The sequence below is a fragment of the Melopsittacus undulatus genome, chromosome 5 (genome assembly GCF_012275295.1).
Source record: "Melopsittacus undulatus isolate bMelUnd1 chromosome 5, bMelUnd1.mat.Z, whole genome shotgun sequence".
Taxonomy (NCBI): domain Eukaryota; kingdom Metazoa; phylum Chordata; class Aves; order Psittaciformes; family Psittaculidae; genus Melopsittacus; species Melopsittacus undulatus.
The window spans coordinates 76,438,661-77,469,168 of record NC_047531.1 but is presented as its reverse complement, the minus strand read 5'-3'; the positions used below and the strand labels follow the sequence as shown (position 1 = coordinate 77,469,168).

The window sequence follows — 1,030,508 nt, the reverse complement described above, 5'->3', positions numbered from 1 at the left end:
TTGGTGGGGTCTCACACGCACCACGCTGTCACCGGGGGGGACACACGGCCGCAGCCCCCGGCCCCCCGCTGCCGGCGCCAGGACTGCCCCTGGGAGGAGCCGGGGCCGCGGAGCGATCCAACCGGGCCGCGGTCCTGCTGTGTTGTTCGGCCGGCCGGGAGGCAGGCCCCGCCTGCCCTGCCCTCACTGCCCGGCCCCGGCCATCGCCTCTCCCGTGCTCTGGCCGCAGAGGCCGCCTCGTTTTAGCGGCCCCGTCCCGCGGAGACGCAGCCTGCGCTGTTGAGCGGACCCAGCCGGGTTGTTCTCGGTGCTACAGCGAGCGCTCCAGGTGACTCTATGAATGTTGGCCCTGCCTTTTAAAGTAGCGTTGTGTTACCTGGTGCAGAGATGTTGCAGCTGTAGCGTGTCAGGTCCTCCCGTGGTGGTGGTGTGGGCAGAGAAGCCTGTGGGGTGCATTGCACATTTTGGATCTTCAGGCTTCCATGGAATCACACACTGGTTGGGTTAGAAGGAACCTTGGAGACCATCTCTTCCAAACCCCTGCCACAGGCAGGGACACCTTCTACTAGGCCTGGACGGGGCTTGTCCAGCCTGGCCTTGAGCACTGCCAGGGATGGGGCAGCCACAGCTTCTCTGGGCAACCTGTGCCAGTGCCTCACCACCCTCACAGTGAAGAATTTCTTCCTAATGTCTAATCTAAATCTCCCCTCTGTCAGGTTAAATCCATTCCCCCTTGTCCTGTCACCACATGCCCTTGTAAAAAGTTCCCCTCCAAATTTCTTGTAGGCCCCTTTAGGTACTGGAAGGCTGCTATGCTATAAGGCCTTTAAATAACCTTGTTAAATAAAATAGTTTAAAAAATCTGAAACCACTAACTTGAGGAAAGTGCAAGTTAAATCTAAACAGACAGGAACATAATTATTTTTACCTAACACCTATCTTTTCTGGCTAGTACCAGTGTTAACTAGTGAGGTGCATCCTTCAGGGGTTTGGTGGGTCCTGCCTTTCTTACACATCCCTCTTCCAGGTACACCAGAATATTCTGCAGCCTTTCTCCCACAGAGACATCGCTGTCACTACAGGGAGCCTGCCAGCACTGCTGACTATGCAGGATGTCTTACATGGCTGAATTCAAACTCCAGCCAGTCATCTCTGCTGGCTTTTGAATCCCTGTAATGCAAACCCTTGGAAGACAGCATGCGAAAGAGGATTAACTTCATGGCTCCTTACACTCATGGTGGCTGTCTCTTAAAACTAAGTGCTTTGGGAAAGTCATGCAGCTATCACCCACAGTAAAATGGCTTTTGTGGTTGGTATGTCAGAAAGCAGGCGGCTCTGAACAAATTTTACACTGGTGGGCTCTGTTCTGGCAAAATTGACCACCTTGATGAAGGGCCTGGTGCTAAGGAGTTGCGAGTTGTCTCCCATGAGGAAACCTTGCTGGCATTTCAGAACAGTCACATCCTCTGCAAGGGAGTGCAGAATGTGCAGGGGAGAAAGAATACCTAAGAGAAGCCCAGCCTCCCTAAGGCAATGAAGAAAGAAAGACCAAAAGCAGTGACGAAAGTGTGGTAATGCAACTCATGTTAGTATGTTCGCTGTTTTGCACATCTGCCTTGTAGAAGGTAAAAAGCAGTTTTGCCTTTCAGTTTCAGTTAACCAGCTGCCCTGAAGAAACCTTCTGCAGATCCCCAAAGTGCCCAGAGTATTGAAAGTGTGCACAGTCAACTGCTGGTTAGCGGAACTACAACTGACCCATTTCGATGAAGGGGATCAGAGGAGAGCGTGCCAGAGAAACTCAAGGTGACAGCCAGTGCCCTAGCTTATTCAGACCAAAGAAGTGCAGGAACAAATAGTTCCAGCATGGTTATCCTCACAAAGGGAAGTGGGGAGCAGTGGGAAGGGCACGTGGTGAGAAGGAAAGACATTTGAGTTCTCTCTTCCCTTTTGTCACCTCAACTCAGTAACACCTTATGTAACTTTTCTTATTTTTTTTTTTCAATTGGGACACTGAAAAGTTTCTTCACTGTAGAACTGTAGGAATAAAAAACAGTTGTGACCATTTTGGGATATTTTGGGTTTTAGCTGAAGAAAGTTATACACAAAAAAGTCTAGGAGAGCAACTTAAAGCCTTTTTAACATTAGAGTGTCCTGTAAACTGTCTGGGCTTAAACCACAACAAAGAGTCAGGGGATTTCTTTTTCCTAATGTAATAAAAGGTGCGACTAAACCCCTGTGATTCCACAATTGACTCCTGCAGGCTGAAGTTATTACTAAGAATAACTTTATATATTCAGCTTGAGCTTGAGCTGGGAGTCTGATCCAGGAGAGCGTTGCAGGGTGAAACTGCACAAGTTTGTTGCTAACCTGAAGACACAAACAGAAGGAGCCTGGAGGACTCAAACACAGCAGCATCTGACCTTGCTTCACTGAGATTAGTGTCTGTGTCCTTTACCTCCTGTTCGCAATGGGCAAGGCGTGCGTGTGTTGGCAGCTGACATGCCTCAGCTGGCAGGTGGTCACTCATCAAGGAGCAGTAACTCGTCTGCGTGTCAGAGTCTAACTCCAGCTTAATTTTTTTCCTTGAAAGCCTTTCGTTCCTCCCTACCATTTGCACAGCAGGCTCCTGGAAATTATCTGAACTACATGCACAAAACAGGGAGAGAGTCAGGCTTTAGTTTGAACTCCTGAACCATCTAGGAGAGGGGCTGCCTGGCTTTGTGGGTGTCCCTGGCTGCTGACCTTTACTCCCCAGGTTCCCAAAGGTCTGTCAATGCTATGAAATATATCTTGCTACATTTCTGCCCAGTGATTCTTCTTTTTTATTTTTCCTCAGTGCTCACTGCCCCTTTTCGCCAAAACAGTACTGAAAGAGTTAATGTTAGCCTCCCTTTCTTGTGCCTCCTTATCAAGCTCATGAGATAAGACCTGAAGTGTCTATATGGGGTAAAACAAGGGCAAAAGACATTGTGGTGTCTATCCAGCAGGCTATGCAACAGCGCTCGAACTTTAACATGCTCCCATGTCCTGCCAGTACACATACTGCTTCTGCCGGGAGCGGCTGTGTGTCACCCCTCACTGTCCCTATTGCTGGAGGGCTGGGGAGAGGGAATAGGTGGTTACTTTCAAGAACTGGAGGTCATACACCTTGTTTACAAAGGTTTCTCTATTCATAAAAGCTAGCAGAGCTTTCTGTTCCTTTTCCAACTAGTGGATTTGGTGGCACTTCACTTGGTTAATCAGTTAGCAGTGATTAAACAGGGGAAAGATGAATGGTAGCCTGAGTAACGTCATCATGTTTTCTGTACAGTGGAAAGGAGTGGTTTGCCTTGGGAACATCTTGCGAAATCAGTGAGAACTGAACTTAAAGAACAGAATTTACCATGATTTAAAATCCCCTTGTGGGTGCTCACTTCCACCATGGGCTGAAGTGGGCTTGTTGAAGAGGTTACCATTCCCAGACAGCTCTCAGTCACTGTCACAGCTGTCTTCTGCCAAAGGTTACCGCCTATTCTACCTACACACAAGGTGCTCATGCAATCCATCTCCAATTTGTTTTGGCCAAAGTCAACCGGAGTAGCTTAAGAAGTTTAAATACTAGATGTCAGCTGAACTGGTTTGTGTTGGATGGCTGAAATGGATTAGGGGAAACCCAAGTCAGCAGATGGGAAATGAGGGGATGACCTTTTTTTCATGGACAGCTTCAGGGGCAGTGGGTAGTTTGGCCTAATCTGCTTTCAGAGCAGACTGCTGTACCAGACATAACTGCTACTGACAGCTCTTCAGGGTATTTAAAAATAGAAGGGTTGCCGAGGCACCCACATTCAAACATTCATAGCATTTTTAGATACTACTAGCTTTGTTGGCATAGATAGCAGGGTACGGCAGGAGTAGCAGTGCAGGTTTGTGGGAGAGCAGCAATGGGAACATGAGGATTTGGAAACTGGTAGGAACAGAAGATGTAGGACTGAGGGTTGAGAAAGAGCAGAAGAGAGAAAAGTTTGCAGATGGAAATCACAGAGTAGTGGGAGATCACAGAGTTCAGGCTGGAGAGGGAATTTGAGTGGTGAGAAATGCAGGCATCAGAGACACAGGCTACAGAGTAGCAATGCTCGAGGAAAAACAGTTGAGAACAATCACTATCTCCCCATTCTTCTCTTCTTGTGTGTATCAGACCTTGGGAATTTTTACTCCTCTGGAAAATGCTGAAATGAGAATAGTTATCATACCTCTACTTCCCTGTAGCTTCTCCAACACTGTCATATTCATCACATGTCAAACAGGCCAGAGTTAGTATGCAAGCAAAGAAGTCTAGGTTCAGTGCAGACAGAGGTTCTTATGCCAGGAGAAATGTAAAACAAGATGGACCAATATTCCTGCTCTCTGTAAGACAACAGTGAATGATTTGGGGCAGTGGAAAAGAAAGGGAGAATTACAGGAACTGGAGTAGCAGAAAGTACAGAGAAAAGAGAAGGAGATTGTCAGTTGTCTGCTTTCCTTAAATCATAAATCCTGTATCCATTACTCAACAAGAATTTACATGATCCCTGTCTCTATAGTTTCTGAGAACCCATTACTTTTGTAAGTCTTTCATGGGACAGAGGATACCATGTTTTATGGGTGTAAGACTGAGTTACTGAGATAAAGTAGCTCATTCAAGTTAGTATAGCAAGACAGCTGCAGATCCGAGAACTGAACCAAGTTCCCTTAAATTCTGAATCTAACCACTAAGCCATCCTTCTCCCTCTCACCATCTCTTGAAAGAAATAGTAACTTTTTCTAGTTAACCTGAGCAGGGACATTTAATAAAATTAAGCACTTGTGCAGAAGTTTGTTGGCTTTAGTTTGCAATTAGACACACATACACACAAAAGCCTGTAAGTGAGATAGACAACAGAAGAAAATGATAAAACACAAAGGAAGAAGTAATAAAAATTTCTGGTTCTACAGATGGACTTTATGAAGCTTAGGGGCTTTTGATCAATCAGAATCATCTTCAACAGAAAAAAAAGCGACTATTTTGATAGTCAAACCACTTCAGTGGGAAGCAGCAAGATTAAGTTTTGAGAAGGCATTTGAAATTGGAGATCATAATAAGTATTATTTACAGAAAAGTAGCATAATAACATGTTGTCATCAAGAAACAGAATAATGAAATACTGTTCTCAAGAAACAGCAAGTTCAGACAAATCTACAGCAACTGAGAAACTTAACTAGTAACTTTTCTCACTTTTCTCTATATCTAAAGAAAAAAAATATTTAATTAACAACAACCCCCCAGTACATTAAAAAACAAAATCACAAACACATTCCAGAAATTAAGTTAATTGTCACAGTAAACTCCCCCCCCCCCTTACCTTCTTTCTTTTAGTTCTTACTCACTGCTAGTCATTTGTCTGGAGGCTGGTGTATTGAAATCAACTTGTAATGGGCTGTAAGCACAGATGGTGTAAATCATCATTGCTCAACTAACACTTAAGTTGCTATGCCAATTTATAGTATCTGAAGAGTAGCTTTGTATGTTCATGTTTTGTTTGTGGCCCATGATGAATCAGAACTAAAATGTATTTGTGTTTATTATGAGGGCAACATAAAATGTATGAGGTCTTTGACTATTCATAACCTTCTTTTTAACTACTTGAGTACTTTAGATGATGTGAGAGTGTAGTAATTACCAACCTTAAATACATTTTAGACTTTTTGTTTCTGGTAATGAAACATTTTCTTAAAAGTACATAGGATACAATGAAGAAGGGCAGCATCCATAAAATGCTCTAAAGTTGTGATATATGAAATGTAATCTGGGTCAATATAATCTATTAAGTACAAAATTACTGTCTTGATAGCATGTTAAATTTAGCTGACAGTCAGGAAATTTGACTAAAAGGTGAATGTAGAAACTGAATGGACAACCTGTGTTGTTAGAGACCAATTTATATTCTATTTATATTTAGTTATTAAAAAATATATTTTCAATATGTACGCAAGAGAGGAAATCTTCTGACAATTTTAGAGTCTTCCCCATTTCTCCTAATTAATTTTGTTGTTTCTGCCTACCTTTAACAGCTCCTGATACCTACAGATATCGTGAGCCTTGTGGATTTGATAAGTTAATGTTCTTTGTATTTCTATTTCTAAAGTGCTGTTTGGGTCTTGCAGTAATATGCAAGTGAAACTGTTCTGTTATTCAAACAGAATGTGAAAGATTTCTCTTCGGTGGAATCATTAAAATTCACTTAATATATGGAAAGACCCTCATATCAAAAAAAGAAGTACAGGAAAAACTTTAATGGAAATGAAAAAACTTGAGTTCTAAAAGGAAAAGAAAACTGAGTTAGTGACTGTTTATTTGTTGTTCCTGTGGGAAAGAAAGGCATGAGCACCACAATGACCTGCATTTATAAGCTTTCGTTCATAGGAATCTTTAAGTGAATAACACTCAGAACATCAATATTTTGGCCTCACAGTAAAAATACTCATAGGAAGAAAAGCCCTGTTAACTTTGAAGAGTGTCTTGTTTTGTTGAATGCACTGGTCAGAATATTGTCAGTCTGGTACTGACCCAATTGTCAACAACAGACAGCAGTTTGTTGAGAAGGACAGGTGAAAGTATCAGGTTACAGGGAAAAGAAGCATGTGAAAATTTCAGAGCGTGTCATTTTTATTTTTTTTGTCAGGATGCAAGGTTAGAATATGTCTATTTTAGTAGCAATCTGAGTTCAAAACTCTAAGGTGGAGGTGAGGTGAAGGACTGCTTGTTTTTTTATATATAGCCTTTTTGTGTACCCTTCCGATGCTCAGCAACAAACTGGTTTCTGTATACGGGGTATGGGTACAACTCTTTGAGCTCTAGGGGGGGATGGGGGTGTTGAAAATTTTGCAGGAATGTTTTTGCTTCAAAGCAGTTTGCCACTTATTCTCCTTGTTGCTGGGGTGAAGAATCATTCATATATTAAAAATGTTTAAAACCCTGGTTTATGTTCAGCCTGCAGATAGAAGGGGAGAAGACCAGTGAGGATAAAACACAGGGCTTCAAATCCAATGTTTTACTTTCTGTGTGAAGGCCTGCCTCAGACTTCTCATGACTTGCTTGAAACTGCACCCTCTTACCTCAGATATAAATCTGGCTTGTTGACTCTGGTCATTAAAAAATTGTTTCAAGTCACTGATCAAATGATGATGAGTTCCAGATAAACTTATGCTGAAGAATGTGCATCTTCATGATCATTTGAAATCTAAATGAGATATGAAATCAAATGGGACAGAAGGTTTTTGAAGAGGAGGAATTTCAAGTAAAGGACATGACTTTCCAAGTCATTATTTCTTGGCAACTGTGTAAGCTCAGAAGAACTTCCTAGACAGGAACATGTGTACAGATTATTTTGTGAGCCAGTCAGTGGAGACATGGGAAAATGGGAGATGCAATTTGTGTCCCAGAATATAAAAGGAAAAAGAAGTCCTTGTTAGAAGGGCTTGTCTAATTACTAAGTTGCAGAAATTGTATGTTTATTCATCTGTTATTTTGTACTAGGACTTACAATTAAATGATGTCAGCTACAGTTTAAGAAAAATGGTTATTATAACTGATGATTCATTTAAAGTACCTTCTTACCATATAGTGTCGGCAGGAGATTAGGATGAAGTTGCACAAACACTGTAAGCCGGATGTCACTAAAAGAAGAGCTTGGTCTTCCATTTGTTTTACAGCATGTGAATGAACAAAGGCTTGAACCACTACAGAGGACACACTGTTCAGGAACAGGGATGCACAGCAACCAGTAGGGAAAGAGTGAACCAGCATGTGGCAGTGGCAGTCCTGACTCACAGCGGGAGAGAAAATGCAGGCAGATGACTTGGTTAAGATCGTTTAACAGGCTGCTGATGACAAAAGAAGATGCTGTACCTCACAGTTTCCTACCCTCTACTATCTCTGAGCTCCTGCCACTTCCTTTGCTGTGGATCTGGCATTGTTATAATGTGACGTAAGTCAATTCAGTTTGCTAATCCAGCAGAAGTAGAGTGAACTACTCTTTTGACAGTCATTAGGTTGACATTTACCATCCAATGATATTAGTAAAGAGAGTGGTCAAACACTGCAACAGGTGCCTAGAGAGGCTGTGGCTTTTCCATCCTTGGACATGGCCAATGCTTGAAAGGCCTCAAGCAACCTGCTCTTTCTTTGGAGTTGGATTTAATGTTGAAGTTGGCTCTGTTGTGTACAGGGAGTTAGATTAGCTAGCCTCCAGTGGTCCCTTCCAACCTAAATTATTATATGGCATAGAGGGGGCAGTATCTTGTATCCATATTTAGTATCCTTATATCCTTTTCTTGTATCCTATATCTTGTATCCTTATTTTACACTGAAAAATCTCAGTGCATCAGCACCCCTGGCTGAAAATCTCTCTCTCAAATACTAAGGTAGTCTTATCACTATTATGAAATTTCAGTGTATAAATTTCTAGGTACAAATGTCTATGAGCAAAGTTCTTTGAGGAGGACATTTGGTTAGATGGTAAAAGTCACTACTTAAAGTCACTATAGATATTGCAGGGCTGATCTCATTATTGCTAAACCAAATATCATAAAGCCAGGTTATTAAATATGAATGTACACTGTAAAAATACCAAACATGTACACAGTTAAAGTTTACAAACAAGCTTAAATTTATGTTGAAGAGAGTACCATAATCCTACGATAATACATAATGCATTTTAACCGATCCAGATTAATCTCAGTGGATGTTAAAAACATGCTCAGGTTCTCCCTACTTTGTCTCTGTGGCATGCCTGCAATGCAGCATGGCTTCTGGATTTTATTGGACCAATAAAAGTTGTTGTTGTGCTTAGCAATTGGACTTTTTTATGGTAGCAAATTACTTTTACATCCATATAGAGGCCGTTTCACATTGGTAGGGGTGTGAATAAAGGTCCTGGAATAAAATGAGTCAAGGCTGTATGTAAGTAATTGAAGCAATGAAGGTATGAAATCCTTCAGTAACAACAACAAAATCCCTACTAATAAATGCATATGAAAATATATCTTTTAAAAATCCCAGGGTCTTATTCTCAATTACATACCTCCCTCTCTCCGTAGCTGTTCATAAACTGGTAACCTAGCTGCATAGGGTATATTTACTTCCAGCTAAATGTTCCTCAGCATTTCTCGAGTGGTGCAAAAGGGCTGTATTGTACCATTCTCTTATTTCTTCTCAGTTGTGCAGCCAGATTATGACCTTTATAAGCCAAAACCATACAAAGACAAAGCAACCAAGTCATCTAGATTGTTTATGAGTTATTGTAATGTCAAAGAGCTTTATAATTAATTTTTTAATGTATTTCCATTTATACAGGCTCTCAGCACTATGGATTCAGGGGCACCTGTCTTTTCTGCATTTGAGGACAAGTCAGTACAACCTTCGCCTGATCACCTATCTTGTTTTCAGTGGTTTATGCAGGTACACTCATACACACATTCAGACTCTAGCCTTTCAATCAGACTTATAAATAGGTATGTGCTTCCTATAGCATTTCAGTGTATTTTGATGGGAACACAGACATAGACTCCACATTGTGTCAAGAGAGGGGTGCAGGCACAAATGTAACCACACTGCAAATTGTCTGGCACCGGGGGGGGTTTGGACCTGCAGTGTGCTGAAGAGATCACGCATACATTGCCCTTCAGTGCCCACCAGATAAATGTGTTGCAAATAAATTTGCCTCAGGGTGGTTGCCTGTGCAAGTGTCTATGCAGTGGGAATCTGTAGTACACTCAGTGACTGTAACCTGTCTGGAACTGTATGTTCTTTTGCAGAGATTTTTTTTTCTGTACCAGATGTTAAGTGGGTTGCACCAGGTACATACACAGCAACACTCTTCTAGATTCCTGGATGTCCTGTGACACATCCATCAAAAGTAGCAGTCTGCTGCCAAAACTGATGCAAGAAAATAATGAATGGAGCCATGCGAAACCACCAGCGTAACTCACAAATTCCAGTTTCATTCTTTGAATTGATGTGTAGGACACCAGTCACAAACTTAAGCAGTGAATCAACCATTCTTTCCTGAAACTAGGAGTTCAAAAATTATTTGTTTTGTTTGGACCTCATTTTTAAAATCCCAGTTGTCTCTAAAACATGTTGGGTCTGATTGCTGGTTTAGAGCAGCTAAAGATCTCATTCTTCAGCAGTGTATCTGCGCTGCCTCATAGCTTCTATACTCAGTTGAAAATTATGTCTAAGTGGGAGTCAAATGCTGACACCAGAAAGCAGACAATTGCAGCTTGGTGGTATTCTGCATTTGTGAATCTCTCTGGCCAAAGCACGTATGGAAGAGGCGTGAACTTGTAAGAGATTCTGCCCTTAAATCTCCACATGGAGCCAAGCCAATAAGAATCAGGCTTGCTCTCTCTATACATCTATCTGCAAATAGCTACAGTATAGTATAAACAGACATAATAATCCAGTTTATTTTGGATGATTGATTAATGGGAACATTACTCATATACTCAGTGCATGACATTTCCTATTACTTGTTCGTATCATTTGAGAGTTAAAGGATATAAATACATAGGAATTTGCCACCAGTTGGGTCGCCACCTGTCTGCTGAACACATTAAAGGGGGAAAAGGGTGAGTTGTATTCCATTTAAGAATGCTGTAGCTATCTGAGGGACTCTGAATAACATTTCTGACACTGTCGGGGGAAAATTTTCCATAGCAGTCTCAACACAGACTCAGCAATAGGGTCTTTTCTCCCTGACATAGCTAGGCATTTAAAGGACTAAAAAGAAAGATGGAGGTAAAGGAAATGGAATCATTTAACTGAAGCAAATTTACAGTGCTCTGGAGCTGACACTTCTTTCAATAAAACAAGTCAGTAGACAGCTAAGGACTATATATATATATGCAATCAAAGTGAACATTTAGCAAACAGCTGTCGATCTGCATATGGATTCACTGCTTCCTTGGTTAATGTTTATACCTGATATTGTAACAGTTGGTTAATAAATAGCTCATTTGCGTGAAGAACTGGAGATGGTAAAAAACAACAACAAAAAAATCTAGAACAAACACATGCAAATCCCCACCTGCATTTCTTTATGTAAAATACCTATCAAACTGATGGCAAGCTATTCTGTAGCATGACATCACTTGGCCCTATGAAATGACCACTGACAGGTCTATTCATGGTATCTATAATTAGCTACTTACCTCTAAGTTTCAGTGATTTCAAGCAGCAGACTGATGTAAATGCTTTAAATCAGTTTCTAGAGATGCCTTTGAAACCGAGCAGACTAATGCCTAACATGGGCATCAACACTACATACGAATGTCAAGCTTTCTCCAGCAGCTTAACCTTGGTCTTAAAATCATGGCAACACATTGAGAAAACTCATCTATGTCCTGTTTTGAAACAGATAGCTGTGCATTTGGAAACAGATAGCTGTGCATCTCCAGGGATGCTGAGGAGGATGAAAGCTCCTCTTGCTATAGGTTTACTGCTCTTAAATTACCTCATTTATATTTTTTCTAGAGATATGTCCCAATAGACAGAAACCATTAATGGTCCCTTGTAGAACACTATAGAGGGAACCCATTCAAGAATTAATACAGCTTTAATGTATGCTGTTCCTGGGTCTGACAGCAAAACTGCCAGAGTGTGCAGGAAAGGGGCACAGTGCCACAGCGAGCTTCTCCTACATGTACAACTGCACATTCTAACTGTGAATGGTTTATAACACAAAACAGCAGAGATGTAAATGGAGTAAGCTATTTCATATAGTTTTCTGAAATTGTAGTGTCAGTCCCTAATTCTGCGGGGACAATAGTTCCCACTCCCAAATTCCTAAGGGAAATCCCGTGGTAGATGTTAAAACCAGACCACTTCCTTAAAAAGCAGCTTGATTCCAGTGAGTACTAGTGTTTCACACGTCCTTCTTCCCTTGGATCAGTCTTGTCTGAAATTTGTTTAACAGTACTCTAACATTCAAAAGAAAAAATACAAATCCACAGTGTGTTTTTTGATTTAAAATACAATCCTTTCAGACACAGGGACACCCCCCCCCACGTGCCATCCCCCAGTCTTGTACTTAAATGCTTTTTGCAAACTAGGCAGTATTTTCTAATTTTGATTTTATAATTGCAATTAATACTCCAAATCTTCAAACAGTCACCATAACTCAATTATTCTTTCAAGTTAGACATAGTATGGAGCTTACAATTATAACATGTATTTTTATGTGTGAATGAGAAAATTACTAGGCATTTATATGCATTTTAGTCAACAATTTTCTTCATTGTTATATTTTTCATATGATAATTTGAGAACTAGCAGTCTGACTGACAAATTTAAATGCCACTTCTTTCAGTGAAATCAAGACTGAAATGAGCAGAGTCAGAGTAGCAAAAGGCTAAACATGCACTAAATCCTCTAATGTATCATGTTGTATCTCTGGGGGTATGCTGATGTCTACACTTGGGCAAATCCTGGTCCAGCATCACAAAGCAGGGCACCTGAGTATGACATAGCTTCCATCAGGAGCATGCATTTAGGTTCCCCTTGAACAGAACCTGGAGAGGAGAGAAAGGAGCTGGCTCTTAACCTAGATCTCACCCAGATACTGGATGTTATCAGCGTATATGCTTAACAGAGCTTCTGGATCTGTCATTTTAGTTATAACTTATTTTACTCCAAATACCTGAGAAGCCATTCTAATTTTCTGTGAATTACTAAGAGAGAAGCATGGGAGTATTTTCCAGGTTTCTCCAAGCCCCATCCAACCTGGCCTTGAACACTTCCAGGGTTGGGTAAGCCTGTGTCTGTGTTGCACTACACTCATAGTGAAGGATTTCTCCCTTCTGTCTAATCTAAATCTACCCTCTTTCAGTTCAAAGCCATTTTCCCCTTGTCCTGTCCCTACATGCCCTTGTAATTCTTCTTGGCTCCCTTTAGGTACTAAAAGACTGCTCTAAGGTCTCCCAAGAGCTCTCTCTTCTCCAGGCTGAACAACCGCAACTCTCTAAGGTTGTCTTCATAGGAGAGGTGCTCCAGCCCTCTGAGCATCTTCATGTAGATCTCTTTGCAAGGGAAGAGAAAGCTTGAGTTTTCAGATACTGGTGGTTTGGGAGCTCTGGGACAAATGAGGAAGATTTTGAGAGCCAGAGAAAAAGGAGCTGATTACAGGTTAAGAGTCTCTATGCTTTGTTCTGTATCTTTCTGAAACAGCACATTTTTATTTCCCGTGTATGGGTGCGCAAGGCAGGCAGCCTGCCAGCTCCCAATAACATTCTGCTTCTTTTGCCTGTTGCCTTGAAAATGAGTTTGTGTTATACAGGAGTGTGTACTTGGTTTATATCCAGTTAATAGAACACTTCTCATGGTGCAGCCTTTGATCCTGAAAGTAACTTTTGTTCACATGAGCAGCCTCATTAAATACAAATCCCATTAAATGCAAATACAAGGCTCATCAGCAGTTACGACAATACTAGGAAATCTAATATGCTTAAACACAGTTGCAAATCACGAGTTAGGTAATATAATGCTGCCTTAAGATGGAGTGAGCAGTGCAAATGAGGGGAAGCACTGTATGTGGTGACCTGACCCTTCACATGAAACAGTGATATTTCTGAACGTAGTCAATGTCATTATGGATGTCCTCCGACCCAGTTACAGCACAGATCCAGCTTGCTGTATAAGTCCTTCATTTTGCACTTGAGCTATACAGAAACCTTGTCTGTGTCCTTGAACAAGAAGTATTAGACTTAGATTAGTACATGTTTTGAGTGTGAGCACAGCCCATCCCATAGTACCAGTGTCTGGACAGAACTGTTTAAAATCATTTTAAGTGCTGAGGAAAGCAACCAGAAATACTCTTACCAGAATGGTCAGCTACAGGGAGCAGTTTGGGGCTGGCTCTAATAGGTATGCATATGCAGGCATATTTGTTTGCGTAGGCCAGAGGGGAGAAGCACATTGCAAAATATCTTAAGAACAAGCAATGACACTGAGCTGAAGTAGATTTTTAAAGCTGTTGAGAATGAACAATATGCTTTTTTACTAAACCAGTTGCACATAGCGATCAATGTACACCACTAAAAGAAGACTAATCCTGCTGTAAGTTCACCTCAAGTATTTCATGAATTTCACATGATCCACCCACTTTTTTCTGTACCTCTGCAATTACCATATCAGCAGCAATAATTCTCTGTTGTTCAAGTGCCAGATACAACATGGCTTTCACATTCCTGAACGTGGCATATTGTGCTGCTCTGTTTGTTTGTTGTTTCAGAACAAGATTAAATTTTATTCACTTGCGCACCGCACTGAACTTTAACCCACTCTTCGTCATCTTCTTAATCAGTGATTTGTTTGTCTTGTTCTTCAGTTCTCAGTTTTTTATATTTACTTTAAATTATGCATGAAATCCATCTTATTCAAATGCCTTTTTGAACCATTCCTGTTTTTCCTCTTGTATCTTATTTGGAACTATCAATCATATACATAAAGTGTAGGAGCATCTGATGTTTTTTCTCTCCTTTCTACTAACTGAAAAATGAAATAGCTCCTTTCCAGCTGCAGCATGAGCATTTTCATGCAATGTTTCAATTGACAAATAGTCCATCCATTGAGCAATACAAATGCTTCATGAATACTTTCATGATTTTGCTTACATGGGAAAGTTAGTTTGGCTCGATAAAACTGTAACTTTTCTCTGTGTGTGTATGCATAAGACAAGAGCTAATTATTCCAAATTAATTTATGTTGAATCCATTTTTCTTGAGAACTTAATTTGCAATAGCTAAACAGAAAGAATTCACCTTGTAGATGAGACTTGAAGGATTTGTAACTACAGAAGGTGCTCATCTTGTCACAGAGTGGAATATTTGGCAAATATAAGAGAAAACCCCTTATCAACATTTGATTATACAGTGTAGGGCCAGTAGTCACAGATCAGGTTCCCAATGTGCTGTGCTTTGTTTAAACACTGATTATATTTTAAAAATCAGCTTTCAGGGAATTTTCATTTGGAATAGAATTTTCTTTTACCCATACCAACAAGGTGATCAATCACTACTTGTTAGCATGTGCTGTTCATGCATTTACCAGGTTGTTCAGAGCTTTAGCATACACAGCTTATTTCTCTAATGCAAAAAAGCACCACTAGTATACTTTTATCATAGTTATATAAGCAACAATAAGATACAGAATATGTAAATAAACATCTTTGGCTATTTCCTCGTGACAAATAATTTAGCTGAGGGATACAAATGACAAGTGGAGGGTGTTCTCTGTCCCAGTATCAACAGTCTAAAAACTGAAAGACAGAGTTTCTGTTTGTATTTCCAGAAATGTTTCTTGGGTATCAGATTAAAGGCTATAGGAATATGCCATTTCTTTATTATTAAAAAAAAAAAAAGAAGGGATTGAAAAAGTGGCTGTAGTTGCACAGTCCTTTCCTAAAGATGCTAAGAATAGAGTTAGCATCTCTATTAAAGCAACTGGTACCTCGGTGCATTTGAAAACACACAAGAAAATATCTTAACTGCATCCTTGTTTTCTCATCCATGAATGAACTGATTTCAAAGGCTCTGAGTCTGCAATTACTCCATGAATGGACAATGGAGCAATTTCATCAAAATTCTGAGTCATGATACCAACAGGTTGCAAGATTTATTCTTATTTCAAGCAGGCTCTCAGAGGAACAGATTTCCATTTGCCTGAATTATAACATTTACAGTTCCAGTAAATTCATTTGAGCAGGGAACTGACAATAGTTATTGCATAAGACACTTTGTGACATTGGGTAGTGTAAAAGGTAGTGTTTCCTTGGTGTGCATCACTATGGTTTAGCAATAAAACCATCAGGACATCTTGGAGAATCACTTAGGAATCGTCACATACTAGGAAAAACAGTAACCTGGCATTTTGCCTGGTAAGTAATTATGGCAATTAGTCAGGTTAGCTGGTCTAGTACATAGCCTTTACTTTAACCAATTAAGTTTTACTTAAAAATCTTAATTCAGTTGTGAGTCTTTGGGGGTCAAAATGGTGACTTATGAGGCAACATGAAAGAAAGAAAGGCCCGGTGTGCCAGACCATGGTTCCATTTAGTTCATTATTGTCTCAGAAGGACAGGAGGAGGTGCTTCTTAGGGAGGATATGTGAACTTGGCCTTTTTCCATGCTTTGCTCCTCTCATACATCCCCATATCCTACACTGTTAGATTAGGGATGGTGGAGAATACATCCCTTTAGTAGCTCTTTATGAAACATAAATCTCTCTAATCCTTTTTTGAACTTGCTGCAGTTTCTGCCTTACAGTTTCCCGTGGCAGTAAACTCCAAGAGTTCTCTGCTGTGTAAAGAAGTACTTTCTTCTAGCTGGCAAATCAGTTTAAAGCATCATAAGCTTATGTGCTATATATATGGGTTTATATATATTATTCAGCTCTATTCACAACTGTTCATTGTGACAGACTTCCACTCAACACACATGTTCATATTCATCCAGGAGGACAGTACAGCCATAGTGGAAAAAGCAGACAGAAATGCATATTTTGAGTTGTTCTGTGCTAAAATAAGGAAGTTCTTAAGTGTTTAGGCAGAGAACTTGTTCTTATCCTGGTCACAAGCTGAGAACTCTGCTTCTTAAGTAACACTAAGTAGAATGGGTAGTGTGGGGTAATCTAGTGGAAGGCAAAGATGCAGCTGTAACTTTAATTTGCTGGTTAAAAGGATTCTGCCCTTTCTGAATCAGCATCAGGGCTCTGTCTAATCTCCTTCCTCCACTCATGTTGCAACAGAGGGTTGCCTAAGTGAGCTATGTTGGCTCTTTGCCACTCAATATTTCCCTTCACCAGGGAAACCCCCAACTGGCTTTTAAAGCCAGCTTTATGGCCCCAGGATAGTGCCAAAGGCAGTATGAGGCACCTCACCACCTTCTTCAAGAATCTGAAGGCAAAGGTGGGGGAGGGTGTTACAGGAGACAACCTAAGCAAGCTCATAGAGAGCTGTTCCTTACACTTTATTAGCTGATGCTGCCTGTTTAAAATACAGATCATCCCTGCTTCTTTATGATTGTTACATCAGGGGCAGAGTTACAAGAACTGATTCATCGGGTTTGGACAGGCAAATAGGAAGCAGCGTGCAAACTGCCTGGTCTTCAACAACTGAAAAGCATACAAACTTATAGGAAAAAACCCCCCACCTTCTTAAAGTGCTTTGTCTCTGCCATCCAGAAAGCATACCCCTCCAAGAGGAAGGTCTGTGATTCAGGGAAAATCCCATGACAAAGACTTTAGCCCTAACAATTGCATGTAAGAGAGATTAAGTCATGGGAAACTCTTGTGAATAGGGTTGCAGGAATAAAAAGGAACATGCAGCAACATGAAACATGCCTAGCTTCAGGTTTCACCACCATCTCGAAACACAGGCTGAGTTTACAGAATTGTTCACTGGGGTACATGCATCTTTTCAGTAAGCAGGGGCCTCATTTCAAGAGACCTGGGGGGACAGCGAGGGGGACACTACGTTGTGCAGCGTGGTTTCACATCTTCAACATTAACCTTCTCTGCTGTGTGTCAACATGAAAAGGAGGGGAAACCCGATGTTTCTCCAAGGATTAGAGGGACTGCTTCTCCAGGTTTTGGGTGGCCCTGGATCACAGGCTCAGTATACCACGCAGCATCCGAATGACCAGAAAGCCTCATTTCAGACTTCAGGAACTCAGGGGACAAAGCGAGGCAAACAATAGCAAAAAAACTTAATTTATTGAATTGGGGTTTTTTTTGTTTCGTTATTTTAATGCTCAAGCCATTAAACGGCTGCTCAGCTGGAATCCTAGTTGCTCTGTAGCAGATCACCGCAGCAGTCAGGTACACCAGCGAGCTTGGACTCGAGGAGCAGGCACCACTTTAACTGGGGTTACAATTAGGGCTCAGCGCTTGGGACAGACCGTGAACTGGGTCAGAGCCTACAGCTGCCCTCACTGCCGCCCGCAGGCAGGGCAGCCTGGGCTGCTCACCAGCCGGCCCGGCGGGGCGTGCGGAAGAAGCCCGACACCGCCGGAGGTAGGCGTGCCACGGCCCGTCGGGAAGTGTAGTCCTCCTCACCCCGAGGCGGAGACAGATGGCGGCACCGCCCCCCCACCTCCCCGCGGGGGCCGCTGGGAATTGTAGTTCTTTCCGTCGCACAGCTCAGCAGCTGCGGGCTGACAAAGACTACATTTCCCATCACACCCCGCGCCGCAGCTGTTGCGCCTGCCCGCCCAGCGCCGGGCGGAGCGGCGGCTGTAAACAAACCGGGCGGCGGGTGATGGCGGTGGTTGTGGGTTTTGGTGTGGGGTTGTGAGTGGCAGTGTGTGCTGGGGCCGGCAGCTCCACGGTGCTCCCCGGGCAGGGCTGCGGCGGGACGGGGTCGGGGCTGGCGGCACACATGGATGACAGCAAGGTAAGGGGCGGCTCGGCAGTGCAGGGAGTCCGGGTGGCCCTCCTGCGCCTGGCTTGGGCGGGTTCAAGCTCCAAGCGGTGTGCAAGTGTGCGATGTGAGCCCCGCAACAGTGAACAGACAGGGAACTGCGCTTGAGGGGAGTGCTCACGATAAAGGCTTCTGAAGTGAACTTGTCAGAAGCCTTCTCTTGAAGGCCTCTGATTGCTGTTGGTAGGAAGGAGGGGTTGTCCCCTTCGTTCTCCTTGCTTGCTGCCTGCAATGGAGTACAGCGCTTGAATGTTGCTTCTGGCTTTTCCTCAGAGCTCCAGAAATGGGCCAAAAGCTAGTGGCCTGGTGGGATGGATTATGTCTCTGTAGCACCTCTGTAGGAGTTTTGGCTGCAGCCTTGTAATGTGTACTGGTGCTTTGATTCTTCCTGTATCTGCACATGAGAGCAGCACAGCAGCATCCTTGAAGGTGCAGGTCTTCCATTTAAGCAGAGCAAAACATCAGAAGATGAGCAATGAATACCTCTTTCACCTGCTTGCACCAGGGTGCCCCTAGAGCAGGACCTGTAAGGCCCGTATGAGGACTGAGAAAATAACTGCTGTGTCCACTCACTGCAACAATTGACAACTGAAGCTCCCTGTTGAGTTTTCCAGATCACTAGAGTGGTTATCGTAGTATCCTGGGGTTTGTGTCGGAGACAGCTTGCTTCTGGGGACCTAAGCTAGGTGAAACCATGCTTGAGATAAGTCATCTTCTGACTTGGAATAAACTCTCAGCTTGGCTTGAATGTTAAAACTGGTTATGTGGTAGTCATGAGCCTGTGGTACCTTATCTGTTCTCAAGCTACCTGGTTTTCTTCCCACTTGAATGTTAGTAGAGCAAAATTACAGTGCCTGTGCTGATCTGCCTTAATTCAAAGGAGTTAAAAATACTTGATGTGATTTCTTAGGGAGTACATTAAGGAAACTTAGGTGTGATCAATAAACTGACAGTATAGAAAATCCACAGAATGGACTGTAGGTATTTGAAGATTCATAATAATTTGCCAATTTAACATGTATACCATTTGGTTTTATTGACCCTTTGTCTGAAAGCTGCAAAGGAGGGTGGGAGGAATCAGCATCACTAAAGTCAACCAAATGCAAGAACTGCAGGAAAGTTACATAATAAGAGCAGTAGTTTAGTGTGCTCTTTTTTTTCCATAGAAAAACTGATGTCAAGTGAAGCTGGGGAAAAAAGAAAAGGCAAGCAGAGTGGAGTATCTACTCCTATTTTCAGTCTCAGCTACAGTTTCCTAGTATGATGTTTTGACTTAAAACTTACTGCCCAGATACTTGAGAGGACAGTGGTCCTGAAAAGGGTACAGCCCAGAACCACTGAGTATGGCTATACCTAAGCAAAGCTTTGAATATCTTTCTTACCTCAGCAGGTTTTTCATTAAGTGATAACCTCAGGGGATATTGGATCCTCATATCTTCTATTGAAACTAGCTGTTGTTAGCCAGTGAGTGCTCACTGCTCTGAAAGGCTTCACTGTAGTTGTTTTGAAACACTGTGGTTCCTTTCAGAACAAGTTCATAAGGGTTTGGTGGCTCCATTCAAGAGATCCCATTTCTCTTGGGAGACCTCTTCCCACTGCATATTGCTGTGTCAGGATGAGGCAAGCACTATTTATACTTCATCTTATAGCCAGTGCGGTCTTACAGCTTGAGCCAGCTTGTCCTTGATATCTTCTAAAATTTCACTGAGTCATGTTTTCTTCCTTACTTGAGAGGGTTGGTCTGCCTGTTCAGAGAGCCTTACCTGTGAACTGAACAAATGTGACTGTGAAGGGAATTTCCCTCTAGAAACTGAGATAACTAGGTTACATTAGTAGTGAGGTAACCATTTTATAGCTGCATCCACTCGGGTTCAGTGTTTTGCTTCATCTAAATTTCATAAAGAATTTGGAATTAGGCTTGCAGGCTGTTATGTTTTCCTGAATTCTTAGTGCGGTATAATTTAGCCTTACCTGGTTTAAAAGCATGAGAAAAATGGTTTGTTGTAACACATTCCTCAAAATGGGAAAGAAATAGTAAGAAATAAAGGGAGAGGTAGAATATCTGAATGTCAGATCTAGAAAACTTCTATGTTTCAGTTTTATAGCATGTTGTTAATTATTCACAAGAAAAAAACAACCCAGCCAAACCCAGAATACAACCTTTAATTTCTCTCATAGAGCTACTTTGAAACTAGGGCTTGTTCAGATACTGGTCTCACTTCTCATTGCTGTGGTTTGAACTACTGGTTGTGAAAGGGAAAGAGAGTAGTGACGTAGGTGTTCTTGGCAAATAATCTCTGTTAAAATAACACTTATGCACCTCTGAAGTATTTGGACACAGGAAAAAAGAGAAATTTTGTCAGTTGTTTCTACCCATGAGAAATTAATTACTCATGTAAATATTGCCAGAGTGTACCCTACATCCAACAGCTTCTTAAAATGCTTTGCTAGATCAAGGCAGTTACTTACAATTGGATACACAAAGGAATGTAAAAAAGTAGACTTAGGAAGACATCTTGTTACCTGGTTCTGATGACAATAAAGCTGTCCACTCTTCAGATTTTTTTAAGAGTAGATCTCAATCCCTTTGACTTGTTTTAATTCCTCTATATGAACTGAGCCAAAATATGAATGAGCAGATGGAGTGTTAATAAGTGATTTTTTTGAGGTAAATGCTTTACTTATAAACATCTTTTTTAATTTATTTTTTAAGTTAAAGTGTCACTCTGATTTCAGCCTTAATAGCTGAGGTTATCATCGGCTTTATGCTAAGTTAAATTCTTCAGACCTTCAGCTAGCAATGCAACCAAGACTCTGCTGAAGATGCTTCCTTGAGCTGGATCTCAAGTGCCAGTTGATGGAACACTTAAGAACATCTTATTTATCAGCAAATGAATGAAGAGCTGTTGGAAGGTGCTGAACTAATCAATGCTATCAGCATTGCTGATCAGTAGTGCTGAACAAAATGCTTCAAAAGTATTGTTTTAATCTGACAAATTGTTGCAAACCTGCAGATGTCATGGTGAGGTCAGCTTTATCACAATCTTCTGTTGCAGTGGCTTGGTTCCTGTGTGCTTGTGAATGTTAGTAGCCATATTATGTATGTATCTCCTTCCTAGAGAGAACCTCTTCCTTATGCAATCTGGCAGTGCTTCTGTAGAGATCTGCTGAATCCCTCTAATAAAAAAAAATCCAGTAATCTGAGATATTTTTCTTTACTGGGACAAGTAATTGCAGCTATTTCCAATTCCAGGTCAAATGATTTTGTACCTGAACCCTGATGCCAAGCAAGAATGATGTTATGATCCAAGTACTGTATTAAAGTATTACTATTTTCTCAAGTCTGAGTGAACTGAAATAGGAGGTTGGTCAGATTTCTGACAAATGCATGCCATTATGAATATTTCTATGACAGATGTTTTATGATTAATGTTGTTCTGGGTCTTAATTGCACATAGCTCCCTGAAAAGAACTCCAAATGTTGACTGCTGAATGCTAATAGATCACATCCTTTTGTAAACTCTAGAGGAATACAAAGGGAATAAAAAATGTTTACTTGCTTGTTTTTTCTTGGTCTGTTGCCACATTCAAGCTAGTGCTTCTGCTTTGTCTTCTTTCTGTCACATTAGCATGGCAGCTGAGCAGACAAACATGACTAGAAGCTGGGGACATGGGATGGTGGCAAAAGATTTGTCAGGCCTATTTTTTTTCCCCATCTGGGTTGCTTAAGGTTACAGGATGACCTTCTAAATATTGGTGAGTAAAAACTGTTTAGGATTCAGGGTTTGATTAAATTGCTTACCAAACTAGTTGTGCAGGAGGATGCATAAGTGTATGGGGAACTCCAGTTCAGCAGCCATGAAGACAGCATGAGTCTTTCAGGGTGGCGTGAAGACAGATTATTAGGGCTTTACTGCTTAAAGTCAGAGTTAAAAGGGAAGGAAGCTTTTAATTATTTCCATAGTCCTAGTGGTTAGAGCATTGGCAAGGAGTGACCCAAGAGGTACAAGCCTTCTTCCTCTCTTGAGAGATCTTGTGTAGTGCTGCAGTGGTAAAAGATCTTGGGGGAGAGAGAGCAGTTAGTGTACCTATCTGTAGAAAGCTCTCCAGAGTGGTAGCAACTATTGCCCTGCCTGAAGTTCTGGTGAAAGAGCGTGGCTGTGAGACACTTCTGTGTGGGACTAAGGGTTGATGCAGTGTTTTGTTGGTATGGCAGTATGTGGTGCTCTGGGGCTCTGACCTTGAATGTTAGCTCACTCTTCTAGAGGTTCAGAACTCCAGGGTGACAAAAGCTTTTTAGGAGAGCTAGAGTGTATGTGTCTACCAGACCTTATCTACCTCTCGAATTCAAAGATTTGCTTGAAACTACGTTGCATTGACACAAAAACCCCTCAGGTACTAAAAGTGTTTGAGGACTGAAGTACTTTGGCTGTAGCATATAAAGTAATAGCAAGAAATCTTTAAAGTGCAAGTTATAATAGATGGCAAATGTTGAGTGCCTACAGCCCCTTCTGGGAAGACTATGCATATTTCTAACTGCTGCTGAGCAAGGACTATAAAACACACCATGCGTAAATATGATTGTGGTTCCATGAGAGGACAGAGCTGTGCTTGTCATGCCCAAAAGGGGACAAACACTTTCCTTTCTTGAAGCTTCTTTCCTCCTTGGCCATGGCTGGTCAGTTTTGTCCAGTGTTGGTGAATATAGTCTCTGAACTAGGTGATCTTAAGGAGAACACCTTGTCGGAGTGAATGGATTGTTCAAACTGTATTCAGCAGCTCAGATGTTAAAGAGCTTGACTGTTTTTTTTCTTTGCTTTTCTGAATGTATTGTGTTTGTTTCATTATCACTAGATGTCCATTAAATACTTTCTGTTCCTCCGTTTGCTTATGGTGGGCAGCTACTCCTGAATAAATTAGGAGAGGCTACATAGAGAGAATAGAATTCTGTTGGCATGTGATTGTTGACTCACTTTCCAAAGAGAATAGGCTCAATTGTATAATCCTTCTTTTCCTCCATTCTAACACATCAGTTCACTATGTTTTTGTTTTTATTGCAGCCTGCTAAGTTTGTAGAACAAGTGACTTCTTTGACAGTCAAAGCTGACTTGTTTTGTAGTATTGCACAGTTAAAAGTGCCTTTTTTTATTATGAACTCTGGTATTTTGTACACTGCCTGTTAGAAAAAGTCTTTTCTATATACAGTGTGGTGAAACACGAAGCCAGCAGTGAAATTCTTGTATGTAGGTGTGTGTTAGGTGTGTTTCTCCACACCCCCTCCATTCAAACAGTGTGGTCAGAATGCAAATAAAGAGAAATCCTCACTTCAGAGGGTAGGTAGGGACTGTAGGTAACATAATGCTTTTACAGGGCAATACTATCTGATGGCCAGTGTACTAAGTTTCAGGCAATATATAAGACTTTAACTCTTGTGTCATGCTGTCATGTTAAGGGTAGAATATTTGGGTGGGGAAGCATAGAGTAAGCATTGAGGGAACTATTCCCTTTTTTGTTATTTGTAGCAAGAGAAGCTTTCAGGCCTCTAAAAGGGAGCCACAAAGAAGGTTGGGGAAAATGATGCCAAATCTGCACTCCATAGGACAAGGAACTATGAAGTTAGATTTCCAAAAGGAAGATCTAAATTAAGCACTGGGGGGAGTTGAACACTGGGTTAGGTTGGACGAAGAGGTGTGAGGAGATAATTTGCCAGGCTGTGTAGTAATGTTTTGAAGGTAAACATGGGCAGAGTGATAGGTACAACTGGAACAGAGGCAGGACTCGGTGTTACTGAGTTCCCTGTTTAGCAGAATTCCTCAGAATATTCTTTTGAAAGAAATTGGGGCTGGGGAAGCTTAGATGGCTAATGAATAATTCTGACAAGTTTCATCTTTAAAATAGGCTGAAACTGTAGTCACTTCATTGCAACAAAGCTAAGTTTTGGGTTATGTTGATATAAATAAATATTTCTTCTTTTCTTCCAAGTTAAACTGTTAAACTCCATAATTAGTATTTCTGGAGCTGGCAAGTAGACTGAGACATGCTCTCTTGAGTGGTACCAGGTGTCAGGATGACTGAGCACTTCAGAGGTGACCAGAGGGCTTCAGAGAATGCCTTTGAAGATACTCAAAGGCCATTTGGACACTGTCCTGTGCGGCCAGTTCTAGGTGGCCCTGCTTGAGCTGGGGGGAGTTTGAACCACATGATGTCCAGAGGTCCCTGCCACCCTCAACCATTCTGTGGAGCACCTGCAGATCAGCTTAATAGCATTTACAATAGGGCTTCTTAAGCACTGACTTCACGATGAAATTATCTCTCACTTTTTTTTGATGTTGCCACTGAAAACTTAATACATCAGCTCCCTTACTTTTTCTGTTGCTCCAGAATTGGTGGAAACATATGGAAGATCTTCTGCTTGAGACATCTTGTAGGCATAGTGACATGGTTACAGTATTACCTTTGCAGAACAGGATCTTTACTGTACCCTTCGTTTCCAGGTGGTTGGAGGCAAGGTAAAGAAACCAGGCAAGCGAGGTCGTAAACCAGCCAAGATAGACTTGAAGGCAAAACTTGAAAGAAGTCGCCAGAGTGCAAGAGAGTGCAGAGCCAGGAAGAAGCTGAGGTACCAGTACCTGGAGGAGCTGGTTTCAAGCAGAGAGCGAGCCATCTGCGCACTCAGAGAAGAGCTTGAGATGGTAAGGAACTGTCGTTTAACCTAACCCTTAATATTATTTGGGACGTGTCCTCATGGGCTCTTGTTCTCAGAATCACTGTGACTGAGAGTGGGATTTGGCTAGCCATAATGTATCAAAACATCAGTAACAGATGCATTCAGCTGTTTGTCTACATGTTAAAAGAAAACTCATGTCATAAGTTATCTGCTGATTTTGAACTGGAAGCAAGCAAAGAAAGTGCCATTGCATATGACTCTGTTGTCTTTGGAATGTTTGTTCTGGAAAGCCTCTGACAGAGGTAGAGAGAGGTAGAGGATGGAAAGAGATGTGTTAATATATCAAGGGGGGAACATATATCCACAGTGAGTCATTGCTTCCCACAGATGGTTGTCTCTGTTGGGGAGGTTGATTCTTGCAGCATACTCTCTGTGTAGTTGATTGCACAGCTGTCCTGTGTTCTAGCACGTATAAGATGGGTGTCTTGGCCAAATAAGCTGCATTAACCCAAGAGAATGTTTCATCTGGAAACAAAAACTCTGCTCCTTAGTGATATTGAAATGCCATTGAAATTCCACTGGAGCCGAGGCTATTGCCTTGACCTTGCACTAGGTTTGTTTGAACATGCAGGGCTAATCGCAAGTGAATAGGGTTAGGATGGGGTGGAAAGTCAGCCAGCTGACCACAGATTGTTTTCAGTGTGCTTTAGGGTTTATCAATGAAGAATTCAAGATGAGGGAACTAGGAATAAGGCCCATGTGCTGTAACTGTGCCTTACACAGTCAGAAAGGCCCTCAATAGTCAATCAGCCCCAGAGTCATGTGAAATATTTTTTTTAATAGGCCATGAACTGGAACGGTATTCTGGCATGGCAGCAGCGAGAGAATGCACAAAGTGTTCCATGTTGTTTAATAATTACAGTGGTCTGTCTAGTACTGCCACCAAGTAGCAGTTTATTGCTGGAAACTGGATTTACTGAGGACGGATATGCACCCATGGACACGTGCTTAGCTCATTAGTCCTCTGCAGTTTTGTAAGAGGCTTCAGCCCAGTAAATTCAAACCTTACATGAATATACCGGAAGGTAAAGATTACAGTTCTGTTTTGTCTGCTAATGTGATCCTGGCAGTTTGCTAATGCCTAATGTGTTTGCATATTTCAGTATAAGCAGTGGTGCATGGCGATGGACCAAGGGAAAATCCCCTCTGAAATAAAAGCCCTGCTAACTGGAGAGGAGCAAGGCAAAGCACAGCAGAACTCAACAAAATTAGCCAAGGCTGGGAAGACAGAAGCAAACAGCAGCAATCCCTGTAAGTATGCAGCCTATGATTAATTCCTATTTTGTTACATCTTTTGTGGTGTAGGAGGGTGGCTGTGGTGTAGGAAGAAACATAAGGATGTGCTTTTGGGCACAAATAGTTGATTGAAGCAAAGAGCTTAGTGGGTGGTACAAAGACTCTGTGTAATGTTTACATGAACAACATAGAAATTACACTAGCTAGGAAGCTGGGCAGTTAATTTTAAAAGAAGACTCAGTCTTTGTGTTTCACCAAGGCCTGTGGAGACCTGTGAAGACCTGAGAGCTTCATCTTTTACAGCATTTTCTGTTTTCCTAATGTAGAGTAAATGGAGCACATAAAACATAGTTGAATTCTAAAAACTCCATAAAAAATGTTATTCTAGCTGCAAGCACTCAGAAATGAGAAATGCTGGACTTGGGATTTTCTTTGGAGTCTTCTTTGTGCCTCATTTGTTCTTGTCCAGGGAATGAAATTAGGTTCTTCTGGGTATTGAAAGGTGAAAAGATCATGTGAGATAAAGTCATATTTCTGATCTGTACATGCAGAGGAACAGTTAAAGTGTAGCATGGGCAATTCTATATCTCACATCTTCCAATTTTGTAATGTTTCATGTGAAAGGTTAAATTACACTTTACTGCACATTTTTGAAAGTAGGAATTCCTACCTTTATGTTTTTAAGAAATGTGAAAACCACATCTGTAACTGTAACAATCTTCCCCCATGGTACATCATTCGCAGGAGGCCAATGCAGAACCTTCAGCACTGCAGCAGATATAGCTTGGTAGCTAGCAGAAGAATGCTGTTGTGAGAGAAGTGGATGAATCCCGAGATGCAGGGGGAAGGATCCCAGTCTCCTGTCTTCTCTTTGCTCCTCCCCACATGCAACTCCTTGATTATGGTGTTCCTAAGCCTGTGCGGAATGGGGCTTCTGGGTATTTGTGTAAGCGGAGCTTTGTACTTCCTTTCTCTACACCATCCTCCCCAAATACAGCTATGGCAGCTTTTGGGCATTCCCATTAAGAGATGGGGGTTGCTTTTGTGTCAGAGCCCAGAATTAGACTGTCTCTGTGGTTGTAGTTATGTGGTTGGTAACTGTTACGGGAATCTGAGAGGTTCTGTAAAATAAAAACAAGAGGAGGATCTCATAACAACTTTGCTAAAGCCAAATACAGTATTGTAGGTCGAGGAGAAGGAACAGGATCAAAAGCTTTCAGCAGTAAGGTTTACAATAATGTAATTTGTAACCTACATAAAGATGTTGCTCTCAGCATCCTTTTATAATGCAGCATGGCTTTTATGTGATTGAGGAGAGGCACTAGATATATTCTCTGCCCATACTTCTTTCACAGGATGTATTTCCCACCCCATGTGCTCCTGGTGAGATAGTCAAATCATGTCCTTCAACCTTGCTTCTAGCAGTGGAACAGCCTCAGTCTCCTCCCACCCATCATGCCCTGCTATCTTTCTGTATCTATCTACACTTTCAGCCCTAGTATCTTTCTAGACTGCAACTTAATATGAATTTTGCTATGCTGTCCTTGTTTCCCAGCCAAAGATAATGCCAGGAATTTGGAAGCAAGGAAAACAAGTTGCATCAGTTTGGTTTTGTAGTAAGAGAGGTGATGGCAAATTCTTGCAGGTTGGTTTGCTCATCTTAGGCATTGGCAGATAACCTGCCACTTTCTTTAGACTGCTCTTTCTTCTGCATATGCTTTTTGCATTGATGAGATGCAGTGTGGAGAGTGTAGCTCTTAGGATTTTCAAGTGGAGGTTTTGCTTTCTTATTCTTTTGTTTGTGACAATGTCTGTCTCTGTATTATATGAAGTGCATGGAACATTTTTTAATCTCATATTTTCTTCTTTGTTTCATAGAATAAATATTATAATGAATGACTTTGCTAGACTGATTGTTGTCTTCTTTTTACTGAAATAATTTGGTCTGTTTAGCATTATCTCAATTCAGAATTAGTCAACAGCACTGAAAATAATAAAGTGCTGTATTTCACAGTTATTTTCAGAATTCCATTCTAAGAACTCATATATTAATCCTTAAAGCATAGTTTTAAGTTTATTCTCTAGACCTTCCACATATGTCCTTAGTTATCAATTGCTAGAAATATTGCATAAATATAGAAAGCTATCATGAAAGGATAAGTAACACTGAAGCAGAGATGGGGAGGATATGAGAGTTGTATTGTGTCCTTGTGCTCTGTATTTTAAGCTCTGAACTGCAGTTTGTCCTGAAAAACAGCAAGAAACCCAACTTGTAAGTTTGGGGATTTTTGTCTGTGTTGAGTGCTTGCCTGTCCTTTTTCTGGATTCTCTGGAGGAAAAAAAACCAAACAAAACCAAACCCTAGGTTAGATGTCCAGAAGCATACTCTGTGAACTTTGCAGCTGGATTTTGTAACAGGATCGTGCCAAAAGTATATGTTAGAATTAGACTTACACAGTCTAGTTTCATATGTAAACTGTGTCTTGTAATTAAACACGTATTTCAAATATTATGTGTCTATTTAAGTGTCTTTCTGAATCAGGGTTGTAAAAAACATGCAGAAGAGTTATGGTATGCATGACCAGAACAGCTCCACTCAACACTAGGTAATGTGACAAATGCAGCTCTGATCTCACCAGAAATGCCCTACTTGCTCTCTTCCCTTCAGTTTTTCTTTGTCACTTTCTGTGATAGCAAACAAAAAACTTCTTTGGAATTTTTATTTATGGAGGAAACAGATGGAATTTCTCATTGTGATGAGCAACAGTTTTAATCTGTTTCCCCATCATGGTGGCTCCTGCTTCATGGCTTAGCCAGCAGTTGGCATTACAGGATTGTGATTGGCAAGCCTGGGCCCAGCTCTGTTGCATGAACAGTGGCATCCATGTTCTAACAGATTCTTTGTGCTTCATGCTAATGGAACAGGAGATGTGTTACAGCCTACATCATCTTAAACCATTTCCTTGCTTGTCCTGCAAGCCAAAATACATGTGATATGTAGAGGCTCTAACTGCAATTTTCAAACCTGCTCTAGATGCTGTGGTTCATTACTAATGTAGGATTCCCTGCAACAATCATTAATTAGATAAAGTTCTGTGGCTTCCATCACATGGCAGATTGTGCTATGTTATAAATGTTCTGGCCTTATATGGATCTTCAGGAGTCCTTTATTTTGGAGTTTAAAGTTTAGCAGCTCCCCTTGAAACCTAACAAATAATTGTGGTTCATGCTCATTTGATACTTACAGTCTTCATCCATATTGAAGTGTCTCCTAGAAGTGGTATAATCAGGACTGACTAGGAATCTCATATGGTACCCTAAATAAAGGAGAATGGTTTAGTCTTACCCTCTTTTTGTGTGAGATGGGTGCAGCCTTCCACCCATGTCTCCTGCAGTGAGTGTGTGCAGCTGTTTCTCTCTCACAAACATTGAAGAAAGGAAATAAACCTGGAAATGCTTCATTTTTCCACTTGCCATGGAAATCTGATGGTCATCTAGAACTATTTGCCCAGCTAAAGGTGGGTATCTTTTGGAAACTATCCACGGTCTTCAGAAGATGCTGTCTGTAGAATTTGGTGTTCACAACAATGCTGGAACTCTGCTACAGTTAAGGTAGTAAGACTGAACTCAGTCCATGCTGATGGAGTAAGCAGCGCACAGTTACACAATCCTTTTGGAGAATGTAACCTAAAGATTTACCAGATAGTAGTTTCTACTATCATAAAAAGCCCCATGCAGTAAGTCTTGCCTTTTCATATGCTGTATATGTGCTTTGTGCATAGACTCCTAAAAAGTGGATACATTTAATTGACTTGTCACTTACCTGAGAACATTTTGTATTCATATGTGAAAAAAAATCTGTCTGCTTTTATACCTGATAATAATAAATGTTTATCAAAGAATCTGTATTCTAATAAGTGCTCTTCAAAAGACATGTATCAGAGGTGTTCAGTTTTTAATGGATGAGATAAATTTCAAAAACCTTTTCTCCTCCTTGACAGCTGACACCTGATTAGCTTTGTGAGAGTGCCTGTGACTTATTTTTCCTTCTTTCTCTTTTTTAGGGTAAAGATAAATCTGCATAAATAATGAGTCTAGTTCTTCCTGGCATCCCATGAAGAGATGGAGGAGACTTGGCATCATATTTCCATTTCCTACTTTCCAATAAATTATAATCTCTATAATTAGCTATGAAATTACTGTTAATATAAGGACCAAATGTATGAGACTACTCTAAGAATGCAGAGAAATCAAAGGAAAAGCTGAAATAAGAACCCTGGTCCTTCTCATTACGCTTATGAGATACAGCATGAGTGACAGATGATCATCTGATGTAGAAATACCTTTTGTAGGTAAGCAAGGCAAAACACCAGCTTGTGAATGTCCTGCTCTTAGTGCTGCTGAGCATTAATGTCTGTGTAAGTTATGTCAATAACAGAATTTCTTGTATGACTCTTGTGAATTTGTATGGGAAAACAGAAGCTTCTAATCCTCAGTGAAATCAGGTATTGTGTACTGAATAGCGCATCAGTGGATTAAAATTCAACTGATGCTGTACCTATGGAATGTATAGATTTGTATAGGTGGGTATAGAAGTAGAATTTGTAGTGTCAGTCACAGCAATTGTCTTAGGCAATTTCTGCAAAGACTGTTGCTTGATATTATTGATAACTATTATTTGTATTTTATCTTTACATTTTAACTAAAAAATATCATTGTTCAGCTAATGATTTTCAGCAACACCTCATTAAAACAAAAACCAAACCCAAATCCCTAAACAGCTGACTTTGTTTCTTTGTTTCCTCCATTAAAAGCACTTGGGGGGTAGAAGTTTTGCTTCCATAACTAGTACAAGACTTGCCTTGCTTTTTGTGTGTCTGCCTGTAACTCAAAACTGCCCTGATCAATGCTACTAACTGCTGCTTCAAGCTATTCTGTATGACCTTTATATATTAGAGTGAGCAATGGTGACATTCTTAACTATGCTGCAGCTGATAGGTATTCTAGCGATGAAGGATTTGTGAGTAAAAGACTACAAGTGGATTAAGTGTGTATTTTCATGAGACAGGGTGTTCCATGTGAATAGAAGTAGCTTGCTGTGAAAGGTGACTTTTTTCCATATCTTCTTTCTCATGGCAACTTTCAGAATACATTTTGATCAAATCATACAGTGCTGGCGACAGCAATGCTGTGTGTTCCTCTAGTAAAGCATACCAGCAGTGTCCTCCAACTTCACCATCTCCTTATGTGGCATGCTCCGAATGCCTGCTGCTGTAAGAACAATTCTTTCCTATTCCCTATCAAACATAGATCCTGCTGTGTTGCTAGGTCAGTGTTTTCTGTTTTGCATTTCTGGGCTTTTTCTTTCCCCTTTGAAATCTACTTCTCAGTATGCATTCCTCTTTCCCTGCAGAAAAATAGTGTTCTGTAAATCTCCTTTCTTCCCCAAGTGGCCTGGCAGCATTTCTCAAAAGCCGTCAAGGGTTTCTTCTCCAGAGGACTACATAAAACCAGGGGTTATTCTCCTGTTTCTCTCTGCCTCTGCAACATGCTCTGTCACACTTACCAACTCACCCTGAATACCCCTTCTGCATTTTAAGCTCTTGGTAACATCAGCATAAATACTTTTTCTGCACTACAAGCTCTTAATAATATTATCATCCTTGGTAGCTCTGGACCTGCTTCTTGTTTTGCAGCCTAGCAGAAGTAGTGCTGATACCAGCTCACCACAGAATGCTTGTTCAAGCATTCTTACTGCTCAGGGATCCCCAGTACCAGAGAGACATGGACCTACTTGAGCATGTCCAGAGGAAGCCAAAAGATGCTGCAAGGGCTGGAGCACCTCTGCTATGGAGACAGACTGAGAAATCTGGGCTTGTTCAGACTGGAGAAGAGAAGGCTCTGGGGGGACCTCAGGGCAGCTTCCAGTATCTAAAGGTGGCCTACAAGAACAGGACAAGGTTTTAAACTGAAAGAGAGTAGATTCAGATTAAACATTAGGAAGAAATTCTTCACTATGAGGCTGCTGAGGCACTGGCACAGGTTGCCCAGAGAAGCTGTGGCTGCCCCATCCCTGGCAGTGCTCATGGCCAGGTTGGATGGGGCTTGGAGCAGTCTGGTCTAGTGGAAGGTGTCCTGCTTGTGGCAACGAGTTGGAACCACATGATCTTTAAGGCCCTTTCCAGCCCAAACCATTCTGTGGTTCTGTTTAGCTGTCTAATTAGGAGGAAAGTGACACTGTTAGCAGACAGCAGCAGCAGACAGCAATGACAACACTGGGCAGCTGTAGATGTTGGGCATGTGTTGAAACAGTTGCACTACTTACAAAGCTGTATGTCTTCTTTCATTTGAAACACTGAGATTTAGATCATTCTGTTACTTGTATTTCTGTATAATTGCAGGTTGCCCAGCATTTTGCCCAGTGACAATGTTCTTAAACAAAAGGGTGAATTCAGCTTTATATTTACGTACCTGAAGCACTCCATGGAGATAGAGGATAATTTGTTTGCAAGAGAGAAAATCTTAGCCCCAAGGCCTTTACCTCATGAACATCAGCCAGAAAAGGTTTCATCAAACATAGTAGTAGCTTTAGTTTTCCATTTAAACCTAAGATCTTGTCTGGTATCTCCTAGATTCCTGCTCAGCTAATTACTCTTGCAACCAGTATCTGTGTAAACCTTCACAGGGCAATAGCTCATTCATACTGCAGGGGACCACTGATGAGAACCAAGAGCATTTCCATTCTCACTTCAGCAAGCTGCATTTCTCATTACTTTATTCTTAGGGCTTCTTGCCTTCTGAAATAAAATAGTAATTAGCTTTTTAATGACTAATATACCAATGGAACCAAAGTGGATTACTGCAGGTGTTTGAGAAACAGCCAATTAACTACTACAGCTTTCTGGATTTACGTAATCTTGTGTCTTTTCGCAGTAGCTGCTTAGTGTTGTCATCGTTGTCATCACCACACTAAAGGAGTGGCATTGTTAATGGAGCTGATATTGTCTACACATGCTAGCAGATAAAAAAGGCTGACTGACAGCTGGAGAATGATTATAAAGGCTGTCTGTTTTAATCCCTCTGCCATGAACTGCTTGTGGAATGAGCACAATTGCAGTTCTGTGGATGTATTAATAAAAAACGGTAGGCACAATGATGAATGGCCTCTCGGGGTTGTTTCCATTCACCTTGCAGTTTTTTTCTGAATCATGCTCCTTGCATGAAATAAGTCATATAAACTGAAAAAAAAATGCCTGTTATTAACACTGCTTTGCCTTGGTCTATCAGAAATACAGTCATCAGCTGTAACTTTAAATATTACCTGTTAATATTGACTTAAAGTTATTTTGTCACTGAAAAATCTGTTTTCCTGTCTTCATGAGTATGTCTCTACCCATGGTTGGGGCAGGAACTGGATGATCTTAAGGTCCTTTCCAACCCAATCCATTCTATGGTATAAGTTAAAAAAATTGAGAAATAAAGTGTGCTTTCAGGGAAATTTAGAAGAAAGTAATCCTGAGAACTAGAGTGAGAACGCTACTGGTTTTGCAATAGCAGGGGAAAAAATCCCTTATGTAAGTAACGACTTACAGAGTGCACTGTAAAGTCTGAGGAACGCTCATTTCTAGATCAGTGTGGCAGGTGGGTAGTTGGGCTCTGCAAGGAGTTTTTACTGTACAGATCATTGTTCCTCCCTTCACTAAGCTGGAAGTTAGCTGGGAAGACTAAAGAGCAAGATCCCAGCAAGATTTATGCATGCTAATGATGAGGTTGCACTGAATTTGATTCTGTGTATGTGCAGGGCGAGCTGGAACTGTGCAAGGCTGATGCTATTGTGCATCCTGTGCACATTCTCCTCGTGCTACAAAAGCCGCTGCAATAAGTCCTTCCTTTTACACTCTTCCAGCTGTGCTAGATCTGTGAAGAGTCTCGGTAGACTGCTGAAAGTGTCATTTTCAATCAAAGACATTCCTCCTGTGTCCTTTCTCAAGCAAAGAGCCCACAATAACATCAAATACCTGAAATGTGAAATGTACATTTAAAAATGTTTACTAGTATGAATAGATTTTTAGTGGAGGAGAGAGATTATTATTTCCCTTGAAGACAGAACTTCAAATGTTTTGTTACCTTGATAGGAATTTCTCATTACGGTTAATGCTATCAACAAGCAGGAAGTGGTCTTTTAAGATACAACTAGGTAGCTTTACCATCAAAACCATTGTATGGCTCTCAGGACCTGGCTATTAATAGTGTCAGGATACACAGGTGGCAGCCACTGTGTGGGGGCAGTGAACAGTAGTGTGGTGGTGGAAAGGCAGTGTGTCATTGCACCCAGGAGTGGAGCTCTTGGGTGGGAGTTATGGGTGCTGTTGACAGTTCAAGAGCAATTTATGGAAAGACACCTTGTGCTGCATCACCCTCCCTTGAAATATTTTGAGATAACCCTTTATATGTCTATCTGACTTCTTGCTGGCCTCTTCTGAAGTGATGGCTGCCTTCTGCTGGTGTTCTAAGATTATGGATGGGTTAGCTCTTGAAAACTTGATGCTTTCTGCCATAGACTGACGCTGACAGTGCAGCTCCTGGTGAAAGGGCCAAGGGTCACATCTAACATCCCTCCCCTTCAGGAAAAAAATATACACCCTCAAGACTTCATTCTGAGGAAGATGCTCTGGATCAATATAAAAGACTAAGTCAATAATGTGGCAAGAGGTGTTTCAGAGTCTGCAAAAAGCCTGACAGCAGCTCAGCTCCCAGCAATGCTGTGAGTTAATAAGAAAATTGGGGCTACTCCTACAGCAGTTACAGCTAACTGGTAAATAATCTGAAATCTTTCTGGCTTTGACTGTCACTTAATCATTTTCCTTCCTCTATTTGGATCAGTATGGAGAGGGGCTCTGCAGACTGTGTATGGCAGTGGAGAGTGAATCTCCAGGGATAAACAGCACTGCTGTAGTACCTTTGGAAACAAGATGGGTAATTACACCTATGCATATGTTGCCTCTGCTGTCTAATTCTACATGCCCTCAATGAAATTAAAGGCCTTGATCCGTCCTTCCTTCCCGAACCATGGAAACAAAAGCACCTCTTGCTTTTACTTGTACGTGAGATGAAATGTGTCTGGCCAGGTATAAGATGAGGACAAATTATTTGGTCATGCAGTCTTTTCTGTTCCTCACAAATGTAGGACCAAATCAAGAGCTGGCCTAAAATGGTTGAGATGCTGAGCACAAAGGAATTACTGCTGTCTATACCACTTCCAAATTATATGCAGGAGATGAACTGAAAGATGACTTTGTGTGTGTTAGCAGTAATGTAGAATAAATCTGTGATTTAGGCCAGGCTGCTCACCAGAAGGTGACATTTATAGAACAATCTTCCAGTAGGTGTGCTATGTTTTACTAGAAGCCAGTTTAAATAAAGCTCATGTAATTCGTAATGGCCTATTCCACAACACTTGCTAGGTTGAAAAAAGCCAACTAATAAAGACGTATTAACTTACAAAATCACTTAGGGGGCTAATAACCCTTCCTTTGAGTGTATGGGTCTGGCTCTAATAAACTTCAAATCTGCTTTTTGTTCTTTTAAACAAGAAGGATCTGATACTGAGAAAGGCTGAGCACTCAGAATTTCAGCTAAAATCGATGGCGTGCATTCAACACCTTGGAGAACCCACTCCTAAATCAATGTCAATTAATTCTGAAGTCAAACTGGTTGAGTTGAGGAGACTTAGAAAACTCAGGGGATTCTTAACTGGCCATATGGAAACTCTTAAGTCTAATTGTGAGTGATAGCCACCTCGCTATCACCTCCAGGAGGCTGGCTGAAAAATAGGTTCAAGTGGTGTGTGTCTGCTTCTCACTAGCCCTCACCCCTCAACTGGAAATTTGTAAAGTATGTTTAGCCAAAAATCCAGCTTTCTGATGAAAGAAAAACGGGACACACACACACACACACGTAATTTGATGATTTGTCATAGTAATTCCCAAGTACAAGCCACTTGATACCAAAAGTAAACGGCAGTGATGGAATTTCCACTTAATGGATGTCCACTTAATGGAAAAAAGATATTTAATAGTTGGCACTGTGTCATGTTCTTACACAGAAAACATTTAAAACTAAGGGGTGAATGGGCTAGAGACCCAGGAGTCCTCTCTCCCAGAACTGCTCATTTGCAGATGGGGCTGAGATGTGTTTGTGAACTGGGAGGTTTTGTTTGCTCAGTGCCAAACGTGCCCTTATAGCTCTGCCAGCTTCAGCCCATGTCTGCTGGTTTCCTCCTTGCTTAGATGCGTGCTCACGAATACACACACGTACCCACGCAGGAGCAGTGGCTGGCATTCTGGGCACCTAACCAACCTTTCAGGGGAACAGTGTCTCGAGAACTGTGTGAAGCTCCAGGGACCATCACTGACTATTCCCACATTGAAGAGTGGATTCTTCAAGATGTCTTTATCTGAGGAGTGGTGCTTGGTTTATTCCTGAAGTTTCCATGCCTCTCTGTATGAGCCGGCGCAGGCAGGATGCTCCCAAAGGAGCACTCAGCAGAGGCACACAAGCATGGATGCAGGTACCATGATTCTCGGTCCATGCTGGAGGATCACTGAACCTGCTGGTTTCACCTGTGTTTCAGGGCAGGCATAGTGTAGCACAGTGCCTTGGTTTCTCCTACAGCAGGGCAGGAATCTCAAGCTGCCTCTATCACAGGCTCATGTTACCGAAACACAGATGTTCTACCTGTCTGACAGACAAGGCTAAACAACAATTAGTATGATATATGTGTTCTACACAGGTGCAGGTCACTTGAGTGTATTTATAATCCTCCTTGCCAATCTTCCTTTTTAACCGACACCTCATTAACCTTATTGTTGCTTTAGATGCATCACTGAAACAGTATGTTGGCAATGAGGAGTTGTGAGGGAGTGTGGAGAGATTTGTTTATATTGATCAGGCAAATCCTGCATCATTTTCCATTTCTTGCTTAGATAATACATGATCTTCCTTCTCAGTCTCTGGCATCTCTGGGGCCTTGGCAGACCAGAAGGACCAGAAGGACCTGGATGGGTGCTATCAAACCTATCCATTACCTGTCCTAAAATGATGGAAGGAATGAAAAGTTTGGCACAAGGTCAGCACTTGTCAGTGTCCATCCATTTCATGACAGGTTTCCAAAGTCAACACTAAGCATGGAGTAGCTGCCATTTCAAAAGTCAAGCTGCCGGATATTTTCCATCTTCGCCACCGCTGTACTATGGTGTTTTCTTCAGCTCTAACAGTGGCAGCACCAAACTGTCAGTGGCTGGAGCTGCTGGGGTGGCTCAGGCAGCCTTTCCTTAGGCACCTCTCCCAGAAGCACAGTGTTCACTGGGGCATGAGCCTTGTCAGCAGCCACGGCCAATGGGATAATGGATAGAGATGCCTGGCAGAACTTGGAAAAAAACAAAAGGAAAGAGATGGGAGTGAGCACGTATATATGCACCCAACATACAGGCACATCACTGCTCCTTTTGCTTGTGCTGTGTGGTGAAGGCTGGCTTTTCAGACTGAGGATCTGTCAGCAATTGAAGCAATGGGGTTTATTTGATTGCTGTGGATAATCTTTCACTGATGGCTGCAGGGCCAGTTAAGCCCATGATTTCAGGGCAGAACTGCCAGCTCCTCAACCTGGGGACACAACAGCTTGTGTAGTGCTACAGTTTCCGGGGGGGTGGAGGAACATGGTTGAGTTCAGAAGAGGGAAGGCTGCACAGAAGCCTGTGGTTTCACACCTGCCAGTGTGTTCTTTGGGCTTTCTATGTGAAATGGCTTCTGGAAAGCTGTGGGTCTGCAGCATGGCGCTGGCACATTAGGGGTTGACTGCCTCTGTCCTGTCCTTTTCAGCAGTGGAGCAGGTGTGAGAGCAGCAGCCCTGCATGTGGTGGCTGCAGCAGTATTTTCCTTTGGGATCTATAATGGTCTGAGGACTGCCCCTCATCTGTGGGCTGGAATTGCACAGGCAACATCCACTGGAACATCTTTGGGGTGGGACTGTTCAAGGACTCACCCCTTACAGTACCTCTTGTTGCACCTTGACAGGACAGTGACTGTCATGGCCTGGCTTGTCCATTATGTCCAGATAGAAAGGCTGCCTCACGCACTCCTATTCACGTCAACTTGAAGAACAAGTGTCCTGGGCCCCTCTGGAATCAGACCTAGCAGGAGGTGGGCAACCACGACCCTGTGGTCTTCTGCAATCTCAGGACTTATTCTGTTCAGTCCCATTTCTCTAATAAAGCTACTAACAGAAATAACAACTGTTGGGTTTCAGTCTCACAACCCAACATTAAAAATAACATTGCAGGGTTGACCTGGCCTGCTTACTGTAGGTCTGATTTTACTGTGACAGAGGTAATCAAGTGGCAAAGACAAACTAAGCATATGGTGATGTTTAAGGGAGAAGCAACCTGCTCAGAACATGAACCACACAGAAAATACTGGTCTCAGTTACAAGATCCTCTCTCCTCCCTGTTCATGGGAGGTTTTGCTAATGACTTCAATGAGAAATACCAGATCCTCATTTAATGGGTATTTCTCAACTTGTGAAATAGATACTGGAAGTGTTCCTGCAGTCCGTGAGGGTTCTCACAACCATACTTTGTATGGTAGAGGAGGAAGAAGGAAGCTTTCTACCATACGTACAGGATTGTTTCTCAACAAAGGAGCTTCCCCACCCATATCATCAGCATGAGAGTCTTTTCAGAGGATGTCAGCTTGGAGCTCCACCACATGTGTGTTTCTGCTCCCTGCTGACATGAAAGGGAGGTACCCAAGTGTGTTTAATACACCCTCAGTACTTGCTGCTCTTGGTCTATTAACTTTCATTAATGCAGCACTTCCAGTCCCCAGGCATGAGCAGGAACCCAGCTGTGCCACATTTGCTCTGAAAGCAGAAGATAATCCTTCTCGGAGGAGTCTGTGGTTAGGGGATGTCTCTTTTAGATATACAGTGGGGAGCTAGAGATTTTGAGATAGAATTGTAGAGTCATAGAATCATAGAACCACAGAATGGGTTGGATTGGGAAGGACCATAAAAGCATCCAGTTCCAACCCCTGCCATGGCCAGGGACACCTTCCACTAGACCAGGTTGCTCCAAGCCCCGTCCAGCCTGGCCTTGAGCACTGCCAAGGATGGGGCAGCCACAGCTTCTCTGGGCAACCTGTGCCAGTGCCTCACCACCCTTATAGTAAAGAACTTCTTCCTAAGATCTAACCCAAATCTCCACTGTTGAAGTTTGAATCCAAGAGTATGTGGAGGGGTAACTGTCACCTGCATACTGTCTTCCAGTTTGACACCTGCAATCAAAGCTTCCACAACGCTGTTAGGATGACTGGAGCGTGAAATGCCTGCTGGTACTCTGAATCTGAGGATGCTTGGCCAAGCCCTGGCTGCTACATTAGGCTGCTCCAAGGAGAGCCTGGTCTGGAGCCAGTTCTGTGCAAGAAATTACTGAGTAGGATGAAATTCTTGAGTACAGAAAAGAAATAACTGGGAGAATACATGATAGATGTTTACAAAGGCAAGAATGGCACAGAGAGTGTGGGTGAGGAGCAGCTATTCACCAGGTACTGACTTTGTCAGAGCTAGTTGAGAAGGAAATAGAGAATAGGAAAAAAAGCGCTGGAGATTCTCAACTGAAGAGAGATCAAACCCTTGATTGTCAGGCAAAACTCTCTTGAAATCCACTCAGATGGGGCCTGAAAAGCAGGGGGGGTTCTTTCCCACCTGTGGAATTTTATGACTAAGCCCATTCTGGACCTGCTCTGTATTTACTGAATGGCACTGCCTTTTGGCAGCTACCCTGTGAGAGGTGTTAGTTCTTAGCAGTGACTGCCAGAGACTAGAATGTCAGGAGACCGCTCTGTAGCTTCCCTAATACCTATGCTCTATCTTCAAGTACCTGCTGATGGCTGCAGTAGACAGTAAGATGCTGGCACGGACGGATGTCTGGTCTGAACCCTGTGGGACTCTCTCCTGTAGACACTGCAAGAAAGCAAAAAGGAAACGTCCCAGGTGAATGCTAGAGCAGCCTGGCCTGGCCTGGACCTTCCACATGGCCAGCTCATGGGAGAACATTCATTGGGCAGAGGGAAGGGAATTTACCAACCAGACATGTTATCTGGGTTTTCTGAGGGTGAACTACTTTACTTCTGGGAAATACTGTGAGAATTAGGAGAATAAATCAATTTTCATCTCACAGATTCAGCCCGTTTCTTATTAATGAGGTCAATAACTGACAACACCCCCCCAATAAAACCCAGCCTGTCTGTTCCAGTAAGTGCAGATGGCACAGGGGGTGCCCACTGGCAGGGGTTCCTGCACTGGTGGGAAGCTGAAGCCCTGACTGGTGCTGTTGGGTTGTTATCTCCCTGTGCTGGCAGATAAAGAGCAGCAGGAGTCAGCTCCGCCTGCAGCCACAGCTGTCTGCCAGCTCATCTCCTCTGGGATGGCTGTGAGGGACCATTCAATGGTGCTCCCATGGAGGAGGATGCTGCCAGGAAAGTGTGTGAGTGCAGAAAACCTCAGCAGAAGGGACTTAGGCCAGGAGACACACCAAACTGAAGCTGTGAGGAGTCCCTGTGTGCCTGGCACTGCTTTGACCTCTCAGGCTGTGCCCAGCCCCATCTTCTGTGTGGATTCACTAGGGTGGGTGTAGAAGCAGCTTGAGAGGAGGTGGTTTGGACCACGAGACCTCTGGAGAGGTGCAACAACAAAGGTGCAAAAGCATTCAGTGCTGGACTGATGCTGACCCTGTGGGGCTGTGGAAATTTCACCACTGATGTCAGGAGTTAGCCTGACTGCCCACCTGTGTGCCCATGGGGTCTGGACAAGAAGGGGAACCACAGTGCGCTGGTATTTGCAGGGACACAGCAGACAGAAGTATAGATGGCCTTGGGTGGATATATGCATTGATACACAGTGGCCAGTGTACAGGGATTCAGAAAAGCAGTGTTTCTTCCTTACCCTTTTTTTCCTGTCTAGAGAGAGTCTAAGAACTTTCCTGTTCTGTAGAAGAGGAATGCTTGTGACTCAGGGAGAGTATTCCCAGGAAGCAGAAGGTAATGGGAATTAAATAAACTGGACACATCAAAATCACAGCATTTAATAAAATAAAACATCTTATTTTCTTCCCCAAAACTGTGTTAAAAACATGTAAATATACATCAATATTCAGAAAGGATATAAAGCTCCTTGTTCTGTGGGTACATAGTGGTTTCTTCAAAGCAATGCAGCCAACTAGACAAATGTATTGGGGGGATTGGACTGAATAGGCCAGGCAACCCTTTTTTCCTTTTCTTCTCTGTTAAAGGCCTCATAGATGGAGTCTTTCATGACAGTTTTGGCTGGAGCTGGGATATCTGCGATCCCAACATGATTCTTTTTGGCTATTCTGGAACTGCTGGTGATGGTGTATGCATTGCTTCTGTAACATTTCATGGCAGACATGCAGAAAGTTTCTTTCATCCCTCTTCTGAAGTTTGCATTATACACGGAGTAGATGGTTGGCTTAGCGGCTGAGGAACTGAAGGATATCCAGGTGATGAACAGGAAAACCAGGGAGCTCTTTCTGTAGTTGGTTTCCTGTGGGTGCCACAGCTGTACCATGTAGAAAGGGAGCCAGGAGAGGAGAAAGACCAAGTTTAACATTAAGAACATTTTGATGGTTTTCACTTTTGCTCTTGGGACAGTATTCGTTGTCCTCCTGACAGTCCTGCCATCGGTGCCTATTCTCCAAATGTACTTGATGACCCTCTGGTAGAAGAAGACAATGAGGGTAGATGGCATCAAAAACACCACCAAGAGGCGGATGATGCCGTAGGTAACTCCTTCCCAAGATCTGGGGAGAAAAAAGTTGCAGTGGTCGTCACTGTTGGAGCTGTAGAAAAGGAAAGCCGGAGATGCAAATGCAGCCTCAAAGAGCCAAGAGGCCAGAATCATTTTCTTTGCTTTCTCCCTGGACACTTTGAAGCTCAGGGGGTAGACAATAGTGTAGAATCGATCCACACATATAGAGAGGAGCACATATATCTGGACTCCAGGGGTGATGTGCTGGATGTACCTTACCAGCTTGCACATCGAGTTCCCCAGTGTCCACCTGCCATAGGTGAACTGAAGCAGCACGAAGGGCACGCTTGTGACACTAGTCAGCAGGTCTGCACAAGCCATGGAGACAACGAAATAGTTGGTGGTGGATTGTGTCCTCCTGCTCCGATGGATCACTAAGCAAACGAGGGAGTTTCCAACAAGGGACACCAGCCACAGCGCTCCCAAAATGATGCTGGCTGCTGTAATTTCCCCCCTCTGCAGGTCATAGAGCAAGGCAGTGTGGTTCCTGCTTGAGCTGGGTCCTGTGGGTGATGCTGTCATCCCATAGCCAGCAGGAGGGATGGGGCTGTCTGGGTAGCTCTCGCTCTGCAGCAGGAGCAGGAAGGTAGGGAGAACAACAGTACCGCTGTTGTTATCCATGCTGTGAGCAATCATGGCTACATCTTTTGCTCAGGCTGCATAAAAAAGAGAAGAAGCAAGGTTCTATTTAACAGGTCTGTGGGAAAAACCTACCTTAAGCAATGAAAGATAATTTTAAGTAAGCTACATACTGCTTAACATAGTAGATGTCAGAGAAACAGTCAGAAATATACGGTGAGTCTCTCTGTTACAGCAGAGGCCATTCAGTTTTGTGTTGAGTTTTATTAACAGCCTGACTGTTTAAGGGCATGCACCTCTGTCCTCTGAAAGATAAATGTTCCTTTCACAGAACAGAGACTGAGGTGCCCTTTCACCCATGCTGGTGACCTGCAAACTGAGTGAGTGAGAGGAATACGCTGGCTACACCACCACCACCACCCTAAGGCAAACACAATCACTACTATGTCTTCTTTTAGATGGTGTTTTTCAGCTGCCAGGATGCTCTAATGACTTCTGTATTTCCAAGCTGTCACTGTAATATAGCTCCTTGGATCAAACTGTAGCCTGTCCTTTGTGGCAGATATGGGACACACCATGGTATGACATATATATGACTTCCTGTTTTAAGAGGTGAGATGGGAATGAATATATTACTAAACAGAGTTTGCAATCTGGAATTTAGTCTGTTGTGTTGGTCCTAGCCTATCATAGGGTTAAAATGTAAAAGTGATAAATATAAGTGGCTGTGTGTATACAAACACCTTGCCTGGGCCCAATGATCCTAAAGTGTCCTTTCAAATGATAGTGTTTAGATGCAAATTCTTATTCATTAGAAACAGAAAGTCTGTTTCTGTGAATATGTTGTGTGAATGCATAAGTCAGAGTCTTGATATCACAAAAGATAAATCTGTCTTCAGTTAATAATCAGAAGCTCAAGTGTCCATCCCAGAAACCAAATGGAAAAGTTCAAAAAGCCACCAGCATCCTTCTCAGCTTTCCAATCAATACAAATTCACAACTTTCTTTTCTGGGTATTTTTTTCTCAGTGTTTTCCTGATGCTTTTTGCTGTGCCTACTCCAGGTCTGCATCTATCACCAATTATATTCTCCTTGTCTCCCTATTCAGATCGGAGCCCCACGGTGCAAAGCCACTGGATGACCATGGTATCTTTGTGCTGCTTGGCATGTCATGTTCAGTAATGCAATGCAAAACATAGTCAGATGTGGAAGAAAAAAAGATGTATTGATTGCTTCATGTGGCTAAAGGAGGTTTTGTTTCCTCTAGCTGTATTCATTAGCTGCACTTACAGAATGTACAATATGCATGCTTCATATGAACAGGCTTGATGTACAATCAGCTGCACAGCACACGCATGAATTTAACATACCTGAAAATGCAGAGTGTGCTTGGAGTGTGACACAGCTGCATGGGCACTGCCAGTCTGTAGCTGCAGCCACAGTGCTTCTGGACCCCCCTGTACCTCTCTATGCCCTGCACCATGCCCAGCTACCTACTCTGCATCAGCAGAAAATGGGCCAATATATGACACCAATGCTGCTGCCAATGTAGCTAGCTTTATTTCGCAGCTTTTGCATGCAGGTAGTGTCTGGGAGCTGACAGCATGACTCAGGTTAAGTTGGACTCGTAGCTGAAGCACTTTGGGCTAGTAACAGCTGGGCTTGTTTCAGTGGGGTGTGTTAAACAAGGAGTTTCACATGCTGTCCTCCTGTCAAAACAGCACTCAGGACATCAGCAGTGAGACCCAGTGTGTTGCTGGTGACTGAGTTGCCAACTCAGAAAGGGGCGCCATCTGAGGTGATACATTGCCCCTCATCCTGTCTTCCTCTGGAGGGCTGTGGGTGCTGCCTGGGGTGGCCTTCTCTTTCCCTCATCCCTTCTCTCATTGTTTGCTTGCTAGCTTTGCCTGTGAGATGATTCCTGGTTTCTCAAACAGCTCCTGCTTGCCTTTCCTCACTCTCTGTCAGGTGGATCTGCGCCCCTGGAGATACCTTGCCATCATCAGCTGTCAGCACGGTATTTGAGCTGCTGTCTCTGGCAGAATGGCAGGATGTACTGACAGTACAACCCACTAAATGACATGTTAGAATTATCTGTAATAGAATAATACATGTGGAGCCTATTAACCAGATAGAAAAGAACATTATGGGCTATTTTGCTTCCTTAATTTCCCTTCTTGCTATGCAGAAGCATGTGTTATTTAAAAATAACCAGCTGCACAGATTACACATCATAGAAGAATAACCAGATGAAATTTTCTTGACCAATATTGAAGAACAGTGGAAGTCGGGCACAAAACCAAAATGACCTTCCTAAAGCTGTTAAAATATGCATACTCTCTAGCACTGTTCTCACGATTATTCTCCTGGCTAGCCAAATTTGCTGTCTGTGTCAGTTCAGACCTGAGACATTTAGTTATGCAGGTTGTAACACTCAGATAGTACTTCTGTTTCATTTTGACTAAAAGTTAGCCCAGACACTCTTTAATGGAGAGCTCCAGTTACCTGCCAGCACCTCTAAGAAGCTGGGAATTCAGCAGCCTCACCACTGAACAGTATGTGTCATCCTCAGAGGTGTGTGAGGCAAGCTAGCTAGTGGGTGCCTACGGAGGAAGGAGAATGGCAAGAGCTGTATCCAGCTGTCTTGTGTTGGAGCTTTGCTAACAGAAGAAGCAACACCTCAACGGCAGAAACCTTCCTTGTGCCACCCTTCACCAGATACCATGTGTTTGCATTGAGAGGTAAAGTATTTGGTTATGTGTCTGTGGTGGTGCTGGTTTCTCCACTGTGAGTGTAACAGAAGAGACACCAAGCAAGTGGTGCTTTGTTTTGTGATTCTTTCTTCCTTGGGAAAATCCAAAGTCATCCAGCACACTGCCTACAAGGTCCAGTTGAATGTGTAAGTGCAATATAGGGACTTTAACTACCCTGATCATTCGATTGCTCTGGTTGAACATCTATTACTTGTTCTATTTTCTGAAAAGTAAATGCTATCTGATTAACCAGCAGTGAGATTCCTAGTCAGAAACATTTTTTCTTTCAAATGGACCAGAAGCTGATTTTCTTTTATATCAAAGGATTTCTATTCAACCCTATTTTCCATAGGTGGCACCGAGATCAAAATCATGCCTTGATTTAGCAGGAAGAACCCTTGTGTCTATGGCCCAGCATGTCTTCTTCGGTGGACAAGTCTCTTTTATAGTCTAGACAAACTTCTACATAATGAATAAAGCTCCTGCTGGCAACATGAGCAAGAAAAGCTCAGCGTATGCATTGTTCTGTATGAGTCTAGGATGCAAATAATCACAGATTCTCTATCTTGCTACATTAGGTATCCCACATCCCTGACTGCTGTATCATTACTGAAATACAGTTTAAGTGTCAGTGAACTGCTCAGCTTGCAAATACCAGATCCATAAGAAAACAGGAATGAGCTCTTTAGTCTCCCCCTGCTTGCAGGTCAATAAGGAAGTATTAGAAATACAGAAAGTAAAAATTACTAGAGACCTAATTACATTTTTGCTTAACAAAAATGCTTTTGTTTGATTTTCCTTTAAACCTGTGTAATACTGTGCTGAGTGAAAGGCTACTTTCTAGTGACTGAGTCTGCATGGATGCAGCAGTGCCAAAAATCTCACTTTTTTTGAACATTATAGAGTGGGAATCCTTTTAAAACTGGTATAAGGACTTCCTGTGTTTCTGTATAAAACCCCAAAGTTTTCGCATTTGCTTGGGAAAATAAGGGGCATGTGAAATGACTCATAATTATCAGAGGGATTTCCTGGTGCCACAGTTCCTATTTTATGGACCTTAATTTGCAGTTTGAAGGCACAAACATCCCATTTTCAGGATTGTGCTGATAGCAAGTTAAATATATTCTTGCTAACTCTCCAAAACTGATCTGTTTCTTAGAGATTAAGTCTTTGAGCCACCAGAACTTCATAAAATCACTGCCACGTCTACTTTGCTGTTGCATAAAGCCCATATGGCACAGTTACTGTGTGTTTTCATGTTTAGTGTCCTGTCAACAAAGTAAGTGTTCACTGCCATTTGGAAGAGTAAAACTTAACAAGATTTGCAAAGGAATGCATTAAATGGCTTTTAAAATGTTTAATCAAAATAATATACATTTTGTTTCCCAGCCATAGTTTTTCTGGATTAAAAAGGTAGCTAAAGAAATAGATAGTTGTACATTATTTAACCTCGCACTAGCAGAAGGGGCTTTTTTAGTCAACATATTTTACCTTTCTGTATCCTAACTTCAAAATACCAGGCAAGCTTTGGCCCAGCAAATTATTTGAAAAGCATTAAGCTGGTCATTTACTCCATAAACTTCCCTTTCTGAAGAATATCTTAGCAATAGCTGACAGACTGGAAGAGAAATGCTTCATCTAGCTGAATTTAATCAACATTAGAAATGGGAGTAAATCGAATCAGAATGGGGGGGGAGGGGGGCTTTTGTCTGTCTGTAAGGTGCTAGAAGGTAACATTCATCCTTGCCTAAATTCAAGTTAACTACCCCGTGTGCGCATCATCTCAATGTAATAATCCTTTTATAGAAGAACACAGACTCTTAACTTCTGTTTCTTGCTATGTGGAGATAACTGTGCGCATATTGAGGCCATCCAGTACTTCTGCTTACAGTGGAGGAATGCAGATACACATGCTTTTGTAAGCACACAGATTCCCTGCCAGCTCTTTTCTCTGGTCTAGTGCTCATAAAAATGCTCAGCTATTTTGTCCTTACGAAGGCTTTTCTATTCTTCAAGCAGCTTTGTGGAGCAAAGCCTGAAAATCTCTTGAAGTGTGTTCTTCCTCACTCTCTGCATTCCAGTATATGGGGATAGAAAACATCTGCCTCTATTTTATCAGGAAAATAACATGGTTTGGACACAAGGAAATTTTTGAGATCCATAGTCATTTCTCATACACCTCTGCCTGCTCCAAGCTCTACCCCACTGGTGGAGATTGCTGTTCTGCACCCTACATAGCTAAAGATGACATGACTAGAAGTGTGGATGGGCTATTTCATGGATGAAGCTTTCAGTATCAGTGTGGTCACAGCTCAGCTTACAGTAAAAGCTTCTGTATTGCTGGTGTAAGTCAATACACGTTGTTGCATCTTTTATCAGCATCTGAGAGACTAGCCTGTATTGCAGGATGAGGTCATGGGAGCAGGAAATACAGATGGAATCAAATAAAGGAAGGAAATGTACTTAATTTCCAGCACATCTAAAGATGTAAAGATGCTGTTTTACTCAGCTACTGCATGAGCATGAATCTAAGCAAGATTTTTCTACTGTATGCTTGAGGAAAGTAAAGGCAAGTAGACAGTCTCTTTGCCATCAACCTTCATCAACTTTGTGTTCTTTCCTGACTATTTTAACAAGGTATTAAAGCTGAGAACAAGGATATAATATACTACAACACTTGCTGGGATTGGAGCAAATTTATATTTCTTGTACTGGTTGCCTAAGGAATAATGATTTTTCAGCCTTATTCTTTTAACTGAGCTTAATAAGTGGTGAGCCATGCAGTAGCTAAATAGTCCAAGAACAGGGTCCATCTACTGCTTCTGGATCTATAAGCTCAAATCTGCAGTTAACTACTCTGACTGCATACCTGTAGCATGAAGGCCTGGCCCGGGGCAAATCCATGGGGCATGATTTTGATGAACATTCAGGGTTCAAAACCATACATAGGTCAAAAGGTCATATTGGCTGAGTCTACTTAAGAGACAGTGCCATCTTTTGAAGCTCATTGTGGTACTAAAGGTTGTGAGAGCAGTAGCTTTTTCCTGCATCTGGAGTCAATGACTTTTTCTCATGTGTTTACTATGGGTTAAGACTGACACACAGGCAGTCGCTATAGGTCTGTTAACTTGAGGTGAGTTGCTAAGACCCAGTAATTTATTCATGCACCTAACCCTAAGAGCATGTTTATTCTTTGGTGGTGGTGGGAAGGAGACCTTGTGGTAACTGCAGATTCCACTTATACCAAACATCATTCTTTGGTTCAGGGACAGATAGTGGTAAAATATGAGCCATATTTGCACTCAACACTGCCTAGTTACCCTCACCTCATGCATCTGCAGAGTGAGGGACAGAGATGTAACTCTCTTCAAGCAGGACTATGCTGAAGCACAGGTGGAGGTTGCAACCTCCAGGTCTGTAGAAAGGAAGACATAGGCAGGATCACATGCAGTGGGAAGTTAGTCATCCAGTAGCTGTAAGGTGGGGTCATGTGCAAGGCCCAGGGAGGACACAGCCTTTCTTCCACAGACCTTGGCTATGCCAAAGAAATTATTGGGTTTGTAATGACCTTTGGACTGCCTGTTTCTTCAATCTGCCTCCTTTGCTCTTGCCCACAGCATGGTCAAACAGATGCACAGTGGATATAGGCTTCTGGTAGATGTAGCTTTTCTGACACAAAGGAAAGACCCACAGAGTTTTAAGTGTGTCAGACTTTTATCATGTCTCAGGCTTTATTCCATCATCCTAGTAGTTACTATTAATATTACTACTAGTGACTAGGAGTAAAACTCTAGATTAGGACTGTTCTAAAAATTATAGCAAAACCCAGCTCTCTGCCAAGTGTGTCTGTGGGGGCATGAAAAAGTGGGAACAAGGAGAAGAGGGACTGACCTAATTACCAACTCTGCTGTCAAGGTAGATTCTCACCCATTGGTGTTGTCCAAGGAGAGTGTGGAGAAGCTTGAAATATACCTGTGCAGATTGCTTGCCTCCTTAATAGGGATTGAGTCTGCCCTTGGACACAGCTGGCTTGGACCTTATCTGATTCAGAGGTAAAAAAATAGATGCTCTCTCCCACACACTTACATTATTTTTTGGCAACACCAGGTCCTGCCCACAGCACAGCAGGCTCTTCTGCTTGGTGTGAGGAACACAGTGCTTACCAGGGCTGGTTTGCCATGGTGGGTGTTGACAGATAAGCTGTGGTGAATCTCACACTTGGCTGATTTCTCTGCCCATCTCTTGGCAATTCTCACCCCCTCCCTGCTGAGTGTCCTCTCCCCCACAGGAAAACATGCCAGCAGCTTCAGTGAGGACTCTAGCAGCTTAGCTCACCCTCTCAATAGCAATGAGCACAAGTTGTCATCCTAGGAGAACATTAAGTGTTGGGGTTTTTAGTTCTTTCTATATGAAGATGTCATGTAACAGTTAATTCCTGATATTAAATCTTGTGAAAACTGTTTTTTTTCAGCACACGAGAAGTTAATATGGTAACAGAATTTTTGCACTGGTGCAAGAAACTGTGCTGGGGTCTAAGAGTCCCTGTCATATGGTTCATGACCTTCCTCAGTAACCTGGATCTGGTGCTCACACAACACATGTCACCTGTGCAAGACATAGTGACAGAAAGTGGGGTAGCACTGGTGACTAATAATCATACTAGGGATAGAGTTGCCAGAGATTTTAAGATGCTTCCAGGAAGACTTATCTGATAGGAATAAGAGGAGGAGACCTCAATGAGCAGTAAAAGAATGTTCCCATGTCAGAGGATATGGCCATTAGTGAGAGCATTCCATAGCTTTCCTATATTAACTTTCCTGGAGAAGCCACAGGGGCTGAGGGCCATGCAAAAGCCATAGTTAGGTTGGAAATGCCTGATGCAGAGATGTTTGTTGGAATGGATGTTTCAGCTGAGTTAGCCTCAGGGTGGACAAAACCAAGGTAGGAGAAGCCACTGAGGCAAGGTTCTGGCCTGCTGACAACTGCTGAACTGGAAATGTCTTCTTGCAAAGGGTGCCAGTGGCAAGAACTATTTTGACTGCCTGTCAAAGAGGAGGTATAGGGAATGATGGAAGCTGCTGAAATGGAGAAATCCCAAACACATAAGCTCTGTTTCAGGTTTGGTGGTGAGAACTGTGTTTGTAGTGGAGAGGGGGAGCAGACTGGGGATGTTAGGGGCTATTCTGCATCATCTGGTTGAAATTGCTCCATAGATTTGTGAGCACCTGAGGAGGGGTGACTGGCAGGGCTGCAAAGGAAAATGCAGATGGAGATCATATGGTGTGACCCAGATGGGGGAATTGCATTGCACAGCTTTGCAAATAGAGGCTTCACAGGAGAACTGCGGGGGAGTAAGAGTCTGCAAGCTCTTACTTTAAGCTAAGGAGCAGAACTCCCCGAATGTGCCTGAGGTATAGAAATTCCTCCCCTTACTGACTCATCCAAGACCAGAATGTTTAAAATAAACACACAAACCAAGCTTCTAAAAATCCAAAGACACCCAAATAAAGATCAGCTTTTAAGGATGCCTCTGGGTTGGCACCCAATTTTCCTGCAAATGAAGCCACTTGTTTAAGCCATTAACAGTGGCTTTAACAGCAAATCTTCAAGAACCACATATAAAACCTTTGCCAGAAAGAACCGGCTGTGAATCCTGCCTCAGACACACAAATGGCTTTCTGAGAGCAGAAGGCAGTTTTCCTTCTCCGTTACTCATGGAGCCAACATACTGTTTGACGTGCTGGAAGCCAGCTGGGTGAATGAAAAATATTGCAATGCATTCTTAGAGAGTATGTGCCTGAATTAGCAAAACCAGAATCGCCTTCTTGCCTCTGCGGGCTACAGATAAGCAAAGATTACTATGCCTGTGGTGTTGCTCTAAGTAGCCGCATCCAGGCACCCCCACAGAAAAAAAGGGATGACTTCAAATTAATGACTGAAAAACACAAAAACAGATGTTTTAGTGCAGCAACACCAGGAAGGAAGAAGCTGTTTGAATGTATCTAGAGACAGGGAAAAAACAGATGGGTAGATTGGTCTGCTCCATCTCAGTTAAAGTAATTTTCTGCTTTCAGCAAACTGATCATGTCAGGAGACTTATTTAAGATAAATAAGTGGCATAATTTAAAAATCATGAATATAGATGCACACAGTGTAGATTTTTACAGAAAATATGGACATTTATTCTTCAGTAATTCTACACACTTCCCTGCTTTCAGCAGAATCAGCTTAATATTCAAGCCCTGCAGGGCATTTGATCGTGAGGAATGAGTCCTCTTTGCTAAACCCCAAGGATTTTATATGCAAGTAAGTAAATATAAGAAGGTAAATTACTGGAAAAGATCACCTCGGTAAAGAGAGCTATCCCTTTAGCTACAGCACTCTTCATCACAGTACCTATCCATCCACATACCTGCTCCAAAGCATAATCCCAGGGGCACCGGTTTCATCCTTTCTCTGCTTGTTGTCCCAAGTGGAGGCACCTCTGGGCAGGTGCCAATCATACTGGAAACCACGCAGTGTATTCACATCTGTGCCTGCCTCTTCCTGAATAGCTGTGACTCTGGCTGATGGGTAGGGATGGGGTAACCTGCCCCTCTTCTTTGAGGGAGGAAAAAATGACGTTTTGCAGGGCTGGCTGGTTGCTTTCTGTGTCATGTGGGATGTGGATCATGTGGCAGTCCTTCCTCAGCACCCAGACGCCCCAGGACCTCCCCACAAGCCCGCCTCCTCCTCTCTCCTCTCCCCTCTCCCTGCGGGGTGCCCACCCTCCGTCCCGTCGGTGCCCGGCGGCGCTGGGCCCGTCAGCACCACGGACAGCGGCGCGCCGCCCGGACCCCGACGGGGCGGGCACCGGGACCTGTCGTGTTCCGCCCCCACCACCCCATAGCGGTGGGGCTCTCTGTAGCCCCCCGTTCCCTTTACGGTCCCCGTTCTCCCCGCCGCAAGGCCCCAAGGGGCAGGGGAGGGCAGCCCCGGGGGCAGGGCTGCCCCTCGGCCCGCCGCCGGGTTTGGCTGCCGGCGCTGACGTGACGGTTGCTATGGAGAGATGCGGCTGCTGAAGAGGATGCTTGTCTTCCACGATGGTCGCCATGGGACCCTGCCCATTGAAAGAAACGGAGCGAATGAATAAGGAGGAGGAGGTGAAGAGAATATTTAATTAGATGCCTCTGGGAATTTATGGTTTTTTTTTTTTTTTGTTTTAGTTTTTTTTGTTTGTTTTTTAAATTCCCACATAGACACTGAAACTCTTTACGGAAAAAAAAAAAGGAGAAATCAAATTGTCCAGTCCCCCCATTTCAGCATTGGCCACCTTCTTTTTTGCATTTTATGGGGCATGACACTGACACCATTTCTTTATGTTCTCTGCCACATACACTTTATTAAGCAAGGTGGAATAATAACAACCATCCCCAAATCAAACTGAGCAGTCTCTCACCAGCGAACTGATCACTTCTGTGTTTGTCCCACAGAAGTACAACAGACCCATGAATTACATTGCACTATCAGTTTAAGGCAGGAATAGATCATTATAGTCTTGACAAACTTTCTGCCTGTGAGTTAACCAAGAAACTTGTTTGGGAGATAGATTTCTGCTGTTCCAGGATGTCTCATTAGGTACATGGGTAAGCTGAACCAACAAAGGCTGACTCAAAGGCAGGGGGTTTTCCCTTGTTTGCCCTCATTTTTCAGCAGAGAACCCCAAGTATATTTGTATGGTTTTTACTAGATGTCTTTAGGGCACTGAAGGAGCAGTACAGTTGCTTTCTGAAAGTTACTTTCAAGGAAGAACACTGAAATACAGTGTTCCTCCCCCAACCCCCCTGAGTAATTACTGCAGGATAGTTTATTTGCCTGGATTTTGTATTTTCATAGTGCATTACCTGCAGTGGAGCAGGTACCCTGGGAATCAAGTCAGAAATATGGGATAGCTTCTGTACAAGGAATGGTTCAATTAGACTAGGACTGTGTTTCCCAGTTAGAAATGGGTAAAATGTGAACAGACTTGATTGATAGAGTGAATTACATTAAGAGTATGCACAGGGACTTTCTGTTCATCTTCCAACTTGAAGAACTTGGAAGGAGACATCAGATAAAGGAACCTGGTTGAGAACACACAGATGGGGGGTTTCCCCAAAGTGTTGGTGTAGCTCTATGGGGCTCCTTGCCAAACGATATTGTGGGTACACAACTGCATGTGAGTGTGAAGGGAGATTGAATGAATGTTTGGAAAAGGTCTCAACAGACCTAAACTCTGAGCTCAGAACAGTTGTAAGTTGGGAGAACTCCTAGAGAAAGTATTGTACTGAGGCTCGGTGAAAGGTATCGTTATAATCAAGCCAATAATGTTATAAAGCCTGGGGAGGGAGTGTGACTTTCCAAATACATCTACAATATATCCTTGCCCAGCTAGAGAATGGCAATAGTAATGGCAGCTTGACCATCCACCAGCTCATTTCCAGATATTTCACACTCCTTATTGCAAACTGCTGATTTTCCTGAGCAAGTTTCTGTTTTGACTCTTTTCTTCCCTGTGATTTTCAGTATCAAAGAAACATAATCTTATTTTTCTCATTCTTTCAAACACACTTTTACTGACAGTGAAGGAAGATGAAGAAAGGTTATCTGACACTGTTGGTGATGGAGTACTGCACAGGGATATGGAAACCTCTGGACTGACACACATGATTGTTCCTCTAGTTTAGGGTTGCAGCCTTTGGCAGTGGTAAACGCATGATGTTTTGAGAGAAAGCATAAGAACTTGACAGTTGTTTTGTGGGTTCACTTTCTCTTTCTTGCTACATCGACATAAGGATTAGGGCCTGAAATACAGTGATATTGGTTTCTCATGAGCTTAGCTTACATTATCTATTCTAGTCACTGCTGAATTAACCAAGCTTTTACAAAATCTAAGTACCTTATTGCAGTATTGATAAACTGGAAGAGAGGTGATGATGTGCACCTCATTCATCACAGCTGCTGCTATTTAGACATCTGTTTCTCTGACAAGATCTTAGTGTTTTCGTAAGTTTGTCCCAAATGACCCAGGTTATCCCAAGTCTGATGTCAATTGTTGCCAGTGTCACAGTTGTTGTTGATTATCTTGGAATTATTTTTGCGGGACAAATATATTTTCTCTCAGTATTGGTCTGTCTTGAGTTGTGCATTTGTCTGACCAAAGCTGGAAGTAAACCTCAAGTTTATTTTTTGGCACCTGTCACCTTCCTGGTATTAAAGAAGTTTTTATTCCTGTTGATGAATACAGCAACAAACCCAGACAGAGATATCAGGTCCCCCAGCTGACACCTGACCAGAGACAAAAGGGCATTCAGTGACAGAAAGTTTGCTTAGGGGGTAGAAGGGAAGAAGCAGAAAACCAAATTATACTAAGAGATATGGGATAATAGGTGCAGATAAAAACATATGGTATGTTGTGCCTTCTGTGTAGTGGGACCATTATGCCTGAGGTACTCCACAAGGTGCATACCTCTGTATTGCAGGGTCAGAGAGTGGGAAAGCAGCTATGATTTAATCATGGGGCCAAATTCTGAGCTGAACTTCGTTCAGGGCTTTGAGAACTGGGACCAGTTCATGAATGACTCCATGTTCTCTAAGAACGCTGCATTTCAGCCTGGTTTCATTTGAGGGATGGGCAGGTGACTTGCTATATACCTCAGCAAGATCTCTTGGGACTTTAAGTCTGGTATGAATTGTGCCCCTAATGGACAGCCCATTAAGGGTTGGGGTTTTTTTGGTTTTGCCTGTTGGTTTCACCTGTTTAAATCCCAGCAGTAGTTCAGAGAGTAGTGAGAAATGTTCCCCTGATGAGAGAAAGCCATAGCTTTGCATAGCTGTGCTTAGACCCCTGTAAGGTCTGAGCACAGACCCCTGAAAAGGAAGTGAAATTCTGGGATAATAAACTCTGGGGTCATGTCATATCTTCTTGGTGTGGGAAATAGTAAGTTGCTTTGAAGAAATATGACTCTTTCTTATTTGTGTTCAGAGAAGTGGGGGAATGTCTAGGTTTGTCTTTAATCAAAGCTTAATGTGAACTTGTTTTCTTTGCCTCCTCCCCACGCATCGCATGCGAAGCAGCATTCACTTGCCCTTGAAGTTAATATAGTGTATTGTGCACTCTAACAGATGACATTTCATGTGACCTACATGCACAGACTGCAGCTGGGATGAGTCAGATTTCTGTGGCTGCCACATCTACATTCTTAAATCAATGCATATATTTAAAATGGGGGGAAGGACTGACACTGAAGCATTCATTCAGAAGCAGCAGTAAGATCTGTACCTGCTTTAAAGAGGAGCTCATTTCCCCAGAAACTCTGATCCTGTGCCTCTTACTTGGATACAGTTTCCAATCACGCAATGATGTCAAAGTCAGGTCACCAGGATCAGGACAGAAAGGATTGGCAATGCCAATCAGGGAATCCTAAACAGGAAGAGGAGTGCTGTAAAGGGTGCTATGGCAAGTACGGGAAGCATGGAGGCACCCAGTGCAAAGGAAAAAGGAGTCACAATTTATTGTTTTAATCTGATGCATGCTCCTGATTGAACATGACTGAATAGATCTTCTTTGGATTGTAGCTTCTACTTTACAGACCAAAAAAGGAGCTTTTCCTTTCCTGATGAAGAGCTGTATGGTTTTCTTCAGGTTAGTGTGGGAGCAGTGACAGAAATGATCCATTGTAGTGAGTCAGCTGAGTTTGAGGGCCTTGTGTAGACCAGAACTGGTGATGTGAGCTTGCCTTAAGCCAAATCAAATCAAAACAACCCCCACATAATTCCAAATCTATCAATTGCTTTGATCTGCTGACCTTCAGGTAAGAAGACTGGCCCACTGTAGGCTTCCATGAAGAACTATCCCCATTATAAGTTTAACATGCTTATCAATAGGGAGGATTGGCTTCCCACAATGTTAACCTTGCTTTACAGCAATGTTTAAATATATTTCTACTATCTGGGTCAAATTCTGATGAGCTCTGTCTTATGCTTGGAGAAACAGGAGAAAAAAGAAGTAAAATGCTAGATATTGGTAGAACTGTGAACTGAGCCTTTATCCACAGAGAAAGCATGCTCCTCACTTGGCCTAGGGAAATAAAGAAATAGGACATTTTAATTTTTTATCACTAATATGGACTTCTTGGGTTTTCCTAGGAAGTAATCTAAACTGGAAGGAATCCTCATATAAATGCTCCAATAAGCAGTTTTACATGTTCGCACTTAGTGCAATGGCAATTTTCAGATACCCTTCATAAAAACTTGCCTTGTTATACTTGGTCTCTGTTTCAGTGAAGGAGAGCCAGGGACCTTCCTACACAGCCTGAGCCCACAGGAGGCCTCAGTGACCTTCTCATGTTACATACTTCCTTTCTCATGCTGCCTTTTTAAACATGTAGCTACTCGACTGTTCTATGATGGAGTGCATTCAGCAAATATGGCATAGGGCTTAGGAGTCTTACATGTTCTGATTATCCTTGTTCACAGCCTTCTGGTCAAGCCTGGCTGACGAAGATGGCTGGAAAATCAGGTCCCTCCAAAAGATGCAATCAATGCAATTTCCTTGCTGTAGCAAGGAAAATGCACCCAAGGAGTGCTACAGGCATGGTTGCTTTCAGCCTGATGGCAGTATCATTAAAATCAATAAAAAGACTCATACTGACTTCAATATGGAAATAATTTCCTACCCTGGAACTGTCTGCTTGAGTTACACAAGGAAGCAAGGTCAGGCTTTGTCTTATAGCTACTTATATAAATAACTTATTACAGGGTTAACAACTGATGGCTCAGCTCTTACAGAGACCAGAGGTCAAAGGGCTGCTTACAGCAACTGATAAAACACTCCTGCCTGATGTTCTCACAGCACCCATGATAAATGCTGCTGATAGGCATATCATGCTTATCCATCAGTCTTTTATGAACTACTTATAAGTGCCATATTGTTAGAAATCTTGACTAACAAAGCAAGTAACTTCTGTGTCAGAAAGTTGTGCACGAATTTTGGGAACCCAAGTCACTATTGATGCCTACAGAACACCCGGTTGGTAAACTGAATGTTACTCCAGTTGTGAAATATATTTCTGGGAGAATATGAGATAGAAAACATTGTGCATAATGTGCTGTTAGAAGGGCAACTTGTTTTCTGGCTTAGCTTTACCATTGTAAAAGAGAAAAGGGAAATGATTTCAAACAAAAATATAACAAACGATGGACAAGCCCTGCAAATAGACACCAGGTTTTGCCACATATTGGCTCTTGTTTCCCCTAAGCTCTGAATTTGCTCTTAAAAATGAGTGTGAGGCTATTATGTGTGTCTATTATAAAAATAACCACCAACTAACTGTCACTCACTAGGGACACCAGATTTTCTTGCTTGAACAGATATGGTAATTTCTTTTCCCCCACTGTGCAATAAACTTTGAGGTCATCTGTGAAGCACTCCAGTCCTTAGCTTGAATCCTGCCTCACTGGGAAGAGCCTAAATGGAGTCAGCCCTTTGAAGTGTTGACAGTGGTGCTGCCGGGTCCAGCTCCTTTGTCTTCCCTGGGGGAAGCAGTAGCTGCATACTAAATCCCAGCATCAAATCCCAGGGACTCTGCTGATGCAGGAAGATGGGGGTGACCATGGGATCATCGGCTCTGACTGTGCACCAAGGGTGGGGGGGGCACAGCAAGGGATTGGGAGGTGGTGGTAACCAGGATGACCTCTTCTGCTTGCAGAGCACCTGAGATGGCTTTGGTAGGGAGGTGCTTGAGTCAGGATGTAAATTCCTCTCTGGAGCATCAGCTCAGCACCCAGGTCATTAATCCTTCTTAAGACAGACTCAGGCTTTACTCCTTGAGCCTGAAGGCTGCTAGGAGCTGGGAGAGCTTACATAAGTGTGCACCTCTTAGGAACTGCTCTAGCAGTGCCCTGGAAGCTCTTAGCATGGCTTCTCCTTGGACAGAGAAGGATGCACATTACAAGGGCTTCCATCTCCTCCCTACCTCCCCAACAGATTTGCATATAAAATAGAAAATTCTCATTGCATAAAACTGTACAAGAGAGAAATATACTCCAAAGAGATACACAAAGCAGTGGCCATAGGTGGTTGTTGCTATTTACTATCTATAGTCAGCATGCTTTTAGGACAGCGATGTTCCTTGTCCCAGCCAAGAAGGCTCTACCATTGAGAATCTTACTTGAATAGCTTATAACCCAGAAAAGAGGTGCTGCCTTTGTGCACCAGTGATCTGCCAAGGCCGCACTTATACTTCTTAGTGACATTCCATTGCAACTTTTCACACTTGCACCGAGACAAAGACTCACAATAGTTTCACATAATTTCTCTTGTAAAAGCTTCGTCCCCCCCGAAGAATGGATTTATCTGAGCCCATACACGGCTCTTCGAAAGAAAACCAATGCTGCCCTCCTGCGGCCTCGGGATCTCCTTGCCAGGAGGGAACTGCAGGTGTCCATCAACCTCTGCCTGGGTTTTCTGCTCTGGAGGAAGAAGGGAGAGCCACCAGGCAGTGGGATTCCCACCCCGGGGCTTTTCACACTTCTTTCCATTCTGGCAGCTCAGTTAGGTGCCTGAGTCTGAATCCCCACCTGGTAAATCAAAGAATGATAACAGCTTAACTGAGTTGTTCCTCATTGCCTGTTGGAGGAAATTGCCCTTTTCCCTGGAGTGGGTGGTGAACTCTAGGCCACCAGTGCAGACTCAGGAGCCTGAACAGCCATTGGTGCCTGCACAGCCTCTGGGCAATGACAATGCTGATCACAACCAGGCTTCCCTGAATCCTGTTTTTTTATCTGCATTGCCTGTTTAGGACTTCTCAATGACTGGATGGAGAAGGTGGTGGCTCTTCAAGAGGCTGTGCTGTCTTGTCTATCTTCCCTATTTCACACAAATACACCATTCCTCGTACTAAGAAATATCCAGGACACTTCTGATGACTTGTGTCTGCTGGCATCAAGGGCCAGAGATGTCTGCACTGCTATAATGGGACTTCAGTGAGGGAGGGGTTTTGGTGAAGGAATGTCAAGACAACAGCGGTTGTAGATTAAACAAATGTGCTATGCTGGCTGACAGCTGGCAAGCTGGGGAGGTGGTGATGTGTTAAACAGGACTAAATTCTGTACTAAGTTTAAATCTGTACCAAGTTTAAGTCTAAGTTTAAATTCTGTACTAAGTTTAAATCAGGAGTAACTACCCTGAAATAAGTAAAGTAACTGGACTGAGTCCATCGTATGGAGAGCAGAAGTTGGCCTTGTGATTACGGGAAAAAGTGCAGCAGATGAAGAGTTTCAGGAAAAGTTAGATCAAGACAGAATGAAATCCAACAGCTCTGACCAACTCTGTCTCCTCTTTTCTAATAGCATTTCTGGGGCTAGCTTCTTATACCACATCACTCTGTTTTTAGAGGGGTTAATGGATAAAAGAAGCCTAGACTCTGGTCTCATTTACATCATCATACACCTGCATGTTTCAATGTAGTTCCCCTCTACTTGAGCTTCGATAAGCAAGATAAAGAACAACACACCTGTGCTTATTATAGCTGAGCAGCGGGTGAACCAAAAGGCATACCTGTTTCAACAGAGACACTTTGAATGCCGTGAACAGAAAGACACTGGGATGACTTCTCATATGCAAATCCTGCTAACATCAGCATCTGAGGGTATGCACATCTGAGGGGAAAATTTGGCATCTCTTGAGTGTTCCCATCCCCCAGCTCCATATTTGGGAAGGGGAGCCAAGAGTCAGGAGGAATCGCTCCAGAGGGCAAGACTGCTCTTGCAGAAGCAGATTTTCTATTTTTTGACTGGATTTTAATGCTTATCAGATGTGAAGTTCATAGGAGGAATAATGAAGCCCAGGTGAGGTATTACTTATGCTGAGAAATGGCTGGGCATGTAAGTATGTTGGTGCTGAGGGACCATACTTGTAGCAGATTAAAATGCATTATATATAATTAGGGTTGTAGTTATGGCTGGTTTAGGGTTGCCACCTTTGAAGTAAAAGGGCACATTAGCCACATGGTTGATGTGCATGCACTGTATGTGCATACTGGCTTTAAGAGCAGTGGTCAAATCTGTAATGTCCCAGTTTGCTGCTGGAAACCTTCTGCTGGTGCCATGAAATGAATTATTTGCCTCACCTCAGCAAGCCAGGTCTCATGCTACCTCTTCCCCCAGGACCTACATAGTCTGGTGAAATTCAGCGTGTGTTTCACTATGATAATGCTATTTCTCTTCTTCCAAACCAACACCATTCAGAAAAACATCTGCTGATACCAGTGTCCCCAGCCTTGGATTGCAAATGAACCCAAGTTTGGCTGAAATTGATGGCACTGTGCTGGTTTGTGCTAGCTGGTGCTAGCTATGGGAATTCTGAAATTCTCAGGAAAGGAAAATTGAGACAGATGTCTCCCCAGTTGTTATTCATACTGTCTGACCTTTTTCCCTGTACTTTCTCCAGTGTATCATTTAGCATGTGAGCACTTCAGGGAAGAGGAGAGGAAGGAAGTGTCCTTAATGGGCTCTTGCGTGAAATGAGGTAGATTAGGTGACTAGAGGATATTTCCTTTTTTGCTGTAGAAGTCTGCAGATTTAGCACTGCAGACTTTACTCTTTTAAAGTGTTTAGCCCTTCCTTAAACCATGAATTTGGCTTAGAAAGGATTAAAAAGTAAGTATCAATTTATACGTTTTTCTCTTTCCCCTGGCATAGTCTAAATGCCTGGATCAGGCTTTTACTGCAACCTGAGAATGCTAAAACCTCTCTTTCTCTCTTCTAAAATGAAAGCAGCCACAAGATATCAGTAACATGATGATAGGAAAACCGCCAGGTATTGTGAGACCCAAGTTAATGCAGTGAGAGCTGGCAAAGCTGTTCTCTTGCGCGTGGGGCACTGGCTTGCTAACAAAAGCACACCATACTATGGCACATACTGGTGCACAGCAGCCTCTTGGGATGACAGGGGTTATGTTTCCTAAGAGTTGTCTCTGGGTTCTAGTGCTTATATTTGAGGGAGCTTTCTGTTCATTTAAGGTTAAATCTTACTTTTCTGCTTGAACTGGATGGTATATGGCACCTGAAATTCATGTAGATGGACATGGCCTGCTAGGTATGAGTATCTGTGTATGGGAATGATAAATAATCTTATTGGAAGGGGTTGAAACTGGTTTGTCTTTGGTGTTTCTGACATGACATAGATTGGTCTCAAGACAGCAAAGGGCTGGGCTATCAAAATGTTGGGAATCAAGGGGAGAAGGGCTCCTGGGTGCTAATGGAAAGACATGATCAACACTGGATGCTACAATGTGTGTCAGCCATTATGTGTAAAGTATAGCAGCACTTTTCTTATCTCACAGGGATGCTGAATCAGGCCATGTAGGCACTGACTGCCAAGGGCTTGTGGAAGATATCTTTGGCCTGCAGTGCTTGAGAGGAGGGCATGGCTCCTGCAAGGCAAATAACCAGTGGTGGGGCATGGTGTGAAAGGAGCAGGACTTGTAACAGAGGTGCCTAAGGGGTCTTCCGGAGGTGGAGAGCAGGCATGGACGCTCTGCAGTTACAGAAGAGCAAGGCCCTGGGTGTACATCAGCACGTCAGCCTGTTGTGGCTGAATTTGGACCCTGTGAGGCTGCACATGTGAGGCGCTCATTAGTTCAGAGGTGGGAAGTGCCTCGTTGACAGTGTTTGGCTGTTCTTGGTCCTTTGGCAGCTAAAAACCATTTCCTTTCGTTCCTTCTCTCCATTCTCTGCATAGAAACGAATGGCTGGAGTTGGCAGGGACCCCTGAAAGCCGTGTGGTCCAACCTCCTGCTCAAGCAGGAACACCTCGAGCAGGCTGTCCAGGGCCATGTCCAGTCAGGTTTTCCATATCTGCAGGGATGGAGACTCTAGACACCACTGGACAGTCTGTCCTTGCCTCCTGCCCTGCTTCCCAGCCCCTGTGCACTCCTTGCTTCAGTCAGTAGGTGTCAGCGAGCTCCAGCCAACGCTCCCAGCGCCACCAGCCCATCTCCCGAGCATCCTGCACAGAGACAGTATGTGTCAAATAAATGATTGGAGGCTGGAGTGCGAGGACAGCAATGTCACAGAGACAAGGGATGTTTGGGGAGTTTCTCCTCGGTGAATTAGGGTAAACTCCCCACTGTCGGCTGCTCACTGCGGAAAACTGCAGGCAGGAGCTTTGTGACCGGTTAAAACATGCTCCTAACTTTTTTTTAGCACTCTAGACAAGTCCCCCACTATGTTTTAGACAGATTTACCCCTGCCTGACTTTGCTGGTGCAGTTCTGTTGGGCAGATGGCCTCATCTCACAGGACTTGGTTTGCCCATCTGTAAAACAAAGCTGGTAAAAATCACCCACTGGTGTGCCAGGACTACAGCACACATCACTTGTTTCACACCTGACACAAGCAATTACAGTGTGTTAGGAACAGAGGTGCTACGCCCTGGGATGGGGACGTTTGTACAGTGTTTCTGTTCTTGCCATCTTTGGACTGATCTGCAAAAGTGACAACTTTGCTGGTTTGTAAAGACAGCTGGTAAGTGTAGCTTGGGAACAATGCTGCTTTTTATAAGTGAGCTGTGAAGCCCATGGCGACTATCTTTTGAGATCTAGACTAAGTAATTGGATGGGTGCAGGTATAATCAAATTGCCTTTCATCGCTGCTCTGCTCTGTGCTGGAGGTGGCTGCACACAGCAGAGTGATTGACACGATTCTCTTGTACAAAACCCAGTTGCTGAGGTGGTGAGTTAATGAAATGTCAGTGGCAGTAACAGGTTGAGTTAGATGTAGATGGGATTTTCTATCTGGCCCTCCCAGTGCTGTCCACGTTACCTATGGGGAATCATACCCAGCTGTGGCTGCCAGAAGATAAGCTCTGGGGTTTGGGCTAAAAGGAGCAAGGACAGGTTCTCAGCTCTTACCCCACAGTGAGGAGACAACTTTCTTATATAGTGAGCGAGGTGTTGTATTGTGACACAAACATTTGAGCTAAGTTACCCGGAGAAAGGAACTGAATGCAACTCGTTTTTAATGACTTGCAGGGAGCCAAGGGCTGGCAGCCCTGGGAACAGGAGGTCTAAACACTCCTTCAGTTTTCTGAATTAGGTATCACAGAAATGTAAGTCTCTTACAGATGCCACAGTAGGTGGTCTATCTATAGCCTTTAATCCTCCTGTGCCTCAGCTCCCTGTTTTTTAGGATATAGATAGGGATACTTTGCAGCCATGCTGGCAGTATAAATATATCAGGGATGTGTATTTTCTTCTGTCTTGTTACTGTGGTGGCAAAACATATAGGCAGAACATTACTATTTACTATTCAATTTACAGAGATAGCTTTATAAACAAGAGAGGGTATGTTTTGGAAACAGAGTGAGGGAGGGTTAGAGACGGACTTGCTCAGCCTGGCTATGGGACAGGGAATGAGGAAAGAGGCTGTTCCCAATCTGCCTCTCTGGTTATGGAGCATGTTGGTAGATTCTGGGATGAAACTCATCCAGCTTACAGACAGGCTGCTGCTACATCACCGAGCTCCAAAGTTCTGGAGCTGAGGAACTGAAGCTTATAAAAAAATACCAGGAATCCTTTGTCTGCTCAAATACACTTCATAAAATAATAACAAAACACAGTATCTTCTGGAGATGTATTTGGCATTTCTGAGCATGAGGGACGAGTGCAGGTGACAGAAACTCTGAGGTCCTGCAGCAATGTTCTTATGGGCAACAGCACTTCAGAGCTTTACTGTACTGTACCCTATAGAAGGCATGTGATTAATCCACTTAACTTGTGGGCACCAAATGCTTGACTTAAGGAAAGAAAGGATCTAATATGGGTCTTAATGCCTCAAATGGATTTCCTGGCAACCCTAAGCATGAGATTTTTCTTACAGAGATTAGTTAGATTACTTGGTAGAAATGGAAATCAGAAGACCTGGACATAGTTAAAGGAGGAAACAGGGAAGGGATTGTGTAGCTGCAAGGTTTTTCATGAGCTGTGGGAAGATAAGAATGTATTTTGAGAGGTGGAAGGCAGTAATTTTTTTGCAATGAGGAAAAAGGCCTGTGCTTTGAAAAGCCCTGATATGAGAGGGTTGGAAATGGTGGGTGTGTAGAAATGTAAGGCTCTGAGAACAAGAGAGTACAGTTATGAAGATGTGTAGTTAAGTGAGGAGTAATGTAGCAGTGATGAAAATTACCTGTGCATGGACAATAGGTGATTCTCACCTTTTACTTAACATTTTATTGGTATGACATGGACAAAACACAAATGTAATCCAAAGTAAAATTGCCTGTTCATACCGTATTTCAGCTTCCAGCTGAGACAACACTTGGTTTGCCCTGTATCTGATACAGAAGCCTCCAAAATCTGGTTTGAATCTGAGGGATTGTTTTACCCCTATCTTGGTAATAGCATCTCTCCAGTTAACCAGATTGAGTGGTTGCTGGTAGCTCTTCAGCCCAGACCCTGAGGCTGGCTGAGCTACTGTCCTTCAGTGAAACTGCAACAATGATCTTTAACAAGACTTTGGAGACGTCTAAGTGTTCATGGGGGTGTTGATTCATGAGAAACTCAACACGAGCCAGCTTCAGTGTGCGCTCGCAGCCCAAAAAGCCAACTGTATCCTGGGCTGCTTCAATAGGAGCATGACCAGCAGGTCGAAGGAGGTGATCCTGCCCCTCTACTCTGCTCTCATGAGACCTCACTTGGAGTATTGTGTGCAGTTCTGGTGTCCTCAACATAAAAAGGACATGGAACTGTTAGAACAAGTCCAGAGGACGCCACGAGGATGATCAGGGGACTGGAGCACCTCCTGTATGAAGACAGTCTGAGAAAGTTGGGGGTGTTCAGCCTGGAGAAGAGAAGGCTGCATGGAGACCTCATAGCAGCCTTCCAGTATCTGAAGGGGGCCTACAGGGATGTTGGTGAGGGACTATTCATTAGGGACTGTAGTGATTGGACAAGGGGTAACGGGTTGAAACTTAAACAGGGGAAGTTTAGATTGGATATAAGGAAGAAATTCTTTACTGTTAGGGTGGTGAGGTACTGGAATGGGTTGTCCAAGAAAGTTGTGAATGCTCCATCCCTGTCAGTGTTCAAGGCCAGGTTGGACAGAGCCTTGGGTGACATGGTTTAGTGCAAAGCATCCCTGCCCATGGCAAGGGGGTTAGAACTAGATGATCTTAAGATCCTTCTCAACCCAAACCTTTCTATGAATCTAGGATTCTATGTATACATGCACATTTATCTGAGAAAAGTTCTCCCCTGGAGCTGATGCTGTCCTGTTCTGCGCCTCCAGCTCTTTCTTCTGCAATGGTGGAGCAGGGAGAGAGGTCCTTCTCTGGCTTCTCCATGGCTTGTTATCTGCCTAGAAGATGAGATGAAAGTGCAGGAGATGGCAAGGCTTTGGAAACCACCTTCATACGCTGCGTCCAGCAGACAACAGTTGTATGGCATGCTCAGCAGAGGGAGCTTTGTGCTCAGTCCTGAAGCTGAGGAAGAGAGCAGACTTAATGCAGCCCAGAAAGAAAAGGTTGCTTTCCTTTTCCTCCCGCCCCTCGGACCCTAAGCTTGCTGCCTGGGCTAGGAATGGCTAGGCAACATCACACGATTCCCCCGTGTTTGAGTATTTTATGCCGCCCATGCAGTTTAGGAAGCACTTAGAGCCTGCCCGTGTGACACTGCTATAAAACTCAGCTCTCCCACCACGTCCCCGGGCAGCTGTCATTCCTCTGGCAGAAGGAGTATTGCTCCATATAGAGTCTGTCTGTGTTGTCCAAACTTGTTTGCTATTCAGTGTAGTTATAGTACTTGAAACTGTCCAAACATCCTGCTGCCTGGCTTTGCCACCAAAGAGCTGGTGTGTGCTGGCTGGGGAAGGAGGTGCTCCTTTTAAACAGCAGCTCCCCAACAGCCTCCCTGTGTTAAATATTAACCTATTGCTGCTGATCTTACAGGTCGTTTTACTCCATCTCCAGCTCTCTTGACAAACAAGGAGACTATCTGGAGTGTAATGTGAATTTTTTATGCCTGGCTGTTTCACTGTTAATTTTTTGATTGAAAACTCAGGCTTTAGCTAAATGACTGTTTTTAGCAAATGCCTGCTTTTCCTCATCACATTTTTTTTTGGGTCAAAACCTAACATTTCCAAACTTTCGTCGGAAAGGTTTTCATTTCCTTGACAGTCATTGTGTGAAAACGTTGGCTCCTCCAGTTAACAGATTTTTCTTTTCAACAACAATTAGGATTTTATTTTGGAAACTTCCTGTTTTCCAGCAAGTTTTGTGCTTGAGAAGCCCATTTGCCCAGCCCTGGTTCAACAAAAGCTGTTCATGTGCCAGACCAAGGAGCAGAGGAGAAGATGGATAGCAGTGGTGCCTTTATGGCTGCTTATTGTTCAGGTGAATAACAGTTAAACAACAATGGCTTTAAAACAAAACCATCAAAGAACCTTCTGGTCACAATTGAAAAGCTTTTCCTGATTCTTCATCCCACAACGTTAAGGTCTGAAACATCTGCAGGTGGGTCTTTTTGTTTGTTTATGTGTCCATGACTTAACTGAGATGAAGAAGTTAATAAAAAGCTGTGTCAATATTGGGCAGGATGTGAAGCCCCAGCCCAAGGCTTCAGACATGATGTTTCTATGAGCTCCCTTTCTGTTTTGCTCACTTCTTCCCTTTTTCTCTTTGCAGTGAATGAGGAGCGCATCCCCTGTGGGGTCTCAAATGGGGTTTTGATGCAATAACCCTGCAACCGAAGCTAGAACTGGTTTGCCTGTTCCAGCAGGTACGAGCGAAGAAAACAAGCCTATTAGAAAATGTATTGGCCTGCCTATGATTTTAAACAAAATTTGGCATGTAATTTGATTCTTTTTAAAACATGCCAGCTGGTAAAAGACTAGCTCTGACAGGAGGCCTTGAGATGAAGTTAACACGCTTTTAACACATCCTGCTCCATGGTTTATAAAGACCCATTGGAAAACAAGCAGTTGTGCTCTCCGATGGTGCTGCCCAATCTGCTGGAGCACATGGGACACTTCCCAGTCTCTGTTACCATTCCCTCTTGCAGAAACATAAAGTAATAAACCCAAGAAGCAGCCATCTCTCATAGACATACAGATATGGCCTAATAGAACAGGGCAGAGCTTCCACCCTTAAGGAATAGCATCTGTGCAAGTGTGGCTGCTTTGATTGATAGATCTCCTTGAAGATGTTACATCTTCGATCAGAGTAAGTTACAGGCATGACCATCTTGGACAACTGCTGTTCTAAGAGGACAGTAAGTACTCCAAAATGCCAGTGGGAGAAAAGAGGGTCCTTGAAGCCCCTGCCTGGTTCCCTCTAAAGTAATCCAGTTTGATTTTCCTTGCAAGCACATCAGATCTCACCTGACCATGGCAGCTCTGAACTTGAACTGGCTGAGCCCATGGGCTAAAACCTACATGGACACTCTTATCTGGGATGGCAGGCGGGTCATCCCCTAGACAGAGACAACTTCATGGTGTTCTTCCTGAGTAAGGAGAACTACCCCCCTGAATTTCTTCCACATAACGTGTAAAGTTGGCACACCAAGCCAGGCTGTGTGAGAAACAGAAATGCAGAGGGGTTGTTGAGATAAACAGGAGTGAACGGTATCTTTCTGATGTGCTGTGCTGTGCTCCTTCAGCAGAGGAGTTGGCTGTGGCAGCCCTTCTGCTCTTCTACCAACCCAGTTGATGTGCAGCACAGGAACACCTTTGAATTTCACCCATGTGAGTCCAAAAATAAAGTGCTGTATGACTGACCTGGACAAATGTGCACCTTTGCCTTGCACATCCCCTCATATGCCTGCATGGATGAGCAGGCTGCCCAGGGCACTGTTGGAGTGCTGGCTGGCAGCACAGAGGCATCTGCTTACGAGCTTGGCACAGATGTATCATAGTTTATTTCTTGCAGCAAACAACCACAGACCTGCGTAGCATTTAATTAAGGCACACTAACAAATCCTTCAAGCAAAGGGGGCCCCTACAGGCAATGCCTGTTGCAGACAGTGCTCAGCATTTCTGAGGGGACCAGGCTTTAACCAGATTTGGCACAGAAGCCACATAGCCCTACTGCTATGTGTGAAGAGCTCAGCAAGTGATGGCAGTTTGCATCCAGGGCTACAGTAGTATGGTTAAACCACTCGCTGACTCACAGAAAGCTTGAAGATGTGACCAACAATTCTAGGAGAAAGACAGGAGCATTTCCAGGTGAACAGCAGTGCATACCACCAGTCCAGATTAGTGTCTTCAGCCATGCTGACTACCAAGGGTGAAGAGGATGGGCTTGAACCAGGAAAATCAATATCCTCAGCTGCTTGCAGCAAGAGCAGCCCCACTGGACACCCTTTTCAGCTCCCTACCTCAGGAGAGGGCTAATGCTTGGAGGATGTTTGTGGTGCCTGAGTCCTGAGTATGGTGTAGGAGTATTTCACAGCATCAGTAAGGGAAAGGGGAGCAGCTGGGAGGTGGATGCTACCTATTGAGAGTGGTGGTGGTAAGTTGTGAGCCATTGAGAGCATCTGGCCAAGAGCCTGGTGGCTGTGTTAAGTGTAGCCATTGGTAGGCCATTTATCATACGCTTTGCAACCAGGCACTGATCAACAGCAATTACTGGGGTTTTTTTTACAGCTTCCAAACAATGTTAGCTGCAAGCTGTGTTTGCTGTCATAATGTCAAGACCAGATCATTATAGGATGAAGAAAAAAAACAGAAGAAAAGGTTTTTCAGGGATTTTGTGCTTTTCTTTTAGAGTTAACAGGTGTTTCTGGTCACCCTGCAAAATCACAGTGAAAATATCTGCATACCACTGAAATGAAGCAACTCCAAACCAACCCCTGTGAAGAAAATCCCATCCTTTGTTTTTGTTTTGTAGAAATGAATGGGCAAGAAAAAAAACCAACTTCAACTATGGGTTTTCATAATGATAGAGTGGGAGCTTTCACCACCACCCCAGTTTTGGACTGCATCTCATGCAGGCTTGTGGAGACAGGGGACTGTTATTAGAGCTGTGTGAATAATCTACAGCAAGTAACTGAATGGAAGTGTTTGGCCTTTTTTCTGTTTGCAAACTATCTGTGAGCCTGCCTGCATGTTCTTGAATGTGTTTGTTGTTTGAAAGAATACTGCCCATGATTTCTGTGAATAATCATGTATTTGTAGCTTGCCTATGAGCATTTAGATGGTCAAAATGTCATTTCTGTTCCACGGTTGCATGAGTGCAACCCTGAGATTTCCACCAAGAGTACCCACAGTCAGCAGGGGTAAGTTCACTTTCTGTCAAAACCTATTGAAATCTTTCTGAGAAATGTATGTTCTTCTGCAATATTCATGGGGGGAAGGGGGGGAGGATACAGTTAAGTAACAGTTCTTTATAAAGCCTTGAAAGTTATTTCCTATGATTTTTTCTATGGCTAAATGGATGATTTAGGTTTTTATGGTTTGCAACCTGGAACCACTCAATCAGAAGTAAGTTTGCTTAGAAGATTTCTACCTGGGCCAGACACAGTTCCCTGGCCCTATGACTCTGAAAAGGTATCTGCGTGCTCTGAGCTACTTCCAGCCTCCAGAAGGTACATACTGAAATAAGCAGGACTCTGAGTGCTGAAGGACTGCTCAAAGGTGAAAAGGAGAGCTCACCACATGATTTCTGAGCTGGACTATCCCTGGCATAAAGAGTCACCATGCCTGGCAGTGTGATGGTGTCCTGCGCAGAGACTGCTGCTTCAGTCCTTCCCCTAGCCATACATCTGGGCACCAGTAGTGCTGGCATGTCACTCAGCACAAATGGCTGCAGCTCACCACCTCCTCTTGCCAAGCTTTCAGGAAAAGAGAACATACCCTTTCCAGGAGGAACTCGGTGTACCAGGGACATTCACCATGTGCTTACATGGCCAAGGCAAAAACAATGCAAACGTCTCACCCACGTGCCCCACAAACCACCAGAGCTTGTAGGGACACACCTGCATCACCTGGGCAGCCAAGCAGCAGTGGGCTTCTCCAACCTCCTTGCCCACCAAAATCAAGTACATGCTCAATGCTTAAAGTGTCCCAAGCTCTTCCCTGTTACAGCCACCCTGCCAATAGCATCCAAGCCAGGTCTTTGACACCCAGTGAGCTCTGCTAGCAGCTCTGGAAGGAGTTTCTCAGTGTCAGGCTGATGCCCATCTGCTCAGTCAAGACTGCAGAGAAGGGCATGGGTGAGGCACAGCTCTTGTGTTTGTTTTCATCCGTAGTCCTTTGGTTACCTGACATGGTTGGATGGTTCTGTGATAAGCACACCTTGAGGGGTAAATTGCATGGGCATATTATAAGGAAGAAACAGTCAATACCGTACACAGGCTAAGCACGTCCATCCTGATTTGACATTTGTTTTCAAGCGAAGAAGTAATATTTTGCAAACAAAACAATGCATGAATCCATTTTGTGTCTCTGAAAGGTTTTCTTATTCAATTTCTTTAATATGGGCTTGTTTACCCACTGCATTCTGAAACAAATGTACTACAGAAAATCATTATTTTTTCCCTGCAAATATTTCCCAGCTCCTGATCCCTCTGTGTCCAAACAGCTCTCCTCTGAACTATGGATGTGGGTAGGCATTTTCAACACGCTAGCTGTCTCTTGGCACACCAAAGAGCAGTGTGAGCTGCCAGCTTTCTGTATCTGTGTCATGAAAATGCTAGGCAGATAAGTTCTCAGAACTGAGGCTGTCCTCTTGTCTTGCATGCCAGAAATCCCCAGGGCAATGTATTTTGTAGCATTTTAAAGCAATATTTTCTGACATAACTTTCTCAAATGCTGCAGTGTTAAATCAGTTTCACTTAAAATGTTCATTGCCATCTTGTTATCTATGGGCTGCTTAGGAATGTAATGAACAGCAGATCAGTAAATGTCAGTTAGATCTGAAGCAGTGTGGACAAAGGTGTGGACCTGGATTCAGCTGGTGAAACAGGCCGTGACCTTGTAAAACTTGCTTTGCTCTGTTTCCCCTCCCAGCCTTTGTCTTTACCACTTAGATCAGAAACACGTTGGGTTTCCTGCAACACCTGAAGAAAATCAAGCTTATTGAAATGGGAAGTGGGGAAAAACATATCCCTGTGCTTTCTTTCACACTTCCTGCTGTTGTTTTTCACACTTCCTGGTATTTTGCTGGGAACTTTCATCCTCTTTTCTTCTCTCGTATCCCTCACTGTGATTCCTTTACTGCTCTTCCTCCCATTTCTTTCTCTTGTTTTCCCTTCCCCAGGAAAGTTTTAGTGGCCAGAAGCCATCTGCCCGTGGAGCCTATGATGGGTAGAGACTGAAATGAGAGTTGTACTCTCACGGACTCTTCTTTTTTTGTTGTTCGGAAAACTAAAACAAAAATAACTTTTTCTCTTGTTATTGACATTTTTCAGAAGGTTTTGTCATTTGCACAGTGAAATGAAGCCAACATTTAGGCTTTGGCTATTGAAATGTTTTGACAAAAATTTGCCAATCTCTTTTTTTTTCTTAAATTCTCCAATTAGGATTTTTTTAAAAAAAAAAAGTTTATTTAAAAGAATGTTTCCCACACAGCTCCCCCCTCCCCCTGCTTTTTCCTTTTTGGTCTAAGAACCAATTTTCCACTTGCACTAATTCAATACAATCTTTTTTGCTTCAGAAGCCACATTGCAATAATGTTGAGAAAGGAGCCCAGAACTGACTGATTTAATGCTTCACTCATGGCTGCCTGTACCCTTCTCATTTTCCTTTATAGTTTTTTTTAAGATGTGTTTGCTGGGAAGGCTTCTGTATGCTAAACTGTCCCAGGCACTCTACAATTGTGCTTTAATGCTGTGCTGAGCAGTAGCTAGCTGGGGTACATCACCCCATTTCACAGCCGGCTTATAGCTGATGGTGGAGGTTCTGGTATACAGCTGCTGTGTGGTCTGGGCTGGCGGAGGAATCACAGTCTGCCATTTCAGGCTCTATATGTTGTGTATTTGGAGGGTAACAGAGGGTTTAGATCGATTTAGGCCTGAAAACAACATATCGTGGAAGGGTGGTAGCAACATCTCAGACCACAAGACCAGTGCTTAAGTTGTGGGCAGATTCCCCAGACTTCATCCCTTCCCTTCCCCCAAAGGAGATTTATTAGTGTCATTTGCTTAAAAGCCCTCAAGTTCTGTCTTTTAAATAATAAGAAGGTTTGGGGCCGTGTTTAGAAGTGCACACTGTTAAGAAGAGTGGTAGTGGGATGTCTCTCATGAAGTTGTTGAAAAGGGCAGCAGAGTGCCCTTGGATACAGCATTTCTTAGCCTTAAAATACAGAGATGATACATTCCTCAAGAAACATAAAAGACATTGGTTTTGTGGAAGGTGGGGATCAGCTTTCTTGGTTGTAATTCTAAGGGATTTAGGAGAGGAGACTTGAGGTGGTGCACAGTCTGAATCTTGGAAGCACAAGGATGCTGCAAGGACGGAGCAGGGGCTCACTAGCAGCATGTTTTTGACAGTTGTTTTGTTGAACTGGACTGAACTACCTCCAGCACACTGTTCTTTACCCCAGTGGGTTAGGAATAGGGCTTGAATGGAGCTGGAGAGGTTACAGAGATTTACCCAGTAAATCTCATAAGTCTTAAGGCATTATTAAGTCACCTCAGTTTCCAGCAAGGACAATTGTGCCAGTGTCTTTTTATGAAGAAATAAAACACAAAGGAAGAGCTGGCTAGTGGGCTTTAGTGCCCTGTGGCACTAGGTTATAAGACCTCGTTTGTGATGATGCCACAATTAGGTCATCAGGAAGGTTATATTCTACTTCTTGGGTGTGACAGAGACTTGGCCCAAGACTTGTGCATGGTCTGGCAGCACCCATAAAAAGAACTTAATGATGGAGCTGGCAAAGTATGTATCTTCCTGCTTCCTTTTCATTAATTAAGGGCAGTTGTTCACAGCAGGGCAACTCAGGCTAGGCTAGGAGTGTTAGCTACAGGAAAAGGTTTGACTCTAATCCCTGACAACAACAACTGTGTTTCTTTCACAAGGGATATACAAGACCAAAGCATATTTTGCATGTATTCTGAAAATGTTCTCCATCCTCCTAAACTCAGGGTTTTGTGGCATGATCTAGAAATATAATAAAAGGAGGCTGTGGATGGCTCTGCTCTCCCATGACTCTGAAGCAGCATTTAAACCCCACATGATTCCAGTGCACTGTCACTGGCTCTTGCAACATCTTGAGTTTTCTTAATATAAACCTAAAAATCGCAAACTTGTGTCTTAAATTGTCACTGATTAGTTAGAGGGACAGTCCTGGAGCAGAGTTTGAACAGATGGATAGGATGGCCAAACCCAACATACTCAATAGTCCTTGTGGCTCTGCCTCCAGACTTTCTCTTCACAGCCTGTCCCAGCATGGGTGTTCATCAAGTGAGCACTTAGGAAGTGCCCAACATGGGAAAAACCCGGCTTAATTGCTCATGTTGTAATCTTCACATTGGATGTATTTACACCTGGACAACAAGCTTTGCTGTCCTTCTGGTCAAGACAAATATCACATTAGTGTCTGATGAGTGAAAGTGAGGAATTCAGGAGGAAAAATGTCTCTATACAACCCCAAAAGTCAAGGCTGTGTTTAGCTAAATGTGATCGGTTGCTTAGTGTTTGTTATGACTGAGCAACCAAAACAAAGGAGGTGTGTGTTTTAACTTGTCCCTTCCCCCTGAGGCCAGGTTTAGAGTTAAATCAGCATACTGGATGTGGTGACAAACCAGAGGGCCAAGAAAGTGGTGATGATCTAACACTTGTTTATACAGCAAAGGAAGAGGTGCAATTTCCACGTGTGCCAGCCTGAGCAATGAGTGCAGGGAAGGGATGGGCACTGGCTTTGGTGCGTGTTTGGGATGGGAGCCAGCAGTCCTTCAAAGTATTGTGCTCTGTGATGTTGTCTGAACTGAAGGCTGCATGGCTCACCTTCACTCTTAGGGTTAACTGTATAGCTAGGTTAGGCTATACAGACAAGCTGTTATGTGCCTGCAGCTATATCTCCTGTACCATCAGTTTTCAAATGCAGAGACAAAAATCAATTGCTGGAATGCTCTTCTTGAAGACTCTCTGGATCTTGTGCATTGGCATTTTGTGATCCTAGAAACACCGTCAAGCTTGGCAGGACTGGCTTAAAATAGGCAGTGCCTAAGGCCAGGATGAAGGTTCATTGACCAAACAGTGTGGAGGGAACCTTGTCTGTGCTTTAATTTATTGTTTTGCATTGCCAGTAAAGCTAGATGCATAAATCATACTGATTAATAAGTCTGTTATGCCCTCCTTTTTTCCTATTTGCATTCTGTCTGAGCAATTTTCTCAGCTGCATTTGTTATTCAGACTTTTTCACTGAGTATTCTTGTGTTTTATCTGGTCTGGGAAGCTATGATGTATCTGACACTAGAGCTGTTTTCGTTAGAGACATAAATCTTTCCTTTGTTGTTTCAGAGTCACATTTCCCATGCTACCATTTGCAATTACAGCTATGAAACTTGCTTTCTTTGACTGCTCTTCAACATCCATTTATCATTGGCTGTTTCAGCTGCCGTTGAAATGCTAGTAAACTGTATCACCCTTGCATTTGGGACTAAACACTATACACAGAAGCATGAATATACTTGCACAGAAATTAAGAGAGACTAAGCATATGTGAAATTTCCTTTTATTTTATGGATTTGCTATAATTTGTGCATATAATCCATATTTTGTGTAAGTACCAAACTGATGTATAACAGAATGGTGAGGTCTTCCATGGGCTATGTATGCTGATGGCATGTGTGGAAGCATATAACTTTACCATTACCCTTGCTATTTGCTCACTAGAGCAAATAGTGTGACTCACTAATGTGCCAACCCCTAATCAAAATGGCCTGTACAGGCACAGAGTAGACCTGAGAGGCTTCTCCACTGACTAGAAAAGGCAGAGAGAAATCATTCATTGTGGCAGTGATCCTTCTAATGGGGCATATGTGATACAGTCCTTTGAGCAATGCTGGCCTAGGTTCAGCAGGAGTGGTGAGGAATGAGGCTAGATGGGGCATCTGGTCCCCATATGGGTGGCAGATGCTCTTAAGGGCATCCCAGGAGACTGAGTCCTTGCAGATAGAGAGAAGGGAAAGTGGGTACCCACCTTTCTATGCCAGTGCTCTAACAAACAGGGGTGTAAAGAAAAAGGAAGATGGCAGGAAGATGAATGTGGATCACTGCTTCATTCAATACCGTAATAGAATGTGTTGGCCACCACAGCCTTTTGGAAGGAGGAGAATCCTGAAAATATGTTCTGAGGATAGTTATTAGGTCAAGAGCCTCAGGGAAAAGAGGAGGAGAAATGTTTTGTTCCTTGATCATGGCTCGGCTTAGACACTAAGCTGCTCAGACATCTTCGGGCATGCAGAAATGGAGATTACTTGTCTCCGGGATCAGGCTTCAGCTGAGGAAATGTTTCTCCAGGACACAGTTTTTGGAACTGGGTACCCAAATTCCCCCGAGGTCTCACTGGCTACAGACTTGACCTCGTCTGATGTAAGTGTGAGGCTTTGGGGCATACTGCTCCAATGTGACCAGAGTGGTCTCTATCATGAAAGGAGAGGCTGGGTCAGAGAGACTGGTTGCAGGAAAACATCCCAGTGGAGGAGTTTTACCACTGCTGCTGGGATAATGTATTTTAGTGGGGTAGTAAAGGGGAAACCTTCTGACAAGACTGAAGTCTGTAGCATTCACCTTGAATTAAGCAAAGGGGGGTAGCTGGTGGAATAAGTATATCTGAACTCAAAAGCAAGCCAATGCATGCATGCAAAAACATTTGGCAATTGTTTAGTGGAACAACGACAGCCTTAATAGCGCAGCATTAGGCAGAGGGCCAAAAGGCAAAAATATTTGTAAATAGGGTTTGCTAATTTTTTCCACTGGCAAACATAGCAAAAGGAGGGGGGAGTTAGTGCTCTGAAGAGGCAGGCTGGGAAGCACAGGTCCCTCTAGCTTTATGAGCAGAATCCCTCTGTAATCCATGCCCCAAAACCAAAAAAGATGTCTGTATGTGTGTGCATAGCAGAGGGATATAAAGAAGACATGGTAAGGAGGCACTCCTGCAGTTCAGAAAAGGATCTGTAGGATAATGAGAAATATGAAAGGATCTATTTCTTCTATACTGATATATTCCTATATAGAATCCTTCTCCCAGAAGGATGCCAAGGACTAATTGTGAAACCAGTGTTGGCAGGTGATGCTGAATATTTCTGCTAATGGAATTGTCCTTTTGAAGGCTTTCTCACGGTGTTGATGTTTGGGAGCTGATGGGATGGGTGCATCTGTACCCCAGCTCTTTTCCTTCCCCTTTATGGCTGTATGAAGTAGTTATCATCTGAAGGATGAACTCTGAAGCACGCTGTGATAGGATGATCTGGGGGATCCATAGCAGAACCAGGAACCGGGTTTGGATTTACTGTCTTTCTTTGACACGTTACTCAGAGTTGTCTCTTCCACAGACCCTTTTCATTTAGGAAGAAAATCTCCTGAGCAGATCTTGTCTATTCTGTGGCCGTCACTGCTGTTCATACCTATATGGTGAACCTGGACTATGCGTTACTGACTGTGGAACACATGGAAGTTGTCAGGGATGTAATATCTGTAGAAATCTAGTTAGCAACCAGTCTTTGATTACAAAATAACAGAGCTGTTCCAGTTTGTTTCTGGTAACAAACAAAAGTGCTTTGCACAGGAGTGTTAATGTATGGGCTGAAATTTTGGAAGAGCACTCATTTGTCTCCTTTCTGACATTTGTTCCTCAGATGATAAGATGTACTTTTGAGCCCACCTTTTGCTCCTTGCCATGGTAAGAATAAGCTTGACTGAAATACAACCTCACTGCAGAAAAGCGCAGCCTATAAGGATTTGGTTTTGAACTGATGGAACGGATGAATTGAATGATCTCAAATCCAGCATCACATTTAGTGTTTCTTCTTGACCCTGAAGCACAATAACTCCTTTCTCTGATTTGCACTCTTTTCAGTATCTAAGTAGGTGATACTTGTATTGTAACTGAACTCAAACTGAGTTTTTTTGAGGTTCCTTTTTGAGTCAAAGCTTATCTATTTCAGTTTGGCTTCAGCTTAGCCAAAACTCAAGCTCTTGATAATTTTTATCTAAATAGTGAAAAAAGGAGTCTTGCAACACACATTGTTCATGTGAATAATATAAACTCTTATAAAAACCCAAAGGTGGTTAATGATAAACCTCCTGTTAACATTTACCTGAAAAAAGGAAGAAATAAAATGGCATCTTAAAGGTGACAAGAAGGAACTAATGGGTGTTTTACACAAATAATGCTGCTATTTCAGTGCTATTCTCTAAATCAGTCTGCCATTCTTCTTCCCTCTGTAATAATGAATAAAGAAAAAAGAGAAAAGAAGTGTCCAAGCTTGCACACCTAGAAGCACTGTCAGAAGGGACTTGGAGGAGAGTAAACACAAAATGTGTTAAGCTAAAACTATCACATGATGGGTAATAACTTCCTACTGGCATATTCAGTTTTTCTACAGAATGCTTTGCACCACAAAGTTCCTACTTGCATGAAAGATAAGAAAATGAGTGTGTAGAAAAGCTTTGGGTGTCCCTTCCATTTAAAACCACTGTGCTGCATCCTCCCTGATGTACACAAGTGAGGAACGAGCTCTTAGGACAATCAGACAGTTTGGTCAAAGTCCAAACGTAGATTTTTACATCTCCTTTTTGACTCCTCTGCTGTATGCTTGAAGACTTCATGTTTTGCCTAACTAGTTGTGGAAGGCAGGGGCAAATTCAGTTTGCAGATCCTGTACTGCAGCTGGCTACTTAGGTGAGCATGCAGCATCTTTGCACCTTCCCAGTTTTGGAGGGGATCTGGGAACCATGCAGGAGCTAGGTTAGATAGCTGAAACACCTTTGGCCTCCACCAAACTCCTCCCATTACTCCTTTAGCATGTACTAGCCCTGGGTCAGTGAGGCGGTGATGTGGAATCAGTAGCAAACCATCCAGTTTGACCTGGGGACTCCGCAGCTCATGTTTGCCTGCAGATCTGGGTTGCAGGAACCTAGAACTTGGTCCTGGAAGTTCAAGAAATTGTACGTATTCATTAATGCATTTTAAACATATTGAAAGTGGAGGAGGTCATGGGCTGACCCTCATGCAAAAGTTTTGCTCTTTGTAGAGAGTGCAGAAGGTTGCTTACAAGGAAGACTGAGAAGCAAGCCCCCCAGCTCACTGCTTTTGTGGCTTGTGACTGAATCCCACTAAGAACAACTGGTGATTTATTTCAGCTGCATAATAATATTACAAAGTAATAAAAATAAAGGCATATTTAATGATGTCCTTCCATTAAATGGTTTGCCCTGGCTGTCTACCAATGGCTTTACAGACCTACTGGCGCCTGTGTCAAGACTTTTTCTTTCAGCATAGGGAAAGACATTAAATACCATGATAGAGTCCTATGTACCACCAGGTTATGCTGCACAATTCATTTCTATTAGGCAAGTCATTTTTTTCCTTTCCTTGGCCATTACAAATTTGTTATGCTAATAAATACACTTGTGTAGTGGGACCCAATTTAAACAAAGACTTGACAGAGTAACTTTGCTGGACACATCCAGAATGGGACATCTGGGTCTCATCACAGCCAAAGGTCTCTTCTCTCACCCTCTCATCTTCACAGCATATCTGTGCTCTCAAGTACAGCTCTCTTCAAGTCTCCAGTATGCATTTGTTATTTTCATTATTAACTGGAAAAAAAAAATACAGTGAAATCAGGCAACCCCTGCTCAGAAGAGGAGAGGAAGAAGGGGTTTCAATTGTACAGGGAACTGCAGAAAAATGAGGGAGGGAGGGATGAATTACAGTGGTGGGATAGAAATCATTTACCAACATCCTCTTTCTAAAAAAATTCAGGAGCATTTTATGATCTGGATACAGATCACTTCTCAAGAAAACCAAACTGCTCGCATCTATCTCTTGAGCAAAAGTACAGTGGCCGTGCTTGCACAGTGCAATGTATGTGGAGAGTACTACCCCAAATAGCAGTTCAGCATGGGAGGGCTGAGCAGCCAGTATGCATAGTTCAGTCTCAAAAGCCTGTTTCTGTGATAAGTGCAATGGCATGTGCTTGTTGGGGTCTCCATTTTCTGTCCTTGCTGAACAATACCTGGGATAGGGTGGAAGTTGCCCTCAAGCAGCCAAAGTGAAGCAATGAGCTTTTTTTCCTCTATGTACTACCACATGCTGATTTGCTGTAGAAAAAGACCTGGAACTGCATGTGGTTTCACCTCACATTATCACATCAGAGCTGCTGTGTCCACCTTGGATAACACCCAGAAACCTGCACTACATCAGACCACGCTGTGGGGTCACTTGCTTAACCAGCCTGTTATGTTCCTATCTATGTGCAGCTCAAGCAGATAGGGAGACGCTGGAGTGCCTGGAGGTCAGAAACAGCATCTGAGGGTGGCGATGCTGGGCTTCCCGTGCTTGAACAAACCTCAGACTCACAGAGGAGGGAGGCAACGAAGGGGCAGGTGAGACAGCTGGCTTCAGACACAAAACCTCAGACAAGTTTCCAAGGCCTGGAGCTGCCGTCAGAGGCTTGCGGTGTGGATGTTGTGCAGTGTGAGATTAAAGCTAACAACCAGGAACGATACTGCCACAAAGGTTCTTAGTGCTATGTAAAGGGCTCAGTTCATCTCTTGCTCAGGGATGGTTTCCCACATGCCGACTTACCAGCAGCACTTTCTGTAGTACTTATATTTTCGTTGACAGTTTCCCATCCAAGGATCCAGCAACATTGACCTTGGCTAATTATTCCCAGAGGGAATGTATAAGCACAGCATCCTCCCACATGAAGCTGCGCTGCCAGATGAATCCCAACATGTTCCAGAGGTAGAAGAAAAGGAGCCTGGGGGCAGGGAAAGCAGCTCTGCTCACCTGCTGCTCTATCTGACCAACCCCCTTGTTCTATCTTCTTGGTTTCCCCCTTCCTTAGATCAGACCTCAAGCTATTTATGCTTTTAGGCTGAAGGGCCAAGTGGGTTTGGCACCTGCTACTCTTCCCTTTACAGATCAGTAGCCAGTGCTGAATGTGTTTTATCTATTTTTTGTCATCTTCCTATAAGATATTGTTTATTTAGTCATAGAAATGAAGAATAAATGATCACAGCAAGGATTCTGCCAAGCATTTTTATGCACTCCAGAGAGGGCCCCTTCTCATGCCATGATTGGATTCAGTCATCAGTAGTGGAGCTCCTTTTTGAGATGGGAAAATATAAATGCTTCAAAGTGCTACTGTCTGCTAGCTCTTCTGCTCCTCAGTGATGGTTCTGAGGGACAGGTTTTGTACCTTGGCTAGGGCAGGAAGCAAAGCCTCACAGCATGGAGCCTGGGCTGCCTCTTCTGACAAACCCAGTGTTTACCAAGTCTCTGGGCTTAACTGAGACCTCAGGCTCTCTTACTTTATTTCTCATGACAGCCTGCTATTAAACTCACCCAGTGTATTAGCACAATGGGAATTTATTAATGTATTATACAATTATCACATATTCTATAAAATGCAATGTGATGGACATACTATGTTACATAGAATTAACATACTGTTTCAGAGCAGCTTCCTTTGCAGTCATTCCCCAGTCACAATGGTCTTGGTAAAAGAATAAAATGGTAATAATGAACACATGCTGAAGCAAAACATTTAGTAGCTGATGTTTCCTTTATAACGCATACATAAGGAAGGAGAAGAAGGAGAAAGAAGGAGAAGAGCCCAGCACTTTTCCCTTCCCACTCTGCATTTTACTGAAATTGCAGGTCTAGCCAGTCCTGTGATAAAAACGCAAACAAACTGCAGAGAGCTGGGGAGTGTGTGTGACTCAAGGAGATTGGCTGGCTAGGTGCAGGGACTAACCTTTAATCTGCCTTTATCGCTGCTCCAGGATCTCTTTCAAAAGCACTTTTTCTGCACTCTAATGTTCTGCCAATCATAATTTGTATTTCTGAGCACATGAAAGGACTGTTTCCTGTCTCCAGTGGAAAAAGGGAGGAAAAAAGAGAAAGTATTTAAAGTCGAAATGATTTTTTTTCTTTTAAAGCCTACGGGAAAACAAAAGCTGTTTCCATTACGGGCACAGTTCAGGCCTCTCTTTAAAAGTGATCACACACGGGAGGTGTTAACAAGCCATGTGCATGGGGTTACATTCTCGTTTCCATTCAAGTGTCAGCTTTGCTAGCTTGAAATCAGGGAGGCAAATCAGTGATCCATGGCTGAGCACATCAGAAAGGTATGATGTAATGGGCCCTGTGCTTAATCCATCCTTCATGTGGGGGCTCAGAGCCCCCTTCCCATCTAGTTAATCATTGACACGGAAGAGTGGCCTGGGCACTGATGTGGGAGGGGATGGGGAGCACAACAAGTAAACCCCCCTGAGCTGAAGTGATGGTGGAAATCTTTCTCTCTTACCCAGCCACCCAAGTCCTGAGGAGGTGCTTGGCACCTCTGGGTTAAAGGCTCTTTGGTGGGTGTTGGATGCCAGCTCCCTGTTTGGAGGTGCTGGTTTATGCATAGCAGCTCCCCACCACCACTCAGCTAATCTCTATTACATATCTACAGACAAAACAGCTACTTGGCATTGTGTTGCGGATGTCTGCAACTTTTGCCAGGAGTTGAACAGGGGCCAGGAACTTGGGTGGAGACAGGAGCCAGGAGGTCATCTGGGGTTGCTGCTCTTTGTTAGAGCTAAATAACGTGTGAATGCATTAAACCCCTTTCCACGCACTGATTTTATTTTCTTTTTTTTTCAATGCCTTCAATAGGTTTTCCCTTTTCCTTTTTTTCCACTGGGCTGGATTCGTGTACAAATATGCAAGTCAGAGCAGCCTGATCGGTTGCACTTAGCATGAAACCCTGAGTTTGAGGGTTTCTTCAGAAAACCAAAGCAGCATACTCACTGCAAAGGTTTGCTCTGCAAGAACAAGAACTTGGGTGCTTTGTCATTTCCTCTCTTTCAGACACCCATCGGACACCTTCACCAAACTATCAGACAATCTCATTATTGTTCCCTAAGAGGGGCAGCTCTTAAAAAAAAAGGAACAACAAAAACTGAAGCTGGAAGTGGGCTGAAGCAAACTGTGGCATCTGGAATTGCAAAGTTGTTGTGGGATTCTATGGCCCTGCTAAGCACAGGCACAGTGCTGGAACTGGTGAGGGCTGAAAAATAGCATGAGTAAGATTTGCGTTTTATGCAATCAGTGTTATTGAATGAGTTCTGTGGCTTCATGGCTGTACCTGCTCATTCTGACCCATGAGATGTCAAAGTTTACATGTATATTATAGAGTCATTAGCATGGATCTTCATTAAACAGGCTGCAGATGAAAGGAGGTTGCTACCCCGGCAATCCACATTACAGTTTCTTCCCATGTCAAATTACAACAAAATATTTCCAGACTGACATGGAGTCAGTAAACACAGTCCTTTTCCTCACAAGTAGCACACAGTAAGATAAGAATAGCCCAGCATGGCTCTAAAACATCTCAGGTATTCTCTGCAGTCACCTCTGCTGAGCCTGGTATGATTCCTGTTTTGGATGGGATGCAAACAAATGCCACTGACTACCAGAAAATCTCACATTCCCTCAGGTGTTTCAGAAATCCTGTTCTGGGATGGATGCCCTCCTGGTCCTTGGCAATCCCAGGAGAGATTGTGACTTATTGTTTTGCAAGGCCCATCACTCAGGAAGAGCTTTGTGTTATTTCCTTGTTACATGACAAGCAACAGGAGTGTTATGAGTGAGTTACCCATCTGCTACTGCAGTTCATCCCTGGAATAAGATTGCTTTGTATTGGGCAAAAAAGTCCCTGTGTCTAAGATGCAAATACACCTGTATCTCTATATATTCATACAGCAATATATGGATACATATAGACAATGAATTATAATATATATAAACATTTTATTATTTATTAAATAATAAATCTGTGCTTTCATATATATTTTTCCCCTGGAGTCTTGTTGGATGAAAGGTGTCGTAACACAAAATATATTATTCATGACTATGTTTATCCAGACCAAGGCTCTATCTTCCAGAGACATTATCTAACTCTAACATCTGAGAGAACCTCAGAATGGGATTTCATTGTAACCGCAAATAGCAAAGGGAGAAAGATTGTGGAAAGGTAAAAAGGCTGATCTTGATTTGCAGCAGGCAATCTCAGTCTCTCAGTCTTGCATCCCAGCCTCTTTGTGCTGCTTTGCTGTTTAATATGGCTTCTTTCTTTTTTTTTTTAAGGACAAGACAAATTGTCTAGCCACAAGTATTTGAACAATGCTTTTAATCTGAGGGAAGAAATGTGCTGTACTGCTTGGCTGCCTTTAAAGTCTACTATTGCAACATCTCAGCAATAGGTATACTCGGAGAAGGGGGAGCTGTAGCTTAATGTAGCTGTGCCATAAAGCTTATTTATCCCCACTGGGGTTGATTTAAAGCTCTCAGTAACTCCCTTGCTATGCTTTTGGCCAAGAAACCTTTAGAGGTGGTGCTTGCCATAGAGGCAAGGGGATGTACACTGCTCCACTGGCACTGCCCTTGTCTGAGGGGCTCTGCCCCCATCATCCTGCAGCCAGGCAAGCCAGAGGGTCACTGATGCAGGTTTTTAAACAACCTATGCTGTAAGAAAAGGAAAACTTCAATGCAGTTTTTTGTTCTGAAACTACAGGGAAATGCACTAACAGCACAATTTCTTCTTGAACAGAAATTAACTTTTGCTCCCCAAGGGCTGGTGACATTCTGATGCTCTTTTTACATGGCTGAAGTGCCTGACATGAGCCTCTCCATCCCTCTTCTCCAGCTCTATCCTTCCTCTCTTAGCCCAACTTACTGTTTCACAGGGTCCTGATTCTGCTGGTGAGATTTTGTGTGCAGGCATTTATATGGCCACAAGGGTCACATATGAGTGGGTTGTACAGAAGACTGCATAAACCCCTATAAAAGGACAGAGATTCATATAATGTCACTCATTTCCCATTAGGGGAGGCAGTGCCAGATGCTGCTGCTGAAAACATCATCCCTGTGCTGTTCCAGGACCCAACCCAGGCCTGTGCACTGACAGACTGGTGGGTGCAGAGGGGAGTCACTGGCACTTCCCATTAATTCCTCAAGTTCCTCACTTTTCCTCAACACACCAAAATGTGCATCTTGTGGTTCTTAGCCACATGAAGAATTTAATGTGTGGTTTATAAGGTCAGAAGAGCTGGGCATCCCTGGGGACAAGCATTTTCTTAACACACATTTGGAGGGGGTCAGAGGACTATGTCAGTGCAAACAGCTCTGCACACAGATATAAGTCCATATATTGGAAAGAAGGGAGACAGATGGTCTCTATTACCCCCTGTAACCAAACACAGGATGCAGATGATCCGAAACAATTAGAATGGGAGTTTTCCTATCACAGAGTTTTAAAGAGATTTAATTCACTTTATCCTTAGTGGCATGGCTCTGGCTCCAGCTCCAGAGATGCGTCTGAGGCAGGAATTTAAAAATATCCATAATAAAGTTTTTCTGCTAACTATAACATTATGATTTTGCAGTGTAAAAATGTTTGACTCTTTAAAACCAGGAGCAAGTGCTATGTATTTCCTGAATACGGTGATTTTCCCTTTCCAGGGGAACCATGAGAGTGCTTCTTCTTTTTCTTCAGGTCTCACCTAAATTTGTAGGACAATGAGTCAGCAGATATGGATCCTCTCCTGAAGTTTCAGGGACCACTAGAGGTCCCCAGCCAGTGCAGCAAAAAGCTTGTGTGGGGCAACTCCTTTCCAATTGCCAGCTTATCTTGGCTCCTTGGCATTGCAGTGGGACAAACTACTGTCTTTGGCCTCTTTGGCTGATGTAACTGTGCAGGAAGGAATATCATGTTCGTACCAAGACGGGGAAAATATTTATTTAGCAGGTGCGTACGTGTTGGTTTTACCCCAGGCCACTGGGGCTGCTCAGCACTTTGGAATGCTCCTTGCCTTTATGGAGGGGATTAATGGCCAGGGTGAAGGTTATTATCCTATAAACACAGCTGATCACATGAACCAGCCACTTTGCAGTGCCTCCTTATAAGAAAAAGGGATGGGATTGGAAAAGATCATCTGAAAGAGGGACATAGAGAATCAGACCTTTAGTTCCTGAGATTGTTTTTTCTCAGAAGTGCTGCTCCCAAGTAACTCCTCCAGCTCAGTAGAAGTCATTGTAATAAACTCTGTGCGTACGCATGCCATATATTACAAATCACTTCATCTCCTGTTGAAGCACAACCACTTCTGGGTAGAAACATGGCAGATGTTTAACACGTCATGTCACAGCAGCTCTCTGTAGCAGATTGCAGCGGGACAGGAAAAATGCCATGGAGCTGCAAGAAGGATTTAGTTAGGCGAGACATAATTACCAGAGTTGGACTATGTCCAGGACACTGGGGCAAACCCTCCTGCCTTTGCAAATTTGATTTTAACAACTTTAATTTTAAACACCTGATAGTCATATTTCTTGCCAAGGCAACAGATTGCTGAAAGCAAGAGAAAGCATTTCCTAAGAAGAAAAATCTCAGAAAATAGAGAAAGGGGGGAAAAAGTTCCTTCCTAGATGGTTTGTGACACCTCGGTGGGAAACCATGAAATATCCACTGCAGAAACGTATTTTCTGGGCTGTAGGTCAGCTTAGCTTATAATACCTCACAGCCCAAGCCAATGTTTTGTGTGTGAAAGTGATGAATTGTAGGCAGTGGAACAGCACAGGAGGATTAGTGTAGGGAGACCAAGTCAGAGCAGTGCAGAAACAAAACAAGAAGAACCTGCCTAAAAAGAAGAAAAATAAACTTCTTTTGCTATTATAACATATTTATGCACCCGCATTTATTGATGACATTGCAAATATACACATCTGACAACCAAATGGTTCAACACACCAGCTTATGTGGGTTCAACTGAGTCTAAAGCGTTGCAACAAAACAAGCAAAGCAAAATGAATACCTGAAAGAAAACATCTTGTATAACATGGACCCTCTGAATCTCGGGAGGAACACTGTTGATCTTGGCTATCCCTGAGATTTGCATGTGAGCTGAGCAAATAATTTCTCACAGCAGTTTGCAGGCTTTGGAATAAGCCAGTCTTGATCCTGCTTTAGTGAGGGAGGGATGGAATAGGTGACTTTCTATGTTCCCTTCCAGCCAAACAGTTCTGTGATATTAAGGCCCACCCCTAAAGCCTGTTAACAGGAATCTAAAAGATAATGGTAAAATAATCAAGCATCTACCAGAGCAAGTTGATAGCTTCTCCAGAAAACCAGTACCACCACACAGAATGGTACTGCAGAAGAGTTTGCAGAGGTGTTGCTTTAAGTAGAAGAAAGCTGTACTTGCATCACTCTGAAAATAACTAGAAGCATGTGGAGAATCTCTTTTCCTGGCTTTTTCACCCAAGTGAAACAACCTTCTCCAGTTGCTGCTGAAAGGAATTTAATGAAATAATCCATACCCAAGAGATTATTTCCATGTTTGTACAAAGCATAAAACAAGTGTTCTGGACTTCCTCTGTCCCATTTTCATCTCAGGTTGTGTGGCACATGGGACACATTTATCTCAGATGGAAAAATCTCAACTGCTGATTTCCCTAATGTATGCACTGGTCACACCATGGTATCAGCGGAAGCTACGCTGTGGCTGCTGAGTAACAAGTGGCCCTGAGTCATACACTTAGCTTATAGTCAAGAGAAGGGAAGGAGGAGGGCTCAGGTAGACACAGTTGTACTCACTTTTCAGCATGCCAAGGCTACAGTATGCTGTGGGCTCCTGCTGTAGTGTTCCTTTTCCTGTGCAATCCTCACATAGCTATACAAGGCTTTACACCAGTGCTGCTATTCTGTCTACTAATGCTCAAAGTCTGAACACATCCTCTTGCTTCTCATTGAAAAGAGTGGGGTTAGATGGACAGCCATAGTCACCTGCAGCCCATCAAAGCCACAGGTCAGCAAATAAACCCTCAGCAGCTTTGTTACAGGATTAGGCTTGGTATGTTCAATGCACTGTTTATGCCTAGGGAGCAAAGCAGATCAAAGCTTCAGTGTATTGCTTTTCCCATCAGGTCTGCTGCCTTGTTTTAAAGAATGGTTTAGACCCACCTATTATTAAACAAATATTATGATTACAGCTTTGCTACATGTGGGCTACATGTGGACTACATGGACTACAGCTATATGCTGACATATCCCCTTGTGCATACTGTGTTAAACAAAAAAGTGCAATTCACAATTGAAGAATATAATTAAACATTCCATGTTTCACTGTTTCTTCATCAGCATGGTAATGAAACACAGATATACTTTATCTACACTCTTGATGATGACGCTCAGACACTAATCAGAGGTTTGTTGTTATTTTTGGCTGTCACACAGAAAAACTATAGCAGAAACCATTTTTATTTTCTTTTAAAATCCATGTATGTGGAAAGGAGGCAGTGGCTTTGCAGAGCTAGCTGCTTGTCCATTTATTTGGTAGAGTAACTAAAAGGACTAGTGCAAAACATCTTCAACATGATCTAGTTGAAGATATCCCCGCTCATTTCAGGGGGTTGAACTAGGTGACCTTTGAAGGTCCACTCCAACCCAAACTGTTGTATAATTCTATGAAAACATCTCAACCTCAGTTCTTGTCTGGTGTAAGTTCCACCACAGTTCAGTGGAGCTGCAATATAGTGTACACCAGGGGAGGATTAGGCCCTCTGGTACAAGTATGAAATCCTCTAATTGCAAACACTGGCATGAAACCATTATCCCCCTAATATTTTTTTAGTTTTCTCATTCCCAATATTCTGTAATTTCAAAAACAATTGATAAAGGTATGATCAGCAAGCAGAAAGGCAATCAGCAGAAAACTCTTTCCTACCCTAGCCCTGTGCTCCCAGTCACAATCACAGCTAATTGAGATGCTATAAACAAGGACAGGACAAATGTTCAACCATGGTCTCCACCTTTTAGTCTGAATTTATTGAAATTCCACTCTAAGGCCATTGGTATTCAAACCTGTATTACTGACAGTTTAAACAGTTGTTTTATGAGTTCCTATGACCTTATAGTGTCCTGATTATGAGGCATAAAAATAATCCTTTCTTGTTTCTTAGGGACAGCAGCACATTGACCATCATTATTTTTCTAATGAAGAGAATCATCCCTTTTCCTCAGAAGAAAAAGACTCAGATAGAAGAAAAAGACTCAGATAGTTCATGATAACCTTGTGCAAGGCTGACGTTAGAGCTTTTATGCACAGGTCATGCCATCCCGGTCCAAAAGTAATTCTTCAAATAACCTTGCTGCAAACCAAAAAGGTGCACAGTGTCATTGGTCCGGTTTAAAATCACAAACACTTGGAGAAACAGTTGTGCAATTTTTCTTAATTAGAGAAAATCACCAGATTTTAAAAAGAAAAATAGACCATTCCATTTACAAGCAAAGTTTAAAATAAAACCAAATACACAAAATCCCAGTCCCACACCTTTCTGCTCTAACAGGCTGTCCTCGCCCACAAACATGCGGAAGGCCCTGTAAGCAGCAGTTGCCAGGCAGGTCCTCATTCTGCTTCATTTGGGTAAAACTCCCTTTGACATCAGCTAGAATAAGGTTTGCTTCTCACTAAATCAAAAGTTGAAGAGGGAAAAATCGCAACTCATGACTCTTACACGTAGCTGGAAATGGGCTCTGACACTGAATATCTTTATCTCAGCATACAGAAGCAGACTGGAATCACTGTCTTTTGCCTTTTGGGAGAAAACCAACTACTATTTATGTCTAAACACTTGTAGCTCTTAATGGGAAAAGAAACATGCTAAAACCCTCCTGATGTTGCATGCAATGCAGGGTGTATGATTTTTTACGTGACTGCTGCATACACCTGATGCACACACAAGAGCACGTTAATTTTTACTGCCCAAGAGAAACATTTGTTTAGATTTGAGACAAGAACCAGCAGCCCATCATCTGATATTGTTCTAAACTCCTGACATTTACAGAGCTCTTTCCAAACGAGTTCACTAAACACTGCATGCATCTTAAGGCCATATGCAGCAGTATAATTTAGAGTGTATATTTTATAGGTTCCTTTTGCTGGTTTACCCGCTGATTATTATGTGCTGTAAAATTTCAATTATCCCAACTAGTCAGGGGAATAAAAAAGGGAAATAAAAAGTAGGTGATGGAAAAGTATATGTTAACAAATGCCATAGAAAAGCAGTGCATGTAACACCCAGATTGCTGCACGTGTAACATTTCAGCGTTATTAATGTCCTTTCTCTTCTTATAGAAAGATTAGTATTATGAATAAACCCCACAAAGTGGCAACTGTCTTGCTTGTTCTTACTTCTTCTTACAAGCAGCAGGCATTTTAAAATGCCATGGACAAATACACAGCAAATTTTATCTTTGTTTTCACTGTGCAGACTCATAGACATACATGGAACAGCACAACGCAAATTAACGACTGGATCTGGCCCAGCTAAAACAGGAATGACTTGAAAGATACAGGAATGTATCTGCAAAATTCTCCCCATAAGTTTAACAATCTAATTCTTGTGTGTGGGGCAGACCCACAGGGCTAAAATGGCTGCTGATATAAATGGAAATGTTTCAAAGTAATTCCAGCTTTCTCCATTTACATCCCAGTGTTTGGCACCCAAGTGCTGCTAACTTATACCCTGAATAGCTGCTAGCACTAAAGTCTGTACCTGAAAACAACAAAACCAGAGAAAAGGCTGGGAATCTTTTCTGGTGTATCAAACCTGTAAAGCTGAGATGATATCTAGTAAGCTGGCCCTGCTAAAACCAATACAGAGAGTATGTGAAGACATGATAAAGTGCACTGTACAGTGACTTGTCCAAGCACATGATTACACATGCACTGTTGTTTTAACCATATACCGCTTTCGCATGTACAGTCATTTTTAATGCACTTTAAACTGCTCGCCTTAGATGTAGTGTCCAGACTTGCTAAGCAGCAGTTTTTAAGGCCAATAATTTCTCATCAAAGTGATTGCAGTTGATTTGATCTGACCTCATCCCAATGAAGGTATTTTCTGCTTTCACTGCTACTTTCAGAAATACATCTGTCTCTGTGTGATGCCCTTATTGTCTACAGCCTGTGCACATGGTTTCTGAAGGTTGAAGGAGCTTGGCAGATGTTTCCAACCTCTCTGGTGAAGAGCAATCCTCTCCTTGCTTTCAAGAAGCTGACTTCTTTGCAGCAGCTTGTATATTTGTTCTGACTTGCTTCTTTGCCGAGTAGTATTCTGGAGAACACCACATACACAGAGTTAGAGCTACAACACTGGTAATGGCCGCTTTCAAGAAACCTCTCAAACCTCGTTTTCACATTAAAGAAGACATTTAGACTTCTCTACGGCTCATGAATGAACAAAACTAATACCTTTAGCATGTTCCACATAAAGTTGTGTAATACCAAGCCAAACAAAGGAAATGTGCTGGCTTTCATCCAGTTGAGATCAAAAGACTTTGGACCTTCTTAGGCAAGCTGAGCAATGCGACATTTCACCCCAACTTTTAGATCCACTGCCTTGCAAACAGAAACAGTTTGGGTTTTTTTCCTTCCTTAAAAGTAATAAAAATACTCTGTAAAATAACATCAGAAGAACTATATATATGGGACATGTTATTTCTGTTTATTAGATCAAACTGCAGATTCAACGACGGCATAAAATCTTGTACAATGACTGAATTGTAGCTAATTCTTTGCTCAGAGAGAAAGCACTGTGGAACACGGGAGAACACCCATTACATTTTTATACATGCATGTGGTTAAATCTTTGTTTCAGGTACAAGTACAACCTTAACTACAGAACCATGATTACCATGCAGGAGTTTCCCTATGAATTCCTTCCCTGTCTCCCACCCTTGCAAAAGTATCCATACTTTTTCTCAGTTCATAGGGCAGAATTAGCTGAAATGGGAGCTAGATGATTATTTGTCTTTAATGCTCATGGGATTTACCTGGTATAATTTTTTTGTATTCATAGCAATTAATTTGCTCCAATTTCAGTTGAGGATGTGGGCTCCATAATATTTAAACCTGAGCTTTCTATACGGTCAAACTGACAACAACTATCAAGTCCTCGCAGCATAAAGTCTTACACTGATTTCAATGTAGAACATTACTGGCAGAATGGCTGGAATTCTGTAGGCTTTCACAGCCAAGTTTTTGCAATGAGATTCCTGCAGCCAGCTTCCTTAAGGATGCATCCGAATGTCACAGTTCAGTGGAGTACAGTGGTACCTGAGCTAGACCTAAGTTAGATTCCTGGAGCAGGACATGACCCCAAAGAGACTGTATTCTCCCAGGCAGAAGCATGCATTACTAACTCAGTAGAAAAGCAAATCTTGTTATTGCTAAAACCTGCTCTACTCTTTCAGTGGAACAGCCAAGGAAAGGAATAGCAGTAAGAAAAAAAACCTACATTACCAAAGGTAATCCTTACTACTTATTTCTTCCATTTAAAAGACTTCTATATAGGTGTCCATTTTATTCTGGGAAAAGAAATGCATTAGGAATTATGCCTAGTAGACAAAATTCAGAAAAGACATAAATAGTCAGTGTTCCCATTTCTGTCTGTGAAGAATTTTATCAAGAGCTCAGCTGCTCAGGTGCCCACATAATGGTGCTTCATTTCAAAACTGGCATAGGTGCTTTTAAGAGACAGAGGAATGCAAATTTCCCAGAGCCATATTTAGATGGTCTAGCCTCCATCTAAGATGCTAAATAGGGTCCATAGAAATTGGCTGGTTTGCCAAAGGGACTCTAAAGAGCACCTGTACTGGCATAAGTAAGATACTGACAAGGATGCTGCCTACAGCCTGCCAGTAGGAAAGCACAGGGGCATGTGAGGGAAAGATTTCTGTTGTTTAAATATAACTACCTAAATACCTGCTTTTCTTTACTGTTTTCTCCGCAGCCATCGTGCATGAACTATCTGCTTCAGAAGTAAGACCAGCTAGTAAAAACACAGGATTTTTACCAATTTTCTCTCTTTGACATTTTAGCAATTGAGGCCTGGATTTGTGAATGTCTCCCCAGAAAGCCAAGGTCTAAGTGTATCGGATTGAGGCAAGCTGAAAAGTTTGGAAGAGAAGGTGTTTAAAGAGCTGGTATGGTTCACTAACCTTGATTAGTGAATTTAGAATGAAACAAACAATAAGAAGAGAAAGAAATTGAAAGCTTATAGCCTGCATTGGAGCTGCTTTTTGATTTTGATCCCATAAAATAGATCAGAACCATCCAGGGTCTGCAATGAAAAAGAGAGAATGGAGATGGAGTATGTTTACATAAAAGGATTGATATATAAAAGGAAAAACCTACTTTCATACTGGTTTGCTCTCTGCATGTCTGAGAAGTCAAATGCAGCAGGAAAACCACTGCTCCTTCCACTCCGGAGGTGCCAATGTCCACAAAACCCCATAGCTGGTTTTTAATATATTGATATTTATTTAATGTACCACAGCTGTCTTTGAAAGTCTGCATTAAACGCACATTGTTGGATCTTCATGTAAAGCATTACAGTGATCTTGTTGACCAAAGCAGAACAAGATAACTAGGTTTAAATCCAACCTCAGATCCTAATCGTAAACTAACTTTTCATTAAGGGATGGCAAAGATGAGCGAAGGGGCAGAAGTGTGAGGTCAGACCATACCAGTAGATATAACTTTCCCTGGCCCAGCTTTGCCTGAGTTACTTCAATTGTGCCCAAAGGGACAAGGTTCCTGCAGGTAGAGGGAAACTTCTAATGTATCCTGGCCAAGAGGGGTTTGTGTGCATGTACCTCTGAGAGAAGCACTGAGAGAGGGACTGATCTCCAAGCCTCACTGAAAGAGAAGATTGCAAATTATTTTCCTGGCCCATCCTTACACCCAGAGTCCTTGGGGAAAAGGGCACTGGTTGTTAGGCTAAAGTGTTTTCCCTTATGAAAGACATGTGGGAAGGTGTTAAACTGTGCAGCGTGGTATTTTGGTTTCCACATCCCCTGATGAAATGCTTCTTGCCTGGGGAAAACAAAGCGGAAGAAAAATATCCCCTGGAAATATCTGCATAATTTACTCCCACACACCTAGTGAGAGATTTACAATTGAACAGCAGTTCCCTCAAACCATCACCACATTGTGCTCTGAATTACACTTCTGTACTCCTACCTGTAAATTATACTGTTAATTAGTTAATGGCTGTAAAGTGCTTTGGAGAAGAAAAGAGCACTCATTAAATAACATTGTTCTGTACTCCAGTGTGTAATGTTCCACTCTTCATTAATCTTCAACCTCTTCCTGAACATCTCGCTAGCAATTAATTTTCATACCCTCAAATAGCAAATTAGTCTATTGTCTGACTTAACTGAGATCAACATCACTGTGCAGAAATTGTTTCCTGAAACTGTAGCTTCAATTATCTTCTAGGCAATTTCAAGCTGGTGTCTCACATCAAATTCCCAACAGAAAATCCTTGGACTATGTCTTGAAAATCTCAGTCTTAGATAAACCAAACCCCCGATATGGACATGGGAGATCTAATATATGGGATTAGATAATTCAAACAAGCTCAAATCCCACTGAGAGGAGAAAATGAGATGCCAGATGTTCAGAAGACCTTAGCATGCAAGATACTGAGGACCTTATGCTGTATTTGCATATAGGATTACCTGAATAAGCTTTACTGCAAGAGATATCTGTACCATTTCCTGATGGAGCCAAGAAAGCACCAGAGCTTTGATTTTTCTCCATTGCTAACTGCTGGGGAACAGTGTGACTGTTCCCTGCCTCGCTACCTAATGAGTCAATAAAACTATGTGTTTTCATTGCTCATAGATTTTTTGAGACAAAAATTGCAGAATAAGAGATCTCTTCCTTGAATGGCAGGTAGGTCTGCAACTGTTTGCATATTTGGTGTCAACAGCAAGGGGTGGTCTTTTATGACTATGGGATCTTCTTTGGGGATCAAAGGTGCCTACAAAGCAAGGTGATCTTCCTGATCAAGTGGGGCAAAACCATCACAGGAATGACAGGGGAGGGCAGTGAGGAACCACAGCAGGTTTTGCACATAATGTGAGGGAACTTTGCCTTGGGACCAAACAATGAGCTGGCTGGAGCTGCTAGGTCATACTCAGAGAGCAGACCAATGGAGGTGATGCTGTGGTGGGTGTACACCACAGACCACCAGATCAGAAAGAAGGAGATGGCTCCTTCTTCAGACAATGGGAAGAAGCCATCCCAGAGGAGACAAGGCTCAGGGGATTTTATCCATGTGTATAAATATCTGATGGCAGGATACAGAGCCAGAGCCAGACTTCTTTGTGGTATCCAGTGAAAGGGCAAGAGGATATGGGCACAAGTTGAAATTTAGGAAATGCCATTAATAGAACCCCCAAAATGCACAGCTTTTCACAATGTGGGTGTGTGAAAACTGGCACTGACTGCCCAGAGAGGTTGTGGCCTCTCCATCCTCACAGCTATTCAATCCTTGCTGGTCATGGCCCTGCACAACATGCTCTAGCTGACCTTGCTTTGAGCTGAGGTTGGACTAGGTGATCCTCAGAGGTACCTACCAGCATCAGTGGTGCTGCAGCTCCGTGGGAAGCCACAGTCCTTCTTTTCCTTTACATCAGTGAGGAACAAAGTACCTGATTTCTGGTGATGTGCATGGAGTTTATGTGGAGACAAAAAACGGGAATGATTTGCAGCACAGCTTTCCCAAGGCATATTTGCTTTTTGTGAGTGAAATAATCTACTTTGAATTGCTTAATTATTGGCAATAAAAGAAACCACAAGGGAAATGATGGACAGGGGTGGAGCAGTTGATGTCATCTACCTGGACTTGTGCAAAGCATTAGACACTGTCCCACACGACATCCTTGTCTCTAAATTGGAGAGACATCAATTTGATAGGTGGACCACTCAGTGGATAAAGAACTGACTGGATGGCCGCACACAAAGAGTTGTGGTCAACGGTTCAATGTCCGGCTGGAGACCAGTAAGGAGGGGTGTCCCTCAGGGATCAGCGTTGGGACCGGTCTTGTTTAATAGTTTTGTCGCTGACATGGACAGTGGGATTGAGTGCGCCCTCAGCAAGTTTGCCAATGACACCAAGCTGTGTGGTTCTGTTGATACGCTGAAGGGAAGGAATGCCATCCAGAGGGACCTTGACACACTTGTGAGGTGGACTGATGCCAACCTCATGAAGTTTAACCATGCCAAGTGCAAGGTCCTACACCTGGGTCAGGGCAATCCCAGGCACAGCTACAGGAAATTCAGTGCAGCCCTGTGGAGAAGGACTTGGGGGTGTTAGTCAATGAGAAACTCAAAATGAGACAGCTTCCGTGTGTGTTTGCAGCCCAGAAAGCCAACCACATTCTGGGCTGCATCAAGAGGAGTGTGACCAGAAGGTCAAAGGAGGTGATCCTGCCCCTCTACTCTGCTCTTGTGAGACCTCACTTGGAGTATTGTGTGTAGTTCTGGTGTCCTCAACATAAAAAGGACATGGAACTGTTGGAACAAGTCCAGAGGAGGCCACGAGGATGATCAGGGGACTGGAGCACCTCCCGTATGAAGACAGGCTGAGAAAGTTGGGGCTGTTCAGCCTGGAGAAGAGAAGGCTGCGTGGAGACCTCATAGCAGCCTTCCAGTATCTGAAGGGGGCCTACAGGGATGCTAGTGAGGTACTCTTCATTAGGGACTGTGGTGATAGGACAAGGGGTAACAGGTTCAGACTTAAACAGGGGAAGTTTAGATTACATATAAGGAAGAAGTTCTTTACTGTTAGGGTTTTGAGGCACTAGAATGGGTTGCCCAGGGAATTTGTGAATGCTCCATCCCTGGCAGTGTTCAAGACCAGGTTGGATGAAGCCTTGGGTGATATGGTTTAGTGGGAGGTGTTCCCACCCATGGCAGGGGGGTTGGAACTGGATGATCTTGAGGTCCTTTCCAACCCTATCTATTCTATGATACTATGATTCTATGAGTTTCAAAAACCTAAAGCTCTTTTATGGGTGCTGAAACCCACTCCTGGCAGCAAGTCCTGGTGAGCAGCATTTGAAAACTTAACTCTGTCTGCCACCTGGCCAAGTTTAAGATTGATTTGCCCTTAAAATTCCTGGATGCCTTCACTGAGTATAATATCCAAGCTGAAGTTAGCAGGAGACCTGGCTGCTTTCTCTGGTTTCTGATCTTTCTCCAGCTTAGCTGGCTGAAAGATGTTCCTTAAGGCACTTGGGAAAGGGTGTCCACAGCCAAACCTATAAGGAAGCAAAACCCCCAAAACTCCCATCTGATGAACAACCCTGTTTTGATTGAGAAATCACCTCACTACTTGTCTTAGACTACCTTTTTAAACATCCCAACTCTCCTCCTGCACGAAGCAGTTGGTATCTTATTGCTCTGTAACAAGTCCTAAGCAGACCCCTGGAGCCAGGAGGGGGGTTATGGCACAGCATGTTTTTAAAACACAAGCCCCATGCCCATTGATTCATAGTGTCTCTTCCTCGTCTTACACGTGCTTCTTTGAAGGACTGCACTTTCTTAAAGCAAAATTGGCTTATGGACCCACTGGAGAGTTTCTAAGCAGCTACAGGGACTGGGTTTGTTCATCCGAGCCACAACAGGGTCTCACACATCTATCAAAGATGCATGTCTTCTTTTCTTCCCTTCTGAGAGACTCTTGCTACTGTTTCCTTGGAAGTTTTGGGTTTCCCAGGCAGTGCCACCTGGGCAAATTGGTGACTCTGGTCCTCCCTGCCCAAGGAGTTCGAGTGCTGCAATCATCCCCACGCATCTCCCACCACACAGCTGTGGTGGAAGGGGGGCACCTTGTGGCCTTCAGGCTCTTCCGTGCAGGGGACTGTCCTCTGGCATGTCCTGAGGGAAACAGAAGTTCCACTTCTGCTAGGCGCCTTCAATGCTGTTCTGCAACATATGCTGGAAGTCCTGGGCCAAAGAGGTTCCTGCAAGCAGCAGTCATCTTGCCTGGCCTCCTCTCCATCTTTTACCCCTGGTGCCACTCTCCACTGATTCCCTGCCAAGGACAGAAAGACCATCAGCCACCCTTTGCACACTCAGTTTAGTAGGCACTGCATACTCCACAGGGTGTGTGTCCTAGGTACTTTTGGTCCTACTACAGGGAATCTTGGTTTATTTTGAAATAAATTCATTCTGGTCTTCAGTCCAGAATGGGAATTCCCATCTATGGGTCTTAGTTATAGAAGGCTGGGGAAGGATGAAAAGCCCTCATCTCTTTTGTGCTTCCTCATTTCAGTGTACATTGAGTAAGTTTTGCCCTAGGGGACCAGAGACACATGAGGAAGTGGACAACATCCCTTGGGGCAGTGCAGCAAAAGACAGAAAGCACAGAGGCGGTACCTGGGGGAAACAACAAGTATCCCTTAAACAAGGAAGGGGCCTGAAAAGGAAGACTTCCAAGGCAGCAAAGGCTGAGGGAAACCGGTAAAACAGAAGACATGCTTAATTTTACAATGGAGGTGGTATCTCCTGACTACTCTTACCAGCATTTGTTTTGCAGTGACAGCCAAGTTGGAAGATAAAGATGATCAGAGCAATTGTCTGATTCTTGACTGACATTTTAATTCACTTTTCTTGAAGCAATTGCCTGAGAAATGGTCCCAGTCGCAGTCATAAACACCGTCTTTCCTACAATGGCAAATCCCATACAAACACAAGTAGGTGGATTTTCCACTTGGTAGGTTGGTATGGGGACAGAAGGGATGGGGTGTGCACCCTCCTCTGGCAAGTAAGGTGGGGACACAGCAAGGCAGAGAAGAGATAGCAGGCATTTTGCAGATATTATAGGCCAGAAGGGCATAAATGTAACCTTCACCTACTAACTCCTGAACGAGGTCTTTAATTTTTGGGAGAGCTTAAAAGTACATCTCAGAGGTCATTCCATTCTTTCTTTCTTGATTCACAAAACTCAGCCCCTCTCACAAGCTGTTATGCATTGCAGTTAACAGGCTAAAAGGAAACCTCAGAGTGACATTAGCAAAGAGCCACATTGTGGATTTGTTGTGCTACTGAATTCCGAAGGACAGAAAGAGTTTGGGAACCAAGTTGAGATAGGTCAACTTGTGATTTGTCTACAGACCACGCAGGCATAACAGCAGAAGAACTCCTGCAGCACCTCAAGCTCTGGGCTTCTCCAGCATCCCAAAGGGTGCTTCAGTCACAGCAGACACAAAACTAGACGCAACTAGCATAATCAGCCCCCACATACTATCTTTGCAAGGTTCTATCTAATCCACCTGAATTCTGAGCATCCCAAGTACCTACTCTGGGAACGTCACTTGGTGGCTTCAGTATTAAGAGCTTGTCAGCATTGGGTCAGTGTTATCACTTAGATGGTTCTGCACATAGTTTGCCACAGAAAACTTACATACTGAGGGATGTGGCTACCTCCTCCTAGGAGGAAGCCGAGTGTCAGTTCTGCCACTGATAACACACCTGAGCAGCAGAGGTCCAAAGAGATGGACTGGCTCCTGCATCCATATACAATCTTATTTCCTGCCCTTAGCTCTCTGAACTAGTGTCCTGCAAACCATGGCCCACAGCCACAGGAAATTAAACCAGAGAGTGCCAAGTTTAGGTTGCCCTTCTGGTGCATGGATTGATTTCCTCCTCTGGAACCTGATGTCTTCCATGGACCTCCAGGACAGGAAACAGGGTAGCTCGTCTGTAACACCATCTGGGTCTGATCACTAAGTCTGAATGGGACAGCAATGTCTCCGGGGCCCCAGCCAGGTTTCACTGATGGTACTGCACTGAGCTGCGTGGTTAATCCAGCTCATTCAGTGTGAGCCTTCAGCATTCAGCTGCAGTGGGTACAAGGCTGGCAGGTGCCCACCAGAAGCTCCTCAATCGCTGCAGGGCCCAGGGAAGTTGGAAAAACACTTTTCCTGACAAAAGGCAGCCAAGAGCACAAGAGCAAGGATAATCCTCTAGGTGGCATCCAAAATCCCCAAACTTCACACAGAGCTTTTCCAGGGGTGTGCACAGCCTTGCCCTTTGCCATCAGGATGCATGGAGCTGGCTGTCACCATAGCTAATAACCATCACACTTCCGCAGCTCCTTCGTTTGGTGCCAAGCTCCTGGCAGTTTAAACAGAGTTCATTTAAAGGCAATTGGGTCTTAGGAAAAGGCAAATGTTTAAGGAAAAGATACGTAGTATTTTGCAGGAATACTTCTCTGTGTTAGGAACTTTTCTCATGTATGTTAGGAACTGTTTGGTATCAGTGACTCAGGGTTAGGAAACAAGAAAGTATTTGTCAAACAACTCTCCTAATAGCACAAAAGAATGAAGTAGCAAATGCTCTGCTTTGCTCTGTTAATGATTATGGCTATTCCAGACCAGCCTGTGAATCCAGTGCCTTAAGACTGTCTAATTCCAGGTATTTCAAAGGGAGATAAAAAGCCCACAGAGAGGATAATTATAGAATAACCTTTCCCTATGCTAAGTTTCCTCCTAATGTGCTTAATTATGTCATGAATCATAAATGCTTCCAACTCTTCTAAATTTTCATTGTGTATATATACTGCCTGTTATCATTTCCATTATTCACGTTTTCATCCTGGCCCTGCAGAAGTCAGTGCAAGTTCACCACGGCAGAACCAGGATGCGGCTCCTTGCTTTTGTCAGGACTCTTTCCAGCTCTTGGCTCCAAAGCTGCACCGTCACTATTCCCACAGCTCAGTCTGAGTTGTGTGGGTGTGTTAAAACACCCGTTAAATGAGACAGAAATGTTTCTGAAATGCAAAAACATCACTGGTAAGGTCCATCCTTTCTTAACGCACAATTTCTATACCACCTAAGAGCTCACAAACTGTTAGCCCCACTCCATCCAACCATACCTGTCCATACATGCACCCTTACTGAGCCAAGATGCAGGACAAATGCTGAGGGCTGGAACTATGCAATAACAGTGGCCACTTCTGTTTTCTCTCTGGTTCTGTTCTAGCTTGAATGAGCTGGAAACAGACGCTGACTTCCTAGGCAGTTCAATGCTTGCTCCTTGCATCGAACTTCAGAGCATCAGAGGAAAGTTGCCTTGCATTTCTGAACTTCCTATTTATGTACATGTTAAAGAGACAGTTGACAACAATCAAGAGAATTAATGCTGTGGATATTTAATTTCCATTCTTTCAGTGAAGGTCTGCTTCCTTAATAATTTTGAGACTGAAAGTTGATAACTGAGACTGAAAGTAACTAACTAAAGGGGTCTTTATCTTTCAGGTTATGATATACAGGCAGAGTGGGCAGGGCTTTCGTTACAGTTAGGGAAGTCCATCTCTGGAGTTTCCATTTCTGAATCTGAAAGGCCTGCTTGTTTCTATTTTTCTGGGTTTCTATACTGATGTTCAAGAGCATGAAAAGAGGGAAGAATGGGAGAAAGGCTACATTTTTTTTTAGTTTATTTACAAACCAGTCAGAAAAATATAATTAATGATCAGAAAGGTGAAGATTTCAGCTGAGAGAAGGATGAAAATACTAATTCTATGAGAACATGACTTGTTAAATTCAAGCAGCAGGGTCCTTTTCCCATCTTACTCCACCACAACATATAAGATTCACACTGTACTTTCATATTCCACTCCTGAGCATTGCAAAGTGTTTTTTGATTGTCCTTCATCTTTTAAGCCTCATGTTTTAGGCTCTTTTTTTCTTGAGATTGTTCCTTTGTCAAATCACAGACTGTGAAACCATGTGTTTTGCTGGTGACATTTGTTTTTATTGTGGTTTAGGTAAAGTAATTTCCTGTGGAATTAGAAATGCCATTTATGTGAAGGCTTAGTTTGTTCCACAGAAAACTGAACTCTTTGGAAACAGAATTCCGCTTTTTATCACTGGATTTCTTTTGGGGTGAAGCTCAGATTAATAATACAGTTTCTGTCATAGCTATGTGTCATCACGTGCCTTATCTAGGCACATGAGTATGTTTGTGCCAAATGTTGTGAATCATCTTTTTAGCCATTTCCAGTCATGATCTGAGGTTTTATATGATTACAAAGGCAATTAATGTTTAAGCATCACCTCATCCTCAAAGTTTTGCTTTTTGTTTTGCAGTGTGCTTTTCACAGAGGATTACTCTGCAAGGGATTATCCTCCGAGTTAGGTTTGCCATCCATACTGAATGTCTGAGATCACTTGTGCTTTGATGTCTCTTGCTCTCAACTCGATACACAGCTACTGCCTTACAGTTCACTGACAACAGGAGAGGACAACAGGATGATGGAAAGGCTTGCAGCAGAACGAAAGCTATATGAATGTGTTTCTCTTCCAGCTGTGTTCTGGTTGCATCCTCTATATCCTGTATTCCTGGACATCATGTGACCAAAATGATGAAGAATAATGAAGGACAATGGTGGGTTTGGTGAGAAAAGGCAAGTGGGATAAATGTGAAGAGTGATAGCTACCCCTTATCATTATATCAGTTCTGGACTCAGTGCAAACCTAGGGGCTTGTATTTTCTGTAACTTGTAGCCTTTATGAAGTGCCAGTGAACCAAAAGACAAATTGCTGCAAGATGACAGTGCTCTCTAATAGTGTGTGCCTTGAAAGGCATTACTGAGTAAGTTCCTATTTTCAATTAATTGTGTTAGTGAAAAGATAAATGGAGGCAGAAGAATCACTGCTCCATTATCTATTCACCTGTTCACTGGAGATTCATTTTCAAATAGGCTTAGGGTATTGACCATAACATAAACCCCAGACATAAACACAAGAAAAATGAAAGGCTAGACAATCTTTCACACTCATTTATCCTCTTACACTGCTTTTAAAGTTCAGTCACAGAAACTAAACTCTGTAAGATTTTGAGGGCATAGGAAAGCTTTTTCTTCTTCCTCTGCTCCAGAAAACAAGTATTCCTTTAGTTTTCATATCCGCAATGTCTCTCACCTACTGAAAACAAAACTAGTCTTACTTTCTGAAGAGCGAGAAAAATGTTCTGTGTAATTTAGTTAGTGTATACACAATACAGCTATAGAATATTTTTTAGCAAGTATACCCCGTGTTAGGAATGTAACAGTTTCATGGCCTTTTGCCTGTTGACATATCCCTCAGAAAGGAGAGCAAGAACAAATACTGGAAAAGAAAGCATATGTCTAAAACAAAGAGGAAGGCTACTGCTATAAATATTTAAAGTACTTATGCAGATATAACATAGATGCTAGTGCAGGGAAAGCCAATGCTGAATGGAGGAAAGGGAAAATGGTCTGTTGTATGACGAGACAGTAAATGCAAAACCATTTTCCATTTTTCGCCCTGCGGGGAGGAAGAACACGTTGGTTACTTTGGGCGTTTGTGAAGACAAGTGGCGCTCCCACTTAGGGATGTCACAGGAGTAAGCAGGAGATGGAAACAACACTCCTGAGGCTTTGCTTTTCTTCTTTCTCTGTTTGGACAGCAGGCACTGATCCAGATCTAGGCACTACCTCTTGGGTGTACGGTGTAAAGGAGTGTGTAACATCTTAGCCATTGTCAGACCCAAAAGCAGGCAGATCAGGAATGTATAGGGTATCCAGGGAAGCCTGGGCACTGGCATGACCTGTTGTTCCTCAAAGCTAGTGGATGCTGAGCCATGTACTTAAAAGTGATTAGGAGAGAACTGCCAGACCAAGAGCCTGATCACTTAGGCCTTGCTTCCTCAGGAGACATCCACATTTTTCCAGACAAGCTGTGTCTGCCCCATCCCTGGCAGTGTTCAAGGCCAGGCTGGACGGGGCTTTGAGCACCCTGGTCTAGTGGAAGGTGCCCCTGCCCCTGGCAGGGGGTTGGGACTGGGTGATCTTTAAGGTCCCTTCCAACCCCAACCATTTTGTGGTTCTAAGTTTGACAGTATTTTTTCCCCTCTTTTTTTCCTATCTCACAAAGCTGGTAAGAGCCTGAAAGACATGGGAAGACCAAAAGGTTTCAGTCATTTTTTCTCAGATGGACACCAGTGTAACCAATGCTCTCTAAGTGCCAGAAGTGATAAACCTGCTTCTTAAGGACTTGAGTCCTTTGCCCACTCTCTTTCCCAGTGAGCTGAGATGCACATGACCTGTGGTGAGGCTCAAACTATGTATGCCTTGCCTGGCCAGCTGGATGCCACCAGATTAGGGTACATGACTGAGCTCTGTTTGTCTTCTGCACTGGCACTTTGAGTGCACTTCCTTTACTCAGCTGCCAGTTTCCACAAGACTTGTGAAAACACCATTTTCTTTGATATTTCTTCCCTTCTGCAAAATGAGCCAACAGATTATGAAGCTGCCAGGGAAGGTTTGACAGCAGGGTGGATGAGGACAAATCTCATTCTCTTTAGAGGGCAGACAAAAATGGCAGCTGATTAAGCATGGAACAAATGAAGCATGTTATGGCTGTTATCTGCTCCCCATGCCTCCTTTTTCTGATTCATCCTGTATATATATATATATGGGCATGAATTCATGAAAAATAGGATGTAAGTTAGAGCATTTTGATGTCTCTAGTATTCATCCAGGAGGTCTGTGAGATCTGAGGAGCACAAGGTGGCAAAGGTCTCACTAATGAGGACAACATATGGTCATGGTTATCCTTGATCTTCTGCTGCTTACTCTCACAAAGTGATATATGAACTTCTAGTTATCAGTTGGTCCTGATCACCCTCAGTTTGTAGGCATTAGCTTGCTTCCTAGCTTGGAAGCATGGGCCAGATTGCATGTTCTGAGGTGGTGCCCTGCATGGTTTGGAGGACCACCTGCCAAGGACCATTTCTGATTGGCACTGTGAATGGGAGTGTGTGAACTTTGGTGCCATCCATGCAACATGTTTTTTCAGCCCTACTTCAGTGGGTTTTGTACCCTCAAACACATATACATGCTTTCATGGTGTGCTCCAGGATGTGCAGTACTTACTACATTGAACTGAGAAATAAATGAATCAGACCTTAAGAGTAGCATACACAATGGGCTCAATGGCTAAAAGCTACATTGCAGGGATGTAGGCAGCGTGTGCTGCTTAGCCTTGCAGTCAAAGAATGGTCCCTTGACCCTGTTTCACTTACCATTGCAAATTCTGCCTGTGTCTCTCTACCTCTGTTTTGTTAGCACTAAGGATAGGTTGCACATACAATCATAGATTTGTAAGGCCAAAGCTTGCTTGAACAAAGCTGCCTGTAATAGCACAAAAAGGGTCCATCTATATGTAAATCTGATTTATTTCTTTTTTACAACCTCAACAGCTAAATATTTTTTCAGTGAAATAATAATTACGATGCTGCATAAGGCAATTTAGGCCAGCACTAATTTCAATGAGATTTTAAACCCTTGGTGATAAGGGTGCTTGGTGTGCGTGCTGCCAGTGCCCTTTGGGGAGAAGTTGACTCATCATGAGGAAGGTGTGCTGGGCTGCAAGGTGCCTCTGAAAAATCATTTACTTAGGTAGGTCTCCATGGTAGGCCAACATGAGAGCCCTTGCATGGGCTCTGTCTAAGTCAGATGTGAGCTTTGTATGCATGTTAGCAAGGCACAGTGCAGACCAAAGGTGGTGGACCCTGTCTTGCACAGTGGCCTGGCACAGGAGGTCTTTCATGGCTGTATGAAAACTATAGTGAACAACTCGAGTTTTTAAGTATGGTGCAACTTCCTGAAGAGGAAATTAACTTGATAGAGTGGTGAACCTGGCCTACTCCAACCTCTCCCCTGACCTAAAACTCTGCAAAATGTTCTTATTGTAGTTATTATCCAGTAGTTGCATGTTTTCCTACTTAATACACATAATGCCCAAAAGGCAAGGATCGGTGTTTGTCACACTGTGGAAAACATTCATTAAAAACAGGGTATCTTCCCCAGCATGAGATCTGGGTTCAAGGTTGTTGGTCAGTGTTTGCACCTCTGTCATTATGTCTGCAGTTAGAAACTGGCCCTATTTTAGCAGAGCAGATGTGGTATCTCTCACCTGCTGAGTTTCTACTAAAAGGGCTGTTTAGTATGTGAGACGGAGCAAGATGCACCATACAAAACATAGGAGACAGCCTAAACCTGAGAAAGGCTCTAGATCATACTGCACTCTACTGTTCACCATGACTTGGATTAGGCCTTTGAGTGACCTGGGAATGAAAATGAATTCATGAAAGCTGCTGTGGATAGGATGGGTCATCATGAAAGGGACAGGAGGGGGAAAAGTCCATGGTGAAGAGGTGACCTGTAGTTTCATACAAGACAGGCACTGAGGGAGACAGGAGAGACTGGCAGGAGCAGGTCTGGATGGTCATTTAGCACCACCTGAGGTTTCACAGCAAGGGAGGGAGCTCACAGTGCAGAGATTCATTTTATTTTGTGATTTTGTAATTATTTTTCCTAGCGAAGATGCTTGTTTTTAGTGAAACAGAAGAGCAAAGGCTTCAAGGCCAGGTTAGATGGGGCTTTGAGCAACCTGTTCAGTCTAGGGTGAGGTGTCTGTGCCCACAGCAGGGTGGTTGGAACTAGGTGAGCTTTAAGGTCCCTTCCAGCTCTAGCCATACTATGATTCTGTGATTCTGTAACCTTTTGTTACCTTCAGATTAGCCCCCGGTCTGTCAGGTCTTTGAAGAGATGCATCTGGGCTCCTTTTGGGGCCAGTGCCACCATCACTGGGGGAGCCTCAGCTCAGTTTTGACCTTTTCACACCCGGGGCTAGGGTTGGTCTGCTTTTGGTCCCGAGCTGCATCTGTGTCTATGCTGGCTAGAGGGAGATCACAAAGGCTTGAATCCCTAGCGCGGTGCCTCGTGGGCAGCAGGTGAAAGAGTGGAGCTTTCTTCCTTGCATAATACTATACAATTAGGTGTGCAGTGGGTGTTTTATGCCTTCCTCTGGAGCATCTGGTGCCGGTCACTGTCTGAGACAGGAGGCTGAGTTGGATGAAGCATTGGCCTGCCCCAGTGTTGCAATGCTGACATTGCTGTCTCCCTGGTGGGCTAGCGTCCTGTGATTTCTTTCCAGCTGGTAATGTGCCCAGGACACAGTTTTAGCTCGAGCTGCTCGCAGCCTTGGTGTGGCATTACCAAAAATAAAGCCGTTCGAATGAAACAAGTGTTTGCAAATGAGCTGTCTCTCTCCAGCTCTCTTTCTGTGTCCCCCCGAGGGTGGCAGGGCATACAAGAGCAAAGGGAGGAGCTTGGCAAAGGCTGACCAGAGCACGAGCCCTCCCTCTTTTCCCTCCTCCTCCTCCTGGGGGAAACACAAATGAACGTTCACCCTGCACAGAAAATGCTCACCAAAAAATCTGCCCTAATGGTTTCATCTGCAAAAAGAGCTCTCGGGATCAATTTCCCACCCCTTAACCCATCATCTGACATGTTGACAGAGAAGAAGAGAATCAGGAGCCAAACACAACATTAATCAGATTAGGATCTTTCTTGGGACTCCTTTATTTTTACTCCAGTTTCCCCGTTTCAGTTACTTACCTCATTTCTCCTGAACACCAGAGGCAATAGCCCAGACAATGGCCTGTAACATCCTTCACAGGGTAGATTTTCTAATCTCCAGCCCAAATGTTTACTCCTAGTTCTGGCCGGTCCCCAGCTGAAGCAGTTAGCCAGTTGGCTGGACATCCCTTTGTACAGCTTATACTTTCATCAGGGGCTGAACTGAGCCTGCACCGTGGAGGGAGACGGCAGATTTTTTTATCCTGTTTTCACATTATGCGCTCTGAAACAGCTCAGCTGGGACAAGTTAAGTCTCAGGGGCATGTGCATTTCTGCAGTAGTGTCAAGGAAGATTAAAAACAGGCACATAAGTATGACTGCTAGACTAACCCCCAGAAAATGCTGGGAGGGGAGCTTTTTGTCTCTGTGCTAGGTGGAAGGAGGTTAGAAACTGTGAGCAAAGACACTCTCTGCTGCTGTTTCATTCCAGCAGTGTGTCTGGAGGTTATCGCCTGTATACATGCTCTGTACTAAGAGAGAGAAGCATAGGCAAACTTTTCTCTGTAACTGAAAAACAAGGCATGACATCGAGCTAACTGTTCAGGCTAGAAAACGTCACGGCAGCAGTGTTGGTATCAGTTCATCAGCACAGGTATGCAATGGGAATACCATACTGATACTTCTTCCAGTGTTGTCCCTGAGGTCCCTGTCTGACTGAGCAGAAGAGATGGATGTGAAATGACATCAGCATCATTTGGTTGAAAGCTGATGGGCGGGAGAAGGGAGTAAAGGGGAGGTTAGAGTAGCCTGCTAGCATTTCAAGAGGCAAAGCAGGGAGTGTTTCACATGGCACATTGTAAGTAATGAGGAGCCAAAGACTGGGATATAGGATATACAAAAGCAAAGTTTAGTCTCAGTTTCAGGAAAGATGTTCTGTCAGCTGTTATATTGTTGACTAGTTTCCCAGGGGAAAACACGAGGACAGGATTTTTTAAAACCAAATGGGGCAAAGAATGAGAAAATGAACAAACAAAACCAGTCCCAAACTGGTCCTGCATGAGCAGCCTGAGCAGCCCTTCTTTTCTGCCCTCTGTTGTTCTTGCTCCCCAGTTAATTCCTGCCCATTAACCCTTGTTTATACAAGCAGCCACAGTGTCTCAGGTGCCAGTTAACATGACATGTCCCTCTTTCTGCCCAGCTTTCCTTCTTCTCTGTACTTTCCATTCTCCTTCCTACACTTGCTCTCTTGTCCTTTCCCACCCACTACCTGCCCCTAGGGACTGAGCTGGATCTACTCCTGATTCTGGTTCCAACTTTCCCTCAATTTTCTGTGGGTTTCTTACTCACAAAAGGCTGGCAGTGTGCTGTGTTCACACAGTAGTGGGTCACTAACCAGGAGACGCAGTTTTTCATCCCTACAGCTCCATGCACCTGGCAAAGAGCAGGGAAGACTGTTATCCATATTTTGCTCATATGAGGAAGCTGAGAGGCAGCCAAGAGAAGAGGTTTACTTGAAGTGGCACGCTCTGTCCAGGAATGGGCTGACTCACTTCTCTGGTATCCTATCCCAAATCCTTTCCACTGGCCTGCGGTTCCTGTACTCCTGTCTGACCTATCCATCAGAAAAGTCTGTAATGCGAGAACACTTCCAGCATGTTAGGCAGTACAGAGGAAAAAACATGATACAGAGGGAGACTGGACTTAGGTGTGATGCTGGAAACTTCCCACTTCCCTCTGGTTTAAACATTTAAACCATTTTTGCCATTTCTTTTAACAAATAAACAAGGCAGATGTAGAATCATTTACCAAGTAAGGAAGTGTCCATAAAACATTCCCCAGATTGGAAGTAATTATGTTTTTCAACAGAATATGTAAAAAACCCATAAATTGGCACACATCATCTTTTCTTAAGTCTAAGCAAGAGGCACACGTTTATTTCCAGTAGCTGCACACAGCGTACTGACTGTAACTAGGTGAGAATGCTAAACAGACCCAGTTTCCCTGCTGGCGTCTGAAAACAGGGATAAATTCCTCCACAGACAAAAGACAGATGGTGCAGGCATTGCTAAAACTTTGGCTTCCTGGAGTCAGAAAGCTATGCAAATTCAAAGGTTCGGAGTGTGAAAGATTGTTAATTAATTATTACCTTTATTGGGATGTTGTCATGCTTTGCCAGTGGCACTGAGGTCTGGCAGAGAGCTTAGCCCTACGGGCAGGCAGAGTATTTTTGTGATGGTCTTAATTTGTCCTTCACTGAATGAATAATGTGCTATTTCTCATGCAGAGGAAGGGAAATTAAGCTGTTGTTGTTACAGAGGTAGGGATGCAGGAAAAAAAGATGGAGATGGGAGCAGGGCTTCTGACAGCTATTTTCTCCTGATGCACTTGACTCATCATTTGGGCCCAGGTAGCCATCTCTAGGCCCACATTTTGTTGTGGTCTTTGAGCTCTTCACATTCATCCTATGAGTGCTGCTTCATCACTGTATGGAATGAACTCTGATGTTTCCTTCTTGACATGGTGGCAATCCCTACCAAGAAATGGATGCTGAGCGACAGGCAAGGGGACACCCACAGCTTCTCTTGGGGACCTGGCTTTTGTGCATCAGTGCTGCATTGTCAGAGCACAGATCAAGCAGTGTGAAGGGGCCAGGGTGGTGAATATGAGCAGGTTGTTAAAAACGAATCTGGATCAGTGGAGGTCTGACTGGTGGCCAAGGTGGGGAACACAGCAGGCTGGAGGAGGACCAGTAAAAGCAGGAGAACAGAAGGAGAGTGAGAGTAGAGATTGAAGGTTTGGCTGTTTTGCTGGAAAACAGAGATGAGTGGTGTGCCTTGGCTAACTGGGAAAGAGAGGCCTGGAGCAGGAAACCAGAAACACTGAGGAGATAAAGCAGGACAGTGCAGGAAAGGACTCATCTGCAACAGTTTGTAAGAAGTATCTGTCCAAGCAGCACAGCCTCCTCAAACCAAAGGGAACCAGGATTTCTGATCCTCCCCTGCTGACCAGGCTCAGTGAAACCTCAGGGCATCATGTCCCATTTGGCTGTAGTATAAGGATATCTTTTCAATGATCTGATGCTTAGCTCAGGTGACAAAGGGCATCAGTCTCGCTGATGAGCCAATATGGTTTTGTTCAACCTTACCCTACTCCCCACTTCAGACAGTTATTCACCTCTTAACTTTGCCAGCCATGGTGTGCTGGCAAGGAACCTTGTGAGGTTCAACAATGGGAAGTGCAAAGTATCGGGACAGAAACAACCCCGTGCACTCATAGATGCTGGGCACTGCACAGCTGGAAAGCAGCTTTGCAGACAAGGACCTGGGGGTCCTGGTGAACAGTAAGTTGAATATGAGCAGACAATGTACCTTTAGCAGCTAAGAGGGCAAATGGTATCCTGGGCTGCATTAGACGAAGTATTGCCATCAGGTTGAAGGAGGTGATCCTTTTGCATTATTGAGACCTGGTGAGACAGCTCTGGAGTTCTGTGTCCAGCTTGGGCTCCCCAGTACAAAACACGAACGTGTGGGAGACAGTCTAGCAAAGGGCAACTACAGTGTTGAAAGGGACTGCGGTATCTCTCCAACAAAGAAAGGTTGGAGAGGAGAAGGCTGAGGGGGGATCTTACCAATGTAATAGCTGAAGTTAAGGCACAAAGAGGATCCTGGCTCCATCCAGGACCAGAGGCAATGGGCACAACCTGCAACACAGGGGGGTCTATCTGAACATCAGTAAATAGTTTTTCAGTGTGAGAGTGACTGAACACTGGCACAGGTTGCCCTGAGGGTTGTGGCATCTCTCTTCTTGGAAATACTCAAAAGCAGTCTGGACACAATGCTGGGTAACCAGTTTTAGCTGTCTGTGCTTGAGCAGGGGGATTGGACAAGATGACTTCCAGAGGTCCCTGCCAACCTCAACCAGTCTGAGTTTCTGTGGTTTCTGGGGCTCTTCTCTCTTTGCACAGTGCCCTTCTGCCCTTTAGATTCATGGCTTCTCTCCATAGCATGACCTGCTGGCCCTCTCATCCCCTCTCTTCTACAGGTAGACATGGCCAACTGAACTACTGGAGAAGCCCTGGGTACTGAGGAAGACTCTTCAGAGGTCTGTAGTGCAGATGGTCAAGCACCAATCAGTGCAAGTGGATGTTTCCAGTTGTTCCTTTGTGTGGTCAGCAGTGTTTCTGGAAAAGCATGTTTTATTTCTGTGTGCATTGATAGAACAGCATCCAGTCCTGGTAACAGGTATATCTGGAAAGAACATTAATCAAGCCAGCCAGATGGCCAGTTTCAGTGACTAACAACGGCTTCCCAAAAGGCTTTTAAGTGCATGTTTTTAGTATCATGAGGGTGACATAAATATTCCTTTGATCCTCCCAGAAATTGGTTTGTGATTTCTCCCTTACTTGATTTTAAATGAGCCTTTCTCTCATTCCTCATTAGTTCAGGTTTCTGCTAGCACTGGTGTGTTGTTCTACAGCACATCAAAGTGCTGAAAATTTATTTGTGGCTCACAAAATTTGTACAGATTACAGGATGGATAAGGTGGTGGAAGAAGAAAATACAGTCTTTCACTACTACTGCTTCTGAGACTGGAGGTTTCTTTCCAGCCAAAACAAAACAATGTCAGGTTTACTTATCTTGGGGATCTTAAAAGCATTGTGCTTCAACAGCCAGAAGGCAAGAGACCTCACCTTTTGGTGCTGCAATGAACAGAGGCTACAGTCTGCTGACATTCTTGGAGCCTGATGACTTGCTCCACTTGAGAGCCTTTACAGTCTCAAAACATTGGCTCATTTGCCACCTGCTCCCTCCCAGCCTCTAAAGGAGGATTTCGGGCTATTGCTATGCATCAGTTACGTGCAATGTGACTGCTGTGTCACATGTCACTGTTGTTTTCTTAGTTCTTTCACTCGGTGTCCTGAAAGCTTTTCATTAGTCATCTGGAGGGGGGAGGAAACCACAGCCCTCTGTTCACATTCTCATGGTGAATTTTCCAGCCTGGATTTTTCTGAGATGCAAACTTTGGATCCACACTCGGATTTTTTTGCAGTCATGAACAACCAGGTCAGGAAACCATGATCTGTGAAAAAGAAATGGGTCATTTGGGCTTCCAGGTCCGTGGCTCACTTCGGTTTGCTGGCAGACTGTATAGCTGCTCTGCCTCAGCTCTGCTGTGTGAGCCACGGCTGCTCAGCACTTATGGAAATTTGGGTCACTTACTGTTAGGGGATCAAGAAACAGATTTAGATTCCTGATTTCTAAGCATCTAAACTTAAAGAAGGTCTCTTTGGTTTTTGTGCAGGGTCCCTGACTCCAAAAAGTCCCTTCTATTTGTAGTAGAATCAGAAGTATATGTTAAGAACCTGGAGGTTCTTTGGAAAATACAGGACATCTAACCTGAATTCTTATCTCTCTCAAAGGGATCTGTAAGTGGTCTTTTGCATGAAACCACTGAAGATTAAACTCCATCCTATTCTGCATTTAACTCTTACAATCTAAATACCTAATGGTATCTTAAGAGTCAGTGCTTGACATGGCATTGTTAGCCAAAGACCACCAGTTTTCCTCCCAGGCCACAGTGGCTATTATGCTGGACAAGCTGATATGCAAGGATAGATGTACAGCCCTGGGGCAGGTCCTAAACCCTGCCCAGATCCTTGTTCATGTCTCCAGTAGGCTGGTTCCAGACCTTTACAGGTGGCTGGTCATCCAAAATACTAAGTGTAGTGCATAAGGGGAGGTTGGTCAGGACAAATCAGGCACTTGATAGTTGCTGGTTCAGTAGAGTGTGGGTGTCCAACTCACTTAGGCTCCTTTTGGTAGTCCAAGCTATTTAGCTCAAGGCAGCTGGAGATCCTTCTCCTTATAAGGTCCTGTTTGCACTTGCTGTAATATTAGGCTATTCTGGTTATTGCTATTATTAGTGCCGTGGCCATCACACAAGGTGATCAGCTCACATCTGAGTCCAAGCAGTTGCCTGGCAAGACCCTTGGAGGTAGCTTGGTTTCCCACAGGGCCTTCCAAAGGGGTCCACTCTATGTAAGGGCATAGATCTGGGGTCAAGCAAAGAAAGCAGATTCTCAGCCTCCTTAGTTGACTCTGACTTGGGTGTCATAACACTGAAGTTCAACTCTGTGGCCAAAGCTAACGGGGATTTTGTTCTTGTTGCTGTTCTGAACCTACTTTTTCACTAAAGGTACCCTGTGTCTCTGTTTTCCTGTCATTCCTTACATGTTATTCCTCAGCCTCTCTTACAACCCTCCTGTCTTGTTGAGATCAACCCTGACTTGGTCTTTTCTTCACAAACACTATAATCAAGGCTGCTGAGATTTCAAAATTAACATTCCTATGTTCACACTGCACTGTTCCTCTGGGACAGCTTGTTTGGCCTGGTGTTAGCTAATGGAATCCCTGCAGATCACTGCTGGGGTGTCTGAGTCCTTTTGTTTTTTCATTGCCCCCTCCCTGAATCACAGATCACATAGGCTTGGTATAACTATGGCTTCCCTTGCTCCATGTTTTTATTTAGGGAATGATTTTGTAAAGTGGTTCAACCCCCTTGGTGTGACACATGCTCTTTGTCATAGGATGATGATGACCCCACGGTGAAGGTGTTTCCCTTCAGCCTCACCACTGCACCGTGTTAGCAGCACAGCACCCTTTCATTGACCATATGATTGAGTGGGGACTGTGTTGCAGGGATTAAGGTGCTCATTTTCTCTTAAAATGAGGCATATTGTAAGGGACAAGAAGGAAAGAAAACCAGAAGTACTTACCTCCTCACCCTGCTAAGCCATAGCATCACAAAATACTCACCAGGAAAGTCCCCATTAAACACTTGAGATCATGCAGGGATTTAAGTATCTGGTTCAGGAAATGAATGGGAGAAGAGCATGTTTCAGCAAGAAACCTGGCTGGTTGGTATAATGTAATGACAGAACACAAAGAGGAGTCCCAGCCCGCACTGATTTCTCCTGAGAAATATGCCCAGGAGGGAAAACCAGCCATCCCCATGGCACAGCTTTCTTGCTGTAGATGAATTCCTTTCTCCTTCTTTGAGGTAACTGCTTAGAAATCACAGTATGTTTGAGCATACTCAGTATTTCCAAACCAAGACTCCTGCGTTAGGCTCTGAAATCTGGCCCTGAACATCCATGTAAAAAAATTACCTCTTTTCTGCTTGCAGTCTGAGACCAGATAGGGCAGGGGTGGAAAGAGAGATAATACAATGCTCCAATAAGCTTTTTTTCATTATTATTTTGGGCAGGGTTTGGTTGTTTTTGTTGGTTTGTTGCTTTTTTTCAAGGTATTTAAAAACTGTTTTTAAAATTCAGATTTCTAAGTCCTTGCACCTATGGCTTTGCCCAGTTTTGGCTCCCCCATGCTCTGCTGGTTAGCTGTGCTTGTGGTACCTGGCATCCCCCCTGTGCCCTGCATGCACTGAGGGATTCTCCCCATGTTCTGGGGTACAGCCCTTTCTACTTGTGGGAACTGCTCAAGGACAGGCTTGTCTGCTTGACCTTCCCCTTCCTTGGCCTAGGAGAGGTTGTCTCAGGCTGCTGCAGGTGATGGAGTACTTTGGAGGCACAACAGTTGCCCAGGCAGACAGGGAGCTGTGCCTGGACCCTGTCCACATTATGCTGAGCAGAACAGGCAAGTGTGGCAGCACACAACTAGCTGATGTGCCAGCCTGCATGCCCACTGCCATGTGCCAGCTCCAGATCCTTCCTGTGCCTAACCAGTTCCTCACCAATGACACTGAACTGCTGCTGGATCCCCTCATCTCCTGTTCTCCAACCCAGGACAAGGCTTTGTGTCAGGTAGGGGACTTGTAGAAAGTCCCTCTCCAGCTTTCTTGTAGTCCCCTTTTAGTCACTGGCAGCTTCTCTAAGGTCTCCCCAGAGCCTTCTCTTCTCCAGGCTGAACAAGCCCAGCTCTCTCAGCCTGTCTTGTCCAGCAGAAATTATCTTTCCTGTGTGGAAGTACATTGAGTTGAACACTTTTACATCTGCTGACTTTCTGACCATCTAAATTGACTAGCACAGAATTAAATAAAAACCATACATTAGAATACTTAAGCAGATACTCAGCTATACTTTAATTACTGGTAGAAATCTGTGGTGGAAAGGAGCCTAGAACAAGACCCCACGGTCTGCAACTGGTATTGCAGCTGTGGTTGCCAACAAGTTTCTTGAGAGTTAGGCTGTAATTCGGTGAGGTCTGCAACACCAGATCCATGGCTTTGTAGACTTTAAACATTTAATGTGTTATGTTGTGAAGCTATAGCAGCATTTGAATTCTAAGGACTACACTTCAATAGCCAGCAGCAAGTACAATAATAGCAGTGGTAATTGCATATACCTGCAAACATAAGTGCATATTTTTCACTAGAGACACATTATACATGGATGTAATATTTTATACATGGATGTAATATTTTATACATGGATGTAATATTTTACTGCTATGGGGATTTAAAAAAAAGATATATTGGCATAACTTTTCCACTGGAGTCCAGAGACTGTTTTTTGGGGGCTTAGAAGGGAACAGCTTTTGGCCAGTGCCAATTGCTGTTAAAAATCCCACCAAAGGGAAAACAGTTGTGTGCCTTCAGCCACACATCATCATATGGGGTACTGATGGCTTTGCCCCGCAAGGGGCTGTTGCACCTGAAGCAAGGTTGTATTAAATACCACTCTTACAGAAGTTAATGGGGGATTGGCATCACCATCCACATGGCCACAGTTGTGTCCATGAGCTTAAAAAGCATTGAGGAGCTTTAGAGTTGCAGGAACTGACTTTTTATGTTGCATGGTGGGGTTTTTTTCACACTGAGTGGAAAAAGAGAGTGCAGTGGGTAGATGCACACAGGCTACTGTCCTCTTCATTCCTGATTTTGAGAAAATCTATTTTCTTCTAGAAATCAGGCTGTCTTATTCAGTATATCAGATTGTTTCATAGTGCCTGGTAACTGTTCTGTGCTAAGGGTTGAGCTATGCTTACCATTTAACAATTTAGTTCTTTCTGAGAACTATCCTTGAGTAGTCTGAGTTTGTGTTTTCAGCTCAGCTACATAAACAGTGAGCTTTGCAGGGAGCAACAGAAGGTCTAAAGTTGCTGCAGAGGCTGGTGGGAAGCCCATGGAGGAAGACACTGTGGGTTATATTCTCTCAGATCTAAAGAAAAGGGACCAGGTTAGGCAGCTGTGTTAGTGATGCTGGAGGAAGCGATGCGTAGATGTCGGATCAACATGCTCTTTATACTGGCACAGAAGATAATGGCTTGGGCATTTCTGCTGCTGAACAAGGACAAGGCTGAATTTTGTAAGTACTATGGAAAAGTAATTTTGATAAATGGGGGAAAAGCAGGGAGGAGGAATGTTAGCTCCTGGATGATGAGTTCACATGACAGAGAGAGGGTTAAGGCGGTCAGCTACAATGGAGAGTGGAGGGAGAGAGGTGAGGAAAGACAGGAGGGGTTTGGAGGAAGGAAAATGTGTTTGGTCTTAGCTATTAAATTTGATTTGTCAAGAAGAAGCATACAAGGGACAGGTAGAGACATGGGGGTGGCACTGAGAGATGGATGTAGGGTGAGGAGACCTGTGCATCTGTGGCCTGTCAGCTCTGGGAAGGCAGCTAAAGCTGGGAGAGTGAGGGGGGTGACCCTGTGGGACACTGCGGAGCTGACAGCAGGGCTGTGCTTCTCCAGCTATCCTCCTCCGGCCCCCATCTCTCTACCCCTGAGTCTATCCCCTCCAGCCCAGGGGGTCACTCCTGGTGTCCCCTCCACAGTGTGTGGCTTGGTCTCCACCACCAATGCAGCAAACACCTCCAGCCCCAGGCAGTGGTGCTTTTCAGGGGGCTCTGCTATGGCATGGGGGCTCAGATCCTGGAAGCAGTCAAGAGCCTAATTCCTGGGGGATGTCAGGAGCTCAAATCACTTTGGGGGTGATAGGCCTCCCTTTTTGGATGCGCTGCAGGTAAAGGGGAACTACTTAGAGCTGCCTGAGTGATTTGTTCAGAATCTCTCTCAGTCTGAAACTGAACTAGAAGGAGATCTGCATTTTGTTTTGGTTCCTAAGTAGAAACAGATGGGGTGAAAGGATAGGGGGGAATAAAAAGAAGCTGCTTAATCAGCCTTACTTTCAGGCAACTGCTTAGAGATCTCCCCACAGGGGTGGGTTCCTGCTTGCCATACGAGCATGTCTTCCCAGAGTTTTTGTTTTCCAGTTTGGAAATGTAGGTCAGTGATAGAGCGTAAGTCACAGCACACTGGGATATGTAGGTCAGGCAAACTGTACCAAAAGAAGGGGAAAAATTAAAATGAAAGAATTTTTACAACTGCTTCCAGCAGGAAAAGGCCACGCTGGGAATAGGGCTTTTGAATGGGATACCTCTCCCGATCCAAGTGCCCTGGTTGGGACGCCCAGCAGTTTGTGGCCAAAAATAACAGGAGGATCAGAGAAGGGGAAGGGGGGAGGAGGGGAGGGCAGGGGGTCTGACCAGCTCATATGACCCCCCATTAGAGACTTATAAAAAGGGCTGGTACAAGCTCATTTTTCATGAGTTTTAATCCCTCCTGCTTATGATGCTGAGCCAAGGTTTTTTTCTGGAGGATCTGAGTCACAAGGCTTGCAGCTGGAAGCAGAGGGTTGATAGCGGCTCTCAGCAGGCACAACCATGTCTGGAGAGCTGGGAGGGGAGCAGCAAAGCCACCGGTTTTCAACAGCACCACAGCTGTCTTTGAAGGAATGGGGAAGAGTGGGAGGAACACACCAAAAATGTTAGGACGGGGAGGACAGTGGTTGTCCTTATATCACTGTTTCCTCTGCTGCCACTCTAAGGAGCTCTCAGAGTGGAGGAATGTTTTACATAGGGTTGTGCATGTGTTGTGTGTATGTAGGGGAAGTCTGCTTTGTGATTTCACAGGAGGCTTGGCAGGAGGCATGTTTGAGAGCAAGATGCCTTATGAAGTTTGGTGTCCCAGCTTGCATTTGCCTGTCTTTGGTTTTCATTTGAAATGGAAGGAAATAAGAGGTTTGTTCATTTGGTTGTTCTTTCTTAATGTGTTTTCCGTCTTATTTCCTTTATATATATGTATATTTATGAAGGGTGGAATAAAGAAAGAGATTTGGGGGATAAAAGGACTTGCCAGCCACAAACTTCTCACCTCACCTCCAGACCAAGCAGTATTTTATAGAGAGAGGGATTTTTGTTGGAGCTTGAGTGTAGTCCTGTCCCTTGTGCTGCCAAGTCTGATATCTGAGCAGGAGAAGGGAGGAGCAGGAGCGATGCTTTTGCTCTGGCTCAGCCTCAGTGCATTCCCTCACGGTATGGGCTGGGCTTCCTTTCGGCAGGGGAGCTATCAAAGCTGTTTGGTATAATACACAAGGCTCTTTCCCAGGTCCAGTTGGGTTTTTCTGTCTGTCAGTCAGTGCTTCATTAGCATGTGTTGTAGCAGATGCTGTTGAGGGACAAGACATGCCTATGCCCTGTTAAACCCCTGCTCTTTCTGTCTAACAGTTCAGAGCCTTGTTTTCTAATATTGTTTTTCCCAAGATAGGTGGCAAGCAAAGGCTTTTGGCATATATAGATCTTGTTAACTCTAACAGGAATTGCCTGCATGGCTTCACTATGTGAATAACAAGAACTTTTCCTTGGGTGTTAATCAGAACATGTTTCTCCTCAATCCTCACTGCAGATTGATGTGTGCAGCTGGTTCCTTTCTAATTAATTTTTAATTGATGAGGGATATCTCATGCTATGCTGGCTGGGGAAAGAGCTGTTATACACACCACCAGAGACCTTTCTAAAGCACTGCTTACAGTAAATGAGCCCCTGACAGATAGAGCACTTGGCTTCCCTGGTCATGGTTACATTACTGTCACCCAGCAGAGGAATACACCCAGTTAAGACAGAAACAGGAAAGCACTGGCTCCAGCTCTGTTCAGACATTTTTTAATTGCTTCAGTCTTTTCTGCCACTTGAAGGAATTTTAGTTCATATGGAGAAAGGAATTTAACTGCAGGCCTGGAGCAACCTGGTCTAGTGGAAGGTGTTCCTGCCTATGACAGAGGGGTGGAACTGGAGCTTTAAGGTCCTTCCTGACCGAAACCATTCTGTGATTCTATGATTCTAATTGTCTATGCCACTGTTGCTGGTTAAACAAGGTAAACCCTAGGCTGCAGCTGCCTTCATTTCTGGGCAGGACCTGGGAATGCCTCTCTTCTCTCTTTCTGCAACCTGCTATCCAGGCAAAGGATGCCTGAGCTGAGAGAGTGCTGCCGCCTCCTCCATCAGGTCTGGGCTATCTGGACACCTGAAGGACCAGGACTATGAAAAGGGTGAACATTTGTGCTCAAACATTTGCGCTGCAGTGTAGACACAGTCATAATGGCTGGACTATGCACAACAGTCTATTGGCTTTTCCCAAGAACCTGGCTCATGCCCCTCAGCTCTTTGCCATCTCGTGCCAGCACAAGGGACAAATTCTCCAATGTACCCTCTGTCCTTCAATTCAGCTGGGGTGCTGCTCTTATCCTGGATTTTCCTCCACATCCATACCTGTTACCTCTGAGCCTCCCCTGCAACACCCCCAACTCTGCCCTGTAGCCCCCCCCGCCCATCCTGCCTCCTTTCCTGGGCTTTACCTGCTCTCGTCTCTCCTTCCTACTCTTTTCTTCCAGACATCCCAGTCCTGGGTGCTTCCCACAGGTTGGTCCATAACCCCAGGCCAAGACCTGTGCTGCTCTCCTTCCCACGCTCTCCCAGTCCTGAACTCCTATGGAGCTCTGTGTGACCCTGTAGCCTCTTAAACTCCCTGTTTCAGTCCCCACCACCATCACCACCACTGCTATCCCCCCTCATTCCTCACCTGCATGACATCCCTCTTGCTGTTCCCACTGGAGCTTCCATTATGACTTGTTTAGCATGTCCTGTTCACTGTTCCTGCCTCTTGGTTAGGTTGACACAGGGACAGTATAGTTTGCCTCTCTGGCAGTGTTTTGTGGGGTAAGGAAACAGGTAGTGTTCAGATGAAGAGCATTTTCCAGGGAGGGGACTAGCCAGTGTGCTCCATCTAGAGCTGCTGGAGTGTTACTTGGGCTTTCCCACTCTTTGGTTGGCCTGCAGGTCCCAGCACTGCGAAGGATAAAGTAGTATTTTTGCCAGTCTTGGGGCCTTTGAAAGGTTCAATTGTATCCCACTCAGAATCCTGAACCAGCAGTCTGGTTCCTTTGCTCTTGGGTCCTCCTGAACAAGCAGCAAAGGCAGCTGTGGCTGTGGAGCTTATTGACAGATGTTTTGGACTGGCTGTCCCAAATGTCAAGTCTCAAGAGCTCAAAACACATCTTTTACTCTTAGTTGCTATCTTACACAATTGAGTCCCTTTAAAATGTAGACACAAATCACTTCTGAAGGTAGCACACAGGCACCTAAATCACTGAGAGATTGTTCGGAAATATTTACTTGTCTTTTTAGGAGTCTGGGGCTGAATGAATTTGTCCCAAGATACGCAGAGCTGATTTGCCTCTGAAGGCTTGTTTTGCGAGTCAGGGAAGAAAAGTTAACTGAATGTGGTGGACTGATGATGGTGTAAATCAGAAGCAAAATGAAATGAACATCCAAGTCTGCATCAATTTGCTTTGAGTTCCTGGTATTGCATTAAAAAATATAACAAACAGAAATATCATGGAGAAAAGAAATGTAGATTCTTAAACTTTGAAGAAGCTAAAGGCAACTTGACAACTTGTGGAAACAAATAGTATTATCTGGGTATCTTTAAAGTACAGTAACATTGAAGCCACAGCCATCAAATAGTTTGGTGGTGTGCATATACATTTGTACATTCACCTGCAAATACCCATATTTTCCATCACTGAGTATGAAATGGTGTTTCATGGAGGCTGGACTGTCATGATACACCAGCCACTTTACTGGCAGATCATCCTGAAAGGCCCAGTTTTGAACTCTGAGTTTTACCCAAGTGTCTTATGAATTTCAGTGGAACCAATGACGTGCTTATAAATTAACCACAAATATATGTAAGTGTTGGCAAGCTTGGAGCCTAGTCATTTACCATAAGAAATTAAATTGGCCAGGGGAATCACATTCAAACCAGAATTAATAACAAGGGACAGCTATTTTACATCTGTTTCCTATGAAGGTGGAAGAGACCTACAATGCTAAGCTGTGGAGAATCGAACTGACTTGATTTTCCTGTGTTTCACTAAATAAGACTTCTCAGGTATCTTCAAGACCAGCAAGGAAATACCTTAAGATCATGTGGCAGGACATGTCTGATGCTTCCAGCTGTATGATACAGGCTGTGATGTATCAGCAGTGGGTAGCTGTGAATCTTGCCTTCTGGTATGGCTTTTTCCAGCATTATCTATAGTACCACCTATGTGTAGTGCCATTGTCATCCGTAGTTCATAGATGGTGTAACAATATGGAAAGCCCTTCTGCTACACTGCCTAAATGCACAAGCCATATCCCTGGCTGTCGGGGAATGCGTGCCAACGTGTGAATGTCATGTCTGGGATCCTGTGCGCTCAAGCTCCTATCCTTCAAGTGTAGTAAATACTGATTTATGCCACTGTAAAAGTGTGAAGACTTGCTTCACTCATCTAAGGGCTGAAAATAACATGGTAATTACAGCCAGCCTGGAAACACCATGATACAAACTTTCCTATGGCATTCTAGCATTTATAAAGCAAGTTTCCAGTTTATCAGTGCACATGGCTCTAACCTCTCTGGGTTTAAAAACAGCTTCGTTTAGCAAAGTTTAGATCAGAAGTCTTGCGATTTTACATCAAGTGCCGAGGTAACTGTAAAAGTGGTAGCTTTTTTTCCCCAAATGCCTAAAACATTCAGGTTTGGTCAGAGTCCTAAACAAAGCTTTGAGTTGATTTGACATAAACCAGGTTAATTGAAATGATCAAAGGAGTGAGACTTTCCTGGTCCCTCTCCTTTAGGCTGGAATGCGTTTAGAGCTGCTCATGCCAACAGATAATCAGGCAGACCTGGGGGGGCTGGCAGCTTTGGCAGGGGACTGAAGAGCAGCTGTGGACAGGCTGTCGTAATCTCTTTAACAAGCATGGCTGCAGCTACAAGAGAATGTGCGTGCACAGCCTAAGGGCTGCAGTTATTTAAGTATCCAAATACGTAAATGGCAACTTTGCCATAAATCTAGTTGGCCTCTTCAGATGACAAATATTGTCAGAAAAGCAGTCTGAAATTACTCTTGACGTCCATAGGTAGGGTGCAGGTCATGCTTATTTCTGCACACTGTTGGACTCCTTGGGAGGTGTTTGTGAGTGTGTGAATGTCAAGTGAAGAGAAACTTCTCCTGTGGTTTGCAACATGGTAGTTTGCAAGCCTTTACCAAGAGGTCATGTGGAACCAAACCTCTGCCAAACACTGATTTTACAGCCATGAGATGCTCTCAAAAGGCCAAAGGAGAGTCAAAAGAGAGCCCACTTCCATTTTTTTTGCATGCTAAGATAGGGGAAAACTCAAAATAACAATTATTCCTCAAAGCAGAAGCCCACCACTTCCCTCTCTGCCCAGCCAGGCATCCTCTTTCTCTTAAACCTCTGCTGAAACTGTCAAAGAGACCTTAAAGCTCAGCGCTTTCCTGATCCAGACATGAATTGTTCAATGGTGGGAATATCCTAATCCCTTTTACAGTTCTGGGGGCTCTCCATGCCCTTCCCTCCTGACTTCCCCAGGTGTCCTGTCACCATGGGTTGGCTCTGCCCTTGGGGTAATGGTTAATGAAAGTGGCTTTGTATCTCTGTGTGAAGGCCTTTGCAGAGCTTGGGGGGTGCACAATGCTGCTTAGGCTAATGTGAGACCCAGGTCTGCAAAATCAACAATGCCATACAATGGGAAAGATACAAAAGTGTCCTGTTCTAATCCCTTACCCTCCTCCTTCTCTTGTCTTCACTATGTGAAGCTGTTGCACAGCTAAAGTGAACAGATAATGTGAGGTGTGTGACAGCAGCTGCCTCCTGGCATCTGTGAATGCTTGGGTGATAGAAACCAGCACCCACCAGCCAGTGGTGCTATCCTTCTTTACATTGTCTGCATCGGCCTCAGCTGGATTCTTCTGTTTTGGTCAGTGCTGACTCTTTCCTCACCAGGAGCTCCTGGGGAAAACTTCCATCAGCAGCTGGAAAAGAGATAGACAGTCTGTTAGCACAGGATGCAAAGCAAAGAATGATATCCTCAACAATGGTAGCAGTGGTGTAAGTAAAAACACTTACTTTAGGCTCCTCATCCTGCAGTGAGCTCCATAGAGTCTGTCTCTGAAAACACTCCTTTTTCTGACAACAGCAAGACACGAGAATTCAAATTCACTTGTCCTCAGCTCCCAAGCAAGGTATTTCTTTCTTTCCTTTAATTTTCCCAACTCTGAAAGGAGTGAACTTGCCAAGAAGATACAGACTCAGCTGTCTGCAGTGGAACAGGGCTGCAGAATAGGGGAGAATGGCCTGAAGCAATCTGCATGACTTCAGCTTGCATTTCTGTCCAGGGAGGTGGGGTAGTATCTCCTTTCATGTTATTGCAATGAGATCAGTGGAGATGCAAGGTGTTCGTTAACAGCCACCTTAAACAATTTCAACATTTTTCCTTTATAAGGCAATTCAAATTTTCATTGGAAGTGAATTCAGGCTGTTCTGCACGAGGTTTTTCAGTACAGTTCTATGGGAAACAGGCTAACCCTATTTCAGGGAGAATGGGACAGTAAGGTGGTAATGAAAAGATGTCACCAGCAAAGATGCTAGTGCTTAGGGAAGCTCGGAAATGAATCTTTGGACTAGGCAATTTGCCTAAAGGAGCTTGCAGAAAGATCTTGCCTTTCCATGTTATGTGTAAATTCAGGAACTGGCAGCTTGTCTGGAAGCTGAAGGGTTTTGGTACCAATGAAGAGAGTGATTACATGGTATTTTGTATTTCCAGAAGAGTTACCCATCCTCTTTGCACCCACAATTTGCAATGTATATTGCACTGTTTACAGCTCATCACCCAAAAGAGGGAAGTCCCTGAGGGATGGAAGTAAAGGGGGAAGGAAAGAGGTGAACAATGTAAATAACTAAGCATCTTCTTATTCCAAGTACCTAAAAGGCTAATCCTGAACTACTTGGGGTAGGGATTCTGTGAAGGAAGGCAGAGTTTTGTTTCAGCAAAGAAAACAGAGTTTGGATCTTTGATTTTGTGTAGCTATACATACAGGGGAACTTCCAGGATCAGCAGTAGCAGGCATTGTGGAGCTGAGCAATTTTCTGTTAGGAAGATAATATCTAAATGGTCTAATTATAGCTACAGCTCAGCATGCAAGGGAAATCCCCACCATTAGTCTTAGTAGCTGCTGCTGTGAATTTTCAGGGTCTGGACCATGACCTGCTTGTTAATTTGTGTTTACTACAAGTCTGTCAAACTACAAACTTCTCTCCTGGTGAAAAAACTCCTTCTTACTGACCCATCCCTTCTCTGTGGCTTACTGGAAAAAGCCTACATTAGGAGCAGAGTGAAGCTGTCCATTTCCATGAGCACACCAGTGGCCTCAAGAAGCTAATCAGCACCGAAATGCTAGTAATTTTGTTCATCCATGTGACACACAGAAACTCTTGAGTTTCCTGAGGCACACAGACCTCTAGGCCATGGGTATGGCAGGACATTCAACGCCTCCATTAAGTTTTTCTTGCCTTCCTCAACTCTTCTTGCATGGGTGGATCACTTCAGTGGTAGTGCCTGGGAGTTTCCAAAGTGGGGTTGGCCACCTTACAAAGATGCTGAACTGCATCTTTCCTTCTATTACAAAAGAGTGAATAGAAGCTGGGACATAGCGCGGCACGAGAGCAGCCAAGACAGTGTATTGACCCTTTGGAGGGGCTGTGGCTCTGTGTGGGTGCATAACCCTTCTGAAACCATGACCTGGGAGATGCAGTTCAGCACATCTTCCCCCTTCCCTGCATCTGGACATCACCAGGTCTTTATAATCATTTTATGCTGCTCTTCAGGATCTGCCATGTTGTTTTTGGCATCTGAGCTGGAGGTGACTGACTCACTGTTGAAAAAGAGCCTTAGTTTCAGATAACTTGGAGATAGCTGACTTCAGTGAAGCGCTGCTCATTTGCGGAAGGTTAATTCTCTTCTTTATGTTGCTGCTCCTGTTTGGTGTGTACTGCAATGCTGGAGTTAGAGCACTGTAAAGGAAGCTATGTGAGGCATCAGGAGGAAGGGGTCCCTTGCTGAGCCATGCCAGCCTCTCTGGGCACAGTGGTAGAGGACATTTAGCTAGATGCAGCAGTGCATGTGGGAGGACCTTGAATTGACATGAAAGTGATAGCAATATGAGCACAGTTGCTGATACTGCTGCAGTATCCCTGATAAGGAACAGGGCTGTGCTCTGCAATGTACACATCAGGGCAACATGCTGCCAGCTCTTCTGCACCTTTTCCTCCAGGCCTGCCCCTTCTCCACAGGTGCCAGCTCTCCACAGCTATTCTCTTGTGTCAGCACTCAGGGGGCTAAGACTGGAGGCAGGTCATGATCTCCTTGCTATCCCATTGCCTGACAATAGTCTTCTCTTCCTCTTTTAATAGTGAGGTGCCAAAGCCAGGCAGAGCTGTTGGACCAAAGTGCTAAGGGTTCAGGGCTGGAGTAGGGGGTGTTGTGGGGCTGATGAAATACCAGTTTGTCTGAGATAAGACTCAAGAGCCCTGCTTATGCACAAAGGTGCAGCTTCCACCATGAAATGAAGATCCTGGTCTCACAGAGAGTAGACTAAGTGGGGAGCAGAGGCTTAACTGAGAGAGGGGGGAAGACACTGTGCCTTTCTAACTCCTCCCAGAGCCCATTGACATTTCCTGCAGAAATTCTAACAATATTCCTGTCTGTTGGGATCAAAAAGCTTTCTGAGTATTCCTGTCCTGAAGAATTTGAACACCATGGACTGGTTTTCACTGCTCAGCTTTACCAAGTAATGCGATATTCACTCTGTGTTCAAAGATGTGTTACTAATTTCACTGGTTAAATAGTTCAGGACTGAGCAGAATGCCTCCTCAGTAGCTGATAATGTGCTCAGTATTGCTTAACTATATCTTGTTTTCATCTCACTTATTACAATCAACCTTTTTACATGCTTGTTATAGGGTGTTTTAGGAGCGCAAGAGGAAGATGTAGCCCTCAGCTGTGTGTAGGTAGCTCAAGCATACACAGTCCCTGATACCTGCCTGCAGCGAGCTGCTCTTGCACAGCCAATGTGCAGCTGTGCACAGCTCTGCTGCCAACATGCAGCAGCACTGCTTAGGGTGTCGTAAGCAAAGGGTCTTAAAGTAGTCAGGGTGTTGGACGTGCTTAGCACTGATGGATTAAGAAATAATGGTTGAATTTGTTACCTGTGAGCTCACAGCTCTGCTAAAATGCCTTTCTCCTGGGCTGCCTGTGGCTAGCAGCTGCTCCAGGCAGAAACTAAATCTCTCTTGTTGCCAAATACCTTTGTGTGACCCTTGTTTTATACCTTCTATTTTGTGATCCTGACAGTTCACTGGGATCCCTTAGGAGCAGGAATCACAGTAATAATAAAGGCAAATCCAGAAGAACCTTTTGGCAAGGCCCAAGTTCTCAAACAAGTCATCTCTCTTCAGGAAGGCTGGTTTTACACTGCTCAGTGCCTCAGCCTGCACACAGCACTGTACTTTGCCCTTGTTTAGTGTAGAATGGAAGCCTAAAACCTCAGTGAGATACATGGTGGTAACAGAGGCAGCATGCAGTCCTGTATGAACTGGTTGATATAAAGAATCAGTATCTACACTGGGAATTCTCTCTGGTAGCCATTGAGGTCCTTCTGCTTGTATGGTTATACAAGAGAAACCTCGCTGCTTGTCTGAATTTGAAACTAGTCCTAATGCAGCTGCAGTGGCCTGGGGAGGTGCGGGTACAAATCTCTTCTGTAGGCAAGTAGAAGGAAGGCTTAGTTGTAAGAGCATTAGACCTGGAGAGTCACTGGATGACCTTGGACAAGTCACTTGGGCATATGAGTTTCTGTTCCCCTTGAGTTAATGTGTAAACAGGACTGCCCTGCTTCACGGGAGTGTTGTCAGGATAAATATGGCAGAGATGTGGCACAGCATGCCACTGAAAGGCCTAAAATCCAGTTGGCACACAAACCCTGAGTGCATCACAGTGTTAGCTTTCCTACAGCACCTTTCTTGAGTGAATTCCAAATGACCTACCAGGCATCACTTACTTTAACCTTCAAAATATTTCTGAGAGTTAGTTATTAGACCCGTCATGTAGAGAAGTTAACAGTGGGGCTGTGACTTTCCAAGGAAAACAGGAGTGGATTCAGTTTTCCTGACTCTCAGTGGTGTCCCTCAAACACAGGAATTGCCTTTCTTAAGCTTCAAACTCTGGCGTTTGAAGTTGGAAGGCATCTCGAGATCATCTGGTTCAACCACCCTGCTCAGAGCACAGTCAGCTGGAGCAGGTTGCTCAGGACCACAACCAGTTGTGTTTAGAATACCTCAAAAGGATAAAGACTTCTGACTGTTTTGGGGGGAAGTTTAAACTTCCATGCCTGAGCAAAACCAAATCAGATTACTTGAGCTGTTTTTGCAGTGAAGCACTATCTTGATTTAAATACAGCACAACATGATAGTGGGCAAAATAGTTTTGATACCTGCTAGCTGTTAGAAGACTACTGGGTGAATGTTGTTTGACCTAATCTGGTCTCCAATTGATAACTGACTATATAGGATGACAATACATGGACTAGCTGGGGAGTGAAAATAAGATGTATCTTCTTCCTAGATTCAGAGAGGATGGCAGGTGGGATTGTGAGGTGAGCATTGCATCCTGCCTGGATACCCACCTGAGGAAAGCAGAGCAGACCCTAATGATTGTCCTCACTGGCAGCTCTCTCTCCAGGACTGCAGTTACACAACATGTCACAAGGAGAAGAAAAACAAATGCTTTTTATATCTCCTCACCCATCTGCACTTCCTCCTTCTGGACCAGGACTGCAAACAAAATTATCAAAACCATCATGTTGGCAGTATTTTTAGTAAACAGCAAGAGACCCATGTGAACTTGTTCCTCCTTCCCCTTGTCCTTGTCCCCTGTGCACACAACAGACTGGAGGAGTTTTCTGAGCAGAACCTTTTAAGGTTCCCCTATTTCTGCCTTCCAGACAAAATAGCTTGACTATAACACTGCAGGGCTAGAGCTGACTGAAAAGACAACTGCTCTCTACGTCAAGGGATTCATTTCCCCCCTCCTTGCTAAGTGCTTCACCAGGTTAGGATTCCTGGAGTTCCAGGGACTGCCTTGCTATTGGGTCATGAATGTCTCGCTACACAATAACTGGCAAAGGAAGATGAGGAAATTCACAGGAGAATGCAGAAAAAAAAATAGAAAGTGAGTTTATAATAAGGAATGTTCCCAAAGGTTTCCAAATTGTCCAAAAATAGGCACACACATTCCTAAGGACAGTGCAAATGTGGGTGGCAAGATCCTCCTGCTACTGTTTGGGGAGAAATGGAGAGGGAGGTGAAAAATAAATTGGAAAAAGGTATTTTCATTCAGTTCTTTGGCTTGGCTTAAGCAAGGAAACAACATTGACTTTTAGCCCACATTGTCCCTAGAGTGTTGCTGCTGACATCTGCATTTAGAGACTGGTTTGCACATTGCCATCAGCTGAGATCTTCCCCTCAGCCCATGGAAGGGAATAGCTGGCTAGGCCAGTTCCTGCCTGATGCTTCAAGAATACAGACAGTCACAGTAACCTCTCTCCAGTATTCCCTAAAACCACTTTTTTTTTCCCCTGTTTGAGTTGCCACCTGAACAGCATCTCTGGATTTATAATTGCATCTGCACATCCCAGTCATAAAGCTCCTGATGTAGTGTGTTGCTGCTCACCTCCATCCCACCTCTGCGATCAGAAATGTTGCCTTCGTGGTCTTCCCTCTTACTGTCCCTTTCCCATTCCCCCACACTCCAGGGTGACACCTAGTGCCTGGGACAACTCCTGCAGGGCTTTGCTCCTCCTCTCTCAAGACACAGACACATGCTTTATATATAAAACAGTCATGTTTTGACCCAGAAATATGGTACCCGGACAGGGCAAAACATTGGCCTGGAGGAATTTATCAAGAGAGGTTGAAAGAGGACTTCAGCTTGTAGATCATTCTCATCTGCTGTTCAACATCCATCTCCCTTTGAAGATAATGGAGAGCTTTCCCTGATTTTAATGAGTGTCAGGCTAGTGCTTAAATAAAACATGGTTTCCTCTCTCTTTTGGTCATAGTTTTCAAGGTACATCTTCCTGCATTTCACCAGAGATGTTTTCTGGCATGGAATCTGTCAGGTTTGTTTTACGGAGGTAGTAGGTTCATAAACAAGGAGCGTAGTCCAGGCTAAGTTCATTATTGCTGTTTACTGTATGCTTTTGCTTCATGTTTCATGTTCCCTTGTTTAGTTGTTGTGGATAAAGCAAAACAAAAACCCCAAAAGTAATTACCGAGTATTCCTCCACAATTCACAAACTTCCTTTTTGAGTCATTGTTTGTGTACCCTCCCTGGGAACTTGGTTCTGAGCTCTTCTGCTTTCCTGCTGATGTGGTCTGGAATATTTTGAAATCTTCAGGATAATTTAACCAAGGTACATTTCTAGCCCAGCCTTGCACATGGTATCATAATAACTTTTACAACACACTATTGGTGACTCTCTTGGGTAAATTAATGTTCAATTACCTTCATCTGTGAAGCCCAGAAATTAGCACAGATGTTTCAGGAAGGGACTATTTTTCATTCATTTGAGATGTTCTTCATGTATGCTAATTCATTGTAAAAGAAGTAAAGGCAGGGGTGTCAGGGAGAGTTGTTCAGACACTGCTGTTCTTCATGATTTTAATCTCAGAATTCTTGAAAGTGTTGTGCACTATGGCCCTATGCCTTGTTTGTTATTCTAATGGCCATCCTCATATCAAGGGGTTGTGCAAAGGGTTCTTCAAAGAACAATTATGAGTTTAGGATCATAGAATCACAGAAACATTTTAGTTGCAAAAGAGATTTAAGATCATCAAGTCTAACCACTAACCTAAAACTGCCAAGTTCACCACTGAACCATGTCCCTAAGGACCACATCTAAATGTCTGTTAAGCACCTCCAGGAATGGTGACTCAACTGCTTCCCTGGGCAGCCTGTTCCAATGATTGACAACCCTTTTGTGAAGACACTTTTCCTATTATCCAATCCAAAACCAGTGCCGTGTGTTGGACACTGCTCTGCTTCATGCTGTCCTCTGGGTAAGGTCTTCGGTGGCCATGTTGAGTGACCAGTGAGCCTCTGGAGGGCTTCACCTCTTCCTAAAGACTTCTGACTCAGCAGTTCCCTCTCATATATGTGGTTATGCTTCTGGGCCACTAAGTGTTTCTTGGTTTCTTATGTTAGTTTTCTGTCATTTGAACCCATTTAGCACTCTGTTACATGAGTGCCTTCAACAGATATTATCAGCACTGTGCTAGCAATCAACCAAAAGACCACTGCTCATGACTTTTTGCTTTTCACAAAACTTGACCAGCCTAAGTTATTGCAAGTCACATTCTGTCACCTTTTACTGATCTCTCATCCCATATGAAATTTCTCATAGTAAAGCACATCCAAACTTGTATGAGAAAGGCAATCTAAGAATCTTTATGAACAGCCAAATTTTATCGCCTTATTTTTAATCCCCATCCTTCAGACTGATAATAAATGCATGATGAAGTGTGGATTCTAGTAATATAAATAGACAAAAATTAGGCTAGCTTATTTTACTCCTCTTTTTTGTTGTATGTGTTATAGATAACACAGCCCATGACATGCAAGCATAAAGTGATTTATATTCTTCTCCCAAATTCCTTGGCATTAACCTATGAATCTTTAAGAAACAAGAATGGTATTTGCTCCTAGTGAAGTCAATGAGAGCAACTGCTTTTTTTCTTTTATCCTGCAGTTTTTCAATAAGCTGATGTTCCAAGCTTACATTTTTTCCCCAAATCATTTTAATGACTTCATGAGTAGGGGTGGAAGGAGTAGTGGGGGCCCTTTAATTTAATACAGATCTGTGTTCTGTTTGTCTTTTATCAGATTCTCTTTGAAATGCTACAGATGAAATACCTTACAATATCTGGGGTTTCTTTCATTAATCATTATTACATTCACATAAAAATGGATCTTGTACCAAGTAGTTCATGTTTATGTGCACTGTAAAATTAAGTTAGTAGTCACTCCAAGCATAAATAAAGCATGTGCCTATGACACAAGTAAAAAGCCCAAACAACAGAATACTTCAGGTCCTATTTTAGTACCTCTTTTCGGCATCTCTAATCATAAAAATCTTTCTAAACGTGTTAGATTTGCTGTATGTCTGGTTACAGTGCTGGTTTCTCTATAGAAACCTTGTTATCTAGCTGGGTTGTGGGGTGCGGATTATGCTTCAGATGTCTTTGGCTCCTCAGCTGCTCTGGACCACATCTGAGGAACCAAAGGCTAGTCAAAGGCATGCCATGCCATACCATGCCCTACCTGGGTCTTCCTCTTGATAGACAGAGGACCCTGTGCATCTGTCCTTTTGTCCAGTGACCAGAGGTATGCTCCTAACACTTGGGAGCAGGGGAAAGAAAACCAGCTCCTTCTTTAAACCAGAACCACAGAGCTGGGGCTGTATATGTGTGCTTAAAGAGTACAGCAATACCTGGGCAGTGCTGAGCAGGGGTTATAGAAGCCCACCCAGGAGCTGGGTGGTCTCTTGTGTGGTTAGTCTGATTTTAAAGGATTTGCCATTTGACCCAAGGAAACAACAAGGAGTGCAAATGGCAAGAAAAATTATGAGTGTGTAATAAGAATCATTTAAGTATGACCCAAACAGGCAGAGTAATGGGACAAAGGTTGGAATATTAGGTTTCTAACCACTGTTGTTTGTTTCTTTCAGAATGTGTCAGGGAGGAGAAAAGAGTCCATGAGCTGTCAGTTGTCTTTACAATTAGGAGTACAGTCTGTGGCCAGAAGTTCTCTGTGGCTTGGCCGTGAGGTGTAGGGATATGTGTAAAGAGGCAGGTAAGCAGCTATCTGAGCCTGATGGTCTGCCTATACTTGACAGTTATGCCCACTGTTATCCCTGCAGGACTGGGCATATTGCCTCCTGGCCTCTGGCTCAATACCTAGATGAAAGCCAGCCCTACAAGTTACAAGTCTATTACATGTTCTGTGGCCAAAAAGTGAGCTGTGCGGAGGCACTGGGCTATGAGGAGGTATGTCAAAGCTGAGGAGCAGCAAGGAACAGCTTAGCCTGAATGTGCAGTGCAGATACATTGTTAATGTCACTGTGGATAAACACAGAGTGATACATATGGGATAAAGCAGTCTTGCTTCACATGGAAAACAAAGGGCTAAATGCTCACTGCCGTCACTGAGGAATGCAGTTATGGGCTGTAATACAGGAAGCCACCTGGAGATCAGCATAGGTCAAAGACCTCATCTCATTTTAGGGAGCAAATCAGAAATCTTGACTCTGCCCCTGTACAAATCTGTGGTGTGCCCACATCCATGAGCAGTTCTGCTCTTCTCACCTGGAAAAAGAAGTGTGGAAATGGAAAATGTTGAGAGAAGGATAACAAAGGTGATCTAACACTTAGTATTGTTTGCTTATAAGGAACAACTAATTAAACCAGCTCTTTTAAGCTTCCCTCATTCTTCAGCCTGTGAGTGGATTGATTGAGGACATCCATGGTAGAAGCCTATCAACTCATATATGTCTTGGAGGGGGTGATTGTTCACTGTCTCTCCCAGTACAAAGCAAAGTTGTCAAGGTGACAGTTCAGAAAAACAAAGGGTGAGCAGTTCTTCCCATCAGGCACAGTGAAGCTCTGGGTCTCATCATCAGCAGATGTAGGTATTAAGAGTTTACATAGGCTCAAGTGGTGATTGAACAACCTTGCAGAAGGGAAATTCATCCTGGACTATTAAACACAAAACCACCAGGAAATTCCTGACTATCAAACCATTAGAGTTTGGGAGAATACTCTTGGGAAATAGCATTTATAGGCTACATTCTTCACTAGGCATTTGCTTTTAGACAATGTCAGAGACAGGAAATTGGGGTAGATGGGCCTCTCATGTGACTGGTACTCTTAGCGTCACTACAGTCATCAGAAGCATGCTAGTGTATAAATGTTTGTTAGGAATAGGAACACTCATAATCAAAAGCTTTACCATGATTTAAAAAACAGAGTGCCCTGTGACTCTGGTGTAGATGGTCTCTGCAGTCTTCACCACCCGGTGCTGGAAGGGTACAGCATATTCTAGTGTTTAACCTAAGTCGAATGATGGCAGAAGTTGGCAGGTGGGCATTGAAACAAATGGTCAATTATTACTTTGCACATTTAGTTTGTTTTGTTGGGCTTTTTCTTTAACTGGTTCCTCTTAACATACAATGGGGATTGGTGGTATGATCTCAGGACACAAACTTACATGTTCTCAGTTGAATTTTCTCTGATAAACACACTAATTTATCTGAGGTAGAGGTTGAGAGAGTGCAACTGTTTACAGCAGAGCTGCAAAATCATCTGCATTATTCTTCCCTCACAATCTTTTCCTGTTTTTTTTTCTTACTTTTCACTTTCATTTTAAAGACCTTGCTTAAAGACAAAAAAAATAAAAAAAAACATAAAAAAACCCTAAGCTAAACCAAACAAAACCCCAACAAAACTCAAAACCATAAAGAGAGTAAAATATGGCATGGAAGGTGATTTCTCAGGTCCAAGTGAATCATCTTCCCTTAGAAAAGCTTTCTGCTATTAGACTTATAATCAACACATTTGGTCAATTTGAATGAGTTCAGAACCACATGAGTTCAGACTCATCCTTTCCAAGTGAGGGCTTTTCATCTGCCCTGGCAAATCCTATTGGAAAGCAGGGAAATCTAATCACCCTATAGCAACAGCCATATTCCTTGTGACTCTTTCTGATGGATCTTTAGCTAGATACTCCTAGCTCCTAAAAGTGGAGATGCAAAAGATCTAATAGGTGAGTTAAGTTTTCCTGATGTGCAGTGTCCAAGAAGATGGCCGCATCTGTTCCACACTGATACCAACAATGGTCCCAATTTTTCCCCATTGCCACAGTTTCTCTTTCACTCTTTTAAGCTTTCTGAAGGCAGTGCTCAACACATGCATCCTTCAAACATAATATCACAAGTCTACTTGCTGTCAGTGGAAAGCTGAGCATACGAACCATTGTTTTTTCTTGATACAGAATTGCAGGCTTTTATTCTGGACAAAAGTCTGGGTCATAACCCACTAAATAGCTTCTCAGGAGCAGAAATTTACTTTCCTTCCTTTACAGGAGTTTTAACCTGCATAAAAGTGCTGAATACTTATAAATGGAGAAAGCTGTGAGCTTGGTCCAACACCCTTAACCCTTGGCAAAGCTTTTATTTCATAATGGCACTCGGAGGATAAATTACTCTCATAGGAGGTAGGAAGGTGAATTAAAATAGGGATGTTAATTTGGAGTGGGTGTAAATGGGTGTGACTCTTTTGAAATGGGTGAAACTCTCACCATGTCTGGATTTGCTCCCATCTCCCTCCCCATGCCTGTGGAAGAGCAGGTGCCTTGCTCAGCTCAGGGTGGGAGCTGGTGTGTATGTCCTCAGCTGTCAGTCCTGCCCTTACCCTTGCTTTTTACCAAAACAGAAACAAGGCCAGAGGAATTTAAACCTGCTCGGTTTGTTCTGTTAGCAAATACAGGCTTCAAACCTGTTTTTCTTGCTCTCCCAGTGGAGAGGGAAAGACAGTATAAGGACAGGGAACTGAGGATGATGGGCCACATCAATTGATGTTTGTGCTTGTGGAGGGGTGGAAGAGGGGTCGAAAGGGTTAAACAGGCCTGGTTTTGAAAGCAGTGGAGAAAACGAGCATGACAGCAAAAAAATATTAAAAATAAAACCAAAACATAAAAACCTGGCTGCAAAGATGGACTTAGGCAAAAGCATTTCATGTGAAGACTCATGCACACATATGGGATAAATTACCGAGAAAGGGCATGGAAACAAAACATCTTAAATGTATATTTAAAAGAAAAAGAACCAGGGGGAGAAGAAGAGACATGGGATGTTGCTAAAGAAACACGATGAGAGAGATGGCATAGGAGCCAGCAGGAAATGGTAGCAAAATAGCTGCCAGGAAAAGGGCCAGTGGGACTGATGGCGTTCCGCTCCTCCCTTTTGTCAAAGATGTCTGTAGTACCTTTCCTGCTTGATTTAACATGGATGCACAGTATGGTGCACAGGGAGTATGCATTTGAGGACTCAGGGAGGAGAACTGTGGGGTAAATGAAGTTGAGGAAATGGTAAAGAGAAGCAAAACACTCAGTCCCTTGTTGAGGAAATCCCTGTGGACTGCAAGGCAGGAGGAAGAAGTAAGAGGAAGGCAATGAGTACTCTGCAAGATATTCCCCTTGGCTACCACCCAAGAGCTCCCATGGCAACCTAAGGTACTTTTGGCATGTGTGGTGCTAAAACAAACCTTATCTACACCACAAAAATTAGAGCTGCTTTGGTTATCTACACACAGAGACTAGAGTAGCTGTACTCGGGACTGTTCTAGTGCATATCTGTTCTGCTCCTCACATTCCTCCATGCTTCCAGCGAGGTCTTCATCATGGCTGCAGAAACAAGTGCTGAACTTAGTTTGTCCTTGTCTACACTTGCAGTTAATTCACATTCAGCCCTGGTTCAGCTGCTTCTGTTGCTGACACCTGTTGTCAGCAGTCGGTAATTTCTTTTTTAGGACAAGCCTACGTTGCCCTGGAGCTCAGAAAGGGCCTTAAATTAGACTTAATTCTATTCAGATGTAGTTAGCAGTATTTAATTAGCACAGTCCTGAAGCAAAAGTCAGTCTATTCCTTGGATCACTGGAGTGCATTCTGGATACTTTCCATATTGCTTCAGGAGCCTGACCTTTACTTTTTTTATCTTTAGCCCAAGAAATGTGCTGGGGCTTTTCAAGCACTTTTGGAGTAGGGGCCACATCTTAATAGACAGATTCCTTTGCTGATGGCTTCCTGCTTGTTTGCAATTGCAAAACTTCACTGAGGCAATTACTGTGATTGCAGACATGGGAATGCGACATTAGGAAAGCATTTAATGTATTCTCAGCATCTGTTACAATATTTGCAAATGGAAACCATGGGGAGATTGCCAGCACTATGGGTAGGACTCAACTTGCTTAACTTTGGCTGATGAGAAGTTTGCGTCCAGTCTGAACTAGACATGTAGGTACTCTCTGTAGACAGCAAATAGACACAGGCATGTCCAGAGAGTGATTCATATCTTGAGTGGGTCTCCAAGGGAAGAAGTATGACTTGTCCTCTGATGGTGCTGTTTTATGGGGAGGTAAGTAGTTTAGAATAGCAAGCCCATATCAGGCAGCTAAAAATAGGTTACTTGAATCCGGTCCTTTGTGACCATTGTGATCGTCACAGATCACTAGAAACTGCCCCAGAAATGATGAGCCAATGCTAATTGCACCTCTACAGACTGTTAGCTGACAAACTGTGAGATCTTTTGCTTGCCAGAAGAGTTCAGCTCATTCCCAGAAAGTGATGCAGGAACTGGCAAGAAGATCCTCTACAGGAATAAGAAGAAGGGGGTAGCGGTGGTGTATCAGCAGCAATAGAGACAAATCCCAGCCCTCAGATTAATAAGCCTTAACAGTGTAAACCAAATAGAGAAGGATGCTCTAGGAGCTATTTGTTTTAACTTTTCTGCTTTTTCATTCAGTTTCTTGCCCATTTTCTCCCTTGTTTCTGTGGAGATGCTTACACCACATGGCTAGAACACCATCCTCCTTGAATCCATTTTTAAACGGCAGATCAGACAAGATGACTGAACTGCTTAACTGAGTCTGTTAGTTCTCCTCTGGTGAAATATTTTCATTTTGCCTGACATAACTGAATATGAGAACAAATAAACAGACAAAGAGAATAACATCTATATCCTTTAAAAAATACCTAAATTTCAGGCCCTGAAGATGAAACAGCCCCAAAAGACAATGAGGAAGCCCCAGGCTGGGTGACTCAGCAGAGCTTGTTGGGTGGGTTGCAGGTGGGATAGGAAATGAAGGTGCTGTATGAGCTCCATACTATGGGAGATGATGCAGCCATTATTTGAGAGAATCATTCCTCCTTGTTTCTGGGAAGGAAAAGTTCGGGCACCTTCATGGCTGTGGGTTGTGACACGAAATGAGCACCTATCTCCTCTGCAGCCCAGAGCCAAAATGGCACAGCCTCACCTGGGTGAGCTGGGTATCCCAAATAGACTGGCTACTACCACGTAGTGAGGTTTTACCTCTCTCATCTCCTCCTCCAACAGGTTTCTAGGTTTTCGCAGAGCTTGGTGTTTGTTGCAGTTCTGTGGTTTCCAGCAGAGCCTGCAGCAACCATGGGTAGCAATGACTAAGACAGGCCTTGAGAGCAGCAGCTCTCAGGCCAGAGCTTGTCATCTCAGGCTTTCCCATTAACCACCTAGTTGGACCCTTGCTCAGACTGCTGGCTCCAGTAGACCTCCTCCTTACATATCCATCCACATCTTGGGGGGCAGTGGGATCCAGCAACCTCGCAGCTAGTGGAAACATCTCATTTGTGGAACATGAGCCACGAGGTATTTGGATCCCACTGCCCTCCACAATACCCAGGAGTACGGTCTGTGGGTCAGGGATCCATTGAGGCCAGTCAAGGACTGAGAGTCCCCTGCACAGCTGGGCACTTAGTGCCATGTGTGGATGCCACACTGGCAGAAAGAGTCAGTGTCTTTCCCTGCTCTACCCTCTATTAACCTGTGGGTCCTGCTAACACAGCATAGGTTGTGTTGTGAACCAGACCTGGGAGCTGCACTGATTATCGAAAACCCTCTATCCCTCCTTTTTTAATTTAACCTGGGGCACTTCAATGAGCTCAAATCATGGATACCAAACAGCAGCATCCACTCCACAGAGGGGGAAGGTGAAATCAGGGGGAGAATGAGCAGATGGAAATAGTGATGGTGGAGAGAACATAACATTGAAGCAGATCCTAAGAGTTTTGTGGGGTTTTTTAAAATAATGTAGGCCTAGGTTTTAAGACGTTATCCTGAAGCTTGAATTAATGTGATTTGTTTCAGATCAGCTGTTAGGGGAAAACCATCCTCCTCCTTCGAATTTTAAGTATCTTTGAGTACTCTAAGTAGTAAGTACTCAAAGTACTTTAAGTACTTTTGAGCCTTTGAGTACTTCAGACTGTCCCACAGCAGAAGTCAGACGCCTATAAACACTCTGATGGGGAGGTGGCACAGGAATCATTCTGCTCACCTTCCCTCTTCCCTCTTCTCCAAACCCTTGTTCCCCTTTGCTATCACATTAGTGGAAATGTATGCTGAAACAGCTTAGGGAAATAGTCCTGGGGCTACTCCTGAGTTTAGTATCTTCTTTCCTTCCTTAGGAAAGGACACATTTTGGCCTCCGCTTCTCTCTTCCTTGGTCAAGAAAGTGTAACTATTTGCAGCAGAGCTGAAAAATCATGTGGATTATTCCTCCCTCACAGTCTTTTCATTCTTTTTTTCTTTTCTATCTTTTCAGTTTCATTTTAAATACCTTGCTTAAAGTTGAGGTGGGAACCAGTGGCCAAGGGTGGCAAAGGGTGGAAACCTCTTAAACTGTCTTTGTGACATTGTAGAGAAGTTGCGAAGGGGATCGCACAACAAATTGTAATGTTTAACCATGCCCTACCAGGGCCAGGAGCTCAGCTGTGTGTCATGGGGCTTCTGGGGTGGGAGACCGTCCATTTGCAGTCCCCCTGAAGCTGAGGAGCAGTGTATGCCCATCTTCAGACCACACCATGATGTCCACTTCTCCAGGTTTTTGGGGAGCTCTCTCAGGCTACGGGGCATGCTGGCTTGTGACAACTCCCTTATGCAATATAGGCTGTATCTGCTTGCTGCTGTCAGATTGTGGAAATCTGCAAGTAATTGTGAAGTCTGCTGGTTTAATTGGCTTGTAGTGTATTTGCACAGATGGGTGAAGTCTTCCAGGCCAATATTTTCCAGAGTGACTTAGCAGTCTCTCAGCTTTAAGATGCCCAGTATGAGACACCTTAAAAGTGATGGGTTTCTGCAAGGTTTTAAGAGAAGCACCCCCAAACTGAAGTAATGCGAACAACCAATTACTCAGAAACCTCTTGCCCCCGAGACCCTGAGTTGAGGGAATCTTTTACAGTAGCTTGATGAAAGCCAAACTAAATTCATAAAAACAACACAAAACATCTTAACACATTATCAGTTCAGCAGAAAAACGCAGTGTGAATGTGTGTGTGTGTGTGCAGGCTTCCCTACAGAAACTATAATGAATAAATGCATATTTGTGTGCTAAGGGAAGGAGGAGAAGACAGACATTTCATTTCATGTGAGAGTCAGATGTTGTGGCTGTTGTTATGTTTTAATAAGGTACAAAATGTTACTGTGGAGCAGTGTCCCTGTGTGCTCTGGCCCTTTTCCAGGCCTAGAGCTAAGTGCTTACTAGGGAAAAGAAAGCATCGTACTTGACTTTTTGAAGTATAGGCTGTTATCGCTTGTTAGAAGCTGAAAAGGAAAAGAATCAAATTACCTCATATTTGAATGTACAAAAGAAATACAGTTTATTAGCATTATCATCAGCTTTTTCTACCAATAATTTGCAGGGAGACAAGAGAGCTGCTGTTCTTACTGAAAGATTCCACCAAATCACCCTTACAAAATTAACAATTTATAAGGTATAAATTACTGTTGTAAAATGTTTTTAGGAGCATCCACAGAAGGGATAGCACTGACCTAAAACCAGTTCAGTTAAAACAGTTTTCACAAGCAGAAAAATGGTGTAGTTACATGATCTTGCTGTAATTATTACTGAGAATATGACCTTGGAAGCCTGCAGGATTGTAATGAAGTTGAGGTGCCCTGGTGCTGAAGTCATTCACATTGAACCAAAGCTAGTTTCCTTTGTAAAGTCTTCCTTCCCAAATGGTTGTTCGGATCATATGCTCAGATCTGGATTCAGCCCTTCACTGGTGTAGCCAAAATTGACCTCGGTTTCCAGTGTGAGAACTTCTCACTCTTTTTCTGTGACAATTAGTTTTTGTCTTAAAGCTCATGTTCCTGAAGCCATGCTACTGCTTCTTTAGAGAGTTTTGAACCTTCCCAGTAGAACAACTTCCTGGTACCTGTGGATAAGGTGGAAGTCTCAAAAAGCAGAAGACATTACAAAGAACCCCAACGCTTACTCTTTTGGAAACCTCAGCATTATTAAAACCCTGAAGCGACCTCGCACCCTCACAGCCACGCACTCATTAAAGCCCAACCTCCACTTTCCCACTAGGCACCATGAGAAAGCTTATTGCCAACCATCTTCTAGAGCATTAGAGACAGGTCTTCAAAGGTATTTAGACACCTGCATGCCTTTGAGGAGTTGGCCCTGAGTTCTCAGCAGGCTTAATTTGGCCTGGTGGGTGGCTGACTAGCCTCTTTTGATTGCTGAGTGCTGAGAGTTGGGGTTTTTGTTTCTAACTCTGGGGCTGAGCAAACCAACCACAGCAGAATGAGGCAACCTGAAGGAAGGGTCTAGCAAGGTCTAATAGTTTGCTCTGAAGAGTAGCAAGGAGCATGTTAGAAAGGGCTCTTCACTGGCCTGAGAAGTTTTGTCTGCTCACGGATTCTTAAGGCTAATTGACGTGACGGTTGCTGTAGGCTCAAAAGGTGTTCAGACACTCACAAGGCCAGATGAGAGGCTGGGTTATTTTTTGGCAGTTTTCATTGTTTGAGAAGGGCAAAGCATTTCTGAGAGGTTGCATATGGCTTGTGAGTAATGGAGACCACCAGGAACAGCATTTATTTTAGGACTTTGTTATTGAGATCTGAAGAGCAGTTATTGAGTCAGTTATTGCTATTGCTGCTTCTGTGATTTGCCACCTGTTTGTTGCTGACTTGGGGTGAAGGGGCAACAGCAAAGAATTGCCTCTCACAGTACCAGCTATGTTTTGTCATTGCCATTCAAGTAAGCTGTTAAGTATAAACTAACTTTGTCCTTTGCAAACTGTTTTGAGTGAAAGTTGTTCTCCAAAAGCCTTTCAGATAGAGATAACAAGGTGTCAAATCCTTCAAAGTAATGCTTTCAGGTGCTTGTCTTGGAATAGATGTTCCAGTTTAGCTGCTGGCAGTCAGAACAAAGGGAGTAACCAGGCAGCTTGTTAGAGTCAAAACCCAGAGCAGACTAAGCCTTTGCTCTGAGAAATGTTTAGCTCCTTATGAGGGAAACCCAGAATACATGCTGGTAAATACAAGGGTTCTCTTTTCTTGTCTTTCTCATGAGCAACTGAAATCATGGCCCCAGTGAATTTTGCAGGAGACTGGCTTCAGTGACACCATTTTTGCCCTTTGGCTTGCCAGCTTATAGTTTAGGCATGGCTGGTTCAGAACAGCCTTGGATGGGGTTAGGAGCACTGATGGCAGCCCATAGTTGGGTTCAGCTGGCTCTTGCCCTGGCAGGACCACCACTGGTGGTAGAGCACTTCTGGTGAGGAGCAAGGAGTTGTAAATCTGGCTACTGGCAACTGGGCTGCCAGTTCTTAGAAAGATGAGAAAAGGGGGGAGGGATCCTTATGAACCTCATATGCAGGTTGCTTATGAGAAGATTAACTTAAAGACAGTTCTTGGGTTATTTGGGTGTTTTTCCTAAGTGCTATATCCCCCAAAAGTCCGTGTTTGGTTTCAGTGTGGGGTCACTTGGATGACAAGGTTTCTTTAGTCTTGCAGTGTCTGTCACCTACCTCATAATGATTTTCTTGTTACCAGAGGCTTGCAGAATCCACTTCCAATTTTTCTCTGAAATAATATCACATTGCTGTAGGTTAATGCCCTGGCTTTGGCATCCTGGAGCTGTACAATTCCCTTACTGGGTTGATTAACACAACCAACCTGTAGTAAGCTTGAAATGTGATGGGAACGGTTATAGTTGTAATTACCCTAGCACCTAGAGACCTTGACTGAGATTGAAGCCCCATTTTTCCCAGTACTGGTCAAAGTGTTTTGAACAGCATGAAGCCTAAACAGATTAGGAAAAGCGTGAGGGGAGAAATGTAGGTGCCAAGAGTTGCAGCAATGTGCACAACATGACCCAAAGAAGCCATAACCAGAACTCAGGTCCCAGGCCCTCATAGGAACCAGTTAGTTAGTGCCATCATTTTGCTACGAGATGGGTCATCTCCCTTAAAGGATTTAGAAAGTAGCCAGACCAGTTCCCCTGTTTATATGAGGAAGATGTTTGTAGACCTCTTGATCCTAAGGCAATTAATACAGCTTATTGGGGCATTAAAGAAATAATAATAAGAATAATAGCAGCTGGGCTACATTCTCACATAAATGGCACCCAGAATGCCCAAAATTCTTACAGATGCAGATGTTTTTGTGTTATTTTTTTGGTGAGTGGCTTCTTTGTGTTCAGTTGTAAGCATCACGTTTACATAGCTCTGTATTTCTGAAAAAGCCTATTGCATAAAGTTGAGACCCTACCAAATGAAAACAATGCAACACTACTGAAAAATAACCACCCCTTCCAACAGTGTTCAGTAACTGAGTTAGAGTTTAGTGCTGCATCCTGGAAAAGAAATGAAAAAAATACCCAGGCACCATATAATTTCATGCACTAAAACCTTTAAACATTTAAACATATGACATAGAGTGTTTTTTACTTAATGAATGGCTTTAAGAAACAGGGCCAGTGTCCCTTCTCACAGCTGAACGCCTTGTGCCAAGAGCGTTGCTGTACAATGTGTCATCACTTGGGAACCTAAAGAATTGTACTTGAGAAAACATTGCTACAAAATATCGTCCCCTTCCCAGAAAGGTTCACTTCAGGCTTTATACAAAAACAGGACAACTCATTTCCACTGAATATAATTCATCTGTTGAGAAACTTTCTTAAAGGCGTAGGGCGCAGAGCAAGTGGCTGGAAAGCTGGTTAATCTCGAGGTAACAATAACAGTTCATCATTATTACTGCTACTTAGCTCTTGCATCATACTTTCTGTGTGGGGCAGCCTTTGCAAGCAAGAAGCAGTTAATCCTCCCCATACCCAGCAGAGGGGACAAAGTGCTGCTGGATGCTTTATGGGGTCTGTGCAGGAGTGCACTCCTGGAGCTGGACCGCATGCATCCCTTGAACAGGGCTTGTCTTCAGCCTGCGGTACAGCTGCTGCAAAGGCAAGGGCCCTTTGTTTGGCTGTAAAGTTCAACCACACAGTGAACTACAGGGCTTTGCCTGACTCATCTGTACCTGAGAGTATCCTATGTAGTTTACATTGGGACTGGGGGGGAGAGAGAAAGGAAAAGAATTGGAGGTGAGGGCATGGGGGAGAAGAGAGGAGAGGGAAAAGGTCTGTTTAGCTGCCATGAGAAACTTCTAGTTAAGCTTCTTATGCCAAAAAAATAGCTACTCTAACAAAATGGCAAGGGATATGAGATATATTAAATGAGATGGAGTATACTGACCTGAAAATGCTTTTGTTCATATGGTGTGTTTTGTTTGGGGATATTAGGCCAGTAATTATTTTTACTGATATAAGCCTTACCTCTACTATAGTGTTTGCTGGGGTAGTTCAGTATAAGTGTGTGTGTTTCTTTTTAGGGACTGCATATGAGCATTCTCTTCCTTGACATCCCTGGTGTGAAAATGAAAGCTCCACCTGCTTCTCTCTCTTATTTTACACTTGAAGCAAAATGAAAACCAGAAAGTGGCCTGAGCCATACCATGAGGTTCTTCCCTGAGATAAGATCAGGGTCATTTGGAAGGATTGCTCCTTTAGCAAGTCAAGGGAAGGGTGGTGACAACCAGAAAGCTTCAGAGAGAAAAGAATTAGTAACTTCCAGTGCTAATAATTTAACTTGTGTCTTATATGGGCATAACTGTTTGTACAACCTGCCCTACGGCACGGTGAGACCAACCCCTTCACTAGTGCAGAGAAGGCATTTCTGATTTTTAAACTAAACCCCATTAAGGACAACCCTAAGATGCACCCCCTGCCAGCACCCTCTCAAGTGCTCAAAATCCCCTGGACTGGTCCCATCCAAGGCTTCTGCAGGTGTGTGACAGGGCCCAAACCTGCTCTCCACCTGCAGCAAGGGAAACAGCGAGCAGAGTTGTTGTGTGAATGTGCAGGCCTGCCGGGATGAGAGCGGGGACCCTGCCTGGGGGATGCTGTCAGGACAGAGGCCGGGTCCTGGCGCTGGCCTCATCTCTGTCCTTAGGCTCCCTCTAGAGTTTACATCAAATGAACTAAAGGTCTTAAACTCCGCCTGGCTTCTGCCCGCGCTGAGTGCAGCTGCCTGCACCGCGGGGCTTGCGAGCAGCAGCTCCCTGGCAGCTCCGGGCCTCGGCACTGCTCCCGTCCTGGGATGATGTCCCAGCGCCTTTCTAAGCTAAAATGGCTCTTTCCTCCCCGGCGGTCTCTGCTGCTGAACCTCACAGAGCTCTTACCCTGCCCAGAAGGGAAGGGCTCCAGTTAAGCACGTTACAAACACCCCCAGGGCACACAGGTAAATTCTCAGGACCTGCACCTCGAATCTCACAGTGGTCTCACCTCACATCCCTCGAGAAAATTAGCTTTTTGCCCAGAAAACTGGAGGAGTGTGGAAACAGCTTCAGGTCAGTGACAGCAAGGGTGGTGAGAAGCAAAATTCCTCAAGCCTCTGGCTTTCAAAAGTCACACCATGCCCGTGCCATCTTCATTCTCAACACTGGAAGATGCAGCCCATGGCAGAGCGCAGATGTTATTCACAGTTTCCTCACTGTTTGCAAGAATCACAGAATCAGCTGGGTTGGAGAAGATCTTTAACATTACCATGTCCAGCCGTCACCCCAGCACTGCCAAGTCCACCACTAAACCATGTCACTGAGGGCCTCATCTACACAGTTTTGTAACAGTTCCAGGGATGGTGATTCCACCGCTGGCCTGGGCAGCCTGTTCCAATGCCTGAGCATCCTCTTGGTGAAGAAATTGTTCCTAATATCCATTTCCTAATTCCTAATATTCCTAATATCTTCCCTGGCACAGCTTGACACCATTTCCTCTTGTTTTAACACTTGTTACTTGGGAGAAGAGACCACCCACCTCCTCACTCCATCCTCCTTTCAGGTAGTTTTAGAGGGAATACTGAAAATCCCAAACAACCCTGATGCTTTATGTGTGCGGTTTAGATGTGCTTTGCCGGTTCACTTGACAACCTTATAAAGTGCTGGGGAAGGAGGGTGGCCAAAATGAGGGCGGGAAGCTTGCCTAAGCATTTCTGGAGGAAAGAAAAACAGCGAGCAGCTCTGCCAGTGGAAAAGCCCAAACAAGAGAGAGGCACGGGGTACTGGGAAGAGAGGGGACAGGGTGTTCAGAGCCTGCTGGAGGAGCCAGGACATTCTTCGCACAGCCCTCCCTATAAACACTCCTCCCTCCCTCCTGGTTCACTCCTCCAAGTGTTGGTTGGGCTTTGGGGGTGTTTTTCTGCAGTTGTTTTCCTTTCTTTCTCTACTATCTTCTTCCGATCTTCGTCTGGCTGCATCTTCAGCAGAAACGGCAACAGAGCGAGATAAAACCTGGCTTTTGGAGGCGGCAGCTCTGAGGACGCTCCGCGACCTTACCCCCTCCTCACCCGAATCTCACTGCGCGACCGCGCAAAGCCGCGCACCCTCCCCTCCTCCTCCCCGCTGCTGTGCCCCTCTCTTGCAAGACGATGGCGCTCTGATCTTTCCAGTTCTTTACTCCGGGGCTTTCTAGGGTTTGCTTGCTTTGGGTTGGGGTTTTTTTCCTGTATTTTTTTTCTTCACGCTTCGCTGCTACTACGGGCGGGCGCCTGCCTCTCTCACGATTTGCTGCAGCCATCGGGGGGGCCTGACTGTAAACAAAACACTTTAGATCATGGCAAGGTCGCTGCAGACACAGCCTTTTTTCTCCTTTGCAGCCGCAGCGATTTAAGGTGGATTGGCGAGACTGCACTTGGATGGGGTGGGGGGGAGCCGAAACGGCCGCGATGCTCCAGCCGCTTTCTCCCCCCACGGGGGTCCGCTCTGCTGTGTCGTGTGTGTGTCGTCCCCGTCCCGTCCCCCCCCCCCCATTAATTTATCCCCTTTCCTGATCATTTTGTCCCATCGCGTCCCAAACGTTTTAGAGGGTGGCTGCCCGCGTTAACGACCCAAACGTTTTCGAGGACGCGCAGCCCACGTTAAGGCGAGGGGCTACCGCGGCTGCGGGGGTACAGGCCCTGTCTCCCCCCAGCCCCTCGGAGAGCAAGGGGAGAGGTGTGGAGGAGAAGGAATAGAAGGATAAGCCAAAGCGCAGAGCGTTCCTCTCGCATTTTCTCTTTTGATTCCATCAGTGCTTAAATTATTCCCTCCCCCCGCCCCTTTGGCTTTAATTAGTCGTTTTCAATATAGTTGTACAGCATCCAGGGGCTCAGTCCCGGGCCCTTGTGCCAGGGGAGGTTAAACAGAAAACAAGAAAGAAGGTTCTTTCCTACAGTAACTTGTTTCTTTCGCAAAAGCTGCAGATAAATCAGTGCTCCTTTGCACTGCAGTCGTGTTCCCGGTTGTTACCCGCGGGGCACGCAGTCTTTCCAACATTTCGACCCCATTATTATTCTCTCTCCCCCCCCCCCCCCCCCCCCCATCCCCCCCCGTAAGTGTTCCTACTCTTATACAATGTTGTAATCCAAATGACAAGGGTTTTGCCTCTCCTTCGTGGACTCAGGAGACAAGCAGTGACTTCCAGGGATCAGGGACTGGGAACTCCTCATCTAAGGAGGGACGTTCCGGTGGGACATTCATCAGCTTCCCAGCAGGCAGGCCCCCATCAGCAGGGCGAATCTTCAGGGAGCCCCCGGGCATATTTTGCGGATCACTTTCTTAGCCTACAACGACTCTCTTGTGTAGAACAATAGAACAAGCCAATTGTCCCATACCTGACAGAGAAAGTGAAATTTGAAATGGCACTTCCTTGCTGGTGGCTATGGAAGTCAAAGACAGGAAAGCCTGGAGAAACGAAGACGAAATCCTGCAAATCAAGCAGCTGAACAGGCCCCGTTTTGCCACCTGATGAAGTTTGATCATGGCCCTGAAACTCCAAAAAAGTCTCGGCACCTGCAGACATGAGAATGTCAGCTTTAATTTTCTGCAAGTGAGTTGCTAGAACTTGCAGTTGTTGAGAGGAATTGGAAAACAACTCCTGAGTGCTGAAAAACCTGGCAAACAAAGGAAAATAACATGTTTAATACTTTATTTCAGCCTTGTGCTTTTTAAACCAATCTCATTTGTGTTCTTCCTTTTTTCATTGCCTGTGCACATCATGTTTTTGAGCTTGGGTCTGGCAATGCTGAGATTACTCAGGTCAGTGGTGTTAGCAGGGGCCAGGGGCTACTACCTTGGGGCTGTTGAAGACAAGCAGGCTGATGTGGCCTGGGCTTGAGCACTGAGTAATGGTTTTGTCCCCACATCAGTGTGTGCAGAGTCTAGTGTAATCAGGTCACAAGAGCAAAGGTTTCAGTGGCCCATCAAAGCTGTAGACCCTAAACTGTAGTGAGTAAAGTAAATGTAAAGTAAAGCTCAGGGTAAATAAAAGCTCCATGTTTTCAAGGCCAAATCAGTTGACTCTTCTCTCAGCCAGTTAAACCCAGTTGTGTTGACCCCTGCCTTGTTGAGGTAGACAGCCTATCACTAGTACAGTGCCCCCAGAAACAAAATTTGGAGTGGGATGCTCTGCTTGCAGAGGACACCTGGCCAGATGGATTGGTGTGAAAAGCCTCCAACTCTCCAAAGATTCAAGCCCTGGATTTGGGCCTCTGGAAAAAACAAAATCTTCAGCACTTAAGAGGACCTGCAGTGACCTGCAAGGTATTGAGGGGGCTGCCCTGCCTGGAGGGGGGAACCTGGCTGTGGAAGGGGCTGGAGGTATAGAAGGTAGTGAGGAGGACTCTTGTGTTGCTCTTATCTCCACCATACCTGCTGTGGCTATCTGAGGAAGTTGCTTAGAAAATCCCTGGCTGTGACTCTTGGCTCACCTAATCCTTCCAGCACACAAACAGGACAAAACCGAATTCTTTTGTTTTCTTTTCCCTGCTTGCCGAGATCTGAAATCCCTGCAGAGGCTTCTTTAAAGCCATTTCTTCACCTCGTCGTTTTTCTGCTGAGAAGGCAGCAAGAGGTGATTCCTTCCACCCCGGGAGCCAGTATCAGCCCGTGGGGTCTGGGTGCTGTGGAGTCAGGGTGATACTCTCCCCTGTATATCCCGAGAGGAGGAGGACAGGCTCCCGGTAGCCCCGAGCTTGCCTCCAGGTCCGGATCTCGGAAGGAGGAAGAGGAGGGGGCTGCATCCCAAGAGCTCAACCTGGGATAACCAGAGCGGGTCTCAAGACCGAGTCAAAACGTACCCAGCTGCTACCACTAGACAAGCCTGTCGGGCAACACACGGGGTGCGGTGAGGTTTTCTGGGGAGTGGGGGGCACAAATCCCACCGCTCCCGGGGTTGGCAGAGGTAAGGAGGCAGTAAGCCCTCTCGCCTTTATCGCTCCTGCTCCCTGTCCCCATCACGGCTCGGCCAACCTCAGCTAAGCGCAGCCCAGCACAGTCAGGCTCAGCCCAGCCCACCTTTAGAGTCAGCGGCGGCGGCGAGGTAGGGCCGGGCTGACGGGGCGGCGCCCGCTGCTGTAACCAATGGCTCGGCCGGGCTGTTTAAATAGACTCGTCCTGTCAATCACTTTCTTCTTCGTCAGCCTCCCTTCAATCGCCATATTGGGCAACCGAGAAAAGGGCTCGTCTCCTCTTGTTTTTTTCCGTCTTGCTTTTACTACGAGGCGGCGGCTGTGCGAGCGGCGGGGACATCGCCACCAACCACCGGCGGGGCAGCGCAGAGCCGGAGCCGAGGAGGGCCGCGCACCGCTCCGCTTCTCCACCCGCCCGGGGCTCCCCGCCGGCGGCTCCGGCGGCGGCTCTCGGGGCTCCCCCCCGGGCCGGCGCTTATGCAAGGGCTCCTCCTCGCCCCTTCTCCGCGGGCCGAGGGCGAGCGGGGCCGAGGCGGGGCCGGTGAGCGGGGCAGCGAGGAGAGGAGGCGCGGAGGAGACTCGCAGAGCAGTGCCCGGGAATAAAAGGCAGAGAGGAGGAGAAGGAGGCGGCGGCTGGAGAGGGGGGAGAGCAGCGAGCAAAACAACCGCCGCCAGAAGAAAGAGGGTGTGGGGAGATGTCAAACGTCCGTATTTCTAATGGGAGCCCTACGCTGGAGCGCATGGAAGCCAGGCAATCGGAGTACCCGAAGCCGTCAGCTTGCAGGAACCTCTTCGGGCCGGTGAATCACGAAGAGTTAAACAGGGACTTGAAGAAGCATCGGCAGGAGATGGAGGAGGCATGCCAGAGGAAGTGGAATTTCGATTTCCAGAATCACAAGCCGCTGGAAGGCAGGTACGAGTGGCAAGCCGTGGAGAAGGGGAGCTCGCCCGACTTCTACTTCAGACCCCCCAGGCTACTGAAAGCTGTCTGCAAGTCCGCCGGCCGCCAGAGCTTGGATGTAAACGGGAATTGCCAGACCGTGGTTTTTGTCGGTTCTCAGGGAATCTCAGAGGACACTCACTGTGTAGGTCAAAAGACTGATGTTTCTGAAAATCAGACGGACTTTGCAGAGCAGTGCACTGGGCAGAGGAAAAGACCTGCCACCGATGGTAACGTACCCCTCCCTGCGAGAGCGCCACCGCTTTTCTCCGCCTGCCCGGCTGCTGTCAGCGCCGGGGCTCCCGGCCCCCTCGCCCGTGCCACGCGTGGTCTGGACCGCCGTGGGCTGTGTCCCGCTGGGCACCGGCTTCGTGAGCCCCCATGTCCCCCGCCTCCTCTCGCCTGTGAAAGCCCAGGTGCTGCTCGCAGTCCCGGGATTGGGGGAGCGGGGGTGTCCGCGTTAAGTGGGAGCCGGTACATGATTTGGAAGGAAAAGCCTTTAGACGGGGACCCCCTCGTTCCTCGTCCGTCCCTCGGGGGGGGACTCGGCCTCCTGCCCAGACAGGAGGAGGTTCGGAGCGCTCGGGTGAAGCGAAAGACGGACAGGGATTTTAGCCGAAAACAGGGAACTTGGATCCCTTACCTAGAGAGGAGCCCATCTCCCCTCCCCCTGTTCGAGTTCACGTAGCCGATAGCTGACATGGGGGTGGGGGGATATTACCCTTTGGCCCCACCTATCCCCCCCTTCCCTGGTGCCGAGCAAACAGCTGGAAGGAAAATATCTTAATATCGCTTCCCCCCCCCTTTGTTTTTAATTTTCCCCCTCTTAGATTCCTCTCCTCAAAATAAAAGAGCCAACACAACAGAAGAAGGGGTTTCAAAAGCCTCCCCCAGTGCCAATTCAGTGGAGCAAACACCCAAGAAATCAACCCCGAGAAGACATCAAACGTAAACCGTTTAGGTGGGTGCCCTGTAGGCGCTTGCCTTACGATGCAAACGATGCAAATAAGGGGAAGAAAGAGTGACCGAGCGGGTGTCCTCCCCCTCTGCAAAGGAGGGGGGGGGCTTCGGGGCCCCTTTGGGCTAGCTGCGGGGTCGTCCCTCCGAGGGAGGATGGCTTTCCCCAAGCTCTTGGGGACGAGGGTGTTTGGAGGAGGGGTGGAACGCGCAGGGCTTTAAGAGAACAAAAAACAAGGGGCGAAGCGCAGTGCCGGGCTACGCGATTTAGCCCGGGCTGGGGCTGGGATCGACCGGCGCTGCCTTTCTCCTTCCCTCCTTCCTTCGGGACCGGGACCGCCCTTTCCCGAGGGACGGAGTTTCAAACTCGGCTGGTGTATAATGTCAGATGACAAGGGATTTCGGGGGGCTTCCCGTGTCGTGTCCGTGTCCCGTTACTCCCCCCCCCCCCCCCGCGGTGAAGCTTTTTCACCTACAATGTTCGCGTTGCCGTTGAACGTCGCGGCGACCTCCCACCCCTGGAGAAATGGGTCAAGAAGTTGGGTCTAAGGGGAGAAATGGGTCATGAAGTTGCGTCTGAGAGGGAATCCGGGCACTTTCGTTAAAAACTCAAGCTAGGCTAGATGTTGGGGTTTTTTCCTCCCCCTTTTTTACTTCTCCCCCTCCCCCCCTTGTTTTGGGTTGTTTTTAGTCGCTGGCAGAGGGAAGAGAGCGGGTTAACTGGACCTAGTTTCTATGTTTTTTCCCTTTTTCTTCTTTTTTTTTTCCTTCCTCCCTTGTTGTTGTTGTTTTGTTTTAAGGCGAGGGCAGGGGCGGGGGGGAGGGAGGGGAAGGAGGGAGTTAGTTGGTAAATTGCGCCGGCGGGTTTGGGAGCTGAAGTTAGGAGCGAGGTTTACAAACAACGGGTTGCGATTGTGCAGAAAGAGATTATTAAGCTATAAAAGCAGAAGTTGCAACCAATTAGTCCTGCTGGGGCGAGCCGTGCCCGGAGCGCTGCCCTGTGCGCGGCCGTGCCAATGCCGCTACTACCGACCGCTTGTTCGGGGCCGGGAATGGGGGTACCCGGGACACGACGACGACGGACACGAGCCCTGGGCTGGAGAGGGGGATCCTGCCGAAGGATCCAGGGGCGGCGGGAGCGCAGCCCCGGGAAGGGGGGGGGGGGGGGGGGGGGGGGGGGGGTGGCGGGGCAGGGCCAGCCCAGCCCGCCCCGGGGATGCCGTGTCGGTTTGAACCGGTTGCACCCCGGATAGCGTTTCTTTTCGGTGTTTTCTAACCGCTTTTTTCTTTCCCTCCCCGTCATCTTCTCTTCTTCCCTTCTCTGTCCCGTTGCAGAGCGGAGGATGTGCGTGTCCTCGTTCGTCGGGTACGGCGATGAAGCGAGGGAGATGTAAAGGCGTAGTTGGAAATGAAAATACATATCGCTGATCTCAATGGGATGGAGGTCCTGTACAAGCACTGAAAAGAAAAAAAAGTAACAAAAATACAAAAAACCAACCAAGAACAGCAACAAAACAAAACCGACAACATCAGCAACAAAAAAAAAGCAAACAATAACACTAAAATTTTAGGCACTCTTAAAAGACCTGCCTCTAAAAGCATTGGATGTAGCATTGTGCAATTAGGTGTTTCCTTATTTGCTTCATTGTACTACCTGTGTATATAGTTGTTACCTTATGTAGCACATAAACCTTGTTGGGAGGGGGGAGGGAGTGGAAGAGGGTGACCGATCTGAACTTGCTTTCACAATCTAGCAAGCAAAGAAATGTATGAAGAGAAGCAGTGTAGGTTTTGGGTTGTTTTTTTTTTTTAATTACTTAAAGATGTATTGTCCCTTTAAGTGGGTCTGCCCTATTTTTGTCTTTTTTCCCCCCCTTTTTTTTAATGGACCATCGTGGTAACCCTGCTCAGAGCCTATTACTACAGGCCTCTTGTGAAATACCTTCCTATTCCATTAAGCCTAAGAGGTGGGAGCTATGATGATTCCGTTATGTAGTAGCAAACGTTTTTCACCCCCGCCCAAATCCATGCAGCAAATTTGAATGCCTGTAAAAGTTGTGCAACATCATCCCGTTGTTACATTGCCTGATTTCCTGGGTTGTTTTTTTTGGGGGGGGGGGGAGACTGGATGTTTTTGGGTTGTTTCGATGTGTGTGGGTTTTGTGCCTTTTTTTTTTGTTTGTTTGGTTTGCGTTTTTGGTTTTTTTTGTGTTTTTTTTTAAACCTAATCTGGAGGGCTTTACCTCTGAATCCTGAACATTGTTGTTTTCTGATCTGACCCACTTCCCAAAGTGTTTGTGTGTGAGGGAAAAGGGATACTACATCTTTAAACAGTATTTCTACATTGCCTGTGTACCTGTATGTAAAAATAAAACAAAAAAAGTTTGAAGTGTACCTGTGTACATAACTCTGTAAAGACACTGAGAAATTATACTAACTTATTTATGTTAAAAGATTTTTTTTTTAATCTAGAAGACAATATTTTTCCCCATAAAGCCAAAGTGGCATGTTTTTGTGCATTTGTAAATGCTCTATTTGGTAGACTTTTAGGGTTTTTTTTTGTTTATTTTTTGGGGGGGGATCCTTTTTCTGATACAGAATATGGCTGTGCTTAAAGGATTGCAGACTGAGCCAATTTAATTCCTTTTTTCTTTTTTTTTTTTGTAATGTGTGGGAAAAAAATCCAGATTGATACTGTTTCACATCAAGCAATCAATAAAGAAAACTGCCATATATAAGAAATATGGTCTTCGTTAGTGTGTGTTTCAACCTCCCTCGGCCTGGCACAGGAAGAAATAAGGCTCCTTCAGCAAATAACAGCAAGTTTTCTCTGCGTATCTATCTCTTCCCGTGTCTGCAGCGCAGGTGGAAGTAAGGAACGCAGCTCGCTCTCTTCACTCTTAGTGCCACGCTATCGTTTCTTCACCGAAAGGGTCGTCAAGCACTGGAACAGGCTGCCCAGGGAAGCGGTGGAGCCACCGTCCATGGAGGCATTTGAAAGATGTGTGGATGTGGCGCTTAGGAACGTGGTTTAGTTGTGGACTTCGCAGTGCTGGGTTTATGGTTGGACTTGATGATCTTAAAGGTCTTTTCCTATCTGAACAGTTCTGTGATTCCCCTCTGATAACTGGGTGTAATGTGCAGAAGGTTGGCGTTTCCTTGTCACAATTCTTTTTGACAAACACGTAGCTCGAGGTATCTCTTGCATTCGGTCGTTCCGATTGCTAAGGCTTAAAATTCGACCGCAAATTCGCACCGTCCTAGGCCGGACCGCTGCCAGATCTGGACGAGAGACACCATATCTCCGTTTCCTGTTTTCCCGGGGGATCCCGTTTCCCCGGGGGATCTCCCGGTAACACACACACACATCCCGCTCTCCGCCGCCGTTTCGCACGCAAACACTGTGCCTCTCCTCCGTTTATTGCTAACAAAGATGGCGCCTCCCACACCCCTGTCCCGGCAGATGCTGGTGCAGGCACCGGCAAGGCAGCCACCTCCCCTCCTCCTCCCTCGAGCCCGCTTGCTCCGACCGGCCCCGCCACCGGGGTCCAGCACCATCGACGTGTTACCCCCCCCTCCCCGCCCCATTGAGCAGCGCCGGGGGGGACGGTCACGGCCAGAGACAGGGGATGGCACCTGGGGAAGTGATCCCCGCGGTGTGGAGATACATAAACACGTAAATGAGTAAAACGGGGGGAAAGGGAGGCGGACATGACCCTGTGCGAGTCTCACCCAGCGCTCGCCCGGGTCTCGTTTCCCCCCGCCCTTCCCGATGCAACGCGATCCTGTTGTTTATCCCGGCCGCGCCCGGGTTCGCCCGCTCTCGCTCTGAAACCGCCCCGAAAACACGGGGTTGTGCCGGCCTTGCGCTGGGGAGGGACGGAGAAGGGCAGCGACCACCCCTCGCCCACCAGCCCCGCTTCAGCCTCGGCCCCCAGCCCCGGCTTGGGCAGATGGCACCCGGGAACAGGCAGTGTTTGGGGTGGACTTCTCCTCCGGCTGCAAAGGATCGCTGAGCACCCTGCGCGCCCTCCCCCCCGCTCCCGGTTTGACTCCAGGCCTCTCCATGATGGGCGGGAATACCGGGACGTGTGTGTGTGAAACTGGGGCCGGTGAACGTGGAAACCCTTCTGGAGAATTAAAAACAATTAAAAAGTGTGGGTTTGTTCCCCCCCCACAACACGAACAAAGTGATCCTGACGGAAAATAAACAGCAGCGCCTCCTCGAGCCGGCCTATCCCCGCGGCCGCCGCAAGCCAACCCTCCCTCCGCTCCCGACGCCGGCGGGCGGGGGGGGGGACACGGCCGGTGCCGGCGCGCCTACGCTGGGCCGGGGCAGGGGGGTGTGCGTGAGGGCGGCGGCCACGTTCCACCCGCTGCTCCACCGTGCGGGGTTAGGTGCTGCCCTCCGAGGCTCCCCGTTCCCCGCCCAGCCATAGAGGCTGCGGCAACAACCATGTTGTTGTCTTTAGTCGTCGTTTTTTGTTGTTGTTTTCGCTCCTTCCTTCACCTGAGGCCGCACCCTCCGCGATCGCACCACCCCGGGGGAGCGGCACCGCCCGCCCCAAGCCTCCTCTCGCTAGCGATGGCCGGGGGTACACGGGAAGAGGGGGGGAACAATACCGTCAGACCCACCCCGGGGCGGCGGAGAGGTGCGGGGAGGCCGAGCCTCGCCATCGCGTCCCCCAGAGGAAGCGGCCCGCACTGGGGGTGAGGAGGATTTAAGATGGCGCGGGGCGGGGCCGAGCCGGGCCTCCCGCCTGCGCGGCGGGACGCGGCGTTTGAATTCTGCTCCCCCGCCCTTCCTCCTCCTCCTCCTCTCCTCGTTGCTCTTCGGCCGGCCTGAAGCCAACCGTGCCCCGCCGCTTCCCTCCGCCGTTCCCCGCGCCCGGCCGGGAGGGGGAAAGAAAACACGGGAGGGGGAAAGAAAACACGGGAGGGTGGGAGGACGGCGAAGAGAATGGAGAAACGGTCGAATTCTGCGCAGTGAACGGCTCGTGTGGGGAGTTGTCCCGGGCCCGCCCCGGCGCTGACGATGGGGCCCGCCCCGACTGATGCAATAGGCGCGGGCAGCCTCCTCCTTGCTTCCCTGCTCCTCTCCCTCCTTCCCTCCGCAGCCTTCCCGCCGCCGGTCACGCGTGCGCGCATCCAGCAGGCCCGCGGGGAAGGATGGGGGCAGCCCCACAGGGAAGGAAGGGGGGACAGGGACATGGAGGTCGCAGGCCGGGTTATACGTGCCCACAGTGGAGGGAGGGGATTTGCTTTCCCTGATGCAACGGTGCGCGTTCCCGAGCCAGGGGAGGGATACGGCCCGTTCCTTATCTGGGATGCTTTGGACGTGGATCTGAGCGGGTTTCGCTCGAGGCGTTTGGCTGCAAGGGGTGTGTGTGTGTCCTTGGGAGTCAGCGCTGACACCCGCTGCGCGTCAGATACGGACCTGGCCCGGGCTTCCTTCAGTAAGGAAATTAACTGGAAAACGAAGTTTTCCGACATCCATACCCTGCCGCACATCCAAGTAGCTTCAGCTGGAAAAAACACCAGCCCTGAAGAAACACTGAGTTTCCTTTGCAGAAGAAAACATTCCACTTTAGAAATGTCAACATGTTTTGTTTCACCATCTCCGGGTGGCATTTTGGTGCTTTCAATTTTTCATTTTAAGTTTTCTTAAAATTTATTCTAAAAGTGATTCCTACTGTCTTCTTTTTAACTTCTATTAAAGTTACAAAGAAAAAACACTTATTAAAGTTACAAAGAATATGTTTACAGTGTAAACGATTTGAACAAAACGTGTCATTGCAGCAAAATAATTAGATTATATTGCATGAACTGTTTTGCTCTCTCCCCTATTAGGTTTTTCTTACCCTGATTTTAGTGGAAGAACCTTTAACACTTTCTGTTCTTTTTTCAGTATTGATTTTATTTCCTTCTCCCACCTCCCATCTTTCGTTTACTTACTGAGCTGAAGAAAGGGCATTTTTCACACTAGGTGGGTAGTATCCTTGTGCTTGTGGTTTGCCATGTTTCATCTGGGCTCAGCCACCTCCACTATCCAGGAGCCTGTCCTCTCCCTGCCCGCTTTCCATCTTGCCCACATCACTCATTGCAAGACTCAAAAATGAGGCACAAAATAGAGGGGAATGTGGTTTTCTGCTGTGTTTGCTTTTTGTCTTTATTTTTTTTAACAGAAAAGAATCCTAATACACTTTACTTAAAGAGCAAATAAATGCATCTTCCTATAATACAAAAATTAATAATTATGATATAATATGTTCATATACAATGATAACATTGAAAGAGCAACTGCCTAAAAACAAACCAACATCAGGCCATCCACTCTTTAACCTGCTTCTGCCCGAAGAAAACAAGCCCAAACCGACAGCAGCTACAAAAATCCCCTGAACGGAGGTTACTCATGGTGCTAGATGAACCCTGACAGGAATGGTGAAGCGCCCACTCCTCTTCCCACTCCCTGTTCCCTGCTCTTTTGGTTCTGCAGCACAGCAGCAGCAGCCCAGGTGTGGCGAGGTGCTTGGGCATCCTGGGGGGGCAAAAGCAAGAGGGACAGAAAATTGTGTCCAAGCAGAATTACCGGCCTGAGGAGAAGGACTTGGGGGTGTTGGTCGATCAGAAACTGAACATGAGCTGGTTTCAGTGTGTGCTTGCAGCCCAGAAAGCCAACCATATCCTGGGCTGCATCAAAAGGAGCGTGAGCAGCAGGTCAAAGGAGGAGATTCTCCCTCTGCTCTGCTTTCGTGAGATCCCACTTGGAGTATTGCGTGCAGCTCTGGGGACCCAACACAAGAGGGATGAAGACCTGTTGGAGTGAGTCCAGAGGAGGCCATGAGGATGTCCAGAGGGCTGAAGCACTTCTGATATGGAGACAGGCTGAGAGTTGGGGTTGTACAGCCTGTGGAAGAGAAGGCTGCAGGGAGACCTTACAGGAGCCTTCTGGTGCCTATAGGGGCCTACAAGAAAACTGGAGATGGACCTTTTACAAGGGTATGTAGGGACAGGACAAAGGTAAAAATGGTTTTAAACTGTAAGAGGGGAGATTTAGATTAGACATTAAGAACAAATCCTTCCCTGTGAGGGTGGTGAGGCACTGGCACAGGGTGTCCAGAGAAGCTGTGGCTGCCCCATCCCTGGCAGTGTTCAAGGCCAAGTTGGACAGGGCTTTGAGCAACCTGGTCTACTGGGAGGTGTCTGCCTGTGGCAGGGGGTTGGAACTGGATGAGCTTTAAGGGCCCTTCCAACACAAATCATGCTGTGATTATATGATTCTGAGGTCAGAAGCTGGCATGCTCCCAGGTCTGCCATGATGGACAAGGACCTGTGTGACTCTGCATTATTGGGTTGGTTTCCATCACCAGACTGCCATTCCAGCAAGTGATGTGTGCCCTGGCCTCAGGTTTAAAGCCTGCAGCTCCCTGCAAAGAAGCAGTAAGCTTGAAGTAATGGATGGGTGCAGAGGACCAGGGCAAAATACAGGTGTTGTCCCACAGCTGGCATGCTTCCTAAAACGGCTTACTTTTTGCAGGACACCTTCAGCTTCTCTAGGCCTCATCGCAGTCAAGATGTGATCTAACGGAAGTTGCCTACTATCGCAAAGAGCTAACACATGTTCATGTATGCCTGTGTTCAATTGAGATGCACTCGAGTTAAATGCATACAGCTGGTTTGGCCATTTCTTGGCTCCCCCCATACCTGAGGTACAGCTGTGCACCAGCAGAGTGTGGCCACCCTGTGCATTACTGCACTCTGCCATCACTGGAGCGGGGTTTGGGGCAACCCTTCTGGAATCCCCTCATTCCCTATCTGGGCCTGGCTGCGTGCATCCTTCCCATCTTAGTAAACCTCACTAAAACTTGATTCTCCAAGTGCAAAGGGCACAAGCGGTGTGTTTGCTGTTGAGGTGTTGTGGGGGAGTTCTCTGGCTCTGGGTTTTGGAAAAGGGAGTGTTGCAGCTGCAGGTAGTACATGATGTGGTGTGTTGCTGTGATTGGTGACACCCATAGTGTATCACAGTTATGCAGTCCATGGCCCAGTGAAGCCAGGCTGTCCTGTCAGCGGGGTGTCCTGCTGCCTCTCAGCATCTTGGCACCTGCCAGCTGGCTCTGGGTGGAAGCACAGAGCAACACACCTTGTGGTTTAGCATTCCCTATCCACAAAGACAGGCTGTGCCAGTTCAGGCTTTTATACCTGGCCGTTCTACTGCGCCTGCAGCTGTTTGGAGGAGCCAGCAGGCAGGAACATAAGTTTCATTCCAATTTTATCCTTGGCCTCACATCTGAGACTTCAAGCAAGGATTCCAGTCGTGGGCAGACGCCCCATTTCGTGTGCTTCAGACGCTACTCCCACAAAAACCAAGCAGCCCTTTACATGGAGGCCAAAAAACCAACCGTTGCCTGATAAAGCCTTTCTGTCATGACTGGCTCTACCCAGATTGAAACCAGGGACCTACAAGTGCAGAAAAGGCTCCCTATTCCCCTGCTACCTGGGCTGGCTGGAAGAGCTTTGCAAGCAGACAGCTGTTCCCCAGGCAGCACAGTCATAACTGTGCTTTTCACTTTCTTTGGGGAATGAAGCTGGAGGTCTAGGGCTGACCATAGCATCTATTTTTTCCTGCCAGATGCAGAGCCTGGAGTTGATGCCATAAGCTTGGGAACTGGGTAGACCACAGGTTTTCGTTGTTTTCTCTTTTCTGGAGCAAAGAGATAAATTGCTCCCACCCAGGAACGTTTAGGACAGGGGATCAGAAAGGAAGGCACATGCTCACGGAGACAACTATAGATATTTATTCCTTTTTATTAGTGGATTAGTGGAACAGAGACCTCTACTGGCCCAGCGTGAAGAGCTGCTGCCATACCTCCGCTGTGCATCCGGCCGCCGCCGAGGTCTGCTGCCGGTGGGATTTCTCACTCACCTTCACTTCATCTGCTTTGGAAGTTTCCTCCTGGGTGACAGGCATTTGCCAAGCAAGCTAGGAAGCAGCCTTTCACCGTTTTCCCTTCTGTTTAAGAAACCCAGCATGTAGGGAGTCACTCGGTTATGATAACTAGCATGTGAGTTTGGGGCAGTGCTCAATGAAGTAAATAAAGTAGCTTATTTCCTTTAGGGGTGGATGAACCTTGGGCACTCAAGCATGGCAGAGAATTAGAGGCTTATAGGTGCTGGAGGACAAGTCAGCAGGGTGTTTTCATCCACTCCAGTGATTTCAGTTGCCTTTTACTCTCTTTCCGTTCTTTGTCCCAGCTGGTTGTGTAGTACTGCAGTGAGGATGGCTTCAGAAACCATCTCTCTTGGGTTGGTGCTCTTTAGCATCTTGCCTCTGCTGTCGGGCAGTTGGATAGATGTTGACTTCTGTCCAGGCCATATCTGGGGTCACTGGATCAGTGGATGCTCATCTTCCTGGGTTGGGGAAAAGCTGATACATAGGTGGTCTTTTCCTAGCAAAGCTGTCTTTATCTCAGCACATGTAATACAGAAAAGGGATTGGTGTTTAGAAACAGCTAGAGTTGGGTGAGCCATGGTTATTCATGGAACATAAGGCCTTTAAGTCCTGAGCTGCCAGTCTCGGGGCAAGCAGCAGAGGCAGTAGTTTCACAGCACTGTCTGTACTGCTGAGACAGTAGCTTAGGCATCCCCTTCCTTCCTTATCCAGCCCACTCATTCCTGCCTCTGGCATTGCTGGTAAATTTACTGGAGGAACTGCATTGGGGAATGGATCTTGCAGAGATTTCCCACCTTCCCTTCTTTGTTGTTGGTTTCAATGTAGTTTTTCTTCCCCAGCTGGATCAGTTTCTGGTCTAGTTCATCACACGGCTGCACTAAGAACCCGAACAGCACAGTGGGTGGGAATGAGCAAGCTGGCAGCACTACCATGAAATTGCAGCCTGCGAGCCAGTAGAATCATAGAATCAAGGAATGGTTTGGGTTGGAAGGGCCTTTTAAAGGTCATCTTACCCACCCTCCCTGCAGTGAGCAGGGACAACCTTATTTAACTAAATAAGGTTACTTCACGGCCTGTCCAACCTGGCCTTGAACATTGCCGGGGATGGGGCAGCCACAGCTTCCCTGGGCACCCTGTGCCAGTGCCTCACCACCCTCACAGTGAAAACTTTCAGATCCAGGGGAATTTGTAAGCTAGTGTGTCCAGGGGCGTTTCACAAGGCTCAGTCTGAAACCAGGTGGCAGAAATTTCCCCAAGGAGAACCCCAGACTTAATTCTTTTTTTTCTCTCCATTTAAAGTGTGCTTCCTGGTGCTGATGTCTCCAGCAGACATCCAGGAGCACCTTAAAAATAAAACGTCAAAGTAAAACAAGCCACTGAACACACAGACCTTCCCTGGGCAGGAGGATGAGAGTGAGCGAGCAAACCACATGTGACAGATGTTAGGCATGTTGAATGCAATCCTGGAAGCTGCTCAGATGCTGTGGTCAGGTGGGTGGTATTACAAACCTATCTGGGCTAGAAAAGAGAAACATTTTTCTAGTAAATGAAACATATCTTCTAGAGACAGCACTAAGGGGTAATAAACATGCAGCAGAGAACTGCCTTTTGGGGAAATGCTTTTTGGGGTGAAGCTGCGTCATTGTAGTGCTTTATAAGTAAGTGCCCCATCACTTCAGGGTTAGGAAGGACAAGATGTGCTTGTGGCAGGAAATGGGCATGTGAAAGAGACCTGCGGGGTTCCTCAGAGTACAATCTGAGTCCTATTATCACAACAGTCCATTTTTAGCTGAACAGCAAGATACTTCTGAGCAATCCTCTTTTCCTAGCTCCTGGATGTTCTGCATCCAGGGGTTTTGCATGAAGCCCTGAGTGGGTGTTGTGGGTACTCACTTTGAGTAAGAGTGCTTTTTGCTTGTTCTTCACTTCGTCTCCTCATCAGCTAAACTGTTCAATGCACTGAATTCCTCTGCATTCTTAAATGGAATAAAAAAATGGTTTCATGAACCAATATTTTGTAACTTTGGAGAAATTGTGGGGCACAGAACTGGTACACAAACTAGTATTTTGTCTGATGAAATGAAGAACTGTGATGTTCCGAAAATCGTTTGGTCATTAACCCTTCCCTGGTACAATCTGAGTGCTGAGATGATGTGATGCTCTTTGGGAAAGCTCTGTAAACCAAAAATGGATTTTGCTCCCCTTGGCCTACTGAGAGCATGAACACAGGATTTCAAACTGAGCCTATGGACCTCCATGGCAATGAGGTTCTTCATTAGGACATTAATTTGTAGAACACAAATCCTAGGTAACCATATGGGAATGCAGTTGCTGTTCTAGGTACACTGCAAGAAAGGGTAGGAGAGTGCAGGAAGAGAGATGATGGGATCTTGTGAATATGAAATCTTTGATCAAATGCAAAACATTCTGGAGGGACAGTGAACAAAAGCAGGACAGGGAAGTTACAGAAAACCCCATATGAAATGTAAATAGATTTTTTTTTGCTTGCATTGTTTTTGAAGCCTGATAAATGTAGAGTTTTCTTATATATGACAAACCCTTTTTCAGTCATTTAAGACAGCACATGGGATGATGGAATTTTTCCAGGCTGCCAGAGTGTCTCTCTGTCTGGAAATAGATAATTTATTGTCACATATGACCTTTCAGTAGCACATGATGGTAACCCAGGGTTGCAATCTCAAAAGACCAAAAGAAACTGAGGACACTTGGATTATGCTGAAGAGTCTGAACATTGCTGCTTTTTTACCCCAGCCACAAAGACTTACAGCATTTCTTGGGTCAGATGAAGGGCAAAAGAGCAATTTTCACTTTTTCATTAGTGCCCCACCAGAGGCTGGATGCCTGTAATTTTACAGGGGTGCTCAGATAGATAACAGCCCATCGTTAATCTATACTGAATTGGTTACAAGTGATAAATGGGTTTTTCCAAAGCAAGGGAAAAGGTTTTCCTTCTTTAAAAAGATTTACAAACAACCAGCCCTCCTGACCCCGCCTTCCTTCAAATTTGGGTTGCTTATCTCTGCAGGCTGGGCCAGGGCCCCTCCAAAGACTTGCTGGAGCTCTGGCCAAGGATGGGGAGGTCACTGATTCTCCACTTCACTGCAATTTGTTGCCTCTTTGAAGAGCAGCTGTTGCCTTTGAAGTCAACTTTTCTGGGCAAATGAGTATCAGCGGATAGGGTGAGACTTTGTCTGCAGATGGGCAGCAGCAAATTCCCTTCACAGAGGAGACTGCTGGCAGAAGGCTTGCAAGATGGAGGTTCAGCTGCTCCACCAGCCACTTCTCACTGAGAATACACAACAAGTGGGGATGAAACAGAGGCATAACAGAGCTACTTTGTGTTAACTTCCTCCTGGCCTGATGTCCTTGGGAAGGGTTGACCTTGCTACCCTGCCTGGCACCTACCCCTCAGTGGTTTTGCTATCTCTCTGAGCTCATCTGGAGTCCAGGTAAAGGCAGAGTTTCAAGTCCAGGCTAATCTGCCTCCAGTATAGGATGGGGTGGTGGTTTTGTTTGTGTTACAGAGAACTTATTGGGCAGGGCTGAGTCATTCCAGAGAGTCCTGCAAATGCTCAAGTATCTGTGCATTACCCTTCTGCCACCTTTTGTTCCTAGTGCTTTTTTCCCCTTCATCCATTATGTCTTTTTATTCTCTGTAATATGTCCCTATTTTTTGTATGTTTTTCATCCAGCCTCCAACTGACCTCTGAATCCTTGCTGGCCAGTTGTGCTGATATTCAGGGCTATTCCCTGTTGCTCCTCAGGATCTGGCCTGCATCCCCTCTGTACCTGAGTGTCTGCCTTTGGGTGGGAGGGAGCTGGCACCAGCACTGCAGGTAAATTCACTAGAGACTGGGAGCCAGAGCCTCACTTGTCATGTTAGGTGGCTAAATCCCAGGTGTCTGTCTTTAAAACTCTGGGTCATGTGTCCCCCTGACATCTGAAGGTGCTTAAGTTCCTCAGTACCTACTTTACATGTGATGGTGCTGAGGTATCAAGGGCTGCCCCAGAAGTACTGTGCATGACTGACTGGTTCCCATGAGATCCTCTTGTAAGCATCCCTCTGTGTCACTCCTGGGAGATGCTGGGCCACATGGGCATGCTGTCTGCACTGAGCTATTTGAGACTCATAGGTGCTGCCACTGCTGGCCTCCTCCTCAAAGAGAGCATGCAGGGCTGGGTGTTAGAGGATGTCTTTCTATGGGCCTAGATGCTGAAGCAGTCAGGGTGACAGGTGTACCTTTCTTATGAGGATTTCTCTTTTGCCTGACTCAGGCAGCTTCATCCTCCCTGTATTCAGGCTTTGCAGTTGCCACCGTAGGCATGTAATTCCTCTTATCAATTGACGTGAGAGTCTAAGTACCTGGTTCATGCACTGCAAGTACTACTAGGGGGCAAAAAATAAGAACTCAGACACTCAGAAATAGAGAGGATCACTCTATTATTCAGTTTGGTAGGATCTTAAATTACTGAAGCCATGGCTCTATAACATACACTTTCAGTCAGGTTTGGACATGGATGTGTATGTCTGTATATGGTACACTTTGCTGCATAAGACAGCCCTTTGGAAAGTGACACCTGGGACCTTGCCAGGTGGCTTTACAGATTTTTGGCCTTGCTTTGTACAGGGTGGTTGCAAAAACAGACTTGTTTATGGATGTCAGGTGGTTCACACTACTGTGTTTTCATGCAGCGTTTCACAAGCACTGGACTAACTGAGAAACAGAGCAGTTTTCATGACCACTCAATCTGTCTTGACTCAGCACACCATTGCTGAATAAAGTATATATGTATTGTTTTCAGACAGCTGCAATCCCTCTGCAGGCTTTAGGGTAATTTAATCTCTTGACATGACTGTGCAACTCCTGTTATTTTTAGGCACACACATAAAGAGAAGAAAGGGTCCATTTAATCTGAAAACATATTAGCAAGTTTTCCTGCTTTCACAAATCTGAACCAGGTACCACAGGGAATAAACTGAAAGACATTAACATATGATTGCTATTTGATGGTCAGAACGAAGCAGCCTCATACTTACTCCTCACCAGCAGATACTGCAAAGCCAGTTGCTACTCTTGAAGATTGTACTGACAAAGATTAAAAACTCATTGCAAATTGTGCAAAATTATGCCCAGATCCTTTGCTGGTATATATGCATTCTCTATGTTCAGTGGACTGCTGGGCACGTAGGTGAGCTGGTGGGGATGAAGGAAAGGCCTGAAGTCATCTCACATAGATGATAAAGATGGTGTGTCAGTGCCCTCTCTGATGTTGCCTGAGGTTGCTGAACTCCTCTCCATCCACGGTGTTGCATCCCAGAGGACTGTCACTGCCTGCTCTCTTCTCCTGTCTCTCTTCATCCTCCTTCCAGCCTCCTGACTCACTCCAGACAAGTGACAGTGGAGCCTGCCAGCATACAGGATGGCTAGCTACTGGTGGCTGTGAACATAGCCCAGATGCTGGAGCTTGGGCTCTAAGCCTCCTCTTTTGCACAGCCATGGAACTCCTGTATTGCTCATGGTCCCTGTGCAAAGCTGTTTCCCTCCCCACCTCTAAAGGAGACGTGGTTACTAATATCAATCCTGAAGGAGGCTAGGATTTAGTTTCCTTCTGAATATTCCTGTGATGTTATCCAACAGTCACTGGGACATGTGATGAAAACCAAGAAGGATGTTCAAGCCTCCACAGACTCTTCCAGGCTTAGCTTGAGTGGAAATGTGAAGTTACACATGGCCTTGACCGTCCTCTTTGAGGATGAATGGGGGAAGGCAAAGGCAAAGGACAGTGAGAAAAAAACCTTTTACTTCTGTGTTTCATGGCGTAGACTGTTGCAACTAGCAGGAGATTGTTAATTGTTTGTTGAAAAGCCTTGCAAGCCGTGTTTGCTTTGGATACCACAAGTCACTGGGTCATGATGGGGACTGTGAGTCATGTTCCTTCTCGCAGTGGAAAACACAGATTCATCACTGTGGTGTTGCACTCCTTACTCAGGAGCACAGCAGGGTGGGCTGCCCTTTGGGAAAACAGGAAGGTGGCACAAGGCAGGAAGTGTGGGGGCCTTCCTCTCCAAAGAGTGTAGGACAGTGATTCTGAAGTGCCTTTTGCTTTTCAGGCACCCATCCTTGGTTCTGGGGAGAGCTTTGCTGGAGCCTTGAAAAAGTGGCACACTGGAATTCTCGACTTCTTTGTGCTTGTGTTGCCATGGATACAGGGCTCTATTTTTGTGCCTCTTGCCTAAGTTTTGCTTGCATCTTACAGTGCCTTGAATGCATGTTTGGGATCTGGGATCATGGGTACCCAAAACATTGAAGTCTCACCTTCTGTGGTCTCAGCAGGAATTTAAAGCAAATTGGTTGTGATGATGTTCCCATCCACTGCCTCTTCCTTTGGCAGAATGAAACCAGGTGGTGGTTTCATTCAGTTGATAGAGGAGTGATGACGTTGTCAGCGAGAGATATCACGGCTCCCTTTCTTTGGCTCTTGGTAGAAGAGAATAATGCCAATAGCCATCTGAGGCACTGGAGGTCATGCAGGTCAGCATGGACCTACACTGCCAGGACGCTAGACCTGGTTTTGCCCCTGAATGCACAGAGCACAAAACCTGCTTTTGTCTCTCACTTTTCCTCGGACCACTCCAGGTTAAGCCCTTTTTCTTTCTGCTGGAAGCATAGACCTTCAATGGCTCCAAACACGAGCATGGGTATAAGCTGTCACTGGGCATACCTTGCAGGGGAGAAGGTCCTCTGCGTTAGATGTTGGTAAGCCATTAACTCCTTCCTTTACATCAGGGGCAAGAAATTCTTTCCTTGCTGAGGGACAAATAAGTCTTTTGAGCTCCTTTGGTCTGCCGCACATTAACACATGCCTTAGTGTTACCCAGTAAATGGTGGAATAATATTAATGTGGTTACAGGCCATCTGAAATGAAGTTGTGGGCTGAGCCTGTCCCCATGGACTGCAGGCTCCTGCCTCCTGTGAAAGAGCATGGGGCTAGTAAAGAGGCTGTGTGTGGTAAGAGAATAGGTGTATTTAAGGAAATGGGGACTAAATGAGAATTTAATTACTCATTTTTGGCCTCATATCTGAGCAAGAATAACATGAAAACCTGAAATTAAGCACTTGTTGCATTCCAATACAGAGAAGAATGCCTCCAGTATTTGAAAATAATTCGAAGATAAATAGAATTAATACTTAACATATAAAAGAGGCAGCTAATGTTTTGACAGACAAGCCGCCTCCTCCTCAGAGCCAAGAACACGCATTACCTAAAGGAGGAAAATCCTCATTTGTACTGAAGGTTGCCAGGAGTCATAATTAAAGAACAAAATTAGTCGAGGTGAGGATGGAATGAAGAGTAAAAAGATTGTTGCTTCTTAGATAACTGTGCAGGCACTGCAGAAAGAGCACACACAGTTTTGGTGATTTATTCTTTTCCTTTCTTGATCTGTCCCTGTGTCCATCAGAACATTCACTGCAAGTTCCTTTATGTTGAAGATAAAAATGCCACACTGGGCAAGTTGTTCTGCCATAGGTGAAATAAACCTGCTTGCCCTCTGTCATGTAGTATCTCTGATGTCTCCTTAGGGGTGAGGTGGAGTTTTGCTATTTTAGTAAGTCCATCACTGAGAACATCATCAAAATTTCTTTTCTCTCCTTTACCACCCACTTGCAGTAAGTGCAAGGGTTCGAACGAACTTGGATACAACTGCCCCTCTGTCACACTTGGTGGAAATTTCCTAAGCAGTTGAAAGGCTCGTGGGAGGGTGAAGGGAAAGGGCAGATAACTGGAGACATACAGACCCCCCCACGTGCTGTATGCTTGCATAAAGCTCATTCCTGCAGGATACTAGCCTGAAATGTTGTGGAGGATTGGACCCGTTTGTGGGAGGTTTGTTATTCTGATATTATTAATGCAGCATGCTGGCAATGCTTAACCAGATGTTCCCAAAAGGCAGGGAAGAGTAGATAACAGCAGTGCCATGGCCAGAGAAACAGTTAACTAGAAAGGAAAAACTGAGGTATTTTTCTGTTGGAGAAAAGCAGTGTCTCACTTGGCTATATAAAACACGCAGCCCTCTCCACCTTATGTGCCTTTCATAGCAGCAAATGTGTAAATCTTTTCTTCCAGAAAGGAATCCAGATGCTCACTTACTTTAATGCAAGTGAAGATAAAACAGTCATATTTTCTCTAACTGGAACATCTGCAGAAATGCCACTGAGGGATTTTAGCTTGTTGTTTTAGATTGAAAATTGCAGAAGTCCTCCCATTTTTTCCTTTTTTGAGGTTTGATCAAAAATACATCCAGCAGTTGAAAGCTGTGGCATGTTAACAGAAAAAAAAATCTCTATAAAATGTCCACTATTTCTAGAGTCAGATTTATGCTATATAATCACCATTTCAAAGGCTAAGGTCACCACCAAACATGTCAAGCCACCAGGATATCATAACACATAAATTACATAATCAATAGCACATGTTTTCATCCTTTCTTTACCAATTAATGGATTTTTAAAGTAAGAGAGCTTGGCTTAGATTGTTCCAATCATGTTGGGTGGGGAAACCCATCAGAAGGAATATTAAACAAAAAACCATTTCTTAAATAGTCAGTAGAAGTCTGGTGTTTAAGATGCTCACGTCAATTCTTTCTTGTGCAGCGTTCAGCAAGTGCACAGGAGCATCAGCTGCATTTCCAGTTCTGCTTCACACCCTCTGTGAATTTTATTAGTTCTTTAGTGAAATGAATGTATTCACTACCAGAAGATACTACAGCTTTTTCCTTTTTTACTTCATCTCAGAGTGATAACATGTTTCTGTGCCAATGTACTTCTCATACAAACCATTTCATTATCCTATACCTCCTCCGCTCTTCTTGCAGATTCTGATTAGAGCTTTCTAATTTTGAATGGGATTAGGGCCAGGGGATGAGATAGTGAGTGATTTATATCAGTTGATGGGATATTTCCTGCTCCTACTGTGATGTTTTCATATAAGTTAGGTATTTCTTTGTCAAGGTAATGGGAGTTTGCACCTGGCTCAGCTCTTTACACTAATTATTCTTCCTATCTATTTACTTACTAAATTATAGGTATTTTGGGCTGAATTATGAAACTCAGTGGTCACTTGTAAGGATAGTCCCATTTAATTAGTAGGCATACATACTTAAATAGGTGCTTATCAGTGCAACTTGGCTTAATTTCTGTTTGCTTGCAATGAATACCCAGAGCAGCATAAGCACTGTTCCATGGTGTTGATACCTAATCACATCACATGAAGACTTGTTTTTGAAAGTGCATAGGAAAGAGAGTCAAACATAAGCTTGTTTTCACTCTGGATTTCTTAACTGCTGCAGGCTTTGGTTTGTCACCTTCACTTTCTGCTTAGGATTTCTCGGATATGAAGTTAATGTTCTTAAATGAGAAAAAGCGAAAGAGAAACCAAACTCCCCAGAGCAAACCATTTCTGGGTTTGTGTTATAGGAAGGACCTTCCTGAGTCCCATGATAGTTCATCAGCAAGTTTCCAGAATGTATTTCCTAAGGTGGCCAGAGTGACCTCAGGCACAGATTTCTCCAGACTAGCTTCTCTGGAGTGATCCCTTGAAGAGACCTACACCCTGGTAGGTTTTACTGTCAGCAGAGGTGAGACTTAAAGACCCAGTTCCTGTTCCAGGGGGACGTATATTCTTAAGGAATAGTATGTTCCTTTTGTGCTCTTCTCGCAGTGGTTGGCCACTGCTAATGGAAGATATGCTGTAGAGTGCTTGACAAAGGCAAGGCTAAGCATATGAGGTTAGTGGGTTTGGAGGCATTGCTTCTCTAGCTGGTTGGTTGGTTGTTTGGCAGCTACTAACCTTTTGTGAACTAGAAACTTTGGAGAGCAGAGAGCTTGGGAAGACAGTCCCCTCATAGTTTGTCCATTTTTCCCCCTACCTCTGATTCCAATGAGACTTCTTTCTTTCCATCATAGTCCAAGCTCATGGATGAAGGACACAGGTGGAGTTTTCAAACCCTAAAAAGTCTCCCCTGAGCCTGCACAGTCTCAACTTATAACATGGCTGATTTGGACAAAATCACACAGGGGCAGCAGGAAGGCCAGTTTTGACTGCACAAGTGCCATATTCCTTTTCCAGTGTGCGGACCCATCACATGATATCCCCCCCCCCACTGCTCTTTTCATATGTGTAGTCTGTAACAGGGCAAAATGTGTTTTTCCCCTAGCCTTGTGCTGTGAAGCGACTGAACCATTTTGCTGAAGCCTTCCCAAAAACCACTTAGCCTGGGGCAGACAGCATACATGGAAAAAATCCAGGCCAAACAGCTGAAATCTGGCAAAGTTGAACTCAAACTGAAACACATTCTTCTCATGGAAAAGTGTTGGATGACCTCTGATAGGCAGAGTCCTCCACTCCACCTAGCTGAGACACACAGGCAAAGTATACATACTGCTTACCAGGTGCACTCATCAGCTTGGGTGTATGTACTCCAAACAGCAAATTTTAGGTATAAAAACATACCCCCTTCTCTATATACATGCTGCATAGCTCCCCGCTACACAGGATTCCTGGCCGCAGATCAGTTGCATCACTCCCCTGATGTCATCCTGGCATGTACCACCTCCAGCATTCTTCTCTGCCTGGGCAAACAGTATAGTCCAAGACTGTTTTTTCTTTCTTTTTTTTTTTCCCCTGGTTGGTTGCTGCCACTGCAGAAAATCAAAGGCAGCCTCACACATTTGTCTCTGCTTTTCATTTTGTTTTGCTACAGAAGTTAAAACGAAAAGCTTTGGAAGGACTTTCTTCAGCACAAGTGAGGAAGCAGCTGTTTACCATGAAAAAAAAGCCCATAAGTTTGTGCTTCCTGAGCTAGGAAATAGCTGCCATCGCCACCACTGCAGTTTCTGTAGACATTTCTTGTGGCTTGGGAGATGACTTGCTCTGACACTGTGGCACACAAGGCTGGGGGCTGACACCGGGGTGAGGATGGGAGACTGGGTAAAGTCATGTGGCTGTGACTCACTGAGAGTTATTTTTCAAAGCGTTTACTGAGACCGTATGTCCAACAGCTCGTGCCAAGCCCTGTACGGAATCTACCCTGTGTTATAGTTTCCTTGAAAGAAGGGTGGAAGGAGCAAGTGCTGTGGGTACGTTGGTCAGCACAGCCTGTGGAACGGGTGGCTGTACCACAAGGATGGGACGTTTTGCTTTTGTGCAGGTCAAGAAGGCAGAACTGCTGTTGTCCATCATCAGTGTTAGCACACAGTTAAAAAGTGTTCTAGATAAATGGTACTTGGTGCCACAGGTGACCCTTGTGCTGCATGTGCACAGGCAGAAGGTTCCTGCAGGAGGTTTGGCAGGGCCTCCTCCAGTCAGGGCCAAGTCATTCTGGGAAATGGGCTTTACAAACATTTCCTCCTCTTTGCACAAGCACAAACACAGCAACATAGGAAGGGTTGCTCTCGTTTCCCAATTTATGCCCACTTACTTCCCCATGTGGGCATCAATGCTGATGGGCTCCCACGCCTCTCTGCCAGCACTCAGTGGGGCTGTGGTGTCATTACATGGGGTTGAGCAGACACTGACACACAGTGTAAGTAAGAAGGTTCATCATGGCAAAACCTGGATCTCTCAGTGTTATCCTGTGATAATGAGAGACAAGCACATTGGTTATGACAGACAAATCAGACCTTTTTGGTGCCTGAGGCATTCACTTGCTGTGATTTCACAGCAGGCATTGCTTAGCTTCGTGCGCTTGTCCTCATGATAATCCTTTGAAGTCTTTATTTATAGTGCAGGAGTACCACAAAACATAACCATTTGCCACAGGTGGCTGGGAGCCAGTTGCCTTCAATACTTCCTGGTCTGGGGAGTAAAATTGTCCCTTTCCCCTCACCATGGTCAGAGTGTGGCTCTGCAGTGTGGCCTCTCCACAGCTGCTCAGGCTGGTCCCATCAGCTTTGCCTAGGATGATATGGCCTCTTTCCTTGTCTTGATCCTGCGCTGCTGCTGAAGTGTGACTGTAGAGGAAGACTGGTCAGGGAGACTGGGGCAGGAGGTACATACCCTGTTTGTGGCATGTATGGCCTAATGTCATGGATCTCCAAGTGTGTGTGCGGCTGTGAAACCCATGTCGAGAGCTATGTAGTTATTTAAGGTATCTCCATATATTATGTTGAGTGTGTGACCTCCATTCAGTGATGCTTTGTGGCCCTATATGGCAATAAGGCCATAGCGATGTGGGACCTGCTCTGAGGCCCAAAGATTTGTTGCCTGTGAGTTATTTTTGAGGCTATGAAAGCAGTGTGCTGCTGGACAACACTTTGAGGGCCAGTTCTCACTTGCCCTAGGCTGGTGTTTTACCTGTAGCCTATTCTCTTTCTTACAAGCAGGAAGAATCTGCGTGCAGTAGGGTATGATCGAAAAGGGGATATAAGCACAAGTCTCAGAAACATGATTTGGTGTAGTGCGATTTAATAACTCCACCACTGCCACACCTGGAAGCAGGAAAGCAAAGAGGATCAGCTGTTATCATGTCTCACTTTATTTCTGCTCTGCCCATGGGACCTGACTTTCTTCAGAAGATGCTCCCTGCAAGCCAGGCTCAGCAGGTTCTTTTCACTTTGAGGTTCCGTGATCCACCTGGTGGAAAAATCTCCATTTTCCATGGCATTTCTGGTGCTAGACAGTGACTGCCACAAAAGTGCTATTAAAGGGCTTGGATTGGCTGTCCTTTCTGCACTAGGGTAGCATGCAGCAGTGATGATCACCTGAGCAGTGGTGTACATCAGCCAGGCCCACGTAAGCGATACAGCTTACATGTCAGCACAAAGTCTAGCCTAGAAGCACCACACACACACACATTTAACATCCTTCCAGCTGTCGCTTGCCCAGGACACCAAGGCATGCTATGTGAGGACCACCACTGCCAGCATGACCCTTTTTTTCACCTTCTACCTTATTTCCCTCTTAGCAAGGAAATCTTTCTCTTGAAACTGTAGTTTCACAATGAATGTACATTTGCTGTGATAAGGTTTGTGGGAGAATTTTGTTTCATATACCGCTGAATACACAGCTGAGCATATTTCTGAATGTTTCTTTTCTCTCTTTGGTGGGGGCAAGGAGCTGAAGTGTTATGCTGTGGAAAAGAGACATAATGTAGTTCCTTTATTCCTCCCAGAAGGTCCTGGTGACAAGTCCTTGAAGGATGCAGAAGTAACTGCATGCCAAAGGAACCCAGGAGCCCAGGTTTGGGAAACCTAACCCAGGAGTCTTTTCTGGAGAATGGGGAGAATGCAGAAAGAAAAAGCTTTCACATAGGAAGTAACACATTAGCAGGACCAGAAGACTGTCTGGAGGAAAGAAGGAAGCTGAGGGGTTGCCAGTGCATTTACAAGCTGTTCTGAACAAGGTGCTGAACTTCTCAGAAAGCCATTTGGGGCTAGCCAGTGATCCAGTTGCAGCCCTGCTTCTGGGTCCGAGACAGCCTGAATGGGCAAGGGACGATGCCCTTTCCCTGTGGATTCCCATGCTCCCTCTCTGGCTGCCCAGTTTATATTGCTGGCTAATTGGAAAGGAAAGTAATTTCCTCCTTAGTTTCCCCTCCCCACATGCTTACAGTGAGTGTGGAAGTAGGATGCTGGAGTCCTTCCTTTCTTTTAGGGGCTGGGATCCTGGACCCATGTACTCAGGCTGAGCAACTATGGCCCTGAATGGAGAAGTAGCTGGGGACAAATGAGGAAGTAGTGGGTTGAGCAAAAACCTTGCGCTACAGAAATCTTTTTTACAGAAAATGGGGGAAGGAGGTGTGTGTGTGTGTGTGTGTGTAGGCAGGTTACCAGCTGCCCCATTGCAGCAGACAGCGTGTTTTCATTGTGATGCAAATACCTTCATGTAATTTGGGTCAGGTTCACCCAGTTCTTGTGGTGAGAACTGAAACCAGGATGTCTTCACTTTTGCTCACAGCTCTCAATGCTGTCTTCTTTTGCTGCAATCCCAGAGCTTGTTTAGTGACTGGGCTGCTTCTGTGTCTCTAGAGAGGGGCCGTCTGGTGGGGCACATCACCGACCTTACTCAGTGAGGAAGTTGTTGTGCTCCTCTCCACCTCTCTGGAGGTCTTTTAGCTCCTACCTGCTTTTTCTTTCCTCCAGAAAAGGTTGGTGGTATGCTCCTGTGTGCTTCCACATGATGCTATGAGGTTTTGAAACCTGGTTTTGTTCAATCAGAGTTGCTCACACTAAAATTAGGCTCACACTGTCTGTGGCACCTGCAAATGTAGAAACCAGCCCCATAATACCAGAGCGCAATTGCTGAGACTCTGCACTGAACACCAGTCTTGGTGGCTTTGAAAATAGTGTCTTTGCTTCTGAGAAACACAATATACAGATTTGAACAGGAAATTTGCTGCCTTCTTACTCAAAACTTGATTCCTCCTCACCCCCTGCTTGCAGTGAGCCTGTAAATGTTTAGGTCACCTCACTGTTATCCTGTGTGGGGTCTTTGTTCCTTGTCTCTCCCACTTATGTTGACCTAGCCCCACTTCTCTCCCTACACAGCTGGCATTAAACTCTGGGGGCACAGGGCAAAGGCAGAGCCTGGTCACCTCTTGCCTGCCCCCCTTTGGAAGGGCTGACTTTTGCTGCTGTCTAATGTGGATTAGTGGGGCTCCCTTCCAGTTTTGGGCCTTGAGCAGTCACCTTAGTTGCTCTCTCCTAAATCTAATTCTGTTCTGCTTTGTCCAGATCATAATGCTCCCTGGAATTCATTTTAAATGCAGAGCAGGGTCAGGGGAGGCTTCAGGGACAGCTTGGATGCTGTTAGGGCTAGGGCTATGCTGAAGGCACTTCAGGCCCATAGAGTAGAATTGGCTGCTAAAATCATAGTGGTTTCCTGAGCTGGCTGTTAAAAAATTACCTTCAGCAAGCTCAACTCCCTCTGGTCTCTGCTGTCCCTCCTAGTACCCAGGATCCCAGGCTGGGCTTTGTCCATGACTGCTCCTCCCATGCCAGCTCAGACCTAAAAATGTCCATCCCCATCAGTGGAGGGGCCCAGCCCTTGCTATTTCTTCATCCTGGCCCTTTCCCTCGTGGTTTCTGGCCCTGGCCCTGACACAGCTGGCAGCTCAACCTGCTTGGGTTCAACACTCATCGAGCCTTTTTGGTACATTGGGTGGGGATGGAGCATGGAGGAAGGGGTGCAGATTTCAATCAGCTCTTTCTTTGAAGGATCTATTCCTGCTTTATGGACTCATGGTCCTGTAAGGCAATTTGGTTTCCTTGCACTTAAATGCAGCTACTTCTAGTGCAAAGTATGGCAGCTGTTTTACACTGCACAGGAGAGCACTTTGGCAAAGGAGACCTAATGATTGTGCTTGGCTGAATCTGAGAAGGGAATTTAGGTGGAGGGAATGTAATTATTGGAGTTTGGCCAGGACACTGTGAGAAAACACCTGTATTCATGACATGTGCTGTGAGATAGTCATTTGCAGCAAAGGAAAGTGTACATAGTTAAGCAGTCAGAGTTAGGTAGGTCACTATGCTGAATGTGCAGTGTCGTGAATAAAGTTCCGCTTTCTCTATCCATGGGGAATGGGGTTTTAATTCTTCGTACATGACAAATCCATGAGCCAACCATTTCCTTTAATAGGCACTCAAAGAAAGAGGTAGTGGTCTACTCTAATTTCGTAGGGTCCTTGGGGAAGCTGTTGGTAAGCTCTTCTGAAATACCTCTGGTTTCCTGGGCTTTGGTTTCACATATAGTTAGAGAAAAAAGCAAAACTGAAATCTTGGCTCTGTACAGCCTGAAACAGTAGGGATGGAGGAATTAGTGTTTCTTCATTAGGACTGGCTCTCTTCCACCCCCCCAAGAAGGTAAGGGGCTGAGTTTGGGTTTTGAGGTGGCAGTGCTCAAGATGCTGAGGTTCTCAGGGATGAGGTGCTAGGCGAGCTGGTCCCCTGGCCAACCTGAGGCTGAAGTCATGACAACAGCTTCTTTGTTTTTTCAGTTGTTTTGTACCGTCCCTAGCCCTTAAGCAGCTCCAAACCCAACTGAAGTTCCAATTCTACCATCTTTGTTGACCATCGTTTGCCCTGCACAGTTATTTTAAAGTTTGTTAGATACCAGGGTTCAAAGCTTATCAGAGAGGAAGAAAAAACATTTTCATGTTGTGTTTTCTCAGTGGCCAGTCTGAGAAGTGGTGAGATCTGTAACCTAACTCATATGGATATGACTCATATGACACTACCAATGAAAAATGAGTGTAGTTGATACTGATCCTAAATTTGACATCTCTTTGATCAGCTTCAGGATTAGCTTTGCCTGACAGCTTGATTCTTGGAGCTGGGCTCCTTCTCAGGGTGAACAATAGCATGAAATGATCTCCTAATAAATTAAAAAAAAGGAAGAAAAATTCCTACAGGCTCACTGCTATCACTAAGAATGCAATTGACTTTTGGACTGGACAGCAGAATTGCTGTGAGAATGAGGGACTGACTTTTTCTTATGGAGAAGGAAGTGCTGTGTTACTCAGAGGGCATGAGGAGGCTACAAAAACTGGCCCTAGCTCTTGGAAACAGCACTGCTGATTTGGTTTTATTTTTTTCCCCAACAAATCCAGGAATATTTAGGGGGATTTCCAAAGAGGAGAATTGTGGCTGTAAAGAACGGAGGCTGTTCCAAACAGATAAATCAGTCTCCAAACACAGAGATCCTCAAGAGGAATGGTGTTGTTTTCTCCCAGCTGTTAGTGAGATAACAATTAACCCTAACGAGAATGGTAAGAGGAAGTTCTTATGATGAAATGTTTACAAACAGGAAAACACTATGGCCTATCTTCTTAGCACCTAAAGCAAAGTCTGATTTTGCCTGGGGAAGGTTCTTATCCCAAGTTTGGTCTTTTTGTTTCTTTCATATCTTGGGACCTCCAAGGTTTAGGTGAATAGGGGCATCAGGAAACCCCCCCTCAGCCAGGGAGTTGGGGTGCAGAATCCCTGATGCACATGGAGACATTGCTCTGTGCTGTCAGCTCACAGCTGGTTGATTTTTTATCTTTGTTCCCTTTTGGGAGAACTGTGCCTGATACGTGCCATGAGGGGCAAGAAAACAAGTGTGGTGCTTCCATGTTTGCCCAGTAAATGCTGAGCAATAGCAGCTTGGACCTTCACCATTTCTTGGAAGCTGTTTCAGTTTCCAAGACTGCTTGTTCTTGGTGATCTGCTGCGTATCTCTGAGGCACACATCTCCTGTGCTGTATGTAAATCTGCAGCAATACATCCTAGATTCCTGTAAGTTTATACCCCCCATTCGATTAATAGAAACCCCGAGTTCCTTTTTTAGCTTCCTCTACTGACCACAACTCACGTCATGAGTGAAGTCCTGCCTGCCATGCTGCCTGCCAGCATGTGTGCATATGGTCTGCAGAACATGAATGCAGCAAACCACTTCACAGCATTGTTGTTTTCTTTTGCCTCTTTTTTCCCCCCTCTTCTCTCAGTGGAAACTATTAAAGACCGAAAGCCTTTGCTAATAAAATTCACACAGCTGCTGTTGCTGCAGCTGAAATCCTAACACTACAATAGGGATTTCCAGACGTGGCTGCCCCCCTTGCAAAGTGCACTGAAGAGGGCAACGTGTGGAAAACCATCGCAAAGACATGTCACTGTGTGTTAGCCACCAAACCTGTAAATGAACTAGCCTGTGAGGCTGTTCTCTGCAATCCCTGCAGGCTTGACGTTTCCTCCCTCACTCCTGTGCTGCCCTTCCCCCAGGCAGAGCTATGGCTTGGAGAAGCCAGACTCAGATGCCAGTTCTGTCCTGAAGGTGGGGATAATAGAGTTCACCGGAGGCTCACATTTGGCCTGTCAACAGCTGGCCATTTGTCTTCTAAGCTTCCAGTTGCCTGATAATGAGATACTGTAATGAGAGTGCTGACACTACAGTGAGGTTCTGCTGCAGGGCAAAGGCAAGGGGTAGAAGACCTCCACTCTTGCTTTCCCTCTTCTCCCAGACAAAGTTCAGAATGCTTGAAAAGCCACATGTACATAAAAATTAATTTGCAGGTTCAAGATTCGATCAATCCAGAATGAGTGCTTGGGAGGAGCTGCTGGCTGTCCTACAGATACAACATTTTCTGTTGGATCCAGCCATGCCAGGCTGGATAGTCTTTGCAGAGTGGCAGGCACCTCATCTTGGGCAGGAGTGTTTAAAGGACAAAAGAAAGGTTGATTTCTGTGAGAGTCTCAGTTTCTGGGTTTCCTCCCCCTTTTCAGTACAGGCCAGCATTTATCTGTAGGTTTCCAGAGGAAAAGTAACTTCTGAACTAGTACCTTTGATGCAAATACAGCTTGAGTAGTGGTAGTAGAAAATTCATGTTATTCTGTCAGGATACTCAAGCCACCAATGCGCAGACATACATGTAAGACTTCCAAGCCACAAGACTTTGAGTTCTTGTATGTGATAATTTGTGCCAATTGCAGTAGGAGTTGCTCTAGTTGGCTGCTTGTACTAATAGTTTGAGCAGGAAGATCACTGTGGGAATATAGAGAAGCTGTTGCCCTGTTTCAGGGCCACCGGAGCTTTTGTAGAGCCTTCTTGAATGCTGTGGCCGATAGCCTGCTTTTTGCCCCAGGTATGAGATGTGGTCTTGCTGACCCATGGGGCAGGTCTGGATTTATGCCAGGTGTCCTCTGCTTCTTGTGGCACACAGTTTACTTTATCCTGGTGCCCAAAGCCTCATTTCACCTGCCAGTGGTGGAGCAAGAATGAGCAAAGGCCATTTGTAGCAATAACCTGATATTGGCAAATCAAGATAAATGTGCTATTTTGGTCTAACATTTACCTGTGCCCAGTAAGAGGTATGAAAGTGCAAGACAGTGCTGTCTTTCCTGATATTTTGTCTGCTTTTAGTGTTCTGCGACTAAGAGCCTTCCCACTCACCCTCTAGAGAGAGCACCTGCCAGAGACGCTGTAAGCACTGCTGAGCCACTCAAACCCCTTCAGAGCTGTCTCCTGGTCTATCCCCCTATAGTTTAATGCAAGTGGTTTAAACACCTCATTTTGTCACAGGTGCCTGTTTGTAAGAACAGTTAGTGGTTTAGAGCACATTCGTGATTTTCTGACATGGTGCCCCCTTTCAGAAGAATGCAGCAATCTGATGCAGCCAATGGAGTGTGTCATGGTGTCACTTAGAGGAGGGAGTAGTCTTCAAAATATATCCCTGGCCCTGATGATTTGTGTTCTTATAAAATAAATAACTCTAGGGAAAAAAAAGAAGGTAAATGTCCCCTCCTTCTCCTCAGTAGTGCTTCTAATTATTGCCAAATCTTGCCTCTGAGCATTTTGCTTTGGTTGTTAGGAACCACACGTTCAGCAAGATACTCCTGCAAGGCTTAAGGCTTCTGCTCCTGAAACTCAGAAATGGGATGTGCTGGCTGGGGCCTGAGGGCTCGATCCTGCAGCTCTTGTTCCCATGGAGATTTTAGTCTTGCACCTGTACTGGGTGCAGTGAAAACTCCCTTCTCAAAGCATGATTTGAACAGGGCCTTATTCAATGCTTGGCCTGTCACTGGGTTTATGGGTAAAGGGAAAAGAGAACTAAGTGAAAAGAGGTATCCATTGACTTCTGCAGGAGTAGGCTTCCTTGCTTGGCTATAGACTACTTGTTCCCCTGATGATCGCCTCCCGACTTGTGAAGTTCGTTGCATGAGTTTGAGCTGGTTCTGACAGATCCTGTCACCATCTTCCATCCCTAGCACAAAAACCTCACGTACAACTTCAGAGCAGCTGGTACTTATTCACTTATTTATTTATGAGCGTGTTGGCTTGATTCAATAAAATTTGTTATTAAAAATTATAGCTGACTCCGGGGTTGCCTGTTCAGATTTGCTGCCTGCGGGCCCTGCTCCCTGCCACTGCTGCTTTGTCACCAGAGAGATGGGCCATGCTTTCTTGTCTTGACAAATGGTGCCTCTGCTCCCGCAGCCTGCACCAGCCTGGGTACAGAAATTTCTCCTCCAGCCCCAGCTCCATGTTTCTGGGCCCATTGCAGGTCACTATCCCTGCCTGCTCATGCCCTAGCCCATGACAGCCCCAGACATTTTGATTCCCGGGGCCAGTTTCTGTTTTCTCGGGAGCAGAGGGCTGCTCAGGTCAAAACATCTGAGCTGAATGGAGAGATCTGTCACCTCTTTAGGCCTCGCTCTCCTATTGAAGGAGAGGGCAGAGGTTTATTGCATCTTCTTTTCAGCCTTTTAGGCACAAGCTTCAGGCTTCTGACAAAGTGCTATTTGGCTTACTGCTAATCTGGCAGAGAGCGAGCCCTGTATCTCTTATTTACAGCTGCGCTCCTAATTAGTTAGCAACAAAAATACATAATAAAATACAGCTTGTACTCAGACGGGTTCTGGCTAAGGCTAAGATGAGATATGGTAAGGTAAAAAACCTCAAGACTCTGAGCCATGCTGAAGGTAAATCCCACAGAATGCAGAAAATTACCTCCACCCTGGGAAAATCAGACATTTTAGGGTGTTCTCCATGCAGAAAGCTGTGAAGGTAACACATCAGAGCCAAGACTAGGCAAACACTCATAATGTACACATAATGAAGCCTCTGGATATTGAGCAGGCTGGAGCTTGAATCTTTCCCACTGTGGCAACTCATGCCTAAAATGTACAGATGTGATGATGAAGCCAGAGGATTCTCTATTTTTAAAATATTACTTTAAGACAAGATTGACATCTTTTCCCATGTATATAAATAAATGCATGTGATATACCTCCCTTGGATTTACCGTTCTTCTGTCTGTTCTGCTGGGTGTTTGCTAGGAGGATAATTTTGAATGCAGAAGGACCAAAACATTCATGCTTTTAACCTCACACATCTGCTCTGCTTGGAGACCCACAGTAGGTTTGTGCTGATAACATCCCAGACATGTTCTATGGCTACATAGGCGCAATACTCTTGGCACAGGGCTGTAAATATTCCTACTCTTTTCTACTAAATCAGCCTTCTCCCATCTTGCTTGCTGTGACTTGGTTTTCAGGACATCTCAGTCCTTGTTTTTTGCCATCATGAAGTGCCCTTCTGAGTTTTATCCTATTGTCTTGGTGGGACAGTGTTCATGGTGACTGGCAGCATTATGGTGTGGAGTCCTAATGCTGAATCCTACTTCTGTCTCAGGGGACTTTGGCCCATTTCTGTCAGGTGAGTATGGCTTTTGGGCACTCAAAGCTGGTTTTTCTCAGCCCCAGAAACTGAAGGACTTGTGTTTCAGCCTTAGGTAGTCTTTAGATTGGGAATTGGGTGCTAGTTGTCTCATTTCTGGATGAGTGCTCAATATACAAAACTGCTTTTGCACTAGATTTCTTCTCTCACGTTCTCCACTCTTTCTCTACCCCTGCAAGCAGTGGGGACCCAGTAAAGTCCATAACTCAGTGCTGTGAATCCCATTAGTCAGCAAACTTTCTGCTGAGTTTTGCAGTTTGCTGGAGTGTGCTGGCCTGCCTCGTGAATCTGGGCTGCCTTGCTGAGTCCAGCTCACCAGCTCAAGAACAAAGACCTTATTTCTTCTTGAGGCCCTGCAGAACGTGGTCTAGGAGTCTGTGGGATGCGGTGATGTGTTGTGGTCTCTTTTTTTCTTGATTTTTAACAAAATTATTATTTTTTTTATTCAAGCATTTTCCAAAGCACAAGCTAAACAACCTTTTTCAGTTTTTTCTTAGTTCTTTGGTGTGCCTGGGTGAGTCTCGCTCAAGGCCAGTGCTGTGCCAGATACTTGCCCTCAGCATGTACTGCATGTAGAGGGTCCTTGTCACTGCGAATGAGACATATCTGCCCTTACAGGTGAGCCAGAAAAAAACTGATCATGGATATTCAGAAAAGAAGAAAAATAATTAAAAGTCTTCCACTAGCTATATTTTTCCTGTAGCTGTAAAGTGCAAGAATTCCCTTTTCATTAAAAGTAACTCTATTTCCCGAGCAGTGCCTCCAGGCATCTCCCCCATACAGATAATCGTGCAGAGAGCTGGTCTGGTCTGAGGTCTCCGGATGGGAGAGTCTTTTGCTTGGAACATGCTGGGCCCAGAGCAGTCCAGCTAGACAGCAAGCAGAGGTCATTTCCACCTGATGGCAAGTTTTGCAAGCTGGTCTGAAATAGCTTGGTTCTTCCACAGGTTGTTTTCTGTAGATTCAGGTTTCTACACTGTGAAAGCTACAGTCAGTAATAGCAGTGTTTAGCACAGTTTGGGTTCTGGCTGAGCCTGAAAGCAGGGCTTTGGTACCCTGCCTAAACCAGGGGGAGCTGAATGTGGAGGCAGCGTCTTTAGGGATGGGGCTTCTGGATAGGGCTTTGAGTAATCTGGTCTAATGAAGGGTGTCCTTGCCCATGGTATGGGGGTTGGAAGTGGATAATCTTTAAGGTGACTTCCAAACCAAATCATTCTGTGATTCTGTGCAGAAGACAGCAGTAGTGCCAGACCAGAATCAGGCCATGCACTTGTGTCTGCCACAGTTTGACTCCAGCATGCTCCAGCAGAGCAGTCTCAAGGGATTCCTGTGTTCCCTGCTTTAACTTCACAGGAAAAAAAGGACAGGATTCTCTGTGAGAAGTCTGATGAAGCTGGCTGCTTTAGGACCAGAGAAATGCTGTTCCCCTTGTCCCCTGTTGAGCTTTAGCAGCCGCTGTGGCTAGGGCAGAGATTTCATCCCTAACCCGGAGAGGTGCTGTGTAGGTATGAACACTGACAGAGTGTAATTCACCTTCCTCTGGATGAGGCCCAAGGGAGCAGGTGTGCTGTAAGGATGAGGAGGTCTCTGAGGGGAAAAATCCCCTAACAATTACAGAGGAAATATACCTGGAAAAATTACAAAGAGAGCAAGAGATTAATTAAATTACCAGAAACTTAGAAAAAATAGGAAAAAAAATAAAACAATTGGAGTATTTTTCCCTCCTTCTTTACAACAGCTGTGTCAGTATCTCTGCTTTCCTTCCTCACAGCAGTGTGGCCTCCTCCATGAGAGCTTCAGCATGAGGCATTACACTTGAGACAAAGAGAGCCATCAGTGAGACAACCTAGAAATAGCCACTGCAGACTATAAGGTTTCAAAGGAAACAGAGAAAAGGTGGTCCCCAGACAGGGCAGTCAGGCATGGCTGGGCCAGGCCACCCAGGGAGGACATCCATCCCCCTGCAGCCACTCCAGGGCTGCCTCCAGTGGCTGCCTCCAAGGAGATGGATGAAAGAGGTAAAGACCTGATGTACCCATACCACAGAATGACTGCTTAACTTAATAGGGCTGCTCCTTGCGAGGCATGGCTTTCCCCACTAGTGCAGAGAAGCAGCAGCAGCTGGGCAAAGACATTTCTGCCTTTAGTCAGCCTTGGGCAGAAGCTGCCTCTGAAGGACTCATCCTACAAGCTGGTGGTAACGTGGGCTTGATTAGAAATGGGAGGCTTTAAGGAAGGATATGTTAAAAAACCCACAAACATAACCAAAATGGAGAAAACTAAAAATCCTAGTGGGAAAGGTTGCAGGAAAAAGCAGGGGCTTGCCTTGGGGAAACTTGTTTTGGTCTTTATAGTGTAAGACACATGAGCATGTCTCTTCTGCTACAGCCCAGTGGCTGACTGAAGAAAATGCCCCTGTCCTGCAGGACAATGTGTTCGTCCTCCTCGTAGCCCTCCTGCAGGACCCCACTCACGTAGGGCAAGTCTTCTGCATGGTGTTGGCCATTTTCCTTTCTACTACTTATCCCTGAACGTCTCCTTCTGCTGACTGCTACTCCCACTGCCTCACATCTTTCTTTGCAGGAGGGGCCTGTAGCAGCCGGCAAGAGCATCTACAAACCAATAGCCCTTTCTTATCCTCATCTGCCCTGGGACATGTGGGGTGGTAGTGGCATGTTCCTGGGATGTTACCCATTGCTCTGTGTGCAAGACAGGGCACAGGGTGACCGAGGAAATGAGGGGGCACTGAGCTGGGACACCATCCATCTGGAGTGTTTGCACAGGTCCCCAGCTTTTGCATGAGTTCCAGCTGCCAAAGCCTTGCCACAATGCTGTCTTCCCATCCCCTTCTGCATCAGCTAATGTCGTGGGGCTTAGAAATCTGCGTTGGTTATTGAATACTGTTCCTGCTACAGCTGCTACTCCCTCCCGTTCTCCAGTCTTTTATTTCTTCTTCCTGGCATGAGCTTAGGTGGGCATGCATGACTTACAAGTTTTAATTTCCTGTGGGAAACATTTCTTGTGGCCTGCAGGTAGGTGCTTTGTTATTTTTCCTTCCCTACCCTGCCTTCCCCATTTGGTCTTTCCTTAGCTTTAGAGCTTTTCTGTGCTACTGACTGGCCCTTTGAAGATCCTGAGCCCCTTTGAATCTCATTTATTCTGGGATGTAACTTAACTGCTTTCAGTGGTGTTAGTGCTTGTTAACATCTTGGCTAAATGAGAGGAAAATCAAGAGTCTGTTTGCTGTGTTCTCCTTGGTGAGTGTAAAATAGGCTGTCCATGCTGGGTTTTGCAATTGGGAAACATGCAGAACCACTGCATCGTTGCACATGGCTGTGCATTTAAAGGGAACTTTTGGATGGAGGGAAGAAGGTGAAATAGTCTGGCCAGTGAAAACTTCTAAATTATTATCTCTTGCTGAAGAATGAAGTAGGCTATTGCTCATGTCCAGTGATGCCCCTGCCAGCTGTGAGCAGGGCAACGCAGACATGGTGAGCACAGAGAGGGGTGAGAGCACTTTGGGACTGCAGTCTCCCAGCTTTACACCAAGCCTGGAGGCTCAGGGATCAACAGGAGTGGAAACTAGCTGTAAAAACAGCCCTATGGTGTTTTGCAGTCTCTACTTTCATTTCATCCACATATTTGTAGTCTGCTTTTAATTGGCTTGGACACTGATTTTCCCAACAGGCCGAGACTTGACCTTCCAGGGCGGTCAGGGGCAGCAAGCTGCAATGTCACTGGCTGCACTTACCAAAGGGGCAATGGACACATAGGCATGTGTGTGTATGCGTGTGCATTGCGTGGTTTTGTATCTCTGTGATTAAAAGAGAGGCGTATGTGTACACATACATACATATACATCTATAAATATATATACATAGCTTGGGCTTTGAAATACATCACGTCCCCACCCGAATTTTTCCATCTGGGATCCCAAATGATACATTTTTTTCATTTCACTCCAACCAACAGATTCCCTTGGCCCTTAGGATGTAAGGTAGGACTTCATGAAGTCATCCTTACCCACGACTCTCATGGTCCACAGGGCCTTTAAATATCAGTTGTAAAGTGAATGTGTAATCATGGCCATCTTCAACATGTGTCCTGCTGCACTCAGGGTCCTTTCCAAATGTTAGAGATGAGTGTGTGGTACTCACCCTGAAATACCATGTATTTAGCTGGGGATTTCTGAGAACAGTTTGAAAACACTTGATCTAGGTTGAGTAAAAGGCTTAAATGGCTGAGATTTCTATCCACTCACAGAACTCAGTGTGTTGCATTGGGAAGAAATTTGGGGGGTTTGCTGAAAACCAAAGCTTTTCCTTTTCTTCACAGTTCTTCCTTGCTCATTTATTAGCTGCCTCTACTTGGCTACTGCACAGTGCCACGTCGCGCTGCACAGATGCTCTCTGCTCAGCAGCCCCATAAAATCCTCATTTTCAAATGAGCCGAGCGTCTGGACAGGTTCCACTGGCTTTCACCTTATTATCACAGGGCTCCTGCTCCAGCCTACCAGCCAGACCCACCAACATCAAAGGCATTGTGTAGATTCACACTAGATAAAAGCCTGGCCCACCCCTCTTGGGATACACCCATTCCCTACCCACATAATGCTTCTTTCCCACCTGGCTGGCTGTGGGGTAGGGGTAGGGTGGGACCATTGCTCAGCATGGCAGCCTCTGCCCACATTCCCTCTCTGCTGGAGGCCCCCAGATGCTGCCTTGGCCCCAGGCCGTGTCTGCAGAGGGAACTTCACTTGCTGCCTTCTCTGCAGGCAGCAGCTGCTGATGCTGCCATGGGTGCAGAGGAGCAGGCACATTTGGCTGCTGTCACAGGCTCTCTGGGCAAGAAATACCACATGCTGCAGACAAGGCATAGTGGGGTCTTTCCCTGCACCCATCAGGGACCTTTTGGACAGTAGCATTTTGCCTATGGATTCATGGGAATCCAGCATGAAGCATCTGAAGTCTTCTTTGGGCCCATTTTTTAACCTGTGGGTAGGAAAATTCCAGCAGCCCCATTCTCCAGCCTGCTTTGTATCACCTTCATCTCCCAGGGTAAGGTGACTCGCTCTGCTGCCAGCTGGGCTACAGCTGTTTTGGGGAAAACTGAGAGCTCTCCTCTCCAGGTCTCTTTTCCTGGGTACAGGGCTTGCCTGGATACAGCCTCCTGATGTTATTGAACTGGTCTGAAAAGGCTGGACTCCAATGGGTTTCCTGTGAAATGAGATCCTGAAAAAAACAGTGGCTGCACCTTTTCCAGAAAGGCCCTGCTGTCAGCAAAATGCAGCTTGGAGTAGTGGGGCAGCATCTCTGTGTGGTATAACAGGCTGCCTACATGCTGGAAAGGTATGAGTTTGCACAGCTTAGCTTATATAAACTGAACAGCAAGTGCCAGCAAACTGCAGTCATACGAGAGAGCCCAAAAGGTTTGAAGTGTTGCAGAACAAAGCTACTTTTATGATTTATACACTTGCCAGACAACCATCAAATTCTTTGCTGAAACTGGAGCTTCCCTGGTAGCACCACAAGGGCTGGCCAGCCTGCGAGGAATTCTTGGCATTGGAGCAGCTGTCCCAGAGTGGTACAAAGGGCTTTGCCAGTGTGAGATGGAGCTATCAATAGGATGTCTATCAGGGCAGGCAACAAATGGGCTGCTGCTCTTGGCTTCCTCCACCTCACCAGCCCCAGTGTGTGTGACACACAGTGGTAGCAGCCTCCTAGACAACTGTCATAACATGTCTGTGCAAGGTGTGGTAGCCACTGAGCAGGCCCTGTGCTTTGTAATGAGCTCTTGATCATCTGCTGCACAGAGCTGAGTGGCTGCAACAAGGGGAGAAGCCTATGGGGTGTGATGTCCCTGTGTGTGTAGGCTTTGGGCTGTCCACGGGGCATGGTGTGCTCAGGAAGAGGGCAGGAACTGACCCCATGTTGCAGGACAATGGTGGCCACTGTTGGTCCTTCCTGGAAGGGCAGAGGCAGCTGGCATGTAGGCAGTTGGTAGCAGGAGGGCATCCCTATGGTCTGTTATCCAAGGGAATGGTGTGGAAGTCAGGCTTATAAAGGGTTTGCTCATGTTGGGTGTCATGCCAGACTCTCAACTTGGCTGCACTTTTTTTCTGTGTGCCCAGTGAGGAGATTCTTAGGTGTAACCTTTCTGAGGTACCATTTGCTCCTGCATAAGCTACTATTTCATTACTTTATAGCCAGTGAAGCACCTTTATAAAGGCAACAGGAGAGGTGAGGACTCCTGAACTTTTGCCTGTTGAGTGAACTTTGGCCACTGTGCCCACCTGGGTGCATGGCTTAATGGTAGGGGCTTGTGCGTCAGTGTTTTCCTGGAGGTGGGTGAGAAACACTAGTTAGAGCCTTCAGTCCAAAGTCTCTTTGCTAGTGCTAAGCTTCTATGCACTGAGACATTATTTATTTGGAGAACAGCTCTTATTGCTGCTGTTTTGCCAGAAAACATCCTCTGGTTTCCGCTGGTCTCTGAGCCTGCGGCATTAGAGATTATTTTCCACATTTGTTTGCACATTGCTCTCATTAATGCTTCCAGCAGAAGCCTGTGGGCACTAAAGCAAGGAGACAGGGCACAAAATCAATGGCAGGCAGGCAGAAGGATGTGGCATGTGAAAGCCCTGCAGGAATGTGTTTGAATATCGCCATAGAAAAGGTTTTGGAGGTTTTGCAATGGCTGTAATGGTACCCAGACATGGTGAGGACTATCCCATTAGTTACTGTGGGTTGACTGTTCAGATGAAGGTATTTCACCTAAATGAAGGAGGCTGTATCTGCTTGAAAAGTTTTACAGGGTAGGACTGCAGTTTCAGGCTCACGGTACCTGGGGATCTCCTGTACTCAACAGACTATCACTTGAGAGCACTGAACAATTGCACAATGATACATAAATAGCTAATTTTACCTTGGTCATTGGCTTTGGTCAGCCTGGCCAGTTCCTTCCTCTAGGTTTTCCTTACAAAGTGCACGTCATCTGGTATTTCTGTGTCAGCTGGAATGACTTATTTTATAGGAGTATGTTGGTGATGATGCTCTGTAGTAGCATAGGGGAGAGTAGATAGGGGAGAGGGAGAAACCTGTGCCAGAACAGAAACATGTCAGGTTATTTTAATATGGGTTGAAGTGGGGAACTGGTTGCACTGAAGAATGGATTTTTGCTCAGACTCCAAGTGCATCTACTTTTCAAGGTAAGACAAAGAGGGAGGCCAGTTAACACATAATGAAACAACTGGTCCTTCCTATTGGAAGCTGTTGGTTTTGTCCTGCTCCCCCTGTTTATTCACAGGCAGGAGATTGTCTTCTTGGCTTTTTCTTCCCCCAGCTAATGTGGACTGGCCATCTCTTCCATTTAAACAGAATCCAGCAACATTTTGATGCCAGGGAAAATACCAAAATGTTGCTCTGAAAGCCACAAAGGGTTCAATTATTTCCTGGAGACGATATGAAGCCTATTGAATTGCAAGAGATGGTTATCGGCTCTTGTGGAGGAAAAGGGCTGGGAGTGAGTGGAATAGAAATCATTGTGCAGGCAGCTTTTGCCTATGAAAGTCACCCAGCTCAGTTCATAAACTTAGGTTAAGCATAGAGTGTGGGAAGAGAAAAAGGGGACCGAAAATCTTGGCACTTTCTTATCCTGACCTCTTCTACTCTGCACTGGGCCTGGGCTCCAGGGACTGATGGCTGTGTAAAACAGAAGCACACTCAGCTCTGGAGAGTGGGAGAAGGAGGGATCTATCCTGTAGCCCTCCTCCCCAGTGTTCGTCCTGGAAACCAGCAGCCTCTCTGTAGGGCAAAATGTGTTGACTGCAAGGGATGAGAGGGAGCTAATTAGCTGTCTGGGTGTTTTATTAGGTGGAGGAGAAATGGCTGTTCTGGGAGAACAGGAGATGAGGGCACCAAGAAGTCTTTTTATGCCAGTTATTTTAGACCATTTGGTTGTTTTCCACAAGAGCTGTCATTTTCTGATGATGCAAAACAGGAGATGTACTGGGACACCATCAGGGAACAAGTTTATATAGAATGGGTTATACTGGTGTGCCTTGTAGTAAACAGGAGGCATGTGGAAGCATGTGTGCATAATGCCTGTTGTACTGGGCTGTCTTTGTGTGGGATTTCAAAATAGTTCAGAGACTTAATTGTGGTGAAAGCCAGTAATCTTCAGTGTGTGGTATGGAGAAGCTGGGAGAAAGTGCGATCTGCTCTTTGAGACAGCCTCCTTAGCAAAGGCTGGGGAAGGAGAGTTGCATTTATTTCTCCAGTTAAAACACCTGCATTTTGGCTATTCAGTGACAAAGTGGCTTCTCTCCTAGAAACGCAGGTTTTATATATGGCATTTGTACTGTCAGCCAAAAATAGCATTTGTTGGGTAGCCCAGTAACAGAGTCTGGTACAAAGAGATCTAGCTTCTACAAAGGAGGCCAGATAAGAAACAGCTGATTCCAGAAGCATTGGCTGAGATATAGCCCTTAATCCTATTACAGCAGGCAGTGGCCTCTCCAGGTCTCTTTCAGTTTGCTGCTGTTTTGTATTTTAAGTGGACAGGATTTTCAGCTTGCTGCATGGGAAGAGACCTTTCCTTTCTAAAGGAAGGAGGGGGAAAACAGACATACGTGCTATGAACACGTAGGTACCTCTGCGTTGTAGCAGCTGTTGTGGTCACAGCAGGGTTAAGGAGAAAGAGGAAGGTTCCTTTGTGTGCCAATAGGTGGGGATTGGAGCTCATTTTTCACATTAAGAGTAACTAAAGAGACAAAGCAATACCCTGATAAAGAGTCCAATATGGTGGGAGAGTCCAAGAACAAGAGTTGTTGGCTTGGCTCGGCCTCAAGGTGTTGTTTTGGCAGAGAAATGTATGCAGGGATGGAAAACAAAGCATGCCTCCACTCCCAGCATGGCTCCGAGGTGCAGAGAACCACCCAGATCAGTCAGTGTCCTGGCCCAGAGGGGACGAACCACTGATGCTTAAAGGGCTGGCTGCCATGCTTACCCTCTGTCACATGGCCCCAGTCCTGCAGAGAAGCTCTGAGCTTTACTACTTAGAAACCAGTGGCATCAGATAATCCCCATGATGTCAGCCCAGAATGGGAGCGTTTTACCCCAAACAGACATGTGTGTCCTAGTCTGGCCCTTGGTGAATATTCTAAGATAGTATTTTTCTTGCCATACTCCCAGTGCAGTGTGTGTGGGGAAGCAATATAATGTCCATGCAGGCTCCCTGTTGGGCTTGGCCAGCAGACCGTAAATCCATTGAGGTGTCCATGGTTACAGTGAATCAGACCAGGTCCCAACCCTATGGTGTCAGGCTGAGACCTTCCTGCCAGTCCAGAGTGATCTGGTAAGATCACTTCATGTGTTATTTTGACCATCCACTGGACTTGGATCTCCAGAAGCAGCCCTGGAGTTCTGGAGCAGCCCTCCAGGTTCTGGAGATAGCTTCAAGCTAGCTGTAGTCCCACCAAAACCAGTAGACTCTTCTGGCTGTGTGGATGCACGTGCTTCTCTGTCTTGAAGGTTTATAACATAAAATCTTGAATTATGAGCATATATGTAAAGCCAGTATCTTGACTTGATCCATCACTATGTTTTAGATTAGCTAGAGCTAGCTCTAAGCACAAGCTTTCCTCCCCATTCAGGCATGGTCTCATGGATGTTTTGGTGTGAGAGGCCACGACAAGTGTCTGGAGCAGTACTGTGGATTCTTAGTGGCAGTCTTAGGCTTGGGATATAATTTTAAGCATTTTGTTGTTCAACAAAGCAATCAGGACGTTTCTTGATTATGGAGATGTCTATTCTTCATTTATCCTACTTCAAGGTTTAATACAGCAAATGCTGAAAATGTATCAGTTGGTCTTCCCGCTGCCTACCTCCCCACCCTCACTTCCTCCAGCTATTTGCTTTGAGTTATTTGCTCAGGATTTGTTTTCCCTCTGACTTTACAAGTTTGCCTTGCACAGCAAAAAACCTGCTATTTTGTTCTCTCCAGTATTTGGCAGGAAAACAAAAAGAACACAAAGAAGAAAAGTATAATCGTTGAGGTTTTTTTTCCTGATGATTTAACACACAAGTGTTCTTTTTAGTGCTACTGTTGCTGCTGTGTTAAAGCATCTTCTTTTCTTAGGCATGCCAAGAGCTACTGTGGAGAGAAGAAAACAGGGTGTCTCTTAGCAGTGTTTTCCTGGGGCTGGCTGTGGGCTCTAAGCTGAGACCTGCCCATCTGCCTGGTGCTTGCTAGCAAGGCTCCCTCGCATGTTATTTTGATCCAGGTGATGGAACTGGACAGAGCAGCTTTTGTGCAGGGATTTGCAAAACTTGTCTCTGCTGTTCTGCTCCAGTAGGAGCAGAAACAGGTGTGCTGGAGCCATCGTACTCACTGCATTTTTGTCTTTCTTGTGGTTCATCTTCCCATGCGTTATTGTGTTTTATGACAGTCCTTATTTCAGGCTGGGGTAAACGTCCTCTCCTCAGGATGAAACTGTTGGTGAAAGATCACCAGTGACTTCTTCCAGATAACTGGGGAAGGACTGGGTTGACAGCAGGGTTGGTAGTTGCATTAGGAGAGGATCTGAGCAGTTTGAGCCTCCCATTTGGGATGCATATCTTTTGGTTTAGGCTGCGAGGGTAGCCTCTTTCATAATGTTTTTGTTTTCTTCTTCCATCACCAGCTGAGAACAGGTGATGCAGAGAACACACTGAAAGAGAAGGCAATCCAGCAAGAGCAGTGAGATGAACTAAGGGACTCTTCTGAGGGCTAGAAGAAAGAAGCTTGGGAGTACAGGCCATATTCTCTCCTTTCCCTAAAGCTCTCAGTCATTCCTACCCCTTCCTGCTTGCATGATAGAAGCCAAAGAGTCCCTCACCTTCCTCTTGCTGCACAGTGGGTGGAAGAGGCTCTCTCACAGAATGAAAGAAGAAGCAGGAAGAGGAAAACAAACATCTGAGTCATTACTGAAAAAGAAATCCCAATCCAGCCTTCAGGAACAGGGAGGACTGGAAGGGGCTGGCCTGAAACCACAGACGTGGTGGTAGACCTTTACAAAGGCAGTCCCTCTCCATCTGGCTTCCACAGAGGATACGGAGGATACCAGGCAGCCCTTGCCCAGGGACAGTGGCAGCATTCAGTGGGTTCCAGCTACTGGGAAATATGTGGAAATTACACGCTGTAAGTCAGCTAAATAAACAAGGTGGAAAAATGGCTGAGTCAGAAAAAGTGGACTATTAAGTTCAAATGCATTATTAATTGGAAAACTGCTTAACACAGCTGGAGATCCTATGGGCATGGGTAAACAAAAATGTGATGAGGAGAGAACCAATTAAAACACTAATTAGTTCTTTTAGGAAGTCGTTCAGGTCTATTAATGATAACCCTTAGTTGTAAGCCAAGGAAGAGACAACTTAGCTGTATTGTTGCTGCTGCCTTGAACATCAGTCCTGTGTGTTTGTTGCTTTTTTGTGTTTATATACAAATCACCAATTTAAGAAACTACATACTTACCAGTGGGTGCAGGTTAATGAAAAGAGAGTTGGTCTTCCAACTATCCCATGGGTAGTTTACCAACAAGTTATACACTGGGATAGAATGTATGCAGGTTCATTTTGTGCAGGGAAGAACTACCATGTTTTCCCTCTCATTCTCACAGCAGCAGAAATAAAGCAGCAGCACTGGAGCTGAAACTGTTTGCAAGAGCTAAGCATTAAATATTAATAACTAAGTAATTATAGTACCAATAATGATGAAAAACACAAGGTAGTTTTTCCAGAAGTTTATGCTTTGCAGAGATGGAAAGAGGTTTCATGCAGTCAGTTGCCCTGCCTGTACAAAATACAGTTTCTAAGTTGAGGAATTCAGCCGTTACTGAACTGAATGTTCAATTGATCTTGGCCCTTGCAGCTCTGCCTTCACCAATAAAAGCAACTGTGGAATGAGCAGGGTGCGGGAAAACACCCATGTGCTTGCAAATAAGAACACCAGCCTCCTCAATTTCTATGTGGAGCTGTTTTTCTGTTCAAGTGCATCTAAAAGAAACCTTCTTATGTTTGTGTTTTGGACTGTAAGCCCCTCCTGAAAATAATAGTTTTTCAAAGTATAGTAAATCTGACTATGTGCAAAGGATCGTTGCTCCTTCTGCTCAGAAGCGATAAAACATCTACAACAAGCAGAAACATTAGGAGGTCACCAGAAGTGAAAATGATCCCAGACCATCATGTTGACCTTCTATCTTTTCCAAAATCTCAGATTCCTAAATTTTCTCTTAAAACTTAGCTTTGTACTCCAGAAAAAAATACAGCTTCAGGTTGCCAGGCAAGTTGCTGGGCAGGTTTTCATTAGTGCATGAACTGTATGTGGACCTTCGCAGACACCTGTTTAGTTTGCAAACTCTAGGACAGGCAAGCAGCACCTTGCTTCATATAACTATACTGGCTGGGGGCCTGTTGTGAGGAAGTGAAAGGAATGGTCTGTTCAGCCAGTGCCTCTTTCCATGACTGTACAGTTGGACTTCTACATCCTCCTGACGTGTAAGCCCCAGCTAAATTGCACCACATGTGCGTCAGTAGTTTAGTTGGCCACTCAAAATGTAAAGTCTAGAGATGTGGTTCAGATCAGTTTTCTCATGTTTTGAATTTTGTATAAAGTTCTGTGGAGTCTGTCAGGATGAGAATTTTAGCCTAGATCTCACTGCTCTTTTGAGAACTTCTTTGAATACACCTTTGCATTAATGCATTTGAAAAATCCTTATGATAAAAATGTCTCAAATTTTGAAGCAGAGCTATGAAGATGCTTTTTTTTTTACTATGAATTGAGCAAAAATACTGAATACTCAGACTTTCCTCATATCTGAATTTTTACTGCTTCTTTGATGTCTCATCTGTAATACACCCTTCAGCTGGAATGGCCATTACTGAGTAGAGCAGTCCTGATGAGGTTGTGATAGTGAGCATGTCTGGAAACAGCAGCTCCTCTTTTTGCTTTGCTCTGCATCCATGTGCAAGGGTGCTAGATTCCCTGTTCTAAACTTCCACTTGAAAGCAGGTGGGATAAGTCATCTCAAGAAGCATCTGTCTGTCACTGGTGACTAAGACTCCTTAATTTAGAGCAGATCCCTAGCTTTTAAATAGATGGCTCAAATTAGGTGAGGCAAATCCCACCCACAGGGAAAGATTCTGATCAGTTGAAGCTTGTGCAGGGCTATGTGAATTTTTCCATTGTTGAGATTAGAAAAAAATGTTGGAAAAATGAAATACCAAATAACTGTGTAATTTATAATAGCCTAAAACAACCTTGCAAACCACTGGCTTATTGAACAAAACATCGTCTTGAAGCTTTTGTGTGGTGGAGATTCCTCTATTTGCTTTCCTTTCAAGATGCAGCTGCAATAACAAGGCATATGTGATTTTAATGTGACACCATAATCTGTCAACCCTGAGAACTAGGGAGCAGGCCCATATAAGATAACTAGCTCAACCTCACAATGATAAACATGTCAAGATACAAAATCAGTTCTTCCCTTACAAATGAGAGAAAGATGTCATGTAATTGGAGATGTCATGCTATGCTGGGATGAGCAACATTCCCACAATTAATCATACCAAATACATTATGTAGTAGTTGCTGCTTGAAGACAAAGGAGGAATAAATACTCATGTAAACATGCCAAATGTGAACTCTCCACAGATGTTGATTGCTGTTCCATATTTAGCATGCAGCACATTGGTACGGGGAAGATGTGCTCTACATCCAAGCAGAATGATAGCTTGGGAAAGCGCTTATGGCTCTGTGTGGAGACTGCAGGTAATGTGTCTGGTGTCTTTTCTAAGGTCCTTAGGAAACTGGATATTAGGAGCTCCCCTATTGACAGCAAAGGAAAAATCGACATTTTCTTGAATTAAGACTGCATCGGAGCCCTGGTGAACAAGAGATGCTTGGCTGACGGTACAGTGGCTTAGAAACCAAAGGCGAGTTCAAAAGTTCCTAACAACACTTCCAAACAAGAACTTTGTGAACACAATGCAAAAGCGACCATGCATATTTACTGGAATAAAAAACCAAATTAGCTTCAAGCTGGGTTTGTGATTCCTCCCTGACTTGTATGTTTACTTTTCATTATTATTGATTCCTTCTGACCTTCAAGTGCCTCTTCTTCATTGTACATGCTCCACATTGAATAGCTTACTGGCAGTAATATTAACAGCAATGGAAAATGTTGACAATAGAGACTACTTGCATGGAGAGATGTCACCTTGCAAAAAAATGTATTTTTTCATAAGAAAAAATCATTTGGAGACCAAAAATAATACACTGTATGACCTTGTATATGGTGAAACTGGCTGGTATTGCATGAATTTTGATATAATAACAAATGGCTGACAAGCAGTGCAGAGACATATGATCCATCCTGAAAACAGCTCAGACATGAGATCGATACATAAGATTAGGAAGCCATAACCTCTAGATGACCCATATGGAAATGAGAGCAAGGCTGAATTCAATAAGCAAAATGCTTGCTTCAGCCAAAATGAAGAAGTTTTGCATTGATTTAATTTTTGCCTTTGACTTTTTTACCACTGCTCTTTGATTTCCTTGTCAGCAGCCAAGTTTCCATTCTCGTAACCAGCAGTGATTTGGAAGCGTGGTTGGAGAGTGCTTCTGAAGATGCGTCTCCCTTGGCATCTGCCAGGGTTCCTGTAGCTGTGTTGGTACCTTCTAACTCTTGGCCTGGGTTTACTTCAGCTGCCTCCCTCTGTCCTCATGGGAGAGACAGTGAGGCAATGGCAAAAGTTTCTTCGTCCTCTATTTCTCAAGTATCTATTACATGAAGGGGTGCATTGCTTTTGGGAGCCGACATTCTCCCCTAGGTGCAATCAGAGCCTAGAGATCCAGCCTGCTGCACTAGACACACTGCATACCTACAGTTACATGTAATATATCCAGGCCATGATGTTCCTTTGCTAATTGATTTCTTCATCATGGGCTAGCCTGTTTAGTAAGCAAAATTCTCCTAGAAGGCAAAAATGCCTTTTGATCTGTGTTTTCCATGGGGAGCTGTTGTAGAATAAGGACTATGGAATAGCTTACTTTGAAATAGCTGTTCCAGGAGTCCTTCTGCCCTTCTTCCCAGGGTGAAATTTGTTTTTGTTTTTGTTTTAGTACTATGGAAAAAATCCTCTTTCCATAAGAAGCAGCTAAACACAAAAACCTTTTACAGTCCCCTCATAAAGCTGTAATAAAATTTGCATGAGAGAAGAATTTGTGCTTGTTTATTTGGTGCCCTTTGTACCGCCTATTGCCTAGAGCTAGCACATCTGACAGCAATGATGGGCTGTGGATATGGGAATAACAGTGCTGTGAAATCTTCCCCATAACGACAGTACTTGTGGTCTGATTTGCAGATAGTGATGCCATGGAGTGGCATCCATGGCAGAGAAGCTGACTCCAGGATTTTAAAAAATAGAGGCTTAAGGTTAGACTCATGTTGAACATGAAAATCCATATTAGGTGTGATTTTCTGGGAAGTGTCAGGCCAGGAGGCAAAATGTGATGGATGCCCCACTTCCTCGGGGTCCTTGGAAGAATCCTTGCTCTCAGCTGCAACAGCAGCTACTGTGAGCTCAGAGCATTTAGAAATCATATGGCTAGAGATGTGGATGGAGGGCTGAGATTTTCCAGAGCCTTTAAGAAGTGTTCTACCAGGCACTTAGATTCCTGTGTTATTAAGATGCTTTTGAAGCTTTTAGCCAGGAGAGACTAGCTTTAGGCACCCACTTTTGAGAATCTTAGCCAGAGGGAAAACAAACCACTGATAAAAGTTAGGCAGGGACTGTGTTTTGGAGATCTTCCCACAGTTATTTACACATCTGTGTATTATCTTGTATTGGTCACTGGTTTTTGTATGCGTATGTGTGGTTTGTTTGGGTTTTTTTACAGTGCACCTACCACAAACCTCAATTCAAATACAACCCAACCAACAAGGCAGTCACTAGCATGTTGGGACCCTATCCAGTGTGCATGTTCTGTAGAGGATGAGCACATACATTTTAAGCAATAGCCTCTTGCTGCGCAGGTGCACAATAGACTGTCAGACGTTACCTGGCTCAGTCCTCATTGCCTGGCTAGTTCACAGCTGCTCTTTGAGTACTGGAGATGACATGGTGAGTGCCCGGTAACAGAGACACTGAAGCCAGTGAAGAAATCTGCTGCTGCAGAAAAACTTGACTTTGACCTTTCCCCATAACTTATCTTTTTTTTTTCCTTCCTTTTCATTCCTTCAAGAATTGTGAGGCCCCAGAGACTTGAGGGAGAATTCGTACAGCTCAGGTCATTTTACCAGTCTCTGCAGTCATTCAGTCAGTAATAAACACTCTAGCAGGGCAATGATTATTGGAATAGTAGGGGGCATTCTAGCCAGCAAGCCACATGAAAATGATGGACAGTTGCTGAAATCAAGAGAACTACAAAGCAAAGGAACAAAAGCATAAGTAAGTGAATCATTAGGCTGGGCTCAGAGACGTGACATACCAAGTGCTGTGCCTCCTATAAATTTGGTGAGTTGATGATTTACCATAGCGGGGCTTTTCAGTAAAGAAAATGAAAACTTCAGGAGGGCTCTTCAGTTCCAAGAAACAGCACCAAGAGAAACATACCCTTTGTGTCACAACAGCTGACTTGGTATTAAAAGCATTGATACCAATGAATGAGGCTGGAAGAGGCTTCAGACTCTCTCATTCCTATTAGGGTTTAAAAGCACTAGTGCCAGATCCTGCAGTTCTTACTCAAGCAAAGCTCCCATTGATGTGTTCTTAATCTGGAAAAAGTCAACATGGATATTTATGGAGCTGTAGTGCCGAGGGGCTCTAATAAAAACTCTGCTAGACATTGTACCTATATTTAGTAGCAGCCAGTTCATGTCTCATAGAACTTGTGGTCTGCATAGACAAGACTGATAAAACAAATATGGGGTAGGAATTGCTGTTATTCCTGCTTTATGGATGGGAAGTGAGGGTTAAAGATTGCAGAAGCATTTTCAAAGTCACATAGTGATATTGGATATTTATTTCCCATGCATTTTAAAGGGAACTGGACGTACAGATGCCTTAGTTGTGTTGAAAGGCTCAGCCAAACACAGGCATCCCAGTTTTGGCGGGATGTTGGGAAGTCTGTGATGGATGTGTAATTAGTTTAGATCTAGACATTCCAGGCCAGTCTGCTATGCCAAGAACATCCATTTTTGGAGAGAGTTTGCCTCAAGTTAAGGCTGCAGATTTCTGACCTATGGACAATTGTTGTTGTCAATGTATGGATATAAAAACAAACAGGTTGAACACAGAGTGAGGGGGAAATGGGAACCCACAGAACCTTGATTACTTTGCAACTTCCTTTGTCTTTGGTGTATGTGGCTGCCCCTTCTTTTCTTTTATGGAAGCCACTTGAAACCCACCATGGCTTGACTGCATTGCAACTGGATACCTAAGCTGGTTAGCTGTACAGAATGCTTCTAAGTGAAGTTTGGCAGCTGTGCACGGAGCATCCAGGGCCATAGAAACCTAACCTGTCACAGAAATTTCCAGGCCAATGACAACCACCATGTCTTGGAAAGAGACCAACAAAGCAGAGAAAAGAGCTTGGAAAATTTGAAAGGGTTCAGAAAAAAGGCTCACCAACCGATCTGAAGTCTAGGAAATGTGTCTTACATTCAGTCATCAGGAGCTCCATGTGTTTGCTCAAGGGAAGATTGAGAAGTGATTTAGTAGAAACTTCTACATGGGCAGTGACTTTTGAAAAGCAATGGTGATTGTCTGACCGCTCCCTGGAAGTTTTTGTGACTGAAAATTGCCCCTGGACAAATTTGTGCACAAAATTTGTTTTGAGAAAGAATAATGTCACTGCTAGGACAGCAGATTCACCACCACTGAAAGGTTTGAAAGCAAACATGAAGCTTTCCTCAAAGCTGTGGCTTTAGCCAGGCAGAAGTGTTCAGTTTGATCCAGGAGTTACTTTGTGAGGAGCAAAGGACAGTGCTGTGTAAGAGTCAGGCAAAATGGTCACTGCACTTTTTAAACTCACAAGCTGGGAGAGTCAAACAGAAAAAGAACTTTATCAGATACTGCTTTAAAAATTCCTGTAGTATTTCTTTAAGGTTGCATATTTCTTGTCTTCATACAGAAGGCTCCTTGGATTGGAGCGCTTGCAGTATCCTGCAAATTTATTAGCCAGACATTTCAGGCTAATGAAATCAGTCAACGTAATGGATACAACACATACCTAAATATAATCAAATTAAGAATGCAGACTCTCTCCTAACTTTGGATGAGATCTGGAGAGGCCTCAAACAGGATTGTCTAATGTATTCGAGGTCACCGCAGGGCCCGATTGTCAGAAGCACTTAATGTGTGGCCATTGCTCTTGTACTATTTGTGTCCCAGCACAGGTCAACACTCCCTGTACTGTGCTGTTTGGGAAAGGTGCCCTCATTCTTGCTCTTGAGCCCTCAAAAAAACAGTCCCGTGATTTGCAGGTGCTCTTTCCCAATGGGATTCAGCACAAGTTTTACAACTTAAATCTGCCAGTACTGAGCTTGCTTTTACTTGCAATTCCACATTTGAAATACTAGGTATTTAAAGACTCAACTGATTTCTAGTTCTAGCTTGAATGGAAGTTTGTTTATATATGAATATTAACACCCCCTCCCAAACAGACATAAATAACCACGTAATAATAATAATAATAATAACAAAAGTCTAAGGTAGCAAAAATAGGGGATCAGATGCACTAGCAAAAATAATTAATTACACTGATTTGTGAATACAGAGCAACTGAACTGCTCTTTTACCCTGCATTTCACTGCTCAAAATGCTCTCTGTCTTTAGTGGACAACCCCTCAATCCTATACAAACAAAAAAGACTGTAACTTGTCCTCTTAATGCCTTTATTTGGGGTCATCTGGAAGATAGGAGCACAGAGGTTTACTGCAGCGGGAGCGGGAGAAGAGCCCCAGCATCCCTCAGAATAGCCATTCAGCCCCCATGAGTATCGCAGGACAAGCAGGGATGCTGTGTGCCGTCAGCTGCTGGGTTCCCCTCCACTTGCCTCCTCCCCACCTGTTCCCAGGCCCCAATGCAAGTGTGAGATGGGATTTCAGTGAGTGGAGCACTGGGGGGGAGGGGGGGTGAGCTGGGAGGAAGGGGGGTCTGACACATCCAGGATGAAATGTCCAGGTGCAGGGTTAGGGAACAAAGAAATAAGCAACAAAGAAGGAAAAGGAGAGGAAAGGCTGGCGCGCGCACGCACGCGGGTCAATAAAAAGTGTAATGCATCTTTCTTTAATTAAATCCCACCCTTGGATCCACTGGGCAGCCCCGACCTCTGCTCCTCTCGGGTTTGTTGACTGGCACAGCTGTTAGTAAATCACCTGCTGGTGCGGCTCTCCGGGGCTTTAAAGGTCATCTGTCAGCGGCTGCTGGGCAGAGATAAAGAAGAAAAACAGAACCAAAAGTCTAAAAACAACAGAAAAAAAGCACTTTTTGAAAGCAAAGCCGCTCGAGCACTCTGCGTCCAGACTTCCCACTGTTTACCTGGGGGTGAGGGGCTTTTTATTCATCCAGTTCCCCCCCTACTCTTTTGTATGTGTTTTTCCAATATAATCCTTTTGTTTCAAGCTTTTCTTTCCCGCAGGAGAATCTGTAACCCTGTTGCAACAGCACTGCTGAGTCCCTGCTGTGGGAGGGGGTGATGCCGCTTGGGCTGGGAGGGAGCAGGGGATCCCCTGCCCTCACACCCCTGTCCCCACTGCTCTGCTCCTGGCACTCAGCAGCGTGCCACAGCATGGCTGGGTGTGCAGGATGGTGGTGGTGGGAAGGACACTGCGCATTTCCCCCTCTTCCTGGGGTTTGACTGCTAAAAGCTGCAGTCAGGAAAGGCACAGAGGATGCCCCCATGTCTCCCACTTCACTTGCAAGTTGTTTTTAAGCTGAGGGGCTCTCCCTTGTTGATGCCCACCTGAGGTATGCTGAAGCTGTATTGGAGCCATGACCATGTCATATCCCCCACTGGATCCTGCCCCATGCCTTGACTTTCCAGCTTGACCTCCCTCCTTCTTCACCACTGTGGACTTGGCAGGTGATCGGGACTCTTGGTTGAACCTGCTCTGCTGGTCTTGCTTGAGCCCTGTGGGGCTGGGTCCTTGTTAGTGAGACCATGGGCTTTGCTGGCCTTGTTATCACCCTAAGCATCTCCCCTTCTCACATAGAGCAGCCAGCCCTCATACCCCCTGACTCCCTCCTCCAGGTTACTTTAGGAGAAGCCAGAAGAAGCTATGCAACCTCATTCTGCTGTTTCATTTCTAGCAATCCATGGCTCCAGGGCTGCAGTGCTTCTCCAAACTAGTCATGTAGATAAGGACTGCCTATTGAAGGCCAAACAAATGACCTCACCCAAATTGGAGAGAGGGTCGGGTGGAGGGGGAGCACATGGAGCAGCTCTGTTGCAGGACATGAAAGAGCATGATTGTCATAGGCAATTCCTTGCCACAAACCACTCCTTCAGCTGTCTATGCTTGAAAGGATAAGCTGTTTTTATGGCTGTTCAACAGTTCCACTGTCACCTTAATTCTCAGCTCTTGCAAAATGTTGTCAGTGAAAATTATGTTATTTTTTTACAAAGTGGGCAAGGTGCAGATAATTTGGGAGCTTTTTTCCCACCAGATAATTGCTGTCATATTTTCAATAACTTACCATTTTAATTCAGCACTGAGCACACAACAACCTTCTCAGACTTTGATCCCAAGTCAGGCAGAATGTGCAGGTTCTGTTGCAATTTCAATTTGTTTGCTTTGGGTTCATTAAACTCAAAGGGAAGCTTAGGGATCTGAGAACCCACTCAGAGACATGCCCTTTGCAAAACAGATCACAGTCACTGGGCACCTCCCATCATGTCTGTGTGTATTTCCAAACACATGCTTTTTCCATGGAATAAAAACTACTATCTGCCATTGTAATATATGGGTTTTGCAAGCCATTGGAAAATTTTTACACTAATTTAGAGCTCCAGCAAGGTTAGTGAAATTATGTCAATAACCTACCAACTGTTTATTCAGACACATGATAAGAGAGATAAAGCCAAATTAATCTGTTGTGCTAGTCCATTGACTCCTTTAGATTCACACCTGCACTGGATTTAGCCTGCTTTGACCACAGACCCATCAACTACATAACATGGTGGTCTATTGTGGTCTACATCTCTGCAGCAGTTTTCATTGTTGTCCCTAATACTCTTCCCTGTAAACCCCATGGAGAGGAATGACTGTAGGCTGTCAGCTTCAGCCCTTTCTAGACCTTGTTTGATGCTGAAATTTATTGCTATTTCTTTTCTAATGCAATAACTTTCCAAACTGGAACACTGGCTTAACTGGACTGTTGTGCAGGGAATAGCATAACACGCATGATAACAAAGAGGAGAAAAAGCATCAAGACAGTAGAAGGGATATACGTGGCTCTGAGGATGGAGACTGTGTTGGCCACTTACCGCACTCTGCTAGTCTCTGACCAAAGTAGTAGCCTCCTAGGAGTTGGCCAGTGGTGCTGGTGGAATCCAAGAGCGATGACACTCATGGTGTAGCCAAACTGAAGGATTTGGCGCAGTACTGATGTGTCACGGGAGCTTTCTCTAGCTCTTCTTGGCCTCCTGACCTGCTATCAAACAAAGGGAAACTTGTACTTACAATACCAACCATTTCAAGTAGAAAGGAGAAGAAAAATCAGTAGTTGGCAGAATCATTTGTTTAGCTTGGAAGAAATGAGCTGTTTAGTATTTCAGAAAGGGGAAAATTCGCAGCAAAGAAAACAAAAGGAAAGAGGACACTTCATCAGGCAACTGTTCTTCTGCTGTAGTAATAGTGCACAGATGATTTCCCTTTCCCCCATCAGCCCCTCCACCATATACACTAAGCTACTTGAAGCGCCTTACTAACTAGGTGTGGGATGGATCTATCTCTGCATCAGAAATGGTGAGAATTTCTCTCCATAAGATTGGACAGGTAGTTTTGAAAGGTGAATTTTGTTTCCCCCCTAAGGGTGAGGTAAGTCTCAGGGAAATGCACTGTTCTTGAGAATTCAGGTTCTTTGGTTAAACAAAGACAGACCTTTGTCAGTCTGATCAGACAGCCGAGCTACAGCAGCTACACTAATCACAGAGTCCAAAAACCCCCTTTCCTTCAGTGCTCACATCAAGCTGGTCCCTTCCATGCAGCTCCACCCACCCCAGGGGGGGATCAAGTAACATCATGAAGATGAGTTAAAATTCTGTTCACAGACCCACATGTACCAAATCCAAACCCTGAGACAAAAGAGTGCTCAGCCAGGAATCTGAGCAGAGACATTGTACTTTCATGGAGTCATTTGGGAGCCACTGTAAACCATAATAAGGGCTAACAAAACATAGTAAGTATTTTAGCAAAACAGCTCGTTGTAGGGAAGATGCTCTCTGCTGTTTTACTCTTTCATGTCTGACAGACAATGTTTACTGTATGATAGGGAGAGAGCATGTTCACATCCCCAGCATCAACTACATAGAATCCTAGAATAGTTAGGGTTGGAAAGGACCTTAAGATCATCTAGTTCCAACCCCCCTGCCACTAAACCATATCACCCAATATTCCAGAGCTTGGGGCACTCTGGAAGTCAGAAAAGCATGTGGTGTGCAGTGGGAAAAAGGATAATGACCATTAAAAGGAGATTCAAAAAGTTAGACTTTCTCTTTCTTTCAGTGTTTAATAATTCCAGCTACTTTTGACTGTCCTTGGCTCAGAAAAGGCATTGCTTTAACTAATAAAAGAGGTTCCTCTTCAGGCAGACTGAGAGGAATTCAAACTTTTTGTTATCATGGAGATAGAACAGTATCATCTTGTTTAATTTTGCTGGCTAGGCTCTGCTTGAACTAGAAATGATGCCTGAGGGAGATCTCCACCTAGACCCCTCACCAGGCTTTTCCTGGGCCATTACAATAATTTTGGCCTGTACTCCTTTGGGATACTAAATAATACAGTTTTGATGATAGAGATTCCTCACCTGATGGTATTTTAGTCCTTAAAACATGCTTTTCATTTTATACATGTTATTCAGACTGTTCAGAAGAATGCTGAATAAGACCTGCCATTTAGGGCTCCATGAGGTACAGCACATCCTAAATATATTTGAGTACAGACCCTTCAAGGCTTAGGTGTGAAACATCAGAAAGAAGAGAAAAGCTCTTGAGCTACTGTGAAAAGGCACCAGAAGAATCCCACTCATTCTCTGTAGCTAGTGAGCTGGGAACTGAGTCATGGCCATACAGAGGTGAAAGGGACATTCAGCACAGGCTCTGGTGATGCCAGGGCAAGGCCTTTTAGGGCCACTAAGTGGACCCACTTCTGACATGGACAGCTGTGGATGGGGAGTTTTTCTCACTTCTTACTCTCCAGAGACAGAGTGATCTAGATGAAGGAGCAGATTTCTGCTCTGTGACCTGTATTGGCTGTTTTGGGGGCACAGTTACCTTTTCTCAGGAATGAAAGCCCCCAGCTGATGAAAGCTGAACTTTTTATCTCCCTCATTGCTGCAGCCTTATCATATGTGGAACTTTAATCCCACACATCACTTCAGAAATATCATCATTAAAGATCTGGGTACACATTTTGAGATAAGATTTGTTCTTGATAATATTACTGACTGTGTAATTATGGAAATGAGAAAATAATCCCCTTAGGCTTTGTTGTAATGACTTCTGGGCATCTTGCATCATCACAGGCAGACAGCAGGCTTGAGGATAGCATGCATTATTAAAAGGAATGTGGAAAATCTTGTTTTGGTTGGTGTTGATGTCTCTAGTGAGGGAGGACACTATGTATCCTTACTGTGAAATTGGATCAGGTAGGAAAACATGCAAACTTTTTGAAAATAAATACCTAATCTTTACTTCATCTTCTGCACTCTTCTCTTTTGATGCATTGGCAAACTGCATTCCTGATGGCCACCCCTGCTGATACTGTGGCCTTGAGAGACCTTGGCTGCCTGGTCTGCCTCTGTTCTGAATCAAAAGACAGTGTGGGACCATTGCAGACCTGGCTGCACAGTGCAGATAACTTAATTGGACCATGTTAATTCATGGTGTTATTACTATTTTACTGATGCAAAAACTGTTGCTATAGGCATGAACTTACTCAATGTACTCTGGGCAGCATCTGGGTGTGTGATGTGTATGCTAAACTCCCATCATGGAGAAACTGATAGGATGAACATCAGTGCACTAATGTTAGTAGAAATGGAGATGAAAACACACAAATGGACTTCCCTGGGAATACTTTCTGTGATTTTGCCTCACATTAGAGCCACTGCTGAGAGGAACGCTTGAAATTACACCCTTTTTTACAAAAGATAGTAAGGATGATGCTGGATTCTGCTGACCACCTTACTGCTGAGTAAGATCATGAAACAGATCCCCCTGGAAGTTATGCTGAAGTATATATGGAAGACAAAGAGGTGATTAGATGCAGCCAACATGCCTTCACCATGGGCAAGTCATGCCTGGTTAATTTAATAGTTTTCTACAACAGAGTCACTTCATTACCTGGGAAAAAGCAACTGATGTCATCTATCTGGACTTCTGTAAAGCCTTTGATAGGCTCCCTCATAACATTCTTATCTCTAGCTTAGAGAGATATAGTTGGAATATTAGATGGATAAGGAACTGGCTGGGTGGCTGCATTCAAAGTGTTTCAGTTTAACAGTTCAATGTCAAGATGGAAACAAGTGACAAGTGATGTCCCTCAGGAGTCTTTCAATATATAAACGGGGCTTATAAGAAAGATAGGGACAGACTTTTTACCAGGGCCTGTAGTGATAGGGCAAGGATCAATGGTTTTAAGATGAAAGAGAATAGGTTTAGGTTGCATATAAGGAAGTTGTGGCTGTCTCATCCCTGGAAGCGTTCAAGGCTGGGTTAGACAGGGCTTTGAGCAACCTGGTCAAATGTAAGGTGTCCCTGCCCATGGCAGGGGATTGAAACTAGCTCATCTTTAAGGTCCTTTCCAACTCAAATCATCCTATGCTTCCATGATACTCACAATTTTCAGGAAGATAATGCACAGGCAGAAATCTTCAGGTAAATCCATGTAAAATTCTGCTCTTGTCTTTTTAATGAACCTAAAGACATCAGAGTTTTGGATGAAATGTCTGCTAACAATCTTCCAACCAGGATTCCACATAACTACTTAAATAAAAGCACATGTAAGAGTCAAACTTCCCTCTGCAGCTATGCTGCATTTTTATTCCCTGGAAGACTCCAGCCTGTCAGAGTAATCTCAGGCAAGTCAGGCAGTTGTGTCAAGGAAGTAAACTGTGGGAGCATATAATGTTAATGAAAAAATTAATTTCTTTCCAATCACATCCGAGAATTACGACAAGTTTCTCTTAGAAGGACTCTTCCAGAAGACGCTTTTCGTGGTATTTCATCCAACAAATCCATACTGCAGTTAACAAAGTTAGCAAAACCTGTTGTGGTTCCCCCAATGGTCTTTTGGTTCTGTTCCTTGACAGACTAGATAATCTCACGACTTCACAGGACTTGAGATTGCAAAGAGGACTCTTCAGGGTTTTGTATTTTCCTACAGCTCATCCCTATGCTTCTTCCTTGCTCTTTCCGTTTCGGTTTTGCTACATAAACAGTGACCTAGATCTGATGCTGTTACTGCCTGCTTAGTGGATCGACAGGCCTGACAAAACCACATTGAGTAAAAGTGAGTTCTTGTCTTGGGAAATCATACCTTGCTGATAGTGTGTGTTGGTAGGGAGGCACTCAAAACACTCATGATGTGCAAATGTATTAATATGCAGTTTGTTCACGATGTAAAACCATTGCTGCTCAGAAGAAGAGTCACATAGTATTACCAGATGGTTGCATCAATGCTATTCCTGGACACTTTCACCCCATGGCAATCAGAAAGATTTTACTAGATGAAAACTCTTGTCCTACCTGTAGCTGTGGAGATTTGCTTAACTAATGTGAAGCTGTGTTGCTTTCATTTTTTTTACCATTACTGCCATAGTGAAGATGGGTGTCTCACAGCAGTCCTCTTTCTTCCTCATTGCAATTTGCTTAGGCCACATCCTTATCTCTCCACTGTGGCAATAGCGATGCTTGTGGTCATGGGTTGATGGTGCTGCCTGGACACGCTGTATCACATTGCAGTGTTCCCAGTGGCCACCTGTAAAGCGGATGGATGGCCAACCCTGCTGGAGTTTCAAACCCTTGTGGCCTCACTGAAGACTTGCTGGGAAAACTTTGGCTTGTGTTTAAAAAGGACAAGTTCACACTCACACACACACTGGCACACATCCTTTTATCTAAAGGGACTTCTGCCTCTTTATCCTTTCCTCTCACCCACTCATTCGTTCTGACACTCTTCATAGCTGAGATCACTTGTGATTTATTTAACTGAATTTTCCGGGGAAGGGTGTTTTCCAGGCACTTCAGAATAGTAGGTGTTACTGTATGCGTAGTGCCTTAACACTTCTATAGAGACTCATCAGTAAGTAAAATACTGTTGCATTCTTCAGTTCACCAAACAGTGACTGTTCATACCCCTCACACAAGTATCTGCAGTGTACCAGAAGGAAGTTTCACCTAGTGTCAGCCACAGAAGTCCCTGAGCCCTTCTGCTGAAAGCAGTACTCCTCATCTGAACCTCTGTGGCAAAAGGATATCCAGGGAGATCTTTTACCTGAGGCTGATGAAGCTGTACCTTCCTTTGCTGTCCAGTTTCCCATTTAGCTCTCAGTGGCTGGAGTCAGTGAGGTTATATGAAGGACCACTGCAGAAGCTCAAGACCCTGACTGAAAGTGAGGAGCAGCTCAATGCTCTCTCAGGGATTATTTACCATTTTCCCATGTTACATGCTGTATTTGGTCATGTTCAGTAACTCTGTAGTAATCAGACAAGATGGAACGGTGGCTTGTCAGCTGATTTAATTAAAACCACACTGCTGGGTTGTTTTTTTTTTTTATTGCCTCTCACACATCATTACTATTCTGTCTAAGACGCGCCTGCAATCTAAAGATTGGAATCAGTCTCATTGTGCTCTTTCCAAGCTTGAATTCCCAGACACACAAACCTGGGAAAGAGTTTTAAAGGGACAGGTAGTAGTTAGAAACTAACTTGATTACATTGAAATGGACCACTTATTGGTCCAAAGAAATGCTTATTAAGGGACCAGTCTTTCAGGTTGCTTTTAAATGCAGTGCAGGCTTTGCTTCCATGGATATGAGTGGGAATAGAATATATTTAGGATTTCCCAGGCAGCAGGTCTTTGCTCTGCAGACTTATTTTCATTCAAATGGTTTGGTATGCAAATATATTAAAAAGACTTGAGTAAATAACACTACACCCTTTTTAGCTTGGTTTATTATTTACATATTTAGCAACAGTGTTGTATCATTCCTTTTCTGGAGTGGCAGGTAAGATCCATTTCACATATAGAGTGACAGTATATCAGCCAGCATCTGCACCCGACTTACAACCAGATTAAGAGGAAAAAAAGAGTATCTAGCATTTAAGATTATATACAGCAGTTTATTTAAACAGCTATTAACTTTCATCAACAGTGTGTGCATGTCTGTTTTCTTTAAGAAACCCTGCCATGCTCCGTCCCAGCTGCAGCCCTCCTGCAGAACCCTATTACTCAGTGACTTGAACGGAGCTTTACAGATATTTCACAGCCAATTTTCATACAGGTTTCTTTTGTTAGAATTAAGGTAACTGGAGTCAACAACTGCTGCTGAATGAAGGTAAAAGCTTGAGAACATTTTGCATAACAGTCATCAAAGTAGCTGATAGCTATTACAGTGTTCTTGTGCAGTAAGCCTACGCAGATACTATCTCCCTTGCCTGTCTGTTCCAACATGCATCTCATCTCATTTGCAACCCTTTGCTTTAATTAGCTGAAGTCTTTGCTTCAGTCTTTCATATGTCAACCAGCCTGTGTACACTTCCATATTTTTAATCAGTAGCCTGTTGTCTTTACTTTGTCATTCGCACTAGCATATAAATCTCCCCTCACTGCTTGGTAGAAGTCAAAACATGCTGCTTAATTTTCCTGTTCACTGATTTCCATTTGTTTCATCTTCAGATGCTGGCTCTTTTCCCCCTTTTGGGCATGCTGTGAGCATTAAACTTAGTGATTAAATGCCAAAAACAGTCCTTTTCCCCTTCTGAGACCAGGAATGGGTCATCCTAACACTTGGATGCTTACCTCAATAGCGTGCCCTGTGTGTGTGCAGTCAGCCTAAATGGGGCTGGCTGTGTGGGACCACTGTAGGCTGACAGGGGTTAGCTAAAGATGGCTAATAAAACAGGTGCAAAACTTATGTGGTGTCCTAGGGTCATGACTGGCTTCTCGCTGCTGCTTCTCTTTGCTTTATTTAATCTACTACAGCAGAATATTTCATTTCACCCATGACACAGCTGAATCCTGAGACACCAAGGCTTGAAAATAACTGGACATCGAAGAGCGAGAGGGTGACCTGTGGTTGTCCTCTGGCTTTCAGATATTCTGGCTTGCTGGGGGGGAAGATGAGGTTGTCTGCTGTAGCTGTCTGACAGGTGGGGTGGCTTGCCCTGACATCTGTGCCTGTGGTTGATCCCCCAGCTGAGCTTGGAGCGTGTTCAGGATATCATCCAGCTTCTGGTCCATCTGCAAGACCTGTTAAGGAATCAAAAAGCAGAAGAGCTGTCAAATGGCTGCACATGCTTCTGGTGAAAGGCATTCACTGTCCAGAAGCTCTGGATGGGTAAAATCTGGCAGGGAACACAGGCATCTGAAAACCAGCAGCTTCTCCCAGTGTTTTCTAGCCTGTTGCTCTAGAAAGATGGAAAGACACTATGCTGTCACAGGGAAGGGTACAAAGCCATGTGAAGTGGCTCATCTTGACAGGGCATTGGTGGCCTGAGGACTTGACCACTTGAGCCTGCTGTTTTGTCTCTCAGCTTTTTCCCAGGGTTGCCAGCTTCTTATGGTGATGACGCATCCTGCAAATGTCTGCCCTGAAACTCTCTTTCACTCTTTGGTTTATCGTGAGTGTTTTTTCCCACTACCTCTCCCAGTTCTTCACCACCCTTAGTTACAGGACATCATGCTTTCCACTTCTGTCTTGGGAAATGAAGCAGCTCCCCTCCCTTCACACTGTAAACAGTGCCTCAGTGATACATGTTACAGTCAGAGATTCTACCAGATATGGTGTTTATTCCCATGCATTGTTAGGAGGATAGCCTACTAAAAACCACATAATAATACCAATGACTACATTAAAAAACAAGAACAACCGTTCTATAGGAAGCTTGACATGCTAATCCCTCCTCTCAATTCTTTGTTTTCCAAATGAAATTTCTCAGGCACAGTCTCTAGGCAGAATTCTTTTCTAGTTATTATTTATTTAGCAGGGAAAGGCAAATCTGTATTTTTAAAGGGATGCTGCCCTCATACTTCCCTCTTTTGAAATTCTGGCCTTTTCTAAAAGTGCCAAACAGGCATTATCCTACTGCACTGTAGGCTTGCCTTCACTGCAAATGGCATCCCGCTCAGCTTAGCAACAGTCAGTGGGACAGGCTGGGGACTGTTGACTGCTCTAGTTTGCTCTAAAGGCAAAACTGTGGCCAGCATCTTGTAATCAACTGGGATCGCTTCTAATGATGCTTGAATACAATGCAGCTTTGTGTAATAGATGAGCCCAAAAAAAGTGAGCATTTTGAAGAACATTGGATGGTTCACTTTACAGTTATCTGCTGTGAAACTCTGAGCCTCTGAAAACTGTGATCTGTCCCAGTGGGTCTAATAAACTTTGATAGCAAACCTTTTAGAGTAGTATCAGATCTAAACTGAGCTTTCATTAAAAAGGGAAACAGAGAGAAAGGGAGAGAGAAGGATTCCAGCCTTTTTCTGTGCAAAGATAACTGGAAATAGCCATTGGCAGCAGTGACTGAAAGCTTAGCAGGCTGAGACTGCTTTAAAAACCAAGGCAAAGAAAATCACCTTATCCCCTTTCCCCTTTTCTCACTCCAAGTGTCGGCTTCCCTGGGGCCCCCTCAAACCTCAAGGTATCAGGAGCTTATTCACGTTATATCATTTTGGCAACCACTATTTTCTCCTGTATGCAACCTCTCTTACTTCATGGAGGGAGAGATGTGCTTGTCTCTCTTTCATTTCTATTTTCATGACTACTATCTTCTAGTAGAAAAGTCCCTCTCCCTGCCAGCCTGATCCCATGCTGCCAGTGGCAATTCTACCTTTTCCCATATATAGTGAGCTGCTGGGAGACAGTGGTTGATGCTGCTGTGGATGGTCTTTCTCTCTGGTATGGTCACCGACAGAAGCACTGATCGTGCTTTCATTCAGGCACCACAGCTACATGTTCTGCTCAGCATTAACTTGGTTGGGAGTCTGGAAGTCACTAGTGGTTTAAGGGTTAAGCAGCATTGAACTAATTTGAAAACCACAGCCTTTATTTTCTCCTTCATTCTTGAAAAGCCTGTTTGGCTATGCTGGTAATGACTCAACAGAATCTTTCTGAAGCAGAAAGGTAGCACAGAGCAGAAACTAAAGCAGAACTAATACATTTACAGTAGGGTAAAAAGAGGTGTAGGCAGGGAAATGGGATCAGGAAGATGAAAGATCTTTTGGGGCTTTCTTTTGTGAGGCTTTGTTGATTTTGATCTGCACGCTTGATGGTAGATAAGCTATGCCTGCATATTCCATATCATTTAAACTTGCTGCATTTCTCTGGATTTTGCCAACTCAGTGAAAGAATGTGACGGGGAATAATTTTATGCACTTTTCTTTCCAGGAGAAAAGGAGGGTGGAGAATGTAAATATTCATTTGTAAGGAGGGAAAATGAGAAATTCATACACAAGGGAGTACATTGCACTGTGCTTCTGTCACACCTTCCACATGAGGATCTGCAAATATTTCCTGAGCCTTAACAAATGAAGCTGCTCAGTTCTCTTGTGCCAACCATATACATGGGGAGGTTTTAATAATCATTTATGAGATTAGAAGCAGGACACTGCAAAATTAAGCAACCCATAAGAAGATGTGGTCAGTGGCAGATCTCTTCTAATCCTTAGCTTTGTATTTTATACACAGGCTTAAGCTACCACTTTCTGATTTTAGATGCTTTAAAATATGCCTTACTTTGAACATATAACCAGACTGGCAAAACTTTAGTCAGAAAGACAAATTCTTAAGTACCTTGTCAAATTGGAGCCTAGTAAAAAGGGGTCAAATTTGGAGGCTGGTTAACTGTGATTAAGGAGTGACAAAAGGCCTTCACCTTCTTGACTGAAGCCCATAGAATAACTTGCAGGGCTAGAAGACTTTTCACAGGGGTGAAGGGTTTTCAGAGCCCTGGTTTTGGGTTTCTCCAAAACCACCTTGCAGCTATTACTTTCCTTGAGCTGCTGGTTTTGGGTAACACACCCAGGCAAGCTCGTGGGCAAAGGGTTAAATTGTGCAGTGTGTTTTCCAGCTGAGTAAAGTGAGAAGCCATCCAGGGCTGGCCACAGAGCTTCCAGAGAGATGCGATACGGCCCTCGGTGGAGACAGGTGAGTTTGGCAGCTGTCCACGGGCAAACAGCAACAAAACGTCTGTTCTCCCTCATCACAAAGGCACTCCGGAGACGAGCTATAAAATTGTTAAAATGCCTTTATATCCTTTCAACTGCCCTGTAGAAAGGGGACTTGCAAAGGCAGTTTAAAATGTTACGCTGTTGTTATTGGGGCTATGAGGTGAGCTGAAGGAGTGTTGAAATGTGTGTTCATTTTAACATCTCCCTGTGAAAGGGGGCTGGACTCCATGGTGACATGCAGGGCTGTTAGACAAAGAACATGCCTTGCAGCCAACTCCAGGGAATTACAGCAAGCCATGAACTGGGTCACCCAACCTGTGGGACGCAGGGTGTCCCTTGCTCTTCACCTTGAGCACCAGGTTGGCTTTCAATACCTATGCACTGGTTGAGGCTGCTTTTGAGCCTCTGTTTCTGAAAGCTGGTGTCTCTAAATGCCTCTTTCTACCTCGGTGGGCTCCTGCTGCAGAAGTACCTTGTGGAGAAGGGGACCCTGGGAATGGCAGCAGTATGGAGGATGAGAGCTATTTTAGAGATCTGGGTTTTGATTATCAGAAATATACTTGCCTTGTGCATTTAAGAATTCATTACAGCTGGGGAGGAATAATACCATTTTGCTAGTGCCACAATGTTTCATTTTTGAGGAAGAAGAAATATTTTGGAAACATGATTTTAGGTCATTTAAATCCATTAAAGCCATTCCCCTTACTCCCCATTTTTAAAACTGAAGAGACTCCCTTTAACACTAGTTGAGGTGACCTGTCTAAGGCAAGCATTTAGATTGGGATATACTTTCTTCCTTGAGGAGACTGACACTAATATGCTGACACATGACTAAAGCAGTATAGATGTGGCGCTTAGGGATGTGGTTTAGTGGTGGACTTGATAGTGCTGCGTTTAATGGCTGGACTTGATGATCTTAAAGGTCTTTTCTAACCTATGTGATTTTATGATTCTGTGATTCTATGCTGTGGATTTGCCACATGCTGGACAGATTCCCAACTCCCCTGACAGCTTTTTCCGTGACATGTTTTGCACATGCACACCATAAACAAAATGCATGTGTGGAAAACTCAGTTGGAGTAGCCACATGGTCTCCCCCAAATCCTCTCACTTTAAGCCAGAAAAATCCTTCCTCGCAGGTTTTGCCTATCTTTTTGATATGAATTCTGGAGGCTGGGAAAGCCAGTGTCAATTATATGCACAACACACTGAGGTGAACTAGTTCCAGAGGAGTAGCAGAAGGGGAAGCTGGTCTGCTGGGGCACTGAAGTAAATCTGTAAACCCACAAACACGCTCATATGTTGCTAAGTGAGTGGAGCTTTGTATCAAAAGCTAAACCTCATAAATCATATCATGTTGCTGTCACCTCCTAAAGGCTCTGTGCTCTGTCTGCCTGTAGCTGTCCCATATGAACTCATCAAAATAGCTAAGCTGTACAGCCTTCATGCAGTTGTCTGCAACATATCTGGGCTGCTGGTACTGGGGATGCAGCGCAAAATGGAGGAAGGAGAAAAGACAGCCCCATTTGTGTTACCAATCATGGAGCAACAGCAAGTTCTGCTTTTGGTTAAGCTGGATTGACTTTGGCTTCCTCTTTGCATCACTCAAGTGGCGAAAACCATGAAGCTGTGCCCAGGATGTGGGCTCAGGGGTGGAGGACTGGAAGAGACACTGCACTGTTGAGCCTCATCCCCAGCTATCGGAACTGCTGTGTGATGGGTACTTTGGTTCTGAAAGCTCCACAAGGTATCCAGGCTTCATCTCCTCAACATGCAGCCCTCATCCCACAACAAACTGCAAACCTAGCACAGAAGACCAAGCGCCACCAACGCACAGTTGGCCACAGGAGGTGAGTAAGGTCATTACCAGAAGTCCCTTCTGCAAGGTGTTATGTGAGGTTTCCCATCTGACACTGCGAAGTCAACCACATCTGGGGCCAGAGTGCCATGATCATGCAAACATCCCAGTGCAGGGTTTCCAAACCACTAGAGTCTTCAGGACACCCCTTCTCTAGCAATAGCCCAACTCTGGGATCAAAGGCTTTCCATCATGTAGACATGTTCCCTGCCAAGACTCTACCATTTCCTCTGATTCCAGCCTTTGCTGCAGCTCCTGTCTCCTAAAGTAGCTAAAATGAAGAAGGAACCACTCACTGCAGCTCTAACTTATTTGAGGGCTCTAACACCAGCTGCTTGGAAAACTGTTTTCTGATGGATAGGATTTATTTTGTATGGAGAGAAAAGTCTGTGAACCTTTGCTTGCCCTGAGCTATTCTACTTTAATATACTTCTTTCTGAATATCCCCAACTTGTTATTTGTGATAGGTCACCTAAGGTCTAGTTCACAGGAGAAATTGGTATTAATTTAGTAAAATCAGATGTGATATAGTTGAACCAGTGCAATCCATTTTATGGATGCTTCCATTTCTGACTTGTGTAACATATTGATTTAGCTTAAGCTCGTTATCCAGAAATTCATGCCATTTTTTCATGTTGACCAGGTCTGTCACACGATTTTTCTTCTCATACCAGATGGTGGACTGATTTGATTAGATTCTGTAAAGCCTGTGTTTAGCTTTATACGCACATCTGGTCTTGTAGCTTCTCTCTGCCTACAGTTGCACCCAATTATTCAAACATACTAATTGCCTATAGTACAGTTTGAAGTCTGAATTGTTGATTTTAGGAATTGCTTTATTTTCTAGCACGTCCCTGTGTGGATTTAAAGCTGTTCAGAGGCTGCTGATTCTGGGAAGGGAAACGTTTTCTCCACAGCACAGAATGCAAAACTGCCTCCCTCTCACCTTGCTTATACCCTGTTAGAGAAATTTCACTGAGGTGAAATGCTGAAGCCACTAAAACTGGTTCTTTTTTCCTTTTCAGCATGGCCAGACTATGCTAATGTTGATGTAGCCTGCTGGCCACACCACTACAGAGACCACGACTAGCTTGGGGAAATCTCTCTTGTGCAAGGTGCAGCTCTATTGCAGCCTCTGTGAACCTGGTGCAATAAAGTGCTTATGGATGTGTTTGCTTGAAGCATGTGAAGAGTCTTGCTGAGTCCACCAAATATTTAAGTGCTCTGCTGGGCTGGAGCCAGAATGGTCGACAGTTTGCAAGGCTATACCTTTAGGATAAGCTTTTGGAGTCTTCTAAAGTACTCATATGTACATTTGCACAGAAATATATCTACACCACCATTTTTCAAATCTCTAAGGAGTGATAATTGGCTTCTGCCATAGTATCCTGCATGAAATGACTTTGGTGTTTATATTAGCAGAGAACTAGCAGTATGTATCTCCTCTTAAAAAGCCAACAACAACTACAAGAGGGCTTTGATGAACAGGCTCCCATTAACTGGCTGTTTTGGGGATGAGCTGTAACAGATCTGGAATTGGCCTCAATCCTAAAGCAATGCTGTATCCCAAAGAAAGGTTGCCAGGTGGCACGTACGCAGGGAAACATCTCATTGTGGTATGTCATGTCTCATAGCCAACTGCCAGCACTCCCTGCCCTAATGATGAACTGTGCAGCATCTTGCTTCATTCTGCTGAGGGTGCAAACACCATAGAAAGACCAGCTTCAGTCAGTGTGAGACTTTGCCACTAACCTCAAAGGTCAGGTAAACAGGTACATGAGTAGAAGTTACACAAAGCCCACCTCCGTGACAGCTTGCTGTTCTGTCAGACCCAGTTCTCCATGAACACCAAAAATACATAAACCGCCAGACTGTCTTGTTTGACTTATTCCATATACCCCTTAGCAGATATCGGTTGTTTGTTTTTGTTCCATGAAACTTATCTAGATAAGTCCACAATTTTCCAGGCCTTCCTTCCTTTACCCCAAACATCCCCACCCATTCTTAGGTCAGGTGTTACAACCTTTGATGGCCTAGAATACAGTAATATTTATTTTAAGTATAGGTTCATTTATTTTGTTTTCCATCTACCTTTCCTGTTAAAATGAAAACACAAAGGTCTATCCCTCTGCACTTTGTTCCTGGGGTATTTCCTGTTGGTACCATTTTGGTGAGCATTATATTTTTATATTTCCTATGTTGTACTAATGAAGCTCTGCAGTAAGACCCGTGCCTGTGATTGCTGCTTCTGGTGTAAGGAAGATATCATTTGCTTAACTGCTAAGCAACCCTCAAGAGTTCAGCCCTGGGTTTCTAAAGCAGGCCTGGTCAGCACACAGGTTATGTTATCAGTGTTACAGCTTCAGAGAAAGTGTGACTTTATTTTGTATTTAAAAAAATGAATTCCTAAGCTGATGATGTATCTGTGTATATTTTCCCACAGCAGCTTTGAAGTAAGCTGTCCAGTTTCAGACACATTTGCCAAAGAGACAAAGTCATTACAGATTTCTGAGAGTCCGGCACTTGTGCAGAAGACAGACTAAGATGAGATTAATGCCTCATTGAAGGAAGGGCAGAAGAGGAAGGTGAATTGTATTATTAGGCCCCGGAGAATCCACACAGGATGCCCTGACCACAGGAAAAGCTTTATTCAGTTCTTGCCCCTTATTAGCCTCGGATAATCAACCACAAAATATAGAGCCACAGGAAGCCAGGCAGTGTAATTTCTAGGGCTCCCAGAAGTACTTGTTTCTAGTTGAAGAAATTCAAGTGGTGCCACTCTTTGAGTGTTTAATTGCAATAGTACCTGTCCACAGATCCCATTATGCAGCAGCACTGGGCTATGTTGTAACTAGCATGGGAGTTTGTATCATTTTGGCTATTTGCACATGCACCTGTGTGTCTGTTTGCAGCCAGTGCTTTGGAACATTAACTTTTTTCCCCTTGATTTTCCCCCTGTACGTAAATGAGACTTTGCAGAACCATTTTTTCCCCTGATTTACATACATAAATGGCTATTTTTGTTGTTGCAGGACATTTCATTCTTCACCTTCCTTCTCCAGATCCTGCCCAGATCCTCCCTGTAATCTTGCCATCTCTCTTTGCGACATCGCTCTTCAGGCACACCCTGGATGACGCACTGCCATTTCTCAGCTCATTACATTGTGTGGCTACAAGTCCTGCTGCAAAACCAGCATGGAAAGAAACAACACGCAAGAATAACAAAGCTCGTCCAGCATCAGAGGTGGATATGCAGCTACTGTGAGTCACGCCTTAATTTCACAATAAAGCAACCTTGGATCTCACGCTCCAAGATGCTGATTAATTTAGTTTTTAAATCTCTAAACAATACTGGACAGAGAGAAACAAGACAAAGTAATTGCAGCACTGAGACTTCTGTGCTCGCATTGTTTTGCCCTTATTTTTGACTTTTGAGCTCTATTATATCTCTTCCATGAGAACAAAACCTAACCTCACCAGTCTCGTGGCTAGATAGGCTTTACCAGTTGTAATGGGGTGGATACTTTGGACTGTGCTGCGGCTGGTTTGTTTCCTTTCAGCTTAGTTGCAAGAATTACTTACCTGTACTGAAATCTCATAGTCCAGGCCTAATGACCTGACATCTAGCTAAGGCAGCATTTAGTTAGCACAGCCAATGGTCTGTGTATGACAAGGTAGCATGTTTAACTTTAACATGTTTAACTCTATTACAAATATTGATATACAACTGCCCTCCATTGACACTCGCATACACAAAGCTTTACTTCAAGTTATCAGTCCATCTTTTCTTATAGATTGGCAAGAAAAGCAAAGAGAGAGGGAGAGAGGGAGTGTTATTACTGGGAGGAGCACAGGCATTACGGTGATGGTGATCTAGATAGCAAGACATGTAGCTACTAGAAAAGTTCCAGGCAGCTCTTGTAGGACAAAACCAGGACTTTATAAACTCAAGCTCTGGTCTAATGACCAGCACAGCCTTCTTGCACTGAGGACAAGACACTTCTTGGGTGCGCCTTATCAATATTTATAAGGTTTGTATCAGGTTGCCCAGAGGAGCTGTGGCTGCTCCATCCTTGGCAGTGTTCAGGCCAGGTTGGACTGGGCTATGGGCACACTGGTTTAGTGGAAGGTGTCTCTGACTGTGGCAGGAGCTTGGAACTAGGTGAGCTTTAAGGTCCCTTCCAAACCAAACCATTCTGTGATTCTATAATGTTTGTTGACCACGTGGATCAAATAATCTGCCGTTTCTTATCTTTCTGACATGAAAACACATGAAATTAGGTAACTTTATGTCTTGGTAAAACCCAGAAGACTGACCTACAAAAGATAAGAGTAATCTAAAATGAGGACTGAAATTATGGCTGTGGGAAGAAAGGAAGTTGTACTGGAAAATGGTAAATCAGTCCCTGTTGGAAGAGGACAGGAGGACAGAAGATGGTGGTGCTCTTTTGTCTTTCCTACCATTGGTTCTTTGGGATTGAAATGGACATTACAGAGCAAAACTGGAAGTGTGGCACAGTGTTCTTGCTAGGAAAAAAAAATTAACCTGGATGCAAAAGGATGATTGTCTGCGGATCAGAGGGTGTCAGTGGGAGGGCATTGTCTGGGCTTCTGTTTTCAGCTCTGAGAAAGAATCATTGTACCATTATAGCCAAACCCTGTAGCAAAACTAAGGGCTAGTCTGTGCACTGATTTGTGCTGATGTCAGGAAATCAAGCCTATAACATGCCTTTCATTGCTCCCAGCAAACCAGCGCCTGGACACTCATTTTGGTGCACCCTATTTCAGTGAAAGCGATGAAGAAAGCTTGATAGGAGCTAATGCATAAGGGTCTTGGAAAGTGAAGACTGTACCTTTGTACTATGCACTGTTGAAAAGAGTGGATGAATTCTCCCCTTATTTCTTTACTTGGCATGGGACAAGTCTCTAGAGTCACCTTGATGTAATAAGTTCACTGAAACTCTCACACCCTTTGAAGGATGCCGCAAGCCTTGCTTAATACACACAAAGCAATTTGAAGAAGAAGCTACAGAAGCACAACTTGGTGTTATGTATTTAAATCATGAGGATTACAAAACACCACTGTTAGCTCATTAAAACACAGAAACCCAAAACAACTAAAATATTATCAGACAGTGCTGATTGAGGGTGTAACTATTTTTGATTCTTACTGATTCAAATGTGCTTTGCTGAAACCTTTGGTTTTAGCCTGCCTGGTTTATCTTCATTTGATGTATTTTACAAGCTCGCTTGTGTGTAACAAGCCTGATTAACTGCACTGACTGCCACACACATATTCTCAATGAATTCTGGAAGAAGTCATGGTGAATGGGTGTACTCTGGACTGTCTGATCCAGTTTTGCAGCCACAGTGACCCAACGCTGAGGGTGTCTGTCTGACAGACATATCAAGCCACAGTATTTGGTCCCAGATGAACAAAAGCCACAGGCATAAACTGCGCAGGAAAAACAACTATGCAGCAAGAAACGGTTTATCACTTGAGCTGAGATTGCTCAGCACCTGGAAGGGTCTGAGCAATAAGTGGGGTGTGACAGCATAAATCAGTGCATGAACTGCCTATAGCTACAGTAAGTGGATAGAGAATGTCATAAGAGATTGCAGGGAGAATTAATTTGACTGGATTTGTCTTTTTCTCCTTCTCAAGCTAGAGAATTAATTGCATAATATGTTCTGTGGCTGAAGATATACCCATGTGCATTTAAAACACTGGCTGAGAATAGGAGACTAAGTAAAGGAGATTTTTCACATCCAGAATCTCAGTGGTGAATATTTTCCATTTCTTTTGTGCTTGAAAAATAACAGAGTTGTGAAAAATCAGTGTGGCTACATCCCCAGGGGAGACTCAAAAAAGGCATTAATTAAAGCAAAGAAAGGGAGGTGTCTTTTGTGAGCTCTGCTGAGCTAGATGGATTACCTATGAAAGCTGGCATTGACAGGACAGCTGTATGAAGAAGCCTGTGGCAGAAGTACCGGTGTCTTATACAAACAACAAGAGACAGGGCGGGAGACGCAAAGCCATAATTGCCAGATAGATTTCTTCCTCATGAGGCATATGCTAAGTCAGCAGAAACCTGCTTCAGTTTTCTGTTGCAAGGCACTGCACTGTTAATTAAGGGGAAACAAAGTCAGTTAGACTTATTATTCCTCTTAGAGCTCTTTTGCCTTATACTGCAGGCAATACTGCTGGGGAGAAGAACATTATAGATCTTGCTTGGAGAAACAATCATTTTTCTCCTGCATGTCTCTTCTTTTTCGTATATCATTGCAGAGAAGAAAGCACAGCAATAAAAAGGGACATGTATTAACATGAACATTGAGGTGCAGGAATATGGGAATGGTCTGGTGAGATTTCACTGTCCCAGAATTTAATAAAATAGTTTAAACTGGTGCTGCAGTTTAATTAAGATTTTGGGTTACTGGCACTTTTGGGAGATCTTTACACAACTTTCTGCTTCAAGGGTAAAAAGACCTTTTTTCAGGTCAGTAAGTGAAAATTCATTAATAAAAATAGGTACCTGTTGGGACTACTGAAACCTTACATATTATCTACTCTTTTATTACTTTTACACACCGTGAACTATGACTTTGATCTACTAACTCAATATAATCTATATCTAAGCCATATTTAAAAATGCCTGAGTTATTTGTTGTTCTGCAGTGCTCCTCTACCCGCCAGAGCAAGCTTGTTTAATTCCACTTATCAGTGAGAAGGAAAATAAGATATCTATCTTTTAGCTAATTAATATTTCAGAAGGTTTTCACTGTCATGTTTAAATACATATTAAAAATCCTAGCCGTGCCTGGGTTCTTGTCTTTCTACACCAGCACAGTGTAAAACAAAACTGACCATCACCATGAATCTGAGACATTGAGGCTCTGGTTTTCCCGCCTGACCACTGTGCTTGGCTCCCTTCACTGCAGGCCCAGCCCTGAAACCAGGATGAAAGAGTATGCTTAAGCCCTGCTGCTTCTGAAAGGCATGGCACTGCCCTCCCTGGCTGCACCCTCCTGCCCTCCCTGTGCTATAAAGGTCTGTGGTTCAGCTTTGGCTGGACTCAATAGAAAGCACAAGAGAGCTGTGTAGAACAGCAAAGACTACCCATGTAGGAGAGCTGTCTCCAGCCTGGATCATCAAGCCATGGATACCTCTTCCTCTGTGTTTAAATGACTCTTTTACTGCTTGCAGGTTACACAGGAGCAGAGGGGAAAAGCAAAAGCTGTAAGTGAAGAGGGTTATACGCTGTGCTCCAGCTGAGACACTGCACACCCCATCAAAAAAGCTGGGATCTTCATCCTGCTTTCCCTCACCTCTGGTATAATCAGATGAAATGTCCATAGTAAGGTACAAACCTGCTTATTTCTAGGAATCTGAGCTTAGGTTTTAATTACTGTTAATAAGGAAGTGGATTTTCTTATCTGCAAACAGATTTGAGGAAAAAATAAAATCTTTCAGACCCCAGATAATGCCAAACCTGAGTAAAACCAGATAATTTATATACTATGTAATCTAACCTTTTCACTTTATTATTTGCAACTAATTTTCATAAGGCAAAATCACTGCAAAATGCATGCCCTCACAACTTCTCAGTTTGAAAACACTTTCATGTCTCCATTCAAATCTTCACTTGTTTTTTTGTTCCTAAAATGTTCATCAAAATCAATGTGATTTTCTGTACTGCAGTAGATCCTGCAAATTTTGCCAGGAAAGACACATTTTGATGTAAAAGCTCCTGCCAGCTCTAGTTCAATCACTTGTGACTTAGCATATGCCAATGCACATGTGGTCCTGCCCAGTCAGACAGTGGGGGAGCCACAGGAGTCACCTGTGTACATCCCCTGGGTGCAGGTCTTCCCCCAGTCTGGGGAGGCTGTTACTTTTCTTCTTTCCTTGATTTCAGTTCTTGTGCACAGTGGTGTTCCACTTACCACTCCTGCATGAGCATCGTCATTATTCTGGGGCTGAAGCCCTTCACCTCTATACCCAGCCCTTAAAAAGAGGCACAGGGAGCAGAAACCATATACACAAGAGGATAACAGTAATGGCTTGCACATCCATGGTACTAGCCAAAACACAGTGCCTCCCCTCAGTCCCTTCTCATTGTTTCCCTCCCGATGGCCTCTCCTGGGGACTCCCTGGGAGCAAGGTGAGGGATTATTCAGCTGAAGGCGATTCAGTGCTATAGTCCAGGGCAGAGCAAATGCCTTGGTACAGGATTTTGGACATGGTTCTATTTACCTACAGCAGTTGGACACCACCAGCAAATGCGACAATCTGAAATATGGTTTTAAAGCCAGTTGTGGCACTCATAACTGGGTCTGCACTTGCAGCCGGGGAAGATTAAATCCTGTTGTTAGCCACAGGGCAGTGTGGTGTGGCAATTAGTATGTTAAGCAGAGCTGAGAGAGACTTTTGTAATGAAACCAACAAGTTGGCTGGCCCCCAGAATCTGCAAAGGTTCAAGAACCTTTCAGTAAACCTGGACTGAGCCTTGGCAGATTTATAATTTCAAGGAGGAACTGTTAAAAGCACCCTGGTTTGTGCACAATTTTGAGCCCAGACCCAGCCACACTTGGCACTTCGGGAGTTTTGCTTTGGGTTTTTTGCATACAAATCCAAAACACAATGTAGACTCAGCAGGGAGGAACCGATGCAAACCAAAACTGCTGAGTTTTGCACAGCTCTAATTATAATCTCTTCACAGTCCTGGTTTTATTTATTATTGTTTGTACTGTGGTAGCAGCGCAGGGCTCCAACCAGCTTCGGGGCCGCGCTGTGGTAGGTGTTGTAAAGGCAGAAAAAGGAGGCAGGATCCCCAGCCTGAAGAGTTTATAATCTAAATAAACAAAAAAGATAAAGAATGAGGGAAAGACATAAAACACGTAAGCAAAGTGATTAGGCGGTGTTGGCAAGACAACTGCTCTACTTAGCGTCTTTCTCACCCACATCAAATCATGTCTATTTACCCTGTAAACCCTTTAGGATCAGGGCTGTGTTTTCCAATATGTGAAGCTATACGGGATGCAAGAATTGAGTGGAGAAATGAAAGTGCTTGGGGGGACAACAGCAGGATTCCCAGCCCACAGGGTGTCCCCACCAGATTTTGGCAGCGAGGGTGGGAGCAGGAGGCAGGTGATGGAGAGAGCAGTAAACGGGATGGAGGAGACGGACAACACTCCCTAGCTTGGGTCACATCAGAAAACCTGTTGTATGAACCACAACAACCTGGGACAAGTCACTGGACTGCTTCATGGTGCAGTTTCCTCAAGGGTTGAGTGGGGCTGAAAGTATTTCCCTATATGGCATAATTCCTCCTCCATGCAAACTGCTTTGAGATACTCAGGTGAAAGGTGCTAGAGGAATGCAAAGATTTATTTTTCATAAAGTTCCTTACATATTCTTTTCACTGCCAAGTCAAGGCCAGAAGCCAGGAATTTTAGAGTTGCATACATCCCTCTCACTATATATAGATATTTATATGAATTAGAAACTATATTTATGAAAGAAGCCAAGGTATGTTTTTTAGAAATAAAACCTTAAGTAAGATTTCCTAAATCTATATATAGGAGCTTAAATGAACAGTTGGATTTACAATCAGGACACTTCTTTAAAAAGCTGGGTTGAGTAGTCTAGTTATAAGTTCCTACTTGAAAATGTTTAGCCACAAGCAAGCTGGAAATGTTATATCTTAAAAGAAGTTTTTAACGTCTGGATCGCTTTTTTTCTTTTCCCTTTTTGTCTTTTAGGATTTAGGTGAAGGTTTGAGCCAGTTGTTTTATCCCAATTATTCACCATTCTGCAACTATTAATTAAAACAAACAGTTCTCTGAAGCTATTTCTCACAATGGGGAAGATTTATATCTTGAAACTGAAGCCTATTTTCTCACTGCGTCTATTTTCTACACTGCACAAGCATCCAAGTTTGTTATTGCAGCAATCACCAGTGCGAGCTCTCAGAGCTCCTTGCCAGGCTTGTGATATTTATTGTTTGCTAAGCACCAGCTCCTGGAGTGAAGTGATTAGATGAGAACCTCAGCTTGCAGTTAAAAAAATGATGTAACTTTGCGCTGGACCACAAGGGCGGTGAGAGAAACGGGAAAACATGAGCAGAATGCAGAGTCAAGGGTCCAGCATCAGAAAGATGGGCAAAAAGGAAAACCCCACATGTATTATTATTTTTAAAGCCTAAGGACTCTTAAGCCAACCTCCCCCTTATAATTTGGAATGGGGGGGAGGCGGGGAAAATGACTCACAGCTTCTGACTGCCAAGGCATGGCCATGATGAGGTTACTCATCGCTGCCCAAAGGTTTCTCTCTGAGGGGCTGCTCACCCCTCTGCTGAGCTGCATGTGTTTGTTATCACCAGGTGCTGAGCTCCAGCCACTTTCATTTATTTACTTGTTTTCCTTTGTCCTGTTAAAATAACTTCCCTGGGGCATTTGTTTATGAACATGTCCCACACAAGGGGGACATGGCCTTGGCAAATAGAGACAATGGGTCAATCCCTGGCCCTTCTAACTCCGACAGGATCCCTTTGGCTTTCAGGAAAAGAAAAAAACCAGAACTATCGAAAGGTCTCAGCTGCCAAAGAGTCAGTAAGTCTGTAATAATGTAAAGCAAATGTAAACATTATATGATGAAATGCATTTTTTTAAAAGCCCCCTTTTCTCAGCAGTAAGATGGGCATTATATACAATGGGAAGATTCATTCCTGAGGGTAGCTCCAGCATATGAAGCAAACCCCTATGTATCACAGTCTAAAATACCTATTTCACATGAAACAGAAACAGAGGCATTGCCTTTACTTTGGGAAAAGCTTGTTCAGCCTCCTGATTTACGAAGGCTGTACTTCTCACTGCTCTGCTTCCCTCCTCACTGTGGCCACAAACCCTCTAGGGAGAGGAGGAAAATACGTCTGCAGGGAAGGAACCTAGCTATTACCAGTGTAACTAAAGGACATTAATAATGGAAAACCAATGTGAAGAGCACAACAAAAACACAAGCAGGAAAAATGAGAATGTTTGTGTGTGGAAAAATAGCTATACAAGGCCATAGCTTAAGACATACGGAGGTCTGGCATGCATTGTTCACCAAGCTATGGATGGGAGCTGGGGACATAATTGGGTATCAGTAGCCAGCCCTGGCTGGACCCTGCAGGCATGGGAGAGAGCATGGAGAGCAATCGCTTCTGCTTTTCCACTGTTACAGCCCTGTTGACGCCCAGGGTAATGCCATGGTGGTTTCTAGTCAGTTTCTTCTCCACATGGTGGGATCTGGGCTGGACACACTGGTATTTGTTCTGAATTAATCACCTTCTTACAGGGGATTGTGTGCTTGGAAGGATGGGAAGATGATGCCAAAGCTTTACACATAGCCTCACAATAGTAGTCACAGGTGAACTGTGCTGCTCACATTTCTCTCCAAAAGGAAAGCAGAGGAAAGAGCAAATAACCCTAGGCTTTCGGGCTCCCCTTGAACAGGTCTCTGATGAGGAAAGTGCACTTGCCAGATGTCTGCAATAGATCTGCAAAACAGCATAATATTCAGATTATTGCTGCAGGAAGTTCTCCTTCCCTTGCCACCATGGATGCAATATGCAGCATGTGGCAATAAACTTCACACACAAAAGGTAGAATGAATCCCAGGAAAGGTAGTAGGGAGGAACACGTTTTCAGCTGGCTGAATGTACTATCTATAGCCATGTTGCAATTTATATGGTTTACATTTATTAATTTACATAGGTACAGGTCATACCTCCCTTTAGGGTGCAGTTTTAACCCGACTTCTAGTTCAAGGTATAGCTTCAGGAATCAGGACAGTTAGACCAGCAACAGATGGAGACAGTTACAGCTTAGGGGGAGAGATAAATCTTCTCTTGCATGACTGAATAAATGACAGAATATTCTGAAATCCCACTGTTTACCAGAGAACCTTGCATTATGAATTTTTGTGGATCTCTGCTGGGGTGAGGGTTAGGCATGCAATAATGAACCAGTATTGTCCTTTCTGTTTCACACATACTTTGAGAGCTGGTGGAAGACAAATGTTGGACACACTAGTGCTGTCAGCTGCTCCAGTACACTTCAGGACCATCATTCTTTCTATTCCTGCTGTTAATTCAGCAACACGCCCTGCCAATAAACCATTGCAATAGCTGCCTCACAGGTCATCACGACTACACAAGAAGAGGCAGCTTGCCAACACCAGACAACTTAGCCACCAACCAAGGCTGCTCTAGGATAGCCAAATTCTCATGGGCAATGGCAGCCTCTTTTGAACTGACCCCTCATCCCCCTGGGGTGTCCTGGGGCTGGAGGGTTAAGGCATACCTTCCATACTTCTGGAGCCACAGCTGATCAACCCAAGGGTGCAGGCTGATACAGTCCTATTGTTTCGTGCATGATGTTCTGGTCCATAACGAGTCAGCACTGTTTTGTTCACAGATGGTAAAACCTATGCCAAGTGTGTTTGCTCTGCCATTACTCAGCCTGCTTGAGCTGCTAGGTAAGGCCTACCATTGCCTTCTCGAGGTTACAATGTAAGGCTGAAGTGGCCTTCACTACACCTCCATCATCACATACCCAGTGCTCATGTCCGGAGAGATGGATGAAGGTAAACAGCTTGAGCAATTGGGTACTCACGGGAAGTAAGGACACATCACACCATAGCTTTCTGTTTTATCACTCTTTTGCAGACAGATTAAGGGAAAAGGCAAGTATCCCACAATAACTTAGAAAATACCTCAGTACAGTGCTCAAGGCTATGGGATGTGCCTTCTCAGAAAAGCCTATCACCTAATGTAACCCAATTATTGGTACAACCATACAATTTAAGCATGGCTTAAGAGTTTGGAGGCTTAAACTCAAGAATGCCATGCCCAGACCAATTCTGCTGTAAAGACAAAGTCAAAGTGACTTAGGCAGACTTTGACATTAAAATGGAAATGCCCTGACTGTACTGACTACTTAGGCCATTTTATTTTGTCCTTCACTTTTGAAGAGAACTGTTGTGTGAGCAAACAGAGCTTCAGTTTTCTTGTTGAAACCCCTGACGCCAGTGATCCTCCACTTACAGGCAAAGCAAAGCTATGTGTAAGTCATAGGGTCAATTTGTTTACCTTGCCTGTGGCAAGAGTTGGATTCATCAGGTTAATTTCAGTAGCTGCTACAAGGTCTTGAAATTGTTTTCTGGTGTCATATGGCTTTTGCCTTTTTTTTCAAAGCAGGGGGTAACCATGGACTGTTCAAAACATAATGAAGTAAACAACATTTTTCTGCATCAAGCTCATCCTGCAAATTAATTCATTTGCATTTCTAGCCCTTTCAAGTGAAATGAAGTCATACAGATGTGAACAGTCACTTAAGGATTTTAAGGGTTCACATCATCCATGTTTACGGTTCACATCATCCAAAATTAATTCCAGGACTACTCTTTCACAGAAAGGGGAAAAATTATGGTGACCCACTGGTGTGTTGGAAAAAATTGGGAATTTTTAATTTAAAAAAATATATTTTACAGCTGCTATTATTTATTTAAGTTCAAAGCCTCTGGGCATATCTACACTGATCTGTTGTGAATTGCTTCTTTGTTGCCGGTTCTAGCAAAGTTGATTTCATATTGCTGATTCATCTAATGGGTTTGGACTACTCCTGTTATCCTTTCAGATAACGGGCCATTGAGCCTGTAAACAAGTTTGCTGTCTGCTACCATCAGCTGATTTACTTCAGATTTCTAAAGTTGAGTAGTTCTAGTTTTGGGGCTTTGTGCATACAGGAAAAAGTGGTAACTTAATGAAAATCAGAGCAGCAAAATACCCTTTTTGTCAACAACCAGCACATCTTAAATGTTGCTAATGAGAACTAGTCCTGCACACAGGAATGAGTTAATCCTGAGATAACTCTCTCAATAATCTGCCCTTAACCATGGCTATTGATTCTGCTGCCTGGCCTTAGGTGAAATTACTATGTAAAAAGACACAGTGGCAATAGCAACAAAGTACAGTGTTTTTTGTCAGTCTCTGCAAGCCTCTTCAATGCAGGAAGCAATAGATTATAAACAAGTTTTATTTTAATCCCTGCAGGACATATTGTGAGAGTCCAAGAACAAGACCTGTTTTTCTCAAAGCCCTCCAGAGAAAAAAGTTCTTGATATCCCAATACAAAATCAAAGAGATCAGCCAGTAAAGAAAAACTATCTGCTCCTGGCGAGACATCAAAACACTTCCCACAAGTTTAGAGTTGTCCAACTGATCATCAAAGAAAAGAGTTTTGGTTGTGTTCGGGACTTCTGAGTGCCAAGAGGTGTTATTGATTCTGAGACGCTTGGTATTTTCAAGTATATCAGCCAAAGGACTGCTGAGGGAACATAAATGGTCCTTACTATGTGAATTGTGTTATCTCCGAGTTACTTTATGCATAAACTGGTCTTTCTGTGAGCAAAATGCTTTGTGGGAAGCCCAATGTAGGCAGCTATTATGCACACAGAAGCTTCTATTTGCACATCCCACCATGAATACAAAAAATGAGCATATTTCCTGTGGAAGAAAGCCCCAACTAATACCTAATTCTTAAAAGTACAGAAGTCCATTAATTTCTAGTGTGCTCATGATGATCACATCACAATGGTTTATTTTCACATATTTTTAGGTAAGGAAATGTTTTCCTCTGAAGCAACGAGAAATGCAGTGGCAGAGATAATTTGTGGCTTAGCTGTTAAGGGATCCAAGACCCAATATTATAATCTCTGATTTGTAATACCGTGAAGCAGAGGAGCTCAAGACATGGGACATGGTCTTTTTATCCCATATGCAAATGCAGAGAAAAAAGCCCTGTACATGAACATACAGCCCATACACTGTATGGCTGAAGCCTCCACAGCATTGACTGTGCCACTGGATGAACCTACATTCCTAGCTATAATAGTAAGCACACTGACTAGAAAAAATGACCAAAAATTCAATGCTTTTGCTGATTCAGCTTCTGCCAAGTTGATGAGGAAAATAGTGGTGAAACCACGATTATCCCTGTATCAGTCGAGCTAACCAAAGCTTATGGCAGCAGCGTTTCTGGGAGGTGCAGACCTAAGGAAGCCAGCTGTCCCATGGCACTGATGGCTGGATACGTGGGTTCTCTCTCTTTTAGTTCTGTCCTCTCTGTTCTACCTCCTGCTCTGCTTGCTCTGCTGTCCCCAGACCAAGGACAAAGGGCTGATTGAGCAGCAGTAGCCCAGGGACAGCTGCAGGGGAGTCACCCAGCAGCCAGGGACAAAGGCAAATGCCCCGTGGGTTTGCTCCCAGCCACGTGCCTGCTGGGCTGCGGAGCTGGGGTTTCAGACTGAGTGGGGATTCAAAGGAAAGAAGCCAGAAGCAGGAAGGAGTCTTCTGGCTTTAAATTAAACCTTCGTTTGGAAGGCCAGCTGCAAATGCTTCAGATCTCCCAGACAGTCATGAGGTCAACCTGTGGCTGGGAAACCATCAGCCATGGCCAGGGCTGTGCAGGAGGGCTCTCTGCCTAAGGGTACCCCTGCCTGTGAGAACCATGGTGTCTCTGGGAGAACAAGCACAGTTATTCTGGCAAATCTTCCTTGATGTCAGCTTAGGCTTTAATCGAGACAATGCTGTAAGATCATTTCCCTCTTCACTCACAGCTTTGCCAACCAAGCTGAGATGACTTACGGTCCATGTTTGCCCTTCACACTGGCTAACAGTGTGTCTCCTTCTCTGAGATGACCAAAGTGGTTAGGGTTAGGGTTGAATGCTGATACCAATGAATGCTGATGATACCAATGAATGCTGATGATACCAATCATAAGTTGAATGCTGATGATACCCCAGCCAGACAGGCTGAAGACACTTCTCACAATGTCTCCCTGTCCCCTCACCACTTCCCTCTGACGCTCCCACAAGCCATTCAGGGGAGCACCTCAGTTCCCAGCAGCACAAAACAAATGATGTCTTGGCAATACACAGCTGTTAATGAAGCACCATATGGGGACTGGTGCTCGCACGTGACTCTGCAGAGTTGCTGCAGTAACCGTACGTAACACATGGGTTAACTCTGCAGCAAACTCATTGCTGCTGCAGGGTGCCCATTGCCTTCCTGTTTGTTCCCCACTGACCTTAGTCCTAGTTCTCATCCCTTCTGAGCTGGACGTGCTGATGCTAGATGGCTGTTTGGGCTTCTGCACTGCTGTAACTGGGTGTGAGCAAGCCCCAGCACAGCTGCCCAAGGGAAGCCTGTAGCAAGGCTGCTCCCAGCACAGCTGACCAGCCACCAAGAAGGATCTGACCCCAGAACTGCTTTATGCACGCTGGGCTTCTCAGCCACCACCCGGCACAACCCACCCTAAATAATGGCAGTCCCAATGTTCAAAACCCAGCACTTAAGGGTCATGCTCCTATAGAAACAATGCCCTTAGCGAGGCTGCAGCCCACCTCGCTTCAGAAGAGAGATTTCAATAGGCAACGCTCACTTGAAGCCTTGCCAAAAATTTGAGGAGTTATTATTTTTGCAAAGCTCCCCTGCCTTAGCTGCAACGTCGTCCTCTTAAATGCAAATGTTTCTGTCATCTGCCACAAAGAGTGCTGCCATTTTGCTGCAGTGGTAGGAAGCTCAAGCTGTTGAGATAGGAGCCAAAGTTTGGCAGGAGATCTGTGTGAGTGGGGACTGAAAGAAAGTCCCGAGGTGGAAACGTGCCAGCAGGAAAATTACCCTGTGCTGAGAAAGCGGCGCTGCGAAATTTATGAAAGCAAGGGGGCAAAGCCCTTTTCAAACGTCTGCCCTTATGAGAGGAAGGTAAAGGCGGATGATTTGCTGGGAAGTGAGCTCCCTTGGTGTGAAAGCCAGTTCACGGTGTCGCTGCTGTTAGGCATGGCAGGGAGTTTTGTAAATGGCACGAAGCAAATTCCAGCTTCCAGAGCAGAGCTTGTAGCGCTGCAGATTGCTGTGAATGCTGACCCTCCAAGCTGATTTTAACTCTATTTCATCCCAGTGAGCCAACCTGCATTCCTCATGACCAAATTCCTGGGAAATCAACACCATGGAGAAATTCAGCCAGTGATTTTCACAAAACAGTTTCCTATGCAAATAACATCTTTGAAAGGCACTTACTGAGATTTTATTTTGCTGCACAATTTTCTTCATGGACTCTACTAATTTGAAATGGTGAATTACCCAGCTCTGGGTCTGCAATACTGAAATAGTAAAAGGGTTGAGAAAATTTTCTGTAAATGGTCTTGACTGAATTATGCTGCTTACTGATGTGTTTTTAGTGGTGTAAAGGGTATTCAGAATTTTCTACTTTCCTTTTAAAAACAAAGTGCAGTTAACACCCTAAATTCCCAGTCTTTGATTTCTTTCTTAGAGCCTTTTACTGAAAGTGTGTTTATTTTAACCAAATGTTTTTCTAAGGAATTAAAAAGTTAGTTTCAAGTTTTTACAAGAAATAAAGAAAATGAATACAAGATCGATAAAAGCAAGGGATCCCTCTCCTCTCTGCTGCCCCACTCATAACTTCTACTTTTTTTAATAGCTCAGCAACAACAGCAAATAAAACCTTGAATCCTAAGCAGCTGTGACTTAAACCAACATCACGGCATGACAAAGTGTGCAATTACACCAGATTTGCACACTTTTTAAAGCAGCAAAAACTCTTGGCCATTCTCCAGATCTTATGAGGTAGGAGAGGGGTCTGGGGACACCTCAGGGCTACTTAAGGGGGGACTGCCCGACCTCCTACCCACCTCCATGGGCATAGGCTCAAGTTACTTGCCCTGCCTTTCTGCTCGTGCTTTTAACACTTATGGCACCTATACATATATATGTGTATATATATACATAGTTTTCTCATTTGCCTGTTTAACAACACAGTTCTCACACTTCTGTTCATGATTTAAAATATTTTTATTTGCCCAACAAAATTCTGAGTGTGGCTTAATCCTTCCCTACCCAGACCTGCATTCTCTGTCATAGGAATAATGTTTAGGATTCAATTCGTACTCCATCGGGCAAATATAACCAAAGCTACTACAGGCTCTGATACTGAACCCCCCAGAAAACAAGTCTCAATCCCCAGACCTTTCTTAGGACAGAGCAGAGCTTTTCATACTCCATTCAGCCAGTTTGGCTGCAACACCCTCGGTGGTTTTGTGTGCAGGTACAGTGACCTGCTGCTGCTGCTAAACGGTATGGGGGAGCTCCTGTGATTTTGGGATGGACACCTTTCCCTGGCTCAGCTCATGGGGATGGCTCCTCTCTGCCCCTGACCCACCATGGTGCTGCAGGTCGGTGCATGCTGGGGGGTGTGTGTGTATTACTAGGGAAGTATTATGGAAAAAAAAAGGAAACATTTTCAGAGACTGCAGGGAAAACAGCGCAAGAGTTGCTAGAGCAGTGTGCATACGCTCGAGAGGAATCCCTTTCAGTTCCTCTTTTCTTCAGCTTTATGTAAAAAGGGTTTGAAGGCTGGTTTAATTACGAAAACCAGCTCTCTAGACACCAAACAAAACGGCAGCCTAGCCTAAGTTGGCACCAGGACAGATGCATATTTTGCTCACTTCTCCATGCCAATCGGCTGTAGCTCATCCAGTATGTCAATCCAAGCTGGCTGTCTGAAATCCAAGTTTAGTGGCCTGAAAATATCCCTGTCCGGCTTTGTTTCATGTGGTAAACAGCTTGCTCAGTCTATTTTTTCAACGTTCAAAACAAAAATCAAAACCCCCCAAAAACCTGTTACTACATGTTATGGTAATAGCCTCTCTTTGCATTTCACCCCACTGCAGGATTTCCCTTTTCTTTTTAATCTGTATACCCTGCCCATGAAACGCTGGCAGAACACATTGCTTTTTTAAATATAGGCCTGATTCTGCCTGGCACTGAGCTCTGGTGAATGGGTTCGGACTTAAGACTGAAACAACCAAGTCCTGCAACAGAAATGCCGGTGGGTGTTTAACACTCGCAGCACTGCCAGCTCCTCCAGGCTGCCTGACCACCTCCTAGGTTCAGCTAAAACTGGTAGCAGCCACCTGCGAGAGCAAGCAGGGCTTAGGGATGGTGGCTTGGCAAAGCTCGGTCTACTCAGGGCTTTATTGGGGCTCAGTTCCCTCCACCCCCTAAGAGGTTTTGCAGGACAATGCGCACAAGGCAAGAACAGCAAGCAGAATCAGGGAGGGTTCATCATGATTTGCCATTGATGCAAATTCTCTCCCCTCCCTCTCCCCCCCTCTGCCATTTTAGTACAAATAAAGGGGCCCAGGCTCCCTAGTCAGCCAGCAGGATTGGAACTGCCAAAAGAAAACAAACCCAACGCAGGGAGGCTGCCCACAAAGCGAGGCTTAGTCAGTGTTGCAGAGATGAGAAAAAAACAAACAGCCTCCAGAATGCCAGTGATGGAATATGGTTTCCTCGATAATTAAATTCAAGCAAGGACTCATCTCTCCTGGTTTCCTACTGGCTATTTCCTCCCGAAGGAAATTGAATGTCTCTGGAAACCTGGAATCAGGTCTCTGCTTGCCAGCTTTTTAAGAAGAAGCGACGGCTTTCCACAGGGTACCGCCAACCCCCCTGGAGACAATTAACCAGTCACTCATCTAGTTTACACCTTTCCCCACAGCTTTGCAACTGACCCAGTATTTACTGGTAAATTTAAGGGTGGGTGGAGAAGACAAAAAGACAAAACATGAAGGGATGAGATAGATATGTAGCTTGGGAAAAGGGAGGTTAAAAAAAATCAGGGAATCTGGAGAAATCCCTAGGAGATCAAGAAATATCTCCAGCTGCCACCTTTCTTCTCCCATCTCTCTAGGGAGAGGTCATATAGTGCTCAAACAAGGCAAGAGCATGCCGCCTTCTAATTATCATACTTATGTGATTTATATGGGCACTTCATAGAGTGGAAGTGCTGGGCAAATGTTAACCTTGACTCATCTGAATCTTTGGTTTATAACAAGGAAACCTAGGAGGTGTGGGGAAGCAAACACTGGGAGAAGAGTCTTGGTTCCAGCTATTTACCCCATCAATGAGCCTGATACTATCGATCGACTGTGTACTAATGACACTGCAAAGTCAGATGTGCTATGCTGCTTGTGTGTGTTTTTTTGCCCCAGAGCAATCCACTGGTTATATTTGCACTTAAAGATCATAAGAACAGACACTGAGTCATTGGAAGCAGCCTCTGTTGATGTTAGCTCTGCAGTATCTGGGCTTTTCAGAATACACCTTTCCTTTTGCAAACTGCATGTCAGGGACCTGGTGTGGGCATTGCATCTACCTCCGGGCAGTGTCTCTGTTAAACTTTGCAGATTTGATTAAAAGTGAACCATAGGCAACAGGCAAGCAGCTGTGCCCTGCCCTGCCTGCCAGTGCTGTCTGGGATGGAGAGGAGAGGATGCAGCAGTGCTTGGGAATACACACTCCCATTCCCTGAAAGCAGTGTTTCTCAGACTCAGGCTATCCACTTGCAGTGCGGGGAGAGGGCTGTGGGGACCAGGAGGAGAAGGCAACCCAAGCAGCATGCACAGCCCAGGGGACCTGCCAAGCCCTCTGTCCTGCAGAGCCCAGGGCAGAGCAGGCAGGGTTAATCCTGACCGCAGCAGACAGTTCTCCTTCCCCTCCTCCAGCAAGAAAAATGCATATTTCCTGCATAGGGATGATGACTTTGCAGTGGTCTGAGCAACTCTCCCAGTGGCCAGGGGATTTTCTAGGTATCTGGGACGGGAGACTTCGAAAGCGTGTGTTTTTCCACCAAAAGGCACTCTCAGTTCCCCATGGGTGCGCACGCAGTTTAAATTGTTCCAGTGAGGAACATGCAGATTCAATGGGTGCCTATACTAACTAGATAGGATATCAGCACTGAGGATTAAGCTCCTAAAGGACACCTGTGTGTTTGCAGGCAGTTATCAGGAAACGTACATCACTGCATACAGACACTGAGAAAATACAGGGTGGACTGAGAAAATGCCTGGTCTTGGATGAGTCCAGTGGAGCATTTATCTCTTGTGAGAGACAATTTATGGTATGCTGCCCGCTGAAACTCACAGGCATTTTATTCCAGTATAAAGAGCAGCAGCATCTGATAGACAAGGAGGAAAGAGGAGAAAGGGGAAAGAAGAAGCAGAAGAGCAAAGAAAGGAGAAAATGAACGATGGGCGCTACCTGCTGCTGAAATCTTAGGAGTGGGACTTTATGTTACTTCACTGGAACTGGAAATTCTCTGCTCCCACCTTCAGGTAGGGTTTGCAAAGCCTGAGCGAGCACAGGTCAGCCCTGGGTAAGCAGGGAGGTTGCTGTGTCACTGCCTGGACCCATAAAGGTGTAGGCAGCCTGTGTCCTTGTCAGCAGGAAGGTGGCAATGGGAACACGTCTTCTCGAGGACCGTGGGACCTTCAGAGCTCAGAGATAGGGACCCATCTGATACTAACTGGAAACAAAAGCAAAGGTAACTTACTGCCCTGGGTGAAGAAATACAGCTTTATTTAACAAGAGGCACAGACTTCCAGAGGACAGATGCTTGCCAAACTGAGGCTTTTTCTTTCTTAGCAATACCTGGCAATCTTTTTGTCTGGATGCTGTTCCATCCACAAAGGCTGGCCCCCTTCTCTGCTCTCAAGTTTCCCCCCAGGATTCAAATCTTGACACCTCTAAATGTAACTTGGCTTCTTTCCTAGAAGGAGCAGGCCTATGAGAAAGGGGCTGCACAGTGGCAACACCTTGGTTCAGCACAGAGAACAAGCCTGCAAACCTTTTCAAGACCAAACTCCAGGGTGATGGGCATATGCCATTATATAAGAGGGGGACTGTATGAAGGCTCTGTGACCTGTTGCAGGCAAAACAATAAAAACTCTGTATTGGGAGTCAATTGGGAGTTTACTGTCACTGAAACCACACTCGTCAGCTTGCAACACAAAGTTTAACAGATTTTCATTGAGGTCCCTGAAACCGTGAGGGTTTGTACTCTTATTTTCTGCTCACTTTTCAGGAGCATAACAAAAAAGCCCCTTCTGGTTTCAGAGCACTCGAGCTGTAGAGCTTTTAGACTTTTCTCTGCAATCATAAAGACAAGGAAGGTCCTTCTTATTTCCAAAGAAAGCAGAGATTCTTGCACAACTGCTTCCCTCAGGACCTTGTGCCCTAACCCCCACCCCCAATCCCAAACCCAGCCCACCAGCTACCTTGAGACTTGCAATTAAGTCTGTTGGCAATATAATTGTGATGGTTGGCAACTCAGTGTCACTGGAGGAACTTCCCCTCCCATAGCTGGAGGATTTGGGCTCCCTCTCTGTTTCACATCTGCACCAATACAGAGGGCATAGTGTTCCTTCTTTGTATAATAATGTCTTATTTGCACAGTAATCTCAGCTGTGGAATGAAAATGTCTTATCTGGCCCAAGATGTGAGCTGTTAAAAATCTGGCAGATCCCATGCTAGAGGTGGCTGCAGTTCAGTGGTGGGAAAAGTGATTTTCATATTGTTCTGGCATAGTTCTTGTAAACTGAACTCCTATAACACTTCTCTTTGAGATCCATGGGAGTTTTTGCCTTGTCTCGGGTTGTGGTGCAGGGCCATCAGTTTGTAAAACACTAGAATGACTGAGAGGAATGCTATAAGGAGGTTTGTTTGTCCGAGATTTTCTTTTCTTGTCCTTATGTTTGGTTTCCCTTGAGATAATCAGAGTTGACTTCTGAATCTCACACTTCAATCTTTTTCAAAACTATCTGTGCTCAACAGGACACAAGTCACTTGTACAGATGTGCTATTGATGTGTATTTTTGATACATTTGCATATGCAAATGGCTATTTTGTGATGATTTTCTTGTGTAGTGGAAGATGACTTTGCCTGCTAACTCAGTGTGCCACTGAGTGCATCTGAAAATTAGATCCTTTCTGAGGCTGAAGGTAACGCTCAGCATGCAAACTTCATAAACCAACTTCAGCAGCTCTTTTCTCCCACTCCTGCACCTGTTGGCACTTATTTCTGCTTGCCGCAGTCTGGGCCTGTGTAGCTGTGTCTGTGGCTACACAGGAAACTCCAGAGGAAACTGATGCAAGTGAAAGAGAATTCAGAAAACAGAAATGGTTCTTTTTCAGCAGTTCCCCAGCCTGGTTCATCACACAGTGTGGTGAACAGCTGCACTGGCACAGCGCAAAAGAAGGTGAAAGAGTGGGACAAGGTGGCCCAGCCTCCTCCACTGTTCCTTAGGAAAACACTGCCTGAGTTTCTTTTTGGGATGTTCCCATGGTTTATTTCTGATGGTCTGTTTGCAAGGTCTTTTCCAAGGAAAGATCTCCCCATCAGGACTTAGCAGAATATCAGAAACAAGCATTAACACACCTAGACACTTCTGAGGACTGCATCCTCAGGACGATTCCCCTTCTGGACCCTCAGCAGAATCTGGCAGAATAAGGGAGATGAAGCCACTGTGGCAGCCCGTTTCCTCCGTCTCTTGCTTGCACAAGTTAGACCACCAATACCATTAAGGGCAGGTTACCCTACAGTGGTGTCACACAGGAATTTCACAGTTCTGTCCATGGGAAACCCATTTAGTTTCATGGAGCTTTTCCACTACATCTTGTCCCTCTTATATCATTCCAGTGAGAAGCTGAGTTTTTGCTAGTATAATAATACTGAAAAAAAAGTAAACCCAAAGGAAATTAAACCACAAACAACTATATTTAAAAAACAAAGGGTCTGGCTGGTACCCAAGAAAACAAGGAAATTTAAAGATAAAGCAAACTGTCCTTATTTCACCCCACTGAGCCTGAGGAGGGCTGGGGTTTCCAAGGAACGCAAGCCACGGCATGCCCCGCTCTGCCAGGGAGCAGCCAGCAAAAGGCCAAGCCTTCCCAGCAGACGAGCTGGACTTTCTCCCCGACTCCTTAATGGGAAAGTCATGTGGCAATGTTGAAACCCAGATATTGAAATCTAAAAACCCTCTTAGCCATGTGTGTGACTGGGATGGATTAGGACTAAATGAAGCCTGGACTCACTGACAGGACGTGGAATAGGGGAAAACTCAAATGGGATGAACTTCCCTTGAACTCACTGATGGGTGCCTAGCTCCCTGGGACTTCTGCCTGACTAACCAATCTATGCCAGGGAATGCTGGTCACGGTCTGGGAAACGTGGACTGTGTATCTGAAAGCTGCACAGGATGCCTTAAAATGATGAGGCTCGGGAGTGGCTGAGGCTGAGGCTTTGATACCTCATCAGGTCAGAGGGAGGAAAATGAAAAGCGGCAATGCCACAGTTGTCCAAGGTTTCCCATACTGCAGCACCACCATGGCTCACACTAGTGGACAGCCTGGCCTGGCCTCCAAGACTTGAGGGAGGGCTGATGGTAGCACAGCCTACCCAAGTCAACTGAATCACCACTGGTGGTCAGAGGGCAGTCAGGGCAGTAGGGGGAGAACTAGCGAGAAACAAAATCCCAAATAAAGCAACTTGCTTTGCATGGTTATTTGTTAAGCAAATTCTCTGGGTATTTGCTGGTTTCATTATGACAATGCTTGGCAGCATGTTCTGTGCTTGTAATCCATGTTAATGGCCCTTTTCAACCTTGTAATGTCTTGGAGGAGCTAGCTGGGACTTTTTAATTCCTATCCTTTTGTGATACCGGTTTTACTACCACCACAGGCCTTCAGAGAAGCTAACTAGTATAATTTCTATTCATAACTCACCTTTAATTTAACAAAATCTATTTTATTTATTCTTGAATAATTTGAATATCAAAGGATTTCCTCTATCCTCCTTCTGAGCCTACGTGGCCCTGGTGAATGCCTATGCTTTCACTCGCAATGATTAAAAGGCATAGGTGATGGCCTTGAAGTGAAGATGTGCCAAACCACTGGGAGGCAATATACCATACCCCCATCCATGACATCCACATCCCTGAGAATGCTTTTTGCAGGTGCATGTCCCAGTACAGAGTAAAATGCATACGTCTGATTTAGATGTTCACTTGGCTCGCTGAAATCCCATTAAACAAATGAGCTGCATGCTTTTTTTGCTTTTCTTTTCTCACTGTCACATAAATTCAGGCCCTACTATTTCCCCTGTACTCTCTTGGACACCATCAATATTTCCTACCATGAAGTGAAAGGCAAGCAATAAAGCCACTGAATAGCCAATCCTTTCAAACCTGCTATGTCTTAAAGACAGAAATGGTTTCCAAGTGATCAGAACATTTTGCTGACTTTTCTTTTTTATACAGTACACCCTTCTCTACTCCAGGAATCACAGATGGATGCAGGTCTAAGAGCCGACTTCATTTCTAACCACATTTCTTAAGGACAATTGGGTACAAAGGCTACCATCTCCTTGCTGCTCCATTTGCAGAGCCAATGCCCTAAAATCCCAAAGCTTTTTGGCAACTTGCAGAGGAGCTGGGAACCTAGAGGCCAGCTCTGAGGGAGCATTCATTGCTTTGAAAAACCAAGCTCCTCTCTAGGTTGTCAGCCAAGAACTACTGGGGAACCTAGACTCCCAAGTGGGGTGGGAACATGGGGAGCTGAATTGGGCCTCCCATGTCCCAGCTGACAGCCTTAATTTCAGACCTGTTGATTATTCTGGGGTCTGGCTTTCTTTTTTGACATGCAACATTTCAAAAGGTCTCAGTTTCAGCTCAACATGAATGAGGGAAATTTGTGGAAGCTTGAAAACACTTGGCAGGATGGAAAAGCTCTTTCTCACCCATCTAAAGTCTTCTGTTTTCTCCTGGATGAGAGCAGTGGTTTTCGAAAGCTTATCTAAGTTTTTCCCAGTGGAAGTGGAGACTCCAGCAAATCGAAGTCATGAGAATAGCTTGCTTTTCTCAGTTATCTTTTGTTGAGCCTTCAGAAGTTGTACACAGACCTCCCTGTGTTGGATACTGTTGAATGAGAGAAACAAATGCTAATATCCAGTATGGAGACTCCTATGTTCAGTTCCTCCAGAGGGACTCTTTCACTGTGCTCTTCAAATGTATAGGTAAAGTCATTGCCAATTACTTAAACCTACACCTTTTCCCACTTTGGCTTTAATGAATCAATGTGCCTACCATGACTAGGAGAATCTGTAGCACCATTTAAAAGCCTCATTATTTGAGATGCTGATGTCCAGATTCCTACTAGTTCTTAGAAACTGCTAACACCTTTTCCATCAATTCCCAATCATTTAATTCACTCAAAAAGTGTAGTACTGCCCGAGCCATTTGTCATTTGGGCCTTACTATGCATTTTTAGTGTTCAGATCACAGTTCAGGAAGCCATTGAAGAGTTGGTTTGAGCTAGATACACACATAAGTAAGGCTGTTAAAAAGTGTTTCCTCTTGAAAATACTTGAGGCCAGTTCCACTGTTTTCTAGATAGTTTGCAGTGTGAACTTTCTCAAAGGAAGCCTCCTTCGAAGCTCAGTCTATGTATGGAAGTTGAAATGGGGTCTTTGCTGATAATGACTCAGTAGGGAGTGTGCACAACTGTGCATATCACATCTATACAAACTTCAGCTACTCACAAGCTAACCAGCCTGCCAGCAAGAATCTCAACTGTATTCCCAAAAAGAGAACTAACACGATGGGACCTTTGCATCTGTTTTACCCTGACATTAATACAACTGGCTGAGAGGCACCACTCCAGCATGTAAACCCTCTGCTTTGAGCCAGGGCTCCAACTTGCTTGTTCATGGCTCTGACTCACCAGCATGCAGTGCTCGATTGCCTCTACAACTGGGTGGTAGCTGTCTTCTTGGGATAGGATTAGGCAATCACAGGTGGCACCGCCTGCTGTGAAGCTGTCCTGCCTGGGTTCACTCCCCTAATGATTCCTAGTCATTTAAGAGCCTGCTCAGTTGCTGAAGGGGAAGTGGCCAAGAGGACAATGGGCTCATTGTAGTTGTTCAACAATATCACTTGACTTTACCATTGACTGGCATTGGCATAACTTGTTGGGCTGGATGTAAATGGTGCAAGCAGTTGGCTGTGCCTCTCCACAAAGGTGACAGGAATAGTTACAGGTTTATGTCAATCTATAACACAGAGGCTAGTTTTCTCTTTGCCACAGAATCCACCCTTCAGACAGTGATGTGTGCTATTGCGGGTTCTGTCACAGCCACTACAGGTCAGTGGTGTATGACTGCTGCTTTTCTGTATTGCTGTGCTTTCTTTATTGTGCTTTCTGCTCGTTTGGATGAAATACATACTTAAGCATGCTTTCTGTAGGAGAGCCTAGAATGTAGAGCAAAGATGGTACACAGCAAAAGTGCTGCCTTGCTATCTTTGCCTGCAGCCTAAGGATTTAAGCCAGTGGAAAAATCTATTGATAAAGCCAGCAACAAGTGCCATTGTCACTGTCATTTCTTACCACAAGCCTCAGGCTCATTTTGAGTAAGGAAACTGATTGTGGAGTCCAACAGTCCCAGGCAACACCTCCAGAACCTGCAGCTCTGATGTCATTAGCATCCTCTGTGATGATAGATGGGAATTGCTTACAGCATTTATCAAAATAAATCCCATGTGGAGGCCAATCAAAAGTCTCAGAGTTTCATTACAAACCTCACCTATATAGACCTCCCTCTGCACCCTCTCCCCTTCAGTGTCTCAAAGCATGCAAGAGATGGAAGCCTCTTAATCAGATCCCCTTAACTCTACATCTTACCTGCCTGACTGCTCTGCAGCAGAATCTTGGTGTTCAGAGGATTTCTAGGTGAATCTTCCATTTTTATTCTGATGCAGGCTTTTTGTGTTTTTAACAGTGGTCCCACTGTCTCATGCAAATGAATGGTGTGTGCTTGCTTCCAAGTATGCTCCATAGGCATGCACTCTATGATTTTGCTTTAATACCAAATAAAATAAGTAATTACAAATATCAAAGTGGATGTGGCATCCTCTAGCCTATGCAAAGGAGGTCACTAGCTAAGCTACCTGTCTTCTTAGTCCAGGACAAACTTTGAGCAATGTCAGGAAGTCAGATATCTGTAGACAGACCACAAAGCAAAGCATAGAATCTGTTCTAGTAGATGACTGATCTATTTTCTTGTACTCTGCCATCCCACAGTGTCAAGATTAAACCTGGCCAACCAAGATTGAACTCTGCTCCTGGTGGCAAGGCCCCTTTTGTACCCACATAAGGAGGTCCATAGGCAAGGTGTGGGGTACAAGCACCTGAGAGTCCAATCCAGCTCCAGGGAACAAAGAAGCATGCAGCCCTCAGATTTGAACAGGCTTGGAACAGGACTGACTGATAAATTTAACCATACTCATAACTTCAAGATTCACCTTCAATTAAACGGAAATTCAAATGACCTTCACCTTACAGCCACAAAATGAGAAGACTTCTGTAGTACATGTGTGTTCACACATGAATGGGATACACTATAGATACGATTTTTGTATCTAGAACAAGGTAAGAAAGGGTTTGAAATTTTTGGAGGGCAATGTATGTTTATGTACAAATTCCAGGGGCTCCTAGATGCTGAAAATTTAGACTCATTTTAATGCCAAAATCCTTGTTAGAATGAGCAATCCTGCATCATTCTTTAGAGTCCATACTTCAGACAGTTTACTTGAGATCAGATTCAGGTAAGCCAACAAACGAATTTCATCAAAATCCCACCTCTTGTTTTTAAATGACCATGTGTCTTTTGCAATAATGACTGCAACTGCTGCTTTCTCTTCAAGTCCATTCTAAACACAAGGATGTATTGATTACTAGCACACTTATTTGTGTGAGTCTAAAGAGACCTTCATCTTGTGGGGCTATTCAGTTTTCTTCATTCCTTGAGAGCACATTCTGCATCAAATGCTCAAACCTAAAATCCTGATGGCATTAAAATGTCCATATTCATTTGTTTCTCTGAATGTCATGCGGTGGAAAGATGAGACAGATTTTCTTGCCCCTGGCCTAGTCCCCTCTTTCTGACTGGAAGAAGTCAGCATTGCTAGAGCTTCTTGGCTTGGTGTTTGCCTTATCTTTTGTTTGCAGAGGTACTGTTCTGAATAGTACTTTTTTTGTGGTATCAAACGGCTGGATATTAAAAGGGAAAAATATGACTGGAAGACATTTGTCTTTTCTGAAGAACAACAAACAGAGCTAAATGTTGACCTACAGCCTCCAGCTGTCTAGACTAGCTGTCCCAGCTGCAGAATAGTCACCCTGTCTATAGCAAGCACCCCAACATTCCCATGAATTCACATGCTGGCATATCGAGCAACATCCCTCAACTCAGTGATGATTCTTCAGATTACTCAGAAGTACCCAGTGAAAATAGTGAGAATATTCAGCTATTTATCTTCTTCTGCTGGTACGTACATATTCACATATTAGTCTGTGTCATAGTGTTTTTAAGAATGCCACTAAGGTAAAGTTGACAACTTATGTCAATCAGGGAGGAAAGAGGAGGAAGAAAAGGTTTCTGCTTATGACACAGTATACTTTATTGTACAGAAACAATGCATGACTTTTGGGTGCTCATATCCTTAATGCTACAATAACATACTAGCATTCTTTCTTTAATACATACAGTTAAAAGAGAAAGCTTCCTTAAAACCCCAGCCATCCTCTATCATCTTGTAGTTCAAACCACAAAAAGTCAGGAAAGGGAAATTTAGAGTTACAAATTTTAATATGGGATGTCATACATCTGGTATCAATCAGAACAAAAAAGCTAAACTTTTGGTGTTTTGGTGTTTTTGTGGGTTTTTGTTTTGGTGTTTTTTGTTTTGGTTTGGTTTTGAATCAGTATTTATTAATATATTTAAGAACCTGGACCTCTCATGAAATCAGGCGGCAATCCCTTTTCTTCCAAAGGACCACATTAGGGCCACCTCTTTAATCAGAAATGGCTTCACAGGAGCTTCTGCCTGTGTAGGCACCCAGTGCTTAAGGCACCCACTGAGAAGGGGTCTGTTGTCTTCTTTGCCCAAGGGATGGATACTTGCCTCTCCAGTGGTGACTGCTCTCATAGCTGGGATATGAATTGTGCCCTCACTGACTCCAGCTAAATGCATCTTTCATTGCTGGAAGTCATGTGGAGTAGGCTTAGCTGAAGGGCTGGGAATGACCTTACTCTCTCAGGACAGCCCAGTGAGTGTGACACTTGGAGGGGAGACATATTTGCATGACCTTCTCTGCAGCTCCTGAAATCAGATCCCCTGTATGCAGGGGGATATAACAATTGTTAAAGCAGGAGTCATGCCACTGTTGTCACCCTCTGGGCTCTGATGGAAAGCCACACTGACCACAGCATTTCATGCAGAGCGTCATTCAGTGGGCTTGCTCAGAGACTGCTAAATGAATAGAGTAATTTGTGTGAAATATGTAGAAAAATGCCACATCTATGGTCATGATAGGGCTTAACTACGAGGCAGGCACTGAGCAGCACAGTCCCATTGAGACTAAGGCACTGCTGGGCACACCCTGAAGCATAAATTTGTACACTCTGTAGAAACCTGCCTGTGCTGGGTCTAAGTTTTGAGTGGGAGATGCTAAAGTTTCATTTTGGGTTCCTAAAGCCTTTTGTAGCTCTAGATATGCCTACAAAAAGCCCATTTAAATCTACAGAAGTACGTTTGTTAATGACAAGGTCAGGCTGCCAGTAGCTAGGACAGCCAGAGAGCTCTGTAACAAGGAAGGAGTCTGAGAGAGACATAGCCTACTGGAATGCCACCCTGCCTTTCCTTGGAGAGGCCTGTGAGGCAGACAGGATGCATGTTATGGAGGATTCTCTATCTTTTCTCCACCTGGCTCAATGCAGTGACTTAAGGAACAGGGGAGAATGGTGACAAGTTCCTGACCAATGTGCTAGGCTTGTTTGTCTCCTCCTTGACTACCCCGCTTTCCCAGGTGCCCTTGAATGATAGGTATGAGGCTTTGCAAGTGGAAATGAACAATGACCAGGACAATGGTTCATCTAGCTCGGAAATATCACCAAGGTTAAGTTGGTTTACGCTCTGCATCAGTACTGCTTCTGTAAGTGGTCTCTACAACTACCTGAAAGGAGAATGGAGCAAGGAGGTGGTTGGTCCCTTCTCCCAAGCAATAAGAGTGACAGGACAAGAGGAAATGGCCTCAAGCTGCATCAGGGGAGGTTTACATTCGATACTAGGAAACATTTCTTCACTGAAAGGGTCATCAAGCACTGGAATCAGCTGCCCAGGGAAGCGTTTGAGCCACCATTCCTGGAGGTATTTAAAAGATGTGTAGATGTGGCATTTAGGGACATGATTTAGTGGGGGACTTGGCAGTGTTAAGTTTATGGCTGGACTCAATGATCTCAAGGTCTTTTTCAACCTAAATGAGTTTATGATTCTGTGAGCATTTAGACAAATGCAGGAGTCCCAAACACAGTGTCCACAACACTACAAGTGGTGGCAGCAGCAGCCCCCTTGATTTCTAGGGTAGCCATTCACCTTCCTATTTTCTATACCCCAACTTCCAGTTAGTCGATGTAACCTTCCTTCTGCACACCCCACTGCAAACTAAAGCTCTCCTTTCTTTCCCCAGCCGTGAGCATCTCATTGCTCACTCCAGCTATGTTCTCACACACCTAAAGCACACAACATCTCTCAGACCTCTGTTCTGGTCCTGCCTTTCAGGCAGATTTTCACACTGTCACTCTGAGAAAGAACAGCACTAGAATTGGCAGCAGCAAACCAGATAGGTGCTCAGATACCAGAAAACATTTCATATTTGTGTGTTCCCTTGAAAGCTGCAAACCAGCAGAGTTGGAAGCATTTGCTTCACTTCCCTAACCCAGTCCTGAGAAGTGGCTTATGTACCCATTAGTGAGAAAGCAATCGGGGGATGAGACTTTCAGTACTAATGATGAAATTGCCCAAGGATCAAATGGTACCAGCTGCTCAGGAATGGTACCAGTGCCCTGCAACACTCGCCCAGTAGTGCAAGGCAGTAAATGAAGAACACTGTGTTAAACTGAAAATAAAGAGCTGATGTAGACACATTGATATATCCAGGCACTAATACTGGATTCATTTGGTGTAATGCCTTGTAAAAATCTGTTTGTCACTTCCAGATGCTCGTGCTTGTAGTTTGGGGGGCTCAGATGTAAGTCATTAACAACCTAGCCCTGTTAACATTCCGCTTTCTTTCATTTTGATGAAGCATCACATTGTAAAGCAGACAACAATGAAAAGCATGTCCATTCTCAAACTGTTTAAGTATATTAATCGTACAAGCTGGGATGGATTTTAATTAATCATTTTTTAACTTGTGTGGGGGGAAGGGATTAGCTGACACAACTGTGCAATGTCACTGCCAAAAGTCCTGGCTCTTTTAATAACTGTGTATGAAATTAGAGGAAAAAAAAATCTTTAGCTTAGTGACCAGACCAGAATATATTTTTACAGCTGCCAAGGTTCTCATTGAAGACATAAACCAGAATCTAAAGGGATCCTGTCTATGTGTGTGCTGCATTAAGATATCCTACTTAAAACAGCACTAACATTAGTTTTGTCGGAGGCTGAATGGTGGAAGGGGAGGGCAATGGCTTGGCAGCAGTTGCACTTTGGCCAGTGCTGTGTTAATACTTCCAAACACAATCATTCAGGGAGACAAGTTTCATGTCACAAGTTGCTGTTTTATTTAGCATGTGCGTAATGGGCATGAAGGGGCTGGATTCTCTCTGGTGTTCCTTAGGTGGTGGAGAGGCTGGGGCTGGCCTGCAAGGAGCTGCTTTTCCTGTGAGTCAGCACAGGGAACCACCATGGTCCCAGCCTCTGCCTCCCTCTTCTCACCTTACCCCAGTTAGTGCAGGCCAGATGGAGGGATAGGTGAGCTCTGCTACAATGATCCTCTCTCTAGGCTATTAAATCTTTTAAGGAGTCTCTTCTATCCCTCAGGAACAGTCTTTTGGATGACTGAGAAATGAGCAGGCAGTCAGGAGCTCAGGCATAGGGTAAAATTCAGTCTCTCCACTAGGCTGGTGGATGTTAGGTTTCAAGGGCCGCAGGGAAACAGTGCAAAACTGAAACACAGCACAGAGAGAACTCTGTCCATACTATTGCTAACTGAAAGCCAAATATCTAATGCAGTGCCCAAGCATATGATTTGCAAGTGACTTTGGGCTGGTGAGAGCTGCCAGACTGCTAGCACTGGGATCTGAAGCATCTTGTAAAGACTCAGCAACCTCCCTGCACCTGAAGGTGGAGATTTGTTGTCAGCTTATGCTGATCTAAACTGTAAAATAAACAGGAGGCTGTCCTGCTGTAGACCTTGACATTGAGCTCTAAATAAAGTCATCTCCATTGAGGTCAGCGTGCTTGCAGGATGGGAATCTTGAACAGGATGGCAGACCCAGTAACACAGTAAATGTCCCCAGCTGAACCTGAGAACTTGTTCTCTGAGTAACATTCATGCCAGTATTTACCAACTATAATTTTTGTGCAGACTGGTGTTGACTATCCTCTCCCCTACAATCCCCATTGTGAAACAGAAGATGGCTGTCAAACTCTTAGACCAAACAGATGCTGTTCAAAATAACTGAAGCTACTATTGTACATGGAAGAGTTATCTTTCATCTGCCTAAACCAATGTGGTCATTAACAGTGGAAATGCTTTAAAGTCTTGAGGCTATTTGTCTTGTAGGAGTTGGACTTGATGCATTAATTCATTGCTCACAGGTCTCTCATCCAGTGGCAATGATTTTCAGGTAGTAATATTTTGTCCAAATACAAACTTAATGGTAAGATCTATCTTTCTATGGTCCATCCAAATGCGTTTTCTTTTACTGAGTAATTTTCTTTCTTGGGACCATATTTTCTTTTCATTCTGTCATACAAACTCCGAGAATGATCAAGGTCCTAAATGGAATCCCAGCTGAAAGTGGTTACAAAAAAATGGAGATAATAAACAGATATTGTAAGACCCCTAATATAAGCAGCTCTCATAAAAAAATGAGTAATTGGGAAATATCTTTGCAAGTCCTCTTTTAAGTTAATTTAGTACATCTATTACATGAGGTCGGAAAATCTAATGTCATAATTCTCCAAGAGTCCCATAATGCTGTTTCCACTTAACTTGGAGATTTCCAGAAAAGTTTGCAAATAAACAAATGGCTTCATTACGTGTATTATATCCAAACTGAAAACGATGAAGATACCAGAGCAAAACAAAGTACACAATAAAAGGATAATTGCAGATTATAAATCACAGATTTCTAAATCACAATTTATAAATCACATAAATCAGAATTGTCCTTCAAAATCTCCCAACCAGACATTTGAACTTCTTTTCTGATGCTAGTGGTGTAATCTGTGCTCAAATTAGCACTTAGCACTTGTAATAAAGTCTTAAAATGAACACAAAAAGCAATATTTGTTTGTTCTACTAATTGTTAGAAAATGCTATCCAACTTTTGAAATATAACCTTTCAGATGAATAGAAATCAAATGTAGTCCTGTTCCTTTACAGTCTATTTCTCATACTTTTAACCAAAGAGTTCAAAGAAATACGAAACAGCTCTGGGAGGGCAACTAGTATTTTATCATATTTTCCTTGAGAATCAAATAATTTGTTTTTTTTTTCTGCAGACTGAATCTGACGCACAACTGAAAAATGGTCAGGAGCCATATGTCTGAAATCTTCAAGGAATATTAAGGATAACAGGCTAAATGTCTGCCCCTGAGATGCTCTAGAGGATACAGATTGGCTAAATGATGTCCAGCCTTTGAAAATCTGGACGTACTCCAACTTGGTGCTTGGAGAAAAGAGCCTTAATGAGTCTTTGGTATCTGCATTTATTGTCCAACAGAACATCTTGAGCTGAGTAAAAGATGGATGTAATTTGTGAGGATATAAACTTAACACAGCAGCTCTTGCCCTTATATGCACTGCTTCAAAGGCTTCCTGTGAAGCCTGGAAGATCAAGGAAAATGGAAAGATCAAGGAGAAGGGAATGAACTATCTCAGTCTGACCTGCCCTTTGGCCATACTGTCTGGGGAGGTGGCATGTGGAGTCTTTTTAGCTATTCTGCTATCAAACCTGGCAAAGGAGCATGAGGTCCATGGACCCACGAGTTTGGGTGTTATTGCTTCTTCCTCTGTCAGCCTCATCAGCTGTCCCATCACGTGGAAGAAGCTTCTCACCCCAGAAGATCTGGGAGGTCATGTGCTGCTGCCGATGGGGTTTTGCACTCTTTCTCTCCTACCCCTAAAAAGGGAAAGGTGCTTGAAGGTCTACCTGTTTTTACCATCTTGGCTGGAAGGGAATGTCTAACTACTAAAAGAAAATATAGGGCAGGACTCAGGACTAAGAAGTAACCTGGAGGAACACAGTTTAGGACAAGATTCTGGAAGCCCTCAGCTCTATCAATTTGCAGACTGTGAAAGTAAGCAACAATAACAACAATAAGAAAAAGAATGTTGACAAATGTAGTCCATGGCCCCCTTGACCATATGCAGTCTGGAAAGGGTCTTTTTAGTCCTGACAGCAGAGCTTCACCAATGCTGTCAGTCCCAGTTGCCTTTCTGCTGGCAGTATTAAAACAGGGGAGAAGATGTAAAGCTATTAAGTGGCATAGGAAATTTGTAGTGAGATCTTCTGAAAGATGATTAGATGGAGCACATTATGCAGATTCAGCAAATAGCTAAAATTCCTGGCAGGCTGTATTTGATGATTAGAGGGTCACCTTGAGAGGTAACAGACTTAAAGTTATGAAGTCTTAAGTAACTTTTACAAAGTATTATTAAGCCTTGGTGAAAACAAACATGGAAACAAAAAAGGCAGCTCTACTCATGGCGCAGGATAATTTTGCCTCCAAGAGTACACTGCTCCTGACTACCTTAAATGTCAGTAGTGTGCTGTTCTTTGTTTCTATTTTGCTTCACAATTGCCCCCAAAGTGAAAAGTACTTCAGATAAAACAGAAAAAACTGATTAGCAAGTTCTACCAAGTGTGCAACCTCCAGCCTCCCGAACTTAGACCAAGCCAAGAAACGTAATGGAAATTTTTACTGCGTATGAAAACGGTTATTGTCACAACTTCAAAGCGACTCAACCAGTTTTCTGCATACTTAATCTGCTTTTTACATTTCACTCGTAACTTGAAATCTATTGCCAGTGTGTCCAACCATTACAATAAACATGCACTGTTTGTGTTGGTATCTAAGGCACGATTATGTATTTGCTTGTTTGTTTTTTGAAGCATAAGTAATCTATGACAGTTTTCCTGATACTTGAAAATCAACAGAATGGACACTTTTGATCCAGTAAAATTTGATTGAGTTATGAACAACAAAAAAGCTGTGTTCATAGGATGGAAATTGCATTCAGTCTTCATTGCTGTGATTTGCTGGTGTACAGCTGTAGTAAAACAAAGTTAGTCACCTCTGATGGAAGATGCAAATCTGTTATTGCAATGGATTCTGTGGGAATAATGAAAAGCTTTGTCTCAGATGTGGAACAATGCCCAGCATCCTTTTTGAGCAGTACTGGCCCCCTAAACTAAACACACCTCTAGTATGTAAAATCTTCTATGCAACCATGGAAAATAATGGAAATGAAAGTGCATCGACAAATATCCTATCCTGTCCTGGGAAAGCATTTTGAGAAAGCTCACTATCTATGGGCAGCACTTACTAGAATTCTGTCATAAAACAAATGAAGTCTGTACTTGTGATGGCCCCAGATGTGGCAGGCCTCCTGAAAAGGCAGATTCTATTTCCTCTAGGCAGGAAACAACAACAGTGAATTATCCAATAGAGAGCTTTGCTGCTTCTGGTACCCAGACCAGTTCACTTAAAGCCAGCGATGGTCTCTCTGCCCTTTTCTACAGCTGACAGTCCCTTTGGGTCTTCCTTAAATGAATGAGAAAATCAGCTTGTAGGTTGGTTGGAGGGGAAATCTGGATTGAGGTGATGAGGTGAAACTTAAGAGCTGTTCAGGTCACGTAGGGTGCATTTGTTTTGCTGTTTTATTCTATTGGAGGAGAACTAGCACGTTGAAAGAGCATGGGCTGCTGAGGTAGGTGCTGTGCAAGCAAAGGAGAAAGACGTGGGTTCCTGCCACAGAGTGATGGGGCAGTGCACAGCCCCGGTGTTCCACACTCTTTTGTTCCATGGAGAAAAGCCATTTAGGTCTTGTTAGCATTCGGGCTTATGAAGAAAGGGTTAATCGCCCCAGTTTTTTGCCAGCTGGGGAGGCACTGAGCCAACAGAAAATTGGGAGGGGAAGCAGGACAACCAGCTCTTGGGAGTGGGAGGGGAAAGAGGCTGCCAGGCCTTACTGTTTGTTTGTATCTCTGTTTCAAGTTCTGTTTTCAAATAAAACACATTATTACACCTCTGCAGACTACTGAGCTTTATAAGCCAGCCTCATGATATAGCCTACGATCTCACAAAGTCTAGGGGTATACGTAGGAACACAAAGGCAAAAGAAGATAGGCTGTGGTCTCAGCAGCTGCTTGTGCTGGCAGGAGCAAGTACCTGCTTAAAAACAAAACGAGGAAAACATCCATTTGATATACTTTCCAAAATGCAGCTTGATTCAGTCAAGGTTCTTTTCATGCTCGGCTCCTTTGTTTCAGACCTACGACTGCTTGTTTTTCAAATTGACTATTTGCTGCAGGAATTTTGTTTTAATTTAACAGGCAGCTGGAGCTTATTAAACACGATTTTCCGTGGTAGTATTTTATATCAGTACTTGATAATGGCACACCTGTAAACACCCTCTATAACGAGCACCTTTAGGCACCCATGGAATCCGCCTGCTGCAGTTAGCATGGCAGGGATGCTGGGTAACAATGGCACAGCAGCTTAAGCCCAAACGTTCTTCAATGCATTTTCCCCCACTTCCTAATCTCTCCTGACAATGTTGAAAGTTATTACTTAGCTGCATAAAGAAAACCATCTGTCAATTATTTACCTGCTTGCATTGGGATCAGGTACCCAGAAGCTGTTACTGCAAGCCAAGGCAAATGTCCAGCTTCCAAGAAAGCAGAAATCCAATTGCAGACGTCTGATTCAAATGTCTATCTGGGGTAAGTCAATAAAAATCTGTTCTCCGTCAGAGAACAACTGAGATTCCTCCAAATACCATTTCTGACATCCAAGTCACGGCTGAGTAGCCCTTAAACTTCTTTTGAGAGCTCTTGGAAAATAAGATTTCTAGCAGCTGTAAGTAAGTATTTAAGTGCACGTCTTGCTGAGTAGATGTATGGAGATCGTTCATGTTCCTCCATGAAGTGTATCCTCATGTTGTGTAACAGAAATACTAACATCTGAGCTCCAGTCAGCATCCTGTCATAAGCTACAAAATTTACGGCTTTTCCAGTTTTCCTGACATAAATACTGGACTCTTCAGAGGCACTTGTCTGCTGAAGTCTGGTCCTGTCACAGTCACCCTGGGTTTTATAATAATTTCAGCGGAAGTAGAGTATGAAAAGAGAGCTTTACCTATGTGTGTCTTGACTAGAATGCTCATTTACACACCCACCCCCCCCTTTCATCCTGCAAATTATGGGAAATTATACCAAAGGTTTTTTGAGACTGCTTAGAAAGAGCACTGAAGAACCTTGTGCTTTCCTCTCTCAAGACCTGTAGGTTGGCTTTTGCTAATGTTACTTTAGATTAGGTGTTTTCTGCTATGGTTGGTAGATTCACTTGAGGTCTGTGAATTCTTATTGGGCTCCCTGGAGATTAAAAAGAGAAAACCAGTACTTGTTTGAAGCTTGTGTGCTTGAATTTGCTGTAGCATACCCTTCAGTGGATACTATTCCCCCTGGGTTCACAGGATTGGAAAAAGACTAAAAGACGATGTTTTAGAATACCCTTGCTTAAACTTGAAAGATACCTTTTGATAAACAGAGATTCTGCCATTCAGAAGTCTGGCTCGTGTTTTAATGATTTCATTTTTGATTGCTTTTTTCCACTGGTAATTTCCAAGAAGAGGCCAGCAGTCCTAAAACAGTTGTCTGGGTGGGGCTTTGCTGACACCCTTAGATCCAAGCTGGGTAAATCTGGTCAGCTTGGTGGGGGTGCCTCCCCTGAGGCTCACTAAAACAATAAAAACCTAATTTCCAATGAATTTATGCTACATATTATCAACAATATTGCCAGCCATGGCAAGGGTTAAAACACTTGCTAATAGATAATACCCAGCATGTTACTCACTTCCCTGCACGACTGAAAGCTTCAGAAATGTATTTTTCCTTCAACCCCCCAAAACTGGATGGATTAATTGAACTGTTTTCTTGAATTACTTACAAATTGTTGCAGTTATAACTTGAAGTTCCAGAAATAATGTGCTAAAGATTTCATAGAAGATAAACTTGGATTACATCTGCTGTAAATAGTCAGCATTCATGTAGTAGTGTGTCAGCTACTGGAATAACTGTGCTGGCCTTAACTGTGCAGATGATCTTTTATTTGTGGATGCTCCACCTTTTCAACAATAAACAGAATAAACCCCCATCCCCACACTTAGTGTTTGTCACAGTGAGATCAGTTAGGTCAGTGCTGAGCATTTTCGGAAATCCCAGACAATTGAAGCTGAAATGCTTATTGTGCTGGCTGGATAGGAAAAATGTGGAACCTATAGAAGCCAGAAGCAAAATGGCCAGCTTAAGGCAGCATTATCAGCAGCTGCTTTTCAGTTTTAAATAGAAAGTGCTTTTTAAGGAAGTCCGTTGGGAATACTCCTATAACTGAAAGAGCCCATAACAGCATGCTGATGATGACTAACTAAATGGAGATGGAGGAGGAGAGTTCAATGGTTCCCAAAGGAGTTGCCATATTTCTTTCCAGGATTTCTTGGACAGAAGTATAGAATCATAGAATGGTTTGAGTTAGAAAGGACCTTAAGATCATCAAGTTCAAACCCCCTGCCGTGGGCAGGGACCCCTCACACTAGATCATGTCACCCAAGGCTCTGTCCAACCTTGAACATCGTCAGGGATGGAGCATTTACCACTTACTTGGGCAGCGTGTTCCAGTGCCTCACCACCCTAGGCATATGTCTGAGCTGTTTGTGATGCCTTCATAATAAGTATGGTTCTTGTGAGACCTAGTATGCATGCACTGCTCCAATGTTTTGATGTGTACATTAGGTCCAGCACGCCTCGGGCTCAGTAATACCAGCCCCTGTACCCATAAGACTGGGCTAAACCCTGGCAGCTGGTCATATGTACTGTTACATTGCTACCATGGTGCTGGCTCTCTCTGGGCCAACTCTGCCCCCCCCCCCCCCCCCCCGAAAATATGTGGGTATGGAAACCCTTCTCTTTGTTGGAAGGTAAAAAAGGATGGGTGAGAACTGTGCTGAGCCCACTGGAATAAGTGCAGGAGAACTAGCCCTGCCCTATCCTGTTTTGTTTTGTATTAAAAATATGACCACAGTGTACAGCCTGTAAAGCTGATCCAGGATGCCTTTTGCTGCTCTCCTAAGGGGCTGTCAGAGATGTGCAGTGGGGACTGTCCTAGACAGTGGTACAAAATCTTCAGATTGTGCTGGGACAGAAAGAGAAAATCAGAATAATTTACAAAAAGGGTATTTCAGGATTCACAACTGCCTTTTGGCAGTTTTGTTGACAATTTTGCCACATCCTGTGTTGCTCTTGCATACAAGATACTGCAGTCTATTCAGCAATGAAGAAATCACAGTTTTGCTACCAGTGAAGTAAGGTCTCCTTAGAGTTCACAGTCCAAAGGTGCACAGACCCAACCATAAGTGCTAGTGAGATCTAAATCCTTCTCTTTTTGTCTCTTAAACCACTTCTCCCATTCAGGATGCATTTTATCTAAACCCATTTTGTTTGTCAGTTTATGATTTCTTATTCAAAACACTTGATTTTTACCTGCAGTGGGAGCAGCTTGGCAGCACAGAGGACTACTGTCAGGGGCACACATGCTGCAAATGCCATTAGAGGCAAGTCAGCCTTTCAAAGACATTTTTAAAGTATCATCTCCACAGCTTGTGTGGCCATTTGTTAAAAACAAATGGCATGTGGGGAGTCTGGAAACCAGGAGCAGCCATTAGGTGGATCTGAAATATGTGTCATCTGTTTAGTGTTGTATCCCCTTACTGCACTGCCTCTTCTCAGAAGGCTAGTCCCTTGAGATCTGTGAGATCAGAGGGAAATGGGAGACCCATCTGCAACCTGCTGATTAGCCAGTCATCAACAGATTATCTCATACAAAGGGATGAGAGTAATGGGCTGAGGCCAGCTAAGTGCATATATGGTAGTGAAAGCACCAGTGCCACAAAGATGGGAAAGACCAGATGATGTGACTCCTGGGGAGGGCACCTTTAAACAGACAGAAAAAGAAGGGTGGGATTGTTGGGTGAGTCACTCCAGAATACTTGGCACTGATACCAAATCAGTGAGTTCAGCCTGGTCTTGCGGTTTCCTTTCTTTCTGGGCACGGATCTCCGCAAGCCAGAGGAGCTGGTGGGTGTACAGTATTTGCAACCACTTTATTTTCTCTGGGCTAAAAATACTCTGCAAACTTCGGTTTTATTTTCCATTCCTAACAGCTGAGCCCTGGTCAGGAGGGAATGAATGTGTTATCCTACTGTGAAAACATCTAAACAGGTGGAAAGGACAAGGGAGGGTAGAAAGAGAGGGTGGAGAGTCTGCATTTAGACAGAAGTCCTGTTTCCTTTCTAAAAACAGAGTGAAGGTCCTGTAGGTTATTTTAAAACTAAAACTTGTATGCCCATTTTCATCTACTTGCTATGTGAAAGAGCCTTGCGCTGGGAGACATCAGGAAGAAAATGGTTATGGAGACATTGTCAGAGGAAAGAGAAATTGTGGCACTGTGCTTCTGTTTCAGTCAGACCCAAGCATTCTGCCAGTAAACTTCATTTTTCACCTGTAAGTTCTGTTATGCCAGCTGGAGTCTCTCATTCAGCTTTACCAAAGTTCTTTCTTTCCTCTTCTTCTGAGAAAGCTCTTTATAAAACTATTCTAGTTCTGAGACAGCTTTGTTGAAGCACCTCAGTGCTGACTGGTGGTGCTGTTTCTGCAGCCACCCCTGCTCCTCAGCACAGACAAATCTATGAAATAGACTTAATTGTGCTAAATGTTATGTTTTCCATTTTTTTAGCATGGAAATATTTTCCATTGAGAAGCATGATCCTGCCTGGTAAGACTCTCTTCATCCAAATCCTGTCTGGATTGCAAGTAAGTCTGCAAAGACAAGGGCTAATGCACTAATCCATTCTGGTACTGTATGTCTTTATAGAAACCCTTCTTAGAAAAGGAAAATACAAATAAGGGTCCAGACTCATACTACACAGAATGTAATCAATAAAGTTATTTGAAGTTTTACACAAAAGCTCTCACACAGATCATTAGGGCAGAAACTTTAATCCACTGAGGTTTAGAAATGAGGAATTTCTTAAGTAGCACCTGAGTTTTTTTTTCTCTCCAGGTCTGTGGGGCTTTGTGGATTGTAAATCCTGCCAAAACTCTTTTTCAAATAAACATTGGTGAGGAAAAATAGAAGAGGAGCAAAGGGAAGCCAAGCTGAAATCTGATAAACAGCCCCAAGGTACCAGCCCTTTCAGGGATATTGCCCCAAATTCTCCCCCAGCTGATAGAAATTGGTAAATAATCATAAAGAGTGAGATGAAAAATGGTGCTGGTGGGAAGAGCAAAACCATGCTGGTCTCACCTTTCCTGCACCTTTTGCATAGGTTTTGGATTCCCTTAGACATGCGTTTTACCATTTGTATGCTTTCTGCTTATCATATAAACATGGGGTAGCTACACATCCCCCCTGCCTTTTCTGAGCGACAGATTGTGACTGTGTGAGCACTAGATTTGCCTGTCCAACAACAGTTTTCTATCTTTCAGTAAAAGCAGCTAGGCTAGAGGAAGGCCAATGGGTCAAGTATGAAAGGACAGGCACTCTCCCTCTGGAAAGCAAGCAGAGGTTGGAGTGTGCTTTTATTGGTGCTGAGTCTCTGCAGGGCCATCAGTTGGAGTGCACTGGAGGCAGCTCTGTGTGCCTGCTATCAAATTAGTAACACAGATAAGTGATGTCTTCTTTGGCCAGCCCTGCCCCAAGGCTGTGCTTGTGCAGTCCTGCAGACATAGGAACAGGTAAGGCATGATCCCCACAAATTCCTGCATGTGCTTTCCAGTGCCTTGCATGAGGATGGCTTGGAAGAGCATCCTAGAAGTGGGTACCAGGCTGAGGTAGTTTAACGACTATCACTGGTGTACAGCTCTCTGACAAGGAGTTTGGCCACAGAAGAGACTTTCCTAGGTGACAATTCACCTGATAAGAGAGATGAGTTTTCCTGGTTAACTGATTCCTTCCACATCTTTTGAAGTATGCATGAGATTTGCAAAGAAGCAGAGGGATTGTGGGGCCCTTATGAAAAATAGCACTGGGACCAGACGTTGCTTTTGTGACCATCGTTATCATTTGTGTATTCTCTTTGGTCCAAAACAGAGAGGGGACTGAGAAGTGGACTAGCATGTGTGACGTATGTGATAAATGAATGAAAAGGCATATCTAGCCTATGTACTGTGCTTGTATACACCCAGACTGTTGCACATATCAACTATGCATTTATTGCACTTAATTTATTTGCAATAATGTTGACATCAGACTGTGTGCTCATTTAAGTTGTCTGTATCATGCCTATCTGTAGGTCTGGTGGTACTATGATGTATGGTTCTCCCTCTCCACCAGAAGATCTGTGGCATCTACATAGAAGCTTAGGTATCCTGCTGTTGTATGTCAGTGTTTTCAAACTGCTTGGTGAGGCTGGGTTCGTGATCTACAGCCATTAACCAGCGACTTTAAGGCTTATTAGTTTTATGTGAGGCTAAGCTAATTTCAGAACTGCCAAAGGCCCAGTGGTCCATCATGGTTTGGAATGGCTGATTTAGGCTTGCTGGTGGTGCCGTATCTGCTTGAGAGTAAAGGAGAGCATGTGTGAGAGTTTCTGAGAGACTGCTTTTGCTTTGTATAAAACATTGGGGAAAAGCACGTTGGCAAGTGAGTGTTTCTGCTTTCAGCAGGTAAATGGAGATTGCTGTAATTCATTCAGACTCCACAGCAGAGTAGTTTCACTAAAGGCCAATAAAATGGATTCAGAATAAGATCAAGAAAAAGTACAGGCAGAACATCTATTTGGTTGTGTCAATTCACCACCAGCAGAAACATTTTGACTTCATCCTGAATTCAAATATTCACACATAAATACTGAAAATACTGTGATGTGGGGGCAGAGGAGCATTAGAAGTCAAGGAAATGCAGCATAGTCAAAGCCTGGTATAACTAGTCATTAAGGGACAAAGCAGGAGCAAGAGGCTGAGGGATTAGAATGGAAAAAGACAACTGGAGAAAGAAGACTTGAGGAGGGAAAAAAATATTTTGCTGCCTGACTGCTGGTTTCAAGGTTAAAGAGAAATGATGAAATCAAAGCACCCATTAATTGTAACTATTCAATCTAACCTAGTTTGCTAATGCTGCAAAACCACTGGTTCACTTTTATCTAAAATTGAAAAAGTGTAATTCAAAGCCTGTTCAAAGAGAATAATGAGATAGCCTGGAAGACCATTACCTAAAAACCAGTTACAATTATATGTTATCTGTGTAGACTTGAGTTTTTATTAGCTTGCATTTGCCCTCCAGGGCATCAGACAAAGGCCATCTATTTGTTAGGCTTTGGAGAAGAGCTAAAATCAAGCTGTTTTGAACAGGGCTGAGGGCAGGACTCCCATATCACTCTCTGGGATTTCCTAGAGAGATGTATGCATGCGTGACTTATGCAGTGACTTTCCCCCGTGCACGTACTGCACCAGTGATTTTCAAATGCATGGCTAGACTCTTCTGGAGTTTGTAGATGTCCCTGTGTGGGCTGTAGCAGTAGCTCTGATTTGGCTGTAAGACTTACAGTCTTATCCTACACAAATGGCCAAGATTGCCTTTGTTCAGCTGAGTAAGATTTCTGGACAGAAAAACTGGAATCAGACATGGGGGGAGCAGGAGGGGGTTAACTGTACCTCCTGTGGGTTAAATACCACTTGCTCTCCTGTGCTGGTGGCTGCCTGATAATCTTGTCTGAGTTGCATATATAATTGCTGTCAGAGTACTTTATGGCTTGTGTAGAGGCAGTGTAAGTACATTAAATCCAAGTTAAGTTCATAATGCATTGGACTGTTGAAAGTTGCTAATTCTTACTTTGCCCATCATAAGCCCAGTCCCTCTCTCTGCAGCTGTGATTTAGTAACAGGGCACTGTTTTGCAGTCTCAGATTACTAAGTCTTTGAGTACAAAATTAATTCCTTTCATAACTCAGTCGAAATTAATGGACTGATTGATACTGATGATTCAATGTTATTCTGTTAAACTGTTTTTGCAAAGACATAAAAATGTGTCATGGTATGTTTGTTTGTATGCTGTGGAGCACAAATGAAAGAGTTGATTGAATTGTTTCATGAAAAAAAGGGATAATAATATCTTGGCTGTCAGGACTCTTTTGTATCCTTATTGTCTTTGATTCTTTACAGCCTTTACTGGCTTTAGTGGACTTTGATTTAGACAGTTACTAATTCATCTTCAAATCTTTATGCAAATGACAACGGCAAGTTCACTAAGTGTGTGAATTCCTTAATCTTCTGGGAAAATTTTGAGTTTACATTGTAAATCAAAGACCTAACGGTAAGTTCTGAGGCTACTTCTGTCAACCCTATAAAATGACCATTTATCAACCGTTTGATGTGTTTCCTTGTCGAACTGTTAATATGAGGAAAAGTTGTGTGTGGTGCTGTGTGTAATGTTAGGTAGCCACTAGCAACCGGTGACTTAATAAACACTTTTATAAATGAAAAAATCATATATAGTAAAGAGTGATGGCTAAAGACTTAAGAAGAGGATAGGCAGAGATGGAAAAACTGTTACTTCAATGTCTAGTGCTAACAGATCACATGTGAAAAAGAAGTTCAAGGTTCCCCTTATTCAAGCTGTTTAGGACATGTAGTGCTGCAGGGTGGAGCAAAGGAGACGTAAATCTCTCTGCATGCTCTGTAAGACTCGAAGAGAGCTCTGGAAGGAGCTCATTGCAAAAAAGGCTTTCAGAAAAAAGGTGGAGATGTAACTGCTGTAGTCTGGATTCAGATCCAGACAAAGCTTAAGGTCTGTAGTTAATAAAGGTAACTCCTCTGTCAGAGCTTTGCAGGTGACATGGAATGGTGTTGCCATCCTGTCACCATGCTCAGCTGAAATCTTGTATGCTCTACCATATGTGATGGAATGAATGTTTCTTCTACTCGATTGCTGCTTCTTTGAATGTATCAAGCCACAGTCTCTGTCTGGGTGAATTTTGCTCATAATTATTACAAATGATTGCATTTCCTGTGTCAGTCACTGCAAACCTGCCTGAACAGACACGGGTGCTTGTGGATTAACAGCTAGAACCTGGATCCCAAAATAACCCTCAAAAGGCTGCATGATGGTAAATGCTGTGTCATTTTGAAGCATTCCCAAGCAATGACTGTTATTTTTCTCTGCTAAAAAATCACTAAAAGCTCTGAGGAGAAACACAAATAACAGGGATGAAAGCCTAATCTTTGTCAGAGTTCCAGACACTGACTGTATTGTAGTTTCAGCATGGGCATGTGGCTGACATAAAACCAAGGAGGCAAATAAAATGGCAGCGCTCAATGCGGTTGTACAAAACTGGGATTTAACCCTTTTTCACCCTAACCAGTTGCAGCCTGGAGTGAATAGTGACCATGTATTTTGTAAAGGAGGAGTTGTTTCTGGTTTTGTTTTTGTTTTAAAAAGAGCATTCAGATCAGCTGAGTTTGAGCCAATACTGAAACCAGAGCTGCCAAATTTATCATTGACCAGAAGATTTGTATGGGGCCAAAGGAGGTTGGTACAGAGAGATTAGAAGCAGATTATCAGCATGCTTTTAGCTTCATCTGTTTCTAGAGGCAAATAATTAGCCTCAGACACAACCTTAGCTTTATATAAGATTTTAGATATAAATTATCGTGATATAATCGTGATATATAGATATAAATTGTTGTGAAAAGACTGATAAAAATTATAGGAACTGTTATTTCTGCCAGAAGAAATTAATTCCCAGAATAATGCATTTCAATCAATGTGGGTACTTTAGCAGTCTTAGATTTTTCCAGGAAAAGTCCATTTCAGGAAACTCATTTAGTTCCTTATTTCAAATCCTTGGTGTAACCTGACTGAAGAAAAAGGGGAAAAAAAAGACAGTTCTGATGTCAGAAACTGGCTCATTTCAAAGCTTCTGGAGCTTTGTTACGAAACTGAGAAATTGCTGGTAATGTTTTTTTATTTTTTAGGAGATAATGTGGGTTGATTCACCCTGGTTTCTGAATGGCACATGGCCCAGAACCCCTGATTGCCTCCCAGCATGAGTGCTGTGAAACCTGTGTTGCGTAGCTGGGGCTTAGCTTGCCCACTGAGATTATGACCCAGGGAAATAAGTGTAATGTAGTTGAGAAATGGCATTTGTTTGTGCTATTGTCATATGTGGCCCTAAATGCGGGTTGCTTGTAACTTTGCAAATGAAGGGAATGCCCATGGCTTGTCAGCAATATCCAGGTTTCCTTATGACCTTCTTGAAAGCCTGAATATCTGATGTCACCTCTTTCAGCTTAAATAGCCTTGTGGAAAGCATTATAGGGTTCTTCGCAACCCTGGAGAAAAAGAGCTCTGATTTTAAACTGCTGCTTTTACATGTTTTTTCAAAGCAATTAAGATTCAAATTGTTTCTTTATGCACTGTTCCTTTTTGCTGCTTTGAAAGCCTCAATTACAGAAATTAAGGACCTTTCTGGAGAGCAGGAAGAAGTCCTCTTTCATGTTTGAAAACTTATGAGCATTTAGTAGAAAAAGGTTTAAGAAAAATTATTGGCCCATATCTCATCATAGGCAAAGCGATAAAGGCAAATGAGAAATGAAAGTTTGTACACTGGGCCAGACACTACAGATGATTTTTATAGGACAAAACTTTATGCTTCTGGTGCTCTTAGACTGAAGAATAAGAAAACAGGCTTTTTCATCTACATGATGGTCTTTTTTGCCAAATTTGAAAGCTGCTGTGTCCAGCCTTCTCCTTTCCTGGGAAAATATCTTGCCTATGCCTCTATCACTCTGAAGTTTTCTTCTGCTTCCCTATTTGGAGTGACCTGGTAAAATCTACAGCACCAGCTGAAGACAAATCCTTAGGAGGCCAGACCAGAAGCTAAGACCAAGGTCTCCAGTACATCGTCTCTGATTTTCCCTTTTGTTAGGGAGAGCTGAAATCACCTTAAATGACAGACCTTTGCTGCAGGACATGCACAAGCAGGCCCTTTTATTTCCCTTATGACCATATAGGTCTCTGTCCCCCTGGCAGTCAGGTGACTTATGATTTATCTACTGCATCTTTTCAAGGCAGTTTTAAACACAGAAATTATAGGTTCAATTGTTACCAAGAAATCTAGGACAACACTGTATTGAAAATGGGCATTCTTCTCAATAAAATGCAAGATACAATCCCAACTTTCTACAAGTAGTTTGATAAATAAGAAGCTACATTTTTTCATAAGGATGTCTTGATTTCTCTACTTAGTGCCACCATGACTCTACTTCAGGGAAGATAATAGTTACATGCTTGTTGAGATAAGAGCAAGTGCATCAGCCCCACTTTTGCAAGCTCCTGCTCAAATGGTGAGAGCTAAGCTCACTGCCTTACAGCACCCTAAAGAGAGAGGGCAACTGGTGTAAGCTGCATGGATGTTGAGTGTGGCTTCCCCAAGGAGTGAAAATAAAACTGCGTTTCTTAGTTATGGTAAAAATGTTTACAAATCTGTGCCTGAGTGAGGGGAAAAAGAAAAATTGACACAAATGGGGCCTGGCGTATGCCAAATATATGAGCTGTTCTAAAAGTACGATGTGTCATGGGCTCATTATTCATCAATGCTTCATCACACTGAGTTGATGGTGGCATTAAAACCAGAGAAAAAAAGACGTCATTTACATGAAAAGCTGGAGACACTCCCTCCACCCTTTGATTCCTTCAGTAAGCTGGAAGGAGGTTTGTGTGCGCATGAGAAAGTGTGCTATACAATGCCGGCCTTTATTCTCTTCTTGAATTACTCATACTGTGCAGTATGTAGCAAAAAAAAAAAAAAAAGAGAAAAAAAATGTTTGGGGCTTCTTTTGCTCTTAAGAAATAACAGTGAAACACTGAAGCAAAGCTGCAATGCAAGCGAATGCACTGGTCGCTTCTGGAGTTTATTTTCTTGGTGGGTTTTTTGAATGCTAGTATCTCTTTCTGGGCTTCATGCTGAAGTTGTTACTTTCCTATGTACACAGAACAAGCCAAATTCCTTCCCCAGCCCCCTAAGTCCTGACCTCGACAAAGAAATGACTGTTGTCCCACTGCACAAGGTTCTGCAGGCTGTTAAGCAACTGAGGTGGAAAGCACCAGTCAGCTGAAGGGAGCTGGTGCTGGGGAAGGAGCTGGAAATTTGGACCTGTGTCATTGCGGGAGACTGGAGCAAGGTGGAAAGAAAGCTCTGCTAACAAAACAAACCTCATTGCAATGCAAGTGTCTAGCAGAGGACTTGAAAGGCCAATAGCTGACCTCCTCCCCAGGTTTGTAATTTAGTAAACCTTCAGGGTTTTTACTTCTGACACAAAAGGGCACATTTTAAAACCCCAGCCACTGCGCAGGGCAAGGAAGAATGTAGGAGGTTGAATTCAGTGTCCCTGGAACGGGGCTATCACACTGCTGCTTCCCAGCTGGGGGACCACAGTCAAAGAGGGGCATGAGACCTGCTGGAAGGACACAGAAGACAAATGCGCGCCTGCGCATTTGCATCTGCTGACGTCCACCCTAAGGAATTTGGATGGGTGTGTTTTGACTGAGTCGTCTGGCCATCAGCAAAGGCTTTAAAATTATTTGATCACTCATTTTGGAGGCTATTTAGTTTTTCAAAGTTAATTTCCTAATATAGGCAAAATAACAACTCTTTTTTTCTGCATTTTCTGTGCAGAGGGGAAAATCAGCTTTTGCTACGTATGGAATTATCCATCTAAGGTTTCTTCAAGCCCATGCTCCAGTCCAACATAACACAATAGACTGGAGCGGCTCCAGAGGAGTTTGTTTAGTCCCATATATAATTATTACCTTGTAAACAGGATGCACCTTTAAGTTATAATTTAAATATGATAAATGGGCCAAACCCAAGAGTTTTATTATCCCAGGACACAGTTATTACCAACTTAACAGGAAACACCTGCAAGTTATTGTTATAATTAGAGATGGCTGAAAAATGGAGAAATCATTTGGTGGAAAAAGAAATAGAATTCTTGAAGTTGTTTTCATTCTGAAAGGTTCAAATATGCCCATTTGGGCAGAATTTTATTCATCTTTTTTACTGAAAATATTGTAATATTCTCATTTGTGGAGAACTGTTACACTTTTCCACTGAGCACCAGCTTTTAGATAGAATACCAAAAGGAAATTTAAAGCCATGCAGATTTAAAATCTCATCAAAACAGTGTTCAGAGATTTTGTTTAATGAAAAGTCTAACAGTGTGTGCAAAATGCTGGTCAACAATTTTTGTTCCCAAAATGAAGAATATTTTCAATTGAAATAAGAAAATGTCATGGTTTCCTAATGATTATTTTTTTAAGAGAAAATGTCTAAAGTTGTTATTTCTGCCCAAATCTTTTCAACCCATATGCTGTGGTGGTGGCAGATGATCTTCCAGGAGGATGTCTGCCTCCTGTCCCCAGCACTGCCTCTCAACCAGGAGTTACGGTCCCCTTCACTATGTGGGCTGTGCTGTTTTTTGACGTGCTCTGATGCACTGTGGCTAAAGTAAAGTGCATTAGGAAAGGTCTACTGCTTAAATGTTAGAGGCACAGGTCCTCAGCCTTCATCACCGCAGCCTGACTGTCACCCTAAGTGCTCATAGTGGACTTGGCTTCAAACCTCTGTCCTCGCTCCAAGCCTCATTCACACTCCCTAGTTTGGAAACTGCTCTATGTCCTGTCAATCAGCCTCATCCTTCATTTCGAACACTGTCTAGAGTGGGAAGTTTCAGGCGAGGCAAGGGTGAGGAGAGAGAGCATACAGTTTTTGCAAGGGGCAGAGACAAAAGAGCCATTACATGACTTGGGAGCTGGGACTCAGACAGTAAGGAAAGTGGTCTCAGCTGTGGGAGGCATAAATTTTACTGTATAAGGTTTTGGGATAGGCTCAGTGCATTGGTGAAAGGTCAAGAAGTATGTATCATCAGCGTAGTCACTATCTAAGGGAGCTTTTCCAGTAACTCAGGGTTGACATAGTTTTTTAAGGAAGTGTTTCATTTAGGAAAGTTTTTAGTTTTTACTTAATGGTTTTGAAACTGTTTATTGTTTTACTTGATGTACTATTACTGGTATCATGAGAGCTGAAATAGGCTATTTTATTTTAAAATCACAAAGGGCATAGAGATTTATTATTCTCTTTTCCAGATTAAAATGTCTACTGTGTATGCTGTGTGACAGGAGGGCATGATATGCGTTGTCTTAATGCTCATTTTAAAAGTTGCTGCCGTGTTCATGTGACGTTGTCAGAAGTTTGTCAGATGTATGACCACAAATATGCATGCATCGAATAACAACATTAGTCTAAACCTTATGGGGATGAAATGAAATACTTACTGAAAATATTTTCCCAATCTTTGAAATAAGGTTGCATTAGATTAACGGAGCATTACTACATTAATTAACATTGATAACGCATAACTCTTTGAATGACCAGACCATCAAACAGAATAGATTACCGCAGAGGTAAACAGTTTACTTCTGACTTTTTAGGGATATAGTATTTACCACTGCAAATTTTGAATTTAATAATACTTTTCTTTCTGCAGGAAAATGGCCCATAGTTGGTGAGCAGTTTAATGAAAACTCTCTAAAAATAATGAGATATGTCTATAAGGGATAGTTTTGAAAGTCTGTGAGTCTCAATAGACAGAAGCCTAGCTCATTTAAATATGAGACCAGGGCTATCAAGAGAATAGAAAGCTCTACAAATGTTAACTGATGTACACTGTCTATTCAATACCCCTAGACCAGATTAGGAAGAGTGCATTTTATAAACACACTTTTAATGTAAAGTATGCTACACTAATTTAAAGCAGGATGCTGTTTGGACAGGAACACTTCTCCTTTTTGCGACATTAACAGAAAGACAAAGACCAGAAAGCCAAGCTGACTGGAAACTGTGGTAAGCAAAAATGAAATTGAGTTATCTACATCCTTTACTTCTTGCCATTTTTAACTTGTTATTTCCCTTTAAATTCAGGTTCGCCTTCTAAATGTGAAAAGGTGAAATGTCATTACTTGCTCTTGTTATATTATAATTATTGGCTTTTTAGTTTTGCTACAACTAAATGGTGAATAAGAGAAATGACTTGAGCACATCCTGCTTATCTTTCCTCTGGTACCATCAGACTTTCCCATTGTGCATGCATAAGTAGGAGAGGACATGACTGAGTAATCAAAATGAGTCACTTTCTATCTTTAGTGAAATAACCCTCTGTTCAACATTCCCCTTTGCCAAGTAGCAGGCAGCAATTGCAAGTAGGTAATTGCACTGCTAACACATGCCAAGGCTCAGATAAGAACCAATCTGGGTACATGCAGCGTATTAACAAATTCTCCAAGCACTGACTCTGCAGAATAAGATTCAGCATTTTCATCCAAGATAATATGCTCTAATTAACCAGTGCACGGTACTTTACACTAAATACAGGGCTTGAATAGAACTTTGGGAATGGGATAATGGAGGCTTATTAGGTTAATAAAGAATCATGTGTTCCAAGGCTGACTTAAAAACACGATTAGACTTTCTTTAAAATAGGCCAAAGTATTTCAGATTTAATCAGTCTCCTGGAGGTTATTGAAATTATGAAATAGGTTTGGCAATCAATAAGTGACATCATTTATGCTGTTCAGAAAATGAAAATGCCCTGAAGAAACCCAGGAGCTTTGGTGGCTAAAGCCTCAGAGACTGGATGCTTTTTGTCCAGCATGTGGACAGAAAACTTTTTATTACAGAAGTGAGAACCACTTTCTGATGCTGTGTAAAATTTCTATAGAAGAAGCAAAACTATATGTTATGCCGTCTGGCTTCATTAAGATTTCTTGTTGCTGTTCCCTGGGAAGACTTCTCCTGTATGTCTTTGACTTAAATTTAGGAGCCATCCAAAAATACTTCACTGACAACCCTTGCTCAAACTTAAGAGATTCAGTGTATGTACTGGGATGAAGTTCACTGGCTCACACTAATTAAGTCTAGAAATTCAGTCAGGGGATGCTTTGCTTTTCAGAGAACTTCAGCTACTTGGATGAGTTAATGGTATCAAACAAAATTATTTCAGACTATGGTCCTTGTCAAAACTTGGAAATATTACATAGCTGTTTCATATAGTTCTGTGGGCCAGGTTTGGATCAACTGGTCTGCAACTTTGAGTATCATAAGTGGTCCGTTATCTGTGAACCACAGCAACAGTTGTCTCCCTGCTGGCCTATTCTTAAGTCTAAGTGGCATCTGATTGGCATCAGTGGGGTGCCTTCACATGGCCTCAGATGTTGGGATGCATATATCCGGGCACAAAGTTCTGTGCTAGATCTGTAGTACTTCCTGCATGGACACAAACTCTTTGAGGACTCAGATCCCTAGAATGTTGAGAATTTACTTTCTCTCAACTTTCAGCAACTTGAAACAGTTGCTGGATGGTTTGAAATTTGACAACAGTGTCTGAATCCCTCCTTAAGTCTGGATGACAAAGTAGCACAAACATCACCAACTGCCTTTCAATTCCAATTTTAATTTGAATTTAATTTTAATTTTTGTTTTTAATTTTCATTTTTATTTTTTCTGAGGTGCTGATTTTTCTTACACATAAACCCTGAAATATATTTGCTATGCCAGCAGTATGTGCTATGATTCCTGCTGTTTATCAATTCAAACTTTCTTAGATGATTACATTACAACTGATGAGCCAAACTCCCCAAGGCCTGATCATTAGGCAAAAATCTCACCTGAAATCAAAGGGAGCTACAGCCTAAAGGGTGGGACTGTCTGTCATGAATACTGAAAAAACATCATTAAAATGCACCACACCATCATGTATGTGTAATCAGAAAAGTCTAAAGTGTTTTAGCATTTTTAGTGGAAATAATATTTAGAGAGAATCATACTGGAAGGGTGTGAACACATCTGAGGAAAGAGTCTGAAAGTAAAATTTAGCTCATGTGACTTGTTTGGTGCATTTACAGGGGATTATTTCTAAGACTGGAGCTGGCAGAATTTAATCTTTCCCCTACAGATCTTCTCTGATTAATTTGAATTTTCTCACATTTTAAAAAATCAAATATTCATTCAGCTTTTTTTTCCCCTCCACTTAATCATCCATCTCTCTCCGTCTCAGCAGAAACTAAGCTCTAGTTGACCCATGAAGAATATGTGAAAGACTAACTCTCAATATCTGCAAGCAAAATACCTTAAAACAGTCCAGCCTGACAAGATGTAATTCTTCTGCTCCTAAACCCCAGTTATTCAGTGAGTACCACAGTATTTCATTGCTAGCTTCACTAAAAAGTGTTAGGTACACAGGACAAATCCAGACTTGTAGATTGACTCCCACATGCTTTGCACTGAACCCTGATTTCACTGCATATCATAAAATACAACTATTTATATTGTCAGATCAGTTCCAAAACCCCCAGCTAAGAGATATGCAGAAAATCTGTGAGGAACTGACAGGCAGCACCTCAATACCAGGTGAGTGTTATCCGTGTATCTCTTCTTATCCCATTATGCAACATAGTTGAGAACAAAGCTGTCCTTAGGACAGGCTGTTAGGAAAAGTATTTCCCGAATTATGTACAATTTCTGGAATTATGTTAATAATTTGCAAGCCAATAAGAGTTATGTCTAATCATGCAGTGCAATCCTGCTCTATGTTGGCTGTACAGAATAATTAAGATAACAAAGCCCATAGTTGTCTTTTGTTTACCTAAAATCACATTAGAATATAATAAGATAAGCAAACAAATCTTGCTTTCATGTTCTGGAAGTCTGTTTCCTGCTTCAATGTGTATGTGCAATAGGAAACAGTAACTTAGGTATGTTTAGAAGGTCATCTGTTAGCCACTTTGTTCATATAACAAACAGTTGTATAACATTTGCCAAGCGTTGGGGTAACTCCACCTGGCTTTTGTAGTTTTACAAGACACCAGAAAACATGAAGAAATACCACTGAGAGAAGGCACTGACCTTGCTCCACTTCTTAAGCAAAACATTAGATTTCTGCAGCCAAATCACGTGTATTAATAATGAAGGGAGGCTTTTTTTGTTTGGTTGTTTTTTGTGATTTTTTTATTTATCATTAATATGCTCAGTCATAGAATCATATAATCACAGAATGGTTTGGGTTGGAAGAGACCTTACAGATCACCTGGTTCCAAAACCCCTGCCAGGGTAGGGACACCTTCCACTAGAACCAAGTTGTTCAAAGCCCCATCCAAAACCAAATGTTTCTTTACGTATATTCTCTGGGTTGCCTCCTTAGGTCCCTGTGTTTTGCAAGACCTTCATATTGATCAGATCAGTGGAGTGAGGCCAGTTCTGCTCAGTCAGGCTATATCTCAGGCCTGACCTCCAGAAGCTGCTAGGAGCTCTGATCTGTTGCTACGCAAATTCTACCTGTTCAAGGCACCCAAAAGGCCCTGGAAATCTGTTCTAGCCTCAAAATGGTCAATGTGTCACTTATTTGTCAAAAAAAGGAAACCGCAAAAGGAAAAATGTATCTCCTTTGGTGATCTAAACACAATTTCAGCCTGAATCCTCTCATGGTTAAGTGCATGTAAGTCAACACACATTTCTCCCATGGGACACTAGTCCCTTTCCCTCTGAGAAAATCAGGCACATTGTCAAGATAGGAGAGGCAAGGTGAGCTGATGAAAATGAAGTTGTGGGTACCCCAGTGATACTGTACTTGTTCACATGCTGTGTCAACAGCTTATGGTTGGATATTGTGCAGGATGACTTGCTTGGGTAACATAGCTCTTGCTCCTTTAGTTACCTTTCCTACAGACAGCAAACTCTGCCGAAGAAGTGAAACCCCACCTCAGTGCCAGAAGCAGGACTGCTGAAGAGCTCTAATATGTAGTAAAGAAAGGAAGCCCTCAGAAGAACATAAAGAGATGGAGAGAGGAGGAAGGGTGAAGCAGTCTGGGGCATCAGATCTGGTGGTCAGACTAACGACACAAGTCACTTCATGCAGGGACTTGGCTCCATCTGCCCAGGGCTGTTGCTGTCCCAGGATGCTGACAGTTCCTGCCCTACACCCTGGGCCCCTTCTGCTCAGTGCAGGGGATTGTCCTGGTGTCAGGGACCAAGGACTGGGAGAGCTCCCACACAGACAACGCTCATGGCACACTCCCACTACCTCTCCAAACAGTAGGCCTGCCTGGGTCTGAACTGTGGCAGTTTCAGCTCAAAGAGTCTGGTCTTAGTAGGAAAAACGCACTCAAGCTTAATCAAGATTTTTCTAGAGGCAAGATTTTACCCTTTTCCTGTCTATAATTCTTCATCCTAACTCTTTTCAGCTGCGGCCAAGTCAAACATCCCTAAGATCCGAGACTGCTGCATTCAGCAAAGCCACACACAGCAACTTCTTAAAGATGCAACAAGCCTTTTGCCCCCTCTCTGTTGTGTGGCTACACTTGGGGCCCTCTTTGTGTTTGAAAAGGTTCAGTTCTGCACATCTGGAGCTGTGTAGTGCCCCTCCAGGAAAGGAATATGCTTACAGCAAGTGTAAGAATAAATATTTACCAGAATTCATCTGTAACAACAGAACAGGAAAACTATTTAAAAACAACAACAACAATAAAGAAACCAGCCAAGAAATAATTGAGTGGTTAATCCCATTGGCTGGGCTGATCTATTTTTACACTAGGAATAACAAAGAGATCTGCAATATATTGTACTTATTATTTTCAATACAGTAGCACTGAGAGCTCCTTGTTCAAGAATCAATCTGTCACTGACATTGCTCAGTTTCATATCAAAACCCAAAGCATCATTTTTATGTAAATGTCCACAAAATAACCAAGTACTTGGGCTTCACACCCACTGAAGTGAATTTAAAGGCTCCCACTGACTTACGTGGGTGTTGGATCAGGCCCCACAGCAACTGCTTTAGTTCAAATGCAACATATTGCTGCTGCAAGTATAGGCAAGGTTTAGGTTTGTGTGATGAAGATTATGTTACAAATTTTGTATGGGGAAAATATATATTCTAATTTGATTTTCAGAACTGGTTTTATCTTTAAGTGTTACGACAACATTTTACTAGGCTCTAAGCTGACAGTCTACAGGTTAAGGTGAATGCCACTAATGCCTCTGTCCAGGAACAGACTTGGTTGCCTGTGTTTGGGTTGTACTAGGCCCAGGAAGAATAAAGGAACAATTGCTCCCTGGTGAGACCTATTTTTCTGAAACTTCTTTGCAGAGGAGAAGGGCTCAAGGAAGTGGAAACTCCCCAGGAGGGAGAAGAGCCAGGTGCTTGAGTCAGCATTTAAACCTCAGAAGGAGGTTCTGTCTCTCTCTGCAGAGACAGAAGTCTTAGGGAGGATGGAAGAGGAAAGGGATATACACCTTTAGAGGAAGATCATGCTAAAGATGCAAGAATCTCATTGCAAGTTTCAAAGGTAGACAATGGAAGCCACGTAAATCTGAGGTGACCTGAAATCTTGAGAAGACACTGGTGTAATACACAAGAAACACTAGCCAAAAATGAGGAAAGAGCAACAGTGTGACTAAAAAGTGTGTCTTAATTTAATCAGAACTATACAGCCTTTATGTTGCTTTTAAGAAAACAATAATGGATCACAGGTCTTTTGCCTTTTATGAGTTTCAAAGATGATCCTTTTAAAGATGGAGAATATGCCTCAAGAAAAGGAAGAGGAGGTGGAATGCAGTACCACAAGATCAAATGGCTACGTAGCATGTCTTCAGTTTTCAGCAGTGGCCAGAAGCAGATGTTTATGGGAGAGTATAAAACTGAGGATGTGCAACATTATTCATTTCCTTGTTTGGCCTTCCATTTTGGGTAATCTGCTTTTCAGGGACTTCCTGAGCTGGATGTTCAATATTGACAGTCATGTCCTACTGATAGAGCTTTCTGGCGTGAATTCTTTGAACCTATTTCAGCATCACTCTTGTCACTGTTCCATGGCAATGAGCTTTATAAAGTTATTATGTGATGCCCAATAAAACACAGAGCTTTCGCCCTGCACCCTAACCTGCTAATGTAATTTTTTGTGCCCCATTGCCTGTGTTGCAAAACTTAGTCATTAATGGTTAACTGCTGTTTCTCTCTTCTGAATTTCAAGACTTCTCCCATATCTCCTCTCAATCATGTCTTTTAAATTTATGATGCTTGTGTGGGGGGAACCACATACACCTTTGCTCATCGTTGGTGTCTTTGCTGGGCCTTCTCTAATTCTCCAGTCTCCTGAAATGGGTGGGCATCAGACCTGTGTATCGTACTCTTGCTTTCAGAAAGGATTTTTTAGCTATTGATGAATCTGGGGATGCTAGAAGTAACCTGATGGCTGAGATGGCAGAACCTGGAGGTGTAGTTTACAGTTGCCTGAGTAACTAGAAATTTGGAGGAAGCACTTGGAAGTTTCTCAGGTTGAAAACTTCTTTGGCAGGAAATCATTTGCATGGAGATCCTAAAGCTCCTTGATCAAGGTCTAAAACAATACAAAAGGGAGCTCTGGCCAAACAAGCCTAAAACACAAGGATTTGTCTCTACATGGAGATACCATGTATAGCAGACTGAGGATGAAAGCTGTGTCATTCTCAAATCTATATGTGTGATCCTAATATCCACACAATGTTTCAGGTGGTATTAAAGGCCTCCACTCCTGTTCTTCATACGTCTGTTTCTGTGCCTAAGGGTAGCTGCTAAGGAAATAGCTAAGGCATATAAATCTCTTGTGACTTTTCCTTTCTTTTTACTGACTTTGCCCATTTAATCTGAAGTTGTGAAGTCCATGTAATTTTGCTCAGAACATCAGAAAGATATGGAATAGATAATCTTCACACACCTTATATATAGATCATCTTATATATGGTAAATTCTTTTCTTTCTCTTTAAACTCAAATTCTGTTCCCAAGGATGAACAGGTACAATTAAGGCACTTTGAGCCCAAAGTTATTTATGGTCTCTTCAAGTGTCCACATGAGCTGGAGATAAAAATCACTTAAAAAAAATCATACCACATGTATTTGAAAATCCCATATTCAATCTTTGGGTGATTGTGGAAAGCCCTATAAGACACAAAATTCTTTAAAAAATAAGGAGGCGATTACTTTCAAATTAGGTATTTAAAAACAATTCACTGGATGCTAAACACTCATGCCTTTTTATTGTTTGGAGTACAGCTATTGATTTGTGTAAAGAAAGCAGACAATTCAAATAACGAGAAGACTGTTCTTCCCCATCCTTTACAGCTGATCCAGTGCCTCAGCCCTGTTTTCATTCAACTGTCTCAATTCTAAACTAAACCATTGACCGGATGCGGTGTGGAAAAAATATCTTGAAATAAACAGGCTTCTATATTTATACACATTCCTCTGTGGTTGTGATAAAACTCATTGAGAAGATGAGTGTTTCTGGAAAACAAATAATTCTTCACAGAAATAAAGATTAAAACAAAAGAAAAAGGTGATCCAGTGTTACATCAGTGCTTGAAGAACAGAGGAGAGATGTAGTCTGAATTTTGCTGAAAGTTTTGATAAGCTATGGAAGAGCTCTGAAGCATAGGAACCTGGCAGTATCCATCTGATAGTGGCAGAGAAACACAGGATACACAGCAAATGAGCAAAAACTGACATAGCCTACTGAGGCCGGTATCCTTTCCTTGCCACACTGACATATTAATCTGTACCACTGTCCTTTCCCTCATACCTCTTACTGCAAGCCACATCTCAATGAGTTTACCTGTTCTCAGGGACTATGATGGCATATAATACTTTCTCTGTTGTGACCAGTTTTAATTACAAGTTTTAATTGAGCATAAGGCTGCTCTGATGAAGGACACAGTCATATTGCGAGTTGGTGAGTAGCAGACCTGGTATTTGTGGCATTTATTTCATTGTAAGTCAGCTACCTGAGACACATCCACATGGGGAGACTAGTTGTCAGGTGTTTATTTTAGTTTGCCATAAAAACAAAGAGAGAAGAGCACTGGGAACAAAGCTTCATTCATGGTTACCCAGAATTTTGTCAGCATTATACAATTTTTTACTCACTGTTTATCATTTCAGACCAATAGAAAATACTGAAAGAAGGCTTATTACCTTCTAAACCTTATCTGAAACAGAAAGTTCTGGTAATATGTGAATTGTCCAAGACAAATTCTACTGGCATAATAGTTAAAATATCCAGATGAAGCCAGCAGACGTACTGACGAGGTATAATAAAAGCACTGTATTTTTAAGGCTACTGCTGGTATCTTGGCAATTTGATAAATGAGATCCTGTCTCATTTTGTGGAGCAATGTAACCTTACTGACTTCAGCAACAGTTGCATGAAAAATACTGCACTGCAAGAACTGCACCAGTGTTAATGGAAAAGAATAATATCCCCCAAATTTAAGGTTATACAACTGTGTGGCAATGTAGATTGCCTAGAAATGGAGAGCACCAAAGAAACATAAAACAGTAGGAGACTAAGTCCATGTAAATGATTTATAAAGGCACTTTTTCCTTAATGAAATGATGTACAATTAACTGACTGGCTTCTCACTGTTCAGTTAAGTCCTAAATGCGGCCTGGTGTGTTGTAGTGGTAGCCAGAAGTGACTTTGCTGAAGTCAACAGAATAACCTCTGCATATTAGTGCTCCCTTAGAGTGAAGCAAAGACAGTGCATTTATTTCTGAACAGGAGCAATGGTATGATGGCATGGTACCTTTTATATGTTGCTAGAATGGTTCTCTTATGGTTGCTATAAGTTCTTGGCATGCCAAATGTGGGCTATACATTCATGATTTAATTTTCCAGCTTCTGGTGTACTGCTTCTTACCTAGAAAGCAAACCAGCATGTTTTCAACATTGAGAACAGCAACTAGTTTTGCCATCTGGGATTGCAGAAAGCACAGTGGTGGGAAAAAAATACTGTGTGTCTGAACATGCAAAATATAAGAGGCGGTACACGCACACAGAAGCAAATAAGGCACTATTCTATAAACAGCTGTACTTAGCATTGATAATTTGTTAAAAGGGAGAAGACAAAAGACGCCAGCTCAAATCCAAATTCATTTAGAAGTCAGTTGTTTCAGGACCAAGCTCATGAGTCCCCTCAAGAAATAAAGGAAAACATCCTTAAACAGAGAAAACGCAGTGAAAACCAGTCTTGGATGCATGTTAAATAATAGCACTGCCTTGAGATAAAAGGGCATTGGGGAGAATTTAGAAAGGTCATCACTCCTAGGGTTTTATTTCCATGGGGTCACAAACTTTAAGTTTACTTTAACACAAGCTTAAACTGCTCTCAGATTATTTCTCTTAAGGAAAAACATGAGTGAGGAGAGAATGGGGAAGCATAAACAATTTGAATGTCACAGCCTAGTAAATAACAACAAGTAGAGTTTCTAAAGGAATGGCTGCGGATTTCAAGGAGACATGGACTCATGCAGGATGTGAGTAACTACTGTAGACTTCCCACTATCTTAAAGTGGGCTCCCACTGACGTTATTGGTATCCTGTGCGGAGAGAATAGGACCCATATTTTTAGATTTGTGTATGCTAGCTATTTTCTGGAGTTGTTACATTAGTATATTTTTAGTGGTTCATTATATTAAGTCGAAGAACCTTTGCGTTGTGTTGTGTCATACGCAGTGTGTGAACTTCCTGGAGCTCATCTGTTCCTTTGATCTTACCAGCCACAATAGCAGCATAGCTGACTCACCAGCCACCCTATTTCTTCCTTATTAGGAGCTCCCCAGGTAGGCAGAAACCTGTCAAAAGGAACTGTGTAGCCCATATTGACTCTGAGTCTACCATTGACATGACGTCCACTTCAGATGGGAAGAATCTGAGCAGTATCAGAGATACTGCAGGTATTCATGTGTTTGCTCTAATTATCCTAAGCATATTTTGTATACTTTGCAACTATAGTAATGTCACCCTGTATTAATGACAAATTTCTTGCAAGGTGCAATTATCTGTGCTTATTGTGTAGATGGCAGGGCTTATTAGGTAAACTGCAAGGCCTGATGTACATATAGAATTCGTAATTGAATGTATCTTGATGAATAAGTTGATATACGGAGGTCATATCTAGGTGTTTTTTTCTGGTATATGTTTCTAGGAAAGACTGAAGGTCAGTTTTCCTTTATAAAGTCTCTGACTTTCCTGTTATGACTGTTATTCAAAATAACAAAATCCGATGTTCTACTAAATCTGTATTTTTCTTACTGCCTTCCTTTTCATCAGTGAACATTTAATTTGTATTGTCAGTAACACATGCTAGCTGTTAGAAAATCCAAATAGAATTATACAATGCCTCATGACAGACATTCCATTTCCCCATTCCTCACTGCTATACACACAATCCTTCATGACAGCTGTTTAAGATGCATGGCACTGAGTCTCTCCACAATGCCACTATCTAATGTGAATTTGCTAGAAAAATAATACAGTATTACTTTTCATTTTGAAAACATGGCAGTAACTAAATTCTTATGTGCAATATTTTGAGAACAGTTATGTAAGTTTAGCTTTATGCATTTCAACATAATTTGGAAAATACTTTTATTTGAGTTAAGAGAATCACACAATGTACTTTAACATATTCTGTACTGGCTCTCCTGGCCAATTCCCTCAACACAGCGTACACCAAGACTTTCAATAGTTTATGAAGCTATTGTCTAAGAGGTATTTTCTTCTTTTTCTTCTCTTTCTGCTATTTTTCATTGTCTCCCTGCTTTTTTTCCTCGTCTCTACCCCTCACAGGCAGAAGCCTGTGCAGCTTTCCTCCCTTCCTCCCCTCCTTCCTTCCTTCCTTCTTTCCCCTCTCTATTTTTGCCTATTTCCCTCTTTACCTCTTTCTCATGTGTGTGTACATTGCACTGTGAATTTATATTAGTGAAGGAAGAGCTGGAGTAGAGCACTTCTTTATACTTGGAGCAGAAACTGGTGACATCTGAAGTAATGCAACACACTGAACTACAGTGCACAGACAGGAGGGCAGTAAGTTACCCTGGTTCAAAGTATGTTTAAGATAACATTTTGGTTGGCTTGCAACAGCCGTGCTGTAGAAGCTCACAAGCTAAAGAAGGCTGGGCCTCATTAATACTTGGATGGGAGATCTCCAGACAGCATTAAGATTTATTTCATAAAGTTGCATTAGTGACTTCATAGCTGGCACTTTGAATTGGTGCTGTCTCAGTGTTTAGCATGATGGTAGGGATAGAATATTGCAAGAGAGAAATAGTTGTATATTCAGCTACTTTGCATAGTCTTTACTTCAGCATAAAAGAAAAGTCAGATGCAGGAGATTAGAGTGAGTGTTTTAGCGCTAAAAATGCATTGTTGGTAGCTGTAAGTATAGAGCTTTTACTGTAGTGGTCTTGGCCAAGCTTCTGCTTGGGTTCCTTCTGCCCATGAACGTGATTTCACACAGGGTTTGGTTTGAACTAAACTCACATTGCTCCTCCTATGACAGGAGTGAACCTGCTCTCCTCCACTACTTCCAGTTACACGCTCTTTACTCTGGATGAAATGGAACCCCACAACACACTGAGGTAATGCAGAAATGACCAGATGGATCAATGAGGTGATGCAGCTGTGTGATTTAATGGATGCCAGCACAAGGGATGTGGGGGGGGATCCAAGGGTGGGAGTAAGGTAGGTCTATTCTACTGGCCACTCTCAAACAGCCTCAAGTGACTGTTTAAGTGGTGCCCTGCAGTCCCTCACTGGTTTAGTTTTGAGAAGACATTCTGATCGTCCTGTCCCAGGCCTTTCTTTGCAGGGCTATTTCCATGAGCTGTCACATCCCTTCAAAGGATGGCTGCTGAGAGGATGACTGGCAGGGCTTTATTTACCTTCCACACAAAGGTGATGCCCTTCCACAAAATAAAAGACCTAAAGTTTTCAACTGCCTTTGTTTCCACAAAATCCAATTCCACCAAGAGTAAGAGCTCCCTTAAAATCTCCTGCAGCCTCTCTAAGGGCACTGCCGGGACCACTGAGGCCCAGGTCACAATGCGAGCTTTTAGGTTGCCACCTCAGTTTTTCAGAATGCGTCAGGCTCCCTGAATGCTGTGATGCACAGGAGCTGTCTGTCAAGGGGATTTTTCCTCCTTTGGGTTAATTTCTAGGGAAAAGTCTAAAGTGTCCTAGTCTAATATTTGTCACCATAGTATGTGTGTATCTGAGCATATATGTGTCTACATACATGTATACATACCCATAAACACAAACATGTACACACACAAACTCTTCTGGCAAAAAAGAAGGGGTAAGCTGTTAATTACAGAAGCAATTCTATCACTGTATGAAATCTAAAAATTTGTGTTTTACTCAAAATATTTTATTATTATATTTGCTCAGCTTCAATTGATGGCAACTTCAATGAAAGGGAGGAAGAAAAACCAGAGCTCTGCACCAGCCAGTGATGGGAATGGAAACATCTCTCTGTTCCATCCAAATGTAATCTCCAGACCAGCCTTCCCTCACACTGCTCTTTCAGGCAGCGATATGTTGGAAAGGATTTCACAGCTTCAACTGTTTTTTCTATGCACAGGAGAGATTCCTGGTCTCAGCTGTGTAAATGTTTTAACTGAGATTCATGCCTGGCTATTCAGGTCATTGCTTTCTCTTCCGGCCCACACAGGCCAAATGAATCTATATAAGCATAAAGTGTCCAAAATCAACACAGTATTTTTCACTCGAACACACCCATGGCACGTGGCTAACTCAAAGTACAGGGTACAATGCCAAGCAGTAGATTTGTACATTTGCCTGATATGAACTTAACATGCTTTATAAGAAGAGATGCAATAGCCCTGTTGTGTGCCTTTGCAAATCTGACTTGGCAGAAACCCCTTCCAAAGGAGGAACCCAAGGAAACCAAACTCTCCCTTCTGCCTTAAATAAGGACTAATCTAACATAGGAAATGTTCTCAAAATATGTAATTTATACTCAGAATTACCATGTATTTCTTTCTGAATTCAATAAACCTCTAGTTCCTTTACTGGAAGAATAACATATTTTTCCTTCTGCTCTTTCAACTTCATTGCATAAGGATTTTAGGGAGACCTTGAAACTCATAAAATCACAGACTGATTTGAGTTGGAAAGCACCTTAAGATCATTTAGTTCCAACCCCCTGCCATGGCAGGGACACCTTCCACTAGACCAGGCTGCTCAAAGCCCTGTCCAACCTGGCCTTGAGCACTGCCAGGGATGGGGCATCTACAGCTTTCTTGGTTACTTGGACAGCCTGTTCCATTGCCTCACCACTCACCAACTCAACAGGAATTAAATGATTACAGCACCTTTAGTTTTAGAAAGACTTAGGTAGCTCTAGAGTCAGGTTTAATGCAAAAATCCTGCACGGATTGTGTTCCCATATATTCTCTGGAAATTCTTGCAACATCAAACGAAAATAACAAAAGCCAAGGCTTATAGTCCTGTGGTGCCAAGAGTCTCCTTTTGTGACACTTCCCTGGATGCTTATTTCCAAATTTCAGTGCAATCATAAAACCAGGAACTTGAATGTTATTTTTACTAAATAAATGAGAAGGCTATGAGTTTTTTTTTGTGATCCAAACTTATCTTTGTTGCTTGAGACTGCATGGCTAACTGATTGTTGTGGCCCCAGAGAAGGGCTTACAAACTAATATTTGTGATGCCACTGCTTGCAGCTGGTTTGGCTCATGGGTTTCCCACTGTACTGGGCTCATTGACACTTGCCTGCTGGCATGCACAAGGAAGGCAGAAGGCTTTGCTACTGTCTGAGAGTCCTTGAGAAATAAAACTAGATAGCTCTGGCCTTGGTACAGAAGTGTTTACCATTTTAAGTCTAAAGAATATGTATATTATACAAATAACAGTTCTTCTGCAATTGATCTTAATAACAGGAGGAGGAGAGCTTCCATCTTTCCCTAAACCTGGAGAAAAAAACAAAAAAAAGAAAAAAAGAAATGTCTAGAGCTGAAAGAGTGATGCAGCTGTTTTAAACCATCTTTATTTGTGTATCATGGTCATTCTCACCACCGTCACAAACTCCTCTTTGCCAGCTGCAAGGTATAGAGGGAATTGCTGCCTATGGACACAAGGACCATCAACATCTCTTGCCTACAGCAAAGGAATGCTCAAACTGCTAAGTTATTTGGTAAACCTCACATTTTCTTTTTTCAGCTTTATAAATTTATATAGGTATTCTATCTTTGCACTTCTTTCTAACAGCATTTATCTCCACAGATCTGGGTCAAATTTGGCAATAGTTGAGAAAACAAAGCTGTGATTTTTTTGCTAAATCAATTGTGTCAGAGAAAAAAGTATCAAACATTTCACTGCTTTTGTTAAGGGCAAAGTTGCTATAGTAAACTGGAAAACTGCTGTTTTCTGTTGCTGACCTTTATTTCTTGTGCAATTGGTTGCAGGGAATGGCCATTGCTCCTTCTTCTTCCATTTATTATGTTTGATCTGATGTACCCTCTCCATTGCCTGTTTTCCAGGTAGAAAAGTCCTCCTAGTCTACTCAGTCTAAAGTTGTACAGAAACCTCCCATGCTTTTGACCATTCCTGCTCCCCAGGTATACTTTCTTTCTAGTTCTATCAAAGTTGTTCTAGAACTGGGATTTATATTGCAGTATAATGCAATATAACTTTTCTTTGCTTTCAATTTATCTCCCAGTAATTCCCCAATGCCTTTTTCACTGCTGGCCTAAGACAGCTTTTATATAAAACTGCAGAAAATAACTCCATGCAGGCACTTTCCAGTACAGAAATCTTTTGGGCTTTTTCTCCTCTTATTATGTTATTTTGCATTTACTGACTCTGAACTCATTCTACTATTTTATTACCCTTTCAGCAGAAGCTCTTCACAGTCATAGTTCTGAGTACCTTGAATAATTTTGTAGCAACAGAAGACTGCCACCCATAAAATGCTAAATAATCCAAAATCACTAGCCTTTGTTTCCACTGCTCACAAAAGAGAACAAGTCTCATTAACACTTTGATTTTAGATGCCTATCATATTAAGGGGATATTCACTCTATCCTTCATGTAATGCAGAGAAAGAGCAGATAAAGAGAAAAGCATACTCACTGACAGAAGATCATGTCTGTACTATGGAAGGGATTTGCATATTGCAGCTCAAGTCTGTGTGAAATGAAATAAATAAACTAAAAGCGCCAATGGTGCAAGTCAATTATATCAGCAAGTATTAGTGAAACCCAAGGATCTCTTTCTCCGCCTGCCGTCTATGTACAGAGGAGCCTGATGTCTCTACAGTCCCCAAGGGGCTGTCCTACACTGAAGTTACTAGGGATTTATCACCACCAATATAATAATACTCTATAATTTGTAAGCCTAGTTGCTGGGCTTTTCATGTGTATTATCCATTGCGTCAGAAGATAAACCTTCAGCTATGTAACCGTGGCAATCCTTCAGTGATTCCACTTTGAAAATATGTAAGAGAAGCTGTGTATGGTGTTTGCCTCTTATTTCATGTAGTGAAAATACAGAAGATTTACTCTCAGTTGTTAAACCAGCCCCCCTTTCTTATCTTCATGACAACTACTTGCAACATCTGTCAATGCTTGTTGAGGAGAGTACCAAGACCCAAAGGGCGCTAGGACAATTACTCTGAGCTATGTACTCCACTGTCAGGATGCTCTTGTCTTGGCTTTGAAAAAATATGTTCAATGGGAATAAGATAAAACCATATGACTTTTCTATGGCTTAGAAAGTATACGTTGGCAAAGGCTTGTCTCTAACAAACACTGTTTCTTCTTTAACTAACATCAGGGGAAAACCCCATCATAACTCTTTTAAACTATTGTAAGACAATAAGCTACTCTACCCAAATAACATATGGCATCTTTCTGAATTCAACCTGCAGTATATCACTTTGACAGACTTCAAACCGTCCTCACAGTCACAGGGGGACAACGCTGACAGATACAGAGCTCAGGAAAGTAGAAGGAAAATTTTCCAGTTGTTTCAATAGGAACAGATACTGTCAAAAGAAGGAAAAGGATAAGACAATGGAATTTCAACTGATGGGGATAGATGATCCTTCTGCTGCCACAGAAAACCTAACGTATCTGCTGACAGCTGCAGAAAGATGCATTTCCTTCAGGAATTATATTTTCTTTCATTTTTTTTCTTAATATTTGTATGCTTAAGGACAGTTCAGTTTTAATGCCCAGTTAAGGTTGAAAAAACAAAAGAAGCACAATTTGCTTCGTTTCCAAACTGAAAGGAAATCCAGTGCACAGTTTATTATTTTAGTATTTGAAAGTGGCTCATTAAATCTGTGAAAAATAGCAATTAATAGCAGATATACAAGCAAGCAGCTCCTGTTGAGCATCACAAGAGCCCCAGTCCTGCATGTATTTATGTGTCAAGATCTGGAACTGTCTGCTGAAATAATTGCAATGGACAGAGTTTACGTGTCTGAAGCACATCTTTGTATGGAAATATTTGCATGACCTGGGTGTTAAGATGCATATTTTCACAGAAGATGACATTTTTCCATCTATTTAAGGCTTGATTAAAATCCCATTTAAGCTGATGGAAAAGGTCCACATACCTATAGAAATCAAATTAAGTCTGTAAGAAAAACTCACCACCCTCAGGTGTTTAATCCAGCACTGAATATTGGCTTGTCATGATTGGACAAATGTGTGTCTGATGGTGCTCAGACAGGGGCATCTAGAGCCTGTTACATAACTAATTGCATACTGGGTCTAAATCACTAATGCTGTGTGTGTAAAGCAACACAGAAAGGTCATCTGCCTAGGAATAGACTGGTAAGGGAGGTTGTGGAATGGGGAGAAATAAGGGGAGATCAAACCACCTATCACTACTGAGTTGCTGTGGAGCCCTTACTTCGAGAGCTGAAAGGGAGGAGGCTGCCATTGACTGCATCAAACTTTGACCCAAGTTTGCATTTGAAAAGGTAACTTGGCTGTCTCTCCCACTACAAAGCAATCAGCAATACACGTTTGCTTTTGCATTGCTCTTTAAAGATCAGGATTTGAGCAACATGGTCTAGTGGAAGGGTGGAAGGTGTCCCTGCCTATAGCAGTGAGGTTGGAACTACAAGAAGGTCCCTTCCAACCCAAACCATACTATGAGTCTAGGATTTTCTCTTTTTCAGATTGACACATATGTACAGCTCTAGACAACCTTCCCTTATTACAGACAAAAGCCACAACAGTAAGAGCCTCTGCAACTCACACCATCATGCTGCAAACATACTGAACAGAAAAAGCAAAACTGCTAATAATTATGCTTGCTCAGGAGGTATAAAATAATTTTTCCTCCCCCCTTTCCCTTTAACACCCTGGAGAGTTATAAAGAAGCAAAAACACGACAGCATAGTTTAGATGAAAATATTACTAGCTGAATTAAATATATATTAAATTACTTCACTTGCCCATTTTGTTAATTGATGGTAAAGGAGACTTGTTCAGTACTCGGCCAGGGCAATCTTCTGTTCAGACTCATAATTTGGGTGTCTGTGAAAACCCTGTGTATACTTGTATGTATATACACATAAGTAAAGGTATAACCATATTATGAAATCAGTGACTAAAATTTCAGACCTTTGTGACTGACTAGGATCACAGGCAATCTGAGGTACCAGAATTGTTCCCAGTATTACAAGAAATGTTACAAAACTGAAGTTGTAATAGCACAACCATATTACATCCTCAAGAACTGGAACATTTATGAAAAAGCTAGAATTACTACTGGAGTCTTCTTGTAACACTTGGCATGACAACACAGTATTTCTAGGAGTAGTAAAATCATCTGTGAGAGACCATGTCAAGGTCTCCTGAGTCATCAAGGAGAGTCATTAGGGTCATCCTGAGTAGGGTAACAGTCTTCTCTAGAGAAAATGTTTGGGTCTATGACAATAAGTAGGGGCACAGGGAGTATCTGACCCATTCATGAAGGTCTGAACTTCCGTTTCCAGGGAAGTGTCCTCAGGGATCCAACCTCTATGGCACTGCAAAGCATTTTAATGGGATGCCGTATGTGGCAGACCAGTTCAGGAAGCTGTTGTGCACCGGAAACTAAAAAGGAGCTGCTTGTGCTTATGGACACAAATTCTGAGAGAAGGTTTATTTTCCAGTAACTGGAGTACTCTGAAATACCTTGTTGATGTGTCCATAATAATTACGTAATAATCCCCCTAACAGCCTTAAAGGTCCCATAATATATTTCACAGTTATAATGTGGGATATGTGTCCATTTTGAAAAATGACTGACAATTTAAATAATTTTACAAAATAGTCTCAAGTGTGGAAGTAAGTGACTGTATGGTTCTGTAGAAATACATGTGTAGAAAAATAATGCCAAATCTTGAGAAATCAATGGAGCGGTAATTTTACTGAATGGCTGGCTGAAACAATCATTTTGAAAAATGACTGGAAATTTTAGTCATTTTGCAAATGACTCATGTTGCAATGTGAATAGAACATACTTATGTGTTTGCAGCTGAATTTAATGCCCAAGAAAATGTGGGACTAACAAGCAATCACTACTCCCTGGATTTGTTTCCCATCACTCTGAACTTCTCAGACCCAGCAATCCATCTATCTCTTGACCTGAGCTGTCCCTGCTACGTTAACTATAGGCTTGCTGGTAAGTCGACTTTATGTTGGATGTTCACTACACAGAAGTCTGTAATTCTGTTTCACTTCTGCTCCTAGTAAATGTAAGAACAGATGTCTCTGGGCTGCGAGAGTGATATGGCTCCTTGGCTGCTTCTGCTAATCTGACCCAAATGTATCTGCAGTTTGAAAAATTAGCAGAATGTCCAAATGCCAAAAATTCTACAACTAAATATGCAAACAATTACCATTTGCAAATACTTGTGCGAATGTGGGTGTGCGAGCCTGTGAGTGTGCTTGTGCATGCCCGCAGCAAATCCACACCCACATGGGCTGCCATTAATCACTCTGAGATGTTTATTCCTGGCTCATGAGGATGCATTCAAAGAACAAATATTTGGGTTTGGAGTGCATTAAATTACATTTAAAAAAAGAAAAAAAGTGTTTCTTGAGGGAGGAGACCCCTGACAACCACGCAATGGGTTTTCTCTTCTGTGGTGTTAAATAGGCTGATTGGTAGAAACTACTAAAGATGACTGCCAAGCTGTAAACTGTGTGGGACAGAGACCATCTCTTCTTACACATGCAAACAACATGCAGAATCCAGTTTATGACCATTGGCAGAGCCTTGATGAAGGCTTTATCCAAGTCTCCAAGCCTTTAGTCTCCAAGTCTTTAGTCTCCAAGCCTTTCCACTCACCCTGTCCTCAGTCATGACAGTAGCTTAGATTGCTTATGCCAACTTGCTTAGTTCATCAATTTGATGACATTATGAAAAAAATACAGAACATGTGGTGATCACTTGAAAGCATTTATACTAGAAGTTTTGATTCTTGCTAACAGGCTAGTGAAAATGAATACACACATCTGAAAACTGACACACAAATTGGCATCCACACATCTGAAAATGAATGTACACATTGGCATCCACTATGCAATGCTTCTGTAGCAGCCCAAAGAAGCTCAAAGCTACTTAATGGAGGAAAAAAGCAAAAGGCTCAGTTATGCTCAGCCTTTATTCATCTTCCACTGGATGCAGGGTATTAAATTCTGCATTCTCTTAAATTCTCATGACTGCCCACCACAGCATATACCTTTATTAATCTTCAGGTAGCTGGAAAGTACGCATCAGAGCAGCATAGCTGCATGTAGGAATGGGCCAAGATTTGTGGTAATGGGAGCAATGAAAAGTAGCCAGAGGCAGTAATCTCCTTGGTTTGGAGCAGTTGTAGCTGAAAGGAGATGTTTGCCTGCCATCTTCGCTGCCTTTTGTTTTGTTATTACATAAACCCAAACATCAGGAAAACTCAACCTTTACCTATATAGGAAGAAAGAATAATTGAAGGCAGTTCCTTAAGCAAGGCTGGAAGAGAAGGTTCATTCAGGTTTGTGAACCTTGTGTAATTTATGGTCCATGATGACATGGCTACATTTCTGAAATGAAATGACCAGCGATTGTTAGCTCACATGCTGGTCCAGCTATGCAGAAAGAAGGAGGACTCCTGTTATTTTTCTGCTGTCAGATATTCTCACTCTCAGTTTCATGTGGGAAATGCTCAAAGAACCAACTGCGAGAGTGATCCTGAATCTCCTTGGACTGACAGCATCTTCACATTGTGGAGTTCCTCCTCTGACTGCACTATCAAAGAGAAAAAATCAGGCTGCAGGTATGAACTTACAGAAGTTTTCTTTCAACAAACGATATCCTTAAGTCCCAAAACATCACCCTTCTCTTGTTGAGTCCTTTTCTCGTTAGTCTGCACTTACATTGCACTAAATCCTTTTTTTTCAAGACCAAGCTACCAGTTTCTCAGATCCTACCAGCACTGTACTGAGTATAAATAAATAAATAAACAAATCTTTCTGGAGACTGCCTACCATCAATATCCTTCACAGAAAGTAAAATGATTAGATCAAATCCTTAAGAGATCTGGTGAAACTTTGTTATCCAAACACAGGTATGACCTGGTGAATTTTCTGAAGAAAACCTGTACTTAAATTGGGTCCTGAACTAAAAGATTAGGGCTATAAAATACCTTCCAAATATTTATTTTTAGGGAGAAGGCAATCCAGGGTTAGAGGAATTGCCTTCATAAAAATACACTGGATAACACACCTCAAGCATGAGTTAAACTGAACTTGATCAATCATGAAATCCACTTCTGTTCTTCTCAGTCTGAATCATATTTTAAAATTTTATATATCACATCCAAACACATATATTGTACACACACACAAAACCACACATATATAGATTTGAGCATAACAGTAAATAGCACATAGGTGTATACGTGAACTTCAGTGTGCATGTGTAACAGCTGTCAAATAAAGAGAACTTTTGTCTGCCGATGTCAGCATATTGACCTGGATATGAAGTAATGATGATACAGCTTAAGCAGTAAAGGATCAGTTTCTTCAGAGCAAATTTACTCAACAGCTAGAAAAATGAATATACAACATTGAACAAACTGAAAACAGTCTCAACTTTTGTGGCTTCCCAACCGCCATGACAATATTTGGAAACCACCTGTGAAGCGTACACAAGGACTGGCATAATTTCATGGCTTTGCTGCTTACTTTTTCCCAAAAAGGGACCTTCAGACCTGTGCACCTGGAGGACACCATGCACAGTGAAATAAAAAAAGGAAACTGCTCAGAAATACTTCTTTACCTCCAGCCCTAACAAGAGTGCTTTGGGGATGTATGAGTTCAGTAATACTGAACAGCTGCGAGGGCAGCCCAAATACAATACCCAGAATACATTTCCAAGCCTGTTGTTTTTGGTTTTTCTTTAAAAAATTTATCAAAATGCTTAAATGCTGCTTCACTCGGATATTAAAAAAATATTATTAAATGGAAGAAAGTCTTTTCAGAAGGCTTTGAGCTTTAATGCGTTTCACAGAACACCCAGTCAGAGAGGAATGAAGGTGCAAAAATCCTGCCAAGGGCTCAGTGAATGGATAAAGTGTTAGAGGTGATGTGTGTTTTCAGAAGACATTAGACAGTATAATTTCAAAATTAGGACAGGACGCTCCCCCCTTTTCAATCTGAAGGCCAAGTGTTAAAGCATATGGGCACCGTGTGCTGCACAGACTGCACCCAGAAAGTCTTATTCAAGAAAGATGTTCAAGGGATGAAATGGATGGGAAAAGGCAGATTCTCAGCTTGGTCTGTTTTAGGTCATAATATATACTTGAAAGTTTCTGTTTAGTATACATGCTTCCCTTCTTCAGATGCCAGATACTAGCCTATGTCTATCAGGGTAAATGAGTTTATATTCTGACTTGTACACATTTTGGAGTTCTTACACATCTTTCTTAAAAGCAAGGACATGAACCCATTCTCTGATACCAACATTAGCTAAAAGCTGATGGAGATACACCCATTTTAACTCTGATGCAGAAGAGAAATCAGAAACTCTAGAAAGGAATGTGCTCAAATCCTTATTTCTGTATTTGAAAGTTTGGAAGACTGATGGGGAAGGAGTAAAGCCAAAATCTAGATGTGAGTTTGGCAAGTGGTACAAATCTCAGCTCAAACCACTTGGGAGCTTTGGACATTCAAGTTTCGTTTCCAAATCTGTTTCTGGGCCTTGAGCACATCTTGAATCTGGGGTGAATAAATAAATCACTACACCAAGAGAATAATTTTTTAAACTTCCTTTATATGTGGTGAGATTTTTTTCATATTTAGTCATTCTTGATACCTGCCCTGCAGACAGGATTTACAGCTGTCTTGTTTCTTGGAAACTCCTTTGGCTGGCCATTGCACTTGCTGTTTTCTTTCTAGCCAGCAGGGAATGCTGCTGTATGGAAGTAACTCTCCCTCTCTATCACACAGAGAAATGCCTCTTCCTCAGCTAAGAAAGCATAGAAAACGTTCCCTGCACAATTTGGAATTTATTTGTTTCTGGAACAGCAGTGTTCAGACAAAATGCCAAACTGGTTTTCAAGTACTCTTACCTTAGTCTACCCTGCTTTGCTAGGGTAGTCTCAAAGTGGGATGCCCCATTTTACAGCGCTTGCTATTAATGCATCAGCCAAGAAGGATCTTCATGCTGCAGTTGTAGAAAACCTAGCTTGTCTCCAGGCTGGAAGACATACTGGTCTTTAACTTGCCAGCCTCTATTCTTAAACATGTAAACGATCCAAAGATCTCTCAGACCTTGACATGATATGACAAAGCAAAGGTATTTATGTCCCATGATTATTTTCGCTTGTCAGACTCACTGAGGATAACATGCAGATGTACTTTAAGACCTTCAGTATTCTCAAGAGAGAAAGCCCTTTTGGCAGGCATCCTTACTTTTTCAATAAACACAAGGTTTTCTAGGTTTTAATTTATAGCACTGAAAGTATCTTTTCCATGCTGTAGTTGATGATACTGAAAGCTGGAAGTTAATAGTACCATAAAAAACCCCTAAAGTCTTGTTTCCAAAACTTGTACACATTCTTTATACTTTTTGAATGAGAAGATATTTGGGAGCAGATTCTCCAAAGTAACAGTCCCAAGATAAATTTCCACAGGGACATTCTTCCCTTTGCACTCAAAACCCTCAGTCCCCAAGGAAAAAGCTGCACCATACTTAACTGCACCCCTTGAGAGTGGAAATGTCTGCCAAAGGAGAGGGGAAAGAAGGATAATACTGTGTTTGGGCTGCACTTGCAAAGCTGATGGGAGAGAAAGGATGCAGTGCAGCTGTGGCAGAGAAATGCATAAGTTTTATCTGACTTGACTTCCCAGATCATAAATCTGCTGATCTTGAAGGGCATCCTCATTCTTTGACAACCATTCACAAGCCTCTGGCAAGCACTAGCATAGGATCACTGCCAATATCTACAACAGCAAGGGCTGTAGTTTGACAGCTTGGCAAGGAGTGCATCATGGCAGAGTTTCTGCCACCCCGGTGTTTTGTGCCTCTGCCTCAGCTATGGATACACCAAATGTCCAAGCAGAGGAATGGTCAGACTCTCAAATCCTGTGCAAGGTGCCATATCATGAGACAGGTGATGTGGCTGCTACACAGGGTCATGTAACAGGGGGGGCGTCAGGTTGTGTACCACCAGGAAGGAGGTGCTGGAGTTAGAAGGAGAGAGCACATTCTCTCCTGGGACTCCTGAGTCTTGGGTCCTACCAGGTGTCAGGCACTCCAGCTATAATACCACATGGCCATTGTAATTTAATGCATACATATGTATACACACCTATACACACATTATATACTAGATCCAGCCAGTGACTGAATTGTTGTAGTAGTCAACCATTAGCCTGGTACAGAAGACACTGATTAGGATGGCCCTCAACACAAGAAGGATGTATAGCTGTTAGAGTGAGTCCAGAGGAGGGCTAGAGAGATGCTAAGAGGGCTGGAGCACCTCTCCTATGAAGACAGGCTGAGAGAGTTGGAAGACCTTAGTGTGGCTTTTCAATATATAAAGAAGGCTTATAAGAGAGATGGAGAAAGACATTTTACCAGGCCCTGTAGTGATAGGAAAAGAGACAATGGTTTTAAACTGAAGAAGGGCAGGTTTAGATTAGACATAAGGATGATGACAGTGATGAAGCTCTGGCACAGGTTTCCCAGAGAAGTTGTGGATGCCCCATTATGGGCATCCACATAATAGGGCATCCTGGTTCATGGCCATGTTTGTTCTGAGCTTTAAGCAACCCAATCCAATAGAAGATGTCCCTGCCCATGGCGGGTGGGTTGGGTTGGACTAGGTGATCTTTGAAGGTCCCTTCCAACCCACAGTGTTCTGTGATTCTTTGATTCTATCTCTGTGATATCAAAAGTTTTACTTCCTGATCAAATACCCGTAACAGTGGTAACAACCAGATTCACTATTAGCTAAACAACTTGCTGTTGGTTTCAGTGTTGCCTTTGTTTTTTTCTTAAAGTCCTTGTATTACCTGGGAAGGAAGACAAACACCACTGAAAGATCAGTTTATGACAAGACAGACCTATTTATCAGCTTCATAACACAGGGCACTGGGATGTACACTGTCCTGATGTTTCATTCCCTTTGTTTCCCCTCTAAGACTTCATCCTATCATTGACAGTTCTCCTTGGGACTTCTGGAGCACCTTTTCTGCCATAGCCATGAGGGCTGACTTCCCCACATGCGGACTACCTTCCTCTCTTTTTGCAGACTTCCCACCAATAACAGGAGAACTGTTAATGCTAGATATGAGGTTTTCACAGGAGCTAAAGCTGGAATTGATCCTGCCACAAAGAAGTTCCTGAATTAAAAGCAAAAAAAACCCCCCTACTTATTAAAGTAGGTTTTATTATTTTTCTTTCTTTCTTTTTTTTTTTTTTAGATTTCTTTCTCTCTGAATAGGCCACATTTTCACAGACAAGCAATGACCCAGGAAGAATGTAACAACTGCTACTGCATATTGCTGTTTTTAAACACTGAGCTCCTATTCTGATGGAGGCAGTTAGGCAGAAATAGGGCTAAAGAGCAGTTCCGGTGGAACTGCAGTCTTAGTTTTTATAATAGGATATGGTGGAAAGAAGTGTTATTTTTAGAGACGTAGTTTATCAGGGAAATTTTTGCCTGCAGCTGAAATATTACTTTCATGATCCATATACATGGATTTTTATGAATGGCTTTTAATGGATACATTTTGCTTCCAAGCCAGTGTTGGTGACATTTAAAATTATAATAGCAGCATTATGAGGAGTAACCTGGTCCAAGAACCCTTTAGAGCCATGAGCACACATAGCAGACGCATAACATTTGCACATTGCAATAGTTCTTCCATTTACCAAGGTGTGCAGGCTCTGCACAAAATCTCAACAAAGCTATACAGGAACAGAGCCACCATGTTAGCTGGGTTTCTTGGGCTGCTTCTCCACTGTAGAGAGAGCTCATTCAAAGATTACAGGCCTCCCTGGTACTGCTAAAGCTTTGCACCCCGACACTCCCCTGCCCTCAGGAAAATGCACTTTATGCAACAGTTGAGTGTTGCTGGCCTCCTGTGTCTGTCTCTCAGTGGGAAACACCTGAAGAGTTCAGTATCTTTTATGCCAGGTAATCAGCCTACAGTATGATCTACACACATCCATCAGGACCATGGCCGAGTGCCCCAGGTATAGCTTCCAACAGTAAGACTCTCCCTCTATCTTTTTTCTCCTCTTTTTTCTTTGTTTACTTTCCAGGAGTTGTCTGAAGTGTTTCCAGTCTGACTTTATGTGGCCTCAGTTCTGATCTTTCTTTCTTCCTTTCTCTTTTTTTTTGTCCTTTTTCCACGGGTAGCCTCACTTGAACCTCCCAGCAGCTTAACAGCGAAGTCTGCTGACTTGCAGCATCCCCAGGGAGCAGATTCAGTCAGCCTCTGTCTGCGGGTCTCTTCAAAGAGCTCCAGCAAACTGGCAGCTTGCTCTGCTTTTAAATACATAACTGAACAAACTGAATGTCAGCACAGGATTGCTGGTGGGGTGGGGAGCGAAGAACTGGATTCGCAAAGGAAGCTGTGCAAGGGAAGGGAGAAGGGTCTCGAAAAATAACCTGGAGATATCTGTAGATATACCACAGGGAGCAACCTGAGGTGGGGAGTGCAAACTACAAGATACTGAGATTTTATGAATTTTATAATGATATAGAAGAACTTTAAAATTTTCTTTTGGGTTAACTTGAAATGGGTCATTTTGGTTTGGGTTGTTTATCCCTTTAAAGCTCTTCTTCCCTTGCTTTTAACGAAATATGGACTGATTTTTTTTTCCAAAGGTCATTTTGGAGTAAAAGAGGATTGATGAAACACAACATTTCAGTTTTCCATAAGCAACACATTTCCATTTTTAAACATGTTGAATTGCTTTTTCTTGATAATATCAAAACCTTTCCCTCATTACTTTTTGCTGGGAAAGATTCCTAAATTTAAGTGGATTCATGAACAGTTTTAATTTCTCCAAAACTCTGTTTGTGTTTGGATTTACTATCTGTCAAACACAGGAGCCATATGGTGCCAACAGACTTTGTGAAGAGCAATCCCATGGCAAGAGCAATCACCCTGGGACCTTCTGACTCTGCCAACTGACTTCATGTTGGCCTTTACCCAAGACAAAATTCTTAAAGGTATTTTCACAGTTGTTTTATTTTATTTATTTAGTTTTCAAAGGTGCCAAAATAACCTATGCATCTAGTACACACACTGACATAATTTCCTAATAACTACAGCTACTGAGGACCCTGGGGTGATATAGGACGGTAGAGATCGCCTTGCACGTCTTTGCTGTGTCTTGTTATGCTACATTCAGGGAGCGAAACCAAGCAAACAAGTAACCCAGGGTTGCTGCTGGACTCGAGGTCTGGCACCCAGAGGCAATTCTAAAGCCTCTGATCAACTTATTAGAATTAGTCACTACATGGCAAACTGGCAACCCATTGTACTAATTAAAGTGATAGCATAGAAAAAACACTGAGTTGCAGAAGGTCCTACATAATTTAGAGAGGTTTCAGGGAAATGAATCCAAACCAGAGCTAAGAAAAGGCCAAAACGCTAGAGCGAGGTTTTGGTAACCCTCCCTGGGTTAAGATCTGCTTGGAAGAGCACTGGCAATCTTCATTCCTTCCTCACTGTCGCTGAGATACTGTACTCTTGGGTCACCCAGTGGCACACATAATTAACCCATCAGTACAATTTCTTATACTGAGATAGTTCTGGGACGGTCTTTTCTACACTGTACAAATTAAAGATTGTGGTTGCTCTGGGGGAAGGTACTTTCACTGTCACTGTACAGATGGACAAGGCAAGGAAGCTGTTAGGAGACATTTGTCCAGGATCACACTTAGCAGCAATACAGAAGAGAGGCAGTCACACAATACCAAAAATATTTTATTCTCTTTTCTGACCTTGACCTTTGGATGCTGGTAATATTCCACATCTTTGTAACAGGCTGTGAGCTCCTCAGACCAAGAACTGCCCTGTTGGCATGCTCCCATTGCAGAGATATGACCACAGGTACAGACACATCCAAGCTATTTTTAATGCTGCCTCACTCACAGATGCAAGTGGAGCAGCAGTGGCACAAAGTTCAGGGAGCACCAACTGCAAAAGCGTGCTAAAAGAAAAGTCACTGGTTCTTGGATGAGGTCACAAATGTAGCTTAAAGTTAGCTCAAATGCTACAGGCACATCTCTAGATTACATTTTAGACATAACTGCATCCACTTTACTGACTCCCTGTGTTTAAAGCATTATACACATACATATTACTATACACATACACCACCCTAAACACAGATTACATGAATTCATTGTCCAAAATGACAGCCTGACTTTTGCATTGGTATTGAGCCTCCTTTGCAGTTCCTTGGAACTACAAATTAAAGGATGTGTAGAAATTATTAATATGTCTGAGCTCTGAAGAGCTGGATTTTTCAGAGCTGTCAAAATGCAAACTCTGCAAAACTCCTTTGTTGAATCAGTTATATGCTCACATTATATTCTTTGTGAAGAGCTCTTACTAATTTTTTTGTTCAGTGATAATAACCCATATAGTAAAAATTCTCCTTTGTAAATGAAATCACATCTTCTTTAGAGCAAGAACATGAATGTGAGCCTTCCACCTCAGTTTCACCCTCCCCTGGCACAAGGCTCCTGCTGCACAGGGAGTAACCCAGAGATGCTGTGTCACCCCTTCTGGGGAAGATAGTGCTCTTTTAAGCAATAATCCTTCCCTGGACTTGGCAAAATCTTCCCCATTAAAGCTGCCACCAGTGATAAATTCCAAGAAAGGATCATGTTTATGATAAGTCAGTGTTTTGTCAAGCAAAGCATTTTCTGCTGAAAAACTGTTTCACTACTCCCATCTTGTCCCTGCCCAGCCCTGCAGTCCTCTGGATTCGAGGAGGCAGGGGTGGGTATGCAACAAATTCAATCCTCTTCTCCGGCTGCAACCCCAGCCTTCAGGTTACTGTATGGGCACAATTGCTGCATCCTTTCTCCAGCACAGAACCGGGGAATATTTCAGCAGAGAGGCTTACAGAGGTGCAATTCCCTCCACAGTACCTGTGCCTTCACTGACTTCTCTTCCCCATGCTTTACAAGCAGCAACAGCACTGCCCATATGAAACACTAAGTTCCCATACTGCCATAAACCCCCTTAAGATATGAATTTTTAAGTGGAGTTTACTATAAGGTATTTAAGAGAGAATTCTTGGAGTATGTATCCCGTGCATACACAGGAGTGCTAGGGTGCTTGAAAAGAAAGTGAGTTCATAAAATAAATGACTTTGTCAACAGTCCCTGCGAAATTGTCATCCATAAGAAACTCTCCTTGGTCAGACACTTGTACAGACACTTGTTATCTTTGCTGACACTACATCTGTTTGACCAGTTCTGTAAATGAGATGAATTCAGTTTTCAAGCTGTTAACTTTTCACAAGCAGCCAGCTCACACTGGAAATGCTCACAAACTGTCCTCTCATAAAATGAACATAACAAATGAAGCACCTCTACGCTGACAGAAGAGTGCATCACACTGTCCTACAAAGTGCAATTTTTTAAGTCCCAAAAGAGCTGAGAGAAAAGGTGAAGTAGACATAAATGACTCTGAATACTATGGAATCACCTGCATGTGAACAATGAAAATAAGCAAGTACTGCTCGTTTTGGAAACGGGAGGTGCAAGCCTGAGGGTTGTTTGTGCATTAACTTGTCATAGTGGCTTTACAAGTGTGTGCCTGCCTGTTTATTCATGGATACAGCAAGAACGTGTGCTTTCCATGGCAGAGTCTGTACTGCAAGTAAGAAACGTAACCCACAGATAAGTAGCATTGCGTGGAGACAAAAAAAAAACCCATCAAAAGCTGTGGGAACTTTGGTGTTTTTATAAAACATGTTTTGATGGGGAAAGATGTATAACAACAAAGCCATCTTACTGGTAGCAGTAGTTAACATTTCTCCTAATTTCATTAACGCTTTAATTCTTACAGGAAGAAAGGATTTGGTTCTAATTAGAGGGATGAAGTAATAGGTGTCTGGGGTGTGAAAATCAGTCAAATTGTTTTGAGAAACTAGTTTACAAACTTTTTTACCTTATGATATGTTCCTTTAATAAAAAAGAAAAAGAGAGAAGAAAATCTATTTGTTTCCTAGCTTAAATGAGGCCTGTAGTGAGTATTAGGGATGAAAGTGGAAATTCAGGTGTACTAGAAATGTTGATTTTTAAATTGTTTTTCCCTGTCTCAAGTTTACATTTAAACTTTATGAGCTCCTTCCAATGCATGTCTCCAGTGCCTATTGCCACAATATGCTGTTCTCAAATACAGGCCTGTTAAACTGACACTTTATGGTTTCCCTCAGTGTGGCTTTTCACACTGCATGAGCTGGAAGATGGGATTCAGGAAGAGAGAAAAGCATTCGTTTTGCTGTTTGGGATCTGTTTGCCAGAGCAAAAGGGGGAAAAAAAAAAGGAGGCAAAAGAAATTTGAATTCATGGCAATGGTCACAAAGAAGGCCATAAAGGGATTTTTACTAGAGTTCAACCCTTGGTCAATGAGATTCATGTTTGCATATATATCACGGGGCCGTCAGGGTCCTGCAGCAGGTGTTCTGTGGGGAAACGCTCGGCACCACAATGGCACCTGTGCCCATAAAGTCATCACCTACCACCCGAGACGGGCGCAAAAGCTCCGCGGGTCGCAGAGCCTCTCTTGTTCCAGCACTGCTGTGCGGGCAGGGGGTTAGGCTGCTCCGAGGGGTGAGCCGGTTGGTGAGGATTAATGGCAGAATTACTCCTTTCCCCTTCCCGGGGCAACAACTGCCAGCAACATGCTTCTCTCCTGACCCTCGCCAGCCGCGCTGGGAGACAATAGGCAGATTTGGCTGCAGCTGGCTGGTGAGCTGACATAAAGCTGAGCACCTGTGGACCACATACGCACAGCTGCAGCGTGCCAGGGCTGAACTACCTATTGTGCACCCTGCGCTCGTGCTGCCAGTGAGTGCCTGTGCAATGATGCAGGTTCAGAGGCAGAGCCATCGGGGGTAGGGAAAAGAGAGGTTTGACAGAACACAGTTATCTGCTTCTACCCACATGCCCCCACATGTCTTTCTGAGGCAGACTGTGCAGTCTTGGAGCTGTGCAATATGTAGCTGAAACCACTTATGAGCCTGAAGAATTAAACTTCTGCTGAGGACACACTTGGCCATAGATTGAAGTGTTGTTGCATTCAGCTTCTATGTTATCTCTGTGATTCACAGTGATTGACAAGAACAATTAATTAATGTAATTAATGGCAGGGGGGGCTGGAACTAGATGATCTTAAGGTCCTTTCCATACCTAACAATTCTATGATTCTATTCCATTCTAATGGCCTATTCTATTACTGAACAGATACAAAAAAATACCTGGGGAATTACTGAATTGCATCTTCATGAATTAATTTCTGTACAGTACTTTGAATAGGCAAAATAACATAGGCCTATTATTAGCTACAGTCAGTGACCATAATGCAGAAACGTAAATGCAAATATTTTGTGGAACTGCTTTTGTTCATGAACCATACAGGTCTGTTTAGATCATTCTTCCTGTCCAAGGTTACACAAGTTTTAGCAAATTAGGAAGTGTCCTTCTCCAAATCTGAAATACTAAATGGTAGTAACATATTATCACAGACAGGGGATGGCTACTCTACTGAAATTTATTTGAAGCTGCTCTGAGAAAACACCACCATCCAGAAATTCCCCTTGGGGATTTCAGTTCAGGCAGAATGTTGAAGGATGAGTTCCTGAACTAAGAAATGAGGATAGCTGATGCTGAAAACTTAATTACAGTATATTTGTATCCCTGAAAAATGACCTGTTCACTGGATGTGTGGACCAACCTGACTGACTAAGCATTTTGGCCTCAGAGCTTCTTTTAACTGCAGGTGAAGGCCTCTTCAGAAGCTCCTTCACCTATCTTGCCAGGTGTATCAAGATATTCACACCTATATCTGTCTGTTTCTAGAGACATGTTCAGCATTTCTATTTCTTCCAAAGAATCCTTAGGAAAGAGAACAGTCAAAACAGGTCAGAACAGAACAGTTTATTCTGTCGACTTTTACTCTCAAATGTGCTTGGAAATACCCAGTGAATAGGCTGGAGGCCTGTCAGCATTCCCATGGTTCCTGTGATGTCTTGCTGGGTATGTAAAAAGTTAGGGGCTCTTGGACCCCATGAAAAAACTAGAGACAAGATATGGGATGGATGAATTATCTTGGTGACTACATATGTCCCATGAATGTCAACTGGAAAGTCAGGGACTCAGTTTTTATACAGTTACTTCAGACTCTTAAATAAGTTGCATGAACTAGCTGACTGCTCCAGGGCAGAAGCATGAGCACAGCTCTGTGTTTTTCCTGGTGGGAAATTGACTGTGGGACTTTTAAACTTTTAAGTCAGTCTGAAAAGTAAAATAATTGTTGTGGGCTTGTTTCAATTATTTATCATAATTATTATAATTTATCATTGTTATATATTATTATACATTATTATCTATTATTTATCAGCATTTTTTTCAGGAAAAAAATGTCCATGAGGCTATTTTTCTTTGTGAAAGCTTTATATATTCAAAACAAAGGGAATTAAGAACTTGAAGGTAACATGACAAGGTGCTTTGGAGTGTCTGTTTATTGTATTCTCTGTATGACATTGTGGCTCAGCACACTTCAGTAAGGTTTCGTGGTTTCTGGGAAGCTGGTACTTCTGAAAACCTAACACCCTTGTTTGTCCCTCAAACCAGTGGACAACATAAGGAAAATCACTGTTCAGCCAATGCACCCTTAGGCTGATATGAACAAAACTTCTAAAATGAAGATCCTATGCCAGTTTATGGGAGCTATCAAAAGGGTGCTGAGTTTTTTACACTTATGGGGAAATTGATGGAGGCCACCAAACTCATTCCACATAGTCTGCTACAAGCCCTCTAGTCAGTAAAAACTTTCAGTCATCCACGGCTGGATGTGAACTGGCAACCCCTGTGTAAAAGCTGTTGTATTCCTTCATCACTCAACCCTGCTCTCCCCAGTTTTTATGGTCAGCAGGTGTGTGTGTGTAGGAGAGACTGTGGTCTCTCATTTCATTTGTTTCTCCTGATTTATGGCATAATATCAGTTAGGCAGGCTTCGTAAATTTGGAGGCCTGGAGGGACAACTAGATCATCTACTCTGACCTTGTGTGTAGCACAGCCCATTAAGTTTCACCTGGACACCAGTATATTAAGCTCAAAGACAAAAGTGAGACCACAGCACTTTAAGTACGCAGGGGATTAAACTATGTGCCACAGATGGAAAACAGGAAAGATGAACAGTTCTCGTTGTTCAAGACGTCTGCAGTCTCAAAGAAGAAGTGTTGAGAGAAGTCCAGCTGATATCAACAGACAAACCCATCCCTGTCATGTAGAAAGAGGGGAGTGACCCCAGATCAAAACCAGCAAAACAAGAAAATCAAGAGCAAGAACAAAACATCAGCCAGAAGCTTCTGCCAATCTGATCTGGGGGAAAATTGTATCTTAAGTCCAGATATGGTGATCAGCAGAGCCCTGGATATGACAAAAAGGAACAGCAATGGGAACGTAGGAAATAAAACTCTCTGCCACTGCAAGATCGCTCTACTCTTTCCTTCTCCCTTCCAGCTTCTGAGGAAAGACAAAGAGAAAAATAAAAAGGCAAAATACTGCCTTGTATGGCCACTGTTACAATTGTTTTTATAAGGGTTTATAAGGGCATGCAAAGACCTTGGGCATGTGATGCTGAGAAGTGTTGAGTGTAATGTCATTTCAAGATGAGAAGTAAAAGCGTGGGGAAAACCAATGCCTGGAACAAGCCGTGACACAAGGGTAGCTCTCTTGAGTCCTGACTTTCCTGACTAGGAAACAACTGACTAACCAGGATCAGACATGGAATTAATTTACTGTCAGAGCGGGTGCAAAGATGATAGTGTTTTATTTTTTTGTATTTATTCCATCAGGGCAAAAGCATCACTGTACAAAAGCCAGTCCAAGCTCCATCGTTTAACAAATGTAAAAGGACAAGCATTGCAAGCAAATACAAGGATTAAAGCAGTATCTGGTGGATTTTAGCCTCTTGCTTCTTTTAGTTGTGTAAAAGGTTCATGGAGAAAACATACAAGCAGTGTCTTCCCTGGAATCATTAGGTGAAGTATTATGGTTCTTTAACAGGTCAAAATTCTCAGTCATCACCTTCCTGCTAATTTCATTCTTCTCTTTTCTTATTAAAAGGCCAGGTGCTCCACCAGCACTGTCTGTTGCTGTCAAACAGCATGGTGTGACTTCACTTGTGCAACCAATTTTACTGATTTTAGTGGGATTTCTCAAGCAAGTAAAATTGCATACATATTTAGGTATTTTCTCCAATTAAGATTAAGGGTTTGAGAGCCTGAGAGACAGTCTGTGTATCTTACTTTTGCATTTGCCTTGTGCTTTCTTACATTTATCAATGCCATACCATTGAATCTGAATCAAGGGGGGGCTTCAAGAAGTAAATGCACGGTATATGGAGTGTACTGAGTAAGTATGTTCAAAGGAATGAGGAGTATAGTGTTGGGTGGCTTGTTCATAAGGTTATCTGAACAGAGTCATGTCATAGAGAATCATGTCCCACAGATCACCTTGTCCACTAGCCCTGAATGACACACTAAGTAGTTTTTTATCCTGTATTTTATCCTGTATTTCCAAGATTTTACAGGATTATGGACATAAGTCTAAAACCAAGTTTTCTTGTGTAATGATGTCACCTGCATACACAATGTGATTCATACAGCCCTTTTTGCATCAAACTCTCTCTTGATATTTTTCTATGCACCAGAGAGACTTTGGGCTCCCTCCACAAGCTATGGGAAGAGTTAAAAAAATAAGAAAGGTGTTGGGAGAGACTGGAAGGGAAAACAAGAAAATGCTGAAGGTTGTCTTAAAAAACAAAAGAGAGAAGGACACAGAGTGGTGGAAAATGTGTCTAGAAGGAAAAAGTGTAGAAGTGGAAAGGAAAGGAAATTCAGCAAAACATGTACAAGTCAGAGACCAGCAAGCCAGGTTTTCAGCTGGGGTAAGCCATTTAAGCTCCACTAAAGTGAGTGAAGCGGAAACAGTTACTAGCAATTGAGGATCTATCCCATTTTATTACATCAAAGAAATAAAGAACAGGAAATTTATAGAGAACCTAGAACTCATGAATTAAATGTGATTTAGCTGACTTCCAGAAAAATTCAGCAAGCATCCTGCTAAAGCCCTTTACTCTGTAAATGCTATCCTATTAAATTAGCTGTATTTTAGACAGCTTGGTGTGCATATGTTCAGGGTGGATCCTGAGGCTGCCCAGGAAGATCCACATGTGAAACCTAGGGTTCTAGATGCATCCAAATACAGCAGGGAATATCTGAAGGCAGACTGGGATTTGCTCACTGCATGTACAGGTTACCCAGCTTTTCTTAAGCCTTTATGTTTGAATTGTACAGTCCTCAAGTTTATCACAGCAGGCAGAGAAGGCAGGAACACGTGCAGTAACTCACAGCTTCTTGTTAATAATTGCCATGCAAATCATTAGAAGATTTTAGAGAGCTGCTAGCCCAGCCTTGGAAAACACATCTATTCAATTTGGCACAGGACAAATTACAAATCAAACAAAACAAACCCCTATAAGTAAGACTCATGTAAGGCTGCCCTTCTCAAAAAGCTAGAACAGTCAGGGCTCAAGCCAGCCATGTCTTTTGGGGTGGTGGAGAGGACTCCAGAGTCCTCTTCTCACACACAATCTCTCCATGCTGCACTGTGGCAGCCCTCCATCCATCTGGAAACGTTCTGAAGTTCAGAGGAAGCTTGAGAGGAGCAATGTGCACTTCTCCTCACAGCCTAGGGAGCTGTGCCAGGGACCAAGTTCAAGACCTGAACAATGCCCTGCTTGGCTAGTGGTTTGGATAGAAAAATTAATTTACAGCCGAATTGTGGAGGAGGGGCCAAGCTCTGGAAGCTTGGCTCAAAGATTAGTAGCGTTGCTGCAGCAGTGGAGATTTCCACTTGTTGCAAACAACGGCAAAACTTGACGGCCACGTACACGGGTAGCCCAAATTGACCTGTACATTACACTGCAAGTTATTGCTGTAGGAACCAACCAGGAATAGTGTGTGTGGTGCAGCTTTTTTGCCATCACTACAGTTAAGGATAGGTCTTCTTGCCCATCTATGTGATAAGCGGCTTATGTGAAGATAATACTGAGATGCTAGGAGCTGTAGCGCACTGCGCCAGATTTGTAACATGTGGAACCACTTCTTCATATGAAACATGAGAATGGTTGCGAGCAGGTCTTTTCCTGGAGGTTAAGTACAAATTCTCCAGCTCTTGGAGAGGAGCCAGTGTTTCTCCCAGGCAAGCAGGAGTGCCTGTTACTACCATGTACCACATCTACATTTCAGCATCTCACTGACTCCTCCATGTCAGTACATTTAGACAGTGGGACTGATGAATTGCTATGCCCAGGGAAAAGTCTGCACCAGTCTAGAATGAGGAAAACCAACACAGGTATTAGCACTTCTGAAGTAGACTGTGACATCCAGCCTTTCACACTGAGACTGTGGCCACTGTGATGTGAAGCACTGGGAGCAATAGGAGGGAAAGATGTTGAAGACACTTACTTGAAGCAAGGGGAGATGTTAATGGTTTCCTGGGGAAAACAAGAGCTGTTTCAAGAACAAAAAAAACCTTTGGGATTTTAGGGAGGTGCAACACAGATCACAGGCCTATTTATACCGTTTAGTGACTATTTCTGAAGAAATTATGAATACTTTATTCCACATTTTTACCTGGACTCTTTATTACTTTAAAGAATATGTACCTTTTGGCAACAAAATACAGTTCAATAAATGCAGATTTATTCTGACTTCCCACATTTTGGGATGAAAGAAGAGGCTTCAAATGTACCAAAAGTAAGAAAACCCCAACACATTCTTGTCTCTGAGTGCATGGCTACTAAAAATAGACCCTGAATACCTACCTCATTCATTGCTCTGAAAAGGTGGTGGGCTGCGCACACAGCCATCAATTGCAAAAGGTGTGCCAAGCCCGTTTAAATAAAATGGCTTGTGAAATAAAACTTTACAGCTAAAAAACTAAAAATAAAACTTCAGTTCTTCTCAAGTGTCTGGCTTAATAGTCTCCCTGTTATTCGTCTTATTCTGATGATTCTTCCTGTTATTTGTACAGCTGAGCCAGTGTTTCCAGGCAATTCACAAAGTTACTCAGAAAGCTCAAGTGGGACATGAGGTATTATAAACCATAATTTTGATTCTCATTCGCACTACAGCTCCATTTACACCCAATTTTAAAGGCTCTTTACAAAGAGATATGAAGGGGCTTTTGTTGTAACAGCATCAGAAGTTTTCTTTATGCATCATTATACTGTTATTATCAATTTCGTTATAATCTCTCCTAATCGAGTTGTGGGGTTTTCCAAGAAAAACTCAATTCTTGGTAAAATTCCACAGAAATCAAGGTAATAATAAAAAAAATTAGTTTGACCACTCTAATAATTTTAAATATTTTTTCTGTTCCATGAAAGAAAACCTGAAGAATGATATAGTGCAAATTAAGTTGCTTTAAAAGGGTTCTCTAAAGTGTCTATGCAGAAATGCTATTGATTTTTGCAGCCTTGCAGAAAGAGTTCTCAGTGATAGTCATTCACTTTATAAGTCACTGTTCAATCATATTTCTTTGGGGCAAAGATAAGATTATTAAAAGACTTCAGTATAATGGCAAGATATTTTTAAAGGATAGTCTTTTAGTTAGTAGTGTAGTTACAAAATAAATCCAAACACTTTCTCATTACCCACGGCCCCCCCCACACCTGGTTTCAGCTGGCAAGAGTATCAGTTACTCTCTTGCCTTTCTTATAAATTGGTAAAAACAGAGGAAAATAGTGTCCAAGGTAATGATATACATATTCTTGTAAATATTATAATTTCATGACATGTAAAGTTTTTTCAACTTCAGCACCATTTTATTGTAAAACTTTATTATAGATTAAAAAGGGAGATATTTGAAACTGAGTAATGCTTCTCTTCTGCTCAATTTTTACAAGCTTCCTTTTATTTCTCTGCTTCTGCTCCATTCTCTGTCTTCCCCCCTCTGCCTTTTCTTGGCTGTTGCCAGTGTACATTCCCTTAACGTGAGAATCTCTCTTAATGAAAGCTCATGAAGGTTTTTCAAACTACTATTTTCACAGGGATAGATCAGGTCCAAGAAGCATGCCTGTACATGTAGAGATTTTTGTTTCAAGACATGGTGTGAGAGACACCATATATTTGAAGGCAGTCATAGGCTGAATTGAGCTCACCCCATATAATCTATCACATTTTCACTGTGAGGGATGATGTCATTCAAAATGGGATTCTGATACTGGGAGCAGCATTTTTATATGCTGAAATCAGTAAGAGTCTCTCTACTGACTGCAGTGAACTTATGATCAAGTCTTTTAATCCCATCTGCTGAAGACAATTTCAAGGCATCCCTTTCCTTTAAAGAACTCACAAACCCTCTGATGCACAGTGAGGCTTTTAAGAAGGCTGCATACTTCTAGTGTGCATATCAGCCTACCTGCTCACTCACTGCATGTTCCAAAGCCTTGCAAATTGTCCTCAGTGTTTGTTTGTGTAAGAAATATCAGAATAGCCATTGTACCATTTTGACAGCTGAATGCAGAGACCCCTTGAGTCCATAAAGTACTGCTGATGTGCCAGAGGCTGAAAAGCCTTTGCTTCACTTTGACTTTTTATTCCTACCAAATTGCCATTCACATTTCAGCAAAATTAAATATCCTTCTGTTTAGGTGCCAACAACTGATGGGAGCAGTAAAAGAAGCTAATTGAAAGCTATTGGCCACAATACTCAAGCAAGGTTAAAAAAGAAAGAAATAAAAGAAAGAAAAAGTCGTAGTTTCCTGAAAGTCCTGTAGCTGTGACACAGAGCTACTTAGGATTATAAAACATAAAAATCTCATGTTCTATTCTTGGGATGTTCCATTGCATTGACTCTTTCTTCCACTGAAGCTACTCTTCTGAATTTATAGCAGTTTGTCTAAACCACTTTATGTCCAGTGTCTCCCCATACTGTAGAGCTCACTGTTATCTCACGCAAACTAGCACAGTGACAGGTATCATCCCACCTTATCCACAGTAAGAAAACCCTTCCCTCCCAAGTATTCCTGGTTGTAGGACACCTGATGATCCCTTCCAGACAAAAGGAAGAAGAACAAGGCCCAGAGCAGTGCACAACCTCGATCTAAGCAGGAGGCAGACAGGAGGGTGATACGGAATAGCCTGGGTTGGGGTTGCAGCTAGGGAGAGGTACATGTGGTTCCCACCAGCTCTGATGCTTTATTCTGGCTCCTTGCATCTGGCATATAGGATGGAGGTGCTGGAGGAAACTCATAGTGCTGTGGGGGAAAAGTGTGAAGCACATGGGAAGCAGAATGGAGAAGCTAACTGGGAAGAAGGAAGAACAAAGCCCCTCTAGCCCCCTCCCAGTAAACCAACAGCTATCAGGCCTTTGAGGTCCTATCATAAGCAGCATGTATGCAGGCTGCTGCACCCTTGTGGAACACCTCTGAAGCTTAGTGTGTATAGCCAAGCCTAGGATTCAACCCCCAACTCTGCAGCCTGCTAGAGTAAATATTTAACTCAGAAGACCATTATGCCCACTAGCAAAAGTTTGCAAGATCAGGTCCAAAGCAAGTGATTTTATTAGAAACACTTTAAAACTGCATGTGAAGAATGGGAGCAGAGAAGACAGCAGAACGGAAAGGCAAAGCTGGTGGAATCCAAACCTATGTGTGTCCAAGCCTACGAAGTGCTGTGATACGTGACAGTCAAGCAGTGGATCACTGCTTCCAGGCTTTTCACCACCTTTGCTCAGTGGTGGTGTGACTCATGCCTAAGGAAGACGCTCATGCTGATGGAGCCACCTCCTCCCTCTGCCCTGTGCTTTTGTATCTAAACACAACCCCTTTGTCACCACAGAGTATCAGAAATATATCCTAAATAAAGTTTATGATTTAGCTCAGATGTGATTTTTTTCTTTGCTGTACTTCATTAACTACAACTCAGGTGGACTTCATCCCTCCTTCTTCTCCACATGTACAAGACAGTGTACTTGGGGCTTCTCTGTAAGGTTCACTTTACAGACTGGTCCTTGGAGATTTTACAACTCCTAGTCTGTCTTTAACATTTGTCAGCATCAAAGTTGTCTGAGGAAAGCTCCAGAAATATTGCAGAAGGCAAACGGGTTTTCTGTTCCTTTCACTTTTTAGTTCTGTCTACAGAAAATATGATTAACCACATATATCTGCTAAACCCTCTTTGAATAGTGCTAAATTCTCACCTCAGCAGCCTCCTTCAGCCATGAATCCTGTAGTCTAATTACACACCCTGTGAAAAAGCATTTCCTTTTATCAGTTTTGAATATGCTCTTTTATAGTTTCATTGTTTTATTTTTCTAACATTTTTAGACAGAATCCCATTCTGAGCAAATAACTTAAAAGCCCCATATCAGCCCTTCACTTAGAATATATATACAGACTAAAGAAAGATCTCCCTCTTTCTCCTGCAGGGCTTTCTTGGGATTTTAAGCAGTAAGTTCAAAATTGAATTTAGGTTGTTCTGGCAGTGTTCAGTGTCTGCTGGATGACTTTTACTCATACAATCTGCACTACATAAGGTGAGGCTTTATTTTTGTTTGTTGGGCTTTTTTTTGTTTTATTTTTTGATTTAGTACTTGGTTAACTGAACAGAGTAGAAACAGGTACCTCATATGGAATGGTCTGATCTCACTTCTAGCCACTTATCTGTACTATTCTGGTTTATATAAATACTGCAAATACTCGAGTGTCTCTTTGGCCTCCATTCAGTAAAGACTCCTAGCTAGATTGGTAGTGAAAAAACCCACATGAGTTTGCAACTTTTGGATCAGAAACAGAGAGAGAAACAAGCTTTTCACATACTGAAAGCTTTGATGCTGTCAACCCTCGAGTCACTCAGCATATGCAGCTCCAGCTGCTTCAGCCCTGTGTTTGTATGGCCAAGTGGCTGCCCAGCTGGGTTATTTCTTACTGACAGCTCTTCCTGATGCTGGGCAGCCTTGCAGCACAGCTTTAGCTCTACTTTGGGCCTTGCATGGCCACATTTGGCTCCATCTGGTTGTAGCTGGCAGCAGCCCCTGGCTGCCCATCCATTCTGTCCATCCCACCTTTTTCTAGGTTAGAAAATCATGGGTAGATGGATGCTAAAGGACATCTCTGCTGGCTCTAGGCCACCCTGAGGGGAATGGATTTGCTGTCTTTCTGGCTGCAATGAGCTCTCTGGGGTTGGTAAAGCAGCGATAAAAACTACCACTGAACAGATGAATGGTTTCAGAAATGTCACCTTCCTTCTCACTTCTCCCTTCCTGTGTAAAACTGATAAAGTCAAACCAGAGGTTAGTAAACATCATGGCAGGCCCATAACTCAAAATGTATGGAGCTTGTGCAGTGGCCACACAGGACAATTAAGTTCCGTGTGAATGACATGCAGTGTTACTCATGAAAAATATTATGAATACTCATAAAAATAAACGTACTGTGACTAGTCAAGTCAGCTGTTCTATCATTATGTACTCTGCTAGTATAATACAAGACATCTTTGGGGCCAGAACTGAGGCTTGCTGCTGAAGTACTTTATAAGTTGGCCATTGCAGAAATACTGATTTCTGTTTGAGTAGTATTCAGTCTAATAGTTCATGTTTTCTTTGGACCCAGCTGCTGCTAAGCAGGTTTGGATTTTTTGTTATTAACAGAGAATTAAATCCTGGAAAATGTAGGTCCTGTTATCACTACAAATAATGAAGCAAAGCTGATTCTGGATTCTGGGCAATGATTGTGATCTCTGAAATCTCTCAAAGGCCACTATGCCTTTTATGTGTAATACAGGGATTTTGTTAAAATGTAATAGGTTCTATCCACAACAGTTGTCAGAAGACATACAGTTTCAAGTGAGAATCACAGGCCATATGTATCCAAGGAAGGACAGGGCAAAGAGATTTGACTCTAAAATTTTCCCAGGTCTCCAAATGAGCTTGTTACCATTTTACTCACAATACAATCTGTCAAAACCCTGTATTAAAGTATTAAGTGCACATCTCAGTGAGACACCAATTATAGTTAGCCAACTTGCTACTTAATTCCATTTAAAAAGTATTATGAATATTTATCTAGCTGTATTCTTATAGCTCCCCAGAGTTCAAAACTATTTGATATCCTCCCAGGATGTGAATTGAAATGTCCAATATTACACTGAGTTAAGACAGCAACTTCAGGTGTGAACTTGCAGCAGCACAGTAACTGTTGTGCACATGTGGCAGCTTGTTTAGCTGTCCATGCCTCAAATTATTTAACAGTAGTCTAAGTAAGTGAAGGACTTTTCAAAGCAATAAAAAGCCCAAACCAAACTGCATAACACTTTATACGGAATCAGCAGCCACTATGGATTTATAAAATGATCTAAACAACTCATCTACAAACAACATAATTAATTTCAAAGAAGTTTGTTTTAAATAACAACATATGCTCATTCAATTACACTCCTACCTACTTCCCTTTTTCACAGGCTCAGATCTGGATGGACTATTCTTAGAATTATGAGAGACAAAAAATACCCTTTTTTCAGATATCTTATAAGACTGCACAGGAAAGGAGAACAGGAAAGAGGAATTGACCATTTGTGACAATGGAAAAATTTTATATTATAACTCAACAAGCAAAGGCTAGAGGAGATAGATGTGTTCTCCATGCCTGGTCCTAGTCCACAGAGCACACGATAAAGGGTATTATAGTAGCTGAAATGACAAGAGAGACGGACAGAGCATAAGTATGAGAAACAGCATGCAGGCGGATGATAGTGATAGGTAAGTCAATGGGAAGTAGATATGGAATTTTGTACAGGATGGACAGGACTTATCTTGAAATGAAGAATCAAGAACATCTAGTGAAGGACATCAAACATTTAATTGAAGGAATAACCCAAACATGATCTTACTATGGTTAGAATAGGGGTTATGATCAAAACACAGTCGATGGAATTACTTGCTTTTCTACAAAAATGCATGTAATGATAAAAGTAATGATAATCATGCACATTAACAGAGAGATAACATGGACAAACAGAAACAAAATTGTCACTATCTGGTCACTATCATTTCAAATGATAAAAAACACTGAGATACAGGCTGAAGTCACATTTTGATATGTATACAGATCTACGTAACAACCAGAAGGAAGCATTTCTAAGCATTGTACTATGTTGAGATACTATAACTTCCCAGAAATATGTTGGAGAACGAATTCTACTAATCATGTTAGAGACCAGTGGCTCCTGGCAGGGATACCTGACAGGTTGTTTTCACTGCTCCTCCTGGGGAATGAGCAAAAGGAGATGTTGTCCTAGATTTGTTTTTTGTGGGTACTTGAGGAAATGATACACAAACTGCTCAGATAATTAACCTTAGCTTGAATGCTCTCAATTTAATCCACCTTAAACTTAGGAGAAGGAAAAACAAATTAAAACTATAAATGATATAAAGGATTTCAATGAACTTAGGGAAACAGTGACACAAACCAGTCTGAGAATATCTAGGATTTGAATGTGGAGGAAATTAGGCTATCTTTGAATTAAGGTACACAAAGTTATCTGGAACTTGTGTCAGACTGGTGTTTGAAGAAGGATTTCACGGTTAAACCTATCTCAAAAACATGATAGCCAAAATAATAAGAGAACCTCTTAATATGGAGAAAATGACCCATTTTCAGAAAAGATATGTCAAAGAAAAGCTGTGTCTTACAACTGAAGAATTGAAGGACTATTGTGAAAATTTCCCAGTCAACTTCTTTTGGAAAGCTTGACTGCCTTAAAACAAATGGCAAATGGCTTCTCAGCCTTATGCATAAAAATAAAAATAATAAAAAAAAACCCAAACCAAAAATAAGAAAATAAATATAAAACTTTAATGCTGAAAAATAAAATAGGTACACAGTAGAACAAAACTTTTGCTATATTTTTCAGTAAGTACAACAGCATCAGCCACAGTGCCAAAGGCAAGAGGGGGAATGGAGTCCAGGTTCAGACAGCATAGAGAACATGGAAGTATTTTCTAAATTTGCATGTTTGCTGTGTTTGTGCCATTCAGTGTGGTGTACTGGATACAGGAACGAGTTAAAGCCCTGTCTTGGGCTGAGAGACAAGAAGTCTGGGGATATCTGAATGTTGTTGTTTTAACAGGAGTGGGACAAACCTTCAAGACTGATTGAAAACACTTTTCTTCACAATGGCAGCACCATCAATTTGACATGAACTTTCAACAGTGTATTCCTAGAACATGGACAAAAGAAGTCACCTGAAAGACAAGTTACTTAAGGAGAGAGCAGGGAGGAGGATGAGAAGCAGAGCTAGACAAAGAGGCACGCACAAATGCTGTGGGGGTTTTAGGTCCATGAACTGTTGTTCTATGATGGACAAAGACTTTGCCAAGATGGTTTATCACCTGAGAACTGTCTTCACCAGATAACCAGCAACATAAATCTGTGGAAGTTATCTAGCCTTGCTGCAACATCATTCTGACTGCTGATCTGTCCTGAGGGGCCTGCATCAATTTCAGTTTCTCTCCAGTGGGACCATGAAAACAGCATGCTGTGACAATCACAGCAGAAGTTGTCTCCCCAGGCCCATAAGTACTGAAAGCTGCAGCCAACTCCAAGAGTTATGAGAGGAGGTTGCGTCAGGCCGGGGTCAACAGAGAGATGTGTCTTTGTCACAAGTGCACAATAGGGATTACCACATTGGAGATGGAAGCAAAAACATTCCTGTGCTCTAGTGAAAGGATTAGCTTTTGGACTGCTCTCTTCAACTATTTTCATGAATGGTCTTGGCACAATAATAGGAATGCACAGGAAAGCATTAATCAAACTTTTTGATGAGAATTTGGGATATTGCCAGTACAGCAAAGGATCAAACTGTCATACATGAAGAACTGAACTATTTGACTAAAAGAAGTGTAGTAGGTCATGTACTTACGAACTAACGATAACAGTTTCTGGAGAAAGCTGGGAATGCTCCAGTTGGAAAAGTTTTGGGAAAAAAAAAAGCAGAGGGAAGCTTGAAAATTCTGGTCAATACAGCCATGGTGTGAGGCAGTTATGAAAGATTGCTGCAACCCCATGATAACCCTGTTTTGTACTTCCACTCAAAACAGGAAAGTGTTCATATTGCTGTAAAGGGCAGGGACAACTTTTTCCGGAAAACCTTGTACTGTTCTATTCACCCGTGCTTAAAAGAGAGGAATTCAATGTGGGACAAACACACAGACTCATTAACCATGCAGTTTCCACATCATGGTGATCTAAGTGCCACTTGGTCTCACAGCCTTGTGGTCACGCAACTGTGTGGTGAACCACAACGAGAAAGGAAAAAACTTTTGAAGTAGAGATTATCCTTATAAAATTTGAGAATTTAGTTCTTGTAGAACATGTAATACTTGAAGTCATGTTATTTAATTTACTTTTTAAGTATTTAAATGGATTTTAGGGCTATTTATCCCCCATTACTTTAGTAAGACCTTCCAGTGTTCAAAATACTAAAAAAAAACACCCCACCTTAACTGCTAATTTTCCCAAACCTGCTCAGCAGTTAGAACCATTGGCAACTGTCAAAGAGCTCAACTTCCACCAAGGAACTGAAAACAGTGGGGTTTCCAGAAGTGCCTGCACCCCCCAGGTCTCCTTTTCAAATGGAGGTGAAGCACTGGAAAAAGCTGAGTAGAGACAACTTCTGACACTCAGGCCACTTCAGACAGCTGTGTTCAGAGTGCCTTTAAGAGGATCTGGCACTTCATTACTACAGCAGCCTGCATGGGGAGTCTTGGATGATTTCATATGAAAATCTTGTGCTTTAATGGATTGTCTGGGTTAATAAAAGCATCAGTAGTTCTTAAGCAGGGCTCACATGGTGTCTGTCTTCACATGACATTCAGTAACATGTGTACAAATAAACCATATGCATCAGTAAGACTGAATATTGTAGTCTTATAGAAAAGAACAGTTCAGTAAAATCTTGTCCATACAGAAGAATGGCAAGGATTCTGCTGGGAATATTTATACTTGCATTAGGAAAAACTGTAGAAAGATTAATGTCCAGATTCACATAAGAACTTAAGTCCTTCTATTTGCACTATGCATCGGAACTGGGTGCTCATACTCCCTACAGCAATATGCAGAGCATTTTAGGTTACAGCTCAGTGTATTGATGAAGAATACTAATCCTACTTTTCTGATCATGGTCCCTTCCCTCAGGCATTACCTGCCTGAATGGAGGCCATGAGGGCTAAGGTGTTAGGATGCTATCCCAAATTGCCCAAACCATCAAGTCATGGACCATTCTGGCAGGATTCATACTCCAGATCCGCCTCCTCATGAAGAGTACCTTAAAACTGAGCAGGACCCATTGCTACCTTTGCAAACGCAAATCAAGCTCAGGGGACTGAAGAGGCCTGTGACCAGTACCCCTTCAACCTGATGCCTTTGATAAAGATTGCCCACTGCTTTCCCAGCATGCAAGAACAAGGGTGCATGAAACAAAATAATCGGTTTGCAGCACAGAAAGAGAATTCTAGGTGGCACAGAGTTAGACTGTGGGACTCATTGCCACAAGTCATTCTTGATGCCAAAAGTTATCAGAGGCTCAGAAGTTGATTGGCCAAAGGAATAGAACAGAGGTCCAGGAATAGCTTCGCATTTAATAAAAAGATAACATGTCCTCTTTGGTAAGTTCTGAGATAGGTGGCTGTAGGCTAGGTAAATAGTTATGGGGAACAGTGCTATACATTTGCCGGTAACTGATACTCTTTTCCAGGCTTCTGTACTGGGTCCTTTTGGAGGCAAGATAGTGACCTAGTTAGACCTTTGATCTCATCTGGAACTGTCATTCTCATGTTCCTTTGGAGCATAAGTAAGCTAACTCATCACAAAGAAAACAGTAAAAATTACTCACTCTCTTAGTTATTAAGTCCTTTTCCTTCCTATTAAAAATCAGGCTGTATGTATGAATATGAACTTCAGATAACCAATAACATCAACATGTTCATAGGAAACTTGTAATAACAAATCGTATGAGTAAATCAGTCACTTACAATGACACCTAACTTCTTCAAGGAGATCAACACCAGCAAAATTTAAGCAGATTCTTCCCCTCTAAAAGTAGGTTCCTACAGGTAGGGTCCTAATTCCATATTTAAGCATGTGTCTTTTCTTCGGTGGCAGCAAGAACCTGACTATTTCTATTTTCACTGTCTTTTGTGCCCAGTAACTGATCAGTTAAAATCTGTACTAATAAAGTCTGGTCTGTATTAGTCAAGTCTGAATGATTCTTTCCCCCTTAAGGATATTCCGTAGTTAAAAGAATGGCTTATATTTCTCAAAATTGGAAAACACAGAAATTTAAAAGTCTGGACAATACCTTCTAACTTGAGGATGGAGGATGAGCAAGGAGAAAAAACAAAAAGATGGATATTAGCTATATTGCAGAAAAAAGTTGGATGTCTTTTTACCCTTCAAAGCTGATAATGACTCAGATGTTTTCTTCTCAAGCTATGGAATAAACCTGTTGCTTTAACACTGATTAGTTGTGTACAATCTGCTTTCTTTAGTCAGATTGCATATGGGAGTGTATTCATGGAAAATAAACCGCTCCTACAAATGAAATACATGTTTATAGGGTTGATGTTATCTTATGCCTCATAAATAGCGTACGATGCGAACGAGCACCGACAAGATAAAACAAGTGTCCATAAAAATGTTTGGCCTCGGAAAACTCTGCTTCTGAATTTAAAAGCTACCTATTGTCACCGCACTGGACACAGACTTTTTGAAGCAGCACCAGCCCTACTTTCAAGACCACTATTAAGCACTCATATTAATGACTGAATTTTTCAAGACGCTTTAACTCCAGTGTAAGCACTCTTGTAAATGCCGACAACAAGAAGGAGATGATATCTGTTGGGTAACTTTAGAAAGTCTGGCCATGGCTTAAAAAATCATATAAAATGAAATCTAATGTATGGGTTTTAAACACTTAGGATGATAGTGCTGTATATGAAGATTAGGTATGTAAGCATGCAGAGTGTCCTCTTCAGAGACATTTTGTAGGTGCAATGATGGGGATGTAAGGAATAAAGAAAACCAGTCTGGCTTACTCATATATGATCCGTTGGATTTTTTCCTCCCTTGTTTGTGTTTTTCATACTTTTAGACTCGTAACTTTTAAACATCAGACAGCTCTGAAAGATGTATGTTGAGTCACAGCACAGTTACCCCACATTCGCTGACACAGGCAATTTCTTTACCTTAAGCTATTTATTGCAGAACTCAATAGAGACTTCTACACAGCAACTGCCATCCAAGCTGGCAAACATTTCAGGTGCTGCACTACATCGGGATACCAGAGCCTAAGTGCCTCCCTGCTGAGGGAGTTTAAAGCAGAGTTATCCCTTGCACAGACAGAATTCTGTTTCATAGTTACTCCTGTCGATATCCAGCATGGTAAGTGTATGTCATGCCTGAGAGTCAGCTAGAGGACTACTGTATAAACAATAGTAACAGTAATGCTATATGTTAAATATAACACCTGGTTCTGCAACAGGCCTATTCCCATTTTGTACATGTAGACCGAGTGGGCTGCTGTAATCTGAGAAGAAACATCTGGTTCACAAGCCTCTATATCGAACCCCCCTGCCCCAAGTCAACAACCAAGCCCCTTCAAAACCCACCCCTTCCAATGCCCATGGAAACAATTATCTGTCTTTTCAGAATTAGCAAAGCATCACTTGGTTGTGATTAAGCTCATTTCAAACCTGTTCCTCACGAAATGCTTCTATTAAATTCCAAGCAATTCTCCAGGCGAACCTACTTAGCATACAATAATAGAAAAATACATTTGTTCCAGGTGCTTTCTTGGCAGAACCTGACATCCAAGTCTGTTTATTCTTTCCACTGTCTCTCAAACTCCCTTCAGATTTTGCTGTTCTGTATCACTCCAGGTTGCCCTGTCTCTTTTGCATGCAAGAGATGGCTGGGGAGGGAAGGAGCTTTAATGAAAGGAGCATGGATCAGTCACAGAATGAATCCAAATATGGCCTTTGTTTTCTTATTTTGCAGCTGACCCAAACACATTGTAAAACAGACTCTTCCATAACCACTACCCCATTAAAAACATATTTAGAGCCTCAAATATTCTGCATATTTTAAATGGAATTTATTCTTTTGTTTGCATGCTTGTTTACTAGCTAACATTGTGCAAGGTGTCATATCAAGCACAAAGGAGAACGTGCTATTTTCTTCAAAGGTCTTGGAGCCTAAGCAGATAAGCAAAGAGCAGAAACAAATGCTGCAGCTCATAAAATGCTAGAAATTACGCCACAACTTCCAAAGTAACTCATACTTCCATGTATTTGGTTTTAAAAAAAGGTCTGTATTGTGTTTGGTAACAGCCTGGAAAAGAGAAGGCTGCGTGGAGATCTCATGCAGCCTTCTGGTATCTGGTATCTGAATGATGTTGGGAGGAACTCTTCATTAGGGGCTGTAGCAATAGGACAAGTGGTAGTGGGCTCAAACTTAAACAGGTGAAGTTTAGGGTAGATATAAGGAAGAAGTTCTTTACTGTGAGAGTAGTGAGGCACTGGAATGGGTTGCCCAGGGAGGCTGTGAATGCTCCATCCCTGGCAGTGTTCACGGCCAAGTTGGACAGAGTCCTGGGTGATATGGTTTAGTGTGAGGTGTCCCAGCCCATGGCAGGGAGGTTGGAACCTGATGATCTGAAGATCCTTTCTAACCCTAATTATTCTATGATTCTATTTTCGGGGGATGGAGATGGGATGACTGGCAGGTGCTGAAAATTAGGTGCATATAGGGAGTCCTGATCACAGCCACTAAAAATAAATGTGCCCCAAATATTTAATCACTTTTAAAAGCTAAGTATTGTATTTTTTTATTTCTTTCTATATATTTTGAGCTTCATTAGTCATTTTAATAATAGGTGTTTATACTACTTTTATTATAATGGCTGATATCTGTGGAGCTCTCAAAAGAAATAACCTTTATCCAGAAAGAGGTTTTATTGCAAACTACCTTCCTCTCAACCCAAAAGCCAAATCCAAAAGATAAAAAGATTTACAGTCATGGGTTTTTTTTCACTTGTTTGAAAAAGATTTTGGCAATGTCTGAAGAGTCCAGTGAAAAGGGACTTGCTACAGAATACAAGAGCAAGCCAATAGGGAAATACAGAGAGGAGAATAATATGATTTTACTAATCATGAGACTAGGATTTTATATTTGTGTACAGTACAGATTTCAAAGCCTGAGCCACTGGGCTTGCCTCTTATCTGCTATATATTTTATTATATCTTACCTCATTTACCACTCTATCACTTCCGTGCAACCTCTCTTTCCAGGTTACAGTTGTACCAGATTAGGACATCTGCTTCGTATTCATGTTAGATTTTTATTAATAACGTATTTTCCTGACTTGAATTCAAGTCAACAAGGTAATTGTATCTGGAAAGACAGTACAGTGTATCTCCCTTCTGTTTTTCATTTAATTAATTTGTACTGTGGACAAAATCTTATGTGCAAAACCCCCCTTCCTTACATAGTTTTGCATGACTAACACAGGCAGAGCTTTGCCCTACCAAAGCAGCAATAATACAAATCATGTTTCAGGCTTTCACAACCCTCAGAGTGCTGTAAAAGCATGTCAAATTTATTCCTTTACAATAGAGATGTGACCCTCCCATCCCGCATGACAACTGAAAAACCGCTGGACTGTACACAACATAAGGGATCATTTTAGAGCACATGCCATTTTTAATCACATTTTTAATTTGGTTTGTTTAAAAATCTTGTAAACTCCAAAACCAAATGGATATTTAAGGAGAGATATATTTAGAGGAGAACTCTAAATTTCCTCTTATCTGTAAAATGGCTCCTCAGTGCTCATCCTGGTCTTCCAGAGGCTCTGAGAGGCTGCAAGAGTAAACACATACTGATGATGTTGGATACCCCTGGCATTTCTACGGTTGATAATATAGGAAGACATGATACTCCAAAGAGTATCACATCAAAAATGTCTTCTTAGGGATTCAGACCTTCAAATATTCTTTCCTTTCAGACCCTCAATCTGTGCACTACAACATTTAAAGGGGCACACACAACCACTGAATAAAGAGTATTTTGCAGTTTAAGTAGAAATTGCTTCACACTGTGAAATAAACTCTATGATCATTATGGCCGAAAAGAGGTTTGTTGCTCTACGGAACAGTTGTCTCCCTAATCCTTTACAAGGAAATACGTTTTCAGGGCTAGGACTACATAGAAGCATATTATGTGCACTAACAGACTGTCTGTCTACAGGCAAGCCAGATACTATCCTTCACAGCAGAAAAAGCTGAATCCCTAAATTAAATACTCATAGTTGTCTGCCTATACACATGGTTTGCTTTCCTGAAGGGCTGCCCAGGCAGCTGTTCCTACTGATTTTTTTGACAAGCTCAGGTTTCCTTCATTTAGCAACCTTGATATAAAATTAGAAAGCTAACTTTAGATACTAGGGCTGGAAAATGGTGGCCTGTGAATATGATTCCATGCCAGACACTGCAGTTAAAGTTCCAAGGAAATAGTAAGTATTCTATCTATCTATCATCTATCTATCTATCTATCTATCTATCTATCTATCTATCTATCTATTTCACTATAGTTACACACCCATATGTCCCTGCCTACTCCCCATAATACAGAAATTAGCAGGAATAGTGAAATACATCTGCCTTCACTTAACTGTGGTCAATTCTTTCTGAAAGAAGTTAGCTACCTAAGCATACTTCTTGCCTATCTACTTGCCTTGAAATTGGAAAATAAATTATATGTGATGCTATTTTGCCCATCCTCGGCTACCTCACTGAGAAGCTCCCCACCCATTTTGGCACAATCTTTTCAAGACAGGAAGCATAAAATTGTAACCACATAGGGTAAAGGTGGTGCCCCAACAAAGCCACAAAGACTCTAAATTTAAGCTTGCCATAAAGGCTCTGAAACTGATGACACACAAAGAAGGAGAAACTATGGGGAATGAAACACCTTAATTTTGAGAAACCACTATGATCCACCCAGCACTTTTAGAGCTTTGAGCTCTGAGGCATGAATTAACCACAGGCACAGTTTTTAACCTACTGAACACAGGCACTCATTCTTTGTGACTTTGCAGCTGCTTAAAATGGCATGGATGTGTCTTACAGACTTAAAGTGGACTCTCAAATTGTCTATGTCTGTTTTTAAATACATACACACTCACAGTCCAGTAGCTGGGCCCTGCTTCAACGTATGTCTGGGATTCCTTTCCAACACTAACTGTCCTATGATTCTAGGATTCCCAAAGGTGGACCAACAGTCATTCATTCTGGATTACAAAATTCAGGATACCACATGGTACCTGACTTAGAAAGCCCAGAGCACCCTTGTTCTGAAAAAGAAAGCACTCTGCTCTACTTCATCTTAAGTGTGGGTCCCCCAAAAAAGGCATCTGAAATAAGCACTGTGAAAATCTTGGCCTGGAGTTTGTGATTTCAAAACCCTTGTGGGTTGGCCATGTTCCACAGAAAGGTGCTGACATTGTATTTAACTGTGACTGTAATTAAATCCATTTATTGCATCATTCGTTATTCATTTGTATTCATTAGTCAATTATTGTTATTAATTAAGTGTTCTTTGGGCTTCACTTTCATTTGAATAGCACTCTTTAAAGGACAAGCAAACAGTATGAGTTGCCTTCTCAAACATGACGCTATCCAGAACTAGCGGTGAGTGGAAAACCTATGTACATTAAGCTAAGCTCTTCCCTGAATTAGGGAAACGTTGACTAGTGTTTCCTATGAAGGTATGTTTTTGAGGAAACTTTGTGTGATGGTGAATGTGAATATCAAATGAAACCGAAAATAAAACCCTACTCTCTGGAACCTACTGCCCCTCAAATCAGTCACAGTCTAATCACTGTTTTTCTTGGAGCAACACTGTGTTTTAGCTTTGGGTTTGTTTGGGTTTTTCTGCATGTGCTCAAAAGACAGGGTAGAATTATAGGAATACAGGGATAGAGGAAACTGAAATGGAAATAAAACATGTGGCATGACCAAGACACCATTTATAGTGTTCTGCAGGTTACTGAACTTGCTCTTACAGCCAGGAATTGCCAAGGAGCCTGAAGCATATCTTTCCTGAAAAACACTGAGGCCACTGTCCAGAGCCATAAGATGAATTTAAAAGTCTCAGCCAGGAACTGCTCCAAAAGTTATAACAGACGTCAACTCCGTTGTGTCTCTAGCAACTATCAATCCTAAATATGAGGCAATTTCAGTAGCATCTGGGAAGAGCAGCTTCTGTCTGTGATATAGAGGTGTGCTGAGTCCCACTGGTGGGGAGCAGGCTGTTCCATGGAGGTGCGCCCTGGTGGCACTGGGAGCCACAGCACTGGTTTCATCTTCATGCCTACTGCACCCTCTCCCTCTGTGACACATTACCTCCCATCCTGTGTAGCTCAGCTGAGATGGGAGAGTCTTTCTTCCCCGGTCCTCTGCTGCTCTGGCAGGCCCCAACAAGTTCTTAGGTCCCTGCAAGGCAGGACCCTAACGCGACGAGTGAGGCACTTCTGGGTGAGTCAGATGGCAAGGATGACTGTAGCACTGGGTGTGCCTGGGGATGACAGCATCTACCAGGGAGGTAGGTACAGCCAGCCAGCAATGGAAACTGGCTACACCCACTGCATCAGGCCATGGGGAGGGGAAGATGCTGCGTTGCAGGTGCAAGGCACAGCTTTGTGCACCTACATGCATGAAGCATGGAGCCAAGCATGGGAATGTCAGATGTCTGGCCTTACTTTCTGTTGAACTTCACTGCCTAGACAGGAGGGAAACTCCTCTACATACTGAGAAACACTTTAAAACTGGATTCCAGTATTTATAAAGGGCTTTTAATTAGTTTTATTCCCCCTGATATGACCAACTTTGTAATATTAAATGCTTTATAGAGACTGTGGATCTAAAAGCAGATTGAGAAACCTTATGTGAGACAAAACTCTAGTAGATATCACAGAAAGAAAAATTTGAGGATTTCATTCCCACTCTCTTTTATCTGCTCAAAAGCTTTTCCTCAACAATTTTCTTCTTTTACTGAAATAAACAAGGGAAGCTCCAGTCAAAACGTTTTAAAGAGATTAAGAGATTTTTCTGTGTGTACTTGTATAAATGCATGTGCAAACTAATGTTTTAAAGCAAATGATACCCAGAAACTACACTTAGTATTGGCATGTGATGTTACTCTGTCTGCTGCCCTGACAACAGAAGCAGGACCCCTAAGCTGTTACAATCTCAACCTACTCAAGTTACTTCAAAACGCACAGTAAAATAATGTTTTGCATAGAAATGAGATGGGGGGGATATCATTCAGTAGTCAAGGAGGTTGAAGAAGTCTTGTGGTTGGAATTAACCTACCACACTTATGGGATCTGTCAAACTGTAGAGGAGAATCTGAACCCAACTCCGCTGGAGTTAGACATATGCCTTTGAGAAGATGGAAGGAGCATGGACAGGACTCCCACTGCCAAGACACACTCTTTGCTTGCAATAATAAAGGGAGAAGATTTTGCTTGCTTTCAGATTTGGGACACTTGCCTCTTTAAGGCATTTAATTTCCCCAGAAGAGGCTCTTGTCAGGAGCAGGTTTCAACTCTGCAGTGGGTGCCACAGAGAGGCAACCCACCAGAAGTTTTCCATGGGAGTGCAGTTTGTTGCTGCTTCCTCCCTGCCTCAGAGCCTGACTTCACAGGAGGAGGAAAAAAGGAGCTACAGGAGGGCAGATCGCCTGGCCTTAAAAGGAGATTTCCAGTATGGAAATGTTGTGCATAGACTGACTTTGCTGGTTGCTAGATGAAGGGGAATATACAAAACTGCAGGCAGACTCACACAGATGTTCTTAAGGGAGCCTTTACACATGCCTCTTCTTTCTTCTAAAAATGTACTTCCACTCTTCACCTTTCAATTACAGAAAAGTCCTCATTTCTGTGACCTCAATAAAGACTTATAGTCTGAGACCAAAATGCTGAGTCCTCTCTGGTGACGGGGTAGCTGAATCTTATACATTATCCTGGAGATGGACTGTTTTTCCTCTGTGCAGTTTGTAAAGGCGGAGTATACTATTAAGAGGCTTGTCTGCAGACATAAGGGCAATAATCTGACTGGAGCCAGTCGGTCCATGACCTTAAGTGCACCATTTAGAAACCATACCTCAAGCCTTGCCCTCATTCTTACTCCACCCTCTGTAGAACAAATCACACCACTGCAGTTTCATAACTCTGGGAGGCTATTTACCCACTTCAGCTACAGTGCCGTCAGCAGCTTTCAGGAGAACTGAGTTACACTTCGTGGGATAGATTTAAGACAAAATCTTCTTACTTTTCTTTCAGTATTACCTTCAGTGCTTTTCTCTGCTTTCCATGTTTTCTTTTCCTAGATTGACAGCATGTCTGAATGAGTTTGTATGGAGTTTATCAAGAGCAGCGTTATGACTAGCATATTTTCATGGGTCACAGAACAACTTGTATCAATCCAGCTAATTAGCTCTTTTCTGTGGCACTTTTTTTTTAACATGAAATATCTATTCAGTCTTCTTATCTACTGGAATTTGTGATGTGCAGACAAAGACATACCACAAAATGATGCGTTATGAAAACCACAAGCCACTGATCTTTCTTTGTTCACAAAAACATTCAAAATTAATTTCTCCTAAGGGATAAAAAAGGCAGAGAAAGCAAACTGAAAGAAGATGAAGATAAGGCAAACTGAAAGAGACAGAGCAAAGCTTTGCCCAACATCTGGATCTGGCACCTCACCCTACAGTCATCTGAATTCTTCTACTTTCAGCTTCTTTGTTACATTACCGGTATCTTAGGCTGACTCCCATCCATTTCCTGGCAGCTCAGAGAAGCCACAGCCTGCCTGATGACATAGGTTCTCCTGCTAAGTAAATCTCTATCAGCCCTTGTAGGACTGGGCAAGTGCTGGAGCAAGGTTGTGCTTTGTAACAGCCCCTCCAGGCTGTTGGCAGCAGGCTGTGAATCAGACCATAACCCACTGGCAGGGCCACAGAGGTCATCCCTTACCTAAGGCAGGTCGGCTGCATCCCTGTTCTTCCTGATACATGTTTATCAAGCTTATTCTTTAAGATCCCTACAGCCTTCCATGTACCCTAGTCCAGGTTTTCTTTTTCTCTGTCATTAGAAAGTGAAGCATATTTTAGCTGCATATTACTTGCTTCAGTTTATCTTATCTCGCATGCAAATGGAGAACAGGGCAGCCTTTTCTTCCTTTTAGCTGTCTCCTATGTACTTACGCCATCATGCTCCTCCTTCAGTCTTCTCTTTTCAGACTAAGTTACCAGAGATGAGTCATAATTTTTGTAGGCTATTTCTCTAAAACTTTTGATCATAACCTCTGCTCTCCTCTGCTTTCTCCAATACCACTCAAACCATGACCTAAAAATTCTTGAGTGTCAGAAGAAATAGAAGGAAAGAATTATTTCACGTCAATCAATCTCTAGTCCTGGTTACATATCACAGGCTGGCACTTGCCTGTGCTGAAAAACATGATATTGCCGGCATTGTGTTCAGCCTATACCCAGTATACCACTTGCAATCATTTTTCTGCAGAATTGTAGACTTGTAAATTCATTCCCATTCTTCATGCCTGTAGCTGACTACTGTTAAACATAGTTTCTGGAACTTCTTGTTGTTGAAATGCATCCTGTATTTTCAGCTCATTTCTATATGATCAATTTATATTCTAATCCTGTCCTTCAGTACATTTACAATCCCAATTTGTTACCTGCAAATTCAAGAAACGTGTTCTCCTCCATGGCCAAAATCACTAATGTAAGCATTGGATTTCCAGCCACCGTTTCATAGACATCTCCAGGCCACATTTCCTTTGCCATGTTGATAATAACCTGAAGGACAGAGTCAGAAGACTTGCTTATTGATTACTTGGCCTCTGGAATGTCCAGGGTGTAGCAGCTGGCATCAGTCTGGATGTGTTAACACAGGAGACTGAAAAACACCGCTGCTGTCATTGTTCCCTTTGGATGTTGCCCTATAAAGAGCTCAGCCAAACCAGAAAAGCAGAGCCCTTGTGCTTCAGCACACTGCAAAGCAAGTCTCAGAAGGAACACAGGACATCAAAGCAGTTTTTACCTTTTTGCTGGTTTTGCATTGCAAGCAAGAGGCCAAAATTCAGCCCTCAACAGACAGTGGTGTTCATTTCCCGCTGTCACTGGTGAGGAGTAAGTATGCAGCTGTTTCAGGGCTGAATATGGACAACTTGCTTATGCACTTGCTTGCTTTCTCTCAATCTCCATATGCAGAGATATCATAGGATCCTGAAAATCTCAGTATCATAGGAACTTAAGATCATCCAGTTCCAACCCCCTGCCATGTGCAGGGACACCTCACACTAGACCATGTAGCCCAAGGCTCTGTCCAAGCTAGGTTTGAAAACTGCCAGGGATGGAAAATTCACCACTTCTTTGGACAACTTGTTCCAGTGCCTCACCACCCTCACAGTAAAGAGCTTCTTCCTTATATCTACCCTAAACTTCCCCTGTTGAAGTTTAAACCCATTACCCCTTGTCATGTCCAGCACCCTGGGCCATGGAGCTCCAATTGTTGTGGAACAAGGATATTTCTTGTGGTTGATTTACATGTTCCTTCACCTATCACACTTGTGATATGAGATTTTGTTACACAATTTAAAAATACTATTCTAAAAGAACTGTCTGCATTTGAAATAATATAAAATTTTACTAGTCCTAGATTTTCTTCAGAATACTTCTTTACCTTTCACTGCAGACAAGACTTCTACTGATTTTGAACTAGGTTTTGCCAGAAGGACTGATGCCGTATCCAGATCTTGTAAATAAGACTTTATTATTTTGTTCTGCTCCCAGCTTGCCATTTATCTCAGTGGAATTCCCACCTGCTTCTTCCAGGTGCTGCCAACACAGATTCATAGGAGCTCTATTAACTTTTAAAGTGCTAGTTAACGTCATTCTAAAAAGCCACTTGTTTTCAACTTACTGCCATCAGTCGAAAAAAAGCAGCACTCCTCTTTTCAGCAGCTCATTAAATCTTATTAAAATACATGCCTGCAAAATAGGTAAATTAACTCCACAAATCCACTGTGACAGTGTCCAGCCTGCCAGCCATTCTTTTTTCTTTTCCTTTTTTTTTCTTTCTCTCTTTTCTTTTCGTAGCAAGCTACCAGACTGGTAAGAAGGGATACATAAGTACTGCTCCCCCCCAGCTTCATTTAATTTAAGACTTTAGTAATTCATGCAAAGGAGATTTGGTTCCTCTCTCCCTACATGAGGGTGACTCCACTGACATTTTCCTTTACAATAGCACAAATAGAGGAAAATTAAGGCCCCAGACTTGTCTGTCTTTAGGCAAAGTATTTCTGTGAAGCCTAGCTAATATATGCTAAATGTTTTTAGGTAATTTTCATTTCTTTTACTTTTCTTACATATAGATAGGTATTGCATATGTGTCAGCCAGCAGAACGTGCACAAAAGAGCAGCTTGTGTGTCTCTAGCTTGCAAAGAACAAATAAGAACCACTGATTTCCAAAGCAGCAGTTCTGATAAGAGTAGCTGATTAAGTGAAATACAGATGGAATAAAAGACTGCCATCTGCCTTCCTGTTTTAATTTTTGTGGTAAATTCTGAGAGCCTGTATCTCTCATTTATGCATATACACACTTATGAATCTTAGCCACAGGGTGAAAGGGGAGTACATGAGCATTATTAATTTGATAAAACAAAACAAAACATGAAAAGAAAAATAATTCCTTGTGTTATTTTTGAAAGAACCTTTATCTTTTGTTTGAACTTCAAACAGAGTTAATGCCAAGTAACCCAACCTTAATTTACCATGAAAGGCACTAATATCCAGTCCTTCACAGAAATGATCCACAATCAGCATTCCCTGCAGGATCTTTGCAACAGTCAGTGGAGATTTTTTGTTGCTGTTTCTTACTCATGAATATGCTTTACAATCAATTATTCATCCTGTGCCCTCTACTTCCACTGCCTTTCATCATTATCTCTGAAGAGGGAATCAAGATGAGAAACTAATTGCTGCAAATTCATTACTTTACAACTGTCATTCTCTTTTGTGATTCCCTTGACCAAAAGAGCACTTCCCCCAGTGCTGAGTTGCTCAGACCAGTTGTAAGTTCTAAATATTAATAACTACATAGCACTCGCTCAGTTAAAGTTCAGGCTTATCAGCAGAAAGGAGAGGAAAAAAAAAGAGGCACGGGGGTTTAGTCCCAGAATGATCACCAGTGCTGGTTCAAAAGCTACATGCTGTTGTCCAGCGTCCTACTTATACTGGCACCACATCTAGCTCCTCTGCCACCACCGGTCAGGAGTAGGGACCTTCCTATGGGAACTGGTGTGATTTATGGAGCAGGGACCATGTATAAACTATAAAAACTATTACTGAATCATGACAGGTCTAACTTTATTCCTATCACTGCCTATGCTCTGGTTTGCATAAATGCCTACTTACCTGCTACCTATAAACAAGAAGAAATCTTGTGAAACTTATTGTTTGCATGTGAAGAAACACAGTGGTACAGAAAAGAATATTACAAAGAATATTCTGTATAACATTTCAAAGTTATGGAAACCAGATTTATTTTTTTTAAGCCTTAAAGTTTAGGCCAGTGAGATGATTTGGCCAGAACCTAACATTCAGATTGAATTTTATTAAAAAAATAATGAAAACGTGTATATTTCTGCAGTTTCAAAACTAAGAAGTCATTTGACACAACACTAGGGAATCTTTGTCAGTTATACCAATTCCCCCATTACATAGAGAAAAAGACCACAACTGAGAGCAACCCTTTGCAAGCTCCTTATGAAATGGCACCCCCCAAAGCAGTAACTGAGGATGAGTAAGAAATCTGGAGCTGGGTGAAATACCAAATACCTTATGGATAACACCTGAGCACAGTTGAACTGAATGAACATCTCTCCTGCTACAAGAGCGCAACAGACCATTATCACTTTTCATCTTCTAACTCCGCAATGCAGCTAAGATTATAGACCAAACTGCACAATATTTCCTTGGATGGCGAATTAAGCAGCTCATGTTTCAAGCTTTGCTGTGTCCAGTGCACAAAGGTCTTCCCTGGTAGCTGCTGTGGGTGGGTGTAACCTAGTAAGCAAAATGAGAAAAAGAGGCTTGGGCTTGCCGTGCTGTTTAAACCCCAAGTTTGATCGTATCTGGTTGCTGAGATGCACATAGCTTTTTAAAACCGTAAATAGAGACTGTCTGCTCAGACAGTAGCTGCAGAAGCCTGCTGACAATTTCATCTGGTGACAGGAGCTAGTTTCAAAGAAGATTAGTCACCACTATTGAGAATATTCATTGAGAACTCACTCATTTTGCCTGCAGATTACAAAGGTTTACTAGCAGTCCCGCTAACCTAAACAGACTGGGGTTTTTTTTAACCATCCAGTTGTAGCAGTTTCCTAATGTTTTCTGGACCCAATTTACCACCAGCTTCTTTTAGCTACAACAAGCTGCAGAAAGGAATACGACTCTTTTAAGACTGATTTTAGCCAAGAAAACTACGCTAAGGAAGAGCTACATCATCCATTAACTGGGATTTCCATTCAGTTCTAATTAGGCTGCATAAAAATGTCTCCAAACATATTTAACTTGTAGGCAGTGGCATAATGTTCCAGATTTAAAATTTTAGTTTATGGGTTTGGGTGGGTGCCTGATACTTCTAATGTTTAATGAATCTGTCCTCACTTGGCAATTTGCCACTGGTGATCACAGACTTTGTGCATGCCCCTAGGTATTTATATCTGTAAAATTGATAGTGTGTGAAATGTCTTATATTTGACAAAACATGGCTGTTTTATTTTCTTCTGAAATGACATAATTACTCCTGCAGGATATGTGGTCAGTTGAAGATTTGCAATTTTTCATATTAAAGAGTTCTATATGTTATTTCTGACAACCAATGCTTTATTTTTGTGAGAGAGTCAGTGTGTTTAGTTAGTGGGTGTATTTTGTTTAAGTCTCTCACTGGAAGCTCCCTGGGACAGGAGCTATCTTTGTGTTGCAACACAATTGAAAAAAATAACTTTAAAAAACTCTGTAAAAATGGGATTTTCCATCGATTGTACAGATGGTGATTTGTTAAAAATGCACAAAGAAATGAAAGCAAAGTGACACAAAGGGCAGTAAATGTAAACACAACAAAAAAATCTCTTAGTCTAAGTCCAAAAAGAAAAGAAAAAGCGACAAAAAAAAGCAAAAAAAAACCCTCATGGATGTTAATAAAAATGGAAAATCCTTTTGTTATACTGGCAGGTCTTTTAAAATATCTTTATTTTTTCCTTTCAAATACACCAATGACATATTTAAGTAAAATTTCCACTCCCTTGCCAATAACTACTTAAAAACTACAGTGCTAACAAAAGACAGGAAAACAAAATCAGGAAAGGATGCATATATAAAAATAAAATCAACCTAAAGTCCTCTGGATACAGTCTGAGGGTTCAGCACTGGCACAACAAGTCTTTTGAAGGCCTCCCAGTTCAGCTACAGCTAAGAAAAATGACAGTGTTGTCAACCACTCTCTACTGCTCTGGCTTCTGTGAGATGGACCACCATAAAAATTCAAAGCACCTGCAGTTTTACTGTCTGCCCAGGTTCATCCCTCTGTGCAAATAAACTTGCTCATGTCCCTCCTATCATAATTGCATTGAGAAATCTAACAAATCCAAGAATTATTCTATGTGCACTTAACAGTCTCCTTTATATCCTCTAAGAAAGGAGAACACTAATTTAAAGGGGACACCTTTTAGAAATTACTTCTACCAGGCTATTGTGATAGTTGCTAACCCTTACACAGGGCTAATCTGGGCTTGTCTGTGAATAATTAGCAGGTAAAAGGGTTAGTTTATTCTGATGCTAACATGCAGCAGCAATGACTTACACTATAGCAAATACCTATTCTTTGTGTCCACAGTGCCTGTTATTTTTACTGTGCTGAGTCTCTTGTCTAAAACAGAGCAGAAAATAGTATGTAGCATCCCTCTCTTGTTGTCTTCTTTTGAGTTTCAGGAAAGGTCTTATGAATCAAAGGTTTAGAGCTGCTTTTTCTAATTCTGTTTGCCTTCCTCTCTAACATACTATTTCCTGGTTGTGATAGAGCCCTGGATATTTTTAACAACTTCTTTCTCCTACATCTTCCTTCTTCTTCATAGCTCCCATTCTCCAGGGATCCCTCATCCTTTTGGTTGAAGGATGAAGCCTAGAAGTCCATTTTGGAGGCCAGTTTGACGGATCACTGCTGCCTGATGTGAAACTGTAGCTACACAGGCTGAGCAAACTAAACTACATGCCCCACCTGCGTAGGTATAAGAATTTCTCTAAAAAACTAGGCAACATCAGGTTAGATCAGTGCTGATAACATGTTCATATGGAATAGGTCTTTTATGGAAGAAGCCTGGTTTAAGATGGAAACAGTTTGTGGGGATATGGTGCCTCCAGATAAACTTGAAAAATGCAGGCAGGCTCTTGTTTACCTGTTGGCTTTACACCTCGTGAAGGGTGCCTTCCTACTGTTGCTCTCCTCCTGTGCAAATCTATTGATCATTTGATACCTCTGTTCATGTAGGTTGTCAAAGTTCCATGCATGAAAAGTTAGCAGTTTTTACTTTTCACAACGACCCACAGCATTTTTCCTCCTCAAAAAGATATTTTCTTTCCCCTGATGTGAACCTGCCTGCACCACTCCAGTTTTGTCCTTGTTTGAAAGTTTCTTTGCATCAACCTTAATGTGGTTTTGGTCCCATATCACAGTTTATCCTTGGAGCCTTCCGGCCTCCATTTTCTTACAAAGTTCTTTGTTCCCAGAATTCCTCATACTCCCCTTAACTTCAGTATTTAGCAAAGGTATAGATTCTTCCCAAACTTTTAGTGTTCAAAATAACTGAAATTAAGATTGTGAACTTAACAACACTGTCATAATATCTGTCTACTGAAGTTAATGCTCTGAATTAATTTGACCTCCTCACCTGCAAGATTTTTCTTCTTACAGAGGTTTAAGTATTGCGGCCAAGCTTTCACTTAGACCAACACAAATGTGATGGAAATTATTTGGCCTGACAGCTATATCTTATTTGGCCCACTGTGCCAGTTTGGTTACCTTGGCACCACAAATAGGGTGTAGAACTTGTGTAACATTTTCATCCTGAGACAGTTTGGCAGTTTGAGCAGAACTGAGAGATATCAACAGAACACAGAAAGGGGAAATTACAGGAGTTTCTAGGCTGTTTCTGCTCACTTAATAAATAAAATATTTAAAACTTCAAGGATTTTTAGCAGATCAAAGTTTCACCTAGGCTAAATGATTACGTGCAAGAGGAATATAAGAGAAAGAAGGTATATAAACAGACATGCTTGGCATCGGAACTTGAAAGAATCCTTCAGTTTATTCACAAAAGCCCATGCAGACAGAAAAACATGCGCACGTGCAGACATACGTGCACACGAACGCACACACTTCTTCAGGCTCCGTCACGCACATTTGTTTGAGGTTTTAGGGGTCTTTGAAAATGCTATAAAATTAAATGAGAACACAGTGAAGAGATTCAGACTTTTCAGATATTATTTTCCTAAAATGATATATTTACTTTCTGAATCAACATGCTTCTCATCCTAAGGATTTGTTATGAGGGGGGAAGGAAGAGGAGGGAAAAAATAACTAGAGAAAAGCCAGTGAAGACTCTGGTACTACTGATTGAATCTGATATTGAGTGATACTCAAACTGTGATGTTCATACATACTTCTGTGCAAATTAGACCGAACAAGAAACAGCAAATACACTGGAATTAGGATTATTTGTTAAATTCTGCTGCAAAGAGGGCTGCATATTTGTGTCTCTCATAAACTCCTCTGACGTAAAATAATTAGTGTTCCTGGAAAATTTCAGTTTAGTAAAGAGGCTTCTCTGTTGAGCACAGCTTTTTTTCTCCTCTTTCTTCTTCTCCCTCCCCCCTCTTTCTTTTTTGAGTCTGACGATAGGATAAAACCTCAGTGATTAGCTTCGTTGCCGGCAACAAGCCTGATTCTTTAATGTAGCTGCTCTGCTCCTTAGCTTTGTTTTCATTATTATTTGCATTGTGCAGCAGATGACTAAGAGATAGTCAAAAGATCAAAGGTTTCCTTTGATGGTTTATATCATGGATCCCTGCTGTATTAAAAAGGATCTCAGGTCAGGACATTCTTGTTCACACGCAGATCTGAACAAGGGGCTGCACGGGGTGATCAAACTGGATGAAGGCTGAACACATCCATCAAAGGGCTGACCACATTGGCCCAAACAGAAGAGGAGGTTCTACCTCCATAACCATGACATTAACTAGTGACAGATGTCTCCCTGTGGCTGCTGCTTTGATGTGTCAGGACTAAGGAGAACCAGAGAACACAGAGAGGTTATACTTTCCATATTACTCTAGAACTGTTTTATAAAAATAATTAAAATCATAATTCATAGCAAGCAATTTCTAATATTGAAGGATTTTTGTTCTTTACAGACGAACACAGATAGGCCCATTCTGTATAACCAAGCAACATGTGTGTCAGGTCACACTACATCTCTCTCACACATTGCATTTAACCTTGCAAACATTCGATAACAACCTAGTCATCACAGTGCCTCTTTGAAGTAAAGTATTCTCATGCACAGAAGGGAGATGGAGATACTAAAACCAAAAGGAAGTCCTACTCTACAGAAGGCGGGCTGGCGCAGCTTGCCTACTTCCACATTTAAAACTCTTGGCTGTAGGCTAAAATGATTTTGTGTGTTTCTTCATGTTTGTGCAAAAGGGTAATGACAATTTTATGCCATTTAGGATAAATCAGGTAAAGAGTGTTTATGCAGCAGGTCTGTCAAAACCCCTGCAATCATGACACTTGCAGTCATGAGTCTTAGCAGTCCTCTCTTGCTAGGCATTCAACCAGTGTGCACAACAGTGACTGTCGGTCTCCTCCATGACACATACACCAGATACAGCAGCCTGCCCTAATTTAGAAACCACTGTCCAGATGTGTCTCAGTTGCAATTTCATGGAACAAGGAAGAGACTGTGATCTGAAGGGTGTCAAGAGGGTATGAGGCCAAGGAAACCCTGAATAAGAGAGAGCCTACCCCAGCACTGCTAAGTAACTTCCCTACCCTGCAGCCCAGAGCAACATTTCTTCCAGCAATCATTCTAATGCTGCTGGGTTTCCCACCACATCAACGAAGGTTCTACTACCTCTTGCACTGAAAAGACACTTGGAAGGGGTGCCCAAACATCCTACACTTGTTCCTGAGTAAAACAGAAAAAAACAGCAATTTCCCACTTTTCATGCCAGGCGATTTTTGTTTACATTAGGACTCTTGCCAGGGTAAGTGCTGTTCAAAAATAACTTCATGCCACTAAAGAATATTAAGATATCATTAAAAGCTTTAAATGTGGACCTGTCTTAAATTCTACAGACCATCTCCAGCTGTTACTACTCACAACAGCAGCACAGCTACACCTCAAGAGGCAGATTTCATCCTGGAAAACATCATGTGAAGAGATGTTTCTAACCTGAAGTAAGTGTTGAAGCCACCTGTCTCATGTTAGTAAGGCTTCACTCTCACAGCAGTGAACTCATGGCACTTCCATAGGTCTCACAGCACTTCCAAAGAGCAGTTACTTTTGCCTAGCCTACCATCTGTGTTTTGATGCTGCAGAGGAAGCCCTGCTGACAAATGTCACTTGGATATTTAGACATAAAAATTTAAGCAAAATTAATCGCAGTGTAACACATGCTTTCCACTGAGCAGCTGATGTTAGAGCTGGGATTTCAGAAGGAACCTTGGCTTGTGGTTTTGTATTCCTTCAACAGTTCTCATTCAGATCATCCTAAATAAAAAATATTGTTACTAGAAATCCACTGGGTTGATTTCACATTTCAAGTAGTATGCATTTCATAGTACCTTTGACGTGGCTACATTCCATGCCTTCAAAACAAAAATGATAAACTACCCTCAATGTAGTCTAGAAGAATTTGCTAATCCGAGGAAGTTTAAACAGAAAGCCCATTGCTGAGTAGCTTTGTAGGAGTCTGTATAAGAAGGCATATGTTCTTAAAAATGTAAAAAAGCAACCTTTTCTATCATCAAAGCCAGCTTTACCTACTAGACAATGGGGGATACCAAGCAGCAGAAACCTCAAATTCTGAGTGTGCTTATGAAGTAATGGGAAAGTCCAGCCCTTAATCTATAGGCTGTTTAAGGGAGCCTTTGTACTAATACCAATATTACCTGGATTAGCCTCATAGTTACTTGACTTAAATTCGAAAAACTTGACAGCCCAGGTTTTAGCTGTCCTCCTCCTCTCTTCTGAAAAATTACCTGGCATCATTACATGGTCTTTCTTTTTCCTTAGAACATCAGATATCCAATTCCAGTAACAGAGTTATTTCTCTGTCAGTTCCAGTCTTTGGCTAGTGGAAAAGGAGAGGAGATTCTGATTTGTTACCAGTGGACTTTTGCATATAGTTTCTTGCTTTCCAAAATGAACACTTTAAAATGCCACTTAGGAATCATGTTTCGAAACATTCACAGCAGTAATGTGTATGTAATAAATTTAGTGGTGGTAGTGTGGATGCTTGTGTGGTGGAAAAACCCCACAATTGAGTCTTGAATATACACTGTTTTTAAAGAACTGTTTGTGTAGGTCTACTATTCAATTCCTCATCTAAAGTGGAATAATTTGCTTGATAACTGAATCTACTAGAAACTTTGAGATTAACATTCTCTATTTGCTGAGGATGTATAATGAAAAGTAATAAGGCTTGTAAGCAGTATTCTGGCATACAGTATTCTCATGAGCTGTTTTTTCTGTTGATTGTAGGCGCCAGAGTTACACTGCTGCTTGCAAAGAGAATGCCTGGCAAAAACATGAGGGCAAAAGCACATTTGTGTATGCACAGGCTATATCCTAGCCTGTCAACGACTTGAAATAACATGCAAATAGGTGCCAGTACATCTATCATTCTGTTTATTGTCTTTACTCACTTTCAGTTTGACTTCTCATACAATTCTGGCTCTAAGCAGTTGATAAACAGCATTGGGCTACTGGATTTTGTTTCCCACCAACATCACATCTTTATCTTTTGGAAAGGTTGATGAAATACAAACAGTATAAGAAAAACTTTACTGGCAAGGGCCTCTGTGTCTTGCTACACCAGAGCAATGTACTATGGTTGCTTTGTATCTGTTGCATTAAGTTTGTTTGAGTGACAGTCTGACAAATGGTCTTTTTAGCACTGAAACTTAAACAAGGAGCGGATTGAGTAAAATCACAACCTGGACTGTCTCAAAATGACATATCAGGATCATTTTTCAGTGGTCAGTTTCCTGATGGTTGAATTAACTGCAGTTTTATCTTGCTCTGTACTAGCTGTTTTACCTCACTTTCACCAAATTGCTTTCTTATCGTCATAAACACTGCTGAATTACTGTAAACTGCCAAAGTGGCAGAACTCTGCTATCCAACCCATGGGTGCAATCACTGGATTTTCCTCTCTCAGTTGCCCATTGTATTTGAAATCATTTCAAGAGAAACAAAACCATATTTCATCTTGAAATTGCACAAACTGTTAAATATAGTAATTCTATTTTCATATGCCTGGATATGAATTGCATGGGCAAATACATGACAGAAAAATACATGACAAAAATAGCTTTGCTCAATCTTTTGGCAGGTTTAGGTGGGTTATAAAAACAAACACATTTCTGTGCACTCTTTTCCATTAATTTTGTAGTTGCCAAGATGACATCCAGGGGAGACTGAAGGAAAAGTATTGAGACTCTGGCATGGGTTGGAGGATTTTGCAATTTCTCCCAACTGAGGTTTAGGAGTCTCAATGAGGTGTGAGAGGGCAGGATATAATATTCTGCAAGTTAGGGATGAACTGTATGTCTTAATCATTTACTATCTCAAAGGAAGTACAAGGCACCTTGTCAAGATCCAGCAAAAGATTTCACAGGTCAGTAAAACATGAGGGAGAAAATCCCTGCAAATAACAGAATATGAGCCGAAAGTCAGACCCACAGCTTCTAAGAATGCAACAATAGTCTGGTTTTTGAAAGGCCAGAACTTTCCTCCTTAAGGTCTTGCAGGAGAAAACATGTTCCTTCTGCTCAGTGTCTAAAATTTATATTGCTTTTTCAGTAACTAAGAGTCACGACTGCACTAACTTTGCAATCAGTACAGATGCATTGGTTTTCTGATAATCACAGACCTCTAAGAACTAAATTCATTTGCCAGTGATGTTACTGGAACACAAAGATAGAGATGAATCAAGACAGCCTGAAGAGTACATGGTGATCTGATTCCACTGCATGTTTCTGAGCTCATTAAAACGTTTCTCCTGAAAAACTAGATTTTCCCAAGACCTATAGAAAGTAACTAGAAGACAAAACTCTTTGTGTTTATTGGAAGCTGACAGAGTTTAGGAAAAAGCAGTTTGTCCCCCCAGCTTCAATACATTTCACTTCACTTGAACTGCAACATTGCTTTCTCCTGTTGCAGAAGCTCAAAGCTAAGAGAAAAACATCTGTCTGCAGGAAAAGGTCAATTCTGCTTTTGTCAATAATGTTTTGGGACCTGGCAGGAATAACTAAGCAGGTGTGCATGGATATGATTCATAAGCAGCTTACAAGAAGATATCATTAAATGTGTAATAATAGCACAGTGCCAGCGAAATGAGACAACTAGATCAGTCAAGGATACAGGATTTATAGACTAGTGCTTTATGTAACATCCTTGAACTATGCTTTCTAGGTTGGCTTTCCACAATCTTCTGCTTGTACTGGCAGTTCTGTCATATGGTGCCCACATTTTCATGGAACATGAAAATATAAAGTCACCCTTGTATAAGCACTCAATTTACTTGCTCTGTTTCAAGCAGGAAATGTTTAATATCAGTTATGTAGACTGTTATCTTTCTAAATATGAGGCTTTCTGACTTGCCTCTAATCATTTGAAATAGAGGAGAAAAAAAATAGCATTTTCTCAGTGTACTGATTTTAGGATGCAGGCACTTCATTGAGCTTCCTAGCCTTCGACAGTGGGGGCCCTGAATGCAAGCCCCAGAAAGGGGTCTGGCTGTCTTTGCACAAGGTGGTCATGGTATGGGAGAGCTGTGCAGCCTTGGATCAGCCTGTTGAGTGAAGGTGTCTTTCCCCCCTTGCCCAAGAACTGCTCTTACCCTCAGGTCCTCGCCCACCAGCTGTGCTGTGGCTTTACTGCAGTGCTGCAGCTATCCCCATTCCTGCTGCTTCCTGACATCAAGTCATTTCTCCTATTTCCCTTTCTAGTTTCAAGAGTGCAGTGAATTAAGCTATGGCTGTGCTAGAATCAGACTTCAACCATTTTTTTCAGAGCAATCAAATCATGTTCTCCATGAACTGGCATTTTCATCTGCATTGCCTTGTTCATTCAGTGACCTTATCCATACCTTGAGGTCTCTCATTTAGACCGATGAATCCAAGCTTTCACTCTCCCAACTTTTTCCTTCTGTCTGACTTACACACTTCACAGAATCAGAGAATCATTAGGGTCAGAAGGGACCTCTGGAGATGATCTAGTCCAACCCCCTGCCAAGGCAGGGCCACCTACAGCAGGTTACACAGGGACACATCCAGGTGGGTTTTGAATGTCTCAATAGAAGGAGAACTCTCTGGGCAGTCTGTTCCAGTGCTCTGTTACCCTCAATATAAAGAAGTTCTTCCTCATGCTGATGTGGGAGTTACTTAAGCAATTGTCTCCTCATCTGCCACCCTGGGGCATTTGTTTCAACCTCCTTGTTGTTCCCTAGATTGCTGCTCCTCCTTGCTATGCACAACTAATACACCACACCAAGAAAATCATCATAGATTCATATCAATTTCCTTTCATGGAAATACCACCTCCATTGGAGAAGCCTGTGCATCTCTCTAACAAGGCCTGTCTTAGCACCCAGAAATAAACAACAATGACAGAATGTTTTTCTAAGGTGAATTAAAGGAAAAACTAATATTCACACTGAGAGTTAAAAATACAAAAATAGGAAAAACATGACCCAGCTACACAAATGGCAACTGTGCTAGCACACTGGGAACAGTATCTTCAGACAACTTCTCTGAGGTACTCAGTGGGCATCAACCATGTGGTGGGGATCAAACAACCATAGCCATGTCTGAACACATCCCCTTACTTAACATGACAAAAATTGGACTGAACACAGAACAAGGAGAACTGCCTGGTCTTTACTGTAGGTAATTTCTGGATTTATGATGTCTTGAACAACTTGCACATAGGAAGATAAAGAAGTGATCATTGGTAAGTGGGAAGGGTATAAACAGTGGAACTATACAATTTTTAGACCCCAGTAATGTGAAAGGAAATTTTAATTGTTCTCTTTTTCTTTTGTCTTCTGGAAATCTGCGTGTCTGAATGGTTTAGATAGGGGTGAACATCAACACCAATGAGTAATCTGCACCAGTTAATCTGCCCAAGTGGGAAAGCCTGTGGCTGAAGCCAGGCATCTGGGTCTGTACTAGACAGCTGGGGTTCATAGAGTCAGCTGTCTGCTCTGGAGTTGCATCAGGACCAAAAAAAGTTGCCTGATTTGAAGTGTGTGGACTGAAGGCTCCCCACAGCAGCACAGATGGGGCTCCAGAGGTGGTTGTGGAGAGTGGCTCCAGGCAGACCCAAAACACAGGCAGCATGTGGAGAATGATGTGGGTTATTGCGGAAAATAACACAGCTGGAAGGATGTGAAGGGTTTAAATGATTTCTAGATTACTGCAGTGGCTGAACAAGTACTTTGTGACTCAAGAAAGGCCAAGAAAGATGACCAATTAATATCCAGTACTGGAATACCCCTCTTGGGTTTGGGGTAAAATTACGTCCAGAATAAGGGGCCCTAGTAACACATACCACTTGAACATGCACAACTCACTCTAAAAGGCAGACTCTCTAGAGCTTCTCTAAATAAACCCAGGGTTATCAGGTTAATTCCCTTTAAAAAAGCTTTTGTTAAAGAAAAAACAGAAGATCCTGCAGGATTTAAAAGGAAAGCTATGTTTTGGCCAGAAGTTCCAAGAATCAGAGAAGTCTTTTTTCTCAATTATGCATATGTGGCAGCCTTCAGTTTAACCAAATCTTTGGCAGCCCTAGCTAACCTATGAGGGCATCTCCATCCCTTCGATATAATACCTGGGCTCACTAGGCAAGGATATATTGATAATTCATTTGTTTGACACTAAAAAAAAAAAGTCTCTTTTTACTGCCCAGTTTAACTGTATTTTCATGGCTTAGACATTTTGTGCATATTTCTTTGGCCTATGTATATTATATGTGACTAGTTATCAGTGGGTTGAAAGTTGCATTGTTTTTCCTCTAGTACCTGCACATTCAAAGCCCAGAATGCTCTCATGCCTCTGTGTAGACTCCTTTCATGCTGCACATCCTAAATGCAAACACTTTTCTGATGTAGAAGTAACAAACCCTGAAAATACACTGCAAGTGATGGGGTATGGCACGTAACACTGGCAACGCATCCAGTGCTTGAAATTCATCCTTTGGTCTGCTGAACATGAATTTGGTATATGCCTGAAAAATATTTAATGGAATCTATAGGATCTACCAGACACAGTGAAAGCATCTCTGAAAGGCAGCATCTGCTTTCCACAGGTTGGTTGTTGTACCCACTTAAAGGCATCAACACCTTAGATTCTCTGCACAATGTCATGTGACGCTGTACCAACAGTGCTGGTTTCTGCATTATCTCAAGAATATCTTTATTTTATTTTTTATTTTTTATTTTATAAGTGTTTTAAAATAGTTGTGTCAAACCCTGAAAATATTAGAAGTAAAAAATTTCCATTCAATTTTGCATATGTAGATCCACAGACCTATGTGTTTTCTAAGTGCGCTTTTTAGAAGACGGCTGTTACAACTGTCTTCAGAATGATAGCTAATTATTTTCCTTCATCTCACAAGTGCAATAGTCCCTGACTTAGCTAAACTTTTGGGATGAGACAGGTCAAAACCCTGCAGAAGTATATTAAAAAATCATATAACAACATTATTACTTCCGTTCATCCACCTAGAACTTCCTGAGAGAATGACAAAAGGTCTTGGAAATTCATTAATTTCAAGTACTGCTGACTTTGTGCAAACATACATACAAAGAAAGACACAAGGATGAATGGATCATTTCTTGTAAATACCTTAAGACTTCATAGGATTTTGTGCTGGTGCAACATTTCATCTGCTTGTGAGAACCCCATGAGAAACAAAAAATGCACCTAACGGAAGATAGTAAGCTTAGACACAGTTACATAGCTTGCTGTATTCTGAGCATATCTGGTTCAGAAATCAATAAGGGAAAAACTGTGACTCTTCATCCTTACTGTAGACCATAAGCCAAAATCAAAACAAAATGAGCTCAATGGACTCAAAAAATTCTATCCAGACCATTTTAAAACACTGGAGTCATTTTCAGATTTGTAGAGGTTTGTGGGCATCTCTCTGGTGACTTTCTGGTTCAATAAATTATGCCATACAAATAATCCAGTCTAAAACTTAAAATGCCAGCCTAATACCATATGATGAACCTAATTTAAAAGTCCATTTGCCATACCTTTGTAATTAATCAAAGAAGGGGTTTTAATTAAGAAATTGATTTAAATGTGATTACTGATTTATAAGCATTATACCTCATAGTCAACATGTTTTTATTTTGTTTGCCTGAACTTACACTAGAGGTCAATTAATCCTGATGAAATTAAAGTCATTGCAATTTTAAGTAACAGCATCTATATGAGATCATGTAGTTTAGCTTTAATGCTTTGTAATCCACTTTTATACTTCTCATTAATTTGCATTATTTTTCCTCAGGGCCAATATAGGTAAACCCTAAATACAGTTATAAAGGTATTTAAGTAGGATCTATGATTTATCTCAGTTTTCCGTACAGGAGTGGGGGTTGAGACAGTGTCAGAGCGCTTACTCTCAAGTTGGAGAAAGGCAGAGGAGGGAGATCTCTGTGTCTGGTTTTGGCATAGAAGAGAAGCTATGTTTTCACTGTCCTGCCTTTTATTTGCAACTAGCATTTTTTTCTCCTTGCAGCTGAAACCCCTTACAAAAGGGAAAGAATGAAACGAGACAAAAAAGCATCTGCTCTGCATGGAATTGGGCCAGTCCAGTCAAGTTTAAAGACTCTGAATCATTTGAGGGGTATGAGACTGGCAATTTACTAATGACTACAACTTATTAAAAAGGCATGAAAAGCTCCCTAATTACATATTTGGATGCTAAGTAGCCATTCTCAGCTTCAGAGACAGCATGACTTTCTCTTCCAGTCTTGTCCCAGACCACACATTAAAGAAAACAGGCATCATAAAGGGTCAGGCGTTTTAGATGCTAGGAAATAAAATACTGTAAAAGAGTTAACCAGACTCTTACTTGAGGCTTTAGGCTACTCTCTGTAAACCAGAGAAGGTAAAAAATTTTTGGTCATCTTACAGAATATCCATTTATAAATGTGTAGTAAATCTTCCTGAAATGGCCATAGATTTTAAGTCTGTCAAAAGTAACACAGTACATGAATCCCAGCCACCTTTGCTATCCTTCCAGGCTAAGATCACTGTATCATTAGTTTTAAACATCTATTACAATGAAAAACAAATCCTGAAAAGCTTATGGACACAAAGTCAGACATTCAAAAGTTAGTAACAGCTAATGTTGACCACAGCCTTAATTAAGCTTCCTTGTGGGTATTAATTATGAGAGAGTCTTTAATTACACGATCATACATTCCATTTTTTCCACAGGAACCCTGCCTCATTTAGTGCAAAAGTTCAATGGGGCTCAGCACAGGGAAATCTATTTACAATCCCTATTATACAAATTACTCAGTGCCTTTATTTACTGCAGATCATCCAAAGCCAGCACTAAAAAGAAAATTATTCATTTCCTCAGGAGTGTTTTTCTTCTTTTCTAAAATAATGTATTGACCTAGTGTTATTGAAAGTCCCAGTTTTCCAGGATTTACCCTTTTCCCTCTCAATACATGAAGTAAAGCCAATACTTTCTGGAAGCGATGGATTCATTGTGCATGCACTGTACAGCTGAATTATACAAAGCTGTCTGCTACACAAAGTCCAATATAACCTGCAATTGTAGGGTTTGTAGTGTGTGAACAAACCACCTGCGCAGAGCACAGATACAAACCAGCCCTTTTCAGATGTATCCAAAACCCAGGCAGAAGCACAAAGGCCCTACATGCAGTCCACTCATTTTCTCTGTTTTATTGGAAAGGAAATGATGTACAGACACACTGTGGTCAGAAAAGGAGAGTCTATTCACTGCATTGCAGCTGGTTACAAAAATTAAAATCCAAAAAAGCCACACTAAGCAAGCACACAAAGAAAATCAACAGCTATCTCTGCAACAAGCATTTAAATACATCATATGTGTAAAATCCAAGCAAAATAAAGCTGATCCCGTATTTTTATATCAACAGCTCTACAGCCATATGAGTACTTACTATACACCTATTTCTTCTGCTAAGCAACAGTCACGTAACTTTTTATGAAAACTACTAATCCTGTGTGTACAATTCCCATAAACCTAGCTCTGCTTCTTGGACAGGCATATGCAGACAGGTAGCATGTACACTTTCAAAGAGAGACAGACAAGGCTTCAGTGGCTAGTCATTCATATGAGTAGCACCCAAATCACCACAGCTGAAAACAGTATGCATGAATCACAGAACGCTTTGGGTTGGAAGGCACCTTAAAGCTCATCCAGTTCCAGCCCCCTGCCATGGGCAGAGACACCTTCCACTAGAGCAGGTTGCTCTGAACCCCATCCAGCCTGGCCTTGAAAACTGCCAGGGATGGGGCAGCCACAGCTTCTCTGGGCAGCCGGTGCCAGTGCCTCAGCACCCTCATAGTGAGGAATTTCTTCCTATGTCTAATCTAAATCTCCCCTCTATCAGTTTAAAGCCATTCCCTCTTGTCGATACCCATCTTATGTAACTTCAGTCATCTGGAAGATATGTGTCTAGCTGAACTTGTCCTTCCAGATTCCCTCCATCATTAGTGAACATGGAAGCTTTCCAGGAATGCTTCAACCAACCTGTTCTAGCTTAATACAGGCTATATCATGGATAACCAGCCAAACAAATGCAGACTAACCAGACACACTGTGAAACACAGCCATTACAGCTTGACTATAGTCAGTAAAATTAGGATCTGAAAAGTGTTTCTTGCCTTTTTTAAAACTACTGAATAGTGAGTGTCTAAATTGCATACAATCTAGAAGAGCTCAACACTCTACCAGTGTAATTACACTCACAAAGAAGACAGTGACACCTCCAAGGCTATTTGCTGCAGCATCATTTACCTTTAAAGTCTCCCAGCAAATGCAGAGCCAAGCACACTTAGAACCTGAGAAGAGGTTGCAAGTGCAATTTGAAGCATGGTGGCTGCACTATTACCTTATTTCATTTATAGCAAAAAAAAGCCTGGCAAGGACTTTCTGAGTAACTGAGTCTTTTCTTGCCACAGAGGTGGCTATGTAAAACAAAACCTAAAAAAATCTAATACAATATCGAGAAAGGATTATTTTACACAGGAATAAAATCCCTCAATGCCATAATGCCCTCCCTCAACGTACGTATCTCTGAGGATTCCTACAGCCTCTTCCACAGAGACAACTTTGGAACTGGAAAAGAAAAGTATACTGGTAACTGGCAGACTGTTCCTAATTTTGTGAGGAAAGTTGTCACTGGAGTTCAGGCATTTTGCACACAGTCCGCAGACATTTCCTTTTATTCCCAGAAAATCTAGACCTTGTCAGTTATAGAAGACACATGACAGAGGTGGAGCAATGAAATGGGGCTGAGTTCCATTTTAGTGCCTCTGAGCAGAGAGAAGGCAAAAAAAAATCCCAAAGTCATTCACATATGGCCAAGCACAATCTGACAACCGCATTCTTTTTCTGGAGAACTCTTCAATAAACTTGAACGAAAGCCATATACTATTAAACCAACAGAGGCATAAACACCAAGTTCTGTTTCAGCTGATAGAAGGACAATGAAGAAATAATAGTACAACTCACAAGTGTTGTAAGGAAGAAAGCTAAAGATTATAAAGGTATTTTTATTCTTGGCCAACACTTGCATCAACCCAAGCCAAAAATTACAACTAAAAGAATAGCTGCTTTCCTTTATCCACATAAAAGGATTCTGTGCTGAGCAGCACTTAAGAAAAATGATCAGATTGTGATTACATAACCCTAGCATGAACTTGGTGACCAGTATAGTTATGTCAAATTAGGATGCATTATTCAAGCAGCAGGGAAGGATGAAAGTGTTTACCATCAGATATCAAAACCCTTGCATTTCCCTTTCTCCTAACCTGTTCCCTTCTTTTTCCTCTGCTGGCTATGTTGGTGGGCTGGCTCACCTACTGTACCAGCTCTTCTTCAAAAACAGAGAAATTATCAGTAACAGATGGTGATGGTAACTAAAAAGGAAAGACATCCAGCCATTATTTCTCCCATCTGCCCTTACCAGAAGTTTCCATCTTCTTCCCCTCTCAGAAAGCTGGTTTATTTCTTGCTCCTATCATCCCCAGCCCTCTGCCCATTCTTTCCTCTTTTCCTTCATACCAGGGGTCCCATTTTGATATTTTGCCAGGGGCTCTTCACTTGACCCCATTCTCACTTTCTTTATCATCTTTTTTAACTTATTTTCATTAAATGCACAGCACTGTGCCCATCAATGTCTAGAACACACCTTGCCACTCTTTTCTTCTTTTTTTGAGGATCAGATTTTAAAAACTGAAAAGGCAACAAAATGGAAGAAATAAATGGCACTGCACTGCATGGGTGAGATGTAAGATCAGGCCAAAGCAGTCATAAGTTTTTAGAAGCAGTGTAACTGTTTAATTAATACAATGAAAAGCAATTGTCATATTATTCAGGTATATTTGGTGCACATTCATACTGTCTGAAAATTGTTGACTGTATCGTGACAGTTATCAAGTTTAATTTTTTGATCATTTTACAGCTTTGAAAACAAAGCAAAATTTAAGCCCCCAAACTCTACCAAACCAGAGAATAAAATACAGCTTTGGTATTAGTAAACTGACCACCACAGCACTTGCTTACATCCTGTATGAAACTATTACATACAGTTTTTACCTTCCATCTGAAGATCACAGTTAAGGGTTTGGAAAATTCAGTTAAATATTTTCAACAAGTTTTAATTCCTCTATCATTTCAGTTCATATTGTCTTCTTTTTCTTAATCAGTCACTAACGATGAAATACAGAAGAGAGTTATCTGCCTTGATAATATGGAATTACATGTGGACATTCAAATACATACACAGAGGAAAATTTCCTTTTCACATACTTCTTTGGTAGTAAGACCTTGTCAGAAGTAATAAGCCTTTCAAGCCCTAGGTAAGTATATTTCTCAGACAGTGTGATCACTTCATTCTTGAAGTGAGGTAAAAAGACTTTCTGTTGCACAGATCAGCTCCCTCTTGGATGCCTTTAAAAGATTCGGTGGCTTGCCATTAATATATGATAGAAGTCATATAAAAATTGCATCCCTTCCAATATAAGTAATGTGGTGAAGTGGTGAACACCATTGTGTTACCAGATAAATGGTTTTCTTTGGGGAATGATTTTGAACACTCAGCTTAGGTTCCTGCTCAAAATGACCCCAAGAAGGGGTATCCACCTCTTTCCTTCAGGTCTGGCAGGGATCTCAGTTCCTAACTTGTACTCACTCTGTTGAACAGCACACCTTTTTCAAGAGGAAGTGGAATGTGTGGTGCCACACTGTAAAGGTCACAAAGCACACAGACATCTTGCATCATTTTGAAAGACAGGGGATGGTTACAGGGAAACACAACCCCTCTTAACTGTGAATATGAAACTGTTTCTTTGAGAGGACACGCACAAACCCCCAAATTATTCAGAATCCCTTCCTTAATATTGCACGCCAACATTTAACATCATCATATCCTTCTCTTTAGAACAACAGTAGAAACTAGCAACTGTTCCTCAATTCAGAAGGAGTCTGACAACTGCTTGAAAGACATTTCTCCTTCATGCATACTTCTGAGTTGTTTCTTATTTATTCTATAGAAGCTCTTCGTGTAGACAATAGCATATAGTATACTTGTGCAGTAGTTGCTTCAGAGAGAGATCACACCCCACCAGCAACAGAAGCCAGTGCAATGCAGTTTCAAGGAGTGAGCCTGAGTATTTCTAGCTGGAGAAGTAGCCCCTTATTGTCCAGGTCTAAAGAAAATCTTACTCACAATTTCACCCTTCTCCTTCTCACCTTGCTTCCCTTTGCCCCCTGCCCCCCCCTTTTTTTTTCCTTGTGCTTGTAGTACTTTTCCTGGCACCCCTGACGATCCACCAGACTGACAACTGAGCAGCACCTCACTAATGTATTACCTGATTACATTAAGTACTTTCACATGTGGAATTTTGCACATTCAGTATCCAACCAGAGACAGTAACAAATAGGGTATTAATTAACAACATGGTGATTAAAGACTTAGGATTCCGACATCTGTAATAAATGTTCCAAAGATAGTGTCCTTGCATGGGGGATCCGTAAATCAGGGGGGACTTGCAAAATGAGCTCTGCTCTTTCTCAGCTCATTGCCATTCACTGAGTAACAAGGTTAACAAGGCAGAGCTGAGGCATTTGAATCAACCCTTACTTTTTCAGGGGACTTAATGAATCATGAGCAGACCATTCATATCATGTGTTTTGCAGCAACAAGGGGAAGTTGATTAAGCAGTTTACTTACCCCACAGCATATGAAAATCACAGTATATCAGAGGGAACCCAAGCAGTTACATGAGAAATGTTTTTATTTCCTTCTCAACATCCAATTTGATTATCTCATAATGTTTCACCACACTTGGTCTAACTTAGCAATTTGCCTCTATATCATTTCATTCTTCCTCTTCTGCTCACTGTTAAAAAGCACTGACAGGTCAGATGGAAATTCCTTCTCCAGTAGGCCTTCAGTTTGAAGATGAAGTTGATTAAAATGTCATACATATAATAAAAATATTGGCATTCAGTCAAAATCTGACAAATTAGTTATGGTTTGTCTAATCCACATTGAACTGTAAAACATGATTTACCAAATACAGTCACTAACAAAGGGTATTGGATTTCTTACTAAATTCCCTGTATCTGACACTCTCATAATGTGCAAACATATATGGATTTAATTTTTTCATTTCCTTCCTGATACAGTATTTCAACCTGTTAATGTGTACACAAAACCTGGTAATCCTGAAAGCTGTTTGGACTTTATTTCTCTTGCAAATTACATTCTCTCTAAGTTTCCCCTGTTTTCTTTATGTTATATGCATCTTTGTGCATGGATTTACAAGAGCAGGCAAATAGTGAAAATGGCGCATTGTCTCAAAGGCAATAGTGGAAATAGGCAGACCAAGACTGTAAAAAGATATTTTTTAAATTAAAGTTGCTAACATCCTAGCAGGTCTTAAATTTCCCTGCAGAAATGGTTAAAACAGACTCCTCACCATGCTAATAAAGGTAAAGTTGGCAACAGCTAGAGACAACTACAGAGAGGTATTTCAGAAACCTTTTTTCTACTGTTTCTACCAGGTGAAGACTGGTATGAATCCTGGAATTGTAATCCCATGGAAACACAAGTGCCTTTGCACCTGTTAGGACCAGTTTTGGATTTGTGTCCTCTGTACAATGGAGATGCGAAATTCAATCTGTGATGTTAATGGGATCAAATGGTGATGCTTAATCCTATGGAACAGGCAGCAACGATTTTAACACTCTCTTGAATCTTCATGCCTCTTGCTAAGGTTACCTTTATCTTCTCACGATAAAGTCTGCTAACTAAAGGCATCTTTTTTCTCTCTCTGTGTATTATATTAAGATAAATATTAGTTTCCCTGTCAGGTAATATCAGAAACAAGAATGTATGACAAGCAAAAAGTGCCTCTTTACCCAGTGATTCTGGTCTTTTTTAGAGCTACTTATTTTCAAAGGAAAAAAATAACAACCATGTATCATTATTTTTCAAGACAAAACATGCCTGAAACCATTATTTTTCTCCCAGAGTAAACACACTGTGCCTGATACTGTGACCAACTATATCCCTGAGAGCATGTTCTTCTGTACAAAATGAAAAAAGACAATATTTGAAGAGGTTATTTGGTGAAGCCTTTTTATGGCGCTCATACACTTGGACTAATACAAGAAGCAAGCTATGAAAATGAGTGTATCAGAGAACATGTCTTGCTGTAGCCATTTCTGCTGACAGCACCCTTACATATACACACCAAAGACAATGGAAGGTATCAGGAGTTAACAGTTGAACTTTGACTAAACAATAGGTTTGCTAAGGAAGTTGACTAAAGTTTAAGATAACTCCTCCAAATGTCTCTTCATCAGGCAGATGCTTAGTGAATGGAAAACTCCTAGACAAAATAAAACCAGACAGGAAGCTATGGGTGAGGGAAGAGAGGGGGCCAGAAGCATAGAGGTTTTCTGTGTGGAGGGCAGAGAGGCTTGGATTATGTGAGGTACCTGCCAAAGTTAAGCTTAACCAGAACATATCTGCAGTTCAGAAGTCAAAAGAGCCCTGCAGAACAAAGATCATGGGCAATATTTATTCAGATAATGCTGTTGAGCAATGGGAAAAATGAAGTAAGCATAGTTTGTTATTTTTATGCCACAGAGAGAGAACAATATTTCAGAGTCCTGGGCACAGCCTCTCTGCTCATTGTCAGCTATGGCCAGTGGAGTGTCCCTGAAGAAGGGATATTAGCCAGAGCAGCCATACACCTGCACTTTTGGAACAAGTCATGTCTAAGCTCCTGGGGATACTTGGAGTCCATATCACTCTGGGAATCTAAGACAAACAGTCCTCAGCTGTAAGTGCCTGTTTCCAGGAAGCAATAACACAGAGGACACCCCACCAAGGAAAGGTGCCTGAAAAGCCAAGTAAAGAACCAGTGCTAGCAACCTAATATGCTTTAGGAGAAGTAATGGCACAGGTCTGTCCTTGGTAGCACTGGGGCCACAAAGCAAAGATTCTGCATTGCAAGCAGCAAGGACAAAGCAGTTGAGGAGCTATGAGCAGTGATACATCAAGAGATGGATTTGGAAGAAGCAGAAGTTCTCATTTCTTTGATTTTGATGCCAAGAGACTTGAGGATTTCTTGCCTACTCCAGAGACAAGAAATTACTTCATAGGTAGCAAACAATATATTGTCTAAAAGACACCAACCACTGCCAGGTTCTAGCTGAGTTTACCTGCACCAGTAAACTAATCTGAGAATGAAAAATATAGTCTGCTACATCTGTGCTTGATAGGTCATTTACTGCCAGCTTAACTGTATGGAAGCTTGAGACCCAATAGCATACTGAGTAGCCAAGAAAAGAAGCTATGTCAGCTCTGCATCATCTTTGTCTCACCTGCTCTTTAGCAAAAATAAATCAACTGCCACTGCCTTCCTCTCCCTTGAGCCACATATTCCCAATGAATTACGTCCCATGTCTGTTGTCCATTTCAGTGGCAATTTGTTTTTTAATGCTTCTGCTCCATTTGCTGCTTTTCCTATGTACTTTACAGTGCTTTCCTTTTCTACCACCATCCACTCCTTGTTTTCCTAGTTGCCAGTTGCCTCTGTTGCATTCTGCTCTTCCTGACTCAACCTGTCACTACTACTGCCAGCTCTGCAGATATTTTTCTCAGAGAATATCCAAAATACACAGAGCCCTCTTGTAAATGTTATGCTCTCTTTTCATTTGGGTCTTTTTCTGACATCTAGTTCTTTTTTTCTGGGCTGTTAATTTAACCAATGCAAAATGACTGTCATGTTAAATAAATTATCTCATCTTAGAATCTGAGCCATTTCAGAATAAAAATGAAATAAGTAAGAAAACAGCTGGAGGTCCCCAGGAGTCATAGCAGGCCAAGAGCTTAAACAGAAACTTCATTTTTGTGCTGTGTGGTCTTTGTTTCTCCTTACACTCCATGGGACAAACTCCCTGATGTGGATGAAATGCAGCATCTCATGATTGGCAGGTCAGAGCATCCTCTCCAAGAGTGCACCACACCCACAGAAGTCAGCTGTCAAGTCACCTCTGAGAAGCAGCCTGACCAACATCTTAGATTTAGACCAGTGTTTTCCAACTGCGGGTCATGACCCCACATGGGCTGGGGTCAAGACAGGGTTCACATAGGGTCACAAAGCATCAGAAAAAGCCAAAGAAATATTTAAGCTTAAGGATTTCTGTTCAGTTTTCTCCCAGTTGGGGTGGAGGGGGAAGGGGTGGAAGCTGCACACAAACAGATGGTCCGAGGAGGCTGATTGTTTTTGAAATCCTGTCTTGAAACATTGGGAATTCCACACTTGAGAGAAGTAAAATGGTTCTGAGGCTTGTGTGCAGGGGAAGCCTTTGTCTACACACCTTCTAAAAATTCCTTTTTTTTTTCCTACTTCCCTTCTCCTCCCCCACATGCATTAGTTTGAGTCCAGCCAAAATTCTGGAAAGGTTTCAGTAACCTTAGAAGATGGACTAGCAAACAAGTACATGAGACATCAGCACGAACATCCTAGTAATAGTACCTGGCTTTCATCAGAAGAAGTTGAAAAGGTTCTCAACAGTGAAAGCACTTATACTTCCAGTAGAGTAAAAGGAGGTTTTCATTATCCACATTTTACATAGGAGAACCTGGCTAGGTGACTTGTTCAATGTCATGCAAAAGGTCTGTGGCCAAAAGAGGGTCCTTATGTTAATGCCCTCACCGTGGGACTATTCTTGCTCGGGTCCTGAAAAAACACATTTTCAATCATATGGGTATCACCAGCACCCATGTAATTAGAATTGTGCAACTACAGGAGCATTGCAAAAGACCTTGAGGTCATGAAAGGTGTGAGAGGGATTAATCCAATGACTGATTTTTTTTGATCTCACACAAGTAATACAAATACAGCCATAGACAGTGATTTGCCAATACATTGCTAAAGGGAATACCTGTAAGATCTTGCCCACACTTGATTACAAAGATCAAATTCAGTGGCTGCTTTTTGTTCTTCAGGAGTAGGACGGCAGTCAAGCAAACAATGTCGTTACAGACATTATGCAACAACAGCAACAGTAAAAGTGATTAATACTAATAGCAACAATAGTGAAATTGGTGAAGATCTTCTCTACCTGGGCCACCCTGTACTATAGATTTTGCTAACCTGAGATAGATTAAAACATAGGAAGTGATGTTGTGTGGGACAACAGGCCATACTGGGGACTCATCTTACTGCAGGGAAGCCAAATAGGGCTTGTGAGCAGCTGCAGCATGGCCTTCCTTGTGTGTGCAACCTAGGGTAAGATGTGCAGCATAGACCTTGTCTACAAGAAGACAAAGCCCCTTCAACAGCATTATGAACTTGAGTAAACTGCAGTCACAGCAAGATATCCATAGCGAATCAGCTCATCATGACTACAACTCCTCAGAGCAGGGACTAACCAGCACCAGAAGGAGCCTGCATTGATTACATTTTACAAATCAAAATGCTTTCAGTAAGCTGATATTTGGCGCTTGTTCATCAACCCAGCTGCTGGCACAATCTTGTTTTCTTGCATAGATAAGAACTTAGCCTCACCCATTACAGATTCATTTGTTAGCTGGGAAAAGATCATTTATTGCTTTCACATCATTTCTTTACCTATCCTTGGATAAACTGGCTATGCAATTTAATAGTTGACAGTTTTCTGCTTTGGATATTTTCTTGCTATCTGCATTCTATATACTTTCCTACTTTAAATGTTTCCTTATTTACTTCAAAATATTTTTTAAAGTGAAAACTTGTAGTAATTTCCCCCATGAATCTTCCAAGCGGTGAAATGAATCTTCCAAGTACGGTTGTATATAAGAATAAGACTGTTACAAACTAACAGATTCTCCAACTGTTTTCCCCCATGAGTTTGGGAAGCTTATCTGTTTATAATCATCACCTCTTTTTCTGCAGGGGAAGGCTGGGAAGCTTGTGACTTGCAAAAAAGTATTTCTGCATGTGCTGAGTGGGGTGGAGTGGGAATGGATACAGACTGGGAACATTGTGATTCCAAAGCTCTTAGAAAACTGTTAATAGGATGATGAAAGCTTCATCTCATAGATCTGTTACACATTACTGGGCTATTTTGCAAGGTTTCTTTGTGTACTGCAATTATGAAGTCCCAGCAAAATACCTGTGAAATTTTCACCTGCTAGAAGTAAAATAACTTCTCTTTGTCTAGACAAATGCAGTGATAAAGATTCTTAAAAATACAGTGATTAAGGTTCTCTGCCTAGAGAAGGCTCCTGACTCCTTTGGTATTCAAGACCTCTTACACAGGTTGTATTGAAGACTTATGCACTTCTGGAAAAGAGGCTAGAGACCAGCTGAGGTGTCTAGAGGCATCTTAAATGGCACTAGAAACTTGTTTCTGTGGTAACCAAATCCCACATACATTTTCATTAGTTTTAGGCTTTTTTTCCTTTTCTTTTCTTTTTTTTTTTTTAATTACACAATGAAAAATATTATGGCTCTTTATTTTATTGTCCTAAGTACTTGTGTGTGTGTACATTTATAAACAACTTTAGGGCATTACACAGCAGCAGCAGCTTGAAGAAAAATGATGGCAAGTAACACAGGCTTGCCTGGCAATAGAGAAACTTACTGCACCTCTTAACTGCTGATTTTCCAAGATCTGGATTTTTTTAAATGTGAAAGTTTGTTTAGAATGTGCAATATCAAGAGCTAGGTGTTTGAAAAAGACTTAATGTTGATTTGTAGCTAATTGTTTGTTCTGGAAAGTACTAGTAACAGATATATATGTATATAACTATATAATTTCATATATATTTATACATATGTACATGATATATATATAATTGTGGCAGCTCATCTGCAGAATCAGCTGTTCTAAAAGGGCGAGTATGGGTAAGCACAAGCTCAAAGTTTCTGTGAAATATCATACCTAGGTAGTCAAGACAGAGAAAAGTATAGTACAAAAACATAGAGAGAGCAGGGACTTAAAGCAGTAACACTTTCAACTTACACCATGGCACTCTCTCCTCTGTGACTACGTATGATATCTCTGTTGTTATGCAGCTGCACACCACTGGGCTTCAGATATTTGCAGCCAGAGCAAAAGGAGACTCCAGAGGTGCAGATCATTACCTTCTGACATACAGAACAAACTTGAAGACAACTCCTAGTTCACATGATATACAGCATGGTAAGAACTACGTAGTTGAATGAGCTACAGACTGGATAAAAAACGTAACGACTTCAGGATTTGTAGATGGAGTATTGAATGGAACTACTTGAGGTTCTCTTCATTTTTTTTAAATAAAATCATATTTGGAGAGAGATCTTGGCTCCACACTTCTTTATTTTCCTTCATCTGCAAGGAAAGGGCAGCTCAACTACCTCTGCAGGATTCTAAACAGGATCTAAAGAGACGAATGGACAGTTTTACTGATGGGTTAGTGGTTTTCTATGTTCTCCACCTACCTGATACACTTACAGGAATTGGGCCAAGAAGTAGGATCCTGATGGAATCCTGGTCTCGGTGAAATCAAGGCAAGATTTTTGTAAGGCAGAGATATCAAAGGTAATCTCAAATTGTTTGAACAATGAAAGGGTCTCCAAACTCATGCATGTTGTGAAGCCTGACTTGATACAGGTGTGAATGGAAGAAATAAAGAGCAGATATACCCACTTGACAGAAGATGGGGTTTTTTTGAAAGGTCTGACAGCCTCATTTCTGTGAAGAGCAGAGCTAATGCAATTATAAACACAGGAAAAAAGGCCTCTCAAACTGTTCTAGCCAAAGCCACATGTTTAAGATGAATTACAATGGGTGTTAGACTCAATCAGTGATTATCTGGATCTAGGCAATAAATAAATAACAATAACTTTAATTATAAATCTGTGATAGAATTCATGGAAGGAAGAGAAAAATGATGTCTGGAGCTAATTAATATTCAAAAATCAACAAACAAGAGAAAGATAAATGGAATGAGTTCATCTTAAAGTCCTACAAGGAGCTAAACTGTGGTGCATTCCCTAGGCAGGGTTGAAAACAGTGACAAACCTAAATTTATTTCCTAGAAATCACGTTTTGAAGGTCATCTGAACTACATATTGCACAAACACTCCTGATACCTAATTCCAAAGATTGCAATGGCAAGTGTGGTGATTTAAAATCACTCAGTTTTCTCATGCCAGCAGAATCCTCATAAACACAGGCATGCCCAATATGTTGACTGTGTGATTTCATATAAAACAATGATTATCCTCCAAGTCTGTAAACAAGGGTTATATAAATGGCACAATTTCATGCAGTGTTTTATCTGAAGCAGCTGGCAGCTGTGCACTTACACCAGCACATCTATCAACAACTCTAATCCTTTTCAAATACAAGACTTGCATTACAAAAAATACAACTATTTTAAACCTGAAATTATCTCGTCTTCTCAGCTATGTCCTCAGATTGGTCTGAGCAAGTGCTGGTCCTATGTTTTGTACTATAAAGCATACTAGTAGGCATCATTGCAATAGTACAGCTATTAAAAGGCATTGATCAAGTTAGTTAGTACTCATGAACAGTTGATGTCCCTCAGCCCTGCATGTGGTCCTGGTGAGAGACATTTGATTGACACTTCTCTATTCATCCACAGAACAGAAAGTGAAGAGATATATGTAATATTTCTTTGCAGTCTAATCTGTACCATCCCTAGAAATTACCATATCCAGTGGTCACCTGTCTCAGGGAAGTCTGCCCCTGATTTCAGTGACTCTTGCTGTGGTCTGCAGTCACCCAGTTGTTGAACCCTGTTGCTGGAAATGACAGAGCACCAGGTGTGACAGTGGATTTCATACCATCCTGCAGATCTGGGTCCAACAGGAACTCAAGTGAAGCTGTGACTACTTAATTCATTCCAGATAGGCTACTAGACCATTGATTTTCCACAGGCTTAACCTGACAACTAAAAGGCATTGATACCTGAAGGTTTGTCCATTCATTTTCAAATACTCCAGACATGCACTATGCTTTCTCTTTTCCCCCTTGTTTTCTTCTTACTGTAATACCCATGTTTACAATTAATTTCTTAGTGGAGACATGTCCAAATATTGCAGATTGCTGTAATGTTACAACTGGCTCCACTGTGAATGCTTGAAGTTACTAATAAAAAATTCTAAGCCAAGTAATAAAATGTTATTTAATTTCAGTAATTTAAAACTAACTTTAAAATACAGAGAATGGAGATTCCTCTCCTCCATAAAACTGTTCCATAGTTGTACTATCAAGGCAGATAAGGAGAACATATTTCACTCCCTATGTCTTTACTTCAGTAGGTCTTTTTTTCTCTTATGGAAAAAACACAAGTGAACCTTTAATACCAGCCAAATCTGGCTGTGAGGCAGCAGAAGAAACTCTCGTTCATACTGCTGTCTCAGCATAACTTTATCTGTTTAAAAATTTACAGTAGAGCTTGCAGCAGAGCAAGAAATTGCTCTTCTGTGAAAAACTAATGATAAAAAGGGGAAAAAATCAATCAAAAAAGCAAATTCTTTTCCCAGCAGTCATCCTGACAGCTGTCAAGTTTGTGGATAACAAAACCAGAAGGTTTTCACATAGAATTTTGAGAAGTATCAACAACAGTTAATACAAAAATACCTATTCTTGTAAAAAACAAAAGAAGCAATAAAACACATGAGAGCTGATTGTTTGTTAAAAATATCTCATAAGCTGGTCTTCAGACCTTGTTTGTGTCTTGTCTCCATGTCTGTTAGAAACTTTAAAAGGAATGAGGAAGAAAATACGGTAAAGTTTCAGAGAATTAAAGGAAAAAAAACCTTAGTGACAGCTAAGACTGTGTGATAATTGTGCAGGTGATGCATGCTCTGTCTTGTTTTTTCCAAGACAGAACCAGTGCATTACAGAAGAGGAAACTGGGGCAGCACTGGGGAAAGCCTAGAAGTATCAGTCATAAAAAACTTAAGAGCTTCCCGAATTCTGCTGTTTTTTCTTGCATGGTTAAACCCACAGCTGGTGTAAATCACCTCTTCAGGGAAAAAGCAAGTATCACAGCGTGCTATAGCCTCATGGCAGAATCAAGTTCTTGCAGCAGAAAAAAGTCAAGTATGTATAAAGCTTGTTTCACAAGTCATTCTGCCACAGATTTCCAATACATTAAGTCAACTAATCTTCCTGCACCTTAATTTTCCCTTTGAAATATGCTAGGGATATTACATATATTATTACATATTAGCTCCTAGAAGTAAAACCAGGAAAAAAATATCTGTACATTTTTGACCCTGCCTAATTCTAGGGCAGAGAAGCAGACGAGCTTGAATAAATCATCAGGATGACTAAGTAGCAATGGGCCTTGGAGAGAGCTTTCTTCTTCAGGCAGAACTACCATGCACAGCACAGTGTTGGCTTAACCACTTTTCTTTGGGGCTTCGTATTGCTGGGCTATTGCATTCCTAGTCCTGGCTCTCTTCCATAATAGAAATCGTTGATCATGCATAATGTGCAAAAGTACCTCATGGTTTAGTCTTCCTGTCTACTAAGGACAGTGTTTGGCAAGCAAAAAGATGTGGAGGTGAGGATCTCTGGATTGTGTGAATATGCACACATGCACTGAAAGGAGAAAGGGCTTCAGAAAACGTCAGCTCTTGGGAGTAACTTCTGGAAAGATTTCCAGGACTTGGAATCTGTCATGATTAAAACCAGTTGTTCTCTTTCTTATCTTCTGTCAAACTTGAGAAGTGTAATGACAGCTCTTAAAGATCGCACTCTCCAAGGATTGGGAATGCTCAGAGTGGCACGTGAGCCAAAGAGAGTGAGGGAGATAAAAAAAATCAGGGGTGAAAGTTCCCTTCTGCATATCACAGAAATGTGGGCATGCTTTGGTTTGCTTCCCATCTAATGGTATAAAAATGTTTGATCCTTGAATGTGTTTGGCTTTAGAGTAAAAATCTAATTGATATTAATATCACAAACATTGCACTGTGTTCCACAATGAGCTTTTTTGGCTCATACTGTGAAATGTCAGCTTAGAAAATAAGAATACTTTGTTGTGGTAACTTTTGATTGTCATATGTGTATATGCATCACACACACACACTCACACACAAACAAATCTGTTTAGCGATGGCCTCCAAAACAGGGTCTTTGGAAAGGTTACCACTCCACCATATGTAGGACTTTGATTTATAGTTATATTTTCCACAGCAGGACAGACATTGTTGGTGAACTGAGGCTGTGATAAAATCGTAGAGGTGTAAAGTTTCACTGGCTGGATGGTAAAGAGCGAGTCAGAGAGAGTGTAATGCGAGTCGAGAGCTGCTCTCCAAATGAATGAACTTGTATTGTGGATCTGGTTACAGCCGGCACACTGCCTTAATCCATCAACAGCAAGTTCACTTACAAACCAGCCTTTGTTTTTAATCCATGAGCCTTTGGGGATTCATGATAATCAAATGACCAATCAGAGGAACACATAAGAGAAAAAAAAGATTGCTACAGTGAAGTTTACTCTCAGCCACAAACTCTCCCTCAAACCCCCCCAGGTAATGCAGATAACAGTATAATGCACAGCATTAAGCTTACAGGCATTAAAACCTCTATGAGTTGAAAGTTAAGGCATGGCAAACCAGATCTCGTTACTTTCTGGGGGTGCTTCTCCAAGGCACGAGAAGGCTTTGATTTCAAACCACGTGTGCTCAGAGCACAGACACAGATTAGTGATGGAAGACAGCCATGGGGATTGCGATTGCTACAGCTCACTTGGAGTTTTCTCCTGTTCTGAAGGAATGGATTTTGCAATTAAAATGTGTCAAGCTGAAATAACATATGTTCATTGGCAAGGGTGTGATATTATGCCTTGGGGTGTGTCTATGTATACATAAACACTTATATTTAAAAATGCGTGTGTTTTATTCTCAGTTTAGCATAAGTACAAACATAAAGTAACCTTTTGGCTACTTTTCCTTGCTGAAGACTAGGCTAAATATCCATCACTGCCTAACAACCCACATTAGGGTGGCAGACACATTCATAAAGATGGAATTGGAGACAGACCACAATTCCCATTTTAGTAGAATATTTTGCTCTCTACTCCTACGCCATAACCCTGGGCCACCTGGTCCACCCCATGTAGCTGCTGTCGCTGCAGTCCCTCAAGATGGACCAGAAGAGGACATGCAGCATGGCTTACTCAGTGCCATATGGCTAAGCTCCTCAATGAGCAAGTGCATGCATGCAGCAGTGAGGGCTTGAGGGTGGCCAGGGGAAGGTGACAAGACGCACACACCATGCCATTAAAGGAGTGACAGATGGTGATGAAAGTGCCATAAAACTATAAGCACTGACAGCTCATGGCCGTGACTGAAGCAGCTGCTAAGGTATCACATAGTAAACAGCCTCCCTGTTAGGGCACAACCCTCACAGCATCTATCACACAGACTGTCATCTCCTGCGAATGCTGCCCTGTCCTGCCACAAACCCACCTCATCTGTGTCTTCCTCAGGCAGGAGATGCCATGGGGTGAAAGGCGGGTGAAGGAGAGGGACTGCGAAACTCTTTGTGCACTGAGCAATCTAAGATGGGCACATAAGCGGGAAGACAGGCACAAGGTCCCCCGTGGCAGAGCACAGGAGGGATATTGGTGCCACTGAGCAGTCAGTACACATTTCTTCGTACTCCTCCCCACCCTGGTCTCCCAGATGTGTAGCCTCAATCCACCTGCAAGAAGGTCTCATACCCAAGAGCCTGGCCAGCTCCTCCCTAGTGAGGGACCATCTAAGCAGTGTCTCTTAGCCTTCAGGTATCATGAGCTCCCAGCTTCCTTTAGAGACTACCATGATACCTTGTGAAATCACTCTTTACGTCTTATTCATATCATGCTAAAGAGAGTAACAGACAGTATTTCCTCTACATCAAAAATCTGGATGGTCATAAAGCTGGAAACAAGCTCTCTGCTCTTAGGGAACTCTTCCTTTAACCCATAAGAAAGCTGAGATACCACAGCCTTTTCTCAGGAAAACCAATATTGGACACCAGTGCTCATCTCAAAAGTCTTTCCGTCACCTTTTTATACAGATGTGTGTGTGTGTGTGTATACACACACACACATCATCAAATGTACGTTGCCAAAACCAGGACATACATACACACGACATTCGGGCAGGGCGGCTGTGACAGCACATAAATTCTGCTGGAGTTCCTGAATTCTACTCTCCCACCCCTTTCGTGGAAATAGGTTTGATGCAGAGAGGTACAATAAAAGGGGCAGAAGTTACCCCTTGTGTTTGACCTTTCGATACTGTTGGCATGGCTGCCCTTAGGGTAGGGAGCCAGCAGAGTCCTGTGAAAGCATTTCAGGATATTCCTTTCAGAGGAATGCATAGCATGTTTGCTGGTCCAAATGTAGGGCCATGGGAGTACTGTAGGGCTATTTCATACCACTATGGTGGTCCCATATGTACATGATTAATACTGCATAGCTTGGAGCATGTAGGTGCCTAATTTGCTTTGTTTTCAATGAGGAGAGAAGGCAGGAGAGTCTCTCCTGTCTGCAGCCTGGACTGTCTGCAGCAGGTGCTCCTTGCTAACCCAGCCTGAGCTCTGTTGAAAATGAGATACATAGAGTGCCTGCTTTCCTCTACGCACTGGGAAAGGAACTGGGAGCTTCTTCACTGTGGAAATATTGTACAACGACCAACACAGTCTGCTGGAAAAAATTAGCTGGACTACTTGTCATATGAAAGGCTCTGTTCTCACCCAAATAAAAACTTAAAAATATGCTGACTTCAAAAGAAATAGTATGATTTTTCTTTTTTTTTTCAGGAAGCAATTTTTTTACCAGCTGGGTTTTGACTTTTCTTATTTTTTATTCTTTCATGACATAGTAGGAATAATTTACTAATAGCACGTCATTAAAATAGTTCACAAGTTTATTTTAAGGCTTTTTTTTCTGAAGTAGGCTTTAGTATGTAATGCCGAGGAAAACATCTTGTCTCCTTTTCTTGACCCATTTGATGTAACACATAGGCTTGAGATGTAGATCAAAGTACAACTTTGGGGCAGGGTGAACCTGTCAGATGATGCCCACTAATACATTTTAATACACAGTTTTATTTTGTCTCACTCCCTGCTTCCCACTCTGCTTCTCACCTGTGCTGGAACTCTTGAGAAGTCCTTTCACCCTGGTATGCCCTTCCTTTCCTTGCATTTACCTCATCTGGACTCTGTGTGGATTTGCAGTTTATTCCAGCTTCCCTTTGGAGGGAACTCTACCCAGCAAGCCTAAAGTTATTTTCCATTCGTACCACAGCAGTTTAGCCACGGCAAAAGCCTGTCCAAGGCACCGTTGTTTTTAGCAACACCGATGAGCCCACACAAATCTCCATGTGGCTGTTCCTTAGAAAGCATCCAGCATTTAGTCTTGCTCATTTAAAGCCACTTGAGTTGTATTCTAGTCCGCCAAGAGACATATGGTCTCTTCACCACTGAGTCTCTTACAATCTACTTGAATGTGCCTTCCTTCTTTTCTATTTCCGTGTCTTTCTTTGGACAGAGGTTTTTAAACGTTGCCAGTGTATGGACCATTATTTTTTGGGGGTATGGGTGTGGACTTCTGTGTAAAGAATTTAAGTCTCCTGACTACATACTTAGTATTCACCACTAGCTTCTGTGGCCAACTTACAAGTCATCTATGGAGCCATAGATCACAAGCTAAAAGCCACTGTTCTGTGGTATTTAGACACTTATGTCTATACTTAGTTATGAAAATGGTACTTATCTAGGAAAACATAGATAATCAGGCCGCAATGTTAAAAATATTCATGATTTTTAACATCTCTACTCCAGAACCATGGTGTTGGTACGAGAATCTCTTTTCTTCAAAATAAACATAAGAGAAAGATCTTATGAGTGCTGAGGAATGATTCCAACATGAACTATGCACATTTCAAGACCAGAAGTCATTGTAGAAAGCAGAGTAATTCCTCTGCCTCCTCCCTTCATCCAGCCTCCTTTAAGTGTGCTCATTTTTAAATCTCATGCTTTTGGAGTGGGTTAGACTTCACAACAGCAAAGCAGAAAAGAGAAAAAAGTTTCACTGTCACCATCAGCATATTGCAAATGGTTTGTCATCTACCGGAAAATAAGACTGAAGCTACATGGTGGCAATGAAAAGACAAAGCACTGGTGACAGTGCAGGCGGACACCAAGTGCTTCCTGTCATGAATCCAGACATCTGGCAGAATACTGAAGACTGATTTAGTATCTTAAAGGATACACACATAGGTTACTAGAGGCTTGGACTTACAAATAGATTTATAAATTTCCTTTAGAGATTTGTTTTCTTTTTTCTGAATTAATTTCTTGCTTTATTGATTTTTTGTTGTTGTTTACGTTATATTTTACTGTATGTTTATTCATCATCTGAACATGGATAAACTAGACTAAGAAAGTACACAAATGTTTGACTTATGGTTAGGTATCATCACCAAGGCTAACAAAGAGCTGGTAATTACACAAACCTCTGTTTCCTTGTGCGTAGGAACCAAGCTTCAACTTGACAAAGAACTAATATTTTGCTAAGGTAGGAAAGCTGAAATCATTGTTGGTTTATTACCTTATTATTGATAAACATTGATAAACATGAACTGCTAGAACATTTAAACAGTGATTCAGGCCAGCAATCCTTACAAGCTCTGTGTGTAAGCCTAGGCCCTTAAATGGGTGAACTATTCTTAGCCTTATGTGGTGAATACACAGGAATGTTTCATGGGCAGAATATTAAGGACAGAAGATGGTCCTAACAGTGCTTGGCAAAAGGAGATGGGATTTATGGAAAATTTGCTTTGATGCTGTTGACTCCTAACTACTGCCTTCTGATGCTGCCCCAACATACAAAATTAGCATTAAACTTGCATTCCAGATGAATGATGGGGAATGAGAAGCAAAAGGGATTTGAGTTAAAGCCTGTGGAACTAGATTCAAGCCCAGGATTTGGCCAGGTTTAAAACCAGTCTGGATCTCTTAGGCTGGGAATTCTCTGACTGAGAAACTCTTTAGCCACTTCCTAAATAATAACCTTGCTCTTTAATTGCCTCATAGGAAATACAACACACCTGGTCCAAATGCTATTTGCGGCTGGCACAGTTACCACTGGATGCCACAAGGATGCTTTAGAACTACAGACATATTATATAGACATGACTTGTAGGCTTCTCCTTTCAAATATGCTCAGTGAACACAGGAATCTTCTACAAATCCTGCCCTACAGTTGTGCTTGCTTGCTATCATCAAAGCAAGAGAGAAGTTTAGCCAAGCAAAATAAATATACTATTTAAGGAAAAAAAAAAAAGAGAGAAAAAGAAAAAAAACCCCAAAACTTTCTACAACTATTCTAAAAAAGTAATCCAAAGTTACATTACAGTGTAAAGTGAAACCACATGAAAATAATTACTTCAACCCTGTATTAATTTATATTGTTTATCAGCTACAAGAAGTGACTAAACTGCAATTGCATATGAATATATTTTGGGAATGGATGGCAGGTATTTATGCACTGTTATAGAGCTGGAAATTTCTACTAAAATATTATTTGTTTCATGGTAAGAATGAGCCTTTCCTGAGCTTTCTTTTAAATCATTGCAATTACTTCTGCACTAGTTAAACAATGCCTTTTGCAAGTTAGAGATGAAGAATGACTTGGCCTATGAGAGGGATACTTGGCTATCATTTTGCAGCCTTTCTGGGCTGGAACAGCGCAGCTATTAAAATAGCACCACATAAATATGTGATACTTTGAAGGCAGAATCTCAGGACTCCTCCCTGAAACAAACCCAACCTACCCAGCAAAAACACCTCATCCAATTTAAAGAGAGAGGGAAGGTGGGCTGCGTTTTTGTCTTGTGTAAGAACCACAGCTACCATTGCTGGGAGGGGTAACGAGCGGTCTTCAATAATCACAGCCGACACGGTTCTTCGTTTTACATCTCTAGACCCAGAGCACCATGCAAGGGTGTTGATTTAGGAGAGACACAGAGGGAATAGTGCCACCTACTGAAGTAATTATTTTTAGCACTCTGATTTCTTGACCTAGGCTCTTTTCTGCTAAGGTCTAAAGATACTGCAGCATCAATATAGAACTAATCACATTCCATAACTCCTCTCTCTCCCTTTTTTCTTTCAGTAACCAAAAATGGCATTGTGATAAAACCAAAAATCCGACCCCCAGAGCCCCACAAAACAAGCAATAGACTAGTATCAAGTTACATTATTATTAATGTATTAATTAGAGAAATCAAACCTTAGCATGAGGATGTCTTTAAGCCTGGGGAAACTTTGAAGCTAGATCTACTCTGATCATATTTATGTGAATGAAGGACTGCAAAGTTATTTTAGTGGGAGCAATTCCACTCTGTGATTTTCTTCCAAACTAAGTTAATGTTGGACCAATAGCCTTGAACTACAAATCTGAATTTAGTTGCTGTAAGGACAATGGTTTTAAAAACCCTGACTTGAAAAGTAGAAGTTAACCTTTTAATCTCTCTCTCTTTTTGGGGGGTTAGGATAAACAGAACTCTTACCAAAGCATGGTGGTAAAAAATACCCCTCTCCCCCAGTATCAGTGAACGTGTATAGTAACACCAAGCTAAAGAACAGCACTTTCTCTTTTCAGCAGGTAGAGGAAATACACCAATGTCCTCCTTCAGATATTGATTAGTGTTGCCATGCACTGCCAAACAGCTATGTAGAGTCACTTCACTGGCAGCTACTTATCAGCAATGAGTGAAGTGGTCCCTACAGTTTCCCTTCACTACTGCAGAGACCTAAATAGTTAATGCCTGCAAAGCATGGTGAGAGGCTTGTTAAGAATGCTCTAGGAACACAGTGACATAACAGTCACACCATGTGCTGTAAACTGAATTCACCAGTAGAATTATTGATTAACAACCAAAGTCATAAATAACAATAAAATGTTGCAACTTGAAAGTCATCTCAAGTGTCTTCCACAGATCTAACCAATTCTGGATGTGTTTCTGCTGACCCACCAGTAATTTTATTGCTGCAAAGGCAATGCAGCATGTCATACCATGATAGATTTGGGCTTTTCTGACATCCAGCTGCTTACTGTTATTGTTGGCTCTTGCTGAAGTACTGGAGATAACACAGGTGTTCTGTGCTGTTAGAGCTGTCTGTGCTAGAGAGAAATCAGGAATAAGCACGGCATGAAGATAGGTCTGCTTTGATGAGTAAGAGGAAGCAGTCAGATGGTATGGAGAAAAATGTCAAACAGGCTATTTTTTTTGTCTGCTTAAAAATTAATGGAGGGTTATTTTATGAGGCTTCTCCATGTTGAACAGAGAGAATGATCTATAAATAGAGACCTCCGTTAGCTGTTTTTTTACCATACTTTTGCTGATCATTTGACTGACTCCTACTTGGTCTGACCACACACACCATAACTATTAGTGTGTATGCAATCATGTGTTTCGCAACTTTAGAGCTAATACCTGTGTCTAGCTCATCACTAAGAGTCACCCTCAATCTACAGATGGGCAAACTGATGTGTTGACCAACTGACCATTGCTTCATCTTCAGGTGAAGCAATTTCTCCAAAGCTACATGTTAAGTCTGAGAAAGAGCCTTAGTCAGGATGCAGGTGCTTCTCAATCTGAGAAGAATGTCTGAATAACCAGTTAGAGTAGACAGGATAGTTCCCGCTAAACACAAACTCACGTGAGCGGTATCTCCGGTATCAAGGAAGCAATGCAAAACTAATCCTATCCCTCTGTTTTTATAAAAATACCTTACAAATATCATGAGTAAATAAACAGCTGCCTCTGAGTTATTTACAGTGCTGTTAACCAGTATTTAGGCTTCAAAATTGATCACCAGAGTCAACAAAGGGTTGAACAAACATATCCATGGTTGAGTATTTGTATTTGAGATTAAGTACACATATACGACTGTGAACACATGTGTTCAGCCAAACTATTGAGGCTGATTAAGAAGAGACATTGGACTGTGCAATATATGGCATTTTGGTCAAAAAACAAACAAACAATTCATGCAAGTAACTTGTACTTGTCCTCATCTCCTTAAATCTAATGTAAACACTTACTTGGGACTCTTGTCAATAGTTTACAATGAGCTTTGACCTGATAGTTTTTTAATAAGTTGCTTTTGGTATTTCCAAAGGTGTTTTTCTTTCCCCTCTACCAATGGTATCTTGTCTAAGGCCTTAATGCCCTTTGAAAGGAGCAGTCCAATAACAAAGGTTCCTTCCCCACATCCTCATGCCCCTGAGAAAACAAGAAAATAGACAGTATACATTGTTGCTGGAGTTCTACATGACCTAAGGGCAGTAAAATCATGAAAAAAAAATCAGTGAGACCCTTATCCATTTCAGGTTTAATTTTTCATATTGAAAATAAACTAAAGGCCAAAAGTGATTCAGGGGCTGAATTTCCTCCTCTGCAGCAGTGCAGAGTGCAAGTGAGCATGTATTCAGTTGGCCTGATACTACAGCTCTTCAGAAGGGACTTGAATAAACAACAGAGCCAGAAATAACCCAGTGGTAAAACCAAATAAAGGCAAACAGTTTCTCCTTTGCATTTGTGTTTACCTTCTTTTAACTGAATTTTTTAAAACCTTTAGAGAGCCATAACAACCCAAGATCTGGTCTTTTCACACTACATCCACCATCCAGGAACTGAAATACCAGAAGATCAATTCTTGCAGTATTTGGGCTTTACAAATCACTCCCCTTAGGCATTTTAAAGAAGACTCCGAAAATAAATCAGTTTGAATGTGAGAGAATTTGTGCACCTCTTGGCATATGAAGCTTTTACACATAAAGTAGTATCTTGTTAAGGCAAAAAAAAAGGGGTGGTGTATTATACAGTATTATATAGTTAGGGAACCTGGAGCAACATTCATCTGCCTTCAGAGAAATAGATGACTCAGCTCAAGTGGGGGTTAGCTGGACAGATGCTCTGCTAGGCTAATCAAGGTTCCCAAACTCCAATGACTTTATGGTAAAGACAGATGTAGTGTGAAGACGAAATGCCCACCTGCCTTCTGCCAGGCAGTGAGCAAAGGGGCCTTGGTGGATTCTATGCCTGCAGCTCTCACATAGTATTCTGACACTCTCTGAGGTCCAGTCTAGGTTGTTAACAAACAATATTCACCACCAAACAACAATAACAAGGTTTTTACATAGTCTACGTGGGTTTTTACATAGTCTACTTGGAAAGCTTTTGTCCTTCAGGTTTGACTGGTTTGACTTGAGAGTTAGCACCAAAATGTACCTCCTACTGCTCATTATGGCTCTGGACTACAGTTAGCAGCTGGCCAGGGACAGAGGGTGTGTTTCTCATGCTGCAATATAACAGCCTGCATAGTGGGAAGGAGTTCAGCCCTATTGACATTCCCACCCTGTGGGTATCATTAACATTGTTAGTACCACTGGGAATAACACGGTACCTTTGCTGGCTGTCTCACTGCTGAGGCCAGGTGCTGGACACTTCCCATGCAGCCTTCCCAGGGAGAAGAGCAGGTGAGAAAGCTCACAGCACCCAAGCCAGTCCTATTTCTGATAGAAAAGTGCTCATTTTCTGTGACTGTCAGTCTAGTACCTTGTGCCAGCACTAAATTTTCATGGGATGAAAAAAGAGATTAAAATTAAAATCATTCTTCTGCTCTGTGTAAGAGATTTCAGGTGCAGGGGTTTGTATCCTGAATAACAAGCTACTTGACTAGAAGCTGGTTTTTAACAATGCCATGTTCTTATATTCAAAAAAACCCTCAAGCTGCATGCACTGTATCTACACAACCTGTTTCACTCTGGGTCTATTTTAACAGGGTTTTAAAGCTATTTCACCTGAGTGCCTGCTGATTAGCATGCTGAGTTTTTTAAACCAATCCATTGAATTCACTTCCTTTCTGTGTCCCCAGTGACCATTCACCTATAGAAATATACAGACAAACAAGGCCACAGGTGCAGAAGATTGGGCATTTCCTGCTGTTTATTACAATGTTGACCTCAGGGATTTGTTGTGGGGGGTGGTAGGGAGAAGGGAAGAAAAAGAAGAAATACACTCTTTGCAATAGGATTCTGCTAAAATCTTACATTTTCTTGTGAAGTTAAAAAAAGTAGTCTCATAGCTGTCAATAAATACAGACATTGAACTATTAGGAGGTGGAATATGGGCAGGGGCAATTCTTTCACATCTGTGAAGGGAAACCTGATAGATTGCTGCTGCCCAGAAATCCTGCTCTTCCCTCAGCCCCCCTCCCCCTCTGCAGTTTGCCTTCTGGTTATACTTGGGCACAAGAATTTGCTCTTCCTTGTGGTCACCCGGCCTGATCCCTGGTTACAGACACAAAAGCACAGGAAGAAATAGCCATCTCCTTGACGTAACAGTGATGTGGTTTCTGCTGAAAAGGCAAGCTTGGAGAGGTCTCCTCTTGCGAATGCATGGCCCCCATCCAAACCTGCATGCCTCAGGGCAGCCCTGGTTCCCCTTCAGGCACAAAGATCCCCAGATGAAGTGGGCTTTGCCTACAGGAAGAGTTCAAATCTTTCTTGACATAAAGTGGAACAACTACCGAATGGGTCAGGTGTTGAAAATTGCATTGCTGACTGGATAGGGATAGTGAATGGGTTAACGCCACCCAGTACTTACCCAGGTCATCCTTCCCAGTATGGAGAGCTAAGGCAAAGCAGCATATAGGGGCTGCAGCAGGAGATGGATGTGCTGGAGTGTGTGTGTAAGGGCTCAGCTTCTGCCTCTGTCTATGAAGGTGTTTTGGTGTTTTGGAACAATTTTTATTGCTCGATCTCAGTGGATTACATAAAAACATCTAGTAAGGGCTAGACCCTTATTTAAGAGCTTACAGTCAATTTAAAAATCAGAGACCATGGACAGGAGAAAGGATGTATTACTCCCAAAATTAATAATGTTGATTTGATGTGCAGAGAGAATAAACAGCTTGTTAGGGTGGTGTTTCTTACCTGGAAACTGAACTAATTTCTACTCAGCACCAGTTTTGTGCCTCAATTGGATGACTACTTTTCCTTAAAGAAAAGTGCTTCTAATCCTCACACTGATTTAGTCTGATTGGCAAGACTGTTTAAGTGTTTAAACCCTCTGGAAACTAATGTGCATCTGCTCAGACTGACCTGGAGTTAAAGGGCTACTTACTGCATGGGTTAGTGAAGATAGGCACTCTGTATTTTGCTGTACACCTAAGGTATAAAGCTGACCTGCAGTAAGTAACTTATTCCCTCAGACTGGTCTGAATTTCATCTGTCTTGTTTTTATAGGCACTTCAGCACATGCATGAAGGTCTACAACAGGAAGATACTTTTTATATGCCTATGTAGGAATATCAATGGGAGCTCATTTATTTTGTTCAAAGTTGGTGCCAAAGAAAACCCGTCTGAGAAACCTGGACTCCAAAGCACTTTGAAGCATATTGCAAAATCTAAGGCAAAAAGGTACAGACAGCAGCCTGCATAAGCCTTGCATAAGGCTGGGCTTTGGTGGGCAGTGATGACTTTGTTATGACTATGATGATCTCAGCTCCTGAGTCACAAATAGAACGTTCTCACTGGTTACTACTTGATATTACAATCCATTCCTAATAATTGGGAAGAACTCAGATCATGGCCCTGCATTTTTAGGATATCTTTCTTCTCTCAGCACCATATTTCTGTGGCATGATTAGTCACAGGACTTTCAGCCTATTGCTTTAGTATCCTGTCCGTAGCCTGCAGTAGAGCTGTTCCATAGAAACACTTATCTATGCCTTTGCCTTTAATATCTGTGACCAAAAAATCTGGATAACAAACTCAGTTAACACAACCAAGAGCAGATTGCACACCAGAGAACGGATTTCAAACAGTCTGAACATCCTTCTGATAATGCAGAGGCACCTGTCTTAATATTTAATGACAGATCGGAAAACTAATCTACTCTCGTTCAAGCTGAAGAGTCTCCTATTACACTACCTGTGGAGACTGACATCCATATTCTTTATCAAGGGGGGACCCACAGCCATGTTTGACTCCAACTTCAACTGTAGACATGATCTGGTGGTGGAGCACAGACATAGGCTGAGATTGATGCAGTACTGAAAACAGAAAGTGAATGAGCTAGAGACATCAAGGGGTCACAGGTCACCGAGGGTGGATAAGGTCTGTGGGCATTCTGAATCTTATTTGTTGGGAAATGCTTGCCACCACATTGTGTACATCCCACTGGAGATGGCTAGGCCTTGGCTAGGACACCTGGGCCCCTGGAGACAGAGCAGGTTTTACCTAGAGGGTAATATTTAAGGTACTGTGCAGCCACAGATGTCTGCATAGGTATTTTTATTTCTTTTGTTTCCTTTTTCTTACATATGTCAAAGAATACAGGTCCCAAAATTTAAAGACTAATGATGTCAATATAATGTCAATTAACATGATATTACTTACTACTTTATGCCTTCCTTGGCTTGGACAAATTCATTGACTACGAGATGTGTTTAAAAGTAGTAAAATACATATGACTTGGGAGAGTTTCTCTCCATCTCCTCATGCTCACTTTCACGAGCTAATGAAAAACCAGGGTTTGCTTTGAATTATGAATTTAGCTCTTATCAGTTAACAAACCTCAGGTCATGAAAGTCAAATAATTCTTTTCTGTAGTACAGGCAGAACTTCATTTTAACTCCCAATACAAAGAGGGTTATTCTGGAAAAGAGACTTTAGTTAAAGACATGTCCAAGTCTGTCAAGGTAGAGGGAGATGGGCATTTGCTCCCATCCTCCGCTGTAGAAACTATCTGGAAGTTAGAGTTTTTTCTCTCTCATTTGTTTCTTTCTCTTCTTATCTCCCCCTCCTTCTCCCCATAGGCCTCTTTGGGTCGTTTCACATTCTTTTCTTATTCTCCTTCCCTCTTGCTCCTTGTTATTAATTGTACCTTTTAATCCCACTGCTTCTTTTCTCAGCTACTTCATATGAGAATAGAAACACAAATGCAAATGAAAACTCCAAACCTATGGACACATGTTTGATTAGAAAACATGCAGGGATTCCCCTCACCCCAAGTCCTTTTTAAACCCTTCTGTAAACAAACATGTCTATTTAGGCAGTTTGTTTCTCTATCAATCTGTGAAAAGTTAATACAGTTTTGTGCCATTTTTGTTATGGAAACAGTCCTGTAAAAATACCATATGGTCCTTTGAGGCCTGCCCTTATAACCCCAATAAATACAAATCACCCTAGAACTTATCGTTGTAAGTTCAAATATGTAGCTAATGTAATCTCAAAAATCCTTCACAAGAAGAAAACAAACCAGCTCCTTTTAAACCCCTGACTTGCTGCTCTTGACTTCAGCTATTTGTTCAGTATTTCAACAACACTAAATAAATGTGCCGGAAATACTTATCATTTCTGAGTCACCCCCTTGCTATTCTAGAGCCCAGACTCTTCAAATTAGTGACTATCTTAAAAAGATTAATGTGATTCCTTCTCTTTGTTTCTTTCAGTATTGTCTCCTATTATCAATGCTACCTAATTTTGGCTAATCTTTCTTGAGAAGTCATTTCCCATCTCCCTGTTACAGGCTGTTTTGGCCATTCTGTTTTGCACCTTTCCTAACTCTGAAACATAAGTATAATTAATGGCACACACATCTGCTCATGCCTGATGTCAGAGAAGATTTTACTGTTATTTATATTCTGCATATAAACCCTATGAACAAAGTTTAATATATGTTGCAGAAGAGCATTACCTTCCCTCACCTCCTCTGTAATACATGGCAATTAATTTGCCCTTCATTGCTTATTTATGCAAAGCAGAAAAATATGCATTTCAGACAACCAGAATCTTCCCCAATTCCTTGCGATTTATAACAAAATAGAATAATAATCTTCAAGTAAAAAATCTGTTCTGATTTTTTTTTTTAAAAAACTGATATGGGTATTATGGATATAGTGGGAAATATGATCAAACTGTATCATTTATTATTTATCAACTATAATTTTCTACTGAGTATCTACAAATTATCTACATGTCAGGGAACATCATAGAAAACAGCATGATTCCAATATCTCATTAAACACTGGTTCTGAACTAACAGCTCTTTCAGAGATGCTCAAAAGTTTAGTTTTAAAAGCGAGTGGCATTTTCGGTGCTTCTCTTTCTGAACTATCTGTGCGACATCTGATTTTTAGAACATATTTTTTTCTGTTAAGGAGTTCCAACATAGAAATATCAAAATATAAAGTAGCAAAAATCAAATAGTTGCAATTGAGTAATTTCAGTCTTCATGGCTCCTCTATCTTCTTGAAGTGCAGGTGAATGGGAAAGCAAAACAGTGCTGTACATGGTATTTCCAAGGACAGGATCTTGGTCATTGACATATCTTTTTTCCCTTTTTAATTCTGCCCTTGGAGTGGCTTAGTAACAGTGGAAGTCAAACAAAGGTAGCATATCACAAGCTACCCCTTGCTCTTCACGAGGATCAGCTGACTACTGCCTCCCTTTTAGGCTCATCTATTCCCTTGCACCTCTTCCACTGCTTGATTTGTGTTAATGAGAAAGAATAACATAAATGTAACTACATTTGTACAAAAAATACTTGTGCTTCTGTTTTCTTCATTTCCAGTGTTGCAATAACACCGCAAATGACAGAAAACTAACTTTGAAATGCATTTGAGAATTTGTTCTGTAAGTGCTGCTACATTCGTTGTAAACTAAGAAATGGAAGCAGTGCCAGATGGGTTAGCTAATAAATGCCAATTAAAAAGGGGCCATTTGGGATCAACCCACACAGTAAAAATTTCTAAAAGCTAACTGTAGGGTAAATCACAAGACTGGAGATCTAGAAATACGTATAAAGAAATCATTGTTTACTCAAAGATATTGCACAAGAATGTCAGAGCAGTTCTCTGCAAAGCTACAAGGGCAATAGAGACTGCAAGATTCAGTCTATATAGGCTTTCGGGAGAATTCTCAGGTAGCCTGAATGCCACACGCCTGTTTCTGTACCTCCATTGTGTTACTTGTGTAAAAAGCACACCCACACTGATGTTCAGCATGGAAAAAGGCTGTGCCAAAGACTGTGTAAGTGCTGAGGGAAGGACTGGTGAGGGTTGCTTAATACTACTTTTGTCTCTGTTCTTGGAGCTGTCCTGAGTAGAGCTCTTAAGGCATGACGCAGCCCAGACTCCTAACCTTAATGTGCTAAGTACATTGTCCACTTTGGATTGTTCACTTAGCTGCAGCAAATGTTTTGTTATTTTTTCCTGTCTGAGTACAATTAAAACTGCAGGATATTTGCCAGACAGGCTGAGACTCTTTCACCACTCTTCAGCATCCCTTTGCAGTGCTGTGAAGAAAGAGCATCAAATCCCTTCTAATTTCACCTATAAACTAGGTATTTTAACTGTCTTTACAGGTCTGTTTGGAGCAGAAATGTGTAGTGAGCTGTATTGTTTTCTGTACCAGACTGCACTTTCATTCACAAAGAAGTCATACAGCAAAACTGGGGTAGAGTGAATGAATTTATCAGTTAGATAAATATGGCATACAATAGCAAACAAAACCAACCTATAAAAAGAAGAAATGACTACCCGAGAATAGAAGAACGCTACATTCCTTGTACCCTTTTGCATGCCTTCACATGCAAGTCTTAATGGTTTTTACAGGTAGTACATCACCAGGTATGCATCCCAATACCCAAGAGCAACAAACATGCAGCCTTCTTGCAGACTAACAGCAGACATTCCTAATTACCAAGATCTGATTTACAGCTGATTATATTCCCATTCTGAAATCATTTAAGAAGTTGTTTTCCCAGTCATTTTGTACTCAGCTTTCCATACACTTATATTTGTGACCTTGTCCAAAAGAAAAAGACCTTACCTATACTATAGACATCTATTCAAATACAGCCCATTGTAACAAACAGAAGCAAAATATAAACAGTTCCTATTTTACCAATATGAGGCAAAGTGGCTAATAGTTGTATTATTGTAACTTTAATTATTTTTTTTTCTCCATCTATTTATACATAGATCTATCTCCTGATTTTCAGGACAAAACCTGGCAAAATAACTTTTTTCCCTACCAGGTTATGATCAAGTACACTCTTTAGTTAAAAAATACTGTAAAAACCTTTTCTGTTGGTACTGAATTGCAACTGTGTCTTTTAGTGTGGTTCCTGTTCTGTTATTTTCTCACTATACATATCTTTGCTTGCAACTTGGTCTGTACTGTGTCTGTTAAATTAGAAGCACTTTTAGTTTGTCTGAAACTAAATCCTCTCATGCTATAAAGCAGTGTGCCTATATATGACAACAAACACAGTAGGGGCCTACTATTTGAAATGCAACAACTTCCAGTAGCTCACAGGATTGGATGCAGCCTAAAGTCACTGCTATGCATGTCATGAAAATCTGATCTAAAAGACATGTGAAACTGGCAATTTGGAAGGAGAAAAAAAAAGAAAAAGACAATTTAACTGCATTAAATCAGGTGAAAATCATTAACTCAGTGTCTTTTCATATATTCCCATACTGGTGAACAACCTCAGAATATTTTTGTATCTGTGTGCATTTGCACTTTCAACGCATTCTTTTTGGTCCTCTGCATACTCCTGTCTGGGTTTGTTTTCTAAAAACTACCTCAGCAAAACACTCAAGAAATTAAGAGCTGGGATCTTTTCCCCTTACATTTTCTGGAGACCATAATTTTAGCACTTGTATAAATGAACTTATGTGAACCCGAACTGCACATGTACACAAAAAAGAAACTAAATCATATCATTTAGCCTGCCCCAAAAGTGTAATTCACCAACACAGCTCAGATAGAAAATTTTTCGGAGTGAATATTAAAATTTTATGCTATCTGCAAAATAACACATACATTTTAGGAAACGACAATTAAGAGCTATTTTGTATTCTGGAAACCTGAGGAGTTTCTTGTGTTTTTTAAAAAATAGATCTTCATGCGTGTCACTTATTTGTTAAAAGAAATCCCCCGTGATACACCTGCAATGCATGTATACAAAGAGACATTTAAATCCCCTTCCCCGTCTTCCATTATAGACTCCTGGTCTCTAATTTCCTATAAGCTGGTCTTTTCCCTCTTGAAAGTGTCTCTTCCTCTGTCTCTGATATCACATGGACTTACGTATCACAGGAGATTACCTTTGATAACCTTTCTAGGTTATTTGTGTGTCTCATTGATTTGCTGCTCACAAGTGAGAATGGTGCCGTGACAGCAGAGAATACATGTCACTGACTAAAAGAAAGTCCAATTTCCGAGGAAGACATCCCAATACACACTTTTCTGACTCTGCAAAGCCTTCATGTGACAAGTGCTCCCCAAAGGCTGTGAGAACCACATGTGCCAACAGCTCACAGTGCTGGGCACACATTTAGCTGCAACCGGCTTGGGGTTGCTGCAAGCCAAAGTCCATCCTGAAGTACTTAGCTGGGATGGTGTTAAGCAGCTCTATTTCGAGGTCCTGTCGTGAAAACATCTCAAACATTTGTATGTTTTTGACTGTGCTTACAGGCTGGTGGAAATATATCTGCCGGACATGTCAGAGTGCTGCTGAGGAAAACAGCTTCCTGTGCACTTCCCACAGCTCTTGCCACTCTTGCTGGCTCCTGGGGATTGCCCGGTTATTACTCATGTGCTGTGCTTGTGGAGGGGTGGGGGGGGCACTAGTCGCACACCCACTGGGCTAGATGCTGTATATATAAAGAACAGAAAGGCTATTTCTAATCTCAAGAGTTTATTGTCTAGTATTTTTATCTTCTGGCCAGTCTCTTCTTAAGTCTTTCTACTGTAATGGCACGGTAATGTCAAAGCTAAATTTATGACACTACAGTCAGCAGTAGAGGATCTGACAGCAAAACTGTTTGATGGCACAAAAAAAACTGTCTGATGGGAAGGAGTGAATACAGAGGGGACAAGAGCACCACAGCAGGGCTTGCCTCTCATTCAAAAACCTGAACCTTATAAGCACCATCGTGTTTCTTGGCTTGTCAGAAAAATAAAACAGGAAAAATAAAAGAAAAAAGGAAGTTTTATAGACAAGAACTAAACTTCAGGTGAAATGCCTTAGTTCCCTTCCAGCTGGAAGGAGAATGTGATTCTAAGGTAAGATAAGGAAGTGATAATCTGCTGCTTGTGTAGGATCCACTGGAACAACTACTTTCTTTAACAAAGGAGAAGCTCACATGTGAGTAACATTCCCCCTGCCTAACGATTCCATACACTGTAACTATTTGTTTGCCTTTTTTTTTTAACAGCTCCCTTTTCTGCTGCTTATGCTGCGCAGTAAATGCCACCACTAATGAGATAATATCAGTGTGTTTGAGAGCAGACTGACCCTGCTGTTTTCAAGCAGTTTCAACTTCTCGACAGTCAGGAGCCTGCCTAATGTTTTGTGGCTGCCTCTGGTCATTGACATGGTACAAACTGCCTTATCTCCCTGTGGGAGGGAGGTCATTGCCAAACCCACGGCTACTTGACTGGGGAAGGAGGCAGTCTACAGTGATTCAAACACATAGCCTGAGCCAAGCAGAAGGCCTATAACAAATAGCCTAAAATAGCTCCAGTCTGAATGTGTTTCAATTTTTCTCTGTATGTGAACAGATGACATGCATTGTCACAGCACTATGTATGGTTCAAGAGGCTCACTTAAGCATTTTACAGTAAAAACCCATTGTTAAGGATTTCTGCAACTTGGGTACTTTCTCAAATATCCTTTTTGCAAAGCCCTCTCAATGACCCTTTTTGTGTCAATGCAGAGCTCAGCTCACAAATCAATTGTCCTATTTTTATTTCAATATTACACTTCCTTCCAGAGAGCTCACAGGACGATGCCGTGCATTTTGCCACCAACACTTGCTGAGTTCCCCAAGAACACCCTCACTGGGCAGGAAAGCAGGATTACCGGAGACAGTAACAGGAGTTCAAGCAGTGTTAGCCCTTTCCCTTCTCACAGTCAGATCTGTTGGTGTACAGCATTTATTTGTGAGATCAGATATCTACCAAAAGGGAGTAATGTCTGTGCAGCTAACCATCTGGAATGTCACAGGAATGAGCCCAGGAGAATTTGTGGCTTGGGGAAGGAGGGAGCCTACCATACATGCAAACTAGAGCTGGCTTGTAGCTTCCCAGGGAGTCCAGTTCTTCCAGAGCTCCACCAACTCTGCCCACACTTGGCAAGACTCATCCAACTGCGACTTCCCAGCCCCATGACTCACTATGCGTGAGCAGAGTGACTCAAATGCCAAATTTCTTTCCAGGATCTCCCATTAACAACACTTTTGAGAGCACCAGACAAAGGCTCGGACACACATTGTCCACCCAGCTGCTGCTGGTGCTACTCAGCCCTTCAACTCTTTATGGGAACAGAGGGTCCCCCTGTGGGACTCCTGGGAAAGGACAGGGATCTTCAGCACAAGTAACAATGGCACAAGGTGATCCTACTGCTTCTTGCATTCTGCTATGTGTTAGTAGAGTGTCTTGCTGCATAACTGGGGATCTGATGTACTACTCCAGTACAACGAAGGAATACACTAAAGTAAATCCTAAGTTACTTCTGACCTCTATTATAAGGGAGATATTGGCATTACAGACAAAAAAAGCAGATCAAAACTTGCTGCCACAGTCAAATTTTGTACATAGCATCAGACCACAGACACTACTATATTATTTAAGGCTGAAGTCTGCTCCTGAAGGAGCATCCTGCTTCCATATAACTCACCTGGAGACATACATTATTAGCCAGGGATATACACTGGTTGTATGTACAAGAATTTTTAATCTCTTACTCTATTTGGAAAACTTGAACTACAAAATTGTGTCTCACTTGATTTTTCAACTCCCTTGCTACCTTTCAGTTGTTTTCCCAGGAGCTGAATACCAGTTATGTTCACTGTTTCAGCAACTTGAAACCAGTTATGAATGGAAACATTTACTACAAAAAGAACAAAACCAGAAAAGAGAGCAAACACAACTGTCACACCAAATTACATGGAGTTTGTACTACACGGTTATTACCACTGCAAAGCACATATGCTATTTGCCTATGGACCAGTCACTTGGGGTTGACAGAAAATGGTTATCATGGTAATCTGGTACCTCACCATCTCTTATGAGGGTGCTTAGAGCTAAACTAAAGGGTGGGGTATGTGCTCACACCACAGACCTGGCCAACTGGTGGTGTTTCCTGGCACACCCATCCCTCAGATTGAGGCTCTTTGTGATGGGGCAGGACACCTGCAAGGTGGGACTCTGAGAGGAAGCCCAAGGCTGTGTGTTTCCTGCTGGGGAGGAACAGCACAACTGTTTTGAGTCAGCTGCAGGCAGGGAGTTGCCTTTCTTCTCCATTCAAGGCACCAGCAGCTGCTGCTCTGCTGCTTACAGTGCTCATGGTCTTGCTAGTGAAACCCCACCAGCAACTCCAGCCCACAATGAGAAGCACTTGCTGCTCTTCCAGGTAGGGAGAGCTCCATCTTCTCTGCAGTATTTGTACCTTGCTCTTTGCCTAGCACAACTTGTTGCTTTAGCAAGTGGTGTTTTGGTCCTCCCTTTCCCACTAGTGCTGTTCTGGAATCTCATAATTTAGGGCAAGACTCAATAAGAACTCTGCTTATCTGTAACAGTGGAGAAACTCAAGCCCTGGAAAAAAGACTTTTAGTCTTTTTCGGCCAGAGGCCCTCTGTGCTGAAATTTAATGAATCTCCCTGATTCTACAGCAGAAAAGCAGTCATTAAATTGTCATGAGCGAAAAAAAAAGTATTGTCAGTTCAAATTTCTTGGGGACTCAGCTGAAGTCTATGTCTCAGCACAAGCAGAAGATGTGAGGCATAGTGATCCCAAGATAATGCATTATTCCTCTGGGTAATGTTCAAATGTTTTTGTTTCACTAGTGTGTCCTATATAGGGAGCTTCCTGAAGCAATGCTGTTTTTAAAAACCTAACAATTTATATTAAAGTTTTTTTTTTCCTCCATCTTTGTACCAAAAATAGATTGTTTAGCTTCACAAAAGTAAGGAGAAAAGACCACAAAGACCTTTTCAGTATGGCAAAGAGTGGTCTTTACTGCTCTTCAAAGCTATAGTAGTCCCAACTGATGAGGTGATTGCAATCTACACAAAAGTAACAGCCTGGTCAGAAATGTATCCTCCTGTTTAAAGATTTCAAATAAACGACTCTCATAAATAGCTTTTAAGTCACATTTATGTTAACAAAATGACAAGTTTACACCACATCTCGAGTCACAGCACATCACAAATAAACAGAAAGAATTAACAAATAATCCATTAATAGAATCAAAGGCGAAACAACGTGCTGGCACAGTCCTGAATATATGTACTTCACAACACATTCTTCTTTGAAACAGAGAGAACAACAGACAGTGCAAACTATGCATTTAATTTGTGCTTAAGCAATTGCAAAGGCATAGTAAAAGCTTGTATTTTTTTTGGCCCAGCCCTCTGTCATAATCCCATTGCATACTTTCAAATATATTTTTAAATTGCTCAGCTTCTGTCAACAGATTCATTCAGGGTTGTGTTATTCAAAAGGTGAATGTAAAATTCACAGCGCTTGCAACATCCACTCTGACACACCTATAATGAAGGATCACTAAATCACCTCTTCCCAAGTGAAAAGGAAATTAGAAATAATAGATACCAAAAAAGGAAGACAGTCCCTGTATTTAGCTCCAGCATGCCAAGGTGATGCCAAATATACTTTAAGACTTATTTCCATTAAAAAGATACTGACCAAAAAGAAGTGTTTACCTTGCCTGACTTTGCATGGGTAAACATTCCTGCATCCAATGTAAGGCGCTATATCTAGAAATGTATCTTTATCGGGAAACTAAGTAGACTTCAGTGAGACCAGAACAGTCCTGGGCCTAACTCTGTCATCAGAGAGCCGGACGAAGTCCATAGTAGCTCCACTGGTCACGTTGAGCTCAAAGCCAGACCCAGAAACTGCACCCTCTTTCACCCCCACCATGAAGCAAATCCTCCCTTCCAGGCTGCACAGACAGAGGAGGGCTTCTGAAGCCATATGAAGCCATACCAATTATTTAAAAAGGAATGGCATTATTGAAAAACGTTATACAAGCAGTGGTAAACCTCAGTGGTCTGGGTTTGAGACAACAGAAAATCCCTTTGACAAGTAGTAAACACACTAAAAATAGTTCCCGGTTCTTTTTAAAGTCAGCTTAAAATAATTCTATTTGGTTTTTTGTATCCTATTTTGTAGTTTCATATGAAGGTGCACAGCAATCTTTTACCAAAATGACTAAGGTCTTACTCTGAAGGCTGTTGTGGAGCCTAATGAAAACAGAGAAGATCATAGGACTATCAAGTGAGGACCACATTTCAAAAGCAAAATTCCAGCCTGTGAGGAATGCCTAAAACTCATAATGAGATTTTGATGCATCAAATGTATCTGGGAACAGAAAAATACTAACTTTAATGTCCTGAGCAACCAAGACAGAATGGATAAGGATTTACTTAATCTCAGTGATAAATTGTCTAGGACAGGCTGTGACCATATTCTAAATCATTTCCATCAGGTTAAAGACAGCCACCCTTTCCCTCCACATCTCAGCTATCACAGGGAAAACATCACCCTCTACTACTAAGAAAGAGAAAATATACCTCTTTCTACACCAGGCATGAAGAATGGGACAGATCTCATCTCCTTTACACTTGAATTAGACATCCAGATTCCCTTAGAAGTCAATGGAAAGAAACAAATAGTTCAAGAGAAAGACTTAACCTCACCCTCTGTCAGACACGTGCTTTAGGGTGAATTATACCTCAAATGTGTTTCAGGGTTGTGGTTTTTTTTTCCTACACTGACAATACAGGGAGCTAGCTCAGACATAAATTTACATTTGATAAACTCTATCCTAGGTTGCCTAATTCCCCGCCTTGCTTCAATAGAGGATGCCACCTTCCAAATGACAATAATTTATTTAATCACCTATGTTTACCAGGTGGTCAGAGCATGTACACAGTCAACACCTCTCCTGTATTAATTGTGGAAGCCTAGCCCTGTCCCTGTATTAGCTCTTTTGGCTGCAGACCTGAAACACACCTCACCTTTCTCCTTCAGACTCGTTTGTGGGGAAAAACTGTTCCTCTCCTGAGGCAGCTGAGCACACACCTGCAATAGCCCCTGAATCATAGTATCATAGAATAGTTAGGATTGGAAAGGACCTCAAGATCATCTAGTTCCAACCCTCCTGCCATGGGCAGGGACACCTCACACTAAACCATATCACCCAAGGCTTCATCCAACCTGGTCTTGAACACTGCCAGGGAAATCTAGCTTCTGGCTAGTTATAACAGATAACTTGATTTCTGCATTTTCCTTCTGGTGTCAGTGGCTTGAATGAATGTTACTCATATGCTCTTTAAAGTACTCCTTTCTTTGTACCCTGCTACCCCCTGGTTTCAATCCCAAGTGACAATCAGGGGATCCCAGAAGAATGAATGGCCTTTTTTTCTCATGAGGCTGAGCAAATTTCAGCCATCTTCAAGGCTAGGAGAATTACTATCCAGGTGCAGGTTAATGTATGCTTTTGAAAAATTCTGGACTTTGGAACATATATTAGTATGTACATTTAATAAAACATCCTATGTATTTCAAAGGCTTGGCATAAGTTGTTATTATTTTCACTTTGAAGTTGCTGCTTTTTTCTTTTTTCCTCTTTTTAAATAAATTCTGTAATTTTGATGAGTTTTCTTTTCATTTTGACATAACAGGCATTCCCCCACAAGAAGGAATTCTGTGATCCTAATCTTCTAATTCAGTTACTGAGTATCTCCAAAGTATACTTGCATTTCATTGCTGTATCTCCAGTACAGCTGTAGCTATACTTAGCTACCCCCTATCTAAAATCTGATGTGTTCTTTAGTTTTCAGTTCATTAAGGTTCATTTTAGCTTTTCTACTGAAACAAAAGCAGTGTTTCCATGATCCTAAAAGTAGCAGCTGAGGGGAGAAAAAGCCTTTGAACATTTGGCACAGTAGTCTGGTTTTTAATATTCTCCTTGTACACAAATTTAAAAGAAAAATATAGGAGCCTTCAGCTCCTATAGGAGCCTTTTTATACTGTTTATAGGAGCCTTCAGCTAAGAAAGTAAACAAAGCTTCTTTTAAATATAGCTCCTCAGACAACTATAATGCAAATTATGAAACAGGATGGGAACTCACTAATGTTATGCTTACTGTGCAATGTGCAATCATACATTTTGAATAAACAGCAGAATTACTGTAAAAGCACTTTTATGGGATGTCTGGTATCATGGTCTGTCACTCAGACTTTTCCCAAATGCTGAAAACTTTGGAAATAAGACTGGTTTTAACTACTGTACGCTGTGGCTGTAAAATATAAAACCTCAAGCAGCCATTTTATATGGATTTTCACCCCCAAAGAGAAAATCTGAAGAAATCTGTTCAGAAACAAGCCATTACTCTTTTTTTAGCAAAGACTACTCAGTTGTGTGTGACACATTTACCTTCCTGAACTTCATTCACATCTCCTTTATATTTGATATGAACAGATACAAACTTTTGTCGTCCAAGATACTAAATGTAGCACTGACAGATAACTGAAGGGAATAAAACATGAAAATAATTGCAGTGGATTTTATATATGATCAGTTGGAAGCTCTCCAGTATTTTACTAATTAGAATTGTATTGATTAACAAAACCTCTCCAATAGTGTATCTGTTGGCAACTTGTTTTTCAAATACACTTTCATTAGTCTGAATAGGAGAAATAGCACAGAGAGCTGGGCACTCAGCTCAGATCTCTCATCTTTCTATCTGGGTATCATAACCAGTGAGCAGGAGAGCCTCTCTTTGGAGTCCATTACTCCTGCAACCCTCCACAGTGGCTCCCTTATTAAGGTATCAATCAGATTCAGGTTTCCTCTCCCTGGGTCTCTCCAGGGTCTCTCACATTCTCCCTGAGTATGCTAAGCCCTGAAGTTATCTGCAAAACATGGGCACTGCCTCCCCCAGTTCTGCCTAGAGAGAAAAGGGTGCTGGCTTTTGTTTTGTGTTGAGCTCAGAGTTGTTGTGTGGGAGGTATTCTCCAAGGACTCTGCTGGCATGAAGAATGGGGAAGCCTTTTCCTCCATGAATTCCAAGTGATTTTAGGCATGTTTTAGATGTTCAACCTAGCTAAGGCAGCACTTCTGTCAGCAATAGACAGCAGCAGAATTTTTGTCATTTAATGTTTTCATAACCAAATCTATATATTCTTAATGGTGAAATATTTTGTGTTATCTCTGCAGAACTCATAGTCTGGATAAGTTGCACTGCTAACCTTCGAACATTGTTGTAATTTTTCAGATGGGGACGTTGAACAACTTGCTGATAGAAGAAAAGGTGAAGGACAGAAGCACTGGAGGAAATCACAGTCTCCTGCTGCCAGCTTTCTGGATGACTGGTGGTGTGTAATTTTTGTCATGTATTCTCCTTAATAAGGAAATAAGGAAAGGCCCATGCTGAGATATCTGAATGTATATCTTTTGATAGAGCTAGTCCTAAAGTTGTTTCAACTTTTCTCCTCATCTAGCAGTTGCTGAGGCACAAACATGTAATCACGGGAAATGCTATAATTAACCATAAATCTCTGCTTCAAATCAAAAGGGCACTGAGCTTTCATTTCAGACTGACAGACTGGAACAAGAGCACAACTATTAGAGAATCTACCTTTGAATCAATTTCTGTCAGTGTGCTGGCTTTGCTTTTTTTGGTCTAACCCACAAATTTGTACCTGTATGGTTAACCAAAAACTGTACATTATTTACCAACATCAGCATTAAAACTGAAAGGTCTGGCAATGCTCCATCTTGGAACTGAAGAGCCAATACTGTACACTTACTTTAAGAAACATGCCTAAGAATATTACTCCTTGTATAACTCTACATATAGGAAGTTGAGATTAGAGTTTTCCTAAAGCTTTTGACTTTTTTATCCATTAAATTGTTCTGGGTTTGTGAGAAATTGAGTATTCTCCAACACAAGACCTGATTTTGTGAAGAATTTCACACTTCTGGTCCCACTGAGGTTTCTACTGAGGTTACTTTAAAGCCCTCCTTCACCATAGTATATGAACAACTAAATATTTTGAAGAAAAGATAACAAGAAAAATATCACCTACTTCCTTCACGTTTTAACACAGACTACAGGAGAAATGTTGTTTGTAGCAGAACTCTGGTTATCCTACAATTAAAGTGGGACAGCCCTAAAACTTTGGCTGCAATTGGGCTGATTTTCAAGTGTCTAACACCTCCCCCCCCCAGACTTATTTAGTTTACACTGCAATTTGCTGGCATCATGGACAAGTTCGAAACAATCTGAGCAGGGTGCTCCCAAAATCCTGTCTTCGCTCCAAATCAATTCCTCTCTTGTCCTGTCCTGTCCTACAAGGAGTAGGTCTGATTTTTGTTGGGATTATTGTGAGTGTTCCTGGGCTTCAAATTATGGTTCCTTACCTAACTTAATTGATTCCAGTTGTTGGAGAAGTGACAATAAACCTTTTATGGGAGATACTTCATGTGTGAATACTCCTGGTCTAAATCGGACTGTGATATGTATAAATGCAACATTGTGTTAGGCCTTTTGTGACAGATCCTGTGTGGTTCAAATGGAGATACCATGGATTTGGAAGGTGAGCTGTAGCCAGTCCCGGAATGATCAAAGAAAGACAGAAGTGATAAACCACAGGCAGAGAGCTACAACTAGCTCCTGCTCAGAAAGCCGGGGTTTTGCTGGGGAGATATAATACATTTGCAAGAGGAAAGCAAAGTACATTGGACAAAATGATCTAGAGTTTGGGCAACATGGTCTAGTGTGAGATGTCTCTGCCCATGGCAGTGGGGTTGGAACCAGATGATCTTAAACTCCTTTCTGACCCAAACTATTCTGTGATTCTATGATATGTGAATGCTCACTGCAAAACTGTTGGGTGGGGGAGTTGAAAGGAGGCAGGGCACAGAGTGGTGTAAAAACACAGAGGAGTGCAGCCCTGAGAAGGGACTGTTGGTATTGAAAAGCAGGACTTCATGAAGAGGCAGTGGGAGAGAAACTGGAGGAAGAAGAAGTGGCTGGCAAAGTCAGCAGGTGCAAGGAGTTTGCAAGTGGTGTATTCTTCCCTTTAAAGTCTGATAAGATATAAGAGACATGACAGACAAAGGGGAAACTGTCTGAACTGGGTAAGATGCCAGGGTAAGACATGCATTGCAATCGCATCGAGCAGAGAGATGACTGCAATGGAAGCAAAGGGAAGGCTAAAGCATGTTTTTTCTAAATTCTATCAAAATACTCCTATGACCCTGTTTGAAATACAGGAAATTTACTGACAAAAAACCAAAGCAAAATAAAAACAAATGCAGATTGAAGCTCGCCTGCTGATAGCACATGCAGCTCTGGAACGTCAGGCTCAGCAAAACCTACTGCAGTGAACTCATTTGGTGAGCATGCCAGTAAATCCCAGGCAGTGACTTCCAGGGGGTCACAGTTAAGGTTCTGCTGGTATACGCCAGGACTCCTCATTTTCTGTTTTTCCAGAGGTTTGAATTTGCTGAGCAAGGCATTCAGGAAAGACATGAGAAACCACTGGGCAATTTTAACTCTGTCTTAACAAAGGTTTTTTTGGTCACTGGATTTGCTTATAGGTCATTGAATTAGCTTACAGGAGTTGCAGAGAGGAAATCACATTTTTGAGGGAAATTCAGGCTGAAGGACTCTGCAGAACCCTAAAGATTGACCTGTGTGATAAAGTTAATATACAGAAGAGTGCAGGGTCAGTGAGTGCAGGTGCAGGTTTCTGTAGCTGTCCACCCATTCCTCCATTCCTTTTTCTGGAAAAGGAGAAATCCACAGGTAGAGAGGATCTCAGCACTGTGTAGACCTCAGTTTTATACATAGAAATCTTAGACACTCACTGTGGACTTAGAATAGCTGCACATTTTCTATAAAGGATAAATACAGTTATTATAACCCCAGATCAACATAAGCCACGCATGATTATGTCATTTGATTCTTAAGAGAAGCACAAAAATCATTGGTTAAACACATATCTAAAACCTGGTTAATGACTTCGTTAAAATGGCTTAAGGTGAGTTGTCTCTTTGATTAGGGTATTGTCTTCTAGTGCAAAAAGGCCAAGCCAGCAATATCTTTTATTTTGCTTCAATTTTTTACTTCAGAGAGGCTTCTGGAATACAAAAATCACAAAGGGCTGTTTTGATTATGCTGGTCTGGTTCTACTTTAGGGAGTTCCTTTAGCTGCTGAGCTATATGATAGCTCGACTGGAGCTCCTTCACTCTTCACCATGTTTTTACACTCATTGTTCTGTTGTTCAGAGAGAGCTTTCAGCTACAGAGTGTAAAGTCAGGATACTTTTAGTACAAGTTTTAGTCTCATTTCAAAGTAAAACAGGTTCTAGCATCTGGGTTAGATAAACAGATGTCTCAGAGAGGTGATGACATTGTTAGTGGGCATTTATAAAAGATGACCTGGCTATATGAGAAATTTCTAAATCCATCATGGATTTGTTAGGCTGAGGTTCTGAGGCATGAAAAGGCATATGTCTGGTTTTGAGAAAACGCTGAATAATGTCTTCTAGCTACCCATGAAGTATCTACTACTGCAAAACTCTTCTACTTGATAATCTATGTGTCACTGACTTCCTTAGATATGTTTACTTGGGGAAATGAAGAATACCTTTGAACTGCTTTTGACTTTATTTCTCCTTTAATTTTATTGCATAACCCCTTACATCTAGAAAAGTATACAATTAATTATCTAAATGGGCTATCATTTGTTTGACTTTTTCATTTTGTTTTTAAAATAATTTGATTATGTTTCCAGGCACAAGAGCCAGTTTCTTAAAGCCATGGAATTCAGTCTTGCTGCTGTGCCCTAACCAAGTCCCCAAGTTACAGAAATGAACAGCTATAGAGGCAGAGGAACTGAAAAAGTGCTCATGTGTAAAACCATGTCACAAAATTTCTCACAACTAGACATATGCAAATAAAAATGTGAACGAATAAAAAAACATTTACAGCAACATGCACACTGAATAAATCAGGAAATGGAATAGAAATGGAACTTGACTTACTACAGAAAGTGCATCCTCTGTGTGTGTATATATTTATAGCTACATGTATAGAATATATATTTAGTAAAATTGTGTCTTACCAGGAGAAAGTGCTGACAGTCATCCCAACTTGAGATGTTTATTAAAAACTCAGAGAGAAAGAAAGAGAGCACTGTTCTGATGAAGTTCTGAGCATAAGATTTCTAAACTGCTTTTGCCATGCTGTCCCTGAGGTTAAGATCTTGGGATTGCAGGTATTTATACAGTGTTGGTTTACTATCATGAAAAATGTTACCTTTCTCTGGGTGAATCAGAGTATTTTTCAGTTTTACTGGCCACATGCACAGACAATTAGGAAAAAAAAGAAAGAGTTTGGGAACTTCACCTCCACCCCGTTCTCATCAAATCTTAACATACTGGTTTTGTTTTTTCCTGCAGACTCTTAAGGAGAGACAAGTGTATGTTCTTTGCAGTTCCTGCCCATGACCCTGTCCTGCCTCAGTTCTGTTTCTTTTCCTCAGTAGGAAAAACTCCTAACAGTTTTCAGTGCTGGTGCAGCTCCACTGGCTGTAGCACTACTGGAATCTGAAACCCAAGAAGGTGAAGAATTGTGTTACACAACACTGAACACCATGCATGATACCAGACGTGCACTGGGGTGGAACATGCAGCCATACTTTCCCCAGGGCTTGTCTCTGCCAGAAAACAGCATCATGCTCGAACATAAGAAGAAATAAGGCATCAAACTCTGTTTGGAGCTTGGTTACAGACAAGATGGCTAGGATGCAGCTATGTGAAAGCTGAGTGCTATCTGGGATTTTTTCCAGTTAATAGAGGTACCTCAATGGGAAAGCCACCTTCTCCATTTCTGGATAGACTTAACAGCATTTCCAAGGAAACCCTCCTGTTCTATCAGCTGAATTAACTGAGTCTTCTGACAGTTTGCAGTGCAACCTTTGACAGCCACTTGCAGGTCTGTCAGCTGTGGACAGGAGCCTTCACAGACCAGCCAGCCTTCTCAGCTCTGACCAAACCCAGGTGACAGCCATAAGGGCTCACAGAAATATAAACTGTTCTATATTAGTTATTTCTCTGAAGCACATTTAAATATCTGGAAGTGGTATTCAGCAGTTTTAAAGATCTGTAATTTTTCAGACTGATAGCATCTATAATAAACACAAGATAACACCTACTTATCCCAAAATCTAGCTTTTATCAGCTACACCACTGACATCCAAAGAGTTAGCTCTATGCATGCAAAAAGGCAAAACAGTCATTTTGCCTTTGCAAACACAAAAGTTATTTTCCAGGGGCTGTCATATTCATTAGTCACTTAAATTTCAAGTTACTTCTTTTTGGCAAAGTTCAGTAATAGTCAAAATGTTCTCATGCAACAGCATAATTTTCCCTAAGCTTTGGAGTCTGCTTTTGGAACAGGCAATGATTTTTCCCCTATGTGTAAGAGACACTTCTGAAAATTTGGGGTCAAACAGATCTGTTACTATGATCAAAGCTGAAACCGGCAATTTTGACAGCTTTACTGAGTAGAATACAGCTTGCAACTAGTGATGGGTTTTATGAGTGAAACTGGAATCTCAAAAATGTGCCTTTATATGCAGCCCATAAAGGAAAGAGTCCAAGCTAAAATACTCCATTGATATTAAACACACATAAAGCCTTATACTGCTTGCTACACGACCTGAAGGCCATAGAGAAGGTAAAAATCAACATCTAGAAGGCATTCTGCCTTCCTGTAAGGCTCTCCATCCTACATAAGTATGATCAGGAAAGGGACTAAGGGGATGTGGTAGGAAATACAGAAAATACAGCTGGAAAGTAACTCAAATGTTTGCAGTAGTTATTCTCCCTGTCTTCTCCCTCCTTGGAGAATAAGGAGCACAGGTGCATCAGAAGTGCTGGCTGAACCATGGTCCCTCTAGAATCTGTGGGGTCATTTAAGTATGAGGACCAAAGTTTTAAATTTTCAGAGGAAAATGTTAGTGGTGTGTCCAAGAATCAGCACAGAGGCTTCTCAGGTTGGATACTCATCCTGAGACCTGCACTTGGAGCCCAGGGATGAAGACCAGTCCATGTCTTTTCACAGCAAAACAATCCTAAAGCTTTACCATTGAAGTTCATTGTTAATGCTGTGGAGACATTTCTCCCTTTCCTGTACACTCTCCTAGAGGTGGAGGACCAAAAAGTATAACCATCCATCCAGTAAGTTTGAAAGTTCTCAGAAAATGATTCAGACGGATTATACTGTCACAACCTTATTGACTACTGAACCTGAAGACCATAATTTTCTCAAGCCATATGTATAAATATGGTTGAAAATAAATTGTCTTTTTATTGTCTTTTAATTCAGACACTTACTCTAATAGACTAGTGAAACTTTCTATTCTGCCTTTCAATGTCATCCATGTTGCTCATTAAGGATCAAGATGAATATTATAGAAGGACCTGGCAGATGCCACGATCTAAACCAGCCAAGGCCCTCAGAACAAACACTTCTGGGAAGGAAACAAATGAAACCACCACTCAGAAAATCAATTGATATTTTCCAGCAGACAAAAAAAACCCCAACAAAACCAAAACCAAAAAACAAAAACCTCATACACAGGAAACTAAAAAGAGAAGCTTCTGTTATTCTGAGGTAAAAAGCATGAACACAGGGGAAGTCCATTTAGCACAAGCATCATAACCAACAAACCCAAGTAAGAAGAGCGATCCTCTCCTCCCAGCCTCTATAAATGTCATCAGTATCATGTGCAAATCAAATTTTGCAAGAGAGTACACCCCTGCTGTCATAAACTTGTAAGTGCAGAAAATTTCCTGCTTTGCTCTTGGAAAACTTGTCATTTGTCATCTAAAGAGCACATGGGAGGTTTGTTTCCCTTCCCTCTAGTCTTACTTTGGTTGAGGTATGTACAAAATTTTCCAGGCTCTTTACACCAGAAGTCTTTGACCAAGATCCAGATGACTCCCTTCGTTTAAAATGCTTCCCCTCCTGTATCTGTTTGGAGTTTGCTGAGGTTTTCCCCTGCCTGTTCCCAGAGTTTCTGGAGAGTGCCCAGTCATGGCTTCTCATCTGGCAGAGCCTGGTATGAAGTCATCTGCCAGAAGAGGTATTAACCATCTTTAGAGATGTGGGGATGTTGTTTTTAAACAGGATTGTTTTAAAAATCACTGGAGATTTAAAATGGAGCTTTTTTTTAAGTTTTTCTTTTTTTTTTTTTTTTAAATGCTGGATGATGGCAGCAGAAATATACCGTTCCCACACATGCTCAAATAAAATGATCTGCTTTATACCTCCTCCTAATTTTATGGGAAGCACATGAAAGAATATTCAGCATTTATTCTTGACATGAATTCTTGTTGTTTGAAGAGAGCTGAGAGTTAACACCTTTCCTGAGCTGTCAAAAAAATCTCCTACAGCCCCCAGTGCAAAAACTCAACCAAGAAACCATTGTCTATTGTCCAAAATGCAGAGCTGGCAGCCACGTGCCTGTGCCAGTCACTGTTAGTTCGTTGCATTTTTTTTTCCCAAAGATAGGTACAGTACCTCTTTTCTTTAGCATTTGTCACAAAAGTTTAATGTGGTTACAAGGATGTTAAAAACCCCTGTACCCTTTTTGGTCTCTGTCTCCATATCACTATTCAACTACCCATCTGAACCCCAACATTTTTAACTGAAGAACAAGACAAATAATTATGATAAATCTAAGCCAACCCTAACACACCAAAAATGAACAAAAAAAGCAAACACCCCCAAACACCATCACATCTATAGTTCTTACCCCAAAAGAGAAAAGTAACAAAAGAAATTTAATTGCCTCTACTGATATGAGAGGCAACCTGCTCAAACTCTATTTCATATTTCAGCTGTATGCAGCAGTAAAAGGGAAAATAAGAGGGAATGACATACTAAATTAGATGTTAAATAATATACATTAAGCAAACACTTTATCCAGCTTCACACAGAGACATGTAGTCTGACATTTAAGCAAGCCAAAATGGGGGGGAGGGGGGGCATCAAAATATCTGCTGCTTATTTTTCCAGTTTATTTTTCCCTTTTCAACTCTCTGCACTAACAACTTTTAAGAGGCCAAAGATATTCAAAGTGAAATGTCACCATTCTTACAAGCTTAAATAAACTATTTATTAGCGGTAGACTAAGTACTCTGGAGAAATTTATTTGCCCTGGCAATAATATTTATAAATGACTTATGAAATATTATGACATTGTACCAGTAGCATTGCAGTTTGCCTGTGAGGATTTAGTTCCAATCAGCAAGTGCACTTAGAAGGGGAAAATATTTCTATGCAGGGCCAGTGAAGTGTGCAGGCAACACTTGGGAGAAGATGAAAAGGCTGTAAGTACAGTCTTTTCTTTGACACTGGCAAGAAGTAAGTTTAGAAGCAATAAATAAATAAATCATGCAGCTTAAAAAGAAATGCAGCTATTTTACAGTCCACATCAATTGAGTCTGCTGCTTGTGACAGAGAGGTCTAAATACAGTGTGGCTAAGAGAAGGAGCTGAGCTGCTCAGCCACAGGACTGTGAAGGCTGTGAGACTAGCAGAGGGGGAACACAGGTACCTATTGAATATAGGGACACATGGGCTGCTCTTTACATTACTTTTTTTGACCAGTGTACCGAGGCAGGAATGATAACGGAAACCCAGCAATTAGGTATTCCAAATAGAACTGCTATTTTAAGAACAACAAACTTCATTAATGGTTTGGGGGTGGAGGATGGGGAGGGTTTAGAAGTAAAATGTGTGTGCAGACAAAGGGGTAAAATTCAGACTATTTAAATGCTAATAAATATTACCTTGAACACTTCTCCCAACTGACATAGAAGCCAGAACCTATTTTGCTGTAAACTATATAAAGCTCTTTTAAAAAATGGCTCACGTTGGTGATAGTTGTCTTCCACCACAAGTCAGATAAAACTCAGCAAAAAAGAGAAACAAAAAATCTGATTAATTCTAAAACTGGACATCGCATCCTCAGGTCCTCCTGGCAGCTTTGAGCATGGAGGGAAATAAGAATAAAAAATTTCAGGATTAGGTTCCTTGAATATTTTTTGCATTGAAGTCTAACTTAATTTTATATATTTTTTTTAATAACCGAGTCAACATACGCACAACAAAAGTTCATTTTCCCACTCACACACAGTGCATCTCAGAGACAAATCAAAAGAATATGCAGATATCAGAAAACAGCTTGTACCTTCATCTTTATTCCCACTGAAAAAGAAGTTAAAAGAACTAACTGTGACACAAAACCAAATATCTCCTTGGGATTTAAACACAGAAACTATAATTTGTAAAATCAACACGTGTCATGTGGAACATGTATTTCCAAACATCAACTCACTGAAACTACTCATATACTCCTTATTTGATTTAGTTCGTAAGTTCACTTCCTGTACTGCACTATTCTGCGTTACAGTATCTCCCCATAAAATCTGCATTACTTAGTATAAACATGTGCTATTGCACAGTACTAGCCTAGCAATTATTGCGAATGCTTAATGTGTTCATTCCAAGCTGCCGGTGTAGGTATCTCACACACGTAAGCCAGGAAGGCTGAGATTCTTAATTTTCAGATGAACAGTAACTTTCAAAGACACATTCAGTAAAATTCTGCTTAGCATTCTTAATCAGAGAAAAATGGCTGAATAAGGAAAAAAAAAGAAAATAATTTGAATGGCACATTCATGAAATTTAAAAACATTTTTAAAATGCCACATTTAGTGTGTGTGCAGTCCTCAATCATATCTATCTAAAGATTATGTTTAAAGAAAGTTGGATGTGAAACTACCTGTAGAGTGGATGCTGGATTCTATTCTTTCCCTCTCATACCATATTTGCTTTATTCCAACCCCATTGTGAAAATACTGCAGAGTCATAAGACTAAACAATGATACAAAAAGCCCACAAACCCCAGACTCTTCATTACTCCTAGGAGGCTGTTAGACTGATGCAGCAGACTTCATTGCTGCAGGCTTTAAACAGTAAGTTCTTAAGTTTCTTTATGTTTAATTTTTGACCTTTTTCTTTTTATTTTTTTTTTAAACTGACCCCTATTTCAATTGAACTATAGAATCTATACTTGAACTATAGAAAGCCCATGCTGAGATGTAAATAGGAGCAGGTCCCAACAACATGCAAGTCATCGGGTGTGTCACGACTTTCATCTTGACAAGTACATGGGGCCTTATCTCCTCTAGGGAGTGGCCCTGGGCATGAATATCTACAAACTTGGCCCAGGTTTCCTGTTTATAACCGAATAAGGTGTCTTTTGCCTAGTTTGCAAAACAAGCATGGAACTACCCACTGCTGATCTTCAATGTGTGCTTCTCAGACACATTTTTTTGCACTGAACATGTATCTTGCTCTTCTGCAGCTATTTGTCAATCCCCTGTGAGTGTGAGGAGGTGGGTACAGAAGACTCTTTTTTCTCTGCAGAAGTAATGACCAGTGAAAATGAAAAACCAAAGCAAAATATGACACCACAGACATTCAGAAACATGGGGCTGCCCACAAAATTTCGTTGGGATTCTTCCTTTTTCTCTCCTTGCCTTTAAGTACTTCTGCTAAACCCCTGTGAAGCATTCAGGATTTTCTCTGTGTAAGGTCTAGATGCTGTCACATAACCACAAATCAGACTGTGAGATAATCCTCTGAGCTGGGCTTGGAAGAAAGCCTCAGCTGTGGAGGACATGTGCAGTGAACCAGTAAACTGTTCTGCACCATGTACCTGCAGCCGCAGGGTGGAAGGCTTTGCAGCACAGCCATCATCTGCCCACACCCAGTACTCATGGATATTGGCTATGGAGAGACACCAGCCTCATGTTTGTGAACATCAGCATCATCCATATTTCAGAGCTGCCTCTGGTGAGTTCTGGCTATCTGCAGGTGCCTTCTGGCAGGCAAGATCTGCATGCCAAGCTATGTGCTGGGGACAAAATGGGGAGCAGATATGACAGGGGCAGGAAGTGCTGCCCAGTATGACCCCATGCAGCAGTGTACCTGTACCTGCAGTGCACAAATATGGCCTTTCTCTTGCTGCTTGATGTCAAATGCAGAAGTCAGTGGTCAGTGACCTAGAGATCAGACTGGAAATTCTAATCTAATTTGTGCCTCTCCTTGTCTCAGGTACCTGAAGCTCAGTGAAAGCCTCAGCACAGTCACAGCAACAAACAACACCCAGGCCAGTCTAGAAAGGAACATGAGGTGAGGTATCAAGAATCCAGTTCATCTTATGTGAAGCTTAAGTGGTCCCTCCTTGTCTAGACCAAGGGACAGTCAACAAAGGAGCTAAATAAATTCCAACAGATCAGTAGTAATCCCCTTTGAACCTTATCATCAAGAGATAAAACTGTGTCCCTCAGTTTCCTTTCTTTCTTCTTACTCTCCCCTCCTCCCCCCCATTAATCTTAACTTGCTCCCTAATATCCATCACACCTTTGTGCTGGGGCTGGGTGTGCAGCTAGGAGGTGTGTGAAGGTTACAAAGAAGAAATGAAAAAGAATCATAAATGTAGGCTAATATATTAAAAGGTGCAATACAAGATATATTTTGTTCCTTGCTGAATCCAACTTGGTCCATGCTGCCTGCTTATTCTAGTTAAATGCACATGTCAACATATAAAAAGTTATTTCAGACTGCAGCATTTCATTACCCGAGCCAAGCCAAATGAACACAGGAATAGCAACAGTACACACGCCAAGGAAAATTAACTTTTTTTTCCTCCTACTGTGACATTTTTGGAGGCAGCCAATTATACATTAAAAAAATCATGAATGAGCAGTGTAATTTTGGAGCCATAACTTAAAGTGAAGTATTCCTTTAAATATGAAATTAATATAATCATGACATTTTAACAAGTTTTCATGGTTCTGCATTCTTCTACAAGGACTCATTCTAAGTAAACCTATATGCTATATAAAAAGACCACAATAATCTTTTCCCACTAGTAAAATTGCTACTCTTATGAGTGTTACATATATAGGAGTTTTTACATACATAAACAGAATGTGGTCACTTGTGGGATCTATAGATTACATTGGGGGCATATTAAGGGAGTAGTGCGTGTGCCAAATTTGTTGGCGTGTTTTACAGTGTCTAGATTTTTCTATCCTGTGCTATTTTGTACATTTCCTGCCCTGACATAAATGACCTCATTAACAAGAAATTCTAATAAGTATACATAGGAGTTTTTTATTTCAAAAGCTGAACTTTGCTGGCTACAGCTTACTTCTGTTTTGTGACCTCCCTCTGTATGTATAGCCTTGGAGATGAAGAGAAAAATGAAACAAAATTCCACTCACACAAGGGAGTTTTCTGCTGAATGACATAACTGGTACTCCCGCCATTCCCAGCTATGGTAAGCATGCCTGGTAAGTAAATGCAGAAAAGATATTTTGGAGATTGAAAATAACCTTCCAAATACAAGCTGCTCATTTTTGCCTTCCAAGCCAAAGAGGAAATTACACAGCCGCATATGAAGTACTCTATTCCCTACATATTAAAGTTGCATTAGCTTTATAATAGTTCCTGTCACCATCTTACCCCCCAAGCAGATATGTTTTACCACAGGATCAGAAGTCTATTTTCTCAATCCCAGCTCAGGGTAAAACTTCACTGGGACTCTAGGATCTGACCCACTTGTGGTGATCCCTACAGTAATAGTTACCCTGTAGCTGGGGCTGAAAATAAATGTTGCTACCTACATCAGAAACACTGTTTTGTTTTGTTTTCTCTGGATAGGGAGTTCAGAATGTGCTATAAAAGGAGAGCTGAGAGTACCTACCAAAAGCTCCAGTCAGAAATCATAATAGCCAGTATTCACAGGGTGCTGAAAGTGCTTTTCAGACTTTAAAAAATAGAGGGTGAAATGCATAAAATGTAAAAGATAGGCAAAAAAAAAGGAAAAGTAGATGCAAAAATACAAAATATAAATCAGAGCTATATATGTATACACATCCAGACAACTGCACACCCAGTTAACATATACAACACACAGAAAAAAATGCTGACTAAGGTAGAGTCATGCAAAGCTGCAGGACCAGGCTCAAACTCAGTCTGGCCTGAAGTATGATTTGGAGGTCAGGCTCCAAAATTCTCTAAGAAGCTCTAATTTGCTTGCAGTTTCTACATCCAGCAAGAGTGACTCTGTGTTTCACCTGTGTCTGTCTCTGTCAAGCTATCATTTCCCCAACCTCATGTTCCCACCCAGACCTCATCTTCCAGCCATCTCCCCCAGCTCACCATTGCCTTCCTCCCACACTGCACACACGCTGTTACCCTAGGGCAGTTGCCCACTAATTTAGTGATGAGGGTGAACGAACAGGTCAGAGTCAAGGTGGGGCCAGAAACACAAATCTTCAGGGCATTACTGTGGTCTTACCTTCCTAGCCATTCATTTCTGATGATGGATATCCCGCTTACACAGTAATCATAAATTTAGCTTTATGGTGAGTATACTCTTCTGCCCTTCAACAAAGGGTGTCTAACTCGCTTGCCCAGACTAATGTCAGGTATGCGTGGCAGTGCTGGAAACAGACTGCTGTGCTTCAGTTTCTGGGTACTCACCAAAAACCATTCTCCCTACAGATTTCTGAGGTAAGAGCAGAGAAAACAGCTATTTATTCTGTTTGAGTGCAAATACCGACACTGATTGAACTCTGCGCAAAGATGTTAAAGCTTTTTGCATAGCACCCACTCAGTCTTGTTATAGGTTTAGCCTTTCACAGGCAAGACGACTAGCTGCTTGTGCCTTTAGAAACTCTCCAGACACATACGGTGACAAGTTGTGCAAAGCATGGAAAGGCTGCAGCTGCTAAGCACCTTGAAAGTCAGCAACAGAATTAACATTAGCAGGCAGCTCATGGCAAAGCAGAGCACGAAATTTAGACAGCTGATGTGTTTTGAGTTGCTGTGAAAGAACATGGGCTTCTGCTGCCTCCTAGGGTATGTCATCATGGCAGTGCCTACTGCTTGGGAGATACCTGAACTCATGTTAAACTTCTAGCTGCAGTGCAGCTGGCAGTGTACTTACGTAGCAGAGAGGCCAGGGTGCTCTAGTTTTGAGCATTTACTTGGCTTTTCTGCTTCCCCTGGAAAGTGTGCAGCAATATAAACCTGCTAGGGCTATTTTTGATCAGTACAACTAGACTGCCTTTGAAAGCTTAACATTTTAAATACACACTATACATTTTATGTTCATCCTGTTTCTTTTGGGAGTTTTGAGGCTTCAGGGTTCCTGCTTTTCATGTGCACCTCCACAGTGAGGGCTAGAAACAAGCAGTTTTAAGAATTCTCACATTATTGCATATCTCCAGATTCCAAAGCCTTAAGAAACACACAGACTAGTAGGAGACTTGTGGTGTTGTTGCAGAGCTAATAGCCTGCAATCTCTACTCCTGAAGAAGCAGGGAAGCTGTGTGAACCAGATCCCAAATCTAGATGGAGATTTGATTGCAAATTTAACCTGACCTGGCAGCTATAGCATGGCCCTGTGCTAAGCCCACATTTTAAATGGCACTGTTTTGGCCACCTTCTGTAACCGTTGATTCTGTTGAATCTGCTTTACATGCCATTGTTGTATGCGTCACCTCTTGAAGAGGAAAAGTCCTTTTTATGTCAGTTCCAGACTCCTATTCTTATTAGCGTTTTTCAGAAGACAAAACAAGGCACAATTTTCTGTACTTCTAGTCAGATTTTGAAAACACTGAGGCCAAAGACACTGCCATGTCACATATGTGCACTTTAATGGCAGTGCAGGTTGCAGAAACAAACACAGACCTGCCAATTTTGTACTTAATGATGCCCCTTCAACAGCAGCAGAGCCTGCCAGTACATTTTTAGTTATTATTTCTTCATCTACATCCTATACAATGTTACTAGGGAAATATGCTAGACCCACAGCAGAGACAGTGGGGTGCTGCAACTTCCTGAGGTCCCTCCAAGCTGAATTACTCTGTGATCCTATGACATTTTTATGGTACAATCACCATAGAATGAAAAATCCTGGCTATGGCCTAATGTGATAGCAGATAGTTTGCTTCATGGGGAGCGACAGGCATTTTAGATCTAAAGAAAGATTAAAGGAGAGATGTTCAGGATTGCTCAGTCCACAGAAAGGCACTGGATTCTAGAGAAAGCAGCATTTGAAGTTTTGAGGAATACCTCTAGATACTTTGTGATATACATCTAGATAAGGTATTTATACACATCCCTGTATGATAATATCTCAGCACTTTATAGTAACTGAAGTAGCAAAGTATTGTTTTATAGAGGGAGAGACTGTTTTGTTTGCATTTGAGCTGAGGTTCTCTGGCAGAGCACTCTGGGTTTCTGCAGCCAGAGCTCAGTGCTTGAGCCAACACTTCCATGTGCTTCCTTTCTTTCAGTCTATTCACAGTCATAACCGTTCCACACAAAGCCATTTTAACCTGCAGAAAAACACTTGCTGATAATGGAAAAAAAACAGTTCTTCAATTACAAGACCATGAATAATTCCCTATATAAACTGCTTAGTGCTTTAATATTTAATTATATTCTGACATCACATAAAAATGCATTCAAAGGTCAACCTTGTAATAAACTAAGCACTGTACCTACATGACCAGAAAAGATCTGAGGTACTCCACACCACCTTTCCTCCTCCTGGTCTCAGACTGCAATGTGTAACAGACACATTGACTAACGTGTTTCACTAAAACACCCCAGAAAAAAGCACTGAAATCAAACCTAAACTTCTAAGAAAGGAAAATATGATTTATCAACTTTAGCAGAAAAAGTAATTATTTTGTAGAAGTAAGTATGTATTACTGATCTGCTCACTATTTTTGTGCTGCATAAAATTTAAGGCTACATGTTGCAAAGAACAACCTGGTGGTAAATACAAGGAGAAAAGAGTTTCTCTGTTTATTTACATTTCATCTCTCTCTCCCTTACCTCGTAAGGCTTTATATGAAGCCTTTTATTTGAATTTACTGTTGAGTGAAAAGTTTCTTCCCTGTATACAGCCCATATTTCAGGTCAGGTCATCACAGTACTCCAGTGTATCTTGGTAGGGGTTTGGGGTTTTTTTCTTTTTCTTTTAGAGAGCTGTATCACCCTGTAAACTGCCTCGTACAGCAGTATACTTCATACTGCTTATTATACGTAATCCATTGCAAACATCCAGAGACTAATTATAGCAATTTAGACTCAATCTTTTCTTCTAGTCTACCCCTTAACATCTGATACTGGCCACCAGCAGCAACAGAACAGCTCCATGACTAAACAGATGTTTGCTCTGACTCAGTTCTTGCATGAAACAAGATAAATCCAACTGCTAGTGCAGTAATTACTTGAATGAAGAGGTCAATATTGCACAGCATTCAAATAATATTAAAACCTCCCTTTAAATTACTGATCTGAAAAATATGGTAGGTCTGGTAGGTCAGATAACCATGGTTATTCAGGATGCTGGAAAATCTTTCAATCAGAATCAAAATGAATGAATAACAATTTTAAACAAATTAATTAGAAATAAATTGGTTCAACTGAAATGCTCAGAAAAATTACAGTATTTCACCCCAATTCTGGTTTTCAGAAAGTCACTCTGAAGTAGAAAACTGGAAACACTTTCTTTTGGTATATGATTCAAAATACAGTTCCATAGAATGTGACACCTGTTCAAAAACGTTCCATTGGAAACAAACTGCTATTTTCAGATGGAGAAATATTCCAAAGGAAAATCCTCAACTTGCTTGTAAGGAAGGCAGGACTTGCAGCATCCAGCTATAATCAACTAAGAACAACTACAAAATCTATTTCTGAATATAGCTTTCCAAGTTAAACTGCTTAACATTGGCAACAATTGGAGGTCATAAAAACTGTTCAAATAAAATCTATTTGCATTAGATTTTTTTTAAAGCTGTTCATAAGAAAATACATGTTTAAAGACTTTTTTTATTATTATTTGAACAAGGTATAAGAATTATAAAAGTACTCCATTTTCATATCTCTAAATTAAGACATTTTGTGTCAGGAACCAGGATGACCAACCATTTTAATTTAGAATAACATATTAAAAATCACAAAAAGTAAAATCAAAATAGTCATAGCTGATCTGATTTCTGTTATTCTTTGGAAGCTCAGGTAAAAGCTCTTTTGGGAAGATTTGAATTTTTATCAAAAAAACATTACAAGATAGCCAAAATACTCTTAAAAAATTGTTTGTTTGTTTTTTAATTTCTTCACCCAGAAATAGTAAATAAATTGCCTCTTTGCTTCATAAGCAACAGAACTAACAGAGCTTTGTTCCCTATACATTTGTAGCTGGACTGGCACTTGAGAAGAGCCACACTCCACACTCACACTGCAGAATTTTCTCTTGGGAAGAGGGGGATTAGCAGAGTGTCTATCCTCTACCCAGCACGTATTTGCTCTAGAATTGACAGGAGATCATAATGTCTAAGATCATGACCCCTTTCTTAATTTTGGTTAAAACCAGTTGTGATGATGGGAAGGTTTAGGAGAACAGGAAGAGATGGAAGGCTCTCCCAGCTACAGACTTTGTGATAAACACTGCTATTTCCAGGACCTTTTCCCTGCACATTAAACAGTAAAGGTGCATCAATATGGTCTAGATATCCAATGTCATAACAGCCTGTGAAAATTTCCTTTCCCCAAAGGCTCTGTTATTTACCAGCAGCCCTAAATCGTTTCACTTTTTCTATTTTCCTTGGTGTTCACAGTTCGTGTGCTCTCCTCAAGGACTGTTAGTGTAGAGAAGTACATATTCTGCAAGCAGTTCTCCTTGTTTCTTATTAAATGTAAGCTGCAAACTGATTTCAGGCTTCTGTGCAGCATATGTCCATAAGCGCCTACCTCCCGCGACTCCACCATGCTATAAGGTGTCATGGGCAGCATTTGCTGGGTGGCTTTGGTTCCACCAGAAGAGTTTCAGCCAAGAGAGCAGAAAAGCAACCAGATTGCACCAACTGCCTCATCAGAGCAATCTTTGAGACTGCTATAAGGGAGTTCAAACTATTCAAGCTGGATCTTAATCAACAGTCAGTGCATCACTGGGGAGCAGACAGTGCCGTCTGCACACTCATTTATTGGGCTTTGGAATTATTTAACGTTTGATTTATGGTGGTGAATTGCATCCTGGCAAACATTCACTATGCAAAACTCTTTGCTCCCTCACCCATTAAAAATCAGGGCCTGATCCATGTTAAAGCCTCCTGCTGAGTTCACTATGTTTTGCATTAGGCCTCTGGATCTCAAGACTGGCAGATAATATTCCATTTCTGTCCAATTTCTTGCTCTAATTTAAAAGAAGTTCAAGTGATTTCCATCAACATTTTTACGCTTATTTTTGGGAGAAGCTTCACAGTGGGTCAGGTTACTGTGATATAGAAAGGATGACCCACACTGACATATAAATTTTCCAAAAAATCTCAGCCTGAGGCAGACATCTGCCTTGGAGAACTTCAGCCCAGGTGGCCAAAGTTTGACGGAGATGTAAGCAACCAAAAATAGAACTCCATAATGGAAGGTGATGTACAACCTTAATAATAGGAGGATGCTACCAAGTACACATATGATAAGTACACATATGTCTCCATGACAAGAACCATAATAGCAGAATTCAGGCAGGATTCTTTCAGATATGCTTTAGAATATGTGATCTACCTCTTCTTTCCTTTTCTTGAAAGGCTATCAGAGTTAGCTCTTACTTACAGTTTCCCTCTCAACTATATTAAACAAGGTTTATCTGAGAAGCAAAAAAACCAGGCAGTTAAAAGAAGTCCAGGCTATGAAAGCTCCTCTCTTCACTGAGAGGTCAGCTAGCAATGTAGAAAAGTCGTGTAGCTAAGATCCAAACTGTTAAATCAGCATTACTTGGTTTTCAGATTAAAAAAGAAGTCTTGATGTTTCAGTTAAAGAACGCATGCACACCTTCAGTTTTATAACACCTTGAATCCCCAGCATACCACAAAGATTCCCTTAGACATAATAGATGAAAACCATGATTTTACTCAGAATAATTCTGAGCTTTCTGAGTTCCCATTTCTGTTTTTACCTCCTCTCTGAGCAGAATGTGAAGATATGAGCTGGAATCCTGTTTAAAGCCATGTAAGAAATTTGCTGCAATTTAGACCTGGGTAAATTGAGTTACTCCACTGGCATAAATAGAAACACAATTTGCCTTGAAGCATCAGGTACTTTATTTTTTTAATTAAGCAACTGCTTAAAAATAAAATTCTAATGACATCATGGGTATGGATTTGTGCTGGACTACTCTGAGGTAAATGAGATCAGGCTTCTGCTGCGCTCAATGGCATCCCATTCCAAATACACATTCTTAGCATTTCTCCTGGTGAACCTCCTGCTTGTCTCCTTGAACTAAACATGGTCCACTCCAAGAACATGTACAAGAAACATGCCTTCTTCATAAGAGGTAATTTCAAGTCACATTGGCTATATTAATTAGTAACTCACACACATTTGTGTTGACAAGAGGTGGTTCAAAAATCATCAGTGTTCATGCATGTCTGCGAAACATATAGGGCCAGGATGAAATGCATTTTCTCTTTATAAGAAAGAATGGCACTCAACTCAGGTAGCTACTTTTAAGAACTATCAGCCTGTATTAGTAGCTAAGAAATCTGCCTAACGCCCATTTCTGAAAAGCCTTCTGAAAAGCTTTATAGTATAGAATGACTCAATATGTAAGGAACTGGGGGCAAACAACCCACAAACACCTTAGTGCCAAAATGTATTTTGTTAACAAAATGGGTTTATTTCAGACATATTCTTGAAACCTCAAAAATGTAGCATGCAAATCTTGCAACTGACTCATTGTGCACCAATTTTCAGCTTTTCCCTTTTTTTTTGTTTAATGCAGTTCAGTTATGCCCATCACCCCACCCACAAATTAGGGGTTTATGATGGAAATTCTGACTATGGTGCTGCTTGCAGAGGCAGTGTCATGATAAATAGTTTACTATTTAATTCCTCCTGATGTAATCATTGCACAAGTCAGATTCACTAACATCAATCTCTATTGTTTCTCAGGAGGAGTGAGATGGTAGGGCAATACTGCTCTTCTCTGAGCCCATCTTTTTAGCTCCCAACTTTAAAATGGGTGTTTCAATTGGTAAAGAGAGAGTTTACCACCACAGTCCAACCTCTACATTTGTTTATGTTGGACAACACTTTTGTTCTGGTTCGCATTACTCAGATGGATAAAGCTCAGAAGGGTTCTGCTTTACTGCCCTGTTTTCTCTTAGTGTTTCTGCATTTTTTAAATGCTACCAAATGGCTGCTTTTGGCTCTCAGCATTATCACATGTTGTCTATAAGTATGGAAATAGTTATGGTAATATGGACGTAAATCATAACTGTAAATACCACATAAAGAAGACTGCCATATAATTATAAAAATACCTAATAGATTTCTTTTTCAAAGACAACACAGCTGTCCCTTCTAACCTTTCATTTGTAGATTCTTTTCTCTCCTGTTTTTATTTATTGGTTGCCGTGCAGTTTGACATAGCACACCATGATTTTTGTTTCTAATTTTGAAAAGAAAAAGAAAGAATACTCATTTCATCATAAAGAAGCATTAGCTTACAATTTTGAAAAGAAACTAACGCCAGCTCTAGAACATCATCTTGGAACCAAGCTCTCTCTTAATACGTTTCAAAAGAATCTGTCAATGGCTACATACCGCAATTTAAAATTAAACCCTGCCATCAAACTACAGAAAGGGTCGGCCAAATGGCACACATCACGTGTTGGGAAAGAAGCCCCATTCTTTCTCTACACATCTCAGTGTTTTTATGAAAAGAACCACACTAGGTTATTACGCTGACCACAACAAAACAAGATTTTTATGCCCTAATCAGGGAAAAACAGGTTGAAAAGTGTTATGGGTAAACTTACACTATGCAGCATGCCATGTTAATGAAAGGAATAAAGCTTTACACAGCACTGATGTTGCCAGAAAGGGCTTTACATACAGTCTGGAAATTGCCACCATGTATTTTATCCCTTTTTATTCAGCTTTGCAATGCTTAAAAACAAAAGAGATACAAGTGTATTTCAACTCTGCTTTATGCTGGACTCATATGAAGCTTTATCCTACACAAGCTTGTTCTTACCTCTTTCCATTACCTTAAACTTACATACAGAGCCTGGATGGTCACAAAAGAGAGGCTGCAAGCAAAGCTGATCATGCCAGATGAATGGCTGTTATCTTTGAATCTTTAAAACATTTTTGCCTCAGAGCTTTTATCTATCACTAAGCAACCACTTCAGAGATCTGCATCTATGCCCTTCCACACAGCAAAACCCACATTTTAAATCAAATAGAAACAAACCTCTCAAGGGAGCAAGGTTCGTCTTAACCATCAGAAATATACACTTCTCTCTCTCTCAATTTATAAAAAGAGTAATTATGGCTTTATGCTGAGCAATGCACAGCTCTGAATGGGTGAATGACATATTGATTCCCTTTTGGAGAAACAACTAAAGCAAATGAACTGGAAAATGCTGGTGGGAAATATCAGTCTGGGACAGAGGTGTACTAATAGCTTATTGATAGATTTTTAAGCAGATGAAACATTCAGATCCACATTGCTTTTCAATCAGTGTACACCAACTGGCTTTTGTCCAAAAACGTGTCATTTTATCAGATGTGTCACTTGGCTGGGAGGCTGCCATGACTATACTGGGTAACTGAATGTTAAAATAATTTCTCCAGGGGGAAGAGGCTGATCCCAAAGGTTTTCTAGTTCCAAGGGGGAGATCATTTTTCACCACCAGCTGGAGCCTGGTGTCAGACATGCCCTTGCTTCATTTATTCTTCTCAGAGGTTGAAACTCAGCTTGTCCTTCCTGACTCCAATATTGTTTCACATTTGGGCACATAGCAGCTACTACACAGTGAACTATTAAAGCAGGACAGCCCATGAGACATGGGAAAATAGTTTAGGGGAAGCTGTCTGACAGCAGGATGTGGTCGTTTCTATTGTCCTATTAAAATAGAGATATCTGGGAAGCTTAACTTTGTTTTCACTATGTAAACATATGTGTTTTAGCCTAATGTGCCAAAAAGATGCAAATACAAAAAAACTCCCAAACCCACACCATCAAAACCCTGAAAAAACCAACAACAAATGTTTGACCTTTTTGGGCAGTGTCAACTTTCTTAGCAGTAATATAAGAATGAAGCCGTGTACACAAAAAAGGAGGTTAATTTGTGCTGAAAGAATAAATGCCCTGGGTTTCATCAGGCTCCACCATTTTATGTTATATTTGTAGCTTGGTATGAGAACAAAAAAGAAGCTGCAATGATTGAATGTCTTGCATAAAGTCATCTTATGAAAATATCTCGACATTTTATTCCTTCCTATTTGTTTTCTCCAGAACAGTAAGTAAAGAGATAGAAATCACCAGTTCCCATACAACATGTGGTCAGTTAAAGCACTGCAGTTTAATTCTTAAAACAAAATGGCAGCTAGGTGTTGACAACACGAGCAGTTTGAGCATGAGCCAAACTGTATTTAGATCACATTTAAATGAAAAGATGACTGTACATTGGGTTTTTTTAAACTTGTGACTCTTGTTCCAAGAACATTGTTGTGAAACTCTGGTACAGACTGGTTTCCATATGTTTATAACAGACATTTAACATGAGAAGGTGAAACTATGTGGCTTCATCATCTCTAAGTATCTACATTGAGGCGGTATTGATGAAAGTTAATAAGCTCTCTGAATAAGCTAGAGTTCAGTTTCCTGGCAGGTTTAAGATGGAGAGGTGGAGCATAAGCAGATATTTTCAACAGAGATCATTCACTGCAACACAGCATCTTCTCTAATGTTCCTTTTACACCAAGATATGTCCGCAGTATTCTAATTAAGGCTTTGAAATAAAGCTATCAACTTCACAGCACACTGCTGAACCTGGACCAATGCCAGAAACATTAATAACTTTCTGACCTCTCTTCTTCATAAATATGGAGCAGTCAGGGGACCATGAACTGCTTCCAGAAGTATTTACAATATAGCAGTATTTCTTACACAAAGTAATCTATCTGTTATCACAGGTACTTTCATTCCTAAATTTTCAAATCTGGATTGTGAGTTTCTCTATATATGCATATTCAAGAAATCAGAATGGTGTGAATTTACAGAACATACAGATGCTGGACAGAAATATATCTCTTTTGAAGTGAATTAAGGTAATCTGAATGAAAGCCATTTTCACTTCAAATGAGTGTGTCTGCACAAGGGACCAATGCACTTTAGAAGTTCACTCTGGCAACTTGTCTTCATCTCTGAATCTGATTCTCTGATCCTGTCCAATATAGCAAAAACTCAAAGAAAATCTGTCCTTTGACATTGCAGTGTTATGTACTTCCAAAGTTGTTCTAGCAATGATCACTAGATATTAGGCAAGAGAGGAAGGAATTCTATTTGTTTAACTTCAATTTCTGCTTTTTGCCAAGATTCACAGTTCTAAGGAATAATGAAGCTTCCTTCCTCTTTCCTTCCCACCTCACTTCCCAGAAAAAACTGAAAATTTCCCTGACAAATTTGTGTAAGACAAAGACACAAATGGGTTATGAATATGTTAAATTCAAATGAACTTATGTCCTAGCTGTTACATCATACATACTACATATCAAAACTACTGCACTGCTGCCATCCACCGAAAACACACTGTTCTCGGAACACCAGTAATTTGGGGTAGGTAAGAGAGCTGACCAAAAAACTATTAGAGAAATAGATTCCTAGTTTTAAGCAAACTTGTATTTTTGTTATTGCTTAAGTGGGAAAAGCTCTTGAGGATGCTTGGAATAGGTCTAAAACAATAGAGCCTCACTGAGCTTTGGCTTTTGGGCATAGCTCTAAGTAACTCTTACTAATAATAAAGATGAACAAATTCTACAAGAGAAGACAGTGGGGGAGGGGCAGAACAGATACGAAGATAACTGTACAGGGAAAAAAATGCAATCTGTTAACGTTAAATGTTAAAGAAGCTCAAGATTATTAACTGAAATGTCAACTGTTGCTATTTACAAAGACTCCTGATATGTCTTTCTGTTTAACTTGCTTATTCTTGCGTGACAAACACCTTGTCAGTTCAAAGTACTTATGCAAGATGTGTGATTGGCTTCAACTTGAAAGCAGTCCCATTTAAAACCAAGAACAAAATCTGTATGGCAGGTAAATGGTTAACACTGAACAATATGCACATGATACTTCATCAACTCCCTTACAAAAATTAGGATATTATTCTTTATTATGGTGCCCTGTAATTCTAAAGTAAATCATGCCAAGATACTATCTTGCATTTCTGTAGATCAGATATCATTACTCAGAAGAAAAAAAAAGGCTTTCATGCACTTACCTTATCCTCCAGCCGGATCAGTCTGGCTCCTACAGTATAGTATCCTTTGTCTACCCCTTTTTCTAAATAAAGAGGAATAAAAACAGGACATTCATTAGATGGAGAATAAACTCAAACTAAGAATTATATCTACGGTATTTAAAGCAAAAAAGAAGCCAGTAAGTGTAGGGTAGTATAAATGAGTATAACAAGAAAGAATTTCTTCATGGTGTATGGAAGTTAAAGAGGTTAGTTGGAGAGAAGGGAATTAGTTTGTCTAACTGACGAGATTAAGTTAGTCCAAAGGGCAACCTGAACATTGGTAGAGGTAGCCTGTGGACATGAAGGACTATAGATAGATAGTGCCTGGTGTAACTCTATTCCCTGTTTAATAATTTCGATTAACTGCATGTAGTTAGATAAAATAGGCATGGTCCCTAGGTATACCCTACATTTTGAATATCATTGGCATGAGCAATATACACTTTCTATACAGAAAGAAATAACAATAGTTTTCAACGGGTTGTAGATGTAGGAGGCAGGACTATCCAGGACCTCAAGGGTTAGACCTATCTCCTCACTGCAAATGAGTGACACTGAGAAAAGCCCTCACATCTCCATCCTCATTTTCCCTCTTAGCTTTCACGAGACTTGGTTATTACAGGCCAGTTATACAATTTGTTTCACACACACACTGCAAATGGTGAGACTGGGAGCCAAGACTGAAAAAAAAAACCCTGTCTAAATTGGAGTCTATTCTTTATGTTTATGTGCCCCATCACAGAGGAATGACATAATTTGGGGGACTTACTTCACAAAGAATGAAGCACAAAACCACATATATTCTTAGCAGGAAGAAAATATGCACAAGGATAAGTCACCTGCCCAGCACTGAAGTAACTTAGAAGCCTGTGTCAATAGAAACTGGACACATTCTTCTGTCCTAAACTGCATTTCCAATAGAGGACTAAAGTCATTACTCCTTGATTGTTCCATAAATTATTTCACTCTTACGAGTGATTCAGCTTTGTTTATTAAAGCTATTTATGTCCATTTTGCTTAGGGCAGGAGCACAATATGAAGAGCTTACTGGAAAGCAGGCTGAAATGTGAATTTATAGTGCATTAGGATCCATCAGAACTGCCTGTATGTGTGCTCATTCTGCAGGAAACTCGTGTTCTTGCATTTCTCACTGAATGGTACTTGCTTTACCATAACCATTAGCAGTGTATATGTTTGCTAATGGGACATGTTGAATGATATATTTACACCTAAGTTCATCTCAAGGTAACTTGCACTGTATGCACCACAACCTTAGAAGAAGACTTCAGTGAAAACCAGCACTGGCAAGAGTACTCTCTTTGCTTTCCTTCTCTATAGACCACCTACAACATTAAACAGGTCAGAGACCCTTGGAAGCTCTGCACAGGCATCAGAGAACCTGCAGGAGTAAATACTATAAGGAGAGAAAATTCAAAGGTTGTTCAAAGACACTGTGTAGGGACAGAAAAAAAAATGACACTGCTTGGCTCAGACATGTGTGCCGTTCATCATTCAGTAGTTCCCAACCACAGAAACCTCTTAAAGTATAAGTGGCTGAGGCTCAAGTTTATCTATGTATTCATCTCTGCCTAAAATGAAATAATTGACTTTAGAGTCTACTTTCTAGTTAGTAAATCTGTAGACACTTATCATCTTCAAAGTATACACCAGAAGAAACATGCCTTTAAGGATTTCTAAATTAGGTTTCCTATTTTAGTTTTTCTTGAATGTGGTGTGGAACAGAAAACAAGAAAATAGGAAGCAGATAAGCAGCAAGAAGCTATTTTGTGGCATGTGGCACTCCTATCAGATAAAGTGAAAAGAATGATATGCACACATGTAGCTGTGTCATATCCACTCCTTTACTGGTTTGTAGGCTGTATGTAAGTAAGAAAAGGCTGTGGTCTTTCCCATTTCTTATTAACCTCAATTTAAATCAGCATTCAGCTCTAATTTACAAGCATTTTTCCTCTAATAAAGACCATCTTTAAAAGTAAATGAGGTGTGCATACAAGGTGCAGAGCTTTGTGGTAAGAAGCGTGGGCAGAAGTTCAAATAACATTGCTCTAGTACATTTGATTTCTATCTCATGTTTATTCTTTCTCTCTTGAGTCTTTTCAAGATATATGATTGTAGACTTCCTACACTACATTATTTGCTTTTACATAGTTGAAAAGATTACATGGTTAAGCATAAATCTGAAATGTCTGACATTTTCTGCTTTGTAATCCAAAATAATTTTCTTGTAGTATTGAGTTTTGTCTGTTGTTTGTGTTGATCTGCAATAAAACAGATAGACCAGGTACGCAATCCAGTAAATATGTACATAGAATCACAGAATCATATAATAGTTAGGGTTGGAAAAGACCTTAAGATCATCTAGTCCCAACCCTCCTACCATGGGCAGGGACAACTCACACTAAACCATATCACCCAAGGTTTCATCCAACCTGGCCTTGAACACTGCCAGGGATAGAGCATTCACAACCTTCCTGGGCAACCCATTCCAGTGCCTCACCACCCTAACAGTAAAGAATTTCTTCCTTATATCCAATCTAAACCTCTTCTGTTTAAGTTTTAACCTGTTACCCCTTGTCCTATCACTACAGTCCCTAATGAATAGTCCCTCATCAGCATCCCTGTATCAATAACATCTATGTGAAAGACATAGATACAAAGAAAACATACATGATCCTCATGAAAGGAGGATCAGTTATTTATAACTAGATGAAAATACATAAAGACAAATTCTAGTGCAGAAGAAAAAAACATCCTGAAACAAACTTGTATCAAGTGGTTGGTTTAATACAAAACTATAATTTTATATATTTGGACTTGAATCAGATAAAACACCAATATATAAGCAATACGAATTACTGCATTTATTTCCTAATATTTCCACAAAAATGGCCAATCTCTTTTTCTAGTGAAGAAAAGATGCCTCTTGAAAAATAAACAAAAATAAAAATTAAAATTTCTAAGTATTCCCCACACCAGTTGAGAAAATGAGAAAAGCCATCCCCAATTTTTTCCTCACATGGAAGCTCATGATATAAATGACACATTACTCATTATTCAGGTTTGTTTTCTTTTACAAAAAACAGCCATTGCCATATGAAATGAGTAAGAGAGCAAATCAAATGAGTGACTATGCCATAATCGATTTTTTTCATGCAGTTAACGTGCTTCGTCTCATCAGAATATACCAAACTTTTTTTAAAAAAATAGATTTATTTATTTGGTTAGAAAAAATACTTATGTGGAGCATTAGGACAGTGAATGAATTAGAGACAGGTGGTCTGAAAATGATAAAAGCTGGAAAGAATCTATTTTGCTTTTCCAGAGTAAGAGTCCTTCCTTGATTTTTACTTTTCTGGTGTATACAGCTAGAGGGGAACTAAATCAAAAAATGCAAAATTTATCTGAAAGCCATTACAGTTTTTTTCAAAGAAGAAAATGAATCTGAGCATGGTGACCCTTAGCAGATTCCAGACTGCTAAATCTTGAAACCTCAGAAAATTATAGCAAATCCAGTACTGTGACTACAGAAAGCAGGACAGTGCAAGAGATACCACTACCTTCGTTTATCTAACTCAATGCAACCACAACCTTCTAGATTTGTATTTGTTCCAGTTCTGTGAATGCTCTCTGTAGGGAAAATTGTGAAGAGCTTATGGCAAGATCTAGATTTGTAGGTTTATAAACCAGGTGTGCTTCTGAAAATACAAGCCTTTTTAAACCCTGGGTCCATAAACCAGCAAATAACAGATTTGCCTTAGGCATCATGACTTTTCTTATCAGCCAGAGCCATTTACAACTGATAGGTAGAAGAAATTAAAAAGAGATAAGGCATAGGTCAGACCCTTGTGGTATCCCTTGGACAGACTAAAGAAAATGTAAAAACTAAACTGTCAAATTCTTTTAGTTTAGAAGGCTAGACTGCAATACAGAAAGCTCTGTGATAAAGCCAGCTGTTCCATGATGAAGGTTAAACAGTGTATGCTGAAAGTAAAACTTTCTAGCTCTTTCAAATTGCAAAAATCTAGCTGCAGTGACTAACTTGCCAGATTAAAGACACACAATAAATAAACCAGCCCTAAATAAAAGGTCCATCTGCCTATCTGCTTCACTTATCTAGCCTCCGAGGTGACATGATTTGCTCATGTGGCTCATGAGGAGCAATATATGTATAAATATTCAGTGTATATTCATATACACTGAATCTGGTATGAACTACATCCCACTTCTGCCTTTCCCCAGAAGGTGCTGATGGCAGGATTTAGATACATTATCCTTATACTGTGTGTATAATAATTAATATACCAAATACAAAATGAAATGCAAGCTTCTTTATTAGCTTTTTATTGAGCATGTAATTCAATCTGTTCAGAGGACCTAGATGAAGAGTAAATTAGCTGCAGCTTCCAGGCCCTTGAAGTAGGATATATGTGGTATTCCTGCTGTCTCTTTGCACTGAGGTAGATCAACCCCAGTAATGCAAAGAACTTTCAGAGACAAGATTGTGAACACCTGGCAGCTACAAAAAGTATCCTAAATGGGTTTATTTTTTCCAAGTTCCCATGGATTTTGTCTCCAGGAGGGGTGGAATATATCCGTTCCTGCAGAAATCTGGGTATCTCTCACTTCAAGCATTGACTTTAAAAGATTAAAAATTAAAATGAAGATATTTATTATGCTTTAAAAGCTATTGTGCACCAATTTCTTCTTAACAGATGGGAAGGAAATAGCATCAGAAAGCTTAGATGGCATTTAATGGATAAAAAAGCAAACAATGGAACTGTCAAAATTTTTCAAGAAAGCCTTTTTCTCCAAGGATTCTTACCCGTGTTATGCAGACCCAAGGGGTTCAGATGAACTGCAGATAAACATCAGCCTTTTGCATACTTTTCTGAACCTAAACACTGGATCTTTTGTTTTACCTTGGCATTATTCTTCACCTTTGCCCCTGAAAAGCTATAGTAAGTCTCAAAAATTGCTTTCAAAAGCAATTAACTCTATCATGTGTAGTGAAGGTCAAATATTACACTCATCTTATTTGTACCATTACCTAAGTATCTGCTTTGTTAGTTCAATAAGTTTTATTAACATGTGCTTTGAGTCTATATAAACACTTTCAATTATTAAGGGGTTTGTTTACTATTACAGGAATAGTTGTTTCATCTTACAGAATTGCGTTACCTGGAACACAGAGGCAGGCTTTTCATGATACTAAGACACAGTCTTCTGGGTATACTCATAAAAATGGGATCTAAATATTTGGAAAATTTATTCATTACCTTAATGTTTTTGCACACTCCTGATACTAGGAGTTTCAAAGAAAGCTAGTAGATGCCAAGACTAAAACAAGCAAAAAGAGAGGAATCCTCACATGTGTACATGGAACTTAAATCATGCAAATGCCTGTCACGAAATACTGCAGATGTGAAAAGTTTACAGGGGAAACTAGGCAAGTTTGTTGAGGGCAAACCATTAGGACTACTAAATACACAGAAATCATGTCAGGAAGTCTCTGATCTGCAAATGGCTGAAAGCTTACAGGAAGGTTAGAGGCTTATGTATGCCGGTTTTTTATACATTTCCCAAAGCACCTTGCTTTTGGCTCCGTCGGAGTCAGGACTGGTCTGACCCAGCATGGCTTTTATTCTGTTCTTGTATCCTTATCTTGTTTTAACACAGCTTTTAGTGCTTTTTATCTTTGAGAAACTAACTTGAAAAATAACAGTAATTGCTTCCAGTGAGTTCAGATTCTGGATCTTTTATGACATCATTCACTTTTGAAAGGTAATAATACTATAGACACACTGCAATTACTTCATATAAAATTATCAAAGTTGACAACAGGGTTTCAGTAACAGCCTGATCCAAAACCCACTGAGGTCACTGGAAAGACTCCCATTCATTTCAACGGGCTTGGAATCAAACCTTAAGATTCTTTGAATGAGAGTATAATAAAACAGGAAAAAGAAGGAGCTAGAAAGGAAAATTCTTTTCATGTTTTTCTCCTTGGCAGTTCAATTTCTGTTGCACTGTCATTGCTCTTTTGCTTGCCATCAACACAAAAATAACACAGTCTGGAGGAAACACCCAGATTGTTTACAAATGAGATTTTTAGCAGTGCCTTTGAACAGGAAAAATATTATATTAAAGATACATTTTCAATGTAGAATAAGCCATCCATTCTGAGGAAAACTCAGGAAGAACTCTTTCCAGAGGAGGACAATGCAAGAGTCTGTTTCCATCCAAAATGGACTAATACTATAACCACTCATCGCTGTTCATCCCTTGATTATCGGCACGTTGGATTATACTAATCATAAAGTAACCCTTGCTTTATTTCTGCAGACCACTTATCTGGAACCACTTATCTTATTTTTGGATTTGTGGAGGGTTTAGATAAAATAACTACTAGATCAAGTAACTTTTGGTTTTGGTTTTGCAAACCCATAACTGAGCTTACCAGGTTTTTCATCCCTAAAACCATTTTACCTTTCACAGTCAGTATTTATTCAGTCCATCTGAGGGCAGAGCCATATGTGTTTGCAAGAGGTACAACTTTGTAGAGCTGGCATGCTCTGAAGGCAGACACCATTCTTAGTTGGGTGACCATGCTTTTGCACTTAAGACAGCTGTCTGGAAGCCTCTATTCTGCAGTAATATTGCAAGAAAAGACCAACAAGGGAAGATAGTTGTGCGAACATGGATGCCATAATGTCCTCCAGAGTACAGGCTTTCCCAAATACCTCTGAAGTCCTATGATGCTCTCCACAGTAAGACTATCCACCATGAATTACAAAGATAAATCAACTTATCTTACCTCTGGAAACCAGTGGTAAATCAAAGCAAGATTTTTCTGATAACAAAATGATAATGAATGGCAAAACTCATGTGGCAGATTTTGACTTGAACTTGTTTCTTTTCACTTAGTAATCTGAGGCTATATTTCTGTTTCTCACTAACAGAACAGATTCTCCTTTTCCCTAGCTATCCTTGTATTTTTTTCCCTATTTTTGTTGCAGCTAGTCTTTCCTAAAGACACAGGATCGTATTTTTTGCACAACATGTCACATAAGGCTTTACCTGAGTCATGGGCACAGACGTGTACAAGACAGGGTGTGTTTTGAAAATCTCCTTCCTGATTCTAGGATCAGAGTAATTTTTTAATGGATATATCATAGTATTTTCTTACATACAGCTGGCATTTGCTAATGATTAATTAGCAGACCAGGCCTTTCGGACAGACTGTTCACCACTGTTCACCAAACATTCCAGACTGTTCACCACTAGTAGCATGTAGGGGATTTTTGTTGTTAGTTTATCTGTACCTGATCTTCCATTTTTTGTTCTTTAATTTCATAACACTTCTATCAATCTAGCTTTCAAAGGTACCCCAGGTCTTCCTGAATGATACCCTTGAACTTCATTTGAGCTTTCCAAAGCTGAAATCCATAGGTTGCTCACAAAACAAAATGTAACCACAGCACAAAAAAAAAAGAAATACTTTTTTTTTTTGTGGAAAATTTCCAGCAGGATGCTTTCAACTCATCATGCACAGATATGTATTTTTTACATTTATTCTTAACTTCCATTTACTCCACTGCTACCAACTGAATACAAGGTATTTATCTTTCCACAGTTGTTCCAGGGCTTATTAACAGAATTATGTATACACGCATAATTGGCTGGATTATAAATCCATATTACTATAGCTATGGGTATTTTCACAAAGCTATGAAGCTAGTAATTATTCATAAAATGCAGTCACCATACCTGAGAAGAAAAGGCCCGGCTTTCCCAAAGAATGGTCCAATCTGGAAAGCAAACAGTAGTGCAATTACCAAGCAACTTAAACTTTGTTGCTAGTGAAAGCACAGCAGCATAATTTACATGAGAATTTACAGTAGCTTTAAACCTAAAAAAGCAAGTAAAACCATGAAATTACCATGATTTTCTGCACATGCAGTCAGCAGTTTAATTCTTCAGAGTTTTTTCCCGACATCAAACCATATTATTATTGTTATTTTCACGAGTACTAATATTTCTTAGACTTTCATGTTGTAACTAAAACATAGCTCTCCTGTGTCATATGTAATCTAATAAGAAAGACTATACAAACAGTATGGCTTCTTAATAACATTTGCAACTATTCCTTGAATCTCATGCAGGCAGATTTAATATCTATATATGTTGACACAGTAGATTCCATTCAATAGGATTTTTTTCCTTTTTTCATTTCATTTAAGGGCCAGAGGAGTTCAGCTTCGTGTCCCAGTCCACAGTGTTAATTTGTAAAAAGAAAAGCACTTTGTGCTGAAACAAGAAGAGAATAGTTTTGTGGCAAAATATTTCAGCTGTGATCCCCAAACTCAGAGAAAGCATGTGTATGGAGGAACGTGGGAGGGAATTGCTCCAGACAGAGACGGGAGCAGAAGCAAACTAGGTTTCTGTCAATTGTGGAGGATCACAAACAGGAGACAGAAGGGTACATCCTATTTGAAAAGTTTTCCTTTTCTAAGAAGAGGGCAGAAAAGCTCTCTTCTTACTAAAAACCCCACAGGACACACCTAGATTTCTTTAAATTTCACTTGGAGAAAGAGAGGGAGATAAAGGATAATTCTAAACTTGGTTATAAAAAGGGTTAAAATGACTCCGAGTTAAATCCTCTAGATATTGTGCTCCCTGTTGTGCTTGCAATTTTGGACAATTACTGTTCATTAAGTACACATCTCTCCTAAAGCCAGCTGGCAGTAGAGAAATCAAATATTTCATGAGGCAGACAGGGCCTACCTTCTTTGAAGTTCTTTTATCCGAACCATCATATTGAGGTGTCCTTGTGAGTACTGTTCAATCACATCACGTACATCATACGGTTTCCGAGCTTGCTGTGAAAGAAGTCATACAGGAGACTGAAGGGTAAGTATAGTTTAAACTTGATTTTTATTTCAGGCGGGCCTTCATTCTATTTTTTATCTTCCAGAGGTTAGGTGCTTGCCATTTTACAATGGTTGTTGCAATGAATAAAAAATATGTAGGCGTTGTAGGAGTGCATACTTATTGTGGAGATGGAGCCAAATGATTCCCATTACTGTCAGTTAGAGTCATGTCTTCATGTTACTTCATACTGAGCAAAATATTAGACCTTCACAGTGTATTTAAAAAACACAGACCCAAGATATATAATGGATCTAAAACTATCATGTGTGATATCTCTTGGCTCATTCCAAACCCATATGTTAATCATAATGTCAGAAGACTGAACCACGGAGATAGGCCCACTTCATAAAACTTGGACCCAGAATCAAATACCTTAAAGACTAAAGATGTCTGGTGACAGAAATATTATTGCTGGGAGGACAGATGCTTTGCATAAGTCTGCATGTAGTCTTTGTGCATCTTTGTTTTTAATGTTACCTATGAGGTCAGAAAAAAAAAAGGTGCAATTCAAATAAATTAAAAAGGACAGATAAAAAATGCAAGAGAGCTAAAAACCTGCCATCTGCCCAGCTTTATTCCCACTCTAATGAGAATCCAGATGCTTCAGCCAAGCTTTACTTTCTTGCTATAACTACTACGGCAGAATTCTGACACAAACCTAGAGAACTTGCATAAAGTGATGTGATCATAAAAAATACAGCATGGTAAAATTTTATCAAGTAAAATTAATGTTGCGGGTGTGGTGGAATAAATGCAAATAATGTCCTAACTAAAATACCAGCATTTTGAGAGCCATAACAACCTCTATGGGAAATGTGGGGCAAGATGTCTCCTTTTTGGCTCTGACTCAAGAAAAGGAGAAAAAAGAAAGGTAAGCTGCAAAACTAGTAATTGGAAATTACTGAAAACAGCTCATTAGTCATCTTGTTGTCTGTTTCCACTCTGTCACAGCTTCAGCCAGAACCATTAACATGCACCACTGCACACACGCATTGAACACCTACAGTATGTGCTGGAGTCATGCTTGGAAGGCAGCCACAGGATCCTAGAAATTTCAAATGAAAGCATGGAACTGGGATGGAAACAAATCCTGTGAAATGAATGAAGAAGCAAAAGCTCTTCGTGATAAAATGCGTTCCTTGTGCTCAGCCGTCAGCACTTACCTGGTTATAACTTTCAGAAGGGTTCATGGCTTTGGTAGTGTGCATGTACATTCATGTGCATTTGTGAGAAGAGATACTTTGGGGGCAGGGAGGTTTCAGCTTTCAGTTTATCACTTTTTTTTTTCTTTTCTGCTTTTTTTTTTTTGCCTTCCCCAGCTTCCCATTTTGCAGACGCTGACACATCACTATTTCTGGCCAGAAAAGCAGCCTATTGTCTTCACCCAGAGAAACAGTGCCAGTATCACTCTTTAGATTGACTAGCGGGGGTGCTTTGAGCGTATTTTGGCTAAATCCTCTGTCCTTTCCTTTGGACACTATTTAACATGATGCATGGCGCCGAGCCTAGATGTGCTGGGGATTTTCCCCCACCTCCTTTCCCTTTTCCCCATGGGCTACTATGTGCATAATTAATTCCACTCATTCTCAATGAAATTTATTTTCTCCCTGAAAAGAAGTCCTCTATCTGTTATCCCTTTTATCAAACCATCATCTCTGAACCCTGCAGTTGCAAACTACTGTACACTGCAGTCTGCCTGAGCGCTCTGTAAAGTAAAAATATCCTACCAACTTTTCTCTCCTCTTTTCTCATAAAGCTTTAGATCTGAGCATTTTATGTCCTGCCAAACTTTGCCACAATCTCTTGTCATGTTTTTATAAGGAAATGCTAGTACAATACAACTTAAGACAGGAGATAATGGGCTTCCAGGGAGGCTTGCTAAATGCAGAATTTGAAGAACTTCAATAACTTTCATTCTGTCCATTTTGTCCATAATCCCAAATCCTGGCCATTTGGACACAGTATTCTACAGCCAGCATGCTTAGAGCTCCTAAACGCAAAACTCAGAATAGAATTACTTGGCTTTGAACAATCTAATTAGCATGGGGAGTCCTATAAGCTATATTTCACAGCCCCAAGAAATTTAAAAAAGACAGAGAATCCTATCCATAGACTGATCAAGTCCAGTTTTTAAGGTCTGGCATGACTGCTACTGGCTGACAACTCCAGAACATTAGGCCTATGGTGGTTTGAAATATCTTAATTTTTATCTTAACTCATTTATATACTGTTTTTATTTTCCAGGGAAGCTTTTGTTTCTTTTCCTTTTTCTCTCTTCTTTTTTTTTCTTTTCCCTCCCTTTCTTTTCTTTTTTCCTCTTTCTTTTTTTAATTTTTTATTTTTTTTAATTTTCCGCTTGTGTTTATCTCTCTGGTGTATTTACAATATAATCCTGCTTTCCTGTTGTTTGCTGAGCTACGCAATGTGACTTCTAGTTTTCTTTCACAAGGTAAAGTCATCTGAAGATACATTTCTGCCTGAGCTTGGCAAATGCGTCAACCCTAATTCAGAGTCTTCTGAGTGCTGTGAGCTTATCTCAGACTTTTATCCCTTGCAATTAAGTGCTCAGCTCTAATCAAATATGCTTGAAACTTAGGTTCTTGCTTTATTTTTTTAAAACCTTTTTTAAAAGGATTATGAAAGTTGATTAACTTGCAGTGGACTCTCTTGGACAAAAAGGCATGAACATTCAGATGGAAATAACAGGGGCTTTGGAAATCAGGACAGAAGTTAATTATTCATTTCCAAGCCACCACCAGCACATGAGTGATGAGAATGGTGGTACCAGAATCACATTTCAAACAAGTTTTATCATAATGGGTCTTAGTAAACAGGCAAAATAAGACAATTATTCCAATGTGACACAGTTAGTTTAAGCACTTTGAAACCTGATTGAGAAAGTTAACTTCAGACTCCATAAAGACATCAAACTTGCAGAGGGCAGATGCTCCACAATTTTATAAAATATGGCCTCTCTATGATGACCCATTCAGAAAAACAAATGTGGAAATGTGGGCCACAAATGTGAAAGCAACTTTACACAGCACAGTACTCATCAGTAAGGTCTACTGAACTGTCAGCCATGCATAGAATGCAATTAGTTGAACACTCTCTAACCAAGCATTAGATTACCAGTATAAAGAGTATTTTAGCAGACTCTCCAACAGTCTTCTTCATTTCTTCTAGTAGATGACTGTGTAGTTTATATATTAGTCATTAGAGTAAAAAAAAAAAAAAACAAAACAAAACAAAAAGACAGCAAATTACATGCAGAAAAAAAAACCAAACCAAAAAAAACCAAGAGAAGTGAGAAATAACTATGCTGACTCCACAAATTCAGCAGGCTTTCATATCATACTGTACCCATGGGTAGTTGATAGTTTTGCCCACACTAGGAAAAAATCCTCAAAAGTTAAGTTTGAGGCTGAGCCTAAAAAGCACCTTTGACTTTAATCGCTGCATAAAGATAAGGTCACTCTCAGAGCACTTTCAATGTCATATACTGTACTTATGGTTAACGGTGCTGCTTACCTGAAATTTTCTTCTGGCTACAAAATACTGCATTCTCCTGATGACTTTTACAGCTGTTCGATGTGCTTCAGTTAATCTGCCAAGAAAGACAAACACAGACATACACCAGTGGGGGGGGAAAGGAAAAGTAGGAAAACCATCTTAACAGAAGATGCTGACTCCAAACACCAAAATCTACAAACATGTTTTCTATCTACAACGCAGAATGGTAGCGTAAAACACTGTGTGTGCATGTGTATTTTGTTCTGCTGCTTTACCCTCTTGTATGTTGTGGTTCTAAGTATAAAAAACTGATAAGTGAGACAATGAAAGCAGGTGTACAAAGATAATACATGTGGAGGGGATTAAACAGGATTACTGTCAATGCATACAACTGGCATCAGTTTGAAGAATGTGAAATGCTTTCAGAACCATGACTGCATCCCTTATTTTTCATTTATTGAGTGTTTGCCCATGAGCTCTATTGCACAGAAATTAAGACCTTTTAAAAGTACTTTGAATTCTCTAGGAAGGAAAGAAAACTTGAAGTATCACATCTGAAAAAAAATAATTAACAGAGTACACACTGTCGGGACACATGTGAGTGTGTGCATGTGGATGTCTGCATTGGTATTCAAACACAGAACTGGCCACGCTATAACTTAGCAATATCACTTTACCCAAAGGATACTGTATTTGTACAACTTTAATTGTGCCACTTAGCTGGCAATTAATTACCAGACCTTCTTATTTATGGTGAATTTTGGAGGGGTAGAGAGGGGGCAGGAATATAGTAATTATAAGAACAAGTATTTTATTTAAGGACTGACTCCTTCCCCATGGACTTCTCTATTCATTCAAAATGAGTGAACTAAACAAAACAAAGTTTTCCTTCCAAGGAAGCTGCATTGTTAGGAAATCAGTGTTCTATACAGACATCATCTTTGACATTTGATGATAAATCTAGGAAAGCTTGCCAGCAAGTTTTTCATCTCTTGAAAACACAATCTGCCACCTCTTCCCAGTGTATCTAACTGGGGAAAGTGAAGTATTGGCTAGGCCATCTACTTGGATGCTACAGTCTAGAGATGAAGTCTTTAAAAAGTGGAAATATTAATGTATTATTTCAAAGTGAAGTAAATAAAAGCTAAACAAACAGTGACTGTATTTGAGAATGATCATCGGTTCATTTTATAATTTCTCTGATAAAATTAGTGCTTATGATTGGGTGAGATATGATTGGGTGAGATACCACAGCCACAGGAACAGGAGTTTAAAAATAAGTTTTTAGTATTATTTCAAGTCTCAGATTAATAATAAATACATGCACAGATATGTGTGAACCTCAGGTGTATATACTGCCTATATCCTCACACTTCACATATCTACATATATTCATGCACGTATCCATGTGTATGCACACTCACACATGCAAACACACAGAAGACAATGCAGGGTGAGCATGATTCAAGAACCATCATTGTTGTATACCATCAACAGCATTGCTAAGCACAAATCTTTGCATCTGAGTAAGCCTATCAAAGGGATTTCAGAAGTGTCACTGAAGGACTACCAGTAGTTTAGCCTACAGGACCTCTATTATGGTAAAAGAAAAGCTCTCAGCTTGACACTCATGGCCCCAGCTGAGCTCCTGTTGCTGGTGACTAGAATGGAGACAACATTCTGCTTGCAAATGGCATATACTTGATAAAGAAATCTTTGTCTGTCAGCCCATACAAATAATATATATATATTTATAACCAGAAAAAAAATCATAAAGTTTGGGGTTTAGCCTACCTCCTTTGTGTACCAGTTAAGATAGATAAAAGCTTGAAATTACCCCCTGCCTCTAAATGATGTGAGATTTCATATATATAGTAAAAAGGTTTGGGTTTTTTGTGTAATCCATATGAGATGCTTAAACAACCTCAAACAGATAAGCTTAGAGAAGTCTGAGATGGAAACAAACCAAAGCAGTAATTTTCTCTTAATTCCCCTCCTTCAGCAGAAATCTGGGCTACAGAACTGTTTCCAATATGTTATCAAGTTTAAGTATCCAAAATTATGATGCTGACTCTTAGAATCTGATGTGCAGTTGAACAGGCCTCAGTTTTAGAGAGAAAAGTTATTTATTTGTGAAATACAGCAAAAATAAACACCCAAATATAATTCAAAAGCACTGGATATTGACTGTTCCAACTGGCAAAATCCACACCAACCTCACTGGAAGCAAATTTTGAAAAAGGAGTAAATTGCTGATTAGATCCGATGGTCAATAGTATTAAACTGAGAGACAGAAGTACACAAAAACTTTAATGGAAAAAAGACAGCTTGAAAAGGTGCAAATCCATAGACTGAGATATGTGGATGTGTTATCTTAATTGCCTCAATAAATCTATAAGGAGTGTAGCAGCTCTAGATGACAAACAGCAGCTCTGGATGAGTTAACTCTACACTCTGTATAGTAAGCACAGCTATCCTCCCAACAGTGTGACTGACTGTGATCCTATATATTTTTTTGAGATCTTACCTGATTTTCATAGTTTCTTATCACTGACGTCCAGAATGGATAATTACAGCTATTACTGGAAAGGTTACATTTATCTCTGTATTTAGCCCAGTACATTTATCATGCTAAACCTTATATTTTAGCCCAAAACCTTGAAGTAGGCAAAACCCTTTCAGCCTTCAGGGTGTCAGCCTGTTACATGCCAGAAATATACAACAGGAAAGAATATAAGGCCAGAAATGCTGTACATCAATGCTCAATAGAAGCACAGCCCTGCTTGCAGTGAATTTCTTAGACATTTTGAGATCTGCAGCTCATGAAACAGCAACCAACTCAGGGGGTTGTGGTAGACACCATACTTGCACACTATTTACACATTGGCTTTTCTACTTTCAGAAGACAAAAAAAGGATAAATCTTCACGGGTAGTATGGTGCCTAACTCCCATGGAGGTGAAGATTCAACTCCTTTCACAGCTCTAGCTCCTATATGAAGTCAGCGGGACCTGAACACTTGCTTAAAGTAGGAATATGGGCTGGTGAGTGATCACACCTGCACCCCTATGAAAGCAGCCAAACTCTCCTGCCTCTGTGTCACCTCTGTGCAGCAGAGGGCAGTGGTACACACACACTAGAAGATGCTTTCCAGTAATTTACAAAATTATTTAACTGTTGAGAGGCTTTACCCATAAAACCGAGCATAAATGCTAGACCTCATCAGGATGGGGTCCATGCTGAGGTGAGGTGCTACTATTGGGTGGGTTCGGTTTTGTGCATGTTTTGCTCAGAAGAACATAATCAATTTCTTCGCCAGACAAAGGCGTACTTTCCTACCTTTTAACCTAAACAACAGGTAAGAAGGTTTTATTAAAACATTCCCCCCAAAACAACTGTAAAGGAGAACAAAATTACATTTGAACACGAGGGATCAGGGATTTGGAAAGTTATGAGCACATAAAAAATTAATAATGGAAGCTTCTAACATAAGTATCCATAATGGATACCATGAAATGTCTATTGAAAGAACATATTTGTGGATACATAAATAATATTGACATCACTTATAATTATGTCTTCAAGGAGGACTCAAGTTTTGGACCTGTTTCCTTCCCTCTCTGTTAACTGTTCAGCAGGATGTTCCATTTTAAAAGCGGTCAAACCTATCCTTAATTACAATGAGTCTTTCCTAGCTTGGCTTATGGACTCCTGGGCTCTCATATCATTGTGGTAGGGCAGGGAAAAAGAGGAGCGGGTGGAGCACCTGGAACATATATGTTAACAGCAGTCTCCACCCTGATCCAATGTTGAGCAACTCTCTGGCAGCTATTCTAGAGGGGGAGGGGGAATGGGGCCCCCTCTTTGCTGGCTCATTCGACCTTCCTTCCCCTCTGCAGGTTTTGAGTGTGCCTATGTGGCTGCAGACCCTGGCAGGACAGATGTGTGCCAAGAGGCACTGCAGCCCCAGGTTTGGTCCTCAGCTAGCGGCTCAGTGCTGTGAAAAGTCACTGCTTTTAGCTTAAAACACTTGGATGAATTGAAGACTCGGTTTTTACTTTTGTAAACTGCAAAAAGGCAGTAGCCTAAGCCAAAGAAGGCAAACATTTTCAGTTGAAAATAGTTGAACCAGAGGAGGAAAAGCGAGATGATCAAATCCAAAGCAGCTCTGGAAACTATCTACAGGGGTTTTGCTATTTAGTTTTGGGTTGTTGTTTTATCTTTTCACTTTCATTTCTATATACTGCTCCGTTTGTTAAAAGCTTGTGTTGGTGAGTTCAAACCTATTTTTTAATCTTTTGCATGGAGTCTGATAACTTCAATCTTAATATGCTTTGGAACAGCCAGGGAATATTTTAAGTGAAAAACAGATAGCCAGACAGATCCTAAAGAAGGATACTATCACATCTCAAATCTCCAAACAAGCCTGTTATCAGTGTGATGCACCTTTCAGTCCAGAGGCATTTTTTAATCATTAGAGTTCGCTTCTGTGTAACGACAAGGGGAAGGACTTTATTCAGGCTGTGCTGCAGGATGGCTGTAGATAGTGGAATGTGCATTCCAGGCTGGTTTTCCTGCCGTTTATTCAGGTGTCGTGAATTAGAAGACTTATTCAGTGTAACTTAACTACTTTGATCATGAACTGTGGAAAATAAAGGCCACTTCAGCAAGGTCAATTATAGCTCTCTGTCCCAATTTGCAAAACTGGTTTGAAGACACATGCTTAACAGTACTTGAATTACTGCTAAGCTTCATTCATTCGTTACATTTTGATTGCTTAGCAGGAAAACACATATAAAGTCACACTAACTCTGTTTTAATAGTGATCATCGGATAATGTTGTAACTCCTGCCCAGAGTAACATACAGCATCATCTATTCTCGAGTTGTTCACTTGATATTAGTTTCTAAGCCAGCACAAACAGTGACTAGGTCAGTGATGGCAATTGAAATGTAAAGAAGTTATTACAGAGCTCAGCCCCACATCTGCCTTTTTTGTTTTCCCATCACATTTGATTTAGAGTATTCACTTGCGGGCTCTGTTTCTGGGAAAGAACTTTGATTCTGAGCCACAACTTTATTCTTTCCCATGTACAATTATCTCAAAGGGACAGATATTTCATTAGGTAGAGTATAAACCAAGCCTTATCTTCACTGAAAGCCTTACCAGAATTAATACAAAACATGAAATGGTGGCATCACAGGGTACTTTTTGTCTCCAGATACATGTAGCACAGGATGCCCACTTTCAGAGGTGAGATTTCTCACGCAGATGCCACTGTTACTGAATCACAGAATCCAAAGGGTTGGAAGGGACCTCGAAAGATCATCTAGTCCAACCCCCTGCAAGAGCAGGGTAACCCAGAGTACATCACACAGGAACTTGTCCAGGCGGGCCTTGAATATCTCCAATGTAGGAGAGTCCACATCCCCCCTGGGCAACCTGTTCCAGTGCTCTGTCACTCTTACAGTAAAGAAGTTCTTCCTGATGTTAACATGGAACCTCCTATGCTCCAGTTTACACCCATTGCCCCTTGTCCTACCACTGGATATCACTGAAAAAAGCCTAGCTCCATCATCTTGACACCCACCCTTTACATATTTGTAAACACTGATGAGGTCACCCCTCAGTCTCCTCTTCTCCAAGCTAAAGAGACCCAGCAATGTTTAGCTACTGTTTGAATATAGTAGCACCTATATTCAATTCTAGCTAAACTTTGTAGTTATCCCGTCATATGGATTGCATACACCAATAAGCTGTTGGGGAAGAAGAAGAGTGGGAACAGGACCTGAGATCTGAGAGCTTATTACACACAGGCACAGCAGTTAGTCCATATGCAGTCACACACTATGTGGACCTTTTACTGACAGAGACAATAGAAGTGGTGGAGAGAGATGGTTCTCATCACAAGAACCATAAAGAAAAGAAACTTAAAATTAGTACTGCCTGCAGCCAATCAAAGCCAGACAAAAAGCCTCGATCCTTTTAAACCACTCGAGTTAAGAGAAGGTTGTAGCTTGAATCTGACATGCAAACACCTGGAAATGTCAGGCGATGATTCTGATTCCAGAGCTCAACCCAAGCCAGGAGCAGCAGAGAAGTATAACATAACAGAAGAGGTTTCAGTCTTGTTACATTTCATCAAAGCCTCATGAAGAACAAATTCTTCTGGAGAATTTCCACCACTGACATGATGGAAATTTTATAAGATGCCATTTGCACTGAAACCTAAGAGAACATTGCAGATAATGTTGGCTTAAGTTTATTTTTCCCTTTATTCCTAAACACAATCCCACCTTAAACCTTTTCTCTTCTCTATTTTACTTATATCCTTATCTGAACCTTTTCTTTTCAAGACCATGTTTGGCTCAAAACTATAAATAAATTAGTGTTGGCTTCTCTCAGAGCAGCCTGGAGGCCTATTTGGCTTCACCAAGCTTTGCTGACAGCCTCGATTTATGAAGGAATGCTGCAGATTCTGCAAATCCCTCCTTAGTAGGTACAGTCCCTGGCAAAGCAGGAAAGAGTACAAAACTAATATGTTCATGGGGGGCTGCATTCTGGCATCTGGTTATTTTGCTGAAGATCTTGTGGCTATCTCCATCCATCCGTCACTGTATACACTGCTGGCTTTCTGAACTAATGCCAGAATGCAATTGCCTCTGCTTCTACTTGCCTCCCTAACCTGGCTTTCCCCGAAGTGAATGAGAAAGAAAGCAGATTTCCTACAGCAATGCTCTTAGGGATTGGAGCAGGGGAGACAGATAGCACAGGGACAGAAGAACAGCTCTGAAGAGAAACTGCTAGAAGAGGAAGAACTAGGACATCATTTATAGGGAGCAACTGGCAAGACAATATATTGGCAGAGGAAACACAAGTGGGAGAAGTAGTAGTGCAGGGTGTTCTCTTGATGTTGTCCATGAACAGCACAAAAAAAGTAGAAAGCTTCTGAAAATAATCAGAGGTAGATGCAACCTGAATGTGATTTAATGAGAAAGAAAACCCACTGAACTTTGAGTTGTTTTTCTCAAGTGTAGACAGTTGGAGTTTTCAGTTACAAGTTTGTTCTGCAATATCACAAAGTGGGTTTATTGAGAAAGTGGGAGAAAAGCTCTGTGTTAGTCCCTTGCTAATTAAAATGCATAATTAAAATGAGTAATTAAGCTTACTACAGAATGCTCTTGTGTCTGGGAGCCCAACTGCCCTTGAACAACAATTCATCTGCTGAACTGTCTCTAAGAACTAAAGTAACCATTGGATATTTTGGTTACATCTTTCCTCTATGGTTTGTTGGCAGCAAAATAAAAGTGCCTGGTCTCTTTTCTGCCATTTTATTTCTTCCATTCTTCCTGCAGTGTCCGAACAAACAAGATGATGTCATAGGGAAGCCTTTTCAGTGTGGAAATACAAACACAGAAAGATTTTTTTCTTTCTTTTCTGAGCAAACAGCTTCTAGAAATTGCCACAATAACTTCCTGTATTAGCACTGTACCATGACTACTTCTGGTGCCAGAATAGGTGAAATGCTCCTGTCTTCATGCCAGTTCCCATTTGAAAACAGGCTCTAGCCACAACCACCTTCCTGGGAGGTGGGCACACACTGACAAACGACACGTTTTTACCCCACATATTCCAACAGTCACTGATCCAAGCAGATAAAGGTACTTTTTCACTCTCTCTCTTTAAGAGTTGGTCTTCATCAATTCGCCTTTTAAAAAATGCCAACAGAACTGAATGTCTAGTTAGTAAAAGGCACTGCAGAGACAGTCATCCCCAAGCCCAAACAACGTCCCAGCAGAAGAGGTGCCTTTCTGGAATCTGAATAGCCTTCACAGCAGTGCAGTGGGAACTAGAATGGTACAGCCTTATTCGATGGGCTCTGGTTTGTTCACTTTAAAAAAAACCCACAACCCAAATTAATGAACTTTAAGATTTCATTTTCCTCTTCACTGTATTCAGCATTTATGGGAACAACGTGGTGTTGTTAATATACACCAATGACTGAGCGCTGTATTTATGCCTCAATGATTTTCTGTCATGAGAATATAATGCCTGGCAAAGACTGATTCTCTGAAATACCAGTTTGTTTGGGGTCATTAATCTTAATTCCTATCTTGCCTGAATAGGAACTGGGTAACAGTCAAATCAGAGTATAGTTCTGAGAATTAAAATTTCAATGGCTTTTGCGTTGCCCGAGGTTTTACATTTCTTTTTAAAAATAAGTAATTAATTAATCTGCACCAAGTGCTTGGAGGGACCCTGCGGAATTGAGCAAAATGTTTCTTGTGGCTTTAAAAAACAAAAACCCAGTAGCTTTTGGCAGGATATTTTCTTAGTAGCTCTTCTGATTTAATAGTTACAGCAGGGGCTATGGAAACACAGCTCCTGGGTCTTTGAATTGATTGATTTAACTGGACTCTGTCTCACTGGGTGATCTTGTGCAAGTCCTTTTACCTGGCTATGCTCTCGCTCATATATCTGTAAAGTGTAAAACCTTTGTCATGGAACTATCATGAGGCTTGCTTCACTGAGGATTTTAAGGCAACTAGAGGTCTTAAATGAACACATATGTTGTTTATAAGATGTCTCAGCAGGAAAAAAAAGAGTAGTGACAATATGCTTTCACCTCAGTGATGATAAGGAACAAGGGAGACTGGTCTGCAGACCTGGGGTAAACTGCCATCTCATTGTCCCCTAAGCAGAAGCTATTTTCCAAAGCATTCTCTCCACCTTTACAATCTGTGCTCCTCCTCTCCCGAGTACCTGAGCAATCTGGTTAGGAATTAGCTTCCTGTTCACCAGATAGTCAGCAATGCAAGACATCCACAGCATCTGAAGGCAAGTAGGACTATTAGATCATGAACGTGACCTGCTCGATAGTACAAGGATTGCATTTCACACAGCTGCCCTTGCCCTGAGCCAAAAACCTTGTGTAGGACTAAAGTAACTTTCCAGAGAGGCATCTGGCCTTGATATAAAGACCTTTATATACTGTTTAAAGTGCTTTATTTTGTATTAAAATTTGTCAGTATTCAGCTTCTAGGCTCCTCTCTCCAACTGGAGTATCAGGAATTTTAGCCCTTTCCAACCCTGTCTTTCTCCCAGGGACCTTCAGCAGTGCCAGATGCGTTGCCTCTGGCCTGGCAGAGAGACCAGGCTCTGGTGCAGGGAAAAGATAGTACTTCTCTCTGAAGAACTGTAAGGAGACAATGAAACCCTAAAATCGTTATAATTATTTTTCTGCCTGTGGTTTAAGTCATGCTATCAGCAATTATAGAGATTTATGAAGGAAATGCCTAGATTGCAAGAATGGAGAATGAATGGGTAGGTCTGTGTGTGGAAGTTTCAGAAAGGGAAAAGCAGCACAAAAATCCCTGTGAGGATGGAGGGGACTGTGAGACCTAGACCATCAATGTAACAGCACATTTATGAGCAGCTTTTGAAGATACCCAATTCAGGAACACAAGGGAACAGGTACGGTCAGGAGTTGCCTCTGCCTAGACTGCAAAAAGGACTCCAGCTATAAAGAGACGATGTTGAGAAAATACAGAACAGGGCTGGAGTCTTAAGACACCCTAGTAAGGGGACAGAGTACAGAGAATAAATCCTGACTACTCCCAGAGGTGGGAGAGCATGGAGAGGTAAAATATCCTGATAACTCTCAGCTCCCAAAGGCAAAAATGGTTCAGTGGCACCTGGTTGTCATCCCAGAAGACACAATGATGAATCAACAGACTATTACTTTGGCCTCCACGCAATTGCAAGAAATTGTGAGAAGCCCACATGGATACGTGCAGCTTGGATACAGACATGATGGATGGATTGCTCAGGTACACACATCTTTGTAAGTACATTATTGTGATAGTGAGAATCACTGAAGCTAGCTATTTTATAATAAAATCACCTTAACCTCCCCTAAATGTCTTGTATCTAAAATTGACTTACTATCTCACCACCTTCAAATTTGCCTTTCAAAGGTCTTGTCAAAAACACATGTATATGCTCACAATACTTTCAAACTCTGACCATTGAGTCACAGTCTACTTTTGAGCTCCAGCACCAGTTTCTGCAAGCCCAAAACTATAGGAGCTTTCTGAGAACCTATGAAAGCTTCTCAGAGAAAATATCTCATTGCCATTAGAGGAACTGACATTTCAAAATCAGACAAAAATAACGATCTTCCTTTTTTATAAATTTTGGTGTCCATAAGCTATATTGCATACAATAGCGATTGTACCCACAGAACCTCACAAGGACCTTTTTGTGGCCACAGACACTTAACATTTTACCACTCTATTTTGTGTAAGAACACACGTAAAAATCTTACAGGCCTCATTTGCCTAATACTGAAAATATGCAGTACTTATCAATAGTTTACTACAGAATTAAATATCTTTCTAAGGATGCAAGCATCACTTGTGCAAAACTGTTGCTGAAACCAGAAGTTTTGCTGAGCTACTTATTTCAAGAGTTTTCACTTGCTCATTGAGAAACTACTTTTTGTTCAAAGACTGCACAGGAAAAGATGCTATCTTTTGGCAATTTTTTCCCTGAACTTTAGCTCAGCCAGTGGATGAACAGAAGGAAAGTGTTCATATACCAGTCGCTCGTGGCTTACTATTAAAGAACAGGAACATTTTTTTTTCCAAAGTGAGGAAATCTGTGTCTTCATGCTCTGGGGAATTCTGACTTTCCTGCCTTTGTTTCCATCCTAACTCACAGGAAAAATATTTTAAAAGTCATTGTGAAACAAAAGATTCTGAAAGCATTTGAGCCTGAAATGATAATATGTTTCATTTTGTCCCATTTTAATACATATTTATGTCCAAAAAGGAAATGTATTATCTTCTTATGAAATTAATGCATTTTATCTGGTTTATACCGTTTTTCCTCCCAGTAACTGGGACTCTATCCTGAATACATATACTCTACACTGCATCATCTGTGCAAAATGAAGACCATATGCTTTAGAAAAGGTGTAAACTAGTTCACAGGATACTGTTAAAGAACAGCACAACCGTGATATGCATCCTATGAAACAACAGACCACCCTGGGCAGATTGAGTTCAAACATCGGTATAGACTTGGACAATTTTCCACAAATCACAGTGCTCTGAACTGTGCCTGCATCAAATGATTTTTGTCTTAACTCCTTCTGTTATAAAATGAAATTAATAAAGTTTCCTCTCTCCTTTGAAGTTTTCTCACAGAAGAACTATTTTGAAGAAATTTCTTCCTCTTGGAAGATCATCAGCTCTGTGTTCACTGAAAGTTACTAGCAGATAAAGGTCTGCTAGTACAAAAGTGGTATCTATCCATATAGTATTGAGCATATATGAAATGACCTAATTAGAAGGATAATAGCTATTAGTATCAGGGCTTCAAAGTCTCAGAAGATTTTTGGTGTTTTGTTTGGGTTTCTTTAATTGGGCCTTGGGAATGTCAGAACTGCAATCAAAAATGTTTCTAAATAATTATGCAGTCATTTAGGTGGCCAACCACCTGAATTACTGTAATTAGAACACTTAATAAAAACAATTCATTATGTCAGCAATGCTGAAGGCTGTTTTTAAGATCTAGATACAGAAATATGTTCAAGCCAAAAACAAAGCCCAAAGTGATTGTTACTTCATTTGACACATTTCCAATGATTGTTCTTTGACAACAATCTGAGGGCTGCTTTTGGAAGTTCTGTATAAGAATTAAATAAAAACTGGGAACAATGCTATCAAGAGTCCCACTGAAGTGGCTTTTACTTTTTTATCTAAGGGACAGACATATAAATGTTGCCTGAAATTAGCTTTATCTTGTCCTTGAGAATTGTGATTTTGGATCTGAAGGAGCTTTCTGCAAAGAGGAGACAGCAGCTCAAGTATTCACCTACTCAATACCAAAATTTCAATGCTCAAAAACATGAAATAGGTCATGACCAGCTCTCCGTTTGAAGCTGAAATATTGCATGGGTTTTTTTCTATGCCAATATACTTCTTTTGCAGTTTTGTACAATTTTCCCAGTATCCCCCTATCCACGAGCAAGTCCTCACAGTACTGAACAGATCTAATAATGAATTCCAGGCTTAGTTTTCTACAAGTTCATAAACCTATAAACTTCAACCCCATTCCAAAGGAACCTGACTCAATTTATCTTTTTGTTTGGAAATTATGCAAAAAGAAATTATGCAAAATCTGAGGTTTGGCGTGGATTCAAAGCAAAACCACATGAAACACTGCAATTTAATGTGAATTTACTTTGACAATTTCGGTTTGCCCAAACCTGAAACTCAAAGCAAAACTCAGAGCAGAAGTGTAAACCAGGACAGATAGAAATCAACAAACGTTTACACAACACTCCATGAATCAAAGATGCTTAACTTCCATGACATGAAGCAGAGGCTAACAAACCAAGAATCAGACAGGAACAATTCTGAGCACAATCTGCTTCATTTGCATTTAACAAAAACCAGTTCATCTCTCCTACTACCATCTTTCTCAACCATGGAGTCCCACTAATCTCAAGATTTAAACACCATTCCCCATCTTAAAATTCATATTATCATTATTTCAATTCTTCTCAAATTTCAAGCATCATGCTGTAAGAACTACAGGGGAAATAAAGCCATTTTATACTACACAAAACCATCTTTAGATTTGTTCTCAGTATAGTAACCACATGCACCTAACAACCTGGTGAATCAGTTGAGTCTAAGTGATAGCTGGTAATTACCACAAATCGTATAGTTTCAGAAGTGATAATCAACCTGATACTATCACTTATCTGAAGCAAAATATCTTTCTTCAAAGCAAAATACCTTTGTTCAAGGGAACAGATACAGTCGAATTGTCCATAAATACCAGGGTGGATTCTTTTCTTTTTTTATTATTAATGTGGAAATCTTCGGTCAGAGATGAACAGTTTAAGCACAGAGTCTTTAAATCAGCTGTTTCTCTGTTGCAGAGAGAGTGCTTGTCTCCCCAGCACATTGCAGGAAATGTTCAGTTTGATGCACAGCACACAGTACAGTCCGCTCTGTTCCTGGCTGCCAAAACTGGACATGTATGCCTCAATACTGAACACTCCTCAGGCCTTTCAGCTTGCACAGACTATACAGAGAGCTAAGGACAGAATAAAGAACTAAGTCCTAGTATCCCCAGAGACTGATTGAAAATAAAATATGAAAATTGCTTTCCAAAACCAGCATCCATACATATTTGTACATTAGGATATGTCTATGCTACATCTGTTATCAGCTCCTGTGCATCCTTACTCCAAAACCACTCATCACAGAATGAACAATATTCTAGTCAGGACACTAATTAGAATTGAACTACATATTTTCAATGCATCATGAATTTTATAAAGTAACATGGGTGAGCACACAATGACTTGCACATTCAAAATGTAAGGAACTGGAATAAAGCAGAAAAATTATTCACAGAACTGTGGAAGATGATTTTTACCTAACAAACCAGCATATAAAATACCCATCAAATTAGGACTTGTTTAATGCTCTTCTTCAGATCTCTTATTTCTAACACCCTCCTCTTCTTCTTTCTCCTACTTCCTCCTAATTTATGAGAAAGAGAGCATAGGCAGCTGAAGCTCTGCCATTCTCCTCTAAGCCAGACTTGCCCCACTTTACATGGAATAACTAAATATACACCAAACCAAAGAACATAAGCAATTCTCCAGCCTCATGGTTAAGGCGAGTCCCTGTCTCTGCAGGTGTTTCCTTTTGCAATGGAAGAGCATGAATGAATGGGATGCTGGATCTTGGCCTCCAAACCCATAATACTCTGTGATATGGTTCCTTTCAAACTGAACAAATAATTGAACCTAAGCCTCTCACAATGTGGATCCATCATGATATTAAATGACAGAAGTACACCTTCTTTTCTAGGATCTTCATAATTCTAATTCTCTGTTATTATTGCATGTCTGCAGAAGAAAAAGGTTTCTTTCCAAGTCAAATAAAGAATTCACTTGAATACCCACCAACAGAAAACACATTTTTAGTTTTGTGGAAAAAAAAATCATTCAAATCAAAGAGAATTTTATTTTTTTTTTCAAATATTTGGATCAGAAGATGCAATTGAAAACCAAACCAGACCAAAACAATTTTCAACTCAGCTCTGGTGTACATACAAAGTCAACAAGCATCACCAAAACCAGCCTCTACAAAGCAAATGCAAATTAACCATTAACTTAAATTATGTGATAAATTGCCTGTGATAGCCTTTAAATCAAGGCTGCAGCATCCTGTTGAAGACTATTTCTGGTTGACCAGTGTAGCTCCAGTCTATGTTATGCCAAGATCTAAGATGGTCTACAAAAATAAAATGCATTCAAACACTGAGTTTATGAATACAGTGTTAAGATGCTTCCTTCTGGCTTCGAGGAATTCATGTCTGCCTGATATGATGGAAGTTTACAGAAATGGAAGCTTTCAGAAAGCTGCAGTGAAGACATTATTTCTGTCCAAAGTAACTCACATCAGCTGGTGCTTCTGTATGAAGCATCCTGGGGACACAGCTATTGTAGGCTGTGGAGACTCTTGAAAACTCTTTTTGCATTGCTGAGGTACTGAAAATGCACAGGAAGTTTTACAAAATACAGTACCTTTGCATACAGTTTTTTAAATATCATAGGTCACACTGTGGAACTGCAGTTTTCCATTCCAAGCAGCCATAGCGTTAGACCCTGGAAGTGTTTTACACACCTACACACCTCTCCTCCATCTTCAAAAACAGCTTTTTGAATGGAAGCACCTAGAGAAGCAGGAACTAGTGAACTTTCCAAATGACTAATGAGAAATACCTGCATAAGCTAAGATCTGGTCAGAATTAATTAAGGATTTGATTCTGAAGACCTGGACATCTACATAATTCTGTACCTGTGTTATTACACTGAACTACATGGGTTGCAGACAGGTACCAAGCTGTGTTCAAAATTAAGGTTTGCAAAATGGTACCCTAATTATGCAATTAAAAGTGGTGTTGGGGGAATGTCCTTCAATTCTTCATCCTCACTATTTTTGCATGCTTGACAAAAGGATTGAATATTGTCAACAATGTATGTTGTCTCAGCACAAACTACTCTGTCATGTCTCAGCTGCCAAACATAGATAGAGCTGATCCTGTCCTGAGTAAGGACTGAAGAAGCAAGCACTAATAGGCAGCTGGCAACATTCTACATGATTCTTACTGCTCCACCTTATCAGCTATAACATGCTGATCTATATTACCTATATTCAGTTTATTCACAATAGTATTGGGCATTTTAGAGACACAAATATATGCATATAAATAAAAACCTTCCATGTTTGTTAACTTTTTAGAAAAAGCTGTTTGCTAACTTTCAGAAAATAATTAAATATATATTAAAGTATATGTATAGCGCTAGGTTGTGAGCATAAATATGGAAAAAAACAAACCTGACTTATAATCTCAAAATAATATCAACAGTGAGTTAGCTATAGTTTTAATAGCATGAAAATGACTAATTTAAGGTCAAGAGTAATTTAGTTTTGACTGACTTGGTAATCCTTTGTTCTCTGGGTCATGTAAGTGTTGAGTAAATTATAAACCTGTAATTCTATCCTGAGGTCAAAGGACTTCAGAATTGATTTGATGTATTGGTCTCCTGGAAAGTTCTTCCAAGGCCAGTACCCCCTAAACTGTGTTTATGAGTTGACTGCATTAATAACTAATGGAGTCATATAATATTAGCAGAGGTGAAATTAACCCTTTCCAAGAAGAGTAGGCTCAAATGCAGGATTTTTAAATGAGGGACAGAAAAATCAGATATATCTGTGAGAAGCCAAGTTTCTACAGAGTATTAAATAGCATGAATGAAAAAGGGGCACAAATCAGACTTCAGGAACAGAATCTGACTGCATGTTGAACACTATTCAAAAGAATCCTGTTTTTGTGAAACAAAACCCGTTACCTTGATATCTTACATGGGAGGAAAGTAAACAAACTAGCAACTACTGTGAGAGACTATGTAAGAAGCATAAGTACATTTTAAAAAAGAATCAGTAGCTGCTCATTTAATGTAGGCTTTGCTCTGTCCCCTAACATTTGCCACTGAAAAACTGAAATGGGAAGTAGAGATGTTTTGCATGGCATATTTAAGCATGCATCATACCAGCACTTAGTAATTTTGAAGCTTTTAATGTCTCCAAACGAAAGTCATCATACTATGAAAAAAAAAAATGACACTGTAAATCCCAGACACACAGCCTGGACTATTCTTTTGTCACCAGGCAAACATTAAAGTTAATGATCCTCAAAGTGTTTAGGGTTATTTCTTTTGCCCCACGTCACAGTCCTGAACTCATTAGTAACAGGTATATTCAGATTAGCCTGTTCAGTTCTGATTTAAAAGAAACTCAACAGTAATCACAATCTGAAATCTCGAAATCATTAGGAATAACCTAGTGTTACCCTTGAGCAAAAAAGTTAGAAGTTCCCCACTCCTCCAAGGCTGTAGATTTAATATGAATATGAGTATCTCCTGAGTATCTTGTAGATATCTATGGAGTATGGGGCATGTTTGTTCTGGAGAGTCCTTGGCTATCTGCTTCAATTACTTTCAAATTTCTAGCAAGAGCTTTAACTTCCTTGTATGCTTCTACATATACAGCAATTCCTCTATAAAAACCCAACAGTTGGTTAGATTAATGATCAATAAACACACACCAAGGTTAAAGAAATATCAGCATCAGAATTTAATCTGCAACAGCTCTTACCACAATGGATGACAGCATTTGACCTGGTCACACAGTAGGAGCCAATATGCAAAAAAGGAATCATATCTGCTTGGAAAATAACACAGTGCAGAAGCATACCCAAAGACCACTGAATGTCACAGAATACATTAGACTGTCAAAAAACTAACCCTGAAGGGGAGGGAAAAAGCCTTTTCTGTTGGGTAAGTTCCCTGAGCAAAATCAGCTTTGAAGGGCAGGTGGCAGCAGTGATTGGTGGGGGACAACAAAAGGAAGGAGGAAGTGGTGGTGGAGTTCAGGTGTAGGCTGGTTCAAGTTGTCAGGACGTGTAACCACTGTCCTAGTGCTCAGGGTCCACCTGCCAAGTTTGGTGACAAAGGTTTTTTGTGCCAAAATATCTATTTCCACACTGGGTAATTAAATAGAAAGAATGTTAGCATATAAAAAAAACCCCTCTCAACTGACTGATTAGTCCTAATCAGCATCACTTTAGGAAGGCCACCACCACTGTTTCAGGGCCTTGAGGACATTAAGAGGTATTTTGTGGCCCTAACCAGCCTCACCAAGGCCTCCCGAAGCCCTGTTTCAGCTCAGCTCCTGCCAGAGATATGCTGTAGGTGCATTTGCCTTTGGTCTTGTCCCCTGGATGGACCTCAGACCCACATTACAGCCTTCTGGCCAGTCCTGGCTCTTACCCCATTTACTTTGGGTCCTGGATCTGGCTCTTTCCTTGCCTATGGCTGTCAATGGACCCAGATATATTTGCCCCAAGATCTGCCCGCTGCTTGGACCCTGAGTGTGTACACTCTCTTAGTGAGGGCACTGTTGGGGCTGGAGTCACCCATGGATCCCAGCTCACCCACCCTTATGGAGCAGCCATACAATGCTGCTCTGTGACACACTATGCTAGTATGAGTTAATTGGTCTACAAGACAGAAGGACAGCGCACGCTTATGCTTGGCTTTGTTAACACATTGTTCTCACTCTTTTTGCATAAAGCCAAGGTCCTGCTCATTCTCTACTAGTTATGTGCTAGAGCTATGTTAAAACTCTAACAGAACTTTTTTCCTTTAAGAAAGGCAGTTGCCTCTCACTTCCTCAGGCTCATTAAGCCAATTCCTTGTGCTGACCTGGCAGAAACAGTTTATAGGTTTTGTCAAACTGCTTTTGGGTTGATGTAGCTATCTGAATTGGCTTGGAACAATACCACACGATCATTAGAGGCAGGAGGAAAGGGGTGTGCAGGTGGAGCAGGACCTGGCCCTGTCAGTAGCAGTGAGCTGTTATATTGGCTCAGCCTCAGACTGACTTATTATTTCAACTCAGTGACTCTGCATGCTACAACAGGCAGCTTGTGAAAAAACAGGTGAAACTTGGCAGATTTGAGAACCAAGTGTTGTCTTGCAACTGCATCTGGCAGGGAAGGAGGGAAAATTAGCAGTGAAAACAGCCTGCACTGATTTGAGAATGAGGGTACTTGAGCTGGCTGGCTGTAAGCTCACCTATTTAAATGTTATTTAGAGTACATATAAATGTAAGGCAGGAGTCATCTCCTTGCACTGAACTTAGGGCTGCTGGCAAGTTTCTAGTTGAGGGTCAGAGGGACTTAAACTCAGGTTTAGGTTATAACAACATTGGCAGGAGATGGGTGAAGGCCTGAATCAGGGACCCAGAGCTGGGTTTAACTTGCATTGCAAACCTCCCCTCAAACACCCATTGAATAGCAGCCTATGACTGTTTACTGTGAAAAGCAATACATTTGAATGGATGATGTGTGGGATAGAAGATTTAGTGACTAAAGACAAAGGTTGTCTCCTGTAACTCAAAGTTCCTACAGTTGCAGTCACTGTGATGTTATCTAATCTCTATCAAAATTATCTCCTTAGTCCTATATCTGGCTTTCTAGGTTTATCAGTACTACAAAATAAAAATTCTGTTTGCTAATATGTATCAATAACATTTCAAATGAAAGCTAAGCTCGCTTCAGCAGCACATGTACAAAAATTGGAATAATACAGAAAATAGCATTGGGCTGGAGTACCTTTCTTATGAAGACAGGTTGAGAGAGCTGGGCTTGTTCAGCCTAGAGAAGATAAGTCTCCAGGGAGACCTCAGAGCAGCCTTCCAGTGCCTAAAGGGGGCCAACAAGAAATCTAGAAAGAGACTTTTTACAAGGGCATGTAGTGAAAGGACAAGGAGGAATGGCTTTAAACTGAAAGAAGGGAGATTTGGTTTAGACATTAGGAAGACATTATTTAGAATGAGGGTGGTGAGGCACTGGCACAGGCTGCCCAGAGAAGCTGTGGCAGCCCCATCCCTGGCAGTGTTCAAGGCCAGGTAGGATGGGGTTTGGAGCAACCTGGTCTAGTGGAAAGTGTCCCTGCCCATGGCAGCGGGTTGGAATTACATGATCTTAAATGTCCCTTCTGAGCCAAAATATTCTATGATTCTATTTCCTAGACATACTGAAATGTCTCTCTTCTACCATTTTAGATACTGTGTATTGTATGGAGGGTATATGCTGTATTGTATATTTTCTATAAAAACATTACATTTTTAACATCCCTGTGACCATGTATATAAATATTTGTACATGAAATTATACGATAGGCTTTGAAATTTATGCCGTACATTTCTGTTAATGTTCTAAAAATATTTGTTCAGGCAAATGAAATTGCAGTAAAATATTTTACTACAGATCAGTCAAAGGTTCTCAAAACTTTATCTTCCTAAAAAACAATATTTCAAGCTATAAAACAGAGCTCCATTTCAGATATCTAAAAGGCAAATTTAACCAGCTTGATTTGATTAATACCAAGTAGTTTAACCTGTTTTTAAACACTGAGGTTTAAGGTGAAATAAAGTCAAGATGTAAGCTCTTTCTTTCCTTACATATACGATTTGTTTTCTAGAAACTTATACCGTTAGAGGCAAATTGCCTAGGCAGTACACAAGGGGTTATGTGCATATTTCCTATTGCCATTAACAGTAATGAGAGCAGGGTGTGTTGCCCAGCACACAAAGCTTCGAGCATACAAATTGTTAATAAATCTGACTCCTCACAAAACAGAAAAGTAATGCCGCATTCAGAATGATGTGTGGTCCAAGAAGTATTTCTGAACATACTCCTTCGGGTGTCCCAACACCTTAATCACAAGTTCAGCAGCCATCTGGCGACTCCCAATGGCTTACCACCCACGGTGGAAGCCTCCTGGGTAGCTGAGTAAGATCCCTGTTCTGCACCACCATTTCTGCCCACACAAAAGTCCCTTTAATGTCAGTAAATTTGCCTCAGGAAGGTTCCAAACAGCCCCCAAGTCACATACACAATATTAACAGTTTTTCTAGGCAGTGCACAGGGGGAGGGCCTGTACGTCTTCTGTTTCCTCTCCCACTTCCTTCTCTAAATCCCCACCAAAAGACCTATGGTCAGGTGAGTTTGAATCACTACCAGCTCAGAATTAGTTTTACCACATGCTCAGCATACCTGCAGACACCTCTTTAGCAAACCTCACACCTCACTCGCAGCATTTTGTTCCGCTTCACCAGATCCCAGCTCCCGTGAGAGTAGGCTTCTCACCGTACATCCGCAGTCCCTGCTCCCTACCCTGTTCACATTGGCTGGCCTCGACCACCCCTAAACACTGGTTACCAAAGCTTGTTCCCTAGTCTGCTCTGCAGCTCTGCCTTGCAGAAATCCCTCACATCTGGTTGCTAAATCACTTTTCAAAAGTGCCAGTGGTACAGACACTAAAGTAGCTGCTCAGCAGTGGGTGGATGTTTCAGATAAAGGGTGCCAGGGGAACAGTACAGACAAATTCATGATCTGTGGACATAGACTCAAATGTAGGAATTTACACCAGCAATTTACAAATCCCCATGAATTGTTTAGATGTGCCCAAATATTTTTTCCCCTCACAGCATTAGCATGTTGCCCAGGAGATGGAAATTAGTTTTTCTTCCTCTCATTCACATGTCAGCAGGAAAAACCAGCTCCATGCACATTGAGCTTATGTCAATTTTACAACTTTTTTTCTTTTTGGAGGGGAGGATGCATAGTTTTGGGTTTATTTTTGGGGAGGATGAATATTTCTGTTGTTCTTTTCAGATTTGATGCTATTTTCTTTTGATTCATATATCAACTCTCAACACAGCAATCTAAGGGCCATCTCATCAGTTCCTCAAAAGTATCAAGAACACCAGCAATCCACTTATATTGCCTTTTTTTTAGGCAGATGCCTAAATAACAGATCTCTACTTAATGTTCCTTGTTTTCCAATACAATGGAGTCTGGTAAGCCAGGAAAGACCATGATGAATTCAGCAATAAATGTTTATCCACTTCTGATTTGGGCTACAGTAAGCCTCCTATTTCCTGCACACACATCCCTAATAGATATTAGGGCATTTTGTTTGTTCATTGGAGTTTTTGTATTTATGCCCCTGGGAAATATAGAGTGGGGAACATGTCTCTGGCAGGAGACTGTGGAGGCATAGAGACAGAGAGACGCAGGGATAGGAAGGAGGAGCTAAAGCCCCTGACAAAGTAAACGAGACCAAGTCTGAAGTAGAAAGGGTAGACTGGGAACCAGCAGTGGGGAAGACTCAAAAAACGTTCGGAGAAAATCCAGGGACACAAGCTGGGGAAGGAGAGTGAAAACAGCTGGTAGAAAAGACTGTTAGATAATATGTGTCTGCACCTCTAACGGTGCTGGGCCATGTAACAACTTTATAAGTAAAGTCTTAAATCTGGGATAAGATACCACCGTGTCATTACTGTTAGGGTATTTTTTGTTTGTTTATTGAACAGCAGCAAACACATTCTAGAAATAAAAAGTACTGATAAAGTTTAAAAAAAAATAAAATATTAGGGTAGTAGCATCAATCAAGAAAGATTAAGAAATGCCATATATTAGATATGTTCACAAACTCAATTTAAGCATCTATGCATATGCAACATAATAGGATTGCTTGCGTTTTCAGAATGAGTGAAAATACATTCAGGTATTACCTACTGTGCTATTTTCAGCAGAGAATGAAGAAATTCACACATTACAATGCATTCATTAATGCTCACTTTCTTACCTGATTTAGCTTGCCTTTTGCAATTCGTTTCAGGTGACTGCATTTTTAATGTTTTAAGATTTTCTTATATGTAAGGAAAATGCAGTGCAGTAAAATAATGTCACAGTAGGAAAGATTTGGTTATTTTATATATTTAAAATCTGTGTCACTGCACAGCCATTAAAATGATCCTAAAGCAAATAGTTTGACCATTCTTATGGCTAAAGTGGTGGGAAAACTAACTGCCTGGGTTGAACTAACAAAGATGGGAGATTGAAACACTTAAAAGTGGACTAAACACACAGTTCAAGTACTAACTAGCTTCAGCTCTGAAGGAAAACCTGAAGTAACCAAGGGTGTCCTTTTCTTCACACATGGAAGTATACTGCAAAGTCAGATCCACGAAAACTGAAAAATTTAGGGTTTAAAATTTTGAACAAGCATGCACATGGAAATTCATGTAAGAGTAAACTTTGTGCTAAATTGATATTTAGGCTAGCAATTTAGATAAATGTTTGTGCAACTTTCCCGGTGACCTTGGCCGCTTTAGGGTTCCTCTGCCCTCAGATGCCTTACTTTTGTCCAAGACGCTGAATGCAAAGTAATGAAGTTGTAATGAACAGAGTATATACTTTCCCATTATATAAAACCCCAAAAGCACTGAAGAAGAAATTTAATACAAAAGCTTTCTATCCATGCAACATAATTGTAGATATTTTTTAGATCTGCAGAAGTCAGATAGTTCAAATCAGAGTTCCCAGAGAAACTTAACTTCAGGGTTGGTTTTTTCTATATATATGGGTTCATAGTTTACAAAGTTAACCCATGTTGCTGAACAGAGGATGGATTTGTGTCAGAAACTGAGAATATAAACTTTTCACTTTCCTCAAATGTTACAGGTCATCCACAGTAGCAAATCAAGATAGGAGATAGACACAAAAGCTGAAAGTGTCATGAAAAATTCAATAAGATAGCCAAGTTTAGAGTTGCTGCGGAAACCCTATTGCTGGAACTTCTGACTTCTGTGTCTTTGACTTCTTGATCATAAGGTTTCACTAAAGAAGTGTTTGTGTTGAATATATTTTCCTTCTTTTTGGAGACGGATTTGCATGAGAATGGTACCTTTGTTTTCTGGGATCCCAAATGCTCCCACTGTTTGTTGCTCACCTGAAACCATAATCCTCTGTGTGTGATTTCACAAATGGGTACTGTAGATGCAGCTGAGGGCTTCATGTGGGGAACAGTCACCAGAGTAAGATGAACAGATAAAAAGTCTCTTTTTCACTCAAACTTTCTTGATAATAAAGCATGATAGAGGGGAAAAAAGAGAACAGAATACATGGCAAGGACAGAAGTGTTTCTAAAGAAAATGTTCTAATATTCTTCTAAAGTTTTTAGTCAGAAAAATCCTTGCTTGGGAAGCTACAATATCAGCAGCATCTCTCAAGCGAGCAAATGGGGAAGACTGCAATTTGTAGGTAGCATACCCTTCTCCTTCTATGTCAGGCTTATAAATCTGCCACACAGGTATGGCACTTCTTCTGCATCATGTTTTCAAGTCACTAAAGGCAAGGTGAGGAACGTGGGCAAGCCTACTAGAACTCAGAAATGTGAGCAGTGTCAGTGCTTTCTCTTCAATTGCCAAAGAAGAAAAGTTGTAGGTCCCCCCACCAAGTGAAGCTGAAAGACTTGTCTTGAGTTTGCAACTGTTTCTCAGGCATTCTTTAAAGAAAGAGCAAAGCAAAAAGATGGGCTAAGCTGCTTGTAAATGCTGTACTGAAAGAACAGGTAACATTAAACTCCCTCAGAGTTAGACGACTTTCAGCCAAAGCTATTAAAAAAGTGTGAGAATGAAGTGGCCTAGTCTCTACTAAAACCAGAATTATACACAATCGCACACAGAATTGTACTTCCAAAAAACTGTTGGAAGTACAGTTCAATCCCATGCTAGTCCAGGGCTACTGTTAGGTCAGATTGCTCAAGTTTTGAAAATCTTTGGTATAAAATCTCCACTTATCAGGTAATAGTAATACCGGAGGCCCAGCAGGCAGTCAAGCTGTATTCCAATCTCACATAAAAGAGCTGAAAATCACCATGAAACAGATACATGAAAATTATCTATAGTCCATGCAATATCATAACAATACACTACATGATTCCAGTAAGAAATAAAACAAAAACAAAACGCCAGCTCTCATTAATTCCTGACTAGAAGTCTTTCAGAGAACCAACAAAATAGCAAATGAAATTGTACCTGTGAACAACATAATCCTACAGGTGATGCTAAAGGATATTGAAAAAGATTAAAAATCATATTATATAAGTGACTTCAATTAGTATTGCAAGTTAGATACATTCAGGTCTATCATAGTTTGGGACATCCTAAAACAGTTAGTTCTGCTTGACTAAAATAGTACCACTGGCCACATCTGTATAGAAATTGCTTAGAGCAAGGATAGAAGGAAGAAGAGCTAAGTCAGCAGCATTATATGGAAATTGTGCAACAGGCACCAGCAGTGGCAAAATATTATTACCCCTAAAACCCAACAAAATACAAAAGAATGACTACCCTTTCAATGAAGCTGGATTTTTATGACAGAACAAATGTCACTTTTACAGTTTGTTAACATTAATGTACAAAAGCAGGGATCAGCTTTGTGGCAAATAAATCACAAACACACTACACACAAACAAAAGTAAGGTCAGTATTACAACTGTAAATGTTTAAGAAAAATTCAATCACCATATGAGAAGTGTATGTAGATGTTGGAAGGGCAGTAGAAGGACCAGCTTCTCTCCCCAGAACTACTAATGAACTGTTGTGTGACCTCAGGAGAAATCACTTAAGCACTCCATGCTTCTGTTTCCTTTCCTACTGGGTCTATTTAGACTAGGAGTGCTTTAGGGGTAGGGACTGTCTCTCACTTTCTATTTACACAGTGTCTAGCACAGCAAGACCCTGATCTTGCATGAGATCTATAGATGCTATTGCATTACAAAAACTAACAAGAGTAACAAGGAAGATGCAACCAAATTAGACAAATATGAGAGGGATTAGATGTACTCGTGAGAAGCTTTACTGGATCTTTTATTAAAAAGTCTATTATGTTAAAAAGTCTATTATGGCCGTCAATTTTAATGCAGGGTTACTACAGCAGGCAAAACCAGCAATGAAAATGTGTATAGATGAACAGTTACACAAAATGAAGGCTAAAAATCAACTCTGGGTCACCCTGTCATAGGTAGGTTTGGTTATATGTGATATAACAGATTTTTACATTATTTTCAAAATGGAACGATGTTTAACAGATTTGAGAGGCAGAAAACAGCTATCAGTGATTGTGTCTGTTAGTGGAATTTCATTCAGCTGTCCCTCATAAGGACACCAATAACTTAGTTTTTATTAACCCTTATCTTCAAGAGGGTCCTCTTTCTTTCTTAAGCTCTAGATGAATATGTGCAATGACTTTGCACCATTATCCTGGATTTCTTTTCAAAAGGGCTTCTCATTTCAACCGTATATGAACTATTCATCTGCTGAAGTCCATGATAATTTTATTGTTGATTCTAGCTGAATTTTTCACTCCTTCCAAGGGATGCTTCTAAGAGGAAGGAGGAATCTACTGATGCCTGGAGAACCATTCATTTATTTTTTCATGTCAAAGAAAAAAGCAGTCTCAGAAGGAGGTAGCAGATAGTAAGCAAACAGATTAAGTGCTCTTACTGGAAATATTTATACTTTCTTCCAAAACTACATTTTATGATTATATGATTTAGTATACAAACTAATATACCATGAAATGATAGGCAAAAAATTATACATTTTGTATTTCTCTATGGGGAATGTTTTTGGAGACATCTTATACATGGCGACAGTCTACTCCATTTCAAAGGCAAGTATTTGTTCTTCAGAAGTAACCTTTACTAATGGATGCAAACTTAGCAAGGCAACACAATCACTTTGATCTCCCTCTCAAAATGCTTTCGGAATTTATCCATTGCCAGGGAATAAGTTTCTTCTTCTGGAAAGTGCTGAACCCTGGTACTGATGATACCCCTTGATCAACAAAGCTAAATCTTAACATTTTAGACTTACAATATGATTTGTATTGATATAGTCTGCAAATATGCCTTCACCATCTAAATATTCCACAGATTTCTATACTTGTCTACTCTATTTTAATACAGAGAGTTAGACAGGAGTACTTCAGTCCCTAAGATTAGTCACTTCTATCTGACTGAGTTTTATGAACAAGAAACTGTGCAGTTTAAGAGGGCATAAAGTTTCAAAAAGATATTGTACATTGTGTCAAAAGTTGCCAAAAACAAGTTTATTGTTTTTTTCTTTTTTTTCATTTTTGTACAATGGACTGTATGTGAGTGGATATTGAAATGCTGAATATCTGTAGCTTATAATACTATTAGAGGATTTACCCATGGACAAAGTCATGCATAATTTCAGATAAAAACAACTAGAACACAAAGGAATTCAAGTCTAATATACTTTGGACTTTTAATACAGTTTAATGATGAAGTTTCCTTGCTATATGGAATTCTAAAATGTTAGGGAAACAAATTCAAAAATATCCCACTATTTTCAATTTGTTTGCTTTGTATTTTTTCATTAGAATCCATTATTTGTCTTGTACTGCTGTTTTGCCTGTATTTACATAAGCCAGAACTTAAGAGCTATACTCAGTGAGCTTTTTATCTCTGGAAAATCTCTTGTTATAAATATTTTCCCACAGATTTAATCTACTACACTGAATTTTTAAGCAGTTAATAAAAGAACAAAAGCAATAAGGTACAATGCAAATTTCAAAGGCAGTTAAAAGCACATCAAATACCTTGCACTAAAATAATTGCTTCATATCCATTGAAGAGACAGTGAAAATCAGACTGTATAAAAAAATTACAGTCCACAAGGCAGATGCTACAATATGAATTCTTTAGTCCAGTCTCATACTTTTGTATAGTTTACCAAGGTCAAACTGACCTCAAAAGGCAAGTGCACAAAACAAAGCATTGTATTAGCAGTTTAAAAGGTGAGAATTTAGTTATGGTTTATCTTTGTTTTGCTTTCTAGTCTTAAAGCTATTGTTATTAGCTTATAACCCATGTATAATAACAAATATCCAAGAGAAATAGTAGTAATAACAAATAGAGAATTACACAATAATCTGATTAATTCAATAAATAAACAAGCTATAACTATCTAATACACTATGCATAATGACTGAAAAAGCAAGTAATTAAATTATGTATTTTAAACATTACTAGATAGATGACCAAGTCATAAAATATACATCAAAATGAAGATATTACTTCCCTTGTTCTTTATTTGAATTTTGACAATAGCATTGTGCACACACAAAGTTTGTCTTCAGGTCTGAAAAAAGTAGATACTGAGTTCTGACTGAACTATCACACAGACCAAGCCTTCTACCCCCATTGAATGATTTGGATGGCACATTTATTATTCAACCTGGACAGGTAAGTCCCAGTTATTCAACCTGGACTGAATATAACTAGTAACTCTTCTCAAAGTTATAATAGCACTGGCCAGAAGACTGACTTGTAGAAGCAAATTGGCCCATTCCTTAATTTTTAATTGTCACACACCTTACCACATGTTTGCTGAACTGGAAGGTGAATTATAAGAAATGCCCACTCAAATAATTGGGTACTATCAGACATGAATGTTTAAGGATTTTGTGTTTGAGGTAAAAATATGGCAAAAAAACCCTCTCAATGTTATGACTGTAAAATAAAGGAAAAAAAAGGAACTTGAACAAATGAGAAAGCAATATTATATTTCTTACTGTTATGGAAGAAAAGAGGAAGTAGAAAAAAACTTCAGGTGCAATATTTGCATTTTCTAAGTGAATAGAGCAACATTTCTCAGAGAGTGGCTGAGCATCTCCTTCAAAATAACCAGCAGCAGGGAAAGAAAGAAAGAAACTTCACATCTTTTGCTAGCTAATGTTGCACAAAAGGCCCTGTTACCAAAACCTCCCCCCATCTCTAATGGGAGGGAAGTGGGAGTACTACTGGATTTGCTGTTGCCCGCTGTGCACACCACCGTTTCCCGATGTGTGCAAGGGGAAATTTGCTTGTTCTAATCAAAGACAGGAGCACTAGTGCTGCTTGCACATGGTCCCCTAGCACCAACATATGCTGACTTCAACTGCAGAATGACTTTCTACGACACTGTAGAGACACTTGACTTCCTATTGGGGAAGTGCAGCTTTCTTTCCTAACAATGGGCCAACTGGTTTTCATAAAGGAGATAAACGCTCCCTGCTGTGAATTGTAATAGAAAAACATGTCAAACAACCAACAATAAAAAGAAGCACAGCCAAAAGACTGGCTTTTCCTGTTTTTATGTGGAGCACAGAGGAAACTAAGCACGTGAACTGCACTTGGCTCCTTATAAGTCAAAATATCACTTCTTTTAAATGAGAAGATGAAAAATGCAACCCATTTCTGACCCTTTTTTCACTCTGAAGTGCAGACATGAAAACTGAACCAATTAGCACTTATTTGCCGGAGATTATTATGAAACCTCTGAATGTGAAAAGTCAGATGCTTTATTGTAAAAGAGGAATGGTTATTCAGTTAGGATTTTTTCACCCTTTTAAGAACTGTTATGAGTGATAAGGACACCCAGCTGCCATTCTGATGATCTCATAATACTCTATTTTTATGTTCTCTGTTTTTGTTGACAAAAGATAACTTGCTTAAATCCCCTCCTCTTCCAACTCATCATCTGTGCGCTTTCGCCTGTCCTGCATGATTCCCTTATTTGTCTTATGCTTTTCCAGACTACTGTTTATAGCCTGCTAGTTTTATTTTGATATTTCTCATTAATTGAACTGTGACTTTTCAATTAAAATCACTGTTACTACATCCTCACCCTGTCCATTTGGCATGTTTACAATGTATCTTTCCCTTTATTGCTGTCCTCATCTGTAAACTGGAAGAAGCCAACAATGAGGACTTTTCAGTGAGCACAATCCTGCAAATTATTCATATTATATTTTATTACTTTGGGTTAGATTATTAAAATTGGGGCAAGATGACTGTGGTCATAGTTGTTTAATCTCTTTGATCTCAGGTGCACACATTGCCATGGCTCAGGGCAGCCCTAGTTTGTGGTACAACTCCGGTAATTGTTCATGACCAGGTATCTAAAGTGACATATGTAGACTGAAATCTCCTAGAGCATAAGGAGATTCCTCATTCACTTGCATGGTGGATGCCTGTGCTTTGGGAACAGAAGGAGCTGGACTCTGTGTTTATAAATGTGACATTCTAGACAAGCACAAATTGTGAGATTAGAAACAATAGATTAGAGAATGCAAGATGTTTGTTTGTGTAATAAGGATGATTAGAATGTGGCTGTGTTGTGAGTGCAGTGGGAGAGGTCATGGAAAAAGTAGCGGATAAGAGTCAGAATGAGAAGCCTCAAATGTGTGGTTATCAGGAAGGCTGCTTCCACCCTGCTCTGGTTTCTGTTAATAAGACCACAGCTTGGAACCCATCTGAAGTCTCTGAAATAAAAATGCATTAAGGTACATTAGCTACTATGACTACAAAGAACCTTAGAGTCATGACACTATCAGATATGCAGGACAAAGAACAGATTATCAGAGCAGCCAGAAAAAGCAAACAATTAATTATAAGAATAGCCTGCCCAAATGTTCTTCACAGACCCACACCAAAAATTCAAAAAAGCATAAATTAGATTTCAAGATGTTCCCAACCAAGGGACATGATGAAATTCATTTCCATTTGATATGGAATATAGTATTCTACAAAGGATAGTCATACACCACTTGTGCAGGGTCTGTAAAACTAAGAAATAGTACACTTTGAGGCATAATGATAATCAGGATGTCCATGGCATTGGAGAAGATCCAGGAAAAGGAGCAGATGCTAGAGGATCTCTTGAGACAAAACACTTGGTCTGGGGTGGGAAGGGGGTGAAAAAAATGGAAGAATAGAGCACAATTCAGAGATTTCTGAAATACTCTCCTCATGTAAGAACTGTCAAATATTCCATATGGAATTTTAGAATTAAGGTGATACTTAGGACATAATTTTTGCATCATTAGATCAACCAATAAAAGACTGCTAGTATTCTGAGTAGACCTACCTGCTCTCACAGTTATATTGGTCAATATTAACTCCCTTTTTGTTCACATACTAGATTTCTGACCTTTGGAATGAAAAAGAAACAGACATTGTCTTTCTAAGGGATTATATCATATCAGAGAGGCAGTGGAAGTATACGTGGCAAACGGTTGAATAGTTTCCATCTGCTATTAACGAAGAGAGAGAAGAGTGGTATTTTTCCAGTAGAAGTTAAGACGTTTTGGTTCCTAGTGACTGTCAGTCCTTATCACCATGTTTTACTGAAGCAGGGCCAAACATGTAAGCCAAGAAATGGTATTAGTTAGAAGGATTTCATATATATTATACTTGAGAATAAAAATGAAAATTCAGCGAGGATAAAGAAAAAGAGAATTGGCTAATTTGGGTTGTCAATTCTTGAATGCCAACAAAAAGGAATACTGGCATTTGAGATTTTTTAAATATATCAAACTTCTTGCAGTCAAATTTAAGCACCTACTTAGGACTTCATTATTATGAAATATTAAAGCTGAAGGTACCAGAAGCATTTGCTAATTCAGGTTGCCCAGGAGTCCATTTCTGCCAGAACCTGATGGCAGTGTACATGTCAGAGTTCAAATTAAGCATGATATCAGTGTGGCCTGCACAGGTGGATATCTTCCACAGTACATGACCAATGCCTCATACAGTATTGCTGGACAAAAGAAAGAAGAGACATTTAACCCACAGTGAAACTGGCCTTAAGTTTATGTTTTTCAGAGCTGGTCCATGCAAGTCATGACAAGTTCTGGCTACTGATATATAACACAGAGGCTTAATATTTTGCCAATTTTAATCACTTGCATACTTCTTAGTAGCAATTCAATTTTGATTTATGTTTGCAGAGAATTTTCTTTCCTATCCCATGTTTGAACTACTTCAGTGTTCAAACACAATGTAAAATGTACCTACAAAGGAAAAAAGGAAAGAGACAGCTCCTAGAGACAAATCTATCATGTGGAGTCACTTATTCAGGCCCAGACCTGCTCACTCCCAGTTTTATGCACATGAGGAACATTATTGCTTTCAGTGGCACTTCTTGCAAACCTAGACTGATGTTTGATTGATAGAGGCCTAAGCCTCATAACTATTAATTCCCTACTCATATGAACAAAGGTCTTCTAAGCTAAAATGCCTAATCAAATAAATAAAATCGAAAGGATTTTGTATGTTCATAAATATTTTCCTCTTTGTTAAGACATCTTTTCTTTGCTATGAATGTCTTAACTGTGGAATGGCTCTGATGATTAACACAGTAGTGCTCAGAAGCACTGTAGTGAGAAGCAATAAGCATAACTAGCTGTTACAAAACATGCTTGTTTTTCCTGTTTTCCTATTTTTTCCTTTTTTCCTATTATCATTTTAAATCAAAATTTGCCAGACTTGTGGTTCTATAGCAATCTGATAACTGTTCGGTTATATTGTATTTTGTTTAACTGTGAAACCACATGAAAAATGTTTATAATTGATCATGCAGTAACACACAGCTGCCATGTCTGTTTTATTTTGCATGAGTTATCTACACTCTGTATTATTTCCTGTTATATGTATGCTTGTATTCTAGTTTCACCTCAGATTTCGTAAAAATGTGCAGAATTTGTTGATATCTGTGTACAGGGACTACCTAGAGCTCAGGGATATAGGCTGTAGTTCAGCAAAGCACTTAAGGACAACAACCTCTTTGTTACTAGCAAAGCAATTTATTTAAAGTATGCAGTTGAGCATTATGCTGAAAACAAATGGAATGATTATTACTTGGTGCTAAAACTCTATTTAATTGCATTCTTTGCTTAGGTGATCAGAGAATTAAAGGAAGACCCTATAGCTTTAGCTATAGTTAAAACTACAAGGAAAACAGAGTAGTTTTCTCAGCCCTATTTTATTCTGAATGGTGAGCACGATAAACTCTGTAGCATACCATTTTGTGTGTTCAAATGCACAATGTTTCAGCTGTGTTTATAAACTGGCATTTAACAGCGTTTACAGTGAACCCGGTGATAAGAAATACACATTTAACTTATTTAAACCAGTCCCTCATTAACAACACACATTCAAAACCAGAATCCTTGTATTTGATTGTACAGCTTAGAAAAATGTGAATGCATTAGAGCTATGCCAGTGCTTCTCTTTCAGCATTGTTGAAATTTATGTCCATCAAAGATTGCCCGCCCCTCTTTTTGCTCTTGCTGTCATATGAACACAGCTCTGTTTTTGAGAGAAATGTGATCAGTCAAGTGACTTTCCATTTTCACTGTTACTTCTGTCACATCATAGGTTTTGACATTCTATGTGTCAATGCAAGCTCACAGTCTTCCAGGTGTGGGAGAAGTCTCTAATACCACAGTCCACCAACCTTTGCACCCTGTGAGAGATTCTGTAGCAGTTATTGGGATCCATTCTCACACGCTGCAGTCTCAAGCTATGCTTACTTAAGAGAGATCGGTCAAGCTATGCCTAAGTATTCCTACTGCCAGTACAGGACTGTGCATAAGCAAAAGAGAAAGAGCCCCATGTAAAGACAGGGCTGAAATACCAAATACCCCCTCAGCAATGAGCAAAAGGGATATGACATTCTTATTGCTGTGAGTCATCACCAGAGGGATTCTGAGAAGCAGAGGGATCTGAATAGGTGTGAGCAAAGAGGAGGATGGGAGCATGATGGTACAGAGAGGAAGCATTGAGCCTGGAAAGAAGCAGATAATGCAAAACGAAGTTGTTTTCTTAAAGGGAAATAAGCAATGATCTGAAAGGCAAGACAGAAAAGATGTTATTTAGGTGTTTTTCTCTCAAAGGAGAAGGAATTTACACTGAAGTCGGCAGGAAAGAAGAAGAACTTTGAGGATTTATCACATGGTTCAAGCCATGAGAGATGTGGGGGCTATAAGCATTTTGATAAGAGCAAAGTCTATTACAAAGAATACGTCGCCATGTTAGAGAACTGCAACGGGAGTACTTCTAGAACAAGCAGAATATCTACTTTTGACATTCTAAAAAGCTAGGCCTAAAAAAAGCCTACTCCTGAAAGCCACTCACATTTCTAGATGGAAAGGACAGTTTGGAGTGCATCAAGGAGTATCTACCAGATTACCACATTTCTTCAGTTGTCACCTTAATAAATTATTCTGGTGAGATCCTGTATATTGTTATACTGAATACTGTTATAGGACCTGAAGCCTCCAGGCACAAAACAGGTGCCCCTGTTCTGTTCTAGGGTCCAGCAACACATTTCAGACAGTAGACTGGAGAAATTTGTGCTCCCTAGCAATGCCTTTACACACACACGCTGATATTTGTAGTGCCAGGGTTAGTTGTGATGGCAGGGAGTAGAAAAGGGAGAGACTGAGGGAGGGAAACAATTCCACTGCATGCACAATGCAAACCAGAAAATCTATGGAATGAAAACTCAGATATATACCCCCTAAACAGGACAGAAGATCAGATAATGAAGTCATTTCTCTGTAACTTTTTTCTTTTTTTTTTTTAAATCTAGATTTGGGAAAATAATTTGTTCCTTGTGCTTGGGACATCAATTTAGAAACTAGATAAAATACTGCATTTAGATTTGCACACAGATAGGCAGAGTATTTCTATTCCAAGAAAGTAGTAATCTCAGATGTGTACTCTCACTGCTCTGATGCCATTGCTATTTTATATTTCTGCCAGTATTCTTATAGCAGATTTTTCACAAAAAAGAAATATTTAATGTGCCTATTGCTCATGAAACTTGGATTTCAGTATTTTAAGTATGACGGCATACAACAGCATGCTTTAACCCCTTAATGAATAAGTAAATAACTAATCTGTAGTAAAATATGGTTTTCAGTAATTTCTATGCTGTGAAGTTGTAGTTCTTTTTCTCTTTTTGTTCCTTATCATTCACATGAAATTAAATGTTCCTGAATGTAAATATTGAACAAACACTATAATCAATACAGTCTAGGAGATTTTACTATAAAACCTGAATATTTCCCAAACTGTTTATCTCAATGGAAGGAGGGGAAAGGAGGAAACACAAGAGGTGGAAACAATTTAACCAGCTCCTGGCATAGCCCTACTTTAATTTTAACTTAAACTTATTTTTCTTAACTTAATTTTTCTTTTTAGTTACATTCTTCCCTAAAGCAAATTTCTTATTTTATTCTGATGAGCAGCTCAGACAAATATTCACAAACTCCTGGTAATGCTGAAAGAAAATCTTCCTAGAAGAAGAGGCAAACTTTAGGCTCTCTTTAACATATATTACTGGAAAATACAATGATCTCATTTAAGTACACGTGGGTAACCTCATAAATAGTGCAAATGCATTATTGTAAGAGCTAGTAGATTACAGCCTGATACCCAAGACCTCAGTCTGTTTATTAGTTATTGCTCTGAGCCCTGAGGGAATCTATACAGTAACTTCTCCTGTCATCTCCCGACTTTGTGGAGTCTCTTTGGCCTGGGAGTCTGGAAAATCCAAACCTCCCAAGATCCTTAGAAAACTCAGTTTTGCTCTGTTTTAAAATCAGTATTTATGTAACAACACCAAATCTGAGTACTGTTGTAATTCATATCACCTGTTCCATACATAAAATGTCATCTTAAGACTGTAGAGGAGCAGGCTTCAGAAATAATTATTTCCTGTATTTAGAGGTAAACAGAGCACTTGTTAGAGAGAAGGAGTAACCCATCTCAGCTAAAGCAAGGCAGGCTCTTCTGCACAACTTTCTCCCACGCATCCCTGCCAGTGCCAATGACCTGTTTTCACCTCCTGTTATTGCAGTCCTGGGCCTCTGCGTAACTCTGCCAAAACACCTCAGTCCTGACCTGTGACGCCCTATGCTATTCCAGTCTGGGGGCTCCCAAAAGGTTCTGCCAGGACCTCCTTTCTGACCTGCACCGGGCTCCCTGTTACTTCTCTCCCCAAGCTGCTGTGCAGCTTTGTGTGAAGGCTGCCCCAGTGCTCTGCAGTACCTCCTGCTATCTTTGCAGTCCTGGGCCCCTTTGTAACTCTGTAAATAAGCCTCCATCCTGACCTGCAGCAACCCTTGCTATTAGAATCCAGGGGTCTCTTCTGAGTAGAGCCTGCCAATCATTCAAGACCACTGCCTAAGGGGACTGGGGGGGAATTTTTCTTCCTATTTTTGGTGGGGGGGTCAGGAGGAGAGAGGGAGGGAGAGGGCTGTTTTTAAAGCTTAATAGAATCAATGAAGAATTTAAAGAATACAGTTTAACATGTTATGAAAACAAAGGCTTTGCTCTGGTTCACTGCAGCAAGAGCACATGAAATAACACTTCTACTTGTGGGAACAGTATGGACTGAAATAGAAGGAAAGAGCACATAGGAAAGGATTAGTCAGAGTTCAAGGGGATTGGTTCACATATCTAATATTACCTCATGAGTGAAAGAACTAGCAAATTTCAACTCAAATCAAGAAATATTTGAGATAGAGGTTTTCAAGTTTTCCCTCTAGAACCTTATGCAAAAAAGACGCATCAACAGTAAGAATGTCTTGAATCGTATTAATTCACAAAATATCAAACTTTAAATGCATAAATATACTTTTGGCAGTGAGATAACTCTTGTTACTTCATAGTTTAAGGTGAACATGTGGCTTTTTTTTTTCCCCAAGTCTTTTATAAATTACAATCTTAAAATCCTAGTGTTCTCAATCTGGATTTCTTCCCCTCTGATCAGTATTAACGTGCAGAATACTTGTTTTGTGTTAATTTCTTACAGCTGTAGCATCTTTTCTTTTTCTGAAACAATGTATGTTTTGCTTACCCACTCTCTTCAACATATTCAATGCTTTTGGAAGGAAAATTTTTTCACTGATAGCTGCTGTTGTTGGGGTTTGTTGGTTTTGTTATTGTTTTAAAAATGCTACATTTACAAGAGAGATTAAAGTTGTAACTTGTTTTGAGTTATTTCAGAAGTCATTAAATGTTTCTGCCTCCCAGATTTATGTCAAGACTGGAGGTTGAGATTACTGCGATACATTCTCTGACTGTTCTATTTGATTACTTGCTGGGAGCATCATCTCAGTTTAGATAACAGTTACAAATCATAAGAGACAAAAATATTTATTCAGAAATTTCAAGGATTTTTAGGATAACTCTAGAGTCTACAACACAATGCATTGGGTGGAAAGTCATTTTAGATATGCATGAATATTACTGGCTGAGCAAAAAAAAAGAAGTTTCAAGTCTCAGTGAACTTTTAAAAATAAAATTTGCATATATTTCTAAATAGGAACCTGATCAAAATTCAAGTTGAACCTCATTTCAAGAATAATTAAAGTCCAACCAAAAAGACACGCTTTCTGAAGTATTTAATCAAACATAGCTACAGGTGATCTTCCCAGTCCTTAGACCATAATTCTAGCTTTGGCTCATGTTCACTTTGGGTTCACAGGTCATCCACACCGAAACCTCAAGGTCCCACATAAATCATTACTGAAAAAATGGCCTCTGCCAGTCATTACTTAACACTAACTTATTCCACCCTCAAATCCTGCTCTGAAGCAGTTGCTTAGGGAAAGCAGGCATTCATTTTCCCCATCTGCTCCACATCTCAAATTGTCTTTCCTAGTGTGATCAGACCTACGATGATCCAGTGGCATCTGAGAAGCCTCCAGTCTGTAGCAAGGAAAAATCAGAAGAAAGATGTCCATAGAACAGCCAATCCCGACAAGCAGCTCATATAAAGGTGTATGTTCAGCTATATTCAGAAGAGGGAACTTAATAACTTCATAGTGCTACAACTGTTTTGAGCCCTGGTCATCAGTGGGGAAATACCATAAAAATAAAAAAGATAGGAAGGTAATATTTTCTACCTGCAAAGTTTCTGAGACTTTCTGACTGCTGCTTTATCAATTCTAACATCCATGTTTCATTTTTGACTACCATATATGAGAAAGAGGTTGGTTTGTTGTTTTTTTAAGCAAAATATATCCCTGAGTGGCTCATATTGACTTTTATGAGGAAAACAGAACTGACACAGAAAGGTTATTTTTAAATGTACTGTAGGTAGGGGAAAACACACTTGTTAAAAGGAATATAATTCTTTACTGCATAAAGTCTTAAAAAACTAAATGCAGAGACAGGCATGACAGAAATGTGGTCATGCGTTACAAATGAATTCCATTAAAAAGGCCTAGTTAAATTAAGTATACTTACGACATCTTAAATAGCATTTAGAAATGGCAAGATGGCAAGAAAACAAAACAGATCTCAGACTAGATAGGAGATATTTATGGCTTATATTCTGAAACACAAGACTTCAAATTCTCAGGTTTAGATTTTCATTTTTCATTTTCCAACCAGGACAGGGTAACAAGGATCTAAGCTACAGCAGGAGAGCCCAGAATGAATTCTATCAAAGACAGCTAACATATGGAAGAATGGATGATTAATAGCTCCAGGGACCTAGCTTCTGATGTCTTGTATGCTGTCCCTTGCCACAACACACCCTGCAACTCCAGGCACATTTAATCAACTTTCTGAGACAGTTTCAGGGAGCTGGACCCTGGGTTATATCAAATCCTTGCAGTTTAAGGCAAAGCAGTATGGTTTCTCAAGTTCCCTCTTTCTTTCCTCCTGTATCATCAGGTACTGCCTGGCCACAGTTTGCAAACCAAAGAAAGCAAATAAAATTTAACTCTGCTCTTACTCAGCTGTTTTTCACAAGGGTTTTATTTGCTTGCTCTGTGCCCCAATTCTCCTTCAGCACTACAGCAATCTTCTCATGGCAGTCTCATGAGCCTCAAACTGACTGTTGATTTTGCACAACACCATCTGAAGCAGTTCTACCTGATTTCTGCTGTGGGAATAGTAACAAATTCATGGATCACAGCAGGGATTGGAGAGGGGCATTGCTCACTGGGAGCTGCAGTTTCTGCAGGTTGTACCACACTACTAAAGATAAGACCCTAAGTAACTTAATCTGCTTTATGTAAAATTAATGCATCTCAAAGGTCCTAGAAATATGGTGAATATTTGGCTTCAGTGATGAAAATTGCAAGCATATATTGCGACCTTTGTTTCACAACACAAGTAAGGGGAAAACAAGATACTGTACTACTATAGGTGCACCCAAAGAAGAAATACAACTTGACAGATATTCATCTCAACATTAACTTAGTGAAGTCTTAAATCTGTCTTGCATTACCTTTCAGAAGTGCACAGGGAGAATATAAGTACAGAAATGTCCAGGCTGGCTTTTAAACAGGCTAATGCCATCTCTCCTTTCCACACCAGGGTTTGTAGTGGCCATGACATAACCCTTATTGAGCTCAATCAACACGGGAGGAGAGGATGGGGGAAGGGAAAGGGAAAATCAGCCATGCTAGGGATTGTGTGACTAAAATAAGGTATTGAATTTCTGGGTTTCACAATGAAACACTCCAGGACAAATGAGGTGCTGAAGCAGGATTTATAATTCATTGAGTAATAGGATTTTGTACTGTTTAGCAGGATTAGGCATGTTAAAGAAAGACCTATTTATTTCAGTCTGACAATGGATGAGAAAAGTGTATAGTACTCTTCGTTGTTATTTTAAGCAATTTACAGGATTACTTAGTAGTGGAGGCCCTGTGCTCTCCCTATCTCTAATGTGTCACAGTAATGGTGATATTTGTATAATCGCAGTTTTCTCCTTACAGTTTCAGAATCACAGCAGTTGAGGGATCAAAGGTGTGAAGGCTGGTGGAGGGGAGGAGGGAGGGAAAGGGGGGATGTCAGGGGAGAAAAAGTAGAAACCAATTAAAACACTCCCTTATTAGGCCCATGCCCTCAGTGACCTCAGCCCTCCAAGTCTTTGGGACAGCATGCTCTGTGACTTAATGGTCTGTTTCAGGGGTTTTATGCTGATGTGCTGACTGTGCTTTCTCCAAGGATGTCTGCCATTGACATGGCAAGGGACTGAAAATTCTGTTACAAAGTGGTTGGGGGGAGGAAGAAGTTGTTTTTCACTAACACTTAGGATGGGATTTCCTGTAACAGACGTTATTATTTTGTTCCTTCCTGTACAGCTTTCTTACGTTTTGCTTTCTTAATATTTGATGGTTTTCATGCAGTGTTTACTTCTGTTGGCAAAAGTGGAAACAAATCTATCAGCACATCCAAGCTACGGTTTCAGAGCAAAAGGCATGTGTAGAGAAAGTGGGACTTTTCCCAGCAGTGTTCATTCTAATGCTCATGCATGAAATGGCAGCCCGTGTCAGGAAAGTGCTCAGGTCAGGGAAGAGAAGCTGAAAGCCAGATTATTCCCTGGGAATCTGAAATGCAGCTTAATTAAACCAGCATTACAGTCTTTTCCACAACAGTCGTTAATTGTGGCCATTTTCTTTCTGAATTTAAAATATCCAAGGCGGTTTAAAAAATTAAATCCTTTCTTTCCAGAAACTCAGAGGGCCAAACTATACTGCCAATTAATTTAAAGAATTCCTCTGGAAATCAGCAGAGGTTGCATAATGCACAGCTCTAGGTAATTTTAACTCAGAAAATAAGCCCCAGTGGCATGATCACCTTGCTCTCAAAACCCTGAAGCTCTGCTGTGAGCAACAGAATGACCCTTTTCCTTCTGGCAACCCTGTTATTACTGAAGAAACAGGAATGGGGATGACTTTCTGTTGAACACTGAACTATAAATATGCAGAAAATTAAATCTTGGAGCAGAAAAAAACCCCAAACAAAATGGCTAATGGAAAATAGGAATCTAAAATCTTTGTGACAAGCTCATTTACCAGACTGAGCTGTTCTCAACATTGAACTTATTCTGCTTCCAGAACAGAGTGCCAACTGCAGTAGATACCTAAATAATTTCCCTTTCTACTTCAAGGAATGGCAAAACATGTTAGACAGCCCTCTGAAGAAGAGAGTAAATTTCATGCATGTACCTATTGTTAAGCAGCACCTGCAGAAAGTGATTATATTCTCATGGTCTCCACAGAAAGAACTGAATTACCAGCAAGTCGGGAACTCACTGGGTTTATGGCAGCAACAAGAAAAATGTGCAAGTTTAGTTCTTCTCACAGTTTGAAACCAGATGTTAAATATTTGACAATGCAAATCATCATGTGGCAGAATTAATTAAAAAACAATCTCTTGAAAATTGGTCATTAGTACAGGCAGAGATGAAACACAGGGGGGTCAATAGTCTAACAAAATGGTCATTAGCAGCAGTTTAAGACTTGGATTTGACTGGATTCTTCCTAGGCTCCATAACAATAGGTTACCCAGCAACAAACAATAAAAATAAGGTCATAAAAATATATTCATGCTATCTGGCAACAAAGACTAATTCAAAAGATGGGACAAATTACTTTGGACCACAGCACTGAGTGTCAGAATCATACTGTCTGCTCAGAAAATATTTCACAGAGAAGTGAAACCCTTTTTCAAACGGGAATTATGCCTCAGAGAATTCTTTAGAGGTGAATGTGCCAAATTTTGAAGTAGTTTGTACGCTACTCATGATATAGGGAAGTATATAAGATATTGCAGATAAAAAGATAATTCAAGCACTAATTCTTGTTTACAGGCATGAGATTAGAACTCTAAAGTGAATAATGAACATTTACTCTGTGACTTCATGAAGAGTCTTATGAAACGTCACAACTTGCATCTCAGGAGCCCATGCCACTGGCAGCAAGGGAACATGTAAGAATTAATGTTTTCATTGGGGAAACATCCAGTTCCCAGGGCTCTAGAAAAGCTTGTGGGTACAATGTCTGAGATTCAAAACTTGGAATGAAGTGTGGAAGAATTTAAAATTAATCATAATAATGTACCATTTTGTGATTTTTGAGGTTTCTGGCTTGCAGTTTTGGAATGTCTTGGAATGGCAATACTGGCTAAACTTTTGGCTGCGTTTCTCATTAGATACAATAAGAGGTCTACAAGTAAATTATGAGAGACAGAAGAGCTGCAATTATTTACTTATCTACTGGTTTTGTGCATCAACTACAAATTATATTCAGCATCCAAGCTGAAAAACAGCTCCACCATGTCATACTTCTTTAAAGAGTATAGCTAAAATGTGAATTTAGAAGTCATACTATGAGATTAGATTTTTAGTCTTCAGGTTTTTAATCTATTTCAACAGGTGGAAAACTACTATTACTCTGTGTTTAATGTTCTGAGAGATGCTCATATGTCATACAGTTTTATACTGACCCATTTTGACCAGTGACTAAAACCAATTAGTGAGCAGAAAATCAAATCCATCAAAATTCTGTTTAAAAATAGGCCTAAAAATTATTCACTTTAGCCCCATATGTGCTCTCAGTGGTCTGTGCTTAATAGCAGACTGAGAGGTCACATCTGAAATGTATTTCAATGCAGTTGTTAGGAGCAGCAATTATCAATGACACAGACATATTACATCACCTACAAAATAATGTAAGAATGATGTGAAATACACTTTGAGGAATAAGGTGATTTTACATAGAGAACTTCATCAGGAATGAACTGATGTATGTATGCTAGCCAACTGCACTGGAAATCTCTTTGGTCACAGTCTTTCCACTCATTGTCTTTTATATTATTATACCTGGAGCTATGTTTTAGTACACTGATTCTTTGGCTTACATTATATTATGGTATTTTGGATAGCTATTTTATTTAAAAGATAGTTTGGGATAGCAGTCCATAAAACTTTGTTCCTCTTACTGAGACACACACATCTGCAGCAATCCAAAGTCTTACAAACACCTTCCTAGGATCAGAAGATAGACATTGTTACAGGTTTTCAAATTAACTGTTTAGATCTCATTTTTGTGCCTTCTTTTATTTTTTTTGTGTTGATGTCACTTTTTTCAGGATTTTTTTCCCTACTGTCATTTTACTTGAAATATAGTTGGAAAAAAACAGAACAGCTGAAACTACAATCTAACCTATTTATCCTTATATTCCCAATTTCTACCCCTGCATTCCCTTAGAATAATATCAAATATTGCCCAGTCCATAATAAAATCACAAAACATCATGCATCACAGCATGACACAGCCTAACCTGTGGAGTCTTTTCAATCAGTTATATCCAGCCTGTGATACTCAACGGTTTCACTGTCCCTGAACTACTCCTAAAGAATCTGCAAAGGAAAAAAAAGCATATTGTCATTAAATTTAAATTCACTATGCAGTGCTCTGCCTCTCCACTAGAACAAACTACCAAGCAAACAAAACTCCATACTCTCTAGTGTCTGCAGAACCATAGGGAATGAAAACTACTGTGCCAGAATAGATTTGGATCTGAAATTAAAACTAACGCATGGCTTTGCACTCTTCACCTTCCCCTGGAGACCGTAAATCTGATCCATTAAGACAAATATCTTCGAAACAAAGTAATTACAGAATCACAGAATCCCAAGGGTTGGAAGGGACCTCAAAAGATCATCTAGTCCAACCCCCCTGCAAGAGCAGGGTAACCTAGAGTACATCACACAGGAACTTGTCCAGGCGGGCCTTGAATATTTCCAACACAGGAGACTCCACAACCTCCCTGGGCAACCTGTTCCAGTGCTCTGTCACTCTTACGGTAAAGAAGGTCTTCCTGATGTTAACGTGGAACCTCCTATGCTCCAGTTTACACCCATTGCCCCTTGTTCTATCACTGGAGGTCTTCTAAGAAGATTTCCTATTCTAGAAGAGTAGTACCTTCAGTCGCCCTGAGTCAACCTCAGTCATGGAAGCAGATCACATTATTTTACTAGCACAGAGCATGTAAGTAACGTTTGCAGGATTTGGCCAGTCCTCCATAAGAAAAGATTCTGCTGTTCTTAGGGAGCATGTGGCAAGATTTTTCAGTATTAGCTTGGAATAAGTAATCCATATACAACCACTGAGCTCAGGGGAGCTCTGTATCAAATACTTCTTTTTTAAATTATGAAACAATAATAAAATAGGGTGCAAACAACTCAAGAATGACTGCAAATGTTTCAATTAGTTCTGCTTAGAAAATGTAACATTCATACTCTTCTGAGCCACCAGTCTCCAAGGATTAGTTCTGATAGATACAAGTTGCAGTACTTGTTCAAAATATTTGATAAAAATCTTGTGTTTCAGTTCTGCAAACTCAAACCACCTGTCTATTCAGTCAAACTAAATTCCTTACAAACTAAAATCTACTGCAAGGTGACATGAGATTAAAATACTGATTCAGAAAAGTGTCTTTAGTTTTAGGAAGTAAACCAGGACAGGATTTGAAAAGAACATTGAACACAGAACAAAAGCAGGGTATACTTTAAAAGTGGGTATTAGGAGGGTATTCGTTACTAAGCAGCTGCTGTCTTCTTTCAAAAGATGTAAAATATTAACTTTCCACTGCTGTTACAAAGGATTTAGAGCTTGACAACGATCCAAAGGATGTGTAAATTCTCTATCCCACTCCTGAGGAAAAGGAATGAAAATAATGATGCAGCCATAGTAAAAGAGCATAACCACACGTGTGCAATTTGCCACGACAGCATGTTAACGTGTGTCCTCCATGCTCTTCAACAGAGCTGAGAGTTCTGCACCAGAGACAGTGTTATTTTATCTTGTTCAAATACTGCAAGGTCAACAAGATTTCAATGGGAAAAGGCTCAGTTCTGCAATGCCATGAACACCTTAATCACAGTCTGGTTTGGGTCGGTGTAAGTTTGATAGGAATTTGACGTCATAAGAGTGGGCAGCTCTAGGGTTGCAACAATATACTCATGAGCCAATTCCTTTGCTGTGAAACAGAGCTAATATTTACTCTCCTGTGTCATTAATCACATGTACACTTTTTGGTTTTCCATTCTGCCTAGCACAGTGACACCTTGGTGTCCAGTGACCCAAATATTAAACAATCTAATACGATCCTTATTGAAGGGCATGTATTTATTATATTATTATTTTCTCCTGGTTACACAGTAGAGTTTGTTTAGATGTGAACATGTGAGTACCTATGCACAGCTGAAACAGCAGATCTCCCAAAACCCAGTGACATGTGTTTGTTCTTTCCATCCCTTAGAAACCTGAAGTAGGATATTCTTTTTCTAATGACAGATGACCCACAGCTTCCAGACATCAAGTTTCTTTTAGATGTCAGCTTAGGTACCCAACATCATTAGTCATTTAAAAAATGTTAGTCCTTTCCACTGGATGTAGATGAGTCCACCCAGGAAGAAATCTGATTCCATTTCTGCAGTAATGACATTGAATACTGGATTGACCTTCCTAAATGTAACAAATGCTATCCATTTAGTAAAATGTAATGCTTTGACCTTCTTTTCCCTCAGGAATCATAATTTCTTAATAGCCAACTGAGAGACATTTCTGCCATATAGCATTTAAAGGAAAAGTTTTGAAGAAAACTGTTGCAGTTTTAATGTGATTGTGTATTACAGCTTTTAGAAAAGAAAGAATGCCATGCATGCTGAAAACACACACTTCTTACTTCACATAGTTTATAGAAGCAACACTACAAACTGGATTGCGTGACAGCATTACTTACAACAGAAAAGCAGAATTCATGATCCGAGAAAAGGTTTTTTGCTTTGCCAAGGATAGCATTCATGCATCGTGAAGACTGAGCTCCTTCCAATAAAGTAATTAACAGATCTGACTCAGATGCTGTAACACTGCTACTGCTTTCTCTTTTTGATGTTTAAAATCATTGCAACTTTGCAATGTTTTGTTAGTTGGGTTTGAGTTTTTTTTTGTGGAAAGGAGGCTGTTCAAGTACTACCTTGAGAAAAATCCTGTACTATTGCACTATGGCAGGTGTAGGCTATCATTTTAAATAATTCAATACAGAAAGTAATACAAAAATAAATGCAATTAAAAAAAAGAAAAGAAAAAGAAGGTGTGGTTATAAAATATCACTTTAATTTTATTGCTTCTGATTTATTCCTGACTCTGATTGTATTCTTTTTTTTCTGAAATGCAAGAAACACTTGTGTAATTCTGGCTTTTAGTTTTGTTGAAAGGTGAATATCAGAGGGATTCATTCTTACTATTTTTCACAATGTAACTAATCTGGCTGAGGATCTAATATTTTTACTGAAATACTTATATGCATATAAGCTTTTACACAGCCATAACTGTACCAGAGTAAAGGTTCCTTGTGCTGTTAAAGTGATAATTCCCTTATACATCTATGAACATGCTCATCTCTATAAATCTATGCGAGGATTGTTTATACTAAATTACCATATCAGCCAAGTTAAACTACTAGACCACATGAATTGGGGTCATTGTTTCCTCCAATTTCATGGTATCAAACTCTATAGTTGTAGGAGTGAATTTATTTATATGTCACTTCTCAGTGACTGTTCTGAGTACTACCCCTCCACCCCTCCAGATTATTTTTGCATGTGTGGCATTGCACTGAATACACCTTCCCAGAATCATAGTTAGGGTTGGAAAGAACCTTAAGATCACACAGTTCCAACCCCCCTGCCATGGGCAGGGACAACTCACACTAAACCATGTCACACAAGGCTCTGTCCAATCTACCCTTGAACACCCTCGGGGTTGGAGCCTTCACAGCTTCTTTGGGCAACCCATTCCAGTGCCTCATCACCCTCACAGTAAAGAACTTCTTCCTTATATCCAACCTAAACTTCTCCTGTTTAGGTTTTAACCCATTACCCCTTGTCCTATCACTTGCAGTCCCTATCATTAGGGACATGAAGAGTCCCTCCCCAGCATCCTTATAGGCCCCCTTCAGATACTGGAAGGCTGCTATGAGGTCTCCATGCAGCCTTCTCTTCTCCAGGCTGAACAGCCCCAGCTTTCTCAGCCTGTCTTCATACGGCATGCCTATACCAGCCTGCTTTTAATTTCAGACTTTAAGTACTAGTGCTATTGTACTAAATTCAATTTACAGAGCTATTAACATGAATATTGCCAGGGCTCATGTGCCAAGTGACCAAACAACATGTGACAGGAGTTAGCTATTGCACAATGTAGATATGGCAGTGAATGTGCTATAAGAACCTGTACAGAATGGAAAACTGAATTTTGTATTACGTAGCTACAGGAAAGCCCAGCTGAGGAAACAGTTATCAGGAACAGAAAGATATGGAATGATAGGTTTTTTTCTCTCTTCCTTCCCTCCTTCCCCCCCCCCCCAACACTTCTAAACCTTAGCTAACCATCCAATAATAATTTTTAGAGATACATTTATCAGTCATGATAATTAGCATGTTGCACTCTTTTAATGCTGTCCACACAGTAGCAGTGAACTACTATTTTAAATGTAGCAAAAAGTTTGAGGGGTTTTCTTTGCAGTGGTTTTCTCTTTTTAAATACAGCAATTACATATGTGCAGATTTAATCTTTTGCCAGCTCTATTTTATGTATGTGCATGGTTCAAAATGCAACAGGAAATGATGCTGTGTCTCTAAGCTGAGGAACAGCAAGAGCTTTTTAGAGATCTGGCTTTAGAAATGTGCAGGAATAGCATGAACTCCCCACGCAGCACTAAGTGTTGTTCCATAGCAACATCTACCATCCCATTTTGGTGTGAGATAAGGATAGATGCAGTAGTGAAGCAAGGGATACAGTGGGTGTGTAACTCTATGTTCCAAAACTGACTACAGAATCCTTCTGGTTTTGTTCCTTACCCAAAAGAATGTATTTTCCCAATGTGTCAAAGAGCAGACTTAAAACCATGTATTCTTGGGCTATCAGCTCTACACCTGTGTACCGTCTCCTTTTGATTTAGTTCAGCAAAACAAGAAACATTTCAGCAGTTTGCTTTGCACTTTAAATAGCAAGGTCTCTTTGTGTCCGTAATCTGTTTCACAGTCTGGAGGTTAGGTGCTGACAGGCTTAACAAGTTATGGTTTGCCCAGTCTGCTGGTGCAGCAAGGAGCTGGTTTTGTGCACTTAGCTGTGCTATCCTGGAGATATAACCACATTTAATGTTGCTTGGAATGAATGAAGATACTTCCTTTTCACCCAGGACCATTTAAAGCTTGGCAGACACAAATCTCCCTTAATTCTAAACCATTTCTTCACTGCTTCCATCTCATAAACAAAGCCAGATGAACCATTCTCCAAACCTGTGTTATGTGTGAGCACATTTTTCTGATAAGGTAAATTACGGAGCAAAGGGAAATGCACTGCTTCAGCCTTTCCTCCCCCTTTAATTATCAGTGGCTGGAGACACAATTAATTTTGGAATTAAGACTGTCTGCTTTCATAAAAACATATCCTGCCTTGTCTGGCTGCCTTTTTTTTTCTTCCAAGCAGTGTTAGTAATTATCTTCTGGGTCGCCTCTCAGTTGTCAATAGGCTGTCTGTGTGCAGTGCAGCTTCTGCAGTGTTTATAACAACAGGCTGTTTGTGACACAGTGTGGCACAGCCAGAAAGCTGACTGAGCAGGGGAGAAAAAAAGAAAGCAAAATACTTCAGCAGGGCTGCAGAAGCTGATATTAGGGAGTAATTACAGATGTCGTACAACCCGATAACATCTTTGAAACACGGGGCCTCCTAATGAGCATGATAAAACTTCAAGCAATCGTTTCACATCTTGAATGTGGCATAATTGTTAAAAACCAAACCCCACCTCTGACCTGACTAAATCCCTGATTAAAGGGCATGGGTTTCACAAGATTCAAACAAGCCTTAGCAAATGCCATCACAACCCACTCTGCATGATCCTAAGGGAAGGCGTACAGAAGATTCAGGAATGTGTAGAGATACAGACATGGATAAAACTGCATGTGTCAGAAAGAGAGGGGTTTTTCTGATATTAAAATATGCTGTGTTGATAACTTTGGAGGTTGGAGTTCTCCCCATAAAATTTCTGCTTAGACTGGAAGGAACCGCACCTAAGGCAAGAGGTGATAGGATAGTTTTGTCTCCATGTGATTGACTTCAGTCCTTGATCTCCCCTTAAGTGTGCTCCCAGCTGACTGCCACAGTAGCCTGGCCTGAGAATAAGATCCAAAAATGAAGACTGGGACTGGAATCATAACAATCTATTCAAACAAATTGGAGGTATATTGTAAATTGGTAACATGAGATAGACTTAGATCAGGATGCTATCAATGAAAACATAATAATTCACTATCACTAGCCAGCCAAACCCTTTCTCTTGTTTTAATCTCAGAAATACTACTGCCGTATCCTAATTGTGCCTCTCTGTATTATGCCTTCAGTGGCAGTCTTTTACCTTTGAATCTGGACAAAGGGAGGAACAATTCCAGAAGAGGCAAATAAAAAGCACATATCACTCATGCTGGGAGCTGAAGCAGTACAGGTCTAAAATGAAAACTCTTCCTCTATAAAATGAGCATTTGGATGGCCTAGGGGTCCCATACGTTTCTGAGTCAGGGTTCCTATTATCTAGTGCATGCTCTCTTACCAGACTACAACAACAGAATATCATTCCTCAGTTTCAGTTTGTGATCCAGTGATTATGAGTAGTTCATTTGCCTGCAATACAAAGTTTCTAGAAATACTGAGTAACTCATTCAATGCTGCTCATGATTTTATGATCCTATTTTGCATTCTTTGTGCTTCTTCATATTTTAATTTCTAGAAGGCCATCTAATGAACTTGCCAAAATAAGGCTGGAGTATGATGGTAATTTGTATTTCAGTTTCCCACATCATCCCTTTAGTTTAGTTGTGGAATTTCAGTCAGTTTTTGTTGTCAGTGATTTGTTTTACCTACGGTCTGGCTAATGCTAAAGGTGAGTGTCTGTGTATGAAATGCAGTGAGAACCTCATTAAAATTCAACAACAGAGGGAAGAAAGTAAGCTTGTATGGCTGAAAACAAGTTTGGGGTCACTGTAGGGTGGACTGGGATGAGCAGAAAGCACTTCCGTCACCATAACTCAGTCTGGCCTGGGTGTTATCAGTCACATTATCTGTAAGGTATTGCACAGCTCATAGTGATTATATATAGCACTGTTCATGAATATGCAAAAATCACAAGTAAAGTTACTGCACTTCATACATCATGCTATAGCCAACATCCTTCAAGATAATTTTATTTATCCTTTCAGTTACAGTTTTACTTTAATCTGCCAAAATGAACCCGCTATCATTCAGTTTCCTTTAAAAAGTACTCAGGTTTCAGTTCTAGTTCTAGCTGATAATCAGATTTATCTGCAGACATGAAGGAACTTTATTATCTCAATAAAAAGAAGTTACAATTTTTTTCCCCAGAACAGTGATAGAACAAGGTCAAATGTAGAATTAAGCTGTCTATATGTGATAAAACCTCTTGACCCCATAATGTTATTTTCTGAAGATACATAAAACTCAGAACAGTATTAAGTACAACAGCAAATTCACATCTGAAAAAACTCATCACAGGAGGAGCCACGACTCCCTGATCTGTGAGAAGTATTTTCTTTTTAAACTTTCCCACCACGGAATGCCTACAAAGGCAATGATGACTGATGGTGCCATTAGTATCTCTACTTATAGATCTGCCCTGTGACAAGTTGGAATATGTGAAGTGGTTAAAGTACTGAAACTAATTATATTTTACAGAAACTATTTTCTTAGATTCTATCCAAATGAGAAATATTTTAATTTTCCTCAAACAACACATTAGACAAATTGCTGAAAATATGAATACATTTTAAATATTTGTTTGTTTGTTTTTCTTTTAATAAAGTGATGGAGCTAATTGTAAAAACCAAATCCAGTAAGCATGAAGAGAGACTATATGTGTTATACTTAGAAGGTCTAAGGAACATATATGATTAGAAGGACATATGCCACACATCAGTTCTTGCATGTAAAGCACATGAAAAAGCTGGAAGAATCATAAAAAAGAAAATACAGTTTCATAAGAGTCTGATGAACACTTGAAGTAACTATGCTGGAAGAGATATTGCTACAAATGTGAGATAGAGAAATTACCTTTTGTTCAAAAGAAAGTATTCTACCTCATTCAACTCCCAGTTTCCACAGCACCACTCCAAAGCCTGTGTATCCAGGACATAAGCTTGTTAATATTATTAGATGGTTATCTAGTAAATAATGCATGGCCCTTCTGGGGCTCCCAACATAAGAAAGTCATTGACCTGTTGGAGCAAGTCCAGAGGAGGCCACAGAGATGCTCTGAGGGCTGAAGCATCTCTCCTGTGAAGACAGGCTGAGAGCTGGGCTTGCTCAGCCTGGAGAAGAGAAGCCTGCAGGGAGACCTTAGAGCAGCTTCCAGTACCTAAAGGGGATCTACAAGAAATCTGGAAAAGGACTTTTTACAAAGTCGTGTAGTGACAGGACAAGGAGGAATGGCTTTAAACTGAAAGAGGGGAGATTTAGATTAGATATTAGGAAGAAATTCTTCACTTTCTCTCACTGAACTGTGCCTAACAGGCAAACAAAACATAGCTGGCATGGAGTGCAAATGGGTCTAACAATTACATAGAAAAAAAGGGCTCTTTTTATATTCCTGAGTAACTGTACACACATGGGTATAGTCCCCAAGGTGCTTAAGCATTGCACTGTAAACAGTTTCCAGTTGCTTTCAATGATACAGTCCTCTACTAATCATTCCAACCTGAAATTATTCCTGTGGTGGATGCTCATTTGGCTGCTGCTATGAAAACCTTCAGTTATATCTGTAAACTACCACCATTAACCATAGCAACCCAACTGTCTAACGAAAATTGTGTGGTGTCTTGGTTAATCAAGTCTTATTCTTTGTAGTTAAAACACTAAAGCTTAAAAAAATAGAACAAATAAATAAAGTGCAAATAAATGTATTTCATTAGGTCAGCACAAAAAAAAAAAAAACCCAACAAAAAAACCCCAAACCCACCTCCCCCAAAAACCAAATTATTTTACGTAATGAAAACAGTCATGATTAACCTACAGCATCTTGCATTGCATGATACCACAATATAAATGGAGGCTTACAAATGCCAAGCTGAAACAGAATAATGTCTTGCCTTAAAATTAGAGCTTAATTAGCCCAAGGGAGAACAAACAATTGGTCAGATTCTTCCTGCAACTGATGATTAGCTTTCATTATTTCAGGCTGTCTCCTAGGCCATGCAGCAATGCAATAGGAGACAATCAGGGTAATGGTTTACTTCAGTGAGAGTGCCTGCCAGTGCAAGTCTTTATTTAATTTCATAGGACAGCACAGGTTATTTAAATTCCAACATGGTAAGATGTCAAATGTAGGCAATGCAGGTCAAAAAAGTCAATGAAATGAAATGTAAGTGGAAATGGTCTCTTTCAAAAAGAGGGAGAGGAAGAGTTTTACCAGGAGCAGTAATCATTAAAGCATTAAACAGCTTTATGTTTTTAAAAACTATTTGCTAATGCATGCAAACATTTTACAAGGAAAGTACAATTTTTAGGCATAGAAGTAGGCAGAGGAGAAAAGCTACTTTGACAAATCTTTTCATAAAAGTATCTGACCTTGTACCTGTAGTAACAAGGAACCACATTTAGTTGCAAAAGATGTTCTTTCTGATGAATAAAATACAACACAACTGCCACTTTCATATGGGCAAAACTATTTGTTCCCTGTTATTCCAGTTATGTACTGATGTAGCTCATTGTTATGATTCTTGGAAACAGAGTTGAAAAAATGTAATCAAGTTCAGTGACTACATTTTAAACAAAGGATGCCAATTTGCCTAGCTAAGCTGGAATTCCCAGCCTACGGGAGGAAAATACTTCTTCAGCATTAAGTCCTATGCAGTAAGAAACTATCTGGGCAGAAATCCTCTGTGACTGGAGGGTCTATCCACACATAACTGAAATTAAGACTGATGATAACTGATTCTCATATTTGCAGTGCTAGAATGAGTGATTTAGACTTTGAACATGAAGATCAGCTCACAGAGTGGAAGGCAAGACCATAGAAAGTCACACTTCAGCTGCACTGCTACAGGAAAGTATGGAAGAATGGTTACTATGCTGCATCTACAGGCCTAAGCTGGAGTATCTGAGCCTTGAATACATGGAGAACAATGAGCAATGCAACACAATATTTTACAAAGCTCAGCAACATTACACAGTTATTAAGGCTAGGAATGAATTTCAGAGCCAAATGCAATTGCAATTGCACCGGAGGTGAAGGCAAATCCACAATGCAGTCATTCAAGCAGCAGTTTGGCCAGGCCACCAGGATTAACACCTTCAGCTTCTGCAAATACATCATGGGAACTTTAAGAACCACAAGTGTTCAGTGCTTTATTTTCATCTCTTGGGCAAACATCCTACTTTGTGAGTCAACAACAGTTTTGAATAAATCAAGTTTACCTATACTGTCTTCTAGAAGACCAATAAACAAGAGTTGCAATAGTTAATCCTAGATGTTATCAAAGGAGTTTCAGTTCAGTTCAACCCTTTTAATTTGCAACTTTTGGCATTGAGCCAAATAGTTGTGACTTAATAGGATCTGCAAGTTAAAATTAAAATCCTGCATGCCTGTCTGTTTCAGTTCTTATCCCACCACACTTCCTCTTTGGGCAAAACACTCCATTATTACTGCTGTATCCAGAGCCTGTATTTTGTCTCTGGTCTCCTTTAACTTGTGGCAACCTCTACTTAACAAAGACCCAAACATGTTGTAGTATAACTATTTAGGAATAGTTATATATTCATTTAAGTCTCAAAAAAAGTAGACTTAGAAGCAAAAAGGAGAAAATGCTCAGCAGACATAGAGATAGAGCCTTGGAGATGACATTATATACTGCTTGGCTGAATACAGCAAAAAGCACCTTAAAACATAGGGCTGAGGGCAAAATTTAGAATTCTGGGGGGTTTAGGATACTTCATTCCCTTACTTCCAATAACAAATGCAGGGGATTCTGATACCTGTTCAACTAAGGGGTTAGAAATAATGAACAACTGCTGGTTTTGTATGGTTTTTTTTTACTATACTGAAAAGAAACAATTTATGCTACCTAACACAAGCCAGCACTTAAAAACCCCACCAACTTGTATGCACTGTAGCTACTGAGGACAACTCTGAAAAACACTAGTGGTAATAACTTCAATCACAAATCAACTGTGATTTTGTCCTTCACTTTTTTATTTACATTCCTTTTTTTCTTTCAGGCTTTTTCTTCATCTTCTTTTCCCCTCACATTTCTATTCAAACAAGTTGGCCAAATGTTTTAAACAATGAAAATGTATAGCAAATGCAGTATCTGGCAGTTCCTTGTCAGTTTGCAGAGTTAATATACATCGTGTTTTCTACTATAACCTCAAGGCTTAGCAGATTTGGGAATCACTCTGCATTTGTAAAGCAATAAAAATAAATATACATGTATTTTTAAAAGGATCCAGTTGCTCTCAGAAAAGCTCATAACCAAAATACGTTCCCGCTTTATACTCTTCAGTAAACAAAACAAAGATCAAAGTTACAAACTGAGAAATGCTGAGACTGATGTTTCCAAAAACTTACTATTGAATAATTCTTAAGGACGTATCTAACGTTTATTATTCCCGATGAATTCTGTATAAGGAAAAGTATTTCTAACATGTTTGCTGAACTTATTTTAAGACATAGAGACTTCATACACCTCTGATAACAAAACAATAGGAGTAAGATAATAAGTTTTTATCCTTTATTACTTTTCTGCTTTAGTGGAGTGCTCCCACTGTGATCCGCACAAGACATTTCACAAGACATTTATCTACAAGAGAAAGGAACAGAAAGAAACTCAGGCAGAGTGATTAAACCTGATGTCTCCTTTCTACAGACACGTGCACAGGCTTAATCAATCTGACGCCAGCAGTCTCCACTTTCACATTGCCTGCTGGCTTCATGCCTGACAGATTCCACCTACTGTACATCTTTGTAGGCAGAATAAAGATGTGAGATAAAGAAAGCAAAGTGACCCAGCAGAGCAGTCTGCATAAATTACATGCCACTAGTCTAAGCTGTGTGAGGCTCTGATCCCCACGACTACTGCTGTCTCAGCCACCCTGCAGTGCAAATAGAGTGTTTATGAAGAGTATATGCTTGCTATTGAAAACCAAAGCTTGCAAAAATTTAGGCTTATTCTGTTTTTTTCCAAACTGCGAATGGTAATGCTTTCAACATTAAAGAGTCTGCCTCCTTTAAGTGTTGAGTTGTCCATCTACACATACTACATTAGTCAAATAGGAAACATATTGTGGTAATGGAGGTTCTTATGACAATTTACCAATTCATCTTAGACACACTGACATAAGAGGATTTTTTTTAAGCAACACTTATTAGGCTTGCTATATGAAAGCAATGACTGTTTCAGACCAGAATTTTCCTAAGGGGCAAAAACCAAACAAAACTCTGTAACTAAATCTCTAGCACTCCCTTTCCCCATTGAAAAACACCAACAATGTTACAATTTGAAATTCAGTAAGAAAAACAGCATAAGAAATTGCTCTCAGCTTAAAGTGTGCTTGCTGAGGGTAACATTGGGTTCTCCCCCAAATAAAAACATCTCTTGAGCATGAAATGCTAGGACAGTAAATATAATGTTTTAAGACAAGAAGAGGCAGACCTGAAGTCCAGGAAACAACCCTGTTTCTTCCTCCTTAGCATTTGTGTTCATAATGCAGAGAAAGGCACTGAAGAAAATCAGTGACTGCGGAAAACTTGAAATAGCTTAAATAGTATATTCTAGGATCAAACACAAAGACCTTCATAAGTTCACAATAATGAAATAATTCCAAGAGCAGGAATAAGAGATGAGTAAGAAAATTATAACTGTAAGAGAAATTCCAATTATGCATCTGAAATTAAAAAAACATTGCTTTATAATAATATGAACTGCAGAGGTATGTTTCATTAATTGCAATAAGTCTTGTTATCATCACTGTATTCCAATTGTATTGGGAAAAAACATACAGACAACAATAGATCACAGACCAAGATATTACAAGGTCAGCCATACACCCAGTGGTGTGGACCAGCATCACAGAATTCTAATTTGCTACAATTCCATGAAAAAAATAGTAATAAAACACTGAATGAGAAAAGATCTTTGCAAAGAGATCTGTAATAAGTTAACTGCTGTATGGTTGGAAATTTAGCTTTCATTTCATGGAAGTATATGGTTGTGTGAGTGGCTCCTGTTCTTGACTATAAAACATATGGAGTGTCCTTAATTCAGCAAAAGCAAGATAAAAAATCTCCAGCACAAACAATCCTGGTATAAAAAAGATCATTCACTAAAACACAAGAGAAGAAAGATAAGAACAACAGGGTCTCTCAACCCCAGGATCTTAATAGTGGTCACACCGAAAGAGCCAGATGGACAATCCTGTCTTAAAACCTTACAAAATGTTCATCTGAATTCTCTCTGTAAGGTTTCAAAAAAAAATTAAAAGGACAATGTCGAAGTGGGCACTGTAGATCTGAAAAATAGACATCACGTCATCCATACCCGTGTTCTGGTGTCATGAGTAGGCAGTTAAGAGGTTTCTTGTAAATACAAGTATTCTTCCTGTACTCATAGCAGAGAGAAGACAGACATCCCAGAAGGAATACTACATGCAGAGGGCTGTGGCTATGTCTATCTGCTGCCACAGACAACTCAAGCATTCTCTGAGACAAAAAATGTCAGTGTTTTTTTAAGTGTACCTTTTGAAATGTTAGTATTTTTTGTCTCATACTAAGCGAAATATACTTGCAAAACTATGCCATTCTAAATAAAATATTATCACCACCCATTAAATTCAAGTGATGCTCCAGGCATATCATTTCACCTAAAATATTTTGAATGCTAATGCTATATGTAAATAGGAACTATAGCTAGATATATGCATAGCACATGGTCTGCCATGACATTTCCCAGGTCTTTTTGAATATTTTGGACACTGAGAATTTTTTTTTTTAAAAAAAAGAGAAAAGAAAAAAATTCATATAAAAGGGAATCAAACTTTACCTTACTTTTTTTTCTTAAGTTGACAGCTGAATTCTACAGTTTACAAACTCCTATTTCTGCCTGATCCTGCCATTGAGGAACAGTCCTGGACTTGAAACACTGGAATCTGTTACCCATAAAAAACTGTACTAATGGTATTGATCCAATTCAGAATTGCCATAACTGGATCAGGTGGGAAAGCACAAGCACAAAAAGCAAGAGAAAACCAACTTTCCACTGATGTTTTCAATAATTAGATGAACAGAAAGCTAAATCTTGAACAACAAACAAAATAATTTCTGTTTGAAGAATAACGCTACTGCTTTGTTAACAGGAGGCAGCTTGCTGCTGCTTTCTTCTTACACAAGAAACTAATCATGTGTCAAGGGGAAGAGAGAGTATTTTCTTTCTAGTCAAGAACTGGGGAATCACCATTGAGGAGGATGCCTAGAAGTAACCACTACACTCCTTCTGCTTTGTGTAAGTTTATTTCCACAGGAACACCCACTTCACAGATCTCCTGCCCTTTGCACCTGAGACACCCTTTTACCCACTATTCATTTTGGTGGTCAAGTATTTTTGTAATGGGCTCAAAAGACAGAAAGAGAGAACCCCTCCTCTGGATTGCTCCAACCCCTTCTCTGTGGAATCAAGGCAGTGTCACTCAGATCTGCATCAACCCACAGCAGCCAGGATTTATGTCTGGCATGTCTGAAAGCTTCCTTGGGTATGAAAATCCTTCTTTAAAAAGGAAGGGGAAAAAAAAAAAAGGAGGGAGAAAGAAATTTCACTGAGCAGTAGAAACTACCTAAGTAAAACAGGCTCAAGGCAGAAGCATGTGATTTAATTGGGGATGTATTTAGTCTAACAGGAAATGCCACTGATAAGAAGTTAAGGACTAAATGGACAATGTCTTCTACGGGATTTCAAATTCTTTGACAGGCCTGCAAAGCAGAAGTCCTCTAACAGTCTGTGCTGCAACCAGAGTTAATTATGGGTTTATAGATGTGAAGAAAAGGCTTGATAGTTACCTGTAACAAGCCTAAATCAGAGGCACAATCCGAGGTCAGAGAGGTTATTAGTCTGCCACAAAGAACTTGTAGCGAATCCAGGAAAATGGGGAAAAAGAGGGAAGAAAGCCCAAATCCACTCATCCCTCCTTCCCAAACTGAAGTAACACTACCTTCATCATCCTCACATCCTAATTACATGCAAAAATCAATCTTTCCCTTTTCATAGTATCTGTTAAATTTACTTCACCTTTTCCATTTAAAATACTCCACTGCCATGGCACAAAGTTACAAATAGTCAACTGAAAACATAACTGGTTTCTGGAACACAGGACTTTTTCAGGATATCACCTTGTTCTGAAGATAGAGCTTGTCTTCCTCATACAGAGAAAAAAGGCTGCTTGAAGGTCAAAAGCAACTCTTCTCACTCATGCAAGCAGTCAGTATGCTACCTGGCTGAGCTTCTGCTGCCCTGCCAGAGGAAGGAGGTTACTGTTAAAGAGAGCTCCAGATGTGCTAGAAAAGCTCTGCAGGTAAAGGACTGAATGCCAGTTTTTAATGTTTTTATAAACACAAGGTATCTATGAATGAACAAATTATTTGCCCTTGGGCTCTCTAGCTTAATTTGCTATACATACGTTAAATTGAATTTAAAAATCTTGCCTTTCCAAAAGGTTACATTACTACATTTTTAAAGATGTAGTTTGATCAGCTGACTTTGATTTCACCAGAGGCTTACATTATATAAACATTGCCCCTGCCAAGCCTTCATGAAAAATAATGTATTTAAGTGCCTGTTCTAAAAGAGGAAAAAAAAATTCAATCTTCCTGGTTCCAAATGTTTGACACTCTGCACATTCTGAAGTATGTGCACACTTGCACACTGAGAGTTTCTAGATTCAAGAAGCACTCACAGATTTCATGCAAAGGTTGATAATGCGCAGGTACTGATCTGGAACTACATGGCCTTTGTTGCATACAAACCCAACCACACAAAATGAAGCTTGGGCCTCAAGCTTGCTTGAGAGCACCAAGAGGTTTTCTGAGACATGGTGATGTGCAAGCTATGTGTGACTGCATAGTTACTTCATTTGATAGGAGCTGCACTTAATGAAGCTACCTGGATGAGAACTGTTGACCATGAACTTTAAATAGAGAAGTGATGGGTAGTTATCAAGGGAGGAAGCTAAACAAAAAGAACAACATTTCTGGGTTGTTTTACCTGATTTGTGGATTTGGACAACAACGCCATTATTGTTGCCCGGCATGAACATGTGCAGAAAATATCTTCAATGGTACAGAAATAAAAATCCCAAATTGTATTAAATTCTTTTTTATATATATACAGTATTATTTCAGTTTCCAGATCTCACTACTTTATTGCATGTCTGTTTTTTTCTTAAAACTCCTGTCCTTGACACCACATAATTGCTTTCATGAAATGCTGGGAAAGCCTGAAGATAAATAATATATGAGCTAGCAAAGTGTGTGCCACACAGAGAGGATGCCCGCAGATACTGGTTAACTTTGTGTAGCCCCTCAGCTCTTAGGGTGCAAGTCAGCTCTTATCCAAACACTTTGACCAGTGTAATGCTGAACAGGACAGCACAATCCTGGCAGTGTAGTAGGGCTCACAGGCTGGGCTCAACTTTGTTCTTGTAACCCAGTGTATTTCATGCAGAAACTGTCCTACTTTCCACCACTATTTACAGAACTGAGTGCTCAAGACCATATTGTGATTTTGGTAGAATATTGATAATGCAAAATTCTGAAGTGACAAGGCTTAGGTGACCTCTGAACACCCATGAAATACTAGGACCAGATTCTTACTCTTGCCTAAACAAGAAGAAACTCAATGACACAGGCCTTTGTGCCATTCTGATCTTAGGGCTGTTTACGCTGGGGATAAGTACTGCCTGCCATGAACTTCGCCTGCATGTCCACCACTACAGGGAAGACTTAAGTGTAATCACTGTGACTCATTTGTTCTTTCTGGTCTGCTTTGCATCTGTCCACAAGGACTTTAATTATCACCAAGTGGAAGAACTGGTTTGGTTAGAAAGCACAGAGGAGCAGAATACAGTTTTCCTTTGCAGATCCCTACTAAACGCTCTTTAGAGTTTTCTTTTCCAAAGGGAAAAGGGGTGCTTCTCTCTTTCCCTTTTAGCGAAGACCATAACTTCAATTTGAGTTATGAGTGTGATAAAATATATTCTTAAATAGCAGGTGGGTAGAAATAACTGAAAAGGTTGGTTTTGTGGATCAAAAGTTTCAGAGCAGTGAGACTGCAAGAATATGTGCGTCCATTAGAAACATGTGTGCTGAATATTAGACAAAATACTTTTGCTTCTAAGACCGCTAGACACCTGAAATCAGCTATTCATATTAAAGTCATTAAGCTAAATGAGGATGCATACTAAAGACACCATTCTGAACATGAAAGAGTATTTTTTGTAATGTATAAGCCTAAGTTTTCATTTTCCTGTGACTAGCTATTTTTATAATAAGGGAAAAATTCTTTTCAGGAAATATCTAGGCCTACATAAAGTCTTCATCTGAGACTCATATTAAATGTTGATTTTATTGTCACTAAGAAATTATACCAAGGTTTGTACAAATCATTTTATAAACCTTGTATTTCTCATTATTGACAGCATTTAAAACAGTCAGTTTAAGACAAGTCTTGTTTTTTGTGAAAGATATGGTAAGAATGAATAACAGGAATATCTGCTGCAATCTCTGCTTCAAAAAAATCAATGCCAAACTGAGGGTGTATTGTGTTGCATATTGAACTGTGACACTTTTTTTCAGATGAAAGAGGTGCCAGCTGGACTACAAAGGCACTTAATACATTTGCAAATATGTCTGGATTTTTCAGTGCCAGGAACCAACACCTGATTTTTACCATGCTTAACACAAGTATATAAAATATTGATACTTTTTACTGGATCTGTATTTCAAAACACATCTGAATATTTCCAGTGTCAGCAATGCACTTCTAACACTCAACTGCAGGAACAGAAGAAACCAAATTCAAAACAAGGATGTTTCAACCAAAAAAAATCTGTTCTACTTCCTCAACCAAATAGCATTTCCCTCATGATTTTGCAGTCGAGTAATGGCCAGACTTAACTTTACTTAGTTTATGATACCTCGTAAGCCACAGTCAATGTCACAGTAGTAATGTTAGATAAAGAACCTCTTTTCCTCTCTTCATATTTTTTTTTGGTGCAATGACTTACTTTCCTTTAATCTATCAATGGCTCCCTAGGAAAAGAGGAAGGAAAAGCTACAAAAAGTGGTTTAAGCTCAGTGAGAATGGAAATTCTTAACCTCTAGCACAGTGTTCTGTACCAACAACAACCAGGTTTGTAACAAACACACAGTAGCACTAATAGTAAGAGATAGTAACTACTCGTATGGTAAACCAGAAATGCCAAAAAGTACCACACATGAAAATGAGAATGGAGTAAACATTACATATGAATTTACAGAGCTTATTCGCCTCTGTGTTACCATACATAGTTCTCTCATATAATTCAGAAACAGACTATACTTGGTGAGTCAAATCTCTGACCTCATTTAAATCATAGAATCATAAAGTAGTTAGGGTTGGAAAGGACCTCAAGATCATCTAGTTCCAACCCCCGCCATGCACAGGGTCACCTCACACTAAACCATATCACCCAAGGCTTGGTCCAACCTGGCCTTGAACACTGCCAGGGATGGAGCATTCACAACCTCCCTGGACAACCCATTCCAGTACCTCACCACCCTCACAGTAAAGAATTTCTTCCTTATATCCAGTCTAAACTTCCCCTGTTTAAGTTTCAACCTGTTACCCCTTATTCTATCACTACAGTCCCTAATGAATAGTCCCTCACCAGCATCCCTATAGCCCCCTTCAGACACTGGAAGGCTGCTATGAGGTCTCCATGCAGCCTTCTCTTCTCCAGGCTGAACAGCCCCAACTTTCTCAGCCTGTCTTCATACGGGAGGTGCTCCAGTCCCCTGATCATCCTCGTGGCCCTCCCCTGGACTTGTTCCAACAGTTCCATGTCCTTTTTATGTTGAGGACAAACAACAAAAAATCTTCAAGCTAATCTTGTGATTGTGGCATTTCCTTACGACTGTTCTAATTTGTGAGTTATTATGATTTTGCTATTTTAAGCTCTCCTTTCAAAGCATATATTTGGTTTAACTGTAATACGTAACCACTTGTTCAAATTTAGGAAATCTCTTTGCAGTTATAACTAAGCAGATTACTTCTTGCTGAAATATATTTCAATTAAAAAGAGAATTACCTATAATTCACCTCATCATAAACACAAACCGACTGTAATAAAAACTGGCATACAGCTAGAATATTTATTATGAGACTGCCTGGTATTTACCATTATAATATACTTATTTTATTTCCCTGCAACTTTGCAAAAATTATACATTAGTTTCTGAGAATTTTAGGAGAACATAACAAAAGTACTAAAAAAAATCCCCCTGTCCCCTCAGTAACAGCGCCAGTCAAAAGATCTAATAGTACTCTGCTTTAAAGCAAAAAGCTAATGCTTAACAGAAGCTTCACACTTCTGTCAGGAATGTGCTATTTGCTGTTCCCAAGGAATCACCCAAATCAGACCCACCAATAAGTCTCTGAAAAGCCCAAGTTTACAGTTGCTCAGCAGATATTTCTTAATGTTCAACAGCTTAATGATCTACTGATCCTGTTTTGACCAAGCAAACATTATTTCTAAAGAGCCTTTACATGATGCCTATACAGACATAAGACATGCTCAGGATGAGCACTGCAGGTGGAAAAGAAAGTCTCTTTGCAATTGCTTCTTACAGTTAATTGCAAGGGCTACAATATTGGGAATCAGCAAAAAGAGCACAGAATGATCTGGAGGTGTTGTTGGAAGATCCAGCCTTTACTCATGGCTAGCTATACAATAGCTAACCTGGAATAACATAGGTGCAGTAACACATATAATTGCTTGAACATGTTGCAGCATGAGACAGAAATATGTGTTGATATTCCAATGCTTTTACATTTTACAAAATTACTTAAGTATCACAAGCGCTTCTGTGACATGTCTGTCATATCTGGATCTTAGAAACACCTTTCAAAAGGCACCATTATTCAATGTGATGCAGTACAAATTATAAACTTTAATACCTAGAACAATGAGCTCACAAACAACATCCACTTGCTACATTTGAGCAGGCAACTGAGGCACACAGATCATGCAAAAGAATCTTCATTCAGCTTGAGATCAGAAAAACAGCATTAGTTGCAAATGGAGAATCCATAAGTAACTGAAGAAGAATATCCTAACCCCAAAAGAAACTTATTTTTTATGCTACACAATGTTGCTTTGGGTTTATGTGATACAGAATAAAGATGTATATAGATAAAGCAACAGACACACAGGGATACAAAAATCATTATAGAAACACGCTGAGAGTCTATAAAGTCCCAATTATTTGCTATTGCTTGTACTCTTTCTCTCACAAACCTAACTTAGCCACGGATACAATCACACAGCTCAAGCACATCAAAGTTTGCTAAATATGCAGCTTTTCCCTGCAACATATCGCAGAAAATTACCCTAATATGAACTATCTACTAATGGCTCAGGTAGCACATTCAATACAACACATCTATTACAGTACCATTAATAATTATCTAATTTGTTTTGTAATAGAAATATGTATTTTAACTTCCCTATAAAATCTCATGAACAAGCAGACTTCCCTTAAATTATTCATATTTAGTAGCTGTGTTGCTGAAGATCTTAGGAGTTCCACACTTTGAGCTCTCCAATAAAAAAATACCCCAAACACCAAAACCCAACAAAAATCCCCACTGGAGAAATTAACTATATTTTATTCTGAAATATGAATGCAGTTCTGAAATTTAAACCAGATTTTACTTTATGTGGAACAGAGACAAAATGGTGCTTATTAGCAGTTTGGTCAGTTGTTTTGATGTTACCAGCATATCCCCAGGACATGAATAATTAAGACAAGGACACTCAGAGAGGCTTGGATCATTTCCAAATGTTTCTGTACTTCAATAAAGCCTGGAGCCTTTTAGATATCTAAAATGATCATTATTATATTCTTCTTTTCCTCCTAGGTAATTGATCTTAAGATTCTAACAAAATGCTCACAGTTGCTTAATTAGTCTCAGATTTCAGCAAAAGAGCTCGATCAGTATTTATGTATTTTAATAGCATGCTGAATCTTTCAAGAGCACCTCCAACCTGGCGTAATTTGTCAGCTGCAGCATGACAGACGTGACAATCAGGCCAATACTACAACAAACTCAATGACATCAATATTTGATTTTAAAATTCTCATCTAAATACATAATTTAATGAAAATGTCAGAGCCATTTATTTATTCATTACCAACGATTCAGAATTGCAACTTTAAAACGTTCATGTCAAAAGAGTTTGCATTGCTTCCCATAGAAATTCAGATCGATTTTTTTTTTCTCTAGGTACACAACATGGGCACAAAATCCTTCCAACAGTTTCCTTTATACAAATAGTTTTAGCCATAGAGTTCAAATTAATTTATTGAGGCCATGAGGAGCTACCTCACATTACTGTTATTTCAGAGTGATAGAGAAATTGTATGCAAATGCTCAATAGCTCAGTCTTTCACAATTCAGTATTTTATCAATTACTTCATGCAGTATTAATGCATTTAGTGATACCATGCTAGTAATGAAAAGTCATTTAAGTCCATTGAACTGCAAATTCATATTCTCCCTGAATGGGGGTCCCAAATCAGTACCTTTTTTTGTAATTTTTTTTCTTTTTATCAGAGAATGTCCAGCCATAGAACTCCTAATGAATCTAGTTTTCATAGACTGTAGATTTCCTAGGGAGTGGAATGTGAAGTATTTGGGGGTTTCTTGCCCCTACAAGAATGATAAGAATCTCCAGTTCCCCTGCTGGAAAGCAGTGAATTTTCAGAAAGAAAGTATGATGTAAACAGTGTGCTAGTCCTAGGAGTCTGTTCCACTATTATATACAAAGATGCACCTTCTGTTAATCATAGAGTGGTTTTGGGTTAGAAGGGACTTTATCGATTATCTAGTTCCAACCCCCTGTGTCAAAGCTGTGGTTTCAGCATCACAGTAGAGCAAATCCTCTAGATAAGCAACATATACCTGCCACTCAGCCAAAACAGCGGGCAAGCAGCCCCACAGATCTGCAATACTCAGAATCACTCTGAATTCTGAAAGAGAGGAAATCTCTGGTGGTTTTCCAGTCCTGTCTCTCATTCAGATTACATCAAGTTGCTCAGGGTCTTGCTTACTTGAGATATGAATATCTCCAAGGATGGAAATTACACATCTTTGGATATCTGCCCTGGTGCTTAATCACTCTCACTGTGAAGTGCTTTTTCCTTATGAATATTTGGAAATTCCCTTAACTGCATGTTGGGTCTGCTGTCTTGGTTTTACTGTTGTGCACCTCCAAGAAGTAGTTAGCTCTACATACACAGTGATTTCTCTTTGTGTCTAGAGCAACTTGTGGTCAGCAGTAAAAATAGCCATTTTGTATCTAATGCTGCTTAAGCTGCTACCAAGACAGCACATGTATGCTATAATATGCAAAATTCAGTGATATTTTCACTGTAGTTATGAAACATAGATGCTGAAACCCATGACGTTACTCTGATATCACTGGGTACATACATTAGTAGTGACCAGTGGACTGAAAGCTCACTCCCTTTAAACCAAGTTTCTCAAAAAGCTTTTTTTAATAAAACAATTCTGTGAAATTAGCTCAGTAAAATACTAACTCTGCTTAAATATAACTTCCTTTGACACAGGAGTATGTGGAGGTCACATAACCATCTCTCTTTCTAAACATATGTTTGCTCAAGGTCTGTGAACAGTAAGGTATAGGAGTTTCCATAGTAATTGAAGAATGACATAACACTTTATTATAAACATCAACTGTGTAGACAGAGAGAACAATGCCTCTGCCTTATGCATGCCTCTGAAAAGGAACTGTCAGTGTACCAGTCTGAATATAAAACTAAAACCTTATTCAGAGTAAAGGATGCCAGACCCACTGTCAGCTTCACTTTAGCTGATCTTCAGTCCTTTTCATTAATGTTTGGGGGTTTTTTTTAGGATATATAAGTCTTCAGTAAGATGTCCCTCAGCTTTTTCACTTCAGATATATTTCTATTGTTCCATCCATGTCTTGTTTTGTATATGTAGTAATGAGAGGTCATGAGTGCACTATAAAACAGAACCTCCAGGTCAGGAGGCCTTGAACAAAGGCAAATATTGCTAAAAGCAACATACCCTTAACTGCTAAGTGAGGGGAACTAGAAAAACACCACATTGTCCTAATCAGAATATTTTTGTCTCCAACAGCTGGAACTTTTCGGCTGAACTATTCTTGGAAGAGAGTGGTAATGTTTTTATCAATTCACATGAATAGCTACTCTTACAAGCTATGATTAGGCTGTTGCAGTGTAGGTGTGCTCGCAAGATCAGTGGAAGCAGCTAATATGGTATTTGGAAAAGACACATGCCTGTGAACAGCTGTTTAGGTCAGACATTTCAGTCTCTTTAATTAGTCTATACCAGATCTGCTGCTTTTTTCTTGTTTGTTTTTAATAAACAGTGTTTTCTGTTGATGTTAAAAAAATCAAAATGATAACAAACTGTGATAGTTAATTTGATTAAGTAACAGTTGGGTAAGATAAATGGTTAAAGCACAGATCATCTTCAGGAATGCTTAGTTACCCTAGAAGCAAAAAGCAAAAGAACATTGTATTCTTTCTGATTCTATCCAAATAAGGTTTCTGGAGAATCAAGCTATCTTGCTGTCTCCTGCAGCAGATGCAATTTTCTTTGGATTTCAGATTAATATTTAGTTTTGGTCACCAGCCATTTTCCAGAGAATTATAAATCAGGCACCCAATCAGGAATAACAATAATAAATATATCATTTATATACAGTAATTGTTTTCTTTGCAACACTGCAGCCACAGCATATCTTAATCTAAGAGCACAGAAAGCAGGCAAGACTGTAGTCTCCTTATCTGCAGTGCTAACAGGGATCATGAATATACATTCTTGTTACTGTATAAAGGTCCAAAAACCATTTTGCACATCTCCATCATCATTCTCAGATTTATAAGTCTAAGTCTCTATTCCTAAAGCCTATCAACAGCTGTGTTGAAGAGCCATTTTGTCTAAATAATCTCAAAAAGAAATCCATTACTGCAAGCGGATTCTTCTTTGAATATGCGATTATGTGACTCTCCCTAGGATGAATTTAGCAGTGGAAATCAGCCTATTCAACCTCATTATTCATGACTGAACACCTTTCTAAAGTCAGCTGAGGTCTCTCAGTGCCATAACAAGTTAGAAGACCAGCTAAAATACAATGATATGGCTATCATAATTCAAGACTCAAGTAAGCATGTTTCTAAAGTCATTCTACTCAGATGTCAAGATAACAAGTATTTAACTGTGGTTAAGGTACTACACTAAATTATGGTACTGCTTTGCACCGTAGCTGAAATTTGCTTTGACATTTTGAGAAATATCACATTGTTACATAGAAAACTATTTTATGATCCACTTAAGGACTTAAGACAGCAAAAAAATTTTGCCCTATCGTAGTCACAGATCAAATATCAAAAAACACATAGACAATATGTAGGAAAAGGCTAGCAGTTTAATCAAGTTATGTTCTGAGATTGCCATTAGGATGGACACGCACTGTAATTTCAACATGACCTTTTCCAAAGGAGGTCATGACTTCGAACTCACTGAGAATCCACAGTGAGGTCAGAGCAAAAGGAAAACAGCATCAAAGTCCACTTGCTTTATTCAGCAGTGCAAAATGTAGTTTACTGGAAGTGTTTAGAATTGTAGTAGGACAATCCTGAGACCCCTTATAAAAGACAGGTCTGAACTACTGGTCTTTGAGGCCTCCCAGCCCCATAACAAGGTAGAAGACCAGCTAAAATACAGTGATATAGCAATCACAGTTCAAGACTGAATCACAAAAAGTAACTGTTAGACTACCTTCATATAACCTTGTATAGGAGATTAATTTAAGTGGCATGGCAACCAGGATTCAGGCGCTCAGCCCCAGCAGGATATTTCAAAGAAATGTTCAGAACAGTCTGGAGACATTTCATCACCTTTGCCAGAGTATGCAGTCATTTGCCACAGCAACTCAGTCTAGCAGCACACTCTGTACCGAATGGGGTATTCTTGAACTGATTACTGTGTTTTTTGTATGACAAACACCTTCAAACATCTGCTCAATTCTCACAAGTTATTAGAATGACATAAAGCCACTTTATTCTTGTAGGAGAGCTGATGCCAGAGTTTGAGCAAATTCTGAAGGTGATCGTTATTGCTACTTGACCAGCTAGTTCTATCACTCATGAAATCTTTGTCTCCCTTCCAGTTCCCCCCAGTATGCAGGAGATCAGTGCTTAGATGTATGTGAAATGGACCGCAGTCTACTCAATGGAGCCACCGTAGCTCATTCATTACAGAGATATGATCCACCAGTGACCAAGCCCTGAAGGGAAAGACTTGTTTTTTGCCAAGTATTATACATCCATCTTAAAAGCAAAGGTTTTATCACAGAAAGACACAAAATCATGCCCAGCACAGATACTGAATTCTCATGGATTCACCATGTCTTAAGCACTGACATATTATATAAGCACCAAGTGGATGGAAGTTACCTCCATTATCTCCTTGGAGCTACTCATATAAGACCTATGGGATGGGATACTGATCTAACTGGCCCAGATCCAGCAGTGACTTAGCAGCAGCCACATCCACTGTCACTGCAAATATCAAGCTCACCTCTTTATTTTACTTCTAGTGTACAAAGATTTGTTTATGCCTACTCATGTTTACAAAAATAAATGAGACTCTTAGCATGAAAACCACAGACAAAAAAAATCATCTGCTGTTCTATTTTTTTAAACCTTTAACTACAAACAAATACCAGCAAGTTTGTTGTGTTTTTGTGCTTATCCTGAGCAGCAGTGTCTATGTTCCAGTACGTTTTCCCAAGCATCTGTATTGTAAAGATGTTTCCTTTGAATACACACACACAGAGATCAGAAGGGCTGCTCCAGCATTCCCATGGGAAAGTTTAAACTTGTGAAACAAATGTTTTCATTGGCTGTGCTAAATTGCAGTTCATTTTTTTTAACCAAGTGCAATTTACAACCCACATTACTACTGTTATTTTGTCAAAAATACGCGAATTCAGGAAAGTAGAAATGGAATTGGTCCTAAGGGTTTGTAGTTAATGGCTGAGGGACATACAGCAGCATTGTTATTTGTTCACAGATGGATTGCTAGAGCACTTACTCTAAATGTGAGCAGTGGTTAAATGTTTAAACAAACAACTTCTAGAAGTAATTGACTGTTCAATCGTTTTTACTTCTGGATAATATCAACTCTCTCATTTCCAGTATTTCTGTCTGTCTTCACAGACCCTGCTGGTACTGGATTTGTTCTTCTTAGAAGTCCTGAGGCACTAGCATCAATTATCACTAGTCAGCCTAATCATTTTTTATGGCTTTTACAGTAGTCTGTATTAAAGTATTATCTTTGTTTTGTACACAGTCATGTAAATACCAGTGTTTATTCATGTTTTGCATAGAAAGAAAACCATATGATGCCTGAAAAGCTAACCCAATCTTTATCAATGGGTCCTAAGGACATTGTAGTGATCATACACCTTGCATAATTTTACATCTTTGTTGGCTTTCCATCTTAGTATGCCTGAGATGGACTTTTAAAAACAGTTTGACAGAGGAGTAATCACCATTTTAATAAACTTAATAAAAGTAAGAGACAAAGAAGATTTTTATTTCTTTAAAAAAAGAGCCCCCATTTGTGGTGCCCTATGAACAGGAAAAACTGCAATATAAGCTCCCTTTTTATTAGACACTAGAGAATCCAGGCACACAAGAGGCTCTGTAAATATCCCAGCTGTGGGAAAAGCTTCAATTGGAACTTCAGTTTTACAGGACATCAGAGAGTCCAACCATGTATTTCAAGCCCATAGGAAACCAGGCTTCATTAGTTTCCCTATTCACAGACAGTATGTTAGTAAATTGAGATTTATAAGAGATTTAATTATATTTTATTTCCCCTTGTGTACATGCAAATGTCAATAAATACAATCAGCACGCACACAGCCTGCAGGAGATACTGTCTGTTTGCAAGAACAAAGCATTACAAATTAGGAAGCTTTGGCACTCTTCCTGATTTTTTCACCAGGCTTCAATCAAACATTCCCATGGGTCAGGCTTCCTTTATCCATATATGTTTATGTTTATACAGTGCTTTATGATTCCCAGCTAAAAGGTGCTCTGTGAAAGAGAGGAAGTTTTGGAGTCCTGCTAATATGACAATACTGATTTTTTTTACCAAACACCTGACTCTCAGATGTCTGTATAACAACAGTCACTGTTATTTCTACAGTAACTTCACTTCTTCAGCTACAGAAGGCCTCTCTCAAATAAACAACAAGAAAAAAAATCCAAACAAACTCCAAAACAACAATAAAAACCTTTTCCTACTCAAGTCTTCTCAGGTTTCCCCCTTGGTTTACCTCTATGCCAGAATATTTGAATCCCAAGATCCTTCCTATCTAGCTTTGTCCACCACTGCTTTATGGCTACTAACTGCAGGTGCACTATCCTCCACTGGTTCACATCCTTCAAGCCCGGAATCTCTACCCCACAGCCCTTCCCACTGCCTCAAGGCCCTGGTCTACCCAGGCCTTGCACTTCTTGACTCTCTGTCTGACCTCTCCCAACCTGGAGAGCCCTTGTATTTCCCTCATTATCACCCAGTTTCTTTCCTCCCCCTCCTTTTTCCTCTTCCTGCCTCAGCTGACCCTGCTGCTTGAGAAGCCAGTCCAGCACACCAGAAGAGGCTCTATTACTAGATAGGGATAGGATGAAGCTTCTCTGATCACAATTTTCACCCTCAACAGCCACAACATCTCTACAGGTGCATGCAGCAGCCTCACAATAGCCACTCGCATAATTTCTGCATCTGGGGAGCCATTTAATTCCTGACAGTCACAAGGGTAGGTGGCCTTGTACACAGCTGGATAATAGAAGCTGAGGATTTGTGCATACGGACTGGTGGGCAGCCAGAGGCCCAACTCCTAAATGAAAAGGTAACTTTTGAATTGGCATATTCTGAGAAAACAGCAGTTTAAATGAGTTTAGATACCAGCATCTTGTTTAACTAAGACTACTGCCTTTGCTTCCATGGCCAAAAACACTGGTTAGAAATTTTAAGAGACACCTAGTGGGCCCAAAGCCACACCAAGCCTAAAATTTGTACTTCTGAAAACTTTCCAGCAAAAGTTGTATAACCAACACAAGAACAAATAATCCAGGTCAAAGTTCTCAAACAGAAAAGCAATTATCAAAAACCATATTATGACAGTATAATTTTTAAACAGACTGGCAAAAGGTTAAGTTACAAGACAAACTTTTATTCTTGTAACTTATTTTTTCTTTTCTCTTGTTCTTTGCTTAAAGCTGTAGTCAAAATTATTCTCTGGAGTATCTCCAGGTAAGGAAAAGGAACTACAGCAGGGTGTATATTTAAGTTTTTGGCAAATGATCCTTTCAAAAGTCATAATGTGACAACAGGAATTATACAAAGCTAGATCACTTTATGTCTGGAAAGTCTTTCTCTACCAATCTATCCAGCTCCAGTAGGGAGACTGGCCCAATTAAAATGCAATGCAGTTTAACAGACTATAAAAGTGTAACAATATATTAAAGGCCACATAGACAACTTTTACTATAAGGGCAGAAAATGACACTAGAGCTGGATGAAAATAACTCTTAAAAAAAAGAGAAATTATTTTCAAAATTGTTTTCTTAAAGGATCTGCGGAGGCAGCTGTCCAAAAGGAATAAATTCTACATCTCAAGAATCATTAAAGCAAAGGTTTTACACTGCCAATCAAAGCTGTGATACTCAATCTCTTTTAAAATTAATGCAATCTCAAAACTCTAAAAAAAAACAGGTCTTGGATATCTTAAAACATCTCTTTGTGCTGAAGACTCTTTTCTTAAAAGGCAATTTTAAAATCAAATCACTAGCTTTTTTTCATGGAGCCAACATAAGTAGGCAGAGTGGTAATCTGATCACAGCTATTCAACCCACTGAGGTAGGGGTGCATTCTCAGCTTTCTCCAGCACAGTGGTGGACTCAAGCTGCAAGCCCAACTAAGAAAGAATTACAATAAGGGAACCTTGTGGTCAACAGGGCCCATGTACCGCCTTTGAGAGGTCATCCCAGGATAAACTTGAGTGAAGTCTGTGCAAACTGCACAGCTGAAAGAGGGATTTCTGCAGCACTGACGTACATTTTTCCATGGGAAGGGCATGGTCAAGGATAACACCATGTTTCTTAAGTTAGCTCACTGTTTCTCAGCATAACCCTTTCAAAAAGCATGAAGAGCCAGGAAGAGAAAAAACAGCCAAGTCACTTCTATTTCCCCTCCTCTGCAGTTCCAAACCCCACCTCTCTCTTGCATGGTTCTGTGCCATTCCACTATCATCATAACACCAATTTATAATTTACACCGAACAAGAAGCTAGGAAATAGGCTTAGTGGCACGTCCACTTTGTCTGCTGTTCTACAGGCAGCACTGATGGAAGCTCATAATTAACAGGAAGTGTTTCAGTGTTATGACTATGACAGAAAAAGCAAGGGTTTACCTAAAGAAACATTGGCAAAGCCACTATTAACATAGCACATAGCCGCTTAATGAGGTAATCTCTACACCATCATAGCACTTTTCTGTTTGCCCTGAGACTGACCAGCAGCCACCAGAGAAGAAAACAAAAAGTCCATGACACAACAGCTAATAACATACAAAACCCAACTGTTTGTGTTGGTCTTTTATTGACAAAGGTTACACTGCAGCTGACTTCCACTACAGAAGTTATAACAACAAACCAAACATAACCTAGACAAGGGCTGAATGGATGTTATGACAGAGTAATGGAACTGAATAATGACTTTAACAGTTCATCAAAATTATTCTTTCTGGCAGTGGTAATATATCTGCCCAACTCCAGGCTAATGTTATGATTTTGTATTGTTGGCTAGTCATGAATTGCCTATCATTACCGTGTGAACAAAAGCCACAGTCTTTTCAATGTAATGGGTAAGCACCCTGCCCACTGATAGCTCTTTGTATAAAACTGATAATTGATGTGTTGAAATGTTCCCAAAGCCCTTCATTATATTTTACTGCACAGGGCCAACAGATAATCAGAGGAGAATTCTAGCTAAACCCCAGAAGTCTGCTGGGGTAGCAAGTGCTAATGTAATTTTTTACCACAATGTATAAATCCCCTCCACCCCCCAAGTTCCTCTGGTAAGCATATGCAGTAAAAGGTGCATGTAAAGTATTTTTTCACACAACTCTTCTGTTGCCTTAGAATAATTAATCGAATAAAAGGTTCCAGAGCTCTAGCTAATGAAAATCTGCACCCTACATTTGCTTTGGCAGCTGGACACTAATATTAGATTACTAAAGCAATTGAACTTTAATATAAAATGAGTGAACTGAGGGAATCATGCTAAAAGATGAAAGATGAGAAGAACAAGACAAGTGCTAAATTTCCACAACATGGTTAGAGAGATATACTGTTTTGCCCTTCATTTCAGGAAGGGCTCCAGATTTCTGTGTCGATATATGATGATCTGTATGGAAATAAACGTAGCACAAAAGTGCTTATGAATTAACATTTCACCTCCATCTTCCCCAGCTATGTTCTTCACAAAAGTTGTTGCTTTTGACTTGGCCACATGTAACTTATTTTTATCCGCTGTGATTTAATGAGCTAACTCAGGTTACCTCGTTATCTGGATTCACTACATGCATTCTCCCAGGCATCATCATCTAAGCACTGCTGTTTTGGTGGCAGTAACATAACTTCTAAGGATGTGTACAGTACAGGACCAGAGGAGTGTAATAGCAGGCTACACGTGGTAGGTTGTTCACTGAAGGACAGACTCTTACTTTATGGTGGAAATAATCCTCTGGTCAGCTCAGACTTGAGGAGACATAGGGGGTTTGAATTTCAGGGGTCAGAGAGAAATGTGTTGGTTGGAAAATACAGGTATAGTAAGTTTTAAAATTAAATGTTTGCAATCCATTCAACTAAATTCTGATGTGCACTAAATTGACCTGAAACAATATACTGCAATTTTGGTTTCCTGCTGTGTTTTGGCAGTATATCAGACATTCACATGGAAAAAGTAGACTTTGTAGTCACTGGATTTTCCACCAGACAATGATTCTCCAACAGGTCCTGTCAGTAACTAAAATGTATTTGGTATTTCAGTGTACAAAACACACTTCTCTCTCCCACACAGCTCCCTGTCCCTCAAAAAAAGCAATACTGACAATTGGTAAGGGTAAGAGGCATGTAAATTACCTAAGATATCATATGGTTCCCTTGGATTTCTTATATGTATTTTCAAGGTCTCCCACAATTTCTTCTTTCAGGTACCTAGCAGACACAGACAATGACTGGTCCTAAACAATCATTCATGACATCAGGCTGTGGCTCCAAGGAAACTCGACAGGCACCCTTATAGATTCTACTCTTCTAGAAATGTTTTCCTTTTTCTTACCATCTCACAAAGGACAGCCCTATATTACAGGTTAGCCTGAAGATATTGCAGGTCATGAAGAAACATGAATGGTGAGCTCACAAGGATCAGTTTGCTATTAAATTTAGCTTCATGGGAGGTGAGAGGCTCTGGCCTTAACCAGCTCATAAAATAGTAACTAAACTGAGTCCAGCTTACTGGACCCCACAGAAAACATGAATATGACTGTATGCACAAGGCTATATACCACTAGTCTATTATTCTTTCAATTTGCAGTATAATATGGCATTGGAAGCTCAGCTTCCCAATCAGTAAAGCAGCCTTCAAATTATGAAGCAAATGCAAATGGCATTGCAAGGTTTTGTTCTTGCATCCATGGATTACATGAAATGTGTGTAAGTAAATATCCACACTGGCTCTAACCCCCAGTCCACAATTTGAGGCAGTGAAATTAACTGTTTCACTGCACACAAATAACTCTGAAAGGACAGGAGCAATCTGGCACACAGAGGCTAAGGTGAAGAAAAAAAACCCATACTTTTCTTTCCCTGTGCCTCCAATTTTTCCACTTCCACACAAAGTCTTAAAGCAAGTTTTGCCCCAGAACAGCAACAAAAATTTTGATTCCTCCTCATTCAAACTAACAAAAAAAAAAATCCATCAATAGTAAAATTTAAAAAAAACGATATCAAAAGAGCATCACCTCTCACATAGATTGTTCAAGGACCAACTGGTATTTCCTTACCAGTAAAATCCTTGAACTTTACCCAGCTGTCCATTACATGGCAGTTGACTCTTCCCAACACAATAACTCAGAAGAGGTTGGAAGTCAAAGTTTCAGCTTGGTGGTAAAGACAGCACAGCAAAAGACATCTAAGATTTAATTATTATGCCAATGTTCCAGGCAGAAATGAAACAAAATCCATCAAGTAGTTTTTACCACCTCTGAATTGAGGTTCAGGATTCATCTCAAATTAACTTTAAACATCCTTTTACACTTCAGTACCCTTACTAGATTTCATATCCAGCTTGCCTAACCCAAGGGAGAAATGTCCTAAGCCAATACATCTATATGAAAATATTTTGGTTGAGTAGTCCAGTTTCCCAATGATATAAATTGGCAGTGTCAGTTGTGATTTTTGGAAATTTTAATAAGAAATTAAGTTTTATTGTGCCAAAGAAACCTTATGCCTGGAATTATAAAACATATTTAGTTGTCTGAGGAAGCGCTGGTCATATAAGTAGAAATGGCACATTATACCAGTAGAGCTTGCAAGCAAGCCATTTACAGGATAATTTCTGCACAAGTGAGGTGTTTCACATTAAAAAGGGAGAATAAAATATTATTTTCTGTCTCAAGACACTATAGCACAAAGTAAACAGCTTTGGTTATTTCAAAGGCTTTCAGATAATCTTTTTGAGTAGAGTACATCTAGCATTGTTCCACTGATGCCACAAGACATTAAAACAAGCAGTTACAGCATATTAGTGACCATGGACAGAGCAAAAGAGAAAATTATCCTCAAAGGTTCTAAAAATGTCAACAACCTGAGGTATTTTGGGCATGGCATCTGAAATCTGCATATTAAAAGGTTGTGGAGCTTCTCAGCAAGAGCACGTTGCAACACTGGTGTATGCTTCCAAAGTAACTTCCCTTAAATCACAGGCCTACATACCAATTAATACTCTATGATGTACCAGAAAGAAAAAGTTCTTTGTAGTTTGCTCTTTTTTGACCACAGGGTGCCTATGCTAAAAAAAAAAACACAAACCGACAACAACAAAACTTCACTTCACACAAAGGATAGACAGCAGAGTGTTGCACAGTGTTGAGATTGTTGCGTCAACACTATCCCCTCATAGTGACTTCCCCTTAGAAGACTGACAGGCTTTAAAAATAAAAAATAAATAAAATTAACATCCTTTGGAAAAAGTCCCAGATACCTATGAAACAGGAACACAAAATTGCTAACCCAAACAGAGAACATCTACTGTATTCTTACTCTGTTCCTAGACTTGAAATTGGCGACTGAGTGGCAGCAAACTTTACCTAGTCCCCTCTGATTACTACAGTGAATGTGTGCTCTTTGGTCCTCATCACAATATGCCTCCAAGCAGAGACCAGTCTGTCTTGTCACACTCCCCCGTCATAACCCATGAGTTCTCAGACTCTAATAGAGAGCTAATACTCATTAGCTTGAAGAAACAAAAAAACCAAACAGTTCCTATTTGCCACTAGAGAAGTAAACTATAGTTTGAACCTACCAGTCAGTCAGCATCTTTCTGCAACACCAGAAAAGACTCAAATGACTCTGGACCTCAGCTGTTTAAAACAGGAAGACACCTCCTCTCTGGTAATTCAAACCACATGTTCGTATTTAGCTACAGTACCTTACAACAGGGAGGGAAGTTCTTTACCACCTATTCTCTTTCTCTTATCCTTCTACTTTTCATTTAATGGAAGAAGAGCTTCAACAACAGTACTCTATCATGCATATAAATCAGTTTTTGAGGTCAAGTTAAATGCAAAGGTGCCAGGACTGCACTGGCTGGAGTTATGAATACATCCCTGTTTCAAGAGTGCTTCCACACATGCACCTGCTTTGTGAGACTGGGGACCTCCCCGTGTGCTGCCTGAGCAACATCGACAAACAGGCAGGTACTTTATACTCCCAAGGTATTCAGGTTGCATATGTTATGAGTAGACAACATCTCCACTGGATTTCTTTTTGCAGGGGGTTGTGCTGTTTTGTTTTGTTTTTAAACTGTCCAGTTACAAATACATGTTAGGAAACTGAAGCTGCAGCATTGAAATAAATGGGAATTTGATCATGAGCTTCAAGGAAGACTGACAGGAACATTATAGTTACTAGGAACTGCATTTTAAAACACACATATATAAAACAACCTCTGTCATGGAATACTGTGGTGGCAAAGCCAAGCCCTTCAGCAATGAGTAAACATCCCTTAAGAATGTGTTGCAATGCAATCTGAGGCAGATGTTCTATTGAAAAATATTAGGTGATTATTCAATTAAAGACTGGGTTTTATACATGAGGTTGGACATAATGTGAATACAACTTCTGTATTATTATATTTGAATCACTGATGTCATTTTATTGCTGGCTTTGATATAATTATGCATTTTCAATCTACAGGTGTATGAAAACATTTGTAAAGTGCACACAAATAACATTAATTAGATGCAGCTGCAGAGATTTACCACACCAGCAAAAAGTTAAAAGAGTAAAAAGATAACTGGAAGAATTTCAGACTAAAAGAATGGGTTTCTGCAAAGGAGGTGTACGGAAAAAGGCTCTTTAAGAAAGGTAGCATTTTTATATATTTGAAGTTTTGACTACAATGGATACTGGAGCACAGTGCACCAGTGCTGGAGCAAATCAGAATTACAGAAACAATGGAACATAACATAAACAATAAATCCTATCTGATTGGAATATGTTTTGAATTACACAATGTACTCGAGATATAATGTTTTCACTTCAAGTATGGCATTTCTGGGCAATATGCTGAAGAGAAATGCACAGCACAACATAAAAAATGCTATCAGATCCCATGGCAATTGTGAGAAGAAGCTGAAGCTCCTGAGAAGACACATTGTCACTACAGAAAAGAATCAAGTACAGGCAATTGATTTATCTCATTTGAGTCTCTGCAGAGGTTCTACAGTGTGAAAGCTTATCTGAAAAGAGAACTAAAAATGGGTTCAGGAAATACTTCTTATACAAGTAACTTGCATGAAAAAGAAATCATAATAAGGACAACATCAAAAATAGTTTGTGAAACTGAGAAAATGAGTAGACAGCATACTGGAAGAATCACTTAGAAGTACTAAAGTGGAATATATAGAAATTCCTTTGGAATTCTTTGGTTTTGCTCCAAATCTGCAAGTGCAGTTCTCAGAGATCTGGACAAAAAGTGTGACACACGCTGCAGATGTCAGGTCCTTGTGACGGGACTCTATTGTTTTGTCAAGCATCAAAAGAAACTTCTGTTCAATGATAGCAGCTTTATTCCTGCCATTACTTAACACAGGGAACTGAAAACCCTCTCCTAATTATACAAAATGTGTGTAACAAGGAAAGTCTACTGTGTTTTCAAAAGAACTATACTGACATGTTAGATAATGTTACATCTAGATGCTCGTAACCTAGACTATACAACATGAATTTGAAGACTAAAGCATGTGGCAGTGAAATAAGCAGTTTTAACTTAGAAATACTGTCAGGTTAAGAGACTGAATTTACTACCAATGAGTAATAAGGTGCCTGATTCAGTGCTCATGGTGCGTAAAATATATCACCAGGTTTCATATATGTCCCCAACAAGTCAGGAAAAAAATATGTTGCATAAAAGAGAATTTAATTCAGAAGGAAGACATCATCTAAATTGCTGGGGAGAAGGGGAAGGGAGGGAGGAAACCCTCAGGGACAACAGGCTCTGTTAGTGACTTAACATGTAACCTTTCATTACAGGAGGGATGTGTACATCCAAATGTAAAAGTCCAAGCTATCACAAAACGCAAACATGAAATGGGCCCATCATTTTCTTTTATTCTCATATTTAGCCAAAACTGAACATTCAAATGAAAGAAAAACTCCTATGACAATTCAACCTTTCCAATGCCTTTGGAAAGATCGTGTTTGAGGGCACCTACTTGGGACAAAATGATTCATGTTAGGGGCAGGAGTATGAGTTGTCCAAACCCCTTTGCGATGTGGCTGACACAAAGGGGTGTGTGAGCTTCTGCAAGTCTTCACTACTGGACCTGCCTGGGAGAGTGACTAAAGGGACTGCCACAGGACAAACTGAGCCAATGAAAGGGTTTTGGTATCTGACCACCCTGAAGTGTCTCAGCACTGTGAGTAGTAGTTGCTCAAGAAACAGTCTGGAAGGCTGGAGCTGCCATGAACATTACTGCTGAGCTACCATGACCAGCCACTTCAAATGAGACTCCAACATCCTTACACGTTAAAGGAGAAAATGGGTTTTGAGACAGTACTGTTGAAAGCAATTGCCATGCCTGATTCCACAAGACCCTCAACTTGCCATGACATTTTGGTTTTGCTTGTATTTCTGCCCTTGGTTTCACTGAACATATGTGGATTAGGCAGGTATAAGCTAAAACTTAATTTACTGCTTAAATTGTGGACTCTATTTTACATCAAATACATGTCATTTTATTTGGATTAAGGTTGGACTAGCTGATCTTTCGAGGTCCCTTCCAACCCTTGGGATTCTGTGATTCTGTGATGATCTATGTGAAGAAATTTGGTCTTGTAGTTTTCCAAGTTGATTATGGTTGGCCATGCTTATGCCATACAAGCATAGTAGGTTAACATATAATAATTGGATTGAACTGGACTTCTATTACATTTCTTATTACATTTTGAGAGAAGGCTGGTTGCTCTCTGAATGAGTTGCTTCTTTTAATTACTGACATCATTACCACTCCCTAATAATTTAAACCCTAACAAACACACAAATCCCAGAACGTAGTAACTTCTCTTCTTCCAAAACAAGGTCTTTTGTTTTGATGCTTCCAGGGCATCAAAATTCCTTTTTGCCACAGTTCCCTGGAAATTCAAACAAGCACAACCATAATTCAGCTAGCAAATGAAGTGTCATTCAAGGGAAAAAGAAAACATCTTGCATCTGAGGTCTGACACTTCTTAAATCGAGATCTGTTTTGTGTCTTCATATAAGACAAAACCAAAGCAAAATATATTGTTAGATATGATGACAGAACTTTTTCCAAGATGTTTTGAAAACTGTTACCCTTTAATTTTCGACCTTTTTGCTGGCACCAGACTCTGGATGTTACAGTAATCTTTGACTGTCATCATTTTATTTCAAGAAGCCCCAGTCAGCATTGCCATGCCTAGTGGTACTGGAATTGGCCTGAAATAGGTGTCATATCAAAACTAGATTTTAAATTGTCTGACTAAAAATACTTTGCCAACAAGGCACTCAAGTTTCAATATCTTTTAAAAGCGGAACAGAGATACTGGATGGGGGAGATCCATGTAAATACTGGGCACTTAAACTCTGAATACCAGAAATACTTATATTTATTAACAGCCTGGATTGAACCATGCTATTTCAAAAGCCCGTGTATTTAGAGGTTTTCTTATCTGTTAGACTGACTAAAAAGGAAAAAAAATAAAAAAAAATTGCACATTCCTCCTTCAATCCATAAGCAGACAGTTTTCATTTATCAATTAGAACGTGATGAAAGCAAATTCAGTTTAAAGAGTTTCAAAGGATATTTAAAGACAATATATGTAACTATAACGTCCATACATCCACTCATACAGTAATATGGGTTAGACACAAACAGTGAGCTTGAGTTTCAAAAAGGATATTGATTTTCCAGCTTTGTCCATGAGTCAGACTGCACAATGTTGAGTGATCTGGGGTTTGATTAACGCTCAGACTGCTTTGGAAGTCACATGGTGACTGACAGAAATGGGACACTAGGCCAAAGAGACTACGGTTTTGAACTTGTTGAACAAATGTCTGTATTCTTAATTGGCTGGAAGAAGAGGAGAAAGCCAACATATATATTTTTAATAGCATTTGAGTTAATATCTATTAGAAAGGCCACAGTAGGTTTGCTAGGAGGGGAAATTAAAACAAATATCCAAAGGGTATAGGTAGGTAAACCAATGAAAGAAACTCTTTCCCATTTCCTAAAACATGTAAAGCTGTGGGAGAGGAAATCAACATACTAAGAGCACAAAATTGAGCATATAAATTTTTAAATCTATGACTGTTGTTTGCAGTGTACCACTGCTGCTGTCACAGGAAAGGCACCACATGAGAACGTGTGGAGGAACAGCCAGCAGGCGATGGTAGGCCTCAGCTTTTTCATTTAGAACAGCTTAATGGCACAACAACTTTGAGAAACACTAGTTTAAACAGTAATGTATTCTCTCAAAAAAGATAGTGTTTCACCAGCCCAGACAAAAAAAAGCACCTATTTCTTTGCTCACCTGTCATTGTGTAGCTTTAAAATAAAAACAAAACCCTCCACACATGAAAACCCACAAAGCAGAACTGCATATCGTGTACACATGTCAGGAAGAGGTGGCATGATTACCAGATGTTTAGTTCCATCTTAGTAATCAGACACCATGCAGATCTGAATAATAGGTGAAGAACTGTTTTCCCCATAATGACATATGCTTCCTTGAAAGATGACAGATTGGTTCAGCTTTGGTGAAAGTGATTCATCACTTTATAATGACAAAGTAGAAGCCTCATGAGGAGCACAATGCTCTCTCCCTGTTCATTATTTTTCAATGGGTGAAGAGCAAAATGGCAACAATTAATAATTAATTGCAAAGATGTTTCTATATGTAGCCTGGTAAATTATTGTGCTTTGCTAACAATAGTTAAGTTGTTTCTGAGCAAGACTTCTGAAATATTTGAGTAATTTTCTTCATGTTATATACAGATTTGAGAGATTAATTGTCCAGATGTTTCCTTGGGTTTTGTTCTCTCTTTCTCACATAATAAAAATCTTTCAGCACATTTTTTTTCCTAATAAACCCACAGTCCATCTGTTATACTTTGCTGGAGACATAAAACAGCACTACATGTGTGTTACAATCATTCTGAAAAGTAAATCTTCACCATTTGCTTTTAAAAATAAGGTGAAAGATTCCATTTTTATTTGTTAGGTAATGTCTTGATACGTTGCCCTTTGCCCTAAAACAATAGCTGTGTTCACTAATACCTTCACCTTTGCTTCTAATGTCATGGGCTGAAATATTCAAATCCCAAGTCAGACCATCAAGTATTTCTGTCACTTTCACAACAGGAACTCTGGAAAAATACAGGAGAGCAAGACTTTAATAGTTATCTTCTATTTAAATACAGCACTACTCCTTTAGTAGAGTTTAGAACTTATCTGCCTCAGGATGTCACAAGTAAAGTAAATAATGACAGAGTGCATTTTCATTTCTGTATTATAGGAAGCATTTGTTCTGTAGACTGAGCAAGTGAAAACACTGGTTAAATGCACGAAGTGTCAAAATCTACCTCCTAGGTTGCTACTACAAAATGACAGCCTTGAAGTAGAAATGGTAATGATATTTTTTCAACTGTAGCCATAGACAATTAGTAAAGCTTGGTTTCCAAACAACCTTTTGGGAAGCAAAATTTGAAAGCTGTGATTGAATTTTATTTCGGATTATAATATAAGGAAAAAAAATCTCTTTAATTTCTAGTCCTTCAGAGTCCCACACCACAGAAAACCACAACATTTCATAACATAGTAAGGTAAGGCCATATCAAGAAGTCAGCAGATGTGTTGTAGTGAGAACTGTAAAAATTTAAAGGAAATCTTTATGATGCAACATTTTAACTAGGCAGATAAGACTTGAAATGGGATCTAATATTCGTTGGATTATTTCACAGCAGGTTTGTTTCAGAGAAGGTTTTCTAAGTCTCAAACAGGTTTCAACAGGGCTATAGGCACAAATACCATATAGGAGCACATTACAGAGGAGTCTTCATGGTATTCGGTTTTTCCTCTTTTTTGCAGTTGAAAATGCATGGATGTGGGCTTGCTCATGAAATGAGACAGCCTTTCCCATATGCAAGAAACACGGTACTCTCCCTAAAATAACAAACCATACTCATCTAAGTAAAACAAACCATCGGCATTAATTAGTAGAAAATAACAAAAGATCATTTGTTTAAATGTTTATACAAACACTATTTTATGTATGCCAAAAAGATCATAAAAATACAGTTAACATGATAAAGCACTTCAAAGGGTAGGCAATGAGTGAGCTATCTGAATTTTTATCTTAATTAAAAGTCTAAGAGATTACTTATATTACTTATATTTACTTATATTTGTCATTCAAAGCTACATCTCATTCCAAAATGTTTATTCCAGCACCAACTGTATCCTTCAAGAGCACAGGTACTCTTCTCTACCAAGTTATAAAACTGGCTTTTTTTCACATTTCAAGATACATAAATAATGCTATTGCAGTGAGTAAGCAGTATCCTGATTTTCTTAAAATGCCTTCTTTTCTAGACAGTTACTTCCACTCTTGCACCCTAACACCATCTGGTTTCAACCTCTATCCTTAACATGATGACAAAAGTGTGCTTTCAGATACAGTGAAAACCTGCAATTATTTTGATACAGCCAGAATTTCACTAATGATTTCCAGTTATAATACAATTCAAACAACTATTTCTAAGCCACTCTTTTCAGAGAAATGGGATTTAGTTCAATCAAACAGAGCACTCAAATCCATAGCCATTTTTGACCAAGTTGAAGCATGGAGGTATTATAGTGGCTCCTTGGTTTTCCAGATATTGCCTGCAGAAACTTGGAATCTATAGACTGTTTATAAAAGGCCAGAAAATGTCATAAAGGAAAACAAGTTCATTTATGCTGCATGTATTTGTGAGATTTCTAAAGAGGTTTGCATACACACTGAAAAATGTTTAGGATCTGTAAACTGAATGTTGAAAAACCACTGCTCATGTCATAATTTACTGGAAATACAGTTGTAACCAGCTCTTGAAAAGTGAGAACAGTTTCAGAACAGCATTTATTTTCCTGGAAAGACATGGGAGGAGCATAAGGAACAAGGCATGAGAAGAGATAAAAACTTGTTTTCTCTTTTCAAGCACAGAATTCCTCCTCCTGTTCTTAGGAGCAAGAAATGAAGGAAGGGTGAAACAATGAGAAAGCAAGATGAAGCAAACTTGAAGTCCAGAGACCAAAAGTCAGATGTAGCTCAGAGTTTAGGCTGATATGCCTTCTCTTGGACAGCCAGTCACTCAGACTCATCATGATGTGTTTTAAATGGCAATGTCAGCATATTGTATCTACTCAAGACAACACCACAATGCAAACATTGCAATCTGATATCAAGATGCCAGCCTGACCATGACCACTTTGTGTAGTCAGCATTTTTAATCAAAACAGTTTTCATTTTTTTTCAAGGCTGACTACTGCTACACACTTGAACATTAAAAAAAAAGAAAATAAAAAAACCCAACAAACAAACAAAAAACCCCCCAAAAAACAAACACCCCCCTCCAAACCAAACAAACAAAAATATGGCCCAAAAATTTTAGCAAGCCATGTTGTTATTTAAAGTAACAAAGACTATCACTCACGTCTGTCCTCTTCACATTGTAAGTTAATTATTATCTCAGCCAGCACGTGCTGAAATCATAGAATCATAGAATAGTTAGGGTTGGAAAGAACCTTAAGATCATCTAGTTCCAGCCCCCCTGCCATGGGTAGGGACACCTCACACTAAACCGTATCAGGCAATCTTAATTCACAAAGGCAAAAACAAAGAAAGAAAAAAAAGTACTTTTTTGATAAGGGCATTCAAAATGACAAGTGTCACCTGTTAATGTCTGTACTGTTGCCAGAATTCCTAAGTCAGAGAAAAAAAACTTCATTTATGTATAATGACACAAGTTCAATCTTTTTATTATAGAAATAACACTATATAAATACCTAAAAAAAAGAAAAAGGCAGATGAAAGCTTGATATTGCTTGTAATCTGACCCTGGCTGTTGGTGTCTCTGAAGGGATGCTGTAATGTTAGATTTTTAATAATGCTTAATAAACATTTAGCAACATCTATTATAGATGGTGGGTACCATATGCAGAGCTGGGTGGGCCATTCTTTACAGCAACTCACCATATGGCATCCCTATGAATGTGGCCCTGATAAAAGTAATCTGTTGAACCTGAATGACTTATTCTGCTGCTGTAGTGTTAAATTACTTTCCTTCCTCTTCCCCCATTCACTTGTACTAGGAGTAAAGTTGATTCACCCGTCTATCTTACACTGCAGCTACCATGTTCTCCAGCTGCTTGTATCACCAGGATTTAACAAACTCTGTTACATCATTCTACTTGTATTTAGTTTGTAGATTATGAGCTGAGAAAGGAACAAAATACACTGGTTAGTATTTAAAGGATTAATCTAACGGACTTTGCCCTTCTCTCACCTGCTACTACTATAAGGCAGCTACAGAATTTTACTTGATTAAAGATTGCTAGGTCAGTATGGATAATTAGAATTCAATCACCACTGCATTTCTCCATTTCCTTTTGTGCATGCAGAGCATCTGATTTCACTGAAGAGGCACAATAAGGTGCTGCATCTGGCCTAAGATCACTGGAAGTGAACAGAGGAACAAACAAATGACCTCTACGTATATGATCTGTTTGAAAAGCTGGTAACTTATTCCCCTTAAACTGGAGCTTACATACAACTACATGAAAGCCACCTGTTTCATGGACAGTATCTCTAATAAAGGCTCAGTTTCTGTCTTCTGTCCCCCACGCTCTCCTTTCCATTGTGAAAACTTCTTACCTTTAGGGGCTTTCTGTCAGCCAAGAGACACTACCATTGTGGTCTGGATCTGCATATGTTTCTTGGGGACCATATGCCTGTATTGACTTCACTGGCTGGCTCCCATAAAACAGACTGTTTAATTGCGACATTTCGCTTTTCATTCAGCAGAGGCTTTAACTTCTATATCCCTTTTCCAGCACTGGCAGATCTGCACAAAACATGCAAGACCATAGTTGTATGTCTTATCAGTTTTGACTGAAATTTGCCATTTCAAAGTTTTGAGGAGACAAAAGACTAATCTCTTGCCCTAAGAGATCTTATTGCCCTAAGAAGGCAGGCTAAAAGATAAATGTATTAATAGTGGCCTATAATATGTTACCCAGGTGTGTATTTCCTCCCTATTTTTTCCTACTAGCTTTAGTAAAGAATGTTACAGAAAATGTTTAATCTTAATATATACACAAGTAAAATCCTCTGATAGTGAGCTTACTAATAGTTTTATCAAAAAACTTCTACAAGATGAAAGAAAATCAGACTAGAGCATCTTCTAAGCTAAGAGAAAAAGCTTAAACTATAATGTGATAAAAATATTTAAGTATCCCAGTATCTCAATTCCATATCTTATTCTAATAATAAAATTAACAAGGTGATATCAACAGCCTTATCATTGCTGTTCCCAGTATATTTTTCCCTCTACCTGCTAAGTTCTACCATGTTCAGTCTTTGGTTCTGAACTTTCAGACATTTGAGTAGTATATAATTTTACTTAGCAAGAGGTTCCAATGAAATCAGTGAAGCTATTCACAGGAGCAAATCTGTGTATGTGGTTGGGTGCCTGCAAGATCAGGACTTTGATAATGATAATTTTATAGCAGCAACCTTGTGCTATTTATTTGGACTGCTCTGCCACTAGCATACTTCTGGCCACTGCAAGATATTAATCTGAATATATATTAAAAGATACTGGGAACCAGTGTCTAGATTACCAGGAAATTTTAGTTAACCATAGCATAAACATAAGACTTTTAGAACCATTATACCAGTTACTTTGCTTATATGTCAGAATCCTTTCTCTGATCTCTGTCTTGTTTGCATGGATAATCATTTTGGGGCTGAGATAGTTGAACTTCTTTGTGCAGTATGCATTATCAGTCACTAAACATAACATTAGCAAAACTAATTAGTATGTATTAGTGGAAAGTTATTCTGGTATGTTCAACCTTCTTGTGAAAAATTAAATGAGTATGTGTCATTAATATATCATTTTTGTGGGGTTTAGGTTCAGAGCAAAAGATATTTTTTCACATATGTTCAGGTTTAATACAATGAGATCTTGCCTAATATGCAGATTTCCATATTTTTATACTGTATTAAAAACAACCAGTAGTAAGTAAGACCTTTTTTTTCTTACAGACGTAATATTTTTAGATGGAAACTTCTTGCTAGAAAGATAAATGTTACAAGGAGTTATCAGATCCAATAGAAAGGCTGCCTACTAAATTCAATCACTCGCCACTGAATTCCATGAGGCAAGACAGCACATAAAGGAGTAAGCACAAGCAATGAAGCTTATTTGACTATTTCTTTGCATCTTATAAAGGAAAAGAAACACAATCAGGAAGCAAAACCAAAGCAATTGTTCCTACTGCCTGTACAACATAACCATTTAGGGGCATAGATGAAAGAACAAAATACACAGCATCCAGAGGAAGACAGTGAAGCTGACTTGCAGTTGTGATCTCTGGCTGTCCAGTATAAAAGGATTGAGAAGTGCTGACATTTGCAATGGTCAAATTAATACAACAAAAACCAGCAGAAATTATGGAAACTACCTAAGAAATTATGCCTTTTGCTGAGGCAGCAGAAGCAACAATGGGAATTTTTGCCACTTAAATTCTGCCATGCGGATGCAGATGAAGTCTCACACTAGAAACGAGGAGTGGGCATGCATGGGAAACAGAGAGGTCGCTGATGAGGGGGAAAAAATTGCTGAGTCACTGCTGTTTTAGCTGGAGCACTGGCAGCAGAATTGTCCCTGGGAAGCTGGCTGCTGGTTTTGCTATTCCAAGCAAACAGGAACTGAAGATATTGTATATTCAGGGTAATAGCTATGTGATCCATGTAGGATGAATGACACACCACAGACAGTGTACTGATTCCTCTTTTCACATGAGTAAAAGGGGCAGTAAAATGTGCTATATGAGCACTCACAGATATCAACAGCTTTCCTAATCCTCTGCTGGTATCACACAACATGACTGCTCAATTTATACTAGTGCTGCCTTTTATGGCAGGGCTCATACATACAGAATAAAACAATGATGAAAAATGTTAGGGATGCTGCAGACTGCATCAAGGACATGTATTCTGGTTCCTTCAACATTCTGTGCTTTGTTAATACAATTAAGTGGAAAACAACTTGGCAAAAAAGATAGTTTTGTACACAGTAGAAACTAATGAACAGGTTGTTGCATTTATTGTGGGCTTTTTCCATGCTACCATGGTATGTTCAGAATATCTCCTCCACATTCCTTAATGCAGCAGGCTTGTTGCGTGACTAAACTCAAAGGCGACTTTCTATCTTGCTTTCAGCAAGAAAGAATTTTAGTTTTCATATTGTCCAGTTTTAATGTAGATGTTATGGACAAAAGAAAACATGAGAGGAAATGGGCACTGCCTTAAAGAATTCACTGGAAAGCACAAATATGGATTAATACACATGCACAGTAATAGTTTGTTTGTGGCATTCATATGCATGTTGCTGATGCATCAAAATCACATGATACTGGTTTGAGGTACTGCACAGTATGAGATAGTTTTCCCATTCTTTAGGCATTTCTTAGGAAAAGAGGAACTCCACATAATTTAACATTTCCTTCCTTTTCCTCCATCCCGCATAATCTGAAAGTGAACAATCTTCTTTCCAGTCTTTTTTTTTTCCACTTCTAGAAATGTGGTAAAATCCAGTCATGCAGAAGAAAGTAAGATTATTCCCTGGCACACTGCACCTTAGAAATTTGTCATTGAAATTAAAATGGATCCATGGATTCTCTCACCCAGACTTTGAGGACATCCCTAGTTTCCTCTTTGCCAGACTTGGAAAGGTTAACAGAAGTTGCACTACAGTTACAAAGACTCAGACATTTTTCACTATAGTGGGAGTAGCAGCTGTACTACTATTTGGTCCCAGACTTTTCCTCTCTCTGAAGGAGTTTGTCCATATCTACCTTATGAGGTGCAGAGTGGAAAACCTTGGCTTTATTTTGAAAATTTCTACAAAGTGCATTGCAGAATATGTATTCTTGGCTTTTCTCTTCTGTCTTTTCACACTTTTCCACACCACACTAAACAAAATGACTGCTATCCAGGCTTAGATCTCCCACACTTTCCCAGCTGCTTATCCCTCTCCTAAATATTCTAAACTTCCACAACTAGCCTTCTTCCACAGTACTTCTGCTGCAGGCCTACTCCTCCACATGCCTAGGAAATACTGAACAGAAAGGAATGCAAACCAGTTAAAGTTGCCAAGCTCAAAAGAGGCAATTCAGTTTCGTGAAAGAAGTAGGAGGAAAAAGCATTTGTGAATTCACAGGCTCTTTTGAAAGTTCTATAACTCAGTTCTCAATTATTTTATCTTTGAACTTATTGCTTAAATGGAATTTACAAAAATAAACACCCAACTTTGAACCAAAGTCACAGGAAATCCATTAGCACATCCTAATTTCCAGCCTCTCTCTCACTATTCTATTTTGGAAAGTATATGGATTTCATGGTTAAAGATAGAGGGACGGGAATGAGTTCAGTTTTACTTCTACCTTTCTAAATTCCAACTATTTGTTAATGCTAACCTTTAGCAACAGAATTTCATAAAACTATGATATTTAAAATGCATACTAATGTTGCAGTGGTACAGGTCTACCTCAAAAGCAGAACAGCCTCATAAGCATGATAGTAAACCACAGTATAAAGTTTCAAAACAAATGGTGATTTATCCCATAATGTAGATGAAAATTTACACTAAAATACACATTTAAATTAAAAAAACACACACACATAAACATATATTTAAACATAACAATACATATTTGTATTAAAATACATACACATTTAAACCTATATTTAAACTTTTTTTTTACATTATATAAGTAAAATATTTGACAGCACAGATATGATATAAATAAAGAGAAGTGATTTAGATGTACAGTAATTGCTAGTGGTATGCAGGATGCTGTATTATTTCCTCATGTTTTAAATTAGATTTATTTAAAACAATCTGTTGTTTAATGAATATTTTCCTCCATAAAGGAGTATTAGCATTCTGATTTGACTTGTTTTCAGACAGGAGAAGGAGCTGAGTCAAGAAAAGAAGCAGCATTCCCTATTCGTCTGTCCATGTAAAGGAAATACCACTTAAAGCACATTGGGCAAAACACAAGTAATGATCAGCAAACACACCTCAGAGAAACTACATTTAAAGTCAGTGAGGTATACTAAACCAGCCACAGCTTCAGTCTGAACTCTTAGTAGTGGCTGAGACCTTAAAAGTTAAGAAAGCTGCTGGCACTGGTGTCAGTTTCAGCACTGACAGGGAACATGGGTTTTCCCAATGGTCATGGCAACAATATGGAATCATAGAATGGTTTGGATTGGAAAGGACCTTAAAGCTCATCTAGTTCCAGCACCCCTGCCCCAGGCAGGGACACCTTCCACTAGACCAGGTTGCTCAAAGCCCTGCCCAACCTGGCCTTGAACACTGACACTTTGAAAGGAAATTTCTCACAAGGCATCAAAAAATCCACTAGCAGTTGCTGACTTTGGCTGTAGAAGTCCATCTCTAAGAGATTGATTTGGGAATCAGTGGTTTAGAGGGACAAGAGTTTTGCTTACTGATCTCAGAGATGATCTTTTGAAGACTAGACCAATGCACCTGTACTCAGTTTGGCTTGCATTGCTTGTTTTCTCGCAGAATTTTGGACTTGAAATTGCTTTGTTCTTTCCCACAGCAACCTCTGCACAAACAGTGGAAACACGAACAAGCTGCAGTGGAAAAAGAAGCTTGAAAAGCACTAGAAAGCACTCATTCTTCACTGGAGAAGTCCCTCAGAACAACAGAAAAGGACTGGCAAACTGCTCAAGAACAGTGTATCATGTTACACAGTCATATTTCTTCATTCCACTCAGGTGTGCTGCAAATTGCTGCCTTCCACTCACCTAAGTAGGTAATCAAGAACATCTGTGAAATATTCACAACTAAAAGCCTCAAACTAAGCTTTTTTTGTCAGTAGCTTGTTACAATCTACTTCTTTTTAATAACGTTCAAGGTCTGAAATCAAATTAAAGATGCTGTTATGATGTCTTAAATATACCTAAATATACCAGAAGCTAAGATGCACATAATCAGATTTAGAACAAACCTGTAATTTTGGATGGTAATACTTCATTTCCCTGAAATTCAAGTTTTAAATGTAAAATAACTTTCCCAAATGATTCATTTTATCCAATATTACAATATTTGGCATGAAAATAGATATTTTCTGTTCTGTTCCATACTTGGTGAAGAATGCAAGCTGCACTTTTGCCTTGTGTTGTTTAACGTGCCAACTATAATCCGCTCTGCATCCTCTCTGTTCACACCTGATACTCAAAGCACAGTGGTTCCATACTTTTTGTATTGTGACATTTAAAAGCATGACACATGGTTTTGCAAACTGCTCTGTGTTCAGAAGATCTATGAACAGTCAATACCTTTTTACAAGCTTCCAAAGACTCTGATGACAACATCATAAATCATTATAAACCTGACACAGCTCTTATTTCTCAACAAATTTAGCTTTATTTCTGAAGGCAAAGAAAACTACCATATGGGTTAGACTTGTCTCAAAGTGATTAGTGAAAAGACACTAAATTGGCAACCTCAGTCCTGAACAGCTCCAGCAGCGAGAACTCAGAGAATAAAAATGCATGTCCTGACACTGTGCCAGGTCAAGCTAGATTTAAGCTGGCATGAAAATATGAGAGAGAAGTTGTACATTGTCTAACAGTCCTTTCTTCAAGAATAAAAGCTGAAAATGATCAGTCAGACAAACACCTAACATATCCTTTGACTGCAGTGTGAAATTACTCTGTATTAACAAGCAATTAAAAGTGTCTTTAACATATAGCATGTGTTTTAAAAAAATAGTTCTTCCTCAGGACTGCAAGTGCTAGGGCAAAATCGCATTTACCAGTTTATAAGTAATGAACACAAACAGCAGACTTTTTCCAGTATCCTGGCACACACATTAAGTGATAGTATTACCAGTTCCTAACGTACCTAATGTCTTTAATATACTTATGTCTTGGTTGTATCAGTAGCCCAATCATCCCTGACTTACTAACGGCACTGCTCAAGGAATCCTGGCACACATTTCTTTAGTAAGAAGCACTTCACTTTGTCAATGACTTCACTTAAAAAAAAATAAAAAATCTTAGTTTTCCAAGACCTGTTTATTTTTATAGAGCATGAAAATTAAATTGACAACTCTATCGTATATAAATTCTTTTATCTGCACGGAAAAAGTGCTGGTCCAAACTGTTGCACCATTTTCATGTTATACGTTTGGCTTCAACTGTCTGTGGTTTACATATTTGGACTCATGATATTTTTACTGCACTTTTCTTTGACAACACCAACTGCAAGTTATTTTCTTTGGTCAGCTGGGTACTCTGACCACCAAATCTCCCTTCTTCCAGTACTAGTGAGATAGCTGTCAGTTAAGAGCTTTGGCATGCTTAAGACGCTGCTTCACTACCCTAGATCCCAGAAAAATAAAAGATACAGAGACAGGTCCATAAATCATATGAAGAAAGAAAACATTTGTATTATACTAGGAGCTCAATGACACCGCTAAACTTAAGAATCTGGCAGCCTTTATGTTACAACAGAATTTTCAGAGGCCATAAACATTCACACTGGACTGAAACTTGGCATGAAGTGATGCCATTTGACTGATCCACATTCGCCCTAAACTCTGTTTCTCATTCAAAGGCAGTGATGGCATACAGCACTCCCTATTCATAACAGATTTGTGAGGTTTTTGCCACTGCTGCAGCAAACTCTAGTGGCTAGTTAAAAGCAGAGCTCTGGAGAAAGGAGTTCTTGCACTCATGTAAGGAAAATTACTGTGATTTGCTTCAGGCTTTGCCATCCTCTTTTCCTGTTTTACAGAAAAAAACCCAAGCTAAACAATCCCTACACAACTCCTCTTCTCTCCGGATAGACTTACATATAACACTGCACTAAATCAACTAGGAATGTCCAGTTAAGTTTTACAAAGTGCTGATTTTAGAACCCTTTGATTAGGTCTAAGCTACTTCCTAAAGGTGGTACTGAATTTTAAGATACAGGTGCTTCTCCAATGTATAGTGCAACACATGCAAATTAATAGACCTACATTACACTTTTTGGAAAGATAAGCACAGATTTCTTTACAAGATGCTTGGCAGGACTCTGTTTATACTACAAGGCATAGAAATACAGACAGCTTGACATCGCATATTCATCACAAAACACATAACCTGCCTCATTTTTTAACAAACACGATTCTTCCAAATGTGATCTAGGCTCTATAATTTCTAACTAGAAAAAAAAGATTTCTGAAGCTTGGTGAGACTGTGTTTTAAAGTAGAAGTCACTTCAGGGACAGGTATTCCACAAACCTCTGATTCTTAGGTTTAAGTCCAAAATAAAAAGTGGGAGGTGATTCTTTTTTCCTACCTTCTCCTGCCAACTGAGCAATCTGACCAGCCCAGTCTAAAAGAAAGAAAATCTCTAATACTTTGCTTATTTTTTTCTGTTTTACAGTTTATAATCCAGAAACTGCAAATGCTTTCCTCCTGCCCTTCCTTGCTGTTTATTCATCTCTCTATTAGATACAGCAAAGTTTCAAGGCAAAGATAACCTTGACCAAAGGCATCAGTTGGCTATATGAAAGTCCAAATTGGAATGTTCATAAGTCTGCACAGGTTCATATACCCGGGCCATCAGATTCAACATAATGTCACCAAGTTAGACATTCCACCCTGAGACCTGACATATGGGGGATTTCTGATTATGCTCCAAATGATACACTTTTATCACAAGAATTCCAAGAGTTCCAGCTACCTTCTACTAAACAACTCCACTTTTTCAGCTTGATATTTTCTCATGGTATTATCTTAATGGACTTTAAAACAAAACTAAACTTTCTACTACTCTGTGTGAATGAGATATCCACATTCAATGTGCCAAATATGCCTTCCTGTTCTCTAGTAAGAACCCAAAACTGGCCAAACTTAAATAAGATTTCTATACTTCTGAAGGTTGAGATCAAAAGTAGATCTTCACAATATATCTGTATCCGGTATTTATACTGAAGGTGAGGCCCTTTTGACTGAGAAATGGAATTCATGTCATTTCACAATGAGTTGTAGTTTAGGAGTATGTTGCACATTTTTCACCATTAAATCAATGCTTTAAAATACCCACTCTTTAATCAAGTGTATGGGGGGAAAACCTACAGCTGTAAAAGAATAGTACCCTGCTTTCCCCAGGACATCTTAGCATATTATTTGGTGGCCTTAAGAGGTGGAAATGGCAAGAAAGTAACACCCAGTTAGATATCACTGTAGGTATCAGCTGAGATGTGGAGTTATTGAAGAAAATTAATAGATAAATCTAGAGTCTTGCTGTTTGGAGTGGAAGGATGCTGCCTAGAAAGCAGAATGAGACCTAGTCATGGTAAGATAAACTTGGCTTCAGTGATAACTTTTAAGTCTTCCAAGTTGTCAGACCAATGTGCTAGAAGCAACTCAGGATTAAAAGCAAACTAATTAAAAAGTCTGGAACGAAAGTTAACGTTTAAGGAACAACCTCAATAAAATGTTTTAGAGAAAAAAATCATCATATTGTCATATAAATCATAAAGCGGCAAGTAAAAAAGTATTCGTGACTGGATGATAAGGTGATTTGCTACAAGACTGGTAGTTCTTAGCATAAATAACTGAAGCCTTAATTTCATTTCAATGCAAGGAAATTAATGTAGAAATATTAACAAATATATGAACTTTCATTAAGTAACCTTCATTACACTGCATAAAAACAGATTTCATTTTATTCAGTAACTACATATCACACATTTGCAGACCTTCATGGATTTACCTTGGAACTTTTTACTTCCAAAGATTAGGTATCAACCCATAGGCTGACACTGTGGTAGCAGAAAATTGTGAGACTGTTTTAAAAAAACCTGTTATAACCTATGAGCCTTCTTGGTCCTTTCCAACACTAACTATTCTGATTCTATGATATGTCCACACATTCATAGTTTCGAGACGTCTCATTAAAATGTTCTTTTATGAAATGATGGACTACTCTTTCTACCTGTCAGAGCAGAGACACATTGGGGAAGGATGGCAAAAAGTGCTAGCAAAAGAAACAAAGCTGAGTTTCAGCGAGGGTTATTTGGTGGGGTTTTTCCCAACCTTAAGAATTTGGATACAGGTTCTGATTGAGAAAAGGTAATACAGTAATTTTCTGCCAGGAAAGAGAACGTATAACAGTACCGTTATGTATATATGTACAGAGAGAAGAATACTCTTGCTGTACAACATATAACTATATGTGTTACAGTCTTGAGCACTGAAGCTAAGGTTTCAAACTGAAGTTTCTACTCTATTGCTTTTGGATCTTTAAACACCTATTCTTTTGCAAATTATTAATAATAACCACTTGAATTAATATTAATGAGCAGAATAACAGGCATGTCATAAGACATCACACACAAATATGTGGACCTGGCTGGCTGTGTTGTCATACTATGTGTTGGCAACCCTAAGAATTACAGGACAGATTACAAGGTGTCAAAGGTATCTTTTTCATATTGAAAGCTACATGCAAGTCAGCTTGCTCCGGCTTTAAACTTTTCAGCAGAAAACTGCAACTTCTTGGAGCTGGAGAATAACTCAATAACTCAAGCATGGACATGTCATCTCTCCTGTGTTAAAGGACTACATGTGGCATCACAGTTGATGGCTGATGAAAGGATTCCCCAGTTATCTACATATGGGTATGCAGCAACACAGAGCAAGGGGGAGGATGTGGTCCTGCTTATTCTGTTTTTTTCTCATGTGAGGAAAATAGTTTATCTTTCATCCTGGACATCTGTGACTGGATACTGTTATTGGAGTAACTCATTATCTGGAGCTCTGGAGAATGATTGACTGATTGTCAGAAAAGGGAGATTTGCATCAAGTTAACTATCTCTTCAGAAGACAAAAGGGATTTATCATCTGTCTCCCCCAAGGGGGCAAAACTAAGGTTATTGAGTCTGCACAGAAATTCAAATAAATGCAGTGACATAAAAACTGATTTAGTTGTTGCAAAAGACACAGAAGACTATGCTGGTTACTGATTAAGTGAAGTAAGCTATTACATATAAAACACTCAAACAGTATCTAGTTCTGTAAAACAGAAAAGGATTGTAAACTGAAATACAGACAGAAGTGTTCTAGTGGCAAATTGAAAAAAGCCCCCAAAATTCTAGATTGAGAGATTTTATTTCTGAAGTCTACTTCATGTCCTGGCAGCTGAAACAGTACTTCCTTGCTAAGTCATGATTTTCAGAAGTAAAAGACATCGAAGAAATATGAAGCTGACTTGGCTAATTTCATCTTCTAAGCTGAAATGAATCAACAATGACCCACAGAGCATCAATAACATAAAGAATATTGGTCAAGTAAAGCCATCAGTTTCTTTTTAAAAAGTCTTAGTTTTGCTTTTATTTCTGTTCCCTTTTTTAAAGAAACGCCAACCAACCAAACCTTTTTATTAACATATGTCATGGACTTCTACATTAAAAACTAGGGAATCTAATGATTTCTCTACCAGGACACATGTTCGTAACTTCCAGCACAGTGGGGAGGGTGGGCACCAGTGAAACATCTGACACCCATCTACTGAAGTAAGTGGAGAAAAGGAAGGCTAAAAGAGCTGACAACAACGTTCTCACCCACAGGAAAATGAGACCGGATAGAATACATGTTTTGGTGTCCAAGAGAGGAAGAAAAAATGGCTTCCTAAAACAGAGGAAAAATAATATACATATATGTATATATAGGCATGGAAAAAATATAGGCAATTAAATGTGTGTTCCCACGTACTTCAAGATAGTTATTTGTGTGACCTTGGACTGTTCTAGTTTGCCCCTGCTTAGCCACAAGAGGCAGGAAATCTTCTGGCATTAGTATTTTCTTTGTGGATATTTTTGTGCACATTTCAGGAAGAAACAATACTGAAAAAAACCAGATTCATCACGGTAGAAAACTTGTTGAAAGTTTTTCATCTATTCTGCAGATAGCCAACAATTTTTCATGCAGTATGCATTACATTAAGTGATGTAATAAAGCCTGATGACACAACCAACAGAAAAGACTAGCAGTTAGCTAGAGATTTAAGTCAGTACGCACTTGCTGGTGAAAAAACAAGCTGCTGTTGGCTTCTACCAAAGTTTTTTCAGCTGCAGTGTGAGCTTGTTTCATTATTACTTAAAAATGGTTTCTTTTTGTGTGGCTTTAATTGCTATGAAACCTTCAAGATCTCAACTACTGCATCTATATAAATATCAAATACACCAGATCTCTCCCTCTAATAACCTGTTGCCCAAATGGGCAGTAGACACCTCCTCAGCACAGAATTATTATGTTTTCCTTTGATTTAGTCTGTTAATTCCTTGCCTAAACCCACAGTCTGGCAAACTGATGCACTGCGGTAGCACCAGCCTCTGACCCTTGAGCATCATAGGCTGTTGAGAAGTTGAACTGCACTTTTTGTACTGCAGCTGTGCTGGCTTCCAGGTTGTGTGCTCAGAGATGAGCCACCTCTTTAAGCTAAGAGTGACCTCCTAGGTGCACACACAGCCAGCCAAGGCCTACAGTGGAGCAGTGAAATCCTGAGGTGCAAATATAATTTTTCATCCATTAAAAGCTCTTCAATGCTTCCAAGGTACACAAACTGCATCTCATGATTCTCAGCTGTACAAAGAATATGCGTTTATAGTCCCATGAAGATTAGCTACCATTGGAATAAAGTAATACGTCACACAGAAGACAAAAGGTAGCAATGGGATTGCTTCAAATGAAGAATCACTTAGAAGAATGAATGTGGTAGAAAAATAGTAAGTGGCAAATGCTTTGCAATTGCAATCATCTGAAACCAATATAGCCATCACTGTCACTGCAGAAAATACAGTGCACACAGTGGAAGGGAATAAAAGGCAGTCCTGAAAGTATACAATACATTGTAGGCACTCTATTTATATTCCTTTTTGGACCAGTCTCTGGAGTGTAATGCTACAGGTTTCTAGGAAGCTGACACTAGCACTGCTAAGTCTTTTACCAGCAAGAATTTACCAGGTATCCTAGGATGCAATGAAAAAAACTCAGGGCTAAAATGCTAGTTGACAGTTAACATAAAAAGGATTCGCTGCTCAGGAATGGATTAGAGTCCAGAATGGGAACGGGAAGAAAACATACGGTTAACTTTTTTCCTTTAAAACAGGGAAACCACCCCCAGTTCATACTGATTTATTTCAACCATTTTGATTGACAAACTCCCATTTGGTTTCAGAACTGCATAAATTACCTTTTTCTGGGTCATCATGATGAGATTTCTCCAACATGCTACTTGGAAGCATTTTTAAAATGAGCACTGAAAGGAAGGAGTCAGCCTAATACTGGCCTTGCCCTGAAATGCCTCTGCTGTGTTAGGGTAACACTGATGTGCTCCTGTGGGTGGGTGTCTCACCACAGGGCTCCCAGTTGCTGGGATATAATACAATCTAGTCTAGCACTGGAAATAATGCATTTATGAATCACTTCCTCATTAAATGTGACAACTATATCTTCAATAAAGCCTCAAACTTCTACAGCTACTTTTAGCTCTGTTTCCCCAGGAAAGAATAAGTTTCAGTAATCATACGAGGAAAATTAACTCTTTCAAATCATCAAATTCCCCTTCACTCTTTTTGTGCTCAGAGCTGTAAAAGTAAGGAGGCCTTTAGCACAACTGGCAAGGGCAGTTCAAATACCATGTTTGACAAACTTTCTTGCATAATATGCATAAATGCATAGAATTAAATTTCAAAGAATTCATGGTTAGATGATTGATAATTTCTAAACAGAACATAAGGTATCTGAGAAAATAAACACCTTTACATTTCAAACCTCTACGCAAAAGCCAGCCACAATAACAATTAATAATATTTTTGCATTAGTGTCATCCCATCCTGGACCTGGTTAGGGCATATCTAACAAATCCCTTTTCGTTAGGCATAAGACTTTACACAAATGGCATTTCCTATATATAGGCTCTCTCAGCCTCTTCTCAAAGGCCATCAATACAGGCTGATTTAGTGCACCTCCTGTGATCAGTGAGTTTCTCAAGAGATTTCTAAAGAATCCATCTTGCTATAGTACATGCCATATTTTAAATCCTGTCTGCCAAGGAAACAGTGTATCTCAGTCATGTTCTCTTTATACAAGTTTTGTGCATATCCTATAAACCTCATAGTCATTGTCAAGCTTCCCTTCTCTAGGTAGAAGAATAGGTTTCTCACAGGTCATACTGTCTAGCTTTATGATCATTTTCATTGCTTCCTCAGCCTGTTAATTTTTTTCTTTTGAAACGTGCTGCCTAAAACTGGACACAATACTCCCACTGCAGCTTTGTGGGATTACTTTATGTGTCTTGAAAGTTACGTTCCTGTTTGTACATCCCAAGATGGTATTTGCTGTCTTGCAACAACATGACATTGCTGACTGATGCTCTGCTTGTGTGCTGAAATAACATCTGTACCCTTTTCTATAAAGCTGCTCCTGTTCCACATCCTTTACTTGCATGATTTATCATTCTTGAATTTGAGTCTAAGTGTACTGCTGTGGACTTGTCCCTATTACATTTTTTTCCTTAATAATTTTCCCCACTTTACAAGATAATTCAATCTTAACTCATACTCAGCCCTGCCCATAGCAATGTACAATCATCTCAGAGCATGATATCACAAGCAGTTTTGCAGATCTACACAACAGTACCCTCCTGTGGATCACGTTTCCTTATCTGTGTCACAAGAGACAATGTCATGTGAAAGTTTGGCTAAGATCAGGAGAAGGTGGCATTTTTCTTTCTGCCAAAAGCAGACCACCAGGTCTGTTTCTGAAAAGGTGTGTTCTCCTTTTGATGACTCAAGTAGACTGAATCTCAGACAGCTTTTTGCCCTTGTTGATGGAAAAGCCATGCACCACTTCCCTCCTTTGCACATTTGCATTGAGCGCCAGGAGAATTGCCATTCTGACAAACTCCTAACTCACTTTGCTGGATGCTATTTGTCACTGTTGCTTTTGAAAACTGAAATTCAGCTTTGGACTATAGTTTTTTCACCACTAAAACTAATTAGCACTGACAGCGATGAACGATGTTTTTGTTAGCACTGACACATTTCTAACTGCATTGCCTCAATTAAACTCCTGATGTCACACACAACACTAAATGAAAGTGGCCTGAATTTCAAAGAAACAATGTAAAGACCTGGTAAGCTTATTTCAGACCTGATGGGAATGTAACAGAAGAGTACATAATTATTGGTAGAAAAGTGGATGGGATTCACATCTGATTGCTTTTACTCAGCAGTCTTCAGGCACACATAAGAAAATAATGGATTTATTTTTCAGGAGGTAAAATAAATGGGTAATTTATTATTCCGCTGCTAATGCTAGGATTTTAAAGAGGTCACTCTCTTCATATATATGGTCACACAAATGAATGTATACATATCTGCTGGAAGCCTTTTCTAAAGTATTCTCAGTAAAAACAAGAACTTTTAAGAAGAATGACAAACATTTGAGTAGTCACATTCTGACATAGTGTAAGCGCTCAGCATTCCTTTCCCCATTTTTAAAGGAGTCAAAATCTTTTAGAATTAAAAGTTTATGAAAGTCAGTAATTTTTTTAAAAGAAGCCAAATGTGCTATTGTAAAGTAACTTCAACTGTGCAAATATATTTCTATATTCCATACTTAGATACTACCCAGGAAACATTATCATTTTTCTTATTAAATAAAGAAGTATGGGTATGAAAGGTAAACTCACCATGCATTAGTGCCATGTAATTGTGCTTGGGACAAGAACTATACTGTAGCATGAAAGCTGCAATAAACACAGTCACCTTTGATGATAAAACCTGAATTTGAGCAGACAGCTTCATTTCTAAAGATAGAAATCTGCATCTCCATATGTAGCATGAAAAATCCCTAGACAGAGCATTCTTAAATAGTTTTTGAACACAAAGTTTCAATTTTCAAACATCTCCCCCTTTGCTCCCTCCAGGGTTATTAAATTTTAATGACAAAGCTGTCACTTGCATACAACTGGCCACAAACCCTTTCATTTTGGTGAAAGTAATAATGAAAACACAACATATTTTTGAACCAATACGTACAAAGGCACACCTTTGTTTTGTGAGATCTAATACATTTGCAAGGTAGCAAACCATAGTGTACCACAGCCAAATTTAACATTAAGCATTGCTAATGCTTGCCCGGGAGCTAGACAAAAGATACAAGTAATTGAAAAAACTAACCAAGCTGAGGAAAAAGAGGGTTTAATTATTCCTAACATTTCCCCCTAAAATCATTTGTACTAGTCAGTATTTTGTGTGTCCTAAATGCAAGGTAAAAAATGGAGTTCAAAACTGAAGGCATTGGTATTGAAAATTGGTTTAAACTTCAAATCACGATCACAGTCAGGAAACTTTGCATCGCATAGTGCATTGTTTTAAGAAAAGTAAATTAAATGACATTTAAAATACACTTAAACGTATTTAAAATGAAAAGTAAAAATCAAACCACATAAGTTATTGTTTGCAAGCTCAGATCCAGAGTTATGTGTTTTTGAAGTGCATCAACTTCATGTGCAAGTTGGTCAAAGCTTAGACGCTTATCTGAATCAGTTTAAAATGAAAATTAAATTTCTCTTTTCAGAAAAAAAAATCATAAAAAATAAAAATTAAACAGCTATAGTGGGGGGGGTGAGTGTGGGTGTGGAACTTCAGTGATCTACTAGGGTAGTAGATAATGGAAAAGGTTACAGCAGAAGAGGCAAACGTTTTATTAAGGATATGGAAAGAGCATCTGAAGAGCATTCTTAACTCCATTCAGCTCTCCTTCCTCTCACCAATGGGTTATAGAAAGGCTGAGGGAGAGAAGGGGAAGGACTTCACACCGGGAGGTGTTTTTTCCCTACTGTAGAGCTCTTGAGTGGGAGATCACACCTGAGAAATCCCTGAAATTTCTGACTTCGGCCAGTTGCATGTGCCTGGACGTAGCCCTGCTCTGTTCAAGATAAATCCTCATGAGACACCAGTGCACATACATTTGGAAAAGGCAGTTCTGGAAAACTCTTGTCTTTTGGGTCTTCTCTTGATGTTCTGAATTTTCAATCCTGAATTTGCTTTGTTCACTGACTCCTAGCTGCAGCTCCCCACCGTGACTTCCTACACCTAACGATGAACAAAGCAAAGTAATTTTTAAGGATTAAGCACAGTACATATTCCATTCAACAATTCAAGAAGACATATTTGTGCACAAATAATCTATTTTTATGCCTCCAGCAGGTCATCATTCACTCCTGCAGTTCAGACAAATGTTTCTTCTTTATATGAGCTGGATATGGGGATATGGTAAGGCTAAACAATAAAAAAATGCTTGTAGAGGAAGCCAAGAGAATAGCAACTCTGTAACTATTGTAAGAATGTGCAATCTTATTTGCAATAAAATGAAGAAAGAATGGGGGAGGAGGGGGATGACCTGTACCATATGATTACCAGCTGGAAAGAAAGTCAATCCAGAATGGTCTGTTGGAAAACAGCTTCCATCACCTTTGTACTGAATTTAAAGTTATGTATTCAATGTACACATACTCTAGAAAATTACTGCAATAACATCATGAAAGGTATCCTATGGGAAAATCCTCACTGTACACACAAATATATATTATTTGTATCAGATCACAAACATTTGTAAGAAGTGACACAAATGAGTAATTGCAGAAAGTGTCAAGAGTTGGTTTTGGTATGACCACTATGAACTGAATGCAATTTAATTTCACTCCTACTGTTTTGAAATATGCTCACAGCCCTGATTAGTGCTCTCTGAGTGACCTGACATGCTTCAGCATTCATGAAATTTCTAGTGTAACGATTCACTTCCGAATAGTTCTGAGTTAGCTTTACTGCCCATTTGCTTTAAAAACACATGTATCATTTGTGTGCAAATCTTTTAAATAGTTTTTGTGTTGCATAAACAGCTTCTGAACATTTTCAGAAAGAATAAAACATTCCCCTTTCCCACTCTATTTTGTTTTCTCATGACTGATTCAAGTATTTATTAATTTTTTTAGCATGTTCTCATAGAAGGTAGAAGTTTGGCTTTCAACATGTTCTGTTTGCTAAAGTAACTGAAGCTAGGTCCTACTTCGTGAATGTTTTAATCACTAATCTGTCATGTAAAAAGTGGTACTGGGTTTATTTTTTTGGCTTGCAGCAGAAAAATGAGTAAGCAGCCTGTACTTCTAAAAACTCATCTTTTAACATTTGCTTGTAAAAGAGGATTCCAGACTGTCTGGTTGAAAGTAAATGGATTCATCTATGTCAAAGAGCCCAACGACCCTTAGGATGCAAGTTTATGTGTTGCCTTGCTCCATCAGATCTTCACTCAAAGTGGCTGGATATTATGAATCTTATCTTAAGCCACTAGACTTCTCCTGTGCTTTAGGAAGGGAATCAGGCACCTAATACATAGATCTCCTATGGTGGTAGAGCTGGCCATCAGCCTTAGAGTTTCTATGGCAGAAGTCACCAACCTCAATACTCCTACTCTTTTCCTCTCCAACCATTTCAAAAGAGAATTCAACAAAACTCATTTATTTAGCCACAGCTTGAAATTTCTCCTTTGTATTTTTTGAAACTAAACACTACTTTTCAAAGTGCCAGTTTTCTCATTAAGGAAGCCAGTAATGCAATGACACTGCCTTCAGTGATGATGCTCTATTTGTACTACATTCTGTTCTCCAGTGTTACTTATACAGCATCTACTTCACTGGAAACTGATTTTCTGCATTATATAAGCGCATTACCACCATGTTTTTAATGTTCTAATAATCAATAATAAAATAAAATAACTTAGGTAAATTTTACATTTGATTTTCCTGCATATAAATGCAGTTAAAAAAGTAAAGACATCTCTCAAAAAAAAAGTACATAAATTGATAGAAAAAACTCTATTCCATATACGTGAAAATCTCTGAGATCCTTCTTTCATTATTTAGTAGATGAAAGAGAAGGAAAAAGAACCTGGAAAAGGGTAGGTAAAAGTATTATAACTGCACTGTTTGTAAAATTAACTATTTCAAGCTGCTTAACCCTAGCTCAGAACATTCTGTGTTGGACTGGTGCTCTTATGAAGAAGAATCTGCTGCAAATTAAAATCTTGTCTGCTGCTTTTGAAAATGAAAACCTTGAGAATACTTATAAAGTAGAGCCACCTTCTCTCCCCTTTTATTGATCTGAAAATGAGTCACATTTCAAATGCTTATTCCCATGTGTCATCTAGAGAAGACCACCCAAAGTTATAGCATTTTGAGCAATTTTTAAGTTCTTCAACCTGCAGTAGTCCTCTGCGTTCGTCCCCTCCTGACCTAGTCTATTTGGCTCTCAAACACAAGTGTTAAGCAGGACAAAGAACCACATGCCCCAGCTTCTTTAAAAACACAAAAGGAAAGGGATAAAAGCGCCTATAATCTCAAGGTGCATTTATTCAAAAAGATTGGTAAGGAAGATGAGAATTTCCACCAAAACCAGAACAACCCCCCCCCCCCCCCCCCCAAAAGAAGTCCAGTTTTGTGAGCCCTGCTACAATGATAGAGCCAACAGGCTTCTCTTTTAACTATTCACAACAGCTGGCATAACTCTCACGCAGTAACATTTTCAATTAATGGAGATCATCAAGTGACATGGGAATTAACACTTAAGCACTTCAAAACTGAACATGTTACATGTTTTTTCCTGTCTATTTTTAAGAAATGCATACATGACAACCAGGTGGTTAAGAAGAGTTAGACTTTGGAAAACACAACTAAAACATTACATTGCACTATATTATGGTTTTGTTTCCAATAAATACTTATGTTTTATTCCCAAACCTGCTCAGACTAAATAAAAGATTTGTTTATGTTTTCTGCTTTCCCACTAGAACATACACTGAACTGCCACTAAATTCATCAAAAAACATTTCTTTCCTCTTGAGGTTTCTTCTTTACTGTGGTTTTCTCCATTTGCTTGCATTCAGGGATAGCGATTTAAAATATATTTGGTACTTGAGAACTGTTGCACACAGAAAGCCTCTTAAAACACAGAAGGAATTATTGGTTGGTAATTCCTGAAGGGAAAGCAAATTAATTTGTCTGAGAATACTCTTTCATCTAATGCATTTGTCATGTTTATACCAGCCTTTTAGTCCTAAACACTGTTTACAGTAAGCAAAGAAACAAAGCTGTGTGCAACTTACCCCTCTAGAGTCAAAGAATTTAACAGATGTTAATTTCAAAGATTGTTGATCCAGTACAGTCTGCATGCCCAAAGTGGGATTGTTGGGATTGTTTCCTCTCTACTGTGAAGTGAGAAAGTAATATTTCACTAATTGCTTGAGGTGACCTAGCAGAAATCTGACAGAATCTTTATGTCAGAAACCCACAACTGTTAGAAACCAGAAAGTGCTGCTGTGAAAATTTGACCACAACACTGCAAATTAATTACTGCTCAATACTGAGAACACTCATCTTTGTTAATCAGCTACCCTTTGAAAGTCATAGAGTTTAGAAGGGCTCTCACCCTCTTAGATTTTTTTGCCAAGTAAATAAATAAAAAATAAAATAAAAAATTCAAATATGAAGCAATTTTCTGCTCAGTTACCAGAAAAAAATATACTGTTCTTCTGTTAACCTTAAACCCCTGCTCATTCTAAGATCACTTTAAATCTACTAACATTGATATCCTGAGGAGTGAATGTGTATAATGCACAATACAAAGCTGAATATTCTCCTCTTGCTGAATCCGCCTGACACTTCTCCCCTTCATTCACAGAAATCTGATTTGAATTCCATCTGCTACAAAGCATAAATGATGACGGCAACAGCACTATACTTTCTTAATGACAGAATTTCTGAGGACAACTTTACACTTTCCTTGATTTCATCTTCCTAGAGGCTAGTTCCTGGTATTATCTGAGACAGCATACTGGTTTAGTGGGGCCTTTAGTCTGATCCATTACAGTTGTTCTTAGGTTCTTAAATAATAAAGCTTTTAGTAAGTTTGAGCCCACAACTATTTTGTGGGGCTATTCTGGTACTCAAAGAGGAGGAATATCCTTTCCACTTCTTGTATTATCTATTGGCAAATCAAGTGGGTAATCTTGATGGGGAGAACAACATGCTGAGGGTGACACAGGAGTGCAATGATGAAGCATGCTAGGTAGCTGAGCCTTCGTTGTGAGGCCTTTCTGAATAACACTCATTCACATGTGCCAGTAGCAAAAGAAGCATTTAGCTCAAACACTGGCTGATCTTTGCTTTCCATGCAGCTCTTTCGTTGGAATTATATTTCAATCAACTAACAACCTGCTAAATCATAGAATCATAGAATCATAGAACATGTTCATATTTCATTAAACATATTTGGAAGGTTTCACCCTCTAATGGGTCATTTATCTATCTCTACACGATACCAAAGTCACAGAATCAGGCAAGACTCATATGACTGTCCATAAACCATTCTTCCCTAATGTTTCATGTGTTGATGGTTCTCACTGTGAGTATAGCTAGTTTACCTGTCGCTTAAATATCTTTAGTTAATTTCCATCTAATCTGAATTATGCCTGGTACTGGGAGCAGGGGGGAAAAGAGCCTATACATCTACATTTAATTTATGAGTTACTAAGTGACGACTCAAAAAAACTTGAGAATCAACTCTACAATCTATTATTACCACCAAAAATTATAATATGAAGCAAGTGTTTATTACATTCTGTTTAAAAGATAATTGGGTACCTTTGAATCATTGTCTACAGAGAGTATCACTACTCATTTAGATAGGACAATAGAATATAGTTTAGTACAATTACTATTGAAAATTCAGTGACAAAAATTAGAAATCAAAGTATTATCAGTTATTTACCTGCTAGTTCTGTTGGCAACTAATTTGTTCACTGTTTTTAAAAGTAAAATTGGATTCATGTAACCAAACGTCTGTGCCTGTCTCAATAGGCCATGAGCACAATCCCAATCCAATTTGTTAAATTCTTCAAGTCACGTCATTTAGTGGCTATATAAAAAAATCTGAGATATTGCTCTGAAAAATTACTGTGAGGAAGTGTCTTAAATCCATATGCTTTCAGAGAGAACACTTATCCACTTCAGGCTTTTCTTCCTAACTCCCTTGTGTAGGCTTGATGAAAGTTTCACTCATTTGCCATCCTGCTCTGTATGACAATCTTTCTGTGTCATGGCAACAGTCCTTCATTTATAGGACTGTCTGCAGCTCTGCCTGCAGGAGAAGTGCCCTTTGACCCTATGGGACAGAGGCAGATTTGTAGGTCTCAGTCTTCATGGACTTTAAACTAATTTCTACAGCTGGTTTACTGTAAAGCTAGCTTTACTGGCAAAGAAATTTCTCTGAAGTCCAGTGTATGATTAATGGCTTTTGGTTTTAGCTTCTTGCCCCATGCTCTCCTTCCCTCCCCTGCACAGCACATCACTTGCTGTAGCCTAGTTTTCAAATACTGTAGGAGCTGTTTTTCCTCTACAGCACATCTGATAACAGAATTTAATGCCCTCTTTTTGAGTTACAGGAGAAGGTATTTACCAAAACGTGTATAATTTTTATTTCTTACACATTCTGCATTCAGCTTCCAAGTGGGAGAAGAATAGCGTGGCATGGCTTGTGATTCATACCCAAATGGAATGACAATGTGTGAGGAACTTCACACACTTTCCAAAAACACTTTACAACTTAATCCTTTGAAAAACTCACCAGAAATGTCAAGGAACTGCCAAACAATGTAATGGCAGGAATACTGCATCAAGTTTGTGGTCTCACAGGCTTAATAAAAGTTCTTTTAGAAAGACAGCATTAAACATTCATAAAGTCATAAAATCTACTGAAAATACAGAGAACTGAAAATCCACTGAACAGCATTTTCCACACTTGTTTATTCTGAATCACTTCCTTTGTTGTTTTCTCTGAAGGTCACACATAACCATGACCTCAAAATTCAGTGTAAAACTGACATTTTAATACAGGCTGAATGGGATAAATTAACTATACATGAAATGCAATGGACTAAAAGTACTCCAAAGAGGACAATGCTTGAGTTGTTTGACAACTTATCAGTCAATGTTTTAACTTTTTATTAAGGCTGCCATAGATAATGCCTTATCAAGTAATATTATACCTTTGAATCAGCAGCATTTTCCTATTACTGTCTCTCTCTAAAAAATATTATAATAGTTATTTAACAACTAATTTATAGATGCTAAACTTAGCTTCCATAAGAAGTACTGAACTGCTTTACTGAGAAAAACTGAAACCTGAAATAAAGTTTTTTAAATACTGTCATAAAACTAAAAGCGAGAGAAAACCGAGGCATTTTATTTCAAGTTGATGTTAATGCATTTTTAATTTTGCAGATTGTTAGATGAAATTTTGGCAAATTCTGTAGTGATGGGACCAGAGAATTTGTTGCTCTATTATACACTGTGATAAGTATCCTACCAAACAGCAATTGTAAGCAGGTCTTCCATGGAAATGTATTCTTTCACAAGAAAATTCCCAACCCTAATTATTTCTATTTTAAAGACATATCTATAATCATAGTGAAATAGGTAGCATTTCAAGATAGCACATACTTCATGTGTACTTGACTTTCAAAGAACTGAAATGGTGAGGCTTTGTTTACAAGTTTTATCCTTTGAATGATTTCATTGTTATTTAAATGACTGTATTTGTATAAAAAGGCAAAACTACAAACCCCTTGTGAATTTAAGAAGTCTGGGTTTCACAAATAGTGAACAGAAAAGAAGAACTTAAAGAGCTGCATACCAAAGGAGAAATTGGAGTTACATATTTTTTCCTCTCTATTTTACTAGCATAAGTCAGTCATAAAAAAAAAATACCACTTTTCGATCAAGTCACTGAAATGTCATTTTCCATGTCTCTTCAATACTGTGTATAGCAATAGCTCTGTTAGCTCTAATACAAATACTAACAATGAAAAGACCCATGCATGTATCATCCATGTGAGAGTAAAATAACATAAAAACAAGATTAAATGTAAGTTTCTTATTTATTCCTATTAGCTTTAACTGTGAGGGCTTGTTGCGATAGGATGAGAGGTGATGGTTTTAAACTAAAATAGGAGAGATTCAGGCTGAATGTGAAGAAAAGATTCTTACATTGAGGGTGGTAGAACACTGGCACAGGTTGCCCAGGGAGGTGGTAGATGTGCTATCTGTGGAGTCATTCAAGGCCAAGTTGAAGATGTCCCTGCTCATTGCAGGGAGGTTGGACTAGATGACCTTTGAAGAGGACCCTTAAACCCAAACTATTCTATGATTCAATGAAATTTCCCTATTAGCCAAATATAGAGAATTATACAAATATATCGAAGTGTTTAGCTCACTGCAAACCAGAGAGGAGATTAGTGTTTGGATTCCCTTAGTACCTTCAATTCCTGTTGTAACAGGAGAAACATGAATCCTATTTTTGCTACAAAAGTGTCCATTTTGCGTCCATTTCTGACAAGGTCTGGAATCTGCCTCTGTAATATTTATACATATTGGTTAATATTAAAAGTTATTATTTAAGTAAGACTGAAAACTGGTCAGCTTATTTTTTGCTTGGTGAGATGTAAGTAGCATCAATTCTGTGGTCTGGGTTCACCAGATGGCTGTATGAATATTGCAGTCAACTTAAGGAAAAGAATAGGAAATAAGAGATAGGGCCAGGACAAGATCACTTCTCTGATTAACAGCATAGCATATTTTGGCCTGTTGCAACAGGGAGCCTGAATTAGATATCAGTGATAGCTGTCAATTGAAGACAAAGCTTTTTCAAAGAGGGTGGGGGATGAAAGGGAGAGGAAAGGGGAAGAAACAAGCAGGTTTTGGTGTACCAGTTACTGCTGTGGCTGCAGAGCCACTCTGATTGTGAGAAGTTAAGCTGGGAAGGTTCAACAAGACAAGCTATAGCCTTCAGAACAATGATGCTGGAAAACCTCAAAAACCTGAACCACCTTAAAAAAGCTCTAGAATGGTGACAAAAGCAGTAAAGGGAAGAACACATAAGATTTGTTACTCTTAGTCTGGATTTAGATGTTTCCATTGACTCAAGAACAATGTTGAGCTTGAAGCTAGGGAAAGTACACATCTGTGGGAGAAAGTATGCAATCTAATGCTTTCCCTCACCTGTTTTCTGACTAAACAAGCTGCAAGCTGGAAGGCTATTATCCCATGCAGAAACTTGTCTGAAAAGTTGTGCATTAGCTTAAGATTCTACATTAATCCCAAAGAACCAAAGAAATGGGCTGTAGGGCTGCCTTTTGAAATGTGTAACACATGGAATGCCTAACACTAGGAAATTTGCTATAAAGGCTGTGGGCATAATCATTAACATAACCTAGCAAGACTAAGAAATCTCAGCACACAAAAGCACCAAAGCTGTGATTTGACAAAACAGTACAGTAAAAGTCCTGGAAGGATAGCTGGAACATTCTCCAACAGTGTTTCACAGCTCAAGCCTTTTGCATTTGTATGTGTTCACACTTACTCAAGTGTACTTGAAAATTACAGCTTGTGTAAAAACAAAACTACTGTGGCAAATGATTTCAACTAGTCTAGCAGAAAAAGGTCAGATTCTGAGGACATGTCTAAGTGGAAATCTGAAAATTTCCAAGAAAACAAAAATTCTAAAGCAGACCTAGTTTGGCTCATTTTTTCTATGCCAGTCTCTAGCTCCCTGCCAGCCACCAACAATCCCAACCTAAAAAAGAGCCCCTTTAATCTCAGTTTAAAGAAATAGAAAGCATGAGGTGCTTTATAAACACAGGTAATGTGTTAAATGGTTTGAAAGAGATTCTGTCAACGCTTTATACACTTCAGCATCCTAACGACAACACCCGCAATAGGATGGCCATTCTGGACTTGTGTGCAATTCTTGGCAACTAATTTTAAAAAAGAGCTTACAGTTTCCACAGTATGGACATCCACAGCTTTCTGGAAACAAGACTCTTAATATGCACTTCGAGTTGAAAAACCTATAATTAAAGCAACCAAAATATTTAAACATTGGTGTCTGTCTTAGGTTAGGCAACAATTTTGTTTTACTTACTCTGAATTTTAGTCACTTGATTTGTTTATCATGAAATAGCATAAGTTCAACCCTTCAACCACACACAGTGCATCAAAAACAATGTAAGAGAATTAGTTACTACAGGACATTTCTATTAGCCACTTACAAGTAGTGGTGTAAACTCTCAATAAGCTATTTCAAGCTTGACTTGGTTTCTAAAATATTTTCTGTAACAACGCATCTGTTGTTACTGCAGAAAATCTATTACTCTGAAGCAGACAGGGCTGAGAGGGAGGAAACAGATCATCTCAGAAGGAAAACTTCCAGCGTTTCCTGGTGCTTTCTGACTTCCTTCTCAAGTACCTGGAAAGAAGTTTATAATATGCAAGAGCCAAAGTGTGTAACCTTTAGTGAGAAGAACCTTAAATCTCATATACATAAGCAAGCCATTTGTGAAAATAATTTGACTACTTGAGAAAGCTCAACTCAGGAAAACAGCTTTTCTTACTGTAACTCAAAGGCTAACATTTAACTGCATAAATCCCATTTCAGAAGAAGGTCTAATCAGGATAGAGACCTAAATCATACTCTCAAAATGAGTTTTGAGTAACACTCATTTTAAATCTCAAACAAGAATGAGTTACTGTTTCAATGGAGAGCAGATTCTATATTTTTTAAAAAGAGGTTTTGCATAACCACTTCTTTAGTGAACTACACTAAACTTACCTGTTTCTGTTGACTTTAGTTTATACACTTTTTCCTCACAAATTAACTTCAATACCCTCATATGACACATTGTTGTACAACTATTATTGAAATGGATTAGAAAAATAAATCCTTTATTATACCAATATTTTATTTGCTTCTTTATGTTTTTTTTAATATAAGTTAGTAAAAAATGTTTCACTAATCTCTAAAAGCTGGTGTTACATATGGAAACACTTCCACACTTCATGTTAGAAAGTTAAACTAGTCTTTCACATGCAGGAACCATAGTGTATGGCCTGAGTGAGGAGTAAAATATCAAATCATTACATACACTTATTAAGAAATGCTAAGTTTAGCATAGAGGAATCTGGTTTGCACTTCACTTTATTTCTAATTTTACAGTAAAATGGTCAAGATTTCCTGACTTTACTCCCAGAAGAAAAGCAGTAGTAACTGAAAATTAGAGTGCCTGCAAAAAGAGATTATTCAGGAGCAGTTTACTATGAATAATTCTGTGCACAGCTAGGAGTCTCCAAAGCATCTGTTTACTTACACAGATTGTCTTGCTATTATATGAAACCTAAAGAGTTATGAATCTGACTGAAATTTCTTTTGAAAGATATTGAAAATTAAACTCTATCCTGAGGCAATGATTAGCAGACTTTGAAAATTCATGGAAATCATGAGTACCACTGTGTAGACAAAATTTGTGTCTCAAAGTATGAAAAAAATGGAAAAGTTTAGAAATAATTCTCTGTATTTCAAGGAGAATGTCAATACAATCATTACTTAATATCAGTATAATGAACTCCACATGCAGGCACTATCCAGAAATGATCTCTGTGAAGTCTGAGAGGCAGGAGAAGTATTCCAATGCAACTGCACCCAGTCTTTGGCTGAGACAGCTGAGTGTTATTGCAAATTAAACTACATTAATCACTACTATGCAGAAAACTCTATGCAATTTACTTCAGAGAATATGAGCAGTGGCTTTAAATGTTATCTTTATCACTAAACTAAATGTTATAGCAGTCTTTCCAGCCTTTAGAACTCAGCCTTTGGCAAGCTAATACTCAAACACAGAACATTTCAGTTTGAAAGAAAAATCCCACTTTAACAAGAACACTGATTTCTATAAACCCTTGCCTTCTTTTTCTATACAGGTTACACACACACCAGCCTCTGAATAGAGCGACCACACAAACTTCAATTACCTTTAGGAAACATGCTGAGAGGTTTCACTGTATCACCGTTTAGGCTTGCATAATCACAAATATGACAGTTTGATACACACCGATAGTACAATAGACACACATTTTAGGCAAACACTGCACACTAACCCATGCCCACAATCACTTCCTATCTATATTCATATGGATTGGACAACTGCACGGTTAACCTTTTAACTAATTTCCTTCACTACATTAATTCCCAGATCACCAGTCAGCTTCCTTATACACAATATAAAACTGCTTTTTTATCAAATTGTCTTTCTTTTCCTTATGAAGGACAAACTAATAATCTGGTTTAGGATTACAGTATATCTACTGTAAACTGCAGTGATATCCTGCAGTGATCTATTTATGGTTTAAAAGCAGCTCTAACTCCTTTTACTTACAACTGCTATACCCTGGGGAGAGTAAAATCTAACATTATGAGCACCCCTATTTCTTGGCCAACACAGGTATAGAAAACAGATAACAAAATCATTATGAAGAATGTATTCAGGTTGGAGTAACAAAAATACTAATATTAATTAAAGGATGAAATTATATAGAAAAATTTAGAATGAAAAAATAAACATAGGTAAAGAGGAAATGTAGGAGCATAACAGAGATGGCAATGGATTTAAAGAAAAAAAAAACCAAACAATGATCTTCAATAAATTTATAGCTTTTCTTCCTCCATGTTTTTCTTTCCAATATGGAAATGCTCTTCAAATGATAGAGAAGCCAACGAGGGAACACGCTTTGCTGTTCTTTCTTCTCACCAACAAGAAGGAGCTGGCAGGGAACGTGAAGCTCAAGGGCAGCCTTGGCTGAATTGACCATGAAATGGTGGAGATTGAGAATCTTAGGGCAGGAGGAAGCTGTGCAGCAAGCTCACAACTCTGGACTTCAGGAGATTAGACTGGCCTCTTCAGAGATCTGCTTCATGGAGCAGATAAAGCTTGGGATAAAGCCCTGGAAGAAAGAGTGGCCCATAGGGCTATAATGTACCTGTGAGCAAGCAGAAATACTGAAGAAAAAACCCCTATAAACACTGAGGAAACAATTGCATGCAAAAATCAGAAACTTGTTCCTTAATAAGGAATAATTATTATTGAGTTAGTCTAGACACAGTTTTTAATTATTTTATGAACTCAGAACAAAATCTATGGTATTCATAAAATGAGAACTTCCCAACCCAAAAATGCTGGAGAATAGCTTACTTATGAACAAGGAGTGAGGAAGAGACAGTATCAACTGGAAATAGTAAGATGAACATGCCAGCTGACTTTTGTTTATCATACCAATTGACAAGGATGAAGGGGGGGAACCTTATCATCATAATCCTGTCTTTATTGAAACAGCCAGTCACAGCATGTCATTATCCCCAGTCTCATGATACTCATTTCCAACAAAAGGACCATGAAATTACAGAAAGAGGTTTTCAGCTCTTTCGGGGTAGGTAGTAGAAAAGACAAACCTACAAGCCTTTTATCTGCAAAAGCTTCTATTTTAATCTGGTGGAGGTCAGGAAAGATACAAGCAAGTTTCAATCAAAAGTTCTTAGCAATGAGGTACCATACAGCTCGACCTAAAAGGCACAGACCAAGAGCTAAAACACCGAAGTTTTTGACAGAACAGCCAAAATGTGTCTATTAAGTTAACTGGGGAAACTCACACAGTGGTTTTCTATCCTACTCTGTGCTTCTGGTAGTAGTTTCAGTGCCTGCCAATTGAACAGTGAAGGTGTGCTCAGCCACAAGTCACTTTGTATCTCTATGAGCTGTAACCCATATTTCTAATTCAGAAGTTCAAATCAGAAAAAAGTAATAGAATTCTCATTGCCATCTTAGGCATCAATTGTTCATTGGACTTTACAAATGCCACCCTGCAAGACCATGTAATCATACAGATTCTGTACGTTTAATCACAGTTTTTACAGGAACAGGATTTTGCCCATGTGATCATAAGTGAAGGGCTCAGAGCATTTTCTGAACTTGGAAGAGGCCTCCACTTTTTTTAAAGTCTACATCATTTTTTCTTGCCTGCTGTCATTTAGAGAAAACTGCTGATAAAAGTAAGAATCTCTCTGCACAGTTTCTCAGAACTTTATTTAATGGTGAAAAGGGTGATACTAGGAGACTAAAGAATTCTGTCCGAAAAGAATTAATGTATACTTATCTCAATTAACAAATGGAGTTAAACAGCAAAAGAAACACCTTTTTTCAGTATTCTAACTCTAAACCAAAATGAATACTAATGTAATAATGCTACATCAAACACAGTGATGAATTTACCCTGGCAAAGGCTTGGTTGCACGATGACAGCACTCCCCCAGTGAATAAGCGCACAGTGCATTGTCCCTTCTAGAGCTCAACTTCAAAGCCCTGGAAAATCTCCTTTGAGTGTTGAACCTTCCAGATCAAAGCCTTGGAGTTCATTTATACTTTTAGGATCAGATGAAGGCAGGCAGTAAGACAGCCGTGATTTAAAGGATAAATCACTTCAGAACAATGTCTATGAACATTCTCTATGGCATTACACTTTAAACTAGGTTTAGAAAGTGATACCACACAGACTCATAGTCTTTTTCAGGAAAACTGAAGCAAAATAACATTATTCTATTTTTAACTTTCCCACTGGAATTTGATCTTTGTATTTTGCAAGCTTGTTTACAAGATAATTCTCCACACAGGTCTAAGCCCAGTGTCTTGATGGTTTACACCCATGCCAATTTATACATAGGTTGGGATTTAATGTAGCCCTTTTTGCTGCATTAAGGGAAAAATAAAGATCCCAGTGTTTAAAAAAATGTACACAGAAATCTGAAAGAATAAGCCTTCCTCATCAAACAAACAAACAAAAGCCCTCTGGTCCAAACCTGTGGTTTGATGTGCATGCAAGCTAGATGAAAGCATGCTTTGTCCAATTCTGCTACATATGCATAGTTTAAAAGGACAAAGCCCTACAGCAACTCTGTTCACACTGAACAATGAAATCATAACATGAGTTCAAATATGTTATACATATTAATTCCAATATTTATAGACACTTCCAGTGTGCTTAAACACATAAAAGCAATAATCAACCCAGCATACCATCCAGACTCAAAAGCACTTACATGGCTGATGAAAAGGAGTGGTCTAAGGCCTTGATTACTCTTTTAATTGACCATATAAAAGATTCAAGCCTACAGCACCTGTGGGCCATCGTCTTCAAGTAAGAAAATGTGTAGTGTCAGCGCAGTTCCAACTGACTTGATATTAGGAAGTCTGTAGCAGAGCTGAGAAGTGCAGTGACAGATCCAACCACTACCCTATCCCTTCCTTGTCTCTAACACATGCTGTGATCCTTGTGAAAACATGTAGCAGTGCTGCTCCTCTGTTCTTGCAATTTATAAGTTACCTTTGCACCTTCGGAAGGCAAACTACACAATTAGTCTATTTCTTGTGGCTTCATCACTCTTTTGCAATTAGTAATGTTTTTCCTTTAAAAATATTACTAATAAACACATTGAAGAGTCTAGTGGGCACCAATCTGTAGGTAACAGCAAATGCTCAGTATGAATACTGTAGTGGGATTTAATTTTGTATAAGGTACCTTACTCTATTTTTTGTGTTTCTAATCATATGAACATTTACAAAATCAGTGGAAAGACTTGTACATTTTTAGATCTGCACATAGTTGAAAATTGGAAACTTTTAAGATTTAAACAACTGATATTGCCGGGGTTTTCACAGTTCAGAAATGAGTTTGGGTTTGAGTCATTCGCCAAAAATTGGTCAGGCTGTGGTTGGGCAAAGACTGTATGAGAGAGTGGAGGAGAGTCCGGAGGGAAGTCTGAAGAGATAAATCTACAAATAAGATTAAAAAACAACAACTTATATAGTGGTTTTAACTAATTAAACTTTGAGACTATAAAATTATTTAAGAATGCCCAATAACTGCACTCAATTCAGACTTTTTGATTTCCTCTTACTCTTAAATGAGGTTAAATACAAAGATATGCACCTCCCAGTAATAAGAGTAAAATGCTGTGTGCCTCAAAAAAGTCAATGTATTCAGACAAGTTTTGATTAACTGCTCAATATAGAGAAACACTGCTCTACTCACTAAAAATTACATGTTCCTGATTTGTTTCCTGTCAAATAAATTCGAAACCTGAAAGAAGACAAGAGAAAGCTGAATGGAAAAAAAAAATATATTTTTTTTATTGTTCACCTATTAAGTATTGCAAGCTATTGGATGAAAATAGTATGCACAATTTGCTTCATTATAACAAACAAGACAAGGATTTACAGATTTCACCTCTTGATTTGAACAGCAGAAACACTGGAGGCAGATGATGCTGCTGCATTAGAAAGTTCTGGGGAATTTTGCCCTATGTTTTAATTGTATGAGTTAGCCTAAGCAAAGAAACTACCTTACAAAGCTCACCCTGAGTAGTTAGTGGCAACTACAGTAGTCTGTGTACTCCATATAGAAGAACTCTTTCCCTGCCCTCAGTTATGGTACAGAAATAAGTACGTTGCATTAGGGAGAGATCTTAGTTCATCATAGGTGAAGAGCTACCCTATCCTTTCTCTTATGTCAGCAAGAATAGGGAAAAAGAGACACATTAGGTGGAAGGTTTTAAAGTGAAAACATTTAAAGTAGTAAAAAATCCATTTACTGAAATTAAATATAACAGCAGCTGAATTACCAGCACAGAATCCCCATCTTATATCCTTTTGTAAACATGCACATAATTCGTGTTCCCTAGTTTTCTGTTGGTTTTACTTCACTCTCTTAGTGCATATAAAAAAAATCATTTAAGTGCTTCTTAGAAATATCTATGTTCCTCTTTCAAGGCATTTACTTTTGCAAGTTAATTTTATCTTTCACTCAGTGACCTGAGGCAGGTATGGTTGCAAAATAACAAATTTATTGAATAATAACAAGCTCTCATATCTAAAAAGATGAGCTCTCACCCCTTCTAAACATCCCTTCTGCTGTTGAACCTATTTCAAGTATTGGCAGCTAATTAGCTGAACTAACCAGCTTAGCAGTTCAGCTGCAGACCAGCACACACAGACATCTATACCAGAAGGCCAAAAATATAAGGTCATGTAACTAGCTCTGAGCATCTTCTGCCTGCAGGGAAGACAGACATCTGCAGACAGTAATGAAGAGTTTTTCATGCCTTGACCTCAGTGCTGCATGCTAGTGCATTAATGACTTGAAAAAGGCCTTGAGATTTGAGATTTGAAAGCAAATCCATCATAATGCTTGTGAGCTGAAGACCTCCCAGAGGTCTGTGGCTGCCTATACTCATCTTTGACTATCTGCTGATTCCTGTCAACTCGCCCAGAAGGACAAAGGTGTTGAACTGGCGTGAAACTTTTACCTTCAAAATACCAGATAAGCAGGTTAGAGATGCTATTGCACCTCCCCTTCAAATTAAGAGGTTAGTTCTGAGAAGAATACAGATGTGCAAACTCAACTCATCTTTTATCCAACAGGTTACTAATTATGATTCGTGGATTTCAAGAGAATCTGTGTTTGGATATCACTCTGCAACAAATATATCTCATGTAGTAACACTCCAAGGAATGCATTCTGACATATCTAAGACATTTTAAGACAGAATTTTGTGGTATTACTTGGGCATTAAAAAATAAAAAAAAAAAGGACACACTGACAAAAAAAGCTTTGAAATCATTTCACAGCCTTTTAAAAATAATTCTTTCACCAAAAAGTTATTGGGTTTAAGTGTTAAAAACTAAATTAGCTCTATGTATTACAGTAATTTGAGAGGAACGGTGTCAAAGGGTTTTGGGTAAATGATTATAAATTCTTTGTATGTCCAAAACCAAAAGCTGAAGCCAGAAATGGGAACAATATTCCATTGCTCTCCCAAGAAGTTCATTAGTAAATCAGGGATGCTTGTATATTTGATTGCAAAGTAGATAGTGTCTTGGGTAAGGAAATGGGATAGTGATTTAAAAGGTGACTGCATGAATTCAAAATAACTAGACATATTCCTGAAGGATCCAGAATCCTAATGAGGGCTTTTAAGTACAAAGCACTGTATGCTTATCCTGTTTTGATTACAATCTTTAAGCATCTGCTGCTGACCACAGAGGGAGACAGAAGCTGGATAGGCCTTTGGTTTATATCAGTATTACCACTGTTTTCTTCACTAGCCTGTTGCCTTACATTATTTCCATAGGTATGAGCTCTCTGGGAGCACAGTGCCCAGTTACATACATTCATGTACTGTGTTTTCCTCTTCCTGCTGAATGTCTTGTTCAATTTAACAAAATTTTGCAGTGCTAGACTACTTAAAGATGTTGACATCTGATATGCAAGTGACCTATTCTTATTTGAATTAACCTTAATGTGAGAAAATCTGCATATTAGCATTTTTATACGTACAACTCCACTTGAAAAATATTTCCCAGCTTGCAAAATCAGTTAAGTGTGGTGTTATCTGTTTATGTGTAAGCTGTAGTGCCATTTGAGACACTATAAGGCATCTGAAATGTTTGCACAGGGCTTATAGACAGGAGGAAAGATCAATTAGGGACTTGCACCCTTCAGAAATAGCAGCCAGGAGCCAGGTGGGATACCTTAGTGTCTCAAATGACAACAGATGCTTACATTTAGGTAACCGAATCCCACCCTGAACGAGAAAACTATAGAAGTTCAACATTTAAACAGCTTTCTTGCGCATCTACTCCATACACATTAATGAAATTGTAACCAGACAATTAAAGAATGCATTCCTAATCACTACCAATTTGAAACAAGCAGCTTACTGAAACAAATAGTGATGCTTCAGTCTTACTAAGGTATCACTTTGACAAGAAAACAGACGTAGGTTTTTTTTTTTATTTTTGCTAAGATATTTTATATTTCATTAAGTATGTCATTGATGAATTCTAGAATATTTAATACATTCTGAAGCAGAAACAAAACATCTGATACTGAAGAATCAAGCATAATGCTTGGAGCTGGTTATGTGCATAGTGACAGAATTAATAGCACAAAGACAATTATAAATCTGGCATGCTCTGATTTCCAAACACTTGCCTCTTCAAGTTTGTGACTTTAATGTGGTCTTTGTAATGCATATTACTTATCTTTATAGCATCAATAGTGTTCTATTTACTTCACGGACAAGTTAAGTCATGACCCCTGTCTGCTCCAGACTGTCAGTGGGAATGAGACCTGAAATATTAAATATCAAAAAGTACAGCTCTGTGCATAAAAATCCTCCTTTAACTCTGAGATAAAAAACAGACTGCATAGTTGCTGAGATCAGCTGTTAGTGAGTCATGACCACATAGCCAGACCTTTTTATTACAGTTTGGTAATGTACAGAGAACATGAGAACAGACAAAACCGAAACAGTGGACAATGACAATACCAGTACTCTCTATATAACTTGTTCATGAAAATAAAAAATGTAATATATATGTATATATACGTGTGTGTGTATACATACATACGGTTCTTGTTTAATCCTATCTGGGAAGATAACTCTAAATATGGGTCTTTGAAAACCATGTAAATGCATTCATTTCCTATTTCAAGTCTATGATTTCTCCTGCATTTCTTTACATGCTATCACCATCCTTACTAGTTCTGGATGTGTAACAGCCCACGTTGCAGGATATTCAAAAACTCTGGGCAAACAGCTACTGCATAAAGCCTGAGAGACCACTCTGCGGTGGTGTCTGTGGAGCCAACTTGAATGTATCCACTGATTCATAGAGCTGATGACATTAGCGAGCGGGAAATCAGTTCACCCTCAGCCAGGGCCTGTGCTTCCCATCACATGGAGTACTATCAATGACTTACACAGGAGAAGAGGCAAATTTTCCTCCTATCTGAGAGAAAGGAGGAATATTTATCATGCTAGTATCATATACCTGCAGAAGATGGGTTGGACTGTAAGAGCATTCAGTACCATAGTTCTATTCCAAGGAGTAAGAGGCATTCATAGTGAAACTATTTCAGCTTTTGAACACATCCTACTGTACAGCTTTGTAAAAAGTACTTATTTTTTATGTTAATACACTTTACTGTTTGTTTATAAGTAGAAACAGAAGGAAGCAAAGACAGTCAAGAGCTGAATTCTCAAAGCTCAGCCTGAATGCCTGATGAGCGGTGTGTGTGTGTGTGCATCCACCAGTTTGCTGGGGGTCACATACACAGGAAGTGTGCAAATGAGTAAAGAAAATAAATTATGGTCTGACTGCAAAATGTTCCTATAAATTTCCCATACAACAGCAGTTCTGTGATTAACCCTGATGCTAAGTGCAACCTTTAGTACTCTGAACCCAAACATATCTGCAAACAGTAGAACCCCTGAAACAATGCCTTTGTTTAGAACTGTCCCTGTATGGATTATCTGCACTCTGACAAGGATTGCATTTACACTGTAAGCCTTTTCCTCCTTGGAGGGCAACTTTTCTGAGTTTCTTTCAACTACCTGACTGCCAGTGCTCATGATACCTCTAGGAATTTAATATGTTTTAAACTTCTCCTCTGGCAAATGTGACTAAACTTGGCATGCAGGTTCAAAAGGTATTGGTGAGGGAGAAAGAGGAGACAGACAAAAATAGTGACACAGACAGGATGATCTCATAAACCTCGTCTCTTCGGGAAACCATGAAAGTATGATCAGTACAGTCCAACCCTGATACATAAGAGCTGGATTAGGGTAATGCCTTTTTCTCATTCCTTCATATGCCACAAATATGGAATATTCATTTAAACTAAATCCTTGTTATAGCTTCTGGAAAAACTATGAAATAAACATTAGTAACTAGAATGTATACATATGGGTCGCAGAGCACAAAAACAGTCCACTCTCACCTTGCAGACCATATCTGTCAGCTCAACAAACAAATGAAAATCAACTCAGCTTACTTATATGGACAGGATCAGTGGAATGGTGAGTGATCTGTGCAGAGACAAAGATCAAAGAGGAGAAAAGTATAAGAAAGGCTGGTGTGCACGCGCAAACTGTTTTCATCAAACCTCTATAACGCAGTCATATCAAAACAGATTTTCTTAAAATGCATGATTTGGGATTATGACTCTTCCAAAGCAATAAAATCCTGTGGGGTCGAAGAGATTCCAAATAAATTAAAAGAACCCCAAATAAACCACAACAAAAAAAACCCTCCAAAACCCAAATCAACAACAAAAAATAATCCCAAAATGCTAGCAACTTAAAATATACTACGTGTTTGTATTTCTATGTATGCATAATATGGCAAAGTATTTCTCTCAGTCAGAAAACCAGATTTAAACAGGCCTAAGCTTTGGGAAAATGCTTCTTTCACACAGTAATAGAAGTGGGTAACTTCTCTCTAAATGAAAACACTTTTCAAAGCTATAAGCATTTTTAGAAATGAGAAAGAGAGAGAGCATTGAATCCCCCTTCACTCTACGCATTGCTCCACACACCTTCTCTAACTAAGCACACATATTCAAAGGCAGTTTTTCAAAAAAGCCAGTAAACAAGAAACTCAGCACAGATAACTGGAGTTGGAAACAGACAAATTTACGCTTCAATGCCTAGTGAACAGAAAACAACAGACTTCTGAGTGCTGGATGCTGATCATATCTGTAAATCTGGCTTAAATAAATATTTGAGAGAAAGAAGTAAGAAGGCCAAGATACCTCTGTTTTGATCAAGCCAGGGTCTGAAGCCCAAATTTAAAAGAAGAAAGGAAAAAGACATTTTTGATTATTACACAGGGATGTTGAAGTACTGCAGACAGTTACTAGGAAATCTTGTGCCATGTATTAATACTAGAGCTGTGTTTTGGCTTTATGTACCCAAATGCACAAACTTATCTACTTTTAAATATTTTATCAAAGGAACAATTTACATCTCCAAACATAACACTGTCATAATTTTAGACACTGTGTAACTAAGAAAAAGTGGAATATTTTATATACAATGTGAGTTGGCTTTCATCCTTAACCATTCAATTATTATTGCCATTTCTAGAGTTCAAGAAAGCATATTACCTTAGATGTTCCTTCAAGTAGCTTTCATTCTTGAAAAAACAACAGAAAACACCCACCCCCCTCCCCAGATGGAAACAAACCCCAGAAATACCATTTGCACCCTGTCTGCAGTTTATGCAACACAAAGAAAAAAGGCTTTTCACTTGATCAGATATACGCCTTCACTTGAGGGTGTAATCACTTGTTTAACAATTTTAATTACAAAATACAGGACAGTTTACAGAATGCTATGGACACAAATTCGACTTCAATGCAATGCAGCACACGATCTTTTGGTGTCTGAGCGCCCTCTGCATCTTTTAAGGTGCATATTGGTTTAAATTTCTGCTTTAAACATACTCCAAACTGCTTTTTTACTTCTTGCCAGCCACTCCCAGACACAATTTTTCTTTCTGACTTTTGAGGAGTAATGGAAAGCAGAGAATGCATCTGCTTGCTTTACCTGGGAATGAAAGAGGTCACTGCACAGGGCAAGTGAATGGAAGGGTGAGTTTTTCTTCTTTCCTTAGCCCTTCCATAAGAGCAATGTCCGTAAAGTGACCTGATGGGGGTTTGTGATACTATTATACAGCAGTGGCTGAACTTAACCCACAAACTCTCACACTGAACAGCCAAGCCTAGAACTGAACAGGACAGAGGTACAGGAGAGCCTCAGCTTTCACCTGAACACACGAGCAGAAGGTATCTGCGGTCAAGTTGCTAGCTGTTTTTATCTCCTGGGTCCTGTTTCAAATCAAATTGTGTGAAACAACTACCGGCTAGTATGAGTTGGACACTTTGGCAATTTTATTTTTTGTAAGAAAATTATCTACATTGGATAATTCTCTATATTAGAAATGGCTAGCGAAGCAGAAAAGTACATGCAATATGCATTGAATGCAAAATATTTCAGCAGTCAGCAAACTGTTAACACCATAGTTGTTGGGGGGTTTTGTGCTATTTGAATAGCTCTACTCCAGGCCTACTTTTACTAAACTGTGTTGCAGCAACTTCAGTTTTAGAAGCTGTGACACATAGATAGGAATGAAAGGACAAGCTAAATCCAACAGGAACAGGTTCTGTTGTTCTTAGCCCGGTTTTGGTTAGCCTTAAACAGCCACTGATAGTGTGAGGCTTTGAGCATGCAGGGTTTCACCAAAGTTCAAGGAAGAAGAAATATGAGAGGGTGTGATCACAGATAAACAGGGTTGCTTACTGTCAGCAGTACAACAGAATGGACAGCTGAGATCATGTTGATCTATGCCCCAGGCAATTTTATTTTACATCAGTTTATAACTACATCATTTATTCCAGGATGTGTAGTCCTCAGTTCTAAAGACTGAGGAAAGGAAATGGTTACTCTGAGCTGCTTAGGATGATGCATCAATTCTTTCTATTCTGAGATACATCCATAGTATATATATATACTAACCTATCCTCCACAAACATCATCTCTGGAACAGAGCTTTAAAGCATAAGCTCTGCAGTGGTTTTGTGAGAAACCATCATAAGCTGAATCTGAAAATCTCTAAAAGATATGTCACAGCAGTTGTGATATAGAAAGCTTCTCAGCTTCAGAAGGAAACGCCTGATAAAAATGAGAATGTGTCCACTCTAATGCCTTACCTGCTACATCATTTACTGAGTATGTAGTGGAAGACCAAGGTCCAGCTGCATGCACTGCTGACTATGGGAGAGGAACACGGAACTCAGTTACTCACAGTCATATAGAATAGTGTTTGCTCAGAAAGAAGAATGACATATGGACATTTTTCTAACCAACAGTCCTACTGCTCCTTTTGCAGTCACCCAAAGCTCTCTTTCCCTTTGAATCAATCTGATTTCTGCATTTCTTATTGATCTTATAAGCCAAGATTTGCTAAAGATTCACTCTTTCCTACAGCATATGCTGTCAATCATCTGGTTTACCTACTCTGCAGACCATAATCCACTTATTGCAAGGAGATCCTAGCACCATCACCAACTGAAGAACACAGTGTTCCATTTTATTTCACTAACTACTTGGAAAATGAGAATCCTGTGGGTATACCTTGCCACACTCCTCACAATATAACATTTATGTAAAGAGAACTGTGTGAAAAAAAATTGCACGAGGGGAGATATTTATTATCATTATTCACTTATTTGCAGCTACAATATGAAATGTAATTGCAGTAGTAGATCAGGGGCACAACAGAAATCCTTCCCAGCTGTTTGCACTTCCAGATTGGTTGCTTTCGAGCCCTCCTTCACCAGCAGAGTCTGGTGCTCTGCAGCTGTTCAGCTGCTAATGTATCTGGGTCACGGCTCTCCTAAGTAAAACTGAGCAAGTTTTGGATTCAGATCAAATTTTGTTGCGAATTGGGGCACACACATGGAAAGGAGGACCAGCTGGAGCAACCACAATTGAAACTGAGCTACTTAAACCAGTTAAAGGCATGATTCTGCTATGTTCTACTGGACAAAGCACCTCAGTTCCTTCTGTCTTCCTGGCCTCCTATACTATATCTCTCTTTGATGTGGTGGGCCTCATTTTGAACCTCATTATAAGGTCTTTGAAGCAAGAACCATGTTTTCCTATAAGTTCATAAAGCACATAGTACAGCTGAACTTGCAGGGATGTTTCCAATAACAGTTCAGTCATTTAGATAATATTCTTCCAAAATGACTGTGATGCCAGCCATGTGTTGAGCAATGCTCTCTCTACCAGTAAATAAGGAACCCAGAGGTTGCATGAAGTCAACTTCCCAGAAAGCCCACAACAATCAAATTTGGTTTGTTGGCTCTGAGGAGGCAAAGATCTGACATCTGCACTATTAATATTGAAAAAAGCCTCCTCCTGTTTTATCTTGGAGTGCCTGTGGTCCACTTATGTTGCCATATATCAAAAGGGCAATAAACAGCAAAGCCTAGTGATTTTACTACTGCAGTATGTTATGGTGGGAGTTAACAAATAGGTAATAAGATAGGTTTCCAGTTGTAGTTTTTAGGGTACTGTTACACACAACTCAGAGCAATGGTGACCCAAGAAACATTACCAAACACATTTGCACTTTTTATTGTTGTGCTTACATGGAGATTTATGTAGGGTTTTTACAAACCTAAAATGGTTGTGATAATTTATGACCACAAGATATTGCTTATAGAACAATTTTGAAACTCCTAGGTACAGACTGCCAAAAACTATAAAATGCAGTTCTGAAACCTTGAAGAAAAGAGCAAAGGCTATTCAGTTTGTGTGTTAACCACATCTGTGTGCTACATACAGTAGAGTACTTTAATGCTAAACGATTCCAAGATGAACAACCTTTAAAAGAAAAAAGGTAAAAAAGAAAGAGAAAATAGCCCTTTCCAAACTTCTGTGTCTCATGCTTTACACCACACTGCAAGGATCCTGCTCCAGACCTAGAAAGTTATTTTAATAAATGCAAGAACATTTCTCTTTAAAAAACCTCCTTACTGGACACCCACATCCAACTTCCAAAATCCTGTACTGTCAGTAAATATTATGGCAAGTCAATAGCGTTTCCCAGTTTTAAGCAACAACTCTGTTTATGTCATAAGCCATACTTTTCACCATACAGTAGCAGATGAAAATCAATCTCACAATGGGTAGCTGAAGCCTGGGAACCGAGACACAACATTTCTCTGAGCCATAAATGAGTTAGACTGACAGGATTTTCCAAGGACAATAAACATTAAAATGGTATGCAAAAGCTGCATTTTACTTCTTATCCTCCTAAACTGAATCAACAGAAGGCCAATAAAGATTTACAGCTTCATAGCAAAATGAAGATGTATGTCACCTTGTCCTGCTACTTGCAGAGACAAGGAGGAAAGTCAATGGGAAAATATTTCTTATTCTAAAGTATTAAAAACAAAGCAAAAAAAAAATCACAGTTAATCAGATGAACTATTTATACATTACAACATGTAATAAGGGATGGCAGACGTTACAGTGGGAAAAAAAATCTCTAATTTATTTTTACTCTGGTGGTCAGCAGAGCAGGGACAGTGGAAAACAGAGCGCAGCAAAGTGTGGCATTCCAACCTCATTCCTACCTTAATAGGCTTCTTGGGGGCCCCCTGTTTGCAACTGGCAAAACTCCAGAAATTACCCCACAATATATGTTTTAGCAGGCTCAGCAGGAGACCTTGCAAACAGCCTTCACCCACTCAAAGCCTTAATTTCAGCTATCCCTGCCAGACCAAAGGAGGCTGCTACAACTGTGATATTTTCAGCATACAATCTAGGGACACATCACCTAAGCAACTAGTAGCTCTGTAGAGCAGATACAGTTTTGAATCTGTTCCACTTTACTGATTCTTTATTGCACTTTTTTCCCCTCAGAAGAGGAGGAAAGAAAATGTTTTACAGAGTTGGTGAATATATGTGTATACACAGTATATACTCATGTAGAGCCCTCTCTTCTGAGAGCTTTAGAAGCAGGATAATAACTAAAAATCTGGTCAAAAATCTGCTTCTTTTTCTTTATAATTAAAAAAAAAAAGCCTGTCAGATTTCATCTTTATAAGAATTAAGAAAAAAAACCCAAACAAATAAATGTAGCAATAGTTACTTTTCCGTAGGTGGGCAAAAGTTATGAACACTCAAGCTGAGAGTGAGGTAGTGTGATATCGCTTATTTGTGAAGGAATAAAATTCCAGGAAGAATAACTTAATTATTGTCTTCTGGATTACAATTATAACTACACAAGTTTAAGCTTTTTGCTTATATAGGGTAGATCACTGACTATAAATTGACTGTGTTCACTCAGTTTTTAGCCATCACTAAATCTATCTTGACCTTCATTGCTCACAATTTTCAGTCTGGCAGATAGCTTATTTTAAAAATACTAAGAGGTTATAAATCAAAATGAAGAATGTGACTTTTCAGAGTAGAACAGACACAACGAATCTTACTGTCTACCAGACTTCACAGTGTTTCAGCAAAACATCGTAACAGTGGAGCACTAAAAAAAGTTCATAAGCTGAAAATTCATTCCCAGAAATCAAGATTTCCTCAAGTGGAATACAAAGGAAATAGAAAAAGTGATATGTGTAGTCTATAGACTTTTGATGTCACTAACATATAAGAGTAAAAAACCCACAGATTATCATCTTTGCTTGATATTCATTAGCGCTTAATTCAGCTAAGTTGAAGAGTCTGCATTTTGAAAGAGAAGAAAGATATTCTTCCCAGGAGAGAATCAAGCAGACTGCAGTTTCACATGAACAAGAAAAATGTTAAGTATGCTCATGAGACGATGTATGTAATCATTTGCCGGATAGTTAATTAAATTAGAAAATGTACTTATTTCTGTATGTAACTAGAGCTTTTCTATACATTATTTATAAAATAAACACACATATATTGCAACCAATTTAATTTTAAACATTTGCATTTACTGAGTCTATGCTGTACCTCTAAGGAAACCAACTACAAGGACATTTGTACATTTGTCCTTGCTGATCAGAAAGAAAATACTGGAGAACACCATAGGATCCTCTTTTGACAACTCTCTAAGGAAGCAGCTGAAACTTCAGGTATCATTTTACCTCCTACACATGATCTCTTTGAAACTGGCCAGACTCCACTTAGTGTAAGCAGTAATGAAAGTGCTGCTTCACCCTTTAAAATTTACATATCAACATACTCTATTAACATGGCATTATTTTGGCTGTTTAACTGGATTGGGGTAAAAGCTCCTTCCTCTGTGAAGAAAACGGAAGCAAGTTTGGCATGTAGTAAACTTCACCCAATCCAACCGAGAGAAGTTATCCTGAAGCAAAAGCCTTAAGACAGGGCAAGTCCCAGGTCCCTAACAGCAGTGGTGTGGGAGATACATCGAACCTGTTTGCTTAACACTACTTCACATTTGCTCAGCTTTGCTTACAAATGGTTATGTTTATCAATGTGTTTCTGAACCCCAACAAACCAGTGATGAGTGTTCTGTAATCACACAAAAGGCAGCACTTTGCATAGCAAAACCAACAGCATGTGAAACAGCAGAGAAAATATACAGCAAAGCAGAGCCACGCTTTTAAGAGACTTGGGTGTCAGTAAGAGGCTGCCTCCCATGACAGTGATGCAATTCCTGTTCTTTTGCACTCAGTTAGTGCACTGGTTTCAGAGAATGGTAACCTCATCTGGCAGGTAGATACTATCATTCATACCACTATAAGAAATGCGGACAGAGTCCAAGTGGAAAAGACAACAGTTTCTGGCCTGCAGATCTTATAACTTAAAAGACAAAAGAGGGGAAACAAAGGGCAGACCTAAGTGTTACAATGTGGAATGAGCACCACCAGGTCAATGGCTAGCACATGCTCAGTTACAACCTTTCATAAGCACAGATAGAATCATTTCTCAAATATCTTCCTATTTCAAATGGCAATGTAGCTGGAATGAAAAGCACTTGGCTCAGGATGCTGGTGAGATGCACTAGTGGAAATGAGGATCTCTAACATCTCCTGCTCCTAAACCACCATTGGGTCCACCCCTTTGGCAGGATGATGCTTGTCATCTGAAGTATGTGGGACTCATCACTGACATCACATGTTCAAAGAACATGGAGAAATGTCTTTTCTTTTTTTCTTCCCTCCATATCTACAGAAAAAATGTACTTATTTCCTTTCAGTTTCACCACTATGGTTTGTGGTTTTATCATCACAGCTCAGACTGTGATAATGTTCTGCCTAAAATAAAGCTTTTTACTGTTGTCAGTACCAGGCACCCAGCAGTGCAATTCACTCCCCCTTCAGGTGATATTAAACAAACTCCTCAAATGCTGAATCCAGAAACCTGAGACAGGCAAGGCTGCTGCAGCTCTATACCAGTGGGTTCAGCCAGCAGGGGTGTACTCCCAGTAGGCAGGCACACACATATATACAACAAACATATACACATACACATGGCCAGCCACACAAATCAACAGACACTCAGCACTCATGCAAAAAGCACCAATGGCCTTAATCTTGCTCCTCTTGCTAGTTGAGCAGGATGGAGGTCCCTTACAGGAAAACATATACATATGTATACAGTATGGATCTCTCCAGTAGCTAGAGGACATACAAGCCCTTGCAGCCCACGGCCCAGCTCAACTGCTGGCAAAAGTCACCCTTGCACACACCACCAGATACACAGACAAATACACTGTAGGTTCCTCCAGTAAGTAGTGAGACATTCAGGAATCAGTCCTTGGACTTTCTCACCTCCAGTTGTCTCACTCACAGAGGCACATACTTATACACTCACTTGACCCTCAAGCCCTGCAGGCTCTGTACAAAAGGCTTGATCCCTACAGTTGCCAACTCACAGACTCTGTGGGCTCTACCTGGCTTCCTGAGACTCCTCACTGGTTAGTCTGGCTTCATACTGGCTAGCAATCACACACTGACCTGCAAACCCTTACTCGTACTCCAGTTATGTGATCCTCCACTGATTCTCAGCCAGTTACTTGTGGTCTGACTCCAGTTGCTTACCCCTGCACGCACACTTGCACAAGGAATCAAGAGTCCCTCAAGAAAGAGTGGAGTTTAATAAGAAGACAGGACAGACTGTGCTGTTCAGGCAGAAGGCATAGGCAGACAGGTGTACTGAGAAGCAATTATATACATATGTGACCAACCCATTTTTTCTCTTTTTCATACTTTCTCTACTTCCCATACTTTCTCCTCTACTTCCCGTATTTTCTCCTCAAACCATCATAATGTCTCCCCCTTTCTCCACTAAATAGCCTATAGTAAATTTTGTACAATCCCAAGATGCTCTTCCGAAATAAATCCCATACCTCCAGGGAGTGAGACTCTCGTTCTATTACCTGGAGAGATGTTCTCATTTCGATGGGTCATGCTGGACCTTTGGGCTGTTGCCACCCTGTAACAGCCCTGAGAAAGCCCTGGGTAGGGCTTCTTCCTCTGTCTGGGTTATAGGGCTGCCCCTGCCTGCTGTTGTGTTTGTGTGTAAATGAGCACAACCTAACAGGTATAAATGCTTACCACTAATATCTGCTGAATGGCTGTAAATCTCCCTCCAAAACTGTAACAGACAAACATCTTGATATTTAAAATAAAATGTAAACTTCAGAGAGAGGAAGAAATGTTGTAGGCACAAAGTCTGCTTTCCTTAAACATGACTACAGCTTCAGGAACTACATAATTCCTTCTCAAGCCCCCCAGAGTGGCTTCAGCCCCCTTGCCTGCACAGACAAAGCTAATGAGCACATTTAAAGCTTGAGCCCTACTTAGTCCTGGTGCTTGGAAATGTGGAATATGTAAACCTCCCCCAACAAACCCAGGTTCCAGTGCTGAGCAGGCTCAGCCTCCTAACCCCACTGCATTCAAAAAAAAGTTACTTTGTTTACATAAATTTGGCTTTCAGTTTTTCACCAACAATCTGAACAAATTTAAATCAGTGGAACATTGAGGCAAAGTTACAGATTTCAGTGCACAGAGAGCCTAACATACAGCATCCCTTAATGCCCAACAGATCTTTAAACTGCAAAGGCAAGAGGTTGTTTTGTAAAAAGAGAAATCACTGCAATAGGTCAAGATTTTCTGGGTAATGGGAGTCTCAGTAGAATAAGCAGACACAGCTGCCCTTTCTGCCTGTAAGTGATGTTTGAGATATCACTAGACACTGTACAAAACCAGGAGGAATGGCTGAGAGAATAGGTTGCTGGGCTGTAGCTGAGCAGCAGAAAGACTAAGTGTAGCCAGGACACTTAAATCTAGGCAAATAATTTCCAGACTCATAAGTTGCAAGGTATCAGTGTTGTAGGCAGCTAAGGCAACTAGAAATGCAGACAGAACATATCACTTTCTTGTATCCCAAAAGTAAATGGAAGCAATAACTGAGAGAATGGCAGTTTTTACTATCACTGACTTCCAAGTAAGCCAGATCCTTGTTTCCTGAAGGATCCATGCTTTTATTTCTTACAGCAAGATGAGTGTGCAAATGTGCTCGCCTTCCTTCCCTCCTCCCCCATCAAGGCTTCCTCATGCTCCACCAGCCAAAAAATATCCAGCAGGAGGATAAGAGCAAAAGAAGGGGGAGGAAAAAAAAAGGAGTTACAATGAAAAAACCCCTCTGGACTACATTCTGTAATCAAATAACCTCCAGGTTCTGCTCCAGGCTAGCCCATTTTTTTCTCTGGCTGTCGGCTATTCCACCCTGCAGAAAAGGGCTGTTATTGTGCTCTGCACAGGTGCATAGAAAGGCTCCTAAAGAGAACTCCCAATGAACACAAGGCATAAACAAACTCAAGTGTGGTCTTCTCTTCAAGAAAATAATTCAGCCAATGTGAAACTCCCTCCTTGTAATAAATTAGCTCCTAAGAGTATTCAAAAGCTAACCTTTGACCTCCTTCCGTATTATTCTCATGACCACCAGTGGGAGAGGAGGTCAAGTTGGTCAGTTCTTCTCACCAGTCACTGATGCCTCTTTAGCAAAGGAGGGATGGGGGAGGAGGGAAAAGAGAAAGAAAAAGAGAGGGAGGGGGGAGAAAAATCAAATTTGCTTCTCCATTGAAACATAGGCTTAGTAAGTAAACCAAGGAGGCCCAAGCCTCCCCCGGCAGGCGTCCAATTTTACAACACATTTGTAAGTGTGCTGCTGTCTAAATATACTCAACACAGAGAAATTCCACACCATGGCTACGGCAAACCAGCCAGCACTCCGCAGCCAGCTGCTGCAGGATTTGTCAGCGCTCGGTCTGCAAACTAAAACCATGGAAAGCTAATGGAAAGGCCACAACTGGCAGCTTGTTTTGGCTGCCTCATGTGTATAAGGCTCGTCTCCTGATTGAAAGCATATGAAGAAGGTTAGGGCGCTAAAAATAGAATAATTTGTTAAGTGGCACATTCCACCCACCCATGGCTGGCATATGCTAAGTTCATTCATACTCACAAGACATTCCTTGCCAATCTGTTCTGACATTTTTCCCTTAGTGGGTAGTAATTTTTAGACTAACAATAACATGATAATATATAGTATCAGATAATCTTTGCTAATAAAACCATATGTTAATTTGCTTCCCATGTCACACACAGTTTCATAAGGAAACCCCTCTTTTGGTAGTCTTCATAGTTACAGAACTCCCGGTAAATGGAGTTCTCTGGAAAGTATTCCAGCTATCTGTAGCTGGCCAGCATTTGATTTATTTTGCCAGCATATACAGCAGACTGGACTGTGAAAAGAACCCACTTTTATTTTTATTTGGAGTACAAAAGCTGTTCTGTAGTTTCAGTACCTCCCATTGCCTGGATACTTCTCTGTCACCTCTGCACTTTGCATTGCTGAGCAGAAAGACTGGGAATTGCAGGAGAGAAATACATTCAATATTTGCCTTGTCAGAATAATATTCATCTGAAAGTCCATTTCATTACCTCTCAGCAAAGATGAGTGTCTTTATCTCTGCATTCAGCAGTATATGACATAGCTACTCTGCAAACTGTCACTGCTTCGTCCTAGCTCCTCCCTGTTACTCCATGATAGTCTTCTGAGAAAATGCTTTGCAATTATCTGCTAAAACTATAAACAAGTGAATGTTTGTCCATAAAATAAATTTAAATTATGTAATTCTCTTGTATTTAAAAAGGTAGGTAGCTCAGTTAACTGGAGATGAAAATTAAACACACAAAAGGTAAGAGAATAAAAAAGGCAAGAAATCTTCATGCAGAAAGAATGAACACAAATGCGGGGCTTTTCCCCCCAGTACTTTTGGAGTCATAATTTATAAGGAAGGTTATATTCTGGGGAGAGAAAAAAAAAGCCCAGCATGCCATCTTTTCAGTTTTTAAGTTAACACAAGTCTTGCAATGGGTTCATGTTACATTTAAACAAATTTCCTACTCATTTTATACTCCACAGTTCTTCCCAATTTTGTAGCATATCACTTTGCAAGACTAGTTTATAACCTTTCAGCTATGAGAGCTACATAAATTTAGTAATTTAACTACTGAAGTGTGTGATACATGTTCTTTTTAAGGAATCTCTCTGTGAAATTAAAGTTATTTTTATCTTAGTAAATTAAACAATTTGGAAGGAAAGATTGCAGTCATTCTAGTATTAAATAGTACAGCTATTGTCTGATAGCTTTTAAATCTTGATTTCCATTTCTTTCTCTTTGGAAATAATGCAAGAATATAAATAGATACTGTTGACTTTGACATGTGACTCACCCCAAACCAAACTCTGATGACTTTTTCAAGACAGCAAAGAAAAACTGACAGTAACATCACACGGGCAGCTACTATAAATGACTCATATGAGTTGTGATGGCAAGCAACTAATATAAAAAATTAAACACGAGTCACAAAACAAAGTCTAAACCCACAGAATTCCTTACTTCACTAAGGTGGTAAGTGGTAGACCTGAGCTGACAGCTAAATCTCTTTCAGAATCTGAATATTTCAGAATAAACATACAGCTGTAATAATTGAAACAGGAAACTATTCCAGTGCCAGGCTACCGTTGATCTCATAGTTGCTTAATGATCTGTGTAAAACAAGCAGCATGATCATGTGTCAGCTCTCACTAGACGATTCACAATAAAACACCGTTAGAAGGGGCCATGCTTGTGTAATGCTGTCAAACAATACAGGTTCTAAAATTTCATGAAGTCTGACATACCTACTTGAGTTCCTTGCTCAACAATTTTACTGTGAGATTTCCTATAACCTTTCCCCAGAGCACAGCTATCTGTTTTCACTAGCCTTACATTAGCAGAATGACTTCTGGTTCAGTATGAGTCCCCATAAGGAAAAGGAACTAGTATGAGATGAGGCAATGTAGAGGGCTCAGAACAGGCTGCAAAGTGTAACACATTTCTTCTACACTTCAGCTGCATCCAGATACTCAAGATGCTGAAAGCCTTCAGGGCAATATCTTATACCAGCTAGACAAATGGTTGGTGGCACAGCAAAATGATCAAATTGCACCATGTAGGGAAGAGTTTGAAGTCATGAAAAAATCTATTTGTCTGTAGACTGAAAGTTTCCCTGTAAAAGTTTCCCTGTATTGCACCCTAAATTTACTAAGGAGAGGTATTGAGTTTCATAAAGTTCTATAAGATCTATAAGGCCATTAATATCCTTTCATGTCACTGTAACTCAATTAGTGCCCAACCAGGGATCTTCTCTTTCAGACTAGGCTATGTCCTTCTGTGGGAACAGTGTAAGCCTAAGAACCAGGGTGAAACTGAGATATTAGCCTTGTGGCTATCCTTTTTCTCTCTCAATTCATCTGAAACCTACACATAAAATATCACTTAATGCATAAGAAAAAGCAATAGTAAAAATGTAGAAATAAGTACATTTTCACCCATTAAATTACAAGAGAAAACTGTTACCCATTCTCACACATGCAAAGAAGATTTAGTTACTCATAACAAAGTCCATGTGTCAAAAAAGGAGTCAAATAATAAGAAAATGGAATTAAGAGCTCTGATAAACACACAGAAAGCTCAGGGCTGGAAAAGCCAAAATGCTCTGGTATTTATAAGATTTTTGGCAACACAAGTGGAACAAAACTTGCTTGCATTAACACAATGAGCTTTCTGGATGGTAACAGGCCTGAAGTTGCCAGGCAGCCTCTCCTGTAGCCCAGCATTCTGATTCTAGGTTCAGAACCTTTGTTCTGTGCAGTTTCAGCATAAGCATGCTGCTGCTTTCAGGGAGTTGTTGGTTTTACTAAGTGCCATTACACAAAATAATTGAATCTAGTGTAAAAAAGCATCAGATACATTCCTGTAATGTTTTGAAAGCATTAAAAAGCAGCCTTGAATTCAGACTCAAGTTATTTTTGGCTGATAGTACATTTTTTTTGGGGGGGAGGGACAACAAAAACCCAACACAAGCCAAAAAGCAACACAATAAAAAGAGGTGTGCAGTTAAGCTAGCTAACATTCAAGCAGAATGAAACTTACCCATGTGGAGTAAGAGTGCCATCAATTTCCTCTAGCCTCATTCAAGCCTTTAAAAAACCAAACTGAAACAGCATATACAGATAAGATTTGGGGGGCTTGGCATATGACAAACATACGAGTGCAAGTCTTCAACATCCTGTACTCTCTGTGTTGTGTCACAAAAAGACAACAGGAGTAAGTCCTAGAAAACTGCTCAGATTTTGTCCAGAAACATGAGGCACAAAAGTACAACTTGCACAAATAAGAAAGTAATTTCTAGTTCCACACTAAAAAGACAGAAAATCATTTATTTAAGAGGACAGAATTCCTTGTGAATCCTTCTATAGATTCTTCTGTTCATAATAAAAATTAATAGTTTCAATGTTATTTAATTTACTTTACATTCAAGTATTTGGTAAGCTGAATTTTCATGTGTTTCAGAGATAGGTTAAAAACAGTTTTAATGACTTTGCCTAGGGAGTATAAAGCTAGAATAATCCAAAAGTTAAATACCTTTAAAAGTTCAGCTTAGATTTGATGACAGGTTCCTAATTATTTCTGCTTTGTATTTAAATTAGGATTAAAATATTTTATTTTAACCTATTTATAGAAAATAAGCTCACACAAAAAAGCCATTCAATCTGTTTGTGGATAATCCATACTAACCTCAGCAAATTGTTGTTTTAGGTAGTATAGCTGTATATGATTAGTTACATTAAACTGAACCACTGAAAGCTTTTCTATACTGGCAAAATTACCCTGCGTGTTTTAAAGTCATACAAAGGTTTTTAAAACTCATTAGATCTATTTGCAGAACAGAACTCACGGTTTCTGTGAACATGACCTGTTTTTACCTTCATAAGGAGATCAATTCTGTAAAAATAAGGAAGTCTACGTGAAAGTTATTCAATGCAATACTGTGCTAAATGCTATAGTATAAAAAGAATTTTAGTTATATTGATCCCAATCTACATTGTCTATGATTTTCAGATTAACTATTTTTGTAGAGATTCTTAAAATGAAGAAATGGATAACACAAATTTTAAATGCTGCCATGGAATTAATCTTTACCACTGACAAATTACTTGCCAAATCTGGACCAAATCTGGACATACTTTTGGTGGCACTGAAGGTGTAAGGGCTTTGAACATCTTTTTTTAATCAGTTTTCTAAGAAAGCAGGTTGAGCAGCAGAGCTTTTTCTAAACTGTGAAACATTCAAGATTTTGATTTTGAAAACATCCAAAATTAGAATAAAATCTCCCAAAGTGTCATGAGGCAGAACTCAGAAAAACCCAAAGTATTTTGTTTATATGTTGCCTGTTTTTTCAATTTAAATTTGTCTATATTGTTTTTAAATGTTTAAATCAGAAATCATCAAATAAAACCTGGAATTTAGTTCTTGAACAAAGTCAAAGCACTTAATAAAAGGATACTCCTTAATTCTTTCAAATATTAAGAGATTTAAAAATCTGTGAAGAAAAACAAGTTTCATGTATGAATCACATAGCCTATATTATAGGGCTTATAACATGGTTTAGAAAAGCAAAATGCTTGTTTTAAAGCTGCTGTAAGTCACAAATGCACCATGCCATGTTTTCATAAATACCATTACAGATGAAATTCAACCATAAAACCAATGTTCTCTCTCCTTTCACTCACTTGGTACAGATAATCAGATGAAGGACTGATCTTGTGATTAAAACCATTTTGCCTGAGACTGTTACAGCTTTGCCACACACAGACAGATGTATTCCTGATCAACCAAAGGAGCTGCACACACTCCCTCCTCTGTCATGTAACATAGGGGCCCATTCCATGCCAACTGGTCTAATTCAGAAGCTTAAAGCCTTCAGACGTGGGTAAATTCAGACTTTTTTTCACACAGCTCCTTCATAATCTCAGGCAAGCTCCTTAGTATCTTTGCATCTCACTCTTTGAACTACGTCTTTTGGTTTTTGAAAGAGATAGTGCTTCATTTCTCCTCTCTTTTATAACTACCTAGTCCTTTCAGATAATCTGAACTTTGAGGAAAGGACTCACTCCTCTCTCCCAGCCACAGTACTAGAACTAACGGAAGAGAATGCCATTTAGTGAATGCACAAAAATGATAAAATATATATTTCTCAAAATTGCACATTAATATTTCCAGAAAAAAAGTTATTTGTGACATTTCCATCATACTCAGCTTTGCCAGTGTGCAAGAATAACACAGAGATTTGCCTGGGTTTACAAGCAGCTTGTCAACAGCCTCTGCAACAGGGAATCAGGGCAAATATCTTCTGTTTTGAAGTACCAGTGAAATTGTGCACTGCTCTGTTTATGAATGAGTTTAGAATCCAGTGAACTAGAAAACAACTGTGCCGTAACAATCTGAACTAGAAAGAAGACAAATATGCTCTATTCTGGGTGACCATGCCCTCTATATAATGTTATGCAGTGTTTAACTGCAAATATCTCTGTTACAATTAAGTATAAAGGCTGTTTTATTTTCTGAACTTCATAGGATTTTTATACATGCTTTTTTTTTTCCACTATAGAGTTGTTCTTTTTAGAAGTGTTTGTAGGCAATTGGTTTTAAAAGGGCTCCAGGGGGCTTTTCCCTACTGTGTTAAGCTGTTTTGATATTCTTTTACAAGCACAGTCTTAAAGTTGTTCTCCCAGATGCATTGTCTTACTAATCAGCTTTATGAGGTTCAAGGTCTCCATTCAACATTAATTATTCATTGTACAATTCACAGCTGGAGATGATGCTTAAAATGGCAAATAATATGCATGCTCAAAAATACACTCATAAAGCATCTTCTCCATAAAGCTTCAGATCAGAAGAAATAAAAGTTGGAAAAGTGGATAAGATTGATATGGTACTATGGAAAGCATGCATTAAGATCACCTCCAGAAACACCTGTGGCTTTACTGCCTTTGTACAGACACTTTCAATTATCTCAATCTACAATAGGAAAAAAAGGCAGGTTGTGGCCACTGGCATCAAAACAGTCCGATGTCTAAGCTAAGGCAGCCATAACAAAACCACAAAGAACCAACTGGATGTTTAAAATGCATTATTCAAAGATTTACAAAGTCAAAATGCTTGAGAAAAAACTATCCTTGAATGAAAACTCATAGCATGGAAAGAGGGTATAAATATCTTACATTTATAGTAGTCCTTGTATATGTTTTAAATCTGTGCAGTGTCAACTTTAGAAAGGTTTTTTCTTCCACTTTGGGCAAGCCAAGACTTGTCACACATTGACAGTGGCAGGAATGATGTCATCAGCAAAAAATAAGCCTTTTTTAAAGGGCTATTTAGATTTTGGCAAACTGATGTGGGCAAGCTGCTACAACAGATTCTGCCTGCTCTCTCCTCTGCTGTACTCATTCCTTAGCTTATTAAGGATTCAAGAACAGTTGAAGCTTTGAAACACAGCAGAACCAGAGCCAAAAACTCCTATTATAAGTCTAATTATACTCAGTTCCTTCCATACACATTCTAACAAACATAGCACTTCTCTGTGTGCAATATAATTGCTTAACTGAACCTTTTTTTAATGATAGTACCATATTAAAGACCTTCTGTTTTCTTTTCTGATGTCCTGTTATACAGTTAAGATACAAAATACTTGCTGCCTCCACTCAATCACACTTCTGCGATTACTTGGTGTCTCCTGATAGTACTTCAGCAATTATTTTTATCTGCAGCTGGAATGCTTTTCTTTCCTCTGCATCTTAATTTCCAGGTTTGTTTAGACAAAATATGCTAAGCTGATTTCAAAAATATGGTTTACAAAGGGCAGGTCACTGCCAGATGTTAGTTAATACTTTCAGGCTGCTGCTTTGTGTCCAGGAAAGTGGATCTTGTGATGATTCTCTTGTCAATGACTGCCGGGCCGACATTTAACAAAAGGATCTGATTCAACACAAATATTGAAACTGATATCTTAATTCTGGCACAAATGTAATTTTTAGCTTATTTTCAAAAGCCAGAGACAACCTGGTGGAAGTTTTTTAAACACCATCAAATTCTACATGCTTGCATTCATGTGTGCTCATCAATAAGTATATGCATTTACCAAACCTTGTTCAGTTATCAGGTATACTCTATTTCTCCTCATCGATTACTTTTATGATAGCTTGGGAAAACATAAAGCAAACTTTAATTACACACCTTATGCTGGCTGCATGCTATGTCTCTTTTTTAACAACAGAATGCTAAAGCACAATATTTAATTGGGAAAAAATAGGCAGTCAAATTAACTATATAAATACATTCCTGAAAGAAACTGCTTTTTATTTCCAACTCAGGTTTATGCAAGAATGAAATGTATGAAAACACAATATCTCTGAGTTTACATAGAGTAATTATAAAAAAAAACCCCAAACCTTAAGAATGTGAAATGCTATGTCTTTTTATATCAATTTTAAATCATAAAAAACCTGCATTTTCAATGTTTCATAATTTCAGCAACTCAGTTACAGCAGAACTAAGCTACTTTCCCCTTCCCTCTTTAAAATATATATGCTTTCAAAATTCTATCTAGAAGACATGCAGACAGGCTACAAGATAGCAAATTTGAAACCTCAACTATCCAATTTTCTGGTTTTCTTTTCCTATTTAGAGTTCTGTCATTTGTTATATGGCATCTGGTAAGATCACTAACATCCTGTGTTACTCTTGTCAAGAAAATAAAGCTTGCATTTTAAGCAAAGAATACCGGTGAATACTGGCTGCATCGGCATGTATTTTGAACACAAACAGTATTGATGACTCTAAAGTGTAGGAGAATGAAAATGGTTTCGTTTCAGTAGATGTCTCTACCTCCATGTCTTCTATTGCTTTTCATTTAACAGAGTTCAGAAAATGTGTGCTTCCCTTAGTCAGAGAGTTATACATTAGCCTGTGAATAGTTCCTGACCCTTTAGCACTGGGGATCAGTTTCTCTGACATTAAATCGGAAATGAAAAAGGAAGCATTAAGTTGTAGCCTGCTCTTACTAAGAATATCTGCTCACACAGTCACTCAGCAAGTCTTTAATTAAAAAACAAACAAAAAAAACAACAAAAAAGCTTGAAAGCTTCCTATATTTTTTGTGCATTTGCTGCATATACTGGACTATGCCATGACCAATGTGCAACTTAACCTTTCCAGTTTGGTTCTTCAGTTTTCCCTTTGATTTCTATCGACACAAAAGGCATTAAGTGTCTGACTTCAAAGAACAGCCAGTGTGGATATTTGTTGTTCAGCATGGTGGTCTTTGCTTAAATGGCTCCTTTTTTTGTGTTTCTTTTTTTCTTTAGTTGACTCACTATATAAACATTACCATCTTCACCTCCCTGTCTCAGTATTCATCCTTACAAAAATTATACAGCCTTGTATAAATTATTCTGGTAGCCAAATATAAATATATACTGGGAATATTTTCCATTTCTGTAAAAATGTAAAATTACAGTGTTTCCAAAATTATTTGTACTCATGTCAAGCATTATTCTGAAAACTTACAAATAATTGAGACATTATAACTATTCCACCAATTATATGCTCAAACCTAGAAGGAAATGGAAAACATAGAAGAAGGTTAATCTTCTTTCCAAATTTTACACCAGAGACTGTGCCTCTAGAAATTAGAAGAAACTCATCTATTCTCTGATCAAATTCAATTAGCTTTTTTACTGTAGTATTTTCTTCTACGTTTACCGTCTTCATATTAATTGCATTTAGGGCATACATGTCTAAAATACTGTTCCCTTGAGCAAATCAAGGAATACAAAAGGCAGAAGCAACTGGATTTGCAAAGGCTGAGGTATAAGGCAGGAGCAACCACAGGAGCTGCTGCAAACAGAGTGCTGTGGTTGTAAGCTGTCACCCATTCACATGTCGGAACATCTGCTGTAAATTAATACAGCACTCCCAAACTTGATAGGGATGTATTAGTTTATACCAGTTGAGAATCTGTGACAGAGTTTTGCACCATCAAATACATAACAGCAAGTCACTCCTCTGCAACAATAAACACTCTGGCCTATGTTCAGCTTGAGTGCATCTCACATATTATAAATAAAACTCCTCATGGCTCCGGTTCCACAAAATCAATATAATGCACACCCACAGCACAAATGCCAGCACCAAGCTACCTGTGTCATTGTTTAAACATGCATTGTAACCAGCGTGCATCTCTCTCAGAGCTCCATCTCATAGATCCCTTCTTAAGAGAAAACCTGCAAGCTATTCAAGGACTTCACTCCTGTTGCATGACTGCAGATCCAGGACATATTCCTGATGCTATTGGTACCTGTTCTTCCACAATATGTACACAACACTGTGTGTTGGAAAGCTGGCAGTGTTATGCATTCATCAACACTGATGGTTTGAGTGGTTAATGCTACCTATCCTGAATTCTGATTGTAAATTTCTGAAGAAGCTATGTTCAAGGATATGAAATTTTTCACAATTCACTACAATATCATCAACTACCATAGACCTTGCACTTTTGGAACAGGAGTACACAGGACTTTCAAAGAGTTGAAGACGGAACAAACATTTTTTCCAGTTAATCCCAGTGATCAGAACTCTTTGTGGCAGCATCATACTGAATTCTCTTTATAGCTGATTGCAATATTATTCTACCTGGTCGAGGTGAACTGAAATAACAACTAGTTTTTGCATAACTTTACTGACTTTTCCACCAATAGATGTCAAAACACTGTAAGAAGGGACAGTAGATGCTATTTCCATTACAGGCTCTTTTAATTCTGTCTTCATCTTTGCATAAATAAAAAGCCCAGACTAAGCGACAAATTGGTGTCCTAGTCAGGAACAGAACCCAGGAACTGAGCAGCATTTTTATGTGCTCTAACCAGAAGAGGAAATATTTCTCAAACTGAAAATTAACATGACTTTTCCCCTACTCCCCTTCAGTAATCAAGGCAGTAAAACAGACTTGTGTTTAGCTATGGGAACTTTTTACTGCTCCAACTCAGTTTTATGGCAGTATTTGCTAGCTGCAACAGGTCTATAAAAAGATAATACTCAACACCATGGCCTATACTGCTTTTATTGTTTGTTGACTTTTAAATGCAATATCTGTATCCACAAGAGTATAATAGAGAAGAAAGCAGAAAAACATCTAAATTGAAATTTAGATGAGTACAGAGAATTATTACCTATCACCTATATAGACTGTGGCACAATAATAATGAACCTAAGGTGAAAACACAACTTTCTACTGAAGACACTCCCTAAGGATGAAATGCTGTGGTCTGTATAGATTATTTGAGTCATCTATTGTATAAATAAGTATATAGATTTTATATGTGCTTGCAGGTGAACCCACCAGGTACAGAAGGCTTACTATATCATTCACTCTAAAGGCATGCATTCTGATTTATATGCTATTTAGAAATGAGAGAAAAACTGGGCTCTTTTTTCTCTTACATACTTCTCTATCACTCTCACTTCAGTATAGCAATCAAGAAAAACACAGAAAATGTAAATTCTAGGATAAAGGTCTTCCCTTCCTCCACTCACTATTTTTTCTGCTAGAGGCTCTTTATCCATTTGTACTGAATTGTATCCCACAAAATGAGTTGACTTATTGAGTAATATTATAACTGTTCTAATTATTGAAGGAAATAAGAAGTCACCAAAGCAAACATATTCAGCCTGCTAATTTTACTCGCAGTTTCTGAAATGACATAACACAGCTTCTTTCTAAAGCTTTCTTGAAAAAACAGCAATTTCCTGTGTTTATTTTGTCTTCTTATTTCTGAAAAGTCTCTGATTTGTGGCAGCAGCTGTGATCTACATGATAGAAAGATTTTTACCAACCAGGGATTTTAGTTGGTATGATCACTGGAGAAATAAAACCTTTTGAGTATTACTGCCTTTGTAGTTTAATAGTATCATGGGCCTTTCAAATTATTGTCATCATGGTTTTAAAACAGAATAATCTCAAAGCTTAATTACTGGGACCATTATATAACAAGTTATGATCTATTTTATGGCTTAGAGTTCTGCCTTCAAATAGATCCATTTTATTCTGCTGAGCAGAATGGAAATTCATATGGTATTTGTTATCTTGCAAGAGATGTGGCAATCTATGGTATGACTTTTTATGTTTTTAAATCACAATAGCAGTGAGAGTAGAATTTTTACATGCTCATCTTATTGAAAAGGGATTTAATGGACAGCATAGTAGCCAAATGGACTAGACTATAAGCATATTTCAGTGTGCTTTTTTACTGCTTTGACTTGAAGTCAGAATATGCATATTTATAAATGAAACAGCTATTCTTTCAGTGGGCTCTTGGCCAGAGGGTACAGCCATTTATTCATAAAAAGACATTTTGGGGACATATTTTAAATAAACTGAAGCAATCAAGTTACAAGAAATTAGAAGGAAAAGCAGGGGGATGTACATATCCAAAAAAAAAAAAACCCTGTCAAGTTGCATGAGTTTCCTAACACCATGATTTTGTTATGAAATATAATGATTAATCCTATAAGCACTAAATTCTGAAAAACAATTTTCAGAAGGGAGAAGAATAGAAGGGAGGAGGAAAACTTCCTAGAATTCAACTCACAAAACCAAAATTGAGAGAATTTCATGTAAGGAAAGACACTGTCACACTATGTCAGAAATAAGTACATATCAGCATAAAAGGTAGCTGATAGAGATCAAAGATTCAGACACACATGTATTACAGGGAATCTCAAAATCTTCTGACACAGCCTTCTTGTGAAGTACACATTGTACTATAATATACTTCTCTCTGTCTTCAGCAAGGGCTAGAGTAGGATTTGTTACAAGGCTTCAATAGAAATTTTCTTTACCTAACAAAGTTCACATGAAGGCTGTTACATAGGCTGACTGTATAGAGTGGCACCAGAGTTTTACAGAACGCTTCTCACAGCCTATTTTTAATAGAGTATTTAATTATGTCACTATGTGCTTACTGAAAAATTCTATGTAAATAAAAATAAATGCTCTGAATAATCTATTCACATAATCCCAATAGTGATACACATGACTCATTTTTCAAAGCCTTTATAGACCTTTTTACCAATGTCATGCTTGAGAAAGTAATTTCAAGGGATCCTTACAGATCTCTCACATGGAGGGAGAGAGGAAGAAATGGCCTCAGTATAAAATCATCTTCCTATAAGAGTACACCAAAGAAGACAATATCCTTCAGCTACAGCAGTAAGTATGAACTCAGGTCTCTAAAGTATCAGATATTAATACTACACAGCTCCAGCCACGAATAAGGAAAAGACAGTTTGTAAGTAATCAAGACTCACATAACTAATACATTTGAAATCATAATGACAATCAATTTAATGCATTAACAGAGTTCTGACCTTTTATCAGTCTGTATCTACAACCTACTTATTCCACCTTTTCTTACTCTATGGTATGTAAACCCTACATAGAGAGAATAAAAGTTCAGCAGATTAGTCATATCTAGTACACCCACTTTTATGATATAAGCAAGAGTATGCTTGCACCCTGGCTAAGGCAGACCCTGGTCACATCTCTCTCTCCTACCTACACACTCACTGAGCACAGAGCTGTACTGTGAAAATTCTCAAGCTTCTGAACTGTTGTTTTTTGGGGTTTTTTTCCAAAATTTGCATGAGCTTGAAGAGAAAAGCTTCACAACCAGATAATTTGAAGAGGCAAAATTAATTCTTAAAAGAAACTTCCATATGCTTATTTGCATAGCAAGAAACCAGAAGTAGAGATTCTACACACAATGTTCCTGTAGTATTGCGATTCCCACAAGAAACTCCACAGTTTGTTACCTTTTATTTTTTATAAAGTTACAGTTAACTTGAGTGTCACCTACTCGAGGGAAAACAAACTGTTCATTTATTACAAGGATCAAGCAACATAAATCTGCAGACACTGCACTTACCACCCACAGACTGCTGAAACATGCATACAGGTAAGCTCTCATTAAAGCAGTGCCTAATGTTTAGGAAGCACAACAGTGCTGACAGTTTTACAGTACATAACAAGGCCCACAGTCACTATGCAAAGACTATCAGGAAAATATGTTCAAATTCTAACAATATAGCCTTTAGAGAGCAATATTCTCTTTTGATATGAACACTCCTTATTCTAAAGCCTTCAAATGCCCATCATCACTAAATACAGAATATAAGTCATTTATTGTCTGGCTCCCTGCCTTTTGAATAGACCGGTAGCCAGTTACTATTTTTGCTGGGAAGTTCACTCTACTCTTTCTGGAGAAAATGCAAGGAAGTCATGCCTAGAATCATTTGTTACCATTGTGGGTCTACAGAGTTAAATTGCCTTCTCTGCACACAAGCTCAGTACCTCTGCATTGTCTGCAGAAATCTCCAGCTCATAAAGCATTGTAGACTCTGCCTCAAAGAGGTACTCAAAATGGCTTTCCTGTGAAACTCCTACCCACAGGGGACCAGGCTTTATCAAACCATTCACCAGCAGCAAGTCCACATTGCTACTTTCAGGTAAGAAAAAGAGAGGAAAAAGGGTGAAAATAGAGGGGGGTGAAACAGAAAGGAAAAAGGAAAAGGTATTTGTTTCACAGCCACACAAACCTGCAAAACAGACTTCTGCAAAAGTTAATATCGATATTTGGCTGGGAACACTATGCTTTCACACACACAGGCAGTAGATTCAGAACTAACTTAAAAAGAATTTTGCCATGAAAGCTTTAAAAATCTTCAGATACCAATATATTCCGCAAAGTTGCATGCAAACACCTTAATGTCTTGAGTTCACATGAAATTCATCATACCCTAACACAGAAAAATCCTACCCCCGCAAAAAAAAAATACAAATAGATGAGAAATATACATACACTTAAACTTTAAAACAAAGCAACAATTTGGGCTTACACACAGGAACACTGAACTACAGTAAACAGAAACCAGTAGTGATGGTAGCTGAATGTCTGGTGAAATATGGGAGCTGGAAGGATTTGTACTTTAAAGAGAAGTTAACACTGTACACTATTTTTCCAATAGCTTCTGTCGAGACTTACGTAATATCTCTCTTTTTTGATACCAACCATCTGTACTAAACTTGAAACATATCAGAGCTGCATATCTTTAAGATACAGAAAATAATGAGTTATGTAAATACTGGTCACCAGCACAGTGGCCTTTCTGCCTTATAAGAAACACAAGTTTCCATTACTGAAAGGATAACCAAACTGTAACATTCTGATTGCTGATGCAAAGGAAAACATTTTCTGCAGTCATATTAGGAAATATTAACTCATTGACAGATACCTTTGAAAAACTGCTGTGCTTTAATTTGTATTTGCAGGGACTAAGAGAAAGAAATAATAAGGGTTCTGGTACATTTCAGACTCCTACTAGAACAGAGTTTGCTCCTGCCTATTGCCTATTAGTCTAAAACTTGTTCAATTTTTACGGCAGATGTGGGAGAAAGAAGAATCCTCCCGCTGCAAAACCTATGGACTCAAAGTAAAAATAAACCCCTTTCTCCCTTTTCCCTGAAACTCCTTTCTGCTTTTGTTTGTTTGTTCTGGATTATATCAGTCTCTTTTCATGCTGGTGAATCATGTCTCTGTCACAGCTGATTCCATTTATCTATCCTGGGAGAAAACAAAAGCTAAAAATAACTTTTTGGGGGTTTCTGCTGGGTTTTGCATGAGAAGGGACTGAATATGTTCATTCCAAGCTTGTGTGTCAATGTTTTGCTTTATCTTTGTCAGGATTGATTTAACTAGTACCATGTTAGAAAAATGAAAAAAAAAAAATAAAAGGAAAGCTTTTTGCTGTCCGTAAAATTCCAAGTTGGCTGAAATTTAACAACATCTGTGGCAAATGAAAAAGAAAACTTTCTAGTTAGAACTAGAGTATTTTATTTGCAAGTGAGAGCTTTTTTTCCCAAAAGCACTTTCCCAGCTCTTGTAATGAGCAATAATAAAATACACAGGTTCTATCAGGCTGGAATATTTGTGCTTAAAAGAGGTTTTTTTCCTATTCTGAAAGATTCTAACTTTGTAAAAATAGTCACTGTTTAAAATATCACTGCAACCAGTAATCAGTCTCTAACAGTGGAAGACATTTTGTCTGGCCTAGGCTGGAAATGTTACAGGAACATTTATTCCTATGATATCCAGTGTTTCTTTCCTCCATTTGTGTGACACATACCTGACTAGTTCACTGTGAGCACAGTCCTATGAGAAGCATTTTGATGTCTGTGGATTATTCCAAGAAATGAAGTGGGTGTATTTACTTCTGGGCAGTACAAAGGTTTTTGGGCTAAGTCTCGTATGTGTGCAGAGGGAAAGTTCAGCTCAGTAATGCATTTCATTAATTTAATCTGTATAATTCTAACCATATAAATACAACACTAATTGCTGAGTTTCCTGCTTATGAAGCAAGGGGGTTCAAGACAGATTTTCGGAACTCACACTAGTTATAACTGAGTTTCAGAAATCTCACAGCACCCAGCATGATAAGGGATGAGCATTTCAGGTTGTTTTCCCTGTATGCAAGAGCCCTGAAAAATTACATTCTTGAAAAAACAAGCTCAGTTCTTTAGCCTGAAAAACATGCGTTCAAAAATGAAATACACTTAGCATGCAAAAGGAAAGGTTGTGTTCTTCTACTGCATCTTATAGAAGATGGTGGCTAAAGTACAAAGAACTGTTACAGTATCTTTAGATGGTTTATGTATGCTAGTATAAGTCATTGAAGCCATGACTGAGATGTATAGAGAGACAATACAAGTAATGGTACCAGCAGCCTAACCCCAGTGTGTCAGGCGTCTGACCTTTTGTCCAGGTTTTGTCTGTTCCGTATTAACTGCTCATCCCAAGCACTCTTAGCATTTGCTTAGTATGGAGGTAGGGGCACAGGTAGAATAAACCTTTTTAGGGCCTGCAAACTCAGCTCAAGAAGATGATGACACTTGGGCAGGTAGCTACACTGACCTTTATGACACTACTGAAGCACTGCTGGCAGTACAGAGACTTCTGGTTTCAAGTTACTTCACAACGTGATCCAAATCACGGTTGTTGGCTAGCTTGCTGTAGAAGAGAAATGAAGCATCAGCATGACTGAATATATATATTAAAAAAACCAACCTACTGATTTTTACGCATATTTAGGGAATGCAGTAGAATGATGTGCCAGGAAAAAAAAAATGGTACTACATTTAAAATGACAGTCTAATTTTCTTTTTCAAAGCTTAACAAGATCAGTGACTATGACGTACATAGTCACTTGCAAAAGAAAGCAGATAAGCTCTAAGGAATCCAGCAAGAAACAGATTGCTGATCACCAAAAAGGTTAATACGCAAGAGATATGTCTTCAGGGATCATTAAAAGGTGGTATTTAAAAAAAGAAGGTTGTTTTGAAGATTATGCTTCAATTATGATTTTTTGTCAGATTTGTTTTACCTCTGTTTCCAGATCTTTGAAAAAAAATCAGACTGAAAGTCAGAGGCAATGAACAGCAGCAAATCAAGCATACCAGCTTAGTCCTTAAGTACCAGGGTGGCAGCCTTTGCACATGTGTAAAAAGGAAATCCTGAGAGCTCTCTGCGCTGGATACATCTAAAGGCAATGTCACAAAGTATGAAAGGATTTCTGAAAACAGTATTCATCAAACAGCAGAAAGTTACTTCTGCAAGTCACTTGGCAAAACTGCCCATGATATCACCACATTCCAGGCTTCTTACACTGACTGAGCTGGAAGCATTTAAGTTCATGAACTCCAGCTTCTTATAGCCACTCCTAGTGCAGTTATTCTAACTGGGGCCACAATGAGCTTTTCACAACGTTCTACACCTAACCTTAAAATGAATATGTGCTTCTTCTTGAGAAGGAATAGCTTGTTCTTCCTGCCATCAACCAGTAACACTATTGTTCTGTTCTGTATTACACATCACAATATATGAAGTAGCAGCTTTTTCAGATGTTTCACTGAACACAAATTTAGTGGGGATGCAGTGACTACAGCTTCACTGAGTTGTGGTTGCTGTGGCTGTTCAGCTGCAAGCCATCTTTTATTTCAATATCAAAATGGACAGCAGAAGAAAAGGAAGAGCAAAGCGTTACCTTGTAGAGACAGCAGTAGTAAAATATTGATGAAATATGTAATTTTATTGCCATATCCAAGTTAATTGCATTTACAAGACAAGTACATTTAAAGTGTACTTGTCTAACAACACCAAAACATTATATGGAATTTACCATTCAATTTTTTCAGACATACCTACTTTAGGTAAAGAAAGAATTTGCTGCTGCATCACTGAATATAGTAAGGCAAAATATGATTTATTGACTTCTCCCTTAAGAATCATTTACAAGAATGATCTACAAACCTAGTCTTCAAAATTTGTAACAGCTACTGAAACCAGGAATTGCTCATTTTTACTTCCAAAAGCATAGTTAATTTGAAGGTTGATACTCAGAAGTTTTCTTTCAAAACAGTCACACCTGATCTGCAAGCCCTTTGAAATTAATGATACATTATTTTTGTGTCCTTTTTCAGAAGACACCTATACTTTAGCTGGAGAACTTTTATCCATCCACAATGTAGGATCTGGAACAAATGCAGCAAATTCTATCACAACTCATAACATAGGAAACACAACTCTCAAACACTAACATTGTATTCAGTTTTCAAAATTAACAATGAGTCTGTGCACATACATGTAAGCAGAAGCAAAGAATCAGAAGCAAAACTAAAGCCTGACACTACTCAGTGACATGCCTCCGTGCCAACAACTATCTGTAGATACGCAAGTGCATAATACAGTCAGTAAATATGCATGATTTTCCTCTGTTGCCAGAGGAAACAGGAATATCCTCAGTTGCATTGCTCATGGCCAATAGGTGGGATTGGAGAATTTACTGCTGTTGGTATAGGAGGAAAATAAGTGTTTTTAATTCAACCAGACCTTTAAAAAAGCCTATTTACTGCAAGAGTAATGAATCCTTCTTCAAGTCCTGAAATCACCAGCATCCTAAAAAACAACGCATAATATACTTCAGCCTCTATCATAATGGGAAGCAGCTGGCACAAAGAAAGAATTAACAGGGCCAGGTAGCAAGTCCAAGTGGGCTGTGAAGATGTGTGGAACTGCCCAGACCTTTTAAGAGCCAAAAAAATTATGGCAGAGCAAAACTCCATCTTAAACCTGTGTAGAAAATAAACAGGAATTTGAGAAGAAACTTCATACTTTCTGAAACAGAACTGAAGTACCCTGAAATTGCCTTGGAAAACAGCTTCTCTCCCACTGCTGCTTAGAGGGGTGTGGGGAAAGAGGGATATTTTAAGTCTAATAAATATGCAGATTACTCCTTGTCATTCAGTGCATTGTTGAATGGGTCATCTTCCTAACCCCTGGCCCTCCTTCTGCACACATAGTATTCATTAGCCTAGGCTTCTTGTCCAGTCAATCCTGCCACTCTGAATTTGTTCACTCTCTATTTTGAACTGTGCTTCCATTTTGGCCAAATATCAGATTTAACACTCTGAAATGCAACATTTTTTTCTGGATTTTTTCTCTTTAAAATACCTTTGTGAATTTATAGAATGGTCTTATCGTTTTTGAATGCAGATTAATCTGATGCAGAATACTGTAGCTGAATGTATTATTTTGTTCCTTCTCTGTCTCCCACTCCATCAGTGGATATAAAGCTATTTCCCTTAAATAATGCACTGTACTTAAACATCTGCTGATGTTTAATTGAAAATGCATCAAGATGATTTGGGATACACGCTTCAAATGCAACTGCTTATTTTCATGTTACTATCCTTAAACACAACTTTGTAAATAAAGAATAGGAAAATATATCAGCCTGAAGTTCACACACTTCTGTAGGTGATCTCAGTAGCATCCATTAATCAGTGTATTGTGACCTGGTTCAGCTACAGAGATAGGCAAATAGAAGGCTAACCATATCATTAATGAGCCTATATGTAAAGTGAAAGAGGGCCAAGGGTTTGAAAGTTAGTTAAGAGTAGCTGCATAAAACTTGAAATCCCACTTTGAAAAGGATCTGTCTTCATTATACTCTCAAAGTAAGGAATTGTCCCAAGCTAATGAAGGATTTCTTTCTCCTTTTATACTCTCAGCCTCTTCTACTGGTTCTTTTGCAGGTGTTTAACCTGATAAACGACCTGATAATATCTAATGCTGAGAAAAAGAAAAAAGTGGAAGCCGGGAGGCAGGAGTGCAGAGGGAAGAGCCAGACAAACCTTTCTGGAGGCAGCACAGTCTTAGATTACTTTAAAATGATTGTGAAGCTAGAACCATGCAAGTGAAAAAGTCAGGATATTAAAAAGTTTTTTTAAGCTATACTGGTCTGTGGTTTATTTCAACAGTTAGTGGTGTTAATTAAAAATTCCAGAGGAAGAATAAGCTTCTGCTGCAAAGGATACAGCAGTTTGCATTATCAATCTTCCTCTGCAGGGGAAAGAATTAATCTTTGCCTGGATAAATGGCCATTTGTATATGCTTGGTAAAAAAGTACTTGTTTGCACTGTCTCAGGAGCATTACCTAGTAAACTTTTTAAGGTGTCATTTTTCATCTGAAAACCTCAGGGCACATTGCAGCAATCTCACTGCAATTCTGAGACATGTATTCTGTACTTTTTTGAGTGGGTAAAATGAAGCAGAGACTGAACTTCCCAACCATGGAATAATCAAACTCAGTAGTATATGAAATGAAGATCAGAAAGTAAACTACTCCTTTACAAGCACTACAACAATTGTTGTACCTGATAAGTAGTTGACATGATCCTATGATAGGGCTTGTCTAAATCAGCACAGTAAGTTTGGACACAAGTCGAAACATTAAGTACTGTGACAGACTGCAAGAACTAACATTCTTCTGTTAGTGTAGCCAAGCTAAGTACTTAATATAGCTGACAATCATACTAATTAACTCTATTTTCTTTTTTTTTCCTTTTTTTTTTCTTGAAGAACTTAACTAAGCAAAAATACAGAATGCCTATAGGGCATTTCTTTGTATAAGAAAATAAGAAAAGCATAAACAAAATCAGATTCAAATTTTCAGACAGGTGGGCATGTGTTCCTTCAGTTCACAAAGTTCACATGTCATTTTGTTTTGGTAAAACAACAACAAGCCTCTGCTCTGCTACTGTCATTCACTCAACTTTTTGCCAATGTGTTAAAGCATTTTTTCCCCAAAAGAAAACACAACACCCACATCTTTTACTATTCCCCCTAAAAATACTTATAGCACATCACATGCATACTTCTGACAATTGTGTTTTTGGAAAACATCATTCTCTGTAGTTATTATAAAATAAAATGTTTTTCATGCCAGAGAGATACTGTTTTAAATATGTGCTACTGACTAAGAACAGACAGACATAAGCAAGAACCTTCCTTAAGATAATGTTAATTTCTTGGCTATATCACAAAAGATTTTGCTGTACATAGGTAAAAGCCTGGGTAAACCCAGTCGTCTAGCCTTTTAGCTCCCAGCACCCAAAAATCTTATTGATACATCAGTGCTTGAAAGTTCTCTTGACTTCGACTTACAAACAAAAAAGTAGAAAAATTATTTCTATAATGCTTTCTCATGCCAGTTTTCTTCTTTTCTTGCTTAGACTAATAATTCCTTTAGCCATAATTTAACCTTGCTTTTATGTCAAACATTTTTGTAGATGATAAGGAACATAAGAAAAGTCAGGTGATTAAAGTTAAAAAATAAATGCCAATGGTTCTATAGCTATGATTAATGCTAGAACAATTTTTACCGTCCTTTGCTGTTAAAACCAAATTCTCTTTCACCTAGCTCCACATATATTATGCAAAATGGCACATGCAAAAAAGGAAAAAAGATGAAATCTGCAGAAAATGCAAATTGACAACATTACAGCAGAAGTATTATGTGGTTAACTAGCGATCAAACACTGTGTTTATGTACCCATAATCACTTAAGGAAATTAAGATAAGGTCTGTTAGATTGTTATTCTAAACTAACAGATGGATTTTAAGACAGGAACGATTAAACTTGACTATAAGAATACCTTATTGGTTGAATGATGTATGTTTGTGGATCTCATACTCGTTATCACTGATGATTACAAAATTTATATACTCTAATGGCATCAAAGGAGAAACTACACAACCCAAAACCTGCTTCCCATTTGTGATTTGAACTTTGTGGATTGTATTTGCACAAAAGGTGCCTTTCTGCAGGTTGCTATGCACTAGTCCCAGTCCCTCTGCACAATGCATCCTTTCTGGTGTCCTACCTTTGTGGCAGATATAAGCAAACACATGACCCTCAGAGACTGCCTACATGGTAACTGCAACCAGATAGCTCATCTGCAGCTTACAGTCACTCAGCACAAGCTCATGTGTAAACACCATGGTTTACAACCTATTTAATAATTTGAGTCCAGAGCCTGTAAGAAGTTACTCCATTGCACTCTTAAGAATGAGCCAATCTAATATCCCATGTCAAGATGTTCCTCAGGTTCCTCCCTGACTCCATAGACTTTCAGTGCTGGCTTCCGCAGCACTGCGGAACTATAGGGTTCACCTGCCAGAGTACAGCTGGTTGCTAGTCCAAGAGAGGCCATCTGTGTTTAAATTAAAGAACTCAAGTGAGAACTAACAGTACAAACCAAAAGACCTTGAACTTAAATTGCTTCCTTCATTTTCTTACCTCCCAATAAACTGAGGCATTTTAAAACAGGTAGATAAGGAGGCTGTGGCCACTACAGTGAGGGATATTTCTGAAATAAAGGTGAGTCACTTACCTGAATTGTCAAACAATCCTATGCTATTTCTTTGCTACAAAACAAGAATATTAAAAGCAATCAACAAGTAGAAAACCCTTATCCAGGGAGAAGTGTTTAACTTACATTAACCTTGCTCAGACAGCACTAGAAAAAGAAAAGCCATCTCAGACAAAAAGTAGTGAAGGGAATGGTGATGACTTGAACAGCAAATTCTATAATGAGCTCATGCCTCTTGTATTTGTGAAAGAGATAAGCACTTGCTGAACAAGGAACAGGCAAAGATAAGATTAAATAACCTTGGTCGCAGATCCAGTTCTTCATTAGCTCATGCATTAAAGAACCACAATTCCTCTGCAGAAATCAGAGATATTAGAAATGTTCATTACTGATGCTCAAATGAGACAATTTAGAAAGATAACAAATTTATGATACTATGAGGATTATTTTTTTTTCTCAATTGCTATAATTTTATCGTGTAATACTTATCTGAAACAAAGGCTGGACAGGTAAGGCCATATATTTTGGCTTCGTTATTTCCAATCTAGTTAGAAACAGAGGTCTGAGATATAGGGTGGGGTAAAGCCTTTAATCCAAACATCAAAAATAAGGTTATGTTTTGAGCACTGGAGGATGCAGAAAACTACAAAATAGTTATGAAAATACCAAAATAATTTAAAAAAGGAGTTTTAAATTCATTAGATATTTGTTTCTCATGTCAAATAAACCAGCTAGCAAAATCTGCTAAACCATGCCTGGGTGTTTATCGATTGAACGTGAAGAAAGCTGCCCTTGCGAAAAGCACTTAAATTTTATTTTACCCTAGGCCACCCACAGTGTGTTTACTCATCACACACACAGACTTGTTGTAAAGTAAGCAGGAGGATAATTCTAACTTAATTTTCAGGGTTTAATACTATGCATGAGTGATAAAATTAAATTCAGACTCCAAGTAAATATGCAGGGGTTCAAGCACACAGGTTGGTTAAGAGCTTTCACAACTGGGCAAACAAACAACAAAAGAAATCTAAAAAGGTGTAACGTAATATCACAGGAAAGACAGAACTCTGTAAGATAAAGTCATAGGCTCTGTTTCACAGATATCTAATAGCTACTACCTACACAATTATGCATCTACAACTATGTTTAATCTACCTCATATAGGGCTGATTGCTCACTGTAGCAGTTTTCAGTAGATTTGAAGGGAACAGGGGTACACCCTGCAACCCAGCTTATTGGTTACATCTGCATATCAGAGACCTGCTGTGATGTTGCTGAAGAGATGTGTTGGTATGAAAAGATAAAGACTTTTCTCCTGGTTTTCCAGATGCAAGGCATTCTTCCTGGGAAATGTTTAAGGCCCTCTGAGGATGCATAAACTCAGATTCTCAACCAGCTACAGAGACAAAACCCAGACGCTTGACCAATTAAATAGAAGTCAGAGCTCAACAACTTCTCAGCAGAGCAAGCAAAATCAAATTTTGTTGTCCAGGGCTTTCCCCAGACATGCACACACACACACACACACACACTACTCCCACCCTGCAAAGAGGAGGAGAAAAAATCAGAGGGATTAATCGGATGTTGAGGTGGTTATGGATGATAAGCTGAAAGGAGCCAAAGCAAACTCTGATGTGGTCAGCAAGATGTGGAAGAAAGCTCTGGGTAAGAGTGAGGGTCCCTTTAAACTTCATCCAGACTGCTGCTGTGTTCCCTGCATCTATTCTCTTTTCAGGCACAAGCTTCCCATCTCCTGTATCACAATTGACAGAACCTACACTCACCAGTTAACACTGCACCTAATCAATCCCCCATCTTCAGGAACAGCCATTATTCCTGTGCCTTCAGTACTACTGGGGGAAAAGGGCACAGGCTCAGCCCATTCCAGCTGCTGAGACATCAGAGTTCATGCCACAAAGCAATTCTCCCTCACTGACACCAGCAGTGCTATATAGAAGCAGCAGAGACACTAGCTTAATAAATTGTACCTTATTTCATTTAGAGCTGACCCTAAGGTTTCCCTGCAAGAGGGGCCAAAAAAAGGGCTTGCAGTTAAAACCTTCAAGATACCCCAGCAGTTCCTTGGCTGGCAAGTTCCCCTTGCCAAGTGCCTGTTCAACTTACACACTAACAGGCTCATTTTCTGCATTAAAAGTTAGGCAGATCTTGGCACACTGATAACACGAGATTAATACAAGCCCTTCCCTCAAAGCTAGACATAAAATATTATGCATATAAATCAAACTGAAACTTCTCCTACATTAAAAGACAAAATAAATAATTCCTTGACAAGATGAGAATGCACATGAACTTTCAGAACTAATGAAATTCTGAGATGAAGATGTAAAAAATTTACTGCAGCCACCAACTAGAAAGAGTAAGAGAAGAACTGACTACAGGAAGAGTACATGCTTTGTTTATCTGAAATGCCTAGTGAATGCTGCAAATTCAATGCATTTCAGTTTAAGAGTGTTGGGGTTTTTTTTAGCAACAAAATAGCTAAGTAAACACAAGAACATGTGGAAGCCTCTAGCAAACATGTGTCCAAGAAAACAAATACCAATTACACTGTATTATTGGATTTGCAAGTCACAGAACCTATTGGAGGACATTCTTCAGTAGCAAGTGCTTAAGTAAGAGAATCAGCATAAGAACAGCTTTATTAGTTCTTTGAGCTTTGTTTTCAAATATATTTTAATAGTAATGAGTACCACATATAATGTAGACAGCTGACTAAATAAAAAAGGCCATCAAGATTATCTATTCTTGATAGTCCTTGGGTGTAGGCAGTCTAACTAACGTAAACCAGAGGAGATAAGTATCAGTAACTTATGAAAAATGCCATTACAGCATGCTAGAAGCAAAACAGCCATGTGAAATGAGAGGCACAGAACTCAATATAGCGTGCAATGACTGTAAGCTTCAGTGCCCACATACTAAGCTTTCTGTACTGTAATGGTCTGATACATTCATTTTGACCCAGAGACCAGAGATAAATTGTCTTAGCAATACAAACAAACAGCTAAGCAATTAGGGCAAAGTTTTTGGAGTACATAGTGATAACATCTAAAAGCATTGTTGGCGATGGGGGAAAACAGCCCTGGAGATAGGGGGTTTAATCTAAAGTAAAAGAGAGAGTATAATTGCTCCGCCAAATTACAGTGCACTTAAAAAAAGCAGACAAGCAACTGGCATTGGTATTTGTCTGGCATCTATTTCAGTGTACCCACCCTGAAAAGTAACTTACATTGTCCTATTTTGAGTTAATCAAGTTTTGCCTATACAAACATTTTACATGTACAGCTGTGAAAGTGTCAGAGATGAGAAATCCATGAGGAACCACCAAGTCTTAAAGAATTTCTATAACTTAAAATTTACTTAAAGTAACATATTAAAATGAAGTTTCCAAGCACCAAGGTTAACACAGTAGTCAAATGAACAAAGTAACAATTTTATATATCAGCTTTTACATATCAGCACTCTTCAGAGGGTCAAACACGGAACTACATCATTTGCAGCACAAAACATTGGCTGCAACAATGTCTGTTACCTCCCAAGCATAGAAGTAGAGATAACTAGTATTTAACTTAAGTTTCATGTTAATTTATCAACAAGCATTTCACTATTGCTTTAAAACATCACACAAAACTTACTTGCATAAACACAAAGTATTATATACAATTAGAAATGACTGAAATGTCAGGCCTGGAATATATTCCTTCAATTGGGCAGGGTTACCCAAGAAAATAGCCATAAGAGGATATAAAATAATCTCTCAAATTAATACTAATTTTTGTTGTGAACACCCTTATACACAAAAAGATAGTTTTATTACATGGAGATGCCTGCTTATTGAAAAATATCTAAATTTGACTTCAGTGGAAAAAACTGCCATGTGGAAGAGACAAATGTGCTCTGTACTTTTGCTGCAACTGAATGACCAGCTGTCTCATATTGTCCACCAAAGGAATGAAATTGGTATTGGTTTTAAATGCATAAAATGAAGATGCATACAGCAATTTTTTACCAAATAACTTATTTTTCTTGTAAGATTTTTCTTTGAAATATATTTTAAAAATCAACACAACATCTTGAAAAGTACATAATTCATACATATACAAGAGAAGTGGTTTTGGCTGTTATAAATGATCCACGGTCTTAATTCCATCCCATATAATAGAAGCAGGTTCAATAACTCAATCACATAATTTAAACTCCAGTGTAATTTAATGCATTGAAAGAAGGCATATCTTGCTCCATTGTGGACTATGTTGTAGTTTCTAAAAGTCTGTAGAAGCCACATAAATGCAATGAATAATTATTTATATTTCAATAAGGAAAATCACTCTACAAGTAATTCCAGAATAAAATTGCACAAATTATCAAATTAAGACTTAAAAACATAGGAAAACCCTTATTTGAATTCTGGGTAGAAATAAATTAAAAACTTTTTTTTTTTAGTTTGTTTGTTTGTTTGTTTTGTTCAAACTTCACATAATTTGTCAACCAAATAATGACATTTTTATTGATTTTATATATATATACTATTTTACATGTTATTTTGAAAGCTTTACTTTTTTTGTAATATTGTTAATTATGAAAGAACAAAAAAATATCACCCACAAATAGCATTCCCTAGCTATCCAACTGTTCTCCACATCTGTAAACAAATTTTCTTTTCTTCTTCTAATCCATTCATCACAACCTATCAATTAACAACACAGAAATAGTATCTTAATAATGCTTAAGAAAGTAGGCTGTAGAAAGGAGCAGTCACTCTTTCAACTAGAAGGCAGACTTTTGGTTTCCAAGGATGTGATGTCAACACAATGCTCAGAAGGGTAGCAGTGAAATACTATTAAGGTAAATTTTATACTCCCTGCCTTGGAGAGAATGTTAGTTTTCTATCCCAGCTCTCCCTGCCACCACCACAACTTGAACTCCTAGGAAAACAAATAGTGTCTTCATGCCTTCAAGCTTGTCTCCACTCTTTCTCCCAGCCAATGCTTATACTCCCTACAAGCATCAGTGGGCTTTTAATTTGATTTGATAGGTGGGCTGCCTTACTTTTTATCACAGGAGCAGCCCAGGGAAGCAACTACAGAAAGAAAAAGAAAGGCAAGCTGGTGTATGCAACTTCTAAAGTATTTTTTTCTGTTGAATGCTGCCAATACAAAACGCTGTGATGTGGCTTGTGGATGGAACTAGAGCAAATCAGGAATCACCTACGTATTTTAGCTGCAGACTCCATGAAATTCTATCCCTGTGTTTTTCCTTTCCCTTAATATACTTTACATAAATGGATGCAATGAAACTAAAATTGAAATATGTATGATACATATACATCACATTTAGTCTTACATTAAAAAAAAGTGTTAAACTATTGTCAAACCAAGAGATCAAGGTTAAAAGAAAATACATGCTCATTTATTTTTACCTATGCCATAGTAATAGACAAAGTCACACTTCTCTGTTCATTCTTTGTGCAATCAACATGTTTCTCCACCTGCTCTCCCTCCATTGAAAAACAAGGACCATGCTTGGCACTCTATTGTGTGTAACAATGAGAGATTGAAGTAATCTGATAAGAAGAGTTGTACTTCATCTTCAGCAAAGAACATACTTTAATGTTATATCTTTCAGAGTTTCATCACAGATGCATATAAATGCTGTTATCAATATTGTCAAGTCTCAGAGCTCGATGGAAACAATTATGTGCATTGTAATATGAATCTTTAATGGAAATCCAAACTAAGCCCTTATAAAATGGTTCCTCCCTTTACTAGTTTCACCCTCACACATACAGACAAAATGTGCTAATGCTGAAGAGTAGGAATACAGTCTAGCTCTTTGCACCCTTTCCAATAACATATGAAAAAGTTTCCTTATGTCCATTCTCTAACTTGCTGTTGAAATAAATAATAATTTCTGAATAAACCACCCACAAATATGAGTATTTTACATTGATTTGAAAACATAGACATTCTTTGTAAGCTATTTCTCATACAAGGCAGGTATTTGCAGCCATAGATCCCAGAGTCATCCCACCCCTTTCATGAAAAAGTCTATCCCCACTCTAAAATTCTGTGAAAGGACTAGAAAACTTGTTAAGAAAGAAATAATCTTGTAGAAGCTTCTGTTTCCAAAACAACCTTTTATTTCAGACTTTTCCATCAAATCTGAACAATGCATACAGGCCTACATGATATATGCACTTGTATTTTGACAGCCTTCAGTGGGCTGTTACAACAGTGTGTTTTCCAGAAAAGAAAGTAGAACCACAATACCAAGTTGAGCCTTTAGGGGTTGGTTAAGTTTCTCATTAAACTGATGTTCGAGTACATGTACCATTTTCCTTAGTGTGGCAGGTTGCCAATTTAACATTGGGGAAATTTGGATGCTTATAAATTAAGTATATAAGTAAGTTTGTTGAAATGACAAATCGGATTTTGGAAACCGAAACAGGAGTTTGTGTCTCTCATTGCGTTATGGCGCAGTGCCCTCCACTGGCCAAATCTACTCACTTAAAAGAGCATAAATTCTCTGAAAAATTACTTTTCAGACTAAAAACAAACAAGCAAACAAAAAAGCCTCCAAAAAAACTCAGCAGCACTGTCAAATTCTCTGAAGAAGTTACTACATAATGACATCAATTTATACCAGTGCCAGACTTGCTTTTATATTGCATGGTAATAAAAATACTTTGGGTGCCAAAATAAATCCTGAAGGAGCCTTTATGAAAGTTAAAAATTGGAGGTGGTAATACAAAAACAGGTGGTACTAAAATGTGTAACTGACACAAGGCCTTACAATGGTAATAAGTATACAACCAGATTAGCAATTACTACTGTCTGTTGAATTTTCACTATTTTACCTTTTTGCAGTTCAGATATGACAGACCCTCATATAAATTTCCTTTGAAGCAACTAATAATGTTTTTGAGTGCAGTGGACAGACTTAGTTGCATCATTACTGTTAGTGGTGCCTGAAAGTAAGGATTAAGAAATGTCAAGAGCCAACAACAAAATGAGAGAGCTAGAAACAAGACGTAAACAAATTCCCTCCCTTTATATCACTGTGGGTTGCCTATTTATTACTTTTTGATCTCTCCTTCTCCATTTTATATTCGTTTCAAAAATATGGAAGCAATGTAAATGTGGCAGTGGTAGGCAAACTGAAATATCTTCAGGAATATTCTATGCTCTGACCAGCCTTGCTGCTGTCATTTGGCCAACGTGCTCCTCATGAGTGATGTTACCTCTTATAATACCTTTTCCTTCACCAGCTGCTTGATGGCCAGTATTGCTTCACAACTTTCTTCAATACCTATATTAGCTCTGTGACAATATTTAATGACACATCAAGTGCCTGATCATGCTTTCAAAAATAAGAAAAACAATATTTGAAAATAATCCATGGATACATGTGAAAGCACAAGGGGTGGTAAAAGAGATCTAACATGGATAAGGACCCTAGTGACACTGTCTTATGAATAAAAGTGTTATTAATGAGCTTTCAGTAGATTCAATTACCCTACACAAGATTACTGTCTAATTATTAGATCTAATGATAGTTATTAGATTAATTAGATTAATTAATTAGATTAATTAGATTAGATTAGATTAGATTAGATTAGATTATCTAATGATAGATAATTAGATCAGTGTGATAGATTTGCTGGCAATAAGGTGAATTGTTTATTAAGAAAACTAAAAGCAACAAGCTATAGGAGGAAGTTATGATAAAAATCCAAATAGTTTGTACAGATAGACCAAAAGCATAGAAAGACAGAAATTATGCTCTGTGTTAAAAGCTGTGCACTATCAGACTTTCAAGCAATGCAAAGGAGGACACAAAAATATTTTTAAATCCCTGATAAAACTATTCTTTGATTCTATAATAAAACCTTCACTGCCACTTACAGATGGAGAGAACAACTGTAAGGCTTAAATAAAGCTGAAAGATGCATTTAACATCCCTTTTTCAAGTGCTTAAAGAAACCTCAACATTGTTTCTGAACTTGTTTTTGAGCAAAAAAGCTAGATCCCAAGACTTATCATGACATAGCATCTTTCTTTGACTATAGTTGCTTGGATTGCCAACAATTTAGCAAGTGGGATTTTCCACTTTAGTGAACAGCATTTCTAAGTGTCCCACCCCAAACTCTGTACACCACAGTTCTGGTGAAGTGGGGAGCAGCTTTGGTGCTCTGTTCTTCCAGGCAGCCTGGGGTGAGCACAGACTTCAACAGATAAGAATAACTTCTTTATTCTTAATGAATAAACCTTAATCCTCACAGAAGGTTCTGGCTTCACTGAAGATTAAATTTTGATACTCCTTTTGTATCAGGATGGCATTCAGTCATCCTTGCCCTCAGAGTCTCAGTTTCCCTGTTAGAACGAAGTGCTGCACTGTAGACCTTGAGGTTTTGCAGATATTGTCTTACTTCAGATCTACCTTTTCACCCCCCACCCCCAACCCCCTTTCAGGGTTCTTATATAGCTTATGGCAACAGTCATTTCCTCTCCCCCCCTTTTTTCTAAGCAGATATTCCCACTTCCTTTGATTGTGCAATAACCGCATAGTAATGCTGGGTTGTTTTGCTGATCATTTTGCAGATAAGATCTCCCTCATACAACCTAAAAGCTGTTTCTCCTACTCTGAACTTGAAAGAAAAAAATTGGAGGTGGGAATGGTGGATATCTGGTTGCTTCCACATTGAAATCTCTATACTTCTATTACACTGTTTTAAGACCTCAAACTGATATAGTGAGCCATTTTCACAGCCACATTACACATAGATTAATACAGAGGAATGTAGCAGAAGTATGTAAATGATTTCTAAACTTTTGCATAGAACTATATTACACCCACAGTTCCTTAACATGATTTGACTGTGGTGTGGACAGGGCCCCAGATAGAGGAGCAACTGTTGGGCTGGTTCTCAGTCCATGAAAAGTAATTCAGAGCCCACTTTCCCCTGGGGAGCAGGTGTAGCTATCGCTTCCCTGGCAGCCTGTTACAGCTGAAGAGTTATTACTACAGCTGTTCAGCTGACGGCAATTACCACTAACGATGGTCATTGTATGTGGATCTCACCTTCTAAAGGTTTCCTCCCAAGAGAGCTGATGTGATGACTGCTGAACTGCAGAATTACACTGATTTCTGCTAAGAGACCAACTGACATTTACCTTTATGTGACCTTAGTGAGCTACAAAATGAATACTCAACCGCAGTTGCTTAAGCATGCTGACATATTGAATTTCTAACTTTTGCTTTTCCTTACAGTCTACAGAGGTTTGAACACCACAGCTTTAAACCACAGAACTCTGAAAAACAAAAACAGGATGTCTGCCTCTAAAGCTGGTGCTGTGTATATTTTTCCTGAGACTGTGCTGTCTGGGACCAGGTTGGTGTAACCTTTCAATACAGTCTATTGGCCAGGCTCTCTTTCCTGCTGGAAGGTTAAATCTGCATGTGTGACAAAAAATATTTTCTCAGCCAAGGGTTGTTGTCATCACAATCTGCATAACAATAGGACCAGCTGGAGATAAAATAAATTAAGGCTTAAAGTTATGATCACCCTTACTCTTGCGAAGATCCAGCGAAGCCAGAAATAATCCAGAAACAGACAAATGCCATCTGCACTATTTAGCATAGGAACAATGCTATTCTTTTTAATTCTTCCTCAAGAGTGGGTTTTGATACTTCAAGAGTATGTTAGCGGTGGTCAACAGGACTTGTAGCTGAAGGGAACAGTTCCAGTTGAAGGACCTACAGTGACCATCTGGTCCAACTGCCTGACCACTTCAGGGCTGACCAAATCAAAGCATGGTATTAAGGGCATTGTCCAAATGCCTCTTAAACTCTGACAGGCTTGGGGTGTTGACCACTTCTCTAAGAAGCCTGTTCAGTGTTTGACAACCTTCTTGGTAAAGAAATTATTCCTAATGTCATGCCTAAACCTCCCCTGGCACAGCTTTGAACTGTTCCTATGAGTCCTGTTACTGGATCCCAGGGAGAAGAAACCAGCACCTCCCTCTTCACTTCCCCTCCTCAGGTTGCCCCTCAGCCTCCTTTTCTCCAAACCAGATGAGCCCAAAGTCCTTGGGCTTGCTCCTCGCAGGACAAGCTCTCCAGCCCTTTCACCAGTATTGTTGCCTTTACCTGGACTCATTCAAGGACCTTCACATCCCTGCTTGTCAACCAAGCTACATACCCATCTGCAAAGTCTGTATCACTTAACACAAGTAAAGCACAATTATAATTTCTGGTTTGAATGAGCTGTTGGGAGTGGATGACCTTAAATATTCAGACTAAGAAGAGAGATCAAAAATCCACTGTGCTTTGTCCCTGTTCTAATTCTGGTGTGTATTTATCCTCCATTTTTTCCTTTTGCCACTTAACCAAATTTCTGTGCACTTTGAGATGTTTTGTTTGCACTTTTGTTGCTTACAGACACAGTTAAAAAATAATTAAGCTTACAGACCCCAAAGAGCATTCGTTTTTTTTCCTCTAAGACCCTGTGATACATGTTAGGCTGCATCAGACAAATAAAGCTGTCCTGCCAACAATGGATGGGAGAAAAGCCAGTTTCTTCATACACTGATGCAGTCATCTTCTGACTGCTTAGCAGAGAATTTGAAAAATTGGATGGGTAAATACATCAAGCAATAAGGCAGCTTAAGCATTTATTGTTCCAAACAACTACTCATCAAGTGATTGATATTAACATATTTATTTTGTCTGTCAGATTTGATTAGTCTCTAGCAACATCATTCTTATTCAAATTTGGACACCTCAGAAGTTGTCAGAATGAAATAACATAGCTCCACTCAGTTCAGCAGGCATGTGAGACTTTTACACCCAAGAACCTGAGCCAGATATAGTCGGCAAGAACTTCAGACAACCACACAATTATATATTGAATGTGATGATTTTGTTCTCTACTTCAGGAGGCTGCATTTGTTCACATATTTTGCCCGGATCACTGGAAACAAAGATCATTACAGCTATTTAAAGAATCCCTGGCAGCTGTAATTCTACAGAAAGGTATCTTAAGTTCAATTTGAAAGCTGGATATTTGGGTTTGGTTTTATTGACACCTTCCACTACCTTCAACCAGAACAGCATACCTTCTCTAAGCTCACATGAATCACTACCATCAGAAATCCAATACTGGATGGATTAAGCACTGAAACCTGGGTAGTGTTGCATCCAACTGAACAGGTTTGTTTTCACTCAAGACAATACATTTTAATACATTTCTTAAATGGTAATATCACCAGTTTCCAAACAACCTGACAGCTTTTGCCAAGTAACCACTTTAGTCACTACAAGACTAACGCACATGTGCAGATTGATGCAACAGGTAGCAAGGGTAAAGGGTAAGAGCTCTATTCTCCTCAGACAATATCTGCCTACTACACACCAAAGGGAGTTTTCAAGAGAGTATGACTAAAAGTAAAGGTTACTGCATTAGAGCACATCCCTCCTATCACCTCTATGGCAGAGAGGATTTAATAAGAAACTACTGTTCACATTACAGAAAAAAAACACCTCAGAACATTAGCTGCAGACCTGACCTGTCATGTTTAATTATCAACATAGCAGCTTACAAAGTTTAAAAAATGACCAGTTACTGGCTTTGGAGTAAAGTTATACTGTAAGATTGATTTTGTAACACTCATAATGCTTGTTGAAGGCAAGAAAATCTTTGCCTTTTGGCAGCTTGACAAAGCCATGCTTGAGTTCACAAAAAAGTGTTCCATGTGAAACTGTCATCATCATAGCATACTATCATTAACTGTTATGTGAAAGCCATGTTTTCTCTCACTTTGCAAACTGAGAAGGTTCATTGCATATATACACACACCTTTGACTGAATACTACTCTTTCTTTGAAAATTTTTTTGTCTTATTTATTGACCTTGTGACTCTAGGATGAAGATTCAATGCATCAGTTATCAAATGCACATTATTCCCAAATGAGTTAACCACTTTCCATTATGCAGCTCACTCCAAAGGAGGGATGAGGAGATGGGCAATCTAATGGACACATGACTCCAGAGCATGAAGCGACATCTATGTGAATTAACACAATGGCTGCTTATTCTAACCAGGTAAGCAAGCAAAATAAAAGTTGAACTTCTAAACTGGGGGGAGGGGAGAAGGAAGGGGAAATATATATATATTTTCCTATCAAAAATTCCAAGACACACAAATGTAGGGAATATGTTACTAAGTGCAAAGCAAAAGCCGTGCTGTTTTGGAAATTTGATGAACCGAAGCAAGCATAGCACACATTAAGACTTACCTGCTTAAACTTCTGCTAAAAGACAAGACAAATAATCATGCTAAGTATGTCTAATATTCATGTAGAAAACATATGATAAATCAGGAAAATACAATGTTAATATCTTATTGTTTGTATAACAGTTTAAATTCCAGAAAAAACAGAAATACATCCTGTTCCCTGCTTGTCCAACAGAGTTCACAACTTGAATAATGAAATACTACATTTCTACACAAAAATAAAGACAATTCTAAAATTAATGCATCCTACTAAGTAGAATTACACTATGAGATTATCAGTGACAAAGGCAAAAACTGGCACGCCTGACTTCAGAAGCATGAAATTACACAAGAGTGTTTTGGCTTTGTTTTTACATAGTACCTTTATAACTTTATATTACATCTATAACTTTTGACCTCATGTTTTCTATACCTTTGAAGTTAATTACAGATATTCAGGAGCTAAACTTCATGCATACATGATATGCAGTGGGTCTTAGAATGTAATAATCATTAATTTGGCAATATTTAGCTACAAGATCATTCTGTTTATATGTACCTGACATCAACATCAAGAGAAATTAATGGCTTGGATGGTATATTACTTTAAACTGTATATATAAAAAACATATTACTTCAAATATTCTCCATATTTTTATTTTTCTTCACTTGTATATTTGGTTAGCTTTCCATTATTCCTTTTTCTTACTTTCCAAAAAAGAGAGAAATGCATTTAAACTCTAATATGAGCTAGAAAAAAAAAAGACCAATTTGAATGAAAATATTTATAATTTTCTGATTTGAAAGAAAGTCCAAAATATAGCATGCTGGGAAAATGCAAGCACAAGCATATCTTGTAGAAAAGCATAGTAGAGTTTATAGATTTAGTAGACACATCATCTGTATGAGTTACTCTGTTGGACACAAAGTAAACCCCATATCATGTGAATGGAAACATCTTAAAAAGCAATCACACTATAGACTGGAATCATATCACTTTTAAATTCATCCTGAACACCATTGTCTATATTTTTCCCTATTTGAAGGCAAGCAATAATTTCTCTTCTTCTTTTCAATTTCAGATATTTACCCAAGGCTTTTTCCAATGACAATTCCGAATTTTCTCTTCAAGTGTGAGATTTTCACCAACATTAACTTAACAGCCAAATGACTAGTTAGACCTTCATGAGCTTGTGCCAGCTGTGCCACCTTTATGCCTTATATCACTGCTAACTCTTATTCTACTCACCAGCATTGTTTGTATTAGTTTCTGCATGTAAGATGAAGCATTAGTGCGATACCTGGATGCTTTAGTCTATCCAGGCCTTGCTTTATGCTTTAATGCTCTGCTTCACATTTGAAATTTACACTAGAATACCTGTCCCTAACTGGAATTGTACACTACAGCACATAGCATGAAGGTTACTCAAGATCCTGTCAAAATACAATATGGAGATGTCCTACTCAAAGATACTACTATGCTTATTTCAAGAAAAAGACATTTGCTAAAGCAAATAAAAGCAACATTAGAAATCATGCAAACAGTTGCAGTGAACTCACTGATACTGGGGTTTTTCTGTCCTGGTCAATCCAGACACTTTCATTATTTCCTTAATAACTCTACTTTCATATTTCTGTAACATCATTTCCTTGCAAGTGTGCCTACTTTATCAAAATATTACACATAGTGTAGCCTTTCAATTTTCAGGCTGTAGCTAAAATTACAACTTTATTTATGTTTCCAATCAACACATAAAATATTCCTATTGGGGTGCTTTAGAGCTCAAATTGATTCAGAATTCTGCAAAGTATAAGCCCACCTGTAAAACTCAATTTCAGGAACTGTGTCAACTGCCTTAAAAAGTAGAACTAAGAAACCAAGACTGCAAGCCACTCGTTGCACAGCAATTCTCTTTCCAAGTGTCTTCCTACTTCCAAATAAACTTACAGCTAAACTTGTATTTTGTCAAAATATTCACATAGAGTTAAAGAGCAAACTCATAATCATTTCAAGTGCAGCCAGCAAAAAAAATATTTTTAATCAGTGACAAGTCTGTCGCATCGTTAATAAGCATTTATATTATCAATTAAAAAACGATTGTTCCACTTACTGTGCCACGTCAGATACAGCTGGCAGTGAAGACTCTTCTGATACAAGGTCAATGTCATCAGTGAAGCTGTTGGCCCGTGACATTTCCTGGGTATTCCCTTCTAAACGTCTTTTTGCTGCACAAATAGTTCAAAGAAATCACAATAAATTAGGCAAACAACATATACAAGCTCTTTCCCTTACTTAAGCTTAGGTAGAGTGAAGAAATTGTGGTAATACGATACACAGTTTTACTTTTTTGTCAGAATCAGTGAAGTTTATATGCCATACAAAAATACGTATGTGCAGGTACATAATTCAAATATACAGGGAACTCTTACAAGAAAGGCTTTCTTCCTGTGGATGGTCTTCCTGTAAGGAGAAATTCATCATACCCATAATTTCAATATTGGCATGATGATAGAAACAATCTAATTTTCATTTCTCCAATTAATAGTATAAATGTATAAACTATGTATAAATCACACTTTTGTTTCAAGTATTCTATTTGGTCATTATATTCACCAGTGTTCAGAAATTCTCCCACTGACCAGAGCCTCAGGTGTTTGAATGCAGTCAGCTCAGCAGGGTGACCACAATGGATACAAAGCTGTACTGTAGCTCAGTTTATGTTTCAAGCATAAGAAAGCTACAGATTTCATTACAGATTTGGAAGACATATGATGGACAATAAAGGAGTTCACTCGCAGACTACAAAAAATAGAGAAGTGCAGCTACCCCTGTAACCAGTGAAAACCGATGTTTAAAAAATGTCTGCTCTCAGTGCTCACTTCCATCAAGTATAGGGCTGATTTCTTCCACCATAATTGTGAAATACACATGTACCTGCCTTTCCGGGTTCAACTGCACCAATACCCATATGCAGTTTCTGCTTTAAGGTCTTGACAATATTTTTCCTATATTAATTTTTTCAAAAGCTATGAAGTACATATAGCTTAAATTGCTGTGATCTGAAATAGCATTTTTTTTTCATGACTACTAGTGATACTAACAGTTTCTAAGGCAGGTCCCTATCTATTTTAATTCTGATCATTCTTGAAAGCTTGGCACATACATCTATGAGCTGGCAGTCTAACCTGGAAAATGCATAGGATAATACATATATATGCAAGGGAGAAAAATAAAGACAAATGTTTGAGGGAGGGGCAGAGGGGATCACTATATATCAAACAACACAAGCAAAAGACTAAGTAGTGTCACTTGCATAAACAGTGTTGAGAAAAAACAAAGAAAAAACAAACCACATGGCAGAAATGAGAAAGCTTGACTCCCAGAAAGATATACTGTTGAAATCTCAAGCTAAGTCTAGAGCACCACTTTGTCTAGGCTACATTAAAGGTAAATACTGAAAACCATAGTAACATCTGACACTATTGGACACAATCAGACATTATTGGAAGAGTCATAGGACAAATGGGAAGGAATGAAAATGAAGTCTATGGAATATAACTATAAAATGGCATCACTGAACACTACTAAAAGACATATAATTACAAAGGTATTTTATTTACATCTGCTGCATTTAATTACAACCAAAATATGTTTGTAGGGGAAACTCAAATCTTCTGGCTCTTGGAACATGACCTTCTGTGCATTTCCAGCTCTACTGAAACACTGTGGTTGCTCTAGAGGAGCTTTATTTTGTGAGACCTGCCAGTTCTGCACTTGCTCTAAAAAGATACTTCTTTTCTGCAAGAGAAGTATGTAACCTTTTTTCTGGGCAAAGTCCTGAGGTACATAGATCCGATACTTGAAGCCCTGCTTTGGGAAGCATTCACAGATTTAAGAATAGGTTCCTTCAGTGTCTAAAGAAGTAACATTGCACATGATCTCAACTAAAATATTAAACTGGGAGAATTTTGGGTTCAACTTCAGTAAGGTTTTTCTCATAGAAACTCAGCAGAATTTAAGTTGGCCAAAGACAGAATTAAATCACTGTGCCCATATAAGGCATAATCAAATGAAAAGGGAAACATAGCATTGCTGTAAATTCCTAATACGCAACATACAAATGTACAATACAAAATGTTAACAGAAAGATCTAGATAATTCATGGGGAACTGCATCCTTTATAGCACAGGATAGATATTAAAACTGCTGTAATGTGTTTGTCATGATAAGAAGTAGGATTGTGTTTTCTGTCATTTTAAAAGTTTGGTCCATATTGCCTTATCAAGCTTATCTCTCTCATCACACTGCTGTTAGCAATCTGCATCCACAGCCTCTTAAAAAAACCATGAAAACATAATTTGCATTTGTCTTGCTAATTCCTTTTCTGAGAAGTGTTCACTACTACAATGGGTCTTTGCTCCACAACATGACAGTTATGAGAAAACGAACAATAGCAACATGCTGGTTCAGAAATCTTCACTTTCTCATTATTGCCATTTATGTGTGCTGTGCTGCGCACTGAAGAGCAGCTCTGCTGTTACAGCAGGATGCACCTCAAACCACTGCTTCTCTGAGCATGGACCTGCTGCAAAGACATGTAGAATATAATCCTGGGCTTAATAACCTCAAGATGTGCTTGGTTACCTACACCAGCAGGGAAAGCTTCTGTTCCCTCTTTAGGTAGAGTAAAAGCATGTAAATTTTCTGTTTGGTGAAGACCGCTATGATTAGCTGTGACTGTCGCATGATTACCTGTGACAGTCTCATCCCACAAGTAGTAAACACACATTTAATTACTACCAGTATTATGAAAAAGACAATGATGTGGTTATGCACTTCATACAAACAGGAGTTCTGTAACACACACTCCATAGTTAATTTTATTAGTTGAATTGAAGATGTGCACTCTTCAACTCCATAAAACTAAGTATATGGATCATGTCTCAAAGATTGCCCCCCTGCTTCTCCTCTCCCCTTCTACACTTTCCAATGGTAAGATCTGTGGACAAAACAGTTTTTGACAGTTTGGTTACAGACCAGACTTATCTCAAAAACCTGTCTCTAGTTTACACTATTCACATTAAAAGAAAGAACAGCTTCTCCTAGAAATGTTGCTCTTAAATAGAAGTTAAAGCAGAAATAATAGCTCTGAGGCTCATAATATTTGGGTGGTGATATTTTAAGATTCTCTACTACTCTCAGAGCCACTTCCTTCAATTCAGAGTCAGTTCAGATTCTTGTTTTGTGAAGTATTAAGCCATCACAAGAGAATTCCTGTTTTATCCTTGCAATTAAGAAGTTACTTAATACTAAATGACTTTATGCTTTTATCACCCATTAATTCTGTGTGGTCCTGCTTTAAAATATTAACTAATTATTACTATTTTCTGGTTCACACATCCAAACATTAACACGAATGGCAAATACAAGTAAAATGTCCAATGTTCTGAATCTTTTCTGTCCTTAAGGTAACTGTTAGAGTGGTAAGCAGTTATCTTATTTGAAACACTCTTTCTGGAACCAACTCAGTTTCTGTAAGTAACTGTCACTTTCCCTGAGTGAACTTCCAAAATTCATTTAGACAGCAATGTTCAGTCATAAATCAAAAATCCTAAAAACCACAAAAAAGAGTAAGATTTTTTTGAATGTTAAGAAGCCAGGAGCTTCTGAGAAATAAAGTAATTCACTATAATCACTCATGATAATGCTTTCATTTTAAGGAAACATGAAGCGTTAAAATACATTTGAAATACACATGGCAGTGATACTTTCCAGAAATAAAACTCAAAGTTGTAAGGTCCAGCTACTACATATGGTAAGTTTGTAACAGCTGCAGCTTAAGCCAAAACAACTATATCTTCCCTCTCTATATTTATTTTAATAAGCTTTCCTCTTCCAAACTGAATTTATGTGAAGAAATGCTTAATTCTTGTTGTTGCAGATTAGGAAGGAGGGAAGGAAAAGAAATATGAAGGGGAAAGAAAACCCATCCTTCCTTTCCATGTGCTGCTACTCACAACATTTAGAAGCTATGCCTATTTGGGTATAAATATAAAATATTTTCTAAAAAAAGAACAGTTGGAAACAGCAAGTTAAAAATACAGAAGGGTATCTACCACAGTACAACAAATACCAGTGAATGGCATAAAACGGGTCAACTCATTTAAAAAAACAGCAAAGGAAAGCTGAATTTTATATATCTCTATTTTTTCCTTCAGTGACAGTTTCTAAAATGGTGAGAACATGTAATAAACACATCTGGGTTACATTTTGATGTATTTGACATATTTTTAATGCTGTTTTGCTTTATCTAACCATAGATTCCTTATTTGTATCACAGTAACTTCTGTCTTTGTAATATGGGGAAAAAATGAACACCCAATTTACAACTGCAGCAGAAAATATGATTGCACATGGTTCCCATTACCATGGTCATCCTCAAACAGGCAATGTCCTATACCAGGAAAAAATAACCAGGATAATTTTGCACTATTCTCTTCTCAGATAAAAAAGATGAAAAGAAAATCAGGCCTCTCCTATTGCAACTCATTCCAACTTACTATTTTTATTAGGAGGTTTCTCAATATTCACCAAAATACTCCAAACACAAATTTAAAGATTATTCATACCATTCATACACAGCCTACTTTACAAGTGTGCAGAGAATTTCAGTGTCTGCTTATGTTATATAAAAGGTACCTGAAGTTGCTACTCCTAGGAATAAAAACACCAAAGAACTGGAAGGGAAGAAGATATTTGGCAAATTAAACTGGCACATGGATACAAATGGATAGTAAATTTGAGGCAGTCTAATATAAAACAGTTTCTGTCACATGAATCATAGAATCATAGAATAGTTGGGATTGGAAAGGACCTTAAGGTCATCTAGTTCCAACCCCCCTGCTATGGGCAGGAACACTTCACACTAAACCATGTCACACAAGGCTCGGTCCAACCTGGCCTTGAACACTGCCAGGGATGGAGCATTCACAACCTCCCTGGGCAGCCCATCCCTTCACCACCCTCACAGTAAAGATTTTCTTCCTTATATCCAATCTAAACCTCCCCTGTTTAAGTTTGAACCCATTACCCCTTCTACTATCACTACAGTCCCTAATGAAGAGTCCCCCCCCAGCATCCTTATACCCTTCAGATACTGGAAGGCTACTTTGACGTCTCCATGCAGCCTTCTCTTCTCCAGGCTGAACAGCCCTAATTTTCTCAGCCTGTCTTCATACAGGAGGTGCTCCAGTCCCCTGACCATCCTTATGGCCCTCCTCTGGACTTGTTCCAACAGTTCCATGTCCTTCTTATATTATGCACACTATTTATTCCTCAGATAGTTAAGTAATAGATTGTGTAAGACAATGCCAAATAGCTGGTAGCAGGGGAGAGCTCATAAGAGCAGATGGATAAAGATGACCAGGAAAACCGTAGAGCTCATGTAAAAATACAGAGCTGGATAAAGGCCAGATGAGACACAAAAGGGAAGCTATGCCAGTGTTCAACACAGTGAAAAGATTAATGTATAGAGAACACTGATGAAAGTCATTTGTTTAAAACAGAACTTTATTAAAAAAAAAAGAAAAAAAAAAAGGTTAAGGGACCAAAATTAAATTCCTTCAGTGCCACTGTCTTTTTATCACCTTCAGATCAGAAGATGTTAAAACACACTCTCTTATAACACCAGGATCCATTACTCAATGTAACAAACATCTATTAAGTAAATATATGATTTAATATTATACATAAGGCTATACCCTGACAGAAAAGCCATGGGATGACTATGTTTGCTTTATCCACAGGGAGGAACTACTTGTCATATCAGAGCATTACTTATTTCTTGTCATCTCTCTTGTGGCAGGAACTCATATCACCTCACTTCTCAAACTGCAGGATTTTTAAAGCTGTATAGAGGCAACTGGTTTGGGACCTAGACTGAAACATTTCCAAATCCTTAATTTCCTCAGAAAAAGAAAATGCCTTACAAAATCCAAAGCACCTATAAATGTCTGACACCTGATCACCAGCTTGCCTTTAGAAACCTATTTTAACTTGCTATTATTATTCATTTCAGCAGATAAATGGTATTCAACCCCATCTGAGCAGTAATGTTGGAAAAATATGGCAAAACATATCACTACCACAGACTGAATAACTTCTTTATGAATGTTATAAGAGCTTTTCTTCATTACTGTTCTGGAACTAAAGAGTCAGGAGTGTACACAAGACTAAATGAGAAAGAGATTTTTATTTTAGTTTTCTGTGTTAAAAAATTGAGCATCTGAAGCTCAGATCTTAAATCCTGACTAGGTACCCAAATGTAGGTCATCTGCAAATGCCAAATACACAGATTGTCCCACACACAGCTCTAGGAGTTACAAGTGCCCAGTACAGTTTTAAGAGACAAGTCACTTCATGTACCTAATTTTAGGTATCTAAATTTCTTGTCATGAGAAACATGGCTGATACTGCATTTCTTGTATATTCCCCCTGAATTTGATTTAGTTCCCAGAGGATGTGCAGAATCAGACCAAAATTAATTAAAGAGTGGTTTGCTGGCAAAACAGAAATAAAAGAGCATCTGAAAAAGTGACTTGAGGAATTAGAATAAGCTTGCATTTGCTGCAAACATATTGCTAAGTATATGTAAAAAGTGACATACTGCTGCTGTATGTAGTTACATGTTTGGCTGCAAGTGTTTTAGATAAACTTCAACATCTGGTTTCCTGTGTATCTGATTTGAAACAATCAGCACTCAAAATGCACTAATGCTGACTTTATTTGTTGTACATTCTTTTGTTTAGATAAGCCTGCAGGCCAAATTATATACTGGCTTACACCCCACGGAACCACAATCACTCATAACATGTCTAATGGGACAGCATGGAAATGTAAATGAATACCAACACATAATTCAAAATCACAAAGGCATGTAAGTACTGGAAAACATACAGAAAGAGAACAATGAAACATACTTCTGAATGCATATGAAGATTCTGCTACCTATCCAACTGCCTGAATACCCTTGCAAGACCTAGCAGAAAAGGATGCAACACATTCACAAAAAAAAAAAAGAAAAGAAAAAAAAATTCTCCAGCATCATGAATACATGAATATTGGTCTACTGAAGAAAAAGTACATTCAGCACAAAATCAACTTCTTTAAATGAAACATATTGGCTTAGAATATTTAGCTTTATATTTTGTATGAATTAACTCGTAGAGTGAGGAAATGTCCATATCACTGAACCTGTGTAATGTTTGGCATTAACTGACAAGCGGGTTTGTTGATAGATTCAGAAAAGTAGGCAGGCATCAGCTGCACAAGGAATTGTAAGTACATCCTCATACACAGATATGACCTGTCAGAAGAGAACTGCAGATTAATGGAGTATACTGGAGAAGCGTGCAGTCCTGGTGCCACTCACTATCAGTACAGATAGCAATTATTATATTATTATTTGAATGAAGACCTTGGGTCCACTGTACATGAGGATCTGGTTCGAGACCATCTTAAGAACCTGAACATACACAAGTCCATGGGACCTGATGAAATCAAGCCACAGGTCCTGAAGGAGCTGGCAAATGAAGCTGCTAAGCTGCTGTCCATCATATTTGAAAAATCATGACAGTCAGGTGAAGTTCCTGAAGACTGGAAAAAGGGAAATATAACCCCCATTTTCAAGAAGGAGAAAATGGATGACCCGGGGAATTACAGACCAGTCAGTCTCACCTCTGTGCCTGGCAAAATCTTGGAGCAGACTCTCCTGGAAGGAATGTTAAGGCACATGAAAAACAGCAAGGTGTTTGGTGACAGCCAGCAGGGCTTCACTAAGGGGAAATCCTGCCTGACCAATTCGGTGTCCTGCTATGACGGGGCTACAAAAGTGATGGACAGGGGTGGAGCAGTTGATGTCATCTACCTGGACTTGTGCAAACCATTAGACACTGTCCCACATGACATCCTTGTCTCTAAATTGGAAAGACATCAATTTGATAGATGGACCATTCAGTGGATAAAGAACTGGCTGGATGGCCACACACAAAGAGTTGTGGTCAATGGCTCAATGTCTGGCTGGAGACCAGTAACAAGTGGTGTCCCTCAGGGATTAGTGTTGGGACCGATCTTGTTCAACATCTTTGTTGCTGACATGGACACTGGGATTGAGTGTGCCCTCAGCAAGTTTTCCAATGACACCAAGCTGTGCGGTTCAGCTGATACACTGGAGGGAAGGAATGCCATCCAGAGGGACCTTGACACACTTGTGAGGTGAGCTGATGCCAAATTCATGAAGTTTAACCATGCCAAGTGCAAGGTCCTACACCTGGATCAGAGCAATCCCAGGCACAGCTACAGGTTGGGTAAAAAGGAAATACAGAGCAGCCCTGTGGAGAAGGACTTTGGGGTGTTGGTCGATGAGAAAATGAACATGAGCCAGCTTCAGTGTGCACTCACAGCCCAGAAAGCAACCGTATCATGGGCTGCATCAAAAGAACCGTGACCAGCAGGTCAAAGGAGGTGATCCTGCCCCTCTACTCTGCTCTTGTGAGACCTCACTTGGAGTATTGTGTGCAGTTCTGGTGTCCTCAACATAAAAAGGACATGGAACTGTTAGAACAAGTCCAGAGGAGGGCCACGAGGATGATCAGGGGACTGGAGAACCTCCCGTATGAAGACAGGCTGAGAAAGTTGGGGCTGTTCAGCCTGGAGAAGAAAAGGCTGCATGGAGACCTCATAGCAGCCTTCCAGTATCTGAAGGGAGCCTATAGGGATGCTGGGGAGGGACTCTTCATTAGGAACTGCAGTGATAGGACAAGGAGTAATGGGTTCAAACAGGAAGATTGCATTATTGGCTTTCAGCTTTCCGCATGGGAATGCCCAGAAGAGAAAGCTAGAGGAAGGTGCTTCAAGTTCATAGTCAAAATAACAAAATAAATTTGCTCCAAAATAATTTTTTTTTTTAAACAGTGCTAAACACAGCTGGCTGTGAGCGAGCTGTGGTCATTCTTCCATCATCAGTTATTCACACTGCACACTGGACAGTAAGCTGAATATTTGTGCTACATAGCTAGGTATGTAATGTACTGCCTGGATGCTTCATTCTGACATGCCTTTCCCAGGAGAAAGGATACAGAATTTCGAGAGTACATACAACTGTGCCAGCCTTTTTCAATGTGCATGCATAACATGCCCTTAGGGCCTCTACTTGTTACAATAAAATTTACCTCTATGGACTTTTGTCCTGCATCTGACTGAGTCAAACAAACTAGAAGACACAAAAATTAAGAAAGCCAGAGAAACAGGCAGCTTGTAACTCAATCCTAGAGACATTTCTCAATAGCAAGCAAAATCATCCATAAAAAACTCCCATCTCTTAAGATGCAGGGTTTATCCCTGTGTATCTCAGGTAGAAACCTTTCTGAGGTTTCTGTGTGAACAGAGAAGGGAACACTGGCATCTTTGGTTTAAGTTTTCTTCTCTCTTGAGCTCTGCTCCTGAAAAAAAAAATAACACCCTTTTTGGTATAAAAGCACTAAGCTTACGACTAATCACACACACAAAAATAGCAGGCTTCCAAACTCAATCAAATGTATGCAGTTGATATGGATGGTAATAACAGCTAAAGTCTGGCAAAGAGGTTGGTAAACAGATTTTCCTGGTTTGTTGTGGAAGAGCAGCACTCGCAGAAACCCACAGAGTTGCACAGCAGACACACGTAAAGAAGAATAAGATAAAAATAGGTTTAAACGTGATCCTTCTCCACTGCTTGTCCCCCCCACACCTTTTTTTCTTTTCTTTTTTTTTTTACAGAATAAGAAGAACTTCATTTTAAAATGAAAAAATTCATAGTCACTGAAATGCAATTTGGCAGCTTGTTAGCTCTGCAGGGAGAGCTCAACACATACAGACTCTTAGAATTACACATAGGGAATGTATCATGTAATATAAATATATAAAGATACTTTCCATTATGGGATTCAGAACTGCCATTATAGTAAAAATGTTTATTTTTAAAAGGAAGTACAGTTTTAGTGTGGCTATTAAAGAAAATAAACCAGTCTGCAAACATTTTTATTTTTTATGCCTCTTAATGCTCAAAGCATGCAAACTGCAGTGACAATAAAATTAGAAACGTCTTCCGAATTTTTATCAATGTTTTGACTCACAAGAACACAAAACCCAATTATTGTAATTACTGTGAAATATGACACAATTATTTGCTCATCTAATGCAGTTCTTTGCATCACACAACTGAATCCTTATAGAACAATTCCCCATTGACTAGCAGTTAATCATAAATTCAAGATATACAACATTGTTACCAATCTGCTTATTCCATAGTGACCAGAATAAAATGCTACAAACTACTGTAAATCTTAATGCTAGAGGAGATAATTGCCATATTTGTCCTAAAACTCAAAGCAAGTTCAGCAAAATTTGTAGCTATTGACTGCACTAAGTCAAAACTATTTCCACCTAAAGCTCCAGTTGTTATCTTGTATATTTCAGGTGAAAAGATGCTACATTTCATGGGGGTGTTCCTTCCCATTCCAAATAAAATTGCTCTGAATACTTATTTGCTAAATGTTGAATGATAAAATATTTTAGACAGGGCAGTAATTTGAGTAAATGTCTAAGTTACAACTGTTAAAAAAGGAATTCAAGATAGCCATTGTTATGTATACTCAATACTATGACAAATTCTGACTGACAGATCTTCAGATCATAGAATTTGAACTGTAACATCTTAGAAACACAATCCTCCTCATAAGTTATCTTCCTAAAAATGCTGCAAACTAACTGAACATGTTTTATTTAAAATTAAATTCTACGTATTTCAGGAACGTACTCTGAAGTTATTAGCTTCAGAAGACCCAGCATAGCTAATATTCTACACTCCCTATAGCAACCAAAAAGCTTACATGACAAGCGGACAATGATGCTTATAACTGAGATACAGTTCTAAGCTGACATATGCCCTAAGTCAGAGTCCTAAAGTCTTTCCTTACTGAAGACATCGTGGAAATACATTCAAATCTGGTCTGTAGCTTTTAGGGCGACCTTGATTCTCCTCTGGCAACAGGCCATGATTTTGTTTGAAAAATCAGAGCAACAGCAAGAACCATGCTGACAGATATAATGAGACACACAGGTCTGCTGCATGTCTTGCCTTTCCTTCCACCAAAGGACCTTCATGCAAGAGGGTGAAAAAAAAACTTACTCTTAAAGTACACCTTGCACTTCTCAGTTTCACTGCCCCACTCTCCCCGTAAAATGCATCTACATGGAGAAAATAGCATTCCTCTTGAAGAGATGTGCAATGAAGCCCTGAAAAGCAGAGAACTGAGAGATACTGCTAGTGCCGAGATTGCTGAATACAACAGTTAGTACTGTAGATGCTGCCAATTCCAAAGAGAAATCTGGATGAATGTTCAATTTAAGGAGTGACTTGGCTGGGATCAGCATCTTTAGAGAAGTTATTTGTAGATATACAAACCATAATAGGTATGTATTTTCTTACCCTATCAGTCCCATTACAAGGCTTTGGTTCCATCTGTGGTTCTTTAAGCCACATTACTGAGGTAATTTCTGCTATGCGTGAAAGTGACATGGCTTAATTCTCGATTTTAATGACATAAATATCATGATTTATCAGAGTTGACATTTTTATATGTACACATAGCTACAGATGTTGAACCCTAGCAGGAGACAGCAGGGGAAAAACAACTTCCATGATATCATCTTGATTTCAAATCAAACAGTTAATTATTTTTAACTAAAAATGCAAGCATAATTTGTTTTCTAATTATCAATGTAGATTGATCATGTATTATGGTTTCAGACACAGTGTCAAAAGGACACAAACTACAGATATGATCAGGACAATCGCCTTCCTGTCATTGGCCAACTAAAGAAATTCTGCTATCTGTGGACACGCAAACCACAGACTACCCTTGCAGAATACTCCCTGACTTGAGTTTGTACTCTCAACCTGACTGCTAGCTCCCTGCCATAAGGAGGTTGGGTTTTCAAAACAAGTAAAGGCACTTTGTTCCAAAACAATTCCTACTGCATTCAAAAACTAGGTTAGAAGAGAACAGGTAACTCTGCCTTTCCCTTTGCCTTTGGCAAAAACCAGATACACAGGTTACATAAAAAATGTTTAAGACTTCAAGTGTTCATTCAGCAATGGTTTCAAGTAATAGCCATTTTATGTCATCCATTAAATCTTGATAAAATGGATGATTTGCTACATATATTTATGGTAATTAACTGGAGGGGTAGCAAGATTCCATGGTCATTCAAATGAAATCATATATGTACCATCCTGGAATGGTTTGCACTTTTGAATAACTGCTGAAACGGAAGAAACAGCTGGATTTTCCTAATATCAGATAACAGATCAGGACAAAGAACTGTATTATGCACTGCCTTGTCTCCAACAGAGGTGAAGAACAGATGCACAAGGACAGGACAAATATACAGTACTAGCTTCACAGAAAACTTCCTGGGGTTTGCAGCTGTGGGACTTTCCAAGTCTGAGGTGGTATCCAAGAACTCTTGATGGTCTCATTCAGTAAGTTTGCTCACATGGAGTTGAGAATACATCAAAATTTGTTTACACTGATTTTAGTACAGATCTGAATGTGCACTTCCCCAGTGAATGGAAAGTTCATGCAGTGGTCTCAAAACACTGTTAATTTTACTACAGGGAAAATAGGCAACACTAGTGAAGCACCATGTCACAACCGTAGAAATTCAGGATATAAGTAAAATAATTTTTATTCCAATAAACCTTTAGAGGAAGGTATTACAGACCGTGGAAATAACAAACACATAACCCAAGAGGTAAATTACTTCTTTTTGAGAGGATAATGTGACAACCCTTCTTACAGTCCTGAAGCATTAGACCCACGATTTTCACTGCCATTTGGACTCTTGGCATCCTAAAGCCTACTGGCTGTTGTACACAGGGCTTTCAGACAGGTAGAGAAAAATTAACATCTCATTCCCCATCTCCCCTTCCTCCAGCCCCCTTTTTCTTTGAAGCTTTTGTGCAGTTACTTCCTTGTACTGAGAATTGACTATCTTTTTCTTATGACTTGGCTTTCAAGCTACAAGTGCAATAGTATTCTCTCATCCACATTTGGACATGGTCCTTTTCCCATCTGAGGAGCAGATTTAAATTATATTAAAGTCACAAATTAAGGGAAGATCTTTCTGCTTGGTTCAAAGTACTGACCACTTCTGGCTTTGCAAAGGTTATTATAATGATGATCTTTGTTAGCACAGCACAGAAACACCTCTTTGACAAGCATCTGTTTCTTTTATACTCAGATCTAACCGTTGCTCATCTAAAACTACAAGAGACTCACAATTGAAACATTAGTGATCTCCTGTTGCATTCTGTGGTCCTTATAGAGTGGCAGTCAGCATAACATATTGTTATTTGCAGTTCAACAGGTTAAATGAAAGCTGGCACCATGGAGACAAAATTCAACAGCATTATTTACCCTGGAGTAGTCTGTCAGTTGCAAAAGCAACTACTTAGATACACCACTGAAATTGAAGAGAACTTTTATACAACAAAACCTTCTTTCTTTCATGACTAGGGTTGATTCTTTTGGAGAGAGTCTCATGGAAAACTCTACCTTATTTCAGCATCGGAGTTGAGACAAATTCACACTACACAAGGGAAGGTGTACAAATTTAGGATGCCCTATCTCACTGCAGCATGGTTTCTTCAGATGTTTGCCAGAGAAGCTAACAAGATAAACACTGGAAAAGTCTCTTGAATAATTCTATCTCAAACAGAGAAGAAATGCATGACCCAGTCACAGAAACATCTAAGCGAAGGGAGGGAGGGAGGAATGGGAACTCATTAAGATCCATTCAGTGCTGGAGAGGAGAGATATGGAAATGAAGGAGGTAGAGGAAGAGAGCATCAGAGCTGTCCTTTGTAAGCCTTATTTTGAATTAAATGTTTTAAAATAACAAATTAATTTTTTTTTCAAAATTACTACTGACAGACTTTGTAGACCTCAACTTGCTCTCCATTTGTAAGAGAAGTTCAAGAAGTATTCCTCCCCAGGCTGTTTCCACTCCAGCTGTCTGAGTTTGGCATATACTAATGCATTTCTTTATCTAGCAAACATCTTTACCCCTTTAAGAAGACTTAAGCAGAAGATAGCAAATAATGTAAATTGAGGATCTTTACCAAGCATAGTAATTCCCTGTAAAAGCTATCACTATCTTATCCAACTAGATCTCTATCAGCTAAAATTGATGTCATTCATATGACATATGAATAGGCCTATTGTTTTATGACTGTGATTTTACCTTGTTAAAAACAGTGCAACCACAGAAATTGGAGATACCATTTCTGCAGCAATAAAAGGAAAAATCCTACATAACACTAATATTCTATTATGCTAAGACAAGTTTTCATGCATTATTGCATATATTTTCTGCTCATCAGGCTGTCTGACTTAATCTTTGTGAACTTTAAGTTTCTTTGGCCCCCACGTACACCTAAAAGTAGGTGCATGCTCTCTCTCTCTTTTACTGAAACATCAGCCAATCTGTGCCCTTCAAACAAAGAGCAAGAGGAACTTGTAGACTTCTATCTCTGGTTGCCAGCACACACTTGCTTCATGATGGCTCACTCAGCACAAACTAATCTAGGACAGATTCAGGTCAACCTGACCTGAAATGGATCTTAATTGAGTTAGTACAACCAGGTCTAGAGTATCCCATTGCCATGGTCTGATTCACCCCATTAAAAACAAAATGAAAAAGCCACTAGCAAACTAGTAACAAATACTGGCATTATGCCGTGCTCTTTTCTTTTTCTTTTTTTTTTTTGACAACTGGAATCAAGTTCTGAGATCTCAGCATAATATAATACTTAAAGGAACATAAATGGATCCAAAGGGTCAGAACATGGTCACAGCTTACATACCTATGAAGCACATTCAGTACCAGGTTGTGTGAAAGCCAGAATTCCTGGAATTAGTTATCAGAATTGTTTCACAGATGCTCTGCTCATAATTCACCTTATTCAAAGATGAAAACAAAAAATCTACATTATTCTCCTTTTACAGAGGAATTTAAGGCCATGCCATCTACACACAATTCTTGTGTTGGTGAGACCACATGTGACAGACCATAATAAGAACAAAAAAGAGGAAACCCAGGAGTCTTTTTCCTTGATTGACAATGATGGAAGATGCTTAATGCAGAAATAATATATGATTAATATACAATTTTAAGACATCAGCATCACTATATTTCCAAGCTGGGCACATTTCTGTTGAGTTGGGTAGTACCAACCACATTTGTCATAATAGAAGACAGGAGGATTATATATACAAGTCTTACCCACATTAGCATAGAACGCAAACCAAGAGAATGCCCTAACAGAGGAGGCAAAGCAGAGAGGAAGGGATGTCCAAAGTGATTCATCACCCTTCCCTATACCTCTCTGGGCCCTATCCCAGAGGAATTCACATAGAAATCATTGCCATGTCAGCTGGTACAGTCACTGCAAATTTCTCTGCAGGAGAGCACTAAGAAGGTAGAGCTTTTCCCAGGGATATATTATTCATCTATGGTTTCCAAAGAGGTTTATTTAAATATAAATATTCTCCTGCAAGTGAACAGGATTAATATTGAAAAAGAATATATGTTTCAGTTTTTCCAGCTTCTCTTATAAGGAAGGAACGCATTGTCCACACAAAATATTGCTTAAATAAATCAGTTTTTTTTTCATATATCTCCCACCGAGTGGCTTTCTAACACTGTTTAGCATTTTATCCAGTATTACTATTCAGTTCAGTGATTCCTTTAGTTTTAACAGAACCATCAGCTGAAAAGTAAATATCATTAGCATGCTATAAAAATTCAACACCCTAATTCTTCAAGAAAGACTAAGAATTTTCAGCATGACAACTCATACATCATAGAATTTTTTTTTACGTCCTCAAAGTGTGCTCAGAATCCAACATCACATCCTATCAAAAAAATAACAAGGTCAAATTATTTCATCAGTTGTAGTTCAATGCTAAACAGTTCAGAATTTGGCCCAGTTTTAATCAATACAAATAAGCAGTCTTACTCACTTAGAAATTCATTAACTCTGATCAATACATTTCATACAACAGCTGCACAAAATCAATGAACAATGCAACCTATACAGAACATTGCAAATATTTGCTCATTAGGAAATTACTGTTGCTTCCCATTTTCTTTCCAAAAAGATAACAACATTGCAAAAGAGTGTTTAGCCAGGTATTTGATGCACCAGTTGTATGTACACAGCAGAGTACTGGACACTCCAAATTGAAGGGGAATCAGTTCCAGATGTTTTCTACTGATTAAATTCAGCCCAAGCAAGGTTAAGTAAATGACAAGCAGCTGCTTTTCTTTTTTGCAAAAGTCATGAAAAATACTCTTAGAGTTCTGCTTTCCTCTAACTGGCAGACACATAATGCAGCACCTATTTTACTAAGTTTTCATGATTAACAGAGACTGCAACAGTCTTCAGAGAAACTAATTCTTTTCAGTCTGTCAGATCTCATGCATATCACAATTAATGGAAGAAATTCAATGATGACAACAAAACATTACATACATCGCTAAAACACAGCCATTCTCATTAAATATGCTACTTTCTACTGGAGTAAGTAGAAATAAAAAAACAAAAATGTTAGTGTCACTAGACCAGATAATGGCTCAATGTAATACTGGCATCAATGTACTGACCCATTGCTCCGCTTCAAACAGGACAGAAAAGTGCAATGATTTCATGTTCTTAGACATAGCCCTCATGTGAACAGCAGAAAGGAAAATCTTAGCCAGCAATAGATGCAGCAGGCATAAACAGGAAATGATTCAAGTATAATGATTAACATTGTAACAGCAAACAAGACCCCTTTAAATGTGGGAATTGTCCATCTCTGTCTAGTTAACACCTCTGAAGATTTCTTGAACATTTACTTGCAAAAACCAAAGATCATCAACTGGAATGTGTCCATTTTTAGCAGTCATAGAGGCTGAAGCAAAGTTTTATTTCTTAGACTTGTCTCCTATTTATACTTGGACATACAGAGTTTTATTTAGCACCTAATATGATTAAACTGATAGAAAGGTGTAAAAGTCCTTTGCACATTTATCTTTAGGCAAATTGTCAGGCCATATTTTCCAACACAGCACTTATTCCAGGTGGTGCATGGAAACATTTCCAAAGCACAAAAGTAAAAGTAAAGATTCCCATGCATTTGTGGCTGGAAGCATCTGGAAAGAACACCACACATATCTGTATATCACAACTATTTTCCAAACATCATCTATGAGACTGCAAACAGCATGCTATGTAAAGAGACATATCAAGCAAACTAAAATGGTTTAAAGAGTGGCTAACACCTGGGCATCTAAACAGGGAGCAAAACTAAAAAAAGGAGAACACCCATATGTGTGTATGTATATACACACACATACACACACCCACACCCATCCCCTCAAAGAACCTGTTCATTTTACTTCTAATTCTGGAATCTTTGCAGGCTTCCCAGCAAACATACAAGGTAAAATACGTAAAATACATGCTTCACAAGGCACATTAACTCACATTCAATGTGCAAAGCATATTTAAAAGAGTAGTAAAAGTATATTTGTTACTACACCACTTAAATAGAACCAGCTAAAAGCACCATAGTTTTTTTTTAACACGATTGCCTGATCTCCCACAATAATGTTTTGTCATTCCCATTATAAAGAACACATTTTTGTGGCTAAAAAAGTAGCTTTACAATTCTGGATTAAATCACATCTTGTTTTCCCCACAGAGCATTTACTGCATTTTCTGCAAAAAAAAAAAAAACACCAGCTTCTCTTCTTGCAAAGGATGACATTCTTGATTACCACTCCTCCTTGTTTATTCTAACAATAAACAAACATGTAGACCTATGTTTAATAGTGCATTGACTAATAGCATCCTTCACTTCTGTAATGCTGTGTCAGTTTAAAAACACTTCATAAACAATTAAGACTTGCAATCTCTCTATGGCAGAGACAAGACTTGTATTCATTTAACAGATGACGCAATTGAAGCACAGTGAGTTAATTGTCTGCCCAAGGTCACATAGCAAATCAGTAACAGAGCTAGGGACAGAATCCAGGAACATTCAGTCATGCAGCACTCCCTCCTCAACAGAAGGTGAGCCTTCTACATATAGCCTCAATACCAAAACAAGGTTTCTGTTGCTGTCTAAGAGACCGCTACTACATGCTGGAGCTTTATCATTATCTTCTATTTTAATTTTAACAGTCTCTAGCTACCTCTGTTGGTTTTTTTTGTGCAAAAGAATTGGAGGTAAAGCTGACAATTCTTGTCTTTTTATGAAAAAAGTGTACACACACACACACTCCAAAAAAGGGAGAAAATGCCAAACCTCGTCCTTATTCCCATTAATAAGACTAAATACCTGCTTCTTAACTTCAGTTAAGAAAAGGCTCTGAGGTAGGTCAAAGATGCCTTGACTTCTATACAGTCACTACAGAACTGTAATGGAAAACCTCACAGCCTACAACACTACAATTGCTCTCTATGACACCTTTGGCCTACGTGCTGGTTGGGTGATTCCTCCACCCCTTTCCCTTTTCTAATCCACTGGATCACACAGAGAGGTACCTTATACTTTGAAATTAAATCACTGTTGTTAGAAGTTTGGTCTGTGGCATGTTACATCACATATTCTGTATCCTGGGTTGCACTGGAGTGAGACTTGCTACCTCACTGAAGCATATAACACAAAGATGAGATTTTAAAGTAGCAGTAATGAGACAAATCCAAATTGCATAGCACATACTTATCTGTGCTTTTAAAGGTAAGTTTCATAGACTGTTTCTCCAGGCAAGCTTCATTTACATATTAGTTTCTTATTCTGATGCACAATTTGCATTATCATTTTTAAGTTAATTGGCTACTTAGAAGAGAATTAGAAAATCACAGTCTTTATCAGAGTTCAAGCCCTCTATAAAAAGGAAAGCCTTAAATCCCAAATTGGTTCTCCCTTCCCCCAAAAATAATTTGGATCATATGACCTCAAAAAAGGGCAGGTGCTGCAGATCTATGCTGTACTAGAACAGACTGCCTACATGGGCTCATTTGACTGCAACACATCCCCCAGTGCTAAGCAGCAAACAGGTTATCTGTTCCACACTGGTATTGTGTACCAATGCTGGTATGTGTGTATCAACAGCTCATTAATAGATTAGAGATCAGATCAAGCAGGTGTCTTCCCACTTAGTAGCAAAAAAGTGTGGAAGCAGATCACTGCAGTAAATTACTGAAATACAGGATTAGCAGGGAAATATGAATCAGGAGTCAATTGCATGAGCATTGCTTCCCCTGTAGGAGGCTCACGGGCTATCTTCCAAATCACTATCAGACACTTCTAAGTTGATATCAACTGCATATTGAAGAAAACTTGCACTCTAGTCCATGATCTGACCCACTGATGGACATATTTGATAACAGCAGGCTCAGAAACCTCTCTGAACACATTTCTCAGTTAAATAGTGAACCACTGGTAAATATTGTTATGTATCATCCAACAGCTTTTCATCCCTCTTGCAGTGGCCTAAGATAATTTACCAGGCCATAATCCAGATCCTGCATTTATGTACATATGAGGACGAGACAGGAAAGTATGACTAAACTCTACATGTAAACTGCCTTCTGCCTCTGACCTATCTACCAACACGTATTGCACATCACAAAATACCCTTATTTATACCCCAGATATGCTTGCTCTTGGCCAATTCACATGGATGGTTACTTACATCCTTCCCCCTATCTGGGTTTTTTACAAATAGTTTGCCCACTCAGGATTATTCTAGGAAATTGACTTTCATAGAAATGGAAATCCCTCCTTCCCTTCATTTCAAAGCATGCATTGTGTGCCCTTTTATAGGCCACTCATGAATCTCACCAGCCTCCTGTCAGTCCTGTTAGAGGCTCTCAGGTTGTTTCTGACCACTTTCTTACTCCTTAGCTACTTACTCTGCAAGCCCAGATAACTAAAGCAACCTGACTTTAGTGTTTTCAGGGAGTGTAATCCTTTCCGTTCTGTTGACTCAATTTGCTTTTCACTGATCATTAGCCAAATAATAGCAAGTGACACACTTTATAGCGTTTATTTTCAGTGAAAAGAAAAAAGCGTTATTTCTTCACATCATTGCTGTCCTTACACTTTATGTTTAATAATTGGGCCGAGCTTCCATTCTGCATAGATTTTCATCTCAAGTTCAGGTCATGAAAAGAAACGACTTACAAAGCTTTTTTCTTATCTTGCCTACATTTCGGAAAAATGACAGCTTGGGATATACACTGTAGAGCTCCTGTGTCTGCTGAATTCTTCTGTATTATCCTGCATTAGCACTGTTAGCAACAGAGCCTAAGTTTTGCACTGAATTTGTAAGACCTAAGGAATGATGCTCTGTCCAAACTCTTCCTGGTTTCACTTTAAGTGATTTAGCTTGTCCTGGTTTGAGCAGTAGCAGTCATTTTTCTCCTTCTTGGTAGCTGGTGCAGTGCTGTGTTTTGACTTTTGGGCTGGGAACGGTTGCTGATAGCAAGTATGTTTTGAGTTACTGCTCAAATGTTTGGTTTGTCCAAGGCCTTTTCTGAGCCTCATGCTCAATTTCTCTAATTGACCAGGTGTCTATACCTAACTTGGTTTATTTTTGTTTATCTTTGTGTTGTACAACCATAGTTTAATATCTATGGTAGTAACAGCAGTTATACTACTAGCATGAGATATTTACAACTAAATAATGACATAGTTTATAGAAAAGCAGACTGGGTAGTATATCAGAGTCCTTGAGAAGTGGAAACACAGAATGCAGTGTCCAGGAACAGAGGCATAAGATAAGAGATGGGGCACAATCTTGGCATTGGAGACCCCACAGCTATAAACAGTTAACTAATGGTCAGTTAAAATAAAAATGAACTCCTGGAGCAGGCCAAAATGGGGTTTAAGGGTAACAGAGAACAAAAAAAATCCTATCTTGCATACATAAAAGGGAACATACATGTAAATTTGGATGAAACCTGGAGCTGCACACCAATGAAGAAATACGTAAATGTATGTTAGGAAATATTGATAAGTGACCCCAAATTAATCTCAGGAGAGGAAGAAGAAACTGTCATCACAAACATCATATTCCTCCTTGTGAAGGACACCACATTTCAACAACTCATTGTACCAGTTCCTCTTCTCCCGCTGCAACAAATGAAACCTTAGGACCCAGAGGAGCATAAATGCCAGGAAAATAGGTAGAAATTAAGAAGTATGAGTTACAGTTCTGATTGTATTTTTATTATTATTACAACTTTTAAAATATGTAAAAAACAGATTGCATTTGGTTCTTTTATAAGGATTAGATCAGACTAATGGCAATTAAATCTCAAAATTTCAGTTATACTAGCACTAAATTTTAATTCTACTTTTAAAACATGTTTCCTGTCATTTACAAAAAAAAAGACTTTGAACCTCACACTTTATAGTCTTGCTTCTAACTTTAAGTTTTCATTCTTGAATTCCAATAACTCTATTTCACTTCTCTCTCCTTGCCAAGGTTGGCTAAGTCTATCATTTTACAGTTACACTCCAACACACCTTTCATATTTTTAATCAGACCTTTAGAGGTACAACTCAAAGGTAGAAAACTCCTTCCACTCTCCAGGCTACTGAAGACCTAGCTGAATAGTAGGTTTTCTCAATACATTCCTTCGGACACAGGTATCAGGAAAAGCTCACAAAGTCCTGTATTGTGAGAAGAGTCTGTTGGTTGCTCAAACATAACAAAAGGAAAATCTGATTTCCTGTCTTTATGGTCAACAGCTGAATTCTCCCTTGACACCCTTATGACAGGGTCTTGTGTCTTTTTCCCTCCTTCTCTTGCCCAGAGACCTACACAGCAAGACTATAATGACGTATATTCTGGATCCAAGAGCAAAAATTTTCAGGGCCACACAGATTCACAGAATGGTTTGGGTTGGAAAGGATCTTAAGATCATCCAGTTCCAATCACCCTGCCATAGGCAGGGATGCATCACACTAGACCCATGTTGCCCATCATGCTGTCCAACCTGCCCTTGAACACTGCCAGGGATGAAGCATTTACCACTTCTTTGGGCAACCTGTTCCAGTGCCTCACCACCCTCACAGTAAAGAACTTCTTCCTTATATCTAATCTGAATCAGTACCATGAAACAGCTTACTAAAAACTACACAATTAGGTCAATTTAATCTCACTTTTAAAAGCTGCCTCTATTACCAGGCAACATGTTTTCTCAAATATAATTTATTCACATCACATATATTCTCTACATTAATGTTTCTTGAAACATTAATTTTTGAGAACAAAACAGCTGATTCTAGGATATGCCCTCCTTTGCAGCTTAATTATTATTTTTTCCTCACTGCTATGCTGATACTGTCTTTTCTCTCAATTTTAATAGTCAGCTTTACCAGAAACACCACTACAACCAGTCCATGGTGGACAGGATTTCTGTTGCTCATTTGGGTTTCTAACCGTAACAAAAACTTGTCACTCACCATGTGCTTATACTAAGCTCATGTCATCAAAGTCTCCCTACCATACAGGGAAATTTATTTTTGCTGCTACTGAACAGTTATATTCAATTTTACATCATAACTGTAGTTAAAATGTTTTCAACTAAATGAAGTTTCATCAAATGTACTGTCTTTGATGAAGCAAAAATGTTTTCTGGATTAATTAAAATTAATTTAATTAAAAAGTTCTAAATTTAGTTTTGTTGATATTACTAATCAGAAAAAGTTTGAGAGCTGCAAATACCTTCTCTCACTATGCATTCTCATGGTCTTTGGAAGCATCTGGTACAAAATGACTGCTCAAGTCTGGTGTGACCAGCGATCTAAACTCTGATCCTAAATCAGGCAGAACAGGAAATTGAATATATACAGAGTAAAAATAAATTTTTAAACCTCAAAAGCTGCCAGATTTAATCAGAAGTAAGAGTAAGTTTGGCAGAGGCAGCTGTTCGCTTCCTCTCAGCCTCCAACTCCTCTTTAACTCCCCTACCCCTCCCAGTTCTACCATCCACTTTGGTCATGAAAGATAAACTACAGCATTCACTGAAAGTTCTCACTCAGGACAGTCAGGGCTGAAACAGCAAAGACAAAAACTTTCTGGTAGAGGCATACAGGTATGTTTCCACAATTCTTAGGCATAGACAAGTACCATTAGCTCCTACAAGTCCTGAACTGACAAATTAAACAGCCCTATGCTGAATGTAGATTTTTACTGCAAAACCACCAGCATCTGCTCAACTCACCTCCTTAAGAGCATGAGGTTGTTTCAAAGCATGGTATCTGGATACTTTCTCTTACTAATTTGGAACATATCTTTATATTTACGCTTTTCTGACTTACTGACAGTTATGTAGCCCCTCAAAAGCTTTGCTGTTTGCTTTATTCTGTTAATTTTAGCCACATGTTTTTTCTCACCTTTCACTCAGCTTGTCAGCACTGGAACCTATGAATCCACTTCATTTAACATGTTTGCTTCCTTATATGCACTGCAGATTGTGATCCATCTACACCACTGAGAGAAAGCAGCCCTTTCTTTTTCCCAGTGGAAATGCAGTCTGTAGGAACAACCTACATTACTAGATAGGTGAATTCTTGAATGTCAGCATCAAAACTAGCATTACAGACAGAATAAATCAACATTAACACTATTACACACTTTTATACAAAAGGTCTTACAAAGGTATTCTGGGGATGACTGAAAATTAATTCCCCCCCCCCAGTGAAAAGTTACTCTTGTGCAGTTTTGTTTTAAAACCAGGGAGGGGGAATATATGTCACATACAAGAATATCCAAAAAGCAACGAGAAAAGCACAGTGATAAATAGGGAATTCTGTTTTTACCCTAGCAGAGATTTATCACTGTAAGAGTCTTTTGACTTTGACAAATTTTACAGTAATGAGTTGTGTATACAACCTACAATAACTGACAGAAAATAATATATTCCATCTGCTGGAGGTGTCCCAGGAGGCTGCCCTTCAAGGTCCAAAAACTTTCACATTTTTACAATTTTTTTTCCTCCCTAATAAAAACATTATGAAACAGCTATTCAGTTCATTTTGAGAAGCATACATTGCAGTGACTAGCTGTTACTCCAAGCCAAAATTCAAGTGTATGCAAAAGATTTGAGTTACACTCAAATGTTATTTGTTTTTCTTCTACTTGGATCAGTCTTTATGATTTGCCATTCACTCTTGCTACCATAAGTAGCTACCATCTTGATACTCAAGTGCCTTCTTGTTGTCTTACAGGAACGTTAAAGGTGGAAGAGTTCATACATGTCTTGTCATACTGATAACAGACCCTGCTGCAGGGACGTATGTACAAAATAGTTGGCAAAAGTACAAGTAAAGATCAATTTCAAGACTATAAAAAACAATTATAATCTCAGGTGAGGATTAATTCATTGCAGGTTTTAAATCACAACGGAAAAAATTAAACTATACACCCTCTTATGAAGGAGTTCTCCAGCAGAAGCAATAGATATTCATGAAAAGAATATAAGGCACTAGAGTATCTTCAGCATCACAGTTACTTTCCAGAATTATTCTTCTTAAATCTATGCTCGCTTTAGCTGTTCCTTTTTAATTTCTTTCTAAATACCTAAATCATTTCAAGAGGTTTGACTTCAAGCAAGGAAACTATTACTGCAGAATACTCTTTGGCCTTTCCATTCCTGCAAAGACAGTCAAGTTCTCAGGCTTAGAGCACTGTTAGTCACACGCAAAACTCCATGCATGGTGCGGAACTAAGTTAAGAACTGTCTTCCTTTTAGGTTATTGTGTTTGTTTCAAGATTCCATCATTTATGGTATGTAAAGATTTAGTTTCTACATCATGCACTATCCACTAAATGTTTATTACATACTCAAGTATCTCAGAAACCTTAATGTTGATCATATCTACAGGCGTTATAAAGCTTCCCTTTTCTCAAACCTTCATATAGAAGGAGTAAGCATTTTTGCTTAGCTTTGAAAAACATGCTTCCTAAGCAAGTTTTGAGCAAGCCAAGAGGATGCTGCTTGGACATGGATATATGAACAGGATATCCTAAGAAAAACCTTAACTTCATGAAAAGGCACATTCATACAATGTGGTTCCTGGATTAAGGCAAAGCTCCCTTTTATCGAGGAAATTTTAACTTAATTTCAGTCTATTTCTACCCAGAATGTAAAATTGCCTTAATGGGACTGTTTATTCTGTTGTCTGCACTTGCCAGGCATTTGTTTCAGGTCTCCCTACAGTCTCTTTTACATCTGACTAGAGCAACAGACTAGAAGAGCTATTTTAAAGCAATAGCTCTGCTCTTCCTAGGTCAAGCCTATAAAAGAGGTCTAATTCAACACCAAAGTCTGCCATCGTCTGTAAAACATCCAGTCCCCTCAATCAATGAATAAAATATTCCACTATAGCAACACTGAAACAGAAGCTGGCATGGCCCTTTTCAATTTCATTTCTTTATTATTATTTTCTCTGTCTTTTCTACTCAGCTTTTGAGACAGAAAAAATATTCCCATTTACAGGCTTGAAGCCTAGTACTTCCACTTCCCAAGAATAGAAACCTATTAATTCTGGCAAGAATTTCACCAAGAGAAATCAGGTTTAAACTTTTGAGAGGTGTCAAGAATGTTCAGTCAATTGAGCAATCAAGTTAGCCAACTACATTCTTGGAAGCTTTGCAACAGAAGGAATAAATCAGAAAATCAAATGAAGTGTGACTTAGCCTGACACTGGCTAAGGCAAAATGTGAAAGAAAATGAAAAATAGATAAAACTTAACTGGTAAGGGAATAATATGCATGGCTGTTTCTCAGAACATGAATAAATTAGACCAGCTCTAATAAAGAACAAGAAAATGTTTTCAGAAAAAGTGGAAAAAAGAAAACCTTTCATTTTCCTCAGTTACCTAGATGTCAGACAAGAAGAGATACAGGCTTGGCTTTTCAGTCTCTTTGCTCAGACTAACTATGAATGCTTAAGGAACATAGATGAAGTGAATAAATGTGTATTTTCAGAGTCATGACTACAGACAACGTGGTCTTCAACATCTTAACTCTACAGTTACAAGGTACACAACACATTGCTGCTTCTCTCCATCACCAATTGATACCAGAATATCAAAATACACTAAGCAAAATCTGCTATTACATAATCAGCAAGGGAAGCTGTATGTATCTAATAAACATTCTGAGAATGAACACAGTATTCCATTAAGAGACATGCAGTTAAAGCAGCAAATTTATAAATCACACATCCACCCCTTTCCCAGAACCTATAGAAAGCACTGGAAATACCAAACGACAACTAAAATACCACCACTGCTGAAAAGCATTCTGACCTCAAAATGACAGATATGAGATTTATGTGAGTTTATAAAACAAAGAAGAACATGAGGAGTAATGAAAACCTCAATCAGTCAGTGGAAGAAAGAAACTCTTCCATAATGGCAGTTCATGTCTGTCAGTTGCATGAAGCACAGGCTTGAAGGTCCCTCTAAATCCTTGTGGGGATCGGATGTTCATATTCCCTATAGATATGCTTCAGTATACCCCAGCTCTCAGGTCCCTCCTATGCCACATCTGACTATTGTGTCATACATGACAGTTGCATTGACAATACAATCTAGGAACCATGTAAAGTCAGAGCAACCTAATAAAACTCCTACCTTTGTTTATGTTCAATACAGAAGACACTATATATTCCTTCTGAGTCAAAACAATATAAAGTAGTTTTTATTAAAGCCATCACATAAAGACTTCAGCCATATTCTCTCCAGGCTGAAATTCTGTGTCAGCTTCAATATCACATAAGAGCAGCAATTTTATACAGATTTGATGTTAGGTTTTCATCTGTCTTTGATAAACCTCAAGACAAAGCACCACCTGATAACATACCTTAGACTACAGCCAGCATCTTTGAATACGTCAGTTAACTTGGCAAGACTTTGCATGCCTGTGGGTATGGAATATAAGTCCTCCTATAAGACTATGAGGAAACAATCTCCCATTGAGCTAAAGTCTTAGCAGATCCAGAGCTAGCATAGTTTCCCCCAATCCCATCAGACAAAGGAAATAAACACAAAGGTGGAAAAGTTAGCTTTCATGAAAAAGCCCTGACTTTATAGTAAACAACACTGTTTCATACCCACATTTCCACTACAAACTTAATTAAAATGAATCCTACAAACAAAGCAAGTAGTGAAATTTAGCTCAGCAGTGAAATTTAACCAGTTTCCAGGTTGAAATGCAACAGCCTCTTATACCAACACACAATATTTTAAATGAAGCAAGAAAAAATCCTACTTATCAAAACCTCATGGTTGGCATACGCATAAAAATATTCAGCTTTTCCTATCATAATTTACTTGCACAGTGTTTAAGAAGCTGCTGTAAAAAGTAAAGATATTCTTCAAGTTTTATTTTTCTTCCTTCAGGCTTTATGTGAGGTAAAATTTAAAGATGGGGTAGATAGGAAAAAGCTTTCCATCCACTTCTGAGATAATTGAAAAAAGTAGAGTTAAATATATATCTGCCATTTTGATTTTGGTATACCAAGAAAATTCTTTTAATATTCACACCACAGGAATCTGAAGGTTTCCTTTGTGTTCGCCCTGGTTTTGGCATATAACTGTCCTTGGTTTGAGACACCTTCCTTTACTGATTAATTTTTTCCCCCCACCCCAGAAATTTTCTCTTCACCAGTTTAATTCACTTTAACATTGTCTCCTAAAAATGCTAACCCAAACATAAGTAAAATCAAATTACCTCCAGGTTCCTCAATGTAGAAAGACACATCTTTTTTGTCTTCTTGTCCATCAATGTGATCATAAGTGATCTGTGGAACAGACAAGGCACTTTCTCCTGGGTTTATTACAGGTGCAGAACCATTACCACAGCCTAGTTTCCCTTTTCTTTTGTATCTTCTAGCCTGTGGTAGTAGAAATGGGATGAAATCAGAAGATACTATCAGAATAAAAGCAAAGTAAACATATGAACTTCACTATACAGTAAATTCATTTAAAGTTGGTTGTTTGGATTTGTTTTGTAAAGGATGCAATTGTAATTCAACTAAAGTGTTACAACTGTGGTTGATATTCTCAAAGTGGCTGATTCTGAATTATCAACTTAAATCTGGTAAGAATTTCATTCACAGAAGTTGCCTAGCACATTCTGAAAATCAGATCTCTAGTAAAATTTCCAAACTGGGTCCAAACCGCAAGGCACTCAAAATACTAACCTCTTCAGTACACCAGCTTGGCTGTAGCATCTTTCTAAAGCTCTAATTAAACATACCCATAAACTTTGAATTAGGAGCTAGGCATTGTAAAGACTTTTTAACTAAGGAAAATTTCACTTTTTACTGAAAAGGCTGAATAAGGCACATCAGGAGAAAATAAAATCTTTCTTCTGCCTCCAAAGTTGAAGTTCTGAGTTCAGAAGCCCGAGAGGCAACCTAATAAACACCGTACAATTGACATGAAAGAAGTGGTGGGATTGGGGGAGCAAGGAACAGAAGGTTTGTTGTTAACTGGTTCCAAGCAAGGTTGGTCTCCATCTTTCTTTTTGTCTGTCTTTGTGACTGCTAGTGAGCAAGATATCAGTCAATCATATACTAACTATATGGCATGTGCTGTCTGCCTCCTGGATGCTGCCACCACCCAGTTATATTAATATTACTTCTCACAATATTTATTTCCAGTCTCAGTGATTATCTACTCTTTGGTCTAATCCCACCTGGGTCTATTATTCACATACACCTTAAAATAGAGGTAAGAGCCATATTTCAAGTCACCTGCTGCTCCCCTAATCTTCTGACAAGGAGCTGAGATCAAAGGCTACTGCACTCCATTCTACAAAAAGTTATGGCCTCTGATTTGACCACTAAGCAGTCAGAGATAAACATACTCATCAAGAACATGTATTTGCACATATCAACACTAATAGCTCGAGTCTCAACACATTCACAAAAGGGGCAATGCCACCTGGTTAAGTCAACCAGTTCCTATTTTATTACTATTGCATCCAATCTTTTTTAATTAATTTTTCTGTTCAGCTCTGCAGCAATTAAACTAAACATGTTCAAAATTAATCAAATGGAGGACAAAAAAAAATGGCATAAAATGAGTATTATAGTCAGTGGATGCACTATCATATGCTGAAATGCTTCTAAATACAAAGATTATGGGCTTTCATAGAAGGAAAAGAAACTAGGGGTTCTATGGAGAATAAGATGCACAAGATGATCAATATACATTCAAGTCTTTAGAGTAAGAGGCTAGGTAGAGAAAGAAAGCATTAGCCTCCTTTGACAAGGGAAGATAATCCATTGTAAGAGATGAAAAAAACATTACTATGTTAATGAATTAGGGTTAGCAGTTCACAGGGAAGTTCAGGTTTAGTAATATATTAGGGAAATCCCTCTCTTTAGAGAAAACAGAGGGAAAATACTAAGGGTACTAAAAACTGTCTATTTTTACCATTCTTCAATCCTGCTTAGTATGTGCAGTTCAGCAACACATCCTAAGCAGCCTTGCTTCAGCTTTACCTCTTTCTCCATGGCCATTCTGCCTCTAATCATGAAAGTGTTACTCTCATGGCAAAGTTGCACTCTGCTCAACACTGGCTGCAATGTTGCAACACCAAAATGAATTGCATATGTGTACAGGTCATGTCTGTGCAGATTTCTACATGTGCTGTGCAGAAACTGCACTGCAATTCTCCTCTGGACAATAGGGATCAGTGGAATTTCACTACCTGAATCCAGGCCTATAACATCACTTTAGAAACCCTGAGTATCTGAGCTAGACCTGCAGCTGACCTGAGCCTTTCTACAAGTGGTGCTGAAGGCTAAGCAAGCTTGCCAATAAAACTACACAGCTATGTTTAGGCAATTCCACCTGTGTAGACAAACACTGCTCCACTTTACTGCAGCCATAGCTCATGAATTTGCCCAAATTTCTACACACCATCCCAAATAAAAGTACCACAGCAAGAAGTGCTTGAGCAAGTAAAGCAAAGATATGGTCAGCGACATGTTGAACGTTAATGCAAATTTGTATGCTAGCTTTCTCCTTTCTTCCTGTATGCAAAATGAGTGCAAAACGGGGAAGTGTCATCATTAACTTACACTACCTTTTGGAAGGTAGTGTAGACTTCAATGAGGATAAACCAATGGGGAACTGATACCTTCCCAAGCATCAGGGAAAATTTAAAATGATAAGACACTTGTCCCCAAGGAATATTTTAAGGAAAACTAAACTACTCATGCTGTAACATGGGGAAAGCAACCAAATATCCCATTACAAATGCCTTTCAGCTGTCCAAATTCTTTGTACATTTCATAAAGATTTTGGCAGGTTATCTCAATCAAAGTAAAAGCAAGAGCAGAGCACTTTGCCAACGCTCCACTACCTGTTTTCTCAGGCTGGGGCTAGATGGCGCTGGTGGCTTTTTGGGATTTTGCACCGGTGGTGTAACATAGATCTTCCATGTTGCTGTAGAACTGCAGGATTTCTCTGCTGCATAGCACCGCCACAGAGTCTATAACAAAATCCAAACCCAATAATCTCAGTGAAAAGCAGTCACTGCTGTCCTGCAGGACACGTAAGTCAAACGTTGCTGCAAATCAAACTGACAGCAAAGTCTTCAGTCAATGTAAACATGCTGCAGAAGGGTTCTGACTGCAATGACTGTGATGTACCACATCACACCATGCCTAATAATACACACGCCTTCCTGTATACAATTGTGGTAAATATAATTTGCATCAGGAAACACACTCAGCACTCACTGGTCTTAAGTACACTCTTTATAGCATTCCCGCTAGGAACTAGAGTCTAACACACCCACAGTAAAACAAACAAACAAACCCAAAAACCCCTCATAAAATCCCCACAGGCATCATAGAATACTGCTGTTTTCTTTTTTCTGCAATGGGCTACATCTGAGTATTTTTGCACCATGCTGTTACATTCTTTGTATGCATATAGACAGTTATGCTGGAACACTTTTCACAGCATCTCAGGATCTGGCAGTTGCACCAGACTTAAGGGAATATTAAAAGGTAGTTATGAATTAATTATTATAAAAGACTTTTTCTTTACTATTTTGCCAAATAGACTCATTGCATACAGTTTGTGTTGTTATGCCTGTGAATAGCAGGTTTGTAAAGCCTTCTATGCTCACGCAGAACAGTGGGAAGAGGCAACTGTCTAATTCTATCTAGTGACTGAAGTGGGTCAAAAAGACAAAGTGATTAAATACAAGTCATAGATTTATAGCAGTCTAGTAACTGTGATTCTCAGTACTTTACTAGGTCATACTCCCTCTCCAATCCTCACCTAAACATTTTATTGTTAGGGACCTTACCTGAATTAGAGAAGCTGCAGCTGGAATTTGTCTGTTGAAATGCTTCTGACGTTGCTTCTGCTGCACTTTCAGGGCAAAACCAGACCCCAGGATACCCTAAATGTAACCAAAAATTACTAGTCAGACTCCAGCATGGCCTTACGTGCCTAAAACAAATACTTAGTTAGGAAATAAAGACATTTACATAAAAGACTTTCCTAGAAATAGAAAATATCTGAATTTTCAAATGTGACAAAATTCTATTTATTTCAACAGATAAATCTGAAATTGAGCATGTCGATGTTGGCATCATGTAACTTCAATGAACAGCACATGTTTATTGCTGTGACCTACAGGTAACTTTAGTCAAAGATTGTCATGTTCCACAGCAGCCCTACCCAATGGTATCAGAAGCAAATGTCAATGTCACATGACTGATCTACAGCTATTCTTTGCACTTATTTTTAGTTCCTTGAGAGAAAACAAACAAACAAAACCAACACAAAATCCAAACCACAACTGAAGTCAAAGCCCAGTGGGGTTTTCCAGGCAAACTGAGCACAGAAGACAAAGATATGCATTATGATTTCATCATATCTGTTAAAACTGATAGCTACTTAAGATACACTTGTCTTTTTCTAATTATTTTGATGGTGCTGTCTTTATTTCCCTCCCCATTTGTTTATCTGAAGACTCCAAAAGCCCAAAGATGCTTTACAGGAGCCAGCAAGAAAGCAGATACAGTTTCCTAGACCTCTGCTTTGTGGAACTGTTCCTCTCCTTGCAGGACCCCAGGCTGTTCTTACATAATCACAAAAGAGCAGAAATGGAGTTTCACCTCTGGCACCAACATGCTGATAAAAAAACCCTTCTCTTTTGCTTTTCCTCAAAGAATAACTTCAGTTCTCAAAGTAGCCAAAATTATTCTTACCTCCTTTCTAGGCCACATCTCCAAAACAACTGCAGTAAAGATAACAGCAGTTTCCTTTGTGTGTGTATGTGCACAGACATATACACTTGAGCATGTGTGCGTCCACATTCTGAAGCAACACCCACCTCCATTATTTCCTATCAAAGCCACCAATTTAAAACTAACTAATTGTGAGCCCAAGTCAAACATATTTTAGTAAAGAGAACCAAGTTCTACTTACTGCTGGCAGAGCAAAGAAAGATATAGCAAATACTGAAAAACAGGAAGCTATTGTCTTCCCAATCCATGTCTGGGGAACTTTGTCTCCATAACCAATTGTTGTGACTGTTACCTACGTCAGAAACAAACACCTGATTCATTACAACGCAGTACCTTTTTCCCCCCACTCCCAAGAAAAGCAGGAAAAAAAAAAGAAAGAAAAAAGTAGAGAAGTATCATGAGACATATATATATGGATCAACAGTGTTTGTGTCAAAGGAAAACACAGGAGTATGGTAAACACCACTGAGGCTTTATCCTGTTTTTACATTCTTCAACAGGGATTCACAACTGTTCTGGATGCAACAGTAGTCTGGACCCAGGATGGCTGTTCTCACAGTTTGTAGCTGGCTGCTTCTACCCTTTCAAAACTGCAAGGATTTTCCTGTAGGCCTGATACCATAGGCTTACAGTACTTCCACTTTTGCTTTTAAAATGTAGTTCCACAGAGTTGAGAAGAAAGCCCTGCAAGCACTGACTTGCACACAGGTAAATACACAGACATTGCTGAACTACAGTCAGACAGAGACACTAGATGCAGCACAGTAAAAGCTATGCTCTGTGCTGTCAGGAAGGAAATGGTACAGAACTAACACCATCCAGTTTGAATCTTCAGAGCAAAAGAAATACACAACCATTTCAAGACATGCTATTTCCCAGCCTAAATATTCCAGGAGATGAGGAGCTAAGTACAGGGGGCATCATGTTCAGCTTTTTTCCCTCCCCACACAATACAGCTCTTTGCTGCTCAAAATGGTGTTTAAACCACAGGACCTACTTACCATGGTGTAGCAAGAGCCAGGTACTACCTAAAAGACGGAGAGCCCAGAGTCAAAGCAGATAACGTAACAAACAGGGTAGTATCCCTACAGCCAGGACACAGTGCCACAACACTCGAGCAAAAGAGATGCAGAAAGAACAGCTAGGTTCACTCAGGAATCCAGATTATAATGCAGTATCACAGACAGCTGTGAAACAGGTCCAATATCAAGCCAGCAGGTCCACCCACAGGTCATAGTTAGAATTAGGTCCAGTAGTCAGCATATGGATCCACACAATGAGGCAAATTTAAGCTATCAGCCCATGAGCTGTGGAGGGACTAAATCACTGTGGAGGTGTCAGGCCACTCTGAAAAGCCACAGAGACAAGGACAAACTGAGTAGGGACAGAGATTTGGAGCTGTTTCTAAAAGCTCCCAGCAGGCTGGAAAAGAATTCAATATAAGCCTAGTGGTCAGTGAAGGATTGGTTCTGTGAGGAAATCAGAGTCCAGGTGAAGGCTGGCCCATCAGAAGGGTTTGTAGTATAACAAGGACCAGCTGATCCCTAACAGAAGGTAATCCCAAGGAAGGAGACAAGGGAATCCCACAGCTGGTGAATCAAGGGCCTCACCACCCTGGGCCCAGCCCCACAGTGGTATAGACTCACAGGCAGTGGTCATGTCCAACAAAGAGTTTAAATCACAGAATCATGGAATTGTCAGGGTTGGAAGGGACCTCCAGAGATCATCTAGCCCAACCTCCTGCCAAGGCAGGGTCACCTAAAGCAGGTTACATGGGAACGTATCCAGGTAGATTTGGAATGGCTTCAGAGAGGGAGACCCCACAGCTTCTGTGAGTAGCCTGTTCCAGTGCTCTGACACCCTCAGCATAAAGTTCTTCGTCATGTTGAGGTGAAACTTACAGTGTATTAGTTTTATGGTCATTGCTTCACATCCTGTTCCTGGGGTCTACTGAAAACAGTATGGCACCATCCTCCTGGCACCCACCTTTGAGATACTGATATGAGATCTCTTGGTCTGCCTTTCTCTAGACTAAACAGGCAAGCTCCTGCAGTCTCTCCTCATACAAAAGATGCTCCAACCCCTGATCATTCTTGTGGCCTTTGCTGGATCCTCTCCAAGAGCTCCTTGTGTTTCTTGTACTGAGGAACCAGAACTGGGCACGGTTATACCAAGGTAATGAGGTAAGACTGAGGTTAAATATGGAAGCAAGCCCACAGGTTGACCAACTACTATCAAAGTAAGCTTTTAAAAGTTTTTTTTAAAGAAAAAGAAAAAATAGGCTAGTGTTTATTTCTCATGAATCTCTCTCTTGATGAACTCAACTTTGTGGTACCTACATCCTCTAATGAATACTATTACTTTGAACTCCAAACTGCTCTCAGCAGGAGCTCTGTCTTGCCAGGTGTTTGTCCAGATTTAATATGGCTTACCCATGAAATGACTCAGGTGCTGTGTACTAGCAGCAGTACAAACAGATGAGTTTGCCAGCCCCCAAAATTCAGCTTTGAAATGCAGTATGTGTTAGTGGGTAGTGGAGGAAGTTAAAGCAGTGTTTCTTTAACGACACTTCAAATCCTCAGTGCACCCAGATGACCCCTTATAGTCTGGGATTTTTCCTTCCTTTTTCTCTCTTTTTTCTTATGAAAGGCTTCTTGTTATTTTGGGGGTTTTGTTTGTTTTTGGTGGGGTGGTTGTTTTTTTTTAGTTCTCCAGCACTCAGGACTTAAAAACAAACTGCAGCAATGTTGAGCTGCCTTAGTGTTACTATGGAAGACAGTATGAAAGCTGTAACCACAGAAAAGATGATTTTCCATCTCTACAGCAGGCATTTGGCTGGCAGATTCCTGCAGGTGCCTGAACATGTCTCAGAAAGTTTATCCCTGGCTACCTTAAAAGGATTACTTCTTGGTAATTTAATTAATGCATTGAAGTATGTGGAAAGGATTATAAATAATATAATGCTCTGGCTTTCTTAATCACAACCAGAATGTCTTTCTCCTTGTATAACCAAAAGTTATTAGTTATCTGCTCAGAGAATGTTCAATAACTAAACTTTGAAAAATGACACCTCCTTTGCAACACGGATTTAATATGACACTTTGCAGCTGGTATGCACATGTTCTAACACAGGCTCTGAAATCATACATGTACACTTCAAAAAAGGAAGAACTCTAATTTGGTAGAAGTCAACAGAGCTTCTCACATAGGCAGATGTCCTGAAGTTTGAAGAGTGAGAATTGCATACCTCAACAAACATAGTAAATATAAAGGGGTTCAAACTGCTGGCTCTGAAATTGAAATATATTACTGGAAATTATGAACAATCGACCCTAAGTACCTCTGTGTCAGCTAACATCTACTAGAGTAACTATTTAACTCAAGTTCAGTGGTACAGAATAGTCCTGTTTGCAGCAAAACCAATAAGCATTGCTATCCACAAGAGAGGGCCAACAGAAGAGAAGCACTCCTGCATCCCTTTATTTCCTAAAGAAAAAATACCCAGGAACGACAAAAACTGCTGTGACATGGGTTGCAATACTGGGAGATTGACAGTGCTGTTGGAAGTACTTTTGCATGTGTTCTAACATGCCATAACTTCTGAAAGTGGCTTCATGTAAAATACCACAAGCCTTTGATATCTGCAGTTTAATCTGTGTGCCTGCCAAATCTAGGTGGAACAACCTTGCATTTAACTGAAGTGGGTGAATGTAGTTAGCATTTAATTCCAGCTCTCATTCATTCTTTATTTTCCCTTTTTTCATATTTAAGCCTTTCAGGTCATTTGTATCAAGTTCAGCAAGCTTGCACTTTCTACTCAAAGCAAAATGTTACCCATAATACACACTGTGGTTTTTGTCAGACATATAAGACTTTCAAATACTTGCTACCAAGATTATTTTCCTATGGTTCAGTTTTGAAAGGCAAAAGTGAAATCAAATTTCAATCCCCAGTAACTCCACATCTGTGTTTCTATGTTACAGAAGATTTGAAAAGAAAAAGAAACTGATTCACTTTGTCCTTTGTCACTGCTCCCAGCTGTGAACTGCACCTGCACCGTGACTCACTAATGCTGAGGAGGCCTAGATGTCTGAAAAGCTCAAACAACAATTTAAACAGTGTTCTTCATGTGCCTCACACAGCTAGAGAAAAAGCTGATTTTATCTTGCTATTATACAAAACACGTCAAGTTCTGGAAAACAACAAAAAAAACCTCATTGAACATTTTGCAAGGCATATACATATGCTGTGAATTACAGATTCCATGTCATCTATCTCAGCACGGTAAAGTAATACATGTTTTAAACTTATCTGTTGGTCTTCATAACTGCACTCCTTTTAGATTCCTTATGCCCAAATTATTAACAAAATATACTTGTATAAACACACCATGATTTTTTTTTGCCTTATTTTTTTCCTCTTTAGTCAAATCAAGGTTGTGTCTTCCAGCATTTAAAAATATGTTGTAATGCATATCTGAACATTCAATGCAACTCATAAAGCAAGTTCTGGATTACTAGAGCTAAAAAAAGTAAAATGGAAGGGTGGGAAAAGCATACTGGCTTCACATGAAAGTTTTACTACATGCAGAAATAACCCCTGCATGAACATACATGGGCAGAATTGCATTCTAAAAACCATCGCTAGTTCCTAAAGTGATTGCTGGAAATCCTTTTTTGTTTTCCACTCTACCTTGCTCCCCTCAGTTTGATAAGGGGACCTTCTCATTCAGGTCTGAAACTGGGCATTTCTGGACTTTTGCAGGTACAGGCCTAGGAATTACTTAATGAAACAACAAAGACATCGTGCAGAGCAAACATGAATGACTATCCTTTAATGATTACATATTAAATTAAGATCTCCTTACTAATAAAACTACTTGCTTTTAATTTCTTTCAGTGGTGTCTTTCTAAATCACATGGTACTACAACCCTCTTTGGAACTTCACTATACCAGAAGAAATTATGAGAGATTTCTCAGAGGTTTAGCTGAACTAGCACAGACTTTTATGGGAGCCCCTAATGCTACTGAACTTGTTACAAGCAGCCCCGCTTTTAATTAATGTACTTCACAGATCATTCAGCTAGACCATTAATAAAAGCAGAAACAGTAGCTGCATTCCACTGTGTTCAGTCATTTGAACACTGATATTTTTGAGCTGAAGAACTAAAGTAATAGCAGAATAAATGAGCCTGTGTACTGCTTTGTTTTCTTAAAGTAGACATGGGGTATATTTCATAATGTCTCTTACACCCTAATCCTTTCACTTTTCTTTTTTAAATACAGCACAATCTATCCATTTGGGACATTTATCCTTTTCCTCTGCTAGCTAGAGCTTATGTCTACAACTATGAGGTTTTATATTTTGAAATCTTTATCACATTTTATTGAGGTCTTTCACAAGTGATTGTTGTATAGGCTAGTTCATGGGTTTATTTCTTCCCAACACATTAGATTATCAGGTCCATTCGGCCATTTAGTGGATTTTTCTTTTTTAGTAGATTCTCCTTAGTTTGTATTGTTTTGCATACCCATAGGTGATACTTTGCAAATTAAATAATTGCCTGACAACTTAATTACATGTTTTAATAGTTAAAATTTTTTTATCCTGAATCACTTAAAAAGTGGTAACTTAGGCTACATGTAGTATAATCTGCATTTCTGTATACTTTGCTAAAGTTGAGGTTTATGCAGCATCTAAGTTAAGAATTAGAAACATATCTATTAGGAACTTTTTTGTCTGCCTTCCCAGACTTATTCACCAGCTTATTTGATTGTAGATAAACAATTAGTTTATGGCCCAATAATTATGTTGGCATTTTTCAAGCCTATCATCTAGGAACAGATCCAGTTTATTGTGTTTCAAATCACTCTTGAAATATAACCTTTTCTCTTTGGAAGTTGGTGTCTCTGTATCTGTTCCAGTCCTCTCATTTTTCTCTGTCACTAACACTGACATGATGGATCTCCTTGGATTTGTTATAAAGAGACAGTCAATTCATAAAATATATGAGGTTCTTCAGTGGGGAAAAGGAGCCACAAGAGAAGAGATGGTTCGTGCAACATCTAATAAGGAAGGAAAGCATGAGTCACAGTCAGAAACATGATGAGAAGAGCCATATGAAAGGAGTGTAGAAACAATCTGGTCTCTTATTCTGTCCATAGCTATCTGTTCCTTTTTCAACTGATTCTGGGCATACAGACAATAAGTACCACAATGCTTTCAAAATCTTACTCACCCCTTAATGATATTTTTCTTTATTTCATCAAAGATTTGCACTGACCCTAATTGATAGTCGATATCCAAAATACTTGAGCTACTTAATTTTACAGTGAATCATGGAATTATTAAAAAAACCCACAGAACCTGTAACCTGCAAAGTGAGATTTACACAAGAAGACCCAACAAAATAGCATTATTAATCCATCTTCCACAAATAGAATACACTTTCCAAGTTATGCACCTTTTGCAGACAATTAAGAGGAGTTTAGAAGAAGTGGTATAGGTTTTGGAGGGTATTTATACCCTTTTGAAATGTGGATTTCAATGTGTACTTTTTGTATCTGTAAACATTCAATGTCCTTGCTAAGGACTTGCTATCATGCTTTCACAATATAGTTTAATCCCAAAATTATTTCATTGTATTTATTAATCTTTTTCTTGTATCCTTTTTGAAAGGTTGGTGAGCTTCCCTACAGAAATACATTTTGCAAAGAAAGAAATGACAGATTATTTAAAAATTCACAACTTGAACAGAAAATCTCATGTTCTAAGTTTGTGCAGACATTTTGTTGGTAAAGACTTACCACACCCCACCAGAGGGCATCAGCATAGCTGGAGAAACCTGTCTTCCCATCCTCATCAACTGCATCCTTCTCAGCAAGATAAACGAAATAGGATGAAAAAATTAATCCCAAGAATCCAATGTACAATGTGGTTATGAGTTCCTATTAAGAAAAGGAAACAAACAAGCCCCTAAGTTTTGCATCATATATGTTCTGTCATTGTAAAACATTGTAAATATTGGTGGGGTTTTTGCATTAGAGCAGAAAAATTAATAAATTACATTTCCGGTACAAAATTTGCTTCCAGTAAAACAGGTAGTTCCATGACTTGTTTTCTATTCATATTCATTTCTATTTATACACAACGAAAGAATTCAAGAAGCCATCATTTATAAAAGATGGTTTGGACAGCTAAATGTGGGGTAAGGTATCTCTACTGTTTTACATCTTGTAAATGGGAATTGTTCTATTCAACTGTCCACTCAAAATACCAAATGTATTTTTGAAATTTGAATTTACTTATTTGAAAAATAGTAGAACAGTTTTGGACATGCACTTGTGAACAGTACACTAAAATAACAGTTAAGAAATTGCAACCATGTCTTGTGATTATGCCTGTATCTAAGCAATGTATTTGTGTATCTAACATTTAGATTGTTTAAGACTGAATATTGATACCTTAGCAGTTTCATGTGAAGATGAAATGAAATTTAAAGATAAAATGTTAGGTAGGTGTAAACTTTCCTTCAGTCCTGAAAAAATAAACTGTTTGAAGCTAGGACAGTTTGTTAGAAGGGACTTCTGTTAGGGCATGATACACTGCTTGTGAATGTACCAGTTTCCCTGCAGATTTTTGGATAGGAAGGATGTGACTTAAATACAGGGTTGTTAAATTCTTCAGAAAAAAAATGTGCTTATGTATTTAAACAAGCCAAAATGTATGGTGTCACAGATGCAAAATAGTGTTAAGCTTGTGAAAGCAGCACTACATTATAATCAAATGAGTTACTCATCTACACCTCAGAAAAGTCCAATAACTAGTTATGAGTGAAAATAGCCTATTTTAATTACTCGAAGTTTAAATGCTTCAGTAGTTAACACATATTATTCCTTTATTTACTTTGCACATATTTAGCCATTTTTGTTGTGAAATATTATCATACTACATCTTCATTGGCATCTGCCTTAAATTCTTTACAGTTATTTTTTTTTCCCTGAATCCAAAACAATATGGGAATTAAAATATTCGCATAAGACAAATTTAAAATTGAAGCCCATCTAATAAGGGTTGCTTCAACTCATAAAGTATGTCAGGTTCTCACATTTGTGAGGGAAGGTTCAGGTTTTTCATCGAGCTTAATTCAGATTAACTAATACATTTATTTATTTATTTATTTTCATTTCCTTATAAAAGCTACCTAAAGAAATGTAGCCCTGGTAGCTACCAATTGCATCCAGCAGCAAGAACTATATACACTCTTCCTTCTTCTATAGTACTAATTAAAATCTAGATTCCGTAAGTTTTTATGCAGTCTTAGCATAAAGCAAAGTAGATGTTTTTTCTCTAATAATTTACTAATGACCTAAATAAAGAATTTTTATAATATTTAGTTTTGTCCATGGGCAAGTCTTTCTAACTGAGCCTAAATTTTTTCAGGCCTTTTGGTAAACAAGGCAGATGAAAGCGGAAATAACATAAGTTTCCAGTAGTTCAGATTTCTATGCTGGTCACTCTTGTTTTCTCATCTTTTTCTTGTGTACTACTGTGTACTTGTAGATATGACTTCATTGTTCTAAAAAGTTCCTTATGTTCACATTTAGAGTTTGCATGTCTCTAATTTTTCACAACTTTTTGGTTTGCCTACACAAGTTTTTTTTCAATGCAAGATGAAACTGTTTAACACCTGAAACTGTAAGTTCAGTGATCCATAGAATACCGCAACAGTTGGAGACTAATTCTTGTTGCCTGCTTACAAAGAAAGCATTCTGCTTTTCTCCAGTAGATTTGTAACTTTTTTCCACATCAACAGAAATCTTTTAGTTACACTTGGCATGTTGTTTACATCTCAGATATTAACAGATTTTACATGTTATTGAGGGATGGCCATCACTGTTTTCTTTTGATTTTGTCTCAGAGGACAGAATTAGAGAGTGGTTGATAATTGGAATACTTCTGGCTTAAGTGCTGAGTTTGTCAGAAGCCAGCAGAAAAATATGCTTTTCAGCAGTGCTGTGTGTCTTATGAGATCTTTTCAAAGTGGTTGGAATGTCAACAGAACTAATTAGCATATTTCACCATTGGCATCTCTCAGCTCCAGTCCTATATTCATGTAAAGACTGAACTCTTTTTAAATAAAGCCCAGATAAAAATGTAATTGTCTTAGACTTATTCTAAATGTCACTCAATGTTACATATGTATATATACAGAAAATACTACATGCCTATATTTAAGAACAATGGTAGCAAGCTAATAAATAATGTCTTTAAGAGAGAGTGCAGAAGATTTTGAAATAATACATACTTCAAGAGATATAGATAGATTGGTGTCTACCAATGTCAAATAGTATGAGTTGATGCATGATCTCAAAGTAAAATGCAGCTTGCAGAAATCAGGCCTTAAAAATTTACATTTATACAATTTTATTATTTTTTTTTTATAAATAAGAGCTTAAGAGAGTGTTGCCTAGTACTGTTTTCAGCAAGGACTTACAGTTACATAGATGCAAAGGAAACAGCAATAAAAAAGAAATATGCATAAAGGTAAATTTGACTTGACTTGAGTCAAGACATTTTTTAACTTAGATTATATTTTCAGTTGCAATAAGGACCACACAATATGAAATTCAACACTGAGGAAAAATACCAGAAAAGTCTAATTCCACAACTCATCAGTAACACCCTCCTCAAAGCAGTAGAAGACCTCACAAAGCAAGGTGAGGAATAAGTAAAACTAACTGAGAGGATTACAAGCTGGAGCTGGATTGGCTAACTCAGTTTTTCAGTAAGCTCCATGATTTTTCCATGTCCTTCTATCCCCACATGTGATATTGACTCATGTTTTGTTGCTTTTGGCAAGAAATGCTTGTATAAGCTCAACCTGCTGAAAATAGAAGAGCTTCCTAGCCAAATCAGGCCTGAGTGAGCTAATACAGCTATATGTGAAATTCCAAAACACATGGAAATCATTGGTGACAAACTTTAGTAAGCTTTTCTGGGCCCACAGAGGTCCAAATGCTTGTTATTTTCACAGATCACGAGATGTGAATTTATTTTCTCACATTGTTTAAGGGTCTAGAGTCCCATTTTCTTCTGAAAGAGTACCAAACTCAACAAATAAATGAGAACCTTGTACTCTGCCTGTAAAGAAAAAGAAGCTGAGGTGTTTTTGTTTTGTTTTTCTTTTTAAACAAAAATTTCTTTAAGAGACTGGACAGGAATAAAGGTTCTATTTTCTCTTCCCTTTGGTACCATGCTAGGGTTTCAGCTACACTTGTCCAATGTCAATACAGAACTGTGGTTTTGACTTTTTTTTATTAATGTGTTAGTGGGTGATCTGCTCTGACAAGTACTACAGATCTGTAGAGTTTTATATATTATCACAATCACTTCTTTGGATTAGCAGAACTTCAGGTGTGTTTATTCATAAATTCACTTCTCCATGGGTATTTCATTTTAAATCACTGAAACTATTTAAGTTTGTGACATTTAAGATTTGAGTGTTATATTTTGGAGATAGCATTTCCAGATTCTTGACTAAAACTTTGAAACCCGCAGCAAAAAATTCTCTCAGACACCTCTGTCATTAAGGTTAGCAAATGTTGGGAAAGTGTGTTTGGATATCAGCTCTGCCCTAGCTAGATATCCAGGCAATGCAACCTTAATAAATGAAGACCACACAAACTTGGAGTGTTAGAAGTCATTCTTTTGTACAGGATAAAAGCAGGCTTTATACTAGAGCACTTTGGTGTGCATCAGTGCCGCATAGCCACCATGATATAAAATTTCCTACAGTAAGGGGGGGGGGGGGGGGGGGAGTGGAGAGAAATAAAGTGAAGAAAAGCAGATTTTAACATAAAATTAATCTTTTGGATTAAGTACCTCCCATTCTCACTCATAACCACACTCATAAAGTGCAGGGTAAAGAACCCCTTTACAAGTCTGAGGTAAAGATTCATAGCACAGTATTAGCCCTCCATAGTATAGTATGATATTTAGAGGCTAATTATAAAAGTTTGTTATTATATTCATAAAGCTAAGTCAGCTTTTCATTGAGAGATTCCATGAAGTCCCAAAAGAAGCCTTCAACTAGAAATTTTTAGAAGTCTACACTAAAACATTTTAGCTTTCCCTGCTCAATGAACTTTTATGCAGAATATCTGTTTCAAAGCTTCAATGGATATATAACAATTTACAGCCAAGTTTAACTCTGTGAATACACCCTTGAATAAGTAACTTTTCTAGCATTTACTATAGCATAGTTAGTATTTTTATTTATAGAATTAATTGGAAAGCTCTTTATTCAGGCAATGAGAATAGAAAATAATTGACTTGTTCTATCAAGACTTTTTCGCTAGTATTTGTTTTTCCACAGAACAACCAAGCTAGGAACACATCTTCTGTGAACAGTATTTGCAGTATAAAGGCAGTCCACATAACTGCATTTAATAAATTATATTGAAGGATAACAACAAAAAAGTTAATTTGAAAAAAGAAAAATAATACCTGATATGGATACCCTGTCAGCTACTGACCTGAAGTACAGTGTTCCCATTTTAATAGTAGAAACACATGATAGACCTACAAAGTACTTTTTCTCTTGCAACAGTAACTGTTCCTTTAAACCAGGCTATGATTTGAAGTCCATGAAAAGAATATACTAAAGTAAGCAGAATCCTAGGGCTCTTTAAAGATGTAGTACCTGACGATGTATGAAAACAACTGATCCTAATAATCTCCACGTGCCACCCTGTCGATCTACATGAAGCATTCGAAGTATCTGGAGAAACCGGATTCCTCTGTAAGAAAAATAAGACATGAAATGAAAGTAGTGATTAAGATTAATACTGCTCTATCTATACATATATGACTATGTACACTAACATACTGTTATATTACAGAAACTTAATAACACTGTCCCTGGATATGGTTGCATCTTAAACATGAAGTATCTATCTCAGTATATAGTATGTTTAATTACATTTCATTATAGCCAAATATATTTAGATATATTTACTGGAACAACAACAAGTTAAAAAAAAAAAAGAAAAGAAGTCTAAACCATTTGCTTTCCAATTCAGAGGAAACTTGTATATTTTACTTAATTAGGACAGACTCATAGTTTGAAGCCCTAACACAGGTGCAGACACCTTCCATGAGACCAGTTTGCTCAAAGCCTCATCCAACCTGCCAGGGATGGTGCAGCCACAGCTTCTCTGGGCAACATGTGCCAGTGCCTCCCCTCATCGTGAAGCATTTTTTCCTTATATCTAATCTAAATCTCCCCTCTTTCAGCTTTAAGTTTTCTGTCTTATCCCTACGTGCCCTCTTAAAAAGTCCCTCTCCAGATTTTTTGTAGGCTCCCTTTAGGTATTGGAAGGTTGCTGTAAGGTCTCTCCTGAACATTCTCTTCTGCAGGCTGAACAACACGAACTTTCTTAGACTTTCTGCATAGGAGGAATGATTCTCAAATGCCTCCTATTCTTAGCTAAAGTGGTGCTTCAAGCTTTGCTAACATAAATATAAGCAAACTTTTTTCTCTATTTGCCAAAAGAATGTGAATCAAACATGGTATTACTGAAGTCCTTTTTATGTGAATTATAGAAAACATCTAGCAGGAAATAGTAATTTGTGATTTTTAGGACAATAATTGAATCATAAATTCCAAATATTTTCAACTAAAGAAAACGAATTATTTATATTGTTCTTCAGCAGAATTTTATTCAATGGAAATATTTCATTCTAGTCATCCGTTCAATAATTAACTTTGTTTGCTTACACTTATTATCTTATCACTGACTCAAAACAGTGAAGAGCAGGAAAGGATGAATGTTAAGTTCATCTACCTGAAAATTTTTTACTGAAAGTATTTTTAGCTCTTTTTAGCTATCCTAAATATTTTGTTGTTATTGTTGGTAGCATCATTTTTTAATTCAGTCTTTTTATTTCAGTTCCACTGTGGCTGCATTTTTCTGGGTCACACCAGAAACTCAGCATGTTGCCAGCCATCTTTCAATCACTGGTCTTACTCAGACTGGGAAGGCATACTGTCTTCTGGAAGACCCAAATTTTCCTTCATTGAGAAAGCAGGTTTTCTGAGCTTTCACAGCTAACAGTCAAATAATCAAATGCTTGCCAATATTTTGGAAAGCACACAATAATCCTGGCTAATCAAATCATGTATCAGTGACTGTGTATAGCAACACCATGTTTGTTGTTTCTTTGATATGCCATTGGAATAATAGTTTTATCTAGCTGGAAACTTCAAAATATCCACTTAAAACTTTTTAATTAAAAGAAGAATCCAAGAGGAATTACAAGACAACCAAATATAGGTTGTCTTGCAGTGTAATTTAACCAATATAAGTGAGCACCAATACAGTTAGGTGATGCAATAGCTTACTGGTTGCTTATGTCAGGAAGGGAGAGATCTATATATAGGTCCCCTGTATATATGCCACAGTGCACCTTTTCATTAAAGTCATTCCCATAATTTTAGTTAAATATTCTTTTGAATTTTCCCATTCACCCTCCTTTACTCTTATATGAGCAGACAAATCACATTCATGCTGCCTGTGTGTCTTTATCATCATGTAAGGATTAATGTTCTATGGTAGCAGTCACCTTAAAATTAATTTACACATTTAGTTCTGTCCAGTGTTTGTCTACACAGCTAAACAGTTTAGACAGTACTGTACACTCTCAATTCCCAGTGATTAGACTGCATTGGGAATCAGAGGCTTGTAACAGAACATGTAACACATCTTGCAAGTTAAGTTAGAAGTGGGAAGTAAACCTACTGTGCTTATCATTCCTTATTTCTATTTACCCACTTTACTTCCCAAAACAAGCTTGCAGTACTTGATGCAAGCTGAACAAACACTATAGACATCAAATGTTTCTGGTTCATGTATGGTATGAGTTACTTGTGCCAAACAAATCCACTGAAGCATAATTATTCTTTAAACAAACCCATTACTCATACTCAAAAAGTACAGAGTTAAGTGCTGTCTGGATTACCTCTTAAATAAACCAGTGTTCTGTAATACTCTTTTGTCTCAAAAAGAGAGCTGTTTGATGTTTTATATAGGACATAAAGTTTAGGTTTTTCCTCTTGGCTTCAGCATTCCCACTATTCTTAATATGCCTTGTTTCTGCCCTGCTCTTTCCCAACCAGTGTCCAAGCACAGTAACAGTCTTTCACTGTCTGAAGTTTCAATATAGTAACTTTTCCTATATTGGAAGAATTACTTATACATCCAATTCAGAAATTGGGAAATCAGATATACATCTAACAACATCTGCAGTTGTGAAGAGCTACAGTCACTACAAGACCATACCGTATTGCAGAAGTGGCAAACACCTGTCCATTAGATCCTATGCTCAGAACAATAATTGAGGCTACTACCACAATTAGATCTGTTAAGAAAAAAAAAAGAAAAAAGGAAGAATATATTAAATTTAGCTCTCAGCAGCAGAACACACAAAAAATACAGAGTACAGCACTTTAAAGAAATAATTTGTTAGCTGAAATTTGGTGGCCAGTAAGTGAATGTAATAGCTTCACATCAAAAAAACAATAAATACAGTTTCTTCCATGATGAATTTAATAATGGAAAATTTAAAGATCCTACCAGATCAGGCAGCTTGCCATTAAAACAATAAAGGCAAAGGCATATGTACAAACTAGAATGAATCCACATTTTGGCTCAAGGCTTTTTGAGAGGGAAAGTAAGAGTTTGCTTCAATCAATAATGACATGCATAAAGACAAGTATCATAGGCATATACACATACACTTAGTTTAAAAATTGTATGAAAGCTGTAAAGACAAGCTTTCAAAGTTTAGGGAACTGTCAGAACAAAGGCTGCTTAAAAGAATCAGAGTTTTTGGTTTACTTTGTGATACAGTTTAATTGTATGAAGAAATAATTGTTTCCAGAGTTCAATTTTCTTTTTTCCACAACTCCACAGTTTACAGAGTTCCAGCATTATACAATCCAAAGGGTGGATTGTGCTCACAATGCCAGCATCCCTTATTTTCTCTTATCCTATTTCAGTGAACAGGTCTATCGCTGTTAACTACTAAATCCTACTGAATCCTACTCTTCACATGATTCTGAGAAGACATTTTTCTAATTTCCTCATGGACATTTCTGTGGTAATCCTCTTTAGGACATCTGAATGCTTCACTTTCAAAATCTAACCAGAAAGTAAAGGATAGTATTATAAACAAATAGTGAATGTAGACAGAATGTGGGCAAGTTTTGGTAAATTTTCCTTGCCAGTTTTAAACAGGCAGTACTTTACTCTTCACAGCACTTCACATTATATTGCACTTCAAAAAACCCAGTGCCTGCTGACTTCACTTTTGCAGCTGTGAGAACTCAGAACTTCTGTAACCTGACTTCAAAGTCTTCATTTGGACATCCAGAAAATGAGGCACACTTGTGAAAACTGATTTAAATTACTGCCACAGAGATTCCGTGTGATGCCTAGGCAAGATGCAGAATAGAATTCAACTTCAGAGGCAACAGTTGCCTCCAACAAGGGTAATGTTTTTCCTCTCCTTTAAACATTCTCCTGTCTTATTCAAACCATGTTGTTGCTGCAAGAAATATTACATCAGTTCTACAACAGCATCCTTCACTCTCTAACTTGGATTAATTTCCAGTATCAGTCTGATTTTTTTGCTGTAAAAGCAGTATTCCTCCCCATGGGATAGCACTCAACCAGTGTAAAGACTGTACTCCAATAATTGTAGCTATATGAAAATGTAAATAAACAGAGAGAGGAATAAGTAAAGGCTACAGAAAGAGCTTCCATTTTGGGATACTCTTAGCTTTTCAGTATGTGACCTTTCAAATTTTTTTATGCTCTTCTTTCATCATGTGTGCACATGAACATACATTTGTAAACACTCAGAATTTAGGGGTTTTCTTCCCAGCACATCATAATACAGATCTTTGCCCTTAAGTAAAAGATGCAGCTGATATCCTTGCTAAATTATCAGATGTATACATATCCACCTGGTGTCCAGCACTGGAGGAGGCAAAGACTGACACTTAGGAAAATAGTTTTCATCAGGTACTGACAGTAACATAGATTTTTCATTTGTACTTTCTGCTTTTCTGAAAGTGTGTTCTACATAGCAGAGATATTTCGTTTTCCCCCTCCCCAACCTGTTCTTCTATTTGCTTCTTCTCTGTACCTAGTTTTCATGCCAGTTTCCAATGTTTTGGCTTCTCATATTTATACCAGTTTACTGGTTCAAACAGTACTATTTTACACTCTAGGTCTTCAGCATACCTTTCTGCCTTTACAATGCCAACTTTCAATCCTATGTATTTTCAGCTTCTACTTTTATTCCTTCAGCCTCCTGCTTGTTTGTCAGTCTTTTTATATGTTCTTCTTCCAGACCCTTACCTCATGTCATTTCACGGAGCCTGTATGGCCGAGTCATTTCCTCCTACCCCACCACTTCACCTCAGCACTTGAGCCTGCTATATTCTCTTTCCATGTGCCCTGGGCAGTTTTAGGGAGAGCACTATAAAACCAAAACCAACAGATTTTCCACTTCCAACCCAAGCAATGCTGCTCAGATAAACCTGAAATTTGAACTGTGCAGGCTCACTGCAGATTGAAGAATATAAGAGCAATCTTTAGTATGGCATTTTAAGCATAAACAAGCTACCAATTTTTCAGAGGTTTGTTAGTCAGCTTGGAATTGATTTTCAGTGACAATCAAAAAAGTGGTTTCTGAGTTTCAAGTATCTGCTTCAAAGTGTAGAAATGCTAGTGCTTCTCCATAAGAAATCATCAGAATTGCCTTTTTCAGGAACAGCTTCAACTTTTTGCATTAAATGTCTCCACTAGACTCAAACTGAAGGAGACACTTGGCATGGAAAATATCAAGATAAAGAGCCAACATTTGTTTAAACAACTTTTCAACTTTAACAATTGTTAGTATTTAGATTAGCAATGCATTAGTATTTATGTTAGCTTTAGAAAAAAAATGTCAGGAACTTTTGGTAATTTAAAACATTCCAGTAATTTATAAACAGCAATATGTGGATATCCTTCTCAAACATTCTACCTACTTACATGTTTGCAAACATGTCTGCACACACTCATTAGATGTAGAGAGACAAAAATTATGTAGTGTCTTCTATATAATATGTGAATTACACATGTAGATGAAAGACCTCCATAAATCACATTCCCTGCAACTTAGTATGTGTGGTACACAGCTTTAAAAACCTTGTTTACTGCTTGTCCACTGTCCCCATGGCTTACTTTTAAATTATGAATCCTTGGGATATTCCAAACAGCTGCCATTTTTTTCTTTAAAATCAGCTTGGCAGTGAAAAATTACTTAGTTATGCATAAACTTCAGCACAGCACATGGCAACACCTATTGTACAGCCTACTTGAGTACTGCTTTATTTCAGCAAATTGCTGACTTGTTTCCAGTGTTCTCATAAGTTTACTTTCTAGTATGCAATTCTCAGCTTTTGGATTAAAAGCAATTAATCCTTTTTTAAATTTAAACCAGTGTCCTGGGTTCAGCAGTAGCAGTCATTTTTCTCCTTCCTAGTAGCTGGTGCAGTGCTGTGTTTTTGTCTTTCTGCCTGGGAATAGCGCTGATAACACCAATGTTTCTTGTTACTGCTCAAATGTTTAGACTGACCAAGGACTCTGTGAGTCTCATACTCTGCCAGGGAGGAGGGGAAGCCAGGAGGAAGCAGAGACAGGACTCCTGACCCAAACTACCCAAACAGTTATTCCATACCACAGCACGTCATGCCTGGGATGTAACTGGGAAGGACCCAAAAGGGCACTCACTGCTCGGTCAGGCTTTTTTTGGTGGGAGGTATCATATTCTCTTCCCTTGTGTCATACCTTAGTTACTGGACTGTTCTTATCTCAGTCTGTGGGAGTTACATTCTTTTGATTCTCGTCCCCATCCCTCTGGGAGCAGGACTGGGTGGGGAAGGGAAGAAAGAGTTGGGGAGGGGAGAGAAACTGTAGCTGGCTTGCCGACAGGGCTTAAACCACGACAACCAGTAAAAACATTTGCATTTGTATTTTAATTTTTAGTTGCCATAGTATTTTTTGGAATCTAAATAGTCTTCAGCTTGCTGGTATGTTCTTAGTAGTCTGGAGATAATATGATGTCCACAAAGATTTAAATTAAATATATCACATGGACATATTTGAATTTCATTTATAGCACATTCTTTTTTGCTGATTTTTTTGTCCTACTGGCATTTCATAAGTTAAAATCATAGAATCACAGAATGGTCTGGGTTGCAAGGGACCTTCAGAAGCCATCTAGTCCAAGCCACTGCCACAAGCAGGGGCATCTTCAACTAGATCAGGTTGGCCGGAACCACATCCAGCCTGGCCTTGAAGGTCTCTGGGGATGTCACATCTACCACCATGGAATCCACCTTATGTCTTTCAAACTGCATGCTGTCAAAACCAGGAGAAACAAAAGTTAATTCATAAACTGGTTTTTGCTTTGTGACATTTTCTGCAACAACAGCAAAAGGATAAAAGGGGCTGTAAAAAGACATTCTCTTGATTTTTTTCCTGTGCTTGGTACCTGCCGTTCATGGAATTCTAATTAGGCTAGGATTTTCAGAAACATTTAGCTCCTAATCTAACCCCACTGAAATAGTAAGTAATGGAAGTATTAAATCAATAATTAGGAAAAGTATCACTATTACTGCTGATGCCATAGTACATGACTACCACACACTCTTTAAACATGTTCATCCTGTGAACCAGGGAATGAAGAAGCATGGAAAGACAAAGTGATTTTTCCAAGGTTTCTTGGTATGCTGAGAATGAATTCAATCTATATCTCCTGACAGGTTCTTTTATAGAATTGTCTTTTGTCACATGTAATTACCTGTAACTTGTCTGTAAAGAGGAGATAAATTAGGCTAACTTTAGAAAATCTACCTGAGAAATAAAATAATTTTATTTACAAGGTAGAGAAGTTGCATCATTTTCCATTTTAGATAATTTTTAAAGAACATTCAAGAAATAGTGTATCCTATCTTAACCCTTTTCTTCCCCATTTATAGAATAAATGTTAAAAGTTAACATACTATTGTATGCAGCATGTAATGCAATAATATTAAACTAGTTCATAAAAGAAGGTAATGACTAGGCGTGACTACTAAATCTCTTTCTGGTAATAAGAACCAAAATATTCTTATTTACTATTAGAGAGGAGGAAAATGGAAAAAAAAGTGTGAGAAATTAAAGAAGTTCAAAACTGCTACCCAAGTTGAACTTTCTAAGAATTAATCAGAATTTTAGTGTGGACAAAACCCAATTAAAAAATCTTGCAGGTGCCAAAGACATTTCAATGGTATTTTCTGTTTCTATAATGGAGATTTTTGCAGAGTAAAATGAATACCTTATTTTTTAAATTCTATTCTAGTCCTTTAATTTCTTTTTTTCTGATATTTGTATTTTATTCTTGTTTATTTGAAAATTATAGGATTAGTCAGTATGATTCTGTCATTCAAAACAAATGTATTTGCCAAGTTTAGTTATTTGGATGAGTGTATACACAGCTCCATCTGCACTTGATATGTCAAAACAAATCTTGACTTTAAATTTATTATATTCTTAGGGGAAATTTAAATTTTAAAACAGAGCTGATACTTTTGAATGCACAAACAACCAGCTGTTGCCATTATTAGTTTTTCTTAAAAAAACCACTGTGCCTTCTCCAAGGGCTATACAAACATTAGTGTTTACTGTACTAGATGCACAATGCCAGTACACAGAACCAGTATCAAGTCGAAAACACACTTTAATCAGACTGCCACATTTCCTCCTGCACCTGTACACTCTAATATACCTTCCTAAGAGGCATTCCTTACTGAAAGAGAAGTCAAGAACATGATTAGAAGAAAATAAAAATTAGTTATAAGCTTCATGGTTAGATCATGAAACAGATCATAGAATCATAGAATAGTTAGGGTTGGAAAGGACCTTAAGATCATTTAGTTCCAACCCCCCTGCCATGGGCTGGGACAACTAATACTAAAGCATGCCATGCAAGGCTTCGTCCAACCTGGCCTTGAACACTGCCAGGGATGGAGCATTCACAACCTCACTGGGCAACCCATTCCAGTACCTCATGAAATCAGATCAAGAAGAAGCTGAAGAATTTGTTTGTATGTGATGAAACCCTTCTTTCTCAATAACCCAAAACTCAGTACGCTATCTCATCACACAACTCTCTGCCCACATGTATATATATAACAGAATATGTTGCTTCATGAGTTTTTGCACCAAATTGCATAAAGTCACTGATGGTTAAGAAACCATCAGTTCTTTCTCTCCCCTTTTCACCTCTCCCACTTTGCTGTATTTAAAACTCAATGAGTTGATGTTTGAGTAACATAAAATTCACAGCTCTACTGGAGTCTATATAAAATCACAGACTTGAAACAGTAACAGTGATTTTATGGACTACTACAATTTTGTTTGAACGTCACATTTTATTAATCCCTCACTGTTCCACAGGAGACTAATAGTCTCCTTTCCCCCTGAACTCCAGTGATGCTACCCACAATAGTCCCTTAAGCCACCTAAATTACTTAGCTTTAGTACTACCCATAGGAATTTCTCCTGAGTCATACTTTGCACATTTCCATGTGTTTTCCCAATTTATACTCACCTTTATGTTTGGTTTCTTCAGAAGACTGAAGGAAGGATATTGCATTCAAAGTCTGGTCAATTTTCTCCAATCACAACAGTAGATTTAGTAAATATTTCTTCCCTCAGAATTTTGCCTTTCTTAAGCTGATGGCTGCTTATATCACAGCCATATTTTAAATGTTAGTTCTAGCAACTCAAAAGAAGAAATAATGGTATAGATTCACAAAGCAGACCAATATCTGAGACACGGCTCAGAACTGCTATGTTGTTTCTGCAGTATTTGACATCTTTAAAATTTATTGCAATAAAATTTAAGAAAAAAAGAGTTTAAATCTTACCGATAATTGATATTGGCTTTCTGGCAAAGCGTATTCTTCCCTGGAAGCCAACATACTTACTCCTGCAGCCTGCAGACCACAATCGGACCACATATTCAGCACCAAAAAACACAACCAGAACTATTTCCTATAAGAATTAAAAGAACAAAACATCAATTTTTATTTTTTTTCATTAAAAGACTTCAGTTTGCACATCTAATTTGTTCCTATAACTGGCAGGTCTGTAATTACCAGGGTGTTCCTTTTTAACCTTCTTGAAAACTGGGATAACATTTGTGAGTTTTAACAACTAGTCTCCCAAGACCATTAAAAAATAATGGCGAGAGTTCTCACAATGACATTGACCAGCAATTTCAGTACCCTGGATGGAATCCCAACGGGGCCCATAGATTTATGTGCATCCAGCTGGAGCAGCAAGTGTCAAACACATTCAGGGTTCCCTGGAAGTTTATCATCTCCCCAGTCATGGTCTTCCAGCATAGGACTCTGGGGTTCCCAGGGCCCACCACTGGTGTTGAAGACAGCGGTGAAAAAGTCATAAATGTCTCCCCTTTGTCTATGTGCCTATTTGTGAGGTGATCAATCTCATCAAGCAACGGCATAATGCTCTCTGATTCTGCTCTTAGCATTTTTTAAAAGCCTTCTTTGCTGTCCTTCACAGTGCTGGCCTGCTTGAACTCTAATCAAGCTTTGGCTGCACGAATCTTCACCCTACAGCGGCAAACAGGATCTCTGTATTCTGCCTATGTCACCTGTCCTTGGTTCCAACATCCATACCACTTTCCTTTTCTGCCTAAGTTCTAGAAGAAGATCCCTGTTCAGCCAAGCCAGGCTTCTGTCCCATTTGCTTGACTTTCAATACTTTGGAATTGCTTGATCCTGTGCTCTTAAGACATGGTTCTTAAGAAGTGACCAGCATTCACAGACCCCAATACCTTCAAAAACAGATCCCCAGGGGACCTTACTAACTATCTCCTTCAGCTGCCCAAAATCTGCTTTCTCCATAGCCAGGACTGAAGTTTTGATGGCAGTTTTTCTCCTGTCACCAACTTTTGAAACTACTTTGTGGTCACTGTGTGACCAAGACAGGCACCAATCACCACTTCATCCAGAAGTCCCTCTCTGTATTGATGTGCTGAGTCTTCCCACTTCTTCCTTCACCATTTCCTGCAAATGGAGGGTTAGAGGAAAATAGTGCTTGTGCTCCTGATCCATTAATCAATCATCCCAAAGCCCTGAAGTCTCTCTTGATTGCTGCTGGACTTCTTATTGCTTCACTGCTGCCTACATGGAAAATCAATTAACAGATAATAATCTGAAAGCTGTACCATGGTAGAAAGCTTCCTCTTCACTCCACGAACCCAAGCCCCAAGGGAGGCAGCAGACTTCCTTAAGTGGGTCTGGTCTGCATATTGGGCACACCCTGCAGCCTGACACCTGGGCGACAGTATGTTCCCACCAGAGCTCTTTCTGGGAAGTTGCATGGGTCATGATCTGTGTAGAGTTCAGAGAGGACACAGCCTTCTACCAGATGGGTACCTCTGTTCCCCTGTCAATCTGGCAAGGCTACAGCAACCTTCCGGCACACAAATACGCCCTGTTTGCCTGCTTTGGATTCTAGGGCTCCCTGGTGGTTTCTTGAGGGGGGCCCTAATCCACACCAAGTCCCACCAGCCACTATGGCACAAGCAGCAGGCTCCTGGTGGCTCTCTGGGCTCCCCTTCAGGTTTCTTCAGTTCAGGCCTCCCACTGTTCACTGCACTAGACTGCTCCACTGTGGATCATGCCAACTGAGGGGAGCAGTATATATACAGCATATAAAATAAATCACCTCTATTTTTATAATGCTTCCCTCTATAGCACTACATTGTAACGCACTTGTGCATAACCAAGGATCAGTATACTTTGAGATACTTCTAAAGAAAGAAGATTAATAAAGATCACAACATGGACAGATTTGTTGAGATCTTTGTTCCTTCCTTCCTTGTTTTCCTCCACCACTGCAATATGCTAGCACACCCAAAACACAGTTTCTAGGCTTTGTTCCAACCTAAACTGTATCCAGTAACTCAGTCACCAAACACCTAGTACATAAATTACAGCTTTGGAAAATATTTGTATTTTAACTTAAACATGCTTGCAATCTCCACCTGGGGAATTTTAAAGCACCCAAGGAGTGAACACACTTAAATCACAATTTTCCCTCAATAACAATACCAACATGCCTTTAAAACTGACATTCTGAATGGTTGAAAAAGAGACCAAAATATTTCAAAGCTAAAAACAGATAGAAAAACTCTACACCAATACGCAAAACTTCGTATCAATTTTGACTTCTAACAAAGTTAGGTTAACATCTCTGTATTCACTTCTACCTCCTTGTTTTTGCCTGAGAACCAAGATAATATGCAGTCTTCCTCTGTTTTCATGGCAGTTTCAGCCTGACCATAACCAAAGAATCAGTAGAAAGCTAGAAAGTTTACAGCACAGTTTCAAAGCAGAAGCACAAGAAAATACACCACAAATGAGCTCCACAAGTTCGACTTTTCAAATAAATGTATTATCTATAGCCTCTACAAGTAACACTTTCAAGTCTGTGCTCTGAAATCTAAACTGTTCAAGCCTAGTAGTCAAAGCACAATTCAAGAGCAATCTTCAAAGGAAAACAATTCTTGCATTTCAGGAATCTTACAAAATGCCCTCTCACTTTTTAAATTGTCTATATTTTTAGCAGATTACTGGTAACATCACTCAGTGGCATTTGTTTTCAAGTCTCTTACTAAGAATCTCTAATTTCCACCAAAGGAAGCAGAACTAGATAGACCTAATAGACATGCTGGAGAAACAGCACTGGAGCTTTGCAGTAGGTTGTGAAGTCATGAGCACTTCTTTCTGTAATTAGGCAGAAAGCTAGTACCAAAGCTTGAACTGACAGAGTATTTCTGAAGCAAACAGTTTCACATCCTTATCTGCAGACTAAAATGGCTAAGGTCCATCTTAGAAATACATGTGTTCAGTCTTAGAGGAAGTAACACAATCAGAAAGCATAGCTTATGTGATTCTGTTGACAGTGTTGGTAACCTACCCTTTGACAAGGGAAGATACCATAACAATTTAAATGAAAACATATATGCCATCGAACTGGATCAAAAGCATGGTTCTACCACTCAGTGGCAGTTCATTCAGTGTTGGTCATAATGGACAACACTGATGGCAGTGGAAGAATCATTTCTATGGCAACTGTGCATTAGAATCACTGGGGCAGGTAAAAAATTATGTAGAAAGCAGACAAGCACATAGATAACTACTGAGGAAGCAAAAATTTTTGAGACTTTAGTTAGTCCTTGATGATCCTCTGAGGTTACTTTTAGAAGCTGAAATTAAAATTATATCTGTCCTGAGGGTATTTTATTCACAATGCAAATTCCAGAATCTACGATTTTATTTCAGCTACTGACAAGAACCCATCTTGGTTACATCCGGGAAACCCTGCTGAAGTCAATAAGGTTGCACAGTCTATGAAGGGGAAAACTAAGTTGTTGACAGAAGGAGGAACCTACATCTTCAATAAATTTGAAATTAATCACTGATCTCAGTTCATTTTGTCCTGGATAGGTGACCATGTTACCAAAACCACAGCAATTAACACTTTTGTTGGCAGCCTCATGCAGACCAAAGTCAAAGAAGCATGAAAACTGGACAAACATCACAGCTTTATAGGTGGCCCCTCCAATAAAAAAAGGGTGGGGGGAAGATTATGAAGCTTACCATGTTATGTGTACTGCTAATGAAAGATAGAAGACATCAATTTCCAGGGCTGTCAAGGCTGATCAAGCTGCACCTCACTAAAGTTGCCTTTAAAAAAGCCCCAACCTGCCTCCTTTTCCTCCTACACACATAAACACTTTTCACAACCTTAAATTTATTGCACCACATTCACCTTCTGGTAAAGGGAAAAACCCCAGCAATTTTCTGGAAAGTCAGAAAAAAAATACTTGTTTTCACTGAAATGGAAACAAAAGGTGGTGAGGAGTTGTTGTGGATAAAACATGAGCCATAAAAGACCTTCAAACAAATCTGAAAATTAAATAGCATAGCAAATATGCTCCTAATGATTTATGTCCATCTTTAAGTCATTTTGAGATTGTCCTCCAGTTTTCTGAAATTTTACAGATGCTTGCTTTCAAAATAGGATTATGATAATAAGTATCCTACAAAAATGTTTTATTTGAGGTCCCAGAAGTATTTTTTTCCTTTTTCCTGCAAGTGGTGAAGGCAGAAATATGTGACGGAGGATTCTCAGCAGATTTCATAAACCTGGAAAGCCATTTGGTTTCAACAGAAAGCCAGCCATGAACTCCTTTCATGAAATCAAACCACAAATCAACAAGTAAGAACAAGCCATTACATTAAAAAAAAAAAGAAAAAAAAAAGAAAGAAAGAAAAAAGAAAAGGAGCCATATCAGGCTTGATGAAAACAGAGTTAATAAATACCCTTGGCTGTTCTATCTAGTGATCAGCTTTGAGCTTCCAATTTTTCTCAGCAACCTTTCTCTGAACTCCTATGAGGAAAGAAAAGGAAAGCAACACTGCATATCTTTTGAACACAACAGCTACCATAAACTGTCAAGACATTTTATATCACCCATTGAAGGAACATGAGACAGGTGAGGAAAAGCACAGAGCATCGTCCTTCATCTTCGGCACTGAACGTGTTCCAGAAGCACAGCCAAAGGCACACTGTATTGACAAATGTACCAGCAGAGAAGGCCTTTAGGCAGCACTGCTACTCGAATTACCTGCCAGGAAGTGGAGCACAGAGTAACTGACCAGATTCTTCACACCTACATGTTAGTCTCTTCCTGTTTTGTTAGTGGCAAAGGATACATTTGTCAATTCAAATTGCCACAGTAATACTCAGTAAAGTATTTTATATGCAATAACATATAATTACAGATTTTAAACTGGGCTTGTACTGTCTAATAACTTTGCTAAAGTCAGTAGCAGCATTCTGGTTTTTTTGTGCTTGTCCCTGCTGTCTGGGAAAAAAACACAAAACACACACCTATAATTTTGCCCAGTCAGGTGGAAGTCCTTAAATTCATTTCATCTTTGAATTATTTTATCTTTTTCTTAAATGTAGCCCTTGCATAAGTCTTCCCCATCGCATAATCATAAAATAATACATAATCACGTTTATGCTATTCTCAGTCTAATTGCATTTTATTAATTTTATTAAAATATAAAATAAATAAGCTTAAAGGGAAATAAGTATGAAAATAAACTCCATGCCTATCTAATTCAGTCAGTCAAAAAAGAAACTCTTGTTGAAAAGCCATCAACTTTTTACCAAGAATGTTGCTGATGACCAAATGAAAAAAAATGCTCACATTAACACAGAAAATCAACATTTTACACAGGAGTGTAAGTGAAACATATAATCTGGAATTTACAATATGTTTCAGTATGGTTACGGATAACTGCACGGAGGAAGCAGGAGAAGGGAAAGAGTTTCGTTGGAGTGATTAAAGTGCACACATGAAAAAGACAAGTATTTTCTCAGCTGCAGCTGTGTTTTAGGTAGAGAGCACACACAAGGCTCTCTTCACTTTTTTTATTGGAATATTTAGGTGCTCCGGTAAAAGGAGGAAGTGGGATGGCTAAATGAATAGTGTGTGCTCATGAAGATTCAATCAAGGAATGGCAGCTCTAAACAATGAAGCCTCAGAAGCAGGCATAAAGCTTTAATAGTTCAAATGTTTGCACACGTGTATTTATGTCCAGAATTTAATCTGATAACCTGTCTTCAAGGTTTTCCAGTCCTTAGACTCGAAAATGTCAATTTAGTCACCTGTTTAATTTAATAGTTTACTCAAATGCTATGAAAACCTACTGATATAGAAATTACTTCCTACCATTGTGCTTGCTCTCATTAAGATGATAGACATCATATGTGAAAATATAACTTCCAGTATATGGAAGAATAAATGTCAGACACCAAGTGCCCTATAGTATCATTAGCTAATTCACTCACATGTCTTAGATGAAGCAAATGCACTTAATGTTTGGAAATCTGTTGTTTGGATAAAAAAAATAATTTATTTAACATTTAAAAAAAAAAAAAGTTATTCCATGTGCATGTGAAAAAGATGCTGGATTTGCTGACCTCATATGAGGAATATCTTTATCTTTCAGTTTATTGACATTAGCCGTTCCTGTAAAGAACGAAGTTGTACATTAATAAGGAAAGCACATGGTGCTTTAGTCACATTACCTATGACAACTACCATCCAAGTGAGTTGGGTGAGTTGAAGTAGACAATTTAGTTTTATTTCTGTTTAGGCAGGAACCAATTTCTCTACAAAGGAAATTAATTACAGTCTCGATGATTTTTGAGCAGGACATTTTTTTCTAGAATTGACTAATTCAGAAAGATCCCACTAAGGCAAACACAACCAAATAGTGAATCAAGAAGATTCAAGAACTTAGTGCCTGGACTTCTTAATTTCTCTATATATCCACCAGTATTCCACAGGAGCCTTCTAGTTCCCCAAAAGCACATCTTGAAGCCTGACATGAAAAGACCACCTCTGGTAGAAGGAGAAGGGTTTAGCTTTGCTCCTGGACTGGAATCTATCCAATGTGAATATCCACTTCAGAACTGTAAATAATCATATCCATGTTTTTTAACCTTTTGATTTGGGAGGGTCTGAAAATTTCGAGGACAGGAATTTGAAAAATCCTGCATATATCTCTCCACCTTCCTCTCATTCCCAAGAAAGACATGTTTCTCTGGTCTCTTGGGCCACATTCTGAAACCACTTTGCACAGAAAACTATAGATCTAGAGTAAGAAGTGAGTAACATTTGACTAACGGCATTATAACTTGTTAATTTGTCTCAGTCATACTTAATGCACAACGATTTCTGGTTTTAGATAGTTGAAAAGCACACAACTATCACCCAAAACGTTTTGTACAGAAATGCAAAAAGTAATATAACCCACAAGAATCACTGTACTATAATTCACATTGAGAAGCTTGGCAGTTATATTTGATTCCAGATACACTGTGGCAACTTAGTAAGATCATTTAGGAGAAAAATTAAGCTTATGAAATGTGTTGAGAGACTTGTGGACTCAATTTTTTCCCTAATATTTTTAATCTGTAATACTCCATATCTATAATTTTAACAAGGCTTTACATTATATTAACATAATTTTCCTGATCTATTTATTCATCTTCCCACAGACCACCATGAACCTCAGAAAGCAACAGGGATTCTCCATCTTCTCTCTTAGATTACAATGAAAAAAAGAACATCAGGAAAGCTTTTGAGTGATGTGGTTATTTTCATTCAGATGTATTCTACACTAGCATAGTCTAAATCTTCCATAGTCTAAAAGAATTTGTGTATTTTTCTACTAAGGCAGTTTACCTGTCAGTTCCCTGGACACCTCATTAACACGCACTGTTACAAAGGCAATATAGACTACACATATATCACAAAATGTATTATGAGACCTCCTCTGCACACAGATAAACATCAAGATAAACAGTACTTCCTCCTTCATTCCAAGGGCAATGACCACAACATTAAATACATCATGGCATAGAAATAGAAATTAAATTAACAAAATTGAATCAATATGATGTATAGTAAAACCAGTCTATTTCCTCAAAATCAAGAATGCTCTTGGTATTCTTGTTTCACCTGGAGAAGAGAAGGCTCAGGGGAGACCTTACAATACCTAGCCTTCCAATACCTAAAGAGGGCCTGCAAAAAATCTGGTGAGGGACTTTTTACAAGGGCAAGTAGTGACAGGACAAGGGACAATGGCTTTAAACTGAGAAGGTAGATTTAGATTAGACATTAGGAATAAGTTATTCCCTGTGAGGGTGGTGAGGCACTGGCAGAGGTTGCCCAGAGAAGCTGTAGCTGCCCCATCCCTGGCAGTGCTCAAGTCCAGGTTGGACAAGGCCTTGAGCAAACTGGTCTAGTGGGAGGTGTCCTTGCTGTGGCAGGGGGTTGGAACTGGGTGACCTTTAAGGTCCCTTCCAACTCAAACCAGTCTGTGATTCTATGATCAAAATACAGCAAAAAATTTCCTTTTCACCTACAAGACTGTCATTATACAAATTCACGGTTTATTGTGTTGTTACTTTTAGTATGCAAAAGTGTCATGCATATGATTAAAAAAAGAATTAAAATATTTTCTTGTTTTTAGAACAGCACAATTAGCAAAAAAAACTTTTTTTGCAAGGTCTTGCAACAAAAATAAAACCCTGTCTTTTGTAAACTACCATGGTGACCTCTCCTGGTAGAAAAATATATGACCTCTAACTGTGAAAACATGCAATCAGATTAATACTCAAAGAAGGAATTACATCTGGCCCACTTTATAGCTTATTTTTAATGCCATATCCTTAAAGATCTAGCTGTCACTTACCAATAAAAACTGACACACAGACTAGTAGATCTTTAAGAAAATATTACAGCCTCCTGCTGTATAGGCTAAATCCTATACAAGAGGTTTTGGCAGCTTTTTAAAAGTAATTTCTCAATAGTATCATCTTAGAGTAAGATTAAAAGATAACTGTATATATTAAAGAATTAAAATTTGAGACAAAGTGGAACAATAAAATGTTACCTAAAAGTGACACAATGAAGGAAGCCTGAAAAAAAATAGATGGACCTAAACATATGCATGGTTTCCTGAAAACATGGTATATTTTCCTTTTCCAGCATAATTTTAAAATAAAAATATCCATTGGAACTTCAAGTAAAAATACTCCTAAACTTGTTTGTTTGCTTGTTTTCATTTTTAATTTCAGTTGTTTAGCTACTGTGCAGGAGGGGATTGTCCCCTCTGCTCTCATGAGACACCCCCTGCAGTCCTGCATCCTGCTCTTGGGACCCCAACACAAGAGGGATGTGGACCTGTTGGAGCAAATCCAGAGGAGGCCACAAAGATGCTCAGAGGGATGGAGTACTTCTGCTATGGAAACAGGCTGAGAGAGGTGGGCTTGTTCAGCCTCAGAAGAGAAGGCTCTGGTAAGACCTTATAGCAGCCTTCTAGTACTTAAAGGGGGCCTACAAGAAACCTGGAGAGGGACTTTTTACAAAGGCATGTAGTGACAGGACAAGGGGGAATGGTTTTTAAACTGACAGAGGGGAGATTTGGATTAGACATTAGGAAGAAATTTTTCAGGTAAGGATGATGGAACAAAAAGACAGCTGTTGGGTTTTGCCTTCTTCAGGATGAACACTCTTCAAGAGATAGGTTTCTGTAAGAAAAGTGCATGCAGATGCAACTCTGAGATCAGGAAGGAACCTCAAACTCATTCTGCACTCAGTCACACAGTGTTTAAGGAGCACTTATGAAAACCATTCAGAAGGTAGCAGATAAAAACAAGTAATAATTAGAAGTCAGTTCTCCCAAAGACAGAAAATGAACTGTGTTGACTCAAGATTAAGTACTGAATGTAGGAAATCACAGAATCACTGTACTTGACTTGTATTTGGAATAAGCTATTAAAAAGGCAAATGAAAGCTTAAAAATATTTCCATGAGTGCCAAGTGTCTAGAGAGTAATTAAGTAGGAAAGAAAAAAAAAAGACAACTCTTAAACATGTTTTTTCCTTCCCTGTTTTTAACAAAAGTATTAATTCATTTTTAAAAGGAATTTTAAACCACTTCCAAAATTCTGATGCTCACATAGCTGTTGGTGACAGGCTTTACCATGTGGTCTACAAAAAAGCAAGTAACCCTCAAACCTTTACACTTAGAATGCATCATACATCCTGATTATCTACCTTCTGGTACTTGGGCATGGCATGATAATTTGTGAGGCTGTATTTCAAGCTCATAAACATCATCCTGGGCAAAGTTACTTGTTTTTAGTATGCGATAGAGTAAGTTCTCTCTTTCCAGCAGTCCCAGTTACAGAACTGTGTATCATCATCCCTCACACTGAGCTTTAGGTTCAGTACACTGCCCAGTTTTGCCAAGTTGTTCTGGTGATCAAAATGGAGGATTTCTTAAGCCATATTTAGGGCATGAGATACTGGAAGAAATGCAAAGGGACATCAGTCAGAGGACTTAAGAGAGGCATGACAGACTTCTTCCAGACAGAGCTGGTAAAAAACCTCACAAGAGCAGCAGTAAATACACAAAAAAATGGGTAGTAAGAGAACAAAAACCTCCTTACAATGACAGCATCTGCAAGTCCAAGACATGCAATGTCACCAGTCCTATTACCATGAAAGTATACCAATTTTACCACAGTGATGATCAAATGGAGATTTACATGTTATGTTTTCTTCAAAAATGTAAAGAACAGAAGTTTTCTTCACGCTCAAGCAAGGTTATCAAATAGAGCAATTTACAGTATTTGTGGAGCACAGCATCAACCTGTATCAGAAGCTGTGGCTACAAAACTTCTTCAGTAGTCTCAAAGATGAAAGACTGGCCTTAACATTAAAATGCAGGGCCTGAGAGTAATACTGTTTTCCTTCAGAATTCACTTGAATTTTCAGAGACTTGAAAACATATGCTTGGGGAGGGAGGGGAGGAGCAGAGTAAGGGCTTGGGGCTTTTTTGGCCTCTTTTTTCCATTCTGACTACAAACACTGCTTTGGAGAGACACCTTGATATGAGATTCTCTCCTTGGTATATTCACATAACTTATCTGAATGATGATAGGTTTCATACCTGAAAAGAAATTATCTTACACCACCCTGATGTATTAAGAACATTAAAAAATTAAGTCTTTAAAACACAGGACTTTAGACAGTTACTTCTGTTACATCTGTTGTTAATGTGCCATATCTACTCCAGTGACATATATTATCTAGAATTGTATTTGGCACATCATCTCACCCTTTATAAGAAAATGCAAAAAACATTTAAGTGTCTACAAGTATTAAATGCTATCCTTCTTGTCAGGCCTTACCAACTTTCAACATTGCAATTCTGAAGTTGATCTTTCTCAACAGTTAATCTACTTTAATGTAATGAAAAGCAGTTTTTTCACAGGTGGGAAAGTAGCACATATACTACTATTTATCTGCTACTGACACATTAACCGGGCTATACAAAGAACTGCAGGTTTCTTCAATAAGGAGACAAACAAATTTCATTTTGAACTTGATCTAATAGATGCTTTAGTCCAATTTTGTTTCTCATCATACTGGCAGTCCCCACTGTTTTCAAGCACTTTCAAGAGGGCATAGTGGCATGGAAGGGAGAATACTTTTTCTCTCTAGCTGTCTTCATGCTTTTGATGAAACTCTCTTGGTTACATGAACAGTCAATTATCATATGAAGTAGATCAGAGTAATGACTACTACAAAGAGTAAAGAGAACAATGATCTCTAAGCTTTTATGGGCTTAGCACTCTCATGGGTAAAATGGGAGATGCACTTTGAAATTCCTTCAGGTAAAGGTAGGGAGAAGTGCTACAAGCAGGAGTTTAATCAGTCAGCTGCCAGAAACAAGAAACCTCACAACTTCATGAAATAGAAATAATTAGCTATAAGAGCAATTTTTGAAGTGTTGTAACTGAACTTATTTCAGAGCAAACTCTAAGACTCACAGTTATAAGACAAACGCTTTCTAGGTAAGGGAATCTACAGCAGCCTGCACAACATTTAACCTCTCTGCTGGCCCTTTCTGTGAATGAAACTAAGAGAACAGCAGAAAGGAAAATAAACTCAAGAGAGGTATCTTCTAAGGTAAGGTTGTAACACAGGTGGCCAAGAAACTGTTCCAGCTCTGCCACTGTCTATGCATGATTCATTTGTTAATCACTTAAAAATGCTACGTGTGCACAATGTGAACCATGTATCTGTCATCATCTAGTTATTTTTGTCCAACAATACGTGTCTGCACACACACATACCATCTACACAAAAGCAAACAGCTAAGCACTGAGTCCTTGCCAGTATTACTGTATTGGGTGGGTGGTAGTCATACTGACCTATAATCACCCTACATCTTTCAATGAGTCTGAGAAAATTACACATGATTGGCACAATACTGCACTTTGTTTGACACTGAATATGGCTTAAAGGGCAAGCAACATTTGTTAGGATTAACATTAATCAAAATCCCAAAATAACTCTGTGATCCTAATGATGGCTTAGTCAATTGCAGGCAAAATCTAACAGCCACAACGGTTGACAAGCACCAGCTTCAAGGCCAAATCACTGATGTGCAGAATTTGTGATGAAAGCTCTTTTTCCCTGTTCTGTATACTGGCGAATTACACTGATAGACATTACTTACCCCCAAGATCCAGATACTTCTGAAGAGCATGGTTTTTCATATTTTTTTTATCATAAGACTTAAAAGAGATATGTTTAAGAATATACATTCCTGTACTATAGAACATCCTGTTCCAAACTGCATAAGACTGATGAACACCAGTTGTCCAGTATAAGAGCTTCATACCTTACAAAAAGCAAGTATATAGAAGCTGTCAAATACCCTCATAGTTTACAAACCTAGAACATAGTCATCTCCATTATACTATGATCTTCCTTTAATGAAAGTAGGTACTATTTTAAATGTCCTGGTAGCATGTTTTGCATGAGGTTATCTCCCTTGTTCACCTGAAGCAATTTAATAAAACATTAGAGTCTTTCCCCCAGAAGTTCACTTACCATCCAAAAAAGGGTTCCAGTGGCAAATTCAGAATAATGCTCTATAGTAGACAGGACACTGAATATTAAACAAATCAGCACAGAGAGAAATCTGTAAAAAGAAAACAGTGTTTAGTGACTCGTCAACATGAACTAAATCTGTATGTAGATCTAGTTTTAGCTCTCATTCACATAACTTTTTTCATCACAAGTACTTTGTGTTTAAGAAGTTAATTCTTCTTAATTAAGTGAATATCATCATTTTGCATTTGATAATTTTTAAGAAATACGGAATAAAAATGACAGGAATGCTGAATACAGCTAAATCAACACACAAAGCTCACATTCAGATAAAGAAAAAATAAAAAGAAGTCTCAAAATATATACTCCTGCCCCCAGAATAGTTAAAAAAAATAATACCAAAAAACAAAGTTGAAAAGTCATGAGAATTGGAAAACAAAATGTGCAATTGAATCCTAGTTGACTCAATGCTTTAATGCTGGTAGAATACCCATTACTTTGTTGCATACAGTGTCTTGGCCATCTTTCCACCATTGGTAACATGCTAAACATTTAAACAACTGGTAAATTAAGAACTATGATGGACAGGCAGAAAAGACAGACTTCTGATGTACTTGCACCACAGCTTTCACCAACTTTTAAGGTCATGCAGAAAGCAAGAGAAAAGTAAGAAAACAGAAATTACTTCCATTAACAGCCAGAAACATTCATTTTCATGTACCAGCTCTTCCAGCTGTCATTTCCTCTGATTCTATGCCAAGAGGCTGTATCTAAACTTCTAAGCTCCAAACTCCCAAACCAGAAGCTAAAACTTTAATAGTCCTGCACATGATGAGACTGTTTCAAGTGTGAAACCCTTCTGAAGAAGATAAACACTATTGACAGGTTTTTTGAAGAACTTCAAAGCAAAAGACAGGCTAAGAGCCTTGATGGCTGTTATATTAATGTTGTGAGATTTCAACAGAGAAAAACACACTATCTACACTCAGTGTGCTTTTCATAGCTTTTACATGAAAAATATAGCAAATTCATGTTCAACATGAAGACCAGTGATAGAACAAATTCCTTAGGAGTCCATCCAAAGACTTGCCCCTGGTCAGTGTTTTAATCAGCATACCAGAAGATGAAATTCACCTCATTACACCTACACATGACTCCAAACCAGGAGTTCAGTCAATAAAACTGAGAGCAGAATCACTAGTTAGAGGTGCTTGGGCAGGCTCAGGAACAAGCCTACAGGAATCTCATAAAACTCAGCATGAACTGAAATGTCAGATCTAGCACATAGTACAGGGCAGGCCCAAAGCCACATCGGATGAAGACTTTTGCTGCATCCCCTGTAACCCTGCCAGCATGGTGACGTGACAGACTGGAGGGAGCTTGGCAGAGGGCAAAAGCAGCATGAAGACAACCCTGATCCAGCATGAATAGGGACATGTGCCATCACCCTAATGGTGAGGGAAGCCCTGCCCCTACTGCACACTGTGTGTCTCACTTGTCCCAAAGTCCAATATATCTTCCAGTCACCTCACCTGTTCCCTTCACCTCTTTCTGCCCTCAGGGGTTGCCATTCTGTAAAACAGCCTATACCACTTGTTGACAGACTGCCCTGTGACTGGTGATAGGACCAGCTGCCTCTTCCTGTCTATGTCAGAAAAGCATCAGAATGGAGCACTAGTGCTATGATATACCCAGAGACACGTGTTTTTTATGTCATACCCCACAAGTTTTCATACTTCTCTGTGATGGGATGGTTGCCATTGTTCAGAAACTGTCATACCCACATGATCTCAGACCCCCCTTGGACTAGCTGCTAATTTCCTTTAGATGGGGAAATGCAAATATAAATAAATATAAGCACAAATATAAACATAAATGTAAATACAAGTATAAATACAAATATAAATACAAATGTAAATATGAGTATAAATATAAATAAGTACAAGTATAAACAGAAATAGAAATAATAGAAGTAGAAATGAAATACACACATATTTTTGAATATACATAGGTTTCTATGTCTAGAAATAGAGATATATAATATATAGACTATATAGACTATAGACAATAAACTTCTGGGGGGCTGACCCTGGTCGGCTGCCAGATGCCACCCAGCCAGTCTCTTACTTGCATTCCACAACAGGACAAGGGAAGGAAAGGAGATGAAAAGGCTCGTGGGACAAGATAAAGACAGAGAGATCACTTGTCAATTACAACTGTGGGCAAAAGAGATCCAACTTGAGAAAAATTAACTTTAATCATTGGCAGTTGGAATAGATTCAGATAGTTAGGGTCAGACTCTTCTCCTGGTTTGCTTCCTTTTGTAGAGTAGCCCTGGCCTTGCTACTCCCTGACAAACCCATAGGAAAGAACAGCAGAAAGATTGTTATGCAGAGTTTATCATGACTACTGAAAATTAAAATCCAACTTCTCTCAGTCTCTCTAATTCAGGAAACTGTTTCACCACTTTTGATACCGTTAACAAAGAGAAATGTGTTTGTGGTGGGCATCTTAATGATTTCTAGCTCTTCCTTAATGGCAAATACCCAGAGCTGAAATGTCTTTAGGAAAAATAAGGCTGAAAGAGAAAAGAGATCCAGATAACACATCTTAGTCAAGGCTAGCATCGCTTTTAGCATGAGACAGATCTTAGCCACCTTCTCATGACTTACTAGTTACAGTCCACTATCCAGTCCTGCTACATCTGTCACTTCAACAATATAAAATTTGCCAAGTACATTATCCAGCAGCTTTACTTCCAGCCCCACAGGTCTATCTTTTTGAAAATGGTGGTACATTACAGGGGTACAGAGACCTGTCCAAGCCATAATAAAACTGATATGTTGCTTAACTGAGCCTCTACATTGACAAAGGATGAGACAGCCAGCAGAGGGGGCAGAAGTCCTACTTTCTTGCAATAGACACTATTCCTTAAGAGTAATACTCCAAGAAAAAGAAAACCAGAGCAAAGTGTTAAGATACACTGAACATGAGCCAGTCATTTTCAAATGGAGAATAACAAGTTAATAAGGAGTTTACTGCATAAGTGTATTGCTAGTGTCCAACATTAGAAGAGTCTAGGCATAGGAATATGCAAATCTTTAGCCTTTCTTTAACAAAATAGCACTGCTTTCCATGTAAAGAAATTGCAGATGTAATAGTAAGGTAACCAGGGCTATAAGATTCACTTTTTTTCCTATATGTAGTATGAGAGGAGAGTGTGAGTTCTCAGAAGCCGTCACAGGCACTGAGTACCCCACTCAGTTGGATGCTGTGCCTCATCAGGCAGTTTCTTTACCCAGACAACTTTCACTTCCAATTAGCAATCCCAGTGATGGGTAAATACAGAGACTCAAAGAGGTGTACAGACTTTTTTATACACCAGGACAGTGTAAAAAGCATGCAGAACTTGGACCTCTTGAAGCTCAGACCATCCTCCAGTCAATAGTCACTGGAAAGCAAGAACTTTGCTGGTCCCTGAAATAACCACATCAAACAACTAAAGCATAAATTTACCAAGAACCTACTGAAACTCATCAGTTTCTTGGTTCTCATTTTTTTTTTTTGTGAGACTGATGTTCCATTCCTACCATTGTCACAGTTCTCATTTCTATGCAAAATACATGTACAAAGGTATAGAAGGCTTCCTCTTCAGTACAGCCCTTTAACTTCTTCCAGATCCCTGCTGTTTCAGTTGTCTCCTTTCAAAATCCCTTTGCTTTCTTTTACAGTTCTCACCAGTAACAATAAAAAGCCAGGGGTAATTCATATGCTAAATATTTTCTAAGATACTGAGAATGACAGTGCACTTCACACCTTTTCTCCTTTTCCAACTTCAGTAAAGCAAGGAAGGATTTTTACATACCCTGCAGGTACTATCACTACACGTTCAACCACATTTCCTATGAGGCTTTAGTGAAAGTAACCAAATTTGTAAATGAAAAAGTCAAGAAAAGGTGATGCAGTGCCAAGATGTATGTGCATAAGAGTGTGCAAAGGAAGACAATTTGTGCCCTTTATTTACTAAAGGACCCAGAACTGGCTACTAATACAGCCTACAAGTTTTGCAACTTCCAGCTAATTGCTGCTTCCCTCCTGTATTTATGTGTAAAGGCTCTCTCTTTTTTTCCCCCATTTCCAAAACACATATTAAAATGATTCAAATGAACCTTTAAATTCACTTAATTTATGGCACTATATATTCTGGCCAGTGAGTGTCACTCCTTCCCAGTGAATAACAAAGGCAACACTGCAAGCACACAAGGCTGGTCTTTCTATGAATAAAGTATCATGTTCTTATATAAAATGCATTTATTTGAAATGTAGAATCATTGCTGATCACTTTCAGTCATAAAAGAGCATGTCTTGCTTTTTGCAAGAAGGGAAGGGTTAGCTTCACAGCACCTGGATATATCCCAGTTTCAATAATCTCCTTTCCCAAATCCAAATAATAATATAAAACTCTTCTGCTAATGTCAAGCAGAAATATTTCTTCTCTTTGTAGACTACACTATTAACAATTTCAAGTACTGAAGTGTCCACATCTGGTGACCATGTTTGTCACTTCTGTCAACTGCATGACACAACAGAACAATACCTACAAAGCACATGAATCATAGAATCATAGAGTCATAGAATACTTAGGATTGGAAAGGACCTCAAGATCATCTAGTTCCAACCCCCCTGCCATGGGCAAGGACACCTCACACTAAACCAAATCACCCAAGGCTTCATCCAACCTGGTCTTGAACACTGTCACAGGCCCTTGTTCTCATGGGGGACTTCAACCACCCTGACATCTGTTGGGGCAACGGTACGGCCCGGCACAAGCAATCCAGGAGGTTTCTCGATTGTGTGGAAGACAACTTCCTTCTGCAAGCAATAAAGGAGCCGACGAGGAGAGGTGCCCTTCTTGACCTCGTGCTCGCCAACAGGGAAGGGCTCGTTGGAAATGTAGACTTAAAGGTGTTGGTAAAGATACATTTGAGACTGACATTCAGAGCAAAGTTAAAAAAAAAACAAACAAACAACTGAACATTATATGCAACCCTTTCTAATAAATAAAAATTGAAACCACCATGCACACACAGGAGAGAAAAACTTTACATAAAATGTTATGGAAGCCTTTGTGAAAAGACTGCTTCTTTAGCTACAGCTGGATTAAGGCATTTCTAAAATAGGTTGTAACCCACAGCAAGAATGTGGGTTACGTTTTCTTCCACATGCAAAACCTAAATGAATGACTGCAGCACATCTACCTCTTGAACTGAATTAGGGAATATGTTACCAACAGATCACCCAGACTGCTAAAGATCATTTTGCTTCCTAGTAAGTAAAGGTACAAATTCCAGGACCTGACCCAGTTCTGTTAATACTGCATGACTTCTAATGTGTGATTATTCATTCAAAATGAGAATATTTTTAGGAGTATGAGACAGACAAATATATTATGAATCAAGCCTGACCTAAGAAGATTCCATATTCTTAAGAAATTAAAAGTGGGACTCAGATTTGAAGAAAACACCTGTAGACTGTTCAGGTATCAGTGAGTTTAATACATCATAAAAAAGGGCAAAAAGAAAGAGACATGTCAGTTTTATTTTTTTGTAATGTGTTAAAGATGGTCTGCTTGTATACAACAAAAGGGTTCCCACCATGATGAGCTTACAGTCAGAACTATTATTTTATGCTTTTTACACCTAAGTACATAATATACACTTGGTTAAAGGACTGAAGTCCTATTTTTCCTCTATATAGAGGGAGGGCAAAGGGCTATGATGGAGGATTATGAAGGAAGCTAATGTGCAAAATGGCCATGGCAAAATAAAATCTCTGACTCAAGCTGTCAATTGTGGTTTTGCTCACATGATAATTTTGTGTGCTTCTGTTGTTTTGATGATAAATATTCTTTTCTATTGATGGTGTGTTTTTTCATCTCATTCCCTTACAGAGTTTTTGTAGCTAAAACGGGTGTTCTCTATAGAGACAGTGAATTCTGGACACCATTTTAGATGCCAAGCAGGAGGCTACACAAACCTGATTTGTAAATAACAACTGCAGCTCTCTTTAATTCTGTTATAAACATAAATAGTCATCATTCCTAAAAATTAAGATTATAGGATAATTATTAAATTTAATATTGCCAATAATAGCATGTTTTGATATCCCAATATTTTTACTGAGACAAAAAAAAACCCCAAAACATTTACAACACTTGGAGGTTTATCTATCTTATTTCTGAGTTTTTAGATTTAAAACAGCAAAAGTCTTGCCAGACGTTAAACAAGTAACATTTCTACTCTCAACCTTCTCTTTATATCTAGCATCCCCTCCACATCTCCATCTGCTACCTGCCTGCAGCTGCATCCTGCTCTGTACATTCCCTACAACCACCTACTGAACAGCACATTTCTTCCACTCTATATTCCCTGTGCTGTCCCACAGAACCATATAGAGGAGCCAGAGCTGCACACCAGGCTGAAAGGAAAGCTGTCAGAACAGAGCAAGTGAAGGGTGAGCCCACAAGACTATGCATCGATGTGGAGTACAAGCTTCCTCCTTTCTCTGTGCAGAGAAAAGTGAGATTCTGAGCCAGCACTCAGACAAGAAGATGAATCAGATGAGCTCAGTGATACTGGCTTTAGAAAAGGAAAAGAAGTGGGATGAAAGCCTGAAAAATAATCCCTAACTGCATGAGAATGAAACTTCAGCAGCAATGCCATTTTCACAGCTGTGTTCCACACTCCTTCATATATGGAACAAAACACTCTGCATTGACAAAAGCTATGTTTTACTGTACAAGTATCACTGGGAAATATTGTACAAGACTACCTAAATTTAATCTTTCCATAAATAATAAAATATACTTTGTTCAGCAGGTGTATACAGCATTAGTTATCACATAGAACACAGGGTTAGTTGTTTGTTTTTTTTTTTTCTAGTGTGCATAATCTCAGTAAAAAGCTCTGTCTTCCCAGTACTATCAGCTGAAAATCTGAACAAACCAAGACTCTCAGTTCTACTGCTCAGGCATGCACATGTGACAATTTTCTGTTGGCTTCCTCCTCTGTGACAGCCTTATACCATCTAGTTTTGAATCATAGAATCATAGAATAGTTAGGGTTGGAAAGGACCTTAAGATCATCTAGTTCCAACCCCCCTGCCATGGGCAGGGACACCTCACACTAAACCATGTCACCCAAGGCTTCATCCAACGTGCCCTTGAACACTGCCAGGGATGGAGCATTCACAACTTCCTTGGGCAACCCATTCCAGTACCTCACCACCCTCACAGTCAAGAAGTTTCTCCTTATATCCAATCTAAACTTCCCATTACCCCTTGTCCTGTCACTATAGCCCCTAATGAAGAGTCCCTCCACAGCATCCCTATAGCCCCATTCAGACACTGGAAGGCTGCTATGAGGTCTCCACGCAACCTTCTCTTCTCCAGGCTGAACAGACCCAACTTTCTCAGCTTGTCTTCACACAGGAGGTGCTCCAGTCCCCTGATCATCCTCGTGGCCCTCCTCTGGACTTGTTCCAACAGTTCCATGTCCTTTTTATGTTGAGGACACCAGAACTGCACACAATACTCCAGGTGAGGTCTCACAAGAGCAGAGTAGAGGGGCAGGATCACCTCCTTTGACCTGTTGGTCACACTTCTTTTGATGCAGCCCAGGATACGGTTGGCTTTCTGGGATGTAAGCACACACTGAAGCTGGCTCATGTTCATTTTCTCATCGACTAACACCCCCAAGTCCTTCTCTGCAGGACAGCTCTGAACCTTTTCTCTGCCCAACCTGCAGCTGTGCCTGGGATTGCTCCGACCCAGGTGTAGGACCTTTCACTTGGCATGGTTAAACTTCATAAGGTTGACATCTGCCCACCTCACAAGCGTGTCAAGGTCCCTCTGGATGACATTCCTTCCTTCCAGCGTATCAACCGAACCACACAGCTTGGTGTCATCAGCAAACTTGCTGAGGGCGCACTCAATTCCACTGTCCATGTCATCGACAAAGATATTAAACAAGACCGGTCCCAACACTAATCCCTGAGGGACACCACTTGTTACTGGTCTCCAGCCAGACATTGAGCCATTGACCACAACTCTTTTCGTGCTGCCATCCAGCCAGTTCTTTATCCACTGAGTGGTCCACCTATCTAATTGTTGTCTCTCACAAGGATGATGTGTGTTGCCACACACAAGGATGTCGTGTGGGACAGTGTTGACCACTTTGCACAAGTCCAGGTAGATGACATCAGCTGCTCTACCCTGTCCATCAGTTCCATAGCCCCATCATAGAAGGCCACCAAATTGGTCAGACAGGATTTCCCCTTAGTGAAGCCATGCTGGCTGTCACCAAGCACCTTGTTGTTTTTCATGTGCCCTAACATGCCTTCCAGGAAAATCTGCTCCAAGATTTTGTCAGGCACAGAGGTGAGACTGACTGGTCTGTAGTTCCCTGGGTCATCCATTTTCCCCTTCTTGAAAATGGGGGTTCTATTTCCCTTTTTCCAGTCGTCAGGAACTTCACCTGACTGCCATGATTTTTCAAATATGATGGACAGCAGCTTAGCAACTTCATTTGCCAGCTCCTTCAGGACCCGTGGATGGATTTCATCAGGTCCCATGGGCTTGTGCATGTTCAGGTTCTTAGGATGGTCTCGAACCAGATCCTCTCGTACAGTGTACCCAAGGTCTTCATTCTCACAGTCCCTGCTTCTGCCTTCCAAGACTTGGGTGGTATGGTCAGAGCAGTTGTCAGTGAAGACTGAGGCAAAGAAGTTATTCAGAACCTCAGCCTTCTCCAAATCCAGGGTAGCCAGTTCTCCTGATAGCTTCCGGAGAGAGCCAACATTGTCCCTAGTCTGTCTCTTATTTGCAATGTAACTATAGAATCCCTTCCTCTTATCTTTCACATCCCTAGCCAAGTTTAATTCTAACTGGGCCTTAGCTTTCCCAGCCTGGTCCCTAGCTTCCCAGACAACATCCCTGTGTTCTTCCCAGGCTGCCTGTCCTTGCTTTCACCTTTTATAAGCCTCTTTTTTCCCTTGAATTTTCCTCAGCAGAGTCCCAGAAGAGAAGTTCCTCTGAGTGTAAGAGGTGCCTTAAACCACGTCTTCGCCAATACCAAGAGCTTCTTTTTGATCACAACTCCCCAAAATGCTGAAAACCTCCCCCACTAGTGATGCTTTAAAATTCAAACACATCCATTCCTCCTTTTCCCAATTAATCCCAGAGGATTTAGACTGGAGATGCCCTAATGATCTTGCTGTAGGCAAGTCTCTGGGCAACTGCAGTCTGACATCTCCATGAGGACTCCATGCTGAAGTGAGTGGGAATGGCAAGTACCTAATTACTACTCCTCACAACCAACATGAAAATAGACCTTCCCATTCTTTACTTGAAGTGTTTAGAAATTGAACTTGAAACAGATAAGGGGTAATTTCTGGTATTGTCAACCAGTCAGACAGACTGAAGATGGCAAAAGTAACAGAAGCATTTTAAGATAGATACGAAAGCATACAAAACCTGAAGTGGTACTGTTCCAGGCAGTGATATACAGTATATATATGATCCCTTTCTCTTAACACAGGTAGCAGTTCATGGGTGGACACAAGCTCAGGATGAAGAAGCTGAGACCACCGTCTCCTCCCACTGGATGTGTGTCCTGGAGCTGAGCCCCTTGTGATACCACTCAGGACCCATGGTTTACATGGCAGCCTCAGAGACAGGTTTTAGCCATGGCTGTGAATATCCCTGCCATAGCAGTTGAGCTCTTTATAGTCTCAGTGCACACCAAAGGCTGTTAGAAAGAAGCCATGGGGCTGAGCTGAGAGAGTAAGCTGTGAATGTGTTATGACAAAAGTGCTAGAGACAAGTAGCTGCAACTAAGGTCAAGTCCCCCTTGCACTCTAAGTAGATCCACTCCCATAGAAACGAACAATCCTTCTGCACCATTTTCTCTAATACAGTGGAACAGCATTTCCTTCTCCCTCCAATATCTTTAAACCAAGTGTCAGCACATACTGCCTTCATTTTTTTTAAGGTTACTAATTCTATCATTGAGCCATGCAATAGAGTGCAGGCTAGTTTTGACAAGTCTAACCTTAAAGATAAATGGCTTAACTAATTGCCTTAACTAAAAAGCTGCAGCTCTGTTGCCTCTTAGGCAATCAGGAAACCTCCTTGTGGATTGCTCCTAACAGCCTCTGGGATGCTAAACATAGCTCTAACCAATGACATTTTTAAACACAGCGGAGGAAAAGAACCTTGGGCAAGAGCCAAATTCCTTATAAAGAACAGAACAACAGTTGAATATATGGTAACACATACAAACCTTTAGCAAGACTCACCACTAAATACCACTGGTTTGCCTTTAGGCCTCATTTCATGTTTTTGTTGGAAAAACAAGCTTTTCCTCTAACCACAGTGGCAAAGTCTACCAGTGTTAACTAGTCAACAAGTGACAACCAGATCCTGGGTCTACCTAAATATTTCTGATAAGATTTCTGGGATACTTATAGGTAGGATAAGTGGATGGGTGTGTCTGATATTGTTGGCTTGGGGTGAAAGTATTTAAAGATTGTCATGTGGCAATTTTCTCTTTCCCCACCAGCTGCCAATTTGGCCTTCTCATGTTCCCTGCTATCTATACTCTCCCCTGCAAATGGCAGTTCTCTCTGGTGGAAGGGGGTTAAAGCAGTTTGTGACTGTTTACTTGCTTCAAGCAGTTATTTACATCAGCAGAGAACAGTCTCACTTGTTGGCGGGTGTTCAGTTCCTAAAGGAAAGGAGCTGATAAGGAGGAGATATAAATAATTAGCAACTAGTAGAGTCAGTCCACTCTTTTGTACCCTGAACTGAGAACTGAGGTGCTGCTTTCTGGTATTTAGTGTATCTCTGAATCTTTCTGTGACTCCTGAGGATACCAAGTCATACTTTGAGCTATCACTTCAGCAAATACTGTTTTCCTTTTCTACCATATAGCTGTTAAAAATAGAGAAGTATTTCCTCTCAAAACACCTGGCTTTCTTTTCCTTCTTTTTTTTTTTACTTTTATGAAGACAGAAACTTACCTGAAATAACTTACTTGCAGACTTTTCCTTGCTTTCTCTTAAAAAAAATGTTATACTTATCAGATGGAACAGAATTACCTGGGAATTTCTCATATGGTTTTGGATTCTCACTTAAAGAAGTTCACACAAACACAAGACGGAAGTGCCATGCTTTCCCAAAAGAGGTCTTACTAATGTACAGTAAATTTTAGTATTTCTTGATTTCTCCTAAATTCCTTAAGCCTTGTGCATGCAGAAAAATACTACTGCTTTTTTCAGCAAGGTGTTGAAGTCATCATCCTTAACTTTGTTTCATGCATTAACAAATTTAAATAGGCAGTAATACACTGGACAGCTAATCGACCAGGGTTAAAGGTTACAAATGAGTGTCTCTTTGTGCCCTGATCTTCCTAAACATTGTTTCATTTTGGAAAGTAGCTAGTGTAACTGTAAACATGTTTCTTGGTTTTGTAGTCAGGGACAAATTCTATTTAGTAGATTAATTGGCCAAGAGTATGCTCTACTGAGGCCTACAAACAGTTGGAACTAGTAAGTCAACTACAACACTGAGAGCAAAATGATGTCAAGTACTTTATCAAGGGTGAACCCTTTCAAGGTCGTGCTATAGCAATCTTATTTTCCATGGAAGACTAACCTAATGAAAGTTCTTAAAGGAGAAATATTAATCATTCCTCCTTTTAAGTTTTCCATCAAATAATGCCATTTCTGTGCATGTGTTTATCTATTGCAGATAAGTGCACTTGAAGCATTGATATATGGGATGCTTGTGGGAATGTTATCTCTTGAACAACAAAAAAATGATGAGTGAAGAGAGGACAAGCTTATGAACTAGTAAACAGAGATGCACTCCTTGGCAACCAAATACAAAATAGTAGTTTTGTAGCCTTTTGGGCTTGCCAAACTCAACTGACTCTGCAAGGATGTGTTCAGAGAAGAAAACATTTTTAGAAAGATGTGAGCTCTGTAGAGAAAGAAAAGCAACAAAAAATATTGTAGGAAAGCTACTGAAACCTATGCTCTGTAGTATTTAGATGCCTTGCTCATGGATCACTGATGTTTTAAACAGAACTAGACATGCCTTTCCCATGCTGTGCTCCTTCCTCAAAACTGTGACTTACTTCACTATATGAAAGCCCTTCAGCTAAATAATCGCAAATGGCTTTCATGTGTCTCCAGCTTAAATTAGATCCAAAGCTTCTTTTTTATTATTTCTTTGATAATTCTATTATCCTATCTACCATTTGCTGCAGCAAGAGGTGAAGGCAAAATGTTCTGTTCTACTAACACACTAGGACAGAAGAAATCTGTCTGCTTCAGCTAAATTACAAGATATTGGATTTATGTTAGTATGCCCAAGTAAACCTCTGTTCAACTACTCTCATTAAAACTTCAGCTTTTTCTTCATGATAGACTACAGAGTTGTCCATCAGAGACCAAAATTTTTAAGACAGCCTTTTGTTGTGGAGAGTACATGAGTTTATCCAACAGAAAGTTCTTTGAGGGGCTCCAGAAGCATAGGCTGCTTTTTATTTTAAGTGATTATTTTGTGGCAGGAAAATTAAGGAAAGAATTTGTTTTCTTTTATGTTATAAAAGTGCAAGATATTCCCATTCCTGAGTGCATGAAGTACTTCACTTTCTTCTAAATGGGACTATACTCTTATATTGAATAGCCATGTGCTTCTAGAAAACATTCCTTCCAGTCTGAATAAAACCTCATTCCTAGTGCTTACATATTTTTGTTATCCAAAGAAGTTTCTGGCTAAGTCATAAAAAGAAGGTTGTCCATGTGCCTTTGCAGCAAGTTTTTGATGTCCCTCAGTTCTCTCACAGATCTATTTCCAGGCTCCTGAGGCTTGATGTTTTGTTGAAAGGTCTTGTACTTATACATATATGATCATACACAAATTAGAGTTGGTTGGAAATTTCAGTAAAGGAACAATTTTTCTGATGAAAATACCAATATGTTAAAATTAGAAAGTAGTCTGGGAATGTGCTGGTTTCAGCAGAACTGGAGGAGACCAGACAGGTTTTAATGGAATCTTGCCTAGCTTTGGATTCACTAATAGGCAGCCTGGCTGGAGGCAGTTTGGGCATATCTGACTTTCTATTTTGTTTCAGAATATAATATTTTCAGGTATTTGAAGCCCTCAACCAAAGGAAAATTCCATCTATAACATGGGTATATTGATGATATCTGCTTTCAGTTTTTCCTTCAGATCATTCTAGAGTGCACCCAGAAATGCCAGATAGCCCCACTGCATGTAAAATGAGGCTGTTCAGTTGGTTCCAATCAGAAGTAACTAGCTAATATTTCTACAACACCTATAAAATCTAAAAGGTAATTTAAAAATACACACTACTATTCTGTATTTTCACCTGCAGATGTATAAATTGCCACAAACTAGTTTGAATCAGTAGATAACACCAATGCTGTTCAAATCACAGCATGAGCCACACATCATACAAAAAGATCTCCCACTTCAAAGCAACTTTCTGAATCAACTGCCCAAAGATATATTTTTAAAACATCCACAGCTCCTGTTAGTAAAGTATTTCACCTTTTCAAAGCATTGAGCAACCTATTTGCTGCTTTTTACAAAGCAGTAAGATTTCGGTTTTGCTTTTTCTCTGCATTTATCCGGAAGTAGTCCAGAACTGACAAATCACATTCATGAATCCACTGATCTTACAGAAACCTTTTTTTCAGTGCCCTGACATTCCTAGGATTTATGCTTCCTGATTTAACTGTCTGTATCTTCCACTAACATCTGTGCTGCTATGTTTGTCTTTTTCTATTCTTACCTCCATGTCTTGAGTTTCTGGATGTGCTCTCCTTCCCTGGACACAGGAGTCAAGCTTCCATTTTGTTTCTATATGACTAAGATTTTCTGGAAGAGACCTAATCACTTCTTTAAACATTGAAAGAAAAGGTTCAGCATTGACTTCATGATCAGTGTCCATGATTCTGATACATTTATCACTGCCTTTGACTGTGAGACCAAAAAATCGTTAGGTTTCAGCATATGATCTATGACACATATCCACAGGGACAGAAAATTAGCATCGTCATTTACAAAGTAACACCAGCCTCTTTGTAGTACTCACATTAATTGGTGTTTCTTAGGTTCAGTATAAAAAAAAAGGAAAGAATAAATGCATATCATGGTGCTGCAATAAGTTAATGCCAGCTTGATTATCATGAAGATACCATAAACACTTTTCTTCTTGAATTTTATACCATGTGAAGTCCACAAGTTAATGAGCAATTGTAATGTTAACATCAAGGAGTAACTTTTTATTTTGCTGGTTTATGAAAGAGCAAAAGGTTTTTTCCACAAAAGCATAAACAAATTCCATTACTATTACCATATCAATACCACACTACGGTATTTATTTTCACTATAGAAACAAATGGTTTCACTATAGTAACAACGTTAGCCTGCGGAGACATTAGTGCATATTCATTCCAGTCTACTACAAAATTTAGCTTCTAGAATAAGATGGATTGAATTTCTTAAATAAATGATGGAAAAAGTCATCAATAATTTCAAAAAATGAAAATAAAACTTACGTACTCTGTGGCTTTGTGCCCTGTGGTTAGGTTATTCTGTGCCCAAAGTGAAGTATGCTCAGATCAAAGTTCTTCCTTAGGAACTTTTGTAACATCTCTCTCGTGAAAAGACTCTCTGGTGCCAATCTAATTAAGCTCAAAATGAAATATTTTCATCTTTGGGGTTATTAATTTATTTCTCTTCTATCAAAATGCTGATTTTAACAAAGCTTGAAGTAACTTAGTATCTCTGACATGTCTCATCCTCTGTCAACATTGGTTGAAACTTGCCAACTGGCTCAGAAGTTTTTGGTAAGGCACTTTCAGACAGACGCACTCAGACAGTGTGGTTGAATAAACCTCATTTCCTTAGGAAAAGAGGCTAAAAATTAGTAGTTGTCCCCATGTATTTTTAGAACAGCTGAATCTTAGAACTTTCAGAATCCTAAAGACAATTCTGTTTAATATTACTTCACCTCCATTAGCAACTCAAGCTATTCCACCGTATCATCCAATTGAACATGCATCCCTAGTTCTTGAGTTTCTTCCCTTTAATACAGCTCATGAGCTTGGTACCTGAAGCTCATCATCATAGATCAGGTTAGTTCCTCTCTGTAGCTAGAATATAGATGAAAAGTGGATATTGTATTTCCAAATTGGAAAATTCATCAGATCAATTCTGTATAAAATGTCTAAATAAGTAACGATTATGCTGGTAAGAAACACCCTAAGCCTGATGATGATGATAATAATAATAATCCCTAATACACCCTTATGAAAGCACACCATGTTCAGACCTAAGCTGTGAGATCGAGGTCAAAACCAGAATCTCAATAGCAGTCATATGCTTATAATTACTCCAAACTTTAGTTGTTGCTCATGTTGGTCATATTACAATCACATCATTGGAAAAGGCAAAATATCTGCTTGCATTCTAGAGATAACTGTTGAAAGAACAAAAATTGGAATCTGAAAGACTCTTTGAGATAAACAGTTATAAATAATGGGACTATAGGCTCCATTTACAGGTAAAAACTGAAGCAGGAGAATACTATACTAACTTACTTGCTGTATACATTAAGCTTCACTAGCTGAGAGCTGCTACACCCAAACGACATGCAGGCAAACGCCCTACAGTCATTAAAAGGAATCGCTAGATTCTTATATTTTTGCCTTTTAATGTTCTTTACATAATTGGCAGCTGTATGCAAAAAAAAAAAAAAAAAAAAAGGGAGTATCAGCCAGAATGGTGGCTCTTCAATTGCATTAATAGAATACAACTACAGCATTTCTTACATGAAGGTGGAAGAATTGAAAAAAAAATGAGAAGGCAAAGTTTGAAGAGAAACAATTGTAAGAGAAAATGTCAATTTTAATTTGTCCCAATACTCTGAACTCTGGTGGGGCTTTTTTTATGTTACTCATGGTGACAAAAATGTCAGTACACAGAATCTTTTCTAAAGAAAAAAAATCCTTAGCTGTCCAGCCTCTATTTTATGAACATGCTCATGATCATCTGCACTTTCCTCCCAAAGTTTTAAGTTAGTGACATTATTGATATTTTTCATATTTTTGTAAGGATCACACACTTTTAAATTACTCAGCAGTAATTCTTTAGATGAGTTCTTTTCAACAAGCTACCAGGAACATGTACATATGTACCTCTCTAGGAAGAAGCTGTGGAAAGCAGTTTGAAGGATGAGAGAGGTAACAAAGTAAACTTAGAGAAGGCTTTCATATGAAACTGAGCTAACACTGCAGTTCTGGTGGAAAAAAAGAGGGCCCTCATCCCATTCCAGTCCTGGCCAACTGGTTAGTACAGGTTCCAGCACCATCAGACCATTTGCTGACATGTTGTAACTCCTTAATGTAACAAAAAGCTAATCACCTTCTTGCTGTGCTAGATATCTGCCATTGCTTGTTGACTTAGGTGAAGTGGGCTACAGAAACTCCCAAAAGCAGCATATGTTACACAGGAGAAATATGGGGCCAGGACAGAAGGGAAGGTGAGAGAAGAAATGTTATACTCTTTGTATCAGTAAACTATTATGCCAGCTCTTGTGAAACCATACTCTCTCCTCATCTTTCCCATGCAGTCAACAGAGAGACAGGCAGCATCCCTTAGGAATGATTCAGAGCAATAGCCATTATTCTTTCTGAGTCACTGTTTGGAGGACTTATTTCCCCATAAATCATAAATGAGCCTGGAGAGCAGACTTTGTTGCTAGGCAAACTCTGCATTTGTGAAATGTTTTGCAGTCAAACCAGGTGGTCTGCAGTATTTGCCAGATGATTTGTAGTGTTACTTTGCAGTTATTCTGTACAATTTTATATTAAATTTAACAGGTGACTATGATCCACCAGGAGCACTAAGAGAACAATAGTGGACAGTACTTCAAGATGCTGGATATGTACTACTAACATGACAGAAGATTATCCACTTTTTCCTGCTGGGACAGGTTTCTGCTAACACTGTAAGTTGAACAGGTTATCCAAGGATATCTGAGGACAACTAGAGTTGGCAGGAGGAAGCTGAATGGCTAAGGTGGATAAGAAGAGCAGAACTGGAGGTAATTTGTTAGAAATGGGTTGTCAGATCAGCTCACCCCATCCCATAGGAAGTTACAGGGTATAAAGACTGGTCTCACTTTTAAATGGGAGCAAGGTCTAACACTCATTTAACAAGTGGCCAAAATAGCACAGAGTAACCTGGAACAGCTGCAAGTTCTCACTTAAACTTTCACAGTGTTACACGACAAGAAAATGGCAGGCCTGAGAACACAATCTCAGAGTCCGTCTCATGGGCCTCCCTCTTGCCTTAGACTTGCCTTCCTTTTCAACCAGCCTGTGGTTTCTCTACTGACTGCCAGCAAGCCTTCCAGCTGTGCTAACTCCAGCGGTGATGCTGACATCCGTTCACTAAGAACTGGACTGAGACCAACAGCTCCTTTTGTATCTCCCCATAGTCATTACTTCTTCTTAACTATTGTGTTGGACAAGATTCAAACCAGTTGCCTATGGGTGAAAGGTGCCTTCTCCCGTCATGAATTCCATGCTCCCTCTTTCCCCTAGCTTCCAGATGTCATCTCCTACCCCTTCTTCCTCCCAGTGGCTCTCTAAGCTTCTTGACCATATACAGCTGTCCCACAGGTCCAATTCTTTGTGCCTATATGTATACTTCTGATCTCCAAAAGTTGCTAGTCCTTTTTTAATTTGTCCTTCCTGCTTAAGTCTGCTTCCCTTTGCTCTTGACCTAGCCTGCTTTTGTACTGCTTTTCGTCCAGTTTCAACATCACTGGCACCAGTCTGTTTTTATGACAACACAATCTAGCCTTCTGCCTACAGGTCCCAGGTTCTCTTCTGTCCCTGTTTCACCAGACTCAGTGTAGCCACTTGTTCTGCTTCCTCATTTCTTAGTCCAAGTGCTACCCACCCAGGTTCCCTCTAAGCTTCTGACTTGTAGCTGAAAAAAACTTAGCTACCCAGCCAACAGCATCTGAAAAGACCAAAATTAAGTCATAATTAAGATGTTTCAGAGAAATGGAAAAGATAGAACAAGGCAACTGGACTGCTGTGAGTAAAAACAACAGGGTGTATCTGAGGGGAAAAGGAACTATGGATCCACCTTACTTGCTCAGATATAAGGCCGGTTAGCCTTGGTGAAAACCTGTGCAAACTCAGTTCCTTTCTTCTTGGAACCTGGGCTGGTGCAGCTGTGCAGCACAGGGCTGCACTGTTATATAGACATAGCCTTAAACTGACACAAGGTGGCCTACATCACTCACAGAAGAAAATAACAAGATAGCAATCAGTTACCTCTTCTCCCTGAATGCAAGTTAAACCATACTGGTTTATTACCAGTGATCACTTCAGTGTATGAGTGTGTCTGGGTACACATAGAGTAATCTTCTTCTTTCAACAGGCTTAAGCCATACCCTCCTACTTCTGGTTCTTTGCCTCTACAAACATGGCAGAAAAACTTGACCATCTTCACCCTTTGCCAGTGGCCAAGGTAGCCTGCAAAGGCTTGGCAGTGTAACATTCCTCACTACAACTGCATTCTGGCACTCTGAGCATCTACATGATTCTCAGTTTACTTTATGATCATTTCTACCTGTTTTTTAAATAGGGTTCAATAACCTTGCTATCAGGAAAATTATCTGACTTCACCCCTCACCACTCAGTTCAAATGTATGTGAACACAATATTTTAGCCAAATTAGCACAATATTCTAAACTATAATCAAGCCATTCCAGTTGTAATTAAATGTATATGTATGTTTCAGAAACATCACGTAAATAAGGCTCCACTTGCAATTAAATGATTTAAATGTGGGGATTTGCCAAGTAACTTCATTACCATCCATAACTCATCACCAAGATAGACATATTTTTCATTCAAAAGATGAAATATGAGGCTTATACTCTAATATCTTCACATTTGGATATGATTAAATCAAGTGCATAGCTGACTTTAGACATCAAATTCAAGCCAGGCACACACTTCATTTTCTGGACTGAGGACCATATGGCAAAAAGCTGGACTCTAATGTATATTGGTATCCAATGCCTTAAAGATTTACAGAGCCACAAGAATTGGTTGGTTAGTGTCAATATATTACTATTGCATGTCACAGCTGTTTCTCAAGCCCACATCTCTTTCTAACTTGTCAGTGAGATCCTCTACTCTGTTCTTGGGGATTTCAGGAGTTAAGTTTTTCACAGTACCTACAGTGAAGCTGAAAATTACCTGAAATAGCTGAAAAAAAGTGAGGTTTCCAGGACTGGAAGAGGGAATTCTCAAGCAAATCCACTCACTCCTTCAAGTGTTTTGTTTTGAAACCATAATTTTTGCCTAGAATAACTCCACTAAAATAACACAAATTCCAGATTTAATTAAGCAAAAATAATTCCCTTTTCTAACACATATTATAAAGTTCCTTAAGAAGCACGAGTTTACTCCCTTAAAAGTAACTTGAAGCATCAGACACACTACAAATGTTATAGGAGATGACATTATCTTGGTAATTTCAAAATACAAGAGGAAGGTCACCTCCTGGAGCACTTGCTGTTCCCTCCCCTTGCCTGCTTCTGGAAAGTTAGGGGGTTTGTAGCTGAACTGGCTCCAGATCAAAAGAAACTCCAGTCCCTCTTGGATAGAAAAGTCCCACAAGTCTACACATAAATAATGAGGTCTTTGTGGCACATGAAGGATAAAAGGACAATGAAGGGACACTGCACATCCAGCTCCTCCAGGCTATACAAACATCATCTACATACTTCGAAGAATGGATTTGTTATGAAAATAGTCATCACCATATCAACTGCATAAATTACCACAAACCCACAGATACAACATGGGAAACCTTTTTAAAAGAAATGACAGCTTATTCTCATTATAGAATTAATTGTATTTTAGATTAGTATTTTATTGCTTTAACAACGTTTACATTTAGTGATAATTAGTATTGTAAAGGATGTTCTTTCCAAAACAGAAACTTGCTATGTAAGTAAACAGGCCATGTAGTTATCGGGATAATTAGTAGGACAAATATTCTTAAGAAAAAATACTGGCCAAAAATTATGTCTAAAAAGTTTCAAGTAATCTCAAAGAAAAAACATTTAAAGGAGGTCAATTTACATATTCTTTCATTAAAGTCAAGAATCCTTGAACAATTAAAAAAATTCCTATTTTCTCCAATTTTCTTGCTTGGGGTTGATTTCTTTTATTTATTTATTTTAATCTCCATTGCAGAATATAAGTCCATACTAAAGTTATGAGATGAAAGCAGAGGATGAAACAACTGGATTTTAGCAAGAGGTCCCAATCCCAAATAGGCTTAAATCATTACTATTCACATATTTAAATCTTCACAAAATTACACTCGTTTAAGCCTTAGGGATCGTTGTATACTAAAAACATACTTGAAAGAGGCTCTATCCTTTTACTTGGCAAAATTTCATGGATCAAAAACCCTTTTAAAAAATCCATATATGATTTTGAGTGGTGAAAGGCAGTAAATATTAATAAAACCACTATTCCATGCCAAATAGAAGCATTATGATTTATTCTTAGAATTACCATATATTTCTCTGGGCAGCTACTGACTGTGATAATGGTTTTTCCAAAATGCAGTCACATCACAGAAAAGTTCATCTAAGACAAACAGAGTCATTTCAACACTCTGCATTTCTTTAGGATATATGCTAATTTTATAATAAAAGCTAGGACTTTTGGCTCAGTTTGCATACTCTATAGCCAGTAAAACTTCCTCTTGCCTCAGCAAGAGCACAATTGGACCCTTTCTACAGCTAAAATGACAAATTATCATTCTGCTAAGCAGCATTCAAAACAGTAACTGAGGTCTTGCAAAGCTTGACAGGTACTATAAACCGCTCAAATAAAACAGTAACAGCTGTACTAACATATTAACCACTGTTTTGCAAGGGTAAAATGAAGCCTTAATTTCATCATTGTGTGTACTACATACATGGTATAATGAAAAAATTTTCCTAATTTGTATTCATTATGTGTTCATGGCTGTAAATTAATTCAAATTAGTAATGTTATGAATATCCAACAGATCACTTGTTCTGGCACTTCAGCATAAGCAAAACTGACTTACACTTACTGTCGTCACAGCTGAAACTTCCACATCTCATGATAAAAACTGCAATGTCTGAAGGTAGAACAATGTAAAGCAGCTAAGGCAGCAACAAAAATTGCCACGAGCATATACGACTTCCCCTCAGAAATATCAAATACACTGTGTAAAATTGACAAATATCATGTGACAAATAAAAAGCCCTCCTCTGGAAATGTTAATGGATATAGCATCTGATCCTTCAAGAAACTGGCTTTCCTATTGCTTTCAGTAGGATTACTCAGGTAACAGGTGTTCAGTCCAGGAGATCAAGTACTGACAATGGTACTCAAGTATGAGTTCTGGCTGATTAAGGGCACGGTTTGATTTTTCTTACAACAAATATGATGTGAAAATGTAGGTACTTACACAGTGAAATGATAGATAAAACACTTCCATCCACTGGGCCTCTCCAGGAAGTTGTAGACATCTCCCTGTGTACTAGTTTTAGCCAAGTAATGGCTATAGAAACACTTTGTTGTACAGGCCCTGCGGACTTCACCTTCTGCCAAAGCTGCAGCTCTTGTGCCTTCCTCAGGGTTGTGGGGAATCCCAGATCCATTATTCCCTGGGGTTTCTGGATCCAGTGCCACAGAAGAATACTGCATATTGCTTAAGCTCCCTGTGACTCTGAGCAACGCTGCAGATTCCCTATTTCCATTCAGATTACTCAGCTGAGAAGTGGAGCCTTGAACCTGCCCACAGCGGTTATACATGGGGTGCCCAACAGTTTCTCCACTATCATAGGACATGCTGTAACAACACACAGGTATTACTAACGCTGATCAATATTTAAAATCACAAAGAAGGTATTGTATGTCCTCACTGCTGAGGGTGTTCTCCAGCAGCTGATAGGATGACTTTCTGCTGTTATCATGGAGCTTCTCTGTGACACAAGTGTGAGCTGTCAGCCTGTCACCTGCTGTCACTCACAGCCTCTGAAATTAAATCAGAGAAACGTATTAGACAATGGCACATGCTGGATGCCAGAAGCAACAGGAGGCTGGGAAAGGAAAGAGGGCGAGTTATAGAGGAAGAAAGAAAATTAAGATTAACAGTTACATTTGTGAGGGAAGAAGCTTAAAACTATTTAAACAGTGCAACACAAGTACAGCAGCAGCATTGCCTTGGGAGTTGACCCATCTGACATTATTTTAAGCTGAGCAGTTTTTGAAGTGTCCTGATTAGAAGTGGACCTGTGAAAATTTCCTAGAACTTATAAACTTGCTGTTATCTGAAATACACCTGATCGAAGTTCTGAACTCAACACCTACACCTCAAGAGGTCTTATCTAGAGCATCAATGTTACAAAAAGATTTTAAATAAATTCTTTCAATCACCTTATGGGATCTGATCTTGCAGTCCATGGTACTCAGGAACAACTCTAATCGAGTGTAGAAATTACAGTGCCATTAATAATAACTGTCACTGAGAGGTTAATATTGTTAAAAGGCAAAAGACGAAAGATTCCTGGACTGATTCTTGATTTTCTTCAAGCCATTTAGTGTTTGCTGCTAAGTTTGCTACTCTCTAGCAAGTACCTAGAGAACACACAATAGAAAATAAGGCTCTTATAGATCAATATGCATGTCATGGGGCAGATGTAAACTGCTGTGAATACAAATACTTAGCAGCAATATTAATAATTTTGTGAGACTGAAAGTAGCTGTCTTCCTGAAGTGTAATGGTTTTCTACTGCCTCATTTCTTTCACACCACCATGAAAACGTTCCGTATCTAACATGCTTAGCTAAAACAGAAATATGAAAAAAATGTGAAAATACAAGAATAATGAAAGTACCATGAGATGTACTTTAACTTCAAAGTACTGCTGATACCAATGTTAAAATTATGTCTATAATGTCATATTGTAATGTAGTTATCTGCAATATAAATCCCATGTGCTTAGGAGTTGCAGCTTACTGCTCTTCTGAAGAGGAGTAGAAACTCACACCCACATTTTCAGTTACTTTATTCTCAGCAGAATCAAGTAATCTAGAGAGAGAATGTCAGTTACAGAGTGCTCATTTCTGAACACTGATCATGGTAAGGCAAACTGATGCATTTCTACATTAGTGCTATAGCAAATAGAGAAATACTTGCTTTCCCTCATCCTTTCTCTGAACAATGAAAAGCTGGAGGGACCGAATATTAAAGTTAAAACACACAGGCCTTCATCAAAGTCTAACTATAACAAGAACATAAGAAACACCTAGGAGAAGTATACTCCTTCCGTATGATTCATTTTAGGGTGCTGAGGCTATCTAGCCAAGTGCTTGAAGCAAAGGCGGGCTACCCAGCAGTTGCAAACAAAGCCACCTGAAACACATTTGCTAGCCTGCTTGATCAAAACAGGGCATCCCACACAGTCAGACACAAAACACAGAAAACCCTGAACCTACTTTCTCTTGTTGCATGTCCTTCTATTCCTTCTCCTTAATGCTCCCTCAGCTCCACGTAGCAGACTCCCTGGATAGGTGCAGAGAGAGAAGCTGCTGTCTGACTCTGCCTCAGCTTATCAAGTCCCACCCTGAGCAAGGCAGGAGCCCTCCCTTCTATCTGCCTTATATGGCTGCCCTTGCAAAGGCAGAGAAAGAACTAGGAACAGTTTTGACAGCTTCAGAGAGGAATTGCTTCTGCTTCTTCCTGTTGTCAAACCAGCAATCACAAGCAACAGCTTAATTTTGCTGGATCATCCTCCTTTCCCTCCCAGCCCTTTTCTTATCTGCATACACTTAATTGCAATGGGTTAAAACTGGCATTTCCTTACTGCACATCTTTAAAGAAACTGAATTAGGTGTTGCTTGGAGCTAGCTGGATGCTCTGCAGCAGGCTTTCATACTGAGGAAGTCTAAACAGGCAGCTTCAGTTTGTTTTTTTCCATCAAAGTTTTGGCAAAGCCAAAAGCAGCACTTCATTATGATAACATTAAGTAATGGCGTTCTCTACTGTTGTTGCCTTTCTAGACCACAGGTCTTCTTTTTTTTGTTTGTTTTAATTAATTTGGAAGGAAAAGAATTCCAAGCACAAACATTCCAGCATCAAACTCCTCATTTTAACGCTGAACTTTCTAATCACAAAGAAGAAAGTGAATACTGCTGTTTCTCTCTTTTTGTCCCTTCTATAATAGATATCAGACTGCTGTCCAGAACACCAGCATACTGAACATGAGTTGGTTTTCCACAGTCATGTGGTCAAGAGTGAAACAGAGGTAACCATGATCTTTTGCTCTGGCAGTGAGGGAATGCTGTCAATGTGCATGGTCTTCAACTTTTATTATAACTGCTCATGGAGCTAAGACCTCTCATTCCTTGGAAAGATTATCCCAGAAAGTTATTTTCTTGGTTTCCTAAGTCATGTCTCTGTAACACTGAAAAAAAATTGATCTTAGTTCCTTTATTTTTCTGATAAGGTAGTTTGATCAGTCTTGTGTTTATTCTTCTTAAAATCAACCCCTCCCAAACACTGTGCTTGGAAGCTGTGTGACCCAGTTTACACTGTGTACAGAACTGAATATAGTATTCCAGACAGTACAGTAGGTGGTCCATGGAGAAGCACTAATAACTGACTGGAGCCTCAGAAACTCTTCTCTGGGTTTTTGCTCAAGCTTCTTCCTTGAAATGTTTTCTTAATTAAGTAATACTTCTACACTCTGCTGTATTAACCTTCTCAAAAAGGAATTTCCTAAATGCAAAAATTTCTGTCCTCATCTCTGACTTCCCCTGAATATAATCATTCAAGCTGTAAATAACTATCCAAAGTATGTCAAGGAAAAAAAATACAAGCAAGCAATAATGATCTTGGATATTTTAAGGTTTGAAATAAGTTTCCTTTGAGGGAAAAGTAGTACCCAGCTTTACTGCACATGCAGAGACTCAATGTAATAACAGCACATCTGAAATCACTGCAGAAATAGAACCCAGATCATCTGACTCCTGTTTCTTGATCAACAGAAAGATGGTTAAGATTTTATAGGTCAAACTGTAGAAGACATGAACTCATTACTTCATACCCCCTCCAGCCCCTCCCTCACTTCCCCCCCCCCCCCCCCCCCCCCCCCCCCCCCCCCCCCCCCCCCCCCAAATTTAGTATAGCTTTGGGTCAAATTCTCAAATTCAAGTAGTTGACTAATTTATGACTTCTGTGAAATGCAAGTGCATGATTTCAGGAATATCAGCTGCTTAACTTTCACTGGTAAGATTATATACATGCATATAATGGCCCAAAAAAAATGTAGCCAAACAAAAGTGTGGCTTTTATGGCTGGGCTCACTTGTCATCTCATATTTAACATTGATGTGCCTGATGCAGTCCACATGCTTACAGAGCGTATCTACCCCACACTGACAGCACTGTATTCAGCACTCAGCACACAAAGTGTGATAACTTGTAACTAAAAGGCCAGTATGGGTAGGCACAGGGAAATGCAGATTTGAATCCCTTCTTGACAAGGAGATACTTCTCAGTAAGCTACCCTAAACACAGGGCCAACTCAATTTTCTACTGATATCATCATCACTGTGTCCTCAGGAGGTAATATTTTAGAAGAAAAGCGTTAATCAGTCATACAAGAAATATAAGGAAAAAATATGGAACCAAAATACTAGAAAATACTTTGAAAGGTAAATAATAGACAAGGCTTGTGAAACATTCCCACACACCTCTGTTCATTTCAAATTCCATTCTCAGGTACTCAGCTTTCTGCAGGCAGTGTTCTTGAACATCCATTTTTGGAGTTTGGGAAGTGAATTTTACTGCCAGAACTGGATACTGAAATTTTAGACACTGCTGAGAGCCATGTACCATTCTGGCTTAGCTACAGAATCTTTTCTTAGCAATGATCATGTTAGGGCACAAATTCAGCATGCTGTGTGACTTGAACGGGTTGGGCCCCAGCTGCTAGTAACGGGCAAAATGCCAACCCTTGCTTTCTGCCTGCGCTTTCCAGCCTGGTGAGCCCATGGTCTCACAAAGGAATGTACATCAAAGCTTACTGTGGGGAATTAGGGATCTTGAAAGGCGTATAGACTTGAGCTCCAAACAGTACTTCCTGTACTGCTCATTTTTGAACTGCAATTTCAAAATGGGGTGATACCTGTCTTGCAAATATGTTAGATAGTTCAGTTGTCTGTAGAGCACTTTGCAATCCATTCAATGTTCACCATGAATACAAATAGTCTTCTTTGCAAGGGCATGCTGAAGATAAATTATCATGATGTGTGTATATGATTTTGGAAGGATGGTACATAAAAAAATCAGCAGATTGTGACACTGGGCTTCCATTCACTACCTAGAGCTTGTCAAGTAAAATCTATTGTAGCATTTTACTAAATGGGGAAAGACCTGAAATACTAAACTGCCTTTTACACATGTTGGCACTGCTTCATAATTTCAGTATTAATACAGAGAGTCTCCAAGGCTGACTGCTTGACTCAGAGGAGTATCTAACAATTATATAAATCTTTCATTTCCAGCATGGAATTGCTATAAGAAATGAAGATGACTCTTTCAGTTATGCTTTTTTTTCTGTTCAAACTGAAAATAAAATGTTTTACTAAAAAATCAAAACAGAGAACACAAATTCTTCAGGTAATCAGTAACAACTGTGATGTGAATAAAATGTCAGTCTCTTAGTATGATATATATCATATATTTATAGATCTTATACTAAGATCTGGTAGATATTATACTAAGAAATATGGCTTTATGCTGACTGCAATTAAACAAACTCTATGCCTGGTGGAAATATTAATTAATTAATTCATATGATCAGTATAGGGGGAACTAGCAGCAACTTCCAGATCAGTTTGTCTGTCTGTTCCTACCATACTTGTCTATTTCAGTTGTTGAAATTTCATCAACACTGCAAGCATACGGGCTGACACTTTCTTTTGGAAGGCTCTAATTCTGATTTTGACTAGTTGGTTAAAAAGCTACTCAACAAATGTTGACAATAAAGACAGAGAAAAACAGCTAGCCCTGTTAAAGTAAAATCCACTGACAATTGACATAGCAATCCCCAAGTAAAGCCAACTATATGTTATTACTCCATTTGCCTATTTGGTTTCATTAATCTTCTGTTTTACCCAGCCATCCACTCTATCCAGGCAAACTCTGCCATTTTGTGCAATGAAAATGGGAGAAGTGCTGGTTGCAGTGACAGGTACAAAAATGCTATTACATGTCCCATATTAAAGCACTGGGCAACATGGTGAAAATGCAGCCCAAGCAGAAGAGTGAGAAGGCTACCAATGTAAAATATCCATTGGCAAAAAGAGCTTTTTCCTTTGAAGGGTGTGGTTTTCAGTCTGGAAACAGTAAGAGCACTGTATACAACCGGTGGTATTGCCCATAGACACAGGTCTTATGGCTGTCCTCTGCATATGGGAATGACAAGAGGGGGAAAGCACAAGAGCATGTACATTGAAAGTGCATTTTAATTTCCTCACAGAACCTGTTCAAGGGATTCAGCACCCTGGAGAGTGCCCGAAGATCCTGCAGAGCGAGCCCCCCCATCCCCTCCCAACCCTCTTCACTCTGGACATGGCATACGACCACCAGAAGTCACCTGAGAGGAAACCTTCACTCTCCTCAACTCCTGCAGAAATGTGCAGTGTCTGATGGGCAGAAAAGCTCTCAGATAAGTGAGCAAGGTGCATGTATAAGTTTTTCCCCAGTTAGCCCTGGCAAAGGAAAATAATTCCAGTTTTCAAAACAGTTCTTCAGATTAGGCTGTATGGGAACTGTGAAAAGTATTCAATTCCATGACTCATGAAACATGGTTCATCTAAGTTTAAAATGCACAATTTTCTATTAGACCCATGGCTTGCCAATGCCACTGTGAGCTGTGTGTCCTATGGTTGTATATGTGGCTCTCATTTGCACAGAGCAGTGATCTGTTTGGTTAATAGTTTTATGGTAAAGACAATGTTGGGCCTAACAAAATTAGATCTGATATTCAAGAGTTTTAGTGATCCATAGGAAAAAGGAAATAACTCTGGGATGTCATGGATTCAGGCACCATTGTTCTTAACCTCACTTTTTAGACCATAATCACACACTGTGATGAAATAATTGTGACAGAGTACAAAACCTTGCTAATTTCACTGTCATTTCAGTAGGCTTTTGGAAAGATGAGAATTCTTACATTGAAATATTGAAAATAAGTAGAAGTTTATATAATGTGGGTGCATTTTTTAACATGGCATTATATACTGATTAAGAATATTTTGTTTATTGAAAGCAGCATCATAAGCTCCTGTATATGTTTGCCATTTTAGGCACCATGGTATATTAAGCAACAATTATAATACATTCCATGGGAGTTACTTTTTACAGTGGTGAAACCAAATTCTGCTGATCTCATGTTACTCTACCTACACAGGAGAGAACAGCTTGATCTAAAGTTTAAGGTGTGTTTGGTCTTTTAAGATTAGTGCTGTTTACTCAGGTCAGCAGAATTCTTAAGGTAATTATAATCATAATACATCTTCATAGAAAGCCATAGTATTTTTAATACCTCCATAAAAAGAATAAGAACACCAAAAAATTGTACGAACTAAAATAAAGTGCTACCACATATGGCAAAGTATCTCTTGAAATGCTTATATCGCATAAAAGACAAAATTACTGATTGAAATATTGTACCTATTCTAATTAATGAAGAGGTATCAGATAGCAGTCATGGAGAGCCTTCAAACAATAAGAGACGATATAAATTCTTGTAGAGTGAACTTCAGCTGTTACTTGATTCCTATCTTCAATTATATTAAGTGTCCTAGCATTGTTCTATTGTGTTTGTTTAAATCATTAGCAATGCACTGGAGGAGAAGGATGCTTTTATTAGTACTGAGGTTGCAACAGAATACCATTAAAAGTGGATCCTTGCAAAAGGTATATTTGGAAAGATTGATAAAAATGTAACTATTCCTTCAGGAGAGACTTTCTACATAGGAGTTGTGTGTTATAACTGAAGAGGAAGTAGGGAAAGTTGACAAAGATCATAAGTGTAGGATAAGTGCAGTTGCACATTTTACGTTTACATGTATGAGTTTAAAAAGTCAGATATTCTGTTAAAAAGATTCTTCCAAAACTTTTTTTCTGTAGGCTTTTTAATATTAACTTTAATTGATTACCAAGGTGACACTAAAGAAAACTAAATTTGAAATTCTTAATGTCACGGATTCGCATTACCTTCTCTTTCTGTACTGATCTGGAGCCCAAGGCAGTAATTCTTCTGAAATTATACACCTCATTCCCAAATGGAGAATATCCTTAGCAAGAAATCTCCTATTTCATCTATGTCCTGTAATTTAAGACAACTACCTATTACTTTCTCTGGTAGCTCTAAATTCTTTACTTATTTTAGAGTATGTGCAACATGATCAGAAAGTCAGGCTTTAGTATTTATAATCTATTCTGCATAGACTTTAAGACCTCGAGCACAGAGAGGTTGGCCAAGTGTCTTCCCATTGTGTTCCAGGCAATCAAATTAATCCAGGCTGACTTAGCTTAGTACAGGCAGAAGGGTATGTAGCTACCTGGTAATTACAATGCCACTGGTCTATGAACTCAGAATGTTAACCGGGGTAGGATTCACTCATAGTAGGAAATTCCCTCTTTCACCAATAAATTTTTACCTGTTGAATGGTCGTGTGAAATTAAATCTGACTGGAAAAATTAAAGATGAATCATAATCTTTTACTGAGAGAGATGACAGAGCCCTTGTCAGTGCTGGCTTTTTCACTAAGAAGATGGGAAAGAAATCACAAAAATTGAAGAAGAAAAATAGTAGTAATGTAATCTATGATTTAGCTACATAAACACACACTTATCTAACATCTCCAATATGATTCTGCTTATCTGAGTTTCTAAACATGTCTGTTCTTCTTCCCCAAATATCATTTTTGCAAAATCATAGTTTCAAATAAAAATGAAGTGGCTTCAGTTGTACTGTAACTGGAAGGGCTTTTCAAAATATATGTGTATCTTAAAAGAAGGAACACTTGTATGCTAACAAAGTATGCAAAGAATGTATCCTGAGGTAAATTAGTAAGGCCAGTCTATAGGTCTGTTGGTCTCTAGTTAATGAGCTTGTAAGTGGATCACTATAGCAGTAGTGTTAAGAATATCTGTTTAACCTTAACTAGTTTCTCTGTGATAGAATGAGGCTATTGCTCATGAAAAAAAACTACAAAAACATTCAGATAAAGCATTTAACTATAAACATACAGATTATGCTGGTTATAATTTTTTTGAGACTTCTGGTAAAGCTTGCTAAGATGACAAAACATTAAATAAAAACAGAAAATGGCCACAAACACTTATTAATGGAAGAGTAACATCTGCAAAGATAGTGTGTGGCAGGTTTTTCCTTGCTTTTCTTTTATAAGAAATCAGCTTGCTGTGTGTGGACTGGAGTTTTTTAGGTACACATCTGTCAGAGAAGCCAGACAAGATGGAATGGGAAAAGAGTGGCTGTGGAGATCCTTCTAATTCTAGTGCGTTTCCTAGCCTATTCATGTAAGTCTGTATTTCTGTGGCATCAGCAATTTACAAGCAAGTGGTAATCCATGGTGATGAATCAGATGAATATGATGAGTTCAGGAAAGACACTCTGGATCTGGGGCACTTCAGTTTTGTCCACCTTTTAGAAATGTGGGGCTGTGTTTACCTTGGCTGAGTCAAAGAAATCTGTGATGAGACACAACTCAGTATGCTTAAAAGTAGCTGCAGATAAGAGTCTGGGTTAACAATAAGGGGTCTGGAAGAAGCTGTGATTCCTGAGAGCTCTTTATTCTATCAACTTGAACATCCCATACATGTTTCTTTAAAAAACCAACCAAACAAACAAAAAACCAAACAAAACCAAACCCTTCTGAAGTAGACAATTTGATGTTCACTTTATTTAGTAAAAGTTAACACAAACAGCACTGTGTCTAGAAAGCGCCTTGGGCAACAGTCTAGTGTGAGGTGTCCCTGCCCATGGCAAGGGGCGCTGGGACTAGGGGGTCTTGAGGTCCTTTCCAACCCAAACCATGCTATGATTCTATGCCATATTAATAATGCAAGGGTAAAATACGTTACAGCTATGTTGTAACCTGAAGCAAATAGATGGAACTCATTGAGCATGGCCAGGGATACGAGTATTTTGCTAAAAAGAACAGTAACTCTTGCATGCAACAAGTTCTACAAAGTAGAAAAAGGCTATCATTGAAGAAAACCAGTAGTCTAGTCCAGGTTCACACAGGGCTGAACCCGTTTCCGTTTTGCTAAAGAAATACACGGAGAGTTGCTTCAGGAATAAGCTGGAGAAGCTAGTCCCGGTTTTAATGATACAAAGAACATTCAGGGAGTAAGAACTTGAATTTTTATTTGCAAGAGAAAAAAACTGACTTCGTGAACAGAGCCACCCGCACAAACCCCGATCACTCCCCTCCGGCCGCAGACTGCAATCCGACGGGCACACTCAGCCCGGGCGGCGACTACACGCACTAAAATGGCGGAGGCCACACAAAGGCAAAGCACGACTCTACAGCACTCTTCCCCTTCGCTCTCCAGCCCGCTCTCTGGAGTCGTAACCTCACTCCCATGATTTCATCCCGCCCCTGGAGCTTCCCTGAGCTCGAAACCTCCCCTTCCCTCACCGACCGTCTCACGCCCGCTCCCAACCTCCCTGAGGGCGGGGAACGGCTCCCGTTCGCCTTTCCAGCCGGTGTGGCCCGAGCCGGCTACCATCGTGACTGGAGGGTGGCTGTGGGCGTAGCCTGTGAGCGGCAGGTCCCAAGATGGCGCCCGTTAGTGGCGTGTCGTTGGCTGGTTGTTGGGTCATGCTGTCCCGGTGCCGCGGGACGGTTGTGGTTGCGCCTCGGTTCGGGGCCGCGGCTTATTCCTCCGCGCCTGCGGTGAGCGGCAAGGAAGGACAGCAGGGGGAAGGTGAGAACAGCCAGGTTCATGTTGCGGTGGTGGCAGGGGTGCAGCCGTATGGAGCTGGGGGCTTCGGGCTGGGGGGGTTCCAGGAGCGGGCGGCGAGCTCCAGCCTATGGCCCTCCTTCCTGGCTGCAGGCCGCTCTGATTAAGGCGTTTTGTTTGCAAATATTTGCAGGAGGGGGGTTATTTTATCCTTTAAGTCTTTTGTGGTAAAGGTTATAAATTTTGGCAGGGCAAATGTTGTGAATAGTCTGAACACAGAAGTAAGGAAATTGGTGTTTGCTAGACACTGCTACATTCAAAGGATCATAGAATCACAGACTGTTTTGGGCTGGCATGGCCCTTGAAGATCATCCAGTTCTAACCTCGTGCCACAGGCAAGGACACCTTCCACTAGACCAGGCTGTTCAAAGCCCCATCCAGCCTGGCCTTGAACACTGCCAGGAATGGGGCGGCCACAGCTTCTCTGGTGCTTCTCTGAGGTGCCAGTGCCTCACCACCCTCATAGTGAAGAATTTTTTCATAATATCTAATCTAAATTTCCCCTCTGTCAAGTTAAAGCTATTTGCCCTTGCCCTGTATCACACATTCGTGTAAAAAAAGTGCCTCTCCAAATTTTTTGCAACCCTCCTTTAGGTACTAGAAGCTGCTATGAGGTTTCCCCAGAGCCTTCTGTTTTTCAGGCTGGAAGACCCAAGCTCTCTCAGCCCATCTCCATAGGGGAAGAGTGCTCCAGCCCTTGGAGCATCTTTGTGGCCTTCTCTGAACTCACTCCAATAGGTCTTATGTTGGGGGCTTCAGAGATGAACACTCAGAATTACAGTGGATCTGCAGCACATTGCCTATTTGTAGGTGCAAATAAGAATTTCACAGTTTGTTATGGGATATGCACTGATGTTAAACATCTGGTGTCATGCCTGGCCTCAAACTGGAGCTTCAGGAGGTTCTGAGTCCAAACGGAAACTTGTTTGCCAGGATTGTAGCAACGTTCTTCCCAAGGCTGGGTGGGCATTTGTTATCTGCAGATTCAAGAGCTAGCTGGGCTGCAGAAAGGACCTGTAAGTGGTGTTTGATGTTGGAGGAGGCGGCACCACAGAAGTAGAATGTCTCCTGCCCTGAAATTGTAGGTGTTTGTAACAGAAATAATGAGATTGATATGAATGAAGTGTGTCTGTGAAAACACTGCAAAAACAACAGATAAAGGGGTAAAAGAATGCTGTGTATTAGTTGTTGCAGAGCCCCATATGTATTTTTCAGTTTAGATTTGCATATAGGAAGAAGAGGAGGAACAGAATTGCATCTATAAAATACTTAGACAAGGAAAATAGAATAACTGAAATTCACAAGTCTTTCCAAAGCTTATGTGGGATAGTGGTGCAAGTCAAGGTAATGGGGCAGAAAGAACCCAAACATCCAATCCTAAATCCCATTCAGTGTTTTTTGCTGAATACATACCTTATGCTAATGTAGCAATAATTAAAAAACAAGCAAATCCCAAGTTCAAACAGGATACTTGAAAATAATTCTGATCAGATCCACCTTTGTTTGAGTATTATAAAGGCCAGATTGTTTTGGTGGTGTTTCTTTTGGAGGGGGTAGATCTGAAAGTGTTTAAATTACGAGTATAATTGTATTGAAATGGTTTCTCTTTTTTTCAGCTTTAGCAAGGAGAAGAGGCAGGACACAACAGTTCACAAGATCAGTAAGCACTGAAACTGTTTTCAGTTAATTGAGGTGTTTGAAAAAGTTTTCTAAGCTGTATGTCTTAACAGTTCCTATAGAAATCCCTTCTGCAGTCAAAGCCTGGTGAAATAATCCACTGTGATTATCCCAGAGCCAGCACCTAGCTTCTTGAATGTCCCAGCTGTTTTCAGTCCACATTCTTATAAAGGCAAAACCATTAACAGTAACAAGCTAATGGTTACTCTGTATTGACACTTTTTACTGCAAGTCTTCAAAGTAACTTAAAGTTGCATTTAAAATAAAACCAAACATTTTAATGTTTTTAGTTTGAGTTTGCAGGATTTGTAGTGCTTGCTTTCTGGCATAACTAAAACATCTAGTTTTGTGCATAAGTGAAATCGTTTTTAAAAAATAGAATTAAAATTCATACCTGAATATTTAATCACTGGGAATTTTCTTATTTATTTCATATATAAATTTCTAAAGTAGTGTATTAGGGCATGATTTTTAAAGGCAAATAGTAAAAGTGGTCCTGACACATACTAAATGTATGTACTTCTTTCTAAGCATTTCTGACATAAAATGCAGTTGAAGATTGGGAAAGACCTGCTGCCTAGGCTGTCTTTTAAAAATTCCTTTAGAGATTAACATTAACTTTTGATGTAAAGGTGTCTTGAAATTTCTAGCTGTGGAAATTTACTCCTGAAATAACTGGGGCATGTGTTGCTTCTGCTTTGTCTCAAAAAAAACTGTGTCTCCCATCACACTTTTATAATTTTCAATTTATTAGCATATACCTCCCAGAACTGAGAAGATGGCAGTTGATCAGGACTGGACCAGTGTTTATCCAACAGCAGCTGTGTTTAAACCTGCCTCTGTGCCTCTCCCAATTCGAATGGGTTACCCGGTGAAGAGAGGAGTACCTCCACCAAAAGAAGGCAACTTAGAACTTATGAAGGTAAGACACGTCATTGGTAAGTGCTAACTTTTAAATTTATTGTTATTCACTAAGACTGTGCTGCCTTGATTGGAATATTTGTATTGGATACTGTTTCCTATTATTAAATAGGATAATACTCTTAATTTCTAAAATAAATGGTAACAAATACAAGTGTAATTAATGAACCAAATCAGCAGACTTATTTACGACTATCATGCCTGTACCTTTGTAATGGGGCTTACTGTAGTCTTCTGTTAAATTGGGCTGGAGAATAGTCTTCTTACCTGAATATCTTATTAAGGGTATTCTACTGCCTTAACAAAAGTTGAAAGTATAATCACATTTCAGTAATGCCCCTTTATTTATAAACAAAGAGCTATTATTTTGGTAACTCTTACTATGTCTGTTTCAGATTCCCAATTTTTTGCATCTTACTCCTCCTGCAATTAAGAAACACTGTGAAGCTCTTAAAGGTGAGGTTTTGGTTTGTTGTTGGGTTTTTTTGGTATTTTTGTCTTTTTTTTTTGTTACGTTTTTAAAAACCATCTCTCAGAATTTTAAGACAATGCAAAAGGTAGCTATGTGCAATGAAACAGAAGGTGAGACATGGTCCACCTCTGAAGCTGGTTATTTGTCAGCTTTGGATGGTATTGTATGCTTGTTGCTGTATTGAGTCCTACATCTGGAATGGACTAACAGTACAAGCATGGAATGGGGGCAAACAGCTAGAAAGAAGCATTGTGGAAGAGCTTTGTGGGCATTTGAAAATTGAACATGAGTCAGTTGTGTGCCCTTGTGGCAAGGGAAGCTAACTACATACTGGATTTTATTAACAAGAGTGTAGTTACCATGTTCAGAAAAGTCATTCTTTTCCCTCTGTTGCGCATTGCATCCAGTTCTGAGATCCCCAGTACAAGAAGGATGTGGACCTGCTATAGGATGGCCACACAGATGACCAGAGGGATGTAACACCTCTCCTGTGAAGAAAGGCTGAGAAAGCTGGGGTTGTTCAGCATGGAGAAGAGAAGGCTCTGGGGGAACCTTATTACTGCCTTTAAGTATATAAAGGGGGCTTATAAGAAAGATGGGGAGAGACTTTTTACCCAGGCCTGTGGTGACAGGTCGAAGGGCAATGATTTTAAGCTGGGAGAGAGTAGGTATTTAGATTGGACATAAGGAAGGCATTTTTTTACAATTATGGTGTTGACATTGGAAGAGCTTACCTAGAGAGGCTGTGGGTGCCTCATCACTGGATCTATTCAAGGCCGTGTTGGATGGCCTTAAGCAGCCTGATATAGTGAAGATGTCCTTGGCTATGTCAGGGGGTTGGTCTTGGTGATTTTGAAGGTCCCTTCCAACCTGAACTATTCTGTGATTTTATTTGGCAATTGTGAGACTGCATCTGGCGTATTGTGTCCTATTTTGGGGAACCCAGTACAAAGAAAGACATTGAAATACTGGAGCAAGTTTAGCAGAGACTCTGTCATTATCTAAATGAATACAGTTTCTATAAATAGAACTTTTTAAAAGATGCATTTCAAGAAATTTGAAAAATCCTCCAACAAACCAACAAGTATTAGTTAGTGTTTTCTCTTTGTTACGCAGATTTCTGCACTGAATGGCCAAGTGCTTTGGACAGTGATGAGAAATGTGAACAGCATTTTCCTATTGAAATTGAAACAACCGATTATGTTTCTTCAGGAACATCTATTCGTAATCCCAAAGCAAGAGTGGTGACTTTAAGAGTAAGTAGTAGTTTCGGTAAACAGCCTAACAGCCTTTTTTTTTTTTTCTTCCCAAAACCTTAGTGCAAGTATGATATGTTGTCAGGAAATGAGGGAAATGGTTTACTGAATGTCTGAATAAAAAGCAGTGGATTTCCTTAAGCATGTTAGAACTGAGGTTGTAAGATTATGGATGTGTGTTTATAAGTGAAAACTAAGCTCGGATATATAAACAAAATATTGTAGCTTCTGAAGAATCTATTTATAGAAGGGTATGTAAGTGCCTTTGTACTCTATGCCTTGCTTTTAGACTCTCTCCTTCCTAATTTATAGACTCCAGAAGTGCACAGGTATTGAAAGATGGGACATACGAATGTGGTACTATTAGTATGTATTGAGTTGGCAAGCCTCCAGCCATCAGTGTGTATGCAATAGGAGAGGCAGCCATAGGATCATGGGATACTTGAGGTTGGAAGGGAGCTCAGGAGTTTTCCAGTCTGACCTTCTGCTCAAAGTAAGGTAGGTATGAGATCAGACCAGGGTACTTGGGACTTCATCCAGTTGCATATTGAAAACCTCCAAGGTTGGAGGTGGCAAAGCCTCTCTGGACAACCTGTTCCAGTGCTTGCCTGCCCTCATGGTAGTAAAGATAGGATTGTGCTATGTAGTTAAACATGTTTTCAAGATGAGATTTGAGCCTATCTTAAGAGCAGCAGCAGTGTGATTGTGTTCTTACTCTGTCAGTATACAAGTTCAAATAGTGCATGATACCATATGCTCATAACACTCATAATACATCTGAATCATAGTGACTTTGAGCTGTAGTAGTTCATTTTGTCTGTAGGAGTCTCCGCTTTCCCTTTATGTTGTGAAACCTTTGGGGCTAAAATTTAATATAGTCTGTCATTGACTTAAATAGACATTTCACACCACTGTTAGCAATAACTTCACCATCCCCTTGTAGTCATTGCATACCAGAGTTTAGCCTTTCTGGGTTTGTCTCCTAATTCGGATCCATGGTCCAAGAGCAAGCTTTCACAAATTTGTATACAAATTAGTAAGAGACTACTATTAGCTTTTCATGTTTTTAATATTCCTCAGTAACTCTCACTTAATAGAAACTCGTGTTTTTGATGCCGTGTATATTTAGACTGTTAAAGTTCTCAGCCTTCTTATTTGCTATTATGTAAACAGATAGTTAAAACCAGCTTGTTTTGTCATACTCATTGCACACAGAAATTAATGTCAGACTAACTTAGTGGGTTTGTTGTGTTTTTGTGTGTTTTTTTGTTTGTTTTTTTTTAAGGGGGGAGGATATTTTTAAATAAATAATAGTTCTTTGTTGTATATCTTGTGTTTGTGGGTTTCCTGCTATTGGACAGAAGACCAGCCATTCACATTATTGTTTGATGAACCATTTATTGTCATCTGTGTGCATCTTTGCATACTTCTAATTAACTCCCAATAATTGTTTTGAGGATTCTGATTTGATGTCTATTGAATTGGTGTCTGTCTTTCTCTTTTGGATGCCTATAATAAAGATTTTTGGCATATCTTAGTATTAACTTTACTGACCTGTATTTGGGAGAAAAAAACTATTAAGGATTTATTTTTTCCCATATGAAGTATATGTAAATATGCAATACAGATACAGGCTATACTGATAGCTCTTTTTTTTGCTCTGAAAAAAAGTTGGAGTAGAAATACTCCCACAGCCGCTCTGGCGTTTGGATTAAAAGAAGCTTATTGTTTGACTATTCATATTATACTTGCTTTGTGTTAATACTTCTGATGTGATGCAATCAGAATAAATTTTGCAAATGCGTATTTAATAGCTCTTGATCAAAGATGTGATAGCTATCTCAAAATATTTTCTGGGTGCAGAGGCTGGATTTATTCAGTGATTAAAGGTGTTTTCTCTTACACTTGAAGGTTAAACTTTCGAACTTGAATTTGGATGACCATGCAAAGAAGAAGCTTGTTAAACTTGTAGGAGAGCGGTACTGTAAGGATACAGATATCCTCACAATTACAACAGACAGGTACAGTTATAAGAAGGAAAGAACGTTCCTGTAGTCACAGTATAGAAGGGGCTGGGTGTCTTCTCATAGAAGGTTTTGATGACTAATTTTAAGAAAAACACTGGTTTGGAGGACTGTCTTATCCCAAAAAAATTTACTGGTGATCACATTTTGACTTACAGCTACATTGATGGAAGCTTTTCTTCTTAAATTGTTGGCTAGGTCTGTTCTGAACTGTATTTCATAGCTGTTTTCACCAGTCATGCTCCTTCATTAAGATCTAGGGGAAAAAAATAAATCTTGTTTTAAGGGAGTTCAGACTCCCTTATGTTGGATTCCACTTTGGCACAGAGAGCAAGCAGGTTTCTAATGTTTCCTGAAGATCTGTAAACTCTTGCATTTTGTACACTTTCCTGCTGACTTGCAGATGCCTGTTCTTCTTTGTTCTTAATACTCATGCCTTCATAATGTTACTCTTGTTTATGTGTAATTCAGAAATGCATGTGAATCAAACACAAACTTCCTCAGCTTCCTGCATTAAAACTTAGAAATTTTAATGTTAACATTTTATTAAAAAGTATGCTACCGTGACTTGACTTTAGAAAGACTAGCTTTGGTTTTGAACTTTCAGGTGTCCACGAAGAAGACAGAACTATGATTACGGCATACACCTTCTCACAGTTTTGTACCATGAATCCTGGGTAAGCAACTATGAATAACTCTTGCTCTCTAATGCACATGCAAGCTCTCTCATCAGTTATAAAAAGTTCCATGACTGTGTGCAGCTTCAAGTAAGTTGTCTTAGATTTTTTTTTCCTCTTCCACCTCACTTTTCTTCAAATTTAACCAAGCTACGTTGCTTATGTTTAAATCTCAATTCCCCAGTTAGCTTAGGGTACATTATTTTTTAACTTCACAAACGCTATCCTGTTTGTATACATAGTTTGCCTGTTTTCAGAAGTTCTCTAGTTTTTGACCTTAATATGAGATTCTTTCCCAAGACTTTGTTTCTCACAAATCTAAAACTGACCCTGAGCCTAACGGCAAATGCCTTAATTCTCAGGATTCCTAAGTATACCCAGTATGTTGGGCTGCCTATGCACAATATTCAAATATGAATTAAGTGTTTCCATGGTGTACCCTGTGATTATCATGTGATATGTGCACTTTCAGCAGTGACAGTGTTTGAGGATGAAAACAAGTCTATTCCAAAGAAGCAGAGGGGTGTGTTACCAGCTTTGAAGCTATGAAAGCTAACAGCATAGTATCTATAATTTGCCTGATTCCAAATTCTTAGCTCTTAGTTAGAATCTGTCTTGGGCTTTTCCTGAGCTGCAGTAAATCATGGCTATAACTTGGAAGTATTCTGCTTCTTAAATGTTCTTCCCTCAAGCTGGAAGAAGTAAGAAAGGGCTGCTTTTCTGAGCTCCCTTTTGCTCAGGAATGGGACATCCTCCCCCACTTCTGTTATTTTTAGGATTTCATTACATCTGCATTAGTGTCCTGAAAAATAGATAAAATTCTTGTAACTGTTTATGCTTGCCTTGATAGAAATATTTAGCTAATGTAAACTTTTCTATAATCATTCCAGATATGATGTGTTTGGATTTTTTTTCCAGCAGGTTTTGTAAAATGATTATGCATGTGAAATATCCATTGTAAATGATAGATATTACTCCAGTTCATTGACAGTTTCCTACAGTTCTTTGGTCCTCTAAATAGAATGTATCTTTAGACCACAGCTCTTTCTCTTACAGTGAGTTCTTCAGATTTGTTTCCTGTAATTTTGTGGTTAATCATGGTGGTTATAAGTATTGCCTTCCACAGTTTTACAGCCATTTTTAACAGAAGACAGTATAGCAGTACAAAATGAAATCACTGTTCAAACCCCATAGTTATATTTTGGATATATTGACTTTGTTTAAACATAATACTTTATTTGTCACATTAGATGTTTATATATAACATATTTATATAAAAAAATAATACTTTATTAGTCAAACACAGGGATAGACAGTGAAAGCCTTCATCATCAGTGTATTTCCATAGAAGTATTCTTTTAACTAAGTTGTAGATGACTAGCTACTAAAATTAACTCTTCCTGTTTCCAGTTGTTCTATAGTATTTCAATTAAATCTCTGTATTTATCATTTTTATGAATTTTAGTGTTCTTGATTTTTGATTTTTACAGTGATGACATAAAAAACATAAGCAGAATGAGCTATATTTTTGTTTCACTGGAAGGTGCCTTGAAGGATACATTTTGTAATTGTAGAATGCATCAAATTAAATTCAGGTTGCACTAACATCTTAAAAGCTATATTTACTTGAGATTTCAAGTGCTTTGTTCACATGGATATTTTTCTCCCAAACAGCATTACATTACAAATTTTAAATTAATGCCAGATCAGTTTCCAGTATTAAGCAATGACAAGAGAGGTAGACATTGCTTGCTTTATTAATTCCAGACAAACACCACATCTGTCCTTTGCTCTAGCATTACTTAGTGATGGAAGACACAGCTATGTGATATTGCTGTGTGCGTGTTCAATGTGCGTTGAATATGCACAAGCCTCTTGCCCTTTTGTAATCTTTTAACTTCCATGTTAATATTTGATGAGTTCATCAATCACTTGTAATTGTCTTTGATTTCAATGAAAACTTAATGATCTCCTGAGACATGATTTTTTAATTGTGTCTGGCATGTTTTGTTTTGTGTGGTTTTTGTTTGCTTGTTTCATCTGGTTTTCCGATGATCAGTGGTAATGACTTTTAATAACTTGCTGAAAGTTAGTTTGATACATGTTGTAAGCCATAAGCAAACAGTGTATGGTTTATTTTAATTTATGTGAACTTTAATGCTGGAGGGGAATGGATGGGAAGTGGCCTTCCATGTAGGCAGTAACATCAATCCTTTTTACAGAACTGATTGCAATATTTGATGACTTTCCCAGCAGAGTAATGCCACATTGTTTTAATGCATGTGCATGATGGAATTCAAGAAAAAGATGAGGGCGGTGTTCCATTCTTGCTAAGTGAAAGAAAAGCTGACTGCATATAAAGTTTGTCCTCAGTCCTGAAAAGTTTGCCTATGGTTTCTCTTACATGCGGCATAACTCTATGATCTATCTTAATAATGGATTACTGAATTTTCTGAACCAGTGAAGATGTGAATATATAAAAGAAAAAATTGTATGCAGATATAAATCAGGACATGTAGTTTCAAGTGTAATTATATTTTAATTGCTAGTGGTGCATAATTTTATTAGTTACAAACTGGAGCATCCAGGTAGTTTAGGAATCTGAATCCTTTTTAAAAGAATGACAGCTCATTGTGGTTTTGTTGGGTATGTAGTGAACTATGAGGCTGTATGGAAAACTGGCAGCATATTGGCCAAGTGATAGTATCTGCTTGGTAAGACAGCATGCTGTTTCTTGAGATGAATCTGAACAGTGGGAGCAGTACTAATTAGAGATATACATTTTGGGGTCTTGGTTCAACATGTTTGAATTACAGGTTGGCTAATAGGCTACCTAAATGTAATGGAGATCTTAATTTAGTTGAAGTTTTTATTACTTACAGAGATGCATAAGAAATGAGAAGTGTACCAGAATGATGTATTTGGCATCTTAGTTTTGATAAATGCAGACAGATACCAGGGCCATGAGTTTAGTTATCATTAAAATATTCATACATTAAAACCTAAGAATGTACATTTATTTTCTTATTTTAAAATACTAGGGGATCTTTTGCCTTTTGCATCCTGTTTAATAGTTTTCAGATTATTAATCAAATATTTGTGTTCTGTTTGGGTTTAGAATGTGTTCAGTAGATATCTGACTTGTGCAGTATGATAAGGATTAAATTTACCTTCTTTGGACTTTTTCTGTGACTCCTTTCAAATTATCCTTTAGGACTGTGCCTGGATTTATTTAATCAATGAAGGGGTGAGATATACTAGGTAGATTGTTAAACAGCAACTCAATCTCTTGTATTTCTGCAGTCTTTAAACCATGGTGCTTGTTGAATGCTGTAACATTTTCCAAACCTGAATGTATTTTTATGTATTAGGTGGTGTTTAAAAAGTAAGAGTTTGCTGCCCTCAAGTGGTTAAAGATCATGAACTGATTTCTTCAGACTCTTCAGATTAATAGCTTATCACTAAAAAGTAAAAGTTCTGTTACAAGTTGAAAGTAGAAAGGAGAAACAAGTGGAGCAGGAAGTTAATTTCCCAGTAAGGAGAACCATTTATACTTCTTATAAAAGGGACAAAAGTTGCAAGGTGTTCTCCAGTGTGTTTCTTAAAGTAAAAAGTCTAATATAACATACCAAGAATAACCATGGAGTAATGCTGTACACATTTCTGAACTCTCACTTTTTCTAGTAATGTGGTTATGGGAGTCTGGTAAAAAAGAATGAAGACTTAAAAAACAGTAACAAAAAAGGAAGATAGAAGTAGGGATATGTGGAGAGTGGCTGCTGAATGTGTACAGTAATAGCCAAAGGGTGTTCTGGGTGCATCTCTTTGCATTGTCTTTGCATTGTAGACGTTAATAGTACTAGAAATGAAATTACAGGGAAGTTGAAGTAGAAAGGGGAGGGAAGGAAAAACCTGAAGAATGGACAGAGTGGCACTAGAGACCCGAGTAAAATTTATCTGTGAACCCCAAAGCTGTGTAGTTAGAATGAATTTGAGGGAACTGTCCCACATTTCTTCTGCATTCCTTTTTAAGTAAGAGCATTCAACTGAAATGCACTGCTGGGGTGGGGAGTCTGTGTATGCATGCAGCTCAATGAATATTTTTGCATTGGTGATAATCCTAAAATACATTATGTAGCTTTTCTCTAGACCAGCTAGCACTTAAATTTTGTTGTCTTTTTTCATCTACCATCATTTTAAACCATTATCAGTAAGCATATTTCTTTTTTCACTTCAGGTTGTGCCAGCAGAACTTTGTAACAGTAGATTTTTGCAGTTTTCATGGCAGCAGTTTACCTTGTAATTTAGCCTAAAATATGTGAAAGGGTACTAGTCCAGTTCTGAAACCTAAGCAGGTCTCTGGCTACTTAGGTTTCAAAAGTATACTTTAACTTCATGTTCTGAACACTCATGATATTGTGACACATAGGTTAAGATGGGGGGTGGAAGGAGAAAATCTGAAGTCTTGCTGAAGCAATTCTCCCTGGGCAGCAGAAAATTCAAGGTTCATTGAATGAAAAGGAGGGCTGTAGCCAAATGATTAGAGTGTGTACCTGGCAGAGACAGATGTAGAGCTCTGGGCACCTTTTAGTATAACTGAAGACTGTTTAGTGTAAATCTTGTGCCTTTGAGACCTTAGAATAATGAAGTGTGTGATATAATTATGCCCTTCCTACAATAGTGTTCTTTCTCAGCATGTCATTATATATGGTTTAAATAACACAAACTGTGGCTGAAGCAAGGGTGGTCTGGAAATGTTGTAATATATACTTTGTTTTGAAGTATGTATTAAATTTCATTTTGCACTCACCAGTGCTCAAAAACTGACAACCCAAGGCTTCATCATTAATGCGACTCAGAAAAGATAAAGCTAAGTGGCACAGTAGATGTTAAATTGAATAAATATTCTCTGGTGATCTGAATTCAGACATATAAAATCAAAGGAAAAAGTTGTTTTGCCGACAGGGAATCTGCATTGTAGTGAAAAAAGGTTACTTTTTTTTTATTCAGTTGCCTAGAACCACAAAGGATAAAACAGTGAAGCAAAAGGTTGATTTCAAAATTGTCTTTGTAGCATTTCAGACTATAATAGGCTTTGTGCAGTACCTTGTGTTTAAGCCCATATTTCTAGTTCCTTGAGAAACAAGACACCTTTTTGAAGCATAAATACAGTTTTTACAGGTGTTTAATTTTCAGTCTAAATGTCAGAGTGAAATGAAGTCTTATCAGGCATAATAAAGCACTCCATAAGATCAGAATCTTACAAACTGAGTTAGATAAATACCTTACAAATGACTCTGTCAGAAGCCTGGATTTTCTAGAAAATACACACAGCCACTTCGGCCAGAGAAGTGGGGTGTTGTCCTTAATTTATAAAAAGGCAGTCTAGATGATGTTGACCCCTGAGGACACTTAAGTTAGTGACAGAACCAGTGATTAAGCCTGTGACTATCATTAAGTATGATATAATCTCTTACTTCAGTAATATTTTATGAGGCAAAGCTCGCTCTTCTCTGCCTGTTCTCCGTTCTGTTTTGCATTTGTACCTTACTGGAATGTTCAGTCCTCACAGTATTTCTTGTGACACCCTGCTGTGCTAGAGGATTTATCTACCCTGGGCTGTTGCTGTATTTATTCCAGGCTCTATGGAGTTTGAAATCTGACTTGCAACTTAAAGGACTTTCCTTCATCTAAAGAAACCCCAACAAAACAAACACTGAAATACTTGGTCTTGCTAAACATAAACAGCATTAAATATTTAAGTGGTCAAACCATTGACAAGGCAATTGATTTACAAGTCACGTTTTTAATTGCCTTGAAGATTTTTGTGTGCCACTTACAAATTCTAGTTAAAATACTTTTTTCCCCAAAGAAACAGCAGAGGACTGATTTATACTGGGTCAGAACTTCAGTTTAAGCACTATAAAGGCTTGTAAACCTTAAAAAATAACTGGCTTAAACTGTAGCATAAAAGGTTTTATTTGGAACAAATCCTTATGTGATTTATGACATTAAAAAATACTCTATTTGCATTTGGAAGTGTAAAAAACAAAATAAATAAATCTTCATGCCTCTTTAGTAGTAGGTTTAGTTCCTTTGACTATATATGAAAAGTTTTCCGGTGATATTGGGTGGGTTTTTTTTCCCACCTCCTTAGTTCTTATTGAAAGTTTTGGTACGAGAAACAGTTGAAATTATCAGCTTAGTGTATCTTCAGCCAGGTTGGTTAATACTTTATGAGATTGTGTCTTATATGTGATAGAATGAAACAATCATTTTAAGTGAATTCATTGAAGAAAAATACTTCGTTGATTTCTAGCCTCATTCACTAAGTGGGGTTTCTAGAAAAATGTCACACAGTGGCACACTTCTACTCCCTTTCTCACAGACACATTCTCAGCTGTAAGACGCTTTGTGCAGTGTTCACTAGCATTTTAAATTTGCAGGAGACAAGTAACAAAACTTTGAGTGATGAAGACCTCATTTTTGAAGTTTTTTTGCATTGTCTCATTATTTTTCTTTATAATACTTTAAGTCTACAACACTTGTAACATTTCCACTATTCAGTTCATAGTTGCTTGTCTACCTACACTGCTTTCTCAAACAAATATATAATTCCAGATTCACTTTTGCAGTAAATCTGGCTGGAAAGGTATTTAAGTTTTGCTCAATACAGTCAGTTTGCAAATATCTGGTTTCTGTTCAGTTTCCTGTTTGTGATGTATGTCTGGACTTGTGTACAGTAGGATAACTTTTCATTTTGAGACATGGCCACCAACATTGCAGCAATGGATACTAGCTTTTTGTAGCAGGGCAGAGGAATGGATTTTGAAATCTCCCCCTACTGTCAAATCCCTTCCTGCCTCCCTTTCCCCCAGAAGTCAGTTTTTATTTTAAGATCAATTTTGACACGCCATTCTACTGGGAAGGATTCCAAGAAAGAAATACTGAAGAGATTCTTTGACCTCCTTTAAAACCTTACTCTGTAACACTCAAAAGAGGGAAATCTTAATCTGTTTATCAGCATGCATCTCCAAAATCCTGTAAGTTAATGTGTGTAGAGAAGGATTTTCTTGAAGAGATAAATGTGGTGTCATAGCTGTAATTAGTTTTTATCTCTACTATAACTTAGATGTGTTTAAAAGCCTCACAGTGATCTTTTGTTTGAACTTCAAACATGAGTTTGGTCCAGGGACTGACCAGGAGCAGCACCCCTATTCCCTTACTTTTGAGAAACCCTATCCCTGTGAGAGAAGTTTTTGCTTTAAAATCCTTTTGGAGTTTAGGAAAAAAATGTCGTGGATAGACATTATGTAGATAAACAAGGGATATGTAAACCAGGATGATGTGGTTAATTTAAAACTTATCTAAATCTCCACATTGAATTGCAGTACTTTTCAAAAGTACAAGGGATACTCTGCTACACCCACTTGTTCCACTACTGTTTCAGCAATACAGGCTGTCCTTTATTTTTTCCCCCTCTAAATATTGAATGAGGTTCTTTCAGTTCTGTGTTGTATTATGTCCAGGCTTTAATGTCAGTCATATGAGCCTTTTAGCAGTGTTAATCACTGTTTCTGACTAAACATTTGGACTTGGGAGATTTAAAAGACAAGTGATTCTGTTTACCAGGTGCAGTATGCAGCATTTGTTAAAGTATTTTTAAATTCACATAGAAACACCCAAGCACACAGGTGTGTAGGAAAAAAAAATAACCCTGGGTCTTAATTAAAGGTTATTAAATATTGTGGTTTGACTGCAGCATCCTTGTTACTAGAGGACGGAGTATTTTAAATGAAAAACAACCCCCAAATCCACTCCCATAAAACCAAAGCAAAAAGAAACCCAACCCTCTCATGATTGCCAGGTCTCTTTGGACTCTGCATAGTCTAGCTGAAAATTTACTTCAGAGCCCTTTCTGGCAGGGGATTTTAAAAAATAAAATCCATCTATCCATATGATGTAAATGATTTACTATAATGTTTCCTTGAACTTACTCCAGGACAAATATAATTTTTATTTAGATATGATTTCTACAACTGTAAGAAAAACATGAACACCAAAAGTATTTCAAATTGTGATTCCTATATAGTTGAAATAAGGATACTCTGTTTATATCAGTGAAGTACTAAATAGTTATAAATATGCAAATAAATATACAATCTACATTATATAAAAATACAGATATATCTACAAAGCCTATCTATTTACTAAAGTACAATAAAAAATATACAAAATCTATGAAGAGCAGCTGCAGAAGCTAAGTATTTACAGGCACTGGGTTGATGTCTTCTGTGTTCAACTTCTCAAAGAATCACAGAATCAGCTGAGTTGGAAAAGACCTTTAAGATCATCAAGTCCAACCGTTCCTCCGGCACTGCCAAGTCCACCACTAAACTATGTCACTAAGGGCCTCACATACATGGTTTTTTGAACACTTTCAGGAATGGTGATTCCACCACTCCCCTGGGCAGCCTGTTCCAATGCCTGAACACCCTTTCGGTGAAGAAATTGTTCCTAATATCCAGTCTAAATCTCCCATGGTGAATCTTGAGGCTGTCACCTCTTGTCCTGTCACTCTTTACTTGGGAGAAGAGACCAACCCCCAGCTTGCTCCATCTGCCTTTCAGGTATTTGTAGAGAGCAATAATGTCCCCCTTAAGTCTTCTCTTTTCCAGATTAAATAACCCCAGTATCCTGTCTACTATTACCGATCAGGTAAAAACTAGCACCTTGCAGATAGCGATTCTTTTGAGGAGAAGTTTGTTTTGCAGGAAGAGGAAATAGATTGATTGGTGGTGCTTTTTCTTATGAGTCACAATTAAAACTTTTCCCAAACAATGAAGAATTGCTGTTCTTCATCATCGGTTACTCGATATGAGCTGTCTTGAGTTGCATCTTATAGCCAGTGTAAATGTATCAAAATAATATGCTAGGAACGTAATAGCTAGGTGGCTACTTCCAAAGCTTGAGCATTTAAGGTCATTTAAAATTATTACTTTTAGATTATTTGTTGTTATTCATGTCTAGTCTATAAGGTTTTTTTTTTCCTATTCTGACTCATCTAGTTATGTTTACCAGATACATAAAGAGCTTGCTAAATAGGAGGAAAGAAACTCATTCTGCACAGAAAATGTATGCCACACAGGCACCTTTTGAACTTTGAGGCTTGAATTACAAGCCCTGTACTTCAGAGGAGGGGAAATCTCTTCCATGACAAACATAGTTTTTAAAGTGAATTGGTATAGAGATAAGTTTCCTCTAATTATTGTAGCTTTGTTTCAGTCTTGAGTAGTTTTTAAGACAATGTATATTTTCTTTCAGAAAACAGAGATGTGGGAGAGTGAGAAGGCTGAGGAAGACATGGAAGAGTATATTTGGGAAAATAGCCGCTCTCAGAAAAATGCCTTGGATACCCTACTTCGAATAAAAGCCGCAGAGAATGTCAGTAGTGTAACTAAGGAAGAGCTTCTTGCATCAGAAGTGGTTAAAAATTACAGAAACTCCGTAATTGCACTTAAAAATGAAGGTGAAACAGAAAATAACGTGTCTCAGTATAAGGAAACTGTGAAGAAACTATTGAACATACAAGCTTCACCATGAGAGTAGACTCTGCAGGTACACCTGATTGGTATGGAAATATTAAACTACTGTGTTAATATTTCAGTATGATATGGTTATATATTTATCCAGAACCTTAATCAAAAATACCAAACTTTATGAAAAGTTAATTTCAATAGTAATCAGAATTTTTTTACCACTGGACTTTCTTGTAAACATAAATGTCTTGTCCATGAATTCTGTTCTTTGAATAAAGTATGTTTTGAGTCTTATTGGTGACTTGAACATTCTGTTCTGTGCTTTCTTACTTTTGGAGATCCTGGTTCAAACCTCAGCTTAATCCCATACTGACTTCTCACACAACTACTTTTGGCATATAAGTTACAGCAACATGTCAAAAACAATAAAATTACTTAGGTTCCTAGTTCATTAATTTAGAGTCTGAAAGTTAAGAACTCTAAATTATCTAAATGCTTTTCAAATGTCAGTCATTTTTCTCTGTTCTCCCTGCCTGTAAAATGAAGATAATACTGCCTAAGTAGCTTAACTCTTGCAGAGGTGTTGAAGCACGCTGAACAGTGTGAGGTTCTGTCAAGTGTCATTGTAAAGGCCAAGAAACACCCTAAGTAAAAATACCTGTCTCTAAAATGATGGAAAAAAATAAGGTAATAAATAAATAAACTAGCAGTTATTGTCAGGATGCCAGAGTACAAAGGAAAGGAAGACTGATGAGTGTTGCTGAAACTGAGAGCTGGTGATTAGTGAGGCAAGTATATCTATCTTAAATATGGAATGAACTGAGTCTTGGTGCCCTGAGGCCTGATGAGTTGTCTTTTCAATGTTGCCAGGCTCTTCAACAGAAAACACATTTGTAGCACCCAGCTTACTGCTGTGAAGCGAATGTAAGTAACCCTACTCTTGCTTTTATTGTACCTTCCTGGTTTACTAGGATTTCAGCTTAAGAGAGAAATTCCTCGTTTTCTGGAAGGGGCAGAGGGAGATTTTATTCATCAGACTTGAAGATTCTGCATACATATAAAAGAAAGCATGTGTGGCCTTGCCAGCAACTCACTGAGAGGAAAAAAATGTTAAGAATACTGAAAACTGAAGGGAACTGATTTCTGCAGTGTTCTGTGTGGCTCAACTCACTGCTAGAGTTTCTCATTGTTTTGTGTTTCTATGCAGCCAGAGTGTATTTATTCCCATTTCCAAAACATATGGCAGGAGACTGAGTTAATGCAACTTTTTACTCATGAGAATTTGCATGAGCTCTAGCTAAGACTGAAAATGATTGTCATGTAACCCCAATTTCACACTTACCAACTGGGTTACTTAGTACTTCCTTCTAGAGCTGTATTAATGTGAAGTTTAAGCAGAAGCTTAATATGAGGAGAGTTTTAGTGTTATCAGCTTGTTCCTCTATTAAGGGATATTTATTTATTAAGGGAACCCCTTTAAAAGGGATTATGAGGGTAATGCTTAAAATTCTTGTTTGAAATAGTACATGTATAATTCCTAATCTTTTTTTAATAGCCGTGAAACCAAAATTACTGAGGAAGTAACTGCAATTTGACTCAGGGAATGGTATGGATGGTGGAGTTGTGCCTGGCTTTATTCCAAAGGCGTTTGGTTCTAGTATTGTACACATGAGAAATTTGTTTCCTTACTTAGCTTTGTCAGTGCCTGCATAAGGACTGGCATATTAGCAAACATATTTAACTACTATTTTGAAGTGGCATGTCTTGTACCAGACTGTCATGTTTTAAGTAACTCAGACCCCCATATGCTTGCTTTTTCTCCATACAGTTCTCCTTAATGTACTCGGCACATACAAGCACCTGATAAAGTCCTCTCTGCAACAGAGAACAAATTCTGTTTTCCTTTGCTTATCATATGTTTTAAGAGGATCTAAGGAGAACTCCATAAGAAAGTTGTCGCTAAAGTAACAATTTGACTTTACTAATAGTAGTGATTGGTAAAAAGAACAGCACAGCAAAGGAAAATAATTTTTCATTTGATTGTATTAGCATTTCATTAGCTTCACAGCTAATTCATGGAAAAGCTAAAATGCACAAGCAGGAGTTCCCTCTGAAGTTTTCAAGTCTAACTCATAGATGTGCTATAAATGTTTCATGAAATACAGACAGGATAAAAGGTGTCTGCTGAGTGCCAGGACACTACTATCTCTACCAACAACAGATGACACCTACTGGCTAAGAACAATGTTGGCACTAATTCACTGTGTTCCCTAAACATGTCCAACAGTTACCATCAGAAATTAATTGTCAAAGATATCAGTTTTCCATAGTATCTGGCTTCATGACACTGTGGCTGTAGAACACTTGGCCAGCTGGCCTTAGAAATATGCAAGAGTGACCTCTGGTTTTCAATGTTATCTTCACTTCCTCTTCTTGTTAAGAAATGTGTGAGCAAAATCATAAACCTTTATAATTCTACAAGTGCCCAATCAAACTGCTAGAATCAAAACCAATATAAAAGTCAGAGTTACACTTGTGATTTTTACTAATGCACATAAACCATACTACAGTACAGAACTTGTGTAATGCACTGGACTAGATCAAAGGTATTTTGTATTTTGAGCTCTTAAATTGGATGTTGTTTCTTCTGTTTTTCTGTTTCTGCCATTAAACTGTTTGAGGGTGACAGTACTTCTCTGTGACTATGTAGAGTACCTAGAACACTGGGATCTTAACTCCAGCTGGAGTCTTCCCAAGCTTAATGATGCATAATATAGCACGTGTTTTTATGAACTATACTACACATTCATTTTCCTGTGTATTCTCGCAGACCATCTTACTGGAAATGTGCACGGAAGTTTAAAAACTGTGAAGAGTTAAATAGTAATACTTACAGGTTAAGCAAATGTGCAGCACAGTAAGAAGTACATCCTCAGTAATGGTCACTAAGGATGTATTTCATGTATATTATAATGTAAATGCATGATTCTAAGATGTGTATCCCTCTATACATTCCTATCTGTATTTATGTTCTTGGCATGAGAAAATGCTCACATTACTATTAAACAGAAATGTAGACAGATGACAAATCAATAAGCAGGCTTGCTTCTCTTATGAAGGCCTGAGACCTCTTGTTTGGTCCAACTGGAAAAGAACTTGTTTTGTGAGCGTTCTGGCTAATTTTTTGCACCTAGAAGCTATTGTAATCACTGGCATAAGATGTCTTAAGTAAACTGTGCTAGGAGTTGTGAAGTGAAATGTAAAAAGTATTGCTAGTTTCTTGAGGTTGTTTTTCCATGTTCTCTCACGCTTTTGCCCCTTAAAGAAGGGCAGTTGGACACTGAGCATAATCTCTTGCTCAGATAAGACCTGTACAGCGACATAATTCAGTCTTTGGCAAGGAGAGCAGGTGTTACAACTACTTGTAACTTCACCAAGCCCTAGGATCTGAATGTGACAGACATAGTGTGAAGAGTTGGTAAACCCCTACAGATAATCTCATGATCGTCCCTAACAGGAGCTGACACTTTTTGCCCTGTTTTCAGGGTGTGGCAGCATTGCTGCAAACACAAGGGATAAAGGACAGTTGCCTAAGAAGGGATGTGCTGTCTGGACAAACCCATTTCTACCCATTGCTTGTTTTCCCTCATACTTAAAATGTATGTATTTATTTTTTTTGTGACTCTCATGGTCACAAATAATAAAATTAAATAATAATAATAAAAGTAATAATAAAATAGTCTTGCTACTGTGCTTTACATAACCCTTTTCCTGCCTAGTTTTTTTTTGTCTATAAATCAACAAACCAAGAATTGTCCAGAACTGATCTTAGTCATTCCATCTCATTCCAGAATCATTTGTGCATGGGACACACACAAATTTTCACTTCAGTCTCATTTCCTTTTTTTGGTGAGTATTGAGGCTCTAGTTCCATTATACAATTCAAAACATAATACTGAGGGCAATATCAAAGAGCATCAAGGTGCTATTAAGTACACTATGCAGTCACTAATTGAGATGGAACCATAGACAACAGAGATGTCTCTGAGTTGCTGTACGTTACGCAGCTGATGAATGATCAGATAAACGTTACTTTTGAGAGTAAAAGCAGGTGAAAAAAACACCTCTTTGAAAGCAAATAGTATATTGCCTATGACTTCTTCCTATTAAAACTTCCTGCAGAGATTTGGTTTTGTCATGCTGGAGTATATTTCATCTAGTGAAATTTGCTAACCATTTCAGGGTCAGGTCCATAAAGGTTACTCTAAGATGATGAACACATCACATGAGATATACATTCTTTATTTATGTATTACCACATTAATCTTTTGATACATTATAGAGTATCTTGGTTCCTTTCTTATAGTTCCTTTCCTTTTGGTGTTAAAAACCTAGAAAAGAATACCTGTCAACTAACTCACTAAGAAGTGCCCTTGGGGTCTCATCATTCTTAGTTGAGATTTTTAGTCATAGTTAAACTGTGCTAGATTCAGCCACATGATGAAAGTACATGATAAGGAAAATACAATCTGATGATAAAAGCTTTTCCAAATTTCAAGTACATCATGCAGTGGGTGCAACTCTAGATTTTCCATCACTACATACAAGCATAGAACTGCCTGTAAAAACAAATCATACCTAATACTAATTTTTGGAGAGGGACTATTCATTAGGGACTGTAGTGCTAGGACAAGGGGTAATGGGTTGAAACTTAAACAGCAGAGATTTAGATTGGATATAAGGAAGAAATTCTTTACTGTTAGGGTGGTGAGGTACTGGAATGGGTTGCCCAGGGAGGTGGTGAATGCTCCATCCCTGGCAGTGTTCAAGAGGTTGGATGAAGCCTTGGGTGATATGGTTTAGTGTGAGGTGTCCTTTCCAACCCTAACTATTCTATGATTCTATGATTCTAGCTAAAACAGAAGGCATTTCTTTTGTGTTATTTCAGTTGATTAAATAACCCCGCTCCCTTCAAATGTTCTTATCCTGTGTCAGCCTCTCTTCTGTTACATATAAATTAGCATGCAAGGTCAATCAAATATTATGAACAAGGGGATTTTTTAAACTTCAGTTTTCTCAGCTACACTGCTTATTAATGTGGGCTAAAATGTAATTTTAGAGAGATCTTTTCCTCTGAAACCAACCTTCTCAACTAATTAGGAATTCATGTGGCCTTACAACCTCATCACTGTAGTCATCAAACACTGCATGAACCTTACTAGTTTAAAAATCTTTTTTCTGCCAAATAGATGTGACAATCAGTTTTGGTTTTTATTGTTTCCCTTTTATAACATTTACACTTCTCTAGGAAATGAAAACTTCTAAAAGCAAGTGAAAAAAGTAAGAAACTGAGACATCAACAAGTTAAAAGACTAAGAACAATCCTGGTTACTGGTGAAAATGTTTGCTTTGCTAAGCAAACCTCCTGAGTAAGGTATAGCAAGGAACTAACTACCTTGCTACTTGTTGATCCAGTCACTTGATTTATATTCAGGAGGAGCATTTTTATGAATAGAGTATACAGGATGAGGAAACAAAAAAGGGGGTGGAGGTATTATAAAGCTAACTTATAAAGCTTCCAAAACACTCTGTATTCTTGTGCAACATACATTAAATTACTGTCCCTACTTTAAAAAGCTAATGATATAAATTATGAGTAGGCAAGAAAAGGCAAGTCAAGGTGAACAGGACAGATGGATGCCAATTGCAAGGCATGAAGAAATATTAGTTGCATTATTGTTTTCCTGAACCTTAGAATGGATTTGTCAATGCATTGCACAGCAAGTAATTTTAAAAAAGCAGTTGAAGTCTGATGGTTTTTCTGGAGGGCCTTGAAAAACCTTTGAAGTGATTGTTGTCAGAAGAGTGAATTAAGAAGTGGGGTAAAAGTAAAGCATACAGATTGAACGATCAGATGTTTGAGTATGAATGAATGGAATTTAGTAGTTTTGGGGACTGGAGTTCTTTTTGGTGTTTATCTTTGAAGAAGTAGAGAGTGATGGGTAAATTGTCTCAATACAAGCAATAATGGGAGAAAAAAAGTAAATCTAGAACTTGGATAAAAATTGACATTCCATTGTTTGTATAGAAACAATGAGATCTTTTTTACTGATTCCAGTTACAGTTTTCTCAGGTTAATTCAAAGTCAGGGGAAAGGACACATGCAGCTACAGTGAATCTGCTGTCTTAAGTTAGGGAAAGTATATACTGTTTGTTAGACATTAGTCTGGGTCAGATTGTGAACCAAAATGTGCTCAAAGGCCTCTGAGCATGCAGTGGGAGCTATAAATGTGTACTTACCTAAGGAAACAGGGGAATTGTGTTTTATCTGTTGAGAAATAAATTACAACTGAAAGATTCTGAAACCATCAGTGAAAATTATCTTTGGTTCTTTAAAAGGCACAAGTTAGTATATACAATTCATTTTGCAAAAGATATTTGCTTCAAAATAAGGATAGTGGCAATATTTTACAAATTACCAGTAGTATATTTCAGAAATTGTCTTGACATTGTTCTCCTTATGGGCTTATACTGACCTCTCCTACTACTGCAATGCCCTGCTGTGAAAGCAACTGTACAACAGCAAAGGAAGATGAGAGAAGAGCAAAGAATAACAGGAATCAACCAGACACCCAAAGCTGCAGCTTCCCAAGCAGGTGCCTCATTATCTGAAGTATAATTTCTACCACTGTAGCCTTTGGTTTCATTTAAGTGTTGTTTACTGCTGTTCAGACGAGAAGTGGGCATGTGGGATAATACCTCAGCAGATCTGGATATCAAAGTTGAGTGCACAGGCTTGTCAGAGCTGGTGATTGACCTAGTACTTATGGAAGTGCTTGTCCTCTTAGCAAAATGATCATATGGTGGAAAAGTTTCTGCACTGGAATAAGTAGTAACTTCAGTGTGTTGAACTGTCAGGCTTGTGCTGAAGGTGTAAGTGTTTGCTATGAATCCATGGCTAGTGGTAGAAGATGGAGCTTGGAGCAGAAGAGAACTTGATGTGGCAATATGATGCTGGCATCTTTCCCACTCAGTGGTCTTTGTGCTGTTTTGCCTTTCATATTTACTTGGTGAAGACTGAGTATTTAGTTCTTTGGATGTCAGTTTCTCAAAAATAAGAAGATCTGGATCAATCCCTATTAAAGCACAAACAATGTTAGTTCATGTGATAAAAGCTCATATGTATACACAAAAAAGGAGCACATAATACCCATCAACACATTCTGAACTGGGGCTTTCACAGCCTAAGGTTGTGGGACATCTTATGGGATGCAAGGGAAATGAATTTTAGAATTGCTTTGGGATGCTTAGGGAAGGAACCAAAAGTGAGGAAAGAGAGGGATCTAAGCTAACAGGGAGTAGGGGAGTCTCAGCAAGCTGTGTATGTGTGTGCATGTGTGTATGACAGTTTGCACCAGCAACTGGAGGGTGGATGCACCCCTGGGGGCTCATACGTGGGAGACTGGGGTCCAAACTGGGCAGATTGAGCACCTGAGTCAAGCTGCTGGAGAAAATTGCATTGTATGTATATGTGTGTATGTATTTTTTCACTGTGTAGCCAGAAAAAGCAGGATGAGGCTCTTGGTGCTCCCCGTGTTCATGTGTCTGCTTTATGGGTTTGTGTTACTTTGGTATGTGTGCCCTTTGGTACGAGCCTAATAGGAATAAATTTTCAGCTTTGCTACTGGTTGGATCTGGGGACATGGAGTATGGCAGCCTCACCTCTCAGTCTCTCAGAACTGGTACAGTATTTGGCCCAAGCATAGTATGGATTAGGTACTCAGAGCATGAATCTTGAGAGCAGGATGTATCTTCAAGGTCCTTTCTCATATACGGAATGGAAGAAAGGAGGGAAGTATTCTCAGAAGTCGGAACGTTAATGAAAAAGGAAAAAAGTCTTATGCTTTTTTAGCTTTGGATGTTACTTCAGAAAATCTTCTAGCACAGCAACTGACCTAGTATAATTTTAAGATTTCCTATAGTTGCTATTTTTTCAGTCTTTTTAAATGAAATGCTCCATTACCTGTTGTGATGTTGTACAAAATGACATTGATTTTAGCCTTTAGTATGCAACTTTCCAATGCTGGGCAAGATATATGCAGGCAATTCATATTCTTATGAAGGGCTCCATGGTAGAAAACTGCTAGATTGCAGGAAACTATAATACAAAAAAAAATCTGAGTTTATCAGCATAATTACCATTACATTTTGCATGTTATTATGTTGTTTAGCACCAGACAATCACTAATACTGGGCAGCTCCATAGTACTTTAAATCTGTGGTTCTCTCATTATCATGCAAAGTAATTAAGCATCCAGTTAGAAAAGTAGAACTACTTATAATTATATGGTTATTTTACATCTGGAGAAAAGGAATAGAATATCTATGCGAATTCTAAATGTGTCTCTGATTAAATAAGCTTTAGCTTGCATTCCTCCTACCAGTTGCTTTCCTTCACATCTCAGATGCAGTGAGTGGAGTATTTCTAAAAGTAAAGTTATCAAAGAAGACACTCTAAAGCATATTCCTAATGCAGTGTGATAGAGAGAAAGTAAAGTCTTGGGCTTAAAACATGGAATGATTTTTCTTATTTTTATTCTGAGTCTTGAGTTTACAAGACTAGGGTAAAGGGGTTGCCAGCTGAATAACTACTGTTATGTATTGCTGTAACTTTCTTTTTCGTATTAACATTATACGTGGGTTTCACCAGAAACATGCTGTAAACACAGAATAAAAAACTTCTCACTCCAAGAAAATAAATATTCTTGTATTTCAAAGAAGGACAAATTGTGTGTTTCCCTTTTCCCCTGACCATGTCCTAGTCTAGTACCATACTCTATGAAGAAGAGTCCTGTTGGAATCACTGGCATTTATTTTTCTTTAAGGAGTAGGTGGTATTGGATACTGAAGAGTTCTTGTTTTAATGTTGGCACTAAAATATAAGCTTTGTAACAGATATCTAAAATTTCAAAGCTGATCCTGATATTTTCATTTGCTTCTAGTGTAGTCTTCTAAAAAAAAAACAGATTACAAATTCCTCTCTAAGGGACTGAAGATGGGGCAACAGTTACAATGTGCCTCTGCTTTTCTGCCTCAAAAATATATTTTTTCTGTTATTTCTTCTTCAAGTAATGTTTATATAAAAATTAACAAAAATATTTTTCCTCATATGTTATGATGTAAATCTTAATGTATGCCATGATCCTGATAATGAACACTCACCATTCCTCAGAAGGCAGCAGGTTCTGCTGCACTGCTGGGGTGAGACTTCTTCATAAATCTTCAGCACCTGGGCTCCCCTCTTCTGTGATTCCTGCAGGTCAATCAGAAGACCTGGGAAGCGTCGAATCCAGCAGTTCTTGTAAAAGGTTGTGGGTGAGCAGAGAGAGTCTGATTCCACAGCTAAACCCAGAAACAACAGCACTTCTGCTATTGTCACCAGCAGAACCATTTCTTCAATGTAATAGGGCTTACTCAGTGCACTTTCTCCTCCACGGATGCACTAAAGTTTGGACCAGGATCTTAAGAGACAATCTCCTGAGTGGTGAGGATACTGCAAATTCTGCCGGGGATATGAGCCAGCGGATGTGTTTTCCAAACAACTCCCATGATGATGTTTGGGCAGCTGCTGGAACGAAAAAGCCACTTCATGAGCTACACACAATTAAAACAGTTACTTTTATTGTTCTTCATTATTTGGAGATAAGCTTTGACAGTCAAAAGGCACAGGTTGGTTTTAGTCATTCAGAGATTCTTTAGTCCCCAGTTTGTGTCTCTGGTCTTCTAAAGAGCAAACTAGGCAGACAGCCTTACTATGGGGTGAATAATGGTACACTCAGCATATTGTTTCACCTCATCTCTGAAAGTATGCAGTACAGTCATTTGAGCGCAGGAAGGTCTGCCACTTTATTCAGGTACACTATTACACTCAACACAGAAGAAACAGCTCAGTTTAGTGTCTTAACACTTTCTGAATTACCTGGTAGCTGCAAATATAGTTTCCTTCTTTACCAACAAACTGAACTATCTAATTCTGTCTGCTAGTCAGAGGTGGAAATCTGTTCCCTTTCCCTATTTTGTTTTGGTTGCAAGAATGACACAATTTTACTTACAAAGATCTGTGAATAGGTGAGTATGATTACAGATGGCTATAGCATACATGCATCTCTAGACCAGATGAGTAATTGAAGTCCTGCCCCTAATAAGTTTGATTATTGAATAAGAATATCGAGCAGTCTGTATGGATGTTTCTACTTATGTTTAAGCTTAGAAAAGGACTGTGAAAGAAAGATAATACAGTGGGCATAAAGGGAAGCAATTTTTGAAGCACCTGGTCTGCAACCTGAAACTCCACAGTGTTTTATTTCTTAAAAAGATCCAGACTGATCCCTGATTCCCACTTCTGTATACCTTTCACACAGAAAGGTTTTAAAATATTACAGTGCCTGAGTTGATTTACATTCAGTGGGTTACATAGTGAGGTTGAGAGAATTAGGTAGAAATATGGCTGTCTAAAGTAAAAATTGTGTGTTGGATATATATACAAAATATTTAGATTGCATTCTTTTCCTTCAAGATTAGAATCAAGGAATTTTCTCAGTTCTACATGAAGTATAGATCAGTTACATGGAGAGGGGGAGCCTCAAACTCATTTTAATTCTTCAGTCATTATAGGTGTCTGTTTTGCTAAACAAGGCCCCCAGTTTGGAAATGAGCTTACATGTATACAATTTTTGTTCCTTACAATGCTCAGAAAGTAATAAAGCACATAGCAGGTTAACTCCTGTTGATCCAACAGCAAGACCAATTTATTCAGTGGAAGTACTGGCTATAATTAGGATTCTAAATAACTTGTTATGCAGACTGCATGTCTGTTGTGGGGAATACATTAATTAAATTGTAAGGAAGAGCATAAGTGGGCAATTCTTTAAGTCTCTGTCTTGAAAACCAGCCCTTGGTACTTGTGTTATTTTATTTACTTTTGATAGTTTGATGTGCTCTGTTTTTCATCTCTGTGAAAATCACAACTTATAACTTTAATATGTGTCAATACACCTGTTAGTTTGCATTCAGTGAACCACACAGGGATGTTTTCAGACATTTATCTACCAGTGCCACAAGCACTATTGACAGTGTATTTTTCTAAAACTTTTATTTCAGCTTTCCAAATATTCTGAGGCTTCACTTGATATGGAACACACTCAGAATTTTGAAAGATAGGCCTTATTTTGGCATTTCCACCAGCATTTAGTAGGAATTTTGGATCTATTTTATTCTGTATGACTGCATGCAAAAATCTTGTTTCCTGATTGATTTTGTCACTTACTGTTCCCTTATCTCCAAGAGGAGAACTGTAGAAGATTCTGAATAACTGGGGAAGCAGTTAACAAGAAGATTAAACTGATACAAAACAGTATTTATATTGGGTGCATGATCTTTAATGGTACATGTATTTGTAGTTATATAAAGATTATGCTGTCTCAGTTCCTCTGTTTTTGTGTATTTAATGCCTTGCAAAGTGTGTAGATGACAAATGTGTCCACTTATTCATTTTCAGGAAAAAAGTACGAACAAAGTACTAGCCCTGTGACCTACTTCAGTTACCTGAACCTGAAATACCATACAATTTCTTTGATTTCAGTGGGGCTCTGCCCAGCATTAGGATAAAGTGTGAGACTGGATGTTAACATGCCTGAGCATCTAAGCATCTTTCAGAACATACAGTATGTTTTTCTTTGGCGTGTTTTGAATAAAGTAATGAATTCTCAAGTACCTGTTACACTCAGGCAGTCACCAAACACAGTAAGTGAGAGTACTCACTCTGCACAGTATTTAATTATGTCTTTTCAAAACTAGGCTTGGCTAAACACTCCTGTTGTGTACAGATCTATCTGTTTTCAATGTATATTTAAAATCTCTTTGTCTTTCTTTGCCACTGTTTGCCAACAGACATGCTGCTAGTCTTAGTACCTTCATGTTTTTATTCTATTCTGCTGTGTGCCTCAACCAAGCAGCCTTTTTCTTTTTCATTACTTGTCATTCTTTCTCCCTTCTCTGTTTCTGAATAAATTATAAGAGCAGAAATAGCTGCAGGGAAACTTTTCATATAAGGAAATAGGTTGAAATAACTAAATAAATGGTTGCTTTAGACAATTTCCTTTTAAAACTGAAAAGTTCTGTCAAATTTCAGTCTTCTGCCAGCTTCCCCACAATTTCACTTCAACTTTCCTATGGGAAATGCATATATACAGTTTAATACTGAAGTTCTAAATCACAATCATTTTGCAAGAAGGAAATACTCAAGTCTTACCTGCAAGCCAGTGACCGACTGTTCCATGTGCTCTGCAAGGAGGGATAAAGAGACTGCTACTGTTAGTGAGGAGTCTATGGCCAGTATCAGATGAGCACTTCATGTTATTTAGTAGTTCTTTTCATCTGTCTTCTCAAATTTCTTCCTGGAAAACAAAAGGCAGTTGCCTGTTCTCTGTGAGAACATGGGTGTCTTTGCAGACCTCTCAGTAAAAGAGATATAAATACGTGTCACAAAACAAGAGAATAATCTTTTTAATGATTCTTATAAACAGAAGCAGTACCTTAAGTTTTCCACCTGGGCTGGCAGTAATAATGGCACAATCCAAGATCTTCCCAGCACAAAGGATTCATCATGGGCATTAACTCTTTTTTTGCCAAATATAATCAATTTTTTCACTATAAAGTAACAGATATGTATTGATATTTGGAACTATATTTGGCTTATATGAAATATATTGTTCTAGTACTCAGCATATGTAAAGACCAGAAAGACAGCCTACGTACAGGAAAGCATTCTCAGAAAGGATGAAAAATGCCAAAGCTTTGATTCTATTGTCAGATCCACACATCTGAAACTACATTGCACACTGGCTTTGTTCAAGGGTTATCTGTTGTCCATGCTGGTTTTGTCCCATCCTCTCTCAGCCCTAATGGGGGAGGAAACTCCACATCCTGGGTTAGCTGAAGCTGGTCGAAGAGTGGTGGGAGACAGTGGTATTAGTTGCTATGTCTCAGACTAGTGCCTGTCTTTGATAGATTCTCTCTTTGTTCCTTCAGTGGTGGTTAAGCCAATATGATCAAAGACAGACACATCCTTCATGTAAATGCAGACTGGATAAGAGAGGACAGTTCTGCCTTTTGTCTGCATCTTCTCTTTCCCAAGTAGACTATAGGAGAGAAGTGAGAAATACCCTGAGGCCCAGAAGTGTCAATGCAAACATCCTTTGTGCTGCCACAATGATGCAGAAGTACATAGCAAATGATTTCTGCTAGCATAGACCCAGCCTGTCTTGGTGTGGGAAGAGACCAGCACTGGCTGTGTAAAGCATTTCTCTGCTACATTTATAATCAAACATGTTAGCTTAAATCATCTGTGGTTTAGGTTGTCTATGACAAAGCAGTTCAAAGATGACAACTACCGACTGTGAAATAAGACCAGTTTCTCAGATGAGGTGTGAACCTGCCTATGTCCTCCTTTGAACATTGGTAAGCTTATTAAATCAAATGTGCAGCATAATCCCATGCAACGTCAACCCTAATCATCTAAGTCAGCGGACCTCTTTGCCTGTATTATGCTCCATGTGAATAAATTTAATCGAATGTCTGTGTTGAAATTATCTTTATCTTGTTTTTCTTAGACATGTACATGTATTTTCCCTTTATTACAGCAGTGTTGAAGTCAAAATTTTACCTAAACTAAGTATTATGATATGAATGAATCATGAAATAATGAAATTATGAAATAATGAAGTGTAAGTATTTTGGAAAAAATCAAAGCAAGTTGTTTTTAAATTACTGAAATAATGTGCTCACTTTGTTTCTTCTTTAAAATTTCCTTGAAATCAAAACATTCTTGCAAAACTTCCTAAGTCCAATAAAACAGCATTTTTTCAGAGAACTGTTTTTTCAAAAACAGCTATTAGTGGTTAGATTTTGGTTTGGAGCTATATATCAAACTTTTAATGAATCTGACCTTCTTCAATGTTTGGGAAGATTTGGTCCAAGACCCTGGATTCAGACCCATCCCAGCAACAAAAAGAGGTGAAATATTACACTTTCTGTTCCTGGGACTTTGTGCAAACCATTTTTTAAACCCTTGTTTCAAAGTGGCTGCCAGGCCCTGAGATCCTCTTGGAGCCCAGCTTCAGACTAATTCTGGTAAAACCTCTGTAAGAATGCTGGAATCTGTGTGTTCAAACAAAGAGCAACAGAAGTCTGAGCCAGATTAGATTTATACAAATATAAATCTACTGGCATATATATAAACTTGAGCCAAGGTTTATGACAAAAGGCACAATGTTTAGCAAATGCTAATGAATTAATGCTGATTTATGACAGAACGTGAAACAAGGCAAGGGGGATGGAGTTTCAATATTGTGATGAATTTTATATGGCTCGATACTTAGTAAAACTCTTCCATGTGGATTACCATTCATCTTACCTAGTTATTATGTACTAAAATTCAGCTCTGCTGTCTGTGCCAGTATTTAGATATATGCTATTTTAAAAGCACCCAGTTTACTCTCATCTAGACAGCACTACATAAGAACATTCCTGCTGGGGATGCACAATGCAATTGCACAGAATAAACTTCTCTAACAGAAGGTTCAGCAGCAGGCAGAGCCCTCCAGCAGCCTGACCCCCATTCAGGTTTTGTGAGGGAACATTTATTTCACTGAGAGAGTTCCAAAGAAATTCTTCACTGTGTTTTTGGCATAAAAAATAGAACAGATTGAACGTCATTGTAACGATTTATACACTTATGCCTCTTATGCCTCCATTCTGCTATTTGGTGAAAGAACTTTCTCATTAGGTTAGATTTAAGGAAGAAGTTCTTTACTGTGAGGGTGGTGAGGCACTGGAACAAGCTGCCCATGGAAGTTGTGAATGCTCCATCCCTGGCAGTGTTCAAGGCTAGGTTGGATGGAGTCTTGGGTGACATGGTTTAGTGTGAGGTGCCCCTGCCCATGGCAGGGGGCTGGAACTAGATGATCTTAAGGTCCTTTCCAACCCTAACTATTCTATGATTCGATGATCCACAGAGAATACCCACTAACACACAGACCATTCGAACAGCCTTTTGCTGTCCAGAGAGAGCTCATAGGATACACTTTAGTATTAATCACTCATAAATAAAATCTGACTGAAGCAAGGATAAGTTGAAAGTAGTAGATAATAATCAGTATTAAAAAAAATACCACTTCAAATACTTTTTTTCAGTAGTGTTACAACATATGTTTGTTGCAAGGAATAAATATTAAATACTACCTCAAAGGCAGGAAAATTAAACAGAAAATAATAAGGAATAAAGCCTAAACAAGTGTGATTAGAAATATGAGTGGTTGGGTGAGGATTTTTTTAAATAGTATTGCTAATTGGGTAAAAATGCATTGTTTGGCTGCTCATCTGAAAGAAAAAAAAAGAAATTTGCTTTATTTAGCAGCTCAACATTCACAAATGAGAGAGATTTCAGTTGAAATAAAATTATGCTTTATTCAGTTCCTCTCAGAAATGCCAAGAGCCTTTAGAATACTGATATTTTTAATGCTGAAACACTGCAGGATATTTCCTATGTTCCACAGATGCTTACTTTGTATCCTGTGACAAGGAAAATACTAAACAATGGCAGCAGTTGGTGAATCCTTTCCAAAAGGCTAATTCCTCTCTTGAGTAATTCCACTATTACTCAACGCAGAGTTCCCTGGCAGTACAGTACAAATCCCTGGTGTCTGAAAGGGAAGAATGTGGCACTTTATATTTTATATTAGATAGCATGTATATTTTAAATATCCCAGTTTGGTTCCAGTTAACATTTTAGACTAGCAAGTCTAAAAGGAATTCGATTTGTCCTTTGGTCTTTTTCCCCTCTATGTGGTCCTTTCCTTAGAGCACTCAGGTTGGTGTTACTTTCTGGTTCTTATGTATTATTCAATGTCTCTGTGTTGAATCAAGAGATTTGCCTAAACCAAACACAAAACCACTGGAGTCTTCCTTTAGACAGTGTACTGGTGCTTAAGGGTTTGGTTCTCTGCTGCAGATTTTTTTGTGTGATCTTGGGTTTGACCCACAAAGAAATCCAGGCTATATTTCACGTATATGTAAACCAGGTTTCCTGCCAAGAAAAACATTTGTCATTCTGATTCTCAGTCACTGATACTTCTTTTACCCTGTTTTGCTGTGTCTTCTGACCTTAACGAGTCTAGAGACCAGTCCAGCTTACCGCACAAAGCCATTGAGTCATTCAAGGAGGAAAAAACAACTGGCCATGGTCTTCTACTTGAAGTGAATCTAAAGTGTGAGCAGATTTCGGTCTTAGCACACAAAGCAGACTTGCACCAGCTCAATACAAATTCCCTGTCAGTCATGAAGCATGAGCTGAGATCCATGCAAAACAGAAAGAGTACTACTTCTTTCTAGTTATCTCTGGCTTTGCTTTTCCTATCTTACAGCAGTAGCTCCTCCTGACTCTCTGTGTTTCCTTGCTTTTGCTATGCTGGAAAATCAGAGGGCTATAGAACGGTATGTCCAGGCAGACAAAGGGTCAGAAGCTTAGGTTATCCATCTCATGGTTGAATGGTTTCTTACAATGTAGCTGCTGTCTAAAACAGCTTCTTCCATTTCCAAATCTTTCTAAAATAAAAGAGTGATCTCTCTTCAGCCTTGGAAATAATTCAGGCATTAACTACAAGAAAACAGTTCAGGCACTGAGCACAGGAAAAAATGTCTAGACTGTGAATCCCAAGCAGAAATGTCCGTCTCTGCTCTAGAGCAAGAGAGCGCTTATTGACACTCTCTGGTGTCTTCCCACTCCATTTGCTGGCACTTGAGAATCCTTTCCTTGAGATAAATTAGTCTGCCAGGCACTGTAGAGAGACCTGAACTATGTAAAACAGCTTCAAGATTTTGCCCCAGAAGGCAAACCCTAAAAGCTAGGCACTGAAAAGGTGAGCACAGTTACCTTTGTCTTCTTCTTTGTATGGATGTCTTACTCATCACACACTCATATCTACCAATGCAATCTTGTTTTCATGTTGTTTCATGCTTCAGCATGCTCTTAAAGAGTGATAGATGGCCTCTCATATTTGTTTCAAAGATCATGCAAGTATTTTATGGCTTTTCACTAGAGATTGCAACTTCATAGCTCTAGGACCAGAGTTCCATTTTTAACTCAGGAAAATACATTTCTTACTCTCTTAAGATCAACCAAGAGTAAGACCTTTTCTTCAATTCCAGTATAATAATATGTACTATTGATCTTAGCATAAAACAGTGTATCTTTGGATTGGGAAACAGATGGAATTATCTCTACAAAAATTGAACAAAAAGTTAGTCCTTCCTTTGATGAATTCACCCAATGAGTACTATATAAGCAGACCATACAAACTGACTGACTAACATAGTAAAACCTTCAAGGAAACTACTCTGTCAGCACGCTCTGACTTAACACAATTGCCCAGTCCTAAGCCTGCATAAAGCACAGATAGCTGACAATCAGCCTAGTAAAAATAATTGGTTAAGCAAACAATGAACACTCAACAGAGTACTGCTGGTCCTTTGTGCATGTGACAGCTTCTGATGAAAGCAGTGCTCTCAAAACATTCTCAGGAAGAAAATATGCATTAGTGCATGACAGAACTGATCCAGTCTACTAAAAAAAAACTCATGGCCTTGAGGTTTGGTGAGGAAGCTGGGCTTGAAATCCTTGGCAAGTAGACAGGTGCAGGCATAGAGACAACAGGAAGGTACATAAGACAACAGAAGAAATATTCTATCTCTCCAGGCTGTGCTGTCCACACTTTGAGGGAATGGAACTTGTCACAACTGAATACGTGGAAAAAAATATCATACCAATTAGGATCTAACTTACCAATACATCAAACATACAAGACTCCAAAACAGATGTCTAAAGATGGCAAACATACAACCATGTTGGCAACCATACTGTATTCCAGCAAAGGAGCTTAATAGCCACGACAAGTGTTCTTTGTTTACCTCCAAATCATGACAACTGCTTGAAATGTCTGCTGTGGGAATTAAAGTACAAAAAAGAAATATGGATTGGACTCCTACTGAAGTGTTAGGACTCTTAATTAAATATTGAGGGAGCATGAAAGAGGAACAGAAAGCAAGCAAACACTGAAGCTCAGTAACAGGAAAAAGAGAGGTGACCAGTGATTTGGGACTGAGGCTGCTGAAGAGAGCTTTTTGGAACTGGTTAAAATCCTGTATACAAGGATTTCAGAACATGAAATGAGGCTTCCAAAAGCAAGATGATGAAAATGCTTTGGAGTGAGGCAGAAAATGCACAGAAATCCACCTCACCTCAACAAAAGCTTTTATAAAAGCAGAAGAAAAGCCATGACAACCTGTAACTCTGACATTCATGTCATCTCTGCCGGCCAGAGTTTAAAAGCTGAAGATAAACAAAACAGTGAGAGGATCATTTTACACAAGAAATGTCGAAAAGCAAACAACTCTGTCTCCGTTAAAAAAGAAATAGCCTACTATCACTCTGAGGAGTTTGAATAGTTGCGGGAAATGATCCCTTCTGCGTAGTGGAAATAGGGAGTTGTCTGAAAACAATCTGCAGTAATGGGAGATGAGTCACATTACTGCTAAACGGAGTTTCTATGGTCTGCAATACATGAGGTGAGGTGAAATATCTTTATAAACATAAAAAATACACTGCATGGCAGACTTCCTCATCTTTTTCAGCAGTTGTTTGTTTTTAAAAGGACTGTCATTACATTTCAAGAATGCAACAAGGCAAACAGCAAAGCTGTCCCTTCATCCCTGCCCAAGATGCTCAGTTGTTAGTTTGCTCTTTCCTTATTCATGTCAAACAAACTTGGGGCCCTGGTATGTAGATCAAGTTCATGAATAAATAACTATCCTATTCCAGGAACTTAGTTTAAACAGAAAAGACAGAGCAGCAGAACAGGTTACATAGTATCATTATACATCAAACCAGGAGCTGAGACACAAAGGGACTTAGGCAGGAGGGATCAGGAAGGTCATGGCAGAATTGTGTATGGTACTTGGGGTTCCTCAATCCTACTGCCTAACCCTACTAGGTGGATGCCATTTGTTGTTTTTGTTAGGGAATGCCTCTACGGCCCCAGGCCGGTCCAAGGCACCAGGCTGACTGCTGTGCTCCCTCCGCCTCCCTAGCGATGCACAAATATATGTACACACACCGGTTTTTTCTTCCTGCGTGTGCGGCTCGAGCATATTCCCCCTCGCAAGGACGCCGAGTACATTTATGGCAAGAGGTTAGAGCACAATTAGGCAGAGCCGGGGGGGGTGTGGGCACAGGTCGGGGGAACACACTGCTCTGCCCCGGAGCCCAGCACTCCGCCCGCCTGGCCGGGTGGAACCGCCGTGCCCAGCGCAGGGGCAGCACTCAACATTGCCTTTTTAAGGCTTTTTTCGCCTTTCCTCTCTGGTGGTTTGTTTTTTCCTTCCCTTGCAGGGACACAGCGGTTAAGCAACGCCTTCCACCGGCCCTCCCGCGTCCGCCTCCCCGGCGAGGCCCGACCCGGCCTAGTTCGGCCCGGCGCGCTCGGCTCCTCCCACCCCGGCGGGCCGGAGGAGGGGCCTGGCTGGAGCTGGCGGCGGCCGGGGTGAAGCGCAGGCCGGGGAGGGGGTGAGCGATGTCCCTGGCGGGGCGGCGGCGGCAGGAGGAAGAGGAGGAGGAGGGGGAAGGGGACGAAGGGGAGGAGGTGGTGCAGATCCGGCTGGGGGACAAGTGCTACCCGGTGTGCAAGAGGAAGCTGATCGAGCAGAGTGACTATTTCCGAGCCCTCTATCGCTCGGGCATGCGGGAAGCAGGGCAGGGCCATGGGGAGCAGCTGCTGCGCGGGGGGCTGAGCGCCTTGGGGCTGGAGCTGGTGCTGGACTTCATCAACACCTCCTGCTTGGCCAGGCTGGAGCAGGAGGAAGGGGGCGATGAGGAGCCCCCTTTGCTGGAGGAGCTGGTGGAGGCCGCTTCCTACCTGCAGGTCACCCCCTTGCTCCGCCTGCTCCTCTCCCAAGTGAGACTGGGCAACTGCTTTGAGCTGCACCGCCTGGCTCAGGTCTACGGTCTCCAGGACTTGCATGATGCCTGTCTTGACTTCATGGCCACCCACTACCATCAGGTGCTGCGGAGGCCCGATGCCCAGCCACACCTCCTCCTGCCCCATGCTCTCCAACAGCACCTGAAGGAGAGGCGGATGAAGGGTACCGCCACCCTCGTGGCCATCGGGGACTTCATGGGTGCCTCCTCCCTGGGCCTGCCTCTGTGCCGTCACCCTCAGGTGGAAGCCCCCTGGTCTATGCTGAGGTATGATGAGGAAGCAGAGAGGTGGCTGCCGCTGGCCAACAACCTGCCCCCTGATCTGGTGAATGTCCGAGGCTATGGGTCGGCGATGCTGGACAACTACCTGTTCATTGTCGGGGGCTACAGGATCACCAGCCAGGAGATTTCAGCTGCCCATTGTTACAACCCTTGCCTAAACGAATGGACTCAGCTGGCTTCCATGAACCAGAAGAGGTAACCCTTCTTCCCTGAAATACACGTGTGTCCATGTATGTTGTCAAAACAGACCCTACTGAGTCAGCGTGGTGTTGACTGGACTCAGCGTTATGAGGAGTGATTCAGACCTCTGTGTGTGCAATGAATCACTTGTAACTGGCGTCGTGTGGTGGGAAGGACCACAGTGGCTTGGCAGCATGCTGTTGGATGGGCCTGGCAAACCTGGTCTTTACCATCAACAGTCTATCTCATACCCTGCTGTGGCCAGGGGAGAGTGAGGGGGATGGGACTTGGTTGCATCAGTGCTGGTGGTAAAGGCCTCAGCCATGGGAGAACATGAGCTAGGCAGAGAAGGATTGTGCTATGGCCCTCCACCATGTGATCAGTCACCTTGGTCTGAAATGGTGGTGGGCTCCCTGTTCTCAAGTTGTTGTAAACACAGAGCCAGCCTCTTCAAACAGCTGTCTCACTGGTAGTATAAGTTCTCTTTGAAATAACAAAGATAAAAAAAGGTAAAATTCATTTACTTTTTTTGTGATATATATGAATTTCAATAATGTGGCAAGTTTCCTAATGGGAATATGCAATCTGTCAGAGCTGGAAATGGCTGAAGAAAAAGTAGCTGGAGCATTCATTGGTTTGTAGTCTCACAAAAACCTGAATGTTTCATAGGCCTCCATTTCAGTGAAGTAGTCACCAGAAAAATGTCAGGAAGATCGCAAGAAATTTCTCACTTTGTGGGAGTATTTGGATCTGGGAATCATTTGCCATTTTGACCATTTTGCTTTTTTATCCTTTTGAATTGTGTTTGACATTTATGTTAAAGTTAGTGTTCAGAAACACTTGTATAATTTACAGTTGGAAGAATAATAGAGAGCTGTCCATGAGGGGGACCCAAGAAGAGAGCCCATCCCCTGACCAAGGTTGTGGCTGCTCTACCTTAATCATACCGAAGAGTTATCAAAACAAGGCTTTTTACTTCCCTGAAACGAAAAGGTTTCAGTTATACAATTGGAACTTCCCTATTGTTTCCATTTTAGAAAAAGTGTTTAAATCTTTGTCTGCAAAAGAACAAGCAGGTGAAAATTCACTGGAGAATGGAAATTCTCCATCCAGTAAACTCAAAGAGCATGCAGACCCAAAGCATTGGCAGAAATGCTTTGTATCTGGTTAGTAAAACTGCAGTCTCTATTCCAGTCTCTACTTAGCTCTTGCCAGCTAAACACTCTCAGAACAGGGGTTTGACCTAAAACGAGTTCTCTCCTATTTCACCTTTTTTTTCCCTACTTCCTATATTGTTGTGAGAATTTCACTGAAATGATTACCTCATAATCAGTCATCTGAATGGATCAGAAGTGGTGTTTTTCAATATTTCTTGCTTCTTGGAATAGTGTTACGAAAAAATTAATCTGCAAAATAAGTGTTTAGCTTTTAAACACTGCAGACACCTTTTCTTACAGGCACATTTCTTAGAGACTGAGCCTATAAGCAGTCTTCTCCTAAGCACCTGTGAGAACTGAGATGTTTCAGTTGGCCTCCCTTTGGCAATCTTGCCTATGATCATGATTGAGAGCACATTGGCCTCGGTATAAAGTATTATGGGGTCAGCCCACATAGCATCTCCTATGGAAATTAACTTAAACATAGAAGTCCCACGTTGATCAAGTTACGAGGTTTTGGCATTAGTTTGTGGGATGTGTATATAGCAAGAGAGATGTTATGTGCAATGATTCTGCAGTGTGGTGAATGAGGGCTTTCTAAAGAAAAGTGCTTTCTCGAGGCCCTTTTTTCGCCTTACAACTTGATTGTTCAAACTGTAGATCATCCTTCTCCTCCCCACACTTTCCCTTTCTTGTAGGATACATAATCCTTACATCTGATATAAACACATGGCTGTTTTCTCCTCACATTACTGTGTTCAGCTGCACTGCCATGCCAGCTTAATCTTGAAGCCCATCACAGGTGACAGGAAGGTATTCCTTAGCACAGAATTTCACATTGGCCATTTACTGCAGAAAAGTAGTATGCAAATGTGTATTTTTTGAATAGTCTCTATTCTTATATTTCATGGTAGTTGTTGCAGGCCAGGAAGAATCCACAATTACGTCTGTCCCTAGACTGCAAGGTAGCAGCAAATGAGTATGTTGCTCCTTGAATGATAATCAGGGTAAGTTCTTTTCATGGAAGTTATGCTGAGCCGTTCACAAAACATGGTTTTGACTTTTGACATCTTCATGAAGTCTCAACTGTGAAGTTACAATTATTATATTTTCTATCTGACATAACATTTCAGGTCTCTGATGACCGTCTTAATGTTTTGCTTCTAGAATGCAGGGATGGCCTGTGGTGTAGGAGCTGAGAGCAGGGAGCTCTTTAGAATCAGGGATTTTGCATTTAGCACAAACAGCACTGATGCCTGCCTGCCACACAGATGTGCTGCAATTAGATCTGCAGTTTGCTAGGCATTGTATTTTTAGTTTGTTATGCTGTAGTAAAATAAGCAGAGCAGTTGCCTGGTGTGCTGCTTAGGAATTACAGTCATGTGACTGTCTGCCAAATGAATTTATGTCAGCTGATACAATTCACTCATGGTTGAATTTTTACATACCTTGAGAAAGGGTTCTACTTCCCGTTGAAGGTGGTTTGACTTCAGATAACAAAAGTATCTGGATTTGGCCTATATGAATGGATGCTTATGCTGGCCTCGAGGAAAGGGTGAGGAGTTATGGAAATAATTGTGCTGATTTGTTATTACTATAAGAAGCTTTCTGTCCTCAGTAAACCGTGTAAATTCTATGTGATGTTAATGTTTAATTATTTCCATTATTATAGTATAGAATCCCCGGATGCTGGATTCTCTATGCATGCATAGATTAAATAGTCCCAGTTTCTAAGCAGACAACAAAATCTGTCAGCGGTATGCTGAGTGCTAAGCAGTCATTCTTGTGAAGGTGATAGCTGATAGCTTTCTTTCTAGGTATAAAGGTCTTATTTACTGTAGTAGCAGTTTCAGATTTGTTCACAATAGATAATTCCTGTCTATTATTCTTGTGTTGCCCACAAGAGCTTGAGAAAATGTTATTCCCTATTTATACATGCACAAGGGAAATAAAATAATTTGCTCAGGCTCATATAAGAAGCTTGTGACAGAGCCTGTAATTCATCATTGTCTGGGGCCTAAATCTACTGCTGGTCACAGGCTGTAACAGATCGCAGTTTGTAGATCTTTTCATTCTAGAGGCATTGCTGTACTTTGCATAGTGTATTAAGATAACAGCCTGAATTTTTTCATGGAAGAGACTTCCTTTAAGAGCTGCCGAAGACCATTTGTGGTCTTTGGGGACAAGAAGGTAACAAATCACATTGGGCACTGTTCAGGTAATGTCCTTGAATACCTTCCATGCCTTTCCTTAAATTGATGCTGTCAGTAGAAATTTGCTATTTAAAAAATAATATACTCATGGGATTTCTACTGCATGTGCCAGTTACAGCTGTATGTTCCACTTTTATTTTCCTTCAGAACCTTCCTACTCATGGCAGGTAAATCTTCCAGGATTATAAGACCTTTGTAAACCCCTGGCTGGGATTATACACATGCATGTGGAACATGGTTTTTGTGAGCAATCTGTGCCTGAACTCCTGCCATTCTGAGGACTATTACAGGGATATAGGAGAGGAGACCTCACTTGGAGTATTGTGTGCAGTTCTGGTGTCCTCAACATAAAAAGGACATGGAACTGTTGGAACAAGTCCAGAGGAGGCCACGAGGATGATCAGGGGACTGGAGCACCTCCTGTATGAAGACAGGCTGAGAAAGTTGGGGCTGTTCAGCCTGGAGAAGAGAAGGCTGCATGGAGACCTCATAGCAGCCTTCCAGTATCTGAAGGGGGCATATAAGGATGCGGAGGGACTCTTCATTAAGGAATTTAGTGGTAGGACAAAAGGTAACGGGTTCAAACTTAAATAGGGGAAGTTAAGGTTAGATATAAGGAAGAAGTTCTTTACTGTGAGGGTGGTGAGGCATTGGAATGGGTTGCCCAAGAAAATTGTGAATGCTCCATCCTTGGTGGTGTTCAGGGCCAGGTTGGACAGAGCCTTGTGTGACATGGCATAGTGTGAGGTTTCCCTGCCAATGCAAGGGGTTTGGGACTAGATGATCTTAAGGTCCTTTCCAACCCTAACTATTCTATGATTCTATGCTCCTGGGGAATGGTAGCCATTTATAAGACCATCTCTTTCCTCATTTTCTATCTATCTTCTTTTTTTTTCCCTCACAATTCTCTGTGTGGGGGGAATAACCTTTGTAACTGTGCTTTCATAATTCGTTGTTCCAAATGCTTTAACTCTAGAATAAAGAAGTAATCTGATCAGTGAGAAGTTTTAAAGTTGATCATTTGGCAGGAAGGAACCACAGGTTAGTTAATCCAAGCCTCCTGTTCTACAGCAGGACCAAGCTTACCTTGCAAATGCACTTATACTTTGTTCTTGAAACCCTGCAGCAGTGTAGATTCCAGCCTCCTTCCTCCTAGGTAATTTGTTACCATGTTTAGCCACCCCTCTGATCAGGAAGTCCTCTCTAACATCTATGCTAATTTTTTTTTTGTTGTATACTAAGTAATTGATACCTGTCAGTGAAAAAGAAGAATGCTTGCACTTCTCTTTATAGCCACTTTCATGGTGGTTTCCTGCAGATTCATCTGTGGCTGTTAATGCAGTCCAGAGCAATGTAGGCTTTTTTTTCAAATTGTTGAATGTTGTCTTGTATTTAAAAAGCTGTGCACTCTGGCCTGAGATCCTCTGCAGTTGTGCATTACATTTTTCTTCCTTTGTGCGTATAGTGCTTTGCACTTGTCCTTATTGACTGGAAAGGGTATTTTGAACTATGGTAAAACATCACAGCTCACTCTCGCTTCTGTTCCTGGGGTTCTGCTCAGAGGAAATGGAGGACATGTCATGTCTCAACAAGAAGAGTATGCACTGATCCTTCAAGTTTAGACAACTGACTCGTGAGGGTGGACTTATATCACAGTTGAATCTGACAGACTGTTCAGCTCCGTTGTTTCCAAGCTGTGGTCCATGGAACAGTTGTTGGTTGTGGAGAGCTGGCTGGCTCCTCAGTGTTTGGTTTCCTTGTTTCCAGCTGCTCCAACACATTAAAAGAGCGTAAAAATGCACTAAATATTTCCTAATGTTCACTCTCCATGAAAACACCTGCTGTTATTGGCATGGAAAGGTGAATGACGGAAGTTTTTCATAATAGATAAAGCCACTGTCCAAACTTTCACATGAAGTGTGCTGATGGATACTTACAGCTACTTCTGAGTAAAATAAACCTTATAGTTAGCATGCCCCATAAATCTGAGATACTTCCAGTGAATGTCATCCTTCCAGTGTTGCAAGTGGTTAAATAACTGACGCAAATGTGCATGGCCTCCTTCTAGGATAGGTGAAATAGAAAGTTGTGCTGTACATCTTTGACCAGATAGTTTTCTCTATACTGCAAGAAACAATCCAGTGATACAAAGGCCATCAAGCAAAAACTGGATACATCATCCCCATTCAAAGAAAATAGTAAGAGGCTACAAATAGAGTGTAACTACAGAAACACATATGAGCTGGAAATCCAAATTCTCTAATGTTCTGACACTACACATGTGTTTAGTTAGATCATGTTCTCTGCGGTAGAACTTTAAGCATGTTTGAAAATTGGCTATAAGATCTTAGACTAGGAAACGCTATCTGTGTGCATGAACTCATTTGATAAGCCAGAATTTCTGTACCGTCTTCATTGTAGGCACAGAACTATAGCCTTTCTAACACACTTAAGATTTTAAAGGATTTCTTGGAGAATGCTTTTACATTTTGTGGCTTTGTCCCTTTGTTAATTTATGAATTTGTTTTCCCCACCATAACTTTTAAAACGGGTACATTGCTTTGAAAATCTGCATGTTTTGCAAGTAATTATCCTTGTGTCATACCCACTGTTCATTGCGATGTTATTCTGGATCCTCTAAGATGGAAAACATAATTGCTGTAGAGAGGAGATGAACAGAATGACCTAAATGTCAGAGAGAAAAAAAAAGCAATTAGTTCCTTCAAAGGAGCATTTTAGTTTCCAAAGTTATATCAGGATGACAAGAACAAAATGATTCCATCTGGAAACAAATTCTTTTTCCAAATATATTTAATAAAAAGAAATTGCAGGGCAGTCTGCTGCTAGGCAGGGTTCATTTTGTCCAGACAAAGCCCTGCAAAAGTACTTAGCGGTAAGTTCTGAATCTTGAATTCATGCAGACTGAAACTCACTTTACTGCTCAGCAGGCCAGTGCAAGTCTAAAGCATCACTTCAGTTTTGCAGACATAACACAGTTCCCCATTTGGCTTTATGCTGAGCTGGTGCACTCTAGTGACTTTCACACATCAGGTTAATTGGGATACCTCATGGCAAAATGTTATTTTGGCTCAGGAGTAGGGAAGGAATAACCTTTCTAGGCAGTGAGACTGTTTCTGAGAGGAGGAATAGCTCATCTTTTATTAGAGCACAGCTGGAAGGAATAGCTGAGCATGTAAGCCCTCTATCTTCACGTCCTCCAGTTTCTTCATAGAGACCTGCTTCTGTAATATCCATAGACCATTTTTTTCTGCCTGTAATATCTTAAAAGTGTAAGATATAAAACTTCTTCAGTAATTAGAAAGCTGCCCTTTGCCATGCATGAAATACAATAGCATTATGGAACAGAAAAGAAATAAAAGAACAGGGAACTGCCTGTTGAGTGCAGTGTATTTTGCTCACTTACGAATGGGACATAATTTACAGCTATATTTTAATTCTGTAGGATAGAAGATGCATTTAGTACTTTAATGCTGAATAAGGTGCAGAAGATTCTGTCTTCCTTCTTTTGTAGAACACTATTCAATGTGTTTCTGTTTCATTACACATTCAGTGTGTTCAAAATCTTTGTTTATTAAGGTTATTAGAGGGATCCTGCATTACAGACCAAGGTGAGTACATAGGTATTCATCAACTCTTGTTTGAAATTTCTGCAGTTTTAACTAAAATATTATCCTTGACTGTGTGTATATATGATACATTTTTCTCTACTAAAAATACTTTACTAAAAGCCTAGTAAAAATGAGACATCTACTGAACATATTAGTTAACTAAACATTTAGATCTCAAACTGTGATAGTTTGAAATCCAAAATAAAATATTTGTCAGTCTCAGCATCAATGTTATTAACATCCAGAATGTCACTGGTTACTGTCCTGTGTTACTATAGTGTAATTAGAATACTTTGGCTTTGCACAGAAGAGTTCAGATGTATTCAGCTGAAAGTGATGGTTCAGGTTGTAAGTGATGATGAGTATGTTGGAGCCTGGATAGGAAGAATCTTATTTCTTATATTCTTCTCTATATCTATGCTGCAATCTTTTCTTTCAGGTCCAATTTTAAGCTTTTGGCTGTAAATGGAAAACTCTATGCCATTGGTGGTCAATCCCTTTCCAACGTGGAGTGCTATAACCCAGAAAACGACTGGTGGAATTTTGTAGCATCCATGCCAAACCCTCTTGCAGAATTCTCAGCCTGCGAATGCAAGGGCAAGATCTATGTTATCGGAGGATACACTACACGAGGTAGAAAGTTTGCTTTTACTTTGGGGTTTTTTTCAACCTTATTGCTTCTAAAGCCCAGATAATTTTCTTCCCTTTCTCAGGAAATCTTTTGAACTGGTGTAGAAAGCTGTATAATACTCATTAAAACATGTTGAAATAAATCACTGGTAGAAAATAATTGACAAGGTGAAACAAACAAACAAATTCTGTCATAGAGGAATCAGGTTTTATGGTGGGTTTTTTTTTCCAGGGCTTACACGCACCACAGATACACTTTGTTTGCTTTTTACATACTTGTTATAAACTGTCAGAAGGAAAAATATAAAGAAAATATTTGCCTGGAATAGTATTTCTCGTGTATTAATAGATGTCATGGTCCCTTCAGTATAGCTTTCAGTGTTAACAGGCAAATTCAAGCCAGAGGTAAGGTTTGCAGTGCTGAAATAACTTAATTGAATAATTAATCAAACACTTAAGCATGAACCAACATTTTTAATTTGCTTCCTTTACCCTGTTTTCTTAGAATACTGCACAGAGGGAAGGATTTGAAATTACATTCTCTCCTGACAATTACTTTTTCTTTATCCAGTGGAAAAACAAGCATCTTAATAAGAGCTTCCATTTGTTGATTCTTTAAGCACATAGTGCCATTCTTTGGGAGGAATACAATTTTCTCAGAGTTTTAGAAGGATTTTTTTTTCATGTCAAATGTTCACTATTTAACAGCATTTCCTAAATTTTAATTCCTACCTGTAGGCCCTTGCCCACTTCGTTTGACCACACTAGTTCTATTTTTTTTCCAAAGTGGAGAATAAAATTAGAGAAAGATTAGCTTTTACAGAGTACTGCAAGCAAAGCTAAACTGACATTAGAACAAGCTGTCCCTTCTAGTATCTGAGCAGATTTTTAGTTCTGTTAAAAGGTTTATAAAAGACACACTTCCACCCCTCATGGTCCTTGTAATGGTAACCTTCAAAAGCATTTTGTCTGATCCATTCTGACCCAGAATGTGGTGGCTTCACTGAGGAAAACAAGAGATATTAGCATGCCTCTGTCCATCTGGAAGGCCATGGTGTGCTGTGCTCTGCAGTCCCAGTCCTCCACTATCCCCGCTAAAAGACCTATTTTGGTTCATTGTACTCACTGATGTCTGGCACTAGGACTGAAAGATGTCTGGCATGCAACACTTGCTGTGCTGAAAAGTCAGATCAGGGGAAACATCATTTGAGACAAGAGAGCAGAGAACAAAGAGAAGGGACTGAAATGGGGTAATGGCAAAACTTGTCTTTAGAGACTAGAGTTAGTTTGTGTCATTTTTATCTAGAGAAAGAAGACATAAGAAGTAAAAACTGTGATTTGATTAATAGTACTACAAGATTATGGGAGTACCAGCTTTTCTCCTAAATCGCCTGCACTTTGCAAGTTCCTTTTCTGGTGGTTGTGCTGTTCTTTTTTCAGGCTGTCTACTCCTGGTATCATGGATAGGAAGATCAGCATGTTGCTGATGCAGATCCTATTCCATTAAAATTCATTAACAGCATTTGTAGTCAGGATTGCTGGCCTGTGTAAAGTTCCTTATTCAATACTTCGTACATGTGGTTTCAGCTTAAGGAGGATAGTGAATTACCTCTTCCTTCTTCCACAACTCATGGGATTGCCACTGACTGTCAGGCTTCTGTCTTTTTCCTAGATATTTTCCTAGGTGTTTTCCTAAAAGCAGCTTTAATGCAAACAGGATAGTAAAACAGTATAAAGTTGTGAGCATGGATAGCTAGCACATTTAGACTTATGTTTAAATCCAAGACCAGTCAGGACAGCAAACGCCTGTGCTTGTTATAAATAAAGATGCTTTCCTGAACGAGGGTCTAGAATCATTTTTTTGTGTGACACCATGGCTTACGACAGCTATCAGACATAGAAACCAGAATTGCTGCAATTACACTGGTGATTCAGCTTCCAGGTTATGCAGATGTCAGACAGTGTTAAGGCCTAACTGTCTGAAGGGCACTGAGGTTCATGTTCTGTTCCTCTACATGCAGTACATAAAACACATGCAACAATTAAGACGTAAATTTTATTTTTAGTATTTCTGCATGCACCTCAGTTTTTGCAGGTTTTGTAGGCTATTTTTTTGGATAATTGTAGAGTTTTCTCCTGACACTGCACTTTCCAAAAAGATGGTAGGATCTGGAATTTTGTACTGTGAATTAAAATGGCACTTCTTGAATAAAGACCCTCCTTCCAGTTTTCAGCTCTCACTTGTGAACCTATATCCTAATAGAAACTCCATGTCAGGCATTACAATGTTCATGTTTTTTATCGTTTTTTCGTTTCAATGGATATAAAAGACTGATGCTCTGGACTGAGCAAATGAGGGCTGTGTCATAATAGGCTTCTGTTTCCTACAGGTCCTCTCAAATGATAGCACTTTTTACCTGGGAACATTACTGCTGTAGACAGAAAGTTAATTGGGATTGCACTCCCTGCAGTGAGTCAGAGAATGATACATTGTTTGTAGGCAAACATCATCTATATGTAGAGTTTTGATCAGCAGTTTCATAAAGCATATGCCATGATTATTTTTCCCTCTTCTTTCCCCTATGTAAAGTGAATTAGGTTTTCAAGAAGGCAAAGTAAAGCAATAAACAATTACTGAAAATGGTCAGAGTGCAAGCAAATGCTATATCAGCACCTCCCTAATCATGCTGCTAATGCACTTCATTCATGACAATCCAGTTATATTTATGGCTGTTTATATTGGTGCCCTTACATAACTTGCTAGTATGTCACTGTCTGCTGTTCCACTTGGGAGCTCATCTGGAGATCGTCATGCAGGATAGACTTGTGATACAGGGCAGATTTTATTAAAAGACCAGGCTGGAGTCTACAAACCTGTTGCTGCTTGTCACTTGAGTTTGGATTTAAGTTCAGGTCTCCAGAGATCGAAACCAAATTTACTAGCTAACAAGTCCTGCGTGTTCTGTGTTAATTTAGTGAAGCCTTAGACACATCCAGGGTCTCCACTGCACCATAAATCAGGGTGGTATTGTAACAGTTTCATAGAATTACAGCTTTGCAAATATATGGATCCACCAGGTTGTAATGGAAGTACAAGTACGGCTTTGGCTTTTTTCTGTGCCTCTGTCTGATGCTGGAGCACAGAGTTCCTGGTACTTAAATTATTTTGACATGTGGTTCCTCTCACTCTAAGGTACTGAGCATGTGCCCTTAGCTCACCCATGCTACTTGCTGAAATGTAACTAGCTTTATGAATTTATTCTATAAAACTTTGATTTATGGAATGAAATGCAAAATATCAAAGTTAAGCTTGGATGATTAATCAGTACTTGACAGCCATTAAAGAAGCATACTGTCTTTGTGATAATGTGATTCATCTGTGATCACTGTTGGAGAGTAGACTATTGCTCCATTTCTCTTTTCATAAAAAATGCTAACATGAATTGGAGATGAAATTAAAAGCATAAGTTAAAAGGTAGGGATTATTCTGCTAAAATCTGCATCCTCAGACGATTCATATGATGTAGTGTGCCAGAAGTAGCTTAATTTTTTTTTTCCCCACTGCAAAGGAACAGAACATTCAAACTTTTTCTGTCAAGGACAAAGAGTTGCAGTTCTCAATAATCAATATTTTTTGCTGGTTTGCTATGCTTTTGTACTGTAATATATTAGCAGCCTGTAATAGTGGCTGATACAGTTTGTAGGGAGGAAGAATCCTCCTCCTTGAGAACCTTCTATAATATTTATTTATTTGTAAATATTTTTCCTCTGTTTCAGATAGAAATATGAACATTTTGCAGTACTGTCCCACTTCTGATTCCTGGACCAACTTTGAACTTTGTGATGTCCATGTTCGCAAACAACAGATGCTCTCTGTTGAAGAAACTATATATCTGGTAGGGGGTTGTATTCATGAACTTGGACCAAACCAAAGATCCGGCCAAAGCGAGGATGTGTTAACTGTGCAGTCTTACAACATTGCTACCAAAGAATGGCTCTACCTCAAAGAGAACACATCAAAATCGGGTCTTAACTTGACTTGCACTCTCCACAATGATGGAGTCTATATACTGAGTAGAGATATTACTCTGTCTACAAGCTTGGAGCACCGTGTTTTTCTAAAGTATAATATATTTACGGACAGTTGGGAGACACTAAGACGCTTTCCAGCCTTTGGACAAAACATGCTGATCTGTTCTATGTATTTGCCTGATGTTCGAGAAGTGTAACATCATCAGGTTTTCCTTTTCAGCTCATTAATCATTCTTGGAAGAAATACTGCTCCCTCTAGATAGCTCTGTTTTCAGAATGTAGTATGGTTGCATAACATAGACATAAAATAGGTTATGTTTAAAAAGTTGCAAAATCCCATATTAAGAGAACTGCTTCCAGAAAAGGTTTTAAGATTTCAGTTTAAAACATTTATTGTCTTGGATTGAAATTTCACCAGGTATTGTTTGCAATTTAAACATAAAATTTCTGTGTGGGCAACCGATGAAGGAATTCCAAAAGCAAAATTAATCAGTCTAGTTTATTTCTCCATCTTAATAAGCAGTGTAGAAGATGAGCAAGAAATATACATGATAAAAGTGGAAATAATTCAATAAATAAGTATAATAAAAATCACAAAGGGAATGATTTATTTTAAAAATACAGGTTTTACTCAAACTACGTTCTGTCAAATGCAAAATGTTTAAATTTGTTTATTCTGTGATATTTTTCTCTCTTCTCTGCTAGCAAGTGAGATTCTCAGAGGTGCTGGCATTTGGGGTGTCATCAAGAAATAAAAACTTCATCTGAATAATTCGCAATGAAGTGCCAGGGACTGGGACAAATTGCCTCAAGGCTTACATTTGCTGGTTGGATACTGGAAGCTGGCAACATTTATTGCTGCCATTATGATAGTGGCAAAATTCAAATGGAGAAGTTTGCTCATCTCCAGAAAGGTTTTAAGTTTCAGTTACATAATACTCTGTAGTACTGTGTGTTGTAGATCAGATTATAGTTTGCAACAAGCTGTATGATAGGAAAAGGTGCATGAGCACATGCAATGGTGATTCTGCAGGAGGCACATCCTGCTTGATAATTGTCATCCAGGCTGATTCTTGTAAAATGGCTTTATGCAAACACCACCCAGAGCAGGTGAACATGACTTGGCTCTTTCTTGTGTTGCCAGGAGCTTGATAGAAATTACCCCAAATTTGCCACACAAAGTTGTTAGTCTCTACAAAGAATGATACTAACATGGTGACTTTGATACATGGTGACTATCCTAGTCCATGAATATTCCTTTGAGCTTTTCCCAGTTCCTGCCTATTGCCTGAGAGAATTCGTCATAGATTAGCCCTTTTTCTTCTTGTAGCTGACAAGTTCATAAGCACTTTCTGAAGGCGCACGCCCAGGTACAGAATTTGTATCCCCATGACAAGAAAAGGAGATGGTCTTGGTCACCATGGGAAGGTTTCACTGTGGCTGCCTTTAGGGAGGAGATAACTGGGTTAGACATGTGCTGAACACATTGTGGGGAATCTGGTTATGCACCAACTGTTTGTTTGCATGAGAAAGCAAGAGATTTAGTGCACCTGAACAGTTTCCTAATATATAGAGATGTCTTTTTTCTTTTTTCATTGGAATTCAGGAATCTGAATCTTCTTTTGAAAATGGGTGCGTGCTGTACACAGAGGAGGAGGAGGCAGCAGTGGTTCCCTCAATATCCTTTTAACTCCCTGCTTTTCTGTGGTTTTGAATTAAATCAGTGCTGACTAAAAAAGCTAGCAGACTTAAATTGCCTTGCAAATTGCTGCTCACACATTCAGTGCTTCTGATTATGTATAGCTACCCAAACAGAAAATCCCAGGAAGCTCATCCAGAATGAGGACATTTGAGTTTGAACACTTTCAGGATACAGGTGGACATGAAGCAAGGTATTTTGGATATTCAGATTTCACCCTCTGTGTGGAATTTTTGAAGCCTGGTATAGTATGTTATGTTCAGCCCAAGCTAGTGTTTGCAACTCTGCTGTATGCATGAATATAATTAGTTAAGTCAGTATCAATGTGTTAGTGTTTATTCCTTCAAAACCACAAAGCATTGAGCAGCTCCTGTATTTTGATAACAGTATCACATCAAACAATGGATCTTCTGCAGTGAAGAAATTGGAACACTTCTGAAAGAAGAATCTTTCTGATTTCTTTCAAAAGTGTATTAGAATAAATAGAAGCAGTGTGTCATTGCCAGGTGATAAATTATTTCAGTCACATTATGTTACTTGTTTTCCTTCAATTCATTTGAGTTCCAGATTCAGTACCTTACAGTCATCTGTAAATCAACTTTGATAGTGGTGGAGGAAGCTACATCTGAGTTGTGGCATTCTCTTGCCTAGCAAATTAACTGTGAAAACCCATCACTCCAAGATGTGCAGTGTGATGTATCTAATCAAGTCCTTTCAAATCCATTCATTTCTTAGTGCAATCATAATTCCCAAAGCTACTACATCATCTTTTAGGTGTGATTACTCTTTTTCACATGAAACCTTTCCTCATTGGGTGTATGTACGTGTTGATTTGAAAATGTGGACAACCTGTTCAAATGTGTAAGATGGCTCAGACCATAAATACAGTCAGACCCTTTTGTCAACCCACAGTGCAAATTCCTCGTACACTGACATCTAATGGTACTATAATCATGAATCAAAACTAGTGTTGAACTTAGTAGTAGCACTAGACTTTAATAACCTAAATGGACTGTATTACTATAGTTGGAAATAAATACATATATTTTTAAATAAAATTCATCACAGAAAAAGTGTGCCATGTGGGTGGCCCCGATACCTCAGGAAAATACTCAAACACCATAATGAATGTCTTATGCTCTTTTTATTTTCTTTCTATGACTTTAATATTTCACATAAGGTGCTGTTGGACAGTTTCTGGCCTTTGGGAAATTGAAAACTCTTTGAGAGTCTCTAACAGAGAACAATTAAAAAGCTGTTTTTTAGCCAATGGAACTGTTGTTCAGTGATTCAATCTGATCTCTTTCCTTTGGTGATGAGAGGAAGAAGGTCCTTAACTTAAGGACAAATGAGCTTCTTCTGAATGGCAATGGTATAAGAATAGACCAATGGGCCCTGTAGTCTGATTGCCTGGAAATTCCTGTGCTATCCTGGGTTTGCTTCTGACTTGACCCTGTGGGCTTGGAGAGATCACTCTGCCTTCTCTCATCTTCATCCCCAAATGTAACATGTAAGTAGAAATGTTTGTCTTGTGTGGTTTGTCTGGTGTTGTAGTGGTGTTTGCAAGATATCTTGAGTGTGTGAAGAAGTACATGTATTCCCATAACAGTTTACTTAGTTATTCCAGTTTCTTCATGACAAGTGGCAGGATAGAAGGTAGCTAGTATCTCATTGTGTTCTCTGGGATTTCTACTTCATCTAAGTTTCTTAGTCTTCATGTTCTCATGTTTGTATCCAAACTCATTTGAATCCAAATTCAAAACTTCTACTTTCCTGCTTTGTCTGAGTTATTCAGTGCTTACATATGCACTATTCATCTTCTGTCTCATGGACTGATTCCACTTGATACTGACCAGCAAAAGCTGGCTATGGTAGAGGATGATCCCAAGTCAAAAGAAAGAACAGCCTTCAAGGTCCAGAGAGAGAAGTAAATGGAAAACTCTGGGAACTTAGTCCTTTCTCATAAAATAGAGAAACATTTAAGAAGGTTACTCACATCAAGGCTAAGAACATAATAGTTTCTTCCTTTCTGGGAATGGTTTGTGGTTTTCAATGTGAAATAAGAGTTGTGTGGGGCTTAACATTAATCTCACTGGCTGGTTTCCATAGGTTTCCCTTTCTGCCCTGTTGGTTGACCTTCCTTGGGTTTAATATCTGTGTTTTCCATTCTTTGAGGATTTTGCTTTCTGTATCAGTGTCCAGCCTGTTTTTTCTGGAATTATATGGTAGCAATTTCTTGGTCTTCTGTTTGTTAGTCTGCTTTTCATGCTGATCTGTGATCATCAATCACCATGATGAAAAAGTTATTTTGTAATTCAGGTTGAACCTTTTAATTTATTCAGTATGGGGCTCTTGGAAGAGAATTCTGTGAAGCTACAAATGTTTTGTTTCCTTCAATTGTCATTTTAGTTAGCAGTGATGCTACAGACACTCTGGAAATTAATCTACATGAGTAATGTGACAGAGAAAGGCAGACACAGAGTGTAATGACAACATTAGCACGTAAAATGCTCAAAACCCAAGAGATTACACACAAGCAGAGATTACTCATCCCTATTGTCCCTGTAAAGTAAGATACATATTGTAAATGTTAAGGTAGAGACAATCTTGAACTATCTGTCAATATGACCAATGAATTCATAGGTGGTTACCAAGAACCCTCTTCAGAGGGCAGAAACCATCAAAATCTGTGTTATATCATATTGATTTTGCACTTACAGTAATGACCAAAGGGTGGCTCCCAATCCCCACAGTAAGTAACCAGAGCAAATGCCATAAGGTACAGAAGGTTTAAACATCTTCCTCTACAATATTACTAAACATTCTAGAAGTATGTTTTCTGTCTAATCAACTTAAAGCCCATTTTAGTGTAATCTCTCTCGTTTTTTCCCCCAAAGAGTGGAGTTTGAAAAAGGAGTCTGAATTTTGTGAACTGACAGAGGCCATGCATTCACAGCTTTAAAATTGCTATCCCAGTTACATATGGTATGTAGATTTTTTTTCTTAAAGTATTGATATTACCAGTAAAACTGTATTGTTATGTCTTATGAATACCAGTCTTTTCTAAAGTAAGCTTCAGGTTGTTTTCCTTTATTGTAATTAAAAGAGTGAAACGTGGTTTGTTTCTGAAATACAAACTATCTCTTATAGAGAAAAGGAATCACTGCAATTACTGTATTTTTCTAATGGGAGGCAGATCAGACCATGTGCAGTTTTATAGTATCCATTTATATGATGTGCTGCACATTTTCAACTCATATATGCTTCAGTAGGAGAGAAAGATGTTCAGCACCTGAGTAAAGCTATTTCCTGTTTGTTGGTTCTTTAGACCATTAAGATTCAGCAGTGAACACAGGCTTTCTGAATCCTCTTTCCCTCACTCCATTTTTCAGTTGAAATTTATGATTATTTGATCTGTTGTTGATTTTCCGCTCTCTGATACTTTCCAGATGTGTTTAAGTGTGTGCCTTGTGATAAGACACCCTTTATAAATAATTTTAAGAAATTAGTTTATTCTGACTCATCGTCTTCTGCCTGTAAAGATTTTACCCAGCCACAGCTCTGCCAAGACACTGCTCTAATGTGCCTCACGTTTGCCCTCATGACAATATTATCCTCTATGTGTACCCTGCTCTTGGATGTGGCTAAACAAATAGATTATTTTGTACTGCAAGTCCCAAATTCCTTTCCCAGGGTAAACCTTTAATGTACTGCTTCCGCTGTACAGTACCTCAACTTTGACTTATGAGACACTGTGAGTCCACAAATCACTGAAGAAATCACGTTTCTGATATAATTGTCAACCTCCTCTATGCTGGAGCTGCATGCCTTTTTTTCGTGTTGTACCCAACCCTTCTTGTTCAAGTCAAGTGATAAAGAAGGACCCCTACTAATTCCTAAATTCCTTGGAATATTGCATTTCAAAATTAAAATTAACTGCTATGTAGGTTTTAATTTTTGTGATACTCCATCAACTTGTCCAAGGATACACAGATCCATCCATGTCTTTCGTATGCTATTTTTTCCCCGATATAATGTTTTCAAAGGATATCTTTTTTCTCAATTCATCTTTTATAGTTAGAAACCCCTAAAATCCTCTTTCCAGGAATCTTCCTGATTTTAAGTTCTCGCATCTTCAAAATGACTTATCTTATAAAATTTCTGGTTTGCTTCTGTTGGTCATGCTTTGAAAATGATTCTGTTAAATTTTGAGTACTTTCCTGTACTTAGGATTCAAATACAAGGGATTTACGCAGTGTAAGGGTAGGGAAATTTATCTGTAGCTCTTCAAAGATGCAACTTCAGCTATGCTATGTTTGAAATATAAGAAGTGACGTTACTTATTGCCCTTTGGAACTGAGATTTATGCTATTCAATGAGGTTATAAAACATGTAACTGAGCAGTGGTTTTGGGAGGTGATGTTAGAAGGGCTCTGCTTTCATATTTGGGTATTGCTAATTGCATTTTCTTTTTCTGCTAGGGATATTATATCTATATCTGTCTGGCATCACATTGTATTGCCTTTTTAGTTGGCTGTAAGGGAAATTTTACTCTGTTACAGGTAGGACATTGATTTACTATGAAGACCAGAGCTGTGTAATTTGAGAATGTGTATTTTGCAGTTGTAAATTATCAATTGATAACTTCTCTGAAGCCCATAAAAACATGATTTTGGGTGGTAGGAGTGGGGATAAAGTCAGAAAACAGATGCTTAGGACCAATCATTTTCTAACCTCCAGGCATAAGCAATTTTTAAATGCAGAAGCAGGCAGAAGAAATTTGAAATGGTTTTAAAATAACAACTCCTTTTTCCCTCTTCCCATTTCTCCCCCTGCAACTCAAACCCTTTCAACCACAATAATTTGTGGCAAAGCATCTGTGCATTTGGAAGAAAATATTAGTGGTGAGGTAGGAATGCACTGCTTGGGCAGGTGATCCCTTATCAGAACTACTACTTGGCAGACCAAGAAACCTTCCTTCAGCTTTTCTGGATGACTCTGTGATCGACATTTATGACTCTTTAATGACATGTTATCTGCTAACATATGTATAATGATAGGTGAGGCAGGGAGAGGAATCACAGAAGCTCTATTGTGTACCTAATAGCAAATACACAATAGGCTTGTAGAAAGACTTGGGTTTTTTTATAGGGCCTGATCCGAAGCTTTTTGATGTTAATAAAAAGAACCAGCTTTGAATTAGGCACATATTTCAGTGAATTAGATAATTCTGAAAGAATCTGAAGACATGTTAACTGTACAATTGGCTGGTGAAAGAAGAGGCACAGACTAAAGACAGAGAATTGTTATAGTACGATCTCTGATAATGCCCCATCTGTGATTTTTTGTGTTGCATTTCAATGTGAAGTTGTTTGTCTCTGTTAACACAAGTCTTTCGAATATGCTAGCTCTAAACTAGTCAGGAGAATGATGTTTTCCTAAGAATACCTGGGGAGGTGAACATCTCTGCAGTTACGCTGTTGTGGAGTCACCAAAAAAACATCACTGATACTTCATGACTGAACAGCAAAGCACAGTTGTGTGTTTTAATCTACATCTTCTCATACCAGGTAATGTGGTATGGGAGGTTGAAATATTTTACTTTTAGGTCATGGTGCTATGAGATTTTCATTTCTTTGCTTCCACAATATCCACTCAAAAAAAAAAAAGATCTTTGGATCCTTCTCTGACATGCTTTAATAATGCCATACCCAAGAATACGCGGAATGTGGTCATGTGGAACAGACAGGTCTCATTCCTGTTTTATATTGTCAATATATACAAATAAAAAAGATTTATTTGCACAAGGATTGGAACTTTGGCTGTTATTCCATGCAAAGTGAAGCAGCTCCAGGAACTGTTTAAGAGCAAACCACCTCAGGGCTACATCTTTATAGGAAAGATAAGGGTGTGTTTCAAATAGTGAGTTGAAATCCTTGAGGAAGAGAATGGACTTGAACCAAAATCTCTTATGTCTTGACAAATTTCCCAGTAAACGTAGTCTCTTCTCTCTTTAGTTTGTTTGTGTAACTACTTTTTATTACTTAAGCCAAAAAATAATAACTTGTTAGGCTTTATATATTTGAGATAATCAGACTGGGTTTTTTTTTTAATAAAATGTTTACCCCAAGATGTCTAAACACCCCCAAATAGGGGTGTTCAGCCTGCATTTCCTATGTATTAATTCCTTTGTTTTTTCTCTAAATCTGTTCCAGCTATTATTCAAAAGAATCTTGTTAATACTGTGTCTTCTGAGTGTTTGCAAAACAGCTCATGAAACAATGTCTCTCTGTCCATCATCCTGGTATAATTTTACCTGCTCACGGGGCATGGTCTTTACTGGCACCATGGTTTCATTAAGGCAGTTAGTTGTAGTGGGCTGAGCCAGCTGTTCAAGAGTAGTTGTAAAGACTGTGTTTTTGAGGAGTGATTGTTGTTGATCACTGTGGCATAATGCCCCTTTCAAAGGCATATAATGTAATAGTAACTGACATTGTTTTCTTCTGGATTTTTGTTTGATCCATCTACCCTCCAACATGTTCAGATCAGAGAGGTCTTCTTCTGCCAGGTGCATTGCATAAGAAGTTCCACTCTCTGTGGCCCCTGGAGTCCAAAGTAAACATACAGAAACATAAACTCTTTCACCCCTTCTGGGCCCAGCACTCAGTGGACTCCTCATCCCTTCAATGGTCCACAGAAGTAACAGATAAATAAAAAAGCACATACTTCCATCCTACCTGGGATCAGGGACCACTAAGTCACTGGCAGCCAAAAAGAATCACTCATTTTCTGCCAGGTCTTCTTCACCAAAGGGAGGCTTTAATTCGGAATGGTCTCCCTTGGCTTCCCTCTCAGTCACAATTAATAGCTGGATCCTCAACCTGTCAAGCTCTTCCCTGCCAGTCTAACACCTACTTCCTTCAGGTGTCATAGGGTGGGACATATTAGGAACTCAACAGCCCATTAATTCTTTCCTGATTTCTGTGGGAGGTCTTAACAGAAGTGCAAGATTTTCTTCACAGGCAGCAAGTCTGGGATTTGAGTTTTACCCACTGTCCATGCATAGTAATACTAAAATCTACCTTTTTATCAGAATTAAAATGCACTTGTGCTTTAAAAATAAATGAAGACAGTCATCAAGAAAACAGTCTGATGCAATGAAAATGTGAGTTGAGGTACAGAGTCCACTGGTAATTTCAGCATTCACAGGTGTGTACAAGCAATGGCAACTCAGCAGTCACAGATGTAGGCTTAATAAAAAGGGCAGGGTTTTTTCAGCATGGCCTACAGTGCCTTAAGCATTGGGGCATTAAATCTCAGGCACTTGAGAATGGACTCTTGATGTTTCATAAATTCAGCACCTAAGTGCTTTCAGAAAGTATTTCTAATGAGGCATCTGGAGATTATAGTCAATTGCTCTGAGCCGTTTCTGTATATTTTACTAAGCAGCTTTCTGTATCTTTTGAATGCTTTGCAACTTTGAAAGCACTGTTTGCTCAATGGAACAAATTAAATTGGTTAGACTTCCCTCAAGCCATATTATCTGGACAGAAATAGTGAGGCATTTGCCTCACTTCCACTGTGGAAATGCAGTTCTTCCAGTTCATATCTCCATGAGTTTTGTGCAATTTATTCTAGATAAGAGATTGCAAAATATACTCTATTTGTACTGTCCATTAAGAGCTATTGAACAGTAATCAGTAAATGAGAATAGCATGACGTAGGAAAACCACTCAGTGTTGATTTAGTTCAGCATTAGGCAGGAGCGGGAGTGTGTACTCAAAGGAAGAGGCAGACCAACAGGAATAAAGGGTCTGTATCTGTACAACTAATTGATAAACGGACTCTGGGGTTTGGATACACACTGCTTTTGTGCAGGTGTTTGTCTACCCATCCACACATTTTTGTACTTCCTATAAGCCAGAGTTTGTTTCATCAGATGCTGAGAGATGACTTTTCTGTTTTCATCCTTCTAATTCCTCTCCCATCTGTTGTATTTTCTGTAGCAGGGAAACTCCTTGCATGTAATAGATTATTTTAGGAAGAGGGGCAGCCTTGCACTTCTGTCTTTCCATTATTTTCTGACAGCAGCAGCAATTAGGGAGTATTTAGCACCCATAGTTCTTTACTGCACTTTCCTTACTGCATTATGCACTGAAAACTGCCATTCTGCTGCATGGAATAAGGATTAATTTCTGACTCAAATCTGCAGAACAAATACCACTTTTGGTGTAATGATGCTGACAGAATCCCAGAACTGCCAACAGATGTGAACATGATCGTTTACTATGAAGACCTGTCAGGGTTGTAGAATATTGAAGAGTATTTTTTTTGGTGACTGCAGAAAAGCCATTTCCAAGGCTTTGCCATCACAGGTCTCCATGGTTTGCAAGTGATCTATATGAATAGGTAGCCAGTACAGAGTCTTCATAACAGAAATCTTGGGCTGAATCTTGTCAATTTGCACCACAGTGTGTTTTTTAAGGCAGTAAGAGGTGGCTGAACTGGGGAAAGCAAAGATGTATTTCCATTCCTATAACCCTGTAGGTGTTACACAGTGGACTTGTTCCAGGTAGTGAACAGTGTAATCTGTGCTGGATCAAATGGGCTGTATAGTGTCCTGGGTTTTTTGGTATGAAGAAAAGTTGCTCAGGTGTCTCAGATAGGAATTAATCTGCCTCGGTGGAAGCAGCCCAGTATAGCTAAGTGTGAAAGCTCCCTTTTCTACATTTCTTTCAATCAACTCTGTTTTGCTGTGTCACCAGGGCACCTTCTGTGTCAGACTGCAATGTCTTCATCTGTCCAGCTAGTGAGATCCTGTAGGAAGGCTGTGGTTTCATTGCATTTGTTCTCTGTGTATGGCTGTAAATGAGTCTGTGTACACATTCATCTAGGCCCTTGATCCAAAAATCTTTCTTACACTGTTATCTCTGCAAAATTTTTCCTTCAACTTTATGAGAAGTTTAATCTAAAAGAGATCCATTTTTCCATAGTCCCTCTCACTAGAGCTGATTTTGAATGCGTAATTGCAAACATAACACTTCCAACATATAAAAATAGGGAAGCTAAAATAATCTTATCATTTGAAATATAAAAACTTCTAAAATCTCAGATTTCATGTGGGTCTATGCCCTAGGTTAGCTGAATTTAATGAATTCTTAATGATGCATGTAATGTCCCCCACCCAAACTTACAATTCCAGATGTGGTTTTGACACAAACTCCCATTTGTCAAATGTTATAAAAATGTCATGCTTTGCATTGTTTAGGAACATTTCAAAAATTATTATTCCACTTATTCCACAGTTTTAGGGTACTGCTTTTGTGAAGCATGCCATGCATCTATAAACATTTATCATATAATACATTTCCTTCAGTAAATATTTAAGTAGCTATCTAGCCTATTCCAGCACAGATGTAGACTTCCCCATGGTTGTGGGGAGATGTTGCTAGGTGTTGCTATACTAAGTGTTATACCAAGTGCACAACCTGCTTTTGCAGTAGTGGTGCATCTGTTATCTAGAATAAATACATAGTTTTGACTCTGTTAAAAGATTATTTCTATGAAATAAAAAAGCTTCTGTGAGAAGAAGCGTAATTGTGTGTTTATGCAGCTCTTAATCATGATGGAAATCTCTTTTCTTAGGCTTTTCCATAACGGTAATAATTTCCTGTTTAAGGAGAGAGCCAAACTGCACTAAAACACACCAGAAGGGTTAGAAGGCGCAGATTTGCTAAACGGGGTATGACCTGGCCTCAGACCCCATGTTCTCAGGGCAATATGTTATTGTCATTTTTGGCATTTATGTTAGCAATGTTATGACTGTGTATCCTGGGTTTAACTGTATGTCTGTTCTCCCTGTCCTACATTTCCATTTCACCTCTTATATTTAAACGTAGGACTCTGATTTTCCTCTACTAAAGATGCACACATTGCATGAGATGTGTTTATTGCTGGACTGCATAGTCTTCAAAGGAAATACAGAGGTCAGTTCTTATTAATTGTGGAAGATCAACTTAGCTTTCCCCTCTAGTCAAAATATTCCATAGATTAGAAATCACTTACAAAAACATGATGCATTTGCCTGTGTTTTATCATGATGTCATTATAGGCTTGTGATAGCAGCACTCCAGTAAGACACAATAATAACACACATATGCATGGTCACACTGTTTAACTTTTAAGTTTATTCTGCCTTTGCCTCCAGCACTTCTCTGTGATGCTGTACGATTTGAAAATGTTCCCAAGAGGCTAAGAGCAAAGCCTCAGGCTCTGGCATCCCCAGCACTCTGTTCCCTTACTGGCTTGTTGGTGGAGTCTCTTTAATGTGAAACTAATCATGTTCTTTTGAACTGTTTATGACAACAAATTGGATGTGAAATAATAAACATTGGCAGCTCTTTTCAATAATAACAGCATCCCAGAACTGCCGTGAGGTTCTTTCAGTTTCTTGAAGAAGGGACTTTCATATATAACCTTTTAAAAACAATTTGTTCATGACTGAGCACATTAAATTCCCCTTGCATCTTCTGTCTCTCTTCTGCATTAAAGGGCCTGAGGAGCTTTGCTTTTTCTTTCAAATTTGGAAAAAACTTTCAAGAAAGAGAAAAATCCCACCACTTTGACTACTATTTGATGTCTGGTAACAGTGTGTGGTGAACTGGGGCAGCACAGGAAAAATATATTCACTTTCTTGCTTCAATTTTGGAAGAGAATATTTCTTTCCAGGTTTTTCCCTGACTATTACAGAAATTTTCTCCTAACTTACCCACTGACAAAACACTCAAATACAGTATGAAGAGCATTGTCAATGCCTAATAAATATGAACAAGGTATAAGATTGATGTAATTTTTTAAAGTAGAAATTTGAGCTTTTAAACAGCTCCAAGAGCTTGCCTACCCTAGAAAATTCTAGGGTGCTTAAACAGCTGGAGAATGTCAATAGTTCCAGGCTATTTTTTCCTTTTGTCTCCGAGCTCATGTTTTCACAGTTGTCTCATGAAGACAATAATTAAAGTAAGTTGCTGCAAACAGCATCTCCTGCCACCACTGCGTTGTAATGAAGCTGTGATGTTGTTTGGCAGAATTCAACTTCTGGTGCATAAGCAGACATTTTAATGTGGGCAAGAAACATCTCACAGGGGAAACTGAGTTGAGTTGGCTCAAGATTGTGTTAGGTATCAATATGGAAACATGCCCAAAATTCTGATCTTCACTTTACTGCTTAGGGGATTATTGGTTTTAGCTCATTAGCATTTTTAATACATTTCAAATTCTTCCCAAATCCAGGTAATACAAGAGCATTTATGATAACTGTACAAACAGTATATCCTGCAATAACCTATTTAAGTTTCTTGCCTTGAGGTATTAACTGTTTTAGAGAGATTCTGTTAAGATACAGACGTAAGGATGGGCTTTATTTTAATGGAAACATAAACTTGTCTTTATTTTGCTGCTTCTGTATCACTGGGACAGTAGCACATAAAAAAAAAGATTGATGAACAGATCAAAATGTTGAGAGAACAGTGCAGACAAAATAAAAGGTATCCCAGGTGTCATCATGATAGTAGATTGTCAGTAGATACATGGTTGTAGCAAGTACAGTGAAAGACAGCACATTGAGAAGATAACAGCAGCTTCATCAGAGAGGTTCTTTCTGTAACTCAGCAAGGAAATCATGGGACTTTTACGCAGGAAAAGAAGTAGCCATGTGTAGCTGAAGGTGATCACCATGACTGCGATCAAATAGCCAATAAGCTGTGCAAGAAGAATAATATGATGTTGCTGATAGAGTGCTGACTGGCACAATGTTCAGTATCCATTGTGACTGTGCATGAATTCACAATGAGAAGATGATGGCCAAGCTATACCCAAATCACAGTTAGCATCAAGGCAGTGGCACTGTCATAAGCAGCACTTACAGGAGCCCTGAAAGGTTTCACAATGATTCTGGCTGTCCTATAGAGCAAGAGGAGTAACATGAAGAAGCAGAATTATCAATTCTGGGATCTCTAAAGATTTTCAATGATAACAGGGTTTGTGAGAAGAGAGGTAACCTGTGGTATATGATCCTGCTATAGGACAGGATAACTGGTGAAGGAGAGCAGGAGGTTCATGGATATACATTCTGAGCTTACTGTGTTGTGGAAAGTGATACCTGTAAACATGCTTCTGCAGTAAGGATTGCATGGTTGCTTTGAAGTTATATCTGACTGCCACCATTTTCACAGTGTCATGAGTCAGTTCAGGTTCAGAAAGTGCTGGGCTGCCAGCACAAGACAGGGTGTGATGCTGGGGCATGACTGGGTTATCAAGAGTGTGGTCTGCAGAAACCAGGGTTGGTGCCAAAACTGTGTGTGTGCAACCACAGCCTGTGGTCTGACTATCAAAATGTTGGTGTCAGTCCTGGCTTACAGCCCTGGCTGCACGTTCCTGCCTCTGTACCACCACACACTACCTGCTCGGTTGTGCTGATAAATCTCATACATTGCCATGCTATAAACCATGGTCAGAGAACCTTAAAAAGAGATTGCCAAGAAAAAGGGGTAAGTAAAGGGGTTGATGATTTGAAAAATGAACAGATAGTTTTGTCTGAGGTTATGTGTTTTTGAGATAAAGTCTGGCAGCAAGACTGGCTTGAGGTGTTTTACCTCTCCACTTTTCTCACCTTACAACTCCTCTGTACCTATCTGTGGTGATCTGTCCCCTCGGATGTGTCAGCACAGCTGTTCATGCAAGCAAGCCTTCAATTGAAGTGCATGTTTTTTTAGTGCTCTGGGTGTACAAAAAAGCAGTAACAAAGTAATAGAGTTGGCATTTGCTGGTGGCTTCTTGCTAGAACAAAAAGCATTGGTCTCTTCTGTCAAACCGCATGGCAGTTGGAGATCTTTGTCCTGTCGGTTCAGACTGTGCTTAGAAGCCCTCCGCTGCATCTTAACTCCTGACCTGAGTCTTAGGATCCTGCTATTCTGCTGGCAAACCTTCCCTTCCCTTTTCTCAGCTCCACACAGCAGAAACAGAAGGGCTTGCTGCTGCCATTTTGCTGAGGGCTGGTATCCAGGCTCCTAAACCGCAGCAGGGGCTTCAGTCACATCAAGGCCAGTGGAGTAAGTGCAGAATGTGTTTAGTTTGTGTTTGTGAGTCAGGTATTGAGTATATCATACCCAGTTAAAGCTTAGGTGTTTAGTCAGTGAGTGTCCTGCTTTGTTTCCATCGGTTTGAGTAGGGCAGGCGCTATGGGCAGCACTGGTACAGGAGAGGGTCCTACCCCGTGTGCCACCCACTGCTCAATTCAATTGCCCGGTTCACAGTGTCTTGTTTTTCTCGCTCCAGCTTTCCGCCTTGAGTTTTATGCTTTCTCTGAAGGCAATGCCGCAGTCTGCCCCACACATTTCCAGGTTTATTCCTGGTTGCAGTTGGTCTCACCAAGTAGGAAAGTATGAATTTGCAACCTTGTGGTTATTTTTATATAAGAATGTCTTAATACATGGTGGATGTTTGAGTCTAGCTTTCGATGTTTTTCAAACGGTGTCTGTATTTTGATTTTTAATTTGCCTCTGAGCAAGACTGTCTACAAACACTGGCCAAATCTGCCTATCTGGGACCTGGAAGGGGTCCCTGGAGAAAGCACTTCAAGTCATTTATTCAGCACTGGCTGCTTTTACATTTGGCTTGAAGTCTGACAACTTTCCACCAGACCTGCAGCATAGTAAAGCACATCCTCTCTATGACAGCAGGAGAGCCAAGGAGCTAGCAGGTTGCAGGAGTGAATGCTATAAAACAGATGTTATTAGTGGGCTTCACCAAGGGTGGGAGGCTGAGTACAGTAGCCCTATTACAGCCTCCAAGGTGGGCCACAAGATTGCTGTCTTATGAGCAAGCTGTGCCTGCAGTATTTGGCTCAGCATCGCATCCTGAAAATTCCAGTGCTGAGAAGCACTTTTGCGCTATGAGTAAACTGTAAGCTAGATTTGAAAGGAAAGATTTTGATTAAAATCAGCATTTCAGAGCCTTCAGCTGGCAGCTGGTGTGGTGTTAAGGATGGACATCGTTGGAGACTCCTGCGGTAAAGAGGCCCCATGTCTGAGTGTTTAAAACCAGGTTCCATCCAGTTGTGATGGTGGTTTTTAACAGTCAGAGGAAAAAAAATATTGCTGCGTATTCACACATAGGGACAGATTCTGCTCCCATTAAAACCAATGGCAGAGTTCCCGTTGATTTCCATGGGTGCCTGCCTCAAAATGTTTGAACAGTAAATATATTCTTCTGGGTGGGAAACCAGGATAGAAATCCCTCTCACAGCCTGCTCCCAGCACTGCAAATGTCAGGATTTTTCAGTGCTAGGCTCAGAAATGCTACTTCTAATTTTAAAATCCTTTTAAACTTCAACCACCATATACAGCCTTACTTCACAGCTGTCAATCAGAATTGACAGCTAGTATTATATTAACCTATATTTACCTCTGTTCTCCCTGTATGTAGAATTATTTTTATAAATATCAAGTATATCATAGTAATTGAGAAATGTAATATTAGATACAAACATTTACTTCCCGAGTGCTTTTAATAAAATAATAAATCTTGATGTGCTTTAGTTTCATTGACATTAGATGAGCTGATCTGGTATGGATTTTTAGTGCTATGGCTTATGCTGTATATGCATTTCCCAAAGTGTGTGCGTGGCTGTGGGTGCGTATTTTTTGTCTGTCTCTCCACCTCTGGCTTGATCAAAAGCTTTAAAAGTTCATGGTCATCTGGGATTTTTTTGGGATATAGCATACAAGATTTATAGAAAACAACTTCTACATAAAAAAAAAATCCCTAACTTCTCCCTAGAAACTTGAGACAACAGCCTTTCCTTAACATCTCTGAAAGCTCCTTAATGCAGAGCATTCCCTCATAAACTGTTGGCTTTGTTTTAAACCTGTAATGTATATATAGATTTCTGTTTCCAATAGTTTTCAGAGTTGTGTACAGTCAACTCAAATTATACAGTGCCAGAAGTACTGGCAAATTACTGTCGACCTGTATCAACATTTGCATCAATAACATTTGATGAATGGTCCACATCCAAGCTTTGGAAATGGGTATGGCGTCTGTGTGTTCAATGCGCTGTTAACCGTGCTGTCTGCTGAAGGCTGCTCTTCTTTGACAGTCAGTGATTCCTAAGGATACAGTTGCATGATGGCCAACCTACATATCGCAGACTTCCTGGTCTGGGTGCACTGTAGATTTCTTTTATGTTCTGAAATATGCAGTAAGAGGTCACAGCAAGTGCCCAGAAAAGAGGGAGAAGTAGATGAGCAATGGTCTTAGATTACCAAGGTAACCAGATGAAAGAAAGAAAGAAAGAAAGAGAAAAATAGAGAAAAGAATAAAAAAAGATATTAAAAGAGTGGAAAAATCGGAGAAATAAAAGGGAAGTACAAAAAGCAAGTAACTGGTTTAGCTGACGTTACCTATGCTTCTAATAACACTAGGGTATCAGCCTGTTCTTAAAGCCACCCGCAGCTGATAGTAAATTGCAGCACCTTGGAAATGTTAACTTTGGAAATAGCTTTGAAAATGCTCCTTACTCTTTTTTTGGTGTGTGCTAGTTAAAATTAAACAAAAATTTGAGACTATGCAGGCATTCTTAAGCATCCTATGCCCATTACTTGTAGATTAAAATCAAACACCTACATAAAACCAAGAGTTCACAAGCCTTTCCTGGTTCACTGCAATGAATTTGGTGATCTTATATCTGATGGGGCCATTCCGTTAAAATAACAGGATTGTCGGGGGCGTACCTATGTTCACGTTTTTCTCTTGTGAGAGAAGAGTTTCTGTTATGTTGACAGATAATAGATCTTATGAAAACCTCCCAAAGGAAAGAGTAAAAAAAGAAGAAATCATAGCAGAGGAGCAGAGACCCACAGACTGCCCACTGTGTCTTCTAGGTCAGCTTTGCCCCTGTTGAGATAACGGGGTTGTGTGCAAGGATGATCACAGCCGAAGTGGAGACAGAGAAACCTCTGTTTCTCCCAGTTCTTGCTGCCCCAGAGGGGAGTGGGCTTCCCCCATGGGTACTCACATACTCCTGCCTGCCTTATTCACCAGTGGCACTGGCTCCCCCTTGCTTTCTCAATAGGCACAATGGAAAACCTAAGTTTCTCTGCAAGTCTAATGCCTTTACAATGAAGTGGTGAAGTAAAGAATGAACTTACCCAATTTACAGTACATGAACAATGATTTACTAAATATACACCCTGTGTTAAGATCCTTTTACAATTCAGCTCATGAGAGCAGTGTCTTCAAATGTTTTTCAGTATTTTGCAGTCACATCCAAGTTTTCTTCCATCAGTAACTGTGCATGTTGTCAGTAAAAATAGCAAGATAACCTAGAAGGAAGAAAAGCTCACATTTATTTCCTTATTTTGGCACAAATTGCTCACTAGTCAGATTTTTTGAATCTCTTCACCTTTCTGAGGTAAATAAATTGAGTGCCATGTGTCTTAACATGTATGGGTCTTTCATATAAGATGTTAAAAACTGCATTGCGTAGATAATAGGTCCATTGATGAGGGACCAGACTGGGAATTGGCTGAGCTGGGTTCTTGTGTAGGTTCTCTTTCTGAGTGGTTGTGTGGGGTTAAGAAAATTGCTGAGACTTGGAGCCCCCATTTGTGACAGCCCTTCTCCCAGTAAAGTATACTAGACTATACTAAAAGTCACCACATATGGAGGGTGTCAGAGTGACCTGTCCTCCTATATCACTGTATAAGAAAACAAGACAGGACTTTGGTCTTTTTTTTATGTTTCTACTCGTTTTGTTGGGGTTTCTTAACCTTTTTTCCTCTGCTGTGCAGTGTCTGCTGGCATTGAGTGTTTTTCAGTGTTGTTTCATCAGTGCATTGCTCTACAAGTGTACTGTACCTATTTCCTAGTGTCCTTATTACTGTGAGTAGTTGCACTTGGTGTGAGATCCACCGAGCAAAAAAAGCATGTGTTAAGCTGTACAAATCCTGGGGGTTTTGGTTTGTTGTGATACTGGAAATGGCATCCAGTTTTAGGTCTGCCTGAAATGTTTTATTTTTAGCCTCTTTTTATCAAATTCTGCTTTTTTAAAAGTGAACAAGACTGTTTTGAAATAAAATTGTGAGAAGTTTCAGTTAACATCAGTCCAAAACATTTCAGCTTCCCTGCATTTCCGTTTTTTAGACAAAACTATTTGTGAAATTCAGCACAACTTCATGAATGGTTTCAGCTTCCCAGAACTACATAGTTCTGTGAATAAGCTGTTTGCCAAAAAGCAAAGAAATCAATCTACTCGGTTCTATTTATAAACAAAAACTGGAAGAATTCATCATTGTTTTACAAAGCTTATTTTGCAGACCTGCCTCTTACTGAATAAATTGGATTAATTTTCAGTCTTGTAGCGTGTCTGTTCAAAATAGCAAAACCAAAAATCCTGAATGTTTCTCATAGTTTTGAATTTGTTTTCAGCTGTGGTAATGACACATCAAGTTGTTTTCTGTGTTGATGTGGGCATTTTCTACGCTTTTGTACTGCCCTTTGGAAGTGAGAGGGCTTTATAATTACATAACATAGGTTCTGGTTTTGCTTCCCTGTTTTCTCAAGCATTTAGCTTTTCTGACTGTGCCCAAAAATGGTGACAATGTTGCAAGGTCCCCAGTGAACACTAAAAAATCTTCTAGGGAAAAGAAATTGGATTTAATATTATGGATTAGAATATATCTGTGCTTGACTGATTTTCCAATATCTTCATTAACACTGGTGTTGATAACATAGCCTTTAATAGCTTTTATAACCACAAATGCAGCACAGAATGAAGCAAATAGGTAATTAATCCCTTAAAAGTACAATTTAATGCAATGCTTCATGACAGGAAGTGAACAGGATAATAAAACCTTTACTGTTTTAAGCCACACTTAATATTTTTATGGCACAGTTGGCTTGACAAAATACTCTTTGTGAGTCATCACTTCAAAGCAAGGTCCTGGGGACCAATTAAAGCTGTGTCTGCATAACTACCCTCATGCATAACTACTTGTAAGCATGAGGTATTTCAAAATATCTCTTTCAAGTAAAAAGAGTTGTACCAAGATGAATTAAAGGGACCTTTTACTTCAAGCCTTTTAATTTAATATGCCCATCTGTGGAGACACCCTTACGGAATGAGAAATTGATTTTCATTCTTTGCATGGATCCTACAGTAATTTGCATTGTCAAAATAGTTCATAGAATTTGTCTTCCAGATAGCCCTGACAGACAAACAATAGCAAGAGAGTTTGTCCTTGATTTCAAGCTTTATCATGAAAGAGACCAAAATGTCCCTATTCTGACTGATTAAAAAGCGAGAAACATAAAAGTAACTGCCTTGTTGTATTCAGTTTGCAGTTTCTGGGCCATCAGAACTGGATGAATTAAGGACAGATATGAAAATTGGAGAATTTTCTGTTCTAATTTAATCCAGGGCAACAACCTGCTGGATGACCAGGCAAGGTACTTAACCTCCCTTTGGTTGATTTCCACTTTGAATGAACTGGAAATACATCTGTGTTGTTCTGGTGTTGCTGATACTACCACATATCTAATGTGGATGTTCTCATCTGAATGGCATAGTGACCATTTCTTGTGTGAATTTCATAGGTTTCTGAAGAATCAGCTTGGGTCAAAGGTCTTTATAAGTGACATGGTGACTTTCATACTGCAACAACTTACATGCACATTTTTTTGTTGCTTGAGGATCATCCAGATAGAATCCCATTCATTACTCTGCAGACAGTGGGCATATAATGATAATTGATGTTGGAGAAATGAGAAATCAAATTATTATTTTCATGTATGCAGAGAATAAACATTAGCTGTGTTTTCTGAATGTTTCTATCTGCTTATGGAAAAATCATTCTTTACTATCACTGGATTTAAACTTCATTGTGCTTATTCTGCTATCAAAATAGCAAGAGATAATCTGTGCTTCAACAAGCTTATGATAAAATATTGATTGATACTATAGCAAGTATTGAAGACAGAAAAACATAGGGTGACAACAGGCAAAAAGTGACATAATGAGTAAGAAGATATAGCTAGAAATAGATTTCCTGGGTTCTAGAGCTGTGTTTGCAGGACTATAATATCTCAAGTGCTATAGAATCACAGAATCATAGAATAGTTAGGGTTGGAAAGGACCTTAAGATCATCAAGTTCCAACCCCCCTGCCATGGGCAGGGACACCTCACACTAAACCATGTCACGCAAGGCTCTGTCCAACCAGGCCTTGAGCACTGCCAGGGATGGAGCATTCACAGCCTCCCTGGCAACACATTCCAGTGCCTCACCACCCTCACAGTAAAGAACTTCTTCCTTATATCCAATCTAAACCTCCCCTGTTTAAGATTTACCCCGTTACCCCTTGTCCTATCACTACAGTCCCTAATGAAGAGTCCCTCTCCAGCATCCTTATAAGCCCCCTTCAGATACTGGAAGGCTGCTATGAGATCTCCACGCAGCCTTCTCTTCTCCTGGCTGAACAGCCCCAACTTTCTCAGCCTGTCTTTATACAGGAGGTGCTCCAGTCCCCTGATCATCCTCGTGGCCTCCTCTGGACTTGTTCTAACAGTTCCATGTCCTTTTTATGTTGAGGACACCAGAACTGCACACAATACTCCAAGTGAGGTCTCACAAGAGCAGAATAGAGGGGCAGGATCACCTCCTTTGACCTGCTGGTCACGCTTCTTTTGATGCAGCCCAGGATATGGTTGGCTTTCTGGGCTGTAAGTGCATACTGAAGCCAGCTCATGTTCATTTTCTCATTGACTAACACCCCCAAGTTCTTCTCCGCAGGGCTGCACTGAATTTCCTTTTTGCCCAACCTGTAGCTGTGCCTGGGGTTGCCCCAACCCACGTGTAGGGCCTTTCACTTGGCATGGTTAAACTTCATAAGGTTGGCATCTGCCCACCTCACAAGTGTGTCAAGGTCCCTCTGGATGGCATTCCTTCCCTCCAGCATATCAACTGAACCACACAGCTTGGTGTCATCAGCAAACTTGCTGAGGGCACACTCAATCCCACTGTCCATGTCACAGACAGAGATGTTGAAAAAGATCAGTCCCAGCACTGATCCCTGAGGGACACCACTTGTTACTGGTCTCCAGACGGACATTGAACCGTTGACCGCAACTCTGTGTGTGTGCCCATCCAGCCAGTTCTTTATCCACTGAGTGGTCCACCTATCAAATTGATGACACTCCAATTTAGAGACAAGGATGTCATGTGGGACAGTGTCTAATGCTTTGTACAAGTCCAGGTAGATGACATCAACTGCTCTACCCCTGTCCATCACTTTTGTAGCCCCGTCATAGCAGGCCACCAAATTGGTCAGGCAGGATTTCCCCTTAGTGAAGCCATGCTGGCTGTCACCAAGCACCTTGTTGTTTTTCATGTGCCCTAGCATGCCTTCCAGGAGAATCTGCTCCAAGACTTTTCCAGGCACAGAGGTGAGACTGACCGGTCTGTAATTTCCCGGGTCATCCATTTTCTCCTTCTTGAAAATGGGGGTTATATTTCCCTTTTTCTAGTCATCAGGAACTTCACCTGACTGCCATGATTTTTCATATATGATGGACAGTGACTTAGCTCCTTCAGGACCTGTGGATGGATTTCATCAGGTCCCATGGACTTGTGCATGTTCAGGTTCTTAAGATGGTCTTGAACCAGATCCTCTCCTTCAGTGGGCCTAGGATCTTCATTCTCACAGTCCCTGTGTCCGCCTTCCAAGAGTTGGGTGGTGTGGTCAGAGCAGTTGTCAGTGAAGACTGAGGCAAAGAAGTCATTCAGAACCTCTGCCTTCTCCAAATCCAGGGTAGCCAGTTCTCCTGATAGCTTCCGGAGAGGGCCAACATTGTCCCTAGTCTGTCTTTTATTAGCTATGTACCTATAGAATCCCTTCCTGCTATCCTTAGCATCCCTAGGCAAGTTTGTTTCTTACTGGGCCTTAGCTTTCCTAACCTGGTCCCTCACTTCCTGGACAACATCCCTGTATTCATCCCAGGCCACCTATCCTTGCTTCCACCTTTTATAAGCCTTTTTTTCCCTTCAAATTTACCTCAGCAGCTCCTTATCCATCCAAGGAGATCTCCTGACCCTCCTGCTGCTCTTCCTTCTAGTTCTATTTTTTTTTTTAATTTGAACTTAAAAAAACCCCACAAAGCACAATGTATTCATTTGTTTTGAGATCCATCTGCTTTTCCCTACTAGATAATAATTTCTCAAGCCATTTATATCACTTCCTTCTTCTTTCAGAATTTCATTGGATTTTGATTGTGCAGTTTGCATTCGGTTGGTGAATCAGGATGGAAGAACTGACTTACTTTTGTAACTGAGCATAGGATTTTTATATATTAATATCCTGTCAAGTTCCTAAGAAATCTGCTGTGGAGAAGAATAAAGGTACAAAGAAAATGTATTTGCACAAATAGTACAAATCTGAGATGCAGACGCAAATGACAGAGTTCACATGAGAATCTTTAGATTTTTTTTCACACCTTTCTCCTCCTCCTCCTCACATTTCCTCATTATTTGTCCCTTCCACCTCTTTATCCTGTGTCTCTGCTTAATTCCTTTGGAACATCTTTGGAGCTTGAAAGTAGACAGCTTTGGAAAATATTTAGGAATGGCTCATGTGAAGATTTCTGAATCCAAAGAGGTTCGACCCGTGGGAAAGTTTCAAGTCCCATTTTAGGACTTCACTCCAAGTATTGTTATATGACTGAGGTTAGAAATAGTGGGAAAGGAGTAAATAGATGCAGAGCTGCAAGTAAAATCTTTACACCCCTTCTTTTCCCTCTCCCCACAGCCTTGCCTCATGCGCTGTTATATAAGTCAGTCTGTTTCTCCCTGTGCAACCCCCTTCTAAGTGGGAAAGTGGATCTATAAAAACTAATAGAAATGAGAGAGAAAAAAGCCCCAGCTAACTCTTGATCTTCAGACTCGGAGACTTTGACTGAGAGCCAGCTATTCCAAACAGCAGCCCTTTCATAACCGGGAGAGCTAGTGCTAGATCTGTTGGGTATGCAGTGTGACCACATAACGCTCAGCACATGTCAACATAACTGATAACCAAATTGTACCTCTCAACCTCCCATACAGCATAATTTTGGCAGGCTTTCAGTCTCTCAGTCCTAATTAACACGCTGCCATGCTGTGACTGGAAGGTTAAAGCCACAGCTTTATTTACTGCACAATTAACGGGTAAACATGACTTAATCATAACTTAAACATTCAGCATTTACGAGAAAATTTCAAAATCCTTTTAGGAGCCCTTTTGACCTCAATTCTCCAAGCAGACCTCTTATAATGTGGAATTAACCGCCTGTTCCACCAAGGGACATCAGGGTTCTCTGTGACACTATAGCTTTCCGTCAAATTAGAAACATCAACTTAATGGACATTCTTCTGTGTGCGTCTCATCCCAGTGTCAGGGTTCTTCTGGGCTAAATCTGCATTTGATGGCATCAGAGCAGTGACTTCAGCGAGGATCCCCAAGTAGCAGAAGATCTCTTTATTGTTCTTGGATCCCAGTAACTCTGCTGTGGCCCGTGCTGACCCCTCAGCTTTAGTCACAATGCAGCAGTTTAGTCCTGATCCTGCAGAGACCTAGGCATGTGCTTAACTTTACATCTTGTGAACAAGCATGTTAATTTTAGTAAACTAACCACTCATAAAGTTTGGCGATCGTGTACTTTTTTTTCCATCATGTTTGGAGCTTCAGATGACAGCTGGTTTACTCAGCGCTGTAGAAACCCATTGATATAAAGTGACTTCAGCAGCAAATTTCTTCTTGCTTTAGAGAACTGGTACCTCAGTACCCAATTTACTGTTTAGCTCACACTCAGGCACGTAATCATTTCAAGTAGACTAGATGTTATACCAGGAGTGGGGACCAATCTTAATCTCTGTGGAATCACCACAGTACAAAGGGAGTTGTGTTATAGCATGATGGCTCAGTAGTAGCACTGACTCCATGGGGGACTACTTACATCCTCAGAGTTAGGGTCTTCATCTCCAGAATAAAGGAATTTACATAGGACTAGGTGTACAAGCACCATGTTTTGGTAACACCCCAGCACTGCCACCACTAGATGTACAGTCATCTCACTGGGTGAGAGGGGGAAAAAAGCTTTCCTCTTCTGTAAGCAGAATGACTTGTAAATAAGTACTATATACTGAAATCGATTACTTTTCAACATGGCAATATTTTTTCAGTATTGAGCAGAAAAACACAAGGCTCTTGACCATCATGAAAAATACTAACCCTCTTCCACCTGAATTCTGATCTAGTCTCATCTTTGCTACCAGCACGCTGTTTCTGCAATAAATGCTGAGCTAGCAGTTTTACCTCTCCCACCCCCAATTCAGGCTGCAATGTAGAGGATATTTGGAAAGGAGGTGAAGTAAAGGAGTTGCTGATATCAACTGGAGTGGACCAATAACAAAATTGCAAACACCCATTTAGATATATTACTGTATTTTACAACCTGTAAATTCTGATGCAGAGTAAAACTGATCAAGAGAGGAAGAAAATTATTCTTTTTTTTCTGGAAAATGCTATGTATTTAAAGTCTTGGTGCTGTAGCTAATACCTGATTTTTTCCATAGTCATACGTGTTTCACCTCTGTACCAAAAATGCCACCACATCTACAATGTAAGAGCTATGTAAATACATGTGAGAAGGAAAGTGGCTGAACAGAAGCTGGTGCTTCCAGTACAGTGCAAAGGGAGGGCAGAGTACAATTGTTGTGAGCTGTCAGGAAGCTGTGCGGAGTTGAGCAAGGTGGTCCCTGCATGTAGGGTGCATTCCCTCCCTGATCCTTTGAGCCTCTCCCAACCCTTTAAGAGGTATTTCCTCTTAAAGTTCAACCCATGACAGGAGCTGATATGGTGTGGGAGGAATTGCAGAATAAAGGCAGCTTTGTGGATCCAGGACTGGATAATTCATTGGCAAGATTCCTACACCCTCCTACTCACTACTCTGCCACTGGCTGTGGTGTTTACCACCTGTTTGGGTATGGCCTGTGGCATAGAAGGTAGCCATTGTGCATTACAGTGCTTCAGATCTGCATTCAGCGAGTCATGTGAGACTGTCTTGTAGGGATGAGGTTGAATGGAGAACTAGGAGTCTAATCTTCTGTTACCAGTCCTGCTATTGACTAGCTTGCACTGGGAAACCAGCTAGTCTGACTCCCATGCTCCTCAGCTTTCCTGTTTGTACAATGGAGCTAGTGGTGCTTATCAAGAAAACATGAGCAACTTGAAGTATTCATTGTGTTTGGAGAAAGCTTTAGTTTCTTTCATTCGAGGTCCCATTGGAAGTGTCAAATAGTATTAATGTAAAGAGAATATGGTGAGGTTCTGCTTCCTTTTAATGTGTTATTCACTTCTTGGCTTCAGAAATAATGTGCACATCCTCATGTGTGTCTGTGCCAACACTCAATATTGTGTGTGCCAAGATACATTTTAGTGTCTGTATTTACTATGTACGGCCTACATACTGCCTTTGTGAGTAAGTGTGGCAGCAATGTAGTAGGGGAAGGGGGGAGTATCTGTGTGTCTGTATATAAGATCATATATTTGTACAAAGTGTGTGTCTGTGGGCTTCAGAGACTGAGGGGAGTCTGTGGTTCAGACAGTCTGCCTGGGTTTTTTTCTTTTTTTCTCTGAAGGCAGCAAAATATGTTGATATGGATTTTTTTACAGGAGCTTTTTGTGTTTTGAGTTAACACATTTCCCTAACATCAGATCTTGCCAAACATCATTTACTTACTAGTGCTGTGAAAGCAGGTTACCCAATGGAAGCACCATTCCTTGTTGTTTTCTCTTCTTCCAAACTACTCAGAGGCACACTGTAATAAGACTCCTAGTTAAAAACAACAGAATATCAGCATGAGCAGGAAAGTTGAGCAAAAATGCCTGTGCTTGTGCTGCATGTGTGCTTAAGTATTTAGCTGAACTCGTGCCAAGGTTGTGAGTTTATACAGCAGAAATACTGCCACTGATGTGCTCTGTGTAGCTGTGACCCAGTAACTTCATTTGTGAATTGTGTCCAGCATGATATTTCTGTTCAGTATTCCCACTGGTAAAATGAGGCTTTAATCACTGTTCATATGAGAGGAAAGGAAAACCTTCGTACAGACTAGTCTACAATGAAGTACAGAATTTTCATTCATGAGAATAATATTTGTGATTTTTTTTCCCAGCAATGAAATCCCTGCAGTAAAAGAGTACTTTTAAAATACAAAGGAAGTGAACTCTTCCTGGCTACTGGAGGTTGCAAGTAATACTCTTACCACCCCCTGCCTTTTCTTGTTGTTACCAAGTAGCAAGATTTCTCAGTGGAAATAAGCTATTTAGTCCATGTATAGATCGTTCATCAGAGGGATTGAAATACATTCTCCACAAGCATGCTGAACATACCCAGCCATTAATAACAAAATTTTTAGTGGTGAATAAAACAAAGGATATTACACATTGCCAGCACAGAAATTGATTTATCTTGCTTTGGTTGGTTGTCTGTATTAAGAAATGTCACACATATTCAAAGTGTTTTGCATAGCTAGTGTCTTGTGTTTTGCCATAACTAAATCTCTGCTAAACATCTCTGTCATAACAAAATCTCTGCTATTTGGCATCTGTTTCTTGAGCTCATGTCAGCAAGGAAACAGCTACTTTCAATGAAGTATGTTTAGCCAATTAACGTATATACTTTTATATGTATGTATGCATAGATATAAATACATATATATATAATTATGCATGTTTTCAGATATTTTGATGAACTAGTCCAAAAAACTCACTTGCTTCTCCAAAAAGGACCACACTGAAGTGTACATACACTGATTTTGTATACAGTCTCCAAGGATGACTTATTGGCACATGGGAAGACTTGCTGCTTCCGTGAGTAGGATTTCAGAGAATTTATGCCACTGGACCCTATCTTTTCCTATTGAAATCAGTGGTTTTGAGATAATGAAAACTAGATTGATTTATGGACTTACAAGACAGCTTGCAGACTGGTACAGCCAAAGCAGCCCCCACAAGTGGAATTCAGTTTGCCTAGGGCCACAACGCTGGTTGGCACACTCTCAGATTATGTTTAACTCAACTGAATGAAAAATAATTGCAGTCCATGATATACCCATAGGGGCAAGATATAAGGTGTATTATACTAACAGACACTTTAAAATCTTCCTTTCAGAGCTGTGTGAATATATATAATGGGCATTGTTAAGCTAATGGTGATGATGCCACTCTAAGTTTTCCCACTACTTCTTGTAAGACAGAAGGTACTCAAGTTACATCCTCAAAATGAGATTTGAAAGACATATAACACTAAATTTGTTAATATCCAGATTTGGCTTGAGGTTTTTGTGTTTGTTTTATTGTTGTTTTTTTTTCTAAATTTACTGAAATCAATGAAACATACAATAAAACTTTGGAAATTCCTTACTGTGGCTGATTTTGAGTTCATTGAGCAGAAAATATCTGATCAGAGCATACATGGAAAAATTTTTGTGTGGCTTTTTTTGTTTTCAATGCTAACATAAATAAACTGTTTAACTGATTTTGTATAAACTTTCCAAAAAAAATCTCAAGCATGGAAAATTTCAGCCCAAAATGGAGTTTATTTGAGAAAATTACAAGCAACAGAAAAAGAGGGTTAGAATGGAAATCTGAACTCCTCATTAACTAGAGTTAAGTGCCAACTTAAATGCCAGGGGTTTTTTTTCTGTTAATATTTGGTTTAAAGTTACATGCAGGTTTGGAAGAGTTTAGTTCTTTTTAACCCCTTTTTTATTGCTGTCACTGACTTAGTTTTGTTTCAAAGTGATGGCATGGGTTCAGGGCTCAATAGCTATCTTCACCACAGCAAGAGACGTACTTTTTAACTTTTTCTTTCAGATCATCGCTTGAGACCGTGTTCACACAGCCTTAAATTCCACATAAATCCCTCTCCCTAGTATTTACTATTGGTTGGCTCTAAATATTTAGTGGCACAAGCCAATGGGGATCATTAGGCTAAGGCGGACCTTAGACTGTCGGATTATGGCTTCTGGCTTCCATTACAGTTCTGTGGCAGTGCAAGAAGACAGGAGGTCTACCTAACGTAGTGAAAAGGTATGCATAAAACTCTGTAAAATACAATGCAGCCAAAACAATGGCATACTGTTTTTTTAATCCTTAGCTGGGGCAGAAACCTGCATAGCTTCATCTCTCAAAATGATAGCAAGTGATGTTTTGAGCATGGCATACTTATGTATGTTTCTTATGTTTCTTGATTTCATCTGGAAATCTCAGCACCTTTAGGAAGTGAGGAGATGGCTGTTATTTGACTGATTTTACTCTTGGTCTAACTAAATATGGAGATTGCTGTGGTCTAATGGATAGGACCTGCATCTAGCTCCTTAGCAAGCAGCTAACTGTTCCTGGCTCTGCTGCAAATTCCCTATGTAACCTCTGGCAAACTCTCGCTTCCTTTGCTCCTTCCTTTGGAAAATTCCTCTGAATTCAGGGGGGCATTTTGTTGGGGGAATGCAGGATGAGGAGTCACTTTACCAGATTTGGAGTCTCTTTTGCTTCTTGAAGGTTAGCCAATTCAGTTCTCAGACTAACAACAAATGTCTCCATTGCAGTTCTTAGGAGAATTGTCTCTTTTTCTAGTGATGTAAATTTTGTTTACATTTTATGCCTTCTACTTTTAAAAACCTCCCTGGTCTTTGTTCACAATTTTTTAGTCCAAAAGATCTTTATTAGATATACAGAAAAAGGGATCCAAGTATGTATTAAAATAAATTATAAGAACTCTTTATTTAAAAAGCAAAATCCAAGTGGTCTGTGATATTGCACTGAGTGTGGGAGTGCACACTTCTCTTATTTGTAAGTTATCAAAATGTTTACATTTTCTATAAATGTAAGGAAGCAACTGACAGCGCAGGCACCTTGAAAAGCAGGGCTATAACTCTGGAACTGCAGCTCCAAAAGAGAGGTCCCCGACACTTGAAAGATTAGTAAAAGATTTCTATGAAGCACTAACAGCCTTCACAAACAAGCATGCAAACTAAATGGCAAGGTGCCTACACACTAAGGGCATAATCAGGCAGCCTAAATCCCATGAGTGCCTATGCCTAGTTTTTTCCTATTAGATGTTTTTGAACGTCTCCATTCTTTGCTTACCTCAGTCCACTGAACCACACTTCAGAGGCCTTCAGGGCTGCTTGGGTTTCTCCACTGACTAAGCATAGGGACTTCAGTGGGTTATAGACCATCTGAATGTGGTCTTCATGGCCTAGTCATGTCCTCACTAAACAATATCAAATACTTCACTGTCATCACTGAAAATTAAGTGAACTCTGGTCCATACATAGCAAGTTATTATTAGTTAAAATTTACAAAACCGTAAGCTATTGATTGACATTTCTGATAAATGTGATTCTTTAGCCAGACACCTCCACCACTGGTTAAACATATTTCTAGACTTCTGACAATGCTTTACAAATTTCAGCCATTTCTTCACTGCATCCACCTCTTCAAGGAGATCTAATTACACAGAAAGCTTGTAAGTAACAAGCTGCATTTTGCTGTTTCCATTTTTCAGTAACATGGACAAAAATACAATCTAATGAGCAAAACATTTATTTTGGTACAGGATTCTTCCTGCTGCTTAATGCTCTTTCCTCCTGCGTTTTTCTAGAGTATGCTTTTTTTCACATTGGCAGGATGTGTGTGGACAAGAGCTGAATATATATTTAATCTTAAATTCAGTAGCAAGCACTAATTATTGATCAACAATGCTTGCATGAAAACAAAATTATTTCAGACCAGTAGGGACTCATGATAAGATAGTTACTGACTTTCTTGAGTAGACTAGGGCCTTCTTTCCAATAAATAGGATCCAGGATTTTCTGAAGTAGCAATATTTGTGATACAAGCACTTAGTCTGTACAGAATCTGCAAGTCAGATTGCATCCTTTCTTGTGAAGCTGATGCAAAACCCCCACAATTAAAGTACATTTGTGATGTAATGTTTTCTTTCCAAGTAACAGGAACTGTTTGATCATGCTCAGTGCTGTCACAGCATGCCAAGATGGTTATAGTAGCCTGTATTAGGAAATGAAGTGACAATTCAGTGCATCAAGGCTTGTGATGATTTTGGTGGACCTGGAATAAAAAGAAAGATACAAACTCAGTCTGACCATTTAATGCTCAGACACTTACATGGAAAACAGCATCTCCCTTCTTGATGCCAATACAAACCTTATGTTTCTTGATTTTTCCCTGCAGAGCCCTCAGGCTTTGTTAGCAAAGAGCTGTTTGTGACTGGGAGAAATACTCTGTGTGTGGCTACTCTCAGAAACTCTCACAAATTCCAACTAGCACAATTTCATTTTGTGGCTGGCAATATGCAACATCCAAATTTGAGATGTTTTCATGCTCTGACCAGAAAAATCCCAACTGAATCCAACTCTTGATCTTCGTGGAAGGACCCTTCACAAAGATACTCCATCCACTTTGAGGTTCACCTGGACTCACAACTTCTTGGGTGCTGATATATGCAACCCAATATGATTAGTATGCTGGGGATAGCTCCTTTTGGTGATGAAAATAACTCAGAGTGGCAGAGAGCTTATTTTCTTTCCCACAGTTTATTCCTTTTTGCCCTCTAGGAGATGCTGATGTGGTCATCTTGGAGCTTCATCCTCCCATCAGTTATTTACGAGTCCTGCTTGTGTGGATGATAAGCCCTTGCGTCACAATGACTTAAAGGCAGAAACTAAAGAGTTGACCTTGCTCAAGAATGAGGTGGCAATGATTTGGCAATGAAATTCGAGGGATAGTTTCAAGTTTGTAGGTCAAGGAGCAGGGAACTGCTCAGTGTCTCTTCTTTTTCTCCCAGTTATTCTTAGCCCTCTACTCCAAAGCTGTGCTACTCTGAAAGGCCAAGAATTTGAGTCGGCTGCCTTTTGCAAATAGTGTTGCCCTGCTACATGAATGCTGTCGAGTTGTGGCTTGGGAGGGTAGGAAGCTGTGGTGAAAGTGCTTTGACCTTCACAAGCTTTCAGCAGCGCGTCTCTTGCTCATTCATTCTTTGCCCTCAAACTTTCCCAGATGACTAGACACGCCCCAAGGCACAATTGCACATGGTCTGCAGAGAAGGATCACAGTCACACAGAAAGAATATTCACAAAAAGTAACCAAGTTCTTCAGTTTATTTAATGATATCTTTGATTTCTTAAAGGGAACTAGATTTTTAAAAGTTTTTTAGCTATTAAAAATCTAGTAATGTAAAAATCCTGGTAGATGTCTCCCTGCTTATTCAGGTACGTAAATCCTATTTAAAATATGGTTGTCAGAGCTTTCTTTCCATACAGATTTTGGGCCATATTTTCCTGTGTTGGAACTGTTACTAGCCATTGTTTTGCTGTCACCTGCAAGAGAAAGATACATCTGCTGCTCTAAACTGCCAGATAACTTTTCAGAAAGCAAAAGTAAAGATGAAGAAAATAATGATATATGTCTAAAACATGGCTACAATATTGCTGTTAGTGTGGGTTACCAAATGCCTGAAACCATAATGTAAGATGCCTGTTTTTTCTTGTGAGGCTCTGAAGCTGATTCTCCATCAGTATAGGAATGAAGCCAAGTAATATGACAAGTGAAATGTTGTGGTTCTGGGAATTTCTAGCAGGCTTATGGCTCACATGTGTATTTCATGTGAAAGCATGTCATGTGCCTGTCCTGGCTGATCTTGTATACAGCTGTTGAACAAAAGTATGTGGAAGAAAGCTTTCATGCACACCTCTCGGTTATGTATGCCAAATAGAGGTGTTTTCAGTCCAGGGGATACTAATTATTTGGGCTGGGCAAGAAAGCACTTTCAGCAAAGGACTTTTACTCTGAGGAATAGCAGTTTTTTCACTTAGGAAAAAAAAAGAAATAAGTATGTTTTTTGGTTCTAGATTTTATAGGGCAGTTTGTACTGTATATTATTACTAACTAGTGTACAGCTGCTATCAGAAAGCTAGGTGCCAATGAAGAAAACAACATTCTTTTCAGAGAGAAACGGAGGCTAAGTGTTTTGGAAGTTTTACTGGAGTTTTCCTTGCATATATCAGTTTGGCAAGGTAAAAAGAGGTAATAACAGGATTTCCACCAGAAGAAAAAAAATTCAGCCTTTAATTGATGTACTGGTTTTAATTGTTGCAATGCACTTTTATTACCTTGAATTTAGCAAGCCAGTCATGATAATTAATATTCTGCCCTCTACCTGTAAACTTGTTCTTTTCTTCGTCATCAACATTTCTCAGAAGTAAGTCACTGAAAACTGCAAAGACATATTTAGACACTGCAATTTATTGCTTATGTTGCTTATAAGAAATCTCTGATCCTTGATATGATATAGATTATATATAGCATTGCAAATATAGTATTCGAGAGACTGCCAGAGTTTCTGCGCAGCTTCAGACCATCAGTATGGCCTGAACCCTTGAACTCTTAATAGTGAAAGCATGAATCCTGTCAGATGGGAAAAAAAGAGCTAGGCTTGTAATGAGATAGTTTATAGATCAAACCTGGTTTGCTGATCATGCAAAAATGGTTAAAAAAAAGATGGGAATAAGACACTCTCAAAATGCGGATCGTGCTTCTGCAAAAGTCAGCAAGCACACAGAGATTGGAACTATTGCTGGTCCATGACTGGTTGATTATGGTTGAACCATAAGGATTCTTCCTTGATCATTGACAAGCCTTGTTTTCTTATGTTAAATTCTTCCATGACTTCTCACCTGTTTTTTGAAGTCAAGAGATAAAAATTATTGAAGAGTGGCTCAGCTGTGCTGATCGGGAAGACAGATTAAGATGATGTTTCTCTCAGCCAACAAATGTGACAGTGTTTTTACATGGAGTCAATTGTAAGAAGTCTTACTTAAGAAAACAGAAAGAACTGAAGAGAAGTTTAGTCCGTGACATTTCCTTCCTTCTTCCCCTAAATTTGTACTATATAAATACTCCTTGAAATCATTGCTTGGCATGACCTTGAATGGGTTCTCAACCTTTGATGAATTGCTTTCGGATTTTATTTCTGAGGACTTTGCACAATTAAAGAAAAAAAGATATTCCTAGGGGATTCCCTGGGAAGATCTGTCTATCTTGTTATGGGATATATTTCTTGTACTGTCACAAGATGAAATGAGGGGCTCCCCTGACAAATATAAAAGTTATGTGACAACCCATCTATTTTTAGATGATTTAAATCAGTAAAGAGGGAAAAACATTTGTTTCCAAGACTGTAATTTTCCAGATGACACCATTTTATTGCACGGTGCCATACCATGAGAAAGAGCATTCTTGTGGCTTTTGAACTGGAAATCCTGTAGGAATGCTATTTCTGGCATTTATTTGCTGTGAAGCCAGGCACACATGGAGAGCAGACAGGCTGACCAGATACAGTTTGTGGTATTAAGGCATTCAGAAAAGTCCCTGCTGCACAGCCCTTTTCCAGTATACTAAGTGTTGAGTGAAGTTGAAAAATTATCAATGAAGATCAGATCTGAAAGCCATGATCTGATCAGACAGCCAGACTTTCATGCCGTTAACGTATTCCTTCCTCTTGCAAAAACACTATTTTGAAAATTCAGCTTTTCTGTCTTCTTACATTGACACCTAGAAAATAATTCTTGGTAATGAAAAAGATTTTGATACAAAGTGGGAGTGAAGGCTGAACGTGCACTTTAATGAAAAACTGGATGCCATTCCTCCAGTTTGACCGGGAAGATAATTTTTCATTTATGAGAGTACTGAGTGTGAGCATCCAAAAAAAAAGTTTATTGGACAATGAACATAAGAGTAGACAACTTGGACCCATTCTTTGGTAACTTTCGAAGTAAGCAGTCACAGTGAATTCAGCATGGCTACTCATGCAGGAAGAGCTTTTGCATGGGTGAATGCTCATGGTAGGTAGCCCTCTATAGCTTAAGATCTTGCAGCTTCAGTATTCTTTCTGTATTCAGTTAAATAGAGTAGGCTGGATATTTCCTTTTTAAAAGTAAAAAAAAAAATAATGCGCTCTGAAATTTTTCTTGAATATAGTTGTGTTTCTGCACAGCCTCTCTCATCGGAACAACTCTAAAATGATAGTCTGCTTGAACGGAGCAAAACCCCTAATAAATATGGTGCATTCCTCTTTAAAAAGTATATTTATTTAGTAAGTTTAGAAACCACTCTGAGGTTAGGTTACAGCTATTGGGATTAGAGGGCGTCTCGTGGGCAGTTCAGACATCAAGCTATAGGTCCGTGGAGTGAAGCTGAGCTGTTTCTAGCCTGATGTCTGAATTATGAATTAGGTTCATTCTAATTCCAATGGGGTAAACCTCAGAGCAGTTTATATACTTATGGCTAAGTGCTCCTAAAATACAGGCTATTTATTTAAAACATACATGTAAAATGTAATATCTAAAAAAGATGTCCGGCCTGGCGATGCTGGAGCACAGCAACCCAGCCAAATAAAATCTGAATTCCAGCTCTTGAGCCCTATGGAAGGGGATGGCACAACTGGCTTTAAGCCACACACTGACATTCCCAGCAAAGACAGATCCCCGCTTGGCTCATGGTGAACTGAAACAGCCACAAGTCTAAATTAATTTGCCTTAGCCCAAGGCTCTTGCCTCTTCTTCAACCATGCCTGTTATGCCAAGGCTGGGAGAGCCTTGGGTCATGAGGCCTTCCCTTGGCCATTCAGGAGAGTTCCAAGAACACTCTGCAGGGTTGGGTCCTCTCTTTTTCTATCACTGGAGTTTTGTAAAGAAGCAGAAATCTACTTTTTAGTCTAGTTGGGTATTTGGGGAGTAGAATGGAGCTGGAGGGTTGGACAGAAAGCACAGGATTATTAATAGCATCAGCAACTGCTTCCATCTGGAGCCACCCTGGTCTCTGAGCTCATTCTAGCAGCAGTGCCAGCTGGTGAACCTCTCACCTTAATCATACGTCTTTGACCCCTGCTGCTAGCAGTCAGGTAGCTGTGCCAAGCTGCAGTCTACAGCTCTTAGACACTTCTGACTGGCTGCCTTGTGGGGAAAAGCAATCAGTGAGGGTTTCTGCAGGAGGCTAAGCCATCCCTTCCTCTATTCATTTTGCTCAAGCTAAATTCAAGAGAATCTGAAGGAGAGACAGCATCTGATGTTATTTTCCTGGGATGGGAGTGGAACACAAACTACTAGCTATATTAGGACAGCTGAGCTGGCTCCATCACTATACAAAAAAAAATGAGTCAGTTTACATTCTGGTTCTCTCTTCCCTCCTCACCATCCTCCTTTAATTTCCATTCCAGGAAATAAATGGGACAAAATATCTCTCAAGTAATTACTTCTGTCTTGGCGTTCACTGAGATATAGAGAAATCTCCTGGAAACTACCATTCCCAGGTTTGGTCAGAAGGTGAAGATCTGTTACAGATGCAGAAGCAGGAGATGGGTAGTGGACATGAAGGGTGAATTTCTTTGGGCACTGAAGAACTGTCACAGGGCTGAAGGAGTGCATAACTAATTCATATGGGGATCCTGGGGTGAAAGATCACTTTATACAGATTTGCAGGAGCTGGCAAAACTAAATGTCACAAGCAAGCTAGTGGGAGTTAAAAACTGAACATGGACAAAACCCACTGTTCTTGTTTCTGTTTTCAAAGAAACTAAATCTCGCCATTTTGTGGGGCAGCAGAGTGCTTACTCATAGCTCTTGGATGCCTGAGGCTGACCATGCAGAACTAGATATGTGTGAGTTTAAAGAGAATATTGGAATAATCCCTTTGCCTCAGTTGCCTAAATCCATTCAGAGATGCTTGGGAGGCAATACTTAATCTGGCATACCTGAATTTTGGGCTGGTCTCCACTCAATATAGGAACAAGAGATGGAGTCCTTTCAGTGGTCTGTCAGGATACCAGCAAACTTGCAACATCACTGATAAGCATGAAATGAGTCTTGCGAAGGGGTTTAGAGAGTGGGGTAAAAGCAATGAGAGATCTGAGTAGTAGATCTCCATCTAGACCTGCTGCTGTCCTTTGGTCAGTGATTCTGTCATCCCTTTCTGGGCACTGTCAAATGTGTCTATATTCTCAATAACCTTTGCCTGGTCTGTGGCATTCAACTAGGTGGGTAGCAACACCAAGGTAATGCTAAAATATATTATTCAGATGCACTTCAAGTGTAGAGGAAAGATCACATCTAGAGTTGCTTGACTTCTTGCATGCTCTCTAACAAGGGTATTTAGGCAATAAGATTTGGTCAGATGAATGTGTCTTTTTGTTTAGGCTACTTACTCACCCTCAGAGCTATCTGGATTAGCAAATAGGTTAATTTGGAGGGGGTAGAACAGGTCCTTGAAGTATGACAGTACTACAGAAAAGACACAACGAATTGATAAAGGCACGGATGTTGTGCTGCAACGTGTTAGAATCAGGTGCATGCCTGGAATGTTATTTTCTTTGCTGGTGACCAGGACATATGGCCAGAGGGAAAATTCCCCAGGGAAGTGTCATGAGAACATGCATCAGTTGGTAAAATCAGAGTTACAAAAAAAAAGAAAAAAATCCTTTTGTAACAGATTAAGTACCTATCAAATGACAACAGCAGTTTATTTTCTTCAAGCAAAAGTAATGGATATACTTAAACATAATCCTACCCTCAAGTGTTTTAATTCTGGTGGCACTTCTTATTAAGAAGAGTTGCCAAAATGGAAAAGTGCACACTCTAATGGAAACAATGAAATAAAGTTGACAGCATTTCTACAAGTCAGGTTGACACCTAAATTAGCTAAGAAGCCTTGAAACAAGGTGGGAAAAAAAGTTAAAATGAAAAGCAAAGAAAAAGATTTTCTGTGAGTCAGTGTTTTTATTATTTGATGAGTGCTTTGCAGTCTGTTTTCACAGCCAATATAGATACAAAGGGTAAGAGGATTAGGTTTTGTTTGCTTTTTCTACCTTCCTGGTCTGCTGACTGGCTAATCATGAAAGCACCAGACCCAGGTAGGAGTTCATACTCACTTGTGATTTCTCTTTGCCTCTATGTTTTACTTGAAAATGTGCTTTGTTAAACTCATGACTGATCCTATACACTTGAAACAAATAAAAGGCAACTGTAATGGATTCAAACTTCCATGTCTCTTTGCATCTTGGTGTTGATACTGTAGGGATTGCTTACCTGTACAGGATACGGAATGTACCAATACACTTGTTTATTCCATGCAGATGACCAAAATCACATCTCTATGCTGATACATGGAATGTCTGTGTGATCTGACTTGCTTGTATATCTCCTTAATTTCATTTGTAAGGAGATGCTTTTTTTTTCCTAATCAAATATTTGCAGGTTATTAAAATCACCCAGCAGGATATTGAGGCCTAGTAGTGTGTTTCTATGTGATTCCCAGTATATTTTCTCAACCTAAGCAAAACCAAAGTTGTGTAACTCCAGAAGCACCTGAGGGAAAGAAATACACACTTTAAAGAGACACAATTCCTTTGTACTGTCATCTTGCACCTGGTGGAGAAACTATTGCTTTTGTACTAGTCCACACTATCAGCAGATTGCATTGCAAAGCCTCGGTGCAAAATATGTGTAAAGAAAGTTGCTTATGTCTAAACTGAATTTTTGGTTCATTGAAAGTCAGTTAGGGTATGTCACATTTCAAGTCAATGGATTTAATAAAACATGAGACTTCAAGGTTGGAGATAATTCTGGAGAGCTCAGCTTAAGTTCCTGAAATGTAATTTTTGTTCTCTGCTCATATGAGAGTTTCTTTCACTGAATATGGTGCAAGGACTATGATTTGATTTTCTGTCTTCAAGGAAAGGATGGAAGAACTAGAGAAGGACATGTTGGTTGGAATTAAGTTCTTTCAGGTTCTCTCATAACATTCAGACTTTCAGTCTCCTCCATTCAAAAACTTAACGTGACAGGTAGACTAAGATGATACAGTTTTGGGATGATGAATCTAAAATTGAAACCATCTCTATAACAAATATCAAAAAACTTTCTGATATCTCTGTCAGAATGTCTAACGCTTTGAAACAGTCCAGAAAACATTTCATAAAACAAGCTTCCATGGCTCATTGCTTTAGGTTGATTACTCATATTTTCCCTTTGTAGTAATGTTTTTCTAAATACATTTCATTCAACACAGTGTTTCTTTGGCAACGAATGGCAGCTCATTGTAGAATAGCTAGCATTACTTTGATGATTTTATTACTTCAGTGCCCATCTGCATAGCAGAATCCTCTACAGAACTAACACAGCCAGTTCCTTGTGTCAAAATTTTCGAAGGCTGAGCTTGAAAAGTCCACAGCTTTCAACAGCAGAAAGATGAGTGCTTCATCTCATGAAAGTGTTTGAGGTTCAAGAAAGGTTCCTTACTTGTATAGTAATGGGGCCAAAGAAAACTAAAAGACCTTGTAAAATACTTTCACACACATGTGCAAAGACACCTTGGGACAACTAAGAGCTGTCTACTTAGGGCGCTTGTGTGGGTTGGCAGAGAATGACTTGGTAGAGGTTTCAATACAGTTTTTTATACCCCAGCTGACAGCCCCAATCAGTAAGCTATCATCTACACTGGAGTTATTTGGTCAGCCTCTTATGTGTCTCCTGTCTTGTGTCAATGTGGTCCTTAGTTTTCCTCCTTCCTGGGCAATCTAATCTCTGACACACAGCAAGAGAATTTCCAAGTTCCACTAAGCTTTAAAAAGGAGTAATATTAATCTCTTTCAGGATCTCCCCAGGTCCTGACTATACACTGGATGGCTAGGCCTAATGATCTGCTTAATTGAGACTTAGATATTTATAGTTTATTTTGGATGATTGCTAACTGTGAGGCAATTGGAAGATCTGTAGCTTAGTCCTTCTGTCATATCAGAGCAATCCCATTTATTTAAATAAATAGGTATTGTTTTCAATGAAACAAGGTTTTAACTTATATTCCAGGAGAGTGTCAAATTACTGAAATTAAACTGCAGAAAATTCCATTCAAAATTTTGAAGTGCTTTCATGACAGAAGGTTATTCTAAATTAACATGTTCCTGTTAAGAATTCTGGTTTTATGGAACTGGTATGTTTTACAGTAAAATGTAGGGTAAAAAACATACTAATGCTTGTTTGTGTTTTTCTGCAAGCTCATTCAATGTGAACATCTTGATCTGAGCAAAGAAGGACCAGGCGTTGTGCTGAAGAACTTGATGTACTGATTTTAAGTTTTGAAACCACCACTGCAATGCTCATTCTTAGCCAAATAGATCCAGCTATACCAATTATTGTGAGAGCTGATTTGCCCCTGAAATAAAAATACATTTATGATAGCATCCTTACTTGGTTTTGATAAAGGGGAAAAACTTCTGGGTTTCAGGTGTTAAAGTGAGGATTCTTCCAATACACCACTGTGCTCCCAGTAAAATAATGATAACATTTATCTGGGAACACAGGTAGGCCACTTCAAAAAACCTGGCCTCACGTTCCATTTAACTTCTTACATCGATCTAAGATTGTTGGAGCCTCAACCCTATCTCCTTAGTTTAAGAACAAACCTAACATTAGGAGCTCTTGGTTACCTAGCCAGCTCTCTTTCCACTAGGATGAGAGCTGGCTAGGGTGTAGTTAACTGGACACTTCCATTTATGTCTTCATGCTGGATGAACATGGTAAAATGAAGACTACATGTTTAAAGCACTTGAAAGGCAGTAAACTTTAAAGTGTCATCTAATCAGCCAGTGGAATTTGTTGCTGTGGGACATGGAGGCAAACAATTTGAGAGTCAGGGTAGGATTAAGCATTTGAATAGGAATAATACCTGCAGTTAACTTGTGAGGTTAAAGTATTATGAGGTTTATCGGTTCCTTTGCTTCTGGGCATAAACTGCCACATCAGCTTGTGAAAGAACTCATTTTTGCTCTCACTTGTTGCTCCAAGCTGTTTATGGGATGCTTTCACAGGGTGTGGGGCACCCGAGTATGTTGGTGCAGGAGAGGAGGACAGCAAACTGGAACGGTCAATAGTCCTAGTGTGGAGCAGGGGCTGCTGCTCTGGTTTTGATCCCCCAGCTTCTGAGGGATTCCACAGCCCATGTGGGAGGCAAGCAGTGCAGCCAGTGGACTGCCTTATATTAAATCTTATTCACAAAGAATTTTTAAGTCTGGGAAGTGATTTATCATCCAGTCACTGCATGGCCACTTCTCCATACAAAACAGAAGCTCTCCATTATGCATGTGTATCTTCTGACACATGACTATATTAAAAAGAATTAAAACCCCCCACCATTTGGTCTGGAATCACACTTATTGGGCACATTCTCCTCCTGTCTTTTTGGGAAAGGAAAGCTAGAAGTAGGTGGCTTGAACATTCCTCCCTTTTTAAAACTTTCCGTAATATCTCTTCACAGACGAAGATTATACATATGCATGTTATGGCTAGAAGTAAACATACAGGCATTAACTACAGCAGCAGGTGTTTCGGGAATTGTTCACCTCTAGAATATTTGCACAACATCATTTAAACAATTAGCTGTTTGCCCTCAAGGACTGGGGTTTATAAAATGGAAAATTCACAGCAAGGGAGGTTCTGACTGGAATGGCATGAGATAGATGAGGGGTTTTGTTCTCAGACTTGAAGATTAAGATTAAAACTTTAACTGTCTGATTGTGCTGAAGTGGAACTTTGGATTTAGACTGAAAAATGATGTTTAGGCTGCAGGAGAGCAGAGAGACAGTACTGTTGGTAAAGACATTACATTAGAAAACAGGGTTAAGAGTGGCTCTCTTCAGGCAGAGATATGTGTCTTCAGATAGGCTTGCAGGAGCATCTGATGGTCTTTCTTATCACACAGAGTTTAAAAGAAGGAGAACATTCTGACTGATTTGAATGATTAATGTAATCAGGAGTGACACTAAGAGACGTAGCTGAACCCAAACAAAAGTGAGCAATGCTTTTCCTCCAGTTGACTTCCAGGAGCCGGTCAAGGTGTTAGATATGCTGATCTCGAAGACCAGGATAAAGGGTTGAGAAACACAATTTAGATGCTTCTTTTATGTCCAGACTACTGCAAATTTCTGTACTATATTCACAGCTTTATTCTTAAAGAGGGCAAGGTGTTGCAGATGCTGTGAGATAAGGTGTATCTCCCTACTGATCTGGATGTCCTTGCAGAGATGCTAGGTTCTTTCATGTGCACTACTGGTTTCTCAGGTGGAGGTAGATGGACAAGAACTAGCTATCTGCCCATGCCCATTAGTCCATTAACTCCACTCGAGTAAGTCTTGGGCCCCAGAGATTAGAGACGTTGCAGGCATTGCCTGTCTTCTAGCTCTGTGTTCTGATCCTGTCTTTGGTTTGAGCTACAGTGTTAGTAGTTTTGTCTCTGGTTCTGTCCTCTATCTGGACGAGATGACTTGACTTCCTGGATGGACCCCAGACCATGTAGGTAGCCTTGTTTCCAGCTCTGCCTCCAGAGACTGTTGTGTTATGCAGTAAACATGAAATAATCCAAAGTACATTTGTCATTGTGCTGTAGCTGTGAGGATATTACCTGGCATAGTCAAAGTCAGAGAGGAAGGGAGAGAGAATTGCAACTGTGGTGATGTGCTGGTTAATGTACTGTAGACTAATTTACTCACTGTGAGCTACCCTATGGCATCCAGCTGGATTGTGCCTATTCTTCCAGTTGAGACATGTAACTAAACAATGTCCTGATTCTAGTTGTGTGCCAGAAGGGCAGCTTATAAACCCTTCTCAGACAATGTACAATATCTCCTTCCTTCCTGTGAAACCTCCTGGGGCCTAGCATGCGCGGGGGCTGTGGAAAAAGGGAGGGAGAGGAGGAGAAAGGGTGAGAGGAGCAAATATCCGTTGCCAGCCGTTCCCGATGGAGAAAAAGGCTGTGATAGTAAATGATGCATTTTATGGCAGAGAGGAAATGCCTTCATCCCATGAGCTGTGGCCCTGGCCAATGTTCTATCTACCTGAGGAGGAGGGGGTAGGTCCCGGGCTGTATTCGGCCAGATGAGAAGTCTGCAAGCTGGGAGGTGTTGTCCCTGGTGGATGTAAAATACTTACAGGTGCTTCCTGCCGCCTGGCTCCAGCTCCAGCTCCACATTGGGAGGCGGGAGAGCTGTGAGCAGATGATGTAGTTGCGTCTGGAAGTTCTCAGGTGGCAGATCGCCCCTTAGAGACTGTCACAGTGAGTGTGGATCAGCACGGTGTGCTGAGGCCGGAGCTGTGGGAGGCTGGGAAAAATAACAGGCTGTGCTTTCCTGACCTGGCAAAAGGACACATGCAAGGAATGGCTGCAGGTTTTTGTTCGCAGAGTTTCTTACCGTTTTTGTCTCGTTATCTGAAATGTACTTTGAGCCTTGTCTTGAAATGAAACATTTTGACACTCGTTTGGAGGCATGCCCAAAGAATGGTCTAAAAGCTCTACAGGAAGGATCTGTGTCATGATAGCTTTTATGAAATCCAAAGAAAAAGAGACTTATACCAGGTCTAGCAAAGTTTGTAAGCAGAGCTTTAACCCTTTTGCAAAGTAGAATATTTTCTCTCAGCCATCAGAGCTTTTTTGCTTTTTTTCTCAGTTTTCTTCATTCTATTTATAGCTTGCTCTAGTTTAATTTTTCTTGGCCATCAGACAAGTAACCAAGTCTTTTCTCTGCTGATCTTAAGGTGGAGTTTGTTTATATGTATACAAGATCTATAATTACACAGCAGTGTGATTCCCCACGAAACATCCCCTAGCCTCCACTCCCCAGATTCATATAGCACTTCTTTTCTGCAGGGCCAAGCACACTGTTAGACTTTCTAGACAAAGCTGTTTTGTGTACATATGATTTCCCCTTCTGTATCAAACCTTACCTCAGAAAAAAGAAAATATGTGGAAAAAAAAAGGAAAACAAGGCAGCTGGGAAATCTTGGACTAAAAGGCAGATCACATTTCAAAACATTGTGATCTAAAAATAACAGCTCTGATTTCCCCGTCCTTCTCTTTATCTCCCCCTTCGCCTTCTTCTCAACGTAATTCATTTTCTCTGAAGAAAATCCACATGCTGGGAATATACAAAATATGTAGCACTTCAGTGATATTGATTTTATTTGCAAGATGAAGTAATGATTTTAAAAACTGGGAAATGGCATAAGAGCAAACATTGAGACTATTATGACTTGTGCAACTCCCTTTAATACTGTGTGTACATTCACACGCATGTGTGATAACAGGAGTAAGAAGGCTAGAATTCATGTCCATTTCAGTTTATGTCAGGAATTAGATCTTCTTATTGGGTTCACATTAATTATTAAATATTTTGACATCTTGGACTTACTTCTATCTCTTAAAGGACCATTCCTACTGAAGCTGCTGGATCTACCCTTCTCGGATGAAGATCAGAGGTTTTCAGTTGTGTGAATTAGATTGGAGGGTTTGGGTTGTTGGTTTTGGTTTGGATTTTTTTGTTGTGTATTTTGTTTTAATTTTTTTTAAACTTTCATTGATGTTTTCAAAAGCAAAGAAGAATTTTGCACCTTTTTGAGTGGCACTCTGCTGCAGGTAAAGAATGTAACAGCTTGTGAGAGTGCAGCTAGAGCCAATAATAATTTGACTGACATGTCTTGGCACTGTAATGCCTATTAAAACTTACTCTGTCCTTTCAAGATGGAGATTTTAATGCTGGGCACTTGTTTGAGCTGAAAATTCACTCTCTTTATAGATCCAAGGAGCCTACATCCTTGAAAGATTCTCAGAAGGATCTAATATTTCTATTGATGATAGAATAAATCCTTCAGTGTCGCAGAGTTTCCAAGCCATGGAAGTTTCCAAGCCCAGTACGTACTGCAAATATGTTTCCATATGTAAGACACTGTACTTTTCCATACAGGATCCCAAAGACTCCTTGGAAAACCACAGGGGACAGTCAACCATGATAACCTGGTAGCAGTTTTAGGAAAAGATATATTTACTTTAGGAATTGATAGGAAATATAGCAATTTGCAGTAGGGGTTAACTGTGGACTCAAGGGGTAATGAAGTTCATTGCAGGAACAAATGCCTTCAGATATTTGATGGGCATGATTTCAGTGACAAAAAAGCCAGCTCTGTTCGTAAAAGTTTGACAATATATATACTCTTATTTCACAGAAAGACAACGTCTTTGATTTTATGTAAGATATGCACACTTTTAAAGCCTGTTCCAAAGTAAAATCACTGATATTCTTTCCATGGATTTGAGACAGTTCCAGTAGGTGGGAGGTTAGCTCTCCTACCTACACTGCCAGTAACCAGAAGAGGTTTTTTAAAGAGCTGTTTATTACATGGTATGGTAGAACAAAATTTTTCAGTACAACCCCCTGTCTCCTGCAGCTTGCAGTGCTAACACAGGTCTGTGGTGCCTGCTGGAATCTGCCTGGATTTTAAGGCAGAATTTTAAATACGCTATCAATTTGTTTCCACCTTTATACACAATGCAGTAAAAGCTTGCACTAACATTGAGAAATTTTTTCATTTCTCAGAGACCATGACATTTGTTTGACACAAACTCCTGTGCTGACTTACTGCAGAATTAAAGATACTCTGTACATGTACAGAAGCTACTGGACACGTGTAGGTGAATGTCTGTGTGTAGGCACAGCTATTATAAACAGGTTGATAGCCCAAGAACTCTTACTGCTTTCATTACCTGCTCTGTGACTATAGCATTTGGTCTGTAAGTCAGCACCATCATCATCTTCACAATGAAGCTTAAGGTTTCTACAAGTGCTTTCCAATTCAATATCAGCAAGGACGAATAAACAAACACATTAATCCTGGTATCTGCACCACCACTGTATCTTTTTTGAGAATCCAGAGACATAGAATTTTTGGGTGAGATCTCGTCTTCCTGGATCACTCTGCTACAAACCTCTTGAGCCAGAGATGAAATGGCACTATGGTGAGCAGTAAAATCTTGTAGATCACCAGAAAATTGCTGCCTCACAGCTGTGCAACAGCTTTTATTCCTTTCCTTGCTGAGAAATCAAATGGAATTGTTTAGGAGAGTCCAGTTTTAGGAACTAGGCCAAGCTGGCTATGTTAACTGTGTCCCTGACAGGATTCCCCTGAGGCTGATGCCTCAGGAAACATAACTACCTCCAGCAGCACCTGATCATTGATTTTCTACAGAGCCTACTGAGGACTTCACTTCTTGCAATGGGAGTTGCTGCTGGTGTGTCTGTAACTCTGAATTGTAAATGGTCAGGCATGAAAGACAGCACAGAAAAACCTCATTGAATAGGGAACCTGGATTTTCTACAATACCGTGATTTGTCAAAACCCACGTTTATGGAGCAGAGAAGATCAATTGTTCTCCCACGGCAGCCCACGGGAACAGCAGTAGCCACTCACAAGCTACCTCACTGCTCTGCAATTTGCAGTGCTGTACAATATCTGCATAAAGAACAGTGAAACAGTCTTTGTGATGAATTTGATTAATCTTTCACGTAGTTTTAGTTCTAGTTGCACTCTGGCATTTCTTGTGTCTCAAGCAAACATATTTTTTCTCTTAAAGCAGTAATAATAACTTTTGAAATCCATTGCACCTAAACAAGCCTCCCTTGAGGAAAATATTGTCTTAGTTTTACTTTCCAAGACACAGTTTAACAATAATTTGCAAAAAGGCATGTATACTGTACAGATTTATTCGGGTTAGAAATCTTGCTTGTTATGAGTGTAGTTTTAAAAATACTTGAATGAGCAAAATGTGCATTTACATAAAGACAGAAGGAAAATGTAATATAATGAAAGTTAAGATGAATAAAGAAAACAAGTTTTAAGATGCCATAGATAATATGAAGCTCATGATTCCTTTCAATGTGTGGGTAGATTGCTCTTAAAACAACCTGAGTTTCAGGGTGTTTTGTCCTTTTGGTCCTTCTGGAGGTCTGTAGGGTCTCAGATGTCCCAGCTCAGTCACCCCACACTATGGTTCTAACTGTCCTACTTTGACAATTTCATATGGTAGGTAAGACTATATCCTGACATATCTTTTCAGGAAAGATGCTAAAAAGCTATTAACATAATGTTGCACCACTGCATTTCTACTGCACGACCACTTTTTTCCACCAATAGTAGTCCATGTTGTGTTGGGAATGATCTCTGAGATTTGATCAGTGTGAATGAGAGCAAAACTTGGGCCTCATGATGTGTGAAACTCCAGTTACCTCTCATTTAAGTTTACAACAAAGTTAGTAGAAGGGTGAGTCTGCAGCCAGCAGTGCTTTGAGAACTACATCTTTCTTGCATCAAGGGCAAGCTCATCCAGATGTAACTGGCAATAGTATTGAAGATTGTATCTGAACTGGTCACACTGGGCTCTATTCAGTTGGGATGAAATTAGTGTAATTAATGACACCTGGAGCATAACTTCTCCCATCTGAAGCTAGACAACTAAAATAGGTCTCTAGAAGCATGACTTTCTCTTCATTGTTACTCAAGGGAGTAGGGAGTGACTTGTTTGCCAGTAGAATAAAATCTACTATGTAAAGACTGAAAATGAGGGGAGATGGGCCCCCCTAAACTCTGCTGCTTTGATAGGCACAGTGAACGCGAATTGCAAAATTCTGCTACTATGTCTCTCCTTATTATAGAGCATATGCTAGCAAAAATAAAATTGATAGCATTTATTGTTACAGCTGATGTTAATGATTTGACTTCTTCCAACTAATAGACTAGTAACCTACTATTTGTTTTTAGATTGTCTAGATTATGTGTACTTAAAGTCCCTTGGGGATTTTAATTCTGCATTTCACCTGTGATAAGGAAAACGGCAGGCATGTTGAGCATATGAAGATGCAAAAAGGAGACCTGAAATTTTCCCAGGTTCTGTGAAATACAGAGTCAGATGCCCTAAGAAACCAGGTGACACATATATAAACTGAGTAAGCAGCAGCTGCAGAGAGTGTCTGTTGGGATCACTCTGCCTTCCCAAAAGAGGGAAAGAACATAAATGCTTTCTAACAGGATCAGGTGGCAGAGGAAGACTTCCTCAGGTCACCCCAATTTTCAGATCAGAAATTCATAATGAAACTGTACCAAGTGACAGCCAGCATGCAAACCTTTATCTTTGCTTAAGCACCTGTTGGCTTCCCAGACACGAATTATATCCTGGGTGCTGAGTTCTCCTCAGTATTATTTCTGTGGTTTCAAAGCTTTCACCTTTCCTGCAGCAGTGTGTGCAAGAGACTGGAGCACATCCCTCCGCTGTCTCTCCAGAGACGTACCTCTCTTTAGGGAAGAAAAAATAAAATATAAAAAAAAAGAAAAAAAAGCACTGAACCTTCTTTCTTCCACACTAAAAGACCTTTGTCCCAAACCACACATGTAGATTTTAAACAGAAAATAATATGAAAGCACAGTGCTTCCTTTATAACAGACCTTATGTGCCTTATGCAGCTTTCTGAGTTCCTGTGTCCATGGATTTATGATGTGCTCTACACTTTCCACATTCTCAGTGTTGTTTTCCCACATTTGAAGGAGAAATGATCAAGAGATTTGTGCTGGAGTGAAATTTATTCTGTCTTAAGCTGTGTAAAGGTTCCAAATTCACCACAGCATGGAAAATAGAAATGCTGTAAGCATCTTGGGCCCTTCCCAGGCATGCAGACACCGTGCCTTCTGTAGAAATGAACATTACATTCTTGTAACTACAGTTCTTGTCAGAACTGCTTTTGCTTCTAATACATCAGGTAAATATGAACCGAGAATATGTTATAATGCCCAGGGGGTCATTTCTGCATGGGAAAATAGCCCCCAACCCAATGAAAAGCTGCACTCCTCTACAGAGGGAGGAGTTTGAGTGGCCTTTCTGGTCATGCAGAGTGAATTGCAGGAGTGGGCCATCAGCACCCCAAGGGGATCCTTAGTTTTAGGTTAGGAAGCTGTAATTTAATATTTTTTTAAAAATGCATTAAAAACCATTTTAAGACTGTGGAAAACATGATCATGCTGTCCAGTTTCCTCTATGTGGTCTAGAAACCTCTGCATGACCACAAGACACAGGTGCTGAAGCCACTGTCCCTCTCTGTTGACAGCCTGGTAAGGCCCCCCCTTCCACAACAGTTCCTAATAGCAGCACTGTCAGACTTGCCTCCATACTGCTTAGCAAGGAACAGCCTTGCTAGCTCCTCAATAACTCGAATATTCCTTGGAAATGTTGGTCATTACAGCTGTGGTCCTGTCCCCACTGTTGAGGAATACTCTAATTCAGCTGAAATTCCTTAGTGGTTTGCCAGCTGCCCTTTCCATGGAACAAACAAAAAAAACCCCAAGCAAAAGTAAAGAATGAATTTCTTCTTACTCCAAGATTAACAAAACAGACACACAGAAATAAAATAAAACCACACTTACAATTATCCTCTCCTTAGATCACCTATTAACCAGCTAAGCAGCTCTCAAGACACTTACATATCTGGGATCAATCCTTACTCAAGATTCCTGGACATTACTTATATAGAAAGGAATTGAGACTCGATGAGGAACTTCTCCTTATATATCTATTTCGTCCTTGTGCAAGTAGCTCCAGCTTGAAAAGCCTTTTGTAATCCATAACTTAATTAGGATGCCAATTTTTAACAGTGCTATTTAAAGATTACTGACCTTCCCTGCCTAATTTTAGAAATATCGATGTCTTTTTGGCATGGCTAGGTAGATCTATTTTCTGATCAGAGAATAAACATAACTTGTTAATGACTGTACTAGTGCTTAACAGGCTACAGATCTTTTTATAGTAATGAAGGAAGTCTTCCTGCCTGGAGTTGTCGACCATACGCTAATGTTCAAACATTTGTATGTTATCAGTGTACACAAAAGCCTATAGTTTAAAGGAACATAGAAATAGATAACTATACTTCATTTTCTTTTCACTTTTCGCATAATACACATAATAATAATTCCTCAAATACAGTCAGAACGTGACAGTAATCAATCAAATCTGAAGTGAGAACTGGTCTGGGGAATAAACATGCGTTACTTGGGCTTGGGGGATGCTGTGATTTGCAGCCTAATATTTTCCCCATTCTGTTCCAATCCTTTTCCTTTTTGTTATTCTATTGGGATTTTCAGACTATACTTGCTGGCAGCTGCAGTGAAGACCATTCAGCTTAATACAGTCTAGCCAGATTCTAGGGAAGTGCTAGGTAAGTGCCTCTTTGGCTGCGTACTCCATGGTCAAAGATGAGGCTCCCTCAATTTACCCATCAGCAGAACTATGCAGGATAGAATAATTGCCTGAGTGTAGAGGAGTTGGATGGTATCAAATATTCATTTTTAAACTATTGGTTTTATTCTAACACATATTAAAGCTAATAAACTGTTGTGATATTGAATAAACTTTTATTCCAAATAGAGGTTTACATTGTCAACTGGTGCTCATCTCAACTGGCAAACATTTCTTACTGTGTCCCACTGTGCCCTAAGGCATTGGAACAAGCTGTCCAGGGAAGTGGTGGAATCACCATTCTTGGAAGTGTTCACAAACTGCGTAGATGAGGCCCTTAATGACATGGTGGACTTGCCAGTCCTGGGATAACGGTTAGATTTGATGGTCTTAAAGGTGTTTCTCAACCAAGTTGATTCTGTGATTCTATGAAAGTTTACCTAAAACAAAAACAAAGCATGAAAAATCAGACCACCACAAAGTGTTAACCCAAGGTCTCTACAGGCCACTTATATCCCACGTAAGCACTGGGCTTCCAAATTTTACTTTAATGGAGCAACTCACAGTGGCAGAGGAAAAAGCATCACTCATGTGAACCTTAATTGCTTTGATCTTTGCTAAGCAATTAGCTGTGCCAGGCCATGCTCAAATTGTCAGTCAAGACAGTCTTTATTGCTCTCAAGCTGAGCAGTGGTATATTTCTCCCTCCTGATCTTTTGCTTCCAAGGCCAGCAGAAGCTGCAGAGACAGCACATTTGCCTCCCTCCGGAAGGATGTTAGTGCTTTGTTTGGTTTGAATCTCTCACCTCACCCTCTAGCCAATGAACAGTCATCATGGGCAGACTGTGAAGGGAATTTTCTCGAGGTCTTCTTGAAGGAAAGATGAAGCCAGTGATCTGGTAAGGGGGGGATAGTCATGCCTCAGAAACCATCATGGCTCTACCACACCTACCCACAAAAAAAATAATAATATGAATGGTAAAATTAGGGATGGAAATAAGTAGTGCAATACTATGACCACAAGTCCAGCACAAAAGAGAGCCAAAAAAACTGGCATGGTAACGAAATGTGTTGGGATTTGTGTGGAAGGAAAAAAGACTTTGGACCAAGTCAGGAAGGTAAGACCAACTAGAGATGTGCTGTATTATCAGTTATTCTAGTACCTTGCAGTAGATGGCACTGTGGAATTCCCATGGGCCACTACGGTTTAAGAGACTGAAGCAGGAGTAATAGAAAAATGTTTATATGCAACAGAAAAATCTTTATATGCAACAGAAAAATAATGTATTGTAATTCAAATTAAAAGATCTATAATAAATCCAGAAAGCAACATAAAAAAGAAGAACCTTTCTTTATTCTGACTAATGGTTTTTGAATGGCAGAGACAGGCAAAGCTGAGCAAAACTGTTCTGTGATGGATTTCCAACTGGACCACAATGTTGCAGTCTTGAGCCTGTGGGATTCTGGAGCCCAGGAGACATTGCCTACAAGACAGTAGGAGTTTCCAAAGCCTAGCATGAAAAGTAGAATTTAGATAGCTATGGCAGAGCTGACAGCACTACCTCTTGGTGTAAGACCCTGTTTTTAGGAGACTTTGGATTTACTGAATTGCAATAATTCCAATTGACATCCTCCACACCACAGGTCTGGCTCAATGTACATGATTATTTCTGAGTTTCACTGTATCCACAGTGACTAGTAGGTGAAGGGAATAAGGAAGCTCTGTGAGGCTCCCTTCTTCATAATACCTGAGTGCCTTATTTTGGTATGTCATTGCAATAATATCCATTACAAGTATTCCTCTGTAGCATGAATTCTATATTTGTGCATTTGAATAAAGAACATGTAGTTGCTTTGCCATTTTGAAAAAAATTAAGTTTCAATGCAGAATTTTAATCTGCTCAGTGTAATCTATCAGGTTTTAAAGTCTTGTACAACAGATTTCCTGTGATGTCCATAAGAATCTTTTCTGCAGCTTGAGTTTTCGATGCCATGATGTTTTCCTTACCTGTGTTTATGAAAACAAAATGCCTTCTTAAAGAAAAGTAATTTTATTTTGTTTCTAACTGTCTTGACATGGTGGCTGATATGTTTGCTCGTACAGAACATAATCTCTGCCTCAAGGAACTTGGCGTGTCAGGGCAGAAAATATGACACTTTAATGTACAGATGCATACGCACATGATTCTACTTCTGACAAAATGGGAGAGCTTTATGAGGAAGATGCAAGAACTTTTTTATTAGTCTTATGATACACTAATGAATTATTGTGGCAAGGCCTTTTTGAGTTGGAGTTTCCAAAAGTGTGCTGTTGACCAAGCATACACCAGTTCCTGCTATTTTGTTTATAACACAGAAGGTAAAGGAGGAACAACAGGTACTAAGACTTTTGGTTAGATCAATTAAGCCTTTGGTGCCCTGGCTGGATAATGAAAAATGAAAAAAAACAGGGAAGAAAACTCAGTGTCCCTTTGCAAAAGTCATCTTCTACTTGAACAAGTGCAGATGGAAAAGGATGAATAGACTGATCATTGCTTTTTAAGGAAACCATCATCTGTCTGTCTGAAATCTCTCTCCATGCTGTAATAGCTATTAACAGCATCTCTTACTGTAAACACTATTTTCCCATCTTTATTTCTTGTTCATATATTTTGTATATATAGAAGATCCTGTGTATAATTAGCTCTAGTGTATCCTGAGATACTCAACCACTTTTTCATGCTAGTTATGTGACCAGGCAAGTGATGGAGCAACAGAAAGATTTACTTCTTTTTTTTTTCTTCAAGGAATGTTCACCACAGGACCAAGGGCAACTCCTTTGGCAAGTTTGCTTAGGCTTTTTGGATATTTATTTAGTATTTTTGTTTAGTACTGAATTCTCTGATTCTTCTTCAGTGACAGTAACTTCATGAAAAAATTACACAGCTTCAAAAAGTGTGTGGGCAAATTCATGGCAGAAAAATCTACTAAGACTATTAAATAGAAAACCAGAAAGTCCCTAAACTGCAAATTGCTGGAAGTTGGAAGAGTGTTCCAAGGAAGTATCAGTGTATCTTTTGCTTGTAATTTTCCCTGGGCATCTGCTTTTGGCCAGCGTTGGAGACAGGGTCCTGAGCCAGATGGATCTTTGGTCTGATTCAGTACTCTTACAGTTTTACAGAAGTGTCCTGAGAGAAATGTGACAGATGCAGGGATGCAGATGAAGAAGTGCCCCCCCCCCCCTTTTTTTTCTGTTATAGGTAACACATCCTTTTCTTAAACTTTCTTTTATTTTTTTCTTTTTTTCTCAAGTAATTAACATACTATGTTTTGCTATGAGAAACATTTAGCTTCAGTCATTGTTTTGCCAGAGCTGGCCTTTGCAAATTCAACCTAACTGCAAATGTTGTGGGGAAAGAGAAATCTCTCTATCCCTGGAGGAATTAAAGCTCTCAGTGAGAATTCACTGGTCTGATCCTTTGTGTAACCACAGTGTTGTTGCTGAGCTCCTGCTCTCTATTAGCCTCCCGTGCAGTCTAGAGTTTAACTTGGCAGAACTCAAGGTTTTCAGAGAAATTGTTTCAGCTCTTTAACCATCACGTTTACCAGCCCGCATGCAAAATCCCTAAATATCAAAAGTCATGGATACATTGAAAGCATATGAAAATCCATGACCCACATGACAGCTGTGACAAGAATGCAATCTTTCTTATTGCCTTTTTGTTTATGGTCTTTCAGCCAATTTCCAGTCTGACAGTATAGAAAATCAAGTCAATTTTCGAATAAATGGGTAAAATTCAATAGTAATGCCTTGAAATATTTGCTAAATTCAGATAATTTTCACTGAGTTTGCTTCATCTGGAGTTCTTTTAAGCTACATAATAATAAAAATAATAAAAACATATTGCCTGCATTAAAATACTTTATTTTTGTTTTTATTGTATTTATTTATATTTTCAAGATTACTTTTTACATGTCTGATACTCAGACATGTAAAACTCAGGCACACATATATTTTAACACTCTTAAATACATCAACAGGAATGTCAGCCACTGATAAAAGGGAGAAGTCTTCAATCAATTCTGTGATGGTCAATTAAAAGAAAATTTCATGGATTGACAGCATATGTAAAACATTTGAGAATATGTCAATTCATGAACAAATTCAGCAATGAGGTTGAACCTCACAGATTGAGATCTCACCCAGTGACTGGTCACTTTAATTTGGCATGAACCTATGCAGCCAAAAGGGGTATCTCTGCCATCCTCCCCACCATTGCACCCTTGGCTGTTTTTTTCTCTTCTGTGCTGGCACCATTGTTCTTCAGCCTGAGCTTTCTGCCACATAGCTGCATAAAGTCTAGCAGTGAACAAGGATGAGTGCAGGCAGGACTGTTTGTTCTGATGCAACACAAACTAATGTCTAAATAAAGTGGGCATGTAACCATGGCCTTCCTTGGCTCTTCCCTTGAGTATTGTGTGCTGAACAGCTTATCTGGATTTTTGTCTGTTTCAGCTGAGGAAAGTTATACATGGGAAGAGGCAGTCTTTAAAATATAAATGGGAACTAGCCTCATAGTACTTGCCCTAACCCAAGGTTAAGCTGGAGTCTCCAGTTGCCCCCACTGACAGCAGATAGCTGTGGAGTACATACAGCCCAAGAATGCTGTGCTTCTGTGCTAATGCCATCACCAAAACAAGCAATTTGCTGGTATCCATAGTCAGTTAAACACTTAAATGGCTTGTAAGGAGAATTATTTGGGCAATAATCTGACCCCAGCAAGGCTAGTTGCAGCAGTTATCTGAAAAGAGAGTAAGGGTAGAAAGTGAAGGCCTCCAAGTACATGCTGTACTGGGAGGTTATAGCAGGGGGCAATTGCCTTCTTTTCTTTCCTATTTTCTTCTCTTTTCTCTCTTGTCCTCTTCTCTCTTCTCTTCTCTTCTCTTCTTTCTCTTCTCTTCTCTTGTCTTCTTTCTCTTCTCCTTTCTCTTGTCTTTGCTCTGCTCTCCTCCTCTCTGCTCTTCTCCCTTACTTCTGCTAACTGTTAATAAATGTTCACCAGGAAAGAGAAAGGAGTGGTGGCCTCTTGGCAGGTTTATCAGCAACAGGAAGGCAAGGACTGTGAGGGAGAGGAGGCTTATTCAGATACCAGTGCTAATTCGAGACCCACCAAAAGAGCAGGACTGCTGCCACTGTCTGCTCATCCTTCTTGTAAAGGAAGGATGAAACATGGCCTCTGGTGCTAACTCTGAAACCTTCCACCTGTATCATCTCCAGCTTGGTCTACCAGCTTTTGGTTTTAACCAATTATCTGGAAGTGATGGTAGGAATAGATCTGACTCAGAAACAATGGTTAGATGTACTGAGCACTCAAATGCAGCCCATGGTTGTAGAAGCCTCCCTAAGCTCACACAAACACATGCATTAAAATAATTACAAGATGGACAGTCAAATGAAAGCCTACATGCTCCTGTGAAATAGATCTGCTGTAGGGGGAAGGAATCGTCCAAGCTTGCTGAGGATTAAATTACTCTGTTGAGCTCAGTCTTAACAATAATAGCAACAGTCATGGTCATCCCCTGCTTCTGAACATGGGCCAGTTAATAGTGTCTCACAAGTAGAGGCATAAAAGGCAGTTATGACCGTGGAGGTATGAACATGGTCTACAACAAGCTTTCAGCAAGGCGAGTGACAGAATCCGTCTGGATGAATGCGTTGGTTAAAATGTGAGGGTCTAGAAAGTACAGAAAGTTCTTTCCCTTTAGAGGGAAAGACTTGACATCAGAAGATGCTTAGCCAGAAACAAGCCAGGAGCCATACTTCTTACTCGTGACTCACCCACCAACCTATAAATGCTGAGGATGCTTTTCTGAGCATTTGAAGGTTTGTTCGAATTACAGGCTGAAACTGTATTTCCTGCTGTTAATTTGTGATGTTCTTTCTCCCTTCCTCTCTGTTTAAATAACACTATTGATTTTATATTTTTTTCCATTACCTCTCCTAATTACTTCAAAATATAGATATTTAGCGATTCAGTCTGTTCACTAGCAAACTTGCTTCTAAAACCAGAAATGGCTACTGTGTAGTGCCTTTGAGGAACAGGTGATGTGTATGTTTTCTTGTCACCTCTGACACTTACTTTTTTTGCCATGGTTTCCAATTTATCATTTACCTGTCATGTTCTTATTAAAAAGGTCTTTGAAATGTCATTTTGGGTATTACACCTCCAATAGGAATGTTTCTTAATTTCTGGATTTTAAATTTATTTGCTTCCTTTTTTGGATTGCTATAGTCTTCTTCCCCTTTATGACCTTTTCCCCCCTCATTTTATGTTCTGTTGAAATGTTCTTATCTGCAAGAGAAATGAAGGCAGAATGCAATCCTCTTGTTTCCATTACAATATATTCAGAAACACATCTTTGAGCAATCCCTCCTTGAAGACCTGCTGGCTGGTTTCTAGTTTTGACTTCTTTTTTGGAGAAATTGTAACCTGTTGCGCCTTAATTATAATGACTCCAAGATTCTCCAGCTGTCTTGGATTTTACTATTTCCTCTTGTAATATTTCTTCCACTACTCCACCTCTTCTTTGCCTCCAACTCTTCTCTCTTCTTCTGATCAACTGAATTAAAACTTTCACTAGCAGAAGTTATGGTGTGCAGCTGTGCACACCATTTGCTGAATCCAGATTCTTTCCCTCTGTTTTTGCTTTCCACACAGATTGTTGCTGCCACTGGAAAAACAAATTAATTAAAACTGGCACCCGGCTCACTGGTGAGACTAGCAGTAAACAAGCTGGGGAATGTTGGAGCTGTGTGATAGCCTTTACCAAAAGGAATTAAATAAAAGTCCAGCTGCAATGAACCGTTTAGCACAAATGCCTAGAAAGTATAACAAAGGTGAGGCGTCTCAAAGGGGGATGACTGTGGGTTGATTTTCATTGAGCCTAAGAAGCTTTGGTGTCTTTCTCTAGGTTAGGGAGCTAACAGGTTGACTTCGAGGCTCTGGGAAGGATAACTCGCTCTTTCCAAAAGGCCAGAATTTCTAGTGAGGGATTTATTTCCACTCTGCTATTCTCAGCAAACCATTTTGCTTGCTTATTAGTTAATGAGTATGGAGAATAAGGGGAAACATTCCCTACTCAGTGTTAAGATCCACATATGGGTCTGCTGAGATATTTCAAGTCTGGAACCTAACTGGCAAAATGTTGGGTATATTCCAATGTGTGTCGCCAGCTGCATGTGAATATGCATCCCTGAAATGCTAGCATTTGGCAGCCATCAAGATCTGCAAATATTAAAGTATTCATTCTTGGATCTACCTATATGTTTATAACTTGCCTCCCCCAACTGTGTGTGAGAGTCCAAAACCAAAGAATCCCCAAATACCCTTTATATGCTCTCTGGCTCTCACTCCCACACACTCTCGTACGTGCATGTGCATGTATACATAGTTATTAGTCAAAAATACATGCAGACATACACAAAAAACAAGGCAGAAAGTTGCTCTTGAAGGAATATCATTTGCAAGATCTAGCATTTGCAGCTTCAGTTTTATTCTTTTATTTGATAGAAGATATATAACTTTTCTTCTGCTTTTATAAGGTATTCTGTCTTGAATATGAAGTTACCAGAAACTTGTGAAAGGCAATAGGGTGGATTAAGGGCATAGCAGAAATTGGTCTGAGAGGGAGACTAGGGGGTGGAAAGAAAACTGCAGGCTAAAGATGGGGGCTCTAAAGAGCAACCCCTCCAACTTGTATAGCTTCTTTGCTTCCTATTCCAAATGAACTTGCAAACCTCTTCTTCTGTGGGTCCAGCCAAGCAATTTCAGCCACTGCAAGTGATGATTGCTGCACATACCCCTGTCGCACAGGCAGCAGGCATCTCTGGAGAAGCGTGGGATTTAACAGCTGGCAAGGGGAGGGTGGAAAAAGCAGAAAATGACCCCCTACATTTGAAAGGCGTGATGTTTCTTGCCTTGTCGCCCTCGCCCCCACCACGCTTCCTTCCCTCCCTCCTACACATGCATTAATAAAGCGAATAAGGATTTCAAGCTATGCAGTTCTTGGAAATAGGTTGGAGAGCCAGCGGTGCTGTAACCAGTGTGTGATTCTCCTTTCAGGAATGAGTCCCATGTGCTGTGTACAGGGCTGGGGCGCAAAAGCCCGCTGCCAGCTGGGGCAGAGGCAAAGCATCTGCAGCTTTTGGTTGATGTTCCCTTGGTGCTGGGAAAAACAGCATTTCTGAAAGCAAAATGGCATTACATATATATGTAAGATATAATGTAACTTTGTGTTTTACAAAAGCTCCTATTCAGTGCGGGGCAGAGCTGGGACTGAGCAGGGCAGGACACTTCACAGTCAGATTGAAGACAGTAAACACATACAGGAGATAAAAGTTTGAGATTCTTTGGAGGGAAACCTGGTCAGAAGTCAAGCTTTTGATGTGGACACAAGCCTCGTCTCCTGCCTTGCTTCTGCAGCCAGTACTTCCAAATTCCAGTAAAGTCAGACTGGAGATGCAGTCTCTTCTCTCACCCTTTGAGCCCCCAACACCACCACCACCACCTCAGACGGGTGACTGGTGCATTGGAGGTCTTGCTTTCATCTGACTCATTCTCCTTTTCTGTCACAGTGACCTCCAGTGGTTTCTTCATTTATGTCCTGCATGCCGTGTCCTGCAGAAGTTGGGCTACGTTTTACCTTTGGGTTTTTCTTAATTTTCTTTTAAAAATCCACAGAGCAAAACCTGTTGAAGGGAAGGAGTCAGAATGCATCAGATTTTTAATCAGATTGTTATTGTTGCTTGTGTGGGCACTGGATTCCTCTTCGATGAGCATGCAGGAAAGGCATGCATCTGTGAGACTGGGGAAATAATTAGCTGGTGAAACAGAACCATTATTTGTGTCTATTAAATAAATAAGTAAAACTGTTCTGAGATCTGCCAAAATGCTCACATAGAAAAATCAGGCTGTTCAAGGGAAGGGAGGGGGTGAAGGGCTTGGAAAAACTGATTTACTCAAGTTTGAAGCAGATCAGGGAAGACTGGGGGAGGGGAAGGGACTAACTTCATCTCTGAGGTGGTCCCACTTTCAAGAACCTTGTGAGCCCTCTTTCTGGAAGTGGTTCTCTTTATACATTCAGACTTGGCTGGCAGTGGTCACCTTGCTTGGCCTTCCCTTATTTAAAGAAACAGCTGCATATGTCAGTGTTTTTGTTGCTATTACTTTGTACCTCATGCCAGAAGCTCTGAAGCTATAAGCCTGCTCACCTTATATGTACAGCTTATAAATCTGAAGGCTGCTGGGACAGTTCTGGAGAACAGGAATGAATGGGAAGGGCATCAGATGGTAGGACTGAGACATCTCTGTACACAAAGAAGAGACAGGTCATTATAGATTGGAAGAGGAATTGTGTTGAAAACAAGTCAAATACAGTCTAACTCCAAGAGGCCCTTGGGAATGTATCTTATGCAGGCAAAACAACCAGTGAACTTAACGGAAAGTTTACCTGATTAAGGGCAGTTGAATATAGCCCTAGAGCATCCCTCCCCCTGCCTGCTCAAGCCCAACAAAACGAAAAAGCAGAAGTCTGGGTGTTAAAGAAAATTACCATGAATGAATTAATCTGAGGTTGAAAACGGCATCAGAGAAAATTTACATTTCAATTTTGCTGTTTGGAAGTGCCTGAGGTGTTCACTTTTGCTCTAACTCTGCAGCCCATCTACTGTGATATCTTCCTCATTCTTGCTGGCCCTATTTAGAGGCAGAGGGGAAAACACTGGTGCAGTGCAGGATGATTCCCAAGAATCCAGTGTAAGATCAACCCCTGGTTTATGTGCTAGCTACTGATACTTTTTTGCCAGCCGGATGAAGAGTCAGCCTCAGACAAGCTGAGTTTGCCTGTGCACATGAGACAGAGGTTGAGTGGGTGAATGCAGCCCCAGCACCTCTGACGCGTTTGCAGAGGTCCCCATTAGCTTATAATGTTGAAGCTAACATCAACAAAAGCTTTGCAGGGTGTTTATAGTGCACCCAGGCAAGCATTCCTTTTACAATATCTAACATACTTTGTATATACCACTGTAGATTGTTCCACATAATCCTACCTAGGCTCTGACAAGAAGACAAGAACACAGACTGTTCTTTTCCAGCTTCAGGAGACTTGTCATTGAGTTCCCTTTCCTCTTATTGGGTTAAAAACACCTAGGATGAGCTGCACATTTTCCCGAGGTCTTTTTTTCCAGAGAATTTAGTTAGATCGTTGTAGTTGTTTTTCATTACACAAGCATATGTTCTTACTACAATGCTGTTTAAATAATAACATGCACAGCAAAATGTTCATGTAAGTGTGTTCTAAATTTGCTGGTGATTTTGGACTGTGAGACTAGCTCTTGTTATGTCTGTCTCTGTTGGTCTCTGGCTGCTGGCTTTTTTTATAAATGTAACTATTAATGATCCCAGTGGGTTGATCTTTGTCTGATAAAAATGTCTCTTAAATGGATTAAATATAAATGATGGATCAACTGTCTTTAGAGCTGCTCTCAACTCCAAGTATTTACCCCATGTCATCTTATCATTATCTGAATAACTCGAATACAGTCATAGTGATTGTGATATATTTATTTAAAGTTTTCGTTCTCCTGCCAATAGTGAGCCTCTGAAAGTGAGAAAGGCTGAGAGCTCTGGGTCTGCTTAGCCCCGCGGAGTCCTGATGTGAGAGTAACTGCAATGTCAAAAAGGAAAAGAGAAAACTGAGAAGAATCAGTGGCTGTCAGCTGCATTTCATTAGCATAGATAGCATTTTCTGTATCTTATTTCATGATTTGGTGTTTCAAATATAAACAAATCTACTCTGTCCTGTAAGGAACTTCCTGCAGCCATTGCACAACAGCTAGGCTACTTAAGAAGAGGCTTTTTAAAGAACAGCTTCTCTGGATCTTTCACACTTAAAAAGACCAAGTGTTTTTTAAGTTTTTATACTGGTGCCAGCTCCCTACAGGATATCACTTGGAAGTGACTGTCATTCAGGAGACTGCCAGTGATGTTATCCTGCGCTGCCCAGCTGTAGTGAGAGATGACCTTTCAGATCTTCCCAGCTGCTGGTGGTGGCTCTGATCCTGTTCTTCCCAGGAGTATACCTGCTCTGCAGAGTCTGTGCACTATCACACTGTTTCTGTGTGTGACTGACAGATTCTATACCCAACAAACACATAAGGCCTATCCATGATGAGTGCTTGCTATACGAAGCACTCATGTACGTGAAAAACCCCTCCATGGTCAAGGAGACTATGCAAACCTTGCTTATTTATTGCTTAGAAGCAGTCACATGAGACTCATACTCATGTGTATTAGACTCAAACTGCTTGAGACTGTAAAGGAAGTCTATCAACCCAAGGTACATTTAAGCTAGCTTCTCATTAAAGTTTAGCAAGTTACAAAGAGACTTTTCCTTCACCTCTTATGATTTCATATGTGTAAGTGGAATATCATCACTACACAATGAAAAGACTTACCCCAGAAAACAAGATAAACCAATATTGTCTTTAGAAAAATTTATTAAATCTGTGTGCTTTCCTGGTAAATCTCATTTGGTTATTACCAGAACAGGAATTGGAGTGATACAAATGGTAGAAAGGAAAAAAATCAGTTTACAGGCATTATCTTGCCCGCTCCCATTGAAAACCGCAGACACTTTAGGTGGGTCCAGCAAAGCACTGCATCTTCCTTGTTTAATCTCAGAATTGCAAAGGCAGACTTGCCTAAAAGCCTGGCTGAGGAACTGGTTGCCCAGTTCTCATGTTGATCAATCACCACTCCTATGACCCCCGGCCTGCATGAGAGGAACCTTCTGACAGTTTGTATTTCACACTGAGAGTTGATCTGATTGCAGGACCGAACCACTGACAAATTGGTATACAGCCACTTTTTCTTTTATCGGGAAAAAAATTGGTCTTACTTGGACCAGAGTTTAGCTGTATTCATAGAATCATAGAATCCTAGAATGGTTAGGGTTGGAAAGGGCCTTAAGATCATGAAGTTCCAACCCCCCTGCCATGGGCAGGGACACCTCCCACGAAACCATGTCACACAAGGCTCTGTACAACCTGGCCTAGAACACTGCCAGGGATGGAGCATTTACAGCTTCCCTGGGCAACCCATTCCAGTGCCTCACCACCCTAACAGTAAAGAATTTCTTCCTTATATCCAACCTAAACTTTCCCCTGTTTAAGTTTTAACCCATTACCCCTTGTCCTATCACTACAGTCCCTCCCCAGCATCCCTATAGGCCCCCTTCAGATACTGGAAGGCTGCTATGAGGTCTCCACTCAGCCTTCTCTTCTCCAGGCTGAACAGCCCCAACTTTCTCAGCCTGTCTTCATATGGGAGGTGCTCCAGTCCCCTGATCATCCTCGTGGCCTCCTCTGGACTTGTTCTAACAGTTCCATGTCCTTTTTATGTTGAGGACACCAGAACTGCGCACAATACTCCAGGTGAGGTCTCACGAGAGCAGAGTAGAGGGGCAGGATCACCTCTTTCGACCTGCTGGTCATGCTTCTTTTGATGCAGCCCAGGATACGGTTGGCTTTGTTCATTTCTCATGTTCATTTTCTCATCGACCAACACCCCCACGTCCTTCTCTGCAGGGCTCCTCTGAATCTCTTCTCCTTTTTTTTTTCCCAATCAAAAGCTTTATTGACCTTCTTGGCAAATTAATTGAAGTTTACAATCTTGGTCTCTTCTTCTTGCCCTTGTACAAGGCCAAGAGAGATGCGTTGGCTACTTTGACAACCTTGAAGCAAACTCCAGGAATGTCACTAACAGCATGACCCTTCCAGCTGAAACCAGCAACCAGAACTTCATCGTTCTCCTCAATGAAGTTCAGACACCCATTGTTCATAACAAAAGCACCTGTGTTTTTGCCGTTCTTGATCAGCTGGACTCTAACACACTTCCTGATGGAGGAGTTGGGCTGTTTAGCTTCTATGCCAACTTTCTTGAGGACGATAGGTTTAGTGTGTGAGGTGCTGCCAAAAGGGTTGGCCTTCAGTGCCATGCCCAAGTGCGCCTTCTTGTGCTTGTTGTGCCACTTCTGATTGCAGCAGTGGCTGCGGAGCTTCCAGGCAGTGTGGAGACCTCGGCACTTCCTTCCTTCCAATTCCCTATCCTTCCTCCCTGGCTGCCGAGCATGAAAGAGGATTCAGTGATTTACTCTGATGTGCTTGTGTGTTTCCATGTCCTTTCAGCTGCGAGGGTGAAAGAGGGCAAGAATAAGTTCCTGAGCACAGGTGAAGATTATCAGAGTAGGTCTTCTTCACTCCTCCAGTGACAAAATTGAAAATTTATATACGTACTGGAAAACTTAAGTTACAAGTTGGGATGCTTTTTCCTTTTGTCATGCCCTAGTTTTCACTTTGAGTGATCCAGATCTCATAAAGTGCAGTTCTAATGGCATTAATCCATATAAATCCTTCCTGCCTCTAACATGCTTATGCATGCATAGTCATGGCAAGACAGGCCATTCCAATATCTTGTTGCTAATGAAGGATTTTCATTAGTGCATACATAGAATTTATCTTGTAGTTCCACTGGGGAAAAAAATTACTTCAATTTTTCTGAAGTTTTACTTAAGGGAAGTTTGTCCACAATACATGGAACAGTCTTAAACATGCTTTCTGAAGTCCAGTAAGGTACAGAGGATACTCAGCAGCATTGTCGAAGAACAAGATCCACCCCCTGGAAAAGGATAGCATATGGCATATGCATTGCAAACCGCTCTGTTGGCTCACTAACTCATTCAGAAGGAGACGCGTGGAGACGGTTAGATCATAGAAATTTTCCACAGTAAATTAGTTGACATTAACTATAGGAAAAAATTATTTGTGAGGAGAAGAGTCCAGGAAACCGATCAAAAAAGAGGACTCTAGGGGATATATATTCAAAGAATTGTGTGGGAAGCTGTGTGCATAACTGGTACTGAAGTCAATGTCTAGAGGGGCATCATGGTGGAAGGGTGATGAGAAACTGTCTTTAAGCATGGTCATGTTTACATGGGTGAATGCTGAAACCTATGACTTACTATCTGATGACTGTATTCATAACCTCAGTGAAAGAACTGGGGCAACCAACAATGAGAAAGAAAAAACAACCACAAAGAAAGAAAAAGGGGAGAGGGGAGAAGAGAATAGGCAGTACAATCATGTTTTGACTTTTTGCACCAAGATTTCAGTAGAGCTCAGAACATTTTAGGAAAAAATGGGCTAGTCTCACCCCATTTTGAATAATAACTGTGATAAAGAAATAAAATGACTTCTCCAAGGAGTCCCAGTGCTTCTGTTGTTAAAATCAGAGGCAAATGCACATGCTTCTTTCTCTGCTTAGAAGAAATTGGGAGGTAGTTTCAGTAGAGCACAAAATGTATACTTTTTAATGGAATTGTTGTTCATGTGGCCTGACTCCTCGTACTGATGGTTTCCATTTTATTAGGAGAGGTATCATGGTGCGGGTGCTTAAAAGGTAGCTTGTTTTTTATCTGCTTGTATCTATTTTGTAATTAAATAAAGATCTTCAGACTCCAGGGAAACTGTTCCAGGACCTTTTCTCTGCAGTAAATTATGACCAAATAACAAAATGTTTCAAACTCTCAAAAAACTGTAACTAAATACAGCCAGCATTCCCCTACTTTCTGAATTACTGCATGAGAGCCAGATTTTCTGTGGTGGCTCAGGAGATCAAGGGCACTTACTCATAAGTGAGCACGCATGCTTACTACACTGTAGGTGCATTGTATTGGGAATAGTGTTGTCCACATGTTGAGATGGTGAACGCCTAAACCTAAGCCAAATAGTTCCTGTGCCTGAAATCCCTTCTTTGAGAGCAGAGTCATTTCACAGTATAGGCATAAACTACATTGGCTTTTTTTTGTGTGCCTTGAATGCCAAATGAATGTCTGTATTTACAAAGGACCACGAAACACACTCCGTGAGTGGAACTCTACTGTTAGCAAGCTACCATTGCCAAGTGCACAGAGCCTGAAAAGGTCTGTTATTAAGGTCCAGCACAGGGTAGCTGCTGTGAATAGTTGTCATCATTTGATGTCTCTTAACAGCTTTTAAGTTCTGTAGTAAACATGGTGACTACTTTAAAACTAGAGCAGTGGTGAGGTGCCAAATGTAGGCTCCTCTTGGAGACCTTGGGCAGTAACAACATTTCTGACTGTGTTAGCTGGATCTGAGAGGTAGGACAGCTGTTCAGTGCACTTCTGAGGTAGTCCACCATCTCCTATCATGCCACCCTGGCTTCATACCTTTGTAATTCTGACTCATCTTTGACCTCTCCAGCCAAAACCTTGTAAATTCTCTTTTAGAAAAATCCAGCCAAAGTAGTCATACCATTTTAGAATGCAAAACAAGGAAAGCCCACTCTATTATCCCTGTTAAAATATTCTGGAATTTCTTCTGAGAAGTCCTAGCACATTTATGGCTAAGGGAAAAAAATTGGAATTTGGAAATGCATTTTGTGTGCTGGGAATGCCCTTTTATGACCTTGAAGAACACATGACCATGTTGTAACCCTCCTAAAGATCACACTAATTTAATGAAGTCTCTTTTATCAGCAGAAACCTGATTATGGTCCAGTTCCTCCTGTGCATGTCTGGACTTTCAGTGCACATCCTTTGCCAAATAACCAAAGGTATCCCACCACCCTCCAGCTCCCATGTTCCACCAGGAGCACAGATCCTGCTGCCTGAGCATGCTCATAATCAGAGGCCATGAGAGCAAAGGCAGACTTTCCCCACAATGCCTGCTTAGCCAGGAGGTTGGGAAAAGGCACTGGGATAAGGTGGTGTTAAGCCAGAGTGAGAAGGAAGCCTCCCTTCTCTGTTCTGGTTGGTTTTCCTGCCAACAGGTGGGTAGAGAGCAGGAGGAAGATGGTGCAATTGCTGAGGGAGAGTGTAGCTAGCCAGGAGAAAATCTGGGATGAAGAGCTTGGAGAAAGACACAAGAGCAGAGACTGAACCAGGATGTGGATGGAGAAAGGACTCGCCATGCCAGGAGACTGGCTATGAAAGCTGACATGGGTGAGGTGAGGTCTGGGATTATCTGGCCAGAGAGGAGGGAAGATGAAGCATTGCTGGAGATGATGGGGACCAGGAGAAAGAAAACTGAAAGAACTCGGGATGTGGAAAGTGACAGAGGAGTGAATAGATGGATGGTGACAGAAACAGTGAGAGCAGAAACAGCCAAGGAGAGCACAGGGCATTTGATGTTGGATGGAAAGATAAGAGCTGGATGTTGGTTTCAGCAGATGGAAAAGAATGAGGCTTGCATGGAGAAGCAGAGGTGAAAGGAGATAGAGGGAAAATAGGTATCCGAAACAAGAACTCTGACATATGATTGTGTAATCTTAGCTCTGACTTTAATGTGGGAGCAAAGGGTGAAACCTGCCTTCTGGTACTTCCAAACTCTTGGGGTGCCTCCTTACACATAATGCTGTCCATTTTAGGCATGTTTAGGTGTGCATATGTATCATGTAGGACATCAAGTGGGCAAACATACATGAATATGAAAGTCTTCCAAGAGGTCATACAATGCAAAGGCTGAATCTCTAGCACCACAGTTTTTCCTCCTTTTACATTTGGTATCATGTATATCAGAAAATATCAGATTAAATCCTGATTACTGCAGGTTCTTTGAGACAAGTTCAATTATCTGGGTTCAGCTGTCTGAGGAACTGAAATCCCTAGAAGATTTTAGCTTCCCACAGTTAGGAGGGCAAAGCTGCTGTAGTTTCTCTTAGAAATAGGGTTCTTCAGTATTTATTTTCCTGCAAAGCTGAGGTCCCCTAAAAAAACTGTATTTCACTTTGCAGAGTTAAATCAAACAGTCTGCAGGAGTGACTTTTAAACGATAGTCTGATCCATAGAAAGCTTTTATAAGGAACGACTGTGTAAAGATTTTTGAAATTAACAGAATTTTTACTTAAATTTAAAAATAATCACAGACATTGCATATGTAAGCTAGCAAAAAAATGCAAGTCCTTAATGGGAAGTGTAAAGATATGGAGGAGAATGGAAACACTTCGGAATCAGGCCTCCTCTTATGAAGTGGCCAGTTTTACAGAGCCAAGGTTTAGCATTTGGGTATATGACTTTATTTTATGCTCTTTGGGCCCCCTGTCTGCTGAGGATCATACTTTCTGATGAAGATAAATTGCCTCTACCCGCTATAGCTTTAGGTTTTAGTTCCAGCTGGGTTATGCTGGTAATCCTGAGACACAAAATCATCTTCTGAATATATTGCAGTTAAGTTCAGTTGTATAAATCCAAACATTAGCTGGATACTATAAATAGGCAGGATGTGCAAGGAGGCCAAGTTGAAAATGTGCAGGAACTATGCCTTTTTTCTTTAATGTATCCCTGAAGTTGTGCTACGTTTCATTGTGTATAATATTTTTCATCTGAAAAGGAAACAATATGGATGTGCTTTGTGGCTGTAGTAATTAACTGGACATAATAAAATGTTGAATGTCACACTTTGTAGAAGTGTATGGGGGAGAATGGGTAAGATTTTCTCAAGTTTCCTTGCATTTAAGTGCTTTCTTGGAGGTAGTTTTCTGCAAGATTGGGTAGAGAGCAGAAATACATCTGGTTTATATTATATGATGGCTGTACTTTGGCAATGGGAAAAGATGGCACTTAAAAAAAAGGGAAGAAGAATAAAAAGAGGAAAGCTTGGCAACTACAGAATGGAGGAACAATTACAAGAACCATCTTAAAATTCCCAGGATTTGTAATTTCTTTTTCCACGCATGCATTTTTCTGATGTTGCTGGTGTTAAAAGAGTGAGACAGAGGGAATTCAGTAGGATTTTAGAAAGTACAGTTATCTCCATGAAACAATCTCCTTTATTCAGATTGCCCCCACAGCAGCTGCTGTGATTTAACATGTGGGTGGTAGCAAAAGGGATAGGAAGCAGGACACGTATGTTGACTTTAAAAGAAATGATTGATCACCATTTTTTTCTGTTGTTTTCTTCACCCAGTGGCCAGAAAGTAATGAAAGTGTTCTCCCCCTTAACTGTAATTATCTATGGGTATAAGACAGAAGCAAAATTAATGCAGATGCTATTCAGAGACAGAGCTATGTGCGGCATCTTTGTGGTGGGAGAGGGGAAATGTTATTCAAGCAATGCAACAATACCTACTGATGTATCACCTACTGTGGTTTACATTTGTTCTTTTTTTAATATATTCACTCATAAACTACTCTTTTTTAACTCCCCCCCCTTGTATTAATGTCAGGTGATCCCAAAGTACAAAGCGTTGAAACTCTACTCATGTGGTAGACATTTACATCTTTGAGTAAAGTTAATGGGAGCCGAGGACACTGAGCATCTGTCTATTTTTGAACAAGACTATGGGGTGTGACATGTGAGCACCTTCCAAGAGTGTAGTAAGTGATGCATCCCCTGGGGCTGCCTTTCACATACTCTCATTTGGAGATCATAATACTTCAGCGTTTACAGGGCTGGGGCTGGAAATGTTGGGAATCATACCTTCCCTGCAACAGTGTCTGAGCTATATGACTGTACCCCCAGGTTGTTCAGCAGCTTAGCTGACTTGAAATAGAGCACTGGAACAAAATATGCTCTGAGTGATTTTTAAGTAAAAGCTAATGTGAAAATGTGGGAGTTTGAACCAATGAAAACACATTAAATTTAAAATGAATTTCAAATGTAGTAAAGAAAAAAATAGTGTTCCTGCTCTTGAAATTCCTAAAGGACACATTTTTCCTCTGAGTCATGATTTAATTAGATTATATTTTATTAGACATTCTTTACAAATTTTAAAATATTGCTATTATACATGCACAAAGGAAAATCAATTTGAACAATTGTATGTAGGCATTCATTGAAGTCAACCACAAGACAGGAACATTTTATGTCAGTTATCAATGTACTCGATATGTATATCTAAAGTGCATTATGTTACAAAAAATATAGAAAGTCAGCAGCACCAAGATACGTTCACAAAATAAATACACCGGTCAACAAAATAAATTATGGTAAATGTGACAATAATAATTGTCTTAGCCTTAGCAAAAAAAAAAAAAGAAAAAAGAAAAAAGGGGGAAAATTCACAATAACCAAATGTGCAGTTTCAGAGAGCAATGGGGGGAAAGGTTTTATTCTGAGCATTTACAATATTTACAGGTAATAAATATTTTAATACTTCCCATATGTTCACTATTACAGAATACTGCAATATGTCTTCCAAAAATCTCTTGCTGAATATGTCAGCGCCTCCTGCAAAGAAAAAAAGGACAGAAAAAAACCAGAAAAATTAATTTTCACTTCAAATACATGGACATAAGCATTAATATCAAGAGTGCCACAGACTACCATGGGTAAGCCTTGCTGGTACACATCTGAAATAACCAGGCCAGCTTTAGACATTTTTTGAAGACCTCTACTAGATTTGCTTTAATACAACTCAGGTAGCGACATGGAGACCTGCAGTTTGTCACAATACTGAGGCCATCTGTTACACTATATTGTACACCCAGAGAAATAGGAAAGGGTTTTAGTTTTCATTAGAGCCTTATGCAAGAAGATTCCTGAGTGCTGCAGGTAGAAAAATTGCATCAACCTATAATAAATATGCCAAGTGCTAAATGGAAAAAAAAGACAAAAGACCAAAAAACAAAACCCAACAAAATAAAACAAAAGAAAGATAAGAAATTTGTTTGGAAGATAAGAAGAAGACAGTCCTTACTGAGCACTTTGGCAATCACGCCCCTGTTGTTAACCGCTTGGGTGACACTAAGTTTATGATTAAAACAATACCAAGGGGCTTGTTTGGTCTATCTTTACCACACAGACCACCCATTAGACAAGGGTCTGTTCATCTTTTATTTCTGTAATGTCATGTACATGAGTGCATGCAGTACTCATGCACTAAAGGCAGCTCAGGTGTTAAAGTGACCAGACCCTTGACATCATCTCTTTAAATTTTTTAATGAATGAACAGATTATGACTCTGTAAGCCAAAGAGTTTGGACATGAAAGAAAAGAAGCATCTCTTAGTGTTAAACTCTGACTGCCATTGCATTCAGTCCAAGTTGAAAGAGTCAGCTGTATACAGTCCAAAGCTTTGGGAGTTTTCTAAGGGATACTGGCAGCCTGGTATGAGATTTCTACTCTTCCCTTCTTTGTGAAGGCATGGGAACAAAAGCAGAGCCAGCTCTTACCCTGTTAGCGTATTATTTATACTACAATATTATTTTAAGTTACTTCTTAGTGGTGCCACAGGGAATGCTGCAGGGTTGGGCTTTTTTCCCTTCTTTTCCTGTGAACAGCACATTTCTGTAATGCATGTTTCTTCCCAGGGAAACAGCTATAGGGTGGAATACAAAGCTGTATAGGATGGAATTGGATTTGCCCTGTGGCTGGACTGATCACCAAAGCCATGGGCAGGCGTGTGTGGGTGTGAGACACAAAAAAATGCAAATCCTTGAGTGTTTGAGGGTTTTTTTATATGTGCACATTGAAAGTGAGACTACATTTACTGTTAGGGAGTCTACTCATTTGAAAGGTTTCTTAGGAAATTGGGTAAGAAAAGCTTAATTGAATTGGAATGGGAATATAGCTGGAATGTCCCTGAGAAAGAATTTTTAAGTGCCTGGGATGGAAATACTAGCATGAAGCTCCTTAGTAATTAATTGGTAATATTAGGGTGTATTCAGGCTATATTAGAATGTGTATAATAATAGCACACAATTCATACAGCATGACTGTATGTGTGTGTCTGCACTACACAGATCTGTCTGTAGGAGGGTGATATTTTTAATTCGGCTTGGAGTCTAGGCTTTGTTTTAGAGTTTAAGCTAAGCCACATCTTGACAATGGGCTCCTTACTAACCCCTACTTGTGAGATGCCTTCTGTGATTTGGTCCCAGGTTTTGCAAGATTGGCTTCTTTTATGAGATATTTCCTGTAGTAAGTCAAAAGATCTAGAAAGTACATTATTTTTGGTCTTTTTTTCTGGCCTAAACCCAAAATTTTGAGATCAAGGTTGTGTGGAGGGAATTGGCACGAGGATTTTAATTCAGAGTGTTGAGTAGTAAAGCAGTAGAAAGATACAGTGAAAAGCAGGCTTAAGTGCTTAAGGTTTATCTTAGCACTTCCTTATTTACCCTGCTGCATTAGACATATCCACTTCTTCACTGTAAAGTAATGATGCTTCTCCTAAGCTGCAGCTAGACTTAGGGGTGATACAAAAGCAGTTGCTACTGGTGTAGCAAATGGGAACCCTGTCTGCACACACCTTCCTCGCCCCCCACCAGCAGATAGAGTAGAAGTTCCTGATTCAGCTCAGTACAGCTGAGGAACCAGCCTCATTCAGATGTGGTCATTCCTCCATGAAAATGTGCTTGCCCACCTTCTGCCAGCAACCACAGAGACAGCTGCATTCAACCTGTCCATCTAAAGTACGTGTCAGGGAGTGGAGACTTGTTTTCATTTAAATGTAGAAATTATATCTTTCACCATTTTCTTAAGAGCTGAACCAGCATATTATGTATGCTCTGTCATTTTGAAGGAGGAATTCAATTTTCCTGTTTTATGACTTCTCTTTGTTTAATCATCTTCAATTAAGTATCTAAAATATAGGTCCTCTTTAGGAAGCTGTTTCTTGCCCTGGAGAAATACTGCATCTTGAGAAATAATTTCAGTAAGGTAAAGCTGACTACCTTCAGCCATCCAAATACATTTTTGAAACAGAAAGGCTGGGCAAGGAACATCAACAGGGTTGTACCTATGGTGTCCAAACCAAAGATAGAGTAGTAAGAAAAAACCTAACTTTTTTTCCTACATTCAAGATTTCTGTGTGCTGAAGACAGATGTTATTTATTGGCAACCACAGTTTTTAACATCCAGTGAAAAGTCAGGTGTCTCCTGACCAGAGACCTGGAGCATGCCTCCTAAGGCGCTGAGACAAATCAGCCCTTCTTATTACACTACTAACTGCTACAGCCATGCTAACACATTCATGGTCCAGGACACTAAATGACTAACCCCAAATGCTGGTAACTTCTGTATATCCCAGCAGAAGTTGAGGTGATGGAGCATGTTGCTAACTGTGGCCTGTAAAGCTTAACCCAGGAGTGTAGATGTTTTTTTAGTAATTCCCACAGCTGGTGTCTCTTTCTAAGGGATTAACTGCAAACAAGTGGTACTCCTCTTATATCTCTATTCTGCCAAAGGGAAGGAACAGAGAAAAGTGTGGGAAAATGCAAACATTTGAGGAGAACTGAGGAACAGACTCCTTGGATTTGCCTGCAAGTGTGCAGACTTCCACTCAGGCAGAGATGACTGCAAGCAGACGAGTCGCTTGGGGCACCTAGACAAGTCTTCAGCTCACCACTGCCCTAAAAACCCTTCATTGTCATACATGAGGGAAGCACGTCTCTCTCCAAAAGCAATGCTCAACATTTTTCAGCGGTAATGTAATCATTTCACAAGCTGGCAAAAAGAGGGTGCTGAATTAAAAAATCCTAATGGCAGGGAAAATTTTATGGTTAAAGGCTGGTCTGTGTTGTTTGTAGATATTACTAAGAGGGAAATTTTCCGTGTTCTCCCCTAAGGTTAAGCAGTAAAATGAAAAACTGTAAAGTAAGGGTAGGAAATTTGCCAAAAAGGGGAGGCGTTGAGAGGGAGGAAAGAAAACTTCGCCATTTTATAGATGCAGAGCCTTAAATAAAACGCAAAGCTTTCAATCTGCTGAGGCCCAAGTGTGGGACCAAGATCTGATGTGAGAGACACTAAAATTAAAACAGGAAAGGAAATTTTAATGGCTGTGATGTGCTTTGGTTTTGCAGAAATTGCCTACCACTAATTCAGCTTCAAAAGGTTCATTTTGGCAGTAAGTGTTTTACTTGAATTGTTTGTCATAGGCAAGAAAGACTTTGTCACAAATGTTAAGTGGGAAGGGTACTTACCTTCAGAAAGCACCTTGAGACTGTGCACAGCTTGAAAAGCCATTGCTCACTTATGAGCAAAAAAGTGTGCTATTACTCCAGTTATGAGTGAGGCCTTGGCCTCTCACATCAAAGAATAACAATTTCAGTAAATATATGGTATGCCCCCCCAAAAGATATAGTAGAATTACCTTAAATTGTGATTATGTGTAGTAACAGTGTTGTCCAAGAGTGGGCTCTCAGTCACGATGCTTCCATACATGCCAGAATTTAGCCAAGCTGAGCGGGCTCGTCTCTTTTTCTTCTCTTGTTCCTTGCGTTTTCCAGGCTTTGCTTTCTTTTTCTTCCCTGATACCTTCATGGGCTGCTCTTTGTAGGTCTGTGATTTGTTTGTCTCCTGAGTTAGGTATCTGCCCTCATCTTCACTACCAAATCGTACAGGGTAGTTCTTCGTGTTGGTAGCAGGCTTAGGGTTAGGTGAAACCTCTGAAGTTGCACGGATCTCTGCAGTGTTGACACCTTCAATTAAATTTTGAAGGAATATTCTTCTCCGTAAATCTTGGATTGACTTGCCCTTGTCATGTAATAGCTGGTGCTCTGATACAGCTCGTTTGCTAAAGTATGAGAAGAAAGGAGGGGAAAAAAACCTTTAGGATTTGGTTATCACCTAGTATTTGGCAGCTCTCCTCTCTCTTCTGGCAGTGGTGGGCACACTCTGAGTGACTATACCAGCTCTCAGGCTTGGAGACATCAAGTTAAGTCAGACTGCTGGAGCAAGTCCTGCTTCTCAGAGTAGCTACTCCCTGCAGAGAAGGGACAGACCTAAGCGGGTAATAATTCTCAGCTGACTGATCATACAGCAATGGACCTGGAGTTTGGATTAGTCACTGTTCTGTTCTAGGAAAGCATTACAACTCTTAATATATCACACTTCAGGCAGTAAAAGCAGGAAGGCAGTTGTCAAGAGATAGGAAAACCAAAGGGTCAGATAATGGAGCACTGCAGTCAAGCAAGACAGGGAATAACAAGTACTTGTACTGAAGCCGGAAGCAGTGTTTATACAGCATCATTCTAATAATTTTCCTCTGCTCAGTCATGTACTTCAAAAACATAAATAAATGCATAAAACTGTAATTCATTTCTAAATTTAAACAAGTGCAATTGCAGGAGTGTAATGGAAAAAATGTTTGAATTTGGGTGCCTGAAACAGGCTCTTCAGTCCATAATGATCTATCCAGAGAGGCAGCCTGAGCATCAGCAGAGAAGAGCCTCAGCCACTCCTGTTGAATTTACTGCTTGGCCACTTCTGTCTAATTATGGGGTTTGATGCCTTTCTAGTATTCTTTTAAGCATGAACTTTTGGGGTCAGTATTCTTGTTCTCTGTGAGTTTTATTCTAGCCCTCTCCAATGGATCTTCTTCAAGAGCATCCTAGTTTGTTTGAGTGGGTCTCTGGTGCTTTTCCAGAGTTTGTGACCTTTTGGTTCACTAATCTTTGTCTTTGGGTGATGGTTTAGCTATCTGTCTTTCAGAGATGTTGTACTGGCAAAGAATGTATGAAACATCTGAGGAAAGAAGATACAAGTGGCACCTGGATAATAAATAACCATGATGAAATACATGCTGTTGCCTTGATGTGGAATAGACACACAGCTGCACTGTGAACCACAGAAAGAGCACGGGCTGGGATTTTAGCTATGTTCCCATGAATGCTATAATACAGTTTATCCTTCCAATTGCCCTAGTTCAGTGTGCAGAGATTGGCTATGTATCCTTTCATATTGCATCAGGGTTCTCCATGTGACTGGATTATTACCAGCCAAAGAAAATGAATTCACGGCCTTGCCTGTCATATAATGATTTGGTCAGTTAGCTGGATAAAAAGCTGTTTCTACATGTGGGTGAAATGGGAGAAGACACATAACTGCGAGTGAATATTTCTTCCTTCCATCCCATCCCTAATTATCCTTCTATGTTACCAGGTTGCAAAACGTGGTGAACAAAGATAGTATGCTAAACAATTGGTAGTGTTCTGCAACTTACCCTTCAGCCAAATTCTTTAGACCGTGGTTTGATCAACAAGCTACCTGAAATTGGCAACCTCAAGTTGCATTAGTTTAAGAGCACTCCCATCACTTTTTGTCTATGAGGAGCTTCACTTTTTAACTATTGGGTTCAAGTGGTGGGTTCAAGTGACACTACATCACTCTTACTCAGTGTAAAATTCAAACAGCAGCTTTCCCCCATTCCACGAGACTGAAAGATGGCTGCTAGTTTTGCATGAAGGCATACAGTAGGGATATCTGCTCAAAAGCAGGCCTAGATATACTTGAGCTTGTGAGCAAACATTGTCTCTATTTTAAACATCCCGAAATCAGTTTTGGATGACTTCAGGCTTTAGGGCAAATATTTTGTGCTCTTCAACTCAATGTCCCAAAGAAAAAATGCAATGTGGTCATACTGAACTGAACCCATATTTTTTCTTTTTCTTTTTCTTTACTGCAGCTGTGACCATTAACACAAGCTAAAAATCTCCCCCAGGAAAAATCTTTGTGCACTGCATTCCCTGAAGCTCTCCAACAGCATCTCTGACAGTCTCATTAAGGTCAGTCTGATTTGCAAGTACACTAATAAAACTAGCACCTTGGACTCCTCTGAGTGGCATACTTATGGGTTCTTGTCAAGCTGTCCATTGTGGCTCACGTTACATTCTTAGCTTCAGTAATCTGTTTTCCCAGGATATTTGCATGGGAAATGCAGTTCTCCTTTCACTCTTCTAGTTTATAAAAAGCACACAAAATCTCTGTGCTTTACTGAGTCTAAAACAGTATGCATGTCTTATGTGATGAGCAAAGCTTTCCTACTCCCTCTTGTAAACTACCAAGGATAATTCCTTTTATCACAGACAGCCTAAACCTGCCTTAATCCTGTAATGTGTATTTGGTCAATTTACCCACTGTGACAAAATCTTGACTCTCTAAAGCCTGTTATTAAAGTACTCCTGATTGAAAAGCTATTCCATTTTACAGAACTGAAACCCAAAGATTCAGTTCCAGTACAGACAAGACAGTCAAAGAGCATTACAAGATCTACATCTTGATGGAGTATGCCTTTCCAAAATAATGCAGGGATTGACATGTGAGGGGTTAGTGTGCCAAAAAGGGTGGGTTTCTGTTTAAATGTCTGTATGATATTTAGCATCAAGTCTGGCCCCAAATAACATTCTGCCATTCCAGATGATTGTATAACATTACATAGTGTTACATTTCACATGACTTTTATTACTCAGCCAGACTTAAGGATTACATTTTGCCTATCAATTTCCTTTGTATGCTCTAGATCAAAAATCTCTTTAAAACAAAGAAGATGTGGTAGATACATATCTCTTTAACCTTCTGCCTCCTTCTGCCTCAATTACTCAAACAACTCCTATGTTTGTAAATCAAGGAGAAGGCTGATGTAAGAAGTGCTTCATGGTAGAGATATCAACAGTATCTCACCCACACACTCAGAGTAGGAAGGCAATGAAAACTGGAATGATTGCATTCACATCTTGGGTATGATACGTAAGAAAGTATTAGGCTGTCAGGGTTAAGATGACCCACTAGAGGTCCCTTCCACCCTGCTGCAAAAGGTACCTCTCATTCAAGGAAAAAGAGTCTGTACCCAAACCACATGCAGTAAATGCTAAGCTAACGTTTGGTGGGCACTTTTGAGAGGAGGATGTTGGTTTGTATTTGACCAGAGCATCCAAACTAATTGCTGTATACAAGTACTATGCACAAACGAGACTTGATGTCTCATTACGTGGAAAACAGTAGTAATCCATGACTTGTGGCTGTCCTGACTTTATGTACTTCCAGATAAGTTGTTCTTTTCAGGCACATTCCTTCTTCATTTTTTACCCTAGATATCTAGCATCACTGAGAAACAACATCCTTCAAACAACAACTTTATGTTCAGAGATTTGCTCTTATTTAACTGTTGTTATCCTTGAGCATTCACATTGCGGCTCATCATAAGTTTAACAAAATAACTAGAGAGGATACAGTCAGCTCTGGATTTTGCAAGACTGAGTGCTCTTGCCACTGGCTCCAGAGGGAGTGAAAACTGCTCAACCTATCTCAGGGTTAGGAAAAATATTTTGAACAGATCTGGGGACATGATGCTGCAGTGTCTGGACATGCTGATAAAAATATCTAATTTCACTTTGAGGCATTACTGGGTTTCTCAGAAGTTTTTTAGCAACTAAAGCGTTTCTATTACAAATAATATGTCTGGCAATCTGTTCTTGGGACAATTTGCTGCTGCTTTCCATGGGAGATTTGCCTCAGTAAAGTCTGTAGAACCAGGCCTATGTCATTTTGATTATTTTTGTATGGGTCTAATGATGTGCTTCAGTATTTTCATCCACTACCGGTTTAAGCCTTTGACTGAAAAAAATACCTCTAGGCTTAAGTGAGTTATTAACCATTAACTCTAGGAATGGTTTGTGGTGATATTAAAACAGGACACATGTTTGAGTGTGGTGTCTGTGTTTGTGCTGTACCCACAAATAAAACTACGTGAATGCCACTAACTGACAGCTAACTGGTTTCTTGTGTGTGTTTTACATGCCATAGCAAAGAGGGAGCTGAGAAGTGCATTTTGACTGCTTAGCTTCCACTTTTCTTCCCCCTGTCAGAACGGAACGGGGATGTTGAAAAGACCTCTGATCCTGACCTTTAAAAACAAGTGTTAGGAAAACACCAGATTAAAAAAAACAACAGGGGAGAATATTTCTTAGCAAATCTAACTTCTTTAAACTACAAATTTGGCTCAGATCCAGCTCAGAGTTTCCTAGCCAAGAAAATAACAGCATTTGACTGTACTTCAGTTATTTTCAGATAACTGTACTGCAGATTTGTTATTTCTGAAACTGAGATTTGTTTTCTCTGTATTCAAAGAGAGGAAAATGGTCGCAAATGAAAGAAATAGCTAAACAGTAGTTTGAAAGAGCACAAAGCAGCTCAGAATTAATGGACTGGGAAGAATACACTGTAGCACTATCAGCAATAACATGTTCTACACAATTTGCTGTAGGAGATTTGTAATAGCTGTCTGCCTGGTGCGAAAGCTTAGGTGTGTCTGTAGTCACTTCACCTGGGGGATTTTCTTTGTTTCTTAAACTGCAGAGGAAGTGCTATTTGGAGGTCTTGTCCTTATGTGTGTAATAAAACATTTACAAGGAAATCAATCTGAAATCATTTGCTGTGTCATGTTTCCCTAGAAGTTGTGATTGGACTTTCCAAACTTCTTTTCCTATCCTGACTTCCTTTTGAACTTAGTGACAATACAGCCCTCCACACAGTATGACTGAGGTGTTTCTTCCTTAGAAAATCTGATGCAAGTCCAGTCAAAGCCAGTGAGTTAGATGTGTAAGACAGCTGCTCCTTCATCAGCCCAGTGGCTTCTCCTCTGCACTTTGCGTAGGGGTATTAGTATAAACCATGCTGATTATTTTGGAAGGAGCAAAGAGGTCATTTCCTGAACAGACTTTCTTAGGTTACATTATCATTTATCAAGAAATATGCTTCTGCCTCCAAGATACTGGACTCCTTTTGGATTTTTTTTCCCCTGCATTCAGTGGCAGAAATCCAAAGATGTTGCTCAGTACTTCAGTTTCATGACAGCCCTCACTACCTTGTGTCTTGTCTACCCTTATCGATATTGGCTCCATGCCAGTGCCAAAGAAGTATATGTCATTTAGTGTAAAACACGGCACTTTGCTGAAACAGGATTCTCCCTACCAGGACCCTTCCGGGCTGCAGAAAGATGCACGGGCAACGGCATATGCTGGACAAGCACATAGTTGCCTTGCTGCTCCCCTCGAAAGAAGAGACCCTCAGCTCCAACACCTCCTTCCCAAAAGCTCTATCGCCTCCTTCCCAAACGCTTTATAAGGCCGGCCAGCTGAAAAGCACCCTTTCCCTGCCCTAAATGCTCTCTGCCTATCGCCTAGAAGCCACTAGGGAGCACCTGGGTTACCTGGGGCAGGTAACCCGGAGCCGCCGCGCTGCAGAGTGCTGCTGGGGCTGCTAAGCCTGCGGCGCCACGTCCCCTCCCCACCCGCACCGCCACCCGAAAAGGGGAAAAGAGACAAGAGAAACTCACAGTCTGCGGCTGATCCCCTCAACTGATCTCCCGTGAGAGGGCACGGAATAACTCAGCAGAAACACCGCGAAACTCCACTGCTGGAAGAGTTTAGTGAACATTGTATCCTCCGGGTCTTAAAACCTGCAAGGAAAGGGAGGTCAGTCCCGAGGGATCCGGGCGCCAGCGCCGTCCTCAAGCGCTCCCCGCTTTCGTCTCCACCAGCTCTGAGGCTGTGGAGGAAAAACAAACTTGCGGAGCTCTCGGCTGCGGCTCACTTCTTCCAAACTTCTCTCCGACTCTCTCCCTTCCCTGCTGTCTGTCTCTCCCTCCCTCCTTCCCTCCCTCCCTCCTTCTCTGTGTCTCGCTGCCCGGAGGCAAGATCTTTCTCAATATTAGTTAAAGAATCATCTAGCTCCTTTTTGACTTGGGTTTAGAGAGCGCGTCTATTTATCTCCTGGAGCCCTGATCAGTTCTAGTCCTCTAAGCCGCTGTCTCAGGGCTTTGTGTTACAGGAGAAGCCCTCTTTGCAGATAAGGAGAGATTCTCCAAAGTCAGCTCAGCTCCCCCCTGCTCTGCAAACACACGCACGGACACACACACACACAGACAGACGGCCGCAGATTCGGGGGCGGAGGGGCGGGGGGGATGCATCTATACATCTGTCTTTAAGTATACCTCTGCTAAAAAAAAAAGTCAGGTTCACGTCCTCAGTCAGCTTCCGGAAAGTTTGGTCCACAAGTGTGCCGGGGACAGGGAAATCAAGGAAAGAGCGCTGCCTAGCTGGAGAGCCAGAGAGGTCTAGGCGGAGCGGCAGCCCGGGCAGCCTCGGGGGCTGGGAAGCATGCTTGGCTCCGCAGGTTGGACTGCGCTGGAGCCTGCGATGTTCACACGCTCCGAAGCAGCCTCTGGGAGACCTGCGGGAGGACGGAGGGTTTTGCAAAGAGATGGCGCCCTAGGAACATGTGCGGAGAGAGAGAGAGCCCGGCCGGGACACCCACAGCCAAAAAAGAGATGAGAGATCAGCGCTTCCCAGGACCGGAATCAAAAAGGAGCGAAGAAAGCGGGACACCCGACAGCGCACGCAGTCAGCAGACTCGGAGGACTCCGGCCAAGCTCTTCGCATCTTCTGCAGCCGAGCTCCTGCCTCTTTCTGTGTGTCTCCCCCCCTCCCTCCACAGATCCCTTTTCGTGTTTACCTCTAGGTCACCACCTCCCCTGCCGCAGCACAGCGCGGAGGGCGATCCTATCAGTGGGGACACTTTTAGATCAAGCCCAAATGCCCAGCCTGGAGTCATTACCGCCTCTCCTTTCGCGCACCTACCGTTGTTGGTCGCGGTTCCCCTATTAGCTGGAGGGCTGATTCCTAATCATGTTAATTGTACGCTAGTAAAGGGGGGGGGAAGGCTGAGGGGGAGGGCTGGGGGAAGGATTCGCAGTCTATGAACACAGGCGCTTCTGGCCAAAAAAGTAAATTAGTGGAAAGTTTTCTCCTCCTCTCCCTCTTTCGCCTTCCACTTCGCCCTCCGCCAATCCGACGGGCGTTGCAGGTATCTGTGTCAGGTTGCGCTGCCGTTCGAGACGGACAGCTACAGGAGACCCGCCGGGGACCTCCCGCTCCGCCTGCAGACCCTGACCCCCCTTTCTCCCCCCCACGAAGGGACTGAATTCTTCCATCACGGGAAAACACTTATGTAAAAACCAAAGGTAACACAATCCGCCCCTTTATACAACCCGCTTGAGGAAGAAAGTGCCCTCGGCTATTACGAAGTAAGGTACAGGGGGAAAGCGTGGTAGGGGGCTTAGAGGGGTGGTCCAAAGGGAACCACTTTGCTCCAAAGGGAACCACTTTGGAAGCCAACCTGTTCTGCTGCAGAGGAAGGGTTCTCCGCAGGCTGTGCCCAGGCTGGCAACAGAGAGCACCTGGGGCCGCCGGCTCCATCCCGGCAGCATCCAGGCACCGCTCAGCCATCCCCTGCAGCGCACCCTCCGCGGGGCTCCGCGCCCCACTGAAACCTGCCCGAAGAGACCTCCCTGCAGACACCGGTGCTGCCCCCAGGAACGGAGGGGTCGCTAGCTTATGCCACCGACAGCCTGATTTACAGCAAAATGCCTGCCCAACACCCTCGCAAACCGCATCAAAACTCTGATGTCTGCCGGCTGGTTGTTCTTTCTCATCCTCTCCCCGTACTAAGGAACGCTTTCTGGCAAAAGTTTAGGTGCAGAGCAAACCATTGTTCTACCTGCAGGTTATTTCACGTTAAAAGACACTTGCTGCCACGATTTCTAAGTCCAGCTCCTTAGCCAAATTTCATACCGCACCCTCAAATAAAACCGACTATATGGGAGCTGGAATAGAAATCATGCTGAAGATATTAAATCGTTTATACTGTAAATAAATTCCCTGAACACCTGGTAGGCTATAAATGAAAACGCATGGCTAATAGGCTTCTTTGATTTACACTGCCCTTTCGACTAATTAAAAACAATTGTAAGATACCTTGAAAAGAGCCCCCCCACATTCATAAGTCTATTGCTCATGTTCAAAGTAAAACGTCCATCAAATATTTTTTGAGTTTCCTTTCCCCTACAAATAATAAAAACCAATAAAAAGAAACAACCAACCACCCCAACCCTTACAGCCTCAGCAAAAATAAATAGCCTTTTAAAACTTGGAATACTGGAGTTTCTTCATAATTTATTACTTCACCTTTTCCTTGAGTTACAGCCCTCTGTGCCTCTCAGATCACCCTGGCCAACAGTGGTTGATCTTCTCAGCAATCGCTTCCAAAACTATGTTCTATGCTTAAGAAAAAGAAAAAAAAAGGAAAAAAAAAAGAAAAAAGATTAAATAAATCAAAAACAAAAAAAATACTTTTCAGAAGAAATCCAGCCCTACAGAGTTTTTATTCTGCCTGCAACAGATTAGTGCTAAATAAAGGGTGTTAAAAGCAGGTGCTTTTCTCCCTTGCTGCTCTTTTTATTATGAAGAACAGAAGCTTCTCCTAATATATATAGTGAGGGAGACCCTTCTTTATTGCTTTTATTGAAAAGACCAAACTTGTGACATCACTAACCACCTTCCTATGGCTGAGTCTGCCTCATCTCTGCCTCAGTGGGCTTGGAAAAAGGAGAGAGAGAGAAAAAAAACCCTGCATTCCAACTATGGCTTTGCTAATATGGCAGGAACTGAGCAGTGCCAAACCTGTTTAGGACACTTATTATCACACCATGATACCGTGAGCACACAATCTCCCCCTTCTCCCTCCCCCTCCCCCCCCCCCCCAAAGGCTCTTTGTCATCTGCAACAACCGACACAGCGCTTTTCTCCTGCCACCTACACAAATGCTTAACCCGTGAGCAAACTCCTCCTGGTACCTGGCTTCACCGCAAGCCTGAACCCTCCTCCGTGGCAGGACAGGGTGAAAAGTACCCTCTGCCGGGGTTTAAACTTAGGATGGAGCCTGGGGAGGGGGATGTGCACCCAGGGAAGCGGCTCCCAGGAACGGACCCTCTACCTGCAGCATCTCACCCCGCCGGCCCCAGCTGCTCTTTTCTGCTACCTCCAGGTGTCCCCTGACCCCGGGGAGAGCGGAGAGAGGATGATGCTGAACGAGAGGAAGGACCGAGGAGAGATGCTCTGGAGCAGGTTTGGGAACGGGAATCGCACCTACACCAAAGCATCTCCCCACGCAAGGGTCACCCCAGGCACTGCTGTCCGCGTGTTCAGGAGCGAGGAAAAGCCGTAGTTTTGTTCTGATTTCACCTGCCGGGGTCTCGGTTACTGCAGGGCTCCCCGTCAAGGCGATGCGCTTGCGGCGGCTGCTTATTTTTCCAGCCGGGAAGCACGGGGGCAGCTGTGAGGTGAAGGCAAACCCCTGTGTTTGCCTTTCTGGTCAAGCCCTGCCTGCCGCGACAAGGCAAACCTTATCATTTTAGGTTTTCTGCTTTCCTTTTCTCCCGTCTTCCCGCCTCAAAGACAATGAGATTTTGGAAGGATGCCGCGATTGGCTTCTGCTTCTTTTTTCCATACGTATAAACAGGCATAAATCAGCTTTCCTACGAGGAGGCTGACCTGGGAGTTTGGCTAGGAAGATAAGTCCCTGTTCCAGGTCTGGCACGCAATTCCCGAGCAAGGAATAGGGCCAGGGGCTGAGGGCGGGTGTGTGACCGGGCTCCCCCCGGGGCAAAACCTTCCCCTGAAACAAGAGGCGACAAGTGGGGCAGGTTTAGCTAATTGGGGAGGAGGTGCCAGTGCAGCCTTAGAGATCCAGAAGGAATTAATGACTAACCCCCCTGCCCAGTGCCCAGAGACAGGCTAAATCCTCCTCTCTGCAAACTTCCCATCCTTCACCTCTGTGAAGTTCCGCCTCTCCCTCCTCCCTCTTGTTTTATTCACAATAAAGCATTTTCGTCATTTCCCCTCCCGGATTTCTATAACCTCAGTTGCACTCGTCCAGGGCTCCGGTTCAGACGAGGAGTTTAACCTCCCCAGTCTTCCCAGGGTGGAAAAAATGGTGTTCAGCAAAAAAAACACAGGCGTGCTGACTGCTCTGGAGTGAGGCTGGCGGGGAAGGGAAGGGAGCGGCAGCACAACGATTGCTGGTCTTGTACTGCGAGGACCCCAAATTCCCGGTGACTCGCACAAACCCTGTGATCCAGTGGGGTTCAAAGCCAGTGAGCGCGGCTCTCTGCAGGCGAGGTGCGAAGTCCCAGCTGGGTTTTGGGGATTTTAAGTTATTTTTTCCCCTTTTTTTTTCCCCCGAAGCTCCCAGGGTGGTCTTGAGAGCAAGGCTGTTCTGCAGCTAGTAGCAAATGCGATTGCTTGCAGATTTAGGCAGGCTTTCCAGCAAGTACTCACTCTTGCCCACAGCCTTGAGCTTTGCTGTACCCAGTTCTCACAAAGGTTGCCTTCCTCCCCAGTGCTCTCCCAGGGCTGTCAGGCGTGAGAAACTACTCAGTCCACGTCTGACATGGTGTAATGTTCCAACTGGGTGAAGAGATTGTTTGAGGAGAAAGAGAAAACCTTTTTTTTCCCCCTCCCCATCAGCAAGACCCAGACGTTTCGAAGCACTCTATCTGCACACACTAATCTCCCTTATTAAACAATGATAGAGTAGCCGCGCAGAGCTGCCTCTCCCACCCTAGAGGCGGCCGGAGTTCCCCAAGTTCAGCTATTGACACACTGCGAAGTTTATTTAGACAATATGCATTTAATTTATGCACTCGAGAAAGCGGGGATTGGGGGGGGGGGGGGGAAATACCGAAGAGGTTGTGTGGAGCTGGAGAGGGCTGTGCCAAATCTTCTGTCTGGTTCCTAGAATCCAGTAGACACCGAAAGGAATCATTTTCAGATTTGAGGGCGAAGAGTCAGTTATTAATCTATAAAGCCTGTCCCTACTATCTATAGCCCAGCGGTGCCGGCGGCTGGCACCCCGCGGCGGAGCAGCCCGCCTGCCTGGACCCCGTTCAGCGGGCTGCGGCGGGGCCGGTGAGCTGTCCATGGTGGTGCCGGCCCGGCCTCCCGCTCCGGCCAGCCGACCGACACACGGACAGACGGTCCCGGCTGGGTGAGGAGTGGGGGCTCCGGGTGGCACGTCCCGTGTTATTGTCTCGCTGTCCCTGCTTACTCGCTAAGGTGTCTGTGTAATTACTACTTGTAAAGCTCCTACTCGGATTTCACCTGCAGGTAGGTAACCTGCAAGAAACAGGCAGCTGTTTCAGAACCCTGTTGGAAGGAGACTTCCAAATGCACGACCTCCCAATGATCATGACATTCCAAGTGCTAGTAGTAACCATGCTTTCCATGATTCACGTATTTTCACTAAGTGCTCTGAAACCTTTAGGTGCTAAGCTGCCTCTCTCTAGTTCTGGTCTTGACTTCAGTTTTAAATATCTCTAAACACAGGTTAGACTGTTCTATTTTTCTCCATTTTTGTGACTGAATATCTACTAAATACAAACAGGAACAAACGTGTCTGGTCTATTCAACTTAAACAAAACTATTACTAAACTGGGCTGGCTTGAAAACAAGAATTCAATTTAAGCATGGGGGGGCGGGGGTGGGGGATGAGAGGAGAGAGAGGATGGGGGAAGGGAGGGGGAAGCTTTACAATTTGGTTTTGCACTATGTTGAAACAAAATCCGGCCCTTTAGTCATTTTTTTTCTGAGAGGAGACAAACTCACCTCCTTCCTTGGAATAGCTTAGTGGTTAGTGTACTCATCTGGGATGTGGGACACCAGAGTTCAAGTCCTTTCCTTCTCTGATTCAGAGTGCTAATCCCTGGACAGTTGGCTTCTCTCAGTTCCATCCCAGACAGAAAAACCTTTCTGATTACATTTGTAATGAACTGATATTTTCCGATGGGTGAAAAATGAATATTTAGTTAAGGAAAAATTCCCACCTAACAGTTATGCTGAGCAGCTTGGGATTTTTGGTTAAAAAAAAGAGAATTCCAGGCTTCCATCATACAACAATGGAAAAGGATTGCAAGTTGCAAAAAAATGATGTGCTAGGAAAAAGGAAGGTGTCTCCTTCTCTCGTGGCACACAGGGCTAGTGTGGTTAAGACATACTTTCTTTAGCTTTAGTGCTTTTGCCCTTCTCCATGGGCACATGTGAATAGTATGGTTAAGGTGTGCTTTCCTTAGATATATTTTTTTGATTTATTGTTTTCTATTTGTTTAGCAGATGGAACACTGAGATAGTTGCACTTAGGATCATGTCTAGCCTCACAGGGCTTCCCAGCCCAGAAGACAGGCTGCCTATCCATACTTGGGTTGATGAAATAACTTGTTTGTGTGAGGTTTGAAATCATGCCTGTGAATCTGGACAGCAAGATACTATAACATGCTCCACCATAAGCATAACCTTTATTTGGTAGCATTTCTTAAATACATGAATTTGTTTTATGCATTTTGCCTTTAGTAATTCTTGTTGGTAATCTCCAGTCTGTCTACCAGGAACTTTGCTGCTTTTTGCTCTTTGTTTTAAAACATAGAGATGACTGGAAATGTTGTGTGCAACCTCTGCTTTGACTCGGATGTACTTTGCTCCTTCCTCTGCTCTTGTACAAGTATAATGATCCTGCATTCTCTCCTTTCATACAGCATTAATTATCCATTTTCATATCCCAAATTCCTGGTGGAACAAACTGCATCTTTGAACTTTTCCCAGAAGTCATGGGATCTGATTCAGCTCTCACTGAAACCAAACTGATTACCTATATTTGCTTTGTTTCGGTGAGAGTCAACATTTTACATGTCATCCCGTCTCCAAATTTTGAATGTTCTTTGATCTCACAATCTTTTCAGACATGATGTCCCATAGGGTGTGAAGCCTAAGCTGTAATGAGCAAAGTGGAATGAGCACCTGACTTACTTTAAACAGGCCATGCATAGTGAAATGTAGCCCACAGAGTTGCCCATGACATGCTGCACAACCAGCTTGGACAGCAGGAGATGTGAGCAAGGACATTTTTAGAGGAGCTTCAATTAACCCTCGCAGGGTAGGGTTCTCAGTTTGCTAGCTTATCAAATGTGGAATTCAATTAACCTGAATCAAAAATGATCAATTGTAAAAGTTACAGTAACTGTTATTTGTTTATCCTAAGGTGGCTAATGTTTCTTATATCATTCTAACACCTTGTATTACACCAAGATTAATTACTTACTCCTTCATCTCCAGATTTCATCTCTCTTAAAAACAGCAGTAATACTCTATGAGTTTAGTCTGACATAGACAGAGTTCCTGGGTACTGCTCTTACTAAAAATCACTCCATCTCCCAAGCCCTAGAGATGAATTAAGTCTTATACAGGTTCTTGAGTTGGGAAACGAGGGAATGACACATGGGAGAGTTTTATGAGAGCAGCCCGTATGACTCAGGGGTGGCCCCTGTAGTCATAACGCATGTAAAAACAAAGCAAGCTATACTTAGTGCAGCCTGAGGACAGCTGTAGGGAGGATCTGCAGGTTGCTATGCTGGCAAAACCAATATCCAAGGTTGTAATACACAACCTTGACAAAAGGAGGCTGTAGTCATCATTTCAACCTGTAGATCAGAATAGCAGCAAGGAGTTGGCTTCTATTTTATTGGAAATATTTTAATTCCTTAATCACTTTGTAGACTACCACATAAGAAAAAAATAGTGTTTTTTTTTTCATCTTCGTCCTGTTGGAGTATTGCAGTTGCTGTCCAGCTAACTGTACCCTTGCGCCTGCAGTATGGCAAGCATACTTAAGGCAACCAAAAGATGCCTGCTTGATGTTGCTTTCTAGAAAGGGCCAGTAGCTGAGCATGGAAATGTGAGAAGTTTCTCACTTCCAGATGTATCAGTTTGGAAATTATGCACACACACAGATGGAGAAGGCTCCTGGGCTTCCACAAGGAGTTAAGTCTTCCAGGGCATGTGGCTATTCCAGTCCTTTTCAGAGACACTTTCAGACCCTAGTCATTGCAGAATGTCCCCACATGTGCCCAGACCTGACAGAGGTCTTCCTCATGTTACTGTTTTCCATCTTTGAAAGCACAGCACTGAAACTCCTACAAGAACCCTGCACCAGGACAAGTAGACCAGAAGAAATTACATTAAAATTGAGGGATTCCATCTGTATGAAGAAAAAGCTTGCAGGATTCAAGGGGGAATATCAGACCTGACTAAATCTGTATTGTTTTTTATTAACAATCCATGGAGTCACAGGCATGAATAGGAAAATTGTGCAACAGATGGTGAGGCTTATCAGATGGTTGCTTATCACTTCTTACTCCTGGCATGCCTTTATCCTTTTTTCACCAAATACCACTATTTCTGCAATGTCAGCCAAAAGGTAATCAGTGATAACAACAGCCTGTCCTGTCACAAAGGCAGGGATTGTTAGGCTCATAATTTCTATGGTTGCAGTCACTGTCAGACCATGTCAGACTCCTTCAACCACCTCTTCGAGCCCTCTTGAAGCTCCCTTTGTGAGCCAGCACAGGGTTGGGTCTGTGCGTGGGAGAAGGGAAACAAACTTTGTTTCAGTGACTACAGATATCAGACATATCAGCAAACCATGCTGTGAAGGCCACCTGCACGCTGTGCAATCTGTCCTCCCAGCAGCTTCAGAGCAGGTGGTTTTTAATCAAGGTCTCCAGGTGCTTGTTTATGAAATACTTTGTGTTGAGGGACACATGCGCAGTGTGAGGAAGAGTGTGATATCTGTGCAGCCCTCTGGAATCTTGTGCTCATTAGTGACTAGTGATGATGTGCTTGTCAACACCTATAGGAAAGCCAATTTGTACTAAATTATTTAAACCCTACTCAAACAATGATGATCTTATTTAAGTTGCAGGTGCTCAGCTTCAGGCTCAGGCTTGTGCAAGCTGTTTACTTGTTATGTCTCAAAATGCATTTACTGGAAAAAAAAGGAAAGAAAGAAAAACATGCTTGTAAGAATGCAAAGAACAATATCTTTTTTAATTTTTAGGGCCTTTTTCCATCAACACACAGAAGCTGAACTAAGACTTAAGTCATGTTAAGTTTTGCCAAGAACTTGGGCCTCCAAGAGCCCGTGTGTGTTCTGCAAAGCTTTTGCACAATAGATAGCATCTAAAGGCTGCGAATGAGCATAAGGGCTCAGCTATGTTGGGTGCTACACCAACCTGGGGTACAAAAATAGCTTCTGCTTCATAATACAGTTTGAACACAAGTTGCAACAGGGAAACAAACCAAGCAAATAGGAGAGAACAAATGGGATAACGATAAGCCCAAATCTGTTTCAGTTAACTTTGTGTCAGAGCAGCCCACTGCGTATAAAACAGTAACTGGTAGACATCAGGGCAGAAGTAAAGCTTCAGATGTAATTCAAAGGTTTGTAGGAAACAGCTTAATGGTGTAAGACATACAAAGAGGGAAAGCACAGGGGATGTGACTTAGATGTGGATGAACAGGCAGGGAAATTTGGCAGTGCTAGCAGAGTGAAGGGAGGAATATGACTTTTATGAACAGGGAGACATATAAAAAAATTGTGGGATTGGAGAAGAGGTCAGCTGAGATCTTAACTATGTTTAGATCTCTTGAGCTCAAGCCCATACAAGTGAGATGGAATAAAGGGTGGAATTGGATGGAGGCAATTTCATGTGTCATCATGTTAAAGATAGTTTGAGAGTGAATAAAGGATCTGTATTTAGGGAGGCCTCATACTGTGGGTCTTGGTCCATACTTAAGCTCTTGGCTGTTATGGTAATACAAACTCATAACAGTCATAAAGGAAGGGTTCAATGAAGCCATAGTATAAAGCCCAAAGAAAGGGAAGAAGGGAAAAGAGGAAAGATTATCTGGATAAGGTTCTAAATGGTCAGGTAAAAAAATGCAATGAAACAGAATGCTCAGTGCAATGCGGAATTTGAACAGGGTGTTGCTGAGCAGAAGAACTGAACAATTTATGAGGATGTGGGTAGAGGAGGAGACTTGGGACTTAGCCAGGTGAAAGAGGTTGGAAATTTATCTGAGAGCTGTATTAGTCAAAAGAAGCTAGAAGTGAAACTGGAGACAGCTGTGATTAATATTAGTGAGAAGGATTCAAGGGTTTTTTTGGTGTTGCAAAAGACATGCATCCTCATTTGAGAAGAGAAACAAAATGAGAATGTTGTAAGCAATGGGTTGTTTAAAGACAGGAAGAACTACAGCGTATTTGAAACAATGCCGTAGCTTTCTCTATCTTACTTTGTCCCATTAGTATAGAACAGGAACATTATTTTGCAAAATGCAAAGGTCACGGGTATGTAATTTTTCTTCCATACTGTAATTCTTATAATGAGCTTCAATCAGCTTCAGTTGGGTTACAACACAGTGTACTTCAGTCTTCCTGTTCCTGGCATGAACTTTTACCTGAGTGTAAAAAATATGTCTTTTCTTTCTATGTTTTTTTCTTTTAATCCCTCAAGTTCTTCGTTGTCTTTTGTGAATGTCTCATATTTGTTATAAATTTGCCTCCTACAGTTGGTTTATATCCCCAGTCTCCAGGCTTTTCCAACCTGGCTTATTTAATTTTTTTGTGCAGCTTGATTATACCCTCTGCTATTATAGCTATTTTTAAAACATCTGAAATTTTACAATACCTCCTTAAGTAATTCACATGGAAGGTACTGGGTTTTTCAAGTTGCTTTAGTAACCAAATGAAGCCAGCTAGTTCACTGACCTGAAACCATTCTCTTGATCTATCCTCTGTACTGGAAGGTCCCCTAAGAATATTGGCCAAGGGACATACCTGTTATTTTTCTGCATTTCTGTCATTATTTCTGAGTCTTGCGGGAAGCACTTCATAATTTATGCAATCACACCTTTAAATCCAAAAATTCCATGTGGAGTTCCATGAACATATAGCTGTGAAGAAATACTGGGAAAAACTGGAGAAAAACTCTCCAGTTTCTTCTGAAGAAGTTTCATTATAAGCTTCATTGTGTTGTGACAAGGCATGTGGATACCGTGTTTCACCACACATAATGACAGACAAAATGTATTAATATTGATTTATTTATATCATCATGTTTAATTTGCTTTATTCATCATGCCACTATGTTTTTTTCTTCTTCTTATGCCATCACAGAACAGATAAGCTCCATCTTTCAGTGATGTGGGAAAGGCAATGAATGACTGTTTATTGAAACAAACAGTAACAGTGGAGTTAGCCTTTTTGGAATAAAGAATTTAATCATACATTTTATGTGAAAGATTAATAGACACAATCTGAATGTCAGTCCTTGCTTTACTTCACAAGTTCTCTGTCTCCCTAAGTGTACAACAGAGTAATGAACAGACAGCATTATTGTAGTTCTGTGATTAGAAACAAAAACTACTTTTGATTTTAACAATTGAAATCTGTTTTTATTTACCCTATATGGAAGTTCATTTCAGTAATGGAGGCTGTTTTGAAAGATTAAGAAAAATAAAAAATTAATTATTGTTTCTAAGGTTATCAACAGGTTGATTAATCAAAATAAACTATTTAGTAATTATAGAAAATACAGCAAGGGTCACAGTAAAGTACAGTATATGCTTAGCTAAAAAGAAAGAAGTCTATTGAGATGGTTTCCTTGCTAATCAGAAGCATGGCAAATTTTCAGGCTCAGGAAGTTCATTTAGGTTACAACAAGGCAACAGCATACACATATATTGTTCATTTTGCTTTTTTTCCACAAGCAGTAACAGAATCTTCAAAGTATGGAGGAATAAGGGGATGAGACAATATAACTGTATAAATCCCTGCAGCCAGAAATCTAGTTAAGATTAGAATTTATGAATTCGGAATTTAAGAATATTTTTTCTAAGATTTCTATGTGACTACGCATTTGCAAAGTAATGTAAAGTGTTTGGGGATGTATCGTTTGAGCTGCTGACATAATTAATGATTTCATTAACAGCATGAAAGGAGGCTCTTGTATTTCTCTGGCATTAGCAAGCCAAGTTCATGTCCGAACTCTAATAACCGAAGTCGCTTTCGCAGATCTAGACTGTTGGTCCTCTTGTTGCAAAATAAAAATTTGAAACCCAAATATTATACTGGGCTGTGATACTTCCCAACGTGTCAGGAGTGTGACATGTTTTAAATATGAGCAGCTACTATGGATTTCAGGCTGGCACAAAACATAAAACATTTCACAGAACAATGCAAATGGGAAGAACATAAACAGAATAATGTGCTTCCAGAGGTTCAAAGGAAAAAGTTAATTCCCAGTTTTCATATAAGAACCTTGCTTAGGTAGTCTGCACTTCAGAAGTAATGTTGACCCTTGAAAATTAATGGCAATCCTAAGGAAACTTCAGTAGGATTTGTTAGGAATAAATTCTGAATTTAGGACAGTGCCCTTTTAGTTATGCCTTGACTGACTTTTCATCTTATGAGACCTGGGCTAACATCCTAAATAAGTTGACATGAGTTTGGTTTCTGTATCTTGATACCTAATGAATAATAAAGATACAGCTGCTACAAAGTCCATACTTTGAGGTAATCCAGAGAAGTGGAACAGAAAGTGTGCTGAAAGCCAGATTTGTGCACCAGACCCATGAGAAAACAAAGCACGTAGGAAGTTCAAATAGCCAAACTGACTTCACAGAGACTATCCAAGTGCTTAAGTTAAGGAAAGGCTGCTGAGCTTTTCTGGTTCAGAACCAAGCACAACAGGGACTAAAGTACCAAGAGTGCTGGAGTCTATGTCAGGATTAAGAGACATTGCAGGACTACATGAAAAACTTCTAGTGCATGTTTGGCCTTATACAGTATTAGCTTCTTCAACAAACGTTAAGGTCACACAATACCCTGCATCAGCCTATATCATAGATTTGTTAGTTTTATAGAAAAAATAACTCTCTGATGATATTACAGTTATAAAATCAACAACACAATCCAGCCTAAGCATACATGTAGCATCAAGTCTGCAAGTGGTCCTTTTTAAATCAGTTTTCACACATGAAAACATGAACACATGTCAAAAGTAGGAAACTGAATCTACAGGGAAATTAAGGCAAAACATTACCCTGTATCATATGTTGGCAAGTCTTTTGCTGATTCATGTTGACACATAACTTTATCTCTTCTTCAATTTGATGATATCACTTTGCAATGCAAATTAAAGGAAAACGTCACAGTTCTCTGTTTATGTGTATTATTTCATAGTACCTACACTTGTACACACTTTGGTATCTTGGTGTTTCTGAGAGGCTAATAACCATATTAGGTCAGAATGAATGTGCAGCTAGCCCACTAGATCACCTGTGGAAGAGGCCAGAAGAAGATGCAGAGGCTACTATAAAGTGAACCAGCTCCTGCTAAACTCTCTCACCTCTCAGTAGCTGCTGATTTAGAGTGACTGATAGATGTCTTGTCCCATCATTTTGAATAGCCACTAATAGACTTCCTCCTGAGTTTTACTAAAACCTTTTCTGACCTCGGTTACAGTGCTGGCCTCCACAACATCCTGTGGCAGACTTCCACAGTTTAATTATTATGTTGTGCGAAAAAGTATTTCCTTTTGTTTGTTTTTAATGTGGAGGGAACTGATTTTTCCCTGATTTTTAATGTTATGAGAAATATGGAAGTCATTTTCTGCTGATCTTTTCTTTGCCATTCATAATTTTTTATACCCTATTATATTTCTCCTCTGTCATTTCTTTTTCCCAGCAGGGAAGTTGTAGTCCATTTTGCTTCTCTTTCTGTGCAAGCCTTTCCTTAATTTGTTTTCCTCAGAACAGTTATGGTCTGTATCTTTTCCACTTCTACTGTATCATTAACAGCAAAGGACAATAAGAGTTAGGAAATTACTCAAAAGAGTGCAAGCACACCACATAAGAATATGCAGAACTCAGATAGGTTTTCCCTCATCCACTTATAGTATTTCATTTCTACAGTAATGCCCAGTTACTCATTACTGTTCTGAAGCTTTTACATGCAACTTTAGTGCTTCTTGTCCTGAACAGCTTCTGTGCATTCTGTTCTACTGCAGTACTTTTAAAGCAAATATTGAATAGCTTTTCCCCTCTAAGCTACATAGAGAGATGACAAATATGGATTTTTAGATCTGTGTTTTTTCAACAGATTTTGTCTCTTAGATTCAAATAACAGAAGGGAAAAATAGTATAAAACAAGTCTGCAAATTCTTTAGGTAATTTTGAGACCCCTTGAAGAACTATCATCAGACATTAACTTTAGAAAAGAACTTAAGATTCCAAAATCTGTATTTAGTTGCCAGTACTTGAAAGTCCCATTCCTAAAAGTCTGTCTTTTAGGTTTTGCTTGGCTGTTTGGTTGCTTGTGTATACGTGTGCTAGTATGTGTATGTGTATGCTCATTCGCTTTGTGCTCTGGTTAGTAAGATATGAGGTCATTCTTTCTTGAGAAAGGGTTTTGTGGTCTGGCTAGAGAAAAAAAAAGCCATGTTCAGCATTTTAAGCTGTCTCTTCCTGGGGAAAAGCTCAACTTTTTTGAGGAGCCTACTTATCACAGATGGATCTGGGCATGGATTGCAGTGCTATATTTCAGGTTTTTCTGAATTCTGTATTCTCTGAATTTATGGGATCAACATATGAAAAAAAAATGCGATTATTCATATGTACATACACAAACGTTTAAATAGGTTGTGCTCTATATGTAATAGAAAGAATATGTTTGATATGCATTTTACACATATATAGTATACATACGCATCTATACTTATGTCTATATTGATATATATATGTATGTATATGTAGACCTATCTATTTGCAAACAGCAGTAAGTTTGGACAGTAACAGGAACCTCTTCTGGGTAAGGAGATCATCTTTGAGGTAAACAAATGAGGTACAGTTTTTATGTTCACTCCACATTTGAGAACCTGACATAAATTCACATATTGCTCAACAGAGTTGTTTGGTGCTGAGTGCCTTACGGTCCTGGACTACATTCATTCTCTCTCCTATCTCTTTTTAGTTTTTTTCCCCCCTACTCTGGGGTATTCTTTTATTCCTAGCACTGTTATAATGCATATCAGTTATTGTAATTGTAGTGTTATTTGATAGCATTTTTCATATTGATAGGAGGTGCAGGAACATTTACATATATCCCCACATACAAGTTACCGCTTTGGTTGTGATTTTTAGCTGCACAAGTGCAAGACCTTACTTGGAACATGGTAAAAGCATGTGAGTTGAGAGTGCAAACACACATAAATGAGACTTGCTCAGACTGCAATTAAGCTAAAGAAGAAATGGATTTCTTGTAGAAAGTGGGCACAGATTGTTCCATCCCAAAGTGAATTGCTTTGGGAAATTTTTAAGTAACTGAAAATCCAAGATTAAAAATGTGTATAGAAGGATTTGGGACTGATCTGGTTAGTGAGGAAGGGTTGGCAAGGGATTATGAAACCTCATGTCTGGGACTGCATCTTGTGGTAGGGAAACATTTACCACACCAACCAGTGTGTACTGGAGGGAGCTGAAACTCCTTTCCCTTTGCCTCCTTTCTCTCAATAATCCACTTTACACAAACTTTAGCTTTCACTGTCCAAAATGCTAAACTGTACTTTTGTAAACTGCATGTTTGCACCTAGAAAGCATCCAGTGATATTTTTTTGGTTTCTCCCAGTATACCACACACCTAGCAGTATATAGTACTGATGAGAGAGAAAATTAACAGTTGTGACTATAATGTATGATTAAATTATAAAATCTTAAAACAAAACTGACATTGAATGGGAAGATAGACTGATAGGAAAAAAGAAACCGGAAGATTTTTGCAGGCATTATCAGGTTCTGACTACGTGCCTCTTTCCATCTATTCTTAATTCAGAGTTGCATTGCAATTGCAGGAGGCTCTCTTTTCGGTTGACACATCCAAAGAGGAACACCTCATATAACCACACGCTGAGTCAGTACTAATATTTAATGGGAAAGCAGTAGTCGTTGCCCTTTAGGTATTAAAACAATAGCGAAAGTATTAATCATTCTACCTTTAATGCGGAGATGAGCAAGCCTTTTCCCTGAAGCTAAATATGTTTATATGAGCATTATTTCCATGTCATAACTGATTCAGTTCTCCCACTAGGTTCTGACTGCTAAATGGAAAGAATTAATTTAAAATTGTAAAAATTACTGGTTTGTTAAGTTGTGAAGCTGTGATTAATGTGTATTTTAACAAATTGTTTCTTATGGTTTTGGGTTTAGTGAGTTTGGGGTTTCTTTTATTTTGTTGTACTCAATCCTATGAGAATTGCATTATATATTATATTATTGAATAATAATTTAACCTGTAGGAACAATTACACCTTGCAATGATTTTTTTTCTCTTTGAGAACACCTTTTCAAAATACTGTAGAGACTTAAAATAAAACTTGCAGATCTTGACATGAGTATAATTTAAAGACAAGGAATGACTTCCATTGTCTTTGAAGGCTCTGTACCACATAGAATTACTTTACTCTTTCTTAAAATGGGATGCAATAGGAAAATTTTTCAACACTACATGGCATAGTGTTGAAAATAGTGCTTGGTAATATTTCAAGAGAATACACAGAAAAACACAAATCAAAAAACACTCATCAAAGCTGCAGTGTAATTAAAATTCAATACCTTAAGACAAACCCTGAGTAGGACATAAGCATTATCTACTCTTGGTCTACTTGCAAACACTGGCTAGGGATGTTAAGGATAACACGAAGGGATTCTATAGGTATGTAGCGAATAAAAGACAGAATAGGAACAACACAGGCCCCCTCCAGAAGTTATCGGGAGAACTGGCTACACAGGATTTGGAGAAGGCAGAGGTTCTGAATGACTTCTTTGCCTCAGTCTTCATTGGCAAAGGCTCTGACCACACCACCCAACTCTTGGAAGGCAGAAGCAGGGACTGTGAGGATGAAGATCCTAGGCCCACTGTAGGAGAGGATCTGGTTCGAGACCATCTTAAGAACCTGAACATACACAAGTCCATGGGACCTGATGAAATCCATCCACAGGTCCTGAAGGAGATGGCGAATAAAGTTGCTAAGCCACTGGCCATCATATTTGAGAAATCATGGCAGTCACGTGAAGTTCCCTATGACTGGAAAAAGGGAAATATAACCCCCATTTTCAAGAAGGGGAAAAGGGATGACCCGGGGAATTACAGACCAGTCAGTCTCACCTCTGTGCCTGGAAAAGTCTTGGAGCAGATTCTCCTGGAAGGCATGCTAGGGCACATGGAGAACAACCAGGTGCTTGGTGACAGCCAGCATGGCTTCACTAAGGGGAAATCCTGCCTGACCAATTTGGTGGCCTTCTATGATGGGGCTATGGAAATGATGGACAGGTTTAGAGCAGTTGATGTCATCTACCTGGACTTGTGCAAAGCGTTTGACACTGTCCCACACGACATCCTTGTCTCTAAATTGGAGAGACATCAATTTGATAGGTGGACCACACGGTGGATAAAGAATTGGTTGGATGGGCACACGCAAAGAGTTGTGGTCAACTGCTCTATGTCCAGCTGGAGACCAGTAATGAGTGGTGTCCCTCAGGGATTGGTGTTGGGACCAGTCTTGTTCAACATCTTTGTGTCATGGATAGTGGGATTGAGTGCACCCTCAGCAAGTTTGCTGATAACACCAAGCTGTGTGGTTTTGAAGTTTAGATTGGATATAAGGAAGAAATTCTTTACTGTTAGGGTGGTGAGGCACTGGAATGGGTTGGCCAGGGAAGCTACTATGAATGCTCCATCCCTGGTGGTGTTCAAGGCCAGGTCGGACAAAGCCGTGGGTGATATGGTTTAGTGTGAGGTGTCCCTGCCCATGGCAGGGGGGTTGGAACTAGATGATCTTAAGGTCCTTTCCAACCCTAACTATTCTATGATTCTATTCTATGATTCTACTGTGGAATTTTATATAGCACAGAGGTACAGATTTCCTGACCTAACACCCTCTCTACAGAGATGTACTGCTTACTGGGGGCTCATATTAGGGATGTCACTGAGAGACTAACAAGCCTTGTACAGTCCACTATTATTTGCTGCTATTGTTTCATGTGGCACCAGTGATATATTCAGGAGCAGTCTGAGGAATACCAAGATGGATTACAGAGCCCTGGGAGTGCTGGTAAGTAATTCTGGAGCACAGGGTTTTTACCAATTTTTATCAGTCCTCCTGGTCAAAGGAAACATGGTTTGAAAGGGCCAGTCAATTCTGGTGAATCAACAAATGGTTGCAAGACTGGTACTATAGCCAGGAGTTCAGCTACTTAGACCACAGGACTCTAAGAAACCTGGTCTGCTGAGGGTCAATGGGGTCCACCTGTAAGAAAAAAGGAAGAGTATCTTCAGTCACAGGCTTGCCAAGCTGGTGAAGAGGGCTTTAAACTAAAGTTGCCAGGGGAACCCATACTACTCGTAACAGTTTGATGCCCGTGGGAGATCCCAGAACCTGGAGAGGGATTGCAGGTCAGCAAGAAAGTACCTGAAGAGCAGCATAAAGGAATTCTTGCCTCTCCAGCCCTTAAGTTGTCTTCACTGGGGACCCAAATTAAATGCCTGTATGCAAACACATGAATACAAAAGCACCTGCTATAGAAGGTCAGCTTTGAGAACATATAAGGAACCTCAAATTGCCCAAGTCCATACAACCTAGTGAGGTGCATCTGCCACTCCTGAGGCAACTGGTAGATGAAGTGTCTGACACTACCAATCATGTTTAAGAAGCTATAGCAGTCTGGTGAAGTTCCCACTAGAAAAGGGGAAACATACAGGGGTATGTAGCAACAGGACAAGGGGAATGGCTTTAAATTGAAGGTGGGGAGATTTAGGTCAGATATTGGGAAGAAATTCTTCACTATGAAAGTGAGGCACTGTGGTGAGGCACTAGCACTGGCACAGGTTGCCCTGAGAAGCTGTGGCTGCCCTGTCCCTGGCAGTGTTCAAGGCCAGGCTGGACAGGGCTTTGAGCAATCTGGTCTAGTGGTAGGTGTCTCTGCCTGTGGCAGTGGGGTCGGGATTATCCACCCAAACCATTCTATGATTCTGTGAAAATAATTTACTTGTACATTGTCAAATTTTTGTGCAATCTTTGGCATATACTGACTAAAAGGGTAGCTCAGGAAGGTTATATTAACATGGCCCTTTGGAAAAAAAAGTTTGGGGCATTGCCTTGAAACAACTAATATATAAGTACTGCTGGCAAATGAGTAAACAGTAATGCAAAAGGTAATCCTAACAGTTTCAGCCATAGTGGGAATTATTAATTTCCACACTTTTATTTGCAGAATTCTTCCCTTTTGTTAAACCAAGGAAGTTATGCAGCATCATGAGTCTGAGAATTTTATTAAAAAAGGGTTTAGGGATGACATGGAAACCTTAGGAATACAATTTTCCTCTCCTGTGCTGGGGCAGACCATTGTTACTTCTGCCTTGTTGGAATGCTTTGTGTTCAACCCATGCTGAACAACTGCAAAATCTTACTGCAGGCTATCATCATATCAAGAAATTTTAGCTAAGCCAGATGTAGCACTCAATTACTATAACTTCTGTTATAACAACTCCATAAGTGACTCTGCAGTGGGAAACATACAGTTGAAGTCCTGGAGCTCCTGAATTTTGAAGACAGTTGCAGACAAACAGTGCGTGCCAGAGTGCTGGGCCTGGGAGCACTCTAAGCACAACCGCAGTGCTTGTTCGGATGTTGGGAAGACAAAAGCTAGAATATCACATGTAGGCTGAAGGTGGATGTGAGTCCCCAGGGCTGTGCTAAGATGCTCGGCTACATGGCTAATTGAGCTAAAAGCTGCAGTTCTGCCTAGTTTGGAGCAGGCCAGATTTCAACCTTGCTTCTCATTTTCCTAAGTGTTGAGTTATACTTAGCTCATGATGCCTTGGGTGTTTGCCATTGCTTCCACCTTCCATCAACAATGTAAATGCATCACAATTCACTGCTTTCTAGTAACCTTGTGCTCGTCTCTTCCTCCCCATCCCTCCTGGTTGCTGCTTCAGGGTCTGCCTTTAAGCACTTAAATGTATACCAATGAAGGGAACAATAACACATACGTGACCTAAGGAGATATGCTCTATTTCCTTTATCTATTTCCTTTTTTTTTTTTTCTTATTAGGTCCAAATTTGTTTGTTGTATCAGGTCAAGTTGCCACATCATCAGGGTGACCAGGAGCTAACTTGTTTTCCAGATTGATACAGGGTTCTTGCAAAAAAAAGATAAATGTTTTCCTACCATGAAATCTGCAATACAAATAGATTTAGAGAAGGCAAAGGTAAATTTGTTGTTTTTCTACCTTTAGAAACCTTCAGATGGCAACTAAAATAACAGTTTTCTACCATAATATAAGTAATTTCACATTTCTTGTGGGCTTTTAATTATTAAATGTAACAAAAAAAAATCTACTCAGTCATTTGATAAATATCCATTGATAAAATTTGACCTTCAGGCACAAACCCATGAGCAATTTCCGTTTGAGTATCATTGAACAGAAACAGGTTATTCAGTTCTTTTAAAAAGTAATTCCCAGTGTGAACTGGGTGAGCATTTGAGGGAGATGTGTCGTATGTCCTATTTCTTTGAGTTAATTTTCCTTTGAAGTGATGTCTTCATCACATCTTCTCCCTTAACACTCCCTCTTCCTTTCATTTCTCTTTTCTTCAGCAACTGCTCCCACACTCCGGATCTCTCATTGCAGTGACTTGTTCTTCCTTTCTCATTTCCTGATGTAGCTCCCACGCTGGCCATTGTAATCCTGTGCCTATTATACTTGGTGGACTGGCAGAGCTATTTTGTCTGGAGCAGCCCAAGACTTAATCATTCATGGAGATGTTATAGGTGCAGCATGAAGGCAGTTGCATCAAATTCCTGGGGGTTTTAGCCAGTTGCCAAAACAACTCTGGGTTGTGGAAAATACAGTAAAAAAAATTATTTTCAACACCTCTATTACTTGTCCAAATTGGAATTTATTAACAGTACCAGTGAAAGTCATGACACTGGCCCTAAGGCAATCCCTGCTTCTGCCAGATTTCAAAGACAAAAAATAGAGGTGTTAACATTATTCAAAAACTGATTGCAGTAATCTTATAATGGAAAGCATTAGGCAACTTACATACAGGGGCTGGTGCCAGCTCCCACTACAATAATAGTCTCTTCTGTCTCACCATACCCAAGCACTATAGGATCGAATTCAGGGCAAGGTGTTAATTGCCATCTGATTTGTATTTCAGCTTTTCTCACATACTCACTTTGCTTAACCAAATTGTCGAATCTTGGGGAGGAAAGGGAGACAGAGACATGGGGGACAGCACCTCCAAAGAGTGGGCACTAGTGGGGTGTGTGGAATAGAATACCCTTGCAGACAAAATAGCTTAAAAGTCTGTGTAGGCTGCTTGATGCTTCTCTTTGTGGATGTTTTCTCCTCTCTGGCCTTGTTAGGACAGAGTGGCTATCATGATTAATTGAAATGTTGTTAACTTTCCTTGTTTTTTTTTTTTCTGTGTGACTCTATTCTTTCTCATTTATTTAAATACCTGGTTGGTGTCTAGGTGTACTTCCTGTCATGTATATGAGAGGGATGCCTTTCTGGGAGGAATGAGGTTAAGAAAAGAGATTAAGAAAAACAATTCTACCATACTTGTTCCACAATGAGCAAAAAGACCTCATAGTACATACAGTGAATGACCAGGCTCTCTTCAGTCTTTCATCTGGGGATGAGTTTCACCATAGTGCTGAATCTGGCCAACTGTCTTTCAGTTTCTATGTATTGATCTCATATAATTTAAGGACAGGAAATGAGTAATGAAATTCAGCAGTGATAGATTGCTTACTTAGGCCAAGTGATTTCCATCTGAACAGAAAGGAACCCAAACTAGTACTTTACCAAAAGATTTGTTCTGCTGATTTAACAATATACAGTCAAACAGATAAAATGTAAAAGCTTTTATAACAACATTAGAGTATTGCAGGTAGGAAATGCTAGAACGTATTAGCTCTTTCAGGTCTGCCATAGTGGGTTCTGATAGCCATGTTCACTACCACCAGTGGCAATGGGATGCTGCATACAAGTTGGCCTGAAAGTGTTTGCAGCAAGATGGGCAGAGCTGAGTTGGCAATATTTACTACTTCACATAAATTCTAAGTAAAACTTGCACACCTGCTGGAATAATGTCTAAAATTGTGATTTTAAGTTTGTTTCCATATTTCTTCAACTGTTAAATGTCATTTCTGGGCTACAATAAGGGCAAGGAGGAACAGAAGAAGCCAGATGAAGTGCGATATTTTTTTTAATTTAAATGTGAACGTATTGCCTGGAGGTATTTTCAGCTACAACCTGAGGTTTTAGAATGGAAGTTTAATTGATGTGATGTCATAAAATAAATAGAATAAATTTATGAATTGATGTCTCTCAGTCTGGGTCTCAGTGGGTGGCAGGTATCTACATTAGAAAGACCATCAGGACTGGCACCTCTCTTGGCAGTGTCAGCTTGGAACCTAAGCATTAATTTGGCATGGCAATTACACTGTCCTTCAGGGTGGTCTCTCCAGGTGATGGAGCACCATGTTGTATTCATGAAGGGAGGTCTGAGGGGGATGGCACAGGAGGCAGAAAGGTTAGTGTATAACCAGAACCTGCTCATGCATCACTGAAAACCCTTCTCTAGTGGTGTCAATCTGCCATTTGTCACCACCACTAAGTGAAATAGTAAAATTTCAAGGAAGATACTTGTTTGTTTGCTTTTAATGTTAGGGTGTTTTTCAGCTGTTAAAGGGCCCCTTGTTGAGAAAGTAATGGTGAGATCAGAAGGGTTTGCTTTGCCATATTAAACATGGTCCTCATGTTAAAGGACTATGCTGTCGGCTGTTAATGTAGAATGAATAAGCACTGGGGGTTGGAGGCTGTTGGGGAGGATACTGAAGCAAAATATTGAAAAGGACTTGGGCCACAGAGGAGTGATACCAAGGAAACAAGCTGGTCTTAGAAGGTGGACTGTCTAAGAAGAGAGCTGACAAGCAAAGTGCTGAAGTTACAGTTAAGCCTTGAAAGGAACAGGGCTTCGTCTAGAAGGACTGTTGCCAGAACATAATCTGGAAATGTAAGCCATGCAGATGTCTACAGACACAATTATGCAGGTAATAGGGCTTATCCCCATTTTTGTAAGATGAAACTGTCTCTGTGTGGGTGGGGTCACATGTTGTGAAAGTTGAAGTGCTGTAACCAAAACCAAATGAGCATTTGTCTTTATGGTATTACACTATTACTCTAAATTAGGGTCTGCAATCCCAGTTGTGAAAATAATAGCAGGCTACTGGTGCTCTTCATCCCTATGAAGTACCTGCCAATATCCTCAATCCAGATGTACAGGGTGAGGTCCAAAGCTGCTTTTATTGTTTTGGTTTTTATTTATTTTGTTTGGCAGGGAGTAAACTCTACACCTTCAAGGACAGGGGAATTTCCCAGCAGTACTCAGTTCTGGAAATGCTGTGGTAACAGATGGTGAGTAAGGGAAGGGAAACCATTTCCAATTAACTTTTAATGTCTTAATGAGGGTATGTTTGAAAATATCTATCTACGCATGTCATCTTCTCTATGCTGAAAAAAAAATTGCTTTCAAGCAACACGTAGCACAAGAATTTTATGTAGCTCTATTACATTCAGGTTCTTTGCCCAGGCAAGCATGATTGTAGGAGAAAACTTTGTCTGCCCATGTTCATTCATGGACTATACACATCATTATTGCTAAATAAAAACTGTGTCCTAACAGAAATCTTGATCTAAAGAGGTGATGGAGAGAGAGGATTTGTATGCTCTGGGACATTACTCACTATTCAAATAAAAAAAAAATAAGACAAAAGACTTAGGAAAAGCCTCAGAATTAATACTTGACTAAAGAAACACAATTGTTGTAATTATGCTAGGTCTGCACTATCATTTTATGCCTTCTCAGTACAATAAGAAATTATAGGGTTGCAGTGAATGTTGCCATAACCATTCCAGCATAGAAGTGCATGACAGTTGCTAGCTTCATTTATTTTTGGTATGATCACTGTTCCCTACACTTCTAACAAAAGAAAATTGATAGGATTGCAAGATAGTAAATCCTAGGTCTTAGATGTACTGTTCTCATTTCTCTGCTTCTTCCCCACCATTCCATGTCTTTATATGGTTAATTTGTGAATAAACTTCCTTAAATGCCAATTACAACTTCTTTTAACATTTGCACAGTTTAAACAAAATTTATCAGATTTTATTAAGAGGGTGAGAAAAACAGTATGTGATGGTCTTGTTCAACCATGCCACTGGTAAAATTTTCCTGCTAGGTCAATGGATACATGCTGAGTCTTGATTTCTGTTAAGGTATTTATTTGCTTTCAGAAGAGATTTTTTTTGGAGGAGGAGAGGTGGAAATGGGGTGCCTCTGGCTATGGTCCACCCACATGAAAGTCTGTGAGAATTATTTTATTTATTCCTTTTTGACACACCTTTCCTGAATTCTGCTTTTGTCTTCTCTAGTCTTAATCTTTACTTCAATTAATTGCTCTTGAAACTCTGTTTTGTGGACACACTTAAAAATTAATCAATAAATATTTCCCTTAGTATTTGGCATTTGCTAGAGCTGTAAATGTGTATGCATTTGCATGCGTTTACGAGAAAAATACATGAAGGAAATAATTTTATAAATAATATATTTAAAATGCAGTAAATTGAACTGTTAGCACTGAGAAAGGGATTAATAGCTGTGCTGTAAGCCAGAATGAGGCTCAGGCAACAACCAAGCCTCAAAAACAGTATTAAGGTAGAATTTAAGTGAGATTCAGCAATATAAATATATAATGAAAACACAACTATATTTCCTTGCTTGCAATTGGTTGTACTGGGCTAACCAGAACTCGTTCTAAATTTTCTGGCAGGTTATATTCTAAGCCAGCACCCTGTAGAAAGATGTGATGAAATTATTTCTTCACAACACCATGAAGGCTAAATGAGGACTCCTTCCCATAACCAGCTTTCATGTGCAAAACCATACATGACACTTAGTTGACTGAAGAAAAATGAAGAAGTACCTACATGATATTTGTATTCTAGGCAGAATATATCAAAATGGCACCTTCCTTTTGCTGCAGGAAGAATAACCCTTGCTTGGTGACTATGGGCAATGTCTTAATATGTGTACTGATTTTAAAAGGATAAGAAACTGGTGCACTAGAGAAAAGAGCAATCATTATCTGCAAAGTAATCTACATAAACATGAAAACAGGTGAGACCTGAAGGTGTATAATTTACATCATGTCTTGACTAGAACTCTAGTCATGCATTCACTTCCTCAGGCTTTCTTCCTCCTTTCCTCTTTTCCCTTTCTCCCCTCTCTTCTTTCTTCTCCCCTTCCACTTTTCTTCCTTTTTCCCTCTTGCTTTCTTCTCTTCCTCCTTTGCCCACTTTCCTTTTCACCTCTTTTCTCACTTTTTTCACCCTTCATCCATTTCTGCACCTTATCCTCCACTTTATCCTCTTCCTTTTTTTTTTTTAAGTTCAGCATGACTTCAGACCAGTTCAGGACTGAGCACTGAAGTGAGGAAACAAGTTCAGTCAAACAGAACTTGATTCAAGAAGTGCCCAGTTCCACTTTCTGCTAATAATGCTTTACTGCATTTGCTGCAGAGCACAAAATATCAGAATTCAAAGGAAATAGACAGTGAATGCCTCCCTCAAGCTTATGGCACCAGCTCTCATTTATATGGACATATTAGCAAACTTGACAAAAAGAAGCATTTCATTCCCTATCTCAGCGAAAGGGTAAAGTAATTGTATGTCACCTAGTTCAGAGCAAAATTTAGGATGCTTGGAAAGTTTCCTGCTCAATTTTCTTGTAGTTCCTAGAAAACATCTGCCACTGCTGACCTTCAGCCTCTTCAGTGAGCATCAAACAGTAGTGAAGGCATAAAAAAGAACTACTATCAGGTATCTTCTATGCCTGTTTTGATCCTACAAGATAAAACAGAGAAATTTTTGTAAGCAAAAACTTTCACTGCTGTTCATCTGTAGCGTTGAAAAAATACCTATGTACGTGTGACCCAACTTACGACAACGAGTGAGTCTAAAATGCCACATTATGGAGCAGATCATCTTGAGTGCCATCACACAGTACATACGGGTCAACCAAGTGATTGGGCATAGTCAGCATGGTTTCATAAAAGGGAGGTCCTGCTTGACTAACCTGATATTCTATGACAAGATGACCCACTTAGTGAATGAGAGAAAGGCTCTGGGTGTTGTTTACTTAGACTTTAGTAAAGTGTTTGATACCATTTCCCACAGGATTTTTCTGGAGAAACTGGCTGGATTTGGATAAGGGGATCAAGTGCATCCCCAGTAAGTTCGTAGATGACACCAAGTTGGGTGGTAGTGTTGATCTGCTGAAGAATAGGGAGGCTCTGCAGAGGGATCTGGACAGGCTGGATTGATGGTTCAAGGCCAGTTGTATGAGATTCAAAAAGGCAAAGTGCCAAGTCCTGCACCTGAGTCGTAACAACCTCTTGCAACACAACAGGCCTGGGGAAGAGTGTTTGGAAAGCTGCTCAGCAGAAAAGGACCTTCAGGTGTTGGCTGATATTCAACCGAGTATGAGCTGTCAGTGTGCCCAGGTGGCTAAGGAGGCCAGTGGCATCCTGGTTTGTATCAGAAATAGTGTGGCAAGCAAGATCACTGAGGTGATTGTCTTCCTGCATTCAGCACTGGAGAGGCCACAAACCCAAATCCAGTGTCCATTTCTGAGCCCCTCACTACAAGAAAGGCTTTGAGGTGCTGAAAAGTGTCCAAAGAGTAACAAAGCTGAAGGGTCTGGAGAACAAGTTGCATGAGGAACAGCTGAGAGAACTGCGGTGGCTTAGTCTCAAGAAAAGGAGGCTCAGGAGGGATGGGACCTTATCACTCTCTACAGCTATCTGAAAGGAGGTTGTAATGAAGTGGATGTTGCTCTCTTTTCTAAGGTAACAAGTGATAGGACGAGAAGAAATAGCCACAAGTTGCATCTGTGGAGGTTTAGACTGGATACTAACAAAAAATTATCCTCTGAAAGCATTGTCAATCACTGGAGCAGGCTGCCCAGAGAAGTGATTGTGTCATCCCTGGAGTACTTTAAAAGATCTGTAGAAGTGACACTCTGGGACATGGCTTAGTGGTGGACTTGGTAGTGTTAGTTTAACAGCTGGTTAGACTTGATATGAAGGGTCATAGAATTATAGAATCATAGAATGGTTAGGTTTGGAAAAGACCTTAAGATCATGTAGTTCCAACCCCCATGCCATGTACAGGGACGCCTCACTTAAGATCATGTCACCCAAGGTTCTGTCCAACCTGGCTTTGAACACTGCTAGGAATAGAGCATTCACCACTCCTTTGGACAACCTGTTCCAGGGCCTCACCACCCTCACAATAAAGAACTTCTTCCTTATATCCAATCTAAACATCCCCTGTTTTAGTTTGAAACCATTACCCCTTGTCCTATTGCTACAGTCCCCGATGAAAACCTCTCTGGGTCCTTGCAGCTTCTCTTCTCCAGGCTGAGCAGCCTGGCTTTCTCAGCCTGACTTCATGCAGAAGTTGCTCAACCCCCCTGGTCATCCCTGTGGCTCTCCTCTGGACTTGCTCCAAAGGTCTATTTCCTTCTTATGCTGAGGACACCAGAACTGCATACAGTACTCCAAGTGGGGCCTTAACGAGAGCAGAGGGGCAGGATCACCTCCTTTGACTTGCTGGTCATTCTCCTTTTGATGCAGCTCAGGATACGGTTGGATTTCTAGGCTGTGAGCGCACACTGAAGCCAGCTCATGTTAAGTATCTCAACGACTAACACCCCCAATATCCTTCTCTGCTGGGGGTTGCTCTGAATCTCTTCTCTGCCCAACCTGTAGCTGTGCCTGGGATTGCTCCAACTCAGGTGTAAGACCTTTGCATTGTTTAACTTAACAAGGTTGGCATTGTCCCACCTCTCAAGTGTACCAAGGTCCCCCTGCATACAATCATCCAGTCAATTCTTTATCCACTGGGTGGTCCATTCATCAAATTTATGTCTCTCCAGTTTAGAGACAAGGATGTCGTGTGGGACAGTGTTGAACGCTTTGTACAAGTCCAGGTAGATGACATCAACTGCTCTGCACCTGTCCATCATTTCCGTAGCCCCATCATAGAAGGCTACCAAATTGGTCAGGCAGGATTTCCCCTTAGTGAAGCCATGCTGGCTGTCACCAAGCACCTTGTTGTTCTTCATAGTGAGCCTAAAGTCTTCATTCAGTCCCTGCATCTGTTTTCCAAAATTTGAGCGATGTGGTCAGAGCACTTGCCAGTGAAGACTGAGGCAAAGAAGTCACTGAGAACTTTAGCCTTCTCCAAATCCAGGGTAACCAGTTCTCCTGATAGCCTCTGGAGAGGGCCCACATTATCCCTAGTCTTTAGGTCCTTTCCAACCTAAATGATTTTATTCTAGTAGAAAGTAAAGACATTAGAAAGAATGCATATTCAATAGCCCCATGTACTGTTGGATAACCAGGAGCAGATTTATTGAGGGTGCTAAGGGAGCTGTCCACTACGCTTTAATGTCCTTCTGCATAACATGACCATTGTAAATTATATGATGCAGAAACTAGTAATGACATTTTGCTATCCACCAGATAAGGTTTGTATTCACTTTGAAAACCATTCACTTTTAATAATATTTGAGGGATATTAGTGAAATATTTGTCTGTGTATGAGGGAATGTGCTTAAGGTCATCTACCTCTGCCTTTCATTGTTTGCATTTCAGAAGATCCTAGAAATTTCAGTGTCATTGCTATTAATAATTAAGTCTTAACAGATTATTTTTATTGATAAAGAGTTTTATTAGTTGTCAGTTGACCAGTTTTATTGGTTGAATCTTCAAACATTTTAAATTAATATTTTTAGTTCATACACTATATATTTCTTCCTAAGATGTCATAGACATGTGATTTCACTGATTTAACTTAAAGAAGTGATGGAAAAATAACTCTTTGTCTTGTAGCTTGCTATGACAATGGGAACAAGCACTGTTCACTCATGAGTGTGTTCACGTGCATGCTCATAGAAAAGTCCTCATGCACTTTCACCCTCTTCTTTGAAGGCTCTCTGTGAGTAGACAGAGTCACATTTGTGACTCTGTGGGTGTACAGACCACCTTGTGAAATATTTATTTTCTTTACCTGAAATAATCAGTAGGATTCACCAAATTAGCGATACTGTAATATAGATAATGAAATCTGGTCCCTGCTAATCACACTAAATGTTTTGGAAAAGGAAAGGAAAGGGAAAACCTAAGCAAAACCTGTGATTGATTGTGCAAGGCAAGTTGATGTTTCCTCTAGTGGTTTGCTTTACCAATTGTTGTTTGAATCCCTATATAGAGGGCCCATTAAGCAAAAGTATACTTTCTGTCCACACTGTATTTGTGCATTTAATTGAACTTAAAGGCATCGTGCTGGCCTATTGCACAGGCGTGCATCTCATCTAAGTTTTGTTAGATCATTTTTGCTAAACTGGAATATAATTTGAAAGACATTTATTAGATTTCTAGAACCAGTGGGTATTATTTTGTCTCTGTGACATAAAAAAATAGCATTACTGTGTTATATGGTCATGTTTAGGCTTCAGATGCATAAAGGTGAATTTAAAATAACTTTTAGAAGTATGGTGGTGGCTTCATGTAACTGAGAAAAGATATTGCTCCTGTCAGGTTTTACACTGTCAGTGTGCCATGGTCATGACAGAGACATGAGTATGGTAATTTTAAACTCCAGTAGCTGGGGTCAAAACAAGTCTTACTTTGCAAAGAGGGGTTTGGGTCCGTATTACTTCAATGTGAAGGCTCCAGTCATGTTTCCATTGCTATTTCACTAGCTGAGATGTATCATCTACTGTAATAGACACTTTACCAGGGTTTAAACGTGTTTACATTTGCGGTTACTTTGAAAGCACTATGAGCCTTTTTATATAATTAAATTAACATTTATTCTCTTCAATGAAACATAATGTATATTCTGCCTTTGTATTTATTCTTTCCCTTAGGCAATTTGGATAACACTATTAGGTTGTTAGAAAATGTTAGCTTCACATAAGATTGTGCTAGCTTTGAGAATTGTATTCTTTTGTATGTTTTCAGCTCTTGAGTTTCTTTGGTGGAGAATATAATCCTGTAGGCTAGAATACATCTAATTGCCGTTCTATCACATTTCAAGGGAGCTCAATCAAGTAAGTTATTTCCTTACGCACTGAATATGTTGCTTAACCTTTTAATTCCTCAAAACAAAAGAAGTATCTTAACTGTACAGTCTAGTATAAATAAACAAAGTAGAAAATTGGTTTTTTAATGTGTCTTACCATTTTTATTTTTTTCCATATGAGAATGTGTAGATAAAGTAAAAATAAGTACTCAGACTTCATCAGTCTGTACATGGTGAACTCAAAAGACTGGAAGATCAGAAAAAGAAAGAAAAGGCTTAATGGATACTTTTATTAGGCAGAATTCAGAACTGTCCTGATTTACTGCAGGTTTGTCATCCTTTTTGTATTTTATGCTTCCCATTTCCCACCATATAAGAAACAGATTAGCAATATGGGTTTGCTGTCAGTGCTTCACTTAACCTCAGTCAGAGCAGAGGGAGTTGCCCATTTCCTTGAATGAATAAAATGATGTTAATCTATGCTTCACGCTGTGCTTCATTACGCATACCTCTGTGCAGTATCAAGGAAGAAACCAACTGGAGGAACCGAAACTTAGAGCACTTATTTCTTCTTTTTCTTTTCTGTAGTAAACAGTTTTGCAAGATAAGTAACAGAGTAAAAATGCATATGAGCATTTCCTAGGGCTTCATAACTGGAAGAACACAGCTAATACCATGGCCAGGCATTGTAGCACCCTTTAAAATAAGGGCTTGAGAACTGTTTTTATTCACCAGCTTAGTGCTCAAGTGGCTGTAATATGTATTGAAGGGTTAACATATTTTGAAGAAATCCAGTTCCCCTTTAAATCTGCCACTGTGGAAGTAGACTTCAAAAGTACCTTGCAAGTTTTTAAACATAACAGCGGATGTTTCTTAAGACACTGTTGAAGTCATTACTATTCTGAATGAGTACAGGATGGTAGTATGGGAAATTTCATAACTGATGCAACTTCACTTTGGTATGTGCAATAAATGGGATTTCTATATAATGCATTTCCTGTATCATTACTAAGTCCTGCTGAGAACTGAATGAATGCAATCCAAAAGATTTGGTTTCCTTCCCAGATTTCCTGCTCTTCTTCCTCCTACAAAACTGCCACTGTCTCTTGTCAGTCTATTCATAAAAAAACCCAAAACAAAACCAAAACAAAAACCAAAACCAACCTTCTCCACTTCTCTTCACCTGGATGTTCACCATTTGTTTCTACCTCACCCTTCTGCATGGCGTTTTCAGGCAAAAGAAGCTACTTGTGGCAGTGTTTAAATCTGAGGAGAAAGAACAAATGTTGGAGCTTGATGTGATAGTTTATGAAGACACTGTTAATTCTGAGTTCTAGTCTTATTATTCAAGAGAAGCAAGTACTTTTGTGCAGACTTACTTTCCACTTAGCTGCAAGGGCTAACTTCTGCTTCCATACTCCAACTAACTGTGTGAACTAAACAGAAAGCTTGTCTCTAAGAAATCACAGGGAGCATACTTTTTATCCAAGAATAGATTTCAGGAGAAACACCTACAGAGTGTGGAGAATCATCTGACGCTACTTTTTTTGTTGTTTGTGGAAAATGCTGACCCGCTGAAGTTAATCTTTTAATGAAATTACATCAGTTGTGAGGAAATCTGAGTCTGGAAAAGAATTTTAGAAATTGAAAGAAGAATATAAAAAAAGATTGGGGGGATGACACTTCTTGAACCACATGGCTCCTACCAGAGACAGGTGATCCAGGCTCAAGAACTTGATCTGAAGTATGCAAAGCAGGGACCTGCTCCTGGATGTCTCAGTCTCTGTGGGAAATTTATGACCACTGAGAAAAGCAGTTTGTTTCTAAAACATATTGAAGAAGTTCCCAGCTCTATCCTATTGAAACTTGAAACAGGAAAGGAAGTAAAGGAGAGAGGAAGGGAGGGAAAGAAAAAGGAAGATTGATATTCAGGACACTTTAAAAGACAGAATGTTTGATTTGCACCAATGCTATTTGCCAAAGTTCAGAAATTTGTACTCATAGCTGGGTTTTTTTTGCTATTTTCACCTTTCTCTGAAAGTAATCTCAAAACGTAAGAGCCATGCTAACAGTTTTTTCCAGTCTGTGAAAGGATATAATAACCAAAAGATTTTAAGGACTTCAGTCCTGCTCCTCAAACACAGGAAGTGGAGACATTGGACTTTACAGAGCATTTGCTATAATCCTGCTCTTCATTTTATTCTTTATCTTCGTTTTGTCACTAAAAGTTACAAGCTTTAGTTTGTCTGAGATGAGTTATAGATCATGAGTATTTCTTACTAGATTGTCAAATATTAAAATCTGTGGGCAGTAACTAGTTGCAAAGTAAAATTACTACACAGATATTTTGATATAGTTTGTGCTTCCAAAAGCTGGACATGCACTGCTTGAAAAAGAACCCCACAACTCTGTTGTTAAAGGCCCACATTCTTCAGTATAATTTAATAACTGATACAAAGACAATGTAGGTGGAAATTCTTATTTCTACTGTAAAAATAGCTAAAATTACCATGCAAGGGAAGAAAGGTAGAAAGTAAAGACTTAAAATGTCATTCAGGAAAAGATCAGATCAGTAATAAGTTAGAATGTAATTAATCATTATTTTCATATCTGGACGAATAATTTGCTCATGCATTTGATACCTAAACATTTGATACCTAATCTGGCAAGAGGCAGATAAAAATGTATATACATTTAGATGTAGTGTTTCCAGAAGAATCAGTCCCCTGAGAAATGCTGCTTGAGTTTGTACATATTGAAAATTACTGGATTATGTTTTCAAAATATTCAGTTTCATGTTTCAACACTTCAGAATAATTCATACATAGCACATCAGTTTCCTGTAGATCAATTGCATGTTTGAATATCTGGGTAAAGTATTTGCATATGTGCTATACGCAAGTAATCTAAAGTTGGATCAGGCAGATAAGCAATAATAACTGTGTAGATAATCTTTGTCTTTATCTGTGTAGATAATATATGTAAATTATCACATTATTTATTGTAGAGATATTTTTATGAGCTATATTTATATAGATTATATATATAATTTAAATAATATATGTAAATTATCACAATATTTATTATAGAGATATTTTTATGAGATATATCTATAGAGATATATTTATATTTATAGAGATATATTTATGAGATAAATTATCACATATTATTATAGAGATATTACATAATATATCTAGATAATTTGCATAATATCTCTAGATAATTTACAAAAAAAATTGTAAATTTATGCACTGATTACAGAAATTAATTTTTAAAAGGCTTGGAAATAGGGTGGGTTTTTTTTCTTCTATTTTGAGCATAAAATACCCTAGCTATAGTCAATACACATGAAACTCAATAGCAGAATAAAAAACACAGCTCTTTCAGGCTAGGATATTTTGGTTGTTTTTAGAGGAATTTTACTTATATTGGTCTTAGTCTTTAATGAGTTTTACTTTGGGCCCTTACATAGCTAGAAGAAAGAATTGTGTGTTTCACCAGGATACTGGGAAATTCCTCTTCCAAAAGATATAAAGTTTCCTTATCTAACCCTGGAGGGCTTTAATTTATCAAACTTTAAGGTAATTAAACGTTTATATGTATATATATATATATATGTACACACAGGTACAAAAAACATGGCCTGCAACAGAGCCTTGCCCAAGATGAGCCCCCTGCAAGAATATCAGAATATTTTGTGGTTTCCACCTCCTATATTAAAGAAGATGGATTAATGTGTTGGAAGCAAATTGTGTGGCTGAAATTAAATTAGGATATCTGTTACAACACCTTTCAAAATAAAGGAGAAAATTCTTCACAATATTTTCTGAAGAAGGAAATAAAGTTGGCATTTGGGAGAATCGCAGAGGCACTATAGACAATAGGCTAAAGATTTAAAATAAATCAGTAATAATCTAATTGTAACAAAAGATGAAAGTCTTATTAGGCTGTGTGAACCAGTGTGTTGCTTCTCCTCTCTTTGGCTCTGCAGAGGCAAAGAAAGTCAACAAGATAGCATCAAAAATGATTGGAGGTTTAGAAAATATGTCATGTAAAGAAAAATTAAATGAATTGTGAATGAATAGTCTACAGGAAAAAATGAGGCAATTTATCTAGATTATGTGAAAAAGCTGCCGCAAACACAAAAGGAATAATTTATTTTCTAATGTCTGTGGTGGATGGGACTAAAATAATAGGTGAGATTGGAGGGAGGAGTATTTAATTTGGATACTAGGAAAAATCCAATTTTAAGAGTTGCTTGTGGAGGTTACAGTGTAAGAGAAAAGACTGGTGACACTTCAGTCAAGGTTGTTCTTGTCTTGGGCAGCAGAGTGGACTACATAACCTTCTGAGGCCTCCTTAAGGGTTACTTTTATATGATTTTACTAATATTTTGATGTGTAATCACCTAACAATTTTTCTGCGAAATATTTTATAATGAACTGACCCCAGGTCAGTGAAAAGGACCTATGGGGTAGTCACTCATTTTTAATATGCCAGAACTATGCAGATTTCCATGCACAGTATACTTGAAGACAGTATGAAATGGGTTTAATACATGTGATTATTCAGAGCACAAAACCAGGAGGGAAGTCAGTTAAGATGCTGTCTTAATAATAAAACTTTAGCTAAAGTATAGTCAGTTTATGGCTATATATAGTACATTCCTGTGCATCTAACCATACCTAAGTGCTTCTTCCATTGGCTTCACTGATGTTCCCCCAAGCTTCAGCTGAGTTAATCTTTGCAGAATAACTGTCTGTAAATATGTCTCCATGCATGCATAGTTTTGTTAACACTCAGTAATTTGATAGTAACATGCTCTTTTTTCTTTCCTACAGGACATGAATATTGTTCCTACAGTTGAGACATTGTCATACCTTCTTTTTTTGCCTTAGTAAGCATTGTCGTTAGGAGCTTCCTTGAGCTGCAATGACATAACATAAAAAAGAAATATTACCTTTTAATTTTATTTAATGGAAAGCATCCAAAAGTATTCCTTTGGGAGACAGCATTGAAATGGCTAGTTTTTGCTAATAAAGACCTAGGACTGAAAAATAAATGTGTATGGTTTCAACTTTTAAACTATGGGAGCAAGGAGAGATGCTAAACACACTTTCTTTCCTAATATTTAATGGTAGGAAGATCATGTCTCAACAGAGAGTCCCACATGCTTTTTCAGATCATGAGCATCGATAGCCTGCATAGCTGAGATCCAGAGTGCAAAAATGTTATATTCACTGGTTCTCTGAGAGTGCCCAGATCTGCATGCTAGAGTGTGTTAAATGCAATCAATAACAGGAAATGCATGACTTCTGGAGCCCGGCAGAGTTCAGATAGCTAGAGCAATTTGGTTGCATCACACGTGCTAAATTCTTTGGAGATACACGTGGCACGTAAAGGCCCTGTTCTCCTGCCTGTAAACACATGCATTTCTTGACTTCTTTGAAAGCTACACTGGGTTTATCTACGTGATATTTTCCAGGCTTACAAGAGTCTGCTTGGGCCGCTCTGTGAGCCACCATGAGCTTCCATTAGCTCAGCTGGGAGAGAAGTGTTATTAGCTTTGGCACAGCAATGTTAGCTCCAGCTCAGCACTGACCACATTCTGGTCACTGATTGCTTCTGGTCTGGGCAGCTCAGAGAGCAAGCAGGCTGGGCTGGCAGTTGGTCAAGGCACATGCAATCCTGGCTCTTGTCTGCATACTAAATGTCATGTCGGCATTCTCACCATGTTAGGCAAGGGCACTGGGAAAAAAAAAGATTGCTTAAAGGCTTAAAGAAGTGGTTGGCTATACCTAATGCTTGCTGTGAAAAGGCACGGAAGGTGAATTCATGGTTTCACAGTCTGAGTTTACTGAGGTGTACCTAAAATAAAGGGTGGATATGTGTAGCTACAAGCTTACCCTTCGTATTTTGACCTCCTTCTTGAGAAGATTTCCTCAACGGGAAAAGATCTGAGTTCAGTATGAAAGCAATTGCTCATTGTGTGGGGTTTTTTTTTATTGCCTGTTGGTATGAATCAGAGCCAAGATTCCTCACATTTGCTGGGCAACCAACTACTATGCTATTGTGCTTTCACCAGTCAAGGAGGATGTTCATAACCCTTAGTGTGTTAGATATGTGTATGTGAAATCTGATTTTAATCTGTCTCTGTAAACATACTAACATATCTATAGCTAGCTCTTAGGGCATTAGTGCCTGAGGTAATGTCTGGATTTGATGCCCCTCCCCTCCATTGCTCCTTGCTTCCTCTTTTGCACAAAAGCTTCTTGGCTCAGCAACAAGTCTGGTCCCTCATCTTCAGGAAATATTTCACTCTCAAATGAGCTTCCATTTATTTTTGGTTGTACACAATGAACAGCATCAATGCACCTGCAGAAGGAGCAGATGTAAATTTTCCTGATGTGACCTTGTGGCACCATGGAAGTACCTCTACCAGAGAAGAAAGAGCCTTTAGGGTACCTCATAAGGTTCCTATATGCTAAGTGCTATTGCTCTGCCTAGATTACCTGCTGACTAACACTGCTTTTGAATTAAGTTTCATGTTCATAAATGGGTTAATCAGCCCTCTGAAAACACCATAAATATGCTGACTGGCATTAAGGAGTCAAATGTTTGGCAAAGCTAATCACAGTGAGAAAAGAGCAAACTTTACCATCATAGGCCTAATATACTTCCAAAGTACTACCTGTTGTTAAAACTTGTTTTTGAAAGCCAGCTCCAAGGACAGTAATACAGTTGGATGTGATGCTACCAACCCTTCGTTGAATCCTGTGAAGATTAAGAATCAACAAAATTCCTTAGCCCACCCACACAGCTTACTCTAGCAGAAATACATTCCAGTTCATTTTTTGTCTTGTTCAACTCAAAGACAAGCACATGAACAGATAAAGTCCAGCTCCAGATGATGAAAAAAAATTGTATCTCTAAGTAATTCTAGTCAATTTTTACTACATTTTTCCTTTTTCAGCCAATACAGAGGTGGTATTGCTTTGTTACATTACCCAGTTTGCAAGCCTGCCTCTTTAATTACTGCTGTACCTACACAAGCATCAGGCTCTGTAAATCTACAAGGTGGTGACTGATATTTGGGCACATCATCCTAATTAAGTGCTCGTTCTTCTTGTAGGGAGAGGTTAGATCGTTTCTAACGAATCTAGTTAGTCCTTCTGTCATAGCAAACAGTGCCCAGTCTTGCACACAAATGTTGTAATACCTTATCATCACCCTCTCATTAATGTATGAAAATCATAGAATGTAGAAAGGTTTATCGGGCTTCTGTTGTGTAACTCACCTCTGATGAGCAGAATTGTGTTTCATCACCATTCCTTAGGGAGGGCAGCAGAGAGGAGCTGCTATTGAGATAGATGAATTCGGGCCATCTCTCCAGATGCAGTCTCCTCTGTTTTACATCAGGTAGACTATAAAAGTTTAACTCTTTCAATGAATAACTGAATGTTGGAAATGTAATCAGCAAAATGCAACACTTAAGAACCAAAAGTTGGGTGTTGCTGCTTTTCAATGACCCAAAATAAAAGGCCTCAAAATGGTATTATGAGCCACAGATAGGTTCAAATGTAAAAGTAAGGAGTAAAAGTACAGTGAACATAATTATCAGATATTCTTATGGCCTCTGAGGTAGTGTTTCCTGCTTGACTAAGGTCAAGAAAGCTACAAGTTTGCATATGTATTATATGTGCATATAATTGGTATATATTTATAAATATACATATGTTTATATAAATGGATTATACTTGAAGAGTTACTATACAGAAAGAAAAGGCTTTTACAGCTGAGGGAGGATCTAGTCTCTTTCTCTTTGAAGTCTGCAGAATTCCCCTTTGATTTGAGTGGAAGCAGAATTTGGCTCTAACTACTAAAGCAAGACTGAGACATTTAAGAACCACAATATCACTTGGTGACATTCTTTATTATAATAATTATTGTGTTGCTTAAGGCCAACTGAATAGTATCGACTCTTACAAAATATGGGTTTTTTTGGAAGTGTTCTTATTGTCATCCAGAAATGGGTTTGCAACAAAGATCTGTCCCACAGCTCTTTGCTAGAATATTTTAAACTTAGCAGTACTTTCTTGTGCAGCACCAGTGTGTAAAACTGATCATAGCTGTATGCATTATGAAACAATATACACATTGATCATAAATGTAATTGTGCAATAGGAAAAGACATTTACACATTCATCACACTTTGCTTCAAATAAGAAAAAAAAGGTAAAAAAACACTGATAAGCAGATAGGGCTTTTCACATTAATGAAGCAGATCTTCAGAGAGGAAATTCTTGAACCTGAACTTGTTAGCTACAGTCTACAATGGCTCTGTAAAGAAAGAGTTCTTGACATCTCCATATTGGGTAGTGCCCTGCAATATGAAGTGAGAGCAAGACTTCATGTATATGAAACACAGTATGAAATTGTTCTAGGAGCAAATTCACCTATTCCACTTGCCAAGCAGTTAGTAGCAACTAGAAAAGTAGTTTTCAAAGAAGGGACTTTAATGGACTGTGTGACCTTGCCTTGCTGGTGGTTTCATCAGACCATGTATAGACATTTCATTGATTTGTAGAATTACTCCAACTCATTAAAGAATTTGACAACTGCTGAGCGAGATAAACCTGCTTCCCTCATCACAGCAATGGAGAGAATATTGAGAAGCCTAGAGAAATCTGATGGAGGGAAGGAGGAGGAGAGAAAAGACTCTTGAGGTGAGGAAGAGCCAGGTTGCAGGGTCATGGCAGAAAGGTGGAGGCAAGCCCACCAGCACATACAGGATATGTTCCAAAATCTTTTCTTGAGCATACCTACATCTGCTGCGGACAACATAGCTAGAGCCTCCACCTGTAGGATAGAGGGTCTCCAAAGCACTCAGACTTCCAGTGTTTGCTCAGGCTGGACAGTTCTGCTGCTATCTTCTTGTGGGTTACTGAGAGAAGATAAAGCAGGTCACTGTGATCCTGCCAGTGTTCTTCATGATGATGTCCAGCTGATTAAGTAGGAAGCAACAACTGTCTTTGAAGGCTTCACAGGTTTACTCAGAGGTCAATAGACAGAAACTGAAGACCAAGCTGCAGTATCACAGGGTTGTTACTGTAAGCCCACAAACAAAAAGTAGCAGGAGATTGACAGACATACACATACTACTAACCGAGGGATTTAAAACTTGATATTGACAGTAGGGACTGGATTTTCTTGTAAAATTGATACTGGATTTGGGAGGGAAAAAAATACCATATGAAAGGTGACGCAACCTGATGTAATTAAGAAGCATAGATAGTATAGACTCTGACTCTTAAGTAAGATGGCATTGTTAAAGTGGTTAGAATAATTTGGACACCCTTTTGACATAGAGAATAATTTGGGGACCCTCCTGACATACATGAAATATGAATTGTTTATGGCTGCTGCAGAGCTGAGTGTGCTGAATCACAAGATGCTCTCTTGATGAGTAGATGCTTACAGGCAGAACTGCCAGCATGTGACCACCAAGATTTCTGCAACAGTTACAGCAAAATGGACTGGCAAAGCCCAGCTGCCACCTCTGACCTGCATGAGGATACCTGTGGGGTTATATCCATGTGCTAGATATTTAACCACAACTGTAGGACATGGTAAATGTCAGCTTGGTGGTGGTAGTAGCTTGAACAATCTAGTTGTGCTTTTGACATATGAGAGAGTGGCCTTCCTGGAAAAGGCCAGGGCAGCACAGTATTTGGGATGCTTGTAGCCATGTTTGAGGCTCACTGGGGGACAGAGGCTACCCAAAGTGGGTTGGAAAAACAGTTCTAGCAGAGAAGGCCAGACACAGTTGCTATTTCTGGGCCAGAAATCAAAATCTATGCTGATAAATCAAATGGTTCAGAGAGGAGCCAAGAGAATGGCAAACAATAACTAGAAAGGATCCCATATCCTCAGTTTAACAAAAAGAATGATATTGAAAGACTTGTTAGATTATATGTACCTACATGGAATGAAGAAATTTGCTAATAGAGAGAACATGCTCCTGAAGATAGCATTTTAATGCGATGAAGCTGAATATGGATGAAGTCTGGAATTTGAGTGTGAATTTGGAAACAGTGTGTTAGGGACTGCCATGGATGGAATTGTATAATTCATCAGATAACTGTAAGTCTAAAGTCCTCACAAAGAAGAGAGGTGGATATTGCCCTCTCAGTCCTCATTTCACAGGGCTGTTTGTGATCCCAATATTATAGCATTTCTGTCCTTATCAGCCTCCAGACTTCAATACAAAGAAGTAGAATCTGCTTGCTAAACTTGTCTAAAGATTTACATTCTTATTAACTTCACATAAGCAGTGCCAGTAGAGGGAAGAGAATGTCTTTTCCAGATACACATCCTTCAGTACACCTCCTGTAGGAAATTTAAGTCTCTGCTCAAAAAAACTTATAATTATAATTTATAGAAGAGACTGATTGCTTTACAGTATGAAACTGAAAGCTACATTTCATTAAAACAAGTTGGCTGTTCTGGGAATGGGGCTGTTACAGTTATAAATCATAACAAAGCCTTAGTAGCATTGGTCTGTTCTAACAGCTGTTAGGTTTTACAGTGTTTGCAGGTAACATTTGCCTGTGAATAAAACAGAGACTTTTATGATGCCAGAACTTTCAGTAATCTACTGTTATCTTGAAAAATTTTATTAGTCAGAACTATTTCAAAAGGCTTGCATTCTGTAACAGTGAAGAATTATGCCCCTAGATGGCTTTTCCATCAGAGTAACATTTACTGATCTTAAGAATGGTTGGAATAGCATCAAGATATATTCTTATGTTCCTTACTTTATCTATAGACTAGTGAGAAATTACATGAAAGACACTGGAAAATTGTCTTGCTTCTTAGAAGAAGATCTGATCATATAATTGTGTTCTTTTATAAAGAGAAAACTCTTTAATGAAGAACTTTCTTGCTCTGGAGAGCCCTGTTACCTTGAATGGCAAAGCCAATTTTTTTAAATGTTTCTTTATTTTCCCCATGGAGGCATATCAAGAGCACTTGACCACCTGCATAGGTCTAATTGCAGGATTGGGATCTTGGTTCAGCTACTTGTATTTACATTTTCACAAAATTGAAGGTTCACTGTTTCAAATTCCAGAGTTTTCAAATTCTGTTAATAGGTGTATCAGCCTGTAATCACTTCAGACAAGTTGCAAGACTTACCCAGTTAAAAAAAATGGAAAATCTGTTAGGAAGAATGTTATAAAGTTCTGTTAGAAAGGAATTAAAGAAATATTTTTACAATTTTTACCATTCCTAAAAAACTTCTGAAGAATTGTCATATGGGACATTATAAAAAGCAAATGCTAGTTTTCCCCTTGAGAATCTGATGTGGTTATGCTGACACATCAAATCAAGTGTTACTGTTTGTGTTGTACTATATGGAGACAATTATATAATGTACATTATAACGATTCCATTAAATATTTCTGTTTTCCTGTATGTGCTTCAAGCACAAGAAAGAACCAAAGCCTTTTCAGGTATTTAATCTGTGCCAGTTTGTTGGTCTTTCAACCCATGTATATCTTGTTCCACAACAAGAAGTGTAATTACTGGACCATATTGTGGCTGGTATAGATGGCCAGCCAGATGAGTTTAATATAAATAAAAAACCCCATACAGATGAAAAGTAATGCCAAAGTAATCAAACCTGAGAAATATATAAATAAATACTACACAACCTTTTCCCTTTGACACAATTCTGATTCAGATTGCCTCCCTATATGAGACTACTTGTCCCAAATAAACAAAATCAATGCCATATGTAATAAACATGTTGAAGAAAACCTACCTCAACTGAAGGAAACTGAGAGTACACTGAAAGCTATTTCACTGAATAAGTAATATCCCAATTATGTGTATTAGCATCAAAGGAGAAAGCAAATTACTACTTTGAAACACAATCTTAATATTTTACCTTATGTTATTTTGTTGTCATTTTAACAAGGAAAGCAAGTAACACCTTTACAAATAAGGTTTAGTGTACAACTAAATACAAAGAAACAATTTAAAGTGGCTTTTAAGACATCTGATAGTGTAGCAAAAGTTTTTTATTTTCACTGCAGTTTGGGCCTATTTCTATTGTTTTGTCAGCACAGTGGCTCTTCATCCACTGGTGGTCCTCATTCATTTTATGACAAGAAGAAGATAAGGCCTTTATTAGTATAGATACATTCCCTGAAGACCAGCAGCTTTATCGTGTATTTCTACTAATGTTAAGCAAGAGTACTTTGGCATCTATGTTTTCTACAACATACAGGAGCTTAGTAGGCAATGTCACTAAATTACATATTTAGAACCCTTGACCTCTCTATTCTGTCCGTCTTCCTTCTACTTGTCTTTTTTCTCTGTCTTCTCTTTATCTTTTATTTTACCTTTAAGCTATACTCAAGATTCACTGGAATTTAAATGGGAAAAAAAATGATACCTCTTCACAACAGCTGAGTGCATTCAAGCAAGCTGAAAGAGCCTTCCTTACCAAGAAGATTTGGAACAAAGAAACTTGAAAACAGCCATGCAGTCAGGATTTCCAGCCAGGAGCTTTTGAAATGTTAGGCAAACAAATGCAATATCTAATGTCAGAACTGATGTTGCATCACTAGTCATTGGGAAGCTATTTAGTGCCTTCTTTTTTCATTGTATTTGTTGTTAGAAGAGTGGTATTTACTGGTGCATCTTTGTGTATGCAAGTACACATAAACTCACCCTCTTTTTATTATCCTAATATTTCTATCATTCACAGTATGATTGAAAATTTCCTGGAAGGATAAATCTAGACTTAGGGAGGTGCCTTTTGTGGGTTCCAAAAATGTCAGTTTACGTTTGGTTGATTTATAATTGTGGAACAAGCATTTTTCAGCCCACAGTTTGAACAGTATAGGAGGTTTGGGGTTTTTTTTAGGGGGGGATTGGAAACATGTCAAAACCATTCTGTGCTACATTCAGTAGCATTAAGCATGCCCTATTGTGGTGTTTCACATCCCCATCTTAGCAGAGTCCAGACTCTGTGGCTACATGAAAAATGGCCCCTTCCATTTCCTTCTGTGTGTATGCACTCAGAGTGCTGACAAGTATTCAGCAGTAGAGATGACACTGAGTTTCCATCTTGGTGTGTGAGTGGAAGAGTGATGAGAGAAGTAGGCTGTGCTGGCACTTGGGCTCAGAAACCTCTTAAGAAGTTAATGGTCCTGCCTGCCTATCTCACCTTAACGAGCTGAGAGGAAAGAATGAGAATTTTACAGATGTATCTTCTGAGAAAAAAGCCCTTCTTTTAGCATGGTACATGGCCCAGAGAATGGAACAGCTGTTTGAAGGTGCTGAGAAGTGTGGAATGGTAGAAATAGTCCCAGAAGAGACAGGTTAGTAGGGAAAGGCCAGATGAGGTATACAGAAGCACATAATAAATTCTGAAGCCATGTAATAAATATTATTTAGTGCATGGTTTTGCAGCTTATCTTATGATTCTAAGTTTACTGTGAGGTTAACATCATCCATGTATTTATGCATATGCTGTATATATTTACATAGACACATAAAATACTTCTGTAAATAAGACCCCATTTATACATAAATATCCTGCTGTGTTTTGAAATTTTCCTGACTTTTTTTTTATTATTAATATAAAAGTAACTGTGACATAGATAAATGTTCCTTGGCATTGGCATAACTTCATCCTTGAGTGTTTACAACTTTTGCACACTTCTATAAACCAACTGGTATCAAGTTGAGAAAGATACCATACCAATGATTGAGCCAAATCAAAACAGATGCTCCCTGCATTTGCCTAAGACAATATTAACCAAATCTGTCATATTTTGTGGACAATTTTTCTGACATCTGCAGAACAAAGCAAATACAGTTAATCCTCTACAGTGTTTAGTTTGTAGGTTAGATATGGTCTCTCAAGGCTATTGTCTTTGGGTTTAAAAGCTTAAACTAAGTTTAAAAGCAAAAAAGCTGGGAATGTTGATTTTTGTGGCCTGAGATAATCATCCTTCCTGAATTTCAGTTATTCTAATTTAAGGTTTACACTTGTATGGAATAACCAGACTCGGCACAAATAATTCATGTGCAGCTGGATGGGGGAAAGGGAACTCATGCAGAGAATTAATGAATTTAACTGTTACCTCCTGAGACAAGAGAGGAGCCTCTGTCTTAAATAGATCTGTCTCAGAAAAAAGACATGTCTATGTGTCTCCAGAGAAGGCATCTGTCTTTGTTGCTGTACAGTTTGGCTTGATTGGAGAAACTGATATTTCTGCCATATGAGAGAAAGGTACGCTGGCAGGTCGGTAACAATGCTCGCTGTTAGTTATTCTTCATGTCTCAAATTTTCTGAGTAATAGGATAGCTCAAGGGTTTATCCTTTATTAGGTATCTAACCACACCCTCCCACCCCCATACCAAATCTGGGGTGGTATCACTGTGTTTGAGTTCACACAGGGAACTTGAAAATGCCGAGATGAAACAACAGAAGATGAGACCTTGAATTTGGTGAGACTTTCCATGCGGCCTCCCATAGAAAGCTTGTTAGTAAAATGCAGCAAGAAGGGACTGGATATATAGACTACGTGGTGAGTAAAAGCCTGCCTAGACTATTATACTCAAAGAGCAGTAGTGAGAGGTTTGAAGATCAACTGGTGGCTGCTTACTGGGGCTGATACTCTTCCTTATCGTCACCAACAACTAGGCTGACAGGATGGAGTGTGCCCACTGGAAGTCCATAGATAGCACCAAACTGGATGAGTGGGTAATGTGATGGAGGGGATGTCTGAAGAAAGTGGGACAGGATAACGCCATGCCTCAGTACATTTTGGGACTCACTGGCTAGGAAGCTGTTCTGCAGAAGAGGTCTGAGATGTCCTGGTGGTAAGTTGAATCTGAGTGAGCACCATGTCCTTGTGATGACAAAGGCCGAACATATCCAGGACTGTATTAGCAAGAGTATTGCAAGTGGACCAACAGAAGTGATTTGTCCCTTCTATCTAGCCCTTGCCAGTACCATGGGACAGTACCATGTCCCATTACGGGCTTCCCATGCAAGAAAACTGTTGGCATATTGCAGTTAGTCCATGTGGTATGCAAGGGGCTACGAGAGTTGAATTTGTTCACTTTGGAGAAGAAAAGGCCAAGGGGAGGGTGGCAGGGGATCTTGCTTTTGTCTTCAGCTATCTAAAGGATGATTACAGATAAAATAAAGTTAGACTCTTCTCAAACTTGCGCAGTGAAATGCAATGGATTTCAGCAGCAGATGTTCTGGTTAGACAAAAGAAAAATGTATTCACTTGAGAGAGGTGCAATATTGGAAAAGATACCCAAGAAGCTGTTGGATTTCTTTAAACTTTTAAAACTCAGTCATACAAGGCCCCAAGCAACTGGATCTAGCTTCAAAACAAGCCTTGTTTTGTGCAGGAGGTTAGTCTAAAGACTTGCAGAGGTTCCTTCCAACCTCAACTGTCGTACAACTCTATGGGATTTGCCCTGGGTTACCACCACATAGTTGTTTGGGAATTTCCCTACCTCCTCTTCTTTATCTTCACATCTCCCAGATTTGGAATCTTCCTCTTTCCCCTCTCTCACCATTAAAATAACTTTGCATTTGGAGAAGACAAATACAAATCAAGAGATTAGAAGTCAGGTATTTCATGTACTATCCAGATCCTAGAAATGGGAGCTATATCTTTGACCTTATTCATAAATTTCTAACTACTCATAGGCTGTTACTGCAGCAGCAATTTACCCAGTCCTACACTCTATGAAGTTTCTTTAATCTTAAAAAAACCCCACGAGCCTTCAAATCTGTAGTCACATGGACCAGATTGTGCTTCATTTTTTGGGGGGAAGGAAGGAGGTTGCTGTAAAGGATATAATCAGTGCAAGATTGCTTTCTGAGGAGTTAATACTCTTGGGGGAAATCCATAGAGGGTCAGAAGACCAGTGGCTCTGATCAGACTTATCTTGTGAGTCAGTTTGTGGAGCTTTTCCCTTTAGAGTTTGACAATTAAGCTGCACAAGAAAAATAGAGCAGTGAACTTGTAATTCCCATGAATGCCTGGAAACTTGGGAAGGAATCCCCCTCCTTGGCTGGTAAGGCAGCATCTAGTGGAGTTCTCTAAACAGTTTTGGCTGTTATTATCCACATTTCCTTTCACTGTGTCATCGTCTGTGGGAATTTCAAGGAATTAACGCATGTGCTTATAATATGGAAGTTGATGATTTGAATTGCTGCTGGATCTGCTTGGCTAAACTCTTTTGTCTTACTGAATCTCTGCTTTGAATAGTATCATCCATTGTCAGAGGTTGTCAGGAGCATGACCTATCAACAAACCTTCAACATATTTGAAGCTGAATAGACCTTTAAGAGCTTTTCTTTTGAAAGAAATATTAGTGATTAAAAAATATATATTTTCAATAAGGTAGAAGTAAGTATATAAAATCATTCTTTGAGTATAGTCTATGCTGGGTATGGAACACTGTTTCCTTTTTTTATGGTATTCTTAGGTTTGAAACAGAATGGTTGGCATTTATTGAATACACAGGCCTTCAGGGCTCTTTTCTGGTACTTAGGCAAATCACTAAAATGCATAAAAATGCGGTTTTGGAACTACTGTTGTTAAAGGGGTGACACAATTTACTTTTGTGCTTGGCATGAGTCCTTCAAGCAATATATGCCATTTTATTTCAGGATATATAAACTACGCATTATTGTCAACAGTAAAAACAATTATAACCAGACTTGCTTTTTCATGCTAACCCATAATATCATTATAGAATGAGTTGAGATTAAAGCTAAGAATATTAAAATAATACATTTTATTTTTATACAGAATCCATAATAAATACTGCCATAAAATTCTCTGCAGAGAGTTAATAGAAAGATTTAATAGGGAAGGGCAAATTTATGTGTGCAACCAGAAATATCACGTTTGCTATATACTATGGTTTAAGAGGGAATGGTTATGTATAAGTTATTTATGTGAGAGTTATTTATAAGAGAGGAAAGACACCTTCTGATTACAGCATTGTAATTAGCCCTACCAGCTGAAAGCTTTTACTACAGCTTCTTATGTCAGCCCTGACTTCCCCTTATTAGAATGAACATAAGCAACAACTTTTTGAGAATAAGTGTGCCTCACCTCCCTCCAAGGCCATCTAGAAGATGGTTAGATCACATTTTGAGGTAAAGCAAGGAGGATGTTACCTTTTGAACCAACATTTTTATAAACTATGAGCTGTACGTTGTAAATGGCACTGCAGCATCATTCATGTAACATCTAAGTGCAAACAGATCTTGGCCTCTAACTAGTTGCAGACCAGTTACACTCACACTTGGCCATTACCTAATATTTCATAAAGTACTTTACTTTTTTTTTTCCCTAAGGCAGGTAAATAAAGACAGACATCTGACTCAAATCAGTTTGCTGGAAGCTCATGCAAGCATTGAAAATATGCTGAGTACTGCACACTTAAAGAAGATATCTGAAGTGTTTCAGATTTGGACAATCTGATTTAGAATGTCAATCTAATTTAGAAACCAACAGTGGGATCAGGAGTTCAAGGAGTGAAGGAATCTAACAAACATTTAATGGCACTTATTAAAAAATGATGGATTATGATGTTTATCAAAAGACCAGAAAGTTTTCACCTCTGTTTTGGTACTTCCGTTCTCAGATCAAGTACTGCTTTACATCTATTTGGGAGCCTGCAAGAAGCTATTCAAGTTCTGGTACAAAGTTGTCTGTACCATAAATAAAATGATCCATACTGAAATTGACTAGTTCTCCACAGGCAGTCTCAGAGAAAACCATTTAATGAGCAATGAAAATAAATTACTCTTTTACTCTTTGGATACGGTCTGTCAGCAAATTTCAGGTGCATTGTCAAAATAATGGCAAGAGAGTGTATGGCTCTGCTCCCAGCATCACACAGAAACACTTGTGCACAAACAGGTATGTCCACTCTTGGGACTTCTCAGATTGTCTTCTTTCACTGGGAATCAGCTTAATTTTTCTTTAGAGAAAACCATGGAAATACCAGCACCTAAATTGCCAATCTCTGTTCCCTAAAGTGGGTAATAGTGCTTCAATATTCTCCCTAAGGCACTCTCAGGGACAGTCCAACTGCTCCTCTGCACAAAGGACATCTGTCACTCAGTAATGACATATCCTGAGCCTGTTGCCACTGCTGTGCCAGGCTGAAAACGAAGCAGGAATCAGAGAGCACCTAAGTCTGGTGTCAAAAGACAAAACCTGGAAGTATAGGAGAAGCCAAAAGCTACAAATGAAGGCTAGAAGCACCAGCTAGCTAGGGAACAATGTGGGCTGCTCCAAAGGCTACATGTGGTTAGGCTGTGGATAGCAAAGCTCAGGCTTGAAAGAGCAATTCTTTGATCCTGGCTAATGAACCAGAGCTAGTGAGAAATGAGGCCAAATTCAGATACCTGAAAGCAAACCACAGTAGAGCAGGCTCCTAGTTTAAAGGCACAGCTTAATCCAGCATTTGAGGAAAACTGCACTATTTGAAAGGCTGCATCAGTGGCTAGACAGTTGCAGTCTGTTTTGGTGCAGTATTCTGTTTAAGTATTTTGCTATTCTGTTTCTCCAGTAAGAACCAGATATTGAAGAGAATGTGAATACCAGTTCAGATCTCCCTATCCAGCAAGTCATGGAAAGGATTTTGTTCCTTTCCATGGTCTTTGGATCAGGTTCACCAGGCCTTTGGGAACTCAGTTTTTTGGGGTGATTATGAATCATATTTTTTCTTATTCTACAGGTACATCCTTTACTTTGGCAGACTGATTGCTTCTGCTTTTCAAAGATCTCGAGGAACTGAATGAAAGGAAGCAAGCATTAGACAAAGTAACTTTTCTGTGATGCATTAGGGCTGGGCATTCATTTTTTCTTAAGCTGGTTTATTTCTTAATTTTCCTTGACGGGAAACAAACTGAGCCTTTGTTATGTTGTCATGAGCAGGATAATAGCTGTAGCTTAAGTTGCTTACCTACTTCCAGTATGCTTAATGATCATCTGTTTTCCTCAAACTTCTGAAAACTTCAAAAACATGCTGTAAGGCGGGGAAAAGAGGGGAGAAAGAATAGTATAGATCAGCACTTTAGGCCATGTTATAAACGATGTGGTAATTTGGACTGCTGAATTCACAGCTAAATTCTACCAGATGACACATACTGAATGAATCATAACATGCCTAAATCTGCACACCCTTCTGAGTGCAGTGAGCTCAGGACAAGAAGGGGCAAAGGGATTAAGTACTGTGCTGTCTCCTTCCTCAAGAGGCCAAATCAAAGACCTGCCTGCTGCTTTTTGAATCTCTGTTTTTTTGCCACAGCTAAATTCAGTGTCAGTAGTTTTATATTTATTTCTTTACATAAGTATTACATAGTTATACATACACACAGTTTTGGAAACAATACATACATTCTAACTTCCACATTTTCAGCATTGTTTGCATATGTCAGATGTGTGGCTAGTATTAAAAGGAACATTGCCTGGGGAGAGAGTTGCCATTGCTGCACATAAGCTGCTGGTGAAATCTGCCTCTTCCCTCCTCAAAAGCTTATGTCATAAATGATAGCAAGGAGGACAAAGCTCAGCAGACCTTTCTGTAATTACATTGTTGCCCTTTTGCTGACCCCTTTGGTGTATTTGTATGAAACAGGGCATAAACGTTGAACCCAAAAATCTTTCATAAATGGCTTTTTAGGAGGAAAATGCACTTTTGCTATTGTCCTGGCATCTTGGAACAGCATCCCACACCTTTTAGCTCTCTGACTTTATCAGCTGGGTTTAGCTGCATGTGGAGCTTAGAAAAAAACTTCATGGTTCAATTCAGATAATTTCTTATGGGCTCTTTGTGAATTGTTACCAACAATGTTCTTCCCTGAATAAAGGTTTTCAGCATTCCTAAGGTCTCATTCAGCTTTCTCCTGTAGGTCTTGTTGGGACAGGAAGGTGAAAATAAACACACTTTTGGTGGGTGAACGGATGTCTTGGAAATCTGTAGTAGGTTTAAAGAGATTTATGCTTTCTTCTTTCTTTTCAGTCCTCGCTAGACTTCTGTTGCATATCTAGCAATTGCCTTCTGCATAATGAGAGGACATTAGTGTTCAAGAGTCATTTTTTATTTCACAGCCTACAGAACACACTTGGAATATTCTTTTGAAAACACTAATTTCAGTCTTCAAGTTATACCAAACCTAAATGAAAGCCTGAGAACAATTAGGTTTATTCATTTCAGCTGAAAAGCAGCACTGGTGTGAAAAGCTGAAGTCTTGTTCTTAGCAAAAGTACATGATGCACGCTCTGCAGAAGCTCCTTCCCCATTCTTTCTCTTTGTCCTTGCTACCACCAGCTATCATCAGATGACTGTTGCAGTGGGCAATTTTATAGCTTCTCATGGAGAAGGAAAGGGAAATTCAGAGAATTCTGTGAGCTCAGTTTATACTCTTACACACTCTCAGTAAGGCCTGCCTGGGGCGGTTTTGCAAGGGCTTAATCTAGCTCAATGACAGTTATTTCTTTCATCATCTGTTTTTTATATGTTACATTTCTATTTAACATTGCTTTCTGTCAGGTCTAAGCACTCTTTTCTTTTGAGGGGCTGCTTTCTGAAAGGGGCTAAAGAATTTATTCTCCAGGCTAAAAGAACCCTTCATTGAAAAAGAGCTAAAGAGAAGTGTATTACCCTGAAAGCAAATTTTGTTTTGGCTTTAATGCCTGGAAATGGGGTAGCAGAACTAGAGGTTAATACCTCATTGGAATTAGGCATTAGCCTCTCCACTTCCCCTCTTACAAGAAGACAGAAAGCTCAAGTCAAGTCCCTGGCAGCAGTTGCAAAGTTGGGTGGGGATTCCCTTCCATAGCAGAAAGAGCAATTATTCACAATCATTACTTGGTCCTTTTCAATTAGCCTTTGGACATCTATTTTACAACTGAGTTTCTCTCCAACGGCATGAAGTAGTGTTGGGGTCATGTGAGTGCTGCTGCTCCTCCTCTATTTTCTGTTCCTCAGAAAGGCCACTGACTCCCACACAGAGGATCATCAACCAGTAAAGATGAACTAATTCTCAAAAAAAAAGCAAAAGTTAACCCTATTGACATGTGTACTAAATTCTGAGGAAAAAATTTTATGCTGAAATTGCAAGTTAGTACTTGAGTATATTAGGTTCACATGCAAGATTTTCTTACTGTTCAGTACTATTCAATTCTGTACCAAAAGAATGATACTCAATTTCTGTACCAACAGAAAAAAAAAAAACAAAACAGGAAAGCTGAGGAGAAAAACAAAAGGCCAGGAAATCTTCTGAGAGAAGTCAGGGGGGTGGAGGTAGCTAACAAGAAGATAAGAATCTAGGGCAAGGTTTTACTAAGTTTTGATATATTGGTCTTATTTGTAAAGGCAGGCTAATTTTGTGTCAGAATGACCCAGAATTACAGAGACTTTTCCATCTATGTACTAAAGGGTTTTATTTCATGCAGTTTTTATGTATTAGAGTTCTTATAGCACATTTCACCACCCATCCCACATAAATATGCTTTATGTAAATAAATGCTTGAGATGTCTGAATTGCTTTATGTTTTCAAAGATCTGACAATGCGTTAATCATTAAAAAGGGTGATGATCTTATAAGAGTTTTTCTATATCATCATTCAGTAAAAGACTCAGTAAACTTCACTTCAGATCTGACCTAATTAAAACCAACACCAGAGATGTCTCTTTAGTTCTGATTCAAAAACCAAATCAGATTCTAATTTCTGAATATAAATAAGAAGCTGGTTCTATAATTGTGGAGTGCAAATATGAAAAGCTCCAGCCACCAAACGTTTTCAGTTTTTATTTAGGACAAGTTAATAAATCAGACTCTGACCTCAAAGTATAACTGGAAACATAACATGAAAGTAAACTGTAAGGATATTCTGGAGTAATGTGAAGAACCAGATAGGTAAACAGAAATGCTTTAAAAATATCAATATAAAATATTACTTCTAACTGATGAAAGCTTTTCATCTCCAGGGTGTTTTATTCCAGGACTTTTCCAGGCTTTTTTTTGCTTTACAGTAAAACAGATGTGCTTACTTATGCAATCTAGCAGGCTACAGTATTGTATCAGTAAATTAACTGAAAGTGTGTACCAGTTGTGAGAGTTTTCTTAAACCAGCATACAAAGATTTGAGGTCTAAATGCTGCTGATTGATAGAATCTGTGCTGAGTGGTCACAAACTGTAACTGAAGACCCATCTCAGCAGTGATATCATTATAAAAACTGCTGGAAGATCTCTTATGGATGTAATTTTCTGTGATCTTCATGCACTTTGCCAAAAATAGATTTTTAATACGTTATTTAAGAATTCATTTCCAATCTTAGCTGAAGCAAGCAGAGTATCTTCATCTAGAACTCCCATCCTGGTATCTAAGGCATAGAATTCATCCTTGTTTTTCCATTGTTCACTGACAATGAATAAATCCCTGTTCTTTAACTTCATTTTTCCTGTACAGTTCTCCAAAGAGAAGGGTTTTGTGCCAAATACTGCTGTCAGTCTGACATAACTGTGTGCTTGATTACATGAAAATTGAAAGTGTTTCTCTTTTCAATTGATTAAATGACTGAGTACAGACTTCTTTAACAGAATAGTCAGCATAACTCATCCTTAAACTCAGTGTGGAGCAGTGTGTTCACCGTGCTGTGAATTGTTGACAACCAGTTTATGGTTTGTCACATTTGGCAACCTCTGAGCAGAAAAAAGTCCAGTCCTAAGTTGGAATAAAAATAGGTGCTTTAACCAGAACTTGGAAAGAACAAGGTTGTGCAAACACACATCAAAAATGTTCAGCTTTTAATTTCTCACTTTACTAGCTTAAATTTTATATATCATCATAACTAACTGTCCTTTTGGTCAAGTTACCATCTGCAAACAGTGAAGCATAAGCAATGTTAAGATTTTCTCCCATGTACATTTCTAATAGATTCAGCTAATGTCTGGAGTTAATGAAATATAATGATTGTGAAAAGTGTAAGGAAGGTGAACTTGGAACATCTTGACTGTATTATCCTACTGCCATAAATCTTGTCTCAGGTAATACAGGCCTCAGAGCATTTTTTCCACCTCTCCACCTTCTGGCAACTTTCGAAAGTTGACAATTATGATTTCTTTTAGAAAAGTGTTTTTTTTTGACTTTCTGCAAACATTACTATTTTTAATAGATATAAAATCATAGTAAACAGGTTGAACTATTTGGACAGATATATGATTCCCTTTCCGTAACTTTGGGGCTTTACACTGTTGTAGCTTCCAAAGAAGCTGTGTAGAACCAGGATGTCAAATTGTTATGTTTTACAGACTTCCAAGAAGATACGTCTTCAAGCAAATCTCTTACATACTTCTCCACCTCATTTCTTCTCAGATGGTCTAGGTGAATAAGTCTTCATGGTACACAAAACTCTGCTGAGATTAATCAAGCCACACTGGGGCATATGGAACCATCCACTTAAAGTAGTTCATACAATCATAACTCAAATGGCAGCAAGCAGCAAAAGCAAAGTGCAGGAAAAAACAATAGTAAAATGGGTGACATATGTATACCCTTTGTGTGTGGTTTTGAGTTGTAAGAAAAATGGGATCTGAGAATACATGGGTAATAGCTGACTTTTCAATGGCAGCTAATATATCTATTGGTTAAAATTCTGATGTTCTAGCAAAGCCATGTGAAGATTAAAGAATAAAATAACAGAAGTGTCACACATCAGAATTCAGCATTTTCTTTATATACTAGACATACCTTAAAAAGCCAAAATAATCTTCACTTGATTATATCTAATCTCTAAAAAGCACTGAAAATCTGCACAGCATAAGTGCCCCAAGAATAATGTTTCTGGGAAGTCTTGTCTCTACTTAAGTAGAATACAGATTCAGGGCAGGATTACTGATTTTATTTTCCCCAGTTTATTTAAAGCAATTACTTTAGAGGTTATTGTAAACAGTGCCTTTCAGTTTCTGTGACCGTATGACAAGGATTAAGAAGTATTATCAATGCTAGAACATGGGCTGGCATTGTAGCATACCTAGCTATTAGCTGATATAGGTAGCTGCTCATAGACTGACTGAAGTACTTCACCAGCTGACAGACATTTATAGCCCTATTCAGGATGAAAGCTGACAGATGAGGAAATAAGGAGCCAAGACAGGACAAGGAAAGGTCTTCAGTATTTCTTCTAGCCTCTTTGCTGCCTTTAAATCCAGAGAAACTCTTTTGAAGGTATGAATATCTTTTCAGCATTTAAATACATACCAGAAACCTGTGGATTTCTGAGGATAAGGGGTCTACAAAAGCTGCCTTTTTCTGCCTTCTGTTTTATCTTTGACATACGAGTACCTGTAGATTTGAAGTTCACTTCCTGCACTGGGAATATACAACATAATATGTAAAAGGCTGCAATATTTCTAGAAACTGAATAGCACAAGAAATATTTACAAAGTGCTTCCTCTTTCAGAAGCTCCTATGATTCTGAATCATGCTGTAATGCGAGATTGCAAATGGTAATTAACCTAATTTTGCTGTTGTTCTTCATAGTGAACTATATTTATACCATTTAGTACAATTTGTCCATCCAGTTACAAAGAAACCACTTTCTGTACTGTAATCCCTGATTGCAGTATAATACAAATATATATTTTAAATCTTTGTTTCCATCTAGCCTTCATGTTTGTTAATAAAACACTTCTTAACACAGAAATACCTTATTTGCTTCTAACACAAAGAGTAAAAAGAAGAGCTCCATAACTGACCATTTTCCTTACATCATTTATTTTTAAAGGATTTTATAGATGTTAACAGTGTTGTGGGTGTCATCCAAATTTTAGTGACATAAGTGAAAAATCTCCCACCATGTCAGTGACTTCAGTGAGTTTTGGATGTTACACGAGTAACATTCATTGCATAAATATGGACAGATTTCATTCAGAGAGCAGTTTTTTATTTCAAACTTTATTTTTATCCAATAATTACTTTGCATTTTTTTCTGTTTCATGTAGGATTTTTGCATGTTTCATTTCTGATCCAAATCAGAATAGGCAAATGGCTTTGATGATACTGACATTTTTGTCAATGTCTGATGTGTAGAACTACTAGACACAAGAAACCAAGAAACAAATCTCTCCAAAAGTCTATTTAGCATTGCTTCTTTTATGTATGATGCAGATGACAGAACAGCACATGAAAGTTGAGAGATTTACTACATCTTATTTGTTATGCAATAAGCATACACAAGCAGTACTTAGCTATTTGCAGGTAACTTCTTAGTTATGGCTCATTTAGAAACTAGGCTTTCCCTTTAATTCAACAACTCAAGCACACAGATCACAGAGGGGGGAAATTTTATTTGGTGTTAGTGCTTTTTCTGCTTTATATTTTATTTTTTCTAATGTTTCTTTTCTTCAAAATCTTCATCAGCTTCTATACTTCCAAAGCACTGGAGGGGACCACTGACCTAGATACTTGCCCATACTATCCCACATAGCCTGCCACTCATGACTGTCTAGCCTTGGGGAAAATCTCTTGATCCTCCTATATCATTGTCTAATCCTAGACAAGGCCCAAACCCAGCTCTGCTTAACTACTGAGATCAGACAAAGTTGTCATGGGTAAAACACAGTCTGTACATGTGCCAACATGGTGATCCCCATCACAATCAGCAGGAGGGTCTCAAGGGTACCCAAAGGCCATTCAAAACCTTCAGAACTCTCAAATGATGCTGCTGTACTTGTCATGAGGGCTGGTGTAGCTGCTGTGCTTGAAGTTGGAGTAGTTGCGCTGTCTGCTATGGTTGGAGTTTGAGTAGCTGCTGTGCTTGTTGCAGGGGTGTGTGAGAATGTCTTCCTCCTAGGCTGACCACCCAAGGAGGGGAAAAAAGATGTGTAATTGCTATAGACTTCTATTATATAGCTCCTGAAGTATAGAGGTGGTGACCACACTGGAAACGCAAGACCAATCAGTTTCACGATCAATGATTCTGTTGCATTACAAGTCATTACCATAAAGTACAATGAAACAAGAACCTTAGCCCAAGGCCCTCAGCTAATAAACACTAACACAGCAAATACCGGCTGTAAGTAAGGCACGACATGCTGAAACTCTGAGATCAAGTGCAACAGCTACGAGAGCCAACATATCAGCATTGTGACAAGTGACTATTAATTGGAAAAAATGAATGCTTATCACAAACATGATTAGACACACACTGGTCAGATCTGTCGTTACCTCAACCCTTCGTGCCCCACATTGGGCACAAAAAGAACTGTCGTGATTTAAGCCCAGCCATAACTCAGCCACTCTCTCACTCTCCCCTTCCTCCCCCTGCTCCCAGAGGGATGGGAAGAAGAATCAAAAGAATGTAATTCCCATGGGTTGAGGTAAGAACAGTCCAGTAACTAAGGTATAACACAAATCACTACTGCTACCACCAATAATAATAATGTTAAGGGGCATAACAAAGGAGGAGAATAAAACCGCTCACCACTCACCAACTGATACCCAGCCTGACCCAAGCAGTGATCTATCCCTTCCAGGTTACTGCAGCAGTTTATATACTGGGCATGACATGCTGTGGTATGGAATACCTCTTTGGCTAGTATGGGTAAGGTGTTCTGTCTCTACTTCCTCTCGGCTTCCCCTCCTCCCTGGCAGAGCATGAGACACAAAAAATCCTTGGTCAGGGTAGACATTACTGAGTAGCCACTAAAACCATTGGTGTTACCAGCGCTGTTCCCAGGCTGAAAGTCAAAACACAGCACTGCACCAGCTACTAAGAAGGAGAAAAATGACTCCTACTGCTGACCCCAGGACACGCATCAGGCTATTTAGGCTATATCAGGCTACATCAGTAGGTTCAGGTAACCTACTTCTTAGAGCAGAGTCATTGTGGGTGACATCGTGAGATACCTTTATTTATTAGGCTTTAATATTCTTTGAGAGGAAGAAAGTTAAAGGAAATGAGATGAAGAAGGGAGTGGCCAAATAAAAATTATGCCCATCCAGCTGCTTTCTTATTACCCTTCCTCAAATGGCAGAGGGAGTAAATAATGAAAAACTTGTGGGTTGAGTTAAAAACAGAGAGAGCACTTTCCAGTTGTCAATAGGCAAAACAGACTTGATGGAGAAAATTAATTTAATTTATTGCAAATAAAAATTGAGTTGCATAGTGAGAAGTAATGAAAGAAATTAAACACCCCCCATCCCCTTTTTCTTTTCCTTGGCTTCAGCTTCACTCCTTCAGTCCCAACTCCTCTGCATCCTCCCCTCATGAGCAGGGCAGAGCAAGGGGATGGGGAATGGGAGGTAATGGGTCCAATCCATAACAGTTCCTTTCTGCCACTCATTTCTCCTCACACTTTTCTCCTGTGGGTCATCTCCACAGTACTGTAGTCAGGATAAACCTGCATCAGCATGGCATCTTCCATGGGCTGCAATGTGAATATCTGATCCAACATGGTGTTCTTCACTGGCTAACTGCAGGGAAATATCCACTCCATTGTGGTCTCTTCCACATGCGGCAGGGGAATCTCTGCTCCAGCAATGAGCACCTCTTTCTCCCCCTTCCTCTCTGACCTTGACATTCACAGGGTTGTTTTCACACTTATTTTCCTTACTTTCCACACTGCTGTGTGAGTGAATTTTGACCTTTTTAAAATGTTTTCCAAGAGATGCCACCAGCTTGGCTGGTATGCTCAGCTGTGTGCTGCAGTAGGCATCCTCTGGTCTTTTCTCAGAGAACACTCTTGCAGTCCCCCTGTTGCCAAAACCTTGCCAAGCAAACCCAGTGCAATTACAACGAAAGCTCACTGTAACTTAGAAAAGGTAGAATTCCTCCCTCAGCTCCACTTTTTCTGCTTCCAAATTGCACATGGGAATCTTCTTTCCAAGCCAGAGGTTACAGGTTGCCATGACAATGTACTTCCCCATTCCTTTGTGTCATTGATGTATTGCTCTAAAAGTGAAGTACCAGAAAGAGAGAGGCAGAAATACATAAGCTAACAGAGACCTTTTGGAAAGTGTCACAGCCCAAGAAACTCAGACTCTCTTTAAGCAGAAAAGGCAGTCCTGCTATATGTAAACAGAGTGTAACAGACAGAGGTGCTTTCTAAAGACTGATCTTAATCTTCTGTAACCATTTAAAGCATCCAGGTAAGAACAGTGAAGGTACCTATGCTTGTTATGACTACTGCCATCTTGCTACTCTGAATGGAGCTGAATACATTTTGCAACAGCTGTGACAAGAGGTCGTTGTGCATCCTCTTACCTCATTTCAGATTCTTGTTTAGATACTTGTTTTCCCCTTGCATACCTTCTTCTGCTTCATCTCTTTTCAGCTCTGGTTTCTTCTGGAGGTATTCCTCATCTCTCTACTTTACTGCTTTTTCCAGCTGTTTCCTGGGTTCTTTTACCTGGTATTGTCCTTGTTTATCCTCTGGCTTCTTCACAGGCATTGTTCTTCTCTTGCTCTTATTTGACTACTTTCTGGCAAATCTTTTCTCTTTTCCAGACTTTATCATGGTGCCTTCCAGCCTCCACTACCTGCTCGACTTGGCAGTGGCAGCAGCAGATGAAAAACAGGCATCAGACACACTTACCCTTATATGGTATCCCCTGTGTGATGGTCATGATGTTTATCCCACTCTTGCTGTGGAGTGGTCAGCATATGTGTTTACCCTAGCCAGTTGGTCTAAAAAGAAAACAAAAACAAATCCCAGGCACTGTAAATCAGATTAATACAATAGAAGTGTTTCTAATCTTGTTTATGCTAGTTGTACAAAATTGACGTAAGCGGGGTCACTCCTGATTTACCTGGTTGTTTGTAAAATATGAGTAAATAGCTGTGAAAATGAACTGTCATGGAAGAGTAAGGTGAATTTGGGCTTAATGCCTGACTCCATTATTACACCAGTGCAATGCCTCTGAAGTCAGTGTCATTGCTCTAGCATAAAACTGTAATAAGCTGCAGGGAATGAAATCCTGTTTTGTTGCCTCTGAGAATTTTCAGAGTCGGCCTGATATGGCATGAGTCAAAAATATTTTGTTATTCACTGCTTTTTCTAATTATCAGATTTGTCTCCAGTCCATTTTGTGGTGTTGGCCAGGCGCTTGATCTGAGTCAATTTTTCCATACAATCCACACTGCTTTATGTTTCAGTGTTTTTTTCTTCTGCCTTAAAACCAGAAGAGCTGTCTAAGCATGTGCAAACCTGTCTGATGAAAAGACTTGTTTTTCCTTTTCCCTCACCCCTTCTTTTCCACTTGATGTTAGTACAAAGACAAAATGCAGCTTAAGTAGCATAGTGACTTTCAGAATTATGCATCAGGGAAAGTGGTTAGCACATTATGAATCTGTTCACTTGTCAGTGAACCACTTCATTCACACAAGTCATCCTAATTAAAAAAGTCAGTCTCTTGGAGATAGCATTGATTTTTATAATGAGGAGTTGTGGTATATGTCTGATATTGTTTTGAGAACACTTGTTGCAGCTTACTTTACTGCTGGGATTAGTCTATGGAGAGTTACTTAGCGTTGAAAACCACCTCTAGTTCTTTAAAATCGTGTGTGCAATACAAAAACCTGGAACAAAGAACGGACAAATCCTCCTATTCCTCATCACTGATGGGTCTCATCACTTGGCCCAAGATTTTACTTATATTCTTCCCATTATGTACCTGATGCTAGCATTGCTTTCCCCACCCATTTCTGTATTTGGAAGAAGCATGCTCACTATTGAAGTTCAGGTGAAATTTCATGTGCAAGTTGCTTGCTGTCAGTTTTATATGCTACAGTCTGAAACTGTGACAGAAAATTTGGTGGAAGAAAGCAATTATTTGGTCTGGTTAACATGAGTGTCACTGAATTTTCTGAGTATGGGGTAGACCTAAGATGCATTATTGCAAGCATTGATTCAGACAAACCTATTTCCTACTGAAGAGCACTTCTGTAGTTACGTGGCTCCCAGGCTTGCTATGCTGTCCTTTTTAGCAAAAATAAACATAGAAACCTATTTTAGTTTACAAGCCGTAGCTGAAGGAGCTCCATTGATGAAACTAGCTTTTGGGCAAAAAAGTAAATGGTCTTTTGCTTGTGCATTATATTAAAAAATTCTTAGTGATGTTAATTTTGGACATCAGAGACTATCAGAAGTCTGGTTTAAAACCCCTTTATTCTAAACCAGCTCTTCTGGGAATCTCCATCTCACCAGAAATACAAGGACCCAGTAGCTGCTGTTGCACCTCAGCTCCTTTTATTTTTCCGAGTGTGTCTTGAGTTGTGTGCTGCCTTCATCTTCTCCTGGGTCAAAGACATCAAACCAAACCAAGTGTTTCTGAAGCTGAAAAAAGTATTAAACTTCTGGTCCAGGTGGAACCTCATTTTTTTTTCAAGACACCAAAGAGATACAAGTGTTACATCCGGCCTTAAATGCTCTGGTTTAGCTTTACACTTTTGAACTAAAGTCTTTTTCTTACCCTGACTGATGTCAGCTGAAAGGAAGTTCCAAGTAAAACGCCCTTTACAGTGCTATTTTAGGGCTGAGGCCATTCTTTCTCTCCTCCCTTCATCTTTCCATTTTCCTGATGCAATCCTCAGTCTGGCCTTGGGCTCACCTCACAGCCATTAAAAAAGAAAACCAAAAACAAGTAAAACCAGAGGGACCCTTCAAACCTCAAATTTTTCTTTGCGAGTAGGCTCAGAACACAGTGATTAGCTTCCTCTGAAATAGCTTTTCTGATTCCCAAGCTCAGAAAAATTGGAACCATCGAAAGGCCTGGTGGCACATTTTGTTTTATTTTTTTTCATTGAGCCTATAACTCAATCTGGCAATGGAGGAGTATAGAAAAGAAACACAGCAGAGAGGGGAAGTAGCTCAGTAAGGCTTGGCAAATGCCTTCAAAGAATAACTGTTCCTCCAAGACTGATCACTAAAATGCAAACAAACACATTAGTGTAAAGCGTTACAGAGGATTTTTTTGATGGGCAGAGAGGGTGCTTAGGAGGTACTGTCTTACCCCAACCACATTCGGTTTTACATGGCTTTACAGTTGGCCTCACCACAGTTCCAGAAGGTCAAACTGCTTGCCCAAGGTCCCCAAATGACTCAGTAGATTAAGTGAAAACTGAACTCAGAGGACCACCCTGCTTTCTCGCTTTTGTTTTAGGGATTCAACTGACACAATTTCTCTGGCATTTCATACATTCCATTAATCCCACTGGCTATCAGCCATAAATGTATTGCAGAAAGACTCAATACATGTAAATGTGCACAGTGATATATAACTGTGAGATGATGGAAAATACAATGGACGAGCATGATTTAGTTTCTCTGCATTAAAAATACCCTTTAGGCCTGCAGCTCAAAAGTAAAAGAATATGAGAGAATACTGTTTGTGGCTTTCCCTGCATTTATTAAGATGAATCTTTCACTTTATTTCACTCTTTTACTAACCACACATTCAAAATCCCACGTTTTTTATCCAACTTCTCAATTTACTACTATCTGAAAGTATAATTAGTAGCTTGACTATTATAACTATTCTTTTATTGGTATCCTCTGGATGCAGAATAAAATTCCAAATTTCAGGATAAAGTATATATATAGTTTTCCCATTTGTAAAAATGGAGATCTAGAGACAGGATGAAGTCCTCAGTCCATCAACAGAGCAAGTAAGGCAAACTTTCATCTAAGAACTTGCGCTGTAGCCAGTTGTAAAAGTCTTGTAAAAGTGAGAAATTCCGTTATCTCATTCTAAAGCACAACATATTCTAAAGAAACTGGATTTGGAAATGGATGAGTCAAGAAGCAGCTACTTGTTATTACGTTTAATTAAAGACCAACAGTAGTAACTGACACTTGTGAAACTGTGCAAGAGGATAAAGCCCTATGCTGCCATAGCATGGTTTGCCAGGGTGTCCTAGAGCATTGCAAGGTGGTTAATCAGCAAGAAAAGGATCTTGCTATCATTTCCTTTTTTGTGACATCATCCTTTGACTTTTTATTGTAAGCATTAAGTTCCCTGAGCTGCCAATTTGCATAAACTCTCAAAATAGTCAATATATAATTTGTATTAAAGAAACCTGTTTCCTGTCTGAGGTTCTCCATGTTTCACTTCACACTTCCCTCTACAAAAACAAGTCCAACCTCATTGGTAAGCCTCTTCCTTTTGGAAACTTTGGTGAGAATTTCCCAAGACTGGGCTTTCTACTGCTATTTCCAATATTTTAAACCTTTTTTTTCTTTGGGTTGTATGTGGAATAGAAAAGTTGCCAGTAGATGGTGGTCAGGATTGGTAGCAGAATTCCCAAATATTATAGTACCATTAAAATGTGTGCAAATTGTTTCCTTCTATTTATGTATTAGTATATAGCATGCCCTCTTGGAAACCTCGCTGCATCCCCCATCTCCATGAAGAAACACTGCCATTTCCTCTACACTGGATATCTCTGCATGTACTCCCAGCTTCATCTATAAGACATATTACCTATATGGGCCATAGGCAAAGCTCTGAGGAGGAACAGACTTGCAGAAAATTCTGCTGTAAGTTATGTGATCCTCCTTACTTATGGATCAAAATATATGTGCAGAAGTGCTGGGGGATTGTGGTGTGCTGTGAAAACCCCACTGTCAAAAGTGCACAGGGACTTGTGTGGATCTACCAGGCAACACTGCACCCATCAAACTTCTCTGTAGGAGTCAAAGGGTACAGCCTACGCTGTGGTGCCAGTCAACTAAAGAGAGCAAACTTGGCTGTAGCTGCTGTCATGGAGCCCTCATGAAATGGGGGCAGAACCTCAGTATTCAGTGCTCTGGATCACAGTTCTCTGCTCCATTCATTCTCTCTGCCGCTTTTCATCCCTTCTGTCTTCTTTTTTAGCAGCTAGCTGGCTTGAGAGATACTTGCATGATCATCTGCTTAGTACAAACATTTCTTTTTAAATGGAGCCAGTTACAAGATCTAAAAGTGAATTATAGAGATTTTCTTGAGCAACAGAAATTGAAAGAACACTTGCTGAGAGATTTTCTTGCCAGGACAGCTAAGTAACAGCTTATTAGAAATAGCATGACTGAAAAATAGCCATGTGAGAAAAGCTGGGCTTACCTGCATGTGGAGTTTCTGTGTTTACTGTGAAAGAGTACCACAGCATTTATCCATTCGTGGCTTTACTTGAGTTGTTTAGGTTTTATTTCTTGGTAGCTTTGGAAAAGTGTTTTAATAGCCAAAAAATCTGTACTTAATTAGACATACAAAAAACCAGCAGGCAGGATGTCTATTTCCTCACAGAGATACTGTCATTTATATATTCTGCCCTAATATGAACAAGTCTACTATTATTTTCCGATATCCCTATTGTTTAAGATGCTCTGAGTAACATGAAAGCTCTTTTTTGTACACCAATCCTGAAAGAAAACTTGACAAGATACAGGCATGGTAGATGTTTCAGTATTGTATGATTCCTAATTCCATTTAAGAAAAACTTCTGTATGGTTGTATAGAAGTTTATCTTGTTTAAAGGTATTTAAATATAACTGTGGATTTGTGTACAGGCTAAAGGGAAAATCTGATAATGACTCTGTACCAGTGTTCCCACAGCCTGAATTTCACCAGTGTTCTAAGTGGTGGTTTTATTTTCTTGTTACTTGGGGTTAGTCCAAATACCTAGTGATTGGAAGCTGTTTAGGATAAGGGCTCTATGATCATAAAGTATATTACAGAAAGGGCCATCAGAGAGCTGCTGTAATAGAATAACTAATGAATAATAATTATATCTGCAACTAAAATCAAGGTGAGGTCTTAATGGTTGTTGACTCTCCTCACTTAAATTTAGAAATTGTGTGGGAAAAGCAGAATTTGTACCCCAAAAAAAAATTTAAGTTACCTTAGGACTCAAAGCAAGTGTCAGAAAATGTCTGAATTTTGCTATTAGTTTTGATTCTGTTCAGAAAGTACCCAGATCTTTGCTGAAGAGTGGCCATACAACATCCACACCCTGTAAGCAAAGGAAGAAATTATTGTGGGTTAGAAACTAGCACTATTTCTTAAATAATAAATGCAAATTAAAGGTATGAAGCATGACTTACATGGCATGACAGCTATAAACAACTTACTCTCACTATGTTATTCATCCTTGTTTATTTTTGAGGTGGGGTTGGTTTTTTTGGTTTGGTGGTGGTGGGGTTTGTTTGTTTGCTGTTCCCATTTGGCTTGTTTTCCTTGGGCTAATTATTAGAACATCATTAGTTATATCTTTGAATATTCCAAATTTGCTGACTTTTCACGTCCTTTCTTGTGATCCCACAGACCTTCCCACTGTACTTAGAAGGTTTGCCGCATCAAACATTTTGCTCGCTCTACTTTTTCTCCTCAATGTCTCCTAGCTTTATGTCTTTGTTACTATACGCCTTCAGTCTTTAATCTGATTTCACTCTTCCTCCCACAGAGCTGAGACAGAGAGAGCAGTATATTCCATGATCATCATGAAGGGAAAACAAGGACTAAAAAAAAAAAATCCTGGAAGATGAGACCAGCGTTGACAGCACTTCAACACAAACTCTTGAAAACCTGATCTATGCCAGGAGATGTGGAAATAAAGATGAGTCTATTACTCAGATATCATCCTACTCCATCACTATTATAAACATATCTGAACGAGACCTGGAGTTAAAAATAAACCCCTCTCAAATCACTTCATTGCATTGCTTGCATTGTTTCTTAAGAACAGTCTCTTTCCTGAAACTAAAATCACCTATTCAGTGTTTCCCATCTAAAGTCACAGCCTTATTTAAGCCTAACACAAGTCCTGTAGACCATATGAGTTATATCATGTCTACATGAACAAATACATTAATTTCCCAACTGATGTTGGCTGTCTATGAGGTAGCCACGTGGTTGGAAAACAGCCAAGACCTGGAGAAACCTGTGTTCATGGCTCCTATGCAAGTCATCCTTTTGTTGGGGTAGCCAGTGAGACTACAACACAAATAATTAGTAAAGGTGATACAGTCTTGTGTCTCCTTTCATCTTGCATCTGTCTGATGCAGCTAAGGGATGATGTCTACCAGATACAGAATAGAAAGGATGTGCATGTGGAAGAGTTCAGGTCTCTCAATGGTTCTTGTCAGATCCATTTGGGGTAGGTTTCATAAACCCTCAGAGAGACTTATTCTTCTTAATATATATCTCTTCAGGTAGGAAAAAAAATAGTTAGGCCCATTTACTAAGTTACATTCATGTACATGTGTAATGGCAACTGAAAAGAAGAAAAATAAGCCCTCCCTTATCGATGGTGATCTAGCCTTCTGCGAGGCAGCAGATAGTCTGGTAATGTTTAAGCTGAGTAATCCCCTCTCTCTGTATGTTTTTTATATTCAATGTGGAGTATGCCCGAGGAGACTTCCAGTACCAAAAAGTATTTAAGTTTCTTAACATCTCTAGTTTTCACCACCTTTCTTTTTCCAGAAGAGCTAATGTTTATTGATGGCTTATTAAAATATATGGCAGGTGGCCACTACCCTGCCTGACCACCCTAGATCCCCCAATGCTCTTTTATCATCAGCGAAGGAAAACCGGGAGAATGGTGGAACTTTTAACCATGTTGTTTTGGACAGAGAAGGAAAAAATACAGCTATCAAAATGCCAGCGAGCTCTACAGTCCTTAATTTGATAAAGACAGCACAGATGGATGATGCTTTTCTCCAAAAAGAAGCATGCTCTAAAGTAATCACTCAAGCTTATGTTGTGACTTAGTGCATTGCAAGCTGTTCTGAGAGACCTAACTCCGCAGTATGTCTGAATTCTAGTATATTCTTTGCTACAGGCAAGTTAAATGACATGAAAAAAACAGACCCAGCGGTAACATTATTGGAAAGCAGATTCCTGTTCAAACAAGTTTAGAGATTAATAAGATAGATTTCCAGTGACTAGACTCATCCCTGGCTTTTGTCTTCCTTCAGTGTAAAATAGGAGACAGATAGTTTGATAGAGGGAAATCTGGCAAAGGTAAATGGTAGTGATGGAGCAAAGAAGTCATAACATTCTCATGACAAAACCCGGGTGTCCAAATAGTGAAATACAAAGGAATGTTGATTAAGGTGACTCTTAAGTTTCCCATAGGCTGCCAGTAATAGCTATAATATCCTCCCAAAAGCATACAGTGAAGTCAGTTCACATCTTTCATTTCTATGCACAAACTTTTCTAAAAAGCAATTATCCTCTCTCATAGAGGGATGTTCCATTCTAATTCCTCTTTACTAGGTTGTGTGAATATCATCTGCTTCCCCATGTTTTGCAAAGCAAAGCATGCTATGTGTTGTGGCTATTTCTTAAGGCTAAATTTTTTTATACTGCTTTGCATATTTCACAGTTCCTCTGGGAAATCTAAACCTATCTTTTAATGAAGATGCTTTTACAATTTACAAAAGTTTTACAGCTGTGTCTGTACTTCACAACAATCTGACAAAGTGTGTTATGTCTATTTTAAATAAACAGTAGGTTGCTTCTTTCCAAGCAAATATAACATACAGTAACTGCAGGAATGTAGACTGCACAGTTGTCTTTTCTAAGGATATCTTCCAGTACAGAGGCAAAGCACTAAAACAATGCAAAGCCAAATTGTTGTGCAGCTTCTACAGTTATAAAGAAAATAAATTTAAAATTTATTACCTTATTTTCTGGAGAAAACAAAATGTACATTTAATATTGGATAGAATGTCAAAACAATGTAGGAAGAGATAATTATCTAGTAACACAGAATCCATTTTCAGTGGAAAAAAGACCCAATACATTTGGAACATCTTGGCTTGATCTTCAAATGACATATTAGGTAAACTCTTTCTTTTTTCTTATTGACAGACTTTTATAATGTTAAGGGCAAGATATTTCCCTAGCCAAGCCATTTATATGAGAATAAGAGCCATCTTGTGCTGTAGATTAGACTGACTCAGCACTAATATGGATTAAAAATGACATTTCTTCCTTGCTTTGTAGCAGCCATTTTCATTCTGAAACTGGCAATCATGTGATAACTCTTTTAATGCATTCAATTATCAGGAGAATATTCCTTTTAGGCTGACTAGCAAGCTGGGTATGCCTCAGTAAGTGACCTGTAACAGATATCAACTAATACAACTAATTGCTTAACACTAAGCAGAAGCACAGAATGGCATATGTTGTTACCTCTTTATGTACAACTTTTGAATTCAAATCTGAACCCTGTTAATATGAGCTACACCAAATGATGTTGCTTCTGTGTGTAAGGACTGCATCACACTTTAAGACTGCAAATGAATACGTAATTCCTTTCTCCGTCCCCCAGCCTCCCTAAATACTGTTTGATTTTTTGGAACATAAGATGTCTGACCTGCAAATATGCCTAAACCTCTGAGTTGCTAGATCTGGGATCAGGTAACATAAATGAATCAATTCACGTACTTAAAGTGGGCATGTGCAAAAATATTTACAGCTGCAAAGTCTAAGATATCAGTGTTTTTTTTTTAGTCATGTAATTATCCCAAAATTCAGAGGCATGTGCTGGGGAGTACAAAAGGGAGCAAGGTACCTAACTTCCACTGTAGCAAAGTGCTGGAATGCCTTTAAAAACATAGTGGTAGAGAGAAACTTCCTGATGTTTTCACACTAAGCCATATATTATTTTGCAATAGTTCCTCTTACTTCACAACATGAGGGTTATAGCACATAGGCTAGAGAGGTCACATGGCTTTATTTTCAGCACATCAGAAGAGAAAGAAACTAGGTTGACATCTTCATGCTTCTTGATGTAAATATTAACCTCTGCAAGAACATCTCTACTGGATGAATTCTCTATTATTCCAATTGGCCAGTATTCAGGGAATTTGGTAGTTCAGGTTCAGAGAAATACTTCAGCAAGCACACATTTCTCACATTTCTTGGGTATGCAGTTTTGAAATTTTAGGGAAAAAAGAATTATAGTAGTATTTCCAAACAAATCTGCATTATTTCCTCTAAGACGTGTCAGTATTTCTGCTTCTAATATTAGATGAAACCAGGATGCATGGATGATTGCAAAAATGAGGATTAACAAGAGAAACACAGAAATTAGTTTCTCAGAGCTCACAGGAGAGCTGAGGCTATGATCAAGCCTCATGACGGTTGGTTATACTTGAACTATGAGTTTCACACACATGGCTCTTAGGATATTTTCTACTGGAGTAAAAATAGTAGTGTGTTGAAAGGACACTTCTAAATTTTGATGCCATACTAAAAGAAAGCTTTTGACTGCAATAAAAATTAAGCACTTCTGTATAAGATATACCTTAAAATTGCACCAATTTTGCAAGAGGTTTACCATTTGCCCTTAGCTTTCAGTGACCAATGTGCCTTTCTTTTCAGAAATGCATCTGGTAGCTTTCAAATGTGTTTGATGAGGTAAGAGGAGAGCTAATTTGTGAAAAGAAGAGAAATAGAAAACTTATAAAACAAACTAAATGAAAACATCACCTGAAACAGATTTCAGTATATGCATGTTACAACAGACCCCCTTAGGCATATATAACTTGTACGCATGCAACAAAAGATAACTTAAACTGATGTTCAATTTGCCAGTTTATTGCAAGGGTGCTATTTTGACTAATATTAAACAGTCTTGACTGATGACCTCTGTAATCTGTTTGGTGCAAACACTTTCTTTCAACATCAGACACTTATTTTTCTAACCATCTACTTATTTGAGAGAAAAAGCTATATGTGGCCTGTGCAGACAATTCTGCTTTTTAATTGTGTTAAGGTTTTTCTGTATATGGTAGACAATGCATGAGAGCATTTAATGATGAGAGCATTGATTAACCTTGAGACATATAATCTGGTTCCCAGGCTTGGTTCTAAAGTTTTTGGCTCTCCTTTCAAACATAATTAGCCAAAAAGCAATTACTAAGGAGCTGCAAAAAAACTCACCTTCTGGATTTAAAATTCACTTTCTTCTTTAATGTATTAGGAATCTGAGCATGCTGCCTCCTGCTTCTTATCAGTTAAATATATGCAGTGATACCAGAAAAAGAAACTATGAATGCTGCAATTCTAGCTCATTAGAAGTAGTCATACAGGGAACATCTATAAAAGCAAACAGTGCCAAGCAAACAGCTAAGGCTGTTCATCAACTCTGGATTTAATAATTACCTTATTTATACCCATCATGCTAGGAAAAATATTGTAATTGGGATGGATTATGTAGAACATGAGGAATGGAATAATTAATGGAATAGTAATAATAATTAAAAAAAAAAGCCAAGTCTGCTTTTTTTTTTTTTTGAGACTTCTTGATTCAGTGATAACGATGGAATACCATTAAGTTACCTAAAATCCTTTTACTTTTATGTGTGACATTAGTGTGCAGGTCTTTGTAGAGAGTGCTTTTCAATAGAGTACAACACTAGAAGATATTTTCTCTGTCTTGCTTATAGTCAACCAGGGGCCTGCACAGCTTGCTGAAGATTTCTGTTGCAGAGTGCCTCTCTCAGATGCTAGCTTGCAGCAGGGCAACCCAGAACATACAGACTATCACTTGTGCTCTGTGCCAACTCCTTAAAGCTCTCTGAAAGAATCAGGCAGCAAAACAGGACAGGATGGTGATGTCCTGACTTCCACATTTCATCCTGTCTGGGTTTTGCAAATTAAGGGAATTTTGGTGTCCCTGACTGTCAGTGAGCCATCTTTTGTCAGCACTAATCAGCCCTGGAAACAATGGAAACAATAGTGTGTTAAGACTTGCACAGGTATCTGATGCAATCTACATGTCAGACAGTCCTATAGCATTACCTAATATGTCTAAATGAATGTCCTGTAACCCATATTTTTATGCTGGGGAGCTGCTGATTGCAGTAGCTATTCATTACACACACCTATATGTCTTCAGGTGGTAATCCAGCAAATTCAGGACTATTTAAACCGAACCATTCAATATACTTCCTTCTTATTTAAGGACACCAAGAGTATTGAGTGGTATTCCAGCAAAGGGGAACTTGTCCTGAAGTTCAAAGGGTGAACTTCAGCAGAGCGGGAATGAAACCATAAGAATCCTTTGCCCTGTAAAAGTGCTCATACAGGTTTTAGTGTGAATGCAACTAAATTTTTGTGTGTCAGCTGAGAAGGGCACAAGATTTCTGATAACCTAAAATAAAATTAATCAGAATATTTTACACATTTTGAATGGTTTTGTTCTTGGTTTGGGTTGACTTGCTTGTTTTGTTTTTTTTATTTAGTTTTATTTTAAAGAGGAGAATGGTCATAGCAAACTAAAAAAAAAGCAACCAACCAACCAACCAAAACATGTGGAGATACATGCTTCTGTAATGAAATACTCAAAATATTCATGGATGCTTTATTAATATGTTTATTAAAGATCTACATTTTTTAATGTTCCTATCTGGATTCAGCTCTTTCCTTTTTGTTGTAGATGGAGTATAAAAAAAACCCCAACAAATTAGGTATTTGATCATGGAGGCAAAAAAGCAGAGAAAGTAGTGTGTGTGCACATTACAATTATATTATCAAGGTTTTCTGTAATGTTATTATAGGCTGTTCCAAGTTACCATGTATGAAAACAAACCACACTGATTCCAAGCCCCAGAATGAGAGAAGTTAGGGAAATATAATCAGTGCAGCTGTGGCAACAATGCTATTGTTAAAGTACAGGGAAATTTCATAAACAGTGAGTAAGAAGTCAAGAAGGAAATAGTTGTAGACAAAATCATTGCTAGAAAACATGAAAGCAACTCTTTTTTTCCCATCCCATCCCATCTCCTCTCCACCCTGTGAAAAGATTATCCATGGAAGGGGAAAAAAGGGTGAGGTATTGGGTGGTGTCCTGCATAAGGCCATAACACACAAAAAGTATGCATGCTTTTTTTCTCTTGGAAGAAGATGAGGGAAAAATACTAGCCTAGAATTTCTTTTGGAACAGATACTGTGCTTTCAGGTGCCATCTGTGGGCCATGCTTTGTATGAAATAAGGCTGTGTTTAAAAAGAATAAAAGTGATAAAAGATTTGACAATCTATTGTAGCCATTGCTTGCAGCATGACAGAGATGTTCCCAAGCTGGTTTTAAAATTGCCTAGCTGTAAGAACTGGTGGCACTTCAGTTTCTGTGCCAGCAATGTGTAACACAGGGCTACAAATATTTCAACAAACACTAATTTATCCTGATTCTTACTGACAAAGCTACAGATGCCTTAGTCAAAAAAAGAAATGCCACTGAGTCAACAGCTGTGCTTTGCAGTGGTTTTCATTCACTTTGCTTTGGCATTGTTGTAAGAACGTCAGTGGCACTGCTCCTGATTGACATCACTGCAGAAGAATCACTCAAGTCTGATCCCCCGATAAATATCGTTTCAAAAGAAATTGATGAAATATGCAACTCCCCTTAGCATAAAGCGATGCCAGGATTTAACCCACACGTTTTAAGCTGCTTCCATGAGACATTCAAACCCAAAAGAGATGAAACTTGACTGGTGTGTCATCCAAATTCACATTAAAGACAATTTTCCATCTTCAGGGAAAATTATTTGTCTGAAGTGCAAGCATATGAAGCATGAGAGCAGGTGTTTCCTGATATCACCAAAACTACAGGCATATGAAAAGAGGTTCCCAGTCTAGCCAATTTTCACCACGCAGTTATTAACAGTGTTTGGATCATACACTGCAGTTTAAAGCCTTTCTGGATTGTATCTCAGGAGTATGGCAGTGTTGTTCTTCTCTGCCAAAACAAGAGAGATTTTCACCATTTCTTTTGAAGTTAGGCTCTATTAAGCACCAATATAACATTCACATTTTGGAAAAAAAGGGTTCTTGTGAACTGGCAAAAAGCATAACATGACTTTCTGGTAATTATTTCCATGACATCAAGTTATTACCTTTTGGGATTTGTTTAAGATATATGTATTTGGAGCAGCTAGGAAAAATTGTTGAGCAAATGTTCCTACTGATATGAAACAACAAAATTTTAAAAGAAAGAACTGTGACTGTTGCTTCAGATCACTTTGATACATTGCTGGTATGCCAGGCCAGAACCCTGAGGTGAGATGTGCAGTGTCAATTCAATACAAGAAGCTAAAAAGGCTGAATGCAACTTAATCCTTTAGATACTAAGAGGTATTCTCTGTAAAGCTTGCTGTATCCCTTAGCAGTAAATATCATACCATTATCCTTATCTAGTGTCTTATCTTTTGCATAATCAGGTTACTTTCCCTCCCTTTCCCCCTTCCCAGTCAATTTACAGACTTCAATAAAATAATTTCAGCCCTTTTTGATTGTGCTTCCCCTTTACTTCAGAATGTTCCCTGTCTTCTCCCTGCCAAAAATACTTCCTGTCTCCCAGATATATAAAACTGGCAGTGAAGAAGTTAGGTCAGCTGTGAGAGGATTTCCATGGAATCAATTAAAGCTTTCTGGCAGCAGAGAGGCAGACAGTGGGATGTGCTGGGACTCATTTCACACAGTGTTTTGACCTCATCCAGTTTCTAAAAGTGCTCTTTAACCTCCAGCACAGCACCTCCATTGCTACTACTGCCCAGAACTTTTGAACACACAGTTCCCAGACAGACCAGGTGCGCAATGAGGGCTTTTTGCCTTCATTTGGTACCGGAACTGTTTTGGGTTCAGTGGAATCCCAGAGCAGCAATTAACACTACTATTTTTTCTGACATGAATATAAATGGCTTAGGGCCAGACAGAGCATCAATACAGTTATTGCCAATTACTGCAAACAAATAAATCAACCAAAATTTATTGACTTTTTCTGAATTAAATTAGTACATTTTGAGAGTTTTCAGTGAACACTTGAGAGAATTCAGCTGGACAAGAAACAAGACTTGTTTTGCTGACATAATTTATTTGGATTTTTAAAGTGCTTTTGACAGTATACCTCACAAGAGGCTAGTAAGGAAACTATGAAGTGGGGAGGTGTAGATGTTTTGATCACAAAATGGATAAAAGAAAACACAATAGAAGAAATTGGTCAGTTTTCAACATGGCAGTGGTTAGAAGCAGAACACTGTAAGATTAACAGAACTTCACTATTTTCATTAATGTTCTGGAAAAGGGCTTAATCAGCATGGTGGCAAAATCTTCATGGAACTATTTTTTTTAAGAAGTAACAGTTATTTAACTGGGCAGTTATTTAAGTTAGTCAAGACAAACCTAGGCAATTAGGCAGCACAATGGCAGAGGAAGTTCATGATGGAAAAGTCAAAATAAGGTGTGTTGGAAGGATATTACTAAGACACATTGTTGGATTTTGAATTAACAGTAACCACCCAAGAAAATGACCTGTGTGTCACCTTGGAGAGCTTAATGAAAACATCTGTTTAATGTGGAAAGGCAATCAAAAGTAAATGAAATGTTACCATGAATAAAGGGGTGAGGTCCCACAGAACCTGCTCTGGCCAAGACTGCCCAGGATGTACAGTGAATCAGTGCACTTTCTCACTGCTGCACAGTTTCTAGGATGAGTTGGCTGGTCCCCTGGAGGAGAGGAAAGTGTTGAGTACCTTTGACATTGCTTTCCGTTCTCTGCCCCCAGCTTTCTCCAAAAGGCCTTCCTGTTACTGAGAACCAGCTGTTCATAGACTTCTGCTGTTGGAAAGAAACTGAGTTCATAAAGCAAGCCCGCTGAAATGTATCTATTTAACAATATACAGCATTTCAAAACAGATGAATAACACTACATGTACTTAAAAATAAAAAAAAGAAAAAACATGTAAGGAGAATTATTAAGTTAAATTGTGTTGAAAATTGGTCTAAATGTGATGACTAATGCTCCCAATTAGAGTCCAACAAGTTTTTTTGTCTGTTTTGTTTTAATTCTCAAACCAGAGTTAAGCAGTACAAAAACTCAAAAGCTAAAAATACTTACAATTTTGAAGAAAATTTCTTTGGAGAAAGATTATTTACCACAGGGCGGCAGGGCTTACTAATCTCTAAAAGCCTAAATTAATAACATCAAGCACCCACAAGACCAAATTAATCACCAGGGTTTGTGTGTGGGAGTTCTTTGCACCTCTGTATAAACATAATCCCATAATGGCAAAACATTCCATTGCCTCTAAATTAGTAGAGTATTATTCAGCATGTAAAATCATATTCTCTTTGCAGTAAAGTGATACAGGGTGGGGACTAGGACTGATAGAAACAGCCCTGCTCAAACTTACAGTGTGAGGCAGAACTCAAATTCTGATTATATCTATTTAAGTGCGTTTTTGTTCCTTATATAATCCACTTCACAGCATAGTGAGTGTTCTCTACATGTCTGAAGCCAAAATAGTGCTGAGCTGTAGTAAAACAAGAAAGCAGCTGATCAAAATGCATATGGGGAGAACTCTAAGATTATCTAGTAACAGATCTTGTGAAACAGAGAAGCACTGGAAAGAAAAGCAGTGGCCAGATTCTTTCATTTGCCAGGATTGCTTTGTGCTAGTGATACAGGTCAGGTTCAGGTACCTTGAGAGACACTGAAATATTTTGTCCCTTTAGCAAGAAAAGGCAGGGAGAAGTCAGGAGGGTACATGGAGAGGTGAAGAACATGGGTTAAGTTGTGAGAGCTTGGAGAAGGAAGTAGAATTGAACTGGCCTTTGACAGGAAGAAAAGATATTGGGAGATATTGGTGAGGTCCGGGCATAGAAGAAATAGTTAAGCAGCCATTCTCATCACCTTGGAACTGGAACTGCCTGAGACTACAACTGAAATGCTTAGCAGGGAAGCTGGGTTTAGCTATTCCCAGTCTGGTGCATGTAGACAAGCAAGAGGGAGGGTAGAAAGATGAGCTGGACAGCTCTCCAGTGAATATCAGCTGGGTCTTTCAGTAGTAATAAACAAGCAAACAACAAGGAAACAAATCTGGGATAAAAAATATCACAGGGAAGGCAAAGAGACTGTGACTGGAAAGACAAAACTGCAAACTGCAAACTGCAGTCATGAGTTGAACCGGGAATTACCAGGCATCAATCATGTTATTGCTTTGGTAGACAAATATATTATTTCTGGTTGTGCTGGTTCACCTAGAAAATGGTTAGTCATCCTGCAATCAATTACTCTGTCAGTTTATGTGGGACAAAGCTGTACAGTGGATCTAGATTCCAATCCTGCTGACATTTCACATGCTGCCAGAATACAATACATTTTTTCCAGTTCTTTTCTTACAAAGCTAAAAAGAAATAAAATATTACATGACAATTATGCCCTATAGTCATAAAGTCAAATATTAACATTTATGAAAAGCCCAAACTAAAATTATTTACGCAATCTTAATTTGGCCACCGCATACATAGTCATAATATCATCTTTAATTACATAGTTGAAGAGTTATTTATACACAGGATCCCAGGGGGTTTTTTTCAGCATAATGAAGGAAATTTCAGCTATAGCAGAAGACCAAGGCAAATGGAGTCATAAGGCAGAGAACACAGTGTCAGAGAAAGAATGTCTTCATGGTTATCGGATACTGATCTGGGGATTCTCTTCTAGACTCTACTACTTCCCATGTAATACCAGGCAACTGACTTTATCAGATAATCAGTAAACACGTTTTCAGTTTTCTAGGTATCTGCCTTAGGCATGATTTATAGAAATGCTTGAATCTCAGGGCCATATTTGACATGTATCGGACCTGTGCTTTGAGCACACTGACAGCTAAATTCTTAAAATATTACTCCTAGGCATGGCAAATCCAACACAATCAGTGAAAACTTTTGACCTTGAGATCTTTCTGCTTCTGTTCTCTATGCATGATGCTGTTTTCCCTGAAGCTGCCTTGTGAAAATAATAGCACGAATATTTGTGAAGCATTCGTAAACTGCAGACATGAATATAATCCTAACCAACCAATAACACACATAAACAAATAAAATACCAGAGACACATGAGCAATTCTCTTTTTACGTCATGTATCCAACAGTTTGCAGTAAACAGGGCACAAAGTCACACACTGAAAAAAACCTCTATTACAGGTACTCCATGATTGTTCATTAACTGAAGACAGTCCACTATGTGTACTCACTGAGACAGATTCCCTTGGAGAAAATAAAAACCAATATGGTCTTTAATCTCATGATCTCAATGGATATACAAAATTCTAACAGTTCCTCAGTTTGAATTCTTTATGATTTTGCAATCCTTCATGAACTTTCAAGCCTTTTTAATCAATTTTACGCATGTAACATGCATGTAATAACTGGATTTGTAACAAAGAACAATGGGAATTTGATGCTGAGTGACATGATTAACCATGAACCTATTATCTGCATTAGATTTTTCATCAAAATCACAGCAGAGCCTGCAGTAAAAAAAAAAAAAAAAAAAAAATCCCAAATATCTACTTTTCTCAGAGCTCCTTGATCCTTCTCAGTCCCTTTACTTGCACAGATATGGGATAAAATTGCACTGATTCCACCAATCTGAGGATAAATTATGGTTGTATGTTCATGATAATAATGCTAGACTTCTCTTTCAAGTTTCCCTTTTACATTACACAACTTTTGAATTGCTGCTTTCTCTCCAGATTTGTTTTACCCAGAAAGCCTTCTGTGAAAAACCCTGTCTTGAAGGTCTGATTTGTCATCTTTCCTGTTCAATGTATATTTGAGATTGCTGGAAGAGTGGGAGTAATAGGATCCAAGTATTGTTTCTAGCATGTTATCACAATTTTATCACTCCTCTAACCGTCAGTGCAGTGGTGTCTTGCCAAAAGTCTGGGCAAGCTGCAGAGGGATAAATCTTGCTGATTCATCCAGTGCAACTGGATTTAAACTCATGGCATGGCTGGGCATAGTAACTGAGTTGTAAAACCACTAATTCCTTCATTGTTTCACCATTTTTTACTTACATTTGCAAATCTACAGTTATGTTGGATACCAGCTGCTCTTTGACCATGTAGCAGAAGTCCTGTATTGTCTGTGCTTGAAACATTACCTTTGACTGAGAAATTTGCTGTTAGGATCCTTGTTTTAGTACTTCAGGACTGAATTATTTCAAAGTGAACTATATGGGGTGCAATCCAAAATCCTACAAAACACAGAATACCAAAAGAAGAGCTGCTGGTTTTAGCAGCAGTATATGCCCTGGTGTTCCTTGCTGTGAAAAGGTGCCTAATTGGGATTTAAGAAGTTTTGGCTCTTAGATAGTCAGTCCTGGGTGCCTCGGTTCTTGTGGCCTGATTAAGCACATTGTGCCAAGACACCAGTGTCTCAGTGGAAATACTCTAAATCCTTCACTTGAAAGACAGAAAGCTAACCATAGAGTATCTTGTGTTAACATGCTTTGGCTTTGGTATGATCTATTTTCCTCTTCTACTTTTCTGTAAGTCTTACTAAACAGAAATGTTAAAGATACCTGTGAAACAGAAGATGTCTGGCTTGTGCCACTACATGAGCATCCTTGGGCAATGAAAGGTGAAAACAGTTTCATATTGTAACCCTGTGGATAAAAAATAAAAAAGGTGAAAGAAATCCTTCTATAGAGAGAGAACACCACTACAGAGATTTATTTTCCTCTGTCATTTCTTTCTTTGAATCAATAATATCCTGCAGAATTATGAGAACCTGCACTTGTTATTTCATCACTTTTGAGCAATGTAGTAATCCCAACCTCAAGTTTATGAAACTGTTACATCCTTTCAACATCTGTTTCCAATATATATGAGAACTAGGTTTGTATTTGTTGTCTAGTGCAGTCTGGCAGTTATACTTAGGATTAACATCTCTATTGAATATACTGTTTTGTTGATCTGCTCTGAAATTTTTGAGCAATACAATGAAGCTCACCTGGAAATGAAAGGTCTTTGTTTTACAGCTGAGAAAGATGCACATCCTTTTGAACTCAGTAAAGTTCATTACATTGATTGACCAGAATATTTAATTATTGTTCTTTCTATCCCTTTTTCTTCTGCTGTCTTCCTGTATCACAATTACATCCATTTTATGGTGGGAGAGTAAGGTGTCTTAGCTATATTTCCTACAACATTATGAACCAGCTGTTTTAAGCATGAGTTGACCTTGTACAAATAAGTAAGTACAATTTTCTCACTTTCTGGAGAATTATTTCAAAGTAATATGTTGTGGAAATTAATGTAGGCTGGATGATCTCTGAGGTAAATAAACAGGTCTGATCATGTAAGATTTTATACACTGAAAGTTAAAAGAAAATAAAAAAAATTTTCTTCAAATTCTGACAGTTTTCATTAAACTGCTGGTTAGTATTTCCAAAAATGTTCAAAAATAGTGTTAAATTTAGAATTAGCTTCCTCTACCCAAGTACAGTTTTAAAATAATATATTCATATGGGTATATTCTTCCTTTCCTATCACATACTTTCTTTTTTATTTTCTTGCCATCCACCTTGTTACTGTTTGTTTGTCACATTGGTCAGGCTTATGATCTTTATAGGACAAACAAGCAGAAAGGAAAGAGCTTTTGCTTCAACGTGACTTGTGCCTACCAGCATAAATATAGGTCTGAGACTGAAAATATTATTTAAGTTGTTTTAAAAACCAGTCAAGAACAGCCAGCATATTAATTGATGAAGAAGCTCCAAAAAGTAGATGACCAGGGACAAAAGGAGAAGGACTAAATTTAACTCAACATACTGTAGCACACTGAAATGATTACTTTTGTAACCACCTGGGATATGTTCTTACAGCTTTTCCTGGGCTTTATTCATTCCTTACTCAGGCAAAACTCTTACTAATTTCTCTCCCACGGTATTTTCTCTGACTAATATGTAAGTACAGTATATTTTTGTTGTCTTGTATGGTTCACACAGAACATCATCTTACTCATCTAGCTTCAGGAGACAGTGTATTTCATATTCAGAGACAGGCAAAGCCATTACAGTCTAAACATGAAAAAGGATTAGAAACTTTATTGCACTCATTACTACTTCACTGTGCAACTTTATACTTCCTTACATAACAATTTTTCTTTCAAAAAGGAGAACTGCTTTCATTATACCATTTTGACGAATAAGTATATAACCATATGATGGCAGCAATATGCTTAAATATGTGGATTCCAATATGCAATATGTTTTGACCTGTCTAAGAAAGAAAGGTATGACTGAAAGCAGCGTTCTGAAGAGTAAGACTTGCTGCAGTAAAATGCCAAGTCCAAACTGCACCTTTCAAAATTTCTAACTAACTAGAAGACAAAGATCAGCTACAATTTTGCTGCTGAATACAACTCTAATGACTCTGGTCATTCATTCCAAGGCCATTTTTACCTCTTTAAATGCAGAGATTAACATTTAACATCAAAATTGGTCTTACATATATGCATTTCCCAAAGATCCTCAAGAGAGTCATACACACACGCAGGAAAAGATTAATAATTTTATTTCTTTAGTAGTAGATGCACATTGTTATAACAGTATATGTACTAGATTACAAGGAATTACTTATGCACTTCCCCTTCCACAGTAACTGAAGGAAGATCATAATATGTAACGGTATTAAACTGAGATGATCTAGAGTGAGAAGATGCTGGAAATTTTAATCGAATATACCCAGTTGGTCTAGACTAAAGGTTAGTGTAAATCAGAAGTTGAGGGGTCAATCATCTCTAGAACCTCCTGCATACCTTCAAATAGACCCAAAGGGGGCTAACAGTGTTTAAACAACTTTAAGGAAACTAGGTTATACATCTTTTACACCTTGTTTTTCTTTGTTCATTTTAGAGTGGTCTTTCAACCTTTTTTGACTAGTCCTGTACCAGTTTATGGTATTATTAAACAAAGAATAATATTATTTAAAGAACAAACCAAAATAAATTAAAATATACTTTCACTGACTTGATTTCTAGATAGAGGAAAGAATTGTTGGTTAATATATTAAACAGATTACAGTAGATTTTAAGAGCTTAAGAATGTTGAATACAATTTATCATCCAGGGATCCTCATAATTTCTGGAAATGGCTTTGTATCTAAGTTTCATCTATTTGTGGTAGCAGAAGATCAAAGGTCAAAAAAAGACAAATGCATTTGGTCTGTATGTGTCTGTGAGTTAAGAAAACCAAACACATAATTTTTTAACAGATAGTTTCTTACAGATCATTTTGAAGGTGCATTTGTATTGTCCACTTTCATGGACATGAAAAAATTAAACTTATAAAGAGATGGAGAAGAAAACTTTGTGGCTTAATAGATATACTTAAAATCCAAAAAGATCCTGAAGACCATGCTTTGTCTTGTTCCTGACAAATATGTTTTTACGTATTTATCAGGAACTGAACACTGAGTGTATATCACATGCTAAATATGTCAAAAAACTGATCAGTCATAGAATCATAGAATAGTTAATGTTGGAAAGGACCCTAGGATCATCTAGTTTGATCCCCCCCTGCTGTGGGCAGGGACACTTCACACTAGACCATGTCACCCAAGACTCCATCCAACCTGGCCTTGAACATTGCCAGGGATGGAGCATTTAACTGATACAACAATAACAGTAGGTGAAAAATACTAAAATAGTATGATTTTCTTAAAAAGAAATTGTAATGACTTTCATAGAACCTAAATGATTTTCAGGTTATCTTTCAAAATTTAAGTATTTGTACAGGTTTTACAAATCAATGTTTAGCATCAATGTGAGTTGACAAGCAAACAGAAAATAAATCCAGTAAAATTTCTCATTGCACTAATCTCTTCTACATGAATGTTGTGGCGTATAATGGAGATATGTCTGGATTTTTAACCTCCAATACTTCTTGCACTACTTAATGATTTGATTATACAAGTTGCTACTTGAAAGGTCAGAGTTCAAAGTCTTTCTAAATAAACTGTACTTGCATAGAATAAGCACCTTGAGGGTAATGTGGACTTGTAGATTAATTTCTCAGTTATGCCTAAACCTTAACTATGGCATCCTCACCTTTATTTCATGAGCCTTACCCCTTCATTTGAGAAATACAGGCAGAATTTTCTTAGTTTACGGAATATTCCGAGAACAGATCTTGAACATAATCAGAACCTGTGGTGACGAGCTTTCTAAAAAAACAGAGTAATATATAATCTGCACCTCAGTTATTTCCTGTCATTATCACAGTCCCATTTTATTCATATCTCAAAGCTACCAGAATGAGTAGTTTCTGATCAACAAGTGCTTCATCAGAGAATACCATGCATGAAATAAAACTGAAAAATGCAGGGCTGGGGTACCTGAGGAAAATCCAGGTGACCAAATGGCAGCATTGCTTGGCTTGCTTCTTCCATGAGCTCTTTGGTCTGTCAATTTTGATCATCAGGTAATACTCCCAGCTCCTCCAAGTCTTCACCTGTGTTCATTTAGAAGTCACAGAATTGATAACTCGCCCATCGACATTGCTGGCCATTGATTTAGGTCTTGCATGTAAAGGAAATTTGTCTAAATAGATGTTAGTAATATTATCAGAACTGAATAACACCTATATAAAGTATAGCAATTTCACTGACATGTTACTGAAAGCTCATTTCCACACTTAACTAAGACTTTATGGATGCTTCCACTATATTCAGGTTTTTTTCCTTTGTGTCTTGACCTTTTCTCCTTAAACTATTACTTTTAATTTTCAGTCATTTACCAGATGAGATAAAATCCACATAAAGTTCATAAAAGACTCAAGTGGAGGTTCTGCTGCTTCTGTTTTCATTTTATTTAGGTTTATTTTTCTAAACCACATGTTACCTTATACCTTGCCAATGTAACTCATTTGGAAATAACATATTAATTCAAACAGTGTTTGTTTGGAGGAACTCTCTGATAGCTTTCAGCTGGCTAAACACATTTAGATAGCATCCTGTTGGTTTCTAAGACAGAAATGAAAGGCTGATATGCTTACCAAGTGACAGCTTTGATGCAGTATCTTTACAATATATGAGTACTTACAGTCTTATATTAGTAGTGATACTTTTTCTCAGGAGTCCTTCAAGTGCCAAAGTTCATGCAGTTCATGTTTATATTCAATTAAATCCTCAACTAAAATATTTGCAGACAAATGCTGCATTCTCAAGCTCTACGGAAGCCATTCAGACACATCTTCTACGCAGATAACAGGGTGGGCTAAGTAGATAATTCTATGGCAAATTATCTCTCCTGCTGTTTATTTTGGTAGAAAGTAGTTGCTAAAATTGTTTGCATGCATCCAAAATGAAACATAACTTTATAACACACCCACTGAAAGTATAAAACATGTTCAGAAAATGAAACTGCAATTCAGATTTATTTTAAAACATTTCATAAACTGCCTGATTATTTTGCTTTCCAGGGGAACCAAAGAACTAAATGTGCCATATGCAAAACCCAGTGAAAGTCAGTGTACTTCTAAAATCAACTTGAAAACCTAGTAGTTACATATAATGATTCATAACCATGTTTTGATAGTGTTTTTCTGGTTTACTGTGCCCTGAATGACTTGTAGAAGCAATCAAGGAAAGTAAATGCATATAAATGAATGTTAAGTTCATTATGAAGAACAGTATATCTCTTTAGTATAACAGCCTTTCCCCTCTTTTTGAAATAAATGAACTTATTATACTAGCGTTGCAGCAGTATATTTTATTATCTATTTAAATTAAGCTTAAAACCCACTAAAGTTTAACTAGAGAATGGTCTATTAATATAAAATATCTTTACTATGGCACACCCACGCATGAAATGGTTGCTTTTGTAGCTGTCTACAAGAATAGCACTTCTTCAAAGTAATTTGCAAAGGAAATATATCTAACGATAAATTAATGTTTTAAAGTGTGGGTAAATACAGTCATTATTGCAGCACTATGTTATTTGCTGCTAACCTGCTGATAGTTCAGGTTGATCAGATACAAGCTGATAAGCTGGTAACTAATTAATCATAAATAATGTTATCTGGGTTCCAGGCTCTTAAGACAAGTTAATCACAGAAAACCAGCAGTTCTAGTATCATTAGCCACCACTTTTCTGTCTCACAAATGTCTTATCCTATTTATAAATCTTTAAAAAAAAAGTACATAGGTAGTGCAAACAATATAAAAGCTGAATGATTTGAAGAATATTCAGTTTCAGTAGAGTAAGATTATGACTCATTTCTGGAAATTGCGTGCAATTTCTTGCAAAAAAAAAAAAAAAATCTGCCTTTTTCTTTGACAGTTACCTGGGAATGTCCATTGGAGCTGTTCAGCCTGGAGAGGGGAAGGCTGCGTGGAGACCTCATAGCAGCCTTCCAGTATCTGAAGAGGGCCTACAGGGATGCTGGGGAGGGACTATTCATTAGGGACTGTAGCGACAGGACAAGGGGTAACGGGTTGAAACTTAAACAGCAGAGGTTTAGACTGGATATAAGGAAGAAATTCTTTACTGTTAGGGTGGTGAGGTACTGGAATGGGTTGCCCAGGGAGGTGGTGAATGCTCCATTCCTGGCAGTGTTCAAGACCAGGATGGATGAAGCCTTGGGTGACATGGTTTAGTGTGAGGTGTCCCTGCCCATGGCAGGGGGGCTGGAACTAGATGATCTTGAGGTCCTTTCCAATCCTAACTATTCTATGATTCTATGATTCTATCATAACTTGACATTTCCTCTCCTTTCAAAGCGCAGATAAGAAGCCATGATTGCCACTGACAATCCTTCACAACCAGACACTGTCTACACTTACAGATGATTCATGAGAGTTTTCTTCTCTCATTTCATCTTCTGCTTCACAAAAGAATCATAACTGGCAGTGCTAATATAGTCTCATAATTTGTTTCAAAATGTGCTTAATGAATGGCTCTTTTAGAAAATATAAATTTTGACAGAAGAGAAGCTTCAGTCTAACCTCAGAATATTTATTGGAGAAAATCCAAAACCAACCCACCCCAAACAAAATGGAATCCCTGAGAACAAATCCCTTCCCAAAACTAAGAACAGGTTTGGTCCTGTATTCCTGAAGCTGGAGAGATTCTATCAGGACCACATAATTACTCCTATGGCTTATTACAATACCTGCTATAGCAAAGCAATAGGCCTGAAATGTGTCAGCAGACTTCAGAATGACAGTCATCTCCTAAATAAAGGATGCTTTCTGTTGGTAGCCTCTGCTCTGGAGCATAAACTTTCCTGGTTCCTTGGGATACATCTGCACTGTCATGTTTGCACAATCTCAAGCTTAAAATTCAGTTCCTGTAAAGCCTTTATTATCTATCTCATTACTTACTATGAACATGTTAATGCATGTACAATCTTAAATTTAGCATATGCCAATTTACTCACTGGCAGAGAAACTCTATGCTGGAAAAGCATCAAGAACAAAGGACTGAGATCTGATTTATGCTTCAACTCTATTGTTACAAAAGGTAATGTGCACGGCTGAATTAAGTTGTCCTGGCTCCAGTCCCCCAGAAGTGTGTCAGCTTGCTATGTGCTTCTGTCATGACTCAGTATCAACATAATCTCAGCGTTCTATTAAAAATCTGTTAGACGTGAAACAAACTTCTGCTTCTTGGGGAAGTCTTTATAAAATTATGTTATGGGTTAGTAAATAACATGATAGGAGGGAACTACATGGGTCTAGAGAAAAAATTAATTTCTAGAAAAAAAGAAAGAAAAACTTTTTTTTCTAACACATCTCTAACCAGCATGCAAAGAAGACCACAGAGGGGGTATGACTGTTACCTAGATGCAACAGGAGAATAGAACCACAAGACTAAAAATCAAAGAATTTATTCTTGCACATATGGAACCTGAACTAGCCCTGCAGGGATACACTTGCGTATTCCATGACAAGGAGACTGGATGTAATTTACATAGTGTAATTCTTGAGCCTCTGTGATTCACTTGCATGCCTGCAAGTGAAATAGGCAAGTTAGGCCAGAGCCTCCATGATGTGTTGAAGGTGTGAGGCCAGAGGGCATTGGTCCCTAATCTGCCAGCCAGGAGGTTGATTTTGGAAATCCCCTTCCCACAGATGTGTATCTTATACATGTTTCAGTTGCAGACCATTAATGAAGGTCTTGTAGACTAAATCTGGCTGACCACACAGGCATAATGTAGATGTTTGCAGTGGTGAAGACAGATGGAGGGTCTCTCATGAAAAGTGCAGCACATATGGAGTAACTCGCAAGACCAAGTTCCTACTTGAAAATTCTCTGTTTCAGCCTAGGATGTGTTTACACATAAGCTATTGGGGCAGTCCATGCACAATGCCAGGGGCTGTACCTCTTCAGATCTTTCTGGTTTAGAGAAACACACAAAAATATAGAGATGTTATAAGGGTAAAGTATAAAAGAATAGGTATCCCATGATAGAAAACAGGTATTCAAACAGCCATCTGATAAAAATTCTCATCTTACATATGTTTGTTAATTTTCTTGACATGTGGAAGAGAATGAGTTATCTATAATTCTAGTTAGAATTACTAAATACAAACACAAAGTAAACCTGAGTGGACAGAAAATGTACATAGAAATAGAAGCCACATTTTCCTCTATAAATAGGTGTTTAAGATTTGTTGAAAAACATTTATAATAATGTTAGCAGAATTTTAAAAAATTGCAGGCATCTTTATTAGTGTGAATTAGGTTTATCCACACCATGTCTATGGAATGTGAAAAATTAGGTGGTGGCAAGTCTTACAGCCTGTGGGGTCAGTCTTGCCCCTAGACATAAGTGTATTTGACATTTATCTGCTACAATGCTAGCCAACACTTGCTGATTTTAGAAAGTATGTGCACACAACTGTGGGCAAGACTGAACAGTGATTTTTCAATTTGAAGTTTCTTCATAGAAATGCAAACATTTTTTGCAATCTGATTCTATATAACAATAGAGTTATTCATTCATCTCTAACAAATGAGCAGAAATCCCCTTCTTTTAGCAGCAGACAGACATTCGATAGTAGCTAAATATATGCAGTGATTATGTGTTACAAGATCTGATTCTGTTGTACTTAATACTCAAGTCCTGTTTGCATCTCAGTTATAGGCCACAAAACCACTACGTTGTATTACTTGCTTAGGGGCACTGATAGAAGAAATATCACATCCACAGCTGCAAAGAAAGAAGTGGAGCCATTTTCTCACAATCAAGAAAACTTCAGAGTTGCTCTAATACTTGGCTCATAATCTACATAACAGAAAAGTTTCTACTGGATGTCAGAAGTGACAGCAGCATAATTGTTTTATGGTCTGAGTTCACTATTAGAGGAAAACTCTTAGTGATTCCACTAAATCCAATTAAAAACAAATTTGTTTAAAAGTGCCCCTCAATCTACTGGTAACACTCTTGTTAATACAACCCAGTATGCAAATGTCTTTTTTCCCCATAAGAGCCTACTGCTGGCTTAAGTTCAATTTGCTGTTCAACAGAACTCCCAGATCCTTTTCAGTATAACTGCTTCTATGAAACTCTTGTTTAAGAGTAGAAGGCAAAAGGCACAAAAGCATGATTTTTTTTTTCAGACAACCACTACCAGGGTGTTTGCACTGTGTCCAAAGAACAATGAATCTGGAGAAGGTTCTGGAGCCCAAGTCTTACGGAGAGCATCTTAAGGAACTGGGGTTGTTTAGTCTGGAGAAGAGAAGGCTCAGGGAGGGACCTTATTGCTCTCTACAGCTGCCGGAAAGAAAGTTGTAGCGAGGTGCGGGTTAGTCTTTCATCCCAAGTAGTAAGTGATAGGGGAGAAAGAAATGGCCTCAAGTTGCACCAGGGGAAATTTAGATTAGACATCAGGAAAATTTTCTTCACCCCAAGGGCTGTCAAGTATTGGAACAGGCTGCCCAGGGAAGTGTTTCAGTCACCATCCCTGGAGGTGTTTAAAAGACGTGTAGACATGGCACTTAGGCACATGGTTGAGTGATGGCCTTGGTAGTGTTAGGTTAATGGCTGGACTCAATGTCTTTTTCCACCTAAATAATTATACTATTCTATGACTAGCTCTATCAGGTCTTATACACCAAACAATTATTAAAACTGGGGAGATTAGGTGCGTTGCCTAATATCCCAGCATCTTCCAGTTTAGTTTCATTCAAAATGGATATAGCTCATGTGTTTCAAGACTATTCTAGGATGTGACTTGAAGCACTGTAAGTGGGGACAATTGAGATTCACTTCAAAATCACTTCAAAAACAAACTCCTCATATAAACTAAAAAGCTAATACAGACACACCCATAGGATCCTTCTTAGAATAGGAATGGAAATTCTATGATCTTGAGCAGGTTATTGAAGAAAACCCTTTAGCTTGGAATACTTTCCCTGGGATTCATTAATCATAGAATCATAGAATAGGCTAGAAGCAACCTTCCACAGCATCCTCATAGATAAGCTAAGGAAGTGTGGGCTTGATGATCAGGTAGTGAGGTGGATCAAGAACTGGTTGAAAGGAAGAAGCCAGAGAGTTGTGGTCAATGGGGCTGGAGGTCTGTGACTAGTGGAGTCCCTCAGGGGTCGGTGCTGGGACCAGTGCTGTTTAATATTTTCATCAACGACCTGGATGAGGGAACTGAGTGTACCCTCAGCAAGTTCGCTGATGACACTAAACTGGGAGGAGTGGCTGACACACCAGAAGGCTGTGCTGCCATTCAGCGAGACCTGGACAGGCTGGAGAGTTGGGCAGGGAGAAACTTGATGAAATTCAACAAGGGCAAGTGTAGAGTCTTGCATCTGGGGAAGAACAACCCCATGTACCAGTACAGGTTGGGGGTTGACCTGCTGGAAAGGAGTGAAAGGGAAAGGGACCTGGGGGTCCTGGTGGATAGGAGGATGACCATTAGCCAGCAATGTGCCCTTGTGGCCAAGAAGGCAAATGGCATCCTAGGGTGCGTAAGAAAGGGTGTGGTTGGTAGGGCAAGAGAGGTTCTCCTCCCCCTCTACTCTGCCTTGGTGAGGCCACATCTGGAATAGTGCATCCAGTTCTGGGTCCCTCAGTTCAAGAAGGACAGGGAATTGCTTGAAAGAGTCCAGCGCAGAGCCACAAAGATGATGAAGGGAGTGGAACACCTCCCTTATGAGGAGAGGCTGAGGGAGCTGGGTCTCTTTAGCTTGGAGGAGACTGAGGGGTGACCTCATCAGTGTTTACAAATATGTAAAGGGTGGGTGTCAGGATGATGGAGCTAGGCTTTTTTCAGTGATATCCAGTGGTAGGACAAGAGGCAATGGGTGTAAACTGGAGCACAGGAGGTTCCATGTTAACATCAGGAAGAACTTCTTTACTGTAAGAGTGACAGAGCACTGGAACAGGTTGCCCAGGGGGGTTGTGGAGTCTCCTACGTTGGAGATATTCAAGGCCCACCTGGACAAGTTCCTGTGTGATGTACTCTAGGTGACCCTGCTCTTGCAGGGGAGTTGGACTAGATGACCTTTTAAGGTCCCTTCCAACCCTTGGGATTCTGTGATTCTGTAAAGCTAGCCTAGTTCCAACCCCTCTGCCACAGGCAGGGACACCTTCCATCAGACCAGGCTGCTCAAAGCCCCATACAACCTATTCAGATGGGAAAACACTGAAAGATAGTACTGTCAGATACCAAAAAATGTCACTCAGCAGGTACTTTGTACATGTGATTTCCACTTTACTATGTACCTCGCGATAACTTTTCACATAAATGAATTACACAAAGTGCAATACTTAAAAATTATAATCATGAAATACAAATAAAAAAGACATTTAAAACATGGTCTGGCTGATATCTACATGGATGTGAGGGCTGCCATGATTTGTTCAGTGGCAATTTGACAAAGGTATTTGAAAGATGATGTCTGTATGTGACCTACACTTCACATAAGATTATAATGTTATCTACTGTATAGCTGGTCTAGTTTTCCAGTTATGAAAACTGTTGGTCTGTCTTTGATTATTAAATGAAAATGACATTATCAAGATATGTCTCAAAATAATCTGTAAAAACAAAAAACCCTTCCTTATCTTAAATTTTGACCAGTTCCAACTCTCTGTAGTAAAGAGGTTTTAGAACAAAATTACTTGCCACTACTTAGATTGTTTAGGATTTAAGACTTAGTTAAACTGGAATTAGAGTAATCTTCTATTTTTGTCTTGTTGCAAAGCATTTTTGTCTTACTTACACATGTTAATTTATTTCCCTACCGAGTTAAACATAAAATGTGATAATTACTTAAAATATTTTATACTGTTAATTTTATAAAATACTTCCAGTAATCAGGTTTTGGCTTCACATGAGGCTTGTCCTCCTAAAATGTTAACATATTCATTGTATTACTCACTTAAACATTTAAAAAAAAATTGCACTACTAGCTTCAGTGTGTACCTGCCGCACTATAGGAAGCTGCGTTGGCCAAAAAATCTCAATGTAGGAAGAGAGAAATTGCATAGAACGTTGTTAGATACTTTGTGCTTGGGCTTGCTCTTCATAAAAGGCATTAATGCAAGAGCAATCTGCTACTTCTGATCCAAGAAGAAAACTCTTTTTACCTCAATTTATTATTTAATCTTTGAAAAACATTCTATATGATAGAATCATAGAGATATTTAGGTTGGAAAAGAACTTTAAGATCATCAAGCTCAACTTCAAACCTAGCACTGCAAAGTCTACCAGTAAAGCATGTCCCTAAGCATCACATCTACATGCCTTTTGAATACCTCTAGGGATGGTGACTGAACCACTTCCCTGGGCAGCCTGTTCCAATACTTGACAACCCTTGAGGTGAAGGAAATTTTCCTAATATCTAATCTAAACCTCCTCTGGTGCAACTTGAGCTGTTTCCTCCTGCTCTGTCACTAGTTACTATACAATAACACAAAACACTGAGATCTAAGTTTCCGGTTCTGTGCATTGGCAATGTGAACGTTTCTCTGCTTATAATGAAATGAAAATGCTGGTTAACAAAAACTGTCAAGAGTAGTGGCCATCCGGTTTAGGTAACTGAAACTTCTCACCAGAAAGCCAATAGTCAATTTTTTTTCGATTGCTTCATTTTGGTAAAAATATTTATCAAGCATTTAAAGTACAATTAACAAATTATAAGTACAGATTTATTTCTAATTTTATATTGACATTTTTTGAGGATAATATGCAAGCAGTCCTAGTATATCGTGTAGCAAAATTTTATTTTTTCTTCATAATTAAAACACCTACCAAATGGTCAACAAGAGTTTTTTATTTATTCTTTTTATTTTTTTTTTAATGACAAGAGCTTGGTAGTTGCATCAAAAGGAGCATGACCAGCAGGTTGGGAGAGGTGATTCTCCCCCTCTGCTCCACTCTCATAAGACCCCACCTGCAGTCCTGCATCCAGCTTGTGCCCCTCAACACAAGAGGGATGTGGAGCTGCTTAAGCAAGTCCACAGGAGGGCCACAAATATGATCAGAGGGCTGGAGCACCTTTGTTACAAAGGTGGGGTTGTTCAGCCCAGAGAAGAGAAGCCTTCAAGGGGACTTTACAGCAGCTTTCAGTACCTAAAGACCTACATAAAAGCTGGAGACGGATGTTTTCCCAAGACACGTAGGGATAGTACAAGTGGTAATAGCTTTAAACTGGAAGAGAGTAGATTTACATTAGATGTTAGGAAAAAATTCTTTACTGTGAGGGTGCTCAGACATTGGCACAGGGTGCCCAGAGAAGCTGTGGCTGCCTCATCCCTGGAAGTGCTCAAGGCCAGGTTGGGACAATGCTTTAGCAACCCAGTCTAGTGGGAGGTGTTCCTGCCCATGGCAGAGGGGTTGGAACTAGATGACCTTTAAGGTCCCTTCCAACACAAACCAGTCTCTGATTCTATTTTATGAGGCTATCATTTGAGGAGAAAAGCAAATCAATAAAAGAAAATTAAATACAGGATAATACCAGATCTTAATGTGTTTAACATCTGGGTGTTCCACTGGAAGCAGTAGGAGTGTAGGAGCTGGAAGCACTTATAGCCCGCTCATCAACTTCCCAGGTTTGCCCAAGGAACTTTTTTCTTTTTAAAGAAAAATAAGGGGTGTCTTCTTGTAATAATTTCCCCAAGGTGATAATGTATTTCATGAATGTCAAAGGTCTTCAGTGCTTCTTGTTTTCCTTTGTTTGTCAGTCAGTTTCTTTGCTACACTTCCATATTAGCAAACATGTGATACTTTATCTATTTTCAACAAAAATACGTAGTCAAACTATCATTTTATGTTTTTATTTAGATTTTTGCATAGCAGCTGAATTATTTGGGCATGCTTCTAATAGAAAACAGGGCCCAGTAGATGGATAAATAATCAGGATTTGGATAGTAATCACAAGTTTTCTTGATGATGATTACTACAATGTTATCCCAAAGAAGAGCTTATTACATGGATGCACAGTGAGAAAATGCCATTTATACAAAACATTTGCTATATGCATGTCATGGTCATGATTTTTTGTATCAGACATTAATATAAGAAATAATTATTATTTCAAGTGTTCATTCCACAATTTTTTATTCCTTCCATAATAATACACAACTACATGGGCTATGTAAGTTCTTGGCTAGATGAATTCAATTAGCACTTAATTAACTAGATATTAGTTCATGTAGGACTCATTGTTACATTTCAGCTATCTGCACTTTAAATTATTCTGGACTCTAATATCAATGAATCCTTACTGCAGCTATTTTGCAAGCTGTCAAATACCAGAAATGATTGATTGCTTCTAATTCCAGAGCAGACCACTCTCCCTCTTCACTGAAGAGATGGAAAAAATACGTCTTCATACAGGAAACAGGAGTGGAACAGAAATCTGTGTTCCTTTTACTATTGTAATTTCAAACTTAATCTTTGACTATATCAAGACATGGATACGTAAAACCAGACAGAAATTCCTTGAGGGCTCCCATGTGGTGCAATTGTCTAACACTGTTGGATTACTGCTGAAGAAAGGAATGGTCAGTCCTCTCTGACTGCCCATGGAAAGAATGCCATTCCCTGTGTAATAGCTGGTTAACAACAATGGGTGCAGCCACCATTGCTGACAAAGTCCAGGACTCAGGGAAGGATGCACACTTTTTATAAACAGAGCTAATTGAGGATTTTTTTTTGCTCCAGAACATTTCTGGCTGCACCTGTGTCAAACATAACAAAGTCATAGTCAATTATTAGCAGCTCCAGGATTGTGCAGAGGCTAGTCTGAAGATTTGAATGTTAGGTGGTAAGAAACTTGCTTGTAGTAATTTAGGCAGTTCATCTGCAATACAATTAGAAAGTTATTTTTAAGAGTGGATATGAAATTACTCGGAAGGAATGAGATGCTAATATCCTGAGCAACCTGGTGTTTGGTTCCAGCAAAGCTGGTGAGAGAGCATTGCAGGACTGACTGCATCTGGTTCAACTACTGCACTACAGTTGTGCTTTGTACTATAGGGGACACATTTCCAAGTACCCATTCCAAAACAGCAGTATTTGTCCTTCTTTGGTGCTCAGGTGGACCACTCAGTGGATAAAGAACTGACTGGATGGCCGCACACAAAGAGTTGTGGTCAACGGTTCAATGTCTGGCTGTAGACCAGTAATGAGTGGTGTCCCTCAGGGATCAGTGTTGGGACCAGTCTTGTTCAACATCTTTGTCTGTGACATGGACAGTGGGATTGAGTGCGCCCTCAGCAAGTTTGCTGATGACACCAAGCTGTGTGGTTCAGTTGATATGCTAGAGGGAAGGAATGCCATCCAGAGGGACCTTGACACGCTTGAGAGGTGGGCTGATGCCAACCTCATGAAGTTTAACCATGCCAAGTGCAAGGTCCTACACCTGGGTTGGAGCAATCCCAGGCACAGCTACAGGTTGGGCAAAAAGGAAATTCAGTGCAGCCCTGCGGAGAAAGACTTGGGGGTGTCGGTCAATGAGAAAATGAACATGAGCCAGCTTCAGTGTGTGCTTACAGCCCAGAAAGCCAACTGTATCCTGGGCTGCATCAAAACTCTGCTCTTGTGAGACCTCACTTGGAGTATTGTGTGCAGTTCTGGTGCCCTCAACATAAAAAGGACATGGAACTGTTGGAACAAGTCCAGAGGAGGCCACGAGGATAATCAGAGGACTGGAGCACCTCCCGTATGAAGACAGGCTGAGAAAGTTGGGGCTGTTCAGCCTGGAGAAGAGAAGGCTGTGTGGAGAACTCATAGCAGCCTTCCAGTATCTGAAGAGGGCCTACAGGGATGCTGGGGAGGGACTATTCATTAGGAACTGTAGTGACAGGACAAGGGGTAGCTGGTTGAAACTTAAACACCAGAGGCTTAGACTGGATATAAGGAAGAAATACTTTACTGTTAGGGTGGTGAGGTACTGGAATGGGTTGCCCAGGGAGGTGGTGAATGCTCCATCCCTGGCAGTGTTCAAGGCTAGGTTAGATGAAGCCTTGAGTGATATGGTTTAGTGTGAGGTGTCCCTGCCCATGGCAGGGGGTTGGAACTAGATGATCTTGAGGTCCTTTCCAACCCTAACTATTCTATGATTCTATGATTCTATGTCTTCATTACGGAATCCTGTGTTTGTATACTTGCAGTCTTCTAACTCAGGCCCTGACTTCGTAACTTGGACAGTTGTTCACTGAAGTTCTCTGACAAATTCTGCTCCTAGCTTTTAATTGTTTGAACATCCATCCACCTGAGAGTTCTGAGATTTTGATGAAGATTTTATGAACTGTTTCTATGGGTTGGGGGAGGGTGCAGTGGGAAGTGAAATGTTGCCAAAGATTCTAAGGTCATTAATGACTGTAGGCAAGATACACACATGTTACTGGCTATCATTTAAGAAAGTGCTTGATGCTGTAAAGTGATACTTGTACCATGTTATATAAATGGCTGTGAAGGCTGTGTTTGTTTCATGTTCTTCATTCCTAAGGCCAGAATTCAAATCTGTGGTAAAACTGCAAGTGAAACTTCAGTTTCAAAGATGCCTCAAAGGGCATGTTTCTTTACACTGTCACATCTGGATTTCCATAGCTTAGAGAGAACTATGTCAGTTCCTGCTTAAGGGAAGTTACTGAATGACTTCCTAGATTACTTGATGTCTGTATCAAGTAATTGCTATTAATACAGCAAACTTATTATTATAAATTTTACCCATAATTTAGCAAAATATAAGTAACAAAATTTTTATGATAAAGCTCTACCATTCAAAAGCTGGTACTCTGAGTAGAGGTACTACAAGTAAGTGAAGTGGCATGTTTTAACTGCTCTCTCATTCCTTGAGGTAGTCTCCACAAAATCATACTAATGGCATATATCCAAAAGTGCTTCAAAGCCTGTCCTTTTCCTTTTATGTATTTATTAAAAATGAAAATAAATACAATAAAACAACAACACAACAAAAACTTAGGAAGAGGACCAAAGGTTTAGGAAAACTTTTGCCCCATTGGATTTATCTCCTGCTGGGATTAAACTAAAACATAAACTTAATGTACTTTGGCAACACTGCAGAGAAGGTACAGATTACATTAGAAATAAAATTATGTTTTAGAATGACCCACAGAAGTCTTGAATACTGAAGTTCTAAGAAAGCCAAGTGGAAAAATAGAACTGTTTTCAAAGGACAATACTTTTGTCCTCAGAAACTATTAGTTTTGGGTGAGGTTCAGAGCTCTTCAACTTGGTGTTGAAAGAATTTATGGACCTTGTCTTTCAGATCCCAACAAAATGTGTGTACATTAGCTATCAGCTGAAGAATACAGCCCTAGTTCTTGTTGATGAGGACTGACTGATTTAATGTGCTGCAAGTATGCCTGTATGGCTTTAGAAAGGACTACTTGGACATTTCCCTCACAGCTCAAGCAAACTCCCAGCACTTGTGCAGTTTTCCATGATTAACTAGGTGATTTCTTTGTGCAATATTGTTCTGTGTAGAATTTCTATGAACTCAAATATTTATTTATTTTAACATTAAATAAGGGAAACTAAAATATTGTAGGAAAACACCACTTGAAGTAGGAGCACCGTTCATAAATTGTTCTTGCAGATGTATGCAAAAACTAATTTAAAAAGAGTTGCTCTTGTGAATCAAAAAGCTGCCTTAAACTTTTTAACATGATTTCACAAAGAAGTCTCCAGTGTAGCATTGCTGCTTATACGAATGCACTTAACATACAAATCAAGTAAACCTGGAAAGAGGTAGCTGAAAAATAGATTACTGACTGCAAATTCAAAAGTACTTCCACAGGATTTAAAAACCAGCAGGACCAAATATTTAAAATAAAACCATCCAAACAAGGAAAACAAAGTCACCCAGTGCAGCGCCTATTTAGATACATAAAAGCTGTGACAATAAGGTTAGTAAAGTGGATACTATTAATTCCCTGCATGCACAGGAATGCATGACTTGAGATGGCAGGAACAGTACAATACTTTATCAGAATGACTACTTGAGGAACCTGAAGAAAACTTTATATTTCTGCTTAAATAGTTTGCCAATAGAAAGATTTCATAAATGGGAAAAAAATACTTTAGGACTTGTCCTCTGGGTTCTGCTACTGTCATCCAAAAGGAGAAATATATTACAATAGGTTGGCAGGAAAAAAAGTACTCAATAGCAGGATTTTTGTATAACAGCAGGAGTTTTAAATGTTTACTTTTTAATAAATTTTCCTGAAGGAAATCATAAGGATTTCTATACCATGATTTTTCCTATAAAACCTTAAAAGGCAAACAGGTTCAGTAAGCTTTGACCGTGTCTTTCTTAAGTGGGTAGAAAATGGTTGCAGAATTTTTCTAAGCAGGTGGGTTGTGGTCTAACAAGTATGCTTTTTCTTTATTGCCAGTTGTGGTAACACCAATGGTGACTGAACTAGGTGGTGATGGAAGTAGTGATTTCAAATGGGAAAAATCAGAGATTTAAGTTGATGAAACAGACTAATTACTATTCTATACCTAATAACTATTTTCAGGGCTGACAAAGTATTTTCTTCTCCTGCCCATTCAAAGCTTAACTTTGGATCTTGCTCCTAATATTAACCACAAGAGTGAGGGAGTATTTTGGCTCTTATCATGGAAACAATAGCTTGCTAGCAAGCTGAAATTGGTTCACTCTTTCCTGCTGATCACCAAAACACAGATTATAAGGACTTTACATGCTGTAAGCCTTGACTCTATTTGAAAATGTTGAATGGTGCAGTATTAAAATAGTGGTATTTTTTCATATAAAGTAACTTGCTGTCTTATGTCAGATTGTCTCAATCTACTTCAGAATAAGAAAAGTGAATACTTAGTTTTGTTATCAGTTATAGCACCAATTTCCCCCAGCAAGGAAGACAGATTTTTAGGTTAATGATGGCATTTAATAGCAGTAAATCAATCCATGTCTAGTTTATAAATCATGCTTGTTCAACAGAGTTTTTCTTATTTCTCTACAAAGATTTATCCAGTCCAATAACATTACAAACATTGTTTGATTTGGAAGAGCCACAAATATGACTGGCTTCATACCACATAAACTGCTGTATTGAAGGGTGGTATTACCCACTTATTTATAACCACCTACTGTTACCATATAAAGCTGAATCAATTAAAAAAAAGTTCCAGAACTGACAGGAATCTCTATAAAATTTGCTCTCTAGGAGACATAACAATAACATTCAGCCCAAATTAAGAAATGTTTGGTCTTAGATTGGTTCAAGCTATTTCGGGTTCAGTTATAGTGGACTTAATGTTTTCAGGAATCTAAGTATGACAAGAGCTCTTTTTTTTTTAATGTTTCATAAAACTCTAGAGAGAAACATAGTCTGAAGTTGAGTACAGCTACCAAACATAAGCAATCAACCTTTTGCTAATTGCTACCTTCAATCTTAAGTCAAAATATGAGCCTCCTATACAGCTTCTACTTCCGAATTCCTTTAAAAACTGTAATTAGTGTATAGTTTGTAATGCATTTCCTCCTCTAGCTTTTTCTTTATTTGCTGAACTTGCATTTATTAAATTATCTGTTTCAGGCTGCAGGGAATGAGTCTGATAGTGAGACAAATGGATTTGCTTGTTTCCTTTTGTTTCTTCATCCCTTAGTTTCCAAAAATATGGTAGTTGACAAGAATTGGTACTACTTTTGAAGAATGACAACAAGTTATACCGGCAGTCTGTTCAGATTGGGGTATTCAATGAACTGCAGTGCTAGATAGGAAAGAATTTTTTGTTTTATTTCCTCGAGGTGCATTACAATAGGAAACACTCCTAAAATATAAGGGGCATTATCCAGGGAGACTTCTGAAATTAACTGATGAGTGCCTTGAGACAGGTCAGCTGAAGTAAAAGTTGAAGTAGATTCACCAACAGCAGCATACTTCAAGGGCCACAGCATGGCAACTCAGCAGGGAAGTCGAGCATAAAAACAAAACCACATCAGACCCCAAGGAAACCATAAAATACAGATATTTAGAAAATTATAGACTTGAAGGACTTTTCCCACTTGAGTTAATTTGGGAGAAAAAAAATAAACAACCAAAGACAGAAGCTTGTGTTACAAAAATCTAAATTGTGCAGAATTGAAGTTGAAATTGATTTTTGGACAAGCTAAACATTGTCATATATGAAAAACCTTAATATTTGACTTCTTTTTGGAACTGTTTTAGTGTACTAAGGACACTTTCTTGTACTGCTGATACATGAATTAAAGACAGAAGACACTTTCACATCCTGTTTCAACACATTTTTGACCACTTTAAATCAAGGAAACATATTTAATAGTTGATTAATTTGGTTTTTGGACCAGTATTATTTTACTGTACATGCATGCAGAAGTTGCATACCCAATTTTTAAAGACACTAAGAAAGTCTCAGAATATTAGTGACCTTTTAAATCATGGACTTCTAGGAACTCTATATGATACCGTAATCTTACTGCATATCTACTTAACAAAATTACAGAATAATTTTTATCAGTCTTTTTCAGTTACTGACAGAAGGGCATTGGTGGTGTCATTTCTTAGCACAGAGAAAATCTGGCAACCAGATACCATCTTTCATTGATACTTGTTACCTGTCAGTAAAATAGTATTGGAAAGTACTGGGATACAGTATTAATGCAATGGTTTTAGCAGAAAATCAAACTAAAAGTGATTTTTTTTCTCATCTACCAAATTTTGACACAGAAAAAAATTACAAGACATTTGATATTGGTCAGTATAAAACATTAAAATTGGGGAAGGGGGGAATTTATAATAAGCAATGCATTTCCTTATACTGATTTTCAAAATGAAGAAAATGAGTTAATTAAACAAAGTCTGCATTTTGAAGAGACATTTTCCCTTACATAAGAAGAAAAGTATAAAGTTAAATAAGTAATTCTCATAACCCAAAAGATACAGCTGTGCTTTCAAAACATGGTGAAAATGTAATTACCTAATTTAGCTTGGTAAGAGCCACTTTTTCTTGGCTTTTTGCCCAGAATATGCTTATTCCTGCTAGAAAAACAACATGGCAAACTCTAAAAAAGAAAAGGAACACGTTGCAAAGGGGCAAACCAGAATACATTCATTAAAAAAATTAACATACTTAAGGATTACTGCCTTCAGTAGTCAGTAATAGAAATTTGCATTAATTTGTACCAAAGGAATAATACTTAATAAAAGCAAAATCTTCTGTTTATTGGCAAAACAGTAGAAGGCAGGCCTGACCAGAGAATGTGTTCGAACACCATTCTGGAAAAGATCACCTGAAGTCCTGAGAATCTAAATTTTCACTTGTAGTCTAGAAATCAGTGAGATAACTACTGACTAAAACTTTATAGAACTTCTTGAATGTCCACATATTAAAATATACAAACATTTCTCTTGAGAAGATTTTTTCCCCCTTGTACATATTAGAAGGAACTCTACTATCTAGCTGACCTATATTTATTTTATATTTTTATTTATTTACAAAAAATCATGTTCTACTGCCACCTTTGGGAAAATTGCAGTGAGATGTAATGGAATATATAGTCTAAACTATCATATACTATGTTTTTTCATGTAGTATGGAATATGAAAATTGCTGCAGTATACTGTTCCAGTGCCATAATCACAGTATCATAGAATGGTTTGGGTTGGAAAGGGCCTTGAAGCTCATCCAGTTCCAAACCCCTGCCATGGGCCCAGACACCTTTCACTAGACCAGGTTGCTTCAAGCCCCATCCAACCTGGTCTTGAACACTGCCAGGGATGGGGCAGCCACAGCTTCTCTGGGCAACCTGTGCCAGTGTCTCGTCACCCTCATAGTGAAGAATTTCTTCCTAATGTCTAATGAAAATACGTCCTCTGTTGGTTTAAAGCCATTCCCCATTGTCCTGTCACTACTTGCTCTTACTAAAAGTCCTTCTCCAGATTTCTTGTAGACCACCTTTAGATACTAGAAGCTGCTCTAAGGCCTCCTCAGAGCTTTCTCTTCTCCAGGCTGAACAAGCCAAACTCTCTCAGCCTTTCTTCATACAAGATGTGCTCCAGCCCCTTCATCATCTTCTCAGTCCAACCGGTTCATGTCCCTCTTGTGTTGGGGGCCCCAGAGCTGAATGCAGCATTCCTGGTGGGGTCTCACGAGAGCAGAGTAGAGGGGGAGAACCACCTCCCTTGTCCTGCTGGTCATGCTCCAATTGATGCAGATCAAGATACGGCTGGGTTTCTGGGCTGCAAGTGCACACTGAGAGGTCCTGTTGAGCTTCTCATCAATAAACCCTCCAAAGTCCTTCTCCTCAGGGCTGTTCTCAAGTCATCAACAATCCTAAATCTTTTTAACTCCCTTTTTTTAATACATTGTTCATTAAACATCTATTTTATTAGATATTGAAACCTTTGTCCACAGAATCAGTTCTGTGGTGAAAACAACTGTTAGGTTTCCCCCGTGCACCACAGTACTGTTTGTCATTCCCTAGTTCGATGCTCTGCCTTAGGTTTTGCCACTTCACACCATGTTCAGACCAGGGGATGGTTTGATCTTGACAGTTCTTGATTCATTTTCTGTGATGATACAGCAGGGCGGCAGCTGGTACTAACTAAAAGTACCAATGCTGTTTCAGGACAACGAGCCTAAATTCACCACGCAGGTAGGCCGAGCAACCACGTTTTGGCTGCAGAACCAAAGGCCGAAAGGATGCAGCGGCGTCGGGTTTCCGTGCCGGGCCCGGTAAAGAACGATGGGGAGCAGTCCGAGGGTGACCAGCGGAGGCTCCCCGGTGCGGTACCCCGGTGCTGTACCCCCGCTGTGGTAACCCGCTCCCGGTTACCACAGTCCTGCGCCGGGAACGCGCCTACCTCCCCCCTCCCTCCCCGCGCGCGCACCCGCGCTGCCACCCAATCAGCGATAGCTGCCTGCCGGCACCACGTGACTCGCGGTGGGGCGGGGAAGCCGCGTGAAATCCACATCCGGGTGAGGCGGCGTGGGTTGGGTGCTGCGCGCGTGTCCGCTCGGTTTGCCCGCGGCGGGGGGGGGGGCTGGAGGTTAAGGGTTGTGCCAGGGCTGTGACGGGGGCGGCCGCGGGGAGGGACCGGGTGTGGGGGGGGAGCCATTTACTCGGCCAAGCCGAGTAAGCCGAGCAAAGGTGCGGTAGGCGCTGCTCCAGTGCCCCCGGGGCGGCGGGGAGTGTGGCTGGCCTGTAACTGGCCGTGGCTGCAGTGTCCCGGCGAGGCCTGCCGTCATCTGACTGGGTCCTTCTTCGGTGCAGCCCCTGTGCCACAGCTACGGCCCACCAGTGCTGATGCCGGTGTGTTGTGGTGCCTGTCCTTAGTGATGTGACATAAGGGTTGCTGCAGAAGTAGTTTAGAAAAGCAGCAGGAACCTTACTTGTCTGCCCCAGAAAATTCGTGTCTCTGTCAAAAGGAAGGAGAACGGTTTGAATCGTCCTGTAGCCCACAGGTTTGGGTATCTTGGCTATGGCTTCTCTGCTTCTGAGGCCAAATTGTGCATGGACAGATTTTCAAAGTAGTCTGGTTGTTCAGAGATGCCTATGTGCCTAATACCTGTTACTATAAATGGAGTAAAGGGTATTTCTGAAAATCTGCATTAATCATCAGTCATCCAAAAACGTTTCTGTAAATCTGGGGTTTGTAAATCATTTTACATTTTGAGGCATCCCACATGCGTAATGTAATAGAGTTGAACTCTGCAGTTTTCGTCCTTCTCAAGAGTCTGTCATCATGTTTTTGCCTATCAACTACACACTGCGAATGCATTTCTTGCCATCTTACTGCAGTATTTTAGTATAGCTTTGGATAGTTTTAGTCACAGTGCTTGAACACCTGTTTCTGTAGACGTGCTTAACTGAGTTTTTTTCTAAGTTTTCTGGCTTTTTCACTTTCTCGTGTTCTCCAGATTTTGCTCTTTTGCATACATTTTTAAAAGCTACTTCTTCTGAGAGCCTGCACATCCATGACTTGAATGTCTAAGTAATTGTTGGTGCTTATGTCTGTTAACGAGGGCAGTAGTGAACTCCAGAATGTTACACCAGTGTTCAAGGAGGTGATGCCTGTTCAGGCATATTCATACCTCAATGAATAGCAGGTAATCCCAGTGTCTATTTCAGCCTTAAAGAGATTGTTGAGAATCTGATGCCAATTTATTTTATGCTATTTTGAAAAGAAGATTAAACGCACAAGACTAGGAGTGTAACCTACACACTGTGTGCCTCAACCTGTCTTTGCGAGTAGCTTCACCAGTAATGCCTTCTGCTGTTAGTGTGCAACATCACAGTCTTCCCATACTGATCCCTTCTACCTTAAAGCTGAGATGGTATTTTACTGTAGCTCAGTAAGGGAGGTCAATTTTGTACACACCAGATTGAGACAATGAATGTTAAGTAGTCTGTCACCTTTGGACATGTTTTCATCCAAATGGCTGCTTTGACTATTGCTATAATTAAGTCTTCCTTCCAGTTTAATACTACCTAGAGAGAGAAATGATTGAAAACCAAGGACATGTGGTGACACATTCACATCCGTGATGTTCATATAAAACCTCCGTTTTGATCAGTCAGTGCCTCACAAGAGCTCTCGGTGTGGTTTAAGTACTTTTGCATTAAATTTTGTGGCCCTTTATAGTTTTCTGTGTGTCTTTGAACACTATGGCCTGTTAGATCAGCTTTTTTACATTTATTTCCAAGTGACACAACTGCTGCCAGCTTGGTGAAGAATGTATGTTAGCTTTTTATGTGGTGTCAGGCTGATGTTCAGGGTGATGATAGCTACATATATTTGTAAGTACCAAAATACAGTTAGACTATAATGCATATTTCTGGTCCAGAGGAACAATTGGATCATGATCTGAAGGGCAATAACTGGCATTCTCCAAATGTTTCCAGAACTGCTAAGACATCTAAGTATGGTGTGTATCTGAGCAGCTGGCTTGATTCCTCCTGGCTTACTGAAAACCAACTTCCAGGAAAGCTTGCAACATCAAATGGAAAAAAGTTTGTGGTATGGCGGAAACAGGTTTTTTTTTGTGGAACTTTACATTTACAGTTTCAGAACACCTTCTTGCCCATCTTTATTTGGGACCATTCAGGTTCAGGAGGTGGTTGTTTCCGTCTCCAGTGGTCTGATACACTTGTATGTTTTGTAATCTGATTTTGTCCATTTGTGCAGTTTTTGAGGCTTAAATGCCCTTACAAGAAAAGTTCTTTCTAATTATGTAAATGAAGGAAAAAAACTCAGTCCTGATACTTCTAGCTATGTTTTATTTCTTTTGTGTAGGGCTTTTGCCCTATGACCCTAGAGGTTTTCGTCTGCAGGCTGTGTAAGTTTAAGTCACACAGACAAAATATATCTTTAAGTGCAGGGTAAGTGGTAGATTATCTGAAGAATGTTGCAAGGTGACACATTGTATCTTGGCAGCCAGTTTATTGTATCTTAACATCCCAATCGTTGTTTAACATGTGATACATTGTAGCTTAACATCTGACTATTTTAACATCTGTCACATTTCACTACTTTGTTACTTTGATATTTATAATCATAAGTATGCTTTAGAAATTCAAGGCAGGGGTTATTTTTCCATTTTGGCAATCTCATACTTCTGAAGACTTAAGATGTGGAAATAATCCTTGCTTCTGTTAGCAAAAATAAATACCTTTAAAATTAAAAGATGGATTTAGCTTTTAAATGAGGCCTATTGCAGCCTTAGTCTTCCTTTATCCCTTTGTCTTTAAGCAATGGTACCTACTTTCCAGACCTGAGTCTCCAGAAGCCATGCTGTTTTTACAGAAAGGAGTAAAATGATTTGTAATTTTCTTAGTGTAGAATAACATAGTATCTAGATTTTCTGAACATACAGTTAAGAATTCATATTCTTTCTTTCTGAAAAGTTTGGAATTGACCAATATGGAGGACTCTGGTTTTCTTACATAGCAAGTTTATTGTCTTTACACTGGTCAGCTGACGGATTTATTTTTTGAGTGACTGAAAGGAATTCTGAGGCTTCTGTTCACTCTTATGATGAAGCCAAGGCTTAGAAATGTAAATTCTGTTATAGGGTATGGTTGGTGAAGCAGAATTGCATACCCATAAATTTCTTCTTAAGCAATCACAGAGGACTTCTTGAATTAAAAGAAGGTGAATTAAATTTATTACTTCAAATGTCTGTTAAATTGTTGATGGATATTCCTAAAGAGATTTTTAGGGTATTTTCAGTTACAGAACTCTTCTGCAGTTTTTCAGCAGCTGGATGTGACATCTGTCTGCCTTTGTTTGCATACATGAGGTTAATATTTTGTGTTGATCACACTGTTACAGATGCTGCCTACTCAAGTTCTTAAGCCTTTGAAACAGAAACTTTAGAAACCTCCACTTACTGAAAACGATACAGTATTAAACCATGATTTTTAAGATTCCCACTAGAAAAATCTGGTAATAATTTTAGAATGTAAAGGTATTACGTGTTAATCAATTTTCTCCATCTGAGAACCAAATTTTTGGAATCTCCTTATCTGATACCTTATGGAATCATAGTGCTGCCAATATTAGTTAGTCAGGCAAGTTTCCAGGTGCAGTGAAACATGATTCAGGTTTTACCCGATTCTTCCATGTTTAGACTCCAGGAATATTGCTTCTGTTATTTTAGTGCAGTCCTTCTGGAAAAGATGGCAGGTTTTTTGTGTGTGTAAACTAGTATTAGGTGACTCTGCAACAGTAATTTTGGGGGCATTTTGTTTGTTTTTTTTTTTTTTTTAGGAAAAAGCAGTCAATATAATTGCACTGTTAGCAGGGGTGGTTCGAAATTGTGACTCTTGCTTCTATTCATCTTCCCTTTGGATTATCAGTATCAGTAGCAGATACTGGACAGGGCAAAGCAGTCTGTACTGGAATGTAGATGTCTGCTTCTCCATGGAATACAGTTGGAAACTGGCACTAAAGACTGACAATATTAAAAACTATTTTCTTTGGAAAGAAAGGGTATAGGGTGTGCAAGCACATGTTAAGGTACAAAACATCCAAACCCAATTTCTTCCAGTTGGAAAACTACTAATTTCAAGGCTACAGTTACAGTCTGTAAAGTATTTTTAGAGTACTGGAAATTGCTTGAGGATTGCCCTCTGCTTCATTGGACAAAGTATGTTCTTACAGATTATGGCATGTAGGTGCTTCCTACAGATGAAGAATTGGGCTCCTGATTTCTCGTCTACATATTTACATGAGACAGATCTTCTGTAATGCTGAAGAAATTGTAAAGCTTTGGAAATCTCAATGGATAAATGGGGTTTCTTGTGATTTTAGGTCAGCATCTAAAGGGAATGGTAACATCAAGGCAACATGATTCTGCAGCATATAGTTATATAAACAGCTGCCAGATTGATCCAGACTATATAGTAAAGCATCACCTTAGGAGATTTATAAAAAATATAAAGGAGGCTAAATGTGTTTAATTTCTTCTTTTTTCAAGTTACAAGATGACTTGGCTTCATTTTAAAATGGGTTGTGGAGTCCCACAGAGCTGTAAGCTGTTCCTGAAAGTGTGGTGGATTTCAGTTTATGTAGAATTCGTACTTACTGTCATTGTTTCCAGAATGCTTTGCAATGATTCTGTGTATCATTAATGTTGCTAGTAATTTAAACTTACAGAACCACTCACACAGAAAAGCAGAGGATGTGGACTATAATTTGCTTTTAACAGCCTGTGGAGAAAACATTAGGAGGATTATGTCGTCATGTGCTCATGCAGATTCTGTTCCTAAAAATAATTAATGGACTCTGGGGTTTCTAAGAGTCTAAGTGTTATCTGAGTTGATTTTTTTGTTTTTTTTTTTCTGATGCTCATTGAGTTTTTAGAATACAGTTATCAGTATTTAAAACGAGACAAATGTTACTACAGAAGCTGTAAGTATCTCTCCATCAAGAAGTTCTTTTTTATGGAATAGAATAAATAAGTTTATATTGGAATTTGGTAAATATATTTTGTTCATAAGGTGATGATATCCAGGTTGGGTTTTATCTGCTGTTGAGACAAGTCGTTATCTTTTTTGTAGGTACACTTTTTTGCCTTGTTTGGTACAGCAGCCCTTGTATGGAATTCTGAAAGGCAATGTTTTAATCTGAGGTCTTTGAAAGTCAGTTTTCATTCCTTTTCCATGTTATATTTGCTATTACTGTATGAGTAGTAGCAAGAAAGTAGAAAGGGTTTGATATTTGATTGCAATAGGTGCTTGTAGCCAATGACAGCCCTATTTAAAAAGAATTGTCTTCTGTGTCATAGGGAAAACTTTCTGTGCTTCACTACTAGAGGAATTACAGACTGATTTCAGAGAGAAGTGTTTGCTTAGACAGTGATGGCTTTAGAAAATATCTTCACTTGACAGTTTGTTATTTTTTGTTTTAAAACAAAATCTGTAAGTGATAGTGAACATACAGTTCCTTATTTTAAAAAGGCAAACCAGGCTGCATGAATTCTGATCTCCAACCACATGACGTTTAACCATGCCAAGTGTAACGTCTTACACCTGGGTTGGAGCAATCCCAGGCACAGCTACAGGTTGGGCAAAAAGGAAATTCAGAGCAACCCTGCGGAGAAGAACTTGGGGGTGTTAGTCAATGAGAAAATGAACATGAGCCAGCAGTGTGTGCTCACAGCCCAGAAAGCCAACTGTATCCCGGGCTGCATCAGAAGAAGCATGACCAGCAGGTCAAAGGAGGTGATCCTGCCCCTCTACTCTGCTCTCGTGAGACCTCACCTGGAGTATTGTGTGCAGTTCTGGTGCCCTCAACATAAAAAGGACACGGTACTGTTAGAACAAGTCCAGAGGAGGCCACGAGGATGATCAGGGGACTGGAGCACCTCCCATATGAAGACAGGCTGAGAAAGTTGGGGCCGTTCAGCCTGGAGAAGAAAAGGCTGCTTGGAGACCTCATAGCAACCTTCCAGTATCTGAAGGGGGCTTACAGGGTTGCTGGTGAGGGACTGTTCATTAGGGACTAGTGAAAGGACAAGGGGTAACAGGTTGAAACTTGAACAGGGGAGGTTTAGATTGGATATAAGGAAGAAATTCTTTACTGTGAGGGTGCTGAGGTACTGGGAATGGGTTGTCCAGGGAGGTGGTGAATGCTCCATCCCTGGCAGTGTTCAAGGCCAGGTTGGATGAAGCCTTGGGTGATATGGTTTATTGTGAGGTGTCCCTGGCCATGGCAGGGGGGTTGGAACTGGATGATCTTGAGGTCTTTTCCAACCCTGACTATTCTATGATTCTATAGTTCATGCAGTAGCCCTTGGACCAGTACGGACTGGGCCAGATGTAAAAAATGCACTGTACACTGCAGCTGGGGAGCATGGTCCTACCTGGAGCCTCTGACAGGAAGCTCCAGGGGAGACTCAAGATCGACCCCATGGCTTTTGGAGTTGGGGATACAAAGGATCTGAGGCCATCTATACCCCAACTGAAAAAGAGATACTGGCAGCCTATGAAGGGATTTGAGCTGCTTCGGAAGTGATTGGCACTGAAGCACAGCTCCTCCTGGCATCCCACTTGCCTGTGCTGGTTCGGATGTTCAAAGGCAGGGTCTCCTCTACGCATGATGCAACCAATACTACATGGAGTAAGTGGGCTGCACTAATTACACAACGAGCAGTGAAATTTATATTCGAAGACCATTTAGATCAAAGGAAATGAATTTGAATGTTAAGTAAGTATTATCTATGAGAATTAGTGTGTGGGGGAGAGTAGGTAACAAGAGATGACACCAACTAATTGTGCTAGGCTGCAGTTAAAATTTGAAGATTCAAAATACAAAAGTTCCAAAGGTTTGGAAGCGGTTTTGTGATGCTAGGTTGTTGTACATAGTTGAGGGACCAAACTAATTTGAACTTCAGATAGGGGACATGAAAATAATACTTATTTCATTGCTAGTCATTTCTTTTCTGGGCCAGCGAAAGTAATTTTTTAAACAAAGGAAAATAGCACTGGTTGTGCTTTTCTGTTAGTATTTCTGAAATACCTCTTGAGGTGGTTATTTAGTGGGTGTGACAAATGAGTCCTTAGGCAGTTTGCAGTGGTAATGGCAAACCTAGACAAATTGAGCTGCAAAAGTGCTAAACCAAAAATGAACTGCTTTGAATATTGGTTTAGAAGTCCATACTAAGAATACACTATTGAAACAGTCTTAATGTCTGAGTAAATATGAATAGATGCCCTTTGCAAGTAAAGACAAACAGCTAAATTAATTCTTAAGCCACCACTCTTCTGTTGTCTACTACCCGTGCTATGGTTTATTTTCAAATGTTTCAGAGCCACAGAAGTCAACAGACTGCTTATGTTCTGCTTGTTATTGATCACATTTCCTTTAGTTTTAGATACAGTGTAATTTCTTGCAAGGAATGGGTTGGTGAAGAAGATGGTGTTGAATCATTTTGCCAGTGCAAGAGCCTGTGCTTAATCAGAAGAATGATTTGTTTGTAAACTAGTTTTGAACAAAACATTTTAAGGAGAAGAATAAGAAAGACCTGTCTATTCCTTACTTTAGTAACAGTTGAAGTCTTCATAGAGTGGGAGACAAGAAGTACAAATAACAAATAATTAGGAAAGTATTGATAATAGTTTGATCTGTTTGAAACTTTTCATCTCGTACCATGAAAACTTTTTTTTTTGCTTACAGTGCTTTCTGTACATGCTCTAGAGTCTGAAGTTCTGTTAGCTTGTAAATAAATAAGTATACCAAATAACTGCTAAATGTACTAAGTAATGTACTACATAATGTTAAGTTCCATGAATGTCTCCTTAAGGCTTTTGAATAAGCTGAATAGGTAAAAACTATGGTATTCTGTGTACTGTTGCCAATACTTGGTCTTGTAGTTCTTTACAATTTAATTTTTCCTCATTAAATACTTTTCCAGAACACACTGCTAGAATTCATTTCACTTGTCTTGAGTTTGAGAGAAAGATTGGAATTGCTTTGCACTGATTTTGTTTTAGTATCCTTTTATTTTAAATATCTGTGTTTTCATTTAAATATATTTTCTTTCTCATAGAACACAGGACAGTGATTTGTCTTTTTTTGTTTTTTTTTTTTTCAAGAGAAAATTCCGAGGAAAAAAGACCTACAGTCAACTTCTTTGCACTGGGCTTACTCTTTTTTCAAAACTTTAACAACACTTTCCTCTGTTACAGTTCTTGAGTTTAGTATGTGTGTATAAAGAGAAATAAACTGGAAATCCTGTCTCTGAGGACTGGAATTTAGTGTAGTTTTAGATGGAAACCAAAATATTTCAGCACGCACTTGCCAGTTAAGCTTTTAAACGGACTTTCCATGGGGTGCAACTTCTGACATAATGCAGAGCTTCTAAAGAGGTTTCCATGTGATATACATGCCACAGTCATCGTGCTTTTAGTTTCTAAGCTGCCGGACTGAAAATCAGAATCTTGGCCTGATCAACTGTAGATTAAAGAAAAGTTGTACTTAGTTTGAAATGCTGGTTTTCAGAGGAGTCTTGTGGCCTGTGATATGTTCTGCTGATGCGTTCTCAGGGTTTTCTCATGTTTCTATCTGTTATGTGGGAAGCTGAACAGTTTGGTTTACTCCTCTTTTTCTGGACAAATTCTTGCACAGTTGATTAGCACTAATATATGGTGCTATGGTATCATAAAGTGACTGTGGAAAGATTCTCAGAAACTGAATTTAAAAGTTGCAGTCAACTTAAAAATTATTCATACAGAAATCTAATATTAATTACAGCATGATGAATGATAGAATGAGATATTGATACTCCAGGATCAGATTCATTTTAATATTAGAAGATAAAAATAGATTCCGTTTTAAGATTTCTGCAAATACATTTTTCCTAGTGTTTAAAAAGTGTGTGATACAGATATCTATTAATATTGAAGGTACCTGAGATTTCATGGAGTTATCCTTATAAAAGCGTGCATGAATTCCCTTTAACTTTTGTAACGGGGCCTGACTTGGCTTTTCTTAGTGTTGAGAGAGCAATAGTGGTTTAGAAACTTATTTTATTTAAAAGGATAAGAGACAGGACTTAATGTGCCTGAAAATTTCAAAAATAGAGGCAACTTCTATTTATTTTTTGGAAACTGATTTATTTAAATTGTGGGCTCTGAAGACTTTGTCATGCATAGATACTTTTTGCTTTGCTATCTAAAAACAAGTGCATGTGCTCTCTGTGTCTCATTATATAAATATATATATATGCACAGGTATGTTGCCGCAGTGGTACACTCATGGTTAAGGAAAGATATGAGTTGAGTTTTTAATTTGTTGCTTTGTTTGTTGTTTTTTAGTTACAGCTAATGGAAAATATGTGATATAAATCTTTCATACTTTCAGTGCACACTTGTCGTGGTTTAAACCCAGCCACGCAGCTTGTTCACTCAGTCCCCCACTTCCTTCCCCAGCTCCTGGAGAGCTGGGGGGGAGAATCAAAAGAATGCAACTTCCATTGGTTGAGATAAGAACAGTTTAATAACTAAGGTATAATACAAATCACTACTGCTACTACCAATAAAAATGATAATGATAAAGGAAATAACAAGTGAAGAGAATACGACACCTCACCACCCGCCAACTGATGACTCACCCCACCCACCCGACTGAGCACTGACCAATACCTCCTCCAACCCCCTAGAGCCCTAGCCCTTACATGTAATTCTCTGTTATATCCTGGGCATGACATGTTGTGGTATGGAATACCTCTTTGGCTAGTTTGGGTCAGGTGTCCTGTCTCTGCTTCCTCCTGGCTTCCCCTTCTCCCTGGCAGAGCATGAGGCTCAGGAAGTCCTTGGCCAGACCAACCATTTGAACAGTAACTAAAAACATAGGTGCTATCGGCACCGTTCCCAGGCTGAAAGTCAAAACACAGCGCTGCACCAGCTACCAAGAAGGAGAAAAAATGACTGCCACTGCTGAACCCAGGACAACACTTTTAGATGTAAAGCACCTTTGTCATGCGTTTGAAAGGGGCTAATGTAAGACTGTCTAGAAAATGAATTTATCAGTAAAAGGTTGCAAAACATTTTCACACTGATAACAATACTGTCCTCCAATTGCTTTAATGTATTTCGAAGCGTGTTTAAGGATTTAGGAAGTTAATTAATCCATTTATTGTGAACTGTATTAAAGATGTGTTTTAGTAAAATGGATGTGTATTGAAGTTGTATAAAGAATGCTGAGTAGCAGGAGTGCTCAAAAATAGTTAAAAAAAAATCTAGGTCACTTTATTACATTTGATTTATATGATATATGTAAAACTCAGAAATTATTATGTTTCTAATGTACCTGAATAATTTGTCTTAAAAAAAAAGTTAATAAAGTTGTAAAAACTAACACATTTGGATTTTAAATGGTCTTCATGTAGCAGGTATGGTTAAATTTCCCAAATTTCATCAAAGTGTGAAAACACATTGGGATCTGATTACATTATCTAGTTTAGAAGTCTAGGTAATAAATAAGAGTCTTTTTTTTTTAATAAAATGTGTTTATTTGTATGCCATCACTGGATCCCATGGAATAATGTACATATCTGTATTTAACCTGCTTAAACTATAAATTACTATGGAACATCTGAAATTGGAAAAACTCATGAAGTATAGAACACTGGAAGTATCTTAGTTGCACTAGAGGCTACTATATAGTTTTTGCTTATTAATCCAATCCTGGTTCCTCCATTTGGTTTGAATTATAGAACCACACTCTAAATACAAAAATGAGGGAAGGGTGAAAGGAGACCAACAGTTTGCAGAGTAAAATTTAGTTGTAGTTTTCTGGCAGACTTCACCTCCCATTCAGCATTCTGGGGACAGCCAGGCTGTGTTTGAGCTTCTCTCATTAAATGCTCTAGGCTTGAATTTCTTAAAATCATTTTAGTATTTTGGATTATAAGAAAAGAAAGGATTTTCTTTGTTCTTATTCAGTGACATGTTTTATGATAATAATTTTCCATATAAGTTGTGCACTCAGCAGTATTTGTCCTGGGAAAACAGTGGTTTGGTTATAGAAGTAGCCTAACGTACTACTCATCATGAGTGAAAAAAAATAGCTGTGATTTTTCTGTTAATATTTTTTTAAAACTCTGATATTTTAAAAAATTACTGGATTAGCTGAAGTTGTTCATTGGCATATTTTTTTTCTCAATGTCTCTGCAAAAACTTATAGTAATTACCTGAAACTTTAAATTATTAAATGCATTGGGTTTTTTAGTGTTATTGTTGAGTTTAGGTAGAGAGTACTAATGGTTATTATTCAAATATGCAAGCTCTTTCTTGCTGACTTTAGTCAAGCAAGCTTGTCTTCATTGAGAATTTTGCTGACTAAAGAATATGTAATTGCCCAGTAATTAATGTAGTTAAAAGATGTCTTACTCATAGTTTACTCTTTTGGACCTGAATGTTCTGCCTTTTTGTCAGTGTTGCCAGAAGGAATTGCTTCTGCATAGTAATTTTTTGGATAAATTTTAGTAGTTATCTTTAAACAGTGCTGGATTTAAAAGCTGTTAAGCTCTCTGACTATGTAAAGTCCTTGTTAACTTAAATAATTCCATGAAATCTCAAGTATATTATATAGAAGCTCCCTACATGCATATATAAATAAATAAATGGCCACTATTGTTTGATATAGGGAAGACCTTATAGCACTCTTCCAATACCTAAAGGGGGCCTGCAAGAAATCTGGAGAGTGACTTTTTACAAAGGCATGTAGTGACAGGACAAGGAGGAATGACTTTAATCTGAAAGAGGGGAAATTTAGATTAGGTATTGGGAAGAAATTCTTTACTGTGAGAGTGGTAAGGCACTGCAACAGGTAGCCCAGAGAAGGCTGGGTTGGATGGGCTTTTGGGCAGCCTAGTCTAATGGAAGGTGTCCCTGCCCATGGCAGGGGGTTGGAACCTTTAAGGTCCCTTCCAGTCCAAATTGTTCTATGCTTCTTTAATTTGATGATTACTTTGTTCTGGTATATGTATTCTACATGCATGGTCATTTTATCCTTCAGAGTAAATACCCATTAGGCATGCATGTATTTCCAGTTCACAAAGGTCATTGAGGATAGACAAAATTGTGATTTAAAATAAATTACATGGGAGAAAGAGCAATTAGTTTCTGTTAGACTGGGAATATGTGGAGCATTTTGGATTAGGTACAAGTTGTGATGAATGGAGGTTTGGCAGCATATATTACCTATACTTCATAAACTTTGTGCATGGAATTTATTCTGCAGCTTAGCTGTGAGGCAATATATGTTTTATGAATTATCTGGGGCCTGTGTGTATGCATGCTAGTGTAATTTGGATATTCTTACTCCTCTAATGCCACATTGCCATCAGTGCCATCATTGCTGCAGAGAGAAGTACTGCAGAAGGCAGAGACATTTTGAAGGTGATCAATAAAATCGTTGGGTTTGTGCTTCTAAGGCATCCTTTGCTTGCTTCCTGCCTAGCTTCGTAGGTTAGCTAGGGAAGGAGACAAAACTGAATAGATTATAGGATGGGTGGAGAATCTGGTTGATTTGTTGTTTGTTTGTTTGGGGGTAGAGGGAGTTTAACTCCTCTTGAATGAGAAACAGTTGTTGCTTAATTGTTAAGTGATGAGTAATCTTGATATCAATGCCCTCATCATGTACTTGATAGATTACTTAAATTTGCTGGTAACTTGCTGAATATGGGACCTCTTGGAAAATACTTTCCTCTTTATGAATGGTCACAGAGGTGCCTACCCATCATGGTCAAAAGCTTTCATACTGAGGAGTATTCTAGAAATTTGTAGTAAGTATAAAGAATCAACTTGGTGGAATTATTTTAAAGCACTGTGTTCTGATTGAAAAGGCCTTAGGTGTTGAGCCCTAATCCCATTTTCATTCTAGCCTGATCTATGATTTCTGTTCCCAGCTTCCTCATCATATTACAAAGGCATCAGTGGCAATCAGCTTCTTCCATGAGGAGTAAATATTTTTTTCTTGATTGCAACAGATAACATACAATTATTATGTTATTATTATTGACATATAATTATTATAATATCCACTTGGTCATGTGATAAAAGTCTTGTGTTACCTGCTTAGGAGTAGACAAAAAAGGAAGAAGAAAAAAGTAAAAATGCAGATATTCTGGCAGCAATGTTTTCTGTTGGAAAGCAGATTAGTATTTTCATTTTACTTGTTTAAGGGTTGGGAGTTGGACAATGTGAAACCTTTGCAGTTTGCTTTGTAAGAGTCATATCAAAATTAATTTGAAATCAATCTTGAGTTGCTTCTCCATGAATTGAGCCATCTCTTTAGGAAAAATTCAACGAAAAGTCAACTTCATCTGCTTGATTTCTGGAAAAAAAAAAAGGTCATCAAGTCTTCAACTGTTAGCAAAGGAAGAGAAAGGTACAATGATGATGCATTATTTTTTTGTGTGAGGGAGCAATGCCTGGTCTTTTCTGCCTTTAATACTATATGCAGAGCTTGCAAAACAAGGGACTTGTGTTGGAGAAATAGACTGATATCTTTTTTCTGCCTCAAATTAGTACCCTTTTCCTAGGAGAAGCATATCACTTACAGGGTTTGGAGGAAGCTGAGGGGGAGGAGTTCTGTTAATTGGAAAAGTGAGTTTTCCTATGTATTAGGAGGCATATAACAATAATTAAGAAATTATATTTATTTTTACTTAGTACAGTTGTTATCACATCCTATTTTCCATAATTGAGTTGCCATGTGTATGTATACATGGTCACCTGTCAGCTTTTCTAACATAAAGGTAGAATAATTTTATCTAAATTCTGATATTTTACAGTTTTTGCAAACTGTCAATATGCAAGTTAAAGGAAAGCAATATCCCTGTCATAATATTTAACTGGGAGGTTTACTGAGCATCCTTTATATTTGGACCTTTACAATTTTATTTTTCATTAAGGGAAAAAGCCTAATTTTAACTATGTATCAAGTGAGGTGCTGAATTTTAAGATTTTTTTGTTTGTTTATTTGTCTGTTTGTTTTTACATGAAAGATTCTTTTTCCAGGAGAAGTTGTGTTGCTTCTTAGAATTGGTAATTCATACAGCACCTCACTTTCTGAGGCAGAGCATCATGTCAAAAATCTAGTATTATCCTGGTTGTCGTTTTTAAAAAAAAAACAAACCTTTTTTCAATAAAGGATACATTGTTGCTTAATACATAGGGACTTGAGCATTCTTTTATTAATTACATTTGTTTCCACACATCCATGTACTTTTCATGCTTTTCTCTTGAAGTTGATTCATCATTAGCAAGCTTAAAATGATCCTGGACAGATGTTGGTAATTATTAGTTCAACTGAAGAACAATCTCAAAGGTGGATTAACTTTTTACAGCCTGTACTACTAAGATTCCAGAGTCTGTGGTTCGTTTGGTGATAGGGGTTTATGTTCTTTTGGTTTTGGTTTGTTTGGGGTTTTACTATTTTGGATAAAACTGAAATAATTGAATCATAGACCATGCATGGAAGGTACAGCTGGAGGTTTTCTAATCCAAACCTCTGCATGAAGCAGGTCTGACTAGAGCAGGTGGCTCAGAGCCCTTTCTAGTTGAATTCTGAGTATCTTCAGGGATGAGAATTCTAGTGTCTGTAGTGTTCTAGTATTTGGTAGAATTTTCACTATTCCATTCTGTTCAATGGATATTTCCCTAATCCTTGTGCAACAATGATACCTATCAGAGTTCTAGCTGTTTTAGAAAACAGCATCCCATTTTATGGTCTCTAGTTCAGTTAATGATACATTAAGAATGAGAGCTTTTAGCCTACTGGGGTCACTTTTGCTTGAGCATTAGCAGGCCCATTGGTGTCTTATGTTTGTGATCTAGTTAATGCTTTTCTAAACTTTTTTTGTCAAATACACATGGATGATAAGCAGAACCCTGGAAATGAATCTTCTGAATCAGGGTTGCAGAGATTTTTGGTCTGGGCTTATTACTGATAATTATAGGGGGTAAATGGGGAAGGGAGAAGGCTTGGTGAGAGGAGAAGTTTTTCTCCAGAAAGCATGTTTGAATTCTGTCAGGTTTGTCAGACTTCTCACAGCAGGTTATGTGTGTTTTGTAAAAGTGTGTGGCTTTTGAAGTAGAAAGATCTCTGTGATAGAGACATTACAGAAACTTAAAAATTAGCTGTGGTTCTTTATTTTTATAATGGAAGTAAAGCTAATCTGTCCATGTTGTGATCATGAGAAACCAGTCATGCTGAAGACTAATGACTTTGGGACGACTTTCTGTAAAATCTTGAGTTATGGAAGTTGTTAGAATTAAGTCTATAGATACTGGTGACAGAAAGAAATTGAATAATATTGTAATGGTATAATTGTGCTGGAGTTGGTAAGGTTTTATTTTAGTTCATCTTTGAAGATCTAGAATGAAAAAAATGGTATTTTTAAATTAAATTTAAACTAATTCTTTAATTTCTAAATTTTTAAAGTTGGGAGTCACTGACAAAGAATCATGGGCAAAAATGTAGAAAAGATCCTCAGCCAAGAAGTGTGTGCGTTAATATAATTCTAGAAGTTTGCCAATTGAGATGAGTAATTAAATCCATGTTTGACTTGTTAGAGATTTATTTTCTTTTTCATGGCCATAGATACATCTTGGCGACCAAGACATTTGGAAGCCAAAGTATACAGACCTTTTAATTGAAAATATGTGCTGAAAGTACCACTATGATACTTGTACAGTCTTTCCTTCTGAATGATGCTATCCTCTAAGTACTTATGATTACACATGGAATCCTCATGTGGTCCATGGGTTGCGGTCTGGTATAGAGGCAAAAATGGTTCATGCATGTGGTAGATCTCTACCTCAGGAAATACTTGGAAGTCAACCTCTGCAATTATTTTTGAATCACAAGCAGAGTATTTTAGATGTTGGCCTAAGGGTCACACCTTTTTATTGATCTAGAAGAAAGCATGTCTCTCCCAATTTATATTCATTCTTATACATAAATGCACACTGCGTGTTTGATCTTACATGTGTCTAGAGTTTAGTAACAATGTGTGAAAGGTAGTTTCTGCTTTTGTCTTTTGTAAGCACTGTCTAGGAAAGCTAAAAGTGTATGCTGAAAGGGAGGGCCCATGAGTGCTAAACCACAAATTTTTGTGGAATTGATTTTACAGATTATTTCCATACATACTTTTGTGGAATTTTGGAGATTTTTGCTCAGATTAGTTCAATGCTATTTAGATGAGGATATGATTTGTAAAGAATATTTTTGTTATATTTTTTTAAAAAAATAAAGGCTATATCCAGCTGAAGGTTTGTTTTGTGATTTTATGCAGTTGCTGAAAATCTTGTCAGCTTTATGATGCTTATAAAACGTATGTTAGTGTCTAATCATATGCTATAATTGTTCTTCTAAAAATGCTTTTTTAAACCAAAGTGGGAAAATACTGTATCATAGGGTATAGAATCTTGCATCCTTCTTGAAGGACCTGAATCCTACATGTCTTTTAGATACCTCTAGGGATGGTGATTCAGCCACTTCACTGGGCAGCCTGTTCTAATACTTGGCAACCATTTTGGTGAAGAAATGTTCTCTAATACCCAGTTTAAACCTCCCTGGTGCAACTTGAGGCAGTTTTTTCTTGCCCTAACACTTTCTACTTGAGAGAAGAGACCAACACCCACCTTCCTACAATCTCTTTTCAGACAGCTGTAGAGAGCAGTAAGGTCTCACCCGAGCCTCTGTTTCTCCAAACTAAACAAGCCAGCCTTGCTTTCCAGGACAAAATTGCTATGATGTGTTCTGTGTTCTTTTTCCCTATAACCTTGAAGTCTCTTCTTTAATATATGATTTGGCTTGCTGTTGGGTGTTCAAATACAGGTGCTAACCAACTACCGTATTATTGTGCCTTTCATTACGTAAGCTGAAAGGCATACTGCTTCATGGTGGTAGGGATTTCCGCATGTCCAATTATATGACAATACACACTGTAATGTGTGTAATGAAGAACATGGGCATTTTGGCGATGCCTCATGGTAGAAGGCTTATAGCCCTTGGATGACTGGGGTGGTATTGTCTTCTACAAGGTCTTAGATGTTCTACTTCAAGGAAAAAAATAAAAGTAGGCTTTCTTTTTTTCTGATGTAGCATAAAATCAAAGTTTGTATTTCCTAATACAGAGAGATGTGGATGCTATATGCATTTGGCAATACTTCATTGGTTCAAATAATATTGAATAGAACAATGTTTTCCAAAGTAGTTAATTTTCTCCTTTTTCTTAGAATTTTGAAGCTGTGTTTGCCTAGTATTGTGGTTAAAAATTACTTTGGCCCAACTCACACCAACACCACTCAAACCAAAAATTAAGAATCATAATGCACTCCTCTCACCTTCTAATAGTGGAAAACTTAATTCAATTTCCAAGTTTATTTGAGCACTTCATTCTGTGAAATGATAAAAAGTTTGTATTTCTGTTCTTAAAAGGTCTGCCTATTGTTTACCTTTGGTTCCTGCCAGAAGTGTTATAGATAGCTCATCAAAAAGTATAGCTTATCCAGTGTTCATTAATGAGCACTCCACGTCAAGTAGTGTATTAGTTAATATTTGAGGTATTTCTGAGGAAAAAAATAGCCTTATTTCTTCTTATGTAACTAATTTATTATGGCTTTGGCAGAAACTGTTTCTTATGGAAGTCTTGTGTTAATTTTGTTACTTCAAAGATATATTTTTAGGGTCATGTTTATTGTAATTACTAATGCAGTCTAATTTTCCAAACTGAAAGACAGTCCTAAATTTCCCTCTGGTTTCATGTCTTAATGGTCTTGTGATGTTAGCCCTCACTCAGTTACATACATTCCTTGCTAGATATAGATGATAAATGCTGTAAATTTAATGCAGCATTTAGGAGCTGTTAAGAGCTTTTGTGTTAAAAAACTAATACAGAATACTTTTTCTGTTACAAGTGTCAAGACTCCTTGTTAAATAACAAACCACTAAGTGAATGGGAACCACATGGGTCATGTTATCTTTGTAGGAAAATTATGCATTCAATTTTATTGAATTGTCATCTGCTTTAATAATAATAATAAGAAAAAAGCCTGTAGAAGATGTTCATTGTGTACAAGATACTCCTATGAGGGAAATTGCAGAATTGGAAGTTATAATAATAAAACACTAAAAGGGTTGAACTCTCCGTTGGTTTGAAGGATTGAGAATTGCTATATTATATTTATTCATAGGTTTGGAGGGAAAAAAAAAAGAAAAAGCACCTACATTTAGGTTTACTGCTGGGAAGTTAGAATTCCTCAATCTCAAAAAACAAACAAACAAGCAAAACCCAACCCAAAATCTGCCTGTAGCTGTTCTTTTGTTTTGACTGTGATCTTCAGTAATGTTTATATAGTTTTTCATGCCACTGAATTCTTGGCCATAATGATGAAAAGTATTCCTCTGTCGTGTACGTGTTATTAAACAGGATACTTTTAGTGCTGATATCTCAAGGAGGGGTGAAGTGAGAAATATAAGTTGTTTGGTTTTGTTGGTTTTTTTTTTGGGTTTTTTTTGGTTCGTTTGTTTGGTTTTTTAATCTTACAGATGCTCTAAATTTATTTTAGTTTCCATTATGCTGTACATTCATATTCTTGTCTTTCTTTGGGTTATGTATCTTATATGTATATTCTGTAATCAGCAAGTTTTAATGAATGACTTAGCTGGTTAGAACTTTGTGATAATTTATCATCAGTTCTTCTCTTTTTCACAAAGATATTCCCAGTATATATTCTTCTTAAATGGTGACTTTTATGTTATTGTTGTGTTTTATTTTTAAAACTAAAAGTTATCTTGGCTTTTTGGAGCCTACAGTTTTGACAAAAGATCTTGGTATGTCTGTTAGATAGGTGCATTTCACAAAAGTTCTTGTGGCCTATGTTAAGCTGATGGTCAGGGTTTGGTGACTGTGTTTTCTGTAGGAAAGCTTGCAGGCATCTTAGATATGCATAACTGTCTGTGTTTGAATACATTCATAATGCATTATTACCAGTCATAGAGAAGAAAGGCCTGAGCAACCTGATCTGAATGCAGCACTGAACCTGGTTTGAGCTTGGATTGGATGACCTGCTGCCCTGAATTCTGGCCTAAGTTATTCTGTGATCTGATGAATATAAACTTGTTGATAAGACCTACTGAAAATGCAGTGGCTTACATATTGGTAACCCATGAGAAGTTTCCGTCTTTTCACAAGAATGTGACTGGAGAGCTTCTCCAGCATTTTACTACATAGATGTCTTGAGAACTGTAGTGTTTTGGAAATGGGCTGGGCTTGATGAACTACTGTTTTTTTTCCAACCATAACTTTGTAATTTTGAGGTTGACTTCTTGTTGCCCAATTTTACAGTTACTTAATTCTAGTATCAGGCATATTTTAAGAGACCACATTTAGTCATAGTAAGACTGTGTGGATTGTTTTGTCTTCTTGAGTTATTTCTTAAATCCTTCTGAAGATTGTCAGCACTTAATGTATTCTTTCCTATTCTGGTACTACAAATAATGTTCCTAGTCTGTGAGGATGAAAGTTTGATTACTTGTTCTGGAATAGATGAGTGATTAAAAAATGCTGCTTCCAAAATTGTTGCAGTGCAGTCTGAGGTGTTAAGCTAGTGCTGCTGTTTGCTAATACCAGAACTGCATCCATCACTGGAATAAGGGGTGGAATTCAGCATTGTTACCAATTATAACAAATTATTCAAACAATTTAGAGCTGAATGCACATGTACTTCTGAGGGCTGTGAAAGACTCCTAACTAAAAATAAACTTGATAGATTTCTTTCTAAACAGTTCTTAAAACATTGGTGTGGCCCTGTTCCCTTATCCCTGCAGAAAGCTCCCTTTTTATCCAAGAAGAAATATATTTTGGGAAAGACATCTAGTAAGAGCTCTTGCAGTAATAGTCTTTGAAGAGAGCACCTCAGCCTTTGAGTTTTTTTAGTGTATCCCTCAGGACTTAAACATGCTTTCTATCTTAATTTGCTACCTGCTTATTTGTGATACCTAAGTTTGCCAGTTGACAGCAAAGCATGCAAACCAGTCAGAATTTCTTTTTGATGGACTAGAAACTTAGCTTTGTCTTTGAAAACAGAGGTATGTGCATGTATGAACGTATATTATACATACACAAATAGCAGATAGTTCTTCCTAGCTGATTGACAATTACTTAGCTGAAGAACTGGAAATTAAAGGATTAGCAGTTAGAAAAGAAAACATAGTTGATACTACTGAGTCTTAACTTGGAGTCTGTTTCTCTTGCTCTATTTAAATGATGCATGAAATAATTAATAGATTAATCATATTATTACAGCCATGGAATATATTAAAACTTGTGGACCAAAGTAATCTTAGGTCAAAATACTTTAATAGTCATTATCAGACTTAGAAAACATGTATATGCAATATAATAACAAAGATGATGGAATCAGTAACAGGTTTCTCTCCAGTTTTATTTCTGCCCTACATGCTTTTTCTCTATTAAAAGTTACTTCTATTTCATGTATACATAGGTTCTTATAAATTTTCTTACAGGATTTCCTGGAAATCCTCACTAGTATTTAACATATGTTTTGCCTACAGAGGCTTCTGTCTTTTAGTGCCTTCTGTCAGTGCTGCATTTGATGATAAATGAAAGTAATTAATCACTTCGTAGAATATTGTTTTTCATATTCATCAATGTTGTTATTAAAAAGTCTCTATTTAAAGATCTTTTTGAACCTAGCTGATCCATAGAATCACAGAACAGTTAGGGTTGGAAAGCACCTTAAGATCTAGTTCCAACACCCTTGCCATGGGCAGGGACACCTCACGCTAGACCATGTCACCCAAGGCTCTGTCAAATCCACCAGGGATGGAGCATTCACAACTTCCTTGGGCAACCCATTCCAGTGCCTCACCACCCTCACATTAAGGAACTTTTTCTTATATCTGATCTAAACTTCCCCTGTTTAAGTTTTAACCCATTACCCCTTGTCCTATCACTACAGCCCCTAACGGAGAGTCACTCCCCAGAACCCTTATAGGCTGCCTTCAGATACTGGAAGGCTGCTATGAGGTCTCCATGCAGCCTTCTCTTCTCCAGGCTGAACAGGCCCAACTTTCTCAGCCTGTCTTCATATGGAGGTGCTCCAGTCCCCTGATCATCCTCGTGGCCCTCCGCTGGACTTGTTCTAACAGTTCCATGTCCTTTTTATGTTGAGAGCATCAGAACTGCACACAATACTCCAAGTGAGGTCCGACGAGAGCCTGGGATTGCCCCAACCCAGGTGTAAAACCTACTAGCACTTGTCATGGTTAAACTTCATAAGGTTGGCATATGCCCACCTCACAAGTGTGTCAGGGTCCCTCTGGATGGCATTCCTTCCCTCCAGCATTATCAACCGAACCACACAGCTTGGTGTCATCAGCAAACTTGCTGAGGGTGCACTCAATCCCACTGTCCATGTCAGCGACAAAGATGTTGAACAAGACCAGTCCCAACACCCATCCCTGACGGACACCACTCATTGCTGGTCTACAGCCAGACATTGAACCGTTGACCACAACTCTTTGAGTGCGGCCATCCAGCCAGTTCTTTATCCACCGAGTGGTCCACCTATCAAACTGATGTCTCTCCAATATAGAGACAAGGATGTCATGTGGGACAGTGTTGAACGCTTTGCACAAGTCCAGGTAGATGACATCAACTGCTCTACACCTGTCTATCAGTTCTGTAGCCCCATCATAGAAGGCCACCAAATTGATCAGGCAGGATTTCCCCTTAGTGAAGCCATGCTGGCTGTCACCAAGCATCTTGTTGTTTTTCATGTGCCTTAGCATGCCTTCCAAGAGAATCTGCTCCCAGATATTGCCAGGCACAGAGGTGAGACTGACTGGTCTGTAATTCCCTGGGTCATCCATTTTCCTCTTATTGAAAATAGTGGTTGTATTTTCCTTTTTCTAGTTGTCCAGTACTTCCCCTGACTGCCATGATTTTTCAAATATGTCATAGTTGATTTTTCAGATATGTTATATTTGATTGTATGATTCTATGATTTTTAGCATGCCTTTCCAAAATTGCTTTAAGTTCTGTTGCACTCCACTGAACTTGTTCCAGTTTGTTTTTCAAAACACAGTGCTGAATATGGAATATAGTTTCTCTGGCTGAGACATAACCAGTTCTGAGATGATGGGAATAATGTCTTGCTTTTTGGGAAGAAAATCTGCTGCAATCCTTTGAAGTAATTTTGGGTAAAGTTGGTAGGAGCTCTTGATGTGATACATAGTGTGTAGCTTAAATATCTTTTTTACTTTTGAAAGCCTGCCTTTGTCCAACTGACTGCTCTGATTGCTACTTAAATGCTGCAATTTGCAGTAGCTTTATAAATTACCTGTTATGAATGTCATTTCATGGTAGGTAGCATGAATATGTTGAGTTCTCACTTGTTTGCACACTGCTGTCTGCAATGTTCTATCTATACAAATTCCATTGCTATTGGTTGTGTTCGCATGTGTCATTTTTTTGAGTTGTATATTAAAGTGCTGAATATTAATGTAATGCATGAATGTTTGACTGGTTAAGGTTGATACTGATACTATAAATACAAAAGATACCCAACTATGTTACTTCTTTCCTAAGAAATAAAACAGCACAAAACTGCTTGCAGTAAAAAGATATTTAGTTCTTTTACCACATATGAATATTGGACAATAATTTATCCAGTTATGTGTGCTTACATTGTGATAGTGGCAATTTAAACTAAAGCCATCAATAAAAACTTGGAAATTAATTTGTTAAACTTTGGAAGATGTGATTGAAGTATTTCTTGGGGATGATTTTCAGCAGTGGATATCAGCTGAAGTGTCTCCTTCTGAGATTCTAATACTTGAATTTGGAGATTTCCTCCAAACACTTTGAATTCTTTTTCTGAGTATGTGCTTTCACAGCAATAAAAGTTTCTCTAGCCTAAAGTCTATTTTAACTGAAGTCAATTAACTTTATGAACATTTTCACATTCTATAAATCTTTAAGTTTTTTTTGGATCATCCTTCACTTGTATATCAGAAAGATATTTTTCTTTTTAAATACAATGTAATACCTTTGTTTAAACAGCCATGTATATGTTGAATTACTTGCATTAGCTGAGTAACTTATCCTGCATTTTTGTAAAAGGAACTGCAGTTTAACTATAAATATATGAAAATGCCACAGAATTCAGGGCTACAACTCAAAAATGCTGATCAGTTTGTAAAATCTAAATCAGTCCCTCCATGAAACCTAGGGAAGGACCTCTGTGGTAGCAGAAAAATTTCCAGAAATTCACCACAGACTTTTTCTAAGTTGCAGTTTGTGCTGATGTTGCCAGACAGCTGAGAGATGGGAAAAGCAGGAAATCTTTCCTGATTTAATCACAGTGCTGATTTGCGAAAGCAATTTAACAATGGAAAGTATTTTTATATTTTAAATCATAACGACAGAACTATGAAGTACATGGTAGATTGTGACTGTGTTAAATTGGATTGTTTTCATTACTAATGAAGTCCTCATTTTGGAATCTGACCGTCAGAAATCCTACTTCCTTGACTACTTTGTGTGTTTGCTTTTATTTTGCCGGTTTGGTTTCTTATTTGTTTTGTTTCCTTGTTTGTTTCATACTTGAGGGCAATAAATACAGCTTTTAAAGTACAATCTTTCTGGTTTCCTGTCTTGGAAAGCTATTTCTACATTTTGTCTTTCAAAAGATTTTTGACAATACTGGCGGGCAGTGCTTATCTTTTTGCTTGAAAATATTAAAATTCTGTCATAAAACACCCAATGTTTTCAATTATGTTGATAAATAAAAATTGCTTTTTAAGAGCTATCTTGTAGTCCTAGACCTTGCATCTTCCATGTGAAAAAGTTTCTATTTTGGTCCCTTGATCTTTTGAAGAGCTTGTAAATTTGAAAGACTTCAGGTAAACTGTGGAGTACTTGGATGAAAGACTGAATACTCATTTCCAAATGAGTAGGTGATGAGGTTATGAAGAACACATAGATGAGCTACAAAGCAGTTGTATTCAAGCAAAAGGTCTCTACTCATCTATCATTTAAATGAAGAACAAATACATGAGTCATTTTGTCATTTGACTTCTAGTTGATCATATCTGCATATTCCTCTTATGAGACTGGCCAATGAAATATAGCCATATTCCTGCAGTGCAGTGCATTGTATTACTTCTCACTGCTGGGCTTTTATGATGTGACAACAATTACTTCTTTTACCTTGCTTTTCTTTTAAAGCCAACATCATACCTTTGGTTTTGCAGTTTTTGTTGGTATTTTATGAGTAAATAGGGTATAACAATTTAATGGTTTTGTTTTTTGTTTTTTGTTTTTAGTCAAGATTTCTGCTATATTCTGATAGCAGTTGAAAAATGGATGATGATGACTTTGGAGGATTTGAGGTATGTTATTTGGATGACTTAATTTTTAAATGTAACTATATTCAACTTTTTTTAAAGGTATTTATAATGTGTTATAAAATATGTATTTTCCTTTTCATGTGTGCTTCTAGGCAGCAGAGAGTTATGAGTTTGGAAATGGTGAAAAGCAGACTACATCCCCTGCTATTGCTTGGGCAGCATTCCCTACAGGTATTGATAAAATCACTATAAAAACTCTTAGTAACGTATTGCTGTGTTTCTGTATTCACTGTAAATATTAGTATTCAGAAGGGTGAAAGAATAATGAAACAATGAAAGAATAGGAAGTGATGAAAACCTAGAATAGTAATGTTCCTGAGTAACAATTTTGGGAAGCTGCACAGAGTTAAACTTCCTTGAGGAATGAAAGAGAAGTACATTTTATCCAGTTCAAAGGCTGATTGGAATCTCATGGGAAGAAGAAACAGAGCTTTGTCATTCAAATGATATTCCTACTTTTGAGTATGGAAGGTCTGTTACAAATGAATGGAAAAAATACAAAAAGTAAAGTGAAAAATAGGACTTGAACATGTTTTTCCCTCCTTCATGTTTCTTTGATTGTGCTAAAGTCTTTTAGTTGCTCGGGAGGGGGAGGGGGGATCATCTCTTTTTATTTAAGCTTTTAAAGTTAGAAAATATATTATACATCCTTTATCTCATGCAGAAGCTGAAACGTTATGGAGCTATTTTTTTTTTTAATTTGTAGAAATGCCCAGTGCCTGTCTGCATTTTAAGAAATTAGTAAAAGATCATTGATAGTGGATAAATGTACAGTATCAGCAGCACTAAAAGATTGAGGAGGTGTTACTTGATTGCCAGTTGATCTTTGTTCTGAGAATTTAGTCTCAGTTTCACTGCTTTTGCAGAAAGAAGCATCACTTTAGTAGCATTGAGAAAAAAAACACACACATTTTATTCTTTGGTCAGGAACTAAAAATTCCTAACACTTATTATATAATTATGCTGAATAAATTAAGAAAAATAATTATAATTTTAAAAATAAGACAGGGGTTTGTGTCAATATAAAATCTTTATAAATCAGAATCTTCAAATGGTTTGTTTATTTCTGGTGCTACTGGCTTTCATCCATTCAAGAATAGTTTTATTTGTTGCTAAAATAAAACTAATAAAACCAAATAAAATTTTCAAGAGGTAGCAGGATCGATGCCCACATTCTCCAACCTAGTTGATTCTATGATTCTATGCAAATAAGGAAACTGTATTTTCCCAAATAACTTTATTATTCCTTTTGTCATTTTGACTGTCGTTACTCAAAAATCCATAAATTCATTATCATATTTGAATGTGTTTAAATTAAATCCAACATAGCTGTGTGGTGCCTGTCTCATGAAGTCTAATTTATATCTAGTGAGGCACATACAATTTAAATAATTTAGAAGTAACATGGAAGTTTTTTGTATGATTTGTGAGTGACACAGAATTCTTGGGATAAGTTGTACCAAGGTATTTAAAAGAAAACCCCTGCATTCAGAATATCTTACTAATGTAAAACCCTTTACGTGACTTTTCCATGCAAATGTTGCTGTGAATAATTTAACTTACTGCAAGGGGCAAGATACTAATAGCATCGATCAAAATGCTTGTTAGACATTGACTTGTAAGTTAATGTTTGTCTGCCCAATGTTATTTATATTTATGTGTAGGTTGTTCTTGTCTTACTCTAGCAATTTTTCAGTCAGTAAAGTGTGCTGAAAAATGTAAGAAACTCAAATGTATTGTGGTGTTATGAAGTGTGATACCATTATGTACACCAAAGATTCGGTGAACTTTATGGAGTCATAAATTTTCTGCATCCTTGATATTTGTAAGATGTAAAGAGTTAAAAGCAGTGCTGTAATCTGTTGCAGTATTTCTCAGTATGAAGGAAAAAATCAGATATTATTTCTAGAGCCCCAGCGTTGGTTACAGTGAGGAATTTTGCTCTTTAATTTTGTCTTGAGCTTCTTGCTATCTACTTGAAAGTTGATATCACTTGTTCAATAAGCTTAAAGTATGATAAAATGTTTATTGGCATGTGCAAACAGTTTTTTCTGTGCATTTTTCTGTGTACTCCAAATCGGAAAATGTTTTTAATTGTGGTTGGTGCTTTAGAAGGCAAAAAAAAAAGAATTTATACAGCAGAAATATATTGTTCTTTCCCCTTCCACTAGGACAACTACCAGAATGCGTGCACCTCTTTCCGTTATGTTTATTTAGCAATGTCACCTAATAGAAAAATTTTATTCTGGTTTTATTCTAAATTATAAAAATAAGGAAGAAAACTGTTTACTTTTTAATCTTTTGTGGTTTCAAGCTTTAATTGGAACCCATTGTACCAAATAATGTATAAATATTGAAACAGAGAGTAGGGCTGGTCCAAAGACATCAGCTCTGTGAGACAGTATGCATTATGAGTATGGAGGAATGAGGAAGTAAAGAAAGAAAAATAACACACGTGTAGTGGGGTTACTTAGATGTCTTTGCTACTACTGTTAGCAAAGTCTGAGGAACCAGCTATTATTTTGGGTACATTCCTTCTGATTATTTATCTGAGATAAAAGTGAGTAATCCTTCTTAGTGTCATTATATATGTGATGGATTTCCTTTTTTCTATCCAGCCTTAATATGAGGAAGTGCTAAGAAGAGTCACTATTGTACATCCATCATCTGGACTTTGGAGAGATGTGAGGGAACTACTCAGACATCACTATTTTCTTAGCTTGTGTTTGTAAAGTTGAAAAAGAGCCAACCAGCAAAACACTGAGAATGAAAAGTTGATCTTTAGGAAGATGAGATCTGTCTACGAACACTGACAGAGTATGAAGCCTTATGTTTAATCCTCATATTTAAACATTGTTCAGAACTAGCACAAGAATAAGTTTTTAAGAACTCTAAAATAAATTATGGAATAGTCTAGTGTCTTATCACTGGTCCTTCTGGATAGCAGAAGAATTTAAGAGGCTGTCTGTATTAATTATTATGGGCAATGTCAGTTCTCGTTTCAATAAGTGTGCACTGGAGTATTGAAGTGCCTGGTTTTATTTTTAATTTACATGGCTTGAAAGGTGCTGTTTTCAGCTGTTTTATTGAAATAGTTCTTTTCACAAGATTTTTTCTTTTTTTTCTTCAGAAAACTAACATCTTGATTTGGTCAGGGTAGTGGAGGGGTGGAAAATAGTAGGAAACTAAGATATCCCTAAGGAGATTGGAGGAAACTCATTTCATTCTTTGCCATGATTGGACAGGTTCAGTGGTCCTTGTTGAGAATGAAATACAGCCTCATTTAACTCTGGAAAGATAATTTTCTTTTTCTAACATTTGCATTACTCGGGGTATGCAGCTTTAAAAATGAGTTGGGTAACTTTTCAGATTTGACGATCCGGAATAGTTAAAAGATTGTCTTGCTGCATGTTTATCAGAACACATATCACCTCCCTCTCTCTCTTCCTTACAGTTACCAAACTGCTTTAAAAGACAGTTATATTGCCTGAATATTTCGGCAGTTTTATAGAAACCCATGTCTTAAAAAACAATACAAGACTGATGAGAATGAATTCTTAGTTTTCTTATGTTGTGTAGTCATTGAATACTGAAAGATCTGTTTTTGAGGTTCAACTAGATGATTGCAGTGTTTTAAACTTTTGGTAGCAGTATATAAGTTCTACTTTAATAAGAAGTTAAGAAACAAAATTATTATGTCCATATGGCCTTCGATTTAGGTTGCTGCAATAGTGTATGTAATTATTTATTTTCTGAAGTAGTTTGGCTTTGGAAGACTAAAATATGGGGAAGAGCTTTCTGCTGTGAATTGCAACAAATCATCTTGAAAGTACGTTAAAGTGTTTTTCTTTCCTGTCTATATACTGATGTAAAATGGTGTGTGTAAAGAAGCAGCCAAGTGTTTCCTGTTGGTAGGAGGACATTCATGCTTGTTGAAGTCAACAGAGAAATTGTTATCACCATATGTAGACATTTACTCTTTGATTCTAATGCCATAACAGATGTGGAAATACACTTCATTCTGGTAAATCAGTGATCTGCAAATACAGTGATTGAAAGTGTTGGTTTGGGAAAGGGAAAGATTGTGAAATTTACTAAAGGGAAAAAAAGGGAAAATTGCTAGGGAAACTACTAAAGCTCCTACAACAGCTTTGCAGAATACTTTGCATGCCATCTGGGACACAGCATTTATTATTGGAATATTGTGTGTCAGTTGATGTCTATTAATGTATCCCTCTACTCATTCTTCAAGCAATTTAATCCTTTCTAGTAGTTCTCCATTTACATTGAGAGAAAAGCAGTGTAATTACAGGAAATACTTTGTCTATTTGGGATATTTATTAGTTGATGCTTTTTGTTTCATAGAAAAAGAAGATTTTCTAACAGAATTCTGCTATTCTGCTGCTCTTCCTTCATAAAATGTTTTTCACTGATTTTAATGATTAATTTTAATAAGTGTTATGTATGTCTTTTAGAATGCAAATTTCTGGTTTGTGCTAATTTGCTGTGTATTGGCAAAGTAAATTGGTTGATATTTGTAAACCTGGTAATTTTCAGTTTATTCAGCGTTATGCAGGCTGTAGATCTCTGCGTTCTAGCTCTGACATTGCAGCTGACAGAAATTCCTGCCTTGTAGAATAGTTTTCTGTCTCTTACAGTTGTGCTTGAGCAACTGTGTGGGCCTGCGATTTAATCAGATCAGTGAAATTTGGATACACAAACCCAGTCTATATGAATGTTAGTTTTAACTGAAAATGTTCAGTGGTACAATTTACAGTGTATACAGTATAATTTAAAGGGTCATTGAATTCTATCATCAAAGACATGGGTAGTTGAGGATGGAAATACAGTTTTTGTTTCCTGTGGTTTTTTATTTTTAACAGCTGAAACCTGCATGTGGGAGAAGTGTACTACAAGTAGTTTGCAACGTTCTACAAAAGTATGTGAAAGAATTATTATGTGGTCTGTTGCTCATGGCTCTGATGGCATATCATCTGTTAATTGCTGGATATAAATAACATCCAATTAGTAAATGTTACTCAGGTTTATTTGTTCAGTGGTAGATTTCATATCTAATGTCTTCAATCTGAAGCTCAGTGTGAAGTATAGAATGCGATCTAATAGTTCATGTTCATCTTTATTTTGTTTTCAGAATTTCTGATTCCCCATTATTTTAATAATTGAGCTTCATTACTAAGATAAAGGTACAGATTTTTTTCTTGTGTGAGCAAGATTGAAGGCTGTTACTGATCTCTTCTATTAGTTTGGTCAGTTCTTACATACAACCCTATTATAGAATATTCTTAATATTGGGAAATCGATAGTGTATGACTGTATTATAGCAGATGGTGCAGCAGTTGGAGAAGATTTGTAAATGGTGCTGAGAAGCCAATATGCATACTACATGTGCTTTGGGAATTTTATTTCAGACTGGTGTTATCTTGGTGCTGTGGACTTGAATGTCCATTATTTGTTGGAGTCCAGTCAGACAGTTTTATCAGAGGCAAGTTTTCATTTTGGGAGTTCTGAAACTGTTCCATTATGATAACTAAAGCATGGCAAGCAGGAAATGATGGAGGGGTCATCTTCAAAACCAAATTTTGAGCTGAACTAAAATGCTAATGCAATTTCACCAGTATATACACAAGAAGAATGAATTAAGTGAGTTTGAATTACAGACATAGAATTACATGTAATTCTAGAAATGTCTAATTTATGAATCCTGAACACTGCCGAAAGTGAAAAGAAGGTTTTGTCAAAAAGATGTTTGAATGATACCTTGGAGAGTTGCCGCCTTTTCTTGTCTTCTGCAAGATCATGTATTTAGCGGAATAATTTTAAACCATGGTATTCAGAGGTGGTCACCAATTGTTGCTCTTCGTTTCCCAGACTTTATTTGGCCAACTTCAGAGGTGGGTTTTTTGTTTCTGCTTTTTCTTCCCCCTCAAAATGCGAAGCATTCGTTACAATAACTGGAATCGCTGACAGCTTGACTACAGATAAAACTGTATTAACTGAAAAATAAAGTCTTATATCTAGTATGGATGCCACTGGATATGTGAATACCTAAAGCTTTAATCTCTGTGAGTCTCCATTCTTCATCTGTATCCAGACTCAATTTCTAGTTTTACTTCTGGGATAAATTATTTAAATATGAACTATGCTATGGTCGTCATCACCAAAGGATGAATGCTAACACCACAAAGATCAGTGTCATGCTAGTTTTGTCATTGTTAGTTGATGGGTTTAGGAAAAGAAACAACTTGTCTGCTCAATCAGATTTGCCCGGTGCGTTATTTTAGTTGGTTTTCCATCTGTTGGAAATTTATTTCAAACTAAAATTCAGGATATTAAATGGTAGCATAGAATAGAGACATAATTGGTGTTTCTAGAAGCAAAAAGTTCATCTTCTCTATCATCTCACAGCTATTTGAACTATCAGAGTAGGTAATGGTTAGAGGAAGCTGGTTTGTAAGGGGGGGAAGGGAGCACAGCCTAAAAAGACCAATTTCCAATTTCAGAGAAGAGTTTTCTGTTAAAGGTACAGTTGTGTCACCATCTTTTGTTTTGTCCTGTTTACCTAAACTGGTTTCTGTTTTCTTTGCTGAAAAACTGTCCTATAGGATTTTCACCCAAGTAGCCGGAATCTGCTCAACTGTCTTTTTTTCTCACCTATTTTCTCCATGTTCAAATCTACTATTGCTGCAATTAGCATACTGATTATTTTTCTGTTTTGTGGTCTATATCCTTTCTTCCCTTTCTTAGATTAGGTTTGTGTGTTCCTCTCTCTTAATTTGAATCCCAGAACTGGGAGATAAAGAAGATGGGATTCGGAGCATCTGGATTCAAGGATTAGTGTGTCCCTTTGACTGCTTTTAGATCAACATACACACTTGTTTGCACTGTGTTATGCATACTTGTGCAGTATTAAAGAGATATTGAGAGGCTCAGCCTTGCTTCAGGCTAGTGGCATCTCTTATATTTTACCAGGTTTGTAACAATAATGTGAACTGTTTTTTCTAAAGCAATTGGACATACATTTTTGTCTACTGCGAGGGCAATACCAGTAACTATATGAGATGTTGCAGGACATTGCTATTAAATTAAAAATTTAGAATCATAGAATAGTTCGGGTTGGAAAGGACCTTAAGATCATCTAGTTCCAACCCCCTTGCGATGGGCAGGGACACCTCACACTAGACCATGTCACCCAAGGCTCTGTCCAACTCGCCAGGGATGGAGCATTCACAACTTCTTTGGGCAGCCCATTCCAGTGCCTCACCACCCTCACAGTAGACAACTTTTTCTTATATCTAATCTAAACTTTCCCTGTTTAAGTTTTAACCCGTTACCCCTTGTCCTGTCACTACAGTCCCTAATGGAGAGTCACTCCCCAGAACTCTTATAGGCCGCCTTCAGATACTAGAAGGCTGCTCTGAGGTCTCCACGCAGCCTTCCCTTCTGCAGGCTGAACAGCTCCAACTTTCTCAGCCTGTCTTCATATGGGAGGTGCTCCAGTCCCCTGATCATCCTCGTGGCCCTCCTCTGGACTTGTTCCAACAGTTCCATGTCCTTTTTATGTTGAGGACACCAGAACTGCACACAATACTCCAAGTGAGGTCTGATGAGAGCAGAGTAGAGGGGCAGGATCACCTCCTTTGACCTGCTGGTCATGCTCCTCTTGATACAGCCCAGGATACGGTTGGATTTCTGGGCTGTGAGCACACACTGAAGCTGGCTCAAATTCATTTTCTCATTGACCAACACCCCCAAGTCCTTCTCTGCAGGGCTGCTCTGAATCTCTTCTCTGACCAGCCTGTAGCTGTGCCTGCGGTTGCCCCTACCCAGGTATAGGACCTTGCACTTGTCATGGTTAAACTTCAGAAGGTTGACATATGCCTACCTCACAAGTGTGTCAAGGTCCCTCTGGATGGCATTCCTGCCCTCCAGCGTATCAACAAAACCACACAGCTTGGTGTCATCAGCAAACTTGCTGAGGGCACACTCAATCCCACTGTCCATGTCACAGACAAAGATGTTGAACAGGACCGACCCCAACACCGATCCCTGACGGACACCACTTGTAACTGGTCTCCAGCCCGACATTGAGCCATTGACCACAACTCTTTGTGTGTGGCCAGTTCTTTATCCACCGAGTGGTCCACCTATCAAACTGATATCTCTCAAATTTAGAGACAAGGATGTCATGTGGGACAGTGTCGAACGCTTTGCCCAAATCCAGGTAGATGACATCAACTGCTCTACCCCTGTCCATCAGTTCCATAGCCACATCATAGAAGGCCACCAAATTGGTCAGGCAGGATTTCCCCTTAGTGAAGCCATGCTGGCTGTCACCAAGCACCTTGTTGTTTTTCATGTGCCCTAGCATGCCTTCCAGGAGAATCTGCTCCAAGATTTTTCCATGCACAGAGGTGAGACTGACTGGTCTGTAATTCCATGGGTCATCCATTTTACCCTTCTTGAATATGGGGGTTATATTTCCCTTTTTCCAGTCTTCGGGAACTTCACCTGACTGCCATGGTTTTTCAAATATGATGGACAGTGGCTTAGCAACTTCATTTGCCAGCTCTTTCAGGATTCACAGATGGATTTCGTCAGGTTCTATGGACTTGTGTACATTCAGGTTCTTAAGATGGTCTTGAACCAGATCCTCTCCTACAGTGGATCCAAGGTCTTCATTCTCACAGTACCTGTATCTGCCTTCCAAGACTTGGGTGGTGTGGTCAGAACATTTGCCAGTTAAGATCAAGGCAAGAAAGTCATTAAGAACCTCAGCCTTCTCCAAATCCAGGGTAGCCAGTTCTCCTGATAGCGTCCGGAGGGTGCCTACGTTGTCCCTTGTCTGTCTTTTATTTGCAGTGTACCTATAGAGTCCATTCTTGTTATCTTTAACATCCCTAGCCAATTTTAATTCCAACTGGGCCTTAACTTTCCTAACCTGGTCCCTAGCTTTCTGGATAACATCCCTGTGTTCTTCCCAGGCTGCCTGTTCTTTCCTTCATTTTTTATAAACCTCTTTTTTCCCTCTAAATTTCCTCAGCAGCTCCTTATCCATCTGTTTAGGTCTCTGGCCCTCCTGCTGCACTTTTTTCTAGTTGGGATGCCACACTCATTAATTTTTAGCAGGTGATCCTTGAATATCAACAGTCTTAGGCCCCCGTGCCCTCTAGGGCTATATCCTATGGAACCTTACTAAGCAGGTTCATGAAGAGGTCAAAATGTGTGCAAAGCTTTCTCTTCCCTGTGCTTTATTTTATCGGAATCTTTTATAAAAGTGCTCAAGTTTCTGTTGTGCTGAGTTGGTAATAATGGTCCACTATTCAATATTTTTATAGCATAACTGGAAATTGCTGTGGGAGAGCTCTCACTTCAGTATTAATTATACTTAAGTTTTATTAGCTAGAAAGTTACTTACTTTATCTTTTGAACTCTTATAAAATGTAAACCTGCTTTTATCTTGTGTCTTGGTAAACTGTATGTGTCTTCAAAGACAGTTGAGTTTTTTTACCTTTAAAATTTCAAACTTTAGGAAATTTTAAGTACCTTTCTACAGTTGACCTAAACTGGTCAAAGATTGTGCCAAAGCTGAAAGGTTATGTGAATGCAAAAAGACAAAAGTTAAAATTGCTGCTTTTGATGGCAATTGTCTTGTGAAACCTCTGTGTAAGTTACAAGTCTAAATTTAGTGACTGTACAGTTTCAAGTGTCCTTAAATTGATGGTACACAAAAATATATGAACTGTGCAAGTAGATTGTAAGAGATACATAACCTTATATTAATATGACTATACTTGTTGCTAGTGTGATTGATTTTGGTAGGTATAGGTTTCAGAACCAGAAGTATTTTTTTAACGCTTCTTTGTATTGTGTTCTGTGCTCTGTTTTTATTTCTTTCATTAGTATCTGAAGTCCATATATCTCCTGATGTTCTCCTGGAGCACTCGGTGCCGTCTTCCTGCCTGGTTCCTACTGACTCATTCAGTTTATCAAGTGATAATGTGGCAAAAGGTATTAAAACAGCCACCAATGTTGCAAACCCTGCTGTTCCTGAAGAACAGGTAAAACCACCATTTTTTTTGTTTCAGTAGGGAAACAGTGTGTATTAAATATCTTAGCATTGTATCTTTTTTGTGCAAGAGTTGCCCTTTAAGAGCAAAAGGTCTTTGGTGTCTTGTAGTACAGACTTTGAAGTAAAATAATTTATATTATGTTTAAATCCTATAACTGTGAGGCACCATAGTAATTTGGTATAGATTGCAAAAGGATCTGTGTTAAAGTTGCTAAAAGTTAAAGGCATGTTGATACTGCTAGGCATGAAATTAAGAAACAATAGCAGGAAGGTTCTCTAAAAAACTATGTTATTGGTAAAGCTGTAATGATTATGGCTGTACATATATGTTTTACTTGTATGTTTTCTCAAGTGGTTTTAGGTCTTAAGAATTAACTTTTAATATTTACTTAATTATCATGACATTAATTTTGTTTGTATTACTATATTTTACTTCTCCTCCTCCATTACATTTAAAGTTTGGGGTTTTTTTGTGATCTGACAGAGTCCTAGGTATGTGATCTTGATCTCTCTTAGTGGCTGCAATACTGTTGAGAACTGATCTTTGCTTCTTTGGTGGGGGTGAAAGTGTTTTATTTATAACTAAACAGATGAACAAGGGAGAGAAAATATTTTCTGTGTGGAGATTAGCACATGAAAGCTAGATTTCCATGGATGAGAATTAAATAGATATACCCTTCCAAATGAATTTTTATTGCCACTGATTGCAATGACACCTATTTAAACAAGTTTATTGATTGTAAAATTCCTTGTTTTGGGATGCATAGTATTATATACTTGAGTTAGAAAGTGCTCGTCTTTCTCTGAAGCAATCAATATTTTTGGCAGTTTGCAACCCTCTCATTTTCAGCACTTACTTGGTTTCTTATTCTCCACAATTAAGTCAGATTTCCGTAGTCTGATCATTTACAAGCATTTATCTAGTGCTGTTTTAAAAACTTGTACAAATACTTCTTTTGATCAAACTGACTCTTACTGGTTTTCTTTTGAGCAGTATCTGTGTGTTCGCGCCTTCAGAAGGACTGTGGTTAGTACAGCTCCAGTAGTTCAGTCTTAGTAATGAATTAGGTACTGGTTTGTATCCGTTCCCAGCCTAATGTTGTGGGGAAAGCCTATAAAAAGTGAAGAGAACATGTGCCCAAATGCAAATGATACCAGAGGAAATTTCTTAGAAATCTGAAAGTTGGGTTGTTTTTCTCTTGAGAGGGAGGGAGTGTTTGTTTTCTTTCTTGGCTGATGCCAGCCAGGGTCATTTTCTGTGTTGAAAGCTCTTCATCTGCCTCTTTGACGATGTTTTGATAAGTAAATTTCTATTACTGGCAGGATGATCAAAATATGCTTTTCTTCAGCAACAACAGATCCTATATTTGATTTCGGCTAACACTGAAATGTGAATAACCTGTACATTTTCTCGTTTGAGCTAGGCCAGCTACTTTAGCTTGTGTGTTCTCTGGAAAGAGCACTTTGGATATTCCAGAATACTAAGGCCTAGTGTATTTTTTTTTAAGCTAAAAATAATTTGGTTAGGTAATCTTACTAAAAATAAGAAATACATTTTGTTACTTGTAAATAAGTATATGTGCAAATTCTAATTGTAGGCCGTGTTTCAGTTTTTCTCATCTTGTTCTGATCAGCTACTGACAGAGCCATAGTTCCATAAACTCTTCTTAACTCAAGAGGCAAAGGGAGTTGAGAGGAGGTCCTTCAACATTATTTTAAAATGGAGATCACACTTTCCACTTTTGGATAAAACTAAAGGAAAACAGTGGATGTAAAATTAAAATATTTAAACCTGTTACAGGAGGATGTTAGAACTGTGTTCTATAATTTTATCTCCAGAGCCTCTTGAGGTTTTGTGTTATAAAAAACATCAGTGTTTCAGGTTCAAACATGATAGGTTTTGGCAGTGCCCGACTTTGATCTTCAGTAGTTCTCCAAAGTTGAATTGACATATCTAGTTTCTCTGCTTCTTACAGAATGGGAATTCAGAGCAGAAATTGCAGTTTTCTTTCTGGCTGTTTTGCCTACTGGATCTTATATATCCATGGACAGTCAAGATCTCAACTATTTTTGTTTGCGCTTTTTTCAGTCTATTATTTGAGTGTCTGTGTGAAATAAAAGGTGTTAAGGTAATGGAATTAAACCTCTTTTAACAAATACATTGAGGTGTTCCTTTCACCACCACTCCCCAATTCTCAAAATCTTTTGGTTTTCAATTTGATGTTAAAAAAGTGGCAGCTGAAATTAATTTACAAGTTTGTTCCTTTCAAGTTCCTGTGCTGTGATATAAACCAACTTTTGTTCCCTCTGCCCACCTTCTCCTCCCCCCCCCCCCCATCTTTTTAAGGGGGGGAGGATTTGGCTTTTGTTAGTTATATCATAAAAATATTTTAAACGTCACTTTGTTTGTTTTTGTGCTTTGCAGAAGATAAGGGCTTATTATTGATGTTTTCTCTCTTTACGGTTGTGTATTCTAGAAGCCTCCATTTCAGTTTTAGTACTTCTACAGTTCACTGAAATAGCATTAAATAAATGTTGTAGCTATGTCTCAGTTATTCTTATTCTGCTGGTCTAGCTTCAAGATGAGATTTATTTTAGAACAAAAAGTTTCTGTTCCCTTTCTATGACTACTATTTGAAGTCTGCACTGGGTGAAAACATGAAGTGACTAATCCAAGGAGAGTTTTTTTCCACATAAGCATGGTGCTTTGAGACAGGTGATTCAGGTTCACTTCTGTCTGTTTTCACCTGAGTATTTTGGAAGTGAGGTATCTGTGCCATCCTCCTTCTTAAAGCCTTCTCCTAAAGTCTGATTAAAAAGCAGTTGAGGATATTGAAAGGATTGATGTGAATCCATCTAGAATTACCAGCTACTGTTTTATTGTTGGAGCTTTCTTTTTGACCACCACATCCTACATAGAAAAGCATGCATGGCCAATTTCAGAACAGTGTGGTTTTAAAAAAGTAACCCTAGTATTTGCAGTTTTTAAGTTCTCTTATGTCATCTCAGAATTAAATTTGACTTGACTGGAATGTTAAATTTCCTTTATAATTTCCTTTACATTTTTTTTCTCTTTTTTTCTTGTGTGAATTAGATTCAAGCAGAGATTCCAGTTGTGTCTTCGAATGCAATAGAAGACAAGATTTCAGCTACGTCAGTCACTGCTTTAGTTGATGCTGAGACACAGAGAACAAACGAACCAAAGAGCTACCTTCATCAAGCTCTTGCAAACCTAAAAATCAAGCTTTGCGCTGCTGAAGAAGAAAAATTAAAAATAAAAAAGGTATGAATAGATTTTTAATAAAAAATGTTTAGCATTTATATAGGATTTAATTATAGACGGCAGATGGTAAGGATTCACCATGCATTTTTTGTAGAAATTATCCCAATTCCAGAGAAATTGTCCAAATTTAGCCAGAATACTCTCCCCTCCCCCTCATTCTCCCATATCTGGTGTCTATTTTAGGCTGAAATTTTCTAAAGTTTTAGATTCTCCATTAGAAACTTTTTCTGGGGGGAAAGAAAGAAAGAAAAGGAAAAAAATGCATTTTTATCATGTAGACAAGTGGTTAGAAGGTATAGAGATTCCCCACGTTTTGGAAGTGTATGGTCACTGAAGTTCATAGTGTCTTTTCCTATCCTTATGAATATAACACAGGACACTTATTTTATTTTTTTTTTCTTTCCTGGGACCTCTGGTAAAGAAATTCTTTATATTCCTTCTGACATTAGTATGATAAGAGTACTAGACAGGGCTATGCCTGTAGTTATGTGTCCAAAGATCACTGAGGCATTGGAAAGTAAGTTTAATCTCTGCTGTTCTTAATATTGCTCCTTGATCGTGATCAAGGTGTGCTAGAAAATAAAAATGAGGATGAGTAACAAGTCAATGATGAGGAGGTCTGGAATGAATTGATTTTACTAGGAATTAAGTGTATAGAGGAGATCCAGAATGGAAGCATGAATGGATTGTAAGAGGACTAGAATTAAAGTTAAACTTGGCAAGGGATGCTAAAGATGACAGGAAGGGATTCTGTAGGTCTGTAGCAAAAAAAAGACAGAACAGGGACACCGTGGGCCCTCTCTGGAAGCTATCAGAAGAGCTGGCTACTGTAATGGGCTGCCGAAGGGAGCTGTGAATGCTCCATCCCTGGCAGTGTTCAAGGCCAGGTTGGACAGAGCCTTGGGTGACATGGTCTAGTGTGAGGTGTCCCTGCCCTTGACAGGGGGTTTGGAACTTGATGATCTCAAGGTCCAAGTCTAACTATTCTATGATTCTGTAGGACATCGTTGAGAGCTAGACTCTGACTTGAAGTGTTGCACCATCAGTTTCTGTCTCTGCAGTAGAATCAAAGACTTTGAATCTCTAGAACTGTTTTTAACGTTTTGTCCAGAAGCAAGATAACTAAGTAGATCTGCTGTTTCTGTCCCCCTTACAACCATCTCAGTTGTTACTTTATTTGAATAGCTGTACAGTGATCTGGCCAGTCATTTGTTTCTATACTGGTTTCCTGCATGGCTGCAGAAATAGTTGTTCTTGAGCAACTTTAAGGTTGCTAACAGCTTATGTATAGTAGGTATCAGTTTGATAGGAGAACAGCTGCATTGAGTTAAAAATAAAAATCTTCAGCAGTTTGTATAGCAAACAGTTTTTAAGTTTATTGTCAGTGTTATTCTTCTTCCTCTCTCTTTGCTCATGTTGGGCAGGCTTCTAAAATGGCTCTCTGCAAGATTACAGAGTATTTTTAAAATTATTATCATTTGGAGATATAGGCAGAGATCGCTAGGGCTGTATGTAATGGGATTTCTGTCATTCTAGTGAACCATTTGCTAACAGTACACTTAATATGCTGTTCTCCAAATGCAGAAAGACAGAACAAGTGATTAAAAATATTGAAATAATTAGAACAGAATAGTTCCAGCTGGAAGTGACCTACAACAATCATCTGAACCAACTGAGCACTTTAGTGCTGACTGAAAGTTAAAGCATGGCATTAAGCATGGCATCCAAATGCTTCTTAAACACTGACAGGCTTGGGGTATTGACCACCACTGTAGGAAGCTTTTTCCTGTTTTTGACCACCCTCTCAGTAAAAAAATGTTTCCTAATGTCACGTCTGAACTTCCCCTGTCACAGCTTTGAACCATGTCCATGTGTCCTGGCACTGGATCCCAGGGAGAAGAGAGCAGCACCTCTCTCTCCACTTCCCCTCCTCAGGAAGCTGCAGAGGATGATGAGGCCAGCCCTCAATCTCTTTTTCCTCCACACTAGACAAACCCAGTGACCTTAGTTGCTTCTTACAGAATGTGCCTTTGATTTTGTGTACTTTGTACTTCTTGAAAACATTGCCTTCATTTAAAACCTGCAGTTTTATTCCGCAACCCTTTATCTCTGTGTATATTATGATAACAAATACTATAGTCTTCAGAAATGATATTAGTTGGAATGATCAATTGATTCTCACAATTCACCTGTGTTTGTAACTTCACATTTTATTTTGCAAACTTTACAGGAATTAGAACATTTATTGGAAAAACACAGTATTCTAGAAATGGATTTCTTGAAGGAAAAAAAAGAAAAAGTAATTTCACATCAAGATCACTACAATATGCTCCAGGTAGTGTATTTCTTGTAGTGTATTATTTTTTTTCAGGAGGGTTTTGTATAGAGTACACTTATGTCTGACAAATACTTCAAGTATCTCCATGTCTGCTCCAAAGACTTTCCTATTTAAAAAATTTCTAAGGTCTTTAGATCAGAGGCTGACTTTTGACATTAGCAGCAACATAGGTTTAAGAGCCTGCTTGTAAGTATGTTATCGTAACTCAAATCACTCATCTTTATTCTGGCCTGTTTTGCATAACAGATGAAAAAAACAATTTGCACAGGAGATGAGTGTTTAACAGTGTGACAAAGTATGTTCTAGTGTAGCTATGTTATATATAGCTAAAAGTAGGCAGATATTTGTAAAGTATTATCTGAATCAAATATGGAATAGTTTGTATTGCATAATAAAAACTCTAAAGTATAACTAGATGCTAGACAATGGAATTAAAACTGCTTCCATTACAAACCCCAATGTTGTTCATTGAATACATGTGTGAAGTCCACATACAAGACAGATTTTTCACTGAAGTTTTCTGTCTTCATCCAGTGCTATAGCAGGACAAACTAAATATTATAGACTAACAGTGTTTCAGAAGTTTCTTGTTGGTAATTCACCTTCACTTAATTTTTTTGCAGCAGTGGATGGTTGGGTTTTTTTATGTAGCTACTCAGTGTTTCCCATTTGTATGTAAGGGTTGCTATGATAATTTGCATTGAATTTCTGCTTCTGTACTTCCTAGAATTTATGCTCATCTAATTTTTTTTTCTTATGTGTGTAATATCCTACTCAATGAAAGAAGTGTTTGCTTAACTATGTTACAAAAATAAGTTTTGCTTAAAAACCTTCTGATTCATGGAATATCATACTGGCTAAAAATCATCATAAACTCTTGACAGTAGATTTAGTGGATATTATTTTTTACCACTTTCACAATGCTCTTCAAGTGGAAGTATTTAAGTAGTGGATATGTTACTGAGGCTTGCAAGGATCAGTCTGCCTCTTTGAGTCAGGTACTGCAGTTTTCAGGAATGGCAATGAAGGGTCATAACCTTTAACTTACTTTGTAGAAAAACTCATGTACTTCCTCTTGTTGTCTTCTAGATATAGCCAGAATCAAGTCAGAGAAGAAAGTGAGTCTTCTGAGAGCTGACAGTCAAAATTACTTTCATGAAATTTGAATATCGGATACCTTTTATTAGTACTGTTTTTCTGCAATTCATAAGACTTTGAAAAAGGAATGCTAAATAATGTGACATAAAGTGTTGATGACTGATTTAATGTGTATGGATCCTTTTGATTTCTTTTTTTCCTCTTTTAGTATTTAACGTTGTATTCTAACTGCCGCCCCCACCTCCATGTAGTTTCTTTCTTTCAGAATTTAATTAAGTCTCTTAATATTTCATGATATACCTTAAGAGCTTGTATTTTAGATTCAATGTCATAATTATCTTGATATTAATTAAATAAATAGCTGAATAAGTAAATACTAGCTCTAGTTCTTACAAGCTGAACTTCCTATAATGAAAACTCTTGGAGAAGAGTTGGCATTACAGTTTTGCAATTCCAAGAACAAGAAGCAAGCTAACTAGTTTTGTCTTGATGATGACAAAATTCAGTTTTGCAATGATGACAGAAATTGTTCTGGAAGTAAGTAGGGATGTTAGTTACTGAGAAGGGTAAAGCAGCTTTGGAGAGCTGTGGTTCTGAGGACTGAAAGTTCAGTAGTGTTCCAAGAGGAGGAAGTGTACAGCACTTAAAAGTGTATAGAAGGTACTAATACAGATTAAGGAGTGGGAAGTTAATCATAGTTATCACCCTTCCCCACTATTCCCAATGTGATTTTGTCTAAGGGCTCATACTTCTTGTAAGGCACCTTGTTCTGTAATGGTGATACCATGTGGCACTGATCTGGACACAGAATGGATGGTGTGCACAGGGCACAGCTGATTATGAGTAAGGGGTAACTCTTCTGGTTTAAGCCTTTTCTAAGGCACCTCTTCCTTCCTAGTTCCCTGCATCATTGGATTTTTGCCCCCTCCTTTTCTCTATTTCTCCACTGACTTTGCTTACCTAATGATAAACTCAGCCCTTCTGTGCCTTCCATCAGTCTTCACCTCTTCCTTTCTTATCCAGTGCTGAGAACTGGGGAATATAATTTTGCCTGTAATATGGATACTTCCCAGCATTTGAGAACACACTGGGATCTCTAACTTCCCCAGTTTCTGTTCTGTTGTTGGTATAGGAACACTGTCCATTTCTAGCCAGCACCAGACCTACAACGTGTGATCCATCAGCTGTCCATATTGTGAGAAGTCTCAGTGGCTGAAACCTGAGGACATGAGAGAAATTTGAAATGCACATCTTTGGACAATAGGCCTGTTCATGTTGACAGTAGGGAGGTGTCAAAGTTTGCGTACTTGGAATGAGCACAGATGATCCTAGAGAGAAAGTTTCCTGTTTTGGAAGACCCCTGTATTGTGCTTTTAATATACATAAGTAATGGCTTTGTATAAACATTAATTTCCAAAAGTAATTTCAAGAAGCAGTCTTGCAGTTGGATGTCTAGGAAAACAAGCTCTTGGAAGCACTTGCAGTTAAAGTGACAGGGTGAAATGGTCATGTTTCCTAATCCTAGTTAGTCATATGGTGACTAAATTTTGTATGCTGTATTGGTAGATATAACTTTATCTGGAAGAAATGTTCCTATGTGTTAGTACCCCACTAAATACAACATACCCCTGTGCAAACAGCTATGTCTTTAGCCTGCTTTGATAAAAAGCCCAATTTTTCTGTTGGAGGGGGCAAAACTTGGGGGAAAAATAATGATAGTGGTAGAATAACATCCAAGAATTTGTCTTTTCCCATTATACTGAACCTTACGTAAAGTACAACATGAGTAATCTTTCTTTCTTCAAACCGTAGTTCACCTTTGAAATTAATTTTGTATCATTTTGGCTGCAAAGGTTATCTCCATTCCAGAAAAGCTGATGAAACAAGGGCTGACAGATTTATTTCTAAGTGCAGGTGAAGTATACCTTGATGTGTTTATTGCCACAAATCTGTGAACTTGGTAAGTGAAAGGAAGGAATAATTTATGCCTTTCTGAAATATGTCTCCCCCAACATCTCTATATAAATTTAAGAAAAAAGTACTGTTTTCTTTTACTGAAACTTCATAGTGTGCAAGAATGCTTACAGCAAAAACCCCACAACCCTATAGCTGTAGCTTGTTTTATGTTACAATTTCAATTAGTTTTTAAATAGTTTCACCTGAAGTTCAGATTGCGGAAGGAGGGTTGGAAGCCTGGACTCAACCATAGGTTGAGACAGATTTTTCTCTTCTTGAGCTGGCTCTGGAGATATAGGGATGGCTGACATGTCTGTATTGTTTAAACAGCAAAAATGCATAGTCTATATACATTTTTCCTAACCGCATCCCTACACACTTGGAGAGCAGCTTTGTGATCCTCCTGGGTCACCTGCTTTGACTTCCACCTCCTGTACACTTCTTTATAACAGAGTTTAGTGAGGAGCTTTTTGTTCATCCATGCAGGATTCATTCTGCATTTGCTTGATTTCCTGCTTGTCACAATGGGCTGTTCTTGAGCCTGGCAGTGTTAATCCTTTAATAGCAATCAGCTTTCTTGGATCCCTCTTTCCAGGGATTGCCTATGGGATTCTGCCAAGCAGACTCCCAAGGAGACTGGAGTCTCCTCATCAAGTCCAGCATTGTGATCCTGCTTTTTGTCCCAGTCCTTCCCCTGTCCTGAACCCTGCCATCTCATGATTAATGCAGCCTAGGCAGAATGCCACTGATCTTCCCATTCCCAGACAGCCCTTTCACGTTTTTAAGTATCAGGTCCAACAATGCCTCAGAGATTGCTTCTGCATGTGCTAGGACATTGTTGTCAATGTGCCCCAGGAATCTCCTGGGTTGTTGTATTTTTCCTCAGAAAAATACTGGGGTGGATAACATCCCTCATGAGCACCAGGGCCTGTGAATGTGAGGCTTCTTGCTGTTGTCTGAAGGTGGCCTCCTCTACATCACCTTCCTGTAGACCATCTGTTCTACACCCAGCAGATGCAGCAATGTCCGCTGTGCTGGTCTGCCCACTAATCCTGACCTGTAGATTCTTCACTGATCACCTACCCCAAAGCAGAGCTCCAAGCATTCCAACTCTCACATAAATGGCAACATCTTGTCATTGCCTTCCTGGCCTTTCCTTCCAGAAGAGTGCATTTATGATTCTGGAAAAGGTGTGGTGCAGGAGATTGGAAATGGGTCTTGGAGGTAGGTGCTTTTTGTGGCTTCAGTACTAGAAAATGTATGTTTTCTTGCAAAACTAATATATGACTTACATCCTGTTAAATACCATCTTCTAAGAAAATATTTAGGTTGGTTTTAGGTGCAGACATAGTGGAGACAGAATGCTAATAATGAAAAATAGGTGTGAGAAAAAGTTACCTACAGTACCTGTAACTAAATTTATAAATGAATTTCCAGAAAACTTCACAGGTCAGGGTTTAAAATTATGGAACACTGAAAATAGGGAATTTCAGGAAAGGCACTTTCACAGATAGCAATGTATCTTTTTTCTGAATTAAAAGTATTTATGGATGTGTCAACAATCCTTTGCCCACCTCCTTTTCAAGTGTGTGCCAGATACATTATGATTATTTCTTCACCTTTTAATTTTTTTAATGTGACTCTATGTACTCTTCTTTCAGACACTCCTTCTTACTCAAGTCTCTATTTTATTAATAATTTCACAGCTGTTTATCTTTTTGACTATTTTTCCCCCAGTTTTGATGTCATCTTTCCTCTAAATTATTTTTCCACAGTGTGAGGAAAAATACCTTTTTTCTTTGTTTTCCCCTAAGGAAAAAAAGAAAAAGAAGGAAAAGATTGTGGTCCCTTGCATTTATGTTTTCCTCTTAAAATCTTTTTACATTAATTTATTGTCTTGTTTCAGAATGGTTGATTAGAAGATTAAATATGACATGCTAATTTTGTTCTAAAACCATGATATATTCAAGCATACCTCTATTATACTATTGTGCTGTTACTTAACAGCTTTCAATGTCTAACTTGCTTCATAAAGTAGTATTCAGTTACAGTCATGTAGTGTGCCTAGAATTTATTCTTTTACAGATATGTGCCTCCTTTGGCTCTCTCATTTTAAGGGTATGCCAGAAATTATGCTTAGACAACTTTCATTTTTCTAGTGTGCAAGCATGTGGAAGTAAAAATATTTTTTGGCACCAACATTCCTGTCCTGACAGCTTTTAACTGGCCTGACCTGTCTTATGCCAGTATATCCTAGATTTATTTTAATGCATTGACTAATTTATGTTCAGTGTGTCACAAGTCCATCACAACTACTGCTCATCTCCATTTGTGTATTCACAGTGTGTTCAGGATGATACATTGCCTTTTTTCCATTTAAGATGGAAATTCTAACTGAGATGGTTGTGAAATCCCAAATATATTTAACACTGATAAACTGGAGTTCTTTACCACCAAGATTGTTGATCATCAAGATTTTCACTAGATCCAGCTTTTGTAGAAACAGTATCTTGTTGGACTCTTGGAGGGGAAATGGAAGTGTGCAAAATCTACTCTACATGGTTTTCTTGATTCTTAGTACAGCTTGGATAATTGTACTGTTAAGGGAATGCTTCTAAATCAGTTACTTGTTACTTGGCATGCACTTTCTTAAAAAATGTGGGGAACAGTGCTAAGGCAACTCCATGTCTTTGGATCTCTTTAAGTCCTGTTCGTGTTCAATGTAAGGCATCTGTGAGAGTGTAAGTATTGAGTACTTGACCATTGCTCACTATCAAAATACTAAATCTTAGCTAGTATTAGAATTATTAAATCCTTTTAACAGCATTTTTGTATTTCATGTTTATATACATGGGAGAAATAAGGCACATAGAAAATATTAGGATGATATTTTGAGGACAGTTTTGAAGAATTATCCCTGCATTGCACTTTAAGTGCTGTATCATCTTATTTGGTTCGTAGTTCATTAATAAACTACAAATAGTTGCAGAATACAGCTGAAATACACATTGATGAAAATTTTATTGCTTAATTAACCTGTTACTTAAACACCTCTAGATTGACTTCTTCAATCTGTAATAATTTTATTTAATAAAGTCCATGCTTGGTGTTAGAAAGTCTGATCAGTCGCAATGTATAATTTGTCAAGTATTGAACAACTTTATTTGTATAAATATGTTCTAATCAAATTCATACAGTGGAACTTAATATAACTGAGAAAAACTGTGACTTACATGTCAAAGTTAAATTTATTCATTCATTCTCTGTTAACACAGACACACCCTTACTAATTATTCCTTTAAGATGTAGGCATTTTTTTGCTTGAGTAATCTGCCCAAATTTCATATGTAGGCAAAATGCGTAGCATCTTAATTTCAACAAATAACTACTGTTGTAAACTAATGGAAAAGTGTGTAACAGGTCATTCTTATATATTTCCTGACAGTGGGAAAGCAGTTAACAGTGGTAACATATTAGTTATTGCAGTCTTCAGAATAGAATATAAATATAGCAACTTTATATCAGCAAGGCTTTGAAAACTACCACCTGATTAGGAGAAACTTTAAGGAATAAAATAATGTTTGGGGGATGGAGAAGATAAGGGAAGGTAAAAGCTCTAATTATAGAACAACATAACTAGATTGCTGTTCCCTCTTTTTTTTTCTATTTGAAATAAAATATGTTTATAAGGTCAGCACAGTTTTCTAGTGTATAATATGACATGGTCTGTTTCTGATTCTGCTTACAGATAACCAGAGTGACACTAATTACTTTTAGTTACTTCACTGTTACTGTAAAAAAAAACCCAGCCAAATAAAAAACGTTTTGCTGCTGAGACTTGCATCATTTTTTTCCTCATCAAAGACTTAAAAGGTCCAGAACAGCATGTGACATTTAAAATAATCATGTACTTAAACTACTGAGAACTCTTTTTTACTTTTCTTGGCTAAAGTTTTATCGTTTAAAGAAAACTGATACTAATGAAAACTAGAACATCTGTTCTTAAACCCAAAGGATGTTGAGATAAAACAGACTTTACTAGTCCTATGCTGTTCCTTAAAAATAAACCTATTGCTTAAATATATTTCTAGACAGATAATATTTTGGTTCCGATATGTTATTGTTTTAAGCTAGTTTAAGCAGGTCTTAGATATCCTATACTGTTATTTAACAAAAATACGGTGACAGAGTTAACTGAGGGAAAATATTCAGGGCTTTATTATTCAGCTAAAAATGCACCAGACCTCTCACATGCATGGAGAAGGAGGAGATTGTGGCTATTCTGTAACAATGACTACAGAAGTAGTCCGAAGATTTCTCATATTTTGCACAGTATTTTCATAAGATGTTTCTCATGTGTGAGAGTCTTGTGGCACTTGCCCCCCTTCTTACATCAAGGTTGTCTGTCCTTACTTGCACATTCATTTGAGAACTGAATGTTTATTAAATAAAAATAGCAACTCTTCGAAACATGTTGCAATTTCTATGACAATATTTAATAAACTTTCAGCACATTCCAACTCTGTCACCACCAATTAAATTATCTTATCATGTACCAGTCACTGCCACAGCTGATGAATCTTCCATTGCACAACAGAAATCCAACAGTATTTATTTAAGGAAGAATCAATTCTTTATTTTTTTTTTTTTTTATAAGTTGTATTTTTAATCTATTGCATTACTTTAGCTTTCTAATGTGGCCTCCAGTCCTTTAAATACCTTTTACATATGCTTAATAAACCTGGATGTATCCAGTTGAGGAAGGATATTTTCCAGCAGGATTTGCTTTCACTTTTTGAAAGACCTTCAGCCAAGAGCCTTACTGTAAGCAATGTTTGTGCCCCTTTGAAGAGGGGAGCTGCTCAGAACAAGAACGTGTCTTAATCATGATTTTTCTCATTTGGATTAGCCAATGTGTGGGAGGTCTGACGTAGTGCATGATCCCAAGAAGTTTCAAACAAAGTTAAAATACAGCTACAGCTTTCAGTCAAATTCAGTCCTAATGCTACAGCCTTTAAAAAAACTATTTACATTTTAATTTGTCTTATATAACAGAGTGTGAGTTTGTTTCTGCACCCCTGCCAGCTGGCTTGTGGAAAAGAACTGAGGGACTCTCCAAGGAGTGGCATGTGTATGGTCTTAGTTTGTAGACTTAGAGGAAGTGATATTTGTGTCCAATGTAGAATTCCTTTGCTTCTCTCTCTCAACTTTTTCAGCAACAGGAAGGTATACACTGTTACTATTTTGTCCTAGTCTTGATTTTGTGGGGAAAAAAAGTGTGATCTCTGTTCATTCTTCCCATCCTCTCCTGTGTGGTTTTTGGTGTTTGTTTATGTTTAGTTGATGTCGTTTTCTTGTTCTTGGGTTTGATTTGGTGCTTTTTTGACTGCAACATGTTGTATAGATTTTTAAAAAAAGGAGCTGTGGAGTAACTGTTGTCCAGAGAAAAAAGTTGGAAGATGAGGACCATTGTTTTAACATCATTACAGGGAAGGGGAAGGGTGAAGAGGGGACTAGTGTATTCTAGAAACAAATTAATTGCAAATTCAAAAAGATTTTGAGACTGAATGAGCATTAGAGGGAATAATCAGTCACTGCCCCAAAGGTATGCACGTGCAACTCTTGGGCTGCAGTGCAGTTTTCAGACAAAGGGAAAAGGAAAGACTCAAAGAAGACGAAAATTAAATTTCATGTATATTAAATCTCTGTTTCTCATTTGGGCAGGAGAGAAGTTGCTAGCAGGTTTCTTTTTTTCAGTTCCTTCCTTGTTGATGACTTTCTATAGCGGGAATGTTGTTCTTTGCATATCCACGTACAGCTTCAGCTGAAGGAAATAGAAGTTTCAGCTGAAGAACAGATTAGACTTAAATATTTTTTTCTAACATTGTCCCCAACTTCATGTTTCATTTTTCAATTAGTACTCTGTTCTTTTGCTTCTAAAAAGACTGACCTTGTTACAAAGTTCATGGTTGGTTTCTCAAAGAATATTTCTCATAATTTCTTTTTTTAAGTGTTGATCCATCTAGATTAGAAGGTGAATGGACAAAAAAAAAATAATAGAAAAGCCTCAGAAAACTCCCAAACAAGAAAAAAACCTCAAAAAATAACCAAAAAACAACAACCAGCCAACCCACCTCTGCTGTCTCCAAAAACCAGCCAAAAATCCTGAGTTTTCTTCCTTTTTGAGTTTCTTTAGAAAAGCACGGGTATAGATCTATTTTTGTTGGTTTCACTATAGATTTGGAAGTTTGAATATTTAGCTGTGTGAATCCATTTGCCTTTTGTGGTCAGTCTGCACAATTGTACCATTTTTTTAGAAATTGATCAGATGACATAGCTTACTGATCTGTAATTTTTGAAATCTAGCAGGTCTATGTGTTTTTAAATTTGCAATTAAATTTAAAAAAATGAAACAACAGCAAAATTAAATCCCAACATAGCTTTTCATTATGTATAAGTAGCTTAAAGTGGTGTCAAAATTGCTGACTTTTCCAGGATGTTACATCTGAAGTGTTCTAGCTTAAATAAAGATAGTTGATTCTTGCAGATTTAAAAGACTGCTTAGAGAAAAGGAATTGATTAAATAGATCATCTTTCTAATAGACTGTTTAGATTTTCCATCCACCCTAGCCCCATAATTGTAAGTTTTCTTCTCTGTAAGTAGTTTTGCTTTTAGTTCAATAACATCAGTCTTTCACAGTAAGTAAAATAGAGACTAAATAATGCATGCTACAGTTTACACATGGCAATGCTCTTTAGATGTCTAGGTCTGTATCTAAACTCCAAAGTTTAAGGGGGCTTTTGTGTGAAGGCAGGAGGAGCGGGGGTTTTGTTTGTTCTTTGTTACAAATACTGTACTACTGGAACTTATATTGATGACAAGCAACTAAAGGTTATCACCATCTTTGCTAATCAAGGCAAAGTTCTTAAACACAGAATTAAGAACATAATAGTGTCATCTTTTTGTTCATCTTACCTGTTGCTTGCAAAGGAGGGAACCAAGATTATCTTGTGTTGGGTAGCTGGATATCTACTATGGATGATGAATATCAGCTCATTAGAAAGGCAAGGAAGAAGAAAAGGTGGTGCTGTCGTTTATAAAAACAGCAGCTTCACACCACAGAATTCAGGAGATCAGACTGGTTTAGTTAGGTGATGAGAGAGCTGTCTGTCACCAGGAGAGAGTTCTGTCTTATCCTGGGTTCAGCAGTAGCAGTCATTTTTTTTTTCTCCTTCTTGGTAGCTGGTGCAGTGCTGTGTTTTGACTTTTGGGCTGGGAACAGTGCTGATAGCACCTATGTTTTGAGTTACTGCTCAAATGTTTGGTTTGTCCAAGGACTTTCTGAGCCTCATGCTCTGCCAGGGAAGGAGGGGAGGCCGGGAGGAAGCAGAGACAGGACACCTGACCCAAATTAGTCAAAGAGGTATTCCATACCACAGCACATCATGCCCAGGAAGTAACCAAGAGGGCCCTGGAAGGGGGTTTGGAGGAGGTATCGGTCGGTGTTTGGTCAGGCAGGGTGGGGATGAGTTATGGGTTGGTGGGTGGTGAGGTGTTGTATTCTCTTCACTTGTTATTTCCTTTATCATTATCATTTTTATTGGTAGTAGCAGTAGTGAGTTGTGTTATACCTTAGTTATTAAACTGTTCTTATCTCAACCCGTGGGAGCTACATTCTTTGGCTTCTCCTCCCCAACTCTTCAGGAGTTGGGGGAGAAAGGGGGGGGAGTGAGTGAACGAGACTGTGGTTGTGTTTTAAACCACAACATGTATAAACCTATAAAGTCTCTGATTCTTGGAAAAAAGAGAAGGATAATGTAAGGATGCAGGCACGCTAGCCTTTTGGTCCTTGGGAAAATGGCATGAGTCCTCTTGGCAATCATTTCTGGGCACATGATTTTCATGTGCCCAGAAGAAGGTGAAGAAGGTGACTGGAAATTGCCAACATGGATTTACCAAAAAGATAAATTATACCTGACCAACCTGCTTGCTTTCTGTGATGAAAGACCTAGCTTATGGATGAGAGGAATGCAGTGGACATTGTGTATCTTGACATCAATCTAGAGAAAAGAAGGCTTAGGGATAACGTAATAGCAAATGTTCAATACCTACAAAGTTGTCAGAAAAATAGAGCTAAACAAATTCTGCAAAGATGCATTGAAGGAGGACAAGTGATAAATTGAAACATGGGAAGTTACAGTGTAGCATAAGGAAAAAAATACTTTTGGGATGAAGTTAGGCATTGGGATGTTTTAGCCACTGAGGTTGTGAAATCTCCATCCTTGGAGGTTTTCAGGATCTGACTGGACAAGAATCTGAGCAATCTGGTCTGAATTCACTGTTGATCTTGATTTCAGCAGGAGGTTCAACTAGGATGACCTCCAGTGGTCCCTTCCAACCCGAATGATTGTGGGATTTTTTTGTGATTTAATACTTCGGTCATAAACTGAGAAAAAAAAATAGCCCACTCCCAGTCACTAAAGTCACAACTCAAATCCAGAGGATACTCCCCAGGCTGAATTATTTGGAATATTTCACTCTAATCTGGCCTACCTCACTGCCAGCAAAAAGACTTTAGCAATCAAGGGCAGGGCCAGGAATGCCTGAACCAAAAATATGAATAATGCAGTATTTCAAATGTTTAATCAGAATATCAGTTACTGTAAACTTAAATTACTATTGTATGGAATATAACATCTTTGGTGGTTTTAAATATATCTACCTATGTTCTGTGTGAGGTTTTACAGTAAGTAAAATGTAGTGTGGAATGGCATGACTACGTTCCTAAGATACACAACAAGAAGTGAGGACTTCTTATAAAATCTGTGTATCTGTGATTTGGGAAGCTTTTTCTGAACTGTGGGAGATGCTTCCTTCTAGGAATTTTCCTGGAAATTGCTTGAATTCCTTCTTGGAATTTTTCTGAGACTTCAAACCTTTTTGTTCAGAAACTAGTAGTTCTGTTGTGTCTTAAAATAAGGGAGAAGTTAGTTCTCCTGCTTTCTTATCATACTTTTTTGTTGTCTCTAGCAAAGGTGTAGCTTGTGTCTCTCTGATTTGGTTTTTGTTTGGTTTGGGGTTTTTGTCTGTGTGGGGTTTTTGTGTGGTTTTGTTTGTTTGTTTGTTTGGATTTTAGTTTAGTTTTTCCTACATGTTTAGATTATTATTAGTCAGGTAAGTAAAACAAATAACCAACAACTTAATCTAGAAGTTTACAATTCAATAGCAGTTCCTTGGATGCAAGGATAATGTTGGAGTAGTTTGCAGATGCAGTTTGTGTTCTGAGTTGGGCAATACAGTCTAACTTACAAGTGTTCGTTTCTTTTGAAAAAACTTCAAGAGAAGCTTGGTTTTTGTCCCTTTCATTCTGCAGGTCAGTTTTCTACCTAAAAAAGAAGAAAAACTTTCCTTGTGTAGTTTTTTCATGCATATTTCTATGTAGTAATATAGTATATTATAGTCGAGTAATACATAAATACTAATATATATTTTAATATGTCATATATAACATTGTTTTGGGTACTATATGTGGCTTCAGTATCAGTAGCTGTTGACAGGTGGCAACCCTTTCTAAGTTAATATTCTGTTCTTTAGGAACAGTGATGGAATTTAAATCTGAACTGATGCTCTTGAGATAAAAGTCCTAAGGATGTCCTAAAGAAGAGCAGAGTTCTTTTCATGCTTACTATGTTGCATAACAAAAGCATTCTCTTTTGTTGACTTCATTGGGGTTGTCCTGTTTGCTCTTTCTTCTTTGTTTTCTTTTGCTATAATGTCCCATCATTAAGATTATGTGGGCAAGTAGGTAAACATCAGTAGGGGGAGATGGTTGTAGCTCTATCCTAAAGAAGTAACTATTTACATCATGATTTAAAACCCTGAAGGCAGTCAGAAAAGGCTTTCTATATCAAATGTACTGTGGTATTTACCATAATACAGTTTTGATTTCAAAATATATATTAATACTAAGAACACTTATTATTAATTAAGAGATTGTTCAGCATGTGTGTCAGGTCTTGTGTTTTGTGCTTATAGTCCTCATCAGTGGAGAGTTTCTCCTCAGTGGAGAGTTTTTGTTCTTCACACGATATTAATGTCTTAAACATGACAGGCTGGAGATCCATGTTATACACTGCAAATACTTGAAGAGTTTAGTTACATGTGGTATGGGAACTATAAGTATGTTTCTTTTTTTTTTTTTTTTTTTTTGCATGTATAGGCTCTTCCAGACTATTTCCTTAACATGGTTTTTCACATTTAATCAGTCATGAAGTCTCCCAGCAGACTGGTCCATTCACACTCACTCAGCTCTGCATCAGCTCAGTTCTAACTCGGCAGGAAATGTCCTCATCACTGTATTAGGAAGCTGCTGTCCTGGGTTCAGCTGTAATTGCTATTTTCTCCTTCTTAATAGCTGGTGCAGGGCTGTGTTTTCAATTTTATTCTGAGAACAGAGCTGATAGCACACTAATGTGGCTCATGAAAATTTTTTTGCTATCTCACTTTGTACTTTTGTTGTTTATTCCCGCAATGACATTTACTTGTATAAAATAAATTATAATACCTCCTTGATTCCTATGGAAAGCTTAAGATATTCAGACATCATGTTGTTTTGGTTATATAGGGAAATCTGAAATCTTTCTTTCCTTCCTCTAAAAATATTTGTCCTTATCTTTCAGTTCTCAGCTGTATCTTTCACTAAGATGTTGGTTATGTGACCACAATGAAAATACTTACTTTCCTATAGACCTGGATGCACTCCAAGGTCTTAGTGTTTTGGAGAGCTCACATTCCTGTTTTATGAAAATAGAAATAGTGACCAATCTGTATTTTATATGCAATAGCACACTCTAGTGTGTATATTAATTAGCCATTATGGACTGGTTCGCATCATGTTTAACTTAAATTTTTAGTATTTTAGTTGTGTTGTATTCAGTGATTCCATTTTTTCTTTCTACTTTGGTTTATTGGAAGAAATATGTTTCTTCAAATGAGAAATTACCAGTTTCTCAACAGAACCATTTTGATACTTGCTGTTTTTTTGTTTTGTTTTTTTAAATGATGCTTTGAAAGAAAGAGCTGATAACTTTCGTAGAGAGGAAAATCTTGATGTAAGGGAAGAATTTAGTCCAATATAAAGAGTCTTAATGCTGTAATTATATACAGCAAATGTGTGTAAGATGGATTTGAAATTTGTCTTCTAATTGAGTTGCCTGCAGGGAATTACAATTTCCCTTTTTGCATTACTACAGAAATGAGTACATCACTTTCTAAGGTGTCAGCTTGGACTTGTGGCTAATTCTGAAGATATCACGGCCTTAGAGAAGACAGGCAGCCAGCATCAGCTCAGATAACTGGCTTCCGTGTTACATATAGTATGAGACTCTTAACAGGTGTCATAGAAACATTTGTATAGCTTTGTGTTAACTTACTATCTTATTAGCATGTTTTTCCTTTTTTTTTAAATCAGGTTTATGAATAATAATGCAAAATGTAAAAACCAAATAATATCAGTTGACCCCAAAATACAAGTGAGAGATTGAGTTGCTGGCAGGGGTCCAGAGAAGGGCAACAAAGCTGGTGAAGGGTCTGGAGCACAAGTCTAATGAAGAACGGCTGAGGGAACTGGGGTTGTTTAGTCTGGAGAAGAGAAGGCTCAGGGGGGACCTTATCACTCCCTACAAGTACCTTAAGGAGGATGGAGCGAGGAGGTGGTTGGCCTCTTCTCCCAAGTAACAAGTGATAGGACAAGAGGTAATGGCCCCAGGCTACACCAGGGGAGGCTTAGACTGGGAACAATTTCTTCACAGAGAGGGTAATCAGATATTGGAAAAGGCTGCCCAGGGAAGTGGTGGAATCACTGTCCCTGGAAGTGTTCAAAACCTGTGTGGACAAGGCCCTTAGTGACATGGTTTAGTGACAGTGTTGGCAGTCCTGGGGTAATGGCTGGAGTGGATGATCGTAATGTTTTTTTCCAACCTATGTATCTTGCAGGGCTTCACAAAAAAATCAGTTCTAATAAAGAACTCATATCTGGGCCAACAATATGAAGTTTTTATAGCTGTCGTTTCAAACCTTTTTTCTAAATCCCTTTCAGGAGAAATGAACTGAATGACAGAGCAGAAACCACTAATCAAATATAGTTACACACAGATTAATTTATTTTTAATGGTATTGCATGACCTTCCATAATTAAAGTGAACATGATTTGTTAGACACTAGGTTTTTCTTGTTCAAATATACAGATCTTGGAAAACATGGAATTGTATTAATTAATTTTAACTTGAATGCCATCCAAAAAGCAATAAATATGTAGTGAAAGCTCTGTATGATTTTTGCCCTGTAATCACTACAAGCTAATGTTTGTTATGAATGTCCTTCTGCTTTCTGCAGCAGTTTTCCAAGGTGATTTAAAGTACCCATGACCTGTTGCACTAGCTTATCTAAGAGCAAATCCCTGAAGCAAAGAGTGAGGGAGGAGGGAAAGTTTTTCATCTTCTTACTAACTGGTGATATGAAAAAGTGGTGCTATTCCTTGATAAGTCTGAAATGCTGATGAGAACCTAATGAGGAGTTAAAATTGCAGACTTACATAGCAAACCACAGGCAAACAGTTTTAAGAAAAGGCAAATTATTGGAATGCTCTGGTCCATGTTATTTTTAGACAATACTGTGAATTAATAAGAAGTAAACAGACCTGTATTTGAAAAGCGTATTGAGGATGTCTCATACAAGAATCCTTTCCTGGGACCCTTAAGGATAAAAAATAAATCAAAAAGATTTAAAAGGAGCTATCTAATGAGTAGGAGAAGGGTGTGCTCTTCTGAGGAAAATGAATCTGATACTAGTAATTTTCAACATTTTTGTCAATACAGGCAGTAAGAAATGTTTACAAAGAGAGTGATTTGGAACTCCTGCCATCCACAGGTGTTCCAAGAAACCAGAAAAATCAGAGTAACAAATAACATTTAAAAAAATAAAAAGAAAAAAGGAGGACTGTTTAGAATGATCTGGGCACTAATCAAGTAAAATAAAGGAATAAACCAAGTTTAATACTAGGGCCATCTTGAATTGAGCATGTATGTAATATCTAAAGAGCCAAGTGCATTTCTTCATGGAACATACAAAAAATTATTAAAATAATTGGGTTTTACTCTCCCTATTAAAGTTGTGTCAGGTGCCTATGTTGTATATAATCTTTCTATGTTTTTGTACAGGAAAAGCATAAGCAGGAGTTAGAAGACATGAGAAAAGCCGGACACGAAGCCTTGGGTATTATTGTTGAAGAATTCAAGGTAAATCAGTTGCTGAGATTATGAAATTTCCAAATAATATCATTGTAATAGTTTATAATATTTAGGCACTACAGGCAGTCTTCTTTAGGAGTTAAGACTGTGTTAAACTAATAATATCATTTATATGCAGAAGTGACTTCCATTTTCAATAGATTTTGTAAGTAGTGTCTAATTAATCCCCCAATTACCTCAAGTGTGGAAATTCACCTAAGCAATTCTACTGAATTATTTAAAAGGCATAGAAAGGAGAATATTTCTTACAATGAATACAGTCCTATTTTGCATTCCTTTTAATAAAATGAGCTGATGCAGATTATTGTTATCAGATGGATTTGCCATGGCCCAGATTAGTATCTCTTGCGGTCATGACTGTTGGAATTATGATTAATCCTCTCAGCGAATTATAATTTTGTAATGCCACTTCATGGAAAGTTGTATGTAACGTGATTGAATATAAAGCTTAACATTGGTTTTTTAAGAATAGCTATGTAAAAATATGCACCATTGATCATAAGCCCCAGAAAGTAATTCCCAGAATCCCTGAGGCCCCAAATCCTCAAAATTAGTTATTGAGGCTCTGGGTAGAACAACAATGGAAAACAGTTGACTACTTGCCTTTTCTGTATTCCCAGCAAAGATGAGTCTTCCTACCTGTAGACTGGTGAAAGTGCCTTTCTTTTGGCATACAAAGGAAAAGAGAGTTGCCATTTTTTCAATTTTGTCTACAACATTGCCAAGTTGGTAACCAAAAGCTCACTTTTTTTCTTGCATTCAGTGCTAACTGTTACTCCTTGCAGATGTACTGCAGCAGATTCTTTTTTCCCCTTTCTTTTTGGTCTGTGTTTAAAATGGGTTACACTTTCTGATAATCACTCTCTGGTATTTGAGGGAATTATTTGCTGTAAAAGAGACACACTGTTCTTCCATTAGTTATCCCTAGGCAGATGAGGTACTCAAGACCAAGCCCTTTCAATTCGTACCCTTGTTGTGACAGGTCTTTTTTAACATGGCAGCAGTGTCAAAAATGGAGCTTACACAAGAAGTCAAATACTGAATGATTTAATTTCAAGGATCTGAATATACCAAAGCGCTTAGAATTATTACAGTTGTCTTTGGAATATTAGCTTGCCAAATGTGCTGGGAATTCCATTAACTGAGACCATTAGACACGTTGTAGCACAAGCCCTCAAAATCCTTGGCTGTTTTTAAGCATCTCACATTCTAATCTTTCTCTCAACAAATAAACCAGTCACAAAATTTGCATTAAAAAATATGGTAAAGCAAATCACAAATCAGCTTAGTGTTTGGTGTAGGCCAAATTTCTCATGTTTACTTAATTTGGTTTAATTTCTGTCTTTCATGTTGTTAGTTTTTTAGACTTTTATCCCTGGTAATTAACTACAGTAAAGAAAAGTAAATGTAGAGCTTGGAAACTGTGCTTGTGGGATCCTGGCATAGTGGAAGATATTTACCACAAGCAACATAAGAATTTTTCCTCTGCTTGTTTAATCAAGCTTTTGTTCTGAAATTTTCATAGTTCTGTAAACAGAGAAGTTTAGGTTTTTAATCTATTTCATTTATATTTCTCACCATATAAAATATCATCTAATGCAACTTTTAAGGAATATGAGGTTACAGGCAGATGTGTTTATTTGATGGTATTTATTTGCTTAGATTAATTTATACAATTATTAGTTTTCTAAAAGACAGCTTGCATGAATCAGATGTGTGTTTACTTTTGTGGAAATTAACTTCAAGATGTAAGTCCTTTTCTAGCTCTTCATACAGTGAGAGTTTTGTCTATCACTTTTCAGTGTTAGGTGGCTGTTTTTTTCAGCTTTCCAGAATGTAAAAAGATACATTTGCAAGATATGGAATACGTGGGAGCCTTCAAATTTTGTCTTTCAAAAATATCTGTGCCAATAACAGACCTGTGAACTGAAAGGTTACCCTCTAATAAACAAAGCAAAATTTAAGAGATTTCAGTACAAAATAAGTTAATCTAGAATCAGGATATCTTTTTTTAGACATAGTTCATCCCTGGTGAAGAGGAAAAGCTCTTGAAATGTGGCAAGTTCTCAGCTCTTTAAAACACCAGTTTAGGCTGTTGAGTTTCCAAGTTGACATACTAGCTCAGAAAGGCCTGACACAGGAATAGAAAGATAAATTCAAAAGTTGTTGCAAGGGCTTCTGTTTCACTGCCGACTTCTATACTTGTCCATGTGTGAGGTGCACAAGAATTCAAGCAGGCCGTGAATATAATGCAATATTGGGTTTCGCTATGAAGAGGTGATGGCTGGAAAAGGAGAGATATCTTGTCATTTTTATAATATTGGAGTACTCATGTGCAACAGTGATGCCACTATAAAAATCTTTATATGAAATTCTGGTAAAATCAAGGTCTTTAATCAAGACAGTCAAGTCTCAATCTTCTGAAGATCTGGCTATCAAAAATATTGTATTATTGATTAAAGCATATTGATTTCTAAAAAGTAATTGTAAAAATTATTAGATATTTCTCCATCCCTTTTCAGTTAGGATTTTATTATATATGTGTTTCACACTATAAAACAATAAATATGGTGTGAGATATTGTAATAATTGAAAGGCTTGAAAAATAAACTCACATGCCAATAAAACTGAGATATCTAGATAAACTGCACATAGTGTTCGAACAGTAAGTTGTTCATTGTTACTGGTATACCAGAAGATGTTTAAAGTGAAACTGAAATTGTTACGCCACTTTGCAAAAACCACCTTGCCCTATTCTTGCATTGGATTCAAATGTATTTTACATTATGTCTTTGAAACACTGGAATAAAATTAATTTCACACTCTGAAGAGGACAGTTGGTGAAACCATAAAGTTCCTTCATGCCTTGATGCACATCAAAATGTGTGTACCTTTTGTAAAGAATAACTTGAGAGAATATTTTTCCACAGGAAATACTTTCTAACTTAATATGTAAAATGTCACATCATGAGCTCTGTTTTAAGCTTTGGTAGCATGTCTGTCAGTGTGTATGACTGTCAGTGGAAACAATTCAGGAACTTCAACCATATATATTCCATAGCATGTAAATGCACATGTTTTAATTTTGTGGAGGTTTACTTGAAAATAGCTGTATCATGAAAAGATGCAGTATCTGGGGCTAAAGTGGTTAACTTGGATTCTGTTGAAAAAGATATTTTCAAAAATCTTTTAAATAGTTTTATTTATGTAGTATGTGTACTAGCTAATAACTAAGTTATAACATAACCAGTCAAACAGAATATTTGATTGAGTTACTGTATCTTTTCCAAGGGTCAGGAAAGAGTTTGGGTGGTGTCTTCTGCTCTGTTTTCTCCTTCAACAGTTGGTTAATTATATTTTGCCCATAAAGTAGTAGAAATTAATGGTGGAGACAGGATGCTGAATTAGATGAATCATTGTCTAATGCTATGAAACATAGAAATCCTTATGTAAAGTTGCTGAAATTAATGGTATTGAGTATGTTCATATGTTTGAAGTAGTAGAGTAGCTTTACTCTTCACTAGGTAACTTTAGTTTTGAGGGTGACTCCTTCTGGCCATCCTGACTTAGCAATTTTGAAGATGTTTGGTGTAAATACATTTTGTATGTAGGTACTTAAACAAATAATGATACTTGAACCGGGCAAAGAAACCAGTGAGGATATTCTTTTGGACCAAGGATTTTGATGCAGTGCTTTTAAGTAACGTTATAGACTGTAATGCTTCAGCCCATACATCATGATGCATCATGATGCATGTTTCGTACTGATGTTTCAAGTGAGTTTGTATAACATTTTCAAACAATGCTACAAACCTAAGAGTCTGGGCTTTGCACAGATTGCAATTGCTACTGGTTTTCAGGAGACATGAGAGGGAATGATAAATCCTGCTCTATCTCTTGCCTCCCTCTCCTCCCCCCCCCCCCCCTTTTTTTCTTACTGTTTTTTTCCTCCTATTATAAATGTGAGTTGAGAGAAAGAGATTTGGCAATTTGCCACTGTCAGTAAATTGGATTAATTTGGGAGTAACAGTCTATAATTTGGATTTGTAATTCATGAAGGCTTCTCATAAATTCTAGCTTTTGGCCATACAGTAATTACTGTTTTGGGCAAGCAGCTGGTTTCAGTTGCCATTAGAATAAAGATGCTAGGTCTGGGCAAATAGGCTTGTATTAGAAATGGGCTGGAGTGTCTGTGCAAATTTTGGCAAAGCCATAATAGGTTGCACCTTTGCCTTTCTAAGGATAAGGACAAAACTTAGAAACCATCTACTACTTTTTACACAGCACAAGCTGTAGAAATACAGGATAAAATTTCATGATCATTTGTATTTTCTGATGTTTAAACTTTTCTTCTTATACAGGGTGTAGTGCAGTTTTTCAGTCTCTAGTCTTTATTCAGTGATCCAACTCTCTAGTGTTCCTACCGTACATGTAGTGTGCTGTCAATTACATTACAGGACTACTTAATTCTTTGACCATTGCTAAAGCATACTAGGGTAAGTAAGATGTGTATTCCCTTAAAGACACCCCAAGGTGATTATGGATAAAGTTAGTAATACAATTGTTTGATCTGCTTTCAACTCAGGGTCTTTCAAAATTATTTTCATGTTTGAAACTTAATGTTAGGTCTTTATTTGAACTCAAACAGGGGTTTGGATTGATTAATTTAGTTAAGTTCTATAACCCATCCTATCCGAAATGGATATGAAGACACTTTACAGAACTTGTTCTTGAGGGATTTCATTCTCTTTGTTCTGTCAGAAGCCACCAGGCTTTGGTTAGTGAAGGAAAAACAGGATTAATTCTCTGATGGATTTTTTGGATTAGGAGAGAAATCAGGAAAGAGGGAAGAAGCAGCATTTCTTGAATAGTTTGAAATGTTTCTGGAGGTTTAAGCTTTAGAGTAAGACTTGTTTTGCTGTCATTGTCATCCTGCAAAGTACTGTTATTTGGAGCAGCCACATTTTATACAATTACTGTTAAATGTGAACATGCATGTTACTCCTTAGCTTTCCTGTGGCCAATGTGAATTTATTCTTTAAAAATCTTTCCAAAGTTGTTCCTGTATATGTTTCCAGAAACTATGAGCAGAAAACAAAAGACAGTTTGATGATGGACTACAATGTGAATGTGCACTTGGAATATTAATTATAAATGGCAAGTAGAAGTTAGCATTTCACCCAAGTGAATTCTAGCATTTAAACTACCTTATCACAGAACTAAACCATATAGTTTACAGACACCAGAATGTGTTCTGCCTCTCCTCTGCCTCTAAGGATCTACAAGGTTCTAGTGCATTCTACAGTTCTGCTATCATTTTGCTATTCCTTACACTGTAAAGGCTGATTTATTAACAGGAATCAATAGATATGGGTGTTAGAGTAAGAACTGCAATCAACAAATCTTTGAAAGTTTATAACTTGGAAAAATTTGGCTTCATCTCTACGGGTTCAAGAGCTATTGCCCTATTCTCTGGGAAAGGAAAATCATGACTGAGGAAGTGTGGAGACTCCTAATTTTTTGTTAAATTCCACTGTTTTCAGTCCTGGTAACAGGACCATATATGATTTCTTTAATTTGTTTTTGAAAGGAAGAAAATACAACTGTACATCAGATTGGAATTTCTCTGATGCCTGGCAGATTTTGTAGAAGGACCAAACGGTTTCTATTCCATATCTCACTCTGATAGCTTCTTGTCACTTCTTTGAGTCATCTTAAGTTCCTATACTGAAACTGAGAATACCAAGCTAGATTAGTTGTTAAAATATGAAGTATTTTATTCCTGGACCATAATAATGTTCTCAGTGCTACTTTTTATTACCATGTTCTTTTATAAGCCAAAACAGCTGCAGAGTCACATCCAAGGCTTAAACCTTGACCAACTTTCAGCTTTGATTAGCTAAGAAGCTATGCCAAGTTGAAAATAAATTATAACTGAACCAAACATAGTAAAATAATGTCAGTATAGACACTAATTCTTGATTTTCTCAGTCCATGGGTTTTTAGCCAGCTTAATAATGGCTAAAATGGAATATGAGATGTGGGGTAGAAGGAAATGTTTAAAGACCATGCATATCTATGATTTTCTTGTCACTTGGAGCTGTGGAGATATTTTTTTTTTTCAGGAATCAGAGGAAAGGTGTTAGTATTGTTATTTATTATACCTAAATATACTTTGAGTATTTAGTACATAAACTTTGTAAATTCTGGAGTTTTTTATTAGCAGAAGGGCATCAGTTCAATTGATGATGCACTTGTGATCTTAACTATGGCTATACAGCTGCTATTGTGGCTGCAGTTTGTTCTTATATTCATGCACTGCTTTGTACTTGAATTTTAAGCAAACTGCTTTAAGTAGCTCTTTATCTAGAGTACCGCAGTTCTTTAAACTGTTCTTCATACAATGACACACATAAGAAGTTGGAAGGCAGAGTTTTGAAAGCCGAGGAAATTACAAATGGGAAAAGACGATCTAGTAACTGCCTGAAAAGATGACTGTTTATTTGGCTCTACTGAAGACCTAAAAGGCGACTTCACTTTTGGTTAAAGGCAGATGTAGTTTGGGCTTGTGAAGTGTGCTGTGCTGAGGAAGGAGAGAAAAAATTAACAAAAAAAAGGGGTGTGGGGAAAAAGCCATGAAGCAATAAGGACTAGTTGATAAATGTAAAGAAATTCTGAAAATCTGGACCCATCAGTTCCTTTGTGGCAATAACAAGTGTAGTCTCAGGCAACAAATATGATGGGGTATAGAAACAGATTTACAAGACTGGCGCCTCCTGACATCACAGTCATGAAACTGGCTGTTGAGTACAGGGTGACCCTTGCCACCCTGTGTCAAGGAACTTCATTGCACACTATATGAAAGAAGAAATTAATTACCAGTAGCACCCATATTGAAGTCCTGCCCTGTGAACTTCATGCAACAAATGCCGTAGGCTACATTCTGCTATAAACTTACTTGAAATGATTCAGTGAGCTATTAAAAGAAGACTGCTTCAAAAATGCCTGCTTGGTATTAGGTCAGTGGCCACAGATTTATGGAACATCAGCCCACCAGGATAATTGTGTAATTAATTAAGGAAGAAAGTGATGTTTCAGCAGTGATAAGTAGTTGCCCAGAGTAGCAATTAGTCAAAAGACTTTTAGTGTCATTGTACTGAAAGAAGTATGTAACTAAAGGTTAGAGATGCCTATCATCAAGTAGCTAAAGGTATGTTTTAGTTTAGTAACTTAGTTAATTAGTAAATTAGGGGTTTAATTAGTAATTTAAGTAGTTGGTTACCTTAAAATTTGCAAACACTTTTAATGAATATTATGCATCTCTGCTGTATTTACCACATCAAGAAACCTTAAATGGTAGTCACGATCAAAGAAAGTGACGTCATTTTTTAACTCCATAGGTTTTTTTTTGTTTTTTTTTTTTAACAGTCTTGTAAAGACATTGTTTTATGACATCTTTATGTTCATATTTGATTTTTATAGTCAGCTGGAGCCAGGCATATGTAGGATACACACAGTGAATGTGGTAATGTTCTAGGCAACAACTGCATGTTAGATATGAAATAAAAGGAAATTGTCAAGCTTGGCTTCTATTTTATTTTTTAAATTGTTTTACTTCAGATGATTTATTAAATATAATTTTCAATGACAAATGAAGAATGTAGACATAATTTAATGGGCAAGATACATTTTTCTAGTGATGCCAGTTCTCTGACAGTTTCTCTGTTCATAGTTCAGAAGAGTGGACCTTCTGTTTTATAGAAGTGCCTTATCTAGCAGTACTGACAATTATGATCTGCCCTGAGCATAAAGGTTTTCTCATGAGAACAAAAATGCTTTACACTTTAAAATAAATTAGAGCTTGTATCTTAAAACCATAAGGTTCTGAAAATCATCAGATTCCTCTCAAAAGGGGAAATCTCACTTTTATAATGAGTTATTGCTACTTCAGGATATTATGTGACATGCCTCATCATCTTTTAAGTGACTTGAAAAGACTTGTGTCTTGGCAGAAATAATGTATTCTGAATTTTAAAGGACCATTTGACTGACAGATCTGCTGAATCTCTGTATAAAAAATAAAGACTTTTGTCTGGACATTTTTTTTATGGCACAACATACAAGCTATCTCAAGTACTGTGACACATAGTAGGGTTCTTTACTTGGCCATTTGGAATAATCAAATACAGGATTAATTCTTTGGTACTATTTACACTGTATTAGTAGTGTCTATAACAGAAAAGGGAAGCTTTTGTTTCCAAATGTGACATTTTATGTATTTTCTAAAAAAAATAATAATAAGAAAATAAATCGGAAGTTTAACAACCTCTACATGCCATCCAGTGACTAATAACTGTTTTCTTGAAAAGTGAAACTTCTTTATGCCATTTAATAACAATTTAACAGTCACCAGTTAGTTTGCATAGCAAAGTGTATAAAGTGACTCAACGTCTGGGTTAGACAAGAAGCTATCTGAGAAAAGCATTGCAACTTAACAACCATTCTGTTACTGTTTTTGCTAAGATCAGAATTAGATTTTTTTTTGAGAGTTATTTGAAAAAATTATTGCCACAATAGTTTAAGCAGAAGAACCCGCCATACCTCAGACATAATTTTTGACAATGATGTGTGGCAATTCTAATTTATACACAGTAGGATTTAGCATATAAAGGTTCACATATAGAAGATATACTTCTCAGAGTTTCGGTTGGTTTTTTCCCCTGAATTTATATCAATAAGAGAACTAAATGTAGTTGAGAAGAAATTGGCTTTTTTGAAAATAAACATATGACAAGCTATACTCCCTGCAAACACCAGTAAATGTATTTTTACTCTTTGATTAAAACATGTTAAGCACCATCTTTTACCTTTTAAATCTCTGAACGTGTGGTGAAAACCACTACCATACTATATCGTTACTGAAGAACACTGATTTTGGCTTAAGAGGCTAGTTTTTGGAAAATTTGGAAGTGTAGTTCAAAAATTGTCAGAAGATTTAAAAAAGAAAATACAACACTTTTTGTTTTGTTTGGTGTTTTAGGTTTTGGGGTTTTAAGGATTCAACATTTATTAAACGTGTGTGTTATGTTCAATAAAGTCAATATAACTCTAAAATAAAGGCTGTTTGAAAGATGGATTTTTTTCTTTGTTTTTATTTGGGCCAAAGGTCTATTTTTTATCAAACATGTGTCTGTTTTAGCTTACATAGTAATTTCAATACTTCACTGTTTTAATTACTAGTTAAAAATAGTTTGCTACATTGTATATTAATAGCCCAATGAATTTTGAAAATGACATAAATATTTTATAATATTTTATATTATTTATATTTAATATTTTATAATATTAGGGAAAAAGACTTGAATGTCATAAGTTAAGTAAATCCTGCTTTAAAATAACATCATTGTTTAAGGAAGCCTGAGTGTAATTTCTCAAACAGTAATTTATTTTTTCACATATCTTGATTTTTTGTATCTCTTTTTGCCTCCAGATGCTGGAAATTCTTCAGAGTTCAGTCAAGTGCATGTGAATGCACACACGTGTGCATGCACATGTGCTCACACACAGGGAGTTGCTAATTTTATCATCTTTTCATCTTTTTGTTACTATCTCGGTACTTTGACTTTCCACACTTTGACTTCCACTGCTTCGAATTTAAGTGTGACCTTCCTGGGGGAGCATTCTTTTATGTTTTAAATTACTCAAGATTTCCATCTGCTTTTACTTGAGTTGTGGTTGTGAAGATCATGCTTGGCCCATGGGATCTTACACTGTGCCGAGAGGATGTGGAGTTTTGTCAGCCAGGGAAATATGTCTGACTTTTTTTTTTCCTTCAGCAGCTTTCATACACTTCTCTTCTTGTGTGGTCCCACTAAACTGAGTATATTTAACAGAAATACTCTCCCTATCTCCTGTGTGCTGCTCTTTTTTAAGCAGACTGTGTGTAAGAAATCTGAGATCCAAAAAATTTTAATCCTGACTGAAAACAAGGTAGTGTTACATAGAAAGGTACTTTAATAGTTGCACATTCCAATTTTATAACAGCATTCCACATTCCAATTATACAAAAGTATTAGTAGATCTGCAGTTACCAATAAACATCCCAGTCATATCTTTGTTTTGTATTTTATGCTTTCTTCTCACAGGCGCTGCTACAATCTACAGTTCAACAGCAAGAAGCAGCTATTGAAAAACAGTATATACTAGCAATTGAAAAACATTCCCACAAATGTGAAGAACTTCTTAATACTCAGGTATGGATGTGCACATACAAAAACCTGCGATTTTCTTTTAGTTTCAATTCTTTTCTGTTTGAAAAAGTATTAACATATATGATCACCAAAGAAAATTGTCTTTCACCATGTGCCCTCAGCACACAAATATTTTAAAATGCGAAATAAATAATGACTCTTCATCTGTTGGGATCAAAGGTGGTTTTGAACATTTAACATTTAAATCTCCTTAAAAACAGATTCAAGAAGAGTGTAACACTGAGAAAATGCTCAGAGCAGTGTTTACTCCTTTAACAGCTGCCATTTTATGTAGTCTTGGAGAAAATCTGCAATTATTTTTTAATTTACATAGTTAAATGTAGGATTTGATTTATTGGGATTTGAAAAATGTTAGGTCCAGATTTTTTTGATGATTCTTAGGTGTTAGACACAGACATCTGTTGCGCAGTCCTATTGTTATATCATAGAAATTTTATATAAAAATAAAAAACTATGAGGAATTACATAATATTCAGAAATATATATACATAAATAGGTCTATATTGGCTCATTTAACGTAAATTGAGTTAAAGCACACTGTATAGCAAGTATTTGGAATTGCATCAATTACTGACGAATATCTGAGCAGTGTAAACCTGGTTTGTTACTGAATATACCTTGGTTTGAGTTAAGTACAGCTGTTGAATCAAAATAATAAAGAACAATAGTATATAAATTTAAAAACTAATTTGCTAATAGCATTCTGTTGTGTACATTCAGTACAATCAACAGTATTAACAGTTACATTTTAAGTACTGTTAGCAACAGTTCTACTAAAAATACAAAGGATTATAGTTTATTTAATTTTCTTGGGGTATATTAGCCCTAAATGCATCAAAAGTCCACACCATTTCCAGCAGTGTGTTTTATGACCATGTCAGTGTTCTGACCATATCAATTAACACTTAGTGCAAATATATATTAAATATATAAGCATCTGTATAAACAGTATGAAGGAAAGATGTAATTGTTTGGAGAAATCAATTCCACCTTGAATGAAAACTACAGTTATTTAATGCTTACCATAAAGCTCTGCCCAAAAAGCAAATAATGAATTTTAAGAAAATGCTTTGTGTTTCTGAAATGAACATAGTGTTTACTGACTTGATATCATTTTCTGAATGTTGAAAGGAGTGAATCTCATAAAATATGGAAACATTATAGGATGATGTTTTGAGGGTGTGATTACAGATTGAGCAAAAATATTGTTCCCACGTTCTATTACATTTGAATTGCAAACCAAAACTTTGTGACAGAAATGTGAAAAGAATGTTTAGGAGGTTCAGATTTACCTGGGAGAAACACAACAATGCAAGGTACTACCTCTTCTTGGTCATAGGACAGGAGAGTACTTATAACACAGTGCCCAGTTCACATCATATCTATGTTTAATTCAATTTAATACCCTCTTTTGGATCCAAGGAAAGATTTGCATTTTGTTCACAAGCTTCCAAGTAATTTCTCATTTATTTCAATCAAGGTTTATCATCTTGATTTTAATGCAAAACTGGGATTTTGAAGCTTAATCAAGTAGAAAATTATGAATGCTTATGGTAGAGATACCAGGTTTAATAAAATAGGATTTATACTGGCAAATTTTGTTCACTCATAAATTTTTGTTGGAAGAGATCTGGGAAAGGTGTAGTACTTCTTTTGAATATGTATTTATTAAATGCATGCATTGGGCTAACAAGATTGCTGAAATGATTACTAAAGACTATCGCCAAGTTGATGAATATTCTATGTTAAAGGATTGTATATCATGCATATTCATATTTACATGGAGAGTTATGAGTATCTACATAACTGTAAAGATTTTTTTGGCCTAGCAGTAGTCACACAGCTCAAGTATGTTCTATACACAAATATAGCTGAGTTTTATTTTGTTTTGGGGGTATTTTTGTTGGTTTTGGTGTTTTTTTGTTTTGTTCCTTTCTAATACTCCTGCCTTACAAGCAGTATTTAATTTTCAAATTTTAAGGTCATGTTCTGCTGTTTTATTTTCAGTTCCACAAAATTAAGATTATCTCATATTAATAACTCCTTTCTCATGCTTTCTCCTAATCCAATTTTCTCCCTCAATTACCATACACCTTCCTCCCAGAAGTACCTCTTTGAGAAGGAGGTGGGGCTGTGTCGTGGTTTAAACCAAGTCCCCGGGGGCTACATTCTTTGGATTCTCCTTCCTAACTCTCCGGGAGTTGGGGGACTTGGTTTAAACCACGACAGGCTGTTTTTCTCAGCTTGTCTTTAACCTATCAGAGTTTATTTAAGCTTCTGATTTTGAAGCTGTATTTTATCAGGGTGTTGTGCCTGTGATGGAGATGCATGTTGAAAGTCTGTCTAGGAAGTTACCGTAGTGCTGATACCGTCACTGTGCAAGGCTGTCTCTTCCAGGATAGGGGAGGATGTGAAAGGCCTAGTTCTGTGATTCTGTTTCTTTCCTGCTAGACAAATTTCTGCAATTCATCTTCAATCATTACATGTGAGGTTTTGCAGCATACTTGACTAGCTTATAGATAACATCATCATCTGCTGGAGGGAACCATCAGCTCACCAACACAAATTGTCTTCTATTGTATATCTTATTTCAGGTCACTCAGCTACCTCTTCACTGTACCCCTCTACTAGATCTAACTCCTTAAATCTGTGCTAAAATTGCAGACATTTCTCCAAAATAAAATTCTGACTCATTTTCTATTCTGGCTCTTCTGACAGATGCCTTTCCCACCGATCCTAAAGTAAGAAGGTTGTGGTCTATTTTCTAGTTTAGTTTCTTCTGCTTGAAGTTCAGTGTACTCTCAGATACACTATACTTAACTGCCTCTCAGTGAAGTTTTCCTCTGTATTAATCACTATCACTATCCAATGCTTTCAAAGCAAACACTTGATAGATGAGCTGGTGTTATCAGATATTGTAGATGCCAGGTATTTCTTCATCTACCCTTTTCTTAGTCCATTAATGTCACTTGTCTTGAGTATCAGATCTCAAATATCCTCTAGGTCTGAAGCTCATGGGTCCTCTTCCCCTTTTCCTGGAATGTGTTGAAAGGACTAATTCCCTCAAAGAAATGGATGATCAGTGTAATGTGTGCTTCCTGGGGAACAATCTCTAAGGCTGGTTTTTCTTTTTTCTTTTTTTTTCTGCCTTTTCTTTCTTTCTTTCTTTTATTTCAAGGAAATACACTCTCATAACAACACTTCAGAAAGGAAACCAGGCATTCCCCTGGGATATTTAAGGTCACCAAGTTCATGGTTTCATCACTGAAATGTAGCTAAGGAACTCTCCGGGCTGGATGCAGCTAGGAGAGTCATGTGGCAATAATCTTCTGTTTCATACTTCAGTATGTGTACTAGAGTGTCTTTTAGCTTTCCCTGTTTTCCAGTGCTGGGGAGAAATTGTTCAAACATCAAAGTAGGTTTGTCTTCTGAACACAGAGAAGACATAGAGATTGAGTAACTTTAATAAGCCTGAACCAGAAGAGGCAACATAAAAAGATCAACTAAGTAAGCATCTATTATTTGAAAGTATTTATTATGTAGGACTAGGGTATTCTAGGGAATTTTCTTATTAAGGTTGCTAGACCCATAAACATGATAGTGTAAAAGGAATAACATATTTTCATTGGAAGCCCTAGAAATGATGTACCATAATTTTTTCTTGCTATTCAATCATAGTAGATAGTGTTAAAAATGTAAACAATATTGTGGTTGATTTTTATATTATTTTTAAAATAGACAATAGTCTGTGTATTAAGGTAAAATAAAATCTTAAATGCTTGCAGCAAATCACTTCATATTTATTAGAAATCATTTTCCTTCTACTTATGTATCTCTCACTTATCTTGATGGTCTCCTTCCTTACTGTCTTCTAAACAGTTTGAAACAGGCATTCTTGGATGGAAAGGGACTAAAGTGTATGTGAAGTGAGACTCAGATCACACATTTCAATGTCTAAATTATGACTTGACAGTATTCCTACTTTTCTCTGTCATCCTGAGGAAAAAGTATGAGATATGATTAGACATTCTGTGTAGTATTTTCATGCTTGGAAATTAGGGGGGCTATATTTTGTATGGTATTTAATTATGTTAGTCTTCATGCTTTCCATTTTCTTTAGTATAAAGAAGAATAAAGGAAGACAAGGAATAAAGTATTTCATTCTGTTGTTCAGTTGCATGCATATTCCTTTTCTGGGCTGAACTTCTTCTACTCAGTAAACACTTAAGGATGTGCCTTAAGAATGAGTGGCCTGCAGTTTTCCTTTGTATAGAGTATATTATGCTGAAATTGTTTCCATAGTTTAAGAAGCCAAAGGAGCTTCTGGTTTAATTGCTGAGACAGAACAGTACTGGAAGTGTCACGTAAAAAGCAAAGAACTCAGTTAAATGCCTCGTCTGCACTTTTGCATGTTGATATTTTTCATGATAATTTTATGTGAAGCGATGAATCAGATCTACAGATTTGTAGATGGAACATTTGAAATAAGTAGAGCAAGCCCCATGTCTTTAATTATTTTTTCACTTTATCATGATGTTGGTTGGCATTTGTATAACAAATACCAGCTTGATATCTGTTGAATGATGCATGAAATCTTTTACCCTTTTTTGACACACACAGGGAAGTGCTGGTTTAGCTTCAGTTTTGAAGCAATGTGCTGAAAGAACAGTCAGACTAGAAGTTCCATTTGCTAGACCTCAGTTTTTTGAAGTGTGTGTTGCTTCCAAGAACAGCTTGTGGACAAGCAGAAGACTGGTGTGACAATAGAAATGAGCTGCAGGAATGTGTTAAGATACCTTACTTTCTCCAGTATTTGGATGATACATTTTGATGTGTTTTGCATAGCCTTCTGTGAAGATTACCAGTAAGTCCCCTGACAATTCCTAAAATGTCAAATGTAAAAAGTACTTGTCTTGCATAGCAAGTGATTGTTTGTATGCCAAAGAAAATGTTTATTGCATTCAGTTCCACTGTCAGGAAGTATAATTTTCTATGATCTCAAATCTTGTCTTTGTATCTACTCATACTATGCAGCATGTTTATATAATAATGCTTCTTTTATGAACTTTGATTATTTATGATTCCCCCTTTTGTAAGGGGAATAGAGGTTTGATGTTCTTCCCGTTGTAACTGTGAAATCTGTTTAATGCCTAATCTTGAAGGGAATATATGCAGACTAGACTCTAAGGAAATCTTGAGTATTTGCATTTTTAGGAGGCATTAGCCATTTTTTCCAGTGAGACCAGTATGTAGTTGAATAATCTGAAGACTTGCAGACTGAGAAAATGAAGACTGCAGTGGACATGATCTTTCTGGTTCATTAATCATAAGTATGATAGATTTTTCATTCTTGAGAGTATTTATCATGTTGCTTTGGGCAGGTTATCTAACTTCTCAGAAGTCTTGCTGTTTGCCGCTGTGGGAGTAGTTCATTCTCTCTAGAGCAAAGTACCTGCTATCAGTCATTCCCATTAGGTTGTTATCTATTTCACTTTGCACCCTTATCTAGATGTGTTATTTGAGGTCAAGCACTCTTCTGCCAAGAGTGAAGTTAAACTTTCTCAGAACTTCTTTATTCTCCGGAATATATACAGGGGGAAAAAAAGTATTTATTAGAATCCTATTAATTCCTAAATTTATAATAATATCTCCTTCATTTCTGCATACATAGAGTGAATTAGAGTGAAAAGGTCAAGAATCAAATCTTCCTGTGCTGGAAGACTTTTCTTGTTGTTGCTTATTTCCTTAAATCCTGAAAATGTTTGATTTATCCTCACTTTGTGTTTTGGACTTTGGACTTTGCATCCAGTCTTCACCTCCCAAAGTAAAAGTTACATTCCTAAGATCCAAAAAGGCTTTGAAAAAAATGGAAATCCTTACCCTGTAGTCTTCTCACTTCATTTGAATCTGCCTACTATTGCAAGCTAGTTAGAGGATGATTTTGCAGTCCCTTTGCACTGTTAATTGAATCAGGATATTTTCAGAGTACCAAACAGAAATCCTATTTGAAAATTTGCCTTCTTTTGTCAAGTTCTACTTGAAAGTAGCTCTGTAGTGTGATTTTTGCTTTCTGCCTTTTGCTTATATTACAAGTTTCCTTAAAATTATCATTGCTTGTTACAAATTTATATCAATACTTGTCAGTCCTGAACAACAAAATAATACAGTATGATTTTTCTCCTCAGTTACTTTTCTGTTGAAGATTTTTGCCCTCCATTTTGCCATCTTCCATTACTGCAGCTTTTGCCATTTATATTGATCATAATTTTTTGATAGATTTATTTTTCCTAGTAGATGGAGCAATTCTGTGAGAATTCATATAGGCTGTCAAATTGATTAGATCATAAAGCTAGAAGGGCTAATTGATATTTTTATTTTTCTCTCAGATTACCAAAGCTCCTTATCTCTGTATCCTTAGGATCTTGATGTTTGTAGGTTTATTAAGTCTCATTACTATGTATGCTTTCTGACTATTCCCATTATTAAATGACTTTGTGTAGCTTCTTACTTTCTTAATGAAAACAATGACGCACATATGCAACAAAATGTTTTAAACTTAATTTCAGCTTCTGATCTGCCTTAAATTGTGCAGTTTACATACTGTCTGTATACTGCTGAGGGGAACCCTGAGTATGAGTATAAGCTTATTTATTAACCCTATTATATTTTTTCTTTCTATTTTAATTGTTTTAACTTTTCTGGTTTAATAATGTTTTGCTGATTCCTGAGCTTTCTCTTAGAAAAGTTTTGCTTCTTTGTTAGCCACTTGGACCTTAAACTGGCAAAAAGATACAGTCCAACCATGCAGTAATAAGTTATAATTTGAGGAAGTGGAAATATGTAACAGATGTTGGAATTCTTCAGACAGATTTTCCACCTTGCACTGCCAAACACTCAGATGCCACAGATAGTGAGGACAGTGTAGGAAACCAGTTATGATTACCAGATCTTGTCGTTTGACTTAGGCATAGTTTAGCAGTGGTGAAGAAAACGTGCAGTGTTAAATGTTGTTACACTGTTAAATATAGCTAGCCTTTTACAGGAGCAGAAAACTATTAGTAGTGTTTTGATAAAGTTGCCTTTTTCCTTAGAATAATATTTTAGATAGGATGTAGAAAGGGACATATTTTGATAACATTACAAAATCATGATGCTATAACTGTGTATTTTTGTTATGTCATCTCCTTGTCACATAGAGATAATGTTTCCCATGACCTGTGTTATACCTTTCTACATTAGATTCCTTCATGGGAAACAGAAATGAAAGTAGAACTCTGTGGGTTAAGAAAGTTTCTTGTAAAATAGGTGAATTGGTGAATTCTTAAAAAGCTTGATCCAGTGGTTAATTATTCCTATTGATCAATGAAGTACTGAAACATTTGCTAAATGTTTCTGAAGAAAATTTTTCTCAGATCTAGAGGGTCAGGGATTGTTCTATGTCCATGTGTAATGAAAGTACAAAAACAAAACAAAAAAAAAGACATAAAGTCTTATTATTCCTGGTTGGGTTTTTTTCTTTTTGGTTAAACTACAAAGTAGTTTTATTACATTTTAAAATTCAGTAGATTTTTTGTTACAAGAAAAACTAAAAACAGAGGATGAAGTAGACATACATATGTCTTAATGTACTGTTTTTCAGAATTATGCCATTAAAAGAAGGTTCCAGGGTCATCTCATTAGTGTGTGAAAACTTTTCCTCAGATGGAAGATCAGTCAAAGTATGAAATATCATTCTTTTTTTCTGTTAAGTATTCAGATATTCGTATTAACTTTGTTCTGTGATGTTGTTTGCTGTTTTGTTTGTGAATGGTTATCTGACTACTTTTTCATAAGCTGTGAATAGCAGATAACAAAATTGATTTATCCATACTGAGTTTGGTGATCATTATAGCAAAAGAAGTGCATCCACATTTGTGGATGAAATCCTGGAATAGTTTCCCTTTAAATGAAACAATACAGGGCCCAGGAAGAAGCTACATTTTTAAGAAGCATTTCACCCTATTTTCCATTTCTCTTTACATATGCAGTTTACAATTAGTAGGAATATTGAGGAATTGTAACTGTATTAAATTAGAATTGATTATTAATAGCTGTAATGAAGTGTTTTAGCTGTAAACCAGCTCATATCCTGCATTATTTTATTCACTCCATGAATAATTATTATAATATATATTATGTAATCCTTCAGAGGATGATCACCTGAAAGAAAAATGTCATGATTCCTCAGAAATAAATTTAATATATAAAAATAACAGAAAAGACTGGCTAGTTGCTACTGTGATTAAATCTGTTTACAATGTCTTCTGTGACTCACATTCCAGGAAAAAAAGATTTTTTTGATTTCTTTTTTACAGGAATCAAGAAAAACCACAGGACCTCTGTATTTATATTTGAATCTACATCAAACGATTTTCATTTGGAACCATTGCCTAGAGAACTTCTTGCAGGGAGGAAAGCATTATAACCTATTTTTGAATGCCTTTTGTTTTAAGTTGATTTTCAGAAGACTCTTCTTGACCCTCTTTTGCTACTTTCCTGAGAGTAGGGTAGAAAGACTAGTAGTTCTCTCCACTCTGGAGAGAACTTTTCTACTAATGTTCTTTTACCACACTTCTCAAAAAGTGTTTAGGTTTGCCTTTCCATAGAAAACTCTTCTGTCTCACTGGACCATCAATTTTCTCTTCAGAATTCTTACACATCAGAATTCTGCTCTCAACCCTATATTCTCTGTCTAAAGAATAAGACAAAGCAAGGTACAGGCAAAGTGATGCGTGAAAGAGCTATACTATTTATTGTACCTAAGCCAAAGCTTTATAGATCTTGCTGAGTGTCTCTGCATAGTCTTCTAATGTCTGCTCTGCCTTAGAGATAGCATGCATAATGTGAATTTGCAGCCTAGCAAACTTATACTGCCTGAAAACTTTCTTGTTGCACTGAGGTGGAATTTTCTCTAACACTTATTTTGGCCTCATACTGATTCATCCACCATATTTCCAGTTCAGGACATTAATTTTTTTCTTGAATATCATCTGTAGGAATAACTCTTCATCAGTTTCCATTTTTGCACTTTTAGTCCAGAGAGTCAGTGAGCTATAGTTGTTTAATAACAGATGGATAAATGGATTCAAAGCCCCAGCATGTTAAGAACTTTCTTACCTGTTTTCTGGTTCTTGGATTGTTGCTAAGGAAACCCTCACTCCAACTTTTCAACTTTTGTTTAAAAACTTTATAGACACTGTCTTTTAGTCTACACAGGTTATTTTTTTCCCAAATGTAAGACTCCATAAGTAGGTCTTCATCGTAATTTTCACAGGAAAACTGAAATAGGCTTGATTATTTTTCATGGGACTGTTAGGTCTGATGAATTCATTAGCCTACTTACAGAAGGCTGATCTCTCCTTTAAAGCATTTGCAATATCATCTTGACAGGTACAATTACCAGACCTCCAGCTTTGGCGTCCAGATAGGGCTAAGAGAAAGTGGCCTCTACAATGAATGGGAATCAAAATTTGGTGCCTTCAGTGTTCTTTCTTTAATCCTTCAATACTGTCTAAAGAGAAAGAAACACATTCGCAATTCTTATCTGTGGAAACTGGAAATGCTGAAAGAGATTCATTCATCTCATACTTTCTATAGCTTTTATTCCTGTTGAGAAGGGGATGGGTTATGAGTTACATATGGCTAGCTGTAGGCATTTATCTCAGCACATATGATCTTTTAATTCAACAATTGTCTGTATTGTTAATAGACTTTTACTATAGTTGAACAAAAATCTACAAGTCAAGTAAATGAACCTAAATAATCTTGTTATTTCTTGCTGGGCAAAAATTCAAGAACTCTTGAAAGCTCTCATATGCATAGGTGCTAAAGTGAGGCTATCACCTTTTATATACTTTCAAACTTAATTCTCTTTATTGACTTAATCTGAAAGACCAACTGAAGAAGTAGACTGTATATAGAGTTCATCATGGCTGTTTAGTATTAGAGTCCAAAGTCATTCTACATACATCTGGAAAATTTATGTACCTAATGCTTCTATATAATAGCTTTTACTTAGAAGGTATATGCATTATTTTGAAGTCTGAAGTATAAAAATAGTTGCCGTAATTTAAAGACTAGCTCCAGAGGACTTACAATAGCTTGCTGTGCAGAGACATTTAAACAGCTTGGAATTCTAGTCATACAATCCTTAATAATTTCCTTTGCATTATTGATATTTATCAAAGTCTGTTTCCTTGACTGCTGTCAGAAAATGGAATGCAGAGAAACCCTTACTATCCATAACATCCCACAACTGGAATTTCTGCTCAAGTGTCACGCATCATGTAGATACCTGATTGTGCCTTTGAAAGATATGTGGTTTCTGTAAAAAGGAATTCAGATGACAGGGTGGTGTGTTCTGTTCTATGAAATGAATTCATAATACAACTGAGCTCACTTTACATGACTCTGAGAAGCACAGCTTTCAAGAAGATTCCATGTCTCTATATGAGGGCTAATACTACCATGGGGCACAATACATTGAAGAAACTGAAAGTTTGTGATAAATAATACAGTTGCTTATCAACTACATGCAGAATAGCAATGTTTTGTTTTGGTTGGTTGGTTGGGGTTTTTTTGCGGCTATGCAAACTGCAATATGGGCTCTCTGGAAACATGACCTGTTTTGGGCAGAAGCAGTTCATATAATCTGCTTTGTCTTTTTCTAGTTACATATTTCTAAATTATGTAATTTAGCAGTTCAAGGTTCATTTTCTCTCTGAAAAAGTAAACTTGGTCAAATACAAATTCTGAAACCAAATAAATAGTTCTTAAAGGTATTCCTCTAAGACTAGTACAAGACAACTTGTTTCAGTGGGTTTTATGAACTGCTGTTGCAACATTTGTGATGATACATGAACTTTTGGAAATCCAGGTACGAGGGTAACCATTTAAGGATCATTCCACATGAATAAACATTTACATTATAATAAGAGAGGACATGCCAAGCTATTCACAAGAGGTTTACAATCTTGAAATTATAAATGTTATGTTTCCATGAGGAATAGGGATGCTATATAATGTAAAAGAACGTGCATTGGAATATGCCAGAAGTCATTAGCTTTCATTCTGAAAGCATTCTAAATGTGCTCACAAATAGTTACTTCTAATATTTTGACAAATAGGAACTAGTGTGTTTTTGTACCCAGATACAATTCTTAATACAGTTCTTACTGAATTTCTGTGGATTCCATAAAGCTCAAAATGTGATTCCATGTAGATTTTTCTAATCTACCAAGGAAATGGGAGATTTTAAACTTAATCAAAGTAATCGTCCTTCAAATAGCAGTCAAAGCAGACTTCATTTTTTATGGGAATTACAAGTATATTGTGTTTTGAATATTTTCCTTTCTGCTTCCAAAAGCAGCAGACTGATTTATCTTATACTACTGTCTATATTTCCATTTAAGTATGTGTGAAATTGATGTCCAAGTGCGGTTAAACTCCTTATTACAGTAACAACCAGCTGGAGTAACATTTTCTTATTTTGTACAAGGAGTTGATCTCTGAATTTAGCTGTGCACTCTGTTTTGCAATGAAGGAGGTAAAAAACCACTACGTAGTGTGTATAGGGTCATGCACAAAGCTATAGTCATGAAATTATTTCATCTGCAGACTAGATGTTAGTTGTTTTCACTGATCATGTATGTCTGTTCTGTATTAGATTAATGCACATGTCTGCATTGTTTCAGGACTTCCAGTATGGCCTTGAATTACATATATGTAAAAGAAAATTTCTTAAACTGCCCTGAACTTTAAAAGCTGAAAATTTTAGTCCCGTAGAGAGTGTTGTTAAATATATCTGGTAGCTGGCCTATGGTGGCAACTTGAAAGATGCATACGTGGTCTTCACACGTAAACTAGAAATCTGATGGTTAGAGTCAAACTGGAATTAACTGCCTGCAAGTTTTACACTAGAAATTCCAATCTTACTGAACAACTTAACTGGCATTCTGTTGTAGGTGGTTTAAAGATAGAGGTGATTTCCCTTAGAAAGCTCTCCTTAGGAAGTCCATTGGTGATTCTTGGCTAAAGCAGATAAAGTTTCAGTCTTTTAACTGACATTAGTAGTCTGCAGATTTGTGGCATATGTCTGATAAAATATTTGCGTATGTTTGTCTCCTATTGTGTCATTCGTTTAAATTAAAGTGAAATAAGAGATTTGTAGTCTGTACAGTCAGTCAAGTGAGGAGTCATAGAGATAATTTAGCAAAATCCATTTGTTGTTTTATCTTTGAGTTACTGAGGAAAAGTAATTTCTCTAAGTGCCCTGATAGTTAAAGCTAATGTCTGAAAACACTGAGTCCACAAGAAAAGTTAGTTACACATCATTAAGTATAACCATGATGTGAATTTCACCACTCCTTCCACAGGTGTTTTCCATTAGAATATGTCTGCTCCATTCAGACCTATTTTAAGTAAATTCACTAGGAAATGCCTCTTTACATGTTTATCCTGGAAGGGCAGATAGGTGTTTTATTTTATAAAGCAGTCTAAAAGTTTTCTATTCTTCAAATGAAAAAATATTTTTCAGAACATACTATTGCAGTTTGGTAATGTATTTCTAGCTGCCATTAGAGACACTTATAATTAAAACATAATAAAATCCATGAAGCAGAAATGACCATTTCTTAGAAATGCTGATGTTTGCCTACATAAGTGTTTGTGTAAAAATTTTATGTTCGTTATGTACACTTTTATTAATACAAAACTCTACTGTTAAACTTTCTTTCTGGTAATCTTGTGAAATACTAGTATGTATTGATTATATACTTTAAGCTTAGAATATATAATCTCTTAAATAACATGTAAAAAATGTACTGACTTGCTAGCAATTATTTCATGACAAATACCCAATATCAATAATTTCCAGTAGTAATTTTTAGTTTTGGGAAACAGCTTAGCTCTTACAGACAAAACCCACACCATTCAAATGCTTTATTTGGCTTACTGAAAAAGAGATACATGGGATGTAACTAAGAACAGCAACAGATTATATGTCTATATATAGATTACCTGGCCACTTCAGTGTTCATTTTCTCCCTGAAAAAAATTATTTGGATTACAATAAAATTAGAAAAAAAGCAGCATTCAGTTTTGTTCTCTTTTCTGCACTTTCAAAATTTGTAGTATCACAAAGCGTTGGAAAAAATACATTATGGTTTTGCCTTCTATATGTATAACTGAGGGATAGTACAAGTATAATTTAAATTCTTCAGCTCTTCAAATGAAATATTTGAAGTGTTTTGTTGCTTAAACCATCTTTATAAATTTTCTAAGTGTTGCTTTTAATAATGTTGGGTTTTTTCAACTTCTTTCCTAATCTTTCCTAATACTCTTCACGCTGAGAAGAAATATTAGATAATCAGGGAGCTAAACATTTCTTATTGCAATATTTTTTATGACATGCAATCAATTAAAGGAGTGCTGTATATGCCATTTACCTATATTTTAAGTCATTTTGTAAATAGTGAACAAAGATTCTCGGATTAGGGTTTTTTTGTCTGTTTTGCAAGTGGACCATGGTTACAATAATATGAATGTTTTCTCCCAATAGCATCAGCGACTCCTTGATATTTTGGAAGCAGAGAAGGAAGTATTGTCAGAAAAGATAGAAGAAGCTTTGATTCAGCAGTCACAAAAACACAAGGTATTGTGTTTGGGGTTTTTTTTACCTAAAAAAACAAGGGGTCTGATCAGCACCAGGGAGTTCATTGCGTATGATCCTGTCATAATTACTGACAGGAAGACGAAGCTTTCTTGGGCACTTTAAGTGTTTAAAAGGACTTTTTACTACTCCTCTACTATGTATTGCAGTTTAATTTTTCATAACATTTACAGGAAGTACTTGACAAATGTTTGGATGAAGAAAGACAAAGAAGTAAGGAGGCTCTGGCAGCTGCTGCAAAGGTATCTTTTGTTAAGTAATAGATGTGCAATGTGGATTCCATGTGTGCCATAAATGCCAAGTTCAGCAACTCATTCATTTTCATAACTAAATTTGTCGAACTCTGTGTTCTCATCTGTGTTTTAAAGAAGCTAGTTCTGTAAATCATGAACATATCTGCTGTATCCTGTGCCTCAGTACAGGCAGTCTGAGTAACTTCTATCTAAGATAGCTTCTGAATTAGTTTAGAGCAAGAAGTCACAATATTGCAGATTTTTTTGTGTTACCTGTCTGGTTTTTTGGTCTTCCAGTTAACATCAGTACATCTTGATTCAAAGAGCTAGGTAGCAGAGTCAACTGGTGATCTTAATAAGACAGTTAGCATTGTGTCCTATTTAGCTTTTGTTAAATACAACAATTTTCAATGAGGACAGAACTATCTTGTAAATCATTAAATTTGAACATTTAACAGGTTTTAAATTTATTTAAGTTAATGTTTGACTAAAAGTATTCACTTTTTAAAATATGATTTATTCTGTCTATATTATGATTGAATGCACTGGGGTTTGGACAGTAATTTTGTAAATTAAGCTACCTTTCATTAATAATACTGACGTAGAATCCAGCACAAAAGTTTGGTTCCATGTAATGATCTGGGAAATCTAGGGATGTATGTTGCTTGTCACAGTTGGTTAGGCTATATTATAATTTCCTGTATGTCTTCATATGTAGTATATGCACATTAGCTGACCACCTCTCTGAATAACATACACTAACACAAGAAACATCTGTTATGTGGTTGATATCTACAGGAAAATGTGTGTATAATAAAATATGATCGTTTAATAGGGCATTTTTTAACTTATGCTTTTATTATATTTTATAAATGTCTAAATAAAATATCACATCCCAGTGAATTGCAAAAAACAGCTTAATTTACAAGTGTAGTGTTTGAGGAACCAGTATTTTTTTGCCATTCATAACTTTACTTGACCAGATCCATAATCACCACCAAAGTGCATTGGAATGACCTGTAATTTTATTAAAATTGGGGGTGTGGTTTATCAGCAGTTATTTGTTTATTTTGTACTTCAGCCATTATTTATATATAGATGTTATGTAATGAAATGGAGGGACACCTTCCACTAGAACAGGTTGCTCAAAAGAGTACCTCTTGTAGAGCTTTGGGAGGGAAGACACATTTGGTTTATGTATGTATTGGCTACTTTGCCACAGAAAGCACTCTGACTGTTTTTGGACTTTAGGTACTTGTAGATAAGAGTAGGAATATCTTGTATATGGTAATACCAGGCCATGTTCGGGCCCCATTACGTACCTGCTCTTACAGTGTTTCTGCGGAATGTTTTTGTGTTAGCATTAACCAAATCAATTATGATATATTGTATTTTCAGTAGGTGGGAATTTAAGATTCTTACTTGCAACTTTGTTTTTCTTTCTGTAACTACAGTCGTTGTCCACTGGTAATACCTATCTGATAGTACCTCAAGATAAATTTAAGCTCATACTTCAGAAGTGAAAATATCCATCTACCATCTTTTGTCAGACAGATCTCATTAGAATAAATAATATATATGAGTTAGGCACCCATGCTGGGTACTTTGGTCATTTATTTGTGCTTGATTTATTTCAAAGGCTGAAAAAGAAGTAGTGCAGGCGGCTATTCTGAAAGCAGTAGAGGAGGAGAGGAGAAATATGGAGAAGATTCACGCAGAAGAAAGAAAAATGTGGGAAGCAGAACGTGACAAAGATAAAGAGAAGATTGCCCAGGCTGTTCGGGAAGCCATGCAAGAGCAAAAAAGGCAAAATCAAGTTAGTATATTTTGCCCTTTGATGGATCTGCTTTGTGTATTTTATTTTTTATTTTGAATGTCATCCTAATGTTGTGTTAGGCTTTCTTGTGACATCTTTCATTCGTCACTGCACCTAGTTGATAGTTGCAGAGCATAGCTACCTTGTTGATTTATCTTCATCTACACTATGTGTATGGAGACAAATTGGCACACACGGAATAAAATTCCTGCAAACCTTTCATAGAATCATAGAATAGTTATGATAGGAAAGGACCTGAAGATCATCTAGTTCCAACCCCCCAGCCATGGGCAGGGACACCTCACACTTTCAGGTACATCTATTAAAATGAGATGAATCATGTGCCATAAATGCATGGGTTTGTTCTGTAATTTCTAAAGGAGCCCAAAATGACCAGCTCAGATAGTGGCATTTATGTTGTAGACTGTTAAGGTGACTTTTTTTCATACTGATGAAAGAGAAAAGATGTTACGCTTGTTTCTTCTTCTGGAATTCTATTATCTCTCAGTAAAAATGTACTTTTCTAAGACAAAAAATAGAATAGGTACAAAATAGAGAGAATTAGAGAAATTGGAAACCTAAACCAGTAATGAACCAGAAATGTTTTTAGATTTACTTTTTAGAGAGGTGCTTCTGTAAGGATAATTGTGCATCACTTAACATAGTTTGGGAGGGATATTCCCAGAATTGCTTTTAACAACTGTAGAAATTACAATTTATATATGCTATAATGGCAGTTACATTACCTTCCAAAAGTTGAATTATGTACTTTCTGATGCAGGAAATATCTGGGGGCACACCCTGTAAGTTCACTGATTTCTTGGTGCCATTTTTGAATATTATAATCTGAAGAGTTTTAAACAAGATACATTTCATTTGGGTGTTGGAATTTGATATTACTGTATTTTTTTAATGTCCAGAGCAACAACAACAACAAAAAACACCTTTAGAATTTTAAGTAAAATAGCATATCACAGAAGTTTAAAAATCAACTTTTTGGAAACAGACCCCATTTCCTTTGCCAGTGCTAAATGGAATTACACAAAAAGTTGGATTTTGATGCTAAGCTACTATTATACCATCCTCTTATTTTTTCTAGTGTAAATAGAATTATATTGCTTTGTATATGGATTGTTTATTTCTTCTGACTGTAAAGGTATCAAGTGATAAGATGTCAGTTTTCAAGACTGTAATTTTACTATACTGATAAGTCTTCAGGCACTCAAACTCATCTTTACAACAAAAAGATAAGCAGCTGTCTTCAAAGCTAAAGTGGAGCTGAGAACAATTGCTTGGGATTTAGTTAGGTACAAATCATTTAGACTAGCCAGAACAAGAATTGGTAGTGGTAGAAGGGAAAGCAATAAAGTAGTTGTTTCTTACAGTAAATAGAGAGAGCAATTTTGCAGTTCATGGAACATGAGGAGAGTTTTGATGAATGCTGAAGATTTTTGGTGAAGGAGTCCTGTAGCTGGATGCAATTATTACATTTATGGATCTGAGGAGCATGTCCTAGGGGTAGGAGAGTGGTTGATTAAGTTGATGTAGTGACTCAGGGTGGACTATACTGACAGAGTTTCTGTTGTTGATACTGCCTTTGAAGTTGTCACAAGACAGTATGGTATTAGAAATTTAATATTGATGGATGTATTTTTTCAGACAAGGTCTTAAATATGCTGAGATGTCAGTGCTTTTCTGAGGAAGAAATTCAGATCTTTCAAAAGGACAGGCTTCAGCTCAAGGTGCTTGTTGAAAGTGTTGGGGTATCTAGTGGTGTATATAGTTATTGGAGACTGCTGTGATTAATTCTCCTGTAAATATCTTGCTCTTCACGTTGTCGTGTAGCATTAGTTAATTACATTTTTTTAATGTTGAATAGAGTTCTGACAACTTTGACAGTTACAGGAATAATTTATCTTACTCAGTTATAATATATAAGTTGTTCAGAGCTAATGTGCCAACTGATAGCTTATATATGGTATCAGATGTGACTTTGATTTAGCAGTTAAAGACATTTTGGACTACAGGCAGTTTGCGTGTGAATATTAGTTTTTCTGGGTAGAGCCTTCCACTCAGAGATGTTTCTTATTTATGTTTTTTTTTACTATAAGATTTCTTTTTCAAGAGCTATAACTACACTATTGACTTTCTTGCAGTGGTTGTTTAGACAACATGATCTGTCAAGTCAGCTCCGTAATGGCCAAAAGTAAAACATATAGTCTAACATTTTAGACAACAAAATGTAAAACTGTGGCCATGTAGCACTTGTCTCATTTAATTCTTTAGCTGTGCTGTATATTTCTTTATGCTTCCTGCTTCAAAATTGTCACTCGATACTTATTATTATGTTTAGTCCCATGAAATGAGAGTATAGTTGAATCTAAGTAAACATTCAAAGGAATCTTCTGGTATCACACACATTAAAAAAGCTTTAAGAGCAGTGCTGTTATTTTCAAGAAAGAGAACTAACTTGCTGACTAACATGATTTTCTAACATACCTGACTTGTTTTTAACAAAACCTCTCTTCACTTAGTTTATCTTCGTCAGCTTCTCAACAGAGGAAATAATCTGTGTGTGAGAAAGATGTTTTTACATTTACTTCTCTTTTTCTTTTTTATCACATTGTAATTGTCATAAACACTGTATTAAAATTTAATCTTCTGCTGCTGTAAATTAATTTTAAGAGATTTGCTTTACTGATTTGAATTAAAACAAAGAAATTTAACATAGTATTAGTGAGAAGGAATTTTCATTCACTAATAATGAAGTCTGCAAATCTGAAAGATCAGGAAGGGACAGTATAGTCTTCTGCAAATAGATGAGACAGAATGGCTTCTGGTCATGGCATGCATAAGTAACTATACGAATAATTAATGGAAAAATTTGAAGACATTCAAAATTCTGTAGTTTTCTTTGTCACAAATCCACTTTAGAGTCTGTGCAGTTTAAATATATTTTGATCTGTGTTGGATAAGAACAAAAGAAAAGAAATTGAGAGCACAAATTTGACAGCCAAACAGGTCCTCAAGAGAATTGTGAATCTAGTAGTAGGGTACCGTGTTGCAGAGCGGCCAGGAAGGAGAGCCATAGTCAATGCAAAACTGGATGGTTTATGTCGAGTTTCGACTTGTTAGATATTCACACTTGACAAAACTTTCTCCTAAAAAATTGTTTGTCCTCAGTCAGAAATTGACTCTTCAGTTACTTCCATATAAGATTTATTTTATTAATTTAATATTGCCAGAGAAAAATCTGGGGACCTGAAGGTGGTTTAATGAATAATTCATGATTAATATAAAATAATAAACTTATAATGAAAGTAGCAACTGAGACATACGAAGTTAACATTTCAGCTTGATGGAAAAACTTTGACATATCTCTTTTTTTTTTTTAAGACATTAAAGGATTAAAGCAACATGAATGTTGCATTTGTTTTCATTACAGCTTTGACTGTTCTAGTGACCTGGGGTCATTACTTAGAGGCATTATTTAATTAAATTGAAGATATTATTCTTCGAAGCCTTATAACTCTGAAGGGATAAATGAGATATATTACATCATCAAGGAAGTAATGGTAAAAAGTTTTCTGGAGCACTGTCTGAAGAGTCTGTAAGGTATTAGAAGTCCAAAAGACTTTTCTTTAGATTGACACTAGCAGCATCTTTGGGTATTTTACACGTTATCAAGGTGCTTAGTGCTTTTATTAAAAAGAAATAATAATAATTAATAATAATAATAATATTTATTGTTGTTGTTGTTGTTCAGAGGATTCTTAGTTTTGAAAGGGTGGGATTGCCTTTTAATTCAAGGAAAATAAGTTCTCCTTGAAATAAATGAGCAGTCTTTTGATTAAAGATTATGTTAATTTGCGCAGTAACTTCATGATCCTTTTACAACACATTGAAAAGTCATTATAGATGAGGAACTCATATATTCAGCAGGCTAGATGTAGCCTGGCACACCTTAGTATTTTCATTTCTATTTTTGATGCATTGTATTGGGTTTTTTACAGTGACAACTTCCCTGCAAGGACAGTTTAGTATGTGTGGTAGTTGTCAGTTTTGAGAGGAATGCTTGCTGAAATCCTTCCACTGGGATGATTTTTCTACAACACTTTAATAAATAAGTGGTTAACCTCTAGATAAGAAGAAACTGTAACAGGTAATTTGGTTGAAGCAGAAGCTTTTTCCTCAGGATTTAAAATTGCGGTGAAACTGCTGGGGTACAATTAAGCTTCAGTGAAAAAAAAAAACCCACAATAGACCATGCTCCACATTGTCATGTTCTTTCTGCTTATTTTTACTCTTTGGGGAAAAAAGATATTTGGGGATATAGGATGATTAGGTCCATACAATTTTGAATAAAATAGGATAATATATTGTATTTATAATTAGTGGGCAATGTAGAGTAGCTATAGCAGTAGTTGCCATAGCCATACTGCTGTTATGCACAGAACTCTCTGCATGGTAGTTGTTACCATTTTAGAAAGCTAAATACTCAATTATATAAATAAGGTAAATCCAGGGAGTAGGGAGTGGTGGAGAGAAGTAGCAAAGAATGTTTATACACCACAATTTCTGTTTTAGAGAAAATTCATTGAAAGTAAAATGAAAGCTGATAGCTGCAGGGTGAGCCCTGGAAATTCAGATCCATGTCGTAGCTTGAAATTAATCACTCTCCTAAAGTGCTTGAAGCAAAGAATCACCTTTGTCACTTCCTGAAGGCTTAAATTTAAAATACTGTGCCTAATCTACTGTAGTTTACCCTAATTCCCAAGGAAAAAAGAGCCCGATTTCATCATTACCATAATCCACAGAGCAGATACATTAGACTGAAGTGTTCTGAAGGTTGAAAATAATTAGGGAAAAGAAATCAAAAACCTTCAATTTATTAAAAGAACTAGCATAACCTCTGCTTCCTCTTGAACATGAGCAAAAGCACTAAGACAACATGATCTTACCAAAGGGAAAGTATTTCAGGAATACTGAGGCTGCCATGTTTCATTCAGCCCAGTAACAACTGAGGTATACTGAGATACACATCAAAAGAAATATTTTTGCAAGAAAATTGTAAGTGCATGCCTCTTTCTTGGTTTTTAAATGGGTGAATAAATTTCATATTGTGAATCTACTCATCTATTTTCTTTATTTGTCATACACAGTAATTTTCAGGGCTGTCCTTGCAGAACTTTTTTCCTTTGATCCCCTGTAATCTCTTTCTATCCTGTAGTAAGTCTTTCATACTTACACTTTCTCCTGAACCCCTTATGTGTAAACATGCAATTAACTGTTCTTCCCATGATGATGATATAAAAATCTGCTGCTTCTACCACTTTAAGTGTTGCAGTACATGGCATTATGATATTCCCTATATCACTAGTTTGAAATCATCATAACTGTTTATAAGATAAAGCAGTTTTCCAATGATCTGTCCCTTCTGTAACTTGCAGAACTCGGATCTTGGTTCTGTGTGTGATGCAACAGGTAATCTGGTAATTTTGGCAAGGTGGAAGACAGACTAGTTTGGGAAACCGTATGCTGTGTAGAGGCAAGATACCACTGAGTAGCTACTTGGCAGTGGTTTCCTATGGTATTCTATGGTATTATGCCTCCTTAGCAGGATCAGGAGCTCTCGCTTCTTGCTGTGTAGACAGTTGATTTATGCTTTCTGTACAAGATTGCCTCCTGGCTTCTGCTGAAGGTAAATGCCCTGGGTTCAGCAGTAGCAGTCATTTTTCTCCTTTGTAGCAGCTGGTGCAGTGCTGTGGTTTTGACTTTCAGCCTGGGAACAGCGCTGATAACATCGATGGTTTTAGTTGCTGCTCAGTAATGTTTACTATGACCAAGGACTCTGTGAGTCTCATGCTCTGCCAGGGAGGAGGGGAAGCCAGGAGGAAGCAGAGAAAGGCACCTGACCCAAACTGACCGAAGAGGTATTCCATACCACAGCACGTCATGCCCACTATATAAACAGGGGGCAGTTACCCAGAAGGGTTAGATCACTGCTCAGGCCTGGCTGAGTGTCAGTTGGAGGGTGGTGAGTGGTTGTATTGTCTCCCCTTGTTATTTCCCTTATCATTATGATTATTGGTGGTAGCATTAGTGGGTTTGTGTTATACCTTAGTTACTGGACTGTTCTTATCTCAACCCATGGGAGTTACATCCTTTTGATTCTCCTCCCCATCCCTCTGGGAGCTGGGGGAGGAAGAGAGGAGGGGGTGGAGTGAAAGAACAGCTGCGTGGTTCTGAGTTACCAGCTGAGCTTAAATCATGACACCAAACTCACTTCATTCTTCATGCCCAGTTTGAGCACTATTTCAATTTGTCCTTCCACAGTATTGCCGCAATGATCGCTTTCCAACCCTTTACTTTGGGCTTTCCGTCAATCTTTCTTTGTTAAATAGGCTATAAACTGCTTTTTGAATTTGTGTCAGAGTTTGGTTTTGTCTCTTTCTCCTCATTATTTACTTCCAGTATTTGTTACTTGGACATCAACTTTTACCAGTAAAAATTCATAATAGTGGCATTTCCTTCCCTCTTTTATGATGCTCTTGTACATGGGAGGATTTCCATGTGACATATAATATTAATGTAATTTCTTTAAATATATCCTCAAAACTCTTATCATCTCTGATTTAGGGAGCATTGCCAGTTAAGGGAATGCAAAATAGTACCAGTTTATCAGTCTATCTTTGCCTATTTGTTATTTGTTTCATCATATACATAGATTTTAGAGTCCTTGAGAGGAGGTAGAGTTTTAAATAATCCATGTATTTTGTGCTTTTGAAGTACCCAGCAAAATGGCATATTTGGTATTGCAATTACAGGAGCAACTTTGTTAGATTTTGTAGGATTTTGATCCAGAAGGAGGGTGTTAATCTTTGGAAGAAAAAAAGATGTTTTCACCGAAAAGCTTGGACTGTCGTAACATCGCTGTTCATGTTCAGTATCTTGTTGATTTATACAAGAAGTTCATGTGTTTCTTTCTCAGTATCATGATTCCTTCCCAAACAGGCTGTTTATAATACAGTATCATAGAATCATAGAATAGTTAGGGTTGGAAAGGACCTTAAGATCATCTAGTTCCAACCCCCCTGCCATGGGCAGGGACACCTCACACTAAACCCTGTCACCCAGGGCTTCATGTATTGTGCTGGAGAGCTTGTCCTTCAAAGGATATCTTCTCCAATTTCTATTGTGTTTATCATATTGTTCAATTTTCCATGAGAGCATTTGCTTACATTTCTTTCAAGAGGATACTCAACCATTATTTTCAATCTCACTTTCTTCTTGTTTTTCCACCTTTTTGCAGAAACATTAGTGTGTTCAGTGTTTCTGGAGACCATGGTGATTTTATAAGGACACAGAAAAATAATTTTTCATTAAAAGGAAATGTTGTGTAATCTCGAGTGTGTGAGGAAGCACACAACTTAGCAGGAATGAGTGCAAAGAGATCCCTGCCACTAGATCAGTTTATTTTTAATAGGCTTGCAAAGTCTGGAAAGAGAGTACTCCACTGCATGCAGACTTTAACCATGTCTGACTTCAGAAGTAGTTTGTAGTAGTTTAAACCACAGACGTTATAATTTGAGGGTTACTATTTTCTGAAAAACCACTAACATTGCAGCCTGTGGTTGCACTTCCTAGATAAAATTTAGTATTGCCACCTGATCCTTGTGTGGAAACAGAAGAATTTTCCTATAAAACTGCAAACCATCATACAGCTTCCTTGGTATTTTTTGTTGTTTTTCTCTTTTATACTGACTAGAGTTCTCTGATGTATCCTCTACAGTTTTTCTCTTTTGGTTTTCCTGCAGATACATATATTGTGATTACATGGTTGTGATTCTTAACATGGTTGAATATGATTTGTCAACTGAGTAACTGGATAACGGTATTTTTCATTAGGTATTGTAATCTTCTAACTGATGTCCAGCACATGTATATAAAGCCCCATAATTTTGTGACTGCAGTATAGTACTCCAGCCTCTGATCAGAGAGTTGAAAAGTAAAATAAAATTAAAAAAAGCAGTTACACCTCAAGTGCATTTTGTGGAGTGCTCTTCCTCAGCTTCTTACAGCAAAATGGGCTTTCCCATTTTCTTGAATCTTAAAATAGCACTAAAAGCCTCAAATATGCTGTACCCTTTTTACCTAAAGATGAAATAATGGCCAATTTTTACCTCTGCAGCCAAAATCTAAGTTAGGATAAAATCAAAAGGTAGATATAGCAGGAAAGAGATGAAAGATTGAAGTAAATGCATATGCTGATAGGATGTACATGCAGCTAAGCCTTTACTAAACACTAGTCATAGGTAATATCAGTTTTAAATAAACTTTGTGTCAGTTGATCATTTGCTGTAATAACAGACAGAAATAGTGTGAAGACAATGACTTTGGGAACTTAGAGAGCACTTCATAAAGCCAGCCGTCCAGCCAGCATTCAGACAATGACTTTGAGAACTTAGAGAGCACTTCATAAAGCCAGCCATCCAGCCAGTATTCAATCCACCAAAAAGTACCCCCATCCAAGCTGTGAGCAGCCACTTTCTCCAGGAGAATACTATGTGAAACGGTGTCAAAGGCTTTACTAAAGTAAAGCTCTGTTTACTATGTTCGCTTTAAATTAAACTTAGTATGTGGTATGGCTGTTGTTCTTACTCAAATTTTGAGTCATCCGCTGTGTAATTAGAAGATCTATATAAGACTAAAGAAAGCACAGGGATTAAAGAAATTGGAATAGCTGTTCCACATACTAGCTATTCTCAGAACCTTTGGGAGTATGTATTTGCTTTTTGAAATATTAGGATTTTGGAATATCCACTGGTTCAAGATTATTAATATTTTTCTGAACTGCTGGCTTCCGGGAATATATAGAAAAGCTAACATTTATGTGCTAAATTTGAGGCACTGAAAAGCAATGAGGGACTTGGCTGAATTCTTAAATCTTCCTTTTTTGGAAAATCTAGGGAAGCTAAGAGCACCCTTGGATCTCCTTATTATAAAACTCTTACTTTATAAATACTATGAATATGACAAGGGGAAGGGGGAGAAAGTAAAAAGTTAAGGTAACATCTTTATTTAATAGCATAGAAGTAACCAGTAATTTTTTGTTCCTTCTGGGGAACTAGATGATCTTAAGGTCCTTTCCAACTCTAGCTATTTTATGATTCTATGTTAGAAAATAACTTATTTTTTAAACTAACTTGTTGCTCTTGAAATAACAAACAGTAAAAACTAGTATGATTATGATATGCTTCGCTTCAACAGGATGTTATACAACTTTGCTTTCACTGTTACCCATAACTATATTCTTCAGAGAATTAATACTGGTCTAAATTTTGGGAATTTGCCACTGTAAATGAAAACGAATTCTTTCCAGTTTTCTGTTTTCTGGTTTAATACTGGTGTAATCTAACAGTCGTCCATAAAAGTATTACTAGTATTTTCTGGTTTGTTTTGTTTTGTCTTAATAGACTTAAGAGTTTAATTGTATTTTTTGTTTAGACTTCTACTCATGTAGTGTTTCAAGTAGCATGATATCAAGGGAAGTTAAACATACTTTAATTGATCATAAGTTTCTTCTTGATGATATATTTTCTACATACTAATATATAGCACCTTACTAATTCTATAATTTGTTTGAAGGGTTTAATGGGTAGATAATGGGCTTTTTTCCATTCTAGGACAGTATTTTGGTACCTTTTGACAAATTAAACTGCCACGAGAATATAATTCTGAAAACAGCATATTTCTATAATATATTTCTGCTACTTCATCTGTTAGTGTTCTGTTAGTTCTGTAATGAAAGAGACCTTTGTCTCAGGATTATTTTTTTTTTTTGTAAACTGCATTAAACCCAAAAAGAATGATCATCACTTTTCACAGCTATGGCTTTCATATTTGCTGTATTCCAGAACAGAGGGGATTACATTGTTGCACATTTGAAATTTGGGATTTTAGACTTTTTCTGTTTTAAAAAATGGCAGAAGTATAGTTTTGCAGAATGTATTCAGTTTAGGCTGAAGAGGAACAAATAGCTAAAGGTAAAAAATAACACTTCCCTCTGGGATACTTCCACTGAAGAGTCGTTAAAAGAAAATGTGGTTTGGTCCAATTAATTTTGTACACTAACAGCATATGATAAAATGCCGCTCTGTATGTACAGATGAATTATGTAACTTCAGAAATATCTTCTACTTATAAAGCCTTAGAATTCCACCTTTCTCCAGAGAGAATTTGCCCAATACAATTGAGTTCCTGAAAAAAATACTTTCTGCAAAGAAGACAGAATTTTAAAGCATCAAGAATGCATACCTCAGCATTTTGACATTCTGTATTTAAAGAAGGTGTCACTATAGCTTGACAAATGTATCTTAAATCAGTAAATAAAGCAATAAAATGTTGTCATTCTATCTCACAAACACTTGTAAAGTTATATATTTCCCCTTATGTTAATAATAAATATGGTACTTTAACTGAATGCTTTAAATTGAGTACTTCAAGTAGTGCAGCAGAGTAATTGACTCCTAAGCCGGACAGTGCTGAGGTAGACTCAGTCATTTTGACAGGACCCTGAAAGCCTGTGAAGAATTAAGTTTGAAAGAAAAGTTAAGCTCTCCTTGATTTTTATCTTTTTTTTTTTTACTGACATTATTCTTGTTTAATATTTAGTTAATAATGGATGATGGATCACATCTGATAGTGCAGCATATAGCAAAAGGAAGAGTTTGAACTTGGTTTAGATCTTTGGTTCTTGGCCAGAAGAGATTGGAGGGTGGGAAGGAAGGAAGGAAGAAAGGGGTTAAAAAAAGGGGGGAAAAAAAGTTAAAAACAAAGAATAGGCCAACCTGCCACACTTTCACAAATCTACATTACAGATTTGTGTCATAAAATGTCTGTCCTTGTTACTCTGTAGTCAGGAAAACCTGTAGATAAATTTTTGCATTGCCTACTAGTAACTGAGTATTAACATCTAATCAGCAAACAGTAGTAGGGAAGATGCTTCGTGTATATTTACTTTTAATTTTTAGAAAGTTTTGATGTGAAAAAAATCATATATGTGAATAATTACGCTAGAAGCCCTGGTGAATGTCTGCACTTAATTCCATGTGCTGTCCTCCAAATCCTCCCTCAGAGCATCTTCAATACATCTTTAAAGTGATTATTTTGCTCTTCTCAGGCCTTTTAATTATTGAAGTACTGAATTTAAGAAATACTTGTAAAGATATCACATATCTTTAGGATAACTGTCATTGAGAAAGGAGTGTGTTCATGATAGTTTCAATGGGAAGGAAATGGATGACCTGTTATTACATATGTGAAATACTTTTAATATTTACTCTTACTATTTCCTTTCAAAAAGGAAATTGTCAAGGAAGCACTAATGGAGGAGCAAAAACGAAATGAAAAGGCAGTTGAAGAAGCAGTGAAAAGGACAAGAGAGGAACTGATGGAATATATTAAAGAGCAGAAAAGGGTGAGTTACCACTGGCTGTGGGCTTCACTTCATGCATTGAGAAACAGGTAAAGCTTATTAATCCTTAAAACTGTCTTAAAATGCACAAGAAAACAGAATCAGGAGTTATGTCTTCAGATTTGTCACTCTTTTTAAAAACAATTTGTTACTATGATATATTTCTTCATACATATTTATAGAATTTTAAGTTCATCACGAGCAGAAAAGCATAAATCAATACACTGATAAATTTAAAGTATTATTACAGTAACTTAAAGATGTGACATAAATGCAATCTATCAAATTCAAGTTGTGATCTGAGTTCAGTTCATCAAAAGCACTTCAGTATCAATAACAGATGCTATTTGATGTTCACAGATTACCTTTGTGTGCAGTTTGCATGCACACAAAGGTCATTAATAATCCTCTCCACTTATATGGCAGCCTGAAAATGATGGCAGCCTGAAAATGTAATGATATTCTCTTGAGCATCATTTATAACCAGTGCACAGTTCCTGTTACAAAATGTTGCAATGTTCTGAAGCTCAGTTTCAGGTATTCCGTTAATGCTGTATGCTTGCAGTTTAATGATTGTGTATAAACAGTAAAATGTAACTTAAAAGACAGTTTGATTTGGTTCCAGAGAGCAAAGTAGGAGCCTTCCCTTTGAGGCTCTTTATAAAAAGAAAACAAACAAAAACCCCTCTTTCAAACTGCAAGGTCAAATTCAGTGATTTCAGTATTCCAAATAAATAAAATCACTGACCTAATTAGTAATGTTGTCCAGGGAGGGAGAAGGAAGAAGAGATAGTGTTTGACCTCTTGTTTTCCCTGCTTTTGTGGGCTATATGGTATTATAGGAAGTATGATTTATCTTCAGCTGTTGCACTCTACTACTAGTTAAGATTAGTATTGGATGAGGTCTCTCTTCCATTATGCTGTGAATGGAGAAGCTTCCATTTAGTAGTATGGTTCTTACTGACAAAGACATTTAAACAGCCATCCAGGGCAAAAAAACCAATCCTTAACAATGTTTGAGTTTGTTTAGATCTGAAGCTGGTCATTTGCAAAGGATAATCTGTAGGGAAAGTGAAAATGATTTTCTATTAAATTAGCTTGTATCATAAATAGGACCACTAATGCAGATCATCTTGTTGTCCATCTAATGCAGAATCTTCACTGCTGACAGCTACATCACACCAATTTGATTTGACAGTAATTTAGTGCAGGGACTTCAATAGCATCTGTGGGTCCTTAATCTCCTAGATTTCCATTTTCATCAGAAATGGACACTTTATTTCATTTTCTTCCCATCTACACATAGTTGGAGCTCAGTGTCATTATTCCCTTGTCTAACTACTGTTAATCTGTCTTGTGCTTGTGAAGTTTTTACAAATCAGTGAAACAATGAAATGTTCGTTGTCATCTTCATGGAAGTCCTCATTGGATTATGTATAAGGAGCATTATTTTCATTCATTTTGTAGAGTTCTTGAATATCAGCGTATTTCAGTCATTTTTTTCCCTTTACTGATCAATTGACACATTTCTCCAGAGAAAATACATCACAGTATGTCCAGAAAGTTATCTTTATTAATTGAGTGAAGGTACATTTGACCATATAGTAATGATATGTCAGCAGTAGATGAACCCAAGGAATATTTATTCTCCCAAAGGGTATCTGGAGAGCAGTTGCTCAAAGAACGTGCTTGTCTAAGCTCCTAACATGGGACAACAGATCATTTAAATGTTATGAATTTCAAGCTGCTGTTGTATGTGTTTGTCAGAGACATCTATATAGACTAAAATGCCACCCAGAGAATTCAGGCTGGGATTTAGTTCCTCCTGATATCTGCCACTGTCAGTTGCATGAGAGAATTCAAGAATATCACTGTCATACTTGCTTCCTACCTGTTTTGTGTTTGCCTGCCTCTCTGCCAGTGGCTATCTCAGAGTACAGTCTCACAGCTTCTAAAATTCCTGCCTCATCAGTGAAGACATAGAGCCAGGTTCTATATTGTGCAGCAGTTAGCCATTCTTTTGGCTCATGCTGAGGGATGACGGATGTAAGACAGTTCACCTTCCAGTCTCCTGTTCTTCCTTCACTTTTGTTCAGCAACTGAAAACTAGGCAAACTGAGAGGCACAGCATAGTGTTTTGAGTTGTTTTCACAAATGCACCGAATTTTTTGTCACCTTAGGAGCTAGTTACAAATAGATATGAAACTTTCAGACAGAAATGTCATTTTTCCATGTTGACTGTGTCATTGTAAATTGTCCAGAAACTGAGTAAGGCCAAATAATAATAGTAAAAACCAAAATATTTTCAGGTGTCTTATAAAAATTCAAATGATCAAAGCAGTTAATTGGTCACTACTGCACTTCAAATTCAGATCTGTTTCCAATTATTTGTTGTTAAAAAGGTCAGGAAATTCTTTGCTCTGCTTCTTATTTTTTTCCAACCTAACATTCAGTCTCCTTCTACATAATCTGCAAATGTTTGCCTTTTGCTAATGTTGCCTTTTGTTAAAAACTAGGCATTGTTAACTCTTGAAATCACACCAATGTTGGGAAGTTCTGTGGAATGGAGGTCTGCAAAAGTATTCTTTTGTCCAGTTCCATCCATGCTACAGATTAAAAGTTACTTACAAGTCTCATAGTTCAGTGATTCACTATCTATGCATTGCTATTTAGTGCTTCAAAAAATGTTCAGTGTGTTATAATTTGCATGTTTATAGCAGACTAAAGTGGAGTACTCTAATATTGTGACTGTTATTTATGAACCTTTTAATTTTCGTGACTATTAGCTGTGCAGACTTAAAAATGAATTCTTCTAGTTGTCACATGTAGGAGAACAGAAGCCACAGAAAAGAAAGCTTTCTACCAAATAAATGTAATGCTGAATAGGTTATTTACAGAAATTTTCTAAACGACAAAGATTTACTTCATGAGAAAAGTATTTAAAGTAAGCATTTCTTATATTTGTAGTTAGTGAACTAATACCCACACAACCCAGCCAACAAGTGAATTGTAATTTTTCCTGTTTACATTGTCATTCATCTTCCTTCAGGAAAATTTACTGCTTGTTTTCTGACAAAAACCAGAACTGTATTAATCAGTTACATGTTTGCTACATTGTCCACTGCTCTCATTGACTTTAAAGGGCATATTTTGGCCAACTGGGAAAAGCTTATGTGCTGGGACTTGAGTAATAACTTGAATGACAGACTTGTTTTCATTCCCTGAAAGACACAGACACTTGTGGCAAATGCACTGACTTGCGATTTCAGGGACAGAAGTTGGGAGTGAAGATATAAGCAATGTAATGAAATTCACTGTACTACAATGTGTTCCCGTATGATTTGTGCAGCTGTGTCTCATAACCTTTAGAAGAAAGCATAACTAGCCATTGCACTTCTCTGACTAATATTTACCAATATTGCACACTTCAGAGTTGCGAATATCCAAATGAGACTTTTGGGGGGTTTAGTATTTAATAGATCATTTTTTCCAGTATTGTGGAAACTAAGGACCAATTTCAACAGCATTATTTTATTTCTATTTAAGAATCACTGGCAAGCTGGTATGAGCCATTTCTGTCTTACTGTAAAATGAAGAAAAATTTGGCAAGTTTCTCTTCTGGCTTTGTATAGAGAAGTTATTCCTTTGGTTTGGTAATAATACAGTTAAATTAGGAGACTAGAATTCCAGCCCATTTCTTGCTTCCCTGACCAGGTGCTTTCTGAGCAGTTTTGTCCAGCTGGTGGGATGTGTGGGAGGTTACCCCTACGAGGTCTTGGTATGTGTTAGGACAGTCAGCATAGCTATTTACCACATAACTAGAAGAACTGGAAGTATTTTTGCTCTTTTCTGAAAAATACTTGGAGTATTTGGAAAATACTAGAACTTACCCTAATAGCACCCATTTATGAAGGGTCAGCTCATCTTGGACTGTACTTTAAAGTACAAGTCATACATTTTCCCAGTTTCAGGACAGTAGAAAATAAATAAGATGCCTGCCTGGTAGCTGAAACTGTGCTTGTAAAAAGTAATTTGAAAGCAATGTTATTACCAGAAAGCACCTCCAAATCATAACCCTGTTACTGCAACATTGCATACCAGCATCTGTTTAAATTATCTCTGGTATTTCTTCTTTTTTTCCTGTATACAGGGCATTCAAGTTGAGAATGTACTGCTCCAGCTATTAGTTTTTCCCCTCTCTCTTTTCTGAGACTTCAGCAGTAGCCTTCTGTACTGTCACAATATATATGTTATTAGTGTGAATAGGAAGGACCCTGACTTGTGTTAGGTTGGTGACTGTCATTTATTGATCCGTTTGTGTTAAGTCACTTGCAAAATCAGTCATCAAACTCAGAGAATTTTCTTTTAATTCTTGGAGGTAAAACTTACGCCTTTCAGAGTTAGCCAGTTACAATCAGAATTCTGGTACATGTTACTGTTTTGCAAGTGTGCTTGATTTCAAGCATCAAGCCCAGCTTTCCTCTGAAGGTTTATTATTTGAAGGCAAGTGCAAGTGGGAGAGGTTATGAAAATCAGTTTCTTTTAAGTTATTAATCCAAATAAGTGATTTTTTTAATATTTGCTATATTTTAATATGACTTAAAACAAAATAGGGTGTCATTACCATTCTTGTTCCTGAATGTTTGGCTTGGCATTTGATGCAAGGCCTCAATTGCAGGCTGACGTGCCAGCAGCTGAAGCTGAAAACAAGACTGCGGTGGGCAAACTGGAGATTTAATTTCAGAAAGAGTGTTTATATTTTCCCTGGGGCCACATTAATGAGAGTCCAAACCCTAAATGTTACCACCAACACATTTTAACAGACCAGTTTCCCAGTTTTTAACGTGTGGTGTCACCTTGAGTGTTTTTTCTTTTAACTTTTTCCTCTTCTTCTGACTTTAAAAGAAAAGCAATAAAGCTGTATCATTTTTGGCTGAATTTAATGTCATGTTTGGGGAACATAAAGTTCTGTGTAATGCAACAAAGTCACATTGAAAAACATTTAATCCTATCTTTTATTTCTGTATCAACTATTTCAATAATTCAGCTTTAAATTACCATGCAAAACTTCATGTCACTACAAAACGCATCACAGTCTGGTCTGTTCTTGCGTGATATAGGGGTCCACATATTGATGTCCTGTATCAGCCTGATGTCGGAACATCTGTGCCATGCCTAGGATGAACTTGTGACCAACAGGTCAGTGCCAAGAGAGACAGTAGTGATGGGGTCACTCAAAGTTCCTTAGCTCAGTTTCCTGCTCCTTCAGCTGGGCCTGTTTTGTGGCTTTAATAGGATTAAAGAAACATTTACAGTGAGGCTTTAGAGCATTTTCACACTGCTTCTTTACCCAACTCAAAGAGCATTATAAATCCAATGGATTAAGTAAGGGATTTATATAAAGTTGTAGTGTAAGATGAGTTGGTGCACCTGGCTTTTCTTTTTCTCTTTTGTGAATAAGGCATACTGGAGCAGTGTTCTGCATGTGATACAGAAGTAAGCTTAGCATTTCTCCCTGCACTTTAAGTCTTTATAAGCTTTGAAATTATTGTTTCTAAATATTAAAATTAAACTGTAGTTTCTGGTGGAGGAATACAGTAATCCAATCTATAGATCCTTATAGATTTTCTGCATTTTTCTGCCACTTTTCAATACTGAAACATCATGCATTTAAGAGAATTTTTATTTTCCTGTAAATTATAGTCTTTATAATTATAGTCTTTAAAAATGCAAAGGGGGGGGGGTGGGGGAACTACAGTTCTCTGTCAATTACTTAGGTGCATTAAAATCCAAAGAAAATTGTTAAATAACCAAAATTATAATTTTCAGACTCCCTGAGTAATCATTTATGCTGCTGAAAGCAATTTAATTGAAACTACATGTGTAATCTATTTTATGATTTTTGCAGTTACTTTAGAGTAAAATTACCAGAGTTTGAAGTTCTTTACTTTAAACTGTTTCATATATCCTTTTGTGCCTCACTGTGTAAATCTACAAAGACCAAGATTAGTCAGGTGAGATTCCAGCTGAAACTGAAATCAAGTGGTGTTATTGCTGAGAAAATATTGTGCTATTAAAGCCAAAAGGGAAAAAAATAACAGGATGAATTATAACGTTCAACGGTGAGATGACCAGTTAGTACACTATTTCAAAACTACTCTTGTGACTTAGGTATATTGCATTTTTAATCCAATGCGCATCATTATAATTACTGTAACAGGTATATTGACTTTGGATTTGGTCTGCAATCACATAATCATTCAACTTGCTCTGTGTATATAGACTGTTCACGTTAATAAAGATTTGCAGTGTATGCTGTACTAATGTCACCCAGATGTATCCAACAGTGGATACTGGTGTTGTTTTCCACATCATGAGGTGATGAAGCTGCACCTGAGGTCCAGGAAAATGCAACATCTGTCATCCAGGGTCCCTCTGTTCTGCAAGTATTTGATAAGAAAAGAGAAGACTTCCGTATTTCTTTCTATTTTCCATTAGGAAGGCTTTGTTTGACAGGAGGAAGTGATGCATCCTTAGACACCTCCTGTCCCCTGTAAGTGAGGCTCTCCTGAATTGTTCCTGACTCACCCTTCAGTGTTACAATTGAACAGTGTTTTATACTGTATTTCTGGAAATCTGAGAATTCTAAAGAGATCATTTGTGTTGAGATTGGTTATTTTGCATTCTCTAAAACTTTCACAAAATCTGTTTTAAGATTAAGTAGAGAAAAAAAGCCAAAGTTCTTAATTACATTACAAAGTTCTTAATTATAAAGTTCTTAATTACAAAGTTCTTAAATACATGTACACAAAGTACATTAATTACATTAATTAAGAATTAAGAATTAAATAATTAATTCTTAATTATTCATTTTTAGTGCAACTTGTAACTCTTGCCCACAGGCATTTTCATTAGATTGACTAAGAAAAGGAAATAATAAAGAACAAAGCAATAACAAACCAGACAAAACTATGGATCCTTGTGTGTGGATGAACATGAATACCCTTATCTTACTATGCTAGTGAAAATGTTTAAGTCAACTGGACTTCAAAGGTTAAACATATATTATTCTATTAGACTGAAGAAGTGAATGCTTTGAAGAGTACTTGATGAGAATTTTGTCATTCGTGTTAAAATAAAAAGTTTATTCATTTTCAGTCTTTTTCTTTGAAACTCATCTGTATGCTAATAATCAATTTTGTATTCCTATGATTTGTATTTCACTGACATTTCCTAATTGAGAAATTTAGAGTACATGTAATTAGGTATTTTGGTAACACAGCAGCGGTTATAAATTTTGAAGCTGGTGTAATCCACATTACTGTGTACTACATTGTCCTGGGTTCAGCAGTAGCAGTCCTTTTTCTCCTTCTCAGTAGCTGGTGCAGTGCTGTGGTTTTGACTTTCAGCCTGGGAACAGAGCTGATAACACCGATGTTTTTAGTTGCTGCTCAGTAATGTTTACTCTGACCAAGGACTTTCTGGGTCTCATGCTCTGCCAGGGAGGATGGGAAGCCAGGAGGAAGCAGAGACAGAACACCTGATCCAAGCTAGCCAAAGAGGTATTCCATACCACAGTACATCATGCCCAGTATATAAACTGGGGGCAGTTACCCAGAAGGGCTATATCACTGCTCAGGTCTGGCTGGCTATTGGTCGGTGGGTGGTGAGCAGTTGTATTCTCTTCCCTTGTTATTTCCCTTATCATTATTGGTGGTAGCAGCAGTGATTTGTGTTATACCTGAGTTACTGGACTGTTCTTATCTCATCCCGTGAGAGCTACATTCTTCTGATTCTCCTCCCCATCCCTCTGGGAGCAGGGGGAGGAAGGGGGGAATGAGCGAACAGCTGCGTGGTTTCTGAGTGACAGGCTGGGCTTAAACCATGACATACATGCAAAGTTTAATCAGTTCAATATGATCAACTTGGATTAATTAAAGCTAAACAATCATCTGCAATTTTATTTTCTTAGTCATAGGACAACTTTTTGGCTTTTTGCAAGTCCCTGCTGTACCATTCTCTTGGCACCAAGGGGATCCTAAAGAGTCTTGGAAAGTTAATGATGGATATGCTCAGTAAAGGCATTTTGGCATGCACGTGCAAGGCTGTCAAATTGCAAGAGAGAAGAGACAATTGTTTCACTCTGACATTATTGTGAGTTCTCAGTGCAAAGATCAGAAGCTGGAAAAGGTCTTTTCCATCCCTAGATTTCTGTGATACCATTTTAATTGCAATAGAATTGGAGCCCCATAGAGAAAAGGACAGAACACAGAACTCTCTTTTCCATTGTGTTTCCATGACAAGTAAGGACACTCTTGTGGTCTCCAGATCTGTATTGTGAAGATCCAGAACTTGCAGCATCTTAATTAAAAATGAAAAAGAAGTTGTGGTCTGTATAATTTCTCTGTCCATGTGTAAGAATAGGGTAAGCCTAGAGTAATTACAGGGACAACACAGAGTCCCATTACTCAACAGATTCTCTTGGCTGTTCAGTTTTGATAGGGTGTTAATTTTTTCTTTTGTTCACTGCACAAATGAGTAGATAACTTTGTGTCTAAGTATAATTTATTGTTTTATCTGCTGTCCTGGGTTTAGCAGTAGCAGTCGATTTTTCTCCTTTTTAGTAAGCTGGTGCAGTGCTGTGGTTTTCACTTTCAGCCTGGGAACAGAGCTGATAACACTGATGTTTTTAGTTGCTGCTCAGTAATGTTTACCCTGGCCAAGGACTTTGTGAGTCTCATGCTCTGCCAGGGAGGAGGGGAGGCTGGGAGGAAGCAGAGACAGGACACCTGACCCAAGCTAGCCAAAGAAGTATTCCATACGACAGCACGTCATGCCCAGGATGTAACTGGGAGTTACCTGGAAGGGCACACCCTCTTCTGGGTTGGGCTTGTTTCGGCAGGTGGTATTGTATTTTCTTCCCTTGTTATTTCTCTTCTCATTATTATTGGTGGTAGCAGTAGTGGGTTTATGTTATACCTTAGTTACTGAACAGTTATTATCTCAACCCATGAGATCTGACTGGAGTGTGTCTAACTGTATTTGTGATAAGCATTCATTGTTTTAGATTAAAAGTCGCTTGTCACAATGCTGATTTATTGGCTCTCAAAGTTGTTTCTCTTGATGTCACAGTTTCAGTATATCATACCTTACTTAGAGCCAGTATTTTCTGTGTTAGTGTTTTTCAAGTGTGGAGCTTGGGCTAAGCCTCTTGTCTCATTGTACTTTATGATAATTACTTGTAATACAATAGAAGCATTGATCATGAAACCGATTGGGCTTATCTTCCCAGAGTGGTCACCACCTTTATACTTTGGGAGGTATATAATAAAAGTGCTTAACAATTACACATCTTTTTTCTCCTTCTCTGGTGGTCAACCTGTGAAGGAGATATTCTTTTACCCTCCTAGTACCATCCGCCTAGACATCATTTTAGACTTTTGAAGTTTTCTGATAGCCTTTTAATACTGTTGAGACCTGTTTGCTGATTGTGATGGGGATCACCATGTTGGCATGCATACAGAGTGTGTTTTGCCCACGACCATTTCATCTGGTTCCGAGAGTTAAGCAGAGTCAGGTTTGGGCCTTGTCTTGGGTTAAACAATATAGGAGGACCAAGAGATTTTCCCCAAGGCTGGACAGGGTTTGTGGGATAGTATGAGCAAGTATCTAGGTTAGTGGGCCCCTGCAGTACTTTGGAATGTCACCACTGAACAAGTGCAAAATCCAGAAAAATTAGTAAAACACTTAAATGAGCTGTGCTGTCATTCTGGCCATACAGAGAAGGACAAATCATGGTAGCGTGCTGGGGCTTGGCCTATGCCGACAGGGCCTTGTTCAGCACTATCCAGTACCTTCAAAAGGAAAATATGTTCCTGGATCTGAGAGCAAAGCAACAGACAGTGCAGCTACTCCAGCTCCAAGCAGAGCAGCTACACCACCCCCAGCGACAAGTAGAGTCGCTACTCAAACTTTGGCTGCAACAGACAGCATAGCTACTCCAGAGATAAGTACTGCAGCTACTCAGACTCAACTGCAACAGACAGCGCAGCTACCCTAGGTCCAAGCAGAGCAGCTACACCACCCCCAACAACAAGTGCAGTCACTACTCAAACCACAGTGATAATCACTGCAGCTAAACCAGAGGACTAATTCGTACCAATATCAGTTGCCCCTGTACACAAGAGGAAAAGCAAAAAAGAGGCAAGAAAGATGAAGCAAGAGGAAGAAGCAATGTACTAACCACCCAGGCCAGCATCTGATCAGGAGTCATCATCGCATGATGAAGAAGAAGAAGAAGAGGTGACTTCTCAACCTCGGACCTCAACCAAGCTACGGAATACGCAAAAAGATTTTACCTGTCAACCAGGGGAGCACATCATCACCTGGTTGCTCCAATGCTGGGACAATGGGGCTGACAGTCACGAACTAGAAGGTACAGAAGCCAAGCAGCTGGGATCACTTGCTAGAGAAGGGGGAATTGACAAAGCAATTGCAAGAGAGAAAATGTCCCTCAGCCTTTGGAGGTGGCTTTTGGCAGCTGTGAAAGAAAGGTTTCCATACAAGGACAATGTTATGAGTTGTTCGGCCAAGTGGACTACTTTAGACAAAGGCATCCAGTCTCTGAGGGAATCAGCCATCATAGAAATGATCTATCATGTCAAGCCGAATAATGGGAATATACCCATAGACCCAGATGAAGTCAAATGTACATGACCCATGTGGCGAAAACTTACATGGAATGCACCGTCATCATATGCCCATTCACTGGCAACAGTAACCTGGAATGACATAGTACCACTAACAGTGGGTGAAATGATTGATAAACTCCAAGAATTCGAAGACAATCTCACCTCTTACATCATCTCAGCTGTGGAAAAACTGTCCCAGGATCTCAAACAACCTGGGAATTGGTGGGGGGGAAGAAAGAGGTGGGGGTGAGAGAGAGACTGTGTGGCTGTGTTTAAACCATGACATCTGCTTACATTTTTGTTGGGTTTTTAGCTGGGGATTTATTTGAAACTTCAAAACTGGTTATATGCACTTTTTTTCAAGCTGTTTTTATACCAAATCTTGTAGCTTCTTTGCTCTATTTCTCAGGTATGTCTTTTATTTACTGGTTTTATCCTTCTACTGAATTTTGATTTAAAAAAAGTAAACAGAAAAGTTGGACTTACCAGATGTGTTCTGATGAATTGTTCTTATGATTATGTTCTGCAGCTGGATTCCTGCAGCAAAGTCAGTAGTATCAAAGTTTGAGACTTAATCATGTTGTCTGTGAAGCTACAGAAACATGTAAAGAAGCAGATTTTCTTACCTACAGCAATAGTAAGAGTAGATAGATGAGGCAGCACGGTGCGATTTCCTGTTTACTTTTCCTATTCAAATTGTCATGAATGATAAAGAGACTAAGCAGCCTTTACCTATGAGTTGGAAATTTAACAAGATGCTTCAATTACTTTTATGTATATAGTTAATATGTACATAAGTTCTTTTTCTGCCTTGGATGCAGACCACTGACTCATATAATTTGTCAAGTGTGGTTTCCCCTCCCTTGCCCCCTGCCCCTCCCCTTACCAATATCTTATCTTTTTTTAATTTTTTTAATAATATAAAATAAGATATTACAAAACACAAAAAAATACTCTTTTATTTGTGGTTGTTATGTCCTTGGTGGTGTTATTTCATTGCAAAGCCTTAATACAAACCTGCATCTGGAAAAGAAGCAGAATAGCTAATCTAGTAACCAAAGGAAGCTACTCTGGGGAATATACTGTGCTCATGTTGTTCTGGCTGGCAGTAATTTGGAAATGTGTAGAACATGAAGCCTGCAGCTTATCATGTTTTTCTGGTGACTTCTTTAGAATCTTCTGCTTGTGGTGTTGTGATGACCTGCTGAGAGCCATGGGTACTCAATGTGTGTATGTTTTGAAACAAGGAGGTCTTGTCTTTGATGATATTGTTGCAGCTGCAGCTTTATGAAGTGCTTCTCCAGCAGCTGTCCCGAATTTTGCTGCAGTAGTTTGGCTTCAAATTCTAAACTGAGGTTTCCAGTAAAATGTGTCTGTCTGTAAAAAATATCAGCAAAAGCTACAATCCTCTCAGTGCTGAAGGAGAAGTCCAGTAGTAAGTGTGGTCTCAAAAATGCCTGTCTGAATAGTAGTAAACTAATTTTCTGTTCCCAGAATCTTAATGCTTAATGATTTGTTTTAATGCATATATATGCTTAGCACTGACTTAATGCTAAATTTATCACAGATTCACTAGAGGATGATTTTCCTTGTTATATTTCTTTGTATGAATCCATCAACTTTAATATACAATGGTGATTTTAGAAAGATAGTTGTATTTCATATGAATATCATCTTTGCCTATGCCTTCAAGAATATGCTGTTTCATCCTGTCACATCTTAAAGTTTCTTTAAAAGGTAACTGGAAACCTAACTGTTATATCAAGTGTTCCTCAAAACCAAGATATTTCTTATGCTTGTTCAGGAGGTACCAAACTCCAGTGTGTTGTTACGGGACACTTAGAGATAGCTAGTGGGATGTAGTATCACAATTTTACAAGAACCTTCAGATAATCATGATATAATCCAGTCTCCTTGATATCTAAATTGAATAACTACAATCTGATTTCTTATGTTATCTGTAGTTTCAGGTTTGTATATAATATTGTTTTTCACTTCCCAGTCTAAAATAGTGATTCTCTGTGATGTATTATTAACCAACCATTTTATTTCTTCTTAGAGGCAAGGAAATAGTTCTCATGGTGAATCTCCTATTAAGGAAAAATCACTTTAGATATAATTATTTAGACATCTCCTATTAAGGAAAAATCACTTTAGATATAATTATTTAGACATCACCCATGACAATGGAATAGTAGTTATACTGCTTTTAACCAAACCCGGTTAGCCTGGATTAATTTGGAACATGTACACATACTGACATATGAAGTAGATCTTTGGTACTCAGTCTATCACCCAGTTCTGCTTTTCAGGAAGCAGTCTGATTGATAGTCATCAAGCACTTTCCTGGAAAGATGGTAATTTGTGGTTATAAAGCTCCACAGAAGCCCTGTATAATCTCTGCCAAGTCATTGGTAGCCATATTAAAGCAGCATGTGATGGTGCCTAAGACTGACTTGGGTACTTAACACAAGATTAACACCAAAACCAAAGCAAACCAAACCTATTAAGGAATTCTGCTTTCTATGAGGATTTGGGATCTGAGAAGCCTGGCTAGAAAGCAGTCTTAGTCACTTACAGATCCTTTATTTAGGTGCTGTTGTCTATTTCTAGTTCCTTCTTCCATATCAGAGGAGTTGATCTGATGATTTTTGCCCTTAGTTACACTTTAATTAGTCTTCTGTTTTGTGCCTACCTTGTGGAGACTGGAGTCTAGTATGTATCAGAAGCTATACAGATACTTTCAGAACCAAATGCTAACCAGATACCCTTTAGAGATTTTGTAGGCACTGATGAGTTCCATGCTGGGTAGAATCAGATCTTGCTCAGGAAGACATACAGCACAGATTCACTTGCATGGCTTCATTTGCTAAACAATTATAATAGCATTCACAGAAATATAATGAGACTTAAGATGATGAGTATCGACAGCGATAACATTAAAGTATTTTGAACAAATGAGGGATGATCAGCATCTGTGATTTGTGTCCATCTCAAGTAATTTTTTGCCGTTTGCTTTTTGTGGGTTTTTTTTTCATTCTCACAACCAGTTCAAAATATTTTGCCCAGTGGAAAATATTAATTGATCCTGTCTGGCATAACACATGGAAAGTTGGGTTTATTTGAAAACAGCCCAGTCTAAGCCAGTGTTACTGAGCCTGTAGTCTATAAATCATTAAAAGCAGTCTGCAAATTAATTCCCTGTTTTAATCTTGTATTAATTCAAATATATACATTTTTCATTTCATGTACAGGTACCAGATTTAATCATGTTGTTTATCTTAGTAGGAGAACGGATCTTTGCTTTCCTAGTTTTTAAGAAGTCTATTTAATACTCTTCATCAAAAAAGAGAAGGAGGAAAGGTGGTAGGTGATACACCTAGGTGATAAAGATTTAGGTAGGTGATATAGGTTTGGAGTTTGGGGTTTTTTTGCTTTTGTTGTTGGTGTGTTTGGTTTTTATTTAGAAGAAGCAGGACATATTGACACACAGTGTGTGTTTAATGGAGGTTTCCTTATAAGAAAGAACCAGAAATGGCAGAGTGTACATTGTTCCAATGCCTATAAATAGAAGTGATTTTTAGTAACTTCACAATTCCCTGTAGCTTTCCTGTCAGCATTATAAAATCCTATGATCTTGGAAAGAACAGTCATAGGCAGGGCCTGTTGATAGATGTACAGTGGAATGTTCCCCTCAACAGTGAGAAGATCAGTATTAAATAAATGTGACTTTGTACTTACATTTCATCAGCATTTGCCATGCATCTGATATTAAGCCATAAGGAAGGCACTTGCTTTCCAAAAGTTCAACAAGTTTTTGCAAAAAAATTTATTTTGGAAAATTTAAAAAATCAATAAGATTTCTTGTCACATCTGACTTTAATAGTGGGATAGGCCCTATTGTGGTCAGTTTTGCCTGCATCCAAAATTTTGCAGCTTCAGGGCCTCATTTGTAAGATTACACAAGTGCATTTCATTGTATAAGATATTTAGATGCTTAAGTACTGTTTGAATATATTTCTGTATGTGCCTCTTAAGTGTGTTGAATCTCATTGTTAAACCAATCAGGATTACAGTAGCAATAATGGTAACTGCATATTTAGTGTATGGCAGTAGTCTTTAAATAGCTTGGTCAAGGAATCCTGTGTTCTGAGTCTCTTAAGTAGGTAGGTCACCCCAGAGATTACTTGTGTGTTTCTACACATAAATATTTCCATTGTTATTTTCATATGTTTAGATAATGTCCATTTTTTACCCTGTACAGTAGTCTGAGCAGGTGCTGCAAACATTTTTAGTTCCTTTTTGCACTCAATCTCATTTCCTTGATTGAAAGCAAATTTCCTTCTCTTATGTATATGAAGGAAAGTCAGTATTTTCTTACATTTCTGTGTTCAGCTGGGAGACAGGAGAGATTCTGAGAGGGTTGACAGGGTGTTTTCCCACCACCTTCAGCAAACTAGGCAAATCTGTTTTAAAGATGTTTCCAACATATGGTATTATTTTAATGGTTTCACTGATCAAGTTCAGAGCATAAAATCCTGAAGGTTTAGAAGTTGCAGCATTGTTTATTTAAATAGAAAGAAAGATTTTCACATGGCAATATAATTTATTAAACGTCACTCTTTCCTGGAGGTTCAGTCTTGAACACTGATGGCTTTCTAATGTGTAGCAGATACTGTATAAATTACAGCCATGAGGAACCTTGTTTTTATATACTTAGTAAGTGTTATCAATAGTAGAAATTCACAGGTGGACAGACAAAAATGTGCTGTTCTGGGATTAACTCTAGAATAAGCTCTGCTACACATATGTACCATATGGATCTGTTTTCCTTCTCATCCATTATAGAAATGAGAGGAAGTAGTTCATTGTTTCCTCATCCAACTCTCAGATTTGCAGGTTCCTCAAGGTAATAATTTTTTATATGGTCTATTTAATGTGCTAGGGAAATTTTTTTAAGCCTTCTGTTGAATCTCTGGGGAAAAGTTCATGTTAGTGCACCAGGGAAGGAAGTGTTCTGAGCCCGTAGTTTAACCAGAAAGTATAATCACATAACTGAACTTCTACAACTACGGAATTTTTCAGAATCACATCAGCCTCATTAACTAGTGTAAGTTGGGGGGGGGGGGGGGAACTTAGCAAATTCTGAACATGATAAAAATTGTACCAAACAAACCCCTCGTCTTTGACTTTTCCTTAAAGAGGGGAGTCTACCATTCAAAATAGTAGTTAACATTTAGGAATCTGTACTTACACCATAATGTTCTGCTGAACACTAGGTTTGTTAGCCAATATCCAGTGTAGAATCCTAACACTAAGTTGCATTAGCCTATTTCAATGGATTTTTTTGCACCATGAATGGTGCACAAATATTACAACAAAATCATGATTGCTTTTACCTACAGTGTTAAAATGTTCCCTTTCTTCTGAAACAAGGGGACGGGAAATATGTAGGTTTGCTACTAGTCCTTTGAAAAAAATGTAATGTTGCCATGATGATGTGTATGAACAATTATTTGTGGCAAATCAATATTCAACTTCAAAGGATTACGTTGGCAATGAATCCTATTCAACATCTAACAAGTAGCTACTTACAACACTAAATAAATGTAAAATCTTCATATCAGCCTCACTAATCCAGAGTTGCCAAACAGTCTTTGAACACATTCTCTTACATATCAAACTCTGTTTTCAGTTCCTCAAAACATTCATTTTCCATTTGAATTTCCTGTCTTTGCATGAACATGATTTTCTTTGAGTGACAAGGATACTTTCCAGGATTTTAAGTCCTCCACCACTGACACCCCCTCTTTTATAGATGAGTATAAACATACTGTGATAGAATGTTTTCTTGATGCACTTTTTTGCATGAGTTTCATGAGAAATCAGCAACACTCAAAAGCTGATTTCTGATTTTACAATCTTTATGGGAAACTGCTTCATAATTTTAAAATGGCATTATTATTTTGTACTTATTTTGCAGTGTACATATATGTGATCCACCATTAAGAAGACCAGTAACAGAAGTAAAATTAAGAACTTTTTGCTAACCAAATTTGGTCATTTTATTTATTGAATCTCATGATAAAAAGAAGATTGCAACTTTTACTCATATTAGTATTGCAGAGCCAGAATAGTGAGCTGAACTGCATTTGAATATATTACTCATCAGATTATCACTTTAAGTACAAGTAAATAGTTCAGTATGTATTTGTATAAATGTAGCTACCATTTTCTACAGCATTTTCTACATTGGAAACTTATGTAAGAAATAGTTTTCAAAAATACACTTTCAAACATCTTAATGTTTATACAAAAGTGAAAACTGAAAAGCCGTATGTAACATGAATTTTGCTTTCTTCACTTTTCTGGGTGAACTTCAGGCCACAGTGAGATTAATAGCAAAACATATCTTTAGTATGGTGAGATCACAGTTTCAGCTATAAATATTCAGCTAAACCTAAAATTATATTTTCCATAAGATATTTTATTAGTTACTAGTAATGGATAATATAATTCTGACATATAGTAGTTATTTATAGAGTTCTGACTGGGTTTCTCTTCTAGCAATTTGAAATGTCTAATGGGTTGGACAATATTCAATAGAGGAACTATTTTCTACTTTAGACACCAGCTGTGTAGACTTCCATTCCAATTTATGGAAAATATAAGCTGTATGATAAAAGCTAAGAAAATGTAGAGCTAAGAATAATTACTAACTTTTGTTTGAGCTACGAGTTTATGAAGCTATACCAGGCCAAGATAGATTGACTCCCTTCCTGGGAGGAAGGCAGTCACCTGGTGGCAGTATTCTGCACAATTATGTGTAACTTTTCATTTCCCAAGTCAAATCCTTTATTCAGTGATATGAGTTCTTCTGAGGCCCATGCGTTCCTTCAGGGCATGCCTTACGTAGCTCAAAGGCACACTATTCTGGGTGGTCTAGGGATGTGACTGAAGTAGGACCCCAGACAGAGTCTTATCCGGTCATATTGGGGCAGAAAGATGGTGGAATAATGCTTAGACCTCAAAAAATGAACTGAAGGTTTAATCAGAAGGGAAAATACAGCAGTGAATGTGTTAGAATACCCTTCAAGAATCAGCTCATTTTTGGAAAATGAATGTGTCTGAATGACTGTGGGAATTTCGTTTCTTAATAAACAACTAAATCTGTACAGAGTTAAAAAGATACTATTCAGTAACTTAAAATAATTGAAGTTCAGGAACATGTAAAGCCGGGAGAAGAATAAGGAAGAGGGGATGTTCGAAGTGATGGCGTTTGTCTGCCTAAGTAACTGCCACATGTGATGGAGCCCTGGTGCCCTGCAGATGACTGAGCACCTGCCTGCCCATGGGAAGCTGTGAATAATATTTTGTTTTTAAAGAATTATTTATCAGCTCTTTTTGAGGGTGATAAGAAACTGGCACAGGTTACCCAGAGAGGTGGTGAATGGGCCATTGTTGGAAATACTCAAGGCCAGGCTGAGTGTGGTTCTGGGCAACCTGATCTAGTTGAAGATGTCCCTGCTCATTGCAGGGGGGTTGGACTAGATGACCTCTGAAAATTCCTTCCAACCCAAACCATTCTGTGATCCTGTAACATTAAAACTTTGATCTGATTAAAGCTGTGCCAGTAGCACACAATATACAGAACTGGGAACTTTCAGCTGGGTAGGCTTCATGTGATGGAAGAAAAACATTGATTAGCAATAACAACAGTGGTGGTGTGATGTAGAAAATTGCCTCCTCGTGGTAGATCTGGGCCAACACAGTGTATTTTTTAGTATTTTTAGAACTAGAACAGTTAGGTTGATTTGGTTGTGTGAATGCTTCATCCCTAAAATGTTGTTCATACAGATTACATTTGCATATGAGTCACATTCAGTTGGAATTTGCCAGATGTCCATTTATGTTTGTTTAAATGAGATCATTCCATTAAGTGAACAAGACCTAAAAATATAGAGGGAAGACTGTTTAGAAAAACAAGATGTAAAATGCCTTACTTTACATATTTTCACATCTCATGGCATATTATGCAAGGAGAAGCAAAGCAATAAGGTACTGGTCAAAAAAAAATGTTTCCACTCCTAACACTTCCACAAACAATATATTGTATAACAAAGCTTCTTTAGTTTTGTTTGTATTTCCCAGCTAATCTGTCCATTAATGGGAATGTTCTCATTAATACATTTGCATGTACAATTTTCAAAGCCAGTATCATTTTGCTGCTTCTCTTTTTGTGCTATGTGGAAATCCCCAATCCTTTCAGTGTTTTATCATTTACTGTAGCATGGAAGAATGTTAAGATGCACAGCTCAGGACAAAGCTTATACATAAATAGAGTAGACACGGGGCAACTGAATTCCAAATTTGTGTGTTGTTGAACTTACATCAACTCTTTACAGCCAATAATCTTTTCTTATGCACAAAGGGAGACTACAAACTAACCACTTGAGTTCAGCAAAGACTCCTCAAATGCACACTTAATTCATTTGAGACTTTTAAAATGTTTCTCAGGCCCCAAGAAATTCTGTTTTGTTCATATTGTAGCCAATCACTGCACACATTAAACATTTATGTTAGTACTTGGTAAAATAAATTTAGCCATATACAATTGAGATTGCTGCCTCAGTAAAGCAGGTTAATGGCAGCATATCAGAACACATGTCTGGCAAGCTACTTTGATCTTTTCAAAGCAGAATATGCAAGGAAAGGCTGCAAGAAAAGAAAAGAGTTTAACCAAAGCTCTTGGTCAAAGCTCAGTAAAAAACTATCTAGGAGTATGGATGATATAACATGCAATAAAAGGAAACCATTGAAAATCAGTTTCATGCTCAGCTACTCCAACTGATATATCTACCAGAAGCAACAGAATTTGATGACATAATACGTTTAGAGAAAGAGGTTTCTTGTGTTCTTTGCTAAAATGTAACAGATGATAATATGTCAATTACACTATATCTGCCCATTCCTCAGAGGAATATGCATCACAAGCACAAAAACATCTGCAAGCTTCTCCATGCAAAATGCTCTTTATATTTTGAACCAGAGGGAAGAAAGGAGGCAAGATACCTTTCAAATCAGAAGAAATGCATCACCACAGCAGTGCCTTTATGTTGTTCATTTGTTCTAGACTTTTTCTAGATACAGCTTCTTTAGAGCTTACTTTGCTGTTTCCGAGGCTTTCGTCTTCTTGTCAGTAGTGGCTATTATATACTATTGTATACTTAAATATATCAAGAGCAGACTTTTCTGAAATTTATTTGAACTAGATTTGCTTTAAAATCTGTTGTAAATCAGTGGGCTAGGTTCACATGGGGCTGTGTATGGAGCACTAATGTCTGCTTTTGCTAAGAGATGTAAAAATTTGCACAACAGCTGGAAATGTGCAGAAGTACATGCAAACGTGTTACTGAAGGAGAGTTTTATGTTTGTGTGGCTTCTAGAAAATATGTGTGTATTCTGCTTGTGACTAGATTTGACACATTCATGTCTGTTGAAGCAAAATACCAAAATACACGAACTACTGGAGCCTGGTTTTCCATATTAGAAGAACTTAAAGAGCAGCAAAGGACAGGGTCATAAAAATGTTTCCCTTTGTGTATTCAATCACAGCACTACAGCTATACCCTGAGTGCATATTTAAAGTAAAGTGGGAAGGTATTGCATTCTGTAATAATATTTTTCTAGAGTATATCTGCTATAAAACAAGATCTCCATTCAAGTGACTGTTTGATCAGCTGCTGAATGATGCGCGTACATGTGCAGAATGATACTATGCGATCAGAGTTTTTGTTGAAATCTGTAATTAAAACTGTCAGTGCTAGATACTCGAGGCACGATATATATTTTTTTTTCTAGTGCATCATTTGCATAAAGTTGCCAGTAGACTGCTAGACTAGTTGCTGTACTCTGCCAGGGCCACGTGGCTTCACATTGGCATTTTCCTTGTGTTAGAGATCAAGGGATTGTTTATGGGCCTGTGTGCAACAGTTTGACCGAAGTACAGAGCTGAACTTCTAAATTCCATTACTTCCTTTCTCTTTACTGGTGTTATTTTTTCCTCTTACTAGCCTTGTACCACTATTTTCACCCTAACCCTATGTCGTTGTAGTATATATATTTAGTTATTATTTAGTTGTTTATTTTAGTTATTATTTACTTATATTTTAGTTATTATTTAGTAAATTGAGGCAAACTTAGAATCATAGAATCATAGAATAGTTAGGGTTGGAAAGGACCTTAAGATCATCTAGTCCCAACCCTCCTGCCATGGGCAGGGACACCTCACACTAAACCATGTCAACCAGGGCTTCATCCAACCTGGCCTTGAACATTGCCAGGGATGGAGCATTCATGACCTCCCTGGGCAACCCATTCCAGTGCCTCACCACCCTAACAGTAAAGAATTTCTTCCTTATATCCAATCTAAACCTCCCCTGTTTAAGTTTGAACTCATCACCCCTTGTTCTGTCACTACAGTCTTTAATGAAGAGTCCCTCACCAGCATCCCTATAGTCCCCTTCAGATACTGGAAGGCTGCTATGAGGTCTCCATGCAGCCTTCTCTTCTCCAGGCTGAACAGCCCCAACTTTCTCAGCCTGTCTTCATATAGGAGGTGCTCCAGTCCCCTGATCATCCTCATGGCCCTCCTCTGGACTTGTTCCAACAGTTCCATGTCCTTTTTATGTTGAGGACACCAGAACTGCACACAATACTCCAGGTGAGGTCTCACGAGAGCAGAGTAGAGGGACAGGATCACCTCCTTTGACCTGCTGGTCATGCTTCTTTTGATGCAGCCCAGAATATGGCTGGCTTTCTGGGCTGCAAGCGCACGCCGACAGCTCATGTTCATACACTGCTGGATGCTGTGGAGATTCATCTAGTTCAGCAGCTAGGCTGTTGAGTTTTTCCAAACTTCTTGTGTAGAATTTGACAGCTGTTGGAAGGTTACTTTTAGGCTTATGTACATTTCATCCTGAAGAAACTCAAATATTTCATTAAAAAATTGTTATTGAATTGCACACATAGAAGTTACTCCTGTTCTTTGTTGTTGTTGCATTTGGTTATTGAATTTGGGGGTTTGAATATGGTTGAATTCTTGCTGACAAACGCTGTCATTTGTTTCAAGGTTTGTTTAAAGTTGATATGTCTTTTCTTTTTTTTATCCCAACAGCTTGATCAAGTCATCCGTCAGAGAAACCTGCATAGTTTGGAACTTTTCCTCTCATGTGCACAAAAACAGTTAGGTGTTTTATTAAATGAAGAGCCAGCCACTACAGAGGAAAACAGAGATTGACATTCTCAGTACTGCTGATACAGTGTGATTGTGAACTTGCAATTCTCAATACCACAGATGATGAATACATTCTAATCTTTTGGAATGGTATCATTGAGTCAAGATTGATCTGAAACTATGCTTGATAGAAATATTTGCGGATTATGTTCTTTATTTATTTATTTTACTACCATAATTAGATTGCAAATATGGGAAGGGAAAGTCCCCTAGGAAAAAAATTGGATTTATTTAATGACTTTTCTTTCATTACATTTTCTACTAGCCCATGATTGAAGTTCTAGATAACTGCAGTAATGATGAAAACATTTCCATTGAGTCTGTTTCAAATTTGGCATTATGTTGATGTAGTTTATCAGCATTTTTTATATTTAAACAAATGGTGAAAAACATTTAACTGACTTGATACAAATACATCTCTTTTTCCAAATTATGTGTTCAGGTGAGCCTGAGGAGCTTCTTATTCCTTCCTAATTTTGATGTATAACGGAAGAATCAGTCCTGAAACTTGAGTGTTTGTGGGCATTTCTTTAGTCATTTATAAACAACTCCAGCTCTAGTAGTAGAAAAGTTTAAAAAGTGCATCTCTTTGTAATAGCACAAAACATTGCCATAACCAATGTATAATATGTATTTTATTTGTTTTACAATGCTAGTTTGATTCCAAAAGTCATTTTCTTATGAAAGTACGATTAATGTGACTGACCTCAGTTTCAGGAAGAAGATGTATGTAATTATGTGGAGACTGATACTGTACTGCCTCAGTGGAATTTCTGACAGAATAAGGAGTGCAGTTTGCTGACCTCAGATGCCCTTTCTAAACCCACTGAAGGAAGCAGAAAAACTCCTCAATGACATTATTGGACTTTGGATCAAGTTGTAGGTCTTTCTAGGCTTGCTAATTACAGCATGGAGGGAAATTTCTGTGCCTACATTCTTTGATTGTAGATTTGGCGCCTTAGTTATAAAAGAGTTCTGAATGAAATAAGGAAATAAGTGTTTGTGCTTAGGAATGTAAATAAACTGAGAATTATATCTCTTATGGTGAGCTTGTAATTCAATGGGAAACTTATGGGCATTTTTAGTGTGGTTCACTTTATTCAGTGGTGTTTGGGGTTTTTTGTTTTGCTGGGGTTTTTTGCATTAGCAGTCACTTTTCGTAAATCATTTTTTTATAACAAGGAAACACCAAATGATTGCATGTGTGTTTGGCAGTATGAAATATGCATTGCAGAGAGTTTATTTTTGCATATAAATATTTTTCTGTGCTTCATTTTCATCATGAAAACAAAAGGTTTTATATTCTGTATGCAGATGTTCACTGAAGTAAATAATGCTGGGTTTACAAGCTGAGGGCCTCACC

General features: G+C 39.8%; 10 protein-coding genes, 3 long non-coding RNA genes and 1 pseudogene across 19 annotated transcripts; 8 read left to right on the top strand and 6 right to left on the bottom strand.

Annotated features, from left to right (window-relative positions):
• Nucleotides 1-18,267: 18,267 nt before the first annotated feature.
• Nucleotides 18,268-31,203, top strand: CREBL2 (cAMP responsive element binding protein like 2). Of its 2 annotated transcripts, none has more exons than XM_031048019.2 (4): nt 18,268-18,443; nt 24,965-25,162; nt 26,301-26,448; nt 30,498-31,203. In XM_031048019.2, the coding sequence occupies exons 1-4, from the start codon at nt 18,429-18,431 to the stop codon at nt 30,500-30,502; spliced, it is 366 nt and encodes a 121-aa protein (XP_030903879.1). In that variant the 5' UTR covers nt 18,268-18,428; the 3' UTR covers nt 30,503-31,203. The 2 variants fall into 2 exon arrangements, with proteins under 2 accessions (XP_030903879.1, XP_005148037.1); XM_005147980.3 differs by lacking the exon at nt 30,498-31,203 and adding an exon at nt 27,178-28,333.
• A 10,504-nt stretch (nt 31,204-41,707) lies between these two features.
• Nucleotides 41,708-42,952, bottom strand: GPR19 (G protein-coupled receptor 19). The gene has a single exon (XM_005147979.2). The coding sequence runs from the start codon at nt 42,950-42,952 to the stop codon at nt 41,708-41,710; it is 1,245 nt and encodes a 414-aa protein (XP_005148036.1).
• A 47,976-nt stretch (nt 42,953-90,928) lies between these two features.
• On the bottom strand, nt 90,929-98,653 carry LOC117436236 (cyclin-dependent kinase inhibitor 1-like; annotated as a pseudogene).
• A 50,306-nt stretch (nt 98,654-148,959) lies between these two features.
• On the top strand, nt 148,960-153,389 carry CDKN1B (cyclin dependent kinase inhibitor 1B). 2 transcript variants are annotated; one of them, XM_034062962.1, is made up of 3 exons: nt 148,960-150,106; nt 150,521-150,651; nt 151,983-153,389. In XM_034062962.1, the coding sequence occupies exons 1-2, from the start codon at nt 149,446-149,448 to the stop codon at nt 150,640-150,642; spliced, it is 783 nt and encodes a 260-aa protein (XP_033918853.1). In that variant the 5' UTR covers nt 148,960-149,445; the 3' UTR covers nt 150,643-150,651; nt 151,983-153,389. The 2 variants fall into 2 exon arrangements, with proteins under 2 accessions (XP_033918853.1, XP_033918854.1); XM_034062963.1 differs by having other exon boundaries at nt 148,961-149,920.
• A 54,907-nt stretch (nt 153,390-208,296) lies between these two features.
• LOC101871346 (potassium voltage-gated channel subfamily KQT member 1-like) lies at nt 208,297-674,059 on the bottom strand. Its single transcript, XM_005148017.3, has 16 exons — nt 673,677-674,059; nt 652,034-652,124; nt 639,370-639,496; nt 632,684-632,762; nt 630,046-630,142; nt 625,148-625,288; nt 618,522-618,632; nt 617,392-617,487; nt 616,435-616,563; nt 613,789-613,951; nt 585,992-586,106; nt 417,712-417,787; nt 414,034-414,128; nt 413,017-413,057; nt 405,208-405,269; nt 208,297-209,563 (listed from the first exon to the last, which is right to left on the bottom strand). Exons 1-16 carry the CDS (start codon nt 674,057-674,059, stop codon nt 209,405-209,407), a joined length of 1,965 nt encoding a protein of 654 aa, XP_005148074.2. The 3' UTR covers nt 208,297-209,404.
• Nucleotides 213,888-215,521, top strand: LOC117436176 (uncharacterized). The gene is made up of 2 exons (XR_004549610.1): nt 213,888-214,332; nt 215,366-215,521. It is a non-coding gene; the product is annotated as an uncharacterized lncRNA (long non-coding RNA).
• Nucleotides 217,379-224,190, top strand: LOC115946324 (uncharacterized). The gene is made up of 3 exons (XR_004080426.2): nt 217,379-217,601; nt 221,548-221,703; nt 224,106-224,190. It is a non-coding gene; the product is annotated as an uncharacterized lncRNA (long non-coding RNA).
• On the top strand, nt 375,996-387,135 carry LOC115946323 (uncharacterized). Its single transcript, XR_004080425.2, has 3 exons — nt 375,996-376,123; nt 381,015-381,114; nt 385,211-387,135. It is a non-coding gene; the product is annotated as an uncharacterized lncRNA (long non-coding RNA).
• Nucleotides 674,060-684,068: 10,009 nt separating the features above from the next.
• MRPS35 (mitochondrial ribosomal protein S35) lies at nt 684,069-701,145 on the top strand. The gene is made up of 8 exons (XM_031048020.2): nt 684,069-684,240; nt 685,893-685,936; nt 686,708-686,875; nt 687,270-687,330; nt 688,463-688,602; nt 690,514-690,623; nt 691,234-691,303; nt 700,628-701,145. The coding sequence occupies exons 1-8, from the start codon at nt 684,093-684,095 to the stop codon at nt 700,904-700,906; spliced, it is 1,020 nt and encodes a 339-aa protein (XP_030903880.2). The 5' UTR covers nt 684,069-684,092; the 3' UTR covers nt 700,907-701,145.
• A 6,165-nt stretch (nt 701,146-707,310) lies between these two features.
• Nucleotides 707,311-710,308, bottom strand: MANSC4 (MANSC domain containing 4). Its single transcript, XM_005147977.4, has 3 exons — nt 710,065-710,308; nt 708,866-709,000; nt 707,311-707,978 (listed from the first exon to the last, which is right to left on the bottom strand). The coding sequence occupies exons 1-3, from the start codon at nt 710,291-710,293 to the stop codon at nt 707,311-707,313; spliced, it is 1,032 nt and encodes a 343-aa protein (XP_005148034.4). The 5' UTR covers nt 710,294-710,308.
• A 10,219-nt stretch (nt 710,309-720,527) lies between these two features.
• Nucleotides 720,528-733,828, top strand: KLHL42 (kelch like family member 42). Its single transcript, XM_005148015.3, has 3 exons — nt 720,528-721,408; nt 728,832-729,025; nt 732,800-733,828. The coding sequence occupies exons 1-3, from the start codon at nt 720,528-720,530 to the stop codon at nt 733,249-733,251; spliced, it is 1,527 nt and encodes a 508-aa protein (XP_005148072.1). The 3' UTR covers nt 733,252-733,828.
• Nucleotides 733,829-795,711: 61,883 nt separating this feature from the next.
• On the bottom strand, nt 795,712-796,387 carry LOC101870835 (40S ribosomal protein S23-like). The gene is made up of 2 exons (XM_034063331.1): nt 796,343-796,387; nt 795,712-796,167 (listed from the first exon to the last, which is right to left on the bottom strand). The coding sequence occupies exons 1-2, from the start codon at nt 796,385-796,387 to the stop codon at nt 795,712-795,714; spliced, it is 501 nt and encodes a 166-aa protein (XP_033919222.1).
• A 5,401-nt stretch (nt 796,388-801,788) lies between these two features.
• Nucleotides 801,789-815,075, bottom strand: PTHLH (parathyroid hormone like hormone). Of its 5 annotated transcripts, none has more exons than XM_005147976.3 (4): nt 814,807-815,075; nt 812,118-812,240; nt 806,157-806,579; nt 801,789-802,294 (listed from the first exon to the last, which is right to left on the bottom strand). In XM_005147976.3, the coding sequence occupies exons 2-4, from the start codon at nt 812,216-812,218 to the stop codon at nt 802,285-802,287; spliced, it is 534 nt and encodes a 177-aa protein (XP_005148033.1). In that variant the 5' UTR covers nt 812,219-812,240; nt 814,807-815,075; the 3' UTR covers nt 801,789-802,284. The 5 variants fall into 5 exon arrangements, with proteins under 5 accessions (XP_005148033.1, XP_030903874.1, XP_030903876.1 ...); XM_031048014.2 differs by lacking the exon at nt 814,807-815,075 and adding an exon at nt 813,421-813,449; XM_031048016.2 differs by lacking the exon at nt 814,807-815,075 and adding an exon at nt 813,296-813,378.
• A 97,998-nt stretch (nt 815,076-913,073) lies between these two features.
• On the top strand, nt 913,074-1,030,183 carry CCDC91 (coiled-coil domain containing 91). Its single transcript, XM_034063337.1, has 13 exons — nt 913,074-913,102; nt 937,498-937,563; nt 937,674-937,752; nt 947,503-947,660; nt 950,766-950,954; nt 953,185-953,289; nt 969,565-969,642; nt 979,800-979,907; nt 993,523-993,615; nt 993,807-993,875; nt 995,506-995,682; nt 1,007,048-1,007,161; nt 1,029,026-1,030,183. Exons 2-13 carry the CDS (start codon nt 937,534-937,536, stop codon nt 1,029,146-1,029,148), a joined length of 1,323 nt encoding a protein of 440 aa, XP_033919228.1. The 5' UTR covers nt 913,074-913,102; nt 937,498-937,533; the 3' UTR covers nt 1,029,149-1,030,183.
• The last annotated feature ends 325 nt before the right edge of the window (nt 1,030,184-1,030,508 follow it).

What these genes read in the sequence shown, in the direction of transcription:
- LOC101871346 (XM_005148017.3), bottom strand. Translation starts at nt 674,059, where the DNA reads ATGTCCTATGATAGTGGAGAAACTGTTGGGCACCCCATGTATAACCGC. An exon ending in CTTTCTTTGCTCTGCCAGCA is followed by an intron (nt 617,488 to 618,521) that starts GTAAGTAGAACT and finishes GGTTACATTTAG; the next exon opens with GGTATCCTGGGGTCTGGTTT. An exon ending in GCCGGGCCTTTTCTTCTCAG is followed by an intron (nt 405,270 to 413,016) that starts GTATGGTGACTG and finishes CTCTTTATTTAG; the next exon opens with AAAAAGGGGTAGACAAAGGA.
- MRPS35 (XM_031048020.2), top strand. Translation starts at nt 684,093, where the DNA reads ATGGCGCCCGTTAGTGGCGTGTCGTTGGCTGGTTGTTGGGTCATGCTG. An exon ending in CTCACAATTACAACAGACAG is followed by an intron (nt 690,624 to 691,233) that starts GTACAGTTATAA and finishes TTGAACTTTCAG; the next exon opens with GTGTCCACGAAGAAGACAGA. An exon ending in TTTTGTACCATGAATCCTGG is followed by an intron (nt 691,304 to 700,627) that starts GTAAGCAACTAT and finishes ATTTTCTTTCAG; the next exon opens with AAAACAGAGATGTGGGAGAG.
- MANSC4 (XM_005147977.4), bottom strand. Translation starts at nt 710,293, where the DNA reads ATGGTTCTGCTGGTGACAATAGCAGAAGTGCTGTTGTTTCTGGGTTTA. An exon ending in CTGCTGCCTTCTGAGGAATG is followed by an intron (nt 709,001 to 710,064) that starts GTGAGTGTTCAT and finishes TTTGTATTATAG; the next exon opens with TTTCCTGCAATCTAGCAGTT. An exon ending in TTTGTACAACATCACAACAG is followed by an intron (nt 707,979 to 708,865) that starts GTAATGGAGCAT and finishes GTGCTTTAATAG; the next exon opens with GGATTGATCCAGATCTTCTT.
- PTHLH (XM_005147976.3), bottom strand. Translation starts at nt 812,218, where the DNA reads ATGTTCACTAAACTCTTCCAGCAGTGGAGTTTCGCGGTGTTTCTGCTG. An exon ending in GAGGGGATCAGCCGCAGACT is followed by an intron (nt 806,580 to 812,117) that starts GTGAGTTTCTCT and finishes CTCATACTTTAG; the next exon opens with CAAACGAGCTGTATCAGAGC.
- CREBL2 (XM_031048019.2), top strand. An exon ending in TCAGAGAAGAGCTTGAGATG is followed by an intron (nt 25,163 to 26,300) that starts GTAAGGAACTGT and finishes TGCATATTTCAG; the next exon opens with TATAAGCAGTGGTGCATGGC.
- LOC101870835 (XM_034063331.1), bottom strand. Translation starts at nt 796,387, where the DNA reads ATGACAAAAGGAAAAAGCATCCCAACTTGTAACTTAAGTTTTCCA. An exon ending in CTTGTAACTTAAGTTTTCCA is followed by an intron (nt 796,168 to 796,342) that starts GTACGTATATAA and finishes CATGCTCGGCAG; the next exon opens with CCAGGGAGGAAGGATAGGGA.
- CDKN1B (XM_034062962.1), top strand. Translation starts at nt 149,446, where the DNA reads ATGTCAAACGTCCGTATTTCTAATGGGAGCCCTACGCTGGAGCGCATG. An exon ending in TCTCGCCTGTGAAAGCCCAG is followed by an intron (nt 150,107 to 150,520) that starts GTGCTGCTCGCA and finishes TCCCCCTCTTAG; the next exon opens with ATTCCTCTCCTCAAAATAAA.
- GPR19 (XM_005147979.2), bottom strand. Translation starts at nt 42,952, where the DNA reads ATGATTGCTCACAGCATGGATAACAACAGCGGTACTGTTGTTCTCCCT.
- KLHL42 (XM_005148015.3), top strand. Translation starts at nt 720,528, where the DNA reads ATGTCCCTGGCGGGGCGGCGGCGGCAGGAGGAAGAGGAGGAGGAGGGG. An exon ending in GCTTCCATGAACCAGAAGAG is followed by an intron (nt 721,409 to 728,831) that starts GTAACCCTTCTT and finishes CTTTTCTTTCAG; the next exon opens with GTCCAATTTTAAGCTTTTGG. An exon ending in CGGAGGATACACTACACGAG is followed by an intron (nt 729,026 to 732,799) that starts GTAGAAAGTTTG and finishes CCTCTGTTTCAG; the next exon opens with ATAGAAATATGAACATTTTG.
- CCDC91 (XM_034063337.1), top strand. Translation starts at nt 937,534, where the DNA reads ATGGATGATGATGACTTTGGAGGATTTGAG. An exon ending in CTGCTGTTCCTGAAGAACAG is followed by an intron (nt 947,661 to 950,765) that starts GTAAAACCACCA and finishes TGTGTGAATTAG; the next exon opens with ATTCAAGCAGAGATTCCAGT. An exon ending in TTATTGTTGAAGAATTCAAG is followed by an intron (nt 969,643 to 979,799) that starts GTAAATCAGTTG and finishes TTCTTCTCACAG; the next exon opens with GCGCTGCTACAATCTACAGT.